This window comes from Buteo buteo, chromosome 1 (genome assembly GCF_964188355.1).
Source record: "Buteo buteo chromosome 1, bButBut1.hap1.1, whole genome shotgun sequence".
Taxonomy (NCBI): Eukaryota; Metazoa; Chordata; class Aves; order Accipitriformes; family Accipitridae; genus Buteo; species Buteo buteo.
This window is the reverse complement of record NC_134171.1, coordinates 51,421,060-52,346,013: the sequence shown is the minus strand read 5'-3', so window position 1 is coordinate 52,346,013 and position 924,954 is coordinate 51,421,060. Positions and strand designations below refer to the sequence as shown.

Sequence of the window (924,954 nt, the reverse complement as noted above, 5' to 3'; positions counted from 1 at the left end):
ACCAAAGCAAACCTGTATACAAGTACACCAGAAATCTGGTTGAACATTGCAGGCATGAAGAATTCTTGTGCAACTCTTACTCCTGACCAGTGAATGTGGGTTGCTGACAATAAGCTATGCAACTCCCCTCTTTGCTATTCTGTCAGATTGCCAAGTGGTGCAAAATGCTTCAGGTTATACATTGCACATGTTCATCACCTACGTGAAGATACAAAAAAGAGAAAGGAAACCCATTGTCATGCCTGCCTACCCAAAAACTGGCTCAATCTGCAACACCCATGTACAAGGGGATCTCGGAGGAGCTTATGGCTAATGGTTTCTATTTCATGCTGTTGGTGTCTTGCTGACCTAAGCAACACAACCAGAGCAACACACATTGGTTGTTCTTGTTGGTTTTTTTCCAATGACTACATTACCATGTCGACACAGGTTGAATGAGAGAACAGAGCCTCAGTGCAGTGTGTCTAGGAAACATCAAATGCAATGATATTCTGCACCATAAAGTGATAATTAAAAGACAAGCAGATGAACAGAAATAAACACTCTGAAACTGAGCAAGAGAGGGAAGAAGGATCCAGGTTTTCTTAGTGTGTCAATACTGAACAGGTTCAGAATCATATAACACAATCTTTTTAAAGTCCATTTTGCACATCGTTTTGTGTGTGCTGGTTACTCTCCTTCCCTTTTCCCAAGAATCTGGCCCTTGACCTACAACAACATGGTGATTTTTAATGTTCTGCAGGAAGGTTGGCTTAGTTAACCCTGATACACAATGAAGCAAACAAGGCATTCCTAATGGCAACATGAAGAATACCCTACTGAAGAGCATTTTAATCTCCAATCCCACAACCGTTTATTGCAAAGTTTTTCCTCAACAAGACCTCAGACTTTTTACTACTGACACCACTTTTGTAGAGCTACTGTTACACTGCTCCTGAACACATCCCCATACTCTTGTCATTTGCCTCTATAACTAGAAAACCAGAAAACATAAACCTTTGTCTGTACCTCTACACAAAGGTAAACAATCTCTATAAGACATTTTTTGGCTGAAGGCCATCTGTAAGTGACTAAGCCATAAACCTCTGAGCAATGTGATTTACAATAGAAATGCTACCACAGTAGAAATGAAACTCAGTCTTAGAAGTGTGAACAGCAACTCCTATTATAATGAATCAAGACAGTAATCCAGACAGTTTGAGAATAATATGCTTTGCAGTTTTTGGATCATTTAACGAGGCCTATCATGGCTTTTCTGTACTTGAGAGAGAAGTATTCCACGTTTTACGAATAGGGATTTAACTATTTCTAAAACCTCACTGTTGAATATAATTTTGTCACTACCCAAATTTATATTGTAAAATATTCTATTGTCTGTGAGACTGTTGCTACTAATGGAACAGATTATGCTAGCTTTTCATTGCTATTATGGACAAGCACACGGATGAAGCAGCAAAAACAGTGGCATATTAGAAGCCAAGCAGACTTGTGAAACTTTATTCTTACGAAAGACTAAAGCACATTATTAGGATGATACACTGCACTTGAAGAGAAGCAAAATGACCCATTTTGTTCACACATGATAAGAGAGCATTTGGATTGCAGGAGATCTGTTTTAAGGTTACATATCCCAAAGGAGCTCTAGGTTAGTGCACATGGGAGAGATTTCAGCAGGGACATATGTCAGAGGGGAACAGACATCAGAGTGACAAACCTTTAGTTATTCTTAGGTAGCAAAACCAATTCCTTTACAACAGGTCAGGGATTCCTGCTGTGAAACGGGGCTCTAAAAAATCCCACGCTCCAACACAGGAGCGTGCTTCGAAGGGGTTGCTGTGTAAGTATTGTACCACCTTTCAGGAATTAACCAGAAATATTTTTTAGAAGATGAGAGCTAAAACTCTTGTGTAGTTTTTTTCCCCAAACAATGAAATATCTTGTGGGGACCTACTAGTACGAAGACAGGTTGTTCTGCTAGAATGAATATGAACTTTCTGTGTTGAGTCTGGCTGTAACACTGTGGTATTACAAATGCTTAATACATCACATGTTTTTTCTAGTATTGGGAGGCTGAAGTTACAAGTTGACAAAGGACAAAATCACATGTACAGTATAGTGGTTATCCATTAAGAAATTCTTGCAATTTTTGTCAATTTGAAAGCTGGCATTGCACTACGCAGTCCTGTGACACTTCAAGGCAATGAATGCTTACTGGGAGGAATGCTGTTGCCACCTTGATTCCAGTGGAAAACTCAGCCCACCCTTCCCACTTTTAGAACATTAGTCTTTTTATTGTAATTGCATCTTAGAAGTTACGGTGCAGAAGATATAAATTCCTTTAAAAGTTGTGGAGGAGTTGAATGGCAGAAGAAAAACTTTATCACTTACTACAGTAATCTGTTTGACATACTCTAAAACAGCATAGTTAGTTGATGTTTTTTGCTACTTGCATTCAGAGTAGCCTCTCCAATGGTCACTAATTCTGTTTCAAGAACCTACTCTCAACTACATTGGTTTTGCCTCATACCACTAACCTATGTTAATCACTGCAAAGGCTTTTTCTTCCACCTCCCCCTCCATCAACCCACATTCAGTTACTTTTATCACAAGCTATAGAAAATCAGGTTTGGAACACAGATTTCTTTTGCTCACGTAGCACAAACAGCAACAAACATAAAACAGGTCCAAAGAAATTCAAGCCCCAGCTTCCCCTTCTACAAATTTTATCCAGTTGCTATAATTTGTAGCCCAGGTTTCCCTTCTATTCTCTCCAATCATGTATCTGTCAAGAATTGGTCAACTGATTAAGTGAAAGATGTACTGAAAGTTCCTTATATACTGCACAATGACATTTACCAGTTTGCACATCCATATTTCATAATGCCACAGCAACCCTTCATTAGGCTGTGACGTAGCATTAAATGTGCACATGGGTGTCAAATGAACTACTGACTGAATTTTGTGTTTGTTGTCAGTTAACCGATGAACTGACTCTACTACAGGAAAATTCCAGTAGACTTTGGCTACTGTTGACTTTAGTTTGTTTCCTAAGAGCTATAAAATACCTCAATAAAATGCCATTTCAAAAAGCAGAAGAAAGAAGGAAATCCTAGTACATGGAAGAACAAGAGACTATGCTATTGCTTACCTCCGCTGTGGACAGCAATAGCACAAAATGCTATATTGTGTAGGATGTTGGATTTCTTTTGTTGTGCACTTAAATGAAAGAGCGAAAAGGAGAGTTGTCTAGGGCAGTCAGAGGGTAAGAGAAATAATTGTCTAGCCTAACATAGGGAAAACTGAGGTAGCAAATGGAGAAAGAATGCTTTTTAAGACCTTAAGAAGTTTTACTTTCTGAAATAAATGCCTTCCCTACAGCAGGGGCCCAGAAGCTGTTTGAGCTTAGAGAAAGGTTATTTACAGTTCTCATTGCATTGCCACAGCTTGTTACAGCTACCAGGTGTCTCCCTGTCTTCAAAGCCATGCAGGCTTCCAGGTGACTTCCATGGCAGAGAAAGGATGTCGTAAAAGATTAGAGAGGATATAATCTTGACGAGGTATAGGAGCTCTTCCCTCCCCCTCCATTCTGGGAATAACAAAACCAACCAAACAACCTCCAAAACCCAGAAAAAACAGTTGAGGTAGTTGTGGAAAATTGGTGGTTTTCAATGTCAGGAATTTTCTCTAATATTCAGCTGACAATCACTTTCATCTACCTCTAGATTCAGACAGCAATTGATCGTACTTCTAAACTTTCCCTTTGTTAAGCTAATTTCTATTCTTACAAATGACATCTTTAATATTTTGGTGTTTCATTATTGTGGTCCTATTACTTTGTTCCCAGAGTATATTTACCTTTGCCAGCCTTTTCAGACAATTTTATACCTGCAACACACCAGTGTATGTACATACAAAGATTACTGATTTTTCTGTTGTTTAAATGCATTTGCAATAGTGAAGTGATCATACATATAGGCAACAAGTATGATTTTACTGGATCCTATAATTTCCCAGTCTTCTGATTAGAGGGATCCATAATGTGTTTGGATGCTCTACCTCATCCACAAATACATACACAACATCATTTCTGTAATTTTCTCTCAATTGTCTTCATGGGTAAGTATGGTGGAGAAGAGGCATGCAAACATAAGTCACCAGAAAGAAGGGAATCTAGGGTCAGAAGGGGGGCAGTGGGGAGGCAGAGAGGAAAGTCCCAAACTGCCAAAAGTATTCAGTGGTGCCAAATACTTTCTTAATAAGATTTGACAGAAAGGTTTCTCAAGGTATGTCTGCAAAGGCACATAGCTGACTTAAGAGTGCATATCTGTTGAAGTCATTTAGGGTCTTTGGAAGAATCCAATTTGAAATGCATTTCACTTTTTGGTGTGATTACCAGGTGTATCTTGACATCCATGTCAGAAGTCGAACTCCATTGACACTCTTGCCTATATAGAAATATTCTTACCAGCAAAGCAGTGTCAGTTTGGGAAGGTTTGAAAGTCAGGCAGAGATTGCGGTTAGTTCAGTTCCCAAGTCTGTACATGAGTGGTGCTAAGATTTATACCTTACAATAGCATTTGTTCTATTAGAATAAATTCTTTTTTGCTATTTTTGTCTTTAGTCTCAGAGTATTGTTCTTGATTACTCATATTAACTGGAGCTGTATTGTGGTTAGAAATTGATTTCTACTTTGAATCATTAAGGCCATGACTTTTATTTGTTCCTTCACAGTTCTCCAATATATCTCTAAGGAATTGTTGTAATTTATTTTGCAAATTACAGATCTCAGGATGTTTTATTTATTTATATTTTTTAATCTATATTTTAATTAATGTCTCTTGTTAACAGGATATGTTTGTGAATTTAAAACACAGTTTTGTTGAGGCTAGAGATGTCTTTTGCTGTGTGAAGTTATCTGCTGTGCAAAGTTGCTGTTGAATTCCTGGCCATAAAATGTGTGTGTGTATTAATCATCTCAGTGCAATATTTTGCATAGTTTTGCTCATATAATTTTCTTTTGAGTATATTCTTTTGTCACTGTTTATGCTTCTATTTAGGATTACTATGAAAAAGGTGTTGACCATTTAGCCCAAAGTCTTCACTTGCTTTACAAAATCTGTATTTGATCCCTTTCCCTCTTTTTTTAATATCTCATAGTTCATGGTTAGTGCATACAAACTTTCATAGTATTACCACAGTCAGTGGTTAGTTTACACAATTAGAGGATATGTAATTTATATATATATATAAACCTACTTCTTAGCTTTGAAAAAACAACTAAGACTTGTCCCAAAACATACCCACTGCCAAAGGAAAACCTCAACAAGTTTTGACTGTCTTCTGTAGTAACAGAGATATTTTCATGCTGTTTAGTTTGGGAACACAGTATAGTGGATGTATTAAAGTGTTCCTGTTTCTATAAGCTGGCATAACTCATATCAGCAGGGGATTCACATCTCAGCTAATACCGCTGATCAAAAGGGCACATGTACTAACACTGTTCCACTCACCTCCAGTCCACTTCCACCCTTGCCTTGGTCCAAATATTTGTGCAACCAAACTGCAAATCACACCAGGCAATGATGTAGATTAAAACCAATCTAGGCAAAAATAAAAATCATAACTGGAAACTAGTTCAAAGTACAACTATAGGAACTACAAATAGTTCAAAATGAGCTATGAAGTACCATTGACTTCAATGGTCCACAAAAGTGTGACCCAAACAAAGAACTGGAAAGGTAAATTGCATACCTTTGGCTTTTTCCTTTCTCACTTTCTTCAACTGCATCTTCCCCTGCATATCCATCTTCAGTAGAATTTCCTGCATTTGAGACTTGAATTTGGTAACAACTTCCCAACTTGCATCCCTTATTTCTTATGTAGATTTCCTTTTAGCAGTCTTCTGTTTTAGAATATATTTTGCATTTGTCTCATGAATTCAAACAATTCAAGGTAAGTGTAAAATAAATTCTGTTTCAGGTATGATATTCACTGAAGTCACTAGGTCTTTTTCCTGATGGAGCTAAGTAGATACAGACTCTGGTCTATTTTGAAGTTCATATTAAGGACATAGTTAACTGCTGATAGAGAATAGTAATATAGGCAAGGACCCAACAGTAAAATGAAGAGGAATTTACAGTAAAAAGGAACAGATATATTTTGTTCTCATGTTCCAGGACTATGTTTTGAATAAACTGATTTCATTTAGTATCTGAATCCCCAAGTGAAAATGCCATCAAGGAACTTCAGTTACAAAAAACTCTACTTTATAATATTACCAGTCATCTCTGAAGACACAATACATGCTAGGTTTCCACTAGGTACCAGTCCTCCCATGTTGCTGAGTAGACACATTTTTCTGCATAAATAGAACAGAGTGACAAAGCACTTCCCCCTCAGATTTTAAGAGTGAGTGGGCGTGTGTGTAATGATGTGTACCTGCAGCATTCTGCTAGAGAAGGTGAACTTTGAATTATATAGCCCTAGCTGAAAAAAAATAAGCATGAGCTAATAAAAACAAAAGGATTAGGGATAACACTCAATGATTTCCTGAGTAACTTAGGAGTTGCGATAAGGGAATAAAAGGAGGAAGAAAAGCAGTCTGGTTAGAGTTTGAGATAAATGTGGCATTAAGAATAATCCAGAAGAAATATTGAACAATCAACAGCAGTGGTGATGTTGAAATCTGCATAGAAAAATTTTCACATACATATGCTGGGAGGGGGAGATCACATAAAAGAGGCCATTGACCTGGATTTTTTGCCAAATGTAGCATAGGTCAGATCAGATTTTATTGTATGTCTGCTGCTGGTATCAATATGTATGCAGTTCAGGAATTTTCCCTGTAAGGAAAAATTTTTCATTGCATTGAGAGCAGGAGGTCAAAGAGAAACAATCTTCTTCCTACAGTGTGTCACATCATCTTGATCTGAATTTAACCCAGCTAATTGGAGAAATTCTTATTTGGAACAGACTTCAGATACAGGGAGACTATATGAAATGTCACGAGCTAAACTTAACATAGAAAAACCTCAGAAGGATACGCATGGGAGGGCAAACAAACTCCAGCTTACTTTTCATGATCAGTGACTATGACTGAAGGGACTGTGGCTTAAGAAGAGGCACTAAATCTAGAAGAAAAACAGTTAGATGAAAGCCTCTTATTCCTCATCTCTGTTGCTATTCTGCATTGTTGGTGTCCTACGGTTCCTATCAGTAAGGCCCTTAAACAAGTTCAAGAGCTTTACAGTACATCTTTATTGTATAATCGTTATTACTACTCTTCTCACCTAACACTCGCTGCTAGACTACCTGTTGACAAGCAACCCATGAGGGTTACCCAGCCTTCCTGGCATTTGCTGAGCAAAGCAGCAAAGCAAAAAAAAAAAAAAAAAGGACTTGCCTGGACATTTAGAACCTACTGAGGAGCACCACTTCCTTTCCAGTAGAGCTGCTGTTGCCTCAAAACAGCAAGGCAGAAGACCAGAGAAAAAAGTATTTTCTTCAGCAGAAGGGAAAAATCCTGTCCAGAAAATGGGGAAAAAAATGGGTAGCTGCTCATCTTTGCACAGATCTGATGTCCCTTCTTACCCTGTTATCTGCCAGCAGAGGAAGAGTCTGCCAATCAGCAAACAAGTAGGAAGCCAGAGCAAGAGTAACTAGTCCTGTGTTTGCTTCTGTTCTCCAAACCCAAGCTTTTGTGGTTATTTTTGTTAAACTGGGGGTGGGGTTAGGGAAAAGTAATTTAAATTCTTAGAACTGCAGATTTCTTATAGGACTCCATGTGATAGCCTCCTGATTAATTACTGGTGTTTTATAGCCAATGGCTGCTAGTGATCCATTAAGGGCCATTAGTACAGTCTTATTTAGTCTCCAATGGAGGAAAAAAGGATGGGAAAAGTAGTAAGAAAGTCATCTGTGTGGAAATTTAATAGATTGATTTCTTTTGGATGCTATGTTATATATCTAACAATAAGGTTTTATTTTCTCCCTTTGGAGCCTTTTTTTCCTCCAATTTCTTCTTTTAACTGCCATGCTAACAAGCCACCAAAAAATCCAAACCAAGACAAACTAACAAGTAAGTCTTCTCTTGAACTCTTTATGACTATTACATGCTAATCAGAGAAGAAAAGTATCTAATTTGTCACGTTTCAGGATTTGGATTGATTGACAAATCATCGCAGTTTTCTGCAATATGTCTTTTTAAATGAAGTAAGTTAGAAATAAAATGTTTTATCTTAAGTAAAATTAAAGCACATCAGAGAATACCATATGACTCTGCTCCTTCCAAGTATTAAAAGCCAAGCATATACTTTTATGAGAATGACTGATTAATGACAATTTAATCTGGGATAAAACTCATTTTATACGAATCATAGAGAATGATTTTTCTAGCCAGATATTCCACCAAATATATAATGATAGTCAATTAATGAAATCATATTTGTATTAGGCTGACAGACAGTCTTTGACTATCTCAAGTTCTAGTAGAACAGAGGCCCACATTTCCAATAATTCTTTGCAATAAAAAGTTATTTTATTTGACTACATTCAATACTTTATGGACCTTTGAGTATTTTCTCAGTGATTATGCTGTACTAATAAATTTGAAATACGTTAAATCATACATTCCTATCCAGCATTACAACGTCTTAGTTTTAAAAATTTATATGCTTGTATGTCCCAAATTTACAAGGGTTCAGGGTTGGATGGGGGGGGCTTTTATTAATGTACCTTATTAATGAAATCATTGTCTGGGCTTAAATCTTTAGTTAGGAACCAATCCTTTTTCAGTTAAGTTAGTAACCAACTTACACTAAGCAGCACCTGGCCTTTTGATTTTATGAAGCATACTTAAAATCCATATTTTTTAAAAAGTCAACTGTCTGATTTGGTCCAGAAGAAACAAGAATATTTTCTCTAAGATATATGCTAGATTATAGGCAATTATAGTTGGTTGTTTTGTTTTGGTTTTAAATTTGTGTGTAGGTGCATATATATGCATCTCCATTCACAGCTGTACTCAAACACAGAATGAAGACCAGATTATGAAGTTGAAATTATTCTTCTATTGAAACACCTATAACAAGTCTATGTAGAAGTACTAAACAAAGCGCATATGCATTCATACAGCTTGGTAAGTTTCATTGGTGTAAGTTACTCCAAGTCAATAGAACTGTACCAATACAAAATAGGTAAAAATTCAGATTTTATATAAGGCACCTCTAAGGATGCCTTAAGATGTGTGAGTTATGTATTACTGTGTGTTTATGAGATTACAAGAGTGAGTGCTCATTGTAAAATAAATTTTTTTTTTTGGTAGAATGTTACTTTTGTTGATCTCCAAGACGTTTAAAGTGAAATATCCAGCTCAACAAAGTGAATCTAAGCTATTAACCCTTCTAATTAAAAAAAAACAACAAAAAAACCAAAAAAAAATCGTCTAGTGCTTTTCTTTTTTTTCCACAAGCATATATAGACAGACAAGCAACAGGAAAAAGCATCACAAGGAAAAACAAGAATCTTAACAATCTACTCCTAAGTTGTCATCTTTATAGATTGTGAGGAAGGGTAGTCTACAAAGAATATCATGAAAGAAAATCAAGGGTCTCAAAATGCAAAGAAGAAAATTGCATCTCATCAGATAATGAACTTGTTCTTAAGTCATGAAAATGATAATGAATCCATTAGTAATGCTGTTCTCAGGATTAATAATGAAGATGGTGATTGTGAATGTAGTGTAGAAGAAATATTTCCATTCTAGATGGAAGAAAATGGTATAAACAACAGGTAAATGAAAGTTAACTAGAAAAGGACGGAAGAAAAAGATACATGCTATTAGCAAAGAAGCAATAAAAATTTCACTCAACAAATGAAAAATTTCAGAACAGAATGCAGCATTATTAGTACTGAACTGGAAGCTATAGAGAGCAGATTAACCCATGAAAGATATGAACACAAACATATCATTTCTTGTTTCAGTTTGAATATTGTAATGTATTCTGCAAGTTATCCATATGCTTTTACATAAATCATGAGCTTATAGTTTTCATTTTACCTTGTAGGAACAGCATTGTTCCCTATACTGTAAGTTTTGAAACATTTTCACCTATTGGATCTCAGAGGACATCTACAAAGTTATTTTCAAAGGAAAAATGCATGAAATATAATTTTTACTTCAGTAGTGATAAGTATTATATTGAATAATCTGTTAGTATTTCCTAACCTGTTCAAAGCTACAATCACACTAAATAATCTTATTTTGATATATTTATTCTCATTAGTAACATGCTCATCACATGTAGAATATAGATCCCATTCTCTAGGCATTTGATAGGAAATTTGGATTGAATAAAAATACTGAAAGGTTATTTTTTTAAAGGCCTTAGGCATTTAATCATTTTAACAGCATTTAACATCTCATAGTTCAAGCAACTAAGTCCATCATGAAGATCTTACCATTAAAGCATCTTCCAAGTCAAATTTCAAGCAGCTGCTCTGCACTGATTAAGATAACAAATGTTAAAAAGATAATTTCTTTGAATTTGGTACATCAAAATGCTATTATTGTCAGTTACATTCCAACTAACAACATGCATCTGCTGTACTAAAATATATCTTTGACATTCATCAGTCTACTAATAAAAATGTGAAATGGCAAACTGTCACTAGAGTTAAAGAAAAGGAAGTCATTATTAACTCTTTGGGTTTTTTTTTGTTGTTTTTGTTAAATCTGAGAACAAAAACCAGGGCTCATTTTACGCTCAGTGTTCAAAAATTTCATCCTTTTTTCAGAAGTAGCACAACAGAGCAAAAACATTCTGAAAAGAAAATATTTCCTCAATGCTTGCTTTCATGTCTCCTTGCAGAAGGGACAAAGGAAGGATCTACCTGAGGGCATTCTGTGCTGGGAATAGGACGAGGGAAATGCTGTCTAGATGTAGTAAATTGCAAAGCGTATTGGGACAGGGAGTATCCAGGGCCAGAAGAATGCAGACTGCTATATTAGATAATTTCAGTCAGCACCTCTTTAAAAAAGGCCTTAGGAAGGAGTGATACAGGTGCTGTTGTCAATGTTTCTAGCTGTAGTGAGGGTACAATGCAATAGAGCTGGAGGAGAATTTCAGTCTGGTTTTTGTTTATAGCACTAAAAAAAGAAAAAAAACTTCAGAAAATGCCTCATTATCATCTTTTTTTGTCCTCATCATCCCTGTAACAGACAAGACAATTTGTCACTGCTGTAGCTGTCCATGGAAGCTAGAAGCTATCTATTCATACACAGCCAAAATCTGTTTACTGATTTGGACACAGTTCTCCAGTGTCATGCTGGAAAGCAAAAGTTCATCCCATGAAGTGTATTTTCTTGTAAGGTATACGTCAGGTGATTAGACCCTTATTCAGCAGGCAGGACTATTTCATTTCAATTGAATGATTTACATCAGTAAGCCACTACTTCATTCAATCTTTCTGTTTAAACACACTCAGCTTTATGCTGGTTTTGTTTGTTTGTTTGTTTTTAATTTCTATATCTTGTCCTTTTGACTGGTAGATATATAGTCAACTAGTTGCACAGTAAAAGTCAATCTGCTCCACCCAAAGTACTGTGGCTTCTTCATTATTAGGTTTCATTGCAGTTAAAGTCTACCTGGCCTGCTCATGTCATTTTGTGGAAGGTAAGTTAGGGTGGGAGAGAGATTGAAGAGTAGAATATGAAGTAATATGTTTATTTTAGATTTTTTAAAAAGTTTTACTTCAGTAGAAAACAGCAGATTAATTTTACTGCATGTATATCTGTTTCTGTGAAGGGATGCAGATGCCAATTTAATCACCTTAGAAAATGCCTTAATATTTACTAATCAAAAAGGATTATGTGTATTAAATATGTATATACTGATATGAAATGTGGACTATGATGCGTGATGGCTGCAAGAATTCACAACGTGTTTCTTTCAGACTAAAACGATCAGGCAGCTGGAGCTTATTCAGCCTTAACACATTCACAGCAGACTACTGCTGGGCTTTCTGCTCTTTGGTAAAAAACATCAAACACTATTTTATAAATAAGTGATAGTGAGTAAAATTAGCTGATGTTCCATATCTAGAAACACCTTGAGCAATGCATTATTCATTGAACTATGTACTGAATTTATTGAAAGAACCTTTGGTACAGTTCATTTAAATTGACTTTCTGTTTCTTATACAAATCGCATGATACAATAAAGCACTTGTACTGCTGTAAGATACCTTATATGCTGTATTCTACACAGTAAAGTAATTGACAGAATTATATCTCTAGGTGAATAAACAGAGTGTAATTGTCCAAATAATTGTAACAAAGCTGTCTCAAATCAACAACGGGATGTTAAAGCAGAATCAATTAAAATTCAATATGAGGCTGCAAGTGTCAGGTTCAGCCTGGAAAAACATCATTTAAAAGCCTTATTAGTTTTTTATGGAATAGACATAAGAATCAAGATAGCTTTATCCATAGAAGCATCAAGTAAAGTGGCATTGTGTCAAGGTATATGGAACAATTTCTACTTTTACTTTATCTTTGGTGCCATTCGTAGGACACTTAACTTCTGAAGTATTATGGTGGGTATTAGATTTTGTTTCCTGTCCTTATTTGTTGGTTGGAAGAATGACCACTAATGCCTGGCCCTGAAATCTGGGTAATTTTCTTCTTGCACATCTCCATCAGTAATAAAGAGCCAGCAGGCTGCTTTGTGACCCTCAAGTACACACACACTTTTGCAATCCTCTTAGCCATCAAGTCTTTTTCTATGGTTCAGGACTGAGGGAAGAGAAAGTGAAAAGCAGTTGTATCTGTAGTGGCTAAATAGAAATAAAAGAGTTCCCAGGACGCATAGAATATAGTGATAGATATATAGAGGAATAAAAAAAATAAATTAAAAAAATAAATGAAAAAAAAAGCTGTTTGCCAACCATACCAGTTACAGTAGATGCCCTAAATTTCCTTCTTAAAAAGAGCAAAGTTGGTCATAGATGAGAAGAAATGGTTAGCTGAAGAGGCCAGAAGGAGCCCTAGAAGATACAAATTTTCTTTGATTCTTTCTCTCCATTGTTTCTTTAACTCTTCTCATTTCCAAACTCTGGAAGAAACTCTGTGTTAGCTTAATCCAGTCTCCTTCATATAACTTGCAACATCTAGTTTTCTTCTCTTCCACCACACTCAATGTTCATTTAGCACTTACTCTTTTTACCTGAAACCTGGACATGTTAATGTATGTGTTACCACCTTGTGGTCAAGAGACCATAATGTCAGGAGTGGGTGCCAAAAAGTAATGACATCTCCAATTCCCTTTAGTCACCCAGCTTTTGAAGCAGGTCAACATCCTTACTAATACATGCATGAGTTCTTGAAGGATTTATGTGCTATTTATATACACAATATGGAGATGTCATTATTTAAATGGCATTTAGCCAATATTAATTATGTGCACATTTGAGGTGAGGTTATTGTGCATTAGTTAAGTAAAACAATTCATTTATGATTACAGAAGCGTCTAAACCCACATGTCCTAATGTACTCATGTTCTGAGCCTCTTTCTTCTATGCTTATCCTTCCTTCCCACAAAAAAAATGACAGGGTTTATTTCTTTGTATTTCCATGTCTGCTATTTGTGAACATTCAGTTCTTCATTTGAACATATTCTCTTAAACTTCCTAGTAAATAATTGATGTTTCTAGAAATAATTGAGCAAATTTATAATTATTGCAAATTACTTTTAGTTAAGCAAACTGTACTGTTAATTTAAACCATACCATACTAGTTGGCAAAATACACAGTAATAAATATTTCTTTTCAAATATTGTGTGATTGAACTCGATAAACAAGTATCTACTGAGAATCAATTCATTCCAGCCCTGCAAACAGGGAAATCCTCTTAAAAGATTATCTTGCAATATAGAACTATTACTGCATAAAAAATGTTCTTCAGGCCTATGAAACCAAACACAAACAACACCACCAAATTACTCGGAGAAGTAGCAGTATCCCTCCAGAATACACATTACAAAGAACAAAATTAAACAACTTAACACAAGAGATGAAATATAGCAAGTGATTACTCTAAGCCCCCGGGGTTTCTGAAATTAATCTGCCTCAAATTGCGACTCAAACCCCCACAAACGCACCCAGGAACCCTCTCTCCCTCTGAACTGTCTTCTGTTTCTTTATGCTTTGCTTTGAGTTTGTTCTCTCACTTTTATTTATTTTTTCCCCTCTGCCCATTTGGCTTTCATTTCTTCAATTGACCTCTTTTTCTGCCCCAAACTACTCATTAGATTCTTCATCGTTCATCCACACTCTTCCTTTTTCTTTGGTATGCCTTTTCAGCATTAAAAGCCTACTGCTTTGAACAAAGAATGGGTAAGGCCCCAGGACAAGTTATATATCATTTAAGTTATGTATCATCTTCTGATTTAGATTAGAGTTACTTTAGACACTTCAGGCTTACATTAGGCTTCACAATAGGCAAGGTGTTTGCTCTTTTCCATGGTTCTTCCTTTTCACTTGGGTCATTTTTTAATGGAGTTCAATTCTTTGCATGTTATTTCTTCAGCATCTCTTTTTGTCTATGTGGTGATAGAAATAAACATAAAGCTATACCAGACAAAGAACTCAGCAGACACAATGAGTGTACATGCCACATCAATACTTGTCCTTTTCACCTCTTAGAACTTCACAGCTTCCTTTGATGGGGTCTGTCTTGGTAGTAAAGACATGGAACAAACATAAGGAAAGATAATCCCCCTCCCCTAAAAATTGTTTAGCATAATGCAAAATTTAGGATTACTAAAAAAAGATCATACCATTTCCTCAAAAACCAGGAGCAAAGAATGCTTTGAAGACTATTTAAAAAAAGAATATACTCAAATAGGCAAGATTCAAGAAATGACAAAGATCCAGTGCCTCCATTATCCTCACAAAAAGGAGAAAGACTCCAGATACTTAGTAAAAAGACTCAAAGCACTCATCTTAAGCAAATGACTTTATTCCAAACAGAATCCTGTTAGCCAAGAACAGCAACAGAGGTAAGGAGCAAATGTTCCCTGAATTCTCAGTGTCAAAAACTGGGCGCTTGTACAGTAAGTGCCAGACCTACCGCAGATTTACACCCCTAAAACCTGTAATGAGTTTTGATCTAGCTGAGTATAGGTTTATATATTGAGAACTATTAAGATGTGTCTGTATACAATGCTGTAGTTGTAAACAGTGAAACTTGTCTTTCCATGTTAGGATGCCTGAGTTCCCTACAGCCCCACTAACAAATACTCTCTCTGTTTTACGTACAAGATGTACTATAGCAAATCAACTTTCTCCTATTGTTTTCAGAAATGCAAATCACTGAAAATAGTCTTTTATAGACCAGTGAGATGCATTAGAAGGTTTGTTTATGATGCATTTCATATTGCAATTTTTTTTTAAGTGCCAGCCATTGATAGATTGCATAGCATGATGGCACTTTTATTCTGCTGCTCTGTAGGAAGCAGATCTTCAAACAGTTCATGAGACTTTAGCTTATGAGCCACAGTACATGATTCCACATACACCTACACAGCAACTGGAATGTGAAGGAGTTAAAAGTATCATTGTAACCATTGTCACATTTACTTTAGCATAACTAATGTATGAATTACTTCAAATGACAAAGCTCCTGTTAAAGCGAAAATTGTAACCTTTTGCTTTTTTGGAAATAAAGGACTTAAAGATACTTACCTACCTTCCTGTCCTACATGGACTGTGCTAAAAAATGTCAGCTCACTCACTGGGTCTGTACATTTGTCAATTGTTCAAATTTTCACCAACACGTTAAAAAATGAAGCTTCACTTAAATTCAAGTAGAATAACGTACAATGCTATTCTGTTCTGAAATTTTCCCTTGACAAATGTCAAGTTCTACAAAATGTGCTCCCAAGTAGAAATTCTGAAAAGTTTTTACTTTGGCAAATAATTTCCTGATAACAAGCTTACAAGAGCTAAAAGCATATTGATAAAACTGAAGAGTTCACGTACTGCCTGGGTACTTGCGGATCTTGACAGTCCTTCTCAGGATTAACCCATTTCAGGAATTTTAGAATGCAAAATAGTAAATAAACATATATAGTCAGGAATGCATTTTCAGTTTGCCAAAAAAAAGAAGCCCCGCCCAAAGTTATTAACCCAGGATCTTTTTGATCACTTAAAGCCTCTGCAGGGCATATAAATAAGTTTTATCCTACTTTTTTGAGATACTTCTAATGTGTTATTTTGCTTCAGTATCACTATCCACAAGCTAGCTCTCCTACCATGTTTTTCAAGTGTCCTTTGCCATTTCAAACTCCTTTCAAATTTCCTGACTACTTTAAGCACATTTTTTTCCATTGATAAAGCAGCTTATTCTAACCCATTTTGACAAATAGCAGTGCTTGTTTCCACTGATGCAACCTCTATCTTGCAGTTTCACTTTCTTTCCACAATTCCAGAAGTATATACTGCCCTGGGGGTAAAAAACAGAACAAACCAAAAAACACCAAAAAACCCACACACACACCGCAAAAAAAAACCACAAAACAAACCCCTCCAAAAATACCACAGTACAAAACCTGAATGTCCTGTCTTCCAACTAAATGAATAAACTGTTTCCTTCTGTATTCAAATGTCATAGTACCTTTGGGTTTCAGTCAAGGATTTGAGTTTATTATGTAATACGGTATGCTAGAATGTATGTTTTGGCTTTTGAAAAACATCCATGGAAATTGTCCTTACCTCAAAGAATTTATAATCCAGGTAGGATAGAATTTTGTTCTTGTTCTTTATTAATCCCATCTTTCTACTCTGCTAATAGAATAAAAGAAATAGCAATAAAAAAAGTCTTACTTTTAGCTGGTGGTCAACTTTGTATCATTAGAAATTGCTGTCCTTTCAGTATATTTGAAATCTTTTAAAGAGAGAAAATGATCAGTTTAAAGAAAGTGTTCTTCACATACTCGTGCAGAATGGTGTTTACAGAACAGATGAGGCTGAAGTAATAATCTGGAAAAAAAAAAAGGAGGTTTAGAGGCTTGGTGGTTTGTTGGGTTTTTGTTTTTGTTTTCTTTTTTAAATTTTATATTTTGGAAAAGTTTGAATGTAAATATTGGGGTGAATCAGCAAAAAGAATATTAATGGGTGAAAGAAACGCCATTTTCTGTCTTGAGGTGCCTGGAGTTAGTATGTAGTACCAAAGAGAGATTACATTTCATAAGTGTAAGATAAAAATACCTTTCAGATGTTAATGCCATTGTTAGCTTAAAATTTACATGAATCTGGAGAGTCTGAAAAGCTATTGCATTGAGAAACACTGCATAGAAAGGGATGATAATTAGAAGTGAATGTAGGGTCAAAGGAGGTTTTTAAGTGGAACGTTAATGGATTGGAAGAAGCTTAGAGGTTATATAAAAATAAAGACTACATTTTCTAGCACAAATCTAGTGAAAGTCCACAGATTACTTTCATCTTCAAGAAATGGGATTTGTATTAGTATTGTACTGTATTCCATTTAGTCATCTGAAAAAAATTATAAACTCTATATGCTATGTTTTTGACTTCTTACATTTTTTAAGGAACAAGTGGGATGGGAGTAGGTATGTGTATGTTTCTGTATTGGATTTCAGAGGCAGCAATGCCAAAAAACCCAACTTCATTCTGCTCTGTGGAATTACTTCATATTTATAGGGTTGTAGCTGAGAACAGGTTCTGGATTTGTGTTTGTTTCCTCTAATACTTCTTTCAGAAAACTTATTATAATACTTAAGAATGGAAAAAAAAAATCTTATTCTTCACTGTTCATAAACTGCCTGCAGAATTATGTTCCTTTTTTAAAAATAAAAAAGTTTTTTTTTTAAAGTTAGTAAACTATAGCAACTTTTACAAGTTTGAGATTTTACATACAATTTAAAAGTCTGTAAGATAAAAGGTTGTAAATATATATATTTTAAAGCATCGATAATAAATACCAAGGACTTTGCCTTGCCTGTTTTTTGTTGTTATTTAGGGGTTTGGGATTTTTTTTCCTCCTTTTCTACATTGCCTTTTCAGGTCTATCTTTAGCGACTTCATCATTCAGAGCAACAGCAGTGCAGCAAATGGAGAAGTAATATGAATCCTAGCAAAGAGTTTGACCAGAGTGGGGATGAGAGCAAGAGTAGGCAGATTGAGGTGAGTGACTAAGAGAAGGGTTAAAAAAAACACATAGAAGAAAATGTAGTCAGAAGACAGCAAACATAAGAATTCCGGAAGGTAGTTTACAGAAACGGGTGCACATTCTGTATTTTGTGCAGTGAATGACTGGGGGGGAGCACTGATTTAGCAAACGTTTTTTATAGCTGATGAAGGATGAGCTAAGATGGCTTTGTTTAACAGCTTTGCGTAGGAGCAGGGAATGCGGTGTCCCATAGTAATTAAAAGGAGTGGGAGGACTGGGCGATGGGGACACTGGCATTGAACCTCATTCAGCAAGTGGCTGAAACCTGTGAGAAAAAGGAATAACATTCCATAAGGAGAGCACACCAGAAGAGAAGAGACCATTATTAAGAGAGAATCGGTTAAAAAAAAAAACAAAAACCCCAAAACTACAGAACTGGTGTGAGAGTTTTATATTTTTATATTTTGTGGTTAAGACTTGCAGAGCAACATGAAATAAGGCAAACTCTTACATCTGGGAAGAAAAAGTGCAAAAATTTACAACTGCTGTTCTTGCCTGTGCAAGAAACCAACGTAACTAACTGGACACAATTAAAAGTCAATCCTTGTGAACTTGTGGGGCAGAAAACTGAAAATGGAAAAATAAGTCAGAGAATGGTAGTTCTGTATTATTTCTTAAAAACTAATGTTTTATATTATGGCAATTTGAAATATGATCATGAACAGAAACTAATCTCAGACAGTGAGATACAAGTGCAGCTACAGTCCACCTGAAAAGAACAGGTTCGCATGCTAGCCTTTTGTTTTCACAAGTCTTGTCCAACAACAAAAAAACCAACCAAACAAAAAACAGGATAGAGTGAAATGGTTACACACTTTTGCATCAATGGCAGATCTCTACCAAAGATAAATCACCACTAAGGGAAGGAAATGTGATGAAAATAAAGATGACTAGCAGTAAGGTAACATTTAGACTGTGATTAGTGTTGGTTCTCCTTCAAACATCAGCTATAAAGAAGAAAATGATTGAAAAACAAAAGTATGTATGTTTCTCTGTGTGACACAGGAATTGGAGCTTATATTTTTGATACTGACAGACATCCAAAGCAGGGTTGAAGGGAGAAAAAAAACACCCAAGCTAAAAAACAGACAAAGTATCTGGACTAAAATCTGAATCCAAGTAAATTGACCTAAATTGTCAGATTTCTATCATCTTCACCTTGATCAGTAATAGTCTACTACTTTTTATTATTACTTTGGACTAGATCTTGGAAGCATTATGAAACCTCTGGTATCTCCACGTGTTATTTTATGAAATCAAGGTTATCCACTATTCTCTCTATTACACTTTTATATATACCAGAACCTAGACCCTAAACAATGTTATTTCATAATGCTGCTTAGTTGTAAGACATTTTTGTAGTATAAGTGAACTTGATGGTCATGTTCAATCTCTAGATTACCTTTACTTTAATAGGTGTTACTAATTAAGATGTGAGACACCACAAATATTTTCAGGGTTGTGTACCATCTCTATCATTCTTTTTTTTGTAATACTATCTCCCCCCCCCTCCCCCCCACTTGCTTACTTCAAAACACTAAAGACTTTGTGCAGAGGAGTATATTATACATAAAATTTTCCAGTTTGGGTAGACAGATATTTGTCCTATATGTATGTAAAAATTCTCACAAAACCCCCACCTTCCAAAGCCCTCCAGAATTTTGTATTTCCGGAGACAACCTCTCTGGAAATCATGATTGTCTCTAACTGCAGATTACAAGCGAGATAAATATATTCATCCATTATGGCAGCATGTGGCCATAGAGAACAAAAATATCTATTACTGACAAATCAGGTACCGGGCTCCCCATGTGACACTAAAAATTTAACCTTAAAACAGGAGGATAGTTGGAATAAAGCCTTTTTTTCTCCTCAGATTTTTCATTTAGAAGACTGTACAGTGCTCCCTGGTGTTTGGCTTTAAGCTTTCCAGCTAACTGAAACATAAATATTAGCATGTTTTGTAAAAGACAGCTTTTGTAGAAGACCTACTAGGGTGCAAGTAAAGAAAGATCAAAGTGATACTGGTATATCATTTGTTATCCCTTTCCCTCCCTACTAAGATCAAGCATGCTATAGCCAAAAGAGAAACAAACCATTATAAGAAGCTCCAGAACAATAAAATAAAAATAAAACCTGCTTAATCCAAAGGTTATAAGACAGCTATGCCAAACTAAATGCTCACTGCTGTCAAAAAAAAAAGTAATTAGACTCCACCATTTTCTCCTTTCATTAAGTTGTGCCCTCACAGGGCTTCTGTTGCCTAAAGCTGGCACTTTCTTCAGTGAACCAGGTTGGCTTAAAGTGACAGAGAAGTGTTTCAAAAAGAGACAAATAGTTCATGTTTTCTGTAGGTTTATTGAGCAGAACTGGCTGATCAACAGGTCAGTCAGGCACTAAAGCTGACACAGGAACGAGTTTGGGACCTCCTATCTTTGAGTACAGGTTGAAATACTTATATCATCCTTTCGTGGCAGCACCGAGTTTGGCTCAAACATCTTGCAGGATTAAGTCTAAAGGATTTCTCTCTCCCTTTAGCCGGCTGACCTGCTATTGATACGTTCCTGACACTCATTCTCTCAAGATTTCTACCTTTCTGAGAGAGGGAACCTGTTCTTTGATTGCATACATTAGAGAAAACCACCATCTAGCACATGATATTTCATAGCTTTTCTTCATTTCCGAATGCCTACAGGGGCTATAAATTGACTTGCTAACTGTCATCATCCCTCCTCATCAGGAAATTGTTTACCTTTACTTCACAAGAATCCTTCAAGTTGTCTAACGAAAACAGAATTGTCTCACTACCTTGGAAGTATTCACAATGCCACTTCTTTAAACAGATGTTCTCACATACTTGGCTGCCTAATTAACAGTTTCCCCCTTCTACATTCCAAGTGATGAGTCACCCTGGAATACAGTTCAATTTAGAGTGAATCAACTCCATCTACTGAACCTTGTGTAAATCTATATGTTAACAAACATACTTGTTACTAATATCTAAGTGGTATTACTCTGTTCGTTATTGAAACTTCACTGAAATCATAAATCATGCTAAGTGAGCACTGGAGTAATAGGAGATTTACAACTCATACTAAAACAGCCTATAATTACCTAAGTAGACACTTTTTATGGAATTCAGTTGTGGCTTACTTTCCCAGTTAAGTTTAATGCTTCTATATTTCAGCTTCTTCCTACAATGAGAAGATGACTAGAGAGAATACTTGATGGAACATCATACATTCTGCCTTTTGCCATATGCTCTAATACATATTGTGTACACCAGTAAGTGTTATGTGGTAAATGTGGTAGAAACATGTTGGTAAAGCTCCAGCATTGGTTGCCCAGTTTAACAGGCTTATAAGCAATTTTCACAAGGTTGAGCATTTCTAATTACTATTATTGGCAAAAGGAATCTCAAGTGCTTGGCAAGGCAATAGTCACTGACAATCACTGCTGCATGTAGGCTCATTCTTGTGTGAAGAGGCAGAATCAAAATTATTATTAGCATTCTTAGACCATCCAGAGTTTTCCATGATGATAGCTTCCTCCATTCTTACCAGCAGAATTGTATTGGTGAACACAGTGTTTTAGGGAAAAAGGAAATGCAGGACAAAATCCTCATCTCCTTCGGGCAACACAACTGTCTAGTTATCTTTTCCTGTAGAGTTGTTTGCAATGTTTTTATAGACAACAGTTCTTTTGTTAGAGGAAGAACAGAAGTTCTTGTTAGGAGAACATGGTAATTGTATGAATAAAAGCTACAAAAACTGAGTTTGCTCAAACCAATGTTTCACAAACAGCCTCAGTGCCATCTAATATGTACATGATAGGGATGTATATCAGTTCTTTCAGTGGACTCCAAGTCCACAGAAAACTCCCTGTGTAAAAATGCCCTTTTTGGCCTCTGCTTGGAATACACACACACACGTACATCAGTTGAAAACAGGCCTCCAAGAGCACAGGTTTAGAATAAACTTAGCATAGAATTCTTTAAGTAGAATTTACTCAGACATATTTTCATTGATTTTAATTCGCATAACCCAAGTAATTGTCCAAACTCAGATTCCAACATCCTCCTTCCTAAATTAGTTCTACTTGAATATTTGGGGAGTAAGGGGCACATCAATGTGAATTCAGGTGCAATGATGATATTGCATGCTGCTATTGCTACTTTTTCAGTGTCTTATCACCTAGACTATAAGAAAAAGCCATGGAAATGGCACTAATGATGTTCTTACAAAATACCGCCTGAAATGACACCAGGTAGATGAAGAAAGTAGTCATCTGCTGCAACTAGGAGGAAACTGTTCACTGTATTATAATAGAAAAATAAGGTACTTCAACTATTTATCTTTTTGTTCAAAATATGAGTCAGAGGTGAACAGGTTTAATGTTTATAGACCTCCTGAAAAAATTGTGTTCATAGAGAACTTGTGGATAATTTACAGCTATTGTTGGTTTAAACTTATTTACAGGCATTTTTAATGCAGCGAACATGATTTGTCCTCTGTCTGACTTTCCCTCCTGAGGCTCACTTTGGTAGCAAAATAAACTTTACAATGACAGACTAAATAGCATCATTTCTGCTAGCACAGCTTTTCAGCACAGTAGAAGCAGCACTCCGCTGGACCCCTGCCGCTGCTACGGTTTCCTATCTTTGTTTGAAAAGTTAAAGTTGGTAGCAATACTTAAACATTTAGGGTCACAGATCTGTAGCCCCAAACCTTGGCATCCTAGTCCTCAAAAGATATTGTGGGTAACAAACCATGCCACATATAATTAGAGGTTTCCCCTAGGCTCCTGCATTTGACACACTTCTGATCTTCTGTAAGTGAAAAGTAGCTTCTGGTGTTGAAAATTAGTTTACATTTAAAATTTCATCAAAAACAATGCAAAATCTTTTATCTCAACTCACATAAAAAACTTTAAAAAGGTATATTTCAATTATCTTGCTTAGGGGCTAACCTTGTGCCTGTAGAGTATCCCATGGATGTCCCTGAAACACTACTCTTACTGAAGGAGCCCGTTAGATATGATTAGCCACGAAGCACTGAATCAAGTGTAGAGCCTTCATTGAAGTCAGGAAACAGCCTCTTCCAAGGCCTGGCTCTGAGTCTTTATCCTCACCAGAGACAAAATAAAATAAACCCTGGAGGCATGGGAGTTAATCAGAAAGCAGTTAGCTCTCCAAATCCCTTTGTGATGCCATCACACTGTTGGAGTACTTCTTGTTTCCCAGATGGCTAGCTTTATCTACAATGTGCATGTTGGAAATTGGGTGGGTTTTGTTTTTTGTTTTTTTAGTTTTGTTTGGGTTTTTTTTTTCCTGTCAAAAAGGGGCTTTATGTTTCTTCCACAACTATCTGCTCATTATAACTGCCTTACTGAAGATAGTCTCTCATATTCAGGCATTTCTTGGACTCTTTTCTGATATTAAAGTGTTTAACTTCAAAGAAAGCTTATGTTCATGGAAAGAACACAAATGAGGTTTTAATACATAGTTGGGTACCTTTTTCTGTGCTGATCTGAGCACATTTCACGAAATATCATTTACATCTATATCCTTAAGACCTTAGGGAGTTTTCTTGTGTAAGTTAAACTTTCTATGCCCCCATTAACAGCTTGCTTTTGTCACAGGATAATCGATACTTAGTACTCCATACCTATATTTCTGGTTCTGGGGTGGTTTGGTTTTTTTTGGGGGGGGTGGGGGGTGGGGGTGGGTTTTTTTTTTGGTTGGTTGGTTTTTTTCTTTTTACAAGATTATCCAAGAATTTAGTCCTTTCTAAATGTATTACTCAGCTCTTGAAGGCTTTTAGTTAGTGACTTGTAGCTATAAAAAATCTTGATGCTAATAATGTCTATAATGTATGCACAATTTCATTGCCTAGTGTGTTAAGCTTGTGTTAGAGTTGAATTACTCTAAATCAGACAAGTTTCCTTCCTGGGCATGAGACATCAGGATCAATTAGACTGTTTGTTAGAGTAGCACATTTATTGTCCCAATATGTTTGTCCCAAATAACTAAGTTATTTTAAACTGGTACTTTATGTGTGGCTCTTCTACTCTCGTCTTGTTATTGTAACCTGGACAGATTTATAGTTTTGGAGACTATAATCTCTGAACTACATGTTTTGCAATTCAGCCTTCTTTGTAATCCATACCCATTGTTACGTATATTTTAAATTGCCTATTTGTGCACAGTCCTCTCCTCCCTGCCACAATCTCATTGTATGATGTGGTACTTCAGCAATTAGTTTTTTTACTAAAACCAGCTAAAGACAAGACATCAGAATGTGTCTTTCCAACTTCACTATTTGTTTTCCTCTGTCTGAACTACTCTGTCACCTGAGGTTAGAAATTAAGTTTGGTCAAAATAAATTCAGTTTCAACAAGTTTATGTTTCTGTTTCACATCAGAATGCACTCATGTTCCCAACTTGCCTACTTTTTCATCATTTTTTTCCCATCAGTTTCTCCTCACATTGTGTTCTGCGACTCTTGTAACCCAATATATAGATCAAATGCTTGTCAAGTTGTGTGTGTGTGTTATGTAAATCTAACAGTAAAGACAAGTTTCAGAAAAATTGCTGGAAGAAAGGAGAGACTGAATAGTTCTGGATACTGTCACCAAAAGGTTTAGGTTCCTCATTTTCCGTCAGAGGTTAGAAGGTTGAGTGTTATAGCTTTGGGCTATTTCTACACTAAAGCATGTAAATTCCTCTTAAACACAAGCCTTGTACTATCACCTCCAGTCTGCTGCTTGTTTAGCAACCTTGTTAATACCCAACTAGCTCTATGTGTCTCTGAATTCTTCACCAACAAGGTGCTAATCAGAAATTCTTAGTCTAGTCACTAAAGCAACAGTTCTGGATCATCTCCAAATCTGTTCCCTACTAATTGCACTTCAGAGAACCTGGCTGACCCTACTCTGAGGCTTCCAAAACAAGTCTAATCCATGTGCTCTTTAGAAGCTTCTTGTAAACTAAATTGAATAATTGCACAAATATATGTGTATACTATGAAAGTAAAAATTTTGGTACAAGAAGGGCAAAACATGCAGTAGTAGTCTTTGTTAGACTCTCTAGACCCATCAAGGATCATAAAGACTGAACACCTTCCCAAATGCAAACTCTGTTCAAGGTATGTGTTGAGGGGTGCCCAAAGGGATGGGAAGGAAGAGGAAAGAAGAGCAACAGGTTGAACTCTCAGAGAGTATGTAGCAATATTAAAGCTACACCACCTCTGGCAGTAGCCAGAAGCTAATTTGTGGGAAACAGTAGGAGATTCACCAAATTGATGTCCTTACCGTGTATATGACATACCAACTCCAGTGACAGCATTCACTGACTTACAGCCTTTGTAAGCATGGTTTAATGGTCAAGTGAGACCTGTTTTGCATTAATCAGTCTAATCCCAATTTGTAACCATTTATAAGTTTTGGCAACCCTGTTTGAAAAAAAACCCTACAAAACAAAACAGCTTCATGTGCTTCATTCCTGTACAGTGTTTCCATTATATCCTGACACAGGCTGTGCATTTTGAGTCACAAGAAGAAAAAAATTCTGATCAATGTTACTAGACATTGTACATCAACATAACTGATGTTAACCCACATGAGGTATGGATCATTTTTTCAATGCCATGGATTCCTTGTATAAGGAAGCTGAAATATGTTATAGTGGTTTACAAATCCTCAGCAAAGATAAGAGCACTTCGGAGGAGAAAATTATCTCAAATTGCTTTACTACTTTCTTTGTCAGTATGGAAAAGAAAGAAACCAATATTGACAGTCACATGAGTTGTTAGCTCTTGTGATATTTTTTTTTCCCCCCTCAAACTCAACACTTTACAGATAAGATGGTCATTTCAGTGCACTCCCCCAGAGAGGCATCAGGGGCCAGGAGAACTTACGGGTGAGAACCAGGATTGCCAGGCTGCCCTGCAGAGCAAGACAGGTGGCAGGTTTTTTCAGGACTCACATTGAACTCCAGGAATGAAACAGGGGATTAAAGTTCAAAGCCATTACTAACTGAATCCAGCTAAAATTTAGCTTAAATTGTGCAACTGGTAAATTGGCTGAGTCCAGTTTTAGTCCTTGCTCCTTTTTGTTGAAAGTCAAACCAACAAAAATTTGTCCCAAAGGAAGCATGACTTTAAAGACTGTAAAGAATGGTCCTTTTCCTTAGCAAATAGCAGAGGTGTGAGTACGTGCCCTCTGGGAACCATAGCTATCATGGGGAAAACTTATGTCATGTTCCCAGTGGAATAAGACAACTTGTCATGTATAAACAACCAGGTGTTCAGCATTCAGCTGTGTTTCTGCAAATCATTCCTACCCTCTGCATGTATTGAGCCTGCTGGGAAAATCCTTAAGCAAGTTCTGCTGACTCAACAATAGGGGTGTTTCTTTACTTCATCTGGAAACAAATAGCTGAAAATGACAAAGATCTAAAATACAAGTTGATTTTATCCTCTTAAAACTGCTTAAGAGTAATCAGTCATAAGGAAACGCTAATTCCTAGAACAGTTTGGGAAAATAAAAATGAACTAAAAAGTAAATTCTTTTTTTCATGCCAACTGAGGTCAAAATCAGTATTTATAAACTGGTTTTCTTGTTCACTTTCTTCTTGGTTTGCAAAATTATCATCTGTACAAAAGGTAAAGGAAGGATGCACTTACCTTTCTGAAGTACTAGGTAGCCAGATACAGAAAGAAACAATAGACCTTATGTAATGAATTGGGATATGTATTGGAATCAAACAGTTAATAGCCAGTAGAGCAAAACAAAGAAAAAACCAACCCCTAAACACAGCCAGTACCACAACCAACCCTGTAGAAAGAGATCCTTATTGTCAGAGCACTTTGGCTACGGTATGCTTATTAATCGGTAAAGGCCATACCACTTACAACTAGAACCTTCATTGACACCCTGTATAAAACTTAAAATGGCTATAGGTTCATAGAACCTTTTTTCTTTCCAAGAAAAGTTAGCCATTAGCTAACTAAATTCCTACTGAACAGGCATATGTCTTACAACTATTTTCATAGTTTAAAGTGCTGCCAAAAAAAACCCCAAACCCTCTAACATGGAAATGTATCTTTTCCTTTGTTGTCTTACAGACAAAGGTAGAATGCAATAGTAAGATTTTATCCTTGGATTCTCTTTTGCTTCTCTTTGTTGTATGGGTTGGAGATTTGGGGGCAGGGGGGGCAGACAAGTAATATGCCTGTATGTAAGGATTAATACTTTATTGGAAGGCTGCCTTTAAATCTGCTAAAGCTTTTTATGTAGGAGGTTGGTTTTCTATCCACTCTTCATTTGTACTGAACTTTTAATGAGTTTTTAGTCGGTTACAGTTTTGTTCTGGACTGAAAAGCAGAAAAAAATTAAAGTCTGATTTTAAGACAAAGTACAGGAATTGTAGTTCATCTGACTCCCCAGACACTGGAAGGTGATTGCTTAGATCTCACTTCAGTACTGCATGTTTATGTACTTGCATCCATAGCTGATGCAAGCCAAAGTATTAAAACTGGCTTTCATGGTTTTGGTCATTTAAGTCAGAAACAAGCTCTCATTAATCTGAGTAGAACTGGATTTGACTTATTACTCATGAAAAAAGTAATTTTACAAGGATCAAGTCAAACCCCTCACCTACAACCTGGAATACTCTAAACCCACAAGGAACTGAAGCAAATATTGATAACACTGATATTGGCACATCCAAGTTTCAGACATCATACGGACTGTGATGATTACAAAAACTTGCTACGAACTAGATCAGGATCAAACAATAGTTCAGGTATAGCATCAAGTTAGAAAAAACATGTCTCCAAATATTTGAGAGATTAGCCTGTACTGAGCCTGTGTAATTGCTTACACAGCTCTCAGTATCCAAACTATGATACACCTGAAACTTCAAAGACTCATCTTTTTCCTGCATTATGTAGTTTTGTTACCTGACTGAGGCAGACAGATATGGTTTTACAGTGCCATTGATCACATGTTTGGAAGGGGATAACCCTTCCAGATGGCCCTTGCATGGAGGACGACACCAAGAATGGTTAGGCACCTAGAACACACACCATCCTAGCTCAAAACAGTCAGCTCAGAAGAGGTAACATGGTCCTATGCTGTAAAGTCACACAGAATAGGTTACAAGTTTTTTGATAGTAACAGACTGGAGAAAATTATATGTATTACCCCTTGCCCTGCAGTGCAGGCTGACATGCTGTCCCTATATAGGTACTGGCACAGAGCAGAAAGAGTATTTTTTTTTATGGGGTTGATCAGTACCTAGAAAGATGAAATAAAAAGCATAATATGTTCCTGACAGAAAGGGAAAGCACTTGTCAACACTACCAATGGGCTAATGAAGGGTCAACCTTCAAAGATACCTTATCTTCTCAGCATCTTAAGGTATCCATCCTTGTTTCTGGAAGCCCTGCCTGGTATTTTGATGCCTACTACTTTGCTCATGTGTCCATCTACTCCTTTTCTCAATTTTCTTCTCTCAAGCTAGAAATACAGCAGATGTCCTTGCAAATTAAGAAGGAAGCATATATTTCTCCTTCCTGTTTGGGCTTTCTGCCGGCTGGAAGCAATAACCTTCAAAAGGTGACTGTCAGCCAGATTATTGGCAAGCAACATCCTTGTAATTCCAAACAACAAAGAATAAAAGACAAGGGCAAGTACAACTGTTTTTTTTTCCTCCTGATACACCAACCTGCTTTTATTTTTATGCAATCACCATTATTTCCATTAGAGACATACTTTGAAAGGTTCTTTGACATCAAAGATTAAAACTGACAAAGAAGGATCGAGAATTGCTCCAGTCTATAATATTTGGAAATTACAAGCCCAACTCTGCCATTAGATGTTGATCACATTTTACAATAACACTGATATGGCTATATTTTGCTATATTCAGTTGGGAAAAGCCAGTATTTTTCAAGTGCTATCTTATTTATCTTAATTTCTGTAATAGCATCCATCAATATTATTTCTTGACCCCCACTACAGCTTCTGTCACTGAATATAGTTTCAGGGCCTCCCTGAGAAAAGGATTCCTATACAGTCATATGATTCCATTGCTTATAGCACAGACTATACCAGTATGAAGTTTCTTCTTTCTCAAAAAAGAGTAAATTGTTTTTAGCCAAACACAGTAACTGTTGTGACAGAAATAGTGACTGGGGACCCAGACATCATGCTAAATTGGGGGTGAGATGATTGCAAGCATGAAACTGCCTCTGCAGGTACTGTGCCTTTTTTTTCCTCACCCACAGAAAACCACCTGTTTTCAGGCTCCCCACCCCCCACCTGTACTACTCAGTAGTCAAGGTATCTCAGTTTGGAAACAAAAAAATACCGAAACCAACTCCCATGGTTTTCCAATCTGAAAGTAGAATTTTATGATACATTCTTTACTTCATTCCAAAAAGCATGTTAAATTAACTTTTCTTCATGTTTACTGTCAATAATCTGTATTTTCATTCAAGTTAGATTTCTTGATTTCCACTGTTGAAAATAAAAAAAAATTTTTAAAAATCAGTTTCAGCAAATATCTCTTTCCAGCCACCTCAAGCTCTTAAAAAACCTTATATGTTCACATACACAAGACAACAAAGAAGATGACAAAGACTTATCTTTAAAATAAATCTGTAAGAGTTTAGACAGATCATTTGGATTGCCATGAAAAATAGGGGAATTTCTAGATTATAACTTCTGCCCAGACACTTTGTGTAGTAGTCACCTTCACAACTTTAATTTAAGTGCACATGTTAGACAGGAAAGTTGAGAGAAGGCACTTTTAGAAGCATAGCACTTGGATTTAAGAGATACAGCTTCAAATCCTGGTTTATGCTACAGCCACTGGGTAACTTCAGAAAATCTGCTTAGGCTGGGTTATAAAATCTGTTTTTCAAAATGCAAATTAGTGACCAATAGGCTTCACCAGAATACATGATTTTCTTGGCATTAATTGTATAAAACTACTCATGTAAGTTAGGCACACATTTAAGCATTCTAGAGTAAAACAAGAATTAATCTTATTGCTGTGTTATTTATGGGAATACAAGGAGGGGGAAAAGTCAACCTTAAAAATTTTATTTGGTAGAACTATATTTAAGACACAACTCAAGGTTGCTTTCCAGGTTATAGCGATACCCCACTTTCCCTCAAATTGGCTCAAGGAAAATGACTGATATTTGTGTTAGACTGTTTGAGCTGTTTGCTAGAATTATTTTTTATGAGCTTAATGAAGTGCAAGGTTACATTGTGACAATAGCTGCTATGGAAATATGTGTGTAGCCAGTAATAATTAACTAATCAAATTTAGTCAAGAAAGTGACAATTTTACATACATAATGCACAGCAGCTACACTTAAAGGAGTTGCCCTTTTCCTATAAAGATATTTGTTACTCTGCTTCTGCCAAGCCATACTGTAGCCAGCCTTTGTAATGCTGAAGTCAAGAAAACGTGTCACTTTATTTCTGCTTAAATAAGCATGTGACTTCGCGCAGTTTTTTTTTTTGGTGAATGGTGAGAAGCACTGCCAAAGAGGTAATTGTGACCTGCCTAATCTTCTATTCCAATGAATAACAGCTAACAAGACCAGAAAAAGGAAAAGTTTTCCCATGAAAACCAAGAAGGCAGAGCATTGCTTGGGTTTTCCCTTTGCTTGTTTTAAAGTTAAAACTTCTTCTAGTAAGCCACACTTACAAAGCTGGTTGTGCCAGGACACCACGGTAACTGATTTTGGGTCCCTCTTTATCCCTCCTCACTCTGAGCATTGGTACTATGAAGGTCAAGTGTTGCTTAGGAGAACTTAACTACCTTCAAAACACTACAGGATGAGGAGATGAAGAGCTTTGCTTTTGCTAGAGCATTAAAACATTTAAAGAAAGTTATTTGATATTTTCATTTGGATATAAGTTTTTAAGAAAATTAGTATCTTATTTTTTCCACCATGCTTATTTCCTAAAGGAGAAACTGGTTAAGTTCACCTTGAACTTTTAAAGGCTGATTCTTACAACCATATTTAGCTTGATAATCTTTTTATTATTATTATTTTCTTCTTCATTCTTATTCTTTGAACCTGAGCAAAGCCACCAAAACAGAGGCATTCCTACACTGAGATTGCACGACATCCCTGACAAGGAAAGTTGAATAAGAGGAAGGCACATTTGTCCTCTTGCAAACCTTCAGAAGCAGTGGTGAAGTTCCCCTGGACTATGATAATCAGTGTATCCCACTTCTTCACATGAGAGCAGGACAAGAGGATTAAAAAACAAACAAAAACCCCAACACATCAAAAACCTTTGCCTGGGTTACATTGTAAAAAAGAATTTACCCCTGGATTGTCAGGAGGTGGGAGTGTGTTTCCCCTTGACAAACAGCTCCAGCTTATGGAGCTTTGATCAACTTGTCCTTCAAATAAACTTTATAGTATCCCCCCACGCCCATGTTGTAACTTACTTCACTCTGCTCATCCAGCCTGTTTTCTGGCCAACGCTAAAATCTAGACAAAATCTGGGAAAGAGGTTGATGAAAGAGAGATGAGCAAAGTGCCACAACAGGCATTTACAAAATTTTTGCGCTAGAGTTTGTATTACTAGTAAAAAATAAGCATAAGTACATGTTGAATTTGACTAAAAGTGTATTTTGAGCTTTTCTTTTGTTTAGCATGCAGATAACTTGCATTCACTTGAAATCAGGCTTTCCGCCCCCCCACCCCCACCCCCCTCTTAGTTTGGCAGAGGATGGGAATGTTTTTATTAAAAAACTTCATTCTTAGGCTGAAGTATCAGCAGTTTGACTAGGCTATGATGTTTCAAAAAGCTCATTGTAATGCACTGTAAACAGAGTACTGTTGCATGTTGCAGCATGTTAGGGTTGTTCCCCACTCCCCCCCCCACCCCCCCGAGTCAAATTCTATAAATGGGAGTAGAAGTTGCCTGAAAAAGCTTGTATTCCAATTAATAATGATAGTACCCTCACTGTGTTACCTAGTCCTCTGCATACCACAATAAAGCGTTAAATTCTTAAATCTGCCGTCACACTGAAGAGAGGTCTCTAGACTGCCCAGAATAGCAACCATCTTTCCTAAAAGTGCAGACACAGCATACTAGAAGAGCAATGGCCACAGCCTTAACACTATAGAATCCACTTGGACGGTACTAATTTATCAAGGAAACTACACTTTTTGTTAGAAGACAAATGCAGGGCCAAAGAGCCCCAGGTATCTTCAGACCTTACATAAGTGATTGCCAGGTACTTGTTCGGAAGGATGATACCATTTTCTGCTATTAGTACCGAAAAGCAGCACAATTACGTAGCTAGACTAAATCCAGGCACAGCTGCAGCTACCAGTCCTTCAGTATGCATTTTCAGTGCAGTAACAGAGCCACTGAAAGAGTGGCTGTAATGGGAACCCTCAGGGCACCTCATCTAGGGATTGCTGAAGTCCTCTGTTCTCCGATACATAAGAAACTGCTTAGAGAGTCCCAGTCTGTCCCACACCATCTGATACCACTGATAATGGGTGTGTTGACTCATAGTATACGACAAGAAGTGGTGATGATCAAGCAATTCTGTGACAGCAGCTTTAAGCCGTAGGGTAATGTTTCAGACAAGAAATCTAAATAATACTTTTGCAGCCACTTCTCTACACACATCACACTCGCACCCCTTCCCCAGAAGACTGAGCATTAATAGTGTCACCTAGGTTGTCTTGCAAAGTGATTATTTTTAATCTAAGTTATCAAAATACAAGAAATGTGTTAGAAAGACTATTCTTACAGAGTTTAATGTAGGGTTTGCTTTTTGGGGGGTTTGTTATTTAAAAATCAGAGCTTGCTGTCCTAAGGCATCATGAACATCACTGCCTGGTTTTGTTACACATGTACAATTGCATCCACAATTTTCTTAATCTACATAGGAGAGAAACAAATGGCTTCTCTCCCCACCCTTCTCAGAGTGCCAGACAGTTTCAAGTATTACTGATCTTGAGCAATCATCAGTACCATATTTAGGGTGACAGATGGAAATTGTCATTGTTTCTATAAATATTTAAAGTAGCTTAAGCAATTTCTATGAATATTTTGCTGCTTTATAAATACCTTCAGTAATTCACTTTCTCAGTTGGCTGTAATGACCACAGAAAGTAAAATAAGGAATCAGCATCCTTTACCACATGCCTTCCAAATAAGAAGCAGCTGTAGCTCTTGTTTTCCTATGTGCTATATTTTAATTATACATATGTAAAGCCCACGCAGTGATATATTTACCACCAGAAGGTTTTACACTGACAAACATATCACGGTTTCAGTGATATAGCATAAAGTGAGTTTAGTCTTTTATGGGCTAAAGGCTTGGCATCCATGAAGTTATGCTACATGTAGAAGTGGTGTTTGGGAGCCGCACAAAGTCTGCAATGATCTTTTGTTATGTCAGAAGACAGAAGGCTAAAACCACCTGGATAAATTAAATACCCATATGCCAGGTCTGAATAATATGATGCAACCCAGTGGCCACATGCCCATGCTGCTGTGGAACAAGCTGCAGCTATTTCAGAGGGCAAAATTTGAAGTTACCTCACACCATAGTACCAAAGTCAGAGCATGCATTCCATATGGGCCAGGGCATATGCTCCATGTGTGTTCCTGTGGGTTTACCATCTATTTATTCAGTAACATTTCTACAGCAATTGATTAAGCTAGACTGAAATGAGATCCATTAGGAAAAAAAAAATTAAAGAAAGAGGAGAGGGCAATTTTTAAACCTGGGATAGTTTTGTGTCTAGTTTACAGCACAGTCCTCCAGTTCTTATGGTGGCAACTTCTTGAAAGGCTTTAGAACTACACCAATGCATAGTTGAAGTATGAGCTAAATAAATCATAGGTTTGTCCTGAAGTAGCCTGCTCTAAAACACAGTATTTTTGATTCCTTAAGAAAAGAAATACATTCCTTGTTGGGGCAGTCTAGGATTAAGGGGTGGCTGATTATGCTTCCATAAACAGTTTAGAGCTAAAGTTTAGATAAAGGCAATATGATTCAGCTTGCATCTGTTGCCATAAGTGTAGAACAATTTAAATGTTCTTTCTGGTACTTGGTACAGAACGTGTGGCACCTGAGATCTTAAAAAAAAAAAAAAAAAAAAACAACCCAAACCACAAACCTATTTTTGAGCTGGGAAGGGGTATATTATAGAATAGTTAGCTCAGCCCCACAAAGACAGAGCATTTGACTTCTTACAGAAGTACTGAAGAACACCCGTTGCCTCTTGCCTCTGCACCCTGATTTTCCAGGCCTACCCTTGTGAAGGATGAAGGAATTTAAGTTTAGAGAATTGGGAAATGCAAGACAGAGAGCAGATGTCCTGGCATGAAATAGGAAAGAGAGAAGAGATCCATGGCAGAAAGGCAACTCTCAGGTCTCGTGTCTGTCAGCCTCCACTTACCAAGTTCTTCACTACTTCAATTTTTTAAGCTAGCTGCTATAGAAAGCAATCCAGCTGCAACCAGGTCTGGCCCTAGCAGGGTTACCTCAAATGCAGCAGAAGTGAGACACATGACAAGGGTCTTCAGCAGAATAATTTCTAGAGAACAGGCTATAGAAACAGTCACTCAAAGGATTTTGTACGAGGAGTACAAGTTACTTTTAAGTTTAGAATAACTGCAGAATGGAAGGAAGCAAGACATTGAAATATTGGAAGCAGTTAACACAGAGGGCGACATTTAACTGATAAGTACTAAGATGTGTAACTCCTGCCCAAGTGGGTTATTTGAACCTACCCCTCCCCAAGCCAGCACAGGAAAGCCATTTTAGTACAAGCCACCCAGAAGCTGCCAGCTACTGAGGAGCAGGGGGAAAACAAAAGTTCTTCAGATTTTTTGGTTTTCTATTTATCACTGGATTATCTGAACTATGATGGCAGCTAGCTGCTACTCTAGCACATGTAGTTTCCTGCAGATGATAACCCTGATGTTTGGCGTAGATTAATTCATTTTCAAGCCAACAAAAATAAGTTTGCTGCTGTCAGTAAACAGCCGTGTGTAAAAAAAGTGGGGGACCAAACCAGACCATTGTGTGCTGTTGCTACCAGGGTAACAGACAAGCTGAGTGCTTGCTGTACTGCCCCAAGAACTGCTGCAGCCAACTGCTTCCTTTCAACCATTACCTTACCAACTCAACCAATTTATATGATCACACCTAAACATGAGAATGAAGGATTCAGGGGAGCAAAGGATACTTATTTTTCAGGTGCTTTTTTCTCTCACACATCAGTGTCCTGAAGTCACTATCTTTCTAGCTACTTCTGATCTGCACTGCAAACATCTGCATTCTCAGAAGTCTTTAAAGTCTGTCACACACACACCGACGAAGTTCTTTTGAAGTATCCTTCACAGCAAAGATTGCTGACAGGAGAGATGATTCCCTAGTTATTTATCTATCAGATGGCTAGGCCCTGCAACACATTTTTCTTTCCAGTTCCTTAGTAAGAGTCCATGCTGGTAGTAGACTTTCCCTAAAGCTTTTTAACAGGTCAAGAAAGGCAGTTCCACAAAGAAGGATGCCAAAGAAGTGATCTGTGGGTGTGTGTGTTTGTGTAACAACCCTTTCCTCCTCACAGAGTTTCTTCTGTTCCTGCAATCAGAACAGAAATAAGGGTCACTAGGAAATACCCCCAAGCATTTCCAAAGAAAAAAAAAATATCTCAGCAGGTTGCTGGGTCTGGGATTTTCCTTTACTGAATGTACACAAATGCCTATTAATATCAGCCTCAAATTTCCACATTCTAATAGAATTAGAAGGTTAATGACATTTGAAGGGGTAGGATAGATAAATTAATTTATAGTAATTTATAAATTCATGTCTAATTCATTTATAATCACTTTTGAAATAGAGTATAATAATCAGTTGCTCAAAGCTGTCCACTGTTAGTTTAGACGCCCAAGTATACCATGTCCAGCTTCTAGCTGTTGCTCTGCAGGTGCATGAGTCTTCATTTTTATTTTTCATCTTGTATACATCCAGGGCCAGAGCTGTTGGTACCAGTCAGACACTCAGTGCTTTGGCTGTCTGAAACAGCACTACATATGTGCCTAAGCAACACGCCCAAACTGTTTTACTTAAAGTTTATTTGCACTGTTCAGTATTGCAGGAAAGGATTATTATTTCTACATATTCACCTAGCCTGAGAAAAAAGAAAAACTAATTTTTTTTAGAATGTCTATTAATAGAGGCCTCAAATTTCCATGTTCTGATATTGATGTGGAATATCCTTAATTGTGTCTCTTTCCAAAAGCTCAGTTTTTTGTGGGCAAGTACCTGTCCCTAAATGGCCCTTCCAGTCTGTTGTAATCTGCTGAATGTGGGTTCTGTTTTTTTCAGAATGGGGGTGAGAACTTTTGGACAAAAAGATATTTTGGTACTTCAATCTATTTTAGGGCCTCAAAATATTTTGCTGCAAAAAACAATTATCAGAGCAGGTATGAAGAAAGGAAGAAATACTATCCAAAAAAACCAAGGTGGTATTACTATAATTTTCATTTAAGTACCCTGCCATTCTAATTTCCTCTCCAATCTGACTTCTCAACTAAAAGCAAGGATCACTAATATAATAGTCCTTTCTTTCCTAGTTGTACCCATTTCTCCCCATTCTCAAAATACTTGTACTGGGAAAGCATCTAATGTGCACAAGCTCCCAGACAAAGACAGTAGATTTTGTTTAGAGCTTATTTTTTTAAAAAATACAGAATTTGGCCTACAGTTTTATATTAAGATTCATGTCATATGGTATTATAATTCATATTACAATACAACACATTCACTTCTTCCAGTATTTGAAGCAAAGCCAGATATAACTATGCTCTAAGTTTCTACTTGAGTTACTTTACTTGAGTTAGAGTGAAAAATACAAGCTTGACTTGTGAGAAGTATACAAGTCTTTCTCTATCAAGCCTCAACATATTAGCATGAGGACCCAAAGGGGAATCTATTATATCCTAGGATACTCAGGTATCAGAAGTTTGAAGAATGCTGTTCTGATTTTGAGATCTTTGACATGTGTTAAACCAGAAATAACTGGGGGGTTGGAGGTGGGGGGTGGGGGTAGGGGAATCAAGTTTCATAGGAATTTCTTATACCACAATGAATTTTGGTCTGAAATAAGAACCAAAAACTTTAAACAAGACTTGTGCAGAATAGTAGCACATTTCATGAGTGCTAATATTTTTCTTTATTTTTTGACATTTAAATCCCTAAACTGTAGCCTGAATACAACAAACATTAATTGTCTACATCTTTACTACCGCAAGCCCTCACAGCCAGTGAGGATACAATAAGATCCAAGATTCCTAACAGTACTCCAATTGTAGGATAACAGATCATACATATTCCCTAGTCACTTATAGGCTCCCAACTGATGCACCCCCTCCCCACATTTATAGCCTGTTGTGCCCTATTTTTGACCATGGCACCCTAACTGAAAGGGTTGGCATATCTATCAGCTGAAGACAGATTAGATCTTTTTTCATTACTATATATCCAGAGAATACTTAAGTGAAAAAAAAACCAAACAAAAAACCCCACCCAACCCAAAACCCCCAAACAACCAAAAAGCAAACAAGGGGGTGGGGGAGGCCTTGGTAGAAAGTAAAGTGATAGTGTAATGCCTACATATACACTCATAGTGCGCGTGGCTCTCTCCCTCCACAATCTATATGGGCCAAGCCATACATTACCCTTCTCTGAAGGCAGTCAGAGCTCTGCCTTTCTAGATTTTCCCCAAGGAATTTGAACAAAACAGGTGTAGAGACAGTATTGGTAAGCCCAGCTCCCCCAGGCATGTAATGAACAGCCCCAGTAAGATTTCCATAATGATTAACATTAAAAAAAATATTATTCAGAGAGAATTACAAGCAAACAAGGAGATGGTCAAAGTGGAGAGTGGGATGTGGAGAGACAGTTGGGGTTCAACAAAACAGTGAAGCAATTTGACAAAGCTGGCACTGTAATAAAATACCAAGGTCTTGAGGTGTCAAGATGAATATTATGTAACTGCTAAGAAATAAAGGTAGGGTATCAGCAATTTAAGGAAACTAGATCTATATATAAAAATCTGTAACATTGCTAGAAAGAAAAAGGGCAAGGAGTCTCTGTGCAGACAGTTCAGCCTTAGAAGAAAGTATCAAGAGTCACTTGGTCACTGAGCTAGCGCTGCCTTTTGAGAACTACAAGGGGAAGTTCTTTTTCAAGGCATAACCTGGGAGGGTTTTTCAGGTTGTTTCAGATACACCAGATACTAGTTAGGAATTTTATCCTTGAAGTCTGCCTTTCAACTCAGGAACCCCATAGTGAAGTCAGAGCTGCCAAAGTCCCAGTGGCATTAATTTGGATGTGTAAAAACCTTTATAAAAGGACCCCAGTTACTTTGCATGATTTGTTGCTTTTACCATTCCATCAGTTTTTCCACCAGTCATGAGTTGAAAGATCTTTCACAGCAAAAGATTATTTTTTATTTTTTTTTTTACTTCTGTAAGAGAGTATGAGCTTTTTGGGAAATGGTGTGGGTCAATACCTAGCACTGCCATCTCCCAGTCCATACAAATTGCATTGCCACAGCAATACAATTCAGTGTTATGATTCCAAGATTCAAGCTCTTAATCTTACAGTTAGATTGCTGCCACTATATATTGCAGTTTTCTGATGCCTTTATGCATCAGACAAACAGTGACAGTGTTTACATGATTGAACTAACACCGTATTTTGTGGATGCATTTCTTCCTTGGCTTTATGTAGTGGGGTGTTACCATAGAAACTAATAAAGAAAATACTTACTCATATGCACCGTATCTGATGCTTTTCTACTGAATATTTCTTTAAGCCTTGACACAGTTAAGACACTGAAATGCCTTAGCTCCTTTTATTCTAATGGAGCTAAGTGGAGGGCATAAAGAATTCCACAGAGTTAGGGTTCTCTGTCGAAGCCAATGCTTTCTTTTCTGGTTGCTTATAGGTGTTAGTTTTAGCTTCTTTTCCTCCCTCTCAAAGATCCTATCACAGTCTTTTGCTTCTCATCTAGTCTGGTCTGTTTAAAAACTCCAGAATCAAACGTAGCTGTGAGGAATTGTATCTTTACAGCAAGAAAGCAGAAAGGCTTGAAGAAGGTGTAGTAACAGTAGGTCCACAAGAGTTCACCTATAAAATTTTAAATTAGTTTTTGTGTCTCTGTGTGCATGTGTGTATGCACATGCCCATGGGTGTTAGAGCAGACTACAAATTCAGATATTTTTCATGCTTGGTTCTCAAAGATCCTGAAGCTATTATAGACGGAAAAAGGTCAAAACTGAGAGCAGCAACACAGATGAAATAACTACCCCAGGATTACACACCTAGTTAACAACAGAATTAAGGACACAAATTCACACAGTCTCAATTTGTAGCCAGAGCTCTCTCCACTAAGCTATGCTAAGTAACAAAAGAACTATTGCATTGATTACATTAGGCATTAGTCATGTTTCAAAATGAAAATCAGTTTACTAGAAGGAGAAAGGTGATGGGCAAGTAATGATAGGTCAGTATGAATAACAGGTCAATCAACATAATGAACTAAGGGATTAAAAAAAGGAAAAAAAAAAAAAACCACAACAAAACCCCACAAAACAAAACCCAACCCAAACTCATTTAATGGGTGCAAAAATACTGGACCCCACAGCATAGCTATCTCCCAATAGTAAAAATTTCACAGTGCGAAAGCATAGGACCATACTGACTCACCAAAGCATTCTTTCAGCTGGTTTATTGTAATATTCTACTGATAGTTGCAACATTTCCATCCTTTGTGCAGTCAAGTCTTGAATTTGTATCCTTGAATCAAATAATGAGCCTAAACTACTATAGTCTTAAAAACCCAAGATAACAGGTAATTCAGACTATGCTGTTCCCACCCCTTTGTATTGTTACCCCACAAAATACACTTTCTCTAGCTGCTTCTGAATGTTACTTGACCAAACCCCCTAATACCAATAATGATAGCCACAACTACCTTTTTCACTCTCACCTTTTAAAGCCTGGTACTTATCTCATGACCTGGTAATTAAATCAGGCACAGGTGATACTCAGTTCTTGAAGATCTTAGTGTCTTAACAGGGTCAGAATACCTTACATTATAGATAGACATTTGTAACAAAGTATAAAAGAAAATATATTAAAAAAAAAAAAGAAAGAAAGGAGACTGATTAAAATGACTGAAGAAATTTAAAGCAGAACTTATATCTAGCTGGTGTTGCTAACATGAGTGCACATTTGTGTTATGCAGCAGCATAGAGGTATATGCATGCCAATTCCTCTAAAATAGTGCTCTGTGTAACATCAGGTTGCTTGAAACAGTGCTGCATGCAGATGTAATTATGATCGCAAATAATTTAACTTGCACTGAATCACTATATGCAGGATTTTTCTGAATAAAATTTAATTCTTAGATAAATTATTTCATGTTTGTCATTAAAAGTGGTGAAGTCAATGAACTATGCTAATTATTAGTGGTTTTCCCACACTTGAAAAATTTTCGAGTTCAAATTCCTTAAATTTTATATCAGTATTTTTTCAAACTGAAACCATGAATTAAGACTTAGCTTATTCTCTTATATGTGGTTTTCTAAAGCAACAAGATTCATAATATTTTTAGAGTTATTACAACATAAAACATTATAAATAATAATACACACCAAACAACTGAGGAGTTACTTTGCTCTCTGCTGAATATTGTTTCACTCTGAGTAACCATTAGCTTTTGAGGTATTTACATGATAGGGAATAAATTCCTGTCCTGTTGTTTCATAAAGGATGAGAACAATTTACAGGGAAGTAAGGAAACGTATATGACGCGTAACTGTGAAAAAATTCTCAGGCACTTTATAGACTATCACCATACAAAGACTAAGCTGTCCATCATTTTGGACACAGTCAAGGTTCATAGAAGTGTTGTCACATGGGGAAGCTTCCTTAGCTCCCAAACACTTTGTATAACCTGTGCAAATTTCAAAGAAACTTCCTCTTCCTTGCACTTGCATCTAATTTGATGTTCCTTTAGCTTCGTTGAGTAGAAGGCTGATAATACAGTAATTTAAATTCACAGAAAAATATCAGTGTTCTGTATAGATATGAACTGGCATAACACTGTCACAGATTAAAAATTTTTCTTCTACTGACATAATAATAACATATTTCAGTTATATTTTTCCTTGGAAGAGAAATATATATATATATACACACACATATATAAAGTAAAATAACCTGTTAAGCTTCACATTCCTGCAAGGCGCCTAAATGCTAGAAAGAATTACTATGGACACCACTGAAATGGAGTAGCTATTGAACAAGTGCATAGTAACAGTAAGAAACATGTTAGAGTAGGACATATATTTTTAACATTATTACTGACAGAATAGTAGACATATAAGTACTGTGAAATGAGCTACAGCCATTTCTAGATGCAGAATTGGAGGCCAAGCTGAGGCTTTCAAAGTTGGGACTGGAAATGGCATACTGCTGGTGATGCAATAAAACCCTCCAAATAAGCCTGCTGGACTAAGAATGTAGCCCACAGGAATTATTAACATGCAGGAATAAGCTGAAGTAGAACTTTGCTGGCCACTAGACTATCAATTATGACAGGATCAGCAATCACTTTGGTCTTCATATTTCTTTTATTAATAGAGCACTGTTAGTGATGACAAATATTTTATAGCCTTACAAATGTGGTAATTTGCTTATTTCTTCTATATTTGAATCAAAGTAATATTAATGATTTTGGCCTTTGAAGGTTAAGACATTCATTTAGATATGCTACAGGGAAAATGAAGCAAAGTGGAGGAGTGTTTTACAACATCCTTACTTGAAACACTGTGATGGACAATACACAAACATAAACATAATAAAAGCAAAAGAATATAGCAGAAAAAGAAGCTAAAGAGAAGAAAAAAAAATTAGGCCTAATTTTAATTATGTATATTACTATTTTCAGACTAAGAACAAGTGGGAAGTGGAGTAGGGAACTGAGAAATGTTGTAGATTCAAAATTACTTTGATACTCAAGAAATAATGTAAAAAGGAATTTGCAAAATACCAAAGCAGAATGGAAATATTTTTTTCCTGCAACACAGTAGAATTTTTGTATATACCCTTTTGATTGTATAAAAAGTTCTGAAGAGGTGTTTGTACTTAATTATTAGCACAATATCAAATAGCTTCAATCTACAATTCTCATCAAGTGCGAAAATAATAGGGAAAAAATAATATAAGTCTTTGATTGTGACAGATTGCTAACAGTATTAAGTCATAAAACTACTTGTGTTTATTAAGGTGAAACAGGTACTTCACCAACAAAAATATGAAGAAAAGTCAAAGAAACATAAGATATTTCAAGGAAACCACAACACAGGTTCATCATAGAATAACATAGGATTTTTATTAACCAATTCTCTTTTGGCAGAAAGGAAAGAAACACTGTAAGAGCCCTTTATGTTCACTTCAAATATGGAAGTATCTGAATGTCCACCTCTACAGTAAGGTTTAAAATTCCAATTCCATATAAATATTCAAAAATAATATTTAATTTTTTCCATCAAATGTAAAAGTAAAAATATGCCAACTAGAAATAAGAACAAATGTCCATTAAATAATACCAATAGAATCCCATAGTACTGTTTTATGAACTGCCATAACTCTTCAAAGTAACCCACAGAAATCATATCCCCAGTAATCTGATTAAAAAAAAAACAGAGTGCTGCTTGATATTCTTCAGAAACAACAGTGTTTGTATCCAAAGGCTATGTATTTTTATTCAGTCAGTGCACAAAGATTGAATTTGAAACAATCAGGTTTTTATTGCACACAAGTTACAAAACCTCAAAACAATTAAAAAAAAAAGAATATAAAAGAAAAAAATCAGAGGACATGGGGTACTGATACTAAAATCAAAGGTTAGGGTTGTGCCTTGAACATTTTTAAATATTAAATGATACTTGCCTGTTAAATAAGGATAAGAATTTAACTAATTTATGGCTTTGTAGGGTAAAACCACTAAAATCACCAATGAACTTGTCCAGTCAGAACTGAGAGATATTTTACAGCTTTCTTTTCAGAACACAACTGGAAGTTAGGTGCCATGGGGCAAATATCTTCACTATTGTAAATTCTGCTCCAAGCTGATTCTTTAAACTGCCTTTTTAAGTGTGTTATCTCTTAGAAAAAAATATTCTCATTTCTTTCTTTTTAAATTTAAGTTACCATTTAAATCATCAAAGTGAAATCCTGGACTTGAGTATGTTCAGTGAAAAAGCTTTTCATTGTCTCTACTCTTTTCAATACTCTTCAATAGTGCATTATTTATACTTAATCTTCAAGTGAAGATTTTCCTCCTTTTCTCATCTGTGTTACTCTTTTAAAGCCTCTAATTCAATTAATCTGTATGGTATCACCAATTACATTAAAAAATTGTTTTCAATCATATATAACAACTGGCCTTGCAGTGTACTGCTATTGAAATTAAATGGAAACTTATCAACATATAATACAAAAATCAATGTCTTATTAGTCCTTCAATTTTTATAGTGGTCAGTAGTTTAAAAAAAATACCATCCTGAACAGCAAGATACTCATAAACAAGTACACTATGAGAAAATGATCGGATATAATGTCCAATTTTAATAAATAAAGCAGAACACTTCCATTAAAAAAAAAAAAAAAAAAAGGCCTAGAGCTTTCTAATGGCCATAGGCAGTATTGAAGAACATGTACAGTTTTCAAAAATACTCAGAGTTGGCCTGATTTTATTTCTCCCCAAATCAGTTTGAATTTCACATAAGCCAAACTGTTTATGGAAATATTTGTGTAACAGTTTTCTCAAAAGAACCGTGGTCCTTCATTGGAAAGGAAAACCAAAACCGTGACCCTATTAACTAAATGCAGCTCTTGGCGTAGGGTCCAGGTCATGACTCTCTTCAATGTTTCCTTGTTGTTTAGAGTAGAACGATACCTACCGAAAGGACATTACCATCGCTGCATGAAATACAATTATACAAACCTACTTCAGATAGTTAGAAATGACTACACAAAGTGCAAGGCTTTAGGAATACAATCTTTTTTTTTGTCTGAATTATTTCTGTGTCACAATGCAATTGCATTGTTCTGCTTACACTTATCCTTCAGATAAAGATAACACCCTGGTAATAAAAAGATATAAATTCACTCAGATGCTGTTTGATCGAAATATCGAAGTACCCTTATCCATACTTCATGGTGTTATGTGATCATTTTATCTCATTTCTTGTTATTCCAAGAGATTTATTTTATAAATATTACTTCAGTGTATTTCACAGAAAATGGTTATGCACCACCACCCTCAGAACAGATATCAATCTGTCACCCTTTACCCTTCCATTAGATTTTTCCCAGCTACAAAACATCTGTTCTCCACTTACACAGATTTTTATATACTGTTGATCCTCTTACTTAAACAACATCAGATGCATCACTGATTAAGGACTTTGATTGCCTATATTCTCCTTGTAATATTGATCATCCCTAAACACAATCTCTAGAGTATGTATAAAAACATTCTTTGTTTCTTTTCACACTCTTAACCATGGGAAAGAAATAGTTTTTTTAAAAAAATTAATGATTTGGAAAGCAAAGCCTGATAGTACAGCTGGACAAGGGACTTGAGTAGGAAGGCTGTTTCTTATCTTTTCTACTTATCTGGGGGTTTTGAAAAGTATTTATATCTAGATATAAGTAAAAATACTTTTTATACATCATACCTTTCAAACAATAAATATAAATGAAATTGTTTATGTTAGGAAAAATACTATTTGTTACCTTTTCAAAGAAGCAGAATTTGATTGTTTTACTTTGATGGGATTGTTCACGTGCTTACAGTTAAGCAGAGAATTCTGAACCCTGTTGAAATCAAGTTTAGGTAAGAAAAAGAATACAAGCTAACTTGTAGTTCATATTAAGCCCTCATATAAAGTGCATTGACATAATGGGAAAATAAAAATAAATTAAAATTCTACTACCACTGTTGATATCCATGCATTTAAACACTACCCTATTAGGGCTTTTTCACTGTAATAAAAGCAGGCTCAAATCAGGCAATGCATATGTTTGTACAGGTGCTTAAGTAAGTTTGAGAGTCTTTTTGGGTAGATGTAAATCAGCTGTAACCACACCTCACCAACAGTGGGAACCTTCAGTTAGGAAGTGGAATTTTTTCTGTGAATGTACCACTTACTACTCGAGCAGCAGCACAACAATTCTGGGAGAAAATATTAAACATTTTAATGTTCAGATATTAAAAAAAGCCAGTGGAGCCATCTTAAAGCAGAAATGACACTGTAGTGCAACCTGTCTACACAGTCACCACAAGTCCATATCTAAAGGGAATAATTCTGACATTCAGAGACACACAGCAAGGGTCACAATAAAAAATATAAGGAGATATTATTTGTGCACTAGAAAAATCTCAGTGGAGTATTTTCTGCTCTAAAATCTCTATATGGATTTGGAAAACCAACAGATGTGACACTTGCCACATTCATCAGATTCTCACAAATCTTTCATAGTTAGTATCAATCAGAATAGGTTTTCCATCCGAGGAATCATACTGAGACCTTCAGGTAATTTTATTGCTGCCCTGCTTTCATAGGACCAGGATTACTTCTGCAGAAATTCTCAACAGTCCTCCCTGTAGTACAGGATTGAGGGAAAAAAAAAACCCATAACGAGGGTGATTTGCTGGTAATGAAGATAACAAAAATGGCAACTCCAAAAATATTTCACAGCTGTACAAAATGCAAGTGACAGCTCTGGCTACTGAAAATCTCAGATTTATAGAAAATTTATGCTGATAAAAGTTACTTTTTCCCCCCCTTTTTTTTTCTCTTCTTTAGATACAGAGAGGTATTTTAACTATATTAAAAAAAAAAATAACGACAAACCATTTCCAAAATATTTCAATAAGTTCCTTTACCATTAACTGCAACAACAGAAGATCCTTGAAGAGGAATTTAATTAAATACCCTGCAAATCTCAAGCCCCTCAAAGAGGACAGATATCCAGTGTCTTTCATACTATAAGGAGTTAATATCATCTGCGTCACAGTACATACGCTCTCACAACCTGGACAGATCTTTGAGGATGAGTGAGGAAGCAACATCCAAACAGACAGAGTTTACTAGGTTAAAAACAGCACATGGCATTTTTATCTTTAAAAATAAATATCAGCAAGATATGTTCTGCAGCTGCTGAAATTTCCAAATTATCTTAGAAGTGCCTTATGTAGGACACATTAGAGTAAACTTGGTTTAAAGGCAGTCATGGCCTGCACCATTTGAGTATGTTCTCCTGAGGGATCTCTGCCAACTTCTTGCTGACTGGAGAACACTAAAATACATCCTCTAAATGATGCTGTGTGTTTCTCCAAGCTGGGAGAAGACCTCCACCATTACTTTCAATGTACTTTCTCACTCTGTACTGCCTACTTCATCTGGAACAAGCTTCAAACAGCAAATTCTCCTCCAGAAAAAAATCATCAGTAGTTAGAGTGGAAGAAAAGAGGCCATAGGACATATTTCAATAATGTGCTCACATACAGAATTTATGCTTTCGAACCACTACAAGTGTGTGTAAGAGGACTCCTCTGGATTTTTTTGCTCCAGGTATTTATTTCAAATTTTTGTTAGAGGTCACTTTTACTCTCCTGGACTTCATTTATGATCTACATAGATGTACTAAGATTTCTGCAGGGATTTTTTTTTGCTTTTGAATGTGAAGGAAAAAAAAAAAGTACATTCACTATAGATTGTGAAGTGGCATTTTTGCTAAGTAAGTACAATATTTTCTTGTCTTTTCTGTAAACCAGGAAAGATTTACAAATTCAGAGATCTCCTATGCATAAACTGAGACTAGTTGGATTAAAGGCCACAATCCCAATTGTCAGGTGATTTAACTCAGTATAGTCTAACTGAAGTCCATGTTACACTAATCAAACCAGTGGAGACATGGCACAACATTTATGGCCTATAAACTACAGTACTGATTTGTAAATATCCTATTTTCATTAGTTTGCAGAGTATACTGTATTTAACAGTATAAAGTGAATCAGCACAGACAGAAATCACTACTCTCAAACCAGTTTTTAGGATAGGGAAAAATATCAATTTTTGGGCAGTGACTGCAATGAACTTGTAGCACAAACATGAATACCCTAGGTAAGCTTTCAAATACTTATCCAAACCCCATGTTAACATCTTAGTCTGGATATGCTGTCTTTCAAAATTTCCAGAAAAAAGACACATAAGGGAAGCCCTTCTAACATTTATGTGTATGTGCGTATGTTGGAATGAAAAGCAATAAAGTTAAAGTCTGGATTGAAAAAAAGGAATCTATTCTGTCTGTTTCTTTTTAAGTATAGAGGGTCAGCCTGTCTTGAAAAGGTGGCAGAAGTTTATGCTGCAGGATGCTTTCAGATGCTGCTAAATAGCCTAAATAGAGGAGAAGTTTTTAGTGAGACTTCTCCCTCTGGTATGCACAAGCACACAGCTTGAACTTCATTCACGTGCACAAGGCATACCAAAAAAACCTCTTCACTGCTCTGAAAGCCAAATATAAGAACAGTACTGGACAAGCATTCTCCTTCCATCTTAATAATTTATGACCAGGCATGTTATTGTATCTTATAAACACATCCTGTAGAAGCACTCTACTAAGGGAAGTAAGGATAAGTCTAGAGATGATACACCATTTCAGGTGTGGCTCTATTAAATTACTAAAAAATATTTAGGGCACAGATCTAACATTTCTTTTCCAAGTGATTGTTTCAAAAAATGGGACATTGCTTCAAATGGAAACAGCTTTTCTTTGGGGATTTCCTCCTCCTTAAAATGCCCTCTATCACACCAAAAGATATGGAAGTAACAAGAAATAATTTTCAGTAGAAATTTTACAGTTATGCTTTGTAGTACAGAAACATAAAAAAAAAAAAAAAAAAAAAGGAAAAAAGGTACATCTGTGAAAAAAATAATAAGTGCCTTTTCCCCCTGGTGTCATGTCTTTGGATATGTACAGCCTTGGAGAAATGTATAAATCATTTTATACATGGAACTCTTAAAAAACTAGAGATTTTTAGTACAAAGGAATCAATTCACTGCAAGAATGTCCACATGCTGTTGCTTTATGATTTACTATATACAAAAGAGGATCAAACAAAGGACCTCTGTTTTACAGTTACTGCTGTACTGTACATTATCATGTGGCTAACACCCTTCTCTGGGTGAGATTTACACTTAGTATTACAAATAACAATGCTGAAAATACTGATACAAAACAGATTCAAGATGACATTTTAAAAATATCCCTCACTTTAATTGAACTGTTTCCTCCAGTTTTTTTAAGTTTCAGCTTTATAAAAGATTCTCCAAGAAAATAGTAGTATTTAAAATGTTCTTTTTGAAATGTATAGATGGATTTTTTTTAATAAAGCGTAATCCAAAAGTTCATTTTTCCAGGAAAAAACAACTATAGATACAGTACATAAGTTAAAACAGAACAGGGGTTTTTTGGTTGGTGTTTTGTTGTTTTTTTTTAATGTAGTATAGTACATTTGTATCCTGGAAAAAAAAAATCCTTGATTACAGTGTATGTTAATTTATTTACAGATCTCAAATATAATTGCATACATCAACTCTTGAGATGAGCAAGATTGAAATGTATTGTTTGTAAGAACTAACTGTCCTTTCAACCTACCATGACTTTAAGAGATTGCTGAGATGAAAACATGATTCTGAGTAGTGAAATTCTGTTACTACTATTTTAAACTTTTTTGGTAGACATTAAACTATGAGTTTCAATGCAGGACTGGGAGTCTTGAATACCCATAGTTAATTCGGTCAAGCTATGTTTGCAATTTTTGCACATTCTGTTTTGGCAGTAGCAACACACGCGAACACGAAGAAGTTTGGCAAATGTTTGTCTTGATTCTTATCTATCCAGCTCTGGATACCCAAAATTACCACTACAGAATATTTAGACAAAACCTGCTCTCTTCAACATCAGATAATGTCATAAAATTTGCTCGAACCAAATGAAAAACCTCAATAAATAGAATCCTGAAAGTTCAGGCTGCTGAAAAGGCTTTGCAGAATATCTGCCAAGCTCATAGTCTAATTTTTTCTTAATCTAACCAATCACTGTATTAATCCAAATATTAAGTAGTTAAGCAGATATATTTAACACTAGGTAAACTTTTTATCATTAATTCATTTTATATGCCCTATGTGACTTACCTTGTAAAAGTTACAGCACTTTTAGTGGCTGCAGAAGCTTCCTTTTTCATTATATGCTACTTCAGTTAAGTCACACTGGTTTATTTCTTTGTGTAAGAATGTGCTGCACCCTTGTCTTTTGTTATTAATCACCAGTTACAGAGAGAGGTGACTTGTCTCAGATCTGCCTCAATTGTACTTAAAGGCGCCATATTATTTATAAACTACTAACTATACGTCCTATTATCATTCAAACAGATTATCCTCCATCAGACAGGTTGTAAGCTAAGTGTTGTGTTTAGTATATGCCACATGTTTAGAGTAACTTGACTGAGATTCCTGTTTTCAAGCCCTCTGCAAGGGGAAAACAGGATCTTTTGTTACTGACAAGTTTGCAAGTTCTATGCTGTTATCAGATGATTTCATATTCCCATGAGACCAGCATGCTGCACATCAGGCAGCATTAGATTCATCTCACTTGTGTGTAATACATCAAGACTAGCAAACCTGCTGAGTTGGTATAAACCGGGTCATTAAGTGCAGATGATACAGTCTACAGAAATTACAACTTACACAGGTAATTTGGACTGGGTAATAAGAGACAATTTCTCTTACTTTAGTCTTTCACCCTTTTTTGGTTTGGGAAGTGAAATGAAATTATATGATGCATTACATAGCACAGAATGTCACATTGTGTTGTGAGCAATACAGTGCCTGTAAAGCACAAACTTCACCACAACTTGACATGTCCTCATAGACCAAAACCACTTGAACAAATGTAGTTAAATAAGGGTGTGGAGAAGGAAGGGAAGGTTGAGGAACCAAGCTGATATCCTCAGTTTGGGACTCAATTACTGACTCAAATACCTGGTGAGCCTCTATGAACCTTGTTAGAGGAAAATCAGTCACTTCCTCTACTTGTGGCATGAGGCATTCATAAAATACATAGAGTAAGAAGCGGTAACATACCTCTACAAGTGAGCAAAGCTCATTGCATTAAGAAAAAAAAGGTGTAAAAAGAGGATCCTCAAAGATTTCTGACTCCTTATTTCCCTAGACTCTATGAAATTCAAGAAGCTTTACTAATTACTTATCTATTCATTCCTCACATCTACTTTAACAGTAACATTATTAAACATACACATATTATTTAAGATCACCTTCTAGAGCTTCAGGAATGATAGTGGCTTATGGAGGGAAATAAAATATACATATTTAGCCAATACTGGACTAGCAATGACAGCCAAATGGTCCCATTTATTATACCCATAGTGACTTTTGCATGACAAATCAACGTAGTCTAGTTCATCCTTTTGCCACAGTTCCAGATGGGAAAGTATGGAACCTACAGACAATGTTAATTTTTTACTTTTTTTTTTTCAGGTGAAAGTAGCAGCAGATAAAAACTGAAGACTGAGCTCTAGGTGAGCTTATGTTCCTCTTTAATCCATGGCAAGAGTACAAGCACCTTGTTACCCATCTTGTTGACCTAAAGTCTGTAGCTCTGCTGTGTGTAAATTGTGGTGGAGGAAAACATTTTTTCTGCTGTACATGTGTAAAGAGATGGGTCCCCTCGGAGGCTGTCCGAGTCTCCCTGTGAAAGTGGTATGCTGCCGAGGTGCAGCTGATGGGTCTTTTGGAGCTCCTGAGAACACTGGATAGCTGTCTGCCTTGGATGCTGGCTTTGCTGTACTTGGTGTCGTGGTGGCCAAACCGTTCTGGGTGACCTCTGAAGCGAGGGTTTCGTACGTGCCTCTAGCATGCTTGATGACTTCCACAATCTCCTTCTCTTTTAAGAGGTTGCTCAGACACAGATTAGACAGCTGACAGCTCTTGCTTTCATAGGCTGTTGCTTGGTTGCCTGATGAGTATCTAAAAGGGTCCTCGGTGGGAGTATGTGCTGACTTTCTGTCCCTTGTGCTGAGATTTTGGCTCACCATTCTGTTTGGATATGTAGCCTGGGGAAACAAAAAAACCTGTATTTGTAATAGAACATATTAGGAAAATGGTGTAGAGTCCACACTCCTCACTACAGATGTACAGCACACGGGGCTGGCAGATTAAAACAAAAGACGAATCTCAAATACTGGTAAAACTCCCAAAGCTCTGCTAGCATAAAATAGAAGTATTGTTCATTCATATTTAACAGAACTAATATTGAAAAATGCTTATTATAGGTAATGATTTTGGCATTTTCTTTAAAAAAAATAGTTTAAATCAAAGGAGAATAATTTTTTTCAGAACATAATGAAAGGATAAAAAGGTTCCATGAATTGTAAACAGATTTTCAAAAGCATTTCACATGATGAAACAAAAAGAATTTTGATTGCATAGAGTTCAACTCTTAATACTCTCCAATACTTACAAAATGTAAAGAACATCTTTTGTGAATATCTTCATGCCTTGGTTAAGCTCAAAACATGCTTAATTTTCATTGTCCCTTGAATCTAGGTGTTTTGTTGTGTACTTACAGTTAAATACATGCCAAAATGCTCTGCCAGAGCAGAGCAATAATTTTATTTCAGCTGCTTTGAAAAAATACAATGCAAGAAGGATTCCAGCATGTTAGCAGCTTTTGATGCTGTGTGAACATGCATGCATTTGTATTTGTTTAAATAAGGGGAATTTATCTGTGCATGGCAAGCCAGATTACTGCAGATTTCCAGTGTGTGCTTAGTGTGATGCTTCTTTTTGTCCTCCACAGAACACCTGGCTGGAGAGGAGATGATGGGGCTGTGGGATCTTCTCTCACACATTTAAAAAATATACTCTCAGTGTATAAAGTGTTGAGGGGAAAATGCTAATACAGTCACAGAAGGATTCTGCCTGTATAGCGTTCGCTACATATCAAGGTGCCACGCTTAGATCACTGGTCAGCCCGGACCAGGGAAAGAGACAGATAACACACGCAGTGTGAGCGCCAACTTCCACCTTTCATTGCGCAGTTAATTCCTTTTATACTAACAAGGGGAGGCGGGGTTACAGGTACATCACAAGGCTTCGACTAACCCTCTAACTTTCCGTGACATCGCGAGATCTTCCGAACGCCGACCCCTACATCTCTCCCCTCCCCATGATGAGTTGGCTTCTATTGTTATGAACAATTCCACACAAAGAAATAACTATATAAAGTGCCATGAGTAGAAACATATCTCTACAACTACTTTAAAACACTCTATCTTAAACACCCGTAAATGTCCCATTTACCCTGCAGAGCAAAGAGGTCCTTTATAGAAATTCACACAAGAGGTAGATTGAAAGTTAAGACTTGGAAAGAGTTACTTCTATTACTCTATAAGGCCTATTGTTGGTGCTCTGATGTTAAGGCATAATGTCTGAGGCACCTAGATTCCTGGCCGCGAGCTCCGACAGTCGGATCCCATAAAGATCCGGATACCCAAGGTGTCACAAGCCAGGACAGGATGACAGCAATCTGTAAGAAAACTCAAACACTACGAGGTTAAGGCAGGACAAATCATACGACTAGGAACCCATTTCAGTAGCCCTTCAGGTGTTTGTATACAGGCATACCCTCGCTCACGCTATGTTTAATCAAAGTACGCTTAACACACTTTTTACCTAAAGCAAGTTCTACATACAATTACTGGCTTTATCAATAAGTGGATTCCGCACTGACTCACAGCATTCTTTAAGTTCTCAAGGACTTTCCAGTGAAACGCCCCCACCTTTTTTTTTTTTTTTACTCCCCTCCAATGCCTCTCCCTCTCGTCTGCAGAGGCTATTGCGCCGCAGGCAATGGCTCAGCCGCCACAGGCTCAACAGGCAAAGGCCCAGCAGGCAAAGGCGCAGCCTGCACAGGCTCAGCAGGCAAAAACTCAGCCTGCATAGGCTCGGCAGGCAAAAACTCAGCCTGCTCTCCCGGCAAAGGCGCCTGATTTCCCTCGCCAGGGGGTGGTTCCCCCTCTACCACAGTTTTTAACCCTCGCAGCTTCCTGATTTCCCCCTCCGAGGGTGGTCGTTCCTCCCATTCCGTCAGCTGACGGTATAAATCTCCCTTAACATCCCTGCCTGGAACCCAGTCCAGGAGGCACTCCCCGAGTCCCCCCGAACCAGCCGCCGCAACCCCCCCCCCGGACACTGCGGAGGGGGCTCGTCCGTCCCCGCTGGTACCGTCTCTATCGGAAAAACCCCCATCTCTGCTGTACCCTCCGTGCCCACGCCCTCAGTCAGAGATGGCCCGCTCTGTGAGCCCCGCTCCACAGCCGCCCACTCCGTCTGAGTGTGACTCCCTGTCCCCGGGGCACTGCCTCCCGCTGCTCCTGAGGCGGCGCTTCATCCGCGAACAAAGCAGCTCGCGCCGCCGACCAGCACTCCGCAGCCTTCCGTCCTGCCGCGACCACCCCCCCACACACACTTTTCCCCAACTTTGCAATCGTTCAGAAACTCCGCGCTCACCTGCGAGCGCCGACTGGAGCAACAGCTCCCGAATCTCTCCCCAATTTGGGGGACTTAATACTTCTGTGTAAGAACTCATCCCTCCCCGGCGCCACATCCATAGGATGCATTCTCCCTTGGGGCCCCTCCTAATCGTTCCGCGGGCACCCACCTCATTAGCCAACTCTTTCAACACCTTAATCACTTGTGCAAGTTCCATCGTCGCCTAGGCAACCGATCACGTCGGGGTCACCATTATGTAGCGTTCGCTACATATCAAGGTGCCACGCTTAGATCACTGGTCGGCCCGGACCAGGGAAAGAGACAGATAACACACACAGTGTGAGCGCCAACTTCCGCCTTTCATTGCGCAGTTAATTCCTTTTATACTAACAAGGGGAGGCGGGATTACAGGTACCTCACAAGGCTGCGACTAACCCTCTAACTTTCCGTGACATCGCGAGATCTTCCAAACGTCGCACCCTACAGGCCTGTTCCATGACTGACTGCACTAGGTAGCTTCTAGAGGTGAAGCCCAAGGAACTCAGCTCACAAAGAGATGAGGAATGCACTACTCAAGATGTGAATGTTCAGAAGTCTGGTCCCTAGTGGGCTCTGACGTTGCAGAATAAATCTGAGAAAATAAAAAATACTCCCAAGCCTTGCAACAATACTTTGCTAAAAATATTTCAGGATGTTTCCATGATTCCATAGGAAACTTGTATACATTGTTTCAGGACAATCTGTATCACTTCACATGCATTTCTATTTTAAACAACACAGAAGAATGATACATTTAATTCACGACTTACATCTTTTTCTTAGTGTAGGCATGCTAATGGTCATGCTTCTACACAGATTCATATGCAGGTTTGGATACAAGTATTGCAGGGCATTTTAGGCACCAGAGATAGTATTTTCAAAAATTATTAGTACCAGAGTAACATTTTTCCCACTTGATTCAGTGCTGATTGCACCCAGACTCATAAATGGGAGTAAAACACTTCCGGAAAACAGCACTTAAGTTTTTATGCCTACAGCACACAGATGTTGAGATGAAATTCAATTTAATTCCTAGGGAATCATTCTTGGGGAGAACTGTCTGTAAGTTCAATCACTTTTTCAAAATTTATTTATTTCTACACCAGTAAATAAAATCTTCCTACTGGGACAAGAGAGACAAATTCAATGCCGTGCCAAAAATCCCTGCATTTGTTGTAAGGGAATGTTTCTGAAGTTACCATATGTCACCCTATGCCCTTTGACAACGTAAAGATTGGTATCATAGAACTGAGAGGAACTTCAGGATGGGACATCTACTCTATTCTACACTTCTGGTTAGCATCAGCTTATCCCTATGTTGTTCCTGACATTTTTTTTTTTTTAACTAGCTGTTAAGGACCTTCATCAATGTAATCTGTACAGCCTCCTCAGCTAACCCTTTCCACTACATTACCTTTACTTTTAGGAAAGGTCTTCCTAATGTCTAAACTGAATCCTTCTGGCTGCAAGTCTATTCCTTCTATCTCTCTCTACCATGGAAATGAAGAAAGAATTGCTGTTTGATCTTTGAATACCTGTTTATGTCTTTGAAGAATGCTGACAAGCTACCCCTTAATCTCTTCTGCTCTAGAAGAAAAAATATCACATTGATCTTTTGTCATAGGACTCATCTTTTAGACTCCGAGTCATTCACACTTGTCTTCTCTATAGATTCTCTTCAGTAATTCCACATTTTTTCTTGAAGTAGATGGCCCAAGAGTACAGCACTTAAGGTAATCCCCTACCACTAGGAAGCAGAAGCAGCACTATTAATCCTACGAAGGACTTTGCCTGCTTCTTTTTAATTCACTCCAGTATGAGGTTAGCAATTTCATTGTGCAAGAGCATGAAATTGTTCACTCATGTTCATCTGGTTGTCCACAATAGTTCCAAGATTTTTTCCTACAAAATTATTACTAAGTTGTTTGGCTGATTATTGTCACATAGGCATAATTCCTCATTTGCCTCTGTTGAATTTCATCATTTTTCCTCTGATCTTTTGTCTAAAGTATCAAGATCATTCTGAATTCCAGTTTTTTCCATTAACATGTTTTCCATCCTGCACAACTTCATGTAAGCTGTAAATTTAATAAGAATATTCTCTACTCCATCATTCAGGTAATAGATGACTAGTATTGAACTCTATAAAACCCTATTTACTATAGCCTTCTGCTTTAACATTGGGCCATTGGTAACTAATTTCCAACGACAGTTTTCCAATTTACTCTATATTTGTTTCATTTAGTCTGCATAGTATGTTTATAAAACAGTATCAAAAGCCTTACTAAAAGCAAGAAATCTGACATCTACAGCTTTTCTTCTAGCCAGAAGGCCTGTTACTGTGCTGTTGAATGAAATTAGATTGGTTTGGCAATTGATTTGATTTGTAATCTACATTGGCTCTTGTTCATCTCGTTTTCTTCTATGTGCTTATAGTTTGTTTGATTACTTGCCTCAACTTTTTGTCTGAGAATTGAAGTTAAACTAATGGAAAACATTATAATATATTTAAGATGAATCACAACCTCCCCCCAACACTCATAAAAATAGAGACTGATACTGCACTCTGATCAGTATATTCTTGTTTTAATAAAAATGCCTCAGAGCTTTTTGTAGTGGCATACACTGCTTAGTAAAAAGTCTAGGAATTAAGAACAGTTTCTCTTCTTACAGCTGCTACTGAAGTGCCAATGAAAGGATATAATTTATCTGTTTAATCAGCAACTATCCTTGTTCTTGTCTTCATTCAGTGAGATTACTCAGTCATAAACAGCATGATATGTGAATAATTGGAGTTTAAACATGTTGCTGCAGACCTTTGTAGCCTTGGCTACAGAGGCCACTTCCAGTGAGAAGCATGACCATTGCTGGAGGTCTTGGATACAAATTGTCTTACAGTCTTAAGAATGGCTTAGCACTGACTTTTGTCTCTTGAAATAGAATAAAAAATAAAAACTTGTAGGGAAAAAATTCTTATGAAATGAGTTATACCAACAAGGTAGGTTTTACAGTAAATACAGCAGAATCAACTGGTTTTGAAAATGAGAAGTGCAGAAGCATATTCAAAACAAGGCATATTGTTGAAAGTGGGTACCAGTAAAAGGTACAAGGCATGATTACATCATTTTTTAATATTGCTTTTTTAACTTGATCTTGATGCAATGCTCTGTTTTGAATATCTGGCACTGTGGTGTTTCTTTCCTCTTCCTTATCAAGGTTCTCTTTCACATGAAATATTTTCATTTTAGAAAATACATGCTGGATTTTTAGGCCTCCAAAATATTTGCTTCTGGTTGTTGGCCAAAGGGGGGAGACAGTGTGTGTGTATGTATCAATAAATATTTAATAATACATATGTGGTGAGGGAAGGTCTTAGTTTTGTGAAGCTGTAACTTGCTGAAATTCCCCTTCTATTGAATAATTAAACAAATACCAGGTGGTGACAAATTAAGAGCTAATTTACCTAGATTTTAAAACATCAATAGAAATTTAGAATATGCCATCAGTATTCTAAGACATTGGTTTGACCCTGTCTCCAGCAATAAGACACAGGTGGTTAACATGGAAAGACAGACTCATTCTATCAAATGCATAGTTAGACATGAAATGAACAGGGATTTTAATAGAAACACCACCAAAAAGCAATACTATCATTGTTATCTATAACAAATTACCAAAGAATAGCTTCTAATCAGGAAAAGAGAGAACAGTGGTCAGATAGGAGTCAAAATCAACAAGAAATCCTCTCCTCGTCTCCGTTTCCCATAACATTATTCTCCCCCCAAAATACTGACAATAAAAAGTCCGATGCTGCTTTGAATTTCATGCAAATTATTTTTTGTATAATTCAAACATTTTTATAAAAATCACAACATACAGAATTGAAAATAATTGTATGTTGTTGTTTTTCATTTGCTGAATTCAGATAGTTTAGCTTGAAAGAATGTAGTCCAACTGAGTTTTCTTGCTGGCCCATTTTACGGTTATTTAGAATCCTCATGGTCTGGTCAGAATAAGAAAAATATCCCAGAATTAAATGCACAACAGTGAGAACCACACATGCAGCACCAACAAGAAAAATACTCTGGACAAACTTGAACTTTTATTTTTAACCTATTTCTCCTTATCTTCCTGTAAATGTTTCATGCAAAATTTTCTGTGGTGGACTTTTGGGTACCAACTGCATTCTATGAGCGTTAGATGTGATGGAGCAAAGCCACAATCCCAAGGCATCTGTTTGCCAATTTGAAGGCTGAGTCCTTGTCCAAAGCTGAAGGTGGCTTCGTGCCAGTTGTGTTCCAGCCTAGCCTAGAGCAGCTGCAGGGCTGCTGTAAACTGCTGCTTGGCAGCGCTCCAAGGAGCAGATCTGCCAGCTGGTGACTGCCGAAGCAAAAAATCCATTCATCTCTTTCCCTTTTACTTTTCAGTAGCTCAGCTACAACCAACAACTTCTCTGCCCCAGAAATCCCCAAATGCCACCCTACAGTCTGCCTAACTGTGGACTGAGGAAATGGGCTGCAATTAGGATGCAAATGTGGCTCTGAAACTTTTTTTCAGAAGCAGCCCATTTTAAATATATGGAGAGGGAAAAAAAAGCCTCCTTTTTTGTTTCAAATAGATCTGAAAGTGTAAGAAAACATGTGGATTTGAATTTCCTGATCACATTAAACACAAAAAAGTGCATGCTTTCTTGCTTAAGTCTAATTCTCAAAAAGAAAATAAATTAAAAAAAGGATTTCTATTAAAATCTGATTGGCTGTAAAATTTTGATAGGTTGGTATCATGATCACTGGTGTTTTACGGTACATAAATATGAGAAAGATCTAAATATCTTAGGTTTGATTATTCCACACTGGTGCTAAATACATTAAGATTGAACAAAAAATGGCAACTTAATATTCCTAAAGTATTTTTTCCATAAATTTTCTTGATGGTTCCTCTTTAAGATTGTCATTCTGGCAACTTTATCTTATATCAAGAAAAAAAATCCAAACCCCTCAATGACCCACTTTAAAGTAATGAAAACTGACTACTCTTATAGAAAGCTCCAGAATGGAACATGTTATTAAAAAACCACTGCAGCCATTCATCACTTTCCATTTTCAAAACCAATGAGTGAAATATGACAAGAGTTAACGACAAGACAATACTGCTGCAGGACATTAAAAAATGGATATTGTTGTTGACTGTCTTCTGATAAAGTACTGATATAAAATGACAGAAAAAGACATGAAATACAAAAACACCCAAAAAAGGGTGCAGATTTTTAAGATGCCTGTGCCCAGAGGCATCTGGGAGTCTTAGATGCCTATAACGTAATTCTTCCAAGTAGAGCAGCTTTCTTAAATACATCATTCTGACAGCAGGCACAGAGAATAAAACCAAACAAAATACTTTCTCATCAGTGTATCCAGCACATCCGGACAACCAACGAACAACGGTGTATTTGAAGAACAAGGTTTTACCACCCCAAAGTATTTTTGCTTTCAGAGGTATTAATGGAAGCACACTCTAGAGAGAGTAATTATTCTGACAGAAACATGAAGACTTCCTGGATTTCCTCAGGTTTTCTACTGCTTAATTATTTTGTGTTTGCTGTTACATGAAGAATATAACATGTGTTCTGCAATATAATATTAACTATATAGTCCAGCATAGCTCACTTGGCCCTTGTCAGGTCTCAGCTGGACTGTAGCACCTTCTGCAGAACTGTCTCCATTTGCAGCCTAGCCCAGAATTCATAAAATATAAAGCAACATAAAGAAGTCCAGAAATTTAAAAAAAGCTGCTATAGCTCTATATTTCGAAGGATGGAAAGGATGAAGCCCTGCATCACGCTTTTGAATTTATATCCCTTCAGATGCCTTTCACACTTCTGACAGTTTATGTAAGTGCAGATCTAATTTACCAAAACACAGGTTAACTCAGTACTTTGGTATGCCACATCTGTCACTATGTCAGTTCCTTAATTTCTACACCTCCTCACTTTTGTGCTTACCAGCTTCCAGCCTAGAGATGATCCAATACAAAATGTAATTTAGCTGCAGCAGGTAATTGTTCTTCATTCAAGTCTCTTAAAAAGCACTCATTCTTATTGATTTCAGTAGCATCTCGAACATGAGAGCAGCTTTTACAACCCACATCTACACCTATTGATCAAATGATGCTGCCTTCTGGCAACATGCGACACATGAAAGAAATAAAGTCCAGTGTGTCAAAATAAGGCATGGACTAGTATCAACAGGTTATGGGTAAGAACCAGCTGCTGATCAATTTGCAAGCTCTGCTGTCATCCATTACAAAATGAATGCAGTTAACATAAATCAGAAACATTCCTCTTTCTGCCTTTCAAACATCTTTATTTACTTACTGAAAGCAAAAATTATGACATGCTAAAATGCATGACTCTTTCCCATAATGCCCTTTTAACCAACAGGCCAGTTGAATACAGGTGAACTATAGTGGTGAGCTAATGTCCTAAAAGGATTTTATGGTAGTGGTGATACAGTGTGATAAGTAACCCACAGAGGGCTTAAATAAGATATTCATCTTCTCACAGCATAGAATTACCCTTGAAAAATTTCATTTATGTAAGTATAATGCACAGCTGAGGCAACAAGGTATAAAAGGGTGTAATGCTGTTTTATAAAGTAGGAAGAAAACAGTGAAGAATTTCTCATTAATCTCTAGTAACTTACAGTAAATCACTACTCTGCATTCTCAATACTGCATTTCAAGGGTTAACTGGAAGATTTTTCTCATTAGTAAAGCTAATAGAAAATTTTGAATTTTACAGCTGTTTTTACCATGTCTTACAAATTAAACATTTGGAACTCTGGAGCTGTTCACCAGTGTTAGTCATATTCTTCAAAAATGCTACAAAATTCATTTGAATGATACTGAATACACCTTGTTATACCCTGTGGCTTAAAATTCCAAATAACTATAAAAATACTGATGATAATGAAAAGCTACTAAATAGTGTGGATCTTTCAATGATATGACTGCAGAACAGCAGGACATACTATGTGAGACAACAAATCTTATTTTACTCAGTCTGTATCTAAGACTTCCCCAAGATCAGAAAGTCAATCCAGAAAAGGTGATTTTTACCAGATGAACTTTTCTTATTTTGGACCTGGGGACACAATGGTAAGGAAGATGCAATGGACTTTTACACCCATTTTAAATATCTGTTAAATACCTAATCCTGGAAACATCCTGTGTTTAGCAAAGACTAGCTCCCCTTCTTCCAGCAATTCTTGTAACACCTCTGTCTCTCTTGATGCCTTTGGCATCTTTTTTTACTGACCTCCTGTCCCCTCAGCTTCTTTGGGTAGCCACAGCTATTGCATCCAATGATGAGGAAAATATCTTCATTAGGCTCTTGTTGTACACAGGCTCCACCTTTGGTTATAGGTAGCAGAGTCTAGAATAAGGTGTCCAAGTCATACTTGGTCATGGACCTTCTAGGCTCCATTCAAGGGGACTGGATCGGCCCCATGTTCACCCAGCACTTTGGGTCTCACTATCCCTGTGCAACCCAAGAATTAAGGGCCACTTGTGCCACACTTTTAGCTACAGTCATATAGAAAGTCATAGGTGTCTACACTTAAGGTCCTCTTTTGCATAACTGATGCAAAATGAACTGATAGAACTTGGGAATTAGGGAACACAAGGGTCACTTCAAAAGACCACAGTTCATGCAGTATGAGCAATGAAGTTTGACACAAAGGTCATGAGGAAACACTAAGGAAATACAAGCAGGAAAACTGCACAAGTGCTAATTAGCCCCTCTGAAAGAGTGTGCTACTCAGCTGACATTTATTGCTATGCTAACGCAGGTGTTCTGGCTTTGCAAGCCAAACTATTTCTGTACAGCATTTGATGTGCCATGTAGACATAATAAGTTGTTCAAAGATGTCTGCCTTGTGCCTTATCTATTTTTTTGATGACCAATTGCCTGAAAGCTGTGAAGTCCATTTCTCGGCTCAGGCCTGACATGTGGTCACCAGAACCTGATTGTCATATCTGTAGATCATCTGAATTAAGACTGACTTGTAGGTGGCAATTACCTTTGACAACTAACTTCTATTATATAGATGTTTAGGTTTTACCAGGTTTCTAATTATACAGTAATTTATTTTCCTACTCTAATGTCACCTAACATAATTTCCTATAGTACCAGAAATTCTGTATGTAAAATGAAATTCATATGACTATGTATTCAGTTAGATAAGATACCAGGATACAGTTGTCTTAGGAGTAGTAGTCTCAAAAAGATTTAAATATACCATGTTCAATTGTCTATATACTGTATCGCTTTATATGTGAGACATACTTCTAGGAAAAGAAAGAAAAAATATAGTGTCTACATTAATTGCTTATAAATTCTCATTTAAAATGTGGAGGAATGCATTAGATGTTGTGCTTACAGATGTATTCCTGTTATGTTTAGGATAAGAATCTTAAATACTTTGGCATATGAGGCTTTTGCTTTATCAGCTGGACATAGAGGAACTCAAACCTCTATTGTGACTCTGTATATTTTTATTATCTTACCTTCTGTGAAAAAAATAATCATACATACTTATCTTTAAGTTCAGGGCTTTCCTGTGTCACTTTTAATTAGTGAATGTCACAAATCAGATTTCTAATGAACATGTGCCTTCTGAAAAAGGCACTGCTTGCTCTTTCATAAAAAACAACACAAAACCCCAGATGAATTGTACTTAGCCAACACTCACCTTTTTACATTACATTCTTTAACAACAATAAAAAAACCTCCCATTAAACTGAGTTTCATAAATTGGCTTCCTTACTTTTGGAAGAAATAGGGGCCGAACTTATAAGACCAGTGGGGGAAATTGCGTACATTGGCAAATGATGTTCAGCTACTGTCATGTTAATCAGTGACACTACGCCTCAGCTCAGTATACAGTCTGCAAAGGAGAAATCAAAGAACTAACAAAAAGGGCAAATTTTATCCTGATGACAAGAAAAGAAATACTAATTGCCCTTTAATTGACTTGACTTTTTATTTTTATGACAAGATTACTGAGACCAAGGCATCCTTGAAGAAAAAGAGAAAATAGTCTTTTTGTTTTTATATATACATATATATATATATGATGACACCTGTTTTAGGAATGAAATGTCACAGAGTAGCCAGATTTTTTTATCCCTAAAGTAAATTCCCATAATTAAGCCTTTTTTGTGTTTAGACGAAAACTTAACAGCTTACCTACAATCAATCCCTAGAGTTAACTGGTCAGGTTCAGTGTGTTTGACAACATGCAGAAATAGTTTAGACTCCTATGACAGGATGAAGCACTACTATTCCAGAAAGGTACTGACTCACTGCTGTAGGATTCAGTCAGAAAAAAAAACCTGTATGAACTTTGCACCGTAGGACGACACTCAGTGAATCAGATTTCATTCATAATAGAAAAATTTCCCTTAAAATATTTTCTTCAGCGATATTGCTATCTATGATGGCTATAAAACTATGCTGTCTAGGTGTTTTTTTTAGGTATTGAGAGTCTTAGAAATAGGGAAAGAACAAATATGATTCTCTTGGAGTAGGGAATATACTTTTTTTTTTTCTTCTGGTAAACCAATGACCAAGAATGTATTGTCTTTGTCGGTATGTAATTGGTGCATATAAATTCTGTTCTGTGATCTCCATCTGTCAATATCAAATATATTTACAGAAAGAAAATCTTGTCAGGGAAAGAAGGAGACTCACAGCTAGGAGGTAGAAGTAGTTCAAAATGTGACCCCCATAAGGAATCCATACAACTGATTTACATGAAAGAGACACTGCTCTAAAATAACAGTTAGTGTTTGTAGTTGAATGATGTAATTTCCCTCATGTTCTAAAAAAATCCAGAAACCTATCTTCTATCATTTCAAAATTGTGTATAGTTGGCAGTGATAGAAATTTTCCCTTACTGCATAATTTCAAACAAACCAAGTTTCACATAGGTAAGATAGCCCATCAGACAAGTACACAAAATAACCTTTTCCCGCCTATGCCAGTAGCTTACACAAAAGTAAAAAAATATTTCATAGCATCTTTACTGTACCTCTATAAGGGTCCATTCAGTTCAGCTCTCTTTAAAGCAGCTAGTGTAGCATGGTGTTCATTACAAGATATACTACTTAGTGTTCAGGAAAGTCAACTCTAACAAGGTAAAACTATCTCATATATTTAATGTATTTTAAGGCCAGCAAAAAATGTTATAATCTTCTTGTCTGACCTTCTCTGCAGTAGAAGCCATAGATTTCTCTTGGTGAAATCATGTATGCCAAAAAAGGCGGTAGAATTAAAGCATGACTTAAAAGGCTGAAAGTAATGGAGAATATATTTTATTTCTTCATAATCCACTAAAATATTTTTATAACAATGCAATCTAGGTCCTTACTGGAAATGTTGCTATATTCTGGTAACAAAGCTTAAATTAATATTTGAACAAAAGAAAATAAGCAATATCTGCTGACAAAACTGCTGCTAAAATATGCTAGGAGATGAAGTGTCTTTAAAGAGCAGAGGGGAATACTGTCTAAGATATTTAGGAACAGGCAATTCTTGGAGAAAGCGCTGGTTGGTTTTGGAGTTATCCCTGTCTGGAGAAAGTTTTGGTGATGTAAGTAGTTATATGTTTGATTTGAAGGTCCTATTCTCTTTTCTAAATGATTATACAGGGTGCATGACCATGAGGACCCCACTACAACCTGCAAAATGACAAAGAACCCAACACTTCACAAAAACCTTGCAGTACCAAGATAATGTTACATGGAAAAATAACCTTCTTTCCATCTTAATTCCCTGGAAACATGCAAACAATTAATGCAGCTTTTTCAGAATATTCAGCATATCAGCTCCGTATTTCCTTCAGCAAAACCATATTATGCAAACTTAGCAAGCAAAAACAAACAGAAGGAAACAATAACATAAATAAGCACCCGCTGAAATGTCTTGGTTTGCCTTTCCTTCTAGGAGAACCAACATCAAAAATTTTGGCAAAAATACTGAAATACCTTTATTGGTTTCCGCTTGTCTATTCATTTGCCTAGCCTAAGGAAGTTTAGCAAGATTATATTTCATATTATGCCTCCAACTTTCTGTAATAATGCACATAGGGAAGCATTTACCTACTGACTGTTGTAGCATACCCTTTCTCTGTAAATGTAAAAGTTTACATTTTCTTTTCTTTACAGATGATACTGTGGGTCTCTCATTTGAAAAAAGTAACAGAAGATTATTTGCTCACTTGAGTTTATAGGCTTTTCAGCTGTAAATTGATGTAGTATTGCTGACTTACCAGTTGCTGCATAATAGCTGCTAAAATGGTTGAGAGTTTTAAGCTTCTTGTGACATAAACATCAGGTCAAGTCTCAGCCTCTGCTGTTTGCCATCTTATTTCATTAAGCACTATCTTAAAGGAACTCCTAAATTCTGAAAGGTTTTAGTGAAAACATGGTCCCATTGAATCCACTAGAAAATTTCCACTGGCTTTATTGTGCTGTCTTGAGCAGGAATGAACTTAAGCATGTGCCTGGAGGCTATTTACTACCATATAAATTAGGGACCAGTGTGTTTTTGTCTTGTCTGAGCACCACATGCTGTTGTGATGGCAGCCTCTTACTCCTCCCTCCTGCCAAATTAAGGGTATAAGTTACTTTAAATAACTCATAACCAAAGTAACTTGTTCAAATACACTGTTTTGCAAAAAGGCGGCTTTTTAATACCTTTTAAGAAAAATAAAAAAAGAAATATTTCTTCTGAGTAGCCATCTTGAAAGATGAGTATCTGTTTGGATAGAGCTATACATCAGAGACACATTTTAAAAATACAAGGTTTTTCCCAGGAATCAATACTGGGTCCACTCCTGTTTAACATCTTCATTAACGATCTGGATGGTGGGGCAGAGTGCATCCTCAGCAAGTCTGCAGATGACCACAAAACTGGGAGGAGTGGCTGATACACCAGAGGATCATGCTGCCATCCAGAGGGACCTGGACAGGCTGGAGAAATGGGCCAACAGGAACCTCATGATGTTCAAGGCAAAGTGCAAAGCCTGCATCTGAGGAAGAACAACCTTATGCACCAGTACATGCTGGGAGCTGACTGGTTCAAAAGCAGCTTGGCAGAAAAGAACCTGGGGGTCCTGGTGGACACCAGGTTGAACATGAGCCAGCAATGTGCCCTTGCTGCAAAGAAGGCAAATGGTATCCTTGGCTGCATTAGGTAAAGTACTGCCAGCAGGATGAGGGAGGTGATCCTTCCCCTTTATTCAGCACTAGTGAGGCCACACCAGGAGTGCTGTGACCAGCTCTGGGCTTCTCAGTACAAGTGAGATATTGACATGCTGAAGAGAGTGCAATGAAGAGCCACAAGGACAACTGAGCGACTGAAGCATCTCTCCTGTAAGGAAAGGCTGAGAGAGCTGGGACTGTTCAGCCGGGAAAAGAGAAGGCTCAGGGGGATCTCATCAATGTGTATAAGTACCAGAAGGGAGGGTGCAAAGAGGACAGAGCACCCTTTTCAGTGGTGCTCAGTGACAGGACCAGAGGCAATGGGCACAACCTGAAACAAGGGGGTTCCCTCTGAACCTCAGGAAACACTTTTTCACTGTGAGGGTGACTGAGCACTGGCACAGGTTGCCCAGGGAGGTTTTGGAGTCTCCATCCTTGGAAAAAGATGTCAAAAGCTGTCTGGACAACTGGTCCTGGCCAACCGGCTTTAAGTGGCCCTGCTTGAGCAGGGGCTTTGGACAAGATGACCTGCCAACCTCAACCACTCTGTGGTGATGTGAAGGTATTTGCTAGTCTGAGATCAGATTAAGAGCACAGGTGAGAAGCAAAAGTCTGAACAGGATGGAGTTTAGGAAGTTACATACACATAAAGCCTGCAACTTACTTTCTACTTTCTCTTTTTATTCACACCCTATCACCAGGGCTGAAGCTCTGAAGTCTGCTGGCCCAGTGCATTGGTCCTAAATAAGACCAGAAGACCTTACAGCTAAATCTGGCAGGGAACACAATTTTTTCCAGGAGGTGAGTCCTTTAACCAGCACCAGATTGCACCCATACCGCTCCAGTAACAAAGAGCTCTCAAGCCACTCTCAAGAGGAAAGACCTCCGCCCTGACCATCAGACTTTCTGCTGTAAGCTTAAATCCTTATGAAGCTCAGCTCCTCCATTTTGTAGCATTATTAGTGTTGCAGATGTTCCTAGTGTTTTCCCCCAACAGCCAAAACAGCACTGTTTTAAAACTGTGATTTATCTATAAAGGATCCATTTAATGTAATCCACAGGCAATGAACCTACCTATCAGTTGAGAGGCCCCAACACTTAAACTGGCTAAAAATTTAGACAATGTAGCTAAAAAAGGTACCATGCTTAAAACTCACAAAAGCCCTAGAAGCAGGATAACAAACTTTGCACATAGGCAACAAAGCTGTCTAAGGCAACATACCAGACACTCCAATTCACTGTACGCTGAAAGATAAATCATGGGCAATGTCTGACATTCACGAAGGAGAACAATGCATGCACACAATCACACCCCCCCGGGTATTGACAAAAGATAGCTTCACATTTGACTGACATCTATCAACTCATAAGAGCATATAAAGCACATACATACAAACAACTCTCCAGAATATCCCAAAAGCACACCTGAAGTAGGCTATGTAGGCTATGCTTACAACACAATGCTAGGTGACCATTATTTAGGAGCGGATATGTTACAAGCTGCTTATCCCCCCACTTTCATAAACCTTGCAGGAAACGGGGAATACCGTTATAATTCAGGGCACATATCCACTCTGCTGCCTCCAGGCGTCCAGCTAGTACCTGTCATCTACCTTTCAGTCTCTCAAACATAATCTCTGTTGTGATCTGGAAGACACTTAGGCATTAGTTTGGTAGTTCTTTGCTCTGGTCCCAAAGTAAAAGTCGTCCTCAGCTGTGGAAACAGAGATTAAGCAGGGTGTCCTGGAGTGAAAACAAGTATACTGATGCCGTTCATGCCCATACTGCTAGGTGTGCTGAAAAAGCACCCTTGTCTCATTAGGAATATCAAGCAGAAATTTTGAAAACCCCCATTCACAAAAAATTCCATATCAACCAGAAGTATAAATGATGAATCAAGTGTTTCTTGGGCATTGGAGCACAACTGAGCATATTCATCCTAACACATATCTAATTTACTGCTGCCAGGATAGTCCCAAGATCACATTTCCCTGCAAGTGGCTGAGCAGTTGCATGCAGAGACACTAGTATCCTCAGGAAGACTGGCAAACACCCACCAACTGCTACCTGCCACATGCAATAAACAGCACAAAGCCACCCCGTCAGAGCAGTTTCAACAGTTCACCTCCCCAGGCCAAACAGGTTAACAGCTGACTTGTGGCTTTTCATGTAGGAATAATTACACACTTCTCAGCAGACAAACTCTTATGCTGATACGCTGCCTGCATAACGCTAGGGAAGGAAACCAAATGCAGAATGTCTACACCAAACCTGACTACCCCAAACCTGCAACACAGCCCTTTTTTTTTTTTTCAACCACAGTCAGTTGTTTTGTCGTGCATATGATGTTGCTGCTTTGAGAAAATTCAGGCTCAAGCAACATCTCTCTTTCATCTTTCTCTTCCTTGTCCTTCTCTTTTTCCACTTGCTCATTTTCCTGGAGGTGCAGCTACAAGGAAGAGGAACTTATGGCAGTTGCTTCTATGCCAAAAAGCAATTTGTCGAACAGTCACAGTGACAATATGTCAAATAATGCCAACAGAAAGTGTTGAATATGCCTGAGTGCCAGGCTACAGTGCAGAGAACTGCTCCCACCCTGAGCTCCAAAGAATTTGAATGCTGATGCCAGAAGAGGAGATTATCAAAATGGGAGTCATACCCCTTCTGCAAGCTTGACCTGTGATGTGGCACTCTGTGATTCCCTTTCCATGAACTATCCTGCCTTGGAAAGTGGGAAACACAAGGCTGCTTGAAATCCTTTCATGAGATGCAGTGATATATGGAGTAAATTGTGTTGCAAAAAAAACCCCTCCAACTGGCTCCTTTGCAAACTGGTTTTGCATTGAAATGGGGATCTTAACTTTTCAGACTGCTTCCCTTTAAATGCAGAAAAGCATATTTTAGAAAATAAATAGGAAGCGGCTGCTATGTGGAAAGAAAAGCACTCTCCTTTTAGTACCTGAAGACGAATGCTGAAAGTGTACATGAATACCAAGCTTTATACGGGAACAAAAATACATCACGTGCCCATGCAAAAATGAGACTGCTTTTAATTAGCAGAAATGTAGGTTATCCTTTCTCTTCAGAAATTATTTAATTGAAAAATAGCCCACCTTTCATTTCATTTAACACCTTTCATTTCAAGATAGAGCACCATTGCTTTAAAATCTTAACAGTGGATTCAACAAAATTTATGCTATAAATTCAACACACATCATTACTGGAATCTGTAACCAGAATGTCTCATTATAAGTTCTCATTAATATGAAACCGCATCCTCCTGAAAGCTCTGATAAAGGCATCTAACATTTTCTTTTTTTTTATCTGATAACAGTCACTAAGCTTTATTTTAATAGGATTTAAATCTCACAATATGACCTTAACATAAGATCAAGCTGACTTGTATGTCCACATAAAAGAAAATAAAATTAAAATTTATACCTACAGTACAAACATAGAAACTTTTCTCTTTCTATGTTTAGTATATATTTACACAGAAAAAATATTAATGATTGTTATTTAAGATCCTATTTAATGAAAATATTTCTACTTCCTTCTGTGGAGCTTTTAATATTAAATCATTTTCAAACAATGTTGCCTATAATAAAGCTCACAAATCCAGAGAAGGAAAGAACTTGCATAGATATAAAAAAACAGAAAGGAAAAACAATTAAAAAAAACAACAGTGAAAAAAATAATGAATTATTCACCCATGAGAGGTGTAAGAACAGGTCAGATCAGACTAAATCCACATGTATGTGTGCACATATTTGGGCTTATGTCTATGGCCTCATGAAAATATAGATGTCCCAATATGGAACCTATAGATTGCACAGGCAATATTCCCATAATGTTGCTAGAAATGTTGACATGATGTATTGGCTGAATTTGACCATTTTTGATTTATATAGCCAGTGCAGACATGAAGTAAAAAAGTGCACTAAATCTAACTAGTCCACAATGCCATAAACAATACCTATTATACTTTATTTCATTCTCTTGGGGAAAAAATATATGGTAATTTGCTAAGCTTTTTTCCCTTCATTCTTAACATTTATGGCTATTACTAGCAGAAAGCAACAACAGCTTGACTTTTTAGCATGCAAAATGCTAGATCAGAAAAAGACATATAAAAGAAAAATATGTGCTACTCTCCATTTGTACTGTGTCAGCAAAGCCTTTAACTAGGTACCCTTAGTAGATTTTGCTAATTATAGGTGATATCCAGTTCTTACAAATTACCAGGGGAAGACAAGGTAATGAGGTATGAGAATAAGATAATTTATAGGGGTGCGGCATTAAAAAAAATAATGTCCCTATCTTGCCAATGTTTTGCATGTGAATTACGGCCAACGCACAGTATTCCAAAGCCTATTTCAGAAATGCCCCATATTTAACAGCTGTGTCTCTATTCAGACTGTATATTGCTATGTTTAATGTGGTCGTTATTGTTTCCTCCTCAAACATGAGGCAACAGGATGTCTACATTGTAGGGAACCACCTCAAGCTTATACTAACAAGCAGGGTAGAACATCCACAGAGCATTATTTAAACTTCTACCCTGGGGGCTTGGGTTTCTCTGCAGAATATTTCTCTTCGGAACCACATTTTTGAAAGCGATATCAAACCAAATGGCCACTGCTACAGTAGCCAATATGGGGCACAACCCCATGTGCACAAAACTTAACCCACTATGTTAAGTTCTGTACCTTTGTCATCTTTACTGTTTAACTTTGAGTAAATGTTTCCTGCTGCTTCAGGGAGGGTAGCTGCATTCCCAGCCATCCCCGCCTGCTAATTCTGTTCTGCCAGTGTCAGGGTTTGAGGGGTTACACAGTGAATTAGATAAGGAAGCTGGTGTGGCTGAAAAGTATGTCTTTCAAATCTCTCTATATGTGGAAATTTATTTTTCAACCAGAACAGTTCACTGATCAAGCTCACCGTGTGGTTGTACAAATGCTTTTTATTCACACAAGGAAAGCAGCCAGAACAATCAGCCAAAGAGGAAGAGGGAGACCAAGATCTCTTTTTTTTTTTTTTTTTTTTTATGAGAGGGCAGCAATGTGGCAAGTGAAAGTGGGTTATGCAAAAAAGTTTGGTGGGGATCCATCTCCTTCTCTGCCTTAGCTCTCCTGCCAGATGCACAGTACTTACTTCTGCTTCTATTGCGCTATGATGCTAGCGAATGCACCATTGGCACTGGCCCTGAAGGGAAGCAAGACTCTTGTAGACCCAGGGGATTATAAAGCTCTGATGGGAATAGATCCCACCCACCTCCAGTGCCAGAGTTGTCCTTGTGCGTAACTACGACCATCATACTCCTAGTGCAACACCAGTGCCACCTCCAGCCAGCCTGCCTGGCTACTGGATTTGCTGCATTAATCTCTGAGACTTTTGTTCCTAGTTCTTCTTTGTCAAGGCATGGAAGCAGCTGCAAGTACTGTCTAAACTTTCTCTTATATGTGACATCAGTGGGAGTGACCAACTTTGGAATTTCACAAGGTCATCGTCTAACTATTAATTTTGCTGTTAAAGAACTTCTTATTCAGTGCTTCACTATGAAAAAGCCATAAATATCTAGCTATCTTAGGTCCTATTAGACCATTAAATGAAAGCCATCAGCACGGTAAATTTTCTTGTCTTCACATAAATAATGACAAAAACCAAATCAAAACTTAAAATATGTAAACAGACCATCATTATTCTTTCTAGCATGTAAATTATTAATAAACATATTGCATTGGAATAAGCACATTTGCATGGAATTTGCATGGGTTCTACATCATCTCAACACACTCAAGTCAATTGACTTTCACTCTGAGATCAGATTTGTTCAAAGACAGACATAGGATATTGTTCTGTAGGTTTATTTTTTAAAAAAATTACCTGCAAAAGTGTAATGTTCTTGTATTTTTCAGTTTTTAAAAAGAAAATGTCAAGACAAAATTTATTACTGAATTCGAGAGATAAAATTATTCAGTAAATGCTGCTATGAAAAGCTACTGGTCATAGGAGGATTTAAAACATTCTTACCCATATTATGGAAGTGTCAGTTGCAAGGGTGATATCAGGAGTAAACTACTGGAGTGTCTCATCTTCATCTTTCAGCAGTTTGGCTTTGATCATTTTTTCCATTTGAATTTTCTCTCATTTTAACTTCACCACTCATACAACCACTACCCCCCCCATTATATGATCACTTCACAAATATTAATACAATTATTCTTATGACAATCAAGGGAGAAAAGGAAGAATTATCAGCTTATAGGCATATGACAGACAGAGGATTAATGATTTCCTAATTTTGCACAAGGATCTTTTGACCCCAGGATTGACTCAGGTTTTCTGGATTCCAGTCCAGAAGAACATGGTTCTCACTCCTTTGCTCTCTGTAAAAGATACCTGCTTTTACACAGAGCCAATAAAAGGTTCATCATTTGTTATTACAAAAAAGATAATGAAATTATTAATGCACTCTTGTACTGCAATACCTCAATTCTATTTGTTCTGGTTTGGCAGGCATTTGCTTATTTTTAAAATCTTTATCAGATTATTATCTATCAACTTTAATGTTATTCTCAGACACACTATTCAATATAGTGCAAATAAATCAGCATCATTTCTATGTCCTGTTACATATATTGAAAAATGCTTTTCCAAAAATTTTACAACTTTGACTTACTTCAATATTTCTATCTTGAGAGTGAAGATACTAGTTTTTTTGCTCATCCACATTGCTCAGAATCAACTGATGTAATGACTCAGACAAAGCCTTTTTCATAATTAAACCCTTCTTTTCTTTACAGATTTCTGGGAGGAGGTCTTGAATTTAAACAAATTATTGCAGATGGTGACATAAAGCTGTACAGAAGATAAATGGTAGCTGTGGCTTTCAGGTGAAACTCTCCATTTTATACGGAGCCCTTCTAAGGTCTCCAGAATATTTTATACCTGAAAATAGAACTTAGCTAGGATTTAAGTCTTTTGTATACACTTGTTCTAGCTGCTTACAAAGAGAAGTTGCTCAGTGGATCTATTTCTGTAGTCGAGCATATACCTGCATGGTTCTCACTGAAGGTTTGGGGCTTTAAGGAATACACTTAAAAGGCTTTTTTGGTGGTTTGTTTCTCCTCCCCCCCTCCCTCCCTGATATCTTTTAAGTAATGGGAAGTATGACAGCTGCCAACTCCCAGAAGTATCAAGTGAGAATTCATTGTCCCTGGCTTTATAGATAGCATGTCAGATAATTTAGAAGGAAGAAATTATTTTTCTTCTTCATTATATATAGTGAAATGTATACGTTCAGATTTTAGAGGCAGATGTTTTTATCACAGTGTATTCTAAGGCAGATCATTAAGCACACAAACATAGTTTTTAAGCTTTTAAGCAAGGATGCAAAGCGGAAATCCTCGTTCACATCCCACATTCTCCGTTATGATGGAAGCTCAGACACCGCAATGGAGAAGTTGCCACAATACAAGAATCCTTTGCTCCACATTTTTATTTCAGGTCTCTGAACTCTGCACAAAAGGCAGCAGAATGGTTTCCTGAGGCTATTAAGTACAGCTGCATAAGGCATATGTATTCCATACATATATCCTTACATCCATTGCACATATTGTTTTCAAAACAATCTGACAAGCTTATTTTAACGCTGCATGTTTAAGCTGAGTTTCCTGATAACGTTGTTTGAGACTTAAATTAAAACTCTGAAGTCAGTGTATACCTCCATCAGTGGTCTGAGCAGGTCTTTAATCCTACTTCAGATTTCTAGTCTTCTTTGTCTTCCCCCCTTCCCCTCCTTTTTTTTTTTTTCTCCCCCCCCCCCCCCCTCTTTCTTTTAATGATCTGTAAAAATTCATAGCTACTTTAACTGTCTCCTCGTTCATTCAGGATTGCTTTCCTGTTTGGAAACATTCAGGATTGCTTTTCCTGAAATGGCGAACTTCTGCTTTCCTCCCCAGCATTGCTAACTATCACATATATTAACTTCAAAAAATATGTAGGAAGAATCTAATTTGTATTTACTGGTGCAGTTATATAAAATTATTAAGCTGCTTCTTAGGCTCCAGTTCAGCCTTTAAATGCTATAACTCAGTAGTTTCTTACCAAGGAATTTACAAATTGACCCACTAACTTTAAAGAGCTCTGAATTAGGCCCTTAGTAATTGGGATTTATTTCTGAAATTTTTAATGTGTAGGGAGTAGAGCACATTAGGTCCCTGCTGAAAAGAAGGTTCCTTAATACTATATTAATATATTAGACATTTTAAAAGAGAAGCTCATATTGCTACTCTTATCCTGCAGTGATATATCCCAAGCAAGACTGAGTGCCTTCCTGGAAATAACCAAAATATCATTCCTCCTTTCAAATTAAGCTTCAGTATCCTTGACAAAATGTACCATTATCATGCAGAAGGACAGCAGGGTGAATTTCAGTGGAAATAAAATCCCCACTAAAATTCATTATATAAAAGTAAAAAAAACCTCAAAAGATTTCTCTAATGATTGAGGTTTGAACTTTGTTAAAGTTTTGTACTAATCCTTAAAAAATGTCTGGAGGAATTATAAAGGACCTTTTGCAATTTCAGTAAGTCTGTGCAACTCCAATTGACCCTTTTTGAAAGGGAGATTATTTAGTCTTATATTTAGTCTTTTGAAAAGTCCCAATAAAATGTAATGAAGTAGTATTTAAATTCAGTTTGGAGACTAACTCCTAGGGAGTCTTTAAGTAAACAGGGTTTTTCATGTTACTATTTCCTGTTGTTGTTTTAATAAAAATAAAAAAAAAAAGAAGCTAATTAATTTGTAACAGAAAAACATTTTATTTTTCTTAACTTTATTAATGAAGCTGCTTGTTCATATTCAAGCTAATTCAGTCCTCATTGAAACAAATGGGAAAAACTTAATTTGATTTCACTGGGCTTCAGGTCAGGACCCCAGTGGCTTGCTATAATTCTGTGGTCTTTGTTTCTTCCTTCTCCTTCATCACAGGCTGCAATGGAACAGGAAAAGATTGTGTATAGCATCGAGCACAATCATCTATTGTACTCTCAATATAAATTTGGAATTGTCGTTTCACTGAAAATTGCCACAGTTCTCTAATTTTACAGCACACGGCAGTCAATTTGCCATGTTTTATATGGAAAAATAGTTTCATAACAAAGACATGAAATCTTTAGGATGCAATGCAGGGGGTTTTGGCATATCACTATGTCTTTAAATTTAGACATCTCTAGATATTTCAGATCTTAAAACTCTTGTTTGTGCTACCAAGGTAGGGATATGTACCCACCTCAGAGGTTCTGTTAAAGCTAGAAAGACCTGCCCATCCTAGGGCTGCAACTGTTCAATGTCTGAATAATGACAATCCTAGCCACTGGAATTCTTTGTCCCCACATTACAGGGGATGGGGAGTTGTTTAGATTGCTGTGGTTTATGACCAGCTCCCTGGGGTCAACACTCTCTCTTACAGCCAAGAATCAAAATCCACCCTTTCCCCTCTTGAAGACGTGAAATTCATTAGCATTAAAATTGACAACTGATTTAAAGCAGGAAATTTTGCTCTTTGAAACTGCTCAGACTACAAAATGCTGGAAATAGTAACACAAAACTGGAGAAATATAGACTAACATCTCAAATGTGGTAGCAGTCCTATGACAAACTGCAGAACCATATGATATAAGTCATTTTTTGAAGTATATTAAAAATGTCATCAAACTGTTTCATGAAATACTAATTTAGTTAGCATTATACTGTACCTCACATTATAAGTAATACTTTAAACTTAATTTCTGAAACAGCTATAGAATATTTTCAGCCTATTTCTTTCTCAGCAAGTGTACAAAGTGTCTCATTCTGTTGATAAGACTATTGTACAGCAGCGTAGTCAACAGTCTTCAAAAGAAAACAATATGGACTTTAATGGCAGAGTTTGTATAAAATTTTACTGTATTTTAAACAGTAAAGCTGCCAACCTATCATCTTGTGGGAGTCAAAATTAAGTCTGGATCCAAACTTGTTCAAAACTGAGAGCTTTGAGCCCATATAGCACATATAGCACTCCTAATATTAATTATGAAAAGCAACATTCAAATTTCCAGTTTAACATTGCAGTTCAAATTTGCCAGGGGAAAGATTGAAATGCAGCCTCTGTATTTTGAAGGGAACACCAAGGCAAATTATAACTTACAGCAACTTATTTTGCTATTTCCTTAATTTTGTTCAGTCAAGCAGTAATGAGAAACATTGTAATTCTTATGACTAATCAATATTCTGTAATGATCTCATTTAGAAAACCTCGCAAGAAGAAACAGAAGTCCCAGTTAGCTTACACTGTGTAATAAAATGGTCAATTTAAGCAACGCATGCTATTTTCCATTTTCAGTCTTATAATAATGCATTACTAACAAAGCATTAGTAAAGATTACATTACACTGCATTCTGTAATTTAATTGGGGAGCATTCATCTTTGAATCAGCAATCCCCAGGTTTTATGCTTTTCACCAGCTGACAATTTTTTTTCTTGCTAAGAAGGCTACACCGCTGTGAAGTCTAGAGGGGCTTGCTGCACCTCTGCATGAAGGGCTTTCCCTACCTACATTATGTCATGGAAGGAGGTGAAGAAGGCAATGAAGCTTAAATGGACCCCGTTTTGCATAATCTTCCTGCGTGCCTGCATGGAGTGCAGGCACCCAGGCGCTGGCAGTGGGCGGCTGCAGGTGGGTCTGTGTGAGGAGAGGCCGGGGCTGCCCCGGGCCGGACAGAGCCGGTTCCAGCCGGCTCCAACCCACCCACCGCAGGGCAGGGCTCAGCCCCGCAGCCAAGATGGTGGCGCCTCGGGAAAAGGGTGTGTAAGAAAGGGCAGAAAACGCTGGGCAGAGAGAGGATGAGGGAAAAACCCTATATCCGATACAAACATCAATATCATCACTGAAAGAAAGAAAGAAAAGAAAAAGAAAGGAAGGAAGGAAGGAAAAAAGAGAAAGGAAGGAAGGAGGCACGTAAAGGGAAAATTTATTAAGTATTCATAATTCAACAGAACTTTTTTCCATCTCTATGTCTGTTCATAAAGCCATCAATGAATATGCTTTGCATAGTCTTGCTATTTACATGATGCATAAAAATATGCTAAAAGCTGATCTTCACTGGGCATGTTGATCACTTGCAACAAATAATGAGATGTATTTTTTGGTGTATCTATAAACTCTTTTTTTTTTTTACTTGAACACAGTTGTAACATTCAGAGAAGGAACTGACTTGTAGTAGTACACTCTTTGAAATCAAAAAAGTCAGAAAACTATTAGCATGAAATAATTCCTTTAGAGGTATTTTAAAACTATAAGCCACTGAAGTATTTTACTTACAGTTTTATTACCAGAGCTGTTCAGTACAACCTGAAGTGTATTTTCAGCACCCCAACCAACAAAGTAATGTCTTTTAGGTTTGATGGTAGCATTTCAAACCTCACAGTTTCCTTGCTTTGTCAGTGTGAATAATAAAATAACAAATAAGCTTCTCATAAGCCTACCATTCCTGACTTGGTGGTTTTTTTCCTCACAGAAGAAAGTCTTGCAGCAATGTAACTACTGTGCATAGGCCTTTGTTTTCCAGATTTGTTGCCTTAAAAATGTATTTTTTTATTCTTAATCTAAAAAGCAGTTTCAGTGTGCAGTGGATATGAAAATGATTCATAATGGAGAGGAGAACGCTCTTGGGATATGAAGTGCTTCAGGGAAGAGATGTAATATACATACAAAAAGTAAATAAATCCCCTCTCACTACCCTCTGATGTGAATCTTTGTAAATATCTACAACGAGTTCTGTCAATACTAATGTTCAGAACGTGTATCAAGCATGTGACACAGAAAAGAATGAACCCAAGTAAAATTTATTAAAAAGTCTCTTTTTTAGCCTAGACCAAGAAAAATCAAGCAATGACTTTCTCATTAACAGAGAAAGTAATTCTCATGTTGCTCTGGTAGCTTCTCATTCCAATGAGTGGTTTTCTGATCCTCTACAAAAAATAACCTTGCTAAACAGTGTCTGGTTATAGACTCTTTTTAATTCTATTTCTAAGACAAGGAAATTACAGGAACAGCATTGCAAATTATCTTTGCAGGTTCATTCTAATATTCTCATGGTCAGTCCCATCACAGCATCTAATCATATAATGCTCATGCAAAATAAGGTTAAAATTGAGGCAACTATAGAACAATTAATTCACATTAGTTTGCCACATTTAATTTAAACAAACAGTTTTTATATGATTCTATGGGGTTTCATAATCACTTAAATAGCACATACTTGAGAAATTTTATTGAATAGTGACAGGACTAGACAGATTCTTAAGGCAAGCTTTTGCTAAATTAATTCAGTATAGCAGGACCATATGCAAATACAGATTACTTCTGACGTTATGAGGGTCTGATACACTAGGTAGTGATGTGACATGACTTGACACTGAAAATCATATGCATGAATCTTAGGGCTTTCTCAAAGTTTCTAACTCCATGGTTACTATTAGGAAAGCATCCAAGAATTCACAAAGACTAACATTATCACACTATACATGTTGCATACATATATGTATATATGTACTGCACACTGAAAATCAGTACATAACCAAATTTGTTTGTTTCTTTATCCCCCCCCCCCCGCCCCCCCTCCAGTTCCTCTGTATTCTACAGAGCTCTTAGTGTCTTCTAATGAAAAACACTAGAGGACACACAGTTGATAAGGTGATATAAAATTCCCTATTTGTTTATTGCCTACCTGAGACCCACAATAGAATATATGTCCAAGTATTGTGGATCTGTCATTTAGGTGTTTCATTTCTTACACATACACGTCAGGCTACAAACCTCTGGGAGTACAGAAACATAATTTAAAATTCATCATACTAATCTTAGCAATTTCTACAATGCAAGAATTGAGCAGAACAAATGCTTTACTCTACCCTTATAATGTCATTTGCTGAAAACAGGGGTCCTACTTTTTCATGGTATATGTCCACTATTTTAAATGGCCTTATACCTAGGAATGAAGTTAGCCTGCCAAATTTTAATGAAGGCTATACCATAGAGCAACACATAGAGGTATAAGTACTCCAAACAATATATGTATGCATTAAGTAAGCTGAACTGTTGTCATAAGCAGACATTTTCTCTTATTCTTACAAAGTTAATTTTTTGGCAGCATCACGGCCATTAGACTTTCATTAGAGCTAAAAACACTGATATGTATTCTACTTTTAGAGCCTTTTTGCATTTTAGTACAATTTTGAAATTTCGCCTATTCCTGCTGTAAGAGTGAAGTTAGCCTGTGCTGCACCAGCAAACTGAGATATGTGAAATTTCACTCTGTAGATTTAATGGACTGCAGGTAACACATTTTCATATTAGTGTTGTTGATATCATGGGGGTTTTTACATACCTTTTTTGTTCCAAGTCAATCATTCAAGAGAAAAGTTATTTTAAATTTGACACCTACAAACCTATTTTGTACTCCTCCTCATTCCTCCCTTTAGTCTGATAGTCAACTGAATGATAGCTATACTTCTGTAAAGATCTTTAAAATCCCATATCCTATGCTCACATTTTCTATATTCTTCCTGTTGGATGTTACCTAATTTAAAATCAGAAAGGGAAAACTAATCTTTTTGGCCATCACCTCTGTGGTTTTATACATCATAAGACCTCTGTGAATCTTCAAAATTGGGTTCTGTTTTATATTGCCACATGCACTAGTGTGCAACAAGTAGATAACTAATCACTGCATTAAAGGAAACAACTCCGGTCCCTGAAAGCTCACATTTAGAGACTACATGTGCATTGCAGTATCTGATTTGCATGTGTCTCTTAGCTATACAGTTGTAGGTAAAATGGGCAAGTTAATACAGGTAGACAAGTGACTCTGATTTTGAAAACCTGACTTAATGCAGGAAATACTTTGATGTCCACTAAAGACATCTCACTCTCAGATTTTTTTTCCCATGGTAGCTCTGCCAGAAGCCAAAACAAGAGTATAAAACATCACACTGAAGAGCTACAGTTTATTTAGAATGCAATGAAGGTTCCAATCTTTCAGCCCTGACTAAGTTAAACTTGCATTTCTTTCAGTGACACATGATAACAGAACTGGATCAGATAAAAGTAAAATTGCTTCTGATTAGAGAGACAAAAAAAAGGTGCTCATTACAACAAGTTCTATATTCAGGTTGTCAATATTGAGACACCTTCTAAAAACACAAGCTACTCTTGAAGTGTTGAAGAGAGTTGTTCCATTGTTTCATTTCTATAACAGATTAGACAGTTCATAAAGATCTTTGTCATAAATTAAGAAAATCAAACTATGCAATTTTGTAGAGCTGAATAAAAGGAGACAGAGAATAATATCAAGGTAATGAAAGACTAACATGCAACAGTTTTCTAGCGGAAGAGTTTGTGTAGTTCCTGACTTTTTTAAAGATATAGTTCTCTGAATTCTTTTGACTTTTTGAATATACAACTTTGGCAATAGCAATCTCCCTACAGAAGCTGAGATCCGTCATTTTTACTGAAAGACTTCTGCTTAGCAAAACTGAATTTTCACCTTCAAGGGCACTGTGAAATATTGCCATAGAGACTACCTATTTTTAGAAAGAACTATCAAACGTGCATCTAGAGCTCTTGATCTGCATAATGTGGAGAATAACATTTTGAAAGAAGGGAAGTATTGTTGATATTAAACATTAAGAGAAAAACAACAAAAAAACCTCAAAGCAGGAAGGGGGACGATATAAAAGGTGGTAAAGAGCAGAACAGAAGAGAGATGTTTGTTTCGTTGGGTTTTAATTTTAGTGGCAAGCTTTTGTCTTCTCACCAGTTTGGAAAATATTACTTTTCCTCCCATGCAAAATTCTGATGTGCGTAATTAAAGTTCAGCTCATTCTAATAGCATAACTTGTAATCATTCCCTTGAAGGAGATGAACACCAATACTGCTCCTTGTATGCTTGAACAGTAAACCAGTGGAATCCTTAACATCATTTTCTCCTTTTGTTTACTTATTTATTTCTATTTTAGCATGTAATTCCTTGACTATAGACTTTTTCATCAGCTTTTCTGGCATCCATTGCACTGGAGCTTGGTGAAGTAAAGCCATGAAAGACTTAGCAAGTACTAATAAGCAAACCTGTAGTGCTTGCAACCTCTGCAGTTTGGAACTAGCACAGCACGATTAATTAGAAACAGTTGGGCATTGCAACAAGCTCCTATCTATATTGCCCTGGTTGGGTTAGCTCTGGGCTATGAGGATTTTCTGTAGCTGAAAATCTCCTCTAAGCTGATTTGTGCAACTACTCTAGGTTGGTTTTGGAAGAAAAGTGATTTTCCACCATCTATGCCATAAAAGCGTAACTTTGTACATTGCCCCTTCTCTAAACCAAGAATACCAACAAAGCCAAAAATAAATGGTGCACATGATAGAAAGATGAGGAAAAACCTGAGAAATTTCTTTTCATATTTTGTTCACCTAATAGAACTATGACTTGTATTAGGTGCCAGCTATGCTGTATGATTGGTCTGAAGAATAAGAGCTTTTTAAAGATTCATGGAATAATGAATCAAATCCATCTGTTCTATCATAAATGTCTATTAAAGAAAAAGCCAAACCTTCCCCTTTCAAATTTTATATTTTTATCACCTACATATGTGGCATATTAACATCTATTTCTTGCTGGAGATAAATACATAAAAAGATAGACTGTTTTAGTGGCCCATAATAGCACAGACATGAATTACTACTAATGTGACTTATTGTTCATTGTCCAAAATAAATTCTATCTTATTATATTCAAAGCTGTCTTCACTTACTGTTGTTTTTAACCACCATCATATGAATTGGCTTTTATTCTTTGAGATCATTCATAGACCAATAACACTTTTATTATACCTATCTTCCCTTATATAAAAATCCTTTTTATAGTAATTTTGAACCTCTTTACTATCTCAATAAGTGTCATTAAATTCAATGAGACCACATATTCAGTAAGGTCTTATTTGGTGTAAACAGAATGTTAGGCTCCAGCTCCAGATTTTCCTTGTTTTTCTACATATACTGTATTCATCAAGATCAGATTTTTATCTTTTTTTTTTTCCTCCCATGTTCCCACACATACTTATCCTCCTTGGACTCCAAAAGAAACAGTTTCAAAACCAGAAAAATTATGGTGCATGTTTATAACAATGAGCAATGTCACTGGAACAAACAATTTGTAAACTAATGGGTTAAGAACAGAAAGACTAATTTTTTTTCAGATGAAATTTCATTTGCCACAATTTGTCTGCGTTACTTTTTTTTTTAAATAGGATTTGATTTTCTGTGCCATGCTAGGGACCCGTGTGTCCATGTCACACCTTGAAAGGGCAGTGAACTTCACACCACATGCCAGTTCTGGTTGGCGGTATCCACACAGAGGGAACAAGTTGCCCAAAGACTTTGTGTCCACATTGCAAATAGCTCTTGTGTGCAAAATCAGCCGTGGTTACACCAGGAAGAAAGTCAGCTAAAAGACACCCTCAAACACACACGTCAAGACTCACAGGTAAGACTTGGACGCACAAGGCAAAACTGTTACAGCAGGATGAAACTCTTGGGAACATGAGGTTGCTTTCGGGCTACTTTAGCTTAGTACCAGACATGTAACATAGTCCTGCTTAAAAAACTGTTAGAATTCTGCTTTTTAAATGACACAAATGGAGATGGGGCAGCTGGAACAGTTTTTCTACTGTTTCTCAGAATTTTCTTTCCAAGTTTCTAATGCTGAATGGATTCATCCAATTCAATTGTCAAAGTGTGTCAGCTACAAAATTAAACAGCATGTAGCCTTTGTTCCACTATCTATTTCTAGTGAAAAAAAATAAGTCTAACATTCAATAATAAAGTCACAGGGAAGTTGGGAAGTAACATTTTTTCTCTTTCTTTCCTTTCTTTTCCCTTTAAAAAAAATAAAATCACAGGCCTATATAAGAAATTACCCTGGAAAATACATAGCACATCAGGAGCTGTGGCAACGTCATTTGTAAACCAGAACTCTAGAAGAGAAAATAGTATTGCATTACCACTATTTATATACAAAAATGCTCATTAATAAGAAATCATAAAATAAGTTCTTTGGAAATTCAGCTGATGATGTTTGCATTACAGAATGTGCAATACAGGAATTCATACTACAAAAAGAGAAGGCAGTGACTAAACAGGTTTTCAATCTATGGATAAATCTGCTGATTGATATTTTTGGGAAGGTGAAAGACAACTGCATCTATCATAAATAAAATTCTTCAGCTTTTAATCTGAAACACCACATTATCCCCCCACAAAAGAAAATGTAAAAACAATGTTCTGCGAAGGCTGGTAACAATAACTCATACAAATGTCAGTGGTGTTCCTGCTCAATGCTGCTCTGACTTGCAACCATGAGAAAAAGTTCCAATGGCAGAGCTGTGAAATCTGAAACCCTGGTTGTGAACGCAGAGATAAAAAACTAGCAAGGTTTTCTGTGGGGTGACAGAAAGGTACAAATTCAGAACCTGCTGAAAGAGCTTCTCAAGAGATAACACATCATATTCATAACAACCCAATAATAATGCTATGGATAAGAAAACCTGAAAGAAACAACTCTTTTCTACGTAACACAAAGCTGCTGAACAAGAAATGCTTAGGAAATTTATGCACTAAATACAAGGTCAATGTGACAGAGCAGTAACATACTTTTAAGTTCAGTGGAATTAGAAATACCCATTTCATGTGTTTTAGTCTATGGTTTTTAATATTCTAAATTCAGCATTTAATGTGGTGACTACTGGAAGGTGTATGTGGTTTTTACTGGAGAGATTATTAAAAATGTCCATTTAAGTGTACCCTCTCCAGTAATGATACTGTGTGCAATGTAATGTTTATTTGGGGACATTACACCTTGAGCTTATATGGGGCTAGGCTGAAAAATACGGGGCTGGGCAGGATGAACACACTGCCAAATTCGTAACTCTTTATGTGGAAAACGAGACAAACCCAGCAGACTGGGCTTTTGCCTATGGCAAATAATCACTTATCATGAAGGAGTTTTGTGAAAAATGATCCTTCAGTTTGCATTAGTGCACATGAATATGGAGTACTTCACGCTTTCCAAATGCACTCTGTTTAGCTCTGATGCTTACACCAAAATGATCACTTCTTTCTCTTTCAATAGAATTTCCACCTGCATTCCTTGTTCTGTGATTGGAGACAGGAACAAATACAATGTAAATCATATCAATCCCAATACATTAAGCATGCCGTACAATAATAAAAATAATACTAAAAAGAGGTAAAAGGAAACAGGAATGGCAAGACTTTGAGAGGTCATTTGATCTATGTACCTAGGAAGGATCATCAGTGCTTAAATCATACTCAATACTGCTAACGTTTTTAACGAAAGCTCTCAGTAGAGCTCCACACTGCGTGACTCCTTCCACATGTTGGTAGCAATTGGCCAGTGTTGTGAACATGTTTTCTTGTTTCTTGGGATTATTCAGTATTTGGAACTATCATTTTGTACTGAAAGCTTCTCTGGATAAAGATTTTCCCTCTTCCCAGAGTGCTGACAAAGCTTTCACTTAAAACATTTTATCTCAACAAGAAGATGCTGCCACTACAGCTCCCCACAACCAGCAGTAGTTCTTGTGCCTTTTGTAGCCCATAGGTAATAGTAACAACTAAATTTTACAGTCTTTGGAAGTAATGTGAAAGGAAGCCATTCCCCTCATTCTGCATCACGTGCTCTTTTTCCTCAATACCTGAAGCCTTTATACAGTTTGCTTAGGCATATCACATAGGGACTATCTACTTCTCTCTTTAAATACAAAACCTGAACAACTCACTTGTTTCATGCTTGAGGGCAATTATGAAGGCACCAGAAAGCAAATCAGACTGTACATGTTTAGGCCTCAGATATAAAATAGATCAAAGTAATTTAATCATTGCACATTTCAAAACAAATAGCATTCAACTATTTGATGCTGCCTTCATGAGAAATCACTGGACTAGGGATATTTTCTGATGAAATCTTTGTTTTCATTCCCCAATCTAATTAAAAGCCTCACACGGAAAAATTTCATATAACTCAAGTGAATTCATGATACTCCATCAAACTTACACAGAGGACAATCTATCTGGGCCACAATTTTGTGGTAACATTGCCTACAGTTTGAAGATCAAAGCTTACGAAAATTTCTAATAATTCCAAAATTTTATCAGGCTTCACAATGCATACTGAGTTAGGATAGCATCTGGCTTTTGACAATGTACACAATATAAGGAAGAAGCTTATTTATGTACCCTGCCTGTCACATCTGAGGGTCTTGAATCCAGGCCCTTCTTAGTAGCCAGTAATGAGAAGTGTTTATATAGCTGTATACTTGTTGATAATTTGTAGAAAAAAACCTACGTTCAGTCTTGTCTTATATTAACCTATCTTAAGGTGAGGGCCAACCAGCACCTGCTCAAATACTAGGACTCACATACACAGAATTTCTTTCATTTGCTTTGATGGAAGAAGGAATTGGCCTCCAAGAAGCAATAAAGATAAGGATGTTCAAGGCAAATTCTGAAGAAAAAGAATTCTATACAAGAAGGTAGAATTTTGTCTCAATTTACTAATTAATCCTGTAGTGCAGACCTTAAACATGAACCACCTGCAGCAAAGAGGTAGACTTTTGTGCACTGAGATTTCATTTCAGGTACATGGGAAAAATGCAGGACAACATGTGACCCCACAAAATTTCATACTACTGGCAGAATGAGATAAAAAAAAAAATGAAAGCAACGATTGTTTGACAATTGAAACATGATTCTCTAGAGATACTCCTTCATTCCACAACTATGGAAAACCCCTTGAATTTCATACCCAGCCATCTGTGACTGCCCAGAGCTGCAACTAAATATGCCACCTTAACAAATCAAACAAGAAATATGATAAAAGTGATTAATACCATCCATACAGACCACCATGCTACATATGAATTAGTTTTACTCACTGGCTCTATTACTGTAAATATTGCTGTAGTTCTCTTGATTTGTATAAAACTGTTTTTCCTTTAATATCCTACCTAATACTATTGATAAAGAAGTCAGTCACTGACATGGTGATTTGTACTGGATTACACAAATGAAGGTTTTCTCCTTATCCCTCCTTTTTTTGTGTTTTGTTTTTTGTTTTAATGTTCTGCGTGAGATGTGTGTTTATACAGAGGAATGTGTGTGCACTCCTGTAATATGCAGGGAGAGAGACAATCTTGCTAGCAGCTGACAAAGACCCAAAGGAGAAGATTCATCATACGCACAGGCTCCATAGACAGGGATGTCACCTATGGCCTGATACATTTTTTGGGATGAACACTGACAATGATATAGTCAAGCTGCTAAGGTTACATCAGTTCTCCAAGTGTGATGAACATTTTTGTATTCCTACTGGCAAGATGGCTAACAATTCTCATATAATTTTTTTCATTTCAATAACAACTGGTGCTTTCTCTCTCCTCAGTATTGTATGTTCAGTTGTTTGTTTATTTTTATTGCTAAACAAACCAAAAAAAGAGTGCCAACTGAAAAAAAGGACATGTTTGACATTAAGTACTGCAAATAGGGAATTATCCCAGTAGGGTGGTGTTGAAACAGCACATTTCAGATGCAACCATAAGAACAAGCTGATGAACTGCAGAAGTCCTACATATGAGAACACAAGTATACTGAACAAAATGTTATTTTTATATATGTATGCATGTGTACATGTGTTTATATACGAGAGACCTTACTCACAGTAATTATCACAGATCTGGAAATAATTATTTTATGAAGCTATAGTACTTGCTGAAAAAAGTGCTAGATTTCTTCCTGTGTATTCATATAAAGAAATTTTTTATTTAAAAATCCTAGGGTTTTACCAGGCAGACTGCACATTAGTCCCTCATATTTACATGTACATTGCAGCATCCTATGCTAGAAACCTTTGGTAAAAACACTTTTTTCTATAGGCATGCTGTGATTTTCATTTCTTATACAATCTGTCAAGGCAGAACCACTTTCCATAAGAACACTCAGCGGTGACTGTCTTCTGGCAACCAAGATCTGTGACCTCTGACTACCAAGCAGTTTCACTGACACACTGCCATGACTGGGGCTCTGTTTCACAGCAAGCTCCAGCATGCTAGTTCCAGGCATTTTGATGCTGAAATTGTTTGCAGAAGTGATTTTTTTTCCTTTTCTTTAAAATTACAAAAACATTTTTCACTTTCACCTTTCCTGAAAGTGGATGACACACATTTGGCCAACCACCTCATAAAAACTTGAAACAGTAGATTCACACATTACAGAAATCAGAAAAGCCAAAATGGAAGACAAGGTAGTTTAATTTTGAATTAATTTTCAGAAGGGTGGCGTAAATGGGAAGACTCAGTTGAGAATGTGATTTCATATATTGAGTGTGATGAGTGGAAATTAAAAGCAACAGGAACATATTTAAGAAGATGAGACATGGAGGAAGTAAGAGATTGTCCAGAAGAGTGAAAAGCAAGTGCGTGTTTCAGACTGGCATTTATATAATGGATATATAATGTATGAAAGTGTGCAAGTACTGCTAAGGCAGAAGTCATGGAAAGTAAAAAAAGGAGAACTCATGAAGAAACACTTGGGGACATCATAACAGACAAGCTAGGAGGGGGTGATCTCTCATTGTCAATCATGGAAAAGTGAATGAACAGAAAACAGGACTAAAGGCATGACAAGACAGTAATCACAGCTTCAAGATAAAAAGCTGAGTTTTTATGATCATAAATGTTCATTTTGGGGGAAACTTTCAAACTATGTCAGTCCATAGGCATCTCCTATCTAGAATCAAGTACTACCAATAATGCATTGGTGCAGAGGAAATGTTCAGAGACTGTATGTGATTTTAGATTAAAAATCTTTTGTTCTGTAAGAAAAGGATAGCATCGGCATTGTATACCAGAAGCTGCAATTATGCAGATAGCACAATTCAATCCATTATCCTTAAAGCTCTTCATATAGAGTTTGGAATATAGAGTTTCTCTGTGAAGATCAATGTGACAGTGAGTTATCACCAGATACACTGCATGGAACATCAAATTGTACAGTGCAGATACTATGTTTTTCATATAGCAATAGCTGCACTTTGTTCTTAAAATATCCTGGAAAATGCACACTGCTGTTGCAAAGTGCTGCTCAGAAATTGAGATATGTTTTTTTCTTGGACTATCCTTTAAAATGTGTAAATTCAGGGCAAATATTAATGGGTGCTGTGCGTCCTGTAAAGCTAATCTGCAGGATTTCCAGATATTGCTTATTTCAAAGGGATTCTGTGATTCAGAGAATACCCCAGCAGAATGTTATGTAAATGAGTTATTAAGAAAACGGACACTAAAATAAGTGAAATGAATGCAAGGGAAAAAGAAGTCATTTTCAGACTGATAATTCTCGGCTTGCATCGCATCTGGGATTAAAGATGAGACTGCTTTAACAACAGATTTTTAGTTAAAATTTCATTCTGGGTTAGGGGTTTCATATTTCAATCCTCATCTCAACTCAAAAACTGAGCTCAAAAGTTGAACTCAAACCTAGTCTTGCTCTCCAAACACTTTGTGTTAAGAGATAGCGACTGGATTCAGCACTTCGAAGGCCGTGTTTTGTTGCAGAGGCATGGCTGTTGGGGAATGGGTTTTCAGAAGAAAAACAAGGGACTGGAATGAAGGCCTAACACACTGCTTTAGCAGCTTGATTAGCCATGAGATCTTGAGCAGTAATCAACTGGTGCTTGTAATGATTCTTATTAGTACATTGTTCAGGTTCCAGCCTCACTCAAAACTAATAGGATACAGATTTAGCTGTTACTCTATATATGTAACTATAATTGTGCATGAGCAGAAATTTATCAATCTGCGAATTAAGCAAATGCTTGAACATTTAATTGGATAATTTAGGGGGAAAAAGAGCCAGGACAGAGAAAGAGGGGTTCTCTCATTAATAGTGTTCTCATAGTTAGAGAATTGATATCTTCTAACTGAATTAGAGCCAAGTTCATCCAGCCAGGCTGGTCTTGCTCCAAAATAAAGGAGGTAAATGATTAGGAAAACAAGATCAGAGGTACTGTAGCTTGAGTTTGGCAATTGGAAGTAAATGTCACCTGAGCTGGTGGTCAAACAAAGAGCTTGATTTGCAAATTTGATTTAGTCTGCGATTGAGGAGGAAGACATTTGTGGGGCATTAGAAACAGCCAAAAGTGTCTTGGGGAAAGTGAAGACTGACTGTTCCCTAGAAAGATGGAAGCCTTTAGTGCAGAGGAAAAATTTCCCAGAAATGTTTGTTCCTGTTTATTTGTCCAAATGTTTGGCAGGTCTTACTGCTGTCGTCCTAAATTCTTCATCTTTTTCTGCTCTCTCCTTCTCCAGAAAAGTATCATCTTTTGAACTTACAGATTCAAGTGTATTTAGGGATGCTCCAGATTTTTAGTACCTCTACACTGAAGAAGGCTAGAATTGCTTATTTCCCAATTTCCCAACCTCACTTCTCCTTTAACTCCTGAGGGGTATAAAAATTTTTAAACGCGAAGTCGAACCATTGACTGCTTACCATCATTGTTAATGTACCTTCCCTATTAGAAGTTACTAAAAATAGAGCCTATACAGAAAAACACACATTTACGATTTCAAAACACCAGGTCAGTGCTGCTTCTGAATGTCATCTGGAAAATGTGAAGGGCATATGCTGTGCTAGGGACATGTTGCTGGACAAAAATTACTGCAAACAGGTGAGGAAGTGAAAAAGTGCAGACGACAGAGTCAGAGTTAAAGTAGGTGTGCTAGGATCCACTAACCTTGCAATGCTGGAGCATCAACAGACTATTTCTAAAGAAATTTAACATGACGTAATAAACCATCTGCTTAACAGGAAATGCAGACTTTCACCATTTAAAACAAAAACATTGTATGCAAGGTGAAAGAGCAGGCAAGCTGCTGGCAGCAAATCTAAATCTGCACAATATGCAAATAAGCAATTTATTAACCACAATTTATAACTAGATAGCAAAAGCCAATGAATTCCACAGATTTTATGGAGATATCTATATATATGACTGTAATGTTCATATTTACAATTATCTTAGGCATCTGCTAAAAAATTATCTTTTCAAAGGTAATGAACACTGAAAACATGAAAAAGAAGGATCTGTTTTCTTGTAAGAAATAAACAGGCCATTAAGTAATTAAATATAGACACTGGTTTGACTGTGGCATTTTATAAACTATTCTCTGATCATCCAGTTCTGGTACTAAAAGCAGCATTTCAGGAAGCAGAGAAGAAAACACATCTGCAGACTATTTAATAAAGAAGGCCACAATACTTCTAAACAAAATCCATCTCCTTAGCTAAAAAAAAAGAAAAAAAAAAAAAAAAGCCAAAATACTGAGCATGTAGAAGAACAATGTATTCATTATGCTGGACATAGCAAGATCAGGGTTTCACAGTGGAACTGTGAGCATGCACACCACATACGCTTGTGAAGTACATAAAGGTTTTGCAGTTCAACCTACTGTTGCATTACATCTCTTTACAGAGAGAAGGGTACTGACAAAGCAGGATGAAGTTTAAGTTAAAAGCGTGATATAATTTTGGTCCAGGTTCCAATATCTGAGATTTAACATTTGTCTGTCTCAGAGAATACTTCTGAATCTATGGGGGGGGGGGGGGGGGGGGACCCAAACAAAAACCCCAAGCTTTGTGTTTCCTTTTAATTTATGATTTATTACTGTATTTTAGGACACATTCATTAGATCTGTCCTAAGCCATTTATTTCTCATGTGCAAAGGGCAGTAAAAGACAGAAAAAATAACTCAAAGAATAAACAGCCTTACTGCTCGGGCACCATCACCAGATATACTGTACTGAAGTGCCATGCTATGGATATTAAAAACAGACTGATGCACAGAAATACAGAATTCAGTGCGAAAGACTGAATTTAGTACACATGCTATCAGCAATAATCCACTGCTTTGGCACAATCAGAGAATTTCCATGCACATCCTCGACAGAATCACACAATATCTCTAAGGATAGAAAAGTCTTCTTTCTAGAAGCTCAGTTGAACACAGGGATTTAAAGCACAGGTTAGGACATTACCACTGCAATAATCTCAGCTGTGTGAATAGTGAACTTCTTGGTCTAATTGCTAAATTAGCTTTTTTCTTTTTGTGGGGGTGGGGGGTGTTGTTTTTTTTTAATTAAAAGAAAAGAAACGGAACAAAACATGTTGCTTTCCACTTATTTTTTAAATGAAATATCAAGTGGAATATTTTTATTCGCATACAATGTTGGCTTCTCTTTTTGACCTGAATGTATTCACTGAATTTGATCTAACTTCATGAACTGAACATTTGCTGAAGTTGTTCATTGACATTTTGTCAAGTGCTACTGCTTATAGGGCTTTTATATTAAGTTGGATCATTTGCCAAGAAAGGTGCATGCTTTTTGTAGCATTTTCTGATCCTTCCTCCCCCAACTAAATCCCCACTTCTGTCAAGAAGCTGAGTTGCACCACGTTAGCTGCTATTACGTAAACGCTTGTAGGTATTTTTTATAATGACTTCTATAAAGTCAGACCATTTTTCCTGAGCTGCTGTGCATTAGTGGTTACACATGCCCCATTTACTTTCATTCTTCTGAAAATGTATTTGTTTAACCAGCATCAGTTCTTTTCTGATACATGATTAATTCTTAAAATTAAATATGTACACAAATATTTGTCCACCAGTACTTACTACTGCAACTGAGGAACTTTTCAAGTAAAAGCAGTCAAAATAAAGATTATTTGCTACTACCATATCTCTATCTGCAGATAGTTGAATTATTTGAATGAAATTAAATAAAATTTTATGCAGAAGTATTATAATTATCAGTTGCCTTTTTTTTTTTTTTAATGGTCAACATGGGTCTTTTATTTCAGGTGTCCTTTGGCATAAAAATAATAAAGATTTTCTCTTTGTTTCATGGGTATGATGTGATGAAATTTAGTAATGACTTGTTCTCATCTAGAAAAGCACTTAACGTCTTAATTTGAAGCATTTTAGCAACTGTCATTGCCTTCAGCAAGACTACTTATATGCTTAAGATTACAGTGGTGTTAAGAATGGATGAACTGCAAACTTTCACTGATTTTTTTTCTTCACAGAAAACCAAACCAAAATTGTTCTTCCTAAAACTACATGAACTGGTTTCAAAATTTGAAACTCCTCTTATTGCTTCTAATTGACAGAAGAAAAAAAAAAAAAACAGAAAAAAAAATATAGAAAACCTACAGCTTGCCTAAGAGTTATCACTGTGCTGAACCACTGTTATGTCATATGATAGAGTTCAGCTCTTCCTAAATTAAAATTCTGTCAGTGACAGCTCATAAAGAAGGCAAAACCCCTTTGATTCCTCTGTAACACAGGAAAAGAAACCTGCAATTCCCTGTCTTTAAGCTGTTTGTATAAATTGACATTTGACTGAATTCCATGTTAGATAGTCAGCTGAAAAAACAGGGCTGAATCAAAAGCACTAAAGCTCTCTTTGTTAACATTTACTTGTATAATAAACCATTTACTTATCATGCCAGAACAGTTCACCTATGGCTTTTCCCATTCCCTGTATATTTATTGGTCTGCATGTAGACTACGTAGGAACATTTTCATGTCCTATTCACAAGAGAAGAATATACTGTAGCAATTTCTGTATCTAATGATTGCAGTAGGTGTACCATTATTATGTCCTTATTTCCCAAGCCTCCCTCTGGCATTTTTAAAAGCTGCTGTTGCTAGTAACCAAAATTCTCTTATGCCTTACTGGAAAGGAGCTATGAGAAGCCAAGGTAGATTTTTCTAATGCTGCTACAAAGTGAAAGAAAGCTCAAAGGAAAACAGCAAAGGATGAGAATCCAAGCCCCATTAATAGCCAAATAACTTTCATCGTATAGTGGAAGTCTGCAGAAACAATGGAGTCTCTTGCTCAAAGAGCTATTTTTAAGAGATTTTAATTAAAACCTGTCTGACATGCTCTGCTTTGAGCACAGCTTTGACTTGTTTCAACTTCAGTGGCACAGCATTCATTTATGGCATAACTTTTTAGAGCAGATTAGCTTCAAATGACATGGCAAAATCCATTATTCTAGAGCTCTTGCAGAGAGACACAGAAAGCTCCTTCCATGGTGATCTTGTTACCTTTTCAAAATCTAGCAGCACTAGCTCAAGCAGATAGCTAAGGTAAGGTACCTGCTTAAAACAGGTAGGGGAACTGAAGACTATTCTCCACAGTTGAAATGCTCATTATTGCACACAGAACTGCCTTACCTAACGTTTTGTTCAGTATCGCCAGTACCATCTGTTTTGGACTACGGCTTGCTGATTTATATGTTAATGAGCTCTTACCAGTCTTCCTTGTTCCCTTGCTAAACACAACCCTCGCCATTATTTAGAGAGGCACCAAATAAATAAAAGTTAGAACAATAAAAGAACATAAAAATTAACTTCTCAATGAATGATATTTGGGGAAAGGCAGAACATGTATCTGCAGTGACAGAAAAATATTTAATGTATTAATTGTGACATATGTTTGAGTAGAATGGTTCCACTCATCGGGAGATGATAGCAAATAAAACTGCATCCAAAACATCAAAGAAAAGGCAAACATATTACTTGTTACTGCACTGCTAAAGAGTCACTGGAGCATATGAAACTGTAGAGTAACAGCTAAAGTGTAGCACACTACCTTGCTTAGTGTGTCATATTTTCTCCTTCCTCATACATTAAAAATATATTAGTCAGAGTTGCCCATGACTTCATGAAAATATAGTCTCACTTTTCCCTATCATTTTGTAACAAAGATGCAAGCAAAAAGGGGACAAATTTGTTAGTTAATATACAGAAATATTTAAACTATAAATCTCTCATGATTCAGATATGTAAATTCACACCTTCCCATATTCTCCCATTCCCTCCACAATCCATAGCTTTTCTAAGCCTGTCAAATCATCCTTTTGTCCTCTAAAGTATTCTAGAACAATATCTTCTGATGACAGTGACATTTAGTGATGACAGTAAAGCTGATAAACTGATTATTGGGTTGCTATCATTTCCTATTCTCCTCTCCCACTTCTGTAAAGCTGGAATAAAGCAAGTCTAGTCCCTGCACTGCATTAAGTAGTCCTTTTAGCCTTCTCTGTAATATTAGTCTCAGTAAAACTGAGCCATCTGCAGACTAAAGAAAAATGATGCTACCGTGAACTGTTGTTTCTTGTCCATATAAAAGTACACACATGTCTACATTCTATCAAGGAAAACATTGTGCTGCTAAGATTGTATTTCACAAGCAAGAGATTTGAAGCTGATTCTGCTATTGATAATGTACACATTGGTTATCTTGGTTGTCAAGGAAGAGACCCTTTTAATGCTGGAACTTCACATGGAATGGAATAGAATGGAACAGAACAGAACGGAACAGAACAGAATATTTCGGTTGGAAATGACCTACAACAATCATCCAGTCTAACTGCCTGACCGCTTCAGTTAAAGCATGCTATCAATGGCATTGTCCAAATGCCTCTTAAACACTGACAGGCTTGGGGCATCAAAGACCTCTCGAGGAAGCCTGTTCCAGTGTTTGACCACCCTCTCGGTAAAGAAATGCTTCCTAATGTCCAGTCTAAATCTCCCCCGGCGCATCTTTGAGCCATTACCGCATGTCCTGTTACCGAATACCAGGGAGAAGAGATCGGCACCTCCTTCTCCACATCCCCTCCTCAGGAAGCTGTAGAGAGCAATGAGGTTGACCCTCAGCCTCCTTTTCTCCAAACTAGACAAGCCCAAAGTCCTCAGCCACTCCTGATATGACATGCGTTCCAGCCCTTTCACCGGCTTTGTTGCCCTCCTCTGGATGCATTCAGGGACCTTCACAACCTTCTTAAATTGTGGGTCCCAGAACTGCACACAGTACTCAAGGTGAGGCCGCACCAAAGCTAAAGTACAGTGGGATAATAATTTCTCTTGACTGGCTGGTTACACTGTGTTTGATGCACCCCATGATGGGGTTTGCCCTCTTGGCTGCCAGGGCACACTGCTGACTCCTATTGAGCCTGCTGTTGGCGAGCACCCCCAGATCCCTTTCTGCAGGGCTCTTCTCCAGCCACTCCTCTCCCAATTTATACTTGCGTCTGGCATGCTCTCCACTAGCAAGTCTTTCCTCCAAAATCCTCCTGTGTACCAGTGAAGATTGAAATCTCTTGCACCTCTCTTGCAACCGCTTATCTTCATATCTTTGACAAGTGTTCTTAAAACAGAGAAAGCAATATGCATGGCAACTAGTCTTGACTTCTGCCTGAAGACTGTTAGTTTCCAAATGTTCCCTTTTTTCTCCTACTAAGTTTAAGTTTCATTTTGTTCATAGTGGAATAAGTAGGTTGCAATCCAAGTTTTAAAGTCAAATTAAAATGTGGCAAAAAGAACTGCTTGAGAATGCATATCTTATGATGTTTCTAATAACTGGGTAAATATTACTTACTCTTCATTAGGGAAATGCAGGCAGAAGGAGAATCTGACTTACCCAGTGTAGTCTGCAAGTCACTAGATTGTCTAGGAACAGAACAAATTAATCCTAACTGCCCGTTGTTTCTAATCTACTATATAATGTGCTGGTTAAGCTGTACTTTCAAAGTGCTTGATTAATGACTCCATATGCAAGGGGACTTAATCAAATCTTCCCTTTGCTCCACCTGGGTGAAGCCACTTATGCTTTGGCTAAGTGAACCTTCTACCTCTGTGGACCATGGGGGAGGAGGGCAAGAAAAAAGCTGCAGCACTGTTTGGCATCATCCTCTCACATGTCAGAAGACAATGTTTCTCATGAGCAATTCTAGAAGCCTGACTCCATGGTCTTCTCAGTCAGTGCGTATCTACGCTTTCTAATGAAAGTACATCCATTTCTATCAGTTCAGTCCATGAGTTTAAATAGAAAAAAGTCTTCTACACGTGCTTATGGTAAGAATCCTAATTGGTATGAGATCTCTGTGTAATAGGGTATCAGTTATGGACACGAGAAATTTAAGATAACATTTGTTGTCTTCTGTGGAAGCAGATCAAGACCTTCATTAGAAAGGAAGATCCTATTTTGCTCTTTGACACCATTAACTCTTGTTTCTGTAGCACTATCGACTTCGGCGGAATAAGATACAGCTAAGTATGGCAGGATATTAAATCTGGTTCTCATTTAATATGTCTCAGAGATGTTCTAGCTATACACTTCAGCAGTTCCTCTATTTCAAAAATGCTATAAAATTTTATGATGTCATTTTGATCAATTTTGCACTTAGGAAATGATAGTAGATGTTCTACTTTTTTCTCAGTAAGACAAAACCAGAAAAGTAACATGTACTTCCCCTGGCAAAGGTGAATCATCAGGATGCGTCCATCTAAGTGAGCATTGAACAGTGAAAACCGCAAATACCTTTTAACATATACTCCAGGCTTCACAAAAAAATGGAGACAGTATTCCATTCCTGTAGTCTTCTCTCCTGCATGCACTGTGTCCCACCATCTCACTTCAGCTTTCTGGAATTTGTCTCACTTTACATTTCCAACTTGCAAGTTTCCCTTTTTCTAATAAAAGTATCAATGCTGATAACTTTTTTCCCCAAGACTCTTTTCGCTTGGCAAATAATAGAAAAGGAACTTATCCTGTTTCTCAAAACTTGGATCTGTGTGTCAGAAAAAACCCATATCTTTAAGCTCTATTTCCCTGTTTATACAAAACATAACTGATCCTGTCATGAAAGACAATGCAAACACAAAAACATGAATGAAACTCTAAATGACTTTTGTATTGGTTTTATGTGGCAAGGTTTTGGTAGCGGGGGGGGTTACAGGGGTGGCTTCTGTAAGAAGCTGCTGGAAGCTTCCCCTGTGTTCGAGAGAGAGCGAGCCCATACCAGTCGGCTCTGAGACGGACCTGCCGCCGGCCAAGGCCGAGCCAATCAGTGATAGTGGTAACGCCTCTGTGATAACATTTTTAAGAAGGAAAAAAAGTTGGGAGAGTGAGAAACAGCCGCGGGAGAGAGGAGTGAGAACATGTAAGAGAAACAAGCCTGCGGACACCAAGGTCAGTGAAGAAGGAGGGGGAGGAGATGCTCCAGGCGCCGGAGCGGAGATTCCCCTGCAGCCCGTGGTGAAGACCCTGGTGAGGCAGGCTGTCCCCCTGCAGTCCAGGGAGGTCCACGGTGGAGCAGATCTCCACCTGCAGCCCGTGGAGGACCCCACGCCGGAGCAGGTGGGTTCCCGAAGGAGGCTGTGACCCCGTGGGAACCCCGCGCTGGAGCAGGTTCCTGGCAGGACCTGCGGATCTGCGGAGAGAGGAGCCCGTGGAGCAGGTTTTCTGGCAGGACTTGTGACCCCGTGGGGGACCCGCGCTGGAGCAGTCTGCTCCTGAAGGACTGCACACCGTGGAAAGGACCCATGCTGGAGCAGTTCGTGAAGAGCTGCAGCCCGTGGGAATGGCCCACGTTGGAGAAGTTCGTGGAGGACTGACCCCGTGGGTGGGACCCCACGCTGGAGCGGGGGAAGAGTGTGATCAGCCCTCACCCTGAGGAGGTGAAGCGGCAGAAAATAACGTGTGATGACCGTAAACCCCATCCCTGTCCCCCTTGTGCCGCTGGGGGGGTTTGGTGGAGAAATCCGGGAGTGAAGTTGTGCCCGGGAAGAAGGGAGGGGTGGTGGGAAGGTGTTCTGAGATTTCGTTTTATTTCTCATTACCTTACTCTGGCTGATTTGTAATAAATTGAGTTAATTTTCCCTAAGCTGAGTCTGTTTTGCCCGTGATGGTAATTAGTGAATGATCTCTCCTGTCCTTATCTCGACCCGCAAGTTTTTGTTATATTTTTCTCTCCCCTGTCCAGCTGAGGATGGGGGAGTGATAGAACGGCTCTGGTGGGCACCTGGCGTTTAGCCAGGGTCAACCCATCACACTTTTTACCACTGTTTTTACACATCCATGAAAATGCAAAAATCTTGCTCCTTTTTTATTATACCTCACTTTTCCTCAAGTTTTCTTCCCTTCCCCTGCATGTGCAGAATTTTTGAGCAGTTTTTAGTATTCCACATTTCATAATCAATACACAGAGAATTTTGCTTTCTGAGAATTGTGCTGTGCCTTGAGTGAATCAGACTACTTTTCTAATGACTGGAAGATCCTCCATTAATTCTTGTATACATGATGTTTTCTATGTACTTTATATCCTCCAACCTAAGCAAATTGACTCTGAATAAGAGTTGTCCTGTGTTTCCTTCCCTCTCTCTGTCTAATGGATTGAGACATATAAATGACAACTGGTGTGATGCCTATAACTGTGCAAAACAACATTCTCAGATGTACTGCCAGACATACTACTTTACTGTAAAAAAAAAAAAAAAAAAAAAAAAAAAAAAAGAAGAAAAGAAAAAGCTGCAATCTTGCAACTACTTTGTAAAAAATGACTAAAATCAAAACAAAGCTGTTCTGGTGGTATTTGGACCCTTTTTTCATTTAATTATTTAGAACATTCATTCACAGCATCAGACACTAGTTTAAGTACTCAAAATTTATCTCTAGACAATCCAATCCATTTTTAACAGCACTTCAATAAAACAAAAATAAAAACTGACAGGGCACACAGACTAAGGGGGTCTAAGACTTCAACTAAATTATAATCCAGTAACATTTTTTTTACCACAGCTAACACCCAGCACTTCAAAAATGTCTGAAGATGTGAAAGCATCCTAAAAAGGGTAGTTCTATCATTCCTGTTTAGAGAACAGATAGAGAAGCTGAACGTAACAGAAAATCAGATTCTCCATCCAGCTGCCATTTGCTATGTGACCTTGCCAACTGAATGTTGTACAAAGTGCAATGTGATTGAGTATCCAGACTTTCTGAAGCTGAAATACCAGAACATGAGATGGGAATGAAGAAAAGATAGATGAACCTCTTTTTCATACATGTGCATACACACCACATACCTGCTCTCCAATGGATCACAGTATATGGATCACTATTCTAGTAGTCTGAGATGACTGAGTTCATAGCTAAGGAAGCAAGTAGCCTTCTCCATGCCTACCTCAATCCAGTATGACTCAGAACTGCTCATTTTGAAGCTCTTCTACTAACTTTTGGAAAAAAGGCTTTATATTGGTAGCCTAAGTGTTGAATGATTATGCTTCCATAGAAAAGGCAAATGCATTAATCTAAATGAAAACAAAACAAAACAAAACAACAAACAAACAAAACCAAAAACCCCAAAGAATCACAAGTAAAAGAATAGTATGGAGAGGGCCAAGTACTGAGTATCTTTTGTGAATATTCAACCAGCACTCTTCTCAAGCAAACAGTAAGCTAGAGGAGTGGGTGCTTCAGAAAGTCTGGTGTAGGTTTTCTACACACAGGTAAATTTGCACATCAGAAAGAACAGCAACCAACATTAAAAATAAATGTTGTAATGAAGCAAAATATTTCTGTGAATGCAGTGTGGCATTTTATTTCTGAATTGCAAATTTTACTCTTATCTCAAAGTATAATATAAGAGCTTGACAGAGCTGCCACAAAGATGGCCCAGTAAACATACTGACAAAGAACATCTCCTTAGCTGGGAGCCCGGAGACATCCCTGATAAGCTCTGCTGAAACCTTCTTGATGGGGAGTGGTTGGCAGGACAAAGAAACCTTGATGGGTGCAGGACAAAGAAACAGCGATAAGGAACTGACCTTCCAGGAAAACAGGAGTCAGCAACAATTATTCTGGGAACTGATGTCCTACACCCAGTTACACCAAAAGGGATGAAAAGTAAATTGCTTCCTACTTGAAATGAGCTTCTCTGCACAAGATGTCCCAGACAGCCTGGACCCTGGCTGGGGACACCTGACTGACTCCAAACTCGGTTGACACGGGTCATCTTTGAAGTGAGACTTTTCTGTCATTGATTAGGCCCCACTGCTGGGACTGGTTTGGTGAATGTCATACTGGTAACACCTCACATAATATATTTATAGAAGCACACACAGGTAAAGGTTAATTATATAAATATATACTTGCTTCACTAGTTGGAATTCTGTAACAACTTTTAATATACATATATTTGCTTTCTTAGTGGTAATTTTGTAGTGACTTGTAGTGTGTGTGTATATATATATATTTACTAATAGTAGTTTTGTAGTAATTTGTAATAAGGAAAGTCTCAGAAACCCAGACCCCCGTGTCCTTGTGTATTGCAGAATGCTGAGACTCGCACCATCATGATCTTTACACACCTGTGGGTTGGGTAACCCTCACAGGCTGTGTCTGACCGCTACAGAGCTGAGAAACTATCCATCAAAAATTTGGCATCCATTTATCTCTTGATAGTCAGGGGCAACATTTGAAGCTCATACTGGCTATCAGTGTCCTCTCCTGGAAACATCAACAGCACGTCTGGACTAAGAATTTCATTTCCAAGGGGATCTTCTGTTAATTTCACTGTCAATCCTTTAGCAGACATTTTACTACTTCTTTGAAAATTTGTAGCAACATAGCCCTACAAAAAGTCCAGTTATCATCATTTGCCTCAAGACAGACAGTGAGAAACCCTGAAGTTAAAAATACACAAGCTGGTAAAGTGAAAAATTGTCCAAATATTTTGAAAAAGAAAATTAGCTAAGTGAATAAAATCATCTTCTAAAAAAGCAAAAATATCTAAATACAGTCATTACTGTAAATCCTGAAAAAGTATTTGTGTGAAGATGATTATAAAATATGCCACTCACTCTTTTATTACTCAATATTAAACCAGACATGGCATAATAATTACCATTACTGCTGACTGTTTGAACTGCTTTTACTCTATGCTGACTGTATTTAAAATAATCCTGCCTCCAAGAACCTCTTCCCTCAGAAGTGAAAAGAAATGTTACTTCTGTGTACAGTTGCTTATCCTCTCAAATCTTTTCATTAGCTTACTGCCTTTTCTGCATCAAGGTCCTGAGCAACTTTCTAGGAGCTTCTGTATTCCTGCCTTCTCCAACACAATGATGGCTCTCTCCCTCAGGCAAGCTCCCTCTCTTGTATCCTTCCTTTTAAAATACTCCTCATCCATATTACCTTTGAAGCCTGGAGCTTCCTGGTATATTTTACATTTCCTTAATTTTCTCCTTTTTGAGGCTTCCCTCACAGTGTCCATATTCTAAAGGGTAGCAGCAAATCCATTACAGCTTCCTATCTCCCTCAGCACCCCAAGCTGCTGCTCTTTGCGAGTTTGTGTTGTACGCACTGGGAAGGGTCCTACCTGTCTAACAAAACAACTCTCCTTTTTGAAGACTTCTGCCATAAGCACGTGCTGAGTGTTTTGGTAGTGTGTTTGACACTGCAGCATCTCACCTATTAAACTCAGTCTGCAGTAAGGATTTGCAGAACTGAGCCCAGGATTGGACTGAGCACATTGGATTTAGGGCAATGATTGGCATGGGTTTAATTTTTTCTGTGTGTTCATTCTTGCCTTCTGGTAAGTTTGATACAGGGCACGAATGGAAGGCATGTTATGAAATCAGAGAAAAGAGAGCATAGCTAACAGAAAACTTTCATTCCCTGAATGACACTGAATGTTTCACCTGTTTTTGTAAAAAAATATATTATCTAACATGGAGATTCTCTCTTAGGCTTGATGCTGTTATCTGGGTAAGACAGGTAACTTGCCAGATCTCTGATCACACTTACCATGTCCGCCTGCTTCAGCCAAGATGTTAGCCTGCACTTTTCTCACCAGTACCTCCACATGTCTTCACGGAGACATGTTTCTTAATTTCAGATGGATTCAGGACACTCCTCCCATTGCTTTTGTCAGTGGTTAGTGGATTAGCTTTCACTTGGCCTCCCTCCACACTTCTCCAATCTTATAAGAAAATTATTTCTTCTTACCAAGCCAGAGCATGCGTTCTGTATTTCAGGGATAAAAATCTGATACAAAAGCCCAAAGCAATCACGCTGCATATGTATTTAAACCCACAACTAACAAGAAACACCGTACTTCTAGTGCCAGTGAAGAAGAGGTGCTGCAAGAGATACATCAGGAAAAGAAACATCCCTTGAAAATAAAGACTTCTGCGTTATTTTATGAAGGATAGAATGTAAATAACAAATGCCCTGCTATCTATCCCAGACTTTCTATTACTCAGTCAGCTTAAAATTCAGGAGCTTTCTTCTCCCTTGGAAGTAATGTAAGATTCTCTGGTAAGTGACCACATAACCCAGCATGGTGCATGCCAGCCCTATAGGAGATCACCACAAAGTAAATCCATTTAACTCTGCCTGTTCTTTTATTTCCCCCAAACACTTAGAAAAAAATATTATCTACTTGCCAATGGAGGGACAGTATATTGATCATTTCTTGGGAAACTAGTTATGGGAATAATGATGGTTACTATAACTGTCTACAGTTGTTTGTTCTCTGGGAAGGCAAGGGAGAATATAGTTGGATGAACTGCCATAACATTATGTTTCATGTGCATTAGAAAAGTCTTCATATGTACGCAACTATCTTTCTTTTCCAAAGCACATAAGATACAGAAACACTTCTGTACCCCAAAATGCTCTGCAGAGTTGAGCAAAAGGGGGGTGAGGGTGTGGGGAAAGGTAGAGAAGAAACAATTGATACAATGCTGATTAAGAGGAATTTGCATCTTGTCCAAAGACTTTCTAGGTTGACAGGAAAAGACCTCAATCAACTTTAACAGGAGCTTTTGGCTTCTACAGCTGTGCCTAAAAGAAGGGAGAAAAGTTGCTGCAAGATAAGCAGTGGTACAGAATATAGACAGAAAAGTTATACAACACAGAGAAGTACCTTCATGGTTGGGAAAACTATGTTTCTACCAACATCTGTCTGAGGCCAGTGTCTTTTTTTAGCTACATACAGTTATTTCTATTGTTGTTTCTGTATTCATGCCAGTTACAATCAAGCATTTACTGCAATTTCTTTCAATGCTGATAACATGCCAAAGACTAACTTTTAAAGTTAATGAAAGTTTTGCTGGTAAAAAATGTAATTTCTGTAATTACTTGCAAATGTTAGTAATAATTGCCTTTATGCTGATTTGAAGATGTATATCAGACACGTTTTCAAAGGCAAACTTGAATTAAAATTTGACGCAAAATACAGATATTATGGAAAAGATTTTTTTTAATCTAAGACTAAGAAACATTTTATTATGTTTTCAATAACAGTTGCAAAATAAAAAGATTTTTCTACAAAACATTAAGTAATTTATCTAATTAACAACCATTTTTTTCTTTAATTTGAAAATAATTGAATGCTTTGTACATTTTGTTGTGTGAAGATTGTTCCCAAACATGGTAATAATAAATTTCATTTAAAAACTATTTTTCTGCATTCTTATTGGTCAGAAGTAAGCTTTGGCCATAAATTATGGACAAAGTTGTTTAGGTTGTATGCATGAAAAAACAGCAATTTTTTTAACAGTTATACATAATACTTTTTTTAATGTTGGGCTTCTCAAATGAAAAAAAAAAAATCCTATTCATTATCTGCAATACAATATTGCCAGATGGACAATTTGAAAATGAAGCTGTTCATAAACAAGAATTGATGCTTGATTATCATCATTCTAATTCTAAAGAAAAGGCTTGCAAAAATCAAATAAATGCATATTAAATCCAGCCTAAACAGTAAGTACACTCAAATACAGAAAGCTAGTCTATTTTAATAATGCCAATGTGAAGTGTGTGTAAAATTAACTCTGAACTGCCAGGTGTTCCTAAAAATGAACTTTTTTGTGGGAAGCTTTCGCTAAATCAATAATCTTTAAAATGTTAAGTAATTTATTTCACAAAGCAAAACAGACACCCCCCCCCTTATTCTATCTTCTAACTTCTGATGCTTTACCTGATCTTGTACACTTCCTGAAACCAATGTTACAGCTACCATCCTTAATGAGGCATCAGAATGTGATTCTTAACCATTTTTAGTCCAGATGTTATCTGACATACATACACTTTTGTTTATTCTTACCACTATTGGTCGAAATGTTCAAAAAATGAGTCACTTTCTTGGTAAGAGCTTCCTTAGGGTGTTATTTTACCAAACCAGATGTGAGAGACAAACAAATGTTCAATTTTGCCTTCCAGCTGCAAGTAAATTCCTACCAAGTCAGTTTTTTGTTATATAAATGAGGCAGGTAAGTGTTAAGTACAAAGAATAGCCCAGATGAACAATTTCCTTCTGTGGAAATTTAAATTAATTGCAATTCAGCAATTTTATTATGCCTATAACAAAGATAGGGCTATTTAAGCTGACTGGGAAATACTGTATGTGAAACATAATTTCCTTCTGCTATTGCTTTAAAATTACATAAAATACACACACCAAAATAATTTCTTCTAAATGATGGCTCACTGCAACCTGATAATTCTTCTGACCTGTCATTTAGGCAGTATCTTTCTTTACTTCCAGCAATCTCTCAAAGGCATGCTGTGCAATGGCCTATACACAATAACACTTCATCCTAAACATATGTAGAATTCAAATGTGTTTCACTTCTTTGATACAAACTAAGCTGAAAAATTTATTTACATATGCAGCGCTACTTTCATTGTACATCTGGAGAGAAGACGACAACACCTACTTCTCATGCTACCACAACACAAAGCTCAGACTTGCCCTTTTCCCTCCCCCCCCCAAATTTTTCTTTAATGCACTGTGTTAATGTGTTCCATTAAAGCACAAGTGTTCTGGCTTTACCTATTTAGCCTAATATCATGTGAAAAAAAAGATATATCGAGGCTGGGAAAATTGATTCAGTCTCAAATTAATCTATCCAATGGATAGATTTCATGCTGCTTATGCAAAAAACAGTAGTTGTGTGTGTCAGTGCTGAGTTTATTTTAGTCTGTGTTCCCTGCACCAATATGAAAAAACTCCTAGGACCCTACATATCACTTACATAGCACTGAAGGACATAGTAGGCAAACAATTGGAGGGCTACATTTTTAAAAGTCAGAGAATAATTTTGGTCGAAAATATGGAGAAAAATTGTAGACACTTTGAAATAAGCTTTCCTTTCCCCCTTCCGCCCCTAAACATAGCAACTTGGGGGCGGGGAGGGGGGACTTCCCAGAAAAGTATAGAAATTGCAACTGGAAGAGAGATGTGAAAAAAAGAAGAGACTGGGGGTGACACTGCATTGCAGATACACCAAACTGGAACCAATACAAACAGTTTTTGACACTAGAAAAAATTTCATTCACTGTTTTTTAATGGCTACATCCCTTATGCCCTTGCTGCCACCAAACTAAGTGTAGACTCCATTTAGCTGTTCCTTTAGTGCTAAACACGCAGATCATCTTAAGCAATGACAGCAGGGAAATGAATACAGGTAAATGTGGTGCAAGTCAAGCATTGAGTATTGCCAGTGGTTACAGAGTAATAGACAGGATGTAGCAAATGTGTAAACATAACTAATAAAATAAAACATGAAAAAAAGCATGTACTTTTGGCTCTGTAAACCTCCCATCTGAGTTATATAAAAGAAAAAGGCTATTCTAAAATCACAAGGAAACCTATTTAGACAGAGGTGTTCCCATTCTGTTTGTACAAAAGCATATCCTTGGGTCAGCATGAAACGTTTGTGAAATACAGCCATACTAAACAATAAGCCCGTTCTGAGTCTTGTCAAGCATCTATTCTACTCATAGGACTTAACATTATGCCTGCTGCTGTACCCATACTCAGAACAAGTGCTAATATTCAGTAAATACCATGCATCAATTCTACTTAAAGGTATGGTTTATAAGTAAATCAATCAAAAGTTGGTTCAAACTTGAAAGTACATTATTACATTTATTTTATAATGGAAGCATCTGATGCTACATCTTTGCCACAGAAGATGCTCATCTTTGAGCTCCAGAAATCTATCTGTTCAACTCTCTTTTATTTCCATTGTCCCTTAGTGCAAAGCCTTGTACAGACTACAGCATGCAACTTACTTGTAATGGCCCACAGCTCTGGAGCTAGGACCCTATTAAATCACCACAAATATTTTCCCCAGTTGTACTGGTTTTGGCTGGGATAGAGTTAAATTTCTTCATAGTAGCTTGTATGGTGCTATGTTTTGTGCTGAATGAATACAGGTAAATGTGGTGCAAGTCAAGCATCAAGTATTGCCAGTGGTTACAGAGGAATAGACAGCATGTAGCAAATTCATAAACATTTGTGCTGAAAACAGTGTTGATAATGCAGAGATGTTTTAACTATTGCTGAGCAGTGCTTGTACTGCATCAAGGCCTTTTCTGCTTCTCACACCACCCCACCAGCGAGTAGGCTGGGGGTGCACAAGAAGTTGGGAGGGGACACAGCTGGGACAGCTGACGCCAACTGACCCAAGGGCTATTTCAGACCATATGACATTGTAACCAGCAACAAAAGCTGTGGGGGAGAAGGAGGAAGAGGTGACATACAGAATTGTGGTGTTTGTCTTCCCAAGTAACCATTACATGTCATCGACGGAGCCCTGCTTTCCTGGAGATGGCTGAACACCTGCCTGCCCATGGGAAGTAGTGAATGAATTCCTTATTGTGATTCGCTTGTGTGCACAGCCTTTGCTTTACCTATTAAACTGCCTTTATCTCAACCCACAAGTTTTCTCACTTTTACCCTTCTGATTCTCTCCCCCGCCCCACTGAGAGGAAGAGACTGAGCAGCTGTGGGGAGCTGAGCTGCGCACTGGGCTTCTACCACAACACCAGTGCTACTAGGCTGCAGTCAGTCAGCATGACAGCACTTGTTACAGCAATTTTTAGTACTTACGATATTGACTATAGGTGGTTCAGAGTTTTGCTATAGAGTTTGAGTTCGTCTTAACTGCAGCAGGTAGTTCAAATTAGTATCATCAGGTAATTAAACTATTATAGTGACAGTGGAATTCTACAAAACAAAAGTTGAAGCTACAGAGTGATTTCAGTAACAATACTAGATGTACAACCCTTTATTTAAGCTTTTCTGCTCCCACGCCTTTATAAAACTGCAAAAATTACCCTTAAACTTTAATATTTCTATGAGAACAAATCAGAGGAATGCATGACCTGATTCTACTCAGCACTCTGCAAAAAAACATCCTGAAATGACTTATGCCTTAAAGACCTCATACATTTGGATGGTAAAAAAAAGTGCAACAGGAGAGACCAGTAAATTGGAGGACAGCCGCGTTAAGTGCTGACACCCAAGCAACCCAGTGTCAGATGGCAATCTGTCAATAGAACAGGAACAGAATTGAAGTACAGTACTAAGGATTACTCTTTACAGAATAAATATGTAGCTTTGTGATTTCTGATGCAGAGAGAAAGACAGAAGAAAGCACTTCTGAAGCGAAACAAATGGTGAAGTTGAGTCCTGTTTGGCTTTACAGCATTGCTGCAGCAACACAAGCAGCTGATAACTCTCAAAATTTTTTGAAGTTCATCAATAATTGCCAGTATTGCTGAGCTGTGGGTGCTTTTAGTGTGTGGGCCCTGGTTCACTGGAGTCCAAGCACTGAGGTGCCTGGAAGATATCCTAAATAGATGTCACAGAGGGAAACATTTGAATAGCTGACTATGCTTAGCATTAGATTTTCTACATGAAAAGGAGTTGTTGGACATTGACTTGAAAGTTATTCTGGTATACCCTAGAATGCAAGGGTTTCCACTTGTGTTATCTCCCATAGTCTAGGTCTTCTGAAGAGCAGCTGATATTTGAACTCCTACTCTGTTCAGGTATGTTGAATTCTCAATTAAAAACTGCAAGGAGTTCTCTTTATCATATGATGACAAAAACTGTGTGGAAGATATTCAGTATTATATTCCAGAAGATCAGAATATGTATATATGCTACACAGCTAACAATAAAGAGACAGTCTTATTTATCAAGGAGGTTTTAAAAGTCCTTGAGAAAGGAACAGCAGAGAAATAAGGACAGAAAAGAACTAGTCTGGATGGTGGCTGAATATGCTTCAGACAGCGAGTTAGTTATAGGGATAGATTGTTGGCCTTATTCTCAGCAGAAAGAACAACTGGTCTATGAAATGACTGTACTAATGAAATAGCATTTTAAAAGGTTGAAATGATAGCAGTGTAAAATTTAAATTATCCAGAGTCTAGATTGCATCAATTTGAAGTAATAAGGCCAGGGGGCACAATACGTTAGACTATCTGGAATGTGACTAAATTCAACATATGCAAAGGAAAAATATTCCTTTCAAATTGCAAAGGAATAGAAAGAAAGCATCAGAATAGGTGTGATTTAAGGCAGTGAAGAATCTCAGCAATGCAAGTTTTATTTAAAAAGAAGTTAAGTTAGGAAGAACACATATACTGTCAAGCCTGGGTACAGTTAAAACCACATGGAAGTAAACAATGAGGCAGAGAAGTAAGAATAAGTGAAAAAGGAGGTATTGAGAACGATTAACTGAATATACAGATAGTATTGGCACTGATTATAGGAGTTAGAAAGTAAATAATACAATGCTGCAATGCCACAGCTCTGTGACATTTGGCTGGAAAGGTAGATTGACAAAGGGACTGAGAAAAAGTCTTACCGGAGCTTATAAATAGCAGTGAAGGACGTTGAGTGAAAAATATACAAACAGAAATTAAATTAGAATCTCAGCATGAATAAGGAGGTGTAAAAGCAGCCAGTGAAAAAAATAGCACAGAAAATAAAGATGAATTAAAGGCAAGTCTTTAAAATACACAGGATATGAGCAGCTCAATGAATAGACAGCAGGACCATTAAGGGACAAGAGTGACATCGTGGTGACAGATGAAATCAAGTTGCTGAGAGGTTGCATGGAGTCTCTGCCTATTTTTTAAAACACTGAAAACTGAAGGTGATCTCTGAGAGAGAGATCTTTCTGATAGAGAAGTGCTTTACCTGCTATTTTCATTACCACAGCGTAAAAGAACACTTGATGATGCGGCATGACTTCAGGCATGGAGTAAATACTTAATACCCTGGCATCAATTAAATAGTTCAGTGTGCTGGTAACCAGGACCAGAAAGATGCACTGAAACAATTAGAAGGGCACAGGCCCAGAAATTAATAAGAGAAACAGGTAAACCTCTGGCAGATAGTTTTGTCATTCACATGATGCTGAATGAATTCAGGATATAGCCAATGTGTGCAGATGTTCCCATAGGTAAGAAAAAACCCAACAAGATGAAGGAATGATTCTGTCTTCAGCTGTGAGGACACACTAATAAGAGAGAAGGATTATATACAACATGCAGTGAAGTAAGGGCCAGCCAGCCCAGACCCATGAAAAGAGGATCGCACCTGTCAGACATGCTTGAGTTCCTCCAAGCATGTTATTGAACTGGAAAGCAAAAATGTGAAGTAATGGATATGATTTGTCTGAAGTGAGAAACAGTCTGACAGTGGAAAATCTATGTCTGCAGTGAGGTTTGACTGCTCGTGTCAGAGTGCCACAGCAGAAGAGAATTATTAAAATTAATTAAAGCCTACTTACAGACAAAAGAAAAGGTCTTAGCAAGAAGTGATTATTAGAAATGGAGAAAGATAAAAGGTGAACCTACCTATGCCACAAAGCTTAGTCTTGGGTTTGAGTTTTTATTCCTTACATATGAGCATCTAGGATGACGACATGATTTCCAAGTACAATGGAACAAAGGAAATCCTTTCAAGATGCAGCTAGGCAGGGTTAAGAGGTGAACTGAAAGTCTCTCCTTAACTGTCATAATATGCAGATGATAGGTCTCACAAGAAAATGTGCAGTAAATTGAAAATTATAATTACTATAAGAAAAGAGAAAGTGACTTATGTAGGAACGATGAAAGCCCTCTTCAAAAGAAAACATAGATGGTACTGCAAATGAGATCGTCTTATTTCTGCCAGTTACAAAACAGCAACCAACCATACCTACGTACTTCTCCAACTCTCACACTCTGATAATTATTTCCAGCCTACACAAGTGTTACAGACAATGTGGTTCTTCCTATGGAATTCTTATGGAATAGTCAACTGAAACACTGTGCTGAGTGTTGCTTGTTTTAATATATCCAAGACACCTTTAAATTAATTAGAACAAGTATCAGTAGCTACATAACCACTATTTTCCTTAATCACAATTTGGGCTGCTCCCCCCTCACTGAACCACATTACAGTTCCAAACATGGCAGTTAAAGCTGTGTTCATATCTTAGAGACATGCACAGCCAAGGGCTACTGAGACTTTCTAGTCTATTTTTTAATCTGGTCCACAAGTTATAAATCACAGTGTAATTCAACTTCATTTCAACCACAGCAAAATTTTCAGTGCTTTATAGACAGGAGAGAAAAAAAAAGTAAGAAGTAACAAAAGAAAAAAAACAAGAGCAAACATCAGCTATAGAACATTTTTGATTTCCACTTCTCATCCTTCAATATTCTGCAAAGAGTTTAAGGAAAGACTGACTGAACTGTTTGCAACTAACTCTTGCTGATTGCTGTAAGGAAATGAGATCAATTTTAAGAACAAAGTAAAGCCTCAGATAATATAGTAAAAGAAGTGATCCTGCCCTGACAGACAGGAGGCCCATAAGACCAGATAAGCCTCATCTTTTACTTCTGTATTACTGTGCTAGATTTATCCAAAGCAACTTTGAGAAGGGTGGATGTTTCAAGCAAACCGGCAAGAATAGTAGGCGTGGTTTTTCTTCACCATCCTTTACAGCCAGTTTTAATTTTTGTAACAGAGAAGTTAGTGGTAAGAAAGTTAAATGCAGCTCCACCCAAATAAAATGTTTTTAGGACAATATATTGATTACATTATATTTTCATCAGAAAAAGTAAAAATAAATTTACTTCCTTTTTCTGATAATGTAATTTTTTTCTCACTAATTCTGATAATTTAAACCAACATTTAGATATCTTTTACAGCAATCAAAAAAAGGCGTTTAAGTGTAACACTATGATGATTTTAGCACAATATAAATGTGAAAAAAAAAATTAAATATTTTTACCTAATGACTAATAGTCAGAAGTTTTATTCTGTAGAAAATTTAATCTTATTCTTCCAGTTTAGAACAGAAAGTAAAATTTTCTGCATTTGATATTCCAGGCATATAAAAAGGACCACTTCTTGCTTGCAAAGAATGCAAATGGTCACATAAATTGGTGCAAAGAAAAGTAAAAAGTATAGGCAACAGGAGTGAGTGATAATAAATGAAAAGAGAGCAGAGCAAGAAGATGAACTGAGGCCAGGTATCAGTGAGAAAGAAATAAAGGGGAAGGGGAGAAAGAAAGGACAGGATAAGACCAGTCAAATGTGAGGAGAGAGAAAAGCACATTAAAAAATGCATATACCCAGTAACGACAAAAAAACTTCTTGTCTTCATCACTCTTTAAAAGTCTGAGGCCTAAATAATTTCTCAGAAACTGTGTATGCATGTGTTTTTTGTGATATAGACATGGAGTAACCACTTTTGTTTCTCTTCATTTATGTTAGTGTAGGCAAGAGAAGAATTTTAAATGCTGTGCTATGGAATGAGATTACTTTACTGACACCTCAGTGCAGAATTGTAAAAATATAATACATAACTCTATGTTTATGAATAGAAAGTTATATTTTATTTCTCTGGATTCTCTCTCCACCTTTATTTTAAACCCTGTATGTGACATTTGACATATTTTTGGTCTTGCAACCCCAGTGAACACAAGCGTGCTGATCTTAAATAGATAAATAGGTAAAAGTGGCTTAATTTGACATTTTCTTGCATACCTCTCAAGGCAAAAGACACTGCAGAACTTGGATGCAATGCTTGCAAAGTGCCTATTTTCTGAAAAGAAAAATTGAATCCGAATAGCACTTTTACCTTAAGTAGATAATTTTGGTATGAGCTAAATTTTCGTGTGAGCTGTATCCCTTTATAAGGTCAAAAGAAGTGGCCCATCCTTAAATGTGGAATACTTCACATTTAGCAAATAATGGGCATTCTGCACCTGGGCTGTTCAGCTGGGCATTAGATAACAGAGATTTAACTTTGGCTTGTAAATCACAGTATCCAAACTCTTTAAGCCAGCATGGGTTGTTTAGTATTGCTGCTGCTATACATTGGCCCCAAAGTCTTGCTTTCCAAAACCAAGTGAGACTGAGAAAGGATATAAAACCCAAATTCCTGGAAATACTCCTAAAGACCATCAATTTAGCAAAATCTGATCTTGTACTCTTGTATGAGAAGGTCATTCATACCTGTGAACTTTGACTGACCTAATGCGATCAAGCTGTCTAGAATTAAACTATAAAACTAGGCCCACTATGCCCAGTAGCAAACCTCTCCCTACATCACTGGCTTTCATGATCCATGATGACACTGAATCAGCCAAGGTGCCTTTTCATGTCATCATGCTAGAAAATATTTAACGTTCAGAACTACATAAATGGTAAAATACTACTACTGAAAATATGCAGTATGAAAAACAAGTCAGAAACCCACTAGTGTTTTCTACTTTATGTGGTACAGTTACAATAATTAAATATAATAAGCCTTTGTCTGTTATTTCCCATTCATTTCTGAATATGCTACTTGAAAAGAAGAATTCCATCTTTCCACAAATATCATCAGCTTGAAAGCAAGTAAAGTTACATTAATGGCTGACATTCCTTTTAAGGGAAAAACAGCTTGTGTCTATATTGTTCATCACTCCTCATCTGCACAAGCCTGGAGAGAAGTATCATTTGCCGGATTATCACCCTATTAGCACAAGCAAGGAGAAAGTATAATGTATCATAGATTATAAAATATAATTAAAGCTTGCACAGAAGAAACATCATTAAAATTATGTCAGCCTGCTGTAAAATATATAAAGCCCGTGAATTATAATGGGGCGGAGGGATGAGAAGGAAGTGGCAAGTAACAAACTTATCTTTAGATGCTTCAATTAATTTCACCCATAAAACTGTCAGTACCCCATGGCAAATATAAATTCCATAAATACAATTTGGATGACTTTGCAATGATGGCAGTCATGAATAATGTGAACACTAAGTATCCTAGGACTGCATATGAAGATTAAAGCCTAAGGTCACAAGTTATGATTGCAGAGCAAGTACCAAATGTGGTATTTGCATAAATTCAGGATCAGTTTTGAGCCACTGGTAAAGAGACTGAAATGGGTATGGAGAAGTTGTTACAGAATAATCCCTGGAACAGTTAAAAGTCTCTTTTCTGGCATAAAAGGAGTTTATGCAGACCATCATATATGTTATATTACATTGTACTATATTACATATAATCTATCCCTGTATGCAGCTGGAATCTTTATGCATTTGAACTTGCAGTAGAGCACTACAAACGTACACAAGTATGTTATGTACAGATGAATGCACTTAGCCAAGCTTCCTTTCTTCCAGGAAGGAGGAGATCTAATGTAATGGAATAATTTCTTTTGAACTAGCTATGAAAAAATGTTGCACAGTTTTACAAATAACAAATAACTATAATAAGCAACAGAAGCGCTAAGGTTCAAGAAAATAAAACATTCTCAAGTTAAAATATTTCTGAGAGGAAATGCTTCAAATATTTCTTTTAAATGCTGTACCACAAAATCTGTCAAAACCTTGTCACCCTTCACTTGGATTTCGCTTTTCTATCTAAACTTACATTAGGAAGTCTTAACTTTTCCAATTCTCCATTATAATTTCAAAACACATCAAGAATTTAGCCATACACTCTGGTGAAATGAGACATAAATACCACAGAAAATTTTGAACACTGTATAAAGTATTTATCTTTATGGTAGCCTTATTTATCTGAGAAACTCATCCCTATCAGAGACAACCCTCATCCTTCAACCTTGGAGAAAGGGAAAAAAGTGGTTTAAATTTAAAACCAAACAAAACAACCCTACATATCACTTCAGGGGAAGATAACTTGCAGACACTTCTTTTGTTCAGCACAAAGTATTTGTTCTGAGAATAGTGGAAAGTATCAAATAGCTCCAGCTCAAGACAACAGATTTGAATCTTTGTATTAAAAAGAATGAATGTGAAGTCCCATATCTGAGCAAGGGTCATAACCACAGGGCTACACAATATTCTGAGAAAAGACCCATCATTTTTTCCTGTTGGTATTTCTTCATTAAAAAATTTGAAAATGTGCTGAAATAGGGACTGAAATACAGACATTACTTTCCCAAGTGTTCACAGCCACCTATATACCCTCTTTTTCCTTCCTCAATGACAAAAAAAGTGTTTGAAACAAACCACAGAAAAGAATCAACAGGAAGCCTGAAAGTAAGTCATCCAGTAATACATGATGACTCTATGTCTAGGATGGGAGACAGAAACTGTGATTTCAAACTCTTCAGTCAAGGAAAAAAATCAATCCAGGTACCCACTGCCTAGGCTACACATTATCTAAACTGAGAGCATGACGTCCTTTTGCTTTCTGGCGCTGTGACTGGCTTTAAAGGTTAGCCCTACATTTCTGTTGCTTTATTTCTACTTAAATAAATAAATTCTGAAATGACACGCACCCCCCCCATTCTATTTTAAATAAAATTAACATTGGGGTTTAATTAAAAAGAACATAATTTCAAGTTTTTTATTTCAAGAAAAAATTGGGAAAATATTCATTTTCATTGGATTGAAAAAAACATTAGGTTTCCTCCCGGCGAGGAAAAAAGCGTACACTTTAGGCTACAAAGGCAACAGAGAAGGCATTGAAACAATTCCTGGAGTAACTGTAAAGACATGTTTTTACAGCATCACTACAGAGGCGTATTGGACATAACAAGAAGTGAGCACACACAAATTGTATACAGAAATATGAGATTTTAAATAAACTTTCAGAGTAAGCAAAAATACAGTAAAGTTACAAAATCCAGTCCTTACTTTGAAAAGGAGTGAACAATTTAGTATTTCACTTTCATGTGATTATTAAAGTCCTAAAGCACCAATCTCTCCCATACAAACTTTTATCTCAAATCAAAATGTTATATATCAAACTTGTTTCTACAAACAGCTTAAATGGAACTCAAATTCTGATACACAGTGGACTCTTCTGTTCCCAATTTTCTACTCCCCCAAACTAAAAATTATTTTCAGAAAATCTGCTATTTATTTATTTTTAATGAGGAATATGAAAGTGCTAACATATGCTCCTTTAACAGAGTTCAGTAGCTTAGGGATCTGCAGGGAGGGAATTAAAATTCTCTGCTCTGGGGTAATACTCAAGATAATATAATCACTGATAACATAATAAAATACTCTATATAATCTAATCACTAGATAATAATCACTGCTGGAACAGCCTGCCACGTAGTTTTATGCTGAGAAAGTCCTGTCCACATGGGGCCACCTGCAGCACATCGGTACCCTACACATCATAATCTTCCCCAGGAAACCATGGGGCAACACATCACACCAGCACTATATACCTTCAGCCTTCTGCATACCTCCATTACCTGGAAGAACCCAGTGTTAAGATTTGAAGGAGACATCAATGTGGAAAAATACAACATTATGCATTTGCAAATGAGGGGCATACTGAGTATTGCTCTATTATACCACATTTTCCACCTCAGAATTTGTCTAAATTTAAGTAAACTCCATGTAAAATGCTTGAATCTGTCCATATTGGCATCTCTTTATCTCCTCTGACCTGAGATTACACTATACATGAAATCTTCAAACACTTACACAATATAATGCACCAAAATTATGAAAGTTTGGAGTTAATATTTCAACTCCAGCATGAAAAAGAGCAATCCAGACAAATAAGGAAGTGATTGTAGCTCTTCAGTTGTGCCTTGCACATAAACCACCCATAATTTTTAGAGTGCATTGAGTTTACAAAATTCAAATTGCCCATAACCAGGACTGTTGGAGTGAGGCAGCGACTTCCATTCTGGTCACTGTGCATTGTTTTGAGTTTCTGTGCTGCTACTGCATGCTCACTGACCTTCATATGACCTCAGGAATAATGCTCATACAATAAATCACTTGCCCAGCAAACACAACTTGTTATTGTTCTGTCAAAACACATGGCAGCCAAAAGCTTGCTCTTTGTTTGCACTACACCCAAGGTTAGCATAGTGTGCCAGTGAGATTAGCTGCAGAAACTAGGACTAGATCCACTACATAACCACTCTGAGAGAGACCTGAGTTCCTTTGGGACAAATTCCTGAATGTAGGTGATTTCAAATCCCTGAAGAGGATTTGAACGAACACCAGACGCCATTTCTCCCTCCCCCTTCTCTTCCTTGAAATGTTTCCATACAATCTCCTTTCCCTTTTTTTTTTTTTCAGTCTATCAATAGCTTGGCATCAAGATTTCTTTTTACTAAGGCCACAAATAAACAAAACAAAATAAAAGGGTTGCAGCTGTATCTGAGGACAACTGGTGTAAGAAAGAGTACCAAAGCAATTATAACTGGCATCTTCACCTAAAAGAGACCTTTCTAAGTCAGAAACCAGTCATAAGTAATGAAACATGAAAATTAAAAAGTATCCTCAATTGGTGTTAACTCTGACCTTACATTTTAACACTGAGTACAAAATATAGAGGTTAATGAGTAAAAAAAAAGTAATTCAAAAGCTTAACTCTCTCCTTTTTTACCAGGTTGTACACAATGTATTCCAGTTTTCCCTGCAGGAGTAGCCCTGTGTTGTGTTATATGTACTTTTATAATGCTCTCATCACAGCAGTATCCATCCATATTTACACTCTGTTTCAGCAACATCTGCTCTCCTGGAAAAAATAAAAGTCATCTCTCTGTTCTCTACAGTGCTTCATAAGAGTTAGGTTTCAAGTACTTTAGTCAGGGACAGAAGAGAAGCTCTTACTACTTGAAGATTTCTGCAAGAGCTAATAAAAACTGGAAACAGCATAGCAAACAAAATCTGAAGGTCAATACCAGTGTATCAGTGCAGGGATGCAGCCATGTGAAGTTCCTTTCCTTCAACAGAAGGAAATCGCAATACTTCATCTTCTGACAGCGCCTTTTTTTTTGAAGCTCTTATGTGGTCTTCATGGCACTAAGATTTGAGTGGCTAACATATGTTGCACAATTGTGCCTGTCAAAGGATAAATTTTGGCTCAAGAATTAATGTATCTATTCTCATATTAAAAAAAAAAAAAAAAAAAGTTGAGCATCCTCTTCAGGAGCTGTGAACTGAGAATGAATGGTTGTCCCACTCCACATCTACAGAAAAAGAAAGGGAGCTTTACCTAGCAGAAGAGTGAACTTCTCCAACCTGTATCTGTATTTCTGACATTAGATCAGGGCATGTTAGCAACACCATGCACAGATACCCCTTCAAAGGACAACACATCCACCAAGGACTTCTCAGTACCTGCCTGATTAACATTCGATAATAAGAGCTTCAGCCATGTCAGATGGACTGCATGATGCACAATTTCATACATACTACTTGAAGACTTCTGCAAGAGCTAATAAAAAAAGTTCAAAGGAATTCTGTGTTGTGCTTGTATGCACTCTTCTGTTCACACCATAAAACTAAAATGTTAGAGAAGACCATCTACGTTAAGGATGCAAATAACAGTTTTGCAGCTAGTGATCTCATCTTGGAGTTGAGAACATCTTATAGTCAAATATCTAATAAATCATAATGTTTTCCTACTATCATCTCTAGCTCCTCAAATAATTCTCAACAATGGAAGGGATTTTCTAGCAGACTTCTGCCTAACTAAAAAACTTTTCCTTAGAGCACAAATTTCCATGATGCACTCTGAAAGTATTTTTTCCCAAATAATGCTATAAACTAAGCCTTCATTTTATCACTGTGCTTGTACAGCTTTGTAGCTAGGCTATAGCTAAAAAAATGAGGAGAACACCTGGTTAAGATCTTTTTAGCTGTCTCCAGGGCTAGAAGGCATCTTTACTAGATCCCTTAGTTATGACAAAGTTTTTACTAGTTTTTTCCTTTAATAACTGTGAGATGAACACTGCATACAAAAATGTTTAAATTCATTGTCAAAGAGTACAATGAACCCAATTTTGACTGTTTTCAGCATACCCTTAATAGCATTTTGCAATCAACAATACTACACTTAGTGGAAGACTGTTAAAAGAACAGCTGAACCATGTTTCAAGGAAGTTCTGAAACATCCCAACATTAACTGCCAATTTTACAGCAGCTTATTAAGTAGATTTTTTTGTTTAGTTAGAAGAATACATTCAAATAAATTCTTGTCAGTTTTCCACCTTCCATTAGATGCAAAGTGCCGATTAAAAATGTGGTTTGGCAAATTGGTGTTTTGCTTAATTTCTCTTTGTATTTTTCTATATTTTGTTCAACTGCGCAGACAAACTTCATTTGTCTGGCCTTGTTATTGCTTATGCTGGTAACACAGTCCTCTTCTAATATTGTGAGTCTGACTCTTCTTCACTAACACTAATTGACCTAAAAAAAGAAAAAGCACTAGCTTACTGTACCTATTACAAATCATTGGTAAGGTGCATCATATTCTCATGATCTCATATATTTCCTTCTTTAAGGACAAAGAGTGAAAAATAGTGCTTACCACAAATATGTGATTACACCTATTGGCTTTACATTATGTAGTATCAAGAACAACAGAAGGCACTAAATGAAATAAAATATGTTAAAGTTTAAATGAGTTTGTCACTTTTTCTGGTGTTTTTTGGAAGGCAACAAGATCACCTAAGGGGCTGGTCAGGCTGGGTTTTTGCTGGCTTTATTACCCAGCAGATGGAATGGCAAATGTGTGACATACGGAGAAAGCTATCTTATATGCCAGTTTGTTAAACAGATTGTCTTCATCATCTGACCAGTGTTAGAAAGGCAATTGAAAACCACAGGCTTCTAGCTTCTCCATAATGAATGTTAAAAATGCAAATATGGAGCCATTTCTCACCCTTCAAAATGACTGTCAAAACCACACACGCAGTTCGGCAACAATCCCCCTCCTGAAACCCCTCTATGGGCCTTGGTGAGAATTTAAACCTTAAGAACTGGTCCTTGGTTCTCTTCTCATGGGTATTCAGTGGGAAAAGATTTCAAAAGTCTGTCAGTGCACACCAAGAAACACTGCCTTCAACTAAAAGGGAGATAATTTCTGTTGCATTGAATGTGCTGATAATGTACTAGTATACTACACTGACAGGTTCTGTGCATTAAATAGGTTGCACTACTATTAGCATTCTTATTATTTATAATATAGCTATATATTGGTATGCAGTTGGTATGATCAGGTGATAACTGCAAGTAACATAGTGTACAACTGGTCAAATACTTTGAAGAACTATGTCTATACACAGTCTGATTTTCAATGTATTAAAACCAGCTAGTCTTGCAATATATTTAGATAACAGGAGAAAGGAATATTGGAACTGTCCTCCAAACAATGCAGCAGGACAGGAAAACTAATTGCTTTAAGCTGTAACTTGAGAAACTTATTAGATTATGTGATTCACATGTGTCTATTTCTGCTGGTTCTGCATGGGGAAACTTGTTGGCACTAGGAACAAATACCTTTTCCCTTTTTGATGCATAGTTTACCTTCAACTGCTACAACTGCTACAATTGCAAACAGGATGTAAAGCAAGGTAAACTGGTATCAGTTAGTGGTACTACCTTTTCTGAGGTACTTGATGTGTATCCACTCTCACTCTTGAGTCAAACCCATTGCTAGTTTTGGGGACAGCAGGGGCTCCTTTGCTCCTGTTAGGTCAGCACCATCACTGGGGCTTTGGTACATGCCATGGGGTTATATAAGGCAGTTTAACTTAACACAGACACTGATGCTGCAGAGACCCGGGACACTAGTGACATTATTGTCCTCTTACCCAGGCACATGTTAAAGGTTCCATTTTGAGTCTTTTACAACAGGTTTTGAGACTGCCAGAGACAGCTGCACCTGTCCTTTGTGTGGGTTGGGACTTTGTGGGCTTCACCAGCCTTTTCCAGGGCACTGTGTTCAATAAAGTATATACTCATTTTCCATCCTGTGTTCCTATATAATGCAATTATGTTTGTGCCATTGCTGAAATTAATATTTATATTCTTTTTTTAAAAAAGACATTTGAAATAGAACTCCTTATCCTCATTAGCAAACTTCGTCTTTAAAGCTTCCTTCTTGCCATTAAGCCAAGCCCAGGGAGCTGACAAGAGCAAGTTCTGTGAGAAGGACAAAATGCACAGATATGTGCAGAAAGGTAGTTGGAAATATTAATGTGTAAGCGATGCAACTTTCCTGTGAGCCTACAGCAATCTCTCTAATGCATATGTTGCTTAGCATGTGAACAGTTGTAATACATTTTAAATCAAGAGAATAACACCCCTTTCCCTCAGGGAATCTCAAAGGTTAGCACTGCTTCAAACACTTGCAAAGCAAGCTACATACAACTCACAGTCACTTAGTTCAGAGCTGAACATAATGCTGGCTTAAGTGTCAGTTAGATATATTTTACTGAGAAACGTACCATTTCTTTCTAGCATCATTAAGCCACGAATGCAAACAATTAGCAGAACTGAAACTGCTAGAATCATGCTGTCTTGCCATTTACATTAACACAGTCCAATGCCATGACACAGTTACAGCCTGTGCCACTGGAAAGCATTTGTTAATTTCCACTTCTATGCATTCACTCCACTCATGCTCCTAATGATTTTTATTATTATTATTATTATTTCAATACCATTCCCACACTGCTTTCTTTGGTACATGCTTTAACTGAGCCTATGCCTTCAGAAAAAATGAATTAAACAATTTAATTTGTCAGCTTGAAACTTGAGCTTTTTACTTTATGAAGACATTTAAAACCAACTTATACTATTTACTGCTTTTAAGGATCCTTCCTTTCAGCTGTTTTCTGATTCCTCACAATACTTTGACACAATTAAATCTTACTACTCTGCCTCTAACGAAGGGGAAAAAAGACAAAGAGATTAAGTGAGTCTCTCAAGACACTGTCTATGCGAATGAAGGAATAAAAATGTGTCGTGGTTTAACCCCAGCCAGCAACTAAGCACCACGCAGCCACTCACTCACTCCCCCCACACCCAGTGGGATGGGGGAGAAAATTGGGAAAAAAAAGTAAAACCCGTGGGTTGAGATAAGAACGGTTTAATAGCACAGAAAAGAAGAAACTAATAATGATAATGACAACACTAATAGAATGACAACAGTAGTAATAAAAGGATTGGAATGTACAAATGATGCACAGGGCAATTGCTCACCACCCAGCCAGTCCCCGAGCAGCAATTCCCTGCCCCCACTTCCCAGTGCCTATACTAGATGGGACGTCCCATGGTATGGAATACCCCTTTGGCCACTTTGGGTCAGCTGCCCTGGCTGTGTCCTGTGCCAACTTCTTGCGCCCCTCCAGCTTTCTCGCTGGCTGGGCATGAGAAGCTGAAAAATCATTGACTACAGTCTAAACATTACTTAGCAACAACTGAAAACATCAGTGTGTTATCAACATTCTTCGCATACTTCGCATACTGAACTTGAAAGCACTGTACCAGCTACTAGGAAGACAGTTAACTCTATCCCAGCTGAAACCAGGACAAAATGAAGGCTAATGAATATCTTGGAAGCTTTTTTTAAATGAAAACTTGGGTTTGATTTTTTTTTATTTAACAGAAGTACTTGCTTCCTTTGAGTTTTCCTTAGAAAACTGAAAACAAGCAGCTTCTTCTGAAACCATTATGTGCCTTTGGTTTTCAGCTGAAATATTTCTTTTTTTTTTTAACAAGGTGGAACAATTTTCTGCTGTGTAATGAATATGGAGATACTTTCTGCCCAGCTATGTTTAGACTTGCAGTTCAATACTCCAGCTTCAGCTTCACATTCGCAAGGTTTGAATTAAAGATGCTCCAGTAAAATGTACAAACATACCCAACACCCAAATACCTTCTCTTTCTAATACTGACTGGTGCTGTATTTTCACCTATTTCCACGCATGAATGGAAACACTCTGTTTCAAAAACAACCCATGAGCTTGAGAGCTCAGCAAATGTGACAGGTGAATGAAAAAGCCTGCTGAACCCAACAGGAGACTGCCAGGCTTGATGCATGCACTGTGGGAATCTCCTTGGAAATCATGATGTATTAAATTGAAATCACAATCAGAAATCCAAGAAAGGCAGACATCCTTCTCAATATAAAATGGAAAGAAAAATAAATATTTTGTGTGTAAGCTTGGATCCTAACAGCCCAATCTGGAGAACTGGGCAATCAAATGCCATTTCTTATTTTGACTCCTTAGGTTGAACAACTTTTTAATGCTTCTATAGTCCCATATCAGACTGAAATCAGAAATCCTTAGTGCAGTTACGGCATAGATTATTTCTCAGGTTTGTTTCCACTGAATTTATTAGAATTATTTTGAAGCATGATATTATACATCATAAATAAAGATATAATAAACTAAAATATTATAAACTTCATGAAGAATTACTCGTTCCATTCTCTCTTAAGTAGTGTAGGTTCATAAGCAGCAAGAACCAGTAGAGAGCCCCAGGATTTGCATGAATAGTTTAGAGCATCTCAAAGACAGGCGAAGAAACCCAGAAGCAGAACTACTGCATCAGTCTAATCTTTTAACCTAAATAAAGGGGAATTTTCAAAGTCACTTCCATGCCTCAAAGCTTATCTTTTTTTTTTTTTTTCATTTTCCCCCTTCATATTTATTCTGTTGTCCATGAATTATAACAGAAGTACTGCTTCCAGGTCACTTAATTGATTTTGTAAACCCTTTCTAAAGGCTAGATTTTCAAAGAAGCCTGGCAATCAATGCATCCAAATCTCACTGAAATAAATACAAACTACAGTAAACTTCCATGGCTTCCTTAAAAAATCCTGCCAGAAAACTGAAACAACAAGTGTCAGATGACACACCTTTTAAAACTTTATTTTTTCTAATGCATTTCAGTGACCTGCTATAATGAAACCCCCTCAAGAGAGGAGTAGTAGTAGAGTTCACTATCACTTGGAAAACCAGAATCTGAGTCAATTGCTATTTGCAGTAAGAGACCAGGTTAATCATGAGGGCAGAAATAAATAAATTAGTATCTAATTCTTCTAGTATGCTAACTTAATAGAGGCCCCAGCAGGGAATATTCATTATTACAAATGCATATAACTTTTCTAGAAGGAAATAAGGACACACTGTGTAACTTAGATGGCAGACAGTGAAATACATCAATATTTGCCTCTCAGGTAAGTGGGCTTTAATATCTCCAACACTTGCTTGCTTTAATGGGATTATCTTTAGTTTTAACTGTAATTGAAATCTTTCCATCATAAATTATGACCCCTGACAATTCATGCAGTTGCAAGTAAATATCTCTTCTTGCTTTGAAGCTGTTAACGTGCTATGACAGGAGGATTTATGCTAAGATGCTGCTAAGAACTCACACTTTTTTATAACTGGAATTTTAATTGCATTTTACCACTTTAAAATTACATTCTACATATTTTCCAATGGTTTAAATTATCTTAAGGAACTAAAAAAATATTAAAGATCACTCAGTTAATTCATGGACACACACCCCACTTCCACCCCAACCTATACATCTAGGACCGAGCAGAGCCACCTTTGTCTTAAAACATGGGTAGAATTCACAGCGGTTTCAGTGGGAGCTGATTTAGGTCAATGCTGAACAAATCTGGAAATCTGACCTCAATTATTCATCATCAGACTCAGTACAAATTGTAACAGAGAAGAAAAAGCAAGAAAAATAAATTCTCCCCAATTTTTTTTTTAATCCCATTGCACCTGCCAATGAATCTTCCTAATTAATAAATAATTACTTCTCTGAATACTGTATCTTGGTCAAACCACATGCAGAAGATGTTAACCTTTAAAGACTGCCCTTCAGTGCAGCTTAAAATACCTTTTCCATTGTTAACCCTAGGTGCTAAATATCACAAGTGCTTTAATCATTTAAATTAAAATTGGCAACTATCAGAAGACAAAAACATCTTTTCTGATTTTAGATGCTTAGGTTCTCTTACATGTATTGTTTGTGGACAGATCAACATATCATGAGAGTCTTTTCTTCATTATACCTTCTATTAACCGCAGTAGTTGGCCACAGTAAATAACAGATCTGACAGAGCTAGTTAATAAAAGGTACTTACTAAATAACATCCTATGCTACACTGCGTCCAGTGAGAAAAACAGCATTTCTGAAGTGAATGACACAAAACGGTATGTTTCAAAATGAGTATCACTACTATAACACTGTTCCTATGGACAGCATGGATTACCAAGTCACACCAACAGCTTCATTCCAAAGTAAACTGACTACAGCAGCAGGTCTATATACCCTCACATATTTGAAAGTGTGTATTAGCTAACAAACTGGTACTTCTGTATGCATTGCAATACTTTCTTTTTGGCCCTCATACCAATCTTCTATGAGATTTTATTGTTCTTAAGTGAGTAAAGGCATCAACTGAGTCAGTAAAGCACCTCTTACTGAATCTGCAGCAAAATTACAAGTACTCATCATAGTTCTTTTAACTCAGGACATTGCCTTTAAACTTGCACAGTTTACACAGGAAAACAGATACAATAAATTTTAGGCTTATTCAATGACTTACTGTAACAAGTGAGCAGCTTGTGAGTGGGATGGAGGGTACGAATCTGATAAATTAATGAGAAATCTCTTTCTCGCAGAGTACAGCAGCCAAGTAGGACTCTGCCATTAGATCATTTATTTTTGCTTTGCTTTATATTAAACAGCTCCTTCTAGAAGGAAAGATACTGAAAAGTATGTATTGGCATGCAAACCCCAGTGGTAGGCAGCTTGTTATGGGCAGATGCTATCAGGAAACTGATAGACGCACCAAGGATCAAATCCATATACCTGACTGGTGTGGTGTGAAATCCTTTACACCATCTGATGAAAGATATAAGGACTTGGTCCAACAGGAGCAGATATCAGATGTCCTGCATCCCAGAGTAGGAACTGGGGATCAAAACTTTAACTCTTCTATTGAGTCTAATCACAGTCCTTGCAACTATCTTTGACTGCATGAAAGCTACCAAAGGAAATCAGGACATAGCTACCTGAATAGCTGCTTGTTTGTGCCAGAGACTTCCCCTCCTGCAACTAAAATAATCAACAAATTCTGAAAAGCTATGAAAAGGGAGTGTAATTGAAATAGTTCTATTTCTATCAAGAAATCCTAAGTGTTAAAGCCCCAGTACATAAGAAGGCCACTGCCGCCTTCAAATACCTGAGAAACTCTTTCAGATTCTTAAAATAGGAAGAAAATAATACGATCAAGGTTCATTTGCATATGGAAAACAAATTCTTGCTTTCAACAGTGATCATGCCACCAGCTTCCTGGCGACTAGCAAAGAGGACACCTGTGTGTGCTCTTTGGTTAACAGTGTAGAAGACACAACACTACTTTTGGTAGTCTGTGGAAGTGTGCTCACTGTTACAGAGATGCCACGTTGCTGTGTCACTAAAAAATGTGTCTCCTACAGTAGCAGTTTTTTGCAGTCAGCACGAGTATGGCTATCCATGACTACAGACTAGTTAAAACATGTAAGCGTAATTGCATTACTGAAAGCTAGGCTTACAAATGTATACAAAGTTTTAGAGAGAAAAAAATTCAGATGAGGTTAAAAACATGAACACAAATGGAATTCATACACTTATTGAAGAGAATCACTTCTGACTGTTGCCACATCCGTATGTTTGCATTTTTTATTGCAGGTACGTGTTTCCCACTGACCCATACATGGAATGGGCATTAAGGTCAATAACACGACACAAATCACAAGAAGCGAGGAGATCATTATGATAATGCAGTTCTCCAAAAAGCTAGTATTATTTGGAGGATAATAATTTTAAACAACTCTTTGAACAGAGATTGCATTATGCTTCCACTGATGTCATTAAACAAAAAATGGCGAAAATGATCAATCACACAAAACCAGTAGTAACAGCCAGTGCAACACGCTTGCAAATTTCTTTTTATTACTATATCAATTGACTTCTTTTTATTTTCTCTACCTCTGGAGGAATAAAGAATGACAGTAAATTAACTATTTATAGTTATAAAAATAGTGACTTCCATCTGCTATAACTTGAAACTGCTGTCCCAACCATTTGCATGCTTGATGAGATATGAACAGCAGAATATAATTAGGTAATGTGAGTGATGTATAAAGTCACTTTTCACTAAAATACTCTTTAAAAAAAAGCATACTAATATGCCAGCCTGACAGTATGTGCTAGGTATACCCAGATAATCAGAAGATTCAAAAACTTTTGGAACATTATCTGGAATAGTTTTTCCAATTTGGAGAGCTCTAGAGAACTAATATCTCAGCATTGCCATCCACAAATGAGTACATTACTAAGACAAGCAGCAAGCAAGCTTTAATAATAGATAATATTTAGACAATGATACTAAGAGTCTGGGGAAAAAAAACCCAAAATACAAAATGAGAGTATCTTTGTTCCCATTGCTAGCTTAAAGTATATGAGCAAAAATTAAAACTTTTAGAAGTGCTTATGTGATACCTCATAGCACCATGTACCTATTTTTTTATGTAACCCTGATTTTTTAATCTAAGTATCAATTCAATTATCCACTGCAATATACAGTAGAGAAACTGTTGTCAAATGAAGGTCTCACTGAAAATAACAACTGGCAAACTGAAGCATTCAGTCATTTTCAGGAATATTAAATATGCTTTATTCCTAAATGAGCACATCTAAACTTTGTGAACTAATGCACTAAATAAATAAGCTTCACACTTTATCTTATCCTGCCTGAGTCTTTCCATTTAGGAAAATCTTTAAAAATTATCTCTGGGGGCTTACTGGGAGAAGTTGCACTGCTAGTATTTAAATTATAACTGTGCTTTAGAAAAGATTTTTCCTAGCAACTTTTGTGAACAATATTTTTTTCACATGGAAGAGGAGGAACAAAAATTTATATTTAAATATAAATTGAGGTCTAGCAAATAATTTAGCAGCGGTTCTCAGAAAAAAACAGAACTTCTCACAAATCTGCAGACATTATGGGCAGCTCATCTGTAGCCAGAGGTTTTGTTTATTTAGGAGAATCAAATTTCTTTGGTTTCATCACAGAGGAAAAAAATATGTTTCTACTAACTCAAAGTTATACTTTGAGTACTTTATAATATTTTCTCTTCAATCACTGTTAAGATTTATTTTTCACAGACAGCAGCACTTTTGAAAGGGACATTCTCTTTCTCCCCTGAACAACACTGTAAAATGTTTGTTTCACAAGTTGGTGACTAAGCAAAAGCAGAAATTTTAGTTTAAATGCTAGCAGATTTTCAGCTTCAGAAGAGTCCAAACGATTGTTCCACTGAAACAAAATTAATAGCAAGGAAGCTCACAGGAAATAAGTTTTTAAATAACCTCTTCCAGTATAGGAGTATATTTCTTTTTTATTTAATCATTGCAGGCAATCACTCCTAATAAACACTCACAATTAAGGCAAGGTTAAGTAGCATGATGATAAACACCTTTTATTATTCAGAGGACAACAAACCTTTCCATTTGTAATTGTTTCAAATGGTTGTGGTTAATCTTATCATTCACCTTTCTACAAGAACTAAACCTGGGCTCATAATCAAATCTAGATCCCTAAATCCCACTGACCACAAGGGTACTCATGTTCCCAAATGCTTCTGGCATCCAAGGAGAAATCTCTGCCTTCTTGTGTAAGGCTAGATATGACTATCTTGACTATGAACCACTTTCCACATGATGCTTATCCTCACTTTTCCAATGTGGACAACTCCTCTGTACAGATGGTAAAAACCATTGTTTTCCCTGCTGACCCTTCAGCACATGATTAGCTTTTAGTGGAGCAAAGAGTATGTGAGTTAACAAGTTGCAAAAACTGCTGACAATTAAAGGTAAGTTTGTGCATATTTTGTCACAATGGAAAAGTTACGGTATATGCAGATGATCTACCTGCCTACAAATATAAGTACACCCATGGAGAAATTAAGCCCCCTAAATGTGGGACTCAATGGTGCCATTTCTCACCATAATATATGCTTTATTTATGTACGTACACAGTGACGTGCTCATGACCTTTAAAGACAGCACCCACAGTGCTTTGCACCTTCACTGTATTTTTGAACTCTAACCCACACACTGGTGGACATAGTTGTAACAAAACAGGGTTTGCCTGATCAAAAAAATGCAGACTCCTTTTAACATTCCATTTGAATTTAGGAGGGATGGGAAAGGCTCACTACCCGCACACGAGCCTTGCTAAAACAATTTGTACAGATATTTTCTTTCTTTCAGTTATTTATTTTTGCTTGTATGTATCTTAGGAAAGGCCAAGCATGAAATTGGAGCTGTAAAGCAAGTCAGAATTTATTGATATGACTCTGCTCTGAGAGCTCAATAGGTGTGCAGCAAAGCAAGAAGGGTAAAGGGGCTGAATTATTCATTGAACCTTTAAGCATCAACAAATAACACTTACAGTGAAGAATGCCTGTTCTGCAACAGTAGGTGTGAGGTGTACGCATAAAAGAAAGCAGATGTTCCAAAACCCGTCTTGTAAGACCATCATAGAATCTTTTTCTTATTAGTAATTCTGAGGGAAAAGAACACTAGTAAGTTATTTACAGGAGGTGCATAGCACAAATGGTTTTTATATTTTAGTTAGCATAACATCTTGAACGCTGCACCTACTGTATCAGCTTAAAGGGAGAAGAAAAACTGATGAAAATTTGATAAAAGGAAAAGCCTTTCTTATCAAGCAATTCCAGTGCTGGAATAAACCAGCTGTTATTAGCATAAACTTGGTCTAAGAAATAAAAATATGTGAACTACACCTAACAAACGATATAGATAAAAAAAAATATAACAGATATTATAACACAAGCAAGTTGTTACTTTTAAGCTCCAGCTTCCATTCCTAATTCCACTTCTATGATAAATTTCCCAGAAAAATCCTTTTCAGTCAGAAATTGTATTTGAGGCAAAAAGTAATTATTTTCTTATTTTTCAGCTATTCAAATTTTAGAAGCATACATTTGTTTTCTGTATGCCCACATCTGTAACCAGATACACTTTGTGGTGAGAGCTACTCAATTAATTGATAAATCTGAGATGCCCTGTTGGTGAAGTCAAGTGGCTGCAAAACTTTCTAACAGTGCAAATGGAAACCTGGTATTACATAAGAAGATGCAATATTGTTTTCAGGTAGAATTAAGCTTTGACCAAAGATATTTATGTTGCAGTTTAGAAATATGCATTTTCACTATTTGCTATTTTTTTGACAGATCTGGAAACAGTAATATTTCTCACCCTCATCTAGCTTTCAGTGTCCATAGTTCTGGTACTCTGATTTGCTTTCATTTCATCTACTGCAGGCCTAATCCTAACATTTTACCAGCAGCCTACTGATGCATCTTCTGAAGGGCCACCTGCAGTATCATTTGGGAAAAAGAAAAAAATAAAATAAAATGGTACGATCACTTCTACTTTCATTTTGTACCTCAGTGAATTCAAATCTTTTTCTTTTCCTTTTAATTTCCATTGCAGTTTCCTTCTATCATACTGACTTTCCGAGTTTCCTACCTGCTGGTTATGAACAAGAGGAAACAGAAGGAAATAGGCAAAATTGTGGCAACCCAGCATCCAACCTCTGACTGTGGCCAAGACTTAATGCCTAGGGCAGGGTATAAGACCCTGGGCAATCATACAGGCATAGTTCCCAAATATGCTCTACCAGCCTCCAGACTTTTTAAAAGAGACCATGTAGATTTCTACCTTGGCTTTTTTTTTGTGGTTCATCAAGAACATCATATACAAATGAGTTAGTAACTGCTACTCTTAACAAGAGCAAGAAAGCAAGGCATGGGAATTTCGTCCCCTGCAGACCACATCAAAATGCCACAAAAGTGCCTCCCTCTGCTTGCCGCTGCTGTCAAAAGCGACTGCACCTGCAGCAGAGGCAGCAGGAACAAACACGTGCCCACGGCTAAGTGGCTGCAGCTCACCGTCGGAGCACAAAAATGACTGTTGGCGGTGGCAAGGCGGTCTAGACATGCATTTCTATCCACTGCTCCTGCTGTGGTATTACTAACTCTTCTACAGAGGGTGGGTAACAAGTGTTGGCAATCTCTTAAAACTGCAGCAGCCACAGCCAAAGGAATAATGGTGAAACTTGACATCGCAGTAAGACTACTGCATCACTGAAGGTGGCTTTGGGCAGAAGCAGCTTTGACCCCTATTCTGGCACAGGCAGATAGATCCAGACAGACTGAAATTCAGGGGAAAATACTCATAGAGTGGCACTTCTCATATCTCACGTTAGACCACATGTTGGAAAGACATTTAAGACAAATACTGCTTTCAGTTTTCAGCAAAAACTTCATAAAAAAACATTTCCAAAACCATCACCTGTATTTCAGCCTGGCACAGCTTCCCTCATGTGACAAAAGTAATTTCCTTAGTGAGTTATCATCTGTAAATATCCACTTGCTCTTTTCCTATGCCAGGCCCACATACCACCAAAAAAGTACAAGAGTTTATAGTTTGAAGCTCTCAAAGAGGAAAAAAAGGTTGTGATGAATTCTCCTCTCATTTCCTAATAACTTATGTACACCTTTATATATAAGAAATTATCTCTCATTTTGAAGTTTGTACAAAATGAACAGCATTTCCAGAGAATGGAATAATTCAATTGTACTTCTAATTAACTGCAGCAATTATTTATTATTTTGCTGGATCACAAAGGATGAAAGCTATGTATGAAATGAGAGCCACATAAAATAAAGCTTTAAATTTAATTCAGTATTATTCCTTCAGCACAAATTTTGTAAACTATTGTGAAAACAAACATCTGGCTTTTACAGAAAGATTCTGTAAATGAAAGTAGTACATACACATCTTGAACAAGACTGGAGTCCTATTGTCATAGGACTTGTGTAAGTCATGGCAAGGAGCCATCTTTACCTGAATAACTTCAAGTTTGTTAGCCAAGATGATACAAAGGAACAAAAGTGTAAAGCAAAGTCATAAAGCAAATCAGGGGCAAAACAGTCACGGACAGCTGATTCACCATTGTATCCACTGAAATGCTCTGCCCTCCTGCTTCTAGCCCTCACTGATAAGCCCAGGATTGCTTTTACAAGGACCAGCTCTTCCTAGATATTTGCCTGCTGCTCAAGAGGATGTTTTAAGACTGTACTGCCTTAAGAAAGTTTATTACAACAACTAAGAGAATTGGAGCAGAAACTCCCAGGGAGACAATTCTGCTTTTGCTGAAAGGTGTGAATGACCTACCACCTAGCCGCACAGCAAGGTGGCCAACATGTGGACCCTGCTATGCCCCAGGAACCCTTTCAGAATAAATTGAGCTGGAACTAAACTGTAGGAAAAGGTCATGTGAAATTACTTCATGAGGAAGTATCATGCTTTCCCTCTTACTTTTCTATATCTTTGCACCCTGTGTAACACTTCAAACATAGGTCTTCTCTGCTAGGAATAAGTCAATCCACAAACAATCTGTATTAGCTCTTATTTTGAGTCAGCAGTTAGACCCACAAGGAGAATGCAGCCTCATTACTCTTTGCTCGCTAGCACAGGGATTTTACAATTGCATCTACTCCTATCTCCAGACTGACATCCTGCTCAATATTTGTTAACTTCTGGCTAGTGAGTGCATGTTCCCTTTTATGTGCTTTATCCCATGTTATTGTTATTCTATATTTCTCTACATGGAACTGGAAATCCATCTATCCAACTTAAAGCCAAGCCTGTTTAAATCACTCCCAAGTTCATTACTTTCTTTAGCAGTTCCAGCTCAACAGAATATTTCATCACATTTCAAGTTCTTTCTCTTAAGTCTCTAAACACATACCAACCAAAATCCTTCTTAATAGCTTCCTATCCGGAACACAACCCGTTCACCTCCCTTGTATCAAACTGTGTCCGCTCATGTACTTTCTGGCTGCTAGTCTCTGTCATGGCCCTCAGTCCTTTGCCACAATTTTTAATTTTGAACTTTAGTTATTTAAGGCTGAATCCCAAACAATTAATCAGATAACTTCTCCCACTGTCAACCCAGAGAGAAGAGAAATTTTTTAACACCTCTCTACAAAGTTTACTGTGTAAAATCCTCCAAAACTTCAGGGGAAAAAAAAAAAAGAAAAGATGAAAAAAATTACATGCGGCAAATTGTTCACTGCCAGAGAGGTCTATCAAAGGGATCACACTCTAAGCTCCAGATGGCAGGTCTCCTACAGGAAGCAGCTGGTCCTTTGGCAGCAAGTCCTCAAAAAGTGCCAATGGCTAAGTCCGTCTGTGGTACTTCAGACCACCACAGGAATTTTATGCTGAAATTATTTTAGGTGTACAAGCTAAGCCTTTGCTCTTCAGTGGACCAGAGATGGTAGCCAGACCCACTGCTTCATCACGTATCACCCACCACGCCAGAGATGCTCTCTTCTTTCTGAGGGGGCACGTGGATATACCGTGTGCTGACTACAAAAGTTGGTAAACTTGATTTATTAGTTAGGCTGTCTGCAATTTCTTCAAGCAGTGACATATTACTGCGTGTGTAAAATAGCTAGCAAACCTATTGTACTACGGTGTGTAAGAAAGAGAACAGTAGGTCATCTTTTATGCACAGTGGACGATACCCTGCTTTCCTGACTTGATTTTTTTATTCAGCCTTTAAGCAAAAGAATTCTTATATTTTAAGTTCAATACTACTTGATTTTACCATCTCTAAACTTAATACATTCCATAACTAAAAAGCTAACCATAAACTGATTTTGTTTTCAAATTTCTCTTATTTCTGATCAGCATATTTGGTGCATAGTTCCATCTTATTTCCTCCTTTCCTTCACTCTATCAGTCCTCTAGAATCTCCTTAGGACAGGAGATAGGTAGCTTGCTTTCAATCACACTTTTAAAGCCAGAAAAAGCGTAGCTCCTCTCCCTTCTGTACAAAACTCTCCTCAAGATTTTTAAGTTTGTGAGAAAACCACCTAACTTCTCCAAACAGCAGTTAAACTCAGTGGGTGTTCAGCAGACTTGTTCTGCACTAGTGTGCAATACGCTCACCCTTCGTAGCATTGATCTTCCTACATCAGTTATATCTGTCGACAGAGAATGCAATCCCCTAAAAATCAGTACACCTTCTAACTTATGTAAATACAGATATAGCTTAGGAAACAGACAATGACACACAATGTCAAGATTTCCAGGCAGGCTGCAAAGCCCTGCTCGCTCCCACATCAGTGGCACCAGCTGTAGCCCAATTAAACTCAACAGTGCACAGGTGTTCCCAGAAATGAGTAACAAAAGCAAACTTCCCTTTAGGGTTCTGAAAAAAAATAGAGTTCTTCAACTTTTTCAGGTCTCCAAACATCAAACAGATTGAGGAAACGGGAAAGAGAGAGAAAATGGCATGCAGAGGAATAACAATAATCTGAATTATAACTTAATTAAATTTAACATATATTTGTACTAGAAAATACATATGCTCATGGTTTACCTGTACAAACAAAGACTCATGAAACATTTTAGGACTTTGACATGAAAGTCTACTTTTGTTTTAGCTCTGTGTTAAAGGAGTTGTTCTAACCTGGGAAAATAGCATGTATGACCCAAAAGACAAAATGCAAGATTTCTAAATAGCATTCTAAAGCTTCATCTTTTATTGACATCTGCAGCAAAGATAATTTGGGGTGAAAGTAACTCAACTAACTGTCTACAATTTTTGGCAACAACTCAGTGTGTCTGTGAACACAGTGGAATCAATTCACATAAAATATAAATAGAAAATGTGACCACTTCATTTTAAAAACTTGAAAAAGGTCACAACTGCAATATTCCAAAGAGCTAATTGAAAGACAAAACCAAGGAAAATAAGTCTATGGAAACATATTAATGGTAGAAAAAACCCCACATTAAATTCACCTTAGAATAACCTATTTTATAAAAGAAATCCACTTCATTTTCATGCTAAGAAATTAATCAAGCTGAAGATTTGGAGAGTTTCATTCATCAGTAAAACATTATTTCATTATACCAATAAACTTGCTCTGACAAAATGAGCAAATGTATGTTTATTAATTAAACTACTAGAGAGCCAAGATACTACAGTACAGTTGTCAGAGTGTAAGATTCATAGATAACATTCTCTTATTAAAAATAAGAGCACTTACACTGAGTAATTGATCTTATTTTCTTAATAGAAGCTCTAAGAGAAGCTGTGAGGCTGTACAGAGAGCACAAACAATAAAAATTTAATTACACTATGAATGACAGCCTTTTCAATTGGAGGTAATATTTACCTTTATTGATATGACCAGCCAATATCACTGGCAGATGCTCAATTGTCTTACAAATTATTCTAATATACTAAATGGCAACACAGCAGATTTTCAGCTCATAAAAAGATATTCATTAGTAATACTGTTAATACTTACTCACTGAATAGAGTATTTGTTTGCAATTTTATAAGGTAACAGAGGTCCTACAAAATGGATAGGTCAATAAAGGAGAAGCGGGTGGTCAAAAGCTCAAGACACTCAAAATAATCAAAGTCCACAATGCAGCTGCGTTTGGTAGACCATGGGACAACATTAGCTCCTAAAATAGTCATTACAACTGCAGTGTGATACTGTGGAATGTTTTTGGTTCTGCAGCTTCTAGAAAGATATAACCAACTCATTCACAGATGCCATTTTTAATAGTTTTCTTACCTGACACGTTACCAGTTGAGAAAGGTAAAGAATGCACAAGCATGTTGATCTTTAATTCATTAATATGGGAGTGTGAGAAGGGAGCTGGCCCAAAAACAGATTTTACAAGCCCTCAAAAGTAGTTTGAAAAAGTTGTGATTCTGTCTAATAGATCTGATGTATTCAGCCAAATTCTGTGATGTTTTACAGGTTTATTTTAATTTGAAATTTAAGAATCAAATAAGGCAGGAGAAACAATACCTTGTGAACTAAAGCTGGAAAATGGATCACTGAGTCTCTGGGACCAGAAACCTGAATCTTATGCTGTGCTTTTGTTATGCCAGCGTGTATGACTGTTTACTGGCCCACGACTACTGCATCAAATCAAAGCACTTCCAAAGAGAGACATAAAGTTCCACACCCCCCCGAAAAATCTATTCACATAAATCTTTTTATTTACTCTGGAAAGAAAGACTCAGAGACAGGACTGAAGCTTTCTGTGCTGAGGTCAGACCACATCCCTCCTTTGTACATAGCTAATTCGAATAGCAATACTTAGAAAAAGTTGACAAAGCAATAGCCATTCATATTTTTTTTCCAAACGCCATCCAAAAATAATGATCCCTATCTCTCATTCTTAATAGGGTTGCAGATGCTGCTTGACGACGACTGCACTTGTGAACAACTTCCTTTTTTTTTTTTTTTAAATTGGGGCTGCACAGAGGTAGAAACCTGAACGCGAAAATACGCATAGTTTGTCTGCAGGTTTCACAAGACTTTGTCCATTGTATTACTGATAAAGTCTGAAAGTCAGTCAGGGAGCTAGCTTTTCAAGATGTTTTCAGAGAATAAAATGCAGAGAGTTTGTTTTCCCTCTTTGCTATTTCATCAGATTTTGATAAGATGGCTGTAATCAGCCTAGACTTGGTAGACCTCAGATTACAAAACTTTGGGTACAGATGTGCCCTTTGGCATTTTCACTAAAAATATTTTCCAATAACACTAGTGAAAATTATGTAGAGATTACATTAGGGTGAGAAAATATTTTCCAAAACGTCACAAGCTCTAGGAAAACACACAATAAAGAAAAGCTAAAGGTAACCTTAAGTATGCCACACTTGTGTGACAAGTATTATACTTGTTGTGATATAAGTATACAACTTACATAAAAGTTGTATTATACTTTCACAATATAACTTATGGCAGCAACTGTCATGTAAACACAAATTGTTTTGTGGCTGCTAGTTTTTTTGTCACAATCCCTAAGCAAGGGGCTGAGGAGAGATAGGAAAACATGGCTCAAAACAGTTTAGTCATGACCCTCACAGACACAAGAGATGAAGTGATTAGTATTAGCCTTACTGTGCTACAGAAGCGTCTCAATAAGAGAGGAAACAGAAGCAAGTTCCACCAATAAACGTAAATCTCAGCGAACAAGACTCTTAGTCCATTCTAGAGACATACAGTAACATGACAGTTTGGTCCTTAATTTCAGGAACAACCTACTAGTTTCTCCTAGTTTCATTCCACTAGTCTGGAGGGCTTTTCTTCAAAGGTTGGAGGTGAAACAAAAATAAAATAAAAATATAATAATCCTTCTGATTGCAAGTATAACCAAGGGAGAACTCAATTTCAGAAAGCCTTGAAAGGCATTAAAATGTTATAATGAGATTTTTTCCCCATCCTTATACAACAGCAGATAATCCTCTGAATTACAAGTCTCTTTTTACATATAGTCATAAATTACATTGTTAAAATATTGATATAGTCAGACCTGGTTAATTCAAGCCAGTTTTGCTTCTCATTAAGATTTAACAGAGGCTGAAGCATTTATGGTATAATGTCATGCAGACTGTGGGACACAGGGAATACAGCAAGCGTGAATTAGGCAGGAATACAACAGCAACTGAATTGCATTAGAAATAAAAAGAATATTTGATGGGGAGAAGGCAATTTTCTCTTGGGCTAAGGGATGGACACATGGCCAGCCAACCTCCCAAGAGAGTTCACATGCAAGTAAGACTTTAGTGGCCCCTTCTCATCTGCTACCTTCTTTGCCCAGTGGGTGCCACCAGTGTTTACCAGAACACCTCCCTGCATGCCACACATGCCTCATGGGATGAATATGACCTCTAAGGCAGCCCGTTTCAACTGCAGGCATCCATCATGGCTGTGTGATGGGCCTTGGGCTCTAGGTCATGCAAACAGGCAAGATGGTAAATCTAAATGTACTTTTAAATCTATTGTGAAATAAAGGAGTACTTCAAAGTAACTGCATTAAAAAACACTTTACAAAGTCATCACTTTCCAGAGTGGCAGTACATGCACCGTAGCTTTAGATCAATATAAGATCCAGCTTTATTTATTCCAGACGAAACACCAGCATGTAGTAATTGTGACAACAATAACAAATGTGTTCTTGAGAAGTGTTGAAAAGAAGTGACTCTTTCCAGGCAATCGTAAGTTGTCTGTACCATCAGAGACTGCAGGCCAGCTAACAACAGCAAAATATCTTTCGAGTAATAAGTTCAATGAGGAAAAATAAGCAAAAACATTCTAGAGCTCAGATCTAGTCCCAAGACATTCAGCTGAAGCATTACTATGATGATGGCTGTTATTTACTATCAGAAAATTGCCTAACCTGAGACTAAGTGACAAAATACAAACTTAGGCAAAAAATATCAAGTTTTTCTTTCTTATAGAATCCAAGTTCCCAATGTTGAATAAAGATGTTCACAAGAAAATTCTTTGTTACAAAACATCCAAGTTGGAAAATCTAAACAATTGCAGAGAAAAAAAACATCCTCCAACCACACTCCTACAACATTGCATCTCTTCACAAAAAAAAAATAAATCTATAAATATAAATCAAATATTAAACACAGTAAATAAGAGAACCTTCTGGTCTACATTGTGACCATGTGTTTTTTACCCCAAAGTAGTTGCAAAAGCATAGGAATATAAAGAAGGGGAAGAGAAACATTCTTACTAATGTTATGAGTATAGTAAAATTATGATTAAATTCCAGAAGGAAACAGCAAATACTATCTTTACCAACAGGCAAATGGAAACTACAGAAATGCTTATTTGGAATTAATTTATTGCATTTATTTTAAAAAAAAAAAGAAGGTAGAATAACTTTTTTTAGTATTTCTGAGTTCTTGGCAAAGACACTTCCTTCTGGGTTCCAGCAACAGGAGTCAAACAACCAGCAAGTCTTACACACAAAGTTTTAAAATTAGAAAAACTGTGAGCACACCCAAGTTTGCCTCTTATGGCCAGTTACAGATCTGTGGTATAGAACATATATGCACACTGGGAGTATCAGGGGATTACTTAAATGAAATGACACAGCTCCAGGAAGACAGAGCCTTTCTCTCCATCAGAAAGTAAGTCTGCTCCCTGTCTGAAATGATGAAACCAGTATTTCCCTGATCATACATTCATCCTTCAGCTATCCCATTGCCTTTTTGCCAGCAGAGATGAACACATCCTCGCATAACATCAGACTACACCATCCGTCTGACTAATAATTAAAGAGCGGATAAATGGTTCCTTTTTTACTGCACATCAGAACCAGAGTTCTTAAAAATGTAAAAATCAAAGAATGTAACTCATATTGGGCACTAAGTCCAATTACATTTAAAGGCATTTCCAAGCCTTACAGCAAAATTAAAACATAACTCTCCAATCTGTTTCACAAAAAGAGCTTGGTAACATAGCTCCATCATTTCTGCACAACTCTACAGAGGTTAAGAGAACTAAAGACTAAAATTTTGCAAACCATTCTTAAGCAAAAAGCTACGCTGCTGCTATGGTTTAACTGTGATGAGGTAAGGAAAATTTTACGGTGACACAGGACTTTTCACTTGCACTTTTACTTCTGACAAACACAGAGTGTATAAATAGTAAATAAATCACAGGTCTCCATTATTTATCATGCAGAAACCTGGAACTTCCTTCTCTGACATCAACAGAAAAGTTAACTGAAATATTCACAAGTGTCCTAGTTTACAATATTCGCTACAAATGTAGCATATAACTGCAACTGCAACCCAGCTCTGCTGGTGTTGCATAGAAGATGCAAGCCTTGGCTTGAGGAATCCTGATGGATGGTTCCCTCAGCAAGGAGCAAGGCATCATCAGAGGAAGGGTGTTCTCCATGAAGGAACCACTGCCCAGCTGTTTTGTAGTTCCTCTGGTTTCAACGGGTAGCACAACACTGTCATGGGGCTAAGCTTTCTGCCACCTGGTGTTTTGGACATTGAAATAAAACAGAGCAGTTTCACTACCACTACAATTTTCATTTCTATCAAAATATAAATGGTAACATCTTTGGAAGCAGAGGTCTAGGCTCACCAAGATATATGCAAACATATTTCGCATTGAATGCTAAGCAGTATGTATGTATGCATGCAGTAAAGGAAGAGCTGTCTAAACCTTAGTTACAATACATTCCTTATTTGTGTCTAAAACTGTGTCTGTGTGATGGGATAGAAAGTCCAGTAGAGATTCTGAAGTAGATACAGGTCTATACTTGAATAAAATATTCCCCAAAGTTAAGGCATTATTAAAAATTAGGTTTTCTGATTGAGTGAATGTCTTGTATAACTTCTTTGAGAAGGTGGCACAAGGGATGTTTAAACAAAAAACAGGAGGACATATCAATTGTTTCTTATTTTTCCTAGACCAGAAAACTAACAACTTTCCCCTTCGCAACTGTGTGAGTGAGAGAGGAGAAAGAGGGAATTCTGCTAAATGGCAAAGAGACTCCAGTATTGAAATAGAAAGTAAATATAGAAGCTCAAAGATAATAGTAAAGCATCCCTTTGGGAAATTCTATATTAAGGCTACAAATGTGGCCACAAGGACAATAGTGAAAGATCCAGTAAATGGCTACAAGATACACTAGTGGAATTAATGAGAAAAATGATGTTTTCACTGTCAAAATGGATTGCTGCTACTTGGATGTAATTGAGTGAAGAATTTAGAGAACACATTCTTCAGATTTATGGGACAGACTCATTAAAAAGTTGTGAACAACATGCCAATTTAGATGACAGAAATTACATTAAAATACTGAAAATACAAAGTTTGTGGGGTTTGAGAATAGAAACTATCACTGGGTTAATATTCAGAACTGCATGTTCCTTTTATGATTTCTTTCCCTAGTGGTTCAGGCTACTACTTGTTAGGTGGGAGGACAGAACCTCCATCCAACTATTATTATTATTATTATTATTATTATCATTCCTACTACTATGACTACTGCTATTATTATTATGAACTCAAACCTTGCTTTTACAGATTATCCAATCATAGCAAAAGAGGCAACCTCTGGGATCGGAATAAAAGAAAGACACAGGTTTGTAGCTGATGAGCAATGAAGTAGATCTGAAAAAAGATTAGCAAGCACTAAAATCCCAGAGTCGCCTTTAGGAGGTTGCTGATATAAGAAATCTCACAAAGCAAAGCAGATTATGTTACAGAACTTCTGCTGAATCAGATGGGGAAACCAGGCCTCTTTCATATTGAATCTGGTTAGACAAGAGTTGGTTAAAAAGGAAAGGACTAAATTAAAGTTTGAAGGTTTTGCATATCCCACTAAATGAAAATGACAAAATACTACTGACAAAGTGTCTTCCAGAAAGAGTGTAATTTATTTTAAAAAAAGTGAAGATTTAAAAAATGTATAATTAGATGTCACTTATTCTGCTTCAGCCTTTTTAGAAGAGGCTTATTCTTTTACCTTGGCTATCCACATCTAAAAAATGGCTGGTGTAAGCTTGGTGCTACGTGCAAGTCCCATTCTTAAGCCTCCCCTTTTGGTCCCTGGACAGATTGGCTGTAGGCCTGTCACTGTTCTTAACAACCATGATGGCTCCCAGATCACCTAGTAATGCAAATTTGGTAAACACCTGACACGAGTCCAAGACCGTATTTTAGGTGGAATGTACAACACAGAAGAAAAGGTAGTTCTAATGTCTTTACACTGGCCCTGCCTGAAGCCACAGAAGACTTCCCAGGTAAAATTAACCTGTCAAGATTATTTGAATCAAACAGTGAGTTTATACTGGATTGGCACTTTACTTGATATAACTGTGACATTTCTGATGCGTATACTAAGAGGTCCACAAACACTGCTACAGCTTTCTATCTAGAAGTTGACAGTTCAGGATATGCCTGGGCAGGGACATTTAGATCCAGGCATCAGCCATTTTACAAGGGGAATTTTCCTTCACTGGTCACTCCTGCCCCCAAAACACTCAATTTTCTGTCTTCCAGAGACAAGGAACTGCAAATGAAGAATGATTCACCATTCAGTTCCCCCCAAAGGATTTAGTGTGATGAGACATGTAGAGGCACTAATAGACTGTGAAAGAAGCGTAGGCTTGACATGTAGAGGCATTAATAGACTGTGAAAGAAGTGTGAGCTAAACTAATTGAGTAGTATTGATCCACTAGTGCCAGGGAGATTATCATGCAAGTTTATTTGCCTAACTGTAAAGTCCTCACAATATGGAAGATTTCAGATGGAGTGAATTGGGAAAAAATTCAACCCTCCAACTGACTCGCAACTGTGCATTTAGCAATGCTGTTGCAGTAATACTTAACACACACACCGCATAGCCTAATTTATCTTCAGAGCTTCACAAATATTAGCTAATTAATCTTTCACCATTGTAGTTTCACTCCACAGCACATCTTAATTTTTCTTTATAATTGAAGCTAAAGATTTTACCTGGCACAGAACTATGTACTATTTCTAAGGAGAAAGTTCCATGACCTCATCCTACTTAATTTGTATCATACCACAGCTGAAAACTTAAAAAAAATGGATAGAGGAAATATGCATATTTATAGAATGAACTACAATCACTTTTCTGATCACTATTTAAAATAAAATGCATGTTGACAGTCATAACAGCCAGTAATCCTGTTTTACTGGAAGTTTAACGAGGGATTTGCGGATGAAGTCGGTACTTCTGCATTGCAGCCGGCTGAAGTGCTAAAATGTCAAGCATTGACTGATTGCTGTCTAATTACAGACCCATAAAAAACTTTATATGGCTATGGAATACTCCCCTAGGTCTTCACAGTGTTGCCATCAAGACTAATTTCAAGAGAGGTGCTTAACTTGTGCACCGTATTCAACATAAAATTTTCTTGGACATTTTGGCATCAGCACTGGTTAAAATCTGGATGAAGCTTTTCCAGCTATCTTCGCAACAAAAGCTTTGTCTCTTGCCTCTAAAAATCATTTATTCATTTATTTTTATTTCTAGTCCTTACTTGCTATCGAAGCTGAAAATTTCTTGAACAGACGAGGCAGTTTTGTGAACATGTAAATTTTAGCTCAAGACAAAAAAGAAACCACCAATTCACCGCAACTCAGTTGTGAAGAGGGAGAAAGTTTACTGTGTATGCTCAGTGTATCACCTCTTACTCAAAGCATTAAAAAAAATAAATAAATTGGTGTATAATTATTAACAAATTTTTATATCCCTCTAAGTGTGTGAAACCCTCCTGAGCTCTTTTTGAAATCATACACGACCTCTATCTCTTTTACAATGCAGCAAATGGGCAAGGCAAAGTTTGAACTGTGTAAATCTGTGACTCTTCCCTCCAGGTGATGTCAAAGAGGAAAGAAGTAAGTAGAAAGAGCCAAGAGTGAGAGAAAGGAATGAGGAACTTGGGGTTTTTTACTGAGGAAAGGGAAAAAGGTAGATTTTTGTTTCCAATGGCTTGATTTTGGAACTACCTTATGAAATCTTTGCCTATGGGTTTAGAGTATCTGACTTCCTGAAATATCTAAACAACAACACAGACAAGCACAAGTTCATTTGGATCAGAATTAATAGAGGATTAGTGTGCTATCAAGCTCTGCAAATCTAAATTGCTCCCAAGAAAACAAAAAGCAGATTTTAGTAATAAAATATTTTTGTATTACTCACACATATTTTAATAAAATTTTAAGTTATTAATACAATTGATATGACTCTTACTAATGTCTTACCATTGTTCTTAAATTGGAACATGAATTTAAGTGAAAATGACACATTGTAGTGCATCAGTCTTTAAGGACACTTCTACACCTGTTTTACACTGTATAGACTGATTCACGGTTTATTAACACATCTGTTACTTATTTTTTAATGCCTTATTAAACAGCCCATCTGATTACCTAACTATATCACACACATTTTAGCACCACCACACTGTGAGGTCAATTAAAGATTTTGTTAAAACAATACAAGAGTAAAGTATATGTTTTCCTTGGTGTATACTTTAAAAGCCAGTCCCAGCTTTGTTTGATTATTTTGTGGTTTATGCAAATAAGCCATTAAGCTCCCAAGGAAAATTTCACATTTCCCAACATGCTTTCAACTCATTTTTCTAATCTGAAAGTGTAAACCTAATTTGAGAAGTGTATCGTTTCAGTACCACTGCTGTGTATAGTGCATTTCCTTCATATTGAAAGTGCCTCCTTCTCATTTTTCTAATAAATAGCCCATTGCATTTATTTCATATTACATTTTTGTTTGTATCTCAGCATATTTTGCTTCACATAAAAATAACATTTTCAGTGCCCTTTTAAGAGCTCAGTACATTTTCTTAAGAACTTGGTTGACTGAACAACTTAAAAAAATGCTGAATATTTGAAACAACTAGCCATTCCCATTGCATTTTGTACTGCTGAGTGTCCTGTAAATCTACAGCTTTCACTGTAAATTTACACAGTTCAGTAAATCTTTAAAATTATACCGTTATCTTTGCCTCTCTTTTCTGCTGCCCCCAAAAGACTGCATTACAACTCTGATAAAAAAACCACAACTGGTCTTGACTACTAAGCCCACTAAGACAGATTTGCATGGAGTAGTAGCACTGGTGCCTGCGGTGCTGTCACAACACTTTTATTTTGGTCTTGTTCGGTCTGTTTTAATCCTGGCAGCTTGGCTGAACTCTCATTTAGACCTAAATCACGTACATCTGTGGTCCTTTGCACAATCTTACTCTAAGTTTGTATGTACATATCAAAGGAATACTTTTTCCTCCCTCTGAAGATGTAAAATCACATTGTTATTGTGACTGACAATAAAGCTGGTTAAACAAGTTTCCCATCTGTCTGTCCCTTGACTGTTCATTCCTGTCTTCAGGAGTGTCAAAATCTCTCTCTACATGAGTTGTGCTGTTATAGTTTATGGCACAGCTGCCCTATAAACCAAATCCCTGATTTGCTATTGATTAAAAATAAACTTGAAATTTATTTAAAAAGGAACCCCTTCAATCTGCACTGTTTCTGTGAAACAGAAAACAGGTATGAAAAATGATCCCATAAAGCATTGTATAGGCATGTTTGACAGTGTGACAGCATCTTTTTCATATCAAAATGAGTAAGCTTCTGACTACCATTTTCTACTATGGCCAATGATAAATGCCTGACTCTATCATTTACCCCATTTACATCTTCTTTTGAAAGGTTACTTCCAGATAACACTTCATATTTAAAATTTCCTCCATTAGTCAGAGAATGCAGAGAAACATTATACTGTCAATAATAAGATATTCAACTGAAGGGCTTTTTAAGCTAATTTGTAGAATTATTTAAATGCCATAGTTCTCCTTTTCCTACGAGTAGAAATGTGAACTTACTGGTTTTGTTCAAGCTACAGTGGAAATATAAAAAAAAACCTACCTGAAAGCATACCATTATCATAGATGATACTATTATCACAGGTTCAGGTTACATTCTGAGTTTTACTCTTTTATTTGAAGGTTTTAATTCACCCTGACTATGATTTCTTGGCCTCCAACATTTGGAATCAAATAGGCTCTTGTGAGCTTGAGTTCTTTCTTTCTCTCTTCTATTGTCTCATCTTCCTCACAACTTTCACAATGTTTCCTTCCTGCTTACAGAGATTTCCTTGACAGTAGCTAATACATCATTGCCCCTTAAACATGCTGCTGAAGTTTCCATAAAACTGGAGCTTCCTACATTAGTATATAAATACACATATCATCTTTATGCTCTGCATAGCTGCTTTTGAAATTTAAAGAAACAGTGTGGTGAAATCCTCTGAAGAGTACTGCAATAACCCCTTCTCCTAAATACTCCCATTTTAACTGTCCAGCAGTGATTTGCTGCCAAGTTCTGTACCATAGTACAATGCAAGAAGTTTGTTGCAAAAATATGTTCTTCATCCTAAGTGGTACAGAAGTGAATTTTACTTATGAATAACCCTTTAGATTCCTGTCAGAATTTTTTCACTCCCATTCTTTCCTTCTCTGCCTGTTTTGCCTCCTGTAACCCTTTTTGCGCCTGACTGCAAGCTAGACTCTAAGAAAGATTTAGATGAGTCAACGACCAACAAGGTGGCAACTTGTTTTCAAATGCCCAGCCCTGGAGAAAATCCATAATCCTTAATCAGGCATCTGGATTCCCTATTCAGGTCTTAAGAGTGCTTCAGAAACTACCTGCTGAAAGGGGAGGTAGTCCCCTCTCACACTAGACCTGCTAACTCAGGACTGCAATGTTTGCACCCACAGGGTACCCCAGGGCATGGCATCCCCCCTGGCAAGGGAGAAAGCCCCATCAGCTCTTGGAGAGAAAGGCAGAAGCCTCTCACTCTTGGTGCAAAACAGGAGGAGGCAGACACTTAGGGGGTCATTTTTTTAAAATATTGTCTTCATGCCCTCCTCAGCTGTGTGACCAAAGTCACTCACCTCCAAGCTCATACTAAGAGGCCCTGGTACTGGCAGAGGGTCAGGGAGAGCAGAGCACTCACTGCTCACCCTGATGATGCTGTGCTGCTACACAAGGGGAGATTTATGGGCTCAGAAAGAACACAAGTGATATAGAGCATAATTCAGGACCTTTGAGGTGAGGGCACTCAGTAGACATTAGTCCTAAACTGGTATTACAAAGACCAGCAATTGACTAAACCAAGAAACCACATTTAAAGTGAGGCTGGCCACTAGAGCTACATGCAACCAAGGAGAGAACAGGAGAAGTAGAAGAACTGAAAAGGGCAAGAGAATAAAAGTTTGAATAACAGTATGGGTGTTGAGATCTTGATTCTACCTAAAATCCTCCTTAAAATACCTATAGCCATTATTTAAGGACAACTTTCATTTTGCTTCTCATGCTTACAATCTCTTTATGTCCTGTGCAGGCCAGCTGGATTACCAATAACAACTTTTTCTCCATCACAGTTGCTCTCTGTCATATTCCTCAGTTAATTTCTGTATTTTTCCCAATTACAGACAAATACATTTGACTACATTTAACTGTTACATCTCTCATTGATTTCTCACCAACTTGTTATTTCTTTGAAGGAAGTGCTATACTATACCTCTGAGCAGTCTTATGTCTCCCTTATATTACTTCTACATGTGGTTTTTCTTCTGCTTTATGGTTGGACTCAATGATCTGAAGGGTCTTTTCCAACCTGAATGATTCTATGATAAACATACATTAAAATACTTGAGGAAAATGAGAAGGCTTGGTTAGACAAGTTAGTAGAAGCACATGTTTTCCTGGATGAAGTATCTGAAACAAAAAATAAATAAACTATGTTTAAGAAATGGAACAAAAGAAACCAAAATAAGACAGAATTGCAACTTTGGAAAGCCCTAAATACAGACAATTTCAAAGGACCATCAGCACTCTGTGAATATTGTGAGTGGTAAGCATGGGAGAAGGCAGTACATTTTCCCAGAATAAAGTTTTATTAGTATTGATCCTGCCCAAACTCCCTCACCCCCTCCTTCAGGAAATGACCTAAAATTACAGGCCACAAACACCCATGGCACTGCACTATTCTTATCTTAAAATGTAAATTATTACTGAAAGCCACAACGTCCCACTGAGAAGCAGGAGACCTGGGGCCTTGGACATAGATGTCCATACTTTAAGACCTGCTGTGGTGTCATACACGTGCATCCATTCTCCTCTAGTGGAAAAAAATCTTGATAGCTAATTAGCAGTATGCATAAATAACTTCAGTGGGAGAGACATGTTTTGGAGGTAGTAATTGGCACACTGTCTTGCTTTGATTTGCAGTTATATTGCATGACAGACATACGGCTGGAAAGAAGAAAACATTCACTGCCTTAGCCTACTGTAGTATCTTCTTAAATAGCTTAGATGAGTGGAAACAGAAATAACGTGATTATTCCAATTATCAAAGGCTCACAGGAATACATTGAGCCATGAGAAATTTACTCTCATTTAATAAACTGTTTGATATTAGAATGGTGAAAAACAGCAAGAGAGTCAAAAGCTGTAGGAAGTTCAGCTGACCCACATGCAGCAGTGCAGGGCAGCAGCATATACCAAGCAAATGGGGACACGTTCCTCTTCCCACTCTGTGCTGACAAATACCAATTAAGATCTCTAAAGGACTCCAACTAGACTTGAAAACAATAAGAATGACATTTAAATTGGCTTTGAATATCATTTATCTATTGTTTAGATTTACTGAAATTCGCTGCCCTTTGCTTCTATCTTCTGGCATTTGTCCATTACAGTAGTGTGCCAAAAGTGAATTGTTTCATTAAAATCTGAAACAAAAGGGACTGATGCTTGAGTTACAAAAAAATCAGTCTTTTTAAAAGACACTACTTGTTAATAGAGAACATCTGATCACCAATGATTCGGTACCTGCACGTACTTCCATTAAGCATTCATTACCCCAGTGCATTTCAAATTTACCCACAAGCATGTTTTTAGAGAAACTCGAGTACTATTTTCTTTATAAATAAAATTACAGATAGATTTGATTTCTTGGTTTTCCACAAAATTATAACTGTGTAGAATTTCAGCTGCTTCATGAGTGGAGTTACAGAGATCTCCTTTAACTTAAGTCTTTGGAGGTTTGGGGTTTTTGTTTTTTTTTTTTAGAATTTAGTATGTCCTGCATAAATCCAAAACAGCCTCATAAGAAAATCCTCTGGCAGATTTTTAATAATCTGGGTGAAAAAAATACTTTGAAATCTCACAATTACAACACAGAATAACACCTGCATATAAGCTGAAATATCAATGATATACTGTCTAATGAAAAAGTACAGTATTAATTATATGGCATTCCATTCTCATGAACAAATATATTTATTATATCTCTTAGAAACTAAACAAAAGCAGCACTGATAAAAATATAAAGTACTTAAATGCCAATAGCCATATCTGTACAATTTCAGTGAGGTAGCTCAAATTGCCAAGATGTGACCAAAGAAAAAGGCTTTACAAGTGAAAATATACAGAACAAAATGTTCAGTAGCATAGGTCAGATACAAATAGTACCCCTTGCATAGCCTCATTTAGTACTGATTGCATCTAAAAAGTGCTAGCCTATTCTATGCAACCATTTAAGGGATATTTGTGATAAATAATATAATACTAACTAATATAATCAGAGCAGTCTTAGATTACCAGGATTGGAATTTAAATAACAGTAGCTAACCACAACTTTTCTTTTTCTCAATTCACTGCAAATTCATGATCAATACAGTATAAGAACACTTTTGTGTGAATTGCCCTACTCTCTTACTCTCTTAGAAAATAGGCAGAATGATTTTGTAGATTTTATTAGCACTGTTGTAAGCAGTATTACAAGATTTGGCTTTGTTATTTGTTCTCAGACTGTTCCCAGAAGGAAAATACAGACCTATGCATTTAATTCAGATCCCGTTCTCCTCCACCATTATCATATATCTTCACTTTCCAAATGATTTTCAATGCCTACAATTTACTGAACTTTGACCAACAGACTAAAGGTTATGCTCAAAAAAAAAAAAAAAATCAAATAGCTGCTGGAATTATATGGTCCTCATAAATCAAAAAAGGAGCTGCTTGAACTTCAAGAGTGATCTTGAGATTGCAAAACCCTAGTAAAAGTGGAACGTGTAAATTTGCAAACAGATTTAAATCTTCTTTTAAGTACATGACAAGTATACTGTGCGCTTTTGTGACCCAAATACTGTTTTTAGTGCAGAATTGTCTCTACTAATTTGAATCCAAGAACGCTACATAATCACTGAGCCTACCAGTGGGATTAGACTCACAGTCATACATCTATTCATCCACCCATTACATATCTCTCTAGTTATCTCAGTGTTTCTAGTTCTTCCTTCTCTAGGAAGCTCACTGTTCAAAACAAATCAATTTTTAATTATTTTAAATTAAATTACATTTTTGCTTTTGCAAAATATGATTCTACAGCAGGTTCCATAACAAAGCTATTATCCCACGTGATTACCACAGCTGAACCATGATCCTTATCCATTGGCTTAATTGAGGCAATTAATAGCTAATTTTATATCCCACATCTTTTACCTAACTAATAAGTAGGGAAAATCCATTAAGGTAATGTAATTATATAGGTTGGAACATAACAAGGAAGCAATAATAGTTCATTTAGGTTTGACCTCACAATAATGTACCTTGCAGTTTGCACGCTACAAAGCTGCAGCTTTCAGCTATTTAGGACCATGTCTTTTTTTATGGCAATATACATACTGAATACCTTTACGTAAGCTTGTGAACGAGATACTGAGATGAACCTCAGCAGCTCTAACTGTTGTTATCACTCAATACAAGAAATATTTTTTGTTTCAGCTATTTCAGAGTATTACTTTAAAAAGGAGTACTTGCCACTTCCTTTTTTTTTTTACTTCCTAATATTTATTACCATTTTACAGTATGAAAAAATTGAAAAAAAATTGAAAACTTGGAAGTTGAGGTGACAGACAAAATAGCTCCTACTGTCCTAGCAAAAGAGGAACTTATACAGCAAGTTAATTATGTTTACATGGGAAAATGATTATGCTGTTAAAATTGTTGCAGAGACACTGGACATAAGAATGGAAAAGTCGAGAGGTATATGAAGAGCCTAGAAATGGTCAGGCTTTAATTTTCAAGGGTTTTTTTTGTCCTCATTCAGGAAAAGTTATACACCTAGGTACACTGCAGCTTGGAGAGTCAAAAGGACTGTAAGTTGTTCCAAAACAAATGTTAAATAGAAAAGGCTGGCATTTCAAATGGTGTATGAGATGTGTCACCATCAGAAGCAACTGGTTTTTATTAATTTTCACCAGCTCTGGATCTGGTAACATGCATTTAGAAAGAACTCTTGTTCTTTCTTATTTGTTGTAAGAAGAATGCTTGGAAACACGTCATTCATGTTTAACATGTCTATGTCTAATAAATGTGCATAAGCTCATGAACTCACATTCATTAATTACGTTATTTTTTTATTCCTGAAAAACAACGTTTTCCACTATGACCAACAACAGTTTACTTGCAACAGCTCTTTAATGAAATTTTCTTCTGCTAAAGTGCAAAAGTAATCAAGCTACAAGCCAGTGATGTTCAGAAACATCATTAGAAAGTTATAAAAATTTGCATGTAAATGAGCATCTTCAGAATCTTGCTACTTTCTCAAAAAAAAAAAAAATCAGCTAGCCATATAGCAATCTGCACATAATGTTTCTGAAAGCCACATAAACACTGATGAATGACAGTTTGGATAGATAGACCTAGAACAATAAGGAACGACAAAAGTACTGATTTATTCATCAATGTTTACCATTACAGAGGTGAAAACTACATCTGAGTATCAAGCATTTAATATAAACCTTTTACAGTCACAATGAAAACTAACTGAACAATGCAGTTCAGGATTTTTCAAAAATGAAACTTCATAGCAAATGTTAATCCACTAAAAAGATTACAGGGTCCAGGCCATGACCTACGAACAATCAAAAACCTGAACAGTACTGCTTTCTAGCCCATAAGAAAGACAGTACCTCCTTGTTCCAGAGCATTAGATTAAATTTTTTTTAGAAAAAAGAAATTAATTTTAAAAATCACTTTCCTGCAGAAATGTTAGTTCATATCCAATGGGAAAGGAAGAGAGGAAGAAAAGAGGTTAATGTAAAAGAAATTTACTATGATAATGCAGAACACTGAAAACATTTGAAAACACACATACATGTTTCCAGAGACATGTGATACCGTACCTGGTGATGTGGGGAATTGCCTTCACACGGTGGTAACGATTACACAGACTGTAATCAAGAACACAATACACGACAATGGATGGATGGAAGGAAAAAGAAAGAAAAAAAAAAGAGAGAAGGAATGAGTATGATATTAAACCACATATAACAAAGATGAACAACTAGAAAACTTAATGGACATACTGAAGAATTAAATGTCCCCTCCAACTCAGTTCTGAGACCTCTACACTAAACCAATTATCTTTACAGACCTCACCCTGACATTTGGTTACTTTCTGCTTGTAACTACAGTAAAGACAGACGGGTCTTCTGTGGGTATAACATTGCAGTTGATATTACCCTCCATTATTAGAGCATTACAGACTGTGGAAACAAGTCCCACCACTGTCACCAGACTGTAATTGGGTTTTTGTTGTTGAGGATCTTGACCTTACACATTACATTAGGTTATGAACACGTGGAGTGAGATGTTTAACATTTTTGCAATCACTGGAGAAAAATCGTGGTTAAGTCTACATGAGAAGAGCCATTTAAAATTTATCTTAGAATTCCAAAGGAGGAGAGATGGTGTGTGTGTGTGTGTGTGTATATATATAAAAAAATACATATATTAAAAAAAAACCCAAAAACCCACCTCCACTAAAACTTCATCCCCTGACTATAACTTTTGTTTTACAGTATCAGTCCCTCTATTTTGCGACGAACAAACAAATGGAGAGGTAAGTGAAGCACAGATCACACTGAGCTCTGACTCTCTGGGTCAGTGTGGTACCTGAAGGGAGCTAAACAAGAGTGGTGTGATCCATCTGCTTTCAGAAAGCCCAGTCCAGGCGTTATTTGGCCTTATGTGAATTTGGTTCTCCATAAAGTATTCTTCAGCTGAAACACCACTTAGGAGGTTCCTGTTGTTTCTTTCTTGTTCTTCCTTCACCAATGTGCTTAGGCTCCCTCCCCTTGAAAAAGTGACAGTGTAACTGAAGGGAAGGCATCTGCTGGGATTCGGGGGCGTAGGGATGGGGGGGGCAGCAAAGGGAAGGGACCTTTTTAAGCACTGTTGGCAACAAAGCAAGGGCAACATTAAGCAGTAGCAAGACAGTTCACAACTCCCACATTCAGCCTTTCAAGTGATGCACAGCCAGAAAAATAAAACTGCAGATAACCTCAGACTACAGTAAACCACCAATTTTAATCTGTCATTTATATATAGTCTTTTAATTACCGCTGTTACACTAAAATCAGATTTACAAATTTTCTGATACTTTGGTCCACTTAAGGAGTGGACTCACTTGCCAAGATGTAATCACTGCTGAAAGCCATTCATAGAATGAGATATAAAACCAATTACACTATATGGATCTGCTCTTGTTATTTATTGTATCTTTTTGTTTTCTTTCTTTCTTTAAGGGAAAATAGCCAGATTACTGACCATGGGAGGAGGAAGGGGTTGCATATTTAACTGCAATGCCCTCTTACGCATAGACAATGCTCAATATGAAAGAAGCTGAGGGACTGCATTTCTGGATTCACCACTAGAAATGCAGCTATAAGGACTGGGTTCCTATTATGTTGGGGTTTTTTTGGTAGAATACAGGTTCATGAGAAATTAAAGATGTTAATATTACTTGGATAGCTGGTTCTTTGAACCTTTTGAATAATCTCTCATTCTGACCATAAAGATTTCTTAGAGGAGAAAATATTACCCTAAATATAATAAAAAATTGCTAGTACGTGTGCAAAAAATGAAAATTTGTTGAATTGGTACTCCTTTGTTTACCAATATTATCTGTATGCCCTCTGTTAATATCACATGCTACAGTATGTGTATACTATTTACATTGTATATATTCTATATTTTATGTGCACACAGATCATGTTCATTTTCTGAACACTACCTAACCATGACAATTTGGAAACAAATGTAAAACTTAGGACATGGGTCCTTTAAGCTGACAAACAAACAAACAATAAATTCATTATAAACAATTACACAATTCTATTTACTGAGTTTGTACCTACCTTATGCATTTTTAATTTTTAATTTTTTTTTTTAAGGAAACGATAGTTTAAGTGCTATGTGGGGGTTTTGGTACATATATATTACTAGTGTAATTTGAAAAGTATAACAAATGAATAAAACTGAGAAACCAAATACAACTAAAGCAACCATGTAATGATGAAAAATAGCATTCATTTTTCCTGTCATTCAGCTGATTTATCTGAAAAATCATTAAGACTATTTTAAAATTAATTTAAATTACTTTCTAAATCATCAATAATTATAGACTGAAGTCCCATGTTTCAAAGCAAAATTGCTATATATCGTGCAGCCAGCTGATGGTTCAAAGAAGTGAAATGTTGGGATCACTGCAAGTTGATTCTTTTATGGTACCATTCTCCTTAGTGCCCCATCACAGCTTTCAATTACCAAGAAAATACATCTAAAAATAAAACACAGAACTAAAACCTCCATTCATGCAAAAAGTTGTGTTCTAAAGTCGCATATAAATCAAAGAAGTGAAAGCCATTGTAATAACACACAAAGTTCAAGGCACCAGGATGAAACAGCTGTTGGATCTACTGACGCAGGCAAAAAAGTTACCGTGTTATCCCACCTCTTCCTAATATTTTCATTAGAACTGGGAAACTTGGGAGTAGTTTCATATAGAGATTCTGCTAAAATTTTGATGGCAGGTCAGTAAAGCCATCGTTCACTGACAGAAGTTAAATGTCTTCTACTACTAATTGGATACCACTAAGGACTGAAGGAAAAACCCTAAACAAATGGTGTTTAACCAAGTTGCCTATAGCTGAAACTAAAAATTCTTTTCAAAAAGTCTGCTGAAGACTGATAACAGAAGCAATCCCATATCATGAATAAAAATAATCCTAAATGCAAACCAACACCAGAACCAAGATTCAAATTCAGCAAGGTGCTGAGTGCAGTGGTCCCACTGAAGCCACCCAAAGCTCTGTCACAGTTCACTTGGCTACCTGTACAATTGGGCTTCATCCTGGACTGACGATGCAACCACAGGCAAATCCACCACCATTTAAATGCACATCACATTCCTAGGCTTTGGTTTCCACCTTACATTTTATTACAATTTCAATAAAAAGATGAGACCGGAAAATAATTTAGAGAAGTGTCCATTAAGCCCCCTACTCCTCCCCATCCTTCGCATGGGGACCTATCTCATGTTCCCATAGGGATATATCAATACTCTAGAGGGGCTGGCACATCTTTTCGTCTGCTGTTGAAATTCACTCATAGAGAAGTTATGCCACTTAATCACTGGTTTTGGTAGTCTGGAGGAAGACCTGGAAGGCATTTTTTCCTTTCACCACAGTCCTACACAGTCTTGGGACAAACTGTTCTCACTGCTGATGTGTGCATAGTTAGCGGCTGTAAGATTTAAAAGGCAAATGCTGACATGAAAGGTACAAAACTCTAAGGAGGAAAAGAAAAGAAAAAAAAAAAAAAAAGAAAAGCAGGGGATTGGGGGAGAGCCACCCTGCAGCAGGATCAGCTGCTCCAGAGAGAAACTGAGGGCAACCTTTCCCCACCTGACTGGCCAAAAGCGACTGAAAACAATATGAGACTGATTTCTCTGAGGTTTTTTTTGTGTGTGTGTGACACCCTTTCAGCTCTATGAGTCAGCAATGCCTTGTGTTCCATGCATCAAATGGCAATTTCTTTCACTAATTTCTGCTGGGTAAACTCTGTTCTTCCACATGTGACACATACATTGATTCCCACCCATTTGCCTATGAGTTAATTCAGAATCCTTGTTACTACTGCCCTATACCGTAAACTACTTTTCCCAGATGAAACTATAAAAAGCGGTTGTCTCAAAAAGATATGTCTTGTTTCCTGTTTGAAAGACAATTTGTTCTTTTCCTTATTTTTTCATGCAATTTCCTTCATGAATATCATCAGTACTATGTTTCTTGGTATGTCTTAATTTGAACGGTTCACATTTGTCTTGGTTATGTCTCTTATTGGGGAAGAAAAATGTTTTTGTCTGGAAACATCCAATAACCACTTGGAAACTTTCCATAAGAATTGTTGCAAAATGAATGTTTATAAATACTTCCTTGACATAAATAGATTTCCTGACACTTTATAACAAACCTCCAAATTAAACATATAGCCCTAAATAAATATCTAACATTTGGTAAAACAATTCACATTATCTCTTCAATGGAGCATGTATGGTAACTCTTTTGGCATGAAAGGGAATAGTTACAATTAATTATTCCTATGATGGTTAACCAGCATGCAAGTACTGTGCATTTAAACTTTTGTCAACAAATTTTATATGGCACTGGAAGAGAGAGATTTATGGGAAGACTGGGAAAGGATTCACATTAGCAAATTTTCATGGGGCTTAACTCCACATGTAGTGACAGCAGAGAAACAGGAGGTTAAGGCAAGGGATTTGTGAGTTTGGCCTCACTGAACATTTTGAATGCCTGGGGAAAGTGACAGGACAAAATTTAACAGGGGCAGGCTCATTGAGGATTTGTATTCAACCTTGAGACTGAGAATGAGACTTTGACATTTAATTCTCAAAGCCAGGGATCAAACAGTCGGGCACAATAACTCCTCACACATATCATGCTCAACTACTTTACTCCATGAGTAGAAATACTGATTTTAATTAATCAATCCATTTATCTCCAGTCATTTTGTTGACCGGAAATATCCTCCTTTCTAAACTCACTAAGGTCCTCCTTTAATTTTCATTTTTGCATAAAAGTAGGAGTACTTTGGGCATTAGAGATTCATGCACAAGATACCCTTAAGCTATGCACAGTCATGTCCTCAGCAGAACACAACAACAATCCAACTGTCCTGTAGCACAAGAGTTGGGTGCCAGGTACCTTCAGCAAATGGGAAGAGAAGGCGGCAAACATTGTCCTTTACACACTGTTTCGGCAAGCACCTGCATCTGGCTTCTTCCACAAGGCCCTGTTTGAAGCCACAGAGTCTGCGGACATCGTTGTGTTAAAACCGTATCTGAAACTTAAAGTTTGCTTAGCTGCTTTATCAGGATAGCGATTCACATTATGCTAGAGTTGTTCTGGGCAAAGATCAAAATTACCTTCATTTCCTCTTGAAATCTCAAGGCTGCTACCTAAATTCATTGGTAAACCACAACAGCTATTCAAGAGGATGAATTAGTTTTACACAGACTTTTATAGAGATTTCATTTCATCAGAATTAACCCCTCCACCCACTTAACGCCAGTACATACTTTCCTATTGAAATATTGTATTGCTTCTCACCATATAAAACCTAAACTCAACAACAGCATAATTGAAAAATGGTAGCTAATATTTCATCTTCCACCAACCCCAATATGTAGCACCATACCTATCACTGGTTCATCCAAAACTGTTACTGTTATAATTTCAAAGAAACAAAGATCTTATACCATCAAAAATAAGACTGACTGAAAAAGAAAGGGCTAAGAAAATTGCTAGTAGGATTCCATATGGAGCCCAGTATATGCCAAGTACTCCTTGCATTGCAAGGGATGCTGAATACCATTTTTTTGCTGAAGCTCAGGGTTTTGCAGTGTGGCTAGACCCTCATCTGTGTTAAATATAGCAAATTCTTTGAAACCACTTCAAAATTTTCAGAAATAAAAGCTTCTGAAAATCATGAAAGGTGCAGTTAAAGTACCCTGATTACCCTAAGCTAGAGTAGCATCAATTAGGAGCTATTGCAGACTGCTACAGTTTATAACATGCTTGCAGCTTATACTAAGCTACTCAGGGGAGAAAGAGAAAGCTGCAGGAGAATAGTCCTCTTCCAGCTTCCACACTGGTGTGGGCGTCCTGCAGACCTACTTATGAGAAACATGAACTTTTTTAATGGACTCCAAAAGCCCATTAGAGCTTGTTGACTGTTATGAATTATGTGTAAATGTGTGAAAAGAAACCAACTCTGTGCCATAGAAAAATGATCTCATGTAATGCAAATATATTTAAAAAAAATAAAATAAATTGTGGTGGTGAGAAGAAGAACAATAATGGAAAAATATCAACATGCCTCAATGATTATCATGGGTATAGAAGACTCCAGCACATCAGCCTGAACAAACGCATGAAATTCTGAGAGATTACTTCAGTTGAAGCAAGGGATGTTCACCATCTCAATACAGTCAACACCTTGAAGAACTGGTCCTTGAGGGATTTTTGTTTGTTTGCTCCACAGAAAATTCCTAATGACAAATTGGGGACACAAGGGATCCTAATGGGTGAATCCTGTACATTTAACTTGTACAATGTGTCTAAACATTCAGCTTGCAGCAATTATTTCACCAGCTGTAGTACAAGATCTTGGTTTTTTTACTGTGCTAATGAGTTAAGTGGATGTAAATAAAAAGATATTGCTCAGAAATAAAATGTGTCTCACGTTTCTCTCTGAGGATACTGATCAGACAAAGAAAAAAAATAATCAATCTTTCTTTGAACATGTCACTTAATTTATGTAATTCCTTCTGGAAAGCTTTTCCCTTCCCAGCTTTATTCATCCTTGCTATAGCATAAAATCCTAGTTATGTTTTAAGTTATGAAAATTTGTCAGGGTTTTTTTCTATTGGTCATCAATCTTGCATTAATCATATGTAATGAGGATGGGTTTAGACCACTTACAGTTCTACATTCTTTAATAAAAAAAAAGAACAATAATATCAGAAAGAAAAATAAGACAGCCTTATTGGCAAAACATGGAAGTGTCATGCATATATATTTTAAATAATTCCATAATTGTTATGACATTTCAATTTACATGTGTACACCCACGTCCTCTATGGAGGAGGTCAGAACATGACAATTAGTTAAATCTGTCAAACTGCACGGTTTTATGTACAACAGCATGCCCTGTTATTAGCTCAGTTATTTTACTGACCTAGAAGGCCATATTGGGCACGTTTGCTTTTTTACTGAGATACACACACACACACACACTCTTAGAATTTATCTTCCAAGTCTGGGCTTGAGAAAAAGCAATCTGGGTTTGCAAAGTCTTTTGAAGGTTAACTAGGATTTCCTTACAAGAAAATAATCAATGTCACTGACTAATAGGTAGCACAGATTTGCAAAAATGCACATGTAAACACTTTGAAAGGTATTCAGGTTTTTACTTCTAGATTTCCTAGTGAAAATCATCCAAGAATTATGGCAATATGTACACGGTGATTTGTACCATCTTGCTAATTCTTCTGTTCAGCCTCATGGCTAAGCAGAAGAGTTTTCAACACAAAAGTTTCAGAAATTGGCAGTCCAAGAGTTTGAACTACATGTCACTTCCATCCTTGATGATGCTGTCAGTTTTATGAGCTGTGGCATACACAGAATATATTGCACACTTTGAGCGTCCTCATCAGTGTTATTTTAAAACCATGACAGATGTACAGCTCCAGCAGGATCTCATGTTACAGAATCTACAGTAACCCTGCCATACAGCTGATCCCTTTGTTCAAGGAGGCAGAATATCACCCAGGAAAACCAAATGCCCAAGCCCATACAATTCCTCCACCTATTAAGTTCCTACTGAATTCCAGCTCAGTTTCTACAGTTCATTCTGCAACTTGTAAGGTCTTCATGAGACTGACACAATTACTGGAGATGCTTTTAATTTACCAAGTGCTCATCTGTAACAAGAAGAACAAAAGCATACAGAGTAACAGTGTTCCTAACACAGAAGATTGGTCACTTGACCAGGTATAGTATGACCAATTTGCTGAATACTCTGAAGAGCTCTGAATTTCACAACCTTCAGAGCAACTTGCAAACATGCTTCTTTCTTCAAGCCCGTCCATGATAAAGTCAACAAAAAATGACAGTGAGGGGGGACCCACTCTATATATTTCCAATGAAAATTTGATGTAATGAAGTGCCAAGGGTGATGAATGCATAAAAGATGAACTGCTATAATTGAGAGAACATTATGGTAGAATCTTTAGTTAGTGTCTCTCCCGTACTTTTTCTTTATTTTTAACTCACATACCTTCTTTAAAACAAGATTTTAATATATCTAATTATACATCAAACAATAATCTCTCTATCTCCTGGTGAGAAAAATGAAATTGTGCATCTATATCAAGCAAAAACTCATATGAGAAGCAATCTAACCTTCTGAAATGACAGTCCTGTCACGACAATTTGATGAGAAGGAATAATTATTTTTGAGCATTTTTCCAGTTTTTCTAACCCAAGCAGACTTTCTCTCTTGAGCTGGCTTTTCACTTGTAGGGAAAAATATCAACTGTTTTTGCAGCGTTAGGAGGCAATTTTTAAATTATCTTTCTTTTTTTCAGTTTTATTCTTCTTTTTTCTCCTCCCCTATTGCTTGTTATATCATGTATCAGATAGCCCCAGGGATATCTGTTCACAATATGAAACTCCACTTGTGCGAGCACAAAGTTTTGAATTTCCTACGGAGACAACAGGACTGGATAGGTATTTAAAGTTATTGTAGGTAGAAGGATAAAATATGCTTCTCCTCACTTTCCTCTTTCATGAGAGGGACAAATATCCATCATCCCACCTGAGAGCCAATGCAGCTATGAGCATTGCCGGCCTATCAAGAGTATCATTGTTTAGGAGAAAATCCAAAGAAAATCGCTGTAGTTGTAGCTTCTTTTCTTAGAAAGGGTATGGATTCCAGGGTACTTGGCTCGGTAGCCCACAGCCATAAACACCATTTTAACACTGCTGCAAAGCTGTTACTCTAAGAAGGTAACAAATTAGACCAAGAATAACTTTGGTAAAAAAGCTGGTTTAAAGCTATGTTAGCATGTAATACAGACACTAAAGACAGACACCTGAAGAAAGAAAATTTCCACCAGCAGCAAAACGATCAAATGTGCACTGTAACTGTCAGAGACAAAACAATCGTGCTAATCGACCTCATATCACCTAACGTCACAAAATGGCCAAATACTACAAGACTAAAAGCTTAGTCACATTTCAAGGCTTTTGTTAGGGTTTTCAGTGGTCAACTTTTATGAAATGAAGCCCCAGAAGTTGTCATTGACTCCAAGTTTTACTTCCTATTTGCCTAAAACCCCCAAATGATACAAAATTCAGATTTACTCAAAACTGGAGAGGGGTTCAAAACACAGAGTTCAAAGCCTAGTAGGAACATCTTCAAATGACAAAGGATGGAGGAACAGGACTAGATTTGGTTTTGGCTCTGATGTATGTACTGAGATATGATAAGGTTGGAAAACTCTTATGTTAATTTTCCCCAAATTTGAGAAGCCTCCAAATATTCTTTAAAGTTTTGTCTTTTAGCCAGAATTGCCTAAGGTACATCCAGAAAGCTTCAATCAAAGTCCTGGCACCATCTGCCATGACCTGAAATAGAGCCAAGGTATGACAGTGTATAATTTTAGGTGTATGTGGCCTGTCTTCATTGGAAACTGGGTCATTGGTGTGCCTTTCAACTTTGCTGAACTACATTTCAGGCTAGCTTTGTGTACTTCAGGGTTTCTTTGGGAATGATTTGTCCAGCTCTGTTTAGAAACATCACCAGTTAATTGGATGCTTTCCCTGTAGCATTCGCTACATATCAAGGTGCCACGCTTAGATCACTGGTCGGCCCGGACCAGGGAAAGAGACAGATAACACACGCAGTGTGAGCGCCAACTTCCCCTTTTATTGCGCAGTTAATTCCTTTTATACTAACAAGGGGAGGTGGGGTTACAGGTACATCACAAGGCTGCGACTAACCCTCTAACTTTCCGTGACATCGCGAGATCTTCCGAACGCCGACCCCTACACTTTCCCTCCTTCAACAGCAACCCTGAGCAAGCCAGATGTGCCATTTTATATTACCTTCCACTGAGTAACAAACACAAGCAGATTTAATGGACCCAAGAATTTCCTCAATTGATTCCCAGACGGAGCTAGGGCAGTAAGATGGCAGTAAAGTGGCAAGGCCATGCCCTGGCTCTCTAAAGAGAAGATGGTTAAATGGCAGCATTTATTGATTCAAGGAATTTCAACAGCATAAACTTATTCACATTTCAAAAGGAGAAAATATTTTCAAACTAAATTACAGGGCAAACAGAAAGAAGGGATTTGCTCCACTTTAAAGACAGAATTGGAAATGTAAATCATAGGAAGAAACTGCAAAAGAAATTATTTTCAAACTTATTTTTTTCCCCAATACTATGTTAAAACAAAAGTTAGAGAAATAATAAGTAGCGCAACCCTTGCTAACATCTTCTCTAACAGATATCCAGGGAATACTCACCAGCTTATAATGTTTCTGCAGCTTATAGGTTAGTTTGAAAAGAGTACTTTCCTGATGCTCTATGATTTGTAACTACAGTAACCGACTTTTCATTCAGATGCTGCTTTGGTAAACAAGTGGCTGACACGCCGTGACAGCTGACTAAGATTGTGTATTATACAGTATTCAAAATTCTTTTCCCAGGCTATCAATCCAAGCATAATGGTATGTTTTAAAAACATGTACACATGGACAATTCCTCTGATAACAATAGTATCCCAAATGTTTATGCAGCTCTTTAGCAAAGATGCTCTTTCTGACAAGAATGGCTGGCTAGACACGAGCATAGAGAGACAATTTCTCTGTGATAAAACTATCGTTGAAGATGTATTGAGTCAAAAAATAGCTTAAATGTGGGTTTGAAAGCTTAGAGAATGTTTAGTTCAGCAAAAAGGTCTACATATTATCAGGTCATAATTCATTCTACAAAATGTTCAATTTTGTTAAAAGATAAATTTCAAAAGATTTTATAAAAACAACTGGTAAATCTTACTTTCATAACTAAAATAACATATTAAAGAAAAAATATAACCATAATTATATTTTTAGCCTATTGGACCACTTGGGGTTTTTTAAATGTTTCGCTAGCTTGCTTCTCAGAATTTTTTTGTACAGCAATAATAAGAGAATCAAGGTTACAGGAAATCTTTATATTACTTGCTTTTAAATTACACTGTATACATTTATTTTATTCCTGCCATAATTTCATAGTCCTTTATGAGATAGGACTGAAAATTAACATCAAGTTTCTTGAGTTTTAAAACAAGTTGAGATAAATCTATTTGGTTTTTGTTAAGTAAAAAGCAATTCATATACATATTTATAATGAATAGACTTTGTTCACAATGTATTACACATTACAGGAAAATATTCTGATGTTTGGATAATTCAGTCCTCCATATTACTAAATTTACTTCAGCAATGTAACTAAAATGCTCAATTAGAAGTCTAAAATATCACAAAAAATATAATCTACGTAGTCCTACTTCTAAATGTATCCTTTCTGTTTTAAAGTTATTATTTTTAAATATAAAGCTAAAATGTAAATATTTATTGATACAGTCTGCAGAGTAGCTCCTGGTTATCTTTGTTGGTATTATTACCTGTTTCAGTCTGCAAACCTTTCAAACCTTGTAATGAGAAACTGAATCTAAATCCTTTGAGATAAACCGATAAACTCCCATGGAAGTTAATAAGCTTTGAGTCCAGCAGAAATTTTCAGTTTTTCAAAAACTGTCAGAAACACTTAAAATGTTTAAAGCCATTTCTCCTCCTCTTTTTTGGTCTCAAAATAGTAAAACTCTTTTCTCTCTGACTTAAGGGAAAAATAAACACCATCAAGAAGAAACACATCCAAGATTAGGTATTTTCATGTTTGCGATTGCCTTCTAGCCTCAACAAAGCTATCCAAATAAAGCTAAAGACTTGACACTTTGTTTTCACTGTGAAAACATTGTTCAGTTTGTTTTATTTAGCACCAGCAAAGACACAATTTGAATACACCATTTTCTCTGTTAGGGAAAAAGTTTCAATACCAGCTGTGGAATAATTACTGGAGGTGACTTAGAAATTAAACCTTTATTAAAGGTACAGTATTGTTCACACATTAAGGAAAGGTATAACATCAAAGAAGCTTTCAGGGTGGAATGCAACTGGTATGCGAGGAATCCATTCCACAGTGGTTCCCTAGACAACATTGCCTGCAAAATGGCACGGAGTGAAGACTCCATGGCCAGGCTCTGTGAATCACTGCAGAGATGGGAAATTCATGGTACTATGGTACTGATAAGCTGCCTATTTGCCACCCTGGGCCAACAGTCTGTCATATTTTGACAAAATGCTGTCCTTTGTGTGAACTTTGTTCATTATAATATCATTATAATACCAACACACACCTCCATTCCAAAAGTTACCCACCTCCAAGGTGCAACCACCCCTCCACAGAGCATGCATTCTGAATTTTTTCCAGTATAAACCTTTAAAAGCAAAGTGAGAGAACTTTATACCAATCAAAGTAAAAGTATGTATGACTAGAGTCACTCAAGCTCCACCTAAAAGGAAAAATAGGATAAAAAGACCCCAAAAGAGGAAGACTATTGAGGGAAGATACCATCATAGACAAGTTGGGAGGACATTGCTGACTTCTGGGATCAGTCGACGGGCTGAATGTCTCTTTCTCCCACCATAGGGATGCCTATTGGGTAAGATTCAAACCCTTGGTTAAGTGCTTCCCTGGGAAACTTAGAATTCTTTAGAGCTCTTTTCTTTCATAATTTTATGTGCTTGTAGTCAACTGTATTGTCATTTGCACGTGCTTTGCAGACAGTGTATTCATCACTGGCAATCTATAAGAACTTGTATTCCAGTTGCTTTATTAAACTGCACTATTCATTAAGGTAGCAATAAGTTTCTCATTGGGTGCTGCTAAACTCTCTAGGACTGGCCGTGTGAGTCCATGGAGCGCAACTAAGCTGGAAGTGCAGTGAGCAATTAGTGCATCCGTAATCGTGAGAGTTAATAAATTGAACACAACCGGACTAATAGTGCCAAACTGGATATCACTCCGAATCTAAGCTTAGCCGCCCCCAGCCCCTCTGATATCTGAAGATAAGCTGGAACGGAAGGGGGTTTATGTTCTGCCAAATTACTTTATCCTTTCATGCGACACCTACCACCTACCAAAACCTAATATACAAGGAAGCCAGAACTGCAGCATCAAGTCTATAATCTCTGACACTAATACATCACATACAGTTTTAAAGACCTCTAGAAGACACAAAACCTCATAAAAAAGCATGTTCAGTAAAATTTTCATATCATGTATGATCAATAAAATCTGTTGAAAGTTTTAACTTCTGAAGTATTTTAAATAACTAATACAGCACTGCTTCTCCCAATGAGCAGTACACACTTCTCCAGCATGAGATAACCATGACACTCCTTTCAATAGGAATAACCCATTTTACTGGAGTAAGGGGGGAGGAAACAGGCAACACTATGACTATTCAGTAAAGACATGTGACTCAGCAGAAATAGGCTTTCTGTTTGGAAAAAAACACAGACACACAATGCCCCAAAACAACAACAACAAAACCTCGAACAGACAAGTAGTCCAGTAGGTTGCAGCATAAAATTAAGAAAAAGATGGACATGGAAGAACATATTATGCAGAGGAAGGGGGGAAAACAGCAGAGGCAGGGCCAGATGGTGTCTGCCTAAGGATCCTAAAGGACCTCAGGGATGAAATAGCTGAATTACTATTTGCAGCATATAATATCATGCTTAAAACACCCTTGGCATCTAAGGACTGAACAAAGATAAATGTGGTTTCAATGGGGAAAAAAATGTGACAGATCTGGGGACCCACAGATGTTGATGTCTGTACTAGGGAAATGATTAGAAATAGTGGAAAGTCTAGAATTGGTGTACATCAGAATAAATATTTTCTGCTTGAGACAAGTCGGCTAGCTGACAGTTTGGTGATGGTAACATGTTATTCAGGATACGGAGGGCAAAGGCTGACTTAAGAATTGCAGAACACTACAAGGCTGAGTGGATGGGCATGAAGTGGCCAGAGTGAGATCATCTCTGGATTATGATCTGTGGTTCTATGGAACTTCAGTTCAATGCTCAGCAGTGCTCAAGAAAACAAAAACAAAAACTACACTGGAAATTTTAAGAAATTGAGACAATCCAAAGAAGGGTAACATGGACTATCAAAACATGGAAAAGTTTCCTGTGCGAGAAACAAGCAAATAAACAGGGGCACTTCATCCTGGAAAAGAAATTATGACAGGACATGGAAAAAGTTACTAGGAATGAGCTAGCCACTTAGGATAATCAAATGAACAAACAAAAGGAGATAGTTCTTCATGCAGCACATTGCAAGTCACAAATATGCTCTGCACAATCAGTGGGAAGCCTTGAAGCCACTCAGACAAATAGCTGGTAGGCAAGGGACTGAAGAAAGTTGATCTTGTAACGTGTTTAACCCAACTCAGTGATAACATAAGCCAGATCAAGGGAGTCTGAAGGCTACAGCAAGTAGGAGAAAATGTGACATGAGGATTGACTATTTATGGATGATGTGATGAAACCTCTGACTAGAAGGCTACTTCTGCATAGCCCTTAGGTGCCTGTAAAGAGTGATGGATGCGTGTATGGAAGCAAAGAGGAAAAAAAAAAAAAGAAAGAAAAAGAAGAAAGAAACGTCCTGACTTCATAACACCAAGGAACAGCACCAGGATCAAAGAAAACACAAGGTCACAAATTCCCTTATTATGATACTTAAAATCTGATCAAATATCAACTATAGCTATGGTCATTGGTAATAGATACAAAGTTAATTTAATGCAATCTGTAGTTGTTAATTAAGTCATACCTTCAGCAACTGGTCATGCACAGAGTCCCTTTGTGCTGTGAAGCATCCTGGCAAGCCATTATCTGTCCTCACTGTAGGGATTACTTTGCACATTGCCTTTGAAATGAACAGGATCGATATGGAAAAAATATTCCATTGAGGGTTACAACACAGTTGGAAGCATATATGAATTGGAGCTGAGAATACCTGGGCTGTGGGAAAGTATAGGGGAAGGCACTATCATAGAGCCTTACCACTATTGGAGATAACACAGGGCAAGCTGACATTCATATGCTCTTATTTAGAAAAATCACTGCAGAAAGAAGCCCAGAATTGGAAAAAAGAGGTCCTCAAATCCCTTTTAACAATCAGGTCGAGTTGTATTCAGGGGGCTAAGCTGAGGAATACTCACTGCTAAGTGAATCCATGACTTTAAATACCATCAGGCTCTCGCACCAACACTGTAAACAGGATTCTCGATATGATCAATTTTCTGTGTGTGTATTTTAGCCAAAGAATTGAAAACTTTTTTTATGTAGCCTGAGTGAACTCTTCATTCAGTTCTATTCTTCAATATAATTAGGTTCTACTGTTGGGTGCATATGTGAAAATACTCTGCCCTTTCCCTATACATAACTAAGCATACACATACAAATGACATAGTTGCTTTTAGTGCAGCTAGTTGATCCTGTGAAAGAATTCAAGTTTCTCTTGTACTTTCTTTCGGACTTAGAAGAGCTGGATTTTAATCAAGAGACAAGAATGTCAAACAATTACTTTTCCAAATAAAAAAAATTAGATTAATTTCCCATTAAACAATTGATTCATAAAGTTGTGACTAATGAATAAATATCTCAATTTTCCAAGATAAAACTAATGCATCATTTTAGCATCCCCAGTATTCTATGCTATTAATATTTAATTGTGATTTCAGCTTGTTTTTCTTCTCTAGGATTGAAAGAGAAACAGAATAGTGCCAAGTGCTAAGGCTGCGCAGGCACGTTATTCCTAGAAAAGAAAAAGTAATAGAGGAAGAAAGATCTGTGAATTGGCTCATATATTAGCCGTATGGAATGCTGCCAATGCAAGTAAGCAATGTTCAGTACAAAAAATGGGTGAGACCATGAGTCTGATTCAAGATATCACACTACAAGGCTGTGCCACATACTTTAATCTCTGCTTTTCTGTGGAATGCTAACAACTCTGAAAGCAACCTTGACCAACAAAATATTTCTGTCTTGGTCTTTTATCTCTCTCATAAAGTTGATGATGAAAAAAGACTCCCCTGTTTTCATTGGCCTCATAATTAAAAAGGTGGCAGAAAAAGCAGAACAGAGGATTAGCTAAGTAAAAGGATAGACTATCTAAAGCATCATTAACTTCTGTGGGCTGTTTTTGGTGCTTCATTGCTATAACATATCTTTGCATTTTAGCAGCATAATCCAACCCAACAAATGTCAGAGTTAATGTAGTAGTGCATCCCAGTAAACTCAAACATACTTGGGATACAGTTTTTCCCTTATAAAACAAACACTGTCTTCCAAAAGTAGAGTAGATCAAAAGCAGTAGTTCATTGTACGCATCCCTATAGCCTTGCTTCACTTTTTTCAAATGCTATATTGTCTAGGCTCCCTCTGGTTTAATACAAACCACTAGGAAACACAGAAATAATTACTCCTAGGACCTAAGAAAATATCTGGACAGGACCACCATGTGCCAGTCAATAGCTTGGTGGATAAGTTTTCACTTTCCTCTCCAAGACACAGAAAATTAGCATATATAAAACATTTGTGAGTAAAGGCATTGCTTCACTATACCATGATCTACAGAACATCCGAAAAATACTCTGCTCCGAAATGGTTATGCCTCATAATACTGTAAAGGAGCTGGCAGAAATGAAAGAAGCAATCAGGTGGATAATGGGCACTTAAGGAGTACTAGATCATTCAAGCAACTGGAGCATCAGTAAAATAAAATCAGATATCAGCACATCAAGCTGCTGTGAATATCTTCACAGTAAGAGCAATGACCCACCACGACAACTGGTAGGTAACCTTTTGGTGTGTCTCTGAAAGCTGTTCTAAACACTCTACAGTGGCGGTTTCCATTTTAAACCATGCATTGATCTTTTTGCTGTTGTTGTTGCTTTTTTTCACCAAAACTCACTGATATATAATGCTGCCTCTCCTATTTAAAACACTGCAAAAATGAACCATACAAACAAAATATTATTTATGTATACGGAGCTTCTTATTAGCTGCCAAATGCTTATAGAGGCCAAATTCTATCAGCAAAACAGAGGGGAACTTCTGGAACCAAACCTAAATGCTAAGCATGCTTGAACAGAGTTTCTTTTAAGCGTCTTTAAGTACTAAGTCTTTAACTGTATTTTTTTAAGCATTATCCATTGCTAGTAAAAACAAGGATGGAAATATTGAAACCTGAAATAATTGTCAGATTTTACAAGTTGTATGAAGAGAAGCCTCAGAAGAGTAAGCTTCAGGAATTATTTTCTCTCCCTGTTTCTGCACCTCACTTATATGATAGGCTCTCAGAACTGTAATTACTGACATTTTCCTACCCTCAAGCCTATTTGAAATACCAGATTGCTCTGTGGCACCAGAGAGAAGAAAGAATAAAAATGCCCACTTCTACATTTAAGAGAGCTATACCAGATTGTCCTGGTTTCAGCTGGGATAGTTAATTGTCTTCTTAGTAGCTGGTATGGTGCTGTTTTGAGTTCAGTATGATAAGAATGTTGATAACACACTGATGTTTTCAGTTGTTGCTAAGTAATGCTTAGTCTAAAGTCAAGGATTTTTCAGCTTCTCATGCCCAGCCAGCAAGAAGGCTGGAGGGGCACAAGAAGTTGGGAGGGGACACAAGCTAGGGCAGCTGACCCAAAGTGGCCAACAGGGTATTCCGTACCATGTGATGTCATGTCCAGTATATAAACTGGGGGGAGTGGGTGCAGGGGGATCGCCACTCGGGGATTAACTGGGCATCAATCGGCTGGTGGTGAGCAATTGCACTGTGCATCATTTGTATATTCCAATCCTTTTATCATTACTACTGTCACTTTATTAGTGTTATCATTATTATTAATTTCTTCTTTTTATATTCTATTAAACCGTTCTTATCTCAACCCATGAGTTTTACTTTTTTTTACGATTCTTTCCCCCATCCCACTGGGTCAGGGGCGGGGGGGGAGTGAGTGAGCAGCTGCGTGGTGCTTAGTTGCTGGCTGGGGTTAAACTGCGACACAGATATAGGTTATCTTTTTTGCTGACCTGTAATGAAGAAGCCATACACTGGTAATATGTGTGGGAACGGCATGAATATGACTATGATCAGCTCCCCTTCTCTGTCCTGTGGTTACCCTAGGGTTTTTTTAAAAATGATAGGGGAAAATTAAGACCTCCGTTGAACAGATATACTTACAAAACACACTCCATTGCGTGTCTGAGATAATACAACTGTATCAGACTTTTCAGCAGTGGGTTGGTTTGAATTCGGTCAACGTAGCATACAGCGTAGTGGTGTCTACTTCATGTTCTCCCACCGCGTTGTTCAAGACAGGTATATACTCTCAAAAACATAGAAGGAATTGCAGTATGATAACATTAAGAAAGATCAATTATAAGTTCAATTATCTGTAATTTATAGCGCAAACATTTGCTGACTATAGCCAGGAACTAACTGGTGTGATCTACCTCTAAGAGAGGTGCAATGTGCTGGGAGTTAATGTGTACACCTGCTCGTGCCTGAGCACGTGCCTGAGCACATGCCTGCATGGCGCTGCATCCACACAAGCAGGGAAAGAAAATGTTACTCTGGAGATTTGATATGGTGGGTGCAACTTAGATATTTTCAGTTGATAGTTAGTAGGGAGCCTACAACTATTTGCACAAAAGCAGGAATAAAAAAAATAAAATTAGTGTGGTAAAACTACAGGGATCCACATAACAAAAGGTCATTAAATCCCTCACAGAAAGTAGTCAAGCCATGAAGAAATACATCTATACAGAATGCTTTCACAGTCCTGACTTTTGTGTACCAGAATATATTATATCTCCATAATCCTCTTTTAAGGCTATGTAAGCAAAAAGGTTATCTTTGTGGGCTTTTTTCACCCTGATATGAAGGATTATTTATATTTCAAGCTGCAAAACTCATTACAGTAGCTACTTCTATGTAATCAGATAAGTTTTATAGTAATTGATTACCATAACTAATTAGTATTTTTGATATTTTGTAAGAAATTTATTACACCCATCCTGAAAATAATGGATTTTAACAGAACAAAGAAATGCTGTCACTGAAAATTATTGGTTTGCAAATATAATCATTATTTTATCACATTACTTTCTGCATTTATGATGAAGCCATTATATGGTTTTGCAACCAAATCCTTACATAAAAGTTCTCAACTTCCAGGCTTCAAAAGGCCACGTTGTTAGTATTTCTGCAAGGCTTCAGAGCACCTGTACATCAACCAGCAGCCACAGCTGGACTCTGAAGTATTTGCTAGATTTGGTACTTAAACTCCAACAAATGTGATTTTATATGTGAACTAGTCTGCATAGCTTGTGCTACTGTTTCATGGCTTAAATATTCAGTTTGAAAAAGTGAAATATATACTCTACATTAGAGAATATTCATATTCAGAATTTGATTGGAGTGCTGGCAATGTCTTTTTTTAATGGAAAGATACTGTCAGTACACTAAGGTTTGGTACTTCCAAGCCCATGCTCTTATCTTAAACAAATAAATGAATAAAGGAATGGATTTATAGAGAGTTGCTTCCATGGAAAGTATCAGGACCAAAAATCATGAAACTATTCCTAGGGACTAATTAATCACAGAACAAATAACAGAAGACAAAATCTCTCAACCACACTGCTACGGGGAACAAACCCACTGTATTCAGAAGTTATTTTTATTCTAGTCTTAAAAATACCAGGTGATTCCAAACACATTGCTCCACGTATTGGGGGGGGGGGGGCAAGACCAAGTTCATTTGGTCAATGCTTACTTAGGTTTTTGATGCCCTTAGTGTTTGATGACTATGAAGTAAAAGAAATGGCAGTGTTCCTAATCTCCCCAGAGGAAGCAGGGAGGGCAGCAGCACCACCCTGAAACCTCCTCGTGTCAGGAGACACAAGCACTGGCTCCGTTACCATCTCAGAGAGCACTGTGTGTTGTGGGGACCAGAAACTAGCTCACGTGCCTCTCCTGGCATCAGGTAGTCGGTCAGTTTAACGTCCTGGCCTTTCTTCTGTCTTGACTGTGTCTCAGGACAGACTTCAGCAAAAGAAAACTTCTGTGTTTCCTTGTGCTAGCTCTAAGAAACCTGGTTCTAGCTCCCTCCAATTACTGTGAAAATTCAAAAGGCTTCTAATTATTATAAAAATATTGGAGCATTATCTTTCTTTTGTTTGATAAGGTACAAGACTTTAAATTAATTTAAAAGACATAAGAAGTTTTTTGTTTGTTTCTCATTGTTCATTATACTACAGTGCCTCATCCCCAAATCTTTTGTTTCATTTTGTAGTGAAATGTTTTTATCCCTTAACATTACCACCACCTATAGTAAATTTGTTAAAATGTAATGAAAAGCTTCATCCAAAAGGCTACAATATTCTGTAAGTTAGATAATACAAAATTATCATTGCTTTATAATTGTAGAGGGCTGAACTCCCACTCCTTCATTAGTCAGACACAGTCCTCCACGTTCATGAAGATAGCAGCCTCAAAGGGAAACAGCTCACCCCTGGGCTTCGACTATGCCATTTAGCCCTACTTTCTTCTTCTTTCATGCTCTTCGTATTCCACAGGCAATGTCTGGCACTGTGCGTATTATTAAGGTGCCTATTACCATGATTTAACACTTTAATATACGATTGAACAAGTTGGTGAGATGTATTATTTCTGGACGTGGGAAACTGCTCAGAGCTGATTCAGCCACTGGTTCCCACAGCACCTTATCCCTACTGCCCCCCCGCCCCACAAAGTGTGGTTTGCTTTATTCACCAGGTGCAATCAAATTATGAGGTGACACCCTGTCTAGGAATAACTTTCTCCTAGAATTCTAGTCTATAAGATAACAAATTTTCATAAATGGAAAACCATGCAACAAAGGAAACAAATATTAGGGATGCTTTATACACACACACTGTGTCTACATATGAAGCTGCAGAACTGCATCCTACAGCACAGCAGGAGCAGGGCACACAAGATACAGCTATTAATTTATCTATCTATGCTATGGATGGACTAATTAGATTAATACTGAGGGTAAAGGAATATCCTAAACTCTGCAGGCTTAACAACTTGCTGGAGATACTTAATCCTTCACAGGAATTACTCTGTGAAAGCAGACAAGTATAAATCATGTTACCATGATCAGTCTAGAACATAACATCCCCTTCCAATTAAGAAGCACTTTGCTGCATTCACTGTCCAAGAAATCAGCACTGATAAAAACTACTACAAAAAGGGAATAGAATTATCCATATTTAACCCCTGGCTAACACTTGGTGGTGGTGAAAAATATATTAAGCTTCAGATGCCATTTACATTTTTGCCACCCTACGCCATAATTTTAAAAGTGCAAATTATGTCGCTTTATATTGAGTTTATTGACAATTAATATTGAGTACTTCTAGCCCTGGAAGTGCTAGCTTCACCTGCCTAAAGCACACCTGTAGGGAAACAGGATTACAAACATTTTTGTAAGAACCACCTGAATAACACACAGGAATTTACTGTAATACACTGTTAGGGACTGTACACCCTGGATGCCACATACTATACTACCCTAGTACCTATACCAAAAGTCATTAAACAGTTACACCTAGCACCAAAAGAAATCGTCCTAGAACCATGTCTTCTATCATTCAAGCAGTTCACTATCCTGATTAAGCTCACCATCAAAACCATCTTCTGTGAGAACCAACATGCCTCAAGAAAAGCTACATCATGAGTGTTGGCTGTGTGTAAAGCAGGATGTACATAATTTGTTGACCCTTTTCCTCAATTACTGGAGTAAATACTTCCCAGGCATTCCTCTTTCCCTTTCTCCTAGGAGAACCTCAACTATACATAATAACACACAATTATAACATAATTACCTCCTTCCTGCCTCCATAGTGAGTGAAGCATATATTATTTTCTTGTCTCTTTCCCTTAGACACTAAACATCGTATTGCATCTTTTTGCTCCTAACATCTCTGCCTCAGAAGTACCAGTTACTGTTACACTCACATAAATGGATGCATGTCTAAATAAACTCATAGCAGTTGCTTTTAATTTGAAATTTGCTGGGTCTGTGGAGCCCTTCATAGACTTAGAACATTGTTGTTGAATATGATACCACCTATGACACAGTACCTTGATTCAAACAGGGAATAAATGCCACTCTCCATTTCCCATCAAAAACTAATATTAAATAAAGGTGTAATTTTAATGCTCGGGTTGATATTTAAAAGGGTAAGCTCCCCTGAGAGATTATCTTTCTGCTTTTCAGCATTAAAATCAATAGTGCCAGCAATCCCTATTGCTTTCCACAGATGAAGAACACAGCAGTTTATCAAATAAGTTCACTCCAGGATCAAATGACTGGCATTGACTTTGAAGCCTTTGAGCACTTAAGCAATGCAGTGCTGAATATCACCTAATGACTGTATTATATCAGAACCCACAATTTTCTTGTATTAAAGTTCATATATCACATGTAACGATGCTCCTCAGACATTTAGGTTTTCTAAATATAAACCACAGTTATTTCTTAGAAGGCAGCATTAAAAAAACTAATAAATTACACTACTTCAAACACCTTTTTTTTTCCTTATATCCTATATTATTCTTGTATTTATAGCTTTTGTGAGAAAGACTGCAAACAAGTTCCCTTTAAATAAGCAGATTATTGCAGGATCACCTCCTGAGAGACACTACCTTGCTTGTGCTTAACTCAAAGCAAATGCTATGAGAAGTTTGGTTAGTTATTATAATTAAATGGAATTTAAAGTATTATGGATTCAGCATAGCAGAATAGCCTAGATATTTTATAGTCTGTCATAGGACTTGAACTCATGCTTTGAGGATTTTCTGGTTTAAACCACAAATAAATAAAATAAAAATAAAATAAAAATAAAACAAAAACCCTGAAGCAAACAGAAGACAATAGGTGACTGGCCAAAGTAATACTGTGTTTGTGAGCTCTGTTATGTTTGAATAAATATGTATCTATTCGATTTCTTGGGTTTTGCAGGGAGTAGGGGAAAAATAGCACACACCTAAAACTGTGAATACTGGTGTTTTAGGAACCTGAAAGAGGAAGATACATGGAAGTTAGGAGGTGATGCAGCAGATGAACTAACTGTGATTTTGTTCTATTTGCCTTACACTCAGACATACTAAAATGACTTACGGTAGGAAGCAAGTGTTTTGTAGTGGCTCTTTGTTTGGTACAAAAATAGTAAAACTAAGATAATTTCCAGCCTGCAACCGTTAGAATTAATCAGATGACTTGCAGTCAGTCAGGAAATAGTTAATGCTGGCCTCAGTGAGCCAGAATAGATCTACACACAGGAGATAACACCCATCCAAATAAGTTCCAACAGTAGTAGTTAAGCATAAATAATTACTTAAGGTTTTGATATTTGCCTGGTGACTCAGTCTCAGAATACAGCCATCACAGCAATGCCCAGTTCCTCAATAGTAACAGCAGCAACAAAAGTACTGAAAGAGGTTAAATTTATAGGTGAATGTATATTTCTAAAATAGGTTAAAGGTTCAAATCCAATCCAATCCAATCTTTAGTTAGTGCAAAGATGATGCACTCTATTTATGGTGTAATAAAGGAATCCATTAAATTTTCTGTATATTACCATTCTGCGTTCTTTAACACTGTGTACAATGGAAAGCTTGTCTTGGAATGAGACACAGCAAGAAGAAAAAAATTCCATGAGAATACAAAGTACCCTGGCTTGAAAGTTACTACATTTTACCAAGAAAACTCTAAAAACACTGAGTCAGTCCTCAGGTAAATTATTTAAACTTCACTGACAACCAGAAATATTTCTTCCACCAAAGGCTTACATCCACTTTACAAAATTAGTTTATTTGTAATGCTCAGTGTAAGATTTCATCTCATACAATGTGGCATGACCACTGCTTACACACATACTCTATATGTGGGCTAAGTGTTATCTCAGACAGATCTGCACCACAGATATGAAAGATGGTCTTTCATCTTTTTTCTCCCTTTTCATCCTGTTAAAAGACCACAGATTAATGTATGCTTAATGGCATCCAATTATATCAAATGATTTATAAGGGAGTGGGAAAGTACCAAAATTATTTCTCATGTCGACAGACTTTGAAGAAAAGTCATACAAACATAGTCTCACTTTTTGGCCTGACTTGGGCTGGGCACAACCTAGTAACGTAGTTTGAAGATGTTAAGCCTCATCTATAATTATATTTAAATTATTTTATTTAAAATGTGTTAATGTTCATACTTCAAAGAAAGTATTTACAGCCCTACTTTGTGTAAGATTTGGTGTAGCTCTCCCACTAAATCGGAAGGACAAGAATACTTGTCTCTCTCCTTCAACTTAGTCATTCAGTGATCAGGGTAGAGAATGGTGCTTGCCCCATTCTGTCATTACATAAACTGTGAATTAATAGCAATGTTATAAATCATAATTTAATTAAAATCATAAGCTTATTCCAATTTACAAAAAGATAACTATGTCTAATCACGCTACCTGTTATGAACCACAGTTGGTCTTAAGCAGGTATGTGACTTTAAACCTATGAAATGTATATTTATAAATGTCAAGCATCTCAAAATTACTCCCACAGATGCAAACCACCAAGGAAAAATTATAACTGACAAAAAAAAATAAATTAAAACCCTGGTAAATCTAAAATCATTAATGCCAGTGGACCAAATGCTAAAATCATTGATATCAGTGGACCAGCATTTCAGTGTCCAGGAAAAGCAACAAACTAAGCCCTTAAATTTTCTCATTGAGAAAATTATAGTTTATACTTCTATTCACTTAAATTTACAATGAACTTACAAAATTCAAAGCAAAATTAAGATCTCTGATAAAAGAGATAAGGAGAACTTAAGCTAAGTCTGAAAAAAGCTGTTAATGTTTGCCTGAAGCACAAAGAAGCATTTAATACTTTTGGTGTCAGAATCTCAAGGTGAAACGAGCATGCAAAATTTTGTAATGTGAATCACCCTGAAGCATTTGCAAAACATGTGTTGGAAATAGGATTGCAACAAATCTGTCTGGTTTTACAGATTTGCATTCGTACCATTGATTTCAGTTGGGAATGTAAAACCGCATGATATATTTTATGTTTTCCTTCAGAGGTCTGATTGCACGCTATTCTGTTTACCTACAAGGACTTGCATTGTTTTCTGAGCGATGGCTGGTGATCGAGGAGGAAAAAAGCCTGTGATAAGGTGAAATAATCCAATATTTGCCCAAGCTTGAGGAGGTCCCCTTTTTAAACCTGGCCTAAAAATATCTTAAGTGGAAGATTGCACTCTAAAATTACAGATACGTTTCCTGGTATGATGATAAATGGGGTTCCCACCATTCACATGAAAAAAATAGTTCTCTCAGGAATTTTTCTTGGGACAATAAGAGGTGATCCTGAAGCCCGCCTTTATGCTTGCAAGATCTCCATCTCCGTGTGTAGCTTTAAGGTTGACTGTATAAGCTTTAGATAAACATCTTAAGCTACTTTAGCAGGACTCAAATTTACATAACTCTTGGTAAATGTAGTGAGGCAGTTAGCTGACTGCAGCATGAAGTTAAACAAGGAAATCTTCCCCCCCCCCCCCAGGAAAACAGTCAGAAACCCTGCTTTATAACCTCACCAGCTGCCTCCATGGGGCAGAGGATTTGACCTTGTAAGACAAGCCAGCTGTGGAGCCAAAAGCACAGCCATGCAGATCTGGACTGATGGGAATGAAAAGTGGCATTTTAACTCTTACCTTCCCTTTCACCTTAACTGAAAGGGCATAGCTTAAATTATGTTCAGTTTAGATAAGAAGTAGTATAATGTAAAGCTAAAAGTGCCTGAATCAGTTGTTTTGTTCAGAGTCCTGCAAGAAGGGTAACATCATGGCAACACAGTTTCACCTCTCATTTTAGTCTTTGAAATGTAAAATGGTAATTCATTTCTAGTAAAGGATAAGCTGGTCAAGACTTACTGGCTTGTTTCTGTTAACAAGTGATGCAGCATTGATACTGACTGCTCTTTTCTGATATAACTCACTCTTCTGAAAGAATTACCATTGAAGCCATAGAAATTCTTATGGTAATGACAACAAGAGTAAACAGATATTAACTTCCTTTGTGGCTTTTCTCATTGTTTTAATTAATCACGTATCTTCCCAATGCTTACTAAAATAATTCGGCCAGCTTACTAAAATCATTTGACCCATGAGAAAATGCAAACAATAATGAGAACATGGAAAGTTATTTCTTCCAGAAAATGTATTTACACATCCACACTTCTTCAAACTGTAGAAACCGATGTTAAATTCTGTCAATCTGATTTTTTTATTTTTATTTTCGCTACCGATTCTGAATGGTTAGCACATAATGTGTTATATCTTCAAATACATTAATGTCAAATTGTACCAGAAAGGGAGTAAGAACAGCGATTATGTGTCATTTTGAAAGCACTTGGTAAGGCTAGTAGGGTGACAGAGGGGAAGTAAACGGTCAAACTACCCAGAGAATATTTTGCATTCTGATTTTTTCCTTCCTTCCTTTTCATCTTATGAGGTCACTGGCCCAATATTTCTTCATTTTCTGCTCATATTGAACTACTTGAAAATCAGCTTCAACTAAGTTTTAAGGTGTATTTTTTCCCGGATTTCTCTAATTCTATTTCAAGTGAATATATTATCACAAAATAGATCTTTTACTCCAAACAAAACTATTTTGAGGGCTTGCATAAACATGTGTTATGAATCTAAATGAAAAATTCTGGTACCACATTAAGAAATACCATAAGCAATAGTCAGCCTTTTCAAGTTATTTTAACTACTATGATAATAGTGCTCCATGTATTCAGAAAGCCTTGTTAGAGTAAAATTACTCATTGCATTGTTTCTAAATGCAACATATATTTTCACTGATATTTATTTTGTAATAAGCTACACATTTATGCTATTGCAATATTTGTTCTGATACAGCAGATACACTTTTTAGAGATGCTGAACATGCTTGGGGATTTCACAGGGCTGCAGAAGAAACAAGAAGCCCCACCACAGCTCACATAGGCACTGTACAGCACAGCTGCTCAAAGGGTAGCTGGACAATAGTCAGTAGGTGACCAACAGATACTAATTCTATCATGGACTGTCGACTATCACAGTAACACAAGCACAACCCTGTTAGCTATATAAACAATTTAAGCCACTTGAAATTACTCATGGAGGGCGGGGAAACCAACCCCAAACCAACTATTGGATCATTTTAAGAACTGATTCCTACTTGCACTTGGTTTCGTGAACATATTCTGCACAGTTAGGCCTCACAATTCATACACCTGTTCTGAAACATTGAATCTGTTTTGTATTTTAATACCACAATAGAGAGAAAATGTTTTTAAAAAAATCTTTTTTATTCTTTGTGACACAACCCTGATAAGTTAACCTGGGAGCCAAGAAAAGACTGCAGTCACATGATGGCATGGCGGTAAATTACTTTTAAATGCAATTATTAAGCATACTATAGCTTATGGATATCAAAGTACACATATTTTCTTCAATAATAGCTTTCAAATGGCTCCAGATAGCCATCAGTGCCCTTTCAGAAAGGCTTAGATATTCACTTAAAGTCTAGCCAGAGAAATTAAAGGGTGAATGAAAAGAAAGCAGTACCTAAACTGAAATTATTTATTACTTCATCTTTAGATATCCAAAAAGCACCTTTTAGTTTTAAGTATTTGTTTCATTTATAATTTTCCTAATTTTACTTTACTCAGAGATGCTGTTTCTCTCTCAAGCAAGATTAACCTGAATGGCTGAAATAGACGAGCTTAACTTCAGAATTAAGCTAAATGCTACAAGGTAGTGCAATTTCATGTAAACCCAGTATCACAAGTGCAGAGTTTTAAGGAAGACGACATCTGGCATATGCTGTTATTGAGATACTACAAACAAAAGGAAGCTTGTGACTTCAAAGTTTTATTACAAAGTCAGTATTAGAAAGATGATCCCACTGCTGAGAAAAGAATCCTTTGTAACTTCAATATTCATTCTGTCAGTAGCTTCCTACATCAAAACAGTTCAGTTATTTGCTAGGTAATGTTCTCTAATAAGAACAAGAAATAAGAGTTCAGCATGTTCCCTTAATTGGCAATAAAGGCATAGAAGTATTTTATATTATGAAGAATCATTTTTTTCCCCCATACATATAATTGGAAAAAGTCTGAAATCCATTAATGATACCAGAAAGTAAACACAGACATTTAGAAAATATCATGTCTAAAATATCAAGGGATTAGCCTATAAAGCTCATTATTATCTAAACCAGTCCTTTTAGAAAAAAAATTGGGCAAAAGTGCACGGATTATATGTAGAGGAATTGTTTTTCCCGAAATTGGCTATCTAACTTTTATAATTTCATACCTTTTCTTTACAAATGTGCACTTTCAAAGTACTGCTTATTTACCCAGTGTAACAGAGTGTCCTGGTTTCAGCTGGGATAGAGTTAACCGTCTTCCTAGTAGCTGGTACAGTGCTATGTTTTGGGTTCAGTATGTGAAGAATGTTGATAACACACTGATGTTTTCAGTTGTTGCTCAGTAGTGTTTAGACCATAGTCAAGGATTTTTCAGCTTCTCATGCCCAGCCAGGGCACCTGACCCAAACTGGCCAACAGTGTATTCCATACCATGTGATGTCCCATCTAGTTTAGGAACTGGGAAGGGGGGGGCAGGGATTCGCCACTCGGGGACTGGCTGGGTGTTGGTTGGCGGGTGGTGAGCAATTGCCCTGCGCATCATTTGTACATTTCAATCCTTTTATTACTACTGCTGTCATTTTATTAGTGTTATCATTATCATTATTAGTTTCTTCTTTTCTGTTCTATTAAACCGTTCTTATCTCAACCCAGGAGTTTTACTTCTTTTCCTGATTTTCTCCCCCATCCCACTGGGTGGGGGGGGGGGAGGGAGTGAGTAGCTGCGTGGTGCTTAGTTGCTGGCTGGGGTTAAACCACGACAGTCCTTTTGGCGCCCAACGTGGGGCACGAAGGGTTGAGATAACGACAAACCTGACGAGAGCTTGTTAAAACAAATTTATTTTAAGCGTTCATTATGTTGATTTATGTATTTTTCGAGTTGTTGCTCTGGTTTTTAAGGCTCTGTTATGTATCACCTCGCTTGTTGTATGTAGTTCCTCTTCTACTGCTTATCATCCGTGGGAGGTGGATTAAGGTTTTCGCTTTGATGTATGGTATAACTCTGGTTTATGGTATGATAAAGTCATCAGCTGTGGGATTAATCCGGTATTTGCATTTAGCATTGTCACCTTTATACTGTGGGAGCCATCTGTGGGAAACTATTAATAACTATACCATTTACCTTTCCTCCATGGAAAACCAGTCTGCGGGTGGGGTACCTTTCTTCCCCTCTCCTTTCTCCTTCAGTCCAGTTACAATGGTGTTTGAGAATTTTGAAAAATTTGAATACTCCTGGAATGTTGGGACTAGCACGGTCCTAGCCCTACTGCTAGGAATTAGCATACTTCTGAATGTGGTTCAGCTCTCGTTTAAGGTTAAACAGCTATTTAAGAAGATCACCCAGAGATCTGCCCCAAGGCTGGATAATTATGAGTGGCATGGTGTGTGGGGTAGCATGGGCAAGTACCTAGGAAAGTGGGCACCTCCAATGTTTTGGAAATTCACCCCTGAACAAGTGCAGGATCCAGAAGAGCTAGTAAAATATTTGGAAGAGGTATGCTGTCACCCCGGCAGCTCCAGAGAGATACAAATCACTGCAACGTGCTGGGGCCTGGCCCATGCCTATCGAGCCCTGTTCAACACCACTCAGTACCCTCAAGGGGAAGAGAAAGTCTCTGGATCTAACAAAACGATGAGCACCGCGGCCACCCAAACCTTGGCAACAGGCGCCGCGGCCCCTCCAGCCCCGGCAAGGAGCATTGCAGGCACCCAGACCTTGGTGACAGGCACCGTGACCCCTCCAGCCCCGGCGACGAGAACTCGGGCTACCCAAACCTCAACAACAGGCACTGCGGTCCCTCCAGCCCCAGCAATGAGCACAGCAGCTACCCAAACCTCGGCGACGGGCACTGTGGTCCCTCCAGCCCCAGTGACGAGCACTGCTGCTACCCAAACTTTGGCAACAGACACTGCGTTTATCCAAAACCCGGTGAGGGATACTGCAACTGAACCAGCGGACCAACCTGCACCAGCATCAGTTGCCCCCGTACAGAAAAAGAAATATACAAAAAAATCAGTTCGCTTAGCGAAGGATGAAGATGAACGAGGGTCATCACGGGAACCAGAGGAAGAGGCAGAACCAGAGGTAATAACCCGATCCCTATCCTTGAGTGAGCTGCGGGATTTGCGAAAAGACTTTGGCTGCCGTATAGGTGAGCATATTATCACCTGGCTCCTCCGATGCTGGGACAATGGGGCTAATAGCTTGGAATTAGGAGGTAGGGAAGCCAAGCAGCTGGGATCGCTTGCCAGGGAAGGTGGCATTAACAAGGCAATTGGAAGAGGGACACAAGCCATCAGCCTCTGGAGGCGACTCCTGTCAAGTGTGAAGGAAAGGTACCCCTTTAAGGAAGACGTTATATGTCAATCAAGCAAGTGGACCACCATGGAAAAAGGTATTCAATATCTGAGGGAATTAGCTGTGCTAGAGACAATTCATCATGACCCGGACAACCCACAATTACCCAAAGATCCAGATGAAGTCCAATGCACACGACCCATGTGGCGGAAGTTTGTACGGAGCGCACCATCGTCCTATGCCAACTCACTGGCAATAATGGCCTGGAAGGATGAAGAGGCACCGACAGTGGAGGAAGTGGCTCGCCAACTCCGTCAATACGAAGAAAATCTCTCCTCCTCCCTACAAGCCTGCATTGCAGCTGTGGAGAAGCTGTCTGAGGATTTCCAGCAATTCAAAGAGGATATGTCCTACTCCACACGTGTAAGGACCAATGTCTCAGCTATTAGGAGTCAGCGTTCCTCTGCCCAAGAGAGAGAATATAGAAGGTACACACCGCGAGGTGCCCTGTGGTTTTACCTATGTGATCAGGGAGAGGACATGAGGAAATGGGACAGAAAACCTACCTCGGTCCTAAATGCATGGGTACGTGAACTGTGAGGAAGAACCACCACAAAAGGGGATTCTACCAGGAAAAATGCCGCTCCAGTTTCCAAACAGAGTAGAAGGGCTGATTTTATTTCCGATCCTCTTGAAGGGACTTCTGAGCCAATTTTACGAGAAGTGAATACTGAATACTCTGACCGGAATTAGAGGGGCCCTGCCTCCAGCCAGGTGGAGGAAAGGGATAACCGGGTCTATTGGACTGTGTGGATTCGATGGCCTGGCACGTCAGACCCACAGGAGTATAAGGCTCTAGTAGATACTGGCGCACAGTGCACTCTAATGCCATCAAGTTATAGAGGGACAGAATCCATTTGTATTTCTGGTGTGACAGGGGGGTCCCAAGAGTTAACTGTATTGGAAGCTGAAGTAAGCCTGACTGGAAATGAATGGCAGAAACACCCCATTGTGACTGGTCCAGAGGCTCCGTGTATCCTTGGCATAGACTACCTCAGGAGGGGGTATTTTAAGGACCCGAAGGGGTATTGATGGGCTTTTGGTATAGCTGCCTTGGAGACAGAGGGCACTGAACAGCTGTCTACCCTGCCTGGTCTCTCTCAAGACCCTTCGATTGTGGGGTTGCTCAAGGTTGAAGAACAACAAGTGCCAATTGCTACCACGACGGTGCACCGGCGGCAATATTGCACCAACCGAGACTCTCTGATTCCCATCCACAAGTTGATTCGCCAACTGGAGAGCCAAGGAGTGATCAGCAAAACTCGCTCACCCTTTAATAGTCCCATATGGCCAGTGCGGAAGTCTAATGGGGAGTGGAGACTAACAGTTGACTATCGTGGCCTGAATGAAGTTACGCCACCGCTGAGTGCTGCCGTTCCAGATATACTAGAACTTCAATATGAACTAGAGTCAAAGGCAGCCAAGTGGTATGCCACAATTGACATTGCTAATGCGTTTTTCTCAATCCCTCTGGCAGTAGAGTGTCGTCCACAATTTGCCTTTACTTGGAGGGGTGTCCAGTACACTTGGAATCGATTGCCCCAGGGGTGGAAACACAGCCCCACCATTTGCCATGGACTGATCCAGACTGCACTGGAAAAAGGTGAAGCTCCGGAACACCTGCAATACATTGATGACATCATCGTATGGGGCAACACGGCAGAAGAAGTCTTTGAGAAAGGGAAGAAAATAATCCAAATCCTTCTGAATGCCGGTTTTGCCATAAAAGAAAGTAAGGTCAAGGGACCTGCACAGGAGAACCAGTTTCTGGGAATAAAATGGCAAGATGGACATCGTCAGATCCCAATGGATGTGATTAATAAAATAGCAGCTATGTCTCCCCTGACTAATAAAAATGACACACAGGCCTTCTTAGGTGTCGTGGGGTTTTGGAGAATGCGTATCCCAAATTACAGTTTGATTGTAAGCCCTCTCTATCAAGTGACCCGGAAGAAGAATGATTTTAAATGGGACCCTGAACAACAACAAGCCTTTGAACAAATTAAACGGGAGATTGTTCATGCCATAGCCCTTGGGCCAGTCCGGACAGGACAAGATGTTAAAAATGTGCTCTATACTGCAGCTGGGGAGAATGGCCCTACCTGGAGCCTCTGGCAGAAAGCATCTGGGGAGACCCGAGGCCGACCCCTGGGCTTTTGGAGTCGAGGATATCGAGGATCCGAGGCTCGCTACACTCCAACTGAAAAAGAGATATTGGCAGCGTATGAAGGAGTTCGAGCCGCCTCAGAAGTGGTTGGTACTGAGACACAGCTCCTCTTAGCACCCCGACTGCCAGTGCTGGGCTGGATGTTCAAAGGGAGGGTCTCCTCTACACATCACGCGACTGACGCCACATGGAGTAAGTGGATCGCGCTGATCACACAACGGGCTCGCATAGGAAACCCCAGTCGCCCAGGAATTTTAGAAGTGATCACAGACTGGCCAGAAGGCAAAGATTTTGGAATGTCGCCAGAGGAGGAGGTGGCACGTGCTGAAGAAGCCCCGCTGTATAATAAACTGCCAGAAAATGAGAGGCAATATGCCCTGTTCACTGATGGGTCCTGTCGCATTGTGGGAAAGCATCGAAGGTGGAAAGCTGCTGTATGGAGTCCTACACGACAAGTTGCAGAAACTGCTGAAGGAGAGGGTGAATCGAGTCAGTTTGCAGAGGTGAAAGCCATCCAGCTAGCGTTAGACATTGCTGAAAGAGAGAAGTGGCCAGTGCTCTATCTCTATACTGACTCATGGATGGTGGCAAATGCCCTGTGGGGGTGGTTACAGCAATGGAAGCAGAGCAACTGGCAGCGCAGAGGTAAACCAATTTGGGCTGCTGCACTGTGGCAAGATATTGCGTCCCGGCTAGAGAATCTGGTTGTAAAAGTACGTCATGTAGATGCTCACGTACCCAAGGGTCGGGCCACTGAAGAACATCGAAACAATGAACAGGTGGATCAGGCTGCCAAGATTGAAGTGGCTCAGGTGGACCTGGACTGGCAACATAAGGGTGAGCTATTTATGGCTCGGTGGGCCCATGATACCTCAGGCCATCAGGGGAGAAATGCAACATATAGATGGGCTCGAGATCGAGGGGTGGACCTGACCATGGACACTATTGCGCAGGTTATCCATGAATGTGAAACATGTGCTGCAATTAAGCAAGCCAAGCGGTTAAAGCCCCTGTGGTATGGAGGGCGATGGCTGAAATATAAATTTGGAGAAGCCTGGCAGATTGACTATATCACACTCCCACAAACTCGCCAAGGCAAGCGCTATGTGCTTACAATGGTGGAAGCAACCACCGGATGGCTGGAAACATATTCTGTACCCCATGCCACTGCCCGGAACACTATCCTGGGCCTTGAGAAGCAGGTCTTGTGGTGACATGGCACCCCAGAAAGAATTGAGTCAGACAATGGGACTCATTTCCGAAACAACCTCATAGACACCTGGGCCAAAGAGCATGGCATTGAGTGGGTGTATCATATCCCCTATCATGCACCAGCCTCTGGGAAAATTGAGCGATGCAATGGACTGTTAAAGACTACATTGAGAGCAATGGGGGGTGGAACCTTCAAACATTGGGATACACATTTAGCAAAAGCCACCTGGTTAGTCAACACCAGAGGATCTGCCAATCGGAGTGGCCCTGCCCAATCAGAATTTTTACATACTGTAGAAGGGGATAAAGTCCCTGTAGGGCACATGAAAAACATGTTAGGGAAAACAGTCTGGGTTACTCCTGCCTCAGGCAAAGGTAAACCCATTTGTGGGATTGCTTTTGCTCAAGGGCCTGGGTGCACTTGGTGGGTGACGCGAAAAGATGGAGAAGTCCGATGTGTGCCTCAAGGGGATTTGACTTTAGGTGAAAATAGCCAGAATTAAACTGTATGATATTAGTTGCTATATAACCCTGCTACTGTATGTTATCATTACTATAATTGTTATATGCTATATCCATAGTACTATAGTAAGAATCACTTGGATCAAGCAAGAAAGAACTGTGATAAAACTGAGCAAAGCGCCGTAGAGGTGGAACCAGAACTGACTCCAACATGCAACAATCCAACGGTGCACACCATCCTCCTACTGCGTCAAATGTCATCTGCTCATCACACCGCACTGAAGCCCAATTCTGCTCTACCGACTGAGAGGACTTTGCACCATCCCTTCCGCCCAGACAGACTGGTATGACAGATGGAGCCCAGAGTCGGAAACTAAATGAACTCAACAAACATTTTATGAACATAACCCATGAACTAAAGAACTGATATCTCTGTGTGTATATAGTTTTTTATATATATATATATATATATCATTGTTCATATGTCTCAAAGAGATGGAAAGGTGGTGATGATTGATCAGAATGTAACTAAAGGTATGGAAACTGAGCATGACGTCAATGGTATAGAATAAGGGGTGGATACTGTCCTGGTTTCAGCTGGGATAGAGTTAACCGTCTTCCTAGTAGCTGGTACAGTGCTATGTTTTGGGTTCAGTATGTGAAGAATGTTGATAACACACTGATGTTTTCAGTTGTTGCTCAGTAGTGTTTAGACTATAGTCAAGGATTTTTCAGCTTCTCATGCCCAGCCAGGGCACCTGACCCAAACTGGCCAACAGTGTATTCCATACCATGTGACGCCCCATCTAGTTTAGGAACTGGGAAGGGGGGGGGCAGGGATTCGCCGCTCGGGGACTGGCTGGGTGTTGGTCGGCAGGTGGTGAGCAATTGCCCTGCGCGTCATTTGTACATTTCAATCCTTTTATTACTACTGCTGTCATTTTATTAGTGTTATCATTATCATTATTAGTTTCTTCTTTTCTGTTCTATTAAACTGTTCTTATCTCAACCCAGGAGTTTTACTTCTTTTCCTGATTTTCTCCCCCATCCCGCTGGGTTTGGGGGGGGAGGGAGTGAGCGGCTGCGTGGTGCTTAGTTGCTGGCTGGGGTTAAACCACGACACAGAGGTTGAGCTACTGCCTAAAACCCAAGCCAACAACTTCACACTGATCATGTATAACCAGTCCTGGACTTTCTTTTTTGAAGAAAACAGCTTTGTATCTTAGTGTCACCAGAGCACTTCATCCACAGCTTCTCTCTCGCTAGGAGATGTCTGTGAAGAAGCGATGCAAGACCATGCTGTTCAATAAGGTGTTATAAAAAATACACACATAAAATATGACTACATGGCTGCAGGATCCCATGGGAAAAAAAAGAACACAAGCCTGCCTTTTGCATTTCTCGACATTTTGATCCAGATTCCAGGGGAGCCGAACGGCCATTTCACACCACACACTTGGCAAAACCTCCTTACACTACAGCCATACTGCCATTGAGGAAATCAGTTAAGAGCAGCAGAGTCCCTCTGGTGTCATTGATTCTTCTCCAACAAGCATTCAGAAAAACAGAATAGGGAAAACACACTGTGCCTGGGACTCCACATCATCAGCAATCATAAGGACTTATAAAAATCATGTAATATTTGGTTCGTATCATTTAGGCTAAGGATAAGGCTTGACAAGTCACTGGGTCATGACTCTTTTTGCGCCTTCCTAAAGGGAAGTTTGCAAATTTTCTTTGTAGCAACAGATTTGGCCACCAAAGTCTGAATGTGCTAGAAAAAGTTTTGTTGAATCTCTTGGCATTTCATATCAAATCAACACAGGAAAGTGTAACATTTTTCCTTTACAGCTGAAACTAGAACTAGACCTCATACCTGCTAAGAGCTGTATTGGGATGGTGAGGGTCAGCATATGCAAATCCCTTAGTGGGATCAGAATGTTAATTACTACATGCTCAAATTATTTGCTTTCAGCTGCTTTAAATACAACATCCATCAAAGATAAATTACAGTATTTAAATTGCCTTCTGCCTGTTGTTTTTCAAAGGAAAAAACCCCCAATAAAATAAGCAATATGAAGAATTACTCCATATTTGCCTTTCCTGATTTTCCACCTTATTCAAAAGCAGGGCAACTGCTTAAACAATATACTAGAAAAACTACAAAAATATAGCACCTCATCCTGTAATTATTTAGTTAAGTATTTTTAGGGAATCTTTGTTCCATGACATTATAAGTCCATTAGGAAACAACATTATTAGCCTGCTTCCTGCAGTGGTTCCTTTTGTACTTTATAGCTCAATGTAAACGTGAATGCAGAATCTGTAGCAAGCATCCTGTGCTTACGGCAATGAAACACACGTTTGGGACACAGAAGTACTCAGACTCAGGAGTTTTCCTTATCAGATGAATTAATACTGCAGGCTATTTTTCACGCTACTGTTTTATTCCATATGACTTATTGCACAAATTGCATTTAAATTTATTTTAGCACTGAAGTCAAAATGAACTGTAAAATATCCAGATGTGATTTTCATTTTAGTCTGTGGCTATACTTGACAGTTCCTTTAAAAATATTTGAGATACTTATACTACCATAAACATAATATTTAATATCATAATAAATAGTAAAAGAGATTGTGTTTGCATCCAAAGACAGATTACAGGCTTCAAAAAGATGAGAAGAGGAATAATTTTTCAGATCTTGAGACTTGTGCTCATATTCGACCTGGACATCTAGCCAAATTTATTGTATTGTTAAAGCTGTCAGTAAAGGAGCAGCTCCATTGCTCCTAACAGATCATCTGGATGTGCAACTCCCTGGTAAGTTTGACAGGTGGATGTAAGATCTTTCAAGTTTTTATAAGCATTTAATAAATTAATAAAAACCCTTCACTGTCACAGGAAGTCCTCCTAAATGCTCTGATCCTCCTGCTGTGTGGTTAGTGCTGAGGCAACAGAACACAAAATCTGTCATAGGATGGATACACCCCCACCCCTGCTCCGGGAACACAGACATATTTAGTCACACACGGGAATAGTCTCATTTTGTTCTATTCACACTCGTGAAGTTAAGCACGTACAACTGCCTGCCTTACTGAAAGTCATGTTAGCTAAAATAAATCTTGTATGTAGAAGTTGAGAGGGGAGGCTCACAGCCTTCCAGGTGAGCATCCCACCTCCCAGGTCTCTGTGTTCTGCTCCCATAGAATGCTTGAGAGGTCAAGCCAAGGGGCACCAGTAGAAAGAAATAAACATAGGACTGCTATTGCTAGCATCTAGTCATTACACTTGTATCAATTATTCATGCCATATGAGGATGTTGACAATTTAAAATGAAAATCTGCAGCAAATGCCTACTGTCTCCATGTGAGTAATTTAAGATGACAAAAAGAAGAAACGAGGTACTGCTCTTTTTTATATACTTTCATGTTATGCTAAAGTACAGCCATATAGTTCCCAACCTAGAGTAGCAGTTGCTTTGTTTTAATTAACTCAGCTTACTTTGCTAATATAATTGACTATTAGATTGTTCTGTAAGGTCAAGAATGCATCACAAAAATGAATACTTTCTGTACTTAAAAATGGAAAAATATCAGAATGCTCCTTCCATTGTAATCCAAAGAATAAATGTGCAAAGACTTTTGTTAAGCATGTGTTAGATAAGATATTTTAAATATAATTTTCAACTTATGAACAATCACTGCTGCTGAAAGAAAAACTACAGGTGCTTACAGTTAGGTGACAGCAGCCTAGCTTTATCATCTTTTGTATAGTACAATTAAATTTCATTCTTTGAAATTTCCCAGCCAAGGAATGTGAACAGGTCAACAGAAATCTTTAGCTGAGCTTTCTCCTACTGAACCCAGTACAGGCTCATTACCCAAGAAAGGGATGACACAGTCAATGAAGCTAAAATAACAACTAGACTGTAGTTTTACTTACAGCCATAAACTGGTAAGCAAAATTATTATCCAGTGTGGGGCACTACCATACATGCCATAGTTGAGGGCTACCAAACAGCGTGGAGGAGACAGGAGATCTAGTTCATGCAGAGCTAGCCCAAGCTCAGAGTTCATCACCTAGCAACTCTTTTCATTCTTAAGGCTGGCCCTGGCTGCTAGCAAAAAAAAAAAAAATAAAAAAAAAAATCCTGCTTGGCCTCAACCTCTGTGTTCTTCACAGGAAGACACCTTTACTCTTTCTAATGAAGATGGACTATATATTGTGCTGTTTATAATTCATTCAGGTAGGAGTGAGTAGGCAAAGGTGATGGTAGCAGATATGCAGCACATGGCCAAGACAGCCAACACACAAATGAATTCAAAACTTTAAAAGCTTTCCACAAGCCCCAGTGAGAAAAGCCACAACACGCTGAAGATCTCTGTCAAGGTTTTATCTATAAAAGGAGCAGCTCACAGAGTGGAAATTCAGACACAAACTGTAAGCTAGTGAGGCTTACAAAACACCAGCTAGTGACGAGTACAGACCAAGCTGATCCCCCAGTACTATTGTCTCTTTTCTCAACCCCCACAGATTTTGATTTCTTTTTTGAAAAGACACTATGAATAAATTAAATACAATAGTCAGGCTTTTCACATCAGGAACTATTGTTGATGTTACAGGAGATACAACACAGTCAGATAGAACAGGTTGCGTTGAAAGGACAACCCAGAAGCAGGCAGGGACACATGATGACACTGAAACACTAGGGATTGTCCTGTATGTAAACCCAAGACTAGTGCAAGCTGATGTAGCCTCAGCCCTCCTGGAAGGAATACCAAGACACATTAATTCATGCTTCTGAATTGTTTCTCCATATAGCTAGTGAACCACATGTCTTTGTACTCCTTCCTATGCTTGTCTTCCAAACACTTCTGTCTGCATGGGTGATGGCATTTTTCTTGTTTGGAGTCATGCTTCAGTTACCTTATTGCCTGATAGCTTAATTTCAATGTCTAAATCTACACATAAAAACTAAATATAAGCAGCCCAGGGGTAATGATGATAATCTGATGACTAAAATATTAAATGCTAGCATAAGGCCAACTTTATGCATATACTCACTATCCTAACAAATAATAGTCTCTGTTAACCCATCTTACAGTTTTAACCTGTAAAACCATGGAATACTGCATCCTTTTGTTAGAGAAGGAAAGGGAGACTCGGTTACCTATACAATACAAGTCATAGAGCATTTTTACTTTCTGGTTCTCCAGTCCAAGTCTGGAGCCATTCCCAGAGTTCAGTCAAGACAGCTGGCAGGAAACTGTGGTAGAGGAATGATAGCGACCACAGCACCCCACAAGAGAAACAGAACAATTCTTTCCACTAGGGAATTACCATTGGGTTTCTTCAGCTATCCTATTAGTATAGAGAATAAGATTTTTCACTGCCCAAACCTGTAATTTTAAAATAACTAATAAAATCCCAGTACATCTTTATTATATATAGTAAAGTTTATTTTTACTATGTTAATTTTTACATCTATTTTCTTCAGAATGACGGTCTTTTAAAACCCCAAAGATCAGATATGCAGGCAAATGTCAACAAATATCAATTATTTTTTAAATAAAATTCTGGAAGCAGCAAACTTTATATAATATGCTATTTTAACAACAAAACTAAGGCAATTATTAGCCTTTTGAAGAGAAAGGATGTAAAAATTATTGTTGCTTTATAGAAAAGTTTAATGAGGTTTTGTAGTGAGTACTGTTTTTATTGTATTTTCTTATAACAAATGCTTGAAATAGCTTCCAGAAAACATTCAGCAGATATTTACTTCCCAACAATAGATGACTCTAACAAAGCACATAAACCCCTCTCATTCTCTTCCTGTGTGTTTGAGCTTCAGCAGTATGACCAAATGACGATAACGAATTGACTTTCACAGAAAAGTAAAGCAATAGATACTTTCCAGATGTTAGAAATGAGTGGATGAAAAGGGGGAAAAACTTATTAAAAAAATAACTGAAAGACAAACGAACTGGAATAAACTGAGTTGATATAATCATGTAAAGTATTATATACATTGCTACTTAAAATTGCATGATACCAAATGTTCATTTTTAACAAATCATACCACATTATTTGTATTTATAGTTCCTACGGTGAACTTGATAAATACCCATGAATAATTCAAGCATTAGCAATGTTTTGCTTCCTCACATTAAAACCAAGTAATTCTAATTAGTGGTCTAAGAAGCATACAAAATCCATGGATTTTATGGGAAAATGACAAAATGAGCAACAAAGGGAAAAGGAGAGGGAACAACAGAGTGGACCATTTGTCTAGCTTCTCTTTAGAAAGGTACATTTCTGCAAGGGAGAGAACAGCAAAGTGTGCATTTGCAAGCATGTTTGTGTGGCATTGAGAAATGGTGAATATTTTTAGTCCAACTTTTAACTCTTCAGCCATCTGAAGTAAAATGTCTATCAGTCTGCTTCTTCCAGTGTTGATAAAATGCAAAAGTGATTGCAATAATTGCACATGCCTAATCTTAGAAGGGAATTCTGGGGGGAAAAAAAGAATGCCTTCTGTACCAGGAGTTGATTAAAGGCAGCATTTTTTAATCTATCCAATGGTTTTAAATACAGTACAGAAAACTCTTAATGGTTTAATAGCTATATCAGAAGAGCAACAAATGGCATCATTCATTACTCGGCCTATACGCATCTGTAGTTACGCCAAAGCAAAACATGTTCATGATATCTCTAGCCATATATGCAACGAACAGCAGTATGCCAATAAATGTAGTTTCATACAATTTCTCCACTGTGTTTAACATACTCTAATGGGAATGGCTTGAAAACTTTTTAATATTGACTTGCCTATTAAGCCATTCAGTAATTTAAATAACCATCTTTAACAGTCCCAACTTTCATTAAACCTCTGAAGACAGAGCTACTGACCAAAACAATGAATATAATAGTTTTTAATTTAGTGACATATGAGAGAAAAGCACTATCCATTACAATGATGAAGCAAAAAGCAAATAATCAAAAAGCAAATACAGTCTCCATAATTGTACATGCTGAATGTCACCCAAGGTAACTATAATACAAGTGTATAAGCTGTAAATCCTCATCATAAAATGATGTTGTGATTCTTCATATCATGAAATAAAATTTTTTTTCATGACTGCACATGCTTTAAATCAGAAAAACATAGGTAAATATTTTCTTTAGTTTAAATTCTGCCTGAGACTGCTTTACTTAAGTTTGTTCCAACATCAATGAGAAGATCAGTACCTGAAGCCATGAATTCTCTGACACTTGATGGTCCTGAAAAAGAACCTTTTAGCTGCAGGTTTTATGTGTTCTCAGCAGATAATATTCATTGTTCATGTTCATTCTAATGCACTCTTTCTCTACCACAGTTTCTTTCACTGGAAACTTTATCTTGAATTGCTATATACTCTACTATCCTACTATACTCACTAATGAGCTAAAGCTTCAATTTTCTGGAATTCATTTTTCTTCCTTTTCCTGACACTTTCATTATATAAACATCTGATAACTATGTGATCAACAGAATATTTACAATAATTGAACAACTAAGCTGCTAGTAGGAAAAGTTTTTCAAAGCAAAATTTAACAATAGGCAATTTGAAAGTATGTATGACTAGTATTATAGCACAGTAGACAGTCACCTGGAGAAAAAGGGCTTTTTGTGTGGAAGAGTCCAGGAACAGCAGTAATATTACAGTGGTGAAAAGGGGAAGTACTGAATGAGGGAGATTACTCCACTGACAAATCATAAGCTAACATATGCCCATACTGCCAATTCATTATAATTCCAAAATAGTTATTAAAAAAAAACAAACCAACAAAAAAACCCACTGTCAGATTTTACATAATTCACTAATAGGAAATAGGATTACTTTCATAGGTAATTTATCCAGAATAAATCAATCACTGAGTTTGCTCTTGATGGAGATCTATCAGAGATTCAATTTCATTACTCAAAGTAGAATTAGGTAAATAAAAGACTCTTCAGTTTAATGCCTGAATGAAAAATATCAGATCAATCAGAAATATTTTGTTAGGCCTAAAATGAAATATTACTTTAATTGAAGAATTATTTACTGTGTTAACCTTATTTTTAGGTTTAAAAAAAAAAAATGTATCACCGTTTCAAAAAGTCAATTTCATTTGAAAAACCTGAATCCAATCATTAACTTCTTTAAAAAAAAAACAAACAAAAAACCCCCATCAACTTGTTTTAGTAGCTGAAGTTTCTTAGATTAACTGCACATGAATTTGCAAAAAGAAATTAAACTCTAAAGAAAGATGCAGCTTCAGAGGACTGCCATTTTTTTCCCTTCTTTCCATCCCTACAAGTGCTCCCCAAATTACAAACTCAGAGAAACATTGGCTGGAAGGGGCCTCTGGAGGTCATTTTGCCCTGCCTCCTGCTTGGGACTACCAACTCCAAGTGAGCTCAGTCACGCCTCTGCCTGGCCAGGTCTTGAAAACCTTTGAGGATGGAGATTTTACAACCTGAGTGACCTGTTCCAGAGCTGCACTACCCTCCTTGAGAAAAGTTCTTGCTAATGTCCATTTTGTACCTGCCAAGCTGTAATTTACAGCCTGCACCCCTTGCCATATCATCTGGCACTATCAAGAAGAATAACTCTCAACCAGCTAGTAAGCTGTCGCAAACTCTTTAGGATCTATAGTTAAAAGCCACCTTTTTGTAGACAGAAGCTCCAGCATTAGAGATACGGAATTGACAATTCCCTGAGTTCATGTAAAAGTCTCATGAATTTCTGCAGAAAATGTAAAGCCCAGTCTTTAGGAAAACAGATATTCATAATTTCAATTATATATATTTTTCAGAAATGTTAGAGCAAGAGAGGCCTCACAGACCTTCTTCACTCTTGTAGTGATCACAGACATAGTCACCACAGAAATTACTAATGGAAATACAAAAAAAAAAAAAAAGGGTGTAAACAATTTCTGTTGGAGGCTGCCATTTCTGCTCATTTTCAGGGGAAAAAAAGCTTACAGAAAACCAGAAGACTAAAAAGTGTTTCATATAGAAATTACTTTAAAACACATTTATAATAATGAATTATACAGATGTTTTGAAGACAGAACTTCCAAAAACATACAATTACAGCTACTTGAGAGAGTTCAAGAAGCCCAAAGAAATTTTTAAAATTGTCTAGTGCTTTAAAATTGATTTGACAAAAGCCTATCTAATTTCAATGGATTCCTTAGTTTTCATCTTTTAACTTTCAAAAGAAGTATAAAATAATGTATTGCATTTTTATACACTATAATGGCAGTGAAAGCAGAAACAACAAACAGAACAAGCAATTCCTCAGCTCATGGCTTCTGTACTCTACTTCCACTTGATTAAGGTGTAATCAAGTCCGTGAATTCAAAGCAGGACAGAAAAAACTGATTACGTATGAATTCAGTGAATCTCATTCCAAAAGACTATTTATTTCAATGATGAAAGACTAAGTTTTTGAATAGCTATTTTATTTAAACAGGAAACAGTATCTGATTTTTAATACAACTGTGACCATGGTGTTTTTAATGTGCTCAGGGATAAGATAGCCAAGATAGCAACAATGTATTTGCTTTATTTCTTCTTCCATATTCAGGTGTAGTATGTAAACCAAATGAAGATTTTCAATGTACCACTGTACATACCAGTCTAACAAATATTATTCTCCCTCATCAAGCACAAACTGATGAAAACAAAAATTCATTTTTCTAAATTCCTCAATGCTCCTAGGTACAGAAACACATCCCTCAGTGTAATACCCCTCTAGGGGAGTTCTGTACTAGCACAATCTAAATGCAATAAAAATTATTTTTTTAAGAAGAAATCTTTCTTTTCAATCATGGAATTAAGAAACAAAGACAAATAAAACCCACACGCTAAGCTATAACATAAAAACTTTTTATTTCTGTTCTATATCTAAGCTCCACATTTTTTTGAGTGGGTTCCAAATTTGCTTAAATGAATTCTCCAGTCCCCAATGTTTTAAAATAATCACTTTTAAAAAACTTTCACTGTGCTAATGTTTGTTTCCATAGAAACAGGACTGAAAGCAGGAGCTGCTGTTAAAAGAATTAGATTTCTCTCCCACAAATGAAAGACTTAAAAATAATAATATATTAATAAAACTATTGTCAGAATATATATTTTCTCATTTTGCAAAAACAGAGCATGATCTTACATCCACTGGAGTTAATAGGACTATCACTTGTGATTACAATAGAACATGCCTAAATCACTAAGAACATATTACTGAGTTAAAAAGAACCTGATCAAAAGATTATTCAGTTAAATGAATAATTTTCTAATGAATTTTTAAATTAAATTTAGCAGGTGACTGTCAGATGAGGCCATTTTTAGAAATATTGCAATGAAGAATTGTGAGCCAAAAATGTAAAATAATAGTTGCTGAGGGTTATTACTGTTTACATAATTTATTTATATTACTGTTGCTTAATTTTTTGAGAGTTAATTACTTTATTAAAAGTATTTTACAGTTAGTCAGATACGTTTCTAAACTCCAGCCAGCCAGTAATTGAATCTATGGACATCACGCTGGCATAAACCTAAACTTCTGTAGGATTAAGTACATACTTATTTTACAGTAATTAAGATTTGCATTTTTCCTCACAAACACCCCTCTAAGTGCACTTCTCTGCATACTTTGTAAACATTTAAACACCTCCTGTAAGAAAATTAGTAACTTAAGAAATAATAATTTACCTCTCCCCAAACCATAATTTCAGTCAAAATCCTGAAGAGAGAACCTATCCAGGATTGGCTTGCAGTTAGTAAGGTTCCTGAACTCACAAAAATCTTACCTGTGCAGAGTTCAACTGAGTTAAGACACTGAGTTATTCCGATTCATTGCTGCACAACTATAATTTTTAAGCCTGAAATGATAGACAAAGACAACTTTTCCTCCTTTACATCAGCCCCAACCACTTCATTCTCTGGATCAGCTTCTGTTATACTACATATATATATTGCTATATAGAAAGAGCAACAAAGCTGGTGAAGTGAAGGGTCCAGAGAACAAGTCCTATGAGGAGCGGCTGAGGGCTGTTTAGCCTGGAGAAAAGGAGGCTGAGCCTTATTGCTCTCTACCACTACCTGAAAGGTAGTTGGTCTCTTCGCCCAAGTAACAAGCAATATGACAAGAGGAAATGGCCTCAAATTGTGCCAGGGGAGGTTTAGATTGGATATGAGGAAAAATTTCTTCACCAAAAGGGTTGTCAAGCATTGGGACAGGATGCCCAGAGAAGTGGTAAAGTCACCATCCCTGGAGGTATTTAAAAGATGTGGCACTTAGGGACATGATTTAGTGGTGGACTTTGTAGTGTTAGGTTAATTGTTGAACTTGATCATAAGGGTCTTTTCCAACCTAAATGATTCTATGATTAAGGCAGACACAGCCTTTGATAGCTCAGATTTGCATGAAGCTTGGGCACTTCCCGTCTGCACAGCTGAGAGTGGCCCAATGAATTAGTAGTGGTCACAGCAACAGCAGCAGCCAGGGCTTGGGAGGATAGCTGCCATCAAGTTTGGAAGGAGCCATGGCAAAGAGAACATCTGAACAGCCTCAGACTTTGAGCATTCTTCCAGATTTTCCACCCTGAGGATTGAAGCAAAGCTATTGTTGCAGTTCTCCTACACAAGGTATTACCGTGTACATACCTTTTTCTAGACCTTACTACCTAGTTAGGTAGTAGCCCCCAACCTACTTAGGTTGATTAACCTGAATAATGTTGTCATCCTAAATTTTACTATACAAATACCTTTGTCATTATTCTGAAAGATGAAATAGGTATTTGCATCAATTCAAGTTGAAACCCATCAAGCAACTGATACCAGTCTTATTATAGACTTTGAGACCCATCACTGAAATTGGTGACCCTGTGTGAGATCAAGACATTTAGCATTTTCTTAGTCAGTTGTTCAGTCTGGAGAACTCATATCTGGCCTATGGTTGGGGGGGAGAGTTTTGCACCCTTCTGTGAGGGTAAAATTTCCTTATAAAGCTCAAAATATGCAAATTTATTTTCCTATGCTCACAGTTTTTATCATATATAGAAGAGAATTCTGATAGATAAACATTTGCAAGAACTGCCATGGTTGTACTTTACAAATGTGCAGGTATTTTTAATAAGCATTTTTTGGGCATTATTTAAACCAGACTACTACTTATACCTCTTCACTCCATATATTTTGATCAACTGTACAACAAAATGACTGCCAGTACTTTTTCATAAGAGAATCTATTTTTACTAGTAGGTGAGTCTACTAATTTCTAGATTTCTTTAAAATTCTGAAAGGACATTTTATATCTTTATATTTGCAACTTACATGTTTACCATTATCACCTTAGGTTTTTCTCTATATTAGAAAATCTCTCCCATGAAAAAGGTTTCTTCCTCCACAATGCACCATGAAAAATGCATTCAAGAGAACGGTTAACATCTCAGCATTGTATCTACCTTCCTTGTTTTCTCCCTCTGGCTGACCAAAGAAGTCATCCACTCCTGAAATATCCTGACAGTGGGCAACTACTTCTTTAAGACAGTTTTGTCACTTGAACTAGCCATGCTAGGAATTTAACTCATATAATTTCCATTCTACATATCTTCCGGTGTAATTTATGCCTTAAAAAAATCACTACAGCTGAATTAAAAACTCTGACGTTTTTATGTTTGCCCCAAGTAATTAAACTTTGCTTGTGAGATTATAACATTAAAGTGCCATTTATCAACAAACTAAGGATTTCACTTCCTTTAATTTTGATGTTAGGTTGGTTTATTTTTAACAGTGAATTCCTCATTGTATGAAACCCCCTGCCTAAAGGTTAGTTTAACTTGCATTAGATTTGGCAGTTTTCTTATCATTAGAGGGTATGAAATTCTTTGGATATAATATGGCTATTTCAATTGTCTGATACAATTTGTTCTGTCTGTAAAGTTGATTGTCAGGTACCACATAACTGTATTGATTTTTGTTGAGATTCTACTGTGTTTCAGGAACATCTATTATAGCAAGACTCTTTCTATGATATTTCTTCTCATTGATTTCTTCTACTAAGTAGTGCTAATCAAAACTGGTAGAGCATTTTTCATTGCCCAAATTACATGTAAATGATAACACGTTTTCTTAAAAGTACTGCCCACTGTTACCAAAAAAAATGTTTGGAATAAAGTCTTGATAAAAAGTACCATAGATATAAAAAAGATAAAGCTTTGTCATCTGGTGCAAGGCCCACTAGCTTGATCCAGTGGTTTAACAGAAGATATAAATTCAAAACCCTGACTCAAATATGTATTTTTGCAGGACAAAAAGTGCAGTTAAAAGGAAATCTTGCAATGAACAGGTGTATTTTCAGAATTGTGGGGTTTAATCTTCTTCATGTAGTTTGCAGATAAGATATTCCGGCAGTTTAAATTGCACAGTATACCAGTTTCACTGGTGTATTTGTGCTTCTGCTCCATGTAATGGACAAGTGAGAGGAGAAAATATGACAGCTCTTCTCTCCCTAGGGAAATTATATTGCAATTCTGCCCAAAAATCTGGAGCTGCATTTTGGTTTGGTACAACATTTTATTTAGTCGTAACTAGATTTTGTAAATTTGTATTTTGCTTTTAGGTCAGCAGTACTCCAGTGACCAAAGCTGGGTCATATATCTATCATTATGGACTTCTGACGACTTCTGTATTCGCTTTGGATTCCCCATTCAGTTTGTCCTCTGTCTTTACGTCTTATTTTGTTGCTAATTTCAGGTGATCTCATATTTGCAGTCAGTTTGGATTGTATGTTCCTTTATTTCCACTTCTGTTGGTGTCTTCATTGTAAAACAGAAACGAAGTTGCAACCTATTAGATTTCAAAAGGCAAGTTTTTATCTTGCGGAAAAGAGTTTTAACTCGGATTTTGGAATTTATTAGTTATCCTTGTACTCAGTATCTCACAGTTTATAGCCAGAGTGTTAAAATGCCCCATCAGTAGAAGCCTGTTATTTTCACATATGATATAAACAGCATCTTAGTCTCAACCGCTCATTACTTTGCCATGTTTCACCAGCAGCTTCTGTTGACCCTGGGCTACAAGAGGAAATGTCATAACACAGCATTGGCACAGTTGCCACTCAACGTCTATGACACTTGCAGATGCCCAGAGGTGCATGACTTCCCGGTGACTCGCAACGCCGCCACTGAGCCTACCCTGCTCACTCTAGAGGTGAGGCTGCCACAAGTCCCCAGTAGTCTAAAACATCTCATGTGAGCTCAGATCAATTCAATCTTGCCTCTTCTACTGCAGTGGAATTACTGTAGGATCACTGGTAATATCAGTTGGAAGAAAACATAGCCTACGTTTCAGTTTCTGTGTGATAGGACACAGCATTTGTCCAGTAGCATTCCTGCTCTGGATTCCCAGACATCCTCATTTCCCATTTTTGTACGTGAACAGTAACAACATTCAATGATTTGCAAGGACCATAAAAGTTACCACCACTGACTAGAAGACAAGCTTAGGAAATTCAAGCTCTAATTTTAGCTTCCTTGTTAGAAGAACTTTGCCACAACATATTCATAGTTCCATATAATCTTTGCCTCCTAGTACACATAAAAGCAGAAAAGAGCTGGCTGAAATAATTTTTTCCCCCTTTTTTCCCCCCGATGTTACAGATCCCCTTATTTATGTGTTTCTTTTGCTTCTATTTGCTTCACAGTTAAGCCACTAACACATTCTACATATGCAGTTTTAAACCTACTTCTCCCATCTCACCATTTCAGCAATGTTAGTTTTACCATTATTTCATCAGCTAATCATGGAGATTACCTTCTTCTAACCTATTCTTCTAATCACTTCTTCCAACCTATTCATCCACATATTTAACCCAACCATTACCCATTCCTCTGTTTACTTCACAGTTCTGCATCTTCATTTAGGTACACAGATTTTATCCTGTCTTTGTTAGATAAAACATTTTCTGCCCTTCCCACACCTTTCCTTATGTTCAAATCCCAGACACTTCATTATGTGGCACTTCAACATTCATCTCGAACAGGGCCTCCGTACAAGGAAGGAAGCTGACAACAGTGGTACCATGCACACTTCTGATTATTTATAACTAAGCATGTTAAAGCATGTTATCATGTCGGTGTGCATCCAAAGTCTTCACTGATGTTGTTAATCATGTAGACCAGTAGCAGGATTAATTAAATGAAAGTAAGCCAGATAGCAATTTGAATTTTCATTTTAGCAGACTGCTAAGTGTCATACATATTGGATAAAAATAACTTCAGCATTGTTTTTCTGAAGAATTCAATGAGAATATTAATTCTTTCCACAATACCTTAAATAACTGTAATAGGAGCACAACTATATTTCATGAACAGTGGTTCATCTTGATTTTTTTTTTCTCCCCTTAGATATATGCAGCAGAATAGGAACATCTTAGATAATTGCACAAAAGAAAGGACAGTCATATACAGGTCAAATTTTTTGTTACTTTTGCAAGATCCACACTCATAGACAAATGCTGTCTTTTCCTATGAATACACAAGAGCAGCATCGGTGAATTTATGCAAGCAACACGCTTCAAGACTGCCAACAATGAAGCATCGTTCAAACTGCACCGTATTTTATGAATAAGCCTGTAATGTTATATTATGATGAATCTATTTGACATTCAGCGGTGTGATGCAGTGCATAGTAATTATAATAATGCAGTGCATGGCTGTAGCTTATTATATGCATATGGAAGACGCCAATGTCTTTAGGATGGACATTTAACTCAAGGTAGGAGGAGAGAGACAGGAATAGACTTAAGGAATGTAAGAAAGTCCTCATCTCAAAGTCTGATGGTATTTTGAGAATCTATGTATTCAATATACATACTCAAACACGCACACTATTAAAACAGCAGAGAGATCATCTTGAATTAGAATGTAAGCCTTTCTCTTCTTTTTTCAAAAAAATATATAGCACATTACGTTTGTGATTTCTTGGGGGTTTGGGCGGACAAGAGGGGGAATTTTATTTTAATTTAAAATCAATGTTATCTATTGTCAATACTTCCAATAGATTTAAGGAAAAAAATGAATGAGATCCCTCTATAAAAGTTCCCTTTCCTCCCCAACTCAGGGGACGGACTTGTTCTTCAAATTAATTAGAAGGAAAGTCCTACAAGAAATACAGCTGGTCTCAGTAACATCTGCCTTATACTTTATTGTTTGGGTTTCCATTTCTTAATTTTTTGAGACCCAGATTCTTTTTTGTTCGTACAATGGAGATTAATTCGAAGACTAGGAAAGAGACAGTCTTTAGTTTTACCAATGCTACTCATCAATATGTTGAACACATGATCTGAGGATATTATTCTTAGTCCCCTCCAGACTTTGAGTCATTATGGTAATTTCTTCCCTTCTTGCAACTTCATAGTGCACAGCGCAGCCCCTATTTATGATGTGTTGAACAAAACACAACAAAGAAATAAAGAAGGGGTCAATAGAAACTGTTAGCTACAAACACGTTACAGGCAATATACAACACCAGCGGTTGAATATTGACCTCGGGGCATTAACTCTATATTGGCATGCCATGCTACAGCACATGAACACATAGTCATCTTTACAACACAGAGCGGAATTTAAGAGACTCACATAATTGCCTGCGAGAAGGAACAGGAGCACTTCCAAATGCTGTGCCCTGTAAATAAAACACATTTTTTTTTTTTTTGGAGCAAAGGATGTCAGATTAACAGCAGCAGCAAATGAAAAAAATGACAAGACATGAAGAAAATGAAGGCAGTGAAACGGAACAGAGACTGTTTAGATAGAGGAGCTTGTTATTACTGAAGAACTGCAGTTCCTATTTTCAGATAAACATAAATTATAGTGGAGAACGTTCCATGAGTAATCCATGCATCAGCAGACACAATGAACCAAAAAGAGAGAAAAAACAGAGTGAGAAAGAAAGAAGACAGAAAAAAAGTATCAGCATAAGACAGGCATGCTCACACTTGTCAGAAATTAAATTTGATGTAAAGGACAATGTACAGAGTATATATTAAAATGATTCCTTTACAAACATAAGAAGGCTGAATTACACCAATGTCTTAGCTGATACTGTTTGAAGGTAAAGTACATTTCAAACAGGTAGGAAGGAGAGCAAGCACAGTACAGTTTGGCTCCTGCCACTTCCTCCTCACCTGCTCTCCAAAATTCTTTACAAAGTCCTCACTGGGTCAGTTTGATGACAGCTGATAGGAAGCAGCTTTATTAAATCCCTGATCAATATATGCAGTATGCTCTTTCAGTAGATAGAGTGCTTCATCTTTTATGTATTATGCCAGCAATTACCACACATCTCTGAAATACCAACTGTGCATGTAAAGAAAATATGAATCAAATGCCAAGCAAGTCATACCAGTTGGGATCTGTAGGCAAGCCTCTTCCCAATGTGATCCCCTACCCCCGCTCTCCCCATCCACCCCCCAAAACCACCCCAAACTCAGAAAAACAAACCAATAACAGAAAGACATTAAAAGGATGACTATTTAAAGAGAAACTCTAGTGTACAAAATTTGAAGAGCAGTGTTAAAACAAACTATGTTGTCTCATTCTCAATCTAGACCATGAAGTATCAGCATATTTGCTTTGCTTCAAATTTGTGTCCAAGACTGCATCCTCCTTCCCAATGTAAAAGAGCACACTGATCATTTGGACTGGGCAGTCAAGGATGATTACTTACAGTAATATTTAGATTGCACTTATTACCTTAAAACAACAAAAAAATCAAATGCCTGAAACTTATGAGACTTGAGTGGAGCTTGGCTTCCTTTGAAGTCATTTGACTTCCACCAGCTTTTTGAATTCAAGGCTGGGAACTGATTTACCAGGCATTTAGACAGTGTCAGGTATTTGTTCTTTGAGATAGTTTTCTCTTTCAGATCTTGTAAAATCCTGTTTTCCTTTACCTAGAAAGAGTGAAGCATACATATGCATATCCAGAAAGCCGCAGAGAGAAACCATCTTTACACCACTGCTGGCATACCATTTTATTTAAGGAAAAGCAGAATAATTAGGATTATTCATCACTTCAGATGTCATGGCTGTGCCACAGAGACTACCACTCACTAAGCTGTGGCCACATGCAGCGCTGGGTAGCTCTGCAGAAACCATTTGTCCCACTATGCCTCAAGCTTGCCACTCTGAGACCAACTCCTTCCTGCAACTGTAGTAAGAGGTCACAGTCACCCCAACAAGTAGCCAAGGGGCCAAGCTGGTGTTAACTTGTCCTGGGGCAGCAAAAAACCCACTAGCTGCCTCCCTTGTTTCCAAGGTTGCATACACTGCCAGGAAAAGGCAGTAAGCTCTCCTATTTACCAGGCAAACAGTGCGAGCAGGCAATGTGCTCAAAGCCCTTCCCTCCAGGGCAGGCAGTGCCCTGCGAGTGCACTATCCCCCAAGCCCATAGTTATTTGTTGAGTTATTTCAGCACTTCCAAAGTCCACCTTTATCTCCAACTAACTTCTCAAGGTAGCCAGAGGACAAGTTGGTTTGTGTACCAAATCTAACCATATAGTCAGCACTTAAACCAGTTCTTCAGTGACTGCTAAGGCTTTACCAATTATTTCCAGTGCTCTCTTAAGTCTTTTGGAACCAAAATACAGTTATTTGAAATACTAAGAATACACGTATTCATCTAAAGCAAAGCTAGAAGTATTGAAAAATACACATTGCACAAAGGCAGTACCACAGCCTCCCCATTCTGTCAACTATAGTCTCTTCTGCTTTGCTTAAAGGCAGCTTTCTAGAAAAGCTGAGGTACGCAGTGGTACCTTATATTAAGGTACCTCCTGAAAGTAAGTTTTCAGTTCATCATTTAAAGACATTGAAATGATTTATGTAACCATATATAAAAAATAAAAGCACAAAGTAAATTGGTGTGACAGTGGTTAGCTGACTGCTTGCTTATTTAGCCAAAAGTACTTTTTTCCTATGCTTTGAATGTGTTGTAGCATCTACATTTTTTCACCCCATGAGTCAAAAAGAAAACATTTAAACAGCCTCAACTTACACAAATCCATCAACCAAAGAATTGGGAATTTAATTATTCATTGTTAGTTACTATTATCACTACTGACACCGCTCAAGTAATGTATTTCTAGTGACATAAAGCTCCTCTGAAAAGCAAGATGCCAATGAATTTGACTGCATTGCTTTTTCATGTTTCTGATTTCCAGAGTAAATGGCCTGCCAGGGGGAAAAGGATATATGCCTTTATCTTTTAATCAGGCCTTCCTTTCCTTTTTTCCCCTTATATTTCAGAAATCAATGTTATCCTTCAGTAACATCTGGCACAATGATAAGGAGCATTTTTCAAAACTAAGCCAAGTTTCAGATATTCTCCATGGAAAATACAGGCTCTCCTGGAACTCTTAGTAGTTCCACAGTTCTAATCACATATAGCTTTTTGTCTCCTGTCCTCTCTGTGTCATATAACACTTAATCTTAAAGGTGTCTAGGCTTCCATGATAGCGTCAGTGGTAAATACTATATTAAGTTTTCCAAGTGCCCTGTGATTCCTAGAAATGTAGACACTTACACAGGGATAAGATAATGCTATTAATAATGCAGAGGTATTGTAGATGACTAGTTACCTTGTAGTTACTAAGTTAATGATTCCTAAAAGCACATTCATCTGAAGATTCTAAGTGGCTAACCCTTCCCTACCTTTTTGCAGCATAATTTTAACTAAGAGATCACTTACAGAATAGCATCTCTCAAAATATTGCTCTTAGTATACAGTAAAGTTTGAATTTGGATTCATCTTTAAATACTGTTGCACGCATTAGGCTCACCACAGGACATTAATGTACGCTAAGCATTCCCATACATTTTAAATGTAACTCATTTTCATTCAAAATGTTTTGAAGTTCTTTTAGAGGGTACATAATACATGTTAACAATGGCATCTTCTAAACCTTTTATTATGTAAATGCACAGAACACAGGTGCACATTCAACATCTCAGGATCACTGTCCAAAATGATTTTTTTTGTTGTTGACCACTCTGCATATATCAGCTCAATGTCACTTAATTTTTTAATGCTAAAATCCCAGCAAGTCCATGCTGTCACTGATGAGAAGCAGGAAAAAAAGTTTTCATGGTGATTGTATCTTTTACCTTTCCTAACCACTTCAGTTAGTTCTAAAGACCTTTTTGACTTAACATACATAAATAAATCTCTTCCTGTTAATTCATTTAACATGGAATAAATTTTAAAAATTATCTTCTTGATGTTACTACATACATTATGCTTCCAACAAATACCAAAATAGTCTAATGAGCACAGTAAGTTACACTTCATCATCAGCCAATTAATGTGCCAGTGTAAGGAAACTGAAAAAAAAAGTTGCTGTTTGTGATCAGAGACCTTCTGGAGGGAAGGCTTAAAAATGGACAGCCCCTAAATTTCACCTTTGAACACACAGGTGAGGAGAAAAGAGTCATCAGTACCTGACAACTCAGAGCTTAACAGCCAAGAAAGAATCCATCAAGATCCAGAAGCCTCTAAAAGTGAAGCTGTCAGGATGCCTCATTTATAACACCTGGCCTATTCAGTAGACCAATGAGGGAAATACAGGTTTTAGGACTGCGTCGCCCATGAACACAGTATGATGAGAAAATACACCTGCTTGGGTCTTGATTCCTGCCTACTTACATCCTGTGGCACAAAAACCCCAAGTATCGAGATTTCAGTCTGAAGTGCTTGCTGGCCTGCTGGTCTGGGAGGGCCAGAGTTCATCCTCTAGAATTGAAGTGCTAAACCAGTCAGCATCTTGTCTGTAGATGCAAAGTACATTCAGACAGTTTTTTGAATTAAAAAAAGAAAGAAAAAAAAAAGGCTTAAGTGCTCTATGCAACCATATTAATTTATTTAATATTTACCATAGCATCAGATGCTCAACTAAGCACTAACCAGTTAGTTAACTCATGCTTAGGATAGATTGCCTAGGAGTGTTCCCTTTGAAAGCAGGGAAAAGACTAATTTTTCTATACGTTCCTGTGCCATACAATTCAGTGCTACAGTCCGTGTTCCTCAGAAGGAAAAAATAAGAGAGGTTTTTATTTTATCTTTTCTGCCTCCATATAACATATTCTTAGCATCCCCTCATTGTTAATGCAAGAATGTTTGATTATCCAAAACATCCCTAAAATGAATGTGGATTTTATGCACCACACAAGCACTGTTGTTCTGTTTACATTCCTTCAGTCAGTCATTTACAATTTCTTTTCACTTAGCTTTCAGAAATGCAATGAGAACATTACAAAACTCTGTTCTTTTTGAAAACACTATCAATTTTTAATCTTGTCAAGGTGAGAGTATGACACAGTTTCCATCAGAAGTCATAGTTAAGTATTCACTGGAAGCTCCAATGAACTCCGCAAGGGAATCTGGCATTTAGTTTCCACAGCTATTTTATTTCTCGCATCCTCACATTGAACAAAACCAGTTACTGTCAATTTTTTAAAGTAACGACCACAAACACCAGCCAGCCTAAATATTTGTGACTGGAGCTATTCTGGGACAACAGCAGCAATGAAGTCCAAATGAAAAGGGTTCATAATGCAACCTATTCAATGAAGCAAAACATCCAAGGATGTATTAGTTTGCTGTTCGAATGAAGCCTTTCAGTAAAATACTTCAATGATTGCATATGTTTCCCTACATCTCTCAGAACTCTGAAGTAATGAGTTCACCTGTTATTAACTGCATATAGAAACTGAAGTCCTCTGGGTTCACCTTGAGCAACTTGGAAGTCCTAGTACTGCAATATATGAAATTATCAGATCAATCCAGCTGAACTGAATACCCCGTTTGCAGCATAACTACACAAATATTGCTGTTCTTTTTGTATCACTTTCTATGAGGAATCTGCACAAAGATGTGTATTGACAACAGACCAATCAATGACAGAAGAAAATAAAAGATAGCTCATGACCCACCAAATAAACGCTTTTCCAGTAAATGCCCTCTTTTCTCTTAGAACACCCACCCACCTATTACACAGTTAAAAAGGCACTAAATTAAAAAAAAAAAAAACAAAAAAACCCCAAAAACAAAACCAAAAAAACCCCCAAACCCAAACACACACAGACCCCACATCCTCACTGCCAGATGATGATTTTTAAAGAGGTTACTCATGGTAGGCAACATTTTCCCTAGACAAAACGCATAATACTTTGACATTAACTTTGAAAATCAACATATCCCTTTTTCTTATCATAGAAATTAGACTGATAGCTCAGAACATTTCAGAACACTACTAAGAATAAAAAGCATAGTCTTAAATGACAGGCTTTACTGAAGTCTTAGTTATTACCATAAAAAACTGTTCATCTGATCTCACAAGAGTTCTGAAACATAATTCCTTGTCAATACATGATGGCATAATACCACTGATAAGTAAGATTTCCCAGACACAAAAAAACTTGCTAGATCACTACCACATTCTCCTGTAAGGGCAGAATGTGTTTCTCTCATAAATAGTGCAAATATTAAAATGGTAAGCTGTGCTTTAATATGATAGCTTTCACTTGTTTCATGTAGCACTTCACTGGTTGAGTATATCAATGAAATGATGCACAGAGTAGTGTGCTGCTACTCTTGAGTTCAGTAGTGAGTTCAGTAAACACTGTCTTGGACTGACTACTTTTCTAATGCAATGTCACTCTTAAATGGTTCTTAAAAAAATATTTAATTCAATATGACATTAGCATGTCTCCAGATATCATGGTGCCACCATATTCTAAACCATACAGACTCTTACCAAACTTCATGTCCTTTCTCCAAAGTTTCGGTTTTGGTGCAAGAAACATGCTCATTAACACCTTCTTGATTACTGGATTTTACTGTGCACACTCAACCATCTAAGCATAAACATCTCAAAAGCCTTTGCACAACTGAAGACCTATATGTAGCTCTTCAGCATCTCCTCATTACCATAACATGATCCATGGCCCCCTTAACATAAACATTGCCTCTTCCAACCACATTTAGAAAGCAGCTTGTAACAGCTGATTTTACCACGTGAGTTCCTACTCAACTCTCCACCTTGGTACTAATGTCCCACCACTTATTTTTCCATAAATGCCTGAGGTGCCTTCTGTAGGTTTCTTCATTTCAGGCCATGGAAATTCACTCATTGTTTTTTTTAAGATTTTTACCATTTTGACAGAAAAACCTGCTCTTTGTCACATCACCTATTTTTGCATGAGTTGATTCAATGGGACTATGTTAGTTAGGATGCTCTGCCCTGTTTTCTACCCAAAATTCATATACTGCCTTTTAGCCTTCACTCCACTTTTCATCTTAAAAAAATTCCTATTTAAAATTTTAAGTGCTGATACCATTTCTACTTATGTAGAAACCATCCATCCTTCAGGCTTATTTTGACAAGTTGAAGAAATGATCATTTGAACACAGAAGGAGGTGGAGAGTTTGATACTTTGGAATAATAATCATCTGCATAAATATAAATGAAAAATTGTAGTCAAAGTAGTAGTATCAAAGAGGAAGATCAAGGCTTTAAAGCAAAACTAAAGCAAAACTCAAGCAGAACAGGAATTCTTTTTTCCTTAAAAAAAGATTGGATTAGAAAATACTAAAAAAACCAAGCAAACAAAAAAACCCCACTACTTTTCACAAGCAATTGTTTACAACTTAATCTCTTTTATAGCATTATCCAACTTTAATAACAGCCAACATTCAGTCTTTACAATCCCTCTGATGAAAAACTGCTTATCATTTGTGTCTTTTTCCTTTATTAGATTTCAGATTGCAATGTGTTTTACCTTAAACAAAGAAAGAAGAAAAAATATTTTGTTCCTATGGTGGCCTGAAATATCACAACACCTTCATACAACTCCAAAATATTTAAAGCTATCTGCAATTGAAGATGATAGCACAGCAATCACACACATTTATTCACTTTTTTTTTTTTTTTTTGAAAGCTATGCCAGGCATGAACAAAATTACTAAAAGAAAATAGCCTCAAGAGCAAATACTGCTCCATAGTCTATACATAGATTAATATAAATATGTTCCTCCTCCAAATATCTTCCAAACTGAAGTTATAGCTCAATAAGGAAGACATATTTCCATCTTAAAGTTATCAGTAAATATTTTACTAGCAGTCTCTTGGCACATTTTCAACTCTGAATCAACATTTACATGCACTTTTCAGCAATCTGCTTCCACATATCAGTGAAAGATCCTAAAATACACTTTCACACCACAGTTTGGATTGCAATCTCATAAGGCCAAACTACACATACTACGTTAGATCTAGATACAATTAGACAAGGCAATAACAGTCTTTCTGGGTACCTACAGTCCCTTATGTGATAGCAATAGGATAATTGTTTCAAATGCATAATCCAACTAATGTTTCTGTAGAGCTAGCTTGCATTTATTAACTGAATACTTCCTTGCAACTATCTTACAACAATCTGCTCAGATTGCTTAGGTAGAAATTTCTTACAAATTGTGAATTCCTGCATGCCTCAACATCTGCTGAAATACTGTTCTTCCATTTTAAAAAAATTATTTGTAACACAATGAAAACTGCACAAAATAGGAAAATACTAACTCATTTGGAGACATCTCATTCACACTAGAGATGTTATATTATATTAATTTCTTAATCACTTTATGACCTGTCTGATTCTTTATCCTCTCAGGGGACTTAAGACAACTTGAATTTAGCTATCCCTGTCTTCAAGCTTGTGCAAGTTGTTCTAAAGCCACCCTGCTTTGCTCATTTAAGTCCTTCATGAACTTGGTCTTACAGGTCTCTTAGGCGCTATTGCCTACGACATCTTTCATTTAGAGCATATTAACTGTACTCACTTCAGTAAAAGTGTTTCTATTTTAGGACTGTGCATTGGAAATTCAGACCAAAACTGCTGGGCAGCCTCAGTACTTAATCAATTTCCACCCCTTCTCTCATTCTTATCTGCCCCCCATTCCTGCCAAAAGCTGCCCTTCTGCTGACAGTCTGATCCAGGCTAGTACCATATATTTAGGTCCCCTTACTTGCACTAATTCTTCTATGAATGGCCACTTTTTGTCTGCTTGTACCTGGTTCATAACTATGATATCCAGTTCTGCAAAGTGATGTGCAGCCATTGTTTGGCAAACATACAAGATCGTGTTGAAAAGAACAACAACAAAAAGGAATTCATTGCATTATACAGGAAGTCAGTCTGGCATATATTTTAAGGGCAATTAGACGTCTTCCATGCAATAAATTGTCACATACATTAGACTGCCACAGACGAATAAAACCCCACCATTTAATTTGTTTAATGTTGGAAAAATACATTTTGCTGTTCAGTTCTGTAGGTGGCTTAAAGAGTCATGGGTACCTCACCACCTCTCAGAGTGCATTAGCTGTCCAAGTGGGGTGGATGTCATTTCTTATGTGAACCATTTGGCTGGAAGCAACCCCTATGGGTGAATCTGATACTGTTCAGGAATACATATAGTGATTCTGAGACATGGCTACACAGGGTTTTGGGGTTTTCTTTAAGACTGGTCTTATTCACCCCTAAATTACTGCCTGCTTCAACCATAGGAAAATTTCTTCATTAGATTCAGAGGGAGGCAAAAAGGCAGATTATTCTGTTTGTGAAGTTAATTCTTTTGGCTTCCCTTTTTTAGCTGCTGTAGATTTTATCTACCCAACTGCCCTCATATATATACATACATATGAAAAGTATGTCTGGAACATACAAGTAACACTTCAAAAATGCATGAGGTGTAGATGTACATGCATCCTATTGATTGATTATCACAGAATCAGCACCATTCTGTTTGGAAGACACCTCAGCTGGTCACCTAGTTCCCGCTCCTGCTCAAAGCCATGTGTCAACAATGAATTATGACTTAACCACCCCTAAATTAAACATTCAATAGAGCAAAGGGGAGAGACCTTTGGGTGATTATATCTAGATCAGAAAATAACACTGCAGTAAATCTTTGTATAAAGCTTAACTGAATGCTGAGGGATTCACATTCCAATTTTAATTTAGAGTTAGAACCTAATGCTGAAGCACATGTTTACTGCTACCTTTTCAGCTCATATTTCCACTAGAGCTCATTTATTTCTAAAAAAAATACCTCCTGTGCCTTCATAAAAAACAGTGTTAGCACTAAAAAGAAATATATGCCAATGAACAACAAATGTGTGAAATTTGGACTTTTCTCCCTATTGCAAACTGCAAATCTATTCACATGCTTAGAAAGTGCAGACCTGCAGCATTTGCTTTGCCACATTAAATAAATGTTTCCACAATTCAGTATACTATTTCCTGTAATGGTCTCTGTTTGAAATATCCCAGCAAGACAAACTCATTTTCTTATTTTTAAGGGGTGAATATGAAGTTTGTACAAATCACCATGAATGCGATTACCACTGCAGGTTTCGATGTGTTTACTTTACAGGTCTGACCAAAAGTTATGGGAAATCTTTCACACCCCAAAGTACTTTCTTCTTGTGTAATCTCAAATACAGTATGGACCTCTAGATATGTATTAGTTGTCCATATGAAGTCAGCCACTCACAGTCCTCAAGCTGTATGAGAACATTTAAGTCAAGTTCATTTTAAGTTTAATTGTCATAAATAACATGAGTAGATAACAGAAATAACATGGTAACATAAATAAGGAGTTATTAAACTAATTTGATGGCTCAATTGGGAAAATGAGGATTATAGTTGAAAAATACATCTACGGAAAAAAGAAATCACATGATTATACACAAGAAACAGTTGACTGACTGTCAGGGAGAAAAGGAATGTTTATTAGAAGATGGAAAATCTCAGTCAGTATGAAAGCAATTGCCATCAGACCGATGCTTGATGGCCTTCATGAAACGGTGTTAGTACTCCTGGACCTAACTGGTAAATGCTCATATTCCAGCAAAACACTACTGCAGGGGTGTGGGGATTAGGTAGGCAAGGAGGCAGAAAACAATATCATCTTTACTTGATAGAAAAATAAAAAATTGATTGGCCACAAGGTCTCCTCTTATGCCCAAGAACTGAAGCAAACTGTTATTTGAGAAAGATTTTGCTGTTGAGATCTATGTTAATTTGTATCACCTTCAAACAGAAGGCTTCTTTTTTCAGACTGTTGATTCAGCTTCATTTCAAAAACAAATTAAAATATAAATAAAACACATACTATACAAGAAAAGGCACATGATTCTGGATACATCTCATTTTGATTTTATTTTACAGGCAGTGTGACAAGCTCTCAGAATTTAATTTCAAACTGCCTGGCAGGAAATGTCTTAATTTCTCAGCTCCTGAAGACAGGTATCATTCCTGTCTATTCTTTTCCCTTAAAAAGAAGATCTTTCTTTTTTTGTTTTCAACACAGGTAGATAAGAGTGTCTTGCCAGTTGAACCTTACAAAGAGTAATAATTAAAAAAACCAAACAACAAAACAGCATGCAAAAATTGTTATGATTCCCATATCTAAACCATAGTCTGATTGATGTGTTCATGCTTTGATCCACTTTTTTTCAGCATCTGACCTTCTGAATTGGTACAATAAAATATGATTCTTTGTTGAACAGATGATCAATTGTGGAAGTTTGCTATTAGATTTAGCTTTGCTGTTTCTTGTCTTTGTTTTCATTTAGTTTTATATATATATGAGTTCATTTGACTTATGCTCACCTGAGCAATATAGTATTTCACCTTTTCTGGCATGTCCGGATGGAGATCAGTGATGAGTGCTGTCCCTCAGGGGTCCGTAGTGGCACCAGTGCTCTTTAATATCTTCATCAATGAGATAAACAGTGGGATTAAGTGCACCCTCAGCAAGTTTGCCAACGACACCAAGCTGTGCAGTGCAGTTGATATGCCTGAGGGTTGGGATACCATTCAGAGGGACCTGGACAAGCTCAAGAAGTGGGTGAAGATCATGAGGTTCAACAAGGCCAACGGCAAGGTCCTGGGTTGGGGTAAACCCTGGTATCAATACAGGCTGGGGTATAAAGGGATTGAGAGCAGCCCTGCCGAGAAGGACTTGGGGGTACTGGTGGATGAAAAGCTGGACGTGAGCCAGCAATGTGCACCTGCAGCCCAGAAAGCCAACCATATCCTGGGCTGCATCAATAGAAGTGTGGCCAGGAGTTCGAGGGAGGTGATTCTGCCCCTCTACTCTGCTCTCATAAGACCCCACCTGGAGTACTGCATCCAGCTCTGGAGCCCCCAACATAAGAAGGACATGGACCTGTTGGGTCCAGAGGAGGGCGACAAAAATGATCAGAGGGATGGAACACCTATTCTATGAAGAAAGGCTGAGATAGTTGGCGTTGTTCAGCCTGGAGAAGAAAAGACTCTGGGGAGACCTTATTGCGGCCTTTCCATACTTAAAGGGGTCTTATAAGAAAGATAGGGACAAACTTTTTAGTAGGGCCTGTTGCATTAGGACAAGGGGCAATGGTTTTAAACTAAAAGAGGGTAGATTCAGACTAGATATAAGGAAGAAATTTTTTACAATGAGGGTGGTAAAACACTGGAACAGGTTGCCCAGAGAGGTGGTAGATGCCCCATCCCTGGAAACATTCAAGGTCAGGCTGGACAGGGGTCTAAGCAACCTGATCTAGTTGAAGATGTCCCTGCTTAGTGCAGTGGGGTGGGACTAGGTGACCTTTAAAGGTCCCGTCTAACCCAAACTATTCTGTAATTCTATCATTCTATGTAATACAGGGCTACCCAGCATCTTTTTACAGAAGTCTTTTAGCATAGTGTTTCAACAGCATCTTAGCTGTTTAAGGAGTTTATTGAAAAAAAAACCAACACAACCTTATACATGGCTGCAGGGAATTACTCTGTTACTAACCAGTGTGGTGCTATTACTACCTGAATATTTCTGTTGCTATTTGATTTTATACTTTCTTAAACTGGTGAGGGCTGGCACACCTTTCTCTATTCCATTTAGTCCTGTCCCTTCCTCAAAATTCATCTAGAAATAATCAAACACTATTTTTTCCAATCTCTTATACCAAAGTGCTTTCAAAACAAGTGAATGCCTTGTAACTACATTAAAACATTCTGAATGCAGCTCAGTCCCTCGCCTTTGTTCCTTGTCAGATGCCCTGACATCTTGTTAATGCATATTTCCCTAAGAATACAATGCTGCATGCCTCACACAAAGGGTGTGTAGCATAACAAAACCTAATTTGGCTCCAAACATTTCTTCCTTCCCACGCTCTGTGATTGAACTGATATTTTTATGCAGTCCCAATATGGAAAAGTCTTTTTACCACTTGATGCACTAAGACTCATTATTGTAATTAGATTTACTGGTAGTGCATATGCCATAATAAATTCCAACTTTTTACTGAATGGACAGTAGGCTATGAGGAAAAAAATATGTATCTATTTTACTAAGTAGCTTCATCAACAAGGCACAAAACCAGAGAAAACTAGGGGTGGGGTGGGAACAAAAATGAGGAAACAGAAGAAATGGAGAAACTTGGGGAGAAGTTGATGGACTAAATGTCTGCATCTCTTATTAGAATCAGTAACAATGCCAAAGTCAGGAAGACCTCAGCTACAGCATATGGATGATGCTAGTAGCTGTGTGGAAATTACTTCCAATAAACACAGCTCCAAACATGACTGAAAATAAGGCAGGTGACATTTCTACTTTGAACTCCAAACTGCTGAAGGCATTTCGGGTTTAGGTTTGGGGATCTTTGAAATTCTCATTTGATTAGAGAAGATTCACAGCGACATCTAATGCATCTTTGTGCAGCTGGAGATACATTAAAGCTGTGTCTAGTCTTCTAATTGAAACTTCATAAATTCCCAAATCACGGATATAACTCTACTACAAAACAGATGAGATTAGATATGAAAAAAGAGTAACTATTGGAAAGAAGGTTATTAAACACAGTAGAATTCAAACCTGTATGATAAGGCAAGATATTACAAGGGGTCTTTTGGTGAGGGGAGTGTTAGTTACACACATACATACACATGGGATTTGATACCATACCAAAGTTTTCAGAAGTACCACAAAAATGACAGTAACATCTGTTTGTTTTCTGTATCACTGACAACAGTCACCTTGACTTTTCCTTATTATCTTGAGGTGGGGTTTTTTCTTTTTTACATAGACTTGAGGCTATGTAACTGTCAAAGAAAGGATACCAGTTATTAAGAACTAATGATGACGGACAAAACTGTCCTAGAGTGATAGTTGTAAAGGTAATGACAAACATGAGTTTTCAAAATGTTTCTCCTCTCCTTTTAGAGAATGTCTACTATAGTAAGAAGGAGGTATTACCAAGAGCATGAAGTATACATGCAGCAGCTTGTCAGGGGGTTGAGGGCACTTTTTTCTGTCTCCCAATTTAACAAACATTTAAATTGACATTTAAAGGGAAATCAAAGAAAAGAAACCCAACTCCTTTAACTTTGAATATGCTCTATGAATTAGAAGTCAAAAATTTCTCATAACAGTACCAACGGGGTATTTGTTCATCCCATCAAAGCACTTGTACCTCTGAGTACTTCTTGTCAGAGTACCTATCTCAATAAAACAAGAGTTTATTATAAACAACAACAAAACTGTAACTGCAAAAGCTATTTTAAAAGCTGCCAAGGCATGATTAATAACAACTAATGTCACATTTAGAAATCAAATCCTCATTTACATATCATCCACTGCCCAAATGATACACCTCCAAATAGAGATCCCATCTTTATAGAATTGCTTTTTTTGAAGTGAAACCCATACAATCAAACTGGTTTATTTCACTAGCCACCAAGAATCATACTTGAGAATCACAAATTATTAGCAATTTTATGGCACACAATATTTCAGTATTTTGACACACAACCACATAATTAGCTTGCAGTGAAAAGAGGCGCGGCTCTAGCGATACTTTGAGTAACTTAAAAACTTCGTGAACACACGAGTGAAACTTCTCAATGTGGCTCATGTACCCAAGCCTACAAAACAGGAATATTCTTTTTCTCCAACAGAATATATAGTGCACACTCACACTGCCACTACTACTTCCTCAGTCAGACATATAGCAGGGAAATATTTCACACAATCCTTACTTTGAGAAGCTCTTCAACTTCTTTTTCAGAAACTCATAACAACTCTAACAGAGAAAAGGCAGAGAATGGATGGTGAAGAGATAACACCTGTCGAGGAACCATAGTTACTACTAAGCAACCATCTTCTCCCCTTCACATGGTACCTACAGTCACAGAAGGAAGGGTCGATGGGAAGGCCATCTAAAATGTAGGGGAGGGGGAAGCAAGGAGATTTGAAACTGCTGTTCATTTTCAACATCTACTAACCTCCAAGACTTCAAAATCTTCACAAAATCCAGGTCAGGTAGAGAAAAAAAAAAAAAGAAGAATTTTGCATAGCAAGCTCTACCTTTCAAAGCTCAAGAAGAATAAGGTGCTTAAAGTATGAAAATCCTCCAGTTTGCAGCATGTCAGTGGAGTTCCACCCTACTGTGAAGCAGATGCAAAGAGGCACTCAAAGGAAAACGTAAATTGCCCAGAAAATAAATGTTACGTTGTACATGGAGGTAACTTCAATGACCCAAGACCCAACCAATATTCACTGTGGGAAGCAAAGGAAAAAGCATAAGGCATGTCAAGGAAAGACAAGTTTAAAGGTTTTGGAGATCAGCAAAGAAACACACCACCCACCCAAGTATAAGCAACAATGTACTTGCAATTAGAGAGATCGAGCCAGCTGCAAAGCAGTCTGAAAAGGAAAATCACATGAATTTGTTGACCCTGCAGCAATGGATACAGTCAAAATAGAAATGAAGAATGAGAATTGAAGGATTGTAGCTCAGAATTTCACCAATTTCCTGTTTTCTTGTGCTTTACTAACATGGATAAGGCCACCAAGGTCTTGCTTGTGCTCCCAGAGAGAACCTGGTTTGTGCCCAGGGCCATAGAGGTGGAAGGTTAATGTACTGACTCGCAGCACCGGCTCACCATTTCCACACAAACATTCACATGTCTCATTTGAATAGCTTTGTGTCTAGCTGAGCTAGTGCTAGTTAAAATGTGCCAAAACCAATTAGTGAATAAAGATGCTGCTATAGCAACGGCATCTAATTTTCCAATTAGTAATAATTGCTGAAACACCTGCCATAAAACATAAATACATTTGGATTGGGGGGTATCTGAAACAAATTTTGCTTTAAAGTTGTGGTTTTTTTAAATTTACCTTTATCATGATAATGAAAGTGAAGAAAGTGCCAGTTCTATTTTTCCTGCTATCAAATGTAATACAAATAGGCAAAGTATTATTTATTTTTAAGAGAGTCCAAAGAAAGTGTCCTGAAGTCTTAAACTAATTAACTATGCTGTGCTTAGAGATTCCCAGGCAAGAAAAATTCCAGATGGCAGTCAGTTTACAATGAAGAAGGGTGCAATGAATGCAATATTGAAATACCACCTGTAAGATGCAAATGCTCTGATTTTCAGAGGAAAAGACAAAGCATATAGTAGTGCTATGGTAAACAATCGTGGAATCAGGCAAGATATAGATGACCATATTCACCCTAGACATGTTCTGAAATCTGAACATATATTTTTACATGTAATTTTGAGCATATCTCTACTGTCCAGTTCCAGTCACAAATGGAAATGGGACTCACATTTGGTCTGTGTTGCACCTAGAATGTTTTTAGCACCTTCTCGTAGCAGCCACTATCCAGCCACACATTGGAAGCAACTGAAGTCAGTGAGCTGATGCTGATTTCCACTCTTAGATAGCAGCAGTGGATGAGAGTGTAAATTCCCATGGTCTTCACGTACTTAAATTTTCTGTATTTCAAACATTTTCCCTTGCTCCCTGCCCATGTAGCAGGGATTATGTAGTTTTCCAGCACTTCTCAAAAGTTATTTTGAGACTTATCTGTGATTGTTCCCCTAAGTACATTCTCATACACACAGAATTAAAAATAATGTGAGTAATGCGATGGAAAAACATAATCATAACACACTGATGTTTATAAATAATTTTTCAAACACATTAAATATGGGCAACATGCAATCCTTGAGGAAAGAGGAGAAAAGTAGGGGGGGTATTATTTCCTACACAATTACTGTGCCCCAACTTTCTGATTTTTTTCAGAACACTAAAACCCAGGGCAACTCTACGATCAGGCTCTTATAGGTTTCAGAGAGGGAGAAGAAAGTGTGCTATTTTCTCCTTTGTAGTGAAATGATTGATCATACAATGGCAGAGCATTTCATATTGGTCAGCAATTCAGACTGTAAAAGACCAACCACACATTAGTTCCCTGCTTGTAAGAGCCTAAAATCACACATAAGGATTCCCATTTAAACTTCTTCAGAGATCCTAACTGGAGTGAATGTAAGCAGTTAATCAGAAAGGCAGGTTTCACAACAAATGTAATAAATTCCCAAATGGTCAAGCCCAGCAGTGCTTCTTGAAACAGCACCAGCAGTAACTGCAGCAAACAGATGTTGTTGTTTCACAAAGATAAGTTTTAACAAACACTTTAAGACATGGCTAAAAAATAATGTTTCTGTATCACAACAGAATTTTGACTTGTTTTTTTGATTTGAACAGAAAAGGAGTAGAACAGTGGTAAAGATAAATTTACACTTTTAGTGACATACACTGCTCACCGCATTTACATTCGTAAACTGGTTATGCCATCTGTTGGGACCAACAGAAACAATTTGTAGATTTTTTTTTCCTGGTTTTTTTTTTAGCTTATTAAAAATAAGTTGCTTTTTGTTGCTTAAAAAAAAATAGAAAAGAATAATTTAGCACTTTAAAATCAAATATTTGACATGAAAAAACAGCTGTTACTACAGCAGACAGTCAAGAGCAGGAAAAACTAATGGTGTTTTAATATTCTGTTTTGCAAACGACCTAATTAACTTTTTACAGAAGCGTCCTCTAAGTTACATACTAGCGTATTGTGCTTCAGAGTTTCAATAACATGTTAACTTCAATAATTTATATAAAATGACGGTCCTTGCCCAGTTATTATTCCTGAACTCCGAAGGGACATCTTTGGATAGAGGGACTTGTCTAAAAATTACTATTTCATTAAGCAATTCACTTTCACTTCACCTTTGAAAGGTGATGTCACAGTGACAAATACATTTTGAGAGAACAAAGTTTGTGATAAAGGCTCTTGCAGCATTATTAATTACATCCACACTCTGAATGCTTTAAAAATAAGATGTGCTACCTTTCTATGCTTAAACCACATTAAGGCACATAAGATGCCACGGAAGCTATTGGAAATCTTACCATTGAAAGGAACACAGTGCAGGACATAAGCCCACTTGCTTTTAAGCACTGGTAATCTCATTGACACTGATAAAATTAGTCATGCTTTGAAAATTAAGTGATTAAGCATATTCTTAATTTTTTTCCTGGGCTGGACCTCTAGGTAATAGGCTTAACACACTGCACAGGCTGCACATAGCTTTTACATGATGGAGTATGTTTTAAAACAAACCAAAAGGTCAAGTACACTGTTTATCTCTGGTCCTTTTGAGCATGTTAGTCTTTCAGGGGGATAATTATGAATCGTGCTCTCTGGAAATGCCCAGGCTAGCATGAGAATTAAAGGAGGTAGAAGATATGCAATTACTTCACAAAAGGACAGATCTACAAAGAATCAACGATGGGCTACACTGTAGGGAATAAGCAGAGTTAAGATTTGTATTGTGAATTAAGATTTAATGAATCCCCGGGCAAGTTTTATCAAAGAAATTAAAGGAAAGGGAAGAGAAAAAGACGACTGCTTGATCATGGATTAGCTAAATGAAAATGCTATGTATGTTAAAAATAAAATCCATCCAAGACAGAGTGACCTTGAACATTTAGCAACAGCACTAATCATCAGGAGGTAAAATACTCTGTTATTTCAACGTAATGATGAATTGACTGCCATGAAAAGAAAACTACTTTGCAAGAATATTTCAAAATCACAGTGGCATATTTGTAATATGCATTTTCTCATAATAAGAGATTGCAAAATATGTTTTTTCTTTATGGGAAGCTTAAAAAAGGGAAGAGCCTTCTAAAACAACTAAAATAACCAATTAAGCATACAAAATTTTCAATAGAAGAACATCTATCTCTCTTTTCTCATATCCCTCCCAGAGACAGTAATCTAAAATTAGATGGGCACCGTATCACATCCAATACACAAATATAACTATCAAACACAATTATCTAAATGATGGTAAGAGTTCACTGCACAAAGTGATTTTTTTTCCTTTGATAACTATGCTAAGGAACTGTTTTTCAGGACAGAGCAAACAGAGTTTATGGACTGATGCAGATATATTATAGGCATAAAGTGGTTACTTAGACAAAACATTTCAATCAGTCTGTCACAGAAGTTGTTCCCTTTCCTATTTTCAACTGATGATAATTTTAAATATAATTGATGGTAAATTATTTGTGGAGCCGGGAACAAAAGCTTTCAAAATCATAAGTTTGAGGACATTTTTCAACAATTTTTATTCTATATTATACATAAACTGACACAAAGAACAGTGGGCAATGTTCTGTTCCCAACAAATTGAACTAAACCGTGAGAGATACAATCATAGCCCCAATCTCAAGTACCAAAATTGCTGATTAAGAACGCAGCTACTAAGGAGAAAAAGCGTGATCCAATGTCTTCTGAAAGAGCTCATCGAACACTGCACATTCCACAAAATAACAGCAACAATAGCAATTTTATTCTGTTTAAGAAACTCAATGTTCTTCTGTGAAATTGTGGGACAGAAAGTTCTCAATGGGAAGGCAAAGAATTTCAAAAGACTTAATTTCTGTAACTAGGGTCACAGTCAAAGGTGAGGCCAGAGGCATAAACCTGATGAGAAGCAGCATTACAGCTCATCCCCATGCCTTGATGGAAGCCATAGGAGTGTATCTGACCGTGCTCAAGCCCAGGCTAGCCAGAGGAGGCCCAGTCCCCACTTCTGTTCCCCAGCAAGAATCATTAAGCTGCAACTTCTATGATATCCTTGGCACCAGCAAGAGTTTAAGGCTGTAGAAACAGTTTCAGAAACAAAGTATTTTGTAGTTTTAAGGGTGGATCTCTCTGGATCTCTCACAAATTATTATGGAAAAGCAATTTTTAAAAAGTATGATTTAAGAAACAGAATAGTCAGAATCTTCACTTTTTTTCCCTCAGAGTTTAGTTTTTCTTTAGAAATGAGACCCTAAGGGAGTAGCTCCCTTCTGCATTAAACAAATATAAAACTTTAACAGTATTGAAGCTACTTTTCTATTGTATAAACACAGTATTACTAGATGGTAGTATAATAATTGAAGTTACAGTAACCAGAGAATAGCAAAGCACTGAAAACTCCTATCTACAAACAGGATAAAAAAGTAGTAAAGCAAGTGGCCATTTTCCTAATTTCATGTAACACACTGCTGTCAGACTACATGTCTTAAGTTCTGTATTTTGTTTTCCTTTCTCTGCACTTACTTGAAACAGATGAAAAGAATGCTCATTTTTATTTGCTATAAGAACCATGGGCCAGTAAATTAAGACTCCAAAATTCCCATTGAGATACGGTCTACTAAGAATTGTAAAGAGCAAGCCTAATCCCTTCCCTAAAATGATACTAACTCAGTAACAAGAACATATTTATGTTTCTCCTCTATTCAGGACACACTTGCAAATAAAAAAATAATTCTGCTCATTCAGTGATAGAAAAAGACTTTTTGAGGCAGTCTTCAAAAATCAAGAAATCCATATGCATGAATAGAAGCAGTAAATTGTGGCCCTGGTAGAAGCCATTTGGCTTTCAGCTTCACCTTCTGCTTTCTCCTTCTCTTCATAATGCAGCTGCTAGCAGCTGCCCTTTATTCCAATAAACTTTTGGGTACACATATATCCTCTCTGCCAGTCAACATAGAGACTCATTAGAGACAAACAAAGTGGAAGAAATTCCAAGCAGCATGAGAGAAATTCTGACCTACTGACGTCAACAGCAAAACCTCTATTTCTGTGTGACCAGCACATCGTCTCCACACACTTCCCCAGAGGGAGGTAAAGTGGTCTAATGGTTTCATCTCAAGTCAGAAAATATACAAAACTGCCAGATTTCAGGTACAACCCTGGGCAAGCCACACAGCTGCTCTCAATTTCCTCATTTTCAACATGCAGGTAATAAATCTGGCAAATGGAGACTGCCATAAAATAACTAAGCGTGATTATTGATTTTCGCCTTATAAAAGGCAAACAGTACAGACCCCAAGTTAAGGACATTGTAGCCCAGTGCTAGTAAGCAGGAGAACCTGGGAGGAGGAGGATTGTCTACTTTTATAATTATTGATTTTTATAGGGCACATATCACTTTACCACCTCGACACTTTTTAAATAGAGCTTCATAAGCAATTAAAAAACTAAACACAAGAACAAATGGACCTTATATAAATGCCAGTTGCAGACTCGCTTTAAAGGACAAAAATGAGAGAAATGCTATTAAGCAGGCTAAACATCAGAGACTCCGGAGTGCTTACACTTAGAGGAATACTTTGTTTTAGTAACATATCCTTAATCTAAGAGAGTTCACAGTTAATTGTATACCTGTGAGGAACAATCTCCATGGATTTCTGAATTCTATAAATGCCAAAAACTGAAGGAGGCTTTGTTCTGTACATCCTATTGGGGAGATCCATGAAGAACAGCTAAGCACCTTCCCATACATATCAAACACAGAAACTACTTTTGGAGCTTCTCCTAAAAGCCAATACAGATTGCCACCAGGACTTCAATCCTGCAGGCTCTGCACAGAAGCTCCAACTGCTCTGTTCATGCAGTGCAGAGGTCTGCCCGTACAGGCAAGTCCTGTATTTGCAGCCACAAACACTATCCTCGCAAATACAGCTGTTGTGGTTTAACCCCAGCCAGCAACTAAGCACCACGCAGCCGCTCACTCACTCCCCCCCATCCAGTGGGATGGGGGAGAAAATCAGGAAAAGAAGTAAAACTCCTGGGTTGAGATAAAAACGGTTTAATAGAACAGAAAAGAAGAAACTAATAATGATAATGATAACACTAATAAAATGACAGCAGTAGTAATAAAAGGATTGAAATGTACAAATGATGCGCAGGGCAATTGCTCACCACCCGCCGACCGACACCCAGCCAGTCCCCGAGCGGCGAATCCCTGCCCCCCCCTTCCCAGTTCCTAAACTAGATGGAACATCACATGGTATGGAATACACTGTTGGCCAGTTTGGGTCAGGTGCCCTGGCTGGGCATGAGAAGCTGAAAAATCCTTGACTATGGTCTAAACACTACTGAGCAACAACTGAAAACATCAGTGTGTTATCAACATTCTTCACATACTGAACTCAAAACATAGCACTGTACCAGCTACTAGGAAGACAGTTAACTCTATCCCAGCTTAAACCAGGACAACAGCCTATAACCAGTGGTTGTGGTTTTGATTTGGAACCCTCCCGTGGTTCTATTCTTGCATTTGTTTGTTAGCAATAATAAAGATACATAGCTCATACATGGTGGAAGGTTGTACAGAAGTCTTAAAATATCTAGCAAATTTCTCACAGATTCTCTCCACCCCACCTCACTGACAAGAAGCTGCTGATCAAAGGGCTCGTCTTTGTGCCACTGCCCTGGGTGATCTGGTCCACCAGTTCATGATGCCTGTATAATTTCTGGCAATGTCACCAGACAAAGGGATATTCTTCCCTTTCATGGCATGTCACCTTTACCTACATGAAATTCATTATCTACGGGAGTAGAAGACTGGTGATAGTGAATTGTGTTTTCCCAGAGACTGCTCTAACCACCTACATGAAAACACCTAGCAGCTGCATAAACTGAACTCCTGGTATTCTCTCTCACATGACTGCCATTATTAAGGACAACACAGAATGAGGGAAATGACTGAAGATCGCCAAGGCAACTGCTAAAGGGGGAAAAAGAGAAAAAACGAACTGATCAACAGATATATTTTCTTCCATAGAAACTAAGGTATAAATCCACACAATTTCTTTTACAACAGATTACTTTTTAAAAGTCTGCCGAAATTTGCTCCTAGCTCCACCCTGTTCCAGCCTCTCACCACTTCCTGCACTGCATCATTTAAATCATGAGTGATAATTGCCACTGTAGCTGAGACAGGACCTGGTAATGAGCAGAGGAAAAAAGCAAGGGACGATAACCTTTTAGACCAGCCTCTTCAGAAGAGAAATCATGATACTGCTACTTACTGGCAAATATAAAACACCTTTATTGCAAAACATCAGAAAGGTTGCTGCAACTACCATACTGATCATCAAAAATATCAGCAACACTGACATGTTATATCTCTCTGTGGCAAGCCAAGGACCAACAGTGTTTGCCACCTCATGGACAAACTGTAAAATACAGACAGTGTGTATTCATGACTGGCAGCATCTGGAAGCAGATGAAAATTTGTTCTGTTCCAACAAACAGGATTTGCAGTCTTCCACAACAGTCCTGAATATTGACTACAGCTACCTGTACTTAGGTTTAGCATTTTCAAATCCCTCGTAAATAAAGGAAAATTGTATCTTCCTAAACACATTTGTTTGTTTCAAATGACAAGGTAGAGTTAATAAGAAATAAGAAAAAAAAAAAAATTGAGGGACCATTATTTAGCCTTCTGGATCAAAGATGTTTCTAATATGCAATTTATAGAGCAAGTTTACTTGGATACAGCCCCAACAAAAGTAAAAACCGTCCATACTAATGTGGAAACTGATTTTCACATACACAGCACAACTCATCACAAACAACATTTATCAGAGAAACTAACGTGTATGATTATTGAATATCAGGATAGAGCATGTGATAGGAGTTCTTCTCCCTCCTCCCCCACCAATGTTTAGTAGCATCTTTTTTCTTTCGGTCTAACATTATTTGTGAGGTGTCAATCAACTGGCTCCAAATTCCCTACCCTTGTCCTAAAAAGTTTCTGAACCCGACCTGGTGCTTCTCATTCCAGTCACTGCAACTGCATAGAAAACAGAAGCTCAACCTCCTGTTTTTCTCCTCAGTCCGTGACTAGATTGTTTGAAAAACCCATTGCTAAGCTGGGAATTTCTGCCATTTATCTTAAAAGGGCTTTTAATGTTAAAGGCCAAGCTCAGCCATTTCAATGCTAGCACTTTCAAAGTACTAGATGAAATACAAAGACTAATCTGGAGCCATTAAAATTTCATCATTCAGAAAAGGATTAGACTAATTTGGGTTTAAATCTCAGTACCAATATAGAATAAGAATCAACAATACATTCAAGTATCTACTAATAAACCTCACATTTTCAGGGAGACAAACCAGAAGGCTTCATTCGTCTCTGCCTTATCTAGGGTTCTCCTCCCAAAAACTGAGCAAATGTCTCATTTTATACAACATTCAAGTAGTATTTTGATTTGTATAAAAACTAGCGTAAGAGAATTGAGGGTAAGTGAATGTAAACTGACAACTGTACTCTAGAACCTAAATTAGTTGGAGTTACTAACTTGTTCTCACTTCTAAAACTTTTTACTGAGAATGGTATTTCTATTTCCCGTAATCAATGGTTGGAGAAGGGAGTCAGACACTTACGTCCAGTCTGGTTAGGTATTGCCGCAGGCAGAGTAACTGTACTTACCAAAGTTGGAATACAAATATTGAATTTAAAGTGCAAACTCTCTGTCTATTATGCATGTTAAAAACTTAAACAAATCTGAAATCAATAAAACTTAAACCAAATCTTAAATCACAACTCTGCAGATATTTTTGCCTTACGTTTATATTTTGGCAGTTCCCCGCACTTGGTTATACGATTCTCTTTAGCAGGTTTCAGCAGTTTGGAGATGGTTAGTGGGCCAACAGAAGTTGGATTTCTTTTTTTTTTTAACTAGTAACTAATTAATATCAAATCATGTCCCTTCCTGCTAAACTCATAACACTAGATATTACATTTAGACCTTCCCTGCAGTATTTCTTCATAGAGCGCAATGCATTGCAACTCAGTGATCTTTCCTCCAATTTAAAAGGAAAAACCAAGGACAAAATCATGGCAAGGGCTGCATCTTGTTTTTTTAAGTACAGTGTTTAATCAAATGAAAAACACTCCATGAAGAAGGGGACACTGAATGATAGTAAAAAAAAGCATTTATGAGGATTCAGAACATCAGTTTGCTTCAGTGTTATCCAGAATAGACTAAATACAGAGTTTAATTTGTAGCAAGATGGTAGAATTTCTATACTGCCAATAAATCAATTCTCTCATCCTTCTACATAAAAGAGAAAATCAAGAGAGTAAATATGATGTATTTTATATGCATTACCTTAAAAGCCAGTCTTATCAAACGCATCAAGAAGGAAGGTGAAACAAATCTCAAACCTCTCACCAAATGCATATCACCAAATTGAACAAAACACCTGCAAGCAAACAAGTCTGCAGACTTGTTCTAATGGGAGCAGTATGTAGACAATTGCTCTTTTCCTCCCTATTTTACTTACTTAAGGCCACCTTACTGATGTTGATACAGAAACTCCCATAGAAACTCCAGTTCTGAGCAGAGGCAAACTACTGGTTGTTAATCTTACTTTCCTCTGTATTTTCCCACTTCTTTTAGATATCCTGTGAACCATCTCATTAAAAGACAAAATTAAACCAGATTGATTTATGTAAATTAGTGCAGTTTCTGAATACTTTTTCTTCTGAGAACAGAATCCAACAGCATGGCTGGCTTTTGTGCCAATTGTATTTACATTATTTACATTTTCACTATGGCTGCTGATTATTATACAGATCACTTATTAAATTACTAAAACTTTTAGAGGTAACAAAACACACCAGTGTAATTACAACGACCAGCAGAAATCTTTCAAATTCCATGTCTATATCATAATGGAAATAAAGAAGACTCTACCTGAAGCTAAGCTCTGGAAACATTTCCTAAAGCTGTCATTCCTGCCTCTAGACCGAGATTCATCCTAAACTGCCCATCTACCCATTCCATGGTTTTCTGTAACTTTCATGTCACCAGTATTAACAGTATTAAACCTTTGTCCTCAAATCTACCTCACAGCTCTTGACAGTGCTGAGAATCCCGTCTTTTTCAGGCTTCATGTACCTTACCGAGACTTAACATGCTCCTCCACCCTACCAGAAGGGCTGTGATGGCAAGCCTTTCCTCAACCCCTTATAAAAGCTTTCTTAGATCTTTTTCTTAGATTCTCTCTAGTGCAAATCCTATAACTGAACTGATTTTTCTCCCTCCCCTTTCTTCAATTTTTCTATCAACTTCCTTGCTAAACATTTTGGCTTCTCTGACTTCTCCCAAACTCCACACCCTGAACCCGAGAAGCTTTCTGCACTGCTGAGTTACTACAAAGCATCTGAAAAGTTGTGCTGGATACCTACCTAGCTGTACAGCGATGGGGTGGCTACTCCTGTAAAAAGGCATCTGTCAAGTCAAAGAGGAATACTCCCTTTTCTCCATAAAGTTCTTGGAAATGTTGCTGCCTTTGTCATGAGTAATGGTACTTCACTTCCTGCAACTGGCTAGCTTGGGACAACAAACCTTGGGAAATATCATATAGCAAACATCATGTAGCTGCATCTTCCTGCAGCAGTAATGATTACAGGTTTTTTTTCCCAGTCTATTAGAACTACTGATTATATTTAACTCTTTTTTTTTTTTTCCCCCAACTGAAAGTGACAGGCAGGAAAAGTATCTTGATAAAAATCAGCATAATCAAAACAAATTAATCTGGACAGCACTTTTTCCAAGTGAGTTGCCAGCACATTAGCAAAAATAGAAAAAAGAGGATCGCAGTCACAAGCCACCAGCCTGTATTGGAAGTGGTTAGAAATAACTGTCCTCCAATCCCATTTTGCAAAGAAATCCACATCAAATGCTTTCTCATACACTGAGAAAACAGTAATACCAGAACTGAAGTATATGCTTCCTTTCTGTTTCTAAAACTCTCTGACACACTCTGCAGGTCACAAGGCATCATGTCATCATGTTACATTCTCAGTGGAACAAGGGAAAGCATATCAGGACCTAAGGGAAGGGAAAATAGACTGTAAAGCCTCTTTGAGAGGGGAACAGAAAATAATAATTAAAAAAAAAAAGTAAAATGCAAAAAACTTCAGCAGGTACAATTCAAGAATTTGTTCTTCAAAGACCAAACAACTCACTTGCACAGGAATTTAAAGAGTTTTAAAAGTTTACTCAAATATGTTATTTTACTGCTAGATTAGAATAATGGCTTTCTTTTCCATGACCATGTCTGTGTCCTTGGAGAAGCACTAGGATGGCGAGTGAGCCAGAGGTGTAGTGGGGGAATCAGTGCGGTACAGGTGCAAAAGTACTCAGTGGAGTACAAGAAGGTTTGCAAGAGGGAAGAGGAGCAGGAATGAGATTCTCCAACTGCAAAGTGCACTGACCATGTCCCAGTGGCTCCTGTGAAAATGCTAACAGCCAGCCACTGCAACCCACGATCCTTGCAACTACACGTGCACTGGTCTGCACAGAAAGCAATTCCTTTTATCCCACCAGAGTTTCCTAGTGCTCCTCCACCTCTTTAGCTGGCTGTACAGTATCAGAAATTGGATAAAGAGTCTCTTGTTTCGGCAAGTATGCCACTGGTGTCCACTCCCCCATGATCAAACTGGCTGGAAAAGGAGGAAACTCAAAGATGTACAGCACAATATTGTACACATGATTTAAAGGTTCGAGTAATGGGTAGAGTGAGCAGAGACAGTGAATCAAACACCAACACGTCTTGAAGCTTACATTGAAAAAGAGAAAACAGATAGTGAATTTAACCCTGTGTGGGGGGAGAGGGGAAGTGAACCTCATGAAACAGCCACAACATTCAAATTAATTTTAAACATTTCTGTGATATCCACACAGCCTAGAATAACTTCTCCATGTAATTTCCAATGTTAGTTAGCACACCATAGGTGCTGCTAGAGTAAATAAGTACTCTCACATGTAGCGGTGAATTTTAAGACTACAGGCTATACCTCTGAACCTGCCACAGCTTCTTTCTTCAGATGAGCTCTCAACCATGACAACTGGCTCCTTGTACTATCTATAAATGTTCTCTTCATATAAATTATGTCTGTTCTACATCTCAACAGGAGCAACTTCCCAGGAATAGGGAACAAAGTAGTTAAAATATTTTCAACTTCTTTAGTAGTAATGGAAAAAAAAAAAAATTCCAAGGGTATATTTTGCATTTCTAGCTTACCCAGTCCCTGAAAAGTAAGCTCTGCTATAAGTAGCAGAGCTGCTTAAAACTTAAGAGCAAGTTTCACAGACCTAGGTGGTACCTAGTGATTCACCATTACTGATTTGCATTTCATAAGTACAAATTTCAAAATGTTAATAACCAATTATAAAAGCAATTTATGAACATTTATTTTGGCATGACATTTTCTAGCTATGAGAATTGCTCTTCCCATCAAAAATATCTTGATGAGACCTGCTAAACAGTGTCTTCCCCCAATGATTTCTGTCAAGATACCAGATAGAAAAAATGGTATGAAAAAGGCAGGTACAAGGTACCCTTATACTACAGGATTCCTTGTTAAAAACTCTTTCCATACAAATACTTCTCTCTGAAATTGTAAATGATACATCATGCCAAGGTTTCAATTTCAGAGATTAGTTTATTGTGGGAGAATCTTGAAGGCTGGTTAAAAAAATAAGATTGATATAATGGAAAGTTTGATTCAAGCTTAAATATTGGGATAGCTACTGCTGCATTATACAATCAAGATGGATGACTAGATAAAGAAGTACTGAAAAAAATGCAAAAGGGCTTTATAAGAAGCCATCCAAACATTAATGTTGAAATAATGAAATCTAAATCCTGCTGAATTACTTGAAAGAATAGAAAACTTATTATGGAAACAAGATAAATCTAAATAATAAAGATATATTAAAATGCAGTAAAGCCGTCTTGTTTTAATTCTTTTTTCAACACTGACAGTTTTATGATGTATATGTAATCAAAATAAGTTTGGGTTTTTTTTAAATATTGGGTTACTTTATTTGAAACAACAGATCACATACAAATCTTTTCATAATATTTCTTCTTCCCTCCAAGTCCATCATGTCTACATTTAGTGAATATATATGCAACAAAAATGTTACTCTTTCAAAATGAAAGAAATAAGCTTTCAGCAATCAAATTGTATAACAACTGAAGTAAATACTTTCATAGAAGCTTTTCAGGATATTGTATTTATTCTATATTATGCAGCTAGCCTAATTAGACTAATTAGTTAAGCTGACAATCATTTAAGTAGGGATGAGCTAAACAACTTGGTGATTATATTCTTTAATAAACACGCCTTTTTGTTTGGGTTTTTTTGTTTGTTTGGTTTGGTTTTGTTTCAGCTAGCTTTCAGTATTAACTTCTGATGCTAAACTCCTCCAAAGAAATCTTTACAAAAGTAAGCAAGCAGCTGGTAGCTAAAAGCTACCTTCTACTAAGCAATTATTTACACCAAACAGCTAGGAAATATAATGTAAACAGTATTTCAAGCATGTAAGTTCCTACATAGAATTATACACAACACCCCAATTAATTTTTAACAAGAAAAACTATCAGCGTGCATCCACAGAGTTTTTTAACCATTATCTTATGCAGCAATAATGTTGACAAGGCAGAGCACAACCCTCTTTGGAAGCACTTTCCCAATCTTTAGTCATGCTGTCCAGTGTCAAATCTCATGGATGCTGAGGAAATTTCATGCTTACCTGGCTATGCTGGGTTCACAAACACCATAGTTCCACCCTTTACTATCCACAAAGCACTTTGCAAACTTTATTGTGTCTTTAAACGCACTGACCTCTAGGCATGGAAAAATCACAACTATAATATTTCTTGACTATAGTTTATTTGTACTAAATTTTCAAGTTTGGTGGGGGAAATAAAAACAAAATTAAGGAGCAATGTCTTCTTTTGACTATTTAATAGTCAAGCAAAGAAACGGGTGTGTGATTTAACAGTGCTATAGTTACATAAGCATACATTTGAACACACATCCAATTCAAAAACCTCACCCTCTGGGAATCTGTGCCCTAGTTTTCCTGGTAGCCTACAGCACATGCCAAATTTGAAATGGAAATATTTCCCTAATCAGCTAAATCTGGGTCAAAATGTCAGCTCAGCTTAGGTCCAAGTCATTGCCACTCATGATCTCTAGAATGGCCATAATGAATACTTGTGCAGCATGAGTGACTCCAGACATTAACAGTGGAGCATGGTCTCCTAACAAGTACCACAAAGCGAAAAATATATACACACTTATGCCTTCCTTTGGTACGTGTGGATCTGACTGCTCACCTTAGGAAAGTAAGCAGCAGAACAGAAACACTGCACTTGTCTCCATTGCCTTTGCACCCTCTCAAAGGCTGCACAATAGTTTCTGTTCCATAAAAAGACACTTTGTAATCACAATTCTTCTTGGGATGCAGCTAATTTTCACAGTAGCAGCTTTTGCATTGTAGCTATAGCAAATTCAGGACACTTATTTCTAGGCAGTGAACTAAGCTACCTTGACTAAAATACATAATATACATAACATTTCCATATAAAAGCCCACTTGCAAGGATGAGACAGACACACAATACTTAACAGGAATTGCTCAACTGTGCTGAAGAGGAGGCTGGAGACAACAGCTAAATTCAGGGCTAAGCAAGTAGGTCTCTCACTGACACGTACCGAGCCCCTCACCATCTTTAGTCAGCAGCTACTGATATTTTGCAAACTAAGATAGCACAGACTTTATTAGCTGTTCCTGTTCACTTATATTGTATTAAAAAAAAATTGATATAAAAATAGAATATTACACACGAAAGCAAGGTCTTCACTCTGCAAACTGCTAAAAAAAGGTAGTGATTTATTAATTACAGAGAAAAATTGTGCTCATGCAATTATTGTCTTCAGTGACTTACGCAGGCAGATCAAGAGGACAAAACTAAAGCCAAGTCTTAAAGCTAGCTGATCCTCTGACTTTACTAGACTTATACCAATTTACACCAGCAGGATGACTAGCTCTTCATTATGACACTTCCATTCTTTTGAGTCACTAATGCACAATTTCAGTATTAATTTCAGACTATTTTTCTAGTCTGTGGAAAAAAGCTACGTACATTTGATGTGTATGAATACATGCACATACATGTATTAATTGTACTATAGATAAAGACATGTTACAGAAACTTAATTTAAGTTGAAATGTGTTCAAAATCACCTTCCCTTACTTTGCAAATGGTTCCCATTTTGATGTAATTGGCCCATTATTCAACAGAAAGCAGACTGAGTACAGTAAAACTGCATTACTTGATTGTCTTGGACTGCATCATTACATAGTCTGGAAGAAAGATACCATAGCCTATAGAAGGCTATGCCCTTCACCTAAACCCGACGTTTTTGCACATTATATATATTTTGCTGAAAACTGACTTTTGGGGGGGGATATCTTATATACCTGAGGCAATCCCCCAGAAGTTCCTGTACTCTGCCTAACCTGGTGCTGAGAGCACGCAAGCAGCTTTCCCTAGCTACAGAGAGTACTGTTTCAGGGGTTAATCATTGGGGATTGTTTAAACAGAGGGACATCTGGCACACCTCCCCACAGAGAGCAAACAAATAATTTCTAGTCTCCCTCTACTGTATCAGGGTCTGGGTTTCATCCAGTGCTAATTTGCAATTTTACTGTGCATTCCATCATTTCCACAATACTGTGTAGTAATAATACACAGCTTTACATTTATTCCAGAGGAGAAGGAAAAAACCAAAACCAGAACTGTAACCAGAAGAGCTTTAAACTGCCAAAAGACAAAAGAAAGTTTATTTTTCTAAAGAACACTCATCTAGTACTGTTGGTATTGTTTTTCAGAATATATTTGTGATATTTGGCAGACCTACTGAATTGTGCAAAACCAAGAGTTTGAATAATAAACAGAGCAAAATGTGACAATACAAAATGCATGTAGTTTGAGATAATAGAAAGGGTGAAATGAAAAATGATAGTCTTAGAAGTACCAGTTCTATAAAAATTTTAAACCATCCATTTTATGTAGCAAAATGAACAAAGCAACTCTACAAGCAAGGCATTTACTTACTTCTCATTGTACTAAATGCAGAAGAAATGGAATTAAGCAGAAACATTGTTTTTGCACTGCAAACATAAAAGCTTGAAGTTTTGCATGTGAAATGACTTTAAGCCTCCCCCCCCCCCCTTACTTATTTTTTAATTGTTCTGCTCTCACTTTTCATCTGCATATTTTAATGTGAGAAAGAGGATCATAGGTCTTCCACCAAGGGGCCTTCGTAGTGGTGATGCACAGGTGGAACTTTGACTAGGATAAAATCTGTTACATTGTATTTGAAACATGAAGTGGCATAAAGAAAAAAAAGATCCTCTGAGAAGTATATCACATGGCATCTGTGTCAAGCAGGGTAAGAAATATGACTATATTACCCAGCTGTGCTAGGCAGAGTATCATAAAACAATTTGAGACTCTATCTTTCAGTTTCATCTGTTAGCATATGTCCTGTTTTTCAGGGAATAACCTAATACAATACAAGTAATTTAGAGGTAATTAACTGTAAAAGCCTTTGGATGGATTATCACTTCAACAAAGAAATCAAGTCATTATCTATATTCAGATATATTCAGGGACTCTTTCATCATAGAGCAATATTACTGCTATGCATCTTGGGAGGTACACTGCATTTTAAAACCTCTCTGTATATTTCAGCCTTAGGACAGTAATCTAAGCTTTATAATTATATCCAAATTACCATTTGAAGTTGTTTTTACAGACTGACAATGTTTTGGGGGAAAATAAAATATTAGGTGTTTGTGTCTGTCTAGGATTTTGAGATGTTGCTGTTCTTTAACTGGACTTATGCGATGGTGGAGAAGGAGGCCGAGGGCCTCCACTGAGTCACTAAGCCATGGCAATGCCATCAGTCAGTAAAGAAAACTCCCCAGCCTTTCTGAAATTTATATATTTTTGCTCCCAAACCAAACAGGAATCAGCCTGGACAGTTTAGATATGGAAGACTGAAACCCTAAACTCAGTTGTGTGCACATCTTCTCATGCCCATTTTGTTAGTATTAAGAAGAAGAAGAAATGATGATCATGATAAATATCACAATAGCTGAAAAGTTCTGTTGTAGCCCATAATATTCAGTAAATCCTAATACTTTTCAGGAGAAAGTGTAACTGGCCTTTTTATCTCCACTCTAACAGCTGCAACAACATAAAAGTAAAGTGATCCAGGCACAGCCCTACCTTCACCTCGAAGAGGCCTAAACGTTAAGAGTTAGTTATGCAAATATTACTGTGCACAATTCAAGCCATTACTCATACTTTAGACTAAGGAGACTCAACAAAAGGTATAATAATGTGATACTACGATTCCAAAGTGGAAAAGATAAATGACATTTACTCAGCAACACCACAGCTTCTGTATATTTAATGATACACATTAGAGAACCTGCCAACATCTGCCAAGGAAGTGATATATTAAGGAGAAAATTGGTCCAGTTAATAATACTAAGGGTTTGTAATTTAACCTCTGAAACGTCACTATTACTGGAAGGCATTTATATACAAATAAATACATACACACGTATATCCAGATGAGCCCATACATAATGCTAGGCCACACTAGCGCTTGTCAGGGCAGTTAAAATATACACTATCATTTCTGTGTAATAGTCTACAAGAAGAAACAATTTACACCAGAACATTTACATTTCTATGGATTTACATATGCAGCTTATTCACACATTATAAACACAGGGATGTTTGCAGATAAAGTTTTCTGTCTATGTAAGCGTACCTCACGTTATTTTTACATGTATGTGTACCTATATACATACTCTAGACTACAAATATATATATGTAGGTACTATAAATAAAAATATGTACATACAAAGACAGTGTGTGTTTATGTTTTATTGCTAATTTGATGTGGGCCAGATTTCAGATAGTGTAAACCATTTACTTCTCCAAAAAAATTCCATCCTGAAATGTTGGCATACTTAAATGAGTGACAGTTTAACTTCAAATTTTATCTTCAAACTGTTATTAATATGGTTTCTATATATGTATAAGCTAATTATACATCATTATGACCTAAAAGCTTTTGAGAAGAACCATTTCAGTTCAGTTTCTGTAACTAGTAATATCTTGGTTAATAAGTTTCAGTAATGTGAGGTCACTTTGTTCTGAATTGGAGCAGTCGGTGGAAGGAAAAGTCAGTCTGTGGCACAGAGACATTTCATTCATCCTGCCTTGCAGATGTAAAGCCTCAGCCATTTCAGCCGCACTTCAAATTGTCTTATGTATCAGATACATACATATTTAAACACTTTACACTACTGAAAGCCATATTAACATTTATATTGACTTTTAAAAATATCTATATAGACTCGGGAGCAACAAATGTTAATTAACTACATTTCTAAGGCTATGCAACCTCATCTTGAAAAACAAAGCTTCCATTTCCTGAGGTTTCCTAAGCACCATCAAAGAATATTAAATTATATGTCTGTATTTTCTCTGACAGAACCAGTCTACCAGCCAAGTTGCAGCAGGCATAAGTTTGATCCATTTAACAGGTGGTCTTTACAGTTTCCAATAGAGATGCAAAAGCCCTGGAAAACATAGAGTTAAATGGCATAATAATTACAGGCAGGATTTTCTCTTCTAGGATGATGCAGATTTTTATCGCTTGGAGAAGATCCATACACATGATAGACAGCAACGTCAGACTGGGTGCCACATGCTGGTCATCAAGTTTGGCATTTATTTTGCAATAAATGTTACATATACTGGAAAAGACCAGCTCACAGTCTCTTGTGATGGGTTGACCCTGGCTGAACACCAGGTGCCCACCAAAGCCGTTCTATCACTCCCCCATCCTCAGCTGGACAGGGGAGAGAAAAATATAACAAAAACTTGCGGGTCGAGATAAGGACAGGAGAGATCATTCACTAATTACCGTCACGGGCAAAACAGACTCAGCTTAGGGAAAATTAGCTCAATTTATTACAAATCAGCCAGAGTAAGGTAATGAGAAATAAAACGAAATCTCAGAACACCTTCCCACCACCCCTCCCTTCTTCCCGGGCACAACTTCACTCCCGAATTTCTCCACCAAGCCCCCCCAGCGGCACAAGGGGGACAGGGATGGGGTTTACGGTCATCACACGTTATTTTCTGCCGCTTCACCTCCTCAGGGTGAGGGCTGATCACACTCTTCCCCCGCTCCAGCGTGGGGTCCCACCCACGGGGTCAGTCCTCCACGAACTTCTCCAACGTGGGCCATTCCCGCGGGCTGCAGCTCTTCACGAACTGCTCCAGCATGGGTCCTTTCCACGGTGTGCAGTCCTTCAGGAGCAGACTGCTCCAGCGCGGGTCCCCCACGGGGTCACAAGTCCTGCCAGAAAACCTGCTCCACGGGCTCCTCTCTCCGCAGATCCGCGGGTCCTGCCAGGAACCTGCTCCAGCGCGGGGTTCCCACGGGGTCACAGCCTCCTTTGGGAACCCACCTGCTCCGGCGTGGGGTCCTCCACGGGCTGCAGGTGGAGATCTGCTCCACCATGGACCTCCCTGGACTGCAGGGGGACAGCCTGCCTCACCAGGGTCTTCACCACGGGCTGCAGGGGAATCTTCGCTCCGGCGCCTGGAGCATCTCCTCCCCCTCCTTCTTCACTGACCTTGGTGTCCGCAGGCTTGTTTCTCTTACATGTTCTCACTCCTCTCTCCAGCGGCTGTTTCTCACTCTCCCAACTTTTTTTCCTTCTTAAAAATGTTATCACAGAGGCGTTACCACTATCACTGATTGGCTCGGCCTTGGCCGGCGGCGGGTCTGTCTCAGAGCCGACTGGTATGGGCTCGCTCTCTCTCGAACACAGGGGAAGCTTCCAGCAGCTTCTTACAGAAGCCACCCCTGTAACCCCCCCCCGCTACCAAAACCTTGCCACATAAAACCAATACATCTCTACATGTGGTTTATGGTTTTACCTTATAGATTGAGATCTAAATATAAATGCACCACTGCAAATTTTTTTTTTAATAGAAACCTATTTATGTTTAGACAATTTGGATTTTGAGTGAATTACATTTGGAAGCATGGTAAATTTATTCTGAAATATTTGTATGCATAATGACCTTTCAGGTGCTAATGAGCTAATACATCTTTATAGTTGTAATAATCAAGACAAATGGGCACTTGCTCTGAAACTGTAAATTCGTTTACTCATACTTTCCAAGGATTCACAGAAATTTAAATTTGCTGAAAACAATTCACAGTTCTGTTTGGTAACTGAACAAATACCTTGCTAATTTGTTCATTCAAGATGGGTTCAGTGTCCTCTAGAGGATTTTTGAAAACTGTAGAGTAAGTGCTTAGAATTTTATTTTACTTATTTAATTTTTTAATACTGCCTTTTGAATAGCAGTAGTTTTGGGTTAAACCAAGATGAAAATTTTGGCAGGTATTTCCACAAGAGATACACCTTACTGCCACTGCCTTCCATTGCTGTCTCCAGGTCTCCAGGTCTGCACGCAGCAGTTACCATGTACTTTCAGCACGCTGCATACTCTGCGAGTGCCCAGTTAGGAAACCAGATAAGCAAACCAGAGCCTAAAGTGTAAGAACAGGATGTGTCTTGCTGATCTTCTTGCATTTCAAAGGCCAACAGCTCTTGCTTCCAAAAAGCAGGAAGCATTAGACCCTAACACCGCCAATTTGAGAAAGACAAAAACAAGGGAAATTCACTCAGTTTTAAGCCTCTATGCAAGAATACTAGCATAGGAGCTTAGTTAAAATTAAAGTTTGGACTACAGAATACTGATTTTACCTAACCACAGTTTTTCATTAGCACCATATTTACAGGTGTCATTTTTATCATGAAATTATATAAAATAATCCCTGATCAGCACTCCTTAGATCTTTAACAATACCACAGAAAAGCACTTGAAAATAGAAACATTTGTTGCCACTGGCTGGTACATGCAAACTTATTTTTAATTATTCCAATATAATTACATACAAGTTTTATTTTAATAACAGCTTCTTTTTTCTACCATCTACAAATAAACAAGAATACCCAAAACTCAAAAATGCTTACAAACTTTTCAGAAGACAGACTTCTTTTCAAGTGAATGCTTCATCCTTTAAAGACTGTCCATAGTTACTAGCCTAACATCACAGCAATACTTTTCATACTCTGTGAGATCTTAGCACTACAGCATAGAATGTAACAGAAGGGGAAAAAAAAAAAAAGGGAAGATGCATGTTCATGTACGAGCAGATTTTCTGGGGTGGCAACTACGTAAAGTAACAGGAGTGGAGGCAAAAGCGAAGCTAATGCACTTAGATGAACTGCCCAGGTGAAATACAAGCAGTCACAAAACTGCTTGCAAATAAGAATTTGGTTTGTTTACAATATAGACGATATTTTGGTAGAGAGATGTACTTTAGTCCTGTGCATCCAGACCTTCAACTTATAAAATGGTGTAAGCTTTACTGAATGAAATGGGGTAGTGTCATGTTATATTGCAGAAATATCTGCTTAGTATATTTTTAGGTACCTATAAAGTTCATTGTTGCTAAAGAACAGAATAATGATGGTATATAAAAGCAATACTGGTTGACAGAGCAACATTAAGATGAACTTTATATAATCATTGAGCCTTATGGTGTCATATACAGCATGTAAATATAATATGCTTATAGCTGGAGAGATTCATATTTTTAAAGAAATGGTCACTCAAATTGTTTTAAAGTTTTGGAACAGAAGCATTTCCTTTTTTATTTCCAAAAGATAGGTTGTTTCAAATTTGCCATTTTTAACATCAAATTTAAAAAATTTTGTCAAGAAACAGAAAATTAACTCCATATTAAAAAGGAAATACTTGCAATGCTTTTTATTAAACTTTAACTTCAGTACTTGCTATAAAAATAGTTTTATAGTGTGATTATTTTCAGTGTTAAAAAGCAAATCCTTTACTTTGTGAATTTCTCATCTTTCATTAGAACTGAATGATACCATTACCTCTGTGACCTCCTTCCTTCAGTCATCTTTTTGATGCTTACATCAGTAAGCATTGGTATTAGAGATTTCCAAAGTAAGGCCATAATATTGATTCACAGATCTAATAATATTTTCTATATTTGTCCTTACCCTGTTCTCTTCTGGAATAGGGTAGGGAGAGATTCATACTCTATTTCAGACCTTTCTCTTCTGTGTCTGTGTTCCAAGTCCTTGCACAGTTAGCAGAAAGAGCTAAGCTCCAAGTTTATGTGATGGGGCTAGAGGGCACAGGGATGTTAATGAGATTCAGGATTATCATAGGAAAAGCAGGCAAACAAGTGTATTTTTCCTAACACTCTGAATGACAAGCGTAAAGTTAATGGCAATACAAAAACTTAAATCTGATAGATAAAACAATTAGCTCAAGAAATATTACTTGCTTCCTGGCCTTCAAAAATGACTCTGCAAATCATCAGAAGGTGTTTGTACTATAAATATTCTAAATACAGTTTAATTTTAAGCTAAAGGCTTGGAAGTCCACAAAAGTGCCAGAAAGGCACTTTTATGACCTTCTATTATTTCCTTTACTGCCCTTTCCAGATTTGCACATGCAAACGGTAACATCTTCATCAAAACTATCTTCTGCTAGTTGTTTTCTGCACAGGGGGATCATTTTTGGGTGAGCAGTTAGGTCTTATTGTTTCCTGCTTCTTGAAAGCAAGAGTAAGAAGTGAGATTGTAGAAGATTCATGAAGATCAGTGTGAGGTATGCTTGCATCTCCCAGCTTTGCCACTGTCTTTGGCCCTGTGTTAGTTACCTATTTACCTCTACAGAGTAACAGGACATCCACAGAGCATCCAACACGCCAAGATATGATAATGGCATGAATCACATGCATCCTAACAGCAGCAGTAGGTTGTGAGAAGAACATAAAATTCATTTATTAATAAACTACTGAAACTGCTTTTGTGAGAGGCAGAAAGCTGCTCATCAAATCTACTAATGCCAGACAAGAACAATTTTCTCATTTCTAGGTTCTGAAAAATGCCTTCTAGAACCACGGGGAAGGTACATCACACAGACAGCAGATACATCAACTACATCTGCCCATTTCTGGGAGATTCCTAGTGTGCAGATAATATGCAAATAAGCAGCAAAGACTAACCACTACAAAGGTATCAAACCAGCCTGAACAAGCCAAAAAAAGTTGAATGCTCTCTCCAGCACCATACTTACTTTGAAAGGGTACGATTGCTGGGGAGACCAAATGGTCTTACAGTAGCCTTAAGAAAATACTTTAAAATGCCTTTCCTAAGGGAAACTTAACATTCTGGATTCTGATAAAAACCATGTCACAGAAACAATTATAAACAGGCTAACAAACTAGCTATTTTTTCCAGGAAACATACTCTGCCTGAAGCTTATTCTGATATGAAACTTTCTCTGATATAATCCCAGCTGCAACCATGAATTATACTTCTTATTTTAAACTAAGAAGGAAGATCGATTATGCACTTTTCCCTCCAAGCTTGATACAGCTGTAAAGATTTTAAATGTCTCTTCATCTAAAATTCTAGCTCTGTAAAGGGCTGAACTGCATCTATTCTAACAGACAATGTGTTTTCCAGACTGAATGTGTTTAACTATTGCTTGACATGCTTTTTTGATTTTCTGTGGCACATCTCTATGGACTGAAATGGGATTTAGATTGCTTAATCAATAACAGGTTATAAAAGCACATCATTAGGAATGGAGCTTACTTGAAGGGAGGAGGCCATCAAAAGCTACTAGTGCAATAGCATGGTCAGCAGCTCACACTCTTGGTGCCAAGACTGGTGTCAACTCAAATAATAAATTACTTCAAGGGAGAGACAAAAATAGCAAGCACAGTAACTGGCTATATATCACGCTCAATTACTATATATTTGCATTTCATGAATTCTGGGCTTTTTATCATTATTAGAAAAAAAACAAGAGAAGGGAGACCTGCTGAGAAATATGAAGCTGTATTTCACAAGTTGTAATGTGAGAGAAAGCAGCAAAGACCTTCATTTCCAAAACAGAACTCAAACCTTAAGAGGGGAATTATTAATCTATACGGCATGCATCTTTTACCATTTGTGATACATCTTGTTAGCAGATTTCATGAAGAGCGAGGAATGACTATTAAAGCTGGGAAAATGCCTTCATTTTCCACTTGAAATTTGGAGGATGTTGAGCAAATATCTGAGACCACCTACTCTGATATAGCCTATAAAAATACTTCCACATAAATAAATACCATATTTTATAGGACAAAGCATGAACTAGCTCTTTAGGAAACTGTAGCATTAGCAACAGTGTAATGGAAGCCATAGAAAGTAGATTAACTCTCCTACAGTTTTCCATAGTGAGATTTTACACTATCATGACACTGCAAGTCTTCCAGGGAAGGAAAGTGTATTTTTGCATGGCACTAAAAGCATTTTGGGTGCCACCATAAAAATACCAGTAGCAAAGACTTTTGGACTCAATCCAAGCGACAGGTTGAACTATCTTCTGGAAGAGAGGAAATCCAGGCTTTAAAAGCTTAAGATTTGCTCGGATAGTGACAACATTAATAGGACGTGAACTTTCCTTCTGAAAACAGTTTGTAACTGTTTCACAAATAAGCATCTCGGCTTCATCTCAGCATTCATCTGTCAGAGGTGGATAACATTAAGAGAAACGCACACTTTTATTCTATTATCTTTTAATTACATTCAGAATTTTTACTGTCAGAAGGCACCATATACATGAGGCTTTTAGTCTCTCCTAGAGCGGGACAGCTTGCTATGCATTTGACAGCTGCAGCGGGATGTTACTGCTCCACCTTTTCTCCCCTTCCTTTCCCTTTCATAGGTAAACAAAGAATTAGGGGAAAAAAAAGTAATTTTAGACATAGTACCTCAATTGACCACTTGCAGAACACAGGACTAAACAATTTCACATAGAAAAGGACTGGACAATTTGCATCCTGACAAGGCTTCCATTACTGTTATGATTTGCTTCTACTGCTTTCACAAGCCTGTTTATACCTGATGAATTTCCACCTGATTTCATATTTTTAAAGCAATTCCCCAGTTAGATTTGTTGCAAAAATCTTCCACTGTTCTTTGTTTACGATGTCTGTCTGTCTGTCTTACAAGGTCTTCCATGTAAGTATTTTACTAATGCACAACAATACTAAACTGTAATAGGACTGCCTAAACTCATTTCTTCAGGATAAACTGCATCAGCGCAAGGCAGTTTTACAGGTAAAAGAAAATATTATGGCATGTCTTAATGACATGCAGCACACTGCTTTGATCTCTTAAAAAGGCATTTCAGTATAATGACTCCTATAACATAAAACATGTTTGCTAAAAGTAGTACCAAAAATTTGAAAGGATCAGTTAGTAAGTGATCTTCATTGTTTAAAGTGACTGTTTCTACCCACTTTTGGGTAGAAATATAAATATATGTAAAAGCCCTTCTGTCCTATTCTGGACAGAACCTGAGAATTTCTTTGAATATGCATTCACCTCCTTAACTAAGGCATCCATTAAGGTAATGAAAATACATATTTGGGGCTTGGGAAAACCACAAGGTTTATATATGAAATGAAGATTAAAAAAAACACAAAAAAGTCCTAAAAATAACTGAAAAGTTCCTAAATCATAATTCTACCACTTCTCAGAGGAAGTCACTTGGATTTAAAGTTATCTGTAATATAAACTGATAACTTAAATTGCCTTAGTATTGGCTTATTCTCTTAAATAATTACAGCAAACTGAAGCACCTTTTAGTGTTTCTCAAACAGGAAAATAGTTTGTAGACTCGGAATTTCTGTTCATCTTTAGTATAAAGTAAAACAGACTTGAATTAGAAGTAATTCCTGAATATATGATTAATTTTATGTATGTTTTATGTATAATGTGTTCTATCATCCTTCCTCAAAACACATACAGCTAAAAAATACATTAGAAGGGTATTAAGAGGTAAGGCTACCCCTGGATAGCCTACATTTTGATACCAATAGAAGTAGATTTATGAGCACTGTAGAATACGCAAAATACTCACTATCTTTTTGGTGTACATACACACACTCTTCAGAACCAATCCTTTAGGCTGGAAACCAATATATAGGATTCTACAACCACAGCATAAAGAGAATAATGAGGGCTTCAAAAGGGTCTTTTTCAACAGAGCTTTATGTATTCACTTTATATAACTGAGAAAAAGAAAATTCTATCTTAGCAGAACATAGTGTTTAGATGCAAGTCTTTTACTTCATTTAAGTCATTTATTATATTACTCTGCCTCATGAATTACTCAATATTTGTTTGGGAATGGCACTGGATTTTCAAGTCATCTAACTTTTGAAACTTCACAATAATTTCCTTTTAAAATAAGTAGTAGAAAAATAGGCTGATCATCCTCAGGAGAAAGGCGGAGGGGGGAGAAGAAAGGATGTAATTGAGGTTATAAGTGAAGCTGGCTGCTACCCAAGAATTCTACCAGCTGAACCAATGAATTAATTGTTGGCCTGAATTCTCATTATATATTGCTGCAAAATTATACTGCCCAATTAGGTTGGTAATCTAATATTCTAACTACACCTTAGATTTTTTTTGCACAGTACCCAGCAGTGAATTCCAAGAACTAATTAGATAGTCAATTTGAATCCTTGTTCATAGTTTTAATACCTTTTAATGCAAGTTTTTGTTATTTTGGTACTGTTTTAACTAAAAATCCCTTTGAATTCCTCCCTCCCTTCCAATTTGAAGAAACATGGTGGGAGGATGGCATCTGAGCAACATAAACATATCTTGACACAGGCTATGAATGATTCATTAATTCTTGGTCAATAATTCAAAATGAGGTTTCCAAGCTAATAGTCACAAATTTTCAGATTTTATTGGAAAAACACTCAAATTAGAGATGTGCCCAATTGTCTGATGCAGGCCTGTTAATTCTTAGCTGCACAACAAGCAATCTAATACACTTCTGTGAACAATCACTGAAACCTTCTCAGATTGCATTTGCTTTAGTAATAGCCCATCAGCACACCCTTGCACCCCTCATATAGATGCCTGTTAAATAGTGGTTTAGTTCAGCATCTGGGCAGCAGTTAGATGCAATGCATTAGTCTGCTAGGGCCAACATGGTTACAAATGTGTTTCCAAATGCTCGCTGACAACATGGCAAATGTCTCAAGTCTGTTAGCTACCTTTATCACAGAACATGAAGGTTCTTAACGTCAGTGAGAATATAAGGTAAATGAAAACTGCCAATTCAAAAGACTTTTCCTTTTATAAATTAAACTCTGTATGAACAAATGGATTGGTACTTGCTTTCTTCCACACTTGGTCAACAGCTATACTTCTCAGTTCTGGGCTGGGGTCATGCTAAAAAGGAATAGCAGCAGGGAAGAAAAAAAGGAAGGGTAGGAAAAAGAATCCAAGGTATTTTCTCCTTTCGCCTTGCTGCAACAGACCAGTCCTCTAAATACATTGCAAGTATCCCTTTGCCTGCTAAGGTGCCTGCTGTGCATTGTTCATATTAGAGGACAACATGTACCAGAATAAAATCCAAGATGAATATACATTTTAACCTAAAAATCTAAAAGACGACCATGTTAGAAAATCCAGAGAATAAAGAAAAAACACATACTGTAGATATAAGAGTCCGGGCTAGCTGAAATCTTGATTTTGGCGGGTATGAGATCTGATCAGGCTCCAGTCACAACCTCTAGATATTGTGTGACAGACTAGCTCAGAAAACCCAAGGCACATCAGCAGGTTTTGTGTAGTAGCAGCTTAAACTCAGACAGTATGAGCAGGAAGCAGTAGGCAAAAGGGTTTGCTCAGTAAATTTCTACTGTAGTTACCACAGCCCTCAAAAAACCTGATCCCTAAAACTAAATTTTAACCTTTACAAGAATAGAACAGGTCTTCTAGGGAGCTGCTTTAATAGCCAAATGAAAACTGAAGTTGCTTCTTTTTTCCAAGACTGACTGATATTTTGCTCATGCTAATGTCATAGTGTTCAGAATTAAAACAGGGTGTCTTTTGTTAGGTCATGTATATAGCAAGGGGGAAGGAACACAATTTGCTCCAAAATGAAATAGGTCAGACAGATATGTACAGAGGTGACACTTCAAGCAGATAGTGATGACTGTGAATGTGAGTAGCTGCTTATACAGAGGGAAAGTTGGCAATTTTAGAAACAACATAAAGCCAAAGACATGCTTTACTTATTTACCAGGTCCAAACTGACAAGCCCAGAAATGAAGCAGGTTTGTCTTCTGATGCACATTCTGCATAGAAATGCAGAATTCTGCTGCAGCCTCTGGTACTATTTCAGCTTGTCTCTTGGCTAGTTTAAACTGCACTCTATCGCTTAAAAGGAAAGAAGAAACCGAATGCTTGGCATAAATACCAAAGGCTAACTGAAATAATGAGCATTTATAGTGGTCTACATTAGTGATGCCCTACCTAGACATTAGCAAGGGGAAATATTTTCCTTTGGTGCACTTGGAACTCTCAAGACAGACTGTGATTCCCAATCTCCCTTTGCAATTTTCCTGCCATCAATGGCTTTCCAGTCATTCTGTGAAGACAGTAAACTTTCACAGACCTCCTAATAATTGAACAAGACACAAAAAGAAAATAAAATAAATAGCTTCACAGAACTTGCTCTCTGCTTTGGTTAAGTAGCACAAAAAGTATACTCCACTCCCTAATATAAGCATAAAAGTGGTGGCATATATGAGACCATTGACACAAATGTGTTTTTATCACCCTACTGATCAACATATACTGAGCAAACATAATGAATTCTGAAAGAATTTAACTGCGAAGAGATACTAAACAGCATGTGTAAGGGTAACAGGATCTGCTTTACAGTGTTTTCTACATAGTTAAATAGATTCCAGTCCTGCTGTTTCCCAAGTAGGAAAAGCATAGTGCCCAAGATTACACATAACAACTATTTCTTGTTAAATAATCTCTGTGGTTTTGTACACAGTGTTCTCTTAGAGGTTCACATATTTCAGTTATAAAAGCAGCTATCCCTGGAAGCTTTTATCAGCAACCCTATTGTCTGCTGATGGTGGTTGTTTTTTGGTTTTGGGGTTTTGTTTTTCTTTTTTTTTTTAGGGAAGAAAGCAGTTTCATATCCAAGCCAACAATACAAATCACTCAGCGCTTTAATTGAAGCTCATTCCCACTCAAGCTAGTTTGAAATGAACTAGCATGGGTACCTGAGCAGTGTCATCAGCCCCACACAGGCTACCCAAGCCCATTCAAGTGCCTGTATATTCAGACAATGCTGTGTAGATATGCCCTAAAATGTGAAATGATACCTTGTAGTCCCCAAGCAACACCCAGAAATAGTCAACCACACAGATTTACTGTATCAGATCCTGTATACTTATTTTGAATAGAAAACCAAAGATGCATAGATAATAAAAAGCAGTTCCCTAATTTGCTTCACGTGCTCTCTGGTATCAACAAAGGCAGATCCTAGATGCAACTTTCCCTGGAGCCACCTGCAGCTCTGCCTTCAGCCCTGTCACTGAAAGGAAGGCACAGTTTAATGACCCTGCTCACTTCTGTTTCCCTTACTGCACTCATGCCTCTCTCTGAGGCAGCTTGACACAGCTCCCAGCCACTGAGGCCAGGTCAGAGGCCGTGTTTGGTTAAATGCTGCACACCCGGGGGCTGCCTTTGGGGCTGGTGAAGACTCTGCAGTTGGAAGAGATGGCAGGATACTTATCCATATGTGTACATGCATGTGTGTATACACTTCTGCACAAGCGACATGCAGGAACATTAGCATGACGTGAGCTGGTCACGCACCAGCATCATGAGACAGTCAGTGTAACTATCACTTGTTAAATTTGTGCTTTCCAAGGAAGCTCTAATAAGAGTTACTATCTTTCTTTTAACCCATGGCCTAGATGAAGCAGGTGACAAGGGAAATCGCCTACCCTCTTCTTTTTGGAGGAGAAAAAAACCACACCCCAGACTCCACAGTCCCTCTACTACTATGAATGTAACTAAATGTGTATGAGACTGGCATGGTCCTGCTGCTTGGGACAAAGGAAGGAGAGAAAGCACAGTGAATTTTTTTTATTTTTTTTTTTTCTTCAAGCGTGGCTTTGGTCCCTGCACAAAAAAATAAATCTAGTCTCCCAGTAAGATATTTTTTCCCCTCAATACTTTAAGTATTTGCTCTTTGATATCCTACTGAATTTATTTTTATTTAGTGCATGTATCTGGTGAATTTATTTTAACTTTATACTCTTCTACTTGTAGTCTGAAAGCAGGAGAATATTCTTCTATGGGGATCATCTCTTTTTTCTGATAATACAGGAAAAAAAAGTATTGAAGTTTATTTGGATTAAACAAACAAGGTGAAAATAATTTTTCTTAATTTCCTTTAAAAGGACATATTACCCTAAAGCATTTCTGATTCTTTAAGAGTATAGCTGAAATCTGTCTTACATAAAGACATAACTGTAAAGTTTAACCACAGTTAGGATTTTTCTGCAATTTTGCTTTTGAAAATGTACAAATATATGCAAGTATATAATATGTATAACAAATCAGTACTAGCTATTTAAAGTAAATGCTGACTGTATCCTTTTATGGAAATGCCTGTGGAAAATGTTATTAATAATAGACCAGTTCTTCTTCAGTACATTTCTTTTACTATTTCTGAAGATTTTACCCAAGTGTGATTCCCCACCCCTACTCACCCCCCTTGTATCAGGCAATTTTGACTCCTCTGTGGGTTCCAAATTAATTTATTTCAAGGTACTTAGGAATTTCCTTCTGAAAGAAAGGTGAACAGTGACAGAAACAGCATATTTCCCCTTTACAACAAAAGCTGAATTGAAGTACACTGACTTTTCTCAATATCAGAACAATTTTCAAAGTGTTTTTCTACTGTTACGCACAAATTACCTTACACAGAAGCCAGCTATGGCATTTCATGCTGTCCAAAAAATGCCCACAATCAATAAAAATGTTCTAACTATGTTCTTCCATTTAAATAAAGAAAGAAATAAAAGGACCTTGTGATGCAGGTATGGCTACCTTGCATTCCACTACAGAGTGTATGGGCCAAAAATTCAAGCCTAGCTATTCAATATGCTTTCCCTTGGAAATTACTTTTAACAGTAATCTAGGCCTGGACCTTCTACATGCTGAAGAACTCCTCTCAGGTTTGAACTTGATCAGTGCTAGTGAAGGACAGCGAGTTCTACAAAAGCTCAGACTTCAGGTTAAGTTCCCACTGCAATACAGTGACAAATCTGCCACACTGCAAAACTCACCAGGTCTTCCAAGCAGGTAAGGTTACCTGACGGCATGAAGTAATTTCTCTGAACTAATTAAAGTGCTTTGAAGCCAACTGGATTCTGGGGGAAGAGGGGAGAAAAGGGGATGGGGGTTTAAATTCTTACATGACTATAATGAAAATACTTGCTATTTTCCTGACTGGCTCAAAAGATACCACTGGGAGCAGCAAGAATAAGATGAGGCAATTATAACAGAGAATGCCAACAGTGTTTTAAGAAATTATGGGAAAATATCTTTAAGAGAAATATTTGAAAGTGTAGCTCCTTCCAGGCTGGTACAGTTTGTGTTTCTCCAGGAATAAAGGGGATTCAAGTTCCGGCATAGATGAGGGAGGAAATGAATGGATTGGGCAGATGTTGAAATGAGAAACAATCTCAAAAAGTGAGAAAACCATGCTGTCTTGGATGTTGATCTAGAAGCACGGCTATCTGTTACAAACTTGTCAATCTAGAAGCAAGGCTAATCTGGCCAAAATTGGGCTCATAATTTTTATGCTATGCTGTTCGTTATGCATTTTGGACTAAATGAATCGCTTTCAAGGGCATTGGAAGGAAGCATCAATCACAACTGGGACAAACTTGGAAAACTCGAGGTATGACACCTCAGAAAACACTGCCACAAGAGCTGAATTCCTGGCTTCTGTCTCACACAGCTTCCATCTTGAAAGAGCTGCAGAAAGCCAATCCTGACGTACATGTGAAACAGACACTCAAAGGGATCTAAGGTAGAAACTCATTTGAGGGCTCCCAGCACATTGCACATAATGACTGAAGATAATTAGTTTATTAATCTCAGTCCAAAATGTCAAAAGCATGTTTACTATGTGATTTAAAGAACACATGTTAAAAATCTTACATAACTAAACCTATTTCTTGACCCTGTAGATCCTACTGCACTATCTTTTATTCAAAACCAAGCAACTTATCATATTCATGACCTGTCTTATGAAAGTTATTACCTAAGGTCAGGGCTAGCTTCCAAGACAGCCATAGCAGGCAGCAATCCGATAGGAAATGAAACCAGCAGAAGATCGGCTAGCCTAGATGCCTTAACCCTGGCCATGGCTCAGGGTACAAAATACCTGAACCACCCAGGCCAAGTAACAGGCAGCCAGAGCTCTGCTAGAAACAGGTCATAGCAACTTTCACTTTTGTTATCTCTTCAACAACCCCTTAAAAAGCCTTGTTAAGGCAGTCAAGCAGAGTAAGAAAAGAGTTTTTTACCACACAGGACTGCAATAAACAAAACAAAAAAAAGCAAAAAACGTTTCAGAGTACAAATAGATCAATCTATCAGCAGAATGCTGAAGATTTAGGAGCCTGCTTTGGTCTTCTTACATATTACCATTTTCCTTAAACAGCATACAATAGAAATGGTGACAATGATGGAAAAGATGAAAAAATTGCCTCAGTTCAAAATTCCAAGACAGAATTAATTTGAAAACATATTGTAAGCAATCCTTCTTATAGCATGGAAACCACCACCAAGAGGTTGAGCTCCTTCATGGTTTTTTTCTTCTCCTTTTCTGATCTGCAGTTTTGCTGGTGTCACCACAAGGTCAATTCTTATTTCAGCATCGCATAGCATTTTCTCTTAATGACTCTGCCCACTCCCCTACTCCCCAACAGTATTATCATGGTAGGAATACAGGGGAAAGGGGTAGATGGAGCCTGAAGACATGACTGGTCCATGTCAGTAATGAAGATACAGACAAGCAGCCATCACAGGAACTCTTGGTAGGTAAAGTGTCCGTGCAGACTAACATTCATCCACTGGTTATCCCACTTAGGCTCTGCCAGATGAAAAATTCTACCTTTTGCAAGCATCTGGCTCTAAAATGTAATGTTATGGGAAACTTCGGCCACAAAACACATGCAGACAGTAAACAAATTAATGAAACCAGTGCAAAGCCACAGGGACCATGTTCTCTCTGCAGTGTAAGTCATGCTTCCATTAAAAGGAACAACAATACAATTATAATACTTGTTTCCTGTATATTACCTCTCATCAGACATCATTTTCAGCACATGCATTATTCAAGCTCCACAACACTCTTGGATTCCAGAGTATTTAAATTTGAGCTTGTTTTGCCACCGTAAGCTGATTTGACCATTTCTGCAACTAGTTTCTCAAGAGAATCTCATTGCAAATTTGGTCCCAGATTTGATTTTTTTTTTATTGCTTAAGATCAGCATAAATGAATGAAGAGTGCTCTCATATGCATTTATGAGAGACGTTCATAAAATTCAAAGGGAAATAGTTCTTTTAAATAAATATATCTTCAGCAATAGACAATTCCAAAATTTCAGCATTGTATAGAAAAACCTGAAACTAACGAACCTATTTCAGTATCCCTGTAGATGAAGGAAAGAAACAAACTACATATAAATAGAGAAATAGGAGATTATATTATAGTTATGAGAAAACTCTAATGATTAATTACCCATATCTAACATCAATATGGTAACTTTTTTGCTGATCTTTAATATAAAAATATTTTTACTTCAAAGGAAGCAAAATATTTCTCTGGATTTACCTTTGAAAATGTTTTATAATATGACTACAAAGTAGGAATAGCTATCACCTGATTTGCCTGTTTCTTGTAGATGAGGGAAATAATATCCAAACATAAAGCGAGAAATTCTCCATGATGGAAAATAATGGAAATTTTTTTTTATGACTCAAACCAGTTTAGTCTTGCCTGAAGAGAGTCACAGTATCAGATGATTACATTCTGTTAACTCAGCAAAAGAGAATAACAACTAAATTTTAAATTTCTATGCTATTTTTTTACCTCATATTCTTAACATGATGTAAATAAATCACTGAATTGAACAGTAAAATAGTCTATTATTTGAAGAGAAAAAACACCCAAACCCACAAAACATAAAAAGTAATTATTTTATGTCATACAGATTGTAACAAATACTAAAAATTAATCATTTTTTATTGAGAGAGAATATTCTGGATTGAGATGTGTCTCTACGTAAACAGATAAACAAAGTAAAAATGTACAGTTGTGGGCACTTAATTATTCCTCTACATTCAACTATAGAGATTAATATATGAATGTCAATTCAAATATATTTGCTTTAATTTAGACTTAGTAATTTCAGTCTTTGCCAGTTACTATACAAACTGATATAAAATGTACTAGATTGTGAAAGCATGTAAGAGATCCTGTTGATATTTTTTTCTACTAAATTATAGTATTTACATGAAAAATACATTATTAAAAGGATGCCAATTTGAGTGCTAGCTCCACTTTAAAATCATCAACGTATTGACTGTTTTACAGGGCTTCAAAGAAAAAGAAATTATTTAAATTAATTTCTCATGCTTTTATCTGGTGGTTTCCACAGTTAACTAGAGGTATTCCCTACTGTGAGACTATTGTGTGCAGAGCTAAGTTCATGTCAATTAGATGGCAATGTTTTTTAAAATGACACCAACCACAGAACAGAGAAAAGCTATTACGTTTCATGAGAAACTCTACTCCTTCCAAAGAAGCTCTGTTGGTTTCCATAACATTAAATAAACATTTGCTTTGGTAGTAGCAGGTAAACCATCCATGAGTACAAACCAGCATATTAGTTAAAGTGAATTTCATAAAGTCTGAAACTTGTATATGTTTTTTATTTTGTTGTTGTTGTTGGCATAGGTATATCTAACAAGGGCAGGGGGAGCATTTTAACACCTAAGTAGCAGTTACTCAAGTCATTCTGACAGCGTAACATAGACGTGGGCGGAATGAGTTAAACTGCTTCTCATGTATGCCATACTCTCCTGCTTTTCAGTAGGAATTTTAACTTCCAAAGAAGCCAACCAGATGTAAGTGTTAAGAGCCTAACCTATATCCACAAACGTGGAATATTCCTTATATTTATGCTGCAGAGTACAACCAATGCAGCTTCGAATGGACCTTACAAATGTACATGTTGGTTTGGTTAATGAGGAGGAGAGCTAGAGTAACACTACACAAGTTAAAGAATGATTATAACTATATCATGATGCTATGATCAACATGAAGACTACGCTTGCTTTTATCATAGAGCTACTGGGGTTTGATGCTACAAAGAACAAAAGATTTCAAGATGAAATTTAAGATATTAGCATGGTATCCCATGAGTGAACAATTCACTACCCATGGAAAGACAAAACAGAAGCTTGCTTAAAAAATGGTGGAAGAAATAAAGGAAAAAAATTATATCAAGACTTCAGAATTTGTGAAGGGTTTTTAGTACATTTATAGAGCTCTTCAGGGAGAAGGGGTGGTTTACACTATGAAATAGGCAGAAAGCCAATGCCAGTTTGCAGTTATCTGTTAAGTCTGCAGGATACAACATCACAACTGTTGCAAAGAAATTCCTCTGTTAACCCCTTTTTCTTGCTTGTCTGAAGAATACAATTAAAAAAAAAAAATCAGTATCCATAGCAAGATGGGAGGGAAAGAAGACACACTGGTTTTAGGGCTTAGGTTGAAAGCCTTTTCATTTGTAGGAAGAACACTTTCTTCAACCAGCACACCCAGAGGATATGAAGACACAGAGAAACTCTTCTTACTCCCAAACCACGTGTATGAATTTTTATTTTTTCTTAAAAAGCTGAAGATCACGTTGCTTAGGACTATAATCCTGCATAGTTCTTAAAATGACATTACATGCAGGTATATGGAGACATATATACATATATATATTTTTCTAGACCAGGACAATACACTTGAATGAAAAATTGAGTCAGTGAAAAGGCCAAGATTATAATTATGTGGTTCATTTTTGATAGTAAGTTTTGCATTTTTTCTATCATTACAAATGCTATGAAAATGTTTGTATTTGCTGAGAAACAAAACAAAAAGCAACAAGCATGTAACAATATAGCCTACTAATTCATTCCTAAGGGAAAAGTCTTAGCCAAGGGGGAGAAAAATTGGCTGAAGAATGTGACAAAAGACATGAGACTGTAAATCATTCATTTAAAACCAGCCCTGAGTGACACTGTTGGCTAGATTTTCTTTTTTGCCATGCAATGCCTTCTCCTATAATGCTATTTACACAATCATCACTGGGAAACTGTCTGGGAAAGTCAGCTAATGACTAGTTAAAGGGATCGCTCATCAGAGATGGCAAAATGACAGTTTGACCTACCTCCCCCATTTTTATACTTCCCCCAAACAAGTTGCTGCTTTTCTGATTTGTGTCATAACCACTATATAATTTAAATATAATTATATACATGAGAGAAAGTAATCTTTCCACAGCACGCATAAAGAAAGCATAAATATTAAAAAAGCAGATGATTGCAAATGACTTGAAAGAGCAAGTGATTAAGCTTAATGCTTGTAATTTAAAAGGCACAGGCTAAGCACATTCACCTACAGACTTGCAGAGTTCTCTTGAGCAAATACAAGCCAACACAGTTCACTAGATCATTTTAGTGTTATTTATCCTGTAAAGAGCACTATAGAAGGAAAAAAAAAATCACCCCCCCCCCCCCAAAAAAAAAAAAAAAACCAAACAAACCAAAAACCAAACCCAAAAACCAAACCAGCCTCCCATAGTGGACAAATTTGGATGGCATATGTTCGTTGACGAGTACTGCATGAATACTATGAGGATCAACAAAAACCAACTTTGAACTGAGTATATGATACACATCCTTTGCAGGTTAGGCTGAAATTTGAATACATTTAAGCAGTACCTGCACTGAATTCTGTATGCTGCTGTTATGCAGTAAAATATACTTAAAGCCACACATACCCCTGAGACTAAGAACAACAGCTTTCTCTTTCTTTTTAGTACATAATATAATTTCACAAATCACTATGCATATTTAGTGTTGGATATGGCTTTCTGTTGGCATTTTTCTTTTTATTTGTTACATATTTTTTTACTTGCAATATCCAGGTGTGTTATGCGAATCTGGTTTGCATAGAGAATGGCAAACATATACTGCTTGCTAACTTGTTTTGCCCTAATTATTGGTTGCAGCTGGTCACATCCCTTACTTAGTCCCAGCAGAATACTGCAGCAAAAGTGCTGGAAGTCATAGTAATTAGATAGTCTGACAAGAGCAAAAGATGCATTTGTTAAAAAAAATATTTTATTTTTTTCTTAAGGGAAAACAAACTCCCAAACACAAACTGCAACAAAATTCTCTGCATCTTGGAGTTAGCTGATTATCTCTGTGGAGACACTGAAAATAATATTCACATAGCATGCTTTTGGAAAGAAGCTCAGAGTTGGATGGAAAAAAGTAACAGGAAAATTTCAGTGCCACACACGGGCATAGATCTGAAAATGAAATTTACTACTTCACCACAGCTTGTCAATTCTCTCCAAAATAAGAAATGATAATTCAGACCATACCCTGATTACAGTAAGTATTCAATAAAAAGAGAAGTCAGCTTAAGTAAATGTGTGTGTTTAATTGACCATTTAGGACTCTAAAAAAAGCATTTTTCTCAGTTGCTTCCTCTGAATGAGCTCAGATAGCCTTGTTTGTAAATGTAAAGGATTTGAATCAGAGTAAGTTTCTTTAATTATTAGATTGCAGGTTTAGACATATGTGAAAGTCAACAGGTTTGACTGTAAGTGCTTTGATTTAGTTTTTACATCCTCATCACTAGATTAATAACGAGCTGTTTTCTCTACTACTGATCTAACTGTAGGTGTCTACGTAGAGGAACTGAAATGTCCTAATTAGCAGGAGAAAGAAGCCAATATACTATGGCAATAAAGCCAGAAAGTATTCCTCTGAATTACAAATTACATACACAACTGAAATTAGCAGAGGTAATTGTGCTTTTTTTTTTTGCTTTTTTTTTTTCTTCTCTCCTTGAACACACTCACCTCCTGACTGGCAACTCTGAGTGAAGATGTGCTCTATTATGGACATTCCTGTTGGGCACTGGAGAGGTTCTTGACCTTGTTTGGCCAAAAGGATCTACTGCTCTACCAGAGAATGGTTCACCTTTTTTGGGAGTGATGGTCTTTAAGACTCTTGTTGCATATGTGAAATAAAAAATCATGCCTCCCTACTCAACCTTCAATGGACAGCTTTTATATGGCAACTTCTCTCTCTCACGCTTGACATTTTCCTTTTACTGAGGACTATAGAGTATCTCTGACATCCAATTTTAGGAAGGGTCAAAGAAAGCTGTTAAATTGCCAAACACATTGTTACCGATATCTATGTGCCCACAGCGATGTTCAATGTTATGTACCAAAACTGAGCAGCCTTCAGGCTTAAAGAATTGATTTTTCTTTTATTAAATAATCTCTGCTTTTCCTAGTTATCATTATCTTTCTTAAACATCTGTCATACTGAGTATATCCATGCACAGTAACATCATTATGGAAGTGTGAAGCATTGAACTATCCTTCTGTACAGACTGACACCAATTATGGTCTGACTGGAGGGCATCGTGAGCACACCTAACTCCCACTGAGTTCACTAGAGTTTTGTAAAGCAGTATCTGAATCAGAATAAAGTGGTAGATTCAGATGTCAACAGGTTTCACATGAATGTCTGTGGTCTCAAACCACTCTCGACCTATCACTGAAATACAGGAAGAGCCATGCCTCTGAGATCATGTATGTTCCTTTAGAAGAGTTTGGGAAAGAGCAGAGCCCAGCTCTGATCACAAACAAAATATCAGTCGGTGAAAAAGACTAACAACCTAAAGACCCTGATAATATTAGGAAAGAAACAGAGAATCATTTTTTATCATTCTCCTCTGGAATTACTGCAACTAAACAGTTATTATGTATTTAATATATGCTTTTTATTTTTATTTTCTAACCTTTGGGAAAATCCTTTTTAGTAACGTATGCTAATGCACAGGATAAAACAGATTATAGGCTGAGCTGACAGTTCAGTTCTATGTATTGTTCTGGTTGCTGAACTAGATAAAAGTTTTTTCAAGCATTTATCGTTTGCTAAATTTTAAACTGTCTGGACTGATATTTTCCATCCCTCAAGCTGACTTTTTAAAAACCTGAAGTTGAAATAATTTGGCTAAGTTTGAGAATGGCATCAAAGCAAAACACTCTAAGAGTTCCCAAATCAACATCATTCACTTCAAAGTTTCAGTGCCTTGGAGTTAGGAAGTTAGAGAATCTTTCTGTTGGTTTCTTAGAAATGTCCTTTGTCTGTCTTATGGAAAGGAATCCAAACTGGGGCAAATTACAAGCCACTGAAAAGCCTTCTTCATGCAGCTTCATGGTAGACACGTTGGTATTTGGCCTCTACATTTTCTTAAATTTTTTTCTGTGTGGAAAACAAACCCTTCTTTCTCACGTCCCAGGTGTGCCTACAATGCCGCAGGCGGCTGAGCGGAACTTCACTGACACTCACTCCTCCTACCAGATGTCCAGAGTTTTTTCTGCAGTTCTTAACATGCTGCCAACCCTGCTCTCCACCCCCCAATTATCCTCTTATCCTGCAGATGCTCGTGCAGTGCGGAAAATGAAAAAGCACTTGGTTTAAAGACAAGGAATTGAGGGGAAAGCCAGAAGACAGGCCACAGGATCCAGAGTGCCAGGAAAGAAACAGAGACAGAGGAAGAAGGCAAGAATCAAAGCAGAGGGATACACATGCAGGCACAGTAGATAAGGATGTAAGAAAATCGGATGCAGGCTTAAGGCACAAAGTTGAAGAGAATATGAAAAGAAGAGCCTACAACTATGAGAATCCCTATTCTGGACAAAACCAAATTTCCTTACTTTCAGCAATCACCTGTGAAATCTCTTTATCCCAAGCAAATCTCGACCTTGTTCCTTGGTGAAATACAAAATTTCATAAGAAATCACTGACGTTACAAAGTCAAACATTGTCAAGAGAGTAGAAGCTGAATTTTAGGTACTTGGTATAGTCTGAACATACAGCATATTAGGGTGAATCATAATGCAGAACCTGATAACCATGCATTTTTCCCTATACCACCTGCTATGATTCAGTGCCCAGGGTAGGTAGGTACTGTCCAGTGAATGATCACATCTGTATAAAGAATGAACTTGCTATCTATACGTATCTTTGACAAGTAGAAAATGGAAGATGCGAAATGAATGAGACAATGAAATTACTGAAAAGTACCTATAGAATCAGATCTTTGCTTCCACCATTAAGTTTCTAAATGAAGAGAACAGACCCCAGGTTTTCACAGCTATCCGCTAGCCTGTATATTCTGCATTTTAAGGGTTGTGTGAGGCATTTAGGGTTTAATTTGATAAAGAACAGAATGCTCAGGATTGCAAATTAGCTCAGCTGGATCCATGCTTTGAAAATTACAAAACTAAAACCAAAGAATAGCAAAAAAAAAAAGTTCACCTACAAGACCTATGTATTTTTAACAGTTTGAAGCGTTAGCATCCCTTTCCCTCTGTTTTCTATGTGTGAAACAGGCATACAGGATTCTTGTGATAAAGCCATTATTTTTGGGTGCATTTACTACAGAATAGCATTATGGGACTGCTTAAGGTCGCAAGAACTCTAATTCCATCATTTCTAACCAAATTTGAAGCTGTAATAATCTCTTCATATAGTTGTTGAAAAGCAATCTCTAAACACATTAACATACTAAACATAATAATGTGCCATTAACCTTTGTAATCCAGGCATATTAGATATACATGCATACTCTAATAATGTTCCCTAATATGATGACTGTTATGTATTACTGGATTGTGCAGACATGGATTTAAGCTAGTACCTAATAACAACAATAAAAACCAGTTTACCACCATAAACCAACAAAAATGCATTCCATTTGCAACAGGTTTCTAAATGTGTATGGCATATTTCTACCTAATATTTTCAAAGCACTGCATGGATTGCTTCTGAGGCCTCAGAATGGAAACAAAGTGATTGTTTATTCTTTTGGCAAACTGAGTTTCATACAAACCAGCACGCTTTCAGGACTGCTTAGGAGAGGAAAAAGCTGATGTAATCTGAGTAGAAATTTAATGAGATTATGTATGCACAAATACATAGGTTTTCTATTTAAACTGAGAGAAAAATATCCGTCTTGCTACTAATACCTATCAATGAAAAATAATAGATTTCTTTTCCCTGTGCCTTTCCAAAAACCGATCAAGAATGAGATCATATATCTAGCTGCAACTTCTGCTAAAGTACAAAATGACAATACAATTAATAGCTGCTCTGGCTGACTATACAAATTGGCTTTGTGGTAGCAGCATCAAACATTGTCTGTATTCCCCAAGAGCTATCAGGAAGGACAAATAGCTAAAGAACTTCAAACTTGCCACTGGTTTAATGATAAAACGTCAGAAGTCCGGAGCAAAAATTTCTTACATTGCCTTTACAGAGTGTCACCTGCCTATGAACAGGAACTGGAAATTAATGAATTTTCTCACTGTCCTAATGAAGGAAGATGAAGATGGAATACATGTTCTCTTGGCTAATCTTTTAGCCAGGGGGCACTGTTTCTAATGACAAAGGTAAATGAGAGCCCCAGAAAAATCCAGTTTTCTCTCTGAGCAATAATCAGTGCAACATTATGCTAAAAGAAATCCTAGGGCCGGGGGAAAAAAAAAAAGCAATTAGCACACATCTTTAAGTTTCCTCCGGGTTTTAGTTAATGTTAAAATATAAAGATAAGAAGTTGAGCTTGGTAGGTAGTAGCTTAATTTCCATTCAAAAGCATTACAAACAAATGAGGATCTAAACAATCTAAATTCAAAACTTGAAATAGACCCCAAAATAAAAATTTAACTTCCTCAAAATGCCATTTTCCCAACTCATTTTGTATGAATACCATGCCTAAAACATTTCATTTCTCATAGGTGGTCTTGACCACACATTTCAGCTCTAGATTTATTTTTCCTCAAAGTTTCATTTAGTTTGCTTTTTATATGAAGTTTTACTTCAACCCTATATAGAAATAAGGGTTACTCATTCATCTGAGATTGCACAAAGACTAATTAATGAGTTTTGTTTTTTTTAAAAAAATATGTTAGTTCTGCTACAAAATCAGATAATGGCCCCTTTAAAGGACATGGTTGGAAGTCCAAAATGTGTTTTGAATGCCCAAAATCTCACCTTTGTAAAGTTACACTTTATTGTTTTTATTGCAGATAGGCAAGAGAAGCAAAAAAAAAAGACAAGAAAAAACAACTAACAAAGCAACATAAAAACCAGCCCAGCCCTAATAGTTTATGCTATATGAATGACTGTTTGAGCCATGGTTTCCCTTTGAATCCTATTGGAAAAGAGTCAATTCGGAACATAGTGTTCAATGAAAGTCAACTTCTGGGTTTTTTTTCTTCTTACAGGCATATCAAGTTGCAAATTACAGTCAGAGAAATCCAATCCCTTTAAAAAAGAATTTTTAAATACTATTTTTAAAATAAATTTGCAAATTCAAGTAGAGCATCAAGTACACTCTACTTAAGGTGCTGGGAAAGAAAACTGTGATCATGCACAGTACATTAATATTCAAACCAGTACCACAACAACAAAATGACACATCATAGTTATAAAATTAATTATTATCTAGTTATAAAATTAATGTTACAACCTCAGGCCACTACAAGATCAGAGCGCTTTCAAGTTTGAACTGAGGCAGTAATCCACATCTCAAAATCACTTGCCTTGAAGTGCAAACCTTGCATGATCCAGCAGCCTCTTTCAAGGCTGTGGATAGAAATCTGCTTTAGGTGATCACAGCTCATCAAAGTTTGCGCTTCCTGTAACAGAAAGAATTTTCTGAGTGGAAGAGACAGGTGAAAACTTCGAAATCTTCAAAATATTCCCTACACAATTCCCTGAGGATCAGCAACTAAGGAGCTTCCTTAGCTATGGAAAAGCAACCATTTCCACAGCACTGCTAGAGAGAGCTGCTCAGTGCAGCTGAAGACTTGGAACATATCTGGTTTGTAGATGAAGATATTTTTTACCTCTCACTAGAGCTCCAGGAAAGATTTTCATTCATGCTTTGTTAACTGAAAAACTTGCTGCATATTAATTAAAATACATAGGGACTCTTTGAATGGACTTAATATTTATCATTACCCAGAGAAAGCTAAAAAATTCTATAACAAACAAACAAAAAAAATTCAACGTGACCACCCATATAACCACAACCATGGTATTTATGTAAAGTACTACATATGCAAGTCAGTAGCTTTTACTTAAGAAGATTGCTTGCATAATTCCCTTCCTAAATATCCACTTAACTGTCTTATACAGCCACTACCAAAAAACTGCTGGCACTTCCACTGACTATGGATATAACGTTATTACCTTTCAAACTATCTTTGAGATAGGGTATCACTTAGAATGTCAATATAGTATAATTATGTACTGAAATCCTAAACTGGATAAACACAGGATTACTAAAGATGGGCAAAGACAGAAGGCCATGAAAAGTACCAATTGTTCCACAAAATTTTATTACCTATTCTAATCTCACAGGAATCTGCCCAATTTCTGAAATCAACGCAGTACTTTAAACACGGCAGACCTGACATTAGGTAAAGAAGGATGCATGCAAATACCTTTACCTTGTGCTTTTACTAATATTGTCTTCCCCCCCCCCTAAAAAATAAACATGCTACCTTTCCTTCAGTTTGAAATACCGCATTGTTCAAAGCTCTTCTGGTTTAATTCTTAGTTCTAAATTACAACATAGTGCATTTATAGTGTAGAGGGTCAGCTATTTAGAACCTAAAGCAGTTATTTTATATCAGCTTTATTTCTAAAATCGTACCTAGCTTGAGTTGATACAGAAGAAAGTAATTGTTAAAACAATAGATAGTCCCAAACCAAAATATATTTTAAATTTGGTTCCTCTCAGTAGAAGGACATCAGATGTTCTGCAAATAGTCCAAGTAAGTCTTTTATACAGAGAAACATCTGTACCAGCCAACAGTTCTGATTTTTCACCAGTGGTAAGGAACACAAAAAATTTCACTGATATACATCTACTTCCTTTGCTGAATGTGGAAGGCTGCTGGTCTTAGCTTTGAAATCTTGATCCAAAGACTAAAGGCATTCCTTTGGCTGGGCTGAATTATCATGCGCTTACACTGTAAATTACTGCTGATATTCAAAGAGATCATTAGGCCAGAACCTAGAGGCTTCCAAGGAAACTTTCAGCTTAATGCATCTGAATGCAAGTGCCATTAGCAAAACAGAGACTATGTTAACCCTGAAATCAAAAGAGCAGTAACAGGTTGTAGGTATGCCCAAACTACCATTTACTTACCTGGAGTGTATATGTATAGCAATGAAAGAATAGGCATATTGACTTTAGCTTTCATTAATTTTCTATCTAAGGTGCAGGCTATGCATTGTGTCATACATTCACTGCTGCTCCATCTCCGATAGCAGGGGACACACAGTAGCTCAAACCAGATATCCAACTTTGCCACAGTGTACAGTCACCACTGAGAATTAGTCATATTTCCCTGGCTGAAAAGGAGTCACAGAGTATTAAAAATAATGGACCTGAATAGTAATTTACGAGCAGAAACTTTGGGCTTCCACTAACATCTGTCTTGGTAAATAACAGGCAGTAACAAGAATTTTTTTGCTAATCTACATGAAAGCGGCTTTTGACTGTCCTGTGAAATACTCTTTGAAAAGTTCTTCAGACTAAAACCAGTGCATGAGGTTTTAAGCAAAAGACAGACACAGATATTAAAGAAAAAAAAAGTCACAGACTATGTGATCTTAAAGTTATTTGCACTGTTTAAAAAAAAAAACAAAAACAACCAACACTGGAATTAAAAATATAAATCTGCTAATTTACAATGTGACAATACAACTTTCAGGGAGCAAAAATCTATGTCCTACTAAATCACTGCAGATCATCTGTCTGCAGCCCCTAGAAAGGGTACAAAGCCAAACACTTTCTCTTATAACCTAGCAATTGTCGGAGCAAGGTATGAGTTTCAAAGAAAGCATGTCCACTTAAATGTTGCTTTTATTATTTTGAGCAGGAGAATATTAAATTTGCCTGCATTTATCACTTTTCCTGGAAACCCCAAATACCCCTCAAATGTTACCACAAAGGAGTAAAAATAGGAAGTCCTACAAATTCCATTTTCTAAAGATTTTAAAAGTTCTACCTGAAGTTCCACTTCTACTTGACCACACTTCATATAGTACAAAGTGTTACAGAACTTGTATTTCAGGTTAAATAGCTTCCTTTATTAAAATCAGTTATTTTCAGCTTTGTAAGTGTCACTTGCTGAGGTTAAAATCCACTTAAAACCTAAGTAAACTTTCTAATGTCCTACTTACTCAGCTGATAAAGTTCATTCTCCTAATGACAACAATTATAATCAGTGTCACTGATACGAAAACAATTAATTGGTTTTCCCTCTAGTTTGTTCCCTTTCTCCTGACTCTCTGCTTCTGTCCTCTCCTCTCATTTCTGTGGTACCAGTCAAAATATATGTACTTTGCTAAATGACTTGAGCTCTGAATATCTTCTGAGATTTATGACAAGAGCTGATACTTGAACTTAAAATTTTAATGGCACACTTACAGTCTTATAATTCAGAGATAATTTCATTGAGGGTAATTCACTAAGATCAATCAGATCTAAAAAAAGATAGGGTGGGGAAAGAAAAAATTAAACCAGCAAGTAATGTACCAATGAGACACTCTTTAACAGAACACCTTTCATTAATTCAAATTTCTAATTAGCCACTGAACACTTGCAAATCATGGACAATGAACATCTACAAATCAACTAAAAAGAAAAAAGCCACTGAGCTTGCGATGGAGATCACCTATTAGGCTGTGTAATCTGACCTAATATATTATCTGCTGATGTTTCTATGTATGCAGGAACCAAAACTTCAATGCAAAGCATCACCAAAGCTTTGGATTCTCATTTATCGTTTTTCACATCTGCATTAATTTTTGTCTCTGAATTATTCCTCTGTGTTTACTGCAAGTTATGCAGAATGACTTCCAAGTTGAAACAAGCTTAGCAGTATCCCCGCTGGTTTTGCCAGAGGCAGGCTTTGTTCTGGCTCACCTGGCAGAGCTGTACTGATGCCTCCGCCTCAGGACAACCGCAGGTCTCAGCCTCTGCTGTGGTGATGTGAAAACTGTACACTCTGTGGAGTTTATAAAGGATACTGTAACCCAAATTATTATATGGTCAATCATTCTCCAGTAATCATCAAAAAAATGCTTAACATATCATTTTTCCATTATTACTTTACTTTGTTTTGACAACTGTAGCTTAGATTTTACCCTGGTTTTCCCCTCTTGCACTGCCTAAAACCAAAATGGCTAATATCTAGTCTTGACTTATTTGAAATTCAAAATATGAAAGGAAAAATACTCAGAAACATGAAGTGGGCTAAGGAGAGAATAAAGGTGCATTGCCAGAGCATGAGAACACACCCAAAGCCACTACAAAAGCAACAAATCTCATTGCATACAACACACACACAGAACACAGGCTCCTCTTGCTACACCTACCTGAGAAGAAGAGAGTGGAGAATAATATTCCAGCTCACCTCTTAGAGAATCCCCTTGCATGGATGAATTTTTTTTTCTTCTCTTTTCTGGATCAACTTTAGCAGAAGACACAGCAGCTGGACTTAGGAACTAAAACTGGAAATATCTATGCCCATTGATTTCTGACCCCACAGAGCAGAAAGAGAAGCACAGAGTCATCCTTTATACCTGATACATTCCAGCTGAGAAGACTTTCACATGCTTGCTTAACAGCATAGGGATGCTTGTAAATAGTGATTTTTTCATATAATAACTAATGTTTTATTTAGAGAACTGAAAATGATATACTCTTAGGACCTACAAACTCTGCATGATAAGAAGTAAACAGTTGTGTTTTTCCCAAGGGAAGAGAAAGTCGATATGCCCTGTAGTGAATAAAGCACCCAGCTGTTAAGACTGGGATGATTTAAACCTATCTTGATTTTTATTTTTTTTTTTTAAACCTTAGGAGAGAATGGGTGGCAGACTGATTTGCAATGAGGTTAACTTCACAAACCTGTGCGATCCCCTCTCTCTGTAACCTTGCTGGAAGCTCCTTCCCCACACCCACCCAGCCAAGGGGCTTCGCTGCCAGTGTAATAAGGACCCTGGGTCTGATACAGCCCAGCTGTATCGCCTTGAGTCAGGTGGCTAAAACTGACCTGTGAGAAAATCTGTAGAGAGACAGAAAGGGTGAAGTTACAGCCAGAGGGTAGGCTTGTTGAGATGGGATTGCTGTCAGCTTTGTGATTCAAGAGGGAAAACAGCAGCATAGAAAGAGGTGCTGGGCCTGGCTGGGATGGAGGCAGCCCTTGGTCACAGTAGCCCACACAGTGCTGTGCCTTGCATTTGTGGCTAAAACAGCCTTGATAACACACCAGTGTTTTGCCTTTTGCTGAACAGCGTCAAGGCTTTCTCCCTCCTAGCAAGTAGGCTGGAGGGGCACAAGAAGTTGGGAGGGGACACAGCCAGGACAGCTGACCCAAACTGACCTAAGGGATATCCCTGACCATATGACATTGTGCTTATCAATACAAGTTCAGGGAAGGAAGGTGTAAGGGGGGATGTTTGTGGTTATGGCATTCGTCTTCCCAAGCAAGTTTTATGCATGCTGATGTCCTGCTTCCCAGGAACTGATTCAACATCTGCCTGCTGAGGGGAAGTAGTGAATGAATTCTTCTTTTTGCTTTGCTTGCATGCATAGCTTTTGCTTTCCCTATTAAACTGTCATTATCTTGATCCCTGAATCTTCCCACCTTCCCTCTATTTTCACTTTCAAGTGAGAAGGGAGTGGGTCTTGGCTGGGGTCAGCCTGCCACAAAAGGTATAAATCTTGAAGAGAAAAAAACCAACCCTATTTGTCTCTGCCAATGGAGCTGACGAGATATGGCAACTCAGCAACCTTAGGATGCAATCCAGAGAGCTGTGGAAGCTGAACCTTGCTGCCTGACCGATGCCTTCCTGGTCAGCAAAGACTCTGTGTGTGGCTTATTAGCAGTGATGAGCAAAAGACCTCAGTAAATCCCTGTCACCTTATTTGTGTGTCAGCCAGTAAATAATTGCTTTAGGTTTTAAGTTGTGTATATCCTGGTTGCAGAAGACTCTCTGCATCAGGCCAAAGATGCCTGAATAAACTGACACATGCTGCTATATAAATCTGATATTTTGACAAGCTGCATGCAAAAAATTCACACTTATGCGTACAGATGCTACGTAGAAAAGTTTGATCTGTTCTGTGCAGGCAGTAGCTATTGGGGACTCTAGCATCTCAGAAAACCATATCCTACATGGTCAAGTTACACTCTTTCAAATGAACCAGTTTATAAACAACAATGACACGGTGTGCTGCAGTCTACCATGAATGGAGTAATGTACAAACTATACAAGAATACACCTAGCAAAAGTCTGCTGTCAATATTCCACAACTCACTCTGGCTAATCAGACTGCTCTGCTTACTATCACACCAACACTTTTCACCAAGGGGCTAAGTATGAGATAATTTTTCCATTATGTCAATGTTTGTTTTATGCCAGCTAAGAATCTCTTAATGAGAAAAAAAAAAAAAGCCAAAATAGCTTCATCTGGATAGGCAACAGCTGAGGGCTCAGCACTTCCTTGGGAAATAAGGGCACGGTTCCAGATCTGCTGCCTTGAGACAGAACCCAGCTTTTCTGCCACCCACATCGCACAGGAGTCCCCTGGGATGCAGCTACAGGATACTCCAAGATGAGTCCTAGTTTTTCCTGAGAGCTCACTGAATATGTAAATGAATATTCATTAGAACAGATAACTGAATCTTGATCTCCCACTTCGTGGGTGACTACTGTAAAAAGCAGGAGACAATCATGTCTCTCTCCACTGCTCTAGCTGTTCCTTTACATATAAATAATTAGAAAGTAATTTAAAAAAGCTTCATCAGAATATTCCTACCAATTTCAAGTCATTAGCCTTTCCCCCACCCAAGACTGGAATTTGTAACTATTCCTGTCTCTCTGGTTTACTCACTCATAACAGTTCCATTTAATCTCCTGAGCCCACAGGAAGTTTTGGAGGTGAAGGAAGTGGGGAGAAAGAAGTTTGACAAAGGCAATAGTAGAAGAAAACAATCTTGCAGCTGAGATTTTAAAAGCATTCTACAGATTTGGACACTTAAATCTCTGTTAATTTCTATAGCATCTTATGGAAAATATTAATGCAAACTCTTTGGAAAAGCATCAACTAATTCTCTAGATGTGCAGTTTGCACCATTTAATGAAGCTCATAAAAGAAACAGTGCTGAGATGAACACGGAAATGAACTAGAATTTACCTCCTGATTTATCCGTATGTTTTCTGTGCAAGCTACTTGCATTTAAGCCTGAACATAAATTTACATTTTCCCTTCTATAGATTGCAAATTTAAGTACAGGATATATTAAGTCATTTTCTGTAGACTATATAGTACGCCTGCAAAAAGACAAAACTGGTATCTCATATGGACAAGGAAAATGACAGCACTCAGCAGAATAATATGGCACTCGGCTTTATGGTGATGAAACAGGTAAGTTATACCACAATATAAATGATGCGATTTTAACAAATTACATTTGAAGGTACAATAATGGACTAACAACACCATTCCTCTCAGATACTTAAGACATTATTGGTAATACTTATTGCTAAAAGACATTGGTAATATATGGGCTCATCTTCATACTCAACAAGTTATAGTGCAGGTGACATGGAAAGCACCATTTAACGTTATTAAAATTGATATGCTAATGAATCAATGTACTGTTCTCCACTTTTAAAATAAATTAAATCACATTTCAATCTTTTCTTCTTAATTTACATTTGTACTCAGCATGCTGTGTTCAAAGTTCAATATGCTGTCTAGCAAATAGTTCTCTAGGAGTACTTACTGGTTAGCTAACAGTATATTACTGCCTGCTTTTATTTCCCAGGCATACCTCAACTGTTGTCATTCCCTCCAATAAGCAAATAGAACTTATTTTTCATTGACACAGCCAGCAGTCACCTTAAAACCATCCAGTAATAGATGCTTTGTAATATACCCATGACTACCCCATGGGAAACAGCTGCAGTTTGAACTAGAGTAAATCAGTCCACTGTAACAAGCAATTATTGCAACAAAGCTCTGAGTTTAAAACATACAACTCTACACTGTAAGAGTCAGCCCGTGTTAGGCCAGAGCTGCATGCTGTTCAGCTCAAGATCTCTCTAGTAGGTTTGCATCTGGGGAACATCTAGATGGCAAGCTACAAATCAACTTACTGTACAAGTCAGTGTCCTGAAAGGAAATCCACAGACAGACCTTGCTTATAGCAGGCCATGAGGAACCAAGGCTTCTCATGGAAAGACTCGGGCTAATCCATCTTTTGGATGTCACACCTATGATTCCACTCTCTGTGGATGCACATTATGAGCCATACTGTCAGCTACCACAATTACAAATCACGTCTGGTTTAGGTAATCAGTAAGGTATATCTGACTAATGGCCATTCCTTGACGAGGTTCAAACTTGACAGGACTTCTTAGGATCCTGCCAGCTGGGCAACAGGGTAATTTGCTATTCTGACTCCTTTCAGCAAATCTACCCAGTCACCATACAATTTCTTAATGTTACATATCAGCGTAATCATTACTAATTTCCCATAATGGAGCCCCATATCTTTTTCAGAGTTGGTGTTCCATTAATGTCTTTTCCCAATCAAATTTAAAAATCAATCCATGAAATAATTACCAGTCATGAGGATGTTATGGATAATATCAAAGGAAATTTTAATAAAAATGGAAACACTGACTTGTGGTATCTTTTGCAAGCCAGTTTTATGCTGAAAAATCATATCCATACCATAAAAAGACTGTTACATGCTATAAAAAAAAAAAAATTATGTGCTAGTCTTGCACGTGTTTTGTTCCTATGTTCACTAGAAGTCACCTCTATGACAGTGCGTAATTTCCCTTGTACCTAAAATAGTAGTAAAGAGTCCCTTTGCTGTGTCTGAAAGTTGGACAGAATTAAAATGTCAGAAAAGCCTAGGCATGTAGTTTGGGCTTACATGTCCTTTTCTTCTTATCCTTTGTCATGACCTGTTTACAGCCTTTCTTGCAATAAATTCTGAGTTATCTGTACAGCTACGCTTACCTAGTTACCAAGATACATACGATGGATATTTGTACCCTGTTCCAATGGCACAAAAGGGATGGTTAGGCCAGGGAGAAGAGGCATCTGCAGCAGCCTGCTGTGTCTACACTGGGTTTTTAAGTAATGTGACCTGCATTACTGAAACACTTTGAACAAGTGTATAACTTGTAAGCATCTATCTTCTGTAACTATCTTCCAGCAAAAGAATGACAGTCCATATTTTAATAACATTTCAGCTGTAAAAAAGGAATCCAGAATATGTCAAAAGCCCTACTTAAGAAAAGCTCTGAATACATTTGAATCTATCTCTTTTTGACTGCATCATCATCACACATTACTTCTCCTGTACATGGATTCTTTGTGTCATTTGAACCATCTTCTATGACGGCCGTATCAGAAACTAGGCCTTACCTAAATACTGAAGTTATTTCACCAGAAACATCACCACCTCACCCCAGGCCACTTTGGTAAACTTAGCAGAAAAAAAAATCAAGACAAGAAGTACGTGCATAGCTTAATGATAGCACTCCCATTACAGTCAGGAATGCTATGTCAGTTCCTGCGTTCTCCCTGCTCCAAATCTATCAATCAGAGATGTCTGGTCCATCACATAAACTGGGACAGAATTCAACTGGTCTGTGTTTAAGATACACAGACTATGATATTACCCAGATCTTCCAGTGTCATATTTTAAAGCAAATGAACTATAAAGGAAAAAAATATTTGAAAACTTGAAGTTGATGTTTTTTTTAAAACTTCTATTACAACACCTAGAGAGAAAAGATAAAGGGAATGTAGAATTTTTCACAACGTATTTGAAGATGAACTAGAACACCTTTAAACAAGATAAGCTCAGGAAGCACCAATTTTTAAAAAATATTATTGGTGTGACTTCTTGGGGCAGTGAGATTCTACTAAGAAAGGTTGACATTACACTGCATATTAAGATAGAGTGTCTGGGTACTACATATGATAGTGCAAAACTCATTTGAAAACCAGGGTACTTTGTTAGTAAACAAGAAACCTCAGTGTCCAACAATTAAATAATACAGACTGTTCCACTTCTGTGCAATTTCACAGACTGCAGTGCAATTTATCATTACTCTATCACACTCAGCCCACAGAAAAAGTACCCCATCTCATCGAAGTAGATTACTGAGAATAAACAAGACATCCAAAGAATGGGGGAAAAAAAAATTAACACATCATTTTCACAAATAGACATAGTTAGATAATGAGGCGCAGAAATACTAAATCACATGACCAATGTCACACAGGAAGCCTATGGCAAATCTGAGACATTCACACAGATATGCCAAACCCCAGTTTGGTACCCTATCACATAAAGCTTTCCCAGCTCTAAGTTTATACCTGTGCAGATCCTGAGAGAAGCAGTTTAACCTTAAGAGGAAATGCAAAAAATACGTATTAAGTTGTTCAGCCTGGACAGTATTTTAGATATGGCTTACCCTGCTTTGCTTGAACACTTGATTTCTTCTGTTTTAAAACACCTGTTTCAAGAAGACACTGTAACTAATCACAATTGGAACCTGTTCAGAAAAGGGTTTTATTAAATAACTCTAAGTGTGAAAAACAAACAAAAAAAATATCATACGTTACACAGCCTGTCTGGACTGATACTGCTAGCTCCCTGTTTCAATAGGCAGGCAGAAAGAACTGCTCGTACTTGTTATTCAGTGGGAAAAAGAGAAGAACACTAGCTTGTGCCAAATATTTTTAAGTGCTATGAATTTACATCAGCTTAGAAGTATATGCTTTTGAACACTGAATTTTAAAGTAGGTTAGATTTTTCTTCTGTTCCTTAAAATGCTTTTTCCCCATTAAAAAAAAAAAAAAAGAAAAATATGTTGCAGTGTGAAAAAGCAAATACAACAGACTGACTTTTATAATCCAGTATGCATGACACTTACATCTTCATGATGAAAGCCGCAAACTGCTGTTTGCTTATGCTTAAATTTTTCATTTATAGACAATGACTTATAGGTCTTGTCTGTGAGCAACACCAGTTCTGATAATTTCAAGACAGAAACATTACCTAGATTAAATAACAGATACTGAAATGTTTCTTGTTTCTCCTCCCATTTTATCTTGAAAATGAAGTCCTTTTTATCTTGCTCCACCACAATAAAAAAATAAGAGTTTATTTGTTGCTTACTCTACAATTCCTTCTGCAATCAATATAAAAGATTCAGTATGTCAGTCACAGGAAGAGATCCAGCCATTTTGAAAATGGCGGTGTTTAAAAAAAAAAATAAAAAAAAATATATGCACAAAACAAGCCTGGCTTTCAGCTGACATCTTTGCTGTCAACATTAAAAAGGCAGACACCAGTGTGGATAATGGATGAACTGAAAAAAGCACATACTGGGTGCCCAAAATGCTTACAGAGCCAAAGGGGAAACTGGGGACTCAAATCAAAGAAATAATTACAATAGGCACTCTAACCTGCCAATCAGACAATGAATGCAACATGTGACTGGGTTACAAGAAGTTTTGATTCCAGAGAAACATAGTAGCACAACAGTGATTTTTTTTTTTTTTTTTTTTTTTAATTTTTTGACTACTATATGAAGTCCTCCTGTGTGGAAAAAATTAAAAGTATGGAGAATACAATTCCCAGACAAAACACTATTATAGAGCTGAGATTTTCTGTGTTCTTTTAGTATTTTAGTTTCACTTATTACAAATGCAGTTCTTAAAGTAAAAAAAATGCAGTCATACATAACAGAAGCCTTCTATGTTTTTAATAGTGTGAATAATCCCAAGCTTCAGCTCACTTTCTTGGGAAAAAGGGTATGGCAGGCAGCAATCCTTTCTGCACATTGCTTACATTACAGCACATGGGAACTGCATTATGCCAGCTATTTTGCTCAGGAATGAAGATATTGTGATGGTATTTATTCTCCTATCTGTCATTCTTCTCTCTACCCTCATGCAGCCAAACTGTAGAAAAACTGGTGAATCACAGTGAACGTATCTGTGAGGCTGATGTTGTCACCAGACAACAACTCAAAGCCAAGGCAGGTGCCAAAGCAGCATTGCTCACCCTGGAAGGTGCCTTCAGCTGTGCCCCTCTCCCTTCCATACCCACACCTACCCAGACTAAAGGAGCTTCCATCTGTTTCATCTTCAGATGATCTAGTTTCTGAGATCATAAGTTAGAGCAAATGAGGCTGGCAGGTTCAATAAAAGTATAGATTTTTTTTTTCTTAAATTGCTTATTTGTTTTTTAATTAATATGGTGGGGGGATTACACATTTTGTTGATCTGTTACATTTGTATTTGTAATATTTTAGTGTAATTATTTAATGGCCTGAGGCCAACAACAGATAAGGTTGTGTGCAAACACAGCAACACCCACAAACAAAAGTATACAACCCGTGTTGTGATTTTATATGCTTAAAGCCCAACAAAAAACACACAATCATTTCAGTAGCATTTTGATGTCAGGGGAATATATATTTTATTCCCATTTTATAAAATATGATGGCACCCTGATCCTACAGGGTGACAGAGACAGAAACCCCAGATGCTTGCTTATTTGCAATGTTAAAAGTTTATTAACTTCTGTTTCTGCAGCTCCACAGTAAAAACAGGCATGGTACTGTTTGCCAAATATCTTCTCCCTGCAGAAGCTTGTTGCTGTAGCAACCTGTTGGAACAGCTGGGATGCCAAAGTGACCACGCACCACTGTATGTGCATGCAACGCACAACAGTTCCAGGAGAACCAGGTTGAAACAACGGAACAAATCCAGCTGTAGCACTGCTGAATGGAGTATTTCTGCAGTTATAATGCTGTTTAGGTAGTTAAATCCACGAAGAATGAGTCTCTTTGTACAGGCAAGAACATCAGAAGACCTTATGTAGATGGGAATCGGCAGTAAGTGCAGTCTATTCATTTCTGGTGAGTTTCCCTCACACACTATAAAATGTAGTCCTGAATCCATCAGAAACTACCTAAACGTGGGCTTATCACCCTGACAACTTGTTTTCAAGCCAGCTGGCACCTAGATGCTCTTTGCAGCCAGGTCTTAAAATGACCTTGACTATGTCATAGGTATGGCATACTTCCAATGCTAAGTTTGAACATTTGGGTACTTACTAGAATTATTTTCTGTTAATAATTAAGTACCAAATTAATTTTTACATTAATAAATTAAACACAGCAAAAGGAAATTTAAGTGCTGATAACTAGGATCAGTATAATTCACATGACAAATAAAAAACATATCCGTCATGTGTTAGCCAGTATAGTTACAAATTAATATTTATGCATTTCTCCAATTTAGTAAACTTAGATACAGAAGGCTGTCTAAAACAGTGTCTCCTTTCAACTTTTGGCAGAAATCTTGGCTTTGGAAACTGCACAACTTCACTTCCCCGTCTCTCTTCTTCAATTTGCATATGCAGGGGTTTTGTGTGTATTTTTATTATTTGGGTTATCTTAGTCTCTCTCACTGATCATGACATTCAAGAGATGTGCTTACATATGAATGCATATGTACTTCTGAAATTGTATTCTCTGTATGCATATATATATGTACCTGTATATGTAACGCGTGTGGAATATTATTCATATGTATGAGGGATGGAAACAGATACATAAAAAGTACTGTGAGCATGTAGCACAATAAAAGAATTAAGAGTATAGTCAACTATAGTAGGCGTCTAAGAAACATGCAAAATACACTAAAATAAATAGAACTAGAATATTTATAATGACTGCATATATAAGAATGGGTATATGATCAAATACATTTATTCAAAGTCAAATAAAACTTTAGATATACTTCCCTATTGAAACTGAGAGAGGAAATATATTTCCATATGCAAGCGAGCAGACACACCATCAACACACATGTTTTCTATGTATGTATTAATTATGCATTAATTACAGAAACACAGAGTAGCTGAGGTTGGAAAGATCTCTGGAGGTCATCTTATCCAACTCCCCTGCTCAAGCAGGGCCACCCAGAGCCAGTTGCCCAGAACCGTGTCCAGACGGCTGTTCAGTATCTCCACGGATGGAGTCTCCATGATCTCCCTGGGCAACCTGTGCCAGTGCTCAGTCACCCTCACAGGAAAAAGTGTTTCCTGAGGTTCAGAGGCAATCTTCTGTGCTTCATGTTGTGCCCATTCCCTCTGCTCCTGTCACTGGGCATTACTGGAAAGAGCCTGGCTACATCCTCTTTGCACTCTCCCTTCAGGTACTTATACACATCGATAACATTCCCCCACCAAGCCTTCTCTAGGCTAAAGAGTCCCAGCTCGCTCAGCCTTTTCTCATAGGAAAGATGCTTCAGTGCCTTCATCATCTTGATGGCCCTTCATTGGACACTCTCCAGTACATTCATGTGTCTTCTGTACTGGGGAGCCCAGAACTGGTCCCAGCACTCCAGGTGTGGCCTCACTGGTGCTGAGCAGACAGGAAGGATCCCCTCCCTTCACCTAGTCAATAACTTCCCTATAGTGGCCCAGGATACCATTAGCCTTCACTGCGGCTAGGGCACATTGCTGGCTCATGGTCAACTTGGTGTACACCAGGACCCCCAGGTCCTTTTCTGCAAAGCTGCCTTCCGGATGGCACCTCTCCCAGTTGCCATGATCATTCAAAGATTACTGAGGGTGGCCTTACGGTGACAACAGCCATCTCCCCCAGCACTCGTGGGTGCATCCCTTCAGGGCCCATGGGTTTATGTATGTTCAGTCTGCTTAAGTATTCTCTAACCTGATCCTCTTCTACCAGGAGTAGTAGTCATAGTAAATTAGTTACATAGAGATAATTAGTGGATGTATACGTAATTAGTACCTTTGTACAGATCAGAAACCAAATCACAAGTTACAGAAGTTATCTAAATTTTAAACAAAACAAAACAAAAACAAAACCAGAAGTGGAGTTTTAATCAAAAAACTGAGTCCCAGCCTACTGCTGCTATTCTGTTCTTTAAGGCACTTCCTTCCAAGCAGCAGAACAGACTTTAAGCTTTTCTGCCTGGAATTCAGCAGCAAGGGTCCTTTCTTGCTCAGAACATTTTTCTGTATTTGTTTAATCAATAGATTCATTTTAAGTAACAAAACACAATCTGGACTTTTAATCATGCTGATTTAAGTCCCTGCTTTTAATTATAACCAGATAAACAATCATAACCAGTGGAATTTAGAGGAGGTATAAAAGATAGCCTAATTTGACTCATTTTCTTCCTAAAATGAAAATGTTATCCTTTCTAGCTTATCTTGCATTGTACCAGCATCAACATCTGTACATCCAGTAAATATTATCATGTGAATATTTTAATAACATTAAAATCCTGCTTAATTATAACAGCACAGAGTAGTTTTCCCCTGAATTGTATTACCAAAAAATGCTTCTCAAACACCATTGCCAAATGGCTTGTTCAAATCTGTACAGGAAGGGCACAGCTCATTGAGAAACGGTGTCAGAACTTTGCTGTCAAAATTATCCACAGGGGACACATTTTACCATCTCATAATGTTTCTAAACCTTTTGAAACACTTCCGTGGTCTCATAAAGATTTCCCTTGATACCCTGTAAACAAAAGGTCAGATCTGCATTTACCCAGGTTCCACAGTTATGGGAGATTTATCACTGCATTATCTGAAGATATGGCATGGCCAAGCAAGCTGGAGCACTGCATTTCATTTCAAGCAGCTGAGGCCTCCAAGCTCCTATTTTGCCTTTTTTTGGTGTGGTTTGGTTTTTTTTGTTTGGTTGGGGTTTTTTTCCCTCTTAGCAGAACTGAAAACAAGGCTCAATAGAACATTTTGGTCTGTTTTCTAGATCACCTAAACTATTCAATTAAAAAATTAGAGGTAAAACAAGCTATTCATGTAAAGAAGCACCAGCAAGAAATTTTGATTCTTTTGCTATGTTTGGCTGATGAGCAGTCTTGAAGTAAACTAGCTATCCAGAGATACATTTTTGGCACAGAAATTAGTCCTGATTATCAAGCATCGAAGGAGCAGTAACAGTTTAAACATCATAAGTGAGCCTGTGGAAGCTTTACATAGTAGAGTACAGTTATTCTAAATCAAATAGCAAAGAAACAATATTTGCCCTTTCTCATTTGTTTATTTTGGGCATTTGACAGAACTTTCCATGCAGTTTGTTTTCTCTGCAGTGTCAATTCTCTCTGCTGTCTCTACTGTCAGCCAGCACCTGGCACAAGTGAAGGACCAGAAGCTATTTTTAAATTTTTCCTTCCATCCCTTTCCCCGCTTCCCTTAATTGGCTAAGTTCAGGTCCACATTTTTCCTTTAAGCTAGAAATTACTTGAGCTCTTAGTGCTAGGTTTTAGCAACAGATGGTACACTTCCCTCTGAGTTAATTCTGAACCAGTATCTCAGGGTTGAGATTGCAAGAGGTGTTATCATTCAGCAAAGATCCTGATTTTACAATCATTACCAATCCAAAGCCTACTTTAAAGAAAAAGTTGTTAAGCTCTGCTATGGTATTATTCTATGTCAAACAGCTGCTTCAATCCATCTAAGAGAAAGATGCTACCAGAATGCTGAAGATGCAACAGTGAAATAGGGTGTTAAATGAAGAGTTATTCACTACTTGCTATTGAGTAAAATATTCTCTCCCAAACAACACCTGAGTTTCTGCAAGTTCTTGCCAATACCCATGAAACAGCTTTCCTCAACCTGAGGTGTAGGCAAAAGTAATAAAATAAAGTTGAAATTTTAAAAAAAAAAAGATAAAAAAAGAAAAAAAAAAGAGAGAGAGAATCTCACGAAATGGGAAAAGCAGGAAAGAAAACTGGGTAAAAAAAAAAAAGCATCAATCAACTGTGAGGGCAAAGCTGGAGAGAAGGTTAAGACAATTTGATAAAGTTACAAGGAGAACAGGAGATAGGTTTGGGCCAATAAAAACTGGGAGAGCAGCATAAGGAATCCATGGAAGCCCGACAGGAGGAGTAAAACAGTGAAAGAAAGAGAGCAGCAATGGGAAGGGCAGAGAACACAAAATCGCCTGGTCAGGAAAATGCCACTAGACTGAACTGTGAAACTGAGATCTGATGTTAGGAAATTCAATATACTCTAGAAAAATGTTGGGAATTTAGCAGATGGGCACAATAAATACATATTTTTAATTTAACATGTTCTTACAATAACTCCAGTATTAGTACCATGGGTCATGAATCTATTAAAAATATGGAAATAAAGGGAAAATGAAAGGAAATGAGCTTGGTTCTCAGTACTCTTGATTCCTTGCATGAAGAGCAAAATTCATTTGAAATGTTTCCTGGGGCAGAGAAAGATTAAAAGAAAATTAATGGTACTTTATGGGCACAAATAATGTTTCATAGGGTTTGTCTGTGGTTATCGTAGCTAAAGGCTAAATGAAATATTAAGTTTGAGTGAAAGTTCGAATCATATGATATGCAGCTGCTTTTACTTCTAGTTGCCTAAATAAATTCCATTGCACCAATGAGTAAAGAGTTGAAACTGTAATGAGTCCTACTGTTTTGACCTCTGACCAAAATATTTATATTTAGGTATCAAAAGGTTAGATAATCTGTTTGGTTTGGGGTTTTTTTTTCCCCCAAGAGACACTGTGGATGCTTAATTTGGACAGATCTTCTACACGGCAGCCTCTGAATTCTCCCAAAGGCAATCTCATTTGCCCTTCAGCTACTGTCTTTTGAGCATATTGACCTTTATCCTTATGTATGCCCCAAACTTTCCAACAAGCATAACGTTATGCAGAATTTATTTTGTAAGGGACCCTTAAATTTGTCTGCAAGTAGGACATTTCGCTACAGTAATTTAAAATCAAAATTCAACCACTTATTCCCATTAATTAGATTTGTGGAACAACTGGGAACTATTAAAACATGTATGGCATGATGAATAACCTTTGTGCTAAACATTATTCTCTGGTCTCCTTTACTCCTTTTGACGCAAAATTCACAATGTCATCACTACTCACTTCAGCAGGAGTTCTCCTTCTCTTCATCTCTCTCCCTCCCCGTTCATAAATCCTGTAATTCATCTACTAGCTGAAATTCTGGCTTTCTTCTACATGAGGTATAATTTAGGAGGAATTCCCAATAAAATACACAGAAGAAGATAAATATATTGTTGCTTGCAGTTAGCGTGGACCTGATTGTTAGCTTGCTTTCTCTCTGGCAGGGCCTGATGTTTTCTAAGAGGAACAATGTCTCTGTATTCGTTGACATTTTGTGATGTAAATATATTCATATTGTTGATATAAAAGTGTATAAAAGTGAACAATCCAACCATTGTTAAAAATACCGACTAAAAAACAACATTACAGCTGCTGTACAAAACCAGGAAGGATTCAAATATGCTTCTTTTGCTCAGGCAGATAAGCTCTTGTGCCCTTTCTCACTAGACAATGTGAAAAGCAGGGAGGGTTTTTTGGGGGAGTAGCATGTTTTTACTGATGTAACATACAGTTGCAACACCTTGAAGCCCATATAAACTCCTGGCCTTGGAGGGCAGGATTAGGAACACACCATCTGTCTGGCAGCTGATTCCCATGGGAGGAGAGCAGGGCACACAGCCTGGAAGAGAGCTACAATTCCTTGTAAGAGGTTCTCCACTCAGGCAAACCAGGACAATGGTGGCATGACAGCATGCATCTGTCCTGAAAGCTAGACACAACCTCAGAGTGCCAAATTATCTGCTGACGTTTAACAGTGATGTTCCATCAGTAAGTAATTTTGCCCAGAATGAGTTCATTAGTTTTCTCCAAAGATGTTTACAAGATGAATAGGTTAATGGTTTATTAAATCAGCACGTATAGTCAATACTTGCTTTTAAATCACTGCCATAGCCTGTACTCCAGTCTGACCTTTTCGCATTTAAAACACAAAACCTTTGAGGAATAAACAAATAAAGAAAAATCAGGAAACATGCAGCACAAATTACTTAAAAATGTTTTCCCCAAATCAAGTTCAACTTTGACTTCCCTGTTTATCCCTCTATTGTATTTCATAGCTATGTACAAATTGCATGATGATATGCTTTGAACACAGAACTGCATTTGTGGAGCACCACACACAACACCCCAGTCCCATTCCCTAGAAGTACTTAAAGGCCATCACAGTATGAAATCTTAAAATTAAAGGGTTTTCATTGCTTTCCTGTACACCCTATCATAGCATGCCTGAATAAGGCTGTGATCCTCTTCAGAAGAGCTCCCTAGAAACCAGATGTTTGTTGAGGTTTCAAATTGTTACTTATTGTATCATACTAAAAATATCATGCTGCGAGAAATGCATTATGCACTTGATGTGTGTGCTCATGCCCTGGCATTTGCTTACTGAACCACAACCTCTAGATGCCTTATTAGCATTTACTTTGGAAACAGCAGCAAGCAAGAAAAAAAAATATTTACCTTAATTCACCATTTGGGATTAAATGGATTAAGGAATATTTTTGTTTAGCTCTGGTTTCCTTTAAAGACATCTGGGCCAACTCCTGTTGCCCTGCCTAGAGCTAGCAAATAATCAGGAGGACTAGAATTTTTCACTGCAGGAGAAATTTTCCTGTGCAGGAATTTCCTGTTCCAAAAATACATGTTTTCATTCAAGCAACCTTTCAACTATCAAGTTCTGACCTTTCTTCTACACTAAGGGTTTGGGTTAGGGTTAGGTTTGATACTGTCTGGCCTATTGTAGTCAACACAATACAATACACTCAGCAGAAGTGAGAAGCTTTCTGGAATTGTGAGCAATTTATATTGTCCACTGAACAACATATGATGCAGTAAACAGTAACATTAGACTTTAAATCTCTTGTTTCAAAAGCAGCAGGGTGTGCATCAATAGTGCCTATCATGGATAGTAACAGCCTGTTTTCAAATAACTTTGTTTTTTGAAGTGGAGATACAGGAATAAAGCAATGCACGCTCACAGACAGACATCAGCCAAGATGACTTCAGCCAGGTAGAAAATATCTCTCAAAGTTATAAAGTTAAAAACTATTATTTGTGGAAGTGGATAATACTTGTTCATTTTGAAATAAGGTCTATTTCTTTAGCAGATAATCACAGCATTCTGGAAACATACTGGTGTAGAATATCTTGTATAGTTTGTCCTTGCATATGGAAAAGATTTAAGAATAAGCACAGCTTCACCCCCTCTCCACCAAAACCTTAAAGGTAGATTTCTCATTTTGGACATTGTACTGCTTGCCAGCCAGCTTTTGTCAGGAAAACCTTTTCAGCTCCCAATGGCATGCTCTCAAGGCTCACGATCTCTAAGCAGAGCAGAAGACCAATGTGGATGACATGCAGTGCTTAAAGACAATTTTGGCCTCGGTAGTATGTGCAACAACCTTATTCACCCTATATGTAGCTCTGGCCCAGTCCTAACTGGCTCCAATCCTGGAATGAACTCCACCTCATTCAATTCAAAGAACTTAAATAGAAAAATCCTTATAAAGTTTAGAACATATAAGAAAAAGTTTAGATTAAACTATCAAAACTGTTTCTTAAAGCTCATACACTTTCAATCCAATCTGGACTTAAATGTAATTGTTTTAACAAATTATTTCACCCTTTCATAGTTTGACAAAGAAGGTGAGATCTACAGAATGTTAATAACTAGAGCAAAGAAAGGGTACAGAAAAGAGGAATGTGACATCCCACAGCAAGTAGCACATCTTGGAGAATGTCTCCAGACTGTCTGGATAGTCTGCAAGCTGCAGTCAGACTGCACAGGGTGGACAAGCTCAGCTCTTTGAAATCAATCTCACCTTTTATATAACAAGGTCACACTTCTGAAGATGTTTAGGTACTTTGCTCCCAGTAAAATCAGATCACAAAAGTGCTCAAAAGGCCTTTGAGAATGTATGCAGTTGCCAGCAACCTAATGGGATAAGCATATAGGCTTTTTGTTGAGGGTGTGAAATAGGAGGAACATCAGGACGGAATCCACAAAAGGCAGGCTGCTGAACAAAAAGCTTCCCCAACAAGACAGCAGAAACAGGGAGGCTTTAGCCTGAGCCCTAAGAACTCAACCAAAAGTTAAGTAAGTTGTTAGAACATGCACCCAGAATGTGAGAAAACAGTTTGATTTCCCTGTTCAGCCTCAGGAGATTCGATTCTCCCAGCAGGGTGCTCTAATTAGCAAGCTGTCCCCTATTGTGGAGTGGGAAGCTTTGATCTCCCCCACTGAAGCTATTTGACTTTTCGGAGAACAGGAACACTGCAGTTGCACTGTGCAGAGAGAAAAGAGTTCCTCCCCCTGCTCTAACGGCTGCTCAATACACCTGAAATGCATTAAAGCATAGACCAGAGCTCTTGGTTCCTCTCCCAGACATATGTCTCAATGGCTATATTCATAGAATCATAGAATAGTTTGGATTGCAAGGGACCTTTAAAGCTCATCTAGTCCAACCTCACTGCAATGAGCAGGGACATCTCCAACTAGATCAGGTTGCTCAGAGCGCCATCCAGCCTGACCTTGAATGTTTCCAAGGATGGGGCATCTACCACCTCTCTGGGCAACGTGTTCCAGTGTTTCACCACACTCATCATGAAAAATTTCTTCCTTATATCTAGTCCGAAATTCCACAAATTCTCCTTGCTGGTCAAGCAAGTCTTTAAAATGCTATGAAAAGTACAACAGCTTCAGCAGAGGGACTGGCTGGGAGCATCACAGACACTCAATAGGCTGGTGGGTAGGTCACCTTCTGGGAGATAAGTGATGGGCAGTCTCACCTCCTCAAGCAGAAATGTGCACAGATACTTGGTTTTCTGAATCCCGGGGGCAGCTCTATTTCCTGGAAGAGGTGGCAGAAGACTGTGAAAAAGGGGGTTACTATCTAATGCATGTGCTGCAAGAATGACCACTGAAGTGGCTGTTGCAAGACAGACTGAAAAACACTGCCTAATTAATGGAGCATGAAGAAGAGCAAGAATGAGATAAGCACCAGGCACCTCAGAACTGCATCCCACAATATCTAATTTCAGAAATGTACCCACCCCCCCCCCCCCCGAAGTAATAACAGCTAAACAGGTTTTTCAGGATAAACATTGCACTCAGATGTCCAAAGAAGCTTTTAAACATCTTGCACCTTTTGTGGATCTCCTTTCTGGGCTTCTAGGTCTCACATGAGAATTTACAGTAAGTGTTCATCTATCAACTACTGTTGGCACAGGAGTAGACAGTCTAAGTTGTTAAATACTCGATATCTAAGGATATGAACCTCTGAATTTTTCAGTTAAGGGTTGATTAGCCAAGAATATAAGAATGGTTTGAGATCTTTTGATGGAAGATAAAAGGAGACACTTGCATTCATTACACTGATGCATAAATGGCAATGGCCCTTTGTGTTTAATGAGACAACATATATATTACATGTTTATGGAAGTGGAAGGAAGGTCCTCAACTTGGAGCCCTTCTGACAGGAATGAAGTTACGCACGTGCATGTTCATATGATCATGGCCTTAGGGAAACTATAACAAACAAGTATTAACAACATACCTCTTAAGTAATAAGCAAACATTTTGTATATGATGATGAAAACTTTTAAACATCATCCTATGTACTAATACCTTTGCTCTGCTCTTCCTTTTTTTGCATTATGCTCTTTCTTTTTCTATGCCAAGATACAGTACTTCAATATTGAAACTTGTTTTGTAGTTTGACCTCTAAAGAGTCACCTTCAAACTTGAATTCCTTTAATTGTTATTCGACACTGTGGGAACCAACCTGGCTTGCAAAGGAGGCCAGGTGAATCCCCAAGGTTTAGTGTTCTGTTTCATTTCTATACCCAGTCACTAACTGTGAGGACATTTGGCAGCAGCAGTCTTTAAGCCTTCAAATAATTAGTTCTTGCTAAGATAGGCGGAGATTGTAGGAAGAACATAATACGGAAGACTATAACCAGAAAACCCACAAAACCCAACAACCCACACTTCTGCAATGTGCCCTACTTGAAAACAGTTGAAGAAAACTTTGTCAGCTAATTTTGTACCTCTATATACCCTTACATCCCAATTAAAAGTGGCACAAGAGAAAGAAAAACCTTTCAGAACTGGGATGTGTACAAAGGAAAAGAAACAATTCATCTCAGCAATTAAAATTGGCAGTAAACAAAAGAGAATTGGGGTGGGAAGTAATTTTATCTTTAAATATTCTGTACAGCTCCACAATAGTATTTTCACAGATCACTTTGAAGAAATGTTACATAGGGAAACATACTTTAAAAACAACTTTAAAAAACTCTTGTTTAAAAAAAAAAAAAGAGCTGTAAGATTTTCCCATGATCATATCTGTGGGGGTTTTGTTTGTTTGTTTAGGTTTTTTTGACCAATAATCTCGGTACTTATTTATGTCCAAGAAGAAACATAGCTTTTCTGAAATCAACAGAAAATTTCCTGATGGCACTGCTGGAGGCAAGATCTCATACCTGTGTCTTAGTCTCCTAGTTCTGAAGAAAGTGGTCTTTAATGACACTAGCCACAGAACTGAGTATATATCATTGTTAAACACAAAAAAGAGAGGACTGGGGATGACAAGAACAGACAATCCACTAGATGACCTTTACATCTTAGAAATTACCTGTGGGATTGGGGAATGGTGGCTAGACTCTGTTAGCCACTAAGAGACTGCAGATGGGATAAAGGGCCTTAAAAAGCTACAGATCTGCCTACAAATGATGCCAGAAGCTAGGGGATGTTCTTCAGAACCAACTCTTCCTTTGTTTGCTTGCTAACATTTATTTCAACTGTAGAGCTGGACCCAGCATCATGCTGAGTATAAAAGACTCTTGGAAGATATTCCTCTCCAATACAATTGACACTTAGCATGGTGACAGGTTCCTTCTACCCCAGATGTCCCCAGTCAATTACCAATTTATTTTTTTTTTAAGTATTTCAAAACTAATTCCTTTCTCTGCTGTCACCACTGTTTTTACTCCCCTTTTCATCTCCAGAAAGTGTAAGTATCAGAATATCTATAAAGTTTGATATTAGTTACTCCTTTTTTCTTTTTCTTTTTTTTTTGTTTTTCTGTTAATATTTGCCTTTTAAAAATATTCTTAAAATATATGCTTGTGAAAAATCAGAGGTAGTGAGATGGAATTGGTTTGATGTATCACCAAGCTGGAAACTGATAACTGGGGATTCTCACAGCAACCAGCTGTCCTAATTTTTCTGGTTTATGTGGAAGGTAATGGAAAAGGTGAAAGGACAAATAGTAGAGAGACTCTTTCCTGCTGTTTCTCAAGTGTAAATCAGTGCTTTCATGCCTCATCTTCTGAATTGTCCCCCTGCTCCCCCACCCCACTGGTATATCAAAATGCAGTCTCAGCCCGCAGTTGAAAGTGGACTTATTGGTTCCTGCTGGTGCTGTTTACAGTTTAGATAAACTGTTTCTGTGGGCAAGAGCATTGCCCATCATCTTTCAGCTTTTCTGCCTGTGTTTGTACAACATCAAAATTCACCAAATACACAAAATCTCAGATGAATTCTATGATATACTCAACTTAGCACACCAGAACCAAAAGTCCAAGTTTTCCAATGACCTTTTCTAGAATAGGGAGAGCAATATTTTTTTCTTTTCTAAGCTAAACAGCTGTTACGTATTCCACTAACTTTTTTTTAAAAGTACAGAAAAAGTATTTTAGGTATTAAAAATCTGAATTTTAATTTATGTTTGGGTAAGTTTAGGTAATGAAAATACTCCATTTTGATATTTGGAGCTGGGAAGTAGTTAAAGGCTCACTATTTCTTATAATGTAAGAAGTCAGAGAATAGCTTCAAACTGCTGATTTAGGGATGTTCAGGCTTGGGACACCATTCTATTTTCAGTATTTTGTAAAATTAGCTAGAAGTAAAGGATTTTAAACAATATCCTGGAAATCACCATCAACCCTATAGAAGTCTCCCGTTCTGTTTATATATCTACACAGCTACAAGGTGTCAGTTCAGAATTTTCTTACATTTGTATAAAAACAGGAGGATGTCAGTGGTTCAAGAATGCACGTGGCCACAGGCAGGGGGGGAAAAAAAAATTGCTCTGGAAATTGTTCTTTTTAAAACAGGTGAATACCTTTTTGCTTTAATAACCACAACAAACTCAGAAGAGTGGTCAGAAATACTCAAGATCACATTACATGCTTTCCACAGTGTACATCTCAGTTCAATGTGTGCAGCATGCTCACACACACCCACACGCATATACCTGTGCCTATATGAAACCGCCCAGTATTTTTTGTAGCTTTGATCAACTTTAAACACAGGTTTTAAAAGTGAGACTCAATTTAACAACAAAATATTTACATACAGCTGAAGTGATTATCATCCGCAAAATAATTAGCTTTCTAACTTAATTTTAGGAGCGTCTGTCCTGGAATACTTTTAATATAGGCCAAGTACAGTGGAGGAGATTTTGTCTGTTTGAAACAGTTGGTCAAAATCTTTCCCATAAAATGCCTGAATTATGATAATTATATAACTTAACCCTTCCCATAGATTTCACATCAGCTAATAGCCAACTAGACTATTAAACGTCCTATGGGTGATATAATAAAAATTAATGCATGTTATCCAATTACTAACTAATTAGAAATATTTATTGTGTTTAACTACCACACTGTCTGACAGCGGAGTGGTGATTTCAATGAATGCACTAACATATTTTATTAATCACATGGTAATTATTGTAATAGATTTAAATAAAAATGGTATTAGGGGATCATAATTCTAATCACCACCCTTTATTAAAATTCTTGTTAGAGTCAGACAATTATCAACAATCAAGAGGAGATACTCTGCCAGTTGCTTGTGGTGGAAACATAGTATGAGTCCACAAAAATCAGAATACAGGGATGACACAGGAGCATCACCTGCCTCTCTTCAGAGGTTTCTGAGGAGGCGACAGCTGCAGGTGGTGACAGTGGCTGTGAACAAGCCAGCTCCTGCTCCTCAGCCCTGGTAAAGCCAGCGAGCTCATCAGAGCAGGGATGAGTCTCCTCATAATTACACATTGCCATCACTAACCTGCCAGGCCCGCAAGACTATGACCCCCAGCACAACTCTCTACAACAGCTTTATTTGCTTCATGACCATTTATATCATCACTGTTACAAAGCACAACAAAAAAAGGCCATAGAAGTGGCTAGGTAAGTAACTTTTCAGGCCCATGTCAACAATAAAAAGTAATAACCAAAAATAAGGACTTCAAGCAACTCTTATATTGATAGCAAACTGCTCATCTCCGTGTCTTACTTATTGCTTTCAGGTGAATAAAACAACAGATCTGGTCATAGAGTTGTGATTTTATCTTGCTTTAGAGATGGCAGGCTCCAACAGAAAAACTATAGTGCTTTTAAACAAATTGAGGGTTACACAGGTTGCTGCTACAGCTCCACGCAAAGCCTTCATACAAATGTACACGATCAATCGTATTTAAGCAGCCATTCCCACAGTCTTACAGTGAAACTGTTTGCAAAGACAAATATTTCTCTGCTAAAGAATCTGATGGGCCAGGGTCAAATTTTGTCAGCTTGATGGCACTCACTTAGTTGCAAGTACTGGGAGAGTTTGGTCCGGACAGATTCTGCACCATACATGAGGGAGCAAAAAAAAGAGTTATTTGGAGGGACAACGTGAGCAGAGCCCAGCAGGTGTGTATCATGTTCTTCCACAGACCACAAATAAATAGACACAGGCACAATTTACACATACAATTTGTTATTGGCGTGTTGTCTCCCATGCATTCCAGTCTCAGAAACTACCAATTAACTGAAGATTCCAAGACTTCTGCATCATAAACTATTACAATACCATATTATGTAAAAAAGCCTTAAAAACCCCACAGTAGCCTGATACCTCATAGTATAACAACTATGGGCTGATAGGTCTTCACCAGAGTTAATGAAGTCACAACAGCATGGAACTGGTGTAAAGAAGAATGATGCTCCCTTTTAAAATACAGTAATCCAAGTACTTGAAGTGCTCAGGAGAATCATTTCAGAGCTGGAACCACACATAATATTCATCATATGTGCTGGCCTACAAGAGAAGCGGGGGGGAGGCTGCAGCAGCCTACATTAGCATTTTAGAAGTCCTCCAGTAGAAACAAACAGCCTAGTTTGCATGCTAAAATCAAAGTCCAGGATAGCAAACAACCCACAATTTATGCAGCTGAAAGTCAAAAGGCAAAAAGTCCTGAGGAAGTTATATAATCACAACCTTATCAACTAACAAATACAATTTTATGAGAAATATCTGTGTAGGTGTGCATGGTTTCCAGAAGAGGAAATAATGCACGCCATTAAATAGATTCTAGGAGAACTATACTATGCAGTTTGCATAAAGCAAGTAATTTTAAAACAAGACACTAATACAGCAAGTTTAGTTTCAAATAAGGTAATCCAATTTTTCCTCTCTTACATCCATGAAAAATAAAATACAATAGAGCTAGGAATATGCATACAAGACTGATATTGTACTATAATGAGACGTTCAATAATTGGTTATATTTTAATATTCATTTTGTGGTAAGCATTTAAAAAATAAATACCAATATATGACATGAATTCTCTATGCATGAAGCTTATTAAAAGACAATAAAAACTCTTCCTGTACATTTGCAGCAAAATTAGGGAACAAAAGAAATGTGAAATTATTTACTTGTTCTAGGAAGCACACAAAGGTTGACTCAGAAAAAAAAAATCCACATCTTAAATACCTGAAATACTGTATTAGGCCATCTATTTCCTGAACATACTGTATTTTTATCTAAAGTATATTCTAAGCTTCTTATTTTTAAATTAGCTGAATCTCTTCACTTTCAGGAACTTAGCTGAATTTCTCTGTTGTTAGTGAGCAGATGCAATGTACTTTTATAAAAAAAAAAAAAATTTTCAACCTATGTTATACTTCCTCTGTACTGAAGCAAATTATCTCACCCTCAGCTACACAGCAGCTGGGATTTACATTTCTAAACAGAAATTTTATACCGGCACCATCAGTTCTGCTTCATTTGTGATAGACCCACAGATTTTTCCATGAAAAAAAATGGAAACGGAACACCTGGTAGCTGTCATGTCAAAACAATGTATTGCAGCCCATGGGACCCTCCATACCTAGGGACTTCTTGCATAATGACATGAGAACTCTTCAGTTCTAGCCTTCTCCTCCTCCTGCAAGAGTTTTGCAATAGTCTACTGCTCATAATTTTGTATGAATAGTAGGCCGTTGTTGCCCCACTATTAAACCATCCTGGATTTTCATCCGATAACAAATGCAACAGAAAAATTATTCTATCGAGTCAGATGCTTGCAACTCTTGAAAAAATTTTTCTCCTACACATCTCAAATTTTGTGTTTACAAAGTTCACAAAAGCTACTTAAGAACATATTCCTACCTACAACTTGCCTCCAAAAAAAAAATATCTTTTTTTCATCTCAAAAACATACAGGACTTTCCTGGTCACAGAACACAAGAGAAATTCTCCAGAATTAGGCTACCACAAATAAGAGACACTCAAGCATTTGATAGTAACATTTGCTTTATGTTATTTTTTTAATTTCTTGGAGTCTTAACTTTGGAATTTTACTCTTGATCTCTCTTTCTACTCCCTTCCCCCCCCCCTTCCATCTTTGCAAGAGATGATCACCAGAATCAACAGCAGCAAGTTGCACTTTTCTAACATTTGAACTAGATAAGCTCTACTGTTGGCTAGTAACAGAAAGCTGCCATCCTTTGAGTGCTCTAGATCCCAGAAAAATACCAGATAACATCCTCATAGAGTTTTATTAGTTATTAAAAAAATTAAATCTTTCATTCATGAGAAAGTATCATTAAATCACTTAACTCAATTTGTCTAAGTAAGAAAGAACAAGTACTGTGGATTCTGGCTTCAGTTGTAAAAAGAAAAAAAAAAATCAACCATAAATGGACAGTGTTTTATTTTTGTGAGGACAATCTACACTTCAAATACTCTCATGCTATGTGTCCTAGGAATTTAAAACATCAAAGCACTTTAATGTCCCCTCTCTTTCCAATCTTTGCACAAAATAAAAGTCTTGTATATATGAAAAAAATCCACCCTATTTTTCTTTGATAGCAACCTTGATAAAATATCATGAAGAAAATTAAAAGAAGACAGCATTTCTAAAAGTATCAATGTAACAGCCAGCAAAAAGAAATGCTGATAGTCAGATCTATAATTACTATATCCATTTGTTCTCCTACCTCCTTCTTACAGCCAAACTTTGGACCAGTTAAACACTGATACCAGAGTGGTTTGATCATTTACTATGAGAATTACAGAGACGCGTATCTTCAAAGCCATTGTAGAAACACAGCTAGCTGGTTTGGTAAAAATATAGATGGAAATAGAAGTGTGAGAGGGCTCTCCTGTATTTTCCCGTTATTCTTGGATTATGTCCCTTTCTGCTCAGGGAAACCATCAAGCATGCACAACACATGCAAATACCCATACAGATAGCAAAATCATAGTCAAGTTTGCCTAAGTTACTCAATGTAAAAGCAGGACTCAAAAGTTAGGAAAGTACATACTATTTTGAGTAAGATATTTCCAAGAACTGAAAACACAATTTTTTTTCCCTTTTTCTCTAGTTGTGCCTAACTTGATACAATGCAAAATCACACAATAGATTTAAAGTCCTCTTTAATAGGACTATTAAGGTTATTGAAGCAGAACTTTTATCTGGTTTTTAGAAAGTTATAAGTAAATAAATTAAAAATACATTGAACAACATAAGGATCCATCTTAACCTGAGAGGATAGTACAGTTCACCTCACCTGCAGAAAAACTCCACATAACAAATTAGAAAGCTAAATTTACGACAACCAAAAAGCAAGCTGCCTGTGCAGAGCAGTAGCAATCAGCTTGCCAGTTCTGCTCGGATCTGTAAGTTACCAACAACTGGTTGTTGGTAGGTGGCCTTCACAGGTTCCGTCCCAAATTAATTGTTCAGTGATTCTAAGGAGCTCTGGACCCAGAAGTTACAACAACATCACGTAAAAATGGACAGATAGAGTACATGGACCTTAACAGTCAAAATTGCTGAGATGAAGTGGAGGGTGCTGAAAGACAAATTCCTTCATCAGGCTTTTAGACATAACTGCAAACACATCTGAAAGGTACTCTCCCATGATCTTTCCAAACAATTCAGCAGCTCTAATTGTTGAATGCAATTTAAAAGTAACCAATTTCTATTCCTTTATTCAGTACTAGAACAATACAATCTGTCTTTAATTTAAAGTCCACAATGAAATCCTGAGTCACATTAATGGATCCTTCAGCCTTGAATTTGAATTCCTAGTCCTCATCCTTTTATACATTCTCTCACTGACATTTCCCCAACATGCAAGAGAGAACATCTTAAAATGTGTTTGCACAGTGCAAAGAACAAGTCACAGTACAGAAAAGAATCAAACCTCAAGAATCAGAAACATCATCTAAATTCATTCTTACATTGAGAGCCATGAGTATCCAAAGTCATCTTCACTCCAGTGTGACACCACTCTGACACCTTACCTTTGATGTTCCCTCCAGTGCTCTTTATTGCTCTGACGCTAATGCAATTAGAGTATCTAACAGTATAAATGTTTCACCCATCACCAGATCTCAAACTTCCCTCCCTGCCCCCCTGCCGTTGGTATGTATGATTTTCTTAATCCAAAATGCAATAGATAAAACAGGGACAATACTGCTTCTCCTAACTCATTGCTGAGTTCCTTGATGAAGGACCTGGAACAACACTCTCTATTAAGAACTCCTCCATCAGGCACAGAAGCAGCATTCATTCACCTGACTCTCTGGCAAAAAGTCAGACAATTTAACCTTCCTTATTATCCTAGGATTTTGCCAGCACTGATTTAAAAAAACTCTATCAATCCATAAGTGAACTACCCTACTTAATTTTACTACATAAACACTTAAACAAAACACCTTCTGCTCAGAAGATGAAGACTTTCAGGAATACTTGTGCATTCCTGACTCACTGTGTGTGTTTCTAATACAGGTGTGCTTTAGCCTCATGACCTTGCTGGGGTCAATTACCCTCGCATAAAGCCACCGTAAAATTCAATACCATCAGCAACTTCATAAGAGAACATGTTGCAACGATAAACAGAAAAAGAGTTTGAATGATATTGTGAGATCCCACAAATGGTGCCTCGGCTATGCAGCTACAGCAATCCTGTTCTAAAGCAGATATTAATTGATACATAAAATATTTAAAGAATAAGTATGAGGTCCATTCCTAACAATTTTTTCCAGGAACAGAAGACAAGGTCAAAAACATCTATGTAACATACTATATATCCCCACCAACGAGTGAGACCTCATTTAGTTGAGAGGAAAAAGGAGATTTCTTAAAATTTACAACTGCATATGCATATCGAAAAGGAAGCCTAGTAAACTTGTCTCTCTAACATATATATCAGTCTTTCTTTAGCAGGCTGCTTTGACTAATATTTAAATGTTAATCTAGCATTCTTCTGAATTGCTTCACACCAATGCTATTTTTAATTGGCAAAATTTCCTATGGGACAGTGGTATGAGACATAGCGTTTGGTTATATTATGGCAGCATTTTAATTTAAAACAAAAAAGAGGTAGGGTAAAAAAATATACAGAGGGCAGCATTCTACACTAAAAATAGCCATGGCTCATGAATAGCTACATGATCTGACAAGAGATTTATCTGCAGTTATGAAGATTGAGTTACACAGATGGGATTAACCTCTTCTGCACAGTTAGGGTCTGAAAAAAGGGCAAAAAAATCTTTTTTTTTTTATTTCAAATTATTTCTGACATGTGCCACAATCATTATTTAGCTTGGCACAATATAATTTGTATTTTTAATGAGGAGAAAAAAAAGAACATCACTTAGAAAAGATTTAGTCATGCTATATACAATCGTTCATAAGAAGTTTAAAGTGTATGTTATCAAAGAAAATCAAAGCAAGCATTGAAGTTACTTGAATTATAGTAACAGAGCCTTTGTTTCACAGATAGCTAAATATCTTTTTCACACTTTTTTTTAAAAGCTCTCAGTATGGATCGTGTTCTCTAAGTAGTAATCTGACTCACTGCCAACCTCATTAGTGATTTATAATAAATGTTCCTTTTCTAAAGAATCCTGATTTTTCCATCAGATTAAATGAAATGTATATAACTTTCATTAAGCTTTCATTACATGCTTATGAAAGACTGCTTTGATTATAGGATGAGAACTAGAGAACATCACATGATGCATAGACTAGAGATAAGAACTTATTAGAAATAAAGAACCCTCTTCATCTGTCACTGATCTAGAATGAGTACTTTACTTTATCTCTACCACTATTTACCCATCTGTAATAATGTTTGACTGTTTCATACTCATGAATTTCCTTTCATCTAACCCCTAGTTTTGGAAATCCCTTCTATGTTTTGCTTCACATTATTTGGAGACACCTCTTACAAGTGATTTTCTCTCTCGGGCCTATAAACTATTGGAATTGAAAAAATATCTTAAAGATACTGAAAAAAAGAAATTTTTGTCTTCTACTTAAATGGAAAATGTAAAAATTCAAATAAAAGTATCAAATAATTTCCTAGTTAAACACATCCTCAAACTTGCCTTACTTAAGAATAGAATTAGGATAAGAGTCATCAAGTCACTCAATACTTTAATACTTTTCTGAACTGTTGTACCCTGGCTACAAACCTCTGAGAACAGACACCTCTGTTTTTCACACCTTCCTTTACTTAGATCTATCAAGTATCAATTCAATCCAAAGATGTCCCATGAAATCTTCCATATTAATACATTATACACATTATTTAATAAAGTATTCAGTTGATGAGATTACATATATAATGCATATGGATCTGAGGCTTCAGTCCTCAAATGGGGATAAATAAGATGCAAAAGTACAATGTGGTTTGCAAAGAATAATGTTTAGAGAGCAGTTTACACTGCCATCTTCAAGCAGAACAAGGCTGACAAGTATAAGCCTGTGAAGCGCTCCCTCTTCAAGACTGAGGTTTATTTTTATTTCCACTTTGTAATACATCTTGAAGAATAAAAATAATTTTTGCTAGCTCACAACTAGTACCTGCCAAATTATTTTGAAACAGGTCTGAAATGAAATCATTGCCTAATTTACCTACTAACCTATAATTTTCAACTTTGGGTGATGCAGTCCTTTACAAACACACGGTATTCATGATACAGGGAATATTCATGTGCTTATGGACAAAATGTCTTGCAGATATACCTCCCTGCTCTCCCAACAGGATGGATGCACACACAGGCACATGCATGTAGATATGCCCACCCACCCACACACCCCCCAATAGAAACAAGCTGATATTAGGGGACAGACAGACCAAATTTGATCAAAAATGACAGGATAAAAAAATCTCATATTGGAAAGTCTCGTGTAATACAAAAATTAAGGAATTTCCTTCACATCCTTTGAAGTGAAGGACAGTTTTATGGTTCCTCACATTCTTCTGTCCTTGTTCTTCTTTTGCAGTCAGTAATGGAGCATTACCTGGCAGAGGCTGGCACTGCATTGCTGTCTCTAACAGGGCAACACAGATTTATATCTGACCTCCTGCTCTTCAGTTCGTTTCCCTGTTCAGAGTTTTAATTATCACTCCCATGCTCACAATTTGGAAAATAAGCCCTTCTCCATCACCACTGCTTCTACATTATTTCTCCATGTTCACAGCTCAAGCATAAATTTTCTAAAGATCCTGCTACCCAACAATGACATTAAATTATAACAACATTGCAGTATGTATAGTAGGGTAAAAAAAGAGCACTGGACAGTGTTCATGGGCTAGCTCTATAGGATAAAAAAAAAAATATCTGGAGAAACTAAATGAAAAGAATAAATAGTTATTTTAATCCCATTCATTAATAAATTCCAAATTAAAACAAGAAGTTATGCGAAAAAATGCTCAGCCTTCCTACAAAACATACTAATCATCTGATCATTCCTTTAGTTGCGCGACATACAATTCAAGTAATTGAGTCTCCCTGCTTTTAAAAATACTGCATTTCAATTTCTTTCTGTTCTAAAATAACTGTAAAGTAAGACTTGCCCTGAGTTACTATTGTGTCTGGATCTTTATAATCTTCCTATTGCTTAAAGTAATAATTGTTTCTAACACATTAATAATGTGTATTAAAGGCAATTAGATACTTAAATGATTTGCTGTGGTACTTTAAAAGCACTCCTCCTAGACCAAACTCTATTTTTCCAGAGCCAATAACATAATTTTCAGATCTTTTGGGAGACAACGCACATTACATTCACTGGGATTGAAGCTTTTTGCCTTCATTTTCTGTGCATGTATAAATAATAAGAGAACTATTTACATGCATGGAAAATACAAACAAACAAAAGATTTTTCTACTATTACACTGCCAAATGTGGTTTCTGTAGTGAAAAGCTTTTAAATAAATAAATAAATGATATCTATAAGCTGTGCTTGTGTGTGGTAATTTTTTTGTAAGCTATTTAGTAGTTACTAAAGAATTTGTAGCTCAAATGCAAATATTAAAGAAGCATCACTTTTTTTCCCCCAACAAAACAAAAAAACTTCCAGTTCATTTCAAACCGGTCTCTGGTGGTTAACTTGTATTTTATCCTGCTTTTTTCTTTGAAGTCCATTCATGAAATGGGACAAAACAAAATAAAAACCCCTTTCCAAAAACACCCTGAAGGAATGCCACTTTCATGAGTTCTTATGCTTGACACACCACTGCCAGCATACTTCACAGCACATTAAAAGGACATAAGTGGAAATGCAATCATCGTTTTTATTATAAAAGAGAGCACTCTTTGGATGCAAGATGCACCGCACTAAAAACCTGCATTGTAACTCTGTACTACAGGATGATTACTAGTGCACTAGAAGGTGATGTCAAGAATTGCAACAAGCCTTACATCTGTGTGGGGTTTTGTGGGATATACTGTGAGTCAAACGTAGGCCACCTGCTCCCGAGGAAAAGACATGACAAGGATGTTGCAGAAACATCAAGAGCGCTGGGAAGGGACCCTGCTCAGGGATAGGTTCATACAGGTTGGGCTCCAGCTACAAGTTGAACACACATTTGAACACTTTTGCCAGGAAACTAAAATAAATATCTTCTACTTTCATCATTATTGCCCAATAAACTATCCTTTTTATTACACATACCCTCCAGCTAATGGTGTGCAAAAACATGGCTTCTCACTTCAAATAGGAGAGTTTAAATCTGTTTAATAGCTTTTAGAACTTTATGATAGGTAATAGCTCGGAAAGTACTTACAAAGTTTTAAATTCTTACAAAGTCAGGTACAACTGAGGAAAAATTAAAAATTTTGACCAGTCACTGTATTTCCTACTGGTTGGGGTTTTTTGTTTTTTTTTTTAATTTTTTGTTTGTTTGTTTTTTTAAATTACTTGTATTTTTTAAAAGTCACATATAGAATTTGCAGCACTGTAATCCCATGCTATCACATTAGCAATGCTTTACACTTATGGATTGTAAGGCCAGGAGGACACAGTGGTTTTACAGTGAGTGTTTAAACAGCTACTACCATTCAACAGATTGAAGAGAATACATGCAGTAAGAAAAGTATATGTAATTCATAAAATTTCTTTACTGTCAAATCCCAAATAAGCTAGTATTGGCACAGATCTATAAGCACGGTACAGTCAAAGCTAGATATTTCATATCCAACTATGTTTTGGAGATAGGAGTTCACAATATGCAAATGGAAGGCAAAAAAGATGTAGTGTCTGAAAGAAAATTAAAAAATAGATCTTTAATCTTCTTTGGACAGTACATCTTGATTAATTGTCAAATAAAGTAAATGGGATGGATGATGGTTCTCTCTTAAGAGCCAGGCTACCATTTTAAAGCATTACGGCTACATTTCTAGTTCTGCTATAAATGTCCCTTCTTGCCTTAGGATGGACAGTTTACTGTCTCCAATCCAACTCAATAAAACTCCAAAGAATGTGTGCACTTCTGTCTAGCTTATGTTTCTACCAAATGAACACAGCTTACAAATTTATTAAATATGTTATTGACTTACATACTGTTTCTCAGAGACCTCTCCTACCTCTCTGGGTTTCTTAAGGACTTACCTGAATGAGCAAGGATATGTGTACACCATTAACTCATGTAAGATTTCTTATATGCATAACTGAATAATCAAATTTCTTAGAGAAAGACAAACATTTAACATATATCTACAAGATGGAGAAATACTGCTAAGACAAAATTAGAAAGCTACAGCTGTTAAAAAAAAGCAGAGGAGAGAAAATATTTCAATAACAACTAAATAGAGGATCTATACATAGATGCAGGATCAACAGGACCTATTTGTTTTAATCACTGAGATTTCTTTTATTCAGAGGAGTAAAAACCCCTACAAATTCTGGAAACTGTTAGGCTGCACCAAGGCACAATACTTACAGAGAAAATAAGCATTTGAGTGAGGTTCTTCATCTTCCTGTATTTTCTAAGGTAAATACTTGTGTTACTAGTGCTAAGATGGCAAAAACAGACCGGAGAATTTTAGAGACACCAAACAAGAATCCACTTGTCTATTACATTAATTAATTGAATTTAATATCTTTATTCATCAAATTAAAAATAAACCAATTTAGGCCATTAAGTCTTCTCATTACTTGAAACTTTTGAGTTAATGACAACCATGAAGAGCTTAAAAAGTATATAAATGTAAATATAATTTATAAATATATAAAGTCTTCACAGACACAGTCAAGGAACTTATGTACTCTTCTTTCTCCAATACTACTTTTGCCATTTAACACAGAAGACAACACTGCTTTTATTTATGGTACATTTAAACCGGATAAATTGGGATATACACTTTGGATACTCCTAAGGCAGTGTTCAGGGTCACAGGACCTTAGATTTTGTTTGCTTCAAGTCTTCAAAACCAGATCTTTCTAATTACTTTCTGCCGAACTGGATACTTGTAAAATGTTTAATTTTCACAAGTCCCTTAAAAACATGTAAAAATCTCTGGAACTACTCATGTTCTTGATCTGAGACATTTTATTACATTTAATAAGCAATACAATGTGACTGGTAAATTATGTCAGAAAGTTTAACAACAAAATTAAACAAACTTGGTTTGAAAGTATCCCTAGATGAATCACACCCAGTGACAAACCGTAAGTAAAATTAATCATAACAGAATTCCATCTAGTGCAGATGAAAACCTACTCCAGTAGTGGCTGGATGAGTGCTAAAATTTCATCAGACTTCTACAAGTAGTCGTAAAATGAAGAAGCCATTAATTAAATCTGCAAATGATGCAATACGTGGGAAGATAGTTAAGTGCTAGACAGATGAAAAGAAAAAGTGGGCCTATGCTGATAAGAATTACCAAAATGAGAATAAAAAAATGCTACTTAGCACCTCTAAGGGAGATAAGCTAAACTTTACATGTATAAAAGGCATTAGATTTATGTTTCTATATAAATGCAAAGTAGCATTAACCAATGCACTGAAAGATCTAAGACTGAAAATGGAACTAATAGCTAACCACCCCCCCTCCTAAATATTAAACCCTGCAAAATCCGCAAAAGCAATTCCAAAACCTGAAAAGTAGGGTGATGCTCTATACCAGCGACTGCTCTTTGGTTTATAGCATGGAATATATTGAAAAGTCTCCCTACAAAATTTGGTAGTAATTCACAAGCTGCCTAAAGGAAAAAAATTAGAAAAACATTGGCTGTTCTAGTTCACCTCTAACTTATTCAGACAGACTGATTTGTGATTATCAGTTTCTAGGGTATCTCAAGACTCATAGGGTACAGTCAAACAAAACTAGCCAGTAGTTTAGCCCTCACATTCCCATCATCACCAGAAATTTGTATTGGTATAATCAGCTAATGAAGCTTCAATAAAAACCTGGCTCCTGCTTACGCTGCCCTATTGAGTAGGATTACAGTGGTATTTCTTTCTGGGAATGAAGTGAACTATTCTGATATACAGACAGACCCTCTATATATCCATACAATCTACAGATGTGATACCAACAAGCATGAACCAAAATTGCTGTCTTTTCCTATGGTCAATCAGTTAAATGTTTGGGTTTGTTCTTTGCAGAATACAAGTTACTGGATCTAAGTAAATGAATTACTGTAACATAGAAAACAATTCTTAGTTGTCTGTTTATAGTGGGTTTTCACTGTAGCTTTTTTTTTTTTTTAAAGCAGAAGTAAAAATTTCTTTCTTTTTATTTTATGTTAATATTGCTGTCTCTCTTATGGTGTAACTCTGCTTCGATAGGACATTACTATCCTGTGTTTCAGGAATAGCATCCAGATCTTCACCAATCCCCACAGTGCCTTACATAAAGCTGCATATTTTATCTCATCTTACTTGCCATTCATGCCCACTCACAAGACACATTACTCAGATCCAAAGATTATAGCATTGTTATGCTGATGATACTTAGATTTATTTCTCTATTAAAAATGAATGATGCAGTATCCTGGCATAAATTTAGAGTCTATTTTCAGATGTACAAACTTGAAGATAGCCAGGAATTATATCAATTTTTCTGCAAAACAAATTTTATACTGTCAATATATAGTTAACGGCTACTATTTTGCCTTGTCTCTTCCAAATAATTAACCACAAAACCACATTTCTGCCTGGATTTTCAGCTAGTCCTGGTAACACTGTAAATCAGCAGAGAAAAGTAACCAAAAACACTTTATAGGAATTAATGCTTCTGTAAAGATGATATAGAAATGAGTTATGTACCACTTATTGTTGAAGCTTGCAGTCATGTTGGTGCAATAATTTTCTCATATCCTTTAATAACAGAATTAGACTTTTGACAGACACTGACACAAGATGCCAACTCTTTTTCAAAAAAACTTCATTTTTTTGGCATAAGAAAAGACAATTTCCACAATTAAGTTAAAATTGAAACCCCAGAATTGATCAGACACCCAAAGGACTAACCAGAACAGTTCTTATCAATCCTCTACTGACTACAGCAAGAGAGACACAAGACATGTAAAAGAGCCCAAGCTGGTTTTGGATATCACCATGTCTAGCACTGTCAATAGGGGACACATAGTAAGATAATTCCTGTTATCTATCATTCAGTACATCTCTCACAATTTGAATGATCTGCTGCCTCAGCAACATGGTTTGCTTGCAGCTTGCAGGCTCACTTCTACAGTGTAGCTCATGTTCTCCACCATGGGATCTGTATCACACTGAAAAAGTAGAGGTCCCTGCAAAGGCAACAGCAAACTAGGAAGGCAAGTGAAGAAAGAGAAATAGGAGGTTGCTACCTTCCACAGCATTCTGCATTTTCTTTATCCCTAACAATGCTGTTGCAGAGGTCAGTTTTGGAGTCATCACTTGTTCTAATGAAACAGTACACTTGGGGGGGGAGGGGGGGATAGTATTTCAAGCACATGCTAGACTTCTTACTAAACCGGCTGTTACATTAAGATAAGTACTACAACAAAATATTTTTTAAATCCACAGATATAAATAATTTTCTTTTTCATAATAAACCATATTTTCCTTGGGACGAAATCCTCTACTGTTCTCTATATAATGTCTTCTTGAAACGAGTCAGGCAGTAATATGTAAGTGCAGGCTTCAGGTTTTACAGTGCTTGCCTTTTACTGAAGTAATAGGATCACGGACTAGTCAAGGAAGGTGTGATCTGAGTTGGGCATGTTTGGAGACAATGAATCCTTCTACACCTCAAGAGGAAAAAGAAACCCAAAATACCACCACAAAATGGCTTACAAAATTAAACTTAATGTCCTGAAATCTTTACAAAGTAACCCCAAAATGTGTCTATCTGCTATCAGAAAGTACTTAATTAACATGCTGGTTTATTTTGCTGATGTACAGAAAGCAAATGACACACCCTTACATCAAATCCAACAGAAGAGCAGAATGCAAAAGTGGAAGCCAATCATCCATAACGAAAGACAGTAGGACTCACTGGTTCCAAGCAAATTCTGTCTTTTTGAGTTATAATTCACTTTTTTATTAAAGTCTGATATTTTAGAAGCTCAACCTTGCTATGAAATAGTAGGTTATGGCAGCCCACTGGGAAAAATGAGACACATTACATACCAAGAATGATGAATTTGGAAACATTATAAGGCTCACGGGGTAGGTTGCTGTCCAGCTGGCCCATATTTTGTGACGCATTAATCAAAATAGCATTGACTACAGTAGAAATTAATCCTATCATAACATACTAAAGCAGAACAAGCTGCATTATGGTTCCATGCCATGCTCCCATACACCTTCAGTAAAATAACACCACGCATAAAAACGCAACGCTTCTAAACAACATGATATAATTCTCCACATGTGCTTGTAACTGTGATTCATGTTAAATCAAGGGATGGGTGTCACAGATGTCAATGGAGCTTTTTGGGGAATAATGCAAAAATTATTTCTGCATATGCACTCCTCTTACTGGCGAAAAATTTGCAGATTTTTTTGTTTGTTTGTTTTGCTATAAACCAGCTTATTCAGTAATGAAAAGTCTCAAAAATTAAGCATCCAAAACCACATAGGCAGTAATCTTAGTCAGAATAAGTTCTGGTTTTGGAAACATCCTCTCATTTTTCTGTAAGAATAGATGAATTCTGTCTCAGCAGTATTAACTTGATCAGTATTTACTTGGTCAGTATTAACTTGATCTAATCTCAGCACCATAGAATGTACTTTCAGATTAAAATCCTCCAGATTTATTAGAAAATAAATATTTTACCTATAAGGCAGAACATAACAAACCATATCGCAAAGTATTCAAAATGTAATGCCATGAACTGCCTCCCTCCCCAAAAAACCCCAAAACACCCAACCCCAAAACAACAACAACAGAAAAACCACCCTTCAAAAACTGCTTAGGTTAAAGCATGTGAATCTCTGATGAACATTCCAGTTCAATCAGAAGGAACAAAAAGAATAAACTTGATCCTTCCATTCCTGGATTGTTGAAAATACTGTCCTTTTCAGAACTCAGTTTTCTTGGTTATGTTTTTGAGAAAAGTTCCAATTTGTTCAAACAACCTGGCACAGAAACAGCTATATTAATTCATTTATATAATGCATTACTTACAAAATTCAATAATTCTCTATTCTCATAGTATGGGCATGTTACAGACAATCTTGACAGACAATGGTGGTAGTGTCAGATACAGTCCAGTGCCATACGCTAAACAGCAGACCAATTTCTGAGCACATACATTTCATGGTTTAATAGCAGCAGCATATAAAATTAAGAGCAACGGCACTTAAACTACGCCAATTTATGATCCACTTAGAATCTCACTGTATTACTTTTCAAGCTAAGAAAAGACAGATAAGAGTTTTAAAATTACCTATTTAAACTGTTAATAATGATCTGATTAGCTAATGGCTTCTGTATTATGAACACTCATTTTTTCTTTGAAATGTTGACACAAAGCCATCACACTTGTTACCTCTACTAAACCAGTATAAATGAATAATGCAGTATCACAAATGTAAATATTTTATGCAAATATTAACAAAAAAGATGGTATGTTTTCCTAATAAAGAATAATTCTTGACATTCAGATAATTCAAAGCACTTCAATAAATGGCAAATAAGGAAACCAAGGTACAGAAAGGAAAAATTACCTAGGTGAGGTCATACAAAACATCAGTGGAAGCATGAGGTCAGAAAACAGGTTTTCTGATAATGAACTCAGAAGCCTCACTGCTAAATCATGCTGTGGTGAAAAAAAAAAAAAAAAAAGGCAAGCACAGAAAGGTAAAGCAGAAATTCCAGAACAATCCTCAAAACACTGAGTGACATTACAGCTACATGTACAGCACAAGATGGCAATGACACTGAAAAAGCAAAAATACCAATATTAAGGTATTATCAATTCATTGCTCCCTTCAGGGTTGTAAAATATATTACAACATTTTATCTTCAACAAGTACTTAATTAACACGTAGAACTACTTCTGCATTTTTTTCAAAAGCTATGAATTCATTTGAGTGGTAATTCTGCACAAATGGTAAAATGAAAATTTTCACATACATCATGCTTTGGTAATAGCACGTACAACCCAGACATGAACTATTTCTGTTTGTATATGCTAATTTAGACTTCTGTATCATTTTGTGATTAAGAGAAATGCTCTTGATAAAACTGAACTTCAATTGCAGTATTACCATGGAATTTTTCCCTCCATCTGATACTTTATCTTCTTTATTTATTCTTCCTTACCACAAATAATACTGTGCATGCTCTTTTTTTTTTTTTTTTTTTTGTTTGCCTGGTGGTGTGCAAGGATTGGTTTTTTCAGCACCACACTTTTCAGAGAAAAACTTTCAATGCTTGCATTTCTCAGAAAGAATTATCCTGTCACCATCCTCTACCTTCAACAGCTGCCCATAACAGAATGGGAATAATTCTTAAGGTATTTACATCATTGATTACTGTCCTGGTTTCAGCTGGGATAGAGTTAACTGTCTTCCTAGTAGCTGGTACAGTGCTATGTTTTTGAGTTCAGTATGTGAAGAATGTTGGTAACACACTGATGTTTTCAGTTGTTGCTAAGTAGTGTTTAGTCTAAAGTCAAGGATTTTTCAGCTTCTCATGCCCAGCCAGCAAGAAGGCTGGAGGGGCACAAGAAGTTGGGAGGGGACACAGCCAGGGCAGCTGACCCAAACTGGCCAAAGGGCTTATTCCATACCATGTGACATCATGCCCAGTATACAAACTGGGGGGAATTGCTGCTCAGGAACTCACTGGGCATTGGTCAGTGAGTGGTGAGCAATTGCATTGTGCATCACTTGTTTTGTGTATTCCAATCCTTTCATTATTATTGTCATTTTATTATTGTTAGTGTTATCATTATTAGTTTCTACCTTTCTGTCCTATTAAACTCTTCTTATCTCAACCAATGAGTTTTACTTTTTTTCTCCCGATTTTCTCCCCCATCCCACTGGATGGGGGGGGAGTGAGTGAGCGGCTGCGTGGTGCTTAGTTGCTGGCTGGGGTTAAACCACGACAATTACATTATCAAGAACATGGGCTGCCAACTGCCAGTGTGTCACTAGTTGCACCCCTCAGTGGCACTCGACTTTTGCAGCATGGCTCTCTAGGACCATGCTTGAAGCATTCCCTCTCAAGGAAGTTCTGTACTAGTACGAGACATGTTCTCCAGGCACTCTGGGTATACCAGCATGTTTCTCCAAGACTTGCCATACATTAAAGTATTCTGCTTATGACCATTCACCAGAATAAACTTCTGACCGCAGTGAAAAGTTTCTTTCCCATTGTGCCACCTGGCAACACTGGCTCTTAAGCCTGTCCATGGAGTGCCTGTGTGTGTTACCACTGACAGTCACGCTCCGCAGACTGTCCTGGGAAGCTGAGTGACAGCTTGCTTCAGTCCTTCTTTTCCCTTTTACAACTCAAGGTGCAGGTTTTAATTTTGCTACAGCTAACCTGCTGCAGGGGCAAGCTGCACTGAAAGAGAAGCCAGCGTGTTCTTGAACACCCATATGTCAGCTCTAGAGATCAGGACGCTGCAGGACAAGTTGGTGCAGGCGGACCCCTCTTAATGTATCAACTGACTCACACTGTAGCTCCATGATCACTACATTCAGTGCTACATGGAAAGCTGAAACCACTCGAGTTAGAATCTTGCTATTGGAGCACCATAAGTGTAGTGCAGAACTACACCATTATTAGTTCTTCTTTTCCTTTCTTTCCTCCACCCTAAACAAAGAAAAGTATTCAATTCATCCCATAAGATCTAGTAACAGTTGACTGAATAGCTGTCAAGAAAAGAAAGAAATCAACATTTGGAGCTAATATACTATGTAAACATCTTCTTACTCCTACACTCGGGGGTTTGCAGGATGCTAGATTAAGGATAGAGCACAAAGACACTTCAGTTGAGTTTGGGGAATATATTTAAGGATGGGTGCTTCTGAAAACATTACAATAAATTTCTCTAAATGCAATATTGATGAATAGATATTTACCTCTTGCGAGCCTTACATTAATAGCATTGAATTTTCCTAGCAAACATAAAACTACATATTTAAGGCTTCCCTTTCAACAGCTTCAGGGTTTCAGCACTATGGTACATACAGTAACTGAATTATTTTTAATGACCCAGTTGAAAACACAGTTAACAAAATTAGTACTTTCACTTCCCCTTTTTATTTAAAAAAGCAAGTCTATCAACTTACTACGCTATGTGGAACTTTGAGATTGATTACTCAAGGATTTAAAACATTAGAAAGGCTAGCAAGAATATATACCCACCCACCCACAGACCTGAGTATGCATGTACTCATGCCATGGCCTGAACTCAGGCTATTTACATCACATTTAAAAGTTAAACTGGTTTCCACTTATGCCTGTGAATTCTCAAGCCAAGGTCAGGAGTCTTCTGACCCCACATTTAAAAACCCATCAGATCAACAGAGTATCAGGTTAAGCTTGAGTTCAGTTCTTTATACCAGTGAGTTATTTCTCCCCCACAGCACATGAAGACAGTCAAAGTTTGTGCTCCACAGTCTTGTCCTGCAGCCCTATCTGCTGTTATGCAAGCACTGGTGATTGCATCATAGGTTACTAGCATGGTGAGCTCTCCAAGACAACCTGAAAAACACTGTCCACTGTGGGGAAAACGGAAAAGCCACACTATGTTGTCCCTGGGCCCTCTGCTTTCACGGAGAGCTGAAGTGGTACACCAGGCAGCTGCAGCCTACAGCAATGGTATTGTTGGACCTCCGGCCGCTCCTTTCTTAACAGCACTGGCATGTCTCTGACACCCCAGGGAGTCAGGTCAGGAGCTCAGCCAGTGGTAACTGACCCGATAGAGAAGTGAATACCTTCCTGAACTGGCTCACCAGGTTGTCTGGTGAGAGCTAGTGCAAATTCTGTGGCAAACTGTCAACTGACAGGTTTAGCTGGAGTGACTCACATATTCAGGGAGGAGTTAGGCTCCCCTGTAATCACCTACTCTTTCCAATTTCATGATATTGCTCTTCAAACTGCCACGCCTGGCATTAAACAGCTCTTAAACTGAGACAGGGAGCAGAAAATTGTTCACTTTTTGCAGAGGTAAGATGTAGGTCCGTAATATGAGTGAGCAGTTCAGCGCTACTGAAAGGGTCAGCAGGAGGACACAAGTCCGCTCTGTGATGGAACTGAATCCCAGGGGTGATCCTTCCCAGGTAACCTCAGCCCTGGATCACTGAAGGCTGCTTTTGCTAGTATATCTTCTTGCTCCCCAGGTTCCTATTAGTAAAATATTCTTGCCATTTTTTTTCTTCCCATTTAGCTTTAATTAACTATTTGAACTTCACCATTGCTTATATGCAGTACCCGAGCTGATAAGCAAACAGTTTTTGTAGAAACTCTTAGCTTAGAGATCCAGGTTGAACAGTTTCTAACATGGTTTGTTTTCCTTAAGCTATCCAGACTCCAGCAAATCCTCTGTACAAGAGATGGTTTCTAGACTTTTGCTCATCGCTTTGTGCTTCCTTTGGACTTTCACAAATTGATTCATTTCTGGTCTTGAAATGCAATCCCCAAAACACAACAGCAACCTCAGGAGGCCTTACCAGCACCAAATGGTGCAAGAAGGATTATTTCGGATGTCTTGCTGGCAAATTTCCGATTTATTTGTGTGTATATACATATATACAAACTAAAGTGACTTCTTACTGAAATTTATCTGGTACATGCAACCACGCTTATTTATCTGAACTTTCAGCAAGAGTAAGGAACAACTAAGGTGGAAAATGCTGTGGCAATCCAGATTGTGGTGGTAATTCAGAATCCCTCCCTGCAGATAACTGGCGTTGCCACTGCAATCACTCTGCTTTCTCAAGGCCTTAAAAAGGACGAAACATTTAAATGTGAACATTCAAGTAATTATGACAGTACAAGTGAATACCTCAAATGAGGACATACATGGAGACTCAAACTGCCTTAGCAGTGATTGCTTCCAGCTCTTGTAAGTCCATGGCAAACATTATTACATAAATTACTGTTGGATCACATCTTGTGGACAGTCCGTGAAGTTCAATAGAGACATTATTTTAAGAACAGCAATGCATAAATTACATAGTTTAAGTTTTAAAAATAATGGAGAAACAGGGACCTACTGAATAACTAATTTATCTAAATTGAGTCCCAGTGAAGGGAAGGTTGTGCTATTTATCATACCATGTGTTTTGATTTTGAAGACTTTTTTTCTAGAAAATCTTTAAACAGTCAATAATACACAAATTTTAGAGTAACAATTGCCAGTACTTAACATCAAATTTGCACTTGTGAATAAAATCCATCTCTCTTTAAGCTAGGACTTTGAGGAAATGATACATGTTATGTTAGGTAGGCAACTGCACAGGAAACTGCAGAAATTTCAGTGACACAGCAGTATCAGAACATATGAATTTGGATTAACATGCTTTTCATGGACCTGGAGAATTAATATGAGGTTAAGAGCAAAGGGCTTGATTTCAGAACTTAAAATGAGGGAAGAAACAGTCTACAGAAGGTTAAAAAGATGCAACTAATAGTGAAAACTTGAAAGTAGAGGATTGGATTCAACTTTTCTGAAATAAATGCAAACAAAAACCAATCATTCGATTAAATCATTTGAGAGAACCTTGTCTTGCTACTTCAATACCAATAATGCTTTGCTGTTGCATATAGAATCTTTGTCTTCTTCTGGTCCCGAAAATGCATTAGATTACAAATTTTTAAAAATTAAGGTGCATAAAAAATCATGACAGTGTCTGAACAGTCACAGATGGATCAAGCACTATTAAGAAATCAGACCTGGAAATATCAGATAAGCCTCAGCAAGTAAAACAGTTGTTGCTTTTCCTGTTCTCCATTAAATTCTTTTTTTTTTTTTTTCTAATAATGATTACATTTAACATCTAAAGACTAATCCTTCAATGAAAGCATCTCAAAAGCTTTCCCTAGAGACTTTTTTCAAGCAATTAGTAAATAAATCAAAAGCACATACATGTAAAAGAGTTACCATATTCATGAAAAACCTATAAAAAACAAATCTGTTCATTAAAACCAATGTACTTTTTTGATTGAGGAGAATGTGTAAACCACATTATAACCTGAAAAATGATAATAAAGTTAGAAATTTTTAAAATATTACCAAGTATAACTACAAGCCCTTCAGCATCATCCCTAAAGTTAAACTTCATAGACTAAGTGACAGACAGGAATGGTCCAAGGAAAAGCAACATTGGATAGTCATCACATCTCTACAACGAAGGTTATCACTTGCTTACTTGAATAATGTCTAAATTAGGCTTACTGAGCAATTTCAGTGAGCTTTTACAAATTTAATTCTTCATCAGTCTGTGCTGCAGCTTTCCACATAGTCAATTCGGACAATTTACCCATCACTACATCACAGAATTATGTCACCGGAGAAAAAATATAGGTTACATCACTGACCTGCATTACATCCCACTGTGAAGCCCAATGTTAACACTGGCAGCAATGTCAAGATCTTGTGTGCTCTGGAATCCTCTATTTATTTAAATTAGAAACTCGCACTAGTATTACAGAAAATATAAAAACCATAATAATAGTTTTTAAAATGTCTGAGATCAAATGTATTTGCAAGTCTTCCCCAATGATAATTGGTTTGGGTTTTTTTATTACAATAGCAGGTATATCCAATAAATAAAACAACAAATATATCACTAAGCAGCATATAATCACCAATTACTGTTAATGGCTATTGTTTTATGAGATGGTTGAAATGTAAGTATTTTTTAACTATTGTTAGTAAATGTTTATAAATAACATTTTTTGACTCAGTTGGAAACCAAAAAAAGTGAAATTATTTGAAAGCAGTGAATGGATTTAAATACAAGATAATAATCGGGCTTCAGCTATGGGTTTTACTTTAATTTAGAAAATAGTTTGTATTAGACCAACTATAAAAATAGGATCTGCTAAATTTTATTTTTAGCTTATCATGGTTGAAAATTAATACTTTGCTTAAACTATTACATTATACAAATTGCATATTTCATCACAATGTGCATATGTACTTTTTAATCTGCCTCTGAAAACAGAACCAAAATTAAAGCCTGCAAGAAATTTTCTTGTATTTTAGATTGCCCAGGTTTCAAATTCTGCTCATATATACAAGAACAGACAAAAAAAGTATATCAATAAAAATCTTAAGATAATTATTATTACTGTTACCACAAGAAATTTCTTATATTGCATACTGACCCATGCATTATTTGTACGCCATGATCAAGTTTATTACTACATAAGGGTTTAGCTTCCCAAGAATAAAAAGCAGGTATTCATTAAAATGGTAAAAGGAGAAAAAAAAAAAATCCCAGAATTTCCCTCCCTTTTATGTGCAGGTAAATTTAATTAAATCAATAGGAACTGTTAAATAAAATACCACTAACTAGCTCAATTCATCAAAAGATGAATCTAGATTCAAAATCAGGTTTAAGATGTATATTTTGGACGTGTGCCAAAAATGGCATGTTATTTTCCTTTGTTCACAGAGCACTAAGTTGAGTAATGAGAACAAAATGTGTTTGCAAATGTTAATACAATGAAGCAGTCCTTAATTAGCACATGCAAATGTAAGTTCAGAAAATTGCTTATTATCTACAATGTTCAAAATTGTAACTTCTATTTATACAAATTTAGAGATTATATTCTGTGTAATTAGGTGTAAATTTTAAGGATATGCATTAATCATAATTTGTCTTTGCAAATAGAATTAGTGTTTGTAATAGCATATGCAAGTGGAGATTAACAGTGAATCACACTTGCTCAAGTAACAGACTAAATGAAGTCAGCATAAATTTTTTTTAATTTTTTTTTTTTTTTAACAAAGGGAACTACATACTTCAGTATAATTTCAGAAACTTTCATAGTAGAAGTAAATATCCAAAAGAACAGATCATGCCCGCGCAAAAGACACTGCAATACATGTTGCTCATGAGGGACCAGAGCATCCTGGTGGACCGCTACTGATTTGCACAGATCAGGAACCCAGAGTTCAGCATGCTAAACCAGAAGACAACTGGAAAAGGTGACAGAATATTTACTTCTCTCTGCATCAGAAGTGATAAATGCCTGAACACCCACACCATGGCCTTCCACGTAATGTACAGTTTCATTACAAACCTGGATGTGATCAGAACCTAATTAAATAAACTACAAAAGCCATGCAAAGCTAAATAGTGGCAGAAAACTGCTTTCTGATAAAACAGCATCACATTGTACTTTATGTATATATACAGTACTAAAAATTCTAATGTTTTTGTCAAGCACTTTGGAGGTAGAAAAATTCAGATTCATTTTGCAAAGATAATGAGTTTTTCTAAATTCTGAATGAGCAGTCCCCTGCTCTCTCCAGTCACAGTGCAAGGAATAACAGTAACAATAAAAATAAATACTACCCATCTACCTCATCCCATTTTTTTTTTTTTGATAGAGAATGCAGCCTTCAAATTCCATGGAAGGGGAGCAAGGCATAACTTCTAAATAATTTTTGAATTTGGAGAGCTAAACCAAGGAAACAACAAGTGATTGCTGTCCCCCCTCGTTCTCACAATTTGTAAATAGCTTTTACTTCAATCTTGATAATGGTTCACATGAACCGTACAAAAAATGTCATACTATTCTATTTATGCCACAAAAATAAACGAACAACATATTCAATTTCAGATCCCATTATAAAAAAAAAAAAAAAAAGGATAGATCCCATCTCTGACACCCTTCACAGCAGCCTATCTGCATCTTTTAAAGGCAAAGCAGATTTCTATTCTAGCAATGGTGAAACCTCTTCGAGGCAAATACAGTGGAAAGTCCTTACTTCTAGGACATAACAATTTCATGCATTCATACAAAGTGACACAGCGATTAATACTCATTAGTACAAGACAAAGTTTTTGGCACATTTCACGTACAAAAGGTTCACACTGGAAAACCCCCATTATGCTAATTGAGAATACAGTGATGGAAAAAAGGAGATGCACTAATGAAAGAGCTCTATGAAAAAAAAAAAATGCCAAAACCTCCACAAAACTTTAAAATAATTATTATTTCTTCTACAAAACCTACCAGCTCCTCATATTTGCATAAAAAGTTGTGCCTGCGCCATTTACATTACAAAGATATTTAAAATTCCAACAGTTATATTGATCCAAATCCACAAACTATATCTAGGATTTTGGAGGATGTCGATTGCAGCTGGTACTTACATACTTCTCTGTATTTGGACCTGTGTGTTATAAAATTTGGCATATTAAGGTGTCTCCTAATAAGTTCCATGTGTCTGCAAAATCTTCAGTGAAGATAAGGATCTGTGTACTGATCTGACCCTGTTCACCAACAAATGTCAGTGCTGATTGGTTTTAAAAAACAGTTTAATTATTTTTGAAGATACTGTTCAAGATGGTGTTTTAAGTTTCGGTAAAAAAAGGCCCTGGATCTTAAATATTCATTTAGCACAACCTTAGAGCCCACTGGTGGAAGTGTATTACACTGCTCAAACTAATTGTTTTCCTGAAACAAGAAAACTACAGTAAGATGTTGAGTTACCGAAGTTAGTGTTTGTTGCAGCAAGTAACTTAACCCTTTTGAAAAGGTAATGTTATTAAAATATATGGAAACAAAAGCACTTTGACTATTTTACATTAATATTATATTGGCCTTAGAGAACCTTTGACATTGCATGCTGTGATTTGGGTTTTGTTTCCATTTATAGCTAGTGATTAAATTGTAATCCTCTCATAGGTAGTATAATCATGTACAATCACAAATTGGTTTGCCAACTTTGCCTAACTAAAGGCATCGTAGATAATTTAGACAACAAGAAAAGGTTTAAAGCATGGCTATCAGTCAACCTGCAAAAGTTCGAGTTGTTACTGGCCAATTCCTACCGCAGCAAAAGTAGCTTCCTTTGAAATTAAGAGGGTGTCAGCATACCTATCCAACATCTGCATATTGCTTCTTATAATCATGTATCATTTAATCAATTACTTTGGAAAGGTTGCATTGAATTCAAAGCAGTTACAATGGGTAGGTAGCTTTTGTATATTATGATATTTATAGTGCCTATATACCACTTTTTACATGGAAAAATAACAATTAACTAATCCGTGATTAAATAAAGTACACTAGAGACAGATTCTGGTGCTCTCGTGTTTTTTTCTAACAAATCCAGGAAATAGTTTGCATCTAAGGATGAGAATCTGAACTGCCCTGTGGATTAAATATCTTCTCTCCCCAAACTTGTCACATTCCTAGGGAGCTCTGCAGAGTAATTTTAAAGCATCCTTTTAAAAGAAACTTTATATGTGGATTTTCTTGGTTATTTTAATTGCGACTAAAGTTATGCAAAATAATAGATATTAATGGAAATGAAGGTATTATAAGTAGGCAAAGACCTGCTGCAATTCCTAGGGTCACTGCAATTCTATGACAGCTATAAAGTTATCAAAAATGGGGCTAACTGCAGAGCCTCTCCCCATAGTGTGAGGACCAAAGCAACACTGATTTAAAACATTGCCTCCAGAAACCTCTATTTTAAAGGTTACAAGTGCAGAGTCTGTCATGTGGATCCTCTAGTTGCCAAATATCGCCAAAACTTGCCACAGATGTTGACTATGTAGTCATATGCTGGTTTCTAAAGACAAAGCAGGTGAAAATGATAGCAAACAGTAGGAGAAAGTGTCAGCATATTTAAATATCATCATTATTATTTCTGAAGTGGCCTGGAAGCATACTTACTAATGTGCTAATTCAATATGCATTCAGGAAATCTGCAGCTGATGCCGTGACTCAACAATAATCAAGAGCCTGGAGAATACACTTTCGAGACAATAAAAAAAGATAAAATAGCTAAGGATTTTGTGACAATCCTTGATTTAACTTATTTTCTTAACATGGGCATACAACCTATTTTGCAGTAACTGATATAGATGTTGAGTAAGATAAAACATGTTAGTTAAAATTAAGCAGTAACTTTTTTCCAATTGGAGATTTTATTCTATACCCAAAAGTTTTCCATCTTGACTTCACCGGTACCTCCATATAAACTTGCACTTCAAGTTACTGGTTCTTCACTATCAATATGACTATAAAGATAATAAAGAAGATACATTTCAAGGAAAGATTTCAAGCAAGAATGAAAACTGCAGGTGGGGAAGACGACTGTTCACAAATGAGCACAGAAGTAGCATGGAAACCAAAGTGCTGACAAAGAAAAGCCTGGGAAATAAAAAGAACAACAACAAAAAAAAGAAAGCAAAAGAAAGCAAATACAGGAAGGAACAGAGATTAGGGAATTAGAGAATTGTAATGGGTCAATGAGGCAAGCTTACAAGAATAGGAAGTGAAAGCACTAGAAATTTCCAGAGAACATTTCAGAGAAAGATAGAATAAAAATAGGAAAAAAATGAACATTTAATTAAATATATTGCACAGTCGTCATCCCTGCTCCCCTCCCCAATGCCTTCCCCCTCTTGACCCTTTTAAAAGAAAATAGTTTCAGGTAGGCAGCAGGCCTTTTTCAGAAATAACGTATTTGTTAACCTGTGAGAACTGACCTAGATTTCAGTCTTGGGAGAGGTGTAAGAGTGAGTAATTATCATATACTGTGGGAGGTTTCCCCAGTAGTTATTTGAAACATCATCTCTTACACACACACACACACACAGTGGAACAAATTTATGCAACTAGGGGTTACAGAATAACATGTCACATTACTGTTGTAGTTACTTTTAATGAGTTTAGCTATGTGTTTAGCAAAAAGGAAGAAACCTAAAATTTACTATGTGCAAAAGAAAACCCAAATACTAAGAAAATGTGCAGAAGAGATTTTGAGGGACTCACCCTAATGCCTCTGCATAGTTCAATATAATGTTCTGGCATCCAAAATTGAACATGGAAATTGAGTCAGGCTGTCCACACTTCCTTGTTCTTCAATAAAAACAGAGCTTCCCCTGGCTGTAGGTATTGAGCTGTACACCATAAATACTTCTGTAGAAGTTTCTCTTAGACTGATGGCTAAGAAAATCTGAAGCAGTAGCATGCTTCCCCGGGACAAGAATTCTCTAGACAACAGGATAGTTCACTGATTTCTTTAACCTGGCCTTTAAAAGGCCTCCCGTGAAAAGGAACTGAAATTTTGCTATGCAAAATCCTCAATGGGTATGCTTTCCCAGGTGTATTTAGTAAGATTTTTAGTTGGTCCTGCAATAGTCTACTCAAATTAATACAAGAACAAGATGAGTATTTTATGAGCACATGGCCTCAAGTCTTTGAACATGTTTTTTATGCTTATGCAGAAATACTGGTACTAATCATAGACTAAATTTATCAGAAGTAAAGCAGCACATTACATTAGTTACTTAAAACCAAGGGGCAAGGGGAAGCAACAGCTGGAACAACGCAGAATAGAAACAAAGCTGAAATGAGTGTCTCCAGTAAAAGGAAAGCTGCCCAATATTGTCAAAATACTAAATTCTCCAGTCTTCACTAACAGTAACTCACCTAGAGTTTTAGAAGTCAGCTTTAAGAATTTTATGGGTATTTGTGTGCAACAGGGACTATGAGATCTGTACTCAAGTATACAGACTAGCAGTATAAAAGAGGAACATATGATGTCAGTGCTCTCTTCACACCCTCCAATTTACTGTGCTAGGATCTTCCACGAATGTGTGACATGATAAACATACAGAAAGCATTCTGTGCTTAGCCGGAACAGTGGCATGACCTACTAAAAATTCATTACATTACGGAATATAAGGTACTGCAAAGCATTAATGCAAAGTAAGCCTTCTAGCAGTCTAAAAAGTTTTCTGTAGATGCTCAAAAGAATTTAAAAGTATTTTAATTAAATTGTACATCTGCACGGTCAGCTGAAAATAGCTGTTCTCTATGCAGTCCAAGTTGACAGCACACAGTAAAGCTTTCTTGATATTTGCCAACCAGAATCTGTTACAAATAGTTCAAGAAAACCAAAGGATGGGTAAACAAGTTTTACAGGAATTTCTTACTTGATACAAAATGGAATAAACTTATACGGTTTTGTAGACATTTAAAAAGATATATAAAATTACCTTAACATCCACAGAATTGAAAATGGCATTTTCTTCTTCTCACAGATTTTGAACATAGCAGCTAGCATTTGGAACTATAGGAAAAATATAACTTCCTAGTCCCTGAGAATTATTCTGTATGGGTAGTTTGTCTTAGGTGTCATTTTTCTCTTCCCTTCTGTCTAAAAATAAGAAAGATTGAGGAAAAACAGATGTTAAAAGAAAAAATGTGACTTCCTGTTTTCTGTTATTGTTGAAGTTTTAGAAGCATGCTTTATGGGTGATAAAAATGATGTTTTATAGAAAAGAAAGAAAAGAGGATGAGCCAAATGGGACTGTAATGTGGAGAGAGAATAAAAACAATACAGCAAGATAAAAGGAAATGGGCAAAGGTGCAACAGCAGGGGAAAATAATGAGCCAGAACAAAAGCCCACTACTAACAGAGTTTGCAAATATTCCCAACAGCAAGAGAAATTTGCAGACATGGCAACAAGAGATTTGAAAAAGGAAGACAGAAAAAGCTGGAGTTTAGGAATGGAGTTAGCCAACTAATTTCTTCCCTTTCTGTTTGAAGGAGTAAAAAAAGCTCCTAAATTCAAGTATTTGGTACCTTCTTTTGGCAATATATGCCCCATGTACATAATATCCACTTAATCTGCTTCTCAGCATAAACATGTTCAATATAGACAGAACTATAGTGACAGTGAACTACTGAAAAACATCTATTAAAAATCATGAACATTGGACACTGGTTTTATCACCACTATAGATGATGTGAAGCACATTAATTAAACGAATATCATAAAGAATAATCAAACTAAACCAAACAAGAACATATTCCTTTAAAGATGTTGTCGGGATAGAGAATCACAAGGGAAATAAACTTATAAAAAATAGGTCTATCAGCAATTATGAGTCTTCAGGTTGATTAAAATCCCAAATCTCATTTGGTAAACTGGGCAGTTTACTGGTAACATCCCTTTACACTTGTTTTTTCTTTTTTCTTTCTCTACTACTGGCCAAAATCAGGAAAGAGCATTGAGCTTTTTAAATTAGGCCTTTCCACTGACATCAAAGATCATCTTCTCCCAAATAAATTGAACGTACTCCCACCTACACCCAAATGACCTCTAATCCAAACACTTGTTCTTAATTCCATACTACCAAAAAAGAATTCTAGTATGAATGCAATTTAACACAGTATCCCAATCAATTTATTCATTTTTCAGGCCAGCTTGCAAGCAAAACTCCTATTTTTTTATAAATCCTGAAAGCCAATTGTTCTGAGAATGTAAATAAATAGGAGCAAAGTTATTTATAAAACTTTTCTTTCTGAGGCTTGGACCATCTACATGACACACTCAATGCAATGCCCAGCTCCTGTAGAAAAAAAAAGGTCTCTTGGCCTGAGGCACCCAATGGTAGTTCTGTCAACACTGTCTCCCATTGCAAGGATGAATTCACAGTAGTTGTCACCAACACCACCAATCTCAGTGTATCCAGGTATTTTTGGAACAGAAGTTATGCTAAGTTTCATTTGTTTCTGAATTTGCTAAGTACCTAAATTCACACATCTAATCAACCATTTTATAATACTCATCCCTCACATATTAACAGATCTGTAAGTCCAGGGAAGCATTTTACTAATGTGAAAAACAATTATAAGATTATTAATGTTCATCCCATTCAGGTCAACTTTGGGGTTATGCTTTGCTTTTGTTTGCTTTTGCAATGGGTTTATGTGGCAAGGTGTTGGCAGCAGGAGGGCTGCAAGGTAGACTCTGTGAGAAGAGATCAGGGGCTGCCCCGGGCCACACACAGATGCTTCCAGCCAGCTCCACAATGGTGGGTCCACAAACGCCACAGTGAGCATCAGTAAAGCTGGTGGCACCTCTGCGAAAACATACTCAAGAAAGGGCAAAATACCAGGGACCAGAGGAGTGAAGGAAAAAAGGGTGAGAAAAAACCCTAAGAACTTCAAGGTCAGTGAAGAAGAATGGAAAGGAGGTACTCCAGGCACTGGAGAAGACATCCACACTGCAGCCTGTGGAGAGCACTGTGCTAGAGGAGGTGGATATGCCCTGAAGGAACTGCTGCCCACAGAGAGCCCACACTGGAGCACCTCCTGGAGAACAGTCAGCCTCACAGTTCCAGATCCCAATTTAAAAACCAGGAAAGAACAAATGACACAGCCTCATAGCCCTGCCTCGAGTTCAGTGGGATGTTCTCATCATTTCCAAGAGTCCCATAAATAACATTATCTGTGGCTTCAGCTCATCTTATACTTAGTTTTGCAATTCAGAGAGCTTCTCACATAGAAACAATGAGCTCACTTCCGTCCAGTTACCACAGTGACTGAAAATTCCTGGATTTATTTTGCTACACCTATATATGAAACAGGTTTTGGTAGGCAACTAACCTGTTAGCTACTGTTTCTCTAGTAAGCACCTTCTAGTGTCAGGAGACAGTTCCACAAACCTTCAAAAAAACTTGTGACAGCAGGAGTATGAGTAGATACATGACAATGTCTGAAAAGCCAACTGTTCATCCTTAGTCTCAGGATTTTTATTCATGTTCTGCAATTACTTGATTTTTTTCAGGGTACCTGGATGTTTGCAAAACATGTAGAATCTTAAAAGCTGACCACTGGAGCCAGATAGGATCATTGAACTGATCCTGTGCAAATTTCCACTCTAACCAGCAAAGCTTGTCTGTCTTCATGGTGTCTTTATTTCTGTAATACATGAAACTTGGCAATTTCTTAGGGGTTCTCTTTGCAGAATTTATTCATAACCTAACAGGACTTCTGTAATAGATTTGTCTCTGCATTAATCTCTTCTCATTCATTTAACAGACTGGAAGATGCAATATAGATGTACACAGATGCACAAATATATATGCACATGGACACTTTTTAATACTTGCACACTGGGAAGCTCATGTCTCTGATGTGTGCACTTAAAATTGTTTCATATATTTAAGGTATGAAGATCCTACTGCCTCTATCATCTATTCCTCTCAGGAAGTTGTGCTTTCCTCATTCTTTGCTTAAAACATAATATTATGTCAGGGAAGGTGTTGGCATTTCTCTCCAAATATTTGATAGTTTGCATGCACCATTACATAACATAGATCAAGGCCCCCTATTTTAGTATCAAATACAAAGCTATCACTTAATTTCATCATGATAGTTAACATGAACAGAAGCACCAAGTTTTTCCTGGATGTTTCTAAGATGACTAAAAAACTCCCTGAAAATAATGAAGCTGGTACTGAATATAAAGTTGTAATACGGTATCTAATTCATGTGCTTTCAACTGCAACGTGATTTAATACATGCACACACAAAAATATATCTTTGCAAGTATTTTTGCAGTGCATTTGCTAGTAACCAAACAGAACTTTTTTACTTTAATTGCTAATATCCAGTAGATTCTGTTTTCAATTTAATGCCTTTTTGTACCCTACAAAAGAAACGTATTACTATTCCCCAAATCTCATTTATAATCCTTTCCCTTCATGCTCCTTCTTGCTGTTTTATCATTAATGTTAATATTCTGTTGACTCTTAAGAAGTATAAACTTCCATTACTGGGAATGAATAAATGAATACTAAAAGAGCACTGGATTGAAATGAAGGCAGAGTACACAGTCTGGACAACAGTTCTCACTGCACTTCTATTGAGAAAGTACTAGTAATAGGTCAGGGATAGAAATGGCATTTTCTGTTTCTATTATTGGTATAATATAGATCCTATATTATATGCTAACTTTATCCTCCTAAGCTCTTTCAGTTTTAACACTTACATAAAAGACCAAAGCATACTGAACAGTTTAAGCTATAATCTAAATTACCAAATAGTGTACATATACTTAAAAACCACTGGTTAACACTAGGTAAACTCATGTCCAGAAGATAAGCCACTGATCTCCTAACTATTTAAGAACAACAAAATTTCCAGCCCTTTCACCATGCACACAGTACCTATGCCCACAAACAGCCTCAATGATTATATTTCATATTATTTTAGAGACCTGTTGTAAACGTTGTAAGCTATAGGAATTCTTTATTGGCCCCAATGCATATTGAGGTACAGCAGAACAATTTATATACCAGTATTCACGCTGTTCTGCATGTTTTCATACTGAAATTGCTTCAGAAGACTAATTAAAAAAAAAAAAAAGCACTGAAAAATGAAAAAAAAATTTCTCCCTTCAGTTCAAGCAGTATGTAACATTTCTGCCTCTCTATCCCACACCAGGCTTTTTGAGACTTGCCTGCCTCTCTGACTGCTTATAACTCTTAAAATTACTCTTGTTCCTTCTCAAGCTGTCAAGGTTTACCACAAAATATTTTCTTTAGCTGTAACATTTTTGCACCTTCATTAATTTTAAATCCAGTGACTCAATTTCTACTTTTTCCCCTCCTATGCTGTATCAAACAGCATTGCACTCACGCATTCAGAAATCCCTGGAGGAAAGTGCAGAAAGCAAACTCAGGCTATCTGGTACCACTTGCAAAGCATCAAATGGAGAAAGAACAATATGTGCTAGTTAAAATAACAAACCTCTGCACTTGTTAAATGTCAATGCTCAGAATGAGGACAAAGTATTTTGCCAATACTGTTTTACCATTGTATCCCAGTTAACACAGTGCTCCCAACAAGACACAGGCTTTGGATCAAGCTAACAATGTGGGCATCAAGATTTGTTTTTGTCTGGCCTCCCTGGACATTTACTTTAGCTCTAAAGAGTGGTTATCTAATGACCAGGTTACTATTACCTTTTTTTGCACTAGGTGTTGTTCACCTTTTTACAGCTGTGTGGCATAACACCTTGTATTGGACTTACATGGCAAGGTTTTGGTAGCCGGTGGGAGTGAGGAGAAGGGGGGGGGCTTTGTCAGCTATATGTTACAGATACTGGTAACCAGCACTTAATCTGTGAAGAATGATCTTCCAATAACAAGCAATCCAAATAATTAGAGGCATTGGATGACACCAGAGGTCCCAGGACTATAAACAACTCAGCAATGGCCAGCTACTATCAAAGGAAAGAAACCTTTGGAGCATGGTAAAATCAGTTGTAAGGATAACAGAGATGACATATGAACTTGAAATCAATGATAAAGAGCAAGGTGTACAACATGCTAGCAAACATATCAGAGATCCCAACTGAATTCTAGAATGAAGAGAAAGAAATCGTCAACATTAACATCAGTCTCCTGCCAAGGAGTTGTGATACCGGATTTACTGTAATACTACCACTCCCATGACTGACCTTAAGCCACTGACCTTCAGATCACAAGAGGCTGTGCAAGAGTGAGCAATACATCAAAGAAAGAGGTAGGTACCAGGAACTTAAATGTACATTTAAGTACATGCTCCAATTAAATGTACATTTAATTTTTGACTGTTCGAACTAGATGTGCTAGTATCACTGTAACTGGGATAATAATAAAAAAAAAATAATCTTTGATCAGACTGTTAAGACTTTAATTAAACTAACATTAAGTTCTTGCCTATGCATGTAATGTGTGGGCTTTGCCCACACTGATAGTGTCTCCTTGAAGTCTGAACAGTACTTGTCAATCATGATTTTTTTCCAGACCATTCGAATGCTATGTGAGCAAAAAAAAAAACCTGAATAATTTCTTATTGGTTCATACTGTTTTGTAAAGTTACAGAAAAATGAAAGTAAAACAAAAAAAAAAGAAAAAAAAGGTATTGGAAGTGATGGGTAATTTCATGGGAAAGTTAAAATCCCAACTCTTACGCTCTTTACCCCCAAAGTCAAAGAGCCATGTTCAGTTTTACACTAATATGACACCTGCTAGCAACACCTCTATCAGGCAACAGGTTTAGAAATACATTAGGTGTTTGAGTATTTTAAGTATTCTTTCACAGACTTAAGAGGAACAGGTAAAAAGCTTGTTCATTTAGGAAGTAAAATTAGTTTTCTTCTCATCAGAATCTTGAAAACTATTTTTTTCTTCCACTTTTCTTCTTTTTCTTCTTTCACTGCCTTCCACAGTTTTTTTCACAACCCTCTCCATTCCCAATATGTATTTCTTTAGGCAAAATACAGATCTCTGTGCCAAAGCATCACAATCAAAAATGTTCTCTCTATCCTCTTCCAGATAACAGTATCCTACAAAGACGGAAAATATTACTGTAATAAAGATGGTGATGGAAAAAGAAAGCATGACAGACAGCAAGAGGTAGATATTTCTATGCTCATCAATGATTACAAAAAGGATTTTCTAGTACCAATGAAGAGAAGAAAGAATGGCAACAGATGAAGATCAACAAGGAAGGTGAAGTTCAAAAGGATAATATGCACATGCTCATTTTTGTTGTTTCTTTAAATTATGTATTTGCTACTTACTTGGTTTTTCAAGATACTTCCAACAAATACAGTAAGAACTATGCAATCATACACACAAAGAAGTTTCAGGAAGCCTGACTGAAAGGGTGAGAAAGGATGCTGAAGATGGGTGTTACGAACAAAAGAAAAGATGATATAAGATAGATAAACAATAACACCATGTTTACTGGTACAGAATCAGCCAGCATAATGCAACATCACCTGTAAAAAAGGTTCATTCACTTTAAAGACCTGCATGAATATTTAGCTGATTGCTTTTATTTTCAGTTCAGATCCATTTAAGAAAAACTGCTGAAATGTTATTTTTAAATGAGAGTAGTATGTCCTGTGTTTGAAATTAAAGCCACAGGTGCTAAACAGGTGCTCCAGCTGAATAACTGTTATTATTATATTCTACGAGGCCTGATCAAAATGGCATAGTAACAAGATTCAAGTATCATCTCTTGTTAGTCAGAAAAGGTTTTAGCAGGAAAGTTTTAAGAATACTGCTGGCACAAGAACCTTCTTACCTTACCTGGTAAGGGTGGCTGTAGAGTACATCCTCAGGTGAATGAAGTCAATCCTGGGTAGGGGAACACTGAAGCAACTAACAGTGGTGACAGCGTTTGTGGTGAACTCTCCAGTTTGCTTCTGATTCCTTGCTTAATAAAGCCATAAACCAGGAATTACCTCTCCCCGCCCCACTTTGGACAACAACAGCCATCCACTCAAGTAGCACAGTCATGTCCAGCAAACGCAATATTCACTTTGCTCACGTGTTGGTGCTGTCTTAACAATGTCTCTTACAAGCTGAGGCACTCAGAAAATAAAAGTAAAGTAAAGCTATGATTCTAATGGATTAAAAATTCAGAGTGTAAGTTTTTAGGATCAGCTCTCCTATTTCCTGGGATAAAGCTGGGTAAATTCTGACCCTGTAAAAGCTTACCACATCCTCTGTAGAAATGTCTCTTGAATCACACATAAGAATTACATATATCATTAAGAACATTCATTAAATAGACCAGATATTGAAAGTTGCTGACCGTGTACTCACAATCAGTGCAAATGTGTTACTACTGGAAGACAAACAATACAGGTTTTGAAAACTAATAGTTTCCTTAGGTTTCCAGATCTTGAAGACATATTTTTTTTTCAATCTCAGAGACAAGCATCACTGAAGAATTTTCTTACTTATAGTGAATCACCAATGGATGATTAAGTGCACAAAATGGTAAGAATAGTTGAGTTTTATTTCAGACAATAACTTTGTGATAGCTTACTAATAATTTATTTAGAGATATATTTAATAATGAAGATATTACTGCCAAGAAAGTGATGTTTGACTGTTGTTAATACAGATATTACGTTAAGTAGTAGAATTTTGCCAGTAATGGTAACTTGCAGCTCATTTCATATACAGCAGTATTTAGTTAAATCCTTAAGTGCAGAGTGTCCAGATGTTGTTTTTTAATTTAATAATGATGGAACCAATGAGATGCTGATAGGTTTGTAAACTAAGCCTTCAGAACATGGAGAATTCCACAGGGCCTTGAAAAAAAAAAAAAGAAAACAAAAGAAAGAAAAGAAAAAAGAAAAGAAATGAAATCTTAGAGATGCATGGTTTGATGGCAACACAAAGTTAAATGAAAAATGATCGTTTCTGCTGTACGCAGTCATGCAGGCACCATGTAATAATAAAGCTTCTTCCACACTAACGATCAACATAACAAGGAATTAAGTGACAACGCATACAAAAACAGAAATATGACTTGTCAGCTTGTGCACGACACAGTTCTAGTTAGAAAACAGTTATGTACAACAGATGCCATGTTTGTACAGGAAAAAGGTCACCAGAGTGAGCTAGTTTATGCTAATAGAGGGGATCTACATGCAGCATGCACATAACATGAAAACATGTCCACGTTATGATAAAACTGTGTAAGTAGCTCATTCTGCATTAAAAAGCACTCATTCTAAATGTACTAATATGACAAAACCCATACACGTTGCTTTATAATACAGTAGTTATCCATGACTTATTGCTGAATTTTGCTTGTTGATCTTTTCTTCAAGGTGAATCCAAGTTTTTATCATTTTTAAGAAAATATACTCAAAACCTATTGTGAAACGTTGCTATGTTTGAGAATTTCTGCTTGTCATAGAATGCACTTTACTAAATTTTCAGTTCATTCTTTTCAACAAAATTCAAAAGATTTTAGTGCTGCTATGATATTCCCAAACCATTCTCTGGCTTTACAAATAGGACACTGCTAGTATTCAGCATAATGCATGAACAAATTCAGCAAGGTATAATCTAGTGGGACAAGGATGGCTTTTTAATTTCAATCAAATAAAAACTATTGAAAAGTCTTGTTTGTCAGTGTCCTATTTCTTTCTATCCTTAGCGTAGCAGGTCAGAATGGATGTAGTAAGAACATGTTATTAATTCTGGGGATAACCACTCATTTAATTCATACTTAAAGATGTCATGAACTGCCTCGTAGCATGTTTATGATAGAAACAATGTAACTATAACATGATAAAAATGTACTACTGCAGTAACATTTGGTAAGTCATACTCACAAGTACTGTACAGAAATTAAAGTAAAAAAAAAAGAAATGAGACAAAATGTCTAGATGGATATGCTTAAGTGAAAAAGCAAACTTCTGGAGAGCTCTTATGAGAAGACAGTGATGGAGCTAAAGTAGAAAAAGTGGGAAAAGCACTACCTTCAAAAGAGAACTTCTAGGATGAATAAGTAGTAATAACTAAACACCCTCCTTTCCTTCTTCCCCTTCTTCTCTCTCCCCACCCCAAGACATCTAAGCAAAGGTTAGTGACAGTAAGTCCGGTCAATATTTTATTGCACTTTAAAAGCAAGATAGCAACAGCACAACTGCAGATACAAAGACAGAAGAACTTTATGACAGAGAAAGGTAGAATAAGTAGAAAGATGGAAAACTTAGGCAAGAAAAACATTGCACTGTTATTGCAGAGTATATTATAGGAAAACAATATTTTTTAACGATACAGAGACTACAGTGTCATATTAAATTCTGGTCTATGAGGAAATTCAGCTACTGTATCATCAAGCCACATATTACTACAAATATTTAAACAGCACACAGTTTATTTATACAAGCAGCGAGCAGCCAACTTGCATTCCACAAATCAAAACTGAAGATCATTCATACTAATTGAGCAGCACTACAGAATGTAAATGTTACTGTTCCTTACTCCTAGAGATGGCAAAATTAGAATGCATAATACCTGTTGATAATCAGCCATGGAATTAAAGTTATTAGTGGAAGCCTGTCTCTTCCATACCGCAAGTCTCAGTTGCTGTCCCAGAACCCAGTTACTTCTGAACTTTGTTTATGTGAAGGCCTGTATCACTTTTTATATAGTGCCACAGACACCAAACCCTCAGGACAAGCAGGCATCCTCTGGCAAGTTCAGCACTGGCGACTTGAACTGTTTATCCCTGTAGTGAGCAATACTAGGTGTAACAATTCATCCATGTTCATGACCTCATGGCTAAATGGAATTCAAAGAGCAAATACAGGGGTTTGATGGTGAGGCAGTATGTTTGGTAAGGGTTGGTAGGAGGCAATCATTAAAACCAAAAAAGTTGCACCATAATATTTCACTACTAATGGATGAATAGTTTGAACAGAATTTATGCAAGTAGGACATCCTAAAACACACGCAGATTTTGAAGCGGTATTTTGAAATTGTATACTAAAAAAAAAGGAAATTGGACATGAGAAGAAGAGAAAATGATTGCTAGAGGAAGTTGTGGAAAGGAATTAGCATGCCAAGAACTTGGATATCCAGATATGAACAGGCACACAGAAGTACAAGCAGAGCAAAGACTGAAATGGTTAATGGTTTATTTTATTTCTAAAGGTACTTAGTTTTTTTCAAATAATTTTACATTAGAGAAAGGTGTATTATGCTCAAGTTTGCATTATTTCACTGTATACATTAGAAAACAAACTCAGAGAGAAAATAAGAAATAAATGGAGAAAAATAATCTAATAGTAACATACAATAGCAGGTGGACATCAGTCCCCAAGGCGGGGCAGGGGGGGCGGCGGGGAAGGCAGAAGCAGGATGTATTTTCTGGTTTAGGTGACAAAATGCAACTCATTTCACACTGTAACAAACTAAGCAATACTGTCAGCAGGAATATATTTAGATTAAATTGGAAAGTTCAAGAAGTTCAAGTACTTTAGTATTCTGTTCAAGTACTTTAGTATTCTGTTCCCCTGCCTTCCTGAAGTAGAGGACACAATGCAAGACAGGCCCTCACAGCATCCGTAAACCATGCTGGCTGGCTGGCTGCCAGGGAGGATGAGGAGCTTAGAAGGGAGGCAGAGGGAAACAGTTAGAGCATCCACCTCCATGTCTTCCACTCCCTCCTAGTGAAACACAGAGGCTCTGCAGAAAGCAGTGGCCAGGCTTTGAGAGTGAAATGGTGGCATGCTGTCCAAGGTAATGTACAGAAAGCTACAAAACAAATACCCTGACAAGTGTATTAGTATAGATGCCTATTAATTTTAATATTGCATGGTAGTACAGATGTTTAGACTCAGTGCTTGCTTGTGTATCACCCAGCACTGTTGTAAATGCAATGCTGGTGATCAGCAAGGAAAGGTGATTTTTGCTTGTAGCTATGCAAATCAAACAGTAAGCAGATTGGGAGCAATACCACACAGGTTTGTTGTCTGAGACTCTAGAAGCATAATACAAAATGTAAGGACCACTAAACTGGGAAGAATTTTCATTAAATGTAGAATGAGTTAAGGACCAGTCCAAAAACCTGTTTACATCAGCTTTGCTCTCAGTATGAAAGACAAAGACCAAACAGAATAGCAGTTCTGAGATGTGAAATCTAGAAAATCAGCAAAAGGCAAACACAGAAAGGACACTGTAGAAATCATGTCAGCTCTTAGGGATTTCTACTCTGTGTAGAACAAAATTAAGTACAAATTCTTTTCATCCAAAGACTGATACAGATTGACAAAGCGATGCTGAGTCAGACTTCTTTTAGTGACAGAAATAGAGAACTGTACTGTGATTGTTTAGTTCAGCTTTCTAGACACATTTTAATGAAAACTCATTAGCAAAGGCACATGCTGCAGAGTGTTTGTGCAATGCCTGCATGATACTTTGGACCACCTATTTAGCTAGCAGCCATTACTAGAGTTGTATTGTTTAACATGATCTTGTAATCAGTCGCAATACTAGTTGACTGTACCTATTCATCTTCCGGTCCGTTTTAGTAACCTGATCCACATGGGAGAAATTATTCCTTGACTTCTCAATAAAATAAGGCTTTGCAAACAAAGGAAGGTGAAAGAGGTTAAATTGGCTTTGATTATTTAGGACACATTAATCATTTATTATTTAGCAGTCTCCCACATCAATCTGTTGTGCACATGGCTCTTTCTGCAAGACTCCCAACATGTTTTAAATGATGCTCAGTACACATATTGGAAACCAGAATAAATTTAGGACTATCATAAGGTGGAGATCCCTTGACATTCTGCAGTAGAAAGCAACTCGCTTCCTGAGAAACCTGGATTACTTTCTAATGTCTTCCCTTGAATACACATGGCAGCTGGCTTGATATTTTACTTTCAATTTAGTCAAGTAGTAAAGTGGTCATGTTATCACTTAAGGAAACTGTAGCATTTCTCATCATAGAAGACCTTTTTCCTCCTTATCAAAACATTTTTTAAACTTTATGTTTTAATTCCATAATTAAGTTTCGTATTAGATTGTTTTAATATAGAAAAGAGATTAAGCAGTATGCTTTCCAGTTCAAACAGTTCTTTATCAGAAACATTTTCTTTACTGCTACAGACTTTAGCTTCCACTTGCTTGCTAATACAGTACTCTAAAGCAATTTTAGCTGAAAAATCTCAGTGTGCTGCATGTGAGAAAACAGAGAAATCTATCAGAAGTATTATCCACCAATTTACAAGTATTGCAGGAGATTGCACGATCCAAACTTTGCTGATCTTGATAGCCAGAATCTGACTGTAGTTATGTTACAACCACTAGCATAAAATATACTGTACTACCTTCCATTCTGGTAACCTCTCAAACACCCAAAACACTCAGTCAACAGTGTTTAAACTTCTTCAGAGCAGCTCCACAGAGACAAGAACATTTCTTCCCTTTGAAACATTGCATTTCTTCCTTCTTCACCCATTCCTTCCTATATATAGACTAGCCTCTAGCCTTTTTGCACTACTGTACACCCTATGGACGAAAGGATTCATTTCTCATCTAAGTGAAAGTCAGAACTTCCACTTAGTTTTAACAATGCATCTAAATGAACTCCAAGGATATAGAATATTCTCTCAACTACTGGAGACATTGTCCAGAAGTCAAAGAAAACAGAGCATTGCTTTCTTTTGGGGACTAACCTGTCTTGGTTTTGTTTTTACACTGCAAAATAGGCAACTATTAAGTTTATACAGTGAAATAAAAGACTATGAAAGAATATAAACCAAACTATTCACAGAAGCACTAACTTAAGGACTTCTGAAATACTACATTATGAAGTGTATATCAATATTTGTACAACATTGATGAAATAATGCTATGCAAATTCCTGATAACACTTTCATCCAAATACTGTTAGCTTTTAAAGTTGCATTAAGGAGAAATAAAACTGGTGACTTTTTTTTGTTTGCTTTGGAATTACAGCAGCAAATCTGTAGTGATGATGGAATGAAATTAAATTTTCTGCTTACCTGTTGAACTAGCTATCTTAAGTATTCAATGTATACTATTGTCAGAATGTGTGACTAATGGGGTGAAAATTATTTATTGCATTGTCTGATGTGTTTTGTGGTTTTCTATTTAATCTAATTTCACATTAACACAATATTCTTGTAGTTATACACTTACACACATCCTAAATAAAATGATGTACAGATACTACTTGCCAGGGTTACAACTCGCTCTTTAAAATCTTATATAAAAGCAAAGAATACAAATGTAATTGCACTTGGTTTCAGCAGAAACACAGTTGAATCTATCCTTAGCTGTAACAGCTATCCTTTGAATAAAAGCTGCATAATCTAATAAATAAGTGACCAAAAGTTTTTAACAATATTATGAAAAGTGATAATACTATTTATTTGCACATTCTTCTTCACTTTATTCCCTTCATGATGATCACAGTAAGCATGTCTTATTCCTGTAGATTAGTTCAACTTTCTCTGCAATCAATTCCTTGTAATGCAATTTTCACAAGTACTCTGTACAAGGTAAATACAGGTGGATGTGTTGTTCCATACAAAACCATACCATATTTCCTTTTGTTCTTGCATTGAATCACCCTATATAAGAAAATATATAATTGCAACTATGACATGGTAGAGGCATTTTAGCAGGGAAGGTTGAAAAATGTGTTCCACTAATGTTGAAGAGAATGCTGCTAAAGAAAAGGATTTTTTCAGATTACTGTTATTATTATCTTTAATATTCAGATCTCAGCCAGAAAACTGTATCTGTTTGGAGAAGGGGGTTCTAATTTTATTGCAGAATTGGCAATCATCCACTTTACTGACAGAAGACCCCCCCCCCCCCCCCGCCCCAAACTCCAAGGGAACACAGACTGGGAGAAAAAAAAAAAAAAATCTGTTAACAGCATGGGTCTCTGCAGCATGAGATACCACATATTTGATTTGGGAGCGTGAATCAGCTTAAAAGACAGTCTGAAAAAACACCAAAGTGTAGTTTGTCTCAAGAACTTTTCAGATTAAAATGTGAAATTTTTGGTTCTACCTTCAGAAGACTATCTGAAAATTCAGAAGACAAAACTTTAATGCTCCACTGAAACATACCGAAACATACTGAAAGGAAGGTTTCAAAACCTGCTTTAATTCCAGTGTTCTTTTTATAAATTTAAAGCAGCATGTTGATATACACCAGCGCAGAACCACAGCCTTATTTTGCAGAACAGTCTTTTGCAGAAAATATTGTTAGATTTTGCTCAAATCACAGGATAGAACTGTGCTAAATATTCCACATTGTGGCATTCTTAATTAAAGATTATTCAAGAAGGCTCATATAAATAAGTGAATCTCACACATATTCAACCAATGTCCCACAGACAGAATACTTCCATTAAAAAAAAAAATGGGGAAAAAAAATATTTCTACAGTTACGGAATCTTCCTTGACTATGTTCTTGCATGAGGATACATACTATCACTTCACCTTCTAGCAGAAATTCTGGCAGATGCTCTTCAGGAAACAGAATTTTAACATCACTCGGCAAAATTGTATTTATTCCATTATCTTCTACAATTCAAATATTGTTTGGACAGCATATGGTGATTATAAACATAACCACCTCATTAAATTGTCAGTAAGTGTGTAAATGAATACTGAAAAAAAAAAATTACAATCCACTAATACATATCCTCCACATACACTTATGCTAATTCTCAGCAATTTGTGAAGGATAAAATAAATAGGGCATCCGTATGCTGGCAGGTAGTTGTAATTATCTTCTCATGTTTCAGAAGGTATTTTAGAATCATCTAAGAGCAAAGTATGAATGGTGTTCCAGTGAATCCCACTAAATCAGTGCATGGACACAACAGCAGCAGAGGCAAACAGGCTGACATAAGTCTGAACACCCACAAAGATAATAAAAAATACTGTTCAATACAGCTACTTACATCATGGCCTACAAGTTCTGTCTGCGTGGATTTATCTGCTTGGGAAGCAAGAGCCATCTGAAAGCACTGAGCCTTTTCCTGTAAAACAAAATAACATCATAGGTGAGTCATGTTTTTCCTCACTGGGCTTTGCAGCTACAAGTATCCAAATAAGTTCAAAACTCATGCATGGACAGCTCTTCAGAAATAAATTTATTATGGCACTATTCTCACTGGGAGGTTGATTTCTTTACTGTTATTTCCTTTTATCAACTTATCTTTCTCTTAAACAGACAGTGAACTTGCAAAGTCTGAAAGCGGGACCCACAGGAAGGACATCACTGAAGCATGATGCAAAGCAATCTTCTTTCCAGAGCAGATACAGGTACAAAGCACTGAGCAGCAGCAGTGACTCTTGCAAACACCAGCACCACTCCAACAGCAAAGAAACCATTTTTTTTCAAGAAATATTACGGAACATGCAAACTGAGATGACTTCCCCCTTGCCCAATGCAAACACATTAGCAAAACCTAAACATTTTTTGGGTATTGTACTGATTTCTGCTTTTCCCATCCTTGTTCCTCTCTACATACCTCAATCATTTTTGGAAGTGTGGTGTGGAATCTCTGGGACAGGCTTGAGCAAAGAAATCTGGCCACCTTGACACAATTATGCTTCACCAAAAAAAAGCATTTTGATACTTCATTTGAAACTCGTCATTAAGTAGAAATGTTGATCCTTATCGAGCCCTGATATATACTATATTATTTTCCAGGAGAAAGTATATGATGAAACAACTGTAAGTATGCGGGATAAGGCAGGAAAAGGCACACAGGAGGGGAAGGTTCCATGAACAGGGACCACAAAGTCCCTTATTGCACTGATTAATGTTTTCCTATTTACCGATTTAGTTTTATTTTTCAGCTATATCCATATGAAATACTTTTCTTTGACTCAAATTCCTCAAGACCTACAAAACTATATTTTAATGTTACTTACAGGTATGTATTACAGTAAACCAGAATCTGTGTAAATTGAATTCCAAGTTAATTGAATCTCAAGTTGGATGAATCTCAGTTTTTACTGAAATAAAGACATAGAAATGTGATTATTTTCAGCTATTGTCTGAGTTGTGCTTTCCTTTACCTCTTCTAAGTATTTTAAAAATCACTATGTTAAGTGAATTTTGTCCAAAAGCATGTAAAAAAGAGGAAGAAGACAACGCCCAAATGACCCTATCTCCAGTATTTCGACTCTTCAAATGGGGGGGGGGCAGGATGATGGGTCGTCGTGGTGGTGGAATTCAAACCGATCACTTCACTGGTATGAGACAACTTGCACCCAAACTTACTGATGTAACTGAGTTAAAACTGAATTCATAGCAAAGATAATCTCATTTCTGACAGAAAAGCTTCATCATCTCAAGGTTTGAATTACTAGTCCACTGCCCACAGCATTTTTACGTGTTTAGAAAACATTGTTATATATCTACTTTCTTACTTAGATAATAACATTTTACTGCTCAGAAGTGCCACAAATTTTCTAGCTACAAACTCAGACATTCATGGAGATTGAATGTTCAAGTAACATTATCATTGGACCAAAACCAGTATTAAACCGTGTATCTGATCAAATTTAACATTTGCATAATTTCTCTGTGGATTCACAAATACATATTTTGAAGTAACTGGGGAAAAAACCCAGAACAAATCAAAACCTTCATTAAGGCAACCAATTAATTGGGAAAGCTAGGTAGGTTGGAATAATCAAATGCATTTCTTCCTGAGAACTGCTCATTTAACTGCGTATATGCAGTGAGATCAATTTTTAACACATCCAAGTTGACTCCACATTAACACCTTTACCAGAAGTAGAAGTTAAAGAGGTCCATGTTGACAAGTAGTATCTTCTCTTTAGTCTACAAAAAGAGTACTTTGTGTTGATGCGAAACAACCTTTATAACATGATTAAAAAAAAAATCAAATATAATAAGAATACAGTGTATTTTATCTTTTTTCCAGCAATGCAGCAAAAGTCTGCAAAAAGTTTAAAATCACAGAGGTAAATATTTTCCATGCAGTAATGTAGACAACTTACAGTTTGTCACAAACCAGCATCCTACTGGAAGAGGCTACTTACACTTAATAGTCATTCAACTTCATCTCAGTTACATTTCCCTAACTTGCAGTACTTTATTTCTAGAATTCTTGTTGCCAGAGTAAAGCAGCTGTTCCGAAAGACATACCTTTGTTTATGAAATAATTTTAGTAATATTAAAGGTATTAGATATCAAAACCCACTATAAAATGTTCTTTCCAATATAAAAACACTTCTTTAAATGATAAGTTGGTATTTTAAATATAATTTCATGCTGCATTGACTATATCAATAGACTTCTGAAAGCTTTTTCATGAGTCTATATTGAAATGTATGGATTTTGAGAAACTCAAAACACAGTATAAGGTGCATCCTTAATGCCCCCATTTTTCTTTTGAGGTATTCCATAGAATCACAGAAGGTTAAGTTGTTCCATCCTCCTGCTTTCTGCCCTTTCACTGTGTGTATCTGGGAGGAGTCGGCTCCACCTTCTCTATAAGATATTAGGTAGTAAAAAGATTGCAAATAGATCATTCCTTATCTTCCTCCTTTTCAGGGTAAACAAAACAGGTGCCTTTGCTTCTTTAAAGACCAAGAAGGGACCAAATTATTTATTTCTAAAATATTTTTGGGATGAGACAAAGTACTTCTAGGTGACTTTTTAAGATAGAGCATAAAAGAACATCTTGTCTTACCATTCTGTGTGTTGTTATTCCCTCTTATTAAAATAAATAGCATTAAGAGTATACTTGCAAGGTGACAGGGATAAGATCATGAAAAATTCTCATTCCATGGGTTCATCTTAATTAGCAAAAAGGTAAGAAGAGCTGTTGGCGATTTTAAAGTCAGATAACTCATAGCAACATTGCCAGCAACATTCATTGCAACCCCTCCCTCTCATGTACATGTGTGTGTGTGAGAGTGTGTGTGTGTTGTGGGGAGAGAGAGAGAAAAACTATGTGGAAGGACATCTTCTCCATCATTTGCAGTTGCTTAAATTACTGAGATTACTAATCTATTTCAACAGCCTTAGTGAAAAGCATTAGACCATGATCAATAAAGCTATTTCTTCACATGGGAATAAGTTCACATGTAGTTTATATCTCAATAGTATCTCTAGTATAAGAGTGTCATTGTTTATATACTTACTATTTTATTACTATATTTGTAATAAGTCACCAAGAGGTGCTGAAATAGGAAGATAATAGGCATCAGCTGATCACATGCATGTAAAAACATTACAGATAAAATAGAGAAGTGAAATATAAGATAAAATAGTAAGTGAAAAAAAGACTTAGTCTTCATCACTGAAAGACAGCTACTAGACACAGAGTCAGTTACTACCAGACTACTTACATTTAAGAAGTTAGTATAGGTTAATACATCTTGAAACATATGAGTGTCTTTTTAGAATGTTCCTTCTCTGAACAGAAGAGTGTTAAAACAATTTTCATAGCTTTGACTGTGAACAGGTCAAAGTTATTTCTTGTGACCATTCTTTTACTCAATTCCCTATCAGTGACAGCACGGTGACCACCTGTGGTGCTTTGTTTAATTGCAATTCCAAAAAGAAAGTGCTTGAAAATTACCTTGAATGGTCATACTAAATCAAACAGCAAAACTTACCATTCCAGCTGTTTTGGAGGAATCAGAAGTCTGTTAGCCAGTACAACTGTGGCTTTTGTCATGAAGGAATCTATTTTGTCTAGCTGATAACATATTAAAGATTTTTTTTTTCTAACAACTATTTCACCTTTATTCTTACTTTGATTAAAAAAATCTCACAACTTAACCTTTTGCCTTCAAATCTCTTCATACTCAAAAGACTCAACCTCTCTCTCCTATAGTCTGTACAGATTATTGCATGACTTTATGAAGACAAGTCTGTTTTATTTGGGTTTTCTCTCAGCACACATCCAAAACAGCCTGCAATTGTCAGCATCAGCACTGCAGTCTGATTTACAACTTACACACGATTGTTTCCCTTTGCTTCAGGCATTTACCCCACTGCGAATAACAACTTCTGTTTGCAACAGAACTGGGGGAGAAAAGCTTGTCTTCAGAAGACTTATAAAAATGCAAAGTCTTTTAATTCTGATATGCTTTGGGATTACACTTAATCAACAGCAGCAGTTAGGCCATGAGAGCAAAGGGATAACAAGTAGCACAAAAAACTGCTCTCCAGCATCTATTCTACCTAATTTACAGACTACAGTAAGCTACAAAACTGACTATATGATAGCTATTTCCATAGAAATTGAGTCCCTATTGGTTTGAGACTCAGTTTGGGAAGAAAACATAACATATACAGCATAGCTCTAGTGATTAGCTGTGGTATGGCTGAATCACATCACACTTGGAAACTCTTTGTGAAGCCCTGCAAAAATCTCAGCTGTCTCTCAAGCACAAGTTAAGAAAGCAGCTACAGCATGGTTCAACACTCAACAGATAAAGTACTGAGGTGCTAAAAAGCCACAACAAATTTAGAGGCATTACTCGAGTCACAGCGGTGAATGGGTACGATCATCCCCAAGGGGACTAGCCTATCGTTCAGGAGAAAAACAAGGGAGAACTTGGTGGGAATGCACCTAAGTATGCACAAATAAAAGTTTCATTGAGGGTTACAGTTCTGTCAAATCACTGTAAATGACAAAGACCAAAATAACACAGAACTTCAATGAACGTTTCATAGTTTTCACATAGGACTCTTACACAAACCAAAATAGTTTTCCAGTTATTACATTATAATTTTTTTGTGAAACACAAAAGCAAAGTCCTATGTATATGGTAAGTGTGGTAACTGGAATGAAAGACAACATCGCTTCTGGTTTGATTTCTATCAGAACTCAGTATCCAGGTGTGAATCAAGAAATGCTAAGACAAACCTGTCTTCAAGCAGATTGCAATACTTTAATAATTAGTTACTGCCATTCTGAATACATTTAATGAAAAAAAATGCAACTTCTAAAAGTGTAATCACTTCATAATAGCTCTCTGAAGATGAACAATAATTAGGAAGATTTCGAATCTTAATAGAAATACAAGCCCTGCTATAGTCATGCCAGCTAACCTTACTCACAGTAATACAAAGGTTTACTAGATCCTAACCAGAGAGGGCTATTACTATTATTTTAAAAGAACTTTTTAAATCCTTATAATCCCAAGTAGTTTCTTCAACTTTCCACCCCCAAGCTCTACAAGAGAAAAACTATTCTGTTTTACTGAGTGCTGTATGACCTTACCAATAAAAAGAGGACTCCAAGCTTTGAGAGCACAGGCTATCTAATCAGAAACAGAAAAGACACAAAAAATTGAATCTCTTAGTCCACTTAGCTGATGAATGCCAGAGACGGGAAAAGAACCTTAAAAATTGTATCTTCTGGCTTCCATTTATTTGATTGGACCATGCTGTATTCTAAACATTGCCATTACCACTTGTTTATGTATTACAAAATTAAAGCTAAATGTTTACAGGGACATGAGACTACCACAGAATTTCAGGGTAACGATTTTGCAAATGTACCTGAGTTTTTAACTTTATTTTTCAAAAGCATCTTTGGAAGATGCCTTAAGACATAGCATTAAAGAGTGGCTGATATCTGTTTATGCTGTATTAAAAAATAACATTGCATTTCTTGCATTAGGGAAATTTTTTTTGAAAAATAAATGTATTTTGATTAATTATTTCCTGTTTTATCTGTTGCATCAGAAAGCAAAAGGCTCCATTTCCAGGTGGTACTACAATTTATATTTTAAAGCAATACCTTGTTATTGTTTATTACTATCATTCACACATTCAGTAAAGCTGTATATCAAGTAGTCATTTCTTTACTGATTATGTTTCCCATAATAAATCAATGCTACTTTAAGACATAAGTTTATGTACACACATCACTGAAAGTATAGAGAAACTTTTTCTAGTCATCACATCTCTAAAGTAAAAAAATTTCAAATCACACTTTCATATATGGCCCAGACATTGCCATGCATGCTTTGAATAATGCAATACAATAAAAAATTTATATGGTCACACTCTATGAATAATATGGCCATAACAAGTGATGCCAATCTTAACACTCCCCTCCAACAACAACAAACCCCAAAACCTGAGAAAGTTACTGAAAGGGAGGAAAAAACAAGCAGTAATGGAGTCATAAAAAACTTTAAAAGGCTGACACATCAAGCATAGTTATTCATGCAGAAATTATCTCTACAAGTACAGTTCTGAACTTTTAATAAGCATTGTTGTTAGTCTTGATTTGTGTTATGGTTGCACCCAGATGTCAAAGAAGATATCCTAAATTTTATAGTAGTTAATCTAATAAAGAATTAGCTTGCTCTCAACACATACGTACTTAGACAAGTAAGACACCCAACAGACTGCTACACCACCAGTAGGACCACCTAGACAAATACAATCCTGTCCCAAAATATAAGACAACCAACAGACAAGCCTAGGAGACAGTAGTATCCCAATTTGATAATTCAGAAATTGCGATACAGGGGCACTAAGGCTTACACTAGCAAAACACAAAAAAAGCCACTAGCGCTATTAACTTGATCTTCCTACAACTATTTGAAGAAAAATAGCCAATAGGTGATTTATTTTTCAAGGTCATGCGTGAAGGCACCTCAGAGTGGAGTACTGCATAGATCCACAGTCCAAGTCTTATGTCCTATACACAAAAGCAGTCTTCCTCACACCATTAAACTCCAAACACATTTGCTTTAGATACACATTTCTGGGCTCACTTATCTTCTCAGAGTCCACAACGGTGAACAGTATTCAGCACAATTACATGAGAGATTACTGCAAAGCAGGAGCATCCATTTGGATTCAAAGATCCAACTTGCACACCTTCGATTCACAACATTTCAGCATTTTTCTTCTAAATGGACATCACAGATATGGCAATGGAATCCTCTTCAATTACAGCTCTCATTTACTTAACTGTACAGTATTAAAAAGCCCCACTGAAGATGTGAAACTGGTTACTGTTCTTTTACACAGCAACTGTTAACCCATCAGCTGTAAACTACTAAATCATCAAGAATAACAAGGTTTTACCTCATTTAAGTTACGCTTTTCCTAAGTTTACTAGCTGCAAATGGAGATGACACATGTAAAGTCTCTAATTAAATTGCTTATAAGCCCAGCAAACCAGTGTTCAGCTTTTTTTAGAAACAACTGCAAGTTAGAAAATTACTATCCTAAACCTTAAACAAGGATAAAAACATTTATTTCAAGTATTTGTCTCATGGGAGTAGCACAGTACCTTTTTCATAGCGTAGCGAGAATTAACTCTTCCAAGAACCGAGATTAGGACAAAATGGATTAGATAGATTATTCCTGCACTTCTACTTTCATTAAAATATACTGCCACAACATCGCCTCTAGTTCCTATGCTCATGATTCAGCTGGCAGAGTTGTGCTGACACACAAACACAAAACTAACACGAAAAGGAATGCAAACCTATCAACTTTGGTGAAAGCACAGATTTTATAACCTTGGGTTTTTTCCTTCCTTTATTCCTTTTTAGAGCAACCACATTTATCACTTTCATGGCGTACATGATTTTAAATGCTGCCAGGTTCTGGATGGGTACACAAACAGAATTTCATGGTCTGTTCCAAAACATCTGTTTTGGAAGCGTTTTTTTTTCTTTCCATAACTTCTTCCATGTTTTCTTGGTGACTATCAGTATCCATTAAAGGAAAAACTCCCTGGTTACACAAATACATTACAAAATAACAGCCATGTGAAAATCCTGTAGCAGTAACTAACAGATGATTCCTCAACACATTTAATATAAAGTTTTACTGAGGGAAGTTATTTTATTAACATTTGAAAGTATCAAATGCACTCCTTAACTTTTTGTTATGTTTCTCTTCCCTACCACATGAAATGCTAACATTACGCACTTTGTCCATCAGGCTTCTAAGTAGAGACGTTTAAGCGCATTGCTGGTCAAATGTTTCTGTTTGGTTTGCAGTTTCCTTTCCCTCTGTGCATGCAGGGACATTGGTGGGATGCGATTAATGTCAGTGCCAGCCACTTTGCACATAGATTTAACGGCACATGTATTAGGCAGAGTGCAGGAATCATTAACTCAGCATATTCCAAATTGCAACTGATGTTTATTGGAGGCTTCTGGCATTAATTAAACCTCACACAGCTAAGCATTTACAATAATTTTACAGATTGCTGTCCTGAGGAACGAGATTCACAACTGCGGTATTAGAAGCGTATACTACAAACACAACGAAAGGGTCATTTTCAAGTTGTCCCAGCAACAACTGCATGGGGCAGATTTTGATCATTTGTTGGTCAAATGAATAGGAAAAACCCAAACTAATAGTAAATCAAATAATTGCTGCCACCACGGAAATCAACAAAAACATGTACCAATCCTTGCGATAAATAAGGCTGCAGTTTTATGCATTGATATCAACAATGTATGATCCCTGCATCACTGTAAATACACCTAGCAATACCAAAACCAATCCACAGCTGACATTCTCTGAGTTGTCCATGTGTGACATTACGCCAATTATTCAATAAATTATTTGTACATTTTGGCAAGTATTTTGGATAGAACCATCAGCTTGGGTTTAGCACTGCCAGAATAGGATAGCTATGTGACTTGCTTTTGTCCTGCACTCATAAACAGCCCATTAAGTGTCCATATTCATATGCACCCACTGGAAGCGATCACACTGCCTGTCCATCTATTCCTTAATAATAATTTTTTATTACAATGGTCAATACTAACTAGTCCAAGCAGCAGAGTTAGAAAATTAAAGTTTCTGTAAGTTTCATGAAAGTTGCTGTCTGGACAGATGCAAAGGGCCTAAGCTGGCAAGGGGCTTCAGCATGAGCTTGAAGCTTGAAGTCAGCCAGATGGGCAGCAGGTAGACAGCTGTGAGCCAGCCACACTGTGCAGCACCTTTGGCCCACGTAACGGGAGCCCAGAAGGATGTTTAGGGACTGTATAGGAAAGCAGGGGATGGAGAACTACAGGGAAACAGAGGAGACATACACGGTATAGGATTTAGCAGTATTGCTCGTGAAAAAGCTTCAGCCACTACACCAGGCTTTCAGATGCACTGCAACAAAAGGGAACTTTCACTCTTTGTGAACCTGCTCTCAGAGAGCGCCACAGTGTGGGTTTTGCCAGTAATTGACGCTGGAAGGTTATTAAAGTAGATACCTTTTTACTGTGAATTTAGGTTCATCACTCATGCCCTCCACTCTTACCCACTCACCTCAATTGAGATACTGAAAATTAAATATGAAGTACATCATATTTAATTCAATAAGACAAAACCAACATGCTTTAATATGCATTATCATGATATTCCAAATACTTTTGCTCATCTAACCAGGGCTCATAAGTAATGTTTGGGAGCTTCGTACTGTTTTGCCAAAGCAGAATAGTTTTGATCAGACAACAAGATTTGCTTTCACTTTTACAATACCAAAGAAATCCAAACCAGCCTTCCCATTTTTGATAACACCTGACAGACTACGACACAGTAACATTCCAGCACAAGAGGGGAGAGAAGCCTATCAATCTCCTCTTCTTTCAAACATTTCTTTAATTAATTCAGAAACTTTCCCAATGATGGGAGTTTGACTTCATGAAAGCCGTGTGACTGTTACGAATTCTACAGCAAATCAGTGGGATGCTGGAACTTAGTCGAGCGTTTATAGCACTGACGTTCTGATTTCAACTGATGAAAGTAATGAAATATGTAGCAGTATTTTCATCACTGTATAAAAGTTGTACTCTTCCAAGTATCTGCAAAAGGTACTAAAAAATCTTATACTGTATAAGGAAAGTAACCATAATATTCTAGTTTTTGGTATGATGCATATGCACAAAGAAGCTATAGCACAAAGAATCTGAAATAAGTTTTTTCTTACTATTTCTAGAAGCATTACAGGATCATAACAGAAGAATATTGGAAAAAGATCTCTCCTTTTTTCTCCCTTTTAAAAATACAATTTCTCACCATTTAAGGAAATGGTGACTAGACCTCTATTTCCCACTGACACGTATCATAAGCAAAACATGTTGCTATGGTCCCCAGAATACTGCTGTAATGACCAAAAAAGACAACTTATAATCATGACCAGAAGCAGCTGTCACATAAAACTGTTCAAAGAGGGGAAATAACAATCCAAACTACGATATATTCATAAAAGCATAAGGATTACATTATTTGAGTCTAAAGAAACACCCTGATACTATCTTACATTTTTTCAGACAAAAGAATAAATTCTAATTTTGCCTCAGAAAGCAAGAAATGAAAAAGAGATGAAGGTGAACTTATGGCACTTGAGAAACATTAATAGTCAGTTTATACCATAACATAAATTCAATGCACCAAATAAACCCTCTTTATTGGCTCATAATCAGCCTGTTGGTACACTATTGTTGAAAACTGTTTTGCTAAAATTTTTACAAGTGTTCTTTAATGCTGCCCTAGTGCTGTCTCAGCTCATAATATGTGTCTATTAACAAAAAAGGAGTTGTTTGTAAACGCTGCTTTTAGATAAGCCAGTGTTGCCTAGGAAGATGCCTCATTTCTCAACACATGCTACACACTGTAGTATCTTGTAAAGATGCAGGAGAGAGCTTAATCCTGTCTGTGGGTTGAAGACCAAGGACTCCCTCTGATCTGTAAGTGTAAACCAATAAAGACAGCTTTGAAACAAAAGCACTTTCAAACCAGGCACATTAAAAGATGCAATTAATGGCTGAAGTAGAAGATGGAGGTATAAAACTACAAACACTGTAAAATAGGAGTAGACAAGTGAGCAGCAGAGGTCCTTTGGGGGTTAACAAATAAACAGGTAACAAGCAGTTCAGGAGCTCCCTTGAGCTGCAAAATGATGGACTGGGAGAGCATTGAGGAAAATATCGCATGCTTTCACATACCAGCTTTTCTGTAAGCACCTGCTTGTGTCCACCACTGGAGACAGACAGCTGAAGCACTGGATAAACCCTTGCACTGACCCAGTACACTTTTTCTTATTTCATATTCTAAAGCCTAAACCAAATTCACTCTGTTTTGAAATACTGCAGTATCAGCCTCCCAAGCACCCAGCTCATACTGTTCCATCAGACAAGAAAACTGGTTGCCTCTACTTTTCATCCAGTTATTCCCTGTTTCTTAATAAGGAAAAGATAATTTGTGTAGATTTTTCCTCCTTCTTCAGTTAAGCTTGTAGTACTAGGAGCTAAGAAAAAAAAATAAAAATGAGCAAAAGCTAACAAACGGCACATTCTGGGAAGATCTTTCTAGCCAACTAATGTAAGCTCAAAGAAAATAGTAATCTCTACGATTACGTTTCAGTAATGTTTGCCACGTGGTCTAACAACAGTATGTATTCTCAAACTGGCCATTATAAAAATAGTCTGTACAGTGTTACTGACTTTGAAAAATAAGCCTTGTCTGCATATTTTTATATGCAAATCCAAACCTGACTATACTTTGAAGATCCGGAATCCAGAGCTAAAATCAGGAATACTTAAAGACATAGGAAAAAAAAATTAAAAAGATTATCATAAACAAAGACTAATGTGGCAGATAAGGGTATATTTTATATGATATGGTGGCGGGGTGTGGATGGGAGGGGAATGGGCTATACTTCAGTAACCAAAATCAATGGGCAATGTACAGTGAAAGGTACTAAGTCAATGTTATAATCCATGGGTGATTTTACCAATGCACAATGATGTGATGTTAAAAAAAAAAGTCTCTGCCAAAACTCATACTAATAATGTAATCATAAAATAGCTCACTGGTTTGTTTGATCTTGAGTTATAAATATTTAGCAACCGCACAACATTATCCAGGGACGAAGTACTGGTTAGCATTTTTAGAATACAACAACAAGCATCTGTTTAATCTAAAAAAACCCAAAGAACTTATTTTAACCTATAACTCCTTGCACTTAATTGGGAGCTGCACGGCAGCTCTCAATCAACTTTCAAAATTTCAAACTGAAGCAAAGTTATAAAACATGTTAAAGAAACGGGTGGTTTATTAACACAGAAGTAAGAATAAAGTCTACAAGAGCCTCTAAATTGCATCCAAAAGCTAGTGGCAAAAGCAATTTAGAATTTACTTTTGAGACCTTGGGGTAGGGTAACAACCTGTGCCTCTACACCATACTGCTGCTACTTGGTTCGGATTTCTGTTTTCTCCAGAACCTTCCTTCAGTGTCCACTGTAACAAGATATCTGTGGATTTAGGAATCACCGTAAGACAGAGAGCACCTACAATCATTAAGTGTAAGCTATGCAAAAAGCTCAGCCCCCATTTTTGTTTATTGCTAATTTAACAAAACCAAATAAGGTAAAAATCTGATTTTGCTCTGTTCATTAAATGGGTTTTGCAGAACTTAAATCTGACTAAAGCTTATTTTTTTCTATCAGGACATCAATCCATTTGTTTCCCAGTTTCCTATATATTTTCTTGAAACTGAACCTGACTCAACAGACCATTCAGAACATCACTGAACTCTCAGTCAGGTGTATGTGGACAAGCTGTTTTAGATTGTTGCATATTTGATAATCACAGAAGGTTTGCCAGTCTTCATGTCTTGAGCATTTATGGCATGCTATTCCATTCATGGTAACAAAAAGCCTTATCGCTCTGAATTCAATGATGCATTTACAGTAGGCCATCACATGGCTATTACCAAATTGCATAAAACATGAAATACAAAAGCAGAAAATAAAAGATTTACTTGAACAAATGTAATTTCAAAGTATAGATATAATCAGAAATGGTAGATGTATCTTGTCTTTTATGGAAAGATAGCTGAGGTTTTCATGAGTTCCACAGAATTTCGCAAGCAGGTCATCTTAAACTTTTAGGTTATCCTAGCTATTTGTTTAAGAAATACTGCAATCAAAATTGACTTGTTATTCAGAAGCTCCACTCTATGTCAAAAAAGTGGCAAGCTTCTTGAAAAGTGATGCAGCGTTCAACGTTTTTAGGAAAAGATGTTCTGTTTATTCTGTATACACTGACTTTTCTAACATCACTTACAGAGACAGCATTTGCTTTTCTATCAGAATTTGCACACAAGCGAATGTGAAGAAAAAGAGTGACTATTTTTTGAAGTGCCAAAACTGCGTCCAACCTGTGAAAGACTTAATTGTTTTGGCAGCCTAAGTCTCCACTTCTACCACAGGGACTATGGTAGACATTACAAACAGATGAATTTTCCTTGTTTGTGTTGTTCTGAGTGTGTTTGATTTCTATCCTAGTCTTACCTTGTTCTCCTGAGGCACTACAGAGATCTTCCATGGCATTTGATCCTACATATTCAGCTCAGCTCCATTCATCTGCAAAGTTCTACCTCAGAATGCAATGCTCCATTAGTTGTCTGTTTTATATATTTACCAGTCCTGATGGCAGTCATTATTACATAGAGTCTTAACTAGAAGGAAACCACACCATGTGGAGACCTAGTCAAAGCACTTACACACAAAACACAGCAAAGGAAACAGGCAAGATGAAGAGATCATTAGTTTGTAGGTGGCTATCAAAACTGAGGTTATAAGAGGACTACATCCAAATGAGCACCTTTAGCCCAACAACTGGTCTCCCAGAGGCTCGTGTGGTACCACTGAAGCTTTGCTTGCATAGGCTGGTGTAGTATGTGTAATCCTTACCTGGTTATAGATAGTGACCCAATAGGGCAGTCTATTCCACTACTGATATGAACCAGGAACTTTCATAGGGAAAAGAGAGGAAAAAAACCCCCAAATCAAACCAAACCAACAACCACAAAAAAGCCAAACAAAATTGCCCATAAAACTTCTCTATGATCAGGATAGTTAAGAATAGGACCCAAATGCTATGAAGGTAAACTTCTGACACAAAATTCTCACTTCTATTCAGCTAAGTTCATTTCCTCTTGTCTCTCATCATCTGCACTAGATATGAGATGACCATCACTTGCGTTCCTTCCTTTCCACTCACGTATTCTCCTAGTAGATCTATTTCTTCCTTACTTGTGCCTTTTCCTGGTCCGTCCTTTCCCTGCTACAGAATGACTAAGAACCTTTGTTCTTTCTCTGCCAGTGAGAGGTTTTCTTGTTCCCTTTAGACTTTGGCTTCCAAATATGAGTGACGCTTAAATCCAAAGTCTATCTTCATTACAACAACTTCAGCTTCAGGGGCAGTCACAATTGGCTGCTAAAGTGCCAGGGCTGGCACTCTCTTCAAAGTTCTTACTGAAGAAGTAAAGGTGTCATGGGGAGGACAAAAATGGAACTCACTTCACTGCAAAAGTTATCTTTGAACTGATATTTTATGGCCTTAGAACATCCTGGCACATGGAAATACAAACACATAGCATCTTTGTTATCCTCTTTACCTTTTTTTTTTCCACAGCAAGGGGAGCACCCATTTTCTCCATCACAGAATAACTTACAAACTGCATACACTTGCTTTATATTATATCCTAAATGTGCATCTAGACTTTTAAGTCAAGGTCAGCAATTCTCCAGAGGGCGAGGTGATGCCCCTCACTTTCTGCTTCATCTTCTAACCACTGCCTCACATACGACATTTTTGTTTCTCCATCTGACCAAACTCCAGGCCAGCAGTGAAGCTACAGCTAGGTCTGTTTCTGTAGCTGGGACTCCCTGAAATCATCTAGAATACAAGACCTTCTGGTCACACTAACTGCAGAGCAGTATAGCCTCCACCACACTGCATGGCACCAGTCTTCACCCTACTTTCTTAAACCTTCCCCACCTCCAGAACTCCTCTGCATTCAGCAAAGCAGCACACACAGCTCAGATTTACAAGAAAGCTGAGCAGACTGGGATGTTAGATAGATAGGTAAACGTGGAGGACATAGTTAACACTACTTGTCAATACACACTCCTGCATTACTGAGTTCTCAAAAGAGAAAATAAGAAAACCCTTTTCATTAACTTGCTGTCCCCGCTGCTGGCACATTTAACGTAGTGGGCTGTCAGAGACACCTAAGAATGCTTTTTGTGAAATGGTGTCCTCTATGGGTCATGTCCTAGGAGCTAGTTGGTATTGATTCCTAGAAACTTAGCTTATCATGACAAGAAAAAATACAGCTCTATGCTGCATGCTGACCCTGCATGGTGCAGAGTGGACAGGACAGAAAAAGACTAAATTTGTTATAAACTTTCACTAAATACATATATATATATGCACATTTACATAGGTGAAAAAGATCATCCCTCTGATGGTGGGTGACAGGTGCTGCCTTCCATTGACAGAAGCCATGCACCATTATACCTTCCTGTTCTTGATATAATCCAATTTAAAGAGAAAAACAGTCCTTAAGTTCCAGTCCAAATCTCTTTTAGCTGCAAAGAGACCATTAGACAATCCAGTTGCATATGTATTGCAAGATGGCCTTAGCTTTGAACAGTTTTGCAGCCTTCTCACATGATGCATATTTGTTGTCACTAATTACTCCATGACTGTGAGCCAGCAGGAGTTGCACTCTGCAGTTGAAGTGACCCCAGACAAGTGGAATGAAATTTTGAGTGTATAAGTAGGACAGAAGTGTATTGCTGCGCTCTGCCTTTACTGGTAGAGGTCAGAATTCTGGAAAATTTAGTTGCAGTAGTCCAAAGAAACACTGAAGAATCTTATTTGAATATAACATCAGTATTACAGCAGTCTCAACTACTTAAGTTATACCTGGTAGAGTGTAAGTATTTCTCTTGCACTCTAGGAAAAGCCCGAAGATTCTAAAGGTAATTTAACACACATTTTTAGTAATACATTCTCTGGAAAAAAAAAAAAAAAAAAAGCTCCAAATCACATTGGCTTTGATGCTACCCTTCCAGGGAAATCTTTAAATTGGACATAATGAGAGATCCAAGGTTAAAAGGGAAAGAGGGAGTTGTGTTGTACCGTACTTCTCTCACGCACCCTTCCCTCTTATATTTTCATTCATTTTGCAGTTTAAAAAGGTAGTCACCAGAAATTCAGTGTTCTATACCAATGATTCTTACCAAATTGCCTTGCAGTACAGGTCACACAATTCATATACTCCCCTCTGTTATGTCTGCTCTTGTGTTTCAACTGACTGCTTTACACAGATGGTTTCTTCATCCATCTCTGAATTTCTGTTCCCTACCGTTCCTGAGTGGTAGTATCAGGATGCTACTCTGCAAAGAACAATAATTCTGATTTCCCCAAGTGTACTGTGTCATTACAATCTGCCAGGTTAGCATATCCAGCTTATCACTTCATTCCCTGTCCAAAAAGGAAGCTTCAAAATCATGTATAACCTTTAGACTTCTTTTGCAAATGTGAACCATGAGCACAACATCATGTTTTAGTCACAAGCACAAATGACAGAATACTTCACTGCAATATCAAATTAAAAACATTTGTGGAAAATCTGAAGAAAAACATTAACATCTTCCTGCATGCTTGAACAAATATTATTTATGCAATTCAGGATGTCACAAAATTAGTTGTCTAGACCTTGTAATATACTGTGAAACTCCTTCATACCAATGTGGTAGTAGGAACATGTTCCTTAAAATGCTTTGGCACCTGTGGGAAATCAAGTACAGTCAGACATTAGTTCACATGAAATAAACCAGTGATTCAGGTTCCACAGACGACATGCAATAAAAAAAAGTTCATCTATATTGTAGTAAGTTGTCAGAGGATTTATTTTCTATGTGATAGACAGAATTTTTAGCATTACAGAGATCATTGCCTTCTAAATCCAGGCTTGGTTTTGTTTTTTGAATTGAACAACAAAATATAAACATATTTCCTTCTTATTTGTTCGTTAATAACAACAAACCTTACAAAACGCTGGGCAACGTTTGCTGTATCTCAAAAGGGCAATAGCTTTGCTGAAGTTCAACTTTCTTAGTGTTTTTCTTACCAGATATTCTGTCATGGGACTTTTTAAAAAAAAGTGTTTAATGCTTTATCAAAAATTAATCCATGTAAAATAGAACTTTTTGATTGATTTCTAAGGCCTCCATCCTTCAGCAGCAACTTCTGGCAGGAAGCTGGACATTTCCAAGGCTTAGACATGCTATTCCAAGGATTTAGCTCACAAGAAAATAAATTTTGTGTTTGGCTGAACAGAGGAAACAAAATCTGAACTGCATAACAAACAATGACTACAATAAAAGCAATATACTCTCATCAGAATATTAATTTCTCCCTCTTTTGGGGGCTGGAGTGGGGAGGAGGGGACAGGAAGGTGGCTCATGTAATGAAATTTTATCACTGCCAGCAGGAACATCAGCAGAAAGGAAGACAGTCTTCACTACGGTACCTCCCACAGGAGTGTTTTCTTTTGCAGCCTTCCTTTTCCTTCAAAGTTTTGTAATTATATTTCCATAATTAGTCATATAAACAATATTATGATTTAGCTACTTCTCCTTAATTCTATCCCATAAAAAGAGCAGATCTGAATTTTTCACTTAACAGTGTAATAGCTGGCTTATTAAAAACATGCGGCAGAACTAAGTGATATTAGGATAGCCTTGCTTTCTGATATTTTTTTTTAGAAACAGCTTTTACATATCTCCTTGGGACAAAGCTTCTTGAACAATATGGCTCTCTTAATTGTAAAGTGATTATATCAAATTGAAATTAATATATCTGCTTGATGAACTTGCTTGTAGTTCAAAGACTACATAATGTTAGTTCTGATCTTTTAAATAAAAACAAATTTTTGGTGATCACCTTACCCTATTAATGAAAAAAGACTGTTCTCAATCATATTTCTCTATGATCAGCACAGAAAATTCTGATGCTTAGCCCGAGAGACAGTTTTTAAAGGAATTAAAATTAATTTATTATGAATTACTATCAGCTACTCTTCTTGATTAGGATGTCTAGCACTATTTTTCCAAAGCATCCATGCCTGCGCCAAGACTTCTAAAGCCCTTTTTTTAGCAGATGACATACTTGTACAGTTTCATTTTTTTCCTTCTTTTTTTTGTTGGTTTGGGGTTTTGTTTTGTTTTTTAATAGAATGCAGCTCTGGATTAAGTTATTAAGCCCATAAACAACCCATTTTTCAAATGCTGGAAGCACCCAATGTTTTGTATTAACTTCTGTGAGACTCCCAAATACCAGTTGTATTTGAAGACTTATGCAGTTTTCAAGGTAAGGACCCAGAAACCTAACTTTAATAAGGGGGGGAGGGGGGAAAGACAAATACCCACTTAGTCTCCAGAACTTGGCTGTATGAAAAATTCATGCCCTTAAACCAAAAGAAAGAAGAAAGGGGAGTTAAGTACTTTACTTTCTATAGCATCAGATTAAAATAACATTTGTATATTCACAGCATAACATACTGTCACCAACTGAATTAAGTTCTCAAAAGCCAATAAGCAACAATTGTTGCTGTCAACTTGTCAAGTAAAACTAAATTAAATGAAAACCTGAAGCATTAGCACAGAAGTAGAGGCATTTAAAAAATAAACACGAATACAGGAAATTAAGTTGCAGGAAATGAAGGATATTTTTTAAAATATTATGAAAACCATATCCTGGAGATTGCAGAACAGATGCTTTGTGAAAAAACTGATTCCAGTGAACTTAACAGTCTGTTTATTTTTACTTCCGTAAATATTTAGAAGATATTATTACAGGTATGTAACTTTTCTTTTATAGACTGAAGTCAATCAAATAATTACTTAAGTTAATGAATGTACCTTCTATTTCTTATTAACACAGTAACTGTCAATTAAATTCTCTATGATTAAAATGGTGGAAAGAAACAGAATGCAAATGTTTTAATGCAGCATTGCCTTAGGTCATTAATTCATGTTATGGCAACAAGTCTTGAATCTACAAAGGTCAAAGCCAGTTAATGTTGATATAATACAAATACTGAATTTGCACCACATTTGATCTTGGGCACCACAGTGTGAATCCAAATGTTATCAACACAAATTGCTACAACAACACCGGAGTTTCAGGTGCAAACCAGAAAAAAACCTATACTTAACTTCACACGGGTGACAAAGTAATTTAAGGACCATATTCCTAATACCATATCAGTATTAAAGTGGAAGGATAAACTTGCAAGCACTTGCAATTTAAGAAATAGAGGCTTTACTTTACAGTCAGAGGGATTTAGTCTCTCAATAATTATTGCTGCTATGCATTATTACACAGCGTTAATCATCTAATCACATAATTTTAATGATTTCTTAAGTTCCATATAAGATGACATATCTGGGGAAAAAGAAAAACTCTACCTGGTTTTGCAAGATCAAAGAAATGGGCAAGCAGAAATAAAGTATAGAAGTAGCAAAGAAAAAAAGCCAGGTTTATGTTACAGGAAAAAAGCTTTAAAAAATGATTAAAATAGGTAGCTGGATATTCATGGAACCATGGAAGATGGTGATGAAGGAGGTACAGTCATTGCTTATTAACTGAATACATATAGGTATTCTACCAAGAACACTAGCTGCTAACTGCAGAAAACTCATCAAACTTTGCTTTCTAATGAACAGTTGCTATATGAACTGGGTTATTTCAGGAGGTCAATACAGGTACCATAGAAACAAGAACACTGTCAATTTAGATCAGAAGACCATATGATGAGAAAGGCATGATTAAAACCTTGACATTCGGTGAAGGAAGAACATAGAGTAAACTGGATTTTCAAAAAATGAGAATTCATTTAAATGTATATGAATACATTTCTTATAAGAAATAACACTAGTGCAAGCCCCAACTTCTGTCTCAGACAAGCAAGGTAGTAGCCAAATGAAAAACAATACAGGCAAGCAAACTGAACGAACAGATTACTGCCAGCATTTCTTCAATCTAAAGGCTCCATAGGGCTTGCTCGTCAAAGGACAAGTCATTATGTTTGGAATGAACCAGATCAAACTCCTAAAGCACATACAAGTTAGAATTGCCTACCGCTTAGGTGAGCTAAAACTGCTGGATCATGTTTTTCAACTTCATATAGAGGTATGTACACCAAGTGCAGTTACAGATAAATTTCCAGCTATATGGATTTTGGGTACATATTAAAAAGAAAGTCTACAGACACTTCCAGTACTCAGTATTAAACTTAATGTATTTTGAAGCGTGCCCAGTCTGCTTTCGTTTTCTTTGTGGTAGCTCAATTTAGTGTTTTCTATTAGATAGATATGAATTCTTAACACTAGACTCACAGTGAAGAGATAGGGAGCAATGACAGCTGCTTTGCATTCCAGGCCTTTTTGAATACTGAAGGACGCATTTTTCTCAGTCAACTAGAAACACAGCTACAGATTAGATATCTCTAGATGCCTAGATTTCTCTTGTTAACTAAGAAATCCCCTAAATGTGGATATCAGCCATACTAACTATGTTCTTCAAAAGCAATAAAGTTTAATGGGATAAATGGATTAGAAATTAGGATCATGAATTATATGAAATACATATTTCTATACAAACATGTATGAAAGAATCCAGAAGATCTGGCTATCCAGAAGATATTCTGGTTTTAATTTTCTTCTGAAAATTTGAGACAGCTATACTATTTTTCACTTCCTTATTATACCATATTATTTTTAAGCGAAACTGATTGAACATCCTTTGCTAATCTGTTCTGCACTGTCAAATTCCATTCCTCTAAGCTAAGTTCCACAGAATACATTTAATATATCCAAATAAAGGAAATTTGCAAATCAGTAGGCACCATGTGCATTGACCTTCGCTCTTCTTTTGAATTTGCAGTATGGTTCATTTTAGTCAAGCTGTTGAAACATTTGTGCTATAATGCATCAAATTAAGGCAACCAGCTGTGATGTTTAATTTAAGCTAAAAGTTTATGATCTACAACTACACAATACCTTAGGGAATAACTGATATTTCATGTTACTAAACTAAATGCAGTTACAAAATGGTTACAAACTTCCCAACGTTTTACTCAGATCACATTGTCATTTAAGCTTTGGGCCTGTAAACAGCGCAAGCATTCAGTCAAACCTGTGTATTGTAGAGAATAAATGAACAACCAGTTCTAGCCTTTGCTGAATACATAGACGCAAAGCTGTCTGGTCTAATGGGTTGCTAGATTACTCCTATATTTTATCCTTCATTATGTGTAATGGAGTTTCTCCATTTGTAAGAAAGCCAGAATTAAGAAAAGTCATTAACTATTTCATCATAATGCACCATTTTTTGCAGATATTGTGTCCAAACAGATGCAGTATATAAAGTTGAATAATTGGAATAAAAAACAAAACTAAAAAAAAAACCAACCAACAACCAAGCACTTTCTAGCTATAAAGCACTCTTGAAAGAAAATCCCCTCCAACAATGGTTAAACCGTTGTATTGTTCTTGACAACGGCAATGTGTAAAAGGAGAAACAAAGAACACTTTACGAATGATTGAGTAACAATGCCTTTTGGAATGTCTTGAGAGATTAATGAAGGAGAGAAAACCTAAGGTATGGCTATATATCAGATGCAAAAAGTGTGAAAACTAATGTAATGGAAGTTGAAACTTCAGGTTACCCATCTAGAAATGAACAAAGTCAGCTAGAACATTGATATATGGCAAAAACATTGCACATAGTAACTAGCTCACTACTTTGTTCATCAGCACTTGGCTGTTCTTTTTAAAAGTGTAAGCTTACATGTGATGGTTCATAATCAAAGGATACATAAGGCATATGCTCCAAGTAGAAAGATACATTGATAACTCTTACTGACAATGACAATGTGCCTCCAGTGAATTACAAAGTTGATTTTCATTTCTTCTAAGGTGTTCTTGGTAGGTCTTTAAACATTTTCTTAGTTACAACTGACTAGCAATCTTCTGCAAGAGCCAAAACACCCAGACAACATCAGCAAGACAAAAGATAAGACCTTTGTGCTTACTGCAGCCTTCTGGTAAGAAGCTATGTCATGGGCAAAGAGATTCCAGCACAAGCATGTGCTACAATGGACACAGCTCCACCGTAGGGGTGCACTGAAGCCTCTAGTTATTTTTTTCCAAGCACACAATGGATATGAAGGCAGGCAGCTATAGGAAATTTAATTTTATTAAATTAAGAATTTTGTAGATTAATTCTATTTGTGTTAGTGCAGCCTTCCTTACTGGAAACTGGGAAATTACTACATCAACAAGATCTCTATCAGAACTTGCTTCAACTAAAAAGAGGGAGAAAAAAAATCTCTATATTTCTTATTACTGCAAGAACAATGAGAAACTCTCCACCTTTAATATCCAGGAACTCCCAGAAATTTTAAATACATGATAATAAAATAGATTCCCACTTTTGTTTCTCTAAATTAATTTTAATCACCACCATGCTTCCCTGCCATATTTCAATCTTGCATGATTGCAGTTGGCAATTTCATCAAAGGGTCATGCAATTGAGAAAGTCATGCTGCTTAAAAGCTGATTACTACTCCAACCCTTGTGATAAAAACTATTAAGATCTAGTGAAGGATGAAAGCAAGCACAGAATCTGCTGCTTTCAACTACATGCTGTTTGATACCACTCTGGAATCAGAAAAGTCTGCTGTATTAACACTTGAAAACTGGAGATCACCTGGTACAACATAAATGTCTGTTTTCCACAACAATATTTCAAAACCTTTCCTTCAGACTCAGGAAAAAAACCCAAAAATTCAAAATGAACAAAGCCAACCTCAGACTAACATGGTTTATAATGTTCTAAACAATTGCTTAAAGGATTTTTGAAGAGTCCACCTGGTGCTGAATACTTGGCTTGATATTTAATAACACAATTATGAAGGGACAATCATTAAAACACTCATATAAAAGTTTATGCAAATGATATGCCATCTGTACCGCTTCAAACAAGCACTATAATTTCACAGTGAGAACCAGAAACTGTGAAAAAGCCAAGTACTTTGTGGATACAAGATATTATAAGGCATAGTTCTAATATCTACAACATTTTCAACTGATTACAGTCTTTCACTCAAGCAGACACTAGTTACAACCCAGAGAGGAACAAACACAACCCAACAAACTACAAAATAAAGATCCACAATAATTATACTTAAACACAAAATACTTGACAGTCAATTCCTCCTTTGTTTGCCTGCCAAATACTGAAGTCAGAATTTCACGTTACTCTGGCAACAGTGAATTAGATCAAGTGCCTGTAAAAGTAGGCTTTCAATCCTGTTACAAGAACACACTACATCAAGAGTTGAAAAAAAAAAACCAACCAAAAACCAGAAAATGAATCCATAATTTACAGTTTTCAAGGTCAAAAAAACCTGAGTTGAAGCATTTTGTTTTAAAATGCAATTTATTATGCCTAACAAACACCTAGAAAATGTTAATCATGAGTGATTTTGTTCTGCTTTTAACAGTTAATGAAGAGTATTTCAACCTCAGTGGCACTTTCCTTAGTGGCCATGTAAATACCAGCAAAAAAGAACTGAAAGAACAACGCCGATTTCTCTCCCTAAGAACCAGCTGTGTTGGATACTTCCTGGAGACACCAGCATCTTTAAAATTCGACCAGAGCCTTGTTCACAGATGACCAGGAATGATTTGAGACTGCTGTTGCTTCCAAAGTTTTTCTACTATTTTCTCCCAAAGATATCAAAATAAAAATAATTTTTAAAAAAGGTAAATGAAAATATAGTTACCTGCATGCTGGGAAAACAATCTATTTTATTCCATACTGGAACTTCAGATGTGCAAGACTTGCACACAGAGCTGAACTCCTGTTACTATGGCTAGAAAGGGTTCTTTGAGTCAGTGGCTTCCCACCCATCAGTATAACTGCTCAGATGTTTGTGCTTTTTTTTTGATCACTACAATTGAGTTCCTATGAATATTACTCCCTTATTATTCCAGGTTAGCAAAGTAATAAAGCATGTGTTTACCAATGAACACGTCAGAATCCCACTTGAATTTCATTTTAGAGTTGACTTTATCTTTTCCTAACCTACGTTGATGACCAAAATTGGTGGAACTTGCAGGGATAAGCATTTGAAAATGTAAAACTATCTCACTCTTGTGTATCAAAAATTCTATATGCAACATGTAACTTTGAAGTGTCGCTTAAAAATGGTGGACTTGGTGGAGTATCACTTGAATTTGCATTTTGCAGCCAACATTATAGTGTGTAAAATGGTATTTTCTGTCAGAAGCAACTGAGAACCTGCCAACATTGATAGATGTATGTGTGAAAGACCGGACAATGCAATGAAGAAGTAGCATGATATATCTGCAAAAGTAGTGTATTAATTTATTTTCTATTTTGTCTTGTGGAACAGAAAAACACACACAAGAAAGTTTTCTGGAAAAAGTTCATCTTCTGCAACTTTTACTGTAATATTTTACTGAAGTATTACCTATCAAAGAATACTAGCGTTTTATATTCAGGTCTATAGCAGCTTTGCTGACTGCAGGTTTCGAACCCACTATTCTCCAATACACTGATTCAGTGTTTTTCCCCCTTGTTTTTCTTTTACATTCTAGAAGGACAATGGTTTTTATAATTTTTAAGACTTACTGTCCTGGTTTTGGCTGGGATAGAGTTAGTTTTCTTCCTAATAGCTGGCATAGTGCTGTGTTTTGGATTCAGTATGAGAAGAATGTTGATAACACACTGATGTTTTCAGTTGTTGCTAAGTGGTGTTTAGACTAAGTCAAGGATTTTGCAGCTTCTCATGCCCAGCCAGTGAGAAGGCTGGAGGGGCACCAGAAGCTGGGAGGGGGCACAGCCAGGGCAGCTGACCCAAACTGGCCAACGGGATATTCCATACCATGTGACGTCATGTCTAGTATATAAACTGGGGGGAGTTGGCCTGGGGCGGATTGCTGCTCAGTAACTAACTGGCTGTCAGTTGGTGGGTGGTGAGCAATTGCATTGTGCATCACTTTTTTTGTATATTCAAAACCTTTTATTATCACTATTATTATTGTCATTTTATTATTTTATTATTATCATTATTAGTTTCTTCCTTTCTGCTCTATTAAACTGTTCTTATCTCAACCTACGAGTTTTACTTTTTTTTACAATTCTTTCCCCCATCCCACTGGAGGCGGGGGGGGGAAGTGAATGAGCAGCTGCGTGGTGCTTAGTTGCTGGCTGGGGTTAAACCACGACACTTACCTTGAAGTTCATTTTTACTAAGGGTATGTGTATAACTTTCTTAATAGTTTTCATTTTGACAAACCACTTAGGAAATAAAAATCCTTATATTTTATAAGGATAACTATTAAATATCAACAGCTAAGATTTGAGCCCTTTTTGGAGAAGAATGCAGCAGGGGAAAGAGGGTAGTAATGCTTGTATTTTTCCACTAATCAGAATATATCTGCTTTACATGGAACAAATGTATGGTTCATGAAAATGTAAGTTCTGGTAATACCAAAAATTATATTGTCAAAGATTTTAGGGTAAACCCATATGAAGAATATTTCACTTTCTCCCCATGGACTATACTACAATCAGGACTGAAAAGACTTATATCATAATCCATACAACCTCCTTCTAAAACACATTAGTGCTGCATTCCACAAAATCTTACATTCTATACATTTAAATTTTTCGCAGAAATTCTGAAGGAACTAGTAATTCCTAATAACTCTCATGTAAAACTGGCCAACAGGCTTTTTAAAGGCAGACACAGACGCAGATTTACAGCTTTAGAACTGTATCCTGCAGAATAAACTCCTGTGTGGAAAATCCCCTTTTATCCTAAAGTTTCAGGAAACTACCAAGTGCCAAAGTACTTAAGCAGTTCGTACATTCAGTAAAAAGTCCCACAGAGTAATGGAAACATTGCACTTTCTCTCTTTCAAAGTAAAAGCTTTGCTTGTCTTTGGGCTTTTATTTCTGTTCAAGAGATTAATAAATTACTTTTTAATTATAAGGAAGGCTACTGTTTGGTGGGTATAGAATACGGTTTTTGAAAAAAAGCTTTGTCTTCATGGTTAAAAAGCCCTTCCAGACATCAAGTTATTCATTGCAAGCCACTGCAGAAGTGGCTCGTCAAACACAGAAACATATAGCCAAACACAGAAAGCACCTATTCTTCAAGAGGAAAAGGACTGGAAGGCTTCAGTACCCCTTATTGGCCAGCTTGTCACACTTGCTCTTTCTATAGTTCAAGGGGAGCAATAAAGCTCTGGAAAGGAGCGGGAACCAGCTTCTCCATGAGGGACTGCCCAGGAGACCTCCAGCAAGCTTCTGGGGAAGAGGGCAAAAGACGCCTAAACCCAGATATGAGCAGTATTGGTTTTGCACACCTAACATTGCCATTCCAAAGTATAATAGACATTTCCAAGCCTAATTTAAATGCACAGCTTAATCAGCCTATGAGAGACATATAACAGTGTATTGCTAATACTGATGTGCATATTTTATTCTCATCTGCAGATCTGAAGCAAGATTAAAAATTTATTGGGAGAACATATGAATACTTATGAGATATGTTAGTACACATCATTACCCATGGAGTCAGTGTTAATTTCTTAATTCCACATTAACAGAAGCAAGGAAATGGAAAGTGACACAGATTAGTCATGCTGAATATTGATGGAACTTGGGTAGGAATATAAAGTAATATTGAAAACATTTGCATACATATGTAAATAAATAAATATCCACATCTAGGTTAACAGTATATTAGATAGAAGGATCCAAAATGAAGAAACTAATTAGATTTTTTTATACAGCTTATAAAATATGAATACCTTGGCAATATTTTAGTAAATGCATTTTGTTCAAATTTAATTCTATTATGCTCGAAATATTTAAATACATTATCTTCAGTCAGTATAAGTCTAACTTTTTTTTTTTTCTTTTTGTCTTAGGAAAAAATAAACAGTGAAATTACCACAGGAATGTTGGGGGGGGGTTGTAATTTATTTTGGTAGACAGAGCTCAGCCTTACTTTCGTCTACTTGGGTCCTACCAAGATCACATTGTTAAACTAAATTGACCAGGAAGGACATATCTCAGTACCCAATGACCTTGCTAACACCATTTCTTTACAGACTGGAAGAGAGCAGAAACCTGGACAGAAATGGAATGGAGTACAACAAAACTGGCCTTTGAAATTGATTCTATGATTATGATTCTATGATTCTACGATTCTATTCTTACTCTCCTTCCTCAAACCCCTACTGTCCAGCTGTTCATTTCCACTGTATTTCTTGCATTCCGTCTAGCACTTATGTGACCACACAATGAGCTGGATCAGCTCTTCAACGTGAGAGCAAACTCATAATTTACTTTTGTTGGACCAGTTTTCCATTATATTCAGATTGATGCATTCAGTTACTAGCCCTTAAATTGGAAAGGAAGAAGGAAAATGAGCAAAAACATCCCTCTCAAAAGCAGATTCAGTAAAATCGACTGACAGAAGTGTGATACCTACAGAAACCAAGCATGCATTTGGAAGGATTGGGATATTATTCTTTCACCCTCTGGTGTTTCCTATCATTCAAGAATTGGGAGGAATGCTCAGGTGGGAAGCAGAATTCAAAGGAGGGACTATCTGCACACACATGTTGCTTAATAATGCCACTCATGGATAGAGCATATTGTGGATGTAGAAACTGTAGATGGATTCAAAACTATTTGGCAGATTTGGAGAAGGAAAAAAATAAATAAATCCATCAGTGTTTATAAAACATAAAGGTAAGCCTTCAACTCAGAATGCTCAAAGCCAACAAATTACTGTAAAATGTGAAGCTATGCTAGGAAAAGCAGTACTGCAGTGTCTTTCCCAAGGCATCTGCTACTGACTACTATTAGAGATAGGACTCTATGAGATGAACAGTTCAGCTGAACCAGCTGATGATGGTTCTCATATTTTTAGAAATAAATGATTTGTATGACTTTATGGAGAAAGCTGCAAGCATTACACTGGAGTGGGCAATATAGCTCACAGTGAAATTTCAGGAAAATTAAAGCCTAACTTCTGGCCAAGCACTTAAACACATGCCTAATTTTAAGATCATGTATAATTGCAGTCACTTAAAAAAACCCTACTTATTTAAATCACACATAACGCTCAAGCAGGAAATGACCCAGAGGATGGTATGGAACTACTCAGAATACAATTGACTGTTAGTGTTTTAGAGATTGGATGCAACTTTAACATACTGATATCATCACTAAAGCTTTTTGAAAACTAAACCCAATAATTACTGTCACTTTTTAATAAAGATAAAGGGGGATCACTGAAGTCATTAAATGAGAATATGAAATGCATCATTTTGTTTTAACATGGTTAAAATAGTCATTTTACAGTTGTCAGTGTTTAAAGGCGTTAGTGTTAGGCTATTCATCTGAAAGATAGTATTTCATATGTAGCCTGTAATATGAAAATGAAGTCTTACTTTCATTCTATAATTAATGTGGGTTTGGAAGTAGGTACTTCCAATTCAGAAGAGAAATAAGCTAGTACAGCAAAACATTCACTTTTGCATGTTACAAAGCAGGCTATTTTGCTGGTTCTGTGATAATCAGGCCTTGAACATCAAAATGTTATTTTGCTTTACATTACAAAAAGGTTTGAGAGTTATGGACATGTAAGAAATTTAAGTACCCAGAAACATACACATTAGATAACTTCCTTGAGTTTCTGTACTCACTTCTCAGTGGCAAAATAAATTTGCTCTCTCATTCATGATCTTAAAATTGTCCTTCCCCACACAGCAGTAACTTTCTTATCCCCATAAGACAATAAGGAGATGTTAAAATATCTCCCCAGCAAAATCAGTCTGATCATACTTAACTGTCTACTAATGATACTATTTGGTAATTTATTAAACTTCCATAATCAGGTAAGCCTTTACTACAGTAATTGAAAGAGATACAGCACACCTTGACAAAAACAATTTACGTTCTGATATTTCAGCTCTTCAGAGTAGAGGTTGTTAATTGCTGCACATCTGCACTCTACCTAACACAGTTAGTGTCTACTCTTAGATCACCCCTTTTAAAGTAACACGAACAGATAATAATAGTTTTCTGTGGCTAAACTGGCAAAAGCAAGATCAGGGGCTTGTAGAACCACTGTAAAACACAATCATTTCTGAAAAACCTATTTGAATAGTTTTGCTGTGGTTTTTTCTTTAATTAAGAAGAGTTATTCATATTGTTCAGTAAATGAGAAAATTTATGGCTTCAAAATATGAATTTTCATTGCAGAAGTTGTTTCCCAACAGCTGAAACAAGGAAAAGAATAATAATAATAAAAAAAAACAACCAAGAATTACATGCATTCATCTCTACAAACCACAGTCAAGAATGAGATCTTGATTACCAATACACATTAACTGTATATTGATTTCCAACGTATTCTTTCCCTTATATCATGGAATCATAGAATCACGTAGGTTGGAAAAGACCTTTAAGCTTATTGAGTCCAACTGTAAACCTAACACTGCCAAGTCCACCACTAAACCATATCCCTAACTGCCACATCTACATGTCCTTTAAGCACCTCCAGGGACAGTGACTCCACCACTTCCCTTGGCAGCCTGTTCCAATGCTTGACAACCCTTTTGGTGAAGAAATTTTTCCTCATATCCAATCTAAACCTCCCCTGGAGCAACTTGAGGCTGTTTCCTCTTATCCTGTTGCTTGTAACTTAGGAGAAGAGACCCACACCCACCTCGCTACAACCTCCTTTCAGGTAGCTATGGAGAGTGTGAAGGTCTCCCCTCAGCCTCCTTTTCTCCAGGCTAAACAACGCCAGCTCCCTCAGCTGCTCCTCATAGGACTTGTTCTCTAGACCCTTTACCAGCTTTGTTGCTCTTCTTTAGACATGCTCCAGCACCTCAATGTCTTTCCTGTAGTGAGGGGCCCAAAACTGAACACAGTATTTGAGTATCATGTGACTGTATGCTAACATTTACCAACAAACTACATTGTCATGCATAGGCAATTTCCACACTAATTCTTTGTGTAAAGTATACTGAAAGGTCTTAATTGCTAAGGTACTTTATCATAAAAAGTGTCGTTTAAAAAAATACATGTTTTTTTCAGTGCTACAAAATGCTCTTCCTCTTTGAACTAGCAGAAAACAGCTACTGAAAGCATGTAAGTCCTATAAACAACCTGTATTCTGTGCTATGTTTAGACACATTTCCTGTAATAAGGAAATTTCTCTTAATGCACAGAAAATCAGAAACATTATTGGGCAAACAGAAACAATTTCAAAATCATTCTACTTCCTTTGCTTGTTACGTTAGTTACCAGCTCCCTCTGAAATCCCATTTGAAATCCCAGTCAATGGGAACATCAAAAGAGATACAAGACCTTCAAGGTTAAAAATTCAGCAGCTTTTCAGCAGCATCAACTAAGCTGCTCATCACCTATACAGCTTGTTAGTTAGGAAAGCAACTTCTTACTGAAGCAAACCTGCATATTGCATATGGTGGCCTTTGCTACAACTGCATTTACACTGATAGAAAAGCCAACTGCTTTGTTTGGGTGCTTAACATTTATACAACTCATACCATCATGAGAGAAGCAGGCAGCCCCTGCTGACAGAACCTGCACCTGTGCAGCTTATGTGTACGTGGAATATAAAGGAAAAACAGTTGGTTTTATATCACATATAAGTCTGCTGCTGTAGGTAGAAGCCAGCTGCATTCAGCAGCTCCATCTTTCAAACCTACTCTTTAGAGACTTCTGCACACTCACACTGCAACAAATGAACTCTGCTACGAACACTGCTCCGCTGAAAGGACAAGTTCTGCTAGCATAAGAGCTTTTTGAACAGTGGTAAATGGATCCAAACTAGGATTTGTGTTATATAAAATTAAGTTGAATGATTTTGTAGAGAAGGAACTGTAGGAGCACAACTAAGTTTCAAAGCAACAATAGCCTCTATATTGCAAAACATGTCTCGAAGAGTTTAAGGGTATACTGATTTGGACTTAAATTGACCAAACTAGATGAGCAGACCTGCACAAAGCACGAAGACTAAGGTTATACTCTAATGCCCTTGCTATTCTTTAACTCCATAATCATGGTCCTTCAACTTACGGAGTTTGGTCAAAGCACATCTCCAGTACCTCTCCAGGTATGGGTACATCCTGGTAATGTTCACTCATAATGAAACAGTCTATTCAAAGCTTTCAGAAAAGCTGCTTCCCACTCTAATAAAGGAAAAGAAATATATTTGCAATCACAAAGCGAACATCTTACGTTTTACACATTAAATTAAACATTGGAACAGTGAGGACAGTCAGCTCTGTTTTCTAACAGGTGGCTTAATAAAAAATCTCACTTAATGGGAAGATAATTTTCTATCCCACTAACTCATTTTTGCAGTAATTCAGGACCACTGTATATATTTAATATCAATTGTCATTAATAGTTTCCCATTTAACATCAATTGAAAAATCACAGATTTCCTGCTTGTCATAGTATTTAATATCAGGTACTAAATGTCACAGAGATATTTTTTTCAACTTGTCAATAAAAAAGGTGGAGTCCATTTGCAGCTTCATTCAAGTTGTTCCAGTGAAGGACTATTCTAAATAGTATCTTCAAAGAACAGGACTGGGTAAAGCACTGTATGGTGATAATGCCTCTATAACCATACTTATAACCTGAGAACAACCAGGCAACTAATAATCCTGGATATCATTAAAAAAAATAAAAATCCTACAGCAATCTGGAATTCACTTCAGATTAAGAGGGAAACTTTAAATTTCCCTCAACCTTTTAAAAAAAGAAATAACCTATAACTACACAAGTATTCTGGCAACAACTACAAAATCTTGGGAAATGTGAAAGATCTTATCCAAAGGACATTTCTGAAGATTTTGATGAATTTTAGCAAGTCTAATGTAAGTTCTCATAATGGCACTTCAAAAATAAGAACATCAGAACTATGCCAGTGTTTTTAATGCATGTGAGAAATGAAAATCAGTGTATTTTGAAGCACTTCACAAAACACACAGTCTTCCTCTAATTATCAATAAGGACTAAAGAATATGTAAGTCTTAAAAGTGAAATCACTTATAAGTGATTTCATTTCCTTCATAATTGAAGGTTTCAAATGTTTGAGAAAGTGGTCAAGGATTTAGCATAACCTTTCTAGAGTGTGACCTCCCATTCCAGAGCTGTAAACAATGCAGTAAGAGCCAGACTTTCAAAGCTCTTCAGGTGCCTACAGACTCAGTCAAAGTTACCCAGCTGGAATAAACCTAACTGCCAGATGCCTCATTTCCCCTAACTTCTAGTAAATATAATGCCTGTGAAAGGCTCAATGACTTCCCTGAAATTATTGTGCTTCATCTTAAAGTGATTGTTCACTTTGTGTCTTAAAGACTGAAGATAGACATTTGCACTTGGACGTCTCATTTTTAAGTATCCCCTATCAGAACTAAGCAATGTTCAGCTATTCAAGGCTTTGATTGTTTTCATTATTGTTGCTTATAATTTGAACACACAGAGTCCAAAATTTATTCTCTATAACAACATATTCTACAAATAGTATCAATTTTGGAAGTAAGCATCACTCAGTATAAATACAGACATCAGATTTTGGCTTTGAACTTTTGAGAGATATAAAGAGAACAGAGATACAAAAGATCTATTTAATCAATATATTTAGAGGGAATGTACAATGAAAAACAGCATTCAGTGAGATAGAAGACAGTGCTATCTGCAGGAAATGGAGTTTAAATGGGAGCAAAGCCCAATAATCATCACAAAATAGCAGCATAAACCTCTTCCACAGCAAGTTTGTTTTCTTTGTATCCATAATCACATGGGACAAATCGGACCTAATCAAACATAACAGATATCTTGTCATCAACTTCTAGAAGTGACTGGTATCTGCTTGCTTGAAATTGTAGAACTGCAGAGGTTTTTAATATGATGAATCATTCAGAGAGAGTCAGAATTAAATGAATTCTGTGCTAGTTCATTCATTAACAGTAAGATTTTATGCTATCACCCTGCATTCAAGATCTCATTCTCTCTTTAGATCTACACTGATGATATCACAATGGCATAAATGATACAATAAGGGGACTAGCAGGATTTTTATAAACTGATTAGGCACTCTAAGGGAGCAATAATGATTTTTCCACTTGTAACCTGTGCTTCTTTCAGTGATTTGCAGTCACCGAAAAGCAGCAAAACATGGCATTCAAGTGAACATTTCACTCACTCAGAGAAAGAAGGAGATTTTGAAACACTAACAGAGCATTTCATGGTGCTTTCTTCAAATATCAAAGAAATAACATTTTTAGTGCTTACTGAAGTCATGCATCACATGTTAAAGTTGTGCAAACAATCCATTTCAGATCACCTTAAAAAGGAAATACAATCACATATGACACTATATATCTGCTCATCTAAGGTGGCCCTTGAATATATTCAATTCAATTCAATTCATAGCTCCAAGATGAGAGGAAAAAAATCATAGTCTTTAAATCTTTTGACAGAAGCCATAGCATCTTCATGATTAAGTGAGAAGTCCACTTCCACTTTATTCCATGACATACACAAGGTCACACTTTCAAATGTAAATTCACTTGCAAGTCATTTAGCTTAATCCCACAAAAAGAGTCACCAAAAACTGAACCCATCCAGGGGTGCATCCATACAGACAATGGAGTTCAGATAGGGTTTCAAAATGTAAACTCCCCCATGAAATTTCGGTTCATACCAGATAACAGCCTCTGAGTCCACAAACTCAGCTCCTTTCAGATCAAATTGAACAAAAACATGTATTTGAGAACACAGTCGGTATGCTTCAACTCCTAATAGGAGTCCAACCCAGAGGACCCGATTTAAGAGTAAAACCCCATGAAATTGCACAGAGTGGATACTGGATCATCAGAACCAACTGCTGTAATTTTCAGATCCATTCCTACTCATGCTGATAAGTACTACTTGATAGTACAAAAACAACGACATTTACAGACTTAAGAAATGTGGACAACTTCCCTGGCTACAAATAACTGTTCTAATAAACAGTAATTTGAACTCTGCCTCTGTTGAAAAAATCTTTGCATCTTAAGATTATTTTTTTTGTCAGGTTTTTAAAAAATGTTAACATGAGGGAAAAAAAATACAGTGATACTGAAGTTAATTCTGAAAGTTTCAAACAACTTCAAATAGAAATCACAAATGCAGCCCCTTGGCTTTGATTTGGAATTTAACCCAATTTCTGACTAACAAATTATTTCTGTCTTGAAATAAGACATGTTTGAATCTCTAGGTTTTTCTTCTTCAAGACCTTCAAGACAATTTTAAACTGAAATTAAGTGAGTGTTAATTTGGTCATAGAAGTGAAACCGAAGATGTTTCAAGTCACTAGGCCTGCCTTGCTGACCTGGAGGTACTATTCTGGATTTTCATCTTAGCAGATTCAAAACCTAGCCATACTCCCAGAAATGTTATAAAAGTCCATTAAAAAACAACAACAACAAAAACAAAAACAAAAAAGTAGCCTGGTGTGTAATGGATGGCCTTACAAAGGAGGCCAAATAAACCATTATGTCTTTCTGGTCCTGATTGAAATGAAAATGAGCTCTTCCAAAACCCTCCAAACAACAACAACAACAAAATTATTTTCAATAAAAATTATCTACTACATAAATAGTTGCACTAAAATTTTTAGAATCTAAGTATCCTGACACCAGTGAGAGAAAAAACTTTTCACTTTCACTTTCAGAAGTCATCTGCAGAAAAGTATTAAACCCTTGTGGAACTGTACACAAAAAGCCTAGAACTGCTGAACTTTCATTCCTGATGAAGAGAGGTCTCCACAGTGGTTTAAATGGAGTTTACCATTATTTTTAAGAGTAATTTAAAAGAATGGCCTGAATGGCATGGTATGTTCAGCCATACTTTATTAAGAATGAATAAAACCCCCTGTGTTAAATAGACTGTAGGGGCTTCTCAGTTGATCATTTGGAACTCCATATCCTAAAGCTTAAAGGGTAATGTACTGTTTTAAACCCCTGTGGCACCATGATGCAGATCTCTCCTTACAAAGTTAACTTTCTATCTCTCTAGGTACTCATTACAGTATATTCTGTATATATACAAAAAATGCCCTGCCTATTAAACTGTAAAACTGTACTCTGCTCTTAGTGCTTTAACTGTTTCTCTCCAAGATAAAATACCTTTTTTTTTTTTTTTTTGGACAATAAAATTGTAGTCTACCAAATTCATGAAGACAATAATACAGTTTTGGTAGGGTGAGCCTCCTTTGAATGACCATGGAAAGTGAGAGATACAAAAGAGCACTAACATTCTTTCTTTCATTCTTGTTAACCTCTCCCAAGCCTGGGTGGACATAAATATATGTAATTCTACTATCTCATCAACCAAGAGAGTCTGCAATAAAAGTAGTGTCCAATTTCTTTTCACAGAAAGAAATCTTGTACCATATGTAGCTTTTTGGTAACTCCTCTGTCAAAGCTAACATATTCTGACTTGGTAAAACCTTTTTTTCAGTACAATTGAAACATCCCTTTAAGCTGATGCTAGTGCCTAAAAACCACTCAAAGTAATTTCCTACCTAAGTTTCATTAAAGCTTAGATGTGGTTTAATGCATTTCTGATTCCTCTTGGTGACAAAAATATTACAGTATTCACAGCAGTTGCAGTGAAAAGGACAGTAATCACCTCCAACAGACGACCTTGTGAATAGAAGAGAAATTTTCTGTAGCATTCAAGCACAATTTTTTTCAAATCTTCCCTGAAGGCCATCTGCCATTCCGGTTGAGTTTGAGATTGCACTTTTAGAGCTGCTATTGTGTCCTTCAGCTACCATGAACCAAAAAAAGTCTCAGAAACAAAAAGAATTACTAAACCTTCAAAGTTATTCTCTTGTTTTCTTCATTTTTACTACGTGAAGTCTGAGAGACACTGTTGCTATTTCACTTCAGAAAGATTAGCTTTCAATTTTCTATACAGTTAAGGGTGGCAGGTTTTTTGTGTGTGTGATAGCATATGGCATTGTCAACCTTTTCCTTTCTTCATTTCCAGCCTGATGATAAAAATAACACCTTGTTCTTTTGGTTATTTGGTTAAGGAGATCACACCATTTGTCACAAAGGGAGGCATCCAACTTGGTTAACACTGGCCTTTTTTGCACTCTTCTATTTCCAATGCAGTACACTAATCATCTTGAAATTAAAAGACACAATCTGATCTAATGAATGACAAAGTAAGTTGCCAACAGTCTTTACATGTGAGGTATTACATTAATAAACCTGTCCATCTGAAGTGTGTTATTAAGTAAATTAAGCATTCTATTATTCTCCTACAAAATGGATACTTACACTTTTCCCCTCTAGGCATACAGTGACAGGACTTGCTGTAAATCAGCATAGCTCATCAGCACATCAAGTAGCTATGCTTATGCGTGCCCGCAAAAGACCTAGCCCTTATTGACAGATAAATCATCATGAGCAGAAATTAGAGCTTTCCTTCCACTTATCATTTCACACTGAAGTTTTGCAGAGAAAAAGCATAAGTCACAAAAAATTACTTCTTTTTTTTTACATTATAAAATGGTTTAATTGTGATTAAGGTAGAGAAGCTCTCACTTAGAATTTGTTTTGTTAAACAACATATGTGGGTATTAATGCAAGCAGACAGTTGCCAGGAATGAAGCCTACACATGATAACTTTCATGGCATGATTTAACGTGCTTCCCAACCTTGTGTGAGAAACAGAAAACACCTACTCTGGGGCTGGCACAAGGGAATGAGAAAAAGATTTCATTATTACTTCAAATCCTGCAATGGAATAAGAGATTACACAGCTCTAACCCTAAGACATGAATGGGATGCTACCAACTTGTTTTCTATACCACACTTAAGTTCAAAGCAGACACAATAGGGAATTAAGTCCAATGTACACCTTGATGTACAGCTGACAACTGGAATTGTTAAATGCTATTTTTTTTGAACAGCAAAGAACCATGCATAAGCCTGTCCTGCAATTCTCTCACAATAATTACAAAGGAAAAACCAAAACAGCCAGTGTTTCACAGAAAAAGGAAGGATAGTTATTTTTACTTATTTTAGCATAAAAACAGATGAGCTGTGAAAGATGTCTCCTTGTACATGATCATTCTCAATTGCATTAATTAGTCATAAGTATAAAATTCTACTCCCACGCCTTCTGAGAAGTATAGCACTATTTATAGTACAATTCAGGAACTACTTCACCAAATGCCTAGTGGGAGACTAGCAGCGTTACAGGGCTCTGGAGTATTATTCTATGTTTTATCTACTCACATCAGTGTATACAAGTACAAGGACTCCAACACCATGAAACACAAAGAAGGATGCTAATAATTAATAGAGCTCTACGAGAAAAAATGAGAATCATCATGAAATGTTAAGTAACTGGTTTTGACACTTCTTTAACATTCTTCACCAATAAACATTTCTAATTCTGCAGCTTGCAGTTATTATCAAGAAAGTTGATCAAGAAATGCTAAGGCATTCACAGAACTAAATTCATGCAACCTGTAAATGTGAAGCCTTTAAGACCCCTTCAAAGATGCTCTAAGTTAGACATATGGTACAATACAGTTATGAAGAGACATTCAGTAAACTAAATGAGCAAACTTTTATTAACATTTTATGTTGACAATTTTAGTGCACAATAGTGTAAGTATACTTAAAAGCCTGAAAAGCATTCCAAAAGTTACTCCACACAAAAGGTATACTGGTGTACTAGTAGCTACCTGGGCAGCAGCTCTCCAGGAAGAGGTGAATAACTTCCTTACCTTTCTAAACAAACTTTGTGCTGATCAACTCTATTACCATGGGATGTCCTTTCTGTTAATTATATTATGCCAGATGAAAAAATGATTAAAATACAAAGCATTCTGTGCAAATAGATGATACTGATTACAAAAGTTATAACAGTAAGAGATAACCATTAAGAATTTTTTTTTTTGAGCAGTGCATGCATGCCTATCTATGCATACTGAATAAAATGGTAAAAATAAAAGCAATGCCAACAACAGCCTACACATTTTACAAATTGTATCAGTCAAAGCTATGGAAAATAAAGTGAGAATAAGTCTGTTCTGAAAAGGGATCCCATAAGCCTTCAGTGTCTTATTTTAAGGAGGAGTAATTGTATCCTGGTTTCACTGGGACAAAGCACGGAAACTTCTAGTTGGTGCACCATGGGGCAACTTCAGCCTGCTGCTCATCTGTCTTACATGGTCCCATGTAGTGCTGAAATTCTGAGCTGTAATCACTCATACAGTCCTCCCCTTCTTCATTTTTTTTATTTCATCTATTGTAGTTTTATACTGTGACATGTCCTTGACATGAAAAATATTTTTCCACATATTAATTTTCTTAAAAGTCTTATTAAAAATATATCCTATTTCCTTAAAGATATATCCCATTTCAACATTGCATACCATAGTCACTCAGGCATTCCTGAGGATTCAATTAAACAGAGGCAATGCTGGATTCTCAGCTTTATAGGACACCTTCTAACTAGGTCTTTGTGTGATTATCTCAAAGGCCAGTGTCCATGTAGAGATTTTATATAAAGCGTCTTAGTGGGATATTCACTTGCAATGCTTACTATCAAACTGGAGTTCACCTGAATTACTCAAACTTGCTGTTAGAGTCCTTGCTTAAGAAAAATCAAATTGATGCTCACCAGCCTTTTTACACTTAAGAGAGACAGAAGCGGGGGACAGGACGGGACGGGGACGGACAATGACGGGACACGACACGACACCAAACATAAACAAAAAAAAACCCAGACCCCAAAAAACTACACCACAACCAAAAGGCTTCTCCATGGGCGAGTTCCTCACATTTTCAGAGGAAGAATACTAGACAGCAGAAACACCAAAGTATTTCACCTGTAAGTCATCAAATCGAGGTCAAACCCACAATGAGTCAAAGCCCTTACTATCTATTAGATGATTACTAACTTATGGAAAATAAGCTGAATCCTGCTCCTACTGGGCAGGCATCTATACCACCAAATCATCATTTGTCATTAATATCCACCCTTCACACAGCCTAAGCAACCTGATCAAAGATTAGATGAACAAGCAGGCTGCACTTGACTCTTCCATGTTGGGTGATAATTCCCAGTCCAGGGCTCAGTCGTATCAATAAAGCAGTATAGGGAAAGACATAACAGAACAAAGTTAAGCCACAATATTTGGTGCTTGTAATAAACAGGGTGATTTTTTTAATCTATACTTATCCCTTCCCAAAGGCCTCTAGATGGCTAAGTAGAACTAAAAATACATTTGTAATTAAAATTTGCACAAATACCAAATCAATACAACTGATGTATGCTTGCTTGAAGCAGAACTCCTTTCTCATTAATTAATCTCTCTTTCCTCAAATTTTCTCTAACATGCCATTGATCATTTCATAAGGTGTTTTTTAAAGCAGATCTTAATATTGAACTTATTTGCATGAAATAATAAACCCTGTACTATTAGGGCTTATTTATGTTTCCAAACAGACTCTGACAGCAAACAGGAGAGTTTTATTCCATTTTACTTAACAGTATATCTAACAATCATAATACATTGTACTTTTAAGCCTTTCCACAGGCAAAGCAGTATATATAGAAGAATACAGGACTGTCTTGAGTCTTCCTTTTTCTGTGTTTGTTTCATTTATTTTTAAGTATATGAATCTATTTAGAGAAGGAAACACTATGGCATCTGGTAGAAAACGTGTTGTTTGTGATGATCATTTCTGAGAGATGTTAATGTCTCAGTCTCACAGTTATACATTAACCTGAATTTCAGGCATCTTTCCCAAGTGAAAAAACAGTTATCTGCACCTTATCCATTAATAGGAAAATATTATTCAGCAATACATCGCACATAGTCTCAATTCCCTACCCTGGCCTGAATCCATATTTTACAGTTTCTTAAACAATAAGTTCCTAAATAATAGTTTGACATCTGATATCATTAGAAGACATGCTAGGAGTCTGATAACTAGCTAGCTTTTTCAATAACACCCACATGAAAGAAGGATCATGCTTTCAAGTAGCCCAGCACTCCCTAAAATATAATAATGTAAATAATAATTTGATTATGATGGAATTTGATTATGATATTGAATAATAATATGATTTATGCTCAGACTCTAAGACCAGAAGTTTAACAGCACACTGGGCTGCTGTGACAAAGACACAACCAGCAAATGGCTGCAACTGTTTTTTCCCTTCTAATCAGTGCTGTGGAGAGTGCACCTGAAAATAACACACAATGTTTTAGGGCCCCCAGTATGAGAGGTGGATGCAAACCGGAGACAGTGCAGGCCACTAAGATGGTGGATCAAATGACATACAGGGACAGGCTAAGGGAACTGGGTTTGTTTAGCCTGGAGAAGGGAAGGCTAAAGAGGCATCTATTTGCTCTATCGAACAGGGTATGGAGAAGAGGCAGCCAGATCCTTCTCAGATGGGCACAGAGAAAAGCAAAAAGCAACAGCACATCTTGCAATGAGAGAATCTCCTACTGGACACAAGAAAAAAAAACTACCTTCACCAGACTGGTTAGACAGGTCATCCAAGGAGACTGCAGTTTCTGACCCTGAAGGATTTCAACACATGGCTAGAAAAGGCCCTGAACAACCTGGTCTGCCTTTGAAGTGATCCCTGCTTTGAGCCAGGTGGTAGGACTAGAGCACTCCTGAGGTCCTTCTCTCCTAAATTACCCATCATTTTAACTTACCTGCTTTTGTCTAAGTAGTCTTTACTAAGCAGCTTGCCTGGTAGGCTACACGCAGTTTGCATATGGGGTTTGGTACATTTTTGAAACACTATTTCCAGCCTCTATGCTAACACATACAGAATATTAGTAACTATATGGTACAGTGTTCCAATAAATAGCGGGATGCCAGAGAGGTAAAAAAATGAACATTAGATGACTTAGACTTTAGAATTTGCTATATAAGCCTGCTGGAAGATGTGAGAGAGAATAAATTGCCTTATGTTTCTATTTATTATGTTCAAGAGCTGGTCTTACAGAGCAAAGGTTTGTTTTTATTTTATGTTATTTTTTATGTCAGTAGGCTTCAGGTAGGGATTCATGTTCAACTGAACACAGTAATTGAGCAAATAGTGCATGGGAAAGGATGGAATAGCCCAAACTTAAAACATTTGGAGTTCAGCACTATTCATAGGCGGAACTACAATTCAATTGACAGCCTGTATCAATTCCTCTCTGGCAACATGATCACTGCTAGGCCTTTGCTGTATCTACTTCTTTTCATGCTGAATTTTATGCATTCCTTATCAGATCACTCTTCCTGTTTCATTAAACTCCCTATTAGGGACTTCATGTATATGGGACATTTTAATAACTCATGAATAATGAAAATAAATTAACAAAATTAATTAAAAAAAGGGGGGGGGGGAGCTGAAATCGAATTAAGAAAAAAATTCTTAAGACCCCCTGTTCTGCAGATATGTTTCACTACTGATTCTAGGAATTATTAAAGACATAACCTCGGCTTTGCCGCTCTTGTAGGGTTCTTCCTTTCTAGGTAGACAAACAGATAACTAACTGGGTGTGCATGCAACATGCAGCTTCCTGATTCCCTACAGGTTGTGTACAGTTTGCACTTCCCAGTTAATTGTAGCCTTACTGATTAAGAACTAGCACTCTTGCTTTCTGCCCCCCTCAATCTGCTTACATGATTCTGCAGAAAAACAGATTTTGGTAATAACAACATATGTGAAAAAAGCTCTCTGCTTGGATACTTCTTAAATTTTGCTGGCTAAGCAGAATCGTCCATGAATTTTAGGTTTAAAAATCAAAAGAAACAGACATACGCTACTAACCCTGATTTGACAAATAAAGATGAAATAGTACTAGAGAAGATGTCTTAAACTTCTCTATTAGATGGAAGTGGTAGAGAGGGTAGAGAGAAAGGAGCTGATGAACCACATCATCCCAGTGGTTCTGAACTGGAAAGAAAAAAAAAAAAGCAAACATCTTTGTCCCTTAAGAACTGAATTCAATTTCCATAAATTAAACAAGATGCAACAAAATAAATTCCACAAGATTCCAGAAACTGATCTAAGCTTCCTTATTCACACTGGCTAAGGCAGGAAGGATCATTTGCCCAGCAAGTTCTGTTGGCTGAGCACACGTATATTCGCAGTAGTCTTAAAAGGTGGGTCTAGTGACAACTTAAAAGTCTTCAGTCCTCTCTGTACCACCCTTCCCTTCAGAATCTATCACTCTGCTCTTGAAAGTAATATGATAAATAGGCAGTTCAGCTGAAAAATAAAATGAGCTCTCCTGCAGCTTTAGATCATCCCTTAATTCCACCACTTTTTATTTTTCCAGCTTATTAACCTGAACTCTTTCACAAGCACACCAACCACACTGAAGCAAGTTTACATAAAGATATTTTATTCTTCTTCCTTCTCGTCACCATACTACTATTACAATAGCTCCACTTGTTCTTTCCAAAATCATAACAATAGAGCATCCTATTGCCCAACAAGCATTGTTTGGTGAAACCCTCATTTGTAAGCTGGAACACAAATATCACACTGTGAGAAAGTCTGGTTTTATAAAGTCCTGTGTTGATATTTGGTGAATTCTGATAAATACTACAGCACGCAAACTCCATTACTCTTCTGGTAAATCATGAGAGCTCCCTTTGAGAAAAACAATATCATCAGTAAGTCAAGTTGGGAAATGTAAGATAAATGTCTTGCATTATTACTAGAAAACAAAAATATGTTAAGTACATTTCAAACATACTGAATAATTCATAAACAATAGCTCTGAAAAATAAAAACAAAACCCAAACCTGAAAAGACATATATTCACTCTATATTCTGAACTCAACAAAGAATAGTAAGAAACAGTTTATTGCTTTTATTTTACTAGCCACACAGAGCAACCTAATGAAAAAATATTTAGAATTGAATAACCTAGACAAACCAAATAGTTGTATAATGTATGGGATTAAGTTAATTTACTATTAACCAGTAGCTATTTTCTTCTCCTTGTAATTTAAATATAATATACAGTTAAAAGTCAGTAAGATCATTTGATTTTCTGACAATGACTGTATATTACCTTTTTATCTTCTTCTAAATCAAGACACAAAGGAGAATAAAAAGCTCATCCAGTTAAACTATCAAAGGAGCCAAAATATGAAAGGCTATTACTTGAGCAATATTTTGGAAAGAATTTACCAGCAAAAGTATAAATGTGCAAGCTAGCTTTCTGTTAGGACACTAGACAGACTTTTGTATATAGTCTTGTAACACGCTGTTTATCAATGATATCACACATGGCATTTTTTACTACCACTCATCATGAACGCATTACAGCACTTCAGTCATCTGCGTCCTCCTCCCTGAAGGGCGATGAAGCATTTGTATAGACCACTGTCTATCTCACCACACCCCCAGTTTAAATACAGGGTAATAAGCAGGTCATTTCTGAAAGCTTTGCCACAGAATCCATCCCCTTCTTGTTATATTGGGATAGTGGTGAAATCTCATTGAGAGTCAAAGGTATTACAGCTGAGCATCAATCCAAATGACTGAGCTTGAAAATAGTAGCAGCCTCCATGCAAAAAACAGAATCGGGCATCAAGTCAAACTTCTCAAACAATGGATAAAACATGCACAGGACATTGAAAGAAGCACACACTGTGTGTGGTTTCTACAGAAAGGAAGAGGGAACAATATTTCAAAAGATGAAGAAAGATGCAGGAAATCAGAACAGTAGAAGAAAGACCCAAAGTGGAGCATTAAAGAGCTGGATGGAAGAAAGAGGCCTAGCACTGTGACCAAAACCTACCTCTTGCTGTCAGATTTCTACTGTGCTCAAAAAAAAAAAAAAAAAAAAAAAAAAAAAAAATCTAAATTCTCTGAATAAATGGCACCACTTCCACTAGCTATCTAGCATCAACATCCTTCTTGCCCATCCTAGCAAAAATAACACAGGATATCCAAGATGCTGATTTGCTACTCAAATCCAGAAGATGAATAACACTTTTTTGTATTTAATTAACTTCTCCCAAGCACAGGAAAATTTCTCACTTTGATCTCTCCACCTCCTCTGCTTCCCAGCCTCTAGACCAAATCAACCAAAAAACAGCTATGGAAAGGGACATTTTTGCTATCCAAAAACTGGAAGAGATAACAGAAATACATTCTGAGCTAAGACTTCTCACAGGCAAACTGGGTATGCAGCAGTACCTTCTATGAAAGTTACAGTAAAAATCCACATACACATCCCAGCTCTAAACCCAACTTAAAATCACTAAAGACTGTGTCTCAAAGAAAGCAGAGCACCTGAGGAAGGGTTTGAGCTCCCTTTGAACCATGCAATATTCATGATGTGTGGTGGTGCAACCCCCCTGGGCCACGTTGCAATATCAGGACCAGACAACATTGTGTTCTTGCACAGTGAGTTGGGATGGCCTGGTACTTTCTTATCCTGGCTATGGTAGAGTGAGTCAGGACAATTAGGCACCCCTTAACTGCACCTGAAACTCCTGTCACATGGAACCATACCTGAGACTCCTGCTGCTTAGATCATGACTCACTTTTGTAGTTGCCTGACAAGAATTATGTCTGGAATGAAATGACACTGACCAAAGTCAATCATCTTGCGAACCCATAAACAGTGGTCCCAAGTGAGGGCCTTTGAGCTCTCCTGGACCCCACTGGGCTGCGACCAGCATCTTCCTCTGAGGAGGACACCTCTCAGAGCTCGCAAAGTCTCTAGTTTGCAAAAATTGGCCAACCATCGCCAAAAGCTGACGGCAGGACCTGTGCTGATACCCTTTACTCCTTGAGGGTCAACCCTTTGCCTGTTGAGAAATGCTGAGGCATTTGATGTGAATATTTTCACTGAACTTGAGGGGAATTTTTAATAGGTATACCTCTGCTTATTTATATATCTCTATTTGTATTTGTGTATGCGTGTGTGAATTAACCTAGGTATATTCTTTTGAATGGCTTTGTAAATGTTAAATTAATCAGTGACTAAGTGTTACTAAATCTTGTTATTTACCTCAAACTGTAAATGAACCTCAGACTGCTGCTACACACATAATCCATTAGACATAAACTGTTGGCTAAGTCTGGGACTAGGAGTAGATCCAGCCACACCTAAGCTCTAACAGGAGTTTAGAAAGGAAGGGGGTCTTCTCTGAACCTTGTGACTCAATGGGAGGGTCTCCCCTACCTTTCTGTACCCCTGATCTTTGTACAAATCATGAAAAATTAATTTTAACTCAATTTTCTTTTGTATGTTTCTCCCTCACTCTTTTACATTTTTGGTCTCTATATAAATAATTCTAGTTTGATTCTAACTTATTTTTTCTTTGTATGCTTCACCCATGTATTGAGTAATAGACTGAAGCTTGCCATCAAGCTTTGTGAAGTCGTGCTTTTATAAATTCCTATTAAATCACTTTTGCTAATATCTTTTATGGTGATTCTTTAAACGGTCCAAACCACTCATTTGCGACATGATGCCAGAGTATGAAAAGTATCTTCAGTGAGAAAGTGCTCAGTCTTTGAAACAGAGGTTAAATGAAATGTCTTGAATCTCTTGTACCTCAAATAACATTTTTTCCTTGCATACAAACTGAAAGTATGTAATAAGAGAATAGTAAAAAAACCCATACGAAACTTGGAGAGAATCTATGGAGTCAGTTTCTGTGAAATCTAGTGAGATCTAACAAATACTCTAATACAGCTAATTTCTTGTTAGGTTATTTATTTAGGAAAGGACAGAGATTACAGTTCAGCTTTTCAGTGTCTTAAGAAGAGTTTCCCAGTCTTTACATCAAAGTATTTTCAAATAAATGTTACTATTTTTCTTTCTAAAAATTCTTATTTATGGACAAAATTGTCTTATTTACAGACAAAAATATTTCATTCATTTACAGACAGAAATATTTAATGTCTTTAAATGCTGGAATATACTGTGAGTGAAGGAAAAAATATTCATTGACTTTGAAGACCGCATAACACATTTCCCTTATGGAACTTCACTAGAATGTAAACAAAAATGGTATTTTGCTATTAAAATACAGATGATTCTTCATTTGTTATGTTTGCTATACCAGTGTGTACGCACAGACTTTTCTGTGAATCATGCCCAGGTACAGCAAAGTAAAATGGATAAGACCCTAAATTATAACGGGGGGGGGGGGGGGGGGGGGGCAAGCAAAACATTATTCTTATATTAGATCCCTAGTGAACTGCACAGACAGTTCCACATCTTCAAAAGCAAAAATATTTCCCCAACCAGAAAATTAATTATTGGAAGAAACAACAGTACTAGTTGATTCATTAAACACTGCTGTGCAGAGCTGAGGATAAAGCATTTATTAATCTGAAACTTATCCACATCAGATGACTACAGTAAAAATGTCACACAGATGCCTTTAGCAACATACTGAAGCTGTTAAGTCATACAAATTAAACTTCCGATCTTAAGAAGCAAAACAAGATTTCCAGCATATGTGTATCTGTTTTCAAGCAACATTACTTTTCTTTTTGCTCTTACAAACACATATAACACAATAGCATGTCATTAGATGATACTGACAGCAGTCATTTTTATGCAAGCTCAAACTTGAGTACCTCTTTGAGAATTTATCCAATATCAGGAATATAGGGTCATGTCAAGCAATACTAAATTTCCATATTTTTAGCCAACTTTCCTTCTACAATGTTCTTTATTTTAAAAATGTTAGCAATTCTTGAGTGGAAAATAACTACCAAGAAGCATACTGAATAAGAGAGGCAGTGTGTGTGTGAATGTGTGCATGTTTCTATGTATCTATATATACATATTTCTCTATATATATTTATATGTTTGTGCACATGTGTGTATATGTATATATGAAAAAGACAAACTGAATTTAAAAACCCTAGGCTTTTGAGCAATCAAAACTATATAAAAAAAACCACACTAGCTCTTTGCTGCCTCCTTCATATCCTTTACTCCTAGCACTTATAAAACAACATAGATTTTCCTTTGCCTCAATTACTCAGCAAGCCTTGGTCCAAATCCTGTTTTGCACCATGAAAACTCGCTCTGCAAGTCTTAGGTGAGGACTGCTCCAGTTAGTCCCTCAGGTGAGGCATAGCAGCTTAGCTCCCCAGAGCTCCAAGGACACAGGTTAATGCTCTAGTTTGACCTTGACACAATTATGGTATAAAACAAACACTACACTATATGCTGCTACATAGGAAATATAATCTACCAGCATTCATTTAAGGAGAAATTTGAATCTCTAAAACCATGTGTCAGTCAAAAGTATGTAACATCTACAAAGCTGATGAACTGCAACATACAAAGTCTTCCTTCCCACCACACCTCCAAGACACTGCCTTTTCCATTTGTCCTAAAATTCATCTGTTGTTGACAATCTTTATATCTTCATTAGAGTTAAAATTGGTTAATTCAAATTGGCTCAAAAAATAAAGTGAAAAAATGAATGGTGACATTGAGACCTACTTTTTGTCTTTCACATAAACCAAAGTGAAGTTCTCTGAGATTTCAGAGTAAGGTCAGATCATATTTGCCTGCTTGTACTAAAAGACCCATCAGTAAAATGCCATGCATCTCATGAAGCAAGCAGTCTACAAGTGACACTGCTGCCAAAGACAAGCATATGCAGTACGTTATTATTAAAGGAGTGTAAGCCTCAGCACTGTGTCTCAAGGGAGACTTTGGACAAATTTTGTATTTGCTCATTTCTGCAGTGTTATTTTTATTAAATACTCAGGAGCAGAATCTCAGTGAGACCAGTAAGACACTACTCTGTGCTAGTGACATAATCATTTATCTATGCCAAACACCATGATATGACAATGGTTTGTGATAGGGACTTAAACTCATATGCAGAATCACCTCCACAAGTGCTAAGGAATATTAAAGGAATATCTGACTGGCAACTTGTCATCAAGGGACTGGTATAGATGAGGAATCGGAGCCTAATCCCCATTGTGTGTCACAGGATATTGCCACTTTCACACTCCACGTCTGTCTTGCGGAACTGATTCAGAGAGTAATTACAGCTCAGATAAGACTTTTCTGGAATATGTGCAATTAATTCTTCTGTAAAAAAGGGGGAAAGAAGCCTGACACTTTAATGATGTTTAAGTACACCTAATCTATTTCTCTTCTGCTCCTAATGTTTCCTAAATATGAGAAAGAAAGAGGATTTGAAAGTACTTACAACTGCCTGTTCTTATGTAAATCATCCATGGGTCTGTAATATCCCCCATAAAATAGCCAACGTACTACAAAGCAGCAGAATGTAGAGCAAGTGGGTAACCAGTGTAAAGATTAATCTAGATTTTTTTTTTTTTTTAATATAAAGACTATTATTCTTTTCAGATGGGAATTACCTCATTTATTTAAAATTTCAAGGACAATTTTTTTAAAATTTTGAAAATAGACTGGACTAATCAAATTTTCTCTTTTTCCTAACAATTCAAAAAATGGTATTCACCATGAATTCATTGATTTATTTTTCCAAATCTCACTCTTGGCCTGTCAAAACAAAACAAGTTGTGATTTTAAGACTGTACAATTCAAGGCATCTATATTGTCATAACTACATTTTGAGGTAATTTTTACTTGTAACTTAAGTGTCTTTCATAAACAATTCATTGGCAGGATTCAAGCGCATTTCAGGCTTTCTGTTACACTTCAAAGCTGGATAACAAGTACTCATCTTCACGATACTTCAAAACTGCAGCAATTGCCTAATTGCCCAATATTGAACTCAACCTACAGAAAAGGGCTAAGTTTGCCACCATTCTGCCCTCCAGGAATACGCTATATTTAGGAAACAAAAAAACCAAAAAGACCCCCCTCCCCCCCCCAAAAAAACCAAAACAAAACCCAACCAAAACCCCCCAAACTCCTACACACACCCCCCCGCCTCCTGCCCCCAAATCATTTAACATATATTTTGGACAAGGAGGTAGAACTTGTTTACAATTTGCAAGGACAAAACAAAACAAGAAAAGAACAGTTGTATTTTGTTGATCTGATTCCAGAGTCCTAAAGCATTTATTTCTACAGCTTTAGGTAAAGCTCACTTAGCTAGCACTGTACCTAGATATTCCATAGATGTAAAAAGTCTAACAGTTGATAAAGAGCCACCTCAACAGCAAAGAAATATCTCCAACAGCTGGGCTACAAGAAGGATTCATTTCCTGACCTAGCTTTGCCTCCAGCTTCACTCAGAATCCACCCAAAGTGCCTCACTACATTTTTTATTTTGATGGGACAACACACATGACTTAAGTTACACAGGGAAATCAAGGTTGAAAGGATAATATTATTAACGCTCATTTTTCAGTGTGAATGCTGCTGTACCAATAACAGCAGTAGAATAAAAGTTACTGTAAGCAGCACTCAGTTATTTTAGCCACTATACCATGAAAATATTTTCTGCTTAAAGTCGTTCTAAGTGCTCACACTGCAGTGGAAAAAGATTGATTTGGAAAATGTACACTAAGATGCAATTGCAGCTAGAGCTGGGTAGGAGACAGGTAAGGTTTCAAACATCTTTCTGCGTCAAATGAAAACTGAGACCTTCATTTATTTTGTTTATTTTAGGGAAGAAAAAAAAACAAGAGAGAGAGAACAAGACCAAGCAAATGACTCCTTTTACCAAACCCTGAAGAATGGATTCACTTCGTTTCTTTGATTTTCTGGGTAAGAGGATATTTTCATGAATGAGTACAGCTTTGAGACAAAGCCATGCTTTGAACCCAGATTTTAAATTCCTGCTCAGGTTCACCACTTCCAAGGAGCTTTAGAGCAGTTTTAGGCACCTGACATCTTGAAAACCAAACTCTCCTCCAATTTCTGGAGCAGGTATTTTTTAGAAGATAATGAGAGAATAGAGGAATTAATTCCACTGCTCTGTCTACCTATATTTATTCCTCCAAAGATGGACAGAAACATTTCTGGTGACCTAGGGTATCAATCCAAAATTATCATGAAAAAGAGAACAAAGAAAAAAATTGGTGACGGACTACTTCTCTAAGTTCTCTGTTTGCTCAGAGGTAGGTGAGGGCTTCTTGCATTTTATCCTTTGTACCTGGGTCTTGTAGCTGAACATCTAAACCCCTATTTTCATTCCTCAAAGATTTACCCTTTTCTTCCTTCAAGAGCTAGATAGCAATTAGGAGAGAGCAGTTGCAGGTGCTCTGAAGCATCATCAGTTTACAGCAAGTCAGCTTGGACTCCATTGACATTTTCTACCCTCAGCCCTGTTCAAGGTCTCCTTCATAACGCACTCAAATGTGGTAGAAATACTTTTTTAAAAGTATTTGAAAATAAAATAAAATAAAAAAATCAAAGAGAGGAGGGGAAGATTACTAGAAAACTCTAGAAAAACTAGAGAAGAGAAAGAAACAAAACCTCCTTCAGAGCCAAAATTTACCTAAGACCACTTTAGGTTAATTGCAGAGTTCTGCAGAAAAACTAATTAACCAAGGGTTTTAAATCTACATGCAAGCATCCAACTTAATGGAAAACCACAAGGCAAGTACAGATTTTCATATACTTCTCTCAGGAAGTACAAAACTGACTCCCACTCAAATTGATTTTTATGTTAAAGTGCTATCTACGAATTAACATCATGATGCCATGATTTTAAGACAGGCAGGTTGTATTTACAACTGTTATATTTCCATATTCAAAATGACAATGGAGCATGGGTTGCCCTAAGATACAAGAAAAAAAAATGGTAGTTATCCATCAAGTGTTATGTCTGTAATATATTGTATCTAAGTGAAAGGGCGTACAGTTTCATTAACCAAAAATTACTGTTCTACTTATCTTTTGTAAACATTCACTTTCCTAATATTTACAGTTTAACAAACACATAAATAACTGTAGGATTTGCAGAATATTAAAGCGTGTTTTTCATCAATTTTTGGCTCATTTTATATAAGTGAAGAAAACATTTTTATCAGCATTTTCTAGCAATCATTTCAAATGTACTTCATTTTTAACAGTTCTAAAAAGAGAGATTACTTTTCTTGAATAGTCCACTGCAGGCAGCTCCTTAAAGCACCTCAAGCAATGAGGAACAAACAGCACGATGCTCCCATTGGGAGGGCAGAGAAATGCAAAACAGGGGATTGCAACGACCGCCTGGCACCTGGAGTGACTTCCTTAGCCTGCAGCGTGGTGGGCAAAGCTGCAACGGGACCTTCCCCTGTGGGCCTGGTGCCCTGCAAAAAGCCCCAGAGCAAACTGGAGAGGGAACCCTAGGTGTATCTTTTGGTGGGCCGCAGTATTTAGCAGCACCGTGATGGCAGGGCCCAAGGCACCTCCATGAAGAGGACACTGGATGTGCAGTGCAAGAGGTCGTGGCCAGAGGGACTGGAGCTCTGATGCTCTTCAGAGGACTTCAAGTTGCATCCTCAGCCTCACACAGGCTCGTTACAGGCATCAGGGAAAAAACAGGAGCTCACTGTAAGTATACAGAGGCTTTTTAGATGCTTAAGACCAAAACCATGGTTGGAAAGAGCTGCTCCATAGCTGCCTAACTTCAGAGAAGCCTAAGCTGAGTGGGTGCTTCCCCTGCTGGATTGCTGAGGTCCTTCAATAAGTAGACTTTAGTCTGGTGATCCCATGGATGCTAACAAAGCAAAACAGTTGCTTTGTTTCCAGAAGACTGTTCTGGCACAAGTTCTAACCATGTTTTTAGTGAGCTCTTTTACTAGGCTGTCACTTTAATTCTAGCTGCTCTAAAAATCCTGGCAGCTCTTACACCACCACACCCTTAAACAAACAAAACCCCCAACTTTTTACAGATAAATAGTATTGCAGGAGAATACACAGTTGAGATTAAAAAATACACAGATGGCCAAAGCTAGCATACTGACTCTGTACTTACACACCTCACGCACAAAAATCCTTTTTTCCAGTCCTGTGGGCACCCACTACACTTTTTTTTTTAATAGGTTTCATAACTTTAAGTCCAGCTTCTGTCATGTTCACCTCCCAATCTAGTTTTATTCAGTTCAATAGGAGTAAACGAGATATACTGAGCCCTTTCAAAACTTAATTTCAAATTACTAAATGTGCTCTCAAAACTCCCACCTGTACTCTCTTTTACAAGTCCTAGAGTAACAAAACTGAAGTCAGTTAATCATGGATTAAATTCAGGATATGCACTTTCAACCATATGGAAATCCTTATTTCAAGACCCTAGGAAGATTTACTTTTCTGCCTATTATGAGGTACAAGAACAAAATTCCCTGTGGGACTTTCTTCTGCAACTGACACATATACAGATGAACTTTGACAACAGTTAACAGCAAATGAGCTACAGCTCAATGTATCAATACAGGATAATTTTACACTGACAAAATTGTCAACCAGTTAAATAGCGTATGTTCTGAACTAGACTGATATAAAATTAATGCTCCAGGACTGTACAGAAGCTTGATGTTCCCTGTGTCCCATTTTGTCATTTAATTTTAGATAATAATTACATAATACATCATTTCTTAATATAGCCAAATATGAAACAAAGAATATTGATGACCTGTATTTATTTAGCCGATGTTAATATAGCAAAGGAATCTTTCATCCTTGAGCAGCATTACATTTTTCCCATGCAACTTGAAACTTAGCTATTTGTGCTGGTGTAAAAGTATACTGGTGTTGTTGGTTAGTATATAAAACATGCAGTAATGGATGGACCTGAATTCATTCTGTCCAAGTTCTGAGCTAGCCACCAGGCCTGAGACAGAAAGGCACAAAAAGCCCCTGAGCTAGATCAGATAATTAAGATCTAATTAGAGAAACAACCCCACCTCCCAAAGGGTGCTTATACAAAATCTTAGGTGCCTGCACACCTGCAACTTCCATGGAAGCAATGTATGTGCTGAACGTCTTCCTGAATGTGGTGACCCTACATGATTTCTCTGCGGAGTCTTTAAGTTCTCTGTGAGAGGAGGCAGAAAAATCTCTCTGCTTTATTTAAAAATACTAAAGACATACATGTTTTAATCATGTTCCATCAAAAATGGAATTTTAAAATTATGTTAGTACAGCCTTAATAGGACAATAAATTGCATTTTCATGTGTTTACTTTTTTTAATTGCTGTATCACGTATTTTACCTCACTCAGTCACTTGAGAGTATTCTGTCTATCATTAAAATGGTAGTACTCAAGCATTAGTAGCTCAAATGCTAAGGAAAGGCTCAGCAAGTGTAAGAATATTTATTATTTTATTTAAAGTAAAGACATCTATTAAGGAGAAGAAAGTATTTAATTTTCTACTGAACAATCTTGTAGATGTGAAAAGCAGCTCATAGGAGAAGTAGTCACAATTCATCAGGACATGTGCACAGCCCTTCAAGATTTCTGGTGTATGCATACAGTGCTGTGCTACTTCTCTGCCTCTGATACTGCAAGACAACTGTCAACACAATCTTTTCAAAGAAACTTCTACTAGCAGTGCATCTAGATAGTAGCCACTTCAGAGGCTGACAAGTCCCTATCAGTGTTTATCTGAATGATTAACATAGCCTTAGGCTAGCTATTCTGTAGGGGGTGTGAAACTGTATTTCTTTAGTTTCTGGTCTTGAGTGACATTATCAGGTAAATGAACTTAAAAAAAAAAACAACAAAAAAATAAAAAAAAAAATCACAATTGCTTCTGCTGCTTACCAGCTCCTCACGAAGTTGGGCTATGAGTTCATCTCTCTCCTTCAGCTGCAGCTTCAGCACTGAGCATTCATCTTTTATTCCATCCTACAAAAACATCAAAAGAGATGTTATAATAGGCTTAATGCTTTTATTTTGCTCTTGACAAGAAAAGGCTGTTTCACATAGTGCGAGATAATTACATTCAAGTAATGAAACTCAATTCTCCTTTGTCATGTGTAGTATTTTCAATAACATATTCTAAGTTGCTGCATAAACAAATTAATGCATCCAAAGACATTACATAGAAATGTGAACAGCTCCCTTCACAGAAGTCCGTTTCCTTGTTTTCTGAATCCTTTAAGCCTTTTTACTGAAGATCCTATCAAGTCATTCCTTTTCAGTTAAGGAATGGCTATGAAATGTTATAATTTTACTCATACAAAACAACATTAGAGAAATATCAATTTAGAGGCATTATTGTGGAGCTCTTGATCTTGGAGAGGATGAAAAAGAAAGCACAACAGACATTCACAGGAAAAGTAAAGCATCCTTCCCATGCATACATCTTTTTTCCCACATCAGCCAAAACAACTGCAATTCTGATATTAACTGGGTGGAGGAAAGAAAATAGACTGTAACTCAGTTCAACTTCCATGAAAATGAACCTGATAGCTAGGACTGTAGCCAAACCCAGGTCCATGAGGCAGCTGGCAAGCTGTCCCCAGGCAATTTCCTTCCATGTAAGTTTAAACACCTTATTTGGAGAAGAAATGTCAATCATATGTTTTTATGTTGTTCTGATAAACATCCAAGAGGAGAAACTCAAATGAAATGACTGAACTGTTGAAGAATAAAAGCCTAACTAACTAACTAGCTGGTCATACAACTATAAATGAAGAATTGTATCTTTACATCCTTAGTACAGAGACATATTTATGAAGTTTGGGAAATCTACTGGTTTGGAGTATCATTATTTTCCCCAAAAACCCAAGCCATACAACAAGAAAACTTTTGGAAATACGGTGTTATTTGCACAACACTTAGTTTAAAAATAAAAAAAATTAGACCTCTAGCTAACAGATGATAACAAGTATAAAAGTGCAGAAATGATTTAGAACATGAAGAGCTCAGGGGTTCAAAAGGGTATAACCAGTGTGATAAACATGAACTCTGTCAGTACTAATGTGTTTGTAACTCCAAATGAACACACAAATATAAGACAAAAAAGAGTGTGAAGTCCATTTTCCCCAGTTAAATGTTAGGTTATAATAATTACCTTTCGAAGTCATTATATTGCTTATCATCTGCTCTAACAGAATTGGAAGAAGAAACAAGATACTCACATATAAACCCCCAAATATTTACAACTGCAATAAAAAGAGATACCCCATGTCTGGCAGAGATAATGAACCTGCTTACACACTACTTCAGTACTATGTACTGATCTCCTGAAAGATTCAAACTTAGAAAAAAGCCAGAACTTACACTACATCCTTTAAGGAAAAAATCACAGGAGTTTTTCTTTGCTATATGGTATAGCAGCATTTCACTCTTACTATCTACTAATAGATTGCTGTTTAGGAATGTTAGCTGAAAGTAAAAAACTAGCATGTTCCACAATACAGTCCTCAGCATGGAATATGTTATTAGCACATATTGAACATTTTTGTTAGCAAAAACATCTGCTTCTAAATAATATTTATTTTATCAAAGTGAGGTCTTCATTTAAAAAAAAAAAAGTTTTTTAAAAACAATGTGGCATTAGCTATTGTACCTCAATTTCTAGTTACATTATTCCAAGTTCTTTTTGTCAGCATGGTTTCACATTGTTGCTGTGACCTTAGACAGGATCTTCCTTGCAACTTGCTGTACAGGCACATCAATGTGTATGCAGAAGTTACCCAGAATTGTCTAGTAAAAGGGAAATGCTAGCAATTCCCAAATTTTTGTTATTGTTTAGTAAAAGAAGGAATAATAAACATAGTATATATTCCATCTACTCTACACCACACTGGGTTTGCAAGTAGCAGATAGCTCTTTTTCTTGTTGAACACAGCGTAGAATTAGGATTTTACAATCCTATTCTGCTGCATGGTATCTGCATAGGCATCATTCATTCGGCAAACGCAAGACAAAAGGAAGACGACAAATGGTGCTTGGTGCTTCTGTTTCTATTATATTTTGAGGACATTTCTGCTACAATACCAACTGAGAACATGAATAGAAGAAAGAAAATAACATACAGGAATAAAAGAGAAAAAAATAGTCGACTGCAGAAAGGCTTGGGTAATTTCAATATCCCATAACTCTGTCTGAATGTAGTACTAACAGAATAAAAAATGTTATAGAATCAACTATCTATTGCCAAAACAGTGAATACAGTTCTTCCAAAAAGTAACTATTAAAAGCTAGGGAAGGAGAAAAGGCTCCAAAAATCATATTTCTGTGCAAGACCCAAAATATTTCAGTGAAGGCTTGTGTGGAGGATACCAGAGAAGTAGCATGCCATTGAAAGGTGTAGGAGGGGCAGCAAGAGCTGGTGGAATTCTGTGTTATTAGTCCAGGAGCAAACAGCAATGCATAACAGATAGTGTGAATTCAGGAACGGATCACCTTTACTCCTTAGGAGGCCTGAAATGTTTCATTATCTACTGTGAAACTGTAGTACAGTGCAGGGCTACTATGGAAAGACCAAGAAATTTATTGAGAAAAGCTTCTCAATATCAATGAAGAATAGGAGACACAGTTCAATGGGGATTTATAGTATTAAAAAAAAACCCAAACCAAAACCAAAATCCAAAAACCCTACCTGAAAACCAGAATTCCCTTCTAAGGAAATGTCACAACAACAGACATCAAAGAGGAAGGGACTTGAAAAGGATAGCCCGCTTTTAGCAAAGCATGCAATCAGTGCATTCTAAGCCTACACTGTAATTACAAAGCTGGAAGAAACATTTTCCCCCATAAAACAGGACTTTTTATATACACTTTGAACACTTTGGGGCTTGATGATTTGGGCTTTTCACTATACCCACATTCTAGTAGATACTTAACCCATGTATTCCTATGTTTAAACAAATAAGCTTATTTTTAATGCTGGGTATGATCATGTGTGCAAAACATTTCTCATGTTTTCACAGCCTTTATAATATTTATAGTGTGTAAGAGAAAAAACAGATTGGCATGTAAGTATAGCTGAGTTCATGTGCCAACTACAATCAAATGACCATAGATTTAAAAGTCTGCTAGGTAACATTTACCATTTCTATTAACTAAACCAATATCCTTGGACACACTGATTCCATATCTTTCTGCTAAATGAGTTTATACCAGTATATTTTATCAAGGCTATCAGTCCAATGAGAACATGGATGCTATGAAAATATTAGTCTAAATAATTCAATCATATGCCCTATGCATGTTTTCATAAGCTACCTGTATACACCATAGCTTTGAGGCCATTTTGATCAGTTTAGTAAATTATATGTACTACATATTACATACAGTATTATATACTATAATGATATTCTCATTATTCTTATGAATGTTGACCATGATCTCATTATGAAAAAAAAGGATAAGAATTCTGCTCTCCCTTGCCGTAAGCATGTTCATAACAGGCTTGTCCAAGACTCTGGAAATACGTGCTAAAAAGAGAACTCAATTAACAGCTCATTCTTAAAGAGAACTGTTAGACACAGGATGATCTGTAAATAAAATGGTACGTCTTCAAACTACTTTGTTATTAAATGGAGGGAATCAAAAAGGTTTGTAGTCTAAATTTCAGGTATACTCCACAAAAATGCAAAAGCAGCTGTGTGAAAAATGTCCATCATGTTTTCCTCACTTATATTCTCTGATTGTAAAAAAGATCCAGGATGTAGCTGTATATTCACTATGGATCTGCTGTTATTATTGTACAAGTTTACAGTCGGAATATTATTTAAATTATCCTCTTTGTACTTTCTCAAATTATCACCCTTTTACTTATTTTCAGTCATAGCCTATGACAGCAATTGCTATGTCTCAGTGCTAGTATTTTCCTATTTTAGTTTAATTCTGTCCTTCTGGGAAAATGCTAAACATAATAGCAAATCTGTTTCTCATCAGATTAGGTCACAAGATGACAAATTGTACTGCGTGTGTGAAGACAGCTGCAGCAGGTTATGCATAAGTGCCAAAAAGCATAATCATTTCCATTTTGAAAACTTACTTTATACCTCTTCATACTTCAAAACTAATAGGCATATTGTGCTTACTGTAATCAAAGTGCTATAAACAGAACTAACCAAGTATTATGGAAGATAAATTTATTGCAATTTTACTTTGATTCTAAACAGAATATGCTGCCAAAATAGTACCATAAAATTAGAATATTATAAAACTCATTTGATAGATGTGCTGAATTTCAGATGCTAAGCAGATTGTTTACCAAATTAGGGTAATGTAAAAAACAGCAATTACTTCGGGTGCAGTGTCTTAAAAAAACCACCCTGTAACAAACCAAACTAAGAAATTTAAAACTGAATATCAGGTCCAGAAAGCTACATAAATGCAATAATACTTGAAGCCTCCTCTAAACTATGCAGCAGATTTATACAGCAAAATTAATACATTTCTGGATAAATATCTAGAATATTCAGAGAAAACACAGTTTATTTTAAAATGTACAGGATTTTTATGCCAGCAGCATAGGAGTCTAGACTGTACAGGGTTATGGATATCTTTTATGGTTCACTTTATACCACCTGGCATCTGAAAAGCACCAAGTACTTTTGTGGTTCTTACTTGAAATTTGTAGAGAAGCACCATTATCTATCTACAAATTGAGACCCCACTTGTGTTAACATGTGTCATGTTGACACACACAGTTTTATTAAAAGGAAGAGCATCTACTTATTTGAGATTACTCATGTGAGGAGTCTTGTGGATATTACACACTGTGTTTTTAGAAATTTTTTTTTGTCAGATCAGGAATAGTTTTATTGATTATCATTGTTTTAATGATCTTACCATGAGGGAGAGAACCTGAGACTGAATTATTTGTTTCAGGTGTCAAAATGAAGTCACTGGTCCATCTTTGAGAGATGGTCCCCTGACGTATTTACACCATGTTACTGTATGTACATGGTATGACTTTCTAGTGTTTTATTTTCCCTTTCTGTGTTCACTTTACATCTTGTATCAATTTAAATCTGTCATATCAATTCCTCTCAATCACAGCAAGAGAGAAATGAATTGGCTGGCTGCAATTCTTCATATGTGCAAAGCACATGGATTTTGCTTTTTCGGCTCATCAGTTGTTTTGGTGCTCTGCCAGGCCAGTTAGTCTTGGCTGGAGTCCTGACAATGCTCCCAAAGAGAGACCGCTGACCGCAGGCAGTGGTCACAGTTAACTTCTCAACTCACACTGCCATGCCAGCTGTTGCTCAAGCCCAGCACAAGGGTGAGGGCAAGTCCATGCTTCAGAAATTCCCATTAACACATAACACAGCAACTCAGAGCAATCTCCCACAGCCACCCTGACTCAACACAAGCAGAGTCTCACGACAGGGTATCCATCCAGGAGGAACAAAACAAATAAAAAAATCCTGAATCAGCTTTGGAAGCTGTGGTCATATCAGAAAACAGGCATTGTTATGTACATCTTCTTTCAATGCAGCTACAGCATTCAAATGACATTTCTGAAGGAACAGCTCTATATTTCATTTCCTGATCATGAAATCAAATGGAGTTTCGGGAGCACAGGATCTGGTTTCATAATGATAAATAAGGGTGATTAATCCTCATAAAACCTTATGCAATTCTATACCCTGTTCTATCTAAGTTAAATTATATGGAATATGTCAATAAATATTTTACTGGAACAATTTAGGGCAGCTATATGCATATGAATACTAGAATTCAACTGATACTTTACTACGAAGGTAACACTTAAAAAGACTATGTAGGCTATGATACTTTAACTTCAGATATTTATAAATACAGAGCTAAATAAACGATGTTTTCTTCATAGTGATCCAATTGTCAGTTAACTGTGAAATACAGATTGAGTAATTTTTATTTTTTTTTCTTCAGCTGTATTTTGCTCTCTTCAGGAGTGACAATAAAAAGCATGGAGTTTAAAGGAACGCAGCTTGATCAATAAACTGCAAAACATAAAACTGAATGATCATACCAGGTAAAGCCCAAGGTATATCTAACCTGCAGAAATCATGAACAGCAGCCAGGAGTGGAAACATGTAACAAACATACAAATGCATTTTTCCCAATATAACCACTCCATTTACTCTCTCCTTATGGCTCTTCCTGAGCCAGAATTCACATACACAGTACCACGCCTCCTTTGGTAATATCTCTAAATAAATTATATGTTCATGAAAAGAAAACAAACCAACCAAGTGAAACAAAAAGCCCCAATCCCCCAAACCTTCCTTTTGTTTAAAAACTGCTGTCAAACAATGTCATTGTTTCTGTCTTAAGAAAAGAGAGGACTATTTCCTATTTTCCTGTGGTTTTGGTTTTATAAGTCTACGTGCTTACATAAACCACCTGTATCTCTGATTAAAACCTATGATCCACCTTTTCTAGTTGCACTGTATCAGTCATTCGAATCAGGTAATCAGGATTCCATGTAGCATTTGAGCAGTGGCTTAGCCATCCATTCACACAATTGCATTATAACATTTTGGTTTGCATTAATTTCTAAGTAAGTATTCAAAATAATTCTTAGGGGCCCAGATTTATAGAAAAAACCCATGTCTTCTACATTTTCTGTAGAAAGGGAAAAAATTCAATCACCAACCCTTTTGTAAACCTAAAATCAGGTGTCACAAACTTCAGAATAAACAGACTTTGGAAACAATGTCCCTGTACCTAATTCATCAAGACCCCTGCAAGAACTACTCAGAATTACTCAACTGTATGTACTTTTTTTGATTTTGATAAGTACTAAGCTGGTGTTTTCAGGGAACTATGCACAATGTCTGAGAGATCTCTTTCCTCATTTAGAAAAATAAGACTTTTCTTCTCCATGTGTATTCCTTTGTGTCTGCTGACATTGAATCTCAACTGCCTTTCATCTTTAAATTATTTGGTATGATGAGATCTTTTTGCAACATTTCATACTCCATTTTTATTCTGATTATTCTGGACCCTTCTGGAAGTATAATTCTTCCTTTAATAAATGACTACTTACTCACATCTTTTGTACTGTACACCTAATCTGCCATTAATCCACAAGAAGACTTTCCCACTCATCCTCTTATTTTTTAAAAGCCTTTGATGAAGGGCCTTGTTGAAGGCTTTTTGGAAATCGAGTTAACTACACAAAACAGATCATCCTTATTCACATGCTGATGACTCTTCCAGCAGAATTCTGAGGTGTGATTAAAATTGCAGAAAGTCAGGTCTGCTCTTCCCCATTTATTATATTCATTTATGGGCCAACTAAATCTATTTACCAGAACAGTTTCTACTAATTTAACTGGTAACAAAGTCAAATTAAAAGAACTATTAAAAAAACCCAAACAAACAACAAAAAACCATTATCTTATTTCTATCTGTCATTTTGCTAAGAAGATGATTTAAGCAACAGATAACAGGTAAGAGTAGTTCGACAATTTCTCATAGCAGTTTCTTTAGCATACTTGAATGAGTAGCTGGTGCAAGAGATTTCTTATTCTACGGTATTCCATTATTATTCTTGGATATCTTCAAGTGACATTTCAAGACTCTTTCCTCAGACTAGTTCCCCAATGTTGCTGGTGTATCTACTTATGTGGAAACAAACACAAACCATTTATTTACTTTTTTTTTTTTTTTTTTTTTTACAATAACCTTATTTGCCAAGAGTGCTTCCTTACACAACAATTATCTTTCAGCATTGCAAGATCTCATGCCACTTATTAATTGAAGAAAACCTTTTATAATCACGGTGAGGGGTTGGTTTGTTTTAGAATTTTGGCCTTGCTTATTTTATTTTTACATTAAATTGTAACCATGAAGTTTAGCAATTTAATTTTCTTCTGTTAACTCTCATTATCACTAGGGAAAAATATCTTATTCATATCTAATTTTTTGCTCTAGTACCAAATCAGCAAAACCCCTTCACACTCTTGCATGCAAACAACCTTAATCATGTAACACATATAGACTGACTGACGTCAAAGAATACCCGTAAGATCTATAACTTTGTAAAGATATAATGTCACTCACAATTGAAATGCAGCCACTTTTTCACTGGTATGTCACAGTTTCTTTCTGCCAACCAGCATGTTAAAACCATTTAGGCCAGAAGTAAAAATATCTGCCAACTGCCACATTTTTGTAAAAGTTTCTTTACTGCCACGCCAGTAAATGCATTTCTTCATATAAGGAGAATAATGTCCTACACAAAACCTCATTTCTCAAAATGGAAGGAGACAAGTCCAAATCAGATCCTGGCTCCCCTGGGAGGAGATAAATAGCAAAGTTCCTTCTGGCTCCAACACAGCACAGGCCACCAAGCTGAAGTCTTCTCTGTAGTCTCCTACTATCAGCTTGAAAATGTGACACCATTTCCATTATTTTATGCTGAATTCAACATTTATGCTTTAAAATACTCTTTCTTCTGCTTCCTGGAATCACAAGAAAATTTCAGACAGGAGGAAAGGGGAGCCTTAAAAAATAGTGACTTCAGCTCTTTCAGGTGTGAGGAAAAATGTGACAAAACCTCTTGTGCAGAAAAACCAAAAGACAAAACATATTTTTAGGTTTTCCAGTTACCCTTTTTAAAGCCAAGTCAGGATTTTCTTTAGGATCTGAATAAAAATAATTTTAGATTGTCCGGGATGATTCAGGGAGGAAACCAATGAATAAATTTTTAGATCTTTCAAACACTTAGGAACTGACAGAAGTAATCTTATTAAATGCTCTCAAGAGAATAAGAAAGGAGAAGAGATTCAGCCACCTCTGGTTAAGGTTATAACTACAAAGATAATGTGGAATTCCAGGAAAGTTTTTAAGATCAAAAATACTAATGCTTGCACACATAGATAATGCATGCAAATAACAAATACTCACAGAACTAAGTGATAAACAAGTTACCACTAAATACCATTTAGTGCAGGTTTGGAGACTAAGTGAGAAGAACATGAAAGCTCATGGTGGCAGGCTACCTGGTTCTCTGCCAGATATTTAAGAAAATTATTAAATGGGGGCAAATACTACAAATTCTTCAATTGATGTAAGCAAGGTGTCTTCATGAGACAGAATTTAGATTTTTTTCCATGCATCCTGTGTTTTATCTTTGTATAAAATGGGAAATATGTTATAAAGACAAATGCAAATTCTAAGGAAAGAGTGTCAAAAGAGCATATAGACTAATAGAACAGCAGAGGACACACAAATATATTCTGGAAATAAAAAGTTTACCCCAGATTAATCTAAATGTTTTCCTCACTATTTTGAACCATAAAGTTTTATTTGACCACTAATAATATTTTATGATATTAAGAGACCAATACTGCGAGTATTGAGGCAACCATGCATTTTTAAATATAAGGAATTTGGTAATTTTGTTACACTTTAGTAGATTACAAATTGCTGCCTTATTTCCTCTTCCCCCTCCAAATTCCCATATGTACAATATTTTGAGATATGGGTTCTTTTCAGTTGTGGATTCCAAATACTTCCATATAATGGGGTCTCTGCCATCCCCTTTTTATTTTTCTTTTTATTTTTTTTCAGGGTAGGAAATTCAGACATACAAAAGGGAGGTAAGCATTCACCTGGGGTACCCAGAAGAACCCGCAATAGGTGACAGGTTTCCTGAGCTTGGTGCCTATGAAAAAGGACTCCCCTGTTCACATCACACAAAACACCACGTAAACACTAATATTGTGTTAATGCCTAATGACATCTCTAACCATGGCCACATTCATCCAAATAAAAAAAAAAAACAAATTAAAAAAAAAAAGAAATCTCAAAACATAGTATCTTTTCTTTGGCAATTCTTAGAGTACTTTCACACCAGTCTAACTCCGTTTATTGCAAAAGGCTCCCTAGAGCCACAATAGTAACACAGAAAAGTAAGACCCTCATATTTAGATAAAATGAGGCCACAGAAGTACCATACACTGTATTTATTCTTATATCATTAAGAGGTATTGAGGAGAACATGATGTCCTCTCTTAAGCTTCATATAATACTGGTAATTTACTGCTGCTTATAGATTTTCAAATATTTTATATCAATAAACATACTACATAATATTACTGATCCTTTAAATAAAACTGGAGCGAATAGCAAAATGATGCACAACCAGTGAGCAAATCTGTAATTTATTTTGATATTTCAGGACATCTTGCACATATAAAACAGGAAGATTTTTTCCTGCCTTTACCACACTTGCTAAAGACAGATGGATTTGTTTCTCTAAATGAGCAATTTTGTGGAATATTGGTATAGCCTCTTTCACTTACTGCCATTTAGTACACTGAGCTCTTGGACACCCATTTCTTGTATAGAACCACTGAGGTTTTATGCCTTCTTATCAGGTAGGCAAGAGCAGATTCTGAATTACAGTGAACATACTTCACACTGTCACTATGCTTCTCACTTATATAAATAAGTATGAGGAAATTTCAGGGTAATGAAAGGATGTAATTTTCAATATATATCTTACCAAAAGGATAATTGGCTATGTTTATTTTTTATTGAAACTATTCATGCTACTCATTATTTTGATGCTTTCAATGAAATATTTTGCTTTTCTTTTCCTCTTCAGGTGGTTACATCTCCATCAGCTTCTTATATTCTCTAAAAAAAGAATTCTGAATTTTGCAAGTCAATGTTCAAGCTAGGCGGTCACAGAAAAGTAAATTAAAAAAAATCTAAAAAGACTCAACTAGAGCATACAATCAGTGTGACTCCCTTACAAACTGCACAGCCAATTACTTACTGACCTTAAATGAAAATGCATTTTTCATTTGAGAGTAAACCTTTACTCAACCAATGTGACATTTTGCTGGTAGGTTTTATGCAGCTATAACAATCTTTAAATTCTGCCAACTTTGCATACATATAGAAAATCTAATTTCTGGACTGGCATTACGATCATTACAAAAGAAAAGACATCTTTATCTTAATGAGTTTTTAAGCAAAATTAAAAAAGGCTTTGACAGGTAACTAAAACAAAATTCAGCTATCAGAAGATAGTTATGCTGTCATAGGACAATTACAAAGATGCTACAAAATTTAAGTCTCTTAAGACAGTACAGTACCACCTATAAATACCTACCTAGTTTAGCCAGTACAGAAGACAGTACAGTCTAATTAGTAAAACACGCGTTGGCATAATAAACGTGCTAATACAGAACTGCTCTTCCTGTTTCTGAGCTACCATGTAGAGAGATACACCACTGTACTAAGCCAAGTAGAAATAAAATTCTATGCATAAATAATATAGAAATAAAAAGGGTTGGGTTTTGTTCGTGTTGTTTTGGGGTTTTTTTATACTTAGAGCCCCCTACATTGCACATTTTAAATTGGAATAATTCGAGTATACAAGTCTTGTAGAAGAAACTTGAACTATATTGTTCTTTTCCTGTAAATTTGGAAGACAGTCTCTATAAAATTTTCCTCTGTAAAAAGAAACAAACAAAAAGCCTAATAATGTCAAGATACCACGGGAAACAGCAATGACCATGAAGCAAAGACATCTTTTGTTTGTTTCTTTGTAACTGAGTGGCAGATTACCACTTCTTCTTTAGGACTGAAGCCACTTGGGGATTTTATAACAATGTATTTTCTCACTTTAAAGTGTTTATTTCATTAGAAAAAAAAAAAGTCCTTGACCTTCTTGAATAAAAATTCATCAGCTTTGAAGAACCTCACAGGGCCAAAATGTTTTCATACCATTGAACTGGAAGAATAGCCATTACCCTGTGCTCCTGCCTACCCATGAGCTCAGTGGCTGAGGTTACCCCTGGGGAGGTGGGTACAGACACATGTGCTTCCTCATGCTCACAACAGGGACTTGAACCCAGGTCACCTGCATTTACTGTGTCTGCCCTGGTCACTGCCTTCCTGAGATTTTAGAGCAGCCTGCACTTTTTCTCTCTGCAGGAAAATGAACAAAGCCTCAGTAGTTTGCATAAAAATGAATTCCTGTTTCACGTAGCGCATCATTCAAGCTTCTTTGTTACATATGAGAAAAGAGCGCCAAATCTGTGCTGGAGAAGACACTGATGGAAATTTACCATTGAGTGTGGCTGCTGCTTCTGCTTTAGAACAGTGTATCTGCTTTACCTTCTTTTCATATGCTGGAAATGTACTTTTTGCAGAACTTTTTATTAATATTAAAATACATTAAATGAATGGAGGTAAACTAAAGATTAATTTGCCTGGTAATAACATTGTAATTATGCCTGTAGGATTTGAATTAAAAGCATCCAAATGCTAATAAGAACTAGTTAACTCCAGTGGGTAGCTGTAACTAGCTATTACTAGACTTGATCTTTTACAGATGGGGAAAGTTGCAGGGTTACAATCTAAGAAAAATAGGTGGTTCTGCTATATGGATGTTCATATGAATCATCTCTTTCCAATCATAAATCTTACCATTTAATTCTTTAATATTTGTCATTATGGAATTGGGAAGCCTAACCTTGTAACCTCTTCTCTGCTCATTTTGAGGAAACAAAGAAAAATGCCAAGAAACTCAGCCAAAAATGAGCTTGGTGTTATTTTCTTCAGGCATTTTCCCAGAGATCCAGTTACTAAAACATTTTTGGTAAGTCATATTTTAAGTGATTTATGTGTGCCACAGAGGCATTAATTATGCTGTCACTTGCCATGAAATATTACACCTAGTTAAGTTCCTGCATGATTCTTCCTTTGTCACTATTACAGGGTCTTAGCTATTTACCCTTTCCCATTTTGATTATTAAAAAGCATATTCTACTTACAGTAGACCTCTGCTGTCTCCTGGTTTTTGTCAAAAAAAAAGAAAATAGATACATTTCAGTGTCAATTTTTTTCCTGGGCAAGTGTTCTACCCTGACATACCCCCAGAGAAGCTTAGCCAATAGATGCAGTGAGTGAGACTGGATAGATTAATGAGCTCATTATAATTCATTAAAGAGTGATGTGGGGATGACTGCCTACTTTAATTAGTTTTATTACTGTAGGAAATTGTTTCATATGCCAAGCTCATCACCAGGCATGCCTGGAAAACATTAGAGTGGTAATCAGACTTGATACGAGAACCTTTCATTAGCTTGTAAGGCTAAAGGCACTTATAATGACAAGGAAAGTATTAAAAAGATGGACATGAGAGTGGCTAGCATAAAATAATCTATGGTGTCTAATAATTCAGTGATAAACAGCACAATGGTGATTTCAAGTTAAAAATTTGGTGGAACAGCCGTGTTGCTATGGCGCACCATGTACTCTTCCTGTAATCATAACATTAGCTGGCAGTAATAGATTTAGAAGGTTTAATAGGTCAGGTTTGCTCAGATAATAAATCCTAATGCAAATTAACTATGACTCAAATATTCTAATGAAAATGTTAATTGGTAACTGGAATTTCTTCAGAAATATGTGAGCCTCTTTTCTAAGTCAACCCCCAGGTTAGCAAACACATTTCCACACATTTCTTGACAATTGTAAGTTGCAGCTAAACAACAGGTAAACATTTTTCTGTAGATAACAACAGGTAAAAAAACCCAGGTAAAATAATAGTAGATTTGGGTGGAGAGAAATGGAAAAATCAGCTTAAGAGTTTTGTTCAGTCTGCGAAAGCCCCACTGAAGAAAGGATTACATTCTAGGATCCACTTTTTTTAACATTTAAAAGCCTAAAACATATTCACATTCAAGGTCTCTTCATCTTTACGCAAATGGCTTAAAGTCTAATCTTTGTAACCTCAATAATTACAATCATGACTACCTTATCATCATTTTAATTACACACTCTTTCACTCTAAGCAACAGTTAATCTTCCTAAGCCCTACATTCCTGATTAGTTGTATTTTGAATATATTGTGTTTTATATATATATATATATATATAAACTTATCAAGAGTTAGGTATTTGTTTTAATACAAAAGTTAAGGGATACCTATAAATGCCCCTGTTCTATTCATGAACAGAAGAAAGTGATGGAACCATAGTCTAAACTGGTCATCAATAAGGTCACGGATGATTAAATTTCTAAATAATATGTCATAATGAAGTATAGTAAATTATGGCTAAGCATATCTTTAGTAATAGGAATTCTTTCCATTTGAAAATAATTTTCAGGTGGTTTTAGATTAGCATAATGCAAGATCCGCCCCCCCCCATATATGAGCTAATTAAACAATGTAAAATAAAACTGCTTCTAAAGTCACATCAATTCTCAAACATACCATTATATTTTCATGCCTTGTGTTGTTCAGCCACTCTGTACACCCACTACCTCAAAGCCATTCTTTCTCCTCAAATTTTCACAAAGAAATCACTGGTTACTCTTGAATTTTCTAGTGCAGAAGAGCAGGTTTCTTCCTGATTACATAACAGTGCAAATGTCCATTGTTATTTTGCTTCTTCTAAGAAAATAAGTGTCACTAGCACCTCACCCCTTGGCATCAGCTTTGCAACATTTCCCTTGGTAAGTGGCCCCATAGGTTATTAGCTGAGTATGATACTGTTGAGACTGACAGGGCAGCAGCATCTGACTGTCAGACATTTTCAGATTCCCGTTGTAAATATGGCACATATAAGCATCACAGATTGAGGGTTAAGATAGCCAACACACAGATTTCTGTGATGTCTTCTGTACAGGTCTGTGTGCTGTTATCTTAAAAGCAGTCCTTGCTATTGCACTGTGGCTTGCAGTACTAATAAAATAAGTCTTAAAAATTCTTCTGACATAGGTTGTTGTTATGATCTTACAGAAAAGGAAGCTGAACAAAAAGGACAATGAAAAATCTCTGAATAAAACTCTTATGTTTTTTACTTTCTATTTGTTGCCATGATCATATCTCAATTCTCTCTTTTGCTTATTACTGCTCTCACACCTCTTAATCCTCCTTATCCTTGTACCACACCTGGGTCAGACACAATTAAGGGCTGTATACTTTTCCCAAGCCTCACTGGTTCTGAGCCCAGGACTTTATATTCCCAAAAGATTTCCAGTTACTTGAGAGTGGGTAGGGTGAACTACCAAAACTGAAAATATTTACCAATAAGATTCCTGGGTCTACTTTCAATCATTGAAACAGATGGATGAATTTTTATGGGTGTTATTTTAGAAGTGATTAATACTGATTTCCCAATCAGTTAGTATTTGCATGTTTCTCCCTCTTGTATGTAATCTTTTTGAAGCTCAATAGTATCCTTAGCAACTGAATTGGAATATCTAGTCCAACATGTGAACTGGGAATCATTTTATATTTTAATAGTCCAATGTGAGGAAAAATATTTCCTGCAGTTTAAGCTGTGAAACAGAGAAAAGAGAAACAAAACAAACCCAGCACATCATACCACCCCCCTTTCACATCTAGGTGGGAGGATTTGAGCAGATTTCAGCATAGTAATCTGACAATTGTACACAGTGGATTTATGGGAGCTACAGAAAACAGAAAGTAATTTCAGCAATGCAAGATACAACAAATTCATCTATTCAAGTAAAATTTGTTCAACATCACCATTGTTTATGTATATAGGATAAAGCTAGCTGTAGCTTAGCTAATCCATGCAGATTGATCATTCTGCACATTTTGAAGACTGCTAAACTACTGTCATCCCACCTTGTTCTCACTTGTATCACATACTTATTATTTGCAGTTTTCTGGGAGCTGTGGAGTGGAACTGGGGTTAAGAATCAAGTCTCAAGCAAGGCAGTAACATAAAAGAGACACTGCAGAGCAGTTCTGTCTTGCTACTTTGAGTTGATTCTCTCTGAACTTGAAGTATAACTGCCCTTGATAAGACAAAATTAATGTAAAGGCTAATTTTTGTCTGTCTGTCTGAAAAGCCACTCAACATACTAAAAAGTTGTGTTTGCCCTGGAGTAAGACCTATTTGGTTTGATTTCATAGTTTTCTTTAGCAAGGGGATCATGTTGCCTTTTAACACAAAGGGCTTGTATCGTTTATCAGAAAAAATCTCTGTTTGGGGGGGGAAAAAAAACCAAAAACCCCAAAGATGATTCTGGAGTTTGGGATTTTTTATTTATTTTTTTTTTAAGAGAGAAAAGAGATGGGGGTATACTGCATGCAAGTGAGGACACTTCTTGTTTCCTTCTGCATTATAGTTCAAATCTCTGAAAAGTTTCATTCTCCTTACTAAGTATGCTTTATTTATTGTTGTACCATAATACCAGCTTAAAACCATTTTAAAACGGTTCCCTGAGATATTATAAGACTGATTTGTATACCTTCCCTTCTCTTTTTATAAGGCTACAAAACAGAACCCATTTGTAGAGCTAATCCTTGAAATTCTTACAACAAATCTGTGGTTTAGATGTTCTGTAAATTACTATGTCGTACACATTAAAGACATAGTAGGAAAATAATTTGTTTACTTGAAGAGAACACCTTGAAAATCCCTGTTGAACTGGTCACTGTATCTGTAAATGATGCTAATGTTGTTCCTTGTCATCACTGAATATTCTACTTGGATCAGTTTGGCTGTGGAAAGAATACAGTCACACTTCTACCACTCGCTGTCAGTTGTTGGTACTAACAATGAAAGCTGTTGCTGAGGTACTTGGCCATGTCCAGAAGAACCATGGTTTTGTTTTGTTTTAAAAACTAACAGCAATAGGATTCTTCATATATTCAGAACTATATAAGGATGTACAGAAACATATAAGCTATACTTTCAAAATAAACTTACAATTTCAGTTCCTTCAGTTTTTGGTACCTGACATAGAAAACCCAAACAGGGCTCTAATTTTGAGAAAACACTCATAAAAGTCTTCAGTACAATGTGAATAAGCAAAAATCACTGAGAATTATGGTGACTGTTGCTGTGTTTGGACCAATTGCATTAATGAAAACTATTATTTTGTTAAAAACAAATATTTGTTTGAAGAAACATAGTCCAACTGATTCAAAACAAATTATAAGTGGATGCACAAATTGAATTTCCCTGTTTCTCAAGTTCTATTTAGCTTTAATAACCAATCACAACCTTTTTTAAATATGGTAACACGATCCTTCAGTACGTATATTATTAGCAGTTTATTCACTGTAGTTTATTTCATTATATTTTCTCAAGTATGTCTTTTTGAAATCCATATTAAAAAGCTATGGTATCAATCATATTATGCTCCTCTCATGAAAAATAAACCTAAATTTTTCATCAGTATAACCTGTTCATGACAAATGACTTACCCAAATAACATCACTGATCTGTATCAACCTGTATGTCAAATTCAGTCATTGGGACTCCCGCTTGAAAGGTGTGCAAGATCTCAGTCATTCACCTTTATTTATTTTAAAGAAAAGGTACTTACTGTCCTACACTTCATACTCTTTCTACATATATTTTTAAAAAAGGTCAAACCCAAGCATCAGCTCCATGCATGAAAAGCAATAACAAGGTAGAGACTAAGCTAAGGGAACTAATGAAAAACAATCAGCAAAATAAGCCTGAAATACTAAAGACCACATATTTATGTGCCTAAAATAAAAAGCAGATTATGCCTATTAACCTGGACCCTGATTTTGCTAGCACATATATGTTTAACAACTGTTGGCATTGAGCACACTGCCTCTTGTACAGCTTATTATGTGTTTTCATGCTTAAAAGTTTTTTGTCTTCTTACTCAATTCAAATTACACAGAACAGCAAGTGGAAAAAGGGGTTATTTCCTTCTCAGGTAAGTTTCTCAATTGGAGATTAAATGAAAATCTGAATGAAAGAAGATGATGGCTCTTAGGGCTAACTGTAGCTGATGGACACTGAGTACTGGTAAGCTCTTCCTGACAGTATATCTACTGTTGTCAATGCTTTGAACACTCATCATTCAATGATCTTCAGTCTGACAGAAAAGGAAGCAGAAATTAGACAACTATTCTTTCTCAGCTGCTGCTATATTTATGCACCACTGGCATTAACTGTGTCCTACAAAAGTCAAATGTTATCCCTGAAAATATAAAGTGGCTGCTTTTGTAGTAAAAGAGCAGAAGTTTTTATCAAAAATTAGTAGAGAAAAATCATCTGAGTGTGAAACTGCTGTGGAAATATACATGGTTTCACCTGATATTCCATGCTGCCGCCACCCCCCCCCCCCCCGGAATTTAGATGTGTAAAAAGCCTATGACAACAATTGCAGAACGACTTAGAAAATCCTGTACTTCTGGAGATACTGTCCTTCAGCACCTTTCAGATTGTGGATGAGGAGTTTAATTAAGGCTATAAACTAGGGATAGAAATTACTTCCATATCTATATATACGATTAAACCTCTGTCCTAATGAGGTCCTGATCTTTAAAGATGGTATTAAGCACTCTATCTCACAGGTTAAATCTTTGAAGCAAACATCAGAATTTACTGTCATTGTTGGTCGAATGACTCATTTCCACAGGAAGTTTTCATCACATTAAAAGGTGCCTCCAAAGAATCTCCTCTACAGTATAGAGAGACACTGCTTTGTTTCTTCTCTCTGCCATATATAAAACAAGAACTCATGCTAAAGGCTATGAAAACATTAACTGTAATCTCTAACAAAGAAGCCAGTTACATCCAGTATGGGACACGCTTACTCTTTGAACCAAACTGCAAAACATTAGAAAACTTACTGTCATTTTAACAAGCTAAAGTAAAATGGAACCAAGCAATGGTCATTAACTTAATCTTTCTGTTGTTGTTGAAAACCCGAGAATTTTTAAGGTTAAACAAGTTTGCCTGTACATTTAATAGATACAGATGTAGTATCTAGATGCAATACTCTTAACACTGCAGCATAGCCTTCCTTCCATGTATACAGAAGCAGATCCTGCCCAGGTTAACACCGGTGCATGCATTAGCACTAACAAAACAAAAAAATTACTTTTCCACAAAATTCACCCTCTGTCCCTCCACCAAAAGACCACTGCCACAGTATTCATGGAACTAGGTTCTCATCCTCTATATATCTCCACAGTTGCATGGAGATGGAGGATTTGCCCTACATATTTTCTCAACCAGTAAAAATAGGCTTAGTACTTACTACTGGGTGTTATGAAAATTAATGGGACTATGCAAACTAGTAAGCTTGTGTTATACACTTACAGGAGTGAGCAGTAATTTTTTATATCCTGCAGAGAGACAGGCTTAGACTTCAGAGAACAGAAAAAGCCAGACTGATTTTGCAGAGATATCAAATCGAATGAAAACCCCAGAGCAGAACTTCTCCATTAAAACAGAGGCATAGATTTTCTTGATTCAATGGAAAGAAGCAGCTTATGGGAGAAACACAATGGTTTATGGTATCATAAAGATCAATCTGGGCAACCCCTGTTTTGCTCTGCAAGAGTAATGTGTGTTCCTCTAGGCATCTTATTGCCTGGCTGGTTTATAAATTTTTACTCTCATCCCTACTTTTTGGTTTGTTCGTATATAGCCAAACCTGTCAACAAAAGGATGAAATTATTTCACTCTTCATAACACATCAGATTAATTATTTACTGTTTAACTCTATTGCCAATTTCTACTAAACCTCACAACAAGGAAAATGCTCTTGCGCCGATACAAATTGGCTATTGTAAAACACTTTAGGAATGCTATTAGCCTTTGTAATCCAATCCATTAAAAGCAAAGTAGTATATAAGCATTAAGTATGCATGAGATCAAAAGGCATTAAACTTTTAATCACCAAAAGTAAATCAAATTCTAATTTATTAGCAAAAGAACCATTTGCTGACCATTTGCTGCACAAGAAGTTTGCTGACTGAATCACCTTTCTCAGTGCTAAGGAAGATGCCAATATATATTCAGTATATGGCACAACTAAACAAGAAAATATATATAAACCAGCCTATTTCCAGAGAGCATAACCTGTTAAACACAATACAAATTTATGCATTTGAATGCAGACATGAAGTATACAATCCTTTCCAGTGGATGTGAAATCCTGCAATCCAAAACAAAACAAAAAAGTGTCTATGCAGTCCCAGATTGGATATAGGTGACACATGATGCATCAAGTAAGGATTGCCCTTTTAATTTACTCTTATCCCCTCATTTCAACTACTGATTCCTACCTATCCCACCTGAAGTTATTCCATTCTACTAGTAATATAATTAGATGCAGACATCAATATTGTATTGCTCTGGACAACATGTCTGCTTACTTGGTCTTGGGTATCCCACAGGGGCGATGTTCCCTCATGCAGGAGTGCAGTAGGTCAATGCTGTATCAGGATAGCTGCTTCTATGCCCTAAATCCTTAATCAGCTCCGTGAAGTGTTGCTGAATGCAAATGCTGATGACACATTAACCTCAGTACCAGTTCAGACACAGTGGGTTGAGAAAGGGTTAATCTTACTTTGAAAGAGATGCTTTCTCTCCTGCTTATCAGACCTACCGCTCCAGAAAGCCTAAGGAAGTGCCCGGGCTTGTGTATGCGGGGACACAAACAAAGCCCCCCAATCACAGGAAGGAAGGAGAAGCTGTGAGAGAAGGCTAAATAAGTAATATAATAGAAGAATGGATTAAATAAGACACAGAGGAAAGAGATCATAGAATCATTTAGGTTGGAAAAAACCTTCAAGATCATCGAGTCCAACCATCAACCATGCCCACTAAACCATGTCCTGAAGTACCCCGTCTACTCGCTTTTTGAATACCTCCAGGGACAGCGACTCAACCACTTCCCTGGGCAGCCTGTTCCAATGTCTGACAACCCTCTCAGTAAAAAAATTTTTCCTAATATCTAACCTAAATCTCCCTTGCCTCAACTTGAGGCCATTTCCTCTTCTCCTATCTCCAGCCACCTGACAGAAGAGACCAGCACTCACCTCACTACAACCTCCTTTCAGGTAGTTGTAGAGAGCGATAACGTCTCCCCTCAGCCTCCTCTTCTCTAAACTAAACAGCCCCACCTCCCTCAGCTGCTCCTCATAAGACTTGTGCTCCAGGCCCCTCACCAACTTGGTTGCCCTTCTCTGGACACGCTCCACACCTCAATGTCTTTCCTGTAGTGAGGGGCCCAAAACTGAACACAGTACTCAAGGTGCGGCCTCACCAGTGCCCAGTACAGGGGAACAATCACCTCCCTGCTCCTGCTGGCCACACTATTTCTGATACAGGCCAGGATGTTGTTGGCCTTCTTGGCCACCTGGGCACACTGCCAGCTCCTATTCAGCTGGCTGTCAGCCAGCACCCCCAGGTCTTTTTCTGCCGGGTAGTTTTCCAGCCACTCTTCCCCAAGCCTGTAGCACTGCATGGGGTTGCTGTGACCCAAGTGCAGGACCTGGCACTTGGCCTTGTTGAACTTCATACGATTGGCCTCGGCCCATCGATCCAGCCTGTCCAGATCCCTCTGTAGAGCCTTCCTACCCTCCGGCAGATCAACCCTCCCTACCAACTTGGTGTCATCTGCAAACTTACTGAGGGTGCACTTGATCCCGTCATCCAGATCGTTAATAAAGATATTAAACAGAACTGGCCCCAGTACTGAGCCCTGGGTAACACCACTCGTGACCCACCACCGACTGGATTTAACTCCATTCACCACAACCCTCTGGGCTCATCCATCCAGCCAGTTTTTTATCCAGCAAAGAGTACACTTGTCCAAGCCATGAGACGCCAGCTTCTCAAAGAGTATGCCGAGAGAGACAGTGTCAAAAGCCTTGGTGAAGTCAAGGAAGATAACGTCCACAGCCTTTCCCTCATCCACTAGGTGGGTCACCTGGTCATAGAAGGAGATCAGGTTGGTCAAGCAGGACCTGCCTTTCATGAACCCATGCTGACTGGGCCTGATCCCCTTCTTATCCTGGACTTGCCATGTGAGTGCTCTCAAGATGAACCCCTCCATAACATTCCCCAGTACCAAGGTCAAGCTGAGACAGGCCTGTAGTTCCCTGGATCCTCCCTCTGACCCTTCTTGTAAATGGGTGTCACATTGGCAAGACTCCTGTCCTCTGGGACCTCCCCTGTCGACCAGGACTGCTGATAAATGACACAGAGTGGCTTGGCAAGCTCCTCCACCAGCTCCCTCAGTACTCTTAGATGGATCCCATCAGGTCCCATAGATTTCTGAGTGTCCAGATGGCATAGTAGGTCACTATTTCCTCCTGGATTAAGGCGGGTATGTTCTGCTCTTCATCCTTACTTTCCAGCTCAAGGGGTGGAGTACCCTGAGGATAACTGGACTCACTATTAAAGACTGAGGCAAAGAAGGCATTAAATTAAGTACCTCAGCCTTTTCCTCATCTCTGGTGGCAATGTTCCCCTCTGCATCCAATAAAGGATAAATATTCTCTTTGGCTCTCTTTTTATTGTTAACATATTTGTAAGAACACTTTTTGTTGTCTCTTACGACAGTGGCCAGATTGAGTTCTAGCTGAGCTTTTGCCTTTCTAATTTCCTCTCTGCATGATCCAACAAGATCCCTGCACTCTTCCTGAGTTGCCTGCCCTTTCTTCCAAAGATGGTAAACTCTTCTTTTTTTTCTTGAGTCCTAGCAAATGCTCCCTGTACAGCCAGACCAGTCATCTTTCTTCATCTTGCTATGCACAGGAATAGCCTGGTGCGGAGCCATTAAGATTTCCTTCCTGAAGAACGTCCAGCCTTCCTGGATCCCTTTGCCCTTCAGGACTGTCTCCCAAGGGACCCTCTCAACCAGTGTCCTGAACAGGCCAAAGTTTGCCCTCCAGAAGTCCACATTGGTGGTTTTGCTGACCACCTTCCTTGCCTCACCAAAACCTGAGAATTCTATGATTTCATGGTTGCTAAGCCTGAGACAGCCTCTGACCATCACACCTCCTACCAGTCCTTTCCTGTTTGTAAACAGTAGGTCTAGCAAGGCTCCTCCCGTGGTAGGCTCACCTACCAGCTGTGTCAGGAAGTTATCTTCCACACACTCCAGGAACCTCCTAGACTGCTTTCTCTCTGCCGTGTTGTATTTCCAGCAGATGTCTGGAAAGTTAAAGTCCCCTATGAGAACAAGGGCACACGATTATGAGACTTCTGCCAGCCACTTGTAGAATGATTCATCCATCTCTTCAACCTGGTTGGGTGGTCTGTAACAGACTCCCAGCACAATATCTGCCTTGTTGACCTTTCCTGTCATCCTTACCCATAAGCACTCAACCTTGTCATCACAATCGTGTAGCTCTGTATAATTAAAACACTCCCTAACATAGAGAACCACCCCACCACCTCTCCTTCCTTGCCTATCCCTTCTGAAGATCTTATAGCCATCCATTGCAGCACTCCAGTCATGGGAGTTGTCCCACCATGTTTCTGTGATGGCGACTAAGTCACATCTATCCTGCTGCACAATGGCTTCTAGCTCCTCCTGTTTATTGCCCATGCTGTGTGCATTGGCATAGATGTACTTGAGCTGGGCTATCAATTCCACCCCCAACATTGGTATGCCACCCCCAGGCTCATCTCTGGTGAGCCTAGATTTATCCCTTCCCCATCCAAACCTAGTTTAAAGCTCTCTCTACGAGCCCTGCCATCTCATGAGTGAGAATCCTTTTACCCCTTTGAGATAGCTGGACTCCATCTGTCGCCAGCAAGCCCGGTGCCATGTAAACCTCCCCATGACTGTAAACCTCCCCAATGATGATGCAATAGAAGAAATACAAGGAAAAAACATGAAAGAAAAATTAAGCTAGAGGAAGTTATCAAAAATAGCAGAAGAAAAGTTTACAGCTTTTGATAGAAAATATGATCAAAAGGAAAAAAAGAGAAACAAACAATAAATGCCACAGAAAATCTGAACTTAATTTATAATAATCAACACCAAAACAGATTCAGTAATATAAATAGTGCCGTATTATGTATAAACAGAATATAATTTTCTTGTACAAGAACCTAAAATTAATGTTTTATCAAATGTCTAAATTTTTGATTTGTAAGAAAGTAATTTGCTGAAAGACTGAGTGCAGTATTCATCTTTCATTCTTGCCTTGGAAAGAAAGGCAATCCTGCAGAAATCATCTAGAAGAAATAACAGCCTAAGGAATGAAGTCAGAGTTACATCAACAAAAGCCCACAGCTGGAAAATTCTGCATGTTTGATAATTTTTAAAGAGCAGCCCCATTGGAAAATTGCTGTTCCAGCAGGAAAAAAAGACTCAAGTCAATGAAAAGACAGCAAAGGAATGAGAAAAGAGTTTGATGTTACAGACCACAAGAGACAAGACTTTAATGAGTTAAGAAAAAACCCCCAAAGATCAACTGGACCTTGAGTAGACAGTGCGTCTGGACAGGAACATAAGCTAAGGATCATTTCCAACCAGGGGAAGTTGACAATTAGGGATAGAAGATAAAGGGCCAGAGCAAATGAGGCAGCACAAGGAGGCGAGGAGGCCATACCTCTGGATACTGGGTGAAAGGTGTGGGGTTTGATGGAAAGGCAAATATACCTAATCCTTTTTAGTCTTTTTTTTCCATTCCTCAGACAATGCTATGATCACTGTACATTATTCCTGTATCATTTTCAGTCTCTAGATTCAGATAAAAGACAGCTTACATGTGGCTAGCAGAGCACTTCTTCACCTATGCCTCTTCAATTCAGCCTATGTCTTAAAATAGCCATGCTTTGTGCTCATTCTCCTAAGACAGAAAGGATGGATCACCATCTCATACAAGCTTCACTAGTTAAGATTTCATAAAAGTTTTATAACTTTATATGGTACCTACTTCAGTATCAACAGAATGGTAATCATAATGAATGTGATTTAATGGAGGAATGTGTATATCCTGAGACAGATTTGACAGAAAATAATAAAAATTTACCCTAAGCTTCATATAATAATCAAAATTAAATACTAGATGGTACTATATTTGCACTGACAAGAACATTCTGTCTATGCTTTATGTCACTATAATAATCTTCAGGGTAGAAAATAAATTAAAATATTGATTTTTTTTTTTCCTTTTAATGCAGGCATTATAAGGCATAATAATTACCTATTATAAGAAAGTATCTGGTTTATTTTTAAACACAGAATGGCCAAAGAGCCATCTAACTAATCAGAGGATAGTACCGAGATGCACAGCCTAGGAACCAAGAAAGGAATTACACCTCATTTTATCCCCTTCTCAAGCTTTTCCACTGTTGAAAGCCAGGAAAGTATGGCTTATTCTCACCAGTGTACTTGGCTATCTTATCATACCAGTAGGCAGAAGTCATAGCTTATCCTCTCCCATCATACAAAATAGTTCAATGCATTAAATTGCAGGGCTTTCCATCCTCAGTCTTCTCATTGTTCAGCAACACTTCTGACATTTTTAAAAGCACAGTACCAAAAAAATGCCAGATTACATTTTTAAATGTAAAAATTTGTTCATTAAAACTGTCTTCTAATTGGGTCAATCAATAACTTAATTCTGTAATTTGCTGAAGGAAAAGTGTAAGAAGACAACAACAGCATATTGCAAAATCAGTTAATTTACACAACAAGAATAAAACATTCTGAAGTGTAACAATATGCAAAATGTTTGTTCCCTTGTGGTTTATCTGGGAGTGGTTTTTATTCAGGCTGCTGGGAGGATGGGATTATTCTCATAGCATTTACAGGCTAGAGGAGGTCCCACTTAAACTGCTGAACTCAAATTGCATATCCCAGAGCTGAGAATCATGATGACTAGAAAGCCCAGCAGGAGCTTGCAGCAGGGACAGGAGAGCCAGGTAAGGGAATATGCCAGTCCAGAGCACAGCCTCCAGGGAGGACAATCAAAGTGGGCACAGCCGTGAAATACATACAGGCAACTAAGAACATAAGAACAAGGGGTGTCAGAAGACATTGATCGAAGGGGTGGCCTCCTCTTTCACAGAAGAACTAGCTAAGTAGCTCAGTAGTCCAGTACTAAAGAAAAGTACTATTATTACTCTGTCCAGAAAGAAAACCTATGTGAATCCAGGTTTCAAAACCAGAAATAATCCCCCAAATGGTAAGTGTGGGTGTTGTGGTTTAACCACAGCCAGCAACTAAGAACCACGCAGCCGCTCACTCACTCCCCCCGACCCAGTGAGATGGGGGAGAAAATCGGGAAAAGTAGTAAAACTCATGGATTGAGATAAGAACGGTTTAATAGAACAGAAAAGAAGAAACTAATAATGATAATGATAACACTAATAAAATGACAACAGTAATAATACAAGAATTGGAATATACAAATGATGCACAGTGCAATTGCTCACCACCCGCCGATCGACACCCAGTTAGTCCCCAAGAAACGATCCCCCTGTCCCCACTCCCCCCAGTTTATATACTGGACCTGACATCACATGGTATGGAATACCACTGTTGGCCACTTTGGGTCAGCTGCCCTGGCTGTGTCCCCTCCCAACTTCTTGTGCCCCTCCAGCCTTCTTGCTGGCTGGGCTTGAGAAGCTGAAAAATCCTTGACTTTAGTCTAAACACTACTTAGCAACAACTGAAAACATCAGTGTGTTATCAACACTCTTCTCATACTGAACTCAAAAACATAGCACTGTACCAGCTACTAGGAAGACAATTAACTCTATCCCAGCTGAAACCAGGACAGTGGGAGACTACATGCCTTGGTATTTAGGGTTTCCAGAGCTCAAAGCCCACAGTGGAGGCTGGTACAATTGCTTGTCTCGCCTCACACAAAAAAAATGTGGCAACTTTTATTGTAATAAAAAGGATGATGGATTTACAAAGATATGGAATTTGGGTCCAGAAAGACTGGCCAACAAAGTTTCTGATGGTTTCAGCATGGATCTAAGGGCCAAGATGGGGCTTTTACCTCATAAAGCTCATTGTCTCAGGAAGGTACCTCTTGTCAGAAGGTGAGGAGGATTCAGGAACTGACTCATGCTGAAGGTGCAGTGCGTTTCTGTAAACCTCTGAGGGATAATATTATGCAGATCAGATTGAGTGCAGTGCCATCTCACAGTGGGGGATACTCTGGATTACATCCTGCTACAGTCAGACATAAAATATGACAACTAATTTCTAAAAATTACAAGTTTATGATCAGGCATAAAACTTGGATCTTTCATTATTTGAGCTACAGCTAAATCTTTTTTAAAAGTATGTATAAAAAACACTTTATAATTGACCTACACAATAAAACACTTTTAAGTACATAATTTCAAATTTCCAAAAAGCATTAATGCTATGCAACCTTAGCTAATAAAGTCATAATAAACACGGGATCAAAATAGGAAGATGCCAGTACGCCATGTATGAACAAATGCAACAGGAATTAATCTCTAATGATACTGTTTTGAAAAATTTTGGTAAAAATCAGGAGATTTTCTTAATCAAAGCTACCTGACTCTAATCAGGATGAAATGAAAACAATTTATGCTCATTTAGACCATTAAGTCAAGCAGTTCCTGAATCTAATTTTTGGTTTTGGAAATCTTTAGAAATTAATGATGATTTGACAGATCTTTTATGTGTGTAACTGTGTTCCTAGGCTGTAAAATACATGTTGTACATTACTCAAATAATATCATATCCCAAAGACCTAGTAATCATGTAACTTTTCACTTATTAAAAAGGAACATGTATCTTTTTTGAAATATTAGGTTGCAGCTGTATCTCTATGAGAAAGGTTAAACAGATTTATCTTTTGAGTACAAATACAATGGTCTTGATATTCATCAAACATTCCTTCTGGGATCACAGGTCTGTGCTTTCTTTTAGCAGACATTCATTACTGTACACTCACTTGGCAGATGCACAATATCCAAACTGTCTAGTTGCCATGTGATGGCTATTCATTCTGAACATCAAGTTTGCTGAAATTATTTTCCTACATATCTGAGGGCATGACACCACTTTAGATCTTCTATTTTTTTTTAAGCTGCTTATACAATAGCATTCCTAGATAAAGACATTGGCAGTAAAGATGGCAGATTATCACATTTTCTTCTGAACTTGGCATGGCCTTATAATAAAGGAATGCTAGATAATCTCTGTTTTTTAAAAGGAAATAATTGCTGTTACTACAACACTTACAATCAGAATATTGTTGTATTATAAATATGCAAAAAATTTTTAGCTGCTGAATTGTTTTGAGTGCTGGTGAATTCTGCTTCTATGTATCATGTTCCAATACTTAGGACCCTTCCTCAAGAAAGCATTCCTGTTTAGTATGGCTGCTTTCGTTTTGAAGAGCACACTTCTAATGACTCTTGGATTTTATTTCCCCAGCACTGAAAATGCCAGAGGTAAGCACTAATGAACCCAAGCATATGTGCAAAGACAATCACATGCTTATATTAAACCTACTTTTAAGACCATAAAAGGAGGTTGTTGCAGTTGAAGTTACATTTTTCAAAATATTTATTAATTCAAGACGCGCAGTATGTCAAGTGTCTTCGAAGACCACGTGCAGAAAACTTCTTATGTTTTAAGCAATACATCAGAGCTATACAAACAACTTCTCATGGAAACTGAAGGATACTTGATTAATACATTTGGGAGAACTACTGTAAAATCAATATATTGACAAAGACACCAAGGTTATATGGATATTTCTAGCAGCGTCTTATATTTCAGTTGATAAATTCATTCAGTAAAAAGTTGAGAGCGATTTACATATTGTGGTGGCTTTACAAAACAGGAAAAAAATACAAGAACTACAGTAAACATGGAATTGAACAAGTTTTCCAAACAGAAAGGAGTTTTATGACCTTACTTTAGAAATGTATTTAATGTACTAAAATAAGTAGGTACCTTGTATACCTCTTTGAAAGTATGTTTGTGTATTTTACAAACTGTGTACAATTTGAAAATTCTTTTTTCAGACTACCCTGTTTCTCCACACACTGTGTAAATTGTGCAGCTACATTTTATAATAAAGACTTAATTTATATAAATACCTACCATAACTACAGTAAATTTCCTTCTATTTTAATTATCTTCAATGACATAGCACAGCAAATGCTTTTAACTGATACTAAGCACTTTTGCACATTCAAATTAATCAGTAATGCATTTTATAGTAAGTATTAGAAATAATTTGGAAGCCTTTGACAATACATGTTTGCAGACCAGCCCCCAAAGAAAAAGGCATAAGCTAACTAAAACATAACAAACTGTAAACATTTTCATCTTAAGCACCCCAGCTGGTTGCTCTATTTGTAATTTTCAAACATTAAAATTTCATACAAAGCTTTATTATATACCAGAACAGGCAGTAACTGCTCCGAAGAATGGCATTTCTTTTTTGTACAGGAGATGCTTACCAGTGGCTTTTAAGGAATCTTTAATTTTAGGTACCAGCAATTCTTAAAAGACCTGACTTGAAGAAAGTACTGATATTTTGCACTCAAAATTTCATTCTTTTTCACGTCTTATGCTAAGCAGCAAAAACTAAGCAGCTTACGTCAGTGGACACTTTGGAGAACTTCAGCTAAAACCAGCTAGTTTTGAATAACAACATAACTACATCTGGAAGAGCTACATTTAAGAATGTCCTTTCTGAAATCAGCAAACCATTTCTGTCTAGGCTTTTTCACTTTACAGACACTTTGAAATGAGGGGGGATGGGGGAAATGAACAGTGAAAGAACCAAGCTATTTCTTTTACTTCTGACAAACTTGAAACTTCAGCCACAGCTATTCTCCTGATTTATCTTGGCATTGAACTGCACGCTTGACTCCAAACACCCAGTTAATCTCCTGTTTCTGCCCCTTCCTCCCCCATGGAAAACCCAATGATGGACAAGTGCATTTTCAGGTTAGAAAATAATTTAGTGATTTTCATTTGATCAGGCAGAACCTTTTTTTTTTTTTTAGACACTACTGATGCATCCCTTTTTGCACCGGTGGAATTTCACAATTCAAATACAATGCTTTCCCAACAGCAAGAGAAAACAAATGTTTCTGCAGAAGCTTACTGTTAAAGCTCCTGGAAAGTGACATTGAATTCACTTGGTTTTCTGAAGAATTAAATAAGGGAGTTTAAGAAAGATCTTTACCTTTTTAGTAGGGAAAAAATATCCCAAATAATTTGACTGGGAATGGACGAAGAGCTGAGGAAATATTATCTGGCATCACTCTCCACTGGAAAGATTTAACAGATGCAAGCTAATGTGACTATAACGGAAAGACAGAATTTTTCCTCCCTTATCACAGAATTGAAAGAGACAGCTGTAAGCATGCAGTTGATCTACCCAGGAGAAACATAGCAGCTGGCTTTGCAGCTAGCTGAAACCCTCACTTCAAGTAATCTTTGTCCTTCAACCTTGATTGCTTAGATCAGGGATGGCCAGCTTCTGTTCTGGCAACAACTTGTTTGTTCAGGTGAATTTTGGACAACCTATCATTTCCCAAAATAGTAAGTAGGTGGCATATTCTAAATAATGGAGAAAATATTGGCAACTGCAAGACCCATTGGTGAGAGAACCTGCAGCTCAGGGATGTCACAGGGACCCTTCTCAACCCTCTGCCCACGAGTACTTTTCCCATGCTAGCGCAGACCCCAGCTGGAATGATCCTGCCCCTAGAGCAGGAGTGTTGCCTATGTACCCAAGCCCTTTTCCACAGAAATGACCAGAGTAAAACAGCCTCCACATCACCATTGCAAGGGTCGTTGCCCTCCAATCCATCCAGCAGTCTCTCACTAGCCCCCCACTCCAAATCTAGTCCTTGCTGCCTGCAGGGGTCCCTTAGCCCAGCCCAGCACTAGCCTCTTCCAGGCCCTAGATAACAGCCTGGGCAGAGGGGAATTTGGCAGTGGAAAGCCAGCTACTTTCCAGTATAGACTAAACTTTGCATCAGAAAACTAACTTTGCTCCTGTGAGTCCATCATGTGTAAGTCAGTCAAACTAGCGTTATTGAACTGCTAAGCCATGCCATTTCCATACAGATTGGCCAACTAGCTAGAAAAGCAGCAAACCCTTGACTCCTCTCCTTGTTCAGTCTCTCTTGCAGGTGAGGTATGGCTCATCAGCCATTTGGTGACTATTGCCAATTTAGGTATCTTCTACTACTCTTTGCCATGTGGCTTTCCAGCTACTTACTATCTTTCTGCTGTTCTCAAAAAATTTTCATACCTTATGAGGTGTATCATCACATCATACCTGTAATCTTTCTATTGTGACACATTTAAAGGGGTTTTTTTTCTCCATCTTGTTAATGGCTTTACTAAAATTTAATTTTGACTGATTAACTGAAACCCTGTTATCATGCTCTAATAGCTACAGAAATCTGATGGATATATTTTGGAGCAAGAAATTAGTGTTGTAACAGAATTTGAACATAGTTCTAGCTGTCTTCACAGGAAGTTTCATCTGTCTAGTGATGTTGTACTCTTGCTTTTTATACAGAAATTATATCTTCCTTTCACTTCTGAGTGAAGCATCTCTCTAAGCTTATTTTCTACTGAAAACAAATAGGACCAAGTCTTATGGGTTTGAGTTGTTTTGGTTTTTTTAAATGAAGTCGTTGGAAAGATGAAACCATATGTCATCCTTTTCATTATGTGACATCTTTACCCCTCTGCTTGTTCCTAGCCTCTCATCTACCTGGGTGAGAGGAAAACAGTCATTTGCTTAACAGAATTTTCATTATTATTAGAACTTCAATTTCATTATCTGTTAAACAGGAAAGAAGTGTTTGTTTTCTCTCGTGATATGAGGGGAGGGGGAAGAGACTTCAAAAGAGAAAAATTGGTAGTGAAATATTACTTAGAATTCTATGATAAAGACTCTTATCCTAAACTTTCAGACTTTATGAACCTAATGTAATAGATGACTACTAAGAACTTAATGAACAAAATTAAGATTAGCAGCCTTTTTCAAAATTTATTCATCTTACATTATTTACAGCAGCTCTCAAGCCAAACTTATTAGTTAGGGTACAATGCTACTTAGAGGGGAACCTAATTTTCATTGAAACTGTCAAAGAGGCAGGTTTTTTTCATCTCATCATATTCATGAGATGAAAGAGAACTAGAGCAAGGTGAATCCAACATGTTTCCCGTAATGTAAGGTGTCAATCCTGAAGCTCTGTTATGTTCGTAGTAGGGAAAAACTAATTAAGACATAGCTATATTAGGCAAGACATTGCCCACCCCTTTCATGCACACCAGATCCAATCTTACCAGTTTGATGGAACATCCTCAGACCTGCCAAAAAGTAGTAATTAAATCATAATATTCACAACAGTCAAACAGTCAGATGCCAGTGTGGACTATTTGCTGTGAATTAATATTCTTATTACCAATTAGCACTCCCATGGTTTTTGGTATGCAGCCTGCAGCATCATGTTCACTGCCCTATTCTTATGCATTTTGGCATCTAGAACATTTGCAAGTACTAATATTTTGCACATCTACCACTGCTGCCTTCTAAGCACTTCAAAGGATTAATAAAATTAGTCTCACTATGCCACTAAAAAGAATAAATGTACTCTGGCAGTTCTGCAGACAGAATTTAAATCACCTACATTATCTCCCCTAGGAAGATAGGCAGCTTCTGGGACAGAAGTTCCCTATCCTCTGATCTTCACTTTTGTACCTTAAACCCAAGGCCATTTTTGTCTATAAATAAACTACTAAAATAGCACAAAGCTTGTACTATTCACAATTTAAACACATTTTTGTAAACCACAAATGTAAATTCCCACCCCTGCAATCTTCTCCCTTTTGTCCACCCAGAAAGAAGAAAAATCCAGTGCTACTTTTGAAAAATCACAGGTAAATGCAGTCCTTTCTTCTTCTGAGGCACTTGATAAGAACCTTTGATTGACATTTGATTTACTTTTTTCCCCTTTTCCTTTATTGCCCTTTTCTCTCATGAAACAAAGGAGAGAAAGGATGAGTAGGCTGCTGTCATCAAGAGCTACACAGACACAGCTCTGAACAAGATTAGGTACAATTTAAAAAAAAAAGTGGCCTAGGAATTGACAGCATGTTTACAGTAAGTATTTCTGTAATAAATATGTACCTGTTATCTGTGGGTGGGCATTTATCAGGGTGAAATCGGCTCCCAAGCGAGCCTGCTAGTAAACTTTATAGTAAAATAAACTTTATATTAAACTTTCTAAAACTCCATGGAGAAGTCTGAAGGGCCTTTAACTCGCACAACCCAAAAACGCTCTGCTAGGATTAAAAGAAGAACACATAACCTTAAGTAGAGAAAAGTTTTGAGTTTTCTAGGGGGAACTGAACAAAACCACAGTCACTTCTCAGCTGCTGTCGTGCCACGGGAGATATCTTCGCTGCTATGCTGGCCTGGTTTGAGCAGCCCCACTCACCCTGAGCTTTGCCGCAGAGCCCAAGACTGCCTGCGGGGTCAGCTCACCACCCTCACTACAGTAACCTGGGCTCCCCACACAGCCCCCAGATCCACACTACCTCCCTCATCTGCCCCTGGAGGGAGGAGGAGGCAGCTCCTTGCCCTGGTGCAGGCTGGCTAGCTCACCCAAAGGCACCAGCGACCTCCCCCCGCCTCCAGGATGGGCCCTTCTCAAGAGCAGAATAATGCTTGTTTATTTATATGGACTTATAAGGACTTCAGTAAAAATTGTTCTCTTTTCTTGAGCAGAAAAACATCAGTCATATCACATAACACTCCGTTACCTCCTACACTCTATTATTGAATTGAACTTGCTCCACAACAGCAGTGCAAAGCTCAACTCCTGCTGCCTCTTCCAGTCCTGCCACCCGTAACACTTCTCAGACAAGCCTTGTGGGACTCCTCTTTATGTACCAAAGTCCCATTATCTAAGAATTCAGACAGTTTTGCTCTAGCTAGTCACAGAAGGAAAAAGAAAGGGGGTTTTGACTAATAATAGAATTTACTGTCACTTCGTGGAAGTCACTTGTCTTGGGCTTACAGTTCAATTAATAATTTATTGGAATGAGCAGGTCCTGTGCCAAGAGACCAGGTCCTGCTCTCTCCTCAACCCCAGCTCATCTCCTACCTGTATGCAAGCAAGCAGAGTCAAACCAAAACAGGGATCTCACATAGAAAGAGGTGTGATGGCAGAAGAGAATTGAGGCTGGAAATGGGACTGCTTCTTCTGGAAGCTTGAGATTATACCAAGTTCCAAAAGAGATTAAGTCAGAAGCACCAGGTAGCAAAGTGGAAGATCATGATATCTGGAACTGTCACTGACAAGCTGTTTGATTAAGTCACAGCTCCATACTGTACTTTTTCCTTTTATTTTGTTACTTTAAATTCTAAAATTTTCAAACTTTTTTTTTTTTAAACTGAAGAATAATAATCATCTAGTTAAAGAAAAGAACTAGGGAAGTTCACACCTCCTGGGTGGTTTATGACCTTGAGAAAGCCACCCAACAACTCCATGCCTGCACAACAGAGTGTGGCAGCCCTGCCAATCTGTACTATATATATATATATACACTGTTGCAGGGACTTTTAAAAAAAAATACTTTTAAGAATTTCACGCATATAATGAAGACTGACAAGCATACAATTCATTTTGTAGGTCATCTGCTACACAGATGTATTTTATATTCCTTCTCTGAAAAACTTTTTTCAGTTAAAACAAGGTCATTTTGAATTATCAAATTCTATTCTGGATTATGAAGTCTTCTCAGTTCAAATTATAATGGATGATATCAATCCATGATCCTCACATTTATGTGGTCACAGTGTTTTTCACACAACTCTGAAATACAATGAAGCAGCAGCCATATTCCACCTCTGTGGGAAAACAGCATAGGTCCTTTACAAAACTGTAGATCCTTGCTTATATACCAAGAATCCACTGTTGAATAGAGCTCAGCCAGCAGAAGAATCACACAGCTCTGACCATACACAAAACATGCCTAAATCTGTTAAGCGCATGAAGTTTAAAAAATGAATTCAAGTCTAATAATTGTAGCCTAATAATTATTTAAATAAGCTCTAGCCTAATAATTATTAAAATAAAAGTTTCCCAACTGTATGGGATGAAATATATTTTTAAGTCCTTCAGGGATGCCAGAGATCTGTTGCCTTAAAATGACATACATTTACTTTTCCTGGGTAATTCCTGATCATTTGCAATTCATTGCAGACCTCTTCCAGTCCCCTGATGAGAAGTAAGGTAGTAGGTTAAACCAAGTGGGACTACAGGGCATACAAAAGACAAATCAGAAATGAACTTTTATCTAACACCTGCTGAGTATCATGTTACCTAATAGGACTTTGCAATACGTTGTTTCTCCTAGTGACCATATACTCTGCCCATCTGAATATGTCTATTAGCTTTTCTTGGCTTACACAAAGCTCCCATCTGGCATATAAATAACAGTTGAAACTCCTAAATAAATACATAGGAAGTTATGCAGATACATTAATGCTTGCTTTATCCTTCTTCAGATTAGGAATGAAGGAGTTAACAATATGGACTCTTACACTGAATTTTAAAATGACAGTGGGCACCCTCAGTTGACTCATCATAGTGAGATAATAGCTGTCATACAAACAATAATATCTTTACAAGTATATCATTTTGCTAAGGCTGTAACATTGTCATATTCCTTGGTAACTGACTAGGGGTTCATACCTTTTAAAATCTCTTTTGTAGTCATTTTATCTGACTTTTATTCAGTACTTTTAAATAATTTTACAGCTAGAGTTGCATCTTAAATAAATGTCAGTAATTTCTGTAAGGTGTTTCTTTGAAGCATGCTGCATTACTGCTGTTTTGTTTATACCACCATGATACCTGTAAATACTAGTTTTCATGCCAAATGGTTTTAATATCAGAAATGGCTATCACGATTTGTCAAGAGCATTGAGCACATTCGTCTTTGCTGAACAATAGCGTAACAAGTGGAGGTCAACCTGCTCTGCAGGAGACTCCTAATACCACCACTGAGGACAAGGTTATGCTCTGGCCAAAAGAATCACAGTAGGAAATACAATCATCTCTCTGTAAAAATCCCAGCAAGCCCCCAAATTCTTACTTTTAAAAATTCAATTGCCTAAAGGACTGGGAAGGAGTAAGAGTCAATCTACAAGAAGCTTGTATGACACAGTAAAATTTCATAAGATACTCATCTTTTTCATAACATCATTTCACAGTGCAACAAAAGGAATCCTCCCCTCTATTCATATTAGCAGTGTTTCTCATAATATACCGTACAAGCATTTTTATTTAAAAACAGGATTAACATCAACTGTCACATCACAGACTGTATTTGAACACTTTTTTTGGTAAAATATTTATAGAGGAGAGATTTTCTGGTGTTAGCCATGTGCTATTTTGTGCAATAATTTTATTCTATAAGAGTTGATATCATAGAGACAAAACCGAGTCAAGAGGGCAAAATGATGAACATACTGTTATTTAACACAAGACAGGAGAAAAAAAACAGATGGAAGAGCCACCTAATAAACTGAACCTCATGCAGGGCAAAAAAAGATGGCTTCTGTTGATTTAACCTAACAATTGGTGAATTCCACTAAACATCTTGGTTGTAAACGTTTTGGTTATGCTGCCAAATGTTCAGTTTTGCTCAACAGTCTAATGCTCCATTAGTCACAGCATGACAGAGTCAGGATTTTTTTCACCCCCATTACACCCAAATACCAAGGAATGAAGATGTTACTTGATATATTTAAAGAAAGTCTACTTCCTTAATCCAAAGGACTCATAGGTAACCTTCTTTAACCATTCCTAAGCCTATGTTCATCTTATGAAAACCACATCTCAACTAAAAAAAACCCAACAAACCTTGCTGATAACAGGCTGGTATGGCTGAAAAGTAGTGCAGCACAGCTTATGTATATCGTCTCTCTGCAGGGGTATCTTTTCAGCTGAACTCTTTGATGAATTTCCCTGGCAGCACTCTAAGTTTTGTAATGTAGAAAAGTCAGGTTATAAGTATCTCTTTTACATTAATCTACCTTCAGACTAATTTAATGCAGGTACAAAGTAGAACATTAGTCACATTGATTAGGATGGTAATTTTAATTAATACTTCACTGGTCCAAACTATAGGTCGGTGGTACCCCATAGTGCACATATTATGCTTTGGAAGGGACCTGGGGAGGTGTCATACCTTCATTACACAGGAGAGAAGTGACACAATCCATCTGACGTTATCCATCAGTCTGTCCATCCATTCACCCATCCATCCACCCATCTTGAATTGGACACCTTTGGCACAAGTGACTGCCCAGAAAGACTGGAACTGCAGGGCTCAGACTTCCTGTGGCTCTTGCTGTGTGAAATAACAAGCCCCAAACCTGTGGCCTGCAAGAGCCTACAGAATCACCATACCAAGCTCTCCAAACACATAGAGCAGGAGCTTTGTTTGCTTCTGAGCTTTTGTTTGACTTAAGTCAAATCATTGTTTCTTGACTACTTGTTTCTCTGCTGTTAGGTGTGCACTGACATTAAATGCCACCTTTGTTTTCAGTCATATCTTCTTACCTTTCTCCTGACAAACTACATACAGTCAGAGGTATACAAGTACCCGACAAAGTGATCAGCTGCACTTCAGTTCACAACATCATGTTTAGTTATATTTTTCACCCTGCCAATACAGCCTGAAGGGATGAAGCTGCTGCAATTGGACAGACAAACAGTAACCTCTTAGATATACCACAAAAGAACATTTGATGCACTTTAAATCATAATCATAAGCCAATTTAACTTAATCTGTTCCCTGGTGAGATATTCATTTGCTTAGATTCAGTTAGTTTTGCCTTTTTGGACCCTTCTGGGAGTACTCTTTTAAGCTAACTGCATCATGAATCTTTGCCTGCACTGTTACTTTGAATGATTCATGGAGGTGTGCAACACAGTCCTACAAACAGGTGAGCAACTGATTTCCACAAAAGTTTATGAAAATATTAGAGAAGAGATTGAATACAAATAGACACTTATACCTCATCTCCTTGTGGCAAAAGAATGACTAATTTTTTTTAGCAAATGACTGCCATTTATATTTCCACACTTAAAGCCCTTGGTGTACAGACTCCCAGAGGGGAAACAACATACAACAAAAAAAATGAAACTCATTTCCATATGACATGGGAAGAACTCTGCAGATAGAAAATAATAAGAACTGTACAAAGAAATATTTAACACTCTACACTTCCCATGAAATAATATGATGCAAACTTGAAGAATTATTTTTTCAAGCTATCTTTCCATTCCTATAAGCAAAGAATTTTTAGTATTGTAAGAGAAACTGACAGGTCACATAGTACTGATTACTTCTGTGTTTAACATTATATTGAATTGAAAGTTATCTTAAAATATAATAAATATTCCTTAGATACCACTTCTTTATTTAAGGAGAAATTATAATTTCCTACACATGATTGTGAATGGGGAGATCTGTTTGAAGCGTGGGCTTGGCTCCCCAGTTTGGGTAGCAAAGGAGTTGCAGAATTCTTGTTTTGAGTGGGAGGATTAGCCATTTGAGTAAGACATAGGTCAGTGAGGAATAACTAACAGCTGGAAATTGAAACCAGGAAAAGCAGAACCAGTTCCCCAGTCTGGGACCAGGACAGTGAGCAGTATCACCAGTACAGTAGAAATACCTCAAGCCTCTTTCTGTGAAAGGAAGACAACAACGCCTCCTCATCCTATAGGAGTGTTATGAGGATTAGTGATTGCAACAGCCTTGGCACCTCAGAATTTGTTAATATTTATGATGATCAGCCTCCTCAAATTTTCATGCTGAAGATATCTAGATGATAGGTGAATAGCATTTATATGATTGCAGTACTGATATATTAAAAAATGACAGCTTCATAACATGTTAATTTTTTCGCAGTTAATTTCATTTACTCTAAGGACCTCTTTCTGTCTAAGAGGTAGGTACATACTGCTTTATAAAATGGATTAAACTGAACAAGAATGTTGTTTTAACTTATGGACAGATAATTCTGCATTTTTTTTTTTCTTGTCATGATAAGGAATTATCATTTTGCTAACAAATTTGCATTCATCCTCATGCATCACTGAAAATAATTATGGAAATGAGATGAAGAGCACTGGAATCAACCATTCTGTGGTTATAGAGGGAGAGGGGATAAAGATATTCAGAAGAGGACACTGAAGCAAAAGGCTTGAATGATTAATAATTTAAAGGCCTGTATATATTATTCATTCAAAATGTTTATAATCATGGCAATAAACATCAAATATACAAACTTGCAATTGAAGGAGTATCCTCAAGAATATAGCAGAGCATAAAGCAAAATAACGAAGATAGCAAGAAGCCACAAGTACCATTCTGGTCAATTCTAATTAAGACAAATACCTTATTATCACAGCTAAAGGGTTTGCTTCTTGTAACTAGGGGTGACCAAATGACACAGCATACAACCTGCTTGTTTTGTGCCTGTGCAGGGCATGAGAAAGTCCTGAAATGTTTGATGTTTCTGTGGGACAGGAAAACTGTTTCTCATCCAAATTTAATTCTGTATTGATATGACAATGAGCATTCAAGTGGTTAGGTTTGAAAAATTCCTTTCCTTTCCACAAAATCCCTCTTAGTGCTGCTTAGTGAGCAGAGCACACTATGGACAGAGAAGCAAATGCACATACAGAACTGCTTGCAGAAAGATGCTGGCCTATTGAGCTTGCAAATACAGGAAGATTTATTTTATATTTAAAGAAATTGAAAATTTGATCGAAGAAAACTGACCTATAGCAATTCAAACAACAACTCAGAAACAAGAATGTCAACATTATATTCCTAGTTCCCCTCTCAAACAGTATCCTAACTTCATCCTGCTTCACAGCTGCAATACCAGCATGAAAACAATATTTAATCTTTAAAATTTTTCTCTCATAGTACTAAAAAATTCATCACGTGTGTGTGTGAAACTCCTGTAACACTGGCATGCCAGATTAACTACTTTATTTTAAACACTCACTGTCACCAGTTTTTTTCCTATTTGTCTTTTTTCATGTTTTTATTGCATCTATTTTTCTAAGAGACATAATTATACCCTGCAGATTTTCAGTTACTGCATGTTTCCTAGGCATTTTAAATTTTATGCAGACATAGCAGCCTGTGAAAGAGGTGAGGCTCTAGGTATTTTAGTGAAAGATAAACAAAAAACTTCAGCAATAGTATTCATTTGATGCTGCTTTTTAAAACTTGATATTTAATTAGCCTTGAAAACAACTCTTAATTCCTCAGATCCAATCTACCCTTCATTCAGTTTCAGATAACCCAATTTTTTTTCCTGAACTTTACTGATTTATTGAAATAAACTGGCTATTTAGGCATCTTGTTAGAAGCACCAGAAACAAAGATTTGCTTTGTACAGTCATGTGGAGCATTACGTGTTTCCCCCTTCCACTCTGTTTTGGAAGGATCCTGCCACGTGGAAGAAAAAAAAAAAAATAAAAAAAATCAATCATGCTTGTTCATTCATTTCTTGGTTACTGACAACATCCACAAACGTAACAATTACAGCAAATGGCAACGTTGATTTCAAGCAATGGAGATAATCAGACACCAGAGGAACATAACCATTGGGGGATGAAAAGCCTGTTCTAAGGTGACTTTAATCAAGTTATGATTGGGACTATACAATACTGCTGAGAGTAAATACTACAAGAGTAAAAAATTGGCTTGGAGAGAGAGGAGGTCCCTGTCTTTCCCAATTCCTAACAAAGAGCAACCATGCTGCTGACCATGATGAACTTTATAATCTGTTGTCTGGGAACTGAGCTGAACTTCTCAGCATCAATGGAAAAGGATTTCACCTATCCCTTTTTGAAATACACAGTTCTGTACTTAAGGATACCTATCCATTCATTGTTCTTATATCCTGATCCACGATGCCCTTGCTAATCTTAATCTTATCAAAGCCTACAATTACTTGGACATAAGCATTCATTGTTCTCTGCTCATACCAAGATCAAAAACTGTTTGGAGCTAACTACAAAGCCAGATCCTGTGCATTGAAATGATTGTTTTATCACAAAGGAAAGCTGCCTTTTATGAAGACAAACATCAAGTTTTACAAATAAGGATCTGGGAATCAGACGTGTCCATGATCTGTCATGTACCTAAAGAGAACTTTTTTCCACTGTGCCCTCATTAGCCTTAATTTAAGCTTTCAGAGCTCCTGTTTAAAATGGTAAACTCTATCACAAGGCTACCCATAACAAGTGTACAGCTCTTCCCCTCATAGCTGTGTAAGTTTAACACACTTCGAAAACATTATCCAAATTAAAACTGTTATACCTTCTCAACTATAGCATTCATCCTTGCTTGAAGATAGCAAATCTAAGAGAAAAAAAGAAGTTTCTTCTTTGGTTCATGTGTTCCCGCTGAATTTCTGTCCAACTACCCACTGAATATTTTGTTCATTATTCACCTGATGAGAATCAAGTTACTAAACCTGTTTACAGGTTTTTTTCCATTCTCACATTATCAATTCCTTCAACCACAAAAGCAGTGCTCTTTTTTTCCTTTTGCCCTTTTTTTAAACAGCAATTTGTAAGTGAATCATATCCACATCTGTTTAATAAAAAAGTGTTTAGAAATGTATGTTATTTAAAAACTACAGTATTTTTTTAAATTGTCACAGTTATCTGTAAGCTACTTAGAAGTACAAATGGCATTTTCCTACACATGTTCCCCATGACAACAACGCAACATACCCACGGCCTAGAGTCTAGGTTTTCAACATTTTAAAAAGAAATAAAACTGATACTTTCCATTGCCTCTATCCCCAATACCTTTCATGACTCTTGGTAGCCTCTGATAAATGAAGAAGCCTGAATAAACAGATTTCTTATTCTACACATGTGATGAGACATAAAACTTCCCTGAACTACTATTAAGAGCCAGATCATTCAGCCACCCTTAAGAACCGTTCAACAAACAAAGATCTTTTATTTTTCCTGTTTTTTAAAAAAAAATTGTGTAAAAAAGCAAAAGAAAACTTGATGATTCTTGAACAAATTATGAGGATGAAAAGGTCACCTTAAACACAAATATATTTCATCACCAATCATCAGTGTATTGAACTGTTCCGGGAGCAAGGAAAAGGGCAGAGAGTAAATGGAATGCACGTGCTGTGGCTTAAAATCAGAGTACATCACACCTTTCAGAAACAAGAAACTTACCCCAATAATACAATAAGAATGTTATACTCCTAATATTTAAATACAGGGAAAAATATTTTTTTTTCCACACAGAACTAGCTTTAATGTTGTGCAACCATACAAACATTAGTGGGAAGAGGAACAGCATCTGGAAAGTCCCAACCAAACATTATAACTCACCTAGTCCAGTTCTATCACACAACCAAAGTCTCCCAGACAAGTCAATTTCCTCAGCAAAATTAAACAGTCCAGTATAAACACATCGCTTGCAAGGGAGATTATAACTTAGCAAGAGACACACTATGACCAAGGGCCAAACTCAAAGGAGAAAAAAAACCCAACCCTCAACCCAAAACGAGGAATACAACAAAAAAATCAAACCGCAGCATCCATCACTTCTCACTACTTTGCTCTACTGAAGAGAGAGGTGGAGGAAAGGCAGGATATAGTTGGGTTTCTTAAGTGGCACAAGGTGTCTGTGTTTCAGCAATTAAATCTTGCCTTTAATTTCAGCTGATTAAAATTAACAGAATATATCCCATTCTCCTTAATAGCTGTCTAAATTGCTCATCAAAATATCTGTCTCCTTAAAATTGAGAAGAGCATTATCAAAATTAGTTAGTTATTTTTAATGTCGTACTTTTGAGACATCCAACTTGATAAGAATTTCAAAACACCAACCCTGTATTTCCTATGGTAAAGGATTATGTTTGAAAACATGTGGCTGGGTCATTAACATTACTTATTTAGACACTGGGTAAGTTTATACATATTTTAATAGAAGAGTCAAGGAACTTTTTAATGGATGTTTTCCAGTTGAAAACTTTTAGTTGATGAAGCCAAAACTTTTTTTCAAAAACATGTTTAGTTTCCATGCAAGTGTCTGTCAGAGATTTTCTGGATGAAAAATACAATTGCTGGCCAGAAAGAGAGAGAAAGACCACCTGCTACCGTGAGAATACTCATCTGAGATGTGGGAAACCCATTTTCAAGTCCCCAGTTTGTTTAATTTATTCCAGGAAGAAAACATCTGTTATTCTAACACATACTGGAAACAAAATCATTATTATTAAATAAATTCTTGCATTGCAAACAGTTCTACATTTTTATTACATCGAATGAAATTTATGAAAACACTCCAATTTTATCTCATTTACAACAATAAAACCACAAAAAATACTCTTGGGTTGGAACAGTCAATATGGATTTACATTTTCACCTCTAAAATAATTGATGGGGTTAAAATGGTCAGTACAGATTTGTATTTTCACTTCTAAAGTAATCAATGTCTCTGACATAATCCATGCCATCCATGACCTGAAGGCACATGCCACTGTAGTCAGTGGGCACTGTGCCATTGATTTAAACAAAATTTCACTCCAAAACCCTTGGAATAATTCTGCTAACTAAAAGAACGTTCATCATATTTTCAAATGCCAATGTACTCCCACGGATTTACTTATGCCTATCGGTCCATAGCCAAGGGAAATTAGGAGGATTTAATATCTGTGTTGAGATGATTAGGATGAAGAACTTTAAGTGCTCTTACTGGGGATATCAGGATCCTCCCATGAAGCTTCAAGAAAATCTTTTTTCACAGTCAGTGATAACATGTTTTCAGCAACCTGTAATGCTACAGATTTGATGACTTTTTAGTCTTAGATATAGAGTACTCAGCAGGAAAAACTCACCTTATAGGTACATATCAGAATTCATTGTGTGATCATGTGTCTGCCTGAGGGAAGGAACCTGAATGAATCTAATATTTACCCTTGTAGTATTGTTTATATTAATTTTTAAGTTATGCTGGAAACCCTGTTAACTGAAAAAAAGTAATGATGATCCTTCTGCATGCCTTTGGTTGAAGCATCATCTGTGTTTCTCATTGTTTTTGGAGATTTTAGTAAAACAGACATTAATTCTTTCTCTGTATGTGGCTACTGAGAAAATAACTGAATTTATAGCATTAAAAGCACCAATTTTGCCTAAGCCAAAGGCTTGCAATTTTGAAATACTGAACTAACCCTCACTCTATGAAGAAAGTTTCAAAAAATTAAGGAAAACATACTAAAAGAAAAGAAAATGCATGCTCACAAAATTTGGGAAAGGCAGGCATAGAGGCAGAAAGAAATCAGGCAATACAGGCATAGTTCCCAGTTTCATTCCTGATTCTTTCAGTAATTATATCAGTGACACTGGGAAATTACAGATTTTGTACTTATGCTCCCTGCAATCAAAATTAAAATTAAAAAAAGGCGGGGGGGGGGGGGGGGGGAGCTAAATCTTGTAAAAATTTCCTTGTACCAGGACAACTGTACTTCTGAGCTCACACAAGTTTTCTTGAATGATCCCGTATTTCAGGTGTTAGGGCCTTCAGCTATTAGTATTTTGTTCTCAGACCAAACTTTGAGCTGCAAGCCCTGAAGGAAATGGTAATCTCAGGAAATACCATCTTGTGTTCAGAATGTGTAAACATTTGTCTGTCTTCTCCATACATGAACCCTGGCAGATATACATTACCCACAGGCACTCAAGACCACTTTTGTCTGGGTGATAAAGTCTTCCTTAGCTATAAATCAGTCATTCAGAAAAGAATCTCCATTAAGGGGTTCTTGACGTTCACTCTCATCTACAGTCTGGTTTTTAACACTTCATTACACTTAGATTGGTTAATTAGTACCACTAACCAAACAAGGATGGACCCCCAGCCCTGGAAGTAGTCTTTTGTCCTAGTCTTTACTCTGCCTTGGGAGATTGCTTATTTAGTCTATTTGTTTCTTTTTGCTCACCCAATTTACCCTAAGAGAGCTAAATCAAATACTTTCATGTAGGGAAGTCTAATAACCCAAAGTAGCTAAGCAGTAACATCACCTGAATGATTCACTCACATACTTTATTCCTAAAATTGTATAGCAGTATTTTTAGATTATACAGTAGCTCCATTGTCTTCTGTATCTCCTCCTTTCAAAACCTGCAGGAAGAGGCAGACATTTCTGGTTCCATAGGACAGCTTTTTCAATGGACACACACAAGGTATACAAAGATGTTCAAATTTGGCCATAAACATTGTGTATTTTCAACAAGAGCAAGAAGTCAGAATCAATAGCAGACACAGAGAGCATGTTGGGAGAGAGACAACTTGTTTTCCAGACTCATTTTACAGGCCAGTATAAACTAAGACCTGAAAGAAATTATTAGGTCAAGGAAAACTGGGCAAGTATATATATATATACATATTTAATTTTTTCTTACATTAAGTTCTACTCTGATGATGTTATTCTTTGTCACTCCATTTTATATCAGTCAAAGCTTAGAAGGAGAATTTCACAGCCACATCCACACCCTGCTGAATGTGTTGATGCAAATATTACTCATGGAACAGGTGACGTGGTTCTACTCAGACAGAATTGCTGGCAGAGCCCTGTTCCTTAGGAAAAGTGTGCACAGAGCTACTGAGAAAAAGGAAAAGAGAGTGAATAAATGCACAGATGCTTCTTGCAAGAGGACCCATAATACCTATTTCTCACTTCTACCTTCAGAATAAATTCAGTGCTTTTGTAGATCTCATATACTATGATGATAAAGACTATGAAACAAATCAGATGTATAAGTCTTTTCTCAGAAATTACAAAATGGAAGGCTTTCATCAAAGGCAGAAAGCTGCTGTGATGACGTGACTTTTGAAAGTCTGTGCTACACCAGTAAGACATAAGGAGTGATAGAGAAAGTGAATATTGATACAGGAATTAAAAGTAAAGAGTGGGAGGAATTGATTAAACCACTGAAGAATTATGAGAGACTAGTTTCAAATAAGATGGAGATTGGGGCAGCAGATTAGGAGAGGTGGGGTTGAGTGAGTTATACTTCTATAACCCTATTTACTTTAGTAGAAATACCAAAAATATTTCTGTAACAAATAAAACCCAAAAAACACAGAGGCTTCAGAGCTTACATGCTGCTCAGTGCAAGCAGAAATTCAGGTGGAGGGTGGAATGAGAGGGACAAGAGCTAATGAGGCCTCCAGCCCATGAAAGAGGATCACTGAACCCTAACCTCTATCTGCCCACGGGTCATAATGTCTATGTGATTATTTCAGACTCTGTCTTGAAAACAAAAAGAAACAATACATTAAAATAGTCTTATTCAAAGAAGTGCCAGCAAATACTTAAAATATTGGAAATAATGCATTTAAGGAAGAGAGGGTAAATAGGCTGGCTGTGTGTCAATTAGCATAAGAAGCTTTTTGAAATACAGGCCCAATTTGTTGTCATTGTTCCTGTCTAAGGTAGGACAAGATCTCATTCTTCAGCTACATATGTAAAGTCACACTATTGTCACTGTCATATTGATTAATTCCAAACATCTGCAGTAAAAATATTAATCTGATTATTGACCAGATGGAAAATTTATCTCATGTTAAAGATGTATGCACAAATGTCATGAGCTGACAGAGAGTCATGCCCATTAGTGACTGCAAAGATCTGCATTTACAGAGCCTGCAGAGCTGCAGGATGAATGGCGGAACTATTAGTATAGACCTAATTTAGTATAGATCTATACCTTATTAGACCTTGGTGGTCTTAGCAGTGGTAATACTGCTAAGGACTGTTAGCTTCTGCTACTTGTGCTGGCACTTCCACTTCTTACTCAGGGAATTAGCACTGAAACTATTAATTACAGAAGTCAGAACACAGTAAGATAAAAAATACTGAAGGAAATTCTCAGCTCGCTCAAAGCAGAAAAGAAAGAATGTAAGGATTTTTTTCATATGTTTAATGCCAATTAGTAAAGCATGGTTGAGATTAATCATGGAATTAAAAAGCAATTAAACATTGCTATACTAAATTACTATTATGGTTACTATTTACAACTTGGTTGTGGCTAATAATGAGTGAGACTGGTGCTCTTTATAATAGAAAATGTATGATTAGGTAATATTAGCTATCTTACGTACCAAATGGTTGTCACAGATCCTTTCTTAAAAATGTCTGTCACTATATTTTAGAATAACTTAAAAAATAATAAAATACTACTATAATAAAGCACAATATAGTAAGTAGGAGAAGGGAACAGGTTCTAAAAAATGGCTGAGATATTGCTTGGTAAGTTGACCTTTCAGAAATACCCACTCCTTCACTGATCTTCTAAATGAAAGGCAAGATTATTTTTAATTACAGCTTATGAGCATAGATATAAGTATTCATAATTAAAAGTCACTCACATTTAAGCCAGCTACAGTTTTGCTATTATAACGCAGAATAACACTTGAGTTAAGGTTGCATGACAAATACCATTCTGCTCTGCTGCATTTCAAATTCTTAATTCTGAAATTTTTCAACTGTGACATAACTTTTTTCCCCAAGATGAGGTTCTAATTCTTCAAGGAATTTTATACAGGGACAGAAGGATAAACTTCTGTTCAAAGGAAGATCCTCCCTACAGAAAAGTTTAAGTGCAAAATCACCAACAAAGAAGGTGTTCTTTTGTGAGAGAAGAAATAAACTTGTCCCATAATACAGGAAAAGATCTTGTTTTTTTAAATAGCTTTAACCATGGAAAGCAGCAGAAAATTCAAAGTTGGAATTTGACATAAAAATAACCCTCACTAAAAAGAAATGTCTATGAGTTTTATCAAAAAATGGTTTAGAAAAGCTTTTCAAAAGAGCACTGTCTGCATACATGTCTGAACAGGATTTTCTTCTAAGCTTTTGAAGGGCACGGCTAGGGAAGACTGCTCGGAACACATGTGTCACTAACTCCACAGAGAGAAGGAAACCCAAAGCCACATGAAAAATTGGTTGTACTTCTGGCTACTATGCAAAGTTGCTGATTCCTCAAGCAAAACCAAATTCCAGTGCTATGTCACTATTTACAACAGTTATGGAATGAAGGTTGCTGAATGGCATTAATGATACGTTTATGTTTTAATTTTCTCAAGGTTGCTTTTAGGATTAAATAGCACTGGAGTTGGTTACCCTTATTTCTTACTCAATTGTTTTCTATTCCTTTTCTTAGGTATCCCTGACACTCCTTTAAAGGTCCTGTCTCACCATAAGTAAAACATAATGATTCAAATAAAATTATGGTATAAAATGGACCCAGGTGGAGTATCGCTTGCGGTACCGGAAAAGACTTTGCTCCAAATATTCCTGAGTATGGTCTCGCACAATTTGGATCTTTCTGGCAGTGCTGCATTTCACAGCCTGTGCAATATATTGTGAAAATGGTAGCCGAGGTCAGTGTTACCAGAGCTAAGATGCAACACGCAAGGACTCCCATGGGAAACTTGCTTCCGGCTTTCCTTAGATTAAATTCAAAATCTTAAAATGTTTTTGAACAAGCTCAGGTTCTCCTTCATATTCATAGAGCACATATCCTGTGGGATTAAAAATGACAGGCATCTGCTTTGGTAAGGTTGGACGTAATAAGAGTACGATGACAGGATTTGCATTCTTTCTTTATGCAGAAATGCAGACTTCTTTTTGAAGATGAATTGATAAAACCCAAGAAAGGACAGTTCTCTTTCTTGGTATAAAACCAGGTACAATTGAGAACAGGGGCTTGGTTTCATTTCACAGTCCAATATAAAAGCTCATTAGCTCAGAGATCTTCAACTATCCCAAAGAGATGCAGCATTTATACTGTGCTGCTTCGTTACACCTGTGTTTTCAGAACCACAGAATGGAATTTCTTTTTCAATCTCCAATTCTACAGCAAGGAGGTGGGAAAGGTTATTATCATGTTGCTAAGGGAAATGCATCATCCCGTCATCAAAAGCCAATATTATAGACTGACAGTATTTGGAAAGAGTTATGGCTTGTAAAACCAGTCATTCACATTACTACTGGAACAATATTGCTCTCTCTTGGAGTGAGTCAGGGAAAATAACAGAAACTGTTACATTTTATATTACTTTTATTTCTATTTAAGGGCACTGGCTGTGAGATGTATTGGACTTTTTCCTGGTCTGGCCTCCATTTTACTTGAATTCCAAACAAAAATGTTTCCTATTTTGAAAATTGACTGAAAATGAAAGATTAAATAACACTTCCTGCCCTTTTTTTTTTTCAGTTTCTTGTACCATTTTCTACTATAAAATATAAAGGAAGGAGACCTTTAATATGAAGAAATACCTTCATTTTTTATTAGAGTAACTATTGTACTTCAAAGAAGTCATTTACAACCCATTTTGAGCTATACAAGTACCATTTCCTTTAAAAATAAATAAAGGCACTACGGTGTATTTGTCAGAGTGCTCCTTATGCAAAGAGAGCAGTGTTTGCTTACCTCAGCTGTGAATTTAAGCATGAGAGTTTATTGTAACTATTTCAAGTCAGATTTTCTTACCTCTTACACATTTATCTGAGCTGAGCAGCCCATTTCTTTGTATGTGACATACCTTAGTGGTTTCCCAGGCACAGGGAGAAACAATAACTACCAAATCTGCCTTATAATGTTGAGTAGACTTTAATGTGCGTTTAATGTAGTTTCCCAAGAAAAAGACGTGTGCTCTAGTATCTTGGCACAACATTTCTCAATTTCAGCCAAATCTGATTGAGAGCTAGGGGTCTTGGAAACATTAAACCCCAAAAGAGGAATGAGAATCAGTGAAGAGCTGACCACAGATATCCCATCTGTACCTCCACTGATGAAACCATCAAGCAAGAACAATCCTTAACCATTCTAGTAACAGGAATCAGCTGGCTAGCTAGCAGGTTATGAACTGCAGAGTACAACTCTTGCATAGACATACAAAATATGGGAAAAAGAAAAAAAAAGCCCAAGTTTTTTTATGAGGTTGGCCAGGTCTGAAGGAGGCTGGTATTTCCTGCACTGGAGGCTTGTGCAGGAGACACAAACTTTACGTCATCAAACTTCATTAATTCTACTTCCTCGGTTTTAATTCAGTGTCATCACAAAGCAACTGAAAACACAACCCAAGCTACTAATTGTTTTCATACAGTAGGTGGAAACTTACTGGGGAAAGGGGAAATTTTAAAATGGATGTTCCTCTGAGTGTAACTTTGTCCATATTATGACACATGTTTAAGACAATGGTGCTGAAAAACCAAGTTCCCTCTTCCTTGTCTCAGCAAACAACTGGCAAGGTGACTGCTTTGCTTGCAGCTGCAGCACCGCTCTGAATATATACCTGGGTGGCCTCAGGAGACCTCTTCCAAGAGGCGGGCTCTGCCTAAAGCCATTCTGTGTCCCAGGGCTGGATACCATGAAGTCAGGTGAAAAAGTGACATAGGGCCACTTGTTCCTTGCAGCTTGAACCTTACAAAGTTGCAGATACTGTCCCATCATTTATTATTAAAATTAACTAAAATGACAGGCCTGTGGCTTACACTGGATTTATGCCAAAACTGTTCTTTGACACACCTTTAACAACTCCTGTATTTTTGCAGTAAGTAATCGCTGTTTCATTAAAACACATACTTGCAATATAAAGAGAAATCTGTTGACGAAAATGACATACACGCATATACAGGAATGCACATATCAAAATGTATCACCAGCAGATGAGAAGGATAAAAACACAGTCTTATAAATAACAGTTTATAGCTCTAGTCTGCTAGAAAAATAATCCTCTCAAAACTAATAATGTTTTATTCTAGGTATTTCTTGAAAACTGCATGGTGTATATATAAGAACATCTGCTGATATCACAGTAATTTAAAGAAAAGGAAGCAGTAATAATAGCACTTCATAGTACACCAGATAACACGATAAGCCAAAATTCATATACAATACTTATTATGAAATTAATTCACCATACCTTGAAAAATAACGGCTCCTCAGGAAGAGGGCTAACAGGGAGTGAGGTGGTGCTACTAGCTGGACTCATGTCCGTACTCTGAAAGAAAAGCACACAGGAGGTTGCATTTCCAATCAAGTTCTACAGACATCTTTTTACATTTGGGGAAAAAACCCAAAGAGCCCAAAACCAACACTGAAAATCCAACAGAATTAGATTGACAAAGCAACTGCAATCTGTACGGTATTTACCTTTAATTAGTAAAAGTATTTCACTAACGAGGAAGTACTTTGCATTTTCTTTATTTTAAGTGAACTCCCCATTCAAAGACTGAAGCATATGCACAAGTATGCAAACATACTGTGTCTACAAAAGAGTAATGCAAGAGGATAACTGAGAACACAAAATTTTGTTCATATAGAACAAGCTATGATATACAATTTTTTTATTATTATTTTTATTGTTTTTAGATGGCCCAATAGTAAAGGTAGAAGGCAAAATTAACAGGAAAGCAATATAGTGCAGGAAAGTATTTGGATCCAAGTTTAAAAAAAGATCACTTTCATATGAGTCAATATATCTTACAAATGAGCACTAATATATGAAAAAAAACAGTGAATACCAAAGCTAATAATGAAAATAAGTCAGTATACTTCAATGGACCTATCCAGTCAAAATGCTTGAAAGATTGATCTAAAAATCCACTCCTTTTTTAGGTAATATTTCAGTAACCTGTTGGTTAGCACGGTCATTATTTTTACAGATGTGACAGATATGAAAAGAAGTGTGGAAACTTAATAATTTGGAACAGTAATAATAATAGAATAGCAAAATCTGGATTTAAAAGAACACACAAACAATACCAAGATTGTTCTGGAGAAAACCAGAATTTATTATACTTCTTGGGAAATAAGTCCTTAAGTGCTAAAATGAAAAAATCCACTACCACCACCACCAATAAAATAGAAAAGATGTAATGGAGAATATAAAAAAAAAAAGTTTGCATGGGCTAGAAGTTCATTTCCTTTTCACACTGTGGCACTGCAACGCAGAATGATTTAATGAATTCAACTCATGCAAGTAACTAATCAGATACCTGGTTTCACATCACTATGAATCTATTATGACCCCTTCGATAAGTCCAAATTCTGCAAGTGAAGAATACTGCTCCACCCATGAAGTTCTAACAGTTCATTCATCAGAAGATTTTTATGCAGAGATACCATATTTTATTTAACCAATTGGTACAGGATGAAAACTGAGATGAAATTTTGGGTATGAAATCCCTATGTCAGATCTGAAATAGCAGGCACAGACTTCAAAGTTAACACCTACAGAGAAGATCACTGAGTTTAATTAGATATGTAACAGTTACACCATACCTCAAAGCAAAGGCAATAGTTACTTGCTAAATAAAAGGGATTCAAATAAAGGAGAAAGGAGAGGGCCATGGTAATTATTACCTAAGAGAGAGACCGAGACAGGTAGTTTATAGCCGATGGAACACAGAGAAGTTGTTGAGGAATAAGGGAGATTATAACATGTCAGAAAGCCAATATCTTTGTTGAATCCATTACTTTGGTATGCAGAAACATTACACATTTTAACATGGACTCCTGCACTTGATCATCAACGAAGCTGACTGATAAAATTTACTAAAAGGAGGTGAAACATAGCTCTTTTAGATTAAACTCAAAGTGCGGACAAACCAGGAGACCTCCTCTGTGACAACATTCTGCCTCAAAAGCCAACAGTTCAGCTGAGGACAATTTGTCTTTTAATTTACACAGAATAGAAAAAAACTAAGGAAAAAAATATCAAGTAGCTGCTTTCCAAACCAAATCAAGTGCCCTAATTTGCAATTAGAAGTGCGCAGGAAGGCAGTCCAATCTTTTAAGCATTGAAATAGCCTCAGTATGCAGATCTTGCAAAGCAGATTGGTACATGTACGCTACATGAGCTGCAAGTTCTTCAGTGATAGCTGGAATCTAAGAAAGGTCGAGCAGCCCTGAGGGTGGCGAAGTTGCTTTGACAAAACATCTCAGGGCACATCCACACGATGGCCTCAGAAAAACATCCACTCTTCCGTGATAACTGGACATGAGCCAGCCCAGGTCTGGATGCCATGCTGATGTGGCACTGTGCCTGAACTAGAAAGGCTGCTGAGAGGTGGGGTGTATTAGTAGGGGCACCGTGATCATATAGCTTCCGGACTGCAAATGGTTTGAGTCTGGCCAGACAGGAGCATTGGCAGAAGAGCCTGTGTCTGTCTACAGCTGTCCATATATACATACCCTCAGTGGCCCCTCCAACAACTTCAGTAACTTTCCTCTCTAAGGAATGCAGAGCAACTTCTCTGCCAGTGTAAATTAATTCAATCCAGTGGCACTAACACTGTTTATTATAGCGGAGAATTGAGTGAGACAGTACCAAAAGGGTTGTTTTTCGAACTATTAAAAAAAACCCTTCCAAACTAATCACTGTTTTGAGAGATGTTGTCAGCTTGCCCTCCTGAAGGGACATATTAACAATTTCAAACAACATCACATGTCCCACCTAAATTTACCGTCCACAGGGTATTTGTCATAATCACACTTTGCAGTTTAAAGCGTCCCATACATACAAAAAACCCACCACTGTAAGGAATTCACCCAATGAGGACTTTTTATTTGATCCTGCTTAAACCAATTCTGTTCTCATAATCGCTGCAAGTCTCACTTGAAGTTGATAGGTTTTATTATAAATTAAACAGAAGATGCTACACCGTTAGGCTATAATCATATCTTATAAGTCGTAGTAGATGTTAAACATCATTTGTATCATAATTATACATATTAGGCAAAATTAGGTAAATTAGGACATCTCCTAATTTTGCAGTACTTAGCTGTGCAACTGCAATGTTTTAAAATGTATTTTTGATGCACAGTGATACCACAGCTGGGTTTTGTAGACTGAGCCTTTTCCCTGTATTGCTGGAAACCTCTGAGTGTTCTAGAGGGCAGAGAATTTGCAAAGCTTTAATGACCTAAACTCTATTTTTTTAAATGTCTGAATACCAAGTAATTCAAGTATTTATCAGAATAACAGTTTAGAAAATACCATCTTGCCCACGTCGAAAACAACCCTGTGAGCTTTTCTTTTAGTGCTCTTAGGCCATTTTTTAAATTTGGAGTGGGCTGTTAAAGTACAGACAACGGACATTATTAGAATTTTGCTGATAACTGTTCCACGATTACAATGGTCAATGCTCAAGTTTTCTTCTAATTTCTAGAGCTGATCAGATTAAATATACATCATCTTTATTGTGCAACTGAAGGGATACCATGGACTCACTGCTAGGCCGTGATAATAATTTATCCTTGGAAAGCAATGTTAAAAATGTGATTAACTATCAGGAAATTTCTTGATAATGAGGCAAAGGAAGAAAACAAGTCTAAGAGAACTAACTTTTCCCACTTCTGCATCCTGTTTGGAGATCCAAGATCAGGATCCTGCTTGTGGACAGATTTCCACCATTTTCGCTAGGGGAATGAGAAAGCACCTCTTTCTGGAGCTGTTTTAAAGTAGTTACAGACTTGGTTTTGTTTTGTGTTCTTCCACTTCTGTATACCTGCCTCAAAACAGAATGTTTCATAAACCTACATACTGACGTAAATTGTCTAATGGCATATTAGAGAATGAAGTCAGTGTTTTTCCAGCAATAGAGAAGATCAAGTATATATAAATGCACATTGTTAAAACCATGTTCCTTTGAAAATGATAGTATCTTCCAGTCTTCAGCAACTGTTCTTTAAATGAAAACAGATTTACCTCACCTCATAAATTGGGATTTTTCTCACTACAAACCCTTGTCTTTAATCTGATCTTCTCTAGGGAGAGGCCTATGTATCAACCTTCGTTAATTGTACCATAAAATATGGACCATCCACTGTATATCATCCACTGACAGAAGCCAATTTAATTTGCTATGACTGCTTTTCAACAAGGGTAAACACTGCAATGATAGTTGGCAGACACTGACTTCTCTGGAGATCAGTATCACAATTTATTGATCTAAGAAGTTAATACTGACAGAGAAAATCTTCAGTGGATATTACAGCTTCAGATCAAATAAATCTTTATAATAACTGAAGAAAAGAAAAGACAATCTGTGTACTTTATAGCTTTTTCTAAGGAGTACTGGATGATTGTTGAACTGACTTTCAGGATGATAGGTTTAGTTGTATCATAAGTTACGCCAGTAAGTATCATTTTATAATCTAGAAGTTGAGTAGAACTAGGAAATTAAATAACTGCAGTCAGCAAGCTCAGTAATGACATTTTGATATACTGAAGGTAATCAAAGACCTGCAAATGGATTTATTAATGGATCTGCACAACATCGCTATGAAATACTGTGCTTAAATATTATTAACCCATTTTATCAATGAAAGTGAAAAAGAAGGGGAAGTGATTTGCTCAAAGCTATGAAGGGCTCTTAAAAACAAAGATAGAAATCACGAACTCACAAGTCCAAGCACTCCAGTTGTTCATCCAGAGTGTGCAATGCTCCCCTACTTACTTTGGAGCGCTGCGATTCCTGTAGTCTCTATATTATTTAACATCATGAACAGTTTTTGCTGACACATACACTTCGTGCAAATAAAATTACTATAAACAATTGAGGCCAGAAAAATAAAAATTAGTTTTGAGAAGAAAAAAATAGCAGACACATGAAATGAGCTTTCACCTCCCACCCCCCACCATGTTTGATTAATTTTCCCCAACATCTCCAATCTCACTCACTAAGAATGGAAGTGCCTCCTCAAAATGTGTTTAGGCCTATTTTCTAACACCTTTGAATACATACCAGGTGGTTATTTATAAACCTATTTCATGTGTCTTTTATTAGTAGGTATAGTTAATTATTCTTACTAATTACTAATACATGCAATTATCAGCTGAGACATCCAGTATTTGCCAGGTCCATTGCCTAGAGCTTACTGCTCCTATGGTTTAGAAGGCTGCACAGGTCTTGCATCTGACCTGAGTTACTGTAGCTCCCGTTGCAGGGGCAAACCATAAATTACAGCTGCTACTGCTTCTTGCTACCTCTTTTTATGCTAGTACATGAGGTGTGGATAGCCAAGTGAGTTTTTAGTGATTCAATTTCTACTGATTCTCAACCAGCACTTAGTATACAGGTGGACAGATTAGCCTCGATTCCTCTTAGAATCTAAGCAAACCTTATCACCTGAGCTGTGAAATGCCAAAGGAAAATTTCACTTTATTTTAAAAAAGACACTGATCTGTCACTTAACAGCATTTGTATGTCTAGTATGGTTTATTTTAGATGACTGAGTTCTCAGCAACTCTAAGCAAACATATTTAATGTAATATTTTGCACAATAATTTTTTTCAGTAAGAAGGGATCAGGATGAAGACATTTTGTTGACTGCTATTTGTTTCTACTTTGAAAAATACCTGGAAAGATGCTCTTTTAGCCTTTTAATTAGGCTAAATTAATTATAAAGCCTATAACCAGTAAGCAACATAAAGAGTATATAACCAGTTCATGGTTTGTTGCAGCGCTACAGTGTTTGAAATAGTTTAGTCTCAGATTATGTTTTTGCATTTTTTAATTTATATTTAATATATATTTAATTTACTCAAATATTAAATTTACTAAGCTAGCTATCTCCCCTCTCCTTATATTAAATGCAGAAATGTAAAAATACTGAAGTACCAGGCACAAATTACTATTATTACCTGCTTTTCAGTTTCTAAAAATCCCAATATGAATATATCTAACATATAAAACGTCTGATAACTGGCACAAGGAGAACACCTTAATAAACATGGCTTTAAATTTGTAAACAAAGTAGAAAGCTGAACTAAGCCTCTAAATAGAGGCACAAGAACTGGAGGTTGCTGGTGTACAATTGAGTACATACAGAGGGAAAAAACCAGTCTGTTTTTATAAGCATATAAATGTCACATTTCTCATAATAGAAAATGACATATATATCACTATATAACTAACAGATTTATTTAACAGCAAATATCCCTTCCTTTCTGCTCTTTATTTTCACCTTGATTTTTCATTGCTCATTCTTCCAGTTTGTCTTCATACCCTGCTTTCCTTCACAAGACTTGTAACAAACAGAGACACAAGTTTCCTTGGTCAGATTACTTCCTGGCACACAGAGGTTAGACGAAGGGTCTATTAATATGTAGGAGAAAACCACTTTTACCTTCCCAAACAGCAAATTCAGCTCCAGTTAATCTCTAAAAACCCCCTTCACTTCTATCTGCAAGCAGAATGTAATTTCAAAAGTAATTTGGTCAATGACTTTGGGGTTAACATCTCTTTGTGAAGAGTACTGCAGAATCATCAATGACTGTCACTGTGTAAGTTGGGACTGCTACTATGATGCATTATATTAAATGCAACTCCAGTCATATTTTTATCCTAATGAAAACCAGGGTGTTGCTTTCACAGACGCAAACGCTTTGTTGACAACACAGTGGAGAACTGATTTCCTTGAGCAAAACTCTACTCTGTTTTCAGTTTCTATTGTTTCTTTCATACTTCATTGACTATACTATCCAGCCTTGACATTTTGTTATTGTATATTCTTCCCTAATAATATCATATAACATCAGCTTTTTCTGCTCTTTCAGCAGTCAATTGAGAGAACCAAGTACTCTCCTGGGATTTTAATCTTCAGGCTGCCTATTTCAATTGCTTTTATTTCCTTGCAGGAGATCTTTCAGGTTCAAATATATTTTGCTCAAAATGCATTCAGTTTTGTAGCAAATATGACGGTTGTCTCATACAGTTGGTTCAGTGTTTGGGTTTTTTGTTTTGTTTTTTTTTTTAACTCCAGTCACAAAGACTTTCTCTTTCTCCAAAGTCTGCATCGTAGCACTAAGAGTAACTACACTGATAATCCATACTACAGCCATAGCCTGAATCTGGAAGAAAATGTCTGCATCCATTCAAAGAAGATTCTATCAGTAAAGTATCTCTGGGCTCTCTCAAACTCCTACATCTTCCCTGCATACAGATCCATCATTTTTCTACCCTTCCAAATAAAACACTTAGGAAAGAAGTAATCAATTAATTAAACCGAGAAGGATCAAATCTGATAACAGAATCGCCTTGTCTCCCCCTCCCTTACACATTCCTGTATGTTCTGCATCATTACATAACATAACATACTGGGACCAAGATATAAGCTGGAGCCAAAAAGGATCAGATATTAATACAAACAGTAGATGCACCTACAACTACATTAAAGAGGATAAAAAACATAGACAGGATATACATTTATATGCTTCTGGATATGTGAAAGTAACTGTCTTGGTGGGTTAGGAAAAAAATGCTCCTGAAAACAGGTTGTTCTGTAAGTTCCTCTGAAGTATCCGCAGATGGCCACTGTTGAAGCCAGACATGGATTTAGGTGCCAATTTCAGCAAAACAGTTCCTATGCTCACATACTCATACAATTAACTATTTTCTATGAAGCTCTGAAAGATGTTCATGATGTCCTTACAGCTTGTGTAACATCTTTTTTAGTCTACAAGAGAAAGACGTGATTCCTTCAAGACAAAAATCTATTTGCACCTGCTATTAATGAATATTTTTCTTTAAGGTACACATTTTCTCACACACTAAACTCATGTCCAAAAAACTACACACACTTTACTGTTCAGTACATCCCTTTGCGCTTAAGTACATCGGGATATAGGTGGTATCTCCAGCAACACTGGTCAGTTTTCTGCCTACAGTTTCCATGACACATATTGTTTTCATCTGAATGAGGACAATGTTTCATAACATTAATAAAACTTATTTTTTAAATCTGAACATAATGAAGCCAGCCTAATTTTCATTAATAATTTGCTGCTCAATTGTCAAGTTGTTTTCTACCTTTATTTTACTTTGTAAGCATCAAGAACAACATTGCCAGATTTTCACACTGGTGTTTTAATGTGCGGCCATGTTTTATTTTTCTGTGTTTCTCAAAAAGATTCAGATGCCTTCAACTGCTATACGTTTCACTGAGGTTTTAACAAGCCACTTTGCACTTTCCAAATGTTGTGACTGCAATTATTCTCACTTCTTCATCAGTTCTCAGAAGGGTTTTTACAATTTCAGTATGGAACCACTTCTGACAGGGTATTTTAACTTATTTAGATGCAGAGGCTTCATTCTCAAAACTGTCTTGAGTTCCCCAATAACAGCATAAAGGAAACATTTTAAACATCTGTATGTGTCTGCTGCTAAATTAAGGAAGACAGATATTTTTTTTTTCCCCACTGCAAGAAAAGAAGCAAGTGACATTTAACAATTTGAAATATGCTTTCCCTGGCTGCAACACTTCTTCTGCATGATGTCGTTAGAAATAAAAGGTAAACGTTTAGTAAGTTTTGCCACATTATTTGCTTCACAATGTTTTTAATAGTAATGTTCTTTAATGTTTTTAACAAGTTGAAACCCTTTGTGTAATATAAGGCAATATTTCAGCTCCTGTGTCCTGGTTTCAGCTGGGACAGAGTTAACTGTCTTCCTAGTAGCTGGTACAGTGCTATGTTTTGAGTTCAGTATGTGAAGAATGTTGATAACACACTGATGTTTTCAGTTGTTGCTCAGTAGTGTTTAGACTATAGTCAAGGATTTTTCAGCTTCTCATGCCCAGCCAGGGCACAAGAAGTTGGCACAGGACACAACCAGGGCACCTGACCCTAACTGGCCAATGGTGTATTCCATACCATGGGACGTCCCATCTAGTTTAGGAACTGGGAAGTGGGGGCGGGGAATCGCCGCTCGGGGACTGTTCTTATCTCAACCCACGAGTTTTACTTCTTTTCCTGATTTTCTCCCCCATCCCACTGGATGGGGGGGGAGTGAGTGAGCGGCTGCGTGGTGCTTAGTTGCTGGCTGGGGTTAAACCATGACATCCTGAAAGGTAGAAATCCTGATTACCATAGACACAGTTTTGAAGCATGCTAAGCCTGCTTTTTAGTTTAGCAAGCAGGTTCCAAAGTGGAGTTGGTCAAGGCAGAACAAATATTCCTTGATTTTGTAAATACATGGTATGCTGAGTTTCTGCCTTCAGACAGCAGCTTTCATTCTTAAGGGAAAGATTAAGAAGAGTAAGGCACAACAGGAAATTCAACTCCCACCCTGGCAGGGGGTTCAACAGAAACTACCCCAACTGCAGTAGGCTCTCCACAGTCTTTATAGCTCTACTTGTTCCTCTTCCTTTCTCTAGTGTAATGCTTACTTCTCTTCCCATCAGCTCAAATCAAGATCTGTCAAGATTGCCTGCTCTTTCTTACCTCTTAGGGTACTTGCACAGCATTGTACTTCCCACTCCCACACCCATTCCATCACCAACACTACTCCTGTCGTACCATCCATATGAACCTGAAAGTCTTCCCACCTTCTCTACCTTTCTCCCTTCCTTTGGTCGACACCCAGCCCCTTCAGCCTATATAGAGAGGCTGATATATATAATATATTAGAATATATATACACTAAATATAAAGTATATATAGTAAATATATTAATATATATTTTATATATATTTAGATATAAAAATACACACACTCAAAACTGACTGAAAGAATCTATGTAGTTGCTGTGATGTAGCAGCTGTACGATTGGTTTGCTACTGAAAAGATACACAGTGAAGCTGGTCAAATACTGCATGACTGAAAAATATCTCAGGTTTCACTACAGTGAACCTTCACTTTGACACAGTTTCTCGGCCCCAAGCTCTGTACGATCTGGGGAGGCCAAACTGCATTGCTTAAGAAACCGATGCAACTTGCCAAGGAATGGAGGAGTTAAAAGTTGCCTGTACTAGTACTTAGGCATTGCATTATCATTATTTTTAGAGCCCTCAGCTGAGCATTTTGTTTTCATTTTTGTGTTTTGCAATGGAATTATATATTAAACTTGCTGAGATATCTGAACAGCATTTTATAAAGCCATTAGCAATAAAATATTCATTTTTCATTTATATTATGTCCAGGAATACAAATGAGTATAATTTCTTCCTACCCTTCAACATTAATAGGGAAACCAGGGAGAAAAATTGAACACACCTTTCACATTCATTTAACTACAATAAAATATAAAGAGCTTTTCAAATGAAAAATACTTTGAAAAAATAAATACTGTCTGTAGTCTTTGGAAGTATTGTTACATGCATCTCCACTATTGTATTTATATATTTATTTATTTTCTTGTTTGGTAATTCTACCAGGCAAGGTTAAGGTACTGGCTCAATCACCATGTGATAAATCAGTATTCCTTGAAACAGCCTTGGTAGAACTATTATAAAAATAAATCAGCAAGAGTCAAAGCAAATGAGGAGACATGTCAGCAAACTCCTAGGCTCGTGTCACAGGCTAGGAGTTTATCCATATTCATGTTGTGCCACGAAGCAGCTGGCACCCTGGCTTATCTGATGGCAATCTCTCTACATGGCTCCATTGAGTTTATTTGCTTCTTTTCCCTTCCCCTTGCATCCACCACTACAATTTTAGCTCTCAGCAGCTGCCACTGCTTACGAGAATCTCTGTAGGCTCAGTTATGACAAAACCAGAAGTTTTTCTTGGCATTGCCATTGCATCTTTCACTCCTCAGCACCACAGAAGTGATGGCAGGTGCTAACACCACTTGGCTCCTGCAGGGAGGCCGTGTGGTTGTCACTGCATCTGCAGCTTCCAGAGGCAAGCTTGTGCAGAGCAAACTGCATGTGACTACCTCATCCTAGGCATGAGCTGTCATCTGAGTTACAAGCAAAAGCTAGTTCCCTGACTTCTTCCTAAAACCCCCAAGAACTCCAACAGAACTTGATATCCAAAAGGATATAAAACAACACCCAGAGAGCTCATAGGATCTGCAGGCAGCAGAAACACTCTGGGTTTAAGTGACGTCTGTCAGTAGAGCTGGGCTGAAGAGCCTGGCTCACATTATTCCTTTTGTACTCTGGCTCTTACTGCTGCTCCCAACCTTGCAGGGGTGTTAAGTTCAAAACAAAAATTTCATCAGTCTGCTTTTTCATGCCTCTTAAAGTTGGGACAATTTTCTATTTCTCTGCATCAGATACTGCATACAAAGGACAATCTTGGAAAGGACGTTGCTCTGAGAATAGAGACAAATGTTTCTTGGCAAAGAGTTTGCACTGGAATGCAGGAAATGAACAGATCAAATATAAGAAACTTTTAGCACATACACTGCAAATGCAAAAACATGCTTGTCAAACATTGATTTTCAACAGAAGAAATCAATATTGAGGGAATGCTAAAATCAATATCGCTCATGCCTATCTATTTTATTATACCTTTCGATTAATGGCCACATACTTTTCTTGCCAGAACTTCTGTTTCAATCTGAGCACATGATGATGGCTTTTAAAAACTGCTCAGTATTTTTTTTTAACATACAACACTCATATTGCAATGGGTCTGGAAGCTGCCCACATACAATCAGAAGAAAGTTCTGCTGTCAGGTTTCAATCCTTTCTAGTCTAATGGCTCCATTTCTTTCACTCAGTTATGCTTGTCCTTCAGTAGTATAAAGTCTAATTGGTTTCTGTATTAGAAGGGCGATGGATAGGTGCCCACAAGCAGTTTTAACCCTTGTCATAGCCAGAGACACAGAGTTCAATACCAGGAGTTCTGGGAAATCTCACATTAAACAAAACTGCATTAACACACTTTTTCAAAATACGGAGAATTTGCAACTCTTACTGATGACTCTTAAAGACAATATATTAACAGTGAATACAAATGGCTTGCACATCACTTTAATTTTGCTTGTTTTTTGCAAAACAAGAGTATCGTATCTAGTAAACAGGAAAAAAATGCTATTCTGTAGCTTTTTAACAGATGTATGCAAAAATCCAATGGAAAATCTTTATCATTTAAGTATGGTTTTCATGAACGAGAACAATGATTTTCACAGGATTCTTGCTGAATGCTTCCTACAGGTTATTACAGGAAGATACCTAAACTTAATTTTACGTAAGAATACTGTGGTTAGGAAAGCTACTTGCAGGTATATAATTTTCAGAGGATTTCTACAACATCACACAAACTAGAAAACAATGAATACTATTATTTCCATCTGTTTATCATAAGTTTCCTAAAACAAAAGAATTTTGCTTTTAAAATGTCACTAGTAAATGCTTATATTGGGAGTATGTGAAAACCGAGCCTAATTGCCTGAAAGTCAGACTGTGTTATTTTAGAAAATAAGATATCTAGCATCCCCAAACCAGGAACTAAAGCCACTGAGGTTTGAAATCTTAAGGATTTTTTAGGAAATTACTATGCCATTCTTCATGAATTGTGATCCAGCTATAGCAGAATGGAACCATCCCACTAAATGCAAACTGAATCTAGCTAGGTCAGATACATGTATTAAGTATACGTAGTAAAAGTAAGAAAGAAATCATAAACCTTAACTATTGATGTTGTTAATCTCTTTTCAGGGAAGTCTTGCACAGCTTGAAGCATAACCAAGGAGAAGGAAGCTGCCATTCAACATTTGCCAGAGCCCCAGAAGATACATCCCTCCCCATAGGCAACAACGCTGGATTCCAAATGCCTACAAATGCATACCTGATGTCCTGTGTCCACATGGATTCCTAACCTATCCTAAACATCAGAAAAGAAAAAAATGCACAATATTTCCAAGTATTATAAGAACAAGTAAATAATTTATTTTGAAAAAACACTCATTCCACTGGGAGGCAAAAGTAATGAAGATTTTAAAACAACTTTAGCAAGAAAAGGGAGTTTTTTCTTGAACATAGGATGTCAGAGAATTCCAAATCTTCAAAAAGGCAAGCATGGGCCTTCAACAGATTTGCACAGCAGTAACTTACGCCAAACAGTTACAGATTTAAGTGCTGTTCCTGCTTTGCAAGCCATTTCAAGCAGATGAAGGGTACTGCCCGCATGGAGCATCATGTACAATTGGGGCCCGAAGTAGTGAATCACAATTAATAAAGTCCAATTTATGAAATCAACACCAATGAAAAAAGACAAGGAAATATTAAGTGGGGAAAAAATGTAAAAATGCATGAACATCAAAATAGCATTGTGTCGTGGTTTAACCCCAGCCACAAACTAAGCACCACACAGCCGCTCGCTCACTCCTCCCTGCTCCCAGTGGGATGGGGAGGGGAATTGAAATAAAAAGTAAAACTTGTGGGTTGAGATAAGAATGATTTAATAACTAAAGTAAAATAAAATATACTACTACTACTACTACTACTACTAAGTAACGAAAAGGAATATAACAAAAACAAACAAACAAACAAAAAACCCCAACACCCCCACCCCCAAAAAACAAAACAACAAAACCAACAAACCAAGAAAAGGTAAGTGATGCACAATGCAGTTGCTCACCACCTGCTGACTGATGCCCAAGCAGTGATCCACCCCTCCTGGCCAACTCCCCCCAGTTTATATACTGAGCGTGACATTCTATGGTATGGAATATCCCTTTGGCTAGTTTGGGTCAGCTGTCCTGGCCATGCTCCCTCCCAGCTTCTTGTGCACCTGCTTGCTGGCAGAGCACGGGAAACTGAAGAGTCCTTAATTTAGGATAAGCGCTACTTAGCAACAACTAAAACATCAGCGTGTTATCAACATTATTCTCACACTAGATCCAAAACACACTGTACCAGCCACTAAGAAGAAAATTAACTCTATCCCAGCTGAAACCAGGACACATGGATACTTTATTTTCTATTTTGAGTAGTATGATCACTTCTGCAGTCTCATTTGAATACATTTATTATTAAAGCTGATTAATGGTTTATAGTAGAAAATTAATACAAATTTCAATTCTTATGATCATTTAAATACTTTTCAAGAGAAATAGAGCTTACTTCTGCTTCTTCTCATTTAAATCTGTGCCTTGGGTGCACACATTTAATGTTCACCTTACAGCATTTGTATAAGCAAGGCTAAATTAACCTGTGAGCCAAAGTCAGCCAGTTCCTCCAGGACTAAAGCAGCTTCTCCCCTATGGTCTGTCCAGGCAGGGAGCTAGTGCACAGTTAGTTAAGTCATGAACATACACAGTGAATAATCTGTTCTGGTCTAACTTCCCATACGAAAATTCTTCACACAATTGCCAGTGTGAAATATAACTAAACTCTATTTTAAAACTGGAAGAAACCCATTGCTCTGTAAATGCAAACTGTAACTGTGCAGTTAAGTGCCTCTTCTGGATAAATCCCAATTTTTTTTCTCACACTTTACATTTATAAAGCAAAATAGGGAAACTGGAGATTTGAAAAGGTTAAAGCCTTCTGTACAGAATAATGCAATTCTGCAGCTAAGAGTACTGTACTCTTAACAACTCAGCTTAAAGTCTGCTGAGTGATTATTATCAGAATAATTTCTAAAAATAGCATCAACAGCTAGATACTGGGAGGAAAGAGAACAGGGTGTGACTGCTGAAAAACAAGTCTGTGAAAAAGAGCCTATGTCTTTTGTGCTTATTTTGACAGTAGCCTTTAAGCATTTAACTTTCTGAATTTCAGCTACCTACACAAAGATACACCACTCATTTGATATATTACATCTAAAGGAAACATTTCTTATTTTTACATGTTTTGTGAAATATGGAGTCTCTGTTTTCTTTATCCTAAGCAGACTAAAGAATCAAATTTAAAAGTATGTCAAGCAATAAAATAATAAGATATTGTGTTGCTATAGGAATCTGAAAAATTCTGAGGACAGAAGTCACATCCCCCAGATTTCAACTGTATATTAAAAGTAATTTGCATAAAATACAGTATTATTTTTCATGCATGAAAACGTCACAGATGGAATCTGAAATAACTCACATCATACCAAAAAAATTGCCCTACAACTCAACCAAGAGCTAGAATAAATTGTTGATTAATAACACTAACTCCAGAGGTCTATTTTCTGTTTATTCTTTTTGAAGAATTCTTTATGAAGAAGGGGTGGGAGTGGGTTTCTAATGTTGCATGATTGTCTTGTAAAAACAAATGACTTTTCAGATCTCTTCTTGAAGGCCACCAGTCAAGAACAGATACATTTTGTTTCTGGTTGCCGGGGGATACAGAAGACCATTTTCACACAGTGAATCATCACTGCATTTAAAAAATGGTGTTAGCAGGAATTTCTGTCACCAATATGTGGATGAGTCTTTCTGTCACATTCAGTGATCCTGCAGTGATCTAGTCCTGATGTAGGATGAGATAATTGTTTTTTAATTGTCAATAATTATCTAACCCCATGGCCTTTAAAAAGTACATATTGCCATTAATACATAGCAAAACTCATAAGCATGATTACACAGGGACTGAAACACTTCTTCAAAACAACAACATGCTGTATAATTCACTACCTATTCAATTCTATAATAATGTATAAATTCAGAGTAAGATTTGGTATGACTAAAGCCTCGTATGACATGATTTTCACCCAGTTAAATGACAGCTGACTTTACAGACAATGGAGAAAAAACAATTGTATCTGATAATTTACTCTACTGTAGTCATTTCAGTCAGCATTCTGACATATGGGTTTTGTGCAAATCCACTTGTTATGCCACATATGGGAGCTTCCCTAAGAAGAAACATCAGCTGCATTTAATTTCCATTGAGTAACACAAACTTGTAGGAAGGAAGGGAAGCCTTCAAAAGATAATTTTTCTGACATGAAAAGAACTATGTTATACAGAAATAAAATTTTGCAGTTTACTGAAGGATTGTCTCAATAAAAGACAGTTCCTGAAAGAAGTCTCAGTGGTATACCATCAACAACATTTTTGGTGACTGATTTCCATTGATAATTTGGTAGATTTTGTATATTTTGTTTTAAGAAAGACGAATTAATGTATTCCTACATATAACATTCCTACATGTAACAAGACAGTCTTTATTATGGCCTCAGTTCAGCTGATGCCTGAACTGCTTGCTGTGATGAGATGTGTTCCTGAAATGAAGAATCACTCAGAAGAACTGAGAACTAGGGCATTTTACCGGAACATTTTCATGAGAGTGTGAAAAATCAGGAACCGAAATACAACAGCATCCTAATGGTGTAATTGATTCCAGAAGGAACTACAGCAGTGCACATAATTAATTTCAGAGGTACATTGCAAGGTATAGTTAGGCTGGATTGATATCAGGGCAATAAACAACATTACATGTGACTATACATGGGTTTTTCTCTGGACCGACTCAGATTTAGTTTGAACAAAACAAAACATGTCTGGAAAAGATTATGAAAGCTCCGAGTTAACCTTTTATCTGACAGATTAATGTAGTCAGGTAAGATAATTCAATGAGCTGTGAATGAAGAAAAAAAGGACACAAAAGTGATTGATGGCATCCAACAGTGTGCTGGTGAGAGAGCCAGGGCATTCTGTACTGAAGAAACCACTAAAGAGTCAGAAGCAAAAGAGCCAAATACCCATTGATGTCAAAAAGGACAAGACCTGAAGAAGAATGTCTTGACATACATGGTTGGCAGGTCTAAAATAAGAGAATAGAGCATCGATTATAAGTTTGGGCTAGGAAGTAGTCGCTAGATACTGAAGGGTTTTGAGCAAAGGAGATGAAGGATGGACTTGAGGAAGAGTAGGATGATTGGAGAAGCAGAAGTCTAAGCACAGTCTAAGAGGACTCTCGGTAAATCTGAAAGAAGACATTAAAGAAGGCTTGTCTTGTGAAAAAGTAAGACATGGAAGAGGTTGAGAAGGACAAGTAGGAGGAAGTATTTACATTAGGTTTTCTATCAAAAGCTGACTGAAATACAGTGGGCTGACTAGGGCAAGTGGGGAGACTGGAGAATAAGAACAAGTGAGGAACTTGATATGGGCTGAACAAAAAGCAGGATGGAAGTGTCAAAAGAAAGGAATTCTTTGGAAGAGGGAGGTAGAAGAAGGTAAAGAACAATTTCTTCTCTCTGAAGGGGAAAAAAAACCAGTAAGAAATAAAGCAACACACCACCCTCACTACTATTGGGTTGTTCCAGGGATGGACTTCTTCAGTTTCACAGTGTGCTAAACAAACTACAATCTGAGGCCACAAAAGAAGAAACCCATACAAGAAAAGAGAAAGGTCATGCTATTCCTGGCTAGATAACAGCAGATTTCTTGTACAGTTCCGAGTGTGTGTTCTAATAGAGGTTTTGCATGTAACTGTAGTCCTGCTATACCTGCCAATAAAGAAAAAAAAAAAAAAAAAAAAAGATGAAGCATTGAAATCAGCCCAAGACACTAGACAATATGAAGGATAAAATAATTTCATGTGCTTACAAATTAATACAAAGAAAGCCAAAGCAAACCAAATTAAAACAGACTACATTAATGCACGTAACTATTTTTTCACCTTGACCAATAATTTTTTTGACTAAGAAAGAAACCTATGTCTATCTGCCTGTCTATCTATCCTCAATACATATACTCAAGTACGTATGCTTCACTATCCACTGATGTTGAAAGCAAAAGAAGGGTTTTCACTTTCCTGCAGGAGCATTCTATAAGATAGATGATAAAACAGACAAAATATGATGTCTTGTGAGACGGTTTACAGTGCCCAGTGCAATCTATAGACAAATGCAATTAACCAGGTAATTATAGATCGATTTCATTTCCCAGCAGAGCCCACTGTTTTTTTCCTCTCAGTTAATGCATTGATATTATATGCAAACCACCTAGTTTATAATATATATGAACATGGAAGACAGTATCTTCTCCAACCCCAAAAAGCAAATGAAGTGTCAATTTAAGACCAAAAAGTGTGTCACAGAAAGGAACAGAAAACAGAAACGATGATAATTATTTGTCCATGTATTGGACAAATTGTGCTTAGCAAAATAACCCAATTCAGAGCACAAAACAAAAAAGCACAAGTATTATCTAAAAGAGCTCTTCAATGTCTTGCAATATAATACCAAACTCATATTAGACAGGTTCCCCACATTTCATTTCCATGGTTTTGTTCTAACAGCTGAAGCAAAATCTGTAAACTGAAGATCTTACAAATGCTGAAAGATTTCATTTGTCTTATTGATTTGGCAGGTACACAATTAAAGTTACCCACATGTCTGCACTTTAATTGTTTCCAAGATTAGGCCTCCGGGTACACACAAAACAGCTTGTAATGACACCTACAGGCAGCCTGCCTAATGTTTTTTGTTATAAAGAATTCCTGTGACCTTTTCTTCAAAGCTTTCATGCACATGCTCTTTGCTGCAGTCTTTTATATTTAGTGCAGGAAACAGCCTTGAACTTAAGAAGTGACTTTTCTTTGTCTCAAGAAACCTTGCTGAGGTATAAAACCACTTTAAAGTAAAATTTCTCTAGACTTCTTTGCATTCCTTAGGAAAACATTGACAGTCTACTTAAAAAAAAAAAACCACATCAAAGCAAACCCCATACAACTTAGCCCATTGCACTACTAAAGTACTATTGGGTGCTACTAAATCCGCAAGGGAATAGCTGTGAGCTGCCAGTGAGAGGAAACTGTCCATTTGCTGTATGACACAAAACAGTTTCTACCAGGAAATAAAGAACTCTTCACCTGAATTGAACCATAGGGAGAAATTCACGGAAGCAGAAAAAAAAAGTCCTTAAAATGAAATTGCACCAAAGACACCACACCTAGATTATATGGACTGACATGTGACCTTTATTACTTAGAACTGTGGCAGAACATACCAGATGCAAAACCTACTTGTAAGGAAAATACTCAGGACAGTCATTCTGTATTAAAAAAATAACTGTTCAGGTTTCAATTGTGCTTGCTGACTGCTGTTGTAGCTGACTTAATTACGAACATGCGGGCACCAGCTGTGAGAGAGCAGGCAGGCGGTGCAGGAAATTTCTGAGAATCACACACGACATGTACAAGGAGGTTAGAAGCAAAATGTGCCCACCGTATCTGCCAGCAGAGTTATCTGTCCTTATCTGATGGGATATATAATGTGTTTTCTGATGCACATCTGGAAACTTAGGAGGAAATTCTCTGAAGATTAAATGCTTCAGCAGTTCCTCATGGGTTGGTATGGAAAGAGACCAACACTGCTCTCAGTTAGAGGCTTTAGTTTGAAGCGAGGCCCTAGAAAAGGCAGCAGTGTAATGAAGTTCCCCTGTGCCTTACTACTGGTGACCCTCAGATCCAATAGCAGCAAACCAGTTTTGTTCTACTACCCCCTGCTCTTTTCCTACAAATCCACCATTTCACAAAAAAAATGTCTGAACGTTACATAGACAACTCAACTATCTGATGTTGTTCTTCAGTCTCAAAATGTGGGCAAAATAAGTAAGACTAGGCTCGAAAGATCTCACAAAAGATAGATAAATGTTGTGAAAGCATAAATAACAATCATAAAGCTCTGTTATTATGGTTTAACATTACTCAGCAGTCACTAACAGGCTCTTTTAAGATGGAAACAGTCACTATCAAGACTTGTCTGTTGATCTGAAGACAGATGATGATACTGCAGGCGCAGGATCTCAGGTCTGTGCTGTCTGGAAAGCAAAGCTTCACCTGAGCCTATCATTTTTCATTCCCAAGTGACAAGCTTTCTGGAAGCATCATTGAGGAGAGAGCGAGATACAGGAGAACAGAAAGGAAGCCTACACTGGGGAAGTGATGGAGATTGATGGAGGTTGCTGCAGACAGACCGCATAGCTCAAGGTGGCTTACGTGCTTGTTTGCATGGGCAGACCTAACAACTTGGTAACATACAGTCTGTTTGCTAGGGGTATGCTAAAGCTATGGTTTCCATTTATAGCAGAAGAGGCTAGGAATAGTTATTGGTACCAATATAGTCATGGCGATAGCATTTTATGTGATTAATACTGCATGTTGTCTACTCTAACCACCATCTTCAACATTAACCTTCCTCCTGCTTACACTACAAACAGCAGTGTGGCACAGCTTACAAAAACAACCCGCAAAAACCTAACTGCATGTAGCATGGTAGAAACATTATATTTGTGCCTTCTCTCTTTAAAGCATAAACAAAAGTCGCCCTCACTTCACAATTTATGCAAGCGGAAAATATTGCAATAGAGAATCTAACTCTCTTGTCCAAAAAATGGCACCCTTTCTCAGACATTTTACTGGCATACTAAGAAAACCCTCCTCCAGAATCAGATACACACCAGCAAACATGTGGATGATTTTCAGCAGAACATTTCCTCAGTTTTGCAAGTAGTAACATAAAGTAAAACAGAAGACAATGTAACGCTGCTTTATGGCTTGCCTATAAACCTTCTATTTCCTTCTAACAATGTTCCTCTGTTTCTCTTCCTTCTTTCCCTTGAGACATTTGTCATGGTATCTTTAGCATCTCCATGAGGAATGGGCTAGAACATATACCATTTATGCATGGCGTTGCATACATATTTTTAAGTGCAAATATCTCTGTGAACTGGTCTATATAACAGATGTGCAGGATACTAATACACTGTTTTTGTTTAAGATGAAGTCGATATTTCACTGCCTTGAAATTACTATTCTACTTCAGCAAAAACCATTCAAGATGAACTGCCTCCTTAGCAGTAACTATAGGGAAAGCATTAATAGCAGTCTACAATCAAAGTGAAAGTATATGTAGAAGTTTTCCTGTATTTTTTGCAGACTACTCAGAAGTTACAGGGCTTTCTTGAGAACCAAAAAATGTCAAGGGGGAAAACATCCAAGTTAATTCATCTACTTCACAGCAAGCAGTCTCAACTGAACCAGCACAAATCATAGGTTTTGGAGGAGGGTTTATTGCCCTATTGTTTTTGCCCCATAGAAATTGTGGGGAACAAAGAAGAATCGTAAAGAGCCTAAGTTTAGTAGCAAAGACAGGCCAAACACCTGCAAGTGTTTCTGCTTTGATTCCTCCAGCATGTCTGAGCAGCGCTTGAGATCTGCTAAATGAAGATTTAGGCTCAAGTATCAATTATGTGGTGTAGATTCAAGCACTCTTGGCTAGTACCAGGGAAACAGAGTATGTCAGACTCACTACTATCCTAATCAATGCAGATCAACTCAAATAAATGGAATAATAGCTGCTTATGCCAAAACTGAATTGAGAAAACACGTTCAGGCTGCTTCTTAGATAACCAGCACTTATTGGTTCTTGTCTGTAAGAATTTCAGAGTCTCGGAACCAATAACCCTTACCGTACTTGTAATCCTGTTGATTAAGACAGGGGTAACTGAGGTATAACAAAAAAAGAGATTGTCATGGTTTAACCCCAGCCAGCAACTAAACACCACGCAGCCGCTCACTCACTCCCCCGCCATCCAGTGGGATGGGGGAGAAAATCGGGAAAAGAAGTAAAACTCGTGGGTTCAGATAAGAACGGTTTAATAGAACAGAAAAGAAGAAACTAATAATGATAATGATAACACTAATAAAATGACAACAGCAATAATAAAAGGATTGGAATGTACAAATGATGCGCAGGGCAATTGCTCACCACCCGCCGACCGACACCCAGCCAGTCCCCGAGCGGCGATTCCCCGCCCCCCCTTCCCAGTTCCTAAACTAGATGGGACGTCCCATGGTATGGAATACACCGTTGGCCAGTTTGGGTCAGGTGCCCTGGCTGGGCATGAGAAGCTGAAAAATCCTTGACTATAGTCTAAACACTACTGAGCAACAACTGAAAACATCAGTGTGTTATCAACATTCTTCCCATACTGAACTCAAAACATAGCACTGTACCAGCTACTAGGAAGACAGTTAACTCTATCCCAGCTGAAACCAGGACAGAGATAATTAAGCCTAGTACCAATTAATTCATTTTCACAACAGTCTATGACAGTAAGATGCAAAGAGTAAACAGATGGCCCAAAAGTTAAAGACTCCATGGCTGATGCAGGTGCTAATCTCGTATTTGCCAATGTCTCAAATCTGAGCTTCACCCACATTATCTTTTTTCACCCATATCGGCTTTAATCACTTGCTCACAGACCATAAACAAAGAGCTTACCAAGAAAAATAAACAATAAGAGCAATGCAAACACATTGCTGTAGTATAAACACTTTTTCCCTGACAACTTATTTTACAGAGATTACAAGCTAAATTAAGAAACAACAGAAGAGAATTAAAGTAAACTCTAAGAGGCTGGCGGGGGGGAAATGAGAAATATAGCAGTGGTATATGTTAACTATGCAGCTATCGTGATAATATACTTTTATATCCTACTATCTCAGTAAGGTGTTAGAATTTTCTGTGAGATACTAGGCTGTTTTGTACTGAATTTTGAAATTTTTGATGTAATAACTAAAGTTATTGTTGTCACTTAGACAGACTAAATCACTGATATCTACTCCTGAATTGTCATGGACAAAAAAGAACCAAAGGGAAGCGATTATGAAGCACTACAACTCCTTCATCTCCTGCTCAGCTCACAAAGCAGCTTGCTCAAGAAGTAGTTAGGGAAAGTTAATAATACGTTGCATTTTTCTGCAGTACATATGGTGAAGAAGTTTTAAGAACTGACAAATTTTGAGATCCCAAACTCAAAGACATAACCTACAAGCAGTAAAGGAGGACCATGCTGATTCTCATCTCAGCAAACCTAGATACTTGTACAATTAACATGAAGTGTGCAGCCTTAACTTGTAAAGGGTGATTAGTTAGCTTAAGCTCTTTCCAAATTAATATTGCATAATATCACAATCACACTAATTTTCTTAGGCTTTGGCATGACATTCTGCATGGTTCCTCCCAGAGCTTGGCAGTCTTTCCTCCAGCACCTGTTTCTTGTAAATTGTAAAACTCCTGCTCTTCTCTCTCTGAGGATGGTCAGAGCCCTGTTCCAACTGTTCTGGGTCACGGATGTAGCAGAGCCTTTTCTCATACTTTGTCCTCATTCCCACCCAGTTTTGATTTTTTTTAAAATCCCTCTTTGTTTAGACACTAACAGTACTTACCCACTAGAGCAGAACCTATTCAAACAGCCCAAATAAAAAGTTCCTATACAAATACACTACAACATATAAAAACTATGAATTCTATCGATTTCTTGACATGATGCAAATAGGTCTGAAAAAAGTACTGACACAAAGGGAAAAAATGAAAGCAAATACCTTTCATTATGGGAATTTCTGATGCCCTAGTGGCTTGCTCTCCACTGCTTTCAATTGCTGATGCTGGTCTTAAGCATGTATTAAAATTGTTGTGAATTTCAAGGATGGCCTGAGAGGAACATGTATTCAGGTTTTAAGTGTCTTTGACACGAATCAAAAGCACAAATATTTTAGTTAGGACTGATGTTTTCAGTTAGAGCTTTTTTAGCAAATATCTCAAAACCCCTTCCTTTCTTTATGATGCCAAAACCATTTAGAAACTTCTCTTTCATCAAAATTCCCCACTCAACAGGAAACATGAGTGTATAAATGCAGCACAATTCAGCATACATACATGCACAAGAAGTGCCATATCAAATTAAATAAAAACCCACAGTTGTGAGTACTTAGTCTGATGCTCTACACAAGCCATTCCATTACTGTCTTATGTTTAGGGATACTCTTGATACATGGTCAAGAGTACCAGTTTGATTGAAGTTCCTAAATACAAAACTTGACTATAAATTCCTAGGAAGAAGAGAAAGGGCTGGACAGAAAGGCAGAATCAAAGTAGCAAAGGAAATCAAGTTGCAGAAATTTTCTACCTTGCAGCAAAGTTCCTTATGAAAACAAAGGCTTACAGAAGGAAGTAGAGCATTGATATTTAATTAAACAGCTTTGCCCCCAACTATTTGTAGCTGTTAATATTGTTATTCATATGGTGTTTCCCTCCATTGTTGCTTTGGGTTTGTCTGGTGGGGTTTTGGTAGCGGGGGAGGGAGCTGCAGGGGTGGCTCCTGTGAGAAGCTGCTAGAAGCTTCCCTGGCTCCAAGTTGGACGCACCTCTGGCCCAGGCCGACCCAGTCAGCGACGGTGGTAGTGCCTCTGGAAGAACAGATTTAAGAAGGGGAACCTGCAGCAGGGGAGGAGACTGGAATGTGAGAGGAACAGCTATGGAGATACCGAAGTCAGTGAAGAAGGAGGGGAGGAGGTGCACTGGAGGAGGGGATGCTCCTGCAGCCCGTGGTGAGACGGCAGGCTGTGCCCCCCTGCAGGCGATGGAGGTGAGCAGGGGAGCAGATGCCCACCTACAGCCCATGAAGCACCCCATGCTGGAGCAGGTGGATGCCCCCAGAGATGGCCGTGACTCCATGGGAGAGCCCGCGCTGGCGCAGTCTATGCCTGAAGATCGGCCTGCGGAAAGGACCCATGCCAGAGAATTTCGTGAAGGACTGCCTCCAATGGGAGGGACACCATGCTTGAGCAGGGGAAGAGTGAGGAGTCCTGCCTGTAGGGTTCAACGTTCGGAAGATCTCGCGATGTCACGGAAAGTTAGAGGGTTAGTCGCAGCCTTGTGATGTACCTGTAATCCCGCCTCCCCTTGTTAGTATAAAAGGAATTAACTGCGCAATAAAAGGCGGAAGTTGGCGCTCACACTGTGTGTGTTATCTGTCTCTTTCCCTGGTCTGGGGTTGATCAGTGATCTAATCGTGGCACCTTGATATGCAGCGAACGCTACACCTCCTCCTGAGGAGGAAGGGGCACAGACACAATGTATGGTGAAGTGACCCCAACCCCCATTCCCCGTCCCCCTGCACCGCTGGGGGGGAGGAGGTAGAGAGAACCAGGAATGGAGTTGAGCTTGGAAGGAGGGAGGGGTGGGGGGAAGGTGTTCTAAGGTTTGGTTTTACTTCTCATTTTCCTTGTTTTGATTTGATTTGTAGTAAATTAAATTGATTTTGTTTCTTCCCCAAGTTGAGCCTGTCTTTTGCCCGTGACCATAACTGGCAAGTGATCCCTCCCTGTCCTTGTCTCAACCCACGAGCGTTTTTCTTTATATTTCTCCTCATCCCACCGGGGCTGGGGGGAGGAGTGAGTGAGCAGTTTCATGGAGCTTTGTTACCAGCTGGGCTTAAACCACAACAGTTGTACTTCCCAATTTTTAATATTTGTATTGCGTTTACATGGCAAGGTTTGGGTAGCAGGGAGGGGGGACTGCAAGGGTGGCTTCTGTGAGAACAGAACCAGCTCCAGATGGCTCCAAGAAGGACCGACTGCTGGCCAAAGCTGAGCCCATCAGCAACAGTGGTAGCACCTCTGTGATAACGCATTTAAGAAAGGGTAAAAAAAGCTGCACATCAGCTGCAAGAGAGGAGTGAGAATATGTGAGAGAAACACCTATGAAGACACCAAGGTCAGTGAAGAAGGAGGGGGAGGACGAGCTCCAGAGGCCAGAGCAAAGATTCCCCTGTAGCTTGTGGTAAAGATCATGGTGATGCATGTTGTCTCCCTGCAGCCTATGGAGGACCATGTCAGAGCAGATATCCAACCTGCAGCCCATGTAGGTCCCCATGCCGGAGCAGGTGAATGTGCCCTGAAGGAAGCTGAAGCCTGTGAAGAGCCCACATTGGAGCAGTCCGTTCCTGTAGGACTGCACCCTCTGGAAAGGACCCACACTGGAGCAATTCTTGAAGAACCGCAGCTCATGGAAAGGATCCATGCTAGACAAGTTCATGAAGGACTGTATCCCATGGGAGGGACCCCACGCAACCCCCGTTCCTCATCCCCCTGCATCGCTCAAGGGAGGAGGTAGAAGAGTTGGGAGGACATTGAACCTGGGAAGAAGGGAGGGACAGGAGGAAGGTGGTTTTAGTTTTGCTTTATTTCTCACTATTCTCCTCTGTTACAATTAATTAGCAATTAAATTAAATTAATTAAATTAATTTCCTTGAGTCAGGTCTGTTTTGCCCATGATGGTAATTAGGAAGAGATCTCCCTGATCTTATTTTGATCCATGAGCTTTTAATTGCATTTTTCTCCCCTTGTCCTGTTGATGGAAAGGAAGTAATACACCAGCTTGGTGGGCACCTGGCAGTCAGCAAAGGTCAACCCATGACAATATTGCACCAGGCCAAAAAAAAATCAGTATTAAGAACCTACAGAGCTGAAGAAATTCTGATTTGCTGTGGAAAGATTGGAATAGGCCTTCTTTATTTCGAAAGATCTTTGACAAGGCTCCAATTGACAGGTGTCTGCTTTCACCATCAGCTACACAGTAGATAACAACAAAATAATATTTGAAAGGGACTATGCCCAAAGTGGATGCAATGTTGAGCATCATTCCAAGGGAGAGTATCTAAACAGATGGTCAATTGTACATGAGCAAAATGGACTGACAACATGAAATTGTGAAGAGGAACATAATAATACAGATAAAATTCCAAAGACTTAAAATACTGTTCCTCATGAAAAATGAAAATTAAAGGCACTATTTAAGGAGCATAATGTGTGAAAACTAAACATTAAAATGATGTTTAAAGAAATCAAACTGCAAAAGTGTACCTTCACTAACTCATCAACTGAATCAGAGCTCATTTTCACCAGCATACTTCAAGCCACCAGTCTTGAAAACTAATCTTAGAACTAAGGGCCTCAAATGGATGTTGACAAGGTTCTTTTGTTATATGTGCTGGAGGAGCAGCAAAGACTGATCATACAGTGGACCACAACATTACTATACGAGGTCTACAAAAACAGAATGAAAAGATCAGGCCCTAGAGTATTTAGCCATAAACTTGTGCACGCCAAGACAGAAAAGGAATAAGGCTTTTAAATTCTGTCTTCTTTTGAAAATTCATTCTTTTAATAGAGTGAAATAATCTTGCGCTTTCCACCTCAACTTTATTAGCAACTATTAATGTTTAAATTTTAGTTTATTTCACTGGTGCAAGCCCAGGATCAGTAAGCATTCTCAGACAATTGCAGCCTACACACAGTTTATAGAATATATATAATATATACAACCATTTAAAAAAAAATCATCAAAATGCATGACAATGTGCAGTTATATGTTATGTAACTTCCATAATTCATATACCAAATGAATAATGGGACCAAGCTAATGTATAATGTGACATTGCCTTGACTCTGCCTTAAAAGAATAATGAACATTACAGTTCATTTTTCCTGTTACATAAGCACATTCACATCGCATTTATAATCTGGCTTCTACATATAAATCTGTTATTGCCATACTTCTGCTACATATCATACATCCTAGTGTATATAGCTTATGGTTATTATTTTTAATTGTTCTGTTCAAGTGCAATATACCCATAAGACTTCCCAGTTTTTACTAGTTATAGAAATAGACCTCAATTCCTAGGCAGGTCAGCTTTCATTTCCTCTCACTCCTGAACTGTCAAGACCAAGGCCTTATAATGTTTTGGAAAGAAGAGTTCAGACTGAATGATGTAATCATAGTTAGACAACTTTTTTTCTTTAGACATCCAAATATGTTGCAGCTGTGTAGCAATATAACTTTAACTGTGCAAATGCCTCAAACATTCCATAACTCACTGAAAGAAAATGCCTTATCTTTACCAGAAACCTTATTTGGAGAACAGGCAAAGTCTTCCAACAGAACAAAAGGAAATTTTCTTTCTTTCAGCAACATAAGTATTTTTCAGTGGACATCTAACAATGCTTATTAATGTCAACCTTTGGTGAAGGAGGGTGACCTTAACTGTGATCAATAACATACTCAAAGATCAATATAAGAGGGGAAAACTATACATCAGATGAGTAAATGCCTCCAGGTTATGGGGACAAAATAGGGAGGGCGGAAGGGAGGGAAGTAAGGAGAGAGTGAAGCTGCTGCCAGCGGCTTTGAGGGACATAAAGACAAGAAACTTTATCTTAAAACTGACTTGCTTTAGAATAAGAGGGGAAAATCAGTAAAAATAAGAACAAATGCTTCCATAGAAAGCACTCCTAGGAACTGCGGACTATACAGGTTCCCTCGGCAGGACACATCAGACTGGTAAGAGGAACCAGTGAGTTTCAAATCATAGGGTTTAGCATAGGGTCATTTCAAGAGGCAGACTATAGAAGGAGGCTTTCTGCTTCTTTTCAGTTCTGCTTGATGCCAAGTACTTCTAGAAATTCCACTGACAGCCTCTACATTTGTAGTTAATGCATTGCAGGATGGAAACCAGTGCTGGCGTGTTTCATATAACTTGTCCACAAAACTAGCGTGTATTTGGGGAACAGAGAGAAAGCACTGTGGAGATTCACATTTGATCACAGAGAAGCTTGTGGGGATTATAAAGAAGAAGGGGAGAACTGATGCTGAAAATGCTAAGTTGTGTATAGTTAAAACAGATTCTTACTCTTCCTGGTGAGGGGAAGTGAGGAGACTCTTCAGTAAGTATGTATGCATATATTAGTTTATCTTCCTACTTTAACTCAATCAAATTGAATTGAAACCTTAGTCCTGTGGGTTATCCATTTCCTAAAATCTGTATATCACTGTTATATCAAAATAAAGGCTATGACAAAATCTCTGATAGTTAGTATAGAAACTGCACATTATGGAATATTTTTCACTTCTTTAGGAACCTGAGATTCAATTTCAGTGACCAATTTAATGCTTCAGACCAGAAGAAAAAGCAGTAATTCTCCCAGAATTGATGAAACTGACAAATGAATGAGCGTATCAGCTAGAGGCATCTCTCCTTAGGTGGAAGTTAATGAAGTCAAGATCCTGACTTAGGTATTACACTATGTTCATAATACATGACCTGCAGTTTTCTAAGTGCCAAGGGAAAACTGAAAGGCAAGACAGGCGAAAATAACATTTTCTAAGATCCAAGATCCCTGCTTAGGAAACAGGGAACTTAGAATTATTCTTCTAATTGGATTTGTGAGGTATTTTTTGCTTTTTTGTTATTCATCTCACTGAAAAAGGCTTATTAACTTCCAATGCCAATATATTAACATTTTACTCAAAGCCAGGTGTCTGCTTTCCACATTAGTCTAGCACAGTGATCCAAAATCATTTCTGCAATGCATTAAGTTACTTCAGTATTTTTATGGTAGCTCTTCTTGATATATTAGTCATTCTTAAGAACATAATTTACATAAAAAGCACTGCATTAAATACAGAGATAGTCCCTGGATTTAGAACAAAAACAAAAAAAGACATTTCCTTCTTAGACAAGGGTTGAACAAAGATCAATGCAAAATCACATTTACTGATACTCACACGATGTTTGTTGGGTTTTTTTCTCTCTCCCTGAACCAATGAATCTTGGATACTTTTCTGCACAGACGAACAATGTGGAAGGGAGGAATGGAGAGCATTTGCCTCCTGCCTTCATGAGCCACTTGCTCAATCGCCAAAAGTGGGTCTGAATTTCCTTGGGTACCAGAAAGACGTAATCACAAGCTTCCAGCATCCCTCCCACCCTGCTGTTGTGGAAGAGAGGTGCCACTGCTACCACTTTCTCTGGTTGCTTACTAAAACAATCATCAGTGGGATTGTTGAGGACACCCAGTTTTATTGGTGTTTGGCAAACACAACCATGGAAAACATGTAGGAGAGAGATCCTTGAGTACAGTTAGATGAAGACACGCTTCATTTCCCAACCCTGAGCTAGCAAGGGCAGCATTCTGGCAGCATCATAACATGGTAGACAACATTTGCTAGACTTCAGTTTAGCATTTCAGCAACAAAATTCCCAAATCACTCTTAAATGATTTAAGTTTCTTTGAATCTGGACCATTAACAGTTCTGCATGATCAGTAAGAGCTGGCTTTATAAAAACAGAAGTGCTTACAACTATATGAACATATTTGGAAATGGTGAAATATATATGTAAATATCTGTCAGCGGCTAATCAAATGGAGATTTTTGCTTTTCCACATGACTGGCAAACTGTACTCGCCATTTGGCAGGACACATGCTTGATTCAAAATATGCCTACATAATCCAAACTCAAGTATGCAGTAAAAATAAGTTTAGTAATATTCCCAGTTACAAAGCTACCTACTTAAAATGGATAATAAATTTATAGCCAAAATGAGATTTTCTAATACATCCACTATACAGACAACAGCATACACCTTGCCCCGTACCATATTTTGTAAGAACATGAGTAATTTTGCATGCACACACACACACGGTTATATATATAATGCATATTAATATATACATACACACAAACTGATGCACACATGTACTTTTTAAACATTTTTTCATACTTTGTCATATATGACATATAAGTCAAATATTATTGTTCCTTTAACTCAATTCAGAAACTTGAAGTACTTCTTGAAGTTAAATCTGATAACCTTGAATGCAGCTGTTTTTTCTTATTGTCAACAATAGTTATGTAATTACACTGCTTTGAATGTCATCTAATTATATCTCAAAACAGACTAAGATTTTGTGTTTTGGATTTTAGATTTGACCTAATGAAGTTTAGATTAAGATAATTTATTGAAGCACCAGCAGGTGTTCCTATAAATAAGTAAATACCTACTTACACATCTGCATCAAATTTCTGTTTTATGTGGACACATTTTGATTTTATTCTTTTGTTGAACAGTCAGCAATAGCCATGATAGATCTGAACCCTATATTCTTTAAAACAAATCCAGAAATGAGGATAAATCTTTCTAATAATGGCTAATCACTATACCACATTCATATCATTCATACATGCCACAGCTAAAAACAACTTCATCACAAAATCTCACAGTCCTGGAGGGGCATGCCAAGGAAATTTCATCTTTGTGCCATCACATGGCACCACAGTAATATGGAGACCTGGTTGTGCACTGTTGCAAGCCTAGTTTGGCTTGTCTGAAAATCCACATTTTAGAACTGTCACTGTTTTGGCAGGTCGATTCAGTAGGAAGCAAGCACTCCTCAGGCACCAGGGAAGCCTACGACAAGCCCAAGGCATTCTCCAGGCTGGATTAACAGACTGATGCATGAAGCTGTGCAGAGAACAAGACTGCAAAGATCGCTTTTATACACCTCTAGTGAAAGAGAAAGGCCTTCAAATCTGCCTCCTTTTTTGCAGGGCAGTTACATAACAGTTCTAAACTCCTGACATAAGTAATAGTTATTTGAGAAACAGAAATGAGAAGCATTTCAGGGCTAAAAAGGGTCACTTTTAGCCTGAATATTAGCATCACATTAGAGAATACTTTTAATTGCCTTCAAATATTAACCTCAGGATAGACAAGATAGGGTTTGGTTTCTTTCTTGCATATCCTGTTGTAAAGAGTGACCAGTTAGGATAAATTTTTCCTGATTCTCTGTGGGGTTTCACAACCCATATGTAATTCCCTCCAGTTCCAGGTAATCAACTATCAATTTTGAATCAGTACTTTACAGGTAACTCTTCATATGCAATACTAACAAATACTTGATACTAAAGTGCAGTCACTGGTGTGACTGCAATATTGTCGTATTCTGACATCTTTGGACAGCACTTTTAATTTTTAAGAGATGGGCAGATTTGCTTGTATTAACAGATTTATCTTAATTTCAGATGTTTTCCCCAAAAAGATGCTTCGCTACTGACTTTCTGAACATTAAAGAAGGGAAGAAGAAAATACAAGACTCTGGATAGATAATTAGACAGGTAAGCAGTCCTTCCTTTCTTCCTTGTGTTACGTTAATTCCTACAGGTTGAAGTTAAAATAAGATGCTTAGAGTACTGATGTTCATATAAACAGATTCCTGGTTAGTGGGCAGGCTTTTCCTGCACAAAATCATAAATTAAGGTCCCTGTTTCATAATAAAATAATCACTAACATTACTCCCTCCTTAGACAAACAAATTAAATCTAAGCAAGTGTTTGCATCCCATTGACTTCCAAAAGATTTTAAAATGTGCTTACATGCTACTTTAAACAAAAACATTTGATAATTATGTGGAATATATATGTGGCCAAAAGCATTTGATAATTATGTGGAATATATATGTGGCCATATAGGTGATAAATGACATGTAATTGTCCTCTGTAGTGTTTTAGATCATGCTCTATGTAACTCCATGAATTCCAGAGAAGAAATCCAAAAACAAGCCAGGGTTTGAGTAGTTATTCAAACTCTCAAACTCTAGCTCACTCTATCATTGCAGCTTTGACTTTCCATCCTCCCATCTCAAAAAGACAGTGGAACAGACTGTTTTAAGTTAAATTCAGTATGTCGTTCAGCTCTGGCTGTCAGTAATTTAGAAAACAAACTAAAAAGGGTCTTTGGGACTTAATTCTCTATTATACAGGCTTTATTTTCAACAGACAGGCAGAAATTAAAAAGCATTTTCCTACCTCAGTGTGACATTTATAATGCAGGAAGGTGAGCAATTAGATCAGAAATTAAAAGATAAGAGAAATAGATTAAATTAGTAACTACTACACATTCATATTATTCAGGGAAACTACTGAAAATTTTACTTCTGATCAATTTGATAGACTGGCTTGGACCGACCGTTGTCATTAGCCAGTATACTACCCAACGCTAATAGTATACACTTATTCTAATCAACCAATGCCATCTGGCTGCTGGAATGATTGAGGTTAGAGGAGAGTGTTTATTACAAGCAGACACAAGGAGGAGAGGTAAGCCGGCATCACGAGGCTCAGAGTCTCGTCCAACCCTATGCCCACTCCTCCCAGCAAAGAGCCTGGCTTTGACTTCAGCGCTTGAACATATCCTCAGAGAGGCTGAGCCAGTAACAGTTTTCAGATCAACATCCCAGCTACTGCATAATTTCAAGATTGGATTTAGGAGACTGGTTTGGGTCCAATTCTCAGAATAAATTTAAATAAACTATATGCACAAGTGCAACTTTCTTGCTTTATATTATTTATAGATAAATAATCATGAGAGTGCCTCAGAATAATTCAATTCTGATTTCTCTCCATAAAAGTAGTTTAATCAAATGACAATTGTGTGCAGTACTTAGACTAAGTAAGCAGAGAGCTTTAAAAGACAAAGCAAGAGGAGAGGTACTTGGGGGGCTGCGAGGCAGACAATGTGAGTTTACCAGCAGCTGCTGAGAGTCTAGACTTACACATCCCATAAATCTAGAAAAAAAGTTAGCACGTCCTCTTGGACAGTAAATATAAACCACCACTGAACTATGTCTGCTCTTTCAGAATCCAAATTCTACACTACCAAATTGTTGGAGACTCCTAAATTATAATTAAGACAACTCACACTGAAGCCTTCTTTAACATGAAAAACCTATATGTTATTTTAGACCTTCTTCTACTTAAAAAGCTTTGTTGGCATTTTTCTAAATGCTATTTTATGCCACACTTGCACTCAAAATGTAAAACATTTTTGTTCTTATAGTAAACTAAGTGAATACACAAGGACTCTGTTGTTCGCAAGATGAAAAGTGAAGGTATAAAATAAGAGACAGTTTCAGGACTTCTTGACAAGCAACACTAAAATCATGATTTCTTAATTTTCCCATACTGCAAATGGTGTAGGCAAAGCAAAAGACATCCAAGCTATTATTATGTCACACTGAATGATAGTGAAGGGCACTCTGGCAAGCTGAACATAAAATGCATCCTTCATTTCAGCAGACAAGCCCTGTTTAGTAGAGAAGATGTGATATCCTGGCATAACAGTAAAAATGAGTGAAAATTATACTTATTTTTCAGGATCTAGAATAAAAGATACCATCAGAGAAACACAGCATCTTCTAATTTGTAGTAATTTATACCTATAGTATCCAGATGGAGGATAAAAAAAGCTTTTCTATACACATACACAGGGAAATGTCATTGCTAAATGCCTCCAATTTGACTTGATTTATGGGAAAACACTATTATCTTCCAGGAGCTAATATCCCAAAATATTAAAAAATAAACTATTCAGGATATCCATCTTGCCTACATGGATAGTATGAGCTGTGAGGTCTAGTTTTAGAAAGAAAAAGGAAAAAAAAAAAAAAGGCAACAAAATCACTTCAGGGATTGACCTGAATTAAGGGAAAACCCATAATCTGCATCACTCCGGTAAGTGTTACTCCTTAGACTGTAAATTCCTCCCAGGTAGCCACAAGGCAATGGGAAAGAGATGGGAAAGGAGGAGGAAATTAGAAAGGAAGACTGTTGGCGGTCCGCACTTGTTTCTTTATTAATAAAATACAATGAAAACCAGGACACTTAATTTCTTGTAATGCTTTTAAACACTGTGAAAAATCATTGCCAAAAAAAAGTTATGCCTTACATGTTGACTAAGGAATAGGAGTGAGTGACAGAGCACATGTGGGTATCTGTGTGTCCATGTATGTACAGACAGAAGGTATGATGTGGATTCACACTACCTAATAGCCTATTTGTATGGCATGAATCTAGTTTTCCTCACTGTTCAGGGAAGCAGAGCATTCTGAAACGGAGAACTTTGTCAGGAGACGTACCAGTCTTCAGTCTCTTAAGAGTAATACATTAGTATGTTGTACATCATGGTCTAATGCTTACTAGCTAAGCTGTGGTACCTGGAGGAGGGAAGGTCACCCCTGGCTCCCTCTGGATGGTACTAGCACTCAGAAACACAAACGCATCCCAGTTCACACACAGCAGCTGGGGAACCATGAGCCTTTGCAGAGTGCAAACTGGTTGGTTTAAAACCACTAACTCATCTTAAGAAAAGAAAGGAAGACAGACAGGAGCTTCAGATGTGACAGGCAGAAGATGGGACAAGCCAATTTACTTCTTCATCAGCTTGAATTTTGTTCAGATTTATCAGTTATAACTTTTGGCCTGGTTTCTGGCCTTCACTCAAGCTAGAGGCATATAAGCTATTTTAGGTATAAAATTGCTTTGCACTACAGGCAATTAGTGAGGCCAAGAGGCCACCAGAGAGCTGCACATGATGAATGTAATAGCTAGTGGGAAATCCTGGAGGGTTTTTGACCTTGTTGCTAATCTATTTTTTTCTTTCTTTGGGAATATCCTGAAAAGATCACACAGCTGGGGCAAGACTGTTGCCTCAGAAAGAAACGATGAGGCAATTCACTCATTACAAAATTAATAGTTTCAGAGGCTGAAGAGTTTATAAACAAGAACATTAAAAAGATCTTAGTACCAATACATAAGAAATTGTTAAGAGCAGTCTGCCCAACTTAAAATCTAGTAGGCTTAATGTTCTTTGCAAAAAAAAAAGAATTTAAAAATTCTCAGAGAGGAGGAATCGGCAAAATACATTGCCAGAGTTCTGCAGAAACACAAACCAACGTGAGATGGGAAGCAGCTGCTGCATTGCGAGTAACGCCATTCAGCACAGATAAAAATAACGTAACTGAAACAACTCCAATGAGTTTGTATAATTCACTTCCATATTTCTTTCCAAAAATGAAAAGGGAAGTTCCTTAAGACAATACAGCATTGAAGCCGTAGGGAAGGCTGTACTGAAATCACTGTTGCTCAGCAGGACACCTCCACCCCCAGCATTCGACAAGCTAATCTGGGCACTGCCAGCAAGGAGGCTGAAGCAGCCCGAATTTCGTCGGCACTAAGGCTGCCTTAGAGCCCATTCAAAGTCTCTGGCAGCTTTTGAAGCTCATGTTATGCTTAATGGTGTGGCAGCTACATTACGAGCTACTTCAAGTTTAAAACAAGCTCTGTTGCATATACACAAGCTGCAGCCACTGCACTGCAGATATATCCTATGTCTGCTCCTCTCCAGTTCAGTGTTGACAGTTCTTTCAGACGGGTTTGTATTTTTAGGTGCGTAGACAGCTGCTCTGAGGAGGTTATGTCTCCTACACAGAAAGGAGGATTAACTGGCTAAGAGTAGTACTCCTTCACTTCGTGTACAGAGAAATGAATAAAAATAAGTGTTAGACAAAAAAACCCAGAAAGCATCAAAGTCTAACAGGAAATGTAATAACAACACTCCTTGGGTAACCACGAGGAACGCTCTGAGCTTCACTGAAGCTTGTCACCAGATACAGTGATAAATATGTATTCACATAAATCATTATGCCCACGCTGATGGATAATACTTTACTCCAGCTGCCTATTACACGGAAGGTATTTTAACATCTTCTTGCAGAGCCTCAATAAAAGGAGCATCAAACGGAAGGTTTAATTTTTCATCATCGTATGAACACTCTGATTCCCGCGGGAGTGCTCTCTGCAAAGGCAGGTGGATTGTGCAGTCAGAGAAACGCAGCAGACCTATACCTTGTAATGAAATCAAAGAGCTCACTAAATCTAATACACACTCTAGCTGAAATTTGAGCTTCATAAGCAACAGCCCACAACTTCAGAGATTAAACCTAGCAGAAAAGCACTGATGGTGCTGTTAGATGTACTATTTTAGTGTCATTCTTGCCTCACATGAAAAGTTTCTTCTGAAAGATAGAGCCAAGCTGTGTGGGCTTGATACTGCCATTAAGTCTTGTAACTGCATTATTTTACTGCATGCTTAACAATGCTGAAAAATGGAGATTTAGGTTTTCTTTTCTAAAAAGTAAGGAGACTTCCACATAAACTGGATTTGATTCTTTTACTTATGGGGGGCAGGGTGTTTGTTTGTTTGTTTGTTTTAATGCCTGTTCAAGACCTTTTCCTTAAAAAGAAAGGCTGCAACAATGAAAGTAGCATAAAGGAAAACAATTATTTCTTTTTTTTTTTTCCTTTTTTTTAATATGGAAAATAGAACACATACCTCCATGTGAGTAGCCCTACTGCAGCAAACACATTTAGAGGAAACATTACTCCAGCTTTATATTGTGTTACTCTCTACAGTCCTACAAAAATTCGAACATGGTAGGTGGCAGTTGTCTTGACCTGTCTGGTTTCTGATTTGAGATTCTGGGAGCACTTACATTTGTAAGTATCTCTGAGATATCCTAAGGTATTTAAGTCATATGCATAGGCCAATAGATATGACATAGGACCTATAGGAGACCCATGCTCTTCAAGAGCTGGAACTAGAAGGTAGATGAGATTACCATATGGCATATCAAATGGTATTCAACATCTACAGTAAAGGAACTGAATCAAGCCCTTTCAATATTTAAAAATATTTACCTAATGCCTTGCTAGTGTACATAACTTCAAAGAGTGCAGTTTATGATAAGGTAGAAGTCTGCAAGAACCTCTGTAGGAAGACAGGGTTCTTCCCCTAAAACACCCTGAACTTGGAGTGAGGTTTTGCCACCTTGGGAGGTGCACCTAGAAAGCTCTCATCAAAACTGAAACAATGTGGGAAACTATGACACTGCTGACCTTCAAGAGAAACCTTAAGAATAGCTAATCAAAAAGAATAATCCTTACTGAGTCTTATATTACATTATTCATCATGCCTTTGTCTTCATCTGTTCATTTTTTACTTCCTGCTGTGTATGGAATTATGAAAATAAAGCACGAAAATCTCATATCGCTCGCACTCCCCCTTCACTCCCTATACACATACATGCAGGGCCCACATTATGCTCCAGACATCAGTGGAAGCTCTGGATTTCCAGAAGAAATTGAAGGTGGCTGAACCACCACAGTGTTTGTTCAAGTTTGTATATTCTTGGCTACAGCAAACCAGGGTAATTCCACACAAACCTGTCAGAGTTCCAGCAAGACCACAGACCGAAAGCAGCGCTGGCATAGCATTTCTCACAGATGGATGAACTCAAAATGCTACTGTCACTCAATCTTATAATAAGTTATTTTTTACTTAAAGAAATCATACAAGAAAGCTTGAGGACACACACTACTACCCCTAACATTGTGTTTCTCAGAATTCAGCATATTATGTCTGAATATAAACAAATGGTTCCACCATTCCTATTAGACCTTAATACCGCTTCAGAAAAATCTCTTTTAGTTCTTGTATTCTCATTTCCTGCCCATGTACATATTAGCAAACTGCTCCAGGAAGGGTGGTTCCTATTCCTTATAGTCTGATACTGAGGGATATATTTAATTTTCCGTTGCCCACACCATACCACTCCTACCCAGTGCCTATAACATTCTCTTTCCTCTCCATTCTCTCTGATAAATGGAAAGTACCATCTATGATATTCAAAACCAAACGCAAATGTCCCTACATCTCTGGGAGACTCTTCTCAGTGAGGGAAGCAGCTATAAGAAGAGCCTTTACTATTCTTGAACCTATCATTAAAAACAGCCAAAGAAGATCTAATTTTATCCTTTTTTTAGGAAGGAAAGAAGTTTGTCTTCCATTTCCTACCACAATTTTGATTTAGTATCAAAATTAAATATCCTTTCATATTGTCTGCCAGACAGCAGTACATATTAGCTATTCTCTATCCTCCCTCACTGTACTACTTTATTAATGTGAACTCAAGGTCTCCTGCCCTCTTTCATAATTTCTAATTATCTATAGACAATATTATAAGGACTGTCCATTAGCATAAAGATTATTTTTGGCATGGTAAGACACATTTTAAGGCTATCAATCTTTCTCCAGACTGAAAATGATATATTTTGCCACCTCTGGGTTTTTCCTTATAACTTTTAAAAAGTAGTATTCCACGTAAAGAGGTTAGATTCACTATATTATGTTTTAATTTTATTCCCAGCTATTTTTATTCCACTAAGTTCCAATTTAAAGTTGAAGCTTGCCATCATGTATAATGACTGACAGAAATTTTAAAAAGGATAATTTCATCTTCCCCCTACGTTCAGCAACAGTGTTTAGAGTTTGGTCTGTCATGCTGTGAAACTTGCTTGGCTCTGCAATCTGCAAATGCACTTCTAAGTACCAGAAAACGTCTGTGTGAGCATCGGGCAGGAAACAAGTTCACCATTTGAAAAGGCTTGTCATTTGAAAATACAAGTAGGACATACGTGGCTCATAAACGCTAGCCCTCCTTGTAGGAAGAAACATCTACTTTCTAGCTCATGTATTCTTCAAAATTTAAAGCTAAACCTGTATGTGACAAATATGAGATCATTCACAGAGGCACTGTAAAACACATATGCATATTTATATTACATTCAAAGGTAAACTCAAAAAGCAGTCTTTCTTGTTCTATGTGTTTGCAAAATGTTGGTAAATGTTGCTATCCTGGTTTCAGCTGGGATAGAGTTAACTGTCTTCCTAGTAGCTGGTACAGTGCTATGTTTTGAGTTCAGTATGTGAAGAATGTTGATAACACACTGATGTTTTCGGTTGTTGCTAAGGAGTGTTTAGACTAAAGTCAAGGATTTTTCAGCTTCTCATGCCCAGCCAGCGAGAAGGCTGGAGGGGCACAAGAAGTTGGCACAGGACACAGCCAGGGCACCTGACTCAAACTGGCCAAAGGGGTATTCCATACCATGTGATGTCACATCTAGTTTAGGAACTGGGGGAGTGGGGGCGGGGAATCGCGGCTCAGGGGACTAACTGGGTGTTGGTCGGCGGGTGATGAGCAATTGCACTGTGCATCATTTGTACATTCCAATCCTTTTATTATTGCTGTTGTCATTTTATTAGTGTTATCATTATCATTATTAGTTTCTTCTTTTCTGTTCTATTAAACCGTTCTTATCTCAACCCACAAGTTTTACTGCTTTTCCCAATTTTCTCCCCCATCCCACTGGGTCGGGGGGAGTGAGTGAGCGGCTCCGTGGTGCTCAGTTGCTGGCTAGGGTTAAACCATGACAGTTGCTTAATTTGAAAAGGCTTTTTAGTACATGGAAACTGCAGAAGGAGGTCAGAATTTGCTGATGTGCTCTCAGCCATGTAGAAGAATAAATTACTTACTTGTCCAACCTTACTTGTCCTACCCAGAAATTGCTTTGGTCTAATGACTCCGTTGGTGACTGCCCAGTGGATTGTCCCTTCCTGTTATAGAGGTGTTGAAGCTATACATCAAAAGAAGGCAAAGGTTTACTTTTCCTGACTTGCAGTCAGCGCAGCGGAACAGCCACAAGGCAGGAAATGAGATTCCCTCTTTGAAGGACTGTACTAGCTCCCTTCTCTTTCCTCATCTTCCCTTGCCCAAAAGAAGAGCACAGCAGGAAATGAAACATCATTTCTTCCTCAGGCTTCCTCTAAGAAGAGCAGTTACCAGCTGCTCCTTGTGTTGACACATGCTAAAAGACTGATACTATAGCAATTCATCTGCTGTAGTCTTGGTATAGAGTAAAAACTATTTTATATGAGAGAATGAGAAAGCACCAGATGAAAATCTCCTGGGTTTCTATCTTTTTCAGAATGAAAAACTAAGACTACAGGAAACATTTGCTAGAAGTTTTGAAACAGAAAGTAGCAGCAGCTCGGCAGAATAAATCACCAAGCTCTTGCCATTCTATATATTGTTTCTAAAACAACTGCTTCTGCTCCGTGAAGGCATTTAACAGTGGACATAGTTTAACAGCTGCTAAGCATGTAAAACTGTCTACTTAAAAATGCCTCTTGGAAGTTTTACACAATTTGTTCATCTCCCACACAAACATATTTCATTTAAAATAAAAAAAAAAAAAAAATCTATTCCCACCAAGAATTCAGCTCAGAGGTAATCTCAGGTAATCTGAGAAGCCTTTCATTTTCTGCATGCTATAAAGTTTTCTTCCTTCTTTCCAAGGCTGTGTTTGCCTTTTCTTCCTAGATCTATTGCTTCTTATAATCAGCATATGATTAAGCCAATCTATTAAAAAAACTAACAGTATACAAATACAAATAAACAACTGCAAATTTTTCAGGTAGTACTAAAATTCCTGACGATTGGGCCTAAAGGTATGAGTTCATTTGAAACTAGATATTAATTCAGAATATATACACCGGGGTTTATCTTGCTTTTACTGGAACTTAAGACAACTCTCCTTCTACTTCCAAAAGTCATTCTATATGCATGCATGCACTTCAAAATCGCTTCAGTTTTGTCTTTGAAAGCAATCGACATTGCTTTTTGTATACAAAACTACATGAACGTTTTGGCTATGTGGCTTGCAAAACCTAAAAACTGTAAAGTTTTTACAGGGTGTAGTACGATTAGGCATACAAGCATGTATGTGCCCTAAACACAGAGCTGTATGACCTTAGCGATTAATCTGTTTCTGTCTTTTAACAATGAAGGTGAAAACACAACAAAGCCAATGTACAGGTTCCACAGAAAATGCTAAGTTTTTAACAGGTCTTTCAAGTCCTACAAAATTCTATAGTAACTGGACAGTAGTCTATTAATTTTTAGAGGACAGAAAAAAACCACCTTAATAAAGGCTTATAATTCTACATTAAAACCCGTAAAATTTATTTTAAAGGAGATGGAAAGACTTTTTTGGAGGATTCTTTCAATTGGCACCTATTATAGTTAATGGAAAGACTTTAATTGACTTTCTATACACCAGATAGACACTGGAAAGAGGGATATTATAAAAAGTGATAAGCATATGCAGAGCAAGAGGCCAGTGATACATGGTAGCAGAAATTTACTATTAATTAATCCACCCCTGGATGGACTAAAATAAAAGGCAAATATTGGTATCTTGCAATGTTCACAAAATATTCACAAATATTCAGAACACCTAAAAAAAGAATGTTTAAAGCACAGGTGACAAATGCAGATCAAGAACAGCATCAGCCATATTTCTAAAAGCAGGTTTAAGGAGTCTTTTGTCCAAAGTGCTGTCTGGAATGCAATGGTGCATTGGAAGCACAGGTGAGAACCGCACAGCCATCATGAACTTACCTTTGCAAACATCTAGCTTTTGGAATTGATTTGGCTTAAGAAAATATTAAGATTACATTAAAGCATGACAATATTTATTCTAGTTATAGGTAGATATATAGATTAATTTTGTAAATAGAATTAGTCTGAGCTAACTTGTATCATACCACTTCTGTACTATAATCAAACGATAACAGCAACAACAAAGCTTTTTAATTTGCACAGCCAAGGATCTTTTCATGGTCTAGTCAAAGACAAAACAATTGCAATAGGCAGACTTTCAAAATAAAACTGATGACTGCACTATATTTTCTGTTAGTATGCAAAAGAACGGAGTTATAAACGTAGCACCGCTCAGAATACATCTGTGCTGCACAGAGACACAGAAGCTTCTTGGTGCCCACAGAGGCCTCATATGTGAAAACTCTGTCAAGCTGTTGAGATCCCTAGCTCTCAGAATTTAAACTAGGTCTTCAGTGATTTTTTAAAAAAAGTACTTTTGGGGAGAGGAGAAAACATTTAGCAGGAGAGCAGCTAAATGAATGCAACCGTAAATTCATACAGCCATTATTTTCTTTTAAACTACTTCAGCAGAAATTAAATTACCACAACCACTGGTGTAAGTCCACTATTTAAGGCTACTGAAATCTAAGTTGCTTCAAAAACATTATTTTCTAGATAGATAGAGTCTATGTAGAAAAAAGTCAGCATTACCAGAATAGTCAGTGCATGCATTTGCTTTACATACAAGAATGGAAGCGGGAGGTTTTGTCAGTAGAAGTGACTGCTGTGCAGCACCCCAATTATTTCATGTCACAGTCCAGCTTGAATGGCTGATTGAGGCAGGCTCTGAGAGCCTTTCTAGAGGGTCAGTGTGTGAGGAGTGCCTCCATCTGCTGTGCACTGGTTATTTTACAACTTGTAAATTCAAGTTGCAGATTGACTTCATCTGTTTCATTAAAGCCTGTACATCGCGCTGCAACTGAGCTGCTGTGTGTTGAACTCCGGTAGAAAACTGGAATTCAGGCATCCATGGCAAAAACTGCGCTAGTGATTATTTGACTACTTATGCAGCAAGACCATGACATGAAGCATACTAGTATTTGAAACTGAGAAGAATGGCAGATTTCGGATTTGTTGTTTTCAGTGAAAATTAAGAATTGTTGAAATGAACCCACATAAAAATCAGAAAAATACACAAGCTACAGTTTGTGCTTGAGTTTACCTAAAAATTTAGCCCAGTTTTCATTAATGTCATTATTTTAATTTCAGCTGTATTTTGCCAATCATGGTGTGAAACTAAACACTGTGTTTTGGTATAAGCAGCCTCTTTGCTGGTATCCAGCAGTACACGTTGCCCTCTCCCCTGCCAATATTGCCAGCTATCAAAGTGTTCTGCTGGGCAGAAACTCCTCTAAATAAAGCTCTGCTTTAAAACCTAATATAGGAAGAAAAACTCCACACATCTTAGGGGTTTTTTTAAACTTTCAGGATAATTTGAGAATTTCAGCAGGCAGTATATGAATATTTCACATTATTGCTCCAAAAGCCATCTGGAATAAAGGCTACCCCAAGTTTTTGTCTTCTTCCTTTCTCCTGCAGTTGGAGCTCACAGTCTTACAACAGGAGAAGGAATTAAGGAGAAAAAAATCCTAGTTCTTGATATGCTAAAGTGATAAAACTTTTAACACTAGCAGTAATTGGGGCAGCAGACCAGAGGCTGAACTCTCACATGATGCAGTGCTGTCTTGTCAAAATAAAATAAAAATAAAAAACAAACAAACAAAACAAAACCAAAAATCTTAAGAAAGCTAAAAAGCTCAGCTGCTAGATCTTATTTCTTGAGTTCATGAAAAACACTTGCTAAAGTGCACACACACAAACCACAGTGAGACCAGTAAGACAGATGACAAGAAGATCCAGAAACAAGAAATAAAGCATATTTGTTCTTGGAAACAAGGGAGAAGGTGTTAATCTTAGTGAAATAGGATTCTTGCAGTACTGGCAAAGTTACTGTCAGGATAAATTACTTGCTTCAGCAAATATCAATACAGAAGCAGGCCTGTCAAGGTGCCAGACTAGCTCAAACAACTGCCCTTCCAGCGAAGCATTTCTATTCCGCACATTTAGTTCACATTTCACTGCTTTTCTCCTGTTCCTATTTTTGCACCTTTGCTTCATGCCCTTTCCTTTCTGCAGCTATATTCCAGATCATGGCAAGAATTTGCAATTTAACATTAAACCCAAGATGGATGTAATGAAGGGTTTTTTTGGTGTAACTTGCACAGAATGCCTTCCTGAATGACACACATGAATAAAGCTATCACTACCAGTATTGCATTTCCCAAAAAGAAGATATGAATGAAAAATTAGTTTATGGCTATGTACATTTTGATTATTCTGACACATTGAAATAGCTCTAGAAGAACACATATTTTCAGTTCCCAGCATGTCAAAAAGGTTCATTTCTACCTTCATTCCATAGAAAATGGAACAACGTTCTAAATTGTAACCACAGCACAGACAAAACAAAATGAGATCATAAAAGATAAAATTCAGCATGAGAATAATACGCTTTTGAAGACTCATTATATATCCATTTATATCCTGCTCCTACTACATGAACAAATGCAAATGATGCAAGCAAGCACTGGCTTTGAAGACCTGGGGTGATTCTGCCACTACATGCTCAGGGTGCCTTCTTCCAGCTCTGATGCAAACATTCCATAAAACACTTACTCTATCAAACTACCAAAACGTCAGTTGTTTTCCTGTAGCATCTGTAAGACCACACTGCATTTCAGCTATCTGTCCACAGTTCTGAAAATCACTTATAAACAGTATCAATTTAAACACTATGGAGAACATACTATTATGCTATGACAATATTATATTACCAAAGTTCATCCTAGTGTGCTTAAGGATACACCAGAAACTTGGTGTTTATTCAATGCAATTTTTTTTTTCTTTAAATGCTGTCAAAATATTAAAAAATGCCTCTCTAAGATCCTCTACAGTATTCAGATGGAAACATATGGTGGGAAGGAAACTGAATAATATCAAAATAATTATAAGAATATTGTGTACTAATTCTAATACTCGTATAGTATTGTATGCTAATTCTTACTAATCCTAGCCATTGCACGTAATGGAAGTCCTAAAGTGACTAGAATACAAAAAAATAATTTATCCAAATAGTACTACAAAATTATGTATCCAGAAAAGCTGGAATATAAGTAGCAAACAACTATATTTTGCACTAAAAAATTGTTCAAGAAGCTGCCAAAACCATGAGATAGATAGAAAAATGCTTAAGTTGTGTAAAAAAATTTCAATTGTATGAATATATAAACAAACAGTCAAATATTGTATGAGCAAACTACATTGTATGGTAAAATATAGCCTGCAAAACTGCCACACAAAATATACTTATGAAGCCTGCATTGTCAAAACATAATGGCACCACAATAAAAAAAGACACAACTAAGAAAGAGATTAATCGCAAAACTCAAAATAAATATATAAAAGTTCATATTCATTAGAAAACTCTGTTGTGAAGAGCAACTCAATGCTGGATGGAATGACGTTGGGTAGGAAAGAGCAGCATCTAAACAACAGTCTAAGAAACACAGATTTTAAAAAGACTTTCTACTTGGAATTATATTGTGGGTTTTTAGTATGGTTTCAGTTTTTAGCAGCAAATTCAATACTACCATCAGTGTAATTAGCAAGAGACAGTGGGCTTATTTTAGGTATATCTGTAAGAACTATATGCTCATGTGCATATTACAAAGCCACATGTATCTTAACTAATTTATTGTAAAAATAGATAAATAATTTACAGCTATATATCCACATTTTACCCACAGACATGCACATACAATCACAATGAAAAAAGCAGTCTGGCAACACCAGAATGCAAATTATAATGACAACCACATACGAACAGAAACTATGAATACAAATTCATTTTGATGTCACTGTCTTATTCATTCAGGGAGTTATCCAAAGCTCACTAGCATCAATGCAGAGTTCTCCATTGCCTCAAAGAGCTTTGAAAGAGATCTTTAACAAGAAAAGAGAACTAGCCAGCATATACTTATGATAGTTGACTGGTTTTACAAAAGTCAGTATGATTAGCAGTATTTTTATCCTGGGTTATTTTAAACTTTACCTTGAATGTTCAATTTGAGTACTCCAGAAAAGCTAACTCTCTGTTTAAATGTCAAAGTAGCCTACACAAAAGGAGTATAAAGTTCTTCCTTCTGATGGAGCAAATCAGTAAAGGTTCCACTACTGTAATCTTAAGTGATTATTTTGGTTAAATCTTTTATCTATAAAACATCCAGACACACTAAACCGTCTCTCTCTACATTCACCATGCTAGTCTTATTTGGAAAGCAATCATTGCTCTATAGCACTGTGCATGAGAAACAAAGTATCAGACAGGCTAGGAGTACAAGCTTACGACATCATCTGATCAAAGCTGCATCACAAAGCCTAGATGGAAAAAAAGACTGCTAAGTCTTCTAACCCCACAGGGGGTTGGGGACTAGAGAGAAAAACAAGTGCTCATTCTCATAGCAAAAGGACTGACACAAACACTGCTTGCTTTCTCTGTGCTATTACTGGGAGTTTAATAGCAGTAAAGGTCTTACACAGATGAGCAAGACTGGCATGGCTATACACCAGAGATTCGAGCATTTATTTCATCACTGATCTAAATTCATAACATAGTTTAAATCAAAAGTGAAGAACCATTTTTAGAAGAGATTGTGCATGGGGTGGCAAGTAATAGAAACCTGGCCCTCTTTTTCCATAGTGGCATTTTGTAGCTGTGACCCAAGAGCTGTTTCCCTTATATAAAAAAATAAAATAAAATAAAGAAAAAATCAGCAATGATTTGTCCAATATGAATAGGAAAAATTGAGCCACATAAAAGAAATAAAAATCCTAGAATATAAGTGATCCTTGGCTAGCCATTCATTCTAGTTATCTCTATCCTGCTTAAAAGAGGTAAGTTGTCAAACTGTATCCTTGCTTAGCTGCTTTATGACATGCTCAGTTTCTACTGAGGCAACATCAATTATTTCTGAACATATCTTTGTTCCCATCTAGATTATTGTCACACAGATTTGACATAAGAACTGTTGATAAAAATAAGAATCCTCTCTTTTAAGCTCATAAATGAGGATATTGCTTTTACCTGACAACTTCCCCAAATTTTTTATTGAGTCCAGGAGTGAAAAGAGAGGAGAGTTTTTAACTTAAATTAAAAAAAATAAATTAATTCCTAGGCATGAGCTAACTTTGCATTTTTCATCCATGAGCTCTAAATCACCTGTACGATTACTGTCTCTGTAAGGAGAGCTCACCATGAATGTGAAAACCTAAGGAGAGAGAAAGATGAAGAGAGCAGCTTTCTGAGAAGGCATCAAGTACCAGCTGGATTAAATGGACCTATGCTATTTCACACCCAGCTGAGGCTCTGACTGAAGGCAGAAAACTGCTGTATTTATAACATTAAGTTATATAAAGGAAAGAAATACCGATTATTAGACATATGCAATATTTCTTTATATACACTACATGTTCATAAAAAAAATAGATGTGTCTACCAACTGGCTCTGGACAATTACAAAACCAGGTGTAGGATATGTCCCTGATGTGTAAATTTCTAACCCTTTTCCAAAAAAGGTTACCTTTTCTGTCACTGGGAATCATCATGTCACCCTTCAAAAAAATCACTTCATCTTCACGAATTAAAATGGAGTCAGACTGCACAAATGAGGACTATTATTTTGGCCAAAATCATGAATTTATGTAAGCATGCTATATCAACAGTTTTCATATCTTTTCTTTCTTCCACTAGGAAAATGATCAGCACTGTTCTGATAACCTGGGCTACAAAGTAATGGCATGCACTGTGCAGAGAAAACATTACATAAATCCGCAGCACAGAGCTATGCGAAGATCCATCCTGTGAACTGTGAGAATTTCTCCTGCAACCACACTAGCACTTGTTTCATAAATTCTGGCTGATCAAGGGTAAGGGATAATTAATTAAGAGATTAAATTTAAATTCTGCCAAATCATCTATATGGTCATATACAAACACAAATATTGAAATGGGTAACTACATGCATGGTTGGCACTCCTCTACCTGAATACTAGACCTACATTTTTATCTATTACATTTTTATTCTTCCTGTACATCCATTTATGGCAACAGTTGCGTATCATCAGTTTTAGTGCTTTATCTGTATAACCAGTGATTTTTCCATGTCAGGAAATATCTGAAACCTATCCTGAGGAAGCAAAAATCTTAATATGGCTGGAATACAGGACTGTGAAACTTCAGGAGTTGAGAAACTATTTAAATGAGGATAATATGGGGTTTTTTTAACCTACTGGGCTTGAAGGCAATGGCACCAGCTATAAGCCTCATACTAAATGCTCCTTTGCAAGTTACAAAACTGTTTGATAAGTTGGTATTTTCATATCTACAACCCCAGTAAATTTGCAGGAAATTCAATTATAGTGCAGCTTGGGTGTTGTGCACTCATCTTCATCCCACTCTTTTTAACAAAAAGCACTTGGAAATAGAACGGGATAAATCATTGGGAAATTTGTTAGATCTGGCAGTATTACTCGTTTTCTTATCAGGAACTCTTCCATCTACCCTCTGTATGAAATGTCTCTTTTAGCTCAAAATTACTCATGAGCTCTAACAACTGAGTGTAATCAATTCCTTCTACAGACTTTTACAGACGTTCTGGATTTCCTCCACTGCTAGCTCATTATTTTGCAAGGCATTTCTCAGTATTTGCAGATTTATCAGAAAATGTAATTGGTGTGATCATCTCCATTGCCAAGGAGTGTCGGGTAGGATTTAGCTGACTGACCTGCAGCAACTGATCAAAACCATAGAAGTACTAAATGGGAAAATGGTTTCATTTTTGTAGCTGTTATAATTTTATGGTCTTCAGCCACAAGTTAATCACAGCCAATTGCACAGAACTGCTGATGTTGGGACACTACATATTAATAGGGTTGCTATTTAATGCTTCTCTGCAAGGTGCTGTTAAGACTTGGCTGTTGAGGAGGCTGGGGCAACATGTTATACAAATCCATGCTGACCTGGAACAGATCACACTGTCGTCTGAAAACATTTCATTCAGGCAACCACAGGAGAAGTAAGAAAGAAGCTACTCATTTGCCTTCTGAATATATGGAGTAGACACATATATCAATATAATCGCTACATGTGGGAGGACAACGTGTTTCATAGTGAATCTTGTTTCAATAAGGCTGCAGCACACAGACGTATGTAGTCTACAAAGATTAAGTCACTAGGTCAGCAGCAGAACAAACAGAACATAAAAAGAGGAGAGAAATTTTCCATTTTTCAGTATTAAAAATGAGTGCATTTGAAACTGATAATCTCAAAGCATGGCTCAAAAACGCTCGGAACATGGCCTGCAAAAGAACTTCATCGTGAGTGTGGGCATTGACAGCAACTGATAACTGAGTTGGATCACATCCGAAGATCTTTTTGTTGACATGAAATTAGTGTGACTCTGCAGGACCCCAGAGCTGTGTGCCAGCGCCAGCCTGTAACTTCATGCTCGTTAAGTAAACATAGAGTGTCAGCAAATGAACACACTGTCAGAAGCACCTGTTGTAAAGTATAAAGATCCTGAAGGGCAAAGGAGTCCAGGAAGGCTGGACATTCTTCATGAAGGAAATCTTAAAGGTGCAGGAGCAGGCCGTTCCAGTGTGCTGAAAGATGAGCCGACGGTGAAGAAGACCAGCCTGGCTGAACAGAGAGCTTTGGCTGGAACTTGGCGGGGGGGGGAGAGTTTCTGACCTTTGGAAGAAGGGACAGGCAACTCAGGAGGACTACAAGAATGTCGTGAGGATATGCAGGGAGAAAATTAGAAGAGCCAAAGCCCAATTAGAACTTAACCCTGGCTACTGCCATGACAATAAAAAATGTTTCTATAAATACACTAACAACAAAAGGAGGGCTAAGGAGAATCTCCATCGTTTATTGGATGCGAGGGGAAACAGAGTGACAAAGGGCGAGGAAAAGGCTGAGGTACTTAATGCCTTCTTTGCCTCAGTCTTTCATAGTAATACCAGTTGTACTCAGGGTACCCAGCCCCCTGAGCTGGAAGACAGGGAGCAGAACGAAGCCCTTGTCTATGGGGCTGGATGGGATCCACCCAAGGGTACTGAGGGAGCTGGTGGAAGTGCTCACCAAGCCACTTTCCATCATTTATCAGCAGTCCTGGCTAACCAGGGAAGTCCCAGTCAACTGGAGGTTAGCAAACATGACACCCATCTACAACAATGGCTGGAAGGGGGATCTGCAGAACTACAGGCCTGTCAGTCTGACCTTGGTGGCAGGGAAGGTTATGGAGCAGATCATCTTGAGTGCCATCACGCGGCACATAAAGGACAACCAGGTGGTCAGGCCAGTCAGCATGGGTTTATGGAAGGCAGGTCCTGCTTGACTAAACTGATCTCTCTCTATGACAAGGTGACCCACTTAATGGATGAGGAAAAGGCTGTGGATGTTGTCTACCTAGACTTGAATAGAGCCTTTGACACTGTTTCCCACAGCATTCTCCTGGAGAGACTGACTGCTCGTGGCTTCGATGGGTGTACTCCTTGCTGTGCACTCTTTGCTGGGTAAAAAACTGTCTGGATGGCCAGGCCCCAAGAGTGGTGGTGAATGGAGTTAAATCCAGTTGGCAGCAGGTCACAAGTGGTGTTCCCTAGGGCTCAGTATTGGGGCCAGTTCGGTTTAATATCTTCATCAATGATCTTGACGAGGGGATTGAGTACCGCACCCTCAGTAAGGTTGCAGACAACACCAAGTTGGGTGGGAGTGGTGATCTGCTTGAGGGCAGAAAGGCTCTCCAGAGGGATCTGGATAGGCTGGATCAATGGGCCGAGGCCAATTGTATGAGGTTCCACAAGGCCAAGTGCCGGGTCCTGCACTTCAGTCACGACAACCCCATGCAGCGCTACAGGCTAGGGGAAGAGTGGCTGGAAAGCTGCTCAGCAGAAAAGGACCTGGGGGTGTTGGTCGACAGCCGGCTGACTATGAGCCAGCAGTGTGCCCAGGTGGCCAAGAAGGCCAATAGCATCCTGGCTTGTATCAGAAATAGTATGGCCAGCAGGACTAGAGAAGCAATCGTCTCCCTGTAATGGGCACTGGTGAGGCTGCGCCTCAAATATTGTGTTCAGTTTTGGGCCCTTCACTACAAGAAAGACTTATTGGTGCTGGAGTATGTCCAAAGAAGAGCAACGAAGCTCATGAAGGGTCTAGAGAACAAGTCCTATGAGGAGCGGCTGAGGGAACTGGGGTTGTTTAGCCTGGAGAAAAGGAGGCTGAGGGGAGACCTTATTCCTCTCTACAACTACCTGAAAGGAGGTTGTAGTGAGGTGGGTGTGGGTCTCTTCTCCCAATGAACAAGCAACAGGACAAGAGGAAACAGCCTCAAGTTGTGCCAGGGAGGTTTAGATTGGATGTGAGGAAAAATTTCTTCACCAAAAGGGTTCTCGAGCATTGGAACAGGCTGCCCAGGGAAGCAATTGAGTCACCATCCCTGGAGGTATTTAAGAGACGTGTAAGATGTGGTGCTTAGGGACATAGACTAGTGGTGGACTTGGCAGTGTTAGGTTTATGGTTGCACTTGATCTTACGGGTCTTTTCCAACCTAAATGATTATTTGATTCTAAGATACAGACATATACAACCTTTTTCTTAACCCTTCCCCAAACTGCTGAACTTCTACCAAATGAGATCTTCTAAATGAATCACTGGAAAACATGCCTTGATCTGCCAGGTAAATGGTTTTCCCAAGTACTATTAAACAACTGTAAACAATCTTGAGAAATTTTAAATGTTGAACACACTGAAATTTCTATTGCACACACCAAAATAGTCTGACAGTTCTCCAGAAACTTTTTTAATTATCTGAACTACCGCTTATTCAGCTAAGAAACCTAAGCAATAGGACTGGGACTGGAATTGCAGCTTTACAACCTATTTCAGCTAAGTTCACCATACAAGATGACAATGTTGGAGACGGTTTGTCCTATGCAGCTTGCCTAAAAAATATAGGGGAAAAAAGAGTTCTCTTGTACCTCAAGAATATCGAGCTAAATAACAAACACTGGGTTTGTTTGTTCTTATTAAATGCCTTATAATTGGTAAACTTAGAATAAAACATCTTCACTGACAAAAAGAACATCTGATTATATCCACCAGCTCCAAATATTCTCCGTTATCCTGAGATATGTTACTAGAAAATATACACAAAGTGTGCAATGGGGTGTTCTGCACTCTCTTTGCAGGCAGCTGGGCAAGGGTATGCCAATGTATATTTCCAAGTGAAAAAGCAATATAATACGATAAAGTTAAATCCTATTACTAAATGTAGTACATTTTTATTATTAGTTATTTAAATTTATGGGTATATGCAGTGTCAACACACCATGAAATGAAGGAATTACCAATTTCCAGCATGAATTACTTGATAAAAGGGACTGCATTAAATGCAGAGTTGTTGAATAAATCAGCAATGCTACAGTGGTTAATTACAAAGTTACTTAAAGGAAGAAAACCTGCAGTATTTCACAGTGTATTAAACTTGCTATTGCTTCCTAAGTGGCTAACAGACAATATTAGTAAACAATACATTTCATAGTGGACTGCAGGAAAAGCTTTAATATCTTTAAAACCCATAGTTTAAGGCCAATTCCATATTGCTTAGCAATCAGTCTACAAAATATCGCAAAGAACACTTAGCTTTCTCTTAGTACATTCCATTAGTAGCTTGCAAGTGCAGCATAAAAGAAGACTCTATAATTATGCTTATTTTACTGATGAGGTGAAAGATGCATGCAGAGAAGTAATGTAGCCATTGATATCTGACAGGCTAATTGCAGACTGAATGGTCTCACTCTGTCCCCCAGGTCTCAGGCAACTGTCATGGCCAGTCTCACAGTGATTTTGACATAATTTTCCACATTTCTCATTTTTTCAAGTGCAATCTAAAAACACTGTATTGGATACATTAAGTTTTAATGACAGCCACAGACAGCTGCAATTTCCCTCAGTAAAATAAATGATTAATTAGTAAAAACAGTATGAAGTATATGTCCAGAGTGACTTATCCCTAATGCTAATCATAGCAATTAGCTTCAATTTCTAAAGCTCCACAGCCTGCACGGTGTTTGCAGAGCTGTGAAAGAGGCATGGGCATGCACTGAATAATTTATATTACAAATTACACAAACATACAGACAAAATATCTTAATTTTCTGGATTAGCAACCAGTAAGGTCACTTCTGATAGCCCCATAAAAATATCTAAGAGTAGAATTTAGTAGTTGATAACCTATATATTTCATAAAGAATATAGGGAAAGTTTGACCTGTAGAAATAAGCCTAAATGTGGGCAAGATTTTCTTTTTACTGGGACATGCAGTAAAATTAATCAACAAGCTCAACATCTAAAGTTTGAACAAAAACCCATTACTACTGACTAAATGGATTCCTTCCCAAAATAGCTGTATTTTTTCACTATGTTTATTTCAGAGTAAAGACCCTCTCTTGCCAGGCACAAAACCAAAACCGTGAGTTTTCCTCATATGTCTCTGCCTGAAATGTTCTACCAATGATTTAAACAAAGGCAAAGCTCTTAAATGTCCTCTCAATTAGCCAGCCTTTGACATTGCCTCAGTTAGCTATAACTGAAACCATAAAAAAAGTTAATAGACAGAAATAATTTCAGTCTCATCTGGAAAAGTACAGGAAAGCCCATATATTGTTTGGGAAAGAGGCATTATATATTCATTATTGTTTATAGCAGTAAGTGAGGAAGAAGCTACAGTCTAATTTTTAGAAGCTCATTGACTACGTGCAATCAGTTAGTGGCCAGAAACGTAAAAAAATATAGAAAGTACAGCACAGCATGTGGGGGAGAAAAGTTGACACAGATTCTGAGTTGAAGACCAGTGCAGAGCAGAAAGGCCTGCCTGAAGTCAAAAAGTGAAGAATCCATTGCTTAGGAGAAGGCGAACCTATCAATTTCATCCACCCAACTCCCCATTTTCTTGTCTTTTTTTTTTTTTTTTTTTTTTGAATGAGAGGAGTTATTGCTGAGAAAAAGGTAAACACCAAGTGACTTTGAGGAAAACAAAAACAGTTCAATAAACATCAGTAAGATGGAGAGAAAAGGGAGACCAAGAACTAGTTGTAAATCACAGACAGGCTTGTATTGTCTTATATGCTGAAGTGGCTTTTATCCAGCTGCCTATGCTGCTAATCTCTGGTAATGCTTTTTAATGAAACTTTGCAGCCCACAAGTCTTGATTACTCCATGTATTGCAGATTTGTCTGTCAGAAATGGAACATCCATGAGGAAAAGCTGCAGAACAGATTCGGACATACTTTCTGGACCGATTCCTGGTGGATCCCTGAGCTTCCTCACGTGCCAGGGTCCTCCAAACTCTTTTCAGCTTTGTTCAACGAGGTTCTCAAAACATTAGGGGACAATCTGCCTTATGAGACTTGAATGGCCAAAGCTATAAAGAATTATTAGTAGACATTTTCAAGGCTTTTTCACTGAAAGTGAAATGGCAATTAATTCTCTTAATTGAATGATCATTCATTAGTCTTTTACTAAATACATTATCTAATAACATTCTCAATCTTGCAAGTTACTGCCATGTCTTCAGTTTCCCTTTTCATAATAAGACCAATAACAAGCTAAACTCACAGCTTTATAAATCTGCTACACAGTACAGCATATATTGTATGCAGTTTTTTCATTTAGATTCTTCAATTACAAGCAACTGCAACAAAAAAACCCAACATATTGTACTAGCTAGTATTACATTTTGGCAGATCATAATTAAATTATTCCTTAGAAGCAGTGCTCAGTGCTTAAGAAGAAGGATTATATTGAATAATGGGGCTAATATTTTAACTCAATTAATAAGTTATTTTTCAATAGAGGTATGCACTACTGTAATTTCTTCTTCTATGGGTATCATCAGCTATAAAACAGAAATACTGCAGGTTTTTTTCTGACAACTTGTGTAATTTTTCCCCATGTAGATCATATGCTTTCTATATTTTTGAAGTGAAAACATGTGACACATTATTTTTATAAATATTTTATATTTTATACTTATTTTATACTGTTACAGGCATAAAATATTTCAATTCTATACCATATAAGCCTGCCAGACTATGTTTGACTACATCTAAAAATAGATGAGCGTTCCATGGTAAGGAAAGAATTTTTCTTTTATGTCTTTTAATTCTGTACTGTTGTGAGTTTGATTTATAATATTGGTTGGGGTGGAAGTGATTTTTGGATGAAGAAATTACATGTAGTTACAATGGAAGTAGGGTACCTTCTCCATAGAAACTGCCTGGCAAATATGCTCAGATGATTTATTTATCAGATTCTTCAACACAATATTTCAATTTGATGAAATTATATTTTCCTGGAATCTTTCACTAATAATTTAAAAGTGACATAAATGTATAAATGTCTGTATTTCTGAAGATAATCAAGTTATGTCATTCCAAAATCAATTTGTAATATATTTCAAGGTCATCTTCTCTTTGGTTGTTCAAACTAGCTACTTATGTTCTTTTGAATCATACTCCGGTTTTGGTTTAATTCCTAATATTTTAATGTGTTTTAAAGACTGTTTGTGAATATTTTGTTGCTGCTGCTCTTTCACTCTCCTGTAATTATACCATGGATGATGCCCACTGCATAGTAGACAGGTTTTTTAACTCATTATGGAGATATGAAAACTGTGTAGTTTAACAATGACCTTGAAAAGTAATTTTTTGTTTTAAGAAATAGTCTGTGTATTTATGATCAGTAGAACTAGAATATTGCACTACCTATCAAACATCTGTTTCTCAGATGGGGCTACTAAAAAGGACATTCCCACACCATTTTACAGTATTCTCCACATCTTTTCTATCACTGATATTATACAAGTCACTTATTAAAAAACAAAATACAAATAACAACTCGACATAGCAAAAGTTTTTGATAATCATCAGATTGGTCGCTTCATTCTAGCTATGTAAGAGTTTTGTTTAGCTGTGTACTAGAACAATGTGTACTACTACTAGGATATTCCATCTCAAATGTGCTGAAAAACAAGGAGGTAAATTACAGCACATATATACTACAGATGCATCGCATATAACATCCAACTGTAGAAGTAGAAAAAGGCCATTTTGATTTCATAAGGAAGGTAAGACAAAAAGAAAAGTAAAGGACAGAATCATACTGTGTTACAGTCAGATGGGGAGATGGAAATTATGTGGTGCAAAGGAACAAGTAAGTAAAAGACTGAATCATGCACGATGAAAAAATAAAATCAATATGAGTTACATAAGAAGGTATTAGTAACTGGACATGAAATTCCAGTGAGTTGCACAAAATACCTTGTGTTCATTTTGTGGAGATCACCTGGTGAATGTTTTTAAAGATGAAGTACTATAAGATACAACATATCTCCATACAGAAAATCACAGTAGATTCTTACACAAGTTTAATGGAACTTGTTAAGTTAAAAATAAAATTCTTACGCTTACTGTCATGGTAAGAAAGAACTTTTCTGAGCAAAACATAGAATTATTCACACTAGAAGCTACAGAGCATGCTGCCAGTATTACCAGCTGAATGTTACAACTGCTCTGTCATGTAATACTATAATTCTTATTATTTATTTCCATATATAATAGGGTTACAAATCCTTCTCAGTGGACAAGAACCTTTAAATTCACTCTGTATTCTGACATTATATAAGCAGGAACCGATGGAGAATGAATGATTTCAATTCTGGATTCAGCAAAACAGTAGTCCATTAAGAAGCCCAACGGCATACATAAAGCTTCTAGTGAATGGAGAGAATCTGGAAGGTATGAGGCTTGCCATCCAGCAAAAAAATGCTATTTAGGAGGACTAATGGATAACTATCATGGCTAAACCTTTGACAAACCTTCTCAGACAGGACAACTATTAGTTTAATTTAGATACAGATGATCACGAAGTGAGCAGTAAAAAATCCCAAACTTGACAAAGCCTTATTTTGTTATTTAAACATCTCAGTTAAGGACTAGCACGTCATCATACAATGAACTTGCAACAAGGAAAATTCTGATTATATCTTAGGGAAAAAAATTACAATGATGTAGTCAAATATTGGAACCCTTGCCCAGAGACAATGTGGAAACCCCATTAAGGTACCAAAAACTTAAGTGGACAGGGACCTAAGCAACCTGTTCTAAGTTGGCCTTGCTTTCAGTAGAGGTGTTAGACCTCCAGGGAGCCCTCTGAACCTAAATTATTCTGTAATTCTCTGAACTATATAGATTAAAAACAAAACAAACAAACAAAAAATTATCTTTGTTGTAGATTTCAAAGAAGACTCACACTGCATTCCACTAACACAAAGCTGAACTCATGTAAAGCATGTATCTGAATCAAAGCTCCACAGATGGAAAGTGTCAAAAAAATTGCCAACCCAATAATAATTTGATTTCTTCTAAAATCCTAAGGGGAACTGGATGCAAAAGAAAGTTTTCAAAGCAACGCCAGCAGTTCAGGGGAGAAGCAGGAGAATATAGCAGGACAGGACAAGCCAGGACTCTTGAAACTGTTAGAACGGCCTAAGAAATCTGATTTTGGCCATCATTTACATACTTAAGCTAGTAACCTTTAATTTTAGTACTGTTACTTAAAAGAAAATTTTTTTCCTTTGCATCTCTCCTCTGAATAAATTGCATGCAACTTCATACTGATTAACAAATGTAAAGAAAACTGAAAAGCTCTAAAATACTAGAGGAAAAAAAATACAACTTATTTTGCTCTAAAGCAGTTCCTCTCCCCTGCCCCCTTTTCGGTAAAAGCTCAAGAGAAGCTTTATACTCTGCACACTGAGATGGCAGTATCAGTTAAATTCTGCTATAGTATAAACTTTCTGACCTCCACCATGTTGAGGTACTACTATTTATACTTCTGCATCAATTCCAGATAGTCAAGACATATTAAAACACATCAAGTCCATAAACTTTTCTGATCCTTTTCTGCCGCTTAGCTCATTAATGCTGAAAGCTATTAATTTAACAAATGAGCACATGATTACCTCTTGAAGAACCCTCTTCATTTTCAGAAGCAAAGTCTTTACAGCTGTACAGTCTTGCAGCATCAATCTGAAGGGCAAAGATTCAATGCCTCCGCCTTCTTCCATACCAGTAAAAGGCCACTCCACAGATGGGCTGCCAGCCAGCTGGCTAACACGAGGGTACCTAGCTTCTCCTTGATCTACCTCCTTCGACAGCTTCAGAGATAGGCTCCTTACAAGAGAAAACAGAAAGATCAACTCTGAAATATGTAAAAGAAAGAAAATTAAATAATTTTTGGCTTTTAGTTCCTTTGAGATTACAGACACATTACACATTCACTTGTTGAGCCTGCTAGCATGAATGGCCTTTATAATGTACATATAGCCATATGGTGTTAGCAATAAAATATGCATTTATAAATGTACCATTTTCTACAGAAATTGAAACCATGCTCTATGCCACACCCTTCAAAAGAAAGCAATTTTTTTAAAACAAAATATCCTATGGGCAAAACTGTTATGGGTCTATTTTATTTCAGTTCAGCTTTAACAAAAAAATGAATCTATCATGCACTTTCAAAAGCTAAATCATGTTCTTCCATATGCTTTGACTTGGAACTCAAAAAGAAAAGAAAACCACCAAAGAAAATACTCCCTTCCAGGCTGGCCCAGTGGCATAAGATGAACCTGCTATTCTATAAAATGGAATTTGAGATTTAATTAATCTGTACTCACTCTGAAGTTTGGTTACCATTGAAGCTATTTAAGCAGAACATGAAACAGAACAACCTTAAGTAGTGGCTGAGAATCCATTAAAGACAATGGAAAGATTCAGAAAGATTTTGATGGACTTTGGAGGTAACAGAATACCATTCTTTCGCTGCATACATACTATCTACCTTTAATATCAGAGCAAGATATATATGACTGCCATGCTGGAGCAAGTCCAGCAAAGACCAACAAGATGGTAAGGGGGCTGGAATGCACAATAAATGAGGAAAAGCTAGGAAAGCCAGCTTTCCTCAGTCTTCCAAATAGAAGGTGAAGGGAATCTCATTGCTAACAAGAGCTATGTCCCCACTGGAGGGGCACAGGGATGATGGAGCCAGGCTACCCTTAGCCATGCACAGCAACAGGATGAAAGCCAATGGACAGAAGCTGGAATACAGGAAATTGTGACCAGATATAAGAACTTTATTTATTTACTTGCTTATTACCATGAGGGTGGTCAAACAAAGGAACAGGGGCTCAGAGATGCTGGATACCAATCCTTGGAGATATTCAGAACATGATGGGGCAAGCCCCTGAGTAACCTGCTCTAATTGGACCTGCTTTGAGCAAGGGCTTGGAACAGAGACCTGCAGAGGTCCCCTCCCTCCTGTGTAATTCTATGATCTACAGGTCATAGATTCAATCAGCCACAATCAGCCAAAAGTTTAATAGTAGAAAAATAATTTAGATATTACTTTACATTTTGGTGGAACAGGATGTAAGTAAAAACACTAAGGGGTTTTTTTGGCATGAAAGCATTCACAACTTTTAATGTTGCACCTATTTCTCTTCAGCCAGCAGGGAAAAAGGACAATCTGAATGGACAATACATCTGAGAATGTGGCTGCATTGTGTAATGTAGTATATTAATTACTACTAAATTACAAAAGGGTTGTAACAGCAATGCATGACGCCCATATTCCTACTAAATTAATTCACTACAATTAAAGATGTTAGCATAAGTGGTGAAGAAAATGACAATTATTATTCATTTAATGTATAGTTCCAATTTTCTGTCCCATTTGAATTTTTATGCAACACAAAACTGATCCCGAATTTTAAGCATGGCCATATTTTGGAAGGACAACAGATATTTTTCTGCCTGAAATTTTCCTTAGTTAACTTTGGTTTCATAGGAACCACATACAAAACGGGATTAATGTGATTTCTCAAGACAAGCAATTCCCAATGCCATACTAACAAACTGGAAATGAGGCTACTAGAATTATGTTTTATGGATGGTTCATTTTTATACTTTGCAAGCTATGTAATGTGCAGTAGGGACAATGTGTTAGATCAAGAAACGCACCACAAAGGTCACAGATATAGACAGATGCTCATGATGGCCAATAAAATTAAAATTTTCTAATCCAGGCTTTTCATGACTTTCAATGAAATTAGTCTGGTTTAATTTTTAAATACATTGAAACAACTTTGTAAGTAGAATATTTTGCATCCTTTAAAATAATAATCTGAGGTGGATGATAAAGGTGCTTCTAACTGAGGGATATTAAGCCATGCTGATTCATAGCCTTTATTAAAGAAGCCTCAGGTATAAATCATGCAAAGAAAAAACAACTTTTAACTGAAGTTTCATAACACAGGCCACTTTTAAGGGTTTATAAAAGAAGCCATATTCAAACTATTGGAATCTACATGAGTAAGATTTATGTAGCCAGAAAAGCCCATTATTAAAATTAAGTAAGATGATACAAGATCCTCTTTTTTCCTGCCCAGTGCCTGCAGGCTGGGAGATGAATTATTCCTTAGAATATTCTGGATGTTCACTTTGCAACTCCCACCGAAGTTTCATCCTCATGCTCCTGAATGGGCATCTTATGGGGATAACATCCCAATACTGAGAAAGGACTAACTTAAGATGTAGTGCCTCCCAGAAGGGGTCTTTTACAGCACATTATCAGGGAGAATAACCTGGTATCAACACCAATACCCTGCTGCCCCAGTGATAAGGAAACAAGTAGTACTCTTGGAGAACTATCATTTCCTCTTACATGGAAGAGATACAGAGTTTATGTATAAACTATAAATGTACTGGAAATACAGCAAATCTTAATTTCAACTGAAGAAAACACTTTCAATGACTTCAGTGGGCTTTATGTTGACATGACACTGCTCAATACACAAAACTACCGTCTTTTCAAATACAGAACCTTTTACTAAAGTATGAAAAGCACCATAATAACATATTACCACTCATGGCCGTAAGAGTTTAAAATCTAACTCAATTGCTACTGGAAAATGGTGACTCAGAGTTGGTATACAGTGAGCATTCAGATCATATGGTACCTCTGAACTATCTGAAAAGAATATAACTGATCTGTGACAGAAAAACTCTTGACTGTCTGAAACAATTCTTTCTACACGCTGCAGGAAAAAGCTCATTTTAAATTCATTCCAGAGCTGATATTTCATCAAGTTCATTATTAACAATGTCCACGTGGCCTATTACAGTATTATTATGGTAATCCACTGCAATTCATCTCAAAGCAGCAGTAGAAATTTAGCAAGGAAAAAAAAGTTTTTACTAAAATTAGAAGTTTCCCCTTACTCATAAAACACCTCTACCTCTGAAGCTGGAGAAGGGACTAGTTCCTCGACTGGTAGTGCAGGAACTCCTTACAGTTGGCCAGCCCTCTCCACCTTCCAAAGATGCATTTATTGTACTAAAAACATTTCACAGGCAAATGTTATCTTTGACAAACTTCTGAAACTGGTGATAAATAGCCTCGAAAGGTCTATTTTAATGACTAAAGACAATGTATTTCATTTAACTGACAATATTAAATCTATAATATTATCAATGTAAAATATTTTTAGAAGTAATTTGGTCACTTTTAAATATACGTCTCCTGTCTGAGCTCTAAATTTGCCTGACAAACACACACACTTTGGCTATGTCCCTACTTAAATAAAACCATACCTGAAAGTGTTCCTGGGCACTGGCAGTCAGTCAGTGTTAAAGCACTTCTGAAATGGCTTGACCCAACTCAGCTATCACTCTTTCAAACAATTCCCTGGCATGGTTTGATTGTCAGTACAGGCAAATTGAATCGGACTACTCCATTCTGGAGGATGTCAGTGGTACAGCTGTGCACTAAAGAACCATCCCACGTAGATGTCACCTCAAACCTCTGAGCATAGCTATGAAGCCATGAAACTCCAAGCCTGAGATGTGAAACCCAGCCAGACTCCTAGGCAAGAGAAGAGCCTAGGAAGAAGAGCCTGTTTCGAAAAGTCTGAGATGAACTGTGGATGCTGTGGCAAATCACAGCTGAGAATACTGTTAGGAAGCTGCTCTTAATTTTCTCCCAGGTATTACAGACTTCACTTCCCAGATAACAAGTGGTTTTCATATCCTGTTTGACGAAGATCAGAAAGTCTGACAGATGGCATACTTAAAACTGCCCAGTCCTCTAGATGAATATCATAGGGAAACAAGAGTAATTCAAGTTGCTCAAGTGGTGTCAACATAAAGCCTGTGGAATACTTACTATACAGCTGCATGTTACATCTAAGGGGACCACAGATGACAACGGAGAAAAGCAAGCTTAATGTCAGTAGAATTATGGTCACCATAAGGTCTGAAAATCCACAGAAAATTTCTTACAAATTTGTAAATGTTAAATAGGAGGAAAACCTGTGCAACTTGATGGTACTTTGGGCCTGCTGGCTTGTTTCTGTTGTATCTGGACATATCCACTGAATGTGAATATATTTCCTCATTTCTAACAGATAAAAAAATCAGAAGCTACAATATCCACATTTAGCAAAACGGTAGTGCCATTAAGACAGAGTTCTATTTCAAAAGCAATCTTTATTGAAATAGTGAGATAGCATTAAAATAATCAATCAGTGACTTTTAGCATTTTAATAGTCTCCATAAATCCAATCCAACTGCATATTAACTGAGGAAGAGACACAATTGTGCAGCTCCTTTCAGAGCTTCTTTCCCTTAAGAAGGTAGAACAAGAACCACCTTCTTATTCCAAAGCATCTTTAAAGGGGTTTACTGAAAAAAGGAAAAGAAAGAAAAAAAAAGGACCCAAAGATTTGCAACTTCAGCTAGTTTGAGTTATTCTTCCCTTCTTACCGATCCTTAGATCAATGATTTGAAGAGCTTATGGTAATTTGAACTTCACTTACATAAAAATCCCCAGATTATGTAGAGTTTAATCTTCTTAGTTTTCATCAGCAGTGCTCAAGACATTGCTATAGTAGAATTAGCCTAAACTAATACAAATGGTCCCACAGAGTCTGTACCTCTTAATACCACCTTAACAGAAGAGAACCCACATAACACTGTGGGCATCAGGAAGGCTCTGCAAGCCAAGCAAAAGACCCCAGCCTCTATAGGAAGAGCTGAACGTACCTTATTTCTTCCCTGAGGGTTTATCTTCTAAAGCAGGGTCTTAGAAAAAGCCTTAAATCACTTATTTTCAGTGTCTGAGTGTGCAACTGTATGTGTATATATTCACATATAAATACATCATGCGTATGTATATATATACATACATATATATTTTTATGTATGTACAGATATAAAATTCACACACACACTCATAAACACATAAATTTGATCTTCATAAATCTTTTAGCAAAAACCTCTTATTTGTTTATAACTTGGCTCAGTAGGAAACATACATCCTCTTATACTAGAAAAATGTTATTAGCTCCATACAGAGGTTATATCCTGAAATCATATTTCATACAAATCTAGATAGCCTTCAGTCCACACTTTTTCTCCCATCCAGCATTTTCCTTTTTTCTCACCAAGAGCAAACAGATGAAAGGGATGCTCTTTTAGAAAAATCACTAATTACTGTTTTGAGAAAGGTCCCTCAGCTGGAACATATAAGACACATAGAAGCAGTTACTTTTGATTTTTAGAGAAAAATCTGCCTATCTCAAACACTTCCAAAATGCAGTTCAAAGCACTCAGTGGCTCTCTTACAACGATGTACATTACAGTCAACTCTACAATCATCCCAGGCTGAATCTTAATCTCTTACTAATCTCACTTCGTAAAACACATTTTCTATCCCAGTTTACAACTGAAATATGTGGACATATTTTGGAAAAAAGAAAGCCTTTCCCCATATTTAGCAGAACTAAGGCATAGACTTTTAAAAGCATGTTCCTAAATATTCCAATGATCATATCAAATAATGTACTGCGAGGTGCCTAAATATTCTCAAGCTCTGGTCAAGGAGGATAAAAATTGCCAAACTCCTCACTCAGTTCTGAAAATGCAGCCTTTGCAATAAATACTGAGAAGATAAAAGGGTAACCAGAATATAAACACTTGGCTAATTACCCATATTAGCATTCTTTGGCATCAAAATTTGTACCTCTACATCTCACACAATTTCTCAGCGTTACTTCTGTTCTAACAGAATGATTCAGAAGTTATAGGGATGACATCTCAGACTATTAAACCACAGTGTCATAAGGTACACGTTGTTTCACATTTTACAGCTTTTAGAACTATGTATCATTTATTGGTACTCATGCTATGATTTTTCAAGGTCACCCTTTTAGAAAAATGTTCGGAATCTGTCACTATCAAACTACGCACCCACACACAAATGTGCCCACAAACTCTAATGGCTAGTGCTGCTGTAAGTTAAGAGACTGTCAGCCTTTTCCATTATAATCCCTTTTCTTTCAAAGGTTTATATCACAGCCATAAAGACTTCCTTTGGGCTAGAACCTCATGATCATGAAATACGGAATCAAATTTCAAAAAAAAAAAAGCCCTCAATTTTTCAGCTGCTGGTAAAGTACAGCTGATAAGGGCATGTCAAGCATTTCTTTCCTTACTCTAAATTCTACAGGAGTCAAGAGCTCTGTTTATATCCCCTGATCTAGCACACAAAACCACAACACTTGAGGTTTCAGTCCTTTTCTTCCTCCTGGAATCTATCAGGAAAATTTAAATGTGAAATAAGATAATGTAACACCATATAGTAATCAGATAATGTCCAAAAAAAATAGCTGCTTGGAAAAGACCAGTGGGCCTTATTCATTTTCAAGTACTAATAATGCAGTAGTAAGTAATGCATTACAGATAAACCAGGAAAAGTAAATGAGGCTGTCTGGGCATTGAGAGTTTGGTAGAGTTTGAGTCTTTTTAATTTAGCTTGTTTTTGCCGCCCCCCCCCCCGAAAAAAAAAAAAAAGTGAAAGTATTTTACAACTGGTATACAAAATATAAATTGCAGCTTAATTACGCACAAAAGCAAGCAGTAACTCATATTACATCTCTGGTTGGGATATGAACAGAAGGCGGCCTACCTTTTATTTGGACAAAGGATAAATTCATCCACCTGCAGTCAGTGCAGCCTTTGTAAACAGGATGTACTTCTGGCTGGACACTGCCTCAGCACAGATAAAAGCTAAAGGCACTTGGTGTCCTCTCCAAATCTCACTCCAAATGTACTCCACGGAGCTGACCAACACAGCTGACCCGGGACTAGAACGACAAAATTTTGATCTAATCTATTGAAGAACACAGGTGTTGAAGCATGCCCAGCAAACTTTATAGTATTGGGGAAAAGGAGAATTATAAATTTCTTTTGCCACTGTCACCTTCTAGATCAAAACATTTCTCCTCACCTTTGCTCTCTGCTCTAAATGCTCGAGTCTTGCTTTTAGAAATTGTGCAAGTGCAACATAAAACTTTCAAGTTTTTACAAGGTTAAAAAATGTAAAAAAAAAAAAAAGCTGGAAAATCATGATGGATATTGGATATGATGACTGCCTTCCAAGCAGCACAGGAAGTGCACTCCTTTCATTCAGTTACCAAACTAGTTTCCCTTAAAAAAAAAAATTGTCAAATACGTCCTACTACAGGTCAGCATTTTTTGCTACTAAGGCTTCTCAAAATTCTCCTCAAAATTATGTATATTTCAACTTAAAAAAAAAAAAAAAAGCTTAAGGCATTTTCTGTGCCCAGTAAGAAGCTACAGAACTGTTAGTATAGGCTTCAGTGGGAAGATAGCTCTGTTAACAGGTAAGGTTAAATCCACTAGAAGACAAAAAGACAGCAGGGTTTGCAACAAATATTTGCTTAGTGCCTGGCAAAATTCACAGACATGAGTTAGACAGGTAAGATGGACTTCCAACAAGACCCGAAAATTAAGTAGAAATTTCATACACTTTATAAAGGAGACAAGCCACTCACTTAGAGTCCTGTCTGACTTGGTTTTTAAACATTTGGGAAGCACCTAACCACATTACTACTGTGTAAACCAAGATATTATCTTTTGATAAAGCTATTAAGCCTTAAGAACACTTTTGTGAAACAAGCAGGCAATTCATTATACCTTGTGTTGGCCAAGAGATTCATCTGAGATGCATAACAGTCAGTTTTAAAGGTCTAATTAATATTTACTAAAATACCCAAAGTGGAATACCTTCAGCAATCTGCTTGCTTTCCTTACATCCCAACCCCTACCTGCCTTCATCCTGGGCAGGTGATTCAGGGAACCCTTCCTGGATTGGGTCCAGTTACAGAAATGTCCTGGCTTCCAAACATGGCAGGGCTTGAGAACACATACAGACATCTAAATAATCATCCTATAGTCACACACATTCCCCCACTAGCAAAAATGCACATGTCTACAAGATTAGATGGCAGCTGAATACCAGGGACTAGAAGAAAGAGGACTAAAACCTCAGCAGAGCTGAGCAGTTAGAGCTAAGGGATGCCCTGTACAATAATTAGGTATTTAAAACTCCATGGGAGTTCAGAAAATTCCAACTAGTAATCCCAAAATTTATCATTAGCTCTGTACATTTTCACATAGTGAAATATATAATCAGTAATATTATCACCAAAATAATCAGTAATTACAAACAGCTTTCCAAGTGAAGATAACATTCAATACTCTTTAATGGAATCAACACAATGGACCTTCATTTTGGTTAAAGTATATCACTAAACAAATGTATCCCTTCTCATTGCCCTCTGATAGTTTAAGAATAATGAGTAGAAGAGAGCTGTGTTTAAATTCAGAGGATACCATCCACCTACTTTATATAGGGAATTTGATTAATATGTCAGGAAGAAACTGCAACTTTAAAACCCATCCTATTTCATTATCACATAAAATAGCTGAAACCTAGTGTTATTGTTGAAAGAGCTTTTATGTTAAATCCTCTTTTATGACCAATAAATGAAAGCATGTAATGGATTTAGGGACATAATTTATGAAGAAATCCAGTACATGCATGTTACTATATATCCATTCTTAAAAGACAGCAGTCTACTAGAGGTTTATTAATGCTTAAATTGGATTCTTCTATATTGTGTTTAGGAAACATTATGGAATTAATCTTTTACAAAATTTCCAATTCCACTGACAAACATGAACAGCCACAGTGACTTCAAAAGCCTGATTTAAACAAAAAGTAACAAAACAACATGAGAAAGCCAGCACCAATGCTAATTAAATACACCATTTACTTAGTGAAGTTTGCTGATAAAAAACTTCATGCTGTTCCTGGCACAGTGGTTACAAATAGCGTGTTTCCTTGCTCGCTGAGTACTTGTGTGTATGTATCTATGTGTGCGTACATATATTTGGTTTATATTATCAAGGAGGCTCATAGAATATCCTGAGTTGGAAGGGACCCATGACAATCCTCAAGTCTAACTCCTGACTCCACACAAGGCAACTTATAAAATAAGAGCAGTATTTTCAAGCATGAAGTGAGAAAGCAATCTTCCGCAGTCCATTCACTGATGTGAAACCTGTTGTTTCACAATGCACAGTTCCTGGCAGACTTAGACACGAGATAATATGTATTTTTTCCCCCACAGTTAAATAATATACACTTTCTGGGCTCCAGCCAAAATTGATCATAAATGAAGTGTATAGAACAGAAGAAATAAAGAAACTTCCTTTTAGAGTAACTGCATAAAAGCTACTCAAGAACTGTAGGTCTCACACTTTGCACTAAACCATGAGTGCCAGGTACCAACATGAAATAAATAGCTCACATCCAGATGTATGTCATCTTAAAAAAAAACATAGAAGACTGAGAGCCTCTCAAGCACAAAGTCGTCCCAGGAACCACCCACCATCCAGAGGCTGAAAGCCTCCCCTTCTCCCCTGAACGCTGCACAGCTCGACACATCAGCTTACAAAAACTGCCATTGGCCTAAACAGAGGCCAAAAACTGATTAAGAACAAATTCCCAGCTATATATGGGGATAAAGCTTGTAAGTTATGGGACCCTTTGGGTGTTATTTCCTTGTGAGCATCCTCTCAAACTTCCAGAGGGCTTTTATTCATTCAGACAGGTTTCACTTACAAGGCAAGTGTTGCAACGTGTGCACTCAGATTTTAATTAGTGAAATTAAACCCCTCCAGAAGCACATGCTCCATTTTTTAAACAAAGGCATTAGAGACCAAACAAAAAGAAAGCAATAAACTAATTAATGTGTAAATTAACCTAATTGGTTTGTTCTTACATGGCATAATCAATCACTAAGTGCCACAGCAGAAATGTGTCATTTTATCATATGGTGAAACTAGCCCACCTTCAGGAGATTTCCCTGCCTTTGCCAGTATGGTCTTCAATGTTTTTCTTTTTGATTGTAAATAACTCATTAAAAAATAATCAGAATACTTAGTTTAGTTTGACTAAACCACTGCAGTAGCGTTTCCATACTACCCTATTTTAGAAGAAAACATTCCTCCTCTCTTCTTTCCCTCATAATGTGAAAAGTAAATCTAAAAAATTGTCACATTGAGGCCGGAGCCAGGTAAAAAAAGAGATGTTTGGTTTGGTTGACCATGAAGGACCAAAGCTCAGATCTCTGAATTATATTCAAATCTCTCTAAATATTTATTTGTACACCAGCACATAGAAAGAAGTAGCATGCTAAAACTTCAATACTAGCACTGAGCTGTTTGTTGCTTACAATATTTTTGTGTTGATGCAGTGTTACTTGATACATAAGTGTTTACAAACTATGTCCCATCAGAAGCTTCATTCTCTTTACAATGCCTCATCTCTTTCTTCCAGGACATTAGGTCCCCTGCCTTTTAACTTTGTTTTTTAGGCTGTCACTTTAAAATTAAATGTTTATTTCAGTTATTTACTCTCTGGTTGTTACATTCTCTACTTTGGGGACTCTGCTTGAATTACCTGAATATTTTGAGTTACTGTAACTGCTTCTAGTTTGCAATGCCAGGCTTGTTTAAGGTTGAGAATAACATGAAGAACAGTATTGTGCAAAACTATGCAAGTTTAGTAAAGCTGCATCTCACTGAAAACATATGGCCCATGATTTGAATTTAATGTCTGAATTCTTTTGCACAGCACATATTGGAATTTCAAGCAGTAAATAACAGTCATATTCAGAACACAATTTCTTTTAACTTTACAGTACTGTTATAACCTGTACCATTAATTTATTCAAGGTTGCAACAAATATGGTAATGAAAAAACACACTTGTAAAGTTGCTTTAAGGAAGTTATTAAAAATTTAGTAAGATTATTAATTTATAATAGAATTCATAGCATTTCTTCTGTGAAACATTAAATGTACATTACATAAAAGAGTAATTAATATTTTTAGTTACTAATTTTGCAAACTCTTTGTCAGGACAGCATCAATAACATGCAGCCCTAATAACTGTTGGAGTGTGTGCTAAAACTTGCTGTCCAAAGCTACATCTAGACTTGATGTCGGAAGGACAATCTGTTATTGAAACCGTAGGAATAAGAATGAAAGGTCCCTACATTGAACCCATTGAAGCAAGGAGGTGAAACAATGAGGTTCTGTCAATGCTATTGCCTTACTTCTGATTTATATCACCGGTGCCCACTTATGGAGTAGTATCAAAAAAAAGTGTGTCCTTAGCTAACTTAGCTTGATTTTAATATTAAAAATTACACCCACTTGTGCATAACGAGTATGTAAACATAAGATCCCCTTAATATAATGAGTTAGGTAATTACCTAGACTTGCGTAGAAGTACTTTCATTATATAAATTGTTTGTAACCAATCATGTATTTTGTTACTTTTTCCTTGATCCTGATGTGTATATAAGACCCTGTTTATGTTTCAAGTGCGTGCTAGCTTTGTGGAATTACCACCTAGCACCCATCTCTGCATAGACATGAAATAAAGAAATATCTCGGCTCTGTGTGTTATCGGCTCTTCGCACACCAGGTGATTAAAACTGGACTTGCCAACTCATTTATTTTCAAGACATTCAGCAATACCCCTCCAGCTTTTGGGATAAGTTGAATTTTTTTTTTAAATAAGATCAAAGTTGCACAAAATGTCTTTTTCTGGCCCGTACTGTTGCCAGATACAGCTTGAAAGTTTTATCTAAGCACACCCTATAGATTTTGAAAGCAGAAAACAAATAACTCAAAAGATATGCCTGTGCACATATAGACATTGCACAATCTTTGAAGTTTAGTATCATTTGACTTATGACTCTGAATCTTCTGTGTTGCTAATGCAAGGCCATCCTCCTGCTTTTGCTTTCAGGGACCAGAAATCCATCAGACACTGGCATTAGCATACATATTACTGGCCAGGCTGTCCTTCTCTAAATCTGGCACACAAAACCTTAAGAACACTTTAGGGCGTGCATGCATCAACAGGGAAGATGTTGCACAACTATACATCAGACACTGGCAGAAAAGAAGAAAAAGAGACACGATTAATTAGGAGGGGGTAACAGAAGGATGAACACGAAATTTGTCTGCTATTACCAGAATGTTTTTCTTTTTTTTTTTCTTCTTTTTTTTTTTCTTCTTTTTTTTTTACTTGAGGGGGGGCTGTTGTTTTTTTCTTTTTACATGGGTTTTCGGTTGGTTTTTTTTTTTTAGAAAAGAACTTTGTCTTCTTATGCATTTGAAGAAGCAATGAGACATTTTGAAAACAACTGTAATAAAAAGAGAAGCAGACAACATGCCTAGGAATAAAGAGGCTTTCTCTGGGCCTGTACCCATAACTAGACATGTTATTAGTGTGGAGTGTCTCAGCTTTAAGATTAATGGCACAACTTCAATACAATATACAACAGAACAGACTGTGTTCAGAGGTGCTCTCTGTGGGTGATTTGGGTGGATGTCCTTGTTAAGGCTTGCACAGAGGTGTGAATATCTATCTCCTGGAGCCATACCTCTGTTTCCAGCATGGGCCTATGTGAATGCTATCTCAACTTCTCTTTTCTGCACACTGAAGGGTACCTGACATTTAAAACCAGATAACGCTGGCTGGTAACAAAGGGGAAGGTTTCTATTCACAATAAGCCACATAAACACGGATCACTATCTTTGCTCAACTGTCTTTTAAACAAAGCCTAGAATGCAAATACCACTCTGTCCAAAGATGGTAAAAATGATAAAAGTCTTCCTCTCCTCTGTGACATCTCCCAGGAGAGACAATCTTGTTCTGGTGAATACAGTGAAAGGCACCGGTCAAAAAGGGATAAAGTTCATTTTTTCTGACAGGACTGACAAATATGATACATTTGACAAATATGCACTGTTTTTCACTTGCTTTGTGGGGAGTTGATAAAGAAAGATGAGCCAGATATCAAATTACCTCTTAAAAAAAATCTTGATGTCACAAAACCATACGGAGCTAGCAGCATTCCCTTAAGTCCACAGTTCCTAGGCCCCCCAAATTGAAATGTCATGCCTTTGAGTCTGCATCTAGCCATTTATGGAGATTTTTACCACCTAAATAAAAAGTTCTTTTATTGGTTAAAATAGGAAGTTGATGTAAAGTGTGGTTCAAGCTTCAGACAGGGAAGAGGGCACTAAAGACCTATGGCATGCAGAATGCATATTTTTAGTTGTTTCTTTGACCAGCCAGGAATTATTTATATTCACAATACAGAGGAGTAGGGGTGTCAGTCCTTGAAGTTTTTTATTCCATCTCACTTCTTTGATCTCCTAATATCCCTTCTCCCGCAGTCTGTGTACCTGCATCTCCCACACTTTAACACCTGGCAGCAACCTCTCAAAACTACTACAGAGGTGTTTCCACAAAGGAAGGAGAGTATCTCCCTACACACACCCCCAACAAACCACTACCTGCCTTCTGGAAGACTTCATGCAGCCAGCATAATAAATTGATGTAATTAAGCACAGTCAAGCTAAACCGAAAACAGGCTGATTTAGAAGGTCCTTTGACCATCACTAGTATGAGAGTTTCTCCAAGCACTCCAAGCACAATCTGTAATTTTTTCTCCTTCCCAATAGAACCACTGTCCATCATTTGCTGAAATAAATTTTCAGCTTGGCCAAGGTCATATGGCAAAACATAATGTTTGCCAGCAAAATCTGACAGCGGACAATTAAATAAGTTATCTCTTAGAGATGTTTTTATTAGTTCTAGAAGCAGCATTTTGAAATTTTAGTATCATCCCTCAGACAAAATGAACGCCGATGGTCTGCAGCCTGCATTTTTTTTACACAACATCATTTGTCAAGCTTTTTGTTTAATTTTCAAGAACAAATGCAATGTTGGAAAAAGGAAAAAGAAATTCCTAAATCAGAGCACAGTTTAAGCAAAAATCTCTTCTGCATTACAAGTCCTGTAATTTTATAAATTATTTTTAGAAAACAGAAAATACAGTAAGAATTCATTAATCTAATGCACATTGTTCCTCCTTCAGCTCATCCCTCCTGAATAAAGCACTTCACAGGAATAACTGAGACAAATGAAGCAACTCATGTAAATGAAGGCAAAAACTGTAAGACAGAGATTTACACATTTATCCATGTGTCAGAAAACGAGGAAGAGCCAATCTAAACCTACTGGACTCTCTGATTTGCACTTGCAAAGCCCTCCAAAACACAAGGTGAAAGGTAGGAGATGTTTATTCTTGCTCCTCAGGATAAGCCACTAAGAGTTTTTGACATGCAAAACTTGCATGTCACAAGTCGTGCTCTTGCCACAGCAATAATAAAGAGAAGAGAAAACATGAAAATATAAAGCAGAAGGCACAGGAATATTAACTTCATTTTTAAAGCAAAGTAAGCGAAGATAGCCGAAGAAATAATTGCCATTCTCACACCTTTAAGTGGAAGGCTGGAAGCCTGCTTTTTACAAATGGTGATCAACTCACTACCAACAGAGAGGAACCCTATGGATCCTACAAGGAGGATTAAGCTACGTAAGAATAAATAATTGTTCCTTCAGAACACGAACCAGAGAAGTCACTGGGATACTTACTGCAGGGACTGCAGTATCAATATAATTGTTGAGGCAGTCACTGAAACAAGCAAAAGTTTTAAGGAAGAAAGTTTAAGATGGTGTATCTTTATTAGTCTCTACTATTCTTTGTTTTTATCCTGGTTGGCTGATTAAGCAAGACAACTGGCAATGTTATTTGTGTAGATGACATTTTTCCCCACAGCATCATTTAAAACAACAGGCTGAGCATTCTATACTTAATTACTTTATTTCCAATTTTGTATGTGCAACATCTTTTTTTTTTTTTTTTTTAAAGTTTGGTATTTTAATCAGCATTACATTCCAATACTTCAAGACACACAGTGGGTAACTACAGTTGAAAATGGCAAAGAATAACCAAGATGATAAAATAGCAATTCTGCACCTTGATTGATAGATTTATGTCTCTATACTCATCTCTGAAACCAGTGAAAGCTGTGCAATTTTTGAAAATACATACATACTCTTTATCCACAAGATTCCTGGAATTTAACCAAACTAAACCAAACTGAAAGTGCTTTTGTTTCTAGGCCCATAAGGTCATCTATAGAAAGAGGTGCAAAATGAGTATTAGGGATGTGTGGTAGCCAGCAGTTTTTGTCATTTTGTGAATATCTGGTACATGCTCCCTCTTTTCTTCTTGGAATTGGCAGCAAAAAAAATTAAGGCCTTGGATAGGTGCACTGCTTATTACAGTACAGATAAGTTAAAACACATAAACCTATTTGCTGCTGAAATGCAAATTCCTATTTCTAAACTAGCAAAAGTCTCTTCAAGTTTTTGATCAGTACGTTGCCCAGTTTAAGAGCAGAAGTTTAGAAACATCAATTACAAGTAATACCTGGGGCTACTGCTCTTATATGAGAAATATTTGGACTTTTAATAACTTAATATAGGCAAGAATTCTACTTTATATCCCTGCTTAAGTTGGCACATTTTATCATCACACTAAACTATTCCTTAAATGTGGAAAGAAAGTACTGAGCCTCTCATTAGCACTACTGACTACAGGGGCAGTAAATTTCATGGCAGTCATACGTCCAAATGTTGGTAATAACACATAAAATACATCCTGAGAAGTTTTTAGAGAGGAAGGGAAATAATATAGAGTGAACTTATAGGGAGGTACTGTTGAAGGACATCCTCTTCCCAGCCTTGGGGGACACTATTTCACCCGTGTTCCAGGAGTCTCTCTCTGTGCATGTTCCAACTCAGAAAGAGATCAAAAGCAATTTCATATTCTGCTGAGGCATTTCAGAGCTTATCACACTACTTGTGTAACTTCAACTGTGGTCTCTCCTGACTCTCTCCACTGAATTTCAAATTGCAACATCTAAGTGGAAAAAAATCCATTTTCAGTTAGCTTGCCATCAGTGTTTGAAGTCAAAAAGCAGAGTTAAAGCAGGGGACTTTTAAAAAAAGAGCTATCTTCTACTACAAAATACTAAAGAGTAAGGGCAGCTCTTACACTGGGGATTGTAGGGTCCATCCCTACCAGAACATTAGCAGGCCAGCTTGGTCAAGTATTTCCTAACCATTTTACTTCTGTTAAAGGCCCAACGGACATGCCAATGCCAAACCCAACACCACAGCACACCACCACAACAAGTGTATTGTGCCTGTGCAGTGGCCTCAGGGCAGGGGGAGGTAGGGAAAGGGTGAATCCATCCCAGCTAAAAAGCATAAGAGCTGGTCCTGCTCTAGGAGTGAACTAACCCTGATATATTTTTGAACAGATGTTCTGAAGCTCTAGAAGAGTATTCCCGCTAAAATGTTTTTATTGCCTCCCTCTATTTCATGGCTGCAGATATTAGAATAAAGATTTAGATACATAAGAGAAGGAGCTTCACATAGCAGCATGTTGGGATCTATCTGTGACAAAGGCTACTGCTGATGAAGGGAACTTTTTTAGGTGAAAATCAAGTTTCACTTATATATAGGTGTGGGGTTCACCTTGTACCACAGCACCATCTCAACACATTGTATTCACTGTATGAGGTAATTAATGCTGTTTCTTGGCTGATTGAAGATTCCTGTCATATATGTACTAACTGCACTTAGGTAGTTGAGAGCAGGAGGAAGCTCTCAGCCACCCACAGCAATAATGCAAGGGCTCAGGGGAAAACATGCAGAAGAAGAGAAAGGGCATATAACCAAAAAATACTCCCTTCCTCAAGGACTTGTATGTGAAAGCAGAGGGCATAGAAGTTATCACCTCATTTCGTGCTGTGAATCCCCCAAACTATCCTTCCAAACACACTCCAATAATGCCAGACAGAGGGCAAAGTATGATTTCAGTTGTTCTAGGTGAACACACCTGGCTAAAAGCCTCATTATTCATTTCCTTGATCCTGTCAAAGACATTTAAGAACAGTTTGCCTTGCTAGTGTTTTCTAACATTTATATATACTTCCCTCATTGCACTTGTTTTCAAGAAACAAAACCTTGCAAATGGACAAAGGGATGGGAAGAGGCTTCTGCATTAGAACTCATTGGGCAATACAGTCATAAGAAAATATAAATGTTGTTTGAAGACATAAGTGACATTTTTTCCTGCTCTTCAGGGAGAGCTGCTTGGAAGCAAAGAAGGACAAGAGAGTCTAATCTTTGCTGCCTGAATGCAAAACCCAGGAAATACTTCTTCTGTATTTGGATATTCTTTCCAAACTTGTGATGACAAGACCTGTTATTGCTGTGCTTTGAAAATTCTACCAAGTGCCAAAGCCCATGAGCCACACTACATCACTAGTTCACTACTCACCACCATTTCCTAGTAGAAATAATGACTGGAAAGACAAATAGACATCAAGACAGGCATCTCATAAGGAAGTGGAGCATAGACGCTGAAATAAACCTTCATCAAAGCACTAACAAATAAATAAATACATGATGAACCATTCATGGAAAAGAAAATCAATAACTGAGAAGTGAAATTTACAGTGAGAGCAATTTGACTGTGTCTAACACAGAGAGACTGACAGCTCTGAAGAGCAACAGAAAGAAACTGTAAATATGTACAATACATCAAGTACCCAGTGATGAGAGGCAAGTGGAACAATGCTCACATCTGTGCCTTACTTTATCACTTATGACCACCCAAAATCCATGAAGAGATAATGATGATCCTGATCTACAAGCTACATATCCTGGTCCTGCAAGTACATGTAAGTGACAGGATATAGCAGACTAAATGTAGGTATTTTAGGCTCAACTTCACTTTAGCATCACCTGGGATATTACATAGTTCCAAGCAGCCCAAGTGAGAACTACAATGTAAGCATACAGCTGCAGGCAAATCCTGACTGACAGCCAAGAAAAATGGTGAATTATTGTCACCTGCATACAGATGGAAAACTCAGGCATTAACAGATTATGTTTCTTGTCAAAGCTGACTTGAAGAAGGTTGAAGTCAGACCTTGAAAAAGAAACCAAAGCTTTTCAATGAGACAAGCAAGTTAATCAGTGAGAACTGGTTCGCATTAATTTATTTGTGCTCATTTGTGTTTGTACTTGTAAACAAACAAGGGGAGAGTTTAACTGGCATTTTTATACCTTTTCATCCCTTAAGAAAAAAAAAGTAGAAAAAGGAAGAATTCCTGGTAAGATCCCAAAGTTATCTTCAGCACTAATTTATCCAGATTTATTGCTTTTATGAAACCATCATTCTAAGATTTACTTGATTTCACTATACATTCTAGAGAATTTACAAAATAAATTAGCTTTAGTATAGAAAAACAAAAAGTTCTCAAAACCATAATTGGGTACTATAATAAAAAAACAAAAGGCATGCATTAGGAAAATGGAGATTTGAACTATACTGGGAATTAGTCTTTTTACCAAGCTGTCAGTTAAGGTTCTTCTAAGGCAGCTCTTCCACAGATAAGGATAGCAATGATGCCCCAAGAAAGCTGCCTTTGGGAAGTAATAAAGTTTTATTTTAATCTAGCTGTAAGTTTACCTGGGCTACAGTGTTTGAAAATGACTCCTGGAACCAGAGCCTGAAACTCTTACCCTTCCTGCTAATTAATTTAGCAAAATTTTTATGCTTAGGTCAAACTGCTTGTAAGAATTCTAAGTTCATTCTCCTGTCTATGAAGTTAATTAAACCACAGTCTCTCAGACTCACTCTTCCCCAGACTTGCAACGTGCATACTATAAAAAGTAATCTGTATAGAACTGTTACAATATTCTCTATTGGAGAAACAAAACATTTGACATATTAAAAGTATACTACTGACAACATTTGGCACATGTAGTTCCTTCTCTATCCTTCCTTTGTTGTAACTTTTTCAGATTACATCATATTAATGTTCTAAGTATGCCATAATACTTTTAGCTCATATCTAGAAAGACTCAGTCATATATTTGTCTACTTTTTTAAAAAACCTTCCTGCACAGTAGAAACAAAATGATGGAATACACGTTACACATCATTCTTGCGAATGGGGCAAATTGGGCACAAGTAGCCACTCAGCTAAGGAGAATTTATTTTTATAGAAATAATATGGGGGAAGAAGAGAAGAAATATATACATGGTAATAACCTCAGAAACTTCAAAAAAGAGCTAATTGCTGTTGCAATCCTAATTGCACTATCAGTAAAATTTTTTGATTTGATGAAGAAATTAATGGAAGACTCTCTGCCACACAGTGTTTCTTTGGAGAACTGACATTTACACTTGTCTTTTTAAATACTTGCAGTGAAAGTGCATAAAAGCAATATGTGATATAAGCCACTCTGTACAATCTCATTCTGAATAAAATCTGATGATTTTATTTCACTTAATGTGAAAATCCTTTCTAACTGTTAATGTTTTCATAAAGAGTTCAGTCTCCACTCTCAGAAAAATTTAAACCCCAGAGGGAACTTCTGAAGCATAAACAGGATTAAGATTCCTTGATGATTTTTATATAACACATTTCATACCCCGAGATGAAAAATCCTGGTGTATGAACAGTTCCCATACGCCTTTTCTATGCAGATGCTCTTCTTTTTTATCCCAAAGCACAAATACAGTATAAATAGCAATGACAGTGTTTCAGCCTTCATAATGTTAGCTTATAAAATAAATATTAAAGATCACATAAAGGGACACTTCCCATTATAATAATGTACAGCAGACAGCAGGCTTTGGTTCACTCCCTATGGAAAATGTGCCAAACATGCTCATCTGTATAAAGTACATAGCTGAGAAATTCAAATTGTGAAACCTTTGTTCTCCTGCATGTAAATTGCCTTCTCCGTATTTTGTGCCAGAAGGGCTTGCTATGCCAAAGAGCAAGCAATCGGGAGGAGAAGGAAACAGCAAGAAGGATGTGAATTTGGTGTTACTCTAAAATGCATAGAATGCATTTAAAATGTGAAAAACAGTAAGACAAAGAACTGGGTAAGCTACTGCTGCAGCTACCAGGTGTGGCAGGTATCTCTGAAACTGAGGCAAGCTTGGCAAAGTTGTTGCAATTCTTCCAAAGTGAGGTTCATGGGACAATAACCAGGCTGACCTGCTAGCGAAATACAAGAAATGGCTTCCTCATGGAGACCTCCTTGCCTTTTTCAGCAATGTTCCATGAACAGACATGGTCACACATCTTTGTACGAACAATTTTCACCAGAACACATTCTGATGGACCTCAATTCTCCCAAATCTACATGGCTGTCTGCACTTAAAAGTGTCATCTTTCAACAAAGTTCAGCTCTGCTTCAATTTTATCAGTCAGGTCAATATTATCTTTGCATACTTTCTTGGAGGAGAGGTGAACCCTTATCAAATATACAACACCTGAAATAGTCTACTGTTTCATTTACTTTCTTTTATTGCTCAGTTGTAACAGCAATTGTTTAATACTACTCGAATTAGCTCATTTTTCACTGTAAAAGTAAATGTTCCAGTTTGTGTTGTAATTAAACAGTTGGAGCTAACTTTTTGGAGCCTCTGTTTCATTGGAAATGTAAAAAAAAGTTTTCTGTATTGAATCAGACTAAACATACATTGAAAAATTCAAGGCAACCCATGGAGAGTGCTATGTTCTGCCATCATCACTGCTCTGGGGGTATGGAAACAGCAATTTAATTGTATGAACTAAGTTTCTGCTTTGGACTAGTGTAAGGCAATTGGAGCAAGCAGAGAATCCACTTCAGAGCTTCCAACTCTTTGCTCAGCTTTTTTTCCTGCTTTTTGCAGGAAAAGAGATTTTGTTTTCTTTCCTGGACAAAAATGTTGGTATTCCCTAAATTGCAAGCTGTCTCCTTGACTGTACAAACATTTTTAGAGGTTGTTTACCCCTACAAAACCTAAATTTTAGTCAATGGCATGGGCATTACTTTTATGGCATCTAAATCCTACCAGAAACACACTCACAGCCAGACAAGAGTTTAGCTCCAATAGTGTAAATTGCTGCTCTCAGTTTCATGACTCTCAAGAGCGTTCAAAATGCATATACTGTATCAGGGTACTAAAAAAAAAAAAAAAGTCTTTAAAAATCTGTCCTATATTTGCAAGAATGAACACCTTTGACTTTTTTATTCATTCTTTTTTTGCACTAAATAATCATCATCACATGTGAAAAACACACATGAAGAATGACTGAGAAGAATTTTGGTCAGAACAGTCTCTGTACCAGCAGGATTTGTGTTTCCCTCTCAGCAGTTATTCGTTCAGCACAAGGAAAAACAAAAACAGAATAAAAAACCCATGGAGCAAAAGAACCACTGGCCACACAGGATGGCTTTGTGTGCTATGAAATTTGAGATGTTTTTACAGGGAAAGACATGGCTAAAATTGTAATTGCTCACAGGATTCATAGGATATCTCATGTTGGACAGGACCCATAAAGATCATTGAGTCCCAATTCCCTGCTACTCACAGAACAACCTAAAACTAAACCAAATGACTAAGAACATCGTCCAGATGCTCCTTGAACTCTAACAGGCTTAGTACCATGACCACCTCCCTGGGGAGCCTGTTCCAGTGACCAACCACCCTCTTATGAAGAACCTTTTCCTAACATCCAACCTGAGCTTCCCCTGACACAGCTTCATACCATTTCCTCATGTCCTATTGCTAGTCACCAGAGAGAGGAGATCGGCACCTCCCCCTCCACTGACCCCCTTGAGGGAGCTGTAAACCGCGATGAGGTCACTCTTCAGCCTTCTTTACTCCAACCTGGGCAAACCAAGTGACCTCAGCCATTCCTCCATCTTGCCCTTGAGGCCTTTCACCATCTTGGTCCCCCTCCTCTGGACACACTCTAATAGTTTGATGTCCTTCCTATATTGATGCACCCAAAACTGCACACAGTACTCGAGGTGGGGCCGCACCAATGTGGAGGGGAAGAATTGTGTCCCTCAGGCATCTAGCTCCTCTTGTTTATTCCTCATGCGGCATGCATTAGTACAGAGATATTTCAAATGTGCGCCAGTGTATTCAGCACATTATGGAGTAGACTGAAGGACCTCACTAGCATGCTGTCCCTCAAACACTGGCATACCATGCCGTGGCTCATTGATAGCGAGCCTGTTTTTATCCCTTTCCCCCTTCAAATCTAGTTTAAAGTTTTTTCAACGATCCCTGCTAACTCCGGTGTGAAGATCCTTTTCCCCCTTTGAGAAAGGTGTACACCATCTGTTGCTAGCAGGCCTGGTATCATGTAGACCTTCCTGTGATCAAAAAACCCAAAATTCTGCCAGTGACACCAGTCACAGAGCCAGGTATTTATCAGCTGGGTCTGCCTATTTCTTCCAACATCATTCCCTGCAACTGGAAGGTGAGAGGAAAACATTACTAGTTGTCCTGAACCCTTAACCAGTCATCCCAAGGCCCTGAAGTCTCTTCTGATTGCCCTTGGACTTCTTACTGCAATTTCATCACTGCCTACACGAAAAAGCAATAATGGATAATAATTCAAGGGACATACCAGGGTAGGAAGTTTTCTCACCACGTCTTTAAGCCAGGCCCCAGGGAGGCAGCAGACTTCCCTAAGAAGTGGATCAGATCAGCAAATTGGGCCTTCTGTTCCCCTCAGAAGATACCTATGACAATAATCCATCTTTTTTTTCTTAAGAGAAGTGGTTTTGAGGCAGGGGATAGGCCGACTTCACCTTGGCGACACCTCCAACCTAGAAGGCCCGTCGTCCTCATCATTGTTTCCTTCCACTTCCAGCGCCTCATACCTATTGTACAAGGGCACCTGGGAAGGTGAGGTAGTTACAGAGGAGATGCACCTGCTGCACCGGGCAGGAACTTGTCACCTTTCCCCCTCTATCCCTTAAGTCACTGCCTTCTGCCAGGTGGAGAGAGGACATGGGATCCTCTGTATCATGTGTCCTGTCTGCCTGACAGGCCTGTCCCAGGGAAGGTAGGGTGCAGTTCCAGTAGTCTATCACCATCTCCTCAAACTCCCTGGTACTCCTCAACGCTCCCTCCTCCTCCCAGACCTCTGCCACTAACCCAAGGAGTTCCCCTCTCTGGGGGCGTACACCTCCCACGGGTGCGCTCACCGCTGCCCTCCGGTACTGGCGTAGAAGCAGGACACCGCCTGACGCCTGGGCGGGTGGCAGCATGTTCCCTTCGGAGCTCTGTCTGGGCAGCTCCTCCAGTTGCGGACACAGCCTTCTACCGGGCCGATACCCCCCCGCTCCCCGCTCCCGCCGGCGGAGGTAGAGCGCCCGCCCCCGGGGCTTGGCCGCCATTGCTCCTGGCCCTGCACCGCTCTCGTCGTCCGCTCTCGCGAGAGCTGCGGCGACCTGTTGGGCCTCCCCGCTCCCCTCAGGTGTCCCGGGTTGAGGAACCGGCCCTCTACGCCCACCCTGGCGGCTCGGCTGCCTCAGCGACAGCTCCCTCTTTGAGTTCATTCACCAAATGAACTCAAATGATATTTCTTAAGGCAAGAAAAGGGCTTGCCGGTACTAAATAGTCCTTCAAAAAAAAACCAAAAACCCCGAAGAGGAGTTAAATGCAAAAATCTTCAAGTCTTCTCCCTGCCTGGTCAGCAGTGTGCATTCACACCCTATGCTATGTAGCTGCTTATTCTATATGTGTGAAATTAATAATGAAGCTCTACGTGCAGTACAGTAAAATGTAAGCACCTACTAAATAAGAGGCCCTACAAAGCCACTTAAGATATGCGTATTACATGCCTCTGGACATACAATTAAATCAAATTTTATAATGTGAGAATAAAACTCCTACCAAGCTTTATCTCTACCAAAACTGGGAACAATAAAGCGGTTGATGTTTGAGATTTTCAAATCCGGACGTATTTTGCCTGGGGAGAGAAGGCCACCCCTGATACTGCATTATGACCGAGTTTATCTATTTGCGTCCTGCATTAACCCTTGTGTCTTCAGATGCCCTCTGTCTTATTTCTGAATTGAGAAATGCATACACCAGTGATCGTTATTACCTCTGAGAGACATCATAATTTCAGGAAATGAACCATCAAATTAGAAATTTCTTAGGCTTTTTTTTTTTTTTGGACATTTCCGTGCAGCTGGTTTGGTGTGAAATGATGTGTAATGCTCCCAATAATAAGGATCCATTTATATTACGTATCAGGAAGGGTAATCTTCTCAAATTCATAACAATGAAAAAGTAAGAAGTTGAACATTTAGTCAAACACAGACAGAATGACAGATAATACAACAATACATCCAAGAGAAAAGAGATAGAGATGACTTACTATGACTGCAGGTGTTTGAACTATTCTTCCTATACAGAGGCATATTTAAAGGGAAGAATACAATGCATGTAAATTCTGCAGTTCACAAGCTTTTTTAATGATTGAGAACATTTTAAAAGCTTGATTCAGTGCAGGGAAATACATGCAGAGAAGACCACAAAGTAAGGGCTAATCTGTCAAGTCCGCACCATATTCATAGCACTTGTCTTCAGGAGTAAAATTTGTAAGAAGTTAAAAAAGTAGTCTGTGGAAGAAAAAAGTTCTCTTAAAAAAAAATATAAAGGAAAAGTTTCTTCTATATGGGTGAATTCAGCTGAAAATGTTCCGATGAGGAGTTTGGAGTTAAGGTTGCTTTTAACAAACCAACCAGAACAACAGCTTCAAAATTATTACATGGGTTTTTTTCTGTAAAGTTTTCTCTTCACAGGAGGTATTAGACCCTGGTTTGAAAGAGATCATGGCAAGATGTAGCTGAACAAAGCCCAGTGAGAGACAGCAAATCACTCACATCCTATTTACCATTTTGAGGCTTCTGAGGAAGGAATGAAGGAAGATGAATTTGTGCCAGGAAAGAGGTTAATCCTTAGCCTTATCTTTCCAAGTTTAAAATTAATTTCTAGACATAGTTCCTTAGTTTTTGATTAATCACCTCTGCTTTAAAGCATTTTTTGTGGTTTTATGTCCTTTCTCTTTAGTTCCTTTCTCTTCACTTCTACCAAATCTCCACTGCCTACTTTCATCAATATCCTTTTGATTTCTTACTTCATTTTCTTTCCCCAGTTCTACCTCATGAAATGTAGCACTGTCCATTACATTGCCAATCTTCTGCCATCTGATATCTTTCAAGAAAAACATACTAAGAAATCTGCCATCTGATATCTTTCAAGAAAAACACACCTAAGTGGCATTAGAAATTTCCTGGTCTTTGTTTCAGACTTGCTATCAGGTCTCTTTGACGTTTTCCTAGGCCATGCTGTATCTACAACACTTAGTGACTTTACAACTCTTAATTTCACCTTCCGCTGCTGTTCTTCTCATACCTAAAGCTTTCTGCTTTAAAGGCCACAGAAATGGCACCTAGGTATAATATGTAATGTTTTGATGTTTTAGAAAGGAAGCTTTTCTTTTTTTTTTTTTTTAATTTATTTTATTTAATACTGGTGGCAGCAGGAAGGAGCCGCTTTCTTTTGTTTTCTATGAACAGGGGAAAAAAGTAGGTTCAAACCTTGATTGTCTACTTACAAACCTATTTATAGAAAATATAAAAGGTTTACTAGACACTGGTGCAGAGAATAAAATTCAGCTACAGAAAATTCATGACACTAAACCTCACAGGGGAAATAAATTAAATTAAACCCAGGAATGGTCTCGTACTTATTACGGAGCTAAATTTTGATTTTAAGTGCCATGTGGTTTAACAAGTGCTTTTTTGGCAGATCTCTCTGCTAGTTTCTTAAATGGCATCAAGTGCCTTTCTACAATGAAAAGAAATTAAACAGCAAGAAGCACAGAGTGAGTTGTATCAACAGTTTGTGAGAAAATAGCTCTGCAAAGTTACGTGAGAACCAATCTTAGAGAAGTAGTTTCAGTTCTTCAGCTGCTTATCAGGAAGCAAGAAAAATTTGAATTAAATTGCCTAACACTACTTCTGACTCCTGCCTGTACGACAACAAATTCCCTTTAAGAAGCAAGCTTAATGCCCATCTAATTTAGAATAATTTTTTTCATACTCTTAGACAAACAATACTAATTAAACCAAATGGCTGAATCATGGTTCACTTTTGTTTTAAAAAATCTTCATGTAAATGGTGATATAAAGCCAAATGTTTCACAGTTAGAAATTTATGGTAGTGTATCATTTTATTGGCACAGTAAAAGGCTACAGTCATGTTAACATCTCTGTATATAAAATGCTGATCTGCTTTTTAATGTCCATCCGCCTCTACCCTCTTCTATTGAGAACCATGAAGATCAGTCTTTTGCTGGCTTTTTGACAATCGTTAACTTCCTTTAGCTCAAAAACTTCAATTGACTTCCCTTCTCCCCCACATTTGGGGACAGCCGTAAAAAGTCCAGGAGCAGTTAGAGTGTAGCATTTGAAGGGCTATGGAGACCATTTAGTTACCCACCTCAGTGTTCACTTCTGTGCCTTCACAAAATTTGTGTGCCATTACTACGATATAATAAGGGCAAAAAGGTGGTTTAGTAAAACTGAACAGTGTAATAACAGTTGTCTCAAGTGTCTGCAGCACAAGATAAAAGCTCATATTGCTCCAGTGTCTCAAAACTTGGTTCTTCATATCGAGAGCCGATGCTTTTTTCCTTTGCTGTGCAGTGGGAAGGGTGAGGATTCCGTCAGCCACATGGGCAGCGTGACAGCCCCAAGGTCTACTCCAGACAGCACGAGTACTCACCAGAAGTCAATTTATACTCTTCCCCCCTCCAGCTGCAAAGAGTCATTCTGCTAGACCTCTGGTAAAGAACCCTGCCTTTCAGCCCTGCCAGCCCAGCTTTATGAACTAAAGACGTTTCACCTGATCTGCAGTTGCAGGACGTATACCATAGCTTTTGACACCGGCGCTTCAGGAAAACTTTTATAGCTATTAGGGAAAATCTCACCCCCCTACCACTTCCAAAAGTAACACGGCCCCTTGAAGAGCTGATAAGCTGTGGGGGAAATGAGATTCTGACAGCAATGATCATAAGAGAAATGGTATTAGAAGAGACTGATACCAGGGGCAGTAATGCGATAATCTACTCTGCAGAAGACACTGCACTACAATTCCTGCGTAATCAACTAAAAAGGTCAGAAAATGTAATGCTAAAATTATACAGCAATTTTCAGTTGCTATTAGTAAAATTATTGCTTTAGGAAAGTACCTAAGAAACAACCGTTCAAAGAAATGATAAAAAATGATGGCTTTGCAAAGCTGGAATGACTGCTCCATCTGTCCTGGGGTGAATTGAAAGAGGACACATTTTACGTTCCAAGTCTGAAGTATTAACAGCCTGGAAAGCACCATATGGATTCTGGCATTCCTTAGTTTAAAAAAAAAAAAAAAAAAAATTGAGAGTATGAATCATTAAAAAGACAGATGGGGGGGAAGGTCCCTATTATGAAAAAGTAGGTCTATATGACTGAAAATGTTTAAAAATAACAGAAGTTGTCTCATGCCATCGTAACTCTGAAACAGTGTGCCAAAACCCCTCAAATTTTTGTTACCTTTTCTTAAATTTCTGCAAGTCTTACAGTATTTGCAACAGAAAATACCAATTGCAAAGTAAGATCTACTAGGTTTTAATATTTGGTGTATAAATAATCTTCTCAATAAAATACAGTCTAAAGACATTTGTCTTTAGAATTCCATTTGTATTGAGCTTCAAAACAGTAAATATCCAGATATGATGCAGAGGTTGAATAATAAGGGCTGAAAACATCAAGGACACAGTCACAAATGACATTTAGAATTAAGGAAATGTAATAAAAAGAAGAAACAATTTATGTTTGTGAATTAAATTCTCTTCTCTAAGTAGCAAGAAAAATGCAAAAATTATACCAGGCACCAATATTGAAATGCATAATTTTTTCTTTTTTCTTTTCTTCCTTTCTTGTTTTTTTTTCCCCCAAAAGAGCCTAAAGCTAGTAACATACACAATTTTTATTCCAGTGCATCTCTTAAAACAGTGGGATATAGTATATAATATTTGAAGCAATTCCTGTAATGTATTATAATAGATGCTATTATATGCTATATTCAATTAGAGTACAGAATAGAAAAGGCACTTTGCTTCATTATCATTGTTTATTATTTATGGAGAAAGAAAATGAAATTTGGAAGAAAACCATGATCAAACATGCTGAACATCACAAATATATGTAAAAAAGAGCGCAAATAGGAGCAAAATCTTCATTCTACAAGCAGTAACAACACTCATGATGAAAATGGTAAACTGGTATAATTTGCATGCTTTTGTTTTGGCATTCCATAGTAAATGACACTTCTTCAGACATAAACTGCCTTTTAAAAATAAAACAGATGAGAATTTAAAATGCAAATTTTTTACATCTGAGTGCAAAAGCTCATCCTTCATTAGAGATGGTACTGGCATCAGAAATCCACAGAGCTGCTTGGTTTTGTAGCTTAAGGAGCTCAGTATTTCTTGGAGTTGTTTGACACTTCACAGCATTGATGTCAGGCTGCCTAACTTCTTCATAAGGGGAGATTAAGCACTAGGCATCGTTGCCTGATCATAAATATTAATATGAAACAATTTATATACAAAAGTAAAAATATAGACCGACTCATTCATTCCTGTTCATTAAAGATAATGTTATTATTGGCATCCTGATGCATTTCCAACAGTTCGTATTCTCTACTACTAGCTTTCCTTACACAGAGATAGCACATCTGCCCAGCAAAATGAATACCAGAAAAATCACTATTATTCATTTTGCTTCCAAATAATTTTGCTAATCTAGAGGAAGCATGTTATAAAATAGTTTTGAGACTGAAGTACGGTATATGCTGCTTAGGAGAGCTAAACTAGACAAGAAAAAATGGGCTAAACAAAAGTGAGAGGAAAATAAAAAGCTGTGTCTTTTTTTTTTTCGTTCTTAGATTGACCTTAAATAAGCTTTTGGAGCTAGATATTAAAATACCAATTTAACAAGGAAATATCTCATTTGTTGAACTCAAACTAACAAAGCCCATTTCTAATATAAACCACTAGTCTTACTATGTCTCAAAAAGGTGATAATGCAAGCTGATATTTTCTTTTTTCTTCCTGTTCTACTTTTTTAAAAAAAAAGAGGGGAAAAAATGGACTGGAGACAAGACAACCACTGGGCCTTCTAAATAAACTGTTCATACTTGCCTAAATTGACCACTTTGGTCACAGACATATCTTTAGTCTGGAAGTGACATAAAGAAAAATTGGATTCTTTTCCTCATAATGGCTGCACAGCCAACCTTTATTTAGTGATAAATATCAGAGAGAGATGAAATTAAGAAAAATGCTTCAACTAATTCCGGGTTTGAGGTATTATTATATATAATATGTACTGCATGGAACTTCAGATAAAATTGTCATGAAGCTGTAAGAGACTGTTGCAAATATTCTGATAAAGAAATCAAAATTTAATCACATGGAAGAGTTAGATTTGATTAAAAAGTAAAATTGTGACGCATAATGTATAAGATTGTTAAGTTTGAAATGTAGCCATAGAAACTTTAGGAACTGTGTTATGTGTGACTATAGGAACCTTAAAACTGTTGAAGTTTGAAATAGCTAACCATAGAAACCTCACCAGGAAGTTACTGGGTTTTCTATGTTTTGTTTCAAGAAACTAAGGAAACTGTCATGGACACCAGTTATGCTGCTTGGAAACCCCTCACCCTTCCCATCTCGATTTCAGTATCGAAGATTCCAATCAGTAGAGCTAAGTGAAATTGACCAATGATTGTTTTTAAATAAGAATATTGATAAGGTTATATAATCAAAGGACCAATCATTATAAAGGTTAAATTTAAGAGCGAGCATCGTATGCATTTTTATATAAAGAGCTTATGTAACAATGACCTGACAGAAAAAGTCTATAAAAACTGATGGACTTTGATACTAAGTTGGACACGCCTTTGGAGGAGCAATCCCCCGTGTCGCCAGCGCTGCAATAAACAAAGTGCCTGCTTCTTAACTTCACATTGGTGTTAAGGAGTTTTATTCCAGATTTCAGTAACAAGACAAAGACAGGAAATACTATTTAGCAGGAAGAGTCTAACTCTCTCACTTTACTTTCTTGACTCCTACCAGCATTGCTACAGTTCTTATCTGCTAGTTTTATTCATGCTAGACATCCTAAAAAAACAGATTACTCACCCAAATAAAGCAAGGATGATTAGGCAAAGAATTATGGGCAACAAGCTAGTGAAATTATAACCTCATCACACCCTTTAATCCATGCAAGTTATCATCAACATATGTACTTAGAATACCTCAGGTATTTTTAGATATTTCTTAGGAAGTATACTTTAAGTATACTTCAGGTATATTACAAAAAATCCTTTAATGAGCTAAGAACACTTACAATGTGAAAACTAAAGAGACAGCAAAGTTATAAAATGTGTTTATTGTTATCACGAAGACAGAAGCAATTCCTGGCACCAAAATACAACTTTGATGACATGAATTCCAGTTTCCACCTACATCCTATAGAACAGAAACTGGAGTTGACCTGTAATTCTTTTTTTTTTAAAGGATTAGTCTGCTTTCATACGCATATGACACATATCAGACAAATGAAATTCCTGTGAGATTAATTCTGGTAGAATTCATTCCTCAAAATACAAAGGAATATAAAACTAGGATTTTTGTACATGCTTCCTTTTCCTGGCAATACACTGTCAGGATTTTAGTTTGTTTAAATCACCATTTGCTAGTTTTTGCTGTTTTAAATCAGACTTTTCAGACTATATAAGGCTATCTCCTACCACCTCTCTAGCTGCTTAGAAGTCCTCATACTCTCAGGGTTGGTAGTAAATCTAAAACTATTAGATAGAAATACCTGACAGAATGGATTTCTACTAATGTGAACAAAAAAGACACCAGAGCTTTCCGATCATGGCATTGTAGAGGGGTACATGATTCAGTAGCAGGTATCCCGGTAGGGTAACAAAGAGGCAGCCTGAGGGCTTTCAACAGGACAAAGCCAGATTCTGTGGCTCTCCCATCCTCTCTACCCAGTACGTTCAAACAACAAATACCATATACTCAGCAAAATCAAAGTAATATTTTCTTTAGCAATTTTGTCATCGCACTTTATATCACATCATTGAATATGGCAAGTATGTTTTCAGTTCAATGAAATCCACCAAGTAGGTGGTGTTTGCAAATTGTATGGGCTTCACTAAATCTGGAATATTACAGCCCAAGAAACAGTAAAAGTTTTCAGAATAATGATATAATTAGATCGCTACTCTGCCAGTAGCTCCCTAACTGTTTCAAAGAGCAGGATCCAGTTTAATCACTATCAAATGCAAATAGAGGAGGGCCTCAAGCTCATGTAAGACTTCTCAAGTCATAAGCAAGTATTTTGACTCCACACAGCCATCAGTGGGAAATCAGTCATGCAGTATGATTGCACTCAAATTGCTCTAGACGCTGTAATTTGGAATTTCTTTACTGTTTTGTATTTATATTTTTAACGCAACCCTGGAAGAACAAAGGTTAACTTGGGCATCTTGTGACTATCTTTTACTATCGCATATTTTTAGTTCACACTTACACAGTGAAATGCACAGAACACATCCTCAATAACAACATCTCTGCAGATCTCTAAGGTTCAATTGTCCAGGTTGCGGTCATTTTTTCAGCTTTTTCAAAAACACAATCTGAAGCACTTTTCCTCTATGACCTGCCAATTTCAACTGAAGCTCTTCAGATTACCATTTGTAACAACAGTTTTCCCAAAGTGAATGAAGTTTGATGCAGAGAGGGAAATTTTTCTTCAAATGCCAATGTTCTTTATATGCTTCTTCCTCAGGATAGCAGATGCAGAAGCAAAATAGCATAAATTATGATTGACCTCAGCAGGAATAATTTATGCTCCTGAGCCACTTTATGTGTGTAGCCAGGAGGGAGCTGTCTGACTGTATGAATTTTTACATATCTTTCAGCTAATTTACAGATCTTGTGTAAAATCAAATGCTCAAGGACATCATAAATATTTGTGGCACCCTCTAAAGAACTTTGGGTTCATAAACGAATGAATCGATTACACCAATCCATAAAAGTATTCCCCTCATCTCTGACAGATACAATCTTCATTTTATTGAAGTGCTTCAGAGCAACATAAGAGAGGGCAGATCAAGCAGCATTTTCATGGTATGAAATATGCGTGTCTCAGTGCAACAAGACGAAAGCCACATGCTGACCTTTTCTAAGACACAGCAAAGAATTTGTAACCACTACCGTCAAATACTGGAAAACAGAGTGGGGGCATGTATTACTTGTGATCCACTGTAATTATCATAAAGTTAACATCTACATATAGGTCTCCATCTGTTAATGGTACTAGGTCTTAACTTTCTTCAACTTTCCACCTTCCAGAAACTCATTTATTTTTAACAATCACTAATATATCCTTCTTAACAATTACTAATGAGTCATTTTATGAACAATAAGAGACATCTTGAAAAACAGGGTCAGATCTCACATGGCTTAATTAGCTAAACTCCATTAATTTTCATTTTAAGAGGCTGATTCGCATTACTAGAAAATTTGGATATTTACTTCAAAACACAGCATGATGATAAAGATCCATTTTTGATACAGGTATGTTGCCACAAAAAAACTTGCCCACAGATGGCAAATTGCATTTACTACCATCTTCTTGCAGAGAGTCCCATAATCTGCCAATTAGGGGAATAACCTCAAAAGGAGCCAATCTCAGCACTAAACGTTAACAAAGAGAATTTAAATGCCCATGGTGAATATGTTCTCCAGTTTTAGATTCTCAGCCTCTCTCCCCTTATATTTTTTGAATTATTTCCGCTATATTTAATTTTCTTAGGAATTTACATAGGAAAACTGCAATGTTAAGAATGCAGCAAGTAATACATAATTTAAAAGAAAATAAACCTCTTTATTGTCTTTTGCAGTGCTTTAAAAAATTACCTGTAATCATATTAGGTTAAAACATTTCAGAAAAATTATGATTTTAAACTGCCCCGTTAAAACCACTGAAAAAAATCCCACAGACAGTTTAGATTTTTGTTGACTCTGCTGCTGGTAGTCTTCCCTTAAAACCTGGAAATTAATTGCATCAATTTTACTACTCACATTTTAGCAGTTTTACAGACATTTCCCTACTCCTACACTGGCTGTGTAGTGGAGCAGAATCCACCAGTGTTACAGAAAAAGGAAATAGTTTATTTTAAAAATAATTTTATCAGATGAGAAAAGTGGAAAAGTATCATACAAACAACACCCCAATCACCATATTAGATTAGTCAGGTAATGCAAGGACAGTCTACATTCATTCTGTAGTTGCAATACAATTACACAACACACTCAAAAGATCCCATAAAAGGCCCCATTATTGAAGCCAAGGTTATTATAAGAAATAGCAGCATGTGGTTGTGGGAATGTAAGGTGAAACAAGTTAATAACTTCCTATTATCTACTGGTAAAGCTGCTACCTCCATATGTGGAAATAAATTACATGAGCAAAAGGCTAAATTAAACAACCAATAATTTATGTGAGGTAGCAAGAGAGTACAGATGGTGATCCTAGGCTGCATGTATCACGGCAACAGCAAAAATCACCTACTTCTATTTGGAAAACACTCATTTAAATGGCTTCTTTAGTGAAAAGCATGCTAAGGTAGAAAGCACTTGAAAGCATTAGAGGAACATTATGGTAAGTACTCATACACACTAGCAGACAAAGAAATCTATGAGGTGCTAAACCTCTCTGTTCCAAAGGCTGATAATAAGAACTTGGAAGAACATTTACAAGCCCTGGACTCAAATCCCTCCTCTGCCTGACGGATTTTTGACCTACATGTTTCTAGTCCTCCTCATGATTCAACCACAAAGCTACAGGGAGTTTTTCTGAAAGTGCTGAACACTCCATGATTTTCTGACCATTTTAAACAGAAGAGCTCCAACAGAAAGGAATGAAATATCCTCAGAATACTAACTCAAGTCAAATTGCTCCCCTTGGATGTAGGGCTTCACATTCTCTAATCCAGAAGGACTGAAATGGAGGTTTCCCAAATACAGTCCAGTTTTCAAGTCATTGACCTACTGGATAAAGCACAAGCCTATTATTCATCTTTTACAAATTTTTCTCTCAGGTCAATTATGGCCGCCTTTTCCAGCAGAAAACCAGTCTGTACAAGTGGAGAAATATTATAAGACTACCAAAACACTGGGCAAAGAAACTGGTAGCAATACTTCTGTCAAGTTGAAAGAGATTATAAGAGAGTTGACAAAACCTGAAACTGCTCCTTAGTATTTTTTCAGTGGCTTTTTGAAAGAACACTTTTAGCATCTTTCTAACATCTGGTTCCACAGGTGAGGAAGTCAGGGCAGTGCCTATTCTGTGAATCCCGAAGGAGCTGAAAAAAGGAGCCAGATGCAGAGCAATTCATGTCAAAATTAACTGGCTTTGAGCATGCCTAGAGGCATGAAGTTGGGCACCACAAATTAGATAAAGATTTTGTGAATAGTGGAAGTGCCTCAAAGCTCTATTCACATTTTTAAAAACTGTTCAGGTACCTACATCTCCCTAGTCACTGACTCAAGTGGATTTCTTCCTATACATTTTTTCTGACTCTAGTATCATAAATAACATTATTTAGTTCTGTGGGTGGTTTGTCAACTCTGTAGTCATAGTTCTCTTCTAAATTCTGCAGGAGTTTATAGAAAATTATGCACCCAAGTGTACGAGATGTTAAACATTCTTTAAACCCTGAAAAATATTATCAGTAGATTTGCAATGTCTCTACTAAATTGTTTATCAAATACTCTGCAAATACCTACAGGCTTCACAATTCAAAGCCTGAAGAGACTGCAGTTCATCTTGTCTCCATTGTCATGTAGGCCAATTTAGAAGAGATTCATTCCTTTAGCACTAGTCAGAAAAAATCACTTAGAAGCAGTGTGGTATGAATATATCACAATATACCTATTCAACTAACACAAACTTTTTAATGAGAAATTACTTTTTATAAATGCATCATGAAACAGCTGCATGTTTGTTATGTATATGTATGTCAAATTTTAAACTGGTTAAATATAGTATCATATAGACCTTAGCATGGGCTGCAAAACACAAAAGCTGAGTAAATACCTAGTCAATCTTTAACAAGGAATGAAGTGGAGAAAGCAGCAATGAAAAGAAAATGGGCTATGCAGATAACACCAGATGGAGCTAATACAGGAGATATATTCCCTCCTCCTACCATAAGACTCCAGGTGTGGTAGCTACATAGATAGCAGCCACGGAACAGAGTGGTTTACAACTATCCCAATCACAGAATACAGACACCCTCCTGTTGCAAACTCTTTAGGTGATGTGCCCTATCTTAATCTTGTATGCTTGTTTCATACCAGCACAGCTGGGTCCTAATCTCTGATAAGGAGTTCTCTGTGTGACCTGTTATGATACAAGGACAAAAAAATGGTCTTCAAATAGACTGAAAGAATTAGAAATCATCATTTACAAGTGAGAACAGAAACAGAGATCTTGTGTTTGCTTTCCAGGAGCATAGAAAAAGTCAAAAAGTCAATCCTTAAATTCAATAACTTATGTACTAGGCAAAAAAAGGGCTTCCATTTGATAAGTAGTATTACAAGACATTATAGATATCAGCACTGAGACAAACAGTCTGTTATAATGAATTAAGAACACTAGAACTCAGTGGGAAAGGTTAAGAAAAACCATACACATTTCTCATTTAAACAAACAACAACAGGTATTTTCATTCTTCGTAACATTCATGAAGATAATGTATACAGAACAAGTAACTGGCTTATTGAAAGTCTGAGAAATTTGGGTTGAGAACTTTGCCTTCTGTTTCCACTAATGGCTAGAACACTCCATGAGAATAACCAGACAAACTTAACATTTTTATCTCTGTCTGAAAATTATCACTGATTCAATGGCTTACACACAGTCTTCTCCCACGGCTTTCACATAATTAAAAGAAAAAAAAAGATATCTGCTAAAAATCAACAGAGCTCTATACTCTTTTCAAGAAAACAGCCTAGATTGCTACTGCATGAGTAGGTTCATACTGTGTCTGCTCTAATTTAGCTGCTTTTGTCAAGATTTACATACCTCTTCATGTGAACTTGACTCTTTCTTAACTTGCCCTAATGCCAAATGACTAGAGAATAGTGTCTGCAAATTAATCTAGCACTAAGACAACTGTGTTAAAACCCCATCACCTATAGTGTGGAAGTTTTCTGTGATGTTGCTGGGAGCATCTGCCAGGAACGCTGCTCTAGATTTTCCATTCCAAGCTGAATTTTATATGCCAAGCTTTTTGAACCTTAAAGCTGACATCTACCAAATGAGTTGTCAAGTTCCAAAAGACATTTTGAAAGACATTCATAAAATACTGTGTATTGTAAAAGAGTTGTTTCTAGCATTCAGAAAACCCTTAGCATCGACTAATTAATTCCATCACAAATTTATTCCATCTCACTTCTGAATTAATTGGCAAATACTTCTCCCTCTTATCTTATCCAGGCTTTTGGTACCTTTAGACACCAAGTCCTTGTTCTCAAAGACGAAATAGTATGTCTTGCCCAACTACCTACTAGTAACACAACACTTGAAAATACTACTAAAAAATTAATAGTCATAAACAACAAGTGATATCTTGATTTTAACTTCCATCATTGATTTCTGTATTTTCTTGGACTCATACAAACTCTGAAGCTAATATTGATCTGAATAATCTCATTTTATTAATTGTATTCCCTACCTACTCTTCTGTTTCTATGTTCTTTGTCTCCTGGAAACAGTGACAGAGAAATTAAACCTCTGGTAGCATTTCCTCACAAATCCACAGTACGACACTGTACACATTATTAGGACCAAAAGATGCAGGGTATTCTTAAAGAATTTACTTGCTAAATGGTTTTAGAGAAACCACTTACTGAGCTTCTCCATATCACTATACTCACGTAAAAAGTAACAATCAACTATTTAACAGTGTCTAGAGACCCACAAAGACAAACTGACCTATTTCTTTCACAGCTCTATACAAAGTGGTGAGTTTACTAGGTTTGAGTGCGATCCACTTCTGCTACAGGGATTTTTCCACAGAAGCATTGTCTCCTTTCAGGGCTTGAATAAGTAACTTGATGTTGCCAATACCATTTACAGAGGAAAGAGGTGTTGCAGAGTGGCCTGAAATACCTAGAATTCTGCTTTAATTATCACTCTGTTTACAACTCAGAGATATCAAGCAAATAAAGAAATAAAATGTGAAGCAAAAATATACAATAGGAATCATAAAACCCCAAACTAGATTCCATTCCATCTCCTTAGAAAGTAGCATCTCATTGTTGTGATTATTGTGGTTTCTTTTTTCTGGACTACTGATGCTTCACCACTCCATTCTTAAAGCTCTCATTGCTGGGATGTAGGTAATAACAATACCGCCACAATTCAGATTTGTGTTACCCAAAGAAATGTCAGCCTTACCTTTTCAAATTTTTCCCGCACATGCTCCCAGATTTTCATCAGAATTTTTAAATGCATACTGTATGGTCTAAGTCCTTTCAAAAGGAAAATCACAATAATCTCTTTGGCTGCAGGTGCTAGTTGAAACCAGATGTAGACTTGCTGATAGACCATACCCAGTCTACGTTCAGACCTATGTTCCATAGTCACACCTTTCAACATTTGACAGCAGTATAAGACTACACAATAAAAATGTTTTACTGGTAAAAATGATTACTAGTTGTGAACAAAACTATTCCGTAACACCTTGTGATTGGTGTCTTGACATTTCCCAAATCACTACTCTCTGTAAGTCCCAAATGATTCACAAAAATCAATGGCTACTGGCAGAACAATACTTTTCAAAGTTGACAGGCAACAGGCAGTGTAAGGATATCCTTTTTAACCTGTGTGGCAGTACAGATGATACTATTGTTGTATTTTTAGGCATACATGGCTCTTAATACATATAAATGTGCATGGAACGATACAGGTAAATAAATGATCACTGCTGAATCAATGAGATTATAGGCTCAGTGCATGTATGCCACAGAGGAATAACAACAGGGAAAATAAGGTTGAGGCTAGAGAGAATAAGGGCTACTCAAATATATGAACACATCACTGCTATGTTTTGTGTTCTAGTTCTCCATAGGAGAGAGCCACAAATAGGTTTCACATACATATGGAATCTCTGCTTACATATGAAAAAATTAGTTACCTATACCTGTTCATGTAATCATATCCCAACATAAAATCTAACATCCATCAAGAAAAGTAATGACTACTTCAGAGATAATTTCTGGTAAAGGCTAAGCCCCTGTTCTGTGGTATTGATAAGCACAACCTTTTAGACCCTATGTTTGCAGTAAATAAATTCAGCTGTTTTATTTGTTAGAAATATAGATTAGAAGAGGTAGGAATTAATTGTAGTTTTTAAAAAAAAGGAGGTTCAGCATATTGGAAAACAGCAGTGAGACATAAAAATAGTAATTTGTCCTGGTTTCAGCTGGGATAGAGTTAATTGTCCTCCTAGTAGCTGGTACAGTGCTATGTTTTGAGTTCAGTATGAGAAGAATGTTGATAACACATTGATGTTTTCAGTTGTTGCTAAGTAGTGTTTAGACTAAAGTCAAGGATTTTTCAGCTTCTCATGCCCAGCTAGCGAGAAGGCTGGAGGGGCACAAGAAGTTGGGAGGGGACACAGCCAGGGCAGCTGACCCAAACTGGCCAACAGTGTATTCCATACCATGTGACGTCCCATCTAGTATAGGAACTGGGGGGTGTTGGGGCGGGGAATCGCCGCTTGGGGACTAACTGGGTGTTGATCAGCAGGTGGTGAGCAATTGCATTGTGCATCATTTGTACATTCCAATCCTTTTATTATTAATGTTGTCATTTTATTAGTGTTATCATTATCATTATTAGTTTCTTCTTTTCTGTTCTATTAAACCATTCTTATCTCAATCCATATGTTTTACTTCTTTTCCTGATTTTCTCCCCCGTCCCACTGGGTGTGGGGGGAGTGAGTGAGCGGCTGCATGGTGCTTAGTTGCTGGCTGGGGTTAAACCACAACATAATTTCATAATTGAAGAAAAATTGGTAAGATGAAGGATAGCACAGAGTAAGTTAAAAGACTGACTGGCCAACAGTAGCAACTCGAAATTGAGTGGCAAAGTACAATTCGCATGGACTCTGATTTTCCAGGATTCTGCATCCAACTTCTGTTACTTTCCTTTGGAGTTAGATGCCTAATCCCCTTATTGCATCTAAAAAATAGCAATCACTGATCATATAGGGAAAAAATTATTTCCAAATTTTAATGGAAGCATACCTGAACTAAGGATCTAAACAGTTCTTGCTACTTCTCATATTTCCAAAGCATCTGTCAGCACAATGAGTAAGTTCTAGCTGGTAGCAGCATTTTGAAAAATAGGAGGATGAAAGATTTGTGCTTTAAAATTCAATCATTGTCACAGGAGGGAAGAAGTTTGTGTTATGAAGTCCTTAGTCTTGGAGCTGTACAGAAAAGAGAGAGTAACTGAGAGCAATCAAGGATATTCTAAATGGTGCTGATACAGAAAGGCAACTGTCCTGGGTTCAGCTGAGATAGAGTTAATTTTTACAGGAACCTGGGAGGTGGGGGGCATAGCCGGGGCAGCTGACCTGAACTAGCCAAGGAGCTATTCCATACCATGTGACATCATGCTCAGTATATATATAGGGAGTGGGCCGGGGGGTGGATCCTTCTTTCGGTGGGGGAAGTGGCGGAGCGTCGGGTCCCGGGTGGTGAGCAGTTGCACTGTGCATCACTCTTTTTGTATACTCGTTCATTAGTACCGTTGTTGTTGTTGTAATTCCTTTGTGTTGTCCCAGTAAACTGCCTTTATCTCAACCCTCGAGGTTCCAGGTTTTTTTTCTTTTCTCTCCTCCGTCTTCCCCCCATCCCACCGGAGGGGGGCGGGAGGAGTGAGTGAGCGGCCGCGTGGTTCTTTGTTACCGGCTGGGCTAAAACCACGACAGTCCTTTTTGGCGCCCAACGTGGGGCCCGAAGGATTGAGATAACGACAGATCTGGCCAGAGCGGGTTTGAAACAAATTTGTCATACGCATTTCTTATACTAGATAAATAGATGTTAGTCACAATGTTGATTAATTTGTTTACATGGTGGCATTTTGTAAGTTCTTATATGCTCTATGTATTGCCTGTAGTTGCGTATCTCATCTCTGGGAGAGTAATTGGGATTATCATTTTGCTGTACTGGGCAATGTCGACTTGTGAAATGATTACATCACTGGTCATGAGGTTAAGCTGGTATCTGTATGAGGCAGTGATATCATTTTCATACCTTGGGCACCTTCTGTCGGATTTTATTGGTAATTACACCCAATCCATTGGGAAGTTGGGGGGGGATACTTCCCCCCGTCCATTCCCCTCCCTTTTCTCCTTCCGACTAATTACAACAGTTTTCGAGAATTTTGAATATCCTTGGGATGCGCAAGCCAGTGTGCTGTTAGTGCTATGCCTCCTGACTATGTTCCAGGTCTTGTTTAGGGCTACAAAAAGGCTCTTTAAGAGTACCACCCAGAGATCTGTCCCAAAGCTTGATATGCATGGGTGGCACGGCATGTGGAAGAATGTGGGAAGGTATCTAGAGAACTTCTCACCTCCAGTGACTTGGAAGTTCACTCCCGAACAACTACAGAACCCTGATGAAGTGATAGAATTTTTGAAAGAAAAATGCTGTGGTCATCCCAGAGACACACAACTCACTACACTGTGCTGGGCCCTGGCCGGTATCTACCAAACACTGCTTGATATTAGGCAGCATCCTCAGGGGGAAAAGGGGGAAAAGATGGAGAATACGACAACAGGCACTGTGGCTACCCCAACCCCGACGACAAGCACCGTGGCTGCCCCTACCATGACAACAAGTACCGTGGCTACCCCTATCCTGGTGACAGATACTGCGGCTAAACCAGAAAACCAACCTGTGCCAGTATCAGTCGCCCCTGTACAGAAAAAGAAACACACAAAGAAATCAGTTTGCTTAGTGAGAGATGAAAGTGAACCAGAGTTATCGCGAGAACAGGAGGAAGAGGTAGAACCTGAAATAATTACCCGATCTCTATCCATGAGTGAGTTGCGTGACATGCGAAAAGATTTTAGCCACCACCCAGGTGAGCACATTGTTACCTGGCTGCTCCGGTGCTGGGATAGTGGGGCTAGTAGTGTGGAATTAGAGGGTAAGGAAGCCAAGCAGTTGGGATCTCTGTCTAGGGAAGGGGGCATCGACAAGGCGATTGGAAGAAAAACACAAGTTCTCAGCCTCTAGAGGCGACTTCTGTTAGGTGTAAAGGAAAGATACCCCTTCAAGGATGAAGTTACATGTCACCAAGGCAAGTGGACCTCGATGGAGAGAGGTATCCAGTACCTGTGGGAGTTAGCCGTGCTGGAGGTGATTTATAATGATCCAGAAAATGGGCAGTCATGCACAGATCCAGATGAAGTCCAATGCACACAACCGATGTGGCGGAAGTTTCTACGCAGTGCACCACCAACCTATGCCAACTCATTGGCAGTAATGTCCTGGAAAGAAGGCTATGGACAAACGGTGGATGAATTAGCTGTCCAACTCCGGCAATACGAAGGAAGTCTCTCTTCCTCCCTACGGGCCTGTGTCTCAGCTGTAGAGGAATTGTCCCGAGAGTTCCAGCAATTCAAAGTGGATAGGTCCTCCTCCTCCCATGTACAGGCCCGCATCGCAGTTATTGGGAGTAAGCGTTCCTCTGCCCAAGAGAGAGGAGAGAGAAAGTACACACGACGGGCTAACCTGTGGTTTTACCTGCGTGACCATGGAAAGGACATGAGGAAGTGGGATGGAAAACCTACCTCAGTTTTGGATGCACGGGTACGGGAGTTGCGAGACAAAGCAACCGGAAAAGAGGATTCTTCTTGGAAAACTGCTGCTCCAGTTTCCCGTGAGCAGTCCCCCAGACGCAGTAGATGAGCTGATCTCATTTCTGATCCTCTTGAAGGGACTTCTGATTCACGTGTGCAAAAAGTGAGTAACGGATATTCTAACCAGGATTAGAGGTGCCCTGCCTCCAGCCAGGTGGAGGAGAGGGACAACCGAGTCTACTGGACAGTGTGGATTCGATGGCCTGGCACATCAGATCCACAGGAATATAAAGCTCTAGTAGACACTGGTGCACAATGTACCCTAATGCCATCAAGTTATAACGGGGCAGAACCCATCTGTATCTCTGGTGTGACAGGGGGATCCCAAGAGCTAACCGTATTGGAAGCTGAAATGAGTCTAACCGGGAATGAGTGGCATAAACACCCCATTGCAACTGGCCCAGAGGCCCCGTGCATCCTTGGTATAGATTATCTCAGGAGGGGGTATTTCAAGGACCCAAAAGGGTACCGTTGGGCCTTTGGTATAGCTGCATTGGAGACGGAGGAGACTGAGCAGCTGTCTACCCTACCTGGTCTCTCCCAAGACCCTTCCGTTGTGGGGTTGCTGAAGGTTGAAGAGCAACAGGTGCCAATTGCCACCACGACGGTGCACCGGCGGCAATATCGCACCAACCGAGACTCCCTGATCCCCATCCATAAGCTGATTGGCCAACTGGAGAGCCAAGGAGTGATCAGCAAGACTCGCTCACCCTTTAATAGTCCCATATGGCCCGTGAGGAAATCTAATGGGGAATGGAGACTAACAGTAGATTATCGTGGGCTGAATGAAGTCACGCCACCGCTGAGCGCTGCTGTGCCAGATATGTTAGAGCTTCAATATGAACTGGAATCAAAGGCAGCTAAGTGGTATGCCACAATTGACATTGCTAATGCATTCTTCTCCATTCCTTTGGCAGCGGAGTGCAGGCCACAGTTTGCTTTCACTTGGAGGGGCGTCCAGTACACCTGGAATCGACTGCCCCAGGGGTGGAAACACAGCCCCACTATTTGCCATGGACTGATCCAGACTGCACTAGAAAAAGGTGAAGCTCCAGAGCACCTGCAATATATTGATGACATCATTGTATGGGGCAACACAGCAGAAGAAGTTTTTGAGAAAGGGAAGAAAATAATCCAAATCCTTTTGAAGGCTGGTTTTGCCAGAAAAGAAAGTAAGGTCAAGGGACCTGCGCAGGAGATCCAGTTCTTAGGAGTAAAATGGCAAGATGGGCGTCGTCAGATCCCTGCGGACATGATCAACAAGATAGCAGCTATGTCCTCACCAACCAATAAAAAGGAAACACAGGCTTTCTTAGGTGTTGTGGGTTTTTGGAGAATGCATATTCCAAATTACAGTCAAATTGTAAGTCCTCTCTACCAAGTTACCCGGAAGAAGAACGATTTTAAATGGGGGCCTGAGCAACGACAAGCTTTTGAGCAAATTAAGCGGGAGATTGTTCATGCAGTAGCTCTTGGGCCAGTCCGGACAGGACAAGATGTTAAAAATGTGCTCTACACTGCAGCTGGGGAGAATGGCCCTACCTGAAGCCTTTGGCAGAAAGCACCTGAAGAGACCCGAGGCCGACCCCTGGGGTTTTGGAGTCGGGGATATCGAGGATCCGAAGCTCACTATACTCCAACTGAAAAAGAGATATTGGCAGCATATGAAGGAGTTCGAGCCGCTTCAGAAGTGGTTGGTACTGAAACACAGCTCTTCTTAACACCCCAACTGCCAGTGCTGGGCTGGATGTTCAAAGGGAAAGTTTTCTCTACACATCATGCAACTGATGCCACGTGGAGTAAGTGGATTGCACTGATCACACAACGAGCTCACATAGGAAACTCCAGTCACCCAGGAATTTTAGAAGTGATCACAGACTGGCCAGAAGGCAAAGATTTTGGAATGTTGCCAGAGGAGGAGGTGACACGGGCTGAAGAGGCCCCGCTGTATAATAAACTGCCAGAAAATGAGAGGCAATATGCCCTGTTCACTGATAGGTCCTGTCGCATCGTGGGAAAACATCGGAGGTGGAAGGCTGCTGTATGGAGTCCTACACGACTAGTAGCAGAAACTGCTGAAGGAGAAGGTGAATCAAGTCAGTTTGCAGAGGTGAAAGCCATCCAGCTAGCGTTAGATATTGCTGAAAGAGAAAAGTGACCAGTGCTCTGTCTCTATACTGACTCATGGATGGTGACAAATGCCTTATGGGGGTGGCTACAGCAATGAAAGAAGGGCAACTGGCAACGCAGAGGTAAACCCATTTGGGCTGCCGCACTGTGGCAAGATATCGCTGTTCGGATAGAGAAGCTAGTGGTAAAAGTACGTCACGTAGATGCTCATGTACCCAAGAGTCGCGCCACTGAAAAACATCAAAACAATCAGCAGGCAGATCAGGCCGCCAAGATTGAAGTGTCTCAGGTGGACCTAGACTGGCAACGTAGGGGTGAGCTATTTATGGCTCAGTGGGCCCACGATACCTCAGGCCATCAGGGGAGAAATGCAACATATAGATGGGCTCGAGATCGAAGGGTGGACTTGACCATGGACACTATTGCACAGGTCATCCACGAATGTGAAACATGTGCTACAATTAAACAAGCCAAGTGACAAAAACCCCTGTCGCATGGGGGGCGATGGCTGAAATATAAACAGTGGGAGGCCTGGCAGATTGACTATATCACACTCCCACGAACACGCCAAGGCAAGTGCTATGTGCTTACAATGGTGGAAACAACCACTGGATGGCTGGAAACATACCCTGTGTCCCATGCCACTGCCCAGAACACTATCCTGGGCCTTGAAGAGAAAATTTTATGGCAACACGGCACCCCAGAAAGAATCGAGTCAGACAACGGGGCTCATTTCCGAAACAACCTCGTAGACACCTGGGCCAAAGAACATGGCATTGAGTGGGTATATCACATCCCTTATCACGCACCGGCCTCCGGAAAAATTGAACGATACAATGGACTGCTGAAAACTACATTGAAAGCAATGGAGAGTGGAACTTTCAAACATTGAGATACACATTTAACAAAAGCCACCTGGTTAGTTAATACTAGAGGATCCGCCAATCGGGCTGGCCCCGCCCAACCAAGACTTCCACATACTATAGAAGGGGATAAAGTCCCTGTAGTACGCATGAGGAGTATGTTAGGAAAGACAGTCTGGGTTAGTCCTTCCTCAAGCAGAGGCAAACCCATTCAAAGAGTTGTTTTTGCTCAGGGACCTAGGTACACCTGGTGGGTGATGCAGAAGGATGGAGAAGTTCGATATGTACCTCAGGGAGATTTGATTTTGGGAGAGAATAGCCAGTGAATTGGGCTGTATAATATTTAACTGCTAAATAACCTGCCAATGCATGTCATTGTAACTATAATGTCTATATGCCATATCAAAGGTATTACTGTAAGAATTACCCAAATGACTGCAGCATGGACTTTAAAACTGAGCCAAGTACAACAGCAATAGAACTTGAACTGACACCCAGCAATTTCCTCAAGATCAACATCTTTGACCTGCAGACCAAGGGCGTGAGTTGCACCAAATGTACTAGCCACAAGTTCCAGAGGCAGCATGCAACAACCCAACATCTCACACCATCTCTCTTATCCTGAAGAACTGTTACAACAGATGGAGTCCCAAAGTCATGGACTAAATAAATCGATAGACACATTAGAGGAATAGCCCATAGGCTAAAGGAATACCATTTGTGTGTGTGTGTGTGTGTGCAGAGAGGAGAAGAACAAGTTCATATACTTATATATATATATAAGACAAGGAAAGTGATAGTGGTTGATTGGAAAATGTAAGATCTGGGCATGATGTAGATGGTATAGAATAAGGGGTGGATAATGTCCTGGGTTCAGCTGAGATAGAGTTAATTTTTACAGGAACCTGGGAGGTGGGGGGCATAGCCGGGGCAGCTGACCTGAACTAGCCAAGGAGCTATTCCATACCATGTGACATCATGCTCAGTATATATATAGGGAGAGGGCCGGGGGGTAGATCTTTCTTTCGGTGGGGGAAGTGGCGGAGCGTCGGGTCCCGGGTGGTGAGCAGTTGCACTGTGCATCACTCTTTTTGTATACTCGTTCATTAGTACCGTTGTTGTTGTTGTAATTCCTTTGTGTTGTCCCAGTAAACTGCCTTTATCTCAACCCTCGAGGTTCCAGGTTTTTTTTCTTTTCTCTCCTCTGTCTTCCCCCCATCCCACCGGAGGGGGGCAGGAGGAGTGAGTGAGCGGCCGCGTAGTTCTTTGTTACCGGCTGGGCTAAAACCACGACAGCAACCCAGGCCAGGCAGCCTGGATTCAGAACTACATTCATGGAGTAGTTGAGTCTGATAAGTAAACACAGAAATAGAGAAACTGCAGAGCACCTTTTGTATGATGGTTTCTCCAGGTTCTCTCTTTTGTTTACTTTTTATTTTCCATAAGATGCAAATTTTCTTTGGATTTAATCACCTATGAAAAGATAACATTATAGGCTTTTAACATCCTCAAGCTCCAAACATTTCTTCTCAGCAAAAACTTTTGAAAATTTAATAGATGTTACATTGACATCAACAGAGACCAAGTAGTTCAACAACAAACTGGAAATCTATCAAGGCAATAAATGAACAGTTTCGCATATAAAAGTGCTTGGATAAATTCTCAACCTAATCCCCAGGTCCTCTGAGAAATTGTCCTCTTCTGGTTTCATCATTGTTTATAGCTATAACCTAATGCCATAAACACTTCAGTTGTCTGCAAAGTGTTACAGTATCTGCATTGACATAGCCCTGTGTAATTCAGGTAATTAATCTTCTTGTTGGAGCTCCTCACACATTTGTCAGTCACAGCAATGTTTATAGTATCATGAAGGCTTGCAGTTATCTCCCTAACACAAGCAAAATTAGAAATTAATCAGAAATCTATCTCTTTCCTGTAGATTTGTAATACTCTAATCAAGGAAACATTACTTTAACATTTCAGATGCATTACTGTGTGTAAATTACATGTGTATGGAAGAAACTGATGCTGAAAATTAAGTAAAATAATTTCATATGAGGCAATGGTTATCTGACACTCCCAAGATTACTTTAGATAGTCCACCTCAGATTCAAATTCAAAGAACAATCCACAGCAGCCTTTCAGCCATCGGACTCCAAAAAGTGTGTTCTCCAGCCTTTGCTTTGGGATAGGCTGGAAATGAAATGAAGGGAGGCATGAGTGAGACAGGATGAAAACATAGCATTAGGGAACATTTGCTAAATGTACAGGGCTCAAGCCAAAAAAGAAATAATAACTGAGGTTGTGCAATTCACAGTATTCAAAAAAAACCCCACTCCAGTCTTTCAGGCTATTTTCTCTTTCAATTTATCTAAATGAAAGACAGAAAGACGGAAGAGCATCTTTCCCCATGAAATGGTGAAAAAGCATTGAGGGCCTGGCAGGGGGAATCCCCTGTGCCAGAACCACTACAATAAAATTGAAAAGCACTTTTGCTCTGTATCCTTTTCATTTAAAAACACACAGAACATAGGACCTGACCACTTGTGATCTTGAAGATTCCCAGAGCACAGACTGTACAAAATGAGGGGTAAAATTTACAAGGTGTCTTAAGTAATTTATTTTCCTATATTCTCTAATTGAAGACAATTAGATGCTTATCCTAAATCTCATTAATGGTTAATTGCTTCTAAAATATTAAATGCATAAGCTACTTCTGAAACTAGGATTTTTAATTCAAAGTGCTTGAGAAATTATGACCCTTGATGCTGTTACTAGTGATCTGTGACCTCCCCCAGCACTTTCTTCCCTAACCAGAGTATTGCTAATTATCTTGCTTTCCTCAAGCCCTTCATAGTGTACACTGTACCCCAGATACAGTCTTAAGCTTCCCGATGGTTGAAATAAACTACCCGTTTCACATATGACTTCATTACATAAGGAAAAGTGATCTGATCCACTTTGATTGGAGTAGCAAATCCATTAATGTTAGTTATAAGTATACATACCTATAATATTGCTAGTAAAAGAGTACTTGAATGAAATTCTTGTGTTTATTTTAAGGAAGAGATCACACATGATGACCTGCTGATCCCAATTAGCTAGGAGAATCTATGAATTATTTACTATCTTTATGATCAGAACATATTTTTTCACATGATTTGTACTGTTGGCCTTGGTTTATTTTTGCCAAATACAGTAAGAATGAAACTCAACATATCAGGGTTTTATACTGGCATGAGCAGTAACAAAATAAAACAAAAATATGTAAACTGGAAGAAAACAAGGTCAGATATCAGGTTTCTGATCAGGAATGAAATTCTGCTGTGTTTTGAGGTCATAACCTATAACATAAAGCCTCATCAATATTCAGTAATCTTGTGTATGCACATGGAGGGGGTGGGGGGATGATCACCAAAAAGGCTTAATCTATTCAAGATTTTTCTATTTGGTTTTCCTGAAGCAGAGAACAAGGATAGCATTAAAAAGAAATAGGAAAGCTACCTCTCAACCTACAAGATCTAACCAAGACTTTTGACTGAAAATGACATGTGTATTGACTTATTTATACAACTAAATCCCCATCATGTTAAGTTCTTATTTCTAGATAAGATGCAGAAATAAAAACAGTAAGTGTGTCCTCCTCTGATATTTAGTTAGAGAGACAGTATTATGAGAAAGAAAATAGTAAGGGAAGTTCATTCTTCTCACAGTTCCCTTCACTCTGAGATGTATTTATTAAGATATTTTGATTGAATCCCAATATGTTCCATGCTTGTAGCCCTCACTGACATCTGCAAAAAGCTACAGACCTTTTCAATGGGAAATACTTTGTTTCTAACAGACCTCATCTGCAATTTTGGCAAATTCCCTTCAAGCCAGCCTCACATTTATATTTGGTCTCACTCACGTGCATTGGGAAGTTCATATTCTAGTCTGTACTCGAGGACTGTCTCTCACTATTTAGATAAAAGAAAGCGAACAGACAAACACAACAACATAACTATAGCTTTAATTTCTTGCAGTGCAACTAAAGCCTCAAGGGCTTACTCCTGAGCAAAGAGAACTGGAAGCTGCAAATTAATCTGGCTGAAACTTCCTAATATTACAAGTAGTAGGGGATCATTAAGGTCTCAGCAGCCTAGGGTGATACATGGGGTTTGTAAACTGTGACAACCTAGAAGACCCTATACGACTCGGGGACTGCTGGAGTACAATACCGTGTGCCTGCCAGGGCTTCTCCACACAGGTATGTATGTCACACATATATAAATCTATGGCAAGGAGATACAAGTATGCAACTGTCGAGAGAGAAGCATGGTTTCCCTCCAGTACAGTTACATGCATGCATAGTTCTACACCAGCATAACGTAATAATCATCAATTTAACACCCACCATGAACCTGATCCATTTTGCTGGAGCAAAAACCAAGATCTATACCATATTTTTGAGAAGAGTGCTGTCGGTATTGTTATTGGATTTAAACATCATCAGAAATTCCAGCATTACAGGAGAGTAACTGTGAAGAAAAGCTGACTGGTCAGAAAGCAGACATGCATAATATCAATTCTTCTCATGATAGCTTTTAAGTGAAAACTAATTTGTCAAAAGAGAATATTTTGATGAGGTAATCAGTCTCACTTTATAAATATACAACAATAATTTCCTCTGTCCTTGCATTTACAAATATTTACAAAAGCATTTGTTATATAAAGACTAAAACACCAATGCTGTTAATGTACATTGCTAAAAATAAAAATGAGGGGTAAAAATTTTACTGCTTCATTGCACTTTGGTTGATATAAGCACAATCCACACAACTATCTTACCTCAAGACCCACCATATTTAGCAAAAAGAGAAGAATTACTTTGCAAACTTGTCTTTTTGCAAAGAAAATCAATACCATTTTACAGTCATTAGACTGATTTAGTCACCTCTATATTCAAATACTATCTATATTGCTTTATTTACATAATCCATTACAGCATTGAATTTTCCTCATTTCAAACAGCATACTGCCTATATAAACACCCTACTCCTTCTAGCCATTTCAAGCATGTCTACTATTATTTCATAAATAGTGGGTGATTTATCATTTCTAGTTTAGGCAAAGCACTGTGTTTAATATGGTATGTCAGAATAAAGTCTATTCTGCATGCCATTACTTTCAAATATTTTTCCCATCTCTTTTACTAGTCAGTCATAATGGGTTTTCTTGCTTGTGTTTCACTTCTAATATTATTACTTTTTGCTTTTTCTCTGTGGGTAACTTCAATATTCCCAGAGAATTACTTATTTCCTCTCACCTTTAGAGTGGTACTGAAGTCATACCTGTTCTCTTATGCTTTCCCATCCAGATTTGCTTTTCTTTCAAATGTTCATCTTTTTTTCGACGTTAACCTGTGAACCACCATGCCCCAAAAAAGGGCATATAAAAAGTAGGGCACTATATTACTTTATGTTGTTGTAGCCCAATGTATCTTATATCTCACAATTCTTGTTTCTCTCATATGATCTAGTACAGATGAATGAACAGTGAAAAGACCTTCCAACTAATTTAATTGGACCTCTGCCCTTCACATAAATGTAATAAATAATTCCTTTATGAAATAGCATTTGCCTATGTCTACTAGTTGACAAGGATAAATATTGCCATTATTTAGCAAACTGCAAATTCTTTAAATCTAAATTTAACAGTAGCTAACTGAAGGCTCATGGCAAAGGTCGGGGGAGATCCCAAATCACATTTACCCACTAGTCCCCCCCAGGAGATATTACCTGTACATTTTTAGTGAAATATTCTCTCAGGGATGTCGCTTCAATATCTTCTAGATTCAAACTTCATGGAATATAAAATGTGTTCCTCCCCTCCCCCTCGCTAAAATTTGCTTCTTAATAAATTTGGACAGTAACGTGCACATGTGTAGTAACACTGAACAGTACAAATACTGCATTGAAAAGATTACTTAATTAATAAAGCCAGGCTACTGCTGGCAGTGTGTCAAATAAAAGATTGCTGTGGCTGATCACAGCACACATGAAGACAATCCCTGCTTCAAGGAGATTACAGTATCTTCTGTAACAATAAATAAACAATAATACTAATTACTGAAGCCTTAGGAAAAAAAGGGGTTGAAAACTTCATTTTTTCTTTGTCCCTCAACAAAAAAACAGGTGAAGGGATTTTCTGACAGTGGTTTGTGTCTGGTGGATTAAGCAGCATGAGCCCTTCTGTGGGAATAATTCTCCTGAGACTTTTCCTGGCCTGGCACTAGACTCTTGTTCCAGGAACAGGGAGAAAATCCAGGAAACAGATTCATGGAAGCGCTCAGAATACATTTCCATGGCATGACTAACAGCACACTATAGAGGAAATTCATATGCACTTTGCATATATAATTCAGTTATTAAATATATATTATATATGTACATAAACTCAAACATATATATGTAAAAATCCCTTTCTTCGAATACAAGCCAAGAATTTCACTCAAAAGTTTTTAGAAGTCTGACCCTACTGAATACAGTAAGACTTTGACATTATCTATACTGAATTAAGGATTCACCTGATAGCTATTTTATAAATTTCATACTACTTCCCTCTATTTAAGATTTTAGTCATAACTCTCATGGATTTTCTTTCTATTTCAAATTGTCACTGTATACATAGACTTATATTAAACCTAGATAAAGATCTGTGTAATTAAATGGAATGGTTAATATGTGTCTTATTAATCACGTGGAAGAGAGTTCACAGGATCACTGCCTGAAGGTATGTTTGAACTGTGAGACACAATGTTAATACAGTCCTAATGCAGGATTTACCCAGGTAACTTTTAAGCTACCAGCCTGGGTATGAGGGCAGCACTGATTCCAGTGTGCACTTCATGCAGTTTTTGAATAAGTCTTTCTGAAAGAGACATCCACTGTGACATGTGTTTTCTATTGGCATCCTACACAGTCTACCTTTCTTTCAGACGTTCTTCTTTTGTTTCATTAATTTCAGGCTTCAAATGACAGATAAATGTGTCTAGGGAATGTTAAAATTACTTTCACACACTTTTTGCTACTTTCTTCCACTTTTGTCCTGTATTTTCAGTGTGGTTTTAACCTGTTGTGATTATCTTCCCTTTTTATGCTTGCTTTTTCCTTCACAACTACAGTCATCATCTTGCTTTAAAACAACTGTGTCCTAATTTATCAAATGCATTTTTCATCCACATATAAAAACTGACAAAGCTCCTATACAGTCTTGTGAAACTTCCTGAAAGATCTCTAGCACAGGCATTTTACGAGTACATGATTTTTTTTTAAGCTTCATAACGTATTACAAATCTATTGCATAAAACAGGCAGCGAGCTTTCAGTTAATGCATTTTCTTATCAAATACAAATTACATTAAAAGTACAGCAACACTTCTCCCTGTCTTCCTTTTGCACTTCAGTTTGGGGCAAGCACTATACTTTTTATCAATCTTCAGCTCTTTTGAAGATATTTAAGTGAAGAGGCCCTGCTAAGCTTAGAAGCAAAAAAATTTGAGAAGTTAGGAAATCCATAATTAGAGTGAATGAATGGACAGAGAATGTCTCCCTCAAGCACAACTCCTGCCAAGGATCAAGTGCCAAATGAACATCCCTGACAACCTTCCTATTTTTCATTCAAAACTCAAGTCTTTGGAGAGTTAGTGAAGACCAGGCTAGCTTCCTAGTAACTATCCTATGAAACCTGGATGACTTCAGTGAATCACATCATGGTCATCAGCTTGGCCATCATCATGTCTTAAAACTGGAGTTCACACATCAAGAGACGATAAGCTGAGTTAGCCATCGTTCAGACAGGGATCCTTGTCCACAGAGGGAGAAAATGGTGTCAGAAAACTTCTTGTCACGTGACCTCAAACTTAATCTCCTGGTATACAAGAAAATGGCAGAAGTTGGCACCATTTATTGACAAATTGAAGACCTATAAGATGAAATAACCAGACGGTGCTGGTCTTTCTCTCCTGCACTTTGTCTTACAGCAAGATTTACAGGAGAAAATTAACAAAACTTTTGAGTTCTGTTATTGTAGCAATTTAACAAAACACTTTATTAAAATATTCTTATTTTTACTGTGTCTGATAATCATTACATTAACAGCTCTTACATTCCCCTGAATTTTCCTTTGATTTTCAACAGGCAAGAGAAAGCAAAAGAACAACAATATTGTTGAACTGGAATAAAATTTTAAGATATTATAAACACCAAGGTATACTTTAAAACCTCTTCATTTGAGGTGTTGATTACTGAAGTCATTTTCCCATGCAGACTGGGGTTGTTCCTGAATTCTTATCCACAAACATGTTATATCGTATATGTTCAAACCAGCTGCCTGACAGGCATAAAATTGTGCTATGGTTGATTGCAAAAGCACGCAACGTATTGTACTCCTTGCTGAATAGAATCAAGCCATTAATCTTCATTAGGTAAACAATCTCTCAAAAAAGGCGCTCCTTCTGCTCATTAGAAAATTTAGGGAATTTAAGATAAACACAGCAGTGCCTCATGATCACCAGTAATGACTTTCAGGCTCATTTTACTTTAATATAAAAATCTCTGCACAACTTATGCTAGCTTAAATAGCAAAGAGTACTAGGAGGTGGAAAAAAAACCAGCAAGTAGGTTTTTTGTTCTGTTTCCCATCTTGTACATCAATCCATCTTGACCAGATGCACATACCCCTTTTTTTCCTACTGAAAATTGCATTTGTGGCTGGTAGAGGTGTTTGGGTGAAGAAGAGAATGTGGCCAGGATTTCTGGACTTTTGACCAAAATAAATCAAGTCTGCATGGACTTCTAAAACATTCAGAACACAGAAGATCCACAGTACTTACACTTATGTAGCAGAGACTATGTCCTCCTATGCTAGTCAACAGAATTTAGGGGTAGACAAGGTACACTTTTGGAAAGTGAGTTTTGGCATCTGTAGTCTTTGAGCAAAGCTGTGAAATCTTCCATGTCAAATGGAAGAGCAAAATAAGAGCAAGCAAAGTTCTAGTATGAGAAACAAAGATACAGTACAACTAGGTTGTTAATTCCATGAAACTTATTTCAATAATTACCTCCTTATACACATGGAATTCTGTAAGCTTATTTATTATCACTCTGAACTTTCAAGTACTAAGTTGAAATAAAAAAATTCAATATGCTTCTTCCATAAAAAAAAAAATTCAATTTTATATGTAATCAGCAGGTCAAATCCATGTTCAGATGAAGTCTATAAACAGCTGCTTGTAAAATCTACAAGATCTTACAAACTGAGAAAATGATATCAATTTATTGTTTGGGAGAGAGGGAGAAGTTAGCAGTAAGAAACTAAGAGTGCCAAGTATTAATAGAGCTAAAATACAGAAAAAGCATATCAAAAACCTTGAAAACTGTCTCCTGACTAGGGCTTTCTCATATGTTGTCACAGCATGCTGAATGCATCAAAAGAAGCCTCACACTTTCATTGCTGTAAAGAATGTTACAATCAACTTTTCATTTGCTCCAGCAGTTGAAACACCACATGATGTGATTCAGTCAGTCACAAACTTAATATTATCCCAAAGCAATTGATTACCACTGGGTCTGGCCTCAGTCCAGAGCTATTAATAGGCTTCACACATTAATCCAATTTAGATGTTTGTGTCGTGTAGAGTTGTTCACTTTATAGGTTAATACAGAATATAATGTTCAAGCAGTACAGAGATGTTATAATAAAGTGTAAATATTGAGTCACCCAGAAACAGAGGAAGAAGAAATTTTTTACTTTGTTGAGTCAAGGAGTTACTAACAGATCATGCAACTACAGGAGATGATACCTGATCACAAAAAAAGGTATTTTTATCTCCAAGGAGACATGGCAGTTCTTCATTTAGCACTGTCAAACCGTCCCCTGAGTTACAGTGATAGAGCTCTGTGGACATGTAAATGCATTTAAATGGAGGTCCAACAAAAAGGCTAGTATACATTTCAGTGAAATGAATTAACTGGGACAGAAAAGAGGACATAATTCCTGATGAGCTGGGTCAGGAGTGCATCTAAAGAAGGTCAAAAAAATACAGGGAGAGAGATGGTGACTTTTAGAAATTGATGTGGCATAAAGTAAATTAAGCTTTGGGGTTTCTTTATTTCCTTCCTTTATTTTTTGTTTTAAACAAACATTAACACAGTCTTTGTAAATAAGGACAAAACCAAACATTTATGTTTGATCTGAAACTTATGTGAATTAAAGGTTTCATGCTATTTTGCTAATATCAAGCATTTGACATCTACAGAGATGGCAATATTAAAAATGAGAGTGGAAGTCTTCAGAAGCTACATGATATCGGTGGGGCAGAAGCATTTTGCAGTGAACAATGCTAAAAAAAGCTCTCTGGCATTGAATAAAGTAAGGAGAAACTCACCTGAACCCTGATGTAGTTTGTGAAATCATCGCACTTTGATTTTCTATCAGATTTTGTCTAGATGCCCCTTACAGTCCAAAGCAACTGTTTGTTATCATCTTTACAGAGCTGATCTCACAGGACTCATAGTCCTGTTACTGCATCTTGGTTCTTATAAATATTACCTGAATAGCTGCCCTTCTCTTAAAAATGGCAATGGAAAGAGAGAAGGGTAATATTCATTTTTGTTCCTGGAAGATGCAAGTGAGAGGCAATTATAGCTGGCAGGCTTACTAAATGCTACTTGGGAGAACTTGCCACCTGCTGCATCAGGAAGAATGGAACATCTCTAAGAGAGCAGAAAATACAAGAGATGATCAACTTGGGATTATCCAGAAGTATGTCATGGTATTCATCCTGGAAGGTCACTCCCCAGCTTCCCAGATTCACAAGTGAAAGAACAGCCCAGTAAATTAACTACGTTGTGCAAAATTGTCATGGTTTAACCCCAGCCAGCAACTAAACACCACGCAGCCGCTCACTCGCTCCCCCCCATCCAGTGGGATGGGGGAGAAAATCAGGAAAAGAAGTAAAACTCCTGGGTTGAGATAAAAACGGTTTAATAGGACAGAAAAGAAGAAACTAATAATGATAATGATAACACTAATAAAATGAAAACAGCAATAATAAAAGGATTGAAATGTACAAGTGATGCGCAGGGCAATTGCTCACCACCCGCCGACCAACACCCAGCCAGTCCCCGAGCAGCCAATCCCTGCCCCCCCCCCCCCCCCCCTTCCCAGTTCCTAAAGATGATGGGACATCACATGGTATGGAATACACTGTTGGCCAGTTTGGGTCAGGTGCCCTGGCTGGGCATGAGAAGCTGAAAAATCCTTGACTATAGTCTAAACACTACTGAGCAACAACTGAAAACATCAGTGTGTTATCAACATTCTTCACATACTGAACTCAAAACATAGGACTGTACCAGCTACTAGGAAGACAGTTAACTCTATCCCAGCTGAAACCAGGACAAAAATTTAAAACTTCTCCTTTTCTATAAAAGGTATTCACAGCTTCCTTGAACAAAAGAGAAGACATAATAACCAGGAGGGCTGGTACAGCTCTAACAACAGCCCAGGCGTATGCGATGATTTCTTGCATTCTTATTGCAGGTAATAGTGAATAACTGAACAGGTTAATGCAAGAAGAGAAGCGGGATTGCTCTGGGGACAGGGACTCAGGTAAAAACTCCTGCAACCAGTACAATGCTCAGAAAGGAAGGATCTAAACAAGTAAGCTTGCAGAGGCAGAGGCCTACACACATATACGCTCTAACCGTGAACATGTAATCTAGGTATTTTAAACATGCAGAGAAGCCAAGAATTTGGCTCTTTGCTGCAGATTTGTAACTCTAAGCTACTGCAATAAAAGCATTTTTCATCTACTCAATTTACCTCCTCAATCTTTGTTAAGAAGAAAAAAATGAAAAGGCAAAAATCTGCACTAACTCTACTTGAATACAAAATGGATTCAATCAAATGGAAAAAGAATTACAGCTCTTAGCCAATTTTATTGGAAATCCTTTGTAAAAAAATTGAAATAGCTAGTTCTTATACTTTAAAAAAAATGCAGTTTTCAGTTTGAAATAATTCTTGTTACTCAAATTGCATTTTATTTTTAAGAAGGCCAAGAGTAACCATTAAAAGCTTGAAACAGAAGCAAAATATTTTGGGGATATCCAGCTTACCCTTAGTTTAACATCTGCCAATAAAGGCTTTCATTCAAAATTGGAAGAAAATAGTTTTAAACTGCCAAGTAACCAAAGCATAATAACGCAATCACATTATACTCAAGCTTTCTGAACTGTTTATTCAAATGCTGTAAGTTGACTATGAAGAATATTGAGTGTTGTAGAAAATTATGAGAGTTAGGTAACTCAGATGTTTAAACTGGAACTTGTACAGTGAAAATAAATTTGATATCACTGTGCAAATAAAGATATTTATCAGTCCCTAATATGGCAGTTACAAAATTGTATTATTTACAGGAAAACTTCACTTACGAGCTCTCAGTTTAAGTATACTCAATGAAGGCAAATAAAGGCAAATGTAATTTATAATGATTTTTAATGCAGAGCAGATCAGGAGAAAGAACTAAACAACCTGACAGTTCACTGGTTTAAATCTAGAGTACCCAGTCTTAATATAATGTTAGCCTCTTCTTATCTGTCTTTACCTCAGTGCTGTCCACCCAGTTGTTTCTGCTTTTAAAACGGATAAGCATGAAATAACAGTGAATTATGTTATTTTTGTCAGAGAGAAAGCAAATACTAAGCTTCTGGATTTTAATGGGGCCAAAGATTTAAGGAAAAGTGACTCCTCCATCTCCAGAGCCTTGCAAAGGCTTTTACTGGAAAACAGGTCTGAGCGTTGGGCCAGCCAGTGCCCAGTATGGTACCATCTCCACTGAAACTTCTCCAGATGCAGAGGAGAATCATGCTGGCCAAAAAAGCAGAAATTTTAACACCACTGGCAATGCACAGAATCATTTCCTTTCATACTCAATAGACAAACTCATTTAGTGATGTGAAGGTCTATAATGTTGCTGACACAGACTTAAACATTGTGTGAATGACAATATGAAATGACAGAACCTATTTACTATGTGATTCTCAGACTCTTTCTTCAACCTACTTAAGAAATACCACCCACTAAGGGCTTGAAAAGTTTATTTTCATTGATGACTGGATTTTCTACACCTATTCTTTCTCTGAAACTTCTAATACTGAGGAGTCAGCCACCAATTCAACATTAAATAAGCACTGGTGACCTGTATACATAGGAGTTAACATTTGTATTCTCCAAAAGTGTAGAATGATATGCCTTAGCCCATTACAGTCTCCTCGGTAGAAATGAAACATTACACAAACACAACTCTGAAAACTGAAAGCTTAGCTTTAAATGGGTGTGAAGGTGGAGAAGAAACCCTTGGAAACTCCTTGTTAGAATTGTGCCAACATTTAGAAGGTTATTTTCTTGCCTATGGTGAAGTTTACTGTCTTTCTACACATTGTGAAAACCATCTTTCTCAGAAATGATAATCCCATAGGCACATTAAAAAAATTATTCTATAATGTGAAACTTACACAATTTGTAAAGAATCTGATTGTGCCAACTAGCAGGTATTTTTCCTCATGTTCCCAGAATCTATATCAAGACTGTATCTCTCCATGTGGCCAACTGATCTGTTTGCTGGAACCACAGTTTAGTACCTAGTTTCTGTCTGAAGTGACAGAAACTGTTCGTTACAGTGCTGTTAAGGCAAATGCTTTTAGGGAACATACAAGTCTCTTGGGTAGGCAGAGACATGTGAATGAACGTGCCCCCAAGCCACACAGATGCCATGTTCTGAATTCATACTTTGAGGGGCTAACCCTGAGGACACTGCTTGGCTTCAAAGAATGGTATGGGGGAAGTCTGTCCAGTTGTCTGTGCTTCATTTGAAGCATCCCAGTATAGCTGGTGATCCTGAAGCATTTCAGATTTCATTTCAGCTACAATTAGAAAAATATGTTACTCTAGACTTCATAACTGTCCTTCAAATTATAAAAAAAAATAATCCCCAAGGCCATTATTCAAGAAGGAAGTCTATTTTTTTATCTTGCTTTACACACTTGCTTTCCAGCTTCAATTTGATTTATCAGGTTTGTTACTAAAGATTGTCACAAATGAGAAACTAAAGCAACTGAGCCCTATTTGCATCAAAACAACTTAATTGCGGTGCGTGAGGCTTAACTCGATAGCTTTCCTATTATTGATGCAATTGTTACCAGCAATGGGGAGAGAAAAGGCAGGGGGCGGGAATGGGGGTGGAGAAGAAAATGTGTGAGAGTAAGTACAATGTCTGCAAGATTGACTGACATAAATGCTCTTCTCACTTTCTTCCTGCTGTGTGAAGACTTGTTTTCATCTAAACTACAGAATATTTCAGAGACTCTAATGTGATCTGACAGTTAATCTTAAATTGTGTAATTTTATACAAAAGGAAAAAGAAAAAACACCCCACCCCACCCCCTCCCCGCCATATTACCTATCATACTTTCAGGAAGTTGCATAGGGCTGGAGCAGCTCTCCTATGAAGACAGGCTGAGAGAATTAGGATCGTTCAGCCTGGAGAAGAGAGGGCTCCAGGGAGACCTTACAGCAGCCTTCCAGTACCTAAAGGGGGTCTACAGGAAAGCTGAGGAGGGACTTTTTACAAGGGCATGTAGTGACAGGACAAAGGGTGGTGTCTTTAAACTGAAAGAGGGTAGATTTAGATTGGATGTAAGGAAGAAATTCCTCACTATAAGGGTGTTGCCCAGAGAGGTTGTGGATGCCCCATCCCTGGAAGTGTTCAAGGCCAGGTTGGATGGGGCTTTGAGCAAACTGTTCAAGTGGAAGGTGTCCCTGCCCATGGCAGGGGGGGTGGAACTAGATGATCTTTAAGATCCCTTCCAACCCAGATCATTCTATGATTCTTTTCAAATCTAATATGTAACACAAGCATTCACTGAAAAGACTGCTTAATTTCTACAGTCTTCTTGAAGTCCATCCCTTAGTAATGAATTGGTATTTCTGGTGCAATGAGTAATCATTGGGCCACTTTCCTGTTTTTTAGAGCATATTTACAGAGAGCAATCTCACTATCACATGAAAGGATCACTCAAAGCATTCAGCAAGATGCCACACAAATGCCTGTAAGCACTGTGCCCCATGGCATGCTGGAGTCACTTCCCCCTGAACTGCCTGGGGGTAGAATGATTTCATAAACCAAAAAGCTCTGCTGAATATGTCCTGCCTTCAATCCTACAAGTTTTCATTTCCAGAATCGAGACAAAAGCACTTCAAGGGATGTGGAGCACAGTGACAGGCATTGCTCCTCTTGAGCACTGTACCTGTAAACACAAACAGTTTAAGAGCAAAGTTTAAGTGGCTGAGACACTAGCTAAGTCTCCTGTGGCTTAAGACAACCTTATAAATACTTTGGTGCCTAAAAAAGACAAGTCCCAGGTCAAAATCTAAAAAAATATCCTAACTCCATGCCCACACTAAAAATAGTAAAAGGCAGCATTTTTAAAATCCTATTCGTTCTTTAAAAATCTGCCTTTTTTATGGATCTAAATTCCATGAAGTTTCAATAAGACTGAACAGACAAACAAACCTTAAAAACTTTGAAGATGGATCTTCTACTTCCAGAATTACTTGAGTAGGGTAGTAAATGGTATTTACACACACCTAGAAGTGTGCATGATTTTGCAATCTCCCATTCAGCCACAACACACTACAGCTAGAGTAGACACTATAACCATACACTCAAAAATTTATTACTTAAGGAATTACAATCAATTGGGATCTAGGCTATGTCTGCACTGTACACTTCATTGTGTGCAAAGAAACCTAACATGGTATAAAATAGCTCAAGTATTTGAAGCAGACTCATTTATTGTTCATTGTACTTTCAGGCATTTTGGAAAACATTACCTCTAGCAACCGTAATAAACATTTTATCATTTTATTTCAATATCTGATTTTAAAAGCATTTTAGAAAATCGTAGGGATTTTTACATCAACTTTTTGAAAGGTATTTTTACATCGGACCTTTCTGGAACTGATTTTGCAATCACAACTCTCTTTTGGCAGAAAATGCTACTAAGTACAGTGGATGTAAAGCTAGGCTAATACTAAAAACAAGGGGGTTGCGCATGATACTTGCATGTAATCTATGTCTAAAGCCAGACTAAGAATGAGGAAGAGGTCTATGAATTAAACACCATTTTCACTAATATTGTATAACAAGTAACTTCACTATCATAACCAATCTTTGTTACCTAGGGTACTTGTTCACCAAAACATGTTCTTGTGCTAACCAGTTTTGAACACTACTGTTCCAAAGATCCATTTCAATTAATGCCAAGTACTGGTAAGAGCTGTCACAACATAGCATACTGACTTCACAAATTCTGTTGTTTCTAAAAAAACTGATAGGCAGCATTATGAAACAGCATTACTGTTTACAAACATTTTTTTAGAAAAGCTACAGCACAAAATGCAAGCTGTTTTTTGCATAGAACAAACTCTTCTGACTGGAGTTCAGTCTCTGAGATAAGGTAGGACATTTTGCATGTTTGCCAGCTTAATATTTTGCCTGCAGTAGATCTTCAAATCTGCTAAATTAACTTCTTTTAAACATATTTTTTTTCAGACTGCCCACAGTGATACATTTCATCTGCAACCAAGAATGGAGATAAATCATAAAAATAGACCAAATACATGCTGTAGCTGACATACAGACTATATCCTAACTGGTGACCTTTCAGATTTCCTCTGAGATGCGTATGTTATGTGTAAACTGCAGACCAGAGGTGATTTGCAGTCAGTCCTGGAGCACTCCAGCCTTTGTGCTTCATTTCCACAAAAACCATGGCACATATGGGAGGACAGGGATGATGTATACACAGTTGCCACCTCCACACAGAGACAGGACACAGCTGGAGAGCATCCTCCCCAGGAAGGCACCTTCTTTTAAACACAACCTTCTTCCTTCCATATGCTAACCCCACCATCCACCTCTGACTCTCCCTTAGGTGTGGATTCCTACATTTTGAGCTTAAGTTGCCTACTACATTCAAAACAGGGACTGCTTAGATAAATGCCACTCCTCCTGGCATCTCTCATTGGAAGGCTCTACATTTCCCCAGGGCTTTATTTATCTGCTTTGGGTTGCGGTTTAGAGGACGCGGGAAGCAGTAACTGTTCATATATTTTTCCATTCTTTCTTCTTTTTTTAAGAAACTGTACCTTCACACTACCCTGTTCTTAACCTTCCCCTTCCCTTTATACAAAAGAATATTTCTGCTTACGCCCCTAACTCCCCACCCAAATGAATCTTAGAGATTCCCTTATATTTCAACTCTCCCTAGGAATAGAAAATGAGGAAAATAAATGGCTCCTGGTTTGGATCTGTTCTTACACCTTACCAGTATCTAAAACAAAAAATAAACAACCCAAAAATTTCCCATGAAACATCAGCTAAATGTCAATATTTTAATATGCAATAGCAAAACATTTTAGTATGCCTAGCATTAAAAGGGTCTAACAAGGTGCCTACAAAATCGCAATTTTCTTTTATCGCTTTGTAACTATAACCTTGGCACTTAAATACTTAAATATATATATACACACACACACACACACACAAATTATGAGACACCATAACTGTAAACAGAAGCTAATGGAAAAAAACAAACAACAAAAACCCACCAACAAACCTGATCTAAGGTAGTCAAAGTTTATTCATGTAAGTAGTGATTCAATATAATTTGTCACTATCTAAAAAGCACAGTAATTCTTGTCACATCAGGTTATTAGTCTGCCAGTCAGCTCTGACTTATTTTCCACTAGCAATGGCAACAACTGGATTTTGAATATGTTTCTTTCCTTTGATAGCTCTACGTATGCACTTGCACAGCGACATAATTGTAAAGAACAAAGAATGAAATATCCAGACTATACGTTTAAACAAAAAGGAGACGTTAAAACATATTTTTGTGAGGAATACTGGGCACTAACCTGTCTTACTAGAGAGAAAGAATCATTTAGTCTTATAAACAGTCACTCAAATCTCACAGGAAATATGCTATGCTAGATTGTGGTCTTCAGCTTGCAAGCATGGGAAGTACTTTAATGCAGTAAAAGGAATATAAGACCGAATGAAAGGAATAAGAACAACTTGGCAAAATAGCAGACATTTTGAATCCGGGCTATGAATTTCATACAATTAAGCCTGTGATTTTAAAAATACTTGACAAAGCCATTCTTTGAGGCTATTCAGATAGCTCATCTAAAATGTACTCTCTTCACAAACATTTGGCCAGAAAAACAAGCTAAATATGTCAAGTAAATTATGCAGAGTGATCCAGTCACTTGTGGTGAGATCCAAAAGATACTTAAAGGTTGTGACACTGAACATGGTAACAGATGCTGAGAACCAGGTCCTGGAGCAGAAACCACAGCCCTAACTTGGGCACGTAAAGTTATTATAAAGTGGATGGAGAAAAAGAAGTTGTCAAAAAGTAGAACAGGCTCAGAACAGAAACCCTTAAGCAACCCACGTGAAACGCTCATTGGAGAAGACCATCTTAAATCTTTTCCATTTAAGGTGACTAAACTGGAAGGCTGAGACATCCAAAACTGTAAGATTGCAATCCATATTGTCCAACAGCTGCTCTGTTACAGATTACAATTGTCAGATTGACACTCACATTTTGTTTACTGTAGGCATCTAAACCACCTGAACATGCTCCACCATTTATTTTGCCAAATGAGTGCAAGTCGGAGGGAGGAAGCAAGAATACAGCTGTTTTCCTACCCCCATGATTACGCCATGCACCAATACAGAGTGAGCACTGACTAGATAAAAAGCAGCTTTGCAGAAAAGGACTTCAGGGTCCTGGGGGACAACAAGTGAACAGTAGTCAGAGCATGACCCAGCAGTGATGAAGGTGAACCACATACTGAGCTGCAATAGTGACACCAGCAGGTTGAGGGAAGTGATTCCTCCTATCCATTCAGCACTTGTGAGACCACCACTGTGGTACTATGCCCAATTTGGGGCTTCTGACAGTAAGGCAAACGTGTATCTACTGAAGCAAGGCCAGTGGATGGCCACTGGAACCAGGGGCTGGAATACCATGATGTATGAGGGGAAGTTAAGAGAACAGGGTTTGTTCAGCCTTAAAGAGAGTCTCACTGCTGTCTAAAACTACCTAATGCCAGGCGCAGAGATGATGGAGAACATAATAACATGCAGATGCAGAACATAATAAAACCTTATTAGATATATAAAAAATTGTTTCTCATGAGGGGCATCAAACATTAGGAGAGGGCCTCAGAGAGGCTGTCAGACCTCCATCCTTGAAGATATTCACAACTCAAATGGACAAGGCCTGGAGCAATCTGTTCCAAATGGACCTGGTCTGAGCAAAGGGTTGGACTAGAGAGCTCCAGAGACCACTTCCCACCTAAATTATTCTACGATTCTATGACTGAGCTCCGGGATACTTTTTTTTATATCATTATTATTATTATACAAAGACTGAGGTACCTAAATTCTTCCTAAATCTTTTTTGTGGATATGAACATACCCACATACCCAGCTACTTCTCACTTCACCAATAGTTCTTCTCTCCCTACTGTCTTGAGCACTTCATCATTCTCTGCTGGAAGTACCACTGCCTGATACTGTCCATCACTAAAGACCACAGACACTTAGACTCCACACACTTTGTGTTCTTTCCAAAACCAAAATTATATTCAGCTAAAATTCTGGGTTGGAAAAATCCAAAGCCATTTATCCTTTGGCCATCTGCTTACCATGTCTTCCTTATTTCCTTGTGTCTCTAATGATTTCTACTATGTGAGTACATAAAAGTAGATAAAAATTAAGGGCTAACCATTCAATAGCCTATATTCTGTACTGAATTGCTAATAGTGAATATTAACTCAAGTATTTTCATTAGTCTGCTGGTTAACATGAGCACATATACCATAGATAACCACCACAGTAATCCCAGATAATTGTCTAAAATATGACACTTAAGTTCAGGGGGTCAAATAATAGACTAATTTTACACACTGATGAAATATCACTAAGTTGCAAAAATATTCCTATTCTCTCTCTTACATGAGCAACAGAAAAATAATAAAGCAAAGACATAAAAACCTATCTGAATAAAACTTTGTTTTGTAATTTTTAAAACTGCAATTACCTGAATCCTTTCTAAAATAGAATTAATAATAATAAAATATATGTTATTTTATAATTTATGTTACAGGTTTAAAATTGTAAGTGTGAATATAATTTTATTGCTCTTACAAAAAAAATGAACTGCCAGATAAACACTGGATGTGTTTGATAGTGTAGTATTATTATCTCAAATGTGAAAAAGTGAATCATTAATCCACAGTGTAGTTTGTTTCATAACCATGATAAAATACTACTTCTAAAAAATAAAATGCTTAGACTTTTGCAGAAATTAGTTTAATATATCATACCACAGAAACAATATAGTCAAGCCACAGTATTTCAGAAAAAAACTGCAAGTGAATCTGTAATTCTCAAACAGTGGCAAAAAATGAGCAGACTGAACTGAAAAATATATCTGACGTGTCTTAGACCTGAAATATTTGGAGATATAAATTGTATTTTAACATGGCCAGGTTTTGTTGGCAAATCTTGCAACAAGTTGACTAATACTCCAGCTGGTATCAATGACAGAGCCCTCATTGATTCCAAGCAACTGCTCCCATTCAGAGAAGCAAAATGCTTTCCTAGCCCAGGGGAATATCTTTAATTCTTTCACAACCATACACAAAAATAGAAACAAACAGAAAAGAAAACCATGACTCCCTTTGCTTTTCTTTGCATACTTAATGTAGTCATTTCTCCCAAATCTCCTTCCAAGTGAGTTTAATAGGAAGAATACTCAGCAAAACCAGTAAATATTTAGAGAAGTTCACAGAAAGCAAAATTATTGCTGTATTACACAGACAAAAGTAGCAGAAAAACAACTCTAAAATCCACCATGTAAATCCCATGTCCAAAATGGACATCCCTTGTCATTCTCCAACAGATGCTGCAAATCTTACCTAGCTCATGATGGTGAAGTTAACAAATGCATTCAAAAAAGGAAAACCTTGATTCTTCCTAGCACCTATAAATCCTGTAATTTATTAACTCAGCTCCTTCCACCATGACTTTTGATCATAGAAAAGGTAACCAGAGATTGCAGCCATAAGAACCTTGGAAAGCAATCATCCTCTTATTAGCATGATTATTAGTTATGCTCATGTGAGAATGGTAAAATACTGATGAATGAAAGAAATCATGGATTAAGAACATGGAGGGGGGGGAAAAAGAGACAAAGACAGAAAAGCAAATCAACATGTCACATAAGCCAGCAGAGTCGACATAATGATTTATTTCACAGTTTTCCCTGGCAAGGAACACCTTCTTTTAACACCCTTATGTTTTGAAATTGATGACTCAAAGGCTTTCTCCACTACTAAGTGCTGTCAACCAAGACTCAATAATTTAGCACTGGTTTGTCATATGACTCTGACAAATAATGTTTGATCTTCATCATCCCCTCATAGGATGCCATGCAATGTGATGAATTGGCAATAATATGCTAAGATGTTAAGAACTGACAAACACTTCCCCCTGTCTCAAGTCCAAAGGATCTTTAACATGATAGTGCACAAGAAGATGTAATCTAAAAATATGGAAAAAAGAATACAACTACAGAGTCAACTCATAGTTGATGACAAAGACAGGGCCACTTTCTCCAGCACAGTGCTGTACAACACATGGAAGTGCAACTCTGTACGGGGATCAAAAATAACATATGTGAAAAAGTTCTCCAGTTTTGAGCCGATAAGTTCATTCCACCTGTCCAAATTGCTCTGTTTTCTGAGTTATCGCTGCTAAAGCCAAAATGTTAGACTGAATCATGAAAGAAAAATACCTGACTCCAGAAGAATCTTGAAAATTTCACTCCCAGAAGAGCCATCTAACCAAGAGGTAGGAATACATTGTGGTGGGTGCAGGGAATAAGGAGTTACTACGTTTTTTTCTAGTTATTTTCATATATACTAAAGTCTTCTCCACTGGTAATGCCAATGCATTTAGAGCTTTCCCACCTCATTTCCTGGTTTCTAGATCTCTTTAACCTCCTGCTTAAAACACCATGCATTTCAGAAGAAAATCTTCTCCATTATTAAATCTTTGGTGCTTTTTTTTTGTAATTTCTAAAATGCCTATTTCCATAGCTGATAAAATCCAGGATATTGGAAAAGCATCTCTATTTCACTGAGCTAAATTTTATGCTGTTTTGGCTTTGCAAGATAACAGTCTGTTCAAGATTTACAAGAGGCAATGACAAGCCTTTTCTTTAAATTATTGTGGCAGATTAGGATTTCTGCTTGAGTATTTCTATTTCATAGTCTACATTCAGTGCCTCTATCTAATTATTCAAACAACTGATGCATATTGTGCAACAGAGATGTACACCTCCACGAATCATTAGTTACATATATATATCCTAACACATAGTGAGCTCAAAATTAATTTTAAAAAAAAAATTAAAAGATATGCCATTTTATGTGTGATGGCAACATCATAGTAAACCACATTAAACTGTTATTCAAATCGATGTATTAAAAACAGTTCAACATGCAGAATTGCCTGACTGGATGCTTATGGTACTTCTGCAGAGCTAATCCAGCCAAGGCAGAAATTTATTATTCATTTCATCTGAGCAGCTAAGCATAAGGTAATATAATGAGGAAGCTCAGCTAGCAGGCTGCTTAACATTTCTTCCTTGAAGCACTGAAACCCCTATTAAATTTTTATACTAAGAGACTTAAGAAAAAAATCTAACTCCAAATCTAAGCACCTCGTGATTAACTGGTGCTTGCTAGGGAAGGCACTGTAAAATCATCAATTGCAGTGGCATAGCATAGGAAAGTTTTTACAAACAAATAAAGAAACCTGCAGTGAGAGAGACCACATTTAGTCAAGATCTGCATGTAGAGGCAAAGGTCAAATACAATTTTCTCCTATACCCTTCATGCAACAATAATAATTGTTTTTTAGGATGCTGTTGCTTTCTTGTAAGGCACAATAATGTCGACCTAAGGCCTCACTTCTTTAAAGTGTAGCAAAGGCTGTCTTCTTCAGTAAACCTTTTTGGGCAACATTATAATAATTCACTATTACTGTATAAGGCACTGCTCAGACAAAAGGAGTTGGTGGAGGGTGTAAACTAGCAGAAAAAAAATGGAAAACACAGGTTTGTTGACAGGAAAGTTAATTCATAATGAGCCATCCTCGGCTATGATTACTGAATGATTAATTTTTGTCTTCAACTTTCAGCAATTAATTTCCTGGTCAGGACAGCTCCTCCACTGAAGTAGCTTGATATCATCTCTCTGACTTGTGGGTATTCACACCATTATAGAATTTGAAACTGTATGTATTTTACTGATATTGAAACCCTTCCCCTGTTAGAGAATCCCCCAGGGATGCATTTGCTGTAATCCTGAACTAACTCTACCAGCTCTCCAGCACCCCAGAGGTCAGCTTCCAACAGAGCCACCCCAGGGCTGCTACAGGTTTTGATGGTCCACCCACTTTTGACTGGATACCTGCAAAATTAAGCAGTTTTGCTCAACAGCTGGAGAAAAGCAGCACAAGCAAAATATTAGTTTTGTACAGTCACCTGCAAATTGAGAGGAAGGAAACAGGAGAGAGCAGAAAGCCCAAAGCATCGCAGCTTGTTCAGCTGAACCTCTAAAAATTCAGCTCCTCGTTCCTATCTTTTCAAAACCATAAAATTCTGGCATAAGATGATTTTCTAGTTAAGACTCACGTTGGCACTTTCTGTTTAAGTACAGCCAGGAACACCAGCAAAAGGAAAAGGTAGCCTCACCACATTTTGGCTACTCTAGCTGATCCTGGCTAGAAAGCAATATAACATAGTACAAAACATTTTTAGATTTTTCAAAGAATCAATTTTGCCAATGTTTCTCAGAAACACATTACAAAGATAGGGCATTCATTTGTTTCTACCTTAAAACACCAGCTAAAAGCATATAGTGACATGACAAGGAATTCCTCAAGTGGGATGGGACAGCAGGAACACAAAAAAAGATGGAAAAGAGAGTGAATTCTACCGCTCTGACTCTACCAGGCAAATCCTCAATGGCTGTGCCAAGCTCCCATTTATTACAGCAGACTAACCTCTGCAGGCAGAGGTTGGCCACTGTGTGTGCTTCAGGAAAACAAAGAAGAAAAAAAAGGGGGAAAAAAAAAGAGGGGAAAAAAAAGGAAAGAAAAAAAAAGCCAGAGCAGTTAAATAACAACTTGACTTTATAAAATACCAACTTGACTTTATAAAGGAATTATCATTTCTAAGCAGGACAAGAATCTGTAGTTGCATTACCTGCTACACAACGGTATCCAGTTTTGCATTTATCTTGTTCTTTCTGCAGTGAACAGAGAAACTTGCATACTTCAGTTACAGGCTCATAAAAAGTGCCCAATGGACTGCAGAAGTTATTTCTACTGCCCTGGAAAATTACATAAATCAAATGCTGAGTGATTGCCACTTTCCAGCTAAATGCTATTATAAATAACTGTTTGTATGGCCTTATCATTTTATTCTACCTGTCAACTACTGATAAAGATTCACTCCCTAAATCACAGTAATTTCCTTCTAGCTGTCAGAAAGGAGATTTAATATGGTGATAAAGAAATAGATGAAAAAAGTGTGCTTTACTTTTTAAAAGACTTGTATAATTTTGTGTAGTTGTTTCAAAAGCATTGTTCTTTCATTTTCTAGTTCATGTCCAAACAATGACACCAATTTATTGTGACATATGGTATTGTCTTTGACAACTTTGATATAAATAACTTGATAAACTTTCTTCTTCCCACTCAAACTTAGCACAAAAATTTTAGTTCGGACATAATGTCTATTATCAGACTGCTTTCAGATATTTTAAAGCAGAATCACAAAATCAGTCACTTAGAATTTTATTGGAATTAGCATTCAAAGCTGACTATCCTTCCTCATCATTTGTAATATCACATAGATCATCTTAATGACATTTACTCCTAATACCTGAAAACACAGATTCTGTCAGAGACACAAGGATTCATGCATTTGCATATGATATCACAACACTATTAATTGTACAGACTAATGTGTGAATGGCAGAATTAACATAAATTTGGGGGGTAAAAATTAGGTAGGCTATGTAAGATGTGAATGTAAGAAATTAAGTCCTGCTCACTAGTCTAGTTTCACTTCTATATTCTCGCATGCCATCATGCAGATGGCAATAACTGATAGTGTAGAAGCTGCTATTTTTTTCATCTCCCAAAATAATATTTTTAAATTTAAAAATACTTTTCAAAATAAAACTGTGAAAAATGAATTACATTATGAACTGAAAAATGCAAATAGAAAGAGGAGAACCTTCAAACTGTGGTTACCAAAAATGAATATACACAAATATTGTGTTAGTCAAGAGTTTTAAACAGAGGAAGTGATATATTTCTACATGTAAATAATAACTTTGAGCTGCGATCATCCTTTGGCAGCACTGAAATGGCATATGTAATTGCTAAAGTCAACAGATTTTCTTCAAGAGCTTTGCTGCTTATGTTTACTATCCAATTTTACAGAGATTAATTTCACAAAAACAGAATTTTTATGTGGCAATATCTCCAGGGGTGTGCAGTCATCAGTTCGCATAATGATATTTTAGTAGATAGAAGAATAGCTCTAAGAGTCTTACAAAGAAATACAGCTCATCCTTGTAAAAAAATGCACACAAAAGATAACAAAAAATTTAATCCAGACTATATTCATCTTAATTTCCTCCCTTTTTTGAGGGCTGAAAATAGAAATTTTCAACCACAAATGTTACTTTCAATTTTTCAATGAATGAAATGGTCCTCCTGTGGAATTCTCAGAATGAAAATATTCATCCTCCCAAAACACAAGGTTTTGTTTCTGGCTTCATACGTAGAAATGAAAATAGCTCAGTGCTGCTGTAGCAAACACAAACACCAGTGATGCCCTGTGCTGCTCCAGGTGGGAATTCTGGGGTGGTTAAAGTGGCTATTTCATATTAGCTTCTTTTCAAATCTCATTTTTTCCCAAACCTCACATATGATACACGAAAACACAGTTATCACCTGGTTTTCACACTTGCATTCAGAAATGATGGACAACTGATTTCAACCTACACCTTCATGCTCAGTAATTCATTATACCTGATGCAGGTTTATAAACCAGCTTTTCTTACAGTGTCTTCCTTCACTTCAGATATCCTCCACCTTCTTACAGCCAGGAGGTGATGTATAGCAGAGGGCAGCCAGGCGAACTCTGGGTTTATGAGGACATTTTCACTACCGACTTCCCAGGTGAACCATTTCAGTCATGAAAGAACAACGTTAAATGAACTGACTGACAGATCCCAACAGGCAGAGGTAAGGGCAACATAAGTCTTTCCATCTTTTGCTTGCTCAAAACGTTTTTTGTCCTTCCAGCATCCCTCAGCTCTATAGGATACAGAGTTCTTACAAAACTTCTCCCTTTGACAAATTATCTTCTTTCCTGGGATAGGGTCAGTGTTCTTGTTGGCCCCATGAAGCTGAGAAAGATATATTGACCTGACTTCTAGTATTTTTTAAAAGATAGGTTTTCATCACAGAGGAGTCACCAGTCATCAGTTTAACCAAGTACATACCATGGACCATATCTGAAGAGACAATCTTTTAGTGTATAGAATTTATTGGTATTTTTTATTGATGGCACCAATATAAACTTGAGCTAGGGCATGAAAATAAAAATCAAATGTTACGACTGCTCTTCTTTTTCATTGTCCTTGTAAAACCATTCAGCTTTAGTATTTAGGCATTTGTTGTAATGAGTATGATTCCCATTGGACTTAATTGACTTCTCAGACCTGAATAGTAAGTGAACAAAATATGTGTGGATATAATGTACATTTGTTAAAGATTTTCCTGGCAAGCTGAGGAATAGTGCTTTGAATTCTGTTCTAGATTCTGTCAGCAGAGAGTCTACTGTTTCTAATTACTTCTATCCAAAAGTCATAATAAACATTTTTCTAAGCAGAAAATAAATTGCAGATTTAAACCAGGCTTTCCTCTGAGAACAAAGGACATAAGGAAAAGGGCCCAAACTGGATGGATGTCAACAATACTGTTTGTTGCTTCTGTTCTTTCAGTTTTCTGGATATTTACTAAATTCCTGAGAATGACAAGAAAGAAGTCTGCCCTGTTACTTTTCCACACTAAAATCAATGAAGAGTCTCACATCAAACTCATTGTTGCTTTTCAGAACAATAACCAGTTTCTCCTTATTTTGCAGTGTTTCCTTTTCATTCCTTTCCTCCTAATGCTAGTAAATATTTTAAGATTTCTGAATTCAATGCCATAGCAATTTTCTGTATTTTAATATTGTACCACAAGAAGCAAAGGGTCCATGTTATTTTCTATAACATCAATTTAATGTTATTTTTAAAAAAAATTTAAAAATCACTCTCTCAAAAGTATAAAGGCTTCTTGTGCCATCAAAGGACTATAAATGTAATTAAAATGCTCTTTTAAACAAATACTTTGGTCAGATTTGCTTTCTGGTGCTTCAAGGATAACCTGACATTTGAAACAACCCATTCAAAATGGCTGACTCTGTGTATTTCCTGTCATCCAAATGATTCAGCATGTGTCCACACCATAATCTTTTGGGAAAGACCTTTTTGAGACAACATGTTAAAAGAACATACGATTGCTGCACTCTTACAGCATTTTGTGGTTTCTAATCACACGATGAGGCTTACTTCCCTCTCCAAGTTTAAGTATCCAAAGGTTGATTAAAATAAAGTAAAAGCTATCATAATGTCAGATTATTAAAGGGAAGGCAAGAACAAAGACAACAAATCAGGTTTAAAATAATAAATTTTAAAAAGTCAGATAGTCCTCAAGTTCACTGTATTCATCTGTCATTAGTAAGGCATAGGTACTGTGGGCTAATTAAATTTTAATGAAATACAAATAATCTGCTGGTCTCAAAGCATTAGCTAAGGAGCAGTCACTGCACAACAGCTGCTGCAGCTCACCGAAAGTGCTCATGTCAGCACCTCAAACAACATCTAAAATCTGGCTTCAAAACATCTGAATGAAATAATAATGACTTCTTCATGTAACTCATTTCAGAGAACCTGCAATTATTTTTGCTTAAGACAGAGATGAAAGGTCCAAGTGATAGCAACAAAAGCTGAAAAGTTTCATGGAGCAATACAATTAAATATGAGATTTTTCATCTGCTGTTTTGTTAAAAACCTTTTTAAGTAAAGCACAGTGTCTGTAAAAGCAGTACTGTATTAAGATGCTAATGATATCGATAAAAGAAACTCATGCCAGAAATATTAATGTTAGATACACAAAAGCTTTACTCCTCTTCCATAGCATCACGGTCAAACAGAGCATTTGGCAAAGATAAGATTTAAGCTCACTCCCCATTTAAAGCCTAATTTTTATGCACAGACTTCCTCCTAGGCAGAAAGAAGGCTTACATCTTGTTGCATTCCAGCTGGGGACGACGAGGATAGACAGGAAGGACTGGCATGGCAAGTGAAATGTCACACACACATCATGCAGGAAGCTAAGCTAGAGTTTCAGGAAGATCACAGGATGTGCTGAGAATGAAACACACCACGCCTGACACATAGCAAGCAATTTAAAGGCCAACCCCAAGAACCTCATGTTTAAATTGTATCCTTAAGATGGAAATCTTTCTCAGGAATGGCAGAGATGTTCCCTCAGCTCAGGCTGCATGCACTCTTACAGCCTCCTTCTGCAAGCTAGCCTCTTGGGGGTTAGGTAACTCATCTGTTTGGGGGATCTAACACAGGCACAGTTCAGACGGTCCAAGACAGATGCCTGTGCTCCCTATCTGCTCTTAGATAAAGAGAGATGCCATCTACAAGGAGGGGATTCTGAACATCTTGCTTGAAGACCTGAGGTGTCATAAATCAAAAAGAATGACTGCCCTCAAAAATCTCCAGTTCAGGATGAGACAAACCCTTTTCCTCCTAACATTTGGTCAACGATTTCACTTCATACCAAGTCAGATGAAGGTGGCATTCTCAAGTTATCAAACCACTTCTCCCCATCTTTAAACCTGCTTGTACAACAACGAAAAAGAACATTTTGTGTTCTGTTGGAATACAATATATTTGGTAAAACCACCTTTGGTTTGAGTGTTGTGTGCCAGTTCATAGCTGCCAAGTATCCTGTGTACTCCCTGCATCCCGGTCTCCACTGAAAGCAAAGCAAGGCAACAGTTGGAAACTGCCAGGGTAGATTCCAGCCTTCAGTTCCCAGTTCTGATGGCCAGGGGACTGTAATTTCTCCTGCCCCACTGCCTGGACACAGGCTGTGAGATGGAGCTCAGGCTCTTCCTGCCAAGGCTGATTTAACGGAAGCACTGTCACCAAATTACTTGAAAATAAGCAGATCCATCATTACCCGCATGTTTACAATGACAGACACAAAATTACATATATATCACTCCACCAAAAATTCTGCATGCAACAGTAATGCAGGTGTTCCTATGTGCACACAAACACACATCAGCATGGATTATAAAAACACACATAACAACTAGAAAAGTTTCTTGATTGATGGTTTGTAGGGACCTTCTAAGCAACCTGTAAATACAGAGCTGTTGTTTGAAGCTATTCATATCAGTGCTGTATCAAGAAAAACGATTTCCACTCCATACCAAAACCCATTCACCCCAAAGATACGCACAATTACTGCAAAGATGTAATATTTTTCTTTAAGAGGTACAGCAAAAACATTCTTAAAAACAAAAGAGCAAGAGTACAGAAACTCTCTTTGCTAAATGCCAACAAAGTCCATCTGACACAAACTGTGATTCTGAAACTATAAGAGAAATGTTTTACTTTGCTATTGAATAATTTGGCATCTCTTCGGCAAGAAAGAAAGTTGCAGGAAATGAGTTGAGAAACTCGATAATCAGTAGGCTAGTCACATTCATCCCTTTCAAATAACGCAAAGGAAAATTAAACAAAAATACAATGTTACAAAGACACAGTGTCAAAATCAATTAAAAACTTCAGATTCTTTGGTGTTCTGAAATCAGGGGAGTTCTTGTTATAACACAAACAGAAGTAGTAATTCCATTTACTATAGACATAGCACATCAGTGTTTGTAAAATCCCTTTAGACTGGGTGGGCACATGCATAGACACTGGCATTTGTCATATAGGAAGTCTGCATTTCTGTGTTCAGAAAAAAAATCAAATACTGATTTTGAACCATTAGTCAAGAATTTTCCAGCAACTTCATGCATTTTGAAAATACAAGCTCTTTTCAGCTCCTTGACTGAGATCATTACACACATCATCAGACAGCGTGTGTGGTGTGTGTCCATTGTCAGAAATATGGTCACCATTTCAAAGAATCTGATTTTTTATTAGAAGAGGTCAAAAATTTACCTGGCATATGTAAATTCATGTTGCCTGTGCTGGTGTTGAAACTGTATTCTCTATCTAGGAAAAAACATTTTTCCACATGAATGCAGGAACTTCCTAACTGAATAGCAAACATGAAGTGTGCTAAACTGCAGTCACCTTTAGGCTGGAAACTATGGACTAAGCGACATCAAAGCAACTTACACCAGGGATTCAGGATGGGAAGTGAGGAATGTCACATCTAACTAAAACTGCAAGGACAACAAGGTAGTCGCTGTGGAACTCACCAAAATTAAATTTGGCCAGGACAGGAGGGGTTTTCCCCAAAAGCACCATGGGATCTTTAATGACCACAAACAGTCAGAATCATGATTTTACACCTCATTCAAAACCAAGCACCTCATGACTCTGGGTCCTGAAGATTTCAGCTTGCAACTAAGTTGTAGAATGACACCTGCTAAATCATCAGCATCAATCTCCTTTTACTCTACAGATGCCTTACCTATCTACACATCCAATCAGAATTATTTAAAGTCAAACAGGATAGTATCTTTACTTATTATGGCAAAAAAATAGAAGAAAATCTTGTTTATATTGTGCTTTATACTACAACTTATGTAGTCCTAAAAAACATTATTAGGTGATACACTAATTCCAGATTTCAAAATATGTTATTATGAAAAAGATGAAGCACAATGGTATATTACTGTCATCTTCAAAGTTCTCCTACTTAACTTGGGGGAAACACAAAGAGATTTCAAGCTTTTCTCAATTTTTTTTTTAACATTTAGATCATACCTTTCATCTTTTGAATATGTCATTATGTTCTTTTAATCTTTTATATTTTGCTTCTTTTTAAGCTCTTGTCCACATGCAGGGAGGCAATTAAGAAGGACTTTTTTTTGTGTGCAACTTGCAAATAGATAGGTTTAATGAGAGTCACTCACTTATACCAACAGCTTCTCTGATGGCAGACATATTCAAGAATGCATTAGCCTTCACATTGAACAATATCTATGGACAATTAAAAAAAAACACCCATCACACTTATTTCTGTAGAGAAAAGACAAGAAAAGAGGTAATATCCATGTTTTAATTTCACTCTCTATAAATTCTCAGAAAACCCCAAAAGCTTTCTTAACCTTTCCTATCAAAGGAGCCAACAATGAAAGTCATCACAGACATGACAGGTGTGAAGTGTCCATTTATTTTCCTTAAGTATGGTGAAAATAAATTTATCTAGCACTCTGGAAACCAGAAACTGACTCGTAGCTTTTTATCTCCCAACCTGCAATCTGACCTCAGACTTTGACTCTTCTCTTTACAATTAAATAAATGCAGCGTATTAGACAACAACATTAGTCCTTTGATAAAAAACAAATCATCTTCAAAACAGGATCCTCTCTACTGTAATTGTGTGGGGCTTTTTCTTCCCTTCCTCCCTGAGATATAATAAGATTCCTTGATACGTCATCACTGGAGACTGAATCCTAGAGGCACATCATGAAGCTCCAGTGTCCGTTAGCTAGTCTCTATATTTTTAAACAAGTCTCTATTAACAAAACTTTTCCCCTTCTTCGCCCATGTTGTGGGTTTTTCAGCATTCTTATTTCACAGGTGTATTTTAGATGTAGAGGCAAGGCAAAACTTAACTATATTACCGGTATACAGCCAGTAGCATGAAGTAACATGTGGACAGGAGCAAGAAGAACTCCAGCCAACAACTCAGACGCAAAACTGGTGTTCCATGATGTAGTGCTATATAAAACAGCACAGAGTGTCATGTGAAGAGGTGGGACATAGGTATTTATAGAAGCCACATTAGGCAAGCAACTTTTCACTCCCAATTTGTCCCTCAAGATTGACTGCACGTAATTTACAAAATTATTTTAATCAGTTCAAATGAATAATAATAATAATGAAAGCACTGCTGAACTGTGGGCCTTCTCCAGCTCTTGAGGTATTTTTTGTTACTCTCTTCCTTTTGTCAGGCTCATGTAACTAAAGAGCCTGTTTAAAAAACATGACAGAAGCCTTCAATATTCTTTTCTTTTCCAGCATTAAACTACATGGCAACACAAAGGAGACTACCATAAGAAAACTGTTTAAATTCCAGCTGACTGTGAGATTAATAAACCATGGAAATCTGACATTACTGCAGATGCACAGCATTAATTTCTTCAGGCAAAGCTTTAAAAAAAACATATTGCATAAAGATATAGACAAAATACTTCATTTTATGTGGGGGGAAAGGGGTGGCATCAACAATTAACTTCAAAAGTACCTCTATTTCCTGACATGTTACCCCCACCTGTATAATGTATTTTTTTATATTTTAAAATAATTTTAACAGACATGATTACTGAAAAAAAACAGTACGTCCAAGTCAACAGATTTAGGATTTGCAGAGTATCAAGACTGCTCCCACAGCTCTGCCAGTGTGCCTACTGTGTTACAACATACTGCTGTGCTGTCCCCAAGCATCTCCTGTATCACTGCAACCCAGCTATCGGAACTGCTCTCATCCACTTGTCCACAGCACCTACATCCTTCAACATTCGCTACAAATTCACCTTCTATTTCCTAGGCTTCTCTGGGAATCCATCCTATCATTTGGCAAGGAATGCAGCTCTCCGTCTGACTCCTATCATGAATCAAGATTATAGTTCAGGAAAAAGAGTTTATGCTTTCATACAGAATATTTTGAAATATGAAAGCTACTATGTTGATCTTCAAGCAAAACACCACTGTTGGCATTCTTTGTAAATTGTGACAATATACATCTGTAAATCAGGATTAAATTTAATCGCCATTAGAAATTATAAATATCAGTGTATGATAAATAACAACTCAACGGTAAAAAATTCTACAGTCGCAATCCTCTTGACCACCAGGATCCTCACTGCAAACTAAACAACAGACGATGCAATTTCACAGTATCAGCTTTCTTCACGTAACCACAACAGCAGAAGCTCTGCTAAAGCCACTGCTGTCACGAGGTGGGTATACCAGGACAAAAGTACTGGTTGCATGTGTGAGTTTCACTTCCACACCCACGCTCCCAGACATGCACTTTAATGTCTTTGACGCCCAGTGACATGAAGATGACCCGTATGACCTAAGTTTACCTGATTCCCTTCTGGGAAAACCTACACCAAGATTAACAGATAAGACCAGTATCAACACAGAGAACATGACACTGCTGTAACAGCATCAGTTCAGCTAAAAAGGTTTTTCTTTCTAAAACACGTGATGCCTTCAAAGGACAAAATGTCAACTAAGAAGTTCTGGACAGATGCACAAGTAGTGTTACACTCTTAGCAGACACATAAATTAGATTACTCAATGTGTAATCTGTGCATATTTGTAAAATACACACTTGTAAATAAATTTCACACAATCTTAAATTTTAGCAAAAAGTCCTGGCCAGATGAGGAGGAGCTGAGAGGCAGGGCTGGGAGAGTGAAGCTGGAGAAATGGTCACTTAAGTAACTGTTTATGGGTTTCTGGCACCTAAGACTGCCAGGCCTCCAAACCTGGGTTTTAAATGTGAAAAGTTGGTGGGTGGCAGCAACAGTTACCGTTACTATGAACGTGAGTAGGCAGAGGTGTAAGCAAGGAGTTTACACAAACTACACTGGTGATGGGCAATGCGATCTGGTGGCAAAACTGTGATTTAGGACAGCCACAAAGGTGAAGACACTTAGCTTACATCTACGATTGGTATAACTTCAAACAAGAGGTCTGTGGACAGGAACTGGAGCCCATGTAATCACAAGAGAGACGAAAATCTAGTCAATATGAAAACAAGCTAATTCTTATCTTCGGTAAGGTTTTACTAACTGGAGGTAAAGATCCAGCTATGTACTTGCAGCGAGAAGACAGCTTGAAAATAACCATGTAGAAGTGGATATCGAGGGCTCAGTGATATATTTTCTGACAAAGCTTGAGACTTTTCATTCACTTTTGCTTGACTATAGCAAGTACTATCAATTGCACATAGCAATGTGCACTACTGTTCATTAAAGTAATATTAAACTGCCTGGCAATACTATATTTTTTCATTTATAGAACTTTGCAGTACTACAGAAATACTGAGGAAACATAAGAAAGCAGCATAATATATGATACGAATACAAATTTAAGAGCAATAAAATGTTTCAATAACAAAATGAAGCTTCTTGCCCAATCATGGATTTGACAGTGAAAAAGGTAATGGTTTATTTATCTTGTGTGATGTTAATCTTTGTTGATATTCCCTAAGGTCAAATATATCCACATGAGCTTATAGTTTTATATGAAATTATGACTATTGCACAGGAGATGATTTTTTACATTACTTTCATAAGGGGAAAAAAAGAGGCCAATTTTGATTCTCAGTCACTCAAGTGAATCGTCAACAGTTTCCACTGCATTGCATATATCTGAACAAAAGCAGAATTACACCAAGGAGTTTTATCTGTGTAGGCGTATGCACGCCTGGCATCTAAAAAGGCAGAAGTTATTCTTCACATGATGTATATTATCATCATATACACACAACTTCTAAATTCAAGATATACAAACTTGGAAATATTAATTTTACATCATTCACAAATCAGAACAACACATATACAGTTTTCCAGAGATTCCATCTGCTTACACTGTTCATCATCACGTTGGCTTTGAACATCCTAAACATATGTTGCCCTGCTCAGAAAAAACACAAATAATTCTGGAGAAAGGACAAGATTTTTCTCTGAAGCTACATTAGGTTATACAGCTGATCATTTCATATGACTGGAAAAGAAATGTTGGATTTCCACAAAACTCTTCCCTCAAAATTCTTCTGATGGACTGACCAACCCTACAGCAAATGCACAATATCCTCATGCAAGTAGGTAAGCAAGCTAAAGGCATTGCATCATAAGAACCAACTTCCGTTGGCTGGACAGAGGGCACTAAAAAGCATCTAAAAGCAGCTTTTTCCAATATAACATTTTTATAGGTGTCTTATAACATCTAAAAATCCTACGTAAAACTAATGAGGTTTTTATACTGTGCTATGTTGGCAAAAGACTTCTCTGCTCCTCAGATTTTGCACACTACTGCATACTGACAATACTAAAATCTTTCAAAGGGAACATTTTAACACAACTCTTTTCTTGCATGGTGATATAATCCAAGCAAGATTTTTTTTTCTTTAATGTGTTTATAATAAAATGCTCACAACAGTAAGAAAATTGAGATTTAAAGCAATATTGTTGGGCTTCAAACAGCACGAGTTCACTGGAAAACCCTGAAAAAAAATCTGAACACAATCACTTTGCTTCAGCTAGCACCTTGTGACTTTTGGATTTAAAAAAAAAAAACAACAAACAAACAAAAAACAAAACAAAACAAAACAAAAACCAAAAAACCAAACACAAAGAAGACAAACCCCAACCAACCTAAGTTTAAATAAGAAAACTATTAAATAAAATCAGCAGTCCCTACAATCAATATTCTGGTACCCTTTTTTGGTCCCAACCACATTTCAATTCTATAAATTAAATTATACATTTGTATTTCCTTGTGCAATGACATTTTAGAAAATTCTACTTGTGCAATTACTGCCAAGCACATTGGATATCAACTGGAGTTTTGACTAGGTTGTCATAAATGAACCTATACAGAAGAAAAATTAGTAAAAGTGATAGATCTACCCTTCACAATACATAACAAAGACAATGTAATAGCTATAGCACCTGTACCACTGGTATTTTATAATTAGAAATACAGACTAAAGTAAAATACATTCCAGAGGAGATTGAGAAAAGAACAGCCATATCCCACCCCTGCAAAATCCCAAGACTTTACTACAATGATTTTTCTGCAGTTACTTGAGTAAATCAAATAGACTAGGGAGTTCAGCAAATTAAGTGACTGATGGTCTAACAACTAAGAAGTGGTGTCTGGCGTAATAACAAACCATCTCGGTTGTGATTGTTTTTTGGTTTTGTCTGTATGTTGTCGAACATACTGCATACAGATGAACAATAGGGAACTTTAAGCCACAGAATGTGGCTTCTTAGCAACTTTAAAAAAAAAAATGTATTTAATACTGCCAAAATAGCTTTGACCAATAAAAACTTGAATCCTTTATTATCTGCCAAATAGGATGCCATGGAAGGTTCCTTAGAGGAAACCTGGAAGGATTATCCCTAACATTAAGGGTACAGATTAGTTTCTATATCCTCTGAGTTCAGTAGGAATAAATATTCCCTCAGGTTATGTTCTTAGGATATGCCAAATAGAGATTACAAGATTTCAGAATAAAATCTGGATTTTATTCTGAAAAAAACCCAGCATTGAACCCCCTGAAAATGAGTGCATTATTTGGGCAAAGAGTATCACTATAATTTTAAGAGAAAAAGATGGCATTAGATTCCCTGTTGTGCCCTTTAGAAAAAGAGTGCATAAATCATGCTTTTATAACTTATATATACAATCAGTGAGTTTCCAAGAAAGTCTCACCACAAAGTAAAATAGATATTAAAGGAAGATATTAAGCTTTTAAAACCTTAGCAATATCTAGTATAGTTTTAAATGCTTATCTCAAAACTGAGTTAATACAAAGGCATTCTGTCTTTGGCTGATGCTTTTTGTATGAAGCTATTCTTTCCCACAACAGTGGTCTATTAATTTTAGAAATTCATTGGTACTGGAATCTACAACTCAGCATTAATTAAAGTCATCTATACAATTTATTCCGGGTGTAGATGAAGCTCTAGTGTTAAGACATCTAACAATAACTCTAGTTCCTTAGATCCCCCATAGTACTGCTATTCTGCTGCTTAACTAGATTTGCTCATTCCTGCATTGTAATAAACAGAGATTAGATCTGTTTTGCACTCAGACCATTACATTTAATTAAATATAAATGGTTCATACTCTGCCCGTACACATGCATGGGTAACTCCCATTCAGCTGAGCCACTGATTTCAACTCCTATTGACCAATTCCCTTTTATTTGAAGAACAAAACAATGACCAACAGTTCAGGTCTGTATGAGGCAGAGGTGAATTTATTGTGTGGTGAATATGTATTTCAGAGAACACTTTGATCTAGAATGACTAAAAGACACTTTAGAATTTTGATGTAATAGAACTTTTAAAAGTGAAGAATGTGATTTCATAAAAGATGTACCCCTAAATCATCAGTATTAGTGTCTTTTTTTCGAATAGAAGAAGTGAATATTTCCACTATAATAGTGAATACACATGCAACTTCTGAGTTTCCACTGTATGGAATTGTATCTATACACTAAGATTTTTGGCCTGACTTAACATTTCTGTGGTTCTCTTCCAAACAGCAGCATGAAAAATCAGCTCAGAGAACACTGTTGTGGACAGCTGTGGTATCATCAGTTCATGCAGGACCAACAAATATGTTTAATCCAGAATTCAGCAGCTAGATAAGGAGATTCAACAGCTATATAAGGAGTCTACTTTCACTGATTTTTCTTTTTAAAATGTCCTCATCTTCCGTTTTCACCCTGTATACCAAAATTCCTAATGATCTGAGATCTATTTTAATGATTATTGAGGTTTGTTCATAGTTGAGATTTATTTTAATCGTTGTTCCTGATAAGTTAGGATTTGTTTTAATGATTGTCACAGAAGGATTAGTTTTACATAGGAAATATAAAGAAAAGACATGAAGAGCAGTGGACTCCATTGGTTATTCTGTTTTGTTATTCAAGGGTGCGGACTTTGACAGGGATGGATTCTTGCAAAAATCCCACTTCTTACCAACAGCTACTGTAGCATGTTAAATTTTCTACATCATCCTTCAGCACCTCAAAATCCATGAAAATACATGTTGGAGAACAGTAAATACTGTAAACAACTTGTGCTACACCTCATAGCCTGAAAACATGTTAATCGACTTAAAACACATCTGTTACCATGTCCTCACCAAAGCATCTTGAAACTCAAAGCAATAAATCAGCTACATAGTGCTTGGCTAGGGATTAGGACTGTGAGGACAAAAAGCTCCGGAAGCAGACTCGCCATTAAAAAAAAACCCACTTTTATTCTATTGATAGAGGTTATGCTTTAGCAAGTTTCTGCTTCACTCCCTCACTCCATTCACTCCTCTCCCTCAGTTGTCTGCTTTCGGTTTCCTCTCCCGACTGATGCTGAAGCAAGTAGATTTGTGGTTGTATCCTAATTTCAAGGTAGGGCTGTCATGAGGGAGATGGTAGAATAAAGAAGGCATGAACCTCACTTGTTATCATCCATAGCTGAGAATAACTATGGTGTAAGTAGATGCTGCACAAACTCAGAACGCTGCTGACAGTCTTCTAATTCCAGTTTGAGAAAACTGTGCAAGTATGTAGAAATCTTTCCCTAAATACTCTGGTAGACTTTAAGACTGCAGGTTAAACCTCCCTCACTGCTGGAAGGTTTCAGTGCAGTGCCAAAGTACAATGAACAAGGTTTGGAGCCTGCAGAAGGTGACACTTGCCTGGGAAAGCTCTGTACAAGGTGCAGAGCTGCTACCCGTTCAACTAGAATACAGGGAACAACTTCTTTACTTTTTCAAACTGTGATTTGGAATCTTAATCCATCGAAAGTGGTTAAAATCCAGATTAAGCATCCCCATCTGGAAGAAGTAAGATCTTAAGTATGTAATAACTAATACTTAGAAGTCCATTACCCTGAAAGACTTCAGTCTTCCCTAGTGAAATCATTATGGGTAGCAAATGGATTTATAAGTATGATTAATATCCAAAGTGAATTTCAGATGTGCATGTAATGAAGGACAGAAAAGGTAAGAGATCACCAAATTTCTTTTTAATGGTTAAAACGGTACGAGAGATCTTTTTTGCTCTACAATCTTCGCCTCAAAAGAAAGAAATAGTTTAAATTATTCAAAATGAAATGAGAGTCCACTCTTTACAAGGACACAGCCTTCACCTGTTTGAATTACAGCTTTGTCCTTTGTATCTTCCCATTGAATAGTTGAAAATTTCTGACTAGTTCTGTTGGAAATAAGAATGCTTTTACCTTTAATTTCTGTTCTTCCTTCAGTTCTCAGTACATCTGTTCCTAAAGTTTTTTAAATATTGCCATGCAAAAGTACTTATATTTACATTTCACAGACATATATCATCCCAGTTTGCTTTACTAAATGAAAGAACACTGGATAAAACAGCACAAGCTTGCCACAAAGACTTAAGCACAGGCTTAAATTTCAATGGACTATTTATTTGCTTAAATTTGAATAAGTATGCAGATCTTCATAGCACTGTAGTTGAATTTTTGAAATATATTAACTTCATTATGGCACTTTCAGACTTCTGATAAAAGCACATTTATGGTAAGTTACATTTTCTGCAAAACTCAATACATCAAAATATGTGACTTTCAGACATGGGAGTAATCTGGAAGAGAACTTTCAAATCTTATTCTATATCTTTTTTTTCTCACTTTTCACTGAGGGATTTGAGCATCACAGCTATTTGAATCCAATTGGCTCCCATGAACTTTGTTGACTTTGTAATGTTCTAATACACATAGCCATTGTATTTTAGCCAACGAAAAAAACCACCAAAAACCCCACCAATTTCCAAGATGGGAGTTGAAAATCAATGGCTACTTGATTTCAAAAGGTACTATTCATACATGCTAAAGGCCCCCATTTTACAAGCACACACATATATAAGGACACATTCTCTCTACTAGTTTTTGGGAGTCAAAGCAGCAGCACCACTCCTGGGCAGTATCAATTACTGGGCAAAAACACTCTGCATAATGCAGTATCTGGCATTTTATCATTAGAGTACAGAGACCTTTTAATGTCAGGAAATTAAAGTCTACAAAGTGAATCTCAACTGTTCAACTGCTTTACCACTGTATTTGCATTAATATAAGAAATAGGTAGATTGTAATTAGTGTTTTGAAGTCAGCATAACAGCTGCCACGTTTTATACTTATCTAACTTTATAACTCAAGGTTTAAAGCTCCTACTTTTAAGTACCTTAATTCATCACTATCTGGAGGAAGTAGCAACCTCAGGATAGGCATGATCTTCGATCAAAGTTCCCCTACAAATTTTGGCTGATTGAAAGTTTTTCTTTATTTTTGCTTTGGCAGATGAATAGAGCCATTGTGAACTAAATTTTAAAAAATACAGCCTTTGACCAACATGTGATGTGTTCATATAGCTACCAATATGCATCCAAGGTGACAGATCTTTAGAACAGACATGAATTTTTCATAGGTGTGCTTGAAAGAACAAGTTTATCCCTGTGTCATCAATATACAATGGGATTCATAACCCCAAGAAACCTGAGGGGTAGACGGCAAGACAGCAAATCTGCTTTCTGCTCATCAGCATTCATAGGATAGACAGGGCTGAAGTGCATTTTTTCAGCAGTAGTCCTGATCAGAAAATACATATGCCTGTTAGAAAAGAATGTCCTAATGTAAGCAAGTCCAGATTCAAGATCAGATGCCTCACAAAACATAGTAGCTCTATCAAAATAGTCTACAGCTAACCCCTCTTGTAACAAAATCACGATGATTGAACAAAGATTAACACGTATTCTTCCGTTCACCATCAACAATGAAGAACATTCACATGATACTTTAATCAGTAGAATAGACATAAAACATCAAGTTCTTTTGCTCCAACATCAATGAAGAATCTATAGAAAGAGGGCTACAACATAAAAGAAAAAAAAAATCTAGATCATACTTGATAAAAGCATCTTAACCACTGATCAACTGTATCAACAAAAAAACATTTGTTAAAAATAATTAATCTGCTATCATTTCCAGGTAGCTAGTTGGCAGTATGTAACTATTTACTTATGCTAACAGTGATATGCAGACATACTCCAATCAATTTAGGTAGCATTCCATTCAGGCTAAAATACTCAATTGTCCAGCAAAACTAACAGGTGAACAAGAAAACACTAAGTTAACTGTTGTTTCTAGGGTCCAAGGAAGGTTGCTCAGCAGCTATTTAAGGTTTCTTGTCATGGCATTGTATCGAACCACTGAAACCTACAGGCATAGTTGCATATATTAATTCTTAAAAAAATACCTCTGCAGCTTCACTGTTATGAGACAAGACACCTCTGAGGATAAGCAATGGAGCTGCATTGAACAGCCTGATATACTGGCAAGGTACAGGGGAATCCAATGCAGATGGCATAGGCATCCCATTTTGTGTTAAGTATTTCTCCCCATTTACCCCAATGAAAATGCAGCAAATGAGTAGATGAAATTCTTTCTGCATTATCAGGAGTTCCCTAAGCCTGTATCATTATTCTGGTTTTACCCTGGTGTAAAGAAAATGTAGGCAACAACATTGATCCTTATGAACCTCATGTATAGTCAATTAAAGACCCCCAAAGATATATTGCTTATATGTATACTCTAAAAGATTTGAAATTTTGCCTGCCTCCAATAGCTACTGGTTTGAAGATGATCACAATGAAGTGTAATGTATTATTAAGTAAGCTCATTTATAGTATCTTCTTTTAGTTTTGACTATATGCTACTGACTTTATTTCATTATATATAATAAGAAGGATATATTTGGAAAATATTTTGGAAAGTATTCAAGGGCTAAGGAAAATTTGTTCAGAATTAAGGAAAATTGCTTCCTTCACCTAAGTCAGGCTAACTTTAAGCAAACTGCAGCATAGAAAAGTAACTCTATCACACAAGCACATGTATGAAAATCATAAATACCTATATTTAAAACAAGATTAAAAAAAAAAAAACCACAAGTTAATTAGCTGGTCCCATAAGAATCACTCTACCAGACTTTCCATAGAAGTATGTTTCCTCCATAGCCAGTGCTAGCAAAAATGGTGCACAAAAGTAAGCTTTCTGAAAGATCCATTTTGCCCTTTACTTACTTTGCAAAGGTCATTTAAGAAAACAGGTAAATGTGGCAAATCAGGACAATGCCACCTATAAGAATAACGGATGCAAAGCTGCTTTTACTTCATTGAAAAGAAACTAATAATTTTATGATATACTGACTGCCCAAAATCACTGAAGTACCTGTAACCCCATTTATGAAGCCTTAGCAATGGCTAAGCTTGAGTTAGCTTTCTCCAACCCAAACGAGGAAAGCAATCTACAAAAATGTACTCATTATCTTTTCTTGTCTAAAGCTAGACTTCTTGTCTGTCTTTTATTAGTTTTTTGAACATATTCTGAGGTCATCTTCGAAGCAGCTGTCAGCAAGCAAAGAAAAACAGCCCTTGTCTTCTGTCTATGAAAGGTATTCTCCTGCCAGAGGAGGTACATCAGTGCCCGTTCTGCCCGGACTGTGGCACAGCCGGGCTTAAGCAGTGCCTGTACTCGCTGCTCTGTTCCCTATCAGTGATACTAGCAGGCTAGACAATAGGAAACAGGGCTCAAGCAAGGAAGTATTTCAAACAGATAATGCTGAGCCCTAAACTCATTTCAGTTCTGTTAGCAATTTGTCTGCAGGCAGCACAACAGATTTGTCTCAATTCCCATTAAAGGCAATTTCATCAGCTTTGCAATACGGCTTTGAACAGGCTCGGGATGGTAATGAAGCAGCACATAATCATGGCAGCTATACATTTTGAGCGTATGGCCTCTGAAGCAGTGTTCAGTGGGAATTTCGCAGAGGACTACTAACAGAGATCAGCACAAAACTGTCTGTAACACAGCTTACTAGCTTCACAGCCCCCAAATCCTCCTCCTTCATGGAGAGGGTGGTCAAGGTCAATGAATTTTTAGGAAGTTGAGAAGGCCACTGAGCTCAATCGTACCCAGCATTATCTCACCTAGTAGTTTTCTATTCATTCATTCTTGACAGCAATTTGGAGTTAGATTGAGAAATTTAAGGTTATTAAATGATCTAAACAAATGAATGTGGGTGAAAGTGAAAAGCAGTTGTAAAGACATGTGGGGTTTTTCCCCAAAACGCAGAATCCAGAAAATTTCAGTTTATAACACTGTGGCTGCAAGATATAAAACACTTCCTCGCTTTTTAAAGGTGACTTGTAAGGGAACAGGAACTGCACACACAGGCACAGTAAAGGTCCCAAACAAGCAAAAATGAGTCTAAATCTAGAGACTTTCCCCTCACTCGTGACTGCACACACATATGTCAGTTAGTCCCAGGTCTCTCAATAACGATACAGAAGCATTTTCCACAACAATACAGAGTCTTTCTTTCTTCTCATATACAACTGTGAAAAATGCTGCATATCAATCTCATAATAAATACCACATCCAAAAGAGTTGAGACTTTTAATTATATATCTCGAGAAACACATGTTTAGGGGCACTAAACATACAGTACTCTTACTTCAGTACTAAAAATAAACAAGCTGTATGGTACTTCATATCGAAAGGTAGGCACTCTCACTTTATAAGTAAGCACAGAAAATTAGATGACATATTTAGCAGAGTTTACATAACTGCTGGGTTGTAGTTCAACATCAGCACATTCCCAGATCTGGAGTTTGAAAGAAATACACAGAAATAACACAGTATTGTTTAATACATATTTAAGTAATAGTTAATAATATATTTTCCAGATAGTTTATTTCTTTTAAAACAAGTCAGAGAACCTTCTCCTTTTTAAACTCATTGTCATATAATGAAAGTAAGTGTGCTAATTGGCTTCAGATGCAATTTCCTTTACTCCAAGGGGCCAAATTTCAGATGTTCCCAACTCTTGCAGATTGTGCCAGTTTGAGTACAGGACTGAGCATTCCTGATGATTAAGCTTTTAAATCTTCCTCAATAGATATATAAAAACCTGGATTTAGCTCAAGTATAAAAGATGCTTTAAATGCTTTTATTTAATATTTGCATTACTGAAAACTTGATGCTTTAAGTACTCCCTGTCTGATATGCTTTCATTTAACAAATATAAAAATTGAGGTACAGATGTGTCCTGGTTTCAGCTGGCATAAAGTTAATTTTCTTCTTAGTAGCTGGGATAGTGCTGTGTATGACAATAATTTTGACAACACACTGATGTTTTAGTTATCGCTTAGCAGTGTTAATATTAAGTCAAGGACTTTTCATGCTGCCCTGCCAGCAGAGGCTGGGAGTACACAAGAAGCTGGGAGGGGACACAGCCAGGACAACTGACCCAAATGAGCCAAAGGGGTATTGCACACCATATTACGTCATGCCCAGTATATGAATTGGGGCATCGCATCTTGGGGATTGACTGGGCATTGGTCAGCAGGTGGTGAGCCATTATATCGTGCATCATTTGTTTTGTACATTAGCAGTAGTAGTAGTAGTAGTATTTTCCCATCCTTTTCTGTCCTATTGAACTGTCTTTATCTCAACCCTCAAGTTTTACTTTTTTCCCCCTGATTCTCTCCCCCACCCCACTGGAGGGGGAGTGAGCAAGCGGCTGCGTGGTGCTTTATTGCCGGCTGAGGTTAAACCACAACAAGGTGATAATGTTTAGAGCCAAAAAAAAATAATAAAAATAACAGGGTTAACACCTGGCTTAGCAATATTATTAAGCACAACATGCACAAAGTGACTGTGCAATCCTATTTGAAGGCACTTAAGCTTTAGTGAAATACAGAACTGATAGTTTTCCCTACTTCTTCCTCCTCTAGCTTGTGCGTTCATTATTTCCAGGTTAAGAGAATAAAGAGAGAAGGATGCCAAAGAAAGTGTGAAACTATGGTACAGATGCCCTGATCTAAGTAAGATTTATGAGATAGGATTAGATCTCTTGTAAAGGGCCACAGAAATAAAATAACTCATCCACATTGCTCTTTCATTCACTAATCCTCTTTGCAAAGTATTTTTTGCTACTCAAGTCAAAATCTCAAAAAATTAGTGACAGAAAAACAGGGGGAAAGGCTGAAGAGGGAACACAAAAACAGCAGCATATTGTAGAGAGATATTTAAAAGCTTTTGCTTCAAACATTTCATATTATTCAGTCTTTTCCTTGGAAAGCTTTCATAGCTTCTTTGACTCAGAAGAACATAATTTCTCTTGTATACACACAGTGGCTTGTAATGCTGAAAAACCTTTCTTTAACTGTTCCCATAGTAACCAAAACCGTTCTATTATATGTATTTAATTGTTGCCTTTTCAAGTATAAACTGTTATTGTTGCTGGAGTCAGCGTGTTCTGTTGCCATCTAAATTATGGATTCCCTGAAGTCTATCAGGCATTCATTATAAATTCAAGTTCGCTTTCAATAATTCAGAATTTAAAGCATTTAATGTATTTCATTATGTAGTATCACATTAAAAAAATAATTTAGGAATAACTATGTAGATAGCACAAAGCTGGAAGTATTAACTATTATTTTGAACAGGTGAATTTTAGTCATTTCAACTTTAAATATGCAGATAAACAAGCGTTGCTAGTGCTCATATAAAAATTCCCTTCCTGAATGGGGTTATGACTCCTTTCTGAACTATGGCTCAGTTTTGTGATTTCTTCCTGTAACGTACTTGGACCGAATTCCAAGTTCTCTAAATATATTTGTGGTTTTAGGTGACATCTTTAAAAAACAGAAGTAATTTCTGGGAGAATAAATGAAGAATGACGATTTGTGTACTTAAGCTTTCTTAAATAAGATAACATGGTTTGTATCAGCACTGTATTTATTCTCTGAATTTTAATGGCAGTGTATCATTTTAAACTGCAGCACAGTTGAAGAGAACTTGAACACGATTACAAATAGTATTTATTATTACACATCATATTTGCATTACTCCATTTCAAGTCCACCTGATATTAAAGTAAAATATATTTTGTACACTATTTTTTATGTATATTGGTTCCCACAACACCAGCACAGAATTCAGAAAGCAGTATGGTAATCCTACTTCTGAACACTTGTGCTTTCTCACTGATGCATAAATGCTATTTTCTAGCTTCACCATTAGTCATGCCAAATAGAGTGCACTGTTCCTTGGACAAGAAAACGAGTAGGTTTTTATTTATCTATGGAGTTATGTGGCACCTTTTAGAGTGCTGTAACACAATTTGTCAGAACTGACAATAAATAATCAATATAGCAATGTTTATCTAGACCATATCTCTGAAAGTGTTTATCCATAACATTTAAATTTTTCCAGTCAAAAATATCAATCAGTTCTATTTATTCAGGTCCAGACAAGGAATAGAAAAATAAGATTACAACATTAGATTAAGATTAAAATAGGATTACAAAAATAAGGCTCAAAATACAGCCACATTAATAGGGGGCTATTGTAAGACAAAATAACTTGGCATCAGCTTACCACTCAGTTCACCTGTCAAAAAGGACTTCTATTTCTCCTTTTCTGCCTTCAAACTCTGTGCACAAGACATTTAGATTGATGCAATCAAAACTACAAGAATATATTTTAAAGTAAAAGAATGCTTTTCATTCTTTGTTCTCATAATGTTTATTCCAGCTTGTTTTGTGGCTCTTATTTGAGGTCTTTCTCACCTCTGCACCTTCTACTGCCAGGACAGAAGAGTCCTTTTCAAATCAGTATCTTCCAAAGTAGTAACTTGGGCACATACTAAAATTGTACATAAAGATGTATATTATACAAAAGGACATAGTAAAAAGATAATTGGAAGTGTGACTGGAATACTCCTGAAAAAAACAATATTAAAAATTTTGAATAAAGGGCTGGGGATGGAGGAGTAGGTCAGTTCAACAGTTAGATGAACATTACCATACTTTTGGGTGAATACTCTATAAGCTTTCTCTAAGAGAGGGGGGCGGGTGGAGAGGACTTTTTACCAAGAGTATAGGTTATAAGCATAACTGATTAAAACATGTGAAAAGTTTACCTCAGAGCTACCCCTCTTTTTCCCCTGCCTGTGCTTCCCTTGATTTTTCCCAATAGCTCACTCCCAGTAATCTCTTACCCATTTTTACCTCCTCCTACTTGTCCTGCTCATCCCAGGAATCCTCCTGGGATCTGGGGGATTTGCTGAACATGTAAAACAGCCGATCTTGGAGAAAAAAAGGGAGAGAGCTGCAGGTTATAGCCTACGTCATACTTTGATGTATAGGTACATGCTTCTGAAAAAGACACCTCACAGTTACGATGCAAGCACTGGCCTCTCTTTCCCTGCTTCTTTTCTTGGGGGGCATTTATTAAAGGTGTACACAAGCTGACATTGTGGGCTGCTGTGATGGAAGCTCTAAATCTGGATTATTAATAGGTAGATATATTTGCAACACGCATACAAGGAACAAATATTTTTCATGTGCAACAAAAGTTACATACTACTCAATTGTGTAATGATAGAGAGAGGATTAAAATACCAAAAGCAAAACCATTTGTAATCAAAACAACTGGAGTAAAATCCTACCATATCCACGAAGACCTAGTAAATTAATCTGGTGTAGGAAACACATGAAATACTTACAGGCATGGCACAGGAAAAGAAAAACAAAAAAAATATTCTTCCCTCACAAGCATCAGTGAACTTTTTACATGGTAGCTACTGCAGCTACTACTGACAAAAACCTGCTTGGCCAGCTGATCTCCTCAGTATAACAGAGCTTAACCCTGCTCCTGGAGCACAGGAGAAAATTTTTATTTGTACTTACTCGGTTCATAACTGTACAGATAATTTTTGCAGCATTCAGCTATTTTAAATTCAGTGTTGCTTGGTACAGTATTTTGTCTTTACAGCTTAACTTTATTGCACTATAATTGCAAATTTATGTCTCAATCCAACTGCACCAATGCTGCATGTGTCCTAATGTGTTGATGCAGTGTCCTTTCACTTTTATCTCCTCTGCTTCCTACCTCCCCATTTCCCAGTTTGCCTTTTTTTTTTTTTTTTTTTTAATGCTGTAGGTGTCTTATATCTCCCATATGGCGGCCAACAAGGTATTGCCTGGATGTTCGCACTCAAACAGTTGCTGTCAATGGCTCAATGTCCAAGTGGAGACCAGTGACAAGTGGCGTTCCTCAGGGGGTGGTATTAGGACTGGCACTGTTTAACTTCTTTGTCAGCAACACGGACAGTGGGATCGAGTGCACCCTCAGCAAGTTTGCCAACAACACCAAGCTGTGTGGTGCGGTCGACACGCTGGAGGGAAGGGATGCCATCCAGAGGGACCTTGACAGGCTCGAGAGGTAGGCCCATGCAAAACTCATGAAGTTCAACAAGTCCAAGTGCAAGGTCCTGCACATGGGTCAGGGCAGTCCCAAGCACAAATACAGGCTAGGCGATGTGCAGATTGAGAGCAACCCTGAGGCAAAGGACTTGGGGGTCTTTGTGGATGAAAAACTGAATATGAGCCAGCAACGTGTGCTCACAGCCCAGAAAGCCAGTTGCATTCCAGGCTGCATCAAGTGTGGCTTGTAGGTTGAGGGAGGTGATTCTCCCCCTCTACTCCACTCTTGTGAGACCCCACCTGGAGTACTGCGTTCAGCTCTGGGGCCCCCAATGTAAGAAGGACATGGACCTGTTGGAGCAAGTCCAGAGGAGAGCCACAAAGATGATCAGGGGGCTGGAGCACCTCACCTATGAGGACAGGCTGAGAGAATTGGGGTTGTTTAACCTGGAGAGGAGAAGGCTCCAGGCAGACCTTATAGCAGCCTTCCAGTACCTAAAGGGGGCCTAACAAGAAAGATGGGAAGGGACTCTTTAACAGGGAGTGTAGTGATAGGACAAGAGGTAATGGCTTTAAACTGAAAGAGGGTAGATTTAGGTTAGATGTAAGGAAGAAGTTTTTTACTGTGAGGGTGGTGAGGCACTGGAAGAGGTTGCCCAGAGAGGTTGTGGATGCCCCATTCTGGCAGTGTTCAAGGCCAGGTTGGATGGGGCTTCGAGCAACCTGGTCTAGTGGAAGGTGTCCCTGGCAGGGGGGTTGGAACTAGATGATCTTTAAGGTCCCTTCCAACACAAGCCATTCTATGATGAGTAAGAGGGATATCGCCTCTATATCTTCATTACCTCTGGGAAAAAAATATGTAAGAACAAAACAAACTGGAGCTGGATGTTGGGGTAAGGAGATTCTTCTTAAAATTATTTTTGTCCTTTCTCTAGTATCTCTTTTACTACGCAAAACAGAGCAAATCTTGCTCTTAGAAATACTAATATTTAGATTATGCATACTTCTGTAGTATCTCTCCCCATTTAGTTTTGCAAAATAAAAAGTGAAATCCCACTGATGGTATGCGAAACATAGCATGCAGGTATATATATTTTTTCACATAATTCATTCCTTCTAGGATGCAGGTGATATCTCAACTTGAAGCACTATGAAGCAGTTTCAATATATTTAAGCAGTATGCTGATTGAACTTACATTTGCTCCAGCAGTATTCCTATTTAAGTCATGACAATATGACACAGAGTAGTATATTTTCTAACAAAGTTAACTCTAATACAGCCACTGCACAGGACGATGGGGTTTAAGAAAGTTCTGCACAATACATGGTTTAGAAAACCCCTCGAATAAAACCAATAACAGCACCATCACAACACTATTGTTTTTCACTGATCAGATTCAAGAGAATACCTGATAATGTTTTCACTGGAAGTGTACAATGAGCTATGAAACAGCACAGTGTAGTCTGACAGCTATACCATGCAATCATAAATGCAAATCTACCTAGGTTTTTTCCCTGACATCCCTCCCTTCCGCCACCTTCCAGTGACAGTAAAAAATTACCAAGAAATGCTGTTCTTTGTTATGCTTCAAAGATATTATTAAATTACTGTGAAAGTGAAACAAATACACATCTCTGCTATGTACTTGATCTGTTTTTTCTAGTTTTAATCTAGAATGCCTTTGTCTAACCAAATTAAGTACTTCGCAATCCTAGCATTACATGTACAAGCATATTTCCTTCATATTTGTTTTCCATTTTATGATGCTTTAATTGTTCACAAGTAATAACATAGTTGATTAATTTTTATATTTGAGCTGCAATTATGCTTTGAAATCTAATTTGTAAGAACTGAGGTTGTACTTTACCACAAACACCACAGACTTCTAAATTACAAAACAAATTATCCCCTGGTCCCTTCTCCCCGCCACCACCCCCACCACACCTCTTTAGCATTTAGAGAACACTGCGTCAGACTGATGTTTCTGCTGCACAAAAGTACAGACCCAAACCGACCTTAATATCCTTGTGAGATGATAAAACACAACCACTGGCTGTGGCTCACACAGAACCTTAATTATGGTTTAGAAACAGCCAATGCTTTTACATACCAGAAAGTATAATTCTGTTTCTGCAGTGGTTACCTAAGACTAAGCACTTCCACTTAATTTTGTGCAGACTTGAATCAATGAAGTTTAACAAATATTTTTGCCCCAATTTTACAGCAACATAACTTCTGTATCCTTTCAAGATTTTGGACATACAAGAAGAAAGAATAAATGGGCACGGCTGGCACTTCTCTCTTTCTCCCCATTTGAATTAAATGGGCTTTCTCCCAAAGCTCTCAGTCATGTACTTTAAAAGCATGTTCCTTCGGTGAAGTCTCACTGCGACTGTAAATTCTCATTAGGCAAAACCAGGCATTAAGGTTAACAATGGAATTTAACATTGCCTTCCCAAATGCTGCAGTATGCTACAAGAACTGATTATTGAAATACAAATTTAACAACCACTATACAACATAAGTGCATATGAAATAACTTTATGCTTAGACTATCATAAAAATGGCTTTTTTGAAATGAGGAAAAAGACCAGACAGTAAGACCACAGCATTTGTTTTGTGGCTTCATTGTGCTGCCCCAAGATCAAGTTCTTTCAGCCCCTTGAATAAGTACCTGCTAAATAAAACTTTAGATCTCCTTTAATACATGAAGCTGGCAGAGTAATGATGCTTGTTCTGAGTGTCTATGTTGGACATGAATTTAGGCTGGATGAAAATGAAGTCTGTTTTCCACAGGGAACTTTTTTTTTTTTTTTTTTTTTTTAATCCCAAGTAAACAAGTGAGTCATTTTCCACATGCCCAACTGTAACCCTGGCTCAGAAAGACGTTATGTCTGAGTGGCTTTATACAGTCATCCCAGCAGACGATGGGTGTGCTCTACAGGGCTTAGGCAGCGCCACATAGGATAATGGAAAACATTATAATATTATTAGAATAATGAACCCTGTAAGTGACTAATGCTACAATTTAGAACAGCAACTCTTCAGACGTGGATCTCCAGATAAAATAAATAAATTGATGTTTAATCGCCTAAGCCTGTTCCAGTGGCTCAGCTTCCTAGAACCTCTCAACCATCTCTGCCTCCATTGCCTACAGTAACCATCCTTTTCAAGGAACCAGGTAAAATTTAATTTATTTCAACTACATCTCCTTTTAGACTTGCTTCAGAGGTTAAGGTGTCTTGATATATACGTAATCATTCCCATTTCATCACACAATAAAAATCTCAGCACAAAATTCAAATTCAAACAAATGTCCTATTTAGTCATAACTGTGTCTTATGGTTCATTTCTCTAATTACAATGTATATGCCAAGAATATTTTGCAATGATTACTCTAGGCCATTAGCTTAGAAGAGTTCTTAGTTGCTGAGTGTTAGGCTGCCATTTTGGGATTCGGTTGATATTGGTGGTCTGACTCATACTTCTCAGTAATGTAAATAAAGCAGAAACTTCTAGACACTACAGTACACACAGGATAAAATTTCCACTCTTGAACAAAGTACATCTTAAACACCTGCCTGTGTATACCTATCTGGCTGACAACTGGCATCTTTTCAAATAAGATCTCTAAAGACTGCAAAATTAGTTATCTTGATGTATTTCTTTTTGGGAAATTTCTGGACAAGAAGGATGAGCAAATCAGATGACTAAAGCTTCCACTATTGCAGAAGTGTCCAGTGGAGAAAGTGAGGATTCACAGAGAACAAAGAAAAGAAGGATGCATGGGAATGTGCAGATTTTAATTTAATTTAGGAATGAAAAAATTGTCTCGGGTCTGATACATGAATGGATAATCTTACTCTGAAGGACATTCTTATTAGAGTAATGGCCAAAATCAGAAAGACATTATGGTACCATAAAGGCATATAAGTTTAGGGATGTGAATGGAACAAAGTGATCTTTTATTCTTGCTTCAGGCTAAACCAGAGCCATTTTCTAAATGTAACTGTGATTTGGTGACAATGTTTTTCTTATAATGACTTCAGGTCTATTTAAGAAATTGCAGTCGTTGATGCAGTTATGTTGTCCATTGCTTGCTGCTGAAGCAGGGGAAATTTGTATTCCAGATGACTATAATTGCATTGTCCTTAGTTTGTACAGTCTAATGCTTTAAGTCAGCTTTGGTCATACTCTCTGCCAATGTAAATTACAATAACTATTTTGATTCCAAAAGTTCTATATGAGTTTTCAGTTGCATTGTCCTTAGTTTGTACAGTCTAATGCTTTAAGTCAGCTTTGGTCATACTCTCTGCCAATGTAAATTACAATAACTATTTTGATTCCAAAAGTTCTATATGAGTTTTCACTATTTGGAGCTCAGACACATCACTTTTCAACAGAGGTGTATTATCCCTACATATTTTTATCTCCTGAATTTTCTTTTATTAATAAAGATTAGCTACACAATGATACAACACACTGGTCTCATTTTGAAATTACAACAATTATCTCAACTTGGAAATGCCATAGTGTTCTTGATCCTCCATGCTTTGATTCATTAAGAACCTTGCTTAACATTCCATCCCTATATCTTTTCATGAAATGCCATTAAGTTCAGTCACACCAGTAATACTTTAAGTACAATGACTGAAACACAGTCAATTGTCCATTAGAAACCAAGTCTCTTCTCAGAGGGAAGAGGAAGGTTTCCAAACAATCACCATATTTGCAAAGGATCGGAGCTTTCTTGGCAGGGCTATAGGTGAAATCTACATAACACCTTTCCTTCATAGGACAATTGCCATCATTCCTCTTCCTCCTGCATTACTCGCCACCACACAGGAAAGACAGGACTTGAACTACAAAATATTGAAAATATTAAGTGCTGTAATTGCAATTAGTTAGTGGCTCTCAAAAACCAGCTTATTCAATATTTGCAACTAAAGATCAAATTAAGCTGTACAGAACTTCTTAATCCTTTGGTTGCAAACAATTGCCTAAGGTATTTAAAATACTTATTTAGATTGTTTTCCTGTCAATCTTTCCTATAAATTGCTGGTGGCTGTGACTGAGAAGGAACTTGAGAACTGATGATGCTCCCATTCTATAACTAGATACAAAGCTCCTTCCATACCCGCTTTGCAGTGCAATTATATTTCCTTTGCACAACCATTATTTATTTTAAACTTTTTTTGTACAAAATCATTCTCATTTTCGCAGTGGCCAGACACAGAGAAAAAAATAGAAAAATCAAGAGTCTGGTTTATTGTTTTGTTTTTCCTCAAAGCAATCAGAAAGAGGTTACCAATTTGAGCAGCCTAGACAAGAGGCAATGTCAGGTAGGAGTTTCAGCTAGTTAGGGTTAGGGAATAGCAGACAATAAAAGGAGTGTAAATATTATATTTTTCCTATTTTCTGAAATGTCTCCCATTTCAGAGAAGACATGAGTATAGCAAAATAACTCATTTTCCCATTATGTGCAAAAAGCAATACAGGATGTACAAGGAGACCATGGAATTGTTATGGCCATGGGCTACAGTTTGTTTCTTCTCTGTTTTATTGCAGAGGGACAGGGAATCAGAATAATCAAAAATTAGTTTTTAATCAAATGTAACAGCTTAGTAGTGCCTTTTAAACAAAGAGTTAATCTGTTGTTTGTTGCCCTAATTATGTTTTGGGTATTTATTAATTCTTTGCATAGTGATAGCCAGAGTTATATATTTTTTAATATGCTCTTCTTGCCAGTACAAAGATTAATGATTCAAAAATCAAGCAGAAAATATTTTTTCAAAGAAATGTTTGCTTTTTCAAAAATAAAACCACCTTTGTTTCATTAAACATAACTTTATCAAAGGAAACTGACATCTATTACTAAGATATATTCAGGTCATCCCATGTTTCTTCAGAGACTTTTATATATCCTAGTTAAGTATAGACATATCTAACACACAAAACCCACCTGTTCACTAGGTCCTAAAGTAAATCAAACATCCTACTATACTTTGGAAATTACCTTCCCAAACACACCCACTGCGATTTCCAGCCATTGCAGGTGGCCTGTCACAGGAAAGGTAGGTCATGCTCCTCACCAGTAATACCTGCATCTGTCCTGTCCATTGAGACAGGCAGCACACGTGACTAGTTTCCACAGGTCTGAGAAAGAGACGGCACACCAAAATTTCCTATCGTCTGAGACACATTAATGTGTTTTAGCCATCCTTAAATCTACCCAGAGAACGAGCCATGCACCCACCAGCAAAGGCCCGTAAAGTCGGGGGATTGTAGGTCCTGCAAGGAGCACGAGCGGCAGGGAGGAGGGACGGCTGTGTTCCTCAGGTGTGCTGGGAGCAGACATGGTACAACACAGCCGAGGAAGCAGCCTATGGCGAGCTTGGATGGGACCTGGACCCACGCATGCACACCCCATCGTTCTGGCCTGCACGCTCAGGACACTCAGGCCTGGCTGGTTCTCTGAGGAGGACCTCCAGTACCCATGTGTGTCGAGCAATTCTGGGAATGTATTTGGCCCTTGTGGAAACATATTTGATTCCTACTAGTCCAGGAAGTGATTTTAATGGTGCGTTTGACCACTGACAGCATAATCATATTGCTCATATTTACTCAAAGTACCTGCTTTAAAGAAATTGATATGAATTCTACCTGCTCTACCTCTTACCTATCACTAAAATGTTATGGTAGAAAGTATACTGTAATTCAGCTGATGTGTCTTCTGTTTTTCAGCTGAACTGGAACCACAGCTTTCAAACCAATGTCATTCCAGAGCAACACTGGTCATCCCTATACTTTCCGTATTACCCAAAGAGTGACACATGCTTTCATAGCACATATATGTCCCAAATATCCAGGAAACTGAAACAGTTCAATCATCTTTTATCAGGTTGTCCAAACGAGTCTGAAAAGCGTTCATTTTTCACATTACTGAAACACACCTTATTGAATGGACTGTCAAAGCAGACACAAATCTTGCAGTGGGGTACCACCATCTGACAACCTGGCTGCACTAGAGACCACAGTTCATGCCACCACTAAGGAGCACCAAAAATTACAGAGGTAAAATAACAACACTGTCACTCTGAGGGAAAAAATGTCTTCCCTGAGTTTTATCAAAATACCAAAACAAAATTAGAGGGGGAGAGAAAAAGGAAAAGAAAATCTGCAACCAAAATAAGTGAAGAGTAATATATTATCAGCTTGGTTTGAACTCCTTTTGAAAGGAATTGGGCAAGGCTGTGAGAGTCAGAAAGGATTACCACTGTCTTCAGATGTAACAATTACATTTTTACAACTTCAAGATCTCTGAGAGAAAAAAGCTCCTACATTTTGGAACATACTTACTTCAGCTAGCAAGTATAAGATATATATGCACCAAAACCTTCCTAGATGCCAAACTGAATATCTGTACTAAACAGCACAGTACAGAATGGCATTAAAGCTGTCATTCTCCCACTTACCACCCTGTTTCCCATCAGTAAGCACCCAGCTAGTCACTGTGACTCCAAGGAGCCTTCTCATGTATTTGAATTCATGCATAAGAATCTTGCTCAGGTAAGTACAGTAGCAACGTACAAGTTAAACAGCTTTGGCACAGACAGAATATTGAAAAGACTCATTACATAGGCCCATTCATGCATTTACCAGAAGAAAAATCTGACTTGATTCTTAAGAGTCTGAAGAACTGCCAAAGGAGCTGTAGCATTTAGAACCATAGAATCATAGAATAGTGTGGGTTGGAAGGGACCTTTAAAGGTCATCTAGTCCAACCCCACTGCACTAAGCAGGGTCATCTTCAACTAGATCAGGTTGCTCAGAGCCCTGTCCAGCCTGACCTTGAATGTTTCCAGGGACAGGGTATCTACAACCTCTCTGGGTAACCTGTTCCAGTGTCTCACCACGCTCATCATAAAATATTTCTTCCTTATATCTAGTCTGAATCTCCCTTCTTTTAGTTTAAAACCATTACCTCTTGTCCTATCATTTACCTAGGTTCTTCATCTGGAAATTTCCCCTAAAGCTCAGGAAAATATTTCTGACGTGGAAAACAGTTTGCAAATTTCTGTGTCTGCTTCATGACATAACAAGATCTGTAGCTCTAAAAACAATTTAACAACAAATAATATCTTTCAAAAAAAACCCCAAATCCCAAACCCAGAAATGTGACGGCAGCTGAAGTACAAATGTACAAAACAGCTTTAAATTGGTCAGCTCAGAGGGGGCTACATGTTGCCATCACTATTCTGAACTGCAGGGCAGTCCTACCCAAAGATACCGATGAAACGAAGTACATAAGCACCTGCTTAACTTTACATTCCATAAAGTAAAATGATGCATCTGAATTTCACTACTTTTTTCAACCACTAGTTGCACATTAATAGTTTTCTGTATTTACACATGAACAGCACAGACCAGCAGAACGTTGTCTGCTCAGATACACATGTGTCTGAGAAACTTCTTTTTCCACACTGCCCCTTGTAGCATGAGCTTTCAGCTGATAGTTTGGCCAGAGAAGCTGAAGGTAAGTCGTTTTAAAGCATAACACCCAGTTCAATGGGCCATGCCTCCTTTCCCATGCTCCCTTGTAAGAACTTGAAATGAAAGGGAAGATTCCTCATGTCATTGCTCTGTCCCAGCAGCCGATTTATTTATATTTGAATTCAGATAGGAAGGACTAAAATTAGGACTCTGCAAAGAGAATACACTGTTCAAAACATTCAAATTGTTTTAGCATCTGGGCATCTTCAAGAGCAACTGACTGATTTATCACTACAGCAACACAAAGAGGCCTTGATAACTTAAACTGTTAAGACAGCATGAGGGTTTTAAGTCTTGTATTTCTACAAAATATAACAAAGTTAATGCAAAATCCTAGACAAAGTGGAGGGCCCAGAGGATGAAGTAAGGTAGAGCTCATATTTCTTGGTTTTCATCCTGACCTCACACTGACATACAGACTATATATTTTCTCTGCATCACAGTCTGTTAGGGAGAGGAATGACAAAAGCTACAAAGGGTGCTCTTGCCAGCTGAGTACTGAAAGCGTGCTTTGCCAAGTGCAGAAAACAAGAAGTCTTGTGCATTGTTCTCCTATAAAAAAAACAGAGAAATTCCTCTGTTCTAAAACGCATATTTACAGACGAGCAGCAAACCCTTTTTGCACTTTACCAGCCTTCAAGGCAACATAGAATAATGGCCAAAGCAACTAACAAGGACTACCTCCTCCTTCTGCAGGTGCTATAGCTTCACCAAACAGGTTCCTTCATGCTTCTTATGACAGGGGTGTCACTCCCAGGCGGCTAAAGATATGATGTTTGCTTGGCCAGAGCCTTCTCTGCTTATTTTGTGGCTATCACATTACTCAGCCAAGTGCATTCCTTCTGAATGTATGAGGTACAGATTTTGCCCAGTGCACAAGCATACAAGAGTTAGCAATTACCTAGATATCACTAAGGAATTACTTCCTGATGAAATGTTTTGAGCTTCCAAGAAAAAATACAAGGGAAAAAAATTGGCCTTTTATTCCTCCAATCCTGATAACACCTAATCACTGACACTTCAAAGAAGCGTTAAGCTTTGCTGTTACCACTTCTGGCACAATTCTTTAGTGCTTACAATAAAATTATAGTAATCAAATACAGTACATTATTTAAAGCTACTAAACAGTTTCTTTCTAAGACAAAATAACATCATCAGTCAAATATTATGCAATTCACATTAAAGGTTTTTTTTTTCCCTGCCCAGACTTAACAGTTTCTTGTGTCCTGAAGGTCCTGGATATAATTCCACTGTGGTTTACAATATAATTATTTTTAGTTTTTGTAACTGTTTAACATCTTTTTATCATTAATATCTATTTTATCTGTTTTGGATTACACATGTAGTAATCCAAAATCCTTACGTAGTTTTACAAAGCATTAGTTATTCTAAACATACTCTGTCCAAGGCCCTGAAGGCAGCAACTTCTCTTTACAAGACCTCAATGGCTGGCCACCACTCAAGCCCTCTGTGATACGCACAAATTTGGGAGGTATAAGTCAAAACCACTCAGGTGCACAAAGATAAGCATAAAAATCAAATCATCAGTGTTAACTTCCATAGAGATAATTACTAATACAAATAATTATAATTCACCTGTGCAGATCAGCCCTGCACTCAAGTCAATGGAATTCAACATTTGCCAAGGGCTTCCTCTTGCTTGATATTTACATTGGAGAGAGATGACCTGGGAAATTTAGACACAGCAATTGGGATCTGTATTGCTTCCATTAAAACTGGATATGGGGAAAATGATCTACATGTAGAAAGCACAGGGTGAAATGAGAGAAGTGAAAGGTATGCTGATGTTTCACAATGCTTAAGATTTTCTTGAAGCTGTATGCTTTCACACCCCTACAATTACTTTGAAGGTTTCGACAATATTTACTGAATTCCCATTCTAATAACACGCAAAAGTTTTCCAGCAAGATGTTTCTGTTTCATTTCCAATATACTTGTAAGAAATGTTGGTTTAAAGATACTAATACAATTACACTGCTTCATGTGAAGAAGTTCAAATATATTTAATCTGCTTAAGCACAAGCTTGTTTCTTTTTGAAATTCCAGAGCCACAAGTCATATTTTTAGATGTGAAAACTGGAAGAGTAGCAAGGGTTAGAGCATGTTTCTGAGACCTATGAGTACGTAAGACAAGCATGATTTAAGTCTACGTGTTTAGAAGACATCACTAGTCAGGTTGTAATGAAAAAAACCAAGCACACCAGAAAGCAGATTAATATACTTGCTACTACCAATAAGGCGTAGGAAAGAAAATCTAGAAGGTGGCATCACTCAGCTTTCAAGCACATACTAAACAGATAAAGGAGTTTCCCTTCAATTCATAAGGGGTTATGAAATGCTGAACTGCTGATAGTAGAGGAAAAAGCCAATCAAACAACAGTGCAGGCTTGCCTTTTAGTGGAGAGAAGGCAAAAATGTACTATGCTGTTTGAACTAGCCACAAAAATTATTCTGGATTTCAGCACAGTATTTTGCATCCCATTGCCTTTCCAATCCCTTAGTATGCAGAGCACCATACGACTGAAACACTAGAATAATGAGATGCTAACAGTATTTCAAACATTAAGTCATTGTAATAATACCTAGATGATAGGCAATATACTGTGTTAAATTTTAAGTACAGGTACACTAGATGAAATGGGTTGATCACCAGACTGAAAAAGATGCCGCAGTCAGATACAGACTTAAGCTATAGATCTGTACCAAGATCACATCCCATCTAATCCACTCTAATATGATCCACTAGTGATGTTTTGGGGTCTTGGGGTTTTTTTGGGGGGGTGAGGGAATGTTTTCATTTTCTCACAGTAATAGGCATGCAAGCTAGGACTTTATAGACAAGTTCAAAGCTAAATTTGTATATACCCAGAGAAGCGGAAAACTAACGTAAATGGTAAGGAACAATAATGATGTCGTATTATCCATTGTCATGTTTTTAATTACCTTCCCCACTTTAAAATGTGCAGACCCCAAGTTTGTGTTGTGGTAAAGCATTTACCGTTACATTTTCTTCCTTTTAACAAAAAAAAGGTCTTTTCATTCTCCAAGGACTCAGTTGTTAAGAAACAACCATCCTGCCTGGTATTGCAAGACAAATGTTACTGCACATGCTGTGGTTATGATTCTCATCCAAGGCAAGATATCAAATTACAGTCTATTTAATTAAGTAGAATTTCCTTGGAAGACCGCTACCACACTTTTGAAGATGCCATCATATCTTATACTACAGCAGCAAAAATACTGAAAAATACTAAAATATATCAGAGGAGCAGAGCATTTAGGAATTATGTTCTTTCTAAAAATCAACTACTGACTAGAAAAACTGTGTGAGAATGAAAGGACTATTTAAACAAAAAGAATTGCCTTATTAAGCCTGTTAAAAAGTCAATTTCTCAGCATAGAAATGCCCATTCCCTCTATATACCTCATTACCAAAAGCCCTGGAAAAAAAGGTAGGCTAATGAACAAAAGCAGCAGCCTAGCCTGAGGCCAATTTCTGCTTTTGGAAATGCCTATGTAACCACTGAGGAAAAAGAAAGGAGGGGTATATGCATATCCACAAGAAAGAATCTGGCCTGGTGTTTAAATTGCACTTGTAAAAGATCATGTTATTCGAATAACTCACTGTTTAGACACATCGGGCATTATTGTCTGTTCTTTTTTCCTCATATCCACTGTCGGCTCTACAGGGGTAAGTACTACAGCAGCGCATGACACTATCGACTGGTATGAGTCTTCCCGACAAACTGCAAAGATAGAAGAAATCTCAGTGTTAAAGAGTAAACTCAGTTTGTACTTTAAATGCTTAAAGAAAAAAAAAAATATAATCAAGTCATACTGTGATAAACAAAACCACAAATGATTAATCGAACTTCACTGTGGTCACCTGCAATGAAAACTTCATTGTTTTTCACATTTCCTAAAGTGCTTGCCTGGCACTTTTTTTTGCCATAGACTGATACCCCCATCATCGTTCACTAAGTTTTACCTAGTACAAGATCTGATGTCAGTCTGCTCTAGCTCATTGGTGTCTCTGAGTCCTAAAAGGACATATATTTCCATGAATGACATCAGAATATGATGCAGTTCTTTTTCCTTTTTCATCATGAACTGAAAATGAGACTGGAAATTATGGATGGTTTTCAGACAAACCTCCCACCTTCAAAAATTTCAGACTTTGTAAGAAAACAGATTTGGGAAAATCTGATTAGTGATTATTTTTTTCTTCACCTGTTATGTCTTACTCTAATCCAAAAGGCCAAATCCAAATGCTCTAGGAGTAATATCTGATATATTGATTCATGCTTTCCATTAATACAAATTATCTATGTTTTACTGTGCTGGATGATATGACTTAGAGCTAGAGTAAAGATCATGTATTTCAGCTGAGCAGGTGGCTCAATTAGCACTAATAAATGAATACCCAAAAGTTCCTGACATCCAAACAGACAACTATATTTGTTAAAAGTTATACATATTCTAAATTCTAAATATCAAGTATCACTAGTAATTTAGCATCTAGCATTCACCACTCCAATTGAGTTTGAAGATATAGATTTTCTTTACAGCCAAGGTGTACCTCTATAAGACAAATAAGAGCTGGAATTAGGAGTTGGTTGTATTAAATAAAGTGCAGCAACTTCTTATATTATACATTTATGGTACTATTATATATCATATATACACAAGAAGAAATATGGTTACCTATCTTTTAAGCAGAAAGTCACACAGTATTTTTTATGTATAACATAGAGAACTATTTATAGAGTGTACACATGCATGTACATAGCCAATAACATAGCCTGTAAAAGAAGGATGACCATGGCAAATTCTCAGCAATTCAAAACCAGAAAGAACTTGTTTTACAAGTACACACATTTAGGCAAGATTGTGACAGATGGGAACATTGAACTGTGGCATTTATATATGAACGGAAGACTTGTTTCTAAAGACTTTCCTACCTTCCACCCTTCACAATCATGTGCTTCCTTATTGCCCACAGACAACACACCTTTTGCATAGTCTATGCTCCCCTTACAAGAGAAGCAAAACTGTAGTAAAAATTCATCCATATTGCCTTGACTGGGTCAAGAGCAACTAACTGTGGCATTTTACCATGAGCACTCAAATTATATTCAGCATGAATTCAGCACATATCAACAAGATACACTGCATGCCCGATAAACACCCTGGAGTGATAACTAGTGCTTTAAGGAAGCTAGAGAGTAGATTTTAAGAAACAAGTCAGAATGGGGCCAGATATTTCTACAAAGGTCGGAAAAGTGCAAAGGTCTTTCTCTTTTCAGAACAATTCTGAGCCATTTAGCAAGCAGCACAAATGGTCAGAGCACAGGTAAATTCTGGCAGGAAAAAAACCTGTTTGTGGAGTACATGTAATTATGTTGAATTCATCTGATGTTCTCCAGCATTACTTACGCTTGTATTTTTAAATATTAATGTACACATTGTGCTAAGTGACTAAGACACATAAGATGACGAGTACTGAAACCTTACCTTCATTTTTCTTTGGAACCAGCACTACTCAAAACTTTGTCACTATCATAGACACCCATCTCCAAAACATGGTCATACCCAAAGAGAACTTGCTATATTGCCTACACATATGGAAATAGGATATGCATTACAGCTTCATGCATAACAAATTAAGGAGGGAACTAATGCAAAATACATTGAACTAGAGAGACTACATAAGAAAAAAAGAATTTTAGGTGATTTTTATCCTACTATGTTGCATGCAGCCAGCAGATCATCTACTAGCAAGGTGCTGTTTGGTAGGCACCAAGTAATGTACAAAATAGTATCTTCTCATTACAACCAGTGACTGAATATGCGCAAATAAGAACATTTATCTCTATTTGACTCTTGATTTACAGTCAAAAAATTTTAAAAAGATAGGTTTGTCAAAGGGTGATAGTAATATTCAGTACCTGAATTTTAACCTGAAATGCTGACAAAAAAAAGGGAGTAAAGGATGAAGCAAATACTTATTTTTCTCTAAAAGACCTGTGGTACCACTTGAATATCTAGTTATTACTTTAGAACTTGTAAAACGTCTGGTGACTACGGAAGCACCACAGGGTAGGATTTTCCCTAGATGAGCCACTGTCTGTCAGGGCAGTTACAAAGAAAGATAAAATAGGAAATCACAAGTAACAAAGAAGACACTGCTAGTCTCCTACCCTTTATAGAAATTTCACGAATGAATAAAACTGTGAAATTGCTTTTGTTTAATAATTAATGCTACATAGGAGTTGTATAATCCCCTAATTTACAGCTGCAGACAAACCCAGTGGTCACCCAGTGATCTGAGCCCACAGAATTTATTATCCTCCCATTCTAGACAGCTATACTCTTTGTCTGGCTTTTGAAAACCACTACAATTCCTCCTTTTTATCTCAAGTCTCTGTGCACCAGTCATAAGTCATTATGGGACAGTATAATTAACTAAAACATCATGAAATAGCAACAGCACAGCAGCAAGTAATTTTCACCTACTGGAGTGCATTCTCTTATTATCTGTTCATAACTTGCATTAAAATAATGACAATGTGCTTGAATGTGGACTATCAACTTTAATATTGATGGGGATGGACACTGTTTTACTTAAGGAGACTGTTTTCATTTTACACTTCACACTTCTCTTAAGTGTAGCTTCTATTCTACACCTTCATTTTTTATCTACAAGTGGCTTACATTATCCCCAAAGAAGCCCATTAGTGATGTCCACATTTCATACTCTTCATGAATCCAAATCTCTTACATCCTCAAAATATTACAAACTTCAGAATATCAAACAATTACACAAAGGGATTACCTCCTTTTACCATAAATCCTCTCATGTCCAACTTGCACTTTAACAGCCTGCAAGAACTTTACAAATTTAGCCTCACCACGTGAATTGGTAAGGAAAATAGAGAAAAGCAGATGTGATAAATTTATTTTATATGTATTTGTTAATCAAACCAGTTCTGTAGGCCTTGCATAGTGTGTTCGTTTTGCAGGGCAGTGTTAGCCCTTGCAGAGAGGTGCGATTGGAAACATTGTAACTACAGATGATATGTACATAGTTCCGCTCTCTTTTTGCCAACCCAAAACCGGTTTTGTTGTTAACTATCCTGGAGGATGTGTGTTTGGCCTCCGGAATTGCAGTGCTTGAGATCTTGATGGGCCATTTGTTGTATGCATTTGTTGAAGGAGAGGTGTACAGCCTTCATCCCTCGACTCCCCCAGCAACAGGGCGCGCAATCACAAAAACAAGCCCATGTGAACCCGGACCCTAGACTTTAACCTGGCAATAAAAAGAACTATAAAAAGAGAACTCTGAAAGAGAGGGGCGCGCGCCGTTGATAGAACAGAGACTCCCCGGCCACCCAGCGCTGTTTTGCCTGTTTGTCACTTGCTTTAATAAACTTTGATTAAATTATCCGTGGGCTGACGTACAATTTTTCGTCGCCCCTTATAACAGCAGATTTTTTCAATCATCTGAGTTGGTGTTTGGAAAAGCCATCAATGTAAACAGCTGCCCCAGCCTATTACATTATTGCTGACATGAGTGTGCAAGTTACTTCCATGCTCACCACCCTCTGGGCACAGCCATTCAGCCAGTTTTCAATCCACCTCATTCTCTGCTCATCCAGCCCATACATCAACAGCTTGTCTATGGGGATCTTATGGAACAGTGTTGAAAGCCTTACTGAAGTCATGGTACACAATATCCACTGCTCCAATAAAGAAACCAATAAAGAAAATTCTCCCATCTATCTGCTACATTTTTACAAGGGCACACAAACATTAAGTACTTGTTGTAGGTAGAGGTTCATTATCACACTTGCTGTTGCAAACCTCTGAAGTGTGGAAAAAACTGTACAAGGTATCAACATCAAGCAAAACAATCAGCTAATTTTATACTACCTGTAACAATTTCTTTAAGTTTAAGAGACTAATATTTACTATCTCTGAATGTGTTATACACTGAGTACCTTCTGAAAAAATCAGTAATCTGCCTACAAGTGAAATGGTATTTTTCAGTACCATCGCATCTCCTTCATTCATAATTCAACCATTATGTGAACCAGCTAATAATTGTAGTGAAATAATACAATTGGAGGAACATCTTTACTATGTATTATCATTAAAGAAACATATTTTTTTAAGTGAAATAAAAGACACTACATACCAACTACAAGTCATATAAAGGACAACTCTACAAAAAGAAAACAAACAGTCTAACTTCATATAATACTGTTAGAAAAGATCTGTACTGCTTTTGAAGTTCCATGATTTCTCCCCAGATTCTTCAATTTATACTTTAATGATGCATACAGCTTGTTTTCTTCCATTGCCAAGTGTTTTAAAAGTACCCCATATGTTTATCACTAGGAGTGCTGGCTTGGATTTACTCTAGTTAGTTTAAGCAGTCTCAGAACATCATTCACTATAATAAAAAATCTCTACATCTGGAGAAGAAAAAAGGTAGCTTTTTTTTTTCCTTTGCTGTTTCTTTTAAGAACAATAAGAATGACTAATTAAACAGTTGTCTTCTACTTTGAACCAACCAGTGAAAAATTTTTAATTCCCTAAATAGTAGGACAGTAGAAAGCCTTCAACAGCTACTGAATAGAATGTATCTCTCCGAAGAATAAAAAGACTTTTAAGCTCTAAGGGTGTCATTTACAGCATCTATTTCAAACACTGTTAATTGTACACATTTTTTTCCCTTCTTTTTTTTAAATAGAGGAGAGAGAAAATCTGGTTATCACCACTCACTATCAAAAAAAAAGTCTCCCTTGACACAAGACGCAAGAGATAGATGAAATTAGCAGCAAGTACTACCTGCTTAAAGAAAACAGAAGGGAAATGTTCACATGCAGTGTGCAATGAAGCATAAGGGATTTATGACACAGGAGACAAAAAACAGTGAAGTATTTCTGGATTTAAAAAAGCTGGGCACTTATTGTGACAATTCAAAGCATTTACACTTGTGCCTGTAAAGTTTAAAATAATCAGCTCTCATCATTCAAGAGACAGATCAAGTCCGGAAACAACTGCTGTTTTATACCAAAAAACCTTCTGCTTTGGTAAAAAACTAGGCTACCAGCCAGGAGCATGGAAGGTGCTAAATACCTTCCCATGAAATATCTGTCAACTGCCATTGTAGAAGACAAGGGACTGAAGCATGGGGGAGCAAGGTTTGGATCCCAAGTATCCAATCACACATTCCTTTTGCTACTCTAGGCCAGAAGATATGTTTTAATTACTCCAGAGCACCAATTTTCAGTGCAGGCATTTACATTTTGGCACACAGTTTCCTAAACATGCCCCTGCCATGACAAGGCTCAGGAAATGAGCCACCCTCTGAGGTGCTCTGAACAAAGGACAAGGAAGAGCTACAAGACATGCAACCAATATGCAGGTTCTTCAGATAAGGGACAGACAGGACAAAGAGCTGTTACACATGAGAAAGATTTTGCTAAAAAAGAAAACCACCCAAAAGCCAAACAAACAAAAAGGAATGGATGATCTACTGTAAATTTCTCTAGTGATTAGTCTAGTTTTGAGGACAAGTGAAAAGCTGAGGAAAGAAAAAGGAGCATTTAAAACATGTAACTCCAGCTATTTTCCCAGGAAAGCTGCTGACACTAGAAATAGTTTATAAGAGAGGATCTTGAAATCTAGTCTATTAATTTTGGTATGTCCAGTAAGAACTGTGGTTAATCACCACGCTAATCCCTTCCTCATCACACAGACACGTCCTCTGATATTCTTGGTCCACTCAGTGGGCTCAGAAAAGAACCACTGTTCAGACCTGTCTTCATCAACCACAAACACCACTTGCATGAAACACTTCAGCAAAACCAAGTGTATGATTTCAGTTCCATGCCGTCTTTCTCAGCCCCAGAAACACAACAAAGTCTCTTAATACCTTGTTATTAAAACTCTAAAGCCCAAGGAGACTTTCAGTCTTTTTAAAGCAACACAAAAGGTGAAGGTACTTTGCCCATCTACTTAAAAAAAAAAGCCTAATATTAAAAAATAATAATAATTTAAAAAGCCTAATTTTCCTGGTGCTTGATTCTAGATTTGATGGTGATCTTTCAGGGAAAAAAGGAAACTAAATGGATCTCCATTTTATTATTAGTTCAACAGTTATTCTAGGGCCTCTTGTCCCTTAGAAAGCTATATTTCACAATACTGGCCAAATGAATACTTAAGAGAATGAGACTATATGCTTACAGTCCCCAAAGGGTTTGCTGTAATAATTCTGCAATAAAACCACAGGCCCAATTCTTAAACACAGCGTAGTCAGAATCAGAAATTTTGCAATAGCAACAATTACAGGCCCAATACGGGCAAATGAATTACTTTCTATCAGGTTCTTACGTTTCCTGGCTCTTTTGTAGTGTTCAGGAAGGCTGCACACACATATCTGCTTTGTGTTATCTACACTGCTACCCAATGGTGAAGGGTAAATAACGCGGCGTTAAGCAGGAGCCAGGGAATTCTTCTAACACACCAGCAGTTCTGTAGTGATTATCTGCACCCTTGCTTTTGTACCCCAAGTTAGTTTGTTGTCACAAGCCACAGTGACAATATGGTAATAGCCACATGTGAAATTTGGGCCTACTGACTTGTACTCTATGTGTAAGAAATTAAACTGTAAGAAGCAGCAAATGCTGCTTCTTTTAATAGTAATGCTTAATGGAATGGTGCCATTACTGTTGATACTGAATGGAAGGGTATGCCTTGATCACCGAAGAATGCTACACTGACTGCTAAAATAATGACCTAGATAACAGTAACACTGGTGGCCCACTTCTTGCACATTTTCTGTTAAGTACGCCGTATTGACAAAACGACTGTAGTTTGGTCTTTCTTGAGAAGGACAGGGTAGCACCTTAATCCCTGTTCAGTGTTCTCAAGTAGCCTCTCCCAGCTTACAATAATTTGCAGACGTGTTTGAACAGAGGGGTTGTGTCTGTATTTGCTAATCCCTCATGGATTTTATGAATTTGTTCAGTTATGTTCTTGTGCAAACTTGTAGCGTCCACAGCACCCTGTAGAGTTCCAAAGCTGAACTATAGGTTACGTTAAGAAATAGGAATTAGTCCACTTTAAACTTGCTACTAGCTAGTTTCATTTGACTCCTCCAATTTTAGTATTGGAAAAGACAATGCACAGTTCCCCCTTCACTTTCCACTCAGGATTTTACAGACTTTTGGATGCTTTGCCAGTCATCTCTTTTACAGGCTGCAGAATCTGCTTTTGTTCCTATATAAAACCTGTTCCATATCTCTGGCCACCCTGCTAACCTCTCCACGAACAACCACTCCTTGTTGCAGTTCCTGCGATAATGGATCACTGTAGCAACACCAGGAGAAACTATAACTGCATTCACAGAAAATTAAATAGGTTAGTTTTTCAGCTGTAACTACTATACACCTAAAACATTCTAAGTATATCCATTTATGCTTGAGGCTGCTTCTAAAATACTTTCTTATTCACAGTGACCTACTAAAAGCAAATATTGTTCCAAGCAGCCTACACAGGAATTGAAAAACAACCTTTAAATATAAAAGCATATTCTATATCCAGTAGGTAGGTATTGCTTCTCAATATCAGAAAACATTGTTTTAGTGTTGACATTAGGACTTTTAAAATAACAACTAACTTTCATTGGCTTTTGGCAACACTGTTTGTCAGGGTGATGTCACAGTCTTGTATTTTTAGCAACATAGCCTGTGACTTGTTTTGTGAAATGGACGTGAATAAAAACCACGTGCATAAATGAGGGAAAGGTTGTGATGAAAGACTAATGATCTGAGCCCCAACAATATTTCTAATTCTGTCAAATTGCAGGAAGTTTCATAATTTAATGGTATGGATATCCATTAGAATAAAAAGTGGAAGCTTAGTCATTCCATCCAGGATGCATAGTAATAATCACCATGTGATCCAAATAAGTGCATTGGTTTATTCACAAAGAGGCTTAGAAGATAACTGGTTAAATTAATTTACCATAGAAAACAGCCGCAGGTGGGTTCCTGGGGCAAAGCAGGCTCACCCAGACCTCCTCTGCCAGTAGCATGTCTGCTGTTCTTGGCCTGTACATAACCTGAGCTCTCAGACCCCTTGGTACTCCTGACTCGCCAACAGAGCCACAAAGTGCGAGGCTGCCAGCAGGAGCTCTGGCTGGGAAATAAGAAAGAAAAACACCACAGTCCCAGGTATGGAAGAAAACAGAACAGCCAAAACCTCTGCTTCTCCAGGAAGAATGCAAAAGGTATTACTGAAATTGCTAATTTCAGATGGAAGCATAAAGCCACCCCCCTGTAATAGCCATAAGGTACCAGAAACTGAGAAATCCTCGTCTCTCCTCCTACAGGACATGGAGGAAATCCTAACATGGATTTTGCCAGCCACGAGAGCTGAATGCCTCCAAGTTCCCTTTTCAGCCAAGGGAAGAATAATAGTTTTAGTTCTGTTTTTGATCACATTTGGGTTTCTATTTAAGCTATGTGATGCCTTCAAGAAAAGGAGAGAAACAGGAGCGACTGTGACACTAGCATCTTAAAAGGAGGAATATAGAAAGACATGCAGGGCATTTCTGTAGGCACAATACAAGCCCCTGAAGGAATGACTACTCCAGCAACAATATCCTTGACTGTCACTCGCTGCAAGTAAAACCGTCAAAACTCAATAGCAAGTATTTTCAGCATAGTCTCTTGGCTTCAAGTATTATTCTTGGCCTAGCTAAAATAAAGACTGACAGGCAAGCAAGATTAATTTATTGTTGTTTGTATTGAATGGCTGTAGCCACAAGAAATTAATTTAAACAATTAATACACAGATAAACCTCAAAAAGCATAGCTTCCCAAGAGAAATTATTAAATAAAATCACGTCAGCTGTCCTTGCAGTCTCTAACAACAAAAGCTCACCAGGAAAATTACGTGAGGTATTTTTGTTTTGCAAGAGTATGAGGCTATTTGGCTTTCTCTTATAACCGTATTGGCACCTGCTAGCAGGAGCACGAAGTACAGCTGCCAGTAGAGCTGTATGTCTTCTCAGTCACAGAATGACAGCCTTTGTCAACCTCAGTGACAAGCAACCCAGTGAGCAGTCCCTACAGCAGCACATCTGTCATAGCTATTCCTGACTCATTCCTTCTTTCACAGAAGTCACTCATATACCATGAATTAGAAATTTACACCAGACATTGAAACGATTAGAGGATCCATAACAAAAATGTCCTCTCTGTCTTTTCCGGAGGAACACATCTTTCATATTTATTATAAAATGCAAACAATATATTCCACACCTTTGTCCTCTCTAAGGTGAGTGGTTTCCTTTTTTTTTTTTCTTTTTTTTTTTAAACTCTTGAGGGAATTTTGCTGTCATTGGTTCTGTTTAGTGGTTAAAACTGCCCCAACTCTGGAACCTTGCTTAGTTAATAACTCCAATATTTGCACATCTCCCTTGAGAAACTTCAAGATCACTATGTGCTTAACCGGTATTGAGGCTTGGTTTTGTTTTTCTTAGGGCTAAAATTGTCTAAATTGTATAAAATCAGTTTTCTGGTACTATTTAATAAATCTAACAACACCAAATACCAAATAAAATCAATCTCTCTGGAAAATAAAAATAAACTTATATTGGGGAAAGTCAATTCCATCTTATTGTTCAGACTGTGTCGGGAGTGGTTGCAGACCTTTCCTGGGCTAAGTTGCAGCCCGGCCCTCACACTCATACAGGATCCTACAGGAAAGCAAATTCAACTCAAATGTTTCTGCAGTCACTTAACAATCTTGTGTACCAGCATGCGTAAGCAAACAGCTGGCTACTACTCCAGCTCACTTCTCCAGTGTAACTGCAAAGCAGTGGAGAAATGAGGAAAGCAGGTAGAGCATCACCCACAGTCTAACCACTGGGTACTCCATCAGCAAAGGGACAGGCCAGCAGTGTTATGATCACCTATTGATATACCTCTGAACCAAGAGGGGAAACGAGAGGCTTTAAGGAACAGCAGATTAAATCCTGGGATGAGACAGAATACACCACACCTTCCTTCTGTGGGCATCTATACCTAGGCACCAGCTAAACCTGTGTGTGATGGAAAAGCACTTGTATGTTCACAGGATTGCAAAGTGAAGGCTCTTCACTGGCATGTTGTGACCGCAAGCAAAAGATGGACTCCAGAAGACAACCAGAATAAGAATTTCCTAGGCTGCTCACACAGCTTTTCGTGCAATACCAGGGAAATGATGTTCACAAGTTAGCTAGGTGACAAGAAAGTTCAGTGGCAGCCATAGAAAGAGAAAGGTGTGAAGTCTTCTGTGCCACGAAGAAAATGTGGAAACAGAATATGACTATCTGTCCATTTGTCGTGCCTGCACTTTTAAAATTCTGCCCATTTACATAGTTTCCAGATTTTGCTATGCTTTGTGTTTGTTCCATATAATTTACTAGATTTCAAGGCCAAATGAAACTATTGTGATCATCTGATCTGACACATGGCACAGGTACATGCTGTGGTTCTTCCAGAAGTTTAATACTACAGTCCTGATGCAAAACTTTGATGAGTAGAGGTCACTGCTATGCCAGGTTCATAAGCGATCTGCTGAGTTCTTCCAATTAATGGTCAAAATAACAGCATAATTTTTCCAATTGATTTTCAGAAGTGCAGATTGCTAGCCAAACATCTATACTGCAGATAAAGCAGATGCCAAGTAAAATATATGCATCTGTCTGAAATGTAATAAAACAACTGATCACTATGCTGACACCTTTTCACGCTTCCTCTAAAAGTCTCAAATATTCTAAAAAAATCACCAAGGTTTGAAATCCAACCAAGTTCGAGGACAATGTATTTTACTTTAAAGAAAAATAAATTGAAACAGGAATACATTATGCTTTGCAAAAAGGGTCAGGGTCAAAATGACAGGCAGGTCAAGCAAGCTAAGCGGTCTTGAAGAGCCATTAAACTGGATGATTCTAACAAACAGTGCTTGAACGGAGCCCAGTGCAGGATTATAACCCTAGAAACAAAGAATGCAAACTATCACTACACCTCTGAAGTAGAGTTTTGGTTCACAGCAAACCAGGAACTCAGTGTGCTGCCTCTGCAAAAATGTCCAACACAAACCTTGGCTGTACAAATATGAAATTGGTGACTCAAATCACTGAAGGCAGGCTCAACTCAGTTACCATCTCACCTTCTCAAAAAGATGACTGAAGGGTGTGTTCATTATGCTGTATGTGATCCTGTATAGGAGAAATCCCAGACCTCCCTGAATAAGCAGAGAAAGGTATAATAGAAGTAAAACTGTAGCTTTAAAAGCAATTAAGTTATTGGGAATAAAAAAAATCCCAAACTTAAAATTGGTGGTTGTCTGTCTTTAGACATGTTTAAAATTAAGACCAACACCTTTCTGAAAGATGTGTGTTAGTCAACTACGTATTTTAAGGTTCATTGCAAGCGTAACTATGCAAAGTATAATCACTTTGCTATTTAGGAGACTAGTCTTGATGAATTGAGGCCCCTATCTAACTGTGAAAGTCACAAAAGTTGGTTGTTCAAGGTCACACTACAAGGGTGCAACACAGACTCTTCAGTTATCCTGACCTATAAACCAGTGTTTTTAATTATACAAGCAGTCATGGCAAGCAAAATAACATTAGCATGTATAGAGGTATTTTGGAGGCTGTTTTCCTTAAGAAAGTTATCTAAATCATTTTCCTTTTTCTGTAATTTTCAAATCCAATACTGACATTTACACTGCAGCCCCACAAAGCTCAATGGAGTAAAAAAAGAATCATGTATAGGAAAATGAGATATAAAACTACACGGGTTTAATTTCTTCCAAAAATATTTTCCTCTGCATAGGTCATAATGCTGCAAAACATGCAGATGTCTGTTAACTGTCCACGTGCTTGGCATCCATACATAAATATGCCTGAAAAAACTTCAGAGCAAGCTACCATAGGACAATGAAGTACCATGCAGACAGACCAGTACTGGAAGCAGAATAGCCAGAGCTCAGTGGTCTCCAGCCAGGCCTGTATTAGATATGCTCTAAGCTCGTTAAACATCAGAAAACTGACCAATGAGGAGTAATTCAAATTCCTAACATGATTGTCCTGGTTTAGGCTGGGATAGAGTCAATTGTCTTCCTAGTAGCTGGTATAGTGCTGTGTTTTGGGTTCACTATGAGAAGAATGTTGATAACACACTGATGTTTTCAGTTGTTAAGTGGTGTTTAGACTAAGTCAAGGGTTTTTCAGCCCCTGATGTGCAGCCAGCAAGAAGGCTGGAGGGGCACAAGAAGTTGGGAGGGGACACAGCCAGAACACCTGACTTAAACTGGCCAACGGGGTATTTCATACCATGTGATGTCATACCCTCTATATAAACTGGGGGGAGTTGAGCAGGGAGGGATCACTGCTCGGGAACTAACTGGGCATCATCGGTCAGCAAGTGCTGAGCAATTGCATTGTGCATCACTTGGTTTGTATATTCCAAACCTTTTATTAACATTGTCAATTTATTAATGTTATTATCATTATTAGTTTCTTCCTTTCTGTTCTATTTAAACTGTTCTTATCTCAACCCACGAGTTTTACTTTCTTTCAATCCTGTCCCCCATCCCACGGAGCGGGGGGTGGGGGGGAAGGGGGAAAAGTGAGTGGCTGTGTGGTGCTTAGTTACCAGCCACAGTTAAACCACGACAATGATTAAAATAAAAACCTAACTTGCAAAGAAATTCAGTTACTTCTCTGCTTGCTTCGTGTTACACGTGAAGTTCTTCACAGAACGCAGTGATACAAACATACGAAGCAATACAACATATAAACCCAAGCCATTACAAATTCATCAGGGTCTGTTCAGATTCTATCAGTCATAACAACTGCAAAGCAAAGAATTAATAAATAAGTCACTTTTCTTCTATTGGCAATCAACGATTTGGAGACTAGATAACAAGAAAATATACATTTGCATATTACCTCTCTACCTCGATTTGAGCACCTTCCCTCTGGTTTTGGCTCTAAAAAGGGAAGAGTGCCATTTAGTGGTCAGGTAGATTTACTGCACCTTTTGAACGGAATGCAAGACTGCACACTGGTAATATTAGTAAGAGAATTGCAAATGCCGAGTGATGGCACAGTTATTAAAGCTGTTGTTTTTCCTTGATGAAATACTGTAAATGTTTTTTGGAGGGGGAGGATGATGTTTTATTTAAAGCATGATTTGGAACCTGCACTGAATCTTTTTGTGCCTCATCTCCCCTAATAGCAAAGAACTACATGCTCTTTCTCCTGCACTCCACCAGGTGATAATCTAGGCAATAAATTTTATGAATACAGAAGAGGATACAGGGAAATTCTGTAGGTGCTGGCAGGAAGATAACTTGAAAACCTGTTCCAGGGAAAAAGTCATTATGTTCTAAAACAGCAGAACATGCAGAGGAAATAGGAGTAAAACACACCTTACTGATTTTCACAGGATAACACTCCAGCTGAAGATAAAGAGTAAATGGCCAAATTCACCTGGAGCTTTCTGTGGATTCATCAACCTCAGGATTTCTAAACCCAAGGTGAATTGGTTAAATAGAAGCAAAAAGAGGAAAGCTCAATTCTCAAATTGCACCATTTGTCAAAGAAGATGAAGAGTGTTCATGAATATGGAAGACTGGTTGTGCATCTGTGAATCCAGCAAAATCTGGCCTAATGACTATTTAAATAGTGAGAACACATTCACAGCCCCACGTTCCTTCTCCCCTTGGGAAATCTTCAATCTTTACTTCAGATGTCATGCCAGAGGCATCCAAGGAACCAGTCAAGTACAACAGATCCTTTTGAAAGTTAGCGGAGTGCGAATGTACCAGATTTCTAGAGGTACCTAAAAATGAAGATGAACCACTTTTTTCTAATCCACAGTGATTCTGGAGACACCTTTTACCTTCAACGGAATATCAGGAAATCTGGCCTTATATAAAATGAGCTACGTCCATCAGTGTCCACGGCTTGTTTCCAAGGGACAATACTCCCCTTTACTACATATTTATGTAGCTTGCTCCTAAAGGATGGCACACAAAAACACCAGATGCACACAAAAATCCAGGCTCTAGAAAAACTGTAACCTACATAGTGAAGCTGGATAAATTAGCTCCCAAGTTTCTAAAATGTAGCGCACATAATGGCACTGCTCCATTCTCATTCAAATGTCAACAGCCATCACCTCCACAACCTAATTTAAAATCCTAGCACTCACTGGAAGGAGTCCCACCTAACTTCAAGAATACTCTAGACACCAGGGCACAAAGGTTATCCTTGTCTCTTCGAAGGGAGGGTGACTAATGTGATCTTTGGTACGCAGAGCATTTACTTGTATTTTGGAGTGCATGACCACCGATTCTGGAACCTCCTTCCAACTAGTCCTTTAAGCTGCTGTGTATAAGGTGATTTACTTCACTCTCTAGTGAACAATTATGCTCTTAGCTGATTGGAATTTAAGAGCAGGCCCAAGATTAACACTTGACATTTGTTGAAAGCCCTCCAATTTAAAAACTAGAATTATTTGGAAGTTACCCAATATTTTAAATATCATATGTATTAATCAAAATAAAACTTCACTTCTGATAAAATCTTAAATATGAATGTTATGTACTTAATTTAATCTACAGTTAAGATAATATTCAAAACATAAAGATCCAAAAATTGAAGGAAACATACTTAGCACATCATCCTCCTTAAAAACACCTCTCCTAATTGTTCTATATGATTAATTCCTCAGTGGCATTTGAACCAGCTAGACGCTTTATACACTCAACAGCATAAAAAAGCTGGAAAATCAGCTATCTAAAATAACATTATTGCATTTGAAAGAGTAACTCCTGTTTCAGTCAAAATATAGTTTTATAGCTCTGCAATAAATATATATAAAACAAGACCACCTGGATGTAAGATGCCATGCATAAAATGTGCTAAAGTTACTGTGCTTAGGCCATCAGCACCCATTTAGATTTAGAAAGCAGGCAATGCATTTTCTACTCAACAAAGATTTCTCACTGTACGCTTTTAGTTTTGTTTCATATGTTCAGTTTCTCTTTATTATCTTTGGTTTCAGAGGTACTGTCTAGTGTAACAACTTAAAGCATAAAATACTGTTACGAGATAGCTGCAGTCCCCTGGGATTAAACACTTGACCAAGGTTTCATTTGACTACCATTCCCTGTCTGCCTCTGTACAACTGTACAAGCAATGTGGATAGTAATGATTTCATACAGAACTGCTACCCACAAATGAAAAATGCTATGAAAGAGCAATACATTAAAATTTGATAGTGATACTACTTCTGAATTCTGAGCATCTATTTTTATTTTTAGATCTACTAATGCGTTTGTTACTGAAATCTGTTTTTAATATGAAGTAATACATTAAACATTTTGCAACCTGTCAATGCCAACACAGCAGAGAGACTATTCAATCTAGCTAGCAAATGATTCCCAGAGCTGTACTGTCAGTATTAATGATGTCAGACCACAAACATGAAAGAAAGGAATGATTACTTACTTTACAGAACCATGATTCCTTCCAATAGAGTAGGAAGCAAAGATGGCACAGTAAGGTATGGTTCACTGCAGCTTCAGATAGGATATACATAGCCCCCTGGTGCTTCCCAAGGAAGATTAAGAATGACAGAAGGACCAACACTCCTCCTCAGTCCCTTGAAATTCAAAGATGTAACAAGTAGCTAAAGACTGAAAACTAAGTTTGAGAGTCAAGATGATTGTGGGATCAAGGTTGACCATGAATATCTCCAAGATATACATTTACTGTGGGGTACATGAAACCTTCCTTCCTTAGATAACTATTTTAACTATTGTATTTATTAAAAAAGCAGCCAACAAGTGGTGTCTTTTCAGGACAGTGGAAGACAGGATTTCTGGCTGTATCAGTCAGAAATAACAGCTTGGTGTCTGACGTAGCAGCTAAAACCTAAGGGACAGGAAGTTTTAACCAGTTCTGGGGGTCACGCTTATGTTACTCTCTGTGATTTTCTGATGTTGGCATAGTCCTGAAGGAGCCAGAGGAGGTAGCTTGTCTTCTAATTGCAAGAACACGTTGAGAGCAAGAGAAATGTTAGTAAACCAGAAAGAAACTGTGAGATAACATATGGTCTCCACTTCAGCAGTCTTTGTGCAGAAACAGCTTAACGTTAAAATCATCCAGTTATGCCTCTAAATAATAAGGAAATGCATTGAAAAGGTGTATACAAAGCGTATGAAAAATAAAACCTTATGTAAAGTCCAGGATACAGCTAATGTGCCCAGTAGCTGTTGTCAGTAGGAGTTTCCCACACCTCAGTTAAAGACTACGACATGAAGATGTGCAGCCTGCTGTGGAGGTTAGCAGTGATGAGGTCCTTCTGCTGATGTACAGAGGGTTGTACAGTCAATTACCACATGCATTAGCTATGTTGTCTCTTCCTTGGTTATGGAATATCTAACATCATGAATATAAAGAAAATGAAGAAATATTTCTAAATACACTAATCAAAACCTGTTTGAAGTTCAGCACACAGCAATGTATTAGGCAATCTCCAGGTTCTGCCTTGCTGACACATGGAAAACAAGGGAAGTAACAACCATTTGGGGTTTTATAGCTTCTCATAGGACAATGAAACATCACAAGAAATGTTTGTGGGGCAAGACACAACTACTAAAAACAATGCGGTCACAAGCATTTGGAGTGCACTTGCACAGTCACACAGGTACATCTCCAGTGACACGTCCTTGGAAGATGGCAAAACGCAGCCATCTTGCATGAATTTTTGTGTAACAGACGATATTTACACAATGTCTTCCAAACAAATAAAAATAAAACAGCACAAAATTATGAACTGATTTAAAACAGAGCTCATCAACCAAGAGAGGGTTCCCTTGATAGGGTCCGCAGTAAATGTCTCAACTAACCAAGATTCAAGAAACTACTGGGTTAGTACTACCTTCCAGTCTCCAGCTTCTTGCTTTGAAATCTCAAGAGGAATGGTGCTTTGCTTGCTAGAGCCACTGAAAGGAAAGGCAGAAAAACCTCTTGACATCCTGCCAAATTTTCTAGTGACTATAAGGCATGAAAATAAATGTTTTTATTTTCCCAAGTGTTGAATACCAAAAAGTATCACATTTACTGTCAGAAACTGAATGTTTTTTCTTTTTTTTAAAAATAGTGCATTTATTAAGTACTTACACAGAGATTCACAAGTGTTAGTTTAGACTTACACTAAAAAAAAAAAACCAAAAAAAAAACCCCAAAAAAACAAAAAAAAAACCAAACAAAACCAACAAAAACAAACAAACAAACAAAAACAACAAAAAACCAACCAACCAAACAAACAAACCAAAAAAGTCTACATCCAGGATTTCAACACTACCAGATATATTCCTGGCATAAAGCTGTACTGCTCCAGACTTATCCCAGCAGAAATCCCAGAAAACAATGAGGATTGAAAGGGACTGTAGGCCCCACAACATGCTGCAGCAATGCTCAGCTTGATGAGCAGTGCCGGGGCTCTGGGAGGGAAGAAGGCTCCAAAGCAGTCGTTGCCTGCTCCTGACAGTAGGTAAGGCAGAGGTGGGCATGGTCCTGCCAGCAGGCAAGGCCAGGTAGCCCCAGCCCTACGAGCCAGCTGCCAGAGCCATGGTGACAAGGGCTACAAGAAGTTTCTCTGCCCAGTTGAGCAAAGGCAAATAAGGGGTCAACTCTTACTTTAAGTCAACGGTGCTTCCCAAGACACCTTTGGAGGAAATAAAAGTGCTAAACTGCTTTATTAAATCCATTTCGAGTGAAAGCTCAGTCTAGCTTTTCCTTGTTTTTATAGGCTTACCTGAGACTGTGAACCAAGGCTGAAAATACAACTTCAGTATATCACTGAAACTGGAAGGCAAAGAAAAAAATACAAATTCTTCTGTATTTTAAAAATCTCAGCACTATCAACTAAATTATTTTTTGAGTGTTTGAAGTTGGCCATACTTTGTTGTGATCCCTGCCAGCAGAGCCCTGCCCTCTAAGGTCTCCATGATGATATAGTACAGAAACAACAATATACAGAATTTTAAGCTTATCAACACTACCTTTTCATTGTTAATGATGAACTTGAAATAAAAATTTACAGAGATGCTACAAAAGTATATGAAAGCTGTTTAAGCATTTAATAATATTTATTTTAACAATACTTAAAAATAGCTATGCCATAGTGTAAACTTCTGTAAGTTTTTATAAGTTCTACCTAAAAAATTGAATAGGAAAGCTTTTTTAAAGCAAGAATTTCCTGAAATTGTATATACTGTCTACATTCATGCATGCATATTGTCATTTGAAGGCTAACACTAGGCACTTCTGTTAATAGCATACCACAGACGTTACCACACATCTAAGCATAACAAACATGCTGAACAGAAAACTTAAGAGCCCAGTTAACCTCTCCTTAATGTTAAAGGGGTAAGAAGAAAGAGGCACCTGAGAAACCTCACTGATGTTAAGCTTGTTTGGGAAAAGGCTCATCTAATGCGTATCATGTACGTTGCTTAGAATACTTAACAACAAAAAGAAAATAATTTGTTGCATACTCAGGTGGCTCGCTCCCTCCCTCCCCTGTGCCATCAGCTTTACAGGTAAATGAACTGGCAAGCTGCAAAACACCAGTCCTGATGGGAAGCTTTGGCCACTTGTTTCCTTTTATCCTGTATTTCTGTGTATGCAAGCAGGAGGCATTCAATTCCTGCCACTTCTCTACCTACTAAATAGAAGACTGTTCCCCTCCCAGTTACAGAGTATCTCTGCTTTCGATATTTAGGAAAATGTAACTGCCTGTTTAAAACAAATTTTCTGATTTTTCACTGAACAAACAACAAAGACAAGGGCTGAAATCAATTTGGATAAAATATCTTAGAAATATTTCTACAGAGAAAATAAAAGTACTACTTCGTACATTGCAAGCTCTATTTGCAGGTCAAATATGACCGTGCTGTGAAACAGGTATTTCACAGTTTTGGCTATGGAGCTGCATTCCCTTGAGAGGTATTTTCACAGTTTAGTTACTATTATTGCAATGTGAGAATGCTAAAGTACAATATAATAAAAATTACTCTTGCATATAATTTGCAGGAATGCTTTGTCATGTACATAAATTAGTAATGCTATTAGGATAGGAATATTCAACAACAGTAGTCAATTTTAAAAATTTTACATAATAAAATTTACATTAACACAGCACTAAATTTGAATTTTTAAGAACCTCATAATCAGCGATGAAGAAGTAAGCAATCCACTTAAGTGGCTTACACTGTGTGTTACGGTGCACATTCAAGCAGGCAGTTATTTCAGAAAGCTCCAGGTCCAGGTCAAATCAAGTGCAAAATCTTACTAATATTAGTGAGGAAAAAAAGCACACAGAACATGCATGCACTGCATCTTGTGTGCTGAATAAAAATAGGCAAATAAATGTTCATTTCTGTGGAGTGCTGTGGACTACTTCTCTATGTGAACATGAAAAAAAGTTTGTAAAAGCACAAAAAAAAGGTTTAGCTGTTTATTTTCTTTGCACCTTTGAAATTCATGCAATATTCACTTAATTCAGAAACTAGCTCTCAGGGCCCATAGCTAATCAGCAAAGTTACTGCTAATATCAAAAAGCATTTTGACTCACTAAAAAAACCCAACATGATCACACCTTAAATTTTAATTCTTTTTCTAATCTTTTAAACGTCTTCAGGGTCTAGCAAAGGCATAAGCAGGGCCATGAGCCTGATACATAATGAGAACGGTGGCAAAGGTACACTTTGTAGAAGAATTTGCTCTTTAAGAATCTGATTAACCTTTATTAATTAGGTACTGGATAGAGAGGAATTATCATTCAACTTCTCAGTAACTTGTTGTGTTGATTTTATAGTGATATGACTAAACCCGTAGTTGCTCTAAATGTAATACTCTTTTTGGATTTTGTTTTCATTGGCATGGCTTTTTAGGGATACTGATAAACATTCAGTTAAAAATGTAGAGCCTATATAGACATAGTTACCTTGTTACCAGGTTGCTAATTACGGCTGAAATGAACAGTATCATATAAGATTTTAAAATAATTATGTAACATGCGGGTAAAGATTAAACTTACTGACACATAAGCAAATAAACACCATCAGAATTATTCTGCCTACAACAGACCCTGCGTGGTCCAGGGTCACAGCTCAAGACCACAAACCATCCCATCAATATGTTTTGGACTCTGCTGGCTTCAGGCAAATAGGAACAAGAATTCTGATGGAGGGGTTAGGGGGGAGGTGGGCATGAGGGCGCAGAAGGATAGGATACAGTTTCTCCACATTTTGCAGTATATCAGATAATCAAACCACTCAAGTTTTCCCTAATGCTTAAGAATACAATCAGGGTGCAGAATTTGGCCTTTTGTGCTGTTATCATCTTTGTGATTTTGAGCAAAAAAGTTTTGAGCATATGCCATATTATAAAGGAAATATATTAAGTTCTGCACTATTTTTTTCTACAAAAAGATGAGTTTTTCTTCTCTATTGCTAAAGTCTCCCACATAAAGAGAGGAGAATGGATGAGAAGAGACATAGTTCTAATCCAGAATAGAAACTCCCAGGTTACCATGTTATTCTGGCCTTTTTATTATAGTACCTATATATAGGAATTCCCTGTACTTACAAATCAATTTTTATGAAAGTAATTATCACCTCTTTACTGAATTATATATATTTAACTCCTTGTCCTTGTTTCAGCTGGGATAGAGTTAACTGTCCTCCAGAGTTAACTGTCCTCCTAGTAGCTGGTACAGTGCTATGTTTTGAGTTCAGTATGAGAAGAATGTTGATAACACACTGATGTTTTCAGTTGTTGCTAAGTAATGTTTAGACTAAAGTCAAGGATTTTTCAGCTTCTCATGCCCAGCCAGCGAGAAAGCTGGAGGGGCACAAGAAGCTGGCACAAGACAGAGCCAGGGCAGCTGACCCAAACTGGCCAAAGGGGTATTCCATACCATGTGACGTCACATCCAGTATATAAACTGGGGGAGTGGGGGTGGGGGGATCACCGCTGGGGGACTAACTGGGTGTCAATTGGCGGGTGGTGAGCAATTGCCCTGCGCATCATTTGTACATTCCAATCCTTTTATTATTGCTGTTGTCATTTTATTAGTGTTATCATTATCATTATTAGTTTCTTCTTTTCTGTCCTATTAAACCGTTCTTATCTCAACCCAGGAGTTTTACTTCTTTTCCCGATTTTCTCCCCCATCCCAATGGGTGTGGGGTGAGTGAGTGAGCGGCTGCGTGGTGTTTAGTTGCTGCCTGGGGTTAAACCACGACACTCCTTCTTATCCCAAATGTAGGTAGACTACGGTCATAAGTACAGGAAGAAATAAAATAATTAAAAAATCCCAACTTCTACCAAAGCATACTTCTACAGTAATTTTTCCCTGTGGCCTTAATTCACATATTTCATGCACTTCATAGCCACTGAATTGCTGCTTTCCTTAATTCACATATTCCATTCAAGCACTTCATAGCCACTGAATCACAGCTTTCCTTTATATCTTCATATTTCCAATCAATGCTGGTAGTTGAAACTCTGTATTTGCAGAATCACAAAAGCAAATTCCTTTATAAAGTAAAAAAAAGCTTTAAGGATTTTTAAAAGTAGTTAAGCATACAAGATATCACAGTTAAACTGAAAGTGCATTTTGAGTGAACCTTGAAATAACCTTTTTCAGACAAAACTGGAATGCAGATGAAGAGCCTAGACATAAAAGAAAATGGTCATCATTCCTAAATCCATCACTGACACAGCAAAACTTCAGTAAGCAGATCAGTACATTGTGCTCCTGTTTTCTGAATTCCAGCCTTCCACTTTGTCCATCGTGTGAAAAGGTAAAGCTAAGGCCCAAGTTTTTTACAGATGTGCACATTGCTTTGTTTAGGCTGTAGGGCTTAACTGAACCAAGCTTTAATAAATCCAAAAGTTTTAACAACTACAAAAGACAACACCTAGCTCTTTTTGGACTCAGGACTTTGGCCTGATTTCAACAGTCCTGGGAGCCTCCTGGGAGCCTGTATCTCACTGAAAGTCAAAGGAAGAGCCCAAAGTAACCAAGTGCCTTTATAAAATAAGACTTGTGCTCTGAGGTCAGTTAGGTCTTGCAATGTGAAGCACAATACCTTTAAAAACCAGGACACAGATGCTTAGCTGAGGAAAACTGGGATAACTCAAATTGAGCATGCATATCTTACATATATGTGTGGTTCGACATGGCTGTTTAATCAGTCCTCTTGGTAGCTTGGGAAAACAAGCAGTATAAAGCATCCATGTACTAGAAACAGAAATAGCGTGTTCAGCTAGCTAAAGCTGATATGTACAATAATGTAGTCCCTATACAAGACCAACGTCTCTTCACAGACATATAAAAATGGAGGGAGGCCTCACTCTTCTTCCAGTTATCCTCTTAGCCCTAAGAGTTTTTTGGAGTAAACGTTAATTTGAATTTTAAGTAACACCCTCTGAAGCCACCATTTATTACCTGACTCTGTAAAGGACAGCTAACACCTTAAAACGCTACAGCATTAATTATGTATATAAATCACTACACAAAGGACATGCAGTTAATTTTAATCATTAATTAATTGTTTGCTGTTTTTGTTACAAAGACTCAAGGCTTAATTAAGTACCACAGGAATAGTCTTTCATGTTTTCTGACAGACTCTGTCATAGATGAAACTGTTCAGAGACTTTCTTCCTCCTCCCAATTAAGCTTACGTCCTCTACAGTCATCCTACCAATTCAAGGCACTATAACAAAGCATATTAAGAAACATCCCATGGAGATAAGCATGACAGACCTACCTGCAGTTGACCACATACTCCCAGAGCTCTTCCTTTAAAGCCTCTGAGACTCTATTGACTACTCATTCAAACAACTGAACGCTATCATAACACTATTTATGCTGCACATAGTACAGCTATATTGCTTGCTTTCCAGCTTCTCTGAAATTTTCAGAGACTATCAGAGAGTCTTATATGGTTGAGACTGCTGTTACAGTTAAAATTCATTGACTTTGGAGACTTATGCACTGCCAGAATCTCAACCTGCACAGGGCTGTTCAAGTAATTTATTAAAAGATGTTGCAACTTCTTTTGCTAAAGAGTAAAGGATAAAACTGTGCAGATAGCTATATATGAAAAACAGCTCGAACAACAGAAATGATAATTAATTTAAAAGAAAACAGTGAGGCACTGTTAAACCAAGGTAAGAGTGTGTCCATGTATGACAGCAGTTATGCTCCACCAGTTTCTAAACCAATATACTTAAGCTGGTACAATTTGTCATAAAAGCACTATGATAAAGCCTCAGAAAAAACTTTTGCCTTCTCACTAAAAACTCACATAAGCAGTTAATAGATACAACTCTCTTACTCTGGGTCATCTGAAAAGAATCTTACTTCACAATTTTGCCAGGATTTAGCTTTTCCACACTCTAGTTGTCAAGGCAAATCCTTCAGCTGCATCTAAATTCTCTCTTACAACAAAGATTATAAAAACAGACACATATAAAACAGAGGGAATTCTTTCTTATTTCAAAATGTTATTTATTTTATGATTTATTTTATTATTTCATAGCAGTAGTAATCATCCAGAGCAGTTGATACCAAACAGCGGTATTTCTACCACAAAGAGGCTACTAAGCCAAAAGCTCATTAACTAACAGAGTCTTGAACAATGAGCTGATGAATGTGTGATCCTGACATACATGGACACAGGTGAGGAATTTACATTGCTGAGCTACTCATCTTCACCTTTACCCCTGGAAGAGTACGGGTGTTTCTTAACTTTAACGCACTCTTCCAGGATGTCCACCTTTGTGGCATATGCAGGAGTCTAAGCTTTTCTCCAACCCTCAGATGGTCAATTGAGTTCTGTTGTTATTTATTTTCCATGTAAACATGGAACACTTTGGGAAATACTCTTCATTTAATGACAGCAAGGCTGAGAAGAACAAGACACCTTTTAAAAGCAACATGAGCACCAAAACCAAACTATTGAAATTGGTACTGTTAAAGTTTATGTTTAGGCACCTAGTAAGCATTCATGGACAGTCAAACACAGAAAAGCAAAGACTAAGTGTGGATATGAAAGTTAAAGTGTAAATTTGACCAAAGCCAAACCATTTGCCTTCTTTGAGAGTTCTATTTAAACACCAAAAGATATAAGAATATTTGTATTATTTTCAGGACTGGTGTATGTATTTTATGAAAGCATAATCTCAGCATGACTGTGTATGGAAGAGTCTCACGAGGCCCTGCATTTATTCTCAAAATTATTCTAGAGCAAATACGCTCCATTTATTACTATAACCTTTTTCTTTCCCTTGTGGCAACATCAGAATGTTTAACGTAGCCTCTGGGTTTCTTTTTAGGCTAATGAATCATCGCTAATACAAATCAGAAGCAGCTCACAGTTCTGTTGATTGAAAAACCTGTTGATTAAGACCAAGAAGAGTAAAAAAGTCGATTTCCTCCTTTTTACACTCTTTCCTCCACTAATGAAGTAAGAGATCAAACAAAATTTTAAAAGTCTGGACATTTAATTTTGTAAGAAAGTGAGCAGATTAGAATCAGAATATGCAACAGAAGCAAACTTACTGAACAAGACAGTATTTACCTGGATGTTTTCTTTACTACAATGAAGAAACCATACTGCTTGACAGAAGTCATATACAGTATATCAGATATACAAATACAATGTGGTAACTGCTTGTATTTATAGCTCTGTGTGTATTGAGAGACTGAACCAAATCCCTGTGGCAATGAGCTTTAAACTGTCAGTTATCAGTAATATGGCATCTCTTTACTTCTTTTACATCACATAAAGAACAGTTTAAATAATAATGTTGCCTACATCAGAAAAAAAAATTGTTTCTGATTTGTTACCCCCATCAGGAAGGAAAAAAAAAAAGAAAAAAAAAGATATTTGCATCTTATATCAGTATTCGTTAAGTTTAAAATAAGCGTCTGTTACAGAAAATCATAAAAAATACAATTTTGATTAAGAGTCAGGGTCACAGAGGTAAGAAACACAACAGTGGAACTCCAGGCACATCTGTTCACTAATCTCACTGTCTATTTTTCCTTTGCATCACTTTGGGCATCGCTCATATCTATGAATGCTAGATACGAATCAAAATAAGGAAAAAGCTGAAATACGGAAAACTCTCAAGGCAACTGGCCACCATCTCATAACTGAGGTAATGGAAAGCTGATAGGAAACACCATAGGAAACATTCTGTATTGGCAGGAAAAAGGAAGAAGAAAAACAAAAATGAACATGCCAGATGAGGTAATTAGCTCTCTCCATCTGTAACTTCTGTGTTATCCAACCCTACTAGGTGAACGGAATGCTGCTGGTGAAGTGATTAGCAATGAATGAGGTAAAGCTGGCATGTAAAATTTCAACAGTAAGCTTTAGGGTTATTTGCCTACTGCTGTCAACAGGCATTTTATACTAGTTGGAGCAATCATGACAAATTCTTTTTCAAATACATTGGCTTTCACTGCAGGTATTTGGAAACAACCCAGTAAAATGAGGCTTGTTAGGCATAGCTGGAGATTGAGTTTATCTCGTATTTAGGAAGTCATCTCTATAGCTGTTGAAGTTAGCAATTTAATTTGTTTTGAATTTAAAAATTAAAATTAATGGCAGCAAAAGAAAACAATTTTCAGCTCAATTTCAGCATAATGAACAGGAGCTGCATACATAAACAACAAGTGTTCTGCATTTTAAGATTACATGTTGAACTTGAATCTCCAGCAGTTCTTCAAATGGAATTCCCATTTCAGTCAATTATAGACTGTTTACTCCATTGCTTTTTGAGCCTTCAAACACGACTGGGTTTAATTAATTAAACAAATAAGCAACAGTTTGATTAATCAAGTGCCCATGCAAAAGCCATTGAAAAATCAGGATCAAGGAAACCTTTTCAGTAACTTCAAGAGACTTTGCGATCAGGCTCTGCAAGACCACATCAATAATGGTCTACCAGGAAAATAAATAAAAGACAAATAAGATAACTGAGATTCTGCAGATATGTATCTGTATGCATGTGACTACAGCTTTACCACAGAACCTAACAGGCATCTAGCACTCCTCAAATACAACCCAGTTGTATTTGCAAACAAAACACAAATTGAGCCCTTATATCTGTTTTAAGAAGCCAAGATAGAATCCACAAAAACAACAGTAGGATTCATGTCAGCAGACATCTACACCTGGGTTAGCTGTTTAGACGCCTTTATAGCCCATGCAGAGAAACGGGCACATCTGAAGTATGTATCACGACAAGCAGTGGTGCTCATCGGCCACTGAGCATAGAATAGTCCTTGACGGTTCAAAAGTAGATTTTTATGATTAGGCAATATGAATTTCAGCCCTGGGCAGTGACAGAGAGCAAAGGGGAGAGAGAGTGGCCAGGTGTAGAAGTAACAGTTTGAAGTTGTCTGCACTCATGCTCTGAGGACAGTGAGAGACATAGTAGGAAAAAGTGATATAGCTCTGGATGTCAACCTAGACACTCAAAAATGCCTGCTGTTAATACTAATGAAGGACTGCAGTTAAGACAGGTCTGAAGTCCTAGGGACTTAGCTTCTGCCTGGATATTTAGCCAAACCAACTAAAGACTACGTGAATAGCACCAACAGCTTGGGATAGCTTGCAAGATCACCGCTATCCATCTGCCCATGCAGAAAAATGTCTGGGCAGCTCTTCAATCATCTCCTGAACCACATTTTAAGGTAAATCACCATTGAATCATAGAACCATTTAGGTTGGAAAAGGCCTTCAAGATCATCGAGTCCAACCATCAACCATGCCCACTAAACCATGTCCTGAAGTACCCCGTCTACTCGCTTTTTGAATACCTCCAGGGACAGTGACTCAACCACTTCCCTAGGCAGCCTGTTCCAATGTCTGACAACCCTCTCAGTAAAAAATTTTTTCCTAATCTAACCTAAATCTCCCTTGCCTCAACTTGAGGCCATTTCCTCTTCTATCTCCAGCCACCTGACAGAAGAGACCAGCACTCACCTCACTACAACCTCCTTTCAGGTAGTTGTAGAGAGCGATAACGTCTCCCCTCAGCCTCCTCTTCTCTAAACTAAACAGCCCCACCTCCCTCAGCCGCTCCTCATAAGACTTGTGCTCCAGGCCCCTCACCAACTTGGTTGCCCTTCTCTGGACACGCTCCAGCACCTCAATGTCTTTCCTGTAGTGAGGGGCCCAAATCTGAACACAGTACTCGAGGTGCGGTCTCACCAGTGCCCAGTACAGGGGAAAAATCACCTCCCTGCTCCTGCTGGCCACACTATTTCTGATACAGGCTAGGATGCTGTTGGCCTTCTTGGCCACCTGGGCACACTGCTGGTTCATATTCAGCCGGCTGTCAACCAGCATCCCCAGGTCTTTCTCTGCCGGGCAGCTTTCCAGCCACTCTTTCCCAAGCCTGTAGCGCTGCATGGGGTTGTTGTGACCCAAGTGCAGGACCCAGCACTTGGCCTTGTTGAACTTCATACGATTGGCCTCAGCCCATCAATCCAGCCTGTCCAGATCTCCTTGTAGAGCCTCCCTACCCTCAAGCAGATTGACCCTGCCTCCCAACTTGGTGCTGTCTGCAAACTTGCTGAAGGTGCACTCAATCCCCTCATCCAAATCATTGATAAAAGTTATTAAATAGAACAGGGCCCAACACCGAGCCCTGAGGAACACCACTTGTGACCTGCCACCAACTGGATTTCACCCCATTCACCACAACCCTCGGGGCTCATCCAGCCAGCCAGTTTTTCACCCAGCGAAGAGTACACTTATCCAAGCCATGAGACACCAGTTTCTCAAGGAGTATGCCACGAGAGACAGTGTCAAAAGCCTTGGTGAAGCCAAGGAAGATAACGTCCACAGCCTTTCCCTCATCCACTAGGTGGGTCACCTGGTCATAGAAGGAGATCAGGTTGGTCAAGCAGGACCTGCCTTTCATGAACCCATGCTGACTGGGCCTGATCCCCTTCTTATCCTGGACTTGCCATGTGAGTGCTCTCAAGACAAACCATTCCATAATCTTCCCCGGTACCGAGGTCAGGCTGACAGGCCTGTAGTTCCCCAGATCCTCCCTCCGATCCTTCTTATAAATGGGAGTCACATTGGCAAGACTCCAGTCCTCTGGGACCTCCCCTGTTGACTAGGATCACCGATAGATGATAGAGAGTGGCTTGGCAAGGACCTCTGCCAGTTCCCTAAGTAATCTTGGATGGATCCCATCAGGTCCCATAGATTTGTGAGTGTCCAGATGGCATAGTAGGTGACTAACTATTTCCTCCTGGATTAAGGGGGGTATGTTATGCTCTTCATCCTTACTTTCCAGCTCAAGGGGTGGAGTACCCTGAGGATAACTGGACTTACTATTAAAGACTGAGGCAAAGAAGGCATTAAGTACCTCGGCCTTTTCCTCATCTCCGGTTGCTACATTCTCTTCTGTATCCATTAAGGGATAGATATTCTCCTTGGGATTCTTTTTACTGTTAACATATTTGTAAAAACATTTTTTGTTGTCCCTTACAATAGTGGCCAGATTTAGTTCTAGCTGAGCTTTTGCGTTCCTAATTTTCTCTCTGTATGATCTAACAAGATCCCTGTACTCCTCCCAAGTTGCCCACCCTTTCTTCCAGAGATGATAAACTCTTCTTTTTTTTCTTGACTCCTAGCAAAAGCTCCCTGTTCAGCCAGGCCAGTCATTTTCTTCGGCGGTTCCACTTGCGGCACATGGGAATAGCCTGGTCCTGAGCCATTAAGATTTCCTTCTTAAAGAATGTCCATCCCTCATGGACCCCTTTGCCCTTCAGGACCATCTCCCAAGGGACTCTCTCAACCAGTGCCTTGAAGAGGCCAAAGTTTGCCCTCCGGAAGTCCATAGTGGTGGTCCATTGATCTTGATTTGCCTTAAAACGCCAAGTTCTAAACTGCAGAGGCTCAGTCAGGGAAGTGATTCATTAACAGCTCAGACACCTAGGCAGGGGGCGCAGGCTTACCAACAGGACAGCTCTCAATATTAACTAAATTGTAGAGTAGAAACATGATTCTAAGTAGCTAGCAATAGTAAAACATATAGAGAAAGGCATGTTTCCATGCCGTTCAAAGTCTTCAAATATGGGAGATTCCTGCAAGTCATGAGCACAACCAAGGCAGACCCTATGTGGGCAGATACATGAAGAAAAACCAAACTCATGTGTCTCTAGTAGAACGAACATTGCAATTACACACAACCAAAAAAAGAACTGAAATAATTTAAAAATGCTGAATACAACCCATGGTGTAACAGTGACATGGAAAAAAACTCTCAAAATTACAGTTCACCTAAATTACTGACACTAATTATGACAATGACATGAAACTACAATGCATGAAGAAATACTCATCCTACAAAAATGTTTCACACTAATATAATTAGGCAAGATTCATATATCAATAATTGACAACACTTACTTCTTCCAGCTAAGTGGCTTTAAATAACTTCATATGAAATACAATGAATGTAGGTTACTATGGTGATCAGTATAATTCAGGAATAATTGGTTTATATTTTAAACAAACATGTTTGATTCTTCAACCTGAGGCTCAGAAAACATTTAGTAGCCTCTTTGAACTTCAGTTTTCCTGCTTAAAGTCCATGACATACTGAGGAAACTACAACCTCCTCAAAGTGAATAATGCATTAAAATGATTAGTCCACGATGTTGAATTATGTATAAAACCATACCATTCTGCCCTTGATTTCTGTTGAGTGATGATATTTGAAACTTATCACAAAAAAGTATCATGCAATTTGCCTGTAAATTGATATGACTGCATTCAACTGATCAGGCATGGTATTCCAGGCTGTGAACTCCCCATTACAACAGACTGCACTAGGCCCAGTGAGTATCTAGATGAGAAACCACTGGAAAAGCAGGAAACACCTGTGACTTGGGGATTGGTTCTGTTTCTTTGACAAGATCACTGGCTCCCTGTCCCAATATTGTGAAAGAAGATACTGTGCCTTTTCATAGTTACAGCATAAAAACACAGATGCTTAGTTCATTAACATAAGCCCAACACTTCCAGAACTAAAGTGATTTATACTGGCTCATAAAATCTATGTTTGTTGGCTGGATGAAAGATGTCAAAATATTTTTCACACAAGTAGGGATGGTCAGTTATGTGTTCTTTCAAAAATTCTGCATTTTCTTCTAGTTTTGAAAGAATTTTTCCACTTCTGCAAATAAACAGATGTTAGGAACATCATAATTAGTAATTTCTACAGCAGAAGCATCTGAACTCTCAATACTAGTGGATCCCAGGAAACAGTACAGAGGAGAAGGTCTTATAACCACAGGATCCAGAAAGTCACAAAACAATCCAATCTATGATTGGGTATAGGTCATACTGGTAAGTGTAGATGACAAAAATGGCTCAGTTTTGTCATCTTGGTTGTTTGCAGGTTTTTTTCTCTCATTGTAGTTTGTTTTCCAAATTGGGTTTTAAACTAAGAATGCAATTACAGGTATAATTCCACTAATATTGCTTGTGATGCCATAAAATGTTTTGAGATTCTTCAGGATTAAGAGCTTCAGTTAAAATATGGATGCATGTACAGAATAAATACTTGTGAACCAAATAACATTTTACACTTTGGTACAGTATGTATGATGAGAGGACACCTATAGATCTGCCGAATGACAGCACAGAGCACTGGAGCCCTTGGACCAGCCCCTTCTTCAGTCCAGGCTCATTATCACAGCCTGTGAGTGCAGCTCTTGATCCTCATTCCTGATACTCCAGTTTGGAATATCCTGTTTGCTTCTATTCACTGACAATCAAGAGATTGAGCTCCCTGTAGAGCATTGTTTCATCATTGTCAACTTTAAAGCTATTTACTTTCTCTTTTGTAAAGAGTAAACATCACTTGAAAACTTACAGCAAAAAAAGGAGTAACAAAACATTTCTCAAGCAATCCAGTTGGTATCAGAAAGTTATTTGCCAAACACTTACTGTAAGTTATTAAACTGCAGGAAATATTATAGCACTTGGGATCACAGTTTATAAACACCTATGAAATAAAGAATGCATCCCAACAGGATCCTTATGTGACAGATAAATACTGATGAGCAAATAGAGTCTCTTGCAAAGTATTATATAGACAATCTGTGGCACAGATAGAAGCAGATCTCAAATGTCCTGAATCAAGACTACACAGTTTTCCTGTAAACTGTATGATTTATTTCTGCTTCTCCAGAGGAGGACTGCAATTCCATTACAGTTTCTGGGAAGACTACGAAACATACCAGAAAAGAAGCTGTTCAGAATACAAAAGACTAACATACAAGTAGAAAATTAGTGCTGATTTAATTTAGGATATTTATCAAGTAAAACTGGTTTAAAAATATATTCATTCTTATTTGTTAATGTTTACACAGCCTCTACTCGTATCCAGTTAAATGGGGGGAAAAAAAAGAAAGAAAATCAAAACTAAGAAGAAAAATATTTCTCCCCTTCTCAGCTACTTTTTCCTTTTTTCATCCTCAAAACCCAGAAATCCAACAACCAAACCTACAACATTTTTGAGTCAGCATAATTATTGCTTTCTGGACCAGAGGTACTACAGGGAATCCACAAATCTGCACAATACCCTTGAGTGCTAGATGCACTGTTAGAATCTCTGAATTATGTGAAAGACGTATGAGATCTCACGTTACCAGACAGTTCCCTACTGGGTACAAATGTGAAGAGGAACATGAATCAAATGTCACTCTCCCCAAAGTCACTGGAAGTAAATTCTTTCATCTAACTCAACAGTCATCTATTTAAAATGACAGTACTTGACTAAATTAAACCTCCCAATGATATTTTACATCCGTTTGGTTTAGTGTATGTAACATATTACATCTCTAAGGAAACCAGCAAGTCTACACTAGAAGATATGAATCTGTTAAATTCAGGTTATCTTTACCCCTCCCTGGTTTCATCAGAGCTGAATCAACCCTACCATCGTAAAGCACCAAAGACCAAGGAGGACAGTCTGATACAATAACAAAATTAAGCTGTTTTGCATTTTATAACTGGAGCAAAATTAGATCTTTACCAATCAGTTTGCTAAGGATACTTTCAAAAGCAAAGCACAGTTCTGCATTCATTTGGAAATTGAAACCAAGTTCCTAACACAAATTTTTCTTTAAAGTAGATCTGTCTGTAAAGTTATACAGAGAACACAAAACATTTGTTGCTGTTCTTAAAGCCAACACACATCTTACCAATGCGAGATGTCCTTTCAGCAAAAATATTGAAAAAAAATTATCTAACATAAAAAATGTATTGACTATTATGTTCTCTTCAAACTACTCTCCAAATACTCAGCAAGTGCTACAGGGCATGAAGAGATCCCTAGATCACAACCACAAAACCCCATTTGCTACAGTAACAGGAAGAGAAAATTTGCTGCTTGAAAATGAGTGAAATTTAGGTTACTTCTTCATTAGAAACTCTAACTCTCACACTGTCCACAAGAACCCATTCTAAAACGTCCTCTCTGTCACCTCCAGTATATCTGAAGTACTCTTATTCCCATTTTCAAGTGACAAACTGCAGAAGTAATAATCAGTAGTGACTCAGTAGCATTGCTTTGCTGCCACCTCAAGAATTAAGAAAATAAGGAGTTTTAATTATTTTCAGCATGCAAGAAGTCTTGTTTCTGTAATGTTATCTCACACAAACACACTTAAATCTTCTCAGGATAGTACATGATAATTTTTCAGAATGAGTACCAGCTAAGGAAAAGGGTATTGAAAAAAATCACAGGAAACAGTCCAAGGCTGTCCAATAAAAACAGTGTAATACTCCTTATGGTATTTGCTATAGAAAATACAAATAGAACTTTTAAAGCCACTACATTAAATTCTAAGGTGAAAGACTGCAAAAAAAATCCCCAGACAAATATTTCTAAATTCTATCCTCTGCTCAGACAGCACACTGGCTGTTATTTTTAAAATACTTAGGTATGCTAAAAGGCATGAAAAGTTATTAGCTTACTCTTGCAATCTGGACAGCTATACTACATGGAATGACACATATGAATAACAAGGAAAAAAAACAAACCACCAAAACAAAACTACTGAGATCATTAAAGAGCAGAAGGCCAAGTACAGCTACGTATGGAAAGCTGCATCAGCACACAAGAAATTACAGCTCACCACATTGCTAACAGCCTAAAGAACTATGGCTTCATAGATCTATTCCCCCTGTAAGCAGTCTATACCTAAACTACTTTATTTTTGCATCCATACATACCCTATTTACTGCATGTATGCACTGCACCACAGACAGTACTTGGATTTTTATCAAATCATAACATCTGACACTTGAACGGCGAGTACTCCATAACTCCATAAAACCACTTTAATCAGTGCGTGATACCTCCATAAGTGATTTGATTACTTGGTACCTAACCAGAAGGGTAAGGAGTAGAGGTTAAAGCACTTAACAGCACAGACCACATACTCAGGTAGGAGCTAAGATGCCATTACAACTCTGTAGATCTAGCCTCCACTTATTGAGACAAAACTGCTTTTCCAGAAATTTTTATTTGATTCTACAACACACAAGCTCTTTCAAAATAAATTAATTTAAGTCTTTCACGGGGTTTTGACTCATTTTTCCCAGTGGAGGTATTCTAGATGTTTATAGAGGTCATATCAGAGATGGAAAACCCTGTAAAAATCCTGTGCTCATAAAAAAAAAATCTTTTCAAAATATGTATGGAAGAGAAGAAAGTAGGAGTATAGTTTTAGCTACCCACTGGGAAAATGTATTGGAAAATACCTGCTCAAGATACAAAATGCAGAAACAAACCTGTGAGATCATGGTCTTTGGTTTAGGTTAAGAAAAATCAAATATCCTCATTAAGAATCCCTTATTCAGAGTAGTTTAGTTAGAAACCTACACATGTGAACAAGGTTGCCAAGAAGGACAAAGCTTCTCTTTCAGGAAAAACCCAGACTGTAACACTTTCTAGGATGACTTGAATCAATTTCAGTGGAAATTACTACAAAATTAATTGACATAGTGCCTAACAATTTCATCTGTTAGATGCAGAATATTCAGGTGCTACATTCATGCAAGAGAAACAAAAAGAATTTATCTAAGAAGAGAGATAGTGAAGGACCTAATCTGCTTCTGATCTGTTTCTACTTTATTAAAGAACTCATATCACTTCTTAAACAGGAGTCTAGTGGGTTAAAAGGCATGCTGAGATTTTAAATGAACTTAATCTAAATGAACCTTGAATAAGTTATTTTTGCTGTGGGTTTCCTTTCCTTCCCCCACATAATTGTTTTCAAGGTCTCCTCAAGCTACTGATTGTAGAAAATTGGCAGTTATTAAAAAAAAAAAAACAAAAACAAAAACAAAAAACAAACAACCTATTTAAAGAAAATATTTATTAGAAGTAAATTCTTCATATTACCTATTTCTACATTACTTGGATGATTAAGAATGGGAGGAATTATGCCCTCATTGTTTTGGGAAAATAGCAGAGTTTGTATGGACTAAGCCTCACTAGAGAAGAGTACCTTCTGAAGGATTTTTTTCTTGAAAAGATATTAACATTTTAATTGAAATACGCATACTGTGCTTTGCTACCAACTCTAATTTGCCTTGCAATATAAACAAAAATTTTGTGGTATCTTCAAATCTTCTTTCTTATCCATGCCTACAAAACACACAAAATTAAACAGCTAGACAGCATCCCAAAATTTATTTTAAGAAAAATAATCGTTACTCATTTAATAATATGACCTTTTGTTCCTCTAAACTATGCTGCTATTAATACCACAATTAAGAAGAAAATAGCCCATACATTAGCTATCTGTAACTATAGATAGCTATAGTTAGCAATATTGTACTTACATATACTTTTAGCCACAACATAACTATATTTAAGGCAAATGATGGCAACTGAATAGCTATAAAAATTCAGTCACACATGGGGCACTAAATGAACCAAGTACAAGCTCCTAGGACCAAGGTCACTTACGAATGCGCTTAAATCTGAAGTGTATGATCCCACTGACTTCAGTGGATACAGTTATGTGCCTTAGGCTAAATACATGCTTAACGCTCCACCGAGCTGCTTTCACAGCAAATTCTTGAAGCACCAAACAATTTCTGTTTCCTAAAGGAAAGATGTCTTTTTTCTAAGTACTCTTTGACACACTAGCAATGTATTTCCCATAAACTAGTGAATATGCATATATACGAATCAGTAAGGACATAGAATAGATCTGAAACTATAATGAACTTAAAGAAATCAAAGGGATAAGTGGTAAATGTAAAATGTGCTGACTCATCCTATATACAGATAGGAATTTGAATAGAACAGTAAACACAGTGACCTAAATCCTGATGAGATATCAAAATTTGAAATATATTTTTGCAGCAATAAATACAGGGACATTTCATCCCCACACATAATTAGAAAGTAGGCTGATCTCCAAGGAGTTCTGCTGACTCCAGAATGCCTAACTTATAATTTATAAATACAACTAGTGTTATTAAATAATCATGGTGATTCTATTCTACAACATAAAGAATAAAACAGCCTATTGGGAGACAGCATTCTCCGTTATTGTATCAGTAACAAACTGGCAAACTGTAGACTTGTAAGCTTGCATGCAAGCAAGACTTACCATCTTTGACCTACAGTTTCAAAACATACTGTTGCTTGAATACACTGTTACCAGAAATCAAGAACTAACTGAAGGTTGAAAAGATACAGGCTGATGTAACTGATTTCATAGGCTAGAGTTGTAATCATAATAAATCCAAATGTTATCTAAGATAACACAGGCTCCTGCATATTCTAGGAAAGTACAGGAAGCTTGTTAGGAAAAAAGAGAGAAAAGACAAGCTAAAAGTGACTGGTGGGGTCGGGGCAAGGGAGGCAGAAAAACAACCTCATTTGTATTTAAGAAGAAAAATTTACACAACTGAAAGTGTCTCCTTTTACTTACAGTTACAAAATCTGGGAAATATAAGTTCTCACACTGGAAGAAAGCACAGCCTTTTCTGCCATCTCCTCAGGCCTCGCTGCATTCCCTTTTTACCACCCTTCTAGCACCTGCCACTGAGCTGATTCAATGGCTCATTATTCCTGTATGCCAACAGAGAAATTCTCAGGAGCTTTTCGTGCAGGTTAGGTAAGAATGCAGGCTATTGTGAGACTAGATATACCACGTAACATAGCTCCCCATCCCTTCTTACCCATAGTCTGTGTTTGCTGTGGGGAACAAGGGGAGCAGCCCACACAGCAAGCATGCTTGTATTACGGAGAGCTCCTGCTTATGACCCCTGCAGCCTGAAGAACACACTCCTGCATTTCATTTAACCTGTTGATTTCTTTTCAGAATAGAGGGACAGAATAATACTTCTGCTGGTATCTGAAAGCTGGGAGAGTTTGAAAAATTCTTTTAAGCCGCTTGCCATATATCATTCTAAACCAAATTTAAAGCAACTTCATTCCAAAGTATGTTATTTTTCACAGAAGCTAAAGGTAAGATGTTTCCCATGCCATTTTTCCTTCTTCTATTCATTTCTTTTCTCCTTTCTACTTACTCCTACTATTTACTGCCTGTCATAACTTAGTGTCAAAGGATCACAACACACCATGAAAACTCAGTACAAGGCAATGCCTTTTGCCTGGTAAACCTCCTTCCACAGCCAAAACCACGCCTTCCAGATGCATAATGATACAGTCACCAGTTTCTCCACGTGAGTAACTCCACACAGCTCTGCACAGCCTGTCTGTGAATACACACGTGCTGTATCTGCAAACTGAGGGGTTTTGATTTAAAATGCTCAGAACCAGGAGCTATTTGCATTTAATCTAATACACACTGACAATAAGATGATTAAGTAACATACCTGTGTCATTCTAGCCTAAAAACCATAATTTACAAGTAGTACATTGTTGTCAGTAATGTTATATTAAGACGCATAAAGAACACCTTTTCCTGAACCTCCAATGCTGCAAAAATCTCCAAACAAGTCAAACAAACAAATTAAAGATTGAGTAGGGAAGAAAACAATGAAATTGAACCTTAGAAATAGAGTTATTCCATGTTTTATTCATGGAGAAAATATATTAGAAATACAGAGGCTTGTCAAAACTATTTTCTGTGAAATTAACAGTTTGGGGAAAAAAGCATAAAAATAATATTACAACACAGCTGTACTTTCATTTTATCTACTGCCTGCTTTTCAACCTCCAAATAAGTGTATTTTTACAGTAAACTGTTTTTTTATAAAGAAAAACTTCTGTGAGAAAAAAATTGGTCAAGTCAGAAAGATCTTCAACAGGTTAATCATGTTGCCAGGGCTTTTGACAGCCAGCAAAATCATAATCTGTTATAATAAAGAGAAGTTTACTACTAACACTTTCTTTTTTTTTTATTATTTCTTTTTTTCATAAGGGTTTCTCAGGCCCTAGGGCCTCTCTGGTTTCCTTAACCTTTGCAAAGACACTGCTTTAATCCTTTTTCCTAAAAAATATGTGAACTGTGTTTGCAGTGCTGGAAATATTTAGAGAGGGAAGAGAAAATGAGCGCATTATCCATCCTACAACCAAAGAGCACTACAGTCATTTACTATCAATTTTTCTGTTTTATTTCTCACCCTTGCAGATTCAGCAGTTACTGTGTTACAAACAAAACCTGTCACTAGTTCTCAAAAGTTGGGTGTGAGGAATTAAAGCATTTAAAACCCTGAAACAGCTCAAAGAAATGCCTTTGGCTTGTCAGGTACCTTTTACATTTATGTATGTACTACTACTAGGGACATATGTTTACGTACACACTACTTTCAGCACATACACACAGCTCCATGGGCTGAGGGGATGCTACAAGGGGCCATCGCCTCCAGTGGCTCTGGGGCTGGGGAGATCCCTCCTGCCCAGCCGCGGGGGCTCAGTTGGGAGGTCTGTGCCCCAGCCCGAATGACGCTGCTGCTGCTTGCCCGTTTGCAGCTTCAACCAGTAGTGAAAATGAGCTCATACGCCAGAGACATGCGGACATGCACAGGACACTCACATGGCCAGTCACACGGACTGCCACAGACAAGGCGCTGCCTGCAACAGCACCTGTGTACAGGAGCTGCATAAAATGGAAGCACAGACAGCCAGGTCCCCTCTTCCTCTTGGGCTGGTGAAGACTGAAGGTCACTAGTGAAAGCACACACCTCTCTAACTGTCTGGATTCACACGCACGTTCGTGGATCCCTGAAGTACCAGCACAGCCCCTGTCAGCCCGGCACACCTGCCTGCATCCCAGCCCCTCTCACCTCTTACGATAACCCTGTGCTTTAGCAACTGCCTATTTTATTGGCAGCTTAAGTCATCTTAACACCATACTACTCACCACAACTAACTGCAACCTCTTTTCCCTAGTATGCAATGCACTGCCTGCAGGAATATACTGATTTTTTTTTTTATACAGATATGAAAGAATTTCAGTTTCACCATTGCTGGTGGTGAAAGAGAAACTTTTCGTAGAGCAAGATTCAAGGAGTTCTCAAATTACCCATTCATCAGACTACTTGGAACTCTTCCAACTCTCGGAGGTTGAGAAACCTTCATTGGGAATCAGCTTTTCACAGACTAATGTATGGTTCAGCAATTCTCTAAATATCAAACTGATAAAAACTTGGTTCTGTGAAAAAAGAAAAATGATACAGATAGCCATAGAGTCAGTGCAATATCAAATTTGTGCATAACTTGCCACTTGCAGATCCATCAGTATATATGTCATCCACCCCGCAATAGACCACTTGTTGCTTGTTTTCAAAAGCACACTCCAAACATTTTCAACTGCAACCACACTTTCCTTTAAATCTTAACTGGAAATAGACTCTTTGTCCTGAAGATGTTACAACATTACAGAAAAAGGAGGGGAAAAAAAACCAACAAACCCAGTAATGCTTATTTTATCCTCAGTAGGTGTAATGAATGCATTGTCTTTTGCAGAAGCTACTGGAGCGGTGGCAAGCAGGTGCTTTGTCAAACTTTCATTCTAAAGCTGTTCCCTATAGTAAGGGTTCCATGGAAGAATTTTGAAATCAGGTGTGTGAGAAGGAGATGGCTGGACATTATTTACTTTGGGTCAGATCAAACAATCCTAAAATAAGCCTAAGCACAGAAGGTAAAACCAGAAAATATCTTCAAGGTCACCTTTCAGAGTTTATCTTTGTCCTGGTTTCAGCTGGGATAGAGTTAATTTTCTTCCTAGTAGCTGGTATAGTGCTATGTTTTGGGTTCACTATGAGAAGAATGTTCATAACACACTGATGTTTTCAGTTGTTGTTAAGTGGTGTTTAGACTAAGTCAAGGATTTTTCAAGTTCTCAGGCCCAGCCAGCAAGAAGGCTGGAGGGGCACAAGAAGTTGGCACAGGACACAGCCGACCCAAACTGGCCAACAGGGTATTCCATACCATGTGACATCATGTCTAGTATATAAACTGGGGGGAGTTGGCTGGGGGGGCAGATCGCTGCTTGGGAACTAACGGCATCAGTTGGCGAGTGGTGAGCAATTGCACTGTGCATCACTTGTTTTGAATAATCCAATTCTTTTATTATTTTTATTATTATTGTTATTATTATCATTATTATTTTTGTCCTTTCTGTTCTATTAAACTGTCTTTATCTCAACCCATGAGCTTTACTTTTTTTTCCCCAGTTCTCTTCCTCATCCCACTGGGTGGGAGGGGAGGGAGGGAGTGGCTGCATGGTGCTTAGTTACCAGCTGGGGTTAAACCATGACAATCTCTAATTGTTCCTTTTGCAAAGAGAGGTGTATGATTTCCTTCTTACAACATACTACAGAAAACTAGCTAAGCTATACAACCCAAAAGCACAGACTTCTGGGGCTCTCCAAGAGGCTGAAACATTCTCAGGAAGCCCCTGTGTGCCCCTGATCTACATCCAAAGCGCTTGCTACCTACTGACCCCCTCTCCTAAAAGCTGAAACTAGGCTGCAACAAATCTCATGGCTTACTTACCTGCATGGCATTTATTTGCAAATTCCTTCCCTCTCAAGGGAAGTTAGAGGTAAAAACAGAAATAAAAATTGACAAAATCCAAACAATATTAAGTATATGACAGAATCCTCACAGGAATAAAAGAAGGGACATCACAAGAGACTCAGGTACAAGACATACAACAATAAAGTGAACTAATATTTTCAAACTCTACAGCAGATATGACCCAATCTTTGAGTAACGATGGATGGTAGGTACAATTCTGGAAAGATGTAAAAAGTAATTTATTTTTGAACCAAGGCTTTAGTTGATGAGTATGATAGGCTTTTACAGTATTTCTTTTTTCCTGTTACAAAGAAACTTGTGTTTTGCTTTGGCATTTTTTCAGCAGAAGGGAAGACAAAAATAACAGGAGCAATAACAGTAGCGGACACACCAGCAATGGTAGTGTCTGCTCCACTTCCTGGAATGATGTATGAAGAGGCACAAATATAACATAATTGGCCTCTAAAGACTGTAATGACTCTAGTTATTAATGCAGCTCCATTCCAATGGTATGCTGAGTATCTCTCAAATTTTAATGGCAAACCCCCACGACTACGAGAGTACCACTTCCTATGTACTACAGGTAAATTAAGTGACTAGCCTGTAGTAACACTGGAAATCTGCATCAAAGAACCCAGCTCAACACAGGACACCTAGACTCAAGTTTTAAGTATCAGACTACCCTTCCTTTCTTTACCTAAGAGTGGAGCTACAAGGATCCCAGAGATAAATACTTCAAAATGTCGAAAGCTATCGCTAACTCACATTTTCTAAACACATGCAGTTTCAGTTTGACCTTGAAGTAGGATCACTGCAGAAGCTGTATGGAAGGTGCAGTTGTTTTTATACAACTGAGTTATGGCTGTTCTGCAGAATAATTATGAACTCGTAATTGTTCCTCTTAGTCTCTAAATCTCTTGGTTGTACTCATGGAAAACTGAGAAGTAACAGCATGCTCCTCTCTTAAGTTCTCCTCACATTTCCATTTTGGCAAGACATCCAGTGCAGATCTTTGTAAACACAAAAAGCAGGACAGAAAAGCAGCACTTGACACCCTACTTAAACTTTGCCATCTAGAAATGCAGAATTGCTTTAAATAGGATGGTATGCTTTGATTTGTCATAATGTTTATTATTGCATTTATTTTCTGCCTGCAGATATTATTAAAGAGGTTTCATCTCAATGTATGTATAAAATCAAAGGAATGAAGAAAGGCAGTATGCCTATTTTAATTACTGTCCTTGTTCCTTCAGTAAATGATGGCTGAGCATACCAATATGAATAAGGATTTGTAACTAAATGTCACACTATAATTATGAAAAAGCAGGAAATTGAGATACAGACTCTGATTCTAATTGCTCCATGATAACCATACAAATGCATCTCACTCAAAGTCTTTCATGACCGTGCTCTTTTGCCCTTCTTGTCTATTTATGAAGGAAAAACCTCTTGGCATCTAAACTGTGGCTGTGATGTTCTGTGATGCTGATCTTCTAACTGCTTCATTTAACTGAATAGGATATACAAGTACATATCATCAATAAATTTGTATCAGCCAGAAAGGAACCTAACTTATACCCACTATTTGAACATATCAATCCTTCACCCCTCTTCACACCAAAAAAAGAGTTAAAAATACTAATTTGCTCAGGAAACTGAATATTTTCCTTGATCCACTGAGAACGCACACCACAGGCCAATTATCTATAATATCTCAGACATGTTTTAAACATACTCTAAGAGAAGCACAGCTAGAAGCTAGTGTTAACACGCCTCCTGCAGCTCATCAACTAGGCTCATTCACAACTCAACTTTTCAGGTAAAATACACTAAAAGAGTTTTAGGATAAAGTTAAATTGGTAGCAGTTCCGGGCTGTGGGGTTTTTTCACTCAATTAAAATTCAGATAAGATTACATAATTCATTTACATAAATAACAGAACAGAAGCAGGACTCTCAATTCAGTAGTTTTCCAGAATGTGGACCAGGGTGCTCCAGGATGTTAGAGGACTAACGTTATATCAGCCTACAATTTCTATTTAGTTTCATTCCAATGTAATACTAGCTTCTTCTCTAGTCATTATTTCTTCTTCTCCTTACTTTCAGTAACTTAAGCTTCAAGACTCCTAATAACAGGCCTAGCCACATGTGTGCAAACGTTATTTTTGACTAACACAAATATGCTTATTTGATAATGCTACCTAGCCTTTCACTGTGAAGACCGCAAAGATCCCTTTCCTCCATGCCCAGTGCTCTTTCAGAAGCTGTAGATCATGGTTAGAAGAGTACAGAAGATGACAAGTTTTATTTCAGTTCCCTGGAGACCTTAAGTTACTCCATTACTGTGTCAGATTTATTAAACAATGCTTCAGGGGAAAATGTGTAGCTTAGTAGAATAGGTCATTCTGAAAATACAAAAATCCCTCTGTTTCTAACTTTCTAGCTATTGAGAAACTAGTTGCATGTGACTCTCCACTCCATACTTCAAAGCCATGCTAGAAGTTGGATGTACATGTGAAATCATGCTGGTCACAGTTCGGGCTCATGCTGCTCTCCCTTCACGACAAGGAGTTTCATAGATGATTAGCAGGCATTTATTCAGTGAGACTTTTTCCCTTGCGAAATTAAAAACTAACATGAACTTCCCCTTTTAATCGCTATTAGGATATCTATGTAGTGTTGTAATTAATGTAGTGAAGTCACACATCAGTTTTTGTTATGTTCATTATTAGTATACTGCTTACTTTTTTATTATCTTATTGTCCAAAATCTGTATTGACAATACAAGATGCTACTGAGCTAAATAATCTGTGAACCTCCTTTTTGGCAGAGACACAGAGCTCTGTTTTTGCAGAAAACTGAAGGGATGCTGCCCTAGTTTAACCAGATCTGTAACATATACATCTCTAAAGGTGGCATTCGGGAATGGTGAAGCTTTCAAAAGAGCCCAGGGACTTGTATGCCCAGTTCCCATTAAAAATCAAAAGTTGTCATTGGTTTTAAACACAGAAACACAATTTGCTACCAAAGGTACATTCACGAGTAAAGCAATACATTCAAATTACCTAAGTATCTTTTCTCTGGTTCTAAGCAGTTGTCTGACAAAAATACATAATTAGGATCTTGTTTCCTATTCTCTATTTAAAGGCAAATTAAAAACTGAAAAATCTGCTTCCCTTGCACTGATAAACACAAATGGATTACACAGGCACTTTGTCAGACTCCCGGAGACAACTTCTGCTTGGGAACAGGAGGTCTGCTTTGCTAGAAAGCTCAGCAAGAACACCCAACAAGTGGTATTTGCCCCTAGCCACTGCATTATAAAATGAGATACCATCTACCCAGACAACAGCAGTGCTAGTGCCAGAGCTTGCTGCCCACGCTGTCCTCCACAGAAACTGATGCCGACTCCAGGCTTCTGACAAGAGCCACCCCTTGGCTGGCTGAGGACTAGCCCCAGAGCCAACGGCACCCTGCAACCACCCTGCTTTGGGCACACTAATAGCTAATGCTTTTGGTTTCGATGAATCCCAGCTGATGCACCGTAGCTGAGGAGCTGGGTTTTGGTGTTTTGCTGCCAAAACAAGTAGTATAATTTACAAATACATCATATTTTTCTATTCCCTTATTACATTTAGTAGATGTTTCACATTTCAAAAGCAAGCAAATTTATTTCTGCTTTACAGTTCGTAACTACCTGTGTTAATGACCCACTACCAGCACTGAATTTTTCTGTATTTTTTCTTTAATAGCATTTGTATTTCTCCCACTCCTGGCCAAGAAAACCCCAAAACACCAAAGGGGTTTCATCTCAGCACTCCTACCCTCCACTAAAAAATTAATAAATATAATTAGTACATTTAATTAATAGACACAGGAGGAGCTCCAAACACACCACAGAATTTTCACACAGCTTGTTCATCACATTCAATGTAACTCAGCAACTACCTAATTAATATCACTGGGTCATTACACCAACACTCTAGTTTCACTGGGTACTGATGGCAATTGATCTGCAGGCTATCTGAACTTAAAAGAAACACAATAAAAATTCCTGACTTTTACTTTCTAAAAAACAAGTGCGCTGCATGTGTTGGTGAGGCTGCTAATACCTAATGTAATTATGTTATTAAAGATCATAATCTGATATGATGACTGTAATTTGACATTTAAATAAGTATGTTTAAGTTGTGTATCCATCTCAAAAATTAAAACACTATTTCTACCTTGCCCTTGGAAGTTAGCAAAACCCATACATTAATATGTCAAATTAATAATAATTTTTTTTAAAATTAAAAAAACAAAAATTTGTTTTGTGATAGAGTACTGTAGCCCAACACACTATGTTTTGGATCTCACCAATGTGCACTAAAGTAAAAACAAACACATGACAAAGGTTAGAGCCCACAGTTTCCAACCACTTCACTAATATGTGCCTCTCCCTGCTCATTACTGACAGTGCTAAGCAGACACCATACCACAGCATTACATTTAAACATAAAGAACATTTATGTAATAACTATTTTTCTGTGTTTTATTATGTATACATGAGCAAGCATTACATCATAAACGTGATACTCCTACATCAGAACTTCACATGCTCATTGCTTTCAGTTATAGCAAGACAAAGCTACACCAAGAACAGGCCCGTCTTTCTCAACATCCACTAATAGAAGAAAATTATATAGGGCACATAAAAGCCATTACCACCACATCAAAAGTCATTTTCTCAAGTCACGTATACTCTTTTTCATTCATAAACCTTGAGCAAATACCAAAGCATGTATTACCACAACATAGAATTTAGCACACACTTAAAAACTTTTAACAGAGATGGTCTTAAGTTAGGTTTGAACAAAATGCACCCTATCTCTGAAAGTGTTTGGTTTAAGAGTTGAACAATATTTAGATGGATGCTAAAGTATACTTTCATATTTCCACATTTAATTCATTTTTTTCCAGCAAATAATTTCATTTCTGAACTATGCTGGGTGAAATAACTATGCCTTACGTGTACATTGGATCACTCCTTTACAGATGAGGCTGAGGCATTAAATCCAAAAATGGCTAAAGCTCCAGCTGAAGAGAAGTCTGTTCTAAAAATTATAGCGAGCTACATTATTTAAAACTATTCAGCAAGCATTCAAGCAACAACATGGTGGATGCAGCAGACCAGTCTGCGTTCACAGCTAATCAACATCAAACTCGTGAATAGTCACTGTATAGTGTGGAGCATGGTGTGGAGACAACACGCGCATGTGCATAATATTTGGTATCATAAGCAGTCCCCCCGACTTCAGCCAACTCACTACAAATCCCAGCTACACACCTGTGTCTTTGTAGAAAGATGCAGGGGTACTGGGTTTATGACACCTATGGCAAATAGTTAAGAAATTACAAATGACCTTGGATAGCTATGCCTTTGTGAACTTTTAGAAAAGGCTACTATTTACTGCAGTCATGATTTAATGACAACACTAACCATACAAACCCAAGTATTTGGTTTTTCAATAGGCTATGGCACAATACAAGCACACAACTCACCCACATTAATGTGCATTGCTTGAATAAATTACTCACTGCTTATATCACTGAATATAAAGGTCTTCCTTATACATTTGAGTAATCAATACTTGGAATCAAATAAGTCATGTTTCACTGGGGAAAAGGAAAATGAATGAGGTTAAATTAATGTTGTCACTTTCTATAAACCAGCAATGATTTCCCGCTACAGAAACCACTAACTTCATTATTTTACAACAGGAAATCAACGCTGTAGCATATTTTAAAAGTCTAATTTACTTAGAGTAATAAAAAGGCACCCTCAAGGCTCATCATGTATGTCATATTATGCTTAGTTTTAAACATTCCAGCTTAAGAACAGTATGCAAAAATCTCAGCGAATCAAGTTGATTAATATTTTGCATTTGTATGCAGTAGTGCTCTCCACTCACCAAGTACTATATAAATATTATTTTATTAAATTTCAAAGCAATTGTGTTAGGCGGGATAATAAAATGTCTCTCCTCTCACATTCTTTATGGCAGCAATACAGCCTTTAAAACAAAAGCAAAAGTAGTAAATTAATGCAGTAAACTCACTTATGGAGAGAAGGTCAGAAATGAGGGAATTCCAGACTCCTAAAGCCATGCTAAAACTAGCAGGGCACAGAAATGTACATTCAGAGTAGAATTATCTACATGAGGTTTGCAGGTATCTTCTTATCTTCAATTGTATGGTTAGGGATAAAAAAGTTAGGGATATTTTTTAATTTTCTGCTACTCATCAGGGTTCATAGTGCCTTTTTGCAGGAACCCCATTTCATGAGGATGCTGCTGGAGGGCAACCAGTTCATTAGGGAAAAGCTGAGAGGACAGAATACAAGTAAAAATTGAGTTGGAGTAACAAATAAAAAAAATCACAAACAATGAAAGAGATGACAGATCTTTCTCCTTTCTAGCTCTGTATTTTAATTAATACAGAGTTCCACTTTCTGGAACAATGTCTCCTTGCCTGCCAATTGGCTCCTAGCTCCTCTTTTAAAACTGACTCCTTAATACCCATTTCTCCCATAAATCCTTCCAATAATATCTTATTTTCTATTCATAAACAGTCACTAAAATTATGGTAGATCAATACAATACAATTAATTTGTTAAATTATTATTATATTTTTAACTTCAGTAGAAAGTCAAAAAGACATATCCTCACCCCAGCAAATACTATTCTTTTCAACCACAGCAGCTAAAAGCAGAAGCTATTGTAAATTGGGCCTTAACAAGAGTCTCTAAAAATCTGGAGCTCCTAATGGTAGTTAACAGACTTTCTCAATTCACTATTAACCAACCCATCAATTGTATTTAACAACTGTGGCACTACACTTCAGAATTGATATGTTTCAATGATACAGCCTGCTACATACAGCCTCCTGACCAAGGAATAGTTTGTGATACTCAAATCAAAGATGTGATGTTAGCCCTCATATTCATGTAATTTGTCATTTTAGAGATATTCATAGGCTCTTGAAGAATAGGAAGTTGCCTGATTCATTAGTTATCCCTCCGTAACAACTGAAGAACGGAATTATTTTTCAATTACACCTCTCCATATTCAACGTGTTTGTTAAAATACTGAACAGAGCTTCCCTTTGAACGTTCCCCCCCATGGTAATTCCCCACAGAAATACTTATAAAGAGCCAAAGTGGGGCACAAGTGAATTGTAATATAGCCCTGGGACTGATGGCCTTAACCAAATAAATGTTATAATCAGCATCAGTATGTAGAACATCAACAGGATTTTTATTGCACTACAAATAGTCACAGTAGTGTTGACAGCTTTGACTTCCGGAAGAGAATAATTTTAAGGTTTCCATGCAAAAAGCAGCATTTCGTGTCATATTTTTATACTCATAAACACCTTCATTTTGCTAACGGATCTAGAAGGACACATATTAACTCCCAGTTGACTTCAGTATGATACACATGTGAATGTCAGATATACAGATCCCTTTCAAGTATTAGAGAAACTTAAGGAACTTGTTAGGAACATAAACAAATATTGCTACGAAACTGCTTAAATATGTAAAGCTGACATAACATAGGGCTGAATCCTGTATACAATGGACAGCACGTACCAACAGGGAAGAGAAGGCTCACAAATCTGAACGTCTGGGATTGTCATAAATGATTTTTGGTGAAGAAAGCCACAGGCAAACTATCAAGCCCATTGTCTTAAAGAAGCCTTTACAAAGAGTCCAAGAAACCAGCTACTAGCAAATGCTATGGAAAATCATCTACTCTTGTTTTCAGGCTGGTCACATACTAAAATAATTAAATAGCCCCTTGGTTTTATTTAAATTCGATTACAATAACAAATTCTACCATAACGGTACTGGCTCATCCTCTGTGTGTAATCCATTGTCGTCTTGTTTATGAAGGGGGCAAGAGTAAAAATCTTTTAAAAACATATATTGCTTCCCAGTTATCTGCAATAGCTTATATGGTCATGCCCAGAAATATGATCACTTCCAATCTGATGAGCTTGCATTAAACTAGTTGTATATCTTTAATGCTCTGCATTAAACTAGTTGTATATCTTGAACGTGATCATTTGATCACTTCTGTATACACGTGCTTATAAAAAGAAAAGTATCAATAATATTTAATAATATATTTTCATTGAAGAAGTTTAGAAGAATTCTATTTGAGTATGAATTGAGAGTCCTATTGGAGAAAACAAACAAACCCAAAAGTAAAAACAGAGAATGGATTGATTTGGAATTACTAAAAAGAATTTTGGTTGAAAAGTCTTAAATCCTGGAAGTGAGCCACACCTTAATATACCAATCAGAAAAGCAACTTGTCAAAAATGTTTAGATGTCAGTATCTAACTCTAGGGTTTTATGTACTTCAGTGGTATGTAAATGCTAAAAGACTCTGAAAATCAAGACTCTTATCTCAATATCTTAACACGAATTAAGACGACAACTTACAAAAAAACACATCTAACCATTTTGTGCCATATCCTAACCCAGTATAAAGGCATCAGCTTTATTTGGTGAAAGTGTGTCAACTTACACTGTGGCTCTACACTGCCAACCTTTCTTCCAACTGAATGACTGAAAAACAACAGTGTCAACCAGACAAATCCTAAATTTTTGCAGCTAGACCCCCCACCAAACAAATAAATCAAAGAGCAAATACTAGTAAGAGAAACACCTTTGTGCTTAAAGACAATGTATAGATTGCAACGTGTGTCTCTACATTACTGCTCAGAATAGAAATGGTCACCATTCTTCAAAGGACAATGTAGATCTTTCTGTTTTAAAAGCATCCCATTTGCCCTGGATAATGAGCCAAGAGTAGAAGGATTATGTGTCATATCATATCTCCATCTTAATTACTTTTCTATCAAGTATAATGTCATTCAGGCATTATGATCTTAGCTGTTCCAGAAGCTGCTACAGATCTTTATAGTGGACATAACTTTTCCATAACTGTTCATTCAGTGCTTTATAAATATAAAGAAGGACAAAACCACAGGTGAGGTCAAGTGCAACATGTTAGGGCAGTTTATTTATGGAAAATGGTTCTGCCAGTTAATTTGTTTCCAACAGGTCCAGGGAACAAACAAGTCTAAACACTATGATTTCTTATAAAAATGTAATGTTTGTTTTTGAAGCTTTTTGACCCATATTTCTTCATCCATGAGTTGACTTTCTGTAACCAGTTAATAGCATTATTCAGTACTAATTAGAAACAGTAGAAACTTTTCTGTGCAGTTAATTTGTTGCATCCTAGCTCCCAGCAATTTAGGAAACTATGGTCATGCACATATTTCTGCTACAACCTTCCATACTCTCTGGCTACTTTGCTTTCTACCAAATGGAAGGGATGTTTTAACCTATAAGCAGATATGCAGAACAGGTTTAAAAAGCACAATACAGTGGTTTAATAGAATTATCATAGAGCTAATTCAGATACATTCACAGAATTATCAAACACAAAACATTTAAAACAGGAGCATAATTCAAGCAGTGTATCTGTAACTATTGCTAAATTTGCATCAAAGGAGGGACCAGAACTGAAAATGGTGCACACCAGCAGGCACATGTCTCATAAACCCCACTTCCACACAAGTCTGCATGAATATGCACTATAGATAGCTATAGATAGGATGGAGAAAGAGGGGTCAGAAAACAGCAGGTAAAAGAGAGGGTGAGAATTACTCCTGCTTAAAAGCATGTCACTGCCATAACAGAGTATCACAAAAGAGTACAAACTCAGAGCTCTACCTGTGATCAAGTACAACTCTTACGTACATTTTAAGTCTCTCCGAACCCTGTGGAGTTACCTGGACCTTTCCTGTTCATGGACTAGGCCCTATGCTGTTCCACATCACAGCCAAAGGAAATGCAGGATTCCCCACTGCAAATGCCACAACTTACCAAGACCTTGGGTAATCCTATTACAAAATCATTCTGAACACACCACAAATTGACCTTGGTTATTGCTATTTATCAAGGCAGTGCAACAGTGCCTTAACCAACCATGAGAGAAAGGATCGAGTCACACTCATGTCTCAAGTCCAACCTTCTTTGTTTGAAGCATATTATTCTGGCACACACAAAAAGGTATCACAATTATCAGCAATGGTCTTTTTGTTAACTGCCTGGGGTAGGCAGCAGTCATTTTAACTATCTAGAAAACCAGATGGGTCTGCCCTTGGTGCTGGAATTCTTCTGCAGCTGTAAAAATCACTTCCATTTCATAACTGACCATATGAAGTCCAAAAGCAGTGTAAAGAATATCCTTCTGTTAAATGGCAAATGCATTTAGAAATAACACTATAAAATGCATACTACTTCCACTTCCAAGACAATGACTTTTTTATTTCCAAGTGATTGTACTAAATACATTTACTTTATATTTCTAGAATAATAATATTTCTAAATATATTTCTAGAATAATAATACCTTGTTGAAGATATTCAGTATTCATCTGACTTACCAGAACGATGGTGATGTTGTTCTTCTAGGAGCTCCAAGTCAAGCATTAGGTCATCTTCATCCAACTCACAAGAACCCAAGTTATTCAAAACATCCTAATATATATTTCAAAAAAAAAAAAGACAAAAGAAGCATTTAGATAGATGTGTTAACCAAACTGTTCTGCAGAAAATAATGAACAAACAGATCTGGGAAATACATTTAAGCAGGAGCTACAGAAAATTTTTCTACTAACATTGGACCAGTGAGAAATTTTATGAAACAACTGTCCAAGTAGAAATGTATTTGTTACCATTCTCTGTTTTTACAGAATCTCAAATATTTAACAAAAAACGAAAAGTACAAGTAATACCATCTATATAACCCTGGGGTTTTTAACTGTTCAATGATGGCTTTGTGTCTTTCCAAGTCTAATCATAACTTTTTATGAAACATAAAAATATTATTTTTGGCACAATATAGAAGTATCAGTACTTGTTTTTCATTAAATTTTGGAATTCTAAGCACTGCCTGCCCTTACCAATATACTCTGAAGAGAGATTTATTGTTCTATTTATCCAAGGGATAAAGAGACACAAATTTAGGATAAACAGGAAATTCAGGCACGAATTATCAACTCATGAATTTTTAAGTATTAAGGTGGGTGGTAAAGTCTTACATGGACAGAGAAGAAAGCCTGACTGTGAAGTGTAGCTGGTTGGGTCCTCATTCCGTTTTTGTGATTCATTTTGTTTGCCAAGTTTTAACCACAGACACAAGTTTTAACCACAGACAGATAAGGCAGGTTCTGGAAAGTCAAAAAGGGGTGAGTGGGCTACAATCAAAAGAGAGCAAAATGGTAGCTTTTTGCACTACATTTTTCCCTACAGGATTAACTTCTCAAAGATAAAATGACTAGTTATGTCGCAGGTAGACATCTTTATTCTGTAAACTCTGAATACAGCAATATCACTTTTTAGGTGTCATTTGTGGTTATGAAATGGTGTTCAGCTCAGGCTTGGCGAAGCCCTGCCTGGACAACCAGTGCCTGCAGCCAGACACAGGAATGACAATCAGTCTCTGAAGAGACACACCATTGAGAGGGGCCAGAGCCGCACACAGGGAGCCATGGCTGAAGAAAGCCTCTCCTCTCTGCCATCCAGGGAGAAACAGCAGCGGGGAGAAGGCAGCCCACACCCAAACTGTTCACTTCTTTCTTGTTCCCTGTTCCTACGTTCACCACGGGCAACTCTGGAAAATGAGGCACCTGTTTTCTCTAGCTCCTAACAACTTAAAGTTGCTATACCGAATCTATTAAAAGAGATATTCATCTGCCATTTTCTTTCCATGTATTTTATTCCATAGTCATTTCTTTTGCCCTGATACTATCATGATTTTCTCCAGTCACCAACATCTAATCAAAGATAATTCATGCATTCTCCAGCTGGCATCTTGCTTGCATATCTACAAGTGATATTGCAACAGGCTTAATACTTCAGTCTATTCGCAGGCAAAAAAAGTTGGTAGATCCTGCACGAGATGCTGGCACTCCATACATCTCACATGCTCCCTACACAAATGTAACCCAGAGAACATGGGAATTCAGGCAAAAGAGGCCAGATGACTGTTCCAAAGTATCAAGCTGTCTGTAAGATCTCTGTATAGCAATCTGCTGTATGAAAAGCAGAGAAATATAACAGTAGTATACATTAAACTAGCAAAAACCCTCCCTGACTTCAGTTCCAACCATATTTTTTTACATTCCTTCTTTTAAGTATTTTCCCCCCAATAGATGCCAATTCTTATTCACACTCACGACTTGCACTTATTCAACCCTTTTGAGTAACTATTTCTTCAAATTCTGTTTTCTACTCTTTCACAAACACCACACAAGCAACACAAGGACTTTTTCTTGCATTCTTTCCCTGGCTTACTATCAGCAGAAGAAAACCTCTTCATAAATCCAGAACACACTGCTAATGCTTTCACTATATTTACAGATGCCAAGCACAGAAAATTACAATTGTCAAGTGCAGAGACCTCCACGCAAGCAGTGAGCAGCATTGTACAGAAAGAAAATATAAATCACATGAACATTAGTGACAAACACACATCTCATTCCCCTCTATCTTAACTCAGAGAGCTGCTGACAAGCCTTTGTCATAGTGACTATTTCTTTCCCTCATGCTGACAAAATGTAGACTTACAGTAATCAAATTATTTATTAATATACAGTACAAAAACATAAAAAATAAAACCGGAAAATGCAATATGCAGATGCATCGTATCAGGTTACTGTACCTGATGCTTACGTATACTCAAACTTTTCTAGTCTAGATTTGCATTAACACATAAACCCAAACAAAAACTAGTTCACAAAAAAAAAAATTAAAGAAAAAGTGTTCTGTATAAAACAAAAGTGGGAGAACATACACTGCTCAATGTTACAGATAACCTAAAACTTAAATAACCTTTGAATCACTGTTGGAGCCAGTGAAACACTGAAGATTGAAAATCTCATTTAGGGCTTATGTGTATCCTTTAGTACCTAAATATCTTTCAAAATAGTAGCAGCAAGAAATTTCTAAGATTTGTTCTCTGTTCTTTTTCACAAATTCCAAGAGCACTGCCTGACATGAATGAAGTATCTTCAGTCAATTGTTATTACCAGCTGAATTGCCGAAGGAGAATGAATGATTATGGCAAGTTAAGAGCAGATGAACATAAGGAAACAATGTCTAAACAAAGGAATTGTGTGGGGCTTTTTGCTCCCTTTTTAAATTTAGGTGCTATTATGCACTCGAGTTTGATCAAATGGTATATTAAACTACTCAGAGAATGTACAACACACCTTGTTTACATATTGTTTTATTAATGTAAGAAAAGCATTCTGGTGACAAAGTCCAAAAGAACAGTCCCTGCAATTTTTAAGCAACAGCTGAAAGTTCTTCATGCCAGTAGAGGCAAAAGGTAAAAAGGTTTAAGTACACAGGTTCGTTCCTTATCTTAAAATTATAATCTATATTACAGCTGACTAACTGAACCCATATTGATATTAATGCCAGCATCCTTTGATGAGCCATACCAGTAGGAATGAGCATGATTTCATGCTAATTGAGCATCTCTGACATCTTGTAAATAACTTATGCATGGTCTGAAATCTTGGGAGATTTTCTGCAAATATGTAGTGATTCACAGCTTTCATCCAAACCCAAATTCTGTCTGATTTGGAAAGAACAAACACACACAAGCAGAACTACAGTTTTCTAAATTGAAGAAACTCCACCACATTAAGATGGACCAAAAAGGAAAAAGTTTGTATACAACTCTCCCCCTGCATGTTATTGCCTTTCAGGAAGGTCTTCATTTCCAATAACCTTCGGAGTGGAGACAAACCATGGTCTGTGTATCCACTCTGTCCTCCGAGGCTGATGGGCACCTGCTCCTCACAGCACCATCTCTGCTTGTCCACCTGAGCTGAGGGCTCCCAGCTGCCTTCCCAACACACCTGTGACCCCCTTGCCTTCTCTTTCCTACAGCCTCTTCAACTGCACCAACAACCATAGGCAAGCTAAAGTGACAAAAAGCTCCCCCAGGTTTATTTTTCTCACAAGTACCTCCACCAAGGGAGCAGTCTCCCTCTTTCCCCAGGAGTTCACTTGCTCTTTACAAAGAGACAAATCACAAAACTGGGAACAAACAAATTAAAGCAGCTACTGTCCATCATGGCGAGAATGAAGGCTTGGTAGAGAGCTGCTCTACCTGCCAGGGGTGTCAGTGATGTCACTCCACCTGCTTCCCCACTCCCACTGCCCACCTCTGCAGGTGGAGTCCTTCCACAGATACAAAACAAACTCATGAATGCATAAAAGCACACCCAAGCAGAGAGCGTTAGTTAGGTTCCCAGGACTGTCCTGAGTAATATTTTCTAGAAACATACAATTAGAAAACATAATAAGAGAAAAAGGCTCCTAGAATGACCTGCCTAATGCCACAGAACAGCTCAGCGGTACCCCTGCGGGTGCACGCCGACATCCTCCACCCCTCTGCCTCCTCACCAGGATACATCATTCCTTTGTTGTTATGACAGTTAGTAACAATTGTAATTTCTTTTTAAGTTTAATATCTCTTGACCCTTTCCCCATTCTCCCCCTCACTACTGCTGCTGCATTCTTTGAAGAGTAACGCAATTAAATTTTTAAAAAAGAAAATAAGAGAGAGACAGAGATCAAGCCCTAAAGAGCATTCAAAGTGAATAATTTCAAGGCTTCGCTACATAAAGAAAAAGAAATGAATGCTTCCATCAAGGTCCCAAGGAAACATTTGTTGACTATTTATGGTGGCATACCTTTTATTTATTCCAGGAGGCAAACTATTTAGTTAAGGCAGAAGCTCTGCAGCAAAAACCTCTTTATTGACTGTTATAACCCCTTAGAAGCCTTAAGACTTATTTCCTACTTCTGGTGTCTGCTTGACTTCTACCATCATTTTGCCTTTATAATGGACCCAAAATTAACACGATGGTGCTTTTTTCTTCCAGTTGATCTGGAAGTTGATCATAACCTGTGAGAAGAACATATGAACATGCTTACTTAATCCTTAAACTCATTTGCCCACATCTCTCAAGTTTTCCTGGTCAAGACAGGCTGCAGCCCCAGTTTACCTATCAGTCTTTCCACCTTTGACTTGGTGAACTACCACCATTTTTTTAAACAAGTTTCTATTTGAATAAGAGTTTTACAGAGATATTTCGAGTGTTACTAATTCAGAATAAAAAGCAGTAATTTGTACAATGGTTCAGGCTGCTTTTGAGAACTGATAATGGCTGTAGCAGAACAGGATGCTAATCCAAGAATATTTCAAGGCATCAGTAACTTTTCAGTAACAATTTTCATATTCAAAATTCTTTCAGCAACAACAAGAAGTATAAATTGCTGGTTTTCATCCAACAGCTAGGTATCTTACTCAAAGCTCACTGAACTCAATGATACTCAATTTAGTTGTGACTGGGCCCAGGCGTTCTTAACATTCTTAAGAAATATGACCTAAGAATTGTTTTATTATCAAAAGAAGCATAGTGATTTGTATGGGTATAGTTCAGAAACAGCTGAAATGTTACAGGGATAGATATGTATTAGACATACAGCTTGTCCCAGCCAGATGGTGTGTATCTGGATAGTAAGCTTACTCAGGGTTGCTGAAGGGGGGTTTCTTCCTACCTTATTTCCCTCTCTATCTCTGTCTTTCTCTCTTCCCAGTTTCCCTTCCTATAATCACTTAAAGGAAATCTAATGCATAATACATGAATTTTCAGTCCTTTTCCAGAATAGTCAAGTATTTCATTATTTTTAGACCTGTTCCAGCTCAGACTCTCCAATACTTAAAATGTGTTTGAAAGCTGGAATAAATAAAAACAGCTTTAGTAGTAAATATGTATAAAGTGCCCCACATAACAGGTCTCAAATCTACTGTTAAGCTTATATCAAACAACGAAAAGCAGATAATATTTCTTTATGAAGCCCCTTTTACTATGTTTTTTTTTTTAAAATCATTATTCCAAATAACCAACTTACACATATAAATATCTAGTGAAATTACTGCTTATGGAATTACAGTATAGTCCTCTAAAAATTGACTAGTCTAGTATTCAAAAATGACAATAAAACATACATATGAATATACAAACACACTATAGCATATTATTTTGCTAAGCAATGCAATTCAATTCCAAAATGGACGTAGCAAAATCGTATCAATTGCACAATATATATAAACAAAGCAGGGTAAATCCATGTAGAACCAAATATTTACAACTAATATGTAAAACCAAGATGAATAATTGGGTTTAGGTGACAAATCTGCCCATTTGAAACAGCCAGCAATCAACAGCACCAATCAAAAGATTCATTTCTTGATGTTTTCACATATTTTTATTCTAGACTTCTTGCTCCCATACCATTGAAATAACAAAGTAACAGCAAAGTCCTAAAGACAGCAGACAGAGGTTCTCGTCATTACCAGCATCTTTGGATAGTTGTATACGTTATTTTGTAATCTTATTCTAATTAACATGCAGTACCTAGCCAATATGATGTTCAATGGCTTCTGTTCCTTTTTCATTTTCAGCCCTGACAAATTTTGTTTTCCTGAGCAAGGGGATGCAGATTTTTTTTCTGACCAGTTTCTGACCACAGGCTGCCACTGGGGCCTGGCATTTTCCAGTGTTTTTCAGGGCTCTTTTACACAGGTGACAGATTTCCATTTCATTACAGTATAGTGATACTGCAACAAAATCTTGACTGTTCCTTGGAGATTGTTCAGGACCTTTGAGAACTTGAGGTCCAGTAAGCAACTTAGTGAAGCTACAAGACTAAAGCACTGACATGTTTGCAGTTACTCAGTTCATAAACGTTTCTGTCAGACACATATATGGCTGAAGATAGTATTCACAGAAAAGTTAGCTCCGGTTATATATACACTGATATAACCTTTACCATCATGAACTTGGAACATATTGACTACATTTTAATCTTTAATGTATCTTTTGATCAAGCTTTGCACCTGTGCTCAGAAAACACTTTTTCCTGGAAAGCATTTTGTCACTGTGCTTCCTCTGATGTGTGCCTCCGTCAAATACTCACTGCTGCTGCAATTCAAACCGAGCATATGAGCTTTGGTCACAGGCATCCCTCTTTGAAACGTTATTCTTCATCATCACCTATGTTATATACAGTTGACATGTACATGTTATATGCATTTCTCCTCAAGAATCTGTAATCCTACTTCACTGCCACTTTAGACTATATCAGGAAAGTCCTAAAATCCAGGGGAATAATTTTTTGAAGTTTTTTTCTGCTGACATAATAGCCTGTGTCTCATTTGCATAAGTGATTATGCAGCGATCACTGGACTTTTAGAAATACAAGAACAAAATTTTAAAAACTCACTTTTCAAAAAAATGTTGTGGGTTCTGTTTTGTTTTCCTTTCTCCCCATGTTGGCTTCTAGAGATCTTTCTGATCACCTTTCTCTGTGTTATTGTTCTCAACTATTTTCTGAATACAGATTTTCATTTCTTATTGGTTTGGGTTTCTTTTCAAAACGTAAGGATTTAGCGTTCATGCCTCCCCATTGAAATGAGGTACTAAATGTGATTTATAAAATCCCTCTTAGAGAAAAACACGCTGGTATTGCATGTATAACAGTATTTTAGCATTTAATATTATAGATTCCTTTTTTCCTTCACTGTAGAAATATATGTGGGGGGCTATTTGAGATCAATGCTTTTACAAGAGCACATAGAAAACACACTCTAGGGAGAATTATTTGATTCTTTTGTAAAGTCATATGTACGACAATTCACCTGTATCTACACAGGGTCACTGCATATCTGACGCTGGAAAAGATCAGAATTAAATACTTATTTCAGGTCTGAAATGATTTCCAGACATTGCCAAAAGATAGTACTTCATCAAAACTGTATTCAGCGAAGGAACATGGCATACAATCAGCATAAGAACAAAAACTGAGATATACTCAAGCAAAAAGAAAGACCCTGAGCTATTTAAAGTAATGTTAACTCGTAGAACCATACCTGAATAATTCATGGACATAATGAAGTATTTCACCTTCTGCACTCTCCTACACACTTCAAAGGGAAAATGAAAGTACACAAAACCCAGCAAACAGAAAAACCTTTAAAAACACAGAATCCCTGCCAGCAGCCTAGAAATCTCTGTATCAAATATAAAGCTTATGGATGCTTTACAGATACCAAGAGCAGGTTAAAAGCATTCTTTTCTCCTGAATAGCACCACCAAAAAAGCATATTATTCCTTACTCAAATAAACTACAGACTTTAGAAAAGAAAAAAATAAATCTTGCAACATTTGGTGAGAACATTTTCTGTAGCTAACGTGTAGAAATCCATTTATATTATAAAATAATGCACCCTTAAGAACCAAAGACAGAAAATTATCAGTGGAGGGAACTGTCTAAGTGTAAAGCTCAGACCCATCATACTATTCTTCAAAGTATTTTTTTGCATGCATGCTTTCATCTATGTAAGGGAAGCGCAGCATTTTCCATCCTATTCTTGTTTCTGCCCTTTTGATTCTCTCTGTGCATTAAATCAATGTCTGCAATGATGCTCCTTTTGCCTGAGTGATTATAACTAATGGACTCTCCTAACAGATCTCAGTTTGCACTCACCCACACGGGGTTCATTCTCCCACAATATGGCCGGCTCACTGAAGCCACAGAAGTGTAATACAGCAAAGCCCAAGCACCACTGGCAGCAGAAAGAGCTGACCGTGCTCCTGTCCAGCCACAGTGTCAGTCAGGATCAGATGACAGGGGGAAGTGGCACCTACCTTCAGAAGTCCACAGACAAAAGCATCTGAGCAAATACCACGTTGATGTACAGCACCAACGTTCACTCTCCCCATGTTAATCAGCTTTCCTATCATTGTGACAGCACACATAGGGCTCATATAGTAGGGTACTTTGACACCTGGAGGTCACTAGCCCACCTCCCACCGCAAACCTACAAGGGCTTCTCTTCCTACATAGCAGCTGTAGATGCTGCCAGCTGGTCTTGGATACGTTTGCTGCTGTTGAGTCATCCGAACACTACAACACTGGCAAGGATAACATGCAGATGAAAGCCACGGGTTGGCAGCATTGATCATAGTGCAATAGTGTAACCTACCTCTAAGACAGCACCTTCGCAGGAGTAACCAAAGCCACACTTAGTATTAGCTTGCCTTGAACTCAGCCATATGCACACCAAAATGGAGGAGCAATAGCCAGTTTTTTTGTAACACGGAAATGCCACTAATAGTTTAACTGGTAACATACAAGTATCTTATAACACTGCTAGGCACAGGTATATAAATAACAAGCAACTCCAAAGACTCAGAGAATGGTGGCGTATTTGCACAAACGTTATACAGGAAAACACGCAAGCTGACAACAAAGGCCGTATAACAGGCAGGAAAGGTGTGTGATGGAACCAGAACTAGCCCTGGTCCCAAAAACTCGATGACCTATAGGAGAGGCAGATAAGGTCCTCTCCCTTTCCTTTTGGGGAAGAAGCCAAGAAGCACAAAACCACCAAGGATGAGCGCGTAAAGATGGGGAAGGAAGAAGCAGCACACTTTGGTTCCAGTTTCCAACACCTGAAAGCACAGGAGCTTGGCCCCACAGCCTCAGTGAGGGCAATGGCAAGGATCACCACCATCACCGGTACCCACACCCCAGTGAAACTGGCCTCGTTTGTCAGTCTCCTAAACTCCACTGCAGCCATCTTTAATTCCTACACTTACATACGCATACATGTATGTGCACACACCCATTTGCAACACGCAGGCCAACTGCACAGACAAACAGCTCTTAGAGAGCTGGGAGGCAACAGGTGCCCTCAGCATTTAAAATTTAGCATACTTTATGCATTTATTATTGTAATAAATCCAGGTTCAAGTCGACCCTAGGTAAGGATCAGCTCTTGACAAAGCTGATAAAGACAGCAGTCACGTAACCTTGAATTCACTATCTAGCAATAGCATATCAAAGACACATTTAAAATGTGCACAAGCTTATGTGCACCACAAAGCTTGAGATTTGAGTCTGTGAATAAAAGAAAAAACAGTATCATTTCAGACAGAGAAGCACTTTGCTGACTATTTGCCATTCCTTCAATTAATTCTGGAGCACTCAGATTCACTTTGGTTATAAACAGAATCAAGACAATTCGATTTTCTGTGTTCAGAAAGGAAAAGGTGTGTACATTTTTCATACATCAATGTAAAATTTCATTAACAGAATCCTAGAAAAAAAAATTCTTCTATTAAGAAAGTATGAAAACTCAGTCAAAGAAATGCAATAAGGCTTAAAATGACCAAATAAAGCCTCCTTTAATACATTTTTTTTTTCCCCCTCACTCATACACACATATGCTTTCCTCCCAGCAGAGGGATACATCTGCAACACATAATTTGCTTTGTGGATTAGTTAATGTTTTTACAGCTTTTGTAATAGGGAAAGCGCTATGCAAGCATTCTAGTGCAGTCATAATCATCATATAGCTTTGGGAAAATTTTCTACATCTCATGTGCCAGATTTTTCTGCCAAACAGAAAAAGCTCTTTGAGTATCTCTATCCTGCATTTATATAGAATATAATTTAGACCATTCTGTGAAGTTTATTTGTATATACCTTAGAGATGTGAGTAAAACAGGTTATTCAACACATAGATTGATCAGGTAAATTTTTCCAAAACCATTCAAATTAAACACATAACTTACAGCTAAACCTTTTGCGATTGAACTTCGGCCATGAGAAACTTCTGGCTGTGTCCTGACAGCACGCAAGTCAATACTTCAGCCAACATTTAAAGGGTCAAAAATTGCTTTATGACACCTAATCAATCTCCAATTTCATTTTTTAATTTTCCCGGCCAGTAGTACACAAAGAGGAAAAAATAAAAGGAAAGAAAAAAAAGAAGGATATAATCATACAGCTAGTGAGGACCTTGCTGCCAAAAAAAGAAACATTTAAGTTCGGGGATACAAGAGGGAGAACCTTAGCATTTATAATCTTGATAAACCACTACCACTCCTAAGGGGCAAACCATGGCAATCTCTTTAAAGAATATTATTTTTCTGATGAACCACATCAGAACAATTCTCCTTCTGCCACCATCCAGCACCAGCCACATTCATCTGGCAGAGACAGCTGAATTAAAGCCCCATTTCCCCAAACAGGACTAACATTGTTTAGCATGTGTTTTCAGTATTTCTGAAAAGCAATGCAGGAGAGGGTACGTGTATGGTACCAAGCTCAAAAACCGATCAATTCTTCTTGCAAATAATCTCTCCCCAAAATGTCCCAGTTCTAGTTTTATCATCTATACTGTTGGAGTCAGTATTTTTGGATGCTAAATGAAGATAATCTCTTTTATGGCTTGAGTATTATTTCATTTCTAAGAAAAGTCTAAGATTTTCTACATATGAAAAACTCAAAACTCTCCTAGACATATGATTAAATAAAAAAAAAAATTGTCTAGTAATAGGAAAATTTAATACTTTTTCCCCCCAATATTATTAAAAGCCAATTCAAGGCTGAACCTTCTGTTTCTAATTCTAATTTGTAGCTGATAATATTGGTGATAAATCACTAAAAAGTAAGCCCTGTAAATGAAACCACAAGTGACCCTTTACTATAGCATCGTTAATGCAATATCATAATAGATATGCTATTGCTAATATTATTTGAATTCTTTCTGTTTCCATGGTAACTTTGGCCTACGGCAGCTCTGGTAAACAGGGGTTTAAATCATTCTTTGAGAAAGGCTTCTGCTCAAATGTCATTTTTCCAGTAGCACATACTTTTCCCCACTTTATTTTGTTCTTTTTTTTTTTGGAAAAAGATGTGATGGCAATTACTGGTCCAGAAAACAGATTTTTTCAGTTATTGCAGTTGAATGGGCAGTGAATTGGGAACTTGAGAAAGCAAGGCAACCTGCAACAAGCTTTGACTAACATCAGCAGTACAAAACACAATATTCCATCCTGGAGAGGTATCTAAATCTCACAGAGACTGAGAAACAACAATCCCTTGCTGGAAATTCTGTCCTGCATACCTTTTACAGGCTTTGTTACTTCTCCTCTGTACTCTTTGATGTTTAAAGTTACTCTCTCTTTCAGTATCCACATGTGCATTTTCTTCTAACAAATATTTAGGCCCCTAGACATCAGAATGGAAGAACAGCACGAATATCTATGAACCAGTGTTAAATTCTTTCCCATGACTTACAAAGGTGCTTAAACTGAACAGAAAAAATTGGTTTGCCAGACATGCCCAGCTTAAGAAGAGAACAGTATACTGGTATCACCTGGCTTTTTTATCTGGATTCAGAGATGACCAAACCTGTACGTTCAGCTGCCAGTCACCTTGCCAACCACAACCAGGAATAATCAACAGAATCTGGTTGTGTCACATCATTTGCGCTCCCCCCGCCCCAAAAAAATCTGTTGAAGAAATCAGTACACTATTACGGGGACAATCTCCTTGTAGAAGCAAAGTGGAAATACCTGAGAACATGACACTCTTGGAGAGGCATAACACTGCCCGAACTAAGGCCAGGGCAGGTATTTAGGCTATACCTTAAGCTTTTGGGCACCCCTGTCTCTTCAACCTACCCCAACAATAGCACTAGTTTTATTACTGCTTCAGAGCCCAAAGAAGCAGCTAAAGATGATTCCCTTTGTAAGGCAATGAATTCACAATCCATTTTCAGTACAACATAACCCTTAGTAACATTAATTGCATCACAAACTGTTACTTGCTGGCAGGACATCCAATCCTTCAATTTCCTGGAGTCAATATAGCTGTTTACAAATCAGATTGATGTCAGGTTTATCAGATCGGGAAAATGTAATTGCTGATGCATTCTAACCAGTGAAAGCTCATATAATATTGTTACATATAACATATATTATATATACATATATATGGAGCCCACATAATGTTATACACATATTGTAGAGATTGGATCAGTGTCTGGTTCTTCAGAAGAAAACAGTATTCTAAAAAACTATGTACCAGATTTGCCACAAAGTGAAGCACAAAACCTGTTCTTCACTCTGCTTATAGGTCTTTTACCTGTAATTCTGTTTCTATTTATTTCTGTTCACTGTGTGGCTTTGCAGTTTAAATGGCATCTGCAATATTTGACAGATAAAAATTTTATTTGTATATACCTTAGAGATGTGAGTAAAACAGGTTATTCAACACATAGATTGATCAGGTAAATTTTTCCAAAACCATTCAAATTAAACACATAACTTACAGCTAAACCTTTTGCGATTGAACTTCGGCCATGAGAAACTTCTGGCTGTGTCCTGACAGCACGCAAGTCAATACTTCAGCCAACATTTAAAGGGTCAAAAATTGCTTTATGACACCTAATCAATCTCCAATTTCATTTTTTAATTTTCCCAGCCAGTAGTACAGAAAATTTAACAGAAATAATGTGCATATAATATGCACATTATTTTTTCTATAAAATTTAACAGAAATAATGTGCATATAATAAAGAATAGCAAAGACACAGCATATTTTTTGTTGAAAAGGGCAATGACTGAAAATATGCACTCCCTTAATCAGCAACTTACTTGTTAAAGGCTCTCTGGTTTGCAATTAAGTATCATATATCTAGTCACAGAATTCTTCATCCTGAGCACATGAAAAGTCTGCTATTTGAACAAGCAGGGATGTGTAGCTTATTATGCAAAGTTAGACATCAGACCTGAGACATTCAGGAACGACTTAGCTCTGCTGGAAAGTACTCCAAAGACCTTTTTCACTAACCAACATTTATGCATCTTCAGTCTAGACAGTGATTGAAACTCTTTGAGGTCATGATGACACTGTCAGAAACTTTCTCAAATCCTTACCAAAAAAAGACTGTCATTATAATGATCTTCACTTGCCATTAATTCTCAGCTGCTTAATTTAGTAGGGTGGAAAGCATTCCCCCCAGTACTAATTGGAATAAATTTTTCATTTAATAGTCTAATGTGCTCCCATTTTGGGCTTTTTTTTGCTTTCAGCGAATCAATGCTCTCATTATTTGTTAACAGCTAGGTGCTCGGGGCATACTGTTAAGAGGCCTACAATAAGATAGCCTCTTGGTCAAAAGTCTAGGTTTAAAAAGTATCAGCACCACATACATCACAGGGTAGGCTTCTTTAGTACAGCTATGATTTCTTTCAGAAAGAGGTAAAACACAGTCTTCTGTTCTGTTTTGAATAGAATAGTGACATTTAGAGGTTCAGTTAACAAAACATTGCTGTTTCATTGCCCCTCTAAACAGGCAACACCACAAAAATCCAGACTTGCTCAGCATCAAGGACAGGTTTTCATCCCATAGTGCGAATAAACCAGATCCTCATGGACTAGGCTTCAGTAGGGCCATCACAATAAACTCATCTGGAGAATACTTACCGTGAAATGTTATTCAGCACATAACAACACATAACCTTAATGCTCAAATTTATGCTAAGAAGAACTTGGACACTTAAATTAAGAAACCTGTCCTTAATGTCTTTGTAGTCAGGACCTTACAGAATAAACTGAAATATTACACAGCAAATATTTACATCTTAGCAATGGCAGATTGCCATTAATTTCAAATGTTTACTAGAATGAGGAAGCACTTGTACTAGACTTTTCATTATGGTACTTCTATAGTACTTGTACTATACCAACATTAGTGACGTTAAAACTACTTGATTTTCTCTTGTTGCCTTGATTTTCACCCAGATTCAAACCTCACTTCAGTCAACGGGTTCTAATAATGCTTTCTACAATGATTACCAGGCATCTTCACGCACCCAAAATAGAGTGACATGTTCTTTCTTGGTCAATATCCCTATTTTCAAGATGCTTTTCTGCATGTAAGCACCTTCTGTAGCTGTTCCTGCTTTTAGGGTAAGATAAGAGGAAAGTAAAGAGGTTTTATAAAGTGCAGTAGAATCTACATAAAGATTAGATTCTACTGGATGTGCTGATCAAAAGAAATCTGATCAAATATCAAAGCCCATATCTTCTACAGCCTTAATTCTGTATGAATAGACTGCATTATGCCAAAAATTAGTTTTGGTTTTCTTTCTGTTTATTGGAATCATAAAGAAAATATAGTCACTATGATAAAGCCAGCACATATAAATGCCATTCTGGTGTTCAGTACTATGCAGAACTATTATTCCCAGCTCTGCAGTGGAAGGATGCATGTACTTTTACAAATGACAACTTTTTAGCCTACTTTCCTAAAGAACAAGGTTGATGTCATCTCATTGTCTAAGCACAAAATTTTTTTTGTTCTTTTCCCAGGAAATTTTGAACCTCTTTACCAACATTAACTGAATTGGACAGAAAGGTAGCAATCCTAAAAGCAAAATGCAGAGCTAAGCAACAGCAGATATGTGGATCAAAGTGTGAGACTCAAGCAGTGCATCTGCTATGAGCAAAAGCGCTGTACAAACTCACACCTTACAACGGTGGGTATGAAATATCCTTTTTTCTTGACTGTAGGAAGTTTCAGCTGAACCCTACATCCTTCTTTGATAGTGACACTGATCCATCTGTACCAAAACATAAAAACCCTTGGAAGTCAGGTTTCCCTAGTTCCGGTGCTCATAAAACTCATTTGCTTGTCACACAATCAAACAGTGAATATTCCATGATTACTTTCCATACACTAACTAATACAGACCAAATCAACATCCTATTGTTTTTAGAAGAGAAATCAGAGACAAGGTGAAATTACTCCACAGAATGAGAAGGCTGCACTGCTGGGACCAGAACACAGTCTTTCATTTCTGCTCCTCCCTTATTCAGCAGTACCAGGCAATTGCTTAATTTTATTGTATCATAATTCGAGCAACAAACCACCTAGTGGAACTGACTAAAAAAACCAAGAGTTCTTTATTTGCCAGAGGTTCTTAAACAGGTTTGTCTGTGCTGCCATACTAGCTGCTAAACCCCCTGTGTCCGTCCTTACAGCTCCTGAAACAATGAGCGTGTACCAGCATAATCATAGGTAGCCTACTGCTACTAAGGGAAGGGAAAGGTTTTTCTTCTTTAAATCTGTACTCACTTCAGACAGGTGAGTATCCTAAGCTGTTAGAGAACTATATACAAATCACTGTAATCAGAGATTTACTGAGTTAAAGGTTAAGTGTAAATCCTATAGTTGTATTATTTATAAACATGTGATAATTGAATCTGACTGAGGAACAGGCATGTTCCTTCAATGCAGTCAAAGACGTGCAAATACAGAACATGAGTTCATCTGCTTCAGCAGCACCCATCACCACAAACACACAATTTCAGGATCTTCCTCCCTGCTCTGACTCACAACTGAACAGAGCCCATTTAAAAACCAATGACCAGGTAATAAAAGGTGTAAGGAATGGTCCTACCTCAGAGATGACCAGTTAGTTATGGCTTTAACCTCCTAAAATACCTGTGCCATACAGATGCAACAGCCCTGTTGCCCAACTAGCAGAGATTTAGGAGTGCAAGAGGCATTCATTTGAAAGTACTGGGCTAGAACACCAAAAAAACCAACCACCACCAAACCAAACATACCTGCTTACAACTACAAGCACATTGAACTAATTTCAGTTTTCATCTGTTCTTTTACGCGATGACAAAGGGAAAAAAAATTAAAACTTTGGTTTCCTTCTACTGGTCACTACCTGAGCAGTACTTCATCATGAGTGTGATGAGCCTCCACTGCTCTCAGCTCCAGTCCTGCACTTCAGCCCCAAAGCAAGAGCCTTTCTACACTCCAAATAATTTGACAGTATGTACTTCCTTCTTCAAGAAGAAGGTTCAGACTATGCGTAGAAGAATGAACTACAGAGATGTAATAAGTTTGTTGTTTTCCTTTCCCTCAGGACACGCAGGAGGCTAGCACTGCAAAATTTGACAATACAGTGTACCAATGAAAGTTTGGCATTCTGATCCCTGGGAAAAAGTCCAGTATAATCTATGAGAATGTAAACATCAAATGTTAAAAAACAAACAAAAACAAAAAAAAAAAAAAAAGAAAATCTTTGTGTGCAAAAATGCATGTCACACAGTGTTCCTTGGGTACCATCCATGAACAGAGCAATAACTGTTCATCTATAGGATTTTCCATGCACTATCTACAAAAGTAAAATACTACACTAAAGATTCTTGTATCATTTATCAAATATAAAGCAGAGAAAAGCTACCCATAAGCACGTATTTGCCATGTATAAAATAGGTCTCCAAAATTATCTATCCTTACTATTTTATAAGGTTACATTAATAGACCTATGGTTTGTGGGCCATAAAAAATCCAGGATTCAGACTCATACCTTTGAATATTTCCCAGTGGAATATACGCTTGCATTGCTGAAAGTAGCATTCTTCATATGTTTCACTTGCTGCATGAGTTGGGGTAAGTGTCCAAGGAAAAGTAGATTTCAAGCTTTTTGGAAAAAAAGCAGGTGATAATCTACTGTTACTCAGTGACACTCTGCTTTAAAAAATGCATTTGCAGGGGAATCTGAGCCTGTATATGATTTGCTTTGTTACGTAGCTTACAAAAGCCTTCTGACTTACTATAAATGATATTAAACTTGTATCTTTATCTTCTTTGGATATGAAACCAGAGAAAAACTTGAAACCTGATTGTATTTTGCTTTAATTTTTTGAGTTTGATGAAGCTATAAACTAGGTCTCCAACTTGATACCTGAAAGGCAGCATAACCTAAAGGAACATGAGTCAACTGAGAAACTGTGAGCTTTGATACCCTTTCTGCTTCATTACATCAGGTAATCTCTTCAACCTGAAGGTACTGTCTCCACTCCTACTCCATGTTTGTCTAGCTTATTCAAATAGTAAGTCTTAGAACAAATGACTCTGTTAGTGATTTTTTTTCACTCACATTCAGCAGGAGATTCTGCAGGGACAACTGCAAAGACCACCAACCCCATCTCTGCTCCATCCCTCCTCTACTTTATTGCAACCTTATGAGGACACATGCAACAAGTATTCAGTTCTGAACTTCCACAAGTTACCACTAGAAGTGTTAAAATAAATTTCCTTATGATAATTTATCTTAACGGTCTGTGATGTAAACTTTTGTGACCCAGGAGCAGTCACTTATTATATTCTGCTTTCTCAGCCAGAAGAGGAGTCAGGTGGAAAACGGAGAGCTGTAACTGCCTCAGCCATAATAGCTTCTTTCACTTGCAGCATCCTATGCCTATGCAGAACACCAAGTGTGTCTTTCAATCAATGTCTTTACACCAGTGTTCATATACTAAAAAAACAGTAATCATAACAATTTAGTGCTTTATTAAACAAAGAAAATTCACAGATATCTTTACTTCTTTTTTTGCATGTTGTCATAGTGCATGAAATTTAGCTCCTTCATTTGTGTACAATGTCTGTGTGCTATTAAATCATTCTTTTCTGAAATGTCTTGAGACAATTTATAGTAAAAAGGAAACCAAGCCTAACCTCTATTATGCAGCAATACAGCAGGATTTTATTTTCCCATCCATATAGTACTTGCATTGCTACCAAGCAACAGCTTTGAACAACTGGATACTCTAGCTCTGCTACTCAAAAAGATGCAAATTTCTTTTCCAGCCTCTTGCTGCTTAGAGGCAGAGTAAAAGCATGCTGAACCAGCCAGTCCATCGCTTCACTCAGAGCATTTCTCCACGTCACAAGGAGAACTGCTTAGCCTACCAGTTGCCCAGTGCCTTTAGGCATCTCTTCCCTGTAGGCCATACTACACGGCTCTGAAGTTGAAGCTTGGCACCTAAACCTGTAGAGCTTCAATGCAAGGATTTGACTTGCCATGGTTATTTATCTGTTAGGCTTCATTCCTGCTGAGCGATCTCAGATACTTCCAATCCCAAGGACGATGTCCAAGGATGATGTGCTGCCAATTTCATAGCATTGCAGGGTTACTGCTCCCTGGTTATGACAATGGCGTCATCAGAAATAAAAGCTCAAAGAGCCTTCCTTGTCACAGGCCTCATCTGCTAAGAAACCTTTTTCTATGCTGCACAGTGGCATAGCTTCTCCTAAATGCTTCCAAAATATTATCACACTGTTATTTGTATAAAATAAGGAAAACATAATTTATGTTTTAATCAAAAGGCTTAGCTATCATACTACACAAGAAATCGAGCAGTGTTCTACTCCAAAGCACAGGCACATTTTACATCAGTGTTCATTGTTACAAAGAAGCCTACTGCCACCGAGTGGCTAAGAGGAAAAATAAGTTTATTGGTGAAATGCACTGAGTGCAGAAAGCCTGTAGATCCTAATTTTGATGCATTTCCCAAAAGAATGACTTTGAATGGCAGTTGGCGGTCTGTTTAAGAAAGTCACGCAATCAAAAATTAATTTCTAGGCACAACAATCAACAGACATCTTCCTGGATCTCTGAAATCAGAGACAAATAGTGCATTGATACCACACAGCATAAATGCCTTCAATTTTTGCCTCAGGGTTCTGTATTGTAACCTTAAACTATAATGGAAAGATATATGAATTTGAATATTAATGCTACCCAGAATTTAAGAAGTACATCATTATTGCTGTTATCAGTGGCAGGCGTGATAGCTTTCTGGCATACTTTTAAATTAACTCTGCGTCCAGGAGTTCCAACCGCACTGTCTGTTATACTTGGATTTGAACCACACACACACATGCTTTCTTTTCAAACTAAAAATAACAGGATGATATGGTACTGCCTTCTGCCCTTTATATATAAACTTTATATTTTAAGATGTCACTTGGAAAAAAAGCTTTTAAAATGTGAATTAAAAAAAATATGCCAAAAGGATTTTTTAAATCCTCAGAACAAAGTCCCACATAAAAAGAAAAAAGCACTTAACTTGTGATTGACAATCACTTATCTCAATGCTCATTTCTTCATGGGAGCTCTTAAACTGGGCATAATCTTGTTAGGGGACTGTGGTCCACTCCTGGTGATTTGAAGGTACAATGAAAGAAGACACGGTGCAAGTTCTTCAGGTGTGACTTGTCATTTTCTCTTAGTGATATAAAAAACCCGAGTATAACAATCCTAACAACTTTCTGTATCCATATACATTATTTCACATGGTTATGCATTATACCACATAAATATTCTAAATTTCTTTGTTCCATTATAAACAAAAATGATTGCTCAGAATAGTGAACACTGTCTTCTGTTTCATGTGATGCACGGTACTAGAAACACTAATAGAATCATAGAATCATTTAGATTGATAAAGACCTTTAAGGTCATCAAGTCCAACCGTAAACCTAACACTGCCAAGTCCACCACTAGTCTATGTCCCTAAGCACCACATCTACACATCTCAAATACCTTCAGGGATGGTGACTCCACCGCTTCCCCGGGCAGCCTGTTCCAATGCTCAAGAACCCTTTTGGTGAAGAAATTTTTCCTCACATCCAATCTAAACCTCCCTGGCACAACTTGAGGCTGTTTCCTCTTGTCCTGTTGCTTGTTCATTGGGAGAAGAGACCCACACCCACCTCACTACAACCTCCTTTCAGGTAGTTGTAGAGAGGAATAAGGTCTCCCCTCAGCCTCCTTTTCTCCAGGCTAAACAACCCCAGTTCCCTCAGCCGCTCCTCATAGGACTTGTTCTCTAGACCCTTCATGAGTTTCGTTGCTCTTCTTTGGACATACTCCAGCACCAATAAGTCTTTCTTGTAGTGAAGGGCCCAAAACTGAACACAGTATTTGAGGCGCAGCCTCACCAGTGCCCATTACAGGGAGACGATTGCTTCTCTAGTCCTGCTGGCCATACTATTTCTGATACAAGCCAGGATGCTATTGGCCTTCTTGGCCACCTGGGCACACTGCTGGCTCATAGTCAGCCGGCTGTCGACCAACACCCCCAGGTCCTTTTCTGCTGAGCAGCTTTCCAGCCACTCTTCCCCTAGCCTGTAGCGCTGCATGGGGTTGTCGTGACTGAAGTGCAGGACCCGGCACTTGGCCTTGTGGAACCTCATACAATTGGCCTCAGCCCATTGATCCAGCCTGTCCAGATCCCTCTGGAGAGCCTTTCTGCCCTCAAGCAGATCACCACTCCCACCCAACTTGGTGTTGTCTGCAACCTTACTGAGGGTGCGGTACTCAATCCCCTCGTCAAGATCATTGATGAAGATATTAAACCGAACTGGCCCCAATACTGAGCCCTAGGGAACACCACTTGTGACCGGCTGCCAACTGGATTTAACTCCATTCACCACCACTCTTGGGGCCTGGCCATCCAGACAGTTTTTTACCCAGCAAAGAGTGCACAGCAAGGAGTACACCCATCGAAGCCACGAGCAGTCAGTCTCTCCAGGAGAATGCTGTGGGAAACAGTGTCAAAGGCTCTACTCAAGTCTAGGTAGACAACATCCACAGCCTTTTCCTCATCCATTAAGTGGGTCACCTTGTCATAGAGGGAGATCAGTTTAGTCAAGCAGGACCTGCCTTCCATAAACCAATGCTGACTGGGCCTGACCACCTGGCTGTCCTGTACATGCCTGTCGTGGTTTAACCCCAGCCAGCAACTAAGCACCATGCAGCTACTCACTCACTCCCCCCCCACCCAGTGGGATGGGGGAGAAAATCGGGAAAAGAAGTAAAACTCCTGGGTTGAGATAAAAACGGTTTAATAGGACAGAAAAGAAGAAACTAATAATGATAACACTAATAAAATGACAACAGTAGTAATAAAAGGATTGGAATGTACAAATGATGCGCAGGGCAATTGCTCACCACCCACCAACCGACACCCAGCCAGTCCCCGAGCGGCGATTCCCCGCCCCCACTTCCCAGTTCCTAAACTAGATGGGACGTCCCATGATATGGAATACACCGTTGGCCAGTTTGGGTCAGGTGCCCTGGTTGTGTCCTGTGCCAACTTCTTGTGCCCTGGCTGGGCATGAGAAGCTGAAAAATCCTTGACTATAGTCTAAACACTACTGAGCAACAACTGAAAACATCAGTGTTATCAACATTCTTCACATACTGAACTCAAAACATAGCACTGTGCCAGCTACTAGGAAGACAGTTAACTCTATCCCAGCTGAAACCAGGACAGTGCCGTAGTAGTTTTCACTACTAGCTGATGGTTTCAACTCAAGCACAAAGCAAAGAAAAATTGTCTTCAGGTTCATTTTAGCACACCCAAAAGTCCTTCCACTTAGGTCAGAGAAAATAACAGCCTCTGACATAAGTAATCTTCCTGTACTCTAAGTCAGCAATACGCAAAAAAAGAAAAAGTTGCTAAAGATTGCATTTATTATTTGAATACTGGGAGGTAGTTAAATTGCATATCAAGTTAACTCTATTCATAGGTTGCTTGTGCACTCAGAAAAGAACTCTTGATTTAATCTCTACAGTCTAACTAAATAATCTTTGCTGCTTTTAGCTGATATTGCACCCCCTAATGTGATGTGATACAAATGGAAGTAAAAGAAAAAGGCTCTGGGAGGAGCTAAAAGCAGCCTGCCATTAGTGTTGAGAAGATTAGAGAGAAGACAGAACCAGGCTCTTCACAGCAGTGCATGGCACAAGGACAAGAGATAAGAGACATACATTGAAACAAGAGGTTCAGACTGGATATAAAAAAAAAATCTTTCCATTCCCCATGACGACAGCCAGGTACTGAAACAGTTCCTTGAGGCTGTGCAGTCTCCAGCCTTGGAGGCTTTCAAGACCCAGGTGGATCAAGCCCTGAGCAACCTGGTCTGAACTCACACCTGGCCCTGCTGTGAGCAGGAGGTCAGACCGGCAACCTCCTAAGGCCCCTTCCAACCTGAATGATCCTGTGATTCTACAAGAAACTATATGCATAAGGCTTACAGAGACAAGAGATCTATCTTCCTATTTGGTATTTTAAGTTAAGCTAGTAAGAAATAAAACAACAGGAAAACATCAGAAGCACAAAACATCACAAACAAGAGATGACAAGGCATTTCCAAAAGCAATATTAGGAAAATAAGCTTGATTCAAACTAGCAAAATAAGTATATCGCTGTTTATCACGTGATAATTTTCCAGTGCAGATAAGGTAAGAAAATCAGAGTTCCTTTCACAGACAACTCTTGTATTAAATACGTGTTCAAGCAGAGGTTACTATCTGTAGAAGCCCAGAGACTTTCTTGAAAATTATTAGGGCAAGTTAGATGGGATTTCTTACCAAATAAGGTTGTCCTCTCAATGACCTCCAAGAAAGAATTTGCAATCTTCTAGATATCAAATATCCATCCTATTCTTTCACTTACTATCTCCAGATACTTTTTTTCTTTTCTTTTTTTTCAACATCAGTTGCATTATGTGTTTAGAATTAAGAGAAGTCCTTCCTTATCTATTTGTGTGTAAAGCCTGTGGAATCTTGACTTCTAGTAAGGGGGCCACTGAACCTTCCTCATTCTCTGCTCGTGGCTGGTGGTCAACACACAGCAATTATAAATACAAATGGAAAGTAACTATTTCCCTGAGGACACTGTATAGGAGGAGAGTTTCGTTCACACACCATTCAAAAAAGCGACCAAAGCATCTTCTCCATCCTGCGGTTGTTTGATGTACAGAATATTTTTCTATGATTGTGAAAAAACAGTCTCCTTTCCAGAGTTAGACTTCCAAATTTATGAGTTATGAAATTACCTTATGACACCACAATTTCTTATTAGAGTACTGCTGAAGAAAAATTTCGAACCCATTTGCATCTGCTGATACAATATCACAGGACTATGTTTTATGCTGACAGATAAAGGAGTCATTACTACTACTAAATTTTAAAAATAAAAGTTAGCAAAAAAATAAAGATTATAGGTTTTTGTAATTCATTTTGAAGCTTTTCAGTCTCTGGACAGTAAATTCTAATGAACAGCAAAACTCTCCATGTGAAATCCAAGTAACTTGTGGTCTGTCCACAGGTATATTTGGAGCTTACATTACAAGAAGTCCACAATGTAGTAGGTGTTCTGCAAATTTATCCAAAGGCAATGTAGTGGCACTAGGTGACTTGCTCATTTCTTACAAAACAACTCATTGAATCAGCTGCTTGGCAAAGGCAACAAAGCAGTCATGAGTTCAGGTGCAGTGTCCTCAGACCATCCTACCATCCCACAGGCTTGCAAATTAATCAAACACCATCCCAAGAACATTTTCAACTATTCTTTATCCACAGATAAAGAGTCATGAAACTCCTTTAAACAGAAGTTGGATTTCAGAACACAGATGTTACACTCTACCAGCTTAAAACGCAAGGCTAATCAAATTTCGGGAAGTGTTTTTGGACTGGAACTACTCATTGGTTAACAGGAGCCAGGAACAAGACCAAGAAACAGCACTTTTGAATTTACTCACTTATTAATGAAATGACTGCCCCAACAGTGCAGCCTCCAATGAAGAACACTTCTGCCATTACGGAGTAAGTGGGCAGCAGAAATGTGCGACTTACAGGTTAGCACAAGCATCATTACTTCAAAGCACTTGTTCAGAAGCAGGTCTGTAACTGAGCATCTTGATCTCATTGCCCCTCCTAGATGTTTTAGATGGGCCCTTTACTTATTCTTTTAGGGAAGTCTGTTGCCTGGCTGCAGACAGACCCACATCAAATGGAGGCTCTGTTTAAGAGTTTTACTGTGCAAGTCACAGTGCTCTTCTCACTCTCCAGAATTAAAACAACAGTGTAGTGGAAAGGATTTTTTGGTGAAAGAGACACTGACAAACACTTTCATTAAACTCCAAGAAGCTAAAACTATCATGTAAATTCAGTGAAAGATACTTTCTTTTAAAACCAACAAAATTCAGAATCTTCCTATTCCCGTTTCACTTTAGCTGGATATTCAGCCCTTGTTTCCCCAAATTCCTGACAGTCTGATACAACCATAACCATATGCTTTTCTTTCCTCACTATCACTATGACATTTTCCATGCTGGGCTTTTTGGTTTTGTTTTGCAGTTTGATTTGGGGTTTTGTTGTTTGGGGTTTTTTTTTTTCATTTTAGTTGTTCTTCATAAGCAGCACAAACACAAGTTCCTGATTTTCAAAAGTGAAATTGTAGACATGCTAGTCAAGTTCTGCATGAACACAAAACAATTCCGTGTCATTAGGAACCAGATCTTTTGACTTTTTTTTGAAATGTCCAAGGTTTTTACAAAAAGGACACAGCTGCCTTACAATTGCCACAACAAGCATAATTTAACCATATGGAATCATCTGAAAAAGCTCCAGTTTTGACTCAGCTGGTTTGAACACCATCCAATCCTAGTACCAACATCAACACTCTCAACCAAAGCAAAACTTAGCAAGCATCAATGTTTTGCGCTTCTTTCATTTTCCATCTCAGGATCCAGATAATTCAGGATACGCGCTACAAGAACAAGGAGGCAGAAATACTGTTTTTCTCAAACTCCCAGAAGTTTTTACTGACATAGCACAGTAAAAAAAAGAAATCCAAGGTCTCCATTCCTGTGCCACAGCCAGTTCTCCCCATGAATACTGTTCTATCAAAATTGGCCTCTCACCAAGTTTTGATTTGAGAAAAACCTCCAAGTACTGTATTACTACTAGTTATGTAGCATTAGGCTTCAGACCAAGATATATTCCTTAATGAAGATACAACATTAGTATAAAAAGTTATACCTTCATCAGTGGTCATCGTACATATAAAAATAACGACTATCTTGATGCCCAGCAGATGTTGGGGGCTGGGGGAACAAATGACCCACATACAGTATTACATCAGCACATCATTAAAGTGAAGTTCTGATCTGAAATTAATCGCATTCTCATAAGGTTGCACATTGACTAATAAGAAAAAGTACTTGCTGGAGGCTGCAATTTTTTCCTGTTAGTAATGCTTCTGCTCATCCCAATTATTCTCATAAGCACCACAGCACAGTATTTAACCAAGGGTAGAAAGTGAAAGGGAATAGAAAATGAAGTGGTAAATGGGGGGAATGATGGGACACCCTTAGCAGACCTATCTCCCATATTAAAATACTGGATATTTTTCTTCTAAACTGCAGATAATGCATTTAGTGAATACTAATACATTCTCTCAACTATCTAAAATGCAAGCTGCTTGATAAATTTATTGCTGCAGACTTTCAGACAATTCTATAAAATAAAGAGAATAACTTTACACAGCAATATTTGGGGGAGGGTTAAAACAACACTTTGCTCCTTGAAAGATTTGGCCAATGTTTTTTGGGAAGAGAAAATGCAAATTCTACTTCTGAACACAAGGCCAGTTATCACCTTTTCCCCTCATTAAGAAAACTATAAAAGCATTTTATCACACTCAGGCCCAGTTTCAGATTGCTTTAATTCCATCAAAGTCACTCTACCTAGTTTTTGCTATTGCTGGTTGGCTCAAGGCCTCGCAGTAGCCAAGAGGATGCACTAAAGGCAGAGGAATTTAGTAGAATTTAAGATGACTGATCCTGCCAGTACCACCTGAAACATCTGAAGCCTCAAAATGGGAAATTTTGCTCCTGGAAAAAGAAAGTGGGATTACATCAGTTTGGTGGACAAAACCGGCACTTAGTTTTCCACCAGTTTGCTGGTGTGCTAGCGTACCTTGGTATGTGTAACTGAAGGAAGTTTGTAAAATGTCACTGTAGAAAAGGTTATAAAAATACACTGGTTGTTAAAATTAAAAAGAATCTCTGAGACATTTCTAAATTAGTTTTCCTGAGTGACTGTGATGCAAAGACATGCACAATGACAGCTGTTATTTCTGGACATTTGAACTCATGACAAGTTCATGTAATTAAATATATATACATGCACACACGAGCTAATATAAAAGTCTTAACTTCACACACAAATATGCACTCCGGAATCTCTCTCAGACAGAAGATAGGGGCCCAATGACTTAATAGCAATGACTGCTACCAAATGGGAAAAATACTTTCAGTTAATGGTGATCTAATAGTGCTTTCAATGAGTACTTCAGGTTCTTGCTGATTCTCTGGTGTTGGCTCTTCTACTAACAGGTTTTTCTTCCTCCTCCACTCCTCTGACACATGCAGAGAATAAATGAATTGTCTGTTGAAAATCCTGCTTGTTTTGACTGTGCGCCTTTTACACATCAACTTTACCTGCTAGCAAGTCACACTGAAGCTTCACAACTGCCCACAGAGTGCACAGCACATAACTCAGAATCATGGAAAGTTGTAGGAAGACTAGAGCAGGGTAAAAGCAGTTACTGAGTCAAATCTGCTACTCCAAGGCAGTAGGAAATACATGTATATAATTTCTATCCACTGCTTATCCAATTTGATCTTAGAAATGTGATGGAGATTCCACAATACTTTTAGTCATCCTACCTGTGTTTTTTACCATTCCTTACCATCAGAAAGCATTTCTTAATATAGATCCTGGACCCTCCTTAATGCAAATTAAGACAAATCCTTTTTGTCCTAACCATTTTCAATATAGAGAATAGATTCTTTCCTCCAACATTCCAGCAGACTTTAATGTATTTGAAAGTAATTATTACTTCCTCCACAAAATTTCTCTTCTTAGGCTATTTGACCTCAAATAATTCAGATATTGCCCAGAGTTTTCTTTGATCATTGCTATTGCTTCTCCTTCCCCCATGCTTCACAAATGTTTGAGATATGGGTGCCTAAACTGAACACAGTACTCTGGGTTGAAAACAGTTCATGTTTCTGCATCCCAGAATAATGGAGTATCTCTTACAAAGAGTTTTCCAGTAAGAGCTATTCAGTTATGCAACTTTCAAGACCACGTTAAAGTACTGCTGTACAGTATATTTTATAAATCAGGATATGGATACTAAGACTAAAATATATCCAAAATAATGTTTTCAGTTCAGCAGCTTCTGGACTTACGGATACTAAGTTCTATGTTGAATTGGTGTTGCGTAGCTAACTTCCACCCCTCTCTTCCCCTGCTGCTGTAAGCACAGGATTGGGCCTGGCTTTTCATATTTAGACAGGCTCTTCTGAATATAAGCACAGGACATACAACCTCCAAGGGCTCACAATGCCCACCAGCAATGTGGGGTTTTTTTCTGCTAGACCAAGTTTAATATAACTGAAAAAGTATGTTCTAAGAAACACTATTTCATGATTTGTGCCTGAAGCATCAATATTTTTGTAGCACTTTATTTACCTGCGACAGGTTATATGGAGCTCAGCATCGATATCTCTTAATCTATAAAGGTGTGTTTTATTATTATACTGGTGAGTGAAAAACTAGCTACCTCACAGCGTAATATACTCTCAAGTACTGCAAATCCAAACACAGGTTTCTCATCCACAGTTCTGCAGTCTGTGCCTATCTGTAAGATTAGAGCAGAGCCCAGCCAGCAAAGATTGCTCCCCTGCTGATACAGAGTTTTGTTAACTTGATCAAGGATTGTATTAAAGCATTAAGTAAAACCTTAAATCACCGCCTGTTGCAGCTCTTGCACAGACACTCACACACCTAAAATTTATTATTATGGGCAACCATATTGATAAAAAACAACATACGAACACACAACAGCAAGTAAAACCATATAAAACTTCAAGTTATAATGAGTCCTGCGCTTCTCAGTGAATACAGAGAATTAACAGCAAATTATTCTCTATCCTCCATGGAGAAATTCAAGGTATTTTTTTACTCTTTTTTAACATTCTCTTCACTTTTTTTTTATAAATAAGTACATAAAAGGCAAAAAACCTAACCCCTGCAGATCTATACAATGCAATGAGAAATTTAAATGCTCCATTCTGCATATCTGTCTTTTTAGTACTACTTGGATAACGCTATTTCATGTCTATTGGTAAAATTATCTGACGATAAACAAATTAAATTTAGTATTGTGCAGGGGAAAAGGCAAAACTCACAACATGTACTTGCCACTAAAGTACTGCTTGCAACACAATCACTACTGATCTCAATTCAAGCAGGGAAAAAAAGTTTGATCCAGTAATCTGGAGAAAATCACTCTTCCACTTTCAGCCTACAGAATCAATTAAGCCTAAACCCAGCATTTTTCACACACGCTACTAAACAGTCCAAAAGGGGGGGGGGGGGTGGTGTTTGTTTTTTAGATATATTAATAAAACCATAGAATTTTGGTCCCCTGCCATGGATAGCTGCTTCCCTACTCGTATTTGATATGTAACCAAAATAACACTCTAAGGTTTCCAGAAAAGCAAAACTCACTTGAAAAAAAGCAAAATTTCATATTATAATACTTTAACCAACTTCAGTTGAATGTTCCCAATGATTCCACTGAACATCACGGTCCCTGATGTCCCAGCAAGCTTCACTGTCAAACAACATCTGAAATACAAAATGCAACAGGCTTCAGATGTCTCCTTCAAATGGTTTCTCTGGAGGCACCATTCAGGCAAGGCCTTGTTTTTCTTATCAAAACAGAATATTCATTCTCAGGCTGAGGTTTTTTACATCCAAATTGCTGTATATTCTAAGATGACTTTCATGTGCTTCAATATAGCATCTGCAGGATTAATGGTAAATTCAATATTATATTCATACAGAGAATAAGAAATGCAAAACCTAATAGCAGATGATTCTAAAACCCAAAAAACTAGTGCACTCACAAACTGTACCACTGACACTAGTGTGAAAGCCCCTAATTGCCAATGAAATAGATTATTAGTTAATCTTCCTAATACTTCACTAAATTTCTTTTACAGGTCTGCTTTATCAAATTTATTCTGCATGCGTGTAATTTCTGTTCCAGATAAATAGCTTAGGTTCATCCTAAGAGTTCAGCCATGCCTGCAGGCTAACTGGAGTCGGAGTTTTCATTTTCAGCCTAAGATTGGATGCGCTTGGCCAGTCAATGCACCACAAACCTCATTTTTTTTCCTCTAGTAATATAAACACAATAAAGCCAGTCAAGTTAATGGAGGTTTGCACTATGGTAAAAACTAAGAGAACAGGGTTGGCTGGGTAGGTAGCTGGTTGTGTTTTAAATGCAACAGGAAGGACACACAAAGACATTTTTCTTCCCTGATTAAGGAAGTCTAAGATTTTCCTTAAACAAATCACATAAGTATCTCCTTCACCCATGAGAATATTAATACTTGAAATAAATGTTTTAATGAAATAAAAAGGAGATTTCTGTTTATTGCCTGTAAGGCTAACAGGAAAAAATTGACTTTTCTCTTGACCAATGCCACTGGGCTGAAATGTCAACAGCCTCATAAAACAAACTGATACCTGTAAATTAGCTATGACATTTTTAATGAATGGAAAATTAATTCTGAACAATGTAATAGTAACTTTACATGTTGAATCAACATTTTGAAGTATATTTCCCATCTCAAAACCACCAGAAATCTGTAGAGCTGTATCAATAATAAACTGAAGAATATAACATGAAGTAGCTACCTCAGAATTACAAGCATAAATCTTTGTTTGTCTTTCCTTTGTCATGCATGTATACACAGCTGCTTCTGATTCTGTTCATTACAGCAAAATCCAGAATTCATACAGGCCTTTAGCTCTTGCATACATTCAGATACTAAACTGAAAAGGACAGATTAAGAGATAGCAAAATGCTCCAGTAAAATATCTTTTATCATCTTATGCTTCTAGGGAGATAATCCCTCATTACATCAGTATCTTCACAGCCAGCAAGATGACTATATTACTTTTTTTTTTCAAATGAGGGAAAAAAAAGTCATTTAAGCAATTTAGCGCAAGCTATGCAGCAAGCCTGTGAGAGAGGGTAAGGGAGAGCCTCACAGTTAACAGCTCCTCATCTTTTCACAAACGACGCTCCCAGGCATAGCAAATCAAAGTCCTCCTCCAAGAAACGTGAACTCAAAAAATCTGTCCATGTTTTATTACTATCCCTTCACCATGGTATCTCAGAAAAACAACAAAGACATTCATGCTATATTACATCATGTGTACATAAAGCATAACTAACATTACTATGAACTACTTGCTTTTTATTATGGTAAACAAACCTGCACTATGCAAATACCTAGAGGAAATTATCAAAATATTTCAGAATTTGTACAGCATTCCAAGCATGCCATAAGCTTTGTACAGATATAAAGGCAATGCTGTGACTATAAAGAGTCTGCAAGTTAAACAGATCAGATAAATGGGCCTTTCCATCAGTTCCAGACACAGAAAACAAATGGAAAATAAATATCAGCATGACTGACAAAGTTCCATTAATGACAACAACGGAGAGTTCCAAGTGAGAAGACTGTGAATAAGGAGAATTTAAGGGCACAGTGATTACAGGATTTTCCAAAAAGGAATGGAATAATTTAATAACCAGGCTATAACTTTATTCTTACAATGTTACACTTCCTATTTATAATGTATGTATTTGTGTTAAGGAGCCAAACGTCTGCATTATGTTCCCAGTGAACTGTAACTATATGTAATGCTATGAGTATTACCGGGCGAGCCAACTAAGCAGAATGACTGTCAATGTACTTTTTCTTTTAACACCTTTATTTGTAATTACAATGCACTGTTGATTCTTCTTCCGTTCTTATCACACAGAGCTTATACGATTGCAAAGAAGGACAGAAGGAAGTAGCCTCTAATTCCCAAAGGTCCTATTTATGAGTTGTTGACTTGCAAAGACCTACAATCATTTGTCTTTCTTGAGAATGTAATGGGTGAAACGTGGTATATCAAGCCTAAACCAGATTTCACCCTCGAATTAGTAAGCAGGAACACTGAAGTGCATTATACAGTGCTATATAATATGCATGTATTTAGAAATAAAGGCAGCAGCAAACCAAATTACCCTAATACATAAATCAACAGAGGGAAGTGGGTAATGAAAAAGTAATACCTGCTCTCTAAATATTAAGCTGTCATCTCTTTATCTGTTATTTCCATATTCTTTCTTTTTACCTCCACCTGTAATTTCAGCTCACTGGATAAATTAAGATAAAATTTGTTCTGCCTCAAAAGGTATTTTAATACCTGCTTGCAATCCCAGTAATCTCCTTCCTATTCCTGTTGCATGCTTTTTCAACCCTCTGTGAGGGGCCAATGGCACAGCAAGCATTTTTCATATCAGATTCTTTTTCCAGCAGTAAGAGCATTTACCAAAACAAGTTCTTGTCAGTCTTTTTGCAAAAATAAGAAAAGAAAATTCTCGTGCTACAACCAGCATTTTTGAGAGCAATGCTACTTTTTGTTTTTCCTGAACCTTTATTCCTAGAGAGTATGTAAGAAAAAAGGGGCTTGAAGTACTGTTTTGAACACATCTTTTTTGTGCTCTCAGGCAAAAAGGAATCTCCTTGCTTAGTGATTGACATTTCTAAGTTGATGACATTAAAGGTTTATTTACACACCACAAAAATCTAGTGTGCTCTTTCACTCGTTTCTCAGGCCTGCAATTCTAGGATCGTACAATAAGAAAGAATATCACTTTGATTCATGTAAGAATTGGGGAAAATATAATCTCATTAAAAAGCAGCTTGTGACTAAGTTTATACTATTTGTTTTCTGGACTTGAAACAAAAAGCCATACTAAGAAAGATGATTAAATGGAGCATAAAGTAAGCAATCTAAACTGCAGGTGTTTTCCAGTATTTGACAATGCAACTTATATTTGAATGTCATGAAGAATAATGGTATGATCCTTGGCTATATCCAACCTTTTACACCCTGTCTTTCCTCATGCAAAATTTCAGTTGATTTTATTAGGAGTTTCCCAATTTAATGTTTCTGTTCTAACAAAAAATACAATCCTAAAACCAAATGTCATATGTTCTATATACTATGATGCTCTAGGAAATAAAAAGGGTGAGTATATTCTTTCCAAGGTTACAGAACTTTATTTCAGGTAACATCAACAACTAAACCTCCTTGACACGCAGTCTGAAGTACTATTAAAAAATGCTAATCAATCCATGAATTTCAGACCAACAGTTGTAGAAGTCAGTCCTAGTTTCTTCTTGCAAGCCTGCAGTGAAATATTTATATGTATGATAGATAACAGACTTCAGCTTCTTGAGATCGACTGAGTTGGTGAGGCTGTGATGAGCAGTATGTAAGCATGCAGTAACCGTACACTTTTTAGATTGCTAAATTCAAACATATTGTCATGTATGTCCTGGTTTCAGCTGGGATAGAGTTAATTTTCTTCCTAGTAGCTGGTACAGTGTTATGTTTTGGGTTCAGTATGAGAAGAATGTTGATAACACACTGATGTTTCCAGTTGTTGCTAGGTGGTGCTTAGACTAAGTCAAGGATTTTTCAGCTTCTCATGCCCAGCCAGCAAGAAGGCTGGAGGGGCACAAGAAGTTAGGAGGGGACAGCTGACCCAAACTGGCCAAAGAGGTATTCCATACCATGTGACGTCATGTCCAGTATATAAACTGGGGAGGGGAGGGGCGTTGGCCAGGAGGGGCGGATCACTACTTGGGGACTGGCTGAGCATGGGCCAGTGGGTAGCGAGCAATTGCATTGTGCATCACTTGTCTTTCATGGGCTATATTTCACTCTTTTTGTTATCTTCCTTTTCATTACTATCATTGTATTTTAATTTGTATGTCAATTATTAAACTGTTCTTATATCAACCCACGAGTTTTACTTGTTTTCAATTCTCCTCCCCATCGCACCAGGGCAGGGGGGAGGAGTGAGTGAGAAGCTGCATCGTGCTTAGTTGCTGGCTGGGATTAAACCGCAACAGGGTATGAATATGGCCTCCTGACTTCAAGGACCATGGACTAAAGGAAGGAGAACTGTCCTGAAAAAAACTGCTGTAATTTGGTGATTTGTTTCACAATTTAGAGTATTTGTGCTGGTAGTTAACCAAAATACTGTTTCTACCATGTCTACTAATGATGAATAACACCCTAGTGCTGGACACTGGAATTTCTGGATGACATCTACTTTACAATAAAGTTGTCTTCCATCTCCTCTCCCTGAGTCCATCCCTTTATCAAAAGGCCTCTAAGGACAGCAAATCAAATAAAAACCTGAAATGAATTATTCTCACTGGCTTGCTGCAACTGTTTGGGATGCCCTCTGATACACTTCTAGCAGGGATTTTTTGATAATTTTTTGAAAATATTTAGCAGTAAGGCTAAGAACACTGTAGGATGCAAAATCTGCTGGCAAATAAAAAAAATAAAATATATATGTCCAGAGAAAACACACATCCAAAGCAGGGCAGCATAAAAAAATGCTGGCTCACGTCTATTATACATGCCAGCACTAGTCAGTATGTATAGGAAAAAGACCTCTGTAAAATGTGACAGAGTATTTATTTAGCTATATTAAACCAGTTCCTATTTAATAAAATGGGAACTATGGTATACAGAATCTCAAATTGAACCCCAAACAGTATCAATTGGCTCAGATCAGATGAAGTTCAAAACCTGTCTCATTTACATAACGAGTACCAAAACACCCTGCAGATACTTAAGAATCCAGCTAATCCAACAGTACAGAGAGGCAAGGGGACAAACACTATCAGTTGAAACAGGTAACCATGTGGTACACTCAAAAATTGGGCTGGATCCACATAGCACCTGATTTGCCATCACAGGGAACTAATGAACAAAACTGGGTCGAATAATTTAATAGTGAGCCAGACTCTCAAAGATGAACCAGCCCAGTGAAGCTAATATGCTGAGGTCCTCTCAACAGTCAGCAAGGCAGAACAGTGAGGAAATTTACCCATGGTTTTGAAGTGAGATTGAAATTAGCCACTGTTAATTATCTCCTGGAGGAGCCCTTTTCTCCACTGACTATAAAATACACCAGGGAAACTGACCATAATTTAAAGTTAAGTTTTACAAATAGACCCTACCAGCTGTGTGCTATACAAGGTCACAGAGGACAAATGTCCAGTGTTACAAGATGAGAAGACTTGAATCCATATGCAGTAGAAATAAGACAATATATAAGTAATTTATTTATTACACTAGAGTTAATACAAAACATTCATAAGAGTTAGCTAAAGTTTCTCTTCCTTTAGCTCTAGGCTCAAAGATTTGCTCAGTAAAAAAATCAGAGATGTAATCTTCAGTATATAAATGAGAAATGTTGGGAAGCAATGCAAATTATAATCAACTCTGCTTGCTAGTTATAAGATGGCCCTGAAGGAATGAAGCTGTTCATGCCAATCCCTTGAAACACTTGGTTAAGGCCAGATTCACCCAGCCTTTAGAAAAGACAACAAGGGAAAAGCAGCCAGGGAAATACTTTACTGTCTGAAGCCTTACAAGAAGTTAAAAGCATGAGCAGTCCTTTAGCATGGAAAAACCACCAGGGTTAGTGATCTTCCATGTTAGAGAAGGAAAATAGGTGGGGCTGACAGAGACCTTGAAGAGAGAGCAAATAAGCTCTCCCTTAAATGGGCTTGTGCATTCACTAAGGCTTTTGTTATCTTAAAAGGGGGGACCTTTCTGGACTCACAGAGAAGGGACTAAGCCAATTTGCCCCCAGGGCAAACCAAAGCAAGTGCCAGATTACTGCAGCTACCAAACAGGAACAGCTCTATTCATCCTCTTCACAAGCCGCCTTTTTTAAGGGAAGGGAAAGAATAGCAGCCAAGCACAGTAAGAAATTCAGTAGGTAATGTCTTTGCTCTCTAAAGATGTAATCAGAAACAGCACAATAAAACCAAATAGCCCACAGGTTCTCAACAACATCTGGTGCAGAAAGCTTCATCTCCAGGAGCCATAAAAGGTTTATCTTGCCATCCTTTTACATGGCAATATGATATAAGCTTTCTGTCTTTGTGGTCTCTTCTTAGCATTTATTCCTGTGGAAATCTACCCAATTCTTCTACTGTTGCTAAATAAAAGGAATACTTTTAAAACATAGTCCTGCAGACTTCACATCCACAACCAGGACATAAGGCTGAGGACTGGGGTTTGATTCTTAATCATGAGTGATGTGCCTGTGATTAGCAGAGAAACTTGCAATCAACCCAGCTAGATTGCGTACCTGCTCAATTGTTCTCTGCTGTCCACATCTCTTAGGAGAAAGGAATCTGTCAGACAGGACCTGCGAGGCGGCAGCAGTATCTGCAGTTATCACACCAAGATATACAAAGCATCCCTAATTATAACACAATCAAAGTGCAAGTCCCTGAGCTCATCACTTGCGCTACGTACAAATGAGATTTTCTGTTACCATGAACACCTTCTATTAGCTTACGTCACCTCCTGCAGCCCCTCATGTGCAAATGTTATAAGAGCACTTTATAGGTTGACAGTTCGAGTTAACAAGTGTAGAGAAAATAACATGACAAGCGTGTGGAAATGACACAAGTATCCCCCTTGTGAGCTTAGCCCCTTAATAAAGCTTGGCAGCTTTCACCTAAAATGTAAATGATGAAAACTGCCAAATTAAGAAAGGCATCATGTCTTTTTTTTTTTTTTTTAATCAACAACATAAATATGAAGAAATAGGAGTTTGTAGTGAATAGCTGCAGTGGGAGATGAGCAATAGCATCACCTTTGTAAAAAGAAGCTGTATAAAAAAGTTGATTAACTGAGTATATTTTTAATTTTTCTGATGTACTACTGCTTTTCCAGACTTTTACATGTGTGTAAAACAGAGAGCTTACATTCTGCTTGTGTCGGCTGAAGGCACATAAAAGCAGGGAGATAAGAAACGGAGAGCTGCTGAAAAACTGCATTAGCAGAATTGTTGCAACCATGATTGATTAAAGACCTAGGAAAGGCAAGGTTTATTAGAAGAAATAATATCTTTCACTGGACCAATTTTATAGCTAGAAAAAACAGACATGTTCCCTGGACACAAACACTTCTTCCAGCATAATTACTTATTACCTAAGGAACAGGCCCTGAAAAGGATTTATGTGCCAAAAGCTTGTTATTTTTTTTCCTCTATTTCAATTAGACTAATAAAATATATTACCTGTACTGCTCGCATCTTTCTGCATCATGGTGCAGCACATCTTTTGACAAGAACAAATATCTCTTCACAACATCTGTGGAATTCAATGCAAGTGGATGATAGATGAAGTAATGGATGAAGAATATTGACTTAAAGGCTGAGAGACACATGGTTATGATCAGCAGCCCTTCCAGAAAATATACATGTAGCCCTCAGACAAATAAAAACCATTAAGAGCAACAGAATGGCTGCAACGAAGAAAATCCAAGGTCAGTTATTTCCCAGAACACACTGGAATAATTTCGTATGTCATCCCACTGAGCTACAACAGGACTCCTACTTCAGTGAGTAGAACTGATAACATGAACTGTGTGTTGCTGCTTGCACTATTTTTTTTAATGCATAAAGAGTTGCATCAGCTTTACAGGAAACAGCACAGTGGAAAATCGCCAACTATACACGAATTTAGAAAAAGCTACTCTCTTCACTGAGCAAAATGCTTTATGAGGGACTAGATATTCATATCATTTGCATAAGTAACATCTAAGTGAAGTCATTATACTTTGCAGCAAAGAATTCATCTTCTTGGGAGGTGCAGTGTATCTTACCATGCAGAATTAAGGTATTCACTGCTATTGTAGCTATCAACTGTACAGACAACAATAAGACAGTAATAAGGTGGTGACTTTTGCCTTTTTGTACCAGTTATTTTCACAAATGCCTGACAGGGTATTATTTATTATTTTGTTAGAATCGGATTTTTTTTTTTTAACTTTTGCTAAACCCACCCTCACCCAAAAAATTTCATGCAGACAAGTAAAAAAAAAACATAAAACCAATAAAAAGACTCAAAACGTTCTGCAAAGTAAGATATGTAAAGACCTCAATCTGTTCAATAAAAAAGAAGAAAAGACCAAAAAGGTAGCTTTGTTTACAATTTACAAGCAGCTTTAATGAACAGAAAAATACCAGGTACTAAAATATGCTCTTAATTCTAAGTACAGAAGTGTTGTGGTTTAACCCCAGCCGACAACTAAGCACCATGCAGCCACTCACTCAATCCCCCCACACCCAGTAGGATGGGGGAGAAAATTGGGAAAAGTAGTAAAACTCCTGGGTTGAGATAAGAACGGTTTAATAGAACAGAAAAGAAGAAACTAATAATTATAATGATAACACTAATAAAATGACAACAGTAATAATACAAGGATTGGAATGTACAAATGATGCACAATGCAATTGCTCACCACCCGCCAACTGACACCTAGTTAGTCCCCCAGCGGTGATCCCCCCAGCCCCACTCCCTCCAGTTTATATACTGGACATGACATCACATGGTATGGAATACACTGTTGGCCAGTTTGGGTCAGCTGCCCTGGCTGTGTCCTGTGCCAACTTCTTCTGCCCCTCCAGCCTTCTCGCTGGCTGGACATGAGAAGCTGAAAAATCCTTGACTTTAGACTAAGCATTACTTAGCAACAACTGAAAACGTCAGTGTGTTATCAACATTCTTCTCATACTGAACTCAAAACTTAGCACTGTACCAGCTACTAGGAAGACAATGAACTCTATCCCAGCTGAAACCAGGACAAGACGACAAATTGAGGCCTAATGGCTGGAAATAAAAAACACAGTTACCATTAATTTAGAAATTAGGCATATTTTTTTCAAGTAGTCTTTGGGTTTGGTGTTTTGGTTTGTTGGGGTTTGGGGGTAGGGGGAGAGAAAAAAATGAAAACCTCACACTTTCGGAATAATCTAGCAAGTGAAAGCACAACTGTTCCATCTCTTCATATTTTTTATATCCTTACTCCAGTAGAACTCATTGTCCTTGACCCAGAGGTAACTAGTTAACTTTTATGACATGTCCTTTTATACATGTCCTATCCTAGCCAGAGGATCCAATGGTCCTTTCCAGCTCTAGAAATCTATCAGTCTTTTTTTCTGTTAAAACCTGTGGCTACATATGTACCAGGAAGTTCTTTGATATTACTTCTTGTATACACATGAGCAAATGCTCTGTTCTCTACTCTGTGACCCCATCATCTACGAAGTTTTGTCGTACCACACACATTGATACTTGCCTTCTGCTTGGACACAGCACCACCTTTTACCTTAATAAACACAAGTACAGGAAAGAACAAAATAGTTTGGTTTTGGTCTAGAAATACTGTTAGTAAAAATAATTTCCAACAGTTTGTCTAAGAAAAAAATGCTAAAAAAAGAAGGGATCTCAAGCAATAACACAGATTATTTTTCCTATTCATAGGTGTATATCCTTTTAATTTTTACTCAGGAATATTGTTACATACATAGTTCTATTCAAGTTCATCTTTATTGTGAAGCCACCCATAAGAGTCAAAACTTTTATGATTTCAAACAATATGTAATGTAGGTAAGACTGAACTTCAAAGTATGACCATTCTCTACAAATACCTATTAGTGTGTGGTTTTTGTAATGCTAGTGTGCAAACCTTGTATGCAGCAACCGCATATCAAAATGGAACTGAGGTCTGAAATGAAATCCTATTTCATGTTAGGATCTGCTAATCCTTTCTGCTCACCTCAAATATGCAAATAACTTGCAGTACATCTATACAACAATGTTGCCTGAAGCTGCATCTTTCTACCTTTGAAATATGTAGATTGAATAAAACCAGAAATTTCTCTTGTTATTTGCCAAATAATTCTAAGCTTGAACAAAGCCCTCGACAGAATCTGCAGTGTTTGTTCTATTTTTGGTAAACAAATACTGTTTGCCATCACAACACAGAGACAGAATAACAAGTCATGAGTCTGTTCACCAACTATTAAAACATGCAATAATGATTAAAGCATCTGATCATGAAAAAGTTTTACTTACCCATAGGAACATTGGCTTTTCTTTCCTCACAACAACAACCAGGCTTATGAACAATTTAGTTTTGGCAGCTTCACGTGTTAGCTCCAAAAAGGAGAGGTCCATTAAACAAACTGAAATGTGCATTACAGGGACAACAGAGGATCCTAAAATCTTTTATCAGACACCCTGCCGCATGGAATTTTTAAAAAAATAAATATGGAATGACAACAGATATCTTTGAACTTCTCTAGTTAATAGACCTTGCAGACCTCCTGCAGTGCAGCAATAAATATGCCTCAAGAAATCCATGTATCACTTCATACCATTTAATAACATCACAATTGCTTTTGTTATGCAGACTGTATAGAAGGGTGAATGCTATCCGAGAGCAAAACCATGCATTAATAGTGCCTTTCTTTCTTGTGTTAGTAAGCATAGCATCCCTGCTTCAGTTCTATTCTCTTCTACCTGTAGGTCCTTCCAGTAGACAGCTGAGTCCACTTAAAGCATTGAGTTCAGAATACTTTGGTATCCAGTTTCCCAACACAAGTTATTAAAACAAGAACTGCTGTGATTCATGAAGCATGGCTGAATGGCTGACTATTCCTTTCACTTAAATTCAAGATTTTTATTCATGTATCTGTATCTCTTTGAAATAAAAACCTCACAAAGACACCAACATGCTGAGATTCAATGTCTCATCTTATCAGTGCCTAATACAGGCAATGAAGAATCTGACATCCACAAACCCCCATCCTAAATCTGTCTGTTCTGAAGATTCCATTTGCACAAATAAGCTTTGTAGGTTGCTACTCACTTCTCAGCGGGCTATTTTACTCCTGATTTTGCATCTGGGCACAGAAAAGTGAGAAGGACATTTTATTTTTCCACTATTTTCTTACTTTAGAAATACCAATATAAATAAAAATATATGCATATTTATGAATATACACATTCACAAGAACTCAGGAACACTATTTCATGTAAATATACCAGTTCTGATCTATCTTGTTACTAAACTGTACTGTTTTGAGGAATTAACTTTACTTCTGCTTCCCTTCTGCTCTTAGAAACCTGAAGAGAAGTATGAATAGCTTGACAGCTTGTCTCTGAAATAGAGGCAGTTCTCAGTCATTAATGATGATTCTTGTTTTTTTAAAAGACATATAAATTTTCACACTGTGATCAAATCATAGAAGATAATCCTCTTTTTTTTTAACCTCTTCTTCCAATAGTAAACTTTAGAAGTGATTCAGTGTAACAACAAGATAATGTATGCATTACTTTGTAGCTGATTGAGAACTAATTTACATTAAGTAGACAATGTGTTACTTAAACACAGGTCCTTAGCATGTGCCTGGGAGCAAGCAGCATCTGAAGCGCAGCCATGACTCAGTCTTAATTTCCTTTATTAGTTTTTCTTTCCACATAATCTTTAATGAGTGCACGCACACTTCCTCTGACATAGGAACGGGGAATACAAAGAACAACATCCCAAGTTACGGGGAAAGCAAAAGTTTCCCAAAAGTTACCTTCTGTCTGACACAGGGGGGGAAAAATTTGTCCTGACTCCGTATCGCTAGTGATCAGTTTAATAGTGTAGGTGTAAACAAGACATACTGAACAGGCATCTCACAAAATCTTTGCAACGCTGTGAGACCCGCCTAATACCACATCACTGGCAGCAGCCAGTCTCTGATCTCCAACACAAGGCTGTAGTTTGACATGCGCTTTAAGTTAACAGCCATGCCAAAAAAGATGTTTTCTCTGCTTGCCACCTTCAATTAGCAATTCCCCTATGCCCACATCACTCCCTACAGCATGGTGCCAGGTCTACAGCGAACAGGGTCAATTGACCCAGCTGTTGCTTGGTTATTTTTGACCACAGAATTTTTCTGACCAGCAAAAGCCCTGAACCATAGGGTTAAAACAGTAAAAGTAACAGTATGAATAAACAGGTGACACCACATCTTTTCATAATTCCCTTAGAAATGTCAACACATTAGACACACCGAATTAATTTCAGAAGCTTACTTTTCTGTCTGTAGGTATATGCTCTCCTGGATACAATTCTGTCCATAAAACAGTTTGTAGTCTCTACTGACTGCTTCCCCCCCCCTTCATCTAAATCCACTTAATACAGCCTCAGACTTGTTCTGAAACTTCATAAATTCATTTTAGTGTGTCACATTTATATTTTTAGATATTGCCCTGAAGAATGCCATATCATTTAAGGAAACAATTCATCACATAAGCCTTAATCACAAGTAAAGAAAGAAAATATTTCCCATGTTATATACCTGCAAAATAAGGAACACAACAGGGACATCTAAACAATAGCTGTGAAAACAGTTGCACCTGGTGAATACAAGGTGAAAGAAAAAGATACAGAAAAAGAAATATTGTGGTCTGTTGCAAAAAGAGCACATAATTGTCACATCAGAAAGGAGAAAATGTATCTTGTATAAAGACTTGAATTAACAAATTAAGGAAGATGTCAGTGCTGGGGATACTTTGTGATTTAACATTGATCAGAGCTAACATGAATGGAAGTTACAGGCATAAATATCTATGAATCAAGGTGCAAAAATATTCCTTTTTCTTCTTTCCTCTTTTAGAGGGTCAGAGAAGGTAAAGTGTTTCAAAAGAAAAGGTATAGCTTTGATAACAGGATCAAATTGTTTTCCACGTCACATCTGTCCTTAAAGAGTAAAGGCAAAAATGACAACTTATTCTCATCTGGAGGAAAAATTCTGTTAAAATGTCAGTAATGAAAATATGAAAAGACTTATACCACCGTGCACGATGCCACACTTACAGCAGGAAAATTGCATTACTTCCCTCTTTCAGTTGAAATGCCTGACAGGTTGTTGCCAACAATGCATATTTCACAGGCTGCCTTACTTTCCTCTGAATATTGTCCCTTAGAGGGAATATTCATAGAAAATAAGACTAACCCCTGGATTTCGGTATTTCAGATAAAAGACAGGTCACAAATTTTTCTTGGCAACCAGTTCTGTCAGCTCTTGACCTGTTTAGTTCCCAGCTTTTCCCTCAATTCCTGCCTGATTTACAAAAACACAGAAAGCCTCTCCCCTCTTCCCAGCTCCTTCCACTGACCTACTTTCCATCCTCTTAATATGCAGAGCCCCAAATTTCCTCTAAACTTCTTTCCTTCCCAGTGCTTCATTGCTTCTTTTCCACATAGCCCGCAGTGAACTCCATCCCATACTAAATCCCAGCTTTCTTACCTTCAACCCTTCCTCTCTTATCATCAGCACTTCATAATCCTCCCCATTTTCTGATGGAAACATAGCCCATCCTGCAGTAAGTCCTACCCTTTCGTTATCTTCCTCGCTCCTCTCTGGATCAGGTCCTCACTTTCCCCACTCCCAGTTCTTCCACTCCAGTAAGGAGCCAGATTCCAAAAGTTGGCAGATTTATAAAGACAAAAGTCTGCCAGGGTAACAGTCTGCCAAGTCTGCAGATTTATAACGACAATTTCATTTAACTAAGTGTTCCCTCCCACTATTTACTCATTTTACTTTGCACAACACAAGTTTCACAATGCTTATTTTGGGATAATTTCTTCAAAATATATTCCAAACACTTAAAATCTTATCATTTCAGGTTAGAGTAACTAAATATAAAACTGGTGGGTTTTACTTTTATCAACTACAACATGCCAAATGAAGATGACAGGAGACTTCTCATGCAAATGCAAACTTCTGATTTTTGGAGCAGTCAAAACTAACCTCATTTCCTTTGATATACTCCAAAAAGTTATCCAGTGAAGAATCTTACAGGAGTCATTTTTAGGAGACAATGTGAGTTCTGCTACAGTACTGCCTGTTTTACAGGATGAGACATAACAGGGTAGGTATGTGGGTATAACTTAAAACATGCATATGAATAAAAAACAATTAAGTGAGAAAAATTGAAGCCCTTCTTTTCATCCAATATATTTATCCGAGCAACTGAAATAGACTGGTGAACAATCATCCATTAGCCTTGGATTGATTAAAACTCTCCATCCCGTTGCAGATGTTCAAGATCCTGAAGCAGGCTGCTACTAAAAATTTTAACTCTCCTCCCCAGGTTTTCTTTGGTACCAAAGACTGCGTTTTGTAAGTGTCATGCAATGAATTGCTCCAGCTATTACTAACTACTACTTCTCAAGTACCAATGTTCCTCTGACTGCCAATCAGCTCCGACTCATAACAGCTATCCAGGCTGTTTATGTAACCATAAATCCTAGACAATTATCTGACACTAATATTCTTCAAATCAAGAAAGCTTTTCAAAGCACAAAAATGCAAAATGTTTGTTTCTTTATGAAGAATTCAAACACAAAAATGCATATTCTTGTCCTGAATTTAAAGTGTATTGATTTCAGAAAGGTTTGTGGTGTTTGAGGGGTTGTGTATGTTTTTTTAATGAAAACATCTATTCAGTGAGTTATGCAAATTTAAAAAGAAAGATATTAAGCTATTCACCAGGCCTATGTTATTTCAATGAATTTTATTAGTTTTACTGAATGAATGCTATGAATACAGAAAATGATCTCTGAGGCAACAAAATGTGGTTTTACATCTCATTCCATTCCTGAATAATATATTTTTGCCTATTTCTCTGTTAAAAGGTGAATTAACCTAGATAAGCATTCCCAAACCTAATTTCCACATATCAATCAGTAACATAGCATGTAAAACGTGATCCCAAGTCTTTAGTGGGCTAGCATGCACTTGACTCTAAATCAGAAAACACTCTTGCTCTAAATGGCAAGCTTTTGGGGTCTGCAGCTAGTTTTCCAGCCACTGCCACCTTCCTTAACCCAAGGTTCACCTAGCATTGCCTTCAGCAACACACTGGTAAGACAAGAAGGACTGCAAATATAACAACTATGACCCAACAGCATTTCCATTTCTCACCCCATTACCTTTTTTTTAATCAATCAAGGCAATCAAAGGCCTGGAAGACACTCCCTACCATGAATTGGTATAGCCTGGAGAAAAAAATACTGTATTTATTCTGAGTTTATTCTCACATAAGCAAAAGAATACAAACAGGTAGCTTATGGGAAAGCATTGCAGAACTCTCACCACACACTGTTCTTGGTCACACTGCTTGAGGGGCCTACACCACAGCAAATGATATGCACAAGAAAGGACAGGAGCTAAATTAGTTACTCTACAAACAAGACCAGGGCAATTTTCAATTAGTTTCATAAAAACCAAGTGAGTGCAAACTATCTGTGAATCATCTGACCTACACGATGAAAAACCCGATGCTGTTTAATTTGTATTCACTAGTCATAAATTTCAACTTCAGTGAATTAGCTCTCCATTAACTGTCTCCCTTAGAGAAGTCACCTAGTGATTTCTGTTTTCCTATGGTATGTATCATTTGCATATGCTAACCTGAGAAGTTATACCACAGTTGCAAAAAAATCTGCCAGTGCTAAGGGCATGTCCCAAGATAACAGACGTGACAGTAATCTTCCATTGCACAGAAGGAATTAAATTAAATTCATTTACCTTGTTTTCTTAAGAAGTACTTTCTGTTACCAATGCTGGATAGAAAGACTTTTCCATTTAAGTGTATTACTCATTGCATAAAGACCCCTCTTTTATTTAAAATTCAGCTGTAGTAATTGAAATACAGATATTAGATCAGCCACACTAGGTCACATAACCCTATCACCTGTCTCCACCAACGACAACTCTCAGGTTTCCCTGACCTGTGTCCCTTCTACAATTAGAAAGAGATCCCAGTATGCAAGCACACACAGTACATCAGGTTGTACTACCTCTTCCGATTCCTTCAGAAACATTTGTTAGGGTCCCGGTTGCCTCCTCCCCTGCTTACACTTCTGCTTTCCCATCCACCATCATAGCACGTCACAGGAACTCCCTGTTAACCACCTCCTTTCTCTGGCACACCTAGTCCATACAGTAGAGTAAGGAAATATAAGAGGGTGTGTGTACACATGGAGATGATGCCAGTTCCTGTGAGTTTATGATTGCTTCCCACCCCAGCACATCTGCAGACAGAGCATGACTGGGCAGAGCCCGCTGGCACAACAAATGAGTTGGGAGTGCAATGGGAGGTGTCAAAGGAGTTCTCTTCAGTATTCCCTGCAGCTCCCTGTCCTTGCATTTCAACCCTGGACTCTCATCTCTTCCCAGTATCAAAGGGCTTTGAGCATCTGACATACGAGGGTGGTCACGGGCAATAATGAAGACAGAGCCAGACTCCTCTTAGTGGTGCCCACTGAATAGACAAGGCGCAAACTGAAATACAAGAAACCCAAGAAAAAGCTTTGTTGTTTCTTTTTTTTAAAACAAAAGGCTAAACAAACACCAGGACAGGTTGCCAAGAGAGATTCGGGAGTCTCCACCCTCAGAGATACTCAAAACCCAACTACACATGTCCCTGGGTAAATCCTAGCTGACCTTGTTCTGAGCAGAGGTGTTGGACCAGAAAATTTCCAGACGTCCCTTCCAACCTCAGTGATTCTGTTCCTCTCCTACTACTGATTAACGTATTGTGAGAGTCAGTAGGGAGTACTGATTAGATTTGTCAGAGGATTGTTTAATCCTTGGTAAATCCCTGACCTCTCTCACATCTCCAAAGCATGACAGGCACTGAGCAGAAGGTAAAGGTTTTCACCACAAATAAATTGTTTCTTTGGAGGTGGCACGTAGGTGGCGACATGCAGATTTCAGTAGCCTACATACACAAACACACTAAAGACCACAGAAATTCTTTTTTATTTTTCAACAACACTGCATAACAGCTTTGCTACAGTACTCACCTGTACTCAGAATATGTTGTGCTTGTGGAAAACGTGGTAATGAATAGGGAACTAAAATGTAAAAGCCAAAATAAAATAGAAAAAGGACAAAGCTGCTTTTGCTTGACAAATATAGTTATCTGTTTAAATGATATTGATCATTATTGCATATTTTAACACATTACTAGATATTTATGTGCAGACAGAAATCTTTCCCTTTATGTGGGAAAAGAAATCCTTAAAGATAATATCAACTCAAAAAGATGAGCAGCTTTGAAATAAGCTTTCTCCTAACACTAACTCGCAAAATTGTTTGGGGAATGTAGTGAGACTAGCACAGAAGTATGTTTTGTTAGAAAAATCCACTAATTGGGTGTCATTTATAGTTATATTTTTGAGTCTCGATAAAGAGCTAAGTATTCCAGAAAAATACAAAAAAAAGAAAAATAAACATAACACATGACAGAGGACACCTATCTGTAGTTTTAAAAGTCCAGTCCCCTGTAAATTAGTTCAGACAATACTTACAGCAAGTACCCCTATATTAGAACTTCAGAAGAAAATACCAGATATCCAACTTGTACTGATTTTGGCTAAGAGAGAGTTAAATTTCTTCATAGTAGCTAGTATGGTGCTATGCTGTGGATTTGTGACCAAAACAGTGTTGATAACACAGAGAAGAATGTTGAGCAGTGCTTGCACAGAGTCAAGGAATTTTCTGTTCTTCATACCACCCCACCAGCGAGGAGGCTGGGGCTGCACAAGAAGTTGGGAGGGGACACAGCTGGGACAGCTGACCCCAACTGACCCAAGGGATGTCCCTGACCATATGATGTCATGCTCAACAATAAAAGCTGGGGGAAAGAAGGAGGAAGGCATGATATTTGCAGTTACAGCATCTGTCCTCCCAGGTACCTGTTACGTGTGATGGAGCCCTGCTTTCCTGGAAATGGCTGAACACCTGCCTGTTGATGGGAACAAGTGAATTAATTGTTTATTGTGCTTTGCTTGCATGTGCAGCTTTTGCTTCACCTATTAAACTGTCTTTACCTCTATTTTTTACACTTTTACCCTTCTGATTCTCCTCCCCATCCTGCTGGAGGGAGTAAGCAAATGGATGCACAGTGATGACCTGCCCACTGGGGTTAACCCACGACAGAACTAGAAAAACTAATTCTGTCCTATTTTCACTATGTAACAACACATCCATCCACTGCCATGATTACTCTGGGACTTAAAATTGCTAATAGCACACTCTACCTTCTACCTGTATTAACATAACTCTATTCAATCAGAATAATTATAGCAATGTTAGAATAACACTTTACCCTTTTTTGGGCTATAATGATTATGTCCTTAAAGAAGTGCATAGAACACCATAGTGTAAGTATTAAGTCACATCTAAATTAATTTCCATTAGGTACTTGATCTCAAGAATTAATTCAAAGTGTCTAACAACTGCAATCTGATTTTCCAAAGCTCTTAATGTGTTAAGAAATGTATATTACACCACAGACATTAATTTCCCACAGGGCATTTAGCTGAAAATCTTCTAGTTGACTTGACCTAAAAATCACAGACAAAATGCTTAAATCCCAATTTGCCGTTTCCATTTTTTTCATGCTAAAAGTATGTGAAAGGCACTTTCTCCATGCTAAATTAAGAATGTAAGATCCAAATTACTACTTACCTACAATCAGCAGTTTGTTCCTATTTAGACAGCACTGTTCAGCCTTATACTATCAAAGCAGTCCTGACGGTTCTTGCTTTAAGTGGCTTCCACAGTTTCTGTCCACAAAGGAGCAAAACGCCAAATTCATTACAAAAGGGCAGATTTTGTTACATTAGTACAAAGCTAGTTATAAATGAATGTTGTCAAGTCCGCTTCACATGAAGGGTGAACCGGTGCCTTACAGAGTTTGCTTGAACAGTTCAATAAGAATTGATGTTCCTAAATATTCCCCATTGAGAAGTCCAGTATAACAGAGAAGAATTTGAATTAAGCAGAAATCCCATACTTCAGTGACAGAACAAAATGTAACATATATTTTAACTATGAAAAAACTTTTGTGAACATCACAGATACCAGAGATATGTATAGCAAGATAACAGATTGCAGTTATTCAGAGAAAACATAGCCTTGTTAGTTCTAAATAAAGTTGTGCTGAGGACATTACGGGAGTTTGTGCATTTTGCTTACCTGGTTCATATTTTTATAACAGTTTTGGTATATCTGAAAAACGCTGTTTTGCTGGGAGGAGCGGTTAACCTGAACTGAAACCCTGAGCACTCAAGTCCTCTCTATAACCTTTCATTCACTGCCTTTCCAGTGCAAGCTGTCAAGACAGAAGCTTATCTACTGTTAAGACATTAATCATTAATGTGTCTCCAGTCTGTAGATGGAGAGTGTATCCCATAGGGTTTTCTCAAGCCTCTACAGGTCACAATTACAAGTCACAAAAACAACCACCTTCAATTCCACTTTTAAGTGTACTGGTCACCCACTGTAACTCATAAACCATTCAACTCATGTGTTTTCGATAGCATTTTCCACATAATGTGTTGGCCACAGATTGCATAAAAATCTCAGCTTCCAAATGGTCTCAGTGTAGACTGTCAGAAGGTATGAAGCAGAAGGTATGAAGCAGAAGGCCAAGTCCATACTCAAGGAGAAAAGAGCAGGAGAAAATAATGTTAAAGCAACTTGGAACAAATATGAAAATCACTTCAATCCTCTCTAGACTAGCAGCCAACCTAGTTTTACCCACACTCAGTGCTTCATCAGGCACCAGCAAAATATCATACTATTCAGCACAGAGAAGAGGAACATAAACATTTTAGCCCTTATTCACGTACATTCAGTGAAGTCCATGGGGGCACAGGATCCTGTCATTTCTCTCATGATGTAGCAACTAGGTTAGAACTGGTGCTTGATAACAAGACTACTTAGGAAACATTAAAAATAAAGTAATCTGTGAGAAGCAGCGATCACACTTTTCATGAGTTGCAGATTTGGATACTGCTTCATAACATACGATATCAAACACAAAGAATAGATTTGAATACAGTGGGGTTTGGATAATTGCTCCATCATTGCAAGTACTATTTCTGAAGTACACTAGAAACCTGACTATTAATTGCTAGGTCACCCCAAGTCACCTAGGTAACAAAACCTAGGTACTGTTACTCACACAGAATATCCAGGACACTTAACTAAAATCTAGACACCAGCTGCTAATTAGATAATTATCACAAACAGACATTCCAAGCAGAGGCCATAACACATTTCCATTAAAGTGACCTATGTTTTGCCTTTCTGCTCCCTCCAGAGATATACAAAGAATCTCAAATACTTGCAGATATCTCTTTTGCTAGTATGTCACTATTTCTGTGTCAATCATTTACCTTTGTAATATCTTCCCAAAGTTTCAGATGGCCCTCTCTACACTAAATTAGTCAATTATTGATTTTTAATTTAACATTTAACTGACATATTCAACCCCTCACATTATCCAACTGAACCCTGCAGTAGCCCACGAAATATTACCCTGTTTTCCAACATTGGGTTTTGCATACTCTGTTCTTAATTTAAGTTGTAAATATACTTACTGAGATGTTAGGTACTCAGAGCATCCCCACATATTAAGCATAGTACAAGCATGAGGAATAGGGGATTTTGCCTAAGTGTCAGCATTAGATGGATAAGCAAAAAAACTTCAGTAATACAGTACCGGCATGCATCTTAAAAAATTATCTTAGTTCAGTAGTGTGCTTTTAATATAGGCAAGGCAAAAAAATAAAATGAAAATTGACAACAGAAGTGAAGGAAGTTTTGTGGTAACTGCAGTTACTCTAGTGCATGATAGGCATTGTAGCAGAAAACGTGAATGCAACTATTTGACAGTTTGACAAGTGGGCAATGAAGACTTGTATCACTGTTAAAGCTGAGGGGAAAAAGCTGGGATGACCTTAGGCCATGAAAGTCCTTTAACTGGCAACAAGCACTTTTATCTAATATATTGGAATCATGGGAAAGATGCAAAGAAAGAAAGAGCACAGTCAAAGCAACAATCCGGAAAAATAAGTTGTGCAGCTCTAATTGGACTGACACAAGCAGGCAAGGCTGCCTTGCTCTAGGCAAAAGGAGAGAATGACGCAGCACTGAGGGCAAGAATAAACATTTTAACCTGCAAGGATGAAAACTTGTAGCTGAATTTAAGAAATGAAAAACAGGCAACATTTAGAGGAGATTCAAGTATGAGAAACTGAAGAAAAACCTGTGCTCAAGAGAGTGCCCAGAGAAACACAGTCCTGCAGAACAGAAAGGACAGTGGTAATGTTCACCCACTGACATAGAAAAAAGCTGGAAAATGAGGTTTCTTTCAGTTATATAGCACACATGCTGATAGCCAGGTGTGGGCAAGGGAGCAGTCACAAAGAATTATTTTCTTTGTAAATAACTGCAGAGAGGCAGAAAGTCAGGTCTGTGAGAGCCAGATGTAAGTGGGCAGTCTCATTCTACTACATGTATGCAGTCACATTTCTACACAGAATTAAAACACATGCGTGCATACAGCACAATACAGCTCACTTCTTGAAGTTGCACATTGTGGTCTAGGAACTCCAACAATCCTCTGAACTTTTTTTTAACTTCTAGTAACATACAGCTACTTTCATTCATATCATCCTTCACGACTATCTGGTTTTAATGACTGACTGGAATCTGTTAGCATTTAAAAATCTCTATCAGCGACTTAAAAAAAAAAAAGGCTTTTTTTTTTTTTTTTTTACATTTCCTCTTTAGTAGTGGTAAAGGTGATATTTAGGATAGTCATCTTTACACATTAGCCACTACTATGAGAAGCAATAGATAATTTTGTCACTCACACACACCTCCATTTCTACTGTTAATTCTAAGTAGTGTAGCACATCAAGTCTTTTTTTCCTGCTGTTCTGTCTCCAAATCCTTTTAAAGAACAAACTTACAGCAATTTGGGGGTCTGATCCTATTTTTTTCAATGTGGTTATTCTAATTGTCTCCTACATTTCAACTACACAGGTCTACATTCTTTTCATTGGTCTTGCAGGGCTGCATATTTCAGGTCATTCAGGTCTTTTACCATGCTGCTTTGCATTTTTGTTTCTTTCTTTTTGCCTCTCTTACACATTGGAAAAGAACCACCACCTAGCTGGAGAACAGAGAGGTCAGCTATAGCCTCTATCAACCTTCTGAGACATAGTTAACTAGTCTATATGTTATGTCTAAATATTTAAAGTTGTAACTGATGACTTCATAGTTGGAACATTTGAATGACCAGAGTTTCCACAGCAATATGAATCTCTTTAAATTGCATCAGTATCAACCATATTCATTTGAAAGGGGTCTATTATACTGCACAGGCTAATAAACATTAAGCTGTTCCAAAAACGTGTCCTGAATTGCAGTTTTCACCTTCTGTGTAAACTATGTAATACTAAAGTCTAAAACCATTTTTAGTGAAATGATGGCATCTTGTGGCAGAAATCTGCCACTGCAAGAATGATGGCTTTGAAACTATTCTGATGAAAACCACACAAAATTAGTAATCTAAGCAGTTAATCTCAAGTGTCTGTTTCAGTTCATTATTTACATTACTACAGAAATTGGCACATTTGCAGAGTTCTTTTGAATGACTTTTTTCTTTCCTTATATCTTATTTATGAGTAGCATTGCTCTTGTCCAAATTATAAATTACTTTCAGCATCTCACAAATGAGTTAATGCCACTCCTGGGGGACCTAGTGACCATCTTTGTAGGTTTGATACATATTGCCGGTATTTAGGAGATCCACCTATCCAAGCTTTTCTCTATCACCTTCAAAAAGAGCACTGCCAGTCATGCAAGAATATTCTGCTGAGCAAGTTTAGGAGGAAGAGCAGTTTCTCAGATGCTAATCTTTTTTTCTTCCTCTCATCTCCTGTGAAAATCTAGCATCCCCTGAGTTCTTCTGGCTCCTCACTCCTGCCAGCCCCTTAGCAGAAGCAGCCCACACTGCCTGCCAACAAGAAAAAGAAAGCAACAGGGTCTTGGAGGACTTTCTTCAGTTTCTGAGGAAAGGGTATCTTCCACACTACAAAGCTTCTTCAGCCTAACACAACATCTGGATGATGCTAGAAAACCAGCATCCGCAGCTATTACCACTGGCTTGGTGCCGCAGAGCAGAACTGAACCACAATGGCTGGGAGGCCTCAGCAATCCCCCATGAACGTGCCATCTCTTAAACACCTGTGGCTCCTTGTCTTCCAAAATTGAACAAAATGAATACAGACAGCCACAGAAGAATGCCTAATGTTTTTCTAGGCACACAAGAAAATTAGGGTAAAGTTTCTAATGATACTTCGTTTAGTAACTCCAATTCTTTACCTATTATTTATTCTTCATTAGGATCATTCACTGGTAACAATCTGCTACCGTGGTGTTAAATATTAATTGCTTGGGACAAGTATTTTGAAGGGGCCTTTTTACTGTTCAGATATATATTATTACAAACATTCAATTTCTTCAATTTTTAATCCCTTTTCTTTCCAGGGAACACTACTTATTCTTTTGCCTTCTGGTTGTTTGGGGGTGGAGGGGAGTGCTGTTGGTTTTGGTTTTGTTCATTTTACCTCTTCTTAAACCTCATTTTTTACTAAAAAAGCTTTCACCTAGCATTTTTCTTCACATATGAAGATGACATCCTTACATATTGGGGGAAAGCAGGAATAATTTTACCTTCACTCATGAGTATGCCCAGTAATCTTGACATAAACATTCTTGGTCTGTGACTGTAATACAAATAAGCATGAGCAAACACTTGTGAATTTGTGGACAATCTTGCTAATGGAAGTGGAAAAAAAAAAACCCAACAACAAAAAAACCACAACTGTGGATTTCATACACAAAACATGAAGAAGAGACTCAAATCGCTACCTACCCTACACGCACACTTTGCTTACTTCCTATTACCATGTTGTCACCTGCCCAGTCTCATGATTAATACCAGGCTAAATAGAATGAAGTGCTATGGCATCAGTCTAGCCTAGTATTTAATGAATGCAGAGGTTTGCCAAATAGCTTGGATCTAACAACCCAAATAAGGTTTACAGGCTTCAGCCAGGGTTAACCAGCTTTTTAGGGCAGGAACGACATCTGCGTAATGCTCTATGCCTACACGAAACAGCATCTTTAAATGGCATCATGTTCTTTCTGGCTTTGAAAAATAAGATGTTATTCACTGACATTTGGATATGAACTTCCTGTAAAAACAGAGAAACACACTATAACTATACACTTTAGTAGCACAAAGGTTTATTCTACTATTTAGCATTTCTACCTCATAATTTCTGTGCTGTATCTCTGGGTGTAATAAACCAGTGGTGGTCAAGGTGGTTTTGTGGTTTTTAATAAATTTTGTTTTACTGGACTGCTTCATCTGACAAGTTGGCAACAATCTAGAAACAAGAAAGGCAGATGTATAAAATCTTCTCCCTCCCAAATTTATTTGCCTCCTGCCCTTTCAGGTAGATAAAATTAATCAGTGAATACTGATAAATCTGCACAATCTGATACTGCTAAGAAGAGAATAATCCTGTTATTGAAGCGTAGGTAATCCAATCTGCACAGGTTACACAAAGTGAGCGTACGGGCAAGCATTCTGTAAAAGACATCAAGTAACTCCATTTTAGTTGAGTCTGTTTAGTAACCATTGCTTCAGTACACTGGTAAACTGGAAAATCTGTTGGGCGTCAGCCGAACATAGTAAGAATATGCTTGGTACTGATGTAATTTTCTCCTACCATCCACAGCATTTGTGAGCCCAGCCACAAAGGAACATTTGGATGATACATTCAGGCACATGGGTGAGATTTACCAAGACAAAAGAGAGATTTCACATCCTCTTGAGAAACCCCCAAACCCCAATTTCCCACCACAGTTCCCTTAAGGGTATTTCACACTAAATCAGATCCTTCTCTGGGGACCTATTTTTAAACGACCAACCAGGAACTAGTATGGGCGAATCTCACAGAGAAAGACAATTTTAGCTTTCCTTGCCTTCTCGGGTGAGACTGGCAAAGCAGCACACAGTTATAAAAGTTGTCTAAGTAATGGTATGAGTAGTTGAATTTTGGTATTAGCCTGTAAAACTACGCCAGAAGAGCACAACTGGAAACCTAAGATCAGTTTGCACCAATAGTTTCACATCTCCAAAAAACTGCAAAAATTCTCTTTTACAAAAGGCAGTTGTGTTCACATCTGTGTCTCTCGGGGATGTGTTTGGTCCTGCATCATTGTAACATAATGACTATTACATAAACTTGAAAAGGAAAAGCCCCTTTATTTACACATCTGTTTAGCAATTCTACGCAGTGGTTAAGAAATTTGGAGATTTTTGCTTTCTATGGAAAGCTGTTTTCAGATATAAGTACAAAATGAATCCTCCTCTTTTTCAGCTAGCATGTTGAATAAAGTATTTCAAAATAATAATGGCCATAAAACTTGTTTTAGTGACTCCTATAAGCTAAAGAGTGGATGCCATTGCTGTAGATGTTCAATTTTAGCATCTTCTTTATTTGTCTCACTGGAGAGCACATGCGTAAGTACCAATTACACTCATCTTAAAATGTTTATTCTCACTGGTTAGGAAAGCACAAACTTGTCAGTCATTCAGTTCCTTCTACTATTGTTTCACTTGAAGAGGTTTCAAAAGTACTCTCCTGCAGTTATCTGATCTGTCTTAGCTGTTCCAGTCCTCGGGACCCTCAAGGGTTCTCAGAAGAGATCCCTTCCTCTCCTCCCTACCTTGAGCTCAGAGTGAAAGCATTCAAACTTGTTACCAGTTTCAAAAGGGACTGCTCTGACCTTTCAAATGAGCCTCCTTACAGACAACTTCCTCTCTATACAACTTCTGATCTGAGTCTCATCTCACTCATACCAGACATGAGTCCATGAAATAACTAACACAGTAACAATAAAATATTGCCACAGAATAGCCCACTGTATTTTAACCTCAGATATAGTCATATGGAATTTTGCTGCAGCTCCCTCTCCCAGTATTTTTCTCCCAGGCAAATCAGCAAAGCATGACAAGAATCTCTTCACAGAAAGTATGCAAACCTTTTCACAATGTCACACCCTGAAAAAAAACTTTTAATAACTGTAGCTGAGCCTGGATCACATTTTGGAAGCCTAGACAGCTTCCTGCACCCTCCCCCTCCCCACGCCCCTTTTATTACCACCCATTACTTGTAAAGTTGCTGCTTCTCATTATAGTTACATCAACCACTAAAACCCAAAAACTTACGCATATGGGAATAAAACTAACCATGCTGTTCATTTTTGAAGAGGATGAGCTTGCTCTCTGCTTCCGTAGGCTGTTAAGCTCTTCTGTATTTCCAGTCTTTGGTTTTATGATCAGCCGACTGCCTCCAGCAGTACCTTCTGAAGAGGATCTCAGTCGTTTCTCAACAAATCTGCCTTCTCGGTATGGACTGAAGCTATTGGCAAGATCAACTACAAATAGAGAAGCAATCAGCAATCATTAAAGAGAATTACTCTCTACAGATATTTTCTTAATGAGGACACCGCTTTGCTTGAAATGCTTACATTGAAAGGCAATCGCATAAGAGATGTTTTGTACAAAGCAGATCCTGCTTACTTAGACAAAAGTGTCACCTGGGCCACCAGTTTGCTGTTCAGCCTCCAATGACTAGCACGCTCTGCACACTACAGCTCAGTCCACGGCTCCTAACAGGATCCAGAAGGACCTTTGCTTCATCCTTTCCTTTCTCCCCTTGTTCTAGGACACTTCCAAACCACTGTCCAGTAAAATCCACCAGAGAAACTATCACTGGTCCACTGGTACCAAAACACAACCTGTCTTACCCTGCGTCCTGAGGCAAGTCCAGGTTTCGTAGGGCCAGGTCACAGCTTTGTTATCACTGCATAAGACAGGGATGCACACTGCTTTCAGTTTCTGTTTGGCCTTCCTAGCTCAGCTCTGCATCCGCACCCTCCAAACCCAGCCTACAGCCAGCAGGCTGAATCCCAGTCCCCAACTCCAGTTAAACAATAACACATCACAAAAGAGGATAAAAATTACATTTGGAGGTGTTAGGGCAAATTTAGAAATGGGGAAAGAGAATAGCATAATAGCATTATAAATGTAACACAGAAAATCTTATCGTCTTTTGCGTTGTGTGAGAAAACAGATATTTTCTCTAAGGCTTTTCAAAAAATCCGCATCACATAAAAATATATAAAGGTATACTAAGAAATATATGGCACATCAAACCTGCTCATACATTGTCATGTTCACGATGCTCTCTATAATGATATCAGCTATGAGACCAGCTACAGGAGAAAAATATCTATTGCCAAAGAAAATGCACTGAAATATTTTGCATTTGCATCTGGTTTTAAATACCGTTTTAGCAAAACCAAATGTTCAAACCAGTCAGTCTGTAACAGATATAACCTCTAATAACCATATCTTACTGAATGCCATGTAAGCTTTTTCTATATTTGTTTCATTTCATATGGCAGGATTTTTATATGTTTTTCAATGGCCCCTTTGTAGGCTTGGCCAGTTTCTAATTTTAAATACATTCTTCACCACACAAGTAAAAAAAACCTGCATTTTGAGCAGCACTATAAAACCTTAACAATTAATCATCGACTTTTAAATAGTGCAGTATTAGCTCTAGTGTTTCTGTGAACATGAATCCCATTTACAAAAATCCCCCTATCACAGTTTCAACTCCAGTTAGCTGCCTTCCAGAATTACAGATTAAATATACAACTGCCAATGCATGAGTTTCAAATGTACTGTGTATTTCTAAATATCACTCCAAGCTGCTCACTTGCTGTTCTGCAATACACTCTACTAAGTCAGATTCAAAAGGATGAGCTCTTTCACAGATGAGCCAATGTTGCAAGGAAAAACAGCTGAGTGCTCAGGACCAAAATGGAAATATTTTTTCTCCCAATTGACTAAGGTTCAGAGGGAAAGAGGTCCATTCTGGTGAAAGCCAATTTAGCGAATTAATTTGACTTTATATTGCCATTTATGTACAAGATATCCAACCAAGCCTTGCAGTGAGAAATAATTCAAAAAGCAAGATTGGTTTTGATTGCTTATAATCTACATGCCTAGATAAATGTCCAAGCAAAAAGATGGGTATGTATTCATATGCATTTACACTCATTCATTTTCTAATACAAACACTATAAATGCAGTCTTGTTAACTCTCACAAATTTTGGCCCATGAGACACAGCCTCAGGATTATGCAAGAAAGCACCAGTCTTTAGGTTGGTTTGAGAAAATAAACTGTGAGAGTTAACTGTCTTCTGACAGGTGTCCTTCACTCAAGGGCCTGGTGCCTTATTCATCTGCATCTCTATAGACTGGGATTTCTAGGCACAGCCTTTCCACTTAATCTTGTTAATATTTCCAAATTCCTTTTCATAAGCTAAAGATCCAGTGTGAAATTTAGATGGTAATTAACTCTGTTTCATAGATTACATAATAAGAGCTTGCACAATATTATTTCAGATGGAAGCAGAAACACTCTGCCACAGAGACATCCACTCCAAGCTACTCTATAACATAAGTTGAATAGAGCAAGCAAGAGTCAGGAAATTGCAAAACCCAGATCAATATAAGATAAACTGTGTTATTTTTCATAACCAGACTAAAAGAAGGTTTGTTTCTCTGGCAATGTTTCTGTCTCAAACAATGCAACTCTCTGGCTCGAGTCCAAAATAGGCATGCCTCAAAAATCCCAGCTTCAGCCTTCAACAAGAGACGAGAATCAATACTCTCTTAATTCATTTTCTACCACAGGAAAGCACAGCTGTGAACAGCACTGATGGGCATTAGCAAACTGTTAAATGCAAACTCAAAAAATCATAGACTTTTTAATTTCTACAATTTTGGAAGGAGGACACATTTCACAACTTCCTAGCTAGCATTTGCAACTCTACAAAAACACTTTATGACCAAACAATTCTTACAGAACTGAGCCCAAAAAAACCCGACCAAACCCAACAATGAAAAGACAACAAGACATACCTTTAGAATGGTTTGTTTCATAACCCTGTTGTGTTTTAAAGGACTGAGGTTCAGAACATGGAACAATCTTAGACTCCATTAGAGCAATTGTCTCTCTTGTGTGCTTGGACGGCATGCTTTCATCTCTGTCCCCACTCAATCCCTGTGCCTTTGGAGAAAGTATCACTGGTTCTTCTCTGTGCTGTAACGCAAAGGTTTCTAAATGTGCCTTTGCCGAGTTAATTTCTCCTATGTGCCTGGCATCATTAACATGTAGTTCATTGGCTTGCAACAATACTTTCGTTTGATTAGCAGCTGCGGTTTTGAATAAGGTATTAGATTCAACACTACAGGAGCTTGCATGACTCACAGGAGATACACCAGCAGAATGGCCATTACTTTCCACAATATACGTTCCCCCTGCAGGAGCAGCAGCAGGATTAAAGAAGATCTGAGAGGTAGAGACATTGTGGCCAAAATCCTCTGCAAGCACCACCCCAGTCCCACTGCTGGGCAAAGCATCAACCTCTGAAACAGAATCCTCTGTCAGGGTGACAAAGTCAGAGGGGGTCTGGGCAGCCGTGAGGTCAGCTGAGAGCAACGGGGACTGCAAGGAGCTTCCCATGCACTCTGTCGTCTCGGCTGAACATGGAGGAGAGGACTTGGCGATCGCAGGTTCGCTTTCCACATATGATTTAACCTCCAGCAAGCACCTGGACTGCTGCACACAGGAAACTGACTGACTCTCCGGAACTGGTTTGGAAAATTTGTAGTGCGATGAAAAAGATTTAGGGAGAAGTTTTCGCGTGGACTGTTTGACAGAGTATCGGCTCTGCTCCTCTGCAAAGCCTGAATCATCACCCTCATTCTTCCCAGAGCTTATGCAATTTATAAAGACATTCTTATTAGCTGAGGGCTCCTTTCCTTTTTCAAAATCGTCTGTCAAAGACCTTGTTATCTTCTTGCTACGCGAGCTGCCAAAGCCAACTGAATGCCTTCCTCTGCTTTTAATGTGTTCCTCTAAGCTCAGTTTTTGAAAAGTGCTGAGACACGACTGGGCACCATTTGAGATGTTAACATTTTGACTAGACGAGTCAGGCTTCTGCTCACTCCCTTTCTTGTTATGGAAGCTAATGGAAGGAGTGCGGAAAATACTCCGGCGCTTGCCTGTGCTCCCTGAACTGGAGTTAGTGCTGGACGGGGAGGAGGTATGGACACCAATGGCATTAGCAGAAGAAGGCGAGGAAGGAAGGGAGTCGTGTCTCCGGCTAATACTTCTCCTGAATATTGGCAACCGAGATACTAGAGTCGATCGTCTGGATCCCGAGTCCCCCATCAGGGCACAAAGTGTCCGTGGCTCTTTGCAACCAATATACTAATCTGGGATGAGAAAGAGACAAAAAAAACACCAAAACCATAAATGATTCAGCCTCAAAGTCCACTTGAACAGGCTTTAAGTCAGCCTACATACATGCGATGCCAACATGAATTTTATGTACAGCTGCAAGTTTTTGCACGTGCATTACTGAAGATTTTTAGAATTTCAGAGTGATTTCAATAGGCAGCACTGAAAACCCAGCAGCTGAGCAAAGATGTGGCTCAAAACATTCTGTAGACGAGATACAGTATTATATATGATATATTATACAATGCAGATCACACTGGGTAACTATAAAATCTACATGCCAAAAGATATAAAAATACAACATCCTTGGTTTTGTAAGTTCTTGGGACAAGTCTTATAAACTGTGAGCTCTCTTAAAAGAGACTTGATTTTTCATGATCCGTGTAGATTAAAACATTATTTTGTGTTCCTAAATACTCAGATTTTTGCAAGAAAGAAGAGGATTTACATTTTCTAATCTTCATTGAACTTTCAGTTGGATTTTTAATTCCTTTATGTGCTCCTGCTAAAGGCTGTATGTATCACATTACAGCAGAGAAAATGTTGGCATTGCAATCAAGCTAAAATATGCACCACCAAAAATTCTTCCTAAGGAGCTATAAATTCTAGGAATTTACTGTCAAAATACAGGATCATGTTTCTAGATTTGAACTTTAATGTTTCCTTTGAACACTTCTCTGAAATCCTCTTGTAGCCTACTTGCTTATAATTAGCTATTTTTGCATTTTTTTTTAAATTAGTGAAAAGTGTTTCCTACAGACACTTGGCGTTTTTTACAAGTATTTAAGCAATAAAAACTTATTTTGATCAGCACAGCAGATGTACTGAAAGAAAATTAATCTTTATGAAATATATACCAGTTCTATCTCCTTTTTGTTCACGTTATAATAAACTATCGTTGTGAGAGACAGGACCACAGAGGGAGCAATAAAACCATGTGACATATAATCACAAGAACAAGAGAGGCTGTAGGTATAATGCCCAAGTGCAACTTCATGAGTTGCAAGTGTTCAGCACATAGGAGTAAAAATCAAGTCATTTATCTAAACAATGTTTATATGTCAAGTGCAAAAACAAATTCATTGATCTAAGAGCAATTTAGTATGCATTATGCAGCTACAATGACTATCTAAGAACAATATATCTATTTATACAGTGCATATATATACACACATATATAAAAATAAAAATAGGAGCAGAATATTTAAGGAGTACTGAAACTACATATATGTTATATTACTGTGAAAGAAAGGGTAATGAGTAAGTTTGGAGACTATTTCTGACTGGACATTGGACTGTACTTTCTGCATTCTTAACATTATTTTTTTTAAAAAGCTAGTACAGCTCCAGTCCGAACATGCACTGCCAAGTAGCCACAATATTCACAAGCACCAGGAATCAATAAGCAATTTTGTAGTTTAAGATGAGAGAAACAGCTTGGGAATGATCACGAACTCCTAGAAGTCATCGGTGATCTCTGATGACAAGCTGAAACTCGACCTAGACAATACCCAGGTCCTGCGATTGAAACCCAAATTTGAATACAGGCTGATTGAGACAGAACTGATAGTACAGGCACACACATAGGTTGTCAGAATAACTTTGCAACTACCAAATGAATTGATGCACAGCCAGTTGTTCCATTTCACTGACATGTAAGGTACTTGGATTCACACCACTGTAAGAGCAAAAGCAAAAGCGACAGCACAGAGAAGCTGAGGCCCTGCAAACTCACATAGGGGCTTACGTTATACCAGCTTGTTTGTCTGTCCACAATTCAGCCTACTGAGAATGGACTTTGGAAAGCCACATGCAACCATCTCCACCCTCCCCATACAAACCTCTCTTGGTTCTTTAACCATTTGCAGCCCTATTGTGTTGGGTTTTTTTTTGTTTTGTGAACATGTACTTGCAGGCATGCTGCTATGTGTGGATATGCACACACCCACAAACACAAGATTATTTAGCGATTGTGATGGTTCTTCCCTGTATTCTAAGGAGACATCATAACTGCTGAAAAAAGACTTTAGAATGCAATTTTACAACTGCAGTAGATGAGGAAAATATTTTTAAAATATGTTAAATTGCTATAGGCATCTTATGCTCAGACAAAACGTTTGCTCCCATCATTCTCTCCCTTGCCCACACCTTAGCTGTCAGTTCACTGGAGAACAAACTATCCTGGTTTATAATTAGGAAATTCTCTGAGTTGAGAGCAGAAGGAAGCAAAAAACTGAGCAAAAAGCAGGTATTGTAACTTTTGCTGGAAATACAAAGGCTGTATCTAAATAAGAATAGAGATTATTCTTAATAACTGACCCATGAACATACACAGCCTTAGCTTTCCAGGTGGTAACAATTTTTAATAGAATACATTGCCTCTAACTGCAGATAACAAAATGGCATTTATTCAGTCATTCTTCCTTCCTTGCCTCTTGAAGGAAGAGCACAAAAACTGTGAACATTTCTCTTCTTGTCTAAACAACAGAAATCCTCACCCATAAAATACGAACTAATTACAATATACTGTTCTTTCTGGGTCTACAATAGCTATCAGAAGACATTTCTTAAAACACACACATCCATGTATATATGCATATATGAATGCTTATGTGCATATACAGTTTGAATATTGTGAATATTTTTTTGAATTTTGAATATTATTTGCATATACCGTTTATTTTATAGATATATATACACACACACATTTTGCAGAGTGAAAGTGCTTAAGTTTAGCACTGAGTTAAAGTGACAATTCTACTTGCAACACAGGAAAAAATAATATGTATTTCAAGATATTAATACCCTCAGAAATTGAAGAAATAAAATCTTTCATTAATTTTTTTGCTTATTGCAGAGGACTTATAAACTATCATATATGTCCTATTATGAGCAAAATAAGTGTTTCCTTTCAGTCTTCACATTTAACATAATCACTTACGCTTACCACTTTATAACAGTAACCCTTACAGAGTGAAATTCACTCCAGCTATATATTCTCTACGAAAGCACTAATTTTCTGTATCTAGCATCCTTATCCCTACTGGCATCATTCTTAAAAGCTGCAGCAGAGGAAAAAACCAGCAAAGACACCTTTGCAATCATTCCAGACAACTCTCTCAAATTTAAACTGGAAAACAATTCTGATCCTACACAGTCAATCTAGGACCTAATAAATGTTTGAAAATATTTAACTGCAGCCAGAGTAATGGTGGATTATTTCAGGATCTGCTCTTCCTCAAGAGCTTGGCTACAGCTCACAGTTTCTGAGCTCTTGTGCTGAAACCAATGCAAATGAGAAACAGGCAGTGTGAACAAAACGTTTTCCCTCTTATTAGCAATTTAAGAAGTTAATCACACTGGTCTGCATCAAGATGTTGCAAAATGCAAGTTAATCTCAAAAATATCTTAAAGTTGTGTATTTAATTGCCAGAGAAAAAGAAGAGGCCAAGTTTTTTATACTTGGGGCTGGCTTATTCTTTCCACACAGGAGATCATTGGAGAAACCATCCAACCATACGATATTAGGCCTTTATCTTGCCTACAGCAGTTGTATGAGTATAAAATATGTAAATGCACAGACTAAGAATTATACAAGCAGCTCTGAATTTTATATATTACTGTATCTTGTCAGAAGAAACAAATTGTTCAACTTTCAGACAGTGAGTATAATGGCAGAAAAAAACCACAAGTGTTAAAACAGATAAAATTGTCAAAATATTACACGAATGTCTCCAGAGAAATCTACTCCACCAGTCCAACAGCTGAAAAATAAAACCCAGTATTTTTTATTTCAGCTTCTGCCAAGCAGTTACTCACAGAAGTGTGCCGGAGTGCAGTGCATTCAATAAGGAGCAAATCTCACTGGTGGTTTTGAACTCCAGTAGATGGAGCTGTGGATCTACTTTTTCATTGACTAGTATGAAAAAGCAAAGTCAGTGCCTTTTAAATTTCTCGTTGGCGTTGAGGCAAAATTTAGGACTTGAAATTATTTGTGAATTTTACCATTATCATAATTACATGTACGTACCAAAACCTAATATATGTTTATTCAACAGAGAACTGTAATGCGTAGGCTGGTACAAACACTCCCTTTATAACTAACCAACCTGCTACTACCTCTCAACATGTTTTAAACAAAGCTTTCTTAAAGATGTTCTCCTTAAAGATGTGCCTCCTAGAAATATCAAACAAATATCTTCCATGCAAGGAACAAATCTGAATTAGCTATCTAAATTTAAACTGGGAGATGACACGACACATAGGTGAAAGGCCCCAGCTTCAAATCAGAGCAGAACATCAATACCCGTCTGCTCCCTACCTCTCTCCTCCACAGCAGTATGATTTTTAGGCTACACTCAAAGTTTAAGGAAGATGATACATTTTCTTTAATGCTTTGAATCAGGAACCATATAATAAAGCAAAACACACAGGACTAACACATGAATCAAACTGCAAACCTACTGCAGCCCTCACATGAGCACTACCATATGGCAGGAGGCAACAACCGCATGATAGACACAGTCTGTATAGACCAGTTGGCTCCAGACTTACACAGAAATTAAATTTACCCCAGGATACTACAAATACCTACAAAAACACATGAAAATAAATATTTTTAATTGTTGGTGAGTCAACAGAAGTCCTAATGCAGCTGGTGCACTTGTAAAGAACGGTCCTTTAGCCCAACGGGTAACTTAATAGCCTGGGGATCCCACCTGAATCATTAAGCTTCCATCAGTCGGGATTCCAGCACTATATTGTCCTCAGAATTTAAGCATTACCACCTTCAATATTGTTCCAGTTTTACTGCAATATTATTTGACTCTCTAGTACGTTTGTGACTTGTTTTTATCTGCATAGCTCCCAAAAGTCACTACGTGTGAGCAATCCTGTACACAGGGAGAACATAAGAGCCTAAAAAAGTCATTAAAATACTGTCTTACATTTAAAACAAAAGCAAACAAAGAAACACCTGCATAGAAATAATTAGGGCTTTAGCTGTTATCAAGGATAATGTAACTGGATTAATAAGGCCTTACTGAAAATACTAGCAGAACCCAATGCCTGTACAATAGAAGGCGCTAGCTAAGAAAGATGGGATTGTTGATACTGAAGCAATGTTTTTGCAAATAAATGAGTGAAATTCCTTCTAATACATAACAGCTCCATTTGCTTCTGTGAATAACACTTTTCCCTTTTCTTTCCTCATGCGTGTAACCCTTGCAGTGTGATACAAAGCTCAAGAATGTATTTTGTGGAACAGTGGCCACAGCCATAATCTTGGTGTGAAATTTTAAAAGCTACTACCATGTCCGCACTTGCTTGGAGTTTGATTTTTCTCAACATTTTTTATAAATGAAAGATTACTCAACATAGGGAGTTAGAATTTTAAAAAATTATGTGTGTCTACACATGCACACACGTACAACTCCACGCACTTTTTCCCTCTGTACTAAAAACTGATTGGGCAAAATAGCTTTTATACATCTGGAAATAGCTTTTAGATATCTGGAAAAAAAGAATACAGAATCCAAGCACTGAGGTATCATAAGGCAAAACATGCAATTTCTTTCAGTTTCCTGTGTCCTGCAGCCCAGGCCTATCTTTATTTTCAAATGCTCCTGTGCTATCAGGAAGTAAGAAAGGTAGCACACAAATATATTTGCAATAAATAAATTTGAAGGCACACACACATCAAAACCCTTTCTCCCATTTTGACTGGTCTCAGTCAAAACTGGTACCAGTTGAAGACAGCTATTTCTTAAGTTTGTAACTGCTATTCCTAGCACTGGGATGAAGTTAGAAGTGTAACAAACATTCAAAGAAGAAAACTGGAGATAAGTTATCTATATATCCTCTTTTGACCTTAAATTAGCCAGAAGGCAAATGTTAGCATGAGACACGTCACATGCAACTCATTCTTTCATTCGTTATCACTGGGTATGTAAATCCATCCCGCTTGTACCAGGTGAACCGCAGGTTTACTGAAAGAGAACCAGGGAAACTGATCTCTAGAAATGTAGAGGCCACAGTTCTCTCCTACCTACATTTATTTAAATCATCCCCTACTTCAAATGCTTCTGTATTACACCAAAGGTTATCTCAAAGCAGTTCAGTATAATATACAAAACATCGGGACAGAAGTGAACCAATCTTACTGGTAGTATTTACATACACCCAACAGCCAGTTACTCTTCAGTAAGAGCTGGGATAATCTACTAGAAAAAAGTTGACCATGTGAAGAAGATAAACAACTAACTTTCACCTATTCAACAATCAGAAACAAACAGGTCAGAAACAGGGCAAGGACCATACCACTGTGAAGCAGCAGTCACATTGATGTGACTGGGTTTTGGTGTGTTGTGTTGGTTTCTTAACAGAGGTATCTCTCACCTCTATCACTTACCTGGATTCTGGAGAAGTGTACAATGCATTTCTTACAACATCTGGTATTTGCAATACTTATAGTTTAACTACAAAACAGTTACAAATATAAACAATAATGTGGAAATAGAAGTATTGAAGAGTATATGCTCACTTTGTGATTCAAATATCATGGCACCAACTCCCCTGATTACCTTTCCCAAATGCGTTTGTAAGCAATTAATTATTCACTTTTAACAAGTGGACTTACACAGGTCCCTGAGTGTATGTGGAAATTATACCATAACAGGACAAAAAGACATCGACTAATGTTGAGACATCTTTGGTGGACATAGAAATGGTAGTCTCGTGACTGGGTAGGATTCAATAGGATCAAATGGCATCCTTCTTCCCTCACATCTTTCTCTCACCCCTACTCATGATTCACATGGTAGTGTTTTTATGATGCTTAGAGATGGCAGAAAATCTTGTTCAATTAAGGCTTTAAGGAAAATAATTATGTTTGGACTTTACACTAAATACTAGGATTTAGTCATAAATATGGGATATGTTCATTTATAGACAACAATTTGACTTTCACCTGTATTTTATTTTAACCAAAAAAGAAAAGCAACCTAGAAAGAATCAAGGATCTTCTTTTTTTTCCTTCATGCAGGAAAAATAGGTATAACATGCTCATTGGAGCACTGACTCATTTGTGCATTGGAAAACAGCAGATCTAGCATTTGCCTCAGCCCGGGACATTAAGAGAGGGAGAGACTCCTTTCCAGCCATTTGCTCTGGAATCCGAGTAGAACAGATCACCCCTGCACAAGCCAGCTGGTATTCTCAGGAGAAAAATATCAGGAATAACACTGCCCTAGCTCTGTACCCCTGGCGCACTGTTCATTGCATGAAATTTGTCAGCTGCATGAAGGAAAGCACCAATATTGGCTACAACTCCCACAGGCATTCAAAGCATCTCTATCAGCTCGCCCACAAAAAGACCCCAACAACTGTCTTAAATATTCTGCTGGCTCACAGGACATCCTAAATGTCTCTAAAGCGTGATCTGGCTGATTTGCACAGTCAGTAGTGAATTCAAGTTCTGCCTTAACATGCTCCTTCTAAAATCTGTTTTTCGATGTGTTACAAACGTGTACCTCTTGCCGACTTCAAGCAACCATCTCATAACTATCTCAGCACTCTGCGGTCCCAGCAGAACTGCGAGTCTTTGTTCTGTGCTCTCCCGTGCCTATTCCTCTTATCTTCCTGAACCACAACTTCAGTGTCATCAGCAATTTATTTTTTATGCTAAAGCTTCCTGCACGTTTTCCAGTCTGGCTGCTTTTCAGTCTCAAGTGCTGCCTGCTTCTGCTGTGTATATGGCAACCACAGTGACAACAAGGGCTGGGGTCATTTATCACCTCTGTCACCGGCTGAACATGTGACCTTAACTACATTAAAACGGACCAAATCCTCATCTGTTGTAAATTCATGGGGCTCCACTGAAGTGAATCATGCTGATTTAAACCATTTGGCCTTTCATCCCCTTAAGCCTCAGTCACCCCATCTGTAATTCTTCTTTAACTCTTGCAAAAGCAACACATGGACATGTATGATGTAGTCACTCCCAGTACACAGACTCCCAATTTAAGTGGATGGAAGCAGGATTTTGTTTGCATCTTTTTTTTTATGCTGACCAAGTACAGAATCCCTTAATGGATTATAATGAAAACTGATAAAACCCTAACAAATTAATCACGCAGTTCTGAAGATCCATACACCTGTACTCTATTCCTACTTCTCCCTAACTGTCTGTTTAGAGCCACTGTTGAAAATAGAGTACTGAGATAGAGGGACCCATGGTCCACCTTATATCCTCACAGTGAAAAGGAATGGGCAGTAAGAACTCTTCCAAGTGATCCAGATAAATGAAAGGATTTAAAAAAAAAAAAAAATTTAAATCAATGTGGCTAATGGTACTCATGAAAGCAAACCGTGAAAGCTTTGCCTAACATTAGGCAGACTAATTTACAGATTGGTCTTTGATTAATACTAAGGTAATTGTAGTACATGACTGTAGCAGCTGTTGACTATGTTACCATGAAATAATATATCATTAACAGCAACAGGAGCAAGAATGCTCTTTTCCAAATTCCCCTAAGCTCAACAGAAAAAAAACAACAATTTCGAGCTCATGCCTTGAAAGAATTCTGGTTGTGCAAAACGAACTGATAATCCTCAGACTGACTGTTCCAGGCAAGGTACTCACAGCTTACTAAACTCTAATGAAAGGGAACCACATGATTCCTCTTCCCTCCAGGTTTTACCACACATGTGTGCCTCGTGGGGCTGAATATTAAATACATTCATAATTACCATCCCAAATATTGTGTAATTTTATTATTTTAATTGCAAACTAATGGCTTTAGTTTCTTTATGTTAACGTATTCCACTGGACACCACTTATAAGAAGAATACTTTTTTACAAATCGATCATACTACACTTAGAAATACTTCATAATACTCTAGCACGTTCTACTTAAGACTTCGGTGAATCTTCGCAAAGACTCAGGCAATTCCCCTTTTGCTATATTGAAAATATAATTGTTGCTAGATTAGATTTATCAGACTCATTTCAATCCATTTCCTTACTAATAAAAGCAATGAAAGAGAAGAAAACTCAAGATAACTGAATACATTCATACACTCAAAATCTGATTGCAAGTTGTTAATCAAACATTAAAACACAGTGGCTCACATGTCTGCAGCAATGAGTATAGCACACTTTAGCAAAATCAAGTGCCACAGAAGTAATGCCCAGAACCACATACACCAATTTTACACACATAGTAAAGACCTGCATTTTGGTTTGAAAACTGAAGGTTAAGAAGGTCTAAGCATAAAACTGAAGCCCAAAAAGCAAGCACAGGAAGGGGAAAAAGAAAACAGCTTGCAAACTCAGAGCTGCCGAACCAGAAAAAAAACAGCATGGAAGTTCATAGGAGTCCTAGAAAAAAACACCTAATTTAATTTTCTTCCCTCTGGACTTAGGAACCCAGCTCCCTGGAAATTCACAGCTTGTAGTCACAAAACAACACACTCTCTGTTAATGTTAGGATTCAAAACAAAGTTCAACACAGAAAAGTTTACAAGAAGATGGTATATCACAGTTTCCATTTACCCCAAATGCTAAATAAATAGCCAGATATTAAGTGGAAGAGCAAGCCTCTTGGAAGCCATCAGCTGTGTTTCCCCTACTTAGCAATGATCTGCTCTGTGACCAAGGGACCCATGAGAACCTATCCCTCTCATCTAACATATGGATCATACTCAGGCATTGTAGTTTTTTCCTGTAAAAGCAGCTTGAGACAACTAGATGGAAGGCTGCCGAAAAGTATTGCTGCATTATCAGAGAATTATGATGTATTATACCAGGAATATTTTAACCAAATAGATATTTTAACTTCATGTTTAGAAATCATATTTTAGAAACAGCCAAATAAAGACCTTTGGATGATACCTAACATTATTTAGGAGAATGTCATGGTTTAAGCCCAGCCAGTAACTAAGCACCACACAGCCGCTCACTCACTTCCCCCCCCTACCCAGTGGGATGGGGGAAAGAATCGGGGGAAAAAAAGGTAAAACTTGTGGGTTGAGATAAGAACAGTTTAGTAGAACAGAAAGGAAGAAACTAATAATAACAATAATTAAATGACAATAATAATAAAAGGATTGGAATATATAAAACAAGTGATGCACAATGCAATTGAAAACCACCCACCAACCGACGACCAGTTAATTCCCAAGCACAGAACCCTTCCCCCGCTGCTGGCCAACTCCCCCCAGTTCATATATTGGACATGACATCACATGGTATGGAATATCCCAATGGCCAGTTTGGGTCAGGTGCACTGGCTGTGCCCTGTGTCAACTTCTTGTGCCCCTCCAGCCTTTTTGCTGGCTGGCCATGAGAAGCTGCAAAATCCTTGACTTAGTCTAAACACCACTTAGCAACAAATGAAAACATCAATGTGTTATCAACATTCTTCTCATAGTGAGCCCAAAACATAGCACTATGCCAGCTACTAGAAAGGAAGTTAACTCTATCACAGCTGAAACCAGAATGGATAATTTTATTAACTAAAAAGTAAGTAAAATTTGTCAAATTAATTTTCTACAACTTTTTCACACAAATCTTTGTTAAAATTATTCACATCAACATAACACCTTACAAACTCAAGACAATTTAATAGTCAGCACTGTATGAGAAGAAAAAGAAGCCACCTGTCCACAGTTACTGTCAAAATCAGGTTTCACACTCAGGTCGGTGCTATTTGGGGATCAAATACTAAATGTGATTCCCAGACAAATACTTCTCCCAGCCACCCCCATTAATAGAAAAGATGTTGTAGCAAGTAAAGGTGAAGGAGACAGAGAGCAGTGAAAAGCAACCCTTTGGGAAGAAAAACAGATAGGGGAGAGTGTTTCCAGAAAAGGAAAGCCGTGTGGTGGCTGCTATGAACAGATGATTAAGTTTGTTTCATTCAGCTTGCTTGAGAAACAAGAAAATGTACACATAGGCCCAAAATGGGCGAAAACAGTTCTTTCAGTTGAGATATTCAATTAATAATATTTTACAACTGCCTTTTATTCTAAAGTTTATTGCCTTACCATATTGCCTCTCACAACTGTGGCAACTACCTGTTACTTGAACCTCCCTCCACCACCATTTTCAACAAACAGCTTCTAACAATCATCCCCAAAACTAATCAGAGCAGGTGACAGTTAATCTTATTAGATGATGCTTTTACTGTAACTTCCTGGATGTCTCTGGTGTGCTTTGTTATTGTTAACCAAAACAATGGTTCAGCTTTCAAGGGTCTTTAATCAGACTCCATCATTATGTCCAAGTTGGTATCATTTGCTCTCCCTTATCATCAGATGTAACCCTCAAAGCTAGTCTGATTTTCTGAAAGATCAGAGACACTTGTGAAGGTATGTTTATAAAAGTTAGTGTTTTAAGTCAGTCCTAGAAGTCCAATCAAAATATTATCTTCTTAGCAGGGTACAATCCATCTGTACTCTGCCTCCTGCTTGGGAAGACAGAAAGCAGAGATAACTACACCATGCCTGTAAGTTTCATAGGAAGACAAATTGCTATTTCTTTACAACATGTTCCCTCACATCTAAGAAACACAGATCTGTAGCCCACATTTGGGGGGGTTTCAGCATATAAACAATTTTTAGCATATAAAAAAGTTCAGCAAATAAAAAGAGAGAAAATTGGTGAGCAAGGATGCCAACAGCAACAGAGAAATGATAACAGAAATAATCTCTCATGTCAATTCAGAGTTGGCAGTTTGGAGACCTATCTCAAGGGAGAGGAATATAGAGAATAGGTAAGGCAGCACCCTAGCAGGAGAGATGCCTGCTGAAACACAGAACTGCTCAGAAACTCAAGGAAGAAATTCAACTCTCCTCTCAACCTAGAGAAGATAAATGTCTAGAACAGACAGTTAAAGAAAAAGCAACTGGAAAATGCAAAATAAAAAAAAGTTAATAGGAGAGACAAAGATGGAAAAAAAGAGAAGTTTGGTGATAAAATCATGTCCAAATGAGGAAAAGTCCTCAAGTCATCCTGATTATAATTTTTTTTTTTAATTCCATTTAAAGATATCACGCAGAAGAGTTTACTGACACTTATTGCTTAATGACATTATCTCAGAGTCGGTCAAACTCAACTGGAACTTACAAAAAGGACCTTCTGAACAAGCATGCTACAAGGCTCTTTTTTTCTTGTTCTAACTCATAGATGCTAACTAATTCAATTCTGCCAAGCACTTAAGCACATGCTTGACTTTAAGAATGAGAATAATCTCATCCCTATTCAGTAAAACTCTTAAAAGCACATATTTAACTTTCAAAACATGAGTGGTCCCGTTGACTTCAATGGCACATAAGCACAATGCCAAGTGCTTCGGTGTATCAGCACACAGGGATATAATTTAGCCCCCCTTCACTGGATGATTTGGACATCCTGTGTCTTGCCATTTCATAATAAAAGACAGAACAGTAAAACAAAATTTAAAGCGTAAAATTAACTATATAGTAACTGTAAACGAAGTCGCTCTATTCTGAATGCTTTTTAGGGTTATTGTAAAAGCTGAAATGACTTCTCAGTATATTTTATACAGTAAGAACAAATGAATAAATTATTTTCTTAAATTTATGCACAAGCCTAATTGCTATGCAGGCATAATTAAGATCTAAGAAATGCAAAACCAAGATACCATATGGTTCTCAGTTCCAAAAATCAGAGACATAAAAGTAGATTTCACACACTTCTGTGTGAACACAAAACTCCAACTAAAAGAAAGCTAAATACAGCAGGTCTCCATGCTTTCCCGATTTTTTTTTTTTATACGCAGTTTTTAATGCATAAAGGAGGTGTCAAAAAACAAGCCTGGGTATTTCCCAATTACCTCAATCACTTCTAATAAGTAAACAGTTTGCATGCTTATTATTTAAAGGTTAATAATTCTAGGATAAAAAAATGGATTCAGAAGCTCATATGACTCCATTTCTGCATATATACTTATGAGATACCAACATTTATATATCACTGACCTCTGACTCTATAGAGATCAGCGGTTTTGCATATTTAGTTATTCTCTTCTGAGATAAGTAACATAACTAGTTTTGCACACTGTTCATTTTACACAAGCATATTTTGGCTGCTTTAGTAGCACTTGTGAGTCTGATGAAAGTTTGTGTAGAGGAAGATATTAGTAAACAGGAGTGAAAATTCAGAAAATTAAGCTGTATGATCTCATTTACTATGTAAGCACTCACAACTGAGTAACTACAAGCCCACAGCTAAAAGCTTTGGAGAGGTTTAAGTTTTAGCTCATGATAGTGTCTATTCATGACTTATTCCATCACACCCAAGCTCTACAACATTATATAGCAATAGTGCTTCCATACTTTCAAAGTGGCCTAAAAACATCAGAAAGCATGTTGTGAATACAAACGTACAGTCTCTCAGCTGCTGCACAAGACCCATTTTTTCTCCATGGCCCTCAAGTGATCAGGTAACAAAACTCACACTCCCAGCAATAAATATTATTCCTATTGCAGCTTGTATTACAAAGAAGCATAGAATCATTTAGGTTGGAAAAGACCTTCAAGATCATCAAGTCCAACCATCAACCATGCCCACTAAACCATGTTCCAGAGTACCTTGTCTACGTGCTTTTTGAATACCTCCAGAGATGGTGATTCAACCACTTCCCTGGGCAGCCTATTCCACTGCCTGGCAACCCTCTCGGTAAATTAATTTTTCATAATATGCAAAGACTGGTCCTTCACATTATAAGGGCTTGCTTTTACATATTCAAAAATTTTAGCTTATCCTGCTTAGATGTATCTGCTTCAAAGAGGAAAACGTCAGTCAGAAAGCTTTGTTGCACCTGAAAGCAAAGCCAACAACTGATTCATTACAGGCAATAGCTCAATGTCTAAGTGGATACCAGTAATGAGTCATGTCCCTGAAGGGTCCATACTGGGACCGATGCTATTTAATATCTTCATCAATGACATAGACAGTGGGATTAAGTGCACTCTCAGCAAGTTTGCAGATGACACCAAGCAGAGTGGTGCAGTTGATATGCTAGATGGACAGGATGGCATTCAGAGGGACCTCGACAGGCTTGAGGAGTGGACCCATGCAGACTTCATGAAATTCAACAAGGCCAAGTACAAGGTCCTGGACCTAGGCCAGGGTAATCCCCAATATCAATACTGGATATCCCAATACCAATATTGGACAGGGGATGAATGGATTAAGGGCAGCCCTGTAGAGAAGGACTTGGGGATATTGGTGGATGGAACATTGGACAGAGGAGGGCCACAAAAATGATCAGCAGGCTGGAACACCTCTCCTGTGAGGAAAGGCTGAGAGAGTTGGGATTGTTTAGCCTGGAGAAGAGAAGGCTCCAGGCAGACCTTATTGCATCCTTTCAATACTTAAAGGGGGCTTATAATTGAGAGAGACTTTTCACCAGGTCACGTAGTTATAGGACAAGGGGTAATGGCTTTAAACTGAAAGAAGGTAGATTTAGATTAGATGTAAGGAAGAAGTTCTTAATTGTGAGGATGCTGAGGCACTGGAACGGGTTGCCCAGAGAGGCTGTGGATGCCCCATCCCTGGCAGTGTTCCAGGCCAGGCTAGATGATGCTTTGAGCAACCTGGTCTACTGAGAGATGTCCCTGCCCATGGCAGGGGGGTTGAACTAGATGATCTTTAAAGGTCCCTTCCAACCCAAACCATTCTGTGAGTCTGCCCAAATCCCAGAGCTGCAAAGAAGTGTGGAAAGGCATCTAAAACCTGTCAGCTGCACAAAGTCTGCTAGAATAACTCCAAAACAAGAGACCCTGTATGCTAGTGTCAAATTTAAATTCCAGATGACACACAAAGGTGCCCCAAAACTGATTTTGAGACATGTAGCTCTGGAAAAGTCCCTTAACGAGCAATATAAAAATGAAAATAAGCAAGCAACATGATTCAGACTCTGCACACTAGGAAGGAAAATATCTTCTGTTTAGAACAACTGCTTAACATGGCTGCTGAACCAAGCCCTCCTACACCATAGCACAACATGTGAATGTATTCCCAAAACACAGCACATTTACATCTGAATACAAAAACATCTACCGATCTCCATATATTCTAATTTTCATATACTCCTTGATCTTTTTGTTTGTTACATAATGAAGTTTTCAAACTGGCACAAACTAGTAAGTTAAAAGCCAGAACAGGGACACTTAAGCTACTGTTCTTACCAGCTTCTGTGAATTCTCGTTCATACCCGAAATACGCATACTTGCTCAACACTGAATCTCTTTGCATATTTGCAGCTCTCCTTGTATTTTCATGAATTTATTTTCCAGAAATGGAATATGTTCTTTGATTATTCTTCTTCAGAAAAAAAAGACCAGAATCATGTCAGATGAATTCCAACAATGGTATTCAGATTAAGCAACCTTATTTTGAAACCTTGAAAAGCAACCTTTTGAATCCTGGTGTAGTACATCTACTTGTTATTCTTGTGGGGATATGCATAGATGGCATAACCAAGATATGGATAGAATGAATCAGGAGCAAGCACACACTGTCGAGAAGTCTCACCAGGATGGTGAGTATATTAATACTTAGCCTCGTAGCTCTCATTAGTCCTAACTGTCAACTGCATGTGTTTGACAATAAGCAGTTGCTTTGCACTTGAAATCACACATTTAAGCAAGTATCCTGCCTGCAGACTCTCTCTGCACACTGTAAAAACAGTCCTAACAAAATGACATAGAGAGGAGTTACAGTCCACAGAGCGGAAATGTTTGGAAGTAATGAAGGAGAGCTCTGTTGCCGGACAGCAAACTGCCAGCTTCAGAGCAAGCAAACGAACCTCTCCACTTAAGCGGAGCAGGATGTATTTTGTATGAAGTTTCTAGAACTTAAAGTGTTACCATGAAATTGAACTACTGACAGCACTGTGCCATCTGCCAGCTTGGATGAGATATGCAAAAGTATCTGATGCACAGCAGTCTTAACTAGTCAGTCTTACTGAGATCTTTTGAAAAATCACAATTCTGTGTAGAGGGACAATGAGAGCTTTTAAAAATCTACTATATCTGACTACTGCTAACATAGGCTGTGGCAAAAAGCGGCATATACTTCATGAGATAATTTCACAGAGTATTACATTCAATGCCTTTATGCTCAGTGATGACATAGGATGGCAACAGCAAATCTCACTCATTTTCTTCTGTCAAAAGCATATGTTACAAAGGCAAATCTCATACATACCACGTGCAGGAGATGACTAAGAAACGAGGTAATAATCCTCCAGCATCTGACAGGGACCAGACAGTGTGACCTAGTAAAGGAAAATACTGAATGGAAATTAAGTCTTTTCTTAAAAAGAAAAATGCTGTTAAAATAAGCTTCAAGATAGTTTTTCTTCTTCAATTGGTGACAAAAGTATCTAGTATTAAAAAATAAATAAATAAATAAAATTGAGCTTATTATTTCAGAAGCTAATTATTATTTGGATTAGATGAGTGCCTGCAGGTCCTGTCTCAGGCACCCTATGGTACATGATACACCTACATTTAAGAAAATGTGGTCCATACTTCAATGGGTTTACAACTCAAATACAAATCAGACATCTGAACTTAACAAATGAAGGTGCAAGATGAAATTAAAATAATGGTATAGCAACTACAGTTATTTTGTCATGCTATGAAGTTGTCTATTGTGGTTCTAAGTTAGTCTTACAAACAAGAATTACACATGACATAGACAGCTCATGGATTTCAGTAGAAATCAGTCTTCCTTTTCCTCTGCCTTAACTTAAGAGATAATACAGGTATTTTGTAACTTTTTTTAGTTAGCCACAACCGCTTCTTTCATGTTACATTAAGTTCTCTTCTCATCACTTATAATTCAAATTAGGACTTCTTAGGTCTTCTATGGTCAACCAAAAGGTTTAACAAAATACAGGAGATGTCTCTTGGTTAGCACACCTATTGGTCTTTATCTTCCTATCTGCATTCACTGAGTACCTGAAGTCAGTGGAGTATCACTAAATTTCCTGTTTCTTCCCCTCACTGACTTTTGCCACCCATAAAATATCTTCTGTACAGACCACAGTCCCTGAGGGATTCCAAAAGTGTCCCTTCAGACATTCTTTCAGAGCCTTTAATTGTCTATGTTGCTTCTTAGTCAATGCCCAATTATCAAATCAATTAAAAAAACCTTTGTAGTTGTTTTACACCTATGAAATTTAAATTTTTGATACATGACCTTTCAAAAACTTGCATCTTATCTTTGTCTCTCTCGTTCTGCCTTCAACCTAGCTGGAAAGTGGATGGAGTCCTTCAACTTCCATCATATGCTGAAAATTACACTATTGCTGTATTACTTTTCCTATAACATCATCAATAAAATTAACACCTCTGCTTTAGTTCTAAATTCCTGTCAAGCAGGGCAGAGATTGCACTCTGTGTCACCTCTTAAGCTCATTACTGTTCTAATAATTATGTCCAGGGTTACAACATTTTTTGGCTGTGGGCCAAAGGCTGTTCTGTAAAATATTATATTGCATTTTCTTTAAGTCTGTTCTTTTGATCCAATCACAAACTATTTTAGAAGAGATGGCTAGCTGAAAAATAGTTGTAGCTCCAGGGAAGTCAACTAACAGTAGCCCTGATCATCATGAATTACTTTCCCTTTGTTACATACACACCATAAACACAAAACACGTGATTCTTCTCCCTGCTACAATATTAAATACATTTTCTCTGATTCCTATGGTCAGGTCTCAATTTCTCTCTTAGATTTGTCTCTGTCCTGCAATGGGGCAGGACATGGCTTTTCTCATGTCAAGACTCTACTTGACTGCTTTTATGCTCTACCTCGTCCTTGGCTCAGAACTCTTCAAGTTCTTCACAATAAAAGTCAGACAGAACAGACACGTACAACATTTTTACAACAACTGGAAATATGATCATGCAAAATATTTTATTGACGACTTCTTCCAATTAAACTTTTGTTAGAACACTGTACGTATTTGTGCCAGGGTGTGCCAAAAGGCACGCGGAGGTGTCTGGGTTGCACCAGAAGGCACTTGAAGAACCCTGGGGCACCAGGAAAGGGGCAGGACCACTCCAGTGTGCTCCGAGAGACACACAGAGGCCCCTAGGGCACAAGCAAAGCTCAGACAAGGCCTGAATTCACCCACCAAAATATATACAGGGGCTGTTCAGGTCTATGTAAAGGCACACAGGGAGTTCTGGGGTACCCCAAAAGTGGTGCATAGCACGTGGGCCGCGCCAGGGCCACACTGGCCGGGTCAGGGCCCAGTGTGGGACCCACAGCCCTCGGCAGCAGAGCCCAAGGCTCAGCCCAGAGGCATGTGGAGGGCAGCCCGTGGAGGGCAGCCCTAAAGCACCGCTGAGGCTCGGGGGCAGCCACCTACGTACGAGTACGCAGGCAATACCCCTGCCCTGGCATGGCTCCTCCTCAGTGAGCGCTGGGGAGCACAGCCCAAAGCCCCTGGGGCTCAGGCCCACCCCCCCAGTGGGGAGACAAAGCAGCAGGCTGAGATATCGGATGCTCGGACCCTCCGTCCTTGCCTTGACCTTGCCCACCTGCTGGGTGCTGGTCAAAGGCTCATGACATCACAGGGCATTTGGTGACAGCATGGTGGGTGACAGCTCACGCCATCACCTCACATTGCACAGGCACTGCTGGTGACAGGCTGAGCTCGGCTCGGGGTGACGGCGGGGGACAGTCTGTGCAGAGATCGCAGCTCGTCAGGGAGCAGCGCGATGCTCAGCCTGGGGCTCTCCCTGGTCCTCGCTCTCTGCATGGCCTCTCTCTTCCCCAGCAGCCTCGGCCTTTCCAGCCGTCCCGCCTGGGCCACAGTCATGTGGGATGTGCCTCCCCAGGACTTGGAGCAACAGGGCATTGGCACAGGGAGCCAGTGCTCCTACCGGCCCTGCCCAGCAGAGCAGCTTCAATCCTCCTCTGCCCAGCTGGGTATAACCCTGGGGTCCCTGGAAATGGCCTGTTTGAGATGCTCAGGCCTGTGCCTGCTGCTCAGCGGGGTTTTGCTTGTAAGCTGCCTCTGCAGAAAAGCCAAGAGACACCCAAGAGAGGTGAGTGATGGGGGTCAGGCAGGTGGGATGGTGCCAGGTGGCTGGGAGCCAGGACCCACCAAGGCCTTGAGCCAACAATACCTAGGACAAGAACTAACAGCCCATGTGAAGAAGAAAGCCTGGGCAGGCGCCAAAGGTCCTCTGCCTGTTCCCCAGCCCTTTGCCCAGCCCCAGGAGGCAGAGGTGGGTCTCGGCAACAGAGGAGGAAACAAAGACAGGCTGACCCACAAGGGGAACAAGACAGAACCTGCCTGAGGTCATCTTCACACAACCTGCTGCCTGGGGCAGCCCATCCAGGCCTGAGTTTCTCCAGGACAGGCCAAGCCCAGCCAGAGAGGTCTCAGCCCCCTGAGGCCCCTGCCCCTTTCACCACACTCCCTGCCCTGTTGTTTCCAGGAGATGGGCCAGACACCCTCAGTTTCTCCAGGGTCATCCTGCCAGTGTGACTGCTCCTGTAAGAACTACGAGCTGATCTGCCAGCTGAAGGAAAATCCTGACTTGATGAAGAGGTACCTGAGGCACCTGTGCCACTGCTACCTGCAGAATAACATTCTCCAGAGACAAGAGAAGAAGCAAATGTGAGAAGACTTGGAAGAAGAGGAGACACATTCCTCTGCTTGATCATACACCCACAGCTCCAGCAAGGCTCTGGGCAGGGTAGGACATTGCAGGGGATGCAGTGAGCAATGCTGTCCCTGTGCACTGGGACATCTCCAACAATAAATGTTTAATATGAAACCAGCTCCAAGCTATATGTAATATCAAATGAACGTTCAAAGATACAGAGGCAAGTTATTCTGCACGGGGATGTTGCAAAGTGCCTCCCAACCAAAGAGAAATCACATTTATGCTAATTGTTCAGGGTTCTCCAAAGAAAAAGCAGGAAACAAGGAGGACTGCATTATCAGCAGTTAAAGCACAGTCACAAAAATCAGAACCCTCCCCTACACTGCCTGTGAATAACATTATTCCTATAATTAGTCCCACAGGATTAAGTGAGGCTGCTCTCACAATCTAAGGTAAACACATCCAAATGCCTGCACAGACCAACACAAAATTTTACTTCTTACTAGTTCCACTGCCAAAACACCTCCTTTGTTCCTATCACCCTGTTACACATCCCTCTTCATTCACAGAGAACATGCTCTCATCCTCAGCCAAGGTTACAGATATTGTAATCGAGTCTTTGACCAACTTTTAGCCGATTGAAGTATTACTACAAATCAAAGCAGGGATTTGGGCACCCATCACTGTAACAGCTGTGACTTTCTACTGTGAATAAAGGAAAACCACCCAACTCAAACACAGGGGCACAGGAACCCAATGAATGAGAGAATGCAGAGACATAGGAGGCAAAACTGGCAGAAGTAGTGTTAGAGCTTGAGACCCCCTGGTCACTGGCCAAGAATGAACTGGTCAGAATCTGGTCTGAAATTCCATCGTTTTCAGATTTGGGGTATGTTTAATGAAGCCAGCACACTTCTAATGAGGTATGTACAAGCACATCTGTGAATTGGTTATGTGTGTATACAAGGAAGAAGTCTTTTGGAGGGACTACAAGATGTAAAGACCATTCCTTATACCACCATCATTCCCTGCTGTGATGTACCTATCTTGTAATGCAAAATTCACCAGCAAAAATATGCCATAGTGAATATTCCATTTGGAATATCACCAGAAGAAGAATTGTGCACTATTCATAAGGGCTAGCAACATATCTCTCAGGACTTCTGGACAGATTTTCTCAATACAACACAGTAGCTCTGCAGAAAAAAAAAAGTGTGTGTGTAGATATATATGCAACACATTTTGGTTCTGAGCAATAATTTTACCATATCAACACCCTTCCGCAACTTGTTTCCCTGAGTTATTGCTGTTAATGTACAAGTTCATTATATATCAAGATTTTTAGTTCTACCTTGAGTTCAGTTATTTGAATCCTTCATCAATGCCTTCAGTAGTTCAGAGCAAGCTATGGGTCAGGATGAAGTTGAGGACTTTTTTATTTTAATATCTATTTTCTTATCATAATCCTATTTTCAGAGCTGAGTATTTCGAGATACATCCATTCCAGATGGTTTGAGAGAGAACACCATTACTAAAGACAGTTATTTCAAACAAGAAAGTGGCTGTCTTGTCTTCTGTGCAGGCTACAACCCAAAAGCACTCTGGTATCATTTTATATCCAATGGTCAAAAGAGTGAAAATTTGAAATATCACTCCCGAATACAACTGATACAGCTGTAACAGAAATATGTGTGTGTGGTCTTTCAAGGCCAAACAAAGGTTTCTGAGGGTAAAAGTCTTTTGAGTTTTGGGAGGTATTTTTGCTAGTAAGGAGAGTAAAGTACTGAAGTATGTGAAAGCAGGTTACTCTAGCTGAAAAGACAGGACACCATTTCTTAAATAAATATGGCTTTAAGAGAAGTGGTTTCATACTTGTAAGAGAGCTGGTTGTCTTCAAATCTCAAGCATAGGAGCTTCACTTTTTCATATAAAGAAAGTGATTTAGTTTTAGAAGAAAAGGCATGGAAGAAAAACAGATGTGTTTCAGAGCCATAGCTACCTGACTGTCCTGCAAACATGAAAAGCACAGCAGAAGTCAACAGATGCCTTTAGCAGACAGGGAAGTTAATGACAGAGCAACTCTCTCCCCCTCACAACAACTTCAGCTTCACTAAAACTGACCTTCATTAAACTGCACTTCTTTCTACTGATGGTCAGAGCTAAACCTCTGCAGGGCCAGCATTTCATGTTTGCATCTAATAGAAAGTCAGCTTAGATCAGCAGCACATTATTTGCATATTACTTGCACTTTTAACTCCTCCAGGGACAGCACAGAGGTTGGGCAAGGAAAAAAACCAAAACCTTTTGAGAAATAAAAAATGATCATTCTATGAATGCAGCAGTAGACAAATGCAGAACAGAGGTAATTAAGAACAAGCCCCTTAATTTTGGCGAACCTCATAACTGTACAACTCCAATGCCAAAATGAGGTCCACATCCCTAGAAGCAACTACTGGGTAGGTCCAGGGGCAAAAAACCCTAAGAGCATGGTGTACACTTTGGAATTAAATCTGACTGGGAGAAGATCCGGTACTGTGTCAGGAACTAGACCAAAGTGGGAATGACTTTGGAAGCCTACTCCTTCAGCTCCATTAGAAACAGCAAGTGAAAACCAAACAGGTAAGGCAAAATAATCCAAGATGCAACAAAGAAATCTATTAGAAATTTGTCCTCATACAAAAACCATGCCATCTGTTCCCATTTATTGCATTCTTGATAACTTTGTGCATAACAAAGAAATGAGTATTCAACCTTGACTCATCCTCAATTAGATGAGGGATAGAGATCAAACATCTACAGCCTGCAAAATTACTACCAAGGAAAGATCTGACAATTATTGATTGGCTTAAGCAGAATTAAAAAAAAAAAATAAACAAGTCATGGACTTATAATGCACTGTAAATGAACTGTAGAAAGAGACAATAACACTTTGTAAGGAATAGATCAAGTCTCACACTTGACAAAACTGCTAAAAGAGCTTTTGCAGTTAAAAAAAAATACTGCAAAAAAGGGAAGCCTTTTGCCTTTTCTTACAGCTTTGGTACTATTTTCAAGAACTTAAGAATCAAAGTCCCATAAGACTACATACATCTCTAGCAAAGGGCTATGCAAGAAAGTCATAAGTTCATCAGTTTTCCACTGAAGGAAATATTATACACATTTCTACACATTATACATGCATTAGACATTTTTCCATAGAACTGTAAGGCTGAATTAGAAAAAGGAAGTTAATCAATACATTCCTCGGGAGGCTATAAAGGCTAACACTATTCACAACAAACAATACAAGATTCTTCTTAGAGAACATGACTAGACAGGAACAATTTTAACTGACACTTAAAAATAAATCCTATTACAGCCAGTCAATCCCTTTCCACTTCCCACAGCATGGCTGATTCTAGTGGACTTTTGATTCAGATTATATTCTTCAGAGTACTCCAAGGCTGTGCTGATCTATCAAAACTTGCAGTGGAAATCTGGCTTTTTCCCCTGTTCCCATTATCTTGCATACTCTTCTGACATAACTTTGTACCCACCTTGCACCTCCTCAGTATTCAACAGTATTATAAAGCAAGAATCTTCCAGCAGTAGGGAAAACTGGAATTAACATCCAGTATCTGGAATTCCCTTTATTAATGAAATATATAGTATTCAAAAGGGGTAAAGAGACTGACGAGACAATGTCTTTCAGCACTGCCTCCAAGGTGGTACCACGTCATTTAACAGATGCTATGCCCCTGGGCAGCTCCCTATCAACCCTGCAGCTGTGGCTGTCTTTGCAGAAACATTAGTCTTCAAGACACCTGTGGTGTCCCCCTGCACATCTATGGTGCCTTGTGTGATCTTGGGGAAGTCACTTAGTCATTCAAGCATTAAAATGGAGAATCCTTTACAGGGTTATTGAAAAGATTTCATGCAATGTCTATATGAGAGCCCTAAAACCTTTATGTGGCAAACCTTTCTGGAGCAAACAGTGGGGACAAATAGCACCAAAAAGAAAAACTGCCTTACAACTGGAACACAAATTAATTATGAATTATTTTAGTATTATCCCAAACCCTCAAGTGAGAAAGTTCTGTTGCTAATTGTTAGACTGTACATCTGCCGTTTGCCAAGAACATATGGTGCAATTGTAACAGGAACTGCTGACTAAGGGAATACAGCACTTTATTTGGATAATAAAGCATAACTTGAGAAGCACTTGCATTGTTCATCATCTTGCACTAAGCATATATAAGTTGCTCTACCATTGAGTATCAGGATTTGGGCACATGTTTGCATGGCCCTGCTTTGAACTGTTCACTCTATATCTGTATTTTTTCCTTTCTGAATATATAGCTAGGACCCAAAGTCACTCAACAGACCAAATAATACAGGAGTAAAGGACATAGCTCACTCTTTGGGTTAGTTGGCAATAGTGGGCTAACCTCCAGAGAAAATAAATATTTTCAGAATTATCTTTGTTTTGATAATTTTTTTTTTTTTTAAAAAGGTGTCTGGGTGACAGCTCAGACTTATGATCTGTCCTGAAAGCCTTAACTGTACTCTACAACCAAAATATGTCCATCAAAAACCTGCTAACTAATTTGTGTGTGCTAACCAATTTGAAATGTATGAATGAGTGTAAATGAGTTCATATTTACTTGAACTTCTTATTACTCCAATCCTCTACTATCACCCATTCTTCAGCATGGAAGACACTCCTGTGTTTATTTGAGCATGTGAATCATCTAATCTGACATAAAAACGAGTACACATATTGGATCCTGTGGATTAGTCCTACTGTGTTTCATCTGCTTTCAACAGACAAAAAGGATATTCAGCACCTCACTGCTCCTTTTACTAAGGCTTCTGTTGTCCTTACGTTCTTGCAATGAATTACAAAAATATACATTTACCTCTTATTCAGCTTTGACAGATTAGCAGCCTGAATTTGCCCAGCACAGGAATTCAGTGTTTCACAATTTATTGAATGAGGAAGCCATTAGTAGGTCAAAGCTCAGATGCTGGCGTGCCTGTTTAAAGTTATTTTCATTCTTATACAAATACTTCACAGGCATGCAATGCACATGGCACTTTCACACACTTGATTCTGTCTGATTTGAGGAAACCGTATGGAAGGAAATATTTGCAATATTCAGGCCAATAGGTTACATTAACTGTTATGGTCTCATCTTTATCCATTATGACTGCAGCTTTAAGAATCTCCTTTTATACAGAAGATCTGAAGAAAGTTACAAACAGAAGGCAGACACACACATGAAATGGAGAAAGCAGCCAAATACTCAGACTTTAAACTTTGCTCAGGAAGATGGCTATTAGAATACAAGGAATAAAATAGGTATTTTAGAAGGCAAATAGAAGGAAAATGAGGTTTAGGAACAAGGTTACTTAAAAATAGAGGTGGAGCCAAACTATCAAAGTATTCCTAAAGATATGTAGGAGATACGGTTGGACAGGCAATTCAAATTGTACTGAAAACATAACTGAAAGTTATTTAATATAATAGAGTATTATAGACAGTGTATTACAGCCCAACACAAAACTTTCAGCCCAAAAAAATAAAGCGTTGCTGGGAATTTCCACACCAAAGATACTGGTAAAAATCCAGAAGCCTAACACCAGCCTTTCCATAGCTGATTTTAAAGCTATTAGATATATCTGTACTTGCAATGCATCTAATCCATTGCTTTAATCCAGACCAACTGAAGTTACATGGCAATAGCAAATCGAGTGCTAATCCTACCTCTGATCAGCCAATTCATACATCACCTGCAATCACTAGACATGCTAAGGAAGAATAAACTGGGTTTTGAAAGAAGAGATTAGTCTATGTTTTTATTCCTCTCTGTTCCCACAACTCCTGCTCTGACCTTCTTCTCTTCAGGCTAGTTTATGCTGTGTAAAGTTTTCAAGGTGGGCATGGCAGCGCAAGGCACACACCTGCATGGCTACTCCTGGTCTGGCCCTGACACCTATCCATTGCACTAGCAGAACTCTTTCGCACCACGCCCAGGGACCTGCTCCAAAATGACTCCCCACCTTCAGCCTGTAGCATCTTTAAAAGACCTCTAAAAGCTTCACAAGTGAATAGCCAAAGTGACAATTATAATCCTCAAGCTCTGACAGACAGAAACAGAAATGACAGAAGAACTGACCAAACAGCACAAACCCAGGTTTCCCTCTGCAGTTTCTGAAGCTGAGACTAATATAAGGCAGCACAGTTCTGGAAAGGCAGTAAATGTAGAAGGCGTTGTAGCAAAGCAAAAGAAATCCCTTGAAACACTGACATTTCAGGGCAATATGGACTGTCCAGGCAATACCAGTATAATGTAACATTAGCAGCTCATACTGCTTCTGTGGAGATTATGAAAATACCAGATTTCAATACTGTCAACAGGAATGGTGAAATAAGTACGGCAGATCAAGTGAAAGACTTAGACAAGACATTATACAAGATGTATCTTTTTACACAACTAAGACTGTTTAATAGTTTCAAGAGTTGCTGTTGACAGATGTAAGTAAAAGGCAATGTTGAATGACAGAGGGGAAGGCTTGTAAGGTTGGCCAGGAGTACTTACTTGAGTCATTCCCCCATTTAGGAATGGGCTGTACAGGAACACAACACCTCATATGAAGCATTTCCAAGGCAAAAACTGGAAAAGAAGTTGGCAACAATTCCCTGATGCTCTGCTTTGGGCTACATGAACTATTTTGTCTCTTCATTTAAGGGAGGTAGAAATACTTAAGAGAAATAAAATCCCACAGACAAGCTCCTATTCCGATAACCTCTCTTTAAATTGCATGGGAAAAGCCAAATGGAAAGCGTTACCCATTAAGCTATAATTATTAATTTGGTCAGTAAAAGGTCAAATCAACCCATACTCTGAGAATGTAGACCACCCCACTATGAGGAAGGAGGAAATATTTATTCTGCTGACAAACACCTGAGCATAACAGGCCAGGTGCAGTGATGGCACAAAGGTTGCAAACAGCTAGAATGCTCCCAAGAGAGGATGGCCACAGCCATGCAACAAGAAGATAATATCGGACATCATCTGAAACAACATCAGATTGACAATCAGGGTCCTATGAAACTTCATCTGTAAACACAGTCCACAATTCACAATCAGAACTGCCTGAGGCGCAACAGGACATACAATAACAGACTGCATAACTCATACCACTTTATAAAAGGAAGGGTGAATTATACCTTGCTTGCCCATCTCCCCACATCATTTAAGGTTAATGTGTTATTGATATCACTTCCACTTCAAAATCAGGAGAAGATTTATTTTGGGCCCATGCTTTACAAGTTCAGGCACACTGAAGTCTATATGAAACAAAGATGTTAATTATCCAACAGTTTAGATTTTTATATTACATAGAAGACAATAAAATACACCAACATCTTTTGACCCAAAACCAGTATTTGCTAGTGTAACAGTGGCTATGACTGCCAGCATATTTGGGATGGAGTCAAAGACCTCAGGAACTAAAAGCATGGATTTCTTTAGAGCAAATCCTTTGTCTGCAGTTTGGTCTGGTAATCCATGCAGAAATTCAGGTTTTCCACAGATGGAATCTAAAACATATGCTGATCGCTGCACTTGCTAGAGGTAACTCCTTCACTCTGCCTCATGCAGAGTCTAAAAAATAAAAATTAGAGAACCAAAAAGCTCTCTAATTTCTTGTACTAATTATTTTAAACATGACTTCAACCAATATTAGTGCTTGGATATATAGGGAAGCAAATGCAAAACAGACAGTAAATGAAATCAAAGGTGCCAAGGTTTTGTCTAGACCAGAGATGAGCATCACATTTAGCAGCAAGCCCTCTGGAAAGCCTGTACTGGTGCAAGAGTCGGAGAACAGGCTCTAGATGCACAGTTTGCCTCATCAAAGAAATTCCATTGCCAATCACCGAGTGCTGAAAATAAGACCCACCATCTCTTTAGAACCAGGATCCAAGCACAGCAGAGAGCAACAGGAAGAAAACGCAGGCCAAAAAGTTAAGAAGCACAGTTCCAAACCGGAAGCACAGAAATCAGAAAAAAGTGAGGCTAAAGGTGGTGAGGGGGAATGAGGAGAAGAGATAAGGGCAAGAACATACCCTTATGACCTGGACATTAACAATTTTTGCTATTTTTCTAGTTTTATTTCAGCCACCTTCTCCATCATAGATCAGCAAAAGAAAATGAGCAACTCAGAACAGAATGCAAGGGAAAATAATCTGGAATTTGAATCCATTAAGTTTGCAAAGTAAGATGTGACAGCCAAACTGGTTTCAGAAATGAAGAACCTTCTCAGCCTCATGGATCATCACTGACATCTCAAAATAAACATTCTAAAATAACCCAGATATTTTACCTAGAAGTACTGAAACAAATTGAAAAAGAGATCTATTCTTGCATTTTTCTTGCTGTGATCCAGCACAAAAGGACAAGAAAGTTTATCCCACCACATTACCACAAAGGCTTGTCTGCTGATTAAGTGACCAAAGAAGTGGGTTTCTGCAACATCTTTTTTTGGTGCTGGTTTTATTGGCAAGCTTTAAATAACACCCCTCACACTACCACAACCATCAATACATGACAAACATAGAAACAGTAAGAAAACCGCACAACAGTTGTCTGTAAGTGGTTGTAGGGCACAGTGTAGCTTTTACTTTCATGTCTCTATCTGAACGGTAATTTTGGTGATATCAGTATCAAAGCACTAGAAATGACTGACTGCTATCAAATTGAACTGTGCAGGCACACACACTCCCTAGCACGTAAGAATCAATACTGTTATTTAGGTTAGCAACAACGAACTGCATACAGTGCTCCTAGGCTAGACTCCCAGGGTAAACACAGTTTTCCCACTGGCTTTTATAACAGCATAAAAGTGGCTGCAAGTCAAAGGTAACTTACTGATACTTCAGAGGTGTTTCTTCGGAGGGTTTCTCAATGACTTGATCTGAAGAAGCAGCTGCCTGTGAGAATGCAAGCCTATGGCTTCAGGCTTTAAGTCTTTATTAAGCATTTTCCAGTCATTTTTCCCCCAAAAAGAACATTAGCAGGAAAGGGTGTCCAGTAGCATCAAAACCAGATACTAGCACTTGTTTCCATTTATAACAGAAAAGAGACTTTGCATTATTAGACATTACAGCCATGTTTATGAATCTACTTTCAAAAAACAACTTGCTCCTTCCATCTCTAAGAAAGCCAAACAAATTGAAATATGTTTCAGTTAGCACTTAACTGCTTACTTTCAGGAAAAAAAAATACAATTTTTCTCATTTTTTACAAATGAAGTACTGCTAATTAAAACCCTACAATTAACAAATATCAAACTTTTTTTTTTTTAATATTGGTGAAGACTTCTTTACTTTTCCTGACACTACATCACTTAAAAAATAAAACTGACTATTTACCTGAAGTATTCTCATAGTGCCACGGATCAGTGCTTGAAGCACAGTATATATCTCAGTAGCACTGAAGTAATCAATATGATTAGCTGAACAGCCATCAGAAAAGCTGTTATTTTTAAGAAGATTAGCTCCTTGAAGACACATAAACACGACACTATCATGACTCATCTCGAATGCCTCGTTTACTACACAAAATTACTCTAAAAAAGTACTTTTTCATCCCATGTTGAAAGTACATTTTAAAAATCATAGGCAAACACAGATGTTTGTTTTTAGCAGCAATCTCTTCTATCTTTTTCCTGCTCCAAAAGTCTTGTTGCAGATGAGACTGACAGTTAAAGCTCAATTAGATCAATTCTTAGATGAACAATGACAAGAGGTTTCGTCGCTAACTCAAAATGAAATTTTTTTAGAAACAAAGTAATACAATCACTAATAATCACATATGTAAGTGCTAGTTGTTCATGTATGCATTTTTAAGTGCTAGCAAACCTAATTCTTAAATATCCACACTAAGATGTTTGGTTTGGCATTATCAGGTATGGTACCAGCAATATGTTCACGACCCAGAAAAAGAGTCCAAATATCAGCTGTTCCTTGAGACTGAAAATAACTGAGGTCTACCTAGAGCAATCAGTGCAACCCTGTGCTCACTTCTCGACAGCAGCTTACCTGGGGAAGCATTTGCTCCCCAGATGAACTTGCAGCACCAGACATGCAATGCCAGTTCAAGGCCCTTACCCTCACCAAGTATAACTTCATTAAATATTTTCTATAGTTTAAAGTAAACAAGTTGGAAAAATCTTTAGCTTATGACACAGAAGAATGGAAAATGGACAGACCTGGAAAAACTGGGTCACTGGTATATCAGTATTCCACACTATGTGGGCAAGTATTGCTATGAAGACTATAACCTACGCATAACTGAAATACCAGTGCTTCAAGGTAAAGTTTGCTTTAAAGACCATTTTAACAAAAAAGAACAATTACCATTTTTATTTTTAACACTGCTAATTATTCCTCAATTTCCCAGAATAACACTGGCTTTTATACCATCCAAGAATGAAATGTTTTTTCTTTCAAAGAAGCAGAGATAACTGCAAATGTGTTAAGATATACTTTCAGCAGCAGGCTACACAGCCGTAATGGTAGGAAAACACTGTTTCATACTTTAGCCAATGTGCTCACTGAGAACAGCAGATGCAAGTTGGCCCTGAATGGCACTATACCACTTTTCTACCCAGAAAGTGATTTTTGTGAGCCTGGGTTCGACAGCTAACACAGCAGCTCAACAAACTTGGGTGCTACCTTATTATTACAAGTTCTGTTAGAATCACTATAATTAAGGAACTGTCAGCAGTTTCATTAGGAATTCTTTTCCAGGGGTTAATAATTGAGGTGCAAAATTTGCTTTGGGATGGGATTTTGCATCTGGGTGCAAATGCCTTTTTTCAGTGCAAGAAAAAAAAAGGGGTCTGGGTTTTTCCTCTTTGAATATAGACAGTTACAATGCTTAAAAACATCTGAAAGCATTCTAAAATACAGTGCCTATAACAATCGAGCAGCACTTTCAGAGTTTTTAAGAAAATAATTCAATACGAATGTCTTACTGTGGTTCTGTGGACATAACATGGACAAGAGATTTATGAGATGTGGAGTCAGTTCCTGCCAGTGGACTCTCTTGTGACTTTAGGCAGGTAACAATGTCCCTGTGCTTCACCTTCCCTGTCTCTGGAAGGAGGATAATTGGCGTAATGATCTACACATGAAATGCGCTCACTGAAACCTAGGGAATACGCTGTGTAACTGACATGTCCTTTTTAATATAATATGCAGCTGTTGACCCCTTGCACATCTGCAGACTCTACATGATTCACATGCATATAGATGCTGTGCATATGACAAGTCAGGCCACCTACGGACATTCAATGTCAGCTTCATAAACATACCTGTCCCATGTAATCAATGAGAGGGCTAATATCAAGATCCTGATTATGCCTGAATGTCAGAGGCTTAATCACAGGAGTCTAGTGACCTTAATGCACACAATACTATAGTCTAACCATTTGTTACTACCCAGATAATTCTACCAGAAAATCTAAGTTGTTTAATCAAACATAAAAAAAAAAAAAAAAAAAAAAAAAAAAAGGTGAACAAGGCTTTTGTTTAGTCAAAGGTTTTCAAAGTTACCACTGTCGGTATTTATCTTTTGCCATCTCCCTAAGTATACCTGATCAGAAATCTGTGTTATAAAAACTGATCTTTTTAAATTCTAGAGAAGTTTTTGCCTCTTCTCAAAAGCAGAATCTCCCATATATGAAAGGTAAACTAACAACAGAACAGCTCTCGGAAGTAGCACAATTAGAAAAATTGCCCTACTTTCAAAACTCTGAACAAATTAACTCTTCTAGACAGTATTCACAGGCATACTTCTTCCCTGAGGGTTTATAAACAGAAGGACTCACATCAAGAGACCTGAAGTCTAATGCTGCAGTCATGCCATCAAACAGAATCTCAGGGCAGTTTGTGAACAGAGATATTGCAGTTATCAGTCTCTTCAACATTTTATTTTCTCTGCTTGACTTGAGTCACAGTCATTGAGGATTGTGGTATCACTATCCATGGCATAATACTGACCAGAAGAAAGAACCATTATATCTGTACAGGGAAAATGAGCTTTGGGCTTTAATCCTTGACACTACATTCACAATCACTTAATACTTGCAATGCTGCTTCTCTAACAGTATAATAGTACCCTTCCTAAAAAAATACAAAACAAACCAAAAAAAAAAAAAAAAAACCACCTCTGCTCCCTAAGTACTTGAGGCACAAGCTAAATGACAGCAGAAATCAGAACAAGTGAAATAGGTAAAATTAACACTTCATTGTATCTGTACCTCTTACAATGTACATACGTTCACGCTTCAGATAAAAAGAATAACATTTGCCTATAGCTACGGCTTCAGGAAACATGTAAAAAATTGCCTTTGAATCACTACTAGAATTACATTATTCCTTCAAACAAACAAAAACAAGAAAAAAAATAATTCCTCATTTAACTAAGTGTAAAGATAAAACACACACTTAAGTACTCCTTCCTACCACATAAGAGGATCTGAATATCCAAATTCCTGGCACTCTTCAGAAGCCTGGAACCACAGGAGGCAATCAGGGTAACCACCAGGTGGTATGACAGTTGGGGATGCTTTAATACATAAACATACCCCTGTTTTCCTTTACATCTCTACTTTCTCCTAACAGAGAGCAAGTACAAAAAAAAGAAAACAAAAATCTCACCTAAGGCACTCTTTGCAACAAAAATCTACCACAGGTTTATGTATTTTACTGAGTAGAGATCAACTTGAAACTAAATCCACAAGAGAGTCTAGTTTTAGAAGACTACGTTGAACTGATAATAAAATGACCACACCTCTCTCTCCTGAAAAAGCTGAAGGTCCTCTTTCTGTTCTCTTTTGATTGAAATGCCCATTTCAATATTTTAATAAAGTCTTGCTGATGTTAATATACCACTACATGATGAAGAGTCCTGCACTGAGACTGTGTGAACTATATTACAGAACCTGGAAAGCTATTACCTTGTTTGAGCCTCTTTAGCACTTTACCAACCATTGAAGGAAAATGGGAAGTGCACCTCCCAAAGGTCTTGTCGACAAGGAGCCAATGTCACCACACTGTCTCTCTCTGCTTGCTCTAAAGCAGAGTTAGCTTACAGAGTTTACCAAACACTAGATTTCATATTATAGTAAAACAAGATGACGCAGCAATTTACATGAATAAACCAAGCCCTCATGTTTTACAACTGAATTCAGATTCAGCTGACATACAGAATGAACTTTGAAAGCAATAAAGAACCTCCAATAAAAAAAAAACCCCACACTTAGAAAACCTGCACAAGGCCAGAGGACTACATTTTGCTACAATTTTAAACAATGTTTCAAGATGAGATAAAGTAAAGCAAACAAAACCACAACACTCAAACCTCAAAGTGCTGTTTTACAAACTACCTTGTAAAATCATCATCCATTCAAAGACTTTGCACAATTTTTTCATCCAAATGTCCTGGGTGGTTTGTAGGTGTTATCTAAGCCACACACCCAGATAATGACATTACAGAAGGATAAATTGAGACAAAAGATACAAGGTTCTCACTGATGGTCAAACATCGAAACAGTATCAGAGTTGAAAGCAGTTTCCTACTTTGGAATTTGGGGGAAGATTCCACAAACTTGGGAACTTCTAGCATCAAATTCATTCATTGTTAAAAATATGAGTAAAACTTCAACAATTGTGTGTACCTGTCTATGAGAGGATCTCCCAAGTTAAATTTAATTCTTGTGCAGCAAAGTACATGAAGATCTCAAATTTTCAGTGTTTTCTTTCTTCTAAAAACTAAGAACAAGTTTGCTGAATCTTATTCAGGGAGTGAAAAGTTCAGACAGCTCATTTAGTCCATTACAAACCTCATTACCAAATTACAACTGTAGTTTGAATGAAGGAATGGTCAATATGTACTGCTTGGCCTCTTCCGTAAGCAAATAAAATAAGAGGTCTATCTCCCTGAAATAAATGTTGATAAAGAAAATCCATACTGGCAAAGAAAGTTAATACACTGTGGATTTAACCAGGTGAAAATTACTGTATCTTTATTTTTTATCTGAAAGAAAATAAACCAATTATTTGCAGAATGAGTTGTCTGTAATTGGCATTAGTCAGCTGCTAAATCTTGTATGCTGCTTCACTCTCTCTTAGTAATAGATAGATGTGTATACTGAATACCTCTAAAAGTGGTAACTACTCAACTGTTCTAAAGAAGCAAATTTCCTAAAGCAAAATCTTACTCTACTTCAAATAAGAAAAAGAGCAAACCACCCCAACGTTTTACTGTAAATACTGTCATATGATACACATTCAAGTCACAAAATCTTGTAAAACAAGGAAACATCTTTTGAACTTAGTGGCCTCACCTGTATTTCTCTTAAGTTGTCTGTCATAAGATTTACTACAGAATTTAGCAGAACAGGACAGTATATGAAGAAATAAATTAGTGTAGTTGGAATCTTAAAAAAAGCCATGAAAAGAATTCTTAGAAGCAGAGTTTTAAATTTAAACATAATTTTTAAAATATAAATAAATGAAGCAGCAGGGTATGGAAAATTATACTGCTGCATTTCTGGTCCACACAAATTGGTATGCACACTTAATTATTTAGGGGTTTTTTTACAACGAAAAACAGTGTTTCTTGAACAAGTTCCACCAACTATAGTCTCTTTATGGCCACCCTAAAGGCAAACAGGCTAAGAACCATTCATCCGGGTTCCAGCTCCAGCCATTCAAAGGTGCTTCTGGGTGGTGCCAGTTAGGTTTGTAGAAATTAAAGAGCAAGCATCAGAAGCTCAGTCAGCAATCACAAGACAGTAAGCAAAAACAGCAGAGGTAGCACAAAGGCTACAGCTAAGAATCCTCCTAGAAGAACCCTGAGGAAAAGAAGAGGATTGGGGGGGGTGCGGGGGGGGGAGAGGGAAGATAATAAGGGAAAATAAGTTTTGTGGACAAAAGTAAGCTTACAGAAAGGAGAGTGAGGAATATTAGAAGAGACAAAGGCTAAGGCATTTGAGAGAGAAAAAAACCTTACTGCTAGCAGAGAAGTGCAGAGACAGAATTTTGTTTTCCTCACTATATTTTTGGAAGCTTAGTTATCTCTAATCCACCACCTTTCAGCTGCCTGTGCACAGATCCCAGCACTTACATGAAACTCACACAAATTTAACCCAACACTGCACTTTTACAGCTGTACAGATTAGACCAAAGAAACAAAGCCTGACTCACTTTCTAAAATCCACAGCTGTGCTGGTTTTGGCTGGGATAGAGTACATCTTCTTCACAGTAGCTAGTATGGGGATATGTTTTGGATTTGTGCTGAAAACAGTGTTGATAATGCAGGGATGTTTTCGTCATTGCTGAGCAGTGCTTACACAGAGCCAAGGCATTTTCTGCTTCTCACCCCACCCCACCAGCGAGGAGGCTGGAGGGGCACAAGAAGTTGGGAGGGGACACAGCTGGGACAGCTGACCCCAACTGACCCAAGGGCTATTCCAGACCATATGACATCATGCTCAGCATATAAAGCTGGGGGAAGGAGAAGGAAGGAGGGACATTTGGAGTTATGGTGTTTGTCTTCCCAAGTAACAGTTACGCGTGATGGAGCCCTGCTTTCCTGGAGATGGCTGAACACCTGCCTGCCGACGGGAACTAGTGAATTAATTCCTTATTGTGCTTTGCTTGTGTGCATAGCTTTTGCTTTACCTATTAAACTGTCTTTACTTTAAGCCACAAGTTTTCTCACTTTTACTCTTCCAGTTCTCTCCCCTATCCCGCCATGGGGGGAGTGAGCGAGCAGCTGTGTAGTCCTTAGTTACTGGCTGAGGTGAAATCATGACAACAGTAATTGATCAAGTTTAGGGGCATAGAAGGCATTATTAAAACTGTATTAAAATATTAAAACATTGTAACCTCACTCCATAGTTCCATATCATCCACTTCCTCCTTGTTCACCTGCCACATACACTCAATCCTTCTCCGCCATCCCAAGCCCACATCCTCACAGCCCATTAATTTTAATTAGTCTTTCATTCCTATTGCCTTGAATTCCATATTTTGAGTGGTCTTCTGAACACAATTTTTCTACCAGAGACTGCTCCGCTGTGTAGGCTGTAATCCTTTAAAGTAAAACCAGATCAAGTAAAATCCTTTTTAAAAAACTTGTCCACTGCCTAGCAGGGAAAACAGCAAGCACTGCTCACCTCACAGGCCTTCCACATTCTTCAACACCTGTAAGAGTTCACCCATGCTCTGCAGTGAGCTTCCTACCCCTTTCCTCTTACTTTTTATGCAGCATCTTCCCTGCTGAATGCAGTTATCCTCCAGGTGTAACTAATCAGGTAACAGAAGGCAGCAGGCAGGCAGAAAGGTCTTAGGACAGGGTGAAGCACAAGCTGGCCTTTGGCAAGGTTACAATGACCTTCCATGAAGAAGAGTCTCATCTGACTGCCAGGGACATGGAAGACCCAGACCGCGGTTTCCCTCTCTGTGTGATTCCTAGCAAAGATGTGAACCAAGGACTGATTCCCAGGCAGCGCCTCACTGACAGGGTGTGAAGATCCTGGGGACTCTCCCCAGCAGCCTCCTGTCAAAGCAATTCCATTTTGTACCAAATAATACATATGCACTCAGCAAGAGAAAAGAAAGAGAAAGATGTCCCACTGAAGTGAGTGATCCCAGAGTCACCTACCTCCAGAAGTCAGTCAGGACACCTGAGGGAGAAGATAAGTATCAACAGCCCTATCTTTTCCTGAAAACTGCAGGGAAAATTACATCTTATCTTTTCATTGAAAAATGTCCAAAAATCAGAATAAAACAATTTGATATTGTGTCTTAACAAAATGCTTTTTAAGCTAAATTACTTTATTTCAGTCTGCTGTATATTGAAGCAATAATCCTTGTTGGCTGAGTCACTGGGGTTTTTTTAAAATTTGTTTTGTAGCTGAGCCTCCAAACTAAACATAAATTAATTTTCAGACCTCAGACTTTCTGGTTTAGTACCTTAGTACAACTCCTATAGCTCTCAAGGATTAAGACATCTAGAAGCCAAAGATCAATTATTTGTTGAAAGCCCCACCTGTGTAACAGCACATTTGATGGGGTTTTTTTGGCTCTGACTTAAGTATTTTTGGAAGAAGCACATTCTACAATAAGTGAAAGAGTTAGAACAGACAGACATATACAATGCACAGAAGCATAAGGAGGTATAAGCAACACTGCTGCACCAAATCGTAACAGAAAGGATTCCACCTCATTCTTAAAACCTAGCAATCCTCTTATTCAATTGTTTTGGGTTTGTGTGGTGGGGATTTGGCAGGGGGGGAAGCAGCTGCAGGGGTGGCTCCTATGAGAAGCTGCTAGAAGCTTCCTCGGCTCCAAGTCAGACCCACCTCTGGCCCAGGCCAGGCCCATCAGCGATGGTGGTAGCACCTCTGGGAGAACAGATTTAAGAAGAGGAACCTGCGGTGAGTAGAGGGATTGGAATGTGAGAGGAACACCGATGGAGATACTGAGGTCAGTGCAGAAGGAGGGGAGGAGGTGCGCCAGAGGAGGGGATGCCCCTGCAGCCCACAGTGAGACAGCAGGCTGTCTCCCCCCAGCCCATGGAGGGGAGCGGGGGAGCAGATGCCCACCTGCAGCCCGGGGAGGACCCCATGCCGCAGTAGGGGGATGCCCCCAAAGATGGCTGTGACTCCATGGGAAAGCCCACACTGGAGCAGTCTGTGACTGAAGGACTGCAGCCCATGGAAAGGACCCACGCTGGAGCAGTTCATGAAGAAATGCAGCCCATGGGAAGGACTCACATTGGAGAAGTTCATGGAGAACTGTCTCCCGTGGGAGGGACGCCATGCTGGAGCAGGGGACGAGTGAGGAGTCCTCCCCCTGAGGAGGAAGGAGCAGCAGAGACAAGGTGTGGAGAACTGACCCCAACCCCCATTCCGGGTCCCTCTGCACCACTGAGGAAAACCGGGAGTGGACTTGAGCTGGGAAGGAGGGAGAGGTGGGGGGAATGTGTTCTTTAGTTTGGTTTTACTTACCATTATACTCGATTTGAATGGTAGTAAATTAAATTGATTTTGTTTCTTCCCCAAGTTGAGCCTGTGTCTTGCCCATGACTAACTGGCGAGTGATTCCTTCCAGTCCGGGTCTTGACCCATGAGCCTTTCTTTATATTTTCTCCTCATCACCTCACCAGGGCCAGGGGGGAGGAATGAGCAAGCGGCTTCATGGTGCTTTCTCACCAGCTGGGCTTAAACCACGACACGAATCTTGAAAATATGCAATGCTCATTATACAATGCGTAAGCACTGTCAACATTTGTAAAAATACATACATTACGTTCTAAACACATATACTAAACATACTCCTGTTAAACTCAAAACAACATTGCTATCACACAGGCTGGGATAAAGCACTCTTTATTGCAAAGATGTTTTCTAAAAGGGAGCAAAAATCTTAAATAAAATTAAGCAGAAAGGGTCGTGTGATGTTTTTACATGCAGTTACGCTTTTTGAAGTCAACAGGCTTCAATATGCAGAACAATAGGTGTTCATCTAAGAAAAAAATGAATCTTAAGTTAGATTCATATGTACATAGAGTGATACCTAGATTAGCAAAACTGTGTGTGCTGTACCCATATTAAAGAAACACAAAACAATCCTTGCTCTTTTCCACTTTTCAGTACAAAGTATCACTTATTGTACATGTATCCATAAAGTTGGTTCTAATGAATTATGACATTAAGGCGAGTAAAATCAACAGAAGAGTCTGGTGCCAGGAGAGTTTCAACACACATATGTACAAATTCACTTTCCTACCCTTTCTAAATAAACCTGGTGTTGAAATACACCTTTATATTAATCCAGCAGATCTTGCACTGACAATTACTGAAATCATGAACTGGACTGTCAGATCAGAACTGCTATATCATTTCATAAGTCTTCAAATTGATCATAGTGCATTTGTACTCCCACCACAAGGTTCCTAATGCAAATAAACATGTAAAGACCTCACTGTGAGGCAGTGTAGACCTCACATTCATCAGCTACATTGTCCGTATTAGCTAATACATGAACACAAACAGAAAAAGCTACTCCAGAGAGCTCCTACTTCCGGCCAAAGTGTAATGATTTTGAGATCTGCTCATGAGAACTGGGACCCAGACATCTCCCAATTCAGGAATTACTGTATTTTCACAGATGGAAACTGCTTTTAATATTTACTTGGACATTTCGTTTGCTGAAGTTACGTGGCAGCTGCAGCTTTGAGTTGCAATAAAACTGCATGCAGCAGGAGCATAAATCACCACCTTCCTAGGTATATCCACAAAAGCTGGAAACAAAGACTTTTCACACATCAATGAGCAGGAAATACATATTGTTAATCCATTAGTAAAGGAGTCACTTTAGTGTTCACTTTAATGATTAACATAAGAATCATTCTCATGCTAAAAACATGGTGTTAAAGAGTTTTGCCTGTCCATTTGTGGGGTCTTTTACATATCTTCCCAAACCTATTTTTCCCCATGCCTCGTACCATTCATGCATCCAGAAAAATGCTTTACAAGTTTTAATTTGGAATCTGTAATAAGGTTCAAAGAGACTCTGACTATCATTTATCAATTAACATTTATCATAGCAAATCATAATGCAGCTGTGTTTCAGAGAGAAAGCACTTCCATGGATGAGATGAGGTAGCAATTTCAATGAAAAAAATTCATAAGCATCACCATCAACCTCAACATATGCTATGAGAATGCAATTAGAGTGATCGCAACATACAATAGGTCTGAACTACTGAACTGTAATTAGCAAAACCCTTTTCAAATGTGCTGCATGGACAGAAAAAGATACAGAATGCATACCAGATTTAGAAATGGACAGTGTAGCTGTGCTTAGTAAAGTAATAAATTAACTGGAAAAATACATGAGCTAGCTCAAGGGATTGTTTACTAAGTGTTAAATACCTTTTATACAACTTCACTGGATTGTTGAAACACAGTCCTCAAAGAAATGGGAATTCTACCTGGCAGCAATGCACCAGCCACACAGAACAGTTATGTGCTTGGCAATGCTCTAAAACACAAAAGCACAGGTCAGACAAGCCCTGAGGTCTTAAAAAAGGAAACTCCCATGGAGCCTCACATTCCTCTGCTGTAATTCTTCACACAAGGCCAGCTGAGGGAGAGGATTTAAGGATCAGCACTTAGGAGGGCAGTCCAGTCTGGAAATGCAGAGGGAATGAGAACACCTGGTCCAGGGGGTGCTACCTGCATCCTAAGCAATTTACGCTACTTAGCTGGTGCACCAGCATATTCTGCATCAGCTGGAAATTCCTCCTGGCTGTCACACTGCTGTCCAGACACACTGCTTTCCATTAAGAAAGCTCATCAGTCATAAATGTGTGTGCCTCAATAATATTCAAAAAGTAAAGGAATAGTGATTGCAGACCAAATGAAGTAGCATGAATCCGTTCCTTGTTTTCAGTACTGAAAGAAATATGTCAATCATTTTTCTTTATTTTTTTCCTTTTTAAATAAATCCTTTCTTAACGGTAGAAACAAAATACAAAGTTTATTTTCCTTTTTGTTTGTTTTCAGGCCTGCCAAATCCCCCAGGGAACAGACACTTCAACCCACTGCAAATGGACTCTGCCCTTCTCTCCCACCCAGCTGTGTCTCACAGCCCCCTCATCCTTTTCTGCCAGCATGGGTGCTATTAGGGCACAGAACAAATCAAATCAAGAGAACTTAACTAGTTGAAAAATAACCAGACAAAAGCAAAGTGAATTCTCCACAGGCTTAGTTATGATGCAGCTATGGTGAGGAACAGCCACACAACACTAATGCCTGGGACAAAGACGACAACGGGATCATCCCTCTGGTGACAGCGTGGACATCTGAGGAATGGACCTCTGACCATGGCTGCAACATGTAATAACACCCCACAGACAAAAACAAAGTGGCAGTACACTGTCTTGTTATAATTTTGCTCAGTTTAGTTTTAAAACAATGTCTCAAATCGTTTGTTCATCTTCACTCTCTAGGGGGGATGACTTTAGTAAGGCTTTGTCAAAAGCACTAAAGATCAATATTCTTTGCTGCTAATTTGCTACCCTTATGAAAAGCACTCCTGTCCATCTTTACACACTGTGTTGAAGAAAGGTGTTGTAACAAAATAAGTAACACTAGTGTTAGAAATAATCAGTGTACACTATGGCTGAAAAGCTGCTCATTACTTCCCCAACTGTAAGCGTAAGAAAAGCTCATTCACCTATTTAGCTCCAGAGAATACCCAAAGATATGCAAAACTATATGCTAATATATGGATATATCGCATTCTATCCAGGAAACACCTGTGTACATGTAAGGGAACTCTACCATTTCCGCAGAGTTTCAAACAATTATTCCTTCCTTCCTTTCAGAGCAAATGGCTAAAATTTGTTCTCTTGTGAGATGAGTAAAGGATAACATTTGAACCTTTACACATGTCCAAATTTTTGCAGGAAGCTTTCACACTGCTCCCACCATCTCTTTCCTGTAACTGCAATGCTACACAAAGACCTCTCTCTCCTTCACATGTATTCTGCAGCAGAGATTTTTGCAAGCTAATCTGTGCTGCTTTGCAAACAGAACTTCTCTGCACACAGGAAGGTTGCCCAATCACCACTAATTGCATTCTAGATACAATAACTGTGCAGCCAGCACCAGCCAAACATAGGATACACAAATCCTTGCACTTATCAAGCATCATAATTTGGGTGGCTGTCAAATCTTATCCTACATTTACCTAACACCCTCAATAGCACTGTGAGTAGTTCCAAGGGGGGAAGCCTTCATAAATTTTCACATCATTTCCTATTTAGGCTAATATCTGCTCATGCTACCTCAAGAGAACAGTATATATCCCCTTAAACAGTGTTAAGAACCAACACATGAGGCTTTGTGATATTATTACAAGGCTTCCATCCTTTACAGATGAACATGGGAGAAACTGCACCTTCCAAGTCTGGTTTTGTGACTCACTTCTTGTACTTCCTCTACAGGAAGGGACTAAAGAACTGCCCAGAGCAGTTCTGCTCCCAGGATTTGAAAGAAAGAAGTGCACATTGTTTAATGCTTGGATATAATTTCATAGAAAAAGTAAATTTCTGGAAAGCTATTAGGGGAATTAATTCCTCTGTTGCCTCTAATTTTAAGTTGTCCATAGCATTCGTTTGTACATCTTGAAACAGTAATTTCCATTAGTCAGGATGGATAAAGAAACTGGTTTATTACATGATACTTGGTAGTTTTCCAAAACCAGCACCTTTGTGCCTCAGGGAAATCAGCATTTTTTTATATATATTCTAATTTAAAAAAAAAAAAAAAAGGAGAAAAAAACAAACCCAAAAAACCACACAAAACCAAAACCCCCAAAAAACACCTCCACTTTTTTTTTTTTCTTCCCTCCTTCCCCACCTTCCACTGCACTTTGACAACAGATGCATTTGATTAATTACATGCTGGCTCTGGGTCTAAAGCACAAATGAAGGCTATTTTCTTGAGGGCCATTTGCCAGGGAAAGTCACAGGGAAAAAAACATGCTCTCGCCAAAGCTTCAGCTCCCCTAGGCCCATGCTGAGTATGGCAGGAAGATGGCACAAGAAAGATCTGTTTCAAACAGAGATGTCTGGAAGCTTTTATCACATTACTGTTGGAAGTATGGGGAAAAAGGCTCCAAAATTGCAGGAAAATATTCTGAGGATACAACTTTCTCTTCCTGTTCTATCAGTACTGCTGTAATAAAACTTCCCTACACTTTTACTGAATCTTTAAGGATAGTAAGTATAAGCATGTTTCCACTTACTATTTTGAACACTTATTTTCAGAATATTTTCAACAAATCAGAACAACAGAGCCAAATCAAGGCCAATTCTGAGCCCTACGACCATCTCTTAAATGCTCTGCCTTTTTTTGCCATGTTTTTCACTATTTTTTTTCTTTTTTTATTCTAGATCTATGCTTTTAGGGCTTCTACTGCAATTGCTTGGAAAAAAAAAAAATAATAATAAAAAAAAAAAAGTTACAGAAATTCTACCACAGTCTTTTCTTTCTCAAACATGCTCCAATATTCCAAGGTATTTTGCTGATAACTAGTGCAATATGAAGTAACAATACAGGACTCACAACCATCATCGTCTAATATGCATTAGAAAAGAAGTCCCTGAGACAAGATGCTTCTGTTAAATAGGTTTTTAGATGCCAAAAAAAATGTTAAACAGCACAAGCTTACCTCCATGCAAAGAAACAAACCAGGAGCATCAGCTCATTTTATACTGGTCACTGAAAAGCTGACAGGTGATGCCAACTACAGGTTGTTGTTCACAAGACTTTAAATAAATAAATATACCCAAATCCAATAGTAGTGTACCAATAGCTGTCTGAACTAAACACTGTATGTGGTTCTGGAAGCACTATAGCTTATTATCAGTGTGCTGGATCCTACCTCCTCTGACCTAGCCTCTCTTCACACACACACAGAGGCACCCATGCTAGGTTTCCATTAAAAGGTAAGATTCTTATAAGTATTTCTTTCGGCATGTTCAATCCTGTTTACAAGCTACTCTTTATAGCTCTCATTAAGACTACAGAAGTTTATTACATTTGAAGCCATTTTCCTTTGAACACAAAATGCAGGAAGGCACTGGCTGTCGGAATATTGAAATAAGATTGAAAATATGCATCAATTAAAATGAGTGTTTTAAATAGCAGATAAACAATACTCCGCCTCCAAAACACCCTCTTTATATAGAAAAGCTGTATCTACTGTGACAATGCGTTTAATTTTAACATTCACCTTTCTGAAGGAGGGTTAATAGCCCCATGACTAAAGTGCCTGCCACAAAGACATTTTCTTGTAAGGTTGGAAACTGAGAGTCAGTTTAACCCCACCAAAGCATGACAGAGAATTGGAGGATCTTTCTTTCAAACACATGCCTTTCAATTGTATCAAGACATTTCAGTGAAATAAAAATATTATAGTGATGTTCAAGAAGCCTGGTGCTTCCACCAACTGGTTATCAAATTTGTATCATTAGCTACAACCCCCACACCTCAGTGTATTGTACCAAACAGAACCGATATCGTTTGATGCAAATGCTACTTGAGGGGGAAAGAATCCTGCGGAAGGAATGGTTTTGGAGTTACAGGGCAATGAACTGATTATTTAACACAAGCTGAGCTCTGCAGGAGAATGTTTTAAGAACTACCATGCTAGTATCTCTCTCCTTTGTAAGCTAGGACCCTAGCTTTCTCTTACCTCAGTGTTGAAACACAATGCAGCTAAACAGCAAGAACTGTAGCTGATTTTTATTGATTCTGCACCATTTCCCCATCACATCTCTATGTTCAGACTGCATTTTAAATATGTATTTGATACAACATATACATCTCTGTGATTGATTTAGAGCACTAAACAGAAAGTTAGAAGGTCACAACGTGACATTTGGTTTTCACTCATTCTTACCTTAAGCAGCTGAGAAAATGCATTTGAAGTAAAGACAACTTAATTTAATAGACAGAGCTTTAAACTAAATTAATATGAGAAAAATAACTCAGAAATAGATTCCAGTAAGGGGATTACAAATCACTCTCAACTGCATTTTGAGAGTTCTCTCAATCTCAATACTGGCTACATATGCTTACAGATGTGATCTGATACACCACTTCAAGGAGGGGACAGATACCCTCAGGGTATAAACATTCACACCAAGTATAATCCAGGCTTTATCAGAATCTAGCTTTTGCTTTGTGAAGGTCTGGTCCTGCACTGCATAGAGAATTTGCTTGGAGAAAGTGGACTCATCTCACTGCTTGACACTCTGCAATATGGTTCAGAGTCCATAATTACACAGGGGTAAAAGATTTTAAAAATTCCATAAGACAGCAAACACTTGTTAAGCAACTTGTAAATATCGACTAAACTCAAGACAATACTAGGATATGATCACCTCATCAACTGTTTATGCAAGTAACATCTGTACTAGTGCATAGTAATAGTAAACTGGGCATTCCAAATTCTTATTGACAGCTAATCTATAATAAAATAAAAATACTATGCTTTCTTATAAATTGTAGGACTCTCATTAAAAAAAAGACTCATTTGGAAAAAAAAGTCAACTTTTCGAAACTCTGGTATCTCCAAACAAAAAGCAGAAAAAAAGCTTGCACACCATGCTTTTTGCTTTTAGAGTTGTCACAGACAGAATCAGTGAGACGCAAGTGGTTTTGCAATGCATTCTTTCTCCTGATTTTCAAAAAAATTTCCAAGTATCTCTAGCACATATTTAATATTTCTGAGCAAATATATCTTTATCGAGTGCAATGACATGCACATACAACAACTTGAATTTTACACTTGCAAATGCAAGTATATGTGGATGAGTAAGCATGAGAGACTATAATTAGCCCTGTCACTCCCTGTTCTGTCTTCACAGATTGGCATAAAATCAGGAGCAGTCTATACAATTGAATCTTATATGGACTGACTAGTTTTGCAAATAATGAACAGAAAAGCATGTTGCACAGACGTGGGATGAAAATTTCCATTTAAACATACTCAAAGTAATGCACTTTTAAAGTAAAAATGTGATTATTTGCAGAAAATACCTGTTCCCAAGAAAATACTAGTGTTTTAAATTTGAAGACAGAAAGGACTGCTAATCTGCCTTCACTTCTATAAACAAATATTCTTTTCATTTCAACCCAAAATAATTGGTTTTCAAGTAACAGATGAAAATATCCATAAAACAGTTTGTCAAAAACAAATAATACAATAAACAGATTCCATCAAAACATTCTGCAAAAAAATCACTGCAACCCAAACCTATACCCTGTTTCATGATCAAATCTAGCAGACTATAGTATCAAGTCATTTAAAAGAACTGTGTAACACGCTGTCCTTCAAAACAAAACTGGTGTTAGCAGTATCAAAAAAAATGGATACTTACAAATCAAACAACTTGTTAACTGGTTTTAATGGTCTCCTATAAATCCCTGTTTATGTACCAAGTATCTTAAGTACATAACCATTATTCTGTGTCATTCGTAGTGTGTAAGTGTGACATTGTATGTTATCAGTAGGCAACTTTCAAGCAGGAGTAAGTATCTAGGTATGTACGCATAATTTCGCTGGCTTTGTTGCCTTAGAGCTTACACACATGCAAGGTGAGATCAAGGATAATTTTGTCACTGCTTTAAATGCTAAGCATACCATGTCCAGCACTACCAGGTCACTAATAATCCAATTCAGACCATTTTGTGAACTTTCAAAGGTTGCTTTTATGAACACATAGGAAGCACTGCACAGAAAGCGTGCCAGCTCAAGCCTGAGCTGTAAGTGAAGCCAAGCAAAGGCTGTGCTGAGCTGGAAGGGGCACTGATGCCTTACCAAGCACTGACTGCCAGATGATGAAGCCCCACTCCCAAGCTGCGGGGGTCTTCTGTCAGCCCCAAGGATACTATAGGTCACTGCCATGCTGCTGTCTGAGCTCTCAGGCCCTTTTCCAGCATTACATACCTCAGTTTTTTTTGGTGTAAAGCATTTCACAAATTGGAAGGAAGCAAAGCATAAAGCCAGAGCCTGTGCAGTCTATAGTTAGCTCAATATTCTGAGTAGGACAGTGGCTTTCTTGGTTTGAATTCTCTAATGTTGCAGATTTGTGCTTCTGGCAATAGGACAGCTCCTAAAATCAGTCATTCAGACACTGTATTTTTATCTCCAGATATATGTATGTATTATTCTTTGAAGGGTTGGAGCCTTGAAAGTCCACTGAGCTCACTAGCTTAGCACCATGTAAATTATTCTAAGAATATTTTATTTATGTTTGCCTCCTCTGTAGACCCAAATATTCCCAAGAAAGAGTTATAGTTCATCAAAATATTCTTCTGGTTTATGTCTTTTCTGACAAGCCACACTTGTCAACTGCATGCACCACTCTGATTTATAGATTTGATTTTACTTTCATTATGGGATTATAAAGAGATATAACTCCATATTTCAAACAGATTACATAGCATTCAAAACATTTTCTCATTTAATACTGTTGTCCAATGTCAGCCTAAGTGTCTCTAGCCATTTTACTGCTCTCCGTGGCACATTTCTTTTGCCTGAAAACACCAGCTGTTTGATCAAAAGCACCAAGAATATGCTACTGCAAGAGACAGGAGCAACAGAGAGTATAAACATTGTCAATTTAGGAATAATTTTTAACATTTCTTATTTCATCCGAAAAATCACTGAAACAAGAAGTTCCAAGAATGTATTTTTACATTTCAGTACATTTTATTTCAGCTTAGCAAGCAATTCTTTTGTTACACTGAAATAAATTAATCAAGATGCATATATGCTTAACTTGAGTAACTTTGTGATCTTACTGCAGCAACCCTTGGGGTCCCTTCCCAGGCCTGGCCAGCTGAACACTGCCTCCCTGTTTCCCATTGCCTCCTATCAGGCTGCAAGTCCCTGGGGCTATGAACTTTCTGCTTGTACTTTAGGAATAGTAGAACAATCTGAAATAAACTGTTAGCAAATGCCTGACACTGAGGTGACCTCTTTCAATTTATTTAGTTTTAAACAACAAAACATGTCCCCCTTACATTGGAAATTATAGAAAGGCTGAAAAAGATTAAGATAAATAGAGGTGAGATCCTTTGAGGAAGTGAACCTCTGACCCTGATCCAACAAAAGCACTTCACCAATTATTAACTTCAAGTACACAAAGTGATCCTGCACAACTCACCAGAACTATTAAAAAAATCTGCTTAACTGTCAGCTGGAGAGAAAGCCTGACTGCTTGCAATTAGTCTTGCAGTTGTATGCCAATTCTGCTGGTCAGTAATGGAGATCCAAAAGCAGTACTTCTCCTATACACTGTAAATGTTACCATTTTAATGTGTTAGTAAGTCAGACGAACCCAACGCATCCTTAAAATCCACACACTAGAGAAGTTTTCCTCAAGTCAGTCAAGTAATTATTTTATATAGGAACAAAAGCATGCATGTAATAATTTCAAAAAGTTTCTCTGATGATTACTCCCTCTCAACTGCAAAACATCCAAAACTGAAATACATATGTCAGAGACAACATTAAGACTATTTTTGCAGAGACACAATCGCATATTCCTTACAACTGACTAAGCTCTTTTTGCCCTCCTTGTCATAATAAATATTTTCAAGCATGTAGCACAATACTGTATTTTATTATCCCATCTTGAATGAGATGTTCAAAAGCATCTGGAATTTCTTACTTTTGATGACAACATAAATACACTAACACTAAGAAATTCTGAAAGCATCATTATATAGTAATTGCAATATTTGCTGAATATCACCAATGTTTAATGGAAAAGGTTGGTGGGGTTTTTTTTAAATGAAAAGGGAAGGCTTAGTGTTGTGATACTGAATTTCATGTGGGTTTCCACCATATAATGCAATTATATATTATTAATGAAGTTGGGTAGAGGTGTTCCAGCATATCTGACTTAAAAGAACATATTATGAGTCTAGCTTCCCTAAGGTCCCTCTATGAAGAATGGTAGGCTCCATCAAGGAGCAAATCAGGGAATTAATCTTATTTAGAGGTTCTGAATTGCTTTACAGAGAAGCCTCTCTGTCTCCACTGACCATAGAGAAAAAAATAGACTTCTAACATAAGAATCCCAGTTACATGACTGAAGTTAGATGATGTGGATGCTTCTTCCCCTCAAAAATGCCCATCTTAAAAATCAAACCACATTCTGAAATATGACTACTTACTGCTTTATTTGTGAAGCTGAAGACACATCTTGAAGATACATCCCTACATCACATCTCACCTTCCCTGAAGAAGAAACCAACTGGTGTAGGCATGTCACATCCCCCTACTGATAGTCAGTGCCAATGGGATCTGCAGCAATTGTAGGTACAGTTCCGCACTGTAACACTGTAATAACTCAGGGCACCAGTTCACTCACTGGCTTGTAAGCCAAGATGGCAGTTGTCACATAAAACACTGCTTTCTTCTCCAAGCAGGTAACCCAAAACAAGTTTTCTACTACACACACTCACCTTTCACAAGTAAGACTAGCAGAAATGCCATTCTTGCCCATTCCTCACTTCACACCAACCCAAACACCAGGAGACATGACAAGAAGCCTCCTCTTTCCCACAAACTTTCTGTCTGAAGTCACGCTTTACTGTAGTTCAGTAAAGCTAACACACCAACAGCAAACTCGCTGCCATTGCTCTCATGGCTGAAAAGTATCAAAATTATTCTAACTTTGGAGTTGCCGTAAAGCTTCATAGCCCCAGAGAGGTGGAAGCTCATAGCCTGCAGCCCCAGAGAGGTGGAAGATCATAGCCTGCATTTACTGATACAGGAGATTAGGAAGCATTATGGAGAAGACATCATTTCCAGGAGGTTGTTCAACTACTCCCAAATTATTCTTTATCTGCAGTGCCACAGAGATATTATTTTAGAAATCTTACAAGTATGGCCCACCATATCTTGAGGGTAACGGGAAATACTCCAGAAGTTTCCTGAAGGATATCGGGGATTTAAACCCAGAAAATTAACTTGTTTGGCCATATTAAGCTTAGTTGGCTTTAAGCTAACCACCTATTCTTCTCCAATAGGAAAAGTTGAAAAACACACTAAAATGTGAAAAAAATAAATCCATACTCACCGTTTTGCCAAAATGTAACAAAATATAATATAACCTGTTGCATAAAGTTTGTAATTGTTGCCCCCCCCCAAAAAAAAAGTATTTCAAATAAGGTTATTAAAATAAAACATTTCTCCTGCCAAAACATTTCAATTAACAACATGACAATTACCAAATACAAGGAAATAGAATTCCCTGGGAGAAAACTGTAAGGCTTCCTTTTGGAAGCTGTTTCTGTGTAGATATCACACAAAGAACTCCATGCCAATTTTCAAGCAACAATGTCACTCAATATTTTTATTATTATTTTAAAGAAAAACACAACAGTAGATACTTTAGGAGGAAAAGAAAAGGAAAGGGTTATCATCTTATTTTGATTTCACCTGAAGCACAAGCTAACCAATGTCTTTCAAACCCTTATTCTTGCCTCCCTCACTGTAACTTACATGTTTTATCATAATTGATTCTGATCTAACCGGTGCTAGCCAGAGTTCTTACCAGCTGTACCCATTTTCTAGAAGCCAATTTGTTTCTCCACAAGTCGTAATTCCTTCATGCCGAATTCATATATCATATGAGCCACTACAAGGCAGGCAGGCTTCCTTCCTGCCAATGAACTTGTATAGCATTACAGTTTTTACTGTTCAAATGCTAGGCTGTTTCCAAGTGCAGCAACCATGCAGTAATTTTAACCTCTGATCCGATTAGAAGAGAACTCTTCAGCCCCTGTGCCATCAATACCATTTCCAAGGGATGAGCACTTTTGCATAGAAAGCTTAGTAACCATCCTCACTGAATTCCAAATAACCTGCTGATAGGCATCTCCTGCACAAGCCTTCAGCTAAGATACTGGACTTACGCTTCTTTATTGAAAAAGATTTGGCATAAACAAAGAGCACCCCATCACCTATTCCAATAATTAACAGAAGTTCTACTTAGTACATTTTTCCAACATTAACATCACAGCTGCAATAGTAAAAGATGTTTCTGATGCAAAAAATACATAGAAGTTACACCTAGCCACTCTACATGAATACACCTGTGTTTTGTTCTTTCCAAAGCTATGCAATACTTTTGTTAGAATAACTTCACTATTGGTCCTGGAGGAATCAGTCAATTTCTCTCTTCCTAAGAAAGCATAAGGAGCTTGAAAGCCTTTTCAATTTTTAAAATTTGGGGGCTTTTGTAATCATTATTTCCAACAAGTTTTCACAAATCAGAGAATAAAAGTCCAAATGTTTATATTATTGGAGGACTGATGTGTGCCAATGCAGTCACACTCAAAACTAAGCATTCCTTCTATCTTCTATGCCTCTAATCTAAGCAATCAGATTTAAAAGGTCTCTGCAATTTCAAAGACTTAGGTAAAAATCCTTGCTGAAACCCTGATTTCTGTGCATTGTTCCTGACATTTCACAATGGCACCAGACAAACTACATACTCTCTGAGATCAATCACAGCTACATGTGGAGCCATTTACTGTGTCCCACAACAGACCACTAGACCAATTTCAGTACATGAGAATTACAGTAACTTCCAGCATGAAAAAGGAGTTAGATATTCAATTACATGAGGGGATTGGTTTTTGCTCTGCAGATTGAGGTTGATAAGCAGGGGGGGAATTCCTGTTATAGGCAGGCTTAAGGCATCTGCACATCCCTAGCTTTTGTGACTATTTTTTTTGTGACTACAGGATCGAAAAAGGTGGAAGAATTGGGGGGGGGGGGGGGGTGGGACGACAGGGGACGACACAGGATGGGACAGGGGACAAAGACTAAGTCCCTCTATGTTTGTAAAGTGAAACAAACAAACAAGCAAAACTATGCACATTTTTTCTTCACTTATCCATTAAATGTGCACAGCATGAAGCTTATCTTACTCACCCACCAAGTCTCCTTGAAGTATCTGCTGATTAGGACAGTGAGTGATGTTAAGTAGATGCCTGTAGCCCCACTGCACCAAATGGTTCAGACAGACATACTGCTCTGTTCAGAGCAATAGCCCACAAAAGTTAGGGTATTGTACTCAAAACATCTCAGCCTAAGCAGGTTCCAATTTTCCAGTTAAATATACAATGAGGGATAAAGTTCAACTCTATATGGCTTGAGACAGAACACAGGTGGGTGGTTTTGGTTGTTGTTTTGCGTTCTTTTAGTAAGAAACCCACGTTTCATTTTACTGCAATGACAATATACAGTAAACAATAATCCAACACTTCCAATATTCTTTCACTTCTCCATTAATTAGGGAAATGTAGAATAAATAAGGAAATGTAAAGAAGGAAATAGATTTCCAACAAAATGTGGGGGAAAAAAGTAGCAATGTAATATAAAGAGGGAAACAGACTATGAGAACAAAGAGAGCAACAAGGTAATTATATTTTAGGTTAACAGCTCTCCCCCACAGCACTAAAAATCTAACTATAATGAAATCTTCTATATACCCAGAGTGGTTATCAGAGTATAATACATTTCAGCACATACTCAGCTGCTGAATCAGTGTGTTTGAGCATCAGCTAATAATCTCTCAAAAAAACATGGTACCTTCTGTTCAATATTCATTCATAAAGTCCAGATCAACAGAGAACATACTTGAAATTGCAGCCAGTCCTGAATAAACAGATACTAAGCAGCAGATTTTCTTTTTTTTTCCTAGTTGACTGTATCTGGCTCGTGTACTCTGCCTTCTTCTTTCACATCAGTAATAGATTGCAAATTTTTTTATAAAAAGTATGCTTAATCAACAAACAAGAAACATTTTACTCACTTGTAAATTCAATTTTTATTCCATGTTTCCTTGTGTGTACTCTTTCAGTAGTAAACAAACAGATTAAAGCTGTTCAGCTCTGATTAACTCTTATAATAGTTTCAGTATGGCAGTTCTACACATCTTTTCCCAAAAGCTTAGCAGATTCTCTCTATCGAGGTATCCATCTGTACTGACATGGAGATTAAGAGTTCTTAATCCACTTCTAAATTCTCTAACTCATACAAAGCAGCTCCTATTACTTTATCCTAATAATGTTTTTGGCAATAGTCAGGCACAGTACTTTATCTCCCTATGGTGCTGGGCCAGCCCTCATGTAACACCTCTGCATTGCAAGTACCTCATTGGTATAGAGGAAGTGATGCAACATTCATGTATAAGTTGAGATCACTGAACCTTTAAGTCCACTATCTTTTTGTTTACAAAGATGATCCAACTGTAAGAAAACTTTTTTATCTTTTTAATGCCACTAGCTCTTGCACTCTTCTAACATGAGTAGAGGAGGGAAGCGGCACCACAGGTCCCTACAGCAATCAGCTTAGAGAGCAAAGCATGATAACCTTTATCTTAGTATGCATAACTATTAATGCTGTTATGGGTTATTAAATTATCTGGCCCTGTTAGAATCCAACTCCAATATTTAACTCTCTGACCTCCAGCAGGCAGTCTGCAGTGACATTTCCTGACAGAATACATGCCACAATTTAAATTGCAAAATTGCCTGGGTATACAGTGCTTACGTCCAATGCTTCCATGAAGAATGTTCCAATACAGATGAAAAACACCTCTCTCGGCATTATACTGATAGTAACATCCACATGGCTAGAAAAAAGAGTCTGTTCCTATCACTTATCTTTCTATAATCATTAAATTTTGATTATTTAACATGGATTTCAACATCCTTATTAAAGCCAAACATCTTTCAGCTCAATGGTTTCTAGTCTCTTTCTTTTATTCAACTAAGTGGATAATCATCTATTTGGACATAAACACAGAATAACCCTACTGTCCTTGGCAGAGTTACTGCAGGCTCATACTAGCCTAAATTTGAGATCAAAATTTTACCCATTATCAGTCTTCCCACTACCTGATGTGTTCCAAGGGACCACTGATTGACCAGTGATCAACACCATGCCTACTGGAAAGCATAATTTTATTTGTATATGCAATAGCCCAAGTGTGTTTTTTGAGGTGTCTAATACTCTACTATTCTGGATTATATTTTTTAAGCTGCACAGATGCCTTAACCTCTGAAAAGCTGCTAGGACTACTGTTCACAACACTACTTTGATAATTTTCTAAAAAATTGTACAAACAAATCAGACCTGATATTCAGATTATTAAAAACTTTGGGCTTATAATTAAGAGATCTCAGCATCACCTCACTTTTTTCTTAAATTCCTGTTAGCTAATATGGAAATTCAGCTGTCTTAATAAGCAGCAATCAGGACCTCACATTTTCAAAAAAATTCAGACTTCCTGCTCTGATTGCAGGATTTACCATTCCTGCAAGACCTAAGCTGCCAAGAAAAGAAAAAGAAAAATCCTATGTTTCCAAGCTAAGTTTCTCAGTATGAGTAGTTAGAAAACAAAGCAGAGTTGTTTCTCTGTATCAAGAAAAGACTAAAAGTATAGGCCTACATGTGATACTGAATTGCTAGTATTCATATAAACAATGCATTAACTTAGTAATCTAAATATCAACTTAAGAACTTCACCACTGATCAGTTCAGATAAAACATTCAGATAACATGTTAACCAAGTGTCACTAGACACGGTGCAATGAGACACAAGCTGCCTACTGAGGTGATGAACTGGGTGTTCAATTACACCTATTTCAACCAGTCTTCAAATAAAAAAAATTGTTAGCTGTTTCAGTCCTATTTCCCCAAAAAATTCCTAAACTTTAGTATATACTATCATAGAGAACGCTGCACACACAAAAATGGAAAGGACTTGAAAAGAAGTGGAGAGCACAATTAAGCAAAGATGTGTACTAAAATTAAAATCTAAAAGACAAAGTGAGCTTTTACTTACAACTAACCTGTGTATATACATTAGCTTTCCAGGTGGTTATGATTTTTACTACAATAAGGCGCCTCTAACAATGGATATACATCCATTCTTAGCTGCTTCTTGAAGTAAGAGCACAAACAGACCAACAATGAAGATACGCTATGCTGATTATGCTGTTAGGGTCTAGTTGTCTTTACTTAAAAAAAAAAAATCCCTCTGCCATTTAAGGGTAATCAATACGCTGCACATAGTGATCAAAATCCGTAATTCCGTGGGATTTTAGCACACTCATAGATGCTTTACAGTACAGTGATTTATGTTCCCAGCTCTCACTTCTTGAGGGGTACCAAGGATTGCGGATACCTGGCTCATTACCAGTTGCAAAGGTAACGAATCAAAAACTGTGTTCAATTTTATGAAGACGACAATGCTGACAACCACAGTATTTAATGTCAACATCCTATCCAAATATATTGTTAAAGCTCAACTTTCAGGGCTCTAGCAAATCTCAAAAGTGCAAGGAATAAAAGCAATGCCTAAGTAGGAGTCATATCTGCAACTCTTTCTGGAGCCCTTGCCTGTGCAAGGCAGGACACTGGATTAAATAGGCCACAGACTGATCTATTTCAGCCATATCTGTTTACTTTGCAAAATGCCTACTAGAAAGTACAAACCTTAACTACAATGCACAGTGAAAGACAGCAAAGAGAGGAATAACATATTGAACTGACTATTCTTAGCTAACAAAGATGATTTAAAAAGTTATCATCTCAGCTGAGTCCATTTGACTTCTCAGGAAGTAATAATTTATCACAATCATCAGCTAATCAAGTTTCTGTTTCTGGAAGGTCAAAAAAATTGACTTAAAATAAAAAAGCAAAACAAATTTTTTAAAAATGTTTAAATGCCAATACCATCTCCTGAAACTGTAGCAGATATTGCTCTACAAAAACCTAACACCAGGTTAAAAAAAAATGCCTGACATGTTTGAACATTAATCTTCTTTCCTGATTCCATCTGCCATTTTCCTCCTTTCTTGACACCTTCTTCCCTTTCCTATTTGATTTTTCAACTCCAAACCCCTGTGTGGGATCACTGGAAATAACATCCTGTTCTCCTTGGACAGGATGGGGCAAAAAGCACAAAAAAAAGTCCATTCGAACTTGGCTAGCTGCAGTCCAAGCAACTATTGCAGAAGCTCAGAGGGCTGTGGGACCCCAGGGCACACATAATAATCATACCTCACCAAAAGCAGAGGAGCACAACACTAAAGCTATGCCTATAATTGGCAGCTGGAGGTGAAGATCTGCAACAGCAGCGGTCCTGGTTTTGACGCACCAGTGAAAGAGAGCACTGGAAAGAAGTGTTTCCATGCTTCTGAAGCACTCAGGAGGAACACAGTTTAATGTGCTTGGTAACAAAACTGGGATTTAAACAGAGATTTGTGCCAGTTCCTCTGCTGGCAAAAATCAACACAGGTCCACTAAAGTGCACAGAGCAATGGTAATGGGTGTGGTCTGAGACAGGATTTTTTGCTGTTGGTACTCAGTTAGCTTTACTTGGCCTTGCTTGCTAATCAATCTGCTAATGAAATTAAATAACGATAGTAGCAATCATTTTTCTACACAAATTCCCAGGTGTATGCACTATCTTACTGTGAACCCAGTTTGACACACATGGATATTGGCTTTTCCTTTCCTCTGACTTAAGCATGGGATGTGAAATATATTGCACCTCTTAAGTCCTGTAATCTTGTTCTTTTCCATAATTCAAAGCATTTCTGCTTTCCATAGTAAGACAATCTTATTCATTCACTTAAGGAGAAGCTACTTGCCAGGACACCAATAAGTTATTTTCAATTCTGTCTTCTCTGAGCTTTAATTTTTTTATCCATCTGCAAAATGAGGAAATGCCAACTTTGTTAGACTCATCGAGATCACTATTTGGAAAGTACCACACAAATGCTAATAACTCCTAGTTTGAGGCATACAAAGAGAATATAGCTATATTAGCTGTTTTCCAGTCAAAACCTCAGTGGGCCTAAAACTATATAGGAGGTACAACTTCATGGTGTATTGTCAGAGGAGAGATTCGTTAAGAAATACACAGGGTGGACTCCTCAAGATAAGAGCTATCAAGAGGAAAGGATGATGAAAGGTGGCTGGCACCTCTGACAATAGTCTTTACAACAGGAAATAATGAGGTGTAGCAAGACGCACTCTGCTCTCCTGGCCTGGCTTTCCCCACTGCTCCTGCCCACATTCTGCAATGTGCAGCTTTTTCAACCTCAGAAAACAATTAATTAATATTTGTGAAGTGCTCTCAGAAAGGTCAAGCACTGTCTAAGCACTAGATGTTATTGTTATCATAAGGAAATAGAAAAGGTTTTAAAGTAGTTGAAAAATATATGCTATCAGTTTTAATAAAGCATTACATATTGTTATAGCAGAACAGATATTTATTCTTAAGTTGTAATCCACCTTGCTTTTACTTATACCACAGTTCACAGGGAAAGATAAATTTTTTTTAAAAAATCAAAGAATTTTAAACCAGTTAATATCATCACTACTGCAGAAATCTCCTGACAAAAACAACATTTACTCAAACAGATCACACAACAGTTTTCACCAGGCAGTAGCAAACACCTTTATCACAGAAACCATGTATGCAAAAGGATGGAAGTTTATGTAAATATGTACATTTCACACAGCGTACATGCACAAACACAGTGTATGTTATGTTTACTCAGAAATTTTTTCAGAAAAAAAAAAAGAAGCAAAGCAACATTCACTGGCAGACTGTCCACCCAACACTGGTGCTGCTGTCTTTTCTCTGAAAGCATCCCCTGGTCCCCAGCTGAACAGGTTCATTCCAAAGAGCTACAGCTGTCCAGCTGTCATATGGCAAAAGGAGCAGCATTCAAGGTCAGCAGTCCCATTGTCATCCTCTAACACACTGTCGAGCTCCTGACACACAACCTGCACACATACACGTAAAATGTCACTCTTTCCTTGACACAAGAATTCTCCATTCCCCCCTCACAGGCCCTTACTGCTGTCCCTCTCTACCTATATTACTCATCATCCACATTTTTCCATGAGGGAGTGTTTCCATTTCTGATGCAGGCACCACCCATGCCCTTAACTTTTGCTATAACCAAAACTGGAACGTGGTATTGAAGTGGTTGATCCAAACCAGTCCAGGAATTTGTCTACCACAGCTGACTGGGCAGAAATAAGGACAATCCTTAGAACAGGGCATCCCTATCCAAATCCTTCAGTCACCAAAATGCTTACGACCAGCCTGTTGGTCAGCAACCAGTGCTCCCACTATAGTCTGTTACTGTGACATGGCATCCCAGTAGTTTTAGCTGATGCACAAAGGACAGCCTTTGAACATGCCCTTTACTTGCAACATCCTAGATATCTAATGTTCAGCTTCACCGCAGATGCTGTATTTTGTGGTTTCATTTCTGTCATATTTCATTAGCATATATTAAGTATTAAATAATATTTTTAATAAAAAAATAAATATGGAGGGGGCTTTATGCCTCAAAGTCATTAAAATATTGACCTTCCCACTATGTCATTAGCTGTGTATGTCTGCTGAGTCTTTAATCACATTTTGAAGAGCAAGAAATCAGACATGGAAACCACATGAAAGAAATGGCCTCGATCCAAAAGGAAATAAAGTATCATCCTAAACTATATAACTCAGTAGTAGTTTAATTATAGCTTGCCTAATTATACCTTATGACACTACTCTATGATATTGTAGTATAAAATCAACTCTCTCAAATATATACACATGCACACAAAACCTGTATTAAAAAAAACATTATGCCTATGCTATACACAAAGTCAGAAGTTCACAGTCAGCCAAGAAACATGTCATATGTCTTCCATATACTTTGCCCCATGAAATGCTACCACAACAATCTTCTGAAGAATCCAGCTGCGGCGAAGTGGTGGACAACATACAGTACACCTCAACTATCTACAAACTTTTTCAGTTTGTTCTCCTCTTGAAATGTTGATGTGTTTGAATATAACTCTTGGCATAAAGATTTCTTCGGAGAAGTACTGTTTCCAAGAAAGAAAGAAAAAAAAATCATACGCTGAAGTCCTAAAAATACAGAGAATCACGGTGGAAATAAATGAGAAAAACCTGGTTAAATTAGGGTCTTTGTACCGGACAGCTCAGACAAAAGACTAGTAAAGCTCACTTTCACTTTTAGATATCCACTAGAGTCCAAGAAAATGTCTATATGGAAATGTGTTCATAGCAGTTTCAAGCCATGTACTGACTGCATAAAGTGTCTTATAAAACTCCAGGTCAACGTCGAACTGCTATATAAATACTGAGCCAATACATTAAGATACAGGAAACTATAAATATTTCCCTCTTTAATCTCCAGATGATGACGGACTTTATTAAGCAGATGCCACCCATCTTTCATTTCAGTTAGCTGAAAGAACCAATTAGATGCATGTTTTCATAATGAAAATGTGAATTCAATGTGAAATTTTGTCTAACAACAGGCTTGTACAGCAAAGCCTAAGCAGAGTTAAGCCATGGTCTCTGAGGGCTCCTCCTGGCACAGACTGCTAATGTAGGATAGGGAGTGACTATAACTGCATGCGTCCAGAGATGTAAAAGGCAAAAGGCCAACAGATAACGAAAGCAGCTGCAGTCATAGCTGCAGGGTGGGAGGAAGAAACATAAGTTTCTGGTTAGCAAAATCTATAATCACTCAATTTCCGAGTTAGAAAAATGCTTGATCTTTTTCATTCAGTATTCTCAAGAAAGCAAGACTTTAAGTGTACTCTTATACAACAGAATTGCAGCCTTTTAGAAAACCCACTAACACTAGCAGGAGAAGCCTACCATGAGAGCTATGAACACTGGCTAGCCATGTGGACCATCCAGAGGACAGCCTGTGGGTCATACCAGGCACATGGGACACTTCCGTCACCTGGAGGAGATGCAAAACAGCTGCTCAAGCAGTGATTGCAGACCTAGCAGCTGAACACCTCCTCCTGAACACAGTCCAGGATACAACATAGATGCCACTGCTGCAGTGGCCCTGGGGGGATGACATTTGCTGCCAAGCATGGAAGGAAGCACTTTTCAGGTCCTGGATCCCTCTTTTTAGCCCAAAAACTTCCTACCATCCTACTCCTTAGGCCACATCAAAATAAGTTCCTCCAAACAGATTTTAAGCCAAATTTAATTCAATATATAGGCTTACAGAAAACAGTCTTCTATGAGAAAATGAACTGGATTCATATTTAAATTTTTTTAAGTCCCATGGAAACCAATTAAATTAATTAACCTCTCTCCATCAACTTTCTTATTAAGTCTGCCCTAACGTGCAAGAACATGAAGATGGAAGAGGCTAGATCATTTTCCTACTCTAAGCTGTAAAAAAAACCCTAAAATAAATTAATGGACAGAGTAATCAGCATGAGCAGTGAAAAATGCTTCCATATTAAAAATACTGTAGTGTTAAACAGAAGATACTTGGACTGCAGACTCTTTGAAAATAATCACTTTTTAAATCCATCCATCAGAGTCTTAAAATAAAATTTACCGTGTTTGCATCCCAGGAATAACTCTATTATTCTCAGATTTTAGGGACTGAGTAATCAAGTTGAGCGTCACTTCAGACCTCCTCTATAACAGTCTACACAAATGAGTTTCTCCATATTCGGATTCCAGATTTTATAGAAGCTCTTCTTGTACTTCCAACTACAAAACTATAACTGAACACCACCCTATGTCAAGAAGCTTCCTCTTACCCACACTTGCATTTCATATTTCTATTTATCAAGTTCCTTTTTTTTTTTTTGCCTGTTAACTCAAACAAGCAAACCATTTTTAACCCCTCAGGGTAAAACATTTTCTGATTCTTGAATAAGCTTCCCTCATTTTCTTTAAACCCTCCACAAGCTGACATATTTTTCAATACAAGACACCAAACTGACTCATTCCAGCATGGAGTCTCACTAACGAAATACACAGCAGGAAAAATACCTCTATTTCTGCTCAGTACTCACCCATGCAGAGGCATACTGTAGCCTCATCCCCTGTATGAAATGGGGATTGGTTACCCACTATTTCAGTAAGTCACTGTTTTTCTAATGTAGTTTAAGGGTGACCTAAATCTTTGCTTCCTATTCATGCGATATTTCATTTAGCTTATTAAAATGAATCCTGTACAAGTGAGTTCATCTTATTACGCAGCACAGATCACTCTCTGAAATTGAATTCCTCTCATTATGTATACACTAACAACGTTTTTGTTCATCTATAATTTGAAAGTTTAAGAACTGATTTTTTAAAAGAAGTGATGCTAGTCATGGCCACAGTGCTTTCCACACCATTATCTGTTAAGGGGTCAAACTGTGACACACACATGCTATGTAAGAACATAGGGGAGATCAGGTTTAAAACACATATACCTCAGAGACAGGATTTTTTTCTTCTTATGAATAGAGTTGAGAGGCTAAAATACCATTAGCTATGAGAAATACAATGTTAATCTGAAGTCATGTTACCGAATCTGAAATTAATTCAGCTGCCAAGAAATTGTTGCCATCATTTGATACATAGAAAACAAGATTTCCCTTGTTTGGTCAGGTGGGACAGTGGATTATCAAAGTTCAAAAAACAAAAGGAAGATCAGCAGCAGTCCCTTAGCTCACAGAATAAGATTGTCAGCTCATGCAATTTGCATTATCTTGGGCACTGCGGACATAACTAACTCACATGAAGACTTTCGGTTCTTAATTTCCACAACTGTAAACACTTTTAATTTGAGGACGCTTTGTGAATGCAGAACTTGATCTCGCATGGCCATTCCTAAGATGTAGCCAGCCTGCACACCTGCTTCCAGCCACGGGCAACATCTTATGTCCAGGAAGAACATAAGATACTGCCCCCAAAAAATATTCTTCCCGCACCCTACCATTTTCACATCAGAATTTCTGCATACTTGGTAACACTCATTGGATTTCACTTCCATAAGCTTGTCCTGCATTCCCTTGAAAACATACATGCTTTTAAACTTCACCACACTTTGGCATGAAGCTTCAAGTTTACATACCCATTGCACGAAGAACATGTTAGAAAACATTTTTTTTTTTTAACTGGCTACACCTATTTTCATTTGTCACAGCCAGTGACAATCAATAAGCACAGATCATGTATTTTAAGCACAAAACCCAACATACCAATAGTATTTTTTACTGTATTTTTCACATCACAACTGATCTAGAGAATGTATACATTGGAGAGGCAAAAATCCTTTAAACCAAAAATCTTTAAAACTTGATAATTACATTTTGTGACAGCACTAATTCCTTCCATCAAGTTGTGTGAATAATTCAAATTAAGTACAGCCTTCTCTCTTAAATCCACAACTTTAAGTGACTTCCACCATTAAAATCTTTTAGGTATCTATGCCTTACTGTACCCAAGCACTGATATCACCAATTTCATGTCTTGAACCAATACTTCATTTCAATACAGCCTAAGGGAGGGGAAATAACAGCACACCTGAGACCTCTAGCATGAACCAAAAAAATCAGAAACAAAAATCCAAAGAAGGGAGAGCTGCTGAAATGGTGTTTTAAATACACTTTAAATATTTTAAATACTGAAATTTTTTTAATAAATTATTCATTGACTATTTAAAAAATACAGGGATTTGTTCTCAAATTTTGTATCTGCAGATTATTTTCTTCATCTCCATCACTTGCCTAGTCTGTGCTTTCTAGGGAAGACTGCTGAAACCACAGTAACAGCCTGAATTACTTATGGATTTAGGGAGAGATTAACCCAGCTTTTCAGTAATGATAGTATTTTCTCAAAAGCCCATGGAGGTCATGACTAGCTTTAATGACATATTGTTTATTACATTCAGGACATTGACAAAATGTGATTTAGATGAACGAGGTACTTCAGCATGGAAAACACTGTTGTGAATTGTACACCTTACTCAGCTCTTCAAAAGATGACAGCCTGTTCCTCCGCAGCAATCACAAGTAATGATATTCCTTTCATCTACACTAACTCATACACACCATAAAGTAGGCCAGGAGCTGCCAGAAAGCTATTGTCTTGCTCTAAGTAATATGCCATCCCCCCTCCTCCTGTGGTTTCAAATCTAGCAAGATCTCCCCAACAGATAGAAACAGTGAAGTGTCAGATGAGGACAGAGGATGAGCACAAACCAGAAAGCTAGCTAAAGGGTACAGCTGTTTACATGGCAGGGGTTTGGAGACACAGTCAGCTAACAAGGCATGCAGGGTAAAACCAGCCCATGAGCGCTAAGACCCCAAGGATGAATGAGCTGGAAAGCACTCAGTTCCTCTTGCTGGAATAGACCTAGAAGACCTGTTCCTTGTGAAAACTTCGCTGCACAAGCTGTTGTTTCAGGTACGATATAAAAAGAAGGTCCCAAATCCAAAGCTGCTAGGCTGAGCAAATGAAGGAAAGGATCAGAGGATCTGCATTGTTCTGGTGAAAAAGACGACCCACATGCTGCTCCATTTGAACAGACAGCACAGAAGAGAGACAGAAAGTAAAAACAGCATAAAAGGCTGAAATACATGGGAAGCCCGTCAAGCTGCTTGCAATACTTCCTTACAGTGAACGAAGGGTAAGCACCAGGACAGATGGCATAAACTTTTAAAGCCTACCGGTGGGTTTTTTTTTTCTTTTGTAATCAGATGTAGCTGTAGAGATTAGCACAACATAGTAAACAATTTAAGGATTACACTGAAATTCAAATTCATCTCTGTATGTACTCCTAGACAAATAAACAAATATGAAATATATTCTGTTTCATCTTCAGCCAGGATACTATTTCAATTTCCATCAAATCTGACCTCTCCAGTAAATGCCACTCAGTAGGAAAACCTTCAGGGCATTAAATGGACAAAGTGAGGCATGCAAACACTCCATTCTAGCACATCACATGTCTCCATGGGTCTTAAATTGATTTTGAAAACTAGCTTCATGACAAAACATTGCACTTTATAAAAATCTTCCCAGAATGATATGACAGGCTATGACCTAGCATTCGTTACAGGAAAAACACCTGTTCAGTTTTCATGCACTGATTAACTAATGGCAAAAATCTAGTTAACAGAGGGGAAAAAAAAAAAAGAAAACAACACTCATGGCAAAATATCTCCTGAAATAATTTCACCTATACATATTGCAGTGACTGGCATCTTTCCCTTAATACCATGAATGTATGTAGAATATTACTTTGTTCAGTTATATTGACTTCACTAGGAGCATACTTAGAGTAAGAATTGTAGGACAGGGAATAAAGAGAATCACATTTTGTTCATAATAGCTTTTGACCTCGGAATTCAGAAGATATCTAAGCAGCATATTCTGGTTAATTTACTTTGATATGTGACGATTAACTCCAGAGGAATAAAAATAATACATTCAAGGATTCTTTCTACCACCCCTGTAATTGTTTCTATTGTCACAGATTCATTAAATCCCTCTGGTAAACCCCTAAGTATTATAGGTCTGCAGTATTCAAGATAATAAAGTAGCCCATGAAACAACTTTCCTGAATAACAATCATTCATAACTGATAAATTACAAAAGGTCTTTTTAATACACATACACAGTAACCAAAGCACAACTGAAGTGCAACCAGCACTGACTGAAGCACAATTAACATGAATAAAGGCAAAACTATCACAGTGCCAAAGCAAGAATCCCAGCTTAAAAAGGATGCTTCACCCTTAAGTCACTTTGTTGTACCCTGCATACCAGTTTCAGCGGAAATTTTCACTCCAATTAACAGGTGCATTTTCTGCACACAAGCTCAGCAAATGGTTTTACAGGAACACAGCAATGCACACCTGTCTGACAGAGCAAACCAAGCTCATTTTATATATAAACATGCTCTTGAATAATCCCTACAGTGCCTGGCCCAAACTGTTTTCTAAAATGACCAACCACATGAGGAGGTTTTTGCTGTTGTTACTGCACCAAACACTTACACTCTATTTTTCACAGTCACCCTTCAATATTTATTCTGTATGTTCTCCACCATGAATTGTGATCAGCTACAGTTCATAAACATAATATGCTTTCTAAATCTTAGCATAAAGACTGAAGTACTGAAACTTACTGTTCCATATGTCTGTTAAGCTTGTCTTGACACAAAGACTCCCTTGCTTTATTTCTAAGCTCATTTTCTACTAGAGCAACAAACCACTTAAAACACTTTGGTATGATTGTACACTATTTGAATAAATATTTGGATTTTGTATTCACTACTAATTGGTAAGTGTTTTGCTATTGCACAGAAAAACAGATGCCTCTGTCTGAAGTTCTTTCCTACTTCCCTACTTCTAACATGCCTCTTTAAACCAGAGGTAACAGAGAGCTGTTGAATGGCAACAGAGCATAGTTTACCCATCTTCAGCTGGATATCTGTAACTGGGATCTTTCCTTGGTTACTTACACTATGGCCAGCCCAATACACTGTTCACTATGTTGGCATGGCTTCTGTTCTTCCAAGCACTTAGATGCATTAGTTCAAAGCAAAACCAATTAATCTGCACCTTCTTGACAGTAGGGTTTGTTTGGGCTTTCCCCATCCTTTTCTGACACCATACAACAGAAAGAAGTCAAGTCTGGCTTTCTTTGCTTCTGCTGATAGGTTTGCTGGATGTCAGTGAAAACAGACTAACTTAAACACAATACGTGCTAGCTTTTCAGTCAAAAGCTGAGTTTAACAAAAGCTCCATAACTGCAACATGCTTCCTTGAGGACTTCAGGTAGGTAAGTATTAAAAACAAAAAGAAAGCCAAATCTTCAGGTGGTGTAAATGGATACAGCATACAGGCTTAAACAAATCAATGCTCATCAGGCAGGTGTCAGTCCAATGCCCTGAATGAGTGCTCCACACTACGCTTTTGGAAAAGGTAATATAAAAATAACCCAGGGGGAGGGAGGAAGACCATTCAAAAAAAAAAAAAAAAAAAAAAACACAAACCACAACAACAATGACAAAACACACCACAAAAAAAAACCCACAACTCAAAAAAAGCATTCAGGCCTTTTTCTCACATATCATTATGAGCACCAGATCTAACAAGGCCTAGTTACCTACAGATTTGCATGTTGTGGTTAGTTCATTTTAATGTCTAAGAAGCTCCCAGAGGCCAGGACACATAAGACTCCTCTCCTAGGCTGATTCTTTGACACTGATCATAGAATCAGCTCACCAGGCAGCTTTTCTCTCAGCCAGAAAACATGAGACACTCTCTCCTCTGATTTCGCAAAGCTTATTAAAACTTCAATTAAGTTTTAAGACTTCCATTCTTTTGTCAAATATTGCTGAAAGTAACCATCAAGTTCAAAGATATCTGGTGCAGATTAACATACAAACAATACACCAAGATAGTAGGATAGCAAGTATTGTTTCCTTAGGAAATCAGGATAAGCTATTTCCACTGTATTGTGTTTTCATCTATCCTCTGAGCAACACAATTTACCAAAGGTTTGCAAGCTTCATTTTCAACTTCCAGGACAGAAAACCAGTTTCAAGAGGAATGGAGAAGAACCAGCAATATACTAAGGGAGAGCTGCTAAAGGCACTGTACTTCAAAAGCTGTTGCATTGCCAGCCTACTCCATCCTTCTTTCACTCAGCCATCAGTAGTCACTGCTCAGCCTAACAAATACAAAGCCAAACAGGAGCGACAAGCAATAGGTGCATTTGGCTCCATTGAAGGAAGCAGTACTATTACCCTAGCTGAGGATCTAGACTCATAAGCTTACATTTGTAAACAGCTTTTAATTCCTTCATTATTTATTACTAAAAAAATTTTCATAGATTTTATATAGTAACTGGTTTTACTATCTAAATTAGAAAGAAATAGTGGTTTCTAAAAACTAGTAACAAAACCTGAGCAACAAAAGGAGTGCAAATCCCGGTATCTTTTCTTTTTTCTTCTTTTTTTTTTTTTTAACTGGGGGGTGAGGGGGTGGGCCATCTTCACTGCCCTTTCAAGCCTTCCTCAAATCCTTGACTTGAAACAGTTACTCAGATCCTCACAGTTCCTCACCAACAGATCTCATGCCTCTCAAGCTGTTCTGTGTCATGTCAAGTCTTGTTTTATTTTAACTGTACAAACTCTTTATGACAAGGACTTAGTCTATATTTAGAAAATGCTGTATAAAGATATAGTGCTGTGTAAGTGTTTTACGATTTCACTGGTGTTCAACTTCAGCATTTTGGAAGCCACATGCATTGTCCTGGGCAATTGCAAACTATAAGGAAAACAGAATCATTAATGTGAGTAGAGAATTTTTTCCTTCATACATACTTTTTTTCCCTTGACTATTTTCCAAGCATATAGAATCACAATAAAACAGCTACACTGCAGGATCTCAATCAAATTCAAATGAAAGCATGAGAAAATGGACAGAAACTAAAATTCTCACACCTTTTCCAACAGTAACTTCTTGCTTACCTTCTTCAATGAATAGTATCATCCTAAGGTCCTCTTAAACTAAGACTACAAATAACGTTGTGTATTGCTAACATACAGCTTTCAGAAACATCTTGCCCACAACATACTAAACTTCTTAAAACCAGGATGAGTAGTATTTTTTTGTTGTGTTATCTTCTCCCCCCAGTTATTAAGTATTTAGAGATCTGAGAGTAGATTTTAAAAGCTGTGAGCTTATGTCTGGATTTTACTGTACTAGAGCAAGTAAATGAAAGAAATCCTTTTTTCTGAACCATTCACTATTCCACAGCTAGAACAGAGAGTAGCTTTCAACTGAAAGCACAACAGCTTACCTTCTGACTTTCACAAAGAATATTGGTACTTTATATATATACACATATGCAGGTATGCAGTATTTACCACAGAAAATTGATCCCTATGGTTTCTAGGGAATATTACGTATCCCTGTAGGCAACTCACAGGATGGGTTAGCTAAAAACTTCATTCAAGTCTTATTAATGTCCTAGTCTTCTTCATCTGCTAACACTCTTAATTTGAAACTACTATAGGTATAAATGATATGCATCTCTTGACAAAAGATTCAGATGCATAATCAAGTTATTAGGCCTTTAGCTATGCCACATAAGGTTGCTGTTTGCATGCTCTTAGCTCACGTCAAACACTAAATGAAAAAAGTTGAAACTAACTTTTCTGTATGTTAAAAATATACACAACTGTAGCAGAGCTGCAGATCTGACAGTTTAAAACAGCCTTGTAGCTTCTAGTTCTGATTTCTGCCTGTTAAAAGTTTAATCTGTAACAAAACCTATCATTAACAGACAGTTGTGCATTACTCCCTTATTATTATCACTCCCTTATTAAGGGCCATGAGCAAGTAATAAAGGCTGGTGTGAAATTTGCTGAGACCCTGCCACAGACAGTCAGCCACCAAAAACATATTTGACCAAGATCAGGATGTTAAGATGAGGGCTTAGAGAGGATAGAGATTACCTTGTGGCTAATCTGACTAATCCCTGAATTTCTTCTAACAACCTTTTTGTGGTAGAGTAGAACAAAGGCACAGAGCTGGGAGAACATAACAGCTGATTCTTCTTTCATTCCCCACCATCTTACTATGTCTTCTTCTTCCCTGTCTCAGTGGATGCCCCAGAGTTTGCTAGGTATAAAATAAAGATTACCAAGTAAAAAGAAGCCATTTGTTGTGTGAACTCTTAACAGCTGACAAACTAATGTCTCTATATTCCTTTTACTTCCTCCTCATCTACTCCATATGCATGTTTTCCACAACACTCTTCTCAATTTTATTTTGAAACACAATTTTCCCAAATCTTATGTTCCTCTACTTTCCCATTATTCATCAACTTCTGAAAATTTTAAATCCAGGCAATCATTTTAATATCCCTGGTCTTTTTAACCCCTGCTCCAGTTGGACTTCATAAAAACTCTAAATGCCTTGTTTCCCATCTGATATTGTGCCCTTGCATAATTACCATTAGTATAGAATAAGTGCCTATAGGTACAGTACAGTTTATTTTCGGACACACTGAACTTTTTCACATCAATTGTATTTGCAGTGTTTTGACCATTCTGAAACTCCTATTCTTACTCTTCTGGACTCTCAACTCATTGTAAGAAAAATTTTGATAATCCAATTTTTAGAGGTACTAAGAATTTAATGATGTAACAAAAAACATCAAAACAGTACATGCTCGGTAACTTTTGAAAATCACTCCTTGACAAAAACAAATGCTGTACAAAGCAAACCAACAGACACTAAAGTATTATTTAAGGATATAATCAAGGCCTCATTAAAATCAGTAGCAGTTTTGCCACTGGCTTATGGGGCCAACTTTTTTCACAGAGCTTATAGCTGCTACATTAAAAAAATGGGTTCAAAATATTAACAAATTAGGATGCTTGAGTCTTCTACCCACAGCATAATCGCTGCACTAACTACAGATACAAAATGCTAGAGAATTCACACAAAGCAAAACCATATTATTTTGCTACTCACAATGAGGGCAGAGCCTGCTGCGACCTTTGCACACTACATTCCTTATATCACATCTACTTTTACATTGGGAAACAGCAAAACCAAAGAAAAGAGAAGATACCTACATAGCTCTCCCACCCCAGGATCCTTGGCAGCTCATTAACCTCTAACAGAAGGAACATAGGTGGAGCAATTAGAATGCCTTCATAGACTGCCTCTGGAAGACATAGAGGTGTGCCCTCACATACAACATGGTTTTTTTCCAAATAGCCAAGTAGTCGTGCAACAAGCAATTATACACAATGTTTGCACTTCTACATGCATATCGAAAACAACGTTTGTGTTACATGATATCAATTTGTAAATGCCATTTCCCACAGATGCTCTGTGTCCCAACAATACTTGTTTTAAATATCAATACATATTAAATTTTTAATATTTCTTGATACTTATTATCTATAGCTACTTTGTCATTTTAAGCACAATTGATACCTTGCTCTCACAGCTGAAGGCATAATCCACTCTCACGGTGTTTGAGAGGTCTGTGAATCTGAAAGAATGTAGAATATACATCGACTTGCAGCATCACTTTAAATAAATATGGAGAAAGCCACATCATTTTTCCTATTGCCATATTCTGCCAGTCACCTCCCTTCAGCAGTATCAAGAGAAAAAACATTAATATATCATTGGAAGAATCTGCTTACTAAGGCAGTTTATTAATATTTCTGAATACTGCAAACAAAATCAGCTTGTTAGCACTTTCATCCTTTCAGTATATAGATTAAGTTCTTATTTAAAGCTTCTGTGTTAACAGCAGAATAAATATTATTTTTCTTGCACAACTAATGTAATAAGTATGGTGACAATTAATGAAGAAAATGAAAGGCAATCTTATTTTTGGCAAGACTGTTACTCTATTTCCATTGTACTTGTGCCACAACATGTTCAGTTGGTCATCAAGAATCCAGCCTGCATATTTTAAAGCTGTAAAACCTGTTAAAACAGTCACCAAGGCTCCTATTCAAATCAGGAGCAGTTCTGCCACTGGCTTAAATGGCCAAAACTTCTCTGAGAATTTGTAGCAAAACTTCATTCTTCTCTCTCCTCACTAGTCATATAGTAAAAAATGACTACAAACCACTTTACATGAATGAATAAATAAATAAATGAGCCAGGATAGTTCAGAAATATACCCCCCAGGCTGTCATTGCACTAAATATAGCTAGAATACACTGTAGAATTTGGAACTACTACCTAGCACACAGAACAAGATACAAAGCACAGAATGCTGGTTTAGTTGGCTACTGGCAGAGGCTGCCATTACCACCTTAGCACAGCACACGCCTCCTACCATGTTCTGACTTTACCAGGTGACTCCATCTTTCTCAGGGTCTGAGATTTTGCTAGCATGGCTAACGATGACAGGTTAACATCATTGGAAGGTGACATTTGCACAGATGTCATTGCTTCACAGGTTCTGCTTCAAATGACAAGTTTTAGACTAAGTCACAAGCAACATACAGGCAAGGAACCTGCTGAATTTCTATACTCTCACCCAAACCTAAATCTCACTGTACTATACAAAATCAGTGAATCACTTGAGAGCTGCTGTTTTCACATTAAAACATTTGAAGAGATCACATCAAGATGGCACATCAAAGAAGAAGCAGGAAAGAGGCCTGAAAGCAAGAGTGAAAGCAGCAAAAACAAAGAAGAAAGCCAGAGCTGGAAATGCACTAGAACCAATCAATGTATTTTCAGATACAATAATGTGCACTACCAAAATGTATAGGCAAAGAGTATTTTTTAAAGCTTCGTACCAGTCTGTCACAACTGGTTCTTCACACTGGAAGGCAGCTGTGACTCTTATAAGCATTACTGACTGAGCTGGATCTCAAATTCCTGATATGCCAGAGCATTATAAAAAATTAAGTGGTATTTCCTTAAATAATGTAAAAGTGTCTTTACATTCGAGGAGCGCTGAACCGCTTTCTCTCAAACTTAACAACAAAACAAAATCCAGGAAATCTTTTTCTCCTAGACTGAAAAAAAAAAATAATCTGCTAGTAATTAGTCTTTACAGAGAAAATGCTGCATAGCTTTAGACTCAAATCCTGCAACTGGATCTGTAGGAAGTTTCCACATCTATGCCAAATTATAAAAAAAAACAAATCTATACTAACACAATTAAGTCATTAAGATAAGACTGTGGGACTTGGGATGCATATTCCAGTTCAGCTGTCTTTATCACAAATCAACTGTGTGATTTCAATGCAATCACTGCTTCAGTTTCCCATCTATGAAGAAAATAATTACATTCATACCTCAATACTCACAGGGGCTTTCATAGCAATAACCTGGGCAAAAAAGTAGTACCATCTATAGTCAACTTGGAACATCTGGATACAGAAACCTGATCATTCAGATCTTATAATACACCTCAGAAACTTATTTGGGGTATTTTTTTTTTATTTTTTTAGTCTTTGTGCAGAATTACAAAACACATGCAACAGACTACAGCGTACATTTAAAAAAATTCTTACTTTTTGCACATCCAGGACTTTTCTGCTTTTGCTTGCCTGTGGTTTCTTTTCCCTTACGCTATCATTGTATTTTATTATAAAACAACTATCCCGTACAGGACATCACATTTCAGGTAAAAGCAGTAGACTTTGTATTAAACATTAACATTTTGTTGCCATACAATGGAGAAATTATACTAGTCTTCAGTCACAGAGTGTGCGAGTTTATATTGTCTAAGCGATACGCATGTAGTGCAGTAAGAACAAGTCAAAAAGTGGTAAGTACAAAGAACCACACGTTTAACTAGCAAACAGCTATAGAGTTTTAATACAGTTGCATGTAAAATATATGGCTGCATCTTCCATAATCTCAAAGTTATAGGCCTTGCTGAAGCATAGGAATATACATGAAATGTTACAAGTACAAATCCCACTACACATTCTAAGTGTTTGCAAGTTCTGTATTATACATGCCATCTCACACAGCCAGCGCATTCAATAGCTGAAATCTAATACAAAAGTATATTTACTTTATCAAGGTAACCCAGTTTACTACCATTGCAGAAAACTGTCAAATAAATGCAATAATGAGAGAAAAGCCTGATGAAGCTGCATAGTTATTTCTCAGGAAAAAAACGCAGCCCCTACTTGCCATTACTTATGTATACGTTTCCTCTTGTTTCCCCATCCTGTGTGAGCCCCTTCAATTGCAGCAAAACTACTCACAAGGGGAAGAATTAAGGCACTGAATCTTATAACAAGCAGTAACTTCTGCAAGATAGAGGATATAGTTAGGTTCTTCCCCCTAACAAGCTGGTAGTTATTCCAAAAATAAAGTGCGCACTGCTTATTAATTTGACTTGAAGTGTCTATAAGGTTTCTTTCCCATTAATGCTTTCACTGACACACAAATGCTATTTCATCTCATGCTTTACTTGTACTAATCAACCTCAAAAAACAGCTGTGCAGCTTTTACTTCTTACCTTGCCTCAAAGGTCTGTAACACCTGGCAAATACACATCCTCCTTATATTAGGACACCTCCAGAAGTACAGTGAAAACAATCCAGGAACTTAAACTCTACAAAAATGTCACGTCCTCAGAATGTGCAGATTTTTATGTTTTTCAAAATCTACCATTATTTATTTTGACAAAACACTTTTCTCAGTGACTTGTATCTGTGCAATTCACCAACACCACATAAAAACCATACACTGACCTTATGCAATTCTGACCTTCCAAATACTCCAGATGGGCTAATCCAACAAAGCCATAGTATCTTCCATGAACCTTCATGGAAGAGTGGGAATTCATCCGGATGGAGCAACATCTCTACATCTCCCTTGCAATTTATGAAACACTCTATCTAGCGAACAAAAACATTGCCAAATTTATTTTAAGTTGTTCAACATCCAGCTATTAATTACAAAGGCTTATGTGAGGCATTAGGCTCGAATCAAGAAGGACAAACTCAACCACACACAGTTTACGCAGCATGAGAGATCGTGCTCTCTCACAACCATATGCTTAGGTCCGATGACACAAGATGCTTTTCAGCATCTTCCAACAGACTTAAATACCAAATGCCATATCTTGCAACCCAGTCATGGTACATACCCTGGGTACTGTTCCAGGTCCTCCTTCTGTTACAGCTCCCCATGTCTGTCCCCCTACTCAGGCCTGCACCAAGGTCTCCAGAAGGCAGGCCTTGCTCAAGCCAATGTGCACCAGCTATTCCAAAAAGTCCTGCCAGGGACTACAGCCAGGGCTACAGGACTTCACCCTGTGGGCTGACAGACAACTTTCCCACTGAACCAAATTCCCTCACCAAAATGCCGCAGAAAGCTGCTGCACTTAGTAGCCCTCCAAGCCAAACCAGGGAAGTTCTTCAAACTACAGGGACCATTGCACTCTGCACTCCAAGGGGTAAAGGAACCCCAATTTGCATAAAATATCCCTTGTTTGTATGACACGCTTTCAGCGGATCCTGGACAGCCATGTGTTATACCTTCTCCTGAGACAGTGCTGCCTATTTAGGGGATGTTGCTTTCCATTTGGGATGCTAGAGATGAATAACAACTTCAAGGTGAAAAGATTCATCATCATCATGTCTCTAAGAGGACTTTCTAAGGCTAGTTGTTCCTCAGGGTTATTCCAGGTCTGAGTCAGCCCTTCCCATCTCTATTTCTAAGAAAACATTCTTGAAATATTTTTTACTGTTTCTGCAATAATTCTCTGTTCTACAGCAGCCTTAAAAATCACGGCTAAATCAAGCCACTGCAGAGTTGATCACCAATGCAAAAAGTATTTTATGTAATATTACCACTTCTAGCTAGATAAATACAAATATCGCTGTCCTTGATACCAATTGCATTTGTACTACAGAGACACATACAATGAGGAGTTGTAAAGAGGACAAGAACACTCCTGAATGATTAGGTGCAATGTCTTTGCTATCTGAGCTTTTCCAGTTCATTAATATTTCACTTTTATATATTCCTCAGCTGCTTTTACAAGATGTTCTTTCCTCTCCTTCTTAAGTATGAGCAAGGAGAATTGTTTGAAGTAACTAGTAGACCTTGCCTCACAACCCCACCTCCGTACCTCCTGAGAGTTTAACATTTCAAGTGCAATATATACTAGACAGAAAAACACATCTGGCATAGAAAAGGATGAGAGAAGATTCTGAGTCTCCCGTCTAGTTCCATTCAACTATAAAGGTGTACAATAAGAAAATAAAGTGTACCGCAGTTTCTCTCTATGCCAAGACACTTACTGTTGTCAGTCGTGAAGGCAAGAGGGAAACATAAAGCTGTGGGGGGTTCCCTTCTCTGTGGAAAAGCAGAACCACCCCGTTCCTTTGCAAGGCAACTCGCAGCAACATTCTTTTCCTTGGCAAACGTGAAAGATAACCACTTTCAGCCAGGAGAAGCAACACCAAAACTGTCTAGCAGAAATATGGGATTTTCACGAACCTCTTCCATAATAAGCACTACCATCACCATCTGCTCCACTTTTTAAAAGGCCACGCAATTTTGGAAAACACAGGCAGGAGCATCCAGCTCCTGTCTCCAAATCCAACCCCACGGCAAGGGCCACACACGACGGCCAGTGTCCCAGCCCTACCCATTCACGTTTCTGAAAACACTTCCCCCTGCCATCCCCACAGGTTAACTGCAGACTGCTTAACAAACACGGGAGGGGGGGCGGGGGAGAACAAGAAACGCCAAAAACAAACAAACAAAAAAAAGGACCTGATCCTCTTCCCCTTCACCTGCAGCGGCGAGGCCGGAGCTGACTCCCAGAGAGAGGTGCAGCCGCCGCGGCACCGGCTCCCCGCGGTGCGCCCCACCGCAGGCCGGGCCCGGCGGGCCCCACACCCCCCGCCCCGGGCCTCCCCCTCCCCGCGGCCCCGCTGGCGCTGCCTCTGCCCCGGGCTGGGCCGGCCCCCGGGTGACACCTGCGGGCGCCGAGCCCCTGCCCGCCCCCCCACAAAGACGCTTGTGCCGGTGTCCCCCCCGCCCTGCCACCCGCTCCCCGGCCGGCCGGCCTCGCTAATCCCCGCCGCTACCGGAGCGCGGCTCCCGGAGATCAGCGCGGAGCTGCAGCACCGGCAGCCCCGATCCTCCGCCGCCACCACTGCAGCCGCGCCGCGGGTCGACGCAGGGCGGCCGGCAGCCGCCGCCCCGCCGGCAGGGAAGGCGAGGCCAGGCGAACGGGGGAGAGGGGGGGGGGTCCGCCCGCGCCCCCGGGCGACACCCGCCCGCATCACCTCAGCACCTGGGAGGCGAGGCGGCCCCCACCGCCGCGCACCCCTGCCCTCTCCCGCCAACAACCCCCACCACCACCCCGGGGCACTCGCACGCCGGCAACCCGGCGGCGCCCCGCGGCCTGCGCCGGCTCCCCCTCACGCCGCGCCGGCAAGCTCAGCCCGGCGGCAGCGCCCGGGGGATTGACGTGTTACCTGGCCAAGCTCCTCCAGCGCCCGGGGCGCTCGCCGTCCGCCGGCGGGGGCTGGGGAGCCTCCTGGCCCCCCTGCGGCGCCGCCACCGCCCCGCTTGCGCGCTGGGTGGGTGAGTGAGTGGGTGGTTTCCTGCGTCCCCCCGGCGCGGAGTGAATAATCCGTCCGGAGCGGCGGCACCCCAGTCAGTCAGTCAGTCAGTCAGTCATGTTACGGCCGGCCGTGTGCGTGTGTGTGCGGCAGGAAGATTGGCGGCGAGTGGGGAGGGAGGGAGGGAGGGAGAGAGGCGGCGGGCGGGGGCGGGCCGGGGCGGCGCTTCCGCGCCTCTGCCGGTGCGGTGCGCCTGTGCCCGCGGCACGATGCGGGGCGGCCTCTCTCTCTTTCTTTGCGTGTGTGTGAGTGAGTGATGAGTGTGTCCGTACGTGCGGCGTGGCGTGGGGGTTGGTCGCGCGCGCGCGCACATGCGTGTCGCGCTGCGCGCCCCCGTGTCTGTCCGTGCCTCTCCCCCACACCCACCCACCCCCCCCGCCGCGTTGCCACCTGCCGGCGCTGACCCCCGCCGCTACGGGACTGGTGAGGCGGGGGCTGGGGGGCCGGGGAGGGCCGCCCCCGGCGTGCTCAGCGCCAGCGCCGGGGCAGGCCGGGCAGAGCAGCTTCCCCGGCCTCCTCGGGCGAGAGGGAAACGCGCGGAGGGGGGGGGGGGGGGAAGTCTGAGCCTCCCCGGGAGGAATTCAGCTCCGCTCCGGTGTGTTTACACTCACCATCTGCTCAGGGATTTGTATTTGTGTTTCTCCCTTTCCCGTAGGGCGGTGGAGCCGTCTGATTTCACTTCCTCATCCTCTTTTCAGATACGTGTTTTGTAATTATTTTCCAGTTGCTCTATCGCCATCCCGGTGCATTGCCCATCCTAGGAAGGGAACAAGGAAACGGCGTTTAAGAAGTAGTCGCCACACCAAAGGCAGGTCTCGTCTGCGCCGCTGCAAGAGCAGGAGTGATTCCCTGGAATATTGGGTCAGGGCAGGGGTCAGTTACATGGCATTTAAATGTAATGAATTAAGTTCCTTATTCAATTCAGAAAGAAAAGGCAAAACAGAGGAATAACCATGTTCTCTGCAACTAATACTTAAGGAATATGACTGAGTTTTCCTACTGGTTTTGCTTGCCAATTTATATGGGATCCTTCCTGCATTACATACAAAAGTGATCTATCTTGCCTCAGTAAGGATGTCATTTGAGTAAAACGAGTGACAATTCACGAGTGACAGACTGCAGATATGTGCCCTGTCCCCTCATGTTACAAAAAATAGCATGCATAATTTGGTGAACTGAAGAAACGCGTTGACTTTGCAGTCTTAAGTCTCCACAGGAACAAAGTATGTATGTTCTTCATTCCGTAACATCATTCCTCACCCTGAAACTGAACCCAAAGAAATTTTAATTATTAGGCTTACACAGAGAAATGCAGGTCAAAATGAAGTCAATGAGAGTTTTGAAGAATTTTGAGTAAAACACACATACACGGAATACACCTACAACTTAACAGCAACTATGAGGTTCTGCTGAAATTCTGAATAAGAATTGTGTGAGAATGCAGAAGCAGTTGTGTCTGTGTCACATTTGGTATGACAGTGTCAGGAAACTGAATGCTTATAAATGCGTCTTTACAAAAGATAAACTTTCAAACAAGTGAGTTCATCATACCTAATTATATTTAAATATAACTGTCAATCCGTTCAACATGTTCACAAGACCGTTTGATGAAACGTTGTAACCAAGCCTAATGGTGTTTCTCTTTCTTCTTGGGCCAGATAATAAAACTAAAACAGATAAAATGTTCTAGGGTCGCAGAGGAAAGTTTGGTGTACGCAGCACACAGTAGCACCACAACAATGCTACATAGAGAGAAACAGATTTTTTAGTACCCTGTAATCAACATTTAAAAGGCAAAAAAATCTCATGTGACACCACCTCAAGAGTAGGTGTGTTTGTTAGTGAAAGTACCTACATTCACAATTTGGGAATTTCAAACAAGAGTATGCAGTAACCAGATTGTTTTACTGAGAGCTAGTTCACAAGCCAGCAAAGCATTTAAGCATGTACTCAACTCTATGCGCATGAGTTGTCTACAATGAAGACTAGGGTATTTGCCATAAGTAAAATTATGGGTCTGCTTAGCCACTTTATTAAGCTGAGGCAGCCTTGAAGTTAGAGGCAGAGGAATCTGTGTTTTGCTGAATCAGGGTTCTCCTAAGAGTCTTGCATGATTTTCAAGCTCCATCTCTCACCCTCCTTCTTCCTTGTATTCAGCAGAAGATTCTCAGAGCCTCCTTAATGGTTAACTCCGACTGTCCGGCACGTTTCTATAAGCTCTCCTGCCTGCCTGCCGTTGAGCTGAAAGGTGAGCCCCTGTGATTAAGCAGCACTTCCAGACACACTCACAAGTGATGCTTCCAGTGAAGCCGGCGAGGCTTTGATCAGCCTAGTGACACAGACAGATCAACAACAGCCAGCAGCTAGAGGTTGTATGGAATAATGGCAGCTTTTCCAACACTAAATTGCATTCTAGTGAATTGGAAGTGGGAAAAAAAACCCAAACATTGTAATACGCTTAAGCATCAAGCAATGCCTGCTTTGAAGTAGGTTTGCTAACTGAGGCCCCAATAGAGAGCTATGGGAGGTACGGGAGGAGGAACACTTGTGGCCACCACGCCCTGAACCTGCCCAAGCACACGTAACCTGATTCTCTTCTCCCACCAGTTTCCTACTGGTATGGCCTAGGTGACTTCAGCAGAAAGCCTCTCTGTATGACAGGGTGTTTCACCAAAATCTTCATTAGGTTTTGCTAGCACAATGAAGCTTAAGAGGAAAATCCAGATTCAGAGATCAGCGGATTCATCAGGAGCAAGACATTCTTGTTGACTGAGAAATAAATGTTCTCAAAGTCACGCAACTGACACGTACGATTCCCTTGCATCATTTATCTGCTCAGTTTGTGTTCGTTCCTTGTTGTGTGACCAATGATTTCACATGATCCCCGTGCTTGATGCTGCCTCCTTCCTAATAAGTAAGAGGGATGTGGGTTTTTCACACTTCTATCCCTTTTTTTTTCCCCACCCCCACATGTCAGTGTGCATCCATCACAGGGCAGGCACAGGGGGAGCTGTGGCATGTGAGATCAAATCGATTTCAACAGACATGTCCATCAGGGTCAAGCATGCATCCCTGTGTAACCTTCTTCAAGGCCTCAGCCCTTCATCAAACAGGCATCTCTATTCCCGAGACAAGTCTTTGGTAGAGAGAAGTAAGTGCTAGTCTGCCTTTATTCAACAGACTAGACACTCAGTGGTCGTCTGCATGAGTGACCCTAACTGCATCAAGTTTGGGTCTGGCCATAGCTACCACCACTCCTTTGGGGGCCAGGTTGGCATTGGGGGTGTTGCTACACCACAGCAACCATGAAGCATTCTTGTCAGGTCCTGGTTTATCTTCCCATCACAGGAGAGGGCAAAGGAAGCCTCCTGTACCAAATTGTTTTCACTCTCCTTTCAAGAAACATCCCTTCAGTGGAGCATTGTCACGCTAATCAATATGTATTGGTTTTGTATTGCATACAATCTTATCCACTCACACCTTTGGAGCAAGGATTAATCAAGCGTCCTTCCACTTGCTGTATAGTGCCATGTACATGCAATGTACTGAATACTGTCACTGAAACCAGGCAGTTTGTTAAAAGCGATGAATTTTATCATGCTAACTCTGCAATCTCAAAGGAGGTTGAAGTCCCCTTTAGTTAATCATAAAAGAATAGTAATCTGAAACAGTTTTTAAATTCACATTCATAGGTTTTGTCCCCTGCTTTTAAATAGGCTGTGAATTGATTTATAGTCTCTGTCACTGGGCTCCCTCAGCACCAATGGCACAAATAAGACCATCTTTTAGGAATATAACCACCTTCACTACAGAGGCCAGAAAGAACAATTACAATTAGAAATACAGAATTTCTGTTCATTCAAAAAGATAAATGCTCCTTATACTCTCAAAATTTAGTTTATTAAATTGAACGAAGAAAGGTTATTTGGCTATCTCTGTAGTGAGATAACTGACATGAATCTACCTTTGATGAAAACCCTCCAGTGTGGCATTAAAAAAGGATCAATCCCCATGCCCTTGCTTTTCTCCTTGTTTAGCCTGTTAGAACAGCTCAGTTCATCTATTCTGGCTTTGCTATTTTCTTTTCAAACAGATTCAAACAGTTAAGGCAGGTATTGTTATCATTTGTTGCTGGAAATTGTGATGCCACTGAATGTATAACTACCACAGAAGGGCAGCAAGAAGATTTCTCTTTAATAAACCAGCTTTGTGAATATATTTTTTTAGCTAGTCCAATTTTAAGCACTGTCGATATGCAGGCTTTATGCTTTACTGTTATTGGTATAATCAAAGTAGTAAAAACCTTATCAGCTCTAATATTTGTATAAATTAGCTTAGCAGTATAGTTTGTTTACATTTCCATATAGAAATACACTGTAACTGGAGAACGTGGTTTTATACAAGCGTAAATGTATTTACTTCAACATTTCTCACTGGTAAAACTGTCTTGGTGAAAACAAAACACTCCTAACTCAGAGGCATATTTTCCCAATAAAATCTGTGCATACTGGCTGAGGGTCCAATCCTACAGCAGGTGAGCAAACTCCTGGTTCTCTATGGTAAACCCTGAAGATTCACATGGATACGTAAATCTGAGGGACTCCAAAGAACTTGGGTATTGTATTTTCACAAACAGCAGCTAATAAAAGCATCCAATAGCTGCCTTGTGTGTTTGCATGCCTTTTTATTTGGACAACAGAAGTCTGCATAAAGTCAGTTTTACTTTTCATTCTGAGCTCTTTCACTTGGAGGATCCCCATGGCAAATATTTTGGTTCTCCAGGCTACCAGGGTATATTTGCTTGTAATTTGTCTGTTCAGCTTTGTAATCTTTGCACTTAAATTGTGGAAATAGTTTGGTTTGTCTGGGGATTTTTTAAAGGTTATTTTTATAACATTTACGTGTTTGGCAAAATTGAAGTTGACAAGCATTTTTTTCAGCCTTGTTATTTATCCATTGTACAAAATGGGAATAGGAAGGAAACCTGCTGAAAGGGAAAACTGCATTTCTATTTGAAACAGATTGAGTGTTATCATTGAAAACATAGTCTGAGGGTGGTATTCTGTACCAGAAAATAGAAGATTAAAAAAGAATAAGGTATGCCTCATTTTATCATATCTACCACTCTAATGCATCATCACAGCAGGAGCTTTCCACAGTACCACTGAACCTGGGGGCCTGAGCAAATTCTGCATTTAAGTCTCATTAGTTAGGTTTGCCTTAGGCCTAAATAGCACCTAAAGTTGTTCAGTTAGTATGGAATTATGAAAGTTTTCCTCATATATTTAATAAGCAGCAACTTTTCTGCTTTGCAGACAAAAGACCACACACAAGCCAAAAAAAAAAAAAAAAGAGGTGGGCATCATCTGAGATTATGCAGAGGAATGTAGGGTGTCCAGGTGTATACACTAATACATGGAAACGTATAAGGCGCACCCATATATTATGCAGTGTAAGTCCTAAAAGACCAGTTAATGAAAAGACTTCCAGCACAGATAGACTAAGGACCCTGCAGTCCATCATTACAACTGTTACAGGCACTCCATACTGCAGGTTTTGCTCAGTACTGTTCACCCAGGTAGAGCAATGGCTGCTTTTCAGCGTTCCCGTCCCAAATTCTCCCTTTCACTTCTGCTGCTGTATATCTAATTTCTCCCCTGAAATGTCCATTCTTCATGTGCCTGTGAATCAATACTGGCTTTACTGAGGAGAAAACACTTGTTTCTCTACTTCTTTCCCTTGGTAAATTTAAAAAAAAAAAATCTGCTAGTAAGACTATCTAGTTAAACTTTAAGTATTGGTCAAAGAATAAGAATTAATATCAAAACAAGAAGAATACGTCATGTATTTTCTGTTACTCAGCTGGCTTGTATGATCAATAACCAGCATCTTGGCAACACCCAGAAAAACATAGAAGCTCATTCAGTTACTGATGTTCTTCCACACAGCCTTTCAGTTTGATCTTCAGTAGGAAGAATCTACCTGGAAAAACATACTGGAAATAAATACACAATAACTTCTGAGTCCCCTCAACGCATTATCTCTGTATATCCACTATGTAGTGGTCACATTGGCAAGAATTTGGAAAGCTGTATGTGGATGATCACCAGTGCTTTTTCAGGAAGGCAAAGGATTTGGTCTTTATATAAAACATCAGCTCTGTATTTCTTCAAGCACAGGAAAAAGCACATTAGTTTTTAGATCGTTAGCAATCACACAAACAAACCTGTGGCAGACCTTGAATGCCTATACAATGCTAAAGTTGTACCCAAGTAAAAATTAAAGCATTTAGACTTAACTAAAAACTCGAATTTTTTAATCCAGGAGGCAGATTGTTTATGGGCTATTACAATATAATATGTCTGAATACTCAGCGAGCACATTCCTGTGCCCTATCTAAGGCTGCAGCTGGGGAGTGGATGTAGCGAACTAAATGAACTGACAGTCTCGCATTGGAAGCCCCTTGCTGAGCTGGGGTTAGAGAAAGCTTTCTCAGTCTGACCCTGTTGCCTTCTCCACCGCATCACCCTTTGTATTTGCTACCACGTGCAGTGCAGTCTCGGGCAGATACGTGTAAATGTGAGATAGCGGCTTTACAGAGTAGTACTTGCATTGAAATTTCCAAATTTTGTACCAAAGTCTGTAAGAGGTTGGTGCCTTGCATTTTACTTCAGATTGCTATTGCGGCAGGGGCAGCTTCGCTTCATCAGCCATTGCACTGGCTTGTGTGATCACGAGGCTCCAGGAGAGAAGGCATCAAGCCACAAGCTCTCACAATGTGCAATCAAACTGAGATCCAAAGACGTGCTAAGAGGCATCCATTTTCACATTCATGTCTATTATGCCTAGCTTCATACTTTGTATTTATGGAAGAGAGGGCATTTTCTTTATTCAAACATCTCATTTTAAAGTTGGTTTCCAAAAACCTTCTAGTCTCCATTAGAGATGGATAGTTGCCGAAACTCGCATTGTGATTCTGATTTAAGTGCAAGGTCTGCTGCTAGTGGCTGGAAATCTAGTCTGTTTAATGAATTTATTGGCCTTTGGCTCACATCCTAAAGGATATTTATTACTCCATTACATACTCTATTATTACACAGTATTATTGTTATGAACATCACAAACACCCATGATGTATAGCTCTGTCATAGTCAGTGTGAGAAAAAAAATTAGCACACTTCCCCAAATATAGAAATGCTCAGTGTTGCCTCGTGCTCTGAATATTTGAACAGCCTCATATTCTGGCTCACGTCCCTGAAGCACATATCCCTTCCTGGGGAACATGCATCTGGAAAAGAGGATCTATGGTAACGGTACAAGTCTGGCGTTCAGTGAAAGGCACCAGCTCCCTACTGCTCTTCTCCTGGGGTAGTTTCTTTCCCAGTTGGTGATCAGTTTAAATGACCTAAGGATGACACCAGAAAGGTCTGTTGATTTCATGCTGGGTAATTTAATTATTTATAGTCACATAAATGTGATAATTGACATTAAACAGCCAAATTTTCAGTAGCATGGATTTCAAAAGCATTAGCAAACACAGCAGCATAGAGGATGTGGATAGAAAGGTACCAGAAATTTGTGGAGTTCAGCAGTGCCCAAACATTGCCAAATACATACACTTCACAACTAAATCAATAAGAAAAACCGTTCAAAACACAAAACTAACTTGACTAATATATAGTGATAATAATTCACATGTCACAACGTTTCCTGACTTTTATATCCCTATTAACACTTCCCCTGAGTATAATTTTATATTTATCATGACAATCTTTGAATCATATACAGATAATAAATGGCTCCTTCTGAATACATGTACAGAATAGTTATGAAATAAACACAGGTATTTGTTACCAGCTCTGAACATTAGAGTTTTTCAGATTAGTTTAACTCATCTGTACCTAGACTGTAGACAATTAAGTGCCATTGGAATGGACGTTAAATAAAAATGGAAAATGAAAACCTGAGTGTTGTAGGAAGTAAAATGTGCCAGTATATTAAATATGTGTTCATTAACACACACATACAAATGCAGTGTGTCTTTCCTTCCCAAGGGCAACAGTAAGTTATGCCTCAACAAGCAGCATGGATTTATGTCCCTAAATGCTTCTCTCTTCAATAAACATTTGTATACCTGCCATGAAATCTGAGGAATCATATGTCCTTTAGTTAATTCCAAGATACTGAATTAATCTTTGAAAAAAAAAGTGCATTAGATAATTCTATTCATTAAATGATGATATAAAAAAACACTAGGACAAGACAAAATATCTTTTCTCTATTGTAGGCATAAAGCCTTTTTACACAAACTTGTGGGGTTTTTTTTCTTTGACCAGATCCTATGTTTGAAGTGATTATATATAGGATTCTTTCAGCAAGAAATTGTCACTTAGTCTGTGTTTTAGCCCAGCAGGATTCTGTTCTTTGCTGAAAATTTTGGGGACTAAATAAGTCTGAGAGATTCTGGAGAGTATGTAGGAGCTAGGGACCTAAATCCAATTAAAATACTAGAAATTGGGTACTAGCTCCCACAGACTTCCTCAAATATTCCATCCTAAATGGATGTACTCTTTAAGACCACACTTTGTTTTGAGTCTATATGAAACATTTCTTTTGTAAAAAGTAGGACCTCTGAAAGTACCAACTGATGCCCACAGATTTTATTTAGAAATTATGACTATCACCTGCATTATATAAGACCACAAAATTTTAGCCCTTGCAGAAGACATACTGACTTAGTGAAAAAGAAAGCTTGCTATCAAAGCTCGTGAGCAAATATACATATATTTTGCTAATACTTTAGTGAAGAATACAAACTTGTATCTGCTGAACTTGATGGCAAAGGTCCCAGTATATTTAATGGAAGCAGCACTGGAGTCCTATCAGTGGGTGAATTATCTGTAACCACAATACTAAACACATCCCCTGTGTAAAGATGGTGCTTATGTTTAGAGTCCCAAGAGCTTCTCCCTGCCTCTTTGGCAAAAATGGAATTTAGGCCTTAGCTGTTAGGAAGAGAGCAGGGCTTGGAGCTGTGTATTTTAAAGCATCTATAGCATTAATAGCCAGAACATAAAATGCAGATGGGAGGACAATTACACCTAATAGCCTTGAAAAGAGAAAGGTAATTAGACATATTCGGGGCCTGATCTAAAAACTCTTAAAAACACATCAAGAAAAAAAGCAGTTGTCTGCAGAAAGCACCTAGAGTTACTGAACTGCCATTTCTTAACAATTGCTCCCACACTAGTAGAAGTGGCAATAAAGATGAAATATGAAAATTTGTTCTTCTACAATAATGGGGTTTTAATTAAAAAAGGTAGTACGATATAAATATGTTTTCTAAAAGTATACGTATTCTAAATCGACAAATACATAGAGCACATCCCTGTGAGCAGAGACAGAATTTTATCCCGTTCCAGCTTTCACCAACTAGCTTTTCCACTAAGACATGCTCTCAGAAGCACTAAAAGAACAAATGATTTACTATTTGCAAATGAAGAAACATGTCTTTAAAATTTACTTAAACTTGCCTTCAAAATGCATGCAGAAAATTCTGAATTATCATTGATAGTATAGGCTGTGTTCAAACAAAACTCACTGTTAGGCTCAACTATCAACACTACTCTGCTTTAGCTTTTAAATAGTGCGAAAGAAGAGGGTGGGAGAAGAAAGGCAGCAGAAGTGCTAATGCAATTGTTCGATGTGTGTATGCGAGAGGCGGAGAGGAGGAGGCAGGTGTTCTGCTACTCAGGCTACTGGCAATGGGAATTGCTGTGCTTTACACTTCTCCCACACCCTCTTTAATGGAAAATAATTACAGCTGTACATAAAAATCATACTGTTGATTTTATTGGTCTAACGTTGCCATTACTTACATCTTCACTGAACAGTCCATTTTTCACAGATCTTTTTTTCTGTCCCTCGCTGTGCGCTACAGCCAGCAAAGAGAGCTGTGAATGCATCTGCCCCTGCGCCATTCAGTATGGCAGTTTGCCAGTGGAGAGTGACTGACTTCACTTCAAAATGTTTTCTGTTTAATTAGTGTGAAAAAAAACAGCAACTCAATTATCTAAAAGGACCATGCCGGTTCTCTTCACAGTGAGGAAAATAATGCCACCAACATCCTCTAGTGTAGGAATCTAGGTTGTTTTATCAGAAGACTGATCAGATATTTAACAGCATATTCTTAGAATAACAGGTTTGGCTATAAAGCCTTGAGTTTCATGACTGGCCTACTAGGAGGATGCTGTGTGAGATTTTCAGCCCTTAAAGCCTGGGTTCAATCATTTCCCCTGCAAGAAAGCTTCCTCCCAGCCTGCTGCCTACACCTTGCCCATGCCCCTGCACAGCTCCAGAAACCCACAGCGAGACATTGGATAAAGGACTTTAAAGGAATCAGGACTCAAGGGCTAACAAATAGTTGGGGAAATCTGAAGCAGATATATCCTTAACACAGAACTAATAATAGAAATAATGTCAGGTTTTGCAGCATCCTTCTTGGCTCCAACATCCTGTATCTACCAAAATCAATTGGAAAATTACCTTTTACTTCAGTGTTGGGTCCACTGCAATCTGTTTGTTCCTTGGACTTGATCCAGACTCACTTATTTCAATTCCACTTACATTAATCTAACTATGCATGGAAGTTGGGCTGAGGGCTGAAGCTGATTTTGCAGAACAGTTCCTTTTATTCTACCAAAATGCCTAAAAAATACTATTTCTCCGTGTTGTATATAAACCAGTCCAAACTAGTCCATTGATTTATGATTAAAGTGCATAATTTGAAATGCACACTGAAATGTTTTACTTCAAAAAGCCAGAGGGAAAAAAAAAAATCATTTTCCTTTGCAATAGAAAGCCTGTTACATCAATAGAATTTTATGTGTGCACATATGTAGAAGTTCAGAGTTTTACATAAAATTATTTGGGTCTTTCTTACCACATTGTGGGATACACTCTGACCTACTGCAGGATAAATTTCTAGAAACTCAGATTCTAGCATTTACTCAGGACTTAAAGGAGAGATGATATTTGGCACTGGTTGGAAAACTCATTTGTGCCCATTATTGCAGTATTTATAGAAGAAAGCCTTCTGACAATGATTGTAGAGTACTATTTTCTTGAGAAAAAGACAGGCAGAAGGCCTCCAGGGCCTCACTGTGGTCATGCCAAGGGCTAGATGTGCAGGGAAAAAAAGAGGGCACCTTTCAGTTTCATTCAGGACTGCTGTTGTCCCTCAGTATTAGGCTGGCCGCTACCATGGCCTGCTTGTAAATATGGTTTTGATGCTGGTATGTGGTTAACTGCATATATAGGGATATGGCCCAAAGAGCTAAAAAGCTGTTTGAAGGCATGGCAAGCATCAAAACATCTACTAGTGCAGTAAGGGGCTTGAGCCAGGGGGTCAGACAGTCACATTCGGATGCCCGCTTAACCTGGCTATTTGACACTCAGATAAGCTCAGTAACCTGGAAGCTATTTTCTGTTCTTCCTGGTCTACACTGCGTAAATAATTCCACATTTGTTAGCCCGCTCTTTTACATCTGCAGGCAAGGGCAGTAACCTATGGAGCCAGCATCCAGTTGTCTCCTTCTCAAGGTACGTTCAGATAAACACCTCCAGAAGAAGAACCCGAGGGAGACCTCAGCCCTCCAGTATATCTACTAACCTGTTTGTCAGGACAGTCCCTCTGAGGAGCAAATCATAGGGATTCATGTTTTTGTGAAACAAGCAGGACAGGAACATGAACTTGGGCCTCTCACATGCAGCTGCTTTAATCACAAGCTACTGGAAACTGGGCAGTGTTGAGCTATGTCCCTCCACCCAGTCCCCACTGGGCAGTAATAATTTAGGTCAGATCTTGGGAGGTCATCTGGTCCAAGCCCTGCTTAAAGCAGGGCCAACTTCAAAGATACATCCAACTAATGTCACATTTTGGAATAAACTCCCAGAAAAGGGTCACACTTCAGATCCCAAATGAAGGGGTGGGTGGCACATATGTAAACTCCAGTTCTGTCTTCTGAAGTTCACTTCCTAGCTGTTCCAAGCAATATGGGCTTTCTGGTTTCAGAGGAACCCTTCCTCAGACTTTTTTTTACTTTTTTCCAAGGGAGCCCTGGTGCCCAATTTAGGCCTGGGTGCTAAATACACATTGATTGTTGAGATACATGGGGAAAGTTCAAGAAGGTGGCCCTGACCTGCTGAGCACTCTGCCTCCTCTGCAAGCGCTGCAGCACTCCAGAGCACCTTTACCATGACAAGCATCTGTCCATGGACCCTCCAAGATGTTGAATCAGCCCCTGTAAAAAGGGGGATTGCCAGATAAAGCCATCAGGCAAAGGAGAGACCAGAATCGGTGGCTCTGGCATCAGAGCTCTAACATTGCTTTACCTCTGGTATACTACTGCAAATAGTAGACACTCTACTCAGTTTTTCATGAGGGATTTTATGAAGCACAGTGCTTGCTGTTTACCAATGTCAGCTATTAAAAAAAACAAAACAAAACAAAAAACTTACAAATCTAAATAGATCTTTACAATGGAAAGTATAGACTGAAACCCCAGCTAAAAGCTACTCTTATGGAAACAGACTCAAACAAAATCTTATTAGTATGTGAATTATTATTTGAATAAAGAAAATGCAGGACAGAATGTGAGTGAAGGTGATTATGGTAGAAACACTATAGGTAGAGCAGAAGAAAGTATGACTCAACACCAGTCACCCTAACACATGACAGAGCTTGTGATGTGGTAGAGAGCTGTGGTGGAAAGGCTGTGGACTAACCAGCCTCTTCACAAGTTGACAAAAGTTCTGAGGAAAGTAAGAAAAAATGAACAAATAAAAACATTTGAACATTGGAATGGTAGCTATGCAGTTAAATAATTACAATGGGTTAGGACCAAGGGATAGAAAATTTCTAACTTTCACATAAACTTTTTTTTTTCTTCACAAAGCCCAAGCAACACTGAAACGGTCAGTGACCAAGGGGTAGTGATTCAGCAGTCGGTTATAGCTACAACTAGACACAGCTTAAACTCTAAGCTGAATCAAACCATGCTTTATGGCATAACCTTAGATGAGTCAGTTGATCATCTTGTTTCACAACTATTCCATCCGGATGCCTGAAAACCTGAGATGATTTAATTTGTAACACCACCATCAAAAATAACAAATATTCAGGAGAATTTGATGTGTCTGATCATTACAAACTAATTAATAGGGAAGTTGGTCTGATAGCTAAAAGACTGATTTCCCAAAAGGGATGATGAGAGGTGTTGAAGTTTTGGTGTGGCTAGGGTGAATGTGATGGTCAGAGAGCTTATCCATGCTCTGCTGACGTATAGCCCCAGGAATCTGTATCAGTCTTGTGCCAGAAATAAATATGCTTTGATCTCTTTAGCAAGCAGACCGTGTGAACCATGGCAGAACCAGATAGTCGAGTTTGTCCACCTCCTGGGAAACTGAACACCATCTCTTTGACCAGAGCGACTCCTCTCCCTGCGGGAGAGGCCAGACTGGGTGCAAAGATGGGTGCTTGGGTGGAGAGGAGAGGAGGGTCCCAGTCAGCCCAAGGGGCTAGAGACCTGCTTTGCCCTGGCTGTGCTGTCGGTGCTTGCCATCTCCTCCAAGCACCCCCCTGCTATAAGAGTGTCTGAGCACTGTTTCTCACTGTCCTGCTTCTTCCTTCACTCTGGGGTGCAGGTTGAAGCCAGCACCTGGGGCAAACCCTCAAAACAGAGATCCTCAGAATTTCATGTTATCCTTTGCAGCATTTTCAGTGTATTTGCATCTGAACAAACGGCAAAATCTTACATCCGTGGATAAGAGCTGTTAAGCAATGTTCTCAAACTAGTCAACCAGCAAGTAACTAGCACCCAAATAATTTTATATAGGCAGGAAGAAGAGGTGCACATGCCACAAAGTCCAGCATTTCTATTCACATGATGACAGCAGTGTGTTAGCAAACCTTTCACAGCATTTTTCAGTTGTTCCACGGCCCCTCTGCAGCTGAGGAATAAAGACAGCAAGGCCCTTTGTGTACCAGAGCCGGATGCCTGAGGAACACCCCTGCCCCACGCAACGGGCTCTCCTGTGAGCCCTCCAGCTGCAGAGCAATGGGGAAGCGACCCCACAATCAGAGGAGCAAGGAGGAAAGACAAGGAGGCCCTTCAGGAAATCCTGGGAACAGGCCAGAGGAAAAGCTCTCACTCTGGTAGTTTTTTTGTTACCAAGCCCTAAGGAGGGGCCTTTGAGAAACAGTTCAAGCTTACCTTTTAAATGAGGTAAAGCTTGTGCATGACCTTTCCGTAGCATCTCCTCATTTCTTCTTAAATGATACACGACACATACACTTGAATCCCATTTATGAAAAAAAAATATCCTTTCTGAACAACATGTCTTTCTGAGGAGAAACAAAACATTTCAAACAAGTACTAGGCCAGCCCATTGAACTAACGCAAATCCATGTTTATAAGTAACAGCTAGTAACAACACTGCACATCTGAGATGTTTCTTTCTGGCTACTAACTATAACATAGAGAGAAGTGAAATTATGTTCTTTGACACAAACCAAAAACACCCTAGGAAAAGAAAGCCTAGGTATTTAATTATTCTTTGCCACTGTGCATTCAATCAAATCTTCTATCGTAGTTGACGAGGCCAACTTTGCACCTTCCTGTTGTTTTGTCACATAAAACCAGGATGTCGTTCCACTGGGGAAAATAATCGTCAACAATAAAGAGTTGGTTTCTTTGACATTTGCTAAGATATTGCTAAAAAATCTCTTTAGTATGGATCACCTCACCTCACTGAGTAGGAGAGCCGACTGGAAACTAAGCTTTAAAGTGTGTTACCTACCATTGTGCCTAATATGAAAACGCAATATCTACATTCCCCATAGCTTAGAGAAAGACATACCCCCTGCCAGGCAAAATACACATGCACATACTCTGCTCTTTCTGCCTCAAGTTCATGCTGCAACATAACAAATGGCTATTCACAGATACTTAATTTCTATTCACAGGGAAGGAAAAAAAAAGAAAAATACTGCTAAGATCGAGATGGACATGCCTGCAACAACAGCATAATTTTTAGACTGGTTCAGAAAGATAATCTTGAAAGCGCACTTATAGTGAAAGCCCAGTGGTAGTTCCATATCCAAAAAGATATGGAGCACTTTTTGTTAAAATAGTCTGTGGCATATAGCTGATGTCTCAAGGACAAATAGGCCTTAGGGTCAGAAGGAGAAAGAACCTCAGTCAGATTCCCTGACCTGACTCTCATTTTACAACATTGCACATAACATATTCCCAACAAAAGACACAGTTTTGTAGGGAGTGTTCTTAATTTCATGAGAAAATTGTTACACATTAGACTATGAAGCACATGGTTAGGTAGTTTGTCAATGGTTATCTGATAATGTATGACAATTTACAGTGATTTTCTACAGAGCTAAACACTTGCAGTGTCATCAAAATTAGTCGCTGAGGGTTTATTTGACATGCAAATTAAGAAGCATGAAGAAATTAAGAAGAAAAATACTGCAACTTTTTACTTTTTAAGAACACTCAGGCAGATGCAAGAAGAATCTCAGAATGGTGTTTCATCTTTTCCTTTTTTTTAAATCAACAGCACAATTCCATTACACATGGGCCTCTTCAGTCTACACCAGAATAACTTGAATAGCTGAGATATTACATCTTAGTGCCTCCAATACAGCACTAGTTGGGCTGAGTCAGCTGGTGCTTAGAAGGAGCGAGAAAGATGATACGCCTTCCTTCAGTTTTTCCCTGGCAGTTGAGGTTCTCCAAGCCAAACCTGTCCTTGGCTTCTGCTGCAGGTCATGGGAGGTGATGATGGTTTCTGAGTCTGCACGATTTCCACCTATAACAACTCCCCTTCAGCCCAACCCACTGAAGCATCCTTTGTGCCTGCCTGGAAGGAACAGGAACAACTGCAGGAAAAACATAGCCCTGGTATCCCCTCCCATTCCTGGGCAAAGCAGGAGCTGCTTTGTGTTCTGACTTACAAATACTGAAGCTACACATTTAACCTTGCCTTTTGTTTTCTATCTTCTTTTTCAATTTGCTGCTTCTTCAGTGTCAGCCCCTGTGCTTAAAACAATTGCCTCATTAACAAAGGCCAAGTACCAGCTGTACTTCTTTTAGCACTTAAAGTCCCACCTTTTCCAGTGAACTTTACTGCTCAGCAAACCTTAAATAATCTTAAATAGCTGCTGCTACTTCTACGTACTGCTTTGCCCACATTAAAACAAATCTTTCAGGTACTGGCTCACAAAAGAAAAGCATTTACTATAACACAAGCAGAGTTGGACCATGTGCCAGGTGTCTTCTTTTAAGCCGCACGTATGTTAAACTGTCAAGCATTGCATACATCACTGTAGATTAAGAACAAAAAAGTGTTGCCATTATTTCTTTCAAGTCACTTACTTTGCTGAAAGCTCAAGTCTTAAATTATTTTCGGTGAACTACCCATCTATATCTATTTATTGTAAATGTCTGAGGTATGCAGAAAGCTAATGCAAGGTCAGTAATAATTAAAATTAATTGTGGAACTTAATTACAATGGAATAAACACCAATAGTAATATGTGCATTAAAATACACTGTCAATAGCTGTGAGCATTTAAGCACTCATAAACAGCATCAGATATTTCTTGTAGCTGCATATGGGTTTACCACCTAAGCAATTCACAGTATGTGTGAAATCATGGTAAACTATTTTAAGAGTGCAGCAATTAATGCCACTAGATAATTGTACAGCACAAATGGCAATACAGCCAGTGTCCATGTAAACATGGGGGGGGGTGGAGGGGGGAAGATCATAACGATCAGTACTGTTTCGGAGCCATATAAGATTAATTCAGAAGGGAGATTTAAATTGTTATGCCTTATTTATGATTTTGATATAGAACTCACAAAACAAATGAATGCTTAACCTTGGAATTCATTCTACTCAATACTTTGCTTTTCATAAAGCCCATGGCTTGTCTTCATTCATAAACTAACACATTGTAAATCAGATGACACTTGACAGGGAATTTTTGCATTTCATCTTTTTAGCGAAACAGAGCATCAATTGCCAAAGATCGCCAAGTCAATATGAGAACATACATAAATGAGAGCAAGTGCATCCGTAGAAAATGCAGTCAACTGCTTCTATTGTTATTTCAAGCACGTGAGGAGACAGACCTGTATTTCACTTAACCCGTTTACACTCCATTTTATATTTACGAAATTTTGCTGATGTGTGTAGATGGCTGCAGGGTGATTTGTGGTTAGAGCACAAACAAGGGTGGGTAGCTCTGGGCTCTGCATGTGGATCTTCCCCTGGGACTGGCAACAACCTTCACGCACTCACTGTACTCGTACCTTTGCTTAAAATTGGGCAAAGATACCGCATCACCTTGGCAAAACTCTTTGTGTTTTTAATTAGACAAGAGGCAATATATTTTTAAAATAGTACTGTAACTGGCAATTTTGCATCGATTAGGTTAAAGTAGCAGTAAAATGTAAAATTCCTATGATATTACTCTTGATCTGCTATGTGGGTAGAAAACAGCATCAAAGAAAGTCAGCCAGGGATCAGATCATCGTGTTACTAACTCAGGTAGTCCCACATGCTAATAGGTTGGAAATATCTTACCATACAGACTGAACAACTTGAAGTAATGGTACAAAAAGCTTTGAAAGTTTTACCAGGAGCTGGAAGATAAGAAATTGAGTCTGGCTTGGTTTTTGCCCAGTACATTTTTTCCTATAGCCAGCTACCAAGCAGTTTCTTTTGTATCTATCAAAAGAAGCCATCAGGATACACAGAGGGTCTGGAAGTCCCTGTGCCTGTTAACAAGCCAACAATAGATAAATCCAGATGTGTCCACTCCACCTCTGCTACGAGACCAGTGAGGCAGTTTGACAGGGAAAACCAAAGCAAACGACTGCAGTGTCAGATGCAGAGCCCTAGATAAAGTACTGATCCATGAGAGCCAGCTCAGTGCAAGCTGTCGTGAGCTGCCTGACTCTGAACTTACCTGAGAGCAGCCTGGGAGCCTCACGGTGAACCTAGAAGCCCTCACGTTTTAAACAAAAGTCTCTTCCTTAGCAATGTTAGTCATTCCTGGGCTTCCCAGAGCAAGCTGACTCCCAGCACTCTCCAAGGAGGGGAAAAAAAATTAAAAGTTGCATCTTTATCATCATATCAGGCTTCCCCAGGGCTCTCCCAGAGACCAAACTTGGAGACTGTACAACAGCACTGCCTCAAGCATGACCCCAAGCATAGCCAGAGGCCTTCCGTCAGATCTCTGGCAACAGGAGGCAGCTTAAAACAGACACAGACAGACATTTGCAGACAGACTGCAAGCATTGGGATGCTGGCAGGCTGCAAGGAAGCCCTGTGTGTGGGAGGAGGTTGGACATGGAAGACGCAAGTCTACAGTCATTCTTGCTTCTTCCTGTGATCACCGTACCTATACATTGCCAATGTTTGTTATCAGAAGCACATGTGTTTGCAGTAGCATCAGGGATAACAAAAGCCCTCAGTAATGGCAATCCAAAGATGGTTATGAGAAAAGGGAAGTGTCTGTTACCAGTCTTGTCACCTTTCTGCTGAGCTCTACGCTCATTTTCATGAGCGGCACCAGGTTGTAACTACCATCCACATTAGTAAGAGTTACTGTACACTGACATATCACAAAGGAAACCAGGCCCTTTAGCTTCTGAGCAGACCTGGTTTATTTCTTCTGTGATGAAACAGAGTTTTTGTGTAGCCTACATTTAAAACTAATTTTTAACTTATTTATGCTACTACTTTCATTTCAGAGCCTTGGAAGTCTTCCGCAATGAACAGTTAGCAACAGCAAAGCATGTAAGTTTTTATTTGCTTCACAGAAATCAGGTTTGCATTAGAGACCAAAGCAGGGGGAGATTGGTTTGGGGAAGCACTTTATGTCTGCAGCTGAAATGTGTGGGATGGGGAAGAACTAGGTTTGTAGTAAATGCTTAGGTCCAGTTGCAAGCTGCTTCATCAGTGGGGACCTGCATTACATTTGAGACAATTCTCTGCTACAGGGAATAGTACCAAAAAGGAAGAAGGCTCTATGCACTTGCTATGTCCCCTTCTGCCAAAGTACACTCAGCTACTTCCTCAGGCTGCTTCAGCCTATCATATAGGAGTAAGAATATTTGTGTAGCTCTCACTGAATATGCATTTAGATGGCTTGGATTTATTTCACTCTTTCCAGATACATTCAGAAGTTACTCTAGCCTACCAGTCTGTAGAGGACCACGTCAGCCCTAACCATAGTAGATGTTATCACCTAAGCATGTGATAAACCAAAAATTTCCTTTATACAGCTCTTTCAGTAGCAGACAGTATTCAGTGTTGCAAAGAAGCATAAAAACAATTACCCTGAGCCTGACTGCATTGCTGGATGGAAGCATACAGAGCAACTGTGTGTCTACACAAGGAAAGCTTTAAATCATTTTCACGTCCTGTAGCTCTAGATCAACTCCCCAAGTCCACGCTCTTCACATAGCCATCACAGCACTGACTCAGACTGAAGGACATGGGAAATTTCAACACTGCATCTCCTCTGCCCACTCTCAGAGACATCAACGGCACATAAAATAGTGTAGTGACAACATGACATATGGCAGCGTCCACATCACACAAAGGAGATTTTGCATCTCGTTCTACAGGGACAAACACCAAATATCTTAAAAATGCCTGTCACCTGTCTGAACTGTCAAATACTCACTGATGAGCAGGGTTGCATAACAATAATAAAAATGTATTTGCCAGATAAGGCCCAGGGATAGTGAAATTCTTCAACTAGGCAACACAGTTAAATCACCCTTTCTGGACTGCAAAACATATTTCAGAGTTTGTTATGATGCCTCTAGTTCCCGAGCTCAGGAAAGGCTCCTGCATTCAGCAAAGTCATTTCACTTGATACTTTTTCCTAAGTATTGCTGAATCTTGAGTTCAGATAATCAGTTCTTAAAAGTTGTTATTGACCACAGTAGATGACTCCACCTTTCTGACAACTGTTCTAGCTAGAATTGGAAACAGCATTTAATCCTGTTCCAAGAGTGCAATCTGGTGGTTTCCTTCACACACCAAAGAACAAAATGTTACCTCTAATATTTTTAAGTTCACTAGTTAAGAGGAGTTATTATAAATATCTCACATGAACTGACATACTTTACATGATTTGGTGTTAAAATCTGATCTAGAAATGTCTACATTAAAACTAGCTTCTGCTTGAGCAACCTCTTCTCTTTTAAAAAGATATCCAGATCTAAGGATGTCAAATGAAGGAAAATCCATTTTTTCTCCAGGCATTTTTATTCCAATGGCTAATTGCTCTTAAAAATAAATATTAAAATTCATAATTAGTTTTCTTGATTACTCAGAATAATTTGACCCTTATGGTATTCATTTTTCATGTTACTTTTAATAAGCAATAGGCAAGGGGCTGGGGAGGGGAAGCAATCTATGTTTTCTGCAGGAGGAAGGGGTGGAAATGAGAAAACCCCAGGAAAACACAGATCCACCACCGAATGGCAACATTTTCACAATGTGAAAACCTAGAGAGCTCCACTGGGCTCAGTAATTGTACCAATTAAGACTAGTCGACAACCAGATTTTATTTTTAATGCTTAAAACTTTCTATGTTAACTTATTTGAGTTTCTGCAATTATCTATCAACAGACAAAATATCTGAGCACAGTCTAAAAAAGGCTTGCAGATTTTCCATCGATAGTTTTGTAGCTTGCAGAAAGACTCCCAGAAATCACTTAAATTCACTCCAGGTTGAAGTTTTACATTTAGATCGGCAAAGAACTCTTGTTCTAATATATAGAATATGGATGCTCACACAAGATACATTCATAGCCATAATTCAAGTCATCTTACAGAGCTCTGGAAATGCAAATTAAATCTCAAGATATGTGACTTCACAGGTTTGAAATCTTGTACTATTGAACAGTAATTCACTCTCTCCGACTGTCCTATATAATTAAGTCATATGCCACTGTAGAACCTGAAGGCTGTAGAGAGGTTGAAAACAACATTTACCTCCCTACAGCAAAAAGCCAGTGGAGGAGCGGGGAAGGGATCAGCAGCTTTGTCACTTGCTGAAACAGAGGTATCTGCAATAATTAATGGTTGGATATTCTCCAGCTTAAGCAGTCTTTCACAGGCCAGTAATAAAATTAAAAAAAAAAAAAATCACGGGTTTATTTCACAGGTTTCTGTCTGCATATGCACTTATCATCAAAGACATGTTTTAGTATGTGTTTGCTAGAATACAGACAAACGCATCACATTTGCAAAACGGGAATAATATTTTAGCAGGAGCATCAGCAGTAGATGTATAGCTAGCTATTGTTCGTGATGTGGCCTGCCTGTTCGAAATGAGCAGAAAATGGCAAGTTTGGTCCCACTGAGTTAGTGGCATATTCATTTTTGGCATCTCAGCATGATGTGACGTAGCAGAAAAGTTAAAGTACTTTTATGCCAATTGATAGATGAGTTCAGGTTTAATTCCAGATTAGTAAAAACAGTTACCTTCCAGCACTTTTTTCCTTTTTTTTTTTTTTGGTGGCTACAGAAGAGAATATATTTTCCCATACTAGCTTAACAGATCACTAGCATGGGCAATGTTTGATATTCTGTTTTATGAGCTGTTTGTCACTTGAAACAAGGAGTTTGACTTTTAGAGCCAGCATCTTCAAAATGTCCAGCCACCTGGTAGAAAAATCTCATGTTTGCTGCTTAGCTCCTACCTAAACTCCTTCCCAGTCTCCAGAAGGGTGACCTGGCAGCAGTGGCAATCCGTGTGCCTGTCTTGCATTCCCTGTGCTTTGTGAGGGGGATGAGAGGCGAGTTTGCCAACATCAGTAACCCCTTGGATTCATGTGGCAGGCCCTTAATTTTCAGAAACAAGGGAGTAATCATTCCCTGGGTACACCTCCCATGATATATTGGTTGATTTTTTGCTTCTGACTGTAGATCCACAGGCTTCAAATGAAAACAATAAAACAACTGGTCTTTTTTTAACTCTATCTTTTTTTTTTCCAGTGAGGTTGCCATTTCCTGAAATTCACCTTAAAGCAGTGGGACCAAATAATTATACCAACATGTACATACTTAATTATGTAGAAAGCACAGACATCATAAATTTGTTAGGCTGAAGAAACACTTCTGTGGAAAGTAGATTGTAGCACAAGTTGGAGTGGATGATATCACATACAGTATGTTGCCCAGAACTTACAGACTAGTTAGTATTTTCTTAAGGAGCTCAGCAGGTAAAATTGAAATCACTAGAAAAACAAGTCCCAGTTTGCCTGCCTAGTACAGTCTAGTGCACCCCTACCTTTGGGCATCAATGACAAGGGGGCTGCTACAACACAGCAATACAGTAATTCTGAGGTCTGAGAAGTCATTGACAGAATATAGGAAGACATGCACTGCAACACTTTATTTGCTGACTTCTTGGACCTCATATATCCTTGGGGGGGGGGGGGGGAATTTATAACTTCCTGTAAATAGTAACACAGAGGAACTGTTTTCCCACGTTCTGTTCATTCTCTTTTTGCCTTAGCAGTAAGTTGTATTTACACAATATCTCTGCAGAAATACTCTTGAAAGAGTACCATAACTTCCTAAAAAGATGTAAGAATAGATACTTGTGACCCCTTTATTACTAGAATTGGAATCTGCTAAATAAGAATTTCTATCACTATCATACAACACACATCTCAGCGGAAAATACCCCTTTTCACCCTAGGCGGAACGTGTATATTTCATTCACTTAATTTCTAGGAATATCAAGTTTCATTACCTAAAACCTTCTATCTTCAAAACAAATTTTAATGGGTGGAAGCATTGTACATCCAAAATAAAGAACGGTAAGAAGAAAGTTTTAGAAAGAGCTAGCTAACATCCTCTTGTCATCAGTTTTCTGCAAATGTGTCTGCAGAAAACAAGGCACATCCTTCATTTTAGACTTCATCACCCACTGCTTACACCACACGGAGGGAGGACAAACCAAGCACAGAAGGGAAAGAAAATCCATCAAGACCCTGTATGCTGGGATAATTCTTCTGCAGGAAGGAGTCACAACTTAAGTAAGGAGATCCTGGGGCACGGAACCTTGCTTGAACATCATGTATAACGATGCATACAAATAAGTATGAGGATCTATATGTATATACATTTTATATGGCAAACATATTTTGTATAGGTATACAACTGAATTCAAGAATAGCAATCTTTTAATTCCTTTGGATTATGGGGTATGAGAACAGTCAAAATACCTGTGTTCCAAAACACATGAATTCACAGCTACCTTGTCTTGTGAATATTTGTTTGATTAACAAGTGCTTTGAGTAGGATGGTTGCGTAGACTCAAAGCACTTTTTCTAGATCTAGCCTTTCAAATCTATGATACCTATATTAATAGTATTAACTTCACAGGAGAGACTTCATGATTACTTCTGCAGAGAAAGGAGCTTAGGCAGCTCTTAACGCAGGGCTGTTCTCTAAGCTGAATTTCCAATACCTAGATTTATCTGTTGTATTTCAAAAGCACTTTATAGAGATAGGATGTTAAGGGGCAACAATTTTCATTATATCTTTCTTCTAGTTTTCTTCTGTATTCTCATTTTGGTCCCCCTAGATAAGAATGCATTTTAATTTCACATTTTCTTAATTAGCTATTATCATAACTGGAATATTATGGATCAAGTTGAGACTATAGTGTGAAATTTCACATCTCCCCAGCGTACCAATTCGACAATTAGGCAGAATATAAGCACAAGCCTGCATGGCAATTGCGCAAACACTCCAGACTGAGAACAGGTTTATACAGACAAAAAAATGAATGCAAAAAGCGTCTTTAAGAAAGGTGACTATTTGCTATTTTCTTTAGTAATTTTGCTGCAGTTACAACCCAGTCCATGCAAAGCAAGGGAACTCACCATCTCTTCCTTGCTCCCTTTCTGCTCAAATAAAGAAGACATTTTGTGTTCATCACTCTTGAGATTTACCTCTGCACTGCTGCTTCAGCCCTTCAAGGTGTATCAGGAAAGCTATGAGAGCAGCAAGTCAAAGCATTTGGCTGCTTGTAGTTATATGTTGTGGATGCTAAGAGGAGTCGTAGGGACCTCTTCCCAGCTCTCTCATATCTCCTCCTTGGACCTTGCTTGCAGAGGGCACAGGTACATGTGGGCAGAAGCAAAGTCTGCTCTGACTACCCCATCACACAGCAAGTAGAAGACACCTCTCCTGCACAGCAGTTAAGAAACAATGAAGAAAAGCAAGATCTCTTTCAGCTGGCATATACTGTTAATAAACGACTCATGATACAGCCATGTGTTGCTGGTAAAGACAGCAATCAAAACATTAGACCCCCTTGAAGAAACAACACTAAAACTCAATTGCCCTAAAACCAATACCAAACAAATAAACAAAAAAATCTCTTTATAAGTTGGAATTAAACTGATCTCCTGACTTTTTCCAGGCAACATAAATTGAAAAAAGGTACCATATTTCTTCCAGGATGGATTGTTCTGTTTCCTTCCACCTGAGATTTGTTATGGCTCTTAACTAGCACAGGACTAATAATGCTAGAGCCAGTCTGCTTAGCCAGACCTTTTCTCTAAAAAAATAAATAGAAGGAATAGTACAGCTATACCTGCTGAGAAAAAGAGAAGCAGAAAGAAGAAAATAACAAGCCACAGTAGCCCTCAAGTGCTAAAATAGAAACGCTCCTATGAGTTAACCCTAAAGCAAGTCCCAAATGCTTCTTCTCACTTGAAGGAAGACCCTGTTTAAATCTCTCAGCTGAACTGATCCACAGCACCCAGGGCTTATTTTATTACAGAGCAGGGCTAGCTACTCAGCTTTGGCCATTTTTAGCTTATTTCAGGAACAAAATGGGGTTTTTGCCCCAGGATGAATTTAACAAATACATTTGCTGTAAAATAGAAGAGGAGGAGGAGAAGTTTTTTGGAAAAGATAAAAGTTTCCAGACAATTTTAAAGGGATGTAACACATTTGAGAAGTCACGGCAGTCCAGGGAAGTTCCCACTGACTGGAAAAGGGGTAACATAACCCCCATTTTTAAAAAGGGAAAAAGGAAGACCCAGGGAACTACAGGCCAGTCAGTCTCACCTCTGTGCTCAGCAAGATCATGGACCGGATCCTCCTGGAAAATATGCTAGGGCACATGGAAAATAAGGAGGTGACTAGTGACAGCCAACATGGCTTCACTAAGGGCAAATCATGCCTGACAAATTCAGTGGCCTTCTACGACAGAGTTACAGCTTTGGTGGATAAAGGAAGAGCAATGGATGTCATCTACCTGGATTTGTGCAAAGCATTTGACACTGTCATGTGCGACATCCTTGTCTCTATATTGGAGAGGCATGGATTTGGCGGATGGACCACTTGGTGGATAAGGAATTGGCTGGATGGTCGCGCTCAAAGAGTTGCTGTCAATGGCTCAATGTCCAAGTGGAGACCAGTGACAAGTGGCATTCCTCAGGGGTCGGTATTGGGACCGGCACTGTTTAACGTCTTTGTCGGCAACACGGACAGTGGGATCGAGAGCACCCTCAGCAAGTTTGCCGACGACACCAAGCTGTGTGGTGCGGTCGACACGCTGGAGGGAAGGGATGCCATCCAGAGGAACCTTGACAGGCTCGAGAGGTGGGCCCATGTGAACCTCATGAAGTTCAAAAAGGCCAAGTGCAAGGTCCTGCACATGGTTCAGGGCAGTCCCAAGCCCAAATACAGGCTGTGCAGAGAATGGATTGAGAGCAGCCCTGAGGAGAAGGACTTGGGGGTATTAGTGGATGAAAAACTGAATATGAGCCAGCAATGTGGCCTTGCGGCCCAAAAAGCCAGCTGTATCCTAGGCTGCTGCAAAGGAAGTGGCTTGCAGGTTGAGGGAGGTGATTCTCCCCCTCTATTCTGCTTTCATGAGACCCCACCTGGAGTACTGTGATCAGCTCTGGGGCCCCCAGCGAAAGAAGGACATGGACCTGTTGGAGTGAGTCCAGAGGAGGGCCATGAAGATGATCAGAGGGCTGGAGCACCTCTCCTATGAAGACAGGCTGAGAGAGTTGGGGTTATTCAGCCTGGAGAAGAGAAGGCTCCAGGCAGACCTTATAGTAGCCTTCCAGTACCTAAAGGGGGCCTACAGGAAAGCTGGGGAGGGACTTTTTATGAGGGCATGTAGTGATAGGGCAAGGGGTAATGGCTTTAAACTGAAAGAGGGTAGTTTTAGATTAGATGTAAGGAAGAAGTTCTTTACTGTGAGGGTGGTAAGGCACTGGAACAGGCTGCCCGGAGAGGTTGTGGATGCCCCATCCCTGGCAGTGTTCCAGGCCAGGTTGGATGGGGCTTTGAGCAACCTGGTCTAGTGGAAGGTGTCCCTGCCCATGGCAGGGGAGTTGGAACTAGATGATCTTTAAGGTCCCTTCCAACCCAAACCATTCTATGATTCTATGTTCATTTCGTTCACAAAAGATGGTTAAATAAGCTGAAAGTGGAAGTGTTTATCCTGCATAGAAGAAATATTTGATGTTGGACAACATTTTTATTCTTAATTTTTGTCTGGACTTTTGAAGAAGTGTCTTTTTTTAAAGGGGTGAATGCTAAGATCAAAATAGGAATCAGTAAGAGGGAAAACAATCAGATATTACAGAAAGTTGGGAGGATAGGGACTGGAATCTCATTACGCTAATACCTGGGTGTATTGCAAAAATTAATTAATTTTCGTTGCGCTCTCTGTGAGATGAGGGGATGATAGTATCTCTGTTATACAGCAAAGGAACTGAAGCACAGACAGGAGGAAAAAAAAAAGACACTTTCACTGTGGGGATCTCACTTGATCGATGTAGCACATGGTTTTTCAGAGCACACAGTGTTATATAGCACTTAGTATAGTTAAAGCCCAGCCTTTATGCACTAGTTTCTCTAAAAATATAACATGATCAATCTGCTCTTGTAAACAGTGTATTCAGAGCTTTCTCATGCCAGAGTATGAATTAAGAGTTAATATAAGAGGGCTTTGCATTGCTCTTGAAAAAAAAAAATAATTAAGATTTTAAGAATCCGCCCCCTTAGTTTCTGTAATACCTAACATTATGAAGCACTTAGTAAGACAAATCATTATAAGAGACAGAAACTTTTGCAGATAAAATAGCCTGTATGTGAATTAATGCTAAGTGGTCTGTTTTCGGCACTGGCTAGCCTTCATTTCCTGAGATCTGTATCTGATGTTAATGATACAACAGGAGCTAATTACTGAGTAGTCAAGTGTGTACTAGAGAAATCCTACCTTTTTTTCCCCACTTTTCAACTTAAAACTCATGGCCGTTCCCTGCTAATTGCACTGTATGGATTACTTAAGTGCCGGTGTAAGCTGCATGAAAAAGATAACACTAAACTGGGAGATGAGTGAAAAGGATCTGACCTTCTTAGTCAAGGTCATTGATAGTGTAATTATTCTGATAAGCTAGGCATAATGGTCTCATGTGCTATCAAGACGCTCAGGCTATTCAGTTCAGCAAAAGTACACTGCATTTCCCAGTATACTATCCATGAATATGCTTTTAAAACATGTATCATAGGTTAAAGCTACCCATGCTGATCTGCCTGAACACAGGACTGCGTGCCAGGATGATGCTGCCAGTCGGAGAAAGGAAGGTATTGAAAAGGGTTGTTGCATGCAAGGCTGCCCTAGACATCCCTCTCACTGGACAAGCAAAAGTAGAGGGATCCAGATCTGAATTTCTCAGCTCTAGGCAGGAACTTTTCAGCTGTCTCCCTCTCACACAGCTCTGGGAGATCAGGGGTGTGAGCGGTAGAGAAAAGCAACCTCAGCCTCTGCTGCAAAAGAGCCCTGTGTCAGTGTGTAACGTCTGGGAAGCACCGTCAAACTCCCCAGAGAGGATGCACCAGCAGCAGGACCAAGCTTCAGCTGCTGTGCTACTTCTCAGGCTGGGGCCGAAGCTGAGGGGGAGACACCTCACAGCCCCCACCAGGAGTCCTGGCTAAAGCAAACCCCTTGCCTTCCCTGGATTCTCAACATACTATCCCACCAGCTCTAGTGCAAACTGTAGCCAAAATAAAAGAACTAAGGAGAAATCACCTGCTCTGAGCAACTGGCTTACATTTGTGGAATCAGATAAAATGAGCCTATGGGGGTTTATTGTGGGGTGTAAATTTCGGAGGGAATTGCTCCCACTTTCCCAACAAACAGTAGGTTGAAAGAAAGCTTAGCCCTCATAATAATCCCTGCATTTAAAAAAGCCTTAATCTTTATTCACAAGGAAATCACTGACACACGCAGAGTTGACAGGACAAAATGCAAAGTTTCACTGAACTTCAGGCTGGCTGCACTTTTTTCTTTCTCATTCCTTTGGCTCTACAAATAAACTGCAATGTACCCAGGAAAAACAATGTTATATCATGCAGGTTCCTATAAAATCAAGGCAAGGATATTCAGCATGTAGAAAACACACCTAAGACACTTAAGCAATGTAACACAAAATATCACAATGCTTGCAAGGACCTGTATTTAACACACGACCAACCACCATGGACTGTTCTGTGTGACCAGCAGGAAATTATGTACCCACTGCACCAGGATGGCTATCCCCATTGAAGAAAAGCAGCTGGGGAAAGGGCTGGGCAGCTAGTGGAAATGCAGCCAGCCAGCACACAAAAGGCTTCAGAAAGAATCAGCCCTCTGAGGACATGCAGAGCTTCCCACCAGAGCTGAAAGCAGACCTGTGCCTGTGTGGAGAAACAAGGCTGCAAAGAAATAATTCCTTAGTATTAAGATTAAATGAAAAGAAGTTGATTCCATTGAACAAAAGCAGTGATTCATGTTTCTGAAGTTCTACCAGAGATCAGATGTCTTTTGGGCTCCTTTTTATACTGCAGCAATGGCAAAATATGTATTTATTCGATAGGAACAATGTCTTTCTAGCCTCAGAAGGAAATACAGTTTCCCATTGCAGCTATCAAAATTATATGCTGGTCTGTGACTTGTTCTGTGTATTTGCTGCTCAGTAATATAATATCCCCTGCTCGGTAGCCTCTGGGCTGGCATAAAGGTTTGTGCTGCCTCACTTTCTCCACTTTTGTTTGTTCACAAGTGTAACATATCTCTAAGTAAAGCAACAGAGATTTAAATAAATTAATCATAAAAATCAACACAGTGTAGTGGAGCGTTTTTCCCTCTGTGCCTTTGCATTTATTTCATGATCTTACCGGCAAAATCTGTAGCTGGTCATGGTGCCTTCACACATCCACAGAAGGGCAAAAGATGCATAAAATATGCAAGCTTATAGACAGACATTTACAATGGAGGATAACAGACAACATACCTCCCTATTCCAGCATAGCTCCTAAATAATATTTTCCTTCTGTTACAGATGGTTTTGCTCTTTGTGAAACCACTGAGGCTGGTTTAAGAGTTGAGACTCAACAGCTTATAGATAACACTGGAGCGACATTTCTACCTTATTCCCAGATCTAGTTCATCATGAGTCTGAGGCAAGAAACATCCAACAAGCACTGGAAAACAATGAGATTTGGGAAAATAATCTCATTGACCATTGAATTTTCACTGAACTGCAGTCCCAAAAGATGAGATAGAACATGTGTTTTTTTCTCAGTGTCCTAGACACTTTAATCCTTTGCTACAGCCTAACAGCTATTCTTTTCGAGTCTAGGATATCTGTTCTTTGACTCTGAAATAAAATATTCTCTCATCTGATTCCACACAGGTACACCCTTTCTTCTTGATTTCAGGTCAAGGAAGGCACTAACTAAACTCTACACAACAGAAGTCTCTGAATTGCTATGCAAGCTGTTAGGGAAATTAATGTATTCAAGTCTCTGCAAACCTCCTTCTCCTTAATCCTCATTTTGGGGTTGGTAAATCTTCTTTTCCTTGGTGACTTTACATCTCCTGTGGAATATGTATCTTTAATTACATTTTGCTATACATAATCCAAGCCATCCAGTGTCATATATGTGACAACACAGAAAATGGCTTCATAGCTAGGATAGCAGTTAGGCTGAAGGAAGGCTGTCAGGAATATGAAGAAATACTGTGTGTTGTTTCCTGCATTTTGAAAGATTAAAAGGTCATAGATAAAAACAAAACCAAAAATTTGAAATGTTTCAGATTTCACTAGTTTCACATGGTTATTATGTTAACTTGATAATGAAAAAAGCAGCAAAAAAAAAATTTCAAATTTACTGTGAAACCTGCCTTAAAATTATATTCACTTTCTCTCTAGATTTCTACAAATCACTGTTCTCCTGCTTTGCTTCTCAGACAGAAAGATTTCCCTGAAAAAAAAAAAATGCCTTTTGCTACTTCACAAGGTCCACAGCAGCTGGGATCTTTCAGTGCTATGAAAAAAAAAATCAGTTAAAAACTATTGCTTTAACAGCAAAAACATACTCCATAGGCTTTCATGCAGCAATCATCCACAAAGACTAATTTGAATATATGAGAAAACAAATGGCTTCTGAGGGCTGCAGTAGTAATCAAAGGAATTGCCTGGGTTGGATAGGGAATCAAAAGCAACGACATACGCTACGTGATGGACCACTGCCCACACAGGCCAAAGATGATATTTGAAAGGTGCTTTTACAGCTGCTAAGATGATGAAAGACTGCTATCCCAGATGCAATAACATTTCTAGAGTATCAGTCATGAACAAGCAGCATCTGGATTTACCTTGTCATTTGGCTCATGCTGTATCCTCCTCCGAGCAAGTCCAGGGTGCCTTGAGTTTTTGAGAGTATACTTTGCTCTGCCTTGCAACAATTGTGTAATTACTGTCCATAGTCATCTAAACATCATCCTCATTAGAGGTGTTGCAAGTTGGACAGACAGAAAAATCAAGATATTCTTAAGAGCTAATAATTTTCAAAACCGTTAGCCAAAATGCTTTTAAAAGCAAATCCATGTTACAAGTTCTTTAGCAGTGCTAGGCATTTTCAGAGATGCCTTGGGTCCTATATGCCATTAAAACATTTGATGGGAGATGTCTAAATATGGTCCTCCTGTTACACTGTCTGTTGCTGTATTTCTGCCCTAGATAATTAAGCAAGAAGTTTCCTTTTTTTTCCCTGTCTTTACTAAATTAGACTCTGCTCACATTAATCTGCTCCATATGGTTATTAGCTGAGTTATATTTCATATGCAGGATAGTAAGATGGGATTTATTGTAGACATCCCACAATTCCAGATGTGGCTGCGTGGTCATGGGTTGAAAAAGTCAATTCCCCTCTCTGCCCCCACTTCATTCCTTGTCAGATATCGCTTCTGAGTAGCCAAGTAATATGCCAACACAGTCTGACAGAGGGTACAGATGAATGCACACCATAAATGCCAAATTAATAAAACTGGTGGTTTTCTCTGATGAAAAAAACCTGTAAGTTTATTTTCAGCTATGGGGAAGCAAATACAGCACAAGTGAACAATAGGTATGGATGGAAGGATTACAAATTTCGCAGTTCCAAACAAATTATCTTAATTAGACAATTCTTTCCTCTCTCTTCATCTCTTTTTTTTTCTGCAATTATTTTGCTCAACAATGAATACTGTGCTCTGTCTGCTAGAGAGTAATGAAAAAGAACAGCTGTGTGTCTACGTTTCCACAGCAATTGAAGAAAAAGGCAAATAGTCTTTTTTTTTTTCTTTTGCAATTATGCACTTCTGATACGAGTGGTGGGTTTTAGGCATTTAGCCCAGTGGATGTCAAGAATGCTACAGTGATTAAATATTATCTTGTCACATCTGTTTAGAAGCAATACATATCTCTTAAAAAATCTAGGTCATGATAGCTTATTAGCCACCCATCTACACTGGCAAGATACGGTAACTTACGTAAAGCTAAGACCCATGCTGGAGATGAAAAGTCAAGGAGAGATGTGGGAGTTGTTAATGATAGGTCTGAGAGGAAATCTTGTATTTGCAAATAGAGGCCCCCCTTGTCCAGCGCAGTGTCCCAGCCAGTGTGTGAGTGGGGCTTTAAAAAAAGAGAATGAAAGGGGAAAAAAATCACAGTGAGAGGATTAAGCAAGTAACAATCCTGTTATAAGCAGCATGCAGCCATGTCATGGTTTATGGTACTCTCCAGAAAAATTCAGAGCACAAGACACATTTCTTGTAAGAGACAACAGAGTGTGGGGGCTCTGGGTTAAGGTCTTTCATCTTCCACATGGACAGTTCCTCCAAAACTGTTTGTTTTTCTATGGACTAGAGATCTATTGACAAGACTATATAAAACAAAATTATTGTCTGACCCTGATGAATATAATGTGTTGAATAGCATACTTCATTATAAAACTTAATTTGCTATGAATGGGAGCTGGAAGTATATTCCCCATGACAACAAATGTCCATGCATTAATGAGCTGTTTGCATATTCTAGATTACCCTACCAATCATGGTGTTCTGTGAACAATGAATACAAATATTATAGAAACATCAGCTTCACAGTGTTCTCAAGTTTTGGGAGGGGACTACTATTTATTTTGTGCATTTTTCTGTGCAGGATCCTTGCATTCGAGGAGGCAAATAGGCAGTTGTTGCAGTGAAAATAGGAGAACACGAAGGCTGACAAGCTTTTAAGTGTCTCTGGTCTGTATTTCCAGCTGTCAGTATGGAAACACTTAGAAGAGACAGAGTATGGTAGGGAGAAGGTTATCATGTTGCCTATGTCTTTTTCCAGATGTACAGATTTACAGAGAAAACACTGGATGACTCCTTGTTCTCTACAATCCACATGCCCACAGATCAGATAAATCTGTGCTTGCCAGTGCCTTCTTGGGAGTGGGCTTCTGGAATGAGATGCCAACTAGAAAACAATGTAGCATCCTTACATCAGTTTAGGCATCCAGTCTTTGTATATTTATCATTAATCCCAACCTCCAAGTTAAGTTTTTACCTCATATATGTCAAAGCCTCTTGCAGTCTCCTCTCAGCTTAAGCTACTGTCTAACATGTTTATGAAGGTGGACTCCTGTGCCTGAAGAGCCTGGGTCTGTGTGGAGGGGTGGCATGGGCTGTAAGGACTGTAAGCTGTGCCTTCTTATTTAGTTGTATAGCACCTCGCACATGTTTTGGATTTTTGAGGTCTTGCCATAGAAAAGTACTAACAAACAAACAAACAAAAATACCGCAGAAAGTAGAGAAGTGCTTTGGAATGGGTAAATTCATTGTTTTTACAAGAGTTAAAGGAACCAGCATTTGCCTACTTGGTTTTTAGCCAGCAATTTGACTGAGAGTAACTCTCTGGGTAAACACAACACTCAGAACTCTTTGCCAGTGATACATATTTAAGTAGAAGAGGCCGACACAGAGCCAGCTAATACAGCTGTATGCATGTGGGTTTTTCTGCCATTTCAGTTGTGGGGGTGTGTCTTACTTTGGTCTTTTGTGATTTGTTCTTCTCCAGCTACCAATTTTAGAGATTGGTAGTTTTTAACGTGATGAGGGCTCTAGGGAAATAAGCAACAGAATTGCTATGCCATTTCTTCTGGGACTACTTCTGTGTTTTTATTCTAATCCTAGTGTTTTGGTCGCGTAAATAGAGATTATGTGAAAGAATACAAAAGATGTTAAGCTACAGAATTTCCTCCCTCTTGTGAGCACAGACTGGCAGCACCTTGGCTGGAAATCTCTCAGATGTAGGAGATCAGGGGAGGGTAAAGGAGACGATTGCTTTTGAGTGATGTAGGCTGGGCTCCTTTTTTGGATTTCAGTCTGATCACTCAGCTTAACAGCAAAGAATTAGCAACAGTGAAGGGAGCAATCTGCTGGGGGGGCTTTAGCAGCTGCAGTTCCACACCATGTGCATTATGCAGCACCCATCACCAGTATTCAGTAAAAACATATTGGAAAACAAAAACTCCGGCATGCACTTACCAGAAAGGGCGTGTGAAAAAAATGGGTGTAGGAAGACAGACCCTGTACCTGGTTGCCAGTGTGGTGGCAGAGCCGAAGGAAGAGCACAGGCTTGCTGGCTGTGGCTCCATCAGTAGCAAAGCTAACGAGACTGTTATGTCACATTGAAACTAATGGCAGTTTTGCAGTTTTACTTAAACAAGAAGCAGGCATTTCACAGAAGAAACTTGTGCAACAATGTATAATATGCCACCAAACACAGCATGCTAAATATTGTGGCAGGACACTGAAATAATTGGGAATCTCTTCTTTCCTCCCTCCAGCATAAATGCATCTCTTTCTGTAACCTCATCTTTGCAGTTCTTGATTTATAATGTGAACTCATTTTCAGCAGTAAAAATGAATCGAGCTCACATTTTGGCAGCAGTAGAAATAGCTTGCTCCTGAGGCTGGTATGCTCTGGACGTCTCAAAGGGGAGATAGGTTGAAGGGTGAGGGAGGTCTGCAGAGGAACGTGTCCAGGGCATACCTCATATCTTCTCTGTACTTTCAGAGCTGCCTAAAGAAAGGGAAAGAACCACCATATCACAGGTGGCTGGCTAAACACATGCACATACCATTGCTTCACAGATAGCTGAAAGGAAGATACATACCTAAAATGGGAGGGAAAAAATAAAAAAAAGAGCAGAGCAGAAGATAACCAGCAGTGGACAGGCTAAGGTGGAGAAAGGAAAAGATGCATAATGAGTTATAGCTAGCTGACAAAGCTATGGGTGGTAATAACAGCCTATTTAATGGAACGGACATAAAAGAAGAACCAGGGAAAAGCAGGTCCACAATAAATGAGGGGGACAATCAAATTAACAAGAATTTTATAATGGCAGGGTTAATGAACTGTTATATCAGTCACCCAGAAGAGAAAAAAGGTGAAGAAGTATGAGGGATCACACATTAACGAAGACCTAGATAATGGGGAAGAAACAGTTGACTGAAGTAATGTAATAATATTGTGGAATTTTTCAGAGGAGATTTTATTTAAGAGATGGGAATAATAAAAGTGTGTTGAAATCTCCATCTCCATCATTGTTCAAATTCAAGCTACAAGGTGTTCAGGAAAGCTAAGAAAAATTGCTGCTGTGAGAGGGCCTGATTCAAAGGCTGATGGAGATAACAGTGTCCATTAACAGTGAGACACTGTTTCCTTGCCTTCAGCAGGTTTGGATTCAGACCTGAGCAGGTGAGCAGGTCATGTGGAGTGTTCAGTCCTGCAAGGCGGAGACACCTCTGGACTGTCTCCAAAAAAGCACTTCAATAGGCGATAAAATTTTAAGTACAAAAGTTGCTTTCTTATCCGCCATGTGACTCTGAAGTTGCTCATGGTTAAGCATGTGCTTTGCTTGATGGAGGCCTGATCGCTCTGTAGTTGTCGGGACTGACCACATCTGAATTTGGTATTCCCATCTTCCCAAGCTTTGTAGTCCGAACTTGCTGGTAACTGGTGCACGGGAGCTTTCCCAGAAGGGAAGGAGTGAACTAGATCCATAAATATGTTGTTACAAGAGAAGAATTCACATGAGGGTTATTTGTTTTGCAGAGGATTTATCCTTCCCTCCGCCCACCCCCCACACCCCCCCACCATGTCCATAGCAGGACCCATCAGCTTCTGATCAAGGCAAAATGTAGTAAAATAGAAGTGAGGGGTAGTTGGTTCTTTTAGTAATACTCTGCAGAATAGCTGGAGTTCTTGACACACATTAGAAGTGAACACCGAAACTGTGGTTTCTGTGGACATAGGTTTATTCCTGTGTTAAAAAGACAATACATTCATGCTGTTTTTAGTGATCTTCACACAAAAAGATTTGTGCATTCAAATTACAAATGCACAAAAGAGAGAAGAGTGGGAACTAAAAGACTGCTTTCTAGCTTGATACTTATTTTATATGTGGAATTGACAGACAGATTTGTGATTGCTAATTAAGAAGGGGACAATTCCTTAGCTAGGAAGACATTCTATTCAAATTCATGTATTTCCACATTAAAAGAGGATTATAAAATTATTAACCTTTTTATGTTCCAGTTAGCAATCATATTTCCTGGCATCTCAACATTTAAATCTAAAAGATTTTTATGCACTGTCTGGAAAATGATTTGTATAAACAGTTTTTCTCTTATAAGCTGTATTAAAAAAAAGGCAGTCAGACATTCTGCTGTTGGCAAGAGGCAATTCAAATCATCATCCTCACGGTCCTTCTAATCCAGTTGTGTGTTCACAAAGGAGAAAGTGCATGTAGGCACCTTGTGTCCCCAGCAGAGTAAGGCTGCTAGAACTGGAGGGTGTTTTGCCTATGGATTTTGGCTCTTCCTAAAATGTGGATTTTCCTGTAATGCATTCCAGCTGTTCTCAGCAGGAAGTCTGTAGGGAGTTCCCTGTGGAAGCAGAGCTGCAGCTAGCTACGCGCATCGCAAGGGGTGCTCTGTGGCTGCTGGCACTGCCGGCTGGCAGTCGGCAAGTCCCTTCCCTCTGCCCGTCACCAGCCTCTTGGTCAGAAGGGGAGCAGGAGACAAACCCCCTTTTCTCCAGCAGATCAGTTCTACTGGTTGTGCGGTATGATTTCCTTTTGCTCCACGAGTTTATCCAAAGGCCTTGGATTCATGCCTAGAAGTCTCTGGCTCTGTCACTGAGCTATAGAGCTGCTCTGTTACCAGAGCCCTGACATGTCTGCAGCGGTGAGGGACTATGCATATAATACAGTAAAATGAACACCTCAGGCCTCCAAGCCTGATATCATCCTTTTCCCCTCTTCTTTCATTTCGGGTAACTCATCAATGAGATATAACACCCTTTCTTGCTTCCTGTTTTCAATTACTGTAAAGGAACTTTAAGTAGTAATTAGGTCCACTAAGGATGTGTACTAAGTCTTCCACTAGACTTGGAGGCATATTTTAGTTTGTGCTTACTGGGCTCAGAAACAAACCTAGCCCAACAGGCCCATCCAAGTGGCAGTCACGCTGAAAAGCAGAAAAACTCAAGCAGTTTTTTCAATGTCAGAGATTTGCAGGTTTTTTTTCTGAGCAGCAGGATGCTCGTGGAAACAGATTTCATCCTACCAGAAGTCTCAGGTTAGTTTAATGTTAGCTTCTTATGAAGTATGTGCTTTCTGGGATTGGACAAGTGGATAAAATTACATAGTTTTTCACTTGAGCTTTTTTTTAAAAGCATCTAGTGATTTCACTCTGTTTGTATGTGTTAAAAATGTTGCAAAGCACAAACTCATTTCTTATCAGACTAAGAGAAATGGGCTCATTTAAGTCTGCAGTATTTCAAAAGAATGACTGCTCTTCAAAAACCTGATCATCTATGGAGCTATTTCTTCCTGCCCAACATGCTTTTTATGTTTCAAACAGTCTCCTGATAAAAATGATTGTATTGTTTCTCTGTATGAAATACTAATTCATTTCAACTGGCCTGTCTTCTTTTTTTGTCAGAAGTGCTGTCAAATAGAATCTCAGAAACTACTTTCCTTACTAGAGCGGGGAAGAAGAGCTTTCACTGGCACATGCTCTCATTCTTACCTGATCTGAAAGCAAAGTGTCTCTAGACATTTTTAAAATAAAATTTAAGAAGGATTTATGTATTAGTCTCTTTTAGTATGATTTAAAATCCACTCACCTAAATTTCTAAAATTACTCGTAGATAATTACATATCCAAATTCAATACAACTTTTTATTTGAAGTCTTATTTTTCTATTCCCCCTGAAGACACTTGTAATTTTTCTTGTAGGCCTTGTTTGATGGTACTGTGCTGTGAAGCGTATCAGCACATTCCTAGACTCCAGACACATCAGGCGAGACATTCAGTGATAGCATGGCAATATGAGCAAGACAGACACATTGCATGCATTCATAAAAGCCATTCATTAAAATTTTGATGTTTTTCTACCCATGATACAGGACACAGCTTGTTTCAACACACCGTGAAGATTGAGTACAGAAGCTTAAGCACTGATAAAGTAAGTTTCTAATAGGTAACTTTAAGGTAAAGGTTTTCAAAGGTATAATGGATGCATCCACTAGAACTCCCATCTGTGTTTTTGGAAGTTCCTATGTCCAGGCATCACTTGCTGGCCTGATTCTAAAATATTTAAGCCCTCCTGCTTTGTTACACATTCAGTACATTCAAACACCAAATTTTCTGTTTCTGCTTGGAAGTAGAGAAACCGAAAGTTTAAGCAATATTCCCAATACAGAAAAAGTCAGTATGTACTATACATCTAGATTTCCATCTCACTCATGATAATAACTCTTATGCAGATAATTTTGGTAATCTTGGTTGGGTATTTTACAATTTCAGAATATTTTGAAGGAGTCCTAAATGCAACAGAATAGGGAATACAAAGGCAAGACCTCTGTGGAGAGATGCTAATAAGATTGTGGATGTAAGATATTCACCTAGAGACTGTATTGATCACAGAAGATCACCTTAATCATAGATGAAAGAATGCCAATACTAGTTAAATACAAAGTATGACTGGGAGTGGGGATTGAGGGGTGTGCTTATATGTATATTACATAAATGTATAAATTAAGAGGTCTGGAAATTTTACATTAGGAAGATAATAAATCGCAGAACAGTGGTACCAAGCATTTCCAAAAGTACCTACCATAAGAACAGCAGTACTGTGATATTGTGCTGTTTCAGTATGGTTTTTGAGCCTCTAGGGAAAGAGAAAAAGCAGGGCTGTGATAATAATGTAACAAAAATAAACTAAACCAGCAGGGAAATGGAGTTACAGGCCAAGATGAGGACACACACTCTTGTTTACAAGTCTTGCATAAGACTGGCAGGGCTGAATGTATAATACAAGATCTGTTCTGCTGCTGTCTTGCTACAAGCCTGAACTAGACCTGGCAAAAGGATGAAAATATTATTTGGCAAAGGCTTCATATAATTCAAAATCTGCCTTGGCGTCAATATGCATTACAATGGAACATGGTAATTTTGAAATCCCTGGGAAAGAAATATTCTGGGAAGAAAATTATTTTACTTGGAAGCTCTTTTTTTGAATGAAGAAAACATTTCATTCTGAAAATATTAGAATATACAATAATAAAGAACTGGAGATTGAAAGTCTCTTAGTGTTATAAGTAATTCATTTCACAATGTCAAAATGGCACCAACCTTTGATCTTTTTAGCATCAGTATTGGAGAATAGGAGGGTTGAAGAGATTTGGGAAAGGGAGAGAGCACCTCTACTCTAGAGGAGGAATGTACCAAGAGGAATAAGAAGATTAGAGGGCTTCTGACCATGACAGCTGAAGTGAGTGCTTCTTGCTTGGAAGGCCAGGGTTGCGGTATCAGAAATATTACCAGACGAGCTCTATTTTGTTCTTTCCCCCAAATGTCTCTCCTCACCCCTTCCCCCAGCCACATGTTTAGCATGCACAGTGGGCTGCTTTCCCTCACATGCTCTTATTAACCAGATCATTGGTTCATGCTTGCATCTCTCACTTAGTATAGTTGCTGTCACCAATAATATATTCTCTTTGATTTCCTTCCTCACTTTCTTCCCTCCACAGCCCTCCAGAAGACATCAGGAAATTTGCATTTCTATCTTAACAGTGCACAACTCAGAAACAGTGAAGATAACTCACGACACACACAACTGGGAATGGCATCACAGACAAGTCTTACTTGACATATATGTAGGCATACCCTACATAACTCATCTGGCAAAGCACTGCTCCCCAGTCAGCCAGACTCCTCTTGTGATTATAGCCATTCAGTTAGGCTTTTCAAAACAATCTCTGCATACCTTTAGTGAAATGGGAGCAATCAGTATTCCTCCACTCCATCCTTCTGCCATCCCCCAATAAAGAGATTTACAAGGAAATTGTTTGTTTGTTATTTTAAAATAAGCATTCAAACAGACAAAGAGTGCTGGAAATGTTAATATATCCGTATCACACATGTTATTGTACACTTTACATCAAAAGTGGTTTCAGGCACACCTTATTATTCTACACAGGACACCTGTTACTTGGAAAGTTAGCCTGTGGTCTCTTTTGGGTTTCTTATTTTTTCAAGAGAAAACAGGTGGGTTTATTTCAACATTTATTTTCAAAATGCTGCATGAGTGAGTGTTTTATCTTGATACATGAGTTGCTTTGGAAGACTTTCCAGACCTTGCTGGTTTTATCCACAAGTCTCCTCAGTTGGCCAACATATGCCTAAAGCAACTAAAGCATTTAGTCACTCCAGGACAATTGCAGGGCTGCCCAAAATTAAGCTTGTGTTTCAGGGGTTTTGTACCTAAGCTGATGACAGCGCACAGAGCACCTCCAAAGATTAAAGCCACAATTTCAATGTTCATTCTCTAACAGATGTTGCTTCTTAGATTCTTCAGTAAAATAACAGACTTCTCAGCTTTGTTTCTCTGGTGTTCGCCGATGAATTTTTAAAATAAACATTACTAGAACAATGTCACTGTACTTCTCAGACACATATTAATATAATGGATTGTTTGTCAGCAGACAGGAGCAATGAGTCACAAATGGTGTGACAATGGGGAAAAGACGTCAGTTTTATAATGAGGGGATTAAATCTGAGGTGTGACTGTCCTTGCCATTCAGAAGGATTTTATAGCAGGTGCCACTCAGATTCAAAATACAACCTTATAAGAAAGCTAAAGACAAAACTTGTGGTTAATACAACCTTGAGTTCACATGCAGATATCCAGCATTTAAGAGGTAAAAATCTAGCTCAAACATTGTAGATAAATACAGTTGAGTTCAGTGCAAGAGTAAAATGTAATTATATCAACATACCCTATATAGAACCCTAAAGGATGGCAAAAAGAGACCTGCTTTCTGATCACAAACAATTAGCAGCTGGCTGATGTCCCACAGCAGGAATACCAGCATCCTTTCTTACATTTTATTCTAATGAGTGCAACTGTGGAAATAGAATTATTATTTATGTAGGCCCCGGTCCAAGACAGCATTTAATCTTATCAGCAGGAATTTTAACCCCAACATACGGCTGAGGCAAATTGGTTAGTAAGATTAAAGAGCGATTAGTTGCTCGCAGCCACGGTTCAAGAAAGCATTTGTGCGTGCAAAGAGCACTTTGCCATATAGGTCCTGGAGACATCCAGCCCAAGCTTTCTTGTTGGCTTTCCCCTGGGAAGGGTGAAGGAGTAGTAGCTGCTGAAGGGAGCAGCTTCCCTGGGATGCTGCGGGCTCTTGGAAGCGGCTGGAGTAGAAACAGGCTAAAACAGCACTGGCCAAAGCAGCAAGCAGCACGATACTACTTTCTTCTGCCTCTCCCTTTGCCTGCCCTGCAAAGTCCAGCTTGGTCATGCCAACAGCTGTTGCAGTGCCTCAAGGAGTTGTAGCTCAGGCTACACAGACTTTACGTCTTTCTTCAACTCGTCCTTTGGAGGCTTTGCAGTGACACAAAGAAATAACCAAGAAAATAAAATTAGGCTTTTACAGTTTGGATATGTCATGTATTTATTGATCTGAAAAGGAAACCTGGTGGGAAGCAAATGAGAAATGCAAGTGAAGCCACCCACTACATAAACTCTCCCAATTGGTTTGGGGTTTGGGTTTTTTTTGGTGGTGGTGAAAGGCTATTTGGTCAGCAAAGCTTAATTTTCCCTTCTGTGTGTCAGTTTCTCCTGGAGCGTAGCATCCATCTGTAGCTTCAAAAATTATCTTTGCTTTAATAGCTGTGCCTTCCAAGCTGTGCTACAGGTTTCTTATTTTTCCCCTGAAATTTTAATCCTTTGTATCCACTGTTTGTTTTCTTTTACCGTATAGCTACCTTTGCCTGTCCATTTGGTCTAGCTGAAACAATGCTAAAAAAGCTGTACTCATTAACTCCTTATCATTCTTTTTTAAATTTTTATCCTTATATCCTCTTTTTCTAAATGTCTTTTGTAACAGCAGTATTATATTTTCATGAGACTTTAAAAGCCCTTAATTTTAACCTCGGAAAATTCTCAGCCTTTTGTTTTAAGGGTTTGTTTCACTTTTTATGCAAGGAAGAAACAAAATTAATGCAAATAGAGGGGAAAGTCTTAAACAAATCATGTGTCTTGCTACTTTAGCCTTCTGATACAGCTCTGCTGTGCTACTTGGAGTCTTTCATCTGCTTTATGAACACTCATGATTATTTTGGAACAGTTTAGAGAGCTACTGCCCAATTACTTCATTGCAACATCCCAGCTAAGCAGCTTTTCTAGGCTGTGTGAAGGCATTGAATCCCCTTAGAAAAGTTAGCCAGGTTATTCTGAAACACCTTCAGTGGTGATTTAAATTAATTTGGCCCACTGCCTTGAAACAGGCTAAGTTCCCTGAGTCCATTAGGGCACACTGCTTCCAGACACAGACTGGTAGAGCAAACTTCAGTTTAGCTACACCATTACAGAAAGACAAGTAAAATTACCTTCATGAAACCATCGATGTTCCCATTCACAGATCCACCCTGAAATGGCTTTCTATGGCCATCTTTGTTCCTTTTGTCGTCGGGGACTCTCTATTCTATATGTTGTCAGATATATGTTTGGCATACAGCATTTGAAAGACTTTTCATTGGGTTTTATTTAACTCAAGCCAAAGAATCATAGTAAATCACCTCTACAGTTATGTCTAGGTCAAAGCAATATCTGCTAATGTAATTACAAGCCCATAAAAGCCCGAGGCACATATGCAAGTCCATAATGCAGTACTCATCACCACAATAACTAATTTAGAGCTGCCTGTTGAGTCTACCTTTTTTTTTCCCCCCATTAAAATACACAGAAACAGCTGTCTGTTTTCCCTTTCAGACACCTATGAAATCCATAGGCCTGCTCTGGGCTGGTGCCTTCCATGTTACCGGGACACAAGCATTTGTGGGATCCTAAGTACTTGGTGTGCATTACTTACGGCTGATGTTACCTGAAGGCAAGCCGGGTTTTAAAATGTGCATACTGAAATATTACTCCTTGCAGACCCATTGTTACCTAGACCTGAAAGAAATAGTACATCAGGCAGGTTAAATCTCCTCACTGATAAGAAAAATCAAATCAGCCAAATTTGGTGGCTGAAGTGTTGTGCCATTATATATTTTGTCTTTTTTTTTTCTGTAATGAGCCGATTCATAATCCTTAACTCTAAAATACAGCATGTTATCTTATCTGTTTGCCCAAGACTTGAATGGTATATGCTGTTCTGTGCTCTGAAAAGACTACACTGCAATTTTTAAGTTGGTGATGTAAGCACCCTTATATTCTCATCACCTTGAGAATGGCTGAAGGTGCACAGAAGCTTTGGCACACCTTCCCATATCCTTGCGGCATTTTACAACAAATGTTCTTGACACAGGAAGAGCCAAAGTCACATGCTGTCATTGCTTAAAGGATACAACAAGGTGTGCCAAAAATTTGGTGTTTCTCAGAGCAATCCAGCCAAGCCCGAAGGTATTATTTAATGCATTCAGCACTTTATAAGACCCTTGCAGAGAGGTTACAGTGGGTTAAAGAAGGCCCTGTGCAAAGGCCCTGGACAGAGGTAAGTTTAACTTGGGGAAAACCCGATTCACTCCCCTAAAATCAGAATTTGGCCTGAAATCAAAAACACAACAGCACAAACTCTCACCTACCTACCTCACTGACCAAAAGACACTTTACCTGCTGTTTGCAATACAGACCAATGTCACCCGCACTTTTCCTGCCAACAAAATTATCAACCCAGCTTTGATATTTATTTCTGGTAATGTAAAAAGTATGAACCTCCCCAAAGTGATTTTTTGGTCTCAAACTCAATTTGCAGCACGGGCTGCAAAGCTCACAACCCCCCCCCTTTTCTTCCCTAGGGCAAATTGAGCTCCCACTGGATTTTTGACACTTTCTTTCCCCTGCTTCAGAGGAGCAATGGGGTGCATTTCCCACACAGACTATTTGTGCAGAAGTTCTCTTCTCCATCAGAGCCCCAGCTCTCCCCTTCACTTGGTTAAAGTCCCCTTGAGCCCCAGCTGGGGGACAGTGGAGGAAGCCCTGTTCCAAGCTGGATTATCTTCCTCACAGGATCTTCAAAAGGACATGGGAAAGGGATCCCTCCAAGAGCCTGTGTTTGAAAATTCCTATGTATGCTCTTCCAAGTGATTGCCCTAGGTGATTTTAAAAGACAAGGGTGATGCCGAAGAGGTAACAGAGCCTTGTGAAGGGGGACTTCTGCTTTCACCACAGGTGGCCATCATGGTCCACAGAGCAAGAGTTTAATTCAAACTACAAATATGAGCTACTGCAGGCTGAGCTAAAGTGCCCATGGTGATTTTGTAAGATTCCTCTCTCCCCTAAGTACCAGTCAGCAAAATCTGAAAAATACACACACAACACAGGACTAGGAATATTTTGGGCCTTACTCTGAAAGTTACTGAATAAAATGTATGCAGTACTTTTTTTTCTTTTTTAAAATTATTTCAGATGCATTTTTTTTTGCTAAGAACTTGTTTTACTGTTATTACACATACCGATGATTCTAAAAAACCCCAAAACCTCAGTTCTCAGATTCTTAAAATGAATCTCATGCTGATCAAAGTGTGGCAAATATTCTAAGAAGAATTAATTTTAAATTATGCAGCATACAATCAACTTGGAAATTTCAAAGCGCATCATGAGGTGCTTTGAAAATGTTTCAATCAACCTTCACATGGCTCAAAAGTCCCTCCATTCTGATTATGCATAAATAAGCTTGCCCTGCCCTTACTGATACTGCAAGGACTACCAACAAGGTGCTAATGAGGATTTTTTTGTGTGTGCGAGTAGGGACATATCTCTTGACAAAGAATTTGACTAATCTGACAAGGTCACTTCTATATAAGCAGCCAAACATCTGTCAGCCTGTAATGACTTCTTCTGATCAATAATGACATGGCCAGATTTGAAACTGGCAACCTGGAGGCAAAAGACTTTGTACCCTGTTACTAATCTCCTGAGCTTTCCAGTCCCCTCCGAGCTGCTGCTTTCTAATGAATACATTCCACATTCAAAATGACAAATGGCTTCAATTAAAAAAAAAGAGATCTTTGGGAAAACATTCTTGTTGTTGAGCGAATGACCCTACAATATTACTCGTTTATTCTTTTAGGCCACTGGAGTTAATATATCAGTTCTATAAATTAAATGTTTCTGCATGAATCATGAAGAAAGATGCCTGGGAGCCGCATTGCCCTGGGACACGAGCTGTTCCTCCTGCGCTCACGATGAGATGGGAAGCACGGGCTAGTGAGGGCCAGGATCAAGAGATATGTGCCCCTGAGAGCATCGTTGATACCTACAGAATTGAAGCCCTACCTCTCTTAAGGCTTTATAATTGTTACAGGTGCCACTTATAAAAGACAGAAAGGATTACAGACACTACAACAGTGAAGGAACTGGGTGAGCTCAGTTACCACGAGAGGGAAAGCTCACTGCTTCTCTCATTACTGTGAAGCTGCAGGAATGAGGTAGAAAGGCCAGCTTCTGCAAAACTGGGCTTTTAACAAGAAGGTTTGCTTCTTTACTCCTCATCCCAGATTATTTTTCATGCTGTTACCTGCAACACAAGCACTTTCTTTCAGCCTTTGTTGCTGGCAACAGATGGAAAGCTAATGCACGGGTCTAAGTGCACAATAGCCTGCTTTGTGCACCCCACAGACCTTCTGACCACTTCGATGGTGTGTTTTTCAAAGTTAAGCCTTTAATTCAGATATTCAGGGTCTAAGCCTAGTGTTCCTCCTGAAGCCTGAGGTCAAGTGAAAGCTGTGCAGATCATAACATTCCTCACAGATGTACATGCCAAGCAGTCCTGAGTCTACCTGAGTTGCGGAGCAGCAAGTTTAGGAGATGAAGAGGAGAGACTATGCTAGAAGAATTATAAATCCTTACCTTGATTTTAAGCAAACTATTTTAGAAGCATATAATTGTGGTAGGGCAGCAAGAAATGCAGCAAAGTTTACTGGCTCACATAACTCGATTAAGCTTAAGCTTTGCTGCTTAAGCATTCTTGAGGGGGCTGAATGGGGACAGAGGCAGAGACTCTACAGCAGCACTGAAGCTTTTTTGGCCTGAGCTCTTCACTGCTGAGGCTTACAGAGGATTTGCACCCACCCTGCAGACCCCAAATCCTCAGAGCTAGTCAGGCTGTGATCAGTTATCCCAGCATGACTTTGAGCAGCCCCACCAATTTATATCCCACTCTTGTCTCGCAGCTGGATACCACAGGAGCAGCTGACAGATGGCCCAGCTTCACTCGGCCTGTGCTGCCCTGAGCTCTGTTGTGCAAAGAGGTCCTCATCTTGCTCTCTGTCTTTTTTACAGCTGCCCCGGGATTGCTATATCAGGTCAGCATTTGAATCTCTGATGGTTTGCACCCTATTGCCTCTGCATTGCATTCCACCAGCGTCTGGTCACCAGAGACAAACTGGACATGAAATGTTACCATCTGAGCTCTTCTAAAATGGTTCACAACTTCTTCTACTGGCATGAATGGGAAAAAGCAGAAGGCTGTGAGAAATTAGACCAAAATTTTTTAAATGGTTAGAAGCTGATCCAGAGGGTTATGTTGTTCTGTAAAAAGAGGACTCAGAGTCAAGAAATCACATTACCACTTTGGAACATTTTCTATTCATGACATTACTGAGAAATATAAGCTTTCACTTCCTCTCTCCTAACTGTTGGGAGAGTTTTCTATGACTTGACTTTACTGAAAGGTCATCTAGATGGTTGGGTCCAGCAATTCCAATCTGTCTTTCTTTTTTCAAGTTCAGGGGCTACCAACTCTATACTCGTCTCAGCTCTTTGAAAAGCCTTCAGAGATCACTATCTTCAGTTAGGACCAGTGAGTTTTTTACCTAATGAGCTCAAACCAAAGCAAATTGGTGGCTTCATAAGGAAGTACTAAAAGGAAATAAAGATGATTCTTGTTGTCAACTGAATATCTGAAAAAAAGCCCTACACAGCTGAACTGCTGCAGTTCTGGTTCCTGTCTATGCTCATTTCTGTAGAAGCCCAGAGTATAAAACTGCATTGGCAGTTCAAATGAGATCCTGATCAGCTGGAATCCTCTAGGCAGGATTACACTCCAAGTACATGAAAATTAATATCTACAGGCCCTGTTCATTAGCAGCAATGCCACTATTAAAAGAGATTGTATAAGGGGGGCAGCATTTATGCAAGCTGAATGCCTATGATGACACAAAATTAGATGTTACCACAGCATATCCTAAATGCTTAGGCAGTACTATACAGTTTTCATAAATGTGAAATTACCTACCTCAACTTTTACAAGAAAAGCTGTAGCTATCATGTAATCAAATGGCCAAAGTTGTTAGCACTAAAAAGGAGCCAGCTAATAGTAAAAGACCGTGCACCATAGTCCTATCTTAAGTGTATTAATGCTCTGTGGCTTGAAACTGTAACAAAGTCAAACCCACAATAAAGTTTTCCATTAATGATCTAAGGTGCAACACAGCTGGGGAATAGCTGGTTCGGCTTTTGGCTAAACTCTTAACAAATTTTTGGGCACACCATTAGTCTGCTGTATATACACAGAAGTTCTGTTGTGTACATACACAGTAATTCTACACTCCACCATTAACTGAATCCAGGATGCCCAACACACTAAACATCACTCCACATTTACAGGAATCCATTTAAATGAGAATTTCAGAGGTCCATCCAGTGTATTGCTCCATTTAAGTCTACTACCCAAAGCATAGCAGTAGGCAGATATAAAACCTTAGCCTGACGAGGGTTTTGGATCCGATATTGGAGATTTGGAATTTGAAATCCACCTTAGCAAGATATCTGTGCTGTAATTTATTTTAGCTTTGTTACAAATTTAAATTCTCTGATGCTTCTCTTCTACTGTATGAAATGTTGAGGAGACTGTTCAGATTTAGAGTTCACTGATCTGTGCTGAAAGTATCTATTATGATAAGCAGAGGAATGAATGGAAGGGAAAATTGTCTATCAGCACTCTCAGAGAGGTGAAGTTCTCAAGAACAGCAATCATGAAATTTATAAAACAGCTACGTTTTGCAAGTGTAGGTCTGAGAACATTTCCCCATCAGCTCTAGAAAATTGCATCATACTTGGGTGGATCTGTCAGTATATTAATGTCACCATTAAACATCTGATAGAAACAGGGCATCTGCAGAATCTGAGAGAAATGAACACCAGCAGTAGGACAGCAATTCAGTGGTAAATGCATTCATTTTCATTTGGAAGCAACTACACAGAGCAATCTGAACTGTAATTCAGAAATGTTAGGAGCATTCAGAGAGCTTTAACCTGAAGAAGCACCAAACGTCACTAGTTACTTACATAGCAGTCCAAACTGCAATATAAGAAGTCGTTTAAAGGCTTAAGGTAGTTTAAGGATTTTCTTGATGCTTACACCAGTATTGCCATGGCACCTGCTTTATGGTTTGCTGCTATTTTTTACATAATTTTTATAAAGAGGATTTAAAGCTCTAAACTGTAACCCAAATGCAAACCACCGCCCCATTATATATCTTAGAAAAACAAAGACAAACTTCTGTGCCAGCTTCAGTCCTGTAGTTTTCTAGTTCTTGTAACTGGCATGATTTGAAGTACTAAAAGAAAAGACTCACCTTGTTAGCTAGCTTGTCTATCTCCCTGAATATATTTTCAGAGTCAGGATCCAAAGGGTTGACGCTTTTTGAAATTGCATTTTATTCTTGTAAGTGCTGCAGAATTATCTTAGCAAAAGAAATGTGAGAGGACTCTCCTTGCTATCACATCAATGCTAAACAAGCACTATCTACAGGATCTTCATCAAGCCCAAATCTGTACCTCAGCTGCGCCTCAGCACCTGGGATCAAGATTATTGGCAACAACTGCTGATTTATTTGATTGTTACCATGCTTGAGGGTGGCACTGTCTCCTTTCATGTCTGTCAGCACTTAACAGACAGTAACAGTTAATTGTAATTAGGAACCATCATTAAACCTGTGCCAAAATCCAACTTGACTTCAGATTCGTGGTTGAAATACTAGCAGCATGTATAAACTGCACACATTTCTCTGCTCGATCCTCCCAAAACCAGGGCGGCTTTCTGCTTTTCTGGGCAGGATCAACTGGAGGATCCTTAGTGCTTGTGAGATGTAATGTGAAGTTGGAAGAACAGAGGAGGACAATAAAAGTACATAGATCTTATCTGCCCTTTCTCTCTTGCTGTGTGTGCTATGCAGCTGCACCTCAGCACCTTGCCAGCCATGGCAGCTCCCCAAGGTGGAGCAGGCAGCTTTAGAAGGGCTCTCCTCCATCGCTGGCTGAGGGTCTCTTGGGTCTCCCAAGCTACAGCTGTAAGTAAGGGAGCAGAGACTTCAAGCCAGTTTCTAAAGGAGAAATGCCAGAATCATGAGTGACCACAACTAGCATTGAGTATTTTTACACCCTACAAAGACAAAACCAGCTCAGGGGATGTGTAGTGCAGGATTTAAAGTGCATCTGCCCTGTGCAGTGATTTCTGTGTTGAAATGTCTCAGGGCGTTAGCTCAGGCAGCTGACGTGGTGTAATCACCCTGCTGAAAAGCAGGGCTGGCCACCATAGGAAGAACAGGGTAATACTCCAACTCTCACGCACCTCCTACTGAAGGCCAGGCAGCCTGTAGGTGACAGGGACAACAGTTAGTGTCAGTAACTTACATTTGAAGCACTCTGGCATTACAGGAGTATCTGCCATTGCGTAATTAAAGAGTCCCTTTTCTCTTCCATCCACTTAGGAATTATCTTGGGAAAGACAAAGTGATGCAACTGGAATGGGAAATACAGCTGCTGAGGTAAGCAGGGACACCAGCAGTCTCAAACAAAGAGCTGGGACAAATGGAAATGAAAGGTGGCAAGAGCAAAAATGTTGCAAATGGTTTGGACATAAAAGTGCATGACAAACTACCTCTGGGGAATGAGTAAACGCTGCCTACCCAGTATCAGCATTGTAACTCAACTATCAGTACCTCCACAGATTCACAGTTTATTCAGAGATGACTGGTTTTACTCAGGATTTCCAAATCACAGTGGGAAAGCGGTAGGTGTACAGCTGGTTGTGAATGGATTCCTATCCAAAATAACAATCAGGAGACAATACAACACAAAGTCCATACAGGTGGAGGCTGGGCCACTGGAAATACACTTGAATGGCCTTGAAGCTAGGTGACTGGGCACGGAGTGCTGCAGTCAATGTAAGATGCCAATCAACTCACCTTTCTAAAATCGCAGTCAGAGGTGAGAAACCTACAGCAAGCTGGGAATGTGGAGATGCCTCTTGTTTTATTTAATCACTATGATGGAAAGCAGCCTCTCATTTCTATTGCTGCTTCTGGCCAAATGCATGTAGCACTTCTCCACCTGGAGTGCTGGTAGCTCCTGGAGGAACCTCTCACCCGCTCCAATCCCAAGCAGTTTGTGACCATTGCCGTATGCCTGCTCAAATGTCTAGTGCTGATTGCGCAACGTGGTGCCACTCCCCCTCTCTTTAGCCTTATTGAGAGTGTAAAAGAGAGAACTCCCATCCACAACCTCCTCATTACGACCCACAGTGTGGTGCCCTTAAATAACACCTTTTTTGTGTAGGTCTAATTGGCCAATATATAGTAGCTGGTATTGGCTTCTTTGAGTACTCGCAGAGCACACTGGGCGTGCACACATGTAATTTATCATGTCAAACTCATTTTCTTTTACACGGTATTGTTCCTGCCTTTCTTCTTCCAGAGAGTTATTATTCTGTGTGAATTTCCTTTGTAATTAAGTACCTTGGTTGCCATTCCCAGCTCTGGAAAAATGACAAAGGAAAAAAACGAAAGAGCTGCTGCCTCAAATTGGTTTGCATTCAGCAGGGTTGCCTGCCATTTGTGGAGACCAGCAGATGTCAGCCTAAATTGAAAAATGGAAAAGAAATACTGTATCATAATGTTAGCATCTCCAATGCCAGATGGGAGCCTTACACAACATGGCAGGAGCAGTTAGCCAGCAGTGGTTAAAATTCAGCGTTGGAACAAGTATGGTTATGCTGCACGCACTGATAGCGTATTTTGATTATAGAACTTAATTGTATCATAGATCAATGATAGTTTAATTTATGAGGATTGATTTTGTTAATTCAAGCAGTTCAAAAGGCACTGTTAAAGCTTCAATTCATTTAACTGTATCTGACTTAAGCTTTGCTCATGCTATCAGAAGATAAATGACTGTATATAAACTAATACCTTCACCCCCCTATTCATATATTTATTTCAGCATCTGTCAGTAACTGTGGGTTACATTTAAATGCAAAGTGTTATCTGGGCAGGATACAGCACTAGGCTTTGAATACTTAAGATTCAGTAACAAAAGCATCACAGAATTATTTGCACATGCACACTTACTGATGCTTCTGATGTTTTATTATTGCCATATCCCTGAATTTCATAATAGATAATTGTTGCACTCATATTAAACAGCAACAGGGCAGTCGTGAATGCTGTGTCAGAAGGAAAAAAGGACGGGCAAGCCTATTCAAGACATGGTTTATGTAGACCACAACTTACCAGCTATGGTACACAAACCTGACACCCAGTACAAGCAAACATATTGTTAAGTTTCCAAGAGTCTCACAGGACTATTTCTTGAAGGTTCAGCTCACAAAGCCAGGGTTTACATGAAAAACTTAACATTTACTCAAAACTGACATTTCCCACCAATCCATCCAACACACATTTCTATCCCTGAATTTTCAGGCAAAAAGATCTGAGAGTTAGAAAATCAAGCAAATAAAATCCCAACTAAACAAACAAGTTCATGATTTTTATGCAAGTACAGTGCAGTTTTTGAGCCCTGAGAATTCTCACCCTAAATGTGAAAGTGATTTCCTGAAACAAGTCATATCACAGGGAGGGACTGGTTTGTCAGCTTTAAATAGACTGTTTTCAAGGAAAAGCATTCATACACTCACCTTAATTTCACACTGATTTTTGTTTCTTCCTCTGTCTCTCGCTTCATCTGATAAAATCAGTCAATACTGACTCCACGCTTGTGCTGCCTGTGATGAGCCAAATCTATGCAGTATGCACCTTGCTGCAACCTCTGCACTTTACAGTGAGTCTGAGTAGATTTTTCTCACCACAACCAGGCAATCAATAAACATGGGTTTTCACTTCTTTGTTTTAATCTTTAATCCCATGGTTATCCTGTATCACTTACAATGGGGTTGGAGGAAGGCATAGAATCATAGAATATATTGAGTTGGAAGGGACCCATGTACTGATCTTATGAAAAACCAAGAAAAGGAGATGCATTTTTCAACAGAGTCCCAGTGAATCAGGAAGGCTTCTCCATGTGACAAGCATGAACTGTGCAGAGATGCTGGAAAAGCGAATACATCATCTTTCTGTCAACAAAGTGTCATATCACAGGCAAGTGCGAAATGGAAAGCTTTCCTAATATCTGTTCTGATTCAACAGCACTGGTCAAAAAATGAGAAACAGAATCATATCTATCACTATTAATTTTGTGTTGTGATATTAGGGGAAATTCCTCTTCCCTCCATCCCTCTGCCATACCAGCTCCTCAAGTCAGGTTTGCTTCACCTGTTTTGAAATCAGTTGAACAGTGCCGACTCAGACCATCTGATGCTTTCTTAAGCTTTTGGAAAGAACAGCAGAAAAAAATTCATTATATAGTTGACAATCATAGTATCGCCAAAACCACAAGTTACAAAATGAAGTCAGAGCACAAAGAGAGAATGGCACACAAGGAAAGACTAGCCCACAAATTGCAAGTCCCACTACAACAGCAACAATCCATAAAAGGGATAAAGGGAAAATGAAAACTATGGTCCAAAACACATTCTTTGTGCTCATTTCTGTCCCCTGCCTATTCCTTCCATTTCTGTAAGAATTAAAGTCAGCACACCCATAGCCAAGTGACTGTGGCTCCAGGAGTCTCTCAAACCACACAAACAGAAGGTGCATCCAGGCTTTCCCCAGGCACATCAGGCATCAGCTCTTTCCCAGGCCACATACTCCCAGACCTGCTGTGCAGGGTTTCTCCTGACCCCTTGGATCAGGAAGCAGGACCTGCTCTCTGTGGCTCTTCATGTTTCCTTTGCTGGTTTCAGGGTTTCTCAGACAGGTTGCCATTTTACAGGACAGGTGGGAAGAGGCAATCAGACAACTCTGAGCTCTCAAAGGGATGTCATCTCTCCCCTTCAAACCACCACAAAGAAGTGCTCTTGCTTCCTGATGAAGAACAGGTCTCCCCCACATCTTCCAAGCAGAGGGACGTTATTTCCCTGGAAGTGGCAAATTGGAGGGGATAAAACAGAGCCGGTGGGCTGATCCTCTCATCAAGTTTTCCCATTTGAGTTGAGACACTTTTTTCAGAACAACCTTCATGGAGCCCATGGTGTTTCATCTTTTTTCAAGCTTTACCTGTAAGGAAGACCATCTTTTTCCACTCCGCCTCCCCTGAGACTTACTTTGTGACTCCCTCTCCTGCTTCACATAACACAAGCTATAATAGTATATATTGGTGGGAAAGGAACCAAGCAGTAGCAATTTGTAATAGGCTTCTACAGACCAGCACAAGGACAAATTGATCTGGCTTTAAAAAATCGGGAATGCATGAAAATATGCGCTGCTCATCATAAAAATCTTTCAGTTCTTCCCCTCATGGCATTAAACCAGTAAACCTGATACAAATGCTTAATTTTGGTCAAAGGGGTGTGCTGACTCGTTAAAATGGCACCGCCTAGCTAAAGAACAGCTCAAATCACACAGAAAGAAAATCAGTGGTAGAACAAAAATACTTTCTCAGTGTCTCTCCTGTTCTTTGTTTTATCTTGCTCACCAGCTGGACTCATTCCCCCTTCCCTGAGAAGACCTGAATTTACTTTGAACCATAACTCGAAGTCGAGGTTTAGCCCTCTGCAAATCACACAGATCCTGTGAATGCTAGCCAATGGATCACTGCCCACAATAATTTTCTCTTTGTATTTCCTTTTTTTCTTAATCATGCTTTTTTCTACATTTTTCTCCTCTGTTTCTGTATCTCTTGTCAAATACTGCTTTTCCTTTGTTGCTTGCTGCTTTCCAGTTTTGCATGCTCTCCTCCAGCAGCACAGCAGCCTTCAGCTCACAGTACATCTTCTTTCCTTTCCCTGTGAGCCATTTCCCTTAATGGTGACTTCTCTCACTCCAGTAACATACTTTCTTTCATCATTATGAGGATGCATCTCACACCTAGGCTTTTAATTGTTGGGGTTTTTTATTGTTGTTGTTGTACGTTCTCAGCATAGTTTCTCCTTTTCTCCCTCTCCCACTTTCATTTTCTGGTGACGTTCCCAGGCTCAGATCCTGCCATACAGCCACCTGTTAGGAAGCAGAGAGCAGGAGCCTCTGGGGAATGGACTGTCATATTTATCTGCTCAGCATTAAGTTATGGTGGTGGGCAGGTGGTGTGCAACTCATCATGGCATGAGCACAAATGTATTAGACTGGTAGCAATATTACAACCATTTAAGGGGCGCAGATCCTGTAGGAGAGAGAAACTGGAAATCTGAAACAGAGCCACATGGCTGCGGGAGGAACATAAGTGAACTCTTGACAGTGTAATTATACTCACCAGAGCACTCAAAAATAATTGCTATCCTTAAGAATCAAGCTGCTTGTTTTAATCTTAATGGGAAAAAACTGGTTTAGATGGCATTGGTACAAAGGAAGGAGAGGCCAGACAAAGCAAGATGCTTTCCTTTTGTTTTCATTGGGTTTGTCTTTAAGTCTTGAATTGTCACAATTCTGTACCTCTGCACAATACAATAATTATCAAATTAGGCCCTGTAAATCCCGAACTCATTCCATTTGGTCAGATAAAAGGATCAGGAGGACATGTGCATGATAAAGACATTTAATTTGGAGGGGTTTAGATTTGCAAGAATATCTGGCAATTTGTGTAAAAATGGCAACATACAAGTAAATCAGAGCAAGTTTCCAAAGCAAAATGTCACTATTGTCTGAAAGATTATAGTAGTTCAACAATCTGGATAGTTTTGTGGAGGAATTGGGTTCACAGCTCCTAGGAGGATAGAGGGAAGATTTTTGACTTCAAAACACGCAATTTAGATCTGCTAGCTGCCAGGAGAATTAGTCTTGTAATGCAACAGGGTGTGAAAATGAGGGGATTTTTTTTAAAAGGTTGCAATTTTGTGAAAGCATTTTTGTATCTACGTATTTGAGCAAAGCCTCTCTGAATTTTAAAGTGTTTAGCTTCAAATGTTCTGTGGATTCCAGAGGAATACATAGTTTCAAGCTAGGTGTTTGAAAGGCTGTGACAAATAGTCCCACTCCAACAAGAAAGTATCGGACATCAAAGCAATCCCAGCAGGAGATGAAAAGTGAATCATTCAATGTATTTTAAATTACTTTTCACAATCACAATGTATAAAGCCATGTATGACACCAGATTAGGAGCTAGGGTCTCTGTGGTTACCAGTAAGTGTAGCTTTACCAAAGTTAGTTTTTATGCTGAAAGACATAGAAGTCTCTCCTTTATTTTCAGCTCTGAGTGTTTGTGGCACTTTCTGGTTCCATGTGAAACCCACCATCTAGAAATTGTTCCTGTTCACGCTGCTCTCAAGCCAGGTGTCTCCAAGCCAGGCAGGAAAGCCCAGGCTGGTGAGATGGAAATTGCAATTGTAATCCCTGTGTCACAGAAAGAGGCACATCTGCTAGGGAAGTGGAGAAGGAAAAGCTATTCAGGTGCAGCCTTGAAGGGAAGCTACCCCAACAGGAGAGTTTAATTTTTTAAGGCCCACGTGAGTCAGCTTTGTGGGAGTGGCTGAAACAGTATGATCACAGACCAGACCCTAAATGGGTACATGGGAACCCAGCTGTGTTTGTAAAGTTCATAAGACAAAACGGATCAGAGATCACACAACACAGACCCTTAAAAACAAACACAAAGATGTACTGAGGTGGTAGAGAAAGATACCATTCCCAAGGCAATTCCTTTTACACTCCTGCATTATGGAAGTAATAGAATTTGAAAGCAAATTCCCAAGCATTTGATAAAGAAACCAGTGAATCATCAGCATAACAATGACAGTGGAAATTATGTTGTGTGCTGCCTGCTCCAAAGAAATGTAGAAACTCAGAGCAGCATAGATGTAAAAATTGAGTCCTCATGAGATTTCACAGTCTGTCTGGAGTGAACTGGCAGGAAAGAAAAGCAAGTTAAAAGCATGAAACTGTATGGGATTCACTACAGAAAGATTGAAATACTGCAGAAGTATTGACCACTTCAGAGGTGAACTGATGTGAACAATTCTGTCAGGTTCGAGAGACAGGTCCAACATCAGCATTTGCAGCATGCTGTTCTAAGCACACATGAGCACATGGCTGGTGCTGTAACTCTGCAGAGGATAGTCAACACTCTGGGGAAAGATAAAAACCCAAACAAAAATTTCTCATTAAAGGTGTTAGCTGGGAAGCAGCTTCATAATCAAGCTGTCATTGCCAGCACTTTTGAAAATAATTGTGGGAAGAAGAGTAGCGAATTGGATGGTGATGAAAGGTTACTCCAAGACAGTCCCTTTACTCCCAGACATCATTATTTTAGTCAATAGTTGAGAAGCAAGAGCTATCCAGCTTACAAAGACAGCAGCGTAACTGGTTATAGGCAACACTTCATCCTGAGATCAGTGATCCACCGTAACACTCAGTGGCTTAAGAGCAAGTTAACAGCATTCACTAGTTCTGGTCACGCTCTTCATAGATGACAAACAGACATTGCTGTTCATAGTAATCGCACTGGTCGCAGATTGTGAGCCTCATGATCATATCTTAGAGTGGTCTGAAGGTGAAAAGGTACAAACACAATAGGAGACCAGCAGGAAAACGACTTGAGCAGGAACCTGACTCTTAACCTGTCAGTGCCGTCAGGCACTTCTACTTCTCCAATACTTCAACTTTTTATATGCCTGCTGTAAATGTTAATTTACTTCTGTCAAACCTATTGGTCTTTTTAACATCATTGCAGTAAAGTACCTGCTGTGCACGTGTTGCTCCATATAGCTCTATTCCATCAGACAGTAAGAGTGACACACATACAGTTCAGTATTTATTCATTGCTATAACCACTTAAGCCTGAGATTTTAAAAACTTTGCCACACTAATACTGCCACTAAGCACTGCTCTCTGTGTTCAGGAAGAATAGCCTTCCTCCCTCCTGCAAGTTCAATACAGTTAGCAGAACTAAAGGGCTACAAAACCAAACCCCCATTTTTAGCTTCCCTCAATATATACTGAAAAATTCTTGGGCATTGTTTGCTGCAATTTTTAAAGTCTATCCTGGGATTTTTAACTGCAAAATGTAATCTCATTATTTTCTTAAACAAATATTTTTGTAATAGATATTACTTGGCTTAAATTCAACTGAACAATTCTCAGTTAGGTAAGGATTCAATTTTTCCCATGTAAGTTATTGCAAAAGCATATTCAGAATTGCATGCAGCTGATATCAGGTAATTTGACATGAGATAGACACTTCACTCAGTGAGTTTATTTTTATCAGTGCTCATAAGCCACGGGAAGCTCTGTATATACACATCAGTGCATAGGCTTGTTACCATACCTATTTGTAAATCATACCCCAGTTTTGATCTAATAATTGGAGACCTCACAATAAGAGCTGAGGTTGCTGAAGGTGCCCTAGATGCCCCCAGCTTAATCATGTTCTTCCCAGTAACAAAGCGAGCACGCTATTCAGATCTACTCAGCTTCAGTTTTGCTGTTCCCATCGGTAGCTTTTCTGGCAAGTTTCAGATGTCGCATGATTCTTTGTTCTGTACCTCCCTTCTGCTTTCAGGTGGACTTCAGGACTTCAATTGTGATTAAGTGCTTTAATAACATCTAATTTTACAGATCTATATGTCTTGCCATTCATTCTCTGTCTTCAGTAAATAGGAAGTTTTTCTGACCAGTACAGAAGAGAAGTTTTCACCTGACTCTCAGCAGTGGTTAAAAGGTCTGCAAGTCTATCCTATACACTGCACAACAAATTCACATATCAGCACTTGACTAACTCTTCCTGCAATGTTTTTAATTGTTCTTTGGTTTTAACTGTCCTCTTCCAGCTTCGTATCTTTGAACCTGCTTCTAACCCTGTTTCAAAAAATAGATTAAGCTCTACCTGCTGGCTACAGCCTTCTGCTGGGCAGCATTGCTGGGTGGCCAGCAGTATATCTTAACCTGAAAGGATCTCCAAGTATTTTTACAACAGCTCGATTATTTTTCTCTGTCATTACAGAGCCTTTGACATACACACCTCTCATTAACAGTCACTGGGAAAATAACTTCAGAGAGTATAATCTGCAGACAGAGGTATCAAACAAGCTATTAAATGAGTGTTCAGATTGTATATACATCTGTAAAAATGAAAAGCATGGCATGAAGTGGCATGAATTTTAAAACAGGGGACCACTGGACAGCTTCTGAGCCATGTGTAATTTCTCCTCTAACAAAAGTGTTTATCACCTGGCTGAGAAGTAATTTCTCCCCATCAGCTTTTCCTGTTATTGCCTGAAAAAGAAAAGAAAAAAGGATCCACACACAAACAATAGCAATGAAATACTGTGTTTGTGTACAAATAGATTGAAAGAATACTCTACCCTTTCTACCACATGAGCTTTTGGGAGTTTTGTAGTGTACTGTAACAAAACTAAACCAACGGTAATTGGGGTGCCCGTAGGATTTAGCAAAATAATAAAAATGACTTAGCAAAATAATAATAATAATAATAATAATAATAATAATAATAATAATAGATTTGAGCTTATTTTATGGCTCAGAAGTCGTCTGGTGCAAGGATATTGCATCATAAACAATTGTGAGTCACCACAGTCTGGTCATTCTCAAAACCAGCAGGGAAGTAGAAAGAAATGCAGGGTAGGAGAAAGGAAAGTCTGAGAAAAGGCAGGGCTGTGGTTCAGCTCACTCACAGCGAGTGCACATGGGTGCTGCGAGAACCTGAAGGCTCTTCGCAGGGCCAGTTGTTCAAGCTCTCAACTTCCACTGAAATTTGTAGTGAGGCTTTGTACTTGTGTGGTAATATCACACGCCCACCAAATAAGCTTCATATCACACCACAGAGGTGAAGTCCCACAGGAAAATCTACTTCACACAGTGAAACATGGAAATTGGTTTCCTAGACAACAACTCCATGAGGAAAGTTAGTTTCTATTCTGAAATAATTCAGAATTAAGCCTTTCTATGCTGTAGGGCAGATTGCTATAAAAGCTCACCCTTCATACAGCCCCTCTCAGCTGGGTGTCCTATTTGTTGATGAACACTCTCCCTTATTCATCAAGTATATTAAAATATCTTAGCTTTAATTTATTTTTCTCTTCATCCTTATTTAGGAAGGCATATGTAGTGTTACTTATGCATTTTCTTTAAAGCTTTCAATTGTCTAATTTTGCAGATGTTTGCTGTATAAAAAACAACTTGCAGACTGTTTAATATGTAGTTTTTTGTGAGGTACATTAAACAAGTAAAATGTAATAGGTACAAACAGGGCCTCTTATTTCCCTGGCTTATGCATCTGTGCCTTGCCTTCACAATTATTTAAGCATCTGAACTTCCTTTGGGGAAAATGGCCATATGTACTAGTTAAGTCAAAGTCCAATCCTATGCAAACAAGACAAGCCCACAGACAAATTGAAGGGCAGACCTAGATCTGTATCTTCTGCTCTAGAAACTAGGAGTTCCTCATAGCTCTCATCATATTTCTGTTTAGCTCACACAAAAAAATTCAATGTGTAAAAGGATGACTTTTAGCACTTTTTGGCTAAGTTAGGCTGTATTTAATGCATTGCTGATGGCATTCCACAGTTTCCTTTGCTACTTTTTTAACTTTTAGTGAGATGTGTCTCCTTTTCCTGTAAGCATAGTTCCTGCTTTTCCAGAATTAAACGTATTATGATAGTGTGTACCTATGAACAAGCTGTAGTAATGGCCAGGTGTTGGGGCCAAGGTAACAGAGTGATCAGCTTAGACCCTAGAAATTATTGACAAAAACCATACTTGAGGTCTACTATGTTCTTCTAGAATGTGTTTTAACACTGAGCCTGAAAATTGTCTCTTGCTTGTATAAGCTGGTAATGGCACTTTCTTTGTCAGGAAGTAATCGTAAACAATTTTCTCACGTGTATTTTTTCACTTCAGTAAGTAGCAATAAGTAGCCTAGCAATGGATGGCTGAACATTTTTTTTTTGTTCCCTTCCAAGGCAATTTGCAGACGAGTCAGAGGACTCAGAGCTGAGGATAATTCTGTGTCTAAACATGGTAATTTATTTTTAATTGACACCGTTCCTGACTCTGACATTAGATAAGAAGGAAGGATGCTCTAGCAGAGGTTTAGTGTCAAATGTGTGATTTCATTTGAGACATACAAGCCTTCATCACACTAAATCTCTGTGGATGTGAGATATACTGGTTTCCAGTAATGGCTTCAAAAAGCTTTCAAAAGGCTTTTGGTATTTATAAAGAACTTCTGGGCACTTCAGTTCATTTGTACATTATCTCCCAACTCCTGCAGATCCGAATAGCAAGCTTTCTGGAAGTACTTGTATGCTGTTTGTAAACAACCACGGTCTGTTTTGTTTGCAACTTGCATTTTCTAAGATAAGAATCTTCAACAGCAACCACCGCAATAAATATTTTCAGAAACACTTCAGTTTGTTTACATGTAATATGTGAATGCAGAAGACTGTTTTCAGCTAGCAGCCACCACAGATTTCTGAGGGTGAGGAAGCAGGGCAAGGAAGTTCATTACAAGCCAGTGTGTTGGTTGTAACATATCTATAGCAACTTCAGCTAGGAAGCAGCTTGCCGATAAAGTTTTCTTACCAAGCACTCTTAACTGGACTCCCATCTAAAGACAGTGTTTCATTATATCTCGCTCTTGACAACTGTCCTGCCATCACTGCTATCATACAAAAAGGGAGGACGGCAGCTTTGCAAAGAGAAAAGCACTACAGTGGGACTTCTACTGTATATTTTAAATACAAAGTGGTGATAAATACTTGTACTTCTTATAGAACTCTGCTGAAAACATGATTACACCCGGAAGATTTAGTAATTACAAAAACTTCCTCTGCAATAATTAAAGAAGATTCCCATCTTCTGCTTTTGATAACACTCCAGCATGGTGACAGGAATATGGGGCTCAGGCTTTCTAGCAGTCAGCTGAGCGTAGAAAGAAGCAAATTAAAAGTGGATGAAAAAATGGAGGTCTTGCTAACTCTGTGATACATCTCATGGCCTGAAGGGGTTAATGAAATCCATGGAGCTGCTAGGCAATAGTTCCTGCACCCAAGTAGCAGCCACCACTGGAAGGTGTGTAAAGCCACAGTACACATTTTTGGGTTTTGGAATGTCAAAACTGTGTGTGTGGGGGGGGTGTCTTATTTTGTTTTGTATTGTTTTGCACTCTTCTGCTTACCTGCCTGAATTTAGCTGTTAGGAAGATTCAGGTTTGGAACTGTCTCAATGGACTTGTTATCCCACTGTGAAAAGTACTTAATCATCAGATACCCACTGATTTTGGTGGGGTTTAGCTGCAGTGCTGCTTCTAATAGATGCTTTCAGGTCAATGCCTGAATTCAGAAATAATGGCTTTATTCCCATTTGCTGCCAATGTAGATGTTATTCTCTCAGAAAAATAAATAAATAAATAAATAAAATTGAACAAGAATATCCCAGATGTACAGACAGACAGCAATACCCACAAGTCAGGCAGACATGTGTTAGCAGGGAATTTTGGCATGAGCTGGAGTAAAGCAGGGTTGTGCTGGCTATTCAGCTAGAAAAGGTATGTGAGGAAAATAAATTGCTGATCTCAGCATGAATGCTAAGTATGTGAGGGGCTGGGGAATGCATTCAGTGGTAACTTGCTTGGTATAGGTGAGGAAATGATAATGCAAGCTCCAGAGTAAATTGGACGGGCTTGTCAAAGCCAAACCAGACAAAATGTTGCCATGGTTATTGAGTTACCCAAATAAAGAGAACACCACTCACTCTGAAGTACAAAGGCTCAGGATGGCTTTGTGGTGCCTCACAAGGGCTGTGGGTAGAGATGAACATTCAGATTTGCTGCCTGCTGTCAACAGGGAATGCAAATCAGAGTGTGAAAATGAAAGCAGAGAAGTGACAAGGTGCCTCGGGAACCACCTTTCCTGGCTGATGCCTAAAAAGTTCTCCTGGGAGTTCGGACTGATTGCTGTCTATTCTGCATAATAGGTAGGCTGACTGATTGTATTGATCCTCAGTTATTTTTCAATATTGTTTGCTTCATTAGTCCAGGCAGCCCAGGTACATAGTCGCAAGCCCACAAATGAGCCTAAGTGGCCAATGCAAACCTATCTTCACAGTGAAAAATCTGCATTTTAGTTTTTAACAATAGACAAAGCCAAGTATACTTAGTGTTAATACATCAGCAGAAAGATTTTATTGGATTATTGCACAGTATAAAAAGGGGAGTGTACACTTATTATATTTTAAAAATATTTCTTCCGTGTTTTAAATAGTACAATAAGAATAAGCTTCAGTACTATTTTCTATTAGGGAAATTATTTTTCTGTGTGGTCTTTCTACAGATGTGGTTTTAATCAGAATTCTTACTCAGCCCAAATGAATTCAGAGTTTTGTGAGAAAAAAAGGAGAAAAGAAAAGAGGAAAGAAAACCAGTACAATGACATAGAAAGTATCTGGCTGCTGGGGGAAAATAGCGCCTGTGAAGATGAAGAACCAGCTTGAAGAATTTAGTGGCAAGGGCAGCAAGGGCAAAGAAAGTCACATTAAAACAGAGATGCAGTCTCTGGTGGGTCATTTGAATTTCATCTGCAGAGTAATTTTCACGCCATTTAGCCATAGCCACAGCAGGAATAAAGAGGGCTAAACATATTAAAATGAAAAAATCATACAAGGAGGGATTGGGGCTTGTGGTCATTATATTTGATAAAATTCAATGATATGGTAGGCTGAGTTAGTGCTGTATCAAAGATTTTGAGTGTTTACAGAAAAATATGGTATGCAACAGGAGAAAGGTCTGTAGCACACTCATTCAGGGTTCGTGGTACAATAAGAATCCATCAGGTACAAAGAAGAAAGGATTTCTGGCCTAAAAAAACAAACAAACAAACAAACAAAAAAACCCAACATACAAGCAGCAGTAAAACATCCCAACCTGTTAACAAGATTTGCAATTGACCCTTAGAGTAGTGGCTCTGTTTTTTTCAGATCCTTCAAGGAAACAGGATATTTTAATAACTATTTGTGTGCTGCAAAATCTCTTAACAATTAATTAGTGGATTTAGGGCCTCAGAAAATGAGTTTGGATTGAAAGCTTTCATCAATTCTCAGTTGCTGTCCTTAACCACAAGCCATGGTAGGATACCCCCCTCCCTGAAGCTGGGAGAATGCCTTTCAGTGCAGCACATTTCTGTAGTTCAGGTAACCAGTGCACACAGGCACACGCCCACAGACACGCTTCAGTACCAATGCTCCTGGTGGAGAATGCACATTTCAGTTTTGAACAACAAAGTGTAGTTTTATACACCTGAGGAAAGGTGCTGTGGGTTATCTTATCTGACATAGGCAGCACAGGGGAATTCAGTCATGTCATGGGCATTCACCTTAAGACCTGGTAAGGTACATTAACTAAGTAATACCTGTCGTGGTTTAACCCCAGCCAGCAACTAAGCACCACGCAGCCGCTCACTCACTGCCCCCCCATCCAGTGGGATAGGGGAGAAAATCAGGAAAAGAAGTAAAACTCCTGGGTTGAGATAATAACGGTTTAATAGAACAGAAAAGAAGAAACTAATAATGATAATGATAACACTAACAAAATGACAACAGTAAGTAATAAAAGGATTGAAATGTACAAATGATGCACAGGGCAATTGCTCACCACCCGCCGACCGACACCCCGCCAGTTCCCGAGCGGCCAAATCCCTGCCCCCCCCCCCTTCCCAGTTCCTAAACTAGATGGGACGTCACATGGTATGGAATACACCGTTGGCCAGTTTGGGTCAGGTGCCCTGGCTGGGCATGAGAAGCTGAAAAATCCCCGACCATAGTCTAAACACTACTGAGCAACAACTGAAAACATCAGTGTGTTATCAACATTCTTCACATACTGAACTCAAAACATAGCACTGTACCAGCTACTAGGAAGACAGTTAACTCCATCCCAGCTGAAACCAGGACAATACCTAAGAAGAGAGCTGAAGATTCTCATGTGTTTTCAATAAAAGTTCCTGACAGTGGAAAACAAAATAATTCAAGGAACTTCAAAACATTCTGGGCATAAATTGCCATAGATCACTGGAGCACAACAATTAACAATAACTGACTGTGAGGGCCATGGAAGGAGAGCATCTGCTCCTTTAAGAGTAGCTGGTCAAAGGAGCCATAAACAAGAACAAGCAGAGACACACCTGCCTGACACATGGTAAGGGAGGTAGTGATGAGAACAAACCTGGCTGGTGGCACTAATTGGTAAGGACATGTGGAGTGTGAGAAAATTTATTTTCTCAGCCCAGAGGATAAGGAAAGGGAGGGAGACAAACACAGAGACATAAAACCTGATCAATTAACATTAACAAAGGCAGTAACCAGAAGCAAACCTGGCCAGTCACACCAGTCAATGGGCTATCAAGAAACTGCAGCAACCCAGGACTTTGCAACTGATAAGGAGGTGAACCTGAGGGTTTATTTATTCAGGCAGTCATAGCATGAACTAAAAATATTTTTTTTATTGGTTTGGTGCTTGGAAATCACATTCTGGTTTATGCAGACTAAAGTTCATTTCATTTTGCCTTAGTAGTTAGTGAATATAATGCAGAAACAAACAAACTCATGGAATTATAGAGCTCAAACTTAGAAAGTATGATTATCTCATGTAACCTTGTGTACTTTGTAGGCCAAAGTTTACATGTTAAAATCTGTGTGAATCCAATATAACCATGTTTGGTCAAAAACATATCACCTAAGAAAAATCCAGCTGTGGTTTAAATGCTTCAAGCAACAGAGAGACTCCACCAAATCCATTATAATGTTTTTCCCATGACTAATTATATTCACTGCTAAAAATGAGCACCTTATTTCTAATCTGAATGTATCTATGTGCAGCTTTTCAGTATCCCCTCTTGGGTTTTTTTTCTGCTAGGTAAAAGCCAGTTTGTTATCATGCTGGTTACGTAAAAAAATCATGAATCAATTAAATGCTGACATATCAAGATATGTGGTGAATGATGTCAGGCAAAATGAAAAAGAAATATATATTTTCCAAACAGAATATATACACGATTATGACTTGATACAATGAGCTAAGTAGTAACCCAGCATCTGAGTCATCAAAATCTATCCATCACCTTTGGTATGCACTCAGGTTGTAAAAAAATAATCAAAACCAGGTTTGATTTGTCTTGAGAACTGATTCTCAGCAACCTTGTGTAAGTACGTTTATGCAATGTAAATGTAGAACTTAATTAGATTTGTGCTTCTTAGTCATGCTTATATATAAGGAAGATGCTTATTTTTCCCCCATCTCCAACCTGTGGACTCTCCTTGTAAATGCACACATGGCTACAACCAAGCAACTTCATGGAGAATCAGTACTTAAAACACCATCACACTGGTTATTTTGAGAAACTTACTGCTGTTAAAGAAACAAAGTATTTAAAGGCAAAGGTAAATTCCCATGCAGGTTGCTTCACTTGATGGCAACTGTTTACAATTACGACTGATTTAGGTACGATACAACAAGTAACCACTAAACGTAGTTACTGGTGGATACTTGGCTGGTATAGAGCCAGTTGCCAGCCTGAGCCAAACTTCTTGACCATAATTTAACTCTAATAAAGCATTCCCAGTAATTACTCTGTCAGTGTACTTGTTACTATTAATATTTTCAGCCTGAAAAGTGAGTTTGTCTATTCCATCAATGACCAGATAGCCAGAGGCACGTGGACTAAATGATTCAATGGTATATTCAAAAACATAGACCCCCAGATATGGAACATGGAACTTCCCGGTTGCTGGGGCAAATGAAGCTCCATAGTTGACATCCAGATTGTTAAACCTGATGGGTCCTGGAGTCGTCATTCCATACGTATGAGAGGCAAAAAAAGCCACCATAGGTGCATATCTGTATGATCCTTTTGAAAAATCTGGAAAGGAACAAAGAACAATTTCAAGTAATGTTACATTGTAGAAAGGCAACTGGGACCAGCCAGAAGATCAAAAGCAGCTTTTCTGAAGTCACATCATCCAGTAGCTTGAGTAACTGAAACATAGTATTTCTGCATAAACACAGAGTTTTTCTGTATTGTACAAAAAGTCATTTTCTTCACAATTATTGCTAGGTGTATCCACAAAAGAATAATTTTAGAAACAGCAAGGGAACTTTATGTTTGTCTATACTATGTTATCATTAAGGGAACTGCTATTTTTCTTTCTCCCTGCACTCCCCCCCTCCCCACGAAGTTTTTCCCACCCCTGGATCTCTTTCATTCTTCATCTGTGTGCGCTGAAGCCAAGAATTTTCTCCACAAATCTTAGACAAACACTGAAGAGGTTTAGCACTCCTGATGTTAAATGAGGGAATAAAAATATATGTTTTTTCCCTTCAAGTTGAGCCTGCACACTATGATTCCCTGCCACTGTACAAATTATTTTATTCGCTATTCATATCCTGTCATGACTGAGAATCAGCCAAATGGCTGCTGAAAGCTGCATAAAATCCATATTCCATGTGGCCTGGATGTAAATTATTTATTTGTTTACTGGACTGAATAGCACAGTTTCCACTTTTCTTTTTTGAAATATCTTTCAAGGGCTGCATCTTTGCCAATGAAAATCAGAGGCACGCCTAAAATGACTCCTTGAGGCCATAGTCCCACACATCATGGTAGCTGCTGGTATTTACAGAGCATTTATGGCCGTGCTGAAGCTGATATTCCCCAGTGATGTGAATTTACCTCCCCCTTCATATTCTATGATATCATGTTCAGATACATCTATTGCATACCCTCCCACTCTGTGCAATTCAGCAGGGAGCTTTCCAGCTATTATGGCTGGTCCCAGCCCAATTTAATCCCATCATCTAGTCATATTAAAGAAAGAGATCATGAGTCACCCACAGGGATTGACGTCTTCAGCACCAAAACACAGGACACTACTACTTGAGTTGGCACTCATTAAAGTGAAATGTGAGACCTTTGACCAGCAAATGCTCTCTAATTAGGCCCTGGGGCAGAGGACCGTACCACTAGCATATTGCACTACTAAATTCTTTACTTGCCGACACTCAGAGAATTGTCGTTCACCAGCTTCGTGCTGCAGTTGACTCCTCCAAAAGGGTGGCGGCAAGCACAAATAAAACTCTGTCTGTCATTGATACAGGTTCCTCCATTGTGGCATGGGGAACTGACACAAGCTGAATACTGCCCTGTGATAGAGAAGGAGGAAACCCAACAATATCAGTTGCAATGTCATTACAGTGACACTTCCCAAGTTTTCAGTATCTTGGAAAGCCTCTTGGTCAATTCATAAAGCTGGTGGAATTTCTGCAGAGGTTCTGTGTGAAGGCCAGCTTCAGATCCTGTCCAGGCTGTTCGGACCCATTGCTAGTCTAACCTCCCTCTTTGCCTGAACACAGCACACCCTCAGCTAGCCTCCAAGGTATTCAGAATAACCTATAAATGCTGAGTTCATGGTGTCTGCAATCACATGACTAAAGAAACCTGTTGGATCAGCTAATTAGTCTTTACTACGAAGGGGAATGTGCCGAGAGGCTTGGAGCTGACCATACTACAGGACTCCTTCAGAAACAAACAGCAAAACTTTGAAGAGACAGTACTGACATATGCAATTTTATTTCCTTCTTTTGGTGAGACAAAAGAAAGTTATCTTCCTGCTGGTTCAGGCAAATCTGTGCTTCAGTTTGGTCTCACTAGCACAGGCACAGAAGGCTGCTCTTTTTGGACAGAGCCAGCTTATCCTTGGGTGTACCAAAACACAGATTTTGTACTGCTGGTGTACAGGTTGGACTGTCCTGTCCATGACATTACTCAACCAGATGTGTCACAACCATTGCAGGAAAGTCTGGCTACTGGTGGTGAAAGATCTTAAATGCTGTCCAAACTATTTCCAGTACTCATTCTTGCCCATAAATAACTCAATTCCAGGATATCTACTGAGACTGTTGTAGAAGTTTTGTATTTCAAGCAACACAAATTATATCAAATGGGTGGTTTTGCAAAGCACCCTCACCAAGGATGTTCTTGCCTCTCTTCATGACTATGTATGAGCTGGCCAGCTCATGCCCAGCTGATACGGATAAATCTGTCAGTCCAGTGCTGCTGAGCTATGAGACAGTAACTACTGAGTGTAATTGTATAATGTGTTGTCATAGCAGTTTGAGGGGAAGAACATTCAGATCACATTAGAAAATAAATATTGCTATGCAAAATTCTGAACACAAAGCCATACATTTTTCCTTTCTCTTGTTTTGGTCAAATAAAAGTCAGATGTTTTAGAAAATGAACCTTTACTCTCTGGGAAAGAGTATGCTCTGGAAAGTGAACTCCACACAGTCCTGTGATGGTAAATTGAGATTGGTAGGTGGGAGCTGAAAAAGCCTTTTATGAGAGCATCTACTTTTTGCTAGGGAAATGTTGAACTGGATCTTCACATAGATATTTCAGTAATGCCCATAGTGATCTTCAGATTCTCACCCAGCCATTTCACAGACTGCTGCAATAAGGCAAACTATGTCCGTGAGAAATTTTAGTTCAGCGAGCAGAATGCTAAAGCACTTTGTCCAGTGCCACTTGAATTCGCACTGATGGGGCATATGAACTTAAAAACACAACAGTAATTCTTTTCACAGAATATAATGTCCATCCAATAATGCCTGAAATAAAGCAATTTAGGACTGTCATGACTGGGGTCACAGCACAGGCAACTGGACATGAGGAAATAATGTTTTTCTTGACAGATAATAGTTTTGCTGCACACTTATTTGAAGTATTTTTCACTCATATTTGCCAGGCATCCACATATTTACCAAGTGTGAAAGGAAAGCAGAAAAGGAAGGAAAACAGCTGATTGTGCTGACTGTATCATATTCCCAAAATACAAAAGCTTTGTGCAAGAACATGGCAGCCTCTCTTCTAATTGGCCTCTGCTTATCATAAAGAAGAATTAAATCCAAGAAACAGGAAAAAGATCACAAAAAGGAAATGATGATGAGACTGAGACTAGTGTTTTAACAGTCTGCTGAGACATGACTTTGTCTGAACTTAACCTTGGAGTTAAATCAAATTCAGACATAGCTTTACCTACAATAAATTAACCCTCCAGGTGCAGCATTGCTTAACAGCAGCTGGGGAGCCTGCTCCATTTGCTAGAACTAGGAGAAGCTGTGGAGAGATTTGAGTCAAGTTAGGATTTTCAGAGTAAGAGGCAAATGCCCTAGATCTCCACTGAGCAGGTAATCTCTATGTAATTTCCATGTGATCTTACAATAGCATGCTTTTGCTGTCATTTCTGGCTGAGGCTGCCCATCTGACCAGTATTTTCTTTTTCTTTTTCCTTGCTGAAGGCCATCCTGAGATAATATGTCCATATTGTCTGCTTGGGGTAAAGATGCCAAGAGGTTCAGATTAGGAAAGGATTTCCTACTACAGTACATATCCTATTTTTAATTAGTCTTTCACAACTTAGTAGCATAGATGAGCAAAAGAGGGAAACCTTATAAATTAAATATAAGGTTTAAATTGCAGCTATTAATAGCAGAGAATAAACGGAATGCAGTTGCTATTTATGCTCGGTATGGTAGGAGTGAAGAGAGCCAGTTAATGCTGAGTTTTGCTACTCTTCGGGAAGGCAAGCAGCCAGAAACTCTTTTGGGAAATAGACTGCCAATGCTGTACAAACAAATCTTCAAACAAATAATGAAGCTCTGTCAGTATCTACTGGGGTGTTGTTTAGAAGCAGCTCAAATATTTAGCAATTTAATGGTCTCCTTATGGAAAGAAGTGACTCCAGTGTTTCAATTTGGAAATGTCTGAACAGGAAGTAACCAACGTTTTCTCAATATTTAGTTATCAGTAATTGTCTCTCAGGAAGCCCTGGGAGATTGGAAGAGCCTGGGAATCTACTAAACCACCCTGTTTACACAGGCTCAGTCTGGTCGTCAGCCTACAATTATTAATCACATCTGGCTTAGCGCTTTCAGTCTGACAGTGATGAAAGCGATGAGCATCCCCAGTAGCCTCGATGTGAGGAGTGCCAGGGAACAGCAGGACAGAGGCAGCCCCACTGGGGCCAGCACCCAGGAAATGAGGGTGACAGCAGGGCTAGTGCCTCACCTGGAAATGTGACAAGCAGAGCATGACAGGTTGATCATGGTAACCAGGGTTAGTCACAGCCCAGCATGACTGAAAAGGCCTGAGATTTTGGCTTGAGCTGAAACAGGGATCCCAGGGCCATGGGCAGGGTATGCAGCCTCGGGACTAGGTCAGGATGCCCAGGGCAATTAAGGCTATCGGTGCAGTCAGGGCCCTGACAGGGAATTCAGATATAAGTGCTGTGTAGGGCATTTGTGGTGCAAAAAAACCACAAAGGTTCACCTGCAGTGTTCTTGGGCAAAAAGCAAGGAGGAGAGGTGCCTCAGCTGTGCTCTCCAGTTTTGGGTGGGAGCAGATTGTCGAGACTGATCTGAGCTACGTGGACTCTGGAAACTCTGCTTCTCTGTTAAGCAGAGGTATCTAATACTTTCAGTGTGATGATTTCAGAATCACAAAATTAAAACCACAGAAGAGTTTCATCTACCCATTAGTCTAAAGAGTAAATATGCAAAATTGAAGTATATGTCATCAAACTGAAATAGAATAATCATTGAACTTGTAGAATTAAAACACGAGATGGAAAACATTTAAACAGGTTAATTTCACTGCAGGCTTGAATGATAAAGAGACAATGGAAGCTTGCATTTCTGTTAGGAGTCAGAAATCATGTGAAAACAAAATCAGAAATAAGACACAGAAAATGAGAATGAAATTACCTCTCTCACACATGGATGCACTGTTTTAAATACATAAATGTAACACAGTTGCACTCTCAGTTATTCATGTTGATGGGAGGATGGCAAAATCTGAATAAAGCAAAACCACAACTAATACAAGACGTGCAACAAGAGAGTGCATTCACCTTTAGAAACCATGGCAGCCTCTAGATTCTGTAGAGAACAGATAGAGCACTAAATGCCAATGGGAAAAATGGGAACTGAGCTAAGCTGCCCTCATGCTGCATCATGCATTTCTGCAGTAGAACAGCACATTGGAAGGTAGGAGCAGACATAATCCATAACAAAGACTAATAAAGAGTTTACTGTATATTTTTTTCTTTAAAGGCTATCATCTCCCCTGTGTTAGATACTTGAAGCTGTCCTAAGACCATCACTTTTTTATTCCCACCAAGTTGCCGTTACAGTTAGTATCAGGTAAAGCGTTAGAGGGTTTTTTTGTCCCTCATACACATATTGCAGCCTCTAGCCGACATAAACCTTTTCTTTTGTTCATGGGAAGTCTCCAAACCTGTATGTCCCTGCATACGCAATGCAAACTCACATTGTTTCCCCTAGATTTCAAATAACTACTAAGGAAAGTATTACCTCAGGGCCAAATCCTGAACACATTACAGCCAATGAAAATCCCAATCTGTTAGAGGAGGATCAAATGTTGAATGTATTGGAATCAATGACAATTATCATTCACCTCTTTCTAGAATTTTATTCTAATCTTTTTTAATTGAAAAATACCATCTAACGTCAAATACATTTTATAATTAGCCAATTATGCCTTAGGGTTTCTTCTAGAAACTTTAGCAGAGTCAGCACATATCTCTGGATGGTCTCCTGGAACTTGAGAGAAAAAGCTTTCCTGGAGAAGTAAAATCAGCCCAGGTAGAAGATGGGTAATTGTTAATTAGGATAATAGTCTTACTTCTTTAACTTACAGAAATGTAATGTATGACTGCTAGGCATGAAATATCAAGTGCAAAAGCTCATTACTGATGGAAAAGTCTGCATAAACATTGCTATGTAGAAACCTTGCATAAAAATAGGGCTTTTCAACATCTGCAAAGATCTGCACTTTCTGTAAGAGTGAGCATACATCGAATGTTATCAAGCAAGCTATTTGTTAAAATTCACCATGAGACAAATAATAAATAGGAAAGACACAAATTCATTAATGTGAAGTAAAAAACAGAGCAGGTGGCAGCTTCCTGTGCTCTAGGCATGTAGCACTGGTGACATTTTCCAACAAAGTAGAAGACTCAGGAAGGATCAAAGGCATCATAGCTCATTTTCCCTTAATTTTAATTGTGAATGAGGGTTTTGAATTTCCATCCTGTGCAGTGGCAGGAACAGGCAGAAAACAGAAATGACTGAGAAAAAAATGTCATTTTTAATATAAAAATATTCAATCTACTTGGTAGTAAGAATTTGGCAAATCTTGGTGCATTTTTAATTGTGACTGCCTGTTTGAATAGCTGTGTGTCCTCTGTAACTGAAAAGATAACCAAGGACTGAAATCTTTCAGTTTGGATGGCTTTCAGCAGAAGCGAAGCTACTCATAGGACTGGGGCTTTAAAAAGAATCCTTTCCATTGATTATTGAAAAGTGCAGTACCTAAGACAGGAGGAGATGAAGGAGGGAGGGGGGAAAGGGAGGGAAGAGGCACGGAGAGGGAGAGAGAAAAGGACATTGCCCATGGTCTTAGCACATGAACAAGATTGGTAGCTCTTACTACCCCTACATCTGCTTACAATAGGGACCAAATATAATTTCAGAAATGTTCATAAGTTTAAGAATGCTTTACAGAACAGATTTTGGTCTGGGTCTTCAAAAGTATCTGGAGATCTCTCTGTCAGTTAGGAATCTGTCTCACTTATTTTAATGTGAATTTGAGTCCTCTAGTGGCTTCTAGTCACTTAACCACTCTTTATTTTCTGTCTTTTCCCAGAAATTATATTTCCATAAAACATTATCTTGTGCTATTGATTTTCACTCAAGTCTGATTCCAAAAGTCATAACTCAGAGTTTGTATTTCTGTGAATTCATCTATATGAATTCATTTCACATGATGACATTTGAATTTAAGTTCAGAAGCAAATCACACTCAAAATGTCCTTTATAAGAATGGCAGCTCCTACTTAGCTGCTCTGTTCTCCAGATGGATTCAAGACAAACCTACTTTATTGGCTGGTCTCCTGATTCTGCAAGAACACACTGTTGTAATTGTAACTGCGCTAATAATCTCAATGAAGTACTGAAGGAGGTGGCAAAATCCTCATTACAGTCATTTGGTGTATTCACTTGCTTCAGGTTTTTGATACTTTTCATCCCCACTGACACTCCAAAGTACTGATGCAACTCCAGATTTCTCTCCCAGCTTGCATGTTTTTTTTAATGAAATTGCTAATTGAGATGCAGGCACAAAATTCTTGTAGTTTAGATTCTAAATTGTCAGTTACATTTGAAAGGTCAGGTTCTCAGTTGAGTATGTGTGCATACACATATATCTTAAACTGATCATATGTGAATTTATTAAGGAAAAAGCTCCTAGATGCCTTAGTGCAGAGTATCCTCATAAGAAAAATAAATTCTCTTGTAAGCAAGAGACCAGAGTAACCTCAAGTTCCTCTGAAACACTCTTTATTGCAGTCTTTGGGCTTTTTATGCAACCTCAGTCAAGGTCTGCCACCTCAGTTCATCACAATGGTTACATAAGCCTTTATTACAAAGACCTTCATTTTTAGTAGAGTAAAATGTATTACCTGGATCTATAGTATTATCTGTGTTTCTCTGACTTCGGCTTGCCAGGCCCATGGTTACATTTGCTGCTCCTTTTTTTGCTGGGGCTGGTTTCTTTATAACCAGTTTCACTTGCTTCTGAAGTTTGGTGATGTTGTTCATTGCATTTGCCACTGATACATCAACATGCTGGGTTAAATTTGTCAAGATGGTTCCTGCTTTTATTTCAAGCACAGATTCAATGAGCTCTTTGAGGCCTCTCTGCAGCAGGTGGATATCTGGCTGAGCAGGTTTAATTAGCAGAGGTATACTTGCATTCACTTTTTGGATGCTGTTGTTGGTATCCTGACACAGCCCCCAGGCCTCATGAGCAGTCTTGTTCAGGAATGGAATGGTGTTTGAGAAGCGGATCGACTTGGCTTCCAGGGCCTTGATCCTGGAACTCAGCGTCTGGAGCTGAAGTGAGACCACTAGTTCTTTCTCTGTCGAGGCAGCTTTGGTTTTTTTCAGTGGAACACAGTTGTTTGCCAAAAACTTGGAAATTTTTGACTCCACATTCAGAAGGCGAACTTCATGGTCCCTTGATTCCTCCACAGAGTCAAATAGTTTTTCTTTCAGGTGGCTGATATCTTGTTGTTGATTGTCCACTTTTGACAATGTATCATTTAAAATATAGAAAACTCTTCTGAAATTGTGGAGGATACTTTTGTCAGACTCCTCATATGGAAGATCAGAAAGGGGTGGCACTACTTGTGAAGTGAACTCATACTTCTTACCAAGGAGCAGTGTCTGGAGGGATTCATTCAACTGTTGGAATTGGGGAATGAAAGCCAGGATGCTGACCAGTTTCTCAGCTCTGCCACAGCAGACATCAGTCTCATTTCTTAGAGCACGTAGCATATCTTTCAGTACATAGTTATCTTGAATAGAATCAATAGCACTGTTTATTACTATCATGGTCTTGTTTAACCCATCTTCTAGTTCCATGGAGCACTCATTAACACGACTCTCAAACAGTTCCTGATAAGCTTGAGATTCATTTTTAAGTCCTTCTTGAGTTTTGGAAAGCTCCTTAATTGCAGAACTCATTCTGTTAATGACAGTAGTGAGGTTTTCAAGCTTCTCACTGATTTCTTCAGTTTTGATTTGTTGCTCATACTCTGAAGTCAGACTAAAAGGAACCCCTTGTTCAATCAAGGGTTGAAGGATCTCCATATCATAGCACAAATCATTAATTTGCTCATTCATTTTGTCCATCTTATTGTCCAATGGAAGAACCAGGTCAGAGAGACTTTTGTTTAGGACAAGCACATTCTCTTGAGCTGCTGCCAGCTGTGTTTGGAAATCCCTTCTGCTCTCTGACAACATGTCATCACAGACCCCCAGAACAGACTGCCTCTGAATTTCCATTGCAACACTGAGATTGCTGATCTTGCTATCTTGGACCCTTAGGTCATCATAGATCTGCAGCACCATCATGCCTTGTTTCTTTACTTTCTCATGCAATGTGAACATGTACTCTGTAACATTGTACTCCGTGACTTTATCTGCTGAAGGGATGTTTTGGCTTGAAGACTGTTCAGCTAATAATAGCTGTTCGTGAGCACCTTTCATTTCAGTAAGAGTCCTATTTAAAGATTCATAATAAATGACACTTCTTGATTGTTGATGCTCCAAGTTATCTTCCAAGGATTTCTGCTTTTCTTGTAAAGCTTTCATAGGCTTGTCACAAGTGAGGGTCATTTCCTCTTTCATCTGCATCATATGACTCTTTAGGTCCAGAATGTCAAGCTTTGTTGGCCCACTGTCTTTCTCCTGAGCAAATTTTTGTTGGGTTTCATTCAGACGCTTGACTAATTCTTTTGTAGTTTCAAGATCATCTGACAAACTAGACACAGCCTTGAAAATTTGAGCCATGCTCTCTTGCATTTCACCTTGAAATGCTTTAAAGTGCTCTTTGACAAGGTCTTTGACTAATTCATTAATGTTTCTGGATTTGAGACCTTTGGGAAAAAAGGAGAAATATGGAAACAATCAAACCAATTGTGTTAGCAGCATCTAAGTTTTTTCTACAATATGAACAAACACAGTGCCATACAGAAGTGAAACACACACACACCCTGCCCCAGTATACCCACCCATAGAGCAAAATTTAAAACTGAGGAGTGTAGAGGATGGGTTATAGTGTTTGAAGACTCATCCCTGCTTCTACTGAAATCAATGGGAGTTTTGCTATTTTGAAAGGGCACTCAGACTCTGCACATGGTATCAACTTTGATATCCTAGCTGTGCTGTTTCTGAGCACTGAAATTAGTAGATCTGTGTACTTCTGTGGCTTGATCATAAGAAAATGATGTGTCCTTTCTTCACTGGGAAAGTAAGGAAAAAACACCTGCTTTGTCAACATTATGGTCAAGAAGTAAAAGCAGAGATTATTACCTTCCTATTGTATTGTACATGCTAAGTGATCATAGAACACACTATAGTAAGAAAGAAGTAAAATAAAAAGAATAGCCTTATTGAATATCTAAAGTTAGTAACATGACAACTGCTGCAAAAGGCAGACATTTTAAAGGTACAAATGTTTAGTTAGTCTTGCATACTACAACTCTTTAAACAGCTTCTAGGAATATTGATCCTGAAAAGCACTAGGCAGAGGTGAATGTGTGGGAATTCTGTTTGTGTGAATAACATCAAAATATGTCTTCCATATAGCCTTAGATGGGTTAAGACAGTCATAAAATAGTGTTCATCAAGAGTGCTGCATAACATATTTGAATTAGAGCAGTAGTTCTGCTCTGGTGTGAGATTAGAAGGAATTTTTTAATTTGTTCTCCAAAGGTAGACCCTATGTCTAGCTAAAACACTGAAGCATTCTTTGCATGTTTTTTTTCTAAACCCTATGTATACTTGCAGCCAGCTTGTGATAGAATGGTTAAACCCTTCAACCTCTACAATGCCTTGATGACCGTCAGTTCTCTGATTAAAACTGTACCGATAAAGGCAGAAATTCTCTGTTGCCTTCCCGTATTTTCCTCTCAATTGCTTATATAGCCTGGATTTTATTGCTTCATCTCTAGAACAGCAAGGCATGTTCTGAAACCTTATTTGAAAGTACATTCTCAGCAAGAGCAGTAAAATGGCAGGAAATCAGACCCATGAAACCCAATGCAACTTTGGGCTCCAGTGGTGCAAAATGATTCCAAATAAAAATGGTTTTGTTCAGCAAGCTAGAGAAAAGCACAGTACTTTTTCTACACAGGAGATCCATTTGAATTGTGCATGTGTTTCCAGCTGGAAACAGAGATGAAGTAGTTGATAATATTTGCTTTTTATGAACTATAAATGAGTCTCAGTCTTCATTACGTCTGGTAAAACAGGTAGTGAACACATCTGATCCTTAGGGTAGAAAATTGACACTCGTTCAAGTGGGGTTTTTTTCAAGGCAGGATATAATAGGCAAGTGCAATAAGTTTGCTAGCCTAGAAAAGAGCCACTTCAGAAATATAGCATGAAGTTTCCTAAGTAATAAACTCAATTACTGTCAACTGTGGTCACAGATGTCACAGCAATTTTTACAAAGTACAAAAACCAACAAGGTGATAATATTGACATTGCCTTTATTATTTTACTTATCACTATCTGAACAGGAAGTAAATTACTAGACAGATGTATATACATGAATGTGCATATGAATGTGCACACTCACACACAGAGCTTTGTCAGTGGACTACAGTGAAGGAAAAACAGTAAGATAAGATACCTGAGAATAAGGATGTCCTGGCAGCTGAGAGGAATAACCAAGATATGAATGTAGACTAAAATAACTGACATGTAGAAAAACCATTGTAACTGATGATTTGGTCAGGTTACTTTATGATGCTGAAAGATGTTCTGTGCTTTAAGAGATACAATGAGCTGTGAAGAAAAGTTTAATGGCTGTGGAAAGAAACAAGGTTACTCTACACCTTCTGTGAGGAATTAATTAAATTTCTTCATCTCAGCAACAAATCTTGATAACAGACCTGCTGCAAGAGGTCTTCCACAGGACCTATACTGGTCTTTTCTTTCTCTGACAGTCAGGAAACTGCCAGCCTCTGTCTCTCCTATTCCTACTCTATTTAGTTGGATCACAGGTGTTGTATGGAACTCAGCTCTAGTTCTCAGGTGTTCTTTTTATCAAGGGGGTGGAACTTGATAAAACAGACAGCTTTGGGTTTATCTCCCTTACTTGCTGGCTAGGACAATGTCATGGTTTAACCCCAGCCAGCAACTAAGCACCACTCAGCCACTCGCTCACTCACTCCCCCCCCATCCAGTGGGATGGGGGACAAAATCAGGAAAAGAAGTAAAACTCCTGGGTTGAGATAAGAACGGTTTAATAGAACAGAAAAGAAGAAACTAATAATGATAATGATAACACTAATAAAATGACAACAGTAGTAATAAAAGGATTGAAATGTACAAATGATGCGCAGGGCAATTGCTCACCACCCGCCAACCAACACCCAGCCAGTCCCCGAGCGGTGAATCCCTCCCCCCCCCCTTCCCAGTTCCTAAACTAGATGGGACGTCACATGGTATGGAATACACTGTTGGTCAGTTTGGGTCAGGTGCCCTGGCTGCGCATGAGAAGCTGAAAAATCCTTGACTATAGTCTAAACACTACTGAGCAACGACTGAAAACATCAGTGTGTTATCAACATTCTTCACATACTGAACTCAAAACATAGCACTGTACCAGCTACTAGGAAGACAGTTAACTCTATCCCAGCTGAAACCAGGACAGACAACTAGGTACCTGCTAAGCAAGTCCTATTCCAAAGTTCACCAGTGGCTGTGGTAGCACGCTTCTCCACAGAAAGACCTAATTCAAACTTGTGTTGTAGGTAACAGTTGCGTATATTCTTAAGCTTGAGCTGAGAATACACGAGCACATTCATGGGTGTAACTCAATTTCTCTGTTGCTCATTTTGAAACAGAAAGGTCCAAACTACCTGTGAACATTAAAGATATCTTGCACTTTTTATGAGATTATAAATTTTAATTTTAACTCCCTGGCTGAAATCCAAAGTGTGTCATTAATTTGTGTCAACATATACTCCCTTTACAGATTCAATTATTTGAAGAATAATGTGCAAAATAAATGTTTGTATGCAGGAAACTGAGTTAAGGTTATATATCCAGCTGTAAATAACATTTCTGACTTGTAAGTGATTAACAGTCCATTGTTGAGTTCATTTTTAAAGGAGTGTACATTTTAATAATGAAGAGGAAAGGAATCTATGAAAAGGTTGGATGTGGAACAAAAGGAGGAAGAAAGAATAGCAAGAAGTAAGCAGAGTTTATTAAAGGGAGAACACCAAATTATTTTCTGTAAGTAAAAAGTAGGAACAATCTCCTGAGTACTGAAAACAATTTAGAAAATGCAGAATGGGTTTCACTAATGAAATTAGAAGAGTATATCAGTTACTTCAGTGAGTGTTGCCCTGTATCAACAGATGACAGGTTTGTGGGACTAAAGTCTATTTACAGATGAAACCAAGAAATAAAGACTTTGTAAACTGTATTGAATCATTTGTTCAGAGAAACAGACCTCACTCCTAACAAACCCTGATACAAAGCTGGTCAACCATTAGAATTTCTGTAATAAGAAAAAAGGCAATTAATAGATATGAGCAAAGGACCTGGGAACCATTGGAAGAAAATGGAAAAGTAGGGGAAGAAGGAAGAAGTCTGAACAGAATGAAGCAAGTACAAACTTAACTGTGCTTTGAAAGCATGTTGCTTCAGGATGGCAGTGGTAGTGGGGAAAGTTGTGTTTTGCTTCAGGTGAGCATCTAGGATTAATTTTTAGAAAGTCTGATGTTCCTATACTGCACATCTGTACCAAGTTAGAGGACAGCATGGAAACTCCTTCCAGCTCCTGCTACTTTAGGATGCTCTTTGCCCACTTGGAGTATGACTGACAGATATTACCTGGACAGAAAATGCAGTTGCCCTCCAACTTCACATATACAAGCCAACAGAAACACTAGCCTTGTTCTCTCTCCCTTCCTCCCCTCATTACTTCTGTTTACCTATGTACAAGCCAAGAATAATCTGTATTGGAATGCCCATAATTAGAGTCAAAGAAAGTAGTTGATAGCAGCATTTTCATTAGAGCTACTTGATTAGGGGATGGATTGAGAACACAGATCAAAAAAGGGCCAGCAACTGGAGATTTCATCTAAGCAGGTATAATATAGAGCATTGCAGATAAAAAACAATAAAGGCTTGAAACACATTTGCAGAGAAGTGTGAAATAATGGGGGGGTACTGCACATTTTAATTAGGACTTGGACCCTTAAATATAGATAAGGAATGGAGAAGCAGGAGCACAGGATGCAACAAAAGACCTCTTGGAATAGCATGGACATGACAGCTAGAATGAGTGGAATATAAAAAAGAATCAAGACAAAGCAGAAGCGAAATGGGAAATATTCAAAGACAAATTAAATGTACGCCCAAGGGTCAAGAATGCCATCCAGCAATATGTGGAGAGGTGAAAGCAGGTCACTGAGTAAGAGATGGGATAAACTTGATCCAGGGTGCAAGAGAGCCATCTAGCACATGGGACAAGCAACTCAAGAGGCAGAGGACTGAAAATACAAGAAATGGGACAACACTTGCTAAATTCGAGATAGATACAATAGCACTTATTGTTTCATTTAGTTTTATCTCAACGTAAGGAGCTCCAGTTCCCTCATTCTAATTTTAAACCATAGGAAAGTCCTCTGGATTCTGAAGTGTGTAATACAAACAGTTTGGGGAAAATTCCTGAAAAATAAGGAAAATATTGCACATCAAGGAAATGAAAGCTTCAGTTCCAGTCTGTTTGTTAAGCACCATTTGTAGTTGGGTAGCAAACAGATCTTGCTGTAGGATTCACAAAGAATGGATGCATAATTCTGCTGGTGAGGGTCTGCCCAACCTCCTGATCCTTGGCCATGTCTTTCTCATCTACCAAACATGAGTACAGATGTTTATCAAAGGTAGCCTAATATGATCAGAGGCAAATTATTCAGCAGGATGTTTGCCATGTTATAAATACCACTGCCACAGAATTCCTTATATGTTTCCCCTGCATATGTGAATTAAGTATTAAAGAATATTACTTAGACTTGGTAGCAAAGCAAGTACTACATCCTTTAGCAGCAGTCAGATAAAAAAAAACCAGATAAAAATATTTGCAGAAGCTTTAAGTAAATGAAAATGTCTTGATAGTGGCTTAACTTACCATGTAGACAATGTAGTACCCAAGAATGCAATTATTTTGTTACTATAAAAGACACCATAACAAACGTAGAAATAAACAAATCCTTCTATTATGAAATGAAACTAAAAAAGAGTTCTCCCTATAAATGTTGAGCAATAGAATAGGACAGTCTATGAATGTTTTTAGCATTTTTTTTTTTTCTGGCACCTTTAACTGGGTGAGTGATTGCATTAATTTATTTTTCTTGCCTTTTAGAAAAGACTGGAAGTCTTTGCCCTTATCTTCATTGATTTTGCCTTCCAGAGAAGAGAGCATCTTGCTCACATCATTCATCGCAGCAGCAATGCTGTCAACCTTCTTCTGTAGAAAAGTCAGTTTCATCTCCTGGCTGCTAATCTTCTCATTCATTTTTTGTGTAAGTGCTTGGTCAGACAACAAAATGAGAAGAAAAAAAAAAAGTAGTGTTAAAACATTGGTGGGGGAGGGAAGAAAGTATAATTGACTTGAGAGACATTAGCTGGAAGTGGGGTGAAAATTTTCTGAATTTTTAGTCTTGAGTGAATCATCCTGATTTTTGTAATGTATCATGCATTGGTGACATTCAGCAGCACAGCAATAACTAATTACTGAAGCATCTGTATCCATTATAAAGTATTTATAATTCTACAAGAGTATTTTGAATGGTTAGCATATTTTAATCAGCATAATGCCATTCTTTCTCTACCTAGCACCCTACAGGGTATTCAGTTAAGTCTCATTTAGTCTATCTCGTTTAACACAATCACAAAAGCACTGATTTTTACTTACCATTTATAACATAACTTCATGAATTTGCAAGGATGTGTCTGAAGGAATAAATCATCTTTGCAGTGTTGGGGTGAAAATAAAGACTTGTTCAACACAGCAGCAAGGCAGAAAAACAGCTAATACATAAATTACTTTGGAATAATCATTAGTCTGCCACTAAAAAAAGATGCGCAACTCGTGAAGGCAAGTTTATTTTAAAATCTGCCCAAATTGTTCCTGACACTTCTAGTCTCTCCAGGTGTAAAAAGGCCTAGCTGGATGCTTTTAAGATAGGTAGTGGTGAAGAAGGCCATGGTCTTGCAAATTAAGACTCCACATGATTTCAGCTAGCCATCCGAGTTTCACATCTGACAGGAATGAAACTTAGTCTGGCATTTTCAGAAGATGCTGATAAAATTAAATGCTTTAATTCCTGTAAGCAAAGCTACAAAATCTCTTCAGTTCCTTCAACAATTTGGCCTAAATAGCCTATCTTAGACACAGGATATGTTACCCTACATAATCCAAGCCATGCTATGACTTAATAAACTGCTATGCAAGAGATTCTTTAGCAGCACATACAAAAATTTAGTGTAAATTTACAGTATTGCTATTGATCTTACGTCACTTCTCATTATGGCATTGGTGTCTATTCCCATGGCAGTAAACAGTTATAATCAGAAATCACGTAGAAGCACAGGGCCCTAAGGACTACAACAAAAAAAGTCAAGTTATGTGTAAAAGGGCATATTCTTCTGACTAGACTTTTATTCTTCACAACTCTAGTATGTAAAAAGTAAATGTATCATATCTAACTCGATAGTCTTTGGGAAAACCCAGAAAATTCACTAAATGCACCAAGTCAGTGCAGATGAAGCATGTCAACACCCATGAAAATGCTCTCCTGTAGAGGCATGTTGGTTGTAAAATTCATAATTGGTAGACCCCAGTAAATAAGGCTGGCTGGTTTATGTTAGGGTGTTAGCTTCTCCAGCTGTTTACTTTGCCCATGGTGTCTACGTACACAGATACAAAGTTGTGTTTATAACTCAACCACCTAGTTTAGATTCTGGCAATTCTCCACAACAGCACTGTGGAGACAAGACATTGATGGATCTTCTTTGTCTGAACACTCTTCATCATAACGCTGCTCTGTGACAGACAGACAAGTCTGGATACTTCTGCTCCTGGTTGAATTGTTAGTATGAGAAAGTGATTTGAATTCATTACTGGATCATGCACAGTCACCCAAACTGATAACTAACCTGCAGGGTGCAATGCTTTCTTCAGTTCTGTTTCTGTCAGTTCTTACTGAAGGGGGAAGACAAGCTGCATAGATGAACGTGAAAGTGAGGTTTATAAGTGGCATGGCTGCATAGTGGGAGCTGAACACAGAATCTGGCTTGTACAGTCCTGGCAGCTGCTGATGGAAAGACAGACCAGGGCAGTCAGTCCTGGCCCCAGGTCATGTTTGCAGGGTTGGCAGCCAGAACAGGTATCTCTCTCCTTCTAAACTGACCCCATTTGATTTAAAAATAAATGAAAAGCAATTAACATGGAGCTATGAGATTCCAATTTCAGAGTTATTTTTCAGAGCAGAATTCCTACTAAGAGAAGTGGTATGTTTTAATGCTCTATTGATCAAGATCTCTTTATCATATCGGTCCTGCCTGCTTTACTAGACAACATCCTCCTCCCTCCAGCACTGGGAAACACTGTTGCTCACACAATATCACCAAGGGGCCACAGGCTTCTCCTAACTGCCATTTGAAAATACCTTTCTATACCTCCATGCCAGATTCAGTCTTCCCCTCTCCCACCTATGCTAATTTTCCTATTTGTCAATTATGATTTAAAGTAAAACACATATATGGACATAAGCACATACATGTGTACTGTCTCCACAAAATCTGTGGCAATCTGGATTCTGACATCCTGCTCTCCCAGCATGCAGGAATACCCCAGGACCAGAACAGTATATTGACAACAGCAACACACAGAACTGAGAACATAATTTGCCTTATTATTTGGTTCAATAAAACGTTTTCAGATATAGGCCAACTGTGTAAGTGACAATAACACCACAGTGTATAACAGCTGATGATTACACAAAAATCCAATGTAGACATATGTAATTGAAACATCAACAGTTTCAAAAGAAAAGTGAGGTAGTAAGAAAGTTCAAGCAACATGCCTCCTTTACACTGTCTTTCACAAGTCCATCTGGCTCCTCACAACGTAAACTACAAGCTCATTTGACAGTATGTAGAGAACACTGCGAAATAACTTGCATATAATTTGCCACCAAAAATTTGCCTGAGAAATGCAGTCTCACTCATTGGGGTGTATATCACAAGCAGAGAATAATTTTTTCAAACAACTGCCTTATTCAAGCATATTTCACATATTTCTTTTGTTGTTATTTAAACATATGCTGATTGCTTGCAGTTCCCTGAGTACACAGACTTTCTAAATAATTCTGCATTACCAACATCTCTGTACCCTCAAAGGCATATACACCTTCAGGTGGTACAGATTGGAATATAGCACAGTCTGTCAACTACTTGAGTACCTCTAAATCATAGATATGTTTTCATGTTTCTTTACAGTGAACACTTAATATTTGAATTCATGGTTAATTTAAATGATCTGATAAACCATGGTTGTTTCTGTTCCCAATTTAGTGAGTGTGCAAACACACCTGGCATGAATAAAATTCCTTTCCCATGAATACTTATGCAGATAACTATGAAATTAATTTTCTGGAACATTTGTGCTGGTAAACTTTAAATGATACAGATGGTAATGGAAAATAAAGAGAAGTGAGCACACCCAGCAATTCTAGAGACTAAGAGGTGGAGAAGCTTTTCATGCAGCTGTCACCTAAGGTAACTTCTCAGCGTAGATCACTGCTTGAATAAAAGCATTATGGTTACTAACTAGCTCTTCCAATGCTGAGGTCTGTACATACCCTTGCAATGACACCGACATTAAGTTCCACAATCTTATGGTCTAGGTAGGTTGAAGTAAACACAGTAGTAAGCAAATGAATAGCATAATAAGGAAAAAATCTCAAACATCTGTAGCATACAGCTGTAAACTGTCCCTGTGTTGCTTAGCTATTTGATCATCCTAGATGGAATAGCTTAAAACACACTTAAGCTGCCGTTGCTAGAGTTTGAAGCATCATTGTACTGAATTTGAATAAATCAGCAATTTTTATAAGAAAATATATAACAATGATCACGTATTCAGATAATACAATTAACATTACTACATTTTCTTTTATGACCAATGCTGGTCTATACTACTCCTAGATTTGGGGTTTTTTGGCTGTGTTGCTTGGTTGAATTTTTTTCTTTTTTTCTCTTAATTCATCTACTTTACTCATTAATATAATATTTTAAATATTTCTAGGTAGAATGACTTTCCTCATTTTAGTTTAGTCACAAGACACTCTATAAATGCTAAGCTACTGGTACCTTTAAATTCAGTTTCTTCTGCCTATCTTTATCAGAGAAGCATACTGCTGAACCATGACTGCTAGAAATTCTAAGGGTTCATTCAGGTCCCTTCAGCGGATAGCAATTTTTCTCAAATTGTTTTTGCAGTGATCTTAGTGAATCACATGGTCAGTGATTGGGCTAGAGTTGATAGTAATTGTAACAGCTGACCTGGCCCACTGGGGTCCTGAGGAGCTCCTGGTGTCCTCTCGCTGACAGTTCTGCTGCTTTCAGCCAGGTTGCTGTGTATAAGTGATTGTTGTTCTTGAGCTAACAGAGGGACGAAAAGGAAAGGATGTATGTGAAACATGGAACATGACAATCAGGATTCCACAACAATTGCTTTCTGTCTCTATTCTGTACCAACCTTACCAAAGCCTAATCATCTGCAGTGATTCTTGTTATCTGCTTACTCCATCTATAACACAGTGTGGGACCACGGTGATGAAGACAGCGAATGGCTTTATAAATGGCTTCCTGAGATTGGCAGGGGTTGGTGTTAATACTAAAATGTCAAAACTTTGTCCTATAATGAACAGAATTTTGAAATCTCCAGGGCTAAAAATTCTAGAAGAATATTTTAGATCAATATAAAACAGCAGTACAAAGACAATACAGAGCTAGTCAGCTGTCAAATTCATTAGGGGTGTTTTTTATAGCTACAAAATTAGTCAGGTTTGTTGAAAGTGATTTGGGGATTTTTTTTTGACAGATTACAAAAATCTTCAGCCATGGAAATCTTCCCACAAAAAGCAATAGGGATATTACATTGTCGCAGCACCTACAAAATAAAAACCGTTTCAAAACATAATAAAAATACCAACGAATGTCATCCGAGATTTGTGACTGGTACCTACATTAAAAAACTTCACAAAGGTGACAAGTTTGTAAATACTTTCTCTGGTCATGGTAGATGGGATTTTCTGTGTTTGTTTTACATCTCAGCCCAAAGATCCCAAAGAAATTTTCAAAGTTAGACCAACATTATTATCATTTCAATATTACAGTTAGGGAAACTGAGGTCCAGAGAAGTAAAGTGCCTTCACTCACAAAATGTAGGGAACAACTGACAGGATAGCTACGAACTGGACTGAAATTTCCACCTTCCTGACTTACTTCTCTAGCCATTAGGCTTAACAGTGTCATTTTCATTTCATTATTATTTAAAAAAATTAAATATGTACAGAGTAGGTTGTAAATTTGCTGGTGTAAATTCATACCAATTTGTATATGCTTGCTCAGTTCATTAAGCTTTTGAAGTAGATGTTGTTCCAGCTAGAGCACATCTAAGGAACGCCACTTATGTGGCACTGATGCCATTTCCAGTCTTTAATACAGTACAAACAGAATAACTTGGGTATGGTGACATTATTTTCTAGTTCAAATATTAAAACCTAGTCTGGCCATAATATGAGTTTCCAAGGAAACAGAATAAAATGCTGAATCAAGAAATTCCCTGTTTCACCAGCCTCTTAGCAGTATATATGAGGATCAATAGATTACATCTAAGGATGGTATAAGGTGGTTTATGTTCTAAATTGGGGGGGGGAGTAACAATTAGGACAGGAACTCAAAGAAAATTATCATACAGACCGAATGTTTCATAGAAATTATTGAAATTGGCTGATAAGAAATACAAAATCCTCAAATACTTATAATTTCAATAGCTTCTGTTATCTTTCTGTGGCATGGTTATTGACAGGAGTTAAATACTTGCATTCAGCCCAATTCATTACACGGGATTTATCAGGTGGTGATGTGATGATATAATCTGTGACAAGGGAGTCAGTTACTTGCCTGTGATAAAGATCAGCTGATCAATGTCCTTTTATTCTTTCATTTACTGATCTTTCTGTTGCTCCAAATGTATTCACTGCTACTGTTAGTGCTACAGACGCCAGATTTTTTTTTTGTTTATACTATCCATCTTACCTTTCATCCTCCCTATTAAATCAATTGCCCCACTCACAGCTTCATATTGTGGAATACCCAAACCCTTACAGTTTTCAATTTTATTAGAGTTTCAAGGATATATATTTATCACTGTGTGCTAGGTTTACTAATGCTCTAAACTGTTCAGATAACTTAATCCCTGTAAGACCCAGGACATAGTATCACTCTGTTGGAGAAAACCTGTAATGGAGCAAGCCAATAGTGCATTATACTGCTAAAAGCAGCAAGGACTGTAGCCACTGATGCACACACATGAAAAACTCACCCAGAGACAATACCTCATATTCTGCAGTTATTAAATTTCATCACTCTATAGGAAAGGTACTTCTCAGGCAGCATTAGAAATTCAGGGTTTTCATTTATGAAAAAAAATTCAGAAGAGTCACTGGCAATATAGCTTCTCCTACATCATTCTTCCAGTGTGGCTCAGTCCTTTTCCAAAGGAACCACTCTGACACATCATATGGTGATTATGTCATATGTGCTCCTTGGTCCCACCGCTGAGATTCCCCATCCTAGATGCTGAATAGAAGCACATATGATGGGAGCACTAGACTGAAACTCTAATACATACACCCTTTAGGGTAGAAATAGCCATCAAATGACTCTCATTTGAGACCTTTTAAAAATTGTATATGCTATGCTCAGTTTAAGCTAAAAAGATAAAACATAAAATAAGATTTAGACTGCTAGACCCATCTTATAGGTGCTATTTACAATAACAAAGCAACACTACCAAAAAAAGCAGCAATTCAAAATGCTGAGCAATGAGTTCTTCCAGTTCCTCCAGGAGCTTCAGGGACCTCAGCACTTCTGAATATCAGGTAACGCACATAGGAATTTAACATTAGGCTCCTATCATTGATTATATTGGCCTAGATGTATAATTTATTGTCCCATGTATTTTTAAACATAGCATGCAAAATGATTTCAGGGAATATTAAAAATATGGAAATTGGATCTTTTTCTTTCAATATATTTTTGATGAAGCAGGAGTGGCTGAAGGGGAGTCCCTGCGGGGAGTTTGGTAGTTTCCTGCCATTCCCTGCATTTCAAGGTGAATTGCTACCTTTTGTGTCTGCAGCTCACCCCACGCATAAGATAGCACTCGCTCCTGTGTGGAACATTTTACAGCCATCAGCTGGAGAAATGACATCGCTACCATGCGAGACAATTCAGTGCTAACAATGGCTATGGCATTGTCAGCAACTCTGAGAACCAGCTGTTTGCTTTAACCCACAGATGGAAATGAACTCATATACATTAAGTCACCTCAGCTCACTCCATAGCAAAACTGAATTCAAACGGCATGATCTATATTTGAAGATGCATCTTCCAGTTCTTGAAATCATTTTTGACACATAATACAGTGTTCAGGGACCATATGTACATAAGCAAACTGCGATTTCTTCCCCCCAGACATTACTAGAAGCACACAGTTTTCTCCAGCTTAAGGGTGAAAAGTTAAAATAAAGCAGTGTTTAACAAAAATGATGTCATGAACTTTGTGACTCAGAACTTACAAGTCCTTTCATTTTAGCTGTTTTGCTCCCAGTTAAGCATTTGATATTCCCAAATCAAAATAATGATGTTCTATTTGTTGAGTTGTCCATATTGCACTGTTTCATGAGACTTGCAAGAAATGTCTACATTTTTCTCTTCTTAAAAAGTTTGTTGTAAAATTGCATTGTCCATGCTGGACTAGGATCCAGGTCTTATCCATTTTGGTCATGTGTTGCCACATGGGAGGTAAAATTAGAAATAGTGATCTGAACACATCTCTTCCTAGAGGCTCTTCTGTCTCACTCACTACTACATTACCTTGAGAAGCATCTGTAACCAAGCAGTTACAATGAGGCTACCAAATATGGTTTACAGATATCTGGTAATAACTATCAGATGGTGACAAGTGTTTCCTCCTGCCTAGACTATCAGACTGAAATAGTTACGTATGATTTCACTTGGTTTGAGAGAGAAGCTAAACCAGAAGGAGTTTTGAATTAGCATTTGCTACAAGCAACCCACATCACACTAACAGTGCCTTCCCAGGATCTATAACATATTGTCAGAATACCCCTGTTCGCTTGGCACAGAAACCCTTCTATAACAGTTCTGTTGTTGAGCAGATCAAGTGCAGAGAGGCCAAGCAGAAGGCTCAGTGACTCCGGAGAGCCTCAGTCAGAGCTTACAATGTCTCTCCCCCACCGTTTCAGAAAGGGAGTGCCTGAAGACAAGGCTGTTGGGCTCCCAACTGTTCAAGTTCATTAGCTGACATCCCTTCATGGGAATTGAATAATACAGGCAGGGCTTGTGCTGGTGGTCTGCTCCTCGTGGGAGGCAGGATTCCAGAAGCAGGGAAGAAGAGCCTTTCTGACATAACACCTTTCATTCCAGTCTCTTTAAGCACTTCTACAAGCATTAATTAATTAAATATCCCAGTGCCCCTGCGAGATAAGTGTCATCTCAATTTTCTAGATGGGTAAACTTGGGTATGCAGATTATAAGTGGCTTCCCCAAGTTATTCAGCAAGCCAGAAGAGGTTTGAAAATAGAACCCAGGAGATGCAATTTCAAACCCATTACTGTAACCCTTGACAACAATTTCCTTTATTCTTATCTTTACACAGATACCACTACAAATTGAGTTATACAGCTTTTTTTCCTGGTCAATGCTTCCCTGTTGTTTTGATGCCATTTCAATTTTATCAACTGTAGCCTCCCCCTTCAATAAGCATTTTCTAATCTATTTTTGCTAACGTTTGCATTTTTAAAAAGCAAACCTTTAAAACGTCTTATCCATGCCCACTGGACAGCCTTGCTGACTGTGTCCCCTGTTAATATGTGACTCCACGCTCAGCTGCACAGAAGAGAATTCTCTGCCTGCTGAGGTTCTGGCTTTTCAGCATTGAAATTTCCCTCCTGAATGTGAATAACAGTGATTTCTCTTCATTCCTCTACATTAATTTTTAATCACAGTCTCTACTTTACCACTGCTGATTGAATTCCCTACCACATCTAATGGCCTTTCTTGTAATATTCATTCATTTAAAATATGTATGCTGATGCCATATCTTATTTTTCAACGGCTGCTTGTTTAAGGCCAGCAGCAAAGAAATACCTATTATACAGATGTTAAACTACAGTACGTTGCCATATGTTTGATCACCAAGGCAGAGGTAAAACACTCTATTCTGTCAAAAATGGGCACAATTACACAGGGATCATGAGTAATACCTAGTAAAATTCAGTCACTGTTGAAATGAATGACAAAAGTCCTACTCAATTCAGAGGAAAACAAAGTTGATACATTATTTTATCATGTCTAAAATGTATTCTTAGAGCCTGAAACTGAAAACCAAGAAAGTCACAGTGCTGTAGATGAATTTTACAGCAAGTATTCAATAGAGGACCTGGATTTAATATCCCCAGCACTGCAATACTCAATAACTAAAAGGTCAAAAGTAGAGACACACTGAATGCAAACTCCATATTTTAGCAAAATGGAATAAGGCTGAAGTTTTATTTAGAGTGGAAGAGAGGAAAGGACATTCTGCTTAGCTACTCTGGAAATTCATGTGCAGGGAAGAGTCAACATCCCAAAGCATTTTAGTTTACTGTGCATTTTTCCTGGTTTTAAATTAACAGGAAGAACTGCATTGATTTTCAGCAGAGCCATTTGCTCACAAATCAGGTTCTATTGTTTTCTTTTGCTGAAGTGAATAGTTTCAAATCCTTACAACTCTACTCACCTTTGGGTTGGCAGTTTTGCCCACTGTACCCAGGACAGCACTTCCACTCCAGTGATGTTAGTATTTTATGTTTGATTCTGTAGGCTTGGTGTGTTGTTGTCTGGGACCTGCAAAACAAGAACATTTTAAACCTATTTTAGGTGACCCAACAGGAGTTGTAAGATACCTGTATAACTACATTACATTATCTTACATGTCAAATGTATCTTTTAATTAACTGCTTGAAACTGAAAGTGAAGCCTAACTAGGGTTTGGTGTTTCAATAGCAATCATAGTTTTAATATTGCAGCCTTCAGATCACCTGCATGGATTTTAAAGGAATCTGATGTCTAGTGCTGTCAGACTTATTCCCTGAGTATCTTATTCAGGAGTCAAATACTGCCAACTTTTATGGAAGTTATTACAATTAATATGTACTAAACTGGAGAGAGTGAGCCAAAAAATACAATTGTGATTATAATGTTTTCTCTGAAATCAGTGAAAAAAAGGGTTCACAATGAATTTATGCCACATCAGTTCATATTTAGTGCACACTGGAAGCCTTCTATTCTGGTTATTTGAAAGAAGATTATACAAACATTAATCCGATGAAGCATGAAAATTTCCATTCTGGACATCGATGTAAGGAGGGTATGGCTATGTAATTGTGATGCCTCAGTTATTACTCTTATAGTATGTAACTGCAGAGGCAGCAGCAATTTTGTTTCTGTGTCCAACACCTTCGGCATGTCCTGGCTACCCCATCACTTCCTTTAGCTTTCTTAACTTCACAGAGAAGTCAGTTTAGAATGAACACACTGCAGCAGGGCATACAGAAGAAACTAACTACAGCAAGTCTACTTGCCTCTTAATGTGTTAAATACAAAGTTTGAATAAAAAGAGTATCACACAGTTCTGCTAGCTGCTAAACACTAACATGAAGAACACCTCAAATCTCAGAAAATACAATGATATAATAGTTACAGAACTGTTTTGGACACACAATCCCCATCTAAATCATTCCAGAAAGGGGGACAAAACTGAAGGCTGTCAGACCGAAAAATATCCTCCCAATGAATTAGAAAATGCCACCCTGTTTTACACTATAGTTAATCTTGTCACTCCTTCACAAGGGATGTAATATTATATATATTAAAATTCATAGCAGGTGGCAGGAGCTTTGCATATGTCCCCAACCAGCTCTGCCTCAGAGAAATGGCTTTTTCAACAGCAAGAACTCAAAGATTAAGGTAACTGAAATCAAGAGAGTTCACAGTTATTTTGCTGTATGGATGGTCTTATTTTATGATAAAACTACCTTATTCTGCATTAGCATAATCCATTCCTGAAAGCATTCATAAAAATGAAGTATCCATGAAAGGAGTTAATCAGGAATAGCTATATGAAAAATAACTCTCCACGTAAACAAGCCTCAAAAATGTATATAGTAGACACTTATTTACAGGATCAGATCAAGGAGCTACATTTTCCTACCAAAAAAAAAAAAAAGTTTTTATGAATCTTCTAGATTGCATTAGAAAAAAATTGGCAACATTTCAACCACAGGATCCACTCCACAGTTTTACAATACAATCGACTATATTTAAGTCACCAAATCCTAAAGGTACTCTATTCCCTGTTTCACCTCAAAGCTTTAAGCATGTTCTACCATACCACCTAGAGGACAATTCTCAGAACAGTCAAACTGACTTGTAAGAGGCTTTTGAAATTTTTCAGAGGAAAAATATGTTACAACCTCTATTTTGTTGGTTCATTTTCCAGGCCCATGCATTAGAATCCAATTTCAGTTACTACTGAAATCTAATGTTTGGAGAATACAATGAGGCACCCAAACCATAAAAAGCAATCTGAGTATGTTTAACAGGGTCATTATTTACAAGTTGTATCCAGGCCAATTACTTTTCTAGGTTCACTGTCTGACCAAAGCTGTGCCAGAAATAAGCACCCAGCAGAGAGTTAACGACAAAAATATTTATGCCTCTCAGGGGAAGCCTTTTCCTCCAACAAAGCACAAACTTGGAAAACTGCACAGAAGGGATTTTCCTCCCCACTTGTGCTTTAAAACTTTGTACATGTGTACCTTTCCTTGCAGTACTCTGGAAGAGGGGAGCATACAATGGGCTTACTGATCTGAGGATGCCAGAGTGCAAACATGCCAAGTCATGAACTTTCATACTTGCTATAGGGACAAGTCATGAGCTTTTATACTTGCTATAGGGGTATGTGAAGATGAGACCTGGAAACATGCTAATCTGCTCCCTCCTGTTTTCATTTTCATTTCTGAAGTCATGGTTGTATTAATTTTGCAGCTGGTGATAATTAATGTACTTGCAAGTACTCTTTCTTCCTAATTCTACACACCTCTGAGCACAGGATCCAATATGCCAAGTGCAAGGCTTCGCTCTGCCTGATGAGAAGGTTTCCAGATTGTCCACTACCACTGTAGGCAAGAGTCTGGTATGGACATAAGCACACCAGTTTCTGTAAGATACAGAAGGTAGATATAATGAAAAGAACAAATAACATTTTCCACAATATGAAGATATATTACACTTAAATGGGAAAGTTAAACCTGTAATCTAAGGATAGGACTAAGTTATGAAGACTAAGTTTGGTTTCTTGCAGACTGCCATCGTAGTCTTGGCCAATTACTTAGTTTTTGTTTTGCTTCAGCTGCCCATTAACAACAAAGAAAACAGATAATCATTTCTCCATCTCTACAAGTATTTATATTGCAAATCTACATTTTTCCTTGTAAATGTTTGTGGAACACCAAGTACAAAGCATCTTTTCTAGACTGTAGTAATGACAGGTCTTAAAATATACCTACATTTCAGACTACAGAAACTGTTTATCCAGAATTCAAATGATTGTTTAGTAAGGTTTTTAACCACCTGTAACTTTCACTTTATGGATAGACATTTCTACTCTTCCTCCCTTTCCCCAGCAATATTGTAAGTGCACGTAGACTGTGTTTTGCAGTGCACTTTGAGCCACACACAGCAATAACATGCCGTAGCTCCACAATTACCTGTGCCACTGGCTACCCACCTAGAGAAGGAAGTCACACACAAAATGATCAAACTCTTGATCACTACAGCACAGGATGTAGGAGCTGGCAAGGGCAAGGCCAGGTTTGGGTTTGTTTGGTTTTTTTAAATAATTCTAAGGAGGTTGCAAAAAACCACAAATTGTTAAATTGGATTTTGAAACCAGGTGACTTGGTAGAATCTACAGTAGAGAACAGAATTAAGTACAAATTATAAACTGAACGATGACTTGGGACAGATTTGTACAGGGAAATCATGCCTCAGAAATCTAGTGGCATTCTTTGAATCAGAAGCAGGTAGATAAAGGGGACGTTTTCAGAGGCTTTTGGCAAGGTCACTCACGAAAAGCTATTAGAGGGTGGAAAAAGAAAGCAATCTGTCGCATAGTAAGAGGATAGATCCTGTTACAGATTAATAAGGCATTAAATCAGAGAGGTGAAAGACTAGTTAGCTTTCTCCAGAAAGTTTATCAGCAGAATCCCACATGAATCTGTAATAGACACTATGTTCATTAATGAGGGGCAAGTAGGTGAATAGGGAGATGACAGTTATACAGAGCTGTACAAAATCATTTTGTGTAGTAAACCTAAAGCCGATCTTGGAGAATTGCAGAAATCTCATCATACTGAATTTCCAAATAATTAAGTGTCAGAGAAGAGTCTTGTAATGCAGAGTCATGCACAAATAAAGTCAGCCTTATACAGACAGTATGACTACCTAAATTAACTATCATCAGGAAAAAGATCTTGGAGCCATTGTGATTAGCTCTTTGAATATGCCAATTTAGTGTTTTGCATTAACTAAACTAGTGAATCAAATACATGGAATTATTAGGGAAGGACTAGACAACAAACAGAAACCACCACTGTTTCAGTACATCAACTCCTTATTGTTGCATATGAGTTTATGGTTAGACCACAGTTTGAATACAGAACTCAGGTTCATTCCTACATCCTAAAGAAAGGTGAAAAGAAAGATATAAATAAAAGATGAAGAGCAGGAGGGATGGGAAGTCATGGCATTTATTATTCAGTTGGTCTTGTTATGAGAAAGAGGCATCAAAACAAAACATGTTTAAACTTAAAGGGAAAAAAAGCAGGAGGCAGGGGTGTGGGGGGTGTTAGGGTACTGTTTCCACAAACAGACTGTGCCAGATTTGGAAATTTGGGAAGCCAAAATGGATTTTAAAAAGCAGTTAAGTGATTTCATGAAAGAACAGGCCTTTAGGGTATTGTTGGTTTGTTTTTTTCTTTTAAACATAAAGTTGTAGCTATAATCTCTGTCTCAGGAAGTTTCCCAGCTGCAGATCAGAAGGCATCCTGAAGAAAGTATTATTGCATTTCTGCCAGTGGAACAAATGTCTGTTTGGTCTAGCAGTGATTTCCACCCCAGCCCCCCCACCCCAAACTTAGTACAGCCTTTTTCAGGGTCACACATCACTCCCTTATCCATGCTGAAACATATTTCATTTTTGACTTGGCAAGTTAGTGACAAGACACTGTTTCAGCTGTAGGACTGGTGAACTTGCAAGTACTTCCATACCAATCTGCATATGAGAATTTGGGTCTTGTTTTGCTGCTAACCTTTGCTTCCAGCTGTAGTAATTCTGTTAGTGTTTCATAACCCAGTATGGAAATCTGTATTTACATTACCCAGCGGGTCCTGAAATCAGTATCTTGCTATGGGCTCCTTACAGTGGAAATTGAAATACAATTAAGACCAGATTAGTTCCATTTACTTAACTGGCATTAGTACATATTTACTCTGCTTCAAACAAGAACAACGGCACAAAACACAAAATAGTATCAGCATCTGTCCTGAAGTGATTGCTTTTGTCTACTGAGATCACTCACTTTAAATTCAGTAGTGCCTTACTTGTAAAATGATTCCTGAGAAAACAGCAGGGTAAGCTAGGAAGTAAGATGCTAAGTAAGGCCAACAGACTGAATGTCTCAGTATTTCTGCTGTCAGTATTATATTGTGGTGCTCCCTCACACAACACATTAATTGATGAATAATGTGTTTCATATAAAAATGGGGTTTTATTGAGTGTCTTTGATCTGATTTCACTCACTCACTCTCTACTTCCTTGAGAGTTTTCATTAGGAAAATATTTCTTTTTAATTGGGTATAAAAAGGCTGTGATTTTGTTTGATGCTTCCTTTATGTTCTGTCTCCTTTAGCTATAGCCTTTGTATGTATAAATTAGAGACTCCATGAATAAATATTTGCTAAAAATTAAATTCAGCTCCTCAACTATAAGCTTAAAGATTAGGTATTCTTCTCACTACATCTGTGGAAGCCAGGAGCAACCTCTATGCAAGTTTGAGACACATAAAATTGGCAGAATCAAAAGACTTAAGTCTTTTGAGTTTTGCAGAGAGATCATGAAGTTACTTTACACCACCCCTCTGGTTGGGGTATATGGGTCCTTTACAGGCTCCTGTATCACACAGAGACTAGCAGCAGTAACTAGATGATATTTACAGTTAAACATTGCCAACAGATAGCCAGAGAGAGCTTGTAGCTCCATCCCTTCCAGCACACCTCTGCAGCAGCAAGGGAGGATAGGCACCATGTTCAGCAGGAGCGGGACATGGCAGGGCACTTAGCTCACTTACAAGCACAACCGGGAAGACAGCTCTTCCATGGGGCGTCCTTGCTGAGCATCAGAGAGCAACAAGAGCAGGGCTTCTCCTTAAGAGAAGGTGAGCCAGGAGGGGAAGGGCAACTACACAAGTTATGCACTGACCTCAACAGCAGCATACAGTACCACTGCACCAGAGACAGGCAAGCAGCAGTAGGGTCACAGGAACAGGTCAATTAGCAGCCCAGCAAGTATCAGGCAGAGACTAGGTAACAAGTCAGGTCCAAGAAAGCTAATAGAGACAAGCACCTTTATAAGGAGAACAGGTTCAAGCCTGGGCTTAAATGGAGCCTCCCCGGCTCATGTGTGTGGGTTTCAGGTGAGGTTGCTTAGGGCTATGAAGGCTTGTTAGTGCGCTCCTTTCTCACTACAGGCATGAGGTCTCTTCCATTTCACAGCTGTAGTGAGGGTTCTGCATATTCATACCCTAGATTGAAGACTGTATTTTTTCTCTGGAGTGCAGCACAGAGATGAAAAAAAAATGAAAAAATCTCTCAGCATATGAATGGGATACTAAACATTTCTTAATGGATGCAGAAAGTGATACTGGGCCAGACTGAGAGTGGTCTATTCAGAAGGAGCTCTGACTAAGCATGGTGGTTTGCTTATGATTTAAACTTGATAGAGAAAATGTAAACATCTAAATTCCTGAATAACTCTCAGCAATTAACTGATGGCATATAAAGTCTGATCAGAAGACATCTGAAGTGATAACACCACCTGAAGCAGTTATGTAGTACCACACCCAATAGCTGTCTGGAAAGTGAGGAACGAAGAGCTAACACCTTGGGCAGCTGGGTGCTATGCTTACCACCTCTGCAAATCAAGAACACAAATATAGGAGTCAGATTTTAAAATCTGGGCTACAATGGACCAGCGGTGATGTTAGGACTTGAGCTCATGGCTCCCTCGCCTGCGGACCAGACAGTTCACCAGAGAAAGGGATTAAGCAGAAGACATATAGCAGTGTTGTCAGTGATGACCTTTTCTGCAAGTGCACACAGTTGGGATATAATTTTTGGTAGTTTAATTCCATTTCACATCTGAGCAAATGTGGTCAACGAAAAGATAAAAAAAAAAACAGGCAAAAAAAGCAGTTGTAAAATACATGAAAACCTTGGAATACAAAGAGTGCAGTTAAAAAAAATAAAATCTACTTTTAAAAATTCATAATGTAAATCCACTAATTATCATTATTATTGACAGTGGCTAGCTTCAAGGTAAAAGCTATTGGAACTTTCCCATTTGGAGATGCCTTCTAAAGGAAAACATGGTAGAATACAACCCAAACGTATCAGTTAAGGACTGCTTTTGGTTTTTAAGGATAGTCTGAACTCAGCCTCTGGTCTCTACCAAAAATTTAACTCAACTTGAGCAGGCTGTTTCTATTTAAAATGTTTAGCTCACTCTTAAGCTACATGAGTGCAATGTCTGAAGCTGTGGTTCTCACACAGCCCAACAATCTTTGATCAGGCTAAGTTGGAGGAAATATTCACAGCAAAAGAGCCCCTGGTGTGACTCATAATTAGGTTTGTGCAACCAATGAAATAAGCTCATTAAGAGATGTTAAGAATGTAAATATAATTTTGAAATCAAATTGTCTGAAAAAATGTAGATTTGGAAATAGAAGATGAAGCATGGCGGAAGAACTATGACAGGCTGTGTTAATGCAAAGGCAGAACAGAAGACAACTGATTTGCATAACAGGACTTTAAACCTGAAAATCCTCTTTACCCTCCATGGAATAATATATTCCGGATCAGCAACACAGGCTTCTAACATGCAGGTTTTGTTGAGAGCTCTAGGAGCCTGGTGTTTCTTTTGCATTGAACCCGATTTCAATCAGGAAAGCTGTATTTAAAAACAAAACAGAATCCTTGCAACATACAACAGAAATCCAGTCTGGAGAGAGCAGTGCAAGTCCCCGACTGGCATAAAGCCTATATGACAGATTTCATTCTCCTCTTGCATGTATTGGCCAGGAAAACCCACTGGTAGCAAGGTGTGGGAGAATAGCTCTGAGTCCTCAGGCCTTTGAAATAGCCTCTTTGTTTGTGATATTTGCAGCAGTATTTCCAGCTCAAATCAAAATACTGCTGCCCCAACTCTGCATCAAGTGTGGTTTGACCCTAGCTGAGAAGTAGGGCATAGTATGAAGAGCAGCATTTGTTTCTTTTGCAACCAGTAAACATGTCTACTCTGCAGCCTTGGCAGGGTGAGTCCTCTGGGGTTTATGGCCATTGCAAAGACAGTCCTGAGTAGCTAATAGGCTGTGGAGCCTGCTCATGTGGCTGGAGCAAAGCACCTACAACTGGCAGGGCATTAGTGGGACCCAGATGGTGCCTTTAAGCCTGTCTTTAGCTTTTGGGATCCTACACGTCCCATACAGCTTATTCAGATCTTGCATTAATACCCTCTCAGAAAAGTTTTCTTGTCTTCTGCTTATACCAGTCCTGTTTCTTTTTCCACAGAGAAAACATGAAGCATTTCTTCATTTCCACAGTTGGCCAGAAAACAGAAAGGATGCAGCCTAGACATAACTGTGAAATAGAAGTAGCTTCGGGGTAATTGTAAGCAAGGACTGCCTGCGCTGCGTCCGTGGCAAGAAACCCAGTGCCCAGTCTACATGAGCGTGTATCAATAATACCTGTGTTTCCCTCAGCTGGAAAAAAAGCTTATTTCGGTCAGTGTAAGACAGATTACTGTAGTGTTGCTTTGTGTTCAGCTGACATCCTCAGCAATTTACATCAACCTCATGATACAGAGGTGTATATATATATATATGTGGTGTGAATTACTGGGCAACATCTTGCAACTTCAAGGGGACGTGATTCGCTGCAAAAAGCAACTTCCCCGTCCACAAAATGAAACCATGTGGCCTTATGGAAAGCTGCCCTGAAGAGGTGCACGCCTAGGGAACAAATAGTAGGTAAAGTCTCAGCAGTACTTACTTATTCTTGCTTAAGCTTTCATAAGCACCGAATATGGTTTCTTAATTTGCTGGGCAGATTTCTGAAGCTGGACTTGACTTTAGACAACGAAGAATACCCCACTTGGTTTGAAGTAGCTATAGAAGCATGTGCTCTTAGGCATGACTCTGCCTCCTGATTCAGCGGACACTCAAGAGCCCTTAAACTCATCATTGCTTCGCTGGTGTGTTGCCAGCACTCTTAAAACCCTCGCCTAATTCGCAATTAGCAGGGCTTATGCTCTGCTTTACCCCCTGTTTGGCGGCAGCCCGGGCGCCCCGTCTTGAGCTGCTCTCCCCCGCCCGGAGTAGCGGCGGGAGGCTCACCCCGCCGCCCCCCGCGGGCTGCCACCACCGTGCGGGAGCCACCGCCATCTGCCTGCTGCTGCCGGGCAGCCGGCTCCTGGTTGAGACACCCGCCCCAAAGCCCAGCCGGCTCCTGGTTGAGACACCCGCCCCAAAGCCCAGCCGGCTACCGGCTCCGCCGTGGGCACCGCCAGGCGCTGTGAGGCAATGGTGGGGAGAGCGAGGGGCGCTGAGCGTGAGGCACTGTGAGGCGAGGCGGGGCGGGGCGGGGCGGGGCGGGGCGGCGTGAGGCGCTGCTGGACAGGGCCGGCAGGTGGCGGCCGTTGCCCGCAGAGGCGGGAAGCTGCCGGGGGCGGGTAACGCGCCTGCCGCTCCGCGGCGCTGCCGACGCCGGCGGCCGCGTGGGTGCCTCCGCCCGCGACCGCCAACACCCTCGCGCCCCCTGAGGGGGTCGGGCCCCGTGGGCGTTGTGGCTGTGTAAATTCGGGTACAGCTTCCTACGGCTCACCGGCAGCAACGGCCAGGGACAGCCCTGCCACTTCTGCTGAGCTCCCAGGGGATGATGAGGGAGAGCAGAGGGCCTGCAGGAAGGAGGGCAGCAAAAGGAGAAAACAAATTTGTTTAGCTCCAAAGGAGGAGCGCTGCGACTGCTTGCTGGTAAAGGTGTCTGGCCTGTGGCAGGCTTGTCCTGAATACATTTGCGGTCAATGGAAATGTTTCTGTTTAACTTCAGCAGGCTTTGAACCAGTCCTCTTGATGCTGTGATACCCTGATATTGCTGAAAAGTGAAGTACAATTTACAGTAACATCGAAAAATTGTAATTTCCTTGGGGTGAGAGGGCGAGTGGAAGTTTATGAGACTGCAAGGACTCACGTTCCACAGCACATTTCCACAGTAAACTGTTCTTTGGGTACATTGCCAAGAAAAAAAAAAAAAAACTCACAAAAACTGCCAGCTACAGAGTTATCAGATACACCTGTATGCCGTTGCCTCTACTTGCTTCTAAGCTCAGATCCTTGTGAGTGGTCCTAAAGCCACCTTGCAGGAACACTGGTGGTGGTCAGGCCACAGAGGGTATAGATTTTTGTTCTGCCCCTTTCATATTATATCTGAAAATGAGTTATTTTTATCCATGAGTAAATTAGATTACCTGGCTTTTAATAGAAATGCTATTGAATCAGTGCATCTGAACATCACTGAATCATGAAAATGAGATTATTGCGTTGCTGAAGGAATGCAAAAGGACCCAGAGCTGGAGCCGTATTCTGTGCACAGCTTGGTGGTTGTGCCTCATTCACATTGTATGCAGTTTATTCGTATTTCACAGGGTAGTTTATGAAATGCTAATCTTGATTCTACACCTGTTTTCATTTTGTATTGTCTTTTACACCTTGGCAAAGGAGATGCAGAAAGATGCTACAAGCATCTGGAGCCAGTAGATGCCTTGCGAAGAGAGGCTGAGGGACCAGGGCTTGTTCAGACTGGGGAGGGGATGGCTATGAGGGCACCTAAGAGCAGCCCCTCAGGCCCTACAGGGAGGCTATTGAGAAGTTGGAGCTAGGCTATTCCCAGCTGTACTGCAGGAGGACAAGAGAAAACAGGCCCATATTGAAACAAGAGAGGTTCAGACTGAGTATGAGAAATTTATTCCCCATGAGGACACCCAGGCACTGGAGCAGGGCCCAGAGAGGTTGTGCAATCACCAGCCCAGAGTGTGGAGCTCAGTAGCTGACTAGCTCAAGCCCCAAGCAACCTGGTCTGATCTCACACCTGGTCTGGCTGCAAGCAGGAGGTCGGACTAGTGACCTCCAGAGGTCCCTTCCAACCTGAATGATCCTGTGGTTCTGTGAACATGTGACCTTTGCTTATATATCTATCTCCTTTGGATGATATGATTGTTCTTCTGAATACAGTAGGTTAAGTGCATTCATACATAAAAATATATAATGACGTGGTTTGGAAGAAATCCATTTTCTCTTTTTTTTTTTTAAGCTAGGATCTTTTTCAGTCTGAAAGACTATTACACAAAAATCAGAGTATAGGCCCTGAATTTAGGTTGTATAAAAGTACATTGCTGTGATATATTTTCAGTTTGCTTTAAACAACCTGTGAAGTTTGGATGAGGAGAGATAAAGTTGGTGGACATAATGTGAACACTTAGATTATAGGGATAGAAAGCACCCTCACAAGATTTTTTTGCTGTTGCATGGGAGAGCAGGTTTTGGTTTCAGCAGCTTCCTTTAAACTCCACTAGGTGACTACAGAGACCCCTCACTTTTTTGATACTAATGATACGGTAAATTCTGTATCTTTAAATGAACACCAGTCATCTTTCAAAAATGTAAGCTCTAGTTCAAAGAGAAATTATAAATCTGAACCAAAATCAGTTAATTTTTTATGTTCACTGCCTCGCTTCCTTTGCTCTGAAATGTATGAATCTCAGCTGAAATAAAAATTCAGTACTCACTAGGGACTGACCATAAACAAATCAAATTGGGAAATCTGTTTTACATGCTGATCAGAATGGAAACCTGGACAGCCTCTGAAAAATGCATGTGATATACAATATAATACAGTATGTGATGGTAAAATATGTTATAGGATATGTTTTAGCCGTGAGAAACAGCTGACTTGTTGACCCTGAAGTATCAGATGGGGGCAGTCATACCATTTGTTTAATTTTTTTTTTTTTTTCAGGACTCAGGGTCCTGACACTTTGTCCTGTCTATTACAAAACACAAATTCTACTCTCATCATTCATTTCCTTTTTTTGTATGTACATTGCTGGAGCCTTGGACTGTGAACAACCTGTTTGTCTCATCCAAGTTTTTATTTACTGTTGTGACCAATTCTGTGTCCTACCTTTTGCTGCAAAAATTAATTCACAATTTCCACTTATCTAGCACTTCACTGATCTATTTTAGCATTTAAAAAGTTGTCCCGTTGTGAACCAGATCAACTCTTTCAGACCTTATCTCCCTCTCTGTGTTCAGAGCCTTTCAAAATAATCAAACTTTCCACAAATAGAATTCAGACTTTTGAGAAGATATCCATTAATCTGCTTTGAGAATAATCTGGTAAAACACATTTGAAAACCCAGACAAACTGTTCTTTGAAAGGGTCTTAATTCTGCATTTTTCCCTCTGGAATATAAATTTATTTTCCATCATCTAATTGACCCAGAGTACAAAATTCAGTAAGCTAGTTCTGGTCTAGTTTATTGTCAGTGCTTCTCAGATGACCTTCAGTGGTGCTGGTTTTCAGTGGTTTGTTAGTCCCTTTGTAATCTACGGAAGAGGAGACTGTAGTATGTCAGTAATGGCTTCTCCACTTTGAGAAATACTGACAAAAAAAAAGCCTTTATAGATGACAAAATGAAAACGTTAAAAAAGAAGATCCATCCCAATTCCAGAGGGGTAAGTGTTGTTCCTTAATCTGTTTATAGTGTTGTTTTGGGCAGCTTCTCTTTTCTTATTTAGCTTCATTAAATGGTTAAATGCCTTGCCAGTTGCTTTGTACCTGATTTGCCGCTTAACTCATGCAGACCTGTATCTTTACGCTGTCACTGATTGATTTCTTAGGGGGCACTTCAAAAAAAAAGGATCTGAGCCAAAGTCCATTAAATTCAAGATGATTTTTTTCCCCAGGCTTTTCCTCATGACCTATGGTGTTACTTACCAGGAGTGTAATACAGAATAGATGCTTTGAGATTTGGCAGAAAAGTTGTCTTCTGAAACACTTGCATTCTCTAACTGGCAACACAGATAATGCCTTTGGAAAACATATGGGGACACCATGCCATGTCTATTCTAGGAATTCGTGAGGGTTTTCTAAAATGTTGATATATTCAGATTTTTAAGAATGCATATTTTCTGTGCAGACTTGAGCAGATGTTTCTGGTGTACCTTAAATGAAATGCTGTAAAGAGTCGAATGTTTGCAGTGGTTGGGAGGTAAATCCTAACACTGTGTCCAGTTTGTTACAGTAATCCTAATCTATGCAGAGGGGTGAATAGACATTAGTAGGGATGGAAAACAGTCTGTTCCTAATCCTCACTCTTCCCATGGCAGATGAAACAAAGAGTAAGAGCAAAGATAAGCATGAGCATTAATGCAGTAGTTAGTGTAATGAGATGAACGGAAACCTTTATTATATTCATTTAAAAATTTCAGAAGTCATCTGTATAGTAGTACCTTATCTGAATCTGATCCCAGAAAAACTAAATAACCAGACTCTGAGAAGGCTAAGAGGAAAAGATGCTGGGGCTTTTTGTCTTGTATAAGTACTTTGTGAGTGTCTCAAAAGCAACCTGGGTGGAGATGTGATTTTTTTTTGCCCAGTGCTGTTTTCTGTGCTACTGAAAACAGTCTGTCATGACTTTGCCTTGCCATCATTGCTGAAAGGCTGTTTCGGAAAACCAGAACATTGGATTTTGTTGTTTACTGAATTTTTGTCTAGTTTTCAGAAATTATTATTTCATCACCTACAGTTCAGAATTTTATGGACATTTGTTTACCATTCCGTCTCTCCCTGAAAGACAAAACATCCTATAGGGTCTCTCTGGGACATAGTGCAAACTGGGTAAACCATTTCCCGCAATGACTCCTTCCCACCCAGGAACTGGAACCCCTTGAAAAGTGACCACCACATTGGAGCAAACAGACTTTCTAATTCATTCTGTGCATGCAACATCAGCAGTGGAAAAGATGTCCTCAATACACGGGGTATAATAGCACTAATACAAACTAAAAGTCTATAAATTGCATGGACCTTGTGCAGCTCTTGCCCTATACCAGTACTGCTGTACAGCATGCAGTAGTACCTAATCTGCACAATGCAGTAAGGTGTTTTACTACTTCACACCAGCAGTCTCAGTCACCTGTTAACCGTTTTACTCCTGTCCTCAGCAGAAGACAGCACCAATCTCTAAATACTTGCATTAAAATTCTCTTTGGACAGTTACATTTTCTTGGTACCATGCCACATGCTTCGTTGTGGAACTGCGTAATTATGTCTATTGCCCCATTTATTCTGTGGATGAAATAGCAATAAAGTAGTGAGTACTAGCACTTGGGTGAACAATTTGCTTTGGTCTTTAGGACTGCAATGGGAGTAACAGTGCGTTCAGCATGTGTAGGAAAATTAGATTGTGGGCTTACAGCCAAGCATCAGAAGTACATTCAAGATGCTGCTGGACAAGAGGGGCTCATTGCAAAGATCTTCTGCATGGCTGGAATTCAACACTGTGAGGGCAAAGCAAGCACTGCTTGTCAAACATCCTCTGACACTTCAACACCAAGGCAACCTAAGTACCAGTGTAAGAGATTCCTCCTTCCAGGTCATAGTGAATATACCTAGTGAGGCAAAAACCTAAGCCACGTGTGACTTTATTGTAAATGCACAGTGATGCAAAATCTTAAGAAATCAATTCAAGAATTGTTCTCTCTGTTCCATTAAAGGATGACATGATCAAAAAAGACTGTTAACTAGGCAGTTAAATCAGGTTTCTATGTGTCTTGTGTATTTGAACCATCTGCTGAGCTTAACCATTCATTTTAATTTGTCAGTACACTAGAAATTCTACCAAGCTGATACAGGCAAAAGCAATTTCCAGGGAGAAATGCAGAGGTCTGGCTGGTCATGAGAATGAAATATTTCAGCACTCCTACCACATGTGACAGCTAAGCAAATCTGTCCCTGGTGCTGACTTCATTAAACCCTTCTGTGCTTAGTAATAGAATACTGGCACCTCACCACTACCCAAGGTAATGGCAGGGGAAGTCTATGAAGACCCTCAGTGGATTCACGATAATTGGAAAATGTGTAATATACACATACTAAGAGAAAAGAGTAATGTAGAGCTATCCAACAATGTGGAGATAGTGTGGTTAATTTACAGCCTGAATGAATGGCTCATATATTCAGGAGTTACCTTGAATAGTAATTAATAAAACTGGGTTCAGAATGGAAGGATGAGTGTGCTAGTCTCAGGACTCTGCCTCAGACATGCTCCATAGCACCACTGTTATTTAAGCTGCTTTTTACAGTGAAATACTGCGATTGCCTCTCTCCACAGGCTAAAAAAGATGTATCTCACATGAACTCAATTGAAAAGAATGTATCATCAATTTTCTTCTTTGACACCAAATTGATGCTCACATTTAATGTCACTGAACTTTGGAAAAACTCTCTTTGCTGCTGAAGCACAGCTCTAGTTTTCCAGCATTTCTTTATTCATTGATATGGATAGCACAAAAATTTGAAGACAGGTAGAAATAAAAAAAAGCATATTTGTTTGTAGAGACATAAGCCTTACATTTCAGAGCTTAAGTCAAATTCATTACTGGGAGTGAAGAAAGGAATTTTCCTTCAGCTCAGGCCATTCCAGGTGTGCTTCCTATGAAGTTTCCTTATCCTTCTGAAAGGGTGCAGGCCCTCCCAGAAAGGGTAATACCTCACCAGAGAAACCACTCTTCTGAAATGGTTTGAGAGCAAGTAGCTACAGAATCTATAAATTATGTCCTCCTATACCTATTCTAATGTTACCTATAAAATTGTTCCACTTCACTGCAAAAGAACAGGATTTCATTGCATTTTCATTCCAGTGAAGCATAAGGAAGACTTTAGTGCTTTTAAAGATAAGCATATGCCCAATATTTAGCACTTAAAATACCACATCGGGATGTGATATAGAGGGGCTCAAAGCCAAGCTTTGCCTTATTAACAGCAGAATCTTGAATCTGGAGCCTTTAGCCCTACTGACCGTGCTCCTCATCAGGTGACTGCCTGTTGCAATATGTCTCTGCCCCAAGAAGTTCTGCTGGAACCTGAAAAGCCAACGTGAGACAAGTTTTTAAAATAAAGTCATGGTCTTTGGGACATATGGTTCTGTTTCAGTAGGAAAAAAAGAACTAATTTATTCTGACAGTTCTAATAGTGCATTTCTTTCAATAAAATGAAATGGAAGCTTGTCAGGACCCTGATGGCACTTGTGGGTTTTATTCACCCTGACCAGCCTGACCTGGGGTCTCCATTCATACACCCTGCCTGTGGGCTCAGGACCCCCACTAAAGTTCACCCCAGGGCTACATTGCACCTGCAAGCTGACATCCTGGCCTAACTTTGGCCTTGCTCCACCACTGTGGACCTGCCCAGTGATCACTGGGCTCTGTCTTACCCTGGCCACCATCACCAGCCCTGATCCTGACTCACTGATTTGCCTTCCCAGCTTGATCATGGCACTGCAGCATCACCATGGCTGCGCCTGGCGATTTGGGCTGAGGTGATGCTAGCTGCCATACCTGGGTGTGTCCTGCCTGCCACACTTGGTGGTTGTCAGAAATATTCTTCAAGTTCAGACTTTGAAAATCCATGAAATATTTCCAAATCATGCTCTTCTGACATTTTAACAGGTATTTTGCAGAAATAGCATGAACAGGAACTTTTTTCTAATCTAGTTCCAGTATGCATGTGATACGTGTACGTAATATTGTCCTCAGGTAATCTAGGGTAGAGATAGTGAGGGAATTATCTTTGTAATTAAGCCAGTAAGGCACACGACCTCCTTCAGAAAGGGGTATTTGGGAATTAAGTTTGTACAATGGGCACATATTGTACTTTGTAGGTAATCTGAGAGTCCTGGACACTCTCCAACAAAGTATATGTATTGTTATTTTAAAAATTTTAACTATATTAAAAAACAAATGCTCATTCTTGTTTTGTTTTCCTTCCTCTTGTCTCTCCCTGACCTCTCTCTATTGTTCCTTCTATATGGAGCCTCTTAACATCAGCAGCTCTGCACATATGTTAACACAATGGGTTGCCATAAAGGATTACAGAGTCATGCAGTTCCTACAAGGTCACTCAGAAATTCAGGTTGGAATACAGACTACAACCGAAGAGTTGTTTTACTTCAAAGTAAATTCAAAAAGCAAACTGTGCTTCCAAATTTCCTCAGAGGTAGTACACTTTACAACCATGAAATCTGCTACGGAGTCATTCATGCTGTGCTCAAGCATTAAATGAGGAAACCTTGAAGAAAGCTGTATGTCTTTATTGGAAGTTTTACAGCATCTCTTTCACTTTATTTGCAATAAAGATGCAAATTTTTTTAAAAAAAGAAAACATATGCTAGAAATGGATAACACCTGTACATAATAAATAAAAATGCTTGCATTCTTATGCATAGTTTCTCAGCAGTAGCTTTCCAGGTGTTTCACAGCAGTGATCGGTAACATTGAGCACACTAGACTTGGCATTTTTTCATGACTTTAGCAAAAAAAAATGAGTCACAAGTGTCTTTATTATTCATCAAGGTCTAATTCACAGGGAAAGGGAGAAAGAATAATGACGTGACTTACTTAAGTCACAGTCCAGGTCAGTGGCAACACTGGAAGAAAAGCTGAAAACACTTTAGCTGATTGTAAAAGCACTTGTATGTAGTAGGAAGACAAGGCTTATAACACAGGAATATTAATGTGAAAAGGATCAAGCCACACCTAGAACTGTAGACATTTGCTAGAGACAGGCTATGTAACACAGCAGTTTGAGAAAGAGAGTGGGGATTCAACATGCTGTTTTATGCTGGGGTTTCATGCTGTTACACATTCCTGTAACTTTGATATGGAATCCTAGATTTATCACTAACTTGCTCAGTGGAGTCAAAAAAAAAAAGACCTTTATGTATGTTGCACAGCAGGTTGCTCCTCAACCACTCATGAAATAAGGTGCTAGTCAATACAAGATTTGTTTATTTTGCCTCTCTGCAGTTGCAACCACATCCCATTATGATAAATAAAATATGAGATGTTGTTCACCAGAGACTAATTTTTTGATTCCTATATTTACATCATATGTAAAAGGTAGAAATGATACCTGCCAATTCACAGAATTTTTCTGAAGATTAATTTCACTGGAATATTATTCTTGAAAAAAGCTGAGAAAGCTAAAGACTCTAAGGTTAGCATATGTTAAGACCTGTTTTAATGGAGATGCAGTTATCAGCTCTCATGTGTAAAAAGAATCCATTTAACTCGGGTTAACTCAGAGACTCTAGCAAACACTGTGGTAAGGTGTTATAACAGATGACATTCACAACTGAAGGAGTATGCTAGCAAAGCTATCTGGGAAACACAGCTCCTTAATGGGGTATCTCTTCCAAGCAGAGGCAAAGACCTCCTTTCCTTTGGGTCTTGGTGCATTATTTCATTTATGCATGATCCAAAACATGCTCAGGTCAATGGGACTCTTCTCTTTGAGTTAAAGGAACATTAGTTCTCAGCCACACATAGCAAGATAATTGTAGGAATATTTCTAAGTGGTGATTTAGTCTCTTTTGTGTGAGTTTAAGTGAAAGAGTTTTTCCTGCTTTTGGATGCTAACATTTGGGCAAGTACTATCAAAAGAAGAAATCTACACTCTCAAAGCCCACTCTCCATAAATACTATGGAAAACAACCAATCCTTTGTGTCTTACATTTTCTACCAGTATCTGAATATATATCAGCAATTAAGTGAACCTTGCATCTCCAAAGTCAGTATTAACATCCCCGTTGAGAACTGAAGACATTGGGGAACAAAGAATGTAATTGAGTGTTCCAGAGCTATAAAGCTAGACAGTACAATTTGATATACTATGTTAAGTATAGCTATTATGTATTAAATTATACAGTTCTGAATGCACATTCACCTGCAAATGCCAATTTTCCTAAGCTCTTATCACAGAATAAGGTGTTTCAAATTGTCAGACATCGATGCATTTTGTACAGTTATTTGCTTGTATTTTCAATTTAGTGGAGAAGCCTACAAACACAATCATTTTTTAATAGATTCCAAATGAAAAAGTGCATTTGAAATTTCTTTTACCCACAAGAAAATAAAGAAAAAAATCAACAAAAGTTTACTGTGCAGAAAACAGGGAGGCATCTATTCTAGTCCTTTCCTACCCATATATGATAATGACTTTCCTGATGGTTTTGAGATAACTACCCTGAGGAATAAAATATTGCAGCATTTACTCTGTTACAAATGCATGGTTTTGATGGAGTAAATACTGCAGGTTTGGTCCCTTGCTTGTTTTAGATGGTTTTCTTTAAGCCCAGAAAACAATTTTACTGAAATTACCAGGACTTTTGCCAATTATTTCACTGGGAACAGGAAAATAACCATTCCTAAGCAGTACATAGGAGACAAGAAAAAATATGTAACTTTCCTTACTTTCCCCTGGTAGTTTCAAAGCCTGATGTTTTGGAGTTGCCATCCTTCTGGTTGCTGGTGATACCAGTGCTGTGCGATGACTGCTTGAGAGATCTGTTCCCTATAGCTGTATCCTGGCTTGTAGTGACCTCTTGCTGGAGAGGGACCTCTCTAGCATTGCTCTGTAGAGATGTCCCTTTGCTGCTAGATGAGCTTGCCGTGTTATTTTTCTCAGAGTCACCATCACTGTGTCCATTTGACTGGCTTGCAGGGATAGAGGTTGTAGGATTGGAGGTTTTCTTCACGGCTTTCATTCCCAGAGTCTTGCCTGAAGAGGCAAAAGGAGGTGCCTGTGAGGCACTCACTTTGGCAGCTTGGATCTCAGAATGGGGTGACCCCACAATTGTGGATGGAGATGGAGTCAAGTCTGAGTGTCTTGTCTGGCTTTCACCACCCTGGGCTGTGGTCCAGAGCTTTCCTGATGTGTTAAATCCAATGCTGCCACTCTGTAAGTGCAATAGGAGCAGCAAGAAGATGATCTCCTTCATTCTGCTGGCTTGTAAATGCTACAAGTTATCTCACATTTATTTCCCAAGCAAGAAATCCTGTAGCCTCTCCCTCCTCCTGAGCTGCTACACATACAGTGAGCCTACCCAGAGGATGCCCTGACAAGCTTTATTTCTATAGAAAGGAAACAGGTTTTGGTGCTTCAAATCTGACGGAGGAAGCCTGGTTTCCTGTTTCTGTGGATTCCTCTGCAACCTGTGACCCCTTGGAGAGCGGGAGCCTGGCAGCCTTTGTGGGAGGAAAAAAGAAGTTTCTGCAGAAGGCATAGGATAAAGATTAATGGCACAATAGAAATGAGGAAAAATGTGTACTGTGAAGTAATCCTGAGGGATAAAAACTGAAATTATGAGGTAATTTTCCTTTTACATGTACGTGTACAGAGGGCAGAAGTGACTTATCACGTGCACTTTTGATGGTTCGTACTTGTGACCTTGTTATTGAAAAAAGAGTTGGCAAAACTGGTGTGCTACATAAAGCTGAAAGTTTGCTGTGTCTTCTCCTTTTATTTGAATGTTTAAGCACGCTGCTGCCAAAAGTGCGGAGATGATAAGGAATATGTTCACACTGTATTCATCATTGTACAAGCCTTCAAATGTAATCATTTACCTATAGGTCATTGGCCATTTATATTGCATTCTGTTTCTATAGTTCATATAACAATGCGTATGAACTATTTCTGTAGCATTGCCCATAGATGTCTGGTGGCATTTCAGATTCTCTAGGGTATGAGAAACACGTATGTGTGTGGGAGCAGCTCAGAACACCTGGCATTTGTTTTCAAGAGTGACCGTCAGAATTTGTTGTGCTGTATGTTTGCCAAGCCTTGAAGAACTAGTTTTACAAGGACAGGTTGGAGGATGGCCTTGTATAGGCCTGGGAAGATGTGGCTGAAGACAGTCATGAGTATGTGTATGGAATGTTTTTATCTTTAACTGTTCTGAGGACTGGCAAACATCCCAGCTGAGCCAGATATGCGCTCCTGTGTTAGTAGTATTGGCTGTGTGCTGTTAGTGCTTTCCAGATCTTTGTTGAAACATATATAAGTTGGATTCTTTTGTGAAATAAAGGGAATCTTGTACCGATAGCTTGAGCACTTAATTCAGTCGCCACAGATGGTGAGCCCAACATGATCAAGAGAAGAAAATGACGTGATTAAGAGAAGAAAACAACGTGATCAAGAGAAGAAGAAAAGAGGTGATTCCCCCTCACTGCGGAGACCATGCAATCTAATGGGAAGTTTTGAAGAAGTGGCCACGACTCCGAGAAAATAGGTAACAGCAACCCCTGCGGAACGGGTATGTTGTGAGATTGTGGTAGCATGGGGCAATCAGTTTCTCAGGAGCATAAGCTCTACTTAAACGTTTTGCAGCAGATTTTACGTGCCTCTGGGTATAAAATAAACGGAGGGACAAATTGTCTCGCTTTTAACATGGGTAAAGGATAATTTTAACTGGTTTCCCACAGAGGGAACTTTTGATAGCAAGGTTTGGGAAAGAGTCGGGGAGCATTTACAGACACGAAAAACTTTGGCATTTGGTGTATCAGAAAATTTAATTGTGACATGGAAATTTATTTATACTGCGCTGGTGCATTTACAGCCGGCAGAGAAAATCATATCAATACAACCTGATACTGCTTTTGAGGAGACAGTTTGTAAGCAGGCCGCTAACGAGCGGGGTTCTGATTCCGATAATAATTCTTTTGCATCAGGCAGGGTGGACTCAGAAAAAGAGCCGGATTTATATCCCTCATTACCTCCACCGCCGCCTGCACTAACACCGTTACCGCACACACCCCGCCGGCAGGCAGGCAGGCAGGCAGGCAGCGGGCGGGCAGCACGGGCTCGCCGACCCTCACCACCGCATACAGGTCCCCACCGCCCCGCCGCTTACTCCCGCCGCTTTCGCAGCCCCTTCGCCGCCGCCGCCGCCGCCGCCTGCCGCGGCCGCCGCACCTTCACGGCCGCTGCCTCCCACGGCCTCCGCCGCGGCCGCCGCCGCGCCGCCGCCGTCCCCCACCCCCCAACCCCAATCGCCTGGTACTCCCTCTCCAGGGTCTGCAGAACTTAAAACGGAACCTGGCTTTGCTGCACTGCTTGTATCTCCTTCTCCTGCTAATCCCTCTAACTCTGTGCCTCTGTCTAATCCTGCGGCTCCTGCTTTACAGCAGTGCGGAGGAAAAACTGTAGTGCCCTCAGCTCCGCCTTTAACAGACTTTGATGCTAAATGTGACGATTCACTTAATGATTTGGGAAAAAATACACATAGCTTGATGCAACACTGTCGAGAAAAAGCTCTACAGCAAAGAGATACCATGTTTACTTTTCCTGTTTTATGCAAACCTCATAATCCACCACAGCATGATGGTTTACCTTATGAAATGATAAAAGAATTACGGAAATCAATTCGTGAAAATGGGTTACACAGTTCATTTACAGTGGGACTAGTGGAAGCAATTGGACGCACTTATACTATGACTCCTTGGGACTGGAAATTGCTTATGACAAGTGTGTTGACTTCTGCTCAGTATTCTGTATGGCAATTAGAATACAATGATTTGTCAGTGGAACAAATTATGGACAACTTGTCATCAGGGATAGCTATAGATCAAAATATGTTACGATGAACAGGCCCTTACATTACACCTCAGGCACAAGAAGCTTTGCCAAAGCAAGTCTTCGATCAAGCTGCTCGTATTGCGATCATGACTTTACGACGCATACCCGAAACTGGGCAAGGTATCACTTCGTTTGCCTCTATACGACAGGGCTCTCAGGAACTGTACATATCTTTTATTGATCACCTTCAAGTCACAATAACACAGCAGGTGGAAAATCCAGAAGCTGCAAAACTATTATTATTTCAATTGGCTTATGAGAATGCAAATACAGACTGTCAGGCTGCACTGAAATCAGTTAGAGGAAGAGCTACTGACATTGAGCAATATATTAAGATATGTCAAAATGTAGGGACAAACACTTATAGAGTTAAAATGTTAGCTGCTGCACTGTCACAGCAACTAAATGTTAATCAAATTGCTGTGAAATGCTTTGAGTGTGGAAAATTGGGACATATGGCTAAGCAATGTCCTAAATGACAGAAATCCAAATGTGATAAACCTGTAAATCACTTCTGCCCTCATTGTAGTAAAGGATATCATTGGGCGAATCAACACAAATCAAAATTTGACAAAGAAGGTAATATCTTACAGGGAAACTACAGGAGGGGCGCGAGACCCGGTGCCCTGCAAACCAACAGGGTCTGGAATTCAGTGCAGGCACCACTAACTGATGAGACTGCTACACAAACAGGCAGCCTGCAAGAACCATCTATGACCTCCAGTCTGCAACTACAGGGAGTGCTGGGCTGGATTTGACAAAAGCAGCCGACCTCTCAATAAAAGAACAGAGGATTTATATTGTGGGGACTGCAATATTCGGACCTTTGCCTGATGGCATGTTAGGATTAATAATTGGATGATCTAGTACTATGACACAGGGAATAATTGTATACCCTGGAGTTATTGATTCAGATTATCAAGGGGAAATTAAAATCATGCTGCTTCAATGCAAATTCCATGTACAATTCCAGTGAACACAAAAATAGCTCAATTAATATTGCTTCCTTGTTGAGTACCTCAAAACATGCAAAATAATCAAGGTGACGATAGCTTTGGTAACACTGGGAGACCTTTTGTATTATGGTCACAGGAAATAACACAGCAACAGCTGATTTTAAATTTGCAAATTGAGGGTGGATGGTTTTCAGGATTGCTAGATACTAGAGCAGATGTTTCTATAATATCAAAAAAGGATTGGCCAACTTCGTGGCCATTGCAAATAGCTCTTTCTACAATTGTTGGTACAGGAGGCACTCGACAGCCCATGTGAAGTGCCAAACTTTTGTCAGTAAAGGGGCCTGAGAAGCATGAAGCATGGATTCAGCCTTACGTATTTAACTCATCTGTAAATTTGTGGGGCAGAGATTTATTGAAACGATGGCACATAACCCTAACCACAGTCAATTGAAATTTATCCTAAGGGTCACTGATGTAAAACCCCTGCTCAAACTTACGTGGCTAACCTCTGAGCCTGTTTGGGTCGATCAGTGGCCATTAAAAGGGGACAAATTGATACAAGCACATAAATCAATTCAAGAGCAGTTGCAGCAAGGACACATTGTCACTTCAACTAGTCCATGGAACATGCCGATTTTTGTTATTCCAAAAAAGTCAGGAAAATGGAGATTATTACAGGATTTATGAGCAATAAATGCAGTGTTACAACCTATGGGGATCACTCAGCCAGGAACACCAAATCCTGCAATGATCCCTAAAGAGTGGAAATTACAAGTCATTGATTTAAAAGATTGCTTCTTAACGATTCCTTTACATCCTGATGACTGTGCACATTTTGCCTTTTCAGTGCCTCGTGTAAATAACGCTGAGCCTATGCAGCATTATCAGTGGACAGTGCTACCTCAGGGCATGATGAATAGTCCTACTATATGTCAGATAGTAGTTGTTGCAGCTATTCAACTGAGCCTAGTTGCATTTCCAAATGCTATAATATATCATCATATGGATGATATTTTAATTGCAACAGAAACAACACAGTATTTGGAAAATGTTGTGCAACATCTTGTAAATTCTTTGCAAACCTTTGGACTTCAAATTGCTACAGAAAATATTCAAAAGATGCCACCCTGAAAATATTTAGGGTGGATTCTTACAGAAAGAACAGTACAGCCTCAATCATTAAAGTTGCAGACACATATATGAACTCTGAACAATGCTCAAAAATTACTAGGAACAATAAACTGGGTACGACCCGTGTTAGGTATAATCACGGAGGAATTAAGTAATCTCTTTAACATTCTGAGAGGTGATCCTGATTTAACATCAACACAGATCTTAACTCCAGCTGCCAAGGAAGAGTTAAATTTAGTTTCACAAAAGATATCTACGTTACAAGCCTATAGAAGGGACTTAAATTTACCTGTTGATGTGTATGTAATACAAGGTCCAAAACAACCTTTTGCTATTATAGGGCAACATGATAAAGTCGCTCAGAAAATTTTATATTTGGAATGGGTGTTTCTCTCTAACACTTTAAAGAAAACTATTACACAGCCTTTGGAAATGATTGTGACTGATACAAAAAGCATGGTCACGTACTCAGTGTCTCATTGGTTTTGGTCCCGATACCTTGTATCTTCCTTTTTCAAAAAAAGATTTTGATTACCTTTTTGTTCAATCACAATCACTGCAAATTGCATTGGCTGACTTCACGAACAAAATTTCTTTCTCACTGCCTAAATGTAAGTTACTGCAAAACCTTCACACACTAAACATCGAACCACAGACGATAGTATCAGATACTCCTGTTGTTAATGCTTGTACATTTTTTGTAGATGGCTCTGGAAAAACTGGAAGAGGTGTAGTTGCCTGGCTAGATAATGGAGTATGGCAGACATCTATTGTTTTGTTACAAGGTTCCACGCAGTGTGTGGAATTGCAGGCTGTTTTACGCGCTTTAGCTTTATTTCCATCGGAACCACTCAATATTGTTTCTGATTCAGAATATGTCGTACATGTTGTACAGCAATTACCAGGATCTTACTTAAAGGAGATAAATGATGAAGACTTATTCAACAAATTTTTGGAATTGCAAACTCTTTTAAATAAAAGAGCTTATCCTTTGTTTATTTGTCACATTAGATCGCACACTGTGCTGCCAGAACCTTCGACTAAAGGCAGTGCCGTGGCTGACTCTTTTACTGTCGGTACAGTGCAATTCCACTCTGCTGTGGCCTCTCATTCCTTTTTTCACCAAAATGCTGCAGCATTGCAAAAGATGTTTAATTTGACAAAAGCACAGGCTAAAGCCATAATTCGTTCTTGTCCAGATTGTCAAAGAGTTATTTCTGATGCAGTGAGCATTGGAGTTAACCTATGTGGTTTACATTCTAATGCCATTTGGCAAAGTGATGTTACACATGTATCTGCCTTTGGCTCCTTGAAATTTGTGCATGTTTCTGTTGATACCTTTTCCTCTTATATTTGTGCTACTGCTCATTCTGGAGAAAGGGCATGTGATGTTCAACGACATTGGTCATGATGCTTTGCAATTATGGGAGTTCCTCAAACCATTAAAACTGACAACAGTCCAGGGTATGTAGCTAAATCTACTCAATTATTCTGGCAACAGTGGCAGGTATCCCATGTGACAGGAATTCCACATTCACCTACTGGACAAGCAATAATTGAATGTGCACATCATGCTTTAAAGCCCAGGCTACATAAACAAAAAAGGGGGAATATGTCACCACAAGAACAGCTAGATAATGCTACATTTACTTTGAATTTTTTAAATTGCTCACCAGACTTAATGGCCAGCACAGCGATAGATCAGCATTTTAAAACTCCTGATTCTATTTCACACAGACCTAAAGTACTGTATAAAGATCTTTTTAGTGGACCTGGTTGGAATGGACCTGTGGAACTAATCACTTGGGGGCGAGGGTATGCTTGTGTTCTTCTTCCCACAGGAACCAAGCGGATTCCAGCTAAACACGTGAAGCCATATCATGAGCTGGCGAAACCACTTCGACAACCCAATCCCACAGATGAAGACTATGAATTTGAAAGAGGAGAAATAAATGAGGAGAATGAAAAAGCTATCACATAGGGACATTTGAAGAGAATGCAATAACAAGCAAGTGTGATGATGCAACGTGTATCCTACTCCAACGAATACCTTTTTTAGCATACCTGGCAATAGTGGCCAGCAACAGTATTGTAAGAATTCTGATCCTTTTTTCTTTGCAGGGTCACTGTGGCTCGGGTGCAGCATTTTTATTGGGCCCACTGGAGGCATTGCACCTAAGCCACGGTGACTATATAAAAAACCATTCCTTGTATGAGTTTGAACTTCACACAGAATCACAAGGATTTGGTGATGGTACATACTTCGTATCCTTATGCTTTTTGTAGCAGCTTGATTTGTAGATATCGCTTTATGTAACCATGCTTTTGAAACTAATCTGAATTAACCTTGGTATTTTAGCTGTTTTACTCATAAGAATATATCTGAACTAAGTCTTACAGTAATCATGCCAATGTGACGTGCTGAATTGTGGATCCCTGTAAATATGACCAAATCGTGGGAAGGGGAATCAGGATTAAGTCAATTATCAAGGTTTTTAAAGCCTTGCATGAAATCCATGCATGTTGGGCTGGCCTTGTGGGTTTTTATTGTAAAATTTAAAAGTTGACCTTGGAGCAGACTCTGGATCTCAAGTTTGCAGTCTGTATTAAGTGCCCATCCTGGAGTCTACACTTGTGCTTGCTGTTGTATACATATTCTCTCACCCAGTGAGTCTTAACTTATGTATATATTGGCACATTCAGCAGGAGGAACGGAGAGTCTCTCACCTCCCATGAGAACACAGGATGGTAAAAGAAGCAATTTCCTGAGAGGCGGAAATGGAGTCTGAAGATGCAACTGCACTCCTGGGGCGCATTTAAATCACCAGGCTACATTACATAAGAGGGTAGTACCCTTCTGCTCACAAAAGAGTTATCCCAGTTTGGTACTGTGGAAAAAAGAATGGTATTTATTTTCCGGGTCACAGCTGTGGCTCTCCAGATAAGGCAAGTACTTTACTGAAGCCTGAGTAAGCTGACCGAAGGCTGGGATTTTAGAAACACTTTTATGTTTAACATCTGCTAATGGCATACACTCAAGACTGTGACTTCAGACAAATCCCTGCTCATCTCATTGAATAACTTGAACCATCTTCAGGGACTTCCAACTCTCCCCAAGCACTGTAAAGGGAGCATCAGGTTTGCTCTCTTCTGCAGTTATCAGACTGCACAGCCACTTTGGCAGAGCTATTGTTGATTCTCCAGATTATTTAATAACTTCTATAAGCTCACCTCTGCTATACAGCCACGGTCTGTCTTACAGCTCTCTATCATCCTCACTCTTTGGGGTTTACCAGTAGTAAAACTGCTCCCCCTCTTAGTCAGAGTAGTCCAAATCCACAGGGGTTAGGCGTGCCAGAACTATCCAGGCCAAGGACTGCACAGCCAGATCATCTTCTTTACCTGTGCTGGCAGTTACAACAACAGGTGTAAAATACTGCTCAGACCATGGGCTCTATGCCTGCTTAGCACCTAGTGTCACAAGTGATATGGTAAAAAATGAGAGTTTCTGTGTGAGAAGGTTGTTATTGAATAGCACTTTAGTCCACAGGTGTGCCTACTGCTGCAAGAATTTTGTTTTCCCTTGCCCCAGATAAAATACATTTGTATTTGAGGTAATTTCTCACATTGCTTGCAGTGCCTCTTGGTACCAACTGAGCTGGTCCAGTGAAAAAGTTACTTTGCTTTCTCCTCTCCTATACAGATGGGATAGGGCAGCACTAAAGACATGAAAATAGGCACATCGGGGTCAGGAAGAAGAAATCACTTCTGTAGTCACTCTGCAATGATGCAGGAAATTCTCATCAAGTTATATGAAGAGCTCTAATACCCCTCTATATCAGAAAAGAAAGTCTCTTCTTCTTGTCATAGCTTCCCCTGTAACCTCCAAAAGCATACTGAAGGCTTCTGAGCAATTCTGAATTCCCCCCACCCCTTCTTTTTTTTTTTTTTTAAATTAACATCTTATATCCAATGTATATGGCTGGTTAGTATGAATTAAAAGCACACAATATAAGAGATGCCATCATGCTCAAAGTGATTATGTTTTACTGGTTATAACCATTGTGTACTTACACAAGAATATTTCTCCATAGAAGTCAATCTAGGAAGTTCAAATTTTACATCAAAAATAAGATTCAATAAATCAATAAGATTTCTTTATGTTTGTTTTGATTGCATAATACAGACCACTGTGTACCTCTCAAAAAGTAACTCCTACGAATCTTATTTTGCTTAGAATAGTAGTAACAGGAAAAATCATTACTTAGTGTAGAAAGGAGATAGCAGCAGAGGATTTTCCGATTAAAGGTCAGTATGTGAAGTTTGCATATTTACAGCATGAATTCTTAGTGGTTTTGGTGAGTCAGCTGCAATCTAGATCCAGCTAAGGCAGGGAGTTATATTCTATCATCAGCATCACTCTTGATCAAACTAAGTGTTTTGGGTTTGCGTGGCAGGGTTTTGGTACCGGGGGAGGGGCTGCAGGGGTGGCTCCTGTGAGAAGCTGCTAGAAGCTTCCCTGGCTCCAAGTCAGACCCGCCTCTGGCCAAGGCTGAGCCCATTAGCAATGGTGGTAGTGCCTCTGGGAGAACAGATTTAAGAAGGGGAACCTGCAGCAGGTGGGAAGAGTGGAATGTGAGAGGAACAGCTATGGAGACACTGAGGTCAGTGCAGAAGGAGGGGAGGAGGTGTGCCGGAGGAGGGGATGCCCCTGCAGCCCACAGTGAGACAGCAGGCTGTCCCTCCCAGCCCATGGAGGGGAGCGGGGGAGCAGATGCCCACCTGCAGCCCGGGGAGGACCCCACACCAGAGCGGGGGGATGCCCCCAAAGATGGCTGTGACTGCATGGGAAAGCACACGCTGGAGCAGTCTGTGACTGAAGGACTGCAGCCCATGGAAAGGACCCATGTTGGAGCAGTTCATGGAGAACTGTCTCCCATGGGAGGAACCCCACTGTGGAGCAGGGGAAGACTGAGGAGTTCTGCCCCTGAGGAGGAAGGAGTGGCAGAGACAAGGTGTGATGAACTGACCCCAACCCCCATTCCCTGTCCCCCTGTGTCACTGGGGGGATGAGGTAGAGAAAATAGGGAGTGGACTTGAGCCAGGAAGGAGGGAGGGGTGGGGGGAAGGTGTTTTAAGATTTGGTTTTACTTCCCATTATCCTTGTATTGATTTGATTGGTAGTAAATTAAATTTATTTTGTTTTTTTTCCCCAAGTTCAGTCTGGTTTTTGCCTGTGACCATAATTGGTGAGTGATCCCTCCCTGTCCTTGTCTCGACCCATGAGCGTTTCTTTATATTTTCTCCTCGTTATCCCACCAGGGTGAGGGGAGTGAGTGAGCGACCTTGTGGTGCTTTGTTGCTGGCTGGGCTTAAACCACAACACTAAGCAAACAAAATACCCTACAGTATTTGAGTATATCTTTGCTGAAGTATCATGTAATAGCTGTGATTTTAAAGTGTATTCCAATATATTATTTTACTTTGCCTGTGGGCAAGTTTTTAGCCTTCAGAGACATTTATGTATCAAAAACATCTTTTATGTGGAAACTGTGGCAGCCGATGAATGAGATTGCTCTCTGCTCTGCTCTAATGTCAGCTTATCCTTAGGGCAAAGTTGACATCAGGTAAGCCGGAATTGGCAATGGTCTGGGTTACTTTTAAAAAATACCTGTGAGCTGTTCCTAGCGTTTCCTTTCTAGAAAAGATTTTGGTATGCAAATATACCAAAGAACACTAGGTTTTTCCTAGAACAAAAGAAATAACTCATTGGTGCAGAGGTCTAACCTCGGCCATTTCCTTCCCTGTACTGCCTCCCAAGTGTGACGGAGGCACTGATCTTTGGTAAGCATTGTAGCCTCTTTTAGCAGCCTCTAGCGGATGGTGCTAAAAGACAGTTTAGCTTAGGGAATGCTCACACTTATTCTGGAGACCAAACCATTCCCAAGTGCCAAGAAATCAGCAAAAGACATACGAAAGCAACAGTTACTTATATAGCCTTTAAATCCAACACTAAGAAAATCTTGGCTAGCCCCAGGAGTCAAGGCCTTACCTTCAGGAGAATGTGGCAAGCTGGGGACTACGTAATCATCTCTGAAGCACAGAAACTTCCTGGATGCACTTCTCATCTGTCTGATAGTGTGAAATTCCCACGCATATCTGCTACTGGCAAAGTTTCGTTAGCAACACCCTGTGAAAAACAAACTGGTGCTGCTAGAGATAAGCACTGAAAAGCTCCCATGCTAGCTCATTCCCTAGTATATCAATCAATAATATTCTGTGGAAACTAGAAGGAAGCCAGGGCTGTGACAAAAGATCAGAGCAGTAAAAATTTCCTCTATTGGTAGCACACATTCATATTGGTGCTGGACTGCTTTCTCACAGCTGCGTGTGGCTCCACAAGGAGTGATCAACCCTCCTGAACAGCAGTGCTGCAAGTGAGTGGAAAAGCACCATTTACCTGAACTCTGGAAGCTGTCAAGCCCCTTGGCATTCTTATTATGGACAGGTCATCAAGTGCTGCTAACTCCTGCGGAGTGTGAATCATCTCTGTTTTGCAGAGTCTGGTGCTAACAGACAGCATTCAGCATGTGCGTCTCTTTCCTTTGGCAAAAATGGGTTGGGGTTTTATTCACGTCAGTCAGGAGGAGAAGGGAGATGGGGATGCTTCCATTACAGCTTTGGTAGAAAAAAGAAGGGAATAATGAAGGGAGAGAGAGGCAACTGAAGAGGAACAGGGCATCGAAAGGAAAGGAAAATAATAAGAGGCAAAGAACAGAGAGATAACAATTACAGAAGTAGTGACAGTTCTGGAAAGGGAACCCTGTGCTAAAATTTGGATTTGCAACTTCGATTAAGCTTTCTTAGAGCTTGGAGGTGCTTTTAATGTCAAGCTTTTCCTGATATGGATGAAACAAAAAATTTCCAAAAGTAGAACACCAGAATAAGGCCTGCACTGCTTTGTCTCCAGGCGCTCTCCAAAGAAGTCTCTCTCCTTCCTCATACTGTGTGCCTGTGCCAGGATGTAAAGGAACAGGCAAATGGGTTAATGAAACATGCGTCAGGGCTACTGCTGGCCTCACAAAAAATGAGGTGAGAATCCAGAACGAGGTGGGAGCCCTTTCCACCCTTGCTTTCGCCTTTCCATTTCCAATATAGTAAAGGATACCTAGGACATTTCAAAAGTACCAGCCAGAAATGACCCATAATTATCAAGCTAATAAAACTGGCAAGTCTATCAAGCTGCATAAGGAGCAGCCTACAATTAGCTGCGTCTGCATGCTGGAAAAATCAGACTGAAGTGGCAGTTGACATTCCTCCCATCACTGTGTTTCTTATAACTGCTGTTTCCATGGCAAATATACAGACTTGGCTTTCTACAACCGCACTCTTTTATCACTTTTCTTGTAGATATGTATTTCATGGGAAAATAGATTTTTTTCCCCGCCCTGAGCAGCTCAGTCTGGAGTGAGAGTCACAGCTACTTTAAGAGACAGTGAGAAGCCATTCGTGTTTTTTGAAGCAGAAGGAATGTTGTGCAAGATATGCAAAGAGCAAGTCTTAATGCATAAAATCAAGATAAAAATCTGCTATAAAAAGTGTGCATGTGATTTCCTAAGACCACAGGTGTTCTGGTCATGGTGTTTTATTTTTCTGCATTTTGCTCATCCGGGGCATCTATGGGTTGATTTGATTTTCATCATTTTATACACAGAACTGCTGTTTCCATTTTCCAGCACTGAGGCCTCAGTGTTCAAATGGTAGTGCGCAGATAACTATGAAGTTCTTCATTACACTTCAGCTATGGTCTGATGCCAAACTCTGTCTGGGGCATTTGAAAAGACTTAGTGGGATAGAAACCTAAAAGGGAAGGTGATAAATACAGCTGTAGACGTTTCAGTATACATAAATTTAAATCTAAGTTTATCCATAATTCTGTCTCCTGATTTTTGCTGCTGTGCTTGAAATTTTTCCAGGTTTAGCTGGATATATGACTAGAGCTTGTTGCTGTTCATAGGGTGGGTGTATGAATTGCACAGGAATAAATGTGTCAGTCTCTAGTTTTTGTAGTGATCTTTGGTTTGATAGTGATGTTCTAGTTCAATAGGGAAAGAAACTTGATTTGCCAGATGTTTTCCAACTGGAACCTCTGTGGCTTGAAGTCTATTGGGTCAGGATATGGTAGTGTCTTAATTTCATTTAGATGTGACTCAGGGGTAAGTTGAGTCCCAGAACCCAATCAGTTAGCTGCACATTGCAGGGGGATCTGTAAAAGTGGCTGTATCTAGAGTGGAGCAGTCCTGTGGCAGAGAGATGTTTTGTCTAGTTGGATCTGTAAGCAGGTTTTTATATGAATAGTCTTGGTAGAAGAGCTGAGGATGCAGAATGCCTATGCAAGAGATTAATTTGATTTGCAATGACTGGCTGGAGCCTATTTCCAACACTGATTTTGATTTAACGTGCTCAGTTTCTTTTATAGAATTTGCTTTCTCGTTTTCCCTTTTCTTCTACTTATAAAGATACTTGGGGATCTCTGTTCCTTAAGATTTGGCATTTGAAGGTAGTCCAAATTACCTCCAGGTGTGTCCAGTGATGTCGTATTTTAATTTTCCAGTCAGAAAATGTTGTATAGCCATGGGGAAAGCCCTGGATTTGTCAGAAAAGATATTCCAAACCAGCTGAAATTTAATCTTCATTGTAGACTTTGACACAAGGGTTTTGAAACTATCCTTTCCACCCTGACTTAAAACGTCATTTTCTGCTACTGTGTGGATTGCTACTATATGGGGCCACGCTTTGTTTTCCTGGAAACCCTCATAATGTGTGAAATCTATCTATATTGAAGGCTTCTCAAAGTCCTCTGATCTTGCAACAGAAGGATGTTGTTCCAAGCTCTAGGAGTGAGCCCTCTGCTACTCACAGAGAAGCTTTCCCCATTGTACGGAAAATAGATTTGAGACACTTTTCTCTGACCCATGCGATTAATTCTATTCCTAGAAAACTAGTTAGCAGTCTTGACATGCCCTGGGAGAAAAACAAAAGGAGGGCAACAGGAACCTCTGTGTCTAATCTCCAATTTGAGCAATTGTGGATTTGTTGTAGTGACTAATTTTTCCCTTGGAACCAAAAAGTGAAGGAGGGTTGACTAATGTGTTATGCAATGGTTGCTGCAGATGGGAGTTTAGTGTTGGACTGGAGCCTGAAGGAGCCTAATTTAGAAAATAATGAGTTTTGGGAGTGAGTACTAAATCTAAATATATGTATGTATGCTCATGTATAGTAGCCATGACAAAATATGTGCCACATGAGTGCTTGGATTTGAAAGGTCTCTCTTAGCTGTATCAGTAAGAGGAAAACTGGAGGTTAAGAGAGGGTCAATGGAGGTAACAATAAGCACCAATGGCCACCAGCAACTGATTTCAAATGGAAGAGCTGGAAAACCTTGTACCAAGTGCATAAGCACGATTTCTTGCTTTTCACCCTGGCTTCATTGTTTTGTTCTCATTTCGGATTGAAACCCCAGGAGCATGCCAGTAAATCTACAGGAGAGGTTTATTTCTTAAAAAAAAAATAGAAATAATAATAAAATCTTATTTCATCAAAATGTTTGGGGGTTTGCTGTTGTTAGAAAATCCCCAGATTAATAAAGTGTGTTTTTCATCACCGCGCCAGTCACCAGTGGTGAAAAGATGAAAAGGAAATAAAAGGAAGAGAAACAAAATGAATAACTGAGAAAAAGCTTTCAAAATAAAAATCCCTCACAAAACAAAACAAAAAAAATGAATGTAAAATTGCTCCACTTTGTAAGCTAAAGATTTTAAATTTCAAAGCCTTCTGTGAAACCCTTTTGCTCTCTTCTGTCAGCTCTGCTACAGAGCTAGAATGGTGATGCATTGAACCTGATATGTTTTATCATGTGCAGCTGAAAGGTAGGACCCCCTGCCAGCTCTTTTAGAAACTGAGGAATGTAAGACCCCAGTATGACACCTAGCACATTGTTCCTACAGGAGGTACAGCAATATGGGCCTGTCTGATCTATTTTCTGGAGTGCCTTTAAATGCTTATGAAAAGATCAGGCAGCCTTCCTGAGCCTTGCCAGGAAGGCACTGAGATTTGCCCATCCCTCTATGTAATATTCAGACACTGAAAAAGAACAGGGAAAGACATTTTCCAAGCATCGAAAAACTCCACTGTTCAAACTTGGCACAGGAGCAGCAAAGGGGCTTTGGGAACTGTCGTGGTTTTAGCCCAGCCGGTAACAAAGAACCACGCGGCCGCTCACTCACTCCTCCCGCCCCCCTCCGGTGGGATGGGGGGAAGACGGAGGAGAGAAAAGAAGAAAAAAACCTGGAACCTCGAGGGTTGAGATAAAGGCAGTTTACTGGGACAACACAAAGGAATTACAACAACAACAACGGTACTAATGAACGAGTATACAAAAAGAGTGATGCACAGTGCAACTGCTCACCACCCGGGACCCGACGCTCCGCCACTTCCCCCACCGAAAGAAGGATCCACCCCCCACCCCCCCCCCCCCCCGGCCCGCTCCCTATATATATACTGAGCATGATGTCACATGGTATGGAATAGCTCCTTGGCTAGTTCAGGTCAGCTGCCCCGGCTATGCCCCCCACCTCCCAGGTTCCTGTAAAAATTAACTCTATCCCAGCTGAAACCAGGACATTATCCACCCCTTATTCTATACCATCTACATCATGCCCAGATCTTACATTTTCCAATCAACCACTACCACTTTCCTTGTCTTATATATATATAAGTATATGAACTTGTTCTTCTCTCCCCTGCACACACACACACACACACAAATGGTATTCCTTTAGCCTATGGGCTATTCTTCTAATGTGTCCATCGATTTATTTAGTCCATGACTTTGGGACTCCATCTGTTGTAACAGTTCTTCAGGATAAGAGAGATGGTGTGAGATGTTGGGTTGTTGCATGCTGCCTCTGGAACTTGTGGCTAGTACATTTGGTGCAACTCACGCCCTTGGTCTGTAGGTTGAAGATGTTGATCTTGAGGAAATTGCTGGGTGCCAGTTCAAGTTCTATTGCTGTTGTACTTGGCTCAGTTTTAAAGTCCATGCTGCAGTCATTTGGGTAATTCTTACAGTAACACCCTTGATATGGCATATAGACATTATAGTTACAATGACATGCATTGGCAGGTTATTTAGCAGTTAAATATTATACAGCCCAATTCACTGGCTATTCTCTCCCAAAATCAAATCTCCCTGAGGTACATATCGAACTTCTCCATCCTTCTGCATCACCTACCAGGTGTACCCAGGTCTCTGAGCAAAAACAACTCCTTGAATGGGTTTGCCTCTGCTTGAGGGAGGACTAACCCAGACTGTCTTTCCTAACATACTCCTCATGCGCACTACAGGGACTTTATCCTCTTCTATAGTATGTGGAAGTCTTGGTTGGGCAGGGCCAGCCCGATTGGCGGATCCTCTAGTATTAACTAACCAGGTGGCTTTTGTTAAATGTGTATCCCAATGTTTGAAAGTTCCACCCCCCATCGCTTTCAATGTAGTTTTCAGCAGTCCATTGTATCGTTCAATTTTTCCGGAGGCCGGTGCGTGATAAGGGATGTGATATACCCATTCAATGCCCTGTTCTTTGGCCCAGGTGTCTACGAGGTTGTTTCGGAAATGAGTCTCGTTGTCCGACTCAATTCTTTCTGGGGTATCGTGTTGCCATAAAATTTTCTCTTCAAGGCCCAGGATAGTGTTCTGGGAAGTGGCATGGGACACAGGGTATGTTTCCAGCCATCCAGTGGTTGTTTCCACCATTGTAAGCACATGGCACTTGCCTTGGCATGTTCGTGGGAGTGTGATATAGTCAATCTGCCAGGCCTCCCACTGCTTATATTTCAACCATCGCCCTCCATGCGACAGGGGTTTTTGTCACTTGGTTTGCTTAATTGTAGCACGTTTCACATTCGTGGATGACTTGTGCAATAGTGTCTATGGTCAAGTCCACCCCTCGATCTCAAGCCCATCTATATGTTGCATCTCTCCCCTGATGGCCTGAGGTATCGTGGGCCCACTGAGCCATAAATAGCTCACCCCTACGTTGTCAGTCCAGGTCCACCTGAGACACTTCAATCTTGGCGGCCTGATCTGCCTGCTGATTGTTTTGATGTTTTTCAGTGGCGCGACTCTTGGGTACATGAGCATCTACGTGATGTACTTTTACCACTAGCTTCTCTATCCGAACAGCGATATCTTGCCACAGTGCGGCAGCCCAAATGGGTTTACCTCTGCGTTGCCAGTTGCCCTTCTTTCATTGCTGTAGCCACCCCCATAAGGCATTTGTCACCATCCATGAGTCAGTATAGAGATAGAGCACTGGCCACTTTTCTCTTTCAGCAATGTCTAAAGCTAGCTGGATGGCTTTCACTTCTGCAAACTGACTTGATTCACCTTCTCCTTCAGCAGTTTCTGCGACTAGTCGTGTAGGACTCCATACAGCAGCCTTCCACCTCCGATGTTTTCCCACGATGCGACAGGACCTATCAGTGAACAGGGCATATTGCCTCTCATTTTCTGGCAGTTTATTATACAGCGGGGCCTCTTCAGCCCGTGTCACCTCCTCCTCTGGCAACATTCCAAAATCTTTGCCTTCTGGCCAGTCTGTGATCACTTCTAAAATTCCTGGGCGACTGGAGTTTCCTATGCGAGCCCGTTGTGTGATCAGTGCAATCCACTTACTCCACGTGGCATCAGTTGCATGATGTGTAGAGGAAACTCCCTTTGAACATCCAGCCCAGCACTGGCAGTCAGGGTGCTAAGAAGAGCTGTGTTTCAGTACCAACCACTTCTGAAGCGGCTCGAACTCCTTCATATGCTGCCAATATCTCTTTTTCAGTTGGAGTATAGCGAGCTTCGGATCCTCAATATCCCCGACTCCAAAACCCCAGGGGTCGGCCTCGGGTCTCTCCAGGTGCTTTCTGCCAAAGGCTCCAGGTAGGGCCATTCTCCCCAGCTGCAGTGTAGAGCACATTTTTAACATCTTGTCCTGTCCGGACTGGCCTAAGAGCTACTGCATGAAAAATCTCCCGCTTAATTTGCTCAAAAGCTTGTCGTTGCTCAGGCCCCCATTTAAAATCGTTCTTCTTCCGGGTAACTTGGTAGAGAGGACTTACAATTTGACAGTAATTTGGAATATGCATTCTCCAAAAACCCACAACACCTAAGAAAGCCTGTGTTTCCTTTTTATTGGTCGGTGAGGACATAGCTGCTATCTTGTTGATCACGTCCGCAAGGATCTGACGACGCCCATCTTGCCATTTTACTCCTAAGAACTGGATCTCCTGCGCAGGTCCCTTGACCTTACTTTCTTTTCTGGCAAAACCAGCCTTCAAAAGGATTTGGATTATTTTCTTCCCTTTCTCAAAAACTTCTTCTGCTGTGTTGCCCCATACAATGATGTCATCAATATATTGCAGGTGCTCTGGAGCTTCACCTTTTTCTAGTGCAGTCTGGATCAGTCCATGGCAAATAGTGGGGCTGTGTTTCCACCCCTGGGGCAGTCGATTCCAGGTGTACTGGACGCCCCTCCAAGTGAAAGCAAACTGTGGCCTGCACTCCGCTGCCAAAGGAATGGAGAAGAATGCATTAGCAATGTCAATTGTGGCATACCACTTAGCTGCCTTTGATTCCAGTTCATATTGAAGCTCTAACATATCTGGCACAGCAGCGCTCAGCGGTGGCGTGACTTCATTCAGCCCACGATAATCTACTGTTAGTCTCCATTCCCCATTAGATTTCCTCACGGGCCATATGGGACTATTAAAGGGTGAGCGAGTCTTGCTGATCACTCCTTGGCTCTCCAGTTGGCCAATCAGCTTATGGATGGGGATCAGGGAGTCTCGGTTGGTGCGATATTGCCGCCGGTGCACCGTCATGGTGGCAATTGGCACCTGTTGCTCTTCAACCTTCAGCAACCCCACAACCAAAGGGTCTTGGGAGAGACCAGGTAGGGTAGACAGCTGCTCAATCTCTTCCGTCTCCAATGCAGCTATACCAAAGGCCCAACGGTACCCTTTTGGGTCCTTGAAATACCCCCTCCTGAGATAATCTATACCAAGGATGCACGGGGCCTCTGGGCCAGTTGCAATGGGGTGTTTATGCCACTCATTCCCGGTTAGACTCATTTCAGCTTCCAATACGGTTAGCTCTTGGGATCCCCCTGTCACACCAGAGATACAGATGGGTTCTGCCCCGTTATAACTTGATGGCATTAGGGTACATTGTGCACCAGTGTCTACTAGAGCTTTATATTCCTGTGGATCTGATGTGCCAGGCCATCGAATCCACACTGTCCAGTAGACTCGGTTGTCCCTCTCCTCCACCTGGCTGGAGGCAGGGCACCTCTAATCCTGGTTAGAATATCCGTTACTCACTTTTTGCACACGTGAATCAGAAGTCCCTTCAAGAGGATCAGAAATGAGATCGGCCCATCTACTGCGTCTGGGGGACTGCTCACAGGAAGCTGGAGCAGCAGTTTTCCAAGAAGAATCCTCTTTTCTGGTCGCTTTGTCTCGCAACTCCCATACCCGTGCATCCAAAACTGAGGTAGGTTTTCCATCCCACTTCCTCATGTCCTCTCCATGGTCACGCAGGTAAAACCACAGGTTAGCCCGTCGTGTGTACTTTCTCTCTCCTCTCTCTTGGGCAGAGGAACGCTTACTCCCAATAACTGCGATGCGGGCCTGTACAGGTGAGGAGGAGGACCTATCCACTTTGAATTGCTGGAACTCTCGGGACAATTCCTCTACAGCTGAGACACAGGCCCGTAGGGAGGAAGAGAGACTTCCTTCGTATTGCCGGAGTTGGACAGCTAATTCATCCACCGTTTGTCCATAGCCTTCTTTCCAGGACATTACTGCCAATGAGTTGGCATAGGTTGGTGGTGCACTGCGTAGAAACTTCCGCCACATCGGTTGTGTGCATTGGACTTCATCTGGATCTGTGGGTGACTGCCCATTTTCTGGATCATTATAAATCACCTCCAGCACGGCTAATTCCCGCAGGTACTGGATACCTCTCTCCATGGAGGTCCACTTGCCTTGGTGACATGTAACTTCATCCCTGAAGGGGTATCTTTCCTTTACACCTAACAGAAGTCGCCTCCAGAGGCTGAGAACTTGTGTTTTTCTTCCAATCACCTTGTCGATGCCCCCTTCCCTAGACAGAGATCCCAACTGCTTGGCTTCCTTACCCTCTAATTCCACACTACTAGCCCCACTATCCCAGCACCGGAGCAGCCAGGTAACAATGTGCTCACCTGGGTGGCGGCTAAAATCTTTTCGCATGTCACGCAACTCACTCATGGATAGAGATCGGGTAATTATTTCAGGTTCTACCTCTTCCTCCTGTTCTCGCGATGACTCTGGTTCACTTTCATCTCTCACTAAGCAAACTGATTTCTTTGTGTGTTTCTTTTTCTGTACAGGGGCAACTGATACTGGCACAGGTTGGTTTTCTGGTTTAGCCGCAGTATCTGTCACCAGGATAGGGGTAGCCACGGTACTTGTTGTCATGGTAGGGGCAGCCACGGTGCTTGTCATCGGGGTTGGGGTAGCCACGGTGCTTGTCGTCGGGGTTGGGGTAGCCACGGTGCATGTTGTCATATTCTCCATCTTTTCCCCCTTTTCCCCCTGAGGATGCTGCCTAATATCAAGCAGTGTTTGGTAGATACCGGCCAGGGCCCAGCACAGTGTAGTGAGTTGTGTGTCTCTGGGATAACCACAGCATTTTTCTTTCAAAAATTCTATCACTTCATCAGGGTTCTGTAGTTGTTCGGGAGTGAACTTCCAAGTCACTGGAGGTGAGAAGTTCTCTAGATACCTTCCCACATTCTTCCACATGCCGTGCCACCCATGCATATCAAGCTTTGGGACAGATCTCTGGGTGGTACTCTTAAAGAGCCTTTTTGTAGCCCTAAACAAGACCTGGAACATAGTCAGGAGGCATAGCACTAACAGCACACTGGCTTGCGCATCCCAAGGATATTCAAAATTCTCGAAAACTGTTGTAATTAGTAAGAAGGAGAAAAGGGAGGGGAATGGACGGGGGGAAGTATCCCCCCCCAACTTCCCAATGGATTGGGTGTAATTACCAATAAAATCCGACAGAAGGTGCCCAAGGTATGGAAATGATATCACTGCCTCATACAGATACCAGCTTAACCTCATGACCAGTGATGTAATCATTTCACAAGTCGACATTGCCCAGTACAGCAAAATGATAATCCCAATCACTCTCCCAGAGATGAGATACGCAACTACAGGCAATACATAGAGCATATAAGAACTTACAAAACGCCACCATGTAAACAAATTAATCAACATTGTGACTAACATCTATTTATCTAGTATAAGAAATGCGTATGACAAATTTGTTTCAAACCTGCTCTGGCCAGATCTGTCGTTATCTCAACCCTTTGGGCCCCACGTTGGGCGCCAAAAAAGGACTGTCGTGGTTTTAGCCCAGCCGGTAACAAAGAACCACGCGGCCGCTCACTCACTCCTCCCGCCCCCCTCCGGTGGGATGGGGGGAAGACGGAGGAGAGAAAAGAAAACAAACCTGGAACCTCGAGGGTTGAGATAAAGGCAGTTTACTGGGACAACACAAAGGAATTACAACAACAACAACGGTACTAATGAACGAGTATACAAAAAGAGTGATGCACAGTGCAACTGCTCACCACCCGGGACCCGACGCTCCACCACTTCCCCCACCAAAAGAAAGATCCACCCCCCCGGCCCGCTCCCTATATATATACTGAGCATGATGTCACATGGTATGGAATAGCTCCTTGGCTAGTTCAGGTCAGCTGCCCCGGCTATGCCCCCCACCTCCCAGGTTCCTGTAAAAATTAACTCTATCCCAGCTGAACCCAGGACAGGAACACAACTTCTTGGAGTGCCCAGCGTGAACCTGTTTTGGACTGGATCACTGGAATAATTTGGAGTGAGCAAGGCCTGACTTTCCCTTCAAGATTAAACCTTAATCTACCATTTCCCTTTCTAGAGGGAACAGGAAACATCTATCACGGAAAGCCCTGGGGTTTCATTGCAAGTCATGGTGTTGGGCCATAAACATCAGGATCTTTGAGAGACCTAGAAACAACAGAGCAGCCACTAATTTAAGCAGCTGCTTCTTGGCCTGGGAGGGGGGTGACCTGGACTTCACATATTGTATTGCAGTGAATATCCCAGGTGAGAAAAGCCATGTAACTTTTCTGCATGGTTTTAAGCTCTTCCAATCTAATTTTAATAGAGAGAGAAATCCTCTCCTGCTCTTTCAACATGTGCAGAATTTCTTTATTCAGCTTATCCCACTGCATGTGCAAGTGTCTTTCCACTTCTGGGGAATGCCGGAGCTCTGATCCCTTTGGGAACTGATTATTTCTATATCCTCTAGCTCTTTTTTTCAATTCAGAGGAAGGGGAGTGAGCTAGATGCTTCTCTTCCTTTCTCTATTTGTACCAAAAAGCATTCTGAAAGATCTGGACTTGTTTGTGTTTCCTTGAAGCTTTGTTTTAACCTGTTTTCATTGTAACAGTAATTAGCTAATGACCAGTTAACTATTACTGACCTTGTTTTAGTGTTTGCTTAGCTTTGTACAATTGTGTGACACAATGCATATTGTTATCTCTACTTAACACATAGCAATAGCAAGCAGTTATGTGTAGAATGAGTTATCTATAACCCCCAAATAAAATGCATTGCAGGGGACCACAGGCATGGGATCAAAGCAGGAGCTTTAAAGCACAGGCAAAGGATCATATCAGTGGACCCACAACTATGAACAGCTCAGCACTGGTCAATTGTTATGAATGGGTTATAAATAGGTTATCAAAGGAAAGCAACCTTGGCAGCTGTGTAAAACCAGTTCTAGCAGTAAGGGAAGAGAACAAAGAATTAGTATATAACACATGTCAAACACACAAATGTGGCTGTAACGTGGTATCACAGACCAAGGGAGAAAGAGCAGAGTGTACATGCTATTAACCAAACATAAAAATGATGCCAATCACGGGTCCTGGGTTGAGAAGGAAGAATCAACATCCCACTCCTCCTGGAGAGGAGGTGCTGACTGTGCTGTAACTCCCTGCCCATGGCCTGAAGCCATCAACCTTCACACCCAGAGGGGCAGAGCAAGGCTGAGCACAATACCAGAGAAAGCGGTAGGTTCTAGGAAATTTGTGTATATGTCGGTTTTATCTGTATTTCTTTTGAACTCTGCAAGTATCATTGTAACTGGACTAAAAATAGTTATTTGATTAAATAGCTTAGAGTTTAACTAAACTAAAAATAAGTTCTTGGTTTTACACAAAAGGTGCATTCCCTTTTTTGTTCATGGATTTGGAGTATAATGATGGAGAATTCAGGCAATCTAGTCTTTAATATGGATGCAACAAACTGCTAACACAGTGTAGAGCAGAGTCTGTACTGTGAGTAGCAGACTGGAGGTAGCAGGGGAAAAAAACCATCAGTGTATATTGCAGTCTAGCACAAGCCTTGCCAGTAACTGGGGCTGTTAACCAGGGGTGTTTCCAACTACTGGGAGGGGGATTTCAGTGGATTAATTTCTTGTAAAAGGACTCACTGTCAATGACGTGCATTGCTGGTGAAAATCCAAAGAAAATATAGCAGAGCAGGGCAGGCCAGGCTGTGCCCAGCTCCCTGGGAAGTTCCATGGTTCTATAAATTGGGTTGTGTGGTCTGCTGGGAAATACAGGCTTGACAAATTTAGGAGGCACAGTAAAATGAAATGATGACGGCTTATTCCTGGCTTTTCAAACTGCTTGAACTGAGCAGTGTATTTCACTGTCATGTGGCAGGTCAGGGCCTAAGATGCTTGTTTACAATTGTGTGTGAGCTATGCTCATCCTTTGCAACAATAAAATTTTCCCTGTGAGCCCCATTTCAATTTCTACATGTTCTGCCTTACTGTTGGTTTGCCACTGCCAGCTACGTTTGCTGAGTTTCAATCAGTCCTAACTGACAGATTGGTGAGACAGAGGGGCAGGAAAGATAGCTGTACTTTGGGTTGATAGGTGTTGCTGTGCAACAGAATATGCGTATCTAAAGCAGCAGGCTACAGCCTTCCTACAGCCACTTAGGTAGGCATTCTAGGGTATATGAAAGAATATGGGAACTCCTGACTGAAGGTGCATCATCATGTTGAATAACCCACAGTGGCAGGCATGTAATAAATTTGGTTAATACACAGAATTTGTGTATACTCCCTTTCGTCTGCCCCAGCATTCAGCCCCACTGTTGTCTGGATCGAGTGCGAGGTGGCAGTGCATCACAGCTCCCCTAGCCTGAGCACTGGATCTTCTTCTTAGGGGCACCGGCAAACTGGTGGATAGGCTGGGAGGTGGCTAGGGACCCCTTATTTAACCATGTTACATTTCAAAATTTTTTTTCCTCCACTTTGTACAGTGACCTTTATGTTGGTAAAAGAGGAATGAGCTATCTCTTTATTCAAAGAGAAGAAGCAGGGGGAGCCTCAGAAGTACAATCCACTCTGTTTCAGAAGTATGTTTCCACTGGATTTTTGAACTCTTGCCCTTCATAACGTATTGAAAACCATTAAAAATTGAAGTGTGGTTATTCTTGTAGGACTGGATGGGGAATAGGCGTATTGTAGACATGGATATGAGGGAAGCATTAATTAAATATATTTTTATATAAAATAAATTACAGTGATTGGTGGCAGGCTTGTGTTACCATTATTTTCATTATTTGTTTGATTTCATCAGGTTCTGCTCTAACCCTAGTCTGCTTAACCTGGGCTGTGGCCAGTCTCCTGTATGCACAATAAATGGGACATTTGGCTTAGAGCAGTGATAAAGTTACTGCAGTAATATGCCTTCAGATTGCTCTGGCTCAAATTATAAATTCAGTGTGAAGAAAATCTTACTCCCTCTCAATATGTATTTTCTCCTTTTGTTTTTAGTTTCATACAGAGGGAACACTATTTAAATACTGTTTCACAGAGATTTTCACTTTTTTCCCCCCATAAAATTATCAAGTCTATACATTGTATCATTACATTATGATGTCCTAACTTTAAAGTCCATACCTCCCCCCTTGAATTTCAGCTGACTTTGGTGGCATCAAGACTAGTTGTGAGATAGGATATGGTTTTGAACACATATAAAAAGGAGATGATAAAATCAAACTTTACTTACATGTGTTTTATGGTTACATCAGTTGGTTAGCTGCTCTTATGCCCTTTTCTCTGTACTGCAATCATTAGGCTCCATGGGGAGCAGTCACCTCTGATGGGACAATACTCATCATGAAGATGAGAATACATCCTGTATGCGACTTTTAGACAGTAAAAGTAGTTAATTGGAGAAACAGTTTGCAGAGAAAATAAGCAATATGCAGCTGAGCCCCTCTATTTCTCAGGGTCCTGAGGGCATGGAATGGCTTTATCTGCCCTGAGCAACCTCCCCTGACCCCACTGAGCACCTGTGCCCAGCCCTAACCCCTGTACCCTGATGGAGTGACCAAGGCCACCCTTGTCCCCTTGAGCTGTTCTGGTTGTCCCTGGGCTGGCAGGAGTCTGTTACTGCCTATACTGCCTGTCGGGAAGGTCCCTGTCCATGACGGAGCCACCCTGCACCCTGTCTCATCCCTGCTGTGTAGGGCAGCCCTCGTTGCTGCTGCTCCCTTATGGTGAGCTCAGGCAAGGCTTTGGGGCCTGGGACCAAGTTTAAACAGGACTCCTAGATCCTTGCACAGAGGGCATGGGGTGGGGACCCCAAATGAAGTTACTCAGGGCGGTTAAGGCTATTGGTGCCCGTAAAGCCATGGTGCTATTCTCTTTAGCCTTGCAAATATTTGTACAGCCCCTTTATGCTACCCTGAGATCCAAAAGGTTTGTTCATTTAAATATCTCACCCTGTTCAGGAAGAGCTTTGTTGCAGAGAAGCAGCTGTGTCATGTGCACCCTTGTAAATCTGGAGATACTACAAAGCTCAGATGTTGAACTGAAATCCCACACTGAAGATGGCGATCGTCTGAGCATGCACAAAGAAAATTACATATTTTAGCATGGAGCATTAATCCAAGTGCTAATGGCACATTCTGTCTAAACTGTAATGCGGGGTTTGAGACTATTTACATCTGTTATTGTGATTACAGATTTCAGACAGCCTATATATGATGGAGGAAGAAAACTGTGAGAGCCAGAGCTGCTTAAGAGAACAGGGCTTCCTGAGAGAGCAATGCATTTAGCATTCATGGTAGAAACAGCAGAATAGCGTTAAGCAGTAGAACAGCAGGATCCTGTTGCAGTATTTCTTTGTAATTGTAAGGAGACAGAAAGATATTTCTTGCAATAAACTTGTGTAAGTCCACAAAGACAGCCTTATTCTTTCTAGCTGAGAATCTGGCGAAGATCAAATATGTTTTTCTCAGTAACATGTCTGCATAGGCATGTATAGGAAGACCTCAGTCTGCTGGAGAGAGTGAGATCAGTCTGGGAGGCTATACAGCAAAACTTAGCCCTGCTAAGGGGACCAGTGTGATGTAGAGCTTCCAGATCTAAGTAAGCATGCATGGAAACAAAAGGGCCCTCTCTAGCCAAGGGTATTTTATGTTTGCAGGCTTAGCTAGGGAAAAGGTTAGCTTGTCTATGTTGGTGCAGCCTGTATAAAACTGTTAGTGAGTGTCATTTACAGAGCAGATCAAGACTTCACTTGCTTGCCTCATGCACGTTAGTCTTGCCAAGCTTTGCCTTAGTGTCATGGTTTAACCTCAGTGGGCAGCTCAGCACCACACAGCATCTTGCTTACTCTCCCCCGTTGGGATGGGGGAGAGAATTGGAAGGGTAAAAGTGCAAAAACTCATGGGCTGAGATAAAGACAGTTTAATAGGTAAAGCAAAAGCCACGCATGCAAGCAAAGCAAACCAAGGAATTCGTTCACCATTTCCCATCAGCAGGCAGGTGTTCAGCCATCTCCAGAAAAGTGGGGCTCCATCACACATAATGGTTACTTGGGAAGACAGATGCCATAACTGCAAATGTCCCCCCGCTTCCTCCTTTCCCCTCCCAGCTTTTATTGTTGATCAGGACATCGTATGGTCAGGGATATCCCTTTGGTCAGTTGGGGTCAACTGTCCTGCTTGTGTCCCCTCTCAACTTCTTGTGCACCTCCGGTCTACTCATTGGTGGGGTGGTGTGAGAAGCAGAAAAGGCCTTGACTCTGTGCAAGCACTGCTCAGCAATAGCTAAAACATCCCTCTCTGTGTTATCAGCACTGTTTTGGTCACAAATCCACAACATAGCACCATACAAGCTACTATGAAGAAATTTAATTCTATCCCAGAAAAAACAGTACACTTAGTTATGGTTGAATTATCTTTCAGTCTGGTTTGCAACCTTCTAGGCTTCCTTCCAAACATGTGACCTGCTGTTACCATTAGAAGCTCAACTCTACATCTGTTTACCAGGCTCTAAGCTCTGAGATGCTCTGCTGTGTCACTACGTCTCCTATCCTCTATTGTACTTTGTGAGTTACAACCTTGTCTCTCTCTTTTTAATGTACAAGACTCGTGTAGGGGGACATGAATAGTATGTCATTAAGTAGTGGTTGAAGAAGTGGTTCAATAACTTGAGCAGACTCATCAACTGTTTTCTCCAAAGGATTAACATTTCTCTGTATTTGACTTTTTGCTATGTTCTTTCCAGTTTTCAGATGCTGAACAGTCTAGTCAGCCAAAATGTGTTGAGTTCAATGAGAACTAGGCTTAGATGAAAATTTCTGCTGGTTCCTTCTTCTATTACCTTAACAACCAGTATGTAAACCTCACAGGTAACATTTTCACCTGAAAACATAGATTTCCATTCTGAATATTCACTGAAGAATGATACTGGAAATCAAATATGACACACAACTTATATGTGTCTGTTTTCCCATAGGAATTCAAAATGTCAGATATCAAGCTGCTCTCCTGCCAAGTTTTTTGGGGTTTTTTAATTTAACCCCATCAAAAAGGGAAAACTTCTTGATTAAGCAATTCAACACTGAAGACAAGATTACAAAATGGAGGAGATCAATGGGTGGTTCTCCATTGTCATGGTTTAACCCCAGCCAGCAATTAAGCACCATGCAGCCGCTCACTTACTCCCCCCGACCCAGTGGGATGGGGGAGAAAATCGGGAAAAGAAGTAAAACTCCTGGGTTGAGATAAGAACAGTTTAATAGAACAGAAAAGAAGAAACTAACAATGATAATGATAACACTAATAAAATGACAACGGTAGTAATAAAAGGATTGGAATGTACAAATTATGCGCAGGGCAATTGCTCACCACCCGCCGACCAACACCCCACGAGTCCCCGAGCAGCGATTCCCCCGCCCCCACTTCCCAGTTCCTAAACTAGATGGGACGTCCCATGGTATGGAATACCCCTTTGGCCAGTTTGGGTCAGGTGCCCTAGCTGTGTCCTGTGCCAACTTCTTGTGCCCTGGCTGGGCATGAGAAGCTGAAAAATCCTTGACTATAGTCTAAACACTACCGAGCAACAACTGAAAACATCAGTGTTATCAACATTCTTCACATACTGAACTCAAAACATAGCACTGTGCCAGCTACTAGGAAGGCAATTAACTCTATCCCAGCTGAAACCAGGACATCCATTTTCTCCAACAAGCTTTGGATAAGGACAGGTGTATTTCAAAAATAATTTCCTTGAGAAGCAATGGGTAACCAAAGCAGAATTAATAACTGATCCTCTATTTATTCCTAATAAAAAAAGTTCTGCTATGTTCTACATTAACAGCTCCAGGAATGGTAGTTTTCAGTGGAGGACTGCAGATTTTTTAGATTAAAAAAAAAATCTTCAAAATTCAGTTAAAGCTGTAAGATTCTGAAAGATTATACATGTAGAAGTGCCAGCAAATATATACTAGCATGCAGTCCAAAATATCCTTCAATATGGTAAAGCTTAAAAATTGTTATATTCCAAGAAGTTTTGTCTGGTAATCTGCTTGTATGAAATAATTGCTCTGTATGGGAACACTGATAGGTCAGACTCCTCAATTCAACAGTGCACACCAGCAAGTTCTTAAATTTAAAGTACACACAGGAGCAACCCAGATTTCATGTATGATTAATGCTCAGTTTGTTGACAAGAGTCCTGAAATTACTGACCATGTTCTACACATTTTCTATAGATGGCTGTCTCTAGGACTTTAAAAATGTTGTAATACTAAGTTTACTTTAAACCCTATCATGAATGCACTTTGAGGATATAACTAATTCATATTATGCTTATGAGTTTTTCATCCTCCAGGATGGTGTGCAAATTTTCAATACCAGTAATCCTTTTCTGACAAATCAAACCCCCTAAGTCATCACATTAAAATGTCTTGGAATGATGTTATACTTTTAAAAATTATGTTTCAAACTTTATAAGGCCTCAATCAAAGAAAGGACTTAACCCTTCCTGAAGTACATGTTTCAACACACTCTATCAAGTCAATGGATTTATAATCTATTTGAAATGTGTCAGCAAGGTTTAAAGTGGGGAAAAAAATCCAACCCAACCCAAACCCTAAACCATTTTCTATTACGTTTGTTTTGAAATGGTTACTATTTATGTTTATTTTGTCAGCAGGCTAAATTACTCTCCTTAAAATTCCAGGAAATTTTACTTGGCAAGTGCTTAATGACAGCTAGGTGCTGCTTGAAAACCCTTGGCTAAATTCGTAATGCTTACTATAAAATAGGTGACTGCACTTGCAGTTCTTGCCCTGATTAGCTGTTCTGCTGAAGGCAGGTGGGTAGATAAGACAGACAATCGGGTTTCTTGCTTTCCCTTCTCCCCACTTTCCTCAATCTTGTTAAGTCTCAGATTTGCTCATGAGCTGCAGTTGCTAGTTTTATCTACAGAGCTGATCACACCCACCTCAGTCATCACACCAGATGAGGCAAAATGGAGAAATAGAGCGATGTGTATAATCAGTTATAAGCTCTGCTTCCAGCTTATCTCTACCCCAAGTTCTTTTCCTCTTCTTCCTCTGTTCTTAACGATTTCTTCAGATCTACACCCACAAGAGAGTAGATTCAGATTTTATCTTCAGTATCATGTCCATAAATTTGTATTGGGATCACATTTGTGCCAGGAAATGTGCTTAAAGACTGTATAGTTCAGGTATGCACCTGTACCCCTTGCTGCTTATTGAGCAGAATTCTTCAAATGTTTCTGAGCATCTTGCAATAAGAAAAAGATTAACAAAAAAAAAAATCCTCAACCTCCTCCTGTTTTGCTGAATACAATAACTGATATTACACTAGGAATACAAGAATTCCTACATCATCACTGAGAATCTCAGTTTACTGCTTTTAGATTAATTGGTATGTGTTTTACCACAATA

General features: G+C 38.1%; 2 protein-coding genes across 9 annotated transcripts; both read right to left on the bottom strand.

Moving 5' to 3' along the window:
* Positions 1-48,477: 48,477 nt before the first annotated feature.
* CCSER1 (coiled-coil serine rich protein 1) lies at positions 48,478-783,959 on the bottom strand. 8 transcript variants are annotated; one of them, XM_075030636.1, is made up of 13 exons: positions 783,798-783,959; positions 724,876-724,945; positions 707,255-708,613; positions 704,506-704,693; positions 649,112-649,205; positions 598,006-598,126; positions 491,806-492,016; positions 434,108-434,185; positions 383,177-383,260; positions 346,029-346,070; positions 329,407-329,484; positions 202,161-202,206; positions 48,478-51,541 (listed from the first exon to the last, which is right to left on the bottom strand). In XM_075030636.1, the coding sequence occupies exons 3-13, from the start codon at positions 708,567-708,569 to the stop codon at positions 51,456-51,458; spliced, it is 2,343 nt and encodes a 780-aa protein (XP_074886737.1). In that variant the 5' UTR covers positions 708,570-708,613; positions 724,876-724,945; positions 783,798-783,959; the 3' UTR covers positions 48,478-51,455. The 8 variants fall into 8 exon arrangements, with proteins under 8 accessions (XP_074886737.1, XP_074886771.1, XP_074886755.1 ...); XM_075030670.1 differs by lacking the exon at positions 48,478-51,541 and adding an exon at positions 199,150-199,368; XM_075030654.1 differs by lacking the exons at positions 48,478-51,541; positions 202,161-202,206 and adding exons at positions 321,928-322,243; positions 325,960-326,036.
* A 63,810-nt stretch (positions 783,960-847,769) lies between these two features.
* MMRN1 (multimerin 1) lies at positions 847,770-894,853 on the bottom strand. The gene is made up of 8 exons (XM_075030623.1): positions 894,263-894,853; positions 877,438-877,557; positions 875,077-875,183; positions 869,547-869,645; positions 865,335-865,508; positions 857,852-859,831; positions 851,307-851,453; positions 847,770-850,173 (listed from the first exon to the last, which is right to left on the bottom strand). Exons 1-8 carry the CDS (start codon positions 894,787-894,789, stop codon positions 849,752-849,754), a joined length of 3,576 nt encoding a protein of 1,191 aa, XP_074886724.1. The 5' UTR covers positions 894,790-894,853; the 3' UTR covers positions 847,770-849,751.
* Between the last annotated feature and the right edge of the window lie 30,101 nt (positions 894,854-924,954).

Bases quoted from the DNA above. Each gene is read 5' to 3' on its own strand.
- CCSER1 (XM_075030636.1), bottom strand. From the start codon at position 708,569: ATGGGGGACTCGGGATCCAGACGATCGACTCTAGTATCTCGGTTGCCA. The intron at 598,127-649,111 runs GTAAGTCAGATG...CTATCTTTGCAG, and splicing joins ACAACATCACCATCGTTCTG to TTTGTCGGGAAGACTCATAC. The intron at 434,186-491,805 runs GTAATCATGTGC...CTTTTCTTTCAG, and splicing joins TGAAGAGGGTTCTTCAAGAG to AGTACGGACATGAGTCCAGC.
- MMRN1 (XM_075030623.1), bottom strand. From the start codon at position 894,789: ATGAAGGAGATCATCTTCTTGCTGCTCCTATTGCACTTACAGAGTGGC. The intron at 865,509-869,546 runs GTCAGCTGTTAC...TGTCTGACCAAG, and splicing joins TCAGGACCCCAGTGGGCCAG to CACTTACACAAAAAATGAAT. The intron at 850,174-851,306 runs GCAAGTAAAGAA...GTTCCTTTCCAG, and splicing joins CGACAATTCTCTGAGTGTCG to ATTTTTCAAAAGGATCATAC.